We start from the raw sequence: 1,153,433 nt of genomic DNA on the forward strand, positions 1-1,153,433 counted from the left end.
TATATTCCCCGACCACCCTTATGTAATAGGGCCAGTGTCCTATTAGAATGTTGCTCATAATATATATTCATAAGCAAAACTTGTAAAATTCATTTCAAAATTCAATTCTACATTTTTTAAAGATTTTTTTTAAAGTTGGAGTCTGAGTCGGTACATTTTTTTCCGACTCCAACTTTGACTCCGACTCCAGCCAAAGCTAGCTCCGACTCCTCGACTCCGACTCCACAGCCCTGACTGTAATATGTGTAACTATAAGGGGAGTTTTGCTGCATAGAGAGAAGATGTGAAGAGCATTGTGTGCGGGTGAGAAGATACCACATATAATACCCAATAGCTGCCGGATGTCACCACATCAGTCACATCAGGCGGCGACTATAGGACATTGTGTGCAGGTGTTGTCTCACCCACAGACTATGCTCACAACATGAGACCTTCCCCCCCCCCTCCCCCCCAGGACGGTATACTTCTAAGGCTGCATTCACACATTCCGTGAAGTTGTCAGTGTACACGGATCCATGCGCGCGGACAATTTTACAGCCTATTGCTTTGTATTGGGCTATTCCGACATTCTGTGACTGGACGGATCCGCGATCCGTGTCCTTAAAAAATACAACATGTCATTATTCAGAACGGAAGCACGGAACAAATTCCCCATAGAAATCAATGAGATCCGTGTTTTTCACGGATGAACATGGATGTGATGTAATCAATGTAATTGAAAATGCTTTAAACAGATCCATGAAAGACACAGATGCAAAAACGTATGACAACACAGACGGTTTTTCACGGATCACAGAGGTAGATAGCAGACCACAATCACAGACCAGGAAAAATACTGAATGTGTGAATGCAGCCTAAGAGCCGGAGAGGAGAACATGCAACACCTGCTCCCCCCGCAACATGGATCAACTGTGTAACAAATTATACATTATATACCCTGCACAATGACTAATGTTCTGTCTATTCATGTCCCAACACTCCAGGATCCTGTGCTGATATCTTCTATATAAGAGACCGACCCATCAACCATGGAGAGAGACAGAGACAAGATGGCCGAGAGGATAATAACCCTCACCCTACACATACTCTTCCTGCTTACTGGGGAGGTGAGGGATTCTGGGAGTGATGTCATCATGACATCATTCTTATCTATGGAATAACAGATGGATAGGACTGGAGAGGTGAGGGATTCTGGGAGTGATGTCATCATGACATCATTCTTATCTATGGAATAACAGATGGATAGGACTGGAGAGGTGAGGGATTCTGGGAGTGATGTCATCATGACATCATTCTTATCTATGGAATAACAGATGGATAGGACTGGGGAGGTGAGGGATTCTGGGAGTGATGTCATCATGACATCATTCTTATCTATGGAATAACAGATGGATAGGACTGGGGAGGTGAGGGATTCTGGGAGTGATGTCATCATGACATCATTCTTATCTATGGAATAACAGATGGATAGGACTGGAGAGGTGGGGGATTCTGGGAGTGATGTCATCATGACATCATTCTTATCTATCGAATAACAGATGGATAGGACTGGAGAGGTGAGGGATTCTGGGAATGGATGGAGTGATAGTAATGTGTCTCTCCATACACAGGATTACACAGTAGTGAAGAAGTCCTCTAGTGGGCGCTGTGGGGCCCCTGGGTGTGAAGGATGGGGAAGAACCCTGAGCCCAATCCCGGGGCCCCTGATACATGAGGAAATGGAGGAAGAGAAGATCCTAGAAGTCACCAACAAGATGGTGGAGCTGCTGAGTGGAGAGGTGAGACTGTGGCTGCTGGGAATGCTGGGACATTATACAGTAACACCACTGGAGGGGTGGGGGGGATGACTGTGTGATCATTGTGTGTGTCAGGTTCCTATAAGGTGTCAGGACGTGGCGCTCTATTTCTCCATGGAGGAGTGGGAGTATGTAGAAGGACACAAGGATCAGTACAAGGATGTGATGCTGGAGGATCAGCAGCCCCTCCCATCAGCAGGTAATAGACAGGACTATATACACACCTCCTCTCTGTATTATCTGGATGGAAAGAATGAATTCAGTCTCTGTATGTGTTCTCTCCAGTCAGATCCAGTAAGAGAACAGCACCAGAGAGATGTCCCCGTCCTCTTCTCCCACAGGATCAGGATCAGGTAGATGGAGATGGAGATCAGGTACAGAAGCATTAAAAGTTGATGATGTATTCAGTCAATTCTATCATATGTCAGGGCCATTGTGGGCTAAGGGACTACTGTATAGTGTATGAGGTTATTACTGAGCCATCATCTAATACCTATGTCCGGCTTCCAGGAGACCTGCAGCAATAGGGCTCGGATAACTCCTCCTGTCATCTCATGTCTGGTCCTCATGATATTAATCTTTTCTCATCATATAGAACTTTATACCTGAATTTTCTCACTGTCTGATGACTTTTACAATATTTCATTTATAGCTAATAAATCAGGGTGAAGACCTGAAAAATATTAACACTACAGATATGATTGTAAAAGAAGAAGAGGAGACAGATGACAGCAGTGATGAGCAGTATAAGGGAGACATTCCTATGGGGAAACATCTGAACTCTATGAATGCCACAGACATATGGGTAAAAGAAGAAGAAGAAGAGACAGATGACAGCAGTGATGAGCAGTATAAGGAGGACATCACTACAGGTAACCGCCCAGGTGAGTAGTGACCACTAAATGCAGAGAACACTCACACGTTTCGGGTTGCAACAAGGGTTGGACATGTTGATTTTCATCATACCTGATCCTGCTGTATAGAGCTCTAGTGAAATATATTGATAACATAGAACGGGATCTTGTAATTGAGTATTTTATGCCCCCCTTTAACAAACAGACTCAAGCATCTTTTTTAGTGCCCCTTCTGCACCTAAAAACCTGAAAAGTATTAAAGGGAACCTGTCACCCCCCGTGCAGGGTTGACAGGCTCCCGACCCCCCGCTACAGCCCCCTATACTCACCTGATCCCGCCGGGTCCCGCTTCTGGATCCGGTCGGGTCACTGAGATATCAGCCGCTGCAGCCCGGCGCGCACGCTGAGAGATGAGTCCAACGCTCATAGAGAATGACGGAGCACTGGACTCTCCTGTCATTCTCTATGAGCCAGGGGCGTAGCTAGGGGTTCAGCCTAGGGGGGGCGAGTGAGTCTGAGTGGGCCCCCAACCTATTATGTTACCCATAGGGAACCTCAGTAGACCCCAAACAAATAGAGGTGTAAGTAAAGTGCAGACACATCCAGTGACTCACAGGTGACGTCTTCTCTGATGAGAGTGGGTCAGGTTTTTTCTTTTTCATTGTGAAGACTCTTCTAACCACAAATCATCACAGCAGTATCTGCCAGACAAACATCTTCAGCACCTTACTTTTACAGCACCTTTAACCACCTCTATACAAACTCCTCATCATAGTGCCCTTAAACAGTAACAGAGACTTCTTTGAAGACCAATCTGTAGTCATTTTTCCTTTTCTGTGCTTCTTTCTATACTTAGATCCCTTCTTTATGCCTGTATCTGTAGTTAGGATCCATCATTGTGTCCTCATCTGTAGTAAGACATCCTCTTCATGCCCCATCTGTAGTTGTGTTCCCTCTCTTTGCCCTCTGTAGTTAGCCCCCCCCCCTTATGCCCTCAACACTAGTTGGGCCCCCACTTTGTGCCTCCATCTGCAGTTAGCCCCCCCCTTTGTGCTAAATAAATGGTACCCCTTTGTCCTAATGAACTGTACCACCGCCCCCCTGTATAAACTGTGCCTCTTATGAACTGTTTTTATATTAAATAGTGCCACTGTCCCCGTATTATACTGTGCCCACAATGTAGTTTGCCACTGCCTACCTAATAAACTATATTACTACTGCCCTCCAATGTACTGTACCACTGCCCCCTGTAATGTACCATACCACTGTCCTCTAATGTACTGTACCACTGTCCTCTAATGTACTGTACCACTGTCCTCTCTAATGTACTGTACCACTGTCCTCTCTAATGTACTGTACCACTGTCCTCTCTAATGTACTGTACCACTGTCCTCTAATGTACTGTACCACTGTCCTCTCTAATGTACTGTACCACTGTCCTCTCTAATGTACTGTACCACTGTCCCCTCTAATGTACTGTACCACTGTCCTCTCTAATGTACTGTACCACTGTCCTCTCTCATGTACTATACCACCGTCCTCTAATGTACTGTACCACTGCCCTCTCTAATGTACTGTACCACTGTCCCCTCTAATGTACTGTACCACTGCCCTCTCTAATGTACTGTACCACTGTCCTTCCCTAATGTACTGTACCACTGTCCTCTAATGTACTTTACTACTGACCTCCTAAATCATTGTTTTCCAACCAGTGTCTCTTCAGCTGTTCCTTAACTACAACCTCCATTATGTCAGGACATGATGGGAGTTCTAGTCTTGTAGCGACTGAAGGGTCACATGTTGGAGAACACTATACTAAATAAACCTCCCTCCTAAATTATGGTTTCCCTACCCGTGGCAAAACTACAACTCCCATTGTACCCTGGTGGCAGGACATGATGAGAGTTTTAGTTTGGTAACAGCTCAGGAGCCACTGTTAGGAAGCAATCATTTAGGGGTACAGTTTATTTAGTAAAGTATTCTCCAACATGTGACCCTCCTGCTGTTCCTAAACTACAATCCCCACTATCTCCTGCCAGAAGGGCATGATGGGAGCTGTAGTTTTGTCACAGGTTTGAGAACACTACTAAATAAACTCTACCTATGTGTATACACTCCAGCCGGGATTCCTCAGAAGGCAGTACTACATAAGTTCCGTAGAAATCACGGCCATTGTTACAACGGCCATGATTACTACGGAACTTACTGTATGTAGTGTGAACATAGCCTTAAACACTAAGTTTTTACTTATCTCTTCTTACATCACATTACATACACCCAGGGACACACACACACACATCCCATGCACCCAGGACACACACATCCCATGCACCCAGGACACACACACATCCCATGCACCCAGGACACACACACATCCCATGCACCCAGGGACACACACACATCCCATGCACCCAGGGACACACACACATCCCATGCACCCAGGGACACACACACATCCCATGCACCCAGGGACACACACACATCTCATGCACCCAGGGACACACACACATCCCATGCACCCAGGGACACACACATCCCATGCACCCAGGACACACACACATCCCATGCACCCAGGACACACACACATCCCATGCACCCAGGACACACACACATCCCATGCACCCAGGAGACACACACATCCCATGCACCCAGGACACACACATCCCATGCACCCAGGACACACACATCCCATGCACCCAGGACACACACACGTCCCATGCACCCAGGACACACACACGTCCCATGCACCCAGGACACACACACGTCCCATGCACCCAGGGACACACACACGTCCCATGCACCCAGGGACACACACACGTCCCATGCACCCAGGACACACACATCCCATGCACCCAGGACACACACACATCCCATGCACCCAGGACACACACATCCCATGCACCCAGGACACACACATCCCATGCACCCAGGACACACACATCCCATGCACCCAGGACACACACACATCCCATGCACCCAGGACACACACACATCCCATGCACCCAGGACACACACACATCCCATGCACCCAGGACACACACACATCCCATGCACCCAGGACACACACACATCCCATGCACCCAGGACACACACACATCCCATGCACCCAGGACACACACACATCCCATGCACCCAGGACACACACACATCCCATGCACCCAGGACACACACACATCCCATGCACCCCGGACACACACACATCCCATGCACCCAGGACACACACACATCCCATGCACCCAGGACACACACACATCCCATGCACCCAGGACACACACACATCCCATGCACCCAGGACACACACACATCCCATGCACCCAGGACACACAGCACTTACTGTAATTGCAGGGAAGCTCTGAGGGGGCCATGTGGTGCAGTTCTCTGATCTTCTCCTCACAGTCGGACTCTGGGCCCCTCCTCTTCTTCTGTCCCGACATCCAGGAGAGCAGGAAGCAGCCGGAGGAGGTAGTGAGGGAGTGGGGGAGGGGCCCGGGCTGTGAGGAGGGGGTCCTGTCTGTGTCTCTTCTGCCCTGGTATAGAGTGAGCAGACACACAGACAGGAAGCTGCAGTGTCTGCCCTGAGTGCAGCGGCCGCTACTTCCGGGCAGCCTTAAAGTGGCAGAGCAGCCTAATTAACATCCGGCCTCTGCGGCTCTTAAGTGTACTGGGGGGGGACCGGCCCGGGGGGCCCCCAGCCTTGGTGGGCCCGGGGGCGACCGCCCCCTTTGCCCCCCTCTAATTTCGCTACTGCTATGAGCGTTGGACTCATCTCTCAGCGCCCGCGCCGGGTTGCAGCGGCTGAGATCTCTGTGACCTGACCGGATCCAGAAGCGGGACCCGGCGGGATCAGGTGAGTATAGGGGGCTGTAGCGGGGGGTCCGGGAGCCTGTCACCCCGGCACGGGGGGTGACAGGTTCCCTTTAAAGAAGAAGTCTGGCAAAAAAAATGTATTAAAGTATTGTATTGTTTCACAAAAGTTATAGAAATCCTCAATATACACTTATTACGGGAAATGCTTTTTTTCCCCCCTGCACTTACTACTGTATCAAGGCTTCATTTCCTGGATAACATGGTGATGTCACTTCCTGGATAACATGGTGATGTCACTTCCTGGATAACATGGTGATGTCACTTCCTGGATAACATGGTGATGTCACTTCCTGGATAACATTGGGATGTCACTTCCTGGATAAAATGGTGATGTTACGCCCCAACTCCCAGAGATGTGTAGGCTGTGGCTGCTGGAGAGGAAGATGGCAGAGGGATGGTCATTGTCCCTCCAGTACCCTTGTACCCTTCCTGTTATCCAGGAAGGGACCTCACCATGCTATCCAGGAAGTGACATGACCATGTTATCCAGGAAGTGACATCACCATGTTATCCAGGAAGGGACATCACCATGTTATCCAGGAAGTGACATCACCATGTTATCCAGGAAGTGACATCACCATGTTATCCAGGAAGTGACATCACCATGTTATCCAGGAAGTGACATCACCATGTTATCCAGGAAGGGACATCACCATGTTATCCAGGAAGTGACATCACCATGTTATCCAGGAAGTGAAGCCTTGATGCAGGGAAAAAAGCACTTTATAAGCATTTCCTGTAATAAGTGTATATTGGGGATTTGTATAACTTTTGGGGGGCAATACCATACTTTAATAAAAAATTTTGTCGAACTTCTCTTTTAAGACACTATGGAAATGGAGTGGGAACAGCAGGGAGGGCATGCATTGATGCATCTAAGACTCCCATCTCGCTGTATTATGCCACCATTACAGATGTCAGTTGTGCAACCAAACCACAGTAAAGTCTAATGAAAAGTAGGAAAAAATGCTAGGAAACAAACACACTCTTTCCTGTACATTTACTTGTGGAAAAACAAACAAAAAAAACGCTCCTACAACCCTAACAGCTAGACCCATCTCCAACTTTAGTTCCCATTATCTATGACAACCATAGATGCCGTAGGCAAGGGGGAAATCATAGAAATCAAGGGCGGCCAAGGATTAGAAGGACACCCTTTATTACACATAAAGGAGGGCCTGGTGATGACCCTTCTTATAACTGTGGGTGAGAACCTGGTGTGACCCTCTGAAAATATTGTGGGCGAGAGTCTGATGTGCTTCGGGAACCAGTTGCGGGACCACTTTATATGGCCTGCCTTCACCCTGTGGCCACCCCACTGCCCTTTCCTGCCTGTGGCGGTGCTGTGGATCTCTCCCCCTCTGTGTCTGGTTAGCATTTCAGCCACCCATGTTGCATCAGTCACCTCATCATCCACCACCTTGTCCTCAGAATCCTCAATCTAGTTGTCTTGCTGCCCTAACATCCTCACTCACTTACAGCTGTGTCTCCTCGTGATTATGCACCTCTTCAGGCACTAGTTGCCTGTCCCTACCGTCATCACCCTGAGACTGTGGGTGGCCTCTGCCTACACCATCACCAGTACCTTCATGTAGAAGTTAAAGATGAGGCACTCACCCAGCCGTGAATATATGTGTTGCTTAATTCAAGTTTCATCACAGGAACATAGGACGGTGTCGAGTGAGTTAACGGGTGACAGCCTGTTTCGCGTGCTGACGTACACGCTTCCTCTCGGCCCTGGTACGTCAGCACGCGAAACAGGCTGTCGCCGGTTCACTTACTCGATCGCGTCCTATGTTCCTGTGATAACACTTGAATAAAGCAACACATATATTCACGGCCACTGTCAATAAATAAATTAATTTTGCTACATGCCTTACAATTCGTACAATAGTATACATAAATATTCTCTAATGTCAAGATCATTGTCAAGGTTTATTTATTATTTAAAAGTAATACAATCAATGTTCTCCTCAGCAGATGTCTGTACCATCAGGTCAGAAGGACAAAGAGCACACACAAGCGACGAATCATATCAAAATCAATGTACAGGGAAGAAGCAATATACATGTTTAGAATGCGGTAAATGTTTTATTCGGAAAGGAGCTTGTGACCGACAAAAGAGAAAACACGCAGGAGAACTGTTTTCGTGTTCAGAATGTGGTAAAGGCTTTACTGAAAAATCAATACTTGTTAAACATCAAAGAATTCACACTGGGGAGAAGCCATATTTATGTTCAGAATGCGGCAGGTGTTTTCATGCAAGATCAAGTTTAGTCTTCCATCTGAGAACTCACTCAGGAACAAAGCCGTTGTCATGTTCTGAATGTGACAAATGCTTTACTCATAAAGCATGTCTTACCAAGCATAAAAAAATTCACACGGGGGTGAAGCTATATGAATGTTCAGAATGTGGAAAAAGCTTTTTGAGGAAATACTATCTTGCTGTACATCAAAGGCAGCACACAGGGGAGAAGCCATTTGAATGTTCGGAGTGTGGTAAATGTTTTGCTCAGCCATCACATCTTGCTAGCCATAAAGTACATTTTCACAAGGCAAAGAGTCCATATTCATGTTTAGAATGCGGGAAATACTTTGTTACGCAAAAAAGGTTGGAGGAACATAATAACTCTCACACTGGGGAGAAACCATTTGTATGTTCAGAATGTGAAAAATGTTTTAGTAGAAGATTTCAGCTTGTAAAGCATCAAAGAATTCACACTGGTGAGATACCGTTTTCGTGTTCAGAATGTGGAAAATGTTTTACAAAGAAAAAAAGTCTTGAGAAACATCAAAAAATCCACACAGAGGCTTCCGGTTCCGGCGGGCGTGCGAGCAGCCGCATGTAGAAGGAGCTCCGATCCCGCATCTCCTCCCGCCGCTCCCCATACCTCGCATAACAGCTTTTTACACCCGACGGGACCTCCCTACCTGCTGTCAGGATGGAGAGGTTCGTGACCCGACCAGGGGAGCAAGGAAGCGGATCTACCGCACCCCAGCCACCACGCGGTTCAGGGACGGGGACACCTGGCCCTCATATGTGCGGAGGAAATTCCTAAAGCGCTAGGCATGAACCACCCCTGTGTGGTGGAAAGGGTGCATCGAGTGGGACCGCCTAAACATGATGGTCGGGGGGACACCCAAAATGTCCGCCCCCGGCAAGTTATAGTGAAGTACTTGAACTAAATGGATAAAGCAGCCATCATGCAGGCAGCAAAAAAATCACCGCATGACCTTGTCGTTAGGGGTTGCAAGCTGTTGTTATTCAGTGACTATTCAGCAGAGGTGGCCAGACGCCGTAAGGCATTCTCACCGGTTTGCACGACCCTGATACAACTACAAATTAAATTCTTCTTGCAGTACCCGGCATCCTTGAAAGTGTTCAGAGAGGATGGATCTACAATGACTTTTACTTCGCCTACGATGGCTCAAGATTATGTGGAATCCCTCAAAACGGCGGATGCCCGCTCACAGGAATCATCGAAACGGCGCAGAATGAACAGCCCGAGAGGGGAGACATGGCCTACTAGGCGTGACCCATTCCACATTGAGGTCCCGAGACCTCTGCACCGCTAAGCTGTTTCCCTTGGCAGTACAGACAGCGGACTTCTTCCATGTCCTTTATACCTCCAACGGCAGACTTTCCAGCAGTTTGTCTCTACAGTGGTTCAGCTGTGAATAATTTTAGCTACTGCTCACCACATCTCACTTTCTTCTCTTTCCATTTTCTATTTTCCCGGTTCACCATTGTTACTACTCCCCTTTCCCCCCCCCTCTCCCTCTTTGACCACCCTATCCCCCCCCTCTGTTTCTCCCTCCAATACTCCTCCCCCCCCCTCCCCTGTCCTTCTTCCCTCCACCCCTCCCTCTACCTCCCCCTCCTCTCTCCCTTCCTGCCCTTTTTCTCCCCTACCCTTCCTATCTCTGAATCTCTTGCTCGCACTCTAGCTGGGGTGCGTACTATTTTGCTCAGCATGTTGAACGGCGGGGGGGGGGGGTGCTGTCTGATGAGGGTTTCTCTACGTTCCTATTGTTGGGGTTTAGAGTTAGCTGGGGACGCTGGGACAAGTCCCTCTGGCAACACGAAAGACGTGAAGCCTAGAAATTGGTTTACTCCCGTGGATACTTATAGACTGTTTAATACGTTGGATCCACCATGGGTGGCAGTTTTGGTTTTTGTTTTTTTTTTTGGGGGGGGGGGGGGGGGTAGTTTGAGATGGGGAGGAGGGAGGGAATCCTCGGCAGTCATCATACCTATGATCATTCTTTGCAGGCGATTAACCCAAGAGCCTAGTCAGATGTCGTATCACTCGGTTCACCTAATATGAAACTGGTGACCTGGAATGTCAAAGGTCTCCGCTCCCCGAATAAGCGAATGATGGTCTTGAGACATCTTAAACGGCTCAAAGCTGATTGTGCTATATTGCAAGAAACCCACTTAGATTCTGGTGACTTCCAACGCATGAACAAACTCTGGGTAGGCTCAGTTCTGGGATCCCCTGCAAAAAATGGTAAAGCGGGAGTGCTACTGCTTCTTCACAAAAGTTTGCAATGTACTGTACTCTCTTATGATTGTGATACTGAAGGTAGACTGATTCATGCGGTCATAGAAGGTCAAATGGGTAGACTTAGCCTGTATGGTGTGTATGGACCGACTGATACGAACACACTCTTTTTCCACTCATTAGAGGAACGGCTGCTGGCTCACGTCTTGGTGGGCGGTGACCTGAATACTGTGTTATCCTGTGCAGAAGACAGAAAACGGACGCATAAGGTGGGGGCACCAGAGAGGTCTAGAGACAAGGTACTGTCTCCACTCTTAGCCTCGACAGGAATGATAGATTCCTGGCGAGAAAATCATCCCATGGAGCCTGAGTTCACTCACGCACATGCGACGTGGTCACGTTTGGATTACTGGCTGGCATCATTCTCCCTGTTAGGACGACTTCACACCGTGGCAATCGAGGTTATGGTCATCTCTGACCATGCCCCGGTGATTTTGCAATTGCTTGACAGACACAAGAAAGTTAATGAGGAGAGTGGGTGAGTCATTGAGGGGAGGACTACAAGTCCCAGCACAACACAGCTGTAGTTCTTCCATAGTACATATAACATTCACTATCAGAGGTCTGTAGCAGGTGCCCCCACCTCCATGGCTGACATTATCCTACAGTGTTATGAGAGCAGATGACTGTATCTAATCCCACTGCGTGTGATACCATCTGCTGGAGCTCTGTATCTAATCTTACATTGTGATACTGTATGTTGGGGCTGTATCTAATCCTGCTATGTGTGATACATCTGCTAAGATTCTGGTCAGTGGATGGAGGGACATAGCCAGGGAGATGAGGGATAGACCACGCCCACTTTCTCTCAGCCAGAAGAAAAATTCATTTATTCCTCTGAGCCAAACAACTGGGGATATCTCCGTGAGCGTACATGCTATCAACGCGTTTTAGGGCTCTTTTTAAAGGGTAACACGAGGGCTTTTTATTTGAGGAATTTCATTTTTTGGGTACTGAAATTATAGTTACGCTTTAAGGGAATGCCCGAAATGTAAATTACCGAGAGCAGATCTGCTCTACGCCATTTGGCACTGCCCGTAGATACGTGACTTCTGGTCTAAGGTTTCGGAATATATTAAAGTGGTATGGGATGGGGGCGTGGCCTGGCTATGGAGGAGTAAGCACGCACCTTCTGTGAGCTCCTGCACCAGAACACCAGACAGCTTCAAAAAAGCGCCCTAACATCAGCTTATTGCACCCCAAATGGTTGGTAGCTGCAAGAGGACTAAGGCAGGCGCAAAATCATCTCAGCCCCGGCCCTCCCGGGGCAGCCTGGACCGTTTCCTCCTTACCGCCGATCGTGGCCTACCTGCTCACCCTGCAGCCTCCGTGCTGCTCGGCACTCGAGTAACGAGAGCGGCCGCCGCCACAGCAGCGGTGGCCGCGGATTCGCCCGGACTAGCGCCACACACGAGCTCCACCGGTGAGGAGTGCTTCCCAGCACCGGCAGAAGCGGCGGTAAGAGCCCCGGCCCCCCCCGTACCGGCTCCTCTGGCCCCCGGCGGTCACGTGATACGGGGCACAGCTCAGCTCCCCCACCAGCCCTCAGGCGCTTCTCCCACAACCCACCAAAGCCCACTACTCACCGCCGGTGACACGGAGCTTCCTGGCCCGCACTCCAGGGACGCGGTATCCGTCTGCCCCCTCCTCATAGGAGCAGTGTCCTCAAGCCCTCACCTCAGGACTCTAGCCGGAGCAGTGTCCCTAGGTCCTTACACTAGGACAGCAGCATCCCTGGATCCTCTCATCAGCCCAGCAGCGTCTCCTGGTCTCTGCCTCAGGGCAACAGTGTCCCCCCCATCCTGGTCAGAGGGAGACAGAGGTGCCCATGAACCCTGCTCCTTGTGGGAATAAAGACTGCTCTCCTACATCAGGCCCTATTCTGGCAGCCAGCATGTCTTCCCTGTCCCCTGCTGCACTTCCTTTCTCTACCACCAGAGGCAGCGATTTGCATCCACCCATCCATCCATCTAACTCTGCTACAACTGTTAACCCTATGCAGGATGGTGCAGATTGGGACTGGAGGGAATATATGAAATTGCTGCCTACGCGCTCTGACATGGAAAAGTTTGTGGAGCGTTTGGAAACCTCTTATAAACAAGAGCTCAGTTCCCTCAAATCTGATGTGCATGCCTTGGAGGCGAAAGTTTCTGATATTGCTGCTGATCAGGACTCTTTAACCTCTACGGTGGATGATGTTCAGGCTACCCTGGCTACCCAGGAGAGGCGCATCCGCCATCTTTACAGGCTTCATGATGATGCAGAGAACCGAGGCAGACGGAACAATATCCGTATCAGAGGGCTTCCTGAAGCGACCAGAGCTGCCGATCTCATCCCGTCTCTCCAGGACTTATTTGCTTCTATACTTAAGCGTCCGCCGGGGGAAGAGTTTGAAATCGATAGGGCTCACCGCACTCTAGGTCCAGTTTCTAACAATGTCAATCGGCCTCGGGATGTCATCTGCAGGCTCCACCATTACAGAGTAAAAGAGGAAATTATGAGAGCAGTGCGCAACATGGACTACGTTGATTTTGACGGTGCCCAGTTAATTTTTCTTCAGGATCTCTCCAGAGCTACTTTGACCCAACGACGTGCTCTTAAGCCCTTATTGGAACTGCTACGAGAACGCGAAATCCAATACTCCTGGGGTTTTCCATTCCAACTGGTTGTCCGTAGAGGCGGGAGGAGGCTGGAGCTGCATACGCCTGAAGATTTGCCTGCCTTTTTGGCTGCGCTGGATCTACCGCAGATGACTCTGCCAGATTGGGACCCGGTTCCGCCGATAGTGCTGGGCAGGCCTTCTCGCCCTGATGGCACGGCAATTCCCGGGGACTGAGGACGCTCTGGAAGGCATGGACCGTGCTGTCTTGTTTCCTTGAGGTGCCTTACTGCAGCGGAGCGTATCTTTTACTCTTTTGTTTTGTCTCTAGACAACATGCTCGGCTTCCTCATGTTTGTTGGGCTACTGCCTAAGCTTATCTTGCTATAGTTCCATGGTTATACGGTTATGCTGGTTTATATGAGTGGGGGTTGGGGGTGGGGGTTGGGGGTCGGTGAAATGACTGGGTTATCTCTACATGGGGTGTTTTGATAATTGGAGTATTATATATATCTGTTGGGTGCATTCATCTTAATTGTTTAGCTTTATATTTCTGGTGTTCTGTCACGGACTTACAGACCTTCATTTGTTAGTCCGTCCCTCTCTAGATTAGATGCTTGAAGCGTTGTAGTACCCATTTGGGTGTTTCCGGGTTGTGTAGAACTACCCGGTTACGGGGGTTATCTCCCTTGATAATCCTCTTTTTCTGGCTGCAGGTTCAGTCTCTGGCTTTTCTACTGGACATCTTTCTACTCTCTCTTTGTTTTTTCTTTACTCTCTAATTTTCTTTACCCCTCCTTATTTCTTTTTTGTCTCTCTTTTCTTCTTTTCCATCCATGGCGGGCGGGGGTGGGGACATGGCGGGGGCCGACGTCAAATTTGCTTCCATTAATGTTAGGGGATTGAATGTCCCACAAAAACGGTCTCAGATCCTCTACTCCATGCATAGGCAGAAGGTGCATATCCTTCTGTTACAGGAGACACACTTTCAGACCGCCCATGCCCCTCGCATGCGGCTTAATTATTACAATGTATGGACACATAGCACTAATCCGGACGCCAAATCTAAGGGAGTTTCCATAGCCCTACATAAGTCCTTGTCGCATAAATTGCTGGACTCCATGACTTGTCCTAAGGGGAGATATGTTTTCATTAAGATTGAAATTCAAGCGCGGATTTACACTATTGGCAATATTAACCTCCCAAACTCCCGTCAGGGGAGTACCCTGAGAGCTATGCTCCGAGCGGCCTCTGCATTTATAGAGGGCGTGCTGATACTGGGGGGGGATTTCAATTTGGTCATGGACCCTTCCCTGGACACCTCCTCTGGCAGAACTGCGGTGCCACGCTCTGACTATACCACTGCACGGGCGGTCCTTGGTCTCCATGGTTTGGTGGATGTCTGGCGCATCCTTCATCCTAAGGATAAGGACTTTACACATTACTCTGACGCACATCGCACTTATGGCAGACTGGATATGTTTTTCATTGCTCAGTTTGCCTTAACGTTTAACCCCACGGCCACGATAGGTAATGCCTTGTGGTCTGACCACTCCCCTATTTTCCTGTCCCTAACTCTGCCGGGGTTGGTGCCTAGGGAATGGTCGTGGAGATTAAATGAATTGCTCCTCAAGGATGTGGTGTGCAAAGCGGCTGTTACTCAGACAATCACTGATTTCCTCAACGACCACGCTGATGATGTTACTGCCCTACCGCTGCAATGGGAGGCCTTGAAGTGTGTTGTCCGGGGTACTCTGATTCAGCAGGGGGCTAGGATCAAGAAGGCTAAGAGTGCTAAAATCATTCACCTAGCGGATAAGGTTGAGGCTCTCTCCAAAGCGCATAAACAAAATGCTACCGATGAAGCTCTGACTGCATTGAGGTTGGCTAGGGAACAATTGAAGGATCTTCTTAACAAGTCTTCTTCCTCCCAGCGGGAGCGCTACCGCAGCTACCTATATGAACATGCCAACAAGTGTGGCAGAACTCTGGCTAGATTGATCCATCCGAGGACACAGGTTACGCACATTCCAAGCCTCCTCGACCACACTGGCACTGCCATACACCATCCTAGAGAGATATCTGATCTCTTTCGTTCTTATTTCTCATCTCTGTATAACATTAAGGGGCGCTACTCAGAGATGCCGGCAACAGTCTTGGAGTCTAGGATATCTGCGTACCTGTCGGACACGGAGCTGCCTAGGGTTCCTGCGGAGGCGGTTGAGGACTTGGAGTCTCCTTTCACTGAGGGTGAGCTTAGGAGCGCCATTGCTGATGCTAAGGGTGGAAAAAGTCCGGGACCGGACGGCTTCACCGCTTGCTTTTTCAAAACATACAGAGATTTGTTACTGCCAATTATGACTAGGTGCTTTAATAGTATCTCGGAGACATGCCCCTTTCCTCGCCAGTCATTGGAAGCACATGTGGTGGTCCTGCCCAAACCAGGCCGGGATCTCAAATATTGTAAGAACTACCGTCCCATCTCCCTCATTAACTGTGACCTCAAACTCTACTCTAAAATGTTAGCCAGTCGCTTGAGTCTTTATATTCCACAACTCGTCCATAATGACCAGGTGGGGTTTGTCCCCGTCAGGGAGGCAAGGGACAATACGTTGAGGACTTTCACCTTGATGTCTTGGGCTAGCCGTACGGGATCCCCTTTGTGCCTACTTTCCATCGACGCAGAGAAGGCTTTTGATAGGGTGCATTGGGGGTTCCTGCGGATGGTCCTGCGGGGAGTAGGACTCGGCCCGCTTCTTGTGGATAGAATCATGGCATTGTACTCCTGTCCCTCAGCTCGAGTGCGAGCCAATGGTCTGTTATCCACCTCTTTTGAGATCCACAACGGCACGCGTCAGGGTTGTCCCTTGTCTCCCATGCTTTACATTTTGACGATGGAACACCTGGCGGTAGCCCTCAGACGTAATCCTACGATCCAGGGAGTTGTGATCGGTCAGGACCACCACAAGCTTGCACTGTACGCGGATGACCTTCTGCTCTATATCTCCTCCCCTTCCACATCACTCCCTTCTATCCTACAGGAGTTCCAGAGATTTGGCGACCTTAGTAACTTTAAGGTCAACTTGACTAAAACTGAGGGGCTTAATGTTTCCATTCCGCAGGCTGTGTTCGATACGGTCAGAGCTTCCTTCCCTTTCCAGTGGCATACGGATTTTATTGTTTACCTGGGAATTAAGCTCCCTCCTGCCCTTGGCTCTCTCTTTGATCTTAACTATACGCCCGTGCTGAACAGGGTTCTCTCGGACATGACATCTTACTTCCTGAAACCGACTTCATGGTTTGGAAGGATGGCCATTGTGAAGATGGATATTCTCCCCCTAAACTATTGTACATTTTCCAAACTGTTCCCATTGTGGCTCCTGTTGCCTTCTTCAGGACTCTGCGCAGGGCAGTCTCAAAGTTTATCTGGGGGAACAACAAACCCAGACTTGCATACTCCACTCTCACTCAATCTAGAACCGTGGGTGGCATGGGACTGCCTGATTTACGGCTCTATCACGAGGCGACTGTCTTGCGCGGAGTCCTGGATTGGACACATTGCCGGGGTTCTAAGAGGTGGGTGGATCTGGACTTCTCCTTTTGTCCGATTGCACCCTCTCTTCTGCCATGGATCCCTTCTGGGGATCGCCAGTCACTATCCTGTCTTCCTTTCTTTGCCCCGCATACGTTGTGTGTCTGGGATAAGTGGGTTGCCAAATATAGATTGTCAGCGGTACCGTGACCGCTTTCCCCGATACTCCAGAACCCATCATTCCAGCCTGGCCTGCAGACACATAGCTTTCTTCTGTGGGACAGGTCCACTTGTCCTAGGGTCCGGGACTGTATGACTGGAGCTGCCATCTCTTCTTTGCTGACCCTCCAGGCTCAGTCCCCGGACCGTCGGTTGTCCTGGCTGGAATACGGACAGTTAGCCTCGTTTGTACGGGCTCTTTTCCCAAGGGGCTCGTATGCCCCTACGCTTACGGATTTTGATAACTTGGTCGTTTCCACATCTGCTATCTCACACTGCATATCAGTGTTGTACCGGGTTCTGGTTGGTGCCGCTAACCCTGACAGAGCTCTCTTCTTTGACAAGTGGGAACGTGACTTGGGTGTCCCTTGGGACGGTCAGTCTCTTCACAAAACTTGTGAACTTTCCCATGGCATCTCCATGGCTGTAAAAGCAAAGGAGAAAAACTACAAAATTCTTTCACGGTGGTACTACTGCCCAGTCAACTTACATAAAATGTTCCCTGAGGCCTCTGACAGGTGTTGGCGGTGCTTTACTGAGGCTGGTGACATGATGCATATCTGGTGGGCCTGCCCGGGCATTCGAGAATTTTGGGACAAGGTCATAACCATTTACAATGCGTATTCTGGGAAGAATGTCGTAGATTCCCCACAACTGGCCCTGCTCTCGCAGATCCCAGGCTCCCTTGCTATGGCTAAAAAGGGGATTTTGCGACATTTTTTGACCGCAGCTAGAATGGTTATCCCCCGGCATTGGAAAACACCGGTTATAGCCTCAATAGCAGAATGGCTTAGTGAGCTAGGGGAACTGGGTAGAATGGAAGAGCTGGTGGCAGAGGCTCATGAGCGGTCTACTATATTTGACAAAGTGTGGTTTCCATGGCGTTTGTTTATGGACTCAGAGGACTTCCTTGCTCTCTCCCGGTAGTCATGGAACTTCATGGTCCTACAGGATTGAATTAGCAGCTGAGTGCGGCCCTGGCGGCTGCCCCCCCCCCCCCCGGCCCCGTCTCCTTGACTCTCTTCTGGACCTCTGCTTTTTCCTTTTCTTCTCTTTCTTCTTTTTCTTTTCTTTGCGGAATTTTGCATTACTTATATTATAATTGACACTTGTTTTGCGTGGCACTCCTGCATTGGCGGCGCATGTGTTTATAATTGTTAGCATTATACTGCTTATTATCTTGTTTCTTTCTATATATATATATATATAAAAAGTGACACCGTGCGACTTGCAGGTCGCCTTGTATTTTTATTTGTTGACCTCGTATTTTCTGTATGTTGTATGGTTGTCAATAAAATCAGATTATACATAAAGTGGTATGGGATGCTAATATTCCTTTGTCCCCCTGTACCTTCATTTTCCATGACTATTTACTGGACCAACCTGGGCTCTCCGTGGGACGAACTAAGGCTAAAATGCTTCATATTGTGAGTTTGGTGGCCAAGAAATGTATCCTCCGCCACTGGCTGACTCCAGACCCTCCTGTCTTGGAGGAATTGATCACATTGTTACACAAACTTTTATTATATGATAAGGTGGAGACCCTGAGAAATAAAGAGAAGGAGGCGAAAAAATTCTTCTCCAACTGGAGAATCATGGTGCATCATTTTTCCAGATCCGAGATAGATGATCTCATGTCTCCTTTCACAAGTGCCGGATAGTACAATATGGAAGCCTTCAAAGGCACCTTGGGTGCGCTGCAAATCCAACAGAGGGTGTGACTGCCGGGGAGGGGGGGGGGGGAGGGAGGGCAGTTTTGGTTTATGTGTTTGTTCATATGATGGAATGCACTACGTTTCATGGAAGATACATTCTATGCTTTCTTCTTTCTTTTGATTGGACATGTTCATGTTTATTCTCACAACGTTGTATAGATACATTTATGCAAATATGCCTTACTGCCAATATTGAGCTCACTGTATGTCTTCTTGGAACTGTGGAAAATCAATAAAAATATGTTTCAAAAAAAAAATCCACACAGGTTAGATAGGGTTTTCATGTTCAGAATATGGGAAATGGTTTACTGTGGAAAAAAAAGTCTTGAGTAACATTAAAAAACTCACAGGTGAGAAAACATTTTTTTGTTCAGAAATCTTTTAATCACACATCAGCGCTTGGTAGACATCAATTAACTCACAGAGGTGAGAAGTTATTTGAATGCTTAGAATGTGGGAAATGTTTTAATCGCAAATCAATTCTTGTTACACACCAAAGAACTCACACAGGGGAGAAGCCATTTGAATGTTTAGAATGTGGGAAATGTTTTATTCAAAAATTACAGCTTATTCATCATCGGAGGACTTGCACGGGGGAGACCCCATTTTCCTGCTTAGAATGTGAAAAAAGTTTTACGCGGTTAGCAAGTCTTGTGAGACATAAAGTAACTCACTCAGACATGAAGCCATTTTCATGTTCAGAATACGGAATCAGAATCGCATCTTGTTAGACATCAAGCAATTCACTCGGGAGAGAAGTCTTTTTCGTGTTCAGAATGTGGTAAATGCTTTTTAAGAAACGACCTTCTTGAGCATGTTCAATGTCACACAGGAGAATCAACAAAATTTCTTTCTTCCCTGATTATGCACATGACACTCAAAAGAGGAGGGGTAAAGTTTTTCCAGATCAAAAAGAGGCTGAGAGATCATAATATTAAATACTCTCTTTTGTTTCCGGCAAAACTGAGGATAATATATGAGGAGCAGTCACGTTTTTTTAATTCCCCTGGTGAAGCCAATGAGTGGCTAGAGCAAAAGGGTTACTGAGGTAATAATGCTGATGTAATAATAATGAAAAGAAGGAACAAGGGTTTTGCTAAGGTTAAGAGACTCCAATCGGTCTTTCCTTTTGGGGTCAAAGGGGGAATGGGGGGGAGGTAAGGAGGGGCCGCTGGGGGAGGGTGGGGATCATTTATTTTTGTTTGTTTTCATATGGTAAAAATTCTGTGTTGGAATGTTAGGGGGTTGGGGGACAGAAACAAAAGGTTGGCAATATTTCAATGTATAAAAAATTATTTGCCTGCGATTGTGGCTCTAACTGAAACACATTTCACATGCGACACTGCCCATAGGTTCACAAATGGATGTTGGTCTGCTCAGTATCACTCGCTTTACTCTAATTACTCACGGGGGTAGCTATTTTTGTACATAACAAAATTAATTGGGTGTTAAAAAATAAAAAAGTGGATATGGACGGGAGATTTGTCTTTTTACACGGAAGATTAGAGGGGGTTGAGTGTATAATTACTGTGGTTTATATTCCTCCTCCTTTCAAAAGGCAAGTCCTTGAGCTGTTATTCAAATTCACCAAGGAGTACGTGGGTTGTCCGGTTTTGGTGGTTGGAGATTTTAATATCGTCATGGACGAACTGATTGATAGGAGGAGAATTAATGATTTGGGGAAACAAACACAGAATAAGTCACCTCTAGTTGATATTGTTAGGGAACACGGGTTAATAGATGTGTGGAGGATGAGAAACCCTGATGGTAGGACATAGACTTGTTGGAATAGAACAAATAAAATATTTTCAAGAATAGATATGATTCTAGTTAATAATTATATGCTTAGAAGGATAGGAAAGATAGATCACTTAGTAAGGAGTTTGTCTGATCACTCACCTATTTTAGCTGAGATAATCACGCGCACTGATAAAGTTATTAGGCCCATTAGATTAAATAGTCATTGGCTGGATTTAATTGAGCAAAAGGGTGACATTGGGAAGGAATTTAAAGCAATATGGGAAATAAATAAAAACACAGCCTCACCACACATGGTTTGGGATATGCTTAAAGAGAACCAATCACCAAAAAATCACTGTCCCTATTATCAAAGGTAATATCTCCCTATGTCTATCTATGAAGATACAGACTGCCTTTGCAGTCTGTATCTTATCCCTTTACCCAATTCTCTTGTTTGATGCACGAAGGCCGGGCGCCGCCATCTTGATTACGTCACTTTGCGTTTCACCGCTGGAACGCAAGTGACGTATTAAAGATGGCGGCGCCCGGCCTTCGTGCACCGAACAAGAGAATCAGGTAAAGTATAAGATACAGACTGCAAAGGCAGTCTGTATCTTCATTTTGTGTATTTATGAAGATACAGACTGCCTTTGCAGTCTGTATCTTATACTTTACCTGATCCTCTTGATCCCTGCAGCAAGGCCGGCGCCGCCATCTTGAATACGTCGCTTGCGTTTCACCGCTGGAACGCAAGTGACGTATTCAAGATGGCGGCGCCCGGCCTTCCAGCACTGAACAAGAGGATCAGGTAAAGTATAAGATACAGACTGCAAAGGCAGTCTGTATCTTCATAAATAGAGTGCTTTTGCAGTATGTTTCTTATACTTTACCTAATCCTCTTGTTTGGTGCAGCAAGTCCGGCGCCGCCATCTTGATTACAGTACTTGCGTTCCAGCGGTGGAACGCAAGTGACGTAATCAAGATGGCGGCGCCCAGCCCTGCTGCCTCTATGCATGACGGGAGCTTCCTGTCTCGAGCCGGCTCTTTTGAAAAGAGCCGGCGCGAGGCAGGAAAGTAAAACGTCTGTAATTAGAAAACGCGGCAATAAAAATGATTGATTATATTTACAAATATTCTTAAAGTTACAATATACATCCAATAAGGAAAAAAAAAATTTTTGATTTTCGGCCGTGATTGGTTCTCTTTAAGGCTTATATCAGGGGTAAATATTTTGGGGTAAATTAAGGAAAGATTTTAGGAATAGGGAAGAGGGGCTTAAAAAGAAGGTTCAAGAGAGTGAGGAGGAGTACATGAGCAGACCATCCCCAGAATTGAGAAATAACTTAATTGAGAAACAGGAAGAGCTTCATAATTATCTATTCCAAAAGGCTAAGAATCAGGCAGGCTTTCTCTGGATTGAGCTGCCTAGGGTAACGGAAGAACAAAGGGAGAACTTAGATAAACCCCTGAACTTAGAAGAGCTGAAGAATGCATTAGAAGGGGTTAAGGTTGGTTCATCCCCGGGTATGGATGGTATCCCTTATAGCCTGTATAAAGAACATAAAGAGGAGTTGCTCCCTCCCCTTTTGGAAGCCTTAAATTATTCAATTGATGTGGGTTATTTATCGCCCTCAATGAGAGAGGCCTTAATTACATTAAATTTAAAGGGGGGGGGGAAGGATGGTTTGTTGCTAGAGTCGTATAGACCAATATCATTAATAAACACTGACGCTAAGATCTTCGCAAGAGTGTTGGCCAATCGGTTAAATAATATAATGGGAGAAGTGGTTCACGAGGATCAGTCAGGGTTTATTCCCGGGAGAATGGCCAAGTTCAATGTCAGAAGAGTTTTTGAAAATATGCAATTACTGGAGGCCCGACCTCCCACTCTATCCTGTCTTTGGACGCAGCTAAGGCGTTTGACAGGGTGGAGTGGGAGTATCTGTGGGAAGTTCTTAATAAGTTTGGATTTGGGCCCAAATTTATAGGAATGATAAAAATACTCTATAGGGATCCTAAAGCCGCAGTTATGGTTAATGGTCAGAACTCTTCTTGTTTTCAGTTAGAGAGAGGTACTAGGCAGGGGTGTCCCCTCTCCCCTCTTCTCTTCGCCCTCTGTATGGAGCCCTTGGCCTCCCAGATAAGGACTGATTTAGTGATAGAAGGGTTCGGGGCGAGGGGTGGAGGGGACAGAGTGACACTCTATGCAGATGACATTCTTTTCTTCCTTAAGGACCCGGTGAGAGCGGTTCCTAGGATTATAGAGCTGATTCAAACTAATGGGAGATTCTCGGGAATGTTAATCAAGTGGGATAAATCTGAGTTAAATCTTAAGAGGACGATAAGTGAACTGGAGAGAAAGGTGTTAGTGTGGCATAGGCTGCCCCTTACTAGAATGGATAGGATTGTATTGTTAAGAACTATCCTCCTCCCCAAGTTATTGTTTGTCATTGGGGTAGCTCCCACCTGGATAGGTGAGAAATACTTCAGGAGAATTAAAAAACTAATAAACGACTTAATTTGGGGAAGAAGGAGAGTAAGAATAAAGCTGGGGGAGATTTATGAAACATGGTGTAAAGTGAAACTGGCTCAGTTGCCCCTAGCAACCAATCATGCAAATGCATCCCCCAATCCCCCCTGAAAGAAGACTAACAAGCATTTGAAATATAAAGGCCGTGGCACTTTAATAAGGGTAGACAAATACACTGTTAAGCACCAATATCATAAATTAAATCAATAATTCAATAAATAATAACCGAACCATAGCTTAACAGTAAGGCCATGCCCGCCCTGATAGCAGGGCCACAATACCCCACCTGCCTGGTCAGTGAAGCTGACCAGGCCCCACCTCAAACAGTACCACAGCACCTAATTCTATAATTGATTGGAAGTCGGCATTTAAAATGTCTGACCCAATGTCCGATAAGTGCACGAGGTCAGACCAATAAAGGCCGGGCTCGTAGCCCTCAAGCTCCATATGCCTAAATGATAGGCCACCTAGAGAAGGGATAAATTTAGATACTGCAAAGTTGATTCGCTTCCTAATTTTTTCATAGAAATACAGTCCTTTGTGCATCCAGGAGAGTCGGGGAATTACTTCAGAAAAAAACTAAAATACAATCAGTAACAATACATGGGTATGGGGGTAGACTAAAATGAAAACATTTCAATGTGCCATGATTTTATATAATCCTTAATCAATATATATATAATCCTCAATGAATATATATTAGATATGCTTTTTACTTGAAACAGCTCAGTGCAAGATTATGCCTCCATAAAGCTACATTGGTTTCCTGTGTGGTTTACTAAGGAAGTATCGAAGGCCTGCTGAAGAAGCTAACATTCAGGAAGTCGTTTATATCAGAGATTGCTATGCAATATATTGCACACGGGGGCTTTGTTCACACTACTTATCTTTCCGCTCTTAGTGCAAACCGCGAATATACGCACGTAGTTTTGAGGTTTATGCGTTCGCTTGAAAGTATATGATATACGGCCGCACAATGCACACTACGTATGAGCTTACGGCCAGATCGTATACGGCGCCGTGAAAAATGAACAAGACCATTGTTTGAGGACGGAAATGTTGTAACTCACGGCCGTGGATTTCCATGCGATCCCGTACGAAGTACTTATTTCAGCCAAATTGAACTTGATTTTTCGATCCAAAAGGTTCTGTGAGTTTTATTGGGCTGGGCGAAGATTTCCAAGTAAATGACCTGTTTCAGATCGCTTCGAAACAAGCTAGGGAAGCAGAACTCTACTACGGGCGTATGTTCGCAGTGCGTACGCATCCGGCGGCATGTTGATTTTTCCCACGCCCGTAGTTTCAGCCGCACATGTACGGCGGCGTACAAACTGCGGACGGAATCGTACGCAGTGTGAACATAGCCTTATAATATACCATATATGGCTAGAGATCAAATGTATCCAATCCAATGTTTTGTCAAATATACTCGTGTGACTTAATAACCACACCTTTGTCATCTCATATAAAAAGAAAGTGAAACTCTTATTAAAAAGCAGAAGTTGTGTGCACACATCTGTGTCCTGTCTCCATGTGTTCTGTATTGGGGATTCTAATAAGGGCTATGCGGGCACAGGCTAGTTAATTAGAACAGAGACAGTTAATTGATGCAAGTTGACTAAAAATAGACTCATCACCTTGACACCTATATCGTTGCCCCCGGCATGTATAATTTAAATATATACGGGGGGGGGGGGGGGGGGGGGGTACAGAGCTGAGGCTAAACTGCGAAGGATGGCATATAATTCCCTCCACCGGAGACCACTATAACCAAACCAATAAACCTCAAACTGCTCAGTGTCAAAGCTCAGGTTAACCCCATAATTGCGCTGCTCAGCTCTTTTGGAAGCCCATACCACAAATGAGTGACCAAGGATCCATACACGCCTTTTATTACCTGAAAAAAAGAAGATAATTAACTAATGCACTAAATCAGGTCTAATATACAATTTAAAACGATCCGAGTCCCATCTGCCCAAACGCTTAATCAACTGCTCATCCAACCCAGCTGCAGCGGCCTCAGTTGCCGCGCCAATCCTAAAAGAGTGACTGGTAAAACCCAAATCAGACAGACCTAGCTCCACAAAGCACAACTTAAGAACCCTGTTAAATTGATACCTGGTAACTAATGACAAATCCTCATGTAAAAATAGAATACCGTCAATAGCAGGCCTAACAGCTAGAAAAGCCGCCATGCACTGAACTGGACAAACTACAGAGCCACTAAAGGCATTTAACTTTACAAGAGAACCCTTCCCCAACTGATCCCTTTTAGAATATCTTAACAACACACATAAAATGCCAGAACTAATAGTAACATCTTATAACAACAACCCGGAGGGGGAGGTTCAGTGGCGTAGCTACCATAGAGGCGGGATAGGCAGTTGCTATGGGGCCCATGCAAGAGGGGGGCCTGGGGGAGAAGGTAAGAGGGAGTGTCCTTCTGCTTAACTCCTTATGTACTGCAGTGTATATACACGCAGTGCTTTGTGTTGTGCGTAGGGGAGGGGGGCCCCTTAAAAATTTTTGCTATGGGGCCCAGTGAACTCTAGCTACGCGCCTGGGGAGGTTTTACTAAAAGATACTAACTCACCCAGGCGAAAAGCACCAAAGAAGGCTAATGAAAATAACGCTTTGAACAAAACAGCCTCAAAACTAGAAAAACAAACAATATGTAAAACTTCGTGTGACTTCATTAACAGATCAACAGTAATGGGGCAACGCACATCAGGAGAAACACGCCCCTTTTTGTAACCTTTAAGAACCTGCTTAATAAGGAAAAAACTACAAATACTATGAAAAACCTGAATAAGAACGACACACCATACAATATTTTCACTATAGCAGAGTAAGGGTAAGGTCAACCAAACATCATTTTGTAGATGGTGTTCGTGTAAGGATAAGCAAAAAGACTTCCACTGAGATCATGCGACTGCATAAGCAGTCCATGTACGAGGCGCCACTGACTTCCTAATTAGCTGCGCTGTTAATCCCAGATCAGCGACCACAAGTGAGTCGGGCAAGCTGTGCCCACTTCCACCGCCTCCGGAGCCAGACGTCGGAAATCTGCAAACTGACCACGAGATAATGAGTCAGCTATAGTGTTCTTACTACCCTGTAAATGTACAGCCTTTAACCAAATGTTATTTGACATACAGTACAATACTATGTGACGTAACAATTTTACAACCATTGCAGATTTAGCAGACAGGCAATTCACCGCAAAAATGACTCCTTTATTATCTGACCTTAATAGAATACTCCTGTTCTTAAACTGCTTGCCCCAAATAACTAGCGCTACCAACACCGGAAATAGTTCTAACAGGACAATGTTTTTGCATACACCAGCCTGGACCCATGTATCAGGCCAAGCCTCAGCTGACCACTGCCCAGCAAAATAAGCCCCATACCCGTGAGCTCCCGCAGCATCAGTATATAAGGCAATAGCGTCCGATTCTACAAACTCTGGTAAAAAGACAGTTTGACCATTAAAAGTTGACACAAACTCCAACCACATGCTCAAATCCTCCTTAAGCGGTTTGGTAAGGCGTATGTGAGCGCGAGGAGATTTTAAACCTGCGGTAGCTGCATAAGGTCTCTTAGAAAAAACACGACCCATAGGAATAACACGCACTGTAAAAGCTAACAAACCTAAAACCGACTGTAATTCCTTTAACTTTCAGCAGCATACCGCATTATCATTTAATGAAGAGTGCAGAGGGTAAGGGTCCTATTCCACGGGCCGAGGAGGGCCCGATCAACGATGTAAACGAGCGGCGATCTGCTAGATCGCCACTTGTTTACTGGGCCTATTCCACGGCCCGATGATAGTTGAGCGAGGGCTGCAAGGACATCGTTACCGATGTCCTTGCAGCCCTTGCAGCATCATACATTACCTGCAGGTCTTCTCCTCCGCGCTGTCTTCATCCCCGGGTCCCGCGTGCTCTATCTTCTGAATGGCCGGGCAGGGTCCCGGCCTGTGATTGGCTGAGCGCTCAGTCAGCTGACCGTCCATTCAGAAGATAGAGCGCGCGGGAGACGGGGAGGAAGACATCGTGGAGGAGAAGACCTTCAGGTAATGTATGATGATACTGCTGCTGTCAAATTGTCGGTCGCCTGCCGCGCACCGCTATTCAACTGTAGCGATGCGCGGTGGAGGAACGATGATTTTAGGTCTGGCCCTAAATGAACGATCAGCCAATGACACGATCATCGGCTGATCGTTCTCTCTATTTCACCGAACGATAATCGTCCGAATCGGACCAAATGGGGCATTTACTGTGGAATAGGGCCCTAAGATAAATGATGAATTAATCTGTACTCCCCTGGCTCCTTTTTAGGCACCAAGCCCAGTGGGGAGATACGAAAGTTTGGAAAGGGGGGTGCAGGAAAAGGACCCGCTACCCTCCCCTCCAAAACCTCCGTCCTTATCTTATCCCTTACCACAGCCTCATGCAAGGATACAGATTTTAAATTGTCCACCACCACACATCCTAAGCCATCATAAGGCGGAACATCAAAACCAACTGAGAACCCATGTATAATCAATTCAGCCTTCTGCCTGTCTGGGAACCTGGCGAGATGGGGAACATTTTTTCCAGGTTCACCAGACTCGATGCTTTTGGCCAACAGTTCCTTTGTGGTGGGCTGCCCGGAGCCGGCTTGGGCCACTCTCTTAAAGCAACTGGACATGGAATGCTGCCCCCCACAAAATGAACATTCGTGTTTATAACGGCAGTTAGCGGCCTACTTGTAGGATCCCTCGTTAAAAGCAAAGCAGGTGCCTTTACGAAAATTACCTTGTGCTGAGTATGTTGGCCTGGGGGTAGAACTGCGCTGGGGCAGCATCAAAGTCAGCCACAAGCCTACACCCTTGTTACCCCATTTAAGATTGGGGTGCACCGCCAATTTTTGCCTAAACATCTCGTCGTAATTAAACCAGGCCATACTGCCAAAGTATTATCCGTGTGCTGGAACAAGGAGGAACACAGCTCAGGGCGCTTCTCTCCCATTACAGCACAATAGATAGAATATGCATGTAACCAGTTAAAAATAGACAGTGGTGTCTTTTTAGTATCATCAGTACGCTTCACAGCCACATCTTTACTAGCAGGTAGCAATGACATCACATCCACAAAGCCACCTTTCCAGATTTTTTTCTTTCACACTGAGCTGTAAGTGGAAGCCAAGCGGTGACATTTCACAGGCTAGAGCCTCTTTAACACAAATCTCAGGCACACCAGCACCCTTCTCAATCACTGGCGTATTATAGGGACCAGAGTGCTCTGAACCTGCATTTAACACATTATTTACCGTACTGTGAGACCACACATTAGCCAGCGATGGACTGCTATTTAACCCTTTAGCTACCAAAGCACAAAACTTCCTCACAGCATCATTAGCAAACAGATCAGGCATGCTCACATCAGGGACAGGACCCACATTGCTGTCTCCTCTCCACGGGTCTGCTGCGGTGCCTACTCCTCTGCGTCAGTCTGCTGGGACGCGGTCACCTGTGAGGCTGCGGTCACCTGTGGGGCTGCGGCCACACCGTGGCTCCAATGGGAATCTCAACTATGATGACGATGAGCCCGGGCGCCGGAGGTACTGCCTGAGGGGGGCAGCGGAAGGGGAGCTGAATCAGCTCTCTTACTGATCCTCCTCCGCTTTGCTGGACGCTCCCCCCGGCTGCTCCGTCCTCTGTGCCTCCTATCTTCAGCAGCGCTCGCCTCCTGTAATACCTCCGGGTCTCTAGGGGGCAGTATGTGGCACACAATTCTCCGGGATGGCCTCCCTCTTCTTCTTCCTGTTCAGCGACGGCTTCCTCCCGCACCGGTTCCTCTAAGCACCGCCGCAGCCATGCCTCGCCGCCAGCTCCCTCTGCCCGTCGGATCAACTCAGCTACCAGGTTTTCCATTACTCCTTGAGGGCACTGACCGTCCGAAACAGGTACAGATAGCTGCCGATGTGCTGCAGAATCCCTGAGGCTTGTAATACCTGTAGACATAGAAAAGAGGGGGGGGGGAGAGAACAACTACCACATACATAAACCTACCTGTGTAAAGAATGGGGGTGGGGGCGCAATTTCATTCCTCACAGACTCTTTGGAAAATGAAAGGTGGAATCTGATTGGTTGCTAGGGGCAACTGAGCCAGTTTCACTTCACACCATGTTTGATAAATCTGCCCCATTGTGGGTCCCGTTGCTCTGACTAAACAAAACTGCTGATACATCCACTACAGATCTCCCTTCGTGACTACTAGACATCATACTCTATGGCTTTCTATCCATCTAGAGAGGGCAGGTTCCTCTCTACTTATATAATCCCTCACGGGCATAGTCCTCTCTCCCTATGTAAGCCCTCGCGGGTAGGTCCCTCTCTCTATGGAAGCCCTCGCGGGCAGGGTCCTCTCTCTATGGAAGCCCTCATGGCTAGGTCCTCTCTCCCTATATAAGCCCTCGCGGGCAGGGTCCTCTCTCCCTATGTAAGCCCTCGCGGGCAGGGTCATCTCTCCCTATGTAAGCCCTCGCGGGCAGGGTTCTCTCTCCCTATGTAAGCTCTCGCGGGCAGGGTTCTCTCTAGCTATGTAAGCCCTCGCGGGCAGGGAAACCTCTCCCTATATATGCCCTCGCGGGCAGGGTCCTCTCTCCCTATGTAAGCCCTCGCGGGCAGGGTCCTCTCTCTCTATGTAAGCCCTCGTGGCCAGGTCCTCTCTCCCTATATAAGCCCTCGCGGGCAGGTTCCTCTCTACTTATGTAATCCTTCACGGGCATAGTCCTCTCTCCCTATGTAAGCCTTCGCGGGCAGGATCCTCTCTCCCTATGTAAGCCCTCGCGGGCAGGGTTCTCTCTCCCTATGTAAGCCCTCGCGGGCAGGGTCCTCTCTCCCTATATAATTCCTCGCGGGGAGGGTCCTCTCTCCCTATATATGCCCTCGCGGGCAGGGTCCTCTATCCCTATGTAAGCCCTCGCAGGCAGGGTCCTCTCTCTCTATGTAAGCCCTCGTGGCCAGGTCCTCTCTCCCTATATAAGCCATCGCGGGCAGGTTCCTCTCTACTTATATAATCCCTGACGGGCATAGTCCTCTCTCCCTATGTAAGCCTTCGCGGGCAGGGTTCTCTCTCCCTATGTAAGCCCTCGCGGGCAGGGTCCTCTCTCTATGGAAGCCCTCGCGGGCAGGGTCCTCTCTCTATGGAAGCCCTCGTGGCCAGGTCCTCTCTCCCTATATAAGCCCTCGCGGGCAGGGTCCTCTCTCCCTATGTAAGCCCTCGCAGGCAGGGTTCTCTCTCCCTATGTAAGCCCTCGCGGGCAGGGTCCTCTCTCCCTATGGAAGCCCTTGCGGGTAGGATCCTCTCTCCCTATTTAAGCCCTCGCGGGCAGGATCCTCTCTCCCTATGTAAGCCCTCGCGGGCAGGATCCTCTCTCTATATAAGCCCTCGCAGGCAGGGTCCTCTCTCTCTCTATGTAAGCCCCTGCCGGCAGGATCCTCTCCCTATGTAAGCCCTCGCAGGCAGGGTTCTCTCTCCCTATGTAAGCCCTCGCGGGCAGGGTCCTCTCTCCCTATGGAAGCCCTTGCGGGTAGGATCCTCTCTCCCTATGTAAGCCCTCGCGGGCAGGATCCTCTCTCCCTATGTAAGCCCTCGCGGGCAGGATCCTCTCTCTATGTAAGCCCTCGCGGGCAGGGTCCTCTCTTTCTCTATGTAAGCCCTCGCAGGCAGGGTTCTCTCTGCCTATAGAAGCCCTCGCGGGCAGGGTCCTCTCTCTCTATGTACCAGTCTGTTATTTACTATATCATGTTATTTTCTTGATTTTGTGTATATAATAATAGTAATACAGCAGGTTTGGCAGGAATAACCATCTACCGGACGGTTTGGAACTGAACCCACAAGTATTTGCTCAGTTGATCAGGAAATGGGGCCAGTGCTGGATGTGATGTCCGCTCATTGTATCATGAAGCTACTGAGAGCAGGCAGCCCGATAGCGGTGGGCAGTTTGTCAGTGACGTAGGAGAGAACGTGAAGCCGGATTCATTTGGTTTTGTTTGCAGCTAAACGATCGGCGTTTCAATTCCACAGTCCCATAGAAATTGACATGTCTACACCCCACTACAAAGTTCACAACAATATTCCAAATCCATAACAAAAGGGAGGACGGGTGGATGCTTCTTCTCCAGGCGATCTGCAACGACTGAGAGCGGGCGCAGGCTCCTTACATTTGTATCCAATCTTCTGCTCTTGCACCAGCAGCCAATAAGAAAGTGTCTGGAAGCAGTAACCAGAACTTGTAAGGAGGGAGAAGGGGGGGGGGGGGGGACAGGCAAGAACTGGTAATGGAAAAGACTAATGGTGCGTTTACACAGACAGATTTATTTGACAGGTCTTTGAAGCCAAAACCAGGAATAGACTATAAACAAAGAACAGATCATAAAGGAAACACTAAAGGGGAGATTTATCAAACATGGTGTAAAGTGAAACTGGCTCAGTTGCCCCTAGCAACCAATCAGATTCCACTTTTCATTCCTCACAGACTCTTTGGAAAATGAAAGGTGTAATCTGATTGGTTACTAGGGGCAACTGAGCCAGTTTCACTTTACACCATGTTTGATAAATTTCCCCCTAAGATTTCTCCTCTTTTCTAATCCATTCCTGTCTTTGGCTTCAAAAATCTGTCAGATAAATCTCTCTGTGTAAACGCACCATAAGTCTGTCCCCAATACATTCCTATGAAGAAAAGGCTCTACAGCTCACACACACACAGCTCTGCTCCACACACATCACACATACACAGCTCTGCTGCACACACATCACTTCAGCTCATCCAGCACAGCAGAGTCCTGCATACACTGAGCAGCAGCCCCTGATCATGTGACTCCTCCTCCTCCATGTGACTGATCACATGACTGTGACATCATGGCAGGTCCTGGAAGCACACGGCGAGGTATGTTTATTTTGAAAGTTTCCTTACATGACGGTAACTCTTTAACCCCTTGATGACATATAATGTACAGTTCTGGCGCGGCCTCTGGGCTTTAGCGTATGGAGCTGTAACCGCCCTCAGTTATCTGACGCTCCATACTCCCATCATTTCCTCAGCTTCCCCGCACAATGTTGAATCTGGCTGCAGCTTCCTGATGGGTGTGATACTGATGTCACACTGTAATACATGTAACTATAAGGGGAGTTTTGCTGCGTCCTCTTCTTCCGCAGGATCAGGTCCCTCAGCATACGATATTTATTGGTTCTGGGACGACCATTGTATGTTGAGTCTATAATTTTATGGAAAACTGCTAACTGGTTCCGAAGACCCCAAAATGTCAAACTAATATAAGGAAACACGGAGAATGAACATAAATAATCACAAAAATGGGGGTCTACATTAACAGAATAGGTGGTATCTGTGTCACTGGTTGTCAGACCCCCGGGACCCCCATTTATGAAGAGAACAGAGGTCTGTGAAGGAAGCGATAGTGACCCAGTGCGACCACCTCTCCATTCACCACCAATGGTACTAAAGGAGATCGCCAAAGTGCTTGTCATACAGAGTGACAACCCTATTACACGGGGCGATTATAGTGCGAAAAAAATTGTTACATCGTTCGAATTTAAATGATAATTGTTCGTGTGTTGTTGATGGCATCTTTCAAGCCGACCATAAAATCATCAGACATACAGAAGCATCATCATATCAATCTATCATATGTCAGGGCCATTTTGGAGTGAAGTACATCTGTATAGTGTATCAGGTTATTACTGAGCCATCATCTAATATCTGCAGCTCTGGGGCTCAGATAACCCCTCCTGTCATCTTACTTCCGGTCTCTCTTTTTTTTTTTTCCCTTATATAAAACTTTCCATCTGACTTGTCCTAATCCCTCCTCTTATGACTTTTACACTTTTTCTTTCACAGGGTGAAGATCTGAACAATATAAACACTACAGACATGATGGTCAAAGAAGAAGAGACAGATTTGAGTGGTGATGAGCAGTATAAGGAGGCCATTACTACAGGAATAGATCTGAATTATATTAGTGCTACAGACACAGGGATAAAAGAAGAAGAAGAGGAGGAGACAGATTTGAGCGGTGATGAGCAGTATATAGAGGATATTACTACAGGAAAAGGTCTGAATTATATTAATGCTACAGACATAAGGATAAAAGAAGAAGAAGAGGAGACAGATGTGAGTGGTGATGAGCAGTATAAGGATGACATCATTACAGGAAAAGTTCTGAATTATATTAATGCTACAGACACAAGGATAAAAGAAGAAGAAGAGGAGACAGATGTGAGCGGTGATGAGCAGTATAAGGAGGACATTACTACAGGAAAAGGTCTGAATTATATTAATGCTACAGACATAAGGATAAAAGAAGAAGAGGAGGAGACAGATGTGAGCAGTGATGAGCAGTATAATGATGCCATTCCTACAGGTAACCACCCAGGGAGCTTGTGATCCCTCTGTATAGAGCTCTAGTGACATCATAGCTGGAAGGTCTCTAAGGGGTATTTTCCTCTGGGAAACTGAGGGCATATCAACAATGTCCCCTAGATGAAGTTCCCACCTCTTTTAACCACCGCAGAGTCTGCCTGCCTCAGTGTGTCAATGGGATGCCTTGCATGCCTCCACTCCCCGGGGTTCTCCGCTTAAAGAATCGACATGTCAATTATTTTAGTGGAGAGCCGAAGAGCGCCTGATTTACTCAGTGTGAACATACCCTATAAGAAAATGATGGAAAATAATAAGAAAGAATAATGAGGGAACGGAGTCAGGTGTATCTCTTTACCCTGGGAGTAGGGATGGTCCGAACCTGCCGAGGTTCGGTTTCGTACGAACCCGAACTCTCGGCAATGATTCCCGCTGTCTGCCCGCTCCGTAGAGAGGGTGGATACAGTGGGAGGACCGCCTGGACAACTGGGATACAGCTATAAGCTAGGTTCACACTACGTAAGTTTCCGGCCGTAGCGCGCTCCGTGAATAAGCGGCCGGAGATTTACGTAGTTTGCGTACAATGGAAAGTATACGATCTACGGCTGCACATTTCACACTACGTACAAACTAACGCCCAGATCGTATGGGGCGCCATAAAAAATGAACCAGACCATTGTTTCGGGACGGAAATGCTGTAACTTACGCCCGTAGCGTAACATGCGGTCCCGTACGGAGTGGTGATATCTTAATTTTTACACTTTGATTTGCCGGTCCAAAAGGTTCTGTGGGGTGTCCGGGGCTAGCCGAAGATATCCAAGTAAAAGACCGCTGTCAGATCGCTACGTACGCCGCTCGGGAAGCGTACGTAGCTTACGGGCGTAAGTACGCGGACCGTACGTAGCCGGCCGCAACTTGTGTAAATTGTGTTTTACACGTATATGTCCGGCCGCGAAAAATATGCGGCCTGACATATACGTAGTGTGAACATAGCCATAGGCTGTATGTAGGTCCTCCCGCTTTATCCACCCGCTGCACGGAGCGGCCAGACAGCGGGAATCTGATGCCGAGCATTCGGGTTCATACGAACCCGAACCTCGGCAGGTTCGGACCATCTTTACTTGGGAGTATGGGGCCGCCATGGCTTACCACTAATCAAGCATAAACTAGAAATAAACTAACTGGCTGTATCTGGGGGGACTTTATTGATTTCCAACAAGGTACCTAACAAGGTCTTAATAAACACTGATATGCCAACCCATAATCCACACAGGTGTTGACATGTCGTGTAATAATGTACCTTTACATCCACCTCCTCTCCAGCAGTGCATGGAACAGGTTGGGTACATCTTAAGAAGTCTTAGGGTCCTATTAGACAAACAGATTTTTAACGATTAACGATAAACAATCGCAAACGAGATTGTTTATCGTTCACCATATTACACAGAACAATAGTCGTTCTTCGCGTTAGTTACGATTGTTTACTCCATCTGATCCCAGTAAAAAAAAGAACGATTTGGAATTACAGCGAACGAATGTAAAATCACAGCGATCGATTAACAATGATTTTGGGGGTCAGATCTAAATGAATGATCAACGACACACGAATGTTTTTTCGATTGTTGCCTGCAATTATTGGCAATATCTCACAGATTTCTTGTTCTCCCCTCTGTCTATAGATAGAGGGATTCTGCTCTTGGCTTGTTGCCATTTAAAGTGTAACTGTTTTTTTTTTGTTTGTTTTTTTGCAGAAATCAATAGTTCAAGCGATTTTAAAGGGGTTATCCAGTGCTACAAAAACATAGCCACATACTTTCAGAGACAACACGACTTTTGTCTCTAGGTCAGGTGCGGTTTGCAATTAAGCTCCATTCACTTCAATGGAACTGAGCAGCAAAACCCAAGCCCAAGCTGAAGACAAGAGTGGTGCTGTCTCTGAAAGAAAGTGGCCATGTTTTTATAGCACTGGATAACCCCCTTAAGAAACTCTGCTATAGGTTTTAATTGGCAAAAAAAGCCTCTTTCTGTACTCAAAAAGCAGTTTCCCAGCCTCCCCCCCTCACTTCTTATCTGTGCAGTATTAGGAAAAGTCATCTTCATTACAGAGAAGCAAAGTGAAGATGGGTTTCCTGAGTCCATTATAATCTATGGGGGGGGGGGGGGGCAAGGGAGATGAGTGAGCAGGAAGAAGAGACAAAGGGCTTAGCAGACTCACTGGGCACCTAAAACACTGGATTTACAGGTCTGGAAGGTCAGTGCTTAGATGGGAGCTTGGTGAGAAAAAATTGAAGCATGAAGTGTTTTGCAGGGCTGCCTTTTCTCCTCTCTGCTCCCTCATCCCCCTCGGCCCCTCCCTTCTCCATAGAGCATAATGAACACAGAAATCCTGCTTCTTCTATAGTGGGGGGGGGGTGTAGGAAAACAGCTTTTTAAATACAGAAGGAAACTATTTTGCTTAATAAAACTATTACAGAGTTTCTTAAAATCGCTTGTACTATTGATATTTATTGGTCTCTGCAAAATGACATTTACATGATAATTACGCTTTAACCTCTTAAGGACATATGACGTCATATGTCCCCAGGAGGTGTTCAGAGCGGGGCCGCGCGGCCGGGTACCGCGTGTAGCCCATGACCGCGGCTATTAGCGGGCACGGTCCGATTGCCGTGCCCGCTAGTAAGGTAATCGGAGGCAGCTGTCAAAGTTGACAGCTGCCTCTGATTACCGGATGCAGCCGTTCCCTGGTGTCTAGTGGCGGACAACGTCCCGTAGGAGCGATCTCCGTGTGTGGCGCCAACCCCGTGTGATGGCGCCAACCCCGGCTCGGCACTCGTTTGATTTCGGCTACAGCAGCCGAAAGCAAACGAGTGCCGATCTTATTGATCTTTGCTGTATAAGTATACAGCAAAGATCTCAATGAGAGATCAAAGTGTATACACTAGAAGTCCCCCAGGGGGAATAACCCTAACCCCATGGGGGAATAACCCTAACCCCTGGGGGAATAACCCTAACCCCAGGGGGGAATAACTAACCCCAGGGGAGAGTAGCCCTAACCCCAGGGGGGAATAGCCCTAACCCCGGGGGGGAATAACCCTAAGCCCAGGGGGAATAACCCTAACCCCAGGGGGAATAACCCTAACCCCGGGGGGAACAACCCTAACCCCAGGGGGGCTTCTGATATAAGTGTAAAAAAAAAAAAGTATTGTTATAAGTAAAAAGCCCCCTCCCCTAATAAAAGTTTGAATCACCCCCCTTTTCTCAGGTTTTAAATAAAACTAAATAAAAGTAAGTAAATAAATAAATAAACATATTTGCTATCACCGCGTGCGTAATCGCCCGAACTATTAATTTATCACATTCCTGATCTCGCACGGTAAACGGCGTCAGCGCAAAAAAATCCCAAAGTGCAAAATTGCGCATTTTTGGTCGCATCAAATCCAGAAAAAAATTTATAAAAAGCGATCAAAAAGTCTTATATGCGCAATCAAGGTACCGATAGAAAGTAAACATCATGGCGAAAAAATGACACCTGACACAGCCCCATAGACCAAAGGATAAAAGCGCTATAAGCCTGGGAATGGAGCGATTTTAAGGAACGTATGTTTGTTAACAATGGTTTTGAATTTTTTTGTTATATATCGTTTTAATTGTAAGGACTTGAGGAACATGCACAATAAGTCAGTTTTACCCCAGGGCGAACGGCGTAAAAACACAATCTCCCCAAATAAAAGAAATGCGTTTTTTTTTTTTTTTTCAATTTCACCACACTTTGAATTTTTTTCTGGTTTCGCAGTGTACCAAATGCAAAAATTCAGCCTGTCATTGCAAAGTACAATTAGTGACGCAAAAAATAAGGGCAGATGTGGGTTTCTAGGTGGAAAAATGCAAGTGCTACGGCCTTTTAAACACAAGGAGGAAAAAACGAAAACGCAAAAACGAAAATTGGCCCCGTCCTTAAAGGGTTAAACTTAGCCGCCAACAGCTTCCCTGATTTATTACTGTTTTTTCTTACTTTAAAAACAACCAGACTCAAGTCGCAGCAGTATAGTTGCGTGACTAGCTGTCCATCATTGCTTATTCATAGACTCAGAATGACTAATATCTGCCGAGATCTTGTTAACCACCTCCTGCCTCTGCCGTCTAACCTTATGTCCCAGCCTTATGACGGTGCCATGGATGTGTGCTTTATGTGCCTTCCATGCCGGGCAAATCCCAACCTGCTCCCCAATATTTTTGTCAAAATATTCCCAAAAATTTTAGCTGATTCCCCGTGGTGAGGTAAGAAGGGGTCTACCCTCCAGAAATACATCCAAAGTGTGTTATACTGCTCCAATATAGTTAGAGAGATCGGGGCATGATCCGACTGTGTGATCTGATGAATCTCTGCACCCACCGCTTTTAGCAGTAAATTCCTGTCAACAAGAATCATGTCGGCGCTTGTTTACTGGGCCTGATATTTTTTTAGCAAGGGCTGCACGGACATCCTTAGCGATGTCCGTGCGGCCTTTGCCTAAACAGTTTTTACATTACCTATCCACGGTCCCCTGTGCTCTTCATGCTTCCTCTCCTCTCTTCAGAGCAGCCTCTCAGAGCTGGCAGGCCGCTTAGCCAATGACTGTCTGGGACCGCCGCGGCCAGTGATTGGCTGAGCGGTCTGTCAGCTCCGACAGGCTGCTCTGAAGCTGCAGCATGCAGGATCAGGGAGGAAGCAAAGCATAGGAGAACACTGGGAACGTGGATAGGTAATGTAAAAGTACCATTACGCGTAGTGATGTGCGGTCGGCGCCCGATGATTTTAGGTCAAGGCCTAAAGAAACGATCAGCTGATAATCGTTGCATCGGCAGTTTGGTGTCTTTATTACACAGAGTGATAATCAGCCAAATGGGGCATATTATAACTTTGGGTCGGGAGCTTCCTGGCTTGGGTCCCATGTCTGAGCAGCTGCATGCAAGCATGGTGGCCTGACATCATGATCCACTGATTCTTGCGCTTTTCTTTAGGTCATCGCCAATGTCTTAGTCAATAAATTGATGCCTTACAAGTCGTGTGACAGTATGCATAACTATTCTATAATGTCACTATCATTGTCAAGTTATATTATTTAAAAGTAATACAATCAATGTTCTCCTCAGCAGATGACTGTACGAAGTGGTCAGAGGGACAAGGAGCACACCAAAGCGACGAATCATCTCAAAATCAAAGGTCTCACTCAGGGAAGAAGCAATATACATGTTTAGAATGTGGTAAATGTTTTATTCGGAAAGGAGCTTGTGACCGACATCAGAGAAGACATGCGGGAGAACTTTTTTCATGTTCAGAATGTAGTAAAAGCTTTACTGATAAATCAAATCTCGTTGACCATCAAAGAATTCACACAGGGGAGAAGCCATATTCATGTTTAGAATGCGGTAGGTGTTTTCATGCAAAATCAAATTTAGTCTTCCATCTGAGAACTCACTCAGGAACCAAGCCGTTTTCATGTTCTGAATGTGGCAAATGCTTTACTCATAAATCATGTCTTACCAAGCATAAAAAAATTCACACGGGGGTGAAACCATATGAATGTTCAGAATGTGGAAAATGCTTTTTGAGGAAACACCATCTTGCTACACATCAAAGACAGCATACAGGGGAGAGGCCATTTGAATGTTTAGAGTGTGGTAAATGTTTTACTCAGCCATCACATCTTGCTAGCCATAAAATAACTTATCACAAGGCAAAGAGTCCATATTCGTGTTCAGAATGTGACAAAAGCTTTGATACGAAAAAACGCTTGGAGGAACATAAAAATTCTCACACTGGGGAGAAGCCATTTGTATGTTCACAATGTGGGGAATGTTTTAGTAAAAGATTGCAGCTTGTTAAGCATCAAAGAATTCACACTGGTGAGATGCCGTTTTCATGTTTAGAATGTGGAAAATGTTTTACAGTGAAAAAAAGTCTTGAGGAACATCAGAAGATTCACACAGGTGGGAAAGGGTTTTCATGTTCAGAATGTGGGAAATGGTTTAATGTGAAAAAAAATCTTGAGGAACATCAAAAAGCTCACACAGGTGAGAAACCGTTTTTGTGTTCAGAATGTGGGAAATGTTTTCCTCACAAATCAGAGCTTGGTAGACATCAATTAACTCACACACGGGATAAGTCATTTGAATGCTTAGAATGTGGGAAATGTTTTAATCGCAAATCAGCGCTTGTTACACATCAAAGAACTCACACAGGGGAGAAGCCATTTGAATGTTCAGATTGTGGGAAATGTTTTACTCAAAAATTACATCTTGTTCATCATCAGATGACTCACACAGGGGAAGCCCCGTTTTCCTGCTCAGAATGTGGAAAAGGTTTTACACGGTTAGGAAGTCTTGTGAGACATAAAGTAACTCACTCAGCTATAAAGCCATTTGCATGTTCAGAATGCAGTAGATGTTTCAGTCGGAAATCACATCTTGTTAGACATCAAGAAACTCATTTAGGAGAGAAACCTGGTAAAGGTATTACGCAGTTAGGAGGTCTTGTGAGACATAAAGTAGCTTTTGCATGTTCAGAATGTACTAAATGTTTTGGTCAGAAATCACATCTTGTTAGACATCAAAAAACTCACTCAGCAATAAAGCCATTTGCATGTTCAGAATGCAGTAGATGTTTCAGTCGGAAATCACATCTTGTTAGACATCAAGAAACTCACTCAGGAGAGAAATGTGTTCGTGTTTGTTCGTGTTCAGAATGTGGCAAATGCTTTTTAAGTCAAAAATACCTTCTTGAGCATGTTAAATGTCACACAGGAGAAAAGCCATTTCCATGCCCAGAATGAGGGAAATGTTTTTGTCAGAAAACAAATCTTACTGCCCATCAAAAACTGCACAAAGGAGAGAAGCCATTTACATAGCGAGAATGCGGGAAATGTTTCATTCACCCATCACATCTCCTTAAACATGAACAAACTCAGGGACATCGCTGTTTGCTTTTTAGTTTTATTTTCTTTTATGGATAAGTTATACGAGAAATATGTGGACGTAATAGTGTAAAGTTACCCGTCATAGAAGAGAAAGGGAAATCGATTTATAATGATTTAAATGATGATTAAGATGATGATTTTCTGCATTTACAAATAAGTGTTTGAGATATATATATATATTTGTATAGAATATATTACATTTGTTATATACGGGAAATATATCTGACAGCCTGACTGTGTCGGACATATTCTGCTTAGAAGACAAAATTTAGGCATCTGCTTTATATTAATGTTGCTGCTATAAAATATTTTTTAAAAAATGCGGGTAAGCGTGATTTTTTTTTCCTTCATCAGTCTTATCACTTGTACTTTTAATGTAAAAAAAAACAAAAACAAAGGTGTGTGGCCGATTAAAAATGATTTAGGGTGCGTTCACACCTACAGGATCTGCAGCAGATTTGATGGTGCAGATTTGATGCTGTGTTCAGTTAATTAAATGAAATCTGCTGCGGATCCGGTAAGTGTGGACGTACCCTTATACGGGTGCACAAAGGATGAGATCAGCCGACGAACGAGAAATTTCTTGCTCGCTGGCTGATCCCTGGCCCTTTTACACTGGCTGATCCTTGGCCCTTTTACACTGGCTGATTTTTGTTAGTGAACGATAATCGGACCGTTAGACTAGACTAGTCTTCAGAGACGCTAGATTACTCGACCAGCCTGATATCCTTCCATCAATCAGAAACATTTTAAGCTGAAGGGTTCTTATACATAGGCTGATTATTGGCAGACAGGAACCTTCTGATAATCAGCCCGTGTAAAGGGTAGAGATGATCAAATAGCGCTGATGTTCAGGTTTGTACGAACTCGAACCCTCGGTATTTGACTCCCGGTCTCCTGCTTGCTCAGCTGTCAGCCAGTGTCTCTGATTGCAGATCAGTCCTCTGTAGGCAGATTATGGGTCCATTTACACAGAAAAATTATCTGCCAAAGATTTGAAGCCAAAACCAGGAGCAGACTATAAACAGAGATCAGGTCATAAAGGAAAGCCTGAGATTTCCCCTTTTAAAATCCATTCCTGGCGTTGGCTTCAAATCTTTGGCAGATAATCTTTCTGTGTAAATGGACCCTTATGCTAAGTTTACACGAGGCGATTATTGGCCCGATCGTACGATTAACGATTTCGAAGTAACGTTTTTTTTTTATATAACGATCAGCGTGTAGACGATACGATATATCGTACGGAAAAATCGTTTTGCTATCGTACGCCCGCAGCCCGGCCCGCCCCCCGCTCAACCGCAGCCCCCTGCGCCGCCCTGATCGTCACCCCCGCCGCTCTGATCGCCCACCGCCGCCGCTCCGATCGCCCCCACTGCCGCCGCTCCGATCGGCCCCCCGCCGCGGCCAAGAACATACGTTACCTGCTCCGCGCAGCAGGTCTTCGGACATTCCCTGCTCCGCTCTTCAGCGCACTGATTGGTGATCGGAGCGGCGGCGGTGGCGATCGGAGCGGCGGCGGTGGCGATCGGAGCGGCAGGGGTGGCGATCGAGCCGGCGCAGGAGGCTGCGGATAAGCGGGGGGCCGGGCTGCGAGCGGCCGGACTATCGCGCGACGATTGTTTACACGGAACGATGGGCAAATTTTTTGCGATCGGCGAACAACGATTTATGAACCTGTTCAAAGATCAAAATGAATGATTTTTCGATCGTTCGCCGCGTTTACAAGTACGATTATCGTTCGAATTCGATCGTTATCGCGGAAATTCGCCCGGAAATCGCTCCGTGTAAACCCAGCATTAGTCTGAAAGAAACTTTCAGATATAGTTGTATCTCTGACCCCATATGTGTTGGAGCTGTGGTCTAGGGGTAACTCACCTATCTAGAGACCACCAGCAGGTCTTTGTTTGAATCCCCTGATGGAAATGAAATATAGGTTTTTGTTTTCTTTTTTTTCACATTTTTGTATTATTTTTAAAACTGCAAGGAATTCCCAATCAAGGCTGAATCACTTTTTTTTTTTTTTTAATATGATGCGAAAAATAAAACACATCATTGCATTACAAAAAAAAAACTAAACTAATTTGGACCTGATTGTAAATTCTTTGCACTGTTAAAAATGATACTATTTAGAAAAAAAAGAAAAAATAAAGACCTATATTTCATTTCCATCAGGGGTTTTGAACCAAATAAAGACCTATAAAGACAGGTGTCTTACCCCTAGACCACAGCTCCAAAACAGGCTAGGAGCTTCAACTATATCTGATTGTAGATCAGTCCTGTTGGTAGATACTGACTGACAGCTGAGCTAGCAGGAGGTCGGACAGCATTGATTATTCATGAACGAGAGGGAGGAGTGGTGAGGCGGCCAGAGAGCGGCACAAACACTGAGCCTCAACTCCTCTTCATTACAGTAGGAGAAGTGTGATTGTGAATAATATACTTCACAACACTTACCAAAATGTACCATGATCACTAGGGGACTACCAGCTACAGCACAGTGTCAGCACCTCAGGTAGGGCCCTGGTGCTGACAGATTCCCTTTAAGACCAGCCTATTAAAATAATCCACTGTCAGACGCACATCTTTCTGTTTAATAAGAGATGTACAGCCAACAATTGATCAAAGGAAGGGACTGCACTAACATTACTAGCGATGTTCATGCAGCGCTGGTCAGCCGGTGTAAGTACCACAGCGTTGGTCAGCCGGTGTAATACGGCATCTATGAGCGGTCAAGATCTCAGACTTTCCCTATGAGAAGATTTGCTTCTACAACCTCAAGCTATTCAAGCTGATATGGAAGAACCTCAAGAGTGCTGTCATATTGACTGTCTGTTCCAAATAACAAAATATAAAATTTATAGTGCGCACTGAAAATCAAACACCCTGACACGCTGGTGGTTAAGGTGGATCTCCTTTATTCAAAGATGGCAGCCAGTTTATATACCCTGGGGCGGGTGTTCTTCTACTAAGGCTCCTGTCAATACTTCATTGGCTGAGGTACGAAAAGAGTTACTTGCATAGCACTTGTGATTACTTACATAAGCTTTAAGGAATGTAACATCTCTACGTGTTTAGATGGTCAGCGCCATATTGTAATGGCTTCACTCTATATACATAATATAATCATGACTTCCTTAACAGTCCTCCCTTATGGTTCATTTACACGAAGCGATAATTCGACTAATCGATCATTTAACGATTTTCAAGCAACAATTGAATTTTTATAACAATCAGTGTTTAGACAAAAAAAGTTAGAAAAATCGTTATTGCGATCGTTTAAGCCCATCTCACACATAGGGTGAATCTTTGAAAGACAGTTTACAAAAAGCGCTCCTCGCTTAATCGTTCACTGTGTTTACACGAGCCGATTATTGCTCAAATGCGATCGTTATTGTGAAAATTTAAACGATAATCGTTCCGTGTAAACGCACCATTAGAAGCCATTATCAAAAGCAGATGACCTTTATTGCTAGGTCAAAAAGCTAACAATCTGTCCCACTGTGTGTGTGCTCTGAGGGTGTCACCATTTTGAGGACAATCTTCTAATAGAATTACACAAAGGAAAGTCAACGTTAGATTCTAGTCTATTCCTTTCTAATATCGAAGGTATGGAGGGGACTTTGCTTCTTTTTTGTTAATTTGCTTCAGGCTTTGGATTCATCTTAATCATCTGAGACCGGTAAATCGGCATAGAAAGATGGAGTTGCTTCTTCGACATCTGGAATGGCTGTAACATCGGGCTCTTCCTCAACGATGTGTTGTCTTTCCTCCTGGAAAAATATCTATAAGCATCAAGTTAGTTTTAACCACTGATTCACCAGCCTTACAGTTTCCCATAAAGAGCCGATAGCGAAGTTAGTGAGACATCCTGGAACAACTACACCCATCTGTAACTGATCGGATGAAGTAATAGAGACTCTAAACCTCCAGGAAGTAAAAAAAAAGTGTTGTCCTGCAGGATGCAAATGGTCAGAGACACAGACAGCTCAGCTACATGTAAATTACACACATACAGCTCTACTGTGTACACAAACAGCTCACCTACATGTACATTACACATATACAGCTGTTACGCCTGGAGTAGTGGATCCACTGGACCGTCACCAGCGATGGCACTAACCTCACCAGGGAGCGAAGTCTAAGGGGCCGCTGGTTTTCACCAGAGCCCGCCGCAAGGTGGGATGGATTTGCTGCGGCAGGCGACCCCCAGGTCGCTACCCCTGGCTTGGTTGCTAGTGACGGCAGGTGAGGCGTGGCAGGAGCAGTAGGCAGGAGATGGTGATAGCAGAGGTCTGTAGGCGTAACCGCAGGTGACAGGCTGAACACAGGAGCAATAGTGTAACAGAGGAGCAGGAACAAGGACTAGGGAACAGGTAGCGGACAGGAACCAGGAACAAGGACTAGGGACCAGGTAGCGGACAGGAATCAGGAACAACAGGGAGCTGGGCCAAACGCTATGGGAAGCATGTAGAGGCTCCAACACCTGGAAGGGGGCAGAGCTGGAACTTATAGGGGAGTGATAGACATGTGGACCAATTAGGAGCGCACTGCCCCTTTAAACCCGAGACAGCCGGCGCGCGCGCGCCCTAGGAGGCGGGGACACGTGCGCCGGCCGGCACAGCGACGGACAGGAGCGCAGTGAGGTGAGGCGCCCCCCGGGGCTGAAGCAACGGCAGCGCCGGGTCCCTGCCTATGGACACTGGCTGCTGCAGGCGTAGGAGAGAGGGTGCGGCGGCGGTCCGGAGCACGGGACGCCGCCGTGGCCCTAACAACAGCTCTCTACTGTGTACACATACAGCTCAGCTACATGTACATTACACACATACAGCTCAGCTACATGTACATTACACATATACAGCTCTACTGTGTACACATACAGCTCAGCTACATGTACATTACACACATACAGCTTAGCTACATGTACATTACACACATACAGCTCAGCTACATGTACATTACACATATACATCTCAGCTACATGTACATTACACATATACAGCTCAGCTACATGTACATTACACACATACAGCTCTACTGTGTACACATACAGATAAGCTACATGTACATTACACACATACAGCTTAGCTACATGTACATTACACACATACAGCTCAGCTACATGTACATTACACACATACAGCTCAGCTACATGTACACTACACACATACAGCTCAGCTACATGTACATTACACATACAGCTCAGCTACATGTACATTACACACATACAGCTCAGCTACATGTACATTACACACATACAGCTTAGCTACATGTACATTACACATATACAGCTCTACTGTGTACACATACAGCTCAGCTACATGTACATTACACACATACAGCTTAGCTACATGTACATTACACACATACAGCTCAACTACATGTACATTACACATATACAGCTCAGCTACATGTACATTACACATATACAGCTCAGCTACATGTACATTACACATATACAGCTCAGCTACATGTACATTACACACATACAGCTCAGCTACATGTACATTACACATATACATCTCAGCTACATGTACATTACACATATACAGCTCAGCTACATGTACATTACACATATACATCTCAGCTACATGTACATTACACATATACAGCTCAGCTACATGTACATTACACACATATACAGCTCAGCTACATGTACACTACACACATACAGCTCAGCTACATGTACATTACACACATACAGCTCTACTGTGTACATTACACACATACAGCTCAGCTACATGTACATTACACATATACAGCTCAGCTACATGTACATTACACACATACAGCTCAGCTACATGTACATTACACACATACAGCTCAGCTACATGTACATTACACACATACAGCTCAGCTACATGTACATTACACACATACAGCTCAGCTACATGTACATTACACACATACAGCTCAGCTACATGTACATTACACATATACAGCTCAGCTACATGTACATTACACACATATACAGCTCAGCTACATGTACATTACACACATATACAGCTCAGCTACATGTACATTACACATATACAGCTCAGCTACATGTACATTACACATATACAGCTCAGCTACATGTACATTACACATATACAGCTCAGCTACATGTACATTACACATATACAGCTCAGCTACATGTACATTACACACATATACAGCTCAGCTACATGTACATTACACATATATACAGCTCAGCTACATGTACATTACACACATATACAGCTCAGCTACATGTACATTACACACATACAGCTCAGCTACATGTACATTACACACATACAGCTCAGCTACATGTACATTACACACATACAGCTCAGCTACATGTACATTACACACAGCTCAGCTACATGTACATTACACATACAGCTCAGCTACATGTACATTACACATATACAGCTTAGCTACGTGTACATTACACACATATACAGCTCAGCTACATGTACATTACACACATACAGCTCAGCTACATGTACATTACACATATACAGCTCAGCTACATGTACATTACACACATACAGCTCAGCTACATGTACATTACACACATATACAGCTCAGCTACATGTACATTACACATATACAGCTCAGCTACATGTACATTACACACATACAGCTCAGCTACATGTACATTACACACATACAGCTCAGCTACATGTACATTACACACATACAGCTCAGCTACATGTACATTACACATATACAGCTCAGCTACATGTACATTACACATATACAGCTCAGCTACATGTACATTACACACATACAGCTCAGCTACATGTACATTACACACATACAGCTCAGCTACATGTACATTACACATATATACAGCTCAGCTACATGTACATTACACATATACAGCTCAGCTACATGTACATTACACACATACAGCTCAGCTACATGTACATTACACATATACAGCTCAGCTACATGTACATTACACACAGCGCTCTGCTGCAGGCATATATAACACACACACACATACAGCTCTGCTCCACACACACATACACAGCTCTGCTGCATATACATCACTTCAGCTCATCCAGCACAGCAGAGTCCTGCATACACTGAGCAGCAGCCCCTGATCATGTGACTCCTCCTCCATGTGACTGATCACATGACTGTGACATCATGGCAGGTCCTGGAAGCACATGGTGAGGTATGTTTGGAGTTACTGCAGGGATGGAGTGTTGGGCACTTATTAACCCCTTCATGCAGTGACTGATGTTCCCTCCTCCATAGTGTATAATGAAGATGATGTGACGCTCGGTGTATAGTATATAATAATACGCAGTGTAGTCACCATCCTGGTTCCCTATAATATACTCTCTGTTCTGTTCTCCATGTGGATTTGTTAAAACGTCGCAGTAATTATAAGAAGATTTTAATATGGCGGTTCTGCTATTATTAGGCAAAGCCGGGTGAGACATACGGTTCTGCCCTTCACTATGGAGACGGGTAAATATAGTCTGTATTTTGAACGTTTCTTTACATGACGGTAACTCTTTAACCCCTTGATGACATATATTATACAGTTACGGCGCAGCCTCTGGGCTTTACCATATGGAGCTGTAACCGCCCTCAGTTATCTGACGCTCCATACTCCCATCATTTCCTCAGCTTCCCAGCACAATGTTCATGAAGTCAATGTTACATGGTAAGGGAGCAGAGGAATCTGGGTGCAGCTTCCTGATGGGTGTGATACTGATGTCACACTGTAATACATGTAACTATAAGGGGAGTTTTGCTGCATAGAGAGAAGATGTGAGGAGCATTGTGTGCGGGTGAGAAGATACCACATATAATATCCAATAGCTGCCGGATGTCACCACAACATCAGTCACATCAGTCGGCGACTATAGGACATTGTGTGCAGGTGTTGTCTCACCTACAGACTAGGTATACTTCTAAGAGCCGGAGAGAAGAACATGTAAGACCGGCTCCTCCAGCAACATGGATGGACTGTGTAATAAGCTATTCATCTTTATATATATATATATAGAGAGAGAGAGATGCAAGAGAAAATGAGCAGCACAGCTTTTAGCGAAGATGTAGGTGCCAGCGGTCGGGGTCCTGACTTCAGACCGTCTTTATATATAAGCAGAAACTCCGCAGCACACAAGATTGACGTGAAGGTGAACTGTGGTTTATTCAAATCATAAGGGCAACACTCCAAAACGCGTCTTGGAGTGTTGCCCTTATGATTTGAATAAACCACAGTTCACCTTCACGTCAATCTTGTGTGCTGCGGAGTTTCTGCTTATATATCTATCGAGAGAGAGAGAGGATACATTATATATACTGCACAATGACTAATGTTCTGTATATTCCCCCAACACTCCAGGATCCTCTGCTGATATTTTCTATATAAGAGACCGACCCATCAACCATGGAGAGAGACAGAGACAAGATGGCCGAGAGGATAATAACCCTCACCCTACACATACTCTTCCTGCTTACTGGGGAGGTGAGGGATTCTGGGAGTGATGTCATCATGACATCATTCTTATCTATGGAATAACAGATGGATAGGACTGGAGAGGTGAGGGATTCTGAGAGTGATGTCATCATGACATCATTCTTATCTATGGAATAACAGATGGATAGGACTGGGGAGGTGAGGGATTCTGGGAGTGATGTCATCATGACATCATTCTTATCTATGGAATAACAGATGGATAGGACTGGAGAGGTGAGGGATTCTGGGAGTGATGTCATCATGACATCATTCTTATCTATGGAATAACAGATGGATAGGACTGGAGAGGTGAGGGATTCTGGGAGGGATGTCATCATGACATCATTCTTATCTATGGAATAACAGATGGATAGGACTGGAGAGGTGAGGGATTCTGGGAGTGATGTCATCATGACATCATTCTTATCTATGGAATAACAGATGGATAGGACTGGAGAGGTGAGGGATTCTGGGAATGGATGGAATGATAGTAATGTGTCTCTCCATACACAGGATTACACAGTAGTGAAGAAGTCCTCTAGTGGGCGCTGTGGGGCCCCTGGGTGTGAAGGATGGGGGAGAACCCTGAGCCCAATCCCGGGGCCCCTGATACATGAGGAAATGGAGGAAGAGAAGATCCTAGAAGTCACCAACAAGATGGTGGAGCTGCTGAGTGGAGAGGTGAGACTGTGGCTGCTGGGAATGCTGGGACATTATACAGTAACACCACTGGAGGGGTGGGGGGGATGACTGTGTGATCATTGTGTGTGTCAGGTTCCTATAAGGTGTCAGGACGTGGCGGTCTATTTCTCCATGGAGGAGTGGGAGTATGTAGAAGGACACAAGGATCAGTACAAGGATGTGATGCTGGAGGATCAGCAGCCCCTCCCATCAGCAGGTAATAGACAGGACTATATACACACCTCCTCTCTGTATTATCTGGATGGAAAGAATGAATTCAGTCTCTGTATGTGTTCCCTCCAGTCAGATCCAGTAAGAGAACAGCACCAGAGAGATGTCCCCGTCCTCTTCTTCCTCAGGATCAGGTAGATGGAGATGTTCCCTATGATGTGTAGATGTGAGGCTCTTGCTCTCAGTCTGGGTTTATCTTACAGTATTATATGGATTATACTTGTGTAATGAGGAAGGTGGAGATGGCGGATATAGACGACCATAGACATTACATGGTGTCTGGATCTTATCCCAGTTTCTGGCTATGGAGATGGCTGGTTGGGATAAGGAGACAACAGGTTGGATTTATTCCTATCTGATCCTTTATTTTCCCTGAGACAAATCCCGGATGTGTCTGGCAGAGGCCGATCTCCTCCACTGAGAAAACCTGAAGCCTGTGTAGCCATGCTGGATATACACTGGGGATGGAGAACACATGAAGAACAGCAGTGCTAGTAAGGAGCTCGGCAGCAGCTGTAGCAAGAAGCTCTTCAGGACGGCAGCTTTATTAGCTGTCAGGGCAGCAGCAGCACACAAAGGGTGACAGGTCCGCTAAACCGCCCAGCAGGGGCTACTGTTTAGTGTATGAGGTTATCATGAGTCATCATCTAATATATATATATATATATATATATATATATATATATATATATATATAATATGTCCGGCTTCTAGGAGACCTGCAGCTGTGGGGCTCAGATAACTCCTCCTGTCATCTCATGTCTGGTCTCTTTTTTGCCTATATAAAACTTTCCATCCAACTTCCAGTGTTTCTTCTGGTGACTTTTATACTATTTCATTCACAGCGAATGAATCAATGTGAAGATCTGTACAATGATAACACTACAGATATGACGGTAAAAGAAGAAGAGGAGACAGATGTGAGCGGTGATGAGCAGTATAAGGAGGACATCACTACAGGCAAAGGTCTAAATTATGTTAATGCTACAGACACAAGAATAAAAGAGGAAGAAGACAAAGAGGAGACAGATGTGAGCAGTAATGAGCAGTATAAGGAAGACATTCCTTCAGGTAAGTGTCCAGTGAGGCGACGGGAGACTGGGATCCCACTGTATAGAGCTCTAGTGACATCACAGCTGGAATACTGTGTCCAGAAAAATAGTGTCCAAAGATGGGCTAGAACAATGGCGGACGGTCTCTAAGGGATATATCTCCAAGAGATATTACTTGTGACTATCTGTACAGAACAGGAAGCTCCTGTACAGCTCTGCTTGACAGTATACACAAATATCCTAATATGTCAATATCATTGTCACATTTATATTATTTAAAATAATACAGTCATTGTTGTCCTCAGCAGATGACTGTACCAAGAGGTCAGAGGGACGTCTGATAACTCCAGATATTAAAGAGGAGGATCAGGATAACACACAAGATACACATGAGGAGCCGTCCATTATCCCGGATATTTCCTCAGCCCTTCACAGCAAATATCTTTCATCTGATCCTGTAAAACAGCTCCCGTCTTCTGATTCATCACAGGCTGTGAGAGGAAAAAAACGTCACAGAAAGAGTGATGAAAATCAAGGAGCACACACAAGCGGCGATCCATCTCAAAATCAAAGGTCTCTCACAGGGAAGAAGGAATATTCATGTTCCGAATGTGGTAAATGTTTTAAATGGAGAGGAGATCGCAATAGACATCAGAGAAAACACGCAGGAGAACTTTTTTCATGTTCAGAATGTGGGAAATGCTTTACTGCAAAATCAAGCCTTGTTGAACATCAAAGAGTTCACACAGGGGAGATGCCATATTCGTGTTCAGAATGTGGCAGGTGTTTTCATGTGAAATCAAGTTTTCTGTTCCATCTGAGAACTCACTCAGGAACCAGGCCGTTTTCATGTTCTGAATGTGGCAAATGCTTTACTCATAAATCAGGTCTTACCAAACATCAAAAAACTCACACGGGGGTAAGACCATATGAATGTTCAGAATGTGGAAAATGCTTTATTAGGAATTCACACCTTACTCAACATCAAAGATTGCACACAAGAGAGAAGCCATATGAATGTTCAGAATGTGGTCAATGTTTTGCTCAGCAATCACAACTTGCTAGCCATAATATAGCACATCACATAGCGAAGAGTCCATTTTCATGTTCAGAATGTGGCAAAACCTTTACTAAGAAAACACGTTTGGAGGAACATAAAAACTCTCACACTGGGGAGAAGCCATTTGTATGTTCAGAATGTGGGGAATGTTTTGGTCAAAAATTTCAGCTTGATCGACATCAAAAAACTCACATGGGGGGGAAGTCATTTTCATGTTCAGAATGTGGCAAATGCTTTCTTGTAAAGAAATGTCTTGAGGAACATCAAAAAATTCACACAGGTGAGAAACCGTTTTCATGTTCAGAATGTGAGAAATGTTTTGCTCGCAAATCAGAGCTTGGAAGACATCAAAGAACTCACACAGGGGACAAGCCATTTAAATGTTTAGAATGTGGGAAATGTTTTATTCAAAAATTACAGCTTGTTAATCATCAGAGGACTCACACGGGGGAGAAGCCATTCTCCTGTTCAGAATGTGGAAAAAGTTTCTTTCAGAAATCATATCTTCTTCAACATCTTACTTGTCACACGGGGGAGAAGCCATTTTCCTGCCCAGAATGTGAGAAGTGTTTTACTCGGTTATCAAATCTTATAAGACACAAAGCAAGTCACTCAGGCGAGAAGCCATTTGCATGTTCAGAATGCGGTAAATGTTTTACTCTGAAATCACTTCTTGTCAGACATCAAGCAATTCACTCAGGGGAGAAACCTTTTTCGTGTTCAGAATGCGGCAAATGTTTTTTAAGGAAAAAAGATCTTCTCAAGCACTTTTTGTGTCACACTGGGGAGAAGCCATTTTCATGCCCAGAATGTGGAAAATGTTTTACTCAGAAAACAAGTCTTATTGAACATCAAAAACTTCACACAGGGGAGAAACCATTTACGTGCCACGTATGCGGGAAAGGTTTTATCCGCCGATCACGTCTCCTTGAACATCAACGATCTCACGTAGGGAAATAGCCTTTTCCGTTTTCATTTCAAATTATTTTATTTGACGAATGATACAAGAAAAATCTAGAAGTAATTAATATTATTATTTTATTTGTTGTCTGCTTCAGATACAACTGACAGCCGGCATCTGCTTTATGTCAGTGTTGTCTTTGCAATAAAGTTTTTCAGGAAATCTGGTAAAGTGTTGTTTTTTTTTTTTTACTTCATCAGTTCTGTCAGAAAATTCCTTTAAAGGTGTAGTCCGGTGTTATAAATCCTCTTCCTTATCCTGCCCAACTAAGATGACAGATGTTCTAAAACTTGTATGTCCTGGCACGCGTGCTATCACGTCTGGCATCGGTAAATTAGCGTGACATGCCTCTGTTCTGTGCGCAGGGACGTATCACAGTGATGCTACTGATTATATGGGCGTTATAATATGGAAACTGGGCGGGCGAGGTGGGGCGGCTCTTCCAGTATAGGGCGGCACTACTCACACATCGGACGCGCAAGGAATGATGGGTGATGACGCGGCAGTTTTCGAGCAAGGAATGACTAGTCCAGGCCACTTCCTGCCCAGATGACTACTGTGTTTCCCCGAAAATAAGACACCCCACCTACTCTACCCTCTAACCTAAAGTAAGGCACCACTTACTCTACACTAGGGCACCCCCCGAAAGTAAGGCACCCCCCGCCACCTAGGACTCACCTAATCCCCTCGTGGACCTCAAAAACCGGCACCACAGGTAGCCTGGTCCATGGACCCCACATCCTCCGCACGACCAACGCACGCCTGACCCTAAGCTCACGCCAACGCACTCCTGATCCGACACCGCCTGTCTGACCTGCCGCTGAGGTTGAATATTCAGGGGGAGAGAAATAAGACATCCCCAGAAAATAAGACATAGTGCCTGTTTGCGGGGGTAAATATAAGGCACAGTCTTATTTTCGGGGAAACGCGGTAGTTGCTGTCTCCCTACAGGCCTTGTGCGGGGGAATAAAACTCCTTTTTCCCTGATGTAAAGCTACTGCTGCAGCCGCGGCTGGTAGCTTCGGGGAGCTGCATAGCAGAGCTATACTGGGAACAGGGAACCATATCAGCACAATCGTGCTGATTAGAAGCGAGTGAACCATTGGCATTTGACTCCCGCTGTCTTCTGGCTCCGTGGGGAAGGTGGAGACAGCCTGGAAATCATGGAGACAGTCTATGACCTAGGCCAGTGCTTCTCAAACTGTGAGGCGCCACCTAGTTATTGGTGAGGTCCAGCTGGGGAGCCAGTTTTCACAAAAGTAACTATGATCTGCACAGTCCTTTTGCTGTTTGCAAAAATCTCCATTTTAGAAACATTATTAATTTATTTTGTACTTGCTTTTTTAGCATATAGAGCTTTGGAGACAGATGAAAGCTACCCCTAGCATTATTTTCAGCTTTTAAATGGACTTCCACCCCAGATGTGGAGGCCCAGGCACCCACTTGGTCAGTCTGTTGGGTGAGGTTCCAGTAGAAAAAGTTTGAGAAGCACTGACCTAGGCTGTATCCCTGTTTTTCAAGCGGGGCTCGGACTGTCCCCACCTTCCCCACGGAACGGGAAGACAGCGGGAATCAAAAGTCGATGGTTTGGGTTCGTACCCGGTTCACTCATCTCTAGTGCTGATTGGTTCCCTTTCGGTACCATCAATTCCAGGGTGCTATACTGTAGAGTTTACATACCTCAGAGAGTCATACATCATATCCCGCTTTCTTACATACAGTGGTTTGCAATAAATTACAATATCAACAAAAAGTTATTTTTACTCCAGTAATTCAATTCAAAAAGTGACCCCATATATTCTATAGAGTCTTACATACAGAGTGACCTTTTTCCAAGCGTTTATTTCTTTTAAAGTTAATGATTATGGATTATAGCCAAGAAAAACCCAAAAGTCAGTATTTCAGAAAATTAGAATATTATATAAAACCAACTGAGAAAAAAAAATGTTTTTAACACAGAAATGTCGACCAATTGAAAAGTCTGTACAATAAATGCCATCAGTATTTGGTCGGGGCATCTTTTGCATGAATGATGGCATCAATGCGGCATGGAGCTGATCAGCTAATGGCACTGCAGAGGGGTTATTGAAGCCCAGGTTGCTGTGATAGTGGCCTTCAGCTCGTCTGCATTGTTGGCTCTGGTGTCTTTCATCTTCCTCTTGACAATACCCCATAAATTCTCTATGGGGTTAAGGTCTGGCGAGTTTGCTGGCCAATCAAGCACAGTGATGCTGTGGTTAGTAAACCAGGGATTGGGACTTTTGGCCGTGTGGACAGGTGCCAAATCCTGCTGGAAGATGAAAATTCCATCTCCAAAAATCTTTTTCCTGGTAGACGGCAGCGGTGACTTTGGTGTTGATGAAACCCAGTGACTCTACACCAGCAGATGACATGGCTCCCCAAACCAGGGCCGGCGTCAGCACCCGGCTAACTAGGGGCCCACAGCTCCTTTAGGGGCCCAGTCCCATCTGTTACTACATTTTTTTTTCTGTTAGTAAAAAAAAAGTGAAGTAACAGAGGGGACTGGGCCCCTAGAGGCCGCATGTGACAGTTAGGGGGCCGCCGATACATACTGGGGTCCCCGGGCACACGTCTCCCTGCACAAATCATTCCTACAGCCGAGTAGGAGGGAAAAGGACCTTTTAGTGGAAAGGAGAAGGACCTTTGATGATGTCAGGGGTCATGTGACCAGACACCTGACCTGATAAAGGGCTGAACGGTAGGCTCTCTAAACTTCTGTATGTGCTGGTGCTTCTAGTTGTTTTGTGTATAGAGGTCCTGCTGAAATAGATATATCTATTCCAGCAGGACCTATATATATACATATATATATATATATATATATATATATATATATATACCATACTGGTGCTGCTAGTTCTGTATACAGCTCCTGCTCTGTATATATACAGTGGTACCTCGGTTCTTGAACTTAATTGGTTCCGGAAGGCAGTTTGAAAACCAAGCAGTGTCTTCCCATAGGAAATAATGTAAATGTGATTAATTGGTTCCAGCAGCTACCAATAATTACCTACAATACTCATTTATTACACTGATAAGTGCTCAGCATACCTCCCAACTTTTGCAAAGAGGGACATGTGCGCCGCGGTCCCCATAGCCACGCCCCCATATGACCCTCCATAGCCACGCCCCCATAGTAACCCTCCATAGCCACGCCCCCATAGCAACCCTCCATAGCCACTCCCCTACAGTCACCACATGCTGCTGACTGAATAGTGCCCGATATAGTATCCAATCCCCCCAAAAATGCTCTATATAGTATCCAATCCCCCATTATAGCACCCCACTTAGTATCCAATCCCCCCAATAGTGCCCCACATAGTATCCAATCCTCCCAATAGTGCCCCACATAGTATCCAATCCCCATATAGTGCCCCACATAGTATCCAATGCCCCATATAGTGCCCCACATAGTAGCCAATCCCCATATAGTGCCCCACATAGTATCCAATGCCCCATATAGTGCACCACATAGTAGCCAATGCCCCCATATAGTGCCCCACATAGTATCCAATCCCCCATATAGTGCCCCACATAGTATCCAATCCCCCCAATAGTGCCCCACATAGTAGCCAATCCCCATATAGTGCCCCACATAGTATCCAATGCCCCCATATAGTGCCCCACATAGTAGCCAATGCCCCCATATAGTGCCCCACATAGTAGCCAATGCCCCATATAGTGCTGCCCCACATAGTAGCCAATGCCCCCATATAGTGCCCCACATAGTAGCCAATCCCCATATAGTGCCCCACATAGTAGCCAATCCCCCGATATAGTGCCCCACATAGTAGGCAATCCCCCCATATAGTGCCCCACATAGTAGCCAATCCCCATATAGTGCCCCACATAGTAGCCAATCCCCATATAGTGCCCCACATAGTAGCCAATCCCCCGATATAGTGCCCCACATAGTAGCCAATGCCCCCATATAGTGCCCCACATAGTAGCCAATGCCCCATATAGTGCCCCACATAGTAGCCAATGCCCCCATATAGTGCCCCACATAGTATCCAATGCCCCCATATAGTGCCCCACATAGTAGCCAATCCCACCATATAGTGTCCCATAGTAGCCAATCCCCCATATAGTGCCCACATAGTAGCCAATCCCCCATATAGCGCCCCACATAGTAGCCAATCCCCATATATGCCCCACATAGTATCCAATCCCCCATATAGTGCCCCACATAGTAGCCAATGCCCCATATATGCCCCACATAGTATCCAATCCCCCATATAGTGCCCCACATATTAGCCAATCCCTCCACATAGTAGCCAGTTCTCCCCTTTGTGTGGCGCGACCAAAAAAACAATAAACCAGTAACTCACCTGTCCGCCGGTCCCAGCAGCTCCTCTCCCGGCAGAGCGCGCACTCCCGTCATCCTCCGGGGCGGCCGGTGGGGTATACAGACACTGACTGTGCCGGAAGTAATTCATGACAGAGGCTGCAGGTCACTTCCGGCACAGTCAGTGTCTGTATACCCCGCTGCCCGCCCCGGAGGATGACGGGAGTGCGCGCTCTGCCGGGAGAGGAGCTGCCGGGGCTGGCGGACAGGTGAGTTACTGGTTTATTGTTTTTTTGGTGGGGCCACACATAATGCGGGACACTGGGTGCCGTTCCGGGACCGCGGGACAGCACCCCGAAAACGGGACTGTCCCGCGGAATCCGGGACAATTGGGAGCTATGACTACAGTACAGTACAGAACAGCACTATACTGTACAGGACATTAAACATAAGAAATGTTCATCAGAACCAGCGATTATAGTACAGTAGTCACCAACTCCTCATCCATCCTTTACTGTATAGTGTCCCCCCCATCCAAGCACTGTAATGTATGGGATATGGTGGTGCACTGCCTGTACTACTACTGTGCTGTATATGCACTCCAGCAGTCTTATACAGTACAGGATGGGAGATGGTGGTGCACTGACTGTACTACTACTGTACTGTATATGCACTCCAGCAGTCTTATACAGCACTACAGGATGGGAGATGGTGGTGCACTGACTGTACTACTACTGTGCTGTATATGCACTCCAGCAGTCTTATACAGTACTGTACAGGATGGGAGATGGTGGTGCAATGACTGTACTACTACTGTACTGTATATGCACTCTAGCAGTCTTATACAGTACAGGATGGGAGATGGTGGTGCACTCACTGTACTACTAATGTACTGTATATGCACTCCAGCAATCTTATACAGTACAGGATGGGAGATGGTGGTGCACTGACTGTACTACTACTGTACTGTATATGCACTCCAGCAGTCTTATACAGTACAGGATGGGAGATGGTGGTGCACTGACTGTACTACTACTGTACTGTATATGCACTCCAGCAATCTTATACAGTACAGGATGGGAGATGGTGGTGCACTGACTGTACTACTACTGTACTGTATATGCACTCCAGCAGTCTTATACAGTACAGGATGGGAGATGGAGGTGCACTGCCTGTACTACTACTGTACTGTATATGCACTCCAGCAGTCTTATACAGTACAGGATGGGAGATGGTGGTGCACTGACTGTACTACTACTGTGCTGTATATGCACTCCAGCAATCTTATACAGTACAGGATGGGAGATGGTGGTGCACTGACTGTACTACTACTGTACTGTATATGCACTCCAGCAGTCTTATACAGCACTACAGGATGGGAGATGGTGGTGCACTGACTGTACTACTACTGTGCTGTATATGCACTCCAGCAATCTTATACAGTACTGTACAGGATGGGAGATGGTGGTGCACTGACTGTACTACTACTGCACTGTATATGTAATCCAGCAGTCTTATACACTACAGGATGGGAGATGGTGGTGCACTGATAGTACTACTACTGTGCTGTATATGCACTCCAGCAATCTTATACAGTACAGGATGGGAGATGGTGGTGCACTGACTGTACTACTACTGTATATGCACTCCAGCAGTCTTATACAGTACAGGATGGGAGGTGGTGGTGCACTGACTGTACTACTACTGTACTGTATATGCACTCCAGCAATCTTATACAGTACAGGATGGGAGATGGTTGTGCACTGACAGTACTACTACTGTGCTGTATATGCACTCCAGCAATCTTATACAGTACAGGATGGGAGATGGCGGTGCACTGACTGTACTACTACTGTACTGTATATACACTCCAGCAGTCTTATACAGTACAGGATGGGAGATGGTGGTGCACTGACTGTACTACTACTGTACTGTATATGCACTCCAGCAGTCTTATACAGTACAGGATGGGAGATGGCGGTGCACTGACTGTACTACTACTGTACTGTATATGCACTCCAGCAGTCTTATACAGTACAGGATGGGAGATGGCGGTGCACTGACTGTACTACTACTGTACTGTATATGCACTCCAGCCGTCTTATACAGTGCTGTACAGGATGGGAGATGGTGGTGCACTGACTGTACTACTACTGTACTGTATATGCACTCCAGCAGTCTTATACAGTACAGGATGGGAGATGGCGGTGCACTGACTGTACTACTACTGTACTGTATATGCACTCCAGCAGTCTTATACAGCACTGTACTGTATGTGAAGCCTCACGACTGCTTAACTCGCCAGGTACAACCCACCATCCACGCTCGCAAAAACGTTCGAAAACCAGCAAAGTTCGAATTCCAAACACTACTTCTGGGTAAATTTTCGTTCGAATACCAAGCAGTTAGAGTTCCAAAGCGTTCGAAAACCGAGGTATTACTGTATATATATATATATATATATATATATATATATACCATGCTGGTGCTGCTAGTTCTGTATACAGCTCCTGCTCTGTATATATGTATATATATATATTTATATATATATGTGCTGTATTCTTAAAATGTATATATATATGTTTTTTATAACGCTCTATAGACAGATGCTGGGAAAGGCCCCTCCCGCTCTGTTACTGTATTGGAATGTGTTGTTTTAGACTGTTTGCTATAATCCAAGGTCTTTGGCTTGGGAGTATTTTCCAATAGATAAAGATTAGGGAGGATGAGGGAGCTAGAACAATGACTTCTTATGTAGAATGTGGGAACACACCTGCTCTTCTTCCCCCTCCTCCTCCTTCTTATTCTTCCTCCTACATTTTGAAACTTTCTTGTTAAGATATTAACTAAGGGTTGTTCCCATAATAAACAGAATCAGCTTGAACACTGGCTTGGTATCATGTGTTTGACTGATGCTCGTGGCAGACTGCAGCTGCCATACTACTTTACCAATTTGGTAAGGCCCAGGTATAGCTGAGAGACTTGGATTCTAAGTCTCACCCTAACACTGCTCCTGCTCTGTGTGTGTGTGTATATATATATATATATATATATCTCATGCTGGTGCTGCTAGTTCTGTATACAGCTCCTGCTGTGTGTGTGTGTGTGTGTGTATGTATATATATATATCATGCAGGGGCTCCTTCTGCTCTGTATGTGTGTGTGTATATATATATATATATATATATATATATATATATATATAATCCTGTCACTGTGTCTGACAAAGTGTCAGAAACACATACAGCTCAGCTACATGTACATTACACACATACAGCTCAGCTACATGTACATTACACACATACAGCTCAGCTACATGTACATTACACATATACAGCTCAGCTACATGTACATTACACACATATAGCTCTATGTGTACACATACAGCTCAGCTACATGTACATTACACACATACAGCTCATCTACATGTACATTATACACATACAGCTCAGCTACATGTACATTACACACATACAGCTCATCTACATGTACATTATACACATACAGCTCAGCTACATGTACATTACACACATACAGCTCATCTACATGTACATTATACACATACAGCTCAGCTACATGTACATTACACATATACAGCTGAGCTACATGTACATTACACACATACAGCTCTACTGTGTACACATACAACTCAGCTACATGTACATTACACACATACAGCTCTACTGTGTACACATACAACTCAGCTACATGTACATTACACACATACAGCTCTACTGTGTACACATACAACTCAGCTACATGTACATTACACACATACAGCTAAGCTACATGTACATTATACACATACAGCTCAGCTACATGTACATTACACATATACAGCTCAGCTACATGTACATTACACATATACAGCTCAGCTACATGTACATTACACATATACAGCTCAGCTACATGTACATTACACACATACAGCTCAGCTACATGTACATTACACATATACAGCTCAGCTACATGTACATTACACACATACAGCTCAGCTACATGTACATTACACACATACAGCTCAGCTACATGTACATTACACACATACAGCTCAGCTACATGTACAATACACACATACAGCTCAGCTACATGTACATTACACATATACAGCTCAGCTACATGTACATTACACATATACAGCTCAGCTACATGTACATTACACATATACAGCTCAGCTACATGTACATTACACACATACAGCTCAGCTACATGTACATTACACACATACAGCTCAGCTACATGTACATTACACATATACAGCTCAGCTACATGTACATTACACACATACAGCTCAGCTACATGTACATTACACATATACAGCTCAGCTACATGTACATTACACACATACAGCTCGAGGCTGGGTTCACACTACGTATATTTCAGTCAGTATTGTGGCTCATATTGCAACCAAAACCAGGAGTGGAATAAACACAGAAAGGATCTGTTCACACAATGTTGTAATTGAGTGGATGGCCGTCATTTAATGGCAAATATTTGCTGTTATTTTAGATCAACGGCCGTTATATTGAAATAATGGCCGTTATTTACTGTTATATGGCGGCCATCCACTCAATATCAACATTGTGTGAACAGATCCTTTTTGTGTTTTTAATCCACTCCTGGTTTTGGTTGCAATATGAGGACCACAATACTGACTGAAATATACGTAGTGTGAACGCAGCCTTTACTGTGTACACATACAGCTCAGCTACATGTACATTACACATATACAGCTCAGCTCCATGTACATGACACACATACAGCTCAGCTACATGTACATTACACATATACAGCTCAGCTACATGTACATTACACACATACAGCTCAGCTACATGTACATTACACATATACAGCTCAGCTCCATGTACATTACACATATACAGCTCAGCTACATGTACATTACACATATACAGCTCAGCTACATGTACATTACACATATACAGCTCAGCTACATGTACATTACACACATACAGCTCAGCTACATGTACATTACACACATACAGCTCAGCTACATGTACATTACACACATACAGCTCAGCTACATGTACATTACACACATACAGCTCAGCTACATGTACATTACACACATACAGCTCAGCTACATGTACATTACACACATACAGCTCAGCTACATGTACATTACACACATACACAGCTCAGCTACATGTACATTACACACATACAGCTCAGCTACATGTACATTACACACAGGGCTCTGCTGCAGGCATATATAACACACACACAGCTCTGCTCTACACACATCACACACAGACAGCTCTGCTCCACACACATCACTTCAGCTCATCCAGCACAGCAGTCATGCATTGCATACACTGAGCAGCAGCCCCTGATCATGTGACTCCTCCTCCTCCATGTGACTGTCCTCCTCCTCCATGTGACTGATCACATGACTGTGACAACATGGCAGGTCCTGGAAGCACAGGGGTGAGGTATGTTTGGAGTAAGTTTAACTCTTTAACCCCTTGATGACATATGATGTATAGCTATGGTGCTGTAACCACTTTATAGAGAGTGAGTGACGTCTGGTGTCCGCCATTCAACGACATTCAGGTCACATTTACAGACGTATAATTCGGCACACGGTACTTGTTCTTGGCTGCCATATTTTGTGTATTTTTTGGCCCTTTTGCCCTAAAAAATGGCTGGTGGCATCGACCAAGGGGGGTGTTAAAGAGGAGTCTCATCTAAAGAAGTCATCCCTCTATGTAGTAGAAGATAATGTGAGGAGCATTGTGTGCGGGTGAGAAGATACCACATATAATATCCAATAGCTGCCGGATGTCACCACAACATCAGTCACATCAGTCGGCGACTATAGGACATTGTGTGCAGGCGTTGTCTCACCCACAGACTATGCTCACAACATGAGACCTTCTCCTTCTTGGAAAGTATACTCCAGAGAGCCAGAGAGAAGGACAGCTAAAATTGTTTTGCTCTCCCAGCAACATGTTCTACTGTGTAGCAAACTATTCATCCCATACAGAGAGAGACAGAGAGGATACATTATATATACTGCACAATGACCATTGTTCTGTATATTTATCTCCCAACACTCCAGGATCCTCTGCTGATATCTTCTATATAAGAGACCGACCCATCAACCATGGAGAGAGACAGAGACAAGATGGCCGAGAGGATAATAACCAACAAGATGGTGGAGCTGCTGAGTGGAGAGGTGAGACTGTGGCTGCTGGGAATGCTGGGACATTATACAGTAACACCACTGGAGGGGTGGGGGGGATGACTGTGTGATCATTGTGTGTGTCAGGTTCCTATAAGGTGTCAGGACGTGGCGGTCTATTTCTCCATGGAGGAGTGGGAGTATGTAGAAGGACACAAGGATCAGTACAAGGATGTGATGCTGGAGGATCAGCAGCCCCTCCCATCAGCAGGTAATAGACAGGACTATATACACACCTCCTCTCTGTATTATCTGGATGGAAAGAATGAATTCAGTCTGTGTGACCTCTTTTCTTTCTGAGATGAGAACCTTGTGCAGAATCTTCCTGCTCAGGCACTCAGAGGCTGCTGTGATGTCCCGTCTGGAAGGAGATGGAGGAAGATGAATAAGAGCAATGGCAGACAGCAAATATAGTTTTTTTTCCCCTCAATTTTTCAAAGGCCTCAGCAATATATAAAACTCTTGGTAACCACCAGAATACCCCTTTTATACCACACAGTTGTTGTTATTACATCTTGGGTCACAGGGTTCACCAGAGGGCTGAGGTTACAAAAGGCAGGAGGAGTTCCTTTTCCCATGAACCCAATGGTATAGCATACATTGTATCTCTCGGAGCTCGGTTTATATTTGAGCAAACGTGTGGCCATCCGGTAATACAGTAAGCAGTGCTCCTCATGCTGATGGTACCTTAGCGGTGGGGCATACAGTGTCTTTTACACCACTCAGTGAGTGGTAAGAAGCAGGGACTTCTGCCTTTGAAAGGAGTCCCTGTAGGTATAGTCCATGGCAGTCTATGCTATCGGTGTGCTGTCAAAGAAAGGAGTCCCTGCTTGTGTACAATGAGCAACCAAGAGGTCAGCGTCGATGCTGTATCAGTATACCCATTTCATCTTGCCTGAGCATTGCTGATTCCCTGCATTCCCAGTAGAGGTGTCTTGAGGTATCTGCTGTCCGTGACAGGACCACGCTTGTGGAGCAACTTGGTGGGGTTTTCGCCCAGTTTTGGTCCAAGTTCTATTTCTGAACCAGTATTCGACAGGCTAATATTTTTTTTTAATCTTCCTGTTTTGAGTCTTCACCCAAAAGTTCACTTAATCCGGGATTAGCGCCCAATTTATTATTTGCAACTTTTTAAAAGTCGCACAAACAGGTGCAGGCTTACGTCTGGTCAGTACCAGGTGAATATGCTTGCGCAATTTTTGCATTTCTGCGGCTTTTTGTGCGACTTTTTACTTAGATACATTTACTATGGGAGTGCTGCATGTTAATAAATCAGTCACAAGATATTAGAACAAAATACATACCAATCCCCATTAGAATAGTTGCACACTTCCGGTTCCGGCGCAGGCATGTGAGGAAGGAGGCGCAGGAGCTCCCGCCGACCCTGCTAATTACCGGCTAATAACCGCCTGCCCGGGCGACCGATCCGCTCCTGGGGACACCCCTTCTCTCCCTGGCAAGCACCGGACGCTGTAAGCCCGCCAGGACACCGACCCGCCGCCTGGAACCGCTGCGGCGAGCCGCCGCCGGAACGGAGCAGTGGCGCGGTCGCCATTACACAGACCCAGCGCAGAGGGTGAGGAGAGCGGTGGCTGCAGGGTCGGCGCTCACTGACTCCCCCGTACAGCCCCGCGAGTCCGCGGACAGTCGGCACGGCACTGCAGATACCAGTGCCATCGCATACCCTTCTCCTGGTGCTGGGGGAGGGGGCGCCATCTTTCCCACGTGGGCGGCCGGCACGGCAGAGGCTCCAGGCCATAAACCTAGCAACACACTCCACTGCTGCCCCAACCAAACCTGCACCTGCAGTATTAAAGTTACAGTGCCTCAGTCAGTGACTATCTGCATCCAGCTCCCATCCTTTAGAGCATAGTGCCCAGCACCCTGACCTCTCCTACCACCCCTCTGCAACCATCCCTCTCCATAAGGGCCATCCCTTGTCAGACAGTACTTTTCCTCCATTATTTTATTAACCTGGATTACTGTGGGGTCACTATCCTCTTGTTCCAAGATCCAGAATATATCATGCATGGTATGTGCCTTCCAACACCTGTGCACACATCCTATACTCCTGTGTATGGACAATATTGACCTGTTCGTCACTCAATCTGCACATTTCCTCTATTTTCTGAAAATTCATTATAGTCCTGGACTCATTCTCCCTGCTATTACTACCTGCTTTGTATGTCCTCTGGAGCCACCTAGTGGATGCTTGCAACAGTTTGCTCTGCTAACACACGTGTCTGGGAGCCTACTCTCATCCTTGCTTCTCTGGCGCCATCTGTTGACCTATCACAATACTGCTGGACCTGTTGTTTGCTCGTTCTCTATTCACAACACATATCGGCTGCAGATTCTACTTCAGATACTGTTTTCTTTTTCTAAGTTTATACAGTGCCATTATGGATCGTTTTGTGCAGCGGAACGCGGGCAACCCGCCAGCTACGCAAACAACGGCGGTTTCTCATGCCGCAGACCTGGATGTGCCTCCTAGCCAGACAGATATGTTCCCAGCCTCGTTGGGGGACACGGCCCCCATTTTGCCGCAAGGTGCCATACCGCGGGATGCGGACATAGCTGCTGTCTCCTCTGGCATCAATCATCTGCAACTAGCTGCTGCGGTAGCAAAACTATTGGCTCCTGAGATACAAAAGACTGTCGAGGAAACCATCCGCTCTACTTTGCATCAACTTAAAGCTGAGGTCACCGCGCAGGCGACTCGCCTTGACACGCTAGAGCAAAGGCTCACTTATTTGGAGGAGGAGAACGAGGACTTATACACGAGACTCAGCAAAACGGAGGAGAGGAACGTTAAAATGGCGGACAAGTTGGAGGACTTGGAAAATCGTTCCCGCCGGAATAACCTCCGAGTAGTAGGAGTGAGTGAATCTATACTGCAGTCCGAGCTACGGCGTTTCTGCAAGCATGATCTACCAAAAGCCTTAGGTCTACAACATGCATGCCGTGTGGAAAGGGCTCACCGCATTGGCCCTTCCCCTCCATCTTCTCCACGCGGTAAGGACCCTGATAATATCCGACCAAGGCAAGTTATCTTTAAGTTATTTGACTACAACGATAAAATGGACATCCTACGTGTGTTCCGCAAGCGCACGAAACCCCTGGAGCTACACCGCACCAAACTCTTGATTTTTGAAGACTTCTCGGCCGAGGTTGCGAAGAAACGGAGAGCTTTTAGCCACATTTGTTCCGGTCTTTACAAAGCAGATCGTAGATTCCAATTGCAATACCCTGCCACCCTGAGAGTGTACAAATCGGATGGTACATCTCGATCTTTCACCTCTCCTGAGGAAGCTGAAAAGGCTCTGGTTGATATTATTACACCTTCCAGGGGTCCTCGGGGTCCTGGCAAAAATCGCTCGCCGTCGCCGATGGAAGCCAGACCGTCCAGAGCACCTGCGATGCACCGAGATGCTCTGCAAACACCAGCTGAGCGCAAAAGGAGGCGCAGATACTCTGGCAGACGCCCTGACGATGAACGATCTAGATCACCAAATTGAGATAGTTTGTATTTGCTAACACCTATTCCTTCCTTTGTTCCTTTATAGGGGTCACATCTATGGTAAATTTGATGGTGATTATTCTCTATGTGCCTTTGTGCAGGTTTACCCTTTGGACTCTATCACAGTGATTCTTGTGGGCGAGTCATGGCGGGCAGACGTCCACAAATGTCTTGCTGCTCTCACGGGAGCCAGTTTAAATCGCGGGGGGCGGGAGTCTCCAGCGTTTATGCCTGAAAAAAGGAAGTCCACTACTACCATAGTAGAGAACTATGAAACATCGAGCTCTCTATTGGGTTGTTTTTTTAAGTTTTGTGTTTTACGTTAAGTGTTTTTGGGTTAATGTTGCACTCACAGTTTGTACCAGGTGGGACAGACTTCGTGTTTTACTTGCTCATCCAGTTCCTGTATGGCCTCTATATTCCGTATGTGCCCTGCCTGATGCTTTTTCATATTTAACGGTATTTTTCCTATGCTTTGTATGTGTCCTGCCTGCTGCTTTCCCATCCTCAACGACACTCCTCATTTGCATTTACCAGTCACTTGCCCCTCTGAAATGGCCTCCCTATGGCTGAGACGATTAATGTAGTAACGTGGAACGTCAAAGGCCTCAATTCACCCCACAAACGTATTAAACTGTTGAGACATTTAAAACGCTTTCATCCCGACATAGTTCTCCTTCAGGAAACGCATTTAGATGCTGAGGATTTTGTGAGGATTTGAAAGTTGTGGGTGGGGCATGTCTTTGGGTCTCCAGCAGTAGGGGGGAAAGCGGGAGTGCTAACCTTGATCCATAAAAATTTCCCGTTCCAACTTTTGTCCCATGAATCTGATACTGAGGATCGTTTTTCTCATATAATGCTAGATCATAGGGGTCAGACCCTAAGTATTTACAACCTGTATGGGCCTAATGCTGACAACAAACAATTCTTTACTACTGTTCAGGGTAAGCTGCAAGGGGATACTGAACCTTGGAAATTGGTGGGGGGAGACCTCAATTCAGTGGTTGATCCAGCGTTGGATAGGAAGCACCCCTCTAGACAACGTATGCCCATACGACCCAGTGACAAACTACTCCCTGTGCTCCTCACTGCCGCAGACCTGTGCGATATTTGGCGACAGCGCCATCCTGATACTTGTGACTTCACCCATTTTTCACATGTCCACCAATCGTGGTCACGTTTGGACTATTTTTTGGTGAGTCCTTTGTTATCGTCTAGGACTGCGGCTGTGGCGATTGGGGACATGGTGATCTCTGATCATGCTCCAGTGACATTGGAACTTTATACTTCTTGCCCCAAAGCTACCGACTATATCTGGCGCTTTCCCTCTTATCTAGCCAAAGATGAAGCTTTCCACGAGTTGCTGAGAGGTTGGTGGTTGGAGTTCGAATCCTATAATGCTGAACATAGACAGGCCGAAGCTATTTACTGGGAGACCGCGAAGGCGGTCATACGGGGTAGAATAATGGCTTACCACTCTACTATGAAACGTAAAACTACGGTACATTATCAGAAAGCCAGTGCACAATTACAACTAGCTTACTCTCGCTTCTTGCTCTCCCCTACTGACCTGACTAAAAAAGGATGGCAAGAGGCGAGACAGTCATATGAACTCTGGTTAGATAGACGAGAGCGGATGTACAGATCTAACATGGAGACGGACTTCTTCCGGCAAGGCAACAAGGCAGGACGCCTTTTGGCTAGACTAGCCAAGGGTAGTCACTGTCAATCCCATATCCTGGCCCTTAAAGACACCAGCGGTCATGTTCATAGGCAACCTCGTAAGATTAACGATGTTTTAGTTAATTTTTATACGACACTTTATAAATCTCCCACGACGAGTCCGCCTGAGAGTGTGGATTTTTTTAAAAAGTTTGCACTTGCCGTCACTGTCCGATGACGACTGTGCTTCCCTTACCGCTGCGATCTCTAAGGAGGAGGTTGTTGCCACCATAAAATCTCTAAGTAATGGAAAGGCTCCCGGACCCGATGGGTATCCGGGAGAGTTCTATAAGATTCTGTCAACGCAAATCACCCCAGTGCTTACTGATTATTTTAATTTTGTTCTGAGTACGGGCACCCTTTCCCCTTTGGCAAAGCAAGCACACATTAAAGTGCTCCCCAAGCCAGGTAAAGACTTAACAGACCCAGGATCATACCGTCCCATCTCCCTGATAAATCAGGATATAAAGTTAATTACTAAGATCCTTGCGGATAGGCTGGCTGCTTTACTCCCTGGTTTGGTGGGGGCCCATCAGGTGGGTTTTGTGAGAAACAGGTCATCTGTAGTGAATATTCGCAAGGTCCTGACAGTGATGGACTTCGTGGGGCGCAGGTCTCAGACAGATTCCCAACCGGTGTTACTGACACTGGACGCAGAAAAAGCGTTTGATAACGTGAGATGGGACTGGCTGGGATCTGTGCTCGATGAATTTGGGATCCGAGGCAACTTTAGGACTTTCTTATCGGGGTTATATCAGGATCTCACAGCACGTATTCACACACCGGGCATTCTCTCCCCACCCTTTCCAATGGAAAGAGGTACCCGACAGGGGTGTCCCCTATCTCCCCTCTTATTTGACCTAGCCATAGAACCCTTAGCGAGGCACTTATTATTACCTGATGCCTTTGAAGGCATACATCTCCGCCACCACACCGTAAAGCTAGCAATGTTTGCCGACGACGTGCTCCTTTTTTTAAGTAGTCCCGTGTCTGATTTGCCTCGCTTATTTCAGTTTTTCTCCTGGTATGGCTCATTCACGGGCTACAAGATTAATATAACAAAGAGCGAGCTCTAGCCACTGGGGAAAGCCGGTGCTCAGTTACATTCAGTAGCGACTTCGCTAGGTCTGGTGATAGCCTCCTCCTTTATAACGTATTTGGGCATCAAAATAGGGAAGACGGTCGGTCAGTTATACTCCTTGAATTATACCCCGGTTATACGGAAGGTAGTCACCGAATTGCAGTCTTGGCACACCCTTCCGCTTTCTTTCATGGGGCGATGCCATTTAATTAAAATGATAAGTTTTGCTCGCTTGTTATATCCCTTGCAAACCTTGCCACTCCTGATAAAACATGCGGATATTAACGCGCTCCAGACGGCCTTTACCAAGTTCATATGGAATGGCAAGCGGCCGCGGATATCTCTAGCCAAACTTATGTTATGCAAGGCGGAATGAGGTGTTAACTTTCCAAATGTGCGTGGATACAATCTGGTGAGTCTTTTCCGCCACATTGTGGATTGGCTGCATAACTCCTCCCGCTTCTCTAATCTTCTCTTGGAAAAGGATCTTGCTTTTCCGTGGAAACTTATAAGCCTCTTGCATACTACCTATACCAAATTACCCGCGGAAATAAAGCAATCCTGTATACTCCGTGACTCGATAGTGTCATGGAAAGTACTCAGAAAGATGCTTGGACTTCCTTTTCTACTCTCCAAACACATGCCGTTAGATAGACATCCAGAATTTTTGAGGGGCCAAAATGTGGACTGGCTGCGAGTTTGGCATGAACAAGGCTTTAGCTGCGCTGGTGATCTTATGGATCCTAGTCAGCGACGTTGGCTTACACCTCAGGAAATTCGGACGAAATTCCAGTTGCCGCTCGCACATAATTTGTATATTAACCAGGTCCATGCATTTTGTACCGCTAGGCTTAAAAACGTCAGGAAGGAATCTCAACAGCATGGGCTAGACGGGATTATTGGTGACAATGCTAATAAGACATCCATATCTATCTTATATAATGCCCTGAGGAATGATTTCCTTAAGGTTGATCCCGCAAAGCTTTTTCACAAGTGGGCACTACTGACAGGGGACGAGAATATTACTGAAGTGATTTTGTCAGGATGGGCGGTTGTCAGGAAATGTGTTATAAATGAGAGATGGAGGGAGACATATTTTAAACTCTCACATTCAGCATTATATGGATTCAATATTCTTCCGTCGCCTTCCTTCCCTGATAGGATCACTGAATGTCCTAAATGTCACTCTCCCCTAACCAATCTATGGCATGGAGTGTGGACTTGCCCCTCCACAGTCTCTTATTGGACCAGGATAATCACTTACATTCACACCTCCTACAAGATTAAACTTGATTTGGCTCCAAAGGTGCTCTTATTTCACCAATTGAGACCCCCCGAATCGACATCGGATAGCAGAGCAATACCGCAATTGGTGCACATCACTTTACTGATTGCTCTACGGTGCCTGTTCACCAATTGGTTATTGCCTCATGTACCTGACCTTGATATGGTAGTGGCACAGAAAAAACTCTTTTTTGGAATCGATAAGATTGATACGGAGAGGCATAAAGATTCTGGTTCTAAGAAGTTTTTCCAGAAATGGAGACCCTTTATTTTGCAACATTATGATACGCAGGCCATTCATGACATAGTGAAGCCCTTCCAGTTCACAAAATGGTATTGCACGGAAGCGCTGAAAGGTACATTGGGGGCTTTGCAGCTACCACATTGATTCTCTTTCTTTGTTACGCTGCTTGTATCTTCCTAAGCACCTTAGCCATATAGTATTGTGAACACCTTTCTTTGTAGGTATGTTGGCCACTTTATACTTCTAGGGGTCTCCTCCTATGTCCGGATCTTTTGTGTTCTGATCCCATTATCGGGCTATGTTTTCACTGGGTTTGCTTTGTATGTGTTATAATCTTGGTGTCCTGCGTGACACCTTATTGTTGTTTTTGCTCATTATTTCTGAAAATCTAATAAAAATATTTGGAAAAAAAAAAGAATAGTTGCACACATCAGACTCCTTAGTAAATGTCCCTCTAAGTCTACACTCCTTGGAAAAGCCCAAACCAGTTTGGCTATCAAAGGGGTAGTCCAGCAGGGGCATTTTTTTCCTGGGACCGGGGAGAAGGTGACTGAGGGAAACGACGTCCACTCACCTCCCCGGTACCAGCGGCGGGTCCCGCATCGCTCCGGTCCCCAGTTCCTTCCTAGAGTCTGACGCAGGACCGAGAAGATACGTCTCAGGTCCGCTCAGCCAGTCAGTGACAGAGGCGGGATCTGAGCGGACTTGAAACGGATCCCGAATCACTGACTGGCTGAGTGGACCCGAGACATCACATCTCGTCAGACACCAGGAAGGAACCGGGGACCGGAGCGCCGCGTTGCGGGACCCGCCACTGGAGTGGACATCGTTTCCCTCAGCCACCTCCTCCCCGGTCCCAGGAAAAAAAATGCCCCCCCCCCCCCGACCACTGAAGTCCCCCACAAGGACGAGACCGTTTTCATGTTCAGAATGTGGGAAGTGTTTTACTGCAAAATGAAGCCTTGTTGGACATCGAAGAATTCACACGGGAGAGAAATCGTTTACATGTTCAGAATAAGCCAGATGTTTTAATGCTAAATCAGCTCTTGTGGTCCATCTCAGAAGTCTTACAGGAACAAAGCCATTGTCATGTTCTGAGTGTGGCAAATGCTTTATTCATAAATCAGACCTTAATATACATCAGAGAACTCACACAGGAGATTAGCCATTTCCATGTTCAGAATGCAGCAAGTGCTTTAGTACAAAACCACATTTTGCTCAACATCAAAGAACTCATATGGTAGACAAGCCATTTGCATGTTTAGAATGTGGTAAATGTTTTCTCAGCAATCAACTCTTGTTAAATATAAAAAAATCACACAGGAGAGAGACCATTTTCATGTTCAGAATGTGATAAATCCTTTATAGTGAAAAGTCATCTTGAGGAACATCAAAACACTCACAGAGGAGAAACCATTTGCATGTTCAGAATGTGGGAAAAGTTTTACTCAAAAATCATATCTTTTAAGACATCAAAAAACTCACTCAGGAAAGAAACCTTTTTCATGTCCAGAATGTGACAAATGTTTCTTTTAAAAATCACATCTTCTTCAACATCTTAGGAGTCACATAGGAGAGAAGCCATTTTCATGCCCAGAATGTGAAAAATGTTTTACTCAGAAATGGAGTCATGTTAAACATCAAACAACTCACTCTGAAAACAAAAGTTTTTATGTTTCAGAATGTGGCAGATGTTTTTATCAGAAATCTTCTCTTCTTCAACATCTTAGCTGCCACACAGAAGGGAGGCAATTTCCATGCCCTGAATGTGGAAAATGTTTTTTTGGAAGTCACGTCTTATTGAACATCAAATAATTCACTCAGGAGAGAAGCCATTTTCCTGCCCAGAATGTGGGAAAGGCTCACACTGGGAAATAGGCTTTTTCTTTTTAGCCTTTTAAAAGCCATTTAGCTTTTTAGTATGGTCAGATATACGCAGTTAATTTGATTAAATTTAATTTAGATTTTTTTTTTATTACTAGTTCTGATATGAATGCACCTCAAGAGTGCTGTCATATTGACTGTTCTGTAATAACAGTTAAAGGTATTATCTCGTGCATGGAAGTACCACACTGATGGCCGATGGCAAGAGAGGCTCTCATTTATTCACAGATGGCAGGCAGTATATATATCCTGGGGGTGGGTGTTCTTCTAAGAGTCGTGTCAGTACTTCTTTGGCTGAGGTACGAAGAGAGTTACTTGCATAGCACTAGTGATTACTTACATAAGCTTTAAAGGGAATCTGTCAGCTCCTGGGCCCTATCTAAGGTGCTGACAGTGTGCTGTAGCTGGCAGTCCCCTAGTCAGCATGGTGAGTTTTGGTTATTTTCAGTGCAGTGGATTATGGACAATCTCGTGTCTCCTACTGTAGTGAAGTGACAAAGAGGAATTGTTTGTGCCACACTCTGGCCACCTCACTACTCCTTCCTCCTCTTTCCTCTTCATGAATAATCAATGCTGCCCTGCAACCTGCTCACTCAGCCAGTGTCTCTGATTGCAGTTCAGTCCTCTGTAGGCCGTTTATGTCTGAAAGAAACACTCAGATATAGTTGAATCTCTGACCCCATATGTGTTGGAGCTGTGGTCTAGGGGTAACTCACCTTTCTAGAGACCGACAGCAGTCCATTCTTTGGTTTCCCAAGCTTTTCCAAGCCCTTGAAGGGCTGTAAAGCCTCCTTTATTCCCCTCCCATCCCTGTCACTGCTTGATTGACTGTCAGCTAGGAAGCTGAGCTCTGTTTCCAAATCTCACACCTGAACACAATTTGTATGTACGGCACATTCACAAGATATGAAAACAGGGATCAGGGTTTTAAGCAGGGATAGAAATGGGAGGGGGAGCGAGGAGGCATTACAGCTCTTAGCAGTTCTTTGAGACTTTGCAGAAGAATCAAAGTTTACTTCATTGAACATGTGTCCTTGCCCAACCATCACATAGTATGCAATAAGTTTTCATGCCAAAATTAATTCAGAACAGAACTAGAGATGAACTTTGTTAGCTCGGCAGTCGGTTTATCAGCCTGCTGCTTTTGAACTCGATTCGCTTCGCTCCGGGTGCGTAACTGGTGCGAAACTGGTAGAAGTTTCCCATGACTGGATCCAGCTTTTCCAGGCACCCGGGGACGAGTGGCAGTCAGTTTAATGAAAGCAGGCTGATAAACCGACTGCCGAGCTAACAAAGCGCTTCGCTACTACTGTAAATTCCCTCATCTCTAAACATTACCTATAATTCAATGTAAACCATACATATGTCTTCAGGTCTAGGTCACTCACAGCATAACTGATGTCAACCAAGGTGTCATATAAATATTTCATATCAAAGACTTAAAGGAAAAGTCCGGTGGGGAACTAAAAAATCATAAAGAACGGGGGTGAGATTGGAAAATAAGGAACACCAAAATACACACAGGGGAGAAACCATTTTCATGTTCAGAATGTGAGAGACGCTTTCCTACTAAGTCACATCTTAGTAGACACCTAAAAACTCAGGGGAGAGACCATTCTCTTGTTTAAAATGTGGGAACATTTTTACTCAGAAATCAGATCTTAATAGACATCTGAGAAATCACAAAGGGGAGAAGCCATTTTCGTGTTCAGAATGTGGCAAACGTTTTTCCTCAAAAAAGATATCTTATTCAGCATCTTAGATGTCACACAGGGGAGAAGCTATTTGCATGTTCAGAATGTGACAAATGTTTCTCTTGGACATCAAGTCTTCGTCAACATCTTAGGTGTCACACATGAGGGAAGCCATTTTCATGCCCAGACTGTAGGAAATGTTTTTCTTGGATATTAAACATTATTTAACATCAAAGAACCTACACTGAGAAATAGCCCTTTGGTTGACTAATAAGAGAGATTTACAGCTATGGTAAAGTCGGCTATTTACAATTACAAATGAATTTGGATTCAGCTTTAACTACCTCCCTCCACTTACTTTCTTGTAAAACTCTCTTTATTAAAAAGTTCAAATATAAAGCAGCTTGTCCATGTTACATCACATAGTACATAGATGGACAGTAATGTACAACAAACGGAAATAAGGCAGGTTTACTGGCACAGGATAGGCTAGACTGGACAGCTCATATTTCGAGGAGGGCCCTGATACAGGCTAAGGGCCCTATTACAGGGAGCGATAATTGTCCGATACGACTGATTATCGCTCCGTGTAATGCTGCGTTTACACGTAACGATTATCATGTGAATTTGCACGATAACGATCGAATTTGAATGATAATCGTACGTGTAAACGCAGCGAATGATGAAACGACGAGCGAGAAATCGTTCATTTTGATCTTTGAACAAGTTCTCAAATCGTCGTTGATCGTTCGCAAAAAATTCGCAGATCGTTCCGTGTGAACAGTCGTTGGCCGATTTAACCAATGTGTGAGATAGGCTTAAGCGATCGCAAAACAAATTTTCTGTACGATATATCGTACCGTCTAAACGCTGATCGTTTCCGTACAGCTCTAGCCAATTACTTTAAAGAAAACGACACTGATGACATTAATATTAACACTCTTTGGAACGCCCATAAGGCTGTTATTAGAGGGGTATGTATGAAACTTGGTTATCAAGTTAAAAAAGCCAGGAAAGAGGATATAAGGAAGGTTATGGCGGAAATTAAATCCTTAGAAACGAGACACAAGACCCTTCACTCCCCCTCTTTACTGTCAGCTATAGTGGCAGCTAGGAATCGCCTCCGCTTGTTATTACTTCATGATTATGAACGGAAACTTAGCAAAACTAAATCCCTGTTTTATGCACAAGGGGACAAAGCGGGGAAACTACTAGCAGCCAAACTGAAGGCCCAACAAATGAAGTCACGGATAGCACACATTATTGATGAGGCCTCTAATGGCAAACTAACCGATCCCCTGGATATAGTAGCTGCTTTTAAAACTTATTATGCTTAACTATATAATCTTAGGGACGACCCCTCCACTTCTCAACCCTCCCAACCCGTAATTGACTCCTTCTTGCCCTAACTCAACCTCCCTAGGTTAACGCCTGACCAATTAACTTCACTTAACACCCCATTCTCCATCCAGGAAATCACAACACAGATTAGAACTCTTCCACTAGGGAAATCCCCCGGCCCGGACGGCCTGTCCAATCAATATTATAAACTGTTCTCAGATATTCTCAGCCCCTATCTCCTGAGGTTTTTCCATGAAGCACAGACCACTGGCTCCTTCCCAGAGGAGAATCAGTCTGCATTGATCACTACTCTACCAAAGCCGGGGAAATCCCCCAATAGACCTGCTAATTTCAGGCCTATATCACTGCTCAATTCAGACTTAAAGCTATACGCAAAACTTTTAGCTAGCAGAATAGCTGAAGTCTTACCATCTATAATTAATACTGATCAAACCGGCTTCATGAAAGGACGGCAGGCATTTGAGAATACAAGGCGGATAATTAACATTTTCCATCACATCAACTCGACTAAAACTTCTGCTGTAGCAGTATCCTTGGATGCCGAGAAGGCATTCGATAGGATTTCCTGGTCTTATGCCTTCTCGGCCCTCCACAAATTTGGTTTCTCTGGCTCCATTTTGACTAGCATTAAAGCTCTATACTCAGCTCCCTCTGCCTGGGTGTACACTAATGGGGTCCTCTCTGACCCACTTGTCATTACAAATGGAACCAGGCAAGGATGCCCCCTATCCCCATTAGTCTTCGTGGTGTCTATAGAACCCCTTGCCCATGCCTTCAGATCGGAATCCAATGTCCAGGGCATCAGAATTGGAAACAACATACATAAAGTCTCGCTGTATGCGGACGATGTCATACTTACTCTGAGCAACCCCTGCGTGTCTTTACCTGGAGCCCTAGGACTCCTAGATACGTTCGGTAAGGTTTCATACTATAAGCTGAACCAATCCAAATCTGAAGCCCTCCCATTTCATGTCCCAGAGGCGATAGTGTCTAGATTAAAAAAAGAAATTCATTTGGACTGGCAGCAACACTCCCTGAAATACCTAGGAGCTCATATGACAGCAGACTTGTCAGCGTTATATCGCACTAACTACCTACCTCTTCTATCCGCACTGCAAGCAGAAGCAGACAGAATGTCAAAATTAGAGATTTCTTGGGTTGGGCGGGTGGCATCTTTTAAGATGCTGATTCTCCCACGCCTCATGTATTTATTTCGCACCCTGCCTATAATTGTCCCAGCTAAGTTCTTCCAGAAGGCTAGATCTATGCTCTCTAGGTTCGTATGGAGCGGTAGGAAGCCACGGATAGCTTACCATATATTAATAAAACCACCTCTGTTAGGTGGGTTGGGAGTCCCAGATCTATTCTATTATTACCAAGCTACGGTTCTTTCACAGATAAAGGACTGGTGGACCACCTCCGCTCCTTATAAGCCTTGGATCCAAATAGAAAGAGTCTTCTGCGACGACGACCTACCTGGTCTTCTCTATTCACACATTTGGTCGCCCAAGAGCAAAAACTTCCCCCTCTCCCCACCTATGTTAGCCTGTATCAAATGTTGGTGTCAAGCCCACGCCTCACGTGGTGTGCCCTGCTCAGTGATGTCACTGGCAACTCCCCTATCAGCTTTGTCTGGGGCCTTGCCACCTTCCTATAAACCACTGCTGAAACAATGGTTGTCCAGGGGCATATGTAAGGTCAGAGACTTGTGCAGAGATGGAGTATTGCACGATTTTCAACATTTACAGAGGAATTTCAATATTCCTCCTTGTGATTTTTTTCTTATATCTGCAAATCAGGCACTGCCTATCTAACGTTCCCAATTCCAATCCTTGGTGGAGTAATGAGATTCACAACTCTCTTTTGGGTCGCCTGAAAGGACTCCGTCCTCTCTATAACATACTGGGAGACTTTTTTAATTTTACAAAATCTTCTGCGATTGTTAAATGGGAAACATCCTTGCACAAGTCTTACTCTGCGGAGGAGTGGTTACGGGCCTACAAATGGTCTCTCAGAGAATCTACTAAAAACTAGACTGCACTGGTATTTTACCCCACAAAAACTACATCATGTTTATCCCTCCTCATCCCCTCTTTGTTGGCACAACTGTGGGAATATTGGCTCCCTAATTCATGTACTATGGGAATGCCCCTGCCTTACACCTTATTGGTCCTCTGTGAACACCCTGCTAACTGAAGTGCTGGGTATACAGGTTACTCTATCCCCTGCACAGGCGATGGTACTTCTGGATCTTCATGACATTCCAGCTGCAATCAGGACCCTATTCTGCAAAATTGTCAATATCGTCAGACTAATTATTACACGCCATTGGAAGTCGCCCACTGCCCCAACGATCCAGGAGGTAATAGATAGTATACAACACTGTTACACTATGGAACGACCTATTTCTTATTCCAGGATAAGCTCAGATTCTTTCAGAATTATTTGGAACAAATGGACCCTGAGTTCTTACTGTAAGTCTTAGACCTCTGACTGTCCATAACCCACCAATGCTGGCCTTGGTTTGCCTCCTACCGTGACCATACCTTTACTATGCGCTTCTTCTACCTTTACTGTGTTCTTGTTGTTTTTTTTATAATATTATCAGTGGAATCCGTTTTATTCCTGCCCAGTTCTTCTTTGGTTCCTTTTAGGTTGTTATTTTTCATGGACTGTCTGCATTTAATATTTGCTTATCTCGATTGCACCAATACGAAGGGACTTGGATGATGTGCATTGGTCCTGTTGACGAGATCTCCAATAGATTTCAAGCCATTTCAAGTCATTACACCCATGGACATTAGTTATCACCGTACATGTTCTCTGAATGCAGGCTGTCCGGCTAACCTTTCTTGTTACTTTTCCTGTTACTCTTGTGTGTGTCTTATATACCTGATTGTTATAAAACTGAAAATTTTCAATAAAAAAAGTATTGAAACGTAAACGCTGATCGTTATGAAAAAAAAAGTTACTCCGACATTGTTAATCGTACGATCAGGCCAATTATCGTTTCGTGTAAACGCAGCATAATAGAGAAAATGATTGGCCGCTGAAACAATCATCAGCTGGTCTAAAATCACGGCCGCCAACTGCACATCGCTACGTGTTATCTAGACATCCCATAGGCTGCATTCTACTAAGGCAGATTTCGCCGTCCGCCCAAAAATGAATTGACATGTCAATTCTTTGGGCGGATGGCAGAATCTGCCTGAGCATGCAATGAAGCCTATGGGATGGCCAGATGTTCAAGCTGGAGCGCACACGCAATCCTCTGGAGCTTATCCGCGCAGATTCAGTAATGTGAACAGGCCCTTATAGTGATGTGGGCCATAAGAGTCCTGCATGGCATCTTGGAAAAGGGCAACATAAGTCAAACACTTAGCTACTTGTGAATGTAAGAAGAGATATACATCAAGGAAAGAGTTAGGGTGGTATTACAAGGGCCGATGGGGGCCCGATAATACCTGTAAACGAGCATCGATCTGCTAGATCGTCGCTTGTTTACTGGACCTATGACACGGCCCGATAATTACCGAGGTCCTTGCAGCCCTTGCTTAACTATATACATTACCTATCCACGTTCCAGGGCTGCTGCAGTGGTCTTCTCCCCGGGTCCTGCGCGCTCTAGCTTCAGAGTGGCCTGTCAGCTGACAGGCCGCTCAGCCAATCACAGGCCAGGACCGCTGCGGCCTGTGATTGGCCGGGCGACCTGTCAGCTGACAGGCCACTCTGAAGCTAGAGCGCGCAGGACCCGGGGAGAAGAAGACCACCGCAGCAGCCCTGGAACGTGGATAGGTAATGTATATCGTCAGTTGCCGGCCGCGCACCGCTATTACACGTAGCAGTGCGCGGTCTGCGCCCGACAAAAAAATAGGTCCAAACCTATATCAACGATCAGCCGCTGATCGTTGTATTTATTACATGGAGCGATAATCGGCCGTGTAATAGTACCCTTAGTCATAGACTTTTTAAGGGAGAAAACCTCACAGTGGACACAACAGATTTTGAGAGATTCCACTAACTTTAATGGGGTCTGTCATGGTGTTGGCCTACTTCTATACATACTAGCCAACTGTAGGTCAAATTTTGTAATTTCGGCTTATTTGGCAAAAACTGATATCTGTGTTATATGTGTGACAGGGTGCAATCATCTGCAGTGTGGTTAGACGTACCCCGCTTATCTGACAATGTGGGCATGAGCTTTATGTCAACATAGTTTTAATCTTGCAAGAAATTCTTTTAGTATATTTAAAAGTGTGACACATGGGTCAAGAAGAAGCTGGTGTCAGTGCGAAATGACTGACTGGAGATTGGATTAAAAAAAAAAAAAAAAAAAATTACAAGCCAGAGAAGCGGTCTGGATATCAAAAATGGACCATAGGGCTACAATTCAGCTTCATTCACTTCAATGGAACTGAGCTGTAAAAACCTGCACCTAAACTAAGAATATGAGTGGGGTTTTCACAGATTTTTTAAAACTGGAGAACCCTCTAAGGCTATGTTCACACAGAGGAATAGACGAGAAATTTCAGGCAGAATCTGCACTTAATTTTACGCGTCTTCTGGTTGAAATTCCGCCTGTAAAATATGTACCATTAGCAATGTCCTATTGCGTTCAATGGGATTACCCCTCTATTGTTCACATGGCGGAATGTTCCACCACGGATCCACTTTGACATGTCAATTCTTTGGGCGGATTCTGCCAGGGAAATCCTATTGAAGCCATTGGGGCTTTGAATTTCCACTTTCTGCTCAATTTCTGCGCCTATTCCGCCAGAGCTGAAGGAGAGGAAATTTCAAGCAGAAAACTTTCCTTTTCAATTTCTCACCTATTACTAAGTGTGAAGGCACCCTTAGGCCACATTCACACGTTCCATGAATCATGAAAGCTGCGCACTGGAATCGCAGACCTCCCAGCTTCATGTATCATTATGATGCCAGGAGCTTAGAAATTGATCAAATTTTCGCGATAGTGTACTGACACAGCCACGTGAAGATTTAAAGCTTCAGAGCTTCCAGCATCATAATGATACATGATGCCGGGAGGTCTGTGATTTAAAGTGCACAGCTCCCTAGGAGTCCTTTTACACATACAGATAAATTGTTCAAGCGAAGCGACGATTTAGCCTTTTAAACAATGGTTAGACGAAGAGCTAAATCGTGTAAAAATCTTGTTACTTTGAACAACTATTAAGACGAACCGGGAAAGATATAGAAAAGAAGCCTGTCCTAAAAGGCTCTGTTTGTGCCTTAGAAATAGGTTGAATTGATTGGGACAAGCCATTGGATATCTCAAAATGTTAAAATTTGATATATGCAAAAGAATTATAAATAGATATAAATTCACAAAACAATAACATCAATAAATAAAAGCTGGTTGCATGTACAGTACCACAGGGCCCATGTGCAGAAGTCTGCATGGATACCATACAAAAAAGGAATATAAAAACTAAATACAACAAGTCTCGATGACTGATCACCAGCGATTATTGTGTTTGGTGAATATACGGTTTTAATTTCATTATTTTTTTAATTGACTAATTATACAACCCTAATATAGAGGCGATACATTACAGTTATCTGAGAGAAATGCAAATCAGTTTATAATAAATGATTTAAAGGGGAACTCCAGCAAAAAAATATTTCAAATCAACTGGTGGTGGAAAGCTATACTGATTTGTGGTTTACTTCTATTTATAAATCTCAAGTCTTCAAGTATTTATCAGCTGCTGTAAGTCCTGCGGGAAGTGGTGTATTCTTTCCGACGCATTCAGTATCTCTGTGCAACACTGCCTGCGCTGGAAGGAATGAGAGGAGAATGTGCCGTGTGACGCCAAAAATGTTCGGGGCAAGCCGACTTCCCTGCAGCCCCTCTATCATTTATCCACATGTGCAGATGAATGGTAGAGACTTCGGGGCATATGCGGCTCAGGCAGTGTCTCTTTATGTGCACAGTGAACGCTACTAGGAAACGGGTGACAGGAGAGTTGCTGCATATGGGCCGTTGTGGGAAGAGGGGGAGTTCTTGGTGCAGCTGATTAAAAAGCACGTCAACAGAATACTAGAGAAACACAACCCTATTTAGTACAAACAGGGCAAAATTAATTCTTATTTTTTTGTCGTCTTTTCCACGATTTCCACAGGACAGATGACACCACGATTTGCACACTGACCATACTATCATGTCCTCATTATTTGACAAGGTGGCAGATGCAGTAAGTTAATTATTATAATCTGGTTGGGAGTTTATTTTCTTGTTCCTTTTCGGTTTATATGGGGACATAGTAAGGTTCCTTCTCAAAACAACAAACTAAATGTGGCCGCATGTCTTTCTGCACAAATTCCATTTTTTTTTAAATTCATTTTCTCAACTAAGGCCAAGGTATTCACAACTGCGAGTATCACGCAATCTTTTGTCACTTTTTGCTTCTGACAGCACATCGATATAATTTCAAAAAAAAAAAATTTTCCTCCAACAAATAACTGCAGATAAAGCATAAAAGTAGTCCGGCACAGGACCAAAATATAATAATTTGGGGGTGGGGGAACATAAAAAGAAGCCTGGGAAGTGCCGCACCTCCCTGCTCCTGGACCCCAGCCGGCTGTCTTCTTAGCTCCCTTCTGGCTACATCACGACCCAGTTGACGGATGCCCGCTAAGCCAGTCAGTGACTGGGACGGGACACTGCTGCAGTCACTGATTGGCTAAATCACCTGTTAGTGACGTTCAACCGGGTTGTGACGTACCCTTAAGCTGGGAGATGATGATACCCAGCTGGGTATGTGCGGGCATGGGGACCGCTAGGCATATTGTCTTTTTTATTTTCCCCCCACCCCCTGGCTGCAATTCTTCCCCCGCCGGACTTCTCCTTTAATTATCAGTTTTTCCATAGTTTCAGAAACTGATGTTAGTGGCATGGAATCATATAATATAACATCTTGACCCAATCTATATGAGACTAGCCAGTAGTTTCCAATATAGTGTATCTGAATCATCTCATGGCAATCTACTGACGGTACATCGCGATGTAGCAAAATTAAGGTGTCCAGAAAACATGGAATATCCTGCGATTTCTTTGACAGAAGAATCTGACCTGCATTTATTATGTTGTCATCCAGCCATTGTTCTTTAGCAATGACATCTTTGTCCTTAAAAGTCAAATTAACTCGACTGTTACCCAAACCAAATCTGTTGGGTTGCCCTCTAATTTAGACAGACTCACTCGCCCCTACAGTTTGCCGTACATCTTCTATTCTGAGGTTATGTTTTTCTTTTCCAGATTTCCTTTAAAAAAGATGTTTATTTTCCTGGGTCTCAATTTTGATGCTGGATCTACAAAAGTTAGTTCCTTGTCTTTTAGGGTCGTCTCCCCTAAAACATGTTCCTTTAATTGAACAGAAAATTCCCTTAGACTCCCCCTCTCTTTGCACAGACTGCACGGCCTTCTCCTGGGGCTCTGACATTATCTCTGAGATTAAACCTATGGGGAGGAATAATAGCGAGGTTACCGCACTATAAGTTACAGGAATAACAGACACTTTATCTCACTATAAGCTGCATAACCAACCAAGACTTCACTGACACCTGATGTTCTGTGACACAGATGTAGTATGAACCTGGCCTTACTGTGTACACATACAGCTCAGCTACATGTACATTACACACATACAGCTCAGCTACATGTACATTACACATATACAGCTCAGCTACATGTACATTACACACATACAGCTCAGCTACATGTACATTACACACATACAGCTCAGCTACATGTACATTACACATATACAGCTCAGCTACATGTACATTACACATATACAGCTCAGCTACATGTACATTACACACATACAGCTCAGCTGCATGTACATTGCACACATACAGCTCAGCTACATGTACATTACACACATACAGCTCTACTACATGTACATTACACACATACAGCTCAGCTACATGTACATTACACATATACAGCTCAGCTACATGTACATTGCACACATACAGCTCAGCTACATGTACATTACACATATACAGCTCAGCTACATGTACATTACACACATATACAGCTCAGCTACATGTACATTACACATACAGCTCAGCTACATGTACATTACACATATACAGCTCAGCTACATGTACATTACACACATACAGCTCAGCTACATGTACATTACACATATACAGCTCAGCTACATGTACATTACACACATATACAGCTCAGCTACATGTACATTACACATATACAGCTCAGCTACATGTACATTGCACACATACAGCTCAGCTACATGTACATTACACATATACAGCTCAGCTACATGTACATTACACACATATACAGCTCAGCTACATGTACATTACACATATACAGCTCAGCTACATGTACATTACACATATACAGCTCAGCTACATGTACATTACACATATACAGCTCAGCTACATGTACATAACACACATACAGCTCAGCTACATGTACATTACACACATATACAGCTCAGCTACATGTACATTACACATATACAGCTCAGCTACATGTACATTACACATATACAGCTCAGCTACATGTACATTACACATATACAGCTCAGCTACATGTACATTACACATATACAGCTCAGCTACATGTACATAACACACATACAGCTCTACTACATGTACATTACACACATACAGCTCAGCTACATGTACATTTCACACATATACAGCTCAGCTACATGTACATTACACATATACAGCTCAGCTACATGTACATTACACATATACAGCTCAGCTACATGTACATTACACACATACACAGCTCTGCTCCACACACATCACACACACACAGCTCTGCTCCACACACACACACAGCTCTGCTCCACACACAGCTCTGCTGCATACACATCACTTCAGCTCATCCAGCACAGCAGAGTCCTGCATACACTGAGCAGCAGCCCCTGATCATGTGACTCCTCCTCCTCCCTGTGACTGATCACATGACTGTGACATCATGGCAGGTCCTGGAAGCACAGGGGAAGCACACGGCTCCTGTACAGCTCTGCAGGTGGAGGTAATTAGGAGATGTTTCCTCTCTATGTGCAATGAACCATTTTCCATCCTCTGTACTGTATAATGAGAATACATTTTTTGAGGCTTTAAATGTTTATTTAACCCTTGGCGGCACATTCTGTACATTATGAGTGTTTGTGTTGTATTAGCAGAATCCAGGACCTGAGTTTGCTTCATAGATGGCGGATTATAGCAGCCGATCAGCTGATCCTCACTGATAAAGGGGTACTCCGACATCAGGTCAAAATAGCAGCTAGCATCGTTACCTGTCTGCCCCAGTTCTGAAATGACCAAAAATCCACTTGTTTCTGGTTCTTGGTTCTGTACTTCCTGATTGACCAGTTCAGCCCTCCCACCCTGCCTACTCCCCTCCCGCAGCACCTGTGTATAAGTGTCCTTCTTTGGACAGGGCTGCATCTCCTTGCTAAACAAGTCTCCAAAATTCTGATGAAGACCATGGGAGGATGGCTCTATTAGCTGAGGACACTGATTTCACCTCTAAAACGGATAAACTTGTGCTATTTAACTTATACAATCCATACAAAAAGAGAGAGAATACATTGTCTATACTTCAATATCTCTCCAAATGTTTCCTCTTATTATGTCTTGTAAGTTGGATTTAAGGTAGATTTTATATCTTCTTTTCATTTAAATCACAATGATCCAGGATCCTCTGCTGATATCTTCTATATAAGAGACCGACCCATCAACCATGGAGAGAGACAGAGACAAGATGGCCGAGAGGATAATAACCCTCACCCTACACATACTCTTCCTGCTTACTGGGGAGGTGAGGGATTCTGGGAGTGATGTCATCATGACATCATTCTTATCTATGGAATAACAGATGGATAGGACTGGAGAGGTGAGGGATTCTGGGAGTGATGTCATCATGACATCATTCTTATCTATGGAATAACGGATGGATAGGACTGGAGAGGTGAGGGATTCTGGGAGTGATGTCATCATGACATCATTCTTATCTATGGAATAACATGGATAGGACTGGAGAGGTGAGGGATTCTGGGAGTGATGTCATCATGACATCACTCCCTATCTATGGAATACCAGATGGATAGGACTGGAGAGGTGAGGGATTCTGGGAGTGATGTCATCATGACATCATTCTTATCTATGGAATAACAGATGGATAGGACTGGAGAGGTGAGGGATTCTGGGAATGGATGGAGTGATAGTAATGTGTCTCTCCATACACAGGATTACACAGTAGTGAAGAAGTCCTCTAGTGGGCGCTGTGGGGCCCCTGGGTGTGAAGGATGGGGAAGAACCCTGAGCCCAATCCCGGGGCCCCTGATACATGAGGAAATGGAGGAAGAGAAGATCCTAGAAGTCACCAACAAGATGGTGGAGCTGCTGAGTGGAGAGGTGAGACTGGCTGCTGGGAATGCTGGGACATTATACAGTAACACCACTGGAGGGGTGGGGGGATGACTGTGTGATCATTGTGTGTGTCAGGTTCCTATAAGGTGTCAGGACGTGGCGGTCTATTTCTCCATGGAGGAGTGGGAGTATGTAGAAGGACACAAGGATCAGTACAAGGATGTGATGCTGGAGGATCAGCAGCCCCTCCCATCAGCAGGTAATAGACAGGACTATATACACACCTCCTCTCTGTATTATCTGGATGGAAAGAATGAATTCAGTCTCTGTATGTGTTCCCTCCAGTCAGATCCAGTAAGAGAACAGCACCAGAGAGATGTCCCCGTCCTCTTCTCCCACAGGATCAGGATCAGGTAGATGGAGATGTTCCCTATGATCTGTACATCCCACCTGACTTCTCCTACTGTCTGATGACTTTTACAATATTTCTCTCACATATTATGAATCAGGAGGAAGATGGGAACAATATTAATGCTATAGACATAAGGGTAAAAGAGGAGACAGATGACAGCAGTGATAAGCAGTATAAGGAGGACATCAGTATAGGTAACCGCCCAGGTGAGTAGTGACCACTAAATGCAGAGAACACTCACACATTCTCCTCAGTCATCAGCTGCAACAAGGGTTAAGTCATCTTTTTTGTTATGTTAGTATATGCCACAGGTCACTTGGTGTTAGCCGTTCTTTTTGAGGTTTCTGTTCTAGAATTTTCAAAACCTCATTGATGCAGAATTCTCTGGCTTCGGGCTCATGCACACTGAGAAATAGGTGAGGAAATGAAGAGGAAAGTTTTCTGCTTTAAACTCCTCAGCTATTCAGCTCTGGCAGAATAGGAGCTGAATTCAAGCAGAATTTAAGCCCCCATTGACTTCTATAGGATTCCTCTAGAAGAATCCATCCAAAGAATTGACATGTCAATTCTTTGGGCGGAAAGCGGATCTGCGGCAGAAAATTCTGCTTGGAAATTCTGCAGTGTGACGAACAGAGCGGAAATTCTATTGAACACAATGGGACATTGCCCTGTACATATTTTACGGGAGGAATTTCAAGCGGAAATGAAGGGAATGTGCACACTACGGAATAGGGGCGGATCATCGCAGCTCGCCCCCGCCTGTGGCCACACACATCTCCGCCTGTGCCATAGACTCCATTCTATGCACAGGCAGATTTCGACGTCCAACCAAAGAATTAACCTGTTCATTCTTCGGGCGGACGGCAAAATCTTTCTGACCATAGACTGGAGTCTATGGCATAGGCAGAGATGGGAGTGGGAGAGCGCGGGGACGAGAAGCGGAGTCCTCCGCAAGTCCTTCACGTGTTTTTCTCAGTGTGCACATACCCTAAGAGCGAATTCTGCTTCAATTCCTCGCCTATTGCTCAGTGTGCAAGGGCCCTAATATGGTGAACGATTTCAGGTTAACGATAAATGATCTTGTTTGTGATTGTTTATCGTTAATCGTTAAAAATCGCTTCATCTTATAGGACCCTTAGTCAATGACTAAATGGATTTTGCTGTGTGCCTTGCAGTTTGTATGAAAGTATATGTAACTGTAAATGTAAAAATAATCCGTTTTATCCTCAGCAGATGACTGTACCAAGTGGTCAGATGGACGTCTCGTAACTCCCGTTACATATGAACATGGTTGCACGATGCCAGATAATTTCTCAGCTCTGTCATGTGATCATTTTATACAAGTCCCGTCTTCTGATTCATCACAGATTGTTAAGCAAAATGAAAGTTATAACAGTGCTCAAAGTCAAAGAACACACACAGAGGAGAAACCCTCTCCATGTTCAGAGTATGAAAAACATTTTATTCTAAAATCAAGTTTGGTTCAAAATGAGAAGCCTCACACAGGGACAAAGACATACTCATGTTCAGAATGTGATAAATGTTTTACTTGGAGAGGAGATCTTTATAGACATAAGAGAATTCACACAGGAGAACTGTTTTCATGCTCAGAATGTGGGAAATGCTTTACTGCCAAATCAAGCCTTGCCGAACATCAAAGAACTCACACAGGAGAGAAGCCCTTTTCATGTTCAGAATGTGGCAGATGTTTTAATGCAAAATCAACTCTTGTGGTCCATCTGAGAACTCACACAGGTACTAAGCCATTCTCATGTTCAGAATGTGGCAAATGCTTTATTCATAATTCAGATCTTATTAAACATCAAAGGACTCACACAGGGGAGAAGCCATATCCATGTTCAGAATGTGGCAGGTGCTTTATTAGGAAATCACATCTTACTCAGCATCAAAGAAGTCACACTGGGGTCAAGCCATTTGCATGTTCTGAATGTGGTAAATGTTTTGCCGAGCAAGCAACTCTTGTTAGACATAAAAAAACTCACACAGACGAGAGACCATTTTCATGTTTAGAATGTGGCAAAAGCTTTATCGTGAAAAAACGTCTTGAGGAACATCAAAACATTCACACAGGTGAGAAACCGTTTTCATGTTCAGAATGTGGGAAATGTTTTACTCAAAAATTACAGCTTGTTAGACATCAAAGAACTCACACAGGGAAGAAGTCATTTCAATGTTTAGAATGTGGGAAATATTTTATTCAAAAACTACAACTTATTAATCATCAGAGGACTCACACAGGAGATAAGCCATTTTCCTGTTCAGAATGTGGAAAAAGTTTCTTTCAGAAATCAAATCTTGTTCAACATCTTAGATGTCACACAGGGGAAAAGCCATTTTCATGCACTGAATGTGGGAAATGTTTTCCTCGGATATCAGCTCTTGCTAGACATAAAGGAACTCACCATGGCGAGAAGCCTTTTGCATGTTCAGAATGTGGTAAATTCTTTAGTACAAAAACACATCTTGCTCAACATCAAAGAACTCACACAGGGGAGAAGCCATTTGCGTGCTCAGAATGTGGCAAATGTTTCAGTAGAAAACCATACCTTGTTCAGCATCAGATAACTCACACAGGGGAGAAGCCGTTTGCATGCACCGAGTGTGGTAAATGTTATACTCATCAATCAGCTCTTGATAAGCATAAAAAAATTCACACGGGAGAGAAGCCATTTTCCTGTTCAGAATGTGGCAAATGTTTCTTTCAAAAATCAAATCTTCTTCAGCATCTTAGATGTCACACAGGAGAGAAGCCATTTTCATGCCATGAATGTGGGAAAGGTTTCACCCGTGCATCCCGTCTTCTTAATCATCAAAGAACTCACACAGGAAAATAGCCGTTTTGTTTTGAATTTCAAACTTTTCTTTATTGACTCATTATACAATAAAACATGTAAAACTGTTACAATAACATCATATGTCGAAACACTAAAAAATGAATAAAGAAAGATTTACAATTATATATAAGTGTCTGTTACCTAAGAAGCAAGTGAAATACAGAAATAGTGTGAGGAACTCTCACCTTTAGTGGTTGTGCAAATGTAATGGTGCGTTTACACAGGCAGATTTATCTGACAGATTTTTGAAGCCAAAGCCAGGAACAGACTATAAACAGGGAACAGGTCATAAAGAAAAGCCTGAGATTTCTCCTCTTTTCAAATCTATTCCTGGCTTTGGCTTCCAGAATCTGTCAGATAAATCTGCCTGTGTAAACGCTCCGTAAGGCACAGCTCTCCCTATAGTGTGTAACCAGCACTGCAGCCACTCCCGTCTAATCCTCAAGGGATTATACAATCAGCAAAAACCTTTCCACTTCACACGGGTAAAAGGCGCAGGTCTGCATAAGAAGGGCAGCATAAAAACAGTTAAAAATATATATAAGAAAAACACAACGTGTTTCGAGAACATGACTGTTTCTTCATCAAGTGTCTACTACAAATAATATGTTACAACCACATATATAATAAAATATATATGTAATTACATCACATGATCCATAGGGTTAAATTCCATCACATAATATCATCTATACGCCTGGTGGATCATTTTTCTATTAGACACTTGATAAAGAGACCGTCACTGTCTCGAAATGCGTTATCATTTTATAATAAATGTTTTACAGTTTTTATGCTGCCCTTCTTATGCGGACCTGCGCTCAATACCCATGCGGAGTGGAGGAATTTTTGCTGAATATTACGAGACGGACGCCTTTCCCCGCTATGGTCGCATAGTGGGAATATAGCCTAAAACAATTTGCCAATCCCCTTAAAAAAAAAAAAAAAAAAAAAAAACAACAACAAATGTTGTTGTTTTGTTTATTTCAGGCTGAGGTCACACTACGTTTTTGTAGTCTGTTTTTTTATCTGATTTATGCAAAAAGCGGCTGAAAAAAATGGATGTATTTGTGTGTGTCCGTTTTGATCAGTTTGTTTTTTTCAACAGCCGTGATTTATCAAACAGGGTGTAAAATGAAACTGGCTCAGTTGCCCCTAGCAACCAATCAGATTCCACCTTTCATTCCTCACAGACTCTTTGGAAAATGAAAGGAGGAATCTGATTGGTTGCTAGGGGCAACTGAGCCAGTTTTACTTTACACCATGTTTGATAAATCTCCCCCATAGTATACACTCCGGTCGGGATCCCTAGCAGCGCCGTAGAAAACTGACATGTCAGTGAATAGTGGCTGCAGCAAACCCTGTCAGTGTACCCTATGGAGCAGGCAGCCCGGCCGCTCGCTCCATAGTCTGCAGTGGGGAGTTGTGAAGCGGGTGCGCACTGATGTGCCCGCATCAGAACTAAGCTGCGCTAAAGATCATCCGGCCGGTATGATCTTTTCTGAGACCGTTCTGTTCCATGTGAAATACTGTATGGCAGATTTCTTTCTAGTCCTAAAAGGACCTGGATAGTTGTGGACGTAACTGACAATTAACCTTCCCACATCAGAACATAACTGTACATCCTGATGCGGTGGGGGGGTTCAGAGAAGGTTTGAGCAGCAACCCCGCTATGCACGGCCGCGATCCCGGCTGCTATCTGTAGCGCGGCACCGCAGCTATTAGCAGGCGCGGTCTGATCGCTGCACCTGCTAATTATATATTTAAATGCAGCTGTCAAAACTGATGTCCGACCTGGCGTGGTTCTCCAGTCCAGGAGCGCGTGGAGCAATACCAGTAGCGGATTATAACAGGTCCTTTTTGGGCGGTAGCCCGCGGCTCACGGCCCCCCAAACAGACTTACTTTCAGTGGTGTATTATCTCCAGGCTACAGTTCTGCCATGATTTGCATAAAAATCGCTGCTTTTTACCACCATTTTACACAAATCAGGGCAAAACTCCAGCCAGGAGACAATACAGTAACATTAGAGAACATACTGAAGGACCTTATCATGTGACAATGATGTCACCACAGGTCCTTTACAGGCTGCACTATGGAGGAAAAAGACTTAAGTTAGTGCTGCCATAGTTACAGTGGGTTGAGGGGCCCAAGCTTGGTAAACAGCCCGGGGGCCCATAGTAAAGTTAATCCCCCCTGAGCAATACTGCAGGCCATTTCCCGTATATAATCTGTGACAGAAAAAGATTGCAGCTCCCAGCTCCTTAAAATCTTGTATACTTTATTCTTGGTACGTCATAAAAATTCCAACAAAGTTAAAAAAAAAAACTGCGACGACGCGTTGCGAGGTGAAATTAACCCCTTAACGACATAGGGCGTATATTTACGCCCTATTGCCGGTAAGGGTGTTTTGAGCGGGGCCGCGCGGCGACCCCGCTGTGAACCGCGGCGGTCCCGGGTGCTGCTTGTAGCCCGGGACCGCCGGTATTAGCGGGCACGGTCCGATCGCTGTGCCCGCTAATACAGTAATCAGATGCAGCTGTCAAACATGACAGCTGCATCCGATTACCGGATTCAGCCGTTCCCTGGTGTCTAGTGGCGGAGATCGCATCCCCGAGACGTTATCCCGGAGGAGCGGTCTCCTTGTCTGAGGCCGGCCGGGGACCGCTCCAAGATGGTGCCGTCCCCGTCTCGGCACTTGTTTGTTATCGGCTGCAGCAGCCGAAAGCAAACGAGTGCCGATCTCTCTGATCTTTGCTGTATATCTATACAGCAAAGATCTCAATGAGAGATCAAAGTGTATATACTAGAAGTCCTCCAGGGGGAATAACCATAACCCTAACCCCAGGGGGGAATAACCCTAACCCCAGGGGGGAATAACTCTAACCCCAGGGGGGAATAACCCTAACCCCAGGGGGGGAATAACCCTAACCCCAGGGGGGAATAACCCTAACACCAGGGGGGCTTCTAGTATATGTGTAAAAAAAATAAAATAAAGTGTTGTTGTCAATAAAAAGCCCCCTCCCCTAATAAAAGTCTGAATCACCCCCCTTTTCCCAGGTTATAAATAAAAATAAATAAACAAACATGTTTGGTATCGCCGCGCGCGTAATCGCCCGAACTATTAATTAATCACATTCCTGATCTCGCACGGTAAACGGCGTCAGCGCAAAAAAATCCCAAAGTGCAAAATTGCGCATCAAATCCAGAAAAATTGTAATAAAAAGCGATCAAAAAGTTGTATATGCGCAATCAAGGTACCGATAGAAAGTAAACATCATGGCGCAAAAAATGACACCTGGCACAGCCCCATAGACCAAAGGATAAAAGCGCTATAAGCCTGGGAATAGAGCAATTTTAAGGAATGTATATTTGTTGACAATGGTTTGAATTTTTTACAGGCCATCAGATACAATATAAGTTATACATGTTATATATCGTTTTAATCGTAACGACTTGAGGAACATGCATAACAAGTCAGTTTTACCCCAGGGCGAATGGCGTAAAAAAACATTTCCCCCAAATAAACAAAATGTGTATTTTTTTTCGATTTCACCACACATTTTTTTTTTTTCTGGTTTCGCAGTGTACTTTATGCAAAAATTCAGCCTGTCATTGCAAAGTACAATTAGTGACGCAAAAAATAAGGGGTCATGTGGGTTTCTAGGTGGAAAAATGCAAGTGCTATGGCCTTTTAAACACAAGGAGGAAAAAACGAAATTGGCTCTGTCTTTAAGGGGTTAATCATGGCCAAATTAAGAGGGTTCACCTCGCAACACGTCGGCGCAGTTTTTTTTTACTTTGTTGGAATTTACCAAGAATAACGTATACAAGATTTTAGGGAGCTGCAATCTTTTTCTGTATGAAAGATTAAAACATAGGTGTCAGAATAAGCAAATTTATTTTTATTTAAAAGTTTTAATTTATAAAAAGCAGTAAAATAAAAAAAAAAAATTATATAAATTGGGTATCGTAATTGTACTGACTGAAGGAATAAAGGACTGAAGAGCTTGGATGCAGCTATAGGGAGTCCTGGAAAACATGGATATGGCATCTGTCTCTATCCATGGTTTCTGAGCAGCCCTAGGGTCAACTTCTTCAACCGCCGGTAATAGATTGGACAGGCTTGAGCATGCTCGAGTTTCGTTCATCTTTAATTCACACACATCACACACAGACACAGCTCTGCTCCACACACATCACACACAGACAGCTCTGCTCCACACACATCACACACACACACAGCTCTGCTCCACACACATCACACACAGACAGCTCTGCTCCACACACATCACACACACACACAGCTCTGCTCCACACACATCACACACAGACAGCTCTGCTCCACACACATCACACACAGACAGCTCTGCTCCACACACATCACTTCAGCTCATCCAGCACAGCAGAGTCCTGCATACACTGAGCAGCAGCCCCTGATCATGTGACTCCTCCTCCTCCATGGGACTGATCACATGACTGTGACATCATGGCAGGTCCTGGAAGCACACGGTTAAGCTGGGCAATTTTAACCTCTTGAGTTGTTTTTTTTTCATTGACTCATCACAGGAGTTGGCCCTTCTTTACGGTATTCGTAACTTGTTTGTTTATACGACGGGGTTGGTTGTTTGCCGGACAAGTTGTACTTTTTACTTGCATTATACATTGTCTCATCTACTTTCTATTCCTTTCCCAACACTCCAGGATCCTCTGCTGATATCTTCTATATAAGAGACCGACCCATCAACCATGGAGAGAGACAGAGACAAGATGGCCGAGAGGATAATAACCCTCACCCTACACATACTCTTCCTGCTTACTGGGGAGGTGAGGGATTCTGGGAGTGATGTCATCATGACATCATTCTTATCTATGGAATAACAGATGGATAGGACTGGAGAGGTGAGGGATTCTGGGAGTGATGTCATCATGACATCATTTTTATCTATGGAATAACAGATGGATAGGACTGGAGAGGTGAGGGATTCTGGGAGTGATGTCATCATGACATCATTCTTATCTATGGAATAACAGATGGATAGGACTGGAGAGGTGAGGGATTCTGGGAGTGATGTCATCATGACATCATACTTATCTATGGAATAACAGGTGGATAGGACTGGAGAGGTGAGGGATTCTGGGAGTGATGTCATCATGACATCATTCTTATCTATGGAATAACAGATGGATAGGACTGGAGAGGTGAGAGATTCTGGGAGTGATGTCATCATGACATCATTCTTATCTATGGAATAACAGATGGATAGGACTGGAGAGGTGAGGGATTCTGGGAATGGATGGAGTGATAGTAATGTGTCTCTCCATACACAGGATTACACAGTAGTGAAGAAGTCCTCTAGTGGGCGCTGTGGGGCCCCTGGGTGTGAAGGATGGGGAAGAACCCTGAGCCCAATCCCGGGGCCCCTGATACATGAGGAAATGGAGGAAGAGAAGATCCTAGGTGTCACCAACAAGATGGTGGAGCTGCTGAGTGGAGAGGTGAGACTGTGGCTGCTGGGAATGCTGGGACATTATACAGTAACACCACTGGAGGGGTGGGGGGGATGACTGTGTGATCATTGTGTGTGTCAGGTTCCTATAAGGTGTCAGGACGTGGCGGTCTATTTCTCCATGGAGGAGTGGGAGTATGTAGAAGGACACAAGGATCAGTACAAGGATGTGATGCTGGAGGATCAGCAGCCCCTCCCATCAGCAGGTAATAGACAGGACTATATACACACCTCCTCTCTGTATTATCTGGATGGAAAGAATGAATTCAGTCTCTGTATGTGTTCCCTCCAGTCAGATCCAGTAAGAGAACAGCACCAGAGAGATGTCCCCGTCTTCTTCTTCCACAGGATCAGGTAGATGGAGATGTTCCCTATGATCTGTTCATCCCACTTGACTTAACTAGGAAATCAAGTCTTACTCAACATCAAAGAAGTCACACTTGGGTCAAGCCATATGCATGTTCTGAATGTGGTAAATGTTTTGCCGAGCAAGCAACTCTTGTTAGACATGAAAAAACTCACACACGCGAGAGATCATTTTCATGTTCTCAATGTGGCAAAAGCTTTAACGTGAAAAAACGTCTTGAGGAACATCAAAGAATTCACACAGGTGAGAAACCGTTTTCATGTCCAGAATGTGGAAAATGTTTTACTCGAAAATTACAGCTTGTTAGACATCAAAGAACTCACACAGGGGAGAGGCCATTTGAATGTTTAGAATGTGGGAAATGTTTTATTCAACATTTACAACTTATAAATCATCAGAGGACTCACACCGGAGAGAAGCCATTTTCCTGTTCAGAATGTGGAAAAAGTTACTTACAGAAATCAAATCTTGTTCAACATCTTAAATGTCACACAGGGGAAAAGCCATTTTCATGTCCGGAATGTGGGAAATGTTTTATTAGAAAATTTCAGCTGGTTAGCCATCAAAGAACTCACACAGGGGAGAAGCCATTTGAATGTTTAGAATGTGGGAAATGTTTTATTCAACAATTACAACTTATAAATCATCAGAGGACTCACACCGGAGAGAAGCCATTTTCCTGTTCAGAATGTGGAAAAAGTTTCTGTCATAAAGCAAATCTTGTTCAACATCTTAGATGTCACACAGGGGAAAAGCCATTTTCATGCCCTGAATGTGGGAAATGTTTTCCTCGTATATCAGCTCTTACTAGACATAAAGGAACTCAACATGGCGAGAAGCCTTTTGCATGTTCAGAATGTGATAAATTCTTTAGTACAAAAACAGATCTTGCTCAACATCAAAGAACTCACACAGGGGAGAAGCCATTTGTGTGTTCAGAATGTGGCAAATGTTTTAGTAGCAAACCATATCTTGCTGTTCATCAAAAAACTCACACAGGGGAGAAGCCATTTTCATGTACTGAGTGTGGTAAAAGTTTTACTTTTCAATCAACTCTTGATAAGCACAAAAAAATTCATACAGGAGAAAAGCCATTTTCCTGTTCAGAATGTGGCAAATGTTTCCTTCTGAAATCAAATCTTGTTCAACATCTTAGATGTCACACAGGAGAGAAGCCATTTTCATGCCATAAATGTGGGAAAGGTTTCACCCGTGCATCGCAACTCAATAGTCATCAGAGTACTCACACAGGGAAATAGCCATTTCCTTTTTAATTTCAAACTTTTCTTTATTGAGAGATGGCACACCGCCTAGGGCCAGATGTATGTATAGGACCAGTCACAGGGTTTTCATGTCCAGAATAAGGGAAATGTTTTACTCGAAAATTACAGCTTGTTAGACATCAAAGAACTCACACAGGGGAAGGCCATTTGAATGTTTAGAATGTGGGAAATGTTTTATTCAACATTTACAACTTATAAATCATCACAGTACTCACACCGGAGAGAAGCCATTTTCCTGTTCAGAATGTGGAAAAAGTTTCTTTCAGAAATCCAATCAGAAATCAGAATCTGTGACAGCAAACGAGCTACTGACGGTGTGCGAAATCTCTGTTCCCCAACTGCTTAATATACCACACGACTGCACGGTAGAGAGGGCACACCGCCTAGGGCTGGATGTACGTATAGGACCAGTCACAGGTGTCTCTCCTACTCTGGCACCGAGATAGAGACCACGCCAAGTCATCGTACGCTACCTGAAATTTCCTGACAAAGTGGAAATCCTCCAGTCATTTAGGCGCCATAAGGCTGACCTGGTATTTCATGTCCAGAAGTTACTCATATTCGTGATTTTTAAGCTAAAACCACTTTTCTCACCCATCTGTTCGGAACTGTTCAATCGCAAAATCAAGTTTGCCCTTATTTACCCTGCTGTGCTTCGGGTTTTCCATGCTGACAGCTCGGTTTCTATGTACAAAACCCCAGACGAAGCGATGGCAGGACTTTCCAAATACTACCCTAGACAGATCATCCCCGCGCTCTAATAGATCACCTCCTCTTGACCGGCGGCATGATGATTGTCGTGAGACGTCCCCGAATCCATCTCGGCATATGAGGAATTAGGAAGAGGCATCGAACGAGGTAGATTTCCCCAAGGAGCAACGCAAGAGACACTGTTCTTTGCTCTCCATCTGAGATAGGTGATGAGAACTGGGCCCTATTGCAGGCTTGAGTTGTAAGTATTGACCTGAAAGGATGCTAGGTAGAATTTTTCTGTCTGTTTTCAATATATGGAGGAAAAAACTGTTTATTTGAGAAGTGAGTTATAACAGCTTTAGAGATAATGGGGGAGATTTCTCAAACATGGTGTAAAGTGAAACTGGCTCAGTTGCCCCTAGCAACCAATCAGATTCCACCTTTCATTCCTCACAGACTCTTTGGAAAATGAAAGGTGGAATCTGATTGGTTGCTAGGGGCAACTGAGCCAGTTTCCCTTCACACCATGTTTGATAAATCTCCCCCTATGTATATGGAAAGTGAAAGACATATTACACTCCTCTGAACCCCATCTGCTTAAGGAGGACAGAGGACTTAGAGTCCTGGTTACATTCTCCCCTTCATACAGGTGACTTCATTTCTCCAGTCACGTCTCTGTAAATGGACAAATGAGGTGGGACCTGGGTTAATGGATGGATATGTCCACAGTGAGGAGCCTTGTTACTCTTTATCCTTTTTATATCAAGACTAGAGATGAGCGAACCGGGTTTAGGTACGAGTCGATCCGAACCCAAACGATCGGCATTTGATTAGTGGCGGCTGCTGAACTTGGATAAAGCCCTAAGGTTGTCTGGAAAACATGGATACAGCCAATGACTACATCCTTGATTTCCACATAGCCTTAGGGCTTTATCCAACTAAGGCTATTTCAGCTGCAGCCGCCGAAAGCAATCGAGTGCCTATCTCATGGATCTGTGCAGTATATATACTGCATAGATCTCTATGAGAGATCAGAGCAGTCATCAGAGCAGGGGGAATAACCCTAACCCCAGGGGGGCTTCTAGTATAAGTGTAAAAAAGTAAATAAATGTTTTTTTATTAATAAATAATCCCCTCCCCTAATAAAAGTTTGAATCACCCCCCCCTTTCCCCATTTTATAAATAAAAATAATTAAATAAATAAACATATTTGGTATCGCCACGCACATAATCGCCTGAACTATTAAATTATCACATTCCCGATCTCGCGCGGTAAATGGCGTAAGCATAAAAAATTCCAAAGTGCAAAATTGCGCATTTTTTGGAATCCAGAAAAATTGTAATAAAAACCGATCAAAAAGTTGCATATGCGCAATCAAGGTACCGATAGAAAGTACAGATCATGGCGCAAAAAATGACACCGCTATGGCGTTTTAAACACGAGGAAAAAACAAAAGCGCAAAAAAAGAAGTCCGGTCCTGAAGGGGTTAAAATGGATCAAATTGAGGCAGAATATCAAAAAGACAAAAAAGTGAAGTCATTTATGGGTAAATGGAAGACTTTTATTACTTTCTTTTTGACACCTTCAGAGATAGAGAAGGTAGTGAAACCCTTTAAGAGTACAGAGAGGTACTTAAAAGGAGACTTGGCAGGGTCCTTAGGCAATTTAAAATTACCTGAACAATGAAGAACTTAGATCCATTGATCTGGCCAGAGCATCCTCTGTGAGACTGGGGGGGGGGGGGGGGGGGGGGGGGGGGTTGTTCTTCGTTTCTTTTTCTTATTATTTCTGTATTTGCTATAGCCATTGGCAATTTAGGACGTAAGATGGACGTTATAAGGTATGAAATATACTCCACAGATGTCCCAACCTCGTGAAGTTAGCTATTCTGTAACCATGACTGATGAATCACTTGTGTATATGTTCGTGTTTTACAAAAAAAATGTTAAAACCAATGAAAATATATAAAAAAAAAACCTGTTGAATGAATAAAAAAAGGTTTACAATTATCTATAAGTGTCTGTTACCTAAGAAGCAAGTAAAGTCCAGATAATCTGCTTATATATCATTATATGTGCATAGAGTATCTTAAATATGTAATTGCATCTTAAGGCTATGTGCCCTATACAGGAACATGGCAGGGAAAGGTGGTTCATAATATTGATCATCGTCAATATTACGCCACATGGATGAAAGACAAGACAGCGCTCCACGGCATAGATCAGACCGGAAGGAAATTGTGAGTAATAGCGTGAGGAACTCTCTCCTGTAGTGGTTGTGCAAATGTAAGGCACAACTCTCACCACAGTATGTGTATCGGGCGCAGGTCCGCATAAGAAGGGCAGCATAAAAAATGTTAAAAAAACAACGCGTTTCGAGAACACGACTGTTTCTTCATGAAGTGTCTACTACAAATAATATGCTACAACCACATATATAATAAAAGACATATATGTAATTACATCACATGATCCATAGGGTGTAATTCCATCACATAATTACATCCATACGCCCAATGGATCATGTGATGTAATTACGTATATGTCTTTTATTATTAGATACGTGATAAAGAGAACATCATGGTCTCGAAACACGTGTCTTTTTTTTTTTACAGTTTTTATGCTGCCCTTCTTATGTGGACCTGCACTCAATACCCATAGAGTGGAGGAATTTTAGCTGGATATTACGACACTGTTGCCTTTCCCCGCTAGGGTCCCATAGTGGGAATATAGCCTAAAACTTTTTGCCAATGCCTTAAAGGGAACCTGTCACCCCCCGTGCTGGGGTGACAGGCTCCCAACCCCCCGCTACAGCCCCCTATACTCACCTGATCCCGCCGGGTCCCGCTTCTGTATCCGGTCAGGTCACGGAGATCTCAGCCGCTGCAGCCCAGCACGCGCGCTGAGAGATGAGTCCAACGCTCATAGAGAATGACGGAGAGTCCAGCGCTCCGTCATTCTCTATGAGCGTTGGACTCATCTCTCAGCGGCTGAGATCTCCGTGACCCGACCAGATCCAGAAGCGGGACCCGGCGGGATCAGGTGAGTATAGGGGGCTGTAGCGGGGGGTCGGGAGCCTGTCACCCCGGCACGGGGGTGACAGGTTCCCTTTAAAAAAACGTAAAAAAATAAATAAATATTGTTGTTTGGGTTTATCTGAGGCTGGGTTCCCACTATGATTTTGCAGTCTTTTATTTTAATCTGATTTATGCAAAAAGCGGATGAAAAAAAACTGATGCATTTGGGTGCATACGTTTTGATCAGTTTTTCCATTGAGTTTCATTATAAAAAAAAAGGATCAAAAAACGAATCATAATGTACACAAAAGCATACCCAACGTACTTGGCATACACAAAAGCGTGGTCGACCATTTTTTTATGTTTTTTTTTTTTTTTGCATAAAAAACGTACTGCAAAAATGATGGCTGGATTAAAAATAATGGACTGCAAAAACGCAGATAACTAGATAGATAACGCTAGATAACCACTTTAAGGGGGCCTCATGCACACACTGTAAAAACTTTTGTGCAAGAGACGAGTGGGTGAAACCCTGGCGGCCACCCCCATAAAAATAGTGGGTGAGAGCTTGTTGTGACCCAGTGGATTTAAGCCTGTTGTGACCTTCATTATAATTGGGAGTAATGGTGCGTTTATACAGAACGATTATTGTTCGAATTTTCGTGATAACGATGGCATTTGAGCAATCGGCTCGTGTAAACACATCGAACGATCAAGCAACGAGCGAGAAATCGTTCATTTTGATCTTTCAACATTGATCTCAAATCGTCGTTGGTCGTTCGCTAAAAATTCGCAGAACGCTTTGTGTAAACAGTCTTTCACCGATTCACCCTATGTGTGAGATGAGTTTAAGCGATCTTAAAACGATCGCAATAATGATTTTTTCCAAATGATATACCGTTCCGTCTAAACGTTGATCGTTATAAAAAAACACATTGTTACTTTGAAATCGTTAATCGTTCAATTGGGCGAATTATCACTCCGTGTAAATGCACCATAAGAGCCTGTTGTGACCTTGTTAAAAATTGTGGGTAAGAGCCTGTAGTTACCCACCTTAGAACCAGTTCACACTGAGGAATCAGCGCTGTATTTCAGCCAAATTCCATAAAGTTCGGTGGAATTTGCACTCTACAGTTCACACAGCGGAATTTCTGTGTGGAATTCCACCAGAATTTGCGTGGAATTCCACCAGAGGTGATTCTGGGTGGAATTCTGTGAGAACACTTTCTACCTGGAACAATTTCCTCGCTGATTAAGGTCTGATTTCTCAGTGTGAACTGGCCCTTATAATTGTGCCTGGTGTGACCCTGTCAAAAATTTTGTGGGGAGAACCTCTTGTGACCCTCTCTATGGGCAAGGGGGGCGGATGCAAGGCAGGAGTCAGTGGTGTGACCTGCAGGTGCACATTGAGGATCACGGCCTTCATCACAGCTATTTTGGTGCTTTGCTGACATGCTGAGTTTGCAAAAGACAAACGCTTTCATTTAAGTGATGCCACGCAGCAGAAGACCTCCCCCTACATGAGCGGATGCTCCAGGGAACACTTGCAGGACCACTTGGTATGGCTCACCTTTTCCCTGGCCCCATCACTGCCTCTGCAGACACCCACCCCCCGAAACCGCTGGGTCCAGACGGTCCGGTTGCTTCCTCATCCACCCCCTCCTCATTACCCTGAGAGAGCGGAAGTTGGATGCTTAGGGGATCGGAGGACACCATCTCCTCCGGTGCCTCCTGAACCATCCTTTCAGACTGCGTGGTGGCAAAGTGACTGGCCTCGTAATCCGCCATCCAAGTCAACACCTGCTTGCTCTGCTCTGCATTCAGTAGTGACATACTGCTAACCGGGAGCGGTGGGCAGGGATCCTGTTCTCTCTCAGCAGCAGGCTCTGACTCGGGTCGGACAGGGGCATGTGCGGCATGACGTAGAGCCGCTGCAATCGCCCATCGCAACACCACCCCCCCACCCCCCGCCCCTGTGTGATGGCGTGGTTCAGTTACCACCCGGTCCGATGCCTTCTCGGGCGAGGGGCGGCGAAGGGGTCCCGGATTGTGGATTCCTGGAAGACGAGACGGGATGCCACGCCTGAGGCCTGGCCAGGCTCTCCGCGCTGCTCTGAGAGATGCTGATATGGGACGGACCTCCGTGGATGATGCGGAGTCCTGTAACAGGCCAGAAGAGAGGGGAGGAGAGAAGCAAGGAGGTATTGGGGAGACAGGCTGGGGCAGTGGAGTGCAGAACGCTGGAGGACTCTGGGAAGGACGAGCGTTGCAGATTGGGCAGAAAGTAACAGGGATGCTCCTGTTATGGATGGGGCACTTAACCTCTTCTGCCGCCCACGTCTTCTTTCTACCACGCTGCATGGAGCACCAAGGCAAACAACATGCGGGGATCAGCTGCTCTGGTCTGAACTCCATATGCTGTACTGATATAAAAGCTAAATCTCCAGGCGGTGGACTTCCTCACATTCCACTTACTTTGTTCGGCGTATTCGGCAGGGGTATCTATCTTGGTTTACAGGAAGATAGCCTTAGAGGTGTTCCATGTTAAAACCAATGCGTTTTTTATTTTGTAAGCTAGAAGGGATCATCACCCTTAGTGGGAGGAAACCCTAGCTCCTCTATGATAGGGTTCCATTGATTCTAATGGAGTCACGTCATGGAGGGGCTGGAGTTTCTTCACACTGGGGGTGGATCGGCCGCCTGGTGGTACAGTCACTTTAAGGGTCCTATTATACGGAACAATTATCGTGCGAAAAATCGTTAAATCGTTCAAATTTAAACGATAATTGTTCTGTGTAATTGCAGGCAACGATCGAAAAATCGTTCATATGTCGTTGATCGTTGATATAGATCTGAACCTAAAATTATCGATAATCATCTGGGATCCATGGGACGCTCTGTACACTAGACCCCTCCCCCCCACCCTAATGTGTTACCCCAAGTTTTGGTTTTGTATGTTTGGTTACAGTTTAATGTTCATAGTTGTGGCCTACTCGAGACATGCCTTTTTGATACCATACTGTACTTACTGTATGCTAGAACTTGATGTGCAGTCTTCCTACACAATGCCCTGAGTCTCTTCCAGTTTAGACCTTCTTGGAAACACTGAGGAACCTTATCACTGTGGAAGTTTTGCAGGTGGCTGTTATAAATTGTATAGGATGTATACTGCTGAATTGTATTGGTATGTGCTCGAGATACCCTGGTTGTCTTGTCATTGTTATAAAAATGGAAAAACCTTATAAATAAACAGTTTACAAAAAAAAAAAATTATTGATAATCGTTCGCTGTAATTCCACGTTCGTTCGCTCAAGTTCCGCATTTTTTCACTAATCGTTCAGTGTAATTGCACATTGTTCATTGTTTTTCCAGGATCAGAAGGAATAAACGATCGTAGTAACGATCGCAATAACGATCATAGTAACGATCGTAACTAACGATTATTCTGTGTAATATGGTGAACGATTTCAGGTTAACGATAAACAATCTCGTTTACAATCCTTTATCGTTAGTCGTTAATAGGACCCTTATGCTGCGTTTACACGGAAAGATTATCGCGCGAATTTGCAAAATAACAATCAAATTCGAACGATAATCGTACATGTAAACGCAGCGAGTGATCAAACGACGAGCGAGAAATCGTTCATTTTGATCTTACAACATGTTCTTAAATCGTTGTAGGTCGTTTGCAAAAAATTCACAGATCGTTCCGTGTAAACAGTCGTTCACCGATTTAACCTATGTGCGAGATAGGCTTAAGCGATCGCAAAACGTTTTTTCTGGATCCGGTCGGGTCACAGAGATCTCAGCCGCTGCAGCGCGGCGCGCGCTGAGAGATGAGTCCAATGCTCACAGAGAATGACGGAGAGTCCAGCGCCAGTGACCTGACCGGATCCAGAAGCGGGACCCGGCGGGATCAGGTGAGTATAGGGGTCTGTAGCGTGGGGTCGGGAGCCTGTCACCCCGGCATGGGGGGGGTGACAGGTTCCCTTTAAGGAAAGGATTATATACTCAATCGTTAACTTTAGAACAAACTCTACTTGGTGATCTAAGTGAGATTAGGGAAGATAAAACCCTTATAGGTAAACTTCTGTTCCTGGCACCATTAGTGATACTTAGGAAGTGGAGGGGATCATCTGGTCCAACTTGTAAAGAATTGGAGAATCTAGTGGATTTAACTAGAAGATATGAAGTTGTTGAGTCTCAAGGGTCTCAGGAGATAGGAAATAAAGTATAAAAAAACAAAGGCAAAAATTGATCTCAATTGACTGAGGGTGTTTTTTTTGTTTTGTTTGTTTTTTTCTCGCTGGGAGGGGGGGAGATATAGTTTTTTTTTTAATGGGTTTATATGCGTCCTTATTAAGTTTAATTCATGTATTAGAATGAGGATAGCTATACTTACTGCATTAATTCAATGGTACTTTCAACCAGATGTAACTTGAATATTGTAGTGGACGTTGTTTAATTGCAATAAGTTATAATTTTTTGTATGGAAAATAATAAAGAATTAAAATAAAAACCCTCTAGTCTTTCCCATATTTGCTTTTATTAGCAGATTACACATAGTATACAACGGCGTATACTCAGTCACCACCACTAGACTGTCGCATTATGACACTGGTAAGGGTCCTATTGCGCGAAGCGATTTTTCGACAATCAACAATCTAAAACGACCGCTGCAGCGAACACCCTGAAATCGCTCGGCCAATTACACAGAACGATGATTGTTACTTATGATCGTTCTTGAAGTAGTGACTGCCGAATGACGTCTTATTACATGCGAGAGATTTGCAAATGATCAACGATAAAAAATAGATCCAAATTTTATCCAACGATTTCTTGTTGGTCGTTTAATCGTCTGCTATTACACTAAACGATTACCGTTCAATTCCGAACGATCTAACGACTTTTCGAATGATAGTCATCCCGTGTAATACCACCCTTAGGGTCAGTTCACACATACAGACTCGCAGCGTAAATCTCGCTGCGAGTCTGTCAGGTCCTGGCAGTTCACTGTCACTACATACTCGCAGCTGTCTGAACGACTGCTGCGAGTATGTAATTCTGCCGCCCTTTAACGCCTTCGGTTGTCTCTGTATATACGTTACTTCTCCTCGCTGCACGGGGTCCCGCTGTCCTGCTCTCCCGCCCGGCCAATCAGTGGCTGCGGCTGGGCAACACACTGATTGGCCGGGCGGGAGAGCAGGACGCCGGGACCCCGTGCAGGAGACAGGTAATGTATATTCAGACACAGCGGGGCGGGAGCCGATGGGGTTAAGGGGCCGGCAGAATTACATACTCGCTGCGGTCGTTCAGAAAGCTGCGAGTATGTAGTGACAGTGAACTGCCAGGACCTGACAGACTCGCAGCAAGATTTACACTGCGAGTCTGTACTTGTGGACAGACCCTTAGACTGTAAAATACTGTATGGCAGACATTTTTGTTTTTTTCTAGTCCTAAAAATTACTTTTGGATAGTTGTGGATATAACTGACTATTACTAGCCATATACCAGTACACTATACCGTACACTACAGGTATATTGTATGGAATTAGCTCTTTTTCAGTCACACTGACAGACTACTAGTCCTTAAGAGGACTGTTGGATGTTTGGTGAGCCTAATCACCTGTCTGCCAAACCATACTAAGTGTGAGATTTATCTGACAGATATTTGAAGCCAAAGTCAGGAACAGACTATAAACAGAGAACAGGTCATAAGGGAAAGACTACGATTTTTTCTCTTTTCAAATCCATTCCTGGCTTTGGCTTCAGAAATCTGTCAGCTAAATCTCTCTGTGTAAACGCATCATTAGACTACACCACAAGCATCTTGAGACCTGGGTCTATATAGACCTAGGTCACCTGATGCAGCCAGCCAATCACTGCTACAACAGCAGCCAACATAGCTGCTACGTGGCAGGACCTCCCAGACCCTTCCGCTTATTTCTATTTCAAAGTTCATTTTTACAAACCAGTAAAATAATCTAAAAAAGTTAAATAAACTAAGTATCGTAATTGTACTGACTTAAAAAAAATTATTTCAAATCAATTGGTTTCTGAAAGTTCTATAGCTTTGTAATGTTGTTTTCTTCCCAGTCTGACACAGCGCTCTCTGCTGCCACCTCTGTCCATGTCAGGAACTGTCCAGAGCAGCAGCAAATCCCCATAGAAAACTTCTCCTGCTCTGGACAGTTCCTGACATGGACAAAGGTGCCAGCAGAGAGCACTGTGTCACACTGGAAAGAATACACCACTTCCTGCAGGACATACAGCAGCCGATAAGTACTGGAAGACTGTGGATTTTTAAATTGAAGTAAATTACAAATCTATATAACTTTCTGAAACCAGCTGATTTGACGGAAAAAGATTTTCGCTGGACAACCCCTTTAAGGAATAAAGGACTGAATAGGTTGGATGCCGCTGTAGGGAGTCCTGAATATGGATATGGCATTATGCTCTGAGCATGCTTGAATTTCATTCCTCCCCACACATCACACACAGCTCTGCTGATCATGTGACTGATCACATGACTGTGACATCATGGCAGGTCCTGGAAGCACAGTGGAAGCACACGGCTCCTGTACAGCTCTGCAGGTGGAGGGAAGGAGCTGGGGGACAGCGGGAGGATTAACCCCTTCAGGACTGAGCGGTTTTGACCTCTTAAATTGTTGTTTTTTTTCCATTCCGTTTCGTTGGCCCTTCTTTATGGTATTTGTAACCTGTTTGTTTATACGACTGTGCCGGGTTTGTTGTTTGCCGGAAAAGTTGTACCTTTGACTCGCAGCCTTTACTATATATTGTCTCATCTTCTTTCTATTCATCTCTCCAGGATCCTCTGCTGATATCTTCTATGTAAGAGACCGACCCATCAACCATGGAGAGAGACAGAGACAAGATGGCCGAGAGGATAATAACCCTCACCCTACACATACTCTTCCTGCTTACTGGGGAGGTGAGGGATTCTGGGAGTGATGTCATCATGACATCATTCTTATCTATGGAATAACAGATGGATAGGACTGGAGAGGTGAGGGATTCTGGGAGTGATGTCATCATGACATCATTCTTATCTATGGAATAACATGGATAGGACTGGAGAGGTGAGGGATTCTGGGAGTGATGTCATCATGACATCATTCTTATCTATGGAATAACAGATGGATAGGACTGGGGAGGTGAGGGATTCTGGGAATGGATGGAGTGATAGTAATGTGTCTCTCCATACACAGGATTACACAGTAGTGAAGAAGTCCTCTAGTGGGCGCTGTGGGGCCCCTGGGTGTGAAGGATGGGGAAGAACCCTGAGCCCAATCCCGGGGCCCCTGATACATGAGGAAATGGAGGAAGAGAAGATCCTAGAAGTCACCAACAAGATGGTGGAGCTGCTGAGTGGAGAGGTGAGACTGTGGCTGCTGGGAATGCTGGGACATTATACAGTAACACCACTGGAGGGGTGGGGGGGATGACTGTGTGATCATTGTGTGTGTCAGGTTCCTATAAGGTGTCAGGACGTGGCGGTCTATTTCTCCATGGAGGAGTGGGAGTATGTAGAAGGACACAAGGATCAGTACAAGGATGTGATGCTGGAGGATCAGCAGCCCCTCCCATCAGCAGGTAATAGACAGGACTATATACACACCTCCTCTCTGTATTATCTGGATGGAAAGAATGAATTCAGTCTCTGTATGTGTTCCCTCCAGTCAGATCCAGTAAGAGAACAGCACCAGAGAGATGTCCCCGTCCTCTTCTTCCACAGGATCAGGATCAGGTAGATGGAGATGTTCCCTATGATGTGTACATCCCACCTGACTTCTGTCTGATAACTTTTACAATATTTCTTTCACAGTTAATTAATCAGGGGGAAGATCTGAATGACATTAATGCTACAAATATGATACTAGAAGAAGAGACAGATGACAGCAGTGATGAGCAGTATAAGGAGGACATCACTACAGGTAACCGCCCAGGTGAGTAGTGACCACTAAATGCAAAGAACACTCATTTTGCTCAGGCTACAAAAATGTCATGTAGCCTTTTTAAAGCTCTGTGTTCTAAATATTAGAAAATACTCCTTCAAACCCAAACTTTATTAAAGAGAACATGCTGCATGTGGACGGATTGTTCTCCTGAACAGTTTTGGGTTTTCTTTGGTTACAGTGTCCATTTAAGTGTCCTACATGTACAGATAATATTAAAGGTGTTATCCAGCACTACAAAAACATGGCCACTTTCCCCCTACTGTTGTCTCTAGTTTGGGTGCAGGTTTTGAAACTCAGTTCCATTGAAGTAAATGGAGCTTAATTGCAAACTGCACCTGAACTGGAGAAAACAGTAGGGGGAAAAGTGGCCATGTGTTTGTAGCGCTGGATAACCCCTTTAAGTGCTCATTTAGCAAAGGACAAGCAATGATTTTTTTATTTTAAACGATAAGCGCTTAGTCCAACGACCAAACAACGAATGTTTACACTGAACGATATGCGAATGATTAACAATAGTTTTGAGGTCAGCTCAAGATGCAGTCAACAACATACAAACAAATTTAGTTTGTCGTTTTATTGTCTTCGCATTTACACCAGAAAATCATCGCTTAAATTTGAATGGATTAACAATTTTTTTGTATGATTATCGGTCATTGTAAAAGGCCCTTGAGTTTTTCCTGATATATTTTCATGCTTCAGATTGTCTCTCCTCACCTTCACGATGGCACCAAAGGAGCCAGTACCATATCTTATAGGGACTGGAAAAAAACACAACATGAGAGGTAAAAAGATCCTCCTTTTTCCACTATCATCGGTGCTTTTTCATGTCCCTTAAGGAAGTCAGAAGAGGAGGACGATCTGCTATAGTGAAGATGACAAGTGATCCCCCATAAAGTCTACTTACCAGCTGGATTGATAGAGGTTTAGGCACTAGGGATGGTCCGAACCTGCTGAGGTTCGGGTTCGGATACAGCAGGAGGAACACCTGGAAAACTGGGATACAGCCTATGGCTATGGTTGTATCCCAGTTTTCCAGGCGGTCCTCCCGCTGGATCCGCCCGCTGCACGGAGCGGGCAGACAGTGGGAATCATTACCGAGGGTTCGGGTTCGTACGAACCCGAACCGAACTCGGTTCGGACCATCCCTATTAGGCACCCTTCCATTGGTTCCTGGTTGAGAGGTGGTTTAGGCATTCTCTTTGAGGAACCTGCACCGTCCTCTGGTGTGCAGCTGGCCCAGATCAGTAGGAAGCTGGAGAGTTCATCAGCAGGCTTCTTCCGGGTTCAGGTCTCCATGTGCCATTTCCGGTGTAGGCCAGGCTACTGGAAGTGACATATCCCATTCCACAACAACGTACTTCACTGTATATTTGTCATTTGTGGAGCTTCTGGTCCCACTGGTTGAAGACCCAAGGAATATTTCAGTCTTGCCCTTTGGGATCTCATCTGCCCCAAGACTGTTCTCAAACATCATGGTGGAATCAGTCTCCCACCCTTATCTTTTGAGGATAAATTAAATAAGATAATCCTTTAATAGTCCCACCCTGGGGAAATCCATAGCCTGCCTAGATGATCTGCCTCTCAGAGTAGACTTACCCCCAAAAACTTCACCATGATCTGCAGACCTCATGCAATATTTTTTATTCCCTAAGCTGGATCCTAAACGAAGAAATGGGCTTTTGTTCAGCCCCCTATAAGATTTTTCTAGGAATTCTTCTTGAAGTGGAAAGACAAATGTCTTTTCTCCTGGTGGACAACTTGTCTCTTCAAGGAAAAGAGATCCTGCTGTATCAGGGAGGCCATGTCAGTACTAGGCTCAATGCGTCCGGCATCCCGGCTGTTCCTTGGTGTCAAGATCACTCAAAAACTCTCTAATTCAGATCTTTCTTCCTGGAACAGAAACAAATCGGGCCTAAACAGTCTAATTCACCTTCTCCCTTAAGTGAAAAGATCTCTGAACTGGTGGCTGGATCCGGGATCTTTGTGAAAAGGGGTTTGCTGGAACCTACAACCCAAGATCATAATCTCCACGGATGTGATCTAGTCTGGCTGGGGAGCTCGGGTAGACTCCCTCTTCTTCTAGGGAACTTAGTTTCTTTAGGTATCGGCTTGGTCTTCAAAGTGCTTAGAACTTAAGCCTGTAAAGATACTTAGGGCCCCATTCCACGGGACGATTATCGTTCTCATAATCATTAACGATAAATGATCCAAACGATCGCTATTGCGAAAGACCTGAAATCGTCCACTCATTTACATGGAACGATAGTCGTTACTTATGATCGTTTTTGCGGTGGTATTGTTATCGCTATTGCGTTTGTCACTACTGCGAACGAGCGAACGCCGTCTTATTCAATGCGAACGATTTGCGAACGAGTAACGATAAAAATAGGTCCAGGTCTTATTAAACCATCAACGATTTTTCGTTCGGTCATTAATCGAACGATTATCGCTTAGATTCGAACAACTTAACGATAATCTGAACGATAATCGTCCCGTGGAATAGGGCCCTTACTGCAGACAGAGAATTTTATTAAGAAATCCCATGTACTCATTCTCTCACACAACATTACTACCATTGAGCACCTAAGACATCAGGGAAGTTTCAGGGTAAATGCTGTCCAAGATATATCTCTCCCCTCTGTCTCTTTCTGTTTGAGGGGGCTGCCTGGGTGATCCTTAGATCGTCCGGGCAGCCCATAGCAGATAGCAGCAATCTGCTGCCGCCGCTCCTATTTCATGGAGCAGCAGATCACTGCTATATTATATGGAATTAAGTGAGGCATTTCAAGCACAGTCCTAGTAAGTTCTGCTTAAAAAGTTCCACCTGTCCAATTGACTCAACGTGATTTCTCAAGTGCAATCCCCGATCTGTCAAAAGAATTCACGTCAGACCTCTTTTTTTTTTTTTTTCACAAGTGCCGGGGAGGATGAAAGAAATTACTCTGCTCTCACCTCCCCGGCTCCAACACTGGTGGCCACATAGCGCCGATATGGTCCCCAGCTGCTTCCTCCCCTCGCTACTATATGTGTATGACTTTTGGCGTGTTTCTGCCCTTTGTCTTCTTATTTGGTTGTTGGCGTTATGCTGGTTTTGACGCTCGGCATAACTTTCCTCCTTGCTATCTGATTTTGCCTCTGTTGTACCCTCCTGGTTTTTACATGGACTGCTGACCATTCTTCCTGATGGCCCTGCACAAAGCCAGCATAGGGACTATTGTAAGTCCAGGTAGGTGGGGACAGTGGGCTGGGTATAGTTAGGGCCCACTGTTCCCCTACAAAGATGACATGAACATATGTAGATTTTGGCTGTAACCCATGAGAACAGCTTGATGGTCTAACACTATGATCTATTGGTTCTTGCTCTGCTATTAGATTGTCAGCGCCACCACCGTCTTATGCTGCGTTTACACAGAACAATTATCGTGCGAATTTGCACGATAACGATCGAATTCGAACGATAATCGTACATGTAAACGCAACGAACGATCGAACGACGAGCGAGAAATCGTTCATTTTGATCTTAAATCGTCGTTCGTCATTCGCAAAAAAATTTGCTGATCGTTCCGTGTAAACAGTCGTTCACCGATTTAACCTATGTGCGAGATAGGCTTAAGCGATTGCAAAACAAATTTTCCGAACGATATCGTCTAAACGCTGATAGTTATAAAAGAAAAAACGTTACTTCGAAGTCGTTAATAGTACGATCGGGAGAATTATCGTTCCGTGTAAACGTAGCATTAGTCAATGAATTTTGCTCCGCTCCCTGTAATCTCAATGGTTGAATCTTTGGTCAATATAATTTTCCATGTTATGTGATTTAAAAGTAATAAAATCTGTATTATTCTTGGCAGATGACTGTACCAGGAGTTTGGAGGGACAGCCCATATCTCCAGATATTACAGCAGAGGATCGTATCAGACAAGAAGATCCATCATGTGACTCATTAAAACAAATCAAATCTTCAGATTCATCACAAACTTTTAGGCAAAAGAAAAATTCTACAAGCAGCGATGAAAGCCAAAGAGATCATGCAGGGGAGAAGCCATCCTCACATTTAGAATATGGGAAAAAACTTACAATGAGGTCAAATCCAGGTCAACATTGGGAATTTAACACAAGGAAGAAGCCCTTCTCGTGTTCAGAATGTGATAAATGTTTTAGTACAAAATCAAATCGAAATAAACATCTGAAACTTCACACCGGGAAGAAGCTCCATTCGTGTTCAGAATGTGACAAAAGCTTTACTGCTAAATCAGAGTTCATGAAACATCGAAGAACTCACACAGGGGAGAAGCAGTTTCCGTGTTTCGAATGTGGGAAATGCTTTAGTAGGAAAGCACATCTTTTTCAACATCAAAGAACTCACACGGGGGAAAAACAATTTTCGTGTTCAGAATGTGGGAAATGTTTTGCTCAAAAGTCAAATCTAAATATTCATCTGAGAGCACACACGGGGGAGAAGCTGCATTCATGTTCAGAATGTGGCAAAAGCTTTACTGCTAAATCAGATTTCGTTAAACATCAAAGAACTCACACAGGAGAGAAGCCATTTCCATGTTCAGAATGTGGGAAGTGCTTTAGTAGGAAATCACATGTCGTTCAACATCAAAGAATTCACACAGCAGAGAAGCCATTTACATGCACAGAATGTGGGAAATGTTTTACTCAGCAATCAATTCTTATTAAACATCACAGAACTCACACGGGAGAGAAACCATTTTCATGTTCAGAGTGTGGCAAATGCTATTTTTCGAAAGTACATCTGATTCAGCATCAAAGAACTCACACGGGTGAGAAGCCATTTGTATGTTCAGAGTGTGGGAGATGTTTTACTCTGAATTCAACTCTTGTTAATCATCAAAGAATTCACACTGGAGAAAAGCCATTTCCATGTTCAGAATGTGGGAAATGTTTTACTCAGTCATCTGCTCTTCTTAAACATCAAGGAACCCACCTAGGAAAGAAGCCATTTACATGTTCAGAATGTGGGAAAGGTTTTACTCAGAAATATCATCTTGTTAGACATGAAGGAACTCACTCAGGAAATAAACCTTTTTTATGTTCAGAATGTGGCAAATGTTTTTCTCAGAAAAGCCATCTTCTGCAACATGTTAGATGTCACACAGGTGAGAAGCCATTTTTATGCCCAGAATGTGGGAAAGGTTTTTCCCACACAACAGGCCTCCTTAAACATCAGAGAACTCATACAGGGAAGTAACTGTGTCCTATAAAGTGAAAGTTTCATCAGAAAACAACTTATTGTTTAAATAAAGTTTTTATGAATTTTTGGTGTTTTTTTTTTTCTAATTTTTTTCTATCTATATTATAAAATAATCCTGATATGTTGTAGTTTTCATTCTCACCACTGGTGCTAAAACTAAGCTGAGACTTCCTGTTGTGCCTGTGGTGATAAGAGGAGAGTGCTGTAAAGTGATCTGTTCAGCATTGCAGCGTCATGTGACACCAGAGACAATAGCAGCTCCCTGTGGAATGACCTCTTCACAGGTCACAGAGTGCGCTCAGTAATGTTTCACATTCATCCCAAGGGAACAGAGTCTGTCTATTGTTGTCTATGTCCATGAGGCTTGCTGTAAAGCGTGTCACTAAATGCCGTTAAGAATAGGCCAGGCAATATGGCCACCCCCATAACAATGTACAAAAATTTTAATAAAAAAGATTGAAGTAAGAAAATAGAAACAGATTAGAATAAAAGAACAAGTTTTAGTATCTGACTCTAATCGGTAAAAGAAAATTTAGGTGGCAGATTCCCTTTAACCCTTTTTTTATTGACTAATTATACAGAAAAGATATAAAACAGTTAGTCACCTGTCTTACAAGACAATCAAGATTGAAACCAATTTAAAGCAATCGTAAAAGCAAATAGAATCTCACACACATGACTTATTGTAAATATATGAAATAAAGCTTGAAACCTATGAACATTTACTTTTAAAACTTTTATGCTTGTTTTGCCCTTTTATTACATGTGAAGGTATTTTCTCTGTTACTGAGATTTCTAGTCGGTCCTCTGAATGGGACGTCATTTGCTTGTCCATTGGTCTCAGTTTCTCCCTCTAGAACAGGAGTTAGGGAACCTTCGGCCCTCCAGCTGTTGCAAAATTACAACTCCCATCATGCCTGGACAGCCAAAGCTTTAGCTTTGGCTGCTGCCCAGGCATGATGGGAGTTGTAGTTTTGCAACAGCTGGAGAGCCAAGGTTCCATACCCTACCCCTTATTCCTTTAGGGTACAAACACACACACACCATATCGCAGCCTATTTTCTGCTGCAATACGCAGCAGATTAGATCTAAATAACTGAACACAGCATCAAATCTTGTAACGCCTGGAGTAGTGGATCCACTGAACCGTCACTAGCGATGGCACTAACCGCACCAGGGAGCGGAGTCTAAGGGGCCGCTGGTTTTCACCAGAGCCTGAGCAAGGCGGGATGGGCTTGCTGCGGCAGGTGACCGCAACTGGCTTGGTTGCTAGTGACAGCAGGCGAGGCGTGGCAGGAGCAGTAGGCAGAAGATAGTGCAGGCAGAGGTCTGTAGGCGTAACCGCAGGTGGCAGACAGTACTCAGGAAGAATGGGTTAAGCAGCGGACAGGGGCTAGGGACCGGGTCAGCGGACAGGAACTAGGACTGAGGTCAGGAACAACAGGGAGCTGGGCCAAATGCTATGGGAAGCAAGAGGCTCCAACACCTGTAGTGGGGCAGGGCTGGAATTTATAGGAGAGTGTGATGTGCAAGAACCAATTAGGGGCGGACTGCCCCTTTAACTCTGAGACAGCCGACACGCGTGCCCTAGGAGGCGGGGACGCGACGGACAGGGCGAGGGGAGGCGCCCCCAGGGGCCGAAGTGGCAGCAGCGCCGGGTCCCTGCATGTGGACACTGGCGGCTGCAGAACAAGGTGAGGGGGTGCGGCGGCGGTCCGGAGCGCGGGACGCCGCCGCAGCCCTGACAAATCTGCACTGCTGCAGATCTGCTGCGTATACGGTGTGTGTGTTTGTACCCTGAGGCTGCATTCCCACGTTCCTTGATCCTGACGGATCACGGACGTGGAATGTATGTACCGGAGTCCCCCTGCGCCCGGACAGCATCTGTAATTAGATGCTGGGAGCGGGGGAGACCGTATTCATAAGCGCCGCGCTGTAGTAACAGCACCGCGCGGCTGATTCATTACAGCGCGGCGCTTATGAATACAGTCTCCCCCGCTCCCAGCATTTAATCACAGATGCTGTCCGGGCGCAGGGGGACTCCGGTACATGCATTCCACGGGATCACGGAACGTGGGAATGCAGCCTTAGGGTACAAACCCACACACCGTATACGCAGCAGATACGCAACAAATATGCAGCAGCTTTGATGGTGCAGATTTGATGCTGTGTTCAGTTATTTAGATCGTATTTGCTGCGTATCGCAGCAGTAAATACGCTGCGTATACGGTGTGTGGGTTTTTACCCTTAAAGTGCCACTGTCATTTGATCGGTACAGGTGTGAACACTCGGACAGATGAAAACTTTTCACATGTCACTGACATGTCAAAAGTTTTTCTAATCAATGGGTACACTTTGGGGGACATCTATGAAGACTGATGTACTTGTACATCAGCCCTAAATTAGGCCCCGCCGGAATCACTAAGAGACGCACTAAGAACCTCCTGAGCAGGTGTAGATTTCTGCCATGGAATAAATCACGGTAATTAGGCACAGGAGGCGGCCACCTCCCCCATACCTTAACGCCACGCCCCTCCCTACCAATCGAACGAGCGGGGGATACGGCTGGCGTACGCCAGGGAGACTGGGGAAAATCTGTGCCTTCTCTCTGGCGTACACCAGGGTCGCAAGTTTAAGTTTAATCTTAGTTTTATCGAGAAGGAAAATATTGTTAAGCCCATTATGGGTCCATTTACACAGAAAGATTATCTGACAAACATTTCCGGGTACACGGGTGGGGGTGGTGGGACACGGGGAAGGGGGCCATTCACAGACATAACATACATTACAAAGTTGTATAACTTTGTAATGTGTGTTATTCTGTGAATAATTTTTTATCGCCGGACAACCCCTTTAACTTATGGTGCGTTTACACAGAGAGATTTATCTGACAGATTTTTGAAGCCAAAGTCAGGAACAGACTATTAAGAGGGATCAGGTCATAAAGGAAAGACTAAAATTTCTCCTGTTTTCAAATCCATTCCTGGCTTTGGCTTCCAAAATCTGTAAGATAAAATCTCTCTGTGTAAATGCACCATTATGCTAAGTTTACACGGAGCGATTATCGGGCGAATTTTCACGATAAAGATTGAATTCGAACGATAATCGTACGTGTAAACGCGGCGAACGATCGAAAAATCGTTCATTTTGATCTTTTAACATGTTCATAAATCATTGTTTGTCGTTCGCAAAAAATTTGCCGATCGTTCTGTGTAAACAGTCGTTCACAGATTTTACCTATGTGTGAGATAGGCTTAAGCGATCGCAAAACGAATTTTCTGTATGATATATCGTACCATCTAAACGCTGATTGTTTAAAAAAAAAATAAAAAATCGTTACTTTGAAATCGTTAATCGTACGATCGGGCAAATTATCACTCCGTGTAAACTTAGCATTAGGGTTGTGCCCATAACAGAATCAGCTGGAACACTGGCACGGTCTCATGTGTTTGGTTGATACTCGCGGCAGACTGCAGCTGCCACAATACTTTACCAATTTGGCAAGGCCCAGGTATAGCTGAGAGACTTTTTTTCTAAGTCTTACCCTAACACACGGAACGATTATTGTTTGAATTTTCGTGATAACGATGGCATTTGAGTGATAACCGTTCCGTGTAAACACAGCGAACGATCAAGCGACGAGCGGGAAATTGTTCATTTTGATCTTTCAACATCATCGTTCATCCTTTGTTAAAAATTCACAGATCGCTTTGTCTAAACAGTCTTTCAAAGATTCACCCTATGTGAAAGATGGGCTTAAGCGATCGCAATAACGATTTTGCTTACGAATTTTCTAACGATTTATTCATCTAAACGCTGATCGTTATAAAAAACAAATCGTTGTTTCAAAATTGTTAAACGATCAATTGGGTGAATTATCACTTCGTGTAAACGCAGCATTAGACTGCCTCATACAATTTAACATGACAAGCGAGGAAGGAGAGAAGGGCTAAGGCTGTGCTCAACCCTGTCAGACCTCCATTTGGCACACCTGCGGTGCAGATGCTGTTCAGTTAACATGGCCGCCAGAGGCAGTTTTAAGACCTAAATACGCTAAACTTTATGCTTATCGATTTTGGTTTGAAGCCAACTAATAGTTGGTCTAAACTTACACTCAGGGGCGTAGCTAGGATTCACGGGGCCCCATAGCAAAAAAGGAGCCCCCCTCCCCTACGCACAAAACAAAGCACTGCGTGTATATATATATATATATATATATATATATACACAAAAAGAGAAAGGAGCTGCTGCACATCACACCTATGGCTGACACTAATGCCTCTTGGCTACATTTAAAAGCCAACGCCAGGGTGTCGGTATATAATTTGATCAAACCATATTGCCTCATGTACCACGTGCAGGTCCCCTGGTTCACAAGTCCCTACACTAACTCCACACTGTGTCGGTCAGCGACTGCTAACCCCGCAAAGCGAGCGCAAACAGGAAAGGGAGGACATAGAATGGCTGTGCAACCCCAATGTCACAGGATCAACCCCCCCCCCAGCAGGCACCATTGGCTTAGTGGGGTATTGTCTAGAAGAGGACGGTATCCAGGGAGCAAAGGGAGGAGGTATATATAACACACGCATACACAGCTCTGCTCCACACACAGACAGCTCTGCTGCACACACATCACTTCAGCTCATCCAGCACAGCAGAGTCCTGCATACACTGAGCAGCAGCCCCTGATCATGTGACTTCTCCTCCTCCATGTGACTCATCACATGACTGTGACATCATGGCAGGTCCTGGAAGCACAGGGGAAGCACACGGGTCCCCCAGAGAGAAGCTTACCAATTATAATGCCCAGAAACTCCTCACACGGTCATTACTGTCATCTTCTACCTCACAGAAATCCCGGGACACAGACAGATCCTGCAGCTACACAGTCCTGACTGACCCTGACCGGCTGCTTCCTCACTACTGCTAGGAAACACTGGGAAATCATAAGCTCCTCCCACACAAGTCACATGGGCGTGATGTCATCAATTGTACATAGAGTCACTTGGAGATAGCATCTACCCTGTAAGCACACGGCTCCTGTACAGCTCTGCAGGTGGAGGGAAGGAGCTGGGGGACAGCGGGAGGATTAACCCCTTCAGGACTGGGCGGTGTTGAGTTGTGAGAAAGAAATTTCTTTAGTTTTTTATTTTTAGTTTTTTTAACGCATCACAAGAGCCTGAACGTCTATACATATTTATGACTTGTTTGTTCATATCTATGTGCGGGGTTTGTTGTTTGCCGGACAAGTTGTGCTTTTTACTTGCAGCCTTTATTATCCATTGTATCCTCTACTTTCTATTCATCTCTCCAGGATCCTCTGCTGATATCTTCTATATAAGAGACCGACCCATCAACCATGGAGAGAGACAGAGACAAGATGGCCGAGAGGATAATAACCCTCACCCTACACATACTCTTCCTGCTTACTGGGGAGGTGAGGGATTCTGGGAGTGATGTCATCATGACATCATTCTTATCTATGGAATAACAGATGGATAGGACTGGAGAGGTGAGGGATTTTGGGAGTGATGTCATCGTGACATCATTCTTATCTATGGAATAACAGATGGATAGGACTGGGGAGGTGAGGGATTCTGGGAGTGATGTCATCATGACATCATTCTTATCTATGGAATAACAGATGGATAGGACTGGAGAGGTGAGGGATTCTGGGAGTGATGTCATCATGACATCATTCTTATCTATGGAATAACAGATGGATAGGACTGGAGAGGTGAGGGATTCTGGGAATGGATGGAGTGATAGTAATGTGTCTCTCCATACACAGGATTACACAGTAGTGAAGAAGTCCTCTAGTGGGCGCTGTGGGGCCCCTGGGTGTGAAGGATGGGGAAGAACCCTGAGCCCAATCCCGGGGCCCCTGATACATGAGGAAATGGAGGAAGAGAAGATCCTAGAAGTCACCAACAAGATGGTGGAGCTGCTGAGTGGAGAGGTGAGACTGTGGCTGCTGGGAATGCTGGGACATTATACAGTAACACCACTGGAGGGGTGGGGGGGATGACTGTGTGATCATTGTGTGTGTCAGGTTCCTATAAGGTGTCAGGACGTGGCGGTCTATTTCTCCATGGAGGAGTGGGAGTATGTAGAAGGACACAAGGATCAGTACAAGGATGTGATGCTGGAGGATCAGCAGCCCCTCCCATCAGCAGGTAATAGACAGGACTATATACACACCTCCTCTCTGTATTATCTGGATGGAAAGAATGAATTCAGTCTCTGTATGTGTTCCCTCCAGTCAGATCCAGTAAGAGAACAGCACCAGAGAGATGTCCCCGTCCTCTTCTTCCTCAGGATCAGGTAGATGGAGATGTTCCCTATGATCTGTACATCCCACCTGACTTCTCCTACTGTCTGATGACTCTTACAATATTTCTTCCTCAGCTAATGTATCAGGGGGAAGAGTCGGATGGTATAGGCATAATAATAAAAGAAGAGGAGACAGATATGAGCAGTGATGAGCAGTATAAGGAGGACATCACTACAGGTAACCGCCCAGGTGAGTAGTGACCACTAAATGCAGAGAACAGTCACACATTCCCCTCAGTCTCCGGCTGTAACTATTCTATGCAGCATTTTTCAAGCTCTTTGTTCTCAGTATGGAGAAATACATCAGTAAAACATAACCTCTATTACAGTATATTAAAATCTACACTATCACTGTAATCATAGTGGGAAAACAGAGCAAGGAAATCCCTATCAGGTACAAGGTCCTGGCATCTTCTGTGTAGGGTGGCCCTGTAGTGGAACCTGGACTGTTAATGCTGCCTCCCTCCCCGCTTTGTATATATGGAGTGAGACCGTTCCACAGACATTATGCATTCATCTCAGTCACGTGACACGGAGTCTGGACTTCCCTTGGATCATTCTCATAGAAACATAGAAGATTGTCGGCAGATAAAGTCCCCTGTCCATCTAGTCAGCCCTATTAGTATTTCCCTTATTATCTTAGTACAGATATATGTATATCCCAGGCAGGTTACATTCTGTTATTGTAGAGTTACCAACCACATCTGATGGGAGTTTTTTCCAAGCATCTACTACTCTTTCAGTACAATAATATTTTCTCACGTTGCTTCTGACCTTTTCCCCAACTAACCTCTCACTGTGTCCTCTTGTTCTTGAGTTTAGATTTTCTTCTAGGAACACTTCCCTACTGAACCTTATTTAGTCCTGTAACATATATAAAGGTTTCCATCATTTCCCCCCTTCTTTCCTCCAGACTATACAGATTCAGATCCTTAAAGTGTACCTTTTTGACATGTCATAGAAACCTGTTCAGACCGGTACCAATCGGAAGAACGAGTGGGAGAGGAGGTGCTGCAGCATGGTCCACTCCCACTCTTTATTAGAAAAATATATAAGTCTATGGAGCTTGCAAGTTACAGAGGGCGGTGTGCTCAGCTTTAGAAATTTTCAAGAGTCTATTAAAATTGTATTGTTAAAACGTAAATTGCGGCACTCACCACTGTAGTACAAAAAATAAGTGCGTTTACTCACGAGGATCCATGTCGATACTGCAATTGAGCTGTGGGTTAGAAGCCAGGATAAGAGCAATCAAGTGTCTAACCCGCAGATCAATTGCCGTATCGACATGGATCCTCGTGAGTAAAAGCACTCATTTTTCGTACTACAGTGGTGAGTGCCGCAATTTACTATTTAACCATACAGTTTCAATAGACTCTTGAAAATTTCTGAAGCTGAGCACACCGCCCTCTGTAACTTGCACGAGTGAGTTCCCCACATGCTAGTGAGATCAGTCTCTGGGGGAAAAAGAGGTAGACCGCTATGTCTGTTACTGTTTCTTGTTTTATTTTTCTATGTTTATCTGTATGTATGTCAGGCTAGGGGGGGGGAGCTTCCTCTTTTTAGCCTTGATCCTGTATGCCCAGTTTTTTAGTCTTAAAGGGTATGTTCACGCTAAGCAAATGGGGCGGACATGTCAATTCTTTGAGCGGTGGCGCACAAGCCCTCCCATAGAGAAGCTGTCTGACACTGAAGAAGTCTGGATTGCCGCAGAATTCCGTCCCATTTGCTCAGTGTAAACACGCCTATAGTTTGAAAGAGGCCATTAGCTAAGTATTCAGTTTCCATAGTTTTTACCTCTTATCTAGTGAAGCTGAATCATTTCCACAGAGACTCCTGCCCTCCTATCTCTATCCGCTCCTAACTTCAGGCCAAGATAATGATTCCTTACTGAGCATGTTACTAGAGAATAGACGGAATCACTGATACATGAATATATGCAGATACAGGCTGGGTTCACACTATGTATATTTGAGGCTGTATTTGTGAGGCTGTATAGCAACCAAAACCAGGAGTGGATTGAAAACACAGAAAGGCTATGTTCACATAATGTTGTAATTGAGTGGATGGCCATCATTTAATGGCAAATTTTTGCTGTTATTTTACAACAACGGCTGTTATATTGAAATAATGGCAGTTATTTACTGTTATATGGCAGCCATCCACTCAATTTCAACATTGTGTGAACAGAGCCTTTCTGTGTTTTCAATCCACTCCTGGTTTTGGTTGCTATGAGGACCTGACTTGAGGACCAAATACTGCCTGAAGTATACAGTGTGTGAACCCAGCCACAAGCTGTAACCCACAAGTGGGAAAACTACATGAGAACAGCTTGCTGGTCTAACACTATGATCTATTGGCTCTTGCTCTACTATTAGGCTATGGTCACACTATGTAAAATAACGTCCGTTGTTTTCACCGGCTGGACTTTTGTGACCGAAACTACGGCCGTGGAATTACGATCGTACCGGCTAGTCGTGAGACTAGGGCCGTTGTTTAATTTTGCTTCCTAGCATGTTTTTAAGCGGGCTGAAACGGGTCATTTACTTTAAATACTGCGCCCAGCCTGAGAAACCACTCAGAAATTTTTTTACATCAAAATCAACTTTAATTCGGCAGATATAAGTTTTACGTTCGCGGACGCATTAAAATCCACAGCCGTTGTTGCAGTATTACCGGCTGGTAATAATTGACATGTTCATTTTTCACGGGGACGTATATACAACGGCCGGTATCTGATACGTAGTGTGCATTCAACGGCCGTAGTTACATTGCATGGCATTCATAATAGGGAACCTCAAAACAACGGCCGTAGTTTTGCGGCGAGGACTATGGCCGTTGTTTTACGTAGTGTGAACATAGCCTTAGATTGAGATCGCCACCACTGTCTTAGTAAATGAATAAAGTAATTTTGCTCCGCCCCTTGTAATCTGAATCTAAATATTATAAAAGGTGAATATAATTTTCATCGTTCTGTTATTTAAAAGTTAAAAAAAAAAATCTGTTTTCTTTTCTGTAGATATCTGTTCACTGAGCTCAGAGGGACCTCCGGTGTCTCCAGTCAAATCTTCAGATTCACTTAAGACTTTAAGACGAAATAAAAATGACAGAACGAGCGATGAAAGCCAAAGAGCTCATGCAGAAGAGAAGCCGTCCCCACATTCACAATATGGGGAAAATCTTAAAGTGAAGTCAAATCTGGTTCAACATCATAAGTCAGGGAAAAAGGCCTTTTCATGTTCAGAATGTGGTAAGTGCTTTCCTGTGAATTCAGCGCTTGTTCAACATCAAAGAACTCACACAGGAGAAAAACCATTTTCGTGTTCAGAATGTGGGAACTGGTTTGATACAAAATCAACTCTTGTTCAACATCAAAGAATTTACTTGGCGGGGAAGCCATTCACATGTAACGAATGTGGGAAATCTTTTGCTCAGAAATCACTTCTTATTAAACATCAAAGAACTCACACGGGAGAGAAGCCATTTGTGTGTTCAGAATGTGGAAAATGCTTTACTCGGAATTCAACTCTTGTTGAACACCAGAGAACTCACACTGGAGAAAGGCCATTTTTATGTTCAGAATGTGGGAAATGTTTTATGCAGCTATCTGTCCTTCGTAAACATCAAGAAACTCACCTAAAAAAGAAAGCTTTACCCGAATTGTGGAAATGTTCAGAATGTGGGAAATGTTTTGCTCATAAATCTCGTCTCATTAGACATGAAGGAACTCACTCACGAAATAAACGTTTTTCATGTTCAGAATGTGACAGATGTTTTTCTCAGAAACACCATCTTGTTCAACATCTTAGCTGTCACACAGGGGAGAAGCCATTTTCATGCTCAGAGTGTGGGAGACGTTTTACCCGCAGACCAAGCCTCCTTCAACATCAGAGAATTCATACAGAAAAATAAGAGTTTCCTTTTTAGTTAAAAACTTTTTCATTACTCTGAGTTTTTCTTTAAAAATACCAATAAAATGTCCATAGTGAGTGTACCCAGAGAGAACCTACGCAGACACAGAGAGAACCTACAAACTCTGTGCAGATGTTACCCTTGTTGGGATTTGAACCCAGGACCCCAGCGCTGCAAGACTACAATGCTATATAGTGCTACATCCTATACATGTTACATACATAATGGAAGGTTTGTTCTCCTCTCAGAACTCCTGACACACTGAGGTGGAGCCTTTATAGGTTATATGGACTCAATCACCATTCAGCCATAAGCGCACCTGCCCAGGATATAGCTATATGTCTAGCAAATACATCGGCTGTTTATTATAAAATGTAGTTTGTTTTGTTCTGACGTAGTTTTATCTAATTTTTGGCCATTCGGCTCTTATGTTGTTTATATATTTAATTAAAAAATTTAAATAAATCTTAAAACTTTTTACCAATCCCTTATGAACCTTGGGGCTATATTAGATGTGAAGGTGTTTTCTCTGTTACTGCTGGTTTGTAGTCGGTCCCCCTCATCTGGTTGCCTATGAGGCACATTTATCATCCGCACAATGTTTTGGCTAACAAAACTTTACTAAAAAAACTACACTTGCACATAACATAACATAAATTGCACATGAGAAATCTAAAAAAAAGTAGCTGTTATGAAGCCACACCCCTTCCGTTTGGTGAAAATTTTTTAAAAAGGTACAGCCAGCATAAACAGCTCAAAAAACTGATAAATGTTGCTCAAAATGTGCAAAAACACCAACATAGCCAAAATAAAGGCCTTTGCACACTGGGTAAAAGAGGTGGAATTTAAGAGTGGAGTCCGCAAGGCGGATTCCGCTTGTCGTTCTGCCTGTCCTATTGCTTCAATGGGATTTCTCTTCGCTCAAAGAATGAACATGGGAGTCGGGTGCCTGGTCAATCACCTTTCATCCCAATTATAATGGATGTGGACCCCTGTGCTACACAACCGATCTGGCTTTGGGCCATGCCAAAAAATTGAGTCTATTACACGTAGCGATTTTTAACAATAAACGATCGCAAACGAGCTTGTTTATCGTTAACCTGAATATGTTCACCATATTACACAGAACGATAGTCGTTAGGTACGATCTTTACTATGATCCTTTATTCCTTCTGATCCCAGTAAAACATTGGGCAATGTGCAATTACACTGAACGATTAGTTAACAAATGTAGAACTTGAGCGAACAAATGTGGAATTACAGCGAACGATTAACGATAATTTTAGGTTCACATCTAAATCAACGATCAACAACATACGAATGATTTTTCAATCGTTGCCTGCAATTACACAGAACGATTTAACGAATTTTCGCACGATAATCGTCCCGTGTAATAGGGCCCTAAGTGCCCTCTTGGTCTTTAACATTTATCCTTTTCCCAGACGTGGAAGCTGGACTTCTGGAACGTGACACGGTCCTAGTGTGAGTAGGAACTGGTCCTGGGGACCAGACAGTGCTGGTGCACAGCATTATGCGCACAGGCAGATAAGACTAAGTTAGCAGGCTGGGTTGTCAACTGGAAAATCAGAATAGTACCAGGGATGAAGCAGTACAGTCAAAACAGGTGGAGGGTCAGGCGGCTTCAGATCCAGGTCAGACAGTCTGGATCAACAACAGGAGAGACAAATGGTATGGAAAGCATACAATTTGCTTTCCCTACCGCCAGGTTAGAGTGGTTACTCATTTTAAGGCTGACAGGAATCACTACCCCTTAATCCCTCTCTTCTGAAGTCTTTGCCAACACAGAACTTCTGCTATTATACTCACATAGAGGATTCCTCCTTCCAAAGTGCATTATTTTACATTTGTAAATGTTGAACAGTTTCCAATGTTTAGACCACTTATCTAGTAATGCTAAATTATTTTCCATTTTATTGACACCTCTAGGAATATCAACCCTGTTGCACACTTGTCAGCAAGGCAGAAGGAGTAGGACAGTGTTCAGAGTCCAGACAAATGCAAATAACACAGAATAAACACAAATTCATGGCCAAAAGTGCAGTCTCTGTCATATCTTACAAATTGAGGACCACTACACTTTCCTTACTTACCAACCCTTCTCCTAAATCACTATCCTTACCTACCAACCCTTCTCCTATGTCACTATCCTTACCTACCAAACCTTCTCCTATGTCACTATCTTTACCTACCAAACCTTCTCCTATATCACTTTCCTTACTTACCAACCCTTCTCCTATATCACTATCCTTACCTACCAACCCTTCTCCTATGTTACTATCCTTACCTACCAACCCTTCTCCTATGTCCCTATCCTTACCTACCAAACCTTCTCCTATGTCACTATCTTTACCTACCAAACCTTCTCCTATTTTACTATCTTTACCTACCAAACCTTCTCCTATTTTACTATCCTTACCTACCAAACCTTCTCCTATGTCACTATCCTTACCTACCAACCCTTCTTCTATGTCACTATCCTTACCTACCAAACCTTCTCCTATGTCACTATCCTTACCTACCAAACCTTCTCCTATGTCACTATCCTTACCTACCAACCCTTCTCCTATGTCACTATCCTTACCTACCAAACCTTCTCTTATGTCACTATCCTTCCCTACCAACCCTTCTCCTATGTCACTATACTTACCTACCAATCCTTCTCCTATGTCACTATCCTTACCTACCAAACCTTCTCCTATGTCACTATCCTTACCTATCAAACCTTCTCCTATGTCACTATCCTTACCTACCAAACCTTCTCCTATGTCACTATCCTTACCTACCAACCCTTCTCCTATGTCACTATCCTTACCTACCAAACCTTCTCCTATGTCACTATCCTTACCTACCAACCCTTCTCCTATGTCACTTACAAACATATTAAAAAGAATGACCCAGAACAGACCCTTATGGCCTCCATTTGTAACCAGCCTCTTCTCGGAATACACTCCATTACTAACACCCCTCTGATATCTGTCCTTCACCAACCACAAACCCACTGAACTATCCAGGGATAAAGTCCAATTTCCTGTAACTTCTCTATTGTCTCTTTATGGGAAAATGTATCCCACGCTTTCCTGAAGTCCAGATAGGTGATATCCCAGCGTCCCCTTATCCAGCACTACTGTGACATAATCAAAGAAATCATCATGATGCAGTGATGTAACGCACTGGGCTGTAAGACAGAATCACTCTCAATCCATTCTTCATCCATCGAATGAAACTGAAAAGTAGTTGGTGTCTATGTAATTGTATTGCTTTTTTCTGGCAGCATCTCTAACTATACGTGTACAGTGATCCTTCAACTTACAATGGCCTCAAGATATAATATTTTCAACATACAATGGTCCTTTTTTTAAGGGGCGTTACACTATGAAGAACCACATGATGACTTGGACCTTTGTAGTACTTTTTATTGTGTTTTTTTTTTACTGGGAACTATGGTGTCAGGTGACCCTGTATGGAGCCAGGGGTCTATTGTCTACACCAGGGAGCAGCCGCTGCAGCATGATACGGTCTACAGAATCTTGGTTACCGAAGTCACTCCGGACACCCTTGTCTTCTTGGATAGCTTCAAACTCCTTTGGGCGGACAGGACAAGGTAAGAGAAAAGGAGGAGGGCTGGCGATATTTGTGAACAGTAGATGGTGTAACCCGGGGCACATTGTGATTAAGGAGCAAACTTTCTGTATGGACATTGAACTGCATGAGACCCTTGTCTTTACCAAAGGAACTATCGCATGTCATTGTGATAGCTGCATATGTTCCCCCTTCTGCAAAAGCTGAGGCTGCCTGTGAGGTCCTACAAGCCACGGTGAGCCAGTTGGAGACGCTGCATCCTCAAGCCCTCCTTCTCGTGTCTGGAGATTTCAACCATGCTTCTCCATTATTCACACTATCCAGTTTTAGGCTATGTTCACACAACGTAAAAGTACGGCCGTTGTTGCCAACGGCTTTATGCGGAGTGGAACGATGCCTTATTTTCAATGAGTCCCATGCAGGGCCGCAAATAACCGACATGACAGTTTTCATTGAATTGCGGCTGTAGGAAACCCTGTCAGTTCACACAGTGAAGAAAAGCGGCTCTGGCCGCTCGCTTCCCTGTGTGTTATGGGAAGCTCTGATGCACCCACATCTGAGCTCTGCGGATGGAAAGTTCATCCAGCCGGTACCTAATTACCGGCCGGGATGATCCGCACAGAAACCGGCCGGTCTCTTACGTTGTGTGAACATAGCCTTACACAGTATGTAACCTGCCACACAATAGACAACAAAACATTGGACTTGTTCTTTGCTAATGCAAGGGAGGCATATAACTCATCAGCCCTACCACCCCTGGGAAGATCGGATCACAACCTGGTGCATCTTCAACCTGTATACAAGCCACTTGTACGTAGAGAACCAGCGGTCACCCGCACAGTGAGGATATGGACCGGAGAGAGTGATGAGGCTCTGAGGGATTGCTTTGAAAAAACTGCATAGGAAGAGCTGCAGGATTCCTATGGGGGACATGGAAGGCCTCACACACTGTATAACAGACTACATTAATTTTTGTGTGGACAACACAGTATCCACAAAAGTGGTGAGGTGTTTCTCTAACAAACCCTGGCTTAATACTGATAGAAAAGCCCTTCTTAAGGAGAAAAAGATGGTCTTTAACCCCTTAAGGTCAAAGCCAATTTTCGTTTTTGCGCTTTTGCTTATTCCATTTTAAGTTTAAAAGTCAACAGCGCTTGCATTTTTTTCACCTAGAGACGTATATGAGCGCTTATTTTTTGCTAAACCAATTGTACTTTGTAATGACAGGCATTATTTTTCCATAACATATGCTGCGAAACCGGAAAAAAATCATTTGCGCTGTCAAATTGAAAAAAAAACTAATTTGTTTTGATTTCAGGGAGTTTTGCATTTACGCCGTCCGTCCTATGGTAAAACTGACTTGTTATGCATGTTCCTCAAGTCGTTACGATTACTATGATATATAACATGTATAACTTATATTGTATCGGATGGTCTGTAAAAAATTCAAACCGTAACAAATATACGTTCCTTAAAATCGCTCCATTCCCAGGCTTATAGCGCTTTTATCCTTTGGTCTATGGGACTGTGTGAGGTGTCAGTTCTTGCGCCATGATGTGTTCTTTCTATCGGTACCTTGATTGCGCATATACGACTTTTTGATCACTTTTTATTACATTTTTTCTGGATTTGATGCGACCAAAAAAAGCGCAATTTTGCACTTTGGGATTTTTTTGCGCTGACGCCATTTACCGTGCGAGATCAGGAATGTGATTAATTAATAGTTCGGGCGATTACGTGTGCGGCGATACTAAATATGTTTATTTATTTATTTATTAATTTATATTTATAAAATGGGAAAAGGGGGGTGATTTGGACTTTTATTAGGGGAGGGGATTTTTTATTAATAAAAACACTTTTTTACATGGACTAGAAGCCCCCCTGGGGGGCTTGTATATAGACAGCACTGATCTCTCATAGAGATCAATGCTGTGTATATACACAGCAAAGATCCATGAGATCGGTCATAGATTGCTATGGCCTGCTGCAGGCCATAGCAATCTATTGCCGAGCCGGGACCAGCGTCATTCCGACGCTGAGGCCCGGCACGGGCAGAAGAACGGATCTCCCCCCCGCGATCGCATCGCGGGGGGGAGATCCGACCCACTAGACACCAGGGATAGTGTGCATAAAGCACTTCAATGCAGCTGTTAGGTTTGACAGCTGCATTGAAGTGCTTAATTAGCCGGCGCGGCAACGGGACCCTCGCCAGCTAACAGAGGCACTGCCCGGCTGCACATGTCAGCCGGGATTAGCGCCGTTCAGAGCGGGGTCCCGGCGGGACCCCGCTCTGAACACCCCCCGCGGCACCATGACGTATCAGATACGTCATGGGTCGCTAAGGGGTTAAAGGGCTTATCTAGTGCTACAAAAACATGGCCACTTTTCCCCCTACTGTTGTCTCCAGTTATGGTGCAGTTTGCAGTTAAGCTCCATTTACTTCAATGGAACTGAGTTTCAAAACCCCACCCAATCTGGAGACAACAGTAGGGGGAAAGTGTCCATGTTTTTGTAGCGCTGGATAACCCCTTTAAGTCAGGAGACAAAGAAAGACTAAAGAATGTGCAAAAGGAGCTGAGGCGTCCAATCCGGGAGGGAAAGGCCAATTATAAGAGAAAGATGGAAGAACAAATGGAACACAGAAACATTAGTGAGGTCTGGAAAAGTCTTAAAGAGGATCTGTCACCCCCCTTAGGGGACCCGGCCAATTTAAATTTTAGCATTTTCGTTTTTTCCTCCTTGTGCTTAAAAGGCCATAGCACTTGCATTTCTCCACCTAGAAACCCACATGAGCCCTTATTTTTTGCGTCACGAATTGTACTTTGCAATGACAGGCTGAATTTTTTTCATAAAGTACACGGCAAACCAGGAAAAATTCAATGTGTGGTGAAATTGAAAAAAAAACAAAAAAACGCATTTCTTTTATTTGTTTTTTTTTCGTTTTTACGCCGTTCGCCCTGGGGTAAAACTGACTAGTTATGCATGTTCCTCAAGTCGTTACGATTACAACGATATGTAACATGTATAACTTATATTGTATCTGATGGCCTATAAAAAATTCGAACCATTGTTAACAAATATATAACCGCTCCATTCCCAGGCTTATAGCGCTTTTATCCTTTGGTCTATGGGGCTGTGTCAGGTGTCATCTTTTGCGCCATGACGTGTTCTTTCTATCGGTACCTTGACTGCGCATATAAGACTTTTTGATCGCTTTTTATTACAATTTTCCTGGATTTGATGCGACCAAAAATGCACAATTTTGCACTTTAGGATGTTGTCAGTGGTCAGCTCCATACTGGAGAATGACTCTCATCTTATGCACGAGACCGTGATAGCACTGGGCAGTACTATCAGTGACCGACTGCCTCACCCAAAGTGTGAGAAGGAGCGCTATCGGGAGTCCTTCCTTCCTGCAGCGGTTAGGCTGTACAACCAACACCGACCTATGCAGAGATCACTCCACAAAGAGAACTAAAATAGTCTCATGTTTTTATTGTATCTTTTTTACCTTTTCTTCTCTCTGTCTACCTTAGTCGTAATGCCTTTACTTTACCTTTTTGTATGTGTAATATCTATGCCGCTGTAACACACTGAATTTCCCCATGGTGGGACTATTAAAGGATTATCTTATCTTATTACACATTCACACCTTTACTGTACATTACACACATACAGCTCAGCTACATGTATATTACACACACATACAGCTCAGCTACATGTACATTACACACATATACAGCTCAGCTACATGTACATTACATATATACAGCTCAGCTACATGTACATTACACACATATACAGCCCAGCTACATGTACATTACACATATACAGCTCAGCTACATGTACATTACATATATACAGCTCAGCTACATGTACATTACACATATACAGCTCAGCTACATGTACATTACACATATACAGCTCAGCTACATGTACATTACACACATATACAGCCCAGCTACATGTACATTACACATACAGCTCAGCTACATGTACATTACACACATATACAGCTCAGCTACATGTACATTACACATATACAGCTCAGCTACATGTACATTACACATATACAGCTCAGCTACATGTACATTACACATATACAGCTCAGCTACATGTACATTACACATATACAGCTCAGCTACAGGTACATTACACACATACAGCTCAGCTACATGTACATTACACACATACAGCTCAGCTACATGTACATTACACACATACAGCTCAGCTACATGTACATTACACACACATACAGCTCAGCTACATGTACATTACACATATACAGCTCAGCTACATGTACATTACACACATACAGCTCAGCTTCATGTACATTACACATATACAGCTCAGCTACATGTACATTACACATATACAGCTCAGCAACATGTACATTACACACATACAGCTCAGCTACATGTACATTACACACATACAGCTCAGCTACATGTACATTACACACATATACAGCTCAGCTACATGTACATTACACATATACAGCTCAGCTACATGTACATTACACATACAGCTCAGCTACATGTACATTACACACATACAGCTCAGCTACATGTACATTACACACATACAGCTCAGCTACATGTACATTACACACATACAGCTCAGCTACATGTACATTACACATATACAGCTCAGCTACATGTACATTACACATATACAGCTCAGCTACATGTACATTACACACATACAGCTCAGCTACATGTACATTACACACATATACAGCTCAGCTACATGTACATTACACACATACAGCTCAGCTACATGTACATTACACATATACAGCTCAGCTACATGTACATTACACACATACAGCTCAGCTACATGTACATTACACATATACAGCTCAGCTACATGTACATTACACACATACAGCTCAGCTACATGTACATTACACACATACATCTCAGCTACATGTACATTACACACATACAGCTCAGCTACATGTACATTACACACATACAGCTCAGCTACATGTACATCACACATATACAGCTCAGCTACATGTACATTACACACAGGGCTCTGCTGCAGACATATATAACACACACATACACAGCTCTGCTCCACACACATCACACACAGACAGCTCGGCTGCACACACATCACACACACACAGCTCTGCTGCACACACATCACTTCAGCTCATCCAGCACAGCAGAGTCCTGCATACACTGAGCAGCAGCCCCTGATCATGTGACTCCTCCTCCTCCTTTGACTGATCACATGACTGTGACATCATGGCAGGTCCTGTAAGCACACAGCTCCTGTACAGGGAAGGAGCTGGGGGACAGCGAGGAAATTAACCCCTTCAGGACTGGACTGTATTCTGCCTGAAAGAAAACAGAAGAGATTTATCCATTTGTGATCTAGTAAGATCCTCTTTGTTGCCCATAGCAACCAATCACTTCCCAGCTATCAGCACTGGTAAGGTGAAAGCTGAGCTGTGATTGGTGATTGCGACTGGAGTCGATCCGGACCTGAATGTTCGGTATTTGATTAGCTGGGGCTGCTGAACTTGGATAAAGCTCTAGGGTTGTCTGGAAAACATGGATACAGCCAATGACTATATCCATGATTTCCACATAGCCTTAGGGCTTTATCCAACTTCAGCAGCCACCGCTAATCACATGCCGAAAGTTCGGAATCGGATCGACTCGCGCATGCTCCAGGTTCGCTCATCTCTATTTATAACCTTTGACTTTTATGTAGTTGCATTTCTACTTTGTATTGGTTGCTGATAACGTGTAACAAAAAAAACCCCGATAAGTTATTTGTGTGCTCAAATTGAAACCTATAAGGGTCCATTTACACAGAGAGATTATCTGACAGATTATCTGCAAAAGATTTGAAGCCAAAGCCAGGAACAGACTATAAACAGAGATCAGGTCACAAAGGAAAGACTGAGATTTCTCCTCTTTTCAAATCCATTCCTGGCTTTGGCTTCAAATCTTTGGCAGATAATCTGTCAGATAATCTTTCTGTGTAAATAGACCCTGATGGTGCGTTCACACAGACAGATTTATCTGACAGATTTTTAAGGCCAAAGCCAGGAACAGACTATAAACAGAGAAGAGATCATACAGAAAGACTGAGATTTCTCCTCTTTTTAAATCCATTCCTGGCTTTGGCCTCCTAAATCTGTCTGTGTAAACGCACCTTTATGCTGCGTTTACATGGAACGATTATCGTGCGAATTTGCACGATAACGATCGAATTCGAATGATAATCGTACGTGTAAAACGCAGCGAACGATCAAGCGACGAGCGAGAAATCGTTCATTTTGATCTTTGAACATGTTCTCAAATCATCGTTGGTCATTCGCAAAAAATTTGCAGATCGTTCCGTGTAAACAGTCGTTCACCGATTTAACCTATGTGAGAGATAGGCTTAAGTGATCGCAAAACGAATTTTTTGTACGATATATCGTTCCATCTAAACGCTGATCGTTATAAAAAAAAAATTGTTACTTCGAAATCGTTAATTGTACGATCGGGCGAACTATCGTTCCGTGTAAACACACCCTTAACCCTATTCCACGGGTCGTCAGAGGAGCAAACGAGCGCTCTTAGCGCTCGTTTGCTCCTCGTTCCCCGCTTGCTGCCGCCGCTATTCATCGCGGCTGCAGCGAGTGGGTGAGTGCGGGAGGGGCGGCGGGGAGCTGCGGGCAGGGCCGGTTTTAGACTAGATGTGGCCCTGGGCAAAGTTGAAGGTGGGGCCCCAAATGCTGAAATATTTTAGCAACAATTTAAGGTCCCCATACATGTTACTCTTTTGTTGGTGGTACCTGTTGCTCCTGGTGGGTTCGGCCATAAGTGTAAGGTGTATGGGGCTCTCTGGACAGTCCTCTGACAGATGATATCAGTGGACATAGGGGGTCAAGCTTGATGGAAAATCAACGCCCAACCTCTTTGTTCTCAGAGAGATAAGCCGCCATCAGATCTGTATGGCTATGGCTTTCCCCTCTCATAGAGAACACAGGAACACTCAGATGTGCCAAATTTCTGTGTATGGGGAGGACGGGACCGGATGGGACAGATAATTGTCAGCTGAAAGATTGTTCAGCCAGCAGTTATTGGAAGTGTACGGCCACTTTTAAGGCCGTATTACACGGCCTGATATTCTGCAGAAGTGAGCACCAATCTGGTAGAATGGAGCTCGCTTAGAGAGCCTACTACAGCAAAAGCTATGGAGGAGATTTATCAAACTGGTGTAAAGAAGAATTGGCTCAGTTGCCCCTAGCAACCAATCAGATTCCACCATCTTAGAATGTGAGTAATGAATGGTGGAATCTGATTGGTTGCTAGGGGCAACGGAGCCAGTTTCACTTTACACCATGTTTGATAAATCTCCCCCTATGTGTATATATACAGTATATCATTAGTGATGTGTGTGCAATCCTTGCTGTATAAAGTAAACAATAAAGATATATATACTACCTGATCATGTTCCCCGGTGTCCTCAGGCCTTGTCTGTGATATATACTACCTGATCATGTTCCCCAGTGTCCTCACAGAGCGATAGCGTCCTGATTCGGACTATTTTCGCTCCATGTATTAGGCCCCTTACTCAGTTCAGAAGGTTACATGCCGGGACTGCCGCTATATGCCAGGACTGCCCCTACATGTCAGGACTGCCACTATATGCCAGGACTGCCCCTACATGTCAGGACTGCCCCTACATTCTGGGACTGCCGCTACATGCCGGGACTGCCGCTACATGCCGGGACTGCCGCTACATGCCGGGACTGCCACTACATGTCAGGACTGCCCCTACATTCTGGGACTGCCGCTACATGTCAGGACTGCCCCTAAATGCCAGGACTGCCACTACATTCTGGGACTGCCGCTACATGCCAGGACTGCCGCTAGTGGTGTAAACACAAGAACTATTTATATGAATTGCTTTAAAAAAAATAAAATAAAAAAATCACTATAATCAGGACCAAATATTACCTCCATACCGTTATTGAAGAAAACTTTACTATATACAGACCAATATTACCACCATAAAGTGACCGCCCCATATTGACTCTATATACACTATATACAGACCAATATTACCGCTATAGACTTTCCACTGTATAATGAATGACTCTTTATACACTGTATACAGACCAATATTATGTGGTTGTCACTCTATGGCTGTACTTTTGGTCTGTATATAGTGTATATATAGAGTCATTATGTGGTGGTCACTGTATGGCGGTAATATTGGTCTGTATATAGTGTCATTATGTGGTAGTCAATCTATGGCAGTAATGACTATATATATATACACTATATACAGAACAATATTAATGCCAAAGAGTGACCACTGCATAATGACACTTTATACAGACCAATATTACCGCCATAGAGTGACCGCCACATAACTCTATATACACACTATATACAGACCAATATTACCGCCATAGATTGACCACTGCATAATGACCCTGTATCCAGACCAATATTATGTGGCGATCACTCTATGGCTGTACTATTGGTCTGTATATAATGTATATAGTCATTATGTGGTGGTCACTGTATGGCGGTAATATTGGTCTGTATATAGTGTCATTATGTGGCAGTCAATCTATGGCAGTAATGACTATATATACACTATATACAGACCAATATTACCAGCATACAGTGACCACCACCTAAGGACTGAATACCACCTTATTATTTTTCTCAATAAAATACACCGTATTGCCTTATATACATAGGAGCTGCAGCCAATCAGCGGCCTCAGTGGTCATCGGCAGCAATTACATAGGACTGATGAGGCCAGAGAATGGCTGCAGCTCCTATACACAGTCTATTCACCTCAACACTTGGGAGTCAGCAGTGCTTATACACACACACACACACGCTATTATATATATATACACACACATCCATGAAAACACATTATACAGATACAAACCATCCAGTCCACACACTATACACAGGACATGTAACACACACTACATTCATCCATTATACACTTACATTCATACACATTACACACTACATATACAGTATACTTACTCTGTCTAGCATGCTGGGTGTAGTGGTGAATCCCCCTCATGTACCATGCAGCAGGCTGTCACCCTCTCCTCCATCGTCCCGACAGCTCCACACCAGTGGAGGAAGTCACGTGCAGTAAGAGGAGCTGGAGGGAGGGGGAGCTACACACACACGGAGCAGACACCGAGCAGCGTCCTGCAGCCTCTGCGTGACCCCTGATAGCAGCAGCCAGGGATCACTGCCAGACGCTGCAGGATGCTCTCCTACTGGAACTGCGGGAGGGGGCCCCTGGGGGATGGGGGCCCTGGGCATTTGCCCTGCTTGCCCCCCCCTAACGCCGGCCCTGGCTGCGGGGGGGGGGCTGCCCGGGGGATCACTGATCGTCCGGGCAGCCCATAGGATATAGCAGCGTCTGCTGCCGATGCTCCTATTCAACGGAGCGCCGGCAGCAGATCGCTGCTATATCAGTCGCTTGTTTTTCAACATGTTGAAAAACAAGCGACTGCAACGATCAGCCGACATGAACGATATCGGCTGATCGTTGCACTCTATTCCACGGGCGATAATCGTTCCGTGGAATAGGGCCTTTAGTTGTGCCAATTTGCGGGACGTTTGCCTTATGGCTTTACCGGCTTGGTCGGTGTGATTGTAGCGATACCAGATTTATATAGTTGTTCTTATGTTCTATACTTAGGCCAGGTTCACACTGCATTTTCATGTCCGTTTCACTTTATACATTTTATTACGTTTAATATTTCTGTGGAAAAAAAAAACCCTTATCGTTATGTAAGTTAAAAACAACTGGTCCTTTTCAATCAATTTTTTTCCTTTTATAATGTAAGTCATAGCCTATTCTGACCCCTATAAATGTTTTATTTACAAAACTGTAACGGCCATGATCTGTATTCTTAGTGCAGTAATTTCAGGGCAAATGAGAAACATTGATCACTTTTTATCCCTGGTTTTCTGAAATACCGATAGCAGATATATAACATTGTCTCATCTTCTCTCCATTCATCACCCAACACTCCAGGATCCTCTGCTGATATCTTCTATATAAGAGACCGACCCATCAACCATGGAGAGAGACAGAGACAAGATGGCCGAGAGGATAATAACCCTCACCCTACACATACTCTTCCTGCTTACTGGGGAGGTGAGGGATTCTGGGAGTGATGTCATCATGACATCATTCTTATCTATGGAATAACAGATGGATAGGACTGGAGAGGTGAGGGATTCTGGGAGTGATGTCATCATGACATCATTCTTATCTATGGAATAACAGATGGATAGGACTGGGGAGGTGAGGGATTCTGGGAGTGATGTCATCATGACATCATTCTTATCTATGAAATAACAGATGGATAGGACTGGAGAGGTGAGGGATTCTGGGAGTGATGTCATCATGACATCATTCTTATCTATGGAATAACAGATGGATAGGACTGGGGAGGTGAGGGATTCTGGGAGTGATGTCATCATGACATCATTCTTATCTATGGAATAACAGATGGATAGGACTGGAGAGGTGAGGGATTCTGGGAGTGATGTCATCATGACATCATTCTTATCTATGGAATAACAGAAGGATAGGACTGGAGAGGTGAGGGATTCTGGGAGTGATGTCATCATGACATCATTCTTATCTATGGAATAACAGATGGATAGGACTGGGGAGGTGAGGGATTCTGGGAATGGATGGAGTGATAGTAATGTGTCTCTCCATACACAGGATTACACAGTAGTGAAGAAGTCCTCTAGTGGGCGCTGTGGGGCCCCTGGGTGTGAAGGATGGGGAAGAACCCTGAGCCCAATCCCGGGGCCCCTGATACATGAGGAAATGGAGGAAGAGAAGATCCTAGAAGTCACCAACAAGATGGTGGAGCTGCTGAGTGGAGAGGTGAGACTGTGGCTGCTGGGAATGCTGGGACATTATACAGTAACACCACTGGAGGGGTGGGGGGGATGACTGTGTGACCATTGTGTGTGTCAGGTTCCTATAAGGTGTCAGGACGTGGCGGTCTATTTCTCCATGGAGGAGTGGGAGTATGTAGAAGGACACAAGGATCAGTACAAGGATGTGATGCTGGAGGATCAGCAGCCCCTCCCATCAGCAGGTAATAGACAGGACTATATACACACCTCCTCTCTGTATTATCTGGATGGAAAGAATGAATTCAGTCTCTGTATGTGTTCCCTCCAGTCAGATCCAGTAAGAGAACAGCACCAGAGAGATGTCCCCGTCCTCTTCTTCCACAGGATCAGGATCAGGTAGATGGAGATGTTCCCTATGATCTGTACATCCCACCTGACTTCTCCTCCTGTCTGATGACTCTTACAATATTTCTTCCTCAGCTAATGTATCAGGGGGAAGAGTCGGATGGTATAGACATAATAATAAAAGAAGAGGAGACAGATATGAGCAGTGATGAGCAGTATAAGGAAGACATCACTACAGGTAACTGCCCAGGTGAGTAGTGACCACTAAATGCAGAGAACACTCACACATTCTCCTCAGTCTCCGGCTGTAACTATTCTATGCAGCATTTTTTAAGCTGTTTGTTCTCAGTATGGAAATAACCTTTATTAAAGTATATTAAAGACTACACGTCACTCTTATTCTGGTGGGAAAACAGAGCAACAAAATCCCTATCAGGTACTAGTTCCTGAGATCTGCTGAATAGCCCCCCACATAAGGGCGATCCTGCAGGCCAGCACGTCCCCAGTGGGAGGAACCCCTGCACCTTTATGACTTGGCTCCATTGATTGTAATGGAGCTGCGTCGCAGAAGGGAGCAGGTTTGTCACACTGGGGGCAGTGTGCGGGAACCGGGACGCGGTTCAATAAAAGAACTGCGGCACCTACTTCCCTGCCATAGTTCTATTCATGTGAACATGCAAAAAAGGGGTCCGTGGAGCCTCAGTTGCGATATTCAAATTTTGTATGGGATAATCAATGGAGACTTGTAAATGAGTACTCCATTGGAATTTTTCACTGTTCTCCCTGAGTTCAGTGATTGTTGTGTTTTGTTGGTCTATTTATCATTGCCCCCAGTAACCAGAATTCTGATCCACACTGACGAGGGGCAAATACCCCGAAACCGCAGTCTGTGGATGGATGCCTAGCCTTGGTAACCCTTGTCTTATGTCGTTATACTTGCCACAGAGTTAGACTTTGACTTGCAGGGGCCACTCTGGTGTTTCCCTATTAAGGTCCCAATGGTCGCAACAGAGTGAGGACCTGAGGGACTACGTATCAGGGTGGTTTGGTGCTCTCCCCACTAGGAGGCACCCCTTGGCAATGGGCTTCCTTCTCTGGAGAGAGGGATATCTGGCTATTCCCGTGTTTTGAGACTCGTAACTGAGGCTCCACGGACCCCATTTTGCATATATATATATATATATATATATATATATATATATATATATAGCCCAGCATACCATTAGCTTTCCCTACCACCTGGCTGCACTGGTGACTCATTGTAAAGTGTCAGAAATCATAACCCCTTAATCCTTTTGTTCTGAAGTCTTTACTAACACAGAACTGCCAATATGATACTCGGATAGAAGATTCCTTTGAATTTCAGTTTCCATAGTTTTTACCACTTATCTAGTGAAGCTGAATCATTTCCACAGAGACTCCTGCCCTCCTATCTCTATCCGCTCCTAGCTTCAGGTCAAGATAATGATTCCTCACTGAGCATGTTACTAGAGAATAGACGGAATCACTGATACATGAACATTTGCAGATACAAGCTGTAACTCACAAGTGGGAAAACTACATGAGAACAGCTTGCTGGTCTAACACTATGATGTATTGGCTCTTGCTCTGCTGTTAGATTGTGATCACCACCACTGTCTTAGTAAATGAAGTAAGTTTGCTCCGCCCCTTGTAATCTGAATCTAAGTATTAACCCCTTAGTGACCGCCATCCTGCCTTTTAACGGCGGCCACTAATGGGCTTTATTCCGATGCGTACGCCTTTTAACTGTGGACGCATCGGAATAAATTACCGCCCGGCGGCAGCAGTTCGGGGGATGAGCGGTCAGTGTGACAGCTGACCCCCTCCTGTAACTGTCCGGAGCGGAGGATTCTATGTTCCGAGCAGTTTAACCCGTTAAATGCCGCTGTCAAAGCATGACAGCGGCAGCTAACTGGTTCCGATCGGCGCTGTGGGTCACTTACGCGATCGCAATGTTCCGCGGCGCCGTCCGGTGTCCTGGTGGTGCCACATGCTGACAGTGGTGGCTGTGGCTATTGCCTGTCAGCATGAGGCATGATACAATACACTGCAGTACATTAGGTACTGCAGTGTATTGTATCAGTCATAAAAGTATTTTACACTAGTGTACAGTAATGTACACTAGTGTAAAAGTAAAAAAAAAGTGAAAAAAAGTGCACCAAACACAACACAGCCCCCCCCAGTAATAAAGATGCATTACATTCATCATACACTATAAAACATTACATAAAAGTGATCAAAAACACAAATCCTATACATATTTGGTATCGTTACGTCCGTTACGTCACAATCTATAAAACGATATCAATAATTATACTGCACGACACATGCTGTAAATTTTTTTATTTTTTTTAAAAACAGTACCAGAATAGCTGCATTTTATCAATTCACTTTAGAAAATACATAATAAAAGAGATCAAAAAGTCATATACATATGAAACTTGGTATCAATAGAAACTACAGATCTTCCCGCAAAAAAATAAGCCCAAAACCAGCTCTGTCTCGCAAAAGATAAGAGCGCTATGGATCTTGCAATGTGGCGATAGTTTTTGTGGGTTTTTGCTAGGAAGATAGTTTCTATTGCGCCAAAGCAGTAATAGTTAAAAAAACCTACACAAATGTGGTATCGGCGTAACCGAAGTGACCCAGAGAATACATGTATTATGTTATTAGTGACTGCCGATAAGGATTTTTACGGCGATCACTAATGGGCTCTATTCTGCTGCCATCAGCTCTTTATGGCGATGATTAGAATAGTGCAGCGGCACCGGTGATGCCCGCAGCCCCCTCCTCTCAGCTACCGGAGGTAGCTGAGGGGTTGGGGCAGAATGTGGGCTCAGTCCCGGCTAGTCCCCTCACCAGTATAACGGTGGCCACCGGTAACAGACATTGCCAGCGCAGCTAAACGCTTTAATCTCTTCTCACTGTGAATCCACGGTGAGAGGAGATGAAAACATGTCCCCCCCCCCCCTGTCCCCAGAATTAACCCTAGTGACCTAGTCACTGACCCTCCCCTCCCTGGGCAGCCACCTGATCATAGATGGCCGCCGCCATCACTGTGAACAGACTCTGTTCAGTGATGGATTCCTAAAAATGATCAAAGCTCCATTCTCTCCACCACTGGAGTTGGCGGAGAGCATGGGGCAATGATCGGGGACCACCCAGTGTGGTCCCAGTACAAGTGATTAGCGGTATATACTATATACCACTGATCGCTTGTTCCAAATGGTGCCGGCACTTTTTTACCCCTGTCACCAAAGTCAAGTGGCTCGGATTACCCGTAACCACCCTGAATTACCTGTAACCACCCCAGATTACCTGTAACCACCCCAGATTGCCCACCCCCACCCCAGATTGCTAGTCTCCTCCCCAGATTGCCTGTAACCCCCCCAGACAGCCCGTAGCCCTCCCAGACAGCCCGTAGCCCTCCCAGACAGCCCGTAGCCCTCCCAGACAGTCCGTAACAATCCCAGACAGCCCATAACAATCCCAGACAGCCAGTAACCATCGCAGACGGCCCATATCCACCGCAGATTGCCACAGACTGCCCGTAGCTACCCCAAATTGCCTGTAACCACACCAGATTGCTCGCAACCACCCCAGATTGCTCGCAACCTCCCCAGATTGCCCGTCCCCTCCCCAGATTGCCCTTCGCCTCCCCAGATTGCCCTTTGCCTCCCCAGATAGCCAGTTAACACCACCAGATTGCCCGTCACCACCCCAGATAGCCAGTAAACACCCCCAGATTGCCCGTAACCACCCCAGATTGGCACAGACTGCTTGTAACCACCCCAGATTGACACTCCTTCTCTTCTGAGCCCTGCTGTGTGCCCATACAGTGGTTTATGCCCACATATGGGGTACTATTGTACTCAGGAGAACCTCCGTTACAAATGTTGGGGTGCATTTTCTCCCCTGTTCCTAGTGAAATTGAAAAATTTCAAACTAAACAAACATGTTATTGGAAAAATTCAATTTTTTTCTTTTTTACTGTCTAGTTTTGAATACTTTCCTCCAATACCTGTGGGGTCAAAATGGTCAGTACACCCCAAGATGAATTCTTTGAGGGGTGCAATTTCCTAAATGGGGTGACTTTTGGGGGGGGTTCTATTCTGCTGACATTACAGGGGCTCTGCAAACGCACCTGGTGCTCAGAAACTTCTTCAGAAAAATCTGCAGAGAAAATGCTAATTGGCGCTCCTTCCCTTCTGAGCCCGGCTGTGTGCCCATACAGTGGTTTATGCCCACATATGGGGTACCGTTGTACTCAGGAGAACCTGCTTTACAAAACTTGGGGTGCATTTTCTCTCATGCTTATTATGAAAATGAGATACTTTAATCTTAACACATATATTATAGGAAAATTTCTATTTTCCATTTTTTTCTGGCTTAATTGTAAATACTTTCCTCCAGCCCCTGTAGGGTTAAAATGCTCATTATACCCCTAGATAAATTTTTTAAGGTGTCTAGTTTCCAAAATGGGGTCACTTATGGGGGTGTCCAGTATACAAGCCTCCTAAATCAACTTAAAAAAACAACTGGTCCCTAAAAAAAAATCAGTTTTGGAAATTTCATGAAAATTTTATAATTTTCTGATACATTTCTAAGCCCCATAACACCCTAAAACATGTGAAACATGTTTACGAAATGAAGCCAGAATAAAGAGGACATATTAATAATGTGACTTACGAACTAATTTTTGTCATGTGACTTTCTTTTTTTTAGAAGCAAAGAATTTCAAAGTTCATAAAGTGCAAATTTTTCATGATATTTTGATGTTTTTCACAAAAAACACACAAGACAGTGACCATATTTTGCGACTAAAATAAAGTACCATATGTTACGAAAAAACAATCTCAGAATCGCTAGCATACGTTAAAGCATCACTGAGCTGTAAGCGCATAAAGTGAGACAGGTCAGATTTTGAAAAATGAGCCAGGTCATTAAGGTCCAAATAGGCTTGGTCCCTAAGGGGTTAAAATATACATTTTAAAAAAGGTAAATATAATTTTCATCGTTCTGTTATTTAAAAGTTAAAAAAAATTAATCTGTTTTATTTTCTGTAGATATCTGTACGAGGATCTCAGAAGGACCTCCGGTGTCTCCAGTCAAATCTTCTCATCCATCTAAGATTATTAGACAAAATAAAAATTACACAGGGAGCGATGGAAGCCGAGAAACTCATACAGAAGAGAAGCCGTCCCCACATTCACAATATGGGAAAAATCTTACAGTGAAGTCAAATCAAGGTCAACATCAGAAGTCAGGAAAAAGGGCCTTTTCATGTTCAGAATGTGGTAAGTGCTTTCCTGTGAATTCAGCCCTTGTTAAACATCAAAGAACTCACACAGGAGAGAAACCATTTTCATGTTCAGAATGTGGGAAATGGTTTAGTACGAAATCAACTCTTGTTCAGCATCAAAGAATTCACTCGGCGCAAAATCCATTTACATGTAAAGAATGTGGGAAATCATTTGCTCAGAAATCAGTTCTTATTAAACATCAAAGAACTCACACGGGAGAGAAACCATTTTCATGTTCGGAGTGTGGAAAAGGCTTTATTGTAAAACTACAACTTATTCAACATCAAAGAAATCACACGGGAGTGAAGCCATTTGTGTGTTCAGAATGTGGAAAATGCTTTACTCGGAATTCAACTCTTGTTGAACACCACAGAACTCACACTGGAGAAAGGCCATTTTTATGTTCAGAGTGTGGGAAGTGTTTTATTCAGCTATCTGCCCTTCGTAAACATCAAGAAACTCACCTGAAAAAGAAAGCTTTGCCCAAAATGTGGAAATGTTCAGAATGCGGGAAATGTTTTGCTCACAAATCTCGTCTCGTTAGACACGAAGGAACTCACTCAGGAAATAAACCTTTTTCATGTTCAGAATGTGACAGATGTTTTTCACAGAAACCCCATCTTGTTCAACATCTTAGATGTCACACAGGGGAGAAGCCATTTTCATGCTCAGAGTGTGGGAGACGTTTTACCCGCAGACCAAGCCTCCTTAAACATCAGAGAATTCATACAAGGAAATAACAGTTTCCTTTTTAATTAAAAACTTTTTCATTAACAACCCCAATAAAGTGTACGAACGGTGCCCCGAAAAAACCTATGCAGACACAGAGAACCTACAAACTCTGTGCAGATGTTGCCTTTGTTGGGATTTGAACCCAGGAGCCCAGCGCTGCAAGGCTACCATGCTATAGTGCTACATCCTATGCATGTTACCTGCATAATGGAAGGTTTGTTCTCCTCTCACAACTACTGACACACTGAGGTGGAGCCTTTAGGGTACAAACACACACACCGTATACGCAGCAGATACGCAGCACATCCGCAGCATATTTGATGCTGTGTTCAGTTATTTAGATCTAATCTGCTGCGTATTTGTGGCGTATTTGCTGCGTATCGCAGCAGTAAATACGCTGCGTATACGGTGTGTGTGTTTATACCCTAAAACAACACATTCCAATACAGTAACAGAGCGGAAGGGGCCTTTCCCAGCATCTGTCTATAGAGCGTTAAGCAAAACAAATGTACATTTTAAGAATATGACATATATAATAGACTCTCAACTCCACAGAGTGGAGTAGTGCAGTAAAAAAATGTTGTGAAAAAACTAAAACATTGCACATGAGAAATCTGTAATAAAGTAGCTGTCATGAAACCACATCCCCTCCGTGTGGAAATTTTTATTATTTTTTTTTTTAAAGGTGCAGCCAGCGTAAACTCAAACTGATAAATGTTGCTCAAAATGCGCAACAACACCAAAAGAGCTAAAATAAAGGCCCACACTGGGTAAAAGAGGTGGAATTTACGATTCCGCTTGTCATCTAGCCTGTCCTAATGCTTCAATGGGATTGATAAATATGCCACTGGGAATCGGGGGCCCGGTCACTCACCTTTCACCTTCCAATTAGAATGGATAGGGATGCTGTGCTACTCCACCGGTCTGGCTTTGGACCCTGCCAAGGAATGGAGTCTAAGTGCCTTCTAGGTCTTCAACATTTATCCTTTTCCCAGACATGGAAGCTGGACTACTGATATGTGACATGGGGACCAGACAGTACTGGTGTAAAGCATTGTGCACACAAGCAGATAAGGTGAAGTTAGCAGGCTGGGTTGTCAATTGGAGAATCTGAATGGTATCAGGGATGAAGCAGCAGCGCAGTCAAAACAGGTGGAGGATCAGGCGGCTTCAGATCCAGGTCAGACAGTGGTGGGGAACCTCCGGCCCCTGAGACATCCCGATGCGGCCCACGTCTATCATGTGATGTGCGGCGCTCTGGTGGGACAGGAGCTGGTAGGCATGGCATCCTCCAGTGAATGTGACAGCCACCAGACAGGAGGATGCTGTCCGGCTCCTTCCCCACCAGAGCTGCAAGCGTCTTCTTTCTCCGTGTGATGCGCATGATGACATCATTTTATCGCTCTCCATCTGCAGGAGAAAATTGTCACAGACCAGAGGAGAGAGAAGAGGACCTGGGCAGTGTGGGAGCAGAGGAAAGGTGAGTGGGGTGTTTATTTTTTTTTATTTTGGACAGACACTGGGGGTCAACAAGACTACCAGGGACATGACTGGGGGGTTAACTAGACTACCAGGGACATGACTGGGGGGGTCAACAAGACTACCAGGGACATGACTGAGGGGGTCAACAAGACTACCAGGGACATGACTGGGGGGTTAACTAGACTACCAGGGACATGACTGGGGCGTTAACTAGACTACCAGGGACATGACTAGGGACGTTAACTAGACTACCAAGGACATGACTGGGGCGTTAACTAGACTACCAGGGACATGACTGGGGCGTTAACTAGACTACCAGGGACATGACTGGGGTGTTAATTAGGACTACCAGGGACATCACTGGGAGTTAACATCAGCTACCAAGGGCATCACTGAGAGTTAATTAGGATTACATGGGACCTCACTGGGGGTTAATTAGGGTCCTATTCCACTGGCCGATGGGGGCCCGATCAACGATGTAAACGAGCGGCAATCTGCTAGTTCGCCGCTCGTTTACTGGGCCTATTCCACAACCCGATGATCATTGAGCGAGGGCTGCAAGGACATCGTTACCGATGTCCTTGCAGCAGCATACATTACCTGTCCAGGCTTCTCCGCGCTGTCTTCATCCCCGGGTCCCGCGCGCTCTATCTTCAGAATGGCCTGTCAGCTGACAGGCCACTCAGCCAATCACAGGCCGCGGCGGTCCCGGCCTGTGATTGGCTGAGCGCTGAAGACAGCGCGGAGAAGCCTGGACAGGTAATGTATGATGCTGCTGCTTGTCAAATCGTCGGTCGCCTGCCGCGCACCGCTATTCAACCATAGCGATGCGTGTGGGGGAACAATGATTTTAGATCTGGCCCTAAATGAACGATCAGCCGATGACACGATCATTGGCTGAACGTTCTCTCTATTTCACCGAACGATAATCGGCCGAATCAGGCCAAATGGGGCCAATCCGGCCGATTATGGTTATTGTGGAATAGGGCCCTAAGACTACCAGGGACATCACTGAGGGTTAGTCAGACTACCAAGGACATCAATAAGGGGTTAACTACAGCTACCAGGGGCATCACTGGGGGTTAACTGTGGTTACCGGCATGACTAAGGATTCACATCAGATACCGGGGGCATCACAGAGGGTTAACTACAATAGCAGGGGCACTAGGGGAACAATACTTTGCCTTGCCCCGGGTGCTGCCAAATCATGCTAACTGCCGCGCTCAGTATAACATTGAGTGCAGAGACCCTCGAATTATTTTATTAATTCCCGAATGGCCCTCGACAGGGAAAAGGTTCCCCACCCCTGGTCTAGGTAGACAACAGGAGAAACAAATGGTATGGAAAGCATACAATTTGCTTTCCCTACCGCCCAGATGCAGTGAGTACTCATTTTAAGGCTGTCAGAAATCACTACCCCTTAATCCTTCTCTTCTGAAGTCTTTGCCAACACAGAACTTCTGCTATTATACTCAAATAGAGGATTTACCCTTCCAAAGTCCATTATTTTAGATTTGTAAATGTTGAACCACAGTTTTCATTGTTTGGGCCACCTATCTAGTGAAGCTAAATCATTTACCATATTACTGACACCTCCAGGAATATCAACCCTATTGCTTTTTGTGTCATCAGCAAATAGACAAACTGTCAAAAAGATCGGTCAGGGAAGGGACAGAGACTGTGAACCCTGAATTTGTGCCTGCCCACTCTCCCTGCCTATTTGCCTTGGACAGCCCTAGCGACTGGTAAAGGGCTAGCTGACTGAGGAAGTGTAGATAAGAGGACAGGGCAGAACGTGATTGGAAGAGAGGTCCAGTGGGGAAACCAGATGATAATCACTTAGGTAAAACAGGTTAACCATGAAGAGGCCAGAAGGAACTCAGCAGAGCAGAGACGGGTGTGGGAGGAGAAACAATCAGCAAGGCAGAAGGAGTAGGACAGTGTTCAGACTGATGCAAATGACACAGAATAAACACAAATTCATGACCAAAAGCGCAGTCTCGGCAAAACCATCTTTTGTCACTATCCTTACCTACCAACCCTTCTCCTATGTCACTATCCTTACCTACCGAACCTTCTCCTATGTCACTATCCTTACCTACCAAACCTTCTCCTATGTCACTATCCTTACTTACCAAACCTTCTCCTATGTCACTATCCTTACCTACCAATCCTTCTGCTATGTCAATATCCTTACCTACCAACCCTTCTGCTATGTCACTATCCTTACCTACCAAACCTTCTCTGATGTCACTATCCTCACCTACCAAACCTTCTCCTATGTCACTATCCTTACCTACCAAACATTCTCCTACCTCACTATTCTTACCTGCCAACCAACCTTCTCCTATGTCACTATCCTTACCTACCAAACCTTCTCCTATGTCACTATCCTTACCTACCAACCCTTCTCCTATGTCACTATCCTTACCTACCAACCCTTCTCCTATGTCACTATCCTTACCTATCAAACATTCTCCTATGTCACTATCCTTACCTACCAAACCTTCTCCTATGTCACTATCCTTACCTACCAACCCTTCTGCTATGTCACTATCCTTACCTACCAAACATTCTCCTACCTCACTATTCTTACCTGCCAACCAACCTTCTCCTATGTCACTATCCTTACCTACCAACCCTTCTCCTATATCACTATCCTTACCTACCAAACCTTCTCCTATGTCACTATCCTTACCTACCAAACCTTCTCTGATGTCACTATCCTCACCTACCAAACCTTCTCCTGTCACTATCCTTACCTACCAAACCTTCTCCTATGTCACTAACCTTACCTACCAACCCTTCTCCTATGTCACTATCCTTACCTACCAAACCTTCTCCTATGTCACTAACCTTACCTACCAAACCTTCTCCTATGTCACTATCCTTACCTACCAACCCTTCTCCTATGTCACTATCCTTACCTACCAAACCTTCTCCTATGTCACTAACCTTACCTACCAAACCTTCTCCTATGTCAATATCCTTACCTACCAAACCTTCTCCTATGTCACTATCCTTACCTACCGAACCTTCTCCTATGTCACTATCCTTACCTACCAAACCTTCTCCTATGTCACTATCCTTACTTACCAAACCTTCTCCTATGTCACTATCCTTACCTACCAATCCTTCTGCTATGTCAATATCCTTACCTACCAACCCTTCTGCTATGTCACTATCCTTACCTACCAAACCTTCTCTGATGTCACTATCCTCACCTACCAAACCTTCTCCTATGTCACTATCCTTACCTACCAAACATTCTCCTACCTCACTATTCTTACCTGCCAACCAACCTTCTCCTATGTCACTATCCTTACCTACCAACCCTTCTACTATGTCACTATCCTTACCTACCAAACCTTTTCCTATGTCACTATCCTTACCTACCAAACATTCTCCTACCTCACTATTCTTACCTGCCAACCAACCTTCTCCTATGTCACTATCCTTACCTACCAACCCTTCTCCTATATCACTATCCTTACCTACCAAACCTTCTCCTATGTCACTATCCTTACCTACCAAACCTTCTCTGATGTCACTATCCTCACCTACCAAACCTTCTCCTGTCACTATCCTTACCTACCAAACCTTCTCCTATGTCACTAACCTTACCTACCAACCCTTCTCCTATGTCACTATGCTTACCTACCAAACCTTCTCCTATGTCACTATCCTCACCTACCAAACCTTCTCCTATGTCACTATCCTCACCTACCAACCCTTCTCCTAACAGTACCTTGTGGCCTCCATTTGTAACCAGCCTCTTCTCGGAATACACTCCATTACTAACACCCCTCTGATATCTGTCCTTCACCAACCACAAATCCACTGAACTATCCAAGGATAAAGTCTAATTTCCAGTAACTTCTCTATCGTCTCTTTATAGGAAAATGTATCCCAGACTTTTCTGAAGTCCAGAGAGGTGATATCCCAGCGTCCCCTTATCCAGCAATACTGTGACATAATCAAATAAGCCAACATGATGTTGTAATGCACCAGGCCGTAAAATAGAATAAATCTCAATCATATGCCAAGTCTTGTGAATGGCTTTCATGCTGGCAGCATTTCTAAGGGTCCATTTACAGGATCCAGGAGTGGATTTGAGAAGAGGAGAAATCTCAGGCTTTCCTTTATGACATGATCTCTGCTTATAGTCTGTTCCTGGCTTTGGCTTCAAATCTTTGGCAGATAACCTGTGTAAATGGACCCTACCTATACATGTATAGCCCAGCATCAATAACCTATGCTGTAGCTTTCTCTTACTGCTCGTTACTCATCATCGTTTCTAATACGGCGCAGGCGCACACACTGCCTGTAGGGGGCAGATTATTCCACACAATCAGATGATAACTTTGGACTTTACGTAAAGAATTAGTAGATGTGGGTTTGAACACACACATTACACACAGCGCTCTGCAGGCATATATAACATACACATACACAGCTCTGCTCCACACACACCACACACAGACACAGCTCTGCTCCACACACATACACAGCTCTGCTCTACACACATCACACACACAGCTCTGCTCTACATACACCACACACACAGCTCTGCTGCATACACATCACTTCAACTCATCCAGCACAGCAGAGTCCTGCATACACTGAGCAGCAGCCCCTGATCACGTGACTCCTCCTCCTCCTCCATGTGACTGATCACATGACTGTGACAACATGGCAGGTCCTGGAAGCACAGGGGAAGCACACCGCTCCTGTACAGCTCTGCAGGTGGAGGGAAGGAGCTGGGGGACAGCGGGAGGATTAACCCCTTCAGGCAGTGACTGATGTTCCGCCCTCCATAGCGTATAATATGGATAATGTGACTCAGCAGGGATGGGAAACCTTCGGCCTTTTAGCTGTTACAAAACTACAATTCCCATCATGCCTGGACAGTCAGCTATAGTTGTGGAACAGCAGAAGGTTCCCCATCCCCGGTGTATAGTATATAATAATACGCAGTGTAGTCACCGGCCTGGTTCCCTGTAATATAGTCTCTAACCTTTGACTTTAAACATGGAGGAACTGCCAAGTTATATAACTTATATAAGAGAGAGATAATACATCATCTATACTGCAGCATCTTCCCAAATAATTCCCCTTAATTTATCCTGTAAATTGGATTTTGTGCGATTTTCACATTTTCTCTCTATTCATCTCCCAACACTCCAGGATCCTCTGCTGATATCTTCTATATAAGAGACCGACCCATCAACCATGGAGAGAGACAGAGACAAGATGGCCGAGAGGATAATAACCCTCACCCTACACATACTCTTCCTGCTTACTGGGGAGGTGAGGGATTCTGGGAGTGATGTCATCATGACATCATTCTTATCTATGGAATAACAGATGGATAGGACTGGAGAGGTGAGGGATTCTGGGAGTGATGTCATCATGACATCATTCTTATCTATGGAATAACAGATGGATAGGACTGGAGAGGTGAGGGATTCTGGGAATGGATGGAGTGATAGTAATGTGTCTCTCCATACACAGGATTACACAGTAGTGAAGAAGTCCTCTAGTGGGCGCCGTGGGGCCCCTGGGTGTGAAGGATGGGGAAGAACCCTGAGCCCAATCCCAGGGCCACTGATACATGAGGAAATAGAGAAAGAGAAGATCCTAGAAGTCACCAACAAGATGGTGGAGCTGCTGAGTGGAGAGGTGAGACTGTGGCTGCTGGGAATGCTGGGACATTATACAGTGACACCACTGGAGGGGTGGGGGGGATGACTGTGTGATCATTGTGTGTGTCAGGTTCCTATAAGGTGTCAGGACGTGGCGGTCTATTTCTCCATGGAGGAGTGGGAGTATGTAGAAGGACACAAGGATCAGTACAAGGATGTGATGCTGGAGGATCAGCAGCCCCTCCCATCAGCAGGTAATAGACAGGACTATATACACACCTCCTCTCTGTATTATCTGGATGGAAAGAATGAATTCAGTCTCTGTATGTGTTCCCTCCAGTCAGATCCAGTAAGAGAACAGCACCAGAGAGATGTCCCCGTCCTCTTCTCCCACAGGATCAGGATCAGGTAGATGGAGATGTTCCCTATGATCTGTACATCCCACCTGACTTCTCCTACTGTCTGATGACTCTTACAATATTTCTTCCTCAGCTAATGAATCAGGGTGAAGAGTTGGATGGTATAGACATAATCATAAAAGAAGAGGAGACAGATGACAGCAGTGATGAGCAGTATAAGGAGGACATCACTACAGGTAACCACCCAGGTGAGAAGTGACCACTAAATGCAGAGAACACTCACACATTCTCCTCAGTCACCGGCTGTAACTATTCTATGCAGCATTTTTAAGCTGTTTGTTCTCAGTATGGAAATAACCTTTATTAAAGTATATTAAAGACTACACGTCACTCTTATTCTGGTGGGAAAACAGAACAACAAAATCCCTATCAGGTACTAGTTCCTGAGATCTGCTGAATAGCCCCCCACATAAGGGCGATCCTGCAGGCCAGCACGTCCCCAGTGGGAGGAACCCCCGCACCTTTATGACTTGGCTTCATTGATTGTAATGGAGTTGCGTCACAGAAGGGAGCAGGTTTGTCACACTGGGGGCAGTGTGCGGGAACCGGGACGCGGTTCAATAAAAGAACTGAGGCACCTACTTCCCTGCCATAGTTCTATTCATGTGAATATGCAACATAGGGGTCCGTGGAGCCTCATTTGCGATACTCAAATTTTGTATGGGATAATCAATGGAGACTCGTAAATGAGTACTCCATTGGAATTTTTCACTGTTCTCCCTGAGTTCAGTGATTGTTGTGTTTTGTTGGTCTATTTATCATTGCCCCCAGTAACCAGAATCCTGCTCCACACTGACGAGGGGCAAGTACCCCGAAACCGCAGTCTGTGGATGGATGTTTAGCCTTGGTAACCCTTGTCTTATGTCGTTATACTCCAACAGAGTTAGATTTTGACTTACAGGGGCCACCCTGGTGTTTTCCTATTTAGGTCCCAATGGTCGCAACAGAGTGGGGACCTGAGGGACTACGTATCAGGGTGGTTTGGTGCTCTCCCCACAAGGAGGCACCCCTTGGCAATGGGCTTCCTTCTCAGGAGAGAGGGATATCTGGCTATTCCTGTGTTTTTAGACTTGCAACTGAGGCTCCACAGACCCCTTTTTTGCATATATATATATATATATATATATATATATATATAGCCCAGCATACCATTAGCTTTCCCTACCACCTGGCTGCACTGGTGACTCATTGTAAAGTGTCAGAAATCATAACCCCTAAATCCTTTGTTCTGAAGTCTTTACTAACACAGAACTGCCAATATGATACTCAGATAGAAGATTCCTTTGAATTTCAGTTTCCATAGTTTTTACCTTATCTAGTGAAGCTGAATCATTTCCACAGAGACTCCTGCCCTCCTATCTCTATCCGCTCCTAGCTTCAGGCCAAGATAATGATTCCTTACTGAGCATGTTACTAGAGAATAGACGGAATCACTGATACATGAACATTTGCAGATACAAGCTGTAACCCAGAAGTGGGAAAACTACATCAGAACAGCTTGCTGGTCTAACACTATGATCTATTGGCTCTTGCTCTGCTGTTAGATTGTGATCGCCACCACTGTCTTAGTAAATGAAGTAATTTTGCTCCGCCCCTTGTAATCTGAATCTAAGTATTAAAATATACATTTTAAAAAAGTTAAATATAATTTTCATCATTATGTTATTTAAAAGTAAAAAAAAAATTTATCTGTTTTATTTTCTGTAGATATCTGTACAAGGAGCTCACAGGGACCTCCGGTGTCTCCAGTCAAATCTTCTCATCCATCTAAGACTATTAGACAAAATAAAAATTACACAGGGAGCTATGGAAGCCGAGGAGCTCATACAGAAGAGAAGCCGTCCCCACATTCACAATATGGGAAAAATCTTACAGTGAAGTCAAATCTGGGTCAACGTCAGGGTCAGGGAAAGTCAGGGAAAAAGGCCTTTTCATGTTCAGAATGTGGTAAGTGCTTTCCTGTGAATTCAGCGCTTGTTCAACATCAAAGAACTCACACAGGAGAGAAACCATTTTCATGTTCAGAATGTGGGAAATGGTTTAGTACGAAATCAACTCTTGTTCAGCATCGAAGAATTCACTCGGCGCAAAAGCCATTTACATGTAAAGAATGTGGGAAATCATTTGCTCAGAAATCAGTTCTTATTAAACATCAAAGAACTCACACGGGAGAGAAGCCATTTTCATGTTCGGAGTGTGGGAAAGGCTTTATTGTAAAACTACAACTTATTCAACATCAAAGAAATCACACGGGAGAGAAACCATTTGTGTGTTCAAAATGTGGAAAATGCTTTACTCGGAATTCAACTCTTGTTGAACACCACAGAACTCACACTGGAGAAAGGCCATTTTTATGTTCAGAGTGTGGGAAGTGTTTTATTCAGCTATCAGCCCTTCGTAACCATCAAGAAACTCATCTGGAAAAGAAAGCTTTGCCCAAAATGTGGAAATGTTCAGAATGCGGGAAATGTTTTGCTCACAAATCTCGTCTCGTTAGACATGAAGGAATTCACTCAGGAAATAAACCTTTTTCATGTTCAGAATGTGACAGATGTTTTTCACAGAAACCCCATCTTGTTCAACATCTTAGATGTCACACAGGGGAGAAGCCATTTTCATGCTCAGAGTGTGGGAGACGTTTTACCCGCAGACCAAGTCTCCTTAAACATCAGAGTATTCATACAAGGAAATAACAGTTTCCTTTTTAGTTAAAAACTTTTTCATTAACAACCCCAATAAAGTGTTCAAAGGGTGCCCAGAAAAAACCTATGCAGACACAGAGAACCTACAAACTCTTTGCAGATGTTGCCCTTGTTGGGATATGAACCCAGGAGCCCAGCACTGCAAGGCTACAATGCTATATAGTGCTACATCCTATACATGTTACATACATAATGGAAGGTTTGTTCTCCTCTCACAACTCCTGACACACTGAGGTGGAGCCTTTATAGATTATATGGACACAATCACCATTCAGCCATAAGCTCACCTGCCCAGGATATAGCTATATGTCTAGCAAATACGTCGGCTGTTTATTATAAAATGCTGTTTGTTTTGTTCTGACGTCGTTTTTTTCTAAATTTGGGCCATTCTGCTCTTATGTTGTTTATATATTTTGTTAAAAAATTTAAAAAAAAATCTTAAAACTTTTTACCAATCCCTATTGAAACTTGGGGCTGTATCAGATGTGAAGGTGTTTTCTCTGTTACTGCAGGTTTGTATTCGGTCCCCCTCATCTGGTTGTCTATGAGGCACATTTATCATCCGCACAATGTCTTGGCTAACAAAACTTCACTAAAAAAACGACACTAGGGTAGGAGTGGAGTAGTGCAGTAAAAAAATTTGGTGGAAAAACTAAAACATTGCACAGGTGAAATCTGTAATAAAGAAGCTGTCATGAAACTACATCCCCTCCGTGTGGGAATTTTTTTTTTTTTTTTTTTTTTTTTAAGGTGCAGCCAGCGTAAACTTCTCAAAAAACTGATAAATGTTGCTCAAAATGCGCAAAAACACCAACATAGCTAAAATAAAGGCCCTTGCACACTGGGTAAAAGAGGCAGAATTTACGATTCTGCTTGTCATTCTGCCTGTCCTATTGCTTCAATGTGATTTCTCATGCGCCTCTGCACATGAGAAATCTGCCTCTGGGAATCGGGGGCCCGGTCACTCACCTTTCATCAACAGTCTTTAATTCCAATTATAATGGATAGGGACCTGCTGTGCTTCTCCACCGGTCTGGCTTTGGACCCTGCCAAGAAATGGAGTCTAAGTGCCTTCTAGGTTTTCAACATTTATCCTTTTCCTAGACGTGGAAGCTGGACTACTAATACGTGACATGGGGACCAGACAGTACTGGTGTAAAGCATTGTGCACACAAGCAGATAAGGTGAAGTTAGCAGGCTGGGTTGTCAATTGGAGAATCTGAACGGTATCAGGGATGAAGCAGCAGCGCAGTCAAAACAGGTGGAGGATCAGGCGGCTTCAGATCCAGGTCAGACCATCCAGGTCAGGGGTGGGGAACCTATCCTGTGATGTGCGGCGCTCTGGTGGGACGGGAGCCAGTAGGCATGGCATCCTCCAGTGAGTGTGACGGCCACCAGACACAGGAGGGTGCTGTCCGGCTCCTTCCCCACCAGAGCTGCACGCGTCTTCTTTCTCCTGTGGGCTGCGCGCGATGACGTCATTTTATCGCTCTCCGCCTGCAGGAGAAGATTGTCACAGACTAGAGAGAGAACAGGACCTGGGCAGTGTGGGAGCGGAGGAAAAGTGAGTCGGGTGTTTATTTTTTTTTTATTTGGGACAGACACTGGGGGTCAACAAGACTACCAGGGACATGACTGGGGTGTTAACTAGACTACCAGGGACATGACTGGGCGTTAACTAGACTACCAGGGACATGACTGGGCGTCAACTAGACTACCAGGGACATGACTGGGGCGTTAACTAGATTACCAGGGACATGACTGGGGGGCTAACTAGGACTACCAGGGGCATCACTGGGAGTTAATTAGGATTACAAGGGACCTCACTATGGGTTGACTAGGACTAGCAGGGGTTAGTCAGACTACCAAGGACATCAATAAGGGGTTAACTACAGCTACCAGGGGCATCACTGGGGCTTAACTGTGGCTACCGGCATGACTAAGGATTCACATCAGATACCGGGGGCATCACAGAGGGTTAACTACAATAGCAGGGGCATTAGGGGAACAATACTTTGCCTTGCCCCTGGTTCTGCTAACTGCAGCGCACAGTATAACATTGAGTGCAGCGGCCCTCGAATGATTTTATTAATTCCCGAATGGCCCTCGACAGGGAAAAGGTTCCCCATCCCTGGTCTAGGTAGAGAACAGGAGAAACAAATGGTATGGAAAGCATACAATTTGCTTTCCCTACCGCCCAGATGCAGTGAGTACTCATTTTAAGGCTGTCAGAAATCACTACCCCTTAATCCTTCTCTTCTGAAGTCTTTGCCAACACAGAACTTCTGCTATTATACTCAAATAGAGGATTTACCCTTCCAAAGTCCATTATTTTAGATTTGTCAATGTTGAACCACAGTTTTCATTGTTTGGGCCACTTATCTAGTGAAGCTAAATCATTTTCCATATTACTGACACCTCCAGGAATATCAACCCTATTGCTTTTTGTGTCATCAGCAAATAGACAAACTGTCAAAAAGATCGGTCAGGGAAGGGACAGAGACTGTAAACCCTGAATTTGTGCCTGCCCACTCTCCCTGCCTATTTGCCTTGGACAGCCCTAGCGACTGGTAAAGGGCTAGCTGACTGAGGAAGTGTAGATAAGAGGACAGGGCAGAACGTGATTGGAAGAGAGGTCCAGAATCCATCAAGAGTCAGTGGGGAAACCAGATGATAATCACTTAGGTAAAACAGGTTAACCATGAAGAGGCCAGAAGGAACTAAGCAGAGCAGAGACGGGTGTGGGAGGAGAAACAATCAGCAAGGCAGAAGGAGTAGGACAGTGTTCAGACAGATGCAAATAACAGTCTGGGCCAAACCTTCTTTTGCCACTATCCTTACCTACCAACCCTTCTCCTATGTCACTATTGTTGTGTAAAAAGACAACGTGAGACAGCTGCTCCAAATTGTTGATTATTATTATTCAAACAAGATAACAATAATGTGACATACAGACGTGCACTTCATGTATGCAAGTCAGCACGCTACAATCAGATAACAATACTGGGTTCTTATAATGTTTAAAATGTCCATGTGAGGTAGTTGCGCCAATCCTGGAGCTTGAATCATGGGCCTAGAGTACATTTTCTTATCTTCCACCATATTGAGATGTACGTGCAACAATTCTTGGGAGGGGCTCACAAGGTGGATGACACAGCATATATTGCAGAGTGGATTTTTTTAGATGTAAGCAGAAAATATCATAGTACATAAGCAAAATGTATTGTTTTATACCACTCTAAGCATCAACTTGATATTAAAAACAGGGCAAGATGGCTGGATTGCCTTTATTTCTTTAACAATTCTCACCCTTTTGATAATATCATTATCACATATATTTTTTATTGATTTATTTTTATTATTTGCGTTTCTCGTTCCTGACTAACATCCTTCCTATCCGGAAATGACCCCTTAGACAGTCGGTAGGGGCATGGTATATACAGATAAGCTGCATATAACATGGGATACTCTATCCATTCCCAACCATCTATTAGTGACCATTTCCTCTAAGTATGAAGATATATTTTATTGAAGCACACACAGAAATATATTTCTAACTAAATGGATAATAACAGCAACTTCCAGAGATGCACCACCATGCTACCGAACTGGGTCACAGGATTTACAAAGCCTATGGACTCTGCATCCGTTTTGCTGTGCTCTGGCCCGCATGCCTGTGCACCTGTGGGACCCTGATTCAGGGATGATGTCTTCCACTCGTCTCACAAACAGCCAAGGGTCTTCAGCAGAGACGGGCAGTCGAACTTGGGCTATCGGACGGTCATCCCTGAAGCTGTATTATCCTTTTTGTATGTATCCACACCTTTACTGCAACGAGAAACACAACACATTAGAGATTTCCAATTTATGAGAAGTATACAAATCAATCCTATCATCACCACTGTGTGTCTCTATGGGGTCATGGGCATCTTCTATCCAGGTACAACACTCTTCCCCTATAATAGCACATGTTCCTTCTCTATGGCCAACAAATAATCAAGAGCCATTCTATTTTGTAAGGCTACTTTTCTAACTTGGGCCAATTCTTCATTAAGGGCATGGCTAGAACTTGTGGTTTCATTAATAATTCCATCCATGATATTGGCATACTTATTTAACTTATTTGCTAGCTCAATTCCCCAGCCGTCCAACAAGGGAACCACATCCAAGCTTTATCAGCTGAGGTGAATAACTCTCTCTTATATCTAAGTCCCCTTGTGAATTTTTCAGAAAATGATATGTTAGATCGTGGTCTAATGGCTGGAACAACTCTTCCTATAGTGCAGTTTCCCCATGCTCCCATTGGCAGCCAGGAGTAGGCCCTGTTGCCACAAATATAGTAGAGCCCTTGTTTCAGCACCTTAGGAATCATCCTACCATGATTTCCCAGCCAGCTTTGAAACCATACCATATTTCTGTGCACTTGCGTTTTACAACTCCAGTCATCATCATCTGTTTGTTTAGGCGCCCCTGGGGGCACAAGAAACTTTTAGAGTTGGACAGAAACATAGGCTATTACAGTTGGCATGCTGCCGGTTACATGTAGCATCATTATACTCCATGATAAATATCAAGGTGGCATTCTCACAATCTGTTTTTCCCACATGTACCTCAGGTAACCCAACTTGTCGGCCTTTAATCTTGGCTATGTGATTTATATACATAGGGCCTAAGCATATAGTGGGTGGAGATATTATGCCAACAATTTCTAAGTATGTTCCTTGGTCTGAGAGAGCATTGTGAGTTGTGTGGTCTACATCTATTTGGACATCATAGCTATAGTCTGTGAGATTTAAATCATTCATTGATATTGGTACACCAATTAAAGGATATCTCTGTGGGTGGCAGGGATATGAGAGCAGATCCAGCAGTCGGTGGCATTCAGCTGTTTGGCTGTCTGTTGGTGTAGAAGCCAGATGGAGTTCTTCTGCTTCTCTCCTCTCACCCGCACATGAAAGTACAAAGCACAAAACAATAGGTAGGACAACAGCAAACTGAACAGTAACTGCATGTTAGTAGTTTGTTAGTCTTCCTCTTCCCCAATGGCCTCACCCTTTTGGTACAGGTTATCGTCACTGACCTGAAAAGTAACTTTCTTACAATGGGAAGCGTGTATCCAGTTTGGCTTCCCTTCCACCTTGACTGAGGTGGGTGTAGTCAGCAGCACCTGGTATGGGCCATCAAATCGGGGTTCCAGATGTTTTCTCACGTATCTTCTTATCACCACCCAGTCTCCGGGCTGCAGGTGATGAATTCCTGTTGTTTGCTCTGGATCTGGTAAAGAAGAGAAAACTTTTCCATGCAAGTTAGTCAGTTGTTTGTGGAGCTGAGTAACATAATCAGTTAAAGAAGCATATTGTCCATGCAGCTCTTGTGGAAAGAAAAGGCCTGTAAGCGGTGGCCTTCCATATAGAATTTCATATGCTGAGAGGCCATGCTTTCCCCTTGGTGTATGCCGCATTGCAAACAGAGCTAAAGGTAAGGCTTGTACCCAGGTCAGCTTAGTTTGCTCACAGATCTTGGCTATTTTATTTTTCAAAACGCCATTTGCTCTTTCTACCTTCCCTGATGATTGTGGCTGGTACGGTGTGTGCAGATGCTGGTTGATTTGCAACCCTTTCAGGACGTCTGCAAACACTTGTCCTGTAAAGTGAGTCCCTTGGTCGGACTCTAATGTCTCAGGTAGGCCATACCTGCAGACTATCTCAGAAATTAGCTTCCTCGCTATGATCTGAGTTGTTGCCTTGGAAACAGGCCAGGCCTCAATCCAGGAGGAAAACATGTCCGCACATACCAGGACATACTCATATGTGCCACATATACCAGGACATACTCATACGTGCCACATATACCAGGACATACTCATACGTGCCACACTTAGGTAGTTGTATATAGTCTATTTGTAACCTCTGAAATGGGGAGTCAGGTTTTACAAGATATTTCATCTCAACCTTGGTCATTTTTCCTGGATTATATTTGGCACAGATCATACATTTCCCACACCACTCCATTGCAAACTGTGGGAAGCCTGGTGCAAACCAAAATCTGTTAACACTACCAATCATTCCCCCTTTGGAAACATGGGAGGGGAGATGAGATAGATTAGCTAAAATTGGATATAACACTGGGGTGCACACAATCGACCATCCCCATGTTTCCACACATTATCTTGTGGTTTGCAGCCAGCTTTCCTCCATTTGCTATGAGTTAGGGGTCCTGTTTACTTTTGGAGCTGTATTAGAGCATCCATTGTTAGGTTCTCTGTATTTGGATTGGACTCTCGCAGAAGCATGACTGCTGCCTGTTTGGCTGCTTCATCTGCTCTGTTGTTGCCCCTGGTTACGGGGCCTTGTGTTGCTGATGTGCCTGGCACTTGATTACAGTGACAGCTTTAGGGAGCTTTACCTTCTCTAGCAGATCCTGTTTGAGGTCTGCAGGTTTCACCACCTTTCCACTAGAGGTTAAACCTCTATGTGCCCACAAAAAAACAAAGTCATGGAGGACTACATATGCATAGCAGGAGTCGGTGTACACACATATATATATATACATATACACACATATATATATATATACATATACATACACATACATACATATACATATACACAGTCCTTCCCTCTGCCAATTCACATGCCCTGATCAGGCCAGGTAACTCTGCACTTTGGGCAGAATATATGCTAGGATCAGGGATTCAGAGTACAGGATGGAGGTGTCATCCGCAACAGCAAAGCCTGCAGCGAACCCTCCCTCTGGTCTCCGCATTCCTGACCCATCTACATACAGAGTTATTTCAGCATCTGTGATGGGGACATCCAGGACAGAATTGGGAGGAGAGTAAAAGAGGTCCATCTCCTGTTCACAACTGTGCCCTGTAATGTCCCTGTAATCCCCATTCATGTCATCATGAAGTGGCAGTAGGGTGACTGTCTTTAACACATTGCACCTTAGTATGGTGACTTAGTATACAGGGGAGGTCTCAATTGCTCAGTCGGGTATAACATGGCTGAGCTAGTGGGACCTTTTGGTCTAGTTGCTGTGTCTACTGGGGAGCCCTGTATACTTGAGTCAGGGATACCTGTATTATCCATGATGGATTCCACCAGAGACAATGCAAGCTGTTCTATTCCTTCTGCCTCTTCTGTATCTAAATCTAGACTGTCCCTCCTTTCCTGACTGTGCTGTCTTTATCTACAGATTTTTTTTTTTTTTTTTTACCTTTCAAATAGGATTCTGCAATCCATCTACTCCAAGCTGCTGTTTCATTTGGCTCTGTGAATTTTGATTTACAATTTCTAAAGAGATTAACCCAGCGGGGTAACTCAAACATTCCCTCTTTAGGGATTCCCAAATCTATTCCCCTAGTCAGCATGCACCATTTAGGTAAATGCTTGCTGACCCATTTGCCATATATTATATTCATCTCCTCCCGGAGGAGATGTTGGACGTCCACTACTACGTTGAGGCACACAGCCTCTTTTGCTGAGGTCGTTGCCCATAGCCCGGCTATGATGGAGGGGACCCATACCCTTCTCTCTCGATTACCCAGCGATTTATATGGCTATTGGCTGTCAAGGAAACCTTCAAACAGCGTACACCCGCTTTTGATCCCTCCAAATTTCCCACAAGAGCCAAATAATAAACAGCAAGGAGAAGATTCTAAAAAGTTTTTTTTTCTTTGCCCTCTTATCTCATCCAAATTTAACCACGCTAGAGAGGGACTTACTGAGTCAGCAGTTTGGTTGTTCATGAGACAGAGTTCTGCTGCAGCTTTGGGACAGGCCCTTCAGTGCTTAGTGAAGTGCAGATTCTCAACCAGTGTGACACGAGGCTGTCAGGAACAAGCCGAGAGGTGATCAAAAGATCAAATCACTCTCGTTTTTCTAGGGGGTACCTAGAGTCTTGTCCTGTCCATCCAAGGCAGACCAGGAAAACCCGCACCTACCAACACCTGTCCTTCTACTATTTTGTCCATCTGCTTTAGCAGACAAGGATTAGTAACGCTTACTTGACAAACAGAAGATAGAAAACACACGTGTCTAAGGACTTATCATACTAGCTACTCCCACTGGCGTTCTCCGTAGAGGGGCGTCTTGAAGTAGCACTTTCATACACCGTAAAGGATCTCTGTCACGCTGATATGGTGGGTTTTAATACACCGATATCCACATTTACTCACACATTTGTAACCAAAGATGTTAGGACACTTAACATTAACACAGCTGTTTCAGGTTCTTAGGATCTGTACTTACGACAGAACAGAGAGATTAGGGATCAGAGGAGGGAGAGCAGACTGAGACACAAAGGTTCTCACCTAGATATGGCGCCGGTGTCTGGTCTCCTCGTCCTCGGTTCCTGATCCTGCATGTCACTATCCTTACCTACCAATCCTTCTCCTATGTCACTATCCTTACCTACAAACCCTTCTCCTATGTCACTATCCTTATCTACCTAACCTTCTCCTATGTCACTATCCTTACCTACCATACCTTCTATGTCACTAACCTTACCTACCAAACCTTCTATGTCACTATCCTTACCTACCAAACCTTCTCCTATGTCACTATCCTCACCTACCAAACCTTTTCCTATGTCACTACACTTACCTACCAACCCTTCTCCTATGTCACTATCCTCACCTACCAAACCTTCTCCTATGTCACTATCCTTACCTACCAAACCTTCTCCTATGTCACTATCCTTACCTACCAAACCTTCTCCTATGTCACTATCCTTACCTACCAAACCTTCTATGTCACTATCCTTACCTACCAAACCTTCTCCTATGTCACTATCCTCACCTACCAAACCTTTTCCTATGTCACTACACTTACCTACCAACCCTTCTCCTATGTCACTATCCTCACCTACCAACCCTTCTCCTATGTCACTATCCTTACCTACCAAACCTTCCCTTATGTCACTAACCTTACCTGCCAACCCTTGTCCTATGTCACTATCCTTACCTACCTAACCTTCTCCTATGTCACTATCCTTACCATCCAAACCTTCTCCTAACAGTACCTTGTACCCACCACTTGTAACCAGTCTCTAATTGGAATACACAACACCCCTCTGATATCTGTCCTTCACCAACCACAAATTCACTGAACTATCCAAGGATAAAATCCAATTTCCAGTAACTTCTCTATCGTCTCTTTATAGGAAAATGTATCCCAGGCTTTTCTGAAGTCCAGATAGGTGATATCCCAGCGTCCCCTTATCCAGCACTACTGTGACATAATCAAATAAGCCAGCGTGATGTTGTGACGTAATGCAACAGGTCTTAAAATAGAATAAATCTCAATCATATGCCAAGTCTTGTGAATGGCTTTCATGCTGGCAGCATTTCTAAGGGTCCATTTACAGGATCCAGGAATGGATTTGAGAAGAGGAGAAATCTCAGGCTTTCCTTTATGACATGATCTCTGCTTATAGTCTGTTCCTGGCTTTGGCTTCAAATCTTTGGCAGATAATCTGTTTAAAATGGACCCTACCTATACATGTATAGCCCAGCATCAATAATCTATGCTGTAGCTTTCTCTTACTGCTTGTTACTCATCATCGTTTCTAATACGGCGCAGGCGCACACACTGCCTGTAGGGGGCAGATTATTCCACACAATCAGATGATAACTTTCGACTTTACGTAAAGAATTAGTAGATGTGGGTTTGAACACACATTACACACAGCGCTCTGCAGGCATATATAACATTACACATACACAGCTCTGCTCCACACACACCACACACACACAGCTCTGCTGCATACACATCACACACAGACACAGCTCTGCTCCACACACATCACACACACAGCTCTGCTGCATACACATCACTTCAACTCATCCAGCACAGCAGAGTCCTGCATACACTGAGCAGCAGCCCCTGATCATGTGACTCCTCCTCCTCCCTGTGACTGATCACATGACTGTGACATCATGGCAGGTCCTGTAAGCACAGGGGAAGCACACGGCTCCTGTACAGCTCTGCAGGTGGAGGGAAGGAGCTGGGGGACAGCGGGAGGATTAACCCCTTCAGGCAGTGACTGATGTTCCGCCCTCCATAGTGTATAATATGGATGATGTGACTCAGCAGGGATGGGAAACCTTCGGCCTTTTAGCTGTTACAAAACTACAATTCCCATCATGCCTGGACAGTCAGCTATAGTTGTGGAAAAGCAGAAGGTTCCCCATCCCCGGTGTATAGTATATAATAATACGCAGTGTAGTCACCGGCCTGGTTCCCTATAATATAGTCTCTAACCTTTGACTTTAAACATGGAGGAACTGCCAAGTTATATAACTTATGTAAGAGAGAGATAATACATCATCTATACTGCAGCATCTTCCCAAATAATTCACCTTAATTTATCCTGTAAATTGGATTTTGTGCGATTTTCACATTTTCTCTCTATTCATCTCCCAACACTCCAGGATCCTCTGCTGATATCTTCTATATAAGAGACCGACCCATCAACCATGGGGAGAGACAGAGACAAGATGGCCGAGAGGATAATAACCCTCACCCTACACATACTCTTCCTGCTTACTGGGGAGGTGAGGGATTCTGGGAGTGATGTCATCATGACATCATTCTTATCTATGGAATAACAGATGGATAGGACTGGAGAGGTGAGGGATTCTGGGAGTGATGTCATCATGACATCATTCTTATCTATGGAATAACAGATGGATAGGACTGGGGAGGTGAGGGATTCTGGGAGTGATGTCATCATGACATCATTCTTATCTATGGAATAACAGATGGATAGGACTGGAGAGGTGAGGGATTCTGGGAGTGATGTCATCATGACATCATTCTTATCTATGGAATAACAGATGGATAGGACTGGAGAGGTGAGGGATTCTGGGAGTGATGTCATCATGACCTCATTCTTATCTATGGAATAACAGATGGATAGGACTGGGGAGGTGAGGGATTCTGGGAGTGATGTCATCATGACATCATTCTTATCTATGGAATAACAGATGGATAGGACTGGAGAGGTGAGGGATTCTGGGAGTGATGTCATCATGACATCATTCTTATCTATGGAATAACAGATGGATAGGACTGGAGAGGTGAGGGATTCTGGGAGTGATGTCATCATTACATCATTCTTATCTATGGAATAACAGATGGATAGGACTGGAGAGGTGAGGGATTCTGGGAGTGATGTCATCATGACATAATACATATCTATGGAATAACAGATGGATAGGACTGGAGAGGTGAGGGATTCTGGGAGTGATGTCATCATGACATCATTCTTATCTATGGAATAACAGATGGATAGGACTGGAGAGGTGAGGGATTCTGGGAGTGATGTCATCATGACATCATTCTTATCTATGGAATAACAGATGGATAGGACTGGAGAGGTGAGGGATTCTGGGAGTGATGTCATCATGACCTCATTCTTATCTATGGAATAACAGATGGATAGGACTGGAGAGGTGAGGGATTCTGGGAATGGATGGAGTGATAGTAATGTGTCTCTCCATACACAGGATTACACAGTAGTGAAGAAGTCCTCTAGTGGGCGCTGTGGGGCCCCTGGGTGTGAAGGATGGGGAAGAACCCTGAGCCCAATCCCGGGGCCCCTGATACATGAGGAAATGGAGGAAGAGAAGATCCTAGAAGTCACCAACAAGATGGTGGAGCTGCTGAGTGGAGAGGTGAGACTGTGGCTGCTGGGAATGCTGGGACATTATACAGTAACACCACTGGAGGGGTGGGGGGGATGACTGTGTGATCATTGTGTGTGTCAGGTTCCTATAAGGTGTCAGGACGTGGCGGTCTATTTCTCCATGGAGGAGTGGGAGTATGTAGAAGGACACAAGGATCAGTACAAGGATGTGATGCTGGAGGATCAGCAGCCCCTCCCATCAGCAGGTAATAGACAGGACTATATACACACCTCCTCTCTGTATTATCTGGATGGAAAGAATGAATTCAGTCTCTGTATGTGTTCCCTCCAGTCAGATCCAGTAAGAGAACAGCACCAGAGAGATGTCCCCGTCCTCTTCTCCCACAGGATCAGGTAGATGGAGATGTCCCCTATGATCTGTACATCCCACCTGACTTCTCCTACTGTCTGATGACTCTTACAATATTTCTTCCTCAGCTAATGTATCAGGGGGAAGAGTTGGATGGTATAGACATAATCATAAAAGAAGAGGAGACAGATGACAGCAGTGATGAGCAGTATAAGAAGGACATCACTACAGGTAACCGCCCAGGTGAGTAGTGACCACTAATTGCAGAGAACACTCACACATTCTCCTCAGTCACCAGATATGACAATTCTGTGCAGCATTTTTCAAGCTGTTTGTTCTTAGTATCAAGGAATACATCTGTGAAACATAAACTTTATTAAAGTTCCTGAAGTGAGTGGGTGGGTGAGGGAGGGGAGGGTGTTATGAAACAGTACATTGCTGTTAAGTGAATGAGAGTTTTAGCAAATGCTATTTTTTGTAATAATGCACTTAGGACTTACCTATTGTATTACTCTTTGTACATGCTATATTGTTAAGTTTTATTTTTGATATAAATAAAGAATAAGAAAAAAAAGTATATTAATAACTACACCATCAGTCTTATCCTAGTGGGGAAACAGGACAAGGAAATCCCTATCAGGTAGTAGGACCCACATAAGGGCGATCCGACGGTGGAACCTGGACTGTTACTGCTGCCTCCCTCCCCACTTTGTATTTATGGAGACCAACCCACATACATACATTATGCATCCATCTTAGTCACATGACAGAGTCTAGACTTTTCTTGGATCGTTCTTACAGAGACATAGAGGATTATCAGCAGAATCCCCCCCCCCCCCGGTCTATCTAGTCTGCAAGGTCTCTGAGGTATTACTGTATGTTTATCCCAGGAAGGTTTACATTAAAGGATTACTCCGGCCAAAGTCCATTTTTTAATATGTTATTTCAGAAGCAAAGTTAGACAAATTCATAATATACACTAATTATGGGAAATGCACATATAGTGCTATTTCCCTCAATTTATTAGATCAAGCAGACATCAGTTTCCGATTCCTGATCAATTGTGATGTCATGACCCGGTCTATACCTGAAAGTTCCAGCAGGGGGTGCAGTATATGTAGAAATTACATGTAAAAAAATGATAACTGGGCCCTTTTCTGCTGCGCGGCCCCGGTAGTGCAACCATCCAGCCCCCCACCCCCCACCGGGCCGCCCAATCGCACCTGGACCACCAGCTTCATTGCAGCGGAGTGAACTCTCCTTAGCTACCATCTATTGCAGTCCCTGCCTCCTCTCTCATGCCCCGTCCAGCCCGGTGCCTCCTTAGCTACCATCTATCGCAGTCCCTGCCTCTTCTCTCCGGCTGTCCAGCCCGTTGCCTCCTTAGCTACCATCTATCACAGTCCCTGCCTCCTCTCTCATGCCCCATCCAGCCTGGTGCCTCCTTAGCTACCATCCATAGCGGTCCTGCCTTCTCTCATGCCCTGTCCAGCCCGATGCCTCCTTAGCTGCCATCTATAGCGGTCCCTGCCTTATCTAGCCCGCCTGTCCAGCCCGGTGCCTTCTTAGCTACCTTCTATAGCGGTCCCTTCCTTCTCTCTCCCGCCTGTCCAGCCCGGTGCCTCCTTAGCTACCATCTATAGCGGCCCCTGCCTTCTTTCTCCCGCTTGTCTAGCCCGGTGCCTCCTTAGCTACCATCTATTGCAGTCCCTGCCTTCTCTCTCCCGCCTGTCCAGCCCGGTGCCTCCGTAGCTACCATCTATTGCAGTCCCTGCCTTCTCTCTCCCGCCTGTCCAGCCCGGTGCCTCCTTAGCTACCATCTATAGCGGCCCCTGCCTTCTTTCTCCCACCTGTCTAGCCCGGTGCCTCCTTAGCTACCATCTATCGCAGTCCCTGCCGCCACCTTCTCTCTCCCGCCTGTCCAGCCCGGTGCCTCCGTAGCTACCATCTATTGCAGTCCCTGCCTCCTCTCTCCCGCCCAGTCCGGTGCCTCCTTAGCTACCATCTATTGCAGTCCCTGCCTTCTCTCTCCCGCCTGTCCAGCCCGGTGCCTCCATAGCTACCATCTATTGCGGTCCCTGCCTTCTCTCTCCCGCCTGTCTAGCCCAGTGCCTTGTTAGCTACCTTCTATAGTGGTCCCTGCCTTCCCTCTCCCGCCTGTCCAGCCCGGTTCCTCCTTAGCTACCTTCTATCTCGGTTCCTGCTTCCTCTCTTACGCTCCGTCCAGCCGGGTGCCTCCTTAGCTACCATCTATCGCAGTCCCTGCCTTCTCCTGTCTGTCTAGCCGGGTGCCTCCTTGGCTACCATCTATCGCTGTCCTTCCTGCCACGTCCAGCCCCGTCCCGTGCAGCGAGGTGAATGCTCCTTAGCTACCATACTCTATCGCGGTTCCTGCCACCTCTCTCCTGCTGCTGTAATTGATCGGGTTCAGGACTACCACAAAGTCCTGAATCATTTGTGTAATTTCAGGCAACGATTAAACGACTATTGGGAAATCGTTGATCGCTTTTTTTAGACCTGGACCTAAAATCATCCTCGATCGTTCACAAATCATTTGGTGTGATAACACGGCATTCAGTCGTTCCCATAGGTGCTTTAGCTGTAATAGCCCTGAAACAAACGATCAGCGAGCACAGGACAACCGCAAGAACGATTGCAAGTAACGATCATCGGTCTGTGTATTTGGGTGAATAATTTTAGGTTGTTCACCAAAGTGGTTGTTTAAGATCGTTAATCTTTGTCTAATAGGACCAAACACTATGATCTGTTGGCTCTTGCTCCACTGTTTGTGATCGCCAGTACTGTCGTATGGTCCTTTTACACAGAACGATTATCGTTCAAATTTTCAAAAAAGCGACGAACGATAAATCGTTCATTTTGATCTTTCAACAAGTTCTCAAATCATCGTTGGGCGTTCACTGAAAATTCGCAGATCGCTTCGTGTAAACAGTCTTCCAACGATTCACCCTATGTGTGAGATGGGCCTAAGCGATCTTAAAACGATTTTTTTAAACGATATATTGTTCCATCTAAACACTGATTGTTATAAAAAACACATAGTTACTTCGAAATCGTTAATCGTTCGATGGGGCGAATTATCGCTCCGTGTAAAAGGACCATTAGGGTCCTATTATACGGAGCGATTTTTAGCGATTAATGATAAACGATTGCAAACGAGATTGTTTATCATTAACCTGAAATCGTTCACCATATTACACAGAACAATAGTCGTTACTATGATCGATGAACAATGAGCAATTACACTGATCGATTAGTGAAAAAATGCGGAACTTGAGCGAACGAATGTGGAATTACTGCGAACGATTAGTGAGGAGTTTAGGTTCAGATCTAAATCAAAGATCAACAACATGCAAACGATTTTTCGATCATTGCCGGCAATTACACAGAGTGATTATAGTTTAATTTCGAACAATATAACGATTTTTCGCACGATAATCATCCCGTGTAATAGGCCCCTTGATGAATAAATTAATTTTGCTCCGCCCCTTATAATTTGAATCTAAGTATTTATATAGAAATGTTATAAAATGTAAATAGAATTTTCTTCATTCTGTTATTTAAAAGTAAAAAGAAAAATCACTTATTTTCTGTAGATATCTGTACAAGTAGCTCAGAGGGACCTCCGGTGTCTCCAGTCAAATCTTCAGATTCAGCTAAGAATTTTAGACAAAATAAAAATGACAGATGGAGCGATGGAAGCCGAGAAGCTCATGCAGAAGAGAAGCCGTCCCCACATTCACAATATGGGAAAAATCTTATAGTGAAGTCAAATCTGGTTCAACATCAGAAGTCTCACACAGGGAAGAAAGCCTTCTCATGTTCAGAATGTGTCAGATGTTTTCCTGTGAAGTCAGCGCTTCTTCGACATCAAAGAACTCACACGGGAGAGAAACCCTTTTCATGTTCAGAATGTGGGAAATGTTATACTCAGAAATCAGTTCTTAATATACATCTGAGAACTCATACTGGAGAGAAGCCCTTTCCATGCTCAGAGTGTGGGAAATGCTTTATTACAAAAATAGAACTTGTTCAACATCAAAAAACTCACACAGGTGAGAAGTCATTTCCATGTTCAGAATGTGGAAAATGCTTTATTACAAAAATGCAACTTGTTCAACATGGAAAAAGTCACACAGGGGAGAAGCCATTTGTGTGTTCAGAATGTGGAAAATGCTTTACTCGGAATTTAACTCTTGTTCAACATCAGAGAACTCACAGTGGAGAAAGGCCATTTTCATGTTTAGAATGTGGCAAATGTTTTACTCGTAAATCAGATTTCATTAAGCATGAAAGATGTCACACAGGAGAGAAGCCATTTCCTTGTGTAGAATGTGGAAAATGCTTTTCTAGGAAATCAAATCTTGTTCAACATCAAATAATTCACACGGCGGAGAAGCCATTTACATGTCAAGAATGTGGCAGATCTTTTACTCAGAAATCAGTTCTTATTAAACATCAAAGAACTCACACGGGGGAGAAGCCATTTGTGTGTTCAGAATGTGGCAAATGCTTTACTCGGAATTCAACTCTCGTTGAACATCAGAGAACTCACACTGGAGAAAGGCCATTTATATGTTCAGAGTGTGGGAAATGTTTTACTCAGCTATCTGCTCTTGTTCGACATCAAAGAACTCACCTACTAAAGAAGACATCGCTCAAAATATGGAAATGTTCAGAGTGTGAGAAATGTTTTACTCAGAAAACCCATCTTTTTCGACATCTTACATGTCACACAGGGGAGAAGCCATTTTCATGCCCAGAATGTGGGAGAGGTTTTTCCCAGAAAATAAGCCTCCTTAAACATCAGAGAACTCATACAGGGAAATAACAGTTTCCTTTTTAGTTGAAAACTTTTTCATTACTCCATTTGACTTTTTCTTTAACAACCCCAATGAAATGTCCATAGTGAGTGTACCCAGGATATAGCTATATGTCTAGCAAATACATTGGCTGTTTATTATAAAATGCTGTTTGTTTTGTTCTGATTTTGGGCCATTCGGCTCTTATGTTGTTTTTATAGTTTGTTAAAAAAAATGTAAATGAATCTTTAAACTATTTGCGCAATTTTTTTTTTTTTGCGATTGGACATTTACTGCATGCTGTGCAAAAACTCACAGACCTCACTCAAAGCACGAACAAGACAAACTAAGGACAAAGACAAATAAGGGGTATTCAGAAAGCCAGGGTCAAACCAAATGAGCAGCAAAGATTGGTCAGGTAACAATAGCCGGGGGTCAGGAAAACCAGATATAGTAGATAGAGAAATGGATACAAGATACGCGAACACGCTTCAAGGAAGACTAATAGCTGGCGAAGGGTTAACAGACTGAGGAAATATATAAGAGGTCAGGGGTCTGGGCAGAACATGATTGGAAAAGAGGTCCAGACAAGCTCCAAGGTCCCAACAGGTACAGTCATATCACAAATCTTATGTTCCAACCCTTCTCCTATGTCACTAACCTTACCTACCAAACATTCTCCTATGTCACTATCCTTACTTACCAAACCTTCTCCTATGTCACTATCCTTACCTACCAAACCTCCTCCTATGTCACTATCCTTACCTACCAACCCTTCTCCTATGTCACTATCCTTACTTACCAAACCTCCTCCTATGTCACTATCCTTACCTACCAACCCTTCTCCTATATCACTATCCTTACCTACCAAACCTTCTCCTATGTCACTATCCTTACCTACCAACCCTTCTCCTATGTCATTATCCTTACCTACCAACCCTTCTCCTATGTCGCTATCCTCACCTACCAAACCTTCTCCTATGTCACTATCCTTACCTACCAACCCTTCTCCTATGTCCCTATCCTTACCTACCAGCCCTTCTCCTATGTCACTATCCTTACCTACCAAACCTCCCATATCACTATCCTTACCTACCAACCCTTCTCCTATGTCACTATTCTTACCCACCAAACCTTCTCCTATGTCACTATCCTTACCTACCAAACCTTCTCCTATGTCACTATACTTACCCACCAAACCTTCCCCTATGTCACTATCCTTACCTACCAAACCTTCTCCTGTGTCACTATCCTTAGCATACCAGCATACCATGATTTATATATACAGCCCAGCATACCATTGGCTTTCCCTATTGCCTGGTTGCACTGGTGACTCATTTTAAGACTGCCAGAAATCACCACCCCGAAACCTTTCTCTTCTGAAGTCTTTGCCAACACAGAAACTAAAATTATTATGTTAATTTATTTTCCCTGAAACCCATTGGCATCACAATATATGGGATATTATCGCCCCTGGGATGAAGGAATAATTTAATGAAAAGTGAAAAACACAAACTTAAACCCCTCCTACAGGAAGTATATAAGGTGACCTCTGCCTTCCTCCATAGTCTCATTATAAAGTGCAAATCATAGGGGAGCGAGTCTTGTGATGCCAATGGGTCAAAGGAAAAATAAATTAACATAATTTTAGCTTCCCTTACGTCCCATTGGCATCACAGTGTAAGGGGAATTAACAAGAACTGTCCCCTATGGGAGGGCTTTCCTGCACAGCAGCATTAAGGACTGACCTAGCAATGGTCGTCCGGGCTTTAGGCATCTGCAGACATTCAAAGAAGATAGATCCAAGGAATCTTGATTAGGACTTTCAGGGGAAAAAAACTGGTAACATTATGGCCTTAGTTATCTTCTCGAATGATGCACATAAACCCTGGTAAAAATCTCAGGATTACTTTATCATCAGAAGATACTGTATAAGGAGGTCCAGACCCGTTCCCATACTCTCTTGGCTGAGGTGATAGCTAGAATAAAAATGGTTTGAAGTGTTAAATACAACATAGAGAGGATGAGGAGTGGCTGCACCTCACAGCCATGGCGAGGTGCAGCAACTCCTTTTTCTCTAGGTCTGTACATTGGTGCCTTGAATTACGACCATAATTCGTTCTGGGACGGCGCTTGTAATCCAAATCCACTCTTACACCAAAGCAAATTTTCCCATAAGAAATCATTGAAATGCACAAAATTGGTTCCACACCCCAAAAATAATGATTTATTATTCCGAATTTGTAAAACAGATGAAACAAACATTCAGAAACAGCAGAATATGTGATATTATAAGTTACTGTACAGTAATGGAGAGGATGAGAAACACAAGGGCTGATAGAGACTGCAGGGAGCATGAAGGAATGAGCAGGGCAGATGTGGGCACATACATGCAGCGCTCTCTGTCCGGGGAGAGAGGGGTTACAGCTATGGAGAGATTACCTCCACAGTCCTGTCCCCTAATGTAAGCCCCAGCCTGAAGTGGATCTGCTATGATTTGGAAGGTGAGGGAGACTTCCTGGGTCAGAGTACAGGGCTGTAGACCCCACTATGCAGGCCATGCCACTCCCCCTCCCACCCAGTACAGGGAGCTCTTACACCAAAGCAATGCTCTTAAACCAAGTCACAATTTTGAAAAACTGAGCTCTTAAATAGAGATGAGCGAACCTGGAGCATGCTCGAGTCCATCCGAACCCGAACGTTCGGCATTTGATTGGCGGGGGCTGCTGAAGTTGGATAAAGCTCTAAGGTTGTCTGGAAAACATGGATACAGCCAATGACTATATCCATGTTTTCCACATAGCCTTAGGGCTTTATCCAACTTCAGCAGCCACCGCTAATCAAATGTCGAAAGTTCGGATTCGGATGGACTCCAGCATGCTCCAGGTTCGCTCATCTCTACTCTTAAACCAAAACGCTCTTAATCCAAGTTACTCTTAAACCAAGGTACCACTGTATTTTAAATGTTCTTCCCTTTCTGAGTGGCTAGCACCTCTCCCTTGTAAGAACCATGTGATCCCAATCAGCAGGAAACACCTTTGTACATATGGTAAGTACCTCCTTTCTCCCATCCTACCTGCTGGTGCATTGGTGAGTAGAAACAACTTGTTCACCCTTGTGTTGCTTGGTGACGGAGTGCATTAGCTCCTGATGAAGTGAACGTATGTCGGGCTGCTGTGCCAGACAGCTTGGTGGTTCACTCATTTTATTCCTTGTATGGTTGTACTTTGCTATCCTAGCCCTGTTTTTTCAGTTTTTCATTAACTCCATTGTTATTTTCGCATTAGTCTTAACAGGGGTTACATACAGTTCCCCTTCTGCATTTATGCTAAATTTACTTCCTCATTAATCCAATTACTGTTTTTTTCTTTTTACTGCTTACTCACATGTAATGGGCTTAGGTTGCCATACAAATAGTGACCACTAGATGGTGGTGTTGCATTATCATCCACTTTAGTATATTATCCTATACCAACTGTAACTTGTTATATACCACACTGATGTCTTCCTCCCCCTCTGGTTTTGACCTCTGTGTTCTATCCCATATTCCATTTTATGTGTTTTAATGAATTTATTAACTGAAATAAAGACTTTTGTTGTATATCTTTAGCTATTTGTGCAATTTTTTTTTTAGTCATTTTTGGATATCTGTTGCACTGTAGGATATTATTGGCAGGATTTTTTTGGGTTGTCAGAGTCAGTTAGACATTGCAGGAGACAAAGTGCATCATGGGACCTGCAAACCGAGCCAGAGTACCCCTTTAATGGAGCAGTGCAAGATAAATAGCTCTTAGTTCTCTCACTTTGGAGGGTAGGGATTAGAGATGAGCGAACCGGGTTCGGGTTCAATCCATCCGAACCCGAACATTCGGCATTTGATTAGCGGGGGCTGCTAAACTTGGATAAAGCTCTAAGGTTGTCTGGAAAACATGGAAACAGCCAATGACTATATCCATGTTTTCCACATAGCCTTAGGGCTTTATCCAACTTCAGCAGCCACCGCTAATCAAATGCCGAACGTTCGGGTTCGGATGGACTCCAGCATGCTCCAGGTTCGCTCATCTCTAGTAGGGATGTCTGCTAAATTCCAAAAATTGGATATGGCCTTGTTCTCTAGATGGGCTCCCCAACCTGTTCCTGACACATCCGTTGTGATGCTGATACAATTCAGATCTTCTAGATCCACTCCATGCATCACCTTCTTCCACCAGGTAAGAGATCATCTCATTTCCGTAGAAAGGATATAAAAAGTGTCCAGATCCTTTACCCCTCAATTCCAGAATGTAAAAATCTTGTTCTGGAGGCACCTCATATGCCACATGGCCCACGGCACAGCTTCTGCTCCCGAAGAAAGAAATCCCCAAAACCTCATTGGTACCTGTAAGGTTACCTGGCGCAGAGGAATAAGATATTAAGCTCCCCTCTGGATAGGCATCAGCCTCTATGGAGATACATATAACTTCCTCTGACCAGAATCTATGATGAAGACCAAGAAGGTCTTCACTATGATGTTAACAAGATCTGACTTGTCCCTGTTGATGACCCATCCAAGCTGGTGAGGGATGTCTAGGATAAAGTTCATCTGAAATACAAGAAGATTCCCGAGTCTGAGCCATAATCAACCAATTGTCCAATTGGTTGGGACAGGACGATTTTTATGCCCAGCAGTCCCAGTATTACCATCATAGCTGACGCCACCTTTGTAAAAACAAAGGGGGATGAACTTATTCCAAAAGGCTCTATAATCCAAGGAATTTATTTAAAAGTCCAAAGATATAACGCGTTTCAAGGCCGTTGCCTCTTCATCAGATAAAATGGACAGGGAACAGATAGCTATTTTCAGACATAGTATATGAAAAGTCGCAAATCCAGAAGTACATATCATACAAGGCGTTCCTATAGAGGTGATACTCATCCATAGTGTAACTCATAGTGTGCATAAGTAAAAATATATATTTAACTAGAATAAATAAACGGTTTGTGTAGAGCCGCACAGAGCTACTATTGCCACTTACACGCAGCTCCGGTAAGCGGACAGGCGTACGTGTATAATGTGAATGAGATCCAAGATCCGAGGGGTAGGGTCTGTTGTGTGCCTATTTAGCATATAAGTGCAACTATTTAAATACAATGGCACCGCAGTAATATCCCCATAAAATGTATCAATGGGTAACTGGAAGTATACACTAGAAGGAATAAATTAATAAATGATTGGGGTTCCTATGTGTTAAAGCTAACTGTAATTTTAGGGTAATTTTTCTGAAAACAATAAATATCAATAGTACAAGCAATTTTAAGAAACTCTGTAATAGGTTTTATTTACCAAAAGAGTTTCTTTCTGTACTGAAAAAGTTGTTTTTCTAGGTTCCCCCTGACTTCAGAAGAAGCAAAATTTTTGTGTCTATTATGCTCTATGGAGAGGGGAGGGGCTGAGAGGAGTGAGTGAGCACGGAGGAGTCCTGCACAGCACAACACCCTGCAATCTTCTTTCAGCAAGTTCTAAGATAAGCACTGACCTTTCTGACCCCTGAATCCAGCGTTTTAGGAGCCCAGACAGTCTACAAACAGCTGACCTTCATGTCACCTCTTCCTGCTCACGCATCTCCCTCGGCCCCTCCCCCCTCCGTAGGATATAATAGACACAGCAAAACCCGTCTTCACTGGCTTCTCTGTAATGAAGACAGATTTGCCTGATAATGCACAGATAAGAAGTGAGGGGGGGGGGGCTGGGAAATTGCTTTTTAAATACAGAAAGAGGCTTTTTTGCCTAATAAAACCTATTATAGAGTTTCTTAAAATCGTTTATACTACTGATTTCTGTGCAAAAAAAATAAAAAGACAGTTACACTGTCGTAGCGGAGTCCCGCCTTGGCTGCTGAATGGCTGAGCTGCCTTAATATGTCACATCTCCAGCCGCAGCTCTAACCAGGAAGCGGACATGTTACGGGGGTACTGGGCGGCGCTGAAATCGGGGAGGTAAGTCACCACCGGCTTCTATTTTAATCCCTCCCTGGTTATACTGCAGGGCCCCTTTAAGGGAGTCTCCTGTAGTTTTGCTCCTAAATTCACTTACATTAAGGGGGAGATTTATCAAAGATGGTGTAAAGTGAAACTGGCTCAGTTACCCCTAGCAACCAGATTCCACCTTTCATTCCTCACAGACTCTTTGGAAAATGAAAGGTGTTTGGCAAATGTTTGGCAAATCTCCCCCAATGTCTCTTCTTATTCTTACAGCACTTGCATTTACTGTGTTTGCATCTAAAGCTCACCACATTCCATGTCATTTTTTTTGTCTTTCCGTATGTGGTGCCCTTCTAAACGTGTTTACTGGGTAGCCTGCTGCCTAAAAAGTGGTCATTTAATAGAATGTGCCAATAATATTTCTGTAAAATAGATCTAATGTTCGGTGCAGAAGGGTTATATGTGGTGATAAAGTTTTGAGTATAACTATTAGTTCCCTCTTCCACCAGTCCTGATGGTTTGGGGTCTAAACATTCAGCTTGCATGAGCGCGTCAGCTTTTTTACGTGCGTTTCTGATAATGTTAATGGGGTAATTTTTTTCTTTGAAACAATCCACAAGTCTGCATTGTTGTTGGAACTCGTCTGTATTAGAACAATTCCTTCTAAGTCATTTGAACTGACCAAATGGCACATTCTGTTTCCACTTCCTATAGTGATATGACAATTCTTTGGGCTGAATGTGGATCCGCAACGGAATTTTCCTGACGGAAATTCCGCCATGTGAACAAGCGAGCGGAAAGTCCATTATCCACAATTGTCATGCCTCCAGCATCTGCTGTCTACTGTACAGACTCCATCTAGTGGCTGACTTTGCCTTTATGTATTTTGACCCTCCACTGTTACCATCCCTCCTCAGTTGAAGTGATGCACTCTGGGATAAGGAACCTCATTCATTACGGTTGTGACTAAATCCCATACCGCAAGAGGACCTGGTCCTTCCCAGTTATGGGAAATAGCCAGCTCTATATCAGCTGTCTATTTCCCATAACTGGTAAGGACCTTTTTGCCCCCTAGTGGTGAGGTCCTGTATAGGTATAGGATTTAGCCATCTTATAATGAATTGGCTATTTCCCATAACTGTAAAGGACCTTTTTGCCCCTAGTGGTGGGGTCCTGTATAGATCTAGGATTTAGCCATTTTATGGTGAATTGGCTATTTCCCATACTGCAGAAGGACCTTTGCCATCTATTTTATATCATGAAGGTGACATGTAGGAAAGGTCCTTGTGAGTGATGGGTTTTAGCCTCCCACATAGTAATGGCTATTTCCCATACTGCAGAAGGACCTTTTCCACCTCTCCTATACTATGAAGGTGACATGTAGGAAAGGTCCTTTTCAGTGATGGGATTTAGCCTCCATACGTAGTAATGGCTATTTCCCATACTGCAGAAGGACCTTTTTCACCTCTCCTATACCATGAAGGTGACATGTAGGAAAGGTCCTTTTCAGTGATGGGATTTAGCCTCCCCACATAGTAATGGCTATTTCCCATACTGCAGAAGGACCTTTTCCACCTCTCCTATACCATGATAGTGACATGTAGGAAAGGTCCTTGTCAGTGATGGGATTTAGCCTCCCACATAGTAATGTCTATTTCCCATACTGCAGAAGGACCTTTTCCACCTCTCCTATACTATGAAGGTGACATGTAGGAAAGGTCCTTGTGAGTGATGGGATTTAGCCTCCATACGTAGTAATGGCTATTTCCCATACTGCAGAAGGACCTTTTCCACCTCTCCTATACCATAAAGGTGACATGTAGGAAAGGTCCTTGTGAGTGATGGGATTTAGCCTCCATACGTAGTAATGGCTATTTCCCATACTGCAGAAGGACCTTTTCCACCTCTCCTATACCATGAAGGTGACATGTAGGAAAGGTCCTTGTGAGTGATGGGATTTAGCCTCCATACGTAGTAATGGCTATTTCCCATACTGCAGAAGGACCTTTTCCACCTCTCCTATACTATGAAGGTGACATGTAGGAAAGGTCCTTGTGAGTGATGGGATTTAGCCTCCATACGTAGTAATGGCTATTTCCCATACTGCAGAAGGACCTTTTCCACCTCTCCTATACTATGAAGGTGACATGTAGGAAAGGTCCTTGTGAGTGATGGGATTTAGCCTCCTCACATAGTAATGTCTATTTCCCATACTGCAGAAGGACCTTTTCCACCTCTCCTATACCATGAAGGTGACATGTAGGAAAGGTCCTTGTGAGTGATGGGATTTAGCCTCCATACGTAGTAATGGCTATTTCCCATACTGCAGAAGGACCTTTTCCACCTCTCCTATACTATGAAGGTGACATGTAGGAAAGGTCCTTTTCAGTGACGGGATTTAGCCTCCATACGTAGTAATGGCTATTTCCCATACTGCAGAAGGACCTTTTCCACCTCTCCTATACCATGAAGGTGACATGTAGGAAAGGTCCTTGTGAGTGATGGGATTTAGCCTCCCACATAGTAATGTCTATTTCCCATACTGCAGAAGGACCTTTTCCACCTCTCCTATACTATGAAGGTGACATGTAGAAAAAGGTCCTTTTCAGTGATGGGATTTAGCCTCCATACATAGTAATGGCTATTTCCCATACTGCAGAAGGACCTTTTTCACCTCTCCTATACCATGAAGGTGACATGTAGGAAAGGTCCTTGTGAGTGATGGGATTTAGCCTCCCGCATAGTAATGTCTATTTCCCATACTGCAGAAGGACCTTTTCCACCTCTCCTATACCATGAAGGTGACATGTAGGAAAGGTCCTTTTCAGTGATGGGATTTAGCCTCCATACATAGTAATGGCTATTTCCCATACTGCAGAAGGACCTTTTCCACCTCTCCTATACTATGAAGGTGACATGTAGGAAAGGTCCTTTTCAGTGATGGGATTTAGCCTCCATACATAGTAATGGCTATTTCCCATACTGCAGAAGGACCTTTTCCACCTCTCCTATACCATGAAGGTGACATGTAGGAAAGGTCCTTGTGAGTGATGGGATTTAGCCTCCATACGTAGTAATGGCTATTTCCCATACTGCAAAAGGACCTTTTCCACCTCTCCTATACCATGAAGGTGACATGTAGGAAAGGTCCTTTTCAGTGATGGGATTTAGCCTCCATACATAGTAATGGCTATTTCCCATACCGCAGAAGGACCTTTTCCACCTCTCCTATACCATGAAGGTGACATGTAGGAAAGGTCCTTGTGAGTGATGGGATTTAGCCTCCATACGTAGTAATGGCTATTTCCCATACTGCAGAAGGACCTTTTCCACCTCTCCTATACCATGAAGGTGACATGTAGGAAAGGTCCTTGTGAGTGATGGGATTTTGCCTCCTCACATAGTAATGTCTATTTCCCATACTGCAGAAGGACCTTTTCCACCTCTCCTATACTATGAAGGTGACATGTAGGAAAGGTCCTTTTCAGTGATGGGATTTAGCCTCCATACATAGTAATGGCTATTTCCCATACTGCAGAAGGACCTTTTCCACCTCTCCTATACCATGAAGGTGACATGTAGGAAAGGTCCTTGTGAGTGATGGGATTTAGCCTCCATACGTAGTAATGGCTATTTCCCATACTGCAGAAGGACCTTTTCCACCTCTCCTATACCATGAAGGTGATATGTAGGAAAGGTCCTTTTCAGTGATGGGATTTAGCCTCCATACATAGTAATGGCTATTTCCCATACTGCAGAAGGACCTTTTCCACCTCTCCTATACCATGAAGGTGACATGTAGGAAAGGTCCTCGTGAGTGATGGGATTTAGCCTCCATACGTAGTAATGGCTATTTCCCATACTGCAGAAGGACCTTTTCCACCTCTCCTATACCATGAAGGTGACATGTAGGAAAGGTCCTTGTGAGTGATGGGATTTAGCCTCCATACGTAGTAATGGCTATTTCCCATACTGCAGAAGGACCTTTTCCACCTCTCCTATACTATGAAGGTGACATGTAGGAAAGGTCCTTTTCAGTGATGGGATTTAGCCTCCATACGTAGTAATGGCTATTTCCCATACTGCAGAAGGACCTTTTCCACCTCTCCTATACCATGAAGGTGACATGTAGGAAAGGTCCTTTTCAGTGATGGGATTTAGCCTCCATACATAGTAATGGCTATTTCCCATACTGCAGAAGGACCTTTTTCACCTCTCCTATACCATGAAGGTGACATGTAGGAAAGGTCCTTTTCAGTGATGGGATTTAGCCTCCCCACATAGTAATGTCTATTTTCCATACTGCAGAAGGACCTTTTCCACCTCTCCTATACTATGAAGGTGACATGTAGGAAAGGTCCTTGTTAGTGATGGGATTTAGCCTCCATACGTAGTAATGGCTATTTCCCATACTGCAGAAGGACCTTTTCCACCTCTCCTATACTATGAAGGTGACATGTAGGTAAGGTCCTTTTCAGTGATGGGATTTAGCCTCCATACGTAGTAATGGCTATTTCCCATACTGCAGAAGGACCTTTTCCACCTCTCCTATACTATGAAGGTGACATGTAGGAAAGGTCCTTTTCAGTGATGGGATTTAGCCTCCATACATAGTAATGGCTATTTCCCATACTGCAGAAGGACCTTTTCCACCTCTCCTATACTATGAAGGTGACATGTAGGAAAGGTCCTTGTGAGTGATGGGATTTAGCCTCCATACGTAGTAATGGCTATTTCCCATACTGCAGAAGGACCTTTTCCACCTCTCCTATACTATGAAGGTGACATGTAGGAAAGGTCCTTTTCAGTGATGGGATTTAGCCTCCATACATAGTAATGGCTATTTCCCATACTGCAGAAGGACCTTTTCCACCTCTCCTATACCATGAAGGTGACATGTAGGAAAGGTCCTTGTGAGTGATGGGATTTAGCCTCCATACGTAGTAATGGCTATTTCCCATACTGCAGAAGGACCTTTTCCACCTCTCCTATACCATGAAGGTGACATGTAGGAAAGGTCCTTGTGAGTGATGGGATTTAGCCTCCATACGTAGTAATGGCTATTTCCCATACTGCAGAAGGACCTTTTCCACCTCTCCTATACTATGAAGGTGACATGTAGGAAAGGTCCTTTTCAGTGATGGGATTTAGCCTCCATACGTAGTAATGGCTATTTCCCATACTGCAGAAGGACCTTTTCCACCTCTCCTATACCATGAAGGTGACATGTAGGAAAGGTCCTTGTGAGTGATGGGATTTAGCCTCCCACATAGTAATGTCTATTTCCCATACTGCAGAAGGACCTTTTCCACCTATCCTATACCATGAAGGTGACATGTAGGAAAGGTCCTTTTCAGTGATGGGATTTAGCCTCCATACATAGTAATGGCTATTTCCCATACTGCAGAAGGGCCCTGTTGTAGAGTTATATCCATCGCACTTTCAGATATTGTCATCAGACTATTAAACAGCGGTTCCTCAAGTCACAATATTAAATAGTTCCGGGAAGATGATTGTATGTCATGGTATTACAACACCGGATGCTGCTGAATGTTTGTCTGAGCTATTAGATGCTCAGACATTGTGTGGATGGCAGAGGAATTGGCTGCCCAAACAATCATTTTGATTATTTCTGCCTCCCTTCACTTTTATCACCTATCGATTCACTATTACACGATACATGTTCCAGCAACCCTTACATGGTATCCAAAGGAGAATCTCATCCTGGTAAAGAACAGCACATAAACATGTATTACCAGACTGTATTGGAGGATGGCGCTACTAGAGAGAAAATTATTTTATGCACTTTTGTAATACAAGCTTTTTACCAGTGAAGTTCAGGGAAACAACATTGTATGTTGCGTCGGGTTTCAGGTTACTACGGTCCAGGAAAGATCACAGTATTGTGAAAATCTTGTATCCTGAGGCCATTGTATCTTAAGCCCAGGTACGTCCTGACCGCGGATGTTTCGGAGGACACAGACTCCTTCCTCATGCACGCGCATGAGGAAGGAGTCTGTGTCCTCTGAAACGTCCGCGGTCAGGACGTACCTGGGCGTCCATGTCTGGTGAATGCATCAGCTGTGAGCTTCAGCATGTAATGTAAACATGAAAAATAAAAGAAATATATGTCAAGAAGGCATTTGTGAGTATTTTGTGCTCTGGATCCTCGGAGCATGAAGGTTCCTATCGGACCAAGGGAATCTACTGATTGGTGAGCTAACCATTTATTTCCTCCATACCTGTTGTGTATTACATTATGGAGTATACGGGACCTGTGGAGTCCGGTTGTGTGGAGGTAGCTACAAGCGCTTGTCAGTGGGTAGTGACTAAATCCCATACCGCAAAGGGACCTCACTGGGTGCGCGCACACAGCTCCCAGGCAAGCCCTGCCCCGGCCGGATTTCATTGGCTGCTCCACTCTGGGCTTCCTAGCAGCCAAAATGAGACCCTGCCGGACTCCCAACCCTAATCCTAGCGTTTAGTATTAGGGTTAGGGTTGGGGGTCGGCTTAGGATTACGTCCCACTGATTTGCCATGTCTAACCCTCCCCACAGCCCTAACCCTAACCCTCCTGATTAGCACCAACCCGAGGGTTAGGGTTGTTGTGTGCGCCGGGGATAGTTAAATGTTTGTAGTAACCCTAATCCGACCCGGGGCGGTGCATGCCTGGAGAGCTGTGTGTGCACGCCCAGCGAGTTCCCCCTACTGTATTGGATTTAGTCACTACTTTTACCAGTGTTGAAGGTTTGCATTTCTTGAATAGACCTAAATGAAAAACCTGTTTAACATACTGTCACTATTTGATTGTACATTTTTTTTTCCTAGATGAAGTAACAAAATGGTCTCCTTAAATTGCCAGTCTTTTGGTCTGTTGAGTTTTTCACCAGCTTTCATTATCTCTTTATTTATTTATTTTTTTATTTTATAGCTGTACTGTAAAGCGTAGCTATCATTATAAGTAACTTTCCCTAGCAGCCTCATTGCTAAAGCAGCTTCACGGATAACGCACAGTCTCATATAGCCAATAGGAAGAGGCTGCGCATCATCACCGAAGGTCCTTCAGCCACAATTCCTGTCGTGTTAATTGTACAATGGAATGATTACCTTGTCTACTTATTTCTTCTCTTGGTCTGTATTATTGAGTGATTGTTGCATGTGGTCATTTCCTGCCTCCAAATTTATGTTTTCACCATATAACCTTAATAAGTTGTAAACTATCTACTTGTATCCAATTGTAATTGTAAAATGAATTATACAATAAACTATTCTTTATTCAGAAGCACTTTTAGTAACTTATTTTGTAAATTATTGATGCTTGCCCAGCATCTTTTGGGGGCCTTTTATTATTGTATTCTTCTTGTATAAGACATACTGTTTATTTTGCACTTAATATTTAAATGCTAAATTACATTAACATACTGTGAGTACTGCACACAATTTTTATAATTAAAAGAATAGGGCTTTATAAATGGGCATATTATGACACATATTCTGATGCATGCGAAGCCACCTTTAGGGTGCGAATACTAGTTGCAGATGCTAATAGACTTTAAAAGGGACAAGCAAAATTTGAAACATAAAATATGAAGTGTTTCTGTAATGTGTTTTTGCACCCATAGACTACCTTCTCTGCTATAATCATACCTAGTACTAATCCCCAACTGTCAACTTCTTAAGCCATGTTATTAAAATTTTTTAAAGGATTATTTTATTTTAATTAAATGTAAAATTCCCTCTGTGCTCATGATATATATTTTTTATTTTATTAACATGTTTTACAAATACAAAAAATGAATGCAAACATTTTTAATTAATAATATAAGGTTTTATAACAACTTTTTTTACATTTAAGATTGTCAAAAAAATGTATAAAACATACAAATTACAAACCCACAAACGCCATCCCAACTGCCAAATAAAATAAATGTATTTTACAACATGAAATAACATACTGTAGCCAGGTGTCGGTAATAAATCAAGGATCCATTCAAGTGCTACATTTTGGGCAAATGTAGTTTTTTTTTTTTGTTTTTTTTTCCACAAAGCTAGATTCTTTGTTTACCCCTACACATTTTAAATGGTACCACATTTGACATGCAGAACATTCCAGCATTTGATCTTTTGGGTCATAAAGCTGGCATGTGCAAAAGGTGCTTAGTCTAATTTTGGCTGAATACATTGGGGTGAGTGATTTTTTTCAGCACTGAATGTGGAAACATTGAAATCTGTTGTGTCTCAATGCAGGAAACAATATGAGCTCGCATTTTTTTTTTTGCTCAAACAAAACATCACTCACATTAATCCCATAGGCCAAACACACAGCATTTGCTATGGCAAATGGCCCACAGTCATTTTGGCCCTTCTGTCTTTGAAATGTGAAGCAATCAATGTTAAGCACGGAGTATTCTCCCTGAAAAAAATTTCGATACAAATGTAAAATTTGCTTTTTAAGATTGTCATTTATATTTGTTTTTAGTGAGTCAAAGATTTGAACTTCAGCCGCAGATCCATGTGACACCAGCCAGTGTGCCCCTACATGATGAATCTGAATCAGATTATCAATTTGTGCAGCTTGCCCTACATTACAGTGTGCCAAGAGCAGTGTATCTTTAAGTCCCACCACATTGGTAATTGAGTGGAAATTAGGTATTGGCAAACATTAATGACATTATCATCAAGCCATGTATTTCCCTCAAGGTCTAACGTATCCCGGTATGTTAATTTGATTCCATTTATTATTTTCCATGTTTCATTCAATGGGTCCATATGACTGTCTGAAGTACAAGACTCCTTTATGATTGGTTCTTCTTCGACAGTATCCCATACATCTTCCCTAAGCATATCAGCCTTGGTGCCCACTCTTTGGGATGATGGATGCTTTGGACGACCATAGGCCCGTTTGGGCAGCGGTTCGAACTTCTTTATTTCTTCTCCTTTTCTTTTTGGAGAGTGTAACAGTGGTAACCCTTCATCCTTTGGAACTAAACTGTTTACACCGTCTACCAATCTTTCCAGGTCATCCTCGGCTTTAGTAAAATCATCAATGTCTTTAATCAAGTATAAGGAGTCTATTAGTCTTTTTACAAGTACATGGCAATGTCGCATTTTTTTCGTTCTAAGAGATCTCCGCCGTAGTTGAAGGTCCTGTAAATTTCCTTCTGGTTGTTTTTCAAAGGCCTTAAAAGGCTGCTGGTCCTCAGATATCTCCTCTTTGATGTTTTTGGAAAAACAATGTCTGTCTAATGTGAACAGTGGGCTGTCGGTGTAAGACTTACTCAGTCTGTGCCATCCCCATTCCTCAATGAATTTGAAAATGCAGCACATGTGCTTACAAGGAATTAAGTAATTTCCCCAGTCCTCACATGTGCATAATGGAATTATGCCTCCTAAGTTCACCGTATATTTTTTGCCTTTCTGACTTTCACTGTTCACTTCAAAAATCCCATTGGTACTGCTTACACAAGCAATGCTGTTTAGGTCCAGGTTGCAGCTCATTCTGTTCATAATGTGTCTAATAATCTCCCTTGGGCGATTGTGCAGAAATGTTGGAACTTCATCACTGTATTTACGGTAGTCTGATGAGGTTTGCACATTTAGTTCAATATACCTAGTTAAAAAAATAATAATAATCATTAGAATTAATTTGATCATGTTTGAATATTTTTTTTGTGATATATATTTTTTCATGCTTTAAACATCTTCAAGATTGTTCTGTATTATCATAACAATCATCTATTCGTTTTTTCCACATTATTAAGGTAACATATGTTCTTTTTTCAAACATTTACATGCTGTGTTTATAAAATCTGTATCTGACCTTCATTTATTGATTGGTTCAAGTGACACTGGCATCCCCTTTGTGCATTCTGACATCTCTTCACAGGTGTAAAGGGTAAATTTAGCGGTTTTCATACCTTATTTTATATCATACATCATGGCGCTTGTTCAAGTAAAAAGTCATATTTTATTAACTGCAGATTGTGTTAAGTGGGCAGTGCCTCACGGCATTAGCGCCACTTAGCCCCACCCACAACACCACAGTTGGCCCTGCCCCCTCGCCGGCCATTGGAACAAGCTGGCCGAAAGGTCCAGACCCCACCCCCTTTACGCCGACCAACCAATGGGTGTCAAGGGTGCGGGGCCAACGGTGCCATTATGGGCGGAGCTAAGTGGCGATAATGCCACGGGGCCACGCCCACTTAACACAATCTGCAGTTAATAAAAGATGACTTTTTATTTGAAAAAGCGCCATGACGTATCATATAAAATAAGGTATGAAAACCGCTAAATTTACCCTTTACACCTGTGTAGAGATGTCAGAATGCACAAAGGGGGTGACAGTGTCACTTTAAGATTATCATGAGAGGTCCTCCTGTCTATCCCAGCACTCCTCTCACTATTTATTTAGCAATCCTTCGGCAAATAACATGACCTACAGGAAAAGCAATATTCTTCTCTTCCTTATCATGAGCTGCTCTCCGATATGTCAGCACACATTACCTGACAATTCAGCTATAAAGATGTTGTTCTATCTGTGACATTTATGGCTTATAAACTGAATATGCCATATAAGTAATTGTATTTCAGTATTTCATGCTGTCGCTCCAGGCCATTATTAGTGTGTATGCCTACTTGTTGCATACCGTCTCGATAAACACGTGCCCATTTCTGTTTGACAATGAAAATAAACACATAGTTAGAGTTAAAATTTTAGTACATTACTGTCTTGCGGCGGTGGCAACCAGGGTACTTGATGGATTTCATAATCGGGACTCTAAATTGTGGGTCCGCTTTGAAAACATTTTGTCCCCCTTTTCCTTACCATCTCTCCTGTGGACTCGCCCTTCCGCGTGGATTGGGACACACCTATCTTCCTTGCCTCTAGTAGCCCGCACAGTCCTCCTGACATTTCGCTATATGAAATCAGACAACCCTCTCTATGTAGCCAATGGCCCTCTCACCCTTATAACACACAATGTAGAGTTTCCGGCGGGACACACTGACTCCTCTTTCTTGAACTATCCTAAGCATCGCCATCTCTGCTTTAGAGAGGTCTGCGCTCCAACGTCCCTTTCTCCTTTCAAGTCTCTCATCCCCGAACAGGACAGGACTCCTAGGCTTAGATGGCAATACATGCAACTGTCACACCTCTATCGATCCCTGTCTCCTGTGGCTAATCTCCATAGACAGCTTACAGCCTTCGAGGAACTCTGTGTTCAACCTGAGCCACCTAGGCACACTGTTTCTCTACTGTACACTTTATTAAACACACCAGGTGACTCCTACAAGACGACTTTCCAAATAGGTTGGGAAACAGAACTGAATCGCACCTTCACCAGGGAGGAATGGGATAAGGCGCTATTCTTCTGCCATAAGTCCTCAGTCTCCAGCAGAGCCCAGGAGACGTGCTACAAAGTTCTATCGCGGTGGTATAGGGTCCCGACCCTGCTCCATCGGTTTTACCCATCAGTCACTGACATCTGCTGGAGATGTGGGACGTCTAGGCAGGGGCTGGCTGGCAAATTTTAGCCCGGGGGGCAAGCACACAGCACTGGCCCATAAGTAGCAGGCTGGCGGCCCATCCTTTAAGGACCACTCTGGCCCTTACCTATAACATCTTCGTCATTTGTGAGCAAATATCCTACTGTGCCCTGTGAAGGGATCAGAAGTCACTTTCCTGTATAAGTCTATGGGGCGGCTCAGCGATGACACGGAACGTACCCATAGACAGATGCTAGGAATGCTGGGTGACCTCTATCATACTGAGTATAAGATGCTGGAAAGCTGGGTGACCTCCATCATACTGAGTATAAGATGGTGGAAAAGCTGGGTGACCTCCATTATACTGACTACAAATACAAGATGCTGGGAAAGCTGGGTGACCTCCATTATACTGACTACAAATACAAGATGCTGGGAAAGCTGGGGTTTCTGTATTTTTTTTTTACAATAGTTTATATCACTTCTGTGGTCCTGTGGGTATAGGCATTCCTCTTTTTAGAACACCCCCCTCGTGTGTGCACCCCCCATTAGTAAAAATAATAATAAACAAAACAACAAACACACATACTTATATGTATCCTCTATGTACTCCTGTATATATGTATCCTCTATGTACTCCTGTATATGTCTCCTCCTGTATATATGTCCCCTCTATGCACTGCTGTGTATGTCTACTCCTGTATATATGTATCCTCTATGTACTGCTGTGTATGTCTACTCCTGTATATATGTATCCTCTATGTACTGCTGTGTATGTCTCCTCCTGTATATATGTATCCTCTATGTACTGCTGTATATATGTATCCTCTATGTACTGCTGTGTAGGTCTCCTCCTATGTGTGCGTGTATATATATATATATATATATATATATATATATATATATATATATATATATATATATATTCACGAGGGAATATGCAATGCAGGAAAATTTGGATCAGTGTAAATATATATATATATATATATATACACAGGAGGAGACCTACACAGCAGTACATAGAGGATGCAGATATACAGGAGTACATAGAGGAGACATATATACAGCAGTACATAGAGGAGACATATATACAGCAGTACAGAGGAGACATATACAGCAGTACATAGAGGATGCATATATACAGGAGTACATAGAGGATGCATATATACAGGAGTACATAGAGGAGACATATATACAGCAGTACATAGAGGATGCATATATATAGGAGTACATAGAGGATATATGATGTATCCTCTATGTACTCCTGTATATATGTATCATCTATATACTTCAGTATATATGTCTCCTCTATGTACTACTGTATATACTGTATGTATCATCTATATACTTCTGTATATATATCTTCTCTATGTACTCCTGTATATATGCATACCCCCCAACTTTTGCTGGGGGGAAAGAGGGACATAGCCACGCCCATAACTGCGCTCTATGACCCCATAGCCACATCATCTATTACCATTATATAAGTAACAAATATTATCACCACTCCTTCACCACATACGGTAGTTACTTATACCACCATACCACTGGTGCCTTCATCTAGGTAGGGTGTAGTAGTGGAGGTATAGTGAATAAGGGGTGTAGTAGTACAGGTAAAGATGAGGGGTGAGGTAGTACAGGTATAGATATGGGGGGTATTAGTAATACAGATGAGGGGATTAGTAGTAGTAGTACAGGTAAAGATGAGGGGTGTAGTAGTAGTACAGGTAAAGATGAGGGGTGTGGTAGTACAGGTATAAATGAGGGGTGTATTAGTAGTACAGATGAGGGGGATTAGTAGTAGTAGTACAGGTATAGATATGGGGTGTATTAGTAATACAGATGAGGGGATTAGTAGTAGTAGTACAGGTATAGATGAGGGGTGTAGTAGTACAGGTATAGATGGGGGTGTAGTAGTAGTACAGGTATAGATGAGGGGTGTAGTAGTAGTAGTACAGGTATAGATGGGGGTGTAGTAGTAGTACAGGTACAGATGAGGAGTGTAGTAGTAGTACAGGTATAGATGGATGTGTAGTAGTAGTACAGGTATAGATGAGGGGTGTAGTAGTACAGGTATAGATGGGGGTGTAGTAGTAGTACAGGTATAGATATGGGGTGTATTAGTAATACAGATGAGGGGATTAGTAGTAGTAGTACAGGTATAGATGGGGGTGTAGTAGTAGTACAGGTATAGATGAGGGGTGTAGTAGTAGTAGTACAGGTATAGATGGGGGTGTAGTAGTAGTACAGGTACAGATGAGGAGTGTAGTAGTAGTACAGGTATAGATGGGGGTGTAGTAGTAGTACAGGTATAGATGAGGGGTGTAGTAGTAGTACAGGTATAGATAAGTGGTTTAGTATTAGTACAGGTATAGATGAGGGGTGTAGTAGTAGTACAGGTATAGATAAGTGGTGTAGTAGTAGTACAGGTATAGATGGGGGTGTAGTAGTAGTAGTACAGGTATAGACGAGGAGTGTAGTAGTAGTACAGGTATAGATAAGTGGTGTAGTAGTAGTACAGGTATAGATGGGGGTGTAGTAGTAGTACAGGTATAGATGGGGGTGTAGTAGTAGTACAGGTATAGATGAGGGGTGTAGTAGTAGTAGTACAGGTATAGATGAGGGGTGTAGTAGTAGTAGTACAGGTATAGATGAGGGGTGTAGTAGTACAGGTATAAATGAGGGGTGTATTAGTAGTACAGATGAGGGGGATTAGTAGTACAGGTACAGATGTGGGCTGTAGTAGTACAGGTAAAGATGAGGGGTGTAGTAGTAATACGGGTATAGCTGAGGGGTCACTGGGGGAAACTGGGGGAGCTGGGGGTGACTGGGAGAGCTGGGGGTGTATGGGGCAAACTGGGGGAGCTGGGGGTGACTGGGAGAGCTGGGGGTGTATGGGGCAAACTGGGGGAACTGGGGGTGACTGGGAGAGCTGGGGGTGTATGGGGCAAACTGGGGGAGCTGGGGGAGACTGGGAGAGCTGGGGGTGTATGGGGCAAACTGGGGGAGCTGGGGGTGACTGGGAGAGCTGGGGTTGTATGGGGCAAACTGGGGGTGACTGAAGGGGGACTGGGGACAGTTGGAGTTGACTGAAGGGGGACTGGGGCAGACTGGGGATGACGGAGGGGAAATGGGAAAGACTGGGGGTGACTGAGGGGGACTGGGGCAGACTGGGGGTGATTGAGGGGCACTGAGGCAGACTGGGGGTGACTCTAGGGGGACTGGGGCAGCTGGGGGTGATTGGGGCAGGAGTGCACATAGCCCTCCTCCTCTTCCTCTCACCCTGGCACACAAGTTCCCCTCCCCGCCACACATGCAGGTCCCCGGTCTTTGAAGGAGGCCGCAGGGACTGTAGTGGTGATATCACCACTACAGTCCCTGCGGCCTGCTCCAGAGACCGGGGACCTGCACGTGTGGCCAGGAGGGGAGCAGGACGTGATATTTATAGCTCAGGCAGGTCAGTCGCGGCTCTGTTAGGCGGACTGCCCGACCGCCCTGCACCTCACCTCCGGCCCGACACTCCACGCACCGCCATAAGCCCGCCATGCACCTCACCTCCACGCCGCCCGCTTGACCTGCACCTCTTGCCCGGCCGCCAACCCGACAATCCATGCTGCTCCGCCTGCAATGATTTTTTGTGAAAATTTAATTTAAGATTTTCACAAAAAATCTAATCGATTCTAACCTTCTGGGCGAATTAATTTGATTACTCACCCAGCCCTAATTCCTCTGTATGTCTCCTCTTGTATATATGTATCCTCCATGTACCCCTGTATATATGTCTCCTCCTGTATATATGTATCCTCTATATACTCCTCTGTATGTATCCTCCTGTATATATGTATCCTCTATATACTCCTCTGTATGTCTCCTCCTGTATATATGTATCCTCTATATACTCCTCTGTATGTCTCCTCCTGTATATATATATCCTCCTGTGTATATGTATCCTCCATGTACCCCTGTATATATGTCTCCTCCTGTATATATGTATCCTCCTGTATATATGTATCCTCTATATACACCTCTGTATGTCTCCTCCTGTATATATGTATCCTCCTGTATATATGTATCCTCCATGTACCCCCGTATATATGTCTCCTCCTGTATATATGTATCCTCCTGTATATATGTATCCTCTATATACTCCTCTGTATGTCTCCTCCTGTATATATGTATCCTCCATGTACCCCCGTATATATGTCTCCTCCTGTATATATGTATCCTCCTGTATATATGTATCCTCTATATACTCCTCTGTATGTCTCCTCCTGTATATATGTATCCTCCTGTGTAGGTCTCCTGTATATATGTATCCTCTATATACTCCTGTATATATGTCTCCTCCTGTATATATGTATCCTCCTGTATATATGTATCCTCTATATACTCCTCTGTATGTCTCCTCCTGTATATATGTATCCTCCTGGGTAGGTCTCCTGTATATATGTATCCTCCTGTGTAGGTCTCCTGTGTATATGTATCCTATATGTCAGGGATAGGGAACCTTGGCTCTTCAGCTGTTGCAAAACTACAACTCCCATCATGCATGGACAGCCTATGGCTGCCCAGGTATGATGGGAGTTGTAGTTTTGCAACATCTGGAGGGCCTTGGTCCCCTCCCCCTGCCCTATGTCCTGCTGTGTAGGTACCTGGCTTCCTGCAGACACCATCTTCTCTGTCTTCAGGCTCTTCTAGCCCAGACACAGGAGAACGAGCTGGGAGGAGAGAGCGCACTCTGGTGGCCGGAGGAAGATACTGCGTACAGCAGTTTGCTTTTTACCATAAGCCTCATAGGCTTATAGAAAGCATAATGGCCATAAAGGGGGCGGGGCTTAACGTAATGGGGGGCGGGGCTTCAGCGGCCGCTTCCATCACAGTCCGGATCCACAGCACAGCCACAGGTAAATATGACAGAAGAGGGCGGGGCTGTAAGCAGGGGAGGCACTGAGGACTCCAGCCAGCTGTCAGCAGCCATGCGGCCCTGACAGCTGGGGGAAGACCAGCCCGGGGGGCATATGCCCCCCTGCCCCCCGGCCCAGCCCGCCCCTGCGTCTAGGGGAACGATCAACCACATATGGTGGGGTTGTGCCAGACTCCAGGGGTTCTGGTTGGAAGTGGTCGACATTGTACGGGATATAACTGGTATAGCCTTGACAAATGACCCAGCCACGCTTTTGCTGCTGATCCTCCCTGGACCTGCAGCAAAACTTAAGAAGGGCCTTATTAAATTCCTACTGTTAGCTGCTAAGACGGTGATTCCACGACGGTGGCGGTCGGAGACTCCCCCTACAATAACTGACTGGTTTGAGGAGATCATGCGTTTACAGAGAATGGAGGAACTCAAGGCAGAGTTCCACAATAAGCCCCAGCCCACGGCTAGGCTGTGGTTTCCGTGGATGGCCTTCATATAGTAAACTTAATTCCCTTTAAAGCTTTAAAGGGGTACTCCGTGCCTGGGGGCATTTTGGGTGAACGCCGAGGAGGGGGTGGAAATTGAAACCAGAGGTCACTTACCTCGCTTGTTCCAAAGCCGGTGCCCGCATTGCGCCGCCCCATACTCCCGCGGCCGCTTCCTGGTTAGAGCTGCGGCTCGAGACATGACGTCTCAAGGCAGCTCTGCCATTCAGCAGTTGTATCGGAGTCCCGCCTGGGCAGCTGAATGGCAAAGCTGCCTTGAGATGTCACGTCTTGAGCCGCAGCTCTAACCAGGAAGCGGCCGCGGGACGGGAGTATGGGGCGGCGCAATCCGGGCACCGGCACTGGAACCAGGGAGGTAAGTGACCTCCGCCTTCAATTTCCACCCCCTCCCCAGCGATCACCCAAAATGCCCCCCAGCCTGGAGTACTACCATAAAGTTAAAAGGGTTGAGGAAGAACCAATGCCTAACTATCAATAATATATAATAATCATAATAATAATCATAAAACAACACCCTCCAAATTTTACACTTAGTTTGACTCGACATCTTCAGGTTAAAATTGTCTCCTAGAATTATTAGGGACAGTTCTGCATTTAGCTTGAAACAAACTCTAATTTATATTTTATTTATGATTTGTTACTAAGAGGATGTAAACTGAGCACATGACCACAGTAGATGTACCTAGCCAGAATTTTCCACCCTACATCTGGGACAGTCAGCGTTATTCCTCCTCCCAATTTTAAGCATAAAAATCGTGTTGCTGTACAGCCTAGGCACTATATTACAAGTCTGTGATTTTCCCAGCCAAATGAGCAACTTATACAGTGATTCCTTCGATTATGAGTATAATTCGATCTGTGACGGTGCTTGTAATCCAAATCCAATCTTAAACCAAAGCAAATTTTCCCATAAAAAAATTATTGATATGCACCCACACCACACCCCAAATATAATCATTTCCTATTCTGAATAACATGTAGAACAGATAAAACAATGAGAAACAGCTGAATCTGTGATAAGTTACTGTACAGTATAGCAGCATGTGGTGTATAATGTATAGTAACTGTATAACCCTGATAACACAGCAGCTGGATATGTGATATATAAGTTACTGTACAGTATAGCAGCATGTGGTGTATAATGTATAGTAACTGTATAACCCTGATAACACAGCAGCTGGATATGTGATATATAAGTTACTGTACAGTATAGCAATCACCATGTGGTATATAATGTATAGTAACTGTATAACCCTGATAACACAGCAGCAGCTGGATATGTGATATATAAGTTACTGTACAGTATAGCAGCATGTGGTGTATAATGTATAGTAACTGTATAACCCTGATAACACAGCAGCTGGATATGTTATATATAAGTTACTGTACAGTATAGCAGCATGTGGTGTATAATGTATAGTAACTGTATAACCCTGATAACACAGCAGCTGGATATGTGATATATAAGTTACTGTACAGTATAGCAGCATGTGGTATATAATGTATAGTAACTGTATAACCCTGATAACACAGCAGCTGGATATGTGATATTATAAGTTACAGTACAGTATAGCAGCATGTGGTGTATAATGTATAGTAACTGTATAACCCTGATAACACAGCAGCTGGATATGTGATATATAAGTTACTGTACAGTATAGCAGCATGTGGTATATAATGTATAGTAACTGTATAACCCTGATAACACAGCAGCTGGATATGTGATATTATAAGTTACAGTACAGTATAGCAGCATGTGGTGTATAATGTATAGTAACTGTATAACCCTGATAACACAGCAGCAGATAGTAGCTACAGGATGGAACTGCAGATCCCCATGCTGGTTACTATACAAGCCCCAGCCTGAAGTGGATCTGCTATGATTTGGAAGGTGAGGGAGACTTCCTGGGTCAGAGTACAGAGCTGTAGACCCCGCTATGCAGACCATGCCCCTCCCCCACTTCCCCTCCCACCCAGTACAGGGAGCTCTTATACCAAGTTACAATTTTGAAAAACTGTGATCTTTTCTTGCAAAACGCTCTCAATCCAAGTTACTCTTAAACAAAGGTACCACTATATTTGGATAGATCCTCCCACAAATAACATCGAATATGCCTCCTATTTCTTTTATCAATTGAACTTCTTCACTTTAAAATTCAATTTTACCATTATTTCAGGCAGCCATTTATTTGAGAACCACTGTCTCAGCTCTGTAGTTTTTTTCCATGCAGCTGAATTTGTCAAGTCTTGAAGAGCAGCATTATGATCCTCCATACTTCTTGCATTTGCAATGTTTCTAAGCATTTTCAAAACCAATTTTCTAAAATCACGAACTTTGTGTTCTTTTTTGTTTACCCATTCCATCCATGCCTTCTCGCGATGAAAATCACAAAGTAATATCTTTGCACCTATAGAAAAAAAGGTTAATGCAACAACTTTTTGGATTGAATATAAATCAATCTAATGCAACCCTAACAATACACATGAAAATAATCCTAAATTTTATTCCCTCAAATGCACAGTAATGGTGATGTTTATTATGCAGTGAAAACAAAAAGACAAATGGGCTATTTCTTTCTAACTTCCACTGAATCTGTTTATACAAAAATACATCAGGCCCTGACTTTCTAACATAAAAAATATGTACTTTATTTTTCAATGTCTTAACTTTTCATTCTCACAAATAAATGTCAATGTAGAATAAGAAAAAAAGATTTGCACGCTAAACATTTTTTTTTTTTTTTAACACAATAAACATCCACGTATGTGTGTATGAAACCTTAGGCCTCCTTTTCATACATTATTTTTAGTGTTATGTTCAGTTTTATAGGCCTCTTCAGCTAAAGAACAGAATATGTTCCTTTAGAAAATAGTAGAGTTCTAAAGTAGGACCATTTTAGAATCCTTGTAATGCAGGCATGTCCAAAGTCCGGCCGGAGGGCCATTTGCGGCCCGCGTTCCGAACTTTTACAGCCCCCCAGGTATCCAGCTTGCTATTATCTGCCTGTGTTATAAAGCATATAGCATGTAGCATGTAAAATGGTCGGCCCTCGCACATGTTCACTTCATCAAATTTGGCACTCTTCAAAAAAAGTTTGGACATGCCTGTTGTAATGGGACTGATTCCCATTACAAAGTGAAGGGACAAAAGCAAATTGCACACAGACAGGTTTGTCACTAAATACCATAAGCAGTGGCAGAGTACGACACTGCCTCGGGGCCCGGCGGTGTGGAGCACTGGGCCACTCACCAGGCACTGTAACAGCCTGGTTGTTCCGGCACTGAGGGAAATCTTTCAGCTGCATTTATTTTGCTTAGACATACAGTACATGATGCTGAAATATTAACCAGGTAAAGGACAATGTCTCATAGGGAGCGTTTTTATTACTATCCTCTACCGACGACACTACAGCAGACCTCTGCTATGCGGGCCACGTGATGACGTTATCATGTAGTGGAGTTCCGTTGTAATCACAGAGGTGCTGCTTGTTTAGATGGAAGAGGATTTTTTTCTTGCTGCTCTGCACAGAAACAAGTGACAAGCCAATTTTTCCCCCATAAAATTTAGTTGTATAGGGGGAAATGGCTATTACTAAGGGCGGTACCAAATAGGGGAAAATACATCATTAATAAAAGAGTCTACTAAATAGGGGTAAATGCCTACCTACCAAGGTTGGGCTAACAAATAATTGGGAATTACTACCTTCATATGGAGGGCTAACAAATAAGGGGACATGCTTACCTACTAAAGGGGGGGGGGGGGCTATGAAATAGGGGTAAAGGCCTAACTGCAAAGGGGATATAATATTTCAGGAGACTCAATACTTATTAGGGGTGTAACAAATAGGGTGAACTGCAAAATAACTTAATGGGGGTGACAATATGGAGGAGTTAGCGTAGGTTGTTTAAAAAATTAGGAGCCTAACATGTTTGTTCTGTAGATTCTGTGTAAATAAGACGGGACTAAAAGAAGTTGCCATGTTGGTGTGAACCAGAAGAAGATAAAAAGGGAAAATTAATAAATCATGATGCCTAATTTAAGTCACCAGTCTTCAATTCACTGTTGTATATGTGTGTTGCTTACATGTTGCAAATATGCCAGGAAGAACAATGATGGTTCAGCTTCCTAAACATTATCAATGCTGCAAATACACATTGGAGGGAATAACTATAAAAAATAGAAGTCATAATTTCTGACTTTCCCCTAGCAACCAATCAGAGCTCAGATCAGAACTAATTTGAATATAAAAGCAGAACTCTGGTTGCTATTGGAAAACCTGTTTTGCTGAAAGACAGTTTTGATATATTCACCACAGGCTTCTTAGTTGATAACCTCATACACATGTCATCAACACTAGTAATGTAGGATGTCTGTCTATTTTAAAATTAATAACAAATTTGTCAATGCCTCTTTTTATAGTATTTTTCTGGATTTGGTATGCAACTTGTCAAATATATATTTACTTACCAGGAAATACCTTGCTAATAGAATTAATCTCTTCTAAACAGAAGTCAACGAGAAAGCAAGATGGATTCCAATTCTCATTCCAGGACTTAAAGATGATCAGGGCTTCCACTAAGCTTTCAGAATTTTCATATTGTGTGACAAACGCTCCTACTACCACATAGCAAACATTTGTCCTTACACACAAAAAAAACAACAGAAGAGCATATCGTGTGGTTCGATAGGTCGCATCAAATAGTGTCATGTTATTGCCATATAGACATAAAAGCCTTTTTTGCCACTCTGTTTGATAGCAAAACAAGAATGTCTGTGTATTGCGCTCTTCATTTGCCGCTGTGTTGGGCCGACAATGAATGCTTAGGTTTGAATTGTCTTTCTGCCATTCCTCTAAGATACTGAGAAGATAAGATTAGTCAAGTGAAGAGTTCAGTGTTTTTGATTTGGATTTAGCCATAATATTACAGATGTCCTTTCTAGTGGGACAGAACCTTCGGCGATCTTCTATTGGAGCATCTGTACCCGGGAAAATTTCTGTTTGTACAAATGCATTAGTATGACGCCTCATCTCACTTATTTTCCGTACACCACTTCTGTGTAACTGTAAAAATTTTTCTTTGACCCTAATGTCCACTTTTTCATGCTGGTTTGCTACCTGAAATAAAAATGCCAAATGCCAATGTAAAAAAATCTTTAAAATGCCCACCCCACCCTCGCTCTGTCTACAGATGTGCTGAATCCATCTACCAAGGACCTTGCCGGTCATTATAACTGCTAGGTATAACTCCAAACTGATAACCCAATAACAGAAAGTCCAATCCTCACAGGGTCTTTATAATCCCTATCAGAGCTAATTTCTTTTTTTTTTTTTTTTAAAGGAGGGGGAATAGTATCAGCTCAAGATCGGTCTTATTAAAGTTTGCTCTCAGAAACTCATGTTGATAATATTAAAATAAATAAATATAATAGTAAGTGTACTCACTGTATATACTGACAGTAGCTCCCTGTGTACTCACTGTATATACTGACAGCAGCTCCCTGTGTACTCACTGTATATACTGACAGCAGCTCCCTGTACTCACTATATATACTGACAGCAGCTCCCTGTGTACTCACTATATATACTGACAGCAGCTCCCTGTACTCACTGTATATACTGACAGCAGCTCCCTGTGTACCTCATAGAGCTAATATCAGACTCCCTCCTCCAGGCTGGGCTGCCCTGCTCTCTAGTGAGTCTGTCCATAAGATGGCTGACATGGAGGAGCATGTAACCATGCCCCGCCCCCTGTGTCCTCCATGGACATATACAGGCTAAGTGGTGGACATTTTGGGGGGGGGGGGCAGGGCTGGTCACATGCTTCTCCATGTTGGCCATTTTATGGACAGCAACACCACAGAGCAGGGCAGAACAGCCTGGAGGAGGGCACTCTGATTTTAGCTCTATGAGGTACACAGGGAGCTGCTGTCAGTATATACAGTGAGTACACTTACTAATACTGTAAACTGAATTATTTTACTATAAAGTGGACGACCCCTTTAAATTTGTCACTACCTGTTAGGACTCATGCACACAACTGGCACTATAACTTTTAGTGCTGCCCTCAATCATGGCCAGAAATAGGACAGGTCCTAAAGGCCCTATTCCACAGAACAATTATCAGCCATATTCGGCTGATTATCGTCCCGTGGAATAGAAGGCATCGATCAGCCGACATCGTTCATCGTTGCAGTCTTTTGTCTTTCAACAATGTTGAAAAACAAACGACTGTGATAGCAGCGATCTGCTGTCATTGCCCTGCGGAATAGGAGCGGCAGCAGCAGACTACCACTATCCTCTATGGGCTGCCCGGACAATCTAGCAATCACCTGGGCAGTCCCCTGCGGCCCCTCCCGTACTAACCTACTCACTGCCACCGCGTGTAATAGTGGTGGCAGCGAGTGGGGAACGAGGAGCTGAAAGCGCTTGTTTGCTCCTCAGTCGGCCCGTGGAATAGGGCCTCATGTTTGCCCATGATAGTGGGAGTCTGATTGAAGCTTGTGGTCATGGAAGAGTCTATTCACCTGGCACCACCTGAGTCTATAGACTCCATATGCTGGTCGTGGGTTTGTTTGACCTGTTTCAAACCCAGCAGGCACTGACCTGGGGTGCACACTTCAAAAGCATATAAGTAACAGTATAATGTGCAAAATAGAGACTAGAAGGAGGGGCACTCACCAGTTGTCAATTGCAAAATCTTTAATTACACACTGTAAGGTCCATTACAGAGCAAGGGACAGAGATCAAGCATAGACTATGCTTAAACTCTCTCCCTTGCTCTGTTAGGGTATGTGCACACTGAGGATTAGAGATGGAACATCCGCTGCGTAATCCTCAGCGCATGCGGATTCTTTGGACGGAGGAAGCAATCCGCCTGTGCATAGAATGCAATCTATGACACAGGCAGAGACGCGCTGTAATCCTCAGCCTCCTCCTCCATACCCTAATGGACTTTACAGCACGTACTTAAAGAATTTGACAACTGGTGAGTGACACTCCTTCTAGTCTCTATTTTGCACATTGTGGTCATGGAAGTACAGACGTGTGCAGGAGGACTACACATTCACTTAAAAACATCATAATTAGATTTAGTTATTATATACCTGAAAAAAAACTTACCTCTCCGGTAGTTGCATGGTTAGTATGGTCAGACTGCACAGGAAATCTGGCTACATATCGATGGCTAGCTTTTACAGAGTCTACCTTGTTTAAAAGCTCTCATTTTAGTTTCTTGGCAGAGTTTTTTCTTCTTTTTTTCTGTATCAATTTGGATCTATTTTAAAATATACATAAAATAGTTGATGATCTGAAAACATTTACAAATTTAACAAGATGGTCCAGATTTACCTAAGCAGATGAAATCGAATTTGTGCCACAAACGTTGGGGTACATGGTTTTCAATTAGTATGTTTTACAAATTTTCAAGCAGGTTACAACTCCTCCAACATAGGGCTTTGCGGGCTATAGTACAGTGGTTATTGTGAAAAACTAAGTCATTTAAAAAGTGATGTATACAGTGAGACAGGAACTCTGTTTCGGTTTTCTATGAATCCCCATAGAAAACCTCTCCTGCTCTGGACAGTTCCTGTCTTGGCCCTTACTCTGTGCCACCTATTAGTTGTCTTGTGTGCTTGTGTGCCCTCAAATAGCTTGTGGATTGGTAGCAGTGGTGGAATGAAAGAAACAGTAATTCATGAAAGTAGCATCGAGGTCATATGTGGAGTACAGTGCATCCTGCCAACCATATCAGGTACTCAAATGGTAGTGTAGGACAGGTAGTTTTTTTTTAATTTTAATTCCTAGGTAAACAGGTGCTAGGCAGCATATAATATAGGGTTAATATAATTGTACACATGGATGGCTATAGCAGTGAGGTCCCATGTACATGGCTTTCAATACCTGCATTGAAGATGGACAGACATCTGTGTGAAGCACGTTACCAGATTCTCAAAAACTATTTTCTTTGTGTATATGCACTAGTTCATCTTCTCTCAATGTTAGTCCTCAATCCTCACACCATGGAAGTGTTTCACTATTTCCTTAATGTTTAAATTTTTCAACTACAAGGACAACCTATCCATTAATAACAATTGGCTACCCAGCAGCACTAATTGTATTTCTGTAGGGCGGTATTACATGGGTGAGTCCCTGCCCATGCCAATAAGTGATGTTCAGGCATCAGAGGAAGGAGCCATGGTAACAATCACTTGTATGATTTGTTTTGCCCTTCACTTTCATCACACGTCACCCGGAACTCTCCTATTACACCGAGATGTGCAGATCACAGACAATGAGTTTCGGACTGTTCAAAACACATCAATCAGCATGCATTTACTTATGCCCCAGCTGATCGCTGTGCTTATTACACGGAGGATTATCAGCGGCTGGCATTATAATCCGCCTATGTAACTGGCCTTTAAGTCGCTCATAGGGGATGTAATTAGAGTTGATGCACCAAGCATTACTACAAGTGTTTTCTGTATGGCATAGCATACAGACATGACCTGTTTGTGGAACTAGAGAAATGTAGTGAGCAGGGCTGTGGAGTCAGTAATCCGCAGCTCCGACTCCAACTCCTGAATTTTACCAGAACCGACTCCGCCTCGTGCTCCTTGATAAATGGCCGCTCATATACCAGGGGAGTTATTCATCACACTGGCTCAGCAGCTTCTACCTAATGTCCTACATGATCCTGGGGCGACTTCTGAGGAAATAAAGGAATACTGTATATAAAGCAGCTTCTCCTGTGTGTGCAGTGGGTGCAGCCAGTCTCCAGTCTCCATGTCCTGAACTACTCACAACTAGACTAGATGGAGCAGGGGGTCTTTTCCTGGTGACATCTTCTATGTTTCTAACACTGCTAACAATGCCAGATACATGTGATACAGAGGGGTCAGCCATACTGAGAGAGGGGGTCACACATAGTGATGTTGAGGGTCACTGTGGGGGCACCCAATAGCATACTAGCATACACACACACACAGCCTGCTGCAGCCATAGCGCGTGCGCGCACACACACACACACACACACTTCTGCAGCCATAGCACACACACACACAAACAGCCTGCTGCAGCCATAGCGCGCACACACACACACACAGCTTGCTGCAGCCATAGCGCGCACACACACACACACACAGCTTGCTGCAGCCATAGCGCACACACACAGCCTGCTGCAGCCATAGCGCACACACACACACACAGCCTGCTGCAGCCATAGCGCACACACACACACAGCCTGCTGCAGCCATAGCGCACACACGCACACACACAGCCTGCTGCAGCCATAGCGCACACACACACAGCCTGCTGCAGCCATAGCGCACTCACACACACAGCCTGCTGCAGCCATAGCACACACACACACACAGCCTGCTGCAGCCATAGCGCACACACACACACACACAGCCTGCTACAGCCATAGCGCACACACACACACAGCCTGCTGCAGCCATAGCGCACACACACACACAGCCTGCTGCAGCCATAGCGCACACACACACACAGCCTGCTGCAGCCATAGCGCACACACACACACAGCCTGCTGCAGCCATAGCGCACACACACACACAGCCTGCTGCAGCCATAGCGCACACACACACAGCCTGCTGCAGCCATAGCTCACACACACACACAGCCTGCTGCAGCCATAGCGCACACACACAGCCTGCTTCAGGTATAGCACACACACACAGCCTGCTGCAGCCATAGTGCACACCACACACACACACACAGCCTGCTGCAGCCATAGCGCACACACACACAGCCTGCTGCAGCCATAGCTCACACACACACACAGCCTGCTGCAGCCATAGCACACACACACACAGCCTGCTGCAGCCATAGCACACACACACACAGCCTGCTGCAGCCATAGCGCACACACACACACAGCCTGCTGCAGCCATAGCGCGCGCACACACACACACAGCCTGCTGCAGCCTTAGCACACATACATACACAGCTTGCTGCAGCCATAGCATGCGCACACACACGCAGCCTGCTGCAGTCATAGAACACTGAAGAAAAACACACCATCTTCTCCCAGAGATGAAACTCGCACTGAGGACAGAGGTTACTGCTACACTACTTACATCTTCTCTATATTACACTTCTATATACATATCCTATCTTCATATTACACTGCTGCTCATATATAGTCATCCAGCATCCAGGAAGAGACCAGCACAGATCTCCCCCCCCCCCGACCACCCTTATGTAATAGGGCCAGTGTCCTATTAGAATGTTGCTCATAAAATATATTAATGAGCACAACTTATAAATTCATATCAAAACTCAATTCTAAATTTTTTACAGATTTTTTTTAAAGCTGGAGTCGGTAAATTTTTTTCCAACTCCAGCCAAAACTAGCTCCGACTCCAACTCCACAACTGACTCCACAGGCCTGGTGGTGAGTAACACTGAGCTAGAGTATGGATAATTTTGCCTATTTGTGTAAGCAATGGGTAAGTTTGATCAAACCTTTCATAAGCTTATGACTCACAATTTAGCATTTATGTGGCGAAAACGACAGTTAAACAAAAAATAAATACACAAAAAAGATTTTATTGTATATAACATTTAACACATATAAAAAGAAAGCACTCAGGTTGTTCCAGAATCTTCATTTAAATACTAATTTACAAAAAGTTTGGACCATTCACACATCATACGCACATTAAAGAGGAGAGATAAGGGTATAGTTCATTATTTTTTATGTGTTAGTAAAAACTGAACCAAACCATTAGTAAGACCCAACAACACACAAACTTTGGTTAACCTTGAAGTCGGGAAATAGGAGAATATGTAAAATGTGGATTTCAGCTGTACAACCCATCTTCTTAGTATTTTGAATAATTCTCCTTTGTCTTCGGAATAAATGGTCTTGCTGCTATATTAGACAAAATAAGAAAATTTTAGTTGCACATTATGGCTGCGTTCACACTACGTATATTTCAGTCAGTATATTTCAGTCAGTATTGCAACCAAAACCAGGAGTGGATTAAAAACACAGAAAGGCTCTGTTCACACAATGGTGAAATTGAGTGGATGGTCGCCATATAACAGTAAATAACGGCCATTATTTCAATACAACAGCCGTTGTTCTAAAATAACAGCAAATATTTGCCATTAAATGGCGGCCATCCACTCAATTTCAACATTGTGTGAACAGAGCCTTTCTGTGTTTTTAATCCACTCCTGGTTTTGGTTGCAATACTGACTGAAATATACGTAGTGTGAACGCAGCCTATAAATGCATTGTGTTGTAAAAAAGTAAAATCCATGACATAAAATTAAACCTTATACCTACAATACCAATTATTGGACATAATGATGTTATTTAAAATGAGTCAAATTAATGGTCCCCTGCATGGCTCCATGTCTTAAGTGTGGCTTACAATCTCATTTCTGTTGACCAATACCACCATCTCACTCCTGTTCCCTAGCATGGCTCTGATCATGTTCCAGGGGCCTCACAAGTCTCCCCATCTAATTTCTGGTCCCATGTTTGGTCCTAACATGATTAATAGTCTTTAGTATGGATTCCTATCTCATTCATGCAGCTTTAATATTTTAGTTTATAATTTTACAAAAAGATTATTCTGTTTGTCTATAAAGTTAGTAGTCTTTTGGAACTAGATTACAAAATTAATATATAATTTTCTGAAAGATACCTGATTTTGATCATCAGTTTTACGAGGCCGCTTGAATTCTGTACCCAAATGACATTGAAGATATTTTCGTCCAATTACAATATAAGGAATTCCGGTAAAAGAAAACAACACTTTCCCCTTTACATTTGGACTACTCCACCTAATTTTCTCTTTGCCAGTAGCCTTGACATCTAAGAACAAAAAAGTAGTAAAATAATTAAAATGTACCTCACCTTTTTTAAAAACATTTTAAATCACATTAGGGCCCCTGCTTAAACTTTGTAATATAATGACCCATATGGCCAGGATTTTTTTTTTTGCCTTCGTGTGCAAGCTGGTCTGAGCCCTCGATCGCTGCAATTCCAATATTACCTGCTGCAGAGGTTGGATACAGAGTTTGCATGGTCAGCATGCAAACCAGCGAAGCCTGACAATGCAGGAGAAGACAGCGCCCTCTTGTGACCGGAGGCATAATTATGCCTATGGTAACAAGAGGGCGCTGTCTCCTTCCACTGCACTGCTCTTGCTGGTTTTTGTTCAGGCAAGGCGGGAGATGGAGTGCATAGGCTGCTGGAAGCGTTAAAGGGGTAGTGCGGCGATAAACATTTATTGACAAAATAACACACATTACAAAGTTATACAACTGGGTGGAACAAGGGGAAGGGGGCCGTTCACTTACATAACACAAATTACAAAGTTGGACCCCAGGGGCCGACGGAAGGCAATTATTCTTTTTTTTTTTTTTTTTAAAGGGGGACACTGTATACAATGGGGATACTACCTAATGGCTTACTATAATGGTAGTACAACCTAGGGGACATCCTATAATGGGGGTACTACCTGGAAGGGGCTTCCTATGGAGGGGACACTACATACATAGTGGGGAGTGGGGCTATTAGAGGGGATACTATATTGTGGAGCCTATCACAACTACAGGATAATTATATATATCTATCTCTAGTATATCATATATAGAGGTTTCAATCATATCTCCCCTTTTCCTTCTTCCAGACTATACATATTTAGATCTTTTCAGTGTTTCTTTATAAGTTCTATGCTTTAGACCTTCCACCATTTCTGTAGCTCGTCTTTGAACCCGTTCAATTTTAGTAATATCCTTTTGCAGGTGAGGTCTTTAGAACTGTACACCGTATTCCAGATATAGTCTCCCTAGAGCTCTATACAGAGAGGTAAAATTGGTTATTAATTCTCTATAAATGTCAATTGTAAAAAGATCAATACCTTCATTGCCAAGATTTTTTGACTTTAGGAGAATGATGTAGTTTGATTTGGTAGCTTCCTCCAAAGACGAAATTGATTCATTCAATAAAGTAAGAGAATTAAATACTTCTGTTTGCGAATTTTTACATGATGAAATAGGCTATGGGGGGGAGAAAATTGAATAAGATATATTAAATGCAAATGTAACAATAGTTTCATTGATATACAACTAATATAAAACAAACAAGACTTTAATGGAGAACTCAAGGATTAATAAATGTGTTCAGGGGGCTCCCTGATGGCATCGACACGCCAGCCATCCAGCGCAGGCTGTTCAGTACAACATGCTGTGCCGTAATGCAATAAGCATCACTACATTGCTCAGCCACTCTCTGTTGGGGTTATGTTTTCAGGAAGCCATAGAACATAAGTGTAAGCTGGTTGCTATTTTTTGAAACCCCTCCCCCCGCACACATTTATTAAAGGGGAACTCCGGATAAGAAAATGTTTTCTATTTAAAGTAGATTAAAAGTTATATGGATTTGTCTATACAATGTATTACCGTATCTGTGGCCTGAGGACAAGCTGATGATGCAGACAGGGGGCAGGATGCGATGTCACAGGAGGCAGGGCTGGATCCCAATCCCCTGACTGATTCACCATCTCTGACCGGCCAGAAGTAGGTGCAGCACTAATTGTACTGATAGTAATGGGTGGGGGCTGTGACGATCACATGAGGGAAACATTGCATTCTGGGTAATGATAAACCAGGAAGGACAGAAACACAATACAGAGCAAACCCCACCCAAACAAATGGATTTTTGGTAGTTTCAAAACTGGGATAGATAGGTAAGTAATGCTATATGCTTCTGCAGAAGTGTCATTTTTTTAACCTCTACCTGGAGTTCCCCTTTAATCTTGAATTTCTCCTTTAAAGGGAAACTAGCATCAGGTGCACAGCATGGTACCTGAAGGTATCATGCTGTGCACCTGGTGATAAGGATTCCCATACTCTGCTTTTTATTAGAAACGGATTAACAGTTTAAAATATATACTTTCTAAAGCTTAATAGGCTTGGTGCACTGGGGTGGGGCAGTGCACTTAGCTGGTTGTCCGTCATGGCAGGGCAGCCTCCAGGAATTGATGAATCCCTGCCACCCAGGCCGAGGCCCTAAAGTGGCTCCACAAGCGCCATCAGATCGGCTGTCCTCGCGAGACACAGAGATCCGATGGTGCCTGCGCAGTCACTCCGGGGCCTCAGCCAAGCAACAGAAGTTCGACAATTCCTGGAGGCTGCCCTGCCATGACGGACAACCAGCTAAGTGCACTGCCCCGCCCCAGTGCACCTAGCCTATTAAAGGAGAAGTCCGGCGCAAATTTTTAATTAAAGTATTGTATTGCCCCCCAAAAGTTATACAAATCACCATTATAGACTTATTATGGGAAATGCTTATAAAGCGCTTTTTTTCCCTGCACTTACTACTGCATCAAGGTATCACTTCCTAGATAAAATGGTGATGTCACTTCCTAGATAAAATGGTGATGTCACGACCCGACTCCCAGAGCTGTGCGGGCTGTGGCTGCTGGAGAGGATGATGGCAGAGGGATGCTCAGTGTCCCTCCAGTGCCCTGCGTCCCTCAGTGTCCACCTGCCATCATCCTCTCCAGCAGCCACAGCCAGCACAGCTCTGGGAGTCGGGTCGTGACATCACCATTTTATCCAGGAAGTGACATCACCATTTTATCCAGGAAGTGATACCTTGATGCAGTAGTAAGTGCAGGGAAAAAAAGCACTTTATGTGCATTTCCCGTAATAAGTGTATATTGGTGATTTGTGTAACTTTTAGAGGGCAATACATTACTTTAATAAAGATTTTCGCAGGACTTCTCCTTTAAGCTTTAGAAAGTATATATTTTAAACTGTTAATCCGTTTCTAATAAAAAGCAGAGTATGGGAATCCTTTTCACCAGGTGCACAGCATGATACCTTCAGGTACCATGCTGTGCACCTGATGCTATTTTCCCTTTAATATTTACAAGTGTCCATTAAATCCTATAACAAAAAAATAATTAACTATGCTTATCATCATTAGCATATCAAAAATTTAGAAATAATAACTCTGGGCAAGGGGAAGCCCTGGACAGGATAATTACATTGAGAAGTTATAAGGTCAAAAGAAAGTTTATTGCAAATCAAATGTAGCCTACAATGAGTGAACGCGACCCTAGGATCTATGAAAGCTACCTCTTTTTAATACCAACAAAGTGAAAAAGCTCTGAAATTGGATTGTAAATTCAAATTATTCTGTTTCTTATCTCCTGATGTTTCCAGCTTTGTAATATGTTTTCCTTAGCTTTTCTGTTCAGGGCAGAGTTTCCTTCAAATTCTTTGTGCTGGGCAAAATTTTGTTTTGACGTCATAAGCTTCACCCTGCAGTCACACAGCCAAGTCTTGCTTTTGGCCCGGTATGTGAGAGTAGGAGTGAGCACTGACATTCAAATAATGTGGCCCAGTATTAAGACTGTATTAAATAACTATTCTTTCACAGCTAACACATTAATAGGCATCATGCGCAGGAATGTGTTTATCCTAGGATGTATGATCCATAAGCAGAGCATACGTCCCAGCATGGCAACCCTCCAGAGAAAATCAAAGAGCCTAATAGTTCACTACAATGCAGTATGATCCATTAACAGCAGCTGCTAACCTCCCCCCCCCCCAATCATACCTCTTGAGCTGGCAGACTGTCTTTCTGAACAGATGAAATTGCTTCTTCATTTTTAGAAGATCTGGCAGCATTCACACTTATTTCTTCAGTGTTTGCAAACTAAAAAGAAATGTAAGTTTAAGTATACACACAAAAAATTTAAATGTCAATTATGTAAGAAATAAAAATGAAAAATATAAGTTACAGGTTAATAGTAAAATCAACTGATATGTAGAGGTCACCATAAGAGAAGCAATCAAAAGACAAAAATGTGTTTAAACAGATGATATCATGCCCTTTCATATGAATAGATTTATAAATATAAAGCATACATTGTTTGCAGATTATTTGTGCTTTAATCAGACATTTTGTATGTCCAACAGTGTATGACAACACCATAGGCGACTGTTAGATAATAGTGCTTTTACTTGAACTAATCACTTCTTATAACAGTACTACCCCTCCCATTCTCCGTACTACTGCTGTGTGTTACAGAGAGGTAGGATGGATAATGCGAGTAGTAGTATTGAGAAAAGATAGGTAAATAGTTAAAGAATTATTCACCTCACCCTCTACTACTCCCATTATCCATATGACCTGTCTGATCGCAGAGAAGTGAAATGGATGATGGGGAGGTAGTAGTGGGGTACGGTGAATGACTAATGGTTTTAAAACTAGCCCATCATATCCCACCACTGTATTTGTTATAGGGGGAACAGGGCCAGCCCCAGCACTACACTGAATTAACCCCTTAATCAGTCTACAGGGAAGAGCACACAAATATTCAGAGCAGACTTAAGCACGTTTAGTTCTGAAGCACGACAAGGTGATGTACCCAGGAGAAAAAAAAAAAAATTATACATACAGTGGTGCCTTGGATTACGAGCATAATTCGTTCCAGGACCGTGCTTGTAATCCAAATCCACTCTTAAACCAAAGCAAATTTTCCCATGAGAAATCATAGAAATGCAGACAATTGGTTCCACGCCCCCAAAATAATGATTTATTATTCTGAATAACAAACAGACGAAACAAACATTCAGAAACAGCAGAATATGTGATATTATAAGTTACTGTACAGTAATGGAGAGGATGGGAAACACAAGGGCGGACAGAGACTGCAGGGAGCATGAAGGAATGAGCAGGACAGATGTGGGCACATACATGCAGCGCTCTCTGTCCGGGGAGAGAGGGGTTACAGCTATGGAGAGATTACCTCCACCGTCCTGTCCCCTGATGCAAGCCCCAGCCTGAAGTGGATCTGCTATGATTTGGAAGGTGAGGGAGACTTCCTAGGTCAGAGTACAGTGCTATAGACCCCGCTATGCAGACCATGCCCCTCCCCCACTCACGTTCCCACCCAGAACAGGGAGCTCTTACACCAAAGCAATGCTCTTATACCAAGTCACAATTTTGAAAAACTGTGAGCTCTTAAACCAAGTTACTCTTAAACCAAGGTACCACTGTATATAGATTTAGTTTAAAGTCTGTGTCAAGAGTTATCATTTAAAGGTTAAAATGTGTCCAGGTTTTAAGCAAAGCTTATTTAGTTTATCATACAATATATTTATCAGTAAATTTTATTAAACTTATCTGCCGTTAATGAGGTCCTCTGGGGAAACCCTGCCCAGCAAAGTATATTAGAATGTAAGCCAACTTTATAATATACTTAATAAAGGTGTATATTACCTTGGCTGGGGTTTCCAAAGACTCCTGGAGCCGCGGCCTGCAGGAGCAGGTGGCGTCATGACTCCCGCTCCAACTCGCAGCACTGCAGTTAGCTCTGGGTAGCACTGCATGGACTGCAGTGCTAACGTAGCACTTCAGGTTGGAGCAGGAGTTTGGATGTCACCAGCTCCGTCCCTGTAATACCAGCTCTTGTCTCAGTAATGATGTGGATTGTTCAAATGTTGTAAATACAATTACAGTTCCCCATTAAGGGGTCCAAGATCTAGTAATTGTACTGAACTACCTTCACCCCAAAACTGAGTAAAGTCTACACTGGGTAAAAATAAACGTCTTTTAGCTCTGCAGAACACTGACACAACCGAGATCTTGCTTTAAAGTATTACAGTAAATAGTTCACATGTACCTTCATCGCAGAGACAGACTCTTCATCGTCTGGCTCCCTGACATGATAACATCTGCTTCACTGCTGCTCTGTTTAGAGAGAAAAAAAAAGGTGATTAAGGGCCCTATTCCACCAAACGATTATCGTTTGCATAATCGTTAACGATTAACGATCTCAAACGACCGCTATTGCGAAAGACCTGAAAACGTTCACTCATTTCCATGGAACGATAATCGTTACTTATGATCGTAATTGCGATCGTTTTTTTCTTCGCTATTTATTCGCTATTGCATTCGTATCTATTGCGAACGACCGAACGATGTGTTATTCAATGCGAACGATTTGCAAACGTTTTGCGAACGAGCACCGATAAAAATAGGTCCAGGTCTTATATAGCGATCAACGATTTCTCGTTCGGTCGTTAATCGTTAACTGCATTTCAACCGAACGATTATCGTTTAGATTCGAACGATTTAACGATAATCTGAACGATAATCATCCGGTGGAATAGGGCCCTTAAGAGTCCACCTTATCAAAAGAAATGCTCTGTTATCTTACAATTGGAAAAAAAAAAAACTGTAAAGAAAATATGCTTTGGAGTCATTAAGGTACAATAACACTACAGAATCTCCCACACAAGGTAGATAGGGGAGGAGCATGATCACCACTGCCAGCCATACAACATAATTACCCTCAACCAGACACACTGGGGGAGATTTATGTACCCCCTCCCCCATGTACTACTGCACCCACCATTATGCTGTACTGCACCCCCTCCCCCATGTACTACTGCACCCACCATTATGCTGTACTGCACCCCCTCCCCCCCATGTACTACTGCACCCACCATTATGCTGTACTGCACCCCCTCCCCGATGTACTACTGCACCCACCATTATGCTGTACTGTACCCCCTCCCTATGTACTACTGCACCCACCATTATGCTGTACTGCACCCCCTCCCCGATGTACTACTGCACCCACCATTATGCTGTACTGCACCCCCTCCCTATGTACTACTGCACCCACCATTATGCTGTACTGTACCCCCTCCCTATGTACTACTGCACCCACCATTATGCTGTACTGTACCCCCTCCCCATGTACTACTGCACCCACCATTATGCTGTACTGCACCCCCTCCCTATGTACTACTGCACCCACCATTATGCTGTACTGTACCCCCTCCCTATGTACTACTGCACCCACCATTATGCTGTACTGCACCCCCTCCCTATGTACTACTGCACCCACCATTATGCTGTACTGTACCCCCTCCCTATGTACTACTGCACCCACCATTATGCTGTACTGCACCCCCTTTCTATGTACTACTGCACCCACCATTATGCTGTACTGCACCCCCTCCCCCATGTACTACTGCACCCACCATTACGCTGTACTGTACCCCCTCCCTATGTACTACAGCACCCACAATTATGTCTCCTTGCACCCCCCTCCTCATGTACTACTGCACCCACCATTATGCTGTACTGTACCCCTCCCCCATGTACTACTGCACCCACCATTATGCTGTACTCGTTCGGTCGTTAATCGTTAACTGCATTTCAACCGAACGATTATCGTTTAGATTCGAACGATTTAACGATAATCTGAACGATAATCATCCGGTGGAATAGGGCCCTTAGAGTCCACCTTATCAAAAGAAATGCTCTGTTATCTTACAATTGGAAAAAAAAAAACTGTAAAGAAAATATGCTTTGGAGTCATTAAGGTACAATAACACTACAGAATCTCCCACACAAGGTAGATAGGGGAGGAGCATGATCACCACTGCCAGCCATACAACATAATTACCCTCAACCAGACACACTGGGGGAGATTTATGAAAGGGTGTACATATACACCTGGTATAAACTGCCCACAGCAACCAATCACAGCTCAGCTTTCAGCTCTGGTAAAATAAAAGAGGAGCTGTGATTGGAGGTGTATATTTACACCCTTTTATAAATCTCCCCCACTGTGTTCACCCTCCCTCATGTTGAACAGGATAAGACCCCCCCCTGCAGACGTCAGTTTTTTTGGATCCGTGATTACAGACACACACACAGCATCTAATCACGAATGCTATCTCCTACAATGCTGTCCGTCATGACTGCCAAGAATAGAACAGGTCCTATCCCCGCTGGTGATGATGGATGGCAATACAGGAGATGGAAGCCTGTATTTAATGGTCCATGATCACGGACGTTTTCGGGGTGGGGGGGGGGGGGCTTATTGATCCCTCCCCCATGTCTTAAAACCACCATTCTGCTTGCACATCACCATTTCTGGTCAAACTCGCAGCGCTGTGGTTAGCGCTAGGAACACAAGGTGTTGCTGTGCTAACCAAAGCAGAAATTGTGATGTTACCCACAGCGCTAAGTTGTATAGTTAGCACAGCACCACCTTGTGCTCCTAGCACTAAACGCATCGCTGCAGGTGGGAGCAGGAGTTGTTACGTCATTTGATCACGCCTGATGTGAGCTGCAGGACTCTGTGGGAAACGCTGCTCAGATAATATACACCTTCATAACGTATATTAGAAAGTTGTCTAACTTTATAATATACTTTGCTGGGCAGGGTTTCCCAAGAGCCTGGAGAACCCAATTAAATATAACTTTCTTCACTTAGCACTAATATAACTGCCTGTGCGGTGTTATATTAGCTCTTGTCTCAGACCTATAAAGTGACCATTTTGTCTTTTGCAAGACTCCTTATCTGAGATCTCCCTTTAAAGGGAACCTGTCACCCCCCGTGCCGGGGTGACAGGCTCCCGACCCCCCGTTAGAGCCCCATATACTTACCTAATCCCGCCGGGTCCCGCTTCTGGAGGTGGTCGGGTGACGGAGATCTCAGCCGCTGCAGCCCGGCGCGCGCGCTGAGAGATGAGTCCAACACCCATAGAGAATGACAGGAGAGTCCAGCGCTCCGTCATTCTCTATGAGCGTTGGACTCATCTCTCAGCGCGCGCGCCGGGCTGCAGCGGCTGAGATCTCCGTCACCCGACCGGATCCAGAAGCGGGACCCGGCGGGATTAGGTAAGTATATGGGGCTCTAACGGGGGGTCGGGAGCCTGTCACCCCGGCACGGGGGGGGTGACAGGTTCCCTTTAAAGTATTACAGTAAATAGTTAACATCTACCTCCAATGCGGAGACAGACTCTTCATCCGTCTGGCTCGCTGACAAGACAGACTCTTCATCCATCTGGCTCCCTGACATGATAACATCTGCTTCACTGCTGCTCTGTTTAGAGAGAGAGAGAAAAAAAGGTGATTTAAAGACTTTATCAAAACAAATGCTCTGTTATCTTACAATTAAATTAACACTACAGAATCCCCCACACAAGGGGGGGTGGGGAAGAGGGGGAAGGTGTGTGGATGTGGTAAACATGGTGTTAATGTGTGAGAGGGGTAAAGATGAGGTGGTTGTGGGGGGATGTTTGTGTGGGTGGTAGTTGGGTGGGTAGTTAAGTGGAATCTGCAGGTGTGTTTAGTTACATAGGGGAAGATTTATCAAACATGGTGTAAAGTGAAACTGGCTCAGTCGCCCCTAGCAACCAATCAGATTCCACACAGACTCTTTGGAAAATTAAAGGTGAAATCTGATTGGTTGCTAGGGACAACAGCCAGTATCACTTTACACCATGTTTGATAAATCTCCCCCATAGTTTGTAAGGGCAAATAACGACCTGCATCATCCTATGAGTAAGTAAGCAAACATGGTGGGTGTATCTGTTGATAGTGGCAATAACCCTGTTCAAACCACCCGCAAACCATGATCGCACTACCCCACTCACACCAAAATCAACACCCCTCTGCTAGAAAAACAATGACCACTCCACCATCCTACAGCATGATCACCACTACCCCCCATACACCATAATTACCCTCTAACAGCCACACAATGTTCATCATGATCACCCTCCCCGATGTACTACTGCACCCACCATTATGCTGTACTGTACCCCCTCCCTATGTACTACAGCACCCACAATTATGTCTCCTTGCACCCCCCTCCCCCATGTACTACTGCACCCACCATTATGCTGTACCCCCTCCCTATGTACTACTGCACCCACCATTATGCTGTACTGCACCCCCTCCCTATGTACTACTGCACCCACCATTATGCTGTACTGCACCCCCTCCCTATGTACTACTGCACCCACCATTATGCTGTACTGTACCCCTCCCCCATGTACTACTGCACCCACCATTATGCTGTACCCCCTCCCCATGTACTACTGCACCCACCATTATGCTGTACTGCACCCCCTCCCTATGTACTACTGCACCCACCATTATACTGTACTGCACCCCTCCCCCATGTACTACTGCACCCACCATTATGCTGTACTGCACCCCCTCCCTATGTACTACTGCACCCACCATTATGCTGTACTGTACCCCTCCCCCATGTACTACTGCACCCACCATTATGCTGTACCCCCTCCCTATGTACTACTGCACCCACCATTATGCTGTACCCCCTCCCCCATGTACTACTGCACCCACCATTATGCTGTACTGCACCCCCTCCCCCATGTACTACTGCACCCACCATTATGCTGTACTGTACCCCTCCCCCATGTACTACTGCACCCACCATTATGCTGTACTGTACCCCCTCCCCCATGTACTACTGCACCCACCATTATGCTGTACTGCACCCCCTCCCCCATGTACTACTGCACCCACCATTATGCTGTACTGTACCCCTCCCCCATGTACTACTGCACCCACCATTATACTGTACTGCACCCCCTCCCCCCCATGTACTACTGCACCCACCATTATGCTGTACTGTACCCCCTCCCTATGTACTACAGCACCCACAATTATGTCTCCTTGCATCCCCCTCCTCATGTACTACTGCACCCACCATTATGCTGTACTGTACCCCTCCCCCATGTACTACTGCACCCACCATTATGCTGTACTGCACCCCCTCCCCCATGTACTACTGCACCCACCATTATGCTGTACTGTACCCCTCCCCCATGTACTACTGCACCCCTCCCCCATGTACTACTGCACCCACCATTATACTGTACTGCACCCCCTCCCCCCCATGTACTACTGCACCCACCATTATGCTGTACTGTACCCCCTCACCATGTACTACTGCACCCACCATTATGCTGTACTGTACCCCCTCACCATGTACTACTGCACCCACCATTATGCCTGCTTGCACCCCCTTCCCCATGTACTACTACTCACAGCATTATACCCCCAGACCACTACTACTCACTACTACTCCCAGCATTATGCACCAGAAAAAAATTACCTGGAAGTGAAGAAACCTCGTGGCATCCGTGTAGCCCAGCAGAGAAGAAACCTCCTGTAGCACAGCAGAGAAGAAACCTCGTGGCATCCGTGTAGCCCAGCAGAGAAGAAACCTCCTGTAGCACAGCAGAGAAGAAACCTCGTGGCATCCGTACAGCACAGCAGACTGAACTGAACTGAATAAGCAGCGCGCGCGCCGCCTGAAGCCGCGCCTGCTGTACAGTCACGTGAACAGAGCAGGTCACGTGACCTCGTGACGTCAGAAGGTCCTCTTGCGGTATGGGATTTAGACATTACCCATTGATTACCTCACACTGCTGAAGTGAAGAGACTCCCATGTGGCAGCATTACTGTAAGCTCAGGGAGTCACCTGTACTATCTCCTCACAGACTTCCATGTGTAGTTGCAGCCAGCTGCACTTTGATGTAGTTTTTACCTCAGACTGGCTCCCTTCATGTTATGTGCATGTTTCTACATATAGGTTATATTTCAGCCATTTTGTAATTTCACTGTATTCTGTTTCTTGTTTAAAAGCAAATATGCATTCATGTTTTCTCCCTGATATTTCAGTTTCACCATTTCCTTCATCATACAGACTCATACAGTCATTGAAGAATAGGCGGTTTACCTGTATGTCTCACTGCACATACACCACAAGGGCAACGTGTAGCCAGGTCAGAACAACAATAAAAAAATGAAATGTTAATTCTTTTACAAGCGGAATTTAGAGAATTCGCTCTAAATGCTGTGCGTATTCTGTAGTGTGAACGCACCCTTAGACCGCGTTCACACAACGTATATTTTGAATTAATCACAGCCGTTGTTGCGATTGGCAACAACAGCCGTGGATAATTCAAAACATGCATTGCGCTGAAATCAATGGAATCCTGGCTGGAGCGTATACACATAGGGGGACATATATCGAGATAAAAAAATCGTATTTTTCGGCGGAAAGGGGCCATTTGCGAATAAATTTATTCTCAAATGGCCGTTTTGCGAATAAAATATTTGCAAATGGCCACTTTCCGCCCGGTACGCCAGGGGGGCGGGAAGGGGGACAGGAAACCCACTCTAGCTCTGAGCTGGCGTAGGTTTCATGTCGCGCACCGGCACGCACGGGATTTATGTAGGGGCAGTCCGCCTCTACATAAATCTCCACAGTGCCGGAGCTGCGGAGACATTTTTAAGTCCAGCGCAGAAAACACCGGACTTAATAAATGTCCCCCTAAGTATAAACTCTGTCCGGAATCCCTAGTGGCCGCAAGAAAAAACTAACAAATCAGTTTTGTGCGGTTGGCCGTCATTGAAAAGCAGCTGCGCAGAAATAGCTCTGGCCGCACTCTCCATTGTGTGCAATGTTGAATTGGGATTTGGGCGTACATGGATGCTCACATCCCAATTCAACAAGATGAAGTTCATCCGGCCAGTGCTGCAGTACTGGCCGGCATGATCTTCACTGACGCCGGGCCGTGCTGTGATATGGCCTGGTCACAGAACAGCCAGTGTCTTACACTGTGTGAACACGGCCTTACTGTTTAAGAAGCACAAGGTAGGAACCTGAAGACACAGAGCCGAAGACTGTCCTGTCAGCAGGAGACACAGCCGGGAGAAGCACCTTTTCACAGCAGCAGCTCACACAAAAAGGCTCACAATCCAAAAAGGATACATTATTAAATTATTCCTTCATTGCAGGGGTGATAATCCCCCATACATAGTGATGCCAATGGGACGTTAGGGAACTGCTGATATGATACTCAGAATATTCCTCCTACCCAAGTGCATTATTTTACATTTGAAAACTGGCTATTTGGGTATAAAAAGTTAGTAGATGTGGGTCTGCGATACCCACTTATTTTTTCAGATCATTGAGGTTCATGGAAATTGGCCTATACACAGCTCTGCTCCACACACATGACACACAGAGCTCTGCTGCAGGCATATATAACACACACATACACAGCTCTGCTCCACACACATCACACACACACAGCTCTGCTGCATACACATCACTTCAGCTCACCCAGCACAGCAGAGTCCTGCATACACTGAGCAGCAGCCCCTGATCATGTGACTCCTCCTCCTCCATGTGACTGATCACATGACTGTGACATCATGGCAGGTCCTGGAAGCACAGGGGAAGCACACGGCTCCTGTACAGCTCTGCAGGTGGAGGGAAGGAGCTGGGGGACAGCGGGAGGATTAACCCCTTCAGGACTGGGTAGTTTTGAGTTGTAAGGATACATTTTTTTTTCCTTCATTTTTTGACGTATCACAACAGCCCGAATATCTTTACGTATTTTAACTTATTTTCTTCAATCGCTGTGTTTTGTTTTTTGCCGGACAAGTTGTACTTTTTACTCGCAGCCATTATTATACATTGTATCCTCTACTTTCTATTCATCTCTCCAGGATCCTCTGCTGATATCTTCTATATAAGAGACCGACCCATCAACCATGGAGAGAGACAGAGACAAGATGGCCGAGAGGATAATAACCCTCACCCTACACATACTCTTCCTGCTTACTGGGGAGGTGAGGGATTCTGGGAGTGATGTCATCATGACCTCATTCTTATCTATGGAATAACAGATGGATAGGACTGGGGAGGTAAGGGATTCTGGGAGTGATGTCATCATGACATCATTCTTATCTATGGAATAACAGATGGATAGGACTGGAGAGGTGAGGGATTCTGGGAGTGATGTCATCATGACATCATTCTTATCTATGGAATAACAGATGGATAGGACTGGAGAGGTGAGGGATTCTGGGAGTGATGTCATCATGACATCATTCTTATCTATGGAATAACAAATGGATAGGACTGGAGAGGTGAGGGATTCTGGGAGTGATGTCATCATGACATCATTCTTATCTATGGAATAACAGATGGATAGGACTGGGGAGGTGAGGGATTCTGGGAGTGATGTCATCATGACATCATTCTTATCTATGGAATAACAGATGGATAGGACTGGAGAGGTGAGGGATTCTGGGAGTGATGTCATCATGACATCATACTTATCTATGGGATAACAGATGGATAGGACTGGAGAGGTGAGGGATTCTGGGAATGGATGGAGTGATAGTAATGTGTCTCTCCATACACAGGATTACACGGTAGTGAAGAAGTCCTCTAGTGGGCGCTGTGGGGCCCCTGGGTGTGAAGGATGGGGAAGAACCCTGAGCCCAATCCCGGGGCCCCTGATACATGAGGAAATGGAGGAAGAGAAGATCCTAGAAGTCACCAACAAGATGGTGGAGCTTCTGAGTGGAGAGGTGAGACTGTGGCTGCTGGGAATGCTGGGACATTATACAGTAACACCACTGGAGGGGTGGGAGGATGACTGTGTGATCATTGTGTGTGTCAGGTTCCTATAAGGTGTCAGGACGTGGCGGTCTATTTCTCCATGGAGGAGTGGGAGTATGTAGAAGGACACAAGGATCAGTACAAGGATGTGATGCTGGAGGATCAGCAGCCCCTCCCATCAGCAGGTAATAGACAGGACTATATACACACCTCCTCTCTGTATTATCTGGATGGAAAGAATGAATTCAGTCTCTGTATGTGTTCCCTCCAGTCAGATCCAGTAAGAGAACAGCACCAGAGAGATGTCCCCGTCCTCTTCTTCCACAGGATCAGGATCAGGTAGATGGAGATGTTCCCTATGATCTGTACATCCCACCTGACTTCTCCTACTGTCCAATTATGAATCAGGGAGAAGATGGGAACAATATTAATGCTCCAGAGACAGATGTGAGCAGTGATGAGCAGTATAAGGAGGAAATTACTACAGGGAAGGATGTGAACTCTATTAATGATAGAGACACAACATCAGAAGAAGAGACAGATGACAGCAGTGATGAGCAGTATAAGGAAGACATCACTACAGGTAACTGCCCAGGTGAGTAGTGACCACTAAGTGCAGAGAACAGTTTTTAAAAATGATATATAAAAAAAGAAAAGAAAAAGAAAAAAACAACTCTACATGAGCTTTACTACTGTATAGTAAATATAGAAATACCATCATTCCATAGTATCAAAGATATAATATTTCACTATACCCAATGAGTAAATATCTAACGTGAACAAACCATCTGTATATGAATATATGTTGTTTAACATCAGACATAACAGATAATGCACAATAATTAAGAGATTATCCAAAGGTGACAAAATACTAAATGTGACTAAATTCTTATTAGATATCTGTACCAGTAGCTCGAAGAGACATCCTACATCTTCAGACTGTTCAGCAGATGATTGTATCAAAGAAGTCCGATCTGATTCATCAAAGAGGCAAAATGCGAACTACAGAAGGAGCGATGAAAGCCAAAGAGCTCAAGCAGGGGAGAAGACGCCTCAAGATTCAGAATATGGGAAACCTAGTACATTGACATCAAATCTGGTTCAACATAGGATGTCTCAGACAGGGATAAAGCCAATCCCATGTTCAGAATGTGATAAATGTTTTTTTTTTAAATCAGATCTTTTTAGACACAAGAGAATTCACGCAGGAAAGAAGCTGCATTCGTGTACAGAATGTGAGAGAAGCTTTCCTTGGAAATCAACACTTGTTCGACATCAGAGAACTCACACAGGGGAGAAACCATTTCCATGTTCAGAATGTGGGAAATGTTTTGCTCAAAAATCAGATCTTAGTAAACATCTGAAAATTCACACAGGGGAAAAGCCGTATTCATGTTCGGAATGTGGCAAATATTTTATTGGTAAATCAGATCTTATTAAACATCAGAGAACACACACTGGAGTGAAGCCATTTCCATGTTTAGAATGTGGGAAATGCTTTACTAGGAAATCACATCTTGTTCAACATGAAAGAATTCACACAGCAGAGAATCCATTTGCATGTACAGAATGTGGGAAATGTTTTGCCCAGCAATCAATTCTTGATAATCATCAAAGAACTCACACAGGAGAGAAGCCTTTTTCATGTTTAGAGTGTGGCAAATGCTTTCTTACAAAAATACACCAAGTTCAACATCAAAGAACTCACACAAGGGAAAATCCTTTTGTATGTTTAGAATGTGGCAAATCCTTTACTCTGAATTCAACTCTTGTTCAGCATCAGAGAACTCACACTGGGGAGAAGCCATTTCCTTGTTCACAATGTGGGAAATGTTTTACTCAAAAATCACATCTTGTTAGACATGAAGGAACTCACTTGGGAAAAAAACCTTTTTCATGTTCAGAATGCGGCAAATGTTTTTCTCAGAAATCACATCTAATTCAACATCTTAGATGTCACTCAGGGGAGAAGCCATTTTCATGTGCAGAATGTGGCAATTGTTTTAATGTCAAATCAAGGCTTGTTGAACATCAAAGAATTCACACAGGGGAGAAGTCATATCCCTGTTTAGAATGTGGGATAGGTTTTGTCAAGAAAGCACTTCTTATTTGGCATCAAAGAACCCATTTAAGCCAGAATCCATTTTAGTGCCTTGAATGTGGGAAATGTTTTATCGCTTCTTCTTGAACATGTGAAATAAACTTGCGCTGGGATGAAACCATTTCCTTTTTTAAACTTAAAAAAAAAATTATTTGAAAAGCAAATAGAATCCAGATAACACGCCTGTAAAGAAAAATATGTGCAAAGAATATCTTAAAATTGAATCTTAAAACCATTTTTTAATAAACTTGTGTTTATGTTTGGGCCTCTCTTGCTTTGTGCTTACATGGTCACTGTCAATAATAATAATAAAAACTATATATACCACAAATAGGTAGCACACAAATACAATAGATAGAAATGGTGCCAAGCTCACACAACCTGGTGTAGAGTGAGAATCAATACAGGAAAAGATGGGAAGACAAAGCAGCATTGCACTCCAGAATGACCCCCCCCCCCCCTCAGCTCTGGAGAGCGATCTGCTTCCCCAGATGTGACGAAACAATGGTCACTTCAGATGATGCAATTGGTGTAAAAAAGTTTTAAAAAAATCGCTGATAGGTGGCGCTGTGGCTATGCAAATCATGCTTCTTCAATTGTTGAACATATCTCCCTTGGTCTTCAACAATATTCTCTATTATCAAAACCACATTGAGCCAGCTTAATCCCTATAATGAATGCTGTCCTTCAGATCTGATGACGATACCAGTCATGGTTGGTCTAGGTAAATTTTTCTTCCACGGCGCAAGAGTGGAAAGTTCAAGAACTTTAAAGGAACTCTTAAGAGAACCTGTCTCCCCCCCATGCCGGGGCAGAGCCCAGCCGACCCCGCCCCCCCCCCCCCCCCCGGTGCAGACCCACATACTTACCGCTTCCATGAAGTCCCGCTCCTGGACCTGGTCCCGCCACCGAGAAATCCTGGTCCGAAGCAGTGTGCGCGCTCACCAGAGATGAGTCTGACACCCATAGAGAATGACGGAAATCCCCATACGAAGCTGTGCGCGCGCTGACCAGAGATGAGTCTGAAACCCATAGAGAATGACGGAAATCCCTGTCTGAAGCCCAGCGTGCGCTCACCAGAGATGAGTCCGACGCCCATAGAGAATGACGGAAATCCCTGTCCGAAGCCCAGCGTGCGCTCACCAGAGATGAGTCCGACGCCCATAGAGAATGACGGAAATCCCCGTCCGAAGCCATGTGTGCGCTTACCAGAGATGAGTCTGACGCCCATAGAGAATGACGGAAATCCCCGCCTGAAGCCGTGCGCGCGCTGACCAGAGATGAGTCTGTCGCCCATAGAGAATGACGGAAATCCCTGTCCGAAGCCCAGCGTGCGCTCACCAGAGATGAGTCTGACGCCCATAGAGAATGACGGAAATCCCCGCCTGAAGCCGTGCACGCGCTGACCAGAGATGAGTCTGTCGCCCATAGAGAATGACGGAAATCCCCGTCTGAAGCCCAGCGTGCGCTCACCAGAGATGAGTCTGACTCCCATAGAGAAAGTCGGAAATCCCTGTCTGAAGCCGTGCGTGAGCTCACCAGAGATGAGTCTGACTCCCATAGAGAAAGTCGGAAATCCCTGTCTGAAGCCGTGCGTGAGCTCACCAGAGATGAGTCTGACTCCCATAGAGAAAGTCGGAAATCCCTGTCTGAAGCCGTGCGTGCGCTCACCAGAGATAAGATTCCGATGCCCATAGAGAATAACGTGCTTAGACTTTTTGAAAAAAAAAGGGGCAGTACCTCGCTGTCACCATTAGGACCCCCGGCAGTGAGATCATGGGATCCTGATGTGTGATGTAGGCAGAATCATGGCTTCTGGGTGCCCCAGCTGGGAAAACTTGTGAGATCATGCTCCATGCTGGGTTTTACAGGCTTAGTGTCAGTGTAAAACTGCCATAGTATAGCACTGCTGATGGTACTGCCATGCGCTATACTAGTGATCTAGAGTGCTAAGTCCCCTAAGGGGACAAAATGTTTTTAAGAAAACAAAATAAAGTGTAAAAAAATGAATAAACAAAACAAAAACCATACATATAATTGTTTTCACCTCATTCATACATGTTATCCTCCATCCCTCTCAGACGCCTGGAGCTTGAATGCAGTGGTAGTGCGCATAAATGACCACCGCTTCACTCAACAGTTGGACGCCCATTGGTCACTTGTCACCTATCATGTGGTGGGGGTAGGAGGGGTAAAGTTGTAGTCTTGGGATAACCCCTTTAAGCGTTATTATTTTGCAAAAATAATAACATAATAAAGAAGTAGTAAAAAAAACAGGAAACAATTTAAGGCTATGTTCACATTCTGTATAAACGGCGGCTTTTGTTTGACAACACTGCACTGCATCGAACTCGGATCTGAAGGACAGCAGTCATTATAGGGATTAAAGGGAATCTGTCTGCTTCTGGGCCCTACCTGAGGTGCTGACAGTGTGCTGTTGCTGTAGCTGTAATTTTCTGTGCAGCGGATTATGTACAATCTTATGTCTCCGACTGTACTGAAGAGCCACATAAGAGTTGTTCGTGCTGCACTCTGACACACATCTCCACTCCTTCCCCTCCCTCCTCTTCGTGAATATTTAATGCTGCCCGGCCTCCTGCTCGCTCAGCATTCAGCCAGTGTCACTGATTGCAGATCAGTCCTCTGTAGGCAGGTTATGTCTGAAAAAAACACAGGTATAATTAAATCTCTTCTCCCAAATGTGTTGGAGCTGTGGTCTCTGGGTAACTCACGTGTCTAGAGACCTGCCAGCAGTTTATTCTCTGGTTCAAATCCCCTGATGGAAATGAGATTGATGCCTTCCCTCCCCCCTCATTATTGTATTATTTTTAAGGCTATGTTCACACACAATATTTTTGCTCAGTATTTTGCAACCAAAACCAGAGGTTGATTGACATAGAAAAGCTATGTTCACGCACTGTTGAGATTGAGCAGATGGCCATTATTTAATGGCAAATATTGGACGTTGTTTTAAAATAACAGTAATTATTTGTCATAAAATGGCAGCCATCCACTCAATTTCAACAGTGTGACAACATAATCTTTCTGTGTTTTCAATCCACTTCTGCTTTTGGTTGCAAAATACTGACCAAAAATACTGTGTGTGAACATAGCCTTAAAAATTATACAATAATGAGGAAAACATAAATAAAGACCTCTGTTTCATTCCCATAAGGGGATTTGAACCAGAAAATGAACTGCAGGCAGGTCGCTAGACAGGTGAGTTACAGCTAGAACACAGCTTCAACCATATCTGAGTGTTTCTTATTGACATAACCTGCCTACAGAGGACTGATCTGCAATCAGAGACACTGGCTGACAGCTGAGCGAGCAGGAGGCCGGGCAGCATTGATTATTCATGAAGAGGAGGGAGGGGAAGGAGTGTAGAGGCATGCCAGAGTGTGGCACAAACAACTTCTCTTTGCCTCTTCATTACAGTAGGAGATATGAAATTGTGCATAATCCACTGCACGGAAAATTACCAAAAAGCACCATGCTCATTCGGGGACAAACCTGTTTGCTATCGCAGCACGCGTAATCGCCTGAACTATTATATTATCACATTCCTGATCTCGCATGGTAAACGGCGTTCGCGCATTTTTGGTCGCAATAAAAAAAAAAAAAAATGTAATAAAAAGCGATCAAAAAGTCACGTGTGCAATCAAGGTACCGATAGAAAGAACACATCATGGCGCAAAAAATGACACCTCACACAGCCCCATAGACCAAAGGATAAAAGCGTTATAAGCATGGAAATAGAGATTTTAAGTGATATATATTTGTTAACAATGGTTTGAATTTTTTAAAAGCCATTAAATAAAAGAAAAGTTATACATGTTATATATCGTTAATCGTAACGACTTGAGGAACATATATAACAAGTCAGTTTTACCCCAGGGCGAACGGCTTAAACACGAAACTCTTTGAAATGAAAACAAATTCCTTTTTTTTTCAATTTGACAGCGCAAATGATTTTTTTCCGGTTTCGCAGCATATTTTATGGGAAAATAAAGCCTGTCATTGCAAAGTACAATTGGTGTCACAAAAAAATAAGGGCTCATGTGGGTCTCTAGGTGAAAAAATGCAAGCGCTATGGACTTTTAAACATAAAATGGAAAAAGCAAACGCGCAAAAATGAAAATTGGCTTTGCACTTAAGGGGTTAAGGCATGATTTGTATAGCCACAGCGCCACCTATCAGCAATTTTGTTTTACTATCTTTACAGTGAGCACATCATCTGAAGTGACCATTGTCATTCATCTCATTTGGAGAAGCAGAGCGCCCTCCAGTGCTGAGGAGGATTCATTCTGGAGTGGAGTGCTGCTTTCTTTTCTATGGGAACAAGGACCGTTGTATTGAACAACGGCTGGTGTTCGGTACGGTTGCGGAAATAATTGATTTGTCTGCTGATAAGATACTTCTACACACAGCTCTGCTCCACACACATCACACACACAGCTCTGCTCCACACACATCACACACACAGCTCTGCTGCAGGCATATATAACACACACATACACAGCTCTGCTCCACACACATCACACACAGACAGCTCTGCTGCATACACATCACTTCAACTCATCCAGCACAGCAGAGTCCTGCATACACTGAGCAGCAGCCCCTAATCATGTGACTCCTCCTCCTCCATGTGACTGATCACATGACTGTGACATCATGGCAGGTCCTGGAAGCACACGGCTCCTGTACAGCTCTGCAGGCAGGGCCGGTTTTAGACTAAATGTGGCCCTGGGCAAAGTTGAAGGTGGGGCCCCATATGCTGAAATATTGTAGCAACAATTTAAGGTCCCCATACATTTTTCACTTTTGTTGGTGGTACCTGCTGCTCGTGGTGGGTTCGGCCATCAGTGTAAGGTGTATAGGGCTCTGTGGACAGTCTGACAGATGACATTAGTGGACATAAGGGGTCGGGCGTGATGGAAAATTAACATCCAACCTCTTTGTTCTCAGAGAGATAAGCCGCCATCAGATCTGTCTGGCTATAGCTTATCCCTCTTAAGGCCCTATTCCACCAGATCCAACAGATCTGACGACAGATTATCTGCCAAAGACTTGAAGCCAAACCCAGGAGTGGATTTGAAAAGAGGAGAAATCCAGTCTTTCCTTTATCCCCTGTTCTCTCATTATTGTCTGTTCCTGGCTTTGGCTTCAAATCTTTGGCAGATAATCTGTCATCAGATCTGTTGGTGGAATAGGGCCTACACAGGAACACTCATCTGTGCAGAACATTCCTGTGTATGGGGAGGATGGGGCCAGATGGGAGAGATAATTGTCTTCTGAAGGACTGTTCAGCCAGCAGTTATTGGAAGTGTACGGCCACTTTAAGGGCCGTGTTACACGGCCTGATATTCCGGAGAAGTGAGCGCCAATCTAGTAGAATGGAGCTCACTTACAGAGCCTACAACATGGCTCAATTATTGTGCAGCAAAGGCTGTATATATATATATATATATATATATATATATATATATATCTCATTAGTGATGTCTGTGCAGCCCTTGCTGTATATTGTGAACAATAAAGATATATACTACCTGATCACGTTCCCCCGTGTCCTCAGGCCGTGTCTCTGGGATCTCCCAGTCACCGCAGCTACAGCATTCACTTCTGGTCCCCTCTCTGAAGTGATCGGCCGTTCAGCCAGTCACTGGCGGTAACAAACAGACAAAGCCTGAGGACACCGGGGGACGTGATAAGGTAAGTAACAGCTTTATTATGTCATATGCACAATCAGCAGCCAATGATTTTTACACCTGCCAAAAGACAATGATCAGTTGATGACTGTAGTCTTTATTACACAGAGCGATATCGTCCAGATTTGGACAATTTTCGCTCCGTGTATTATGGCCCTTACTCACATTGAGTCAGTTCAGAAGGTTACATGCCAGGACTGCCGCTACATGCCGGGACTGCCGCTACATGCCGGGACTGCAGCTACTGTACATGCCGGGACTGCAGCTACTGTACATGCCAGGACTGCCGCTACATGCCGGGACTGCCGCTACATGCCGGGACTGCCGCTACTGTACATGCCAGGACTGCCGATACATGCCGGGACTGCCGCTACTGTACATGGCGGGACTGCTGCTATTGTACATGCCAGGACTGCCGCTACATGCCAGGACTGCAGCTACTATACATGCCAGGACTGCTGCTACTGTACATGCCAGGACTGCCGATACATGCCGGGACTGCCGCTACTGTACATGGCGGGACTGCTGCTATTGTACATGCCAGGACTGCCGCTACTGTACATGCCAGGACTGCCGCTACTGTACATGGCGGGACTGCTGCTATTGTACATGCCAGGACTGCCGCTATTGTACATGCCAGGACTGCCGCTACTGTACATGCCGGGACTGCCGATACATGCCAGGACTGCAGCTAGTGTTGTAAACACAAAAACTATTCATATGCTTTGTTTTAAAAAAACTATATCAGGACCAAATATTACCTCCATACTGTTACTGAAGAAAACACACTATGTATAGGCCAAGATTACCGCCATAGAGAGACCACCGCATAATGACACTATATACACTATATACAGACCAATATTTGCACCACACCATAACCGCCACATAATGACACTATACACTCTATATACAGACCAATATTACCGCCATAGAGTGACCGCCACATAATGACTCTATATATGCACTATATACTGACCAATATTATGTGGTGGTCAGTCTATGGCAGTAATATTGGTCTGTACAGTGTATATAGTATTATGTGGTGGTCACTCTATGGCAGTAATATTGGTCTGTACAGTGTATATAGTATTATGTGGTGGTCACTCTATGGCAGTAATATTAGTCTGTATATAGAGTCATTATGTGGTGGTCAGTCTATGGCAGTAATATTGGTCTGTATATAGTGTATATAGAGTCATTATGTGGTGGTCACTCTATGGCGGTAATATTGGTCTGTATAGTGTGTATATAGAGTCATTATGTGGTGGTCACTCTATGGCATTAATGACTCTATATACAGACTAATATTACCCCCATACAGTGACCGCCACATAATGACTATATACACACTATATACAGACCAATATTAGCACCATAGACTGACCACCGCATAATGACACTATATACAGACCAATAATAGCACCACACCATAACCGCCACATAATGGCACTATACACTCTATATACAGACCAATATTACTGCCATAGAGTGACCGCCACATAATGACTCTATATACAGGCCAATATTACCGCCATAGAGTGACTGCCACATAATGACTCTATATATGTACTATATACTGACCAATATTATGTGGTGGTCAGTCTATGACAGTAATATTGGTCTGTATAGTGTATATAGTATTATGTGGTGGTAACTTTATGGCATTAATGACACTATATACAGACTAATATTACCCCCATACAGTGACCACCACCTAAGGACTGAATACCACCTTATTTTTTGTCAGTAAAATACACAGTATTACCTTAGTGACATCATCATACACTATACATAGGAGCTGCAGCCAATCACCGGCCTCAGTTACACTATACATAGGAGCTGCAGCCAATCACCGGCCTCAGTGGTCACCGGCAGCAATTACATAGGACTGATGAGGCCAGAGAACAGCTGCAGCTCCTATATACAGTACATTCACTGCTACACTTCTGCCGGGCAGGGGAGTCAGCAGTGCTGATACATACACACACACACACATATATATATATATATATATATATATATATATATATATATACACACACACACCATCACACACACATCCATGAAAACACATTATACAGATCCAACCCATCCAGTCCATACACTACACACATGACATGTAACACACACTACATTCATCCCTCATACACCTACATCGATACACATTACACACTACATACACAGTATACTTACTACCACTAGCAGCATGCTGGGAGTAGTGGTGCATCCTCTAATGTCCATGCAGCAGCAGCAGCAGGCTGGGATCCTCACACTGCAGCCTGCAGCCCTCTCCTCCATGTCCCGACTGCTGTAATATCACACCATGTGACACAGGGGAGGTCACATGGTGTAGTGAAGCTGGAAGGAGGGGGAGGGGGGAGCAGCACACCGGAGCAGAGCGTCCTGTAGCCTCCGTGTGACCCCTGATAGCTGTAGCCAGGGATCATTCACAGACGCTGCAGGACGCTCCCAGTGTGCTCCTGCCCCTGACACATTATGTAATTGCCGTAGGGGGCCCCCGGGGGATGGGGGCCCTAGGCAAGTGCCCTGTTTGCCCCCCCCCCTAACGCCGGCCCTGGCCGGGGATGGATATTTCAGCAAGACAATGATCCAAAACACAGCTCAACAAATCTCCTCAGGCATTCATGCAGAGAAACAATTACAATGTTCTGGAATGGCCATCCCAGTCCCCAGACCTGAATATTAGGGATGGTCCGAACCCTCCGAGGTTCGGGTTCAGATTCCCACTGTCTGCCCGCTCCGTGGAGCGGGTGGATACAGCGGGAGGACCGTCTGGAAAACTGGGATACAGCCTATGGCTATATCCCAGTTTTCCAGGCGCTCCTCCCGCTGCACGGAGCGGGCAGACAGCGGGAATCATTACCGAGAGTTCGGGTTCTTACGAACCCGAACCGAACTCTGTTCGGACCATCCCTACTGAATATCATTGAACATCTGTGGGATGATGAAGCGTCCATGCTCGGCGACTATCAAACTTAACTGAACTGGACTTGTTTTGTAAAGAGGAATGGTCAAAGATACCTTCATATACCAGGATCCAGCAACTGATTCAAACCTACAGGAAGCGACTAGAGGCTGTTATTTTTACAAAAGGAGCATCTACTAAATAATAATGTCACTTTTCTGTTGAGGTGCCTAAACTTTTGCACCTGTCAAGTTTTTTTGAATGCATATTGCACATTTTCTGTTAGTACAATAAACCTCATTTCTATCCTAAACTATTACTGTGTCCATCAGTTATTAGATATATCACACTGAAATAGCTGTTGAAAAAAACCAAAATTTTGATAACTAAAAATGATTAAGATTAATAGGGGTGCCCAAACCTTTTCATATGACTTTTAGTAAGTATCGGTGGAAGCCTTACAAGTGCCAGGATATGACTGTTTTAGTAGATATTAAAATTAGCCTTGGGAGCTCACTGGGTCCTCCGCTTTTCTACAAGAGTCCAGCAAAATTCTGCCTAAACACTGACTTGCAATTTGTTTTGACGGTGGAAGAAGTGGCGTTATAATTAAAGGGGAACTCCACATAAGTAAAGCATTTTTCTATTAAAAGTACATTAAAAGTTATATAAATGTGTCTATATAATGTATTACCATATCTGTCACTGCTCTCCCACCTTAGAAGACAAAGATTCCATGCCTCTGTCTCCCATTGTGTGTGTTTGCTGAGCACAGGCTGATGATGCAGAGAGGGGGCAGTGTGTGATGTCACAGGAGGCTTGGCTGGATCCCCCAATCTTTGACCGACCAGAAGCAGGTGTTGCACTGATTTCACAAGTCTGCAGTGAAATTAGGGCTGTGTTCACACATGTTGGAGTTTCACAAGTAAATATTGCTAAACGGCAGAGAGGATCAGAGCCGGCACTGCCAATCCCACCTGAAGAAAAAAACAAGGCATAATCAGTATATCCCATGTAAGATAATATGGGATAAAGTCCTTATTGTGGAGCTCAACTTCAAAGATAAAAGATGCTTGATTATAATATGTGCATGGAGATAAAAAGAAAAAAAAAATTAAATTACATTTAAAAAGTTCTTTATTTCTATATCGGCATTACAGGTAGAGAATACAGGGTGCTGTGTGGTGTTACAGGTAGAGAATACAATGTTGTATGGTGTTACAGGTAGAGAATACAGCGTGCTGTGTGGTGTTACAGGTAGAGAATACAGCGTGCTGTGTGGTGTTACAGGGAGAGAATACAGGGTGCTGTGTGGTGTTACAGGTAGAGAATACAGTGCTGTGTGGTGTTACAGGTAGAGAATACAGTGTGCTGTGTGGTGTTACAGGTAGATAATACAGCGTGCTGTGTGGTGTTACAGATAGAGAATACAGTGTGCTGTGTGGTGTTACAGGTAGAGAATACAGCGTGCTGTGTGGTGTTACAGGTAGATAATACAGTGCTGTGTGGTGTTACAGGTAGAGAATACAGCGTGCTGTGTGGTGTTACAGGTAGAGAATACAGCGTGCTGTGTGGTGTTACAGGTAGATAATACAGTGCTGTGTGGTGTTACAGGTAGAGAATACAGCGTGCTGTGTGGTGTTACAGGTAAATAATACTGTGCTGTGTGGTGTTACAGGTAGAGAATACAGCGTGCTGTGTGGTGTTACAGGTAGAGAATACAGCGTGCTGTGTGGTGTTACAGGTAGAGAATACAGTGTGCTGTGTGGTGTTACAGGTAGAGAATACAGCGTGCTGTGTGGTGTTACAGGTGGAGTATACAGCGTGCTGTGTGGTGTTACAGGTAGAGAATACAGCGTGCTGTGTGGTGTTACAGGTAGAGAATACAGGGTGCTGTGTGGTGTTACAGGTAGAGAATACAGTGCTGTGTGGTGTTACAGGTAGAGAATACAGCATGCTGTGTGGTGTTACAGGTAGAGAATACAGGGTGCTGTGTGGTGTTACAGGTAGAGAATACAGCATGCTGTGTGGTGTTACAGGTAGAGAATACAGCGTGCTGTGTGGTGTTACAGGTAGAGAATACAGCATGCTGCGTGGTGTTACAGGTAGAGAATACAGCGTGCTGTGTGGTGTTACAGGTAGAGAATACAGCATGCTGCGTGGTGTTACAGGTAGAGAATACAGCGTGCTGTGTGGTGTTACAGGTACAGAATACAGCATGCTGTGTGGTGTTACAGGTAGAGAATACAGCATGCTGTGTGGTGTTACAGGTAGAGAATACAGGGTGCTGTGTGGTGTTACAGGTAGAGAATACAGCGTGCTGTGTGGTACAGGTAGAGAATACAGTGTGCTGTGTGGTGTTACAGGTAGAGAATACAGCGTGCTGTGTGGTGTTACAGTTAGAGAATACAGCGTGCTGTGTGGTGTTACAGGTAGAGAATACAGCACTGTGTGGTGTTACAGGTAGAGAATACAGCGTGCTGTGTGGTGTTACAGGTAGAGAATACAGTGTGCTGTGTGGTATTACAGGTAGAGAATACAGCGCTGTGTGGTGTTACAGGTAGAGAATACAGCGTGCTGTGTGGTGTTACAGGTAGAGAATACAGCGTGCTGTGTGATGTTACAGGTAGAGAATACAGTGTGCTGTGTGGTGTTACAGGTAGAGAATACAGTGTGCTGTGTGGTATTACAGGTAGAGAATACAGCGCTGTGTGGTGTTACAGGTAGAGAATACAGCGTGCAGTGTGGTGTTACAGGTAGAGAATACAGCGTGCAGTGTGGTGTTACAGGTAGAGAATACAGTGTGCTGTGTGGTGTTACAGGTAGAGAATACAGGGTGCTGTGTGGTGTTACAGGTAGAGAATACAGTGTGCTGTGTGGTGTTACAGGTAGAGAATACAGAGCGCTGTGTGGTGTTACAGGTAGAGAATACAGCGTGGTGTGTGGTGTTACAGGTAGAGAATACAGCGCGCTGTGTGGTATTACAGGTAGAGAATACAGTGCTGTGTGGTGTTACAGGTAGAGAATACAGCGTGCTGTGTGGTGTTACAGGTAGAGAATACAGTGTGCTGTGTGGTGTTACAGGTAGAGAATACAGTGTGCTGTGTGGTATTACAGGTAGAGAATACAGCGCTGTGTGGTGTTACAGGTAGAGAATACAGTGTTCTGTGTGGTGTTACAGGTAGAGAATACAGTGTTCTGTGTGGTGTTACAGGTAGAGAATACAGTGTGCTGTGTGGTGTTACAGGTAGAGAATACAGTGTGCTGTGTGGTGTTACAGGTAGAGAATACAGTGTGATGTTACAGGTAGAGAATACAGCCTAGATGTTCTGCAACAGATTGGGATGGGGCAGGGTGGAGAACTATGATGAACAGCTGAGGGAAAGCATTGCATTCTGGAACCTGTAGTCCTGTGTACAACTGATAAACCAGGAAGTACAGAAACACAATACAGAACAAAGACCCCCAAAACAAATTGATTTTTGGTAGTTTTAAAACTGGGATAGATCGGTAAGTAATGCTATATGCTTTTGCGGAAGTTTAATTCCCCCCCCCATACCTGGAGTTCCCCTTTAAGTAAAGGGGCAGAACATTGCTGAACTCTTGCAGCAGAGAAGAACATCTAGTGGGCTCCCAGAGTTTTTTGAATGTCTACTAAAACTTGGCACTTGTAAGGCTAAGGTCCACCTTCAAGCTGGGTGCCCTCCCTCCCCACCCCACCCAAAAAAAAAAAAAAAAGACACTAAATACTCACCAAACTCCTGTGAGTCTCCTCTTCTCTGTAAATGGCATTGGAATGTCAGGGTGAAGAGAATATACTGTACACATCACAGGAGAGGTCCGGGACTGGGTGTGTGTGTTTATCGACTATTACTGCCGAGGTACGGGTGAGGAGGAGGGGTAGTGGGGTTACAAACATCACTCTTCCAATGCGGAGGAGTCTCAGTAATCATCACTAAGTTGAGGTCTTGGGGATGTTATGGAGGACTGCTGCCAGGTCTTGCTTCTAGGCTCTGCATACCTGCGATCTGGCATCTGCTGTACTGGCTCTGTCTCTCCCTGGGGGAGGGGCGAGGGGGGGGGGGGTTCCCCAGAGCTCTGTGCAGTCGCTCGCTTGTCAACTGTCTCCCGCCCTGGCCAGAATTCCAGATGCTTTCCTGACGTGCATTAGGAAAGTGTCCGGAATTCTGGCACTCCCATAGACCTCCCATAGATTTATTTTTAAATTGGTTGTAATAAATTTTTTTTTTAACAAAAATGGTTTCATATGTTTGCGGCAGATTCGTTGGACTATGTTAATGAGTAGTGTTTTTTTTTTTAATAAAATGGTCATGGAGAGGGGGTTATTTTTCAAATAAAAGATTTTTTTTCAATTGTGTCTTATGTTATTTATTTACTTTACCCATTTAGTAGTGGAAGCCGCCTGATGTATGGCATCCATTACTTAGTTGGTGCTTAGTGTTAGCTGGTATAAAATGGCTAACACCAACCCCCCCCACTTCCATTATTACCCCAGTACCCACCGGACCAGGTGCTGGGAAGAGCCGGGTACCAGTAATCATCGAGCATCAAAACTGGGGCTCCTGGACTGGACAGTGGCAGGCTGCTATTATTAGGCGGGGTGGGGGTGGGGGGAATAAGGTCCCTTCCCAACCTGCCACCGTGCCTTCTTATGATAATTGATGCGCTCTGGGGGCATTTAGTGCTCCATGCACATGCCCCAGTTAAAAATCTACAATGCACTGACGCCTGTACATTTCCATGACACATACACAGAAAAAAACACAGAAAGGATCTGTTCACACAATGTTGAAATTGAGTGGATGGCCGCCATATAATGGCAAATATTTGCTGTTATTTTAGAACAACGGCTGGTATATTGAAATAATGGCCGTTATTTATTGTTATATGGCTGCCATCCACTCAATTACAACATTGTGTGAACAGATCCTTTCTGTGTTTTTAATCCACTCCTGGTTTTGGTTGCAATATGAGGACCACAATACTGACTGAAATATACGTAGTGTGAACGCAGCCCTACTGTGTACACATACAGCTCAGCTACATGTACATTACACACATACAGCTCAGCTACATGTACATTACACATATACAGCTCAGCTACATGTACATTACACACATACAGCTCAGCTACATGTACATTACACAAATACAGCTCAGCTACATGTACATTACACATATACAGCTCAGCTACATGTACATTACACACATACAGCTCAGCTACATGTACATTACACATACACAGCTCAGCTACATGTACATTACACACATACAGCTCAGCTACATGTACATTACACATATACAGCTCAGCTACATGTACATTACACACATACAGCTCAGCTACATGTACATTACACACATACAGCTCAGCTACATGTACATTACACACATATACAGCTCAGCTACATGTACATTACACATATACAGCTCAGCTACATGTACATTACACACATACAGCTCAGCTAAATGTACATTACACAAATACAGCTCAGCTACATGGACATTACACACATACAGCTCAGCTACATGTACATTACATATATACAGCTCAGCTACATGTACATTACACACATACAGCTCAGCTACATGTACATTACACACATACAGCTCAGCTACATGTACATTACACACATACAGCTCAGCTACATGTATATTACACACATACAGCTCAGCTACATGTACATTACACACATACAGCTCTTCTGTGTACACATACAGCTCAGCTACATGTACATTACACACATACAGCTCAGCTACATGTACATTACCCACATATACAGCTCAGCTACATGTACATTACACACATATACAGCTCAGCTACATGTATATTACACACATACAGCTCAGCTACATGTACATTACACACATACAGCTCTACTGTGTACATTACACACATACAGCTCAGCTACATGTACATTACACACATATACAGCTCAGCTACATGTACATTACACACATACAGCTCAGCTACATGTACATTACACATATACAGCTCAGCTACATGTACATTACACATATACAGCTCAGCTACATGTACATTACACACATACAGCTCAGCTACATGTACATTACACACATATACAGCTCAGCTACATGTATATTACACACATACAGCTCAGCTACATGTACATTACACACATACAGCTCTACTGTGTACATTACACACATACAGCTCAGCTACATGTACATTACACACATATACAGCTCAGCTACATGTACATTACACATATACAGCTCAGCTACATGTACATTACACACATACAGCTCAGCTACATGTACATTACACATATACAGCTCAGCTACATGTACATTACACATATACAGCTCAGCTACATGTACATTACACATAGGGCTCTGCTGCAGACATGTATAACACACACACACACAGCTCTGCTCCACACACACACAGCTCTGCTGCATACACATCACTTCAGCTCATCCAGCACAGCAGAGTCCTGCATACACTGAGCAGCAGCCCCTGATCATGTGACTCCTCCTCCTCCATGTGACTGATCACATGACTGTGACATCATGGCAGGTCCTGGAAGCACAGGGGAAGCACACGGCTCCTGTACAGATCTGCAGGTGAAGGGATGTGTGGAGCAGATTGAGGTCAGTGTCGGCCATTATAATTAATGTTTTAACCCCTTCAGGTCTGGATTGTATTTACTATTACTGTTTCCCTTCATTTTTTATTGAGGCATCACAAGAGCCTGACTGTGAGTGGTTTGTACCTTCTTTGTTGCTATAGGGGGGCAAATTGTTTGCAGGATGAGTTGTTCTCATTATTATTATTATTATTATTATTATTATTATTATTATATAATTCAAAAAATAATTGTTATTTATTATTTACACTGTTCTCTTCATTCTATTGGTCGGCACCAGCACAGCCATAGTCGTGTACAGTTATTTATGTTTTGCACCTTAGCCCCATAAGGATACTGTAAGTGCACAGGACAGATTTTTTCTGTTTAGTCTGGGATTTCTGTCACATATTTTTCACTTTAAGGGTGCGTTCCCACGTACGGGATTTCAACAGGTTTCAGAAAGTAATATAGATTTGTAATTTACTTCTATTAGAAAATCTCAAGTCTTCCAGTACTTATCAGCTGCTGTATGTCTTACAGGAAGTGGTATATTCTTTCCAGTCTGACACAGTGCTCTCTGCTGCCACCTCTGTCCATGTCGGGAACTGTCCAGAGCAGCAGCAAATCCATATAGAAAACCTCTCCTGCTCTGGACAGTTCCTGACATGGACAGAGGTGGCAGCAGAGAGCACTGTGTCAGACTATGTTCACCCAACCTAAGTTCCGTAGTATTCGTGGCCATGGTTAAAAAGTGCTGCAGGCTGAGGGAATCCCAGCCGTAGTGTATACACATGTATACACTCCGTCCGGGATCCCTAGCGGCGCCGCAGTGCACACAATGGAGCGTGCGTCTCTGGCCTCACACCATTCCATGACCTGGCTGGGTCACTGAATGGCCTGTGTCTTACGCCATGTGAACATGGCCTCAGACTGGAAAAAATGCACCACATCCTGCAGGACATACAGCAGCTGATAAGTACTGCAAGACTAGAGATTTTTAATAGAAGTAAATAACAAATCTCTGGCATTTTGGCATCAGTTCATTTGAAATAATTAATTTTTTTTTGGTTGAACTACCCCTTTTAAAGCTCTGTGTTCCTATATACGCTGCTATGTCAGCCATGTTACAGAGCTTCTGGCATCATAATAAATTATGATGCCAGAAGTTCTGAAGAGTTGGAGAGTTCAGTCCGTGACCTAGAGTCAACTTATGAACCGTACACCCTAGATGTGTGAATGCAGCCTATGGCAACGTTTCAACCCCTGAGGGTCTTTCTCAAGGCTTGAGGAAGGCCCTCAGGGATTGAAACGTTGCCACCGTGTATGTTGCTTTAATAAACTCCACCGTATTTTGACTACAGGATGCTGCCAGATCACCACTTTGCTGGATGTCGTAGAGATATGTCAAAAGTTTTGATCGGTTCGGACCAGACTATAAACAGAGAACAGGTTATAAATCCATTAAATCCATTCCTGGCTTTGGCTGTAAAAATCTGACAGATAATCTGGTGGTGTAATAAGGCCCTTAGTGTGGACGTACCCTAGTAGAGAAACTCTTGTTACCAAAGAAGATTTGGGATTGGGTAGTTGTCTCCTTGGTATTAGCACTTGTGCATCTCTTGGTCAGCAGTCTATGCGATTATCAGGTCTTGTTCGGGAACAAACCGGGACAACGAACTGTCGACAATGGATGGAAAAGAAGGAGATATACCAGGAGAAGAAGGCAAAACTAATGTCTCTGCAAAAATATTTCTCTTGACAAGCCCCACAAGGTTAAAGTGTCACTGTCGTTTAAATTTTTTTCCCCAGAAATCAATAGTACAGGAGATTTTAAGAAACTCATTATTGTGTATGGAGAGGGGAGGGGTGGAGGGTGACGAGGCACCAAAACAGGATAACAAAGAGTTAATTTACAGCTAAATCACCATGCTAGTCAGCACTGACCTCTTTGACCTTTGAATAGCACTTTAATGCAGCTCCTGGCTGTGTAATCCTTTGTTCTCTGCTGCCGACTAATCTCCCTTCTCCCCTCTCCATAGAACAGACAGGGAGCGCGCTTCATAGGAGGTGGGGGCCGGCTGCTGTGAGCAGACCAGCCCTTATCATTAATGACAGGCTGCAGTAATCGCTGCAGCGTGTCATTAACCCCTTAATTGCCGCGGTGCAACCGCTGCGTTGTGTAAGTGACGGCGAGTCCACTGTCACTTAACGATCGTGACCCCCACAGTGTTACTGCGGGGGTCCCAATCGTTGTACCGGACCGCAGAAGGTCTCTAATCTGCCTCCGCGCGGTCCGATTGGTGATCTGCTCACTGAGCCTGCACAGGCAGGCTCAATGAGCAGATCGCCTATCACACTGATCACTGCTATGCCTATGGCATAGCAGTGATCAGTGTGTGTAATGTAATAAATGAATGTAACAGTCCCCCAAAGGGACTTTAAATGTGTAAAAAAACATTATTACACTACCCCAAAGCCCCTCCCCCAATAAAAGTTCAAATCCCCCCCTTTCCCATTATATAAATAAAACATATATAAATAAATAAATAAACATATAATATACCGTAGCGTGCGTAATTGTCCGATCTATTAAAATATAACAAGCGTTATCACTAACGATGAATGGCGTAGATGAAAAGAGGGATAAAAGTGCGTGGATTACCAATTTATTATTTTTTTTTTTGTTGCAATATATATATAAAGCTAATAAAAAGTGATCAAAACGTCCGATTTTCATAAATAAGGTATTAATAAAAACTAGAGATCATGGCGGAAAAAATGACACCTCATACAGCCCCGTAGGTGAAAAAATAAAACCGTGTTATGCTGGGTTTACACGGAACGATAATTCGCCCAATTGAACGATTAACAATATTGAAGCAACGATTTTATTTTTATAACGATCAGCATTTAGACGGAGAAAAATCGTTAGAAGATTCGTAAGAAAACTCGTTATTGCGATCGTTTTTAAGATCGTTTAAGCCCATCTTTCACATAGGGTGAATCAGTGAAAGACTGTTTACACGAAGCGATCTGCGAATATTTAGCTAACGACAGACGACGATTTGAGAACGTTGAAAGATCAAAATGAACGATTTTTTTGCTCATTGCCTGATCGTTTGCTGTATTTATTATCGCTCAAATGCGATCGTTATAGCGAAAATTCGAATGATAATCGTTCCGTGTAAACGCAGCATTAAGCGTCACAATAGGCCCATTTTATTAATGATCAATTGCAAAAAAAAAAGGATTTCATTAAAAAATATATATATAACATTAGAGAATCTGTGTAACCTGCATATGGTTGTGTTCGGACTGACCTATAGAATAATTGTATCATGTCGCTGTTACCATATAGTGCATTACGTAGACACAGGAACCCCCCAAACGTTACCATATTGCATTCTTTTTTACGATTTCACCTATTTATATCTTCATAAATAATATATTTGGGATTCCATCATACATGTTATGGTAAAATGAATGACGCCATTACACAGTACAACTATTCCTGTAACAAACAAGCACTTACATGGCCTGTAGATAGAAAACTGAGAGTGCTAGAGCTCTTAGATGGGGAGCAAAAAACAAAAACATGAAAATTTGCACGGTCCATGGGGTCATTTTGGGCCTGATCCAAGGGTTAAGTATGTTAGATCAGATGGGACTACCCCTTTAAGGCTTAGCATTTTTTAGATTGCTGCTTTATTTGAAGTTGCTGAGAAGTTAAGTTTTAGGCTTCATTCACATGCTGGTATATTTTTGCGGTTCTGTTCTGTTCTGTTTTTTTTTTTTTTTTTGGGGGGGGCGGGTTTTACTGAGGTCATCAAATATACTAGATGGAACAGCACTGGCTGGAAATAATAAGAAATAATTGAAGTAGTGCGCTCGCTTCCCCAAACGGGCCCCCCTCATCAAGACACAATAGTTTTAGAGACAGCACTTCAAAATCAAAAAGTGTGATTCTTTATTCCCATCTTACCACCCAACGTTTGCTTGAGAAACGTCGCGTAGTAAGATGTGAAAAAAGAATCACGCTTTTTGATTTTGAAGTGCTGTCTCTGAGGCTGATGTCTGTAACGGCCGCCAAAAAATGCAGATTTTATAGACTTTTTTTTTGGTTCTATGCCGCAATTACAATTACACTACGATATGTCACTTTTTATTTGCAGACCTGTGAATAGGCACATAGAACACAATAGAGATCTAAATATGTCCGCAGCGTCCGCAAAAGATCCAGATTACGGATGCACTACAGACAAAATTTTTGTGGATTGCCAACATAATATAAGGTCCTGAAAAATACTGAACGTGTGAATGGGGTCTTATTCTAGAACAGGCATGGTAAACCTTTGGCCTTCTAGCTGTTACAAAACTACAATTACCATCATGCCTGAATGGCCTTTGGCAACAGCTGGAGGGCTGAAGGTTCCCCGTCCCTATTCTAGCCCCACCATAAAACATGGCGGACTAGAATAGGTATATGTAAAATCGTCAGGGGGCTTGGTAGTAAGTTATAGGTTAATTTTGTTTGTGACTCACAGAACTATATAGGTCCGCTATCCAAGAAGGTGACAAAATGGAGTTCTTCTTCATCCAACGAGTCTTCAGAGTCTTTGGGGGAGATTTATGACACATGGTGTAAAGTGAAACTGGCTTAGTTGCCCCTAGCAACCAATCAGATTCCGCCTTTCATTCCTCACAGACTCTTTGGAAAATGAAAGGTGGAATCTGATTGGTTGCTAGGGGCAACTGAGCCAGTTTCACTTTACACCATGTTTGATAAATCTCCTCCATAGTGTTTGTTTTTTCTGATGCATATCCTCTGAAAATCTGTCTCCGAACGCTCATTGAGACATTCACTATGTGATGTTGTAAGATGGTGGGGCAGAAAAAGTGTATATAAAACCTTAAAATGATTATACTGTAGGAGTATGAGCTCAATGAGTGGACATGTGATTGTACCTCCTTGATTGTACCATCCTTTGGCCTCAACCACAGACACATTATTCTTTTTCCGATTAATCCATACAATAAGAATCATCTATATGAGTATCTCCCCGAATGTTTCTCCTTATCTCTAGTAAATGTATTTTTTTACATGACTTTTTGTGTGGGTTTTTTTTTTTTTTACATTGTCGCATCTCTTCTCTATTTAGGCCCCTACAATACAGGATCTTCTGCTCATATCTTCTATCTAATTCTCCTGATTGACTGAACAAGGATGACCAGGGACCGGAACAAGATGGCGCAGAGGATAATAACTCTCACTCTAGAGATACTCTTCCAGCTTACTGGGGAGGTGAGGGATTCTGGGAGTGATGTCATCATGACATCATTCTTATCTATGGAATAACAGATGGATAGGACTGGGGAGGTGAGGGATTCTGGGAGTGATGTCATCATGACATCATTCTTATCTATGGAATAACAGATGGATAGGACTGGAGAGGTGAGGGATTCTGGGAGTGATGTCATCATGACATCATTCTTATCTATGGAATAACAGATGGATAGGACTGGGGAGGTGAGGGATTCTGGGAGTGATGTCATCATGACATCATTCTTATCTATGGAATAACAGATGGATAGGACTGGAGAGGTGAGGGATTCTGGGAGTGATGTCATCATGACATCATTCTTATCTAAAGAATAACAGATGGATAGGACTGGGGAGGTGAGGGATTCTGGGAATGGATGGAGTGATAGTAATGTGTCTCTCCATACACAGGATTACACAGTAGTGAAGAAGTCCTCTAGTGGGCGCTGTGGGGCCCCTGGGTGTGAAGGATGGGGGAGAACCCTGAGCCCAATCCCGGGGCCCCTGATACATGAGGAAATGGAGGAAGAGAAGATCCTAGAAGTCACCAACAAGATGGTGGAGCTGCTGAGTGGAGAGGTGAGACTGTGGCTGCTGGGAATGCTGGGACATTATACAGTAACACCACTGGAGGGGGGGGGGATGACTGTGTGATCATTGTGTGTGTCAGGTTCCTATAAGGTGTCAGGACGTGGCGGTCTATTTCTCCATGGAGGAGTGGGAGTATGTAGAAGGACACAAGGATCAGTACAAGGATGTGATGCTGGAGGATCAGCAGCCCCTCCCATCAGCAGGTAATAGACAGGACTATATACACACCTCCTCTCTGTATTATCTGGATGGAAAGAATGAATTCAGTCTCTGTATGTGTTCCCTCCAGTCAGATCCAGTAAGAGAACAGCACCAGAGAGATGTCCCCGTCCTCTTCTTCCTCAGGATCAGGTAGATGGAGATGTCCCTGCCTTGTTTTATCTTATGGTGTTTTATGGTTGTTGATAGGATTAAAATGGTCACTGCCATTTCAGCAAGCTTTGTATAAATCAATAGTACAGAATGAGAAAAATGGGTCTTTCTTCCTGTATTAGGCTTTTTCCTAGTCTCCTCTCCAGCTAAATGTTTATTCAATCTGGAAAAAAAACAAAAAAAAAACAACAAAACCGTCTAATTCTATGCTATTTTTACAGAATGGAGCAGCTCACTGAGAGATCAGGTTACATGCTGTCAAAATAAGTCTATGCGGAAGAGAGGGTTGAAAAATGAGATTGGAAGGGGAATGTGTTCAGAGAGCAGAGTGAGACAAATAGAAACACAAGAGACTGTAGGGACACTATATGTATGGGATGAGGCCCTGCGTCTCTTCTCCTACTGTCTGATGACTTTTCTCATTTCTGTTTCACAGCTTATGAATCAGAGTGAAGATGGGAACAATGTTAATAGTTTAAACATAATAGTAAAAGAAGAGATCGATATGTGGGAGGAGGAGCAGTATATGGAGGACATCACTACAGGTAAGTGACCCCTGAGAACAGTCACACATTCTCCTCAGTCACCGGCTGTAACTATTCTATTCTGGAATATTATAGGCTCCGGGTCCTCTTGTCTTCTCTGCTGTATATTCCTCCATAACACTTTTTTGGCTGTAGTCATTTCCACATAGCATCGGGCTTCACTCCAGATCGGCAGTCAGTTCATCTCCGTCTGGGCTCCATAAGTGTTTAATGGAACTTTACTCCTACAACCAGTGGCGGATTATAATATGGGCGGTTTGGGCGGCCGCCCGGGGCCCGAGGCTCCGGGGGGCCCTTGCCGCCCACATTATTACTATGCATGAGGTTACACAGCAGCACATCACTCAGGGGCCCAGTGGGCCCCTGAGTGATGTGCTGCTGTGGCGCTCTGTCCCTGGAGTCCGCTCCCCCCCCTCCGCGGCACTTAGCTCTCCTGTCCTGCATGAGGCTGCTCCAGGTGGGCGGGACGCAGCGCAGCGTTCAGAGGAAGCTGGTGATGCTGCAGGAAGTGAGGATTGAGGCTGAGCTGACCGAGTCTGTGCCTCATTGCAGCCAGCAGTCTGGGGCCCTGTTTCATCCCCCATCTGCTCTCCTCTGCTGTCGGGGGAGGAGGGGAGGAAGAACCCGGTGCCTGGACCTGGAGGAAGATAGAAGCCAAACTACAGCAGTCTGGGGTCCTGCTGGGGTCCTGTTTCCCCCCCTTCCTGCTCTCCACTGCTGTCGGTGCATGGGAGGAGGGGGAGGGACGGAAGAACCTGGTGTCGGGACCAGGAGGAAGATGGAGGAGGGAGGCATGGAGCTGCTGTCTGCTGACAACCAGGAGTTTCTTCATAATAAGTAAGTAAGTGTGTGTGTGTGTGTGTGTGTGTGTGTGTGGTGTTACACTGGGTCAGGCTGTATACTGCGTGTGGTGTTACACTGGGTCAGGCTGTATACTGTGTGTGGTGTTACACTGGGTCAGGCTGTATACTGCGTGTGTGGTGTCTGTTACACTGGGTCAGGCTGTATACTGTGTGTGGTGTTACACTGGGTCAGGCTGTATACTGTGTGTGGTGTTACACTGGGTCAGGCTGTATACTGTGTGTGGTGTTACACTGGGTCAGGCTGTATACTGTGTGTGGTGTTACACTGGGTCAGGCTGTGTACTGTGTGTGGTGTTACACTGGGTCAGGCTGTATACTGCGTGTGGTGTTACACTGGGTCAGGCTGTATACTGTGTGTGTGGTGTTACACTGGGTCAGGCTGTATACTGTGTGTGGTGTTACACTGGGTCAGGCTGTGTACTGTGTGTGGTGTTACACTGGGTCAGGCTGTATACTGTGTGTGGTGTTACCCTGGGTCAGGCTGTGTACTGTGTGTGGTGTTACACTGGGTCAGGCTGTATACTGTTTGTGGTGTTACACTGGGTCAGGCTGTGTACTGTGTGTGGTGTTACACTGGGTCAGGCTGTATACTGTGTGTGGTGTTACACTGGGTCAGGCTGTATACTGTGTGTGGTGTTACACTGGGTCAGGCTGTATACTGTGTGTGGTGTTACACTGGGTCAGGCTGTGTACTGTGTGTGGTGTTACACTGGGTCAGGCTGTATACTGTGTGTGGTGTTACACTGGGTCAGGCTGTATACTGTGTGTGGTGTTACACTGGGTCAGGCTGTGTACTGTGTGTGGTGTTACACTGGGTCAGTCTGTATACTGTGTGTGGTGTTACACTGGGTCAGTCTGTATACTGTGTGTGGTGTTACACTGGGTCAGGCTGTATACTGTGTGTGGTGTCTGTTACACTGGGTCAGGCTGTATACTGTGTGTGGTTTTACACTGGGTCAGGCTGTATACTGTGTGTGGTGTTACACTGGGTCAGGCTGTATACTGTGTGTGGTGTTACACTGGGTCAGTCTGTATACTGTGTGTGGTGTTACACTGGGTCAGGCTGTATACTGTGTGTGGTGTCTGTTACACTGGGTCAGGCTGTATACTGTGTGTGGTTTTACACTGGGTCAGGCTGTATACTGTTTGTGTGTGTGGTGTCTGTTACACTGGGTCAGGCTGTATACTGTTTGTGTGTGTGGTGTCTGTTACACTGGGTCAGGCTGTATACTGTGTGTGTGGTGTTACACTGGGTCAGGCTGTATTCTATGTGTGTGTGTGTTACACTGGGTCAGGCTGTGTACTGTGTGTGGTGTTACACTGGGTCAGGCTGTATACTATGTGTGTGTGCACACGCACCTGTCTCTGTGTATGAGAACTGTGAATGGAAACATGCAGTGTGGAAGTGTATGTGTATAAAGTGTGTTTCTGTATGTAATGTGCTCAGTAAATGTACTATGTGTGTTTAAAGGTTGCATGTATGTATGTACACATGTACAGTATGTGTATATGATGTATGCATGTAGTGTGTGTGTGTATATGATGTATGTATATGGTGTATGCATGTACAGTATGTGTATGTGATATGTATATGTGTATACATGTACAGTAAGTGTATATGTGAATGCATGTACAGTATGGGTGTATATGATGTATGTATATGCATGTACAGTATGGGTATATATGATGTATGTGTATGCATTAAAGTATGTGTGTAAATGATGTACGTGTATGCATATGGTGTATGTATGCATGCACAGTATATGTGTATACAATGTATGTATATGTGTATGTATGTACAGTATATGTGTAGATGTGAGCCCCAGAGAAGAGCAGAAACATGGACAGGTTATCCCTAGAACTACAACCTCCATTATGCCCTGTTAACACTTCATGATGGGAGTTGTAGTTATGCAGTTTCTGTCTCTCCAGATTGCAGCACTACAATCTCCATCATGGCCTGCTGGCAGTTCATGATGGGAGTTGTTCTTCAGCTGGGGCGGTTGTGTACGAAGTGGAAGGAGGGGGGGAGGCCCAGGTAGGGCGGACAGCACGGGGCCCAGGGTACATTTAATCCACCACTGCCTACAACTGAGTACCAAGTCGGGGAGGGAAGCACGTCCTCACGCTCTTCTACTGCCTACCTTTAGACTTGTCAAAAGTTTTTTTCTTATTAGTTCTGTAAAGGAGAAATCCGTCTACAGGATTTTATTTTTCATAATGCAGGGGGGAGGGAATAAGAAACTTTACTAACTCACCTCTCCGGGATATCCAGCTTCCCGTAGCGCGGGGGAAGCGAGTGCCGTTATGCTAGATTGGTGCCCGCTTACTGAGCCTATTACACGGTTGGATAATTATGCGGGCTGGGCTGCATGGACATTGTTAGAGATGTCCATGCAGCCCTTGTTTTTTTTAGCTGGTGGTTTTTATAAATGTTGAGCAAATTTACAGCATTATCGTCAGCTCGGCAGCTGGCGGCCTTTGAACTTTGTACTGCAGCTCTCCGGGTCCCTGGAAAAGCTGGATCCAGTCCTGGGAAACTCCTCCCACTTTCCCAGGGCTGAATCCAGCTTTTCCCAGCACCCGGAGCAGAGCGGTTATATAGTTCAAAGGCCACCCGAATGCCGACCTAGAAAAGAGCCTCGTTTTGTTAAAAAAGGAAATTTGCCTATATCTAGTCGGCTCCTTGGCTAATCATTGGGATGATATGTGCCTTATTGCCGGAGCAGTTTTTAGAACTCGATTCTATAGAAATGAATGGAGATTAATCCTTAGAGGACACAGACAATTTTAATTTTTGAGCTTTTGTTTTTTCCTCCCTGTGTATATAAGGCCATAGCACTTGCATTTTTCCACCTAGAGACCCAGATGAGCCCTTATTTTTTGCGCCACTAATCGTATGGCTGATGTAATTTTTGCGTTCGCCCTGGGGTAAAACTGACTTCTTATATATGTTCTTCAAGTCAGTACGATTACAACAATATGTAACTTTATTTTATCTGATGGCTTTTAAAAAATGAAAACCTGGTTTAAAAAATAAATGTTCCTTAAAATCGCTGTATTACCATGTTTTTAGCGCTTTTATCTTTTGGTCTATGGGGCCGTGTGTGTAATTTTATGCGCTATGATCTTTACTTTTTATCGGTACCTTGATTGCGCTATGCAACTTTTTGATCGCTTTTTATTACAATTTTTCTAGATTTGATGTGACCAAAAATGTGCAATTTTGCACTTTGGAAGGGGGGGGGGGTGATTCAAACTTTTATTAGGGGAGGTTTTTTTTTTTTATTAACAAAAAAACATTTTTTTTTATTTTTTACACACATAGTAGAAGTCCCCCTGGGGTGAGGGTTATTCCCCCTGGGCACTTTTAGTATCACTACACTGATCTATGATCTATAGATATACTGCATAGATCAATGATCTATGTTCTATTGCCGAGAGCAATAGAATGCCGAGCCAGGTTCAGCGTCATTATGGCGCAGACCCCGGTCCGGTAGAGATGCGGGGATTGCTCCTCCGCGATCACGTCGCAGGGGGGCGATTCCCCCCCTAGACCACCAGGTATGGGGGACAGCAAGCATTTAGATGCAGCTGTCAACTTTGACAGCTGCATCTAAATGCCTAATTAGCGGGCACGGCGATCGGAGCCCTCTCGATTGAACTCTCCTAGTGGCACCATGACGTACAGTAATGTCCTGGTGCGTCTAGGAGTTAATTGCAAACCACACCTGACCTGGAGATAAGAGTGGTGCTGTCTCTGGAAGTAAATGGCCATGGAGAACCCCTTTAAAGATATACGGTGCTGGCCATAGATTCTTGTTTGCTGCATTCAGTGGAGACTGAGGTATACACTGCCCAGCTCAGGTGGATACATGCTTGATGCCTACTCCTTTATTTCCGCAAGGAAGTTCGACCATTTACTTATACATAGACACTAAAGTTTTTGGTTTTTTTGTAAGGTAGAAATATACTAGCACACCATTTTATATATACCATCATTGTCCTAATAACTGAATTTTTTTTACATGCCTTTCAATTTGAACAAAAATGTAAAAAATTTAAAAAAGTTTTTCAAGATTTTGCAATATTCCTAAATCGTTAAATTGTTTTTTGTTCTTTGCAGATGACTGTACCAGTAGGTCAATAGGATACAGGACATCTACAGATTTTAAAGCTGCTGATCACAATATCACACAAGATACCTATGAAGAACGTTCCATTATCTCAGATATACCCTCAGCACTTCACAGCCAGGACCTGTCATCTGATCCTTATATACAAGTCTTGTCTGATTCACCACAGATTGTTACACATAATAAAGCTTACAGAATGGTCGATGAACAAGAAAGTGCTCATACAGAGGAGAAACAGACTCCATGTTCAGAATGTGATAAATGTTTTACTATGAAATCATATCTCGTCATACATCAAAGAGGTCAGCCAGAAGAGATGTCATTTGCATGCCCAGAATGCGGGAAATGCTGTTCTCAGCAGTCACATCAGATAATTTATACCGGTGGGAATCCATTATCGTGTTTAGAATGTGGGAAATCTTTTACGTCAAAACAAAATCTCATTAGACATCAAACAACTCACACAGGGGAGAAGCCATTTGCATGTGCAGAATGCGGGAAATGTTATTCTCAGAAATCGCATCTTGTTAAACATCAGAGGATTCACACAGGGGAGAAGCCGTATTCGTGTTCAGAGTGTGGGAAATATTGTTACCAGCAGTCCGATCTTATTAAGCATCAGAGAATTCACACAGGGGAGAAGCCATTTTTATGCCCAGACTGCGGAAAATGTTACTCTCAGAAATCGCACCTCACCAAACATCAGAGAACTCACACGGGGGAGAAGCCATTTGAGTGCCCAGAATGCGGGAAATGTCTTACTCGGAAATCGCAGCTTGTTGAACATCAGAGAATTCACACGGGGGAGAAGCCATTCTCATGTCCACAATGTGGGAAGCGTTTCTCAAGGAAAGCACGTCTTGTTAAACATCAGAGACTCCACATAGTGAGGTAGCCATTATGACTGACAGTCCGAGACTCATAGAAGAGAGAGGCAGCTTAGAGTAGCAAGTGATCATTATGAAATGATAAATGTTCTATCATTAGAACAATAGAATGTGGATGAGGCTTTTACATATAATCCATGTGCCTAGGACATCCCAGTAATCTATGTCACTGTGTCACCTTCTTTCATAAGTGGTTGTTTCTATACGTATGCTGGTGTTGGGCCTTGGTTGACACCCGCATCGGGGCTCCGGCCTCAGCCTCCGTAGATCAGTCCATTAGGTGTTTCAGAAAGGGGCTGGACGTTTTTTTTCTTTAACGGACACTAACTGATTCTGACTGTATGTTCGCTTATCTTTAATAAAACATTTTATATGGTTATGTGTGTACTATGGACTGTAGAACCCCTTTACTGAGGATCTCTGATCTCCATGCTGTAATAGCATACAAAGGTTTGTGATGAAGACCAAGAAAGAGTACCTTGAGGTCCATGAATTGGAAAGTGCTCATGTTGAATGATCCTTAACCCCTTAAAGACCGGGCCTGAAATGGCCTTAATGACAGAGACAAATTTTATGAATATGACCAGTGTCACTTTATTCATTAATAACTTCGGGATGCTTTTACCTATCCGGCTGATTCTGAGATTGTTTTCTCGTGACATATTGTACTTTACATTTCTGGTAAATTGGAGTCGATACTCATAACGAATCTTTATGAAAAAACCCCAAATAATGTGAAAAAATGCATTTTTCCAACTTTGAAACTTCTTTGCGTATACAGAAAGTGGTTATACCACATAAATTATATATTAAATAGCATTAGCAACATGTCTACTTTATGTTGGCGGCATTTATTAAACTATGTTTCATTTTTTTTTAGACAATAGAAAGCGTAAAACATTAGCAGCAAATTTTCAAATTTTCTGTAAAATTTCAAAATCAGATATTTTTAGGGACCTGTTCAGGTTGAAAGTGTATTTGAGGGGCCTGTATGTTAGAAAGCCCCACAAAGCACCCCATTTCAGAAACTGCACCCCCCACACTCTGCAAAAGCATATCCAGAAAGTGTTTTAACCCTTTAGGGGAGTCACAGAAATAAAAGCCAAGTGTGTAAGAAATTTGAAAATTTTAATTTTCTGTGCAGAGATTTTATTGTAATCCAATATTTTTCATAATTATAAACCTATTACCAGAGAAATTCACCCCAATATTGATTGCCCCGTTTCTGCAGTTTATAGAAATACCCCATATGTGGCCCTATTGCGCTATTTGACGCAACCACAAGCCTCAGATATAAGGGAGCGCCTAGTAAATTTCAATGGCTCCCTTATATTTGGTCATTTTTGACTGTACCACTTCAGGTTGGCAGAGGCTCTGGGGTGCCAAAACCTAAAAAACACCCCTAAAGGGACACCATTTAGAAAACTACACCCCTCAAGGAATGTAACAAGGGGTGCGGTGAGCATTTGGACCCCACAGGTGCTTCACAGATTTTCCGAACAATATGGCGTGAAAAAAGAAAAAAATATTTTTTACACTAAAACGTTCTAGCCTTCAATTTTTCATTTTCTTAAAGGGATAAGAGGAAAAAAAAGACACAAAATGTGTAGCGAATTTTCTCCCGAGTACGTAAATACCCCACATGTGGCGATAAAGTGCCAAGGGGGCGCAGGACGAGCCTCCAAAGGGAAGGAGCGCCAATTGGATTTTGGAAGCTGAATTTCACTGGAAAGGATTTCAAGGGCCATGTCGCATTTACAGAGCCCTCGTGCTGCCAAGACACTGGAAACCCCCCACAAGTGACCCCATTCTGGAAACTACACCCCTCAAGGAATCTAACAAGGGGTGCAGTGAGCATATGGACCCCACTGGTGACGGGTACAAATAGGGAACAATGTAACGTGAAAGTGAAAAATTTCCATTTTTCATTTTCACAGCACAAATGTTCCAGTCATCAAGCATTCCATATGCTCACTGCACCCCTTTTTAGATTCCTTGAGGGGTGCAGTTTACAGAATGGGGTCACTTTTGGGGGGCCTCCACTGTCTTGGCAACACAGGGCCTTTGTAAATGCGACATGGCATTCACCATCCATTCTAGCCAAATGGCGCTCCTTCCCTTCGGAGGCTTACCCTGCACCTGCCTGGTGCTTTATGTTCACATGTGGGGTATTTTCATACTTGGGGGACGTTGCGCTACACATTTAGTGTTTTTTTTATCTTTTAACCCCTTGTGAAAAAGAAAAAATAAAGACTAGATCAATGATTTAGTGTAAATTTTTTTTTTTTTTTTACACTAAATGTTGGTCTAGCCTTAATTTTTTTCATTTCCACAAGGGGTTAAAAGAGAAAATAAATGCAAAACGTGTAGGGTAATTTCCCCTGAGTACGAAAATACCCCACATGTGGATATAATGTGCCATATGGGCACAGGGCAAGCTACCAGAGGGACAGAGCGCCATTTAGAGGCTGGAATGGAGGATGGAGGCCATGTCACATTTACAAAGCTCCTGTGCTGCCAGGACAGTAGAAACCCCCCACAAGTGACCCCATTTTGGAAACTACACCCCATAAGGAATCTAACAAGGGGTGCAGTGAGTATATGGACCCCACTGGTGACGGGCACATATGTAGAACATGTGCTGTGAAGATGAAAAATACCATTTTTTTCATTTTCACGTCCCAAATGTGGCCGTCACCAGGGGGCCATATCCCCGATGCCCCCTTGTTAGATTCCTTACGGGGTGTAGTTTCCAGAATGGGGTCACTTGTGGGGGGTTTGTACTGTCCTGGCTGCACAGAGGCTTTCTAATTGCATCATGGCATCCTCTAATGGGAATGGCGGCCATACCTACTTAGCTGTGGAAAAGGGACAATTCTAATTTATTTGGGGGTATTAGGCCAATTATTAGTTTATAAGGTTGAAAATGACAGGTGTCCATCAAATTCAACCTGTGTTGATCCAGAGGAAGGCAAAAAACCCTCGTGAGGCAGACGACAGTAGCCTCATCACAGGGGAAAAATTCCTTCCCGACTCCATATTGGCAATCAGACTAATCCCTGGATCAACGTGACCCCTGAAATAGGAATAAGGGACAGAATTTAGAAAATTTAGAACTCCAATGACGTGTAGTACGCCTTGAAGCGATCCAGTATGCAGAGGCCGGGGTGATCAGGACAGGTGTCACACTGGTAAGTGGTGTCCTTCCTGATCCCCCTTTTTACGGCACACTCTGCATTTCTTTTGGGATCTCTCCTTTTTTCCAGTGTGGGGGACGTCACCTGGAAAATGTTGTCCCTGTACGATACGGGGTCCCTCATATCCAGAAGCGCTGGGGCCCGCTCCGTGGCTGCCGAATATCAGGGCTTTGATCACTGCTTCCTGGAATTCAAGGAATTTCCCCGGGTGGCCGGCATATCGGCACAGCACAAAAGCGTTGTACATCGCTGTCTGTACCAGATATACGGCCACCTCTTTATACCATGTTCTGGTTTTTCGCGTGGCGTTATATGGTTTCAGGACTTGATCTGAGAGATCAACTCCTCCCATATACTGATTGTACTGTAGAACACAATCAGGTTTGTTCACCACGTTTGTGGTACCACGTACAGGGACAGGGGTGGCGCTATTCCTGTGAATTGTGGTCAAAATAAGGACATCGCGTTTGTCCTTATATTTGACCAACAACATATTGTCACAGGCATAGGCCTTGCTCTCCCCCCTTTGCATTACTTGTCTAACAGGGTGACTTGGTAGACCTCTTTGATTTTTTCGGATCGTGCCGCAAGCTACAGTAGCTCGGGCAGCGAGTGACCGAAACAGGGGGATGCTGGTATAAAAGTTATCAACGTACAGGTGATAACCTTTATCCAGCAGTGGGAAGATCAGTTCCCAAACGATCTTCCCACTAACTCCGAGGATGGGGGGGCATCTGGGGGCTGGATTTGGGTGTCCCTACCCTCATATACTCTAAGGCTGGGTTCACACTATGTATATTTGAGGCTGTATTTGTGAGGCTGTATAGCAACCAAAACCAGGAGTGGATTGAAAACACAGAAAGGCTCTGTTCACATAATGTTGTAATTGAGTGGATGGCCGTCATTTAATGGCAAATTTTTGCTGTTATTTTAAAACAACGGCTGTTGTATTGAAATAATGGCAGTTATTTACCGTTATATGACGGCCATCCACTCAATTTCAACATTGTGTGAACAGAGCCTTTCTGTGTTTTCAATCCACTCCTGGTTTTGGTTGCTATGAGGACCTGACTTGAGGACCAAATACTGCCTGAAGTATACAGTGTGTGAACCCAGCCGGGGGCTGGGTTCACACTATGTATATTTGAGGCTGTATTTGTGAGGCTGTATAGCAACCAAAACCAGGAGTGGATTGAAAACACAGAAAGGCTATGTTCACATAATGTTGTAATTGAGTGGATGGCCGTCATTTAATGGCAAATTTTTGCTGTTATTTTAAAACAACGGCTGTTATATTGAAATAATGGCCGTTATTTACTGTTATATGGCGGCCATCCACTCAATTTCAACATTGTGTGAACAGAGCCTTTCTGTGTTTTCAATCCACTCCTGGTTTTGGTTGCTATGAGGACCTGACTTGAGGACCAAATACTGCCTGAAGTATACAGTGTGTGAACCCAGCCTTATAAATCTGTAAGTGTTCCCTGAGGTACTCTCACAGAGTTTGTATAGTTTCACGCCATACCGTGATCTTTTGTTAGGAAGGTACTGGCGGAAATGGAGTCTTCCTTTGAAGCTCAGGAGGGACTCATCTACTGAGATGTATTTCTCTGGGATATACATCTCAGTAAATTTGGCTGAGAAGTGCTCTATGACCGGCCGTACTTTGTACAGTCGGTCATACGAGGGATCATCTCGTGGGGGGCACCTTGCATTGTCATTGTAATGCAAGAATTTTAGGAGGGCTTCGAATCGAAACCGTCCCATGGCCATACTGTAAAGTGGGGTATTATATATAATATCCCCACTCCAGTATTGCCGAATTGTCGGTTTTTTTACTAGGCCCATGTGCAGCAGGAGCCCCCAAAATTTTGTCATTTCGGCTGCATCAGTAGGGGTCCACGCCATGGGCCTAGCAAAAGAAGAGGAGGGGTTCTGGGCTATAAATTGGTGCGCGTACAGGTTTGTTTGCGCCACCATCAAATTGATAAGGTCATCAGAGAAATAGAGCTTGAAAAAGTCTATTTCTCTGAGACCTGTGGGGTTAATTTGGATTCCCGCCGTTGCCATAAAGCCAGGAATCCAGGGCTGATAATTTTGGGGGTCTGGGGTCCACATGGGGTCACCTATCTGGGGGGCGGGGGGCAGGATGGGGTCACCTGTCTGGGGGGCAGGGGGCGGTATGGGATGACGTGTCTGGGGGGCGGGGGGTGGGTTGGGATGACGTGTCTGGGGAGCAGGGGACGGGATGGGGTCACCTGTCTGGGGAGCAGGGGGCGGGATGGGATGACGTGTCTGGCGGGCAGCCCGAGGCGTCCTCCTTGGACGCTTAGGTCGATAGTCATCATCACTGGATGATGATGATGATGATAATGATGATGAGGATGAATGGAGGAAAGAAGGATCCCCCCATTCATCCTCACTGGCTGTTTCGGTGTCGGAGGCAATAAGCGCGTATGCCTCCTCCACCGAAAACACTCTCTGGGACATTATTCGGGGATTGGTGTATGGGGGGTATGTAAATGTGATGTAGTGTAGTGGTGTAGTGTAAAACTTTATTTCAAGTAGTGTAATGTGTAATGTGGGGTAGTGTAGTGTAATGTAGTGTTTTATACGTGTTTTTCACAGTAAGGGGGGGGGAAACCTACGCCAAAAAAGGAGTTGCTGATAAATGCCGCACTTATGTGCGGTACTTATCAGCAGACAGTGCAGGTAGGATATAGAAAAAAAAGGGGGGGGAGGGGGAAAAAAAAAACCTTACGCCAAAAAAGAGGAGTTGCTGATCAGCGGCGCACTTACGTGCGATGCTGATCAGCACTCAGCGGTGGAAGGGCGCAAAAAAAACAAAAAAAAAAACAACCTCTTTACTCCAAAGCCACTGATTAGTGTATTATATACACTAGTCAGCCGCTAGGGGGCAGTACAAGTACCTGGACGAAGATATCCGAAGAAAAACGACGAAAGCCGACGAGAGCCGAGCGAAACCGACAGGAGCCGAGCGGAGACGACGGAGAATCACGTGGACGCCGCGGGACCGCAGATCTTCCGTCCGGACGCCGGGATCCGGTGAGTATGGTGCCTGCACACCACACACACTTTCTCTGCACCTCTTGGCTAACTAGCTGAGGGGTGTAGAGAAAAGTAATAATATTTATTTTTACTTTGATCGCCGCTATTGGCCGGCCGGGCTTGGCCGGCCAATAGCGGCGATCTGGGGGGTGGCACCATGGCCCCCTCCAGTATACACAGTAATGGTGATTGGTGCTGTCTCGTACAGCACCAATCACCATTAAATTCCGGGGCCCCGGGTCACCGATGACCCGGGAACCGGAAAATTGTAGTTGGCTGATTTGAATAAATCAGCCAATTACAGCGATCGTCTGCACGGGGGGTGTAATCCACCCCCCGTGCTGACAAGCTACGATGGTCTGCTGTGTATTACAGCAGCCATCGTTACCGGATCGCCGTGTGTTTACACACAGCGATCCGGTAAACATCGGGCGTATGTGTACGCCCGTTTGCGTTAAGTACCAGGCAGCGGGGGCGTACACATACGCCCGATGTCGTTAAGGGGTTAAAGGGGTTATCCGGATACCAAAAACAAAATTCTAAACAATCCCCCTTCCCAATACCACCCTATGTCTAATATACATGTATAACCTATCTTGCACCCTTTGCCTTTGAATAAAGGTGCGTGCACACTATGGAATCCGTGCGGACAACCCGCTGCTCGCCCATGCCATAGACTCCATTCTATGCACAGGTGGATTCCAATGTTCGTCCAAAGAATTGACAAGTCAACTATGGCTATGGTACAGGCGGAGACGTGTGCAATTGGGGGCAAGCGGCGGAATCGGTAATGTGCACGCAACCTAAGAAGGGAGGAGAGGAGGTGTTACAGCCATTAGAAGGCTTGTATTGTGGCATGTCATATTCCCAGCCTAAAATGGCTACCAACCGGAAGCAACAGACTATCTCAATGTCCTTGTCATGCTTAGATACCTAGTGGCATAAACCTGTATCACTAGTTTTTTACTGGGAAATGTTATATGAGCTGTCGGAGTCCAGGTAGATAATTAGGCTGCATTCACATGTTCCGTGTGGAGAACAGACAACAGAGAGGGGAAATCCATGTACTTGGCTCAGTTGCCCCTAGCAACCAATCAGATTCCACCTCTCATTCCTCACAGACTCTTTGGAAAATGAAAGGTGGAATCTGATTGGTTGCTAGGGGCAACTGAGCCAGTTTCACTTTACACCATGTTTGATAAATCTCCCCCTCTGTGCTTCACAGAGGGAACACGGACTGTGTGAATGCAGCCTTACAGCAGTGATGTCAAACCTTTGGTCGTGTTCACATGTAGTTTTTCGGTATGTATTTTGGTGTGCAATATGTGAAGACCTGAGCACAGTGACAGGTGACACCAGTATATAGATAACAGACAGGAGTACAGTGACAGGTGACACTGGTAGACAGATAACAGGCAGGAGTACAATGACAGGTGAGACTGGTATACAGATAACAGGCAGGAGTACAGTGACAGGTGAGACTGGTATACAGATAACAGACAGGAGTACAGTGACAGGTGACACCAGTATATAGATAACAGACAGGAGTACAGTGACAGGTGACAAATGTATATAGATAACATAGACAGGAGTACAGTGACAGGTGACACCAGTATATAGATAACATAGACAGGAGTACAGTGACAGGTGACACCAGTATATAGATAACACAGGCAGGAGTACAGTGAAAGGTGACACCAGTATATAGATAACAGACAGGAGTACAGTGACAGGTGACAAATGTATATAGATAACATAGACAGGAGTACAGTGACAAAAGAGACTGGTATACAGATAACAGACAGGAGTACAGTGACAGGTGACACTGGTAGACAGATAACAGGGAGGAGTACAGTGACAGGTGACACCAGTATATAGATAACAGACAGGAGTACAGTGACAGATGACACCAGTGTATAGATAACAGACAGGAGTACAGTGACAGGTGACACCAGTATATAGATAAAATAGACAGGAGTACAGTGACAGGTGACACCAGTATATAGATAACATAGACAGGAGTACAGTGACAGGTGACACCAGTATATAGATAACAGTCAGGAGTACAGTGACAGGTGACACAAGTATATAGATAACATAGACAGGAGTACAGTGACACCAGTATATAGAAAACACAGACAGTAATACAGTGACACCAGTATATAAGTAACACAGACAGGAGTACAGTGACAGGTGACACCAGTATATAAAAGACATGGACAGGAATACAGTGACACCAGTATATAGGTAACACAGACAGGAGTACAGTGACAGGTGACACCAGTATATAGAAGACACAGACAGGAATACAGTGACACCAGTATATAGGTAACACAGACAGGAGTACAGTGACAGGTGACACCAGTATATAGAAGACACAGACAGGAATACAGTGACACCAGTATATAGGTAACACAGACAGGAGTACAGTGACAGGTGACACCAGTATATAAAAGACACAGACAGGAATACAGTGACACCAGTATATAGGTAACATAGACAGGAGTACAGTGAAAGGTGAAACCAGTATATAGAAGACACAGACAGGAATACAGTGAGACCAGTATAAAGATAACACAGACAGGAGTACAGTGAAAGGTGACACCAGTATATAGGTAACACAGACAGGAGTGCAGTGACACCAGTATATAGATAGCAGACAGGAGTACAGTGACAGATGACATCAGTATATAGATAACAGATGAGAGTACAGTGACAGGTGACACCACTATATAGACAACACAGACATGAGTTCAGTGATGAGTGACACCAGTATATAGAAGACACAGACAGGAATACAGTGACACTAGTATAAAGATAACTCAGACAGGAGTAAAGTGACAGATGACACCAGTATATAGATAAAAGACATACACACAATAGCTGCTGCTCACAACTTCCTCCCTCCCCCTGTAGAATGACCTTTATAAAGGTCAATGAGCATGCCCAGACGTCTTCTCATTCATGTTAATAAAACAAGTCCCATCTATTGTTGCACATGATCTATGGGGTTTGCTGTATCTCTGAATACTTGCATGTTCTAAGACAGAGAGTAACAGCGTATTCCACATATCCCTCCTCCCCTCCAAAGTGATTGATTCATGATCTCTGGTGTTGACAAACAGATTTATGGATATTATACTGTATCTTAAAGGGAACCTGTCACCCCCCGTGCCGGGGTGACAGGCTCCCGACCCCCCGTTAGAGCCCCATATACTTACCTAATCCCGCCGGGTCCCGCTTCTGGAGGTGGTCGGGTGACGGAGATCTCAGCCGCTGCAGCCCGGCGCGCGCGCTGAGAGATGAGTCCAACACCCATAGAGAATGACAGGAGAGTCCAGCGATCCGTCATTCTCTATGAGCGTTGGACTCATCTCTCAGCGCGCGCGCCGGGCTGCAGCGGCTGAGATCTCCGTCACCCGACCACCTCCAGAAGCGGGACCCGGCGGGATTAGGTAAGTATATGGGGCTCTAACGGGGGGTCGGGAGCCTGTCACCCCGGCACGGGGGGTGACAGGTTCCCTTTAACCCCTCAATGCTCTATGCTGTACATGTACCTTGCAGGGGAGGTATGACGCGAGATCATGTGCTGAGCTCCCGCCATACCCACAGAGTACTAGTGGCTCTCAGTCGCTAGTACTCATCCCTTATGACTGATATCAGCAATGACACTGATATCGGTCATTTAACCAGTAAAGTGACTGTACCACGAGGCCCAGGCTGAAGCACTGGAGGCGGCCGACCCACCCTTAGTGGGAGGAAACCCCCGCCCCTCTATGATAGGGTTTCATTGATTCTAATAGAGTCACGTCATGGAGGGGCTAGGGTTTCTTCCCACTAAGGGTGGGTCAGCCGCCTCCAGTGCTTCAGCCTGGGCCTGGTGGTACAGTCACTTTAAATGTCATACTTAATGTCAACCACAGCATTTGAATGAGGTCATTTAGGATTAGAAAAACCACATCCACTTTTTTTGTTGTTGCAAAAACAGCGCCACCCCTGTCCTCAGGTTTTGTGTTGCATTACAATTCAGCTTCATTCACTTCAATAGAACTAGGCTACAAAACCACACTCCCAACCTGAGGACAAGAGTGGAGCTGTTTCTGGAAGAAAGCAGAAAGCGGTTGTGTTATTCTAAGCGTGGATAACCCCTTATAAGTTGCTTACCTGTCTGTGTCACTTCTAAACCTACCAAAAATCCATTGGGCTCTTAGTTCTGTGCTTCATAGTTGAGCAGTTGTTCAGTACTACAAGTCCCAGAAGGTATTGCTTTTCCTCAGCTGTTCATCACAGTCCTCCCACCCTGCCTACTCACCTCCCCCAGCACTTCTACCAGTTCCCCGCCCAAAACTCTAAGGTCACTGCACAGTCAATGAGGTTGCAGCATCTGCTCGTCATTCAGTACTTGGCTGTGTTCACACACGTTGGCGTGTCATTGCGGTACTGGTGTGGTACTGCAGCCTCCCTAAGGATGTGTTCACATTTGGCTTTTTTGTTTTTTTTTGCAGTTTTGCCAAAATTTATTTGCAATTGTGGTAAAATAATGCAGTGTCGCCCGCAATTTTGTCATTATTGCAGCAAAAATTCTGTTATATTAATGTGATTGTGCAAACTAACAGGAAAATCGGGGGAAATACATAAATAAAAACTGCCATGTGTGAACACAGCCTTCACATACAATATCTTTGAACCTGCATAGTAAATGATGTAAACAAAAAAAAGCCAAAAGCCAAAATTGCTCACATAAAAAAACATGAAAAAACTGCCAGCTGTCTTTCTTGCTTTTTGGTGGTTTTTTTTTTGGCAGATTTTCTGTTGTTTTCTCTTTTCAGTGTAAACTACTATAGGTGTTTGTTTTTTTGTTTTTTTTTTCCGCTGGTGTTTTGTCTCCTCTGTTTTGTTATTCTTTATGACATGACTTCGGGTTTTCTGTTGGAGGCTGCCCCCCCCCCCCCAAAAAAAAACCCACAAAAAATGCCAAAAGTAATCAAAAACCCTGCGACTTTCTTCCAGAGACAACACGACTCATCTCCTGGTCAGGTGTGGTTTGCAATTAAGCTCCATTCACTTCAATGGAATTGAGTTATGGTGCGTTTACACGAAGGGATAATTCGCCCAATCGAACGATTAACTATTTCGAAGTAACAATGTATTTTTTTTATAATGATCAGCGTTTAGACGGAACAACATATTGTTTGAAAAAAATCGATATTGCGATCGTTTTTAAGGTCACTTAAGCCTATCTCACACGTAGGGTGAATCGGTGAAAGACACAAAGCGATCTGTGAATTTTCAGTGAACGACCAACGACGATTTGAGAACCTGTTGAAAGATTACAATGAACGATTTCTCGCTCGTCGCTCGATCGTTCGCTGTGTTTACATGAGCCGATTATCGCTCAAAAGCAGTCGTTATCGCGAAAATGCAACGAGTGTTCCAGCGGGATTCCATAGTGTGAACATACCCTAACACTGAAAAACCCCTTTAAGGCTGGGTTCACACTACATTTTTGCAATCTGTTTTTTTTTTTCATCCATTTTTGCAAAAAAAAAACAAAAAAAAAAAAACGTTGAAAAAAATGGATGCATTTGTGTTTTCATACGGTTAGAATGAAAGTCAATCGAAAAACGACGGATCAAAACGGATGCACACAAATGAATCAGTTTTTTCATCCGATGAAAAAAAAAAACAAATTGGAAAAACGTAGTGTGAACCCAGCCTAACATTGGTCCATTCTGACCCCAATAACTTTTATTTTTAATAAACAGTTAAAAGATTTTTAAAGTATTAAAACTAAAGTTCTATAAGTCAGGAATAGTTATAATCGTCCTGTCCCCCAGAATACAGAGAGCGCCATTTCTACAATATAGTGCACTGCATAAAAAGAGAAGCCCCTGACATGTGTGAGAGTGCAGGGAGGCGTCCAGGCTAGATGACAGACATGCCCTTCAGCCAATCAGAGGACAGGAATACTGGACCAATCAGAGTACAGGAACACTGGACCAATCAGAGGATGGGAATGCTGGACCAATCATAGCTGGTGCTGGCCTCCCCTGCCCCTCCCTGCTCCTGATATATATACAGGTGGAGGGGTTCTTCCCTCCCTGTGATCAATGGATGCAGCTGTCTCTGCAGTTACTGGGATTCTAACACTTCCCTCCTGTGTTGTGGACTCTGCTCTTTAGGATTCTGATCCAGCTGATATGACCTTCTGCTTCTGACCTGGTGTAATATAGTTATTGCTGATGACTTTCTCCTTTGACTTTTTTTTTTTTTTCTGGTGGGGACTTGTGGTTCCCCTATTTTGGCATTAGCTGTGACCTCCTGTGCTTTACCTGGATTGGTGACTATCCTGTTCCCCCCTCCCCCTCCTGTGCACATAATCAGTGTAGGGACCGTCGCCCAGTTGGGGACTGCTACCTAGGGCAGGTCGTCCAAGTAGGCAGGGATAGGGGGCTGGGGTCAGTTCAGGGCTCACTACTCCCCTGCCCCAATGTGAAGGTATCACAGGATAGACAGAGGGTTATCTACCACAGACATGGAAGCTATGGCCGCTCTGGTAAAAGAGATGCAGGACTGGACTCATGTAATAGCTGTATAGACCGGCCTGCACATGTCCTGCTCATCAGTGTTCCCCCCCCCCCCCCCCCCCCCGAGTCTACAGCCAAGGTCCCGGTGACTACAGTCTATGCGGATGGGAAGTATCTTCTCCAGATGGGAGGAAATCCGGTATGTGTGAGGCCTCTGTCTGTATTGTGGTGGAGCTGATTGTCTCCTGAAAGACTGACTCAAAGGAGAAGAGGAAACTACAGGGCCTAGGGGGTCACCGGGGAGACCCCCTAGGCCACCAGGTATGTCCTATCATCTCCAATAAGGTATTGCTACCAGTGACTGTATGTTATGAAGGATAAGAGATGTCGGGTCTCTAACTTGGTTTTGCTGTCTCTTCCTGACCTGTAAGGGTTACTGCTCATACTACTCCTTTAGTAATATGGCTGACTCAGTATGTTTCCCCCTGCAGATAAGATGGTGGCTGGTTCCATCATTCTGGGATTCTTTTGTAGTAGAGAATCTCACAGCAGACTATATTTTCACCTCAACCAGGATGAGCCTGGAATATTATGTGCTATTTTTGAATTTACTTTATGGCAAAGCTGAGATGGAAGTTTATTATACTGGTGTTTTTTTTTTTTTTTTTTTTTTTTCAGGCTAAACTTTACACTTGTGTAGTATAAGGTTTTTTGTTTTTATGAATTCTGGGATGTGCCAAAATGAACCTAATTTTAAAAACCTGAGCAGTGTTTTATCCCCCCCCCCTGTAGATTGCTATATATTTCTGTTTTGATATATTCAAAAAGCATTACCTATAGTACATGTTGTCTATATTGAGCTTTGAGTCTGTTCACACTACGGAATAGGTGAGGGATTTCAAGTGGGAGTCAGTGCTGCAAATGGCACTTGAAGTTCCGCCTGTTCCTTTATTGGTAGTGAGAACATCTCCTAATAGATGGAAATGCTCCAGACTTGTTGTGTCAATAAAATGTAAGGTTTTAAAACTTGAATAAAGCTCCATGTACAGGAAAATGTTGCACAACTGTTCTCATAGTGGCTGTAAATGGGGACCTGTGCCGCCATTGAACCTGACTGCTATGGATGTCTTCCCCTGCACTGTGGTGGTCACCTGCATATACCTGTGTATTATATAACTTGGGTCTCCAAACTGTGGCCCTCCAGCTGTTGCAATACTATATTTCCCATGATGTCTGGACAGGCAAAGCCGCAGATACGTTTCTAATGTTGTAGTGTGTAATGGGGCCATTACACTAATTTATACGCTAGAATACACAAACAGATATCTGACAAGCATTTGAAGCCAAAGCCAGGAACAGACTATAAACAGAACATAAAGACTGAGGTTTCTAGTCTCCAGACTGATCCCTGACTTTGGCTTCAAAAATGTCAGATATGTGTTGTAATTTGGTCCTGCAGGAAGTGGGTGTATTCTTTCCAATCTGACAGTGCTCTCTGCTGCCACCCCTGTCCATGTCAGGAACTGTCCAGAGCAGCAGCAAGTCCCCATAGAAATCTACTCCTGCTCTCCAGATGAGAGAGAATACCACTTCCTGCCAGACATCCTGTACTTATCAGCTGCCGTATGTCCGGTAGTAAGTGGTATTCTCTTCCATTTGAAGAGCAGGAGAGGTTTTCTATGGGGATTTGCTGCTGCTCTGGACAGTTCCTGACATGGACAGAGGTGGCGGCAGAGAGCACTGTCAGACATATCTTTAAATGTATTGAAAAATTGTGCGTGAGCTTCTAATCCTTCCAGTCATAAGACTCATCAGTCCCAAACAGAACCTGGGGCGTGCAGGATGATGGAGCCTGTGGGTTTAGCATTTCTTGCAGTGGTTGGTCCATCAATGTAGGTTCTCCTTCCAATGTGACTGTTATGAGTAGGTGGGATCCATTACATCTTGAGGATTTTTTTTTTTATTTTTTTTTAGATTTCATACACCCCAGTTTCAATGAATAACCTTCTTTTAACAATCTGGAATAATTAAACTTTTAAACGATCTATATATTGACAGTAATGGCGGCTTCACATCTGCTTCCTGTCGGTGGTGCCTATGCAGTTGGGGAAGTTGTCCAGATTGAAAGCCATCTGCTGTCTGTAACCACGTCTCCTGGCTTGGACCGCGCTGCAAACTCTCCCAGATCATGCTGCATGTGCACCTCACTCACCTAGACTTCTCAATCCAGAATTAAAGGGGTTGTCCAGCAAAAATCTTACTTTCAAAAATTTCTTTCAGATCAACTGGTGTCAGAAAGGGACCTAGATTTGTAATTTACTTCTAGTAACAGTAATTTACTGTCCAGCAGGAAATGTTTTTTTTTTTTAGTCTGACACATTGCTCTCTGCTGGCATCTCTGGCCGGGACAGGAACTCCGTCTCGGTTTTCTATGAATCCCCATAGAAAACCCCTCCTGCTCTGGACAGTTCCTGTCTTGGGATGACTGACTAGAGATTTTAATAGAAAGTTACTTATTTTTTTAATTCTGACACCAGTTGATTTGAAGAAAAGATCTTTGCTGGACAACCCCTTTAAAGGTTCAATGATGCACAACTCTTGTCCACAATAAGTTAAATGGCGTATCTTTGCCGTTTCTTCTGGGAGTTTGTCCTGAAATGGTAAAAATAAAGACTAAGGGCCCTATTCCACCGGACGGTTATCGTTTACTTAATGGTTAACTATTAACTATCTCAAATGACCGCTATTGCAAAAGACCTGAAAATGTTCACTCATTTCCATGGAACGATAATCGTTACTTATGATCGTATTTGCAATAGCGAACTATTGCGTTCGTATCTTTTGCGAACGACCAAACTACGTCTTATTCAATGCGAACGAGCAACGATAAAAATAGGTCCAGATCTCGTAAAGCGATCAACGATTTCTTGTTTGGTCATTAATCGTTAACTGCATTTAAACCAAATGATTATCGTTTAGATTCGAACAATTTAACGATAATCGTCCGGTGGAATAGGGCCCTTATGAAGCCAGCGTCCTGGGGGTATGCCAGGGTGAAAGTACAAATTTGCCCCTCTCCCGGTGGGAAGGAGGGTGGGGCATTTCCTCCCACACCTGGTTTATGGCTGCAGGTATAAATGGCCGAAATCTACACCTTTTTGCTTTGCTGATCTTCTGCTTCTTCCTCTATACTTGGAGACATATAACTTACTCCTATAAGAATTTTATTCCTCCTTCCACTTATTTCCACCCAAAGAGACTCCACATTTTCATCACATATCATCTTGCAAGATGTAACGTAGACAGACCCTTCCCCCTTTGTACAGTCATTTCTGAACAGACTATAACCCTGCAGATTAACCGCCCAGTCATAGCTATCATGCAGCCATGTCTCACTTATCCCCACTATCATATTCCTCCACCATTATCAATTCTAATTCCTCAGCTTTTAGTGAGGCTTCTAGCGTGTGTATATACAGTATATTATAATTTTCCATATTTCCTTTCATCCCCTCCTGCTGCTCCACCCCCCATTCCATATCTTAGTTCATTTCACTTGTTACAAGCTTATTTGTATCGGTAATGCTGATGTTCCGTAGTGAGAGGCATGTAATCATCTTATTACTGTGTATTTCTATTGCTTTTGTCACAACACAATATAAACATAGATAACTTTTCTCTATGAATACAAGTGGTAAAGAATAATAGCACTTCCTTCTCAGACATTACTTGGAAACTTGGACATTAATAGACGTTACAGGTTGACGTGATGGATCTAACGTGATTGAGTTGTAATTGAAACCACTGCTGGAAGAAATTTTAAGTTTCCTTTACAGATTTCAATAAATTTTCTTACCTGATTCACGGAGTTGAAGCCGCTTACGGTTTCCATAAAGATCTCTTGATGGGCAACCATTCCTCAATGTCCATCTGTCTTGTCATTGAACATTGATGGATCTTGTATGATGTCCGTCCAATCTGGATGCTCCTCGCCATAACAGGTGCCAGGGATCGTATAGTAAGACTCGGCACAGAGGATTGATGTGATGGTAACACTGGTGTAGGACGTGTTTGATGGACCAGGGAATGCTGATAAATTTCTGCATATGCCATGTGCTCATCAGTTTGAGAACTTCTTCTTTCCAGTGTTGACCCAGGAACATGAATATCTCTACATTTACTCCTTATACAGTCATGGCTAAAAGACCACTGAGTATTGTCCGTACTATAGGGAATGTTAGTGCTTCTTGATTCCAGTCCTTATGGCCACCAACAGGTCATGTGTTGAAGATATCCAATACAAAGACCTTTATACCTGATGCCCTGAGTAAAATCGTATAACCTGTGAAATACTAAGGAAATCCTCAAAGCTATACCTGTTGGTGGCCATGAGGACTCTATGGTGCCGGTGGCTCCATTCTTCCTAAATCCTTCTGTCACCCAACAAAATTACAGTATTCTTGGTCAGTTGTATCTGCTGACTGCCATGGAGCGTCCCCTGTCAGCAAAAACTGTAGAACAATTCCAAAGGACCAGACGTCCAGAGATGAGTCTATAACTAATGGATTCTCATTGGTAATGCGCCATGTATGAATTGGGTGCCTGACCTCTTATTGGTTATTGATCCCCCTGAACTTTGAGTTCAAAGTAAATTTTGACTGACCGATCCTTCTAATAATTTTTGATAGGATTTTCATTTAATACAGAATGATTCCCTCTGAACATGATGGAACTTACAAATTTTATAAGGGAGAACAGCCCTGGAATGAGTGACAAAGGTGTAAATGTCTTAGATAGGTGTGAGCATTTTCTGTGCTGCACTAGGTGAGGAGCCTTTAAAGGGGAAGTTCATCAATAAGTTTGTTTCAAATTTTACTGGTGCCAGAGACAATACTTAACAGCTGCTGTATGTCCTGCAGGAAGTGTATTTAGTCTTGGCAGTGCTCTCTGGACAGTTCCTGACATGGACAGGTGGCAGCAGAGGAGTAGAAAACTTCTCCAGATAGGAAAGAATACCACTTCCTGCATGAAATACAGCAGCTGATAACTATTGGAAGACTGGAGATTTTTTTTCTTAATGGATGTAAATTGCAATGAGTAGACAGTCATACACCAGTGGTAGGAAAATGCCTCACTCCATGGTAGAATGAGAGCACTTTATAGTGAGCTTGACCATTCCTCTGGGCATGTTCCAAAGAGTTGACCAGTAACATTGAAGATATACATATATACATAGTGTAAAAGACAAGGTAATGTAATGGTTAATTTGTCAGACAGACTTGCACATAGTAAATGGGTTCTAGCACATGACATTATCTTATATTCTTGTTAGGAAGCATGCTTTACCCCAGGACGTATGCAGACCCTAGTGCTGTGAGCCAATTGGTGTGTTCATAACCAAGACCCCCGCGCCATGCTGTCATATATCAGATGTATTAGTGAAGTTATTGGTTAATCATATATAGATGTCACATATATAAATTACTCCCATCACTTCCTGTAGGCCGTGCCTATACAGTTGGGGAAATTGGCCAGACTGAAAGCCATCTGCCTGTAACAATGTCTCTTGGCTTGGACCGCGCTGCACTCTCCGAGCTTATACTGCACAATTCCTGATCTGGTAGACTTCTCAATCCAGAATTTAAGGTTCAATGATGCCCAGCTCTTGTCCGCAATAAGTTAAACTGCGTACCTTTTGCCGCCTTTCTTCCGAGAGTTCATCCTGAAATAAAGTCAACACGATGGGGGACACTTCTGAAGCCGGTATGCCAGGGTAAAAGTGCAAATTCACCCTTTCTCCCTGGCATACACCTGCTGTATCCCCTGCCCCTCCGCTGGCTGGGAAGGGGGGCATCTCCTTCCGCACCTGGTTTATGCCTGCCCCTGGCATAAATGGCAAATCCACACATTTTTGCTTTGCAGCCACCTTTGTCTTAGATTTTCAGCTTCTTCCAATATACTTGGAGATTTAACTTGCTCCCCATAAATTTTATTAATTCTTTCTCTCACTTTCCACCCAAAGACTCCACATTATCATCACATATCCTCCTAACATAGGCAGATCCCTCCCCCTTGTTGTACAATCATTTCTGAACAGACTATAACCCTGCAGATTAACCGCCCAGTCATAGCGCTCATCCAGCCATGTCTCGCTTATCCCCACTATCATATTCCTCCTACCATTATCAGTTCTAATTTCTCAGCTTTTAGCAATGCTTCTAGCGCATGTGTATGTGTAAAATATACATACACTTAATGTTTTCCATATTTCCTTTATCATTAGCGACTGTTCTATCCCCTCCCACCGCTCCACCCCCCAAGTTTTATATCTTTGTTAATTTAGCCTGTTACTTTTTTGTATCGGTAATGCTCTGAGATGTTCCGTAGTGAGAGGCATTGTAATCATATTACTGTGTATTTTTTGCTTTTGTTACAACACAATATAAACAAAGTTTCTCTATGAATACAAGTGGTAAAGAATAACACTTCCTCCTCAGACATTACTTGGAAACTTGGACATTAATAGAGGTTACAGGTTAACGTGATGCATCTAACGTGATTGAGTTGTAATTGACAACTATACAAGTTATACAACTTTGTAATGTATGTTTATGTCTGTGAATGGCCCCCTTCCCCGTGTCCCACCACCCCCACCCGTGTACCTGGAAGTGTGGTGCGCTAGACATACCTGTCACGTGCCAACTCGTCTCGTGCGATGTCGTCTTCGGACGGCCGGGCCAAATCCCTCCATCCGTCCTGAGTGCCGGCCTCCCTCTTCAGCGTCATCGGCTGCTCAGCTGCAATTGGCTGAGCACAGTTATGCACAGCTAATCGCGGCTGAGCAGCCGATGACGCGGCAGAGGGCAGCCGGCGCTCAGGACGGACGGAGGTATTCGGCCGAAGACTACATCGCAGACTGAAGATCGGAGACGAGTCGGCATGTGACAGGTATGTATAATGCACCACACTTCTGGGTACACAGGTGGGGGTGGTGGGACACGGAAGGGGGCCATTCACAGACATAACATACATTACAAAGTTGTATAACTTTGTAATGTGTCTTGTTCTGTGAATAATTGTTTACTGCCGCACTACCGCTTTAATACAAAGACCTGTTATACTTGATCCCTGGGTATAATCATATAACCTGTGAAATACTAAGGAAATCCTCAAAGCGATACCTGTTGGTGAGGACTGGTATTGAAGCGCTGCTCTATGGTGCTGGTGGGTCCATTCTTCCTAAATCCTTCTGCCACCCAACAAAATTACAGTATTCTTGGTCAGTTGTATCTGCTGACTGCCATGGAGCATCCCCTGTCAGCAAGTAGTATAGAACAATACCAAAGGACCAGACGTCCAGAGCTGAGTCTATGACTATTGGATTCTCATTGGTAATGTGCCATGTATGAATTGGTGCCCGACCTCTTATTGATCCCCCTGAACTTTGAGTTCAAAGTAAATAATTTTGACTGATCCTTCAAATTTTTGATAGGATTTTTATTTGATATAGAATTATTACCTCTGAATCTGATGGCACTTACAAATTTATAAGGAGGGCAGCCCTAGAATGAGTGGCAGAGGTGTGAATGTGTCCAAGGTTGGTGTGGGCATTTTCTCTGGGCTGCACAAGGAGAGAATATCTTAAAGGGGTAGTACATCAATAAGTTTGTTTCAAATTAACTGGTGCCAGAGATTTGTAGTTTACTTCTATTAAAAAAAACTAAAATTCTCCAGTCTTCCAATCAGCTGCTGTATGTCCTGCAGGAAGTAATGTATTCTTTCCAGTCTTGACGCTGTTCTCTCTTCTGCCACCTCTGTCCATGTCAGGAACTGTCCAGATGGGAAAGAATACCACTTCCTGCATGCATAGAGCAACTGGTAACTATTGGAACTATTTTTATTGGATGTAAACTGCAAATCCAACTTTCTGGTGTGTGTGATCTCTTTTCACAAAGTTGTAAGACTCATTAGTCCCAAATACAACCTGGGACGTGCAGGATGATGGAGCCTGAGGGTTTTAGCACTTTCTTGCAATAGTTGTGCGTCCATGTAGGTTCTCCTTCCAATGTGACTTATCAGTGGTCAGGAGTAGGTGGGATTGTGTGGTAGCACCCTGTGGATTTTAGGTTTTTTTTTTTTTTTTTTTTTTTTTTTTTTTTTTTTCTGTAATGCATGCACTGTATGGAGTTTTGTTCTGGAAAGGTCTTGGAGGTAGTTCTGTGATCTAGCACTAGTCATCTTAATCAGATGTTGGTAGCAGCTGGAGGCCCCCAGTGTTACCTAAGGTGTCAATATGAATAGCTAGATAATGGCACCAGCCCAGGACCACTGACTAGTACAGCAGTGGTGGCTGCACATATCTGCTTCCTGTCGGCGGTGTCTATGCACTTGGGGAAATTGTCCACAGACTGAAAGCCGGCTGCTGCCTGTAACCACGTCTTCTGGCTTGGACCATGCTGCAAACGCTCCCAAGATCATGCTGAATGTGCACCTCACAATTCCGGATCTGGTAGACCTCTTGATCCAGAACTGAAGGTTCAATGATGCACAACTCTTGTCCGCAATACGTTGACAGTAAAATCTCATCTTTGCCGTTTATTTTGGGAGTTTGTCCTGAAATGGAGAAATAAAGTCAACGTGATGAGTGAGACTTCTGAAGCCTGTGCCCTGGGCGTTATACCAGGGTGAAAGGGCAAATCTACACCTGCTCACAGCAGGCCCAGGGCAGGCAGGATTCATTTGCTGGAGCTGCAGGTTTCTGCTTTCCAGTCTATATTGGGATAGTTGGTCTCCCATAATGACTTCATTCTGCTTTGCTGCCGCATCTATTTGTCAGATTTTCTGCTTCTTCCACTATAAATGGAGATTTATAACTCTTAAAAGTATATTCCTCCCTCCCCAGATTTCCACCTCCATTATCACACATCCTCAAACAGAATGGGCCCAAGGCAGGATGTAATACATAGGCAGACCCCTCTCAATTTCTTGTTAGGGTAACTTCTGAACAGTCTAACCCTGCAGGTTAACCTCCCAGTTGTAGCTCTCATCCAGCCATGTCTCGCTTATCTCCACTATCGTATTTCTCTTCCACCATTGAGTTCTAATTCCTCAGCTTTTTAGTTTCCCTCCACCCCTGGTTCCTAGTTTAAACACTCCTCAAACCTCTTGGCTATCTTCTCCCTCAGCACAGCTGCGCCCTCCCCAATAATATGCAGAACGTCCCTACTGCAGAGCCTGTAACCGACATTAGTTGGCCCAGTTCTCCATGAACCCAAACCCCTCTATCCTACACCAGCTCTTAATACTCTTATTTACCTCCCTTATCTCCCGCTGTCTCTCTGGTGTTGTACAGGTAATATGGAGAAAAACCTTGGCGGTCCTAGTCTTAAGCTTTCTGCCTAAGTCCCTGTAACTTAAGGACCCTCCTCATGCCTCTAACTTTATCATTGGTGCCAAAAGTGCATAATGACCGTTGGGTAATTGTCAGGCCCTCCCAGTAATCTCTCAACCTGATCCACAATGTGACAAACTGTAGCGCCAGTTAGGAAACCTGATCCTAGTCTGAGAGGTTGATCTGTCTGTCCCACACTACCAGCACCTGCCTGGCCTGCACTCCTATTCCACCTCTGAACTAATTGTAGTATACCAGAGCGCAATTCCTGCGGCTAGGGTGAGGATGGCACCTGTCCACAAGCAGTTTATCGTTTGTTTTTTATGAGGTAACATGTTTTGTTAAACTTGTTATATGTATTTCTCAAACTGTGTAACTGGCAGGCAGAGAATGGGTTAAATGCTTTACACTGCACACCAGTGACACCTACTGTCCTTAGTGGGAACTGCTTTAGCTAGTGTTGTAAGCTCCTAGAAATTGCTACAAAGTGGGCGGAGTATGCAAATAGGCCCCCCCATAAAAGGTTGGCAGTTGTGTTTTTAGCAGAGACAAGTGAGTAGCTGTTGAGGGGACAAGATCACCACAGAGCAAAGCTGCTGAGGGGAACCAGGAAAGATTACAAACTGCAGCTGGAGGTGAGAAAACACAATGGAGACTTTGAGAGAGTTTGTCAGGTGCCCCCTCAGGAAAGGGCCCGCACATATATACAGTCAGTGGGAATGCTCAGAGCAGGAACCCAAGTGGACGGACTTGGCTGTTAAGGGAGCAGAGTTAACTTGGGTCTCTGCACCCATCTTTGAGTTCGGCGGGGGGGGTAAAATTTATTAGGACCCCTGGATACCTCTAGGACCCGGAAGTTGTAAAATATAATTTGTGACCTCCATAAACAAAAGCAATGCAAACGCATGCCGGCTATTAGAATTCCATATTTTAGTATGTGTAGGATCCGGGTTCTGCTACCTAACAGTATTCTACCTTGCACAATTCCTAACAAGACCCCAGGGCTTTAACGTGAAGGCTTATTGGTGAAGGCTACAGTCTCACTTTAATGTTACTGTTTTACAAAAACTTAATTTTGCAGTAAAATAGCCATACTCTTTGCTGTGTTTGACGCAGCAAACTGATACATTCAAATTACGCATTTCTTGGCTAAAACGTTTCATTAACAAGTCCTATAACTCCTTGTACCTTTTTTTTATATCCTATATACAGTACTCCTTTTTTTTTTTTTTTTAATTTCTTTTATAGAGCACATGTTCAGCCCGATCACGGTTCATTAGCCATTCCTATAACTCCTTCCCCATCACCAAATGTAACGTCTGTAAATTAACCAGGTTGAGTATCCAAGATCAATAAATACGTTTTCGACAGTGAGAATTACAAATGTCCACTCTGGGGTCTGTATTTCTGTAACTTTACCAAGAGGACACCATGTACTCCTATCCAGATTAAGGACAATGTTCTGAGGTTTAGGATGCGTTGGTGCTAAGGCAGAATAAACAGACTCTGGTGCCCTTATCTTTTGCAGTTCTCCATTCAAAATGCAAACTGGTAATAGTCCAACATATCCTCTACTGTCCTATATTTTATCAGAATTGTCTGTATGCGAATGACCATTACCGATATAGCTCTCCATGAACAAACATAGCGTGTCAAGCTATGGATGTATAGTTGTGATATAAACTGTTTTATAACTAATAACCACATAACCCTTCATGTGTTATAGAACAGGGAATAGTGCTGTTAGGCTGTCTATGTATACAACTTGAAAAAGGAACGCCATATTTAACAGGGCCCAAGAGATCCAACAAGTGGTCAAACTCAATAGTTGTTCACATGAAATGAAAAACCTAAATTGAAAATCAGGGTGACTTAAAGAGAAATTTATATATCTGAAACAATGTGCAATGCAAGAAACTATAGAATAGTCATGGGCTGGAGGCAAAGATAATAAACTCTAATATAGAGTGAAAAAAAAAATACTAGGACTAGTCTTCTACCTTAAAGGCCACCTGGATGTGTAAAGACGTGTTAGTTGCATTGCAGTACTGTTGTGGTTCTCCAGCATTTTCACGGGAACTATGCTGTACAGCTACAGGACTGCAAAACAAGAACACAGAATAAGACTGCATAAAGCCAAGAACTAAGTTGCAAATAAAGTTTCTCCACATCAGTGGGGTCCTTATACCTGTGGCCCCAGAGCAGGTGATGGGTTTAGAGTGGGCTTACACAAACTATAGAACAAGTGCAGGTCATGAGTACATTCAATATGGCCCCTGGTGTTCAAATGAATATGTATGGGATGCATACACTATCTTCTACCCTAATGGTGGCACCAGTGCATAAAGGCTTGTCGGAGAACCCATTAAAAGTTAAAATTTTTCAAGGATTTTATTGCAGTCTAGTCACGATAGACATTCCATAGATTCTTAAATTCAATCTAAAAATCCTAGGTCAAAGTAATGCTGCTTCTTGGTACCCAGGGCACACGTAACGAACAAGAACAATGTTGAACGTGTGTGTGTGTGTGTGTGTGTGTGTATGTATGTATGTATGTATGTATGTGTATATATATATATATATATATATATATGTATATATATATATATATATATATATATATATATATATATATATATATATGTATATATGTATGTGTATTTAGAGTCCTAAAATTCTTACCCGATTCTGAGTTGAAACCACCAAGTTTTCATGAAGGACTCTGAAGAATGGTTTCCCTTAGACTGATCTCTCATCACCAATGAACATTGATGGCTATTGGATGATGTCTGTCCAGTGATCTTGATGCCATGACAACTGTAACAGGTCAAATGGTAATAAGTGGCAGAAGGAAGTGATGTGGGGGTTATTTGCTGGACCAGACTCCTTAGATGAGGACTTGCTCCTAGCATCTACATCTTCACTTTCTGAGCGCATCCTTTTAAGCACTGGTCCAAGAACGTCAATACATCAGTACATTTATTTCTCCTATTAGTCTATGGGGAAAAGACAGCTGAGCATTGTCGGTACCAGAGGTGGTAGGCTTCTTCATGGTGACGGTGGGTCCTTCTCTCATTATTTAGCCATTTAACAAAATTACAATATTCTTGGTCACTAGGATTTGCTGACTCCCATGGAGAGGTCCCTGTAAGCAAGTTGTACAGAGCAATACCAAAGGACCAGACATCCAGAGGAGTCTATAACTAATGGACTCTGGTTGAAAACTTGCCTCATCTCTGGCGCAATGTATGATTTTGTGCCAGATATTCTGTTTGTTGATCCCTTGACCTTTGAAAGTCCAAAGTCAGTAATTTTTAATGAGGTGGCAGTCCTTATGGAACACCAGGATGTTCTCTGGTTTGATGTCCAGATGCACCAGCCCTATCCTCTCCATGAAGTCCATAGCACTGAGTTTGTCTGTCCTGATATTAAGTAAACACAATGGAAATATTACAATAGGAAGGACTAAGATTGGGAATGTAGGGCTTAAAGTAACTCATGGTTTTCTTTGAGAAGTGGTCTGTGGTCCCCATCTGCAGAACAAATTGTTTTATCGATATAAATTTCCATCTGTTTCGTTTGCACAACAGCTTGAGATTTGTCAGTGTTTGCTTCCTAAGTGGACAGTTTAATTTCAGAGTCCTAGAATCCTATTCAAGTGTTTGTTTGAGCTGTTTGTATGTGGTTTATATATAATAAAAATTTGCACTGTACAGGGTTTTTTTTTTCTTGGAGGTCTGTGGTCTAGTTGTATTTATATCAAAATGGGATGTTAGTACATTGAACACACACCAGGATATATGGTGGTCCTTAGCTAATTCAGAGTTGAAACTGCCAAGTGTTCATTAAGGACTATGAATGACTTCCTTTCATAGAGTGATATCTCATCACCGATGGATATTAAATTTTGTCTGCCTAATCTTGATGCTCCTCACCGTAACAGCTGCCACAAGTCAAATAAGATTGGCCACAGGGAAGTGATGTGGTGGAAACACTGAAGGTCATTTGCTGGACCAGACTCCTCAGATAAATTTTTGCTCATAGCATCTGCAGAGCTCGTCTTTCCAGCACTGGTCCAAGAATGTCAATACCTCAGTACATTTATTTGTCCTATTAGTCTATAGCTAAAAGGCCGCTGAGCATTGTCTGTACCAGAGGCGGAAGGTTCCTTCATGGTGATCGTGAGTTCATCCTTCATAAATTCTTCTGCCATTCAACAAAATTACAAAATTTTTGGTCGGTGGGATTTGCTGACTGCCATGGCGCGTCCCTTGTAACAAACAGTCCACAGTAACGCCAAAGGACCAGATGTCGATAGATGAGTCAATAACTAATGGACTCTGTTTAAAAAAACTTGCCTCATCTCTGCTGCCATGTACGGTTTAGTGCCACCTCTTATGATGTTGATCCCTTACCTTTTGAAAGTCCAAAGTCAGTAATTTAGAGGTGGCAGTCCTTTATGGAACACCAGAATGTTATCTGGTTTGATGTCCAGGTGTAAAATATGATAATGCGTAATACTGAACAATATTCCCACGTAAATTCTAGGGGATGGTCGGTGAAGGCACAAAACGGCGCATATAAATAAAAGGAATTATATAATTTACAGATGCAAATGAACCGTGTGAAAGACAAGAAAACTGGATAATAAGTCTTGCAAAGAACAAAATAACCCACTACAAAAACAAAAGGGTACATCAATTATCAGAAATCAATAGTAAAAACAGTACCTAGTACACGCAAAGAGCACAGCACAAAATACACTGCACTGATTAAAAGTACAACCAAACCTACAAGGAAAAATACCTGGAATATTAAAAAATTTACAAAGCAAAACACCCGTATATCACCCAATATTCCTACAATGGAAAACGAAGTTGGTTACCAAGTCCGAATCAAGTTCCTGTGGTCCTCTCTCCAGCGTTTGCTGCAGGAGACCCCTGAGTTTTCTGTATCCTCCTTTCTAGAATACCCATAAAGTCTTCCCACAATATCCTCCCCTAATGCCCCCCAGTCACGGCTCCTTATACTAATTTCCAGCCTCCTATGGTGTCCTTTCGTCTCCCTCTGTGCACACAGGAATCAAGTCACTTTTCCCTTATTCGCAAATTTTACATTAGGTGGCGTCAGAGGAGATCTTTGGGATGAAGTCACCGGTCTTGAAGCTGATGCCACATATGCCAATAAAAATTGGGATGAGATGATAGGAAGGACAACGTGATTGAATTGCAGTCATTGCTGGGAAAAATCTGTTCCGGCATCTGGAGCATGACTGGTCTTTCGCTCCGCATATTCTGATGCCTGCAAAATAGTATTGTTTCCCTTAAGACATAGTCCAATAAACTTTCTTAGCAGATTCATGGAATTAAAGCTGCTTACGGTTTCCATAAAGGACTCTGAATAAAAGATAACCTTATTCATTCCTCATTTTCCAATCTGGTTGCTCCTCACCATGACATCTGCCAAGAATCATAGTAGGATTCATCACCGAGGATTGATTTAATGGAAACACTGGTGTGGGACACTTGCGTATGCCATGTGCTCATCAGTTTCTGAAAACTTTATTCCAGCGTTGACCCAGGAACATCTACACCTCAGTACAATTAGATCTCCTTTACAGTCTATGGCTAAGAGACCCCTCAATTACTACAGGAGGATGTCTCTATGGCAGTGCTTAATTCCAGTCCTCATGGCCACCAACAGGTCAGTTTTTCAGATATCCCATACATAGAACACCTGTGGTACAGAATTGAGTATAATCATAACCTGTGAAATACTTAAAATCCTCCAAAGCGTGACCTGTTGGTGGCCATGAGAACTGGGATTGAGAAGTGCTGTTCTATGGTGACTGTGGGTCCATCCTTCCAAAATTCTTCTGCCATTCAACAAAATTACAATATTGTCAGTGGGATCTGCTGACTGCCATGGAGCGTCCCCTGTAACAAGCTGTACAGAACACCAAAGGACCAGACATCTAGAGAGGTCTTTAAAGTACTGGAGGTTTTTATTAATGGATGTAAATTGCAGATCGCAGATCTCTAACTTTTTGGCATCAGTTGACTTGAATTTTTTTTTTTTATTTTATGCATTTGTGTTGAGTTTTGCTCCAGGATGAGGTCTCTGAGGTAGTCCTCTCAGAATCGAATGTTGATTAGGGACTACCGGACATAGTATTGCCACAGGGGTCGATATTTATAGCTAGATAAGTAGCACCAGCCCAGGACCACTGAAAAGTACTTTAATGAAAATACTGCAATACTAACCAGTGGCGGCTGCACCTGTTGGCGGTGCCTATGCAGTTGGAGAAGTTGTCCAGACTGAAAGCCATCTGCATGTAACCACTTCTCTTGGCTCTGACCGCGCTGCAAACTCTTCCAGATCATGCTGCACGTGCGCCTCACAATTCTGTATCTGGTAGACCTCAATCCAGAACCGAAGGTTCAACGATGCACAACTCTCGCCCACAATAAGTTTTCAGTGAAATTGCATATCTTTGCCACTCTATTTTTCTGGGAGTTTGTCCTGAAGTGGCTAAATAGTCAAGACAGTGGTGGAGAGTAATGAAGACTGCCTCCTGGGCATATACCAGGGTGAAGGCGCAAATTTGCACCTTCTCCCTGGCTTACACCTGATGAATCCCCTGCTCGTGCAATGGAAGAGGGGGTGGGGTGGGAGAATTCTACTTCCACACCTGATTTATGCCTTCCTGAAGGTGTAAATCATGGCAGAAATCTACACTTTTTGGCTTTGCTGCCGCATCAGTTTATCTTCTGCTTTTCTGCTTTTTCCACTATACTTGGAGATTTAAAGTGACTGTACCACCAGGCCCAGGCAGAAGCACTGGAGGTGGGCCGATCAACCCTTAATGGGCGGAAACCCAAGCCCCTCTATGATGGGGTTCCATTGATTCTAATAGTCACGTCATGGGTGGGTCGGCTCTCCTCCAGTGCTTCAGCCTGGGCCTGGTGGTACAGTCACTTTTGTATTTTTATTCCTCCTTACCCTTATTTCCACCCAAAGACTCCACAATATCACATATCCTCTCACAGGATGTAACATAGGCAGACCCCCCCCCCCCTCCCCCTTTGTGCGGTCATTTCTTAACAGACTATAACCCTGCAGATTAACAGCCCAGTCATAGCTATCATGCTGCCATGTCTTGCTTATCCTCACTATATCCCTTTTTTTTTTTTTTTTTTCTTCCACCACTATCTGTTCTAAATCTTCAGCTTTTATTAGTGAGGCTTCTAGCATTAGTATACACATAAAATGCCCATATTTTCTTTTCTCTTTTATGACTGGTGACTGTTCTATCCCCTCCGACCTCTTAGCCCCAGCTCTCTTCTACTGTTTCCCCTTCTATGTTGTAGTTGCTCCTCCAAACTCTTGGACATCTAAACAGAACTTGGCCCAATTCTCAGTGAACCCAAACCCCTCTATCCTACACCAGCTCTTGAGCCGGTTATTAATCTCCCACTGTGGCTCATGGTACAAGTAATATGGAGATTACATTGGAGGTCCTTGTCTTAAGCTTTCTGTGGAAGTCCCTGAAATAGTTTTTCAGGACACTCCAGCTACCTCTAACTTTATCATTGGGGCCAATGTGCAACCTGATCGCTGGATAATCAGCAGCCCCTCCCAGTAATCGGTTAACCTGATCCACAATGTGACAAACTCGAGCGCCAGGTAGGCAACACATGGTTTGATGATCCCGGTCTTTGTGACAGACTGCCCTGTGTCTCCTAGTACCTGCCTGGCCTATGCTGTACTCTTATTCCCACCTTACTGGAGCAGACACCCCCCCCCCCCCCCAACCCCCTGTCTTTCAGAGGCAGTGTCCTGCGGCAAGAATACCACTCCTGAACTAAAATCCCCCTCATCCACCAACTTGGCAAACTTTTTAGGGTGTTCAAGATCAGGTCTAACCTACCTGGCACTATTCCCTCTTACCAGTCTTCAAACAGTCAACTATCCGCCTCATCCTCCTGCACCCTTATGCTGTCCCCTTCTCCCAATCTCCCCCTGTGTGTACTTGCGCAGTGAGCAGCAGACTCCTTCCCAGGTCGGCAATGTCTCAATCTTTGCAGCTGCTCCTCTTTAGATCCAGAATTTGGGCTTCCAAACTAGCAACGTGCACACATCTACCACAATGTTATGCACCCTCAAGTGGTTCAAGGGTTGTATACATTGCACAAGATGTACATTAGTCTGCATTGTCAAACATAGAGCATGTTAAATGGGGATATAAGATACAGTAATTTCAGAAAATTTAGCCTTACCAGAACTCTTAAGCAGAAGTCCGGCGAACATTTTTATGTAATGTATTGCCTTCCAAAAGTTATAAAAGTCACCACTATACACTTATTATGGGAAATGCTTATATAAAGTGCTTCCCCCCCCCCCCCCCCCCCGCACTTATGCATCAAGGCTTCACTTTCTGGATAACATGGTGATGTCACGACCCAACTCCCAGAGCAGTGCGGGCTGTGGCTGCTGGAGAGTATGATGGCAGCGGGATGCTCTGTCCTCCAGTGCCCTGTCAGTGTCCCCCTGCCATCTCCAGCAGCCACAGTCCGCACAGCTCTGGGAGTTGGGTCATGACATCACCATGTTATCCAGGAAGTAAAGCCTTGATGCAGCTGTCACTTCCTGGATAACATGGTGATGTCACGACCCAACTCCCAGAGCTGTGGACTGTGGCTGCTGGAAAGGATGGTGGCAGGGGGACAAGGTCTTGATATAAGTGTATTATACGGTTGCAACACCGCAGATGCGGTATTTATATCTTCTGCAGAAGCGGTCTTGATCGAGCTATGTGATGTTTGAGCATACATGCAGACATTTTGCGTATTATAGCGCTAATAGCGATTTCTTCCTCTTCGTGCGGTATCCAAATTATATCAAATAGTATGAGTGCTCAGATTCACAGACAATAGCAATTGGTATCAATGCAAAAAGGTTCTGCTTTATTACACAAACTGTTCTTATACTAGTTATGACTTACAGAAAAAGGGAGGTTACATTGCTTAATACTGGCACAATTGGCTATTTGCCTACTCAGGAGTGTCTTATGCTGATGAGTTCTTAAGTTATCTGATACTTAAGACCACTCCCAAGTCTTAGAGATTAAAGTTTATAGATTACCATATGGCAGTATGAGCTATACCTGAGTTTACATATACATATAGATATTTTTCAGACTATCTCTCACAACTCCCTCCTTTTTGCGGACTGTAGGATCAATGAGAGAAGGCGAAGTGAGGTGCATACCCTCGCCCTAAACGACGCAGAGCAGGACTTTCCTATTTCTTCACCACATCCCACCACAATCCTCTTTGGTATGGCTTTCCCATTGTCCGAACAGCCCCGCAATTATCAAAGATTAGTTTAAGGGCAGAGTTGCGCTCTTGAAATAATTGATCATAATAGTCTGCCTTTGATAGGGTTACTATTCATATACATGGTGGTTGAGGTCATTGATGTGTTGAATGTGTGTAAGGCAAATTTCCTGAAACAAGGAATGACACAACAACATATAAGGCTTAATATTACAAAAACAAGTGTGATAACTAGGTTGGCTACTACATTGGACCAGCTTCCAAACCATTTTATTTTTATTTTTTTCAAGCCATGACTTAAAGTAGGGATGGTCCGAACAGAGTTCAGTCCGGGTTCGTACGAACACAAACCCTCAGTAATGATTCCCGCTGTCTGCCTGCTTCGTGCAGTGGGCGGATCAAGCGGGAGGACCGCCTGGAAAACTGGGATAGCCATAGGCTGTATCCCAGTTTTCAAAAGCAGTCCTCCCGCTGTATCCACCCACTGCACGGGGCGGGCAGACAGCGGGATCTGATGCCTCGGCAGGTTCGGACCATCCCTACTTAAAAGCATTATCATTTTGAGAGTTCTCAGCCAGCTCCTCTGATAAAGCTGTGAGTCCTTGTAATGCCTTTGTGATGCTTCCATCGGGGGCAGTGTTGGGCATGAATGTGCAACACGAAGCTCCGAACATCTTGCAGACTCCTCCTTTTTCAAGCTAAAATCATGTCGAGGGCCAGTCTGTTTTGCCAAGCCATTATTGAGGTGAAGCCTAGTTCTGCAACTCCCTTGACAGCATCACGGGTGTAGTTGACGAATCTCTTATAATAGAGCGCGTTAATCCAATCTACATTTTTAATAATGGTAATCATAGGAATAAGATTCAAAACCTGCTGCTATCTGGTTTCTGGCTTTAAACTCATCTGGGACTCCCCTAGGAATTCCTATCGCATCAATATAGACATGTGGGTCAAACTATGTTGGGAGTGATCTCTTACTACGTTTGTGATTTGACTTCATTCCATTTAGGTGGGGAAAATATCTGGAAAGGCAGAAGTAACTAAGGCACACTGGCCTACCCATTCTGTCTGCATCCTGGGTCGGAGTTTTAGATCTCCACACATCCACCAGATATCTGCATGCTGTTTTATGTGATTAATAAACCATCTATCTAGATAATCGTCACTACTATTGCTTGAGTCGGTGAGTTGTACAATGTACAAACAATACCCTGGGGGAAAAGCACAAAGGGGTAGTCCTGCATTATTGCGTTCAAAACAAGTATAGTTCCCAGGGTATGGAACTACACCGAAGCCCATATGATCTTCATCCTTCCTCCTTTACTGCAGGATATAATAATGCTAGGGTTTTATAACGTTGGGCCAGCTCATGAATAGGAACAGTTTCAGAGTACATCTTAAGGATGCACTTGAGGCCTTTAGGATCATCAGCTTTCATCAGAAAAAAGTACTTGGGACCACTGAGCGACAGTCCAGTGCTGCTTCTCTGTAGCCCAGGTCAGGCACTTCTGCTGCTGTTTCTGGTCCAAAAGTGGCTTGACCTGGGGAATGCGGCACCTGTAGCCCATTTCCTGCACACGCCTGTGCACAGTGGCTCTGGATGTTTCTACTCCAGGCTCAGTCCACTGCTTCCGCAGGTCCATCAAGGTCTGGAATCTGTCCTTCTCCACAATCTTCCTCAGGGTCCGGACACCTCTTCTTGTTGTGCAGTGTTTTCTGCCACATTTTTTCCTTCCCACAGACTTCCCATTGAGGTGCCTTGATACAGTACTCTGGAACAGCCTATTTGTTCAGAAATTTCTTTCTGGGTCTTACCCTCTTGCTTGAGGGTGTCAATGATGGCCTTCTGGACAGCAGTCAGGTCACCAGTCTTAGGGCCCTATTCCACCGGACGATTATCGTTTGAGATTGTTAATAGTTAACGATTATGCAAACGACCGCTATTGCGAAAGACCTGGAACGTTCACTTTCATGGAAGGATAATCGTTACTTATGATCGTAATTGTGATTTTTGCTATTGCGAATGACCGACGATGTCTTATTCAATGCGAATATTTTGCGAAATGAACAATAAAAATAGGTCTAGGTCTTATAAAGCGATCAACGATTTCTCGTTCGGTCGTTAATCGTTAACTGCATTTCAACTGAACGATTATCGTTTAGATTCAAAAAATAACGATAATCTGAACGATCGTCCGGTGGAATAGGGCCCTTACCCATGATGGCTGTTTGAGTAATGAACCAGGCTGGTAGTTTTTAAAAGCCTCAGGTATCTTTTGCAGGTGTTTAGAGTTAACCTAATCTGAATCAACTAATAGCTCGTTTAGGGAACCTTTTCATGATATGCCTAATTTTTTGAGATAGGATTTTTGGGTTTTCATGAGCTGTATGTCAAAATCAGGATTAAAACAATAAAAGACTTGAAATATTTCAGTTGGTGTGCAATGATTCTAAAATATAGTTTAATTTTTATATTTACATTTATGGAAAATAATGAACTTTAGCACTATATGCTAATTTTTTCTGAGAAGGACCTGTAAGGTTGAAAGACAGTCCATCAGGATCAACCTAGGGAAATCCTACTGTGTTGATCCAGGGAAGGCAAAACCCCCCCATGAGGCAGACTACAATTGCCCCACCACAGGGAGAACTCAACCCCCCCCCCCCCCCCCCGACTCCAATGGCAACCAGAATAATCCCTGGATCAACGTATCACCGGAAATCTAATGCCCATAACTTGTGATATTCAAGAAAAGCATCCAGGCCTCCCTTGAACTTATTTAATCGGCCATGACAACATCATGTGGCAGAGTTCCACAGTCTTACCGCTCGTACAGTAAAGAACCCGCGTCGATGCTGATGGTAAACTTCTTCTTTCTCTAGATGTAGAGGATGCCCCCTTGTCATGGTTACAGACCTAGGAGTAAAAAGATCACTACAAAGATCTCTGTACTGTCCATTCATATATTTGTACATTGTGATCAGATCGCCCCCAAGACGTCTTTTCTTTTTCTAGCGTAAATAACCCCAAGCTTGATAACCTGTCCTGGTACTGTAACCCACCAATTCCCTTAATGACCTTTGTTGCCCTCCTCTGCACCCGCTCCAGTTCAGCTGTGTCCTTCTTATATACCAGTGCCCAAAACTGTACACAGTATTCAATGTGTCGTCTGACCAGTGATTTATAGATTTATAGAGGCAAAACTATGTTCTCATCTTTAGCATCTATACCTCTTTTGATGCATCCCAATATTTAATGAGCCTTGGCAGCTGCTGCCTGGCACTGATCACTAAAGTTGAGTTTACTGTCCACCAATACCCTCAGGTCCTTTAAGTAGTTTTACCCAGTGTTTTTATTATTTAGCACATAACTGTACTTATTATTTCTATGGCCCAAGTGCATAACCTTACATTTATCCACATTAAACTTCATTTGCCATTTCACCACCCAAGCCTCTAGCTTCTCCAAATCCCTCTGTAATCTATTATCCTCCTCTGTACTGATTACTTTACCCAGTTTAGTATCATCTGCAAAAATGGTGATTCTACTCTGTAGCCCCTCAACAAGATCATTTAATAAAAATATTAGTGGACCCAACACTGACCCCTGTGGTACCCCACTAGTAACTAAAATCCAATCTGAATATGTTCCCTCAATGACCACCCTCTGTTTTCTTCTATCACACAACCAGTTACTTACCCATTTGCATACGTTTCCCCGAGTCCCAGCATCCTCATTTTGTAGACCAACCTTTCATGCAGCACAGTATCAAATGCCTTTTGAGAAGTCCAGATACACAACATCCACAGCCTCCCCCAGGTCTAGTCTATAACTTACCTCTTCATAGAAGCCGATCAGATTAGTCTGACAGGACCGATCCCTCATAAATCCATGCTGGGGCTGCGTCATAAGATTATTTTCATTAAGATACTCCAGTATAGCATCTCTTACAAACCCCTCAAATACTTTACCTACTATAGATGTTAGACTTACAGGCCTGTAGTTTCCAGGATCACTCTTTGACCCCTTCTTGAATATCCCTGTCGTAATAGAATCTTTAAATAGCAATAACTGTCTGTCTAACACAGTATTTTAATTCTTGCAAAACTCTAGGATGGATACCTTCTGGGCCCGGTGACTTATGGATTTTAATGTTTTTAAGGCGTCTCCCCACTTGTGTTAGGCAGGTGAGATTTATGGGAGGATTTATATTATCCCTAGTCATGTCGTCTTTTATGGGATTCTCCTCTGAATACAGTAGAGAAAAATGCATTTAATTTGGCATTTTCCTCTTCCCCCTCCACCATAACACCCAGATTTTTGAGGGGACCAACATTTTCGGTTTTAAGTCTTTTGTTGTTTATATAGGTGAACATTTTGGGATTCCTATTACTTTCTGTGGCTATCCTTCTTCCTGTTGCTATTTTTGCTTCTTTTATTTGCTTTTTACACATTCTATTCTTCTGTCTATAGTTGCTCAATGCTTCCCCACTACCTTGTTTTAGTAGTCTGAATGCTTGTTTCTTATTTATTGCACCCCTTACAGCTGAAGTTGACCACATTGGATTTCTCTTATTTCTACTACTTTTATTCCCATATGGTATGTGTCGTTTACAAGATTTACCCAGGATGCTCTTAAAATATGTCCCATTTCTCTTGTGTACTTTTATTTCTGAAGGGATTGTCCCAGTCTATGTTCCCAAGGTCCTCTTAGTTTTTGGAAATTAGCCTACCTTAAATTTAATGTTTTTGTAGCCCCTCTACTAATCATTTTATTGAAGGATAATGGAAAACTTACTATGTTATGGTCACTATTACCTAGGTGACCCCCCCACCTCTATTTTTGATATTCTGTCTGGCCTATTGGTTAAGATTAGGTCCAGGAGTGCCCCCCCCCTCTTGTTAATTACCTTTCCCAACTAGTACAGGAACTATCTTTTACTATTTCCAAAAACCCGCTTCCCTTCCTGGAGCTCCAGGTTTCTGCTCTCTAGTTTTATATTTGGGTAGTTATAGTCCCCCATAATGACTTCCCCCTGCTTCGCTGCCGCATCTATTTGTCTTATAAGATTTTCTGACTCTTCCACTATACTTGGAGGTTTATAACTCACTCCTATAAGAATTTTATTATTCGTCCCTCCCCTTATTTCTACCCAAAGAGACTCCACATTATCACTTATATCCTCCCGCACAATGGGCTTAAGGCAGGATTTAACATAGACAGACCCCTCCCCGTTTCTTTTTACAGTCATTTCTGAATAGACTATATAACCCTGGATATTAACAGCTCATAACTCATCCAGCCAGGTCTCGCTTATCCCCACTATATCATATTTCTCCAACCATTGAGTTCTAATTCCTCAGCTTTATTAGTGAGGCTTCAAGCATTAGTAGTATACATACATGTAATATGTTTTTCCATATTCCCTTTCCTCTTGTCACTAGTGACTGTTCTAACCCCTCCCGCCGCTCCACCCCCAGTTCCATAATCTAGGCCCAGCTCTCAATCTACTCGGTCTTCACTTACTATATTGTAGTTGCCCTCCCCTAATCTCCCACTGTCTCTCAGGTGTGGCTCGTGGTACAGGTAATTCGGAGAATATCACCTTGGAGGTCCTAGTTTTAAGCTTCCTGCCTAAGTCCCTGAAATGGTTTTTAAGGACCCGCCACCTACCTCTAACTTTATCATTGGTGCCAATGTGCACCATGACTGCTGGGTCATCGCCAGCCCCTCCCAGTAATGTCAGCCCAATCCACGATGTGACGAACTCGAGCGCCAGGAAGGCAACACACCGTTCAACAATACCGGTCTTTGACAGATTGCCCTGTCTGTCCCCCTAATAGAGTCCCCCACTGCCAGTACCTGCCTGGCCTGCCCTGAACTCCTGTTTCCCACCTTACTGGAGCATCAGAGGCAGTGTCCTGCTGCAGCAATGCCACCCCTGAATCAACATCCCCCTCATCCACCAATTTGGCAAACTTGTTGGGGTGTGCCAGATCAGGACTGGCCTCCATCACACTCTTCCCTCTACCCAGTCTTCTAACTGACCCAACTAGTTGCCTCTTCCTCCTGTACCTCCATGCTATCACTCTCTCCCCCATCTACCCCTTGGAGTGCTTGCTCAGTGAGAAGCAGACCCCTTTCCAGTTTGCCAATGTATCTCAATTGTCGCAGCTGCTCATTTAGATCCAGGATCTGGGCTTCCAAACCAGCAACATGCACACATCTCCCACAATGGTATGCACCCTCGATCGGTTGATCAAGGATTGCATAGATCGCACAAGATGTACATTGGGCCGCATTGTCAAACATGGCACTCATTTTTATGGGGATATTATGTATAACTAAACAAAACAAAAACAACAAGCAACAAAAGCAAACAATGTATTCAAAAGCAAGTAAACAATTTGTTTTCCTCTAAAACTCCCCTAATCTAAAGTCCCAGAATATTAAAGTCCCACACTGAGACAAAAACACTTCAGATCAAAAACTCGTACGCTCCAAAACTCGCTCACAAATACAATATAAAAGCACTGCAGTTATCAGATGGGATTGCTTTTGAGTGTCATTCTCTGCAATAGGTTTTCCCCTTTGTTAACTCTAGAGGTGGCTCCTGTTGGAGTATATCCCCCAACTATTTGGACTAGTGTTCTTCCCACCAATCCCCACTTTTCACATGCCATAAAGTTTGATTCAGTCACACATATATACTGACCAGAGCCATGCGTGCTTATTTTGTTCTTTGGCCCACAGTCAAGTACACTACAGAAGTCAAACCTAGCAGTTTTTGTTTCCTCTTGGTGGAATACAAAAGTAGGGATTTTCAGTCTGAGGTTTTCCTTTTGTGTAAAACTCAACCTAAACACATGCAGGACAGTTGCCACCCATGAAGAGAATTCTGGTGGCGGTTCAGGCACTTTCTTGCAATGGGATGCGTGGTCCAATCGGGTTTTCCTTACAATTTGACAGCTGTGGCGGTGGTCAGCAGAACTTGGTGTGGACCTTCAAACCGTGGTTCTAGAGTTTTTCGGACGTGCTTTTTCACCACTACCCAATCTCCTGGCTGTAGAGAGTGGGTCGCCTCTATGCTGTCTGGATCTATATAAATCCTATTAAGACCAAACAGCACAACGTATATGTCTGGCGTAGCCTGCCAACAACATACAAATCCTACAAGAAAAATGGCTTACACCAAAAATGTACAGCAACTATTAAATATCAATGATTCCTTTATTAGATAAATATTAATTACACAGAAAAATTTTATAAATATACTGATTAAAAACGGATGTGCAGAGATAACATAGACCACAGATAACACCTGGACCCTACTTATATATTAGGGAACATCTGAGCAGCATTGGAGGAAAAACTGGATTAAGTGCAGTCCATAAGCTAATACCAATAACATAAGCTCCAATGTTTTCGATCCCATAGGTATATAGATTCCCAACCATAGGATATGCCCAGCTCCAGTAAAGTGCATCAATGCAAAGTGCTACATATACCTGGTGTCCGGTGGTCTATGGCTCCTCTCCCTCCCCAACGCAGGTTTCGCGTGGCAGCTTGATCACGGGGCTGTCTGGATCTAGAAGAGAAGCAAACACTTGGGAACATATGTTAGACAATCGTTTTGTGAGACGGATAACATAGTCAGTAAGGTTACTATGCTGCATCTAGAGTTGTGGGAAAATAAAGCCCTAGCCTAGGGGCATTCCCAAAAAGAATCTCATAAAGGCTGAGGCCTGTCCTTTGGTTAGGGTTATACCGAATGGAGAAGAGTGCTAGGGGTAGGCTTTTTGTCCATGGCTTTCTCAGCTCAGCCATAGCTTTCTGCAGCTTAGATTTTGATAGTGCCATTCAGCCTTTCTACTCTACCGCTACTTTGTGGATGGTAGGCTGTAAGGAAGGCTTGCTCAACGCCCAGGGCCCCCCATGACTTCCTTCATGACTCCTGTGAAATGTGTACCACGGTCACTTTCAATTGTCTCTGGGACCCCAAAACTACAAATTACCTTAATCAATTTCTTGCCAACAGATTTCGTAGTGGCTTTGGCCACTGGATATGCCTCTGGCCATCCCAAGAATAGGTTTACACACTAGTACATATTCAAGGTTCACGACTTTGGGCAGTTGGATGAAGTCGACTTGTAGTCTTTGAAAGGGGAAATTGGGCATGGGGGTGTGCCTCAAAGGTGTTTTTACAGTCTTTCCCCCATTTGTGATGGGCACAAATCATACAAGCTTGGGTAAACTTGGCTGCTGCAACACTAAATCCTGGGGCGTGCCAATATTTCTCAGACTCTCACATGCGCATGTTTGTTCTCGCTGCTACAAGAGCTTTTTATACGCTTAAACTACGTTATTTATACACAATCTAACGTAAGTATAGAAACGTAATAGTCTGTCCTCAGAAAACAGCTCATTATACTTAGTTAAATATCATATACCAGGAGCGGGATTTGAACCTGCGCAGATATATATGTTATCACTGTTAACTTTTAAAATCTAAAACAGTAAAAAAGTTTGCAATATAACTCTTTTTTTATGCTGTAAAACAAAGCTGAACTTGCCAGAAATCCAGGCCCAGTCTCCTGAAGGCAGCTACAGTGGGGAAAAAAGTAGTCAGTCACAAATAGTGCAAGTTCCACCAATTAAAAGGATGAGGAGTCTGTAATTGACACCATATGTAGACCTCAACTATGGGAGACAAAATGAGAAAACAAATCCAGAAAATCATTCTGATTTTTGTAAGAATTTATTAGCAAATTTATGGTGTAAAATAAGTATTTGGTCAGTAACAAAATTTCATCTCAATACTTTGTTATATATCCTTTGTTGGCAATGACAGAGGTCAAACGTTTTCTGTAAGTTTTCACAAGGTTGGCACACACTGTTGTTGGTATGGTGGCCCATTCCTCCATGCAGATCTCCTCTAGAGCAGTGATGTTTTGGGGCTGTCGCTTGGCAACACAGACTTTCAACTCCCTCCAAAGGTTTTCTATAGGGTTGAGATCTGGAGACTGGCTAGGCCACTCCAGGACCTTGAAATGCTTCTTACCAAGCCACTCCTTCGTTGCCCTGGCGGTGTGCTTTGGATCATTGTCATGGTGAAAGACCCAGCCCCGTTTCATCTTCAATGCCCTTGCTGATGGAAGGAGGTTTGCACTCAAATCGCACGATACATGGGCCCCATTCATTCTTTCATGTACCCAGATCAGTCGTCCTGGCCTCTTTGCAGAGAAACTGCCCCAAAGCATGATGTTTCCACCCCCATGCCTTACAGTAGGTATGGTGTTTGATGGATGCAACTCAGTATTCTTTTTCCTCCAAACACGACAAGTTGTTTCTACCAAACAGTTCCACTTTGGTTTTATCAGACCATAGGACATTCTCCCAATACTCTTCTGGATCATCCAAATGCTCTCTCGCAAACTTTAGACGGGCCCGGACATGTACTGGCTTAAGCAGTAGGACACATCTGGCACTAAAGGATCTTTAGTGGAGTTTGGAGTCTGACTGTTTGAGGGTGTGCACAGGTGTCTTTTTATGCTGATAAGTTTAAACAGGTGCCATTTCTACAGGTAATGAGTGGAGGAGGAAAGAGGAGACTCTTATGCTGCGTTTACACGGAACTATTATCGTGCGAATTCGCACGATAACTATCAACTTCGAAAGATAATTGTATGTGTAAACTATCAAACTACGAACGAGAAATCGTTCACTTTGATCTTACAACATGATCTAAAATCGTTGTTCGTCCGCAAAAAATTTGCAGATCGTTCAGTGTACATGTGTGAGAGGCTTAAGCGATCACAAAACTTATTTCCGTACGATATATCGTACCGTCTAAACGCTGACCGTTATGAAAGATTGTTACTCCATTGTTTCGTTAATTGAACGATCGGGCCAATTATCGTTTTGTGTAAGCGCAGCATTAAAGAAGTTACAGGTCTGTGGGCCAGAAATCTTGATTGTTTGTAGGTGACCAAATAACTTTCCACCATAATTTGCAAATTCTTACAAAATCAGACAATGTGATTTTTGGGATTTTGTGTTCTCATTTTCTCTCTCATAGCTGAGCTCTACCTATGATGTAAATTACAGACGCCTCATCTTTTTAAATGGGAGAACTTGCACTATTGGTGACTACTTTTTTTCCCCACTGTATATAACCGCTATACTTGCTGTATCCATGTCCACAGTCTCCTGAATTCACATTTTCTGACTTGTGCTGGTTGAAAAAAATAAAATAAATAAACACAGGAATTCCGGCCAGTACAGAGTCACGTCTCAATCACATGACTGCCTTCTTTGATTACTCAGATGGCCTGGGAAGCACAGGACTTACTGTTTTCTGATTTCCTCCACCCCCTCCCGTTTTCTCACTATTTGGGAAAAGTGCTGTGTTTTCCATGATTGCAATATATATTTTTTTTTTTTTTTTTTTTTTTTTTAGTAATCTAAAGTTAGTGTCACTGTCGTTATCTTTGACAATCTAAGTCCAACGTCTTAACCACTGTTAGTGCTGTTGCTTGCTTATCCCCACTATCTCATTTCTCTTCCACCATTGAGTTATAATTCCTCAGCTTTTTAGTTGGCCTTCACCCTGGTTCCTAGTTTAAACACTCCTCCAACCTCTTGGCTATCTTCCCCGGCACAGCTGCACCCTCCCTAGTCAGATGCAACCACTCCCTACTGTAGAGGCTGTAATGGTACGTTTACATGGAACAATAATTTGCCCGATCATACGATTAACGCTGTCGGAATAACGTGTTGTGTTGTTTTTCATAACTATCAGCGTTTAGACGGAAATTCGTTTTGCGATCGCTTAAAGCCTATCTCACACATTGGTTAAAACGAATGTTCACATGGAACGATCTGCGAATTTTTTGCGAACGATCAACGACTATTTGAGAACCTGTTGAAAGATCAATTGTTTGTTCGCTGCGTTTACATGTACGATTATTGTGCGAATTTGCACGATAATCGTTCAGTGTAAACGCAGCATAAGGTGTAGTAATAAACAAAGGAAATTTAGCCTAACCAGAACTTTTAACTTGACTCCACTTATTCGCAACCACTTAGTAGGAAGCCACTAGGAACACAATGAAGATATTACTACAGGAAGGAGACTGGGAATGTAGGGCTCAAGGTAATTCTGGGATAGGTGGAATAAGGGAGAGGTGATCTCCATGTGTCGCCTGCTCCTGGGTTTATCCAAAGTGATATCAGCTAGAATTCACAGATCTTTTGCTGTCATTCATAAAATGATCTTTAGCACCAGACTCTTAGGTTTGTAATATATCCCAATCCAGAGCAATGTTTGCCCACTGGGTATCCAGTCTCCTTATTGTGTATATTTATGTAAACTCTGGACTTTAGGTTCTGCTAAGTCTCTTATATAAATCCCTGTAAAGCATCGTATAAACTGTATCATGTATACCTCATTGGAGGAATGGCACGAAAACGTGTCTGTAATCCTGCAGAGTATTGGGAATGTGGATCTTTTTGGTAACACATGGGTATTTTTTATATAGTTTGGTTTACACAAGGACGTCATGTGCAGAGTTCACCCTAGCTGCTCCTAGCACTCACACAATGGTCCGTGATACAAATGGCCCAACCTACCAACTGGTTGGTGACCTTTACTATTTGACATAAACAGAAGGTGGGAGAGCAGTAGTCAACCAAGCACACTCAAAAAAAAGTTACAAATGCATATGTTTACAGACCTATATACATAACGTTAAAGAAATCTCTATCCATATGGCTACACCAGTTTAAAGTGACTACCACCAGGCCCAGGCTGAAGCACTGGAGGTGGGCCGACCCACCCCCAGTGGTAAGAAACCGCAGCCCCTCCATGGCATGACTCCATTAGAATCAATGGAACCGTATCATAGAGAGGCTAGGGTTTCCTCCCACTAAGGGTGGTTCTGCCCGCCTCCAGTGCTTCAGCCGGGGCCTGGTGGCACAGTCACTTTAAGATGCATAAATTTAGCTGCCATTCTGTGCTGAACCACAAGCCACAAGTTTCCTAATTTCATCATTATAGCAGGCATGGCCATTACCTGACCCCCCCCCCAAGTCAGACATATGGTTGAGGAAGGTATATCCGGTCTGATCTCTTGTTGGAGAGCAGCATTCTATTAAACCAAGTGCACACGTCTGCAAATATACATAAGGCCAGAAAGAGTCATGGACATGTCTCTATACACAGGTCTACTGCACAACTGTCGGACTGGAAACTAGTTTTTAAACCCACTGCAGCCTTAATCATTCCCACTGGGAGTCGGTCATAGACCTCTTCCTCCACCCACTGCTTCCCCCTTTGCACATAACTGGGGGGTTTGCTCATCTTCTATGAGGTTCACTATCCACCAAGGTTCCTCCACCCACCCTACCACTATCGGGGCCACTTCTGCCATGACTGCTTAAGAAGCAGTTCATCCCAAGTGTGCGGGGGAAAAGCAGATAGGATTTATGAGCTCCTCTTTAGCAACTTGGACGGCTAAATAGTGCATGGTTTGGGCAGGTTTTGGGTATGAGGACGTGGGTACAAAGCCAGCTGTCTTTGATTTTAGATTTTTGTTGACAACACACATGATATTTCAAGAATTTGTTGAATGGTTGGTCCAGGGCAGTTTCTAGGTCATTTTAGCTACAGGGCGAATGTGAAAAAAGCATACAACAAAAGGTTCATTCTTGCGGAGCTTGGACCTTAACAATGGTTTGCATGGACATATGGTTGAGGAAGGTATATGGTTTGCATGGACATATGGTTGAGGATGGACATATGGTTGAGGAAGGTATATCCGGTCTGAGGATGGACATATGGTTGAGGAAGGTATATCCGGTCTGATCTCTTGTTGGAGAGCAGCATTCTATGAAAGTGCACACTTCTGCAAATATCTCTTTCCCAAAATTAAAGCTGTTCAGAGATGACCATAGTCTGACCCAGGAAGGAGATTGTGTACGGCCTTGTAGCAGTTTCAGCCAAAATCAGAGATACAACAAATTAAACATGTCAGACATACAGAAATCCATACAGTATTTGGATTTCTTATACTTCCCTCCATTAAATTTTCAGCTACTTCAACTTCTAATGGTTCCTCCACAGAGCGAGAGCTACCAATGGGGACTGCAAAACATCCCTTACTGTAGGACCTCTGTGGGCTGCAACCATTCGTATGGCACCTGGTCCTAGGTTTCCATAGCCTAGCTCCCCAGGCTGCCTGTGTGACCATCTGGCCCTTTTGAACTCAAACTGTTACCGTGAAGCTACCTTTCCCAGACCCCTAACCATTGCTGGGGTGCAGGAGATGGGTGCTCTGACTCCACAGTACATCAGGATCATAAACCTAAGGGCCACGGTTGCAAAACCACCTAGGCTTTTGAACAGATTGGTTGGGTTCAGCCAACTGAGGAAATCGGCCATTTGAACTCAGTCTGGCTGTGACTTGGCCGGCCTGAAACATTCCCTTCTTCCTTGGCTTGTTTTAAGCCCTGCTGGACCTTCTAATACCTTTTTGTCTATGTAATGACAACAGGCAGGGCCAATACCTGTCATGTACCCCCATGTGGTGAAGTGGAATTATCAAGGGCTACAGTGTGCTGCTTGGTGACCAGTACAAGCTGTCAAGTTATGGTCTATGTTTAGGGCAGCATGGTCGATGTTTAGGGCAGCAAATATGTACAGTGTCAAATATTTGTCTATTTTTTTATTTATTTTTTTTTCTCCATGTTATGGGCACTTGTAACCTGCAGACTAAAAGAGTGAGGGCTAGGCCAAACTTCTTCTCTTCTGTGGGGGTTTGTACAAAAGGACTGGCCTAAGTAGCAGGCTGGATGAGGGCTAAGGTGCATGAGCCTATTCCACCTGGTGGAATCCACTTGTATGAATTGGTCCCAAAGACTAGATAGATCCCTTCAGGAAGGGTATAACCAGGGGTCCACAGGAGGGCATAAGAGGCCCGCACTAACTTTAGGGTTTGGTTGCGTACACACAAAGGGGTGCTGGCGCGGCTGCCCATCCAATAATTGTAGTTACACAATCCATGTTTCCAGGTTGTAATAAAGGGAGATTGCAACATGTATTTGAGGATGGTTCAGTTTGTTTCTTTTGATGAAACATATGGGCATAAGGCCAGGAAGAGTCATGAACATCTCTATACATGGGCCTACTGCACAACTGTCATAGGACTGGAAATTAGTTTTTAAACCCTCTGCAGCCTTAATCATTCCCACTGGGAGTCGGTCAGAGAACTCTTCTTCCACCCACTGCTTCCCCCTTTGCACATAACTCGGGGGTTTGCTCATCTTCTATGAGGTTCACCATCCACCAAGGTTCCTCCACCCACCCTACCACCATCAGGGCCACTGATTTATTCTGCCATGACTGCTTAAGAAGCAGATCATCCCAAGTGTGCGGGGGGGAAAGCAGATAGGATTTATGAGCTCCTCTTTAGTAACTTGGACGGCTAAATAGTGCATGGTTTGGGAAGCTATGAGGACGTAGGTACAAAGCCAGCTGTCTTTGATTTTGATTCTTGTTGACAACACCCTCATGATTTAAGAATTTGTTGTTGAATGGTTGGTCCAAGTTCTTGTGAAGTCCAGAAGCAGAATACAGTGCAATAAAGTGAAACAGCAAAAGGTTCATTCTTGCGGAGCTTGGACCTTCTTACAATGGTTTGTATGGACATATGGTTGAGGAAGGTATATCCGGTCTGATCTCTTGTTGGAGAGCAGCATTCTATGAAGCGAAGTGCACACTTCTGCAAATCTTTCCCAAAATTAAAGCTGTTCAGAGGTGACCATAGTCTGACCCAGGGGGGAGATTGTGTACGGCCTTGTAGCAGTTTCAGCCAAAATCAGATACAACAAATTAAACATGTCAGACATACAGAAATCAATACAGTATTTGGATGATTGCTTAAATTTAACTTTTCAGCTACTTCAACTCCCAATGGTTCCTCCACAGAGCGGGAGATACCAATGGGGACTGCATAACATCCCTTACCGTAGGACCTCTGTGGGCTGCAACCATTCGTATGGCACCTGGTCCTAGGTTTCCATAGCCAAGCTCCCCAGGCTGCCTGTGTGACCATCTGGCCCTTTTGAACTCAAACTGTTACCGTGAAGCTACCTTTCCCAGACCCCTAACCATTGCTGGGGTGCAGGAGATGGGTGCTCTGACTCCACAGTACATCAGGATCATAAACATAAGGGCCACGGTTGCAAAACCACCTAGGCTTTTGAACAGATTGGTTGGGTTCAGCCAACTGAGGAAATCGGCCATTTGAACTCCCAGTTTGGCTGTGACTTGGCCGGCCTGAAACATTCCCTTCTTCCTTGGCTTGTTTTAAGCCCTGCTGGACCTTCTAATACCTTTTTGTCTATGTAATGACAACAGGTGGGGCCAACTACCTGTCACGTACCCCCATGTGGTGAAGTGGAATTATCAAGGGCTACAGTGTGCTGCTTGGTGACCAGTACAAGCTGTCCAGTTATGGTTGATGTTTAGGGCAGCAAATATGTACATACATGTGTCAAATATTTGTCTTTTTTTTTATTTTTTTTCTCCATGTTATGGGCACTTGTAACCTGCAGACCAAAAAGAGTGAGGGCTAGGCCAAACTTTTCTGTGGGGATTTGTACAAAAGGACTGGCCTAAGTGGCAGGCTGGATGAGGGCTAAGGTGCGTGAGCCTATTCCACCTGGTGGGATCCACTTGTATGAATTAGTCCCAAAGACTAGATAGATCCCTTCAGGAAGGGTATAACCAGGGGTCCACAGGAGGGCATAAGAGGCCCGCACTAACTTTAGGGTTTGGTTGCGTACACACAAAGGGGTGCTGGCGCGGCTGCCCATCCAATAATTGTAGTTACACAATCCATGTTTCCAGGTTGTAATAAAGGGAGATTGCAACATGTATTTGAGGATGGTTCAGTTTGTTTCTTTTGATGAAACATATGGGCATAAGGCCAGGAAGAGTCATGAACATCTCTATACATGGGCCTACTGCACAACTGTCATAGGACTGGAAACTAGTTTTCAAACCACCTGCAGCCTTAATCATTCCCACTGGGAGTCGGTCAGAGGCCTCTTCCTTCACCCATTGCTTCCCCCTTTGCACATAACTGGGCGGTTTGCTTACTTTCTGTAAGTTTCACTATCCACCCACCCTACCAACATCAGGGTCACTGATTTATTCTGCCATGACTACTTAAGAAGCCGATCATCCCAAGGGTGAGGGGGGGGGGGGGGGGAGCATATAGGACTTGTGAGCTCCCCTTTAGTAACTTGGACAGCTAAATAGTGCATGGTTTGGGCAGCTATGGGCGTCAAACCTGTAGTTTGGCTCGCCTCAAGTAGAATGACTTCAAAAGGGTTTCTTTATAAAAATGGAGAATTATTGCTTCTTCAAAAGTAATGAAAGTTACAGAATTGAATAGAAATGAATATCAGAGAAACATCTTACAGTCCTTAGTGTCTAGTGTCCATAGTTCATATGAGAGTTCCTTTTGAGGTGAAGAGTTTGTCTTGCAAATCGTCAAGAGTTTCAAGCAGCTGTTTCTTCACTCAAGCCTCCTGGATGACACTCCTTCCTTCACTCTTCCATCATGGATTCCACCATGCGACACAGCCTTCTCCTAGGAGGCCCTGGATCCTTCTTGTGACATAGGGCTCATACTTTCTGTACAGCCCTGATCCAACTTCCTCCATCTTGGTGACTACCATTTTATATAGGGTTCATGACTCACTGTCACCGTCCCCCTTTGGGTGTGTCTAGTATAAGTGCATGTCTGTTTATACCCTTTTAAGAAGACTACAAATACAGCTCCTCTTTTCTATGTAATGTTTCTCAATATAGATATTGGTGTGTTGCTTATGTATCTATCTCCAACCTGTACACGTCTCCCTAGTATACAGTAAATAGAATATGATATTATAATGTCAGTATTACAATTTCTTTATACAGTGAATAGTGTTGTGCTATTATGGTGAGGTCAGTAGTATATATGACTTGTATTGTATTATATTATACCAAGATATTGTTCATTGTAAAACACATTGTATTTAACAGGGTGTGGGTACAAAGCCAGAGGTCTTTAATTTTAATTCTTGTTGACAACTGTTGTAAAACCAGGTTTAAAGGAAATTGTGCTTGGAGAGAAATCTGAATTGTCCAGAAAGGCAGAGGAAAACTTGTAGGTAAAAAAATAAGTGTATTTAATTCTTCACAAAGGAGGTACAAAAAGGCACATGAGCAGGAGATCAGGATATCAATCATAAGAAAGATAAGGCAAAAGTCTTACAAATGGCTTAAAAAGTGTCACTGTCGTGAAATTTCTTTTTGCAGAAATCAATAGTCCAGGCGATTTTAAGAAACTTTGTAATTAGGTTGTATTAGCCGAAAATCATTAAAAAGCAGTTTGAAGCTCTCCCTTCTGTCTTCATTGTTCTCCTATGGAGAGTATGCAAAACAACTGTGGAGCCTCAGTTATGAGTCACAAAACACGGGATAGCCAGATATCTCTAGCCTGTTGCCAACGGAATGCCTCAATGATGGGGAGAGAACCACACCACCCTGATAAATAACCCCTTAAGTCCCACTCGGTTGCGAGTATTGGAACATAGAAAGGGAAACAACAGGGTGGCCCCTTTTGTCAATGTCTAACTCAAGGTGCGAGTATTGCGATCATGACAAGGGCTTGCAAAGGCAGGTCTCCACCCACAGACAGCCGTTTCGGGGTATTTGCCCCTCGTCAGTGTGGGGTAGGATTCTGGCTAGTTGGGGCAATGACAAATCAACCAACAAAACAATCACTGAACTCAAGGAGAACAGCGAAAAAAATTCCCACTACTCGCACCTTGAGTTAGACATAGACAGGGAAACAGGGTGGCCCCTTTTGTCAATGTTCCAATACTCGCAACCTAGTGGGACTTAAGGGGTTATTTATCAGGGTGGTGTGGTGCTCTCCCCATCATGGAGGCACCCCGTTGGCAACAGGCTAGAGATCTGGCTATCCCGTGTTTTGAGACTCGTAACTGAGGCTCCACGGACTCTAATTTGCATATTTAAATTTTTGGGGGCATCAGTGGAGACTCTTAAGTACTTCATTGGAATTTTTTCACTGTTCTCCTCCTTCAGTTCAGTGATTACTGTGTTTTGTTGGTTGATTTCTCCTATAGAGGGAGCTAAATAAAAGACCAAAACAAGACAACAAAGAGTTAATCTACAAATACCTCCCCTTTATCTCCTCTGACAGTCACCACAGGCCTCTGAGCTCTGATTACAGCTGTCACCCAGCTCTGTGCCTGTAATCCCTTTGTTCTCAGCTTTCTGCTGTCAACTCCCCCCCCTCCCCCCTCTATAGGAACAGACAGTGACTCATGCAACAAGTCACAACTTTAAGATTTTTTGCAGTGGATGGAAAGGAGGAGAGGAAGGGGGGGGGACCTGGGAAAAGGCTTTTTAAATGCAGATAATGGCATATTTGGCTAATAAACCCAATTACAAAGTTTCTTAAAATCGCCTATTGATTTCTACAAAAAAAGACTGACTCTTAAGTGTCTCTGTGTTTGTAAGTCTTGGAGTCCCAAACACGATGGGGATGTAGTCCATTTCCAATGTTGACTGAAGAGTTGGCTTGAGAACAAAACTTCTTTGAATTCCTGAGGTGGGGGTAGATGGATCCCAGATGTGTGGAGGAAGCTTCATTTGCAGTGATGGTATACAAAAGCCCCCCAACCAACCAAACTACTAAGTTTTTATATCCTCATAGACATTATATATATATATATATATATAATATGGTTACACCCAGTACAACTTATATCCCAAAAATGGTATACTGGCAAAGCTACAAGTGGATTGGTCAAGTTGGACATGTAGCTTTCTCACTATGATCCATACATTGCCCATGTGACCATCTAGACACGACCATATAGTTACATAGTCAATACGGTTGAAAAAAGACACATGTCCAACAAGTTCAAGCAAGGAGAGGATGGATACAGGGAAGGGGGAGGGGTGATAGACCAAAATAATATAAATGCATATGTATAGAACCTAAGAACTTGTCTAGCCCTGTTTTGAAGCCCTCTACTGTTGTTGCTGTGACCAGATCCTGTGGTAAACTGTTCCACAGATTCACAGTTCTCATGGTAAAGAAGGCTTGTCGCCTCCGGAGATTGAACCTTTTTTTCTCCAGGCGGAGGCAGTGCCCCCTTGTCCTTTGAGGGGGTTTTACCTGGAACATCTTTTCCCCATATCTCTTGTAGGGGCCATTTATATATTTAAATAAGTTAATCATATCTCCCCTTAAACGTCTCTTCTCCAGACTAAACAAATGTAATTCTTTTAATCTCTCCTCATAACTAAGATGCTCCATTCCCCTTATTAGTTTAGTTGCCCGTCTTTGTACCCTCTCCAGCTCTAGAACATCCTTTTTATGAATCGTTCCAAAACTGGACGGCATACTCCAGATGAGGCCGCACCAAAGCTTTATAAAGCGGTAATATTATATCCCTGTCCCGAGAGTCCAGGCCTGTTTTAATGCATGACAATATCCTGCTGGCCTTAGAAGCAGCTGACTGACATTGTGTGCTGTTCTGTAGTCTATTATCTACAAGTACACCCAGATCCTTCTCCATCAGTGACTCTCCCAGAGTAACTCCCCCCAGGACATATGATGCATGTGGGTTATTAGTACCCAGGTGCATAACTTTACATGTATCCACATTGAACCTCATTTGCCAAGTGGACGCCCACAACACTCAGTGTGTCTAAGTCATCCTGTAAGATCTGCACATCCTCCATAGACTGTACTGTACTACAAAGCTTTGTGTCATCTGCAAAGATAGAAACATTGCTGTTATTTCCATTCTCAATATCATTAATAAACAAGTTAAACAGAAGAGGGCCCAGTACTGACCCTTGGGGTACACCACTTATTACCGGGGACCATTCGGAGTAGGAATCATTGACCAACACTCTCTGGGTATGATTATTAAGCCAGTTTTCAATCCAGTTACACATTAAACTTTCCAAACCAATAGACTTTAACTTACCCATCAGACGTCCATGAGGAACTGTGTCAAACGCTTTTGCAAAATCCAGGTACACTATATCCACAGCCGCGCCGCCATCCAGGCTTCTACTCGCCTCTTCATAGAAACATATTAGGTTGGTTTGACAGCTTCCATCCTTAGTAAAACCATGCTGGTTATCACTTATAATACTATTAGCCACTACATATTCCTGGATGTAGTCCCTTATAAGCCCCTCAAATAGTTTCCCCACAATGGACGTTAAGCTTACAGGTCTATAGTTACCTGGGGAAGTTCGAGAGCCCTTTTTGAAAATCGGCATTACATTTGCCTTACGCCAGTCCCTCGGCACAATACCAGTAAGCAAAGAATCACTGAATATTTCATACAAGGGTAGAGAAATTACAGAACTGAGTTCCCGAAGAACTCTGGGGTGTAATCCATCAGGCCCTGGAGCTTTGGTTACATTGAGTTTATTTAATTTATCTTGGACCAATCTATAGTAAACCAGTTCAGTACATTACATTTGTTAGCAGCACTGGCCCCACCCACAACAGCTCCATCCTCTTTAGTATATTCAGAACTGAAGAAGCCATTAAGTAACTCAGCTTTCTCCTGATCCCCAGTTATTAACTCCCCGTCACCATTATTTAGGGGTCCTACATGCTCTGACCTTGGTTTTTTTGCATTAATATATTTGAAGAATTTTTGGGGGTTTCTTTTGCTTTCTATAGCTACCTGCCTTTCATTGTAAATTTTTGCTGCTTTTATTACATTTTTACAGGTTTTGTTGACTTCTTTGTAATGTTTAAAGGCTACAGCTGACCCCTCTGATTTGTATTTTTTGAATGCCCCTTTTTTCTCATTTATAGCCCTTCTAACCTCGGTTGTCGCCATGTGGGATTGGATTTTAACCGTTTATTGTTACCCGTAGGAATATATTTGGCAGTACAGTTATTTAATGTGGATTTGAAGATTTCCCATTTATTAGCTGTATCCGTATGTGACAGCAGCTGCTCCCAGTCTATGCCCTGAAGTTCTGCCCTTAACCCAGGAAAATTGGCCCTTTTTAAAATTAGAGTTTTTGCCCTACCAACATGTTTTTCTTTTCTACACTTTAAGCTAAAAGTCACTATATTGTGGTCACTATTACCCAGGTGTTCATGGACAGTGACATCCCCAACCAGCTCAGCATTGTTAGAAATAACCAGATCCAACAAGGCATCACTTCTAGTTGGCTCCTCCACAAACTGGCCCAGAAAATTATCCTGCAGGAGGTTAAGAAATTCCCTCCCCTTTGTGGTTTTAGCTGAACCGTGACCCCAATCTATATCTGGGTAGTTGAGGTCCCCCATTACCACTACTGTCCCCTCCCGGGCAGCCCGCTCTATTTTGTCTATTCAACTGACCATCTACCTCCTCAGTAATGGTGGGGGGTCTATAGATTACACCAAGAATGTTTTCACTCTTTACCTCCTTCTGTAGTTCTACCCACAATGCTTCCACATCAGTCATCGCCCACTATTGCATCTTTTACACTTACTTTAATATCCTTTCTGACATACAGACATACTCCTCCTCCCCTTCTGCCCACCCGGTCCCTTCTGAACAATGCAAATCCCTGAATATTGAAAGCCCAGTCATGTGAGGAGTCCAGCCATGTCTCAGTCACACTGACCACATCAATGGACTCCTCCAGAACCAAGGCCTCTAGCTCCCCCATCTTGCTGGCTAGACTTCTGGCATTAGTAACCATACACTTTATATTACCATCGCGTTTAACTGCTTCGTTATAAGAAATGGAATTACAGTGCTGTGGCTACAATCATCCTCACTGTTCATCCGCAACATATGGATCTCCCTATCCACTGCTCTTATCCTCCCCCCACAGGACCCTTCTCCTCCCTCCTCAATGTTCTGTCCCCTCTCTAAACCTATCTGCCACTATATTACATACTACATTGTCCTCCCTCCACATCCCTAGTTTAAAAACCCCTCCACCCCTTCTAGGATTCTCTCCCCCAGCACAGCGGACCCCCTTCCATTAAGGTGCAAATTATCTGTGGAAAACAGTCTGTACCCCAATGAAAATTCAGCCCAGTGCTCTAAAAACCCAAACCCTTCTCTACACCATGACTTGAGCCATGCATTTAACTCCCTAAGCTCCTGCTGTCTTTCCTGCGATGCGCATGGCACAGGCAGTATTCCAGAGAATACAACCTTGCACCTAGTTCTCTAAAATGAAATAGACCTCCACTTACCTTGTATCCTGTCATTGGTTCCCACATGGACCACGACAGCTGGGTCATCCCCAGCCCCCCAAGTAATTTATCCACCCTTTCCACCACATGCCGAACCCTGGGAGACAGCAAACCATTCGGTTGAGGCGGTCTTGGCAACAAATTATTCTATCCGTCTTCCTGATTATAGAATCCCCTACAACCACTAACTGTCTAGGCCTACCTACAATACCATCCCGCCCACTACTAGTTGGACTGTTCCCCCGGCTGTTAGGGAGAACAGGTTCCACTAGAGCTGCCATTTCTGACACTGATGCCCTTGCATCGTCGCCTAACTTGGCAATTTTGCTTGGGTATACAGTAGGAGAAGTGGCCTTCCTTTTCTTGTATCCCTTACTGGTCCCTCTAACTACATTAACCCAGCTACTTACTGGGGCCTCCTGATCTATATCACCACCCTCCATCTCTAACCCACTAACTTCCTGCTCAGTGAGCCAAAGTTCCCTCTCAAGGTGGCCAAGTTCCCTCAGTGTTGCAATATGCTTCTCCAGATCTCTAACTCGAGTTTCTAGATGGGCAACATGCTCACATCTGTCACAGCGGTACTCACCCTGGAACTCCTGCTCCAGTTGTGCGTACATGCGGCAGACTGCGCACTGAATGAACCTTCCATCTCGCTAGCCGTCATCCTCGGTGCAACAAAAACTGTGAAAAAGATCTAGCACTTACCAAAACTTGTAACTCCTTCTTTTTAATTCTTTAAACTCCACTTATTATCAACCACTTGTCAGCAACCACTGCAGTGAGCAAGCACTTCCAGTCGTCCACCATTTTATAGGTCAGAAAAGCACTAGGTGAGAGTTCAGCCCTATACTAAATATGAGAGTAGAGAAGAGAATGAGACTGGAATACAGTGTTTGTATAATCTGGGATGATTTGATTCCACTAATGCCAAAAATAATGATCCATTAAGCCATTAATAAGGTTAGATGTTATAGGTGGGGTTACAGGTTATTTTTTTACAACACCCTCATGATATTTCAAGAATTGTTGTTGAATGGTTGGTCCAAGTTCTTGTAAAGTCCAGAAGCAGAATGCAGTGCAATGAAGAAAATGACACCGCAAAAGGTTCATTCTTGTGGAGCTTGGACCAATGGCTGGCATGGACCCGGGTGCTCTTTCCCTTAAGCTTGACTGAAGTAGGTGTGGGCAGCTGCACCTGGCAGGAACCATCAATCATGCTCTGGGCCCTTACCACACCCCTAGATGTCACTTTCACTCTTCCAGGCTCCATTAGCAACCCTCTGTTTGGACTTAGGTGCTTGTTCCTGTAAAACAGACAAATCTACCCCCTCTATGTGCTTGTACAAGGTTTACCAGGAGGGTTGTGAGGGGGTAATATGGCAGCAGCCTTGGCCGCCTCATCAGCGACTCTTTACATTAATTTGTTGGCTCCTCAGGCAAACTAAGTCGCTACTTTTCCATTTAGGCCCGTAATCGAGGGCAATACCTTAAGCATACAGTGACACGTCAGCAATCTTGCCTTTGGACAGTTTGCACGCTTCAGTGAGTGCCATCAATTCGGCCTCCTGGGCTAAATGTCCAGTAGGAATTGATTTTTGGACTTTTACCTCGTGGTTAACTACGCCGCATCCTGTCCGGGGTGAACCATCTTGGTGGTATCTGGATCAATCTATGGAAAGCTGAAGGTCTGCATTAGCACCTCCGATGGGGTCTAAATGGGTAGAGTAGTAGGTGTTAAATTTTTGGTATTTAAAAATGGACTACTTTTATTCTCATCTGCTGCACACCAAGTATGTTATGGATTTAATGTTTATAGGAAAGGTTACAGGACTATCATATAGTGTATGTGTGTAATATATATATATATATATATAATATTACATACAGCTTTTTGTATAAATTGACCATATAGTCAGTCTTCCACCATTGGGATCCTGCCATTTCATGTTCAATCTGATTTAACCCCTTAAGGACTGCCTGTGTACATTTAGGCCCCACTGCCCGGGCCTTAAAGCAGGAGGATGTAAATGTCCGCCATGGAGCAGGCTCACGAGCTGAGCCCGCCCCATAGCGGGTAAGGACAGGCTGCCATCTGCAGCCAGGCCCTCACCCTCAATGGCGGGCCGCCGCAATCACCTGCCATTAACCCCTTAAACACCGCGACCGCAGCTTTTAAGTGTAAGTATCTGCGGGGGTCCCGATCGCTGTGTTCAGATTGACCTATAGAATAAAGGAAAAATGCCAGTATTACCGTAAAATGCATTACGTGAACATGGAACCCCCCCAAATTTGCAGAATCTCATTCTTTGACCCAAATTCACCTCATAAATGATATTTTGGGGGTTCTGTCATTCATTTTATCGTTGATTAAAAGTTGCCATTACAAAGTACACCTCCTAAAAAAACAAGCCCTAACATGGCCCTGTAGGTGGAAAAATGAAAGCGTTATGGGTCTTAGAAGGCGAGGAGGAAAAAACGAAAACTCAAGTGACAATTGGCCCTGTCCTTAAGGGGTTAAAAACCAATTCAGCTGGTTTTAATTGTTTTAGCATACTTAAAGGGATATCCCGCTCAAACACAATTTTTGATGTTTCTACCCATGAGACGAACGATTCATTTCATACTTATCTATTCCAGCCCTTTCCCCACTGAAAAGACAAAAATGTCTAAACTTTTCTGTCTCCCCCCTCCTCACTTTCCTTTTTAAGATGGCTGATGTAAGAAAGTCACTAGCTTTATCTGCAACATTGTAGCATTCTTTGTAATGCTGGGAGGGTTAATCTGATGTCAAGTTGCCGATGAACTCTGTAATGATCCCTCCGACGTTACAAACATACTTGTGTATTTTTTTTTTTTTTTCAGCTGAAAGCAGCAGCTGAGAACTGGGGGAAGGAGACTAAGTAGATAAAAAGTGTGGAAGGAATTGTTAGTCTCACCATGGACAGCAACATATCAAGTTGTTTGATTAGAATACCCCTTTGTCTTGATCTCATCTTTCCACTCTTCCCATGGGAAATGGTGAATTTTGTGTCAAATGTAACTGTACAAGCAGGGGTCTTAAATGCTCAGTAGTTATACTTGAAATATTAAACTTCCTTATTAATCTCACGATACTTCACATCCCCCTCAATACAATCCAGTCCTCATGACTAGACATGAGCGAACCTTGAGCATGCTCTAGTCCATCCGAACCCGATAATTTGGCATTTAGTGTTGGATAAAGCTCGAAGGTTGTCTGGAAAACATGGATACAGCCAATGACTATATCCATGTTTTCCACATAGCCTTAGGGCTTGATCCAAGTTCAGCAGCCACCGCTAATCAAATGCCGAACGATCAGGTTCGGATGGACTCGAGCATGCTCCAGGTTCGCTCATCTCTACTCGTAACGCATTCATTCCATGAGCCGTTCACAAAGAAAGTTCTTTCCGACACTTGTTCTCCAGTAAGAAATTACTGGTACAAAGACTTGTTCTACTCCCGCGGCAGGTATGGAAGACGTTCTAAAAAACATTCTGGTCTCATCCAGCCCACTTATTTATAAATCCAAATTGTGTACAATATGTACGTGGAATCTTTGCCACCACCAGGTAAAAATCCAGTCCAACATCCGTTCTCTTCCAGAGATGAAGCCTTTTATTAAGATATATTCTTTTAGCTCAGATGTAATAGGGTTATGAATGTTCTACAATACCTAGAAGCTTTACCTCCATACCCTCTATGGATTTTCACCCAGTTCTTATACTATTTTTCACTCATTGGTGAACATTTGATTGATTGGATCTGTCTTTCATAACTAAACATTCAATTCGATTGGTTCAAAAGGCTGATACTATTGTGTCAGTAACTATGCAGATTTCCGTCATTTGAAGATTTTTGAGTGAAGGTTCCATGGTTGGCCTATTTTAGTCATGTGTTATCTAAACAAAACCTACCAGGGAAGTGACTAAGACTAAACCCATCGCTCAAGTAAACTTTAACAGCCCCAAGGGTACTATTCCACTTTGCATGGCTTGTGCTTTAAGATTAGTGGAATATTTTATTTCTTTATTCTATATTTGTAGACAAGCCCATAATACAAGTCTCCTTGACTTCCAATTAAACAAATTTGTACTTTTTTTTACTTTTTTTCTGTCTCTCTGTCTCTCTCTGTCTCTCTCTCTGTCTGTCTCTCTGTCTGTCTCTCTGTCTGTCTCTCTCTGTCTGTGTCTCTCTCTGTCTCTGTGTCTCTCTCTGTCTGTGTCTCTCTCTGTCTCTGTGTCTCTCTCTGTCTCTGTGTCTCTCTCTGTCTCTGTGTCTCTCTCTCTCTGTGTCTCTCTCTGTCTCTGTGTGTCTGTGTCTCTCTGTCTCTCTGTGTCTCTCTGTCTCTGTGTCTCTCTCTGTCTCTGTGTCTCTCTCTGTCTCTGTGTCTCTCTGTGTCTCTGTGTCTCTCTCTGTCTCTCTGTCTCTCTCTCTCTCTCTCTCTCTCTGTCTCTCTCTCCTCCCAAATATCCAATAGTTCTCAAGTCTGCCTGTAAGGAAGTAATGTCAATTGTATTAGTCAGACTTCAAACTTCCCCAAAAGCCCTTCCACTACTCCCCCCCCCCCCCCCCCCCACCCCCCTTTTTTTTTTCTATGGTTTTAAGGAGTGTTTTTTTACCAAACCATTTGACATTCCTCTTTGAGAGCAGGTACTGTATACATTGCGGAAACCTACTAGAGATTCTTCAGTTCTGAGATATTAAAATCCACACTATAGTTGGAAAAGGTTCTTCTTATACGGAGTCTTTAGAAAGGGCACCGGCACTACCTACTAGCAGAGTCCGTAAAGATAGTGGGATCACTAACTGAACGGACTACTATATCTGTATGCCGCAGAGGTGCTCCTCATGTACAGCTGTGATAGATATTCAACAAAGGATAAAAAGTAGAGGACACTCTACACTCTACGTTTTTATCTTCACTTTTGAAATCTCAAGTGTTTTGCCTGGAAATTCACCTGAAAAGGATCTGATGGCTTAAACATTACATTTGTACACTTATCCTCAGGGGCCCAGACCTTAACATAAGTACTATTACAATTGTAAGAGTTACCCATCGTGACTCATATCGACCTGAATATTTACTTTTTGGGCTTTCAATTTGAAATGAGTCAACTTCCAGTCTATGCCATATTTCTTCACCTTTCAATACAACTCCCGGATATTAGACCGTTGAATGGTAACATTTGGACTAATAACCCTTGTTTCAGGAGCTATACTATTTGTCACAATCCACTCCACATCTACCTATACGTTTACATTAGCCCTAGCCACTTCAAAAACCCAACGTTCAGCCCAGTCCTCATCCGTATCTTGTTACTTTTTTGGATCGAAGAATGTCCCAAATTCTTGAAATAGCAGGTGATCTTTTCTCTGGATTCTGTCCAGAATTATTGGACAACTGTTTGACTAATTCAATAATGGGGGTTCACCTTAATGGTCTCTATTACACACAGCAATAAACCACTATCAGCTGATGCAGGGCAAGGGCTGCACAGACATGGATAACAATGTCCGTGCAGCCCTTGCTAAACTATTATAGAGCTTTGTAATGGGTCCAGTAAAAAGGAGATCGGTGCTTGTTTACAATATTGATCAGGCCGTTATCCGCAGTCTAATAACTCTTAAGAACTTCACACCGCCAACTATCATTTTCAGGATACTTGTATTGCCCAGGCAATTGATTACCTGTTTTCCCAATGGGATAAAACTTAACTTTTATTATTTCTTAAACAATACAAAAGGTGATGGTGTATATACAGTGTAGAGTTTAAAAATAGTCACGTGCATGGACGAGTCCCCATACATAGATTTCGGTATAGTACACCAATGGCTAGTATTGAGACGGATCGAGAACTGCACTTCGATACAACAGCCTCAGTAGCAAAGGGTTAATTATAACCTCAACTTGGGCTACTTATAATAAAGCCTTTTTGGTGTTTGTATAATATCAAAAGTAGCGATGTGAGTACCTAATAGTCTCCTTTATTACGCAGGATAGGTGCGTTAACATAGGATGCAATGATTGCCGGCTAATCATGCAATCCAAATATTGTTAGTTATCCACTGTACTCAGCTGCGGGTGTATTCAATGATTTACTGATGTGGCTAATAGGTGTCAATTGGTTATGAAAGTTATCACCAACTGAGGGAATACATCGCTACGTAATATGTGCTTTTGATGCAGGCGGTTCTGCAGCCAATGGCAGCGCGTGGCATACCTAGCGGGACACAGCGCATCAGCACAAAAGGTAAGGGGGGAGTCCCACCTGACAGACCCACGAGCAGTGCCCTGTGGTCGTTAGGTGCGGACTCCGTATAGCTACACTCAAATACAACTATATCTGTTCGTAAGTGATTTGATTGCAAGGAGGCTATTTCCTAGTGCGTGAACTATATTACAACGTCTTATGCCATTAAGACCTGACTAGTTTCACCAGTATCACTGGCTTTCTCAAAGGTGGTATTGAGAGGGGGAGGGGCTTGATACGGTTTATATACTCTCGGTAGTGTGGTTCTCCCCTCGGTCATGTCAGCCTAGACCTATAGTGGTTGTACTTCATAGCGAGGCTTTGAGGGCAACAGGGTATAGCGCCTCTGATTGGGAGACCGTGGGAGTGATTTGAAGAATAGAGAAGGCGCCCAAATCTGTGGGCAGTCTTTACTGCGCATGGCAGTGTACTTAGTCGCGAATGGAGAAAGAACTGAGTTATACTGCGCATGTATTTGCACTTAAGACTCTGAACGATTAGGGATGGTTACTGCGCAGGTGCCGAGACTTAGTTTTTCACGGTGTTATTTCATAGCTGTAGTGCGCATGTATTTGCACTTAGGCTCAGAATGGATGAAGATGACTTATGGGCAGATGCCGGGACTTAGTTTTCTACAGTATTGGTATTGGTATATGTCGGTATAGCACATGTAAAAGGACTGGTCCCTTTCTGCGCATGATGCTCCACTTAATCGGGATCGTGACCGAGGTAATTGGGGACCATATAACGTCTCCGAGTTGAGTACATATGTCCATTAATTGGTGATAGATGTATACTATTTTGCCATAAAGACTGTCTCAAACTGAGGATAAAAATAAAAGGCTGATAGACCTAGATTACACTGTATATGTTGAACTGAGGTTTGTATCATAAAAATGGTGTATATGTAAACCCTTCGTTTTAGGCCACTCGGTGATAACGTTTTTAATCTGTAAATCCACTTGGCCTCTGCTTGTAAGAGTTTTAAACCCAGATTGCCTTTCCTTGGGCCAAGTTGGATTTTTTGAATGCCCCAGAAATGGAGTCCTTTAGGGTTTCCTCCATGTGAGGCGTTAATATGCCGAGCTATGCTAGTGTCAGTCTTCGTCCAGATGTTACGAAGATGTGATCAATTCGATTTTTAGGGTACAAACCCACTTGACGTATTTGCTGCGTGAATCAGTCTTAAAAATAAGCCGGCAAAACGGAGGTTGGCTTTATACAATTGTTCTGCGTTAAAATACGCAATTGCATATTTTTGAACCGTGCAGCTACATGCGTTTTTCGCACAGGTTGTTAACAACTGACTTGTTAACAAGCTTCACGCTTCAAAAATACGCGATTGCGTATTTTAACGCAGAACAATCGTATAAAGCCAACCTGCGTTTTGCCTGCTTATTTTTAAGACTGATTCACGCAGCAAATACGTCAAGTGGGTTTGTACCCTTAAACTGCTGTATCGTCTTGCCCACATAGAGAAGCCTACACGGGCACTTAGCGGCATACACGATCCCATGAGTTTGGCAGTTTATGAATTGCCTAATGTGGTACTCGTGGTTGTCGATCGGGTTATGAAAGGATTTGGTCTTTGGCATGAATTTACAGTATTTCCCACACCGGTAAGATCCTTTTAAGTTTGATTTTAACCATGTTGATGGTGCCAGTTCTTCATTGTCAATAAAATGACTATGTACAAGTTAGTCTCTTAAATTCTTTCCTCATCGGTAGGTTATGGAAGGAACATGTGCAATCACATCTTTCAAATCAGGATCGGCCTGTAAGATAGGCCAGAATTGGGTAAGTATTTGTCTGATTTCGTGGTGTGCAACGTCGAAAGTTCCAATGCAGCGGATTATTTTCTTGGTGTCATTTGTGACAATCCGGTTGAGCAATTCATCCCTGCTAGTGTTTAGCTCTGTAGAAAGCACAATGGAGGATTTTCTTAGGATAACCTCCTTCGAAATTTCTTATATAGTGTGTTGCATTCTCTGAGAACTTAGTTTCTGTGGAGCAGTTCCTTCGGGCCCGAAGGTACTAACCTATTGGTATGCCATGCTTGAGTGGGGCTGGATGGAAGCTCTTCCAGTTCAGAAAGCTGGTAGTGGCTGTGGGCTTCCTAAATATATTGGTGGTGATGTTGCCCTCAGGATCAATGCCGATTGTGAGGTCTAGGAAGTTGATTTTGTCCTCATGAATTTCGCTAGTAAGGAGTAAGTTGATGTTGTTGTGAAGGGCCTGGACGAAGGTCTGAAAGGACGTTACATCTCCATCCCAAATTATTAGGATATCATCAATGTAACGTCCCCAGAAGATATGGTCTGTATAATTTTGCATTTCGTCTGAAAAAACAGGTTGGTGGGAGGCCACTCATAAGTATAAATCTGCATAGGTTGGGGCGCAACTAGTCCCCATAGCCGTGACGTTTTTGGAGATAAAATTGTTTGTTGAATGTGTGAAGAAATTGTGTGTCAACAGGAATTGCAGCATTTGGAGTACAAATTGATTATGGGGATGAATGAATTTCCTCTAGATTAACGCCTTAGCGACCCATGACGTATCTGATACGTCATGGTGCCGCGGGGGGTGTTCAGAGCGGGGTCCCGCCGGGACCCTGCTCTGAACGGCGCTGATCCCGGCTGACACGTGCAGCCGGGCAGTGCCTCTATTAGCCGGCGCGGGTCCCGTTGCCGCGCCGGCTAATTAAGCCTCTAAGTGCAGCTGTCAAACCTGACAGCTGCACTTAGAGGCTTCAGACCTCACGTCCCTGGTGTCTAGTGGGACGGATCTACCCCCCGCGATGCGATCGCGGGGGGGGGAGATCCGTTCTTCTGCCCGTGCCGGGCCTCAGCGTCTGAATGACGCTGATCCCGGTTCGGCAATAGATTGCTATGGCCTGCAGCAGGCCATAGTAATCTATGACCGATCTAATCGATCTTTGCTGTGTGTATATACACAGCATTGATCTCTATGAGAGATCAGTGCTGTCTATATAAAAGTCCCCCAGGGGGGCTTCTAGTTACAGTAAAAAAAAAGTAAGTGTTTTTATTAATAAAAAATCCCCTCCCCTAATAAGTCCAAATCACCCCCCCTTTTCCCATTTTATAAATATAAATTAATAAATAAATAAACATATTTAGTATCGCCGCGTGCGTAATCGCCCGAACTATTAATTAATCACATCTGATCTCGCACGGTAAACGGCGTCAGCGCAAAAAAATTCCAAAGTGCAAAATTGCGCATTTTTGGTCGCATCAAATCCAGAGAAAATGTAATAAAAAACGATCAAAAAGTCGTATATGCGCAGTCAAGGTACCGATAGAAAGAACACATCATGGCGCAAAAACTGACACCTCACACAGCCCCATAGACCAAAGGATAAAAGCGCTATAAGCCTGGGAATGGAGCGTTTTTAAGGAACGTATATTTAACAATGGTTAGAATTTTTTACAGGCCATCCGATACAATTTAAGTTATACATGTTATATATCATAGTAATCGTAACGACTTGAGGAACATGCATAACAAGTCAGTTTTACCATAGGACGGACGGCGTAAATGCAAAACTCCCCGAAATCAAAACAAATTCGTTTTTTTTTTCAATTTGACAGCGCAAATGATTTTTTTTTCCGGTTTCGCAGCATATGTTATGGAAAAATAATGCCTGTCATTGCAAAGTACAATTGGTTTCGCAAAAAAGCGCTCATATACGTCTCTAGGTGAAAAAATGCAAGCGCTATGGACTTTTAAACTTAAAATGGAATAAGCAAAAGCGCAAAAACGAAAATAGGCTTTGACCTTAAGGGGTTAAAGGTAATGTACTGCCTGGAGTCCAATTTCATGCTTAATACTTGTGTTAAGCGCCTCAACATCTAGGCTTGCTAATTTTGACATTTCCGGTGACTGAAACATCTTGGAGTTTTGTGACTGTAGAAGTTGTCTTTGAGGAAAGAAGGTAAAGTTTCGACAAACGGGAAAAGAATTTGATCAATATATCAGCTGATTGCTTCTGTTAGATTCCCCGATACAATGGGACGTCCAGGGATGGGGGTGTTCTGTTTGTGGATATCATTTTCAGCGCTAGTGATGCTCAGTGGTTTCATCCTCAATCTTTTCTGTTCAACCTGTTTTTTTTTTTTCTGCAATTTTTCATTAGCGTACACGACATTAGTTGATCATATTTTTGCTACATTCTGCTCAATCGCATTATTTAATCAAATCATTAAACTGTGTAAAATCATTAAACATCTGTACAAGTCTTGAAACTACTAGTCGCATACATTTATCGTATTTGCAAGTACTACTATAGACCAGTGCTTCTCAATTCCAGTCTTCAGGCCTCACCAACAGGTGATTATCAGCCGTACTTGGTCAATTACTGGCCGTTAATCATTTTGTGTAATGGGTCATGTGTTAAGTCAACGATCTGAAAACGATAACTGTCTGCTGGCCGCCACTCCGTGTACGTATCTAAATTGTCTGGGCGGCCCCCGCTCTTAACTGCTTATGGTTGGTGCATGTAATCGCACAGATGGCGAGCGGGGGAATGAGGAGCAAGCGAGTCCGGTCCTGACTCTCTTGCCCTGAGATCGAGCCATCTACTACAACCCTAAAATGGTCACACTGTAAGACAAACGCGGAGTGTTGGGACTTACCTACACTTGCCTGACCGTATGGCGTTCAGCTGAGACACTGTAAATCAAAGATCCAGGCCAAGTGTGATCTCTGAATCTTAAGTAGCCTTAGGATTCAAGAGTTTATTCTCCACTCCTTTTCTTTGCAGAGATGTCTGGTTTGATTTTGAGAACTTGTGTCAACATGGCACTAAGGCACTAACCCTAACTTGCTGGCAACAATTCAACAAATGCCCAGGCCTGAACTCAATACGCTAGCACAACAAACATATATAAAACTTAAAATCAAAGTAAAAGTTATTTTATTCTTGCCAATTAAGCATGTCTGCTCACTGATGCAGTACTTCGAAGACCCTGACCTCACGCTCTAGGTGACCCAAGCATGCTACGTGTCCACCAACATGACACTGCGCCTCAGTTCTTTTTCCCTTGAAGACTTTTTGCTTGGTCTAAATATTTATAATTCCTTTGATCTTCCAAGATAATAGAACAGACTGGCACTTCTGGGTTCTGGGTGTTGGTGGTGGTTTCGGGTGCCGTAATAGGACTAGATAATTAAGGGGGTTTATTACAAGGGCACTAATCTCAAATTAGAAAAATGGAAAGGCTTTCCTTCACTTTGCTGCCAAGATCTGTATCTAAATGCCCTAGGATAAGACAGTGCTGTTTCTTGGCAACAAGGACACAAGGAACAAGTGAGATAAGAAACACAGCTATCGGGTATAGTCATCCATATTTTAAGACTCGTGACAACTATTTCCTTTCCTGATTCATGAAGCCTCCAACGGTTCTCATGAAGGACTTGGAAGAATGGTTTCCCTTCATCCACTTTCCACCTCTGTCCTGACCTAAACCAATATCTCATCTATGAACACTGATGGATATTGGTTGATGTCCCTCCCATGATCTGGATGCTCCTCACCATGACAGCTGCCAGAGGTCAAATACCAAGACTTTGCACCAAGGATTGATGTGGAGGGAAACATTTGCTGGGCCAGAATCCTCAGATAAATTGTTGCTCATTACATCTGCTCCATCAGCATCTGAGAAATCCCCTTTCCAGCATTCATCCTGAAACATCAACACCCCAGTCCATTTACTCCTCCTATAGTCTGTCTAAGACCACAGAAGATGGGCAGTCCCTTGGGTGACAGTCTCCTCCATGGTGACGGCGGGTCCATCCAAAATTTAGCCACTAAAAAAATAAAAATTTCAATATTCCTGGTCAGTGGGATTTGCTGATTTTCATGGAGAGGTCCCTGTCAGGAGGAAGTAAAGGACCCCGCCAAAGGACCAGATGTCCAGAGAGAAGTCTATAAGTAATGGCTTCTAGTCGCTAACTTGCCTCATCCCTGGTGCCATGTATGATTTAGTACCCGACCTTTTGTTGGTTGTTGATCCCTTGACATGTGAAAGTTCTAAGTTAGTAATTTTTGATGAGGTGGCAGTCCTTATGGAACACCAGGATGTTCTCTGGTCTGATGTCAAGATGCAATTCTTTACCACGTCTTCTGGGAGTCTTTCGACCGATTGTAAATATTACTAGAGGAAAGGAGGACATAGAAAAGGTAGGGCTCAAGGTAATTCAGGGACTTCTATTTACATTAGGGGCATGAGGGAGCGGAGATTTCTGTATGTTGCCAGCTCCTGGGTGTATCCAAAGTAGTCTTGAAGGCAACACCATATATTCAAGTAATATTGCCATGGGATGACAGGAAGAAGGAAATGCTGAGCTCCTTTAGTGCCACTGTAGTTTGAATTTTTTTTGCAGAAATCAATAGAACAGTCGTTTTTTTGTTTTTTTTTAAACTTTGCAATTGGGTTTATTAGCCGAAAAATGCATTATCAGGAAAAAGCAGTATGAGACTCCACCCCCCCCCCCCCTGTCTTCATGGTTCTCTTATGGAGAGGGGAGGGGTTGAGGGAGTTGAGGCACCAAAACAGGACAACAGTTAATTTACAGCTACATCACTGGGCTGTCTCCTATGAAGTCAGCTCTGACCTCTGAATACCGGCTTTCACACAGGTCCTGCTGTGTAATCCTTTGTTCTCTGCTGGCGACTTAATCTCCCTCCTCCTTCCTCCCCTCTCCATAGAACAGACAGGACTCGACTGATGTAAAGGTGAGATTTCCTAATGAGCAGTGAAGGAGGAAGAGGAAGGAGGGGGGGGGGGACTTGGGTTTGTTAATGCAATAATTTCGCTGGACTTCTGCTTTAGTTTTTAGCTACTTCTGATATTCCCGTGAGGCTTGCTGCCATGACTTGTTTAATGAATCCAGTCAGAATACTTACAAAGGCTTGATAAGAACTTGCGTTTCTTAAGGCAACCTTGTAATAGTCAAGGAAGGTGCACTTGTTAGCCATCACATCCAGAAGGCTCCCTGTCGGGAGGTATGTCGGGGCAGCTGTAGGTTGCGCTATGTAGGGTGAATATTCACAACAAAGTAATTGGACCATCCACCTCTTTAGTTTAGTGTGGCATTTTCCAGGGCATTAGTACGTCAAGTGTGTATTCCTTTCATTACCCTTTGTTACTCTTTCATCCTGTCACTTGTATTACCCCAGTTGGAATTGTTCATTAGACAATCTTTTGCGAGTGCCCACAGGAGGCTACAATTGAGTACAGTTAAGATGGAGCCATACCCAAGTAAGACGCATGCATCCCTATTCAGATTATACTGCGTAACCCAAGTTTCAACCTTTTGGTAAGACTAGTGGCGGATGAACGTGTAACAAATTTCCCCGATTTGACATGGGTTTGTCCTGTCTAGAGTGTTCTGGATTGGATATGATTGTTACCATTTTTAATATGCAAATTATCTTTGTCTACTTCCGTCAGACACAAACTAAAAGAGGACCTATCATTTGCTGTTAACTCTGGCTCTTCTGCTGTACAAATGATCTGCTCTCCCCCTGTCTCAGATTTCTGTTCTCCTGTCCAGAAAGATTGGACAACTGTTTGACTACAACAATGGGGGTTCACCTTAACTGTTTATCGCTGTGTGTAATAGAGACAATGATCAGCCGATGCAGGACAAGGGCTTCAGACATGGCTAAAGGGGTTATCCAGCACTACAAAAACATGGCCACTTCCCCCTGTTGTCTCCAGTTTGGGTGGGGTTTTGAAACTCAGTTCCATTGAAGTAAATGGAGCTTAATTGCAAACCGCACCTGAACTGAAGACAATAGTAGGGGGAAAAGTGGCCATGTTTTTGTAGCTAACTATGTCGGTGCAGCCCTTGCTAAACGCTCATTGAGCTGTGTAATAGGCCCAGTAAACTGGAGCAGATCGGTGCTTGTTTACATTATTGATCAGGCAGTTATTGGCTGTCTAATAGGACTCTAAGATCTTCATACTGCCAACTATCATTTTCACCACTAGCAATACTCAGTGATTTCCTGTTCGATCTTTTCTGTCCACCGCCTCCTATGTTCTGCAATCTTTCTTTTTCATGAGCCTACTGAACTCTATACGCTAGTGCATCAAATATATAACATAAAATCAAAGAAAGTAATTTTATGCTCTCCAATTAAGCACGTCCGCTCACTGATGTAGTACTTCTCAGAACGTGAGGTTAGCGTCTTAGGTGACCCAAGCATGCTAGGTGTCCATCATGACTCTTCAGTTTTTTTTTTTTTCCCTTGAGGTTTTGGTTGGTCTTCATATTTATTATTCCTTTTTGACTTTTCAGAGAATAGAACAGATTGGAACTTATGGGTTCTGGGTGGTGGTGGTTTGAGGTGCTGTAATAGGATGACTAGATCTTTTAAGGGGGTTTATTACAAGGGCGCTCATCTTTGCTGCCAGATCTGTATCTAAATACCCTGGGATAGGACAGTGCTGTTTCTTGGCAACCAGGAAACGTACAAAGAACAAGTGGGATATTAAGAAACACAACTATCAGGTATAGAGAATTCCATATTTAAGACTCGTGACAATTTCCTTATCTGATTCATAGAGAAGAAACGCCAACAGACTTGTAAGAATGGTTTCCCTTAATCCACTTTCCACTTCTGTCCTGACAGACCGATATCTCAGTCTATGAACATGATGGATATTGGTTGATGTTCGTCCCATGATCTGGATGCTCCTCACCATGATAACTGCCAGAGGTCAAATACCAAGACTCTGCACCAAGGATTGATGTGCACCAAGGATTGATGTGCACCAAGGATTGATGTGCACCAAGGATTGATGTGCACCAAGGATTGATGTGCACCAAGGATTGATGTGCACCAAGGATTGATGTGCACCAAGGATTGATGTGCACCAAGGATTGATGTGCACCAAGGATTGATGTGGAAGGAAACATTTGCTGGACCAGAATCCTCAGATGAATTGTCTTCCATTCCATCAGCATCTGAGAAATCCTCTTTCCAGCTTGTAGAAACGTCTATGTAGACCACTGATGGTAGTAAGCTTAAGTTTCCCGGGACTTGCACAGATCAGTCACAATGTGGTTTCACAATTACAGCTACATGTAGATGGACAGCTGGACACCTGTATCCTCCAATGGTGACACTATTGGGGAGGTTTATGGCTGGACAGTTGACATAACAATGCTGGTTTCCATACACATGCCAAATGCCAAATACAAACCACTCCGCCTACACAGCAAGCTGATTACACATTCAACATTCACGCCTTCCATATCCGCTGCGGATAACTTCTGTTTTCAATGAGGAAATCTACTGTGGATACGGTACGCGTGAATGCACCCTTCACACCCACCGTCTTGCATCGTAAATTTCGAGTCTGGCAGTTCACTGTCACTACATACACGCAGCGGTTTGAACGACCGCTGTGTATGTAATTCTGCCGGCCCCTTAACCCCTTCTGCTGCCGCCCGGCTCCCGCTGCTCTCCCGCTCTGTATACATTACCTGTCTCTCGCTGCACGGGGTCCCGGCGTACTGCTCTCCCGCCCGGCCAATCAGTGGCTGCATGTATGTAGTGACAGCGAACTGCCAGGACCTGCCAGACTCGCAGCGAGATTTACGCTGCGAGTCGGTAGGTGTGAAGGCACCCTTAAGTGTTTACTATACCCCCTTCCTTGTGTACAGACTCAATTACATACTGTATCCCTCATACTGTACCCTCCACATCTTACTATTTCCTCCATTTTATACTCTCCTCTCCTGCTTTTAAACCTTTTGTGCAGTTTATTTATAGGGATAATTACAAACATAAAAGTGCTGGAGTCCCATATATTAGGCATAACACTTCCCTCCCCTAGGTCCAAAATAAACATGGGACAACATTTCTATATATAATTTTTTTTTTGTTTTTAACCGGTGTGATGGGTTAACAGTTGTAGCAATAAAAATGTCTCTTTACTTGGTAAATGTCTCTAGTTATAGATGTCCTTACAAGTTCAGATGTCTGTCCCAGTCCTACCCTCTTGTTTCTCTTAGGTTGGGGGGGGGGGGGGGGTTGCGGATATAGCTAGAGGTGCAGACTCTAGAACCCCTCTCTGTAGCAGTGCTGGGCCTGGTGAGGGTGGTCGTCCTCCCCTCCCTGTAGCAGTGCTGGGTCTGTCTGGTGAGGGTCCTTGTCCTCTCCTGTAGCAGTGCTGGGTCTGGTGAGGGTGGTCGTCCTCCCTTCTGTAGCAGTGCTGGGCCTGGCGAGGGTGGTTGTCCTCCCTTCTTAGCAGTGCTGGGCCTGGTGAGGGTCCTCGTCCTCCATCTTGGCACCTTGGCAGACAGTCGTCTCAGTTGTTGACTCTTCAGGCTCCTCTGCACTTTGCAGTTTACTGAATATGGAGTTTAGAGAGAACTGAACAGTTGTCAGTATCCAGACAGGAATGACTGTCCCTAGCGAATAACAAACGTATTAAAGCTGTTTGGGGTGGACTTGGTAACTGTCTCAATCATACAAGTGCACAAAATCTTGGTGGCTCTTGTACCTTTTTATGGTGTGTTCTTCACCACCCCTTTGTTACATGAATGAAACTAAAATGTCACACAAATTCTGTCAATCCAACACCACATCTAGTAACCTGAGAATTTTGGTTATAGCACAGACAAGACAAACACATTGTCCTCCTATGTCTCTAATCCATCAACCTTGCTATATGGCCCTAATACATCCACCCTGATGACTAAATACTAAGGGTCCTATTAGGTTGGGTTCACACTACGCTTTTGCCATCAGTTTTTTTCATCAGTTTTTGCAAAAACTGATAAACGTATTCATTTGTACAGTGCGTCCATGCGATCAGCTCAGTCCAGCTTATTATTGAGGAGTACACACATCTCACTGGTTTCAGAGAATATCTGCGCTTGCAGAACTCCACCGCCATCTCCTTGGTCTTCTCAGCATTGATCCTAAGGTGGTTTGACATGCACCAATCCACATAATCGCGGTTCGATTCTTTGTACTTGTCCGTCTTTGTGTGTGGTGAGGCCTACTATTGCCGAGTCATCAGAATACTTCTGTAGGTAGCAGCTAGAGGAGTTGCACTTAAAGTTTGCATTGTGAAAAGGAAAGGAGCAAGAACTGTACCCTGAGGTGCCCCCATATTACAGATCGGTGTCTGATCCAGTCCTGGGCCCTTGCATACTGAGGTAAATTTTTGAAGTAATCTAGGATGCAAGTGAAGGTGGTGGGGAGATGACTACCATGACCAAGCTCGGGAACAAGGAAATTGCTCTCAACCACCTTTTCCCGCAGATAATCGGCAATGTCCTAGTCTGTGCGCTACAGTCCTATTTCTCTTGGCGGTGGTCCTAAGGACTACCGCAGGAGGGCTTGCAGACTACTTTGGTGCTTCCCTTTTTAATATCTCTTGGTCAGATCATTGTAGAGGCTTTCAGGGGTGCTGCACCCAGGTTCTTGATGGTGGTCGGTGCTGTGGTCCTGTTGGTTCTCCCAGGGCCAACCCTTAATACTGTTGTCCAACACATGGTGATAAAAGGGTGGGGATTCCCTTGATCGTAAGGGTACAGATTAAACAGGGCGACGAGGAGGGATGTGGTGAAGCTTACTTGACAGGCACTTGTACAATCCAGTTTCCATGCGGTTCTTTATAGGCTGAGGCAATGATGAGTTACTGTATCTGTGTAGAGGTGTTTACAGTTTCCGGCAGCTGAGTTTGTCACAAACTAGCGTAAAATGGTTTATAACCCATCCTCAGCTGCCAGTGACACTCCTATCAGGATGCCCAGGACATCCATGCCCTGATTGTATTGCACATGGTCCGACTTTTTTTTTTTTTTTTTTTTTTTTGCACCTAACCCTTTTAAGACTAAGTTGTGTAAATTCATAATTGCTCCCTGGGGAATCTGTATATGTATAAAATGGAGGAAATGTATTGGAATAACTCATATGAACAGTCACTTGACCTCTTACCATGGACATTAGTGATGAACGAATAGTGAAATATTCGATATTCGTACGATTATCTCCCGAATATTCGATCGAATATTTGATCCCATTAAAGTCTATAGGAACAAGTATAAGATTATTGAAAAACATCTATTCGACCACTTGGAGGTAAAAACCAGAAGCTGGGGGATCTGAACGCTTATCGAATATTTATCGAATATTCAGCGACCTATTCGATATTTGATCGAATACCTTATTCGATCAAATATCCGATTGAACTGTGTTCGCTAATCACTAATGGACATGGCAGAGGAAAGTTGCTGTCGTTAATACGCTGTACTATTGTACATACCTCGTTTTGTTGCCCTTATTTTATTTTCTCCTGGGCACGGAGTGGAGAGTAGGGACCACCCTTATGGTTGGGGCCACCCTGTTGAGGAGGTGGGCACCCCAAAAGGCAGAGCCAGATTATCCTTGTCAGTGCGCACTACCCCACTGACACCCTATCCACCGTTATTGTTAGGGTGGTGTTTTGGTCACCTATTTATCCATTGGTTAAGTTTTTGGTCTGACTATATTTTTTTTAGTATACCAATAATTTACTTTTTTAATAATTGGTCCAACTGTGGCTGGTCTACTTGTAAATTTAATATAAGACACTTACTTACATACCTAATAAATTCTATTACATTAAATAACCAGTGGACAGGAACCATTCTAGACCCAGCATAGACTGTATTAGGACACTGCGCACTGACCGCATTATGCTGAAGTATTACAGCTGAGACATCAAGAGGAAAAATTTCAGCAACAAAGTTTCATTGGATGGGAGGTTGTAATGTGTGGTGGTGGGAGTTACCCACATTATGTTGCATTGAGGGATGCTGAGGACTAATGGTTAAAGGGAAGCCTGTAGGGGGCAGGAGTGAGATGGGGATCCCTGCTGGAAACTAAGGGAATGAGCCATGCTGGGGACTAGGAGAATTAAGAATTAAATGGGGCTATACACTGGTTTTACCTGCTGGGGACCAGTAATGTGACTAGGTTGTTTCATCTTTACATTTTTGCTGACTCAATTATAAGAGTACAGATTATAGACTTTAACCCCTTAGCGTCCCATGACGTACCTGGTACGTCATGGTGCCGCGGGGGGTATTCAGAGCGGGGTCCCGCCAGGACCCCGCTCTGAACGGCACCGATCCCAGCTGCAATCTGCAGCCGGGCAGTGCCTCTATTAGCCGGCGCGGGTCCCGTTGCCGCGCCGGCTAATTAAGCACTTCAATGCAGCTGTCAAACCTGACAGATGCATTGAAGTGCTTTGTACTGCACGTCCTTGGTGTCTAGTGGCACGGACTCCCCCCCCCCCCCCCCCCATCCCCCCCCCCCCGTGAGGAACATGCATAACAAGTCAGTTTTACCATAGGGCGAACGGCGTAAATGCAAAACTCCCCGAAATCAAAACCAATTCGTGTTTTTTTCAATTTGACAGCGCAAATGATTTCTTTCCGGTTTCGCAGCATATTTTATGGAAAAATAATGACTTTCATTACAAAGTACAATTGGTGTCGCAAAAAATAAGCGCTCATATACGTCTCTAGGTGAAAAAATGCAAGCGCTATGGACTTTTAAACATAAAATGGAAAAAGCAAAAGCGCAAAAAGAAAATTGGCTTTGACCTTAAGGGGTTAACTAGCATGCTGTATACTTTATTCTTTCAGACGCCTCCTACAAAAAACAATTTGTGCAGAAAAGTGAATGGTAGCTAATATTGATTGGATATTGGATGATGTCCGTCCAATAATCTTGATGCTTCTTACACTCGGAACTGTCAAGGGTCAAATAGTAAGATTTCGTACTAGAATTTGATATGGAGGAAACACTGGTGGAAGAGACATATATCTTCGTTGATTCAGAGAAATCCTCTTTCCAGCATTCACCCAAAAACATCAGCACCTCAGTACATTTACTCCTATTGGAGTCTATGGCTAAGAGACCACAGAAGATGGTCAGTGCCTCGGGTGACTGTCTCCTCCATGGTTATAGTGGGTCCATCCAAAATTTTGCCACTCAGTGGGATCTGCTGATTTTCATGGAGAGGTCCCTGTCAGCAAGAAGTAAAGAACAACTCCAAAGGACCAGACGTCCAGAGAAGAGTCTAACTAATGGCTTCTAGTCGGTAACTTGCCTTATTCCTGGTGCCATGTATGATTTAGTACCTGACCTTTTTGTTGGTTGATCCCTTGACCTGGGAAAGTTATTATTTTTGAGGTGGCAGTCCTTATGGAAAACCAGGATGTTCTCTGGTTTGATATCAAGATGCAATTCTTCACCATGTCTTCTGGGAGTCTTTGAACACATTGTAAATATAACTAGAGAAAGGGAGGACATAGAAAAGGTAGCGCTCAAGGTAATTCAGGGATTTCTACTTACATTAGGTGGAATGAGGGAGCCGAGATTTCCGTATGTCGCCAGTTTCTGAGTGTATCCAAAAAAGTTGCCGGTCTTGAAGGCAACACCATATATTCCAATATTGGCATGGGATGACAGGAAGGAAATGCTGAGCTCCTTAGTGTCGCTGTCCTGTAAACCTTTTTTGCTAAAATCAATAGTTCAGGTGATTTTAAGAAACTTTTGTAATTGGGTTTATTTTCTTCCTAAAATCATTGAATATATGAAATGAACTTTCTCAAATATTGAGGTTCACCAAATTCATGTATTTTTCTAGTTTTATTGCCAATAAGTGTGACATAAAAATTGTTTTTGAACTTTTTTTTTTTTTTTTGTCGCTTTTAAGATAGAATTCATTATCTAGATAATTCTTAGAAGATCAAAAGTGTCACATCTCTATCACCTGACAGTCCTGAGTAGGGATGGTCCAAACAGAGTTCGGTTTCGTACGAACCTTAACTCTCGGTAATTATTCCCGCTGTCTGCCCGCTCCGTGCAGCGGGCGGATCCAGCGGGAGGACACCCTGGAAAACTGGATACAGCCATAGGCTGTATCCCAGTTTTCCAGGTGGTTCTCCCACTGTATCCACCCGCTCCACGGACCGGGCAGACAGCGGCAGACAGCGGGAATCTTATGCCGAGCGTTCGGGTTCATACGAACCCGAACCTGAGTTCGGACCATCCCTAGTCCTGAGGAAAATCCCCCTTGAAGTCTCCTTGCCATGTCCATTACATTGATATCTTTGAGAAGAAGAGATTTCTTAGATGCTAGTCCTTGGGTTACAGGATCTAAAAATGGAGACTTATTTTTGACTGAAGTTATTTATAACACCTGGAGACAGTTGAACAAATAGCTTTATATGCTTTTACATTCATGTCTATTTACAAATGTACATTTATTCCAGCCAATCCTCAATTTAATGTCCAGTGTAGGAATCCCATCACCTGTAGCACTACAGAATAACTTCCAGCTTCCCACATCATCCCAATGTAACCACTTATCAGTTTAACCACTTATCAGTTATCAATGTAGGCATCTACATTTTAGCGGTAGCCAAATGTTTAACTTTTTTTTTTTTTTTTTTTTCTTTTGCTCATTTGATAGTTGTCTGCAAAACTCTCAAATTTCAGAATTTCGACAAACACAAATTTTCTCATATGTAGGCATTCCCTTACCTAATTTTATAAAGTGGTTTTGTAACTTCAACTTTAAGCTGGCTTACTTGATGTATATGTTCTGTTTCTGAAAGGACCAGTCTACGTCTTGTTCAGCTAAGATCCCTGCTATGTGAATTCCTCCTTTCTGCTGATCCCCCACATAGTCCTCGTAGCACTGTCTATTTTTGGAATGGGGTCGGTAACACCAGAACCATCTTGTATAGATTTGCCTGCCAGAAAGGTTGTTAGACTGTGGGCCTTTGTCACAATCCCCGTGACTTAGGTTCTGGCTAGTAGGCAACCGGGCTCACATTGGACTGTCTTGGATCAGCTACCAACCAGAACCTAACACCAAGTTACACGTTTTCTACTGCCACCACACGTCACAATAAGGCTGACGTGACACCTTACCCTTATGCACACCTAACTACAAATTATGTCTATCACAATCTTATAGTAATCACTTACCCCTGGTAACGTTTTACTTCAGAGACATAGGGCCTTTTTAGAACACAGGAAAGCTCTTATTAAAGTGAAATTTAATATCAAATAAAGGACAGTGCATACAGTACAGGTCACAATAAAAAGAGATGGTACAAAATATACAGACACATACATACACAGTAAAAACAGTTCTTAAAATAAAAAGGAGACAAACCAGAACCTACTTTGCTATCAGGCTGTTTGGAACTGGAACGCTATGGGGATTAGCAGGAACGGCGGGGCAACACACTCGTAACAAGTTCCCCAAGTGTTGAACACTCTCCCATCATACTCCCTGGCTTATCAAGCATGGTGAGAGCAGTTGTCTCCCTCCTCTGCTCACGGGGGGGGGGGGGGGGGGGGGGGTGACTGGGACTATGCTAATGAGCTAATGGTCCATCTTTTATGACCGGAGACGCTTGCTTGAAGATTTTCAAATCCTCATAACTTGGCAGGCTCGTTTCCGATCAGCATTCCAGGGGCATCAAACTACGGGGCATCACCTGCCGGTCACGGGCATACCAACCAATCTGGTGTGTACCTGATTAGGGGAGTTACAGGTTTCCCTGGGTTCCCCTAAAGCCACTTTCTTGCTTTTACAATGGTGGGTCCCTCTCCCTACCCTGCTGACCTGTAGCAAATCTCACCTCTGGAATATGACCGCTTGTCATCTTTCTGAAGAGGTCAAATTTCTCCATAGACGTCTACAGTGACCTCTGTCTCCTGCGTGAAATCTGGATGCATATTGCAGCCAGACCTCTTTGTCGTAAAGCCATTACGCCATGAGGACGTTTTATTGCGCCCCCCCACCCCCCGGTCTGATAAGAGAACATGTTAATATCCTGGACTCACTATATGGCCCCAATCAATCTAGCCATGACATCTAGTGCCCAAAGGAAAACAGGACACCAGCTTCAAAAAGAAACAAAAAAGGTTTTGTGTGTGTAGCTTTGCCAACTATGAGTGATCAATATATATTCACTATCTTGATTAAAATATCCCTGATCATCCTCACACCTCCCCCTTTGAGATATGGCACGGGACTATTGATCCATCCATCAATATCCCACGCCATCCTCGACCACTTCGCCCTGCCGGGATAATCCATCAGCATTACCGTGATTACTTCCCTTGTGTTGGATGGTGAACTCATACTGCTGCAGCGCCAAACTCCACCTCAGCAACTTCCCGTTGTCACCAGCTACCCGGTGTAACCAACTCAGAGGGTTGTGATCAGTAATGACCGTAAATCGGCGCCCATACAGGTACGACTGCAACTTCTGCAGGGCCCACACGATGGCGAAGCACTTTCTCCACCGTGGCGTATGCTACTTCCCTAGATCGCAGTTTCCACCCGGTTAAAGTATGGGATGCTCTTCCCCTGCTGTGTTGACCTGACTGAGCACAGAGTCTAGGCCATATGCGCTGCCGTCAGTCTGGACGATGAATTGTCGGTTAAAGTCGGGGCTTTGCAAGACTGGTGTGCTTGCCAGGGCCCGCTTTAGCGCCGTTAGAGCTTGCTCACAATCTGGGGTCCAATGAATCACTTGAGGCAATTTTTTTTTTTTGGGTGAGGTCCGTTAAGGGTTTTGCAAGGGTGCTATAGCTGGGAATGAACTTCCTATAATACCCTGCAGTCCCTAGAAAGGACATCACATGCTTTTTGGTCTTGGGGGTGGGCCAGGCTACAATAGCCTCCACCTTACCTTGTTCGGGTCTCAAGGTCCCTCCCCCTACTCTGTGTCCGAGGTACTGGACCTCTGTCATAGCCATCTGACACTTTCCAGGCTTGATTGTCAGCCCAGCTGTTTGGATCCGCTGTAGCACCTGTGACAGGTGGGACAGGTGATCCTCCCAGGTCTGACTAAAACACAGTGATGTCATCCAGGTAAGCTACTGCAAACCCTTCAAACTCCTCAAGCAGCTGGTTAACCAAGCGCTTGATTGTGGCAGGGGCAAAGGGCATGACATACTCGTACAGCCCAAATGGCGTGATGAAGGCTGACCTCTCCTGGGCTTCTTTAGACATGGGAATCTGCCAGTATCCCCTACTTAAGTCCATCGTGATGTATTGGGCACCGGCAAGCTACTCCAGTAACTCTTCAATGCGGGGCATTGGATACGCATCGAACACCGTGATGGCATTCAGTTTCTGATAGTCCCCAAAAAAACGGACTTGTCCGGTCTTAAGGATAAGAACAACCGGTGAGGCCCATGAGCTATGGGATCTCTGGATCACGCCCATGCCCAACATCTCCTCTATCTCCTTCTTCATGTCTCCCTCTAAGGAGACCCGGTAGGCTGACTGTCGGATAGGGAGGTGCGCACCTGTGTCTACATGGTGCACCGTAAGGCTAGTCCTCCCTGGTTTCCCAGTGAACGTGGACAGGAAAGGGTTCAGCACCGCCCACAGCTTGGACTTCTGGGTCTCTGTTAGCTGTGGGTTCAGCTGGGCCTCGGCTAGGGTCCCCTCGGTCTTTGCGTCAGCTACAACGTCCACTAGACTGTCACTCTCCCCTTCTTCTGGCAGACTGCACACTGACATGACGCACGTGTCACGCTCCACATGGGCCTTGATCATGTTAACATGAAACACTTTGTGCATCTTGCGAACATGATCAATAGTGACGACATAGTTCATATCATTCACCCGCTGGTGAATAGAAACGCTGTTTCAACCTGTCCTGGGTATTGCGGATACCCAAGTGGCCTGCGAAGGGTATCATGGGCCACTTGCAGTAGTCGCTCCTGGAATGGATGAGGCACTACCAGCTGCCTACTCTGCACCCATTCCGGTTGATCCTCGTGGGAATCGTCTGCCTATAGAGACGGCCCTGATCCCAGGTTATCCGCGGTATCAGACTAAGCCGGGGGTGCTATCAGCCAGCTCTCTGTTTCTGTAACGTCCCATCAGTCAGCAAAGCTGCCTGAAATTGGGCCCAGTCACTTTGAGAGTTGCCAGACATCACCTCGTCTGCTCTGATGCCTTGAGTCAGCTGTGAGTTGTCAGCTGACCCTCCAGCTGCTGGTATACACACCGCAGGGGGGCTTCCACTCACTGTCAGTGGCCGCCCACTGCGCGTCACCCCAGCTATGTACTTACAATCTGTTCCGCCCACCTGCTAAGGATCAGAGGTGAGGGGAACAGATGGAAGCCTGGTACAGTCCTGGTTATATACATCAGACTCATTACCTATTTCATTGGCATCAGGATTAGTACCCATGTTTATCACATTTAAAGGGTTAGTACAAACAGTGAGGTCATCTTTATAGACCTCCGCACTAGCACCAACCAATGAGGGGGATTCACACGAAATGCTGGGAACCTGTAAATCCTCCCTGACACCAGCAGGTACATAGTGGGAGACTAAGGAACCAAGATCAGTGGCTAATAAGACATCCGTGGGAATATGATCTGTCACTCCCACCTCCCTTATTCCACTCCCAGCCCCCCAGTCAAGAAATACCCTCGCCATGGGCAAAGCGGGACTCACTCCTCCAATCCCAGTGACAGTTCGTGTTTTCCCAGGGATTAAGTCCTCTTCGTTCACCAGTTCAGGGCGAACCAGAGTGATCTCCGCCCCCATGTCCCTCAAGTCCATCGTGATTTTGTTACCCACGGTAACTGCCTGCATGTTATCACTGAGCTTCCCTCCCCGTCCACCCACAAACAAAACAGTAGATGGGGAAACCGATGATTTGGGCACAGGGGTTGGTTTCTTCCCCTCGGGACAGTCTTGACTCATATGTCCCCCTTTGCGACACATAAAACAGATGCGGGTATCAGCAGCAGGTTTGGTGGGGACCACAGGGGTAGAACCCCCAGAGGGTCGAGTAGCAGGGACAGAGTTGGTAGAAGTCTGCTTAGCCCCTTTCCAGCTGGTCACTGCCGGCGTCTGATAATGCAGGGCCCGATTGGCAGTGTAGGTGTTGGCCAGCTTGGCTGCTTGCGCTGCGTCTCTTGGTTTTTGGTCCAAGATGAACTGACGAACTTCTGCGGGACACAGGTGCAGAAACTGATCCTTGACCATCATGTCTTTGAGATCCTCAAAGGTATGGATAGACAGTCCTTTGATCCACTGGTGAAAGTTGGTGTTCCATCCATCAACAACATCTGCGTAACTGTCATGAGGTCCACGCTGCATAGCCCGAAGTAGTTTCCGATACATCTCTGGCGAGAGATTGTATTTCTGGATGAGGGCTTGCTTAATGGCCTCATAGTCACAGTCCTTGTCTCTGGGCAAGGATACAAAAACCTCCAGGGCTTTGCCTCTCAGTCCTGGGGTCAAGTACCGCGCCCACTGCTCACAAGGCAACTGGTACTGTCTGCAAATTTTTTGAAAGCCTCGGAGAAACGTGTCCAGGTCCCCATCCTTCTCAATCACCGGGAAGTGATCTAAACGGGGTTTAAGGTGTCCCGCCTCACTGGACTCACGGTTGGGTGTGAAATTACTGGACCTCTGGGCACGTGCTAGTTCCAGCTGATGCTGCCGCTCTGCCTCTGCCTGTCGTGCGGTGAATTCTTGTTCAGCTTGGCGTTCGCGTGCTGTGAATTCTCGATCAGCCTCCTGCTGTCGTGCTGCCGCTGCTGCAAATTCCCGTATGAGCTCCAACCGCAAAGCTTGGGCGCAGTCGGTCATCTGTTGGAGAATCAAAGGTAAAGGAGAGTCAGTACCATTCAGGGGACTGGCGCCACCGATACGTTGGTGCCCCATTGATTCCAGAGACGGACCCTCTTCTGCCTCCGATGACTGTGTGGAGACCATAGGCCGCTTTGGCCGGGCATCATCTTCCATCAATGCTTGGATCAGCTGGTCTTTACTGCGATTCCCTCCTTCCAGACATCTTTGCTCGCAAAGGCTGCGTAGCCCATCTCTCGTGTAATTTCGATATGCCTCCGCCATTTTGGCAGGGATTTGCGAAATAAAAGATAGGATAGAAGAACAGAGAACAGGGGAGGGGGGAAAACTGTTTCACATATATGTCTGTTATAACAAAGTGTATGCACTGAGAGCCTTCCTGTAGACCAGAGGTCTTAAACTTGCGGCCCTCCAGCTGTTGCCAAACTACAATGCCCATCACGCCTGGCTTTAGCTTTGGCTGTCCAGGCGTGATGGGAATTGTAGTTTGGCAACAGCTGGAGGGCCGCGAGTTTGAGACCCATGCTGTAGACTGAGAGTCTGCTACAGAGAACTCAGCCCTTAAGTGTACGGAGCAATTTATTACTCCAGACTTAATGTTCTAAGATATCCCACCGCTGCCACCAATTTGTCACGATCCCCGTGACTTAGGTTCTGGCTAGTAGGCAACCGGGCTCACCTCGGACCGTCTTGGATCAGCTACCAACCAGAACCTAACACAAAGTTACACGTTTTCTGCTGCCACCACACGTCACAAGGCTGACGTGACACCTTACCCTTATGCACACCTAAGGCAACTACAAATTATGTCTTATCACAATCTTATGGTAATCACTAACCCCTGGTAACGTTTTACTTCAGAGACATAGGGCCTTTTTAGAACACAGGAAAGTGCTTATTACAGTGAAATTTAACATCAAATAAAGGACAGTGCATACAGTACAGGTCACAATAAAAAGAGATGGTACAAAATATACAGACACCTACATACACAGTAAAAACAGTTCTTAAAATAAAAAGGAGAAAACCAGAACCTACTTTGCTATCAGGCTGTTTGGAACTGGAACGCTATGGGGATTAGCAGGAACGGCGGGCCAACACACTCATAACAAGTTCCCCAAGTGTTGAACACTCTCCCATCATACTCCCTGCCTTATCAAGCATGGTGAGAGCAGTTGTCTCCCTCCCTCCTCTGACCTCACAGGGGGGGTGACAGGGACTATGCTAATGAGCTAATGGTCCATCTTTTATGACCAGAGGCGCTTGCCTGAAGATTTTCAAATCCTCATAACTTGGCAGGCGCGTTTCAGATCAGCATTCCAGGGGCATCAAACTATGGGGCATCACCTGCCAGTCACTGGCATGGGTCATGGTGTGTACCCGATTAGGGGAGTTACAGGTTTCCCTGGGTTCCCCTCGAGCCATTTTCTTGCTTTTACAATGGTGGGTCCCTCTCCCTACTCTGCTGACCTGTAGTAAATATTACAGCTTGTCTTTCTGCTTGGAATATTACAGCTTGTCTTTCTGAAGAGGTCAAATTTCTCCATAGACGTCTACAGTGACCTGTCTCCTGCGTGAACTCTGGATGCATATTGCAGCCAGACCCCTTGTTGTAAATTCGTAAAAAGGCTTGGAGATCAGCTCACCCCACATGAATGGAGATGCATGCGTAACACGGGTGTCAGGAAAAAAGCGGAGCACGTGGATAGAGATGCGGGCCGTATCCCGTGTGTACAAATCCAACGTAGAAATGTTCCACAGCTCCTTGTGGTAGTAGGAAAAAACTTTATTGGTACATACAAAAATAAATAAAAACTGGTTAAAAAAAAACTGGTTAAAACCACGCCGACGCGTTGCGGAGGCAGCCCTCCTTAATCATGGCAATAAGTATATTACATAGTGAACCTTTATATAGTTTGTAGGATGTACCTGTTACCACTAACCCCTCCCCCAGGAAGGGTGGGGGGGGGGGGAAGAGGGAGAGGAACGCCCCCCTCGGAAAAGAGTGCCGAGGAACTGCAAATAATGCATAGCAAATAACAAATAACAAATGACAAATAAGTAATAAATGTATGGTAACAAAACATGTAGGTAACAACCAGGCATATTGCAGTGAAGAGCGGAGCAAGTAGAATAGATATGTATGTGGGTCTCAAAAGATGTAGAATAAATCTGTCTTGAGATTCATACCCTGGGGAAACCGTGTGGCCAAGTTCAATATCCAGTATGCTTCCCTTTTCCTAAGGAACTTGACCCAATCTCCTCCTCTTGGGGGTTTATTCACTTTTTCTATAGCTATTATTTTGAGGGTACTGGTATCGCCCCCGTGACATCGGTGAAAGTGTCTGGATAAACCAGACATAGATTTGCTCCCAAGGAGGGGGGTTGTGGAGCGAATGTCCCGCATGTGTTGAGCAAAGCGAACCTTAAGTTTCCTTACAGTGGACCCCACATATTGGACATGGCAGGAAGAGCATTCCGCCAATACACTAAATGTGTACTGGCGCAATTAATAAAGCTCTTGATCTTATAGGAGCTCCCCGTAGTGTGGGACACAAAAGAATGATTTTTAACTGTAAACATGCACATTGGGCATCTAGGGGCGGCACATTTAAAGAAGCCGGTCATATTGAGCCAATTTCCCCTATTCTTAGGGTGGTAGTCAGATTTGAGTATTGATGGAGACAGCATATTTCCCAGGGTTTGGCCCTTCTTGGCTACACACTTGACCCCCCCTATAAGTGCTTGTTCGCACAATTTGTCTTGGAACAAGATAGGTATATTTTTAGTGATGATGGTTTGGATGTCCTTAAACTGTGGGCTAAAGGGGGTAGAGAAAATTAATGGATGTTTATGGTCTGCTGTGTGCTCTGTTTGTTTACGTCTGTCTATAAGATGATATGCTCTATCATGACTCTCAGCGATATTACGTGCTCTGTTGATGTTATGGACACTGTAGCCACGATTACGTAGTCTGTCAGACAATTGCGTTGCAGTGGCCAAGTGCGCTTGTTCAGTAGTGCAATTGCGTATAGCCCTTATGAATTCCCCGATGGGGAGATTTCTGGTTACATGTTTGGGGTGACTGCTGTGAGCATGTAATATCCCATTGCCCGCAGAGGGTTTTCTGTATAGTGTACTGGTAATTTTACCCCCCTCTAAGGATAACAGAACATCCAAAAAGGAAATGGAATGGATTTCGTACTGGAAAGTAAATTTTAAATTAAGTGTTACCATTAATGTACTTAACAAAATCCTTAGCCCTCTCAACAAAATCCTTAGCCCTCTCACCGTCGCCCGCCCATACTAGGAGGAGGTCGTCTATGTACCTGCCATACCAGAGGATGAGTCCGCGGTATGGATTGTGTACATTGTGCAGGACAACCTCCTCCCAGTATGACATGTAGATATTGGCGAGCGACGGGGAAAAAGCAGACCCCATAGGGCAGCCCCTGACCTGAAGGAAAAATTCATCTCTGAACTGGAAAGTTATTGGACAGTAAAAAGTATGTGACTTCCAGGATGTACGTACAGAGGGCATTACTGTAATTGCTGTACTTGTGCAGATGGTATGATAATGCAGTGATGGAGAGGTCATGTGGCAATGATGGGTAGAGTGCCACCACATCACATGACAGCCAGGTGGCATCATGTATGGGTGGCAGTCCATCCAATGCGGCAAGAAGACTTTTGCTGTCACGGATGAACCCTATGCTGCGTGTGGCCAACTGCTGTAAAAGGGTATCTAGCCATGTGCATAGAGGTTCAAGTAAGGAGCCGATGCCCGAGACTATCGGGCGAAGGGGTGGGGAAAAAAACCCCCTTATGAGTTTTTGGTAGGGCATGAAATACAGGGACTCTCGGAAACTGGGGCATCATGTATTTGAGTTGTTTGGGGGTCAAAAAACCTCCCTCTTGCCCTGTGTCCAGAATGTCCTGTAACTTCTTTCTCACTGTACAGGTGGGGTCCGAGGAGAGTGACCTATATGTGGAGGTGTCACCCAGGATGGTAAGAACCTCCCGGACATAAAGGTCCCTGTCTAGGACAACCACCGACCCTCCCTTATCCGATTGGCGTATGGAGAGATAAGGGTTAGAGATCAAGTCCTTCAGGGCAAGCCTCTCCCCATTGGACAAGTTATATTTACCAGTTTCGGCTCGGGACCTATGTGCAAGTGCAGTCAACTCCTCCTCGACTTTTAACCAGTTTTTATTCATTTTTGTATGTACCAATAAAGTTTTTGCCCTTGTTGTAAAGCCATTACGCCATGAGGACGTTTTATTGCGCGCCCCCCCCCCCGGTCTGGTAAGGGATAGGAGAACATGTTAATATCCTGGACTCTCACTACATGGCCCCAATCAATCTAGCCATGACATCTAGTGCCCAAAGGAAAACAGGACGGGGGGGGGGAAGCTTTGCCAACTATGAGTGATCAGGGATATTTTAATCAAGATAGTTAATATATATTGATCATGCTCACAGCCTAGACTTGGCGTGAATAGATCAGAATAAAAATAAGTAGTCCGTTTCCAAATATCAAAAATTATGGATTTAACTATTAGAAAGAATGATTAGAATGATTTCCACATAGCCTTAGGGCTTTATCCAACTTAGCAGCCACCGCTAATCAAATGCTGAAAGTTCGGGTTCGGATGGACTCTAGCATCCTCGAGGTTCGCTCATCTCTAGTCTCTAACCTCTAAGGAATGGCCTAGCAGCATCCTAGAATATTCTGCTTGCCTCAACATCTCAAAACAAGTTCTTGCCTGATAGAAATGCTGCAATGCAGTAGTAGCTAACTTGTTTTTTTGTTTAATACTGGGAGAACATGGCCTTAGTCTTGTACAAGTGTACTATATAGATACATTATAATTTGTAACATCTCCGGATTAGCATGGTCCATACTATCCCCAACTAGTGATTAATAATTGAGTTAGTATGTTTTTCAAGCCCCCCTGCTTATGCTTAAGGATTATATGCTTTAATCATAACCACTCTATTATACTTATTCCTCTTTCGTGTCACATCCGTATCACATTCATCCTCATGCAGATTCCTGATTCTCCGGGACAGTGCTAGATTCCTTTGCATAGATTGTCCCTTCGTGAAGACTTGCAATAGACTTGGAATACTGCATTTGTTTTCGGACTCTCAGATAATGCTCTCCTTTGTCTACCTCCGCCTTAATTTGTTTATATACGTTCCTGACCTTCCACATTACAAAGACTTGATACAAAACACAAAAAACAACAATGATCACAATTGGGTGCGTCAAGATATTAATCAGCTTTTTATGTAGAAGATTCCGACTAGAGATTAGTGGTGGCTGCTGAACTTGGATAAAGCCCTAAGGCTATGTGGAAATCATGGATATAGTCATTGGCTGTATCCATGCTTTCCAGATAACCTTAGAGCTTTATCCAAGTTCAGCAGCCCCAGCTAATCAAATGCCGAACGATCTGGTTCGGATCGACTTTAACCCAAACCCAGTTCGCTCATCTCTAATTCCGACCACATATATTCAGATTTTGTTTCAGATTTTTCCACCATTGGGATCCCGCCATTTCATACTGGATCTGATGTAACTGTCATTGTTCTTGATGAAACTCTTTCAGCTGTTTTCATACTTAATAATCGATCTCTTTATCTATCGATCTCATCTGTCCACTCTTCCAATGGGAAATGATCAATTTGGGAAATGATCAATTTGTCAAATTTAACTGTACAGGCAGGCTTCTCAAATATTCAGTATTCATACTTGAAATATTAAACTTCTCTTTATTTATTTCAAGATATTTGACATCCCCTTCCATACAAGCCAGTCCTTATGACAAATTCCTTACATGAGCAGTTTACAAAGATTCACCAGGTCTCTACCTGAACCTACGGTCTCTATCCCTGCCTGGCGCATGCTGTAGGATTATGGAAACTAGAGTGATAGATTTTATCCTGACCTGATAAACACAGTACCTTTTAGTCTCAAAGTGAAAACGGTCTGAAATATCCAATTGACTTGCTTTGCACTCAAAGGAACCACCAAAGATGTTACTGGTACAAAGATTTGTTCTCCTGCCACAGGTATTAAAGACGTTCCAACACGTTCCGGTCGCATCCAGCCCACTTATTATTCCATAGATCTAAATGACCAAGACTAAAGCCATATAACTCAGGCAAACTTTTTAACAATCCCAGGGGTACTATTCCACTTTGCATAACTTGTGCTATTGTTTTAAGATTAGTGGAATATTCTATTTGTATTTCTAGACTGGCCTGTGACACCAGTTTCCTTGACTTTTTTTTTTTAAATATTTATTTGTATAGCGCCAACAGATTCCGCAGCGCTTATTTAAATATTAAAATACATTACAGGTTATATGTTAAATTTTACAATGAATAAATTAAAATACCAAATTAGTGACCTGCTCTCAAGAGCGTACAGACTACGATGGCTGGGAGTAATGAGAGGCAACAAGTGCTTTATTTGTCAATGTTCCAGTCATTGTACATAGAATTTCTAAGTGCCTATAGGTGACTGGGAGAGCCAGTCACAAGCCATTTTGAGCTCTGATAACAAGGGCAGTGTAACTAGCACCGAAGAAGTTGTAGAGAGGATGGAGAAGGAATAGCAAAGGGAGATGAGATTACGAAATGTTATAAGCACACCTGAAGAGATGGGTCTTCAGGGCACGCTTGAAACTGGGGATGTTGGAAATAAGTCTGAGGTCTTTGGGTAGGGAGTTCCAGAGAACTGGTGCAGCACAAGAGAAGTCTTGGAGGCGGGAATAAGAAGTTCTGATTAAAGAGGTTCGTGTAAGGTCATTAGCAGAGCACGGGAAGGATGGTAGGTGGAGATGAGGGGCAGAGTTGTGGAGAGCTTTATGGGTGAGGGTGAGGAGTTTAAACTGTGTTCTATATTTAATGGGTAACCAGTGCAGTGACTGGCACAGAGGGGAGAAGTCGGTATAGCGGCTGGAGAGGAAGATTAGCCTGGCTGCTGCGTTCAGGATAGACTGGAGATTAGTAGGGAGTTACAGTAGTCAAGACTGGAATGAATCAGGGCGACAGTCAGTGTCTGAGCGGTATCAGTGGTGAGAAATGGGCGGATTCTGGAGATGTGTTTGAGATGAATATGACAGGAGCGTGCAAGAGCTTGGATATAGGGAGTTAAGGATAGATCGGAGTCTAGCATAACCCCCAGACATCGAGCTTGATGCACAGGAGTAATGATTGTACCGCAGACAGAGTGAGATGTCGGGTTTAGGTTTGTTAGATGGAGGAAATACAAGAAGTTCAGTTTTTTTAGAGAGATTAAGTTTGAGGAACAAAAAGGTCATAGTGTTAGAGAGAGCAGATAGGCAGTCACTTGTATTTTGCAGGAAGGCAGGGGAGATGTCGCGGGAGGAGGTATATAACTGGGTGTCATCAGCATAGAGATGGTATTTTAGGCCAAACCTGCTGATGGTCTGACTGAAGGGGGCTGTATAGAGGGAGAAGAGAGGACCCAGGACTGATCCCTGGGGAACCCCAACAGAGGTAAGGGAGAGGTAAGGGAGAAGTAGAGCCCGAGAAGGATACACTGAAAGAGCGGAGAGAGAAATAAGTAGAAAACCAGATGAGAACAGTCCTTAAGACCAAGAGAGCGGAGCATGGAAAGGAGAAGCTGGTGGTCCACAGTGTCAAACGCTGCTGAGAGATCCAAGAGAATCAGCAAGGAGTAGTTTCCTTGTGACTTGGCCTTCAGCAGGTCGTTTGACACCTTGGTGAGAGCAGTTTTAGTAGAGTGAAGGGAATGGAAGCCAGACTGTAGAGGGTCAAGAAGAAAGTTATCAGAGATAGCGAGTAAGGCGAGAGTAGACAAGACATTCCAGGAGTTTAGAAACAAAGGGGAGATTGGAGACAGGTCGATAGTTGGCTGCACAGGATGGGTCTAGAGGTTTTTTTTTTTTTCTCAGTAGCGGGGTAATTACAGAGTGCTTGAATGAGGAGGGAAAGATACCAGAGGAGAGGGGAGGGAGAGGTTGAATATTTTGGTAGGGGAGTAGTGACAGCGGGAGAGAGGGACTGGAGGTGGTGTGAGGGCACAGGGTCACTAGGGCAGGTAGTAGGATGAGAGGAGGAGCTTGGCGACTTCTTCCTGTCACTGTATCAAAAGGCGAGAGTGAAGAGAAGGTGGGAGAGGGGATGGGATCTATGGGGCTTTGGGGCTGGGAGGTGATGTCAGAACGGATGGTGTCAATTTTGGATTTGAAGTAGGAGGCCAAATCTTCATTGCAGAGGTCAGTGATGGGTGACTGAGCCTTGGGCTTGAGAAGAGAATTAAAGGTGTCGAAAAGGCGTTTTGGATTTTTTGACAGTGAAGAGATGAGGGAGGTGAAATGATGATTGGCGAGGTGAAGGGCAGAGTAATAAGATTTGAGGGTGAATTTGTAATGCATGAAATCTGTGGAGGTTCTCTATTTCCTCCACTTTCAGCCGTCCTAGAGCACCGCCGAAGAAAGCGAGTTTCTGGGGTGTGCCAGGGCTGCCGGCATCTGTGGCGGGGTGTGCGGAGAGTAAGGGGGCTACAGAGTCTAGGGTAGTTTTCAGGGTGTTGTGGTAGTGTTGTGCGGCCGTGTTTGGGCAGGTTAGGGATGAGATTGGGGACAGGGAGGATTGTAGGGAGTCAGCAGGGAAAGCAGTGTCAGATGGTTGTAGCCAGGTTTCAGTGAGAGCCAGAAGGATTTAGCGATGAAAAGATTATGAATCTCTGAGTTTGTTGCACACGGAGCGAGAATTTAGGAGAACCCTGCGTTAAAAGACACTGGAGAGAAAGAGGGAGCAGAAGATGGCAGACAGCAGTTCTTGGTGAAGCTAAGAGTTATTTTGAGGGAAGTAAGAGGAGGTCACTAGCGAGGGAGAAAGGTGGGCCAGGATTAGGAGAGATGTCACCAGCAGCCAGAAGCAGAAGGATAGAGAGAGACAGCAGGTGGTTAAGCAGGAGGTTAAGAGACTTGTGACAGCGACTTCTGTGCTGCACAGTGGAAGGAAGTAGAAGACAGCACGTCCAGGAATAAAGTTGAAAAAAGTGTTTTAATGACACACCAGTACGCGACGTTTCGGCTGTATAAGCCTTTCTTAAGCAGTGAAAGGCTTAAACAGCCGAAACGTCGCGTACTGGTGTGTCATTAAAACACTTTTTTCAACTTTATTCCTGGACCTGTTGTCTCCTACTTCATTGCTGGACTTTATACCACCCTGGGCCAGGGTGGAGAGACGGGCACCCACCTCAACCACATTGGGTTTGTGCTGTTGTAAGATTTTTTTCCTTGCACAGTGGAAGGAGTTACAGGGAGGTGAGTAAGAGTGTACAGGGCATGGGAGCCATACATAGGGGAGGAGAGGAGAGAGGGGCTGATGTAGAGTTGTGTTTTCTCTCTATCCTACCCACCCTCCATCCGCACTGAAAATCAAGACATGTAGATGAGGGCAGATAAAAAGTTGAGGAAATATTTCATGGTTAAGTAGTTTGTCACTTAAAAAAGTATGTTTGGAGAGCTGTTCATTCTGTTCAATTCTGATCCAATTCTGGCCTAATTCTAAATATTACACTTAAAGTTGGCATTTTAAGATGTTCTATAATGAGACCAGGGTCTACAATGAGACCTTAGATCTAAATTTATACTTGGAGGGAAGTTGAATCAGACTTGATCAGAACTCAGGTGTGAAAATGGGTGAAGATAGAGCAGATGGGAGAAGCTCATCAGCTGGGAAAAGAAAGACAGTGCTGTGCTATGTTATACACAATCAGACATACTAATAAATGATCTATAATGAGACCAGACTTAATCATTTCCCGTTGTTGCACATTGTAGCTATACTCATAATTTAGTGATAAGCGAGTGCTAAAAGGCTCGGGTGCTCGTTACTCGAGACTAATATCTTCCGATACTCGAGTGCTCATTTCGAGTAACGAACCCCATTGAAGTCAATGGGAAACTCGAGCATTTTTGCAGGGGACCCAAGTTCGGTAGAGGGAAGGTCGTGTGAAAACCTGTCAACCTCAGAAAATGATGGAAACATAACTGAAATGGACTCGAAACAGCAGGGGCAGCATGTATGGATGCCTGAGGCTGCCTAATTGTACTATTATGCCAAATTCTAGTCAACAGCCTGGTTAAAAGAAGTAGGCATATGAACCACCCAAAAACTCAGCCTGACACAGCATGGCAGTGAGAACACAGGGAACCATTAAAATAGTTAGTATATGATGAACCACCCAAAAACTAACCCACCCACCGCAGCTCCATCCTCCTCTTCTTTTGTATATACAGAGCTGAAGAACCCATTAAGTAACTCTGCTTTCTCCTCATCCCCAGTTATTAACTCCCCATCACCATTGTCTATTCAACTGACAATTTATCACCTCAGTAATGTTAGGGGGTCTATAGATTACACCAAGAATAATTCTTTCACTCTTCCTCCCTCTGTAGTTCTACCCACAATGATTCCACATCAGTCATCACCTGCTATTGCATCTTTTACACTAACTTTAATAATATTTCTGACAGACATACTCCTCCTCCCCTTCTGCCCACCTGGCACTTCTGAACAACGCAAATCCCTGAATATTGACAGCCCAGTCATGTGAGGAGTCCAGCCATGTCTCCGTCACACCAACCACACCAATGGACTCCTCCAGAACCAAGACCTCTAGCTCCCCCATTTTGCTGGCTAGACTTCTGGCATTAGTAACCATACACTTTCTTATAATGAAGCGGTTAAATTCGATTGTTATATAAATAGGATTTATTACTGTGCTGTGACTACAATCATCCCCACTGTTCATCCGCAACAGATGGATCTCCCTATCCACTGCTCTTATCCTCCCCCCACAGGACCCTTCTCCCTATCCACTGCTCTTATCCTCCCCCCACAGGACCCTTCTCCTCCCTCCTCAATGTTCTGTTCCCTCTCTAACCTATCCGCCACTATATTACATACTACATTGTCCTCCCTCCACATCCCTAGTTTAAAAACCCCTCCACCCCTTCTAGGATTCTCTCCCCCAGCACAGCGGACCCCCTTCCATTCAGGTGCAAATTATCTGTGGAAAACAGTTTGTACCTCAATAAATTCAGCCCAGTGCTCTAAAAACCCAAACTCTTCTCTACACCATGACTTGAGCCATGCATTTAACTCCCTAAGCTCCCACTGTCTTTCCTGCGATGCGCATGGCACAGGCAGTATTCCAGAGAATACCACCTTGAAGGTCCTTCCCTTAGCACCTAGTTCTCTAAAACTTATTTTTAATAGACCTCCACCTACCTTGTATCCTGTCATTAGTTCCCACATAGATCACGACACCTGGGTCATCCCCAGCCCCCCAAGTAATTTATCCCCCTTTTCACCACATGCCGAACGCTGGCACCAGGGAGACAGCAAACCATTCGGTTGAGGCGGTCTTGGTGACATTATTCTAGCAGTCTTCCTGAGAATCCCCTACAACCACTAGCTGTCTAGGCCTACCTACAATACCATCCCGCCCACTACTAGTTGGACTGTTCCCCCGGCTGTTAGGGAGAACCGTATCCACTAGTGCTGCCATTTTGGACACTGATGCCCTTGCATGATCACCTAACTTGGCAATTTTGCTTGGGTATACAGCAGGAGAAGTGGCCTTCCTTTTCCTGGATCCCTTGCTGGTCCCTCTAACTACATTAACCCAGCTACTTGGGCCTCCTGATCCAGATCACCACCCTCCTTCTCTACCCCACTAACTTCCTTCTCAGTGAGCAGAAGTTCCCTCTGAAGGTTGTTAATTTCCCAGTGTTGCAATATACCTCTCCAGATCTCTAACTCGAGCTTCTAGATGGGCAACATGCTCACATCTGTCACAGTGGTACTCACCCTGAAACCCCTAGTCCAGTTGTGCGTACATGCGGCAGACTGCGCACTGAATAAAACATCCCATCTCACTAGCCATTATCAGTGCAAAAAAAGTGAAAGAAAGATTTAGCACTTACCAGAACTGTTAACTCCTTTTAACTCCCCTTTAACTCCACTTACACAAACCACTTGACAGCAAACCTATAGTGAAACAACTGTTATCAACCTGAATCCTTTCTATTTGGGCTTTCAATTTGAAATTTACTTAAATTTCCAGTCCACCCTATCCCTTTGTTTACCTTTTTTTATGTAGAAGACCTGGAAATCCATTGGTATAACAATATTTTATCTTCCTTTAGACTTTTTAACTGCCTCAATCGGTAAAGGTAACCTGGTGCCCCATTGTACTTCTTGAATGCTAACATTTGGACTAATGACACTTATTTTAGGAGCTATACTATTTGACACAAACTCTATTTACCTTTACATTAGCCCTAGCAAATGGAAAAACAAGCGTCCTGCCCAGTCCTCATCCGTATCTTTGTTACCCTTTCAGGATCTACATGTACCAAATTCTTGAAATTGTGGTATCTTTTATATCGATTCCCCTGTTTGTTTGTTTTTTAGCACCTAACCCTTTGACTATTGTATGTTTTTTAGCACCTAACCCTTTGACTATTGTATGTAAGTTCATAATTGCTCACTCCCTGGTGAACCTGTATGTGTATAAGATGGAGGAAATGTGTTTGGAATAACTCATGTGAACAGTCCTTATACCTCTGGCCATGAACATGAATTCCTGATATTGCACAGAAAAGGAGCTATTGTGATTTACTTTTTTTTTTTAATATTGTACATACTGTACCCTGTTTCGCCTGATTTTTTTTTTCTCCTGGGCACTTAGTAGAGAGTAGGGACCGCCTCCGTGGTTGGGGCCACCCTGTTAAGGAGGTGGGCACCCCAAAAGGCAGGGCCAGATTATCCTTGGCAGCTATAGTGTGCACTACCCACTCCCTATCCCACTACTGACACCTTTATCCACTTTTTTTTTTTTTTTTTTTTTGTTGGTCACCTATTTATCTATAAAGTTTGGTCTGACGATTTTTGTGCACCAATAAGTTAGATTTTAATAGGTCCAACTGTGGCTGGTCTACTTGTAATTTAATACAAAAGACTACTTACATTTATACATTCTATGACATTAAAGAACAACCAGTGGATAGGAACCATTCTAGACCCAGCTTAGAGATCATGTAGAGGAACCTTTTCAGCAACAGTAAGTTTCATAGGATGCGAGGCAGGAAGAGGGGGGCTGTAATGGGTGAAGGGGGAAGTTACCCATATGTTTTGGAGAGCGATTCTGGGGACTAATGATTAAAGGGAAGCCCTGGAGGGGGCCAGAAATGTGGTGAGAAACCCTTCTGAAGACTAAAGGGAGAGAGCTGAGCTGGGCACTTGGAGGTTTAAAAATTAAATGGGGAGACATTGGAATTAGACTGTCAAATATGACACAAGTGATGGGACTTATTTTTTTTTTTTTTTTTTGTCTTCCATCTTTGTGTACTATTAATTTTTGCGGACTTAAAGACTTTAACCAACTTTCTGTATACTTTATTCTTTCCGACACTTAAAAAAAAAAAGCCCCCAACTAAAATTTGTGCAAAAAAGGAATGTGAAAGTCGTTGTAGCTGAGTGAGGTGGCGTCTCTGACCGGATTTGATCCCTTGTGCACACATCCACATTGTCGCTAATGGAATCCCAAAAAAGTCTAACCATATCCGGCTGCGTCACCATTAGCCCTATTACCTCAAGATGTAATGATCTGCACAAGTACGAAGTCTATCATGTAGTGTTCACAATAATCATTTTTTTTTTTTTTTTTTTTTTTTTCACGAACGTTATGTCTTAATATCTAGGTGTGTGTGTACGAGAATTAGGGGCAAGTGGCTTGTAATGTGTATTTGCCTTTAAAAAAAATCACTGGAATGATATTTTTGTGAAATGGGTTATGATGGGAATTAGAAACTGTATTTTCCCCCTTACCCCGCTATATGGAAGAAATTATAGACTAGATAGAGAAGATTGGCAGTGACAGAGATGAAGAAATTGGAGAAAATCTGCCACTACAACTAAATGGAGGGAGGGAGGGAGGCATGCATGTGACTCAACGTTCTATTCCTATCAAAGTGGATGAATGGCTATCTAGAATGACTTGTATATAGAATAAAAAGAGGGCATGTGTCTTTGACTCTTTCCCATTTGGTAAATTGAGGGGGGACACTGCACAATGTCCAATACTTTATTGTGTGACTAGTATATAACGTGTGCAGAAATGTTAGTGTAGCATGTGGTATGATGTATAGTGTAGGGGACCTGTGCTGTGCTCTTTAAGATCTTCTGGGGGCTTATATACATTTTGTAGACATTTTTGTAATCTTTCCACTATAAGAACATCTTGGCACTTTTTACCCATATGGACATGGCGGAGCTCTTTCTAATCTAACGCACAAATCATGGATAGGCTTTTGTTTACTTTGCTGCCCAAAATCTGTATCTAAAAACTATACAGCAAGTAGACAGAGCTGCCGCTTGGCACAAAGGACACCTACAAGGAAGAATAGTAATGATAGAAACCATCAGATATACTTAAGACTCATTCCAATAAGTTATTCTTACCTGATTCATGGAGGTGAAGCTGCCAACTGTTTCTATGAAGGCCTTAATCCAATTACCACCTCTGTCCCGACAGAACTCATTAAAGAACACTTAAAGATAATGGATGATGTCCGTCCAATGATCTAGATGCTACTTAGCCTCAGAATTGTCTGGGGTCAAATGGTAAGATTCTGTACTAAGATTTGACATTGAGGAAACACTGGTGGGAGAGATGTATGTTGGCTAGGATCCCTCAGATGAATTTTGTTTCTGAGAAATCCCCTTTTCAGCATTCACCCAAAACATCAGCACCTCAGTACATTTACAGCTTTTATTAGAGTCTATGGCTAAGACCGCTCAACATTGTCAACACCTTAGGTAAATGTCTCCTCCATTGTGACAGTGGGTCCATCCTTCCAAAATTGTTCTGCCACTCAACAAAATTACAATATTCCTAGTTGGTGGGATCTGCTGATTTCCATGGAGAGGTCTGTCAGTAAGACGTAAAGGACAACACCAAAGGACCAGACGTCCAGAGAGGAGTCTATAACTAATGGCTTCTGGTCAGTAAGTTGTCTCATTTCTGGCGCCATGTATGATTTTAGAGCCTGACCTTCTGGTGGTTGTTGATCCCTTGACCTGTGAAAGTACAAAGTCATTAATTTTGAGGTGGCAGTCCTTATGGAACACCAGGAAGTTTTCTAGTCTGACATAAAGATGTACAAGTCCTTTTACACTCCATGAAGACCAGGGCACTGGAGATCTGTAAAACGCAATTCTTTACCACGTCTTTTGGGAGTCCTTTCTGAAATAGAGGGAAAAAAAATTACCAACACAATGGAAATAATATTACTATGGGAAGAGAGGACATAAAGAATGTAGGACTCTTGGTAATTCAGGGATTTCTACTTCATTAGGTGGTATGAGGGAATGGAGATTTCAATGTGTTGCCAGCTCCTGTGTGTATCCAAAGAAATCGCCAGTCTTGAAGGCAATGCCATATATTCCAATAATATTGGGATGACAGGAAGAAAGATGCTGAGCTCCTTAAGGAAGAAGGATTTGGTTGTCTTTCCTATGCAGGAGCTTTATGGCCATTGGTTGACCTGTTAATGAAAAGAACACAATAAATTGTACATACATCACTATCCCTGAATCACCCCTATTTCTAATCCATGGAGATTATGTCCTGTCTTTATCTACATACTATTCCATAGCTATAATGATGGATCATTGACCACACTTGCTTGTTACCTTCTCTATCACCATGAGTACAGACCCAAAGACTCAATGTCCAAGCTCTTACATAAGATGGAAGGTGTTTTCTAGATCCATCTCCCGCAGACCCTGGGAGGCCACGGAGACTAGTTCTTCCAGGATGTCCTGAACATTTTGCATGCTGGAAGCCATTGTGTAGATGGTAGAAAAAATGTTATGATTGGTTAAATCTTATGGGGATGTACCAGGCCTACACAAACCAAAGCAGCACATACACATGAAATATCAGAATTCCATAGCTTTAGATTCTTGCCCATGTATGCACTGACCTTAATGAACAGCCAGCAGAGTAGTAAGATATAGACCAATGTACAGCCTATACATGTAATACACGTAGAGGCTATTATAACCATCTACATGATCCTGGTAACACACGTAGAGGCTATTATAACCATCTACATGATCCTGGTAACCTAAGTATCTATACAGACCAAGCATAATGTCATTGATTTTTCCCTCATGCTTCATCCAGGCATAGGGTATACTGAATGTGAACTATGTCTTCTGAAGCTACCAATCGACATTGTCCATACACACTATACAAGACTTACATAGTAAATAAACTCACAGAAGTGTAAATCTATGTAGTAAAAAAATTAATATAGATGTAGAAATATTCATGGTAAATAAGAGAAGACAGTATATTACCATGAAGTTAATGCTGAGTTCAGAACTGAACAACAAATCCTTCACCAAAAGCGAAGTGTCAGGGAGGTAGAAGTAGTCTTTGGAAGCCAAGGAGGTGAAGAATAAGGAGCAATGAGCTCCCTGTTTGAAGGGAAATAAACATTCCCTTTCCCACATTCCTGGAGTTGAAGCCACCAACAAATTTTATGAAGGACTCTGAAGAATGGTTTCCCTTCATCCAATTTCCACCTCTGCTCCGACATAGACCGATATTTCATAATCTATAAACATGGATGGATATTGGATAATGTCCGCCTGATCTGGAGGCTTCTCACCATTAGAACTGCCAGTCTTTTAAATAGAAAGAAATAACGCCAAGGTTTGATGTGGTGGAATCACTCGTGTGGGGGCCATTTGTTGGACCAGACTCCCCTGCTCCATTTGTTTCTGAGAACCTGTCTTTCCAGCATTGGTCCAGGAACATCAATACTTGAGTACATTTACTCCTCCTATTATAGTCTATGACTAAAAGACCACACAGCATTGTTAGTACCACAGGTGAGTCTCCATGATACCAGTGGGTCCATTCTTCCTAAATCTTTCTGCCACCCAACAAAATTACAGTATGCTTGGTCATTTGTCATCCATTATAATTAATGGATTCTCATCGGTGACGTGCCTCATCTCTGGTGCCATGTAGCATCTCGTGCCCGAACGTCTATTGATTACTGTTCCAAAGTCTGTAATTTTAATGATGGGGCAGTCCTTATCAAACACCAGGATGTTTTCTGAGTTTTGCATCTCTTCACGATGTCTTCTGGGAGTCTTTCCTGAAATAGAGAAATAAATGAAGTCACCATAATGGAAATAATATTTCATAAGGAAGTAAATTGTGAATGTAGAGCTTAAGGTAATTTAATGGATTTCTACTAACATTTGATGGAATAAGGTTAAAGATCTCCATGTGTCGCCAGCTCCTGGGTGTATCCAAAATAGTTGCAGGTCTTGAAGCCAACACCATAAATGTCAACAATGTTGGGATGGGATGATAGGAAGAAGGCCATGCTGAGCTCCCTAAGGAAGGAGGATTCAGTTGTCGTCTTCCTATTCAAGAGCTTCATGGCCATTGGTTGATCTGTTAATGACAAGACAATGAATTGTAAGTACCTCACATTTACTGCTTCATAGTATTCTCATCGGACACATAGACCCTTCCAGTCTTATCTGTTCTTACTAATGATTCCATTATATCCCGAAAGAAAAAAATTATCATGTCCTGTGAACCACTAGACACATTTTCCCCATTTTGTGCCACTAGTGCTGAATCCTAATCCCATACATCCTGGTAAATCCATTTACTCTTACTTAATGCCCCCTGTTGTATCTAAACCATGGAGATTGTGTCCTGACTATTCCATAGCTATAATGATGGCTGATTGAATACAATGACCTGTTTTCTTATCTTTTACCATGAGCACAGACCCAAAGCCTCCATGTCAAAGCGCCTGAATAAGATGGTAGTGGTTTTCTAGATCCATGTTGTGCAAACACTGGGAGACCACAAAGACTAGTTCTTCCAGGATGCCCTGAACGTTTTGCGTGTTGGAAGCCATTGAGTCCTGTACAAGAGAGAAAAATTGTTATGATGATCATTATTAGTGAAGAGCGAGTACTAAAATGTTTGGGTACTCGAGACGAATATTCCCTGATACTCGGTTGCTCGTTTCGAGTAACTAACCCCACTGCGGTCTATGAGAACTTGAGCATTTTTGCAGGGGACCCAAGCTCTGCCCAGGGAAGGTTGTGTGAGATCCTGTCAACCTCAGAAAATGATGGAAACACCAAATAAATGGACAGGAAACAGCAGGGGCAGCATGTATGGATGCCTCTGGGGCTGCCTAGTCGCCCAGAATTTGGCATAATGGTGCAACAGCCTGGTGGTCAACCTGCACTAAGAAAGAAAGCAACCCTGTAGACTGGCTGCAGATGACAACAGATACTGGTTTAGACTGGTTTTTGGAGGTTGTTGTATAGTCTGGTTTTTGGAGGTTGTCGTATGGAGTCTGTGTGTAAGTGGTGCTTTATGGTGTATGCCACCTCTTAAACAGGACAATGAGCAGTGAGGTTCTATGTATTGCTGTGATTTATATAACCAAAGAAAAACAAAATTGAGTAATGTAGCAATAATTTTATTTAGATATTAAAAATACAAAAATGCAAAAAAATGAATCAACACTATAAAAACAGGGTGGCAATCCTGGAGAGATGTCACATATTACATAATTATACAGGAGCAATTCATAATAAAGAACACTAGGACCTGGTATAAAGTGCTAAGTGCCAAGACTTGTTACATGGGGAACCCACCCCTATATCAATTGTAGAAACCCTTCCCACCCCATATAAGAACCGCTCATGTTACCAAGGGATCACCAAGTCCGCTCACTCTCCATATAGAAGTGAGGAACCAAAGAAAAAAGTAAACTGATATGCAAATGATGGAAAAAAAAACAGCGACCTGTGAATAGAATAATCTGTAATAAGGCGCAGTCTCATCTACACATTCTAGTTCTTACATCTTATTTTTCATTTACAAAACTTATAAGAACTCCTAAGAATTTTTCTCCTTATGGAAACATTTTTAATTTTTTAAGAGAAAAAAAAGATTTTAAATCACGTTTTGTTTTTTTTTAGTTCCTAATTCCCTAAAAAATTGGATTTAAAATCATAGGTTATAAGACTGTATATTATAACTCCAACTTGTAAACGTCAATAAAACAGAACTCAATATGGTTTTCACCAGGTGATCTCTCTTGACTATTAATTAAAATTAGTATTTTTTTTCAGTTGGTAATAGAAGATCCTGAAGACATCCATTTTCACAGGCAGAAAGGTTAATTTGACCGCCATCACACAAATGGCTCATATTCACATCCAGGAACCATCAATTGCCAATTTTGTCTTTGATTCACCAAGGTTCCTGGGAATAAAGAACAAGAGCAGTATCAGATTCTTAGCAGTATAATGGGACATCTTCTATACATCAATATAATGGAGATATAATTGAGTATCTCAATAAAGGGGATAACTAAGATTGATAACTAAGATTGACTCCTCCTCTCTAGAAGTGACTTAGAGAGGGAAAATATTTAAGTAAATATTTAAGTAAATATCTTAGTAAATACACAAGTATTTTAATTTTGTTCCCCAGTTTGACTATTCTATGGCCAATACCCATTTTGATGCCCCTTTTTGGTACCAAAAGAAAAATGGTACCAAACCAAAGAAGTGATAATCCAAAAAGTTATATAAAAAAAAAAGTTTAAAAATGAAAAAAAAAATCATAGTAAAATAAACAATATTCCTGAACAATAGGAACAAAACTGTAGAGAAAAGAAATTACTGTGCCGACACACTATACACAATGTATCGAACAGGACACAGACAAACATAAAACATTTAGGGAAAACTCAACTTGTATCTGCCCCATGATGCATCCTTGGGCAGTTTCTTATTAAAGATGGCTCAGTTGGTTTTATAGAATTTGTAGTGGGATCCCAGATTCTAGTGGTCAATGCTGTTATACAATCCATGTATTGAGCTTAATGTTTCCACAAGATTGACCTGTTGGATAAGATATACAACACAACAAAAAAAAACAAAAACCTAGAACACCAACAAGAAATAAACATTAGGCCAACACAACATCTATTCATCACAATGGGATGTTAATTTAATTGTTTGCAAACAATTACTAAAAATGCTATGCTTGAGCTCAACAATACCACATGGATTTTACTTGGCATATTGGCCAAATATCTAAAATCCTTCATTTTGCATACTGAATGATCAGTTTACTTTTTCTGATACTAGTTGGAGTTTACGACCTGTTAGAACAAAGGGACTAACTTATGTTTTGTTTGACATCACACGACTAATGGCCTTCAACCTAAAAAGAAACACAAATAGAATTAGAATAGAGAAATTTACACCATACACAAACACCGCTTTGTCCATTACCAATCCGCCGCTATGTTCAGGTATATCACAGTATGCATAAAAGGTTCCCCATATCTAGTAACCTGTATTAGCACACTGCGCTGTACTGTTAATCAATAGGGGTAAGACAATCTGAGACCAACTCCAGAATAGCCAGAGTGGTAAGTTTGCCCATGGATTGTATGCTGGGATATTAACACCCTCCTTTTGTTCTTTACAACAAGATGGATTTTGCTGTTTCTTTGTCTCTCCTTTGGTTACATTGGGACTCTGCATTGTTTTTGACTCTGGTGCAGGTATAACAGGGTCAGCTTCCATGTTACCCATATCCTCATATGTCCCTGTGAACTCCTCTATGGGTGGAGATTTCCTCCCCAGACTGGACACAATCAATTTCCTGCTCAGGGTGTATATGAGGTGTATTACAGAACTGTTTAATATGCCCTGGCCTGCCATATCTGTAGCAATATCTAACGTATCGTCTCCTCTTAGGTCTGTACACATTAGATATATTTTCTGATGTCTCATAACTGTCTCTAGAATCTTCACACCAGTCCCTAAGTATGTTGATAAATCTTTCATAAGAGCTGGTATTCCTTAGAGCAATCCTTGTAGTGTAATCTACATTGCACTGATTTGCCATTGAATACAGGAAACTAGTGCGCTGGGGCCTCCCGCTGAGGGTAGTAGTAGGTGGTAGTACTGGGTAGGACCTGGGTAGCCAGTTGCCAGATGTCAGTTCACGTTATTGGCACGAGGGGAGCTGACTAACCCACTGGATCCTGACCATGCGGGGCCCGAGCAATTCTTCGTTGCTCTTAGTCAAGGCACCAATAACTAGACCAATGCCAGGGTTCAGAAACAATGGTAGTTGTGCGTTTGTTGCTATTGGTTACCACCGTTATAATAGTCTCTCTGGATGCAACCAGGATTGAGGCAGACTTGAATATAACTGAGGAATGGGTGATGCTGTGATGGTAGCGTTACTTTGAGCAAGGAGAAACTGAATGATGGGAGTAGTAGTGCCAGAGATATGATACTGGGTGGAATAAGCTGACTGAAATATTTGCTGTTTGATGAGGACGAATGATGAGGAGAGTAATGACTGAGAATGGCACCCAGATCTTGCTGAACAGGAGAAGCCTGAGGATCAGGGAAAGGTTCCCGACTGGACAGGAGTACTTCTGTGGTAATGCTGGTGCAGTAGAGAATAACTCCTTCTCCCCTGAAGGTGGAGAGAAGTCACACAAACTATTCCCTCTTGAAGATAGAGGAAAGGACTGAGGTAGACAGGAAGTGACACAGCATCCCCAGCCAAAGCTCGATGGCTATTGGGGTTACCATGGCAATAGGGGAAAGTCACGTGTCACCAAGCCTATTGCATTATCACTCCATTAAACCAAAGGCAGATCTATATCCATGAGAAATCCTAGACTTGAACACTAGGGGCCGAAATAATACCATCAGTTTGCAGTGGCCATTATAGTTTCCAGAACAGGAACAATAGACTACAGACAAATCCTGACACCAATATACACTTTTAGGAGAAATTAGAGAAAACCTCTGTTCAGGGACACTGCACTAGCATCATCCTGAGACATGTCTGGACAGTGGTATACAGACCTATATAAGGCCAGATAATTGTTACAGAATATTGCTGGATCATCATGCTGCCTGAACCTGGACTTTCTAAGAGCATTCTCACCCCTAGTGTCTCTCCCACCCAGGATATGCTGCAGTTCCTTCCTCCATAATTCAACGCTACAATAGTCACTTATATCTGCCAGTGATAACTGTGCTGCAAGTGGCCCTTGTAGCCAGGCTTGGAGCAGAGACCAGGCATCTGTTACTTAACCGATATTGTGTCACTACAGCTTCAAATCGATTAGACAAAGTTATTGGTGACTCATTGGTATTCTACATTCTCCAAGAACTTTACACAGCTGCAGCCTGTCCTGGATGGTGAGAGCTGGAGGGCTACCAGATAAAGCCACAGTGTCCATTACATCACCCCCATGCATAGATGAGAACGTGCAGATATTTGCTGCTTCACACTTACATTTGTGAGAAGACAAGGACAGGATATGCTGCTATCATCCCCTCCATTTGGCTGATCTTGCTCTCTAAAGATATTACATAGGCCTTGTATGATCCAGCCTTCAGCTCATATCTTTCTACCAACTCCACCAGCCCATTGTACCTCTCTGTGAGATCATTTATTCCAGCTTTTAGATTTTCAAACTCCTTGCTTGACCCTGTAGCAATTTCAACCACAGACTCAGTTACCCTTTCTATACTCTGACATTTGCTTCCGTTCCTTCTGCCACTTGGCCGCCTTCTCCTCAGCTATTTCCTTTTAACTTAACCAGCAATGCAATTTCATTACTTAATTTCAATTTCTTTAATTTCTTTCCAAACTTTTTACCATCAATCTTACCATTGTATACCTGGCACTGTGCTAACAATGTCCTAATCTGATCTCCCAGGCATTCATCTGCACATACCTGATAACTAGCAGAAGCATACTACTTAACATATTTTTCCACAAGTTCCATATTAATAAACAGTGATACTAAACCTGACAAAACTAATATTAACAGTGATACTAAACCTGACAAAACTAAAAAACAAAACACAACAAATAATACCGCAACAACAGCAGAACTGGGCCTCGCCCGACCAGTATCTTCCCAGTATACAAGACTCACAACATACACATCCAACCTACTCAGTATGAAACACTTCTAAGGACTCAATATCCACAACTTCCTCCACTACTCCAGCTATTGACCAGCAACACACAACCTGATTCCCAATTACACTAAGCTTGCTGGGCTCTTAACATGAATAATTTTAAAAGAAACTTTACACTTACCAAAACTTTGTTGTATCCACGATCCAGACTCCTCGATTCCTTGATCTTCGCCTCTTCAAATTCCACAGAGAATCCTAAGAAACGAGTCTGCTCTGATCCAAATATCTGAAGTCTCCACAGTCCCATCCGTGGTGCCAAATGTAGGATCCTGTTCTCTGCTACCTCTCCTAGCCTACGCTCTCTGGACAATAAGGCGTCACAGCTTTAAAATGAATAAGGGTTTAATACAAAAAAAAGATAAAAGTATAAAATAGAGTAAATAGACAATAGAAAAACCTTCCTCCAATGTCCTATACTGAGAAAATACACACATTAATACAAATACATACAAAATCTAGCTATATCCCTAAGTGCTATATCTCTCACACATAAAAGGTCCTATATTTATATGAAAAGAACACACACCCACAGTTCCACCCCTGACTCCAGTAACGTCCGTCCTTCATGACAGTTCCTCCAATCAGTGGGCAGAAATGGAATATCTGTGACCTCCCACATTCCAGTGGGCTGCTTGTCTTCTTCCTGCAGGTGGCGCTCTCTCTCTTTAAATCAGTCCTTGTCCTTTCGTTGACCCTCTGGGACTGAGCTGCATTGTTCTTCAAGGGTGATAACAGCTGCCTTGATCCATTGTACATGGCTCCGCAGGGCTGTTTATCTGCCTTACGCAGGGGCTGTACATGATCCCAGTAACAGAGCTCCAGCATGACTTGTTATAAACATCACACCCTGGTGATAACCTGCAAGAGTCCATTCAATAGCATCTGTTTAACCACAACAGCTCCATACACACCCAGGGGCTATTCCAGGTTTGACAGGAGCCCCCTGTAGAATGCTAGCTTCCCCACAGAATCTCCGCTCTCCCCATCAATCTCAGTCCATGATACACATAGAATATTCTCATATAGGGCATCTTCCATGTTTGTTCCAACAGGCCCCTACAAGAAATATGGGGAAAAAGCTGTTTCGGGTAAAACCCGCTCAAAGGACAAGGGGGCACTGCCTCCGCCTGGAGATAAAGGTTCAGTCTCCGGAGGCGACAAGCCTTTGCAATGAGAACTGTGAATCTGTGGAACAGTCTACCACAGGATCTGGTCACAGCAAAAACATTAGAGGGCTTCAAAAGCAGCTTAGACAAGTTCTTAGCTTCTATGCATATGCATTTGTTATTTTGGTCTACCATCATCTGTCCCCCTTCCCTGTATCCATCCCCTCCTTGGTTGAACTTGACATGCGTTTTTTTTTTTCAACCGTATAAAGTTTGTAACTATGTACCCTTTATGATTTGATTTTTCCATCTTCTATAAATGGGACAAAAAATTATTTTATACTATAGCTAATCATACATTGCCCCTTCTCTATATATAATGATATTAATGGATAAACACTAAATATCTAGGAATATTGGACTGTTATAATTTGGGGTGAATGTCCCCCCCCCCCCCCATGGCCATCCCAGGAGACTGTACAATATATTGTTTAACAGACAAATGGATGTTTTTAGACCACAAAATACAATGTAAAATAAAAGGACTTAAATAAAATTGACATAATTCAGATCCAGTCCATTATTTTCCTCAGTAGATTGGACATTCTGAGACAATTTTATCAGACTCATCATCAGGTTGTAATATAAATAATAAATACTACTGTATGAAAAGATAGTAAATCCCTTAAATGCAGCTAAATCCAAATGCCGACCCTCCACCCTTTATGTCTCCCCTTCATATACTTCTATATCTTCTCCTGATAAAATGTTCCTAAACTTTTATACAAATTCTAACACTATCATCTTCCCCATCTGCAATGTATTATTATGTGACTATTAAATAATGTGCTGTATGTTGTACTATCAGGCTGTCTATATGATATGTAACAATTAGAGATCAGCGAATCTCAAGCATGCTCGAGTTTATCCGAACCCCAACTTTTGGCATTTGATTAGCGGTGGCTGCTGAAGTTGGATAAAGCCCTAAGGCTATGTGGAAAACATGGATAGTCATTGGCTGTATCCATGTTTTCCAGACAACCTTAAGGCTTTATCCAACTTCAGCAGCCGCCACCACCCTTGACACAGAAGTGCCGCCTTAAACTTTTTTTTACTCAGTACACTGTATGGCTGTCTAACATGATTCACTGTTCAAATGTTCTTACAAGAAAAGTTCTGGTGTACAAACAATAATGACATATAAACCATCAGATTTACAACCCGCATTTCTATCTAAATACCCAAGGAGAAACAGTTATGAAATAATTTATTTCCTTACCTGATTCCTGGAGTTGACGCCACCAACAGTTTTCAAGAAGAATGGTTTCCCTTTATCCAATTTCCGCTTCTGCTCCAACATAGACCGATATTTCATCATCTATGAACATAGATGGATATTGGACAATGTCCGTCTGATGATGTGGAGGCTTCTCACCATTAGAACTGCCAGTCTTTAAATAGAAAGAATTAACGCCAAGGTCTGATGTGTTGGAATCGCTTGTGTGGGGGCCATTTGCTGGACCAGACTCTTCAGATAAATTTTTGTTCATGTCATCTGCGCCAGTATTTTCTGAGAACCTGTCTTTCCAGCATTGGTCCAGGAACATCAGAACCTCAGTACATTTACTTCTATTATAATCAATGGATAAAAGACCACTGAGCATTGTTAGTACCACAGGTGGAAATCTCCTCCCATGGTGCCGGTGGGTCCATTCTTCCTAAATCCTTTTTCCACCCAACAAAATTACAGTATTCTTGGTCATTTTTATTCACTGACTGCCATGAATAGGTCCCTGTCAGCAAGTAGTATAAAACACCACCGAAGGACCAGACGTCCAGAGATGAGTCTATGACTAATGGATTCTCATCGGTGACATATCTCATCTCTGGTGCCATGTAGCATCTAGTGCCCGACCATCTGGTAGTTTGTTCCCTTGACCCTTGTAAGTCCAAAGTCTGTAATTTTAATGAGGTGGCAGTCCTTATCAAACACCAGGATGTTTTCTGGTTTTATGTCCAGATGTACAAGTCCTTCACTCTCCATAAAGTCCAGGGCACTGGAGATCTGAGTCGTGCATCTCTTCACGATTTCTTCTCCGAGTCCTTCTTGTAATAGAGAAATAAGTGAAGTCAACACAATGGAAATAATATTACAAAACGAAAAGAGATTAGGAGTGTAGGGCTTTAAGGCAATTAATGGATTTTTTACTTACATTAGGTGGAATAAGGTCGAAGAGATCTCCATGTGTCACCAGCTCCTGGGTGTATCCAAAATAATTGCAGGTCTTGACGCCAACGCCATAAATGTCAACGATGTTGGGATGGGATGATAGGAAGAAGGCCATGCTGAGCTCCCTAAGGAAGGAGGATTCAGTTGTAGTCTTAGTATTCAAGAGCTTCATGGCCATTGGTTGACCTGTTAATGACAAAACAATGAATTGTAAGTACCTCACATATACTGCTTTATAGTATTGTCTCATTAGACACATGGACGCTTCTTGTCTTATCCGTTCTTATCAATGATTCCATTATATTATGAAAGAAAAAGAATGATCACGTCCTGTAAACCACTAGATAAATTTTTAGCATTTTTATCAGAATTCTAATCCCATACATCCTGGTAAATACATTTAATATTCCTTAACGCCCCCTGTTGTATGTTAACCATGGAGATTGTGTCCTGACTATTCCATAGCTATAATGATGGATGATTGAAAATACTGACCTGTTTTCTTCTTTCACCATGAGCACAGACCCATAGCCACCATTTCCAAGCGCCCGAATAAGATGGTAGGGGTTTTCTAGATCCAAGTCATGCAAACACTGGGAGGCCACAGAGGCTAGTTCTTCTAGGATGACCTGAACATTGAAAGCCATTGAGTCCTGTACAAGGTAGAGACAATGTCATGATCATATTTTTCCCTTGCCATATATAAACTAAAGCCACACAAATACATGACATCGAAAAAATTTCCATATCTTAAGTACTGTGAGGAATATGGACAGCCCTGTCTATTCATGAGTGTGTAGTTATATTATATGTGGTTGAGAAAGTGAAACACTACAGACTGTTGTGTATTCCACTCACTGGCACTCACAGGGTTAAAACACAACATCCAAAGGCTATGGATTCTCAGAGCATACAAGGACCAAACTTTATTAAAGGGTACAGTGCTTACAAAAATAAAGGGAAAATAAGATTACATACATACATGCAATAACAGTATAAAATAAAGGAGAAATAAGCAGAAACTATCTAACACTTACAATAGTTGTTGCCTTCCCAGGGGGTAGGAGAAATCATGGATCGCAGCTCAGACTGACCCCCTCCACTGCCACCCAGTTTAGCTGTTGGCACCATGTTTTATACAGTCAAAACTCAGCTCAGATTTCCGAGCCACCCAACAGGTGATTAGGATAATGAGTTGTCCCTAATTGGCTGATTAGGTGATAATGGGGAAGGACCAGGGACACCTCATTGCATATGTCCTGTAATTGAACCATTGTCCTATGGTTGGGGGGTGTTGTGTTTCAGTGGGTCTATCCATTCTTTGAAGTAGATAAGAACTCCAGGTTTCCTGAGACCCTCAATAAACCAGGCCTGGTGTTTCCTGACCAGAGACCCTCAATAACGGGGGAATCGGCTAACCCCACTCCCTCCCTTCGCTAGAACTTACATAATACAGAAATAAATAACACACACATTTTGGCAAAAATTTAGCAGCGTATGCTGCCTTTTATTATAACTTAAATACACATATGGGGAGGCCTGACACAAATCACGCCCTCCTTTTCCCCAGGAACCAAGGTGAGGGTTACCACCAAAAGTAGGCCCCCCCCCCCACATGCCCTACTTTCCGCCACCATCAATACCATCTTCGCGCACTCCACCATCGCATCCTGAAGTGCATTATTGAAAATGTCCAGTCCAATCTCCAACAGATGTACATTGTCTGTGTGATACAGACCCTCACAGGTATAGTCAATCAGTTCATCATATCCAATAGCCACACCACCACGGTCCAACACAAACCGCTTCATTGCCTTATTCACCTTCTTCCAAGATCTCTCAATAGCAGGCATTGACCTTGCCTCTTTCCACCATCTCCTCTGCACCATGCAAGACCACATGATCGTTACTCCTGGCCACCTTGCCAGCCATCTGTCCATCTCCCGTCGGATACCATGTATCAACTCCAGTGACATCATCCGACACATCGTTGCCTCCTGCATGATCACGTCTGGGGGTGCGCACCCTCTGGATATCTCATCGATCATCTTTGGCAACTCATCCCAGTGCAGGCCTCTCTTGCCAAACCACTTTACCACGCACTTCTCCATGGGCAAGCCCAGCAGTCTTTCTGCCCAATGGATGTTAGAATGCCCAACAATCCAGACAGACTTCTTTCCTGAAACAAAAAACAGAAACAGTGACAGTACAGCATAACCAAAACATTTCCACCAGTAAGTTTATCACTCCACTTCCCCATCAGTGAATATCACGCACATAGGCCTTAAATGCAGCAGATTTCCATCTGCCTAGCCTCCTAATCTGCTCCTCCCCCAAACCCTTTGCCGCTGCTTCCGAGGCTGCCCAAATACGAAAAGAATGCGACCCGTACTCATCTGCATTCAAACCAGCTGCCGCCAAAGACTTTTTCAACATTGCACAAAACTGAAAACGACAACGCACTCCCGTCCTCATGCAACAAAAACGCACCCTCACTGTTACCCCTTACCGCCATATACTTCACTACCGCTCCCCAAGGGCATATCCGCCCACCAGTCTTCCTCAGAGACACCCACGTCCCCTTACCCATCTGATCTGTCTTAGACCTAGAAATCAGACACATGACATTCCCCCCTGATAACTGCACATCTCCCCACCGCAGGCCCAAATGCCCCTGTTTCGATTCTGCGACCAACTCCCCTACCCTAAATGCCCCAGAAAATGCCAACACAAAAGCTGCCTCCAACAACACTATCTCATACTTGTCTCTACATACAGACTCGAAAACCGCTAATAGTCTAACAAAACGCCCCGAATCTATCGGCTTCCTCTTATCTCTCCTATTTCCTTCGACTCTCGCCCAACCACTCAACACTCTCCTTACCGCAAAGGACCTAGAGGGGTCCTCTAACCCATATGTGAGGAAACGCCCATATAGATAGGGCTGCAACCGTTGCAGCTGGTGCTGGAGTTGGAGCATTTGGAGCTCATGCTCCCGCCTTTCCCGTTGCTCACGCTGCTTACGCTCACGCTCTTCCTGTATGAGCGCCAAGAGTGTGTTGTAGGTGTCCCGGTCTCCCGCCTGGAGACTGGCTACAGCGGCTTGCATGAGGACAGAGGAACTGTCCTGACTGTGAGGCTGCGTGGAGGATAGTCGCTCCCCTGTAGAAGGGGCCGCAAGCGACTGGCTCTTTGGGGAACCCTGGCTGGGCTCCCCCCCCCCCCCCCCCCCCACCTTCCGCATTATGGATAGCCGCCTCCTCACCGTTCCTCATCTGGCCTGCATCCTCCTCGACACCCTCAACAACATCAGCAGCTTGCCTAGTTTTGCTCTTGGAGCGATTGGTCATGCTTGCACTGTTAGGCAACGACACTACGCTGCAACCAGATGCACTCACACACTGTAATGTATTTGCACTCTGACTGTTTAGTGCTGTGCTGATCTTAAGACCCCAGTGCAAAACGCTGCTACTGGTAGTCTTTAGTGTCTGTGAGTTTGGTTCCCACACTCATATACACTATTAATAGTCTCGATCTCACCGCTGCCACCAATATGTGACGTCCCACACTCCACCAGGAGTACGGGAGGTCAGCTGGGTATCGATTTACACCGCCACCCTGTCCACGTGGGCACAGGAAGACTGGTAAAGCTGCCACCAGCTTCTCGTTAAGATATAATACTATATCGGGCCAGAAGTCAGCCCTGAGTGATAGCGTTAGCTTGCGAACAAGGGCGTGTGGGTACGTTGATCGAGACAAAAGAACAGCCACAGATTAAATAGGATATTTAATTGCCTTAAGGGCGCACTAAACACACAATATACACAGGATAATATATACAGTGGTCAGAGACAAAGTACAGGTGGTAGCACAGACAGTTTTAGCAATTGGTCGTTACCGTAATTTGGGTGGTAAAGCGAAGCATGGGAGGCGTGTGCTTGCTGCGTTGGTTTTCAGGAACTTCTCCGCCCTATCGTCCTGGCCTCCCCGGACAAAGAACAATGGGTCCTAGCTAGCCCCTGGGATATATACACCTGGCCGCCACGCCCCCCTCCCAGGTGTGGGCTGGTCTCAGCTACTCCCCCTTGGGCTTACAGCCCAAAACCCCTATAACCCCAAAGTGGGTCATATCTTCCTAACATCGGGTCATAGGGAGATGGTTCTGGTACCACTGGGTCCGGCTGGGCCCTTAGAACGTTTGGAGACCAAACACGACTCCTTTACCCAGCTCGGTCTACCAGTTCTCCGTATCTCCCTATCCCGGGGTCCCAGAGAGGAGTGAGACACAGAGGGACGTTCGGGTGGGTCAGACGATTCAGAAAATCTACTTTCCATATGGCTAGGCCGCACGGAAATTCCATAACTCATTATGGAATTATGGTGCCACTCAGTCTGGAGATATTTGCTCTGATCTAGGTAGGGGAATCTCTTATCAGGGCTTTGGATGCCTGTTGGCCTCTCAGAGTGATACTTTTCACACTTAGGGACCTGGAGGGCTCTGGACACTAGACCCCCCTGCGGAGTATGGCTTCCTGGCAGATGGTGAGCCATGGGCTATATTGATATATAGTTATATCAATATATTGATGAACCATACTCCCTTTTCCTCACACCATATACTCTAGAAAAGAAAAAAAATGCCGCTACCACAGTGGAGGCCCTCCCCTTACCAGCACCAGCCCGCTTTATCCTACCCAGCCACCTCCACAAAATGTTAACCACAGTTTCACCCGGATACTGAGTTGCAAACGCCCTCCATCTCTTCCATTCATTGGCATATGTCTTCCAAGTCTTCTCCGCCAATGATCTTCTCACAAGTCCACTTAGAATGGGGTCACCACCTGCCAAACACAAGCGGGCAGTGTTCACCGATCTTCTCTGCTTTAGGCACTTCCATAAAGAACTCATCCATCTTGCCCCTCGACAGTGCATCCGCTATCCCGTTGCTTACCCCAGGTACATGTTTAGCCTTAAACTGAATGTTACACTGCAGACACCTAAGCACCAAATACCTTAACAGGCGTATGACCGGCCCGGAACTACTGGAGAGATTGTTTATACCATTAACCACGCTCATGTTATCTGACCAAAACTCAACCCACTTATTACTCAATTCCTTACCCCATAACTCCACCACAATTGGAAATAGCTCCAGCAAAGTCAGATTCTTAACTAACCCCCCTTCTACCCAACTCACAGGCCACTTCCCAGCACACCATCTTCCACCAAAATATGCTCCAAACCCATAAGAACCAGCTGCATTTGTAAACAACCTCAATTTCAGATTTGACGCTGGCTCTTCAATCCATACTGCTGTCCCGTTAAACTCCCTCAAAAAGGTATCCCAAACAACCAAGTCCGCCTTTAACTCCCTCGTCACCCTGATTTTATGGAAGGGTTTTTTCACCCCCACCATGCTCCTCTCCAACCGTCTGCTTAAAATCTTACCAATGGGAATCACCCGACAAGCAAAATTAAGGGAACCAACCAAAGACTGCATCTCCCTCAACTTAACCTTCTTGCTCTCCCCGACTCTCTTCACTAATTCCCTCAGAGCAACAACCTTCTTGCTCGGCAATCTACACACCCCAACTTCAGTATCAATTTCAATCCCCAGACAAGACAATCTAGTCGTAGGTTCCACAGTCTATCATGCGCCACCGGTACCCCAAATTCATCTAACAAACAGCCAAATGCTTCAGCCATTAAACTGCATCTGTCCGACCCACCCGGTCCAATAAACAAAAAATCATCCAAATGTGCAACTCTATCCCACCCAGTTAACTCCACCAAACACCAATGCAAAAAGGAACTAAACGCTTCAAACCATGCACATGAGATAGCACACCCAATCGGTAGACGTTTATCAACATAACCCCCTTCAAAACACCCCGTAAACCTGAAACTACTAGGATGCAGCGGGAGTAACCTAAATGCTGACTCAATATCTACCTTGGCTAACAAAGCCCCCTTTCCCGTACTTTTCACCAGCTGTACAGCATCCTCAAATGACTGATAATGCACTTAGCACAGCTCCTTCTCAATCGCCCCATTCACTGACCCCCCTTCCGGATAAGACAAGTGCTGAATCATTCTAAATTTACCCTCCTCCTTCTTGGGAACTACTCCAAGTGGAGAAAGGACCAAATCTCCTAAAGGGGGGGGGGGGTCTGAAAATGGGCCCGCCATTCTGCCCAGGCTCACCTCCTTCCCCAACTTCTACCTCAAAACCTCTGGATGCTCCCTTACTGACTTCAAATTCTCCTGAGCCACTCCCTTAATTTGTCCACCCTCACTGGAGTTGCCCCCTTTTCCTGCAGTCCGAAAGGACTGCGGCCCTAGACTCTATTGCCAGGGGCCTTCCTGAAGCAACCTACCTGAGGATGATTAAAACCGCAAACTCCGCAGCTATGCCGAAACTTGAAAGCAAACCCCCTATTGCACCTCTTCTCATTATAAGCCCAACAAACTGCCTTAGGCTTACCTAAACCAGCCCCACTGCTGAACCGAGAAACCGCTGACCTCTCCCTAGCAATCAGGCGAGACCACAAATCCAGATCCTTCTGGCCAAACCCCAAGACCTTATTCCCCACCATCTTCTTCCTAAATGCTGTCATACTCGTACCAACCCAAACCCCCATAAAAGGAATAAGCATCAATAATTAAATCCATATAACGCCACAGATCCCCGCACAACTCCGGCTTCTGCTCTGTCATTATACTAGCAAAAACCACAAAGCCCTTAACCCAATCCACAATAAGCTTCCTTTTCTTCTCAGTCACCCCTTTCTTATCATCCCGCTCTGCCACAGCTTCCCTCGTAAGCTCAAATATATCAACAAACAAACTTCCCTTCCCTTATCTTTCTGACCAGTGTGAGTAACTAGGGGACAGGCTACAAGCATAAGTATCTCCCGCCCCCAAAACCCCTCTAAGTGCCTTAATCTTCTTACTGCTACTATCACCCCGTTTTTCCCTTCCTCTTCAATAGTTTTACACACTTCCTAAAGGCTCTCAACATGCCCCCTCCCCCTTCTGCCGCCTCGCCATCTGATGAATCAGAGGACGACTCACCCAGCTCGAATTCTTCCTGGACACCCGGTTGTTCCTCTGTGGTTGCCGTCTTCTGCGATGAACTCCCCACTCCTTGCCCGCCGTCTTCTCCAGATCCTTGGTTTCTAGAATCACGAGCAGAGGGCCAGTTTTCATTCCACACAACTGATGTCGTCCCCCCACCTTCCTGCGGCTTATTGACCGTTCTGTCTTCACCCCTGTCCCCTGAAGGTGCCTGATGGGTCACTACTTGCCATATAGCTGGCTGAACGCCACCCACACCCCCTGCTACTTGGGAGTGGACAACAGAAGGATTAGTACACTGCATATGCGCAAAATTAGCCCCTTGAAACACCTGAGCATAGGGAAACTGCATAGCCCAAGCCGCCCCTTGCCGATACATATAATTATAGGGGGCTGGCAACTGGGCTGAATTGAAACCTCCTGCAGGCATAAATGGTGAAGCAGAAGCACCCCCTGCCCCCCAAACTGCTGGCAAAACACTTCCCTGCCACTGACCACCACCCCCAAAACCAAGACTGCACAGGATTATATGGGGGCACAGCACAGGAGGCACCCAACTGCTGCCTCATACCATTGCCACTTATTCCTGTGGCTCCCTGAGCAAATGGGACCTGGGGGAAACTCTGGGCGCCTAGGAAGGGGTATGGGGCAAGACCCGCGCCGCTGCCTAATGCAGGGTCCACAGGACCCAAGGGCCCTAGTGCAGTCACGGGTCCGCCCGCATACTGCTGTGGCCCGTGACTCCTAGCATTGGCGTTCATGGGGTGGGAGGCATCTACATTGGTGGCCAGGGGAAGCCACGGACCAACGCTGGTGGCTAGGGGTTGCGCAGTGCCCGCAGCTGGTATCGCCTCGTGCGCCTGCGCTCCGGACACGTCACTTCCGGTCGCGACTGGAAACACGTGACCGCCAGCCGGAAGTGGATGCGCCGCATCGCGGCCATTATCCACGTGGCCCGCAAGACTATCCATGGGCCGAGCGGTGACCGGAGCAGCGCAGGCGGTAAGCGGGAAGGCGGGGAAAAAGCAGGGGATGCAGCGGGAGCGGATGGAGGGGCCGGAGCGGGTACAGAGGACGCAGGATCGGGAGCGGAGAGAAGAGAAAGGGGGAGCAGAAGAGAGGAGGAACGGAGCAAGATGAGGGGAAAAAGTGGAAGGGAAAGAGGAAAGAGCGGGGGCAGCAGGAGTCGGAGCGGGGAAAGGCACAGCAGCAGAAACCGGAGGGGGAAAACACGCAGGGGAGGAAAGGGGGAAAGGAGACAGAAGCTGGGGAGCAGCAGTGGGTGCAAAGGAAGGAGCCAAGGGGGGCATGGGACAGGACCCGGGCACAGAGGGGGAAACTGAGCCAGAACCCCCCACCCCACTCCCACGGCCAGCACCACCCGCCCTCACAGAAGCAAATTTCAGGGGTTGCTTACCAGTTTTAGAGGCTGCCTGGCTCTTCTTAGCTGCTCTCCCTTGCCGCCTGGGGATCTCCTCCGACCATCTGTGAAAGGCTGAAGTCCTGGATCTCCTGGCTGCTCATCTTGGTCCTCAGGCTGCAGTCTTCACTCTTCAGGTACCTGCAAAAAAAGTGGTTAACCTAGCTCACACTCCCTCTCCTTTTATTCTCATAACCCTGCCCCTTCTCACACCTATCTCACCTGAAATACCTCCCACAGGTATTCCTGCCGCCTAGCTAATTCTCTTTGTCTCTACACAAAGCCCCCCAGCTAAGCCCACTCTACTAACACCAGCAGCCATTTTAACTCCCTCATGATACCAAACCACCATTATCCCCATTACAAACAAATCCCTCTAGCAACCACCCGGTCGTGGTCGCAGAGACCCCCCTTATGGTTCCTTGCTGGGAGGCCCCTTACCCCAACTCGTCACTCTTTAGCAGAGTTTATGATGTTTGGACAAGCTAAAGTATAGTGAGTGAAATCCACATAAGTCTGTAGTGTTTCACTTTCATAACCACATATAATATAACTACACACATGAATAGGGACAGGGCTGTCCATATTCCTCACAAGTACAGAGTTTACCAGGGACAAAAGACTAAATATACACTAATGTACATTGCTTTTGTAAAACAATTAACCTAAAGGATTGGGGCCATATCACTTTAATATGAGGAGAAATACATAGTCACCACCAACTATAAATCCATTACACATCAAAGACATTAAAATCCAGAAAAATATATAACGAATATCAGGTGAAATAAGTGATCAGTGCAAAGAGCAAGAGACCGAGTGACCTGTTTAGTGATTAAATAAGAATAAAACACAATATACATAATATACACAATGATTAATCTTTATAGGGAAAGATAATCACAAGAAGTATAAATGAAGTGACGCGCTATGTTCACTCATCTCTAATTATTACATTCCCATTCCCATATCTACCATTCTGGTATAATATGGTAAAAGAAATAAAAATGAATATCTATAAATATAATGTATATGGCGACTGATGGAAAAGGTAAAAAAAATAATACTTTCAAAGTAAATAAGAGAAGACAGTAGATTAGAAATTACCTTTAAGAAATCGATGGTAAACTCTGAACAGAATATAAATCCTTAACCAAAACCGAAGTGTCAGAAAAGTAGAAGTAGTCTCTCTAAGCAGAGGAGGTGGGGACAGGTTTATATGGGGAAGGAAGATGAAGAACAAGGAGCAAGGAGCTCCCTGATTGGCTGAGAAACAATGGGCAAGTTTTATGTGTATTGAGGGAATTTGGACTTCATTCTGTACAACGCTTGAAATGTAAAGAGATGTAAAGTGTGGGGGCTGAACCCTAGAAAACCCCCTCTATATAAATAAGGAATAGGGGGATTTATGTTCTTATTTTTTGTTATAAAAATATCACTTTTATAGTAAAATATCCAAAATATTATGCAAATCTCCTGGGATGGCCATGGGGTTGACAATCACCATGTTATTATACAAACCAATATTCCTAGGAGATTATATAATATAATATAATATAATAATATATATATACACACACATACACTCACCGGCCACTTTATTAGGTACACCATGCTAGTAACGGGTTGGACCCCCTTTTGCCTTCAGAACTGCCTCAATTCTTCGTGGCATAGATACAACAAGGTGATGGAAGCTTCCTCAGAGACTTTGGTCCATATTGACATGATGGCATCACACAGTTGCCGCAGATTTGTCTGCTGCACATCCTTGATGCCAATCTCCCGTTCCACCACATCCCAAAGATGCTCTATTGGATTGAGATCTGGTGACTGTGGAGGCCATTTGAGTACAGTGAACTCATTGTCATGTTCAAGCAGAAATCGAGACTCATCAGACCAGGCAACGTTTTTCCAATCTTCTACTGTCCAATTTCGATGAGCTTGTGCAAATTTTAGCCTCAGTTTCCTTTTCTTAGCTGAAAGGAGTGGCACCCGGTGTGGTCTTCTGCTGCTGTAGCCCATCTGCATCAAAGTTGGACGTACTGTGCGTCCAGAGATGCTCTTCTGCCTACCTTGGTTGTAACGGTTGGCTATTTGAGTCACTGTTGCCTTTCTATCAGCTCGACCCAGTCTGCCCATTCTCCTCTGACCTCTGGCATCAACAAGGCATTTCCGCCCACAGAACTGCCGCTCACTGAATGTTTTTTCTTTTTCGGACCATTCTCTGTAAACCGTAGAGATGGTTGTGCGTGAAAATCCCAGTAGATCAGCAGTTTCTGAAATACTCAGACCAGCCCTTCTGGCACCAACAACCATGCCACGTTCAAAGGCAATCAAATCACCTCTTCTTCCCCATACTGATGCTCGGTTTGAACTGCAGGAGATTGTCTTGATCATGTCTACATGCCGAAATGCACGGAGTTGCCGCCATGTGATTGGCTGATTAGAAATTAAGTGGTAACGTGCAGTTGGACATGTGTACCTAATAAAGTGGCCTGTGTGTGTGTGTGTATGTATAAGAAGTTACTGTATTTTTTAGTCTCCCCCTAATATTATTAATAAATTGTGTGGAGCTTATTGAAGAGATTACACATTGTGGTAGATCCACAGATCTAGTATGTTTCACTTACACTGAGAAGTCTGTATAGATGGCCATACACCTGCAATAAGTATTATAAAATGTAGAAATCTATTTCCTCATATACTATATGTAGCAGAGCTGAATAGGTTCTCATAAAGTTCATGATGTGCACTATGAAAATATGAAAATCCCTCCACAGTTTACCTTAAGTCCAATTGTGACCACTGAGCCCATACTGTGACCTGTCATCTACTTATATACTGTATAAGACCCTTTCTATTCCCGGCCATGCTTTCTACAAGGTTACGTTTTTATTTAGAGACATTTGTAGTTTTTCCAGTTAAGGAAAATATATATATATATATATATATATATATATATATATATATATATATATATATATATATATATATATATATATATATATATATATATATGATATAAAATAGATATAGGCATATATTATATATGGCCCAGCATACTATTCGCTTTCCCTACTGTCTGGCTACACCGGTGACTCATTTCAGGCTGTCAGAAATCACTACCCCTAAATACATCTTTTCTGAAGTCTTTGCCAATACAGGACCGCTGGTATGATACACAGATATAGGATTCCTTTTATCACAGGTGCGTTATTTTACAAAAAAAAAAAAACTTTGGATGCCCTGAAGGAGGTGGCGACTAATTTTTACTTCTATAAATTGAGTTTCTATTTTGTTGTCTCTTGTATGTTGTATGTTTACTGCAGATTATCATTTTTCTTTTATTATTTTCCCAAACCTCCCTGTCCTGTTAGCGGGTGTAAGAGACATCCCCACCTGAATGAGTAAAGTAGCCGCCATTGTGAGGATAATGTCAGGGCGGGGTCTCTATTGTGTTGTGGACAATCGCAGCGATCTGTGGATGGGATAATCTGTAATAAGCCACAGTCTCATCTACAATTTTTTTTTTTTCTTTAATTGGAAAACTTGTTTTGAAAACTTATTTTAGTTTAATAAATAAAACTTTTTAAGTTTAATTTACAAAAATGTATTATCAAAACTTCATTTCTCTCCTTATGGAAACATTTTCATTTAAATATTTTTATTCTCAATAAAAATTTATTAAAATGTAAATGTATGTTTGTTTTTTTTTAAATAAACAAACCTGAAGATTTTTTTACTTATTTTCTCTTTAGTCAAAATCTCTGACTAGATTTTCCACTTAAGGCCAAGAAAGTAACGATTGAACTATAGGATGATACATGAATTCTAAGAAAACTGCCCTATTATTTCCTTTCTTATAAGCGTAGAATAATATATAATACCTTTCACTTCTTTCTACAGAATATAGAGATTCAAATATGTTTTATGTCTCACACCCTCCACCATTTTTGTAGCAGTCTTTGGACCCGTTCCATTTTATCAGTATCTTTCTGTAGGTGAGGTCTCCAGAACTGGACACAGTATTCCAGATGTGATGTCACTAGATCTCTATACAGCGGGATTGTAATCTCCCTCTTCCTACTGGTTATACCTCTAGCTATACAGCCCAGCATACCATTATATATATATATATACAGCCCAGCATACTGTTATACATACAGCCTAGTATAGCACTATATACTGTATATACAGCTTAGCATACCATTATGATATATATGCCAGCATACCATTATGATATATATGCCAGCATACCATAAGCTTTCCCTACTGCCTGGCTGCCCTGTTGTCCTATTTTAAGTCAGACATCACACCCTCTAAGTCCTTCTCTTCTGAAGTCTTTGCTAGTACAGGAGTACTGATATCATATTTGGATAAAATATTCCTTCCCCCAAGTGCATTTTTTTACAATAAAAAAAACCTTAGGATACCCTCAAGGAGATGACTGCTCATTTTTATTTCTAAGAATTAAGTTTCTATTTTTTTGTCTCTTGTATATTTACTGCAGTTTATAATTTTCTTTGTTTTATTATTTTTTCAGTCCTCCCTGTCCTGTTAGCAGGTGTAAGAGAAATAAGCACGTGAATGAGGGAAGTAGCCGCCATTGTGAGGATAATGTCAGGGTGGGGACTCTATTGTGTTGTGGACAATCTGTAATAAGGCGCAGTCTCATCTACACATTTTTAAAAATCTTTTTACTATAATTTTAAAACTTTTCAAATGACAAAACTTATAAAAACTAATGGATAAAAGTAAAGTTTCATTTATAAAACATATTAAAATTTTTTTATTTCTGTTAGAATTCGTTTCCTGTGTGTGAATTCGTCTGGAAGAACCAGCCGACGCCCTATCTCTCTGACCTGATTTACACACTTCTTGACCTGATTTACACACTTCTATCTGTGCTGCCAGGGAGTCGACACCCAGCTTCATGCTTCTCCTGATTTCTCTCTGGTGCTTGTGGGGGTTAAGCCTTCCGGTGTTGCATTACTCCATTCAGAGCACAGGGGAGGGCTCCCTGGCTGCTATTGGTCTCCATCACTGCTGTCAGACTCCTTGCTCCTAACAGTGGCTGGGGCGGGAGTTCTGGCAGCATATAGTCTGGCCATTTCTATCAGAAGTTGCCAGTGTATGTTTGGTCTCCAGCTACACCAGCGTATCCATTATACTGCTTGTTACTTGACACTTGGACTTGGACCTTGACCTTTGCCTCTGCCTCACCCCTCTGTACTACGTTACCTCTTGTGCTCGACCTTGGATTGGACTCTGTTAACCCTTTGCTTACTGATTTGGATTTTGACGTTACCTCCTGTTGCCGACTTGGACTGTCTGACCTGTTATTGTATACCTGTCTGTGTATTGTCTACCGCCCTGTATCCCTAGTTAGGCTAGGGACTGTCGCCCAGTTGCTGCCCTGGGGTTTAGCCCAGGGGGGCAAGTAGGCAGGAACAGGGGTTGCGGGTCGAGAGAAGGGACTGCCATCTTCCCGGACCCCAGGACTCCCTGACAATTTCTCTCCATATGGAATTTTTGTTTAATTGAGGAAAAAACGATTTTCCATGCAATCACGTGAGAATGGCAAAAACATTTTGTACTGTTTACAGTACAAAATATCTGCTAAAATGTATTTGCCACAATACAAAGGGTCCGACAATTAGTATTGCGGCCATGACAATTACAGCCATACAATTTTTAATACAATATTATTTTGTGCTATTGTAATATGTAATAAAGTATGGTTAGAAAAAAAAAAGATGTGCATTTACCTTTATTTAATTTTTACTTAAAGAACCACGGTAGTTTTCCAGTTCATTTACTCTTCATGGCCATCACCATTACATATATACACCATTATTACATATATTGCACGTTACATATGGTAGTCCCGATGCTAAAACACGTCCCACTATGTCTCAATATTTTCCATTTTTTTAATATTTCTCAATAATAATCCATGTATTTGAAAAAAAAAATACATTAAAAAACAAAAAAAACTGAATATATGTTTACATCTCTTATTTTCACTTTAGCAGTAGCTCTTAGGATAAGATCTCATGGTCCAACGTGTTGCTATATCAATGAATCATCAGAGGCCTCCCAGCTAAAGCCCAGCTGTTGATTGACTGAGAAATAGCGCCCAAACTTACAGGAAACAGATGAGATTTTCTCGAGTATTGCGAGATGCTCGTCCGAGTAACGAGTACCAATCGAGTACCCTAATACTCGAACGAGTACCAAGCTCGGACGAGCATGTTCGCTTATTACTAGTCAGAAGTATTTACAAATGATAGTTACACTTTAAAGGTCTTGCCAGTGGTTAAGAGCAATATGTGTCTGGGTTGTGAGTTGCGGAGTATAGGGGAAGATTGGGAGAAATCTTGGACTTGGTTTTGTGAGGTGCAGTCACAGGGAAAGCCCGTTGAGTCAGGATTGAGGAAAAATGTTATTAAATGGTTCATGATGTGCACAGTGGAAATATAGAGTTCTCTCCATTGTTTACCTTAGGTCCTATGGTGATCACTGCATCCATACCTCATTGAAGCCTTGCCATGTAACTCCTGCCTTGTGGAACATCTGGATTCCACCCTTGGCATGCCAGGATAACATGAATGAAGACTATGGCTGTATCCATGTTTTCCTGGAATCCCTTGAGCATCATCCATTTGTTTCAGAAGGTGGGAGTTTAATGGCTTTTGGTTTAGTCATAAATCTAGACCAGGACACGTTACTGTAGCACACAACACTACTGATTTATAGAGAAGTGATGAGGTCTTGGTTGATATTTGTGTCTACAATATTACTTTAAAGATAACTTTTTTTTTTTTCAAGAAATGTGGACACAAATATGGTAAGCTCGCCACCCACGTCAAGGGGCCTCATCTACAGCGAGTCCCTAACTAACACAGCAACCAAACCTAAACTAACTAATTGATCAAGAAGCACCAGGCCATAATCAAACCCTCTAGAGGATGGCGGAACGTATGCTGGGGAAGATGATTATCTACAACATAAAATTCCCAAACAACCAGTTCTGATGATTCTGGTCTTCCATGCAGGGTCGCTTATACTTTTCGTAGAGAGTTGTGAAGAATGACTCCACCATTTTCCCAGATGAAAAACAGACTATTCATCACCGTTTTACAGATAATTGGAATTGTATTGGAAGAAATGTTATCAGATTAGATACAGAAGATGTTTCCTATCCATACATATAAAGTACTCTTAGTTCAAAGGCATAAAAACAATTACATTAAAATTAAAACAGCAGCAGAAAAACAGTAACTTAGAGATCATAAACCAAATACATAATATATTACACAATATCAATGGGAAACTAGTTGAGGTAATGGTGACTATATAAACATCTCATCAATGGAAAGAAATAATCTTCCCCTGTCTGCAATGTATTATGTGGCTAGTATATAATGTGCAGGAATGTTAGTGTAGCGTGTGGTATAGTGTAGGGGAACTTGTGCTGTATGTTGTGCTTTCAGGCTATCTATATGATATGTAACAATGTATTGTGTGCTGATCGTTAGCCTGTGCTGTGTCTCGGTACATTGTATGGATGGCTATGATGATTCGCTGGTAATAAACTGATTTGTTTTGTGTAAAAATGTATTAACAGTAATGACCTTTAACCCCTCAGATTCACAACCATCATCTCTTATCTAAATACCATAGAGATAATGTTAAGAAATAGTAAATGATTTCCTTACCTGATTCCTGGAGTTGAAGTCACCAACAGATTTTATGGACTCTGAAGAATGGTTTCCCTTCATCCAATTTCCACCTCTGCTCCGACATAGACCGATATTTCATCATCTATGAACATTAGTGGAGTTTGGATAATGTCTACCTGATCTGGAGGCTTCTCACCATTAGAACTGCCAGTCTTTAAATAGAAAGAATTAACGCCAAGGTTTGATGTGGTGGAATCACTCGTGTGGGGGCCATTTGCTGGACAAGACTCCCCTGCTCCATTTGTTTCCGAGAACCAGTCTTTCCAGCATTGGTCCAGGAACATCAATACTTGAGTGCATTTATTCCTCCTATTATAGTCTATGGCTAAAAGACCACAGAGCATTGTCAGTACCACAGGTGGAAATCTCCTCCATGGTGCCGGTGGGTCTATTTTTCCTAAATCCTTCTGCCACCGAACCAAATTACAATATTCTTGGTCGGTTGTATCTACTGACTGCCATGGAGAGGTCCCTGTCAGCAAGTAGTATAGAACAATACCAAAGGACCAGACATCCAGAGATGAGTCTATAACTAATGGATCCTCATCGGTGACATACCTCATCTCTGGTGCCATGTAGCATGTAGTGCCCGACCATCTGGTGGTTATTGTTCCCTTGACCCTTGAAAGTCCAAAGTCAGTAATTTTAATGAGGTGGCAGTCCTTATCAAACACCAGGATGTTTTCCGGTTTAATGTCTAGATGCACCAGCCCTTTTTTTTCCCATAAAGTCCAGGGCGCTGGAGATCTGAGTCGCGCATCTCTTCATCATGTCTTCTGGGAGTCCTTCTTGAAATAGAGAAGTAAATGAAGTCAACGGCATGGAAATATTACATAAAGGAAGGAAATTGGAAATATAGGGCTTAAGGGAATTAAGGGATTTCTACTTACATTAGATGGAATAAGGTTGAAGAGATCTCCATGTGTCGCCAGCTCCTGGGTGTATCCAAAATAGTTGCAGGTCTTGAAGCCAACGCCATAAATGTCAACAATGTTGGGATGGGATGATAGGAAGAAGGCGATGCTGAGCTCCCTAAGGAAGGAGGATTCAGTTGTCTTCTTCCTATTCAAGAGCTTCATGGCCATTGGTTGACCTGTTAATGACAAGACAATGAATTGTAAGTTTCTCACATATACTGCTTTATAGTATTGTCTCATCAGACATATGGAAGTTGTAAAACCATTGTGGACCCTTTTAGTCTTTTTATCGGTTCTTACCAATGATTCCATTATATTATAAAAAAAAAAAAAAAAAATTACTTCCTGTTAACCACTAGAAACATTTCCCCATTTTTATTACTTGTGCAGAATCCTACATCCTGGTAAATACATTTACTATTCGTTAACGCCCCCTGTTGTATCTAAACCATGGAGATTGTGTCCTGACTATTACATAGCTATGATGATAGATGATTGAAAACACTGACCTGTTTTCCTATCTTTCACCATGAGCACAGACCCAAAGCCTCCATTTCCAAGCACCCGAATAAGATGGCAGGGGTTTTCTAGATCCATGTCGTGCAAACACTGGGAGGCCACGGAGACTAGTTCTTCTAGGATGACCTGAACGTTTTGAGTGTTGGAAGCCATTGAGTCCTGTACAAGGTAGAAAAAAATGTTATGATGATCATTATCTAAACTGAAGCCACACATACATGAGATCTAAAAGAATTCAGTATCTTTATTAGGTACAGTGTACCAGGGACGAAGGCCTAAACATTAAACAGAGTAGCAATATACATACACTAATGTACATTGCTTTTATAAAACTATTAGACCTGAAGAATTGTGGCCATATCATTATAATATGAGGAGTAATACATAGTCACCACCAACTATGAATCCATTAGATATCAAAGACATTAAAAACAAGAAAAGTATTTAATAACTACCATGTAAAAAAAACTACCATGTAAAAAAAGGGATCAGTGCAAAGAGCAAGAGACCAAGTGACGACTGATGGAAAGCAAAGTAAAGAAAATAATTTCATAGTAAATAAGAGAAAACAGTAGATTAGAAATTACCTTGGAGAAATCTATGGTAAGCCAGGAACATGAAAAAAAAACCTTAACCAAAACCGAAGTGTCAGAAAAGCAGAAGTCGTATCTCAAAGCAGAGGAGGTGACTGACCAGAGGAGGTGGGGACAGGTTTATATGGGCAAGGAAGATGAAGAACAAGGGGCCATGAGCTCCCTGATTGGCTGAGAGACAATGGGCAAGTTTTATGTGTATTGAGGGAATTTACATTTAAATAGTTTTCTACAGACTGAAGTCTAAGGAGATGTAAAGTGTGGGGGGCTGAACCCTAGACAACCCCCCCCCCCCCTCCTATATAAATAAAGAATAGGAGGATTTATGCTGAGAACTATGCTAGTTAAAAATATCACTCTTATCAGTATAATAAACTATATATTATACAAATCTTCTGGGATGGCCATGGGGTTGACATTCACCCCAAGTTATTATACAACCCAATATTTCTAGATATTATTGTTATATATAGGGAGAAGTTACTGGGTTTTTTTTGGTCTCTAATTTTCTAATTTGGATCTAATTTTCTGAATAAAATCGTGGTGCTTTTTAAAAGAATCAATGACCTATTATAGTAAATCTACAGAAGTCTGTATAGGTGGCCATACACCTGCAATAACTATAGGCTAGATATTCATTCTACTAAAAGAGACAACCCTATCACCACTGGCTGACATTAGTATAATGTGTATGGGCTCCTCAAAGGACAATTCCTGGCAGGGGGATTCTTTGTAGAACTGCTGGGAAAGGGGAGGATGAAAGAAATTACATGGACTATCCTCCCCTGCTCCAGCCGAGATGCCTGTATACCCCAGCTCTAGTTAACTGGTCATTTGCTGTCAGGTTGCTTTCTGGCATGAATGGGGACCTGGGATATGACGTTCCAGTCCTGCTCAGCCAGTCAGCTGCCATAGCGGGGTTCTCACTCGGTTGTTAACTGGCTGAATGGTCCTGTAATGTCACATCCCAGGTCCCCTCTCTAACCAGGAATCGGCTGGGGACTGGAGCAGCAGTATATGGGCATCAGTGCTGGAGCCACAATGGTAAGTGCACATATTTTTTTTCTTAATCATCCTCCCCGGCAGTTCTAGCCTCAAAGGACAGTTCAGGGCAGGGTAAATTTGTTGCAGAGGACATCTGATTGATTGTCCCAGGAAAGTAACTAATAGAACATCCCCTGGTGTATCCTGTATAGAGTACAATGTCCTTATAGTTATGTAATACACAGAGAGAAAAAAAATAACCTATTTCTAATAAGCAAGTTTACACTTTAAGGGTTTGGTTTTTTCCCCCTCAACTTTTGACACTAATATAAAACTAACTTATAATGTAATAAGAGAGAGAAAAACCCTTAAGCCTTTCCTTCTACAGATATCTCCCTATTAGCAGCACAATGGCGGCTCCTCCTGGGTGGGGTGTGATCAGTATCGGGGGAGCCAGGAAGTTTCCCTCCTTTATTCTATCTCATTACCATGACAACCCCCCAGATCCTCCTTCTATTGTCTCTGGAAGGATCCCTCCCTTTACTGACTCCTCAGCCCAGCACTACAGAGAGGCCTCCATGTATATCAATCACTATGTATATAGGTATAGGAAGGCTCAGATTTATACATTTACATGTAGCAGAGCTGATTATGTTATTAAAGTTCATGATGTGCTACAAGAAAATATAAAAATCTCTCCACAGTTTACCTGAAGTTCTATGGTGACCACTGAGTACATTTCCAGTTAAAGCCAAGAAAGTAAAGATTAAACTATAGGATGATACATAAGAATAATATGGAAGGGTTCACACTAGGTTTTCACAATACTTTTTTTTTTCTTCCATTTTATGCAAAAAATTGATGAAAAACCGATGCATTTGTGTGCATTCGTTTTAATCTGTTTTACTATTGACTCCCTCAATTTAAAAAAACTAAGCAAAAAGCTTCAGTTTTTAGTGTACATAAAAGTGTCCGATCACATTTTTGTATGCGCTAAAAAAAAAGAATGTTTTTTATAATGTACTTCAATGGAAAAAGGGATGCACACAAATGCATCAGTTGTTTCATATCATCTTCATCCTTCTTCATCCCCTGCATTTTTGCAGGGGACCCCAGCTCAGCAGAGGGAAACCTGTCAACCTCAGAAAATGATGGAAACACAACGGAAATGGAAAGGTAACAGCAGGAGCAACATGTATGGATGCCTCTGAGGCTGCCTAATCGCACAATTGCCGTGATCCCCAGTAATAATACTGCATCCTGTAATAGTTAATAGTTTATTATTAAAACAAATTTGTGTTCTAAAAAAGGTATTTTTGTTGTTCAATGGCTTAATTAAAACAAATCCATGCTTTTGCAATTAAATATACTGTTAATAAAAAATATATAAATGTATGTGTGTATATATATATATATATATATATATATATATAAATATATATATTGAAAAAGCATTGATTCGTTTTAATTATGCTATTGAACAACAAAAATAGCTTTATTAGAGCAAAAATGTGCTTTATTAATTAGATATTATAACTATTATAGGGAGCTGTATTAATGCCGGCAATTCCTATTGCCAATTAATACAGTTCAATTTAATACTGCTGTTTTAATTAATTATGCTAATTTTTGATTACAATAGCAAAATTAGAAGAAACATTTAGATTTATATATCCGCCCAGCTGATTGGCTGAGCGGACATATAAAGAGCCGGTCCCCGGCACATTGAGCTCAGTGTGCCGGGGACCGGCGAAGAGAAGACATCAATACATCGGAGGGTAAGTAGAAAGCTCCCCCCCCTCCCCTTATTTATTTATAGTTTTCATCTATACTGTTGGTTTGACATATTTTCCCTGTCATCTCAACATATTTTCCCTGTCATCTCGCGAGTTTTGTGCGTACTTGCTCATGCGCAGACTTACTGACGCACTCCGTTGCGTCCATCTTTGGAGTCTGCGTTCCACCTGAAGGTCTTCCTACGAAGGTGTGCTCTTAATGACATCATTGTATCCTCACCCTTAGTCCATTGGTTGGTGTACGTCGTTCCATCAGGTGCTCCAAATGGTTCTCTAATTTTCAATTATGATTATATGTATTTTTCACTTATTTACATGCACTTTTATATCACTATTAGAGATGAGCGTGCTCGAGTCAATCCGAACCCGAACTTTTGGCATTTGATTAGCGGTGGCTGCTGAAGTTGGATAAAGCCCTAAAGCTATGTGGAAAACATGGATATAGTCATTGGCTGTATCCATGTTTTCCAGACAACCTTAGAGCTTTATCCAAGTTCAGCAGCCCCAGCTAATGAAATGCTAAACGGTCGGGTTCGGATCGACTCGAACCCGGTTCGCTTATCTCCAATCACTATTTTATGGGACTATAAATCCATCAGAATTCACTTGTTTCATTTGTTTCACATGATTGTTAGATATGATGTATTTTGATTATTGAATTTGATCATTTCACTGTGTTAATGATGTTGTGCATATATATATATATATATGTGTATTCACTGTGTGTTCACTTTGGCTTGAAAAAAGTCCATATTGTTTGGACAAACATTGCTACCATCCTGTTTTGTGCAAATAAACTTTTGATCACTATTTACGGACGTGCCACTTCAATCTTTGGACTCTATAAATAAATGTGTGTGTGTGTATATGTGTATATGTGTATATATATATATATATATATATATGTATATATATATATATATATATATATATATGTGTATATATATATATATATATATATATATATATATATATATTATTTACAGTATATTTTTAATTGAAAAAGCATTGATTTGTTTTAATTATGCTATTGAGCAGCGAAAATAACTTTTTTAGAACTAAAATGTGCTTTATTAATTAAATATTATAACTATTAAAGGGAGCTGTATTCAAGCAATTCCTATTGCCGATCAATAGAGTTCAATTTAATACTTAATTCTTTACATTAATTAAAACAGCAAATGTTTGTTTTAATTATGCAATTTTTGGATCACAATAGCAACATTAGAGGAAACATTTAGATTTATATGTCCGCCCAGCTGATTGGCTGAGCGGACATATAAAGAGCCGGTCCACGGCACACTGAGCTATGTGAAATAGGGTCCCCCCATCGCGAGAGCGGCACCAACATATATCTGGGACTTGTGGGAAAATACGATGTAATAGACTCTGTGTGTGGTACCAGAAGAGTAAGAGTTTGTATTGGTTTTCTTTGAACGCCACACAGGGCGGGGATTTTGCTGCTTTTGACCAAACTATTTGCCAGGTCTCAATAGGGAGGGTTCTTCCTAGATAGGCTTGCCATTTAGTCATGTATCCATGTTGGGCAACGGGGGAATCAAGAGGGGGCGCTAAGACTGTAGATATCAGAGATCAGTTACATAGCCATTCAAAAGGCATGGGCTTAGAAGCCGGTTCAGAGCCGTACAGGGCTTCTATCCAGTGGGCAATTACTTCATAGAAAGGATGAGCCTGGGATGGTAGTCCGTACCTCTCCTGTAATTTGTGGAAGGACAAGAGTTTTCTCTGAAACACATCCACTATGTCTGCTAGGTGAAATAGTTTTGCCTTTTGCTATGGTCGTATCATAGCTGGATTGATGGGAATCTGAGAGGTACAAAACGATTGTAAAGGATATAGCTTGGTAGCTGCAGTCCAGATATCCTTAGTTAGTTTCATAGGGCCCAACAATGAGAAACTACCTCGTACACCCTGTGGGAACCAAATCAGAACCCCTGGGGGAATTGGAGCAATCCATAATTTTTTAATACAGCTCCCTTTAATAGTTATAATTAATTAATAAAGCACATTTTCAGTCTAAAAAAGCTAACTATTAAAGGGAGCTGTATTAATGCCGGCAATTCCTATTGTCGATAAATCAGTTAAATTTAATACTTAATACTTTACATTAATTAAAACAGCAAATGTTTCTTCTAATTATGCAATTTTTTGATTAGAAGAAACACTTAGATTTATGTCCGCCCAGCTGATTGGCTGAGCGGACATGTAAAGAGCCGGTCCCTGGCACACTGAGCTCAGTGTTCCGGGGACCGGCGAAGATAGAAGACAGAAGAGAGAAGAAAAGACCTGGGATGGTGAGGGGGAACCCTACGTGTTTTTTTTTGTTTGTTTTTTTAAATAATTTAAAAAATCACATAGGGTCCCTCCTATTTTCATAACCAGCCAGGTTAAAACCAAGCAACAGCAGCCTAGTAACACCAGGGTGGGAAGAGCCATTTGTTTTGGCCCACCCCAGCCTTAATATTAACAGCCTGCTGCTGCCCAGTCCAGGAGCACCATTTTTGACGCTGCGGGCCCACTGGTACCTGGCTCTTCCCAGTACCAATGTGTACTGGGGTAATAATGGGGGGGTAGTGTTAGCCATTTTATACCGTCTAACACTAAGCCCTGACTTGGTAATAGATTCCGTCTATTAGACGGCTTCCACTGCTTAGTCTAGATAGTAAATAAATAAAGACAAGACACAAGTGAAAAATATTATTTATTCAAATAAAAACAACCCCACACCACAATTTATTAAAAAAAAAAAAATCCAAACAACCGCTGGTCATTGCCGTAGTCCACTGAATCCATCGTAATTCACAGGATACCGATATCTGAAAAACAAAAAGGGAGAAACACACGTAAAAAACAGACTGTAGCACAACACCAATCATTGTGAGTGGTGTTGTGCACCTTACAGTATGCAGCATCTTCACAGATCGCTGCTTACAGTGTGGCACCCAAGGGGTTAAAGGAGGATGTATTGCATCCCCCTTAACCCCCTGGGGGCCAGATTAAGTATGACACTCAAAGGGTTAAGTAAGGGTCCCCACTTAACCCCTTCCTTGCTGGTATGGGTGCAGGGGAGGGGGGGGGGGGAGCTTTCTACTCACCCTCCGATATCTTGATTTCTTCTCTTCTTGATGTCGGTCTTATCTCTTTATATGTCCACTCAGCCAATTCGCTGGGTGGACATAGAAGAAACATTCAGATTTATAATTTTGCTATTGTGATAAAAAAAATAGCATAATTAAAAGAAACATTTGCTGTTTTAATATGAAGTATTAAATTAAACTGTATTATCGACAACAGGAATTGCCGGCATTAATACAGCTCCTTTTTAATAGTTATAATATTTAATTAATAAAGCACATTTTCGTTCTAATAAAACATTTTTTGTTGTTCAAAAACATAATTAAAACGAATCAATGCTTTTTCAATTAAATATACTGTAAATATATATATACACTTATTTATATATTTTTATTAACAGTATATTTGCAAAAGCATTGATTCGTTTTAATTAAGCTGTTGAACAACGAAAATAGCTTTATTAGAACGAAAATGTGCTTATTAATTAAATATAATTTCATTGTTCAACAGCTTAATTAAAACGAATCAATGCTTTTGCAATTAAATATACTGTTAATAAAAATATATAAATAAGTGTATATATATATTTACAGTATAACAGTATATTTAATTGCAAAAGCATTGATTCGTTTTAATTAAGCTGTTGAACAACGAAAATATATTTAATTAATAAGCACATTTTCGTTCTAATAAAGCTATTTTCGTTCAACAGCTTAATTAAAACGAATCAATGCTTTTGCAATTAAATATACTGTTAATAAAAATATATAAAAGTGTGTGTGTGTGTGTGTATATATATATATATATATATATATATATATATATATATATATATATATATATACAGTATATTTAATTGAAAAAGCATTGATTCGTTTTAATTATGTTTTTGAACAACAAAAATAGTTTTATTAGAACGAAAATGTGCTTATTAATTAAATATATTAACTATTACAGGGTGCAGTGTTATTGCCGGCAATTACTATTGCCGATAATACCGTTCACTGTACAGTAATGGCCAAAGGTTTTTAGAATGACACAAATATATTTTAACATTATCTGCTGCCCTCTAGTTTTTATGTGTTTGTCAAATGTTTTATCACATATAGAAATATAATTGCAATCATATGAGTAACAAAAGCTTATATTGACAGTTAGCAGCAAGTCAATATTTGCGGTGTTGACCCTTCTTGAGGACCTCTGCAATTCTCACTGGCATGCTCTCAATCAACTTCTGGACCAAATCCTGACTGATAGCAGTCCATTCTTGCACAATCAATGCTTGCATTTTGTCAGAATTTGTTGGTTTTTGTTTGTCCACCCGTCTCTTGATGATTGATTATAAGTTCTCAATGGGATTAAGATCTGGGGAGTTTCCAGGTCATGGGCCCAAAATCTCTGTTTTGTTTCCTGAGCCATTTAGGGTGCCTTCACACCTACCGGATCCACAGCGGATCTCACTTCTGCGGATTCGTAGCAAGAACCACTGCGGATCCAGTACCATTCACCCTTATGATAGCACATACTCGCAGCGGGTTTAACCCCCCACTGTCCGCAGACCCCCCCCCCCCCCGCTGTCAGCCCATCCCCGGCCGCAACCACCCCATCCCCGGCTGATCTGAGCGGGACTGGAGCCGGCAGCCTCACTGCCGAGCAGGTACTGTATGCTCTCGGCGGCGGGCTGCAGGATGTGGCTGGGGATGGGCCGATGCGGCCGGGGATGGGGGATGCGGCGGCGAGGGGTTAAAGCACATATTCACAGCGGGATGTCAATCCCGCTGCGAGTATGTGCTATCATAGGGGTGAATTATTACTGGATCCGCAGCTGATCTCGCTGCGAATCCACAGAAGTGAGATCTGCTGCGGATCCGGTAGGTGTGAAGGCACCCTTGGAGCACCTTGCCATAAAGCAAAGGTGATAACTATCATGCTGGAAAAGGCATTGTTGATCGCCAAACTGCTCTTGGACGGTTGGGAGAAGTTGCTCTTGGAGGACATTCTGGTATAATTCTTTATTCATGGCTGTGTTTTTAGGCAAGACTGTGAGAGTCTCGATTCTCTTGGGTGAGAAGCAACCCCATACATGAATGGTTTCAGGATGTTTTACAGTTGGCATGATAAGACTGGTGGTAGCGCTCACCTCCTCCGAATAAGCTGTTTTCCAGATGTCCCAAACAATCGAGGACTGGGGTAAAGTCCTTTTCTCTGATGAATCCCCAGTCCACTCCCTGTACCTTTTGCAGAATATCAGTCTGTCCCTGATGTTTTTTCTGGAGAGAAGTGGCTTCGTTGCTGCCCTCCTTGAGACCAGGCCTTGCTCCAAGAGTCTCCGCCTCACAGTGCGTGCAGATGCACTCACAACTGCCTGCTGCCATTCCTGAGCAAGCTCTGCACTGCTGGTAGCCCGATCCCGCAGCTGAAACCTTTTTAAGAGACTGTGCTGGCGTTTGCTGGTCTTTCTTGGGCGCCCTGGAGCCTTTTTGGCAACAATGGAACCTCTCTCCTTGAAGTTCTTCATGATGCAATAGATTGTTGACTGAGGTGCAATCTTTCTAGCTGCGATACTCTTCCCTGTTAGGTCATTTTTGTGCAGTGTAATGATGACTGCATGTGTTTCTTTAGAGATAACCATGATTAACAGAAGAGAAACAATTATGCCAAGCACCAGCCTCCTTTTAAAGAGTCCAGTGGTGTCATTCTTACTTGATAAGGACAGGGCTGGAGATCAATCTGTGTTAATGGAGCAATCACTGAAACGATGTTTGCAGCCCTGCCTTAAAAGGACCAGCTATGATGTTGAAATGTGTTTTGGGGGATAAAGTTAATTTTCTAGGCGAATATCGACTTTGCAAGTAATTGCTGTTAAGCTGATCACTCTTTATAACATGGAGTATATGCAAATTGGCAATTTGAAAACTGAAGCAGTAGATTTTGTAAAAATTAATATTTGTATCATTATCAAAACTTTTGGCCATGACTGTATACTCCTTGTGTGCCAAGTAGGGATGAGCGAACCGTAATGAACCAGATTCGTTACAAATTTTGCAAAAAGTTTGGTTAGTCACCGAACCGAACTTTGAGAAAGTTCGTAACAAATCTGGTTAAAATAACAATAACAAAATCACAGAATAGACCAGGATTATTGCTCCTATAATACCTTGTATCCTGGTTTTCTGTGAATATCAAGGTGTCTGTTAGGGTGAGAGTGTTAGTGTCACTGTCGTGAAATATTTTTTGGCAGAAATCAATAGTCCAGGCGAATTTAAGAGACTTTGTAATTGGGTTTATTATCCGAAAAATGAATTTTTATCATGAAAAAGCAGTTTGAAGCTTCCCCCTGTCTTCATTGTTCTCCTATAGAGAGAGGGAAATGAGAAACCAAAACAGGACAATAAAGAGTTAATTAAAAGCTACATTACCCTGCTCTCTCCTCTGATGTCACCACTGACCTCTCTGACCTCTGAATAGCACTCTGAATAGCGACCCCCTTGTGTAATCCTTTGTTCTCTGCTGCCGACATTTTTCCTCCGTCTCTCCTCCCCCCTCTCCTCTCCATAGCACAGACAGGACGTGTCTGAGATTTCCTGATTCCGAGCAGTGGATGACAGAAAGGAGAGGGGGGGACCTGAGAAAAGGCTTTGTAATTGTGTTTTAGGCAAATGTGAATTTTTTTTTTTTTTTTTTGCAGAAATAGTCCAGGAGATTTTAAGAAACTTTTTAAATGCAGATAATGGCATGACAGTGACTCTTTAACCCCTTAAGGTCAAAGCCAATTTTCGTTTTTGCACTTTTTCTTTTTCCACTTTGTTTAAAAGGCCATAGCAGTTGCATTTTTTCACCTAGAGACCCACATGAGCCCTTATTTTTTGCGACACCAATTAAACTTTGCAATGACAGACTTTATTTTCCCATAAAAAATGCTGCGAAACTGGAAAAAAATAATTTGCACCGTCAAATTATAAAAAAGGAATTTGTTTTTACTTAGGGGAGTTTTGCATTTACGCTGTTCGCCCTATGGAAAAAGTGACTAGTTATGCATGTTCCTCACATCAGTACGATTACAACGATATGTAACATGTATAACTCTATCTGATGGCTTTTAAAAAAATTCAAACCATTGTTAACAGATATGTTCCTTAAAATCGCTCTATTCCCAGGCTTAAAGCGCTTTTATCCTTTGGTCTATGGGGCTGTGTCAGGTGTCATTTTTTGCGCCATATGTACTTTCAATCGGTACCTTGATTGCGCATATTTGACTTTTTGTTCGCTTTTTATTACAATTTTTCTGTATTTGAATGCAAAAATGCACAATTTTGCACTTTGGAATTTTTTTGCGCTGACGCAGTTTACCGTGCGAGATCGGGGATGTGATTTAATAGTTCGGGCTATTACGCACGCGGCAACCCCTATTAAAAGTCCAAATCACCCCCTTTTCCCCATTTTATAAATAAATAAACACTTTTTTACTTTTTTTTTTTTTACATTAACTATAAGTCCCCCTGGGGGACTTGTATATATACAGCACTAATCTCTCATAGAGATCAATGCTGTGTATATACACAGCAAAGATCCACTTGATCGGTGATAGATTGCTTTAGCCTGTTGCAGGCCACAGCAATCTATTGCCGAGCCGGGATCAGCGTCATTGCGACGCTGAGGCCCGGCATGGGCAGAAGAATGGATCTTTCCCCCGCGATCGCATTCCGGGGGGAGATCCGACCCACTAGACACCAGGGACGTGTGGTACAAAGCATTTCAATGCAGGTGTGTCAGGTTTGACAGCTGTATTGAAATGCTTAATTAGCCGGCGCAGCAAAGAGACCCGTGCCGGCTAATAGAGGCGCTTCCCGGCTACAGATAGCGTCCCATGACGTACCCCGCTCTGAACGGCGCAGCTCCCGGCTGCTAAGGGGTTAAGTTAGTCTCCTCAGATATAACTGGGTGCTGTCTAATCAAAAATGTAATTTGACAGCTGTCTGTGAGTATCAACCAAGACACATGAAAGCGACTTCAGTGTTCAAGCTGATCTACTTTATTAAGTGAAAATCTCTGTTTATATCTTTACAAAGCTTCAAAAAAAGTAAAAAAAAAAAAAAGTCCCATTCTCACAAAATTAGATGCTACTTGGGGCTAGGGAGGAAGACAGTGAGACTAATGGGTTTCGATATTTAATCGAATAGGCAAGTATCGGGGTCTCCTCGACTCGATATTCGAAAATTAGTATTTCACTACTCTCTCATCTCTAATCCTCACATGTCTGATTTACTGCAATCACTGAATTTCCCCCATTAGCAGCACAATGGCGGCTCCTCCGGGGTGGGGTGTGATTAGTCTCAGGGGAGGCAGGAAGTTTCCCTCCTTTATTGCATCTTATTAACATTCATCTGGAAGGATCCCTCCCTTCTATACTGACTCCTCAGCCCAGAACTACAGAGGGGCCTCCATGCATATCAATAACGTGTAGCAGAGCTGAATGTTAGTTTTTAGTATTTATTTTTAAAGCCACTTTGATTCCAGAGTGATGTACAGATGACAAGGGGGTAACATACGGAACAACACACAAAAATACTGGTACATAGGAATAGAGGACCCTGCCCGCGAGGGCTTACATCTACAAGGTGGGGGGGAGGGAGAAAGATGGCGAGGAGGCAGCTAGATGCAGTGTGGTGCAGTTATTGTGGGTTGTAGTCTAAAGAGATGGGTTTTCCAGTTGCTCTTAAAGGTCATGATGGTGGATTAGAGCCAGATGTGTCTGGGTAGTGAGTTCTGGAATAAAGGGGATGATTGGGAGGAATCTTGGAGGTTGTTTTGTGAGGTGCAGACAAGGGGAAAGCACAAATGGAGGTTGTGTGATGTAATCTCTGCGCGTTTAGAAGGTCAGTGCCATATTGTAACGGTTCCACAAAAAAATATCATGACATTGACATTTACATTCCTTAAAGCTTTAGTAAGTAACCACTAGTGCTATGCAAGTAACTCTCTTCATACCTCATCCAATGAAATGGTAACACGAGCCTTAGTAGAAGAACACCTACCCCCTGGATATATATATACTAGCTGCCATTTTTAACACTGTGTATGATCAACTTTGGTCTCATTTATTTAGAGTGTGGGATTCTTCTGTGCACGATAAATACTTTTAATTTATAATTTGGAGCAGACTGTTTTTTAATGCACTCAAAGAGAGTGCTGTTATACTGACTGAGGATTAGAGGTTTTAGCAGGGACGGTAACAGGGTTTCAAGTTAGAGAGGGGACAGGTTGTTTTTAGACTTTAAGGTTACAGTTGACAATTTAAAATGACTTTGTTGGGCAATGGGAGACGGTGAGGGGATTGGCAGAGCAAGGGTAGAAGCAGAGGTAGAGCGAGGGAGGAGGTGGATTAAGGAGAGTTAAGGATAGACTGGAGGGGAGTGAGGATGTAAGGCCAGAGAGGAGGATGTTACAGTAGTCCAAGCAGGAGATAAGGAGAATATGTACCAGTAGCTTTGAGTTGGGTGAGAAAAAAAAGTATATTCCGGAAATGTTTTTGAGGTGAAGGTGGAAGAAGTGTAAGGGTCTGAATGTCCACTGTGAATTACAGAGAAGAATCAAAGATTACCCCAAGGACTTGTGGGAAAGGGGACAGCCAATGACAGTGATTGATAGATTTCATATGTTATTAAATGTTCATGATGTGAACAGTGAAAATATAAAGTTTACTCCCAGGTTTACCTTAAGTCCTATGGTGACCACTGAGTCCATACTGTGACCTGTCATCTAGTTATATACTGTGTAAGACCCTTCCTATCTTCGACCATTCTATATATGATGGATTCAGTGTTTTTTCTTTTCACCCAAAACCAGAAATGGATTGAAAACACAGAAAGGCTATGTACACACTGTTGAAATTGAGTGTCTGGCCGTCATTTCACCCCTAGGTGACCTAGGATGTACAGGTATGCCACAGCCACATGTCACCAGAAGACCCTGGACGTACCTGTATATAATGAATTGCTACTGCACCCTGACAAACCTCCCCCCCCCCCCCCCTTCTAACACCATCCCTTCACCCCCACCACTCCAACACCACCAACATCCCTCTCAAAAACAGAGTTTCAGGCTATATCACACAGGAGTAGGATCCAGACAGGATTGGCCTGGAAGGGAGTTTACAAGACCATGAGAAAGAAGAAATACCTCACACCCGTCGACTCAAATAAAACTTTTGAATAAAAACTTTTTAAAAATAAAATTCACATATTTGACAGATCCCGTCAAATATTATATTTAAAATTGAAGGAGGCTTTATTTTTGAAAATTTTTGAAAAATTATTGAAGTAAACCCCGTTTGAGATTAATTGTAATTCACTGTGCACAAAAATATAGGAGTCAGCAGATTCACCCTACTCAGAACTATTAAAGAAGTGACAAATGCATGTCCCCTGCAGCAATGACCCCCCAGAACACAGAGCCAAATATGGGGTACAGTTCTGGCTGGACATAGCTTCTCTCGCTGACCAGGGGCATTTTACAAACCACATTTCCAGTATGGAGCACACACCAATAAGGTATCTGAGTTATGACTCGTGGGCAAACATGAAGCCTTGTCAAATAACTCCTGCCTTTTAGAACATTTGGATGCCACCCTCTAGCTGCCAGTAGAGATGAGCGAACCTGGAGCATGCTCGAGTCCATCCGAACCCGAACGTTTGGCATTTGATTAGCGGGAGCTGCTGAAGTTGGACAAAGCCCTAAGGCTATGTGGAAAACATGGATGTAGTCATTGGCTGTATCCATGTTTTCCAGACAACCTTAGAGCTTTATCCAAGTTCAGCAGCCCCAGCTAATCAAATGCCAAACGTACGGGTTTGGATGAACTCGAACCCGAACCTGGTTCGCTCATCTCTAGCTGCCAGGATAACATGGATGAAGCCTATGGTCATCAATTTGTTCCAGATGGTGGGAGTTTAATGGCTTTGTGTTTGGTCACAAGTCTGGACCCCAACACGTCACTGAAGCAACTCACTACACTACTGATATATCCAGAGGTGATGAGGTCTTGGTTGATATTTGGGTTATATGGACACAAATATCGTAAGCTCGCCACCCACGTCAAGGGGCCTCATCTACAGCGAGTCCCTAACTATCTAGCACAGGAACAAAAAATAACTAACTAAAGATCAAGATCAAAGCCTCCAGCAATTGGCAGCCATCTGCCAGGGTAAGCTCCCACCACATGTCTCTATATTGAATCCTCTTTTTCTGCTAGAACTTGTATAAAAGTATAAGAACAATATAACACAATGATCTTCCCCAAGCCTGTCTGCAATGTATTATGTGACTAGTATATAATATATGTGGGTATGTTGGTGTAATATGTGGTGTGATATATAGTGTAGGGGACCTGTGCGTATCTATAAAGTATATAGATGGATATATTCACTGTTAATAAATCTTTAACAATAAAAGAAAAAAACAAAACAAGTGTATAAACAATGACAATTAACCTCTCAGTTTAACAACCAAATAAAAAAAAATATTATTAAGCTATGCAACAAAGTATTTTAGATACTCTAACATATTAGAACTGGATATGTGTACACTGCCCAATTTGAATACTCAATTCTTTGGGCGGAGGGCAGATTGAGCTTCAGAATATCATTGAGTCAATGGGACAGGTGGAACTTCAAGCGGAGTCCGCTTGAAATTTTCGCTCAAATTCCATAGTGTGCACATTAACCCTTACAGGAAACAAATAAGGTGCTAAAAACAAAATATTTGATATATAAAGAATTTCATATTTAAGATTTATTTTAATAAATGATTTTCTTACCTGATCCATGGAGGTGAAGGCGCCAACAGTTTCTATGAAGAACTTGGAAGAATGATTTCCCTTCATTCAATTTCCACTTCCGCCCCGACATAGACCGATATTTCGTCATCTATGAACATTAATGGAGATTGATTGATGTCCGTCCCATGATCTGGATGCTCCTCACCATGACAGCTGCCAGGGGTCAAATAGCAGGACTCCACACCAAGAATTGATGTGGTGGAGACATTGCTGAGGTAGATGTCTGCTGGACCAGATTCCACAACTGAATTGTTTTCCATTTCATCTGATCTATCAGATTCCGCAAAATCCTCTTTCCAGCATTCATCCTGAAATATCAAAACCTCAGTACATTTACTCCTCCTCTTATAGTCTATGGCTAAAAGTCCGCTGAACATTCTCAGCACGCCAGGTGGAAGTCTCCTCCATAGTGACGGTGGGTCAATCTTTCCAAAATTCTTCTGCCACCCAACAAAATTACAAAATTCTTGGTCAGTGGGATCTGCTGACTGCCATGGAACTTCCCCAGTCAGCAAGATGTAAAGAAGAACACCAAAGGACCAGACGTCCAGAGATGAGTCTATAACTAATGGACGCTGTTTGGAAACTTGCCTCATCTCTGGTGCCATGTAGGATGTGGTTCCCGAACTTCTGGTGGTTGTGGATCCCTTGACCTGCGAAAGTCCAAAATCGGTAATTTTGATTAGGTGGCAGTCCTTATTGAACACCAGGATGTTCTCTGGTTTGATGTCCAGATGCACTAGTCCTTTCCCCTCCATAAAGTCCAGGGCACTGGAGATCTGAATCGCGCATCTCTTCACGTCGTCTTCTGGGAGTCCTTCCTGAAATGGAGAAAGAAATGTAGTCAACATAATGGAAGTATTACTACAGGAAGAAAGGAGATGGGTCATGTTAGGGCTCAAGGTAATTCAGGAATTTTTACTTACATCAGGTGAAATCAGATCAAAGAGATCTCCGTGTGTCGCCAGTTCCTGGGTGTATCCAAAATATTCTCCGGTCTTAAATCCAACACCATAAATGCTAATGATATTCGGATGGGATGACAAGAAGAAGGAGACACTGAGCTCCATGAGGAAGGAGAATTCTGCAGTCTTCTTCCTATGCAGGAGCTTTAATGCCATTTCTTGACCTGTTGGTAAAAGGAACACAATGAATTGTACATACATCACATAAAGTACTCTATAGTATTGTCTCATCAGACATATGGAAGTTGGAAAACTATAATGTGGACTCTTCTGGTCTGGTCATGGTGGTCATTGCTAGGCAATGCCAACAGCAGGAAAGTTTGCTGATTGGCTATTTTCTTATCTGCTCCCCCCAAATGATTCCATTATATCATGAAACAAAGAATATATATCATGTCCTCTGAACCATTTGATATATTTGCCCCATTTCTACTACTGCAGAGTCTCAATCCCTTTCATCCTGGCAAATACATTCACTGTTTTTGAACCTCCCGATTGTATCCAAACCATAGAGATTGAGTTCTGCCACAAGGTTGAGACTACCACATAGCTATAATGATGGATCATTGACCAAACTGACCTGTCCTCTTCTCCTTCACCATGAGGACAGACCCAAAGCCGCCTTGTCCAAGTTCCCGGATGATATGGTGAGTCTTTTGGAGATCTCTCTCTTGCAGATGCCGGGAAGCAATGGAGACCAGACCCTCCAGGATGGACTGTACTTCTGGTTTACTGGAAGCCATTGAGTCCTGTATAAAGTAAAGACAATATGTTGTGATTATCATGTTTTTTTCTCACCAGATATAAGAAAACGTCATAAATCAAGGCCGAACATATTTTTTGTTATAGATGTCATGTATAAGTAAGAAAAAACTTAATACAAGTGTTTTATAAATGATTCTTCCCTAAAAGGAAAATATAATCACGCTCCAATATCTGACTGTGACATATGGTAGAAACAAAATGGTTTATAATATCTATAAATATAATGTATATGGCGACTGATAAAAGTAAAATACAAATAATAGTTTCATAGTAAATAAGAGAAGACAGATTAGAAATTACCTTGGAGAAATCGATGAAGCTTAGAAACAAAAGGAAGAAAAAAAGAAATAAAAGCTCTAAAAATCCTTCAGCAAAAGCGAAGCGTCAGGCAGGAAGAAGTCGTCTCTTGAAGCAGAGGAGGTGACTGACCAGGGGAGGTGGGGGCGGCTTTATATAGGGGAGGGAGATAAGGTACAAGGGGCATTGAGCTCTCTGATTGGCTGAGAGACAATGGGCACGTTTTGTGTATTGATGGAATTTCCATCTCCTTTGACTTCAGTCTGTAGAACATTATTGAAATGTAAAGTGCAGGGGCTGGACCCTAAAGAATCCATACCCCTTCTATAAATGAGAAATAGAGAATAAAATAGGGAGATTTATGCTATATTTTTCTATTTAGTTTTTTATTCTAAGAATATCATTTTATTATAAATTCTCCTGGGATGGCCATGGGGGTGACATTCACCCCAAGATATAACACAACCCAATATTTCTTTTTCTTATTATTCTTGTTATTATATATGGACAAGTTATAATATATTATAGAACAAAATATGTTAACTGTATATAGTATTTAAAGTTTTCTATTTGTATTAAAGTTCATTTTTTTCTACATATACATTTTCTACACAATACATATTCTTTTTAAGACAAGAGGACACAGTGAGATATTCTTTTTAAGACAAGAGGACACAGTGAGATGTTATTGGGAGAAAGTTCAGAAGCAAAGTGAGAAAATATTACTTTACTGAAAGAGTACTAGATGCTTGGAACAAATGTCCAGCAGATGTGGTAGGTGAATCTACAATAACAGGATAGATATATGTATATATCTATCCTAAGATATTAAGTAAGGAAATACTAACAGAGCCGACTAGATGGACCCGGTGGTCCTTTTCTGCCGTTATTCTTCTATGTTTTTATGTAATGTGATCTTTGAGAAGAAGTTCAGAAGTTTCTGGATCACATCTCTCCCATACACTGAGTAGTCTGTATAGGTGGCCATACATCTGCAATATCTATAGGCCGGACATTAATTCTACTGACAGTTCTCCATTCCGTCCTTATAAACCTTATACCAGCCGATCCCACCGCCATCAGATGACCTTACTATAATGTGTAGGGGCTCTATTAAACTAGAAAATATCTGATTGATGATCCCAGGGAAACTGACCTATAGAACATCCCCTGCTGTATCCTATATATAGTACAAATGTCTTCACAGTAATAGAGGGATGAAACATAATCTATATATTACATTAATCTGTATATTTCTAACATTGCAACTTTATGGGTTTGTGTGTTATTTGGGGTTTGACACCTCGTGACACTATATAAAATTAATGTAATAAGAAAGGAAAACTCTTCAGCCTTTCCTTCTGCAGACATCTCCCAATTAGCACCACAATGGCGGCACCTCTGGGGTGGGGTGTGATCAGTATCGGAGGAGGCAGGAAGTTTCCCCTTATTCCATCTCATTACCATGATAACACCCGCTACTGCTTCTATTGTCTCTGGAAGGACCCCTCCCTTCTATACTGACGCCTCAGCCCAGCACTATGGAGAGGCCTCCATGTATATCAATCACTATGTATACAGGTATAGGAAGGCTCAGATTTATACATTTAAATGTAGCAGAGCTGATTATGTTATTGAATAGTTCATGATGTGCTACATGAAAATATGAAGATCTATTTTTCCCCTCTTCTTCCTTTTAGGACATGTTCACACAGCAAACAACTGCATTGAGTTGGACAAAGAGTTTGCACCAATTTCTATATTCAAATCAGATTTCCATAAAAAAAACTTGTATATATGTATGTATGATTGTAGTCATGTCTCACTGTCTCACTATCTGATTATATAAAGTGATGAAGTGTTGAATAGTGGGAATTAATATCTACAACAATAAAACTGAAAACTGGGTCAGATACATTTTCAGCTGATCAATAATAAAGATATAGGGGCAGATGCATAATGTGCACAATTATTTTAAGCAGGTGCTAGTTTTCATGGGCTGCCTAAATTTTACAGTAGTTACCCCAAAATTATCATTAGACGCAAGTGACTTGATAAATCTTGAGCAATTTTTTTGGCTAAAACAGCTTGGGGGAAATAACTGCTGGAAAAGGAGCGGAGAACTGCTGTGCAGTATTGTGTGCAAAACTGAAAAATTTCACATAATAAATCTCGCTAATAAAACAGCTATGAATCCCTTTCCCCTCCAGGTGTAAAAAAAATCAAAAAGCAAAAGGGCACAACCGGGGCAAACCTTTTTTTAATGATTTCAGCGCAACATTTTACAAAAACTCAGTATTAGCCAAAATAATAGCACAAACCCAATAATGCATCTGCCCTATAATGTATATTATATGTAACAATCTGATAAGGTAATAAACTATTCTATGTAAGTTGAATATTATGGAGAATGTTATACATTATTTAAGTTCCCTTCTACTTAAAAACAAGACAGACTATGACTATGTACAATTATACTATAATAGACAGAATACTGTAACTATAGCAAGATTAATGGATATACAAAAATGCCAAAGCTTATTATAGGTTGTGTTATAAATTGGGGTGAATGTTGACCCCATGGCCATCCATCCATTGTGCATTTCTTGTAGGTAAAACTACAATGATTACAGATATCAACAAGAATGTAAAATCTGTAGTAAAATAGAAAAAAATCAGCCATGTTAATCTGGAGACGTGTAAAGCCATGAGTCCACCCATCATCAGACCGTCATTTGTGTTATAAAGGAATCATTCAGAGACCATGAAGAGAAAGGCTGCATGTAAACAACTGCTCACACTCCTCCTAATAACCGCATGTTACATCTCTATTGGGTGTTAGGCTGTGGCAACACACTATGTTAATTTGTCAGGCTATAGCTGCAGGATCGGGGTGTTATCATGTTAATGAGATGGAATAAAGGAGGGAAACTTCATGCCTCCCCCGATACTGATCACACCCCACCCCAGAGGAGCCACCATTGTGCTGCAAATGGGGGGGGGGGAGGGGGTAATATTCCTTGATTGCAAAGTGATATAATCTCACATGTCTGATTTGCTGTAGATATGTAATGCCCAAAAACCTGTTCTATATCTGTACATGGATATCTATGACCCTGATTAAGGTCCATGGAACTGTAAACAGATCTGCAGTATGTGAATAGACTCTAAATGGTGAAAATACTTCATATTATTCAACTATTATATGTAAAAGAGTTTAATAAATAATATTAAAACTAATACTATGTACATTTATTCTATCGTATAAGAATCATGACAGCGTCCTGTCTCTATTTATTATATTAATGAATATACATAAAATAAGAATATTACGTTGTTATAACTTGGGGTGACTGTCACCCCCATTGCCATCCCAGGAGATTGTATAATATATTGGTTATTAGACTGATAAAAGTGCTTTTTTTTATTCAAATCTTATTTTGTTGGATGAATATAAACATATTATAAACATATAAATATAAACATCAAAAAATAAAATATAAGATCCTAGCAAAAATCCTCCCTATTCCTTATTTATGTCCAGGTTTCAGCCCCTACATTTTACATCTCCTTGGACTTCAGTCTGTAGAACACTGTTGTAATGTAAATTCCCTCAATACAAATAATACTTGCCCATTGCCTCTCAGTCAATTAGAGAGCTCATTGCCCCTTGTTCTCCATCTCTATGGGGCTGTGTGAGGTGTAATTTTTTGTGCCATGAACTGTACTTTCTATTGGTGCCTTATGTATATGCGACTTTTTGATCACTTTATATTCTAACTTTTCTGGATTTGATGTGACAAAAAAAATCAGCAATTTTGCACTTTGGCTGGTTTTTGCACTTATGCTTTTTACCATGCAAGATCAGGAATGTGAAAATGTAATAGTTTGGGCAATTATGCACACGGTGATACCCAATATGTTTGTTTGTTTGTGTGTTTATTTTTATTTATAAAATGGGAACGGGTGAGTGTTTTAAGCGTTTATTAAGTGAGGGGATTTTTCATTAATGACTTTTTTTTTAAACCCACATTTTACCTTTAGTCTGCCGGGGGACAATGATCTTTCATAAAGATACTTAATAGAGCACCCCCCACTAGACCCCAGGGATCACCGTTTATAGCCATTTAAATGCATCTGTCTTTCACAGCTGCATCTAAATTGCTAAATAGCCAGGAGCGGTTCAGAGCAGGGTTGCAGCTCAGCTCCGCTCTGAACTCCCCTATCCGCAGAAGGACATGCTGGCACGTCCTTTTGTGGGAAGGGTTTAAGACATAACGTTTTTTAGTAAGAACTAAAAAAAAATAAAGAATATTGGGTATAACATATGATAGGGGAAATGAAAATGCACCAGTTTCTAAGTCGTAATCTGCAGTGATGTCACAGTCTAGAGATGAGTGAATCAGTCAAAAATTCATTTAGCGAGATCAGCAAATATTTGGTCGGATTCACAATAATTAAAGAATTTCATATAGTAAAATAGTTAATAAGCTTTAAAAAAAAGACTAGTCCATCAAATTTAACCTACAGAAACCCTACTGTGTTGATCCACAGAAAGGCAAAAACCCTTATACAGCATTTACCCCATCACAAGGAGAAAAATGCCTTCCCAACTACAAAATGGCAATCAGTAGAATTAATGGAAGAACATCCTACCACATGTAATCTAATGCCATTTAACCTAATCTGTTGAACCTGGGTTCGTTTCCAACTTTGCTAAAAATTCGGTTAGTTAACAAACCAAATTTTTGGCCGAGTTCAAATCAAATCTTGTTTTAGGACCGTGTCATGAGCATGGGATTATCCATAATCACTTTTATTAGTGTTTTTTTAAAGCTCACAGTCTCCCCCTATTCACAGCCACTGCCCTTCAATATGGTGTAGCAGGTTTGTCCAAAGCATGAGAAGAAGAAAGACCTGTCTTCCCTCAAGGGAACAAAAGCTTACTAAGCCTGGAAGCAAACTTCTCTACTAATTGCCACTCGGGGTCTGAAGTTTACTGCCGGAATACTCAGAGACCAGACAGCAGCGCCATTTTAGGGGAGCATAATGCCCCAATGAGAACCGTGGCTCTGCCTTATTGGGAGGAGAGAGCTTATAAGCAGTCAGCATGGTAAGCAGAGAGCAGCACCATGAGGGTGCTCCGGCACAAGCCACACCCTACACGCCTGGGAGCATTCCATCTATCTCCAGTGAGCGTGTAAGTTCTCCTCCAGATCTTCTACTCAAAGCGGGGCCATGTCATCCACTTGGGGCGACCTGATGGAGCAATCAGAGGCATCGGTGACAGGTTCCCTTTAACATCTGAGGTACTTGCTATGAGGCCGACCACTGTTATGCTAAGGCTCCCAAGTCAAGAAGCATCTTTCATCCCGCAATGGCAGTTTGGGGATGAGGAACGCCAGAAATTTGTCCAGCTCTGTAAACCCAACCCTGAGAGTACAGGCATCTTTTTTTTAAGTGACTTCTCCTACAACTCCTCTACCCACAGCGGGACGATCTCATCCAGTTTGGGCAAACTGATGGAGCAAGAGGAGACAGGACTGGAGCAATCGGATGTGGTTCAAGTCCAAGAGAAAGCAGTAGTAGCATGTGAGGACACAGATGTTTACTACTGATGAGTGAGCATATTCAGGGATGTTCATACGAACATGCCGCTAATTGTTTGTGTTCACCAATCACGATCATTGTTTGTGTTCACCAATCACGATCAATGTGTTCGATGATATGAATGGTTACATCGATTAGTTTTATAACATGTGAACGTTTTATCTCTCGATATACACAACTGCGTAAGTTTCCTCCCACCAATTTGAGCCAATGAATGTGTGGGGAAGGGGTCTTTCCTGATTATTTTGTCATCCAGTAGGGAGAGTGAAACGAGCAGGGACAGCATCTGAAGGCATGAATATTCACAGTGGTAGTTAGTGTAGGGAGGGAGAGCTGACCGAGCAGGGCTTAGAACGTTGTGAAATTGTGGCGGGAATATTTGTTGTAGCTTGGTACTGTGTATGTTGATGTGCCACAGTACAGCTCAACCAGTGATGTATTGTTGTGATGCCAGTGCAGCACACAGGTGGGATGTTGGTACCTGCTCTTATGTTGTAGCTGGCTGTACTCCCCTGAAATGGTTGGTGACCTGCTGCACGGTGATGGGTCTCTTGGGCTCCTGTCATGGTAGTCCAGAGTGGCAATTGATCCACCCGGTCTATTGGTACTGCCACCCACAGGGGATGTGTATAGGTGCTGTTGCAGAGGAAGAGACGAATGGCTGTTTTTAGTGTGATTGGTTGCCTTTAAAGGGGAACTCCACATAATGAAAACTGTTTTTATATTAAAAGTTATATAAATGTGTCTATGTAATGCAGTGGCGTTGCTAGTAGTGATGAGCGAGTGTGCTCGTCCGAGCTTGGTACTCGATCGAGTATTAGAGTACTCGATAGTAATCGTTACTCGGACGAGCATTTTGCGATACTCGAGAAAATCTCATCATCTGTTTCCTGTAAGTTTGGGTGCTATTTCTCAGCCAATAAACATGCAGGAGACTCTTTGGTACATCCTGCGATCACGTGGGACCAATACATGTCGATAGCAGAGATTGGTTGGCCAGATCAGATGACCCTGCCATATAAAACTCAGTGCAGACAGTACTCACTTCAGACCCATGCTGTGAGAGATCAGGGACAGAGCTGCTGCTGGTCAGGGTGAGCGTCAGTGTAGGATTTAGCGTTCCAGTAGGCAGCGAATACTAGCAATACAAACAAACAGCCCTTTTCAGGGCTTAAAAGCGTTTTTTTATAGTGCTATTACAGACTACTGGCTGGGACTTGCAGTGCTGCTACCACAATTTCACCAGCACACTGTGTTGATCGGCTGCTGGCAGAAAGGGGACATTAGGTGTTGCACACAGACCCCTAAGAAAAGCAGCACTGCTCAGTGTACTTTTTTATTTTTTTATTTTAGGGCTGGTGGTGCTGCTATATTATACTGTATTGCTGGGATTTGTAGTACATCCTGCATACAACTTCACTGTTGTGCTGATTTTAAACTGGGTGTCAGTGTGTATAGTTCACGCCAATACCAGATTGAACTGTCCAGCCCCCCCAATCTAGTGGGCACTACAATGTATTGCTTCTAATGGTTCTCTGTGTCCTCACTGCCACGCTCTACGTGTGCGGAGGAGCGGGACTGGTTACCGGGGGCCCGCCGATTGCGCCCCTGCCAACCGGCCAGCTGTTTTTTGTTTTTTTTTTGTCTAGCCGTGGCCGGGGCCTGACCACCCCCGGTTGAAAGGCATCAAGTGTACTCGTGATGGTGAGTGGTGAGTGAGAGCAGGCCTAGCCAGTTAGCTGTCAGCACCCGGGTTCATGTCGACTACATATCCCAGCCCCTGAACTCACTCCAAATTTTGGGTGGGCTCACTTGATTCCTCACTCACTTGTAATGGTTCTCTGTGTGCTGAATGCCATGCTGTGTCTGGCCTAGTTTTGCCCTTGCCTCCATGTTGACTACTTCTGGGCCTTTACTGGCATCCCTAATTTAGCATCCTTGTGTTGTCCATTTCGTACCAGATAATTTGTGGTCCATATGTCTACCTCTGGCATCCATGTTGACTACTGGTGTGCCTGCCCTTGCTTCCTTTTTGCTGGGCCTTAACTGGCATCCATGTTGACTATTGCTGTGCCTTTACTGGCATCCATGTTGACTACTTGTGTGCCTGCCCTTGTCTCCTTGTTGGCTACTGCTGGGCCTTAACTGGCATCCCGGGTTCGTGTGTAATTAGCAGTGAGCTTGGTTGCGTGTGACAAGGGGCGGAACCTGGTGACTGCTCTGCAACTCTGCAGCCTCACACATGTACCATGCCGGGCCCACGTCTTCAACCTAGTGTTGCTGCGGTTCCTTAAAACTTGCGCACAGATGCGGTGCACCTTGTTGAGCAAGTCAGCCACATTGAGGTATTTCCGCAAGTCAACCAGTTAAACGAACCCCAACTGCTACAGTTAAATTCAAACGCAAAACAAACGGTGGGGGGAGAAGTGGGGAGTCACATGATGCAGGGTATGTTACCCCAACTGCTAGAGTCAAATTCATAGTCAAATTCAATTTACCTTCCTTGTCTTATCCACAGATAATATGGTTCGAAATGGACGTCATCTTATCTTAGGGGTGTCCTCTGCCATCCTTCCACCAGTACCTTCTACCTTTTTTGGATGTTGTAGCCGTTTTGAAGGCAGGATTGACCAGGCCTTTCACCAGTAGCTTCTATCCTTCCTTGGATGTTGTAGTAGCCTTTTTGAAGGCGGGATAGACCGGGCCTTTCAACAGTACCGTCTACCTTCCTTGGATGTTGTAGCCTTTTCAAAGGCAGGATTGACCAGGTCTTTTAAATACACAGGCTAACGCACTTGCCGTCTCTTAAGAGACTCTTTAAAGGATTGAAAGAGTATTCGTTCAAATTCTGGGGCCTCTTAAGAAGACTGTATTGTTCTGTGTCCTCACTGCCATGCTCTGACACTACATATGTGGAGGAGCAGCACTGGTTGCCGGGGGCCTGCCGATCGCGCCCCCGCAAACCAGCCAGCTATTTGTTTTTGTTTTTTTACCCTTACTCTACTGTGTCAGGCCTAATTTTTGTGAGGATCTACGCCTGCCTCATCTAAAGGCCAGTAATGGCCACTTTGTTTTTTATTTTCTAACCTTCAATTAAAATCGACTTCAATTCAAGTGCAATTTTGCAGGGCTGTCTGGTCATCTATTGTATCTCCAAGATACACGCCACTGTTCAAAGAAACAGACAGTGATAATGGTGAATCCTAATTTAGCATCCTTGTGTTGTCCATTTCATACCAGATAATCTGTGGATGTCAACTTGCGGGTGTTCTCTGCCGTCCTTTAATTTTTTAGCTCGGGGCCTCTTAAGAAGACTGGAGGTAGGGATGAAGAATAACAATACAAAGAGATGCCTCTCATGCACAACTGCATGAGGGTGTGAGGCTAAATCTAGCCCCTGGACTCACTCCAATTTTTGGGTGGGCTCACTTGCTTCCTCACTCACTTGTAATAGTGCTCTGTGTGCTCAATGCCCTGCAGTGTCTGGCCTAATTTTGTGGAGGTTCAGTTGCTTCCTCACTCACTTGTAAGGGTTCTCTGTGTCCTCACTGCCATGCTGTGTCTGGCCTAATTTTTGGGAGGCTGACTGGCTACTGCTTCTACCTTGTTCACTCTGTCCTCACCACCATGCTGTGTCAGGCTGAATTTTTGGCTGGTTCATGATATGCTACTGCAGTGTACCAGAACAGGCTGTCTGTTTCTCATATTAAGTCTACCTCTGTTACTATAGCCATAACTGTCCTGGAAACTATATGCACTGCAACTGTTTGCTGTTTAGTCCCTATAACTCTTAGGTTCATGTATATTCCTGTGTATATATTTGTACAGTGGTATGCAAATGGCTGCTGATCACATGACCATGCCCCGTTACCATGGTACCTCCAATGGCCGTCGAGCTTTGGCCAGGGGTTACCATGTGACTTCCTCTTGCAAGTTAGTCTATTCCCTGCCACAGGGGATAGGTTGTCTGTGTGTTTTCTCTTCTGAAGGTGAAGAGGGACACAGACAGCCTCCTTCCCTGATGGTGGAAAGGAGAAGTCTGTGCGTGTTGCTGTTCCAGTCATCGGCTATCCGCCTGTCTCAAATGCCAGGAGTGTTCTCTCATCTGGGTGTCGTTTCTCATCAACTTCCTCATCAACTCAAGCTGTTCTACCGCAAGTACTCATTCTCAGTCTATTCCACCCAGCATCCCTACCCTCTCATCACCACTACTCCTATCATCCGGCACGTTCTATCAATAGCCTATTGCAGCACCACCTCTACTCTGCCCTGTACAAGCCTGCTATATTCCCGGTTGCATCTAGATGAGACTGTTGCTAATAGTTCCCACAGTTACAATAAAATTGTAACCACCGTTGTTACTGAACCCTGGCATTGGTGTCTTATCTGGTGCCCCGACTAAGTGCAACGAGGAATCGCATGCCCAGTGTCTCCGCATGGTCAGTACACCGGTCTGCAGCTGTGCCACCCTTGTGCCTATACCGTGACAACACTCCGCCCCACAGCTATCCCCCTTCCTGCCATTCCACAACACCTACACTGCGGAGTGGCCCCTAGGGGCCAGGGCATCGCACTAACTCTGTTTTAATGGTTTACTGTGTTCTCAAATACCAGGGCCTCTTAAGAAGACTGTATTGTTCTATGCATCCTCACTGCCTGACGTCATACTACGTCTGCGGAGGAGTGGGACTGGTTGCCGGGGGTCTGCCGATCATGCCCCTGCCAACCAGCCAGCAGTTTTATTTTATTTTTTTGATCTAGCCGTGGAGTGATTTAAGATGGGGCCCAGGTGGGGTAGTGTGTGTGTGGAAGGGGGGGGGGGGGTCAGGTGGGGTAGTATGCGTGTGTGGAGAGGGGGTCTGATGAGATTGTGTGTTTGTGGGGTAGTGTGTGTAGGGATAGTGGTAAGGTTAATTGCAGGCAGGAGGGGAACTTAATTAATATGGTGGGTGCAGCAGGGAACATTATTACTATATGGGGGCACAGCAGGGGAACATTACTATATGGGGGCACAGCAGGGGAACATTACTTTATGGAGGCACAGCAGGAGGCATTATTACAATATGTAGGGGACAGCAGGAGACATTACTATATGGTGGGCACAGCAGGGGACAATATTACTATATGGAGGAGACAGCAGGAGGCATTATTAAGATGAACTGCAGCTGGAAGAAATCATCAAGGAGGCATGGAGAGGAAAGGGAAAGAGAACAACTCAGATCAAAGAAGATGTCACCTGTGAGTTACTGAATGAAGTTTTAGCATTTTGTAGAACGTTATCTGGTAGGAGTTTCCTGATGTAAGAAAAGTTGTGAAACAGTAGCCTAGAGGATAGGAGTTAGGGCAGACTTCCCACAGGCTGTGTGTGAAGGAGCTGCCTGGGCAGTGGTGTGCACCACTACTAATGACAGTGACAGGAGCCCAGGGCGGGTGGCTGACTGTGTCTGCTTAGCTGCAGTTATTATGAGTGGAGGCAATAGAGCTGGGCTAATAGAGCAGTCACTGTGGTTACTAGCTTCCGCACTGGGCTCCTTTGCTAACCGCTTACGACGGCACTCGAGGGCCCGTGCCCCGAATGTTTTAGGACCCTAGCAACGCCCCTATTTGTACCATATCTGTACGGTTCTGTCCCACTGGTATCTGATTGACATCAAGAAAGTGAAGGAAACTGGCCTCTGTGCCAAACCACAATGTCTCCTGCTCCCACTGCTCTCCCACCTAAGGAGACAAATATTCCGTGCCTCTCACATTGTGTGTGTTTGCTGAGCACAGGCTGATGATGCAGACAGGGGGCAGGGCATGAGGGAGGCTTGGCTGGATCTCCCAATCCCCTGAGTGATTCACCATCTCTGACCATTTAGAAGCAGCTGCTGCAACTTCTCTGATTGTGCAAAACTCTGCAGTGAAATTAGGGCTGTGCTCAAACATAATGGAGTGTCACTGCAATAACCCATTTAAATGATGGTAAACGGAACAGAGGATCAGAGCCGCCACTGCCAATCCCACCTGGATAAACAACTAGGCGCAAACAGTATATCTCATGTAAGATAATATCGGATAAAGTGCTTATTGTGGGGCTTGGGGTCAAAGACAAAAGATGCTTGATCATAATATGTGCGTGGGGAGGAGAAGAAAAAAAATTTATTGAAAAAGTTCTTTACTCTCTTACTACGTATAATGCTGATATTGGAATTGTGTGGTGTTACAGGTAGAGAATACAGTGCTGTGTGGTATTACAGGTAGAGAATACAGCGTGCTGTGTGGTGTTACAGATAGAGAATACAGCATGCTGTGTGGTGTTACAGGTAGAGAATACAGCGTGCTGTGTGGTGTTACAGGTAGAGAATACAGCATGCTGTGTGGTGTTACAGGTAGAGAATAGTGTGGTGTTACAGATAGAGAATACAGCATGCTGTGTGGTGTTACAGGTAGAGAATACAGCGTGCTGTGTGGTGTTACAGGTAGAGAATACAGCATGCTGTGTGGTGTTACAGGTAGAGAATACAGCGTGCTGTGTGGTGTTACAGGTAAAGAATACAGCGTGCTGTGTGGTGTTACAGGTAGGTTATACAGTGCAGTGTGGTGTTACAGGTAGAGAATACAGCGTGCTGTGTGGTGTTACAGGTAGAGAATACAGGGTGCTGTGTGGTGTTACAGGTAGAGAATACAGCATGCTGTGTGGTGTTACAGGTAGTAACATTGTGCTGTGGGGGTGGGACTACAATAAAAATGAAAAAAATACTGCAAATAATTCAGTAACAATGGAAATGCAATGTGTGAACACAGCTTAGATGTTCTGCAACAGCTTTGGGTAGGGAATTGGCCGGGTGGAAGACTGTAATGAACATCTGAGGGAAAGCATTGCATTCTGGAACCTGTATTACTGTGTACAACTGCTCAACCAGAAACTACAGCCGCACAATACAGAAGATAAGACTTCCAAAACAAATTTTTGGTAGTGTCAAAACTGGGTTACACAAGTAAGCAAGGCTATATGCTTCTGCAGCAGGTGGTATACATGATAACTTTTGTTCCGCTGTTCAGTACAATTACACTGATTTTGTTTTTCTTCTTTTGTACAATAAAAAAAAACTTAAAAAATAATACATTTTGTGTCTCCACATTATAAGGTTAAGTTCCTACTACAGAATTTTCTTGATGTTTACATGCATATTCCATAGTGGGAACATCGCCTAAAGCTTAGAACATTTTCTCCACTATTGAAGCTGGATGATATGTGATGGACAAGTGACATTTGTTTTGCAATTATTCTTAGCTCCATAGAAGTGTTGGTGACTTTTCATTCTTTTTCCGGGAGGCGGGATGCAGAGAACATGGCCATTCTAGCATTGTTGTATCTACAGTCACTGTACAAGATATATGGCGGGATAATGTTATAGTTCAGGATATTACAGATGTGGTGAGAATGACAGGAGAGTCCAGCGCTCCATCATTCTCTATGAGCGTTGGACCCATCTCTCAGCGCGTGCCCGGCTGCAGCGGCTGATATCTCCGTGACCCGACCGGATCCAGAAGTGGGACCCGGCGGGATCAGGTGAGTATGGGGGGGCTGTAGCGGGGGGTCGGGAGCCTGTCACCCCGGCACGGGGGGTGACAGGTTCCCTTTAAGTAATTTGGAAAGCATCGTACTTCTCAACGCCTTATAAATAACCATATATCTAAAATAAACCAAAATGGAAGAATTGTTAAGAAAAATAGCATCATAGGACTAAGGTATTTAGGGTTCTTTGACCGAATAAAACTTTAGTACAGAATGTAAATAATAAAAATAAAAAAACACACCACATTATTTTGCTATATAAAACGCAAAAAAAACTTTTTTTTTTTTAAGAAGCCACAACAGTTTTTGCACCAAAGCCAGAAGTGGATCCAGTGTGAAGCAGAATTCTGAATACTTCATTTATATTTCCCTTTCCTTTTTAATCTATTTCTATTTTTGGCTCAAAAAGTCTTAAAGGAGAAGTCCGGTGAAAATTTTTATTGAAGTATTACATTGCCCCCAAAAGTTATAGAAATCACCTATATACACTTATTATGGGAAATGCTTATAAATATCTTTTTCCCTGCTTTCTACTGCATCAAGACTTCACTTCCTGGACAACATGGTGATGTCACTTCCTGGATAACGTGGTGATGTCACTTCCTGGATACCATGGTGATGTCACTACCAGAGCTGTGTGGGCTGTGGCTGCTGGAGAGTGTTGCCATTTACCATAGTGTTCACGGTCAATATTCCTGACCTGTATCTACTGTAACTTTGTACCTGATGATTACCCTCACCCTTCTCTTTTTCTGTATCCATAAAATTATTTTTCAATAAAAGTTTGAATAAAAATTTTTCACTGGACTTCACCTTTAAGTAAACATTCCACTCACAAATGCAATATCAAGTGCCATTTTAGGCTATGTTCACACAGCGTACGAACAACGGCCATTGTTGCACGGACTATTGTATTGAAATCAATGCAGAATCGAAGGAAATAATTAGCAGTTCAATTATTTCCACGGCTGTGGTTCAATACATTGCGTGAACTACTGCCATTATTTTCATTGACCAAATAATAATGGTCAAAAATGAACCCAGTATATAGTATACAACCTTTGCTACACAGCACTCCACGACATTCAATGGCCTAGCAAACATATAGGAACAGCCGCCTTTCCAGTGACTGATGTATGTAAAGTTCGCTCCATGGTTTACACAGTTATTAAATGGTTCATGATGTGAACAGTGAAAATAAAATCCAAGTCCTATGGTGACCACTGAGCCCATACAACCTCTGGTTTAGAGAAACTCCTGCATTGCCTTCTAGGTTATATTACAGTGTTCTCCATGTGGTATACATGATAACTTTATTCTCCTGTTCTGTTCAATTAGACTATATTCACACACAGTATTTTTGCTCAGTATTTTTTCACCAAAACCAGAAGTGGATTGAAAACACAGAAAGGCTATGTTCACACACTGTTAAAACTTATTATATGGCCGTCATTTAACCCCTAGACGACCTAGGACATACAGATACACCACAGCCACCTGTCACCAGAAGACCCTGGACGTACCTGTACATCCTAAATTGCTATTGCACCCTGCCAACACTCCAACACCCCCAACACCGTCCCACCACCACCATCACTCCTACAACCCTCCCACAGCCAGAGTTTAAGGCTATATCACACAGGAGTAGGATCCAGACAGGATTGGCCTTCAAGGGAGTTTACAAGACCGTGAGAAATACCTCACACCCATCGACTCAAAAAAAACTTTTAGTAATGCTTTTACTTTAATAGCGCAAACAGATTCTGCAGCACATTACATAGTTTTTGCCAATTATTGCTACTTGTCCCCATTAGGGCTCACAATCTAAATTCGCCTATTTGTATGTTTTGGGTGTGGGAGGAAACCGGAGTACCTGGAGGAAACCCACGCAAACACGGAGAGAACATACAAACTCTTTGCAGATGTTGCCCTTAGTGGGTAACATCTACAAGGCTACAGTGCTAACCACTGAGACTCCGTGCTGCCCGCTTTTAAGTAAAAACAATTCCTTAGTAGCAATGACCCCCCCAGAACACAGAGACAAATATGGGGTACAGTTCTGGCTGGACATTTTTCCCAGCTAACTAAGGAAATTTTACAAAACCACATTTCCAGTATGAAGCACACTTCTATTACATATCTGGGTTTTGACAGGTGGGAAAACATGAAGTCATGTAACTCCTGCCTTGTAGAACATGTGGATGCCACCCTCATCCTGCCAGGATAACATGGATGAACCCTATGGCTGTATCCATGTTTTCCTGGAATCCCTCTGGCAACATCCGTTTGTTCCAGATGGTGGGAGCTTAATGGCTTTGTGTTTGGGCACGAGTCTGGACCCCAAAAGGTTACTGAAGCAACTCACTACACTACTGATTAGAGATGAGAGAACCTGGAGCATGCTCGAGTCGATCCGAACCCGAACTTTCGGCATTTGATTAGCGGTGGCTGCTGAACTTGGATAAAGCCCTAAGGCTATGTGGAAATCATGGATATAGTCATTGGCTGTATCCATGTTTTCCAGACAACCTTAGAGCTTTATCCAACTTCCGGTTCGCTCATCTCTACTACTGATATATCCAGAGGTTATGAGGTCTTGGTTGATATTTGGGTTATATGGACCCAAATATCGTAAGCTCGCCACCCACGTCAAGGGGCCTCATCTATAGCGAGTCCCTAACTATCTAACACAGGAACAAAAACTAAACTAACTAAAAGATCAAGATCAAAGCCTCTAGCAAATGGCAGCTGCCTGCCAGGGTAAGCTCCCACCACATGTCTCCCCTTCATATCCTAATATCCAGGATCATCCTGAAATCTCTCTATACTGAATCCTTTTTTTCTGCTAGAACTTGTATAAAAGTATAAGAACAATTTAACAATCATCTTTCCTATCCCTGTCTGCAATGTATTATGTGACTAGTATATAATATATGTGGGTATGTTAGTGTAAAATGTGGTATGATATATTGTATAGTGTAGGGGACCTGTCCTGTATTTCAGTACACAGTATAGGGATGGATATGATATTCGCTGTTTATAAATCTTTTACAATAAAAGAAAAAACAAAACAAGTGTATAAACAATGACAATTAACCTCTCAGTTTAACAACCAACATTAAAAAAATAACATTAAACTATGCAACAAAGTATTTTAGATACTCTAACATATTAGAACTGGATATGTGCACACTACGGAATTTGCGTACTCAATTCTTTGGGCGGAGGGCAGATTGAGCTTCAGATTATCAATGAGTCAATGGGACAGGTGGAACTTCAAGCGGAGTCCGCTTGAAATTTCCACCTAAATTCCATTGTGTGCACATTAACCCTTACAGGAAATATTAAAGATGAAATTCTCCATATATGTTATATCTAAGACTTATTTTAATAAATGATTTCCTTACCTGATCCATGGAGGTGAAGGCGCCAACAGTTTCTATGAAGAATTCGGAAGAATGATTTCCCTTCATTCAATTTCCACTTCCGCCCCGACATAGACCGATATTTCCTCATCTATGAACATTAATGGAGATTGATTGATGTCCGTCCCATGATCTGGATGCTCCTCACCATGACAGCTGCCAGGGGTCATATAGCAAGACTCCACACCAAGGACTGATGTGGTGGAGGTATCGCTGAGGTAGATGTCTGCTGGACCAGATTCCGCAATGGAATTGTTCTCCATTTCATATGCTCCATCAGATTCCGCAAAATCCTCTTTCCAGCATTCATCCTGAAATATCAAAACCTCAGTACATTTACTCCTCCTCTTATAGTCTATGTCTAAAAGACCGCTGAACATTCTCAGCACGCCAGGTGGAAGTCTCCTCCATAGTGACGGTGGGTCCATCTTTCCAAAATTCTTCTGCCACACAACAAAATTACAAAATTCTTGGTCAGTGGGATCTGCCGACTGCCATGGAGCTTCCCCAGTCAGCAAGATGTACAGAAGAACACCAAAGGACCAGACGTCCAGAGATGAGTCTATAACTAATGGACTCTGTTTGGAAACTTGCCTCATCTCTGGGGCCATGAAGGATGTGGTGCCCGAACTTTTGGTGGTTGTAAATCCCTTGACCTGCGAAAGTCCAAAATCGGTAATTTTGATTAGGTGGCAGTCCTTCTCAAACACCAGGATGTTTTCTGGTTTGATGTCCAGATGCACTAGTCCTTTCCCCTCCATAAAGTCCAGGGCACTGGAGATCTGAATGGCGCATCTCTTCACGTCTTCTTCTGGGAGTCCTTCCTGAAATGGAGAAAGAAATGTAGTCAACATAATGGAAGTATTACTACAGGAAGAAAGGCGATAGGTCATGTTAGGGCTCAAGGTAATTCAGGAATTTTTACTTACATCAGGTGAAATCAGATCAAAAAGATCTCCGTGTGTCGCCAGTTCCTGGGTGTATCCAAAATATTCTCCGGTCTTGAATCCAACGCCATAAATCCTAATAATATTCGGATGGGATGACAAAAAGAAGGAGACACTGAGCTCCATAAGGAAGGAGAACTCTGCAGTCTTCTTCCTATGCAGGAGCTTTAATGCCATTTCTTGACCTGTTGGTAAAAGGAACACAATGAATTGTACATATATCACATAAAGTACTCTATAGTATTGTCTTATCACACATATGGAAGTTGGAAAATTATAATGTGGACTCTTCTGGTCTGGTCATGGTGGTCATTGCTAGGCAATGCCAACAGCAGGAAAGTTTGCTGATTGGCTATTTTCTTATCTTCTCTCCCCAAATGATTCTATTATATCATGAAACAAGGAATATACATCATGGCCCATGAACCATTTGATATATTTGCCCCATTTCTACTACTGCAAAGCCTCAATCCCTTTCATCCCCTTCACTGTTTTTGAACCTCCCTATTCTATCAAAACCATAGAGATTGAGTTCTGCCATAAGGTTTAGACCACCACATAGCTATAATGATGGATCATTGACCACACTGACCTGTCTTCTTCTCCTTCACCATGAGCACAGACCCAAAGCCGCCTTGTCCAAGTTCCCGGATGATATGGTGAGTATTTTGTAGATCTCTCTCTCGCAGATGCCGGGAGGCCACAGAGACCAGACTCTCCAGGATGGACTGTACTTCTGGTTTACTGGAAGCCATTGAGTCCTGTATAAAGTAAAGACAATATGTTGTGATTATTATTATGTTCTCTTCTCACCAGATATAAGAAAACTACATAAACCAAGGCCGAACATATACATGACACCTATAACAAAAAAAAAGTAAGAAAAAAAACTAAGTGACTGTACCACCAGGCCCAGGCTGAAGCACTGGAGGCGGGCCAACCCACCCTTAGTGGGAGTAAACCCCATCCCCTCTATGATGTGACTCCATTAGAATCAATGGAACCCTGTCATGGAGGGGCTGGGGTTTCTTCCCACAAGTGTTTTTTAAATGATTGTTCCCTAAAGGAAAATATAATCACGCTCCGATATCTGACTGTCTGACATAATATGGTAGAAACAAAATGGTTTATAATATGTATAAATATAATGTATATGGCGACTGATAAAAGTAAAATAGAAATAATAGTTTCATAGTAAATAAGAGAAGACAGATTAGAAATTACCTTGGAGAAATCGATGAAGCGTAGAAACAAAAGGAAGAAAAAAAGAAAAGAAATAAAAGCTATAAAAATCCTTCAGCAAAAGCGAAGCGTCAGGCAGGTAAAAGTCGTCTCTTGTAGCAGAGGAGGTGACTGACTAGAAGTGGTGGGGGCGGCTTTATATAGGGGAGGGAGATGAAGTACAAGGGGCATTGAGCTCTCTGATTGGCTGAGAGACAATGGGCAAGTTTTATGTGTATTGACAGAATTTACATCTCCTTGGACTACAGTCTGTAGAACATTATTGAAATGTAAAGTGCAGGGGCTGGACCCGAGAGAATCCCTAACCCTTATATAAATGAGAAAAAGAATTAAAAAAACAAAATATTATAATAAATTCTCCTGGGATGGCCATGGGGGTGACATTCACCCCAAGTTATAACACAACCCAATATTTCTTCTTATTATTATTATTCTTGTTATTATACATGGACAAGTTAACATTTTTTTCTATATTATATTATAACTGTATATAGTATTTTTAAAGTTTTCTATTTGTATTAAAAGGAATATGTATATATAGTGGTATGCTGGGAGATTATATATATATATATTTGTAGAAAATGTATATGTAGAAAATAAAAGGACCTTAAAGACAAGAGGACACAGTGAGATGTTATTGCGGGAAAGTTCAGAAGCAACGTGAGAAAATATTACTTTACTTAAAGAGTAATAGATGCTTGGAGCAAATGTCCAGCAGATGTGGTAGGTAAATCTACAATAACAGGATAGATCTATGTATATACTTGGCAGAGTTACATTCGGAAATAATAAGCTAGGAAATACTAACAGGGCAGACTAGATCGACCCGGTGGTCTTTTTCTGCCGATTATCTTCTATGTTTTTATGTAATGTGATCTTTGAGATGAAGTTCAAGAGTTTCTGGGTCACATCTCTCACATACACTGAGTAGTCTGTATAGGTGGCCATACATCTGCAATAACTATAGGTCGGACATGAATTCTGCAGTCAGTTCTCCATCCCGTCCTTATAAACCTCATACCAGCCGATCCCACCACCACCGGATGACCTTACTATAATGTGTAGGGGCTCTATAACAATAGAAAACATCTGATTGATGATCCCAGGGAAAGTGACCTATAGAATATCCCCTGCTGTATCCTGTATATAGTACAATGTCTTCACAGTAAAGTAATATACAGATTAGGTTTCATACCTCTATTACATTAATCTGTATATTTCTAACATTGCAACTTTATACTTTATGGGTGTATGTGTTATTTGGGATTTGACACCTCTTGACACTATATAATACTAACATAATGTAATAAGAAAAGAAAACTCTTCAGCCTTTCCTTCTGCAGACATCTCCCAATTAGCAGCACAATGGCGGCTCCTCCTGGGTGGGGTGTGATCAGTATCGGGGGAGGCAGGAAGTTTCCCTCCTTTATCCCATCTCATTACCATGATAACACCCCGATCCTGCTTCTATTGTCTCCGGAAGGATCCCTCCCTTCTATACTGACGCCTCAGCCCAGCACTACAGAGAGGCCTCCATGTATATCAATCACTATGTATACAGATATAGGAAGGCTCAGATTTATACATTTACATGTAGCAAAGCTGACTATGTTATTGAATAGTTCATGATGTGCTACATGAAAATCTATTTTTCCCTCTTGTTCCTTTTAGGACATGTTCACACAGCAAACAACTGCATTGATTTGGACAAAGAGTCTGCATCAATTTCTTTATTCAAATCAGTGCATTTCCATATATAAACTTGTATATATGTATGTATGATTATATAATCAGATAGTAAGACTTGAATACAAAGTGATGAAGTGTTGGATAGTGGGAATTAATTTCTACAACAATAAAACTGAAAACAGGGTCAGATACATTTTAGCTGATCAATAATAAAGATATAGGGGCAGGTGCATAATGTGCACAATTTGAGCCGGTGTTACTTTTCCTAGGCTGCCAAAAATCTTACAGTTGTTACCCCCAAATCATCATTAGACACAAGTGACTTAATAAATCTTGCGCAATTTTTTAGCCTAAACAGCTTGGGGGAAATAACTATGGTGGAGAAGGGGTGGAAAAAATTACACATAATAAATCTTACTAACAAAATAGCTATAAATCCCTTTCCCCTCCAGGTGTTAAAAAAAAAATAAATAATAAGCAAAGGGCACAACTGGGGCAAACGCTTTTATGATTGCAGCACACAATTTTTCAAAAACTCAGTATGAGGGTACAAACACACACAACGTATATGCTGTAGATACGCAGCAGATCTGCAGCAGATTTGATGGTGCAGATTTGATGCTGTGTTCAGTTATTTAGATCTAATCTGCTGCGTATCTGCTGCATATCGCAGCAGTAAATACGCTGCGTATACGGTGTGTGTGTTTGTACCCTTAGACAAATAATAGCCCAAACCCAATAATGCATCTGCCCCATAATGTATATTATATGTAACAATCTGATAACGTAATAATGTATAACATTCTTCATAATATTCAACTTACATAGAAAAAAATTGTTTATTACCTTAAAAGTTCCCTTCTACTAGAAAACAAGAATGAATAAGAACTATGTACAATTATACTATAATAGACAGAATACAGTAACTATAACAAGGTTGACGGAGATACAAAAAATACCAAGGCATATTAGGTTGGGTTATAAATTGGGGTGAATGTCGCCCCCATGGCCATCCATCCATCGTGCATTTTTTGTAGGTAAAACTACAATGTTCACAGTTATCAACAAGAATGTAAAATCTGCAGTAAAATAGAAATAAATCAGCCATGTTAATCTGGAGACATCGGTAAAGCCATGAGGCCGCCCATCATTAGACCGCCATCTGTGTTATAAAGGAATCATTCAGAGACAATGAAGAGAAACGCTGCATGTAAACAACTGCTCACACTCCTCCTAATAAGCGCATGTTACATCTCTATAGTTTGTAGCCGCAGCCTAACACCCAATGGTAATTTGTCAGACAATAGAAGCAGGGGGTGTTGTGTTAATGAGATTGAATAAAGGAGGGAAACTTCCTGCCTCCTTCGATTCTAATCACACCCCACCCCGGAGGAGCCGCCATTGTGTTGCTAATGGGGGGTTGGTCATTGATTGCAAAGTGTTAGAATCTCACATGTCTGATTTGCTGTAGAAATGTAAAGGAAAAAAACCTGTTCTATATCTTTACATGGATTATATGAATTATTTTCACTATTTTAAGTATATTCACATACTGCAGATTTGTTCATAGTTCCTTAGACCTTAATCAGGGTGAAGATATCCAACTATTATATTTAAAAGAGGCAGATAAATAAATAAGTTTAAGTTTACTACAAAAAGGAAAAAATAAAATAAATAAATACCATGTACATTTATTATATAATATAGGAATTAATACAGCGTCCTGTCTCTTTTTATGTATATTCATTATTATAACACAATGTAACATTCTTACTTTATATATAACTTGGGGTGAATGTCGCCCCCATGGCCATCCCTGGAGATTGTATAATATATTGGTTATTAGACTGATAAAAGTGATATATTTATGCAACAAAATAAGATTTGAATAAAAATAAGTCATATTAATTTCCAGAAATATAAAAAAATAAAATATAAGATCCAATCATAAATCCTCCATCATAAATCCTCCTATTCCTTATTTATATAGAGGAGGGTTATGTCCAGGTTTTAGCCCCTGCCTGTTTCATCTCCTTGGACTTCAGTCTGTAGAACACTATTGTAATGTAAATTACCTCAATACACACAAAACTTGCCCATTGTCTCTCAGCCAATCAGAGAGCTCATTGCCCCTTGTTCTTCATCTCCCATATAAATTTCTAATCTACTCTTTTCTCTTATTTACAAGAAAACTATTTTTATTTCTATAAGTTGTCATATACATTATGGGGGAGATTTATCAAACTGGTGTAAAGTAGAATTGTCTTAGTTACCCCTAGCAAACAATCAGATTCCACTTTTCAAAGAATCTGTAAACAAGGAGAATTGAAATCTGATTGGTTGCTAGGGGCAACTAAGACCATTCTACTTTACACCAGTTTGATAAATCTCCCTCTATATCTATAGATATTATATTCCATTTACTTTTTTATCATTATGAATTATACTTTTGTTTTATTCTATAAACTAGAAATTCTTTTAAAAACACGATATTGCTGAATGTATACATGTATATTATTTATTTACTACATATTAGTATTAGTATATTGAGTTCTGTTGAGTTATTAGAGTTTATTTCTTATGTAAATTGTGTAAAGTGAGTATGGACAATGTCTATTGGTAGCTTGATGGTATAAGGTATGCTTTATCCAGGCATAGAGTCTACTGAATGTGAAGCAGGAGGCCAAACCAATGACATTACGCTCCGTCTGTACAGATATTTGTGTTACCAGGATCATGTAGATGGATATAATAGCCTCCATTTATATGTTTGTTACATATACAGGCTGTACGTATATATGTATGTATGTTCAGCTCTTTGCTCATGTATACAGTGAACTTATTAAAAGATATAGAATTCTTATAGATGTCATGTATAAGTGCGACTTTGTTCAAGTAGGTCGGGTAAATATGGTAATGGGAAAGTATAATGGCCGTAACTTTTTTTCCCTCCTTTTTACAGGACTCAATGGCTTCCATCAGGCAAAATGTTCAGGACACCCTGGATGAACTTGTCTCCGTGGCCTCCCAGGGTCTGCGGGAGATTGATGTAGAAAATACCTTCCATCTTGCCCAGAAGCTTGGACATGGCGGCTTTGGGTCTTTACTCATGGTCATACAGAAAGGAACAGGTAAGTGTGGTCAATGATCCATCATGATAGCTATGGAATAGTCTGATGGTCATTGCAGGACAATCTCCATGGTTTACATACAATAGGAGAGATTCAGGAATAATGACTTTACCAGGATGTATGGGAGTAGGATTCTGCACAAGTGATAGAAATAGGGCAATTTTTCAAAATGGGTCACAGTAAGGTAATATTTGTATTTCAAGATCACTGCGGGGGGGGGGGGGGGGGGGGGGGGGGGGGAATAGAGACCTGAAGTTTCCACAGAATAATTTTACAAACTTTCACAAATCAGATTGGACTATATTATAAAGCAGTATATGCGATGTATGTACAATTCATTGTGTTCTTTTTATTAAACAGGTCAACCAATGGCCATGAAGCTCCTGCATAGGAAGAAGACAACTGAATCCTCTTTTGGAGCTTAGCATATCCTTCTTTCTGTCATCTCATCCCAATATCATTGGAATATGACAACACTTTCAAAGATGGACCCACCGTCACCATGGAGGAGACTTTCACCTGAGGTGTTGACAATGTTCGTCGGTCTTTTAGCCATAGACTCCAATAGGAGGAGTAAATGTACTGAGGTGCTGATGTTTTGGGGAGAGCACTGGAAAGAGGATGTCAGAACCAATGGACGCCTCAGAAGCAAACATCCATCTGAGGAGTCTTAGTCACTATATGTCTCTCCCACCAATGTTTCCTTCTTCTCAAATCCTAGTACAGAATCTATTTGACCCCAGACAATTCCAAAGGTGAGGAGCATCCAGATCATTGGACAGACATCTTCCAAAATCCATCAGTACCGGGTCAGAGCTGGAAATTGCATTAGGGGGCTGCTGTACATGAAGACAACTGCACAGCACTGCTATTAAAGTCTATTAGAGGCAGTGGAATCGCTAGAGGCAGATGACAGTCCATTTAAAGAAGGCAGGCCACATCCAACAGAGCCCCAGCTCTTCCCTGTAGAAGTCACTCTTGCAAAGCTCCCCCATCAAGAACACCTTCTTTGGTGTGGAGATTTTATTTATTTTTTTTTTTTAACGTGTGTGCAGATGACAAACTCAGCGCGGTTTGCACCCTCTGCCAGTCAAAGTTGAGTTGAGGTTCTGAGAAGAGCAACATGACCACCTCAGGCATGTGGCATCACTTGGAAGTGGGAGAGAGCAAATCACATTGGGCCGAGTGGGAGAGAGCAAACCCACAACAATCTGCACCCGGCATTGCCGCCACTGCCTCTTCCCTTTCTGCAGTCCAGACCACCTTCACATCTGCCTCTGCTTCGGCCAGTTTGGGGCCTTCTCCTTCAACCTCCCCTTCGCCTGCACCATCATGCGCCTCGTCCCATCATTATCAATCTCCCAGGCATTTGATTGGAGGTGGAAGAATGCCTCAAGTCACCCACACGCCCAAGCCTTAAACTGTCAAATCTCCAAACTGCTTGCCCTGGAGATATTGCCGTATAGGCTTGTGGAGAGGCAGGCCTTATGTGACCTGATGGCCGCTGCTGCACCTAGCTATTCTATCCCTAGCCACCACTACTTTTCCCAGTGTGCCATCCCCGCCTTGCACCAGCATGTTTCTGGTAACATCAGGCAGGCCTGAGTTACGCAGTTGGTGGTCAAGTGGACCTTTGCACTGACACGTGGACAAGCACCTGGGGCCAGTGACACTTCATCTCCCTGGTGGCACACTGGGTGAATATTGTGGAAGCGGGGACTGGGTCACAACCAGGGGCAGCCGTCCTCCTACCCCTGCCCAAGATTGCCAACATGGGTTCTGACAACCCCCCTCCTCCTCCGCAGTAACCTCACCTTCAGCCGCTAGCTGGAAATGCTGCAGCACGAGCATGAGAAGATGTTAGGAGGCCTAGCTCAAGCTCACCAGCTTGGGTGATAAGCACAGTGCCCCAGTGGTGATTGACACCATATTGCAGCAGATGGAAATGTGGCTGTCACCACTACAGCTAGGACCAGGCATGGTCGTGTGCGATAATGGCCATAACCTGGTATCGGCTCTAGAGCTTGGCAAACACATACGTACAATGCATGACCCGTGTTTTTAAATTTGGTGGTATGCCGCTGTCTAAAAAAAAACTTACCCCAATGTCACACAGCTACCGGTGCTCATTAAAATAAACATCCCCTGCATTTACCTAGGCTTTGCATCTTCACTGGTGGAAAGCAGCAAACCATGAAGTGTCAAGTGTCTTCTCAAGCTCTGCCATACACTTTCCATGCACCTCTATCAGCCCAAAAAAACATAACACATGGTTCAGACCATTTTTTCCTCCTCCTCAACCAACAGATTAACATGCTGTGTTGAATACCATTACAGCTAATTTTTTAAAGACTGGACCCCTCAGGACTCTCACAATTTGGCGGGCTTTCCTCAAGGGCCCTTGAACCCAATTTTTGGCAGGCTCTCATCAGGGGCCTCACCTCACTCAAGGGCCTCAAACTATTGTTGTGGACTCACTTCAAGGGCCTGAAACTCAATTTATGAAGCCCTCAAAATTTAGTTTAAGGCTCTTGAGGTCAGCCCTCACCTCAAGGGCCTCAAACATTTTTTACAGGGTTTCCATGAGACCCACACCCCTTTATGTGCATGACGTATCTGACCACACAATGACAGTGGTGGGTGCTTTTTGATTTCCTCCTTGCCTATGCCATCTGTTATCATAGGCAACGTGATTTAAAGAGGTGCTAGAAAATTTTTTGATTACAATTTGACTTTCTTTCCATGTAGAGGAAAGAAGGTTTCCTTTCAGTTCTTCTACTTTACATAAAGGTTGTATTGTTGTATCATTACATAAATCGTTAAATTTAGGTTTCCAAGAAACGAGCATGCATCTCCCATTGACTATCTATCTTTAATTATACCCTACACACTGAGTCAAACTGAAAACAAAACATTTTCTACATGACATAGCTTATAGGTATGGGAAGATTTGATATTTTTTAATAGAAGTAAATTACAAATCTATAAAACTTTCTGATAATCAGTTGATTTGAAAGAAAGATTTTTGCTGGACAACCCCTTTAACTTTTCCATAAAATATGGTGTAGGGAAAAAAATAGCTTTTTTCAATTTCAAAGCACAATTTGTTTTCATTTGGAGAGTTGTATTGTCGCCATTCGCACTAAAGGTATCGCAATGGAAAACCCGTTGCGGATTTGCCACTTGCACCCGCTCGCAGACTAACAGGAAAAAAATGTGCGTGGCTGCCAGACTCCTGCAGGGGTGGATTCTGCTTTCCATCTAAACAACGGGCAAAAATACACACGGCCACCAGAGTCTGCGAACTGCGAAATCTGCAACGAGTTTTCCAACGCGATTCCATAGTGTGCATGTACCCTAAAAACTGACATATGAAACTTTTATAACTTATTTTAAGGGGACAGCTTTAAAAAAATTAAAACCTAAAACGAAATGTGTTTAAAATGGCTCTATTCCCATCCTTATACCGCCTTTAGCCTCTAGTCTATGGAGCTGTGTGGTGTGTCATTTTTTCCTCCATGATCTGTAGTTTCTATCATTACCTTGCTTGCGTATATGCAACTTTGATCATTACAATGTTTCTGGATTTCATGAAAAAAAAAAAAAGAAGCCATTTTGCAGAGTTTACCGTGCAAGATTAAATGGGATAATTAGTTTGGGTAATTCCACAAACAGCGAAATATACATTTTTTTTAATTTATAAAATGGGAAGGGGGGGGGGATTTTATCAATTGATGAAAAACTTTCCACCACAGTTTAAATTTTAGTCCCCTTTATTTTTATCACTGCACTGATCTCTCAGTGCTGTATTAAGTATACTGCAGTAATCTTTGATTGATTGGATCCAATGTAAAGAAATTTTACTATTTTTAAAAGCTAAAGAAAAACATCCCCACCCCTTCAATGGATTCAGTATAAACATCTGTGATGTGATCAGTCCATTTAAGTTTACCTTATAGTTTTATAAATTGTCAACCAAAATTGTGAAAACATAACATAGCAGTTGTGAAGTGGCAGCTACACGAAGCGATCACAAGGTTATTGCTCAGCCAAGTTTGTAATTCAGGTTTCCATCGACCGATCATTAATAAAATCCCCCTGGATGATGGAGGGGAAGCTCCTGTGACAATAAAGAGAAGATTTGGGATGGTGGAGAATGTTACATACATTGGACCTTGTGTCTCAGATTTGGCAAATGGGGAGAATGTTACATGCATTGGACCTTGTGTCTCAGATTTGGCAAATGTGGAGAATGTTACATGCATTGGACCTTGTGTCTCAGATTTGGCAAATTGGGAAATCTGTCAAAGACAGAAGATAGTAGGGGATAACAAGCAGAGATGAAAATATTATTTTACTACTATGAAGCGATCCCCAAAATCTTATACTGAAAACATGAATGTCTCCCATCCACAAATCCCAAGAGACCGTGCTTTGTGTGTGTCATGCGTCACCTAGGGGTGGAGAAATAGTGGTTGTGTTAGAAATGGATATCTGGTCCTTTCTTAGGATTTAGAAAGATAGATATGAGATACGTAGACTCTCCACGACATGTTTATTACAGATAATTGGGAATTGGATCTTGCCCATACTCCGCTATATGCAAAATAGGTTATCGGACTAGACACAAAACATATGTTATATTTCCATAGATTTATTTTTTTTGTCATTGAATAAAGAGAATATTGTAATAAAACAAAAGCAGCAGCTGAAAAAAAAAAAAAAAAAAGTATAGAGATCTACCAATACACAATTACATAATATCAATGGGAAACTAAGGTAGTGGTGACTATACAAACATCTCAGTGGAAAGAAAAGGATTCTATACCAACTACACAGACTATAACTAACACATTACAGGAAGAACAAGTAACAAGCTCCCAGTGTTCAAAAAGACTACAACCATTATTACTACTACAGATGTGACTAACTACAGGGCAGTTAGTGCCTCCTCCCTACTACCCTTCTTGTGGATGATACAACATCGGCCATTGTCCAATCCTCAGGACCTCTCTATCTAAGGGGGATTAACAAATACGGTGTTTATGGTGTCTTGTACATTATATATTAGAGGTATACCTGGGGAAGAGACACTATAACTTGAACGTAAACTGAAATGTGTAGTGTGCACCTTGTATGACTTCTCTGGTTCTTAGGAGGTAAGCTTCACTGCAAGATCTTATGGGGGCTTATAGTGGAAATATTACAGCAATGACAACAAATATATAAGAACCTGCCAGATGGGCCCAGATGTTCATGATGTCAAATAGAAAGAATCCAAGTGCACCAAGCACTGATGTGGGGGAAACACTGGTTGGTCCAGCAAACCTCTACCATGACTCCTCAGCTGAACTGTGGTTTATTTTATCTTCTCCATCAGATTCAGCGAAATCCTCTTTCCAGCATTAAAACCAAATCAACACCTCGGTACATTTACTCCTCTTTTTACAGTCTATGGCTAAAAGACCGCTGAACATTCTCAGTATGCAAAGTGGAAGTCTTCTCCATGGTGACTGTGGGTCCATCTTTCTGAAAATTCTTCTGCCACCCAACAAAGTTACAAAATACTCAAATCTTGGTCATGGAGCGTCCCGTCAGCAAGCTGTACAGAACAACCAGACATCCAGAGATGAGTCTATAACTAATGGACTCTGTTTAGAAACTTGCCTCATCACTGGCACCATAAACAATGCAGTGCCCAAACTTCTGAAGGTTGTAAACAATGCAGTGCCCAAACTTCTGAAGGTTGTTGATCATTGACCTGTGAAAGTCTGAAGTCTGTAATTTTGATGAGGGGCAGTTCTTATGGACCACCAGGATGTTCTCTGGTTTGATGTCCACATATACTAGTACTTTCTTCTCCATGAAGTCTAGGGCACTGGAGATCTGAATCGCACACCTCTTCACGATGTCTTCTGGGAGTCCTTCCTTAAATAGAGAGAAATTTTATTACAGGAAGGAAAGATTGGTAATTTAGGACTCAAGGTAATCCAGGCATTTCTACTTACATTAGGTGGAACCAGGACAAAGAGCTCCATGTGTTGCCAGTTCCTGCGCATATCCAAAATAGTTGCAGGTCTTGAATCTGATCCCATCCGAATATTGACATAAATGGCAAGACAGGGAGGAGGATGAACTTAGCTTCTTAAAGACAAAACCAAGTAGTCGTCTTCCTATGCAGGAGCTTTAAGGCCATTCCTTGACCTGTTCATGAAAACAATGTAATGAATTGTACATAAAACATATACAGTAGGTCTCTTCATCTGCTCTCCACAAATTATTCCATTATATCATGAAAACTAAAAATGTATCATGTCCTGTGAACCATTTGGTAAATTTGCCCCATTTCTACCATTTGTGCAGAATCCTAATGCCATACACCCTGGTACATAGTCACTATTTCTAAATATACCCTCTTGTATCTAGGCCATGCTGACTGTTTCCCTCCATTATCTTGATGCTTCCCCATAGTTATAATGATGAATCTTTAACCACACTAACCGGTCTTCTCCTTTACCATAAGAACAGACCCATGTCACCATGTCCAAGTTACCGGATAAGATGGGTCTTTTGTAGATTTCTCTTGCAGACCCTATGAGGCCACGGAGACCAGACCCTCCAGGATGGACTGTTTGCTTACTGGAAGCCATTGTGTCCTGTCCAGTTATACCCAACCTACACAAATCACAGCAGCACATTTACATGTCATCTATAGCAATAAATAATAAACCGCCATATAAAGTTTCTTATACATATTTCATCCCTATAGAAAAATGACTCCAATATCTACCTGTCTGATAAATTATGGTAGAAACAAAATTGCTTAAAATATCTATAAATAATGTATATGGTAATTGATGGAATAAAAAAATAAGACAGTATATTAGACATTACCCTGGAGAAATCAATGAGCTAGGAATGAAATAGAACAGAAGTCTCTAGAAGAGGAGGAGGTGGGGTGAGGATTTATATGGGGATGGGTAATAAAGAACAAGGGGAAATGAGCTCCCTGCTTGGCTGAGAGTCTATGCAAATAAAGAAAGTTTACAGTTAAATAGTTTTAGATGTAAAGCACAGGGGTTAAGCCCTAGACAAAACCACCTCTATAAATTATTACTTTTATCAGAACAAAAACAGCTATATTATACAATCTCCTGGGATGGCCATGGGGGCAACATTAACCCCAAGTTATTATACAACCCAATATTCCTAGGTATTATTGTTATATATAGGGAGAAGTTACTGTATTTGGTCTATTACAGTTTAAATGTACATAGTATTATAATAAAGTTTTCTATTTGTATAAAGAATACCTTTTAAAAAAAAATGTCCAGATCAAATAATCATACTACAATTTTTCAAAAACCAACATTTACAACAAGAAACACAGACAAGCCTTCACAGGCATCAAGTCATGCAATGTAAGGCCAGTAAGCAAATAACCTAAAGCTTAGATTATAATGGAGTCCCGAATCTAAAAGTTCATGTAAATATCAAGATGTCTAAGAGCAAGGCCCTGTCTCAGATAACGGCTCTTAAAGTGGGAGGGTAATGTGTGTATTCTTTGAATGGCGGGCCCCAGGCATCGGGTTCATACATTAACCTAACACACAAAACAATCATTCACCATTCATACTCTGCGACACTCCTGCCCTCCATCCCAAATCAGAGAAAGGAACTGCCTATTCTGTTTATGACCATCTGAGAAGCCGTATCAGGTATAGACAGCCATTGCAACCATATTGTATCAAACTTTTTTTGGACAGTTTTTTTGGTAGAGTATCCTATAAAGGGGATTGTATGAGTTTCCATTTCGATAGAAGGGGAGTTTCCGGAGACTTCCATGCCATGATCACCACCTTCCTGGCACAAAACAGTAAAATATGGAAAAATAGGCATAGGTATGTGCCAAATATAACATCTATGAAACCAAGTAAGCATACCTGGGGTGATAGAATCCGTGGAAAGTCAAAATGCTGATGCAGAAACAGCCCTGATGACCAGAAAGGAAGTATTCTAGGGCATGAAACCACTGAGTGTAAAAGGGTTTAGGTATCACAATGGCAACGGAAACTGGTATCCTCTGCTGCCATTCCTAGATGTTTTAAGCGAGCGAACTGAAAAAGGATATCACGTGCACTCACCACTGATGACAAGAAATAATCAGTAACGTCCTCCAATTGTCCGCTGAAAGCTCAGGAATATCGCTTAACCATTTGGTGTAGGCTTTATCATAAAGGTTTGTGGCTCGCCGACTGAATGAGGGCTTATCTAGCCTTGAGACCTTATGTACAGAGGATCTGAATAAACCCCTAATGAATATATGTTTTTAGGGTGACATCTCTCGACCCAAACTCAGCCCACACCAACCGTCCAACTGAAGGAATCGGAATGAATTGGGGGGGGGGGGGGGGGGGAGGAAGGAGTTCAGCAAGGTCTGCAGTTCTCCAGAGGAGACAGGAAATGGTTGACCCAGATATTTAAGTCCCAATATCCCATTGTTGAATGCCCAGTAAATAATCTGGACATTTTTAATCTGAGAATATTTCACACACTGCAGAGTTGTTGTAAAAACTTTTCTGACCGTCCTGTAGACCTGAATGAGGGTCACAGAAATCCATGTAAGTATGGAACAGATTTACGACCAAATAAATTTCTGCAAGAAAGAAAATATCCCTGTGATCATTAGACTAACGGCTGTAACCATTACCTACCTGGTGTCTGCCCTTTGTACGTCCATGCTGTGTTCGTAGATTTTTTTTATATAGAAAATAAAAAAAACGTAAAGCATTGGATGGTGAGTGCAGCTCTTCTGCTCTATATGTGCCTTAAGTTTTTCTGAGCCAGCACTGCTTAATCTCTCTCAAGCAATACCTGATACAATTGGGAATGTAATGCCAACCTTCTGTTATATATTAAATTGTTAAAAGTTCTCGAGAACTACACAAACAGAAAACTTTAAAAAGTGGTAATCTTCAGATAAAACTAGCAAAAAATCAAAACAAAAAAAAAAAAAATAACTTTTATCTACAAAAATAAAATATGTCTGTTCCTTTAGTGTCTTGTAGGATTTCTGGGGGAATTAATCATCCTATCATTCACTTTTTCCCCTTTTTCCGTTAACTACATTGTGCAAATCAATGCAGATTTTAGCTTTGTCATAGTCTGCCAAACTTCTACATTTAAATATCAGTGTATTCCCATATAAAAATCTCTTAATAGGATTATTTTAAATCTTGAATATTTTTTTTCAATTAATGACTTTCAAAATAACTAATTTTTTTTATTTCTGACTTGTCAAAAATAAAAAGGATGTATTAAATATGTAAAGCTATAAAAACTATAAAAACCTTATACTTTGTGTTGTGTACAATCGCACCGATCTGTGAATGGGATAGAGTCCCCGCCCTGACATCCTCACAATGGCGGCTACTTCACTCATTCAGGTGGTGATTGCTCATCACTTTATTATTCTATTTTTCCCCAAACACCTTGGTCCTTTGGCATTGGGGTTGTAGGGCCATTCCGTGCCCCCCCCCCCTTCCCTGCTTGCTCACGCTTTGTGGGGTTGGAGTTTGCTAACCGGCATAGTGTTGTTTGGTTAGGGACTCAGAGACCTGCACGTGGTACATGAGGCAATATGGCTTGATCAAATTATATACTAACGTCTGATGGTTTTTAATGTAGCAGAACAAGCTTTAGTATTAACCCTGGGTGCAATGTGCAGCCATTTCTGTCCTTTAGGCTTGAGAAAAGTAAAGACATTCGCAAGCCACCCCCTGGCATTTATCTGTATCCAAACTTACATATACATAAAATACCTAGGGATATTGGGTTGTGTCTTAACTTGGGGTGAATGTCGTCCCCATGGCCATCCCAGGAAATTGTACAATATACCTCTTATTCTAAAAACTGATATTTTTATGTCAACAAATACAGATTTACTCACCATTAATTCCTTTTCCACAAAATCTTTATGACAGCACCTTTAATGGAGGATGTTCCCCTCATCTCTGTAGGGATAGGACACAGTTAAGTATAAAAAGCCCCTTCCCAGGCACACTCCCAGTGATTTCAAATTACTATGTAAAAAGGTTCAGCCATAGACCAACAATAAAACACAAAACAGGTTAGAAACACAAGTGAGGCTGTCAAAGTTCTTGGAAAAGAAATTAATGGTAAAGAGTAAATAATTCTGTATTTCAACTGAATTCACCTTCATTACAGCATTATGAATGGAGACCTACCAGATTAAAAGTCTCAGGGAGGGATGACCGCTTTAAGGATCTTGCATCCATATGTGTAGTCTCAAGAGGCCAGCATATCCAGTTGGTAGTGTTTTACAAATGCATGCGTGCTTGACCACATTGCCGCCTTGCAAATCTGTTCAGCCGACACTTCCTAACCTTTGGAGCAGATTTAGAATCCTCCTTAGAAACAACTTAGCTCCTCTTACAGGTCTCCTTCTCACTCTAAAAAAAAAAAAAAAAAAAAAAAAAAAAAAGAGGAGAGGAGGCCATCATTAACCCCTGTAAGCAAAACCATGTACAGCAACCCCTTTTGGGCAAGTCCTACCCATGGTTGCACAGTCCAGGTCCAATTTCTGACCATGCTCTATAGCAATAGGGGAGAGACTGGTCTCTGACTGTTCGGTGGTGTCCAAACACCGGCAGGTATTAGAAGAACCTTCTTCCCTGCAGGGAGAAAGAAGCTGCGTCCTCTACATAGGGGCTTTTTATACTTCTCTGTAGTAGGGACAGAACACAGTTATGAAGGAAGCCTCCTCCATTCATGGTACCATTATAAAAGGAGGATGCAGTAGAAATACAATGTAAAATAAAAGATGTCAAATTAATTTTTCAGAAAAGTTTTATCAGAACTCAACAACCAGAGAAGACTTATTATCAGGACCGTAAAGGGTAAGGTCACATATAGAAGCCAACGGAAGAAATAATTGTGTCAGAGATTCACGCCGCCGTGCAGTGTAATTGATACACTTCGAGAGCGCTGTCATATTGACCGTTTCAAATTACATAGTTAAAAAGTATTTTCTTGTGCATGGAAAACCCCCACTGACACGCTGAATAAACCAAATCCACTTAGACAATCAAAAGATAGTAGATAAACACATTATATATATATATATATATATATATATATATATATATATATATATATATATATATGTATATATTTATTTATTTATATATTTTCAGGGGGTGGGCATTCTACAAAGGCTCATGCCATTATTTCATTGGCTGAGGTACAAAAAGTGTTACTCGCTTGCCATGCATATTGCAATGGCTTCACTAAATATACAAAATATAATCTGTCCGGCCACCATCTTCACCCTGTATCTCTTCTCCATCTGCTGGTCTCTCAGCTTGTCGCTGCTTCTCTCTGAAAAAGACTTAAAACCGAGCCACATCTCCCCATCCACTTGTAGACTTTGTACGGTTACCTCAAGAAGAGTCTGCAGTTATCATCAATCTCCCTTTGTGAGCCTAAACGTTACATCAGCCGCCCTCTCTGGCAGCTTGAGATCTATGAACAATTTTACTTATCGGTTTGCCCAGGGACCCATCGAATTTAATTTGCCTTAATCATGTGCAATCTAAAAGTACCTGAAATTCATATAGGCATCTGCAGAGTTACTTAACCATCTTATGCCTCAGTGTCCTCACCTTCTGATCTGACATCTTGGACATCTTGCTGTAGTGTTCCCTTGTTCTGTGTGGTCACCGTATATCCTTGTATCATCCATCTTTGTAAAACCTGGGAATATCTACAATGAAAACCAGAGATGAGCGAATCACTGGGAAATTCATTTCGGCGTTCGAATAATCACACGTATTTGCAAATCACGTACAAACAAATTTCATTAAAAATAGTGGCGAGTGAACATGTTCGTAAATGTTCATATGAACATGCTAATTGTTAGTTTTCACCCATACAAACAATTTGTTCGATGATCGTAATGTTTTTTTTTTTCCCCAACATGCAGACATTTATCTCGTGATGTTCATAACTGCGTAAGCAGGGCCGGCGTTAGGGGGGGGCAAGTAGGGCAAATGCCCAGGGCCCCCATCCCCCAGGGGCCCCCTCCCGCAGTTCCAGTAGGAGAGCGTCCTGCAGCGTCTGGCAGTGATCCCTGGCTGCTGCTATCAGGGGTCACGCAGAGGCTGCAGGACGCTGCTTGGTGTCTGCTCCGTGTGTGTGTAGCTCCCCCTCCCTCCAGCTCCTCTTACTGCACGTGACTTCCTCCTCTGGTGTGGAGCTGTCGGGACGATGGAGGAGAGGGTGACAGCCTGCTGCATGGTACATGAGGGGGATTCACCACTACACCCAACATGCTAGACAGAGTAAGTATACTGTATATGTAGTGTGTAATGTGTATGAATGTAAGTGTATAATGGATGAATGTAGTGTGTGTTACATGTCCTGTGTATAGTGTGTGGACTGGATGGTTTGTATCTGTATAATGTGTTTTCATGGATGTGTGAGTGTGTGTGTATATATATATATATATATATATATATATATATATATATATATATATATATATATATATATATATTAGTGTGTGAGTTAGCACTGCTGACTCCCAAGTGTTGAGGTAAATACACTGTATATAGGAGCTGCAGCTGTTCTCTGGCCTCATCAGTCCTATGTAATTGCTGCCGATGACCACTGAGGCCGCTGATTGGCTGCAGCTCCTATGTATAGTGTAACTGAGGCCGCTGATTGGCTGCAGCTCCTATGTATATAAGGCAATACGGTGTATTTTATTGAGAAAAATAATAAGGTGGTATTCAGTCCTTAGGTGGTGGCCACTGTATGCTGGTAATATTGGTCTGTATATAGTGTATATATAGTTATTACTGCCATAGATTGACTGCCACATAATGACACTATATACAGACCAATATTACCCCCATACAGTGACCACCACATAATGACTATATACACTATATACAGACCAATAGTACAGCCATAGAGTGATCGCCACATAATATTGGTCTGGATACAGAGTCATTATGCAGGGGTCAATCTATGGCGGTAATATTGGTCTGTATATAGTGTGTATATAGAGTTATGTGGCGGTCACTCTATGGCGGTAATATTGGTCTGTATAAAGTGTCATTATGCAGTGGTCACTCTTTGGCATTAATATTGTTCTGTATATAGTGTATATATATATAGTCATTACTGCCATAGATTGACTACCACATAATGACACTATATACAGACCAATATTACCGCCATACAGTGACCACCACATAATGACTCTATATATACACTATATACAGACCAAAAGTACAGCCATAGAGTGACAGCCACATAATATTGGTCTGTATACAGTGTATAAAGAGTCATTCATTATACAGTGGAAAGTCTATAGCGGTAATATTGGTCTGTATATAGTCTATATAGAGTCATGCGGTGGTCACTATATGGCAGTAATATTGGTCCGTATATAGTGTATATAGAGTCATTATGGGGTGGTCACTTTATAGTGGTAATATTGGTCTGTATATAGTGTATATATAGAGTCATTATGGGGCGGTCACTTTATGGTGGTAATATTGGCCTATATATAGTAAAGTTTTCTTCAATAACGGTATGGAGGTAATATTTGGTCCTGATTATAGTGATTTTTTTATTTTATTTTTTTAAAGCAATTCATATAAATAGTTCTTGTGTTTACACCACTAGCGGCAGTCCCGGCATGTAGCGGCAGTCCCGGCATGTAGCGGCAGTCCCGGCATGTAGCGGCAGTCCCGGCATGTAGCGGCAGTCCCGGCATGTAACCTTCTGAACTGAGTAAGGGGCCTAATACATGGAGCGAAAATAGTCCGAATCAGGACGCTATCGCTCTGTGAGGACACTGGGGAACATGATCAGGTAGTATATATCACAGACAAGGCCTGAGGGCACCGGGGAACGTGATCTGGTAGTATATATCACAGACAAGGCCTGAGGGCACCGGGGAACGTGATCAGGTAGTATATATATATCTTTATTGTTTACTTTATACAGCAAGGATTGCACACACATCACTAATGATATACTGTATATATACACATAGGGGGAGATTTATCAAACATGGTGTAAAGTGAAACTGGCTCTGTTGCCCCTAGCAACCAATCAGATTCCACCATTCATTACTCACATTCTAAGATGGTGGAATCTGATTGGTTGCTAGGGGCAACTGAGCCAATTCTTCTTTACACCAGTTTGATAAATCTCCTCCATAGCTTTTGCTGTAGTAGGCTCTCTAAGCGAGCTCCATTCTACCAGATTGGCGCTCACTTCTGCAGAATATCAGGCCGTGTAATACGGCCTTAAAAGTGGCCATACACTTCCAATAACTGCTGGCTGAACATTCCTTCAGCTGACAATTATCTGTCCCATCCGGTCCCGTCCTCCCCATACACAGAAATTTGGCACATCCGAGTGTTCCTGTGTTCTCTATGAGAGGGGAAAGCCATAGCCATACAGATCTGATGGCGGCTTATCTCTCTGAGAACAAAGAGGTTGGGCGTTGATTTTCCATCAAGCTTGACCCCCTATGTCCACTGATATCATCTGTCAGAGGACTGTCCAGAGAGCCCCATACACCTTACGCTGATGGCCAAACCCACCAGGAGCAACAGGTACCACCAACAAGAGTAACATGTATGGGGACCTTAAATTGTTGCTAAAATATTTCAGCATTTGGGGCCCCACCTTCAACTTTGCCCAGGGCCACATCTAGTCTAAAACCGGCCCTGTGCGTAAGTGTAAGCTAATACATGCGCTCGCTATTGCGGCTGCAATGTTTAACGAGTTTGCGAAAAGCGAATCTGGCTAATTAAACGCTCAATTCGCTGTGAATCGTAATTCGTCAGATTTGCTTCGCTCATCTCTAATGAAAACTTGAAAAATGTCATTGAAACACCAATGTTAATGAAAGTTTTTAATGTTTCAGATTAACTTCTGATCAGTTTTACCATCTACAATAAGCAACAAAAACACTTTAAATTTTAAATTCATCCACTTCATTCCTCTTCTCGCTTTAAACTCGGCCTACAGGTGTACAACATAGTAAAATGTGAAAATGTGTAGAGTTTTATATTTGGCTAACAATGTAAAACAGCATAAAATAACTTTATTCACAGACTCCATGAATTCTCAGTCCCTAATATTTATGAAAAAGCAATACACGTTACAGCCTCATTAACTTTTGCTATACATCAATTAAAAGACATGAATATATATAATATCTTTATTTTATTTTTAATTATATATATTATATTTATATATATATATATATATATATATATATATATATATATATATATATATATATTTATTTTGTGTCTTGATTTATAGCAAGAGTTAAAATATATATATATATATATATATATATATATATATATATATATATATATATATATATATATATATATATATATATATATATATATATATATATATATATATATATATATATATATATATATATACACATACACACACACACCCCTATCTAGATTTGATTTTTGGAATATTTGAAGAGTACATACACAGCTAGAAGACAAATTGTTGCTTACCTATCAAGTTGACATGTAGTCTTGGCTCATTCTCTCCCCACTTCGCCTTCCTTCTGACATCGGAAATTCTTCAGAGAGATGCTGCAATCGTTTTCTCTATTTCATGAACCCCAAGAACGTGTCAACCGGTTTTATGGAGGACATGCGAAAGACCAGGTGTTTGCCTGATTCCGGGCATTTTCCACAAAAGAGAGGACAATTATCTGATCAGACAAATTTCACAGAGACCAACATTCAAGGCCTCAAGAATCTAGGTGAAGAAATCCTCCCAAAGCCCGAAAGAGGCAAGAAAGGGGTGAGTAACACTGAATGCTTAGCTGAAAATTACTGATTTCAAATGTATACTCACCTTGCCATCAAACTCACCCCCCCCCCCAATCACACACCTACCCACACAGAAAATTCATCTGTTATTTTTTTCCCTTTGTGTGCACAGGCCTCTCAGACCCACTAAATGGTTGAGAGTTTTGACTCTAAGCCCCGCATTGAGCACATTTTCAAGATGGCCAATCCAAGCAGGGACCGGGGGGGGGGGGGGTTGAGCCCCTTTGGAGGGGGAGGAAAAAACCCTATTCTGCTATTACATGGAGGGCATGCTCATCCTGAAGCATCATCCTAAGCTGTCCGTAAGGCCATGACAGTAAGGGTTTTTTTTATTCCTCTTCCAACCACTATTGTGTTTTGCGTTAAATAATCCTTCTTTTCCTCCCTCTTACAGTTAAAGGATTAGCTGGAATGCAAGTACCACGAGTGCTCTGGTTCCGAAGAGATGGTGTCGATGAGGACACATGAAATCTTAGTTTTAAGCAAAAATTTAAAAAATTTATAAAATTAATAAAAAAGGGGATGAGGTAAGAGATGCATACCTCGACTATCCATTATTGGATAACATTAAGCTTATCTTTTATAGGTGTTCAACCCATACTTTGTAGAGCAAAGTGGGCCTTGTCCTTTTTGAGGTCAGAAAAAAGAAATGCGCCATCTTGGCCTCTGAAAAGATATGGTCCAAAAAAATGCCAGCATGGACATGAGACGTTGCCATCAGAAGTGGGTGAACATTTGGAATGATGGAATGAAAGTCATTATGTTTAAAGAGGACCTGTCACCCCCCGTGCCGGGGTGACAGGCTCTCGACCCCCCTATACTCACGTGATCCCGCTTCCTGAGCCGGTCGGGTCACGGAGATATCCGCGCCCGAAGCCCGGCGCGCTGACAGGAGAGTCCGATGCCCATAGAGAATGACAGAGCATCGGACTCTCCATTCATTCCATTCATTCTCTATGGGCATCTGACTCTGCTGTCAGCGCGCGCCGGGCTTCGGGCGCTGAAATCTCTGACCCAAGCTCAGGAAGCGGGACCCGGCGGGATCACGTGAGTATAGGGGGCTCTAACGGGGGGGGGTTGGGAGCCTATCGGCCCCGGCACGGGGGTGACAGGTCTCCTTTAAGGTTTATCCACCAGTGCGGACAATACTTTAAAAAAAAAAATTAAATTTTACCTTCCTTAGGTTCAAGTAGCCCTTTGTGACCGGTAGAGATGCACATAAAGAATTTCAAAACGGGGCTCTCAAACATCTTTCAGAGGAGGAAAGAAACAGTGTCTCGTTACATATACTCGAGGTAACAGACAATGGATAATGATGCGCTGGCCAAGGCAGTGTTAATTTTAGCCACTTTAAAAAGGGGGAATTTTATTTATTTTTTTACATAGTAATAACAAATAACTTACAGCGTATCTCCTTTTTCTGGGACAGAGCACCAGCATAGTCACCCAATTCTAGTCCTATTCAGTTGGCTGCTATTCATACTCCCATATACCATGACTTGCTACAGCGTGGTATGCAGAACTGTGCCAGAATTTTTTTCCTTGATCGTATGTTGTTCAAACTAACATCCCTTTTAACTTTCTTAGATTGGATTTATGGAGGAGGGAGGAGGAGAAGAACATTGAAGAGAAGGAGACCCAGGAATCCATTAAAATATTATTTAAGAGCTTTGTTAAGAATTATCTTTGTCAAACCCGCCTCACCCGTTCCAAGTATGGAGATGTGTAATGTTCAGCAAGGAGCACGCGAGATATCTTCAGGAAAAATGGCGGAGGGTTCAACGTAAAAGGCATCTATGACATTGGTAAGCATTCATTGAATTTGTTATAATTTTTTGTTTTACTACATAAAATAGTTGCTGTCCAATACAATATTGATGTCTACCTACACCCCTTCCATTTTTCCCCCCCCAAACATGTCAGGAAAAAGGCAAAACAGGTTTCACCCCACATTTCGAATCAAGGTTGGATTGAGAATATTCCCTGGACCAAGGATGTTTTAAGAGCATGGCGGCTCCACAAAAGCAGGAAGGAGGAAGACCCATTATCTTTGTTGATGCCATAATTGCATCCCAGGATTGGCCAGGACTTGTTGCCGTGGAGAAGATTAAGGTGTAGCCACCCTTTTTAAAGACCACTACGGCCTTTACAAAAGGCAAAGTTGTCTGCGATTACCATGGACAACTGATAGATGCAAGTGAAGGCCGGAAATCCAAAGATGAAAAACAGATGGAAAATGTTTTATTCTTTGAAAGGAAAAAGGGGAGGATGAGGTGCATTAACATCTCACTTGCACTTGTCACCCTGACAAGATTAGTACATACGGACAGCTTATTAACCAAACACAGGGCAAAACACAAAGCCTGTTAGGTACCTACAGCGAGGACGCGTGCCAGTAATGTTTTTGAGGCAATGAAAGATATTCCCCCTGGAACAGAGCTCCTTTTGGACAACGGCATCAAGAGGCACTAGTATGGGGAAGGAGCCGACCTGCACTGGTTGAATCCATGAAGATTTTTGGGGCTATGAACTTTAAATACAGCTAAATGAAACCTTTTTTAAAAGTCTAAAATTAAGCACCATCATGTAAAACAAACATTTAGGGGGATATTTACTAACAAATCTAAAAACACGATTTTGTCAAAGACGTTTTGGCATAATTTCCAATCTGTGTTTAGTCAAATTAATGTAAATTGTCTAATAGCATAGTAAATGTGTCTTAAAAATAACAGTCTTTTAGTCAGTCTAATAAATTCATCTGGTTCGGAGCAGACGTAGCGATGCACCAATATATGCGACTTTTTTGAGCAGTTAGTAAAATTTAGCTAAAAAAAAGAATTCTGGCGCACTTTCGATCTAATAAACAAAAAATCTAATTCAAAAAGTAGTGTCTAATTTGGATAGTCTTGTCTATGAAAGCTTCATAAATTCATATTAGATTTATTTTGAGCGCAAACTAGATATATTAGACTAAAAACAGGCGCAATTAGTTTGATAAATGTCCCCCTTTATGTATTGTAAGATATTGTTTGATAATTGTTTACTTTGTTTTAAAATGTTTATTACTATGAAAGGGTTTGACTTATTCAAACACTACAGACTTATGTGGATTCCACTCACTATACCTTAGCTTGTCCAAACACCAAACTCTGGGCAGTTTATTTAGGAAACACTCGGCGTGGTTTATTGAGGGTCTCAGGAAACCAAAAGTTTTTATCTACTTCAAAGAATGGATAGATCCACTCAAACAACACCCCCCAACCATAGGACAATGGTTCAATTACAGGACATATGCAATGAGGTGTCCCTGGTCCGTCCCCATTATCACCTAATCAGCCAATCAGGGACAACTCATTATCCTAATCACCTAATGGGCGGCCAATAAGGGACAACTCATTATCCTAATCACCTGATTGGCGGCTCGGAAATCAAAGCGGAGTTTTGATGGTATAAAATATGGCGGCAACAGCCAAACCGGGATGGCAATGTAGGGGGGTCAGTCTGACTGAGCTGCGATCCACGATTTCTCCTACCCCCTGGGAAGGCAACGACTATTGTAAGTCTCAGATAGTTTCTGCTTGTTTCTCCCTGTTATTTTACACTGTTATTGCATGTATGCATGTCATCTTATTTTCCCTTTATTTTTGTAAGCACTGTACCTTTTGTCTTTTAAAGCTTAAAACTTTAATAAGTTTGGTCCTTGTATGCTCTTAAGAATCCATAGCCTTTGGATGTAGTGTTTTAACCCTGTGAGTGCCAGTGAGCGGTGTGGTGGGTTGACAGTGTCCTTTCACACTGCAGAATTGCAGGGAATAGAGTAGTGGTTAAGGCAGCTACCTTGACTTAGGGCCCTATTACACAGGACAATCATTTGAATTTGAACGATAACTATTTTCCGCACAATAATCATCCTGTGTGATAGGGCAATATCGTTCAAGTTTAAATGATGAGTCGTTAAGTGTTCGCTGTAATTCCACATTTGCTGTAATCCCGCATTTGTTTGCTAAATTCCCTATTCCACGGAATGATTATCGTTCATAAACTCGCTCCAACGACCGCTCGTTAACGATCACTAAACGATCTTTTTTAGTGAACGATAACACAATGTGAACGATATATGTAGTGTAACGATTTTGCGGTCGTTACTAGGTCGTTTAAAAAGTTCGCCGGGGTGATCATGACCATATGACACTTTTTAAACACCTTTTTAAACACCTTTTACGAACGACTGAAAGATTTCTAATTTTACTAACAGATTAGTGAATTCTCTTTCAAAGACCAACAATTTTTTTTCGACATGCTGAAAAACTATTTTGAGCAACAATATAACGATTTAGCCTTTGTAGTTCGCTCATTTACACCTATTCCACAAAGAGCTAGTTAACAAGCGGTCGTTGGAACGAGTTTATGGACGATGGACGTAATGAGCTGAACGACTAATCTGTCTGTTTATGGTTAATCTGAAATCATTCACCATATTACACAATCTAGTTTAACGATTAGCGATTATCGTTAAGACAAAAGGTGCATTTTACAAGTCGTGTGTAGTAAATATAAGGCTAGGTCAGAGCTAGAAATCTTCACAGAACCACTGTGGCTGCTGTAGTGTACAGTACACAGACTGACCGCTCAACAAATTTGTAGTCCTTACAATGCGTTGCAGAAATTTTTATAAATCTGGAAGTGATATCTTCTCTTAAGGCAAACGTGTCAACTGTCAAGCCTACAAAAAAAAAAAAATTCAACGAAGAACAGCACTGCTAAAAAGAAGAATCCTGGCTGCAGAAAGAACCTGCCGAATCCATCCAAAAGAAAAGTGAATGCAAAGACTACAGTCCTTAGTGGGGTGTTTATACATCTGTATAATGGACATTGATATGGCTGCTACAGGCGTTGAAGAACCAATTTGCCATTGTCAAATGATCTCTTCTGTGGGGGTGAAAGTAATTCTGTAAATAGTAATTACATGTATTCATATATTTCGCAAGTAGAAGCAATGCTCTGTAGGAGATAATCTACAACAGGCAGGAGCTGCATAGACAGCCCTCAAGTCTGCTTCTCCGATAGTTAACCTTGAAGTTGTGTGAATGTGGCAGCTACGTCTAGGCATGGTGCCAATCACCAGTTCTCACCAGCATGTGCAAGACTAAAAGGGGATGTACTAAACAATTGCTAAAGAGGGCGTATATTTTCAAATTGTTTCTTTTTCCTTATCTATGCTTATAACAAGACTCTTTCCGCACAATTCAACAGAAGCTTTTCAGCTTGAACACACAGTTGTCTCTTGTTGTGTCCTTTCTGATATTAGGCAGACTGCAGCTGCCTCAGCTTAATAGTTTACTGCACTCAAGTATACCTGTGTCAGGTGTTGATACCTGTTATTCACCAGGGTTGAAGATTCCAATGACAGGTGTTTTCTTATTAAAACACAATTATTCAGGTGTTGATACATGAACTTATCACTTGTGATGGACGAGTGCAAGGAGTCACCACGGGCACAAGCGATCTCCTAATGTCCACAGTTGACGTTCTATCACATAATGAAACCATGGTAGAGACTCTATTTTAATAGACAACATGTTCTACTCCAAACACAAGCAAAGCTGGACACGTTTAGCAGCAGTGCCTTTGCACAAATAAACGTTAATTCCAAATGCACTTGTGGTGCAGAAGATAGATTACAGAATTTGGGAGAGAAGCTAAAGCTCATGATTGAAAACCTATCAAGTAGCTTTGTCAGCACAGTCCATTTATCAATGCAAAAGGCAATGCAGGATGTCAACCAACTGGTAAAAAATAGTGTTAAAAAAAAAAAAGCTTGCAGCTTTAAAGGAAGTGGTTGAAAAGGCTGTCCAAGAGGCACTGAGCTCCAGAACCCAAAGTTTTCCGGATGATTTAATCAATTTATCTTCCTCAGTGGGACTTAGGCCTCACTCACACGATCCACGCAGTGAATCGCGCCAATGACCAGAGGATAGCAGCACAGATCCCCCAAAGTGCAGCCCCGCCCCTGCCACCTGGCAGCAAAGATGACAGGAGTAGAGATGAGCGAACCTCGAGCATGCTGGAGTCCATCCAAACCCAAACTTTCGGCATTTGATTAGCAGTGGCTGATGAAGTTGGATAAAGCCCTAAAGCTATGTGGAAATCATGGATATAGTCATTGGCTGTATCCATGTTTTCCAGACAACTTTAGAGCTTTATCCAAGTTCAGCAGCTCCAGCTAATCAAATGCTAAACGATTGGGTTCGGATTGACTCGAGCATGCTCGAGGTTCGCTCATCTCTAGACAGGAGCACAGAAGACAACTACTCGCCTACTCCAGCCGTCTCACATGTTCACTGTCATGGGGGGAGTAGGCGAGTAGTTTTCTTCTGCACTCCTGTCATCTCTGCTGCCGGGCAATGGGTGGGGGAATCCATGGTGCAATCCACGCTAGGACAGATCCTATTTTTTTTTTCACGACGCGGTTCTTGTTAATGGCTGCATTCACTTGAAATTACAATTTTACAGGAAGTGTGAACGCAGCCTTACAGGAGGACATGGCGGAAAGAATGTCCGATCCCCCCCACAACAATCACGACTGAAGAAACCACTAACACTATTAGCTTGGACAGCAACTATAACAGTGGGGTCAACCAAAGTTTAAACCCAAGTGTTATCTGTAACTGCTGCACTGGACATTTGAAACTCAATTACAAACTTTTCTCTACATGTCCTCGAAGCAATCAAAGTTGACTACATACGAGAGTTTAAAAGAAAAAAGCCTCACCGTTTTGCACAGTTGCTTTTTCAAGAACTGGTTCCATATGAAACGTATAAAGCCTGGACAGATAATGTAAATTACGATGGATCACGTGGAAAACATGCATTGCCTGAAAATCTAAGGAACACCATAACAAGCGTTTCCTTCCTACCAGTGACATTTCATAAAAAATTAAGGACATGTTAATTTCATTGTTATGAAGACCTATACTTCTTTTTTTAACCCCTTGCCTCTAAAGCCTGTTTTGGCCTTAATGACCAGGCTCATTTTTCAAAATCTGACCTGTCTCACTTTATGCTCTTAATCTCAGAATCGCTAGCATACGTTACAGCATCACTGAGCTATGTTTTTTCGTCACATATGGCACTTTATATTAGTAGCAAAATTTGGTCACTACTTTGTGTATTTTTTGTGAAAAACATCAAAATATCATGAAAAATTTGAAAATTTAGCATTTTATGAACTTCTGAAATTCTCTGCTTCTAAAAAAGCAAGTCATAGCACATAAATTAGTTGCTAAATCACATTACCAATATGTCCTCTTTATTCTGGCATAATTTTGGAAACATATTTTACTTTTTTAGGGTGTTACTGGGCTTAGAAATTTATCAGCAAATTATCACATTTTGTGAAAATTTCCAAAACTGATTTTTTTTAGGGACCAGTTCTTTTTTTAAATGGATTTAGAAGGCTTGTATACTGGAAACCCCCATAAGTGACCCCATTTTGGAAACTAGACACCTTAAAGAATTAATCTAGGGTTATAATGAGCATTTTAACCCTACAGGGGCTGGAGGAAAGTATTCACAATTAGGCCGTAAAAAAATCGAAAATTTAAATTTTCAAATAATATAAACGTTTAGATTAAAGTTTCTCATTTTCAAAAGGAACATGAGTAAAAAAGCATGCCAAAATTTGTAACGCAGGTTTTCCTGAATACAACGGTACCCCATATGTGGGCGTAAACCACTGTATGGGCACATAGCAGGGCTCAGAAGGAAGGGAGCGACAATTGGCTTTTTTAATGCAGATTTTGCTGAAGAAGTTTCTGAGCGCCAGGTGCGTTTGCAGAGCCCCTGTAGTGTCCGCAGAATAGAATCCCCCCAAAAGTCACCCCATTTTCGAAAGTACACCCCTCAAAGAATTCATCTTTGGGTAGGATGAGCACTTTGACCCCACAGGTATTAGAGGAAAGTATTCAGAATTAGACAGTAAAAATGAAAAACACGAATTTTTCCAATAATATGTTTGTTTAGTTTGAAATTTCTCAATTTCACGAGGAACAAGAGAAAAAAAGTACCCCAAAATTTGTAACGCAGGTTCTCCTGAATACAACGGTACCCCATATGTGGGCGTAAACCACTGTATGGCCACACAGCCGGGCTCAGAAGGGAAGGAGCGCCAATTAGCATTTTCAGTGCAGATTTTTCCGAAGAAGTTTCTGAGCGCCAGGTGCGTTTGCAGCGCCCCTGTAGTGTCAGCAGAATAGAACCCCCCCAAAAGTCACCCCATTTAGGAAAGTACACCCCTCAAAGAATTCATCTTGGGGTATGGTGACCATTTTAACCCAACAGGTATTAGAGGAAAGTATTTAAAAGTAGAGAGTAAAAAAGAAAAACTCAAATTTTTCCAATAATATGTTTGTTTAGTTTGAAATTTCTCAATTTCACGAGGAACAGGAGAGAAAATGTACCCAAAAATTTATAACGCAGGTTCTCGTGAGTAGAACGGTACCGCATATGTGGGTATAAACCACTCTATGGGCACACAGCAGGGATCAGAAGGAAGGGAGCGCCAATTAGCATTTTCAGTGCAGATTTTGCTGAAGAAGTTTCTGAGCGCCAGGTGCATTTTTTAGTGCACCTGTAGTGCCAGCGTAGTAAAATCTCGCCATAAGTCATCCCATTTTGGAAAGTACACCCCTCAAAGAATTCATCTTGGGGTGTGGTGACCATTTTGACCCCACAGGTATTAGAGGAAAGTATTCAAAAGTAGACAGTAAAAATGAAAAACTCGAATTTTTCCAGTAATATGTTCCTTTAGTTGGAAATTTCTAAATTTCACGAGGAACAGGAAAGAAAACGTACCCCAAAATCTGTAACGCAGGTTCTCCTGAGTAGAACGGTACCCCATATGTGGGCATAAACCACTGTATGGGCACACAGCAGGGCTCAGAAGGAAGGGAGCGCCAATTTGCTGGAGCAAAACCGCAGCTAGAAACAGTTATTAGAATAGCGCAGTTACTAAAATACAATAAAAAAATTAGATTACAGGTAATGTGGGGTGGTTACGGGTAATCTGGAGGTGGTTATGGGTAATCTGCGGTGGTTACAGACAATCTGGGGTGGTTACAGGTAACCTGCTGTGGTTACGGCCAACGTGGGGTGGTTACGGACAATCTGGGTTGGTTACGGATAAACTGAAGTGCTTATATGTAATTTGGGTTGGTTACGGCAATCTGGAGGGGGTCTTTGGCAATTTGGGGTGGTTAGAGGCAACGTGCGGCCGTCAGTGGCAACGTGCGGCCGTCAGTGGCAACGTGCGGCCGTCAGTGGCAACGTGCGGCCGTCAGTGGCAACGTGCGGTGGTTACGTGTAATCTGGCGTGATTACGGGCAATCTGGGGTGATTAGGGGCAACGTGCAGTGGTTACGGGTAATCTGGTGTGATTACAGGCAACCTGGGGCGGTTAGGGGCAACGTGCGGTGGTTACGTGCAATCTGGCGTGGTTACGGGCAACGTGCGGTGGTTACGTGCAATCTGGCATGATTACGGGCAACGTGCGGTGGTTACGGGCAACGTGCGGTGGTTACGGGCAACGTGCGGTGGTTACGGGCAATCTGGCATGATTACGGGCAACGTGCGGTGGTTACGTGCAATCTGGCATGATTACGGGCAACGTGCGGTGGTTACGGGCAACGTGCGGTGGTTACGTGCAATCTGGCATGATTACGGGCAACGTGCGGTGGTTACGGGCAACGTGCGGTGGTTACGGGCAACGTGCGGTGGTTACGGGCAACGTGCGGTGGTTACGGGCAACGTGCGGTGGTTACGGGCAACGTGCGGTGGTTACGGGCAACGTGCGGTGGTTAAGTGTAATCTGGCGTGATTACGGGCAACCTGGGGTGGTTACGGGTAATCTGTTGTGATTACATGCAACCTGGAGTGGTTAGGGGCAACGTGCGGTGGTTAGGGGCAACGTGCGGTGGTTAGGGGCAACGTGTGGTTGTTACGGGCAATCTGGCATGATTACGGGCAACGTGCGGTGGTTACGGGCAACGTGCGGTGGTTACGGGCAACGTGCGGTGGTTACGGGCAACGTGCGGTGGTTACGGGCAACGTGCGGTGGTTACGGGCAACGTGCGGTGGTTACGGGCAACGTGCGGTGGTTACGGGCAATCTGGCGTGATTTCGGCCAACCTGGGGCGGTTATGGGCAACATGCGGTGGTTACGGTTAATCTGGGGGGGTTAGGGGTAATTTGGGAGTAAACTGCAATTATTACTATAATAAAAAGTGTGTGTTTTTTTTGTGTGTTTTTCACTTTTTGTACTTTATCCATTCATTTTCACTGTATTACTATGATTACTGTGATATTTTCTATCACAGTAATCATAGTTTAGTGACAGAGACCAAATTGGTCTCTGTCACTTTAAATTTTCAGAGCTGGATGCTTCTGGCGCACATGCGCACATCAGAAGCAGCCAGGACACCGAAGAGGAAGGAGCTCCAGAATCAGGTAACGTATAATGGGAAGGGCGGGTGACTGGGGGACGGGGGTGACTGGGGGGGTGGGGGGCGACACTAACACTTTTTATCCCCTGTCACCAATGATTTATGGTGACAGGGGATAAAAAGTGCCGGCAGCACTGGGAACAGGCGATCGGCGGTATATAGTATATACCGCCGATCGCCTGCTCCGGGACCACACGGGGGGGGTCCCTGATCACTGCCCCATGCTCTCCGCTACCTCCGGTGGCGGAGAGCATGGGGCTTTGATCATTCTTTCATTTCCATCCCTGCGAACAAACATCGTTTGTTCGCTGGGATGGGGGCGGCCATCTTGGATCTGATGGCCGCCCGGGGAGGGAGCGGGTTAGTGATCGGGGCACTAGGGGGGCTGATCTGGGGTCTGATTACTACATTTTCATCTCCCCCCACCGTGGATTCACGGTGGGGGGGAGATGAAAGCTGTCGGCGGCGCCGGTACCGGAGATTGCCGGTATAATGTTGATATCGGCGATCTCCGGTACCGGCGGCAGTGGAAGGGGGGCCAGGGGACACTGACAGTGGCGGCGGGAGGAGGCAACGTGCTGCAGCCTCCTCCCGCCGCCCGATCGGCGGAAAACACCACATCTCCCCCATAGACGCTGCGGTCGCATCGACCGCGGCGTTTATGGGGTTAACTGCCCGGGGGGAGCGCGGCTCCCCTCCGGGCAGAGGCAGCGGGAGGATGTGGTGTGATACTGCCTCCTCCCGCTGCCCGATCTCACTTACAGACAGCGGGGGGAGGCAGGAACAACATGACGTTTGGGGAACGTCATGTTGCATTAACTACCTACTTTACATGACGTTCCCCAAACGTCATTTTGCGGCAAGGGGTTAAAGGGGGGTGGAGTTACAGTTTTTGACACACAAGGGAAGGGGGGGGGTGGAGTTACAGTTTTTCTGCTTTTCCAAGTTTGAAATTGAGCTTGTTTTATAAAATACTTACTGGATAGATATTGTAGGTTTTAGATACGGTACATTGGGAATTTTGATTACAGTTTGCAATAAGCACTTGTTAGTTTCAAAATTTGGCTACCATTTACTGCATCCCAGATATATGTGTGTCTGTGTGCCCTCCATCCCCCACTTTGTTTCCAGACCAAAGCCACCGCCACCAAGAGATGCAGTAAGGGCCCTACTACTGTACACAAGCTGTGGAATCGGAACAAATACAGAGCGCAGAGAGGCTATGTATTACTGGTATCGGCAAGGGTTGCACGGACATCACCAACGTCGGTGCAGCCCTTGCTAAATGACTATTGGGCTGTGTAGCCTAAGGCCCCTAATTGGGCCCTATTACAACACCAAGTGCACTGTGTAAGCAAGCACCCAGACATTATATTATATATATATTATATATTACACATACACATACATACACACATACACACATATATATATATATATATATATATATATATATATATATATATATATATATATATATATACACACAAAAAAAAAAAAAAGGTGTGCAGTGTGAGTTTTTTCTTACATAGACTTTTCTATTTCTACAGGACTCAATGGCTTTCAGCAGGCAAAATGTCCATGACATCCTTGAAGAACTTGTCTCTAAGGCCTCCCAGCGTCTGTGGGAGATGGATCAAGAAAAAAAAAAAAAAAAAAAAAAAAAAAAAAAAAAAAAAAGAAAAACACACCTTCCATCTTGTCCAGGAGCTTGGACATAGCGGCTTTGGGTCTGTACTCATGGTAAGAAAGAAGGAAACAGGAAGTGTGGTCAATAATCCATCACTATAGCTAAGGAATAGTCTGAAGGTCAGGGCAGAATACAATAGGGGACATTCCGTGATAGTGAATGTATTTACCAGAATATGAGATTAGGATTCTGCACAAAAAAATTTTTTAATGGTTCACAGGACAGGATATATTCTCCACTAATGATTCCATAATAGTTTGAGAGAGAATATATCAAAAAGGGTCCACTGAATATTATAACTTTCAAATGTCCAACAACAATACTATAAAGCCCTCAATGTGATGTATGTACAACTCATTGTATTCTTTTGAACATGTCAACCAATGGCCATGAAGCTCCTGTACAAGACAACCAAGTTTTCCCTTCCTTAAAGGAGCTCAGCATGTGCTTCTTCCTGTCATACCATCCCAACATTGTTGGAATATATGGCATAACATTTCTTTGGCTTCACGCAGGAGCTGGCGACATATGGAAATCTCCGCTCCCTTGTTCCACCTAATGTAAGTAGAAATCCCTGAATTAATAAAGAGTCCTACATTCCCTAGGTCCTCTCTTCCTGTAGTAAAATTTCCAATGTGTTGATATAATTTCTCTATTTCAGGAAGGACTCCCAGAAGCCGTGGTGAAGAATTGTGCTTTTCAGATCTCCAGTGCCCTGAAGAATTGCATCTGGACATCAAATCAGAGAACATCCTGGTGTTCGATAAGGACTGCCACCTCATCAAAATTACTGACTTTGGACATTCACAGGTCAAGGGATCAATAACCAACCGAAGTTCGGGCACTAAAATCATACATGCCGCCAGAGATAAGACAAGTTACCGATCAGAGATGAGTCGATTACCTAACTAATGACATCTGGTCCTTTGGTGTGGTCCTTTACGTCTTGCTGACAGGGACCTCTCCATGGAAAACAGATCCCACTGACCAGGAATATTGTAGTTTGGTTGAGTGGCAGAACAATTTTGGAAGGATGGACCCACCGTCACAATAGAGGAGACTGTCACCTGAGGTACTGACAATGTTCAGCGGTCTAATAGGAGGAGTAAATGTACTGAGGTGCTGATTTTTTTTTTTTTGGGGGGGGGGGGGGACGCTGGAAAGAAGATTCCTCTGAACCAGACAGCTCAGAAGCTAACATCTGAGGAGTCTTAGTCACTATATGCCTCTCCCACTAGTGTTTCCTTCATATCAAATCCCACTACAGAATCTTACTATTTGACCACAGACAATTCCGAGAGTGAGGAACATCCAGATCGGATGGACATCATCCAATAACCATCAATTTTCTTTTATGACAATATTGTTTTATGTCGGGGCGGAGGTGGAAATTGGGTGGAGGGAAAACATTCTTCCAAGTCCTACATGAAAACCGTAGGCGGCTTCAGCTCCATGTTTCACGCAAGAAAATAAGAAGAATCTTAAAATGTATCTGATATTAGTGTTTTACTTTTCTCTTTCCTGTGTGTTCTGGGTGTCTTTCTTGTTTTTTTTACATACAAATCTTGGGCAGCAAAGTGAAGGAAAGTCTTTCAATGGTTCTTGTGTTTTAATGACTTTGCTGCATAAAGCTACTTTTTAACTAGTTTTTCATTCCCACTGTAGTATGTGAGATAAGGAAGAGCTCCGCCCTGTATGCATGGGCGTAAAAGTGCTCAGATGTTCATCATTATCTTCTATACATTTGTTAGCATTCTTTATTGTGAGTGTTACAATATGAATAATTGCTTTTCCCTGGTCAATAAAATGTGTAAATTTTATATTATAATACATATACACTCCTTTATTTCAAGGTATGTACACTTTAATACTAGACACAGCATAAGTCGCGTCGGGGTTAATAGAAGCATCCATCTCACGTAAACCCAACATGAGTTTTAGAGGAGCACCAATGCTAAACATACTGGCCCTGTTTGAGAAAACATACTGGATCCCAAAGAACAAAACTTTTCTAATAGGAAACCAAGGACTTTTAATGCCTGGAGATCCCCGCTGTGTGCTGTAGTCTGGCATAAACACTTTCCACAGCAACAGAACACGGCAAGATTCTGAAATCAGATACCACCTTAATGGCAAATCCATGTTTGCCTGGAATGCCCATGTGGTTACCATTCCATAGGAGACACACAGCCAAGGGGGCGGGGGCGCTCTCATCAGTTGAGCCATAGCCCTCAATGGTTTTCAGTGAAAACATTAGAATCAACAACTTCCCAAAGCACTATGAAATATACAATGTGATCCATCCCATTCCAATTAAATTCTCTCCATTATTGTATTTTCTTAAAAATATATTATAAAGTCCTGTTAAAAAGAAAATCTCCAGTCCTTAGCTGCTGTATGTCCTGCAGGAAGTGATATATTCTCTCCAGTCTGACAGTGCTCTCTGCTGCCACCTCTGCTCTGGACAGTTCCTGACACTGAGAGGAGAGGTTTTCTATGGGGAATTTGCTGCTGCTCTTGACAGTTCCTGACATGGACAGAGGTGGCAGCAGAGAGCACTGTGTGAGACTGAAAAGAATACACCATTTCCTGTAGGACATACAGCAGCTGATGAGTACTGGAAGACTGGAGATTTTGATATAGAAGTGAAGTATAAAATCTATTTAACTGACACGTTGATTTGGGGGGGGGGGGTCACAAAAAAACACTCTGGAGACTTGTTAAAAAAAGTTTTGACTGGTCGATAATCTGGGGTCATAGAAATCTATGTAGGTACATAAACATGTCAGGGACGTCTTGTGAGGGCTTGTTCACACGGTAAATTACACAGTAATCAAAAGGTGTTTAAGTGGCAAATTTCTCTTAGTACTCTTTCACACAACCATATTGTCAGGTCTGTATACTATAGAACTGTAGACAATATAAGGCCCATTGAGCGCTGTAGCCCCATACACACAACTTTCTTCTACGGATCCAGATTTGGATCCGAAAAAAAAACCTCGGTCCCTCACTCCTCCCTGTCCAGAGGGACCACCTTAACATCAATATTGGGAAGACCAAGGAGATGGTTGATTTCTGCAAGCGTAGATTTTCCGCAACACCAGAGGACATCCAGGGGACGAACATTAAGACAGTTAACACCTATGAAGTACCTGGGTGTGCTCCTCAACAATAAGCTGGACTGGGCTGATCACATGGACACACTGCACTGGAAGGAAGACTACTACCGATTTCTTCTTCCTCATGAAGCTCAGCATGTCCTTCTTCCTATCATCCCATCTGATTATTCGCATTTATGGCGTTGGCTTCAAGACCGGAGACTATTTTGGATACACCCAGGAACTGGCGACACATGGAGATCTTTTGACCCAATTCCACCTAATGTAAGTAGAAATCCCTACACTACCAATCTTTCCTTCCCGTAATAAAATTTTCATTGCGTTTACTTCATTTCTTTCTCCATTTCAGGATGGATTCCCAGAAGACATCGCGAAGAGATGTGCAATTAAGACTTCCAGTGCCCTGGACTTCATGGAGAGGAAAGGGCTGGTGCATCTGGACATCAAACCAGAGGACATCCTGGTGTTCCATAAGGACTGCCACCTCATCAAAACCACCAATTTGGGGTTTTCACAGGTCAAGACATCAATAACCATCCAAAGTTCCGGAACCATATTGTATATGGCGGCAGAAATTAAGCAGGTTTCCATTAGTTATAGACTCCATGGCAGTCAACAGATCCCACTGATCAGGAATATTTTGGAAAGATGGACCCACCGTCAACATGGAGAAGACCACCACCTGGCGTACTGAGAATGTTCAGCGCTCTTTTAGCCATAGACTATAAGAGGAGAAATAAATTACTGAGGTTTCAGGATGAAGGCTGGAAAGGATTTCTTGAAATCTGATGCAGACAAAATGGAAAACAATTCAGCTGAGGAACCTGGTCCATAACAGCAATGTCTCCACCACATCAATTCTTGGTGCAGAGTCTTCCTATTCAACCTCCGGCAGTTGTCATGTGAGGAGCATCCAGATCATGGGACGGACATCAATCAATATCCCTCAATGTTCATAGATGAGGAGATATCAGTCTGTGGGGGGGGGAGGTGGAAATTGGATGAAGGGAAATCATTCTTCCAAGTTCTTGATGGAAACGTGGAAGCTTCATTTCCATAGATCATGGAAGGAAATTTTTTATTGGAGTAAGTCTTAAAGATAAAATTCTCCATATATCTGATATTTGTGTTTAACATCTCTTGTTCCTTGTATGTGACCTGGTGCTTGGCCTAGGGTATTTACCTACAACCCTGGGCAGCAAAGGAAAGCCCCACCATGGTCCTAATGACATTGCTGCATAGTTTAATGCAAGCACCTTATATTCTTAAAAATGAATCATAGACTTCTATACAGTATGTGACAATGTATTCTATGCTGATTATAAGCCCGTGATGCAAGTCTAATTATCCCAATACTGTATTGATTTTTGTAGGTCTAAAAAATTTTCTAGCTCTGATTTAAGCTGAAACTGCTTCAAGGCCGTACACAACCTCCCACCCTGGTCAGACCGACAATGTCACCCGGGGGGGACGACGCAGCGCTCAAGAGCAGACCACTAGGACTCATGTGGGGACAGAGGAATCAAAACCGTGGTATAGGCAAGACCCTCGATTCTTACATTATATTCCACGGTTCCCTCAGGGTCAGGATCGCTCTGTGGTGTTGCAAGTTCCCTTCTACACAAGATCACTCTAGTCTGATTTACGCTTGAAAATGGAGGCAGACGGCCGCTGAAACATCGCGTCTCACGATTGCTATTTATCATGAAACACTTCTGAAACACCAGTTTGACTGGGTTTTTTTTACGAATCTGGGAGTGCCGTGAATTTTCCTTTGCCTAGTCTGATTTATGTGCAATATGTAAAATCTATTTTCCATGACCGTTTCTGCGTGAAACTTTGCATAAGTGCCTTCTTCTGTGACAAGACCTGTCTGGGAGTGTTGTCACATAGGCAACACTCAGGAAGGACGTGTAGCTAAGGGGGTCTGTCTAGGGAGTGGAGATGTTAAAAGGGCCAGTCCTCCGGATAACGTAGCTGAGGGAATCTACACACAGTGGTTCCATTTGGAGCTTCTAGGGGGATCGACCCAAGGCCTAAAGACAGTCTCCAAGGGGGCACAACACTGAACAGACAGATATGGGATGGGACGTGTTACATGTATACTGGTAGCCCTCTAGAAGAACCCTCAATAGATGAGGACTCAGATGACCGTGCTGCATGCTGCAACCTTGCTAAATAACCCACAATAACCCCCATCATATCCTGCACAACACATAGGGTAAGTCCTGCACATCTCACTCACACCAAACAATACACCAAACTCCACTCTTAACAGGACAAAGGGGCCAGGAAGGTCAGCTTGTCACATACCGATGGTACATAATCTCAGAAATCAATGTTATCACAAACATTGACATTCCCCGTAGTCCAACCTTCACACCCTCCTACTGCCTAACACTTTACTGCGATTTGGCCAATGCCTATTTTTCCCATTCAGATTCATCTCACCAGTCAGTACTTCTTCGCATTTTCCTTGGTCAGGAAACAAAACTGCTGGACTGTGCTACCTCAAGGGGCGGCAAACTCACCAAGTCAATACAATGAGGCTTTGCATAATGTCTTGCAAGAATGGGTCCCCTTACACTGACACTGTCCTTTTACAATATGTAGAATTACTTCTGTGTTGCTCTTCTCTTAAAAGTGTGAAGTAGTCTCTCTCATGACCTTCCATGCAAATAATGGGTGAAAGGCTTCCAAGGACAAGCTGCAGCTGTGCCAGGAAACTCATCTTCCTAGGTCACTGCATATCACACGGGGCACGGTGTTTATCACCTAAGAGGAAGGAAGCCATCGTCCAATTCCCACTCCCCCACACTGTGCCAACTTTGCACCTTTCTGGGACTTATACTGCAGGGAGTAGATACCTGCCCCATACACCAGTTACCCTCCAACCTGTCAAATTAGATATTGGTTTTCTAAACACCTCATCACCTCCGCACCTGCCCTTTGTCTTCCCAACTGTGACCTCCTCTTTACACTGTTTTGCCATGAGGTACAGGGTCATGCTTAGGGGGTACTGACAAGCCCATGGTGGGATGCATTGACCTCTTTCCTACTACTCTACTCACTTTGATACATGACAGGATCTGAGCAGTTTCTGCCACCATCTTCAAGGACAACGCTACTGACGTCTGCAAAGTCTTGGATCCAAGATTTTATGGTCCCTACCAGGTGCAGTAGACGACACCTACTTCGATCAAGCTTGAGGGAATGAGCACCTAGGTCCACACCAGCCATTGTAAGAAGGTCCAAGCTCCGCAAAAATTAGACATTTGCTGTGTTTCATCATTTTCTTCATTGCACTGCCTTTTGCGTCTGGACTTTCAAAAATTTGTTGAACGATTTGTCCAAGTTTTTGTCAATATCATGGAGGGTGTTGTCAACAAGACAAAATCAAAAACGGCTGGCTTTGTACCCACTCCCCCGGAGCTGCCCAAACCAAGCCCTATGTAGTTGTCCCAGTTACTAAGGAGCTCATAAATTATATATGCTTTCCCCGCTCACCCTTGGGATGATCTGCCTCTTTAGCAGTCATTGCAGAGTAAATCAGTGGCCCTGATGGTGGTAGGGTGGGTGGAGGAACCTTGGTGGATAGGAACCTCACAGAAGGTAAGCACCCCCCCAGATGGATTTCAAAGGGGGAAGCAGTGGGTGGAGGAAAATGTCTGCAGCCTTAATAATTCCAACTGGAAATTGGTCAGTGTTTAAAGATTATTTTCCAGTACTACGAGTTGTACAGTAGGCCCATGTGTAGAGATATTGTTTCATCAAAAGAATCAAACATGTAGTGAGGATGGGTCAATTCCCCCAACAACCCCGAAACATGGCTCTAGGACTTCTGTTAAATACGATATGTTTTACAATGAACAATAACTTGGTATAATATAATACAAGTCATATATACTACTGACCTCAGCATAATAGCACAACACTATCCACTGTATAAAAAAAATTTGTAATAGTGACATTATAAAATATTCTATTCACTGTATACTAGGGAGACGTGTATAAGTTTGAAATAGATACATAAGCAACACAGCAATATCTATATTGAGAAACATTACATAGAAAAGAGGAGCTATATTTGTAGTCTTCTTAAAAGGGTACAAACAGACACACACTTATACAAGACACACCCAAAGGGGGACGGTGACAGTGAGTCATGAACCCTATAGAAAATGGTAGTCACCAAGATGGAGGAAGTTGGATCAGGGCTGTACAGAAGGTATGAGCCCCATGTCACAAGAAGGACCCAGGGCCTCCAAGGAGAAGGCTGTGTCGCATGGTGGAATCCATGATGGAAGAGTGAAGGAAGGAGTGTTATCCAGGAGGCTTGAGTGAAGAAACAGCTGCTTGAAGCTTGTGACGATTTGTAAGACAAACGCTTCACCTCAAAGGAACTCTCATGAACTATGGACACTAGACACTAAGGGCTGTAAGACATTTCTAGGATATTCATTCCTATTCAATTCTGTAACTTCCATTACTTTTGAAGAAGCAATAAATCTCCATTTTTATAAAGAACCCCTTTTGAAGTCATTCTACTTGAGGCGAGCCAAACTACAGGTTTGACTCCAATTTTCTACATTTTGGAAAGTGCCAGCCATACAGAGCTCCTTCAGTTTGAAAGGGGGGGGGGTGAGTCGGAACCCAAGAGACAGAAGATTCAAGCTTTCGGAACACTGAGAACCTAAGGACAGTAGAAAGGACAAGGGGAATCCAGACACGTGAATGTGCTGATGTTCAGAAACAAGGCTGTAAGTATGGAGACTTTATCTTCTATTACTGAGAAAAGTGCTGTAGAATGTACAGTAAGTAAGGTCTAGTGATAAGCCAGATTTAAGTACAGCATGGATGCATTTGTATATACAATGTAGTGCTATGAATAGACATTTAGATGCAAACAAAGGTAGAATTAAAATTAAGGAATATTGCCCAGATGGTATTTTTCATAATTTCATTGTACAATATATGGATCCTAGTGTAACAGCTGTAACTGCTTCAAAAATAAACAGCTACGCAGTGTAGTATTTCTGAAGAGAATGTGTCAACGGGCCATGCTGAAGACAGTTCTTTTCAGAAAGAAAAATTAAATATTAAGGAAGCCAGCGTAAAACTGCAGGTGCAAAAATACTTAGTAAAATTAAGGAAATTCCTGCATACAATGAGAAAATTTATGTATGTAGAAATTCTGAAGTTTGAGATGATATCAAATGAGCAAAAAAAATATTTTATTCAAAATATGGCTACCAGTAAATTTAAGTAGATGCCTAGAATTAAAAAAAGTATTTTGACAGTGATGAATGGTTACATTCTGATGAAGTAGGAAGGTTAAAGTTACTCTGCAATGCTACAGAGGAGGGAGATCCTACATTGGACATTTTGAATAAATTAAGAATTGTCTGGAACGAGTGTACTTTTACAATCATGTCTATTTACTAAAGAGCATATAAAGCAATTTGTTCAAAAATGTCCAATATAAAAAGTAATTTTATACAGAAGTTCAAATTCTTAGATCCTGTAACCAGAGTATTGGCATCTGACAAGGAATCTATTTTGGAAGCTGCCCAGGTAATAGATATTGCCAGACGACAGGAGAAGCAGAGTAAGTCAAAATTCCACAGAGAAATTCCACAGAATAGTCAGAAAGGGATTAAAAAGGCCAAAACAGCAATACACCTCTAAATATATTTCATCATTAAATATATTTCATCATTAAAATGTTTTAGAGAGACGAAAAATGATGCATATCAAAGAGATAAGTGAACCGGGTTCTGGTTAGAGTCCATCTGAACCCGAACGTTCGGTATTTGATTAGCGGTGGCTGCTGAACTTGGATAAAGCTCTAAGGTTGTCTGGAAAATATGGATACAGCCAATGACTATATCCATGTTTTCCACATAGCCTTAGGGCTTTATCCAAGTTCAGCAGCCACCGCTAATCAAATGCTGAAAGTTCGGGTTCGGATCGACTCCAGCATGCTCCAGGTTCGCTCATCTTTAATATTAAACCAAAATCCTACTTTGAGATGATGTCAAAAGTAGAAGATTCCGGGGGAGTGGGACAGCTGTTCAGACACCTAAAAATAGGGAGATACCAAGGATACGTCATCCTCGGCCTGTCACAGAGCTGTCCATCACAGATCGATTGGTACCAAATGTTTCTAAATCTGACACTCTCACACTCATATTAACAAGATCAGGAAAATGCATAAATTAGGAGAACCTCAATATTTGAGGAAAAATGCATTTCATATAGTCAATGATTTTCTAAATCATGAAGTGTTCAGACCTGGAATAGGGATTGGCTAGATGTTTCATATAATATGTGAAGGATTAATTACTGGTAACTGAACTGGCTTTGTACAAAGGACTTGAGTTATTTAATTACGGGGAAAGAAGAAAGAAGGAAGAAAGAAGGAAGGAAGGAAGGAAGGAAGGAAGGAAGGAAGGAAGGAAGGAAGGAAGGAAGGAAGGAAGGAAGGAAGGAAGGAAGGAGGAAGAAGGAAGGAATGAAGGAATGAAGGAATGAAGGAATGAAGGAATGAAGAAGGAAGAAGGAAGAAGGAAAGAAGAATTTATATAGCGCTAGCAGATTCCGTAGCACTTGTAATTATAGTTTACATCCTGAGAACATAGAAAGGGAATTAATGACAGTAACTGATATATATGGTTTAAGCTAATACCTTTCTCCCCCAGGAATTCTTTTTAAATGTCTAAGGCTATTAATAAGTATATGGGTTATTCCTCAGAAGTCAGGAAAAATATGTATTTACAGGGATTCTGTATTATATCTATTACTTTTCCATTATTAGCTTTAGTAGTAAATTTCAGGAATCACTCCCAATGGCTAAATTTTATGATGTGTGATTCTAATGTTATTCTCTCTCATTAGAGAGTCTCCATGTAAAAGAATATGTACATCCTTGTTTAAAATGGTGGATTGTAAAAAAGTCTGCAATGTTTTATACTGTGTTGCTAATATGTTTGACTAATGTAACAGAATGTATTTGACAAGATTAAATGTATTGTATCTATCAAGTTTTGTTGCATGTTATTCCCATTTAGTGATTGATGGGAACAGGAGGGCCTGGAATGTCCTTAGAGATATATGAGATACATACATTTGTGTCCATGTTTTCTCTTTTCTGTTTATTCTCTGTCTATACTATGTATTTTGTTTTTAAAATAATATTTTGGAAAAGGCCTATATATTTTTGTTCAACATAGAAGAATCGGTATATTGAGGAACAACCAATACATCGAGACTTGTTGGATCCATTAAACATCTATTTAGAAGTTTCCTAGGAAAATACTTAAAGGTTTTAATGCGCATTTTTTTTAATGGCGGGAGCAAATTTTAATCGTTATCTATGATGAATGAATGTACACATGTTAAGAATAAGTGACGTGTGAGATGTGTTATAGCAGCTGCTCAGTGAGGGGAATGTATGATATGGTACAGTGTGTGATGTGACAAAACTATTAAACTAGGAGACTAAGGAAAAGGGTCTTAGTTATAATGTTTACATGAGGTAACATAGGGAAAATATCAAGTGCACAATGTTTTGTCCTGTGTATTATCAGACATTATAGTAAAAAATATTGATACATATTTAAAATTTATCTGAATATATACAAATACACAATGGTTTAGATATAAGGGGGTTATTTTTATTAATGTGATTATAAATGTGTCATAATCAGAAGTTTAAGTTCATTTTTTAACAAATGTTGTTAGTTTCCTACAGGACCGTTTGATGGTGTCATTTCATTTCTTTCAGTTGAGAAGTCCAATACACAAACACAAATGTGTGAAGACACAGTGTGCATATATCTAAAAAGCATACAATTTTATAGTATTAATATATGCACACACAACTATATGTTTCATTTGGGTATATTTGTTTATTTTTAATGTGTTCTTGTTGGAACTACAATACTACTGATGTCTGCCAAGACTAGCAAGACAAATCACAATTTACATTAAAGGGAACCTGTCACCCCCCCCCCCGTGCCGAGGTGACAGGCTCCCGACCCCCCGTTAGAGCCCCATATACTTACCTAATCCCGCTTCTGGATCCGGTCGGGTCACGGAGATCTCAGCCGCTGCAGCCCGGTGCGCGCGCTGAGAGAGGAGTCCAACGCTCAGAGAATGACGGAGCGCTGGACTCTCCTGTCATTCTCTATGGGTGTTGGACTCATCTCTCAGCGCGCGCGCCGGGCTGCAGCGGCTGAGATCTTCATCACCCGACCACCTCCAGAAGCGGGACCCGGCGGGATTAGGTAAGTATATGGGGCTCTAACGGGGGGTCGGGAGCCTGTCACCCCGGCACGGGGGGTGACAGGTTCCCTTTAAGGTTAAAACATTTCATTCACTCATACAAATGTTGGTTATAGAAGGTGAATATATTAATAAATATAGCAAATATGTGGTGATAGTGTTCCAGTAAATAAAGGAAGTAGTATATAATATAACAACACGTGAAAGCACACTGACTTAACAAAACAAGGTCTATAACAATAATATTGTTTCGTTAAATAGAGAATAACTATTTTTGGAAAATTGTGGTAATGCTTCACTGAATATGGTTACAATAGTCTGGATTTTTGTGGCATATTCATTGAATGAAACATTGTTATTTATTCTGAATAATGTTGAAAACATCTTTAGGTATAAAGGACACCAAGTCATATTGGAATTTATGCTTAAAAATAATTTAAAGTGATCTAACTATTGCAAGACCATATTCTATTGATTATCTTACTGAATACATAAAGAATATTTTAGTAAATGAGGTTTTTGAGTAAAATAGATATGGGAATATTTAAGGTAAAATAGAGTAATATGCTATGGTACACTGTGATTATTAAAGGATAGCAATAATCACCAAGTTTTTGGTGTAGGATAGGGAAGAAAAAGCAGATCTTCAATCAAGACGTCAAAGCCTAGAATTTTTGTATAGATTTTTGATTTTTTTTCCAGCACTGATAACCAGTAGCAAGAGAAAGAGACTGATCTGTAATTGTTATCCAAGTAAAGCACTTGACTTCAACAGATAAATCGTAGATTGTTTTACTATTCTTTTCTTTGATCAACTGGCATGCTGAGACTTCTAGTACCACAAGCTTCTAGATGGCTATTGAACTTTCTTCAGGTAATCTATCCTGGGACTATGCTAAAGTATCTTCATGATCGACATTCTTTTGTTTGTTACATTTTTAACTACAATCGAGCCAACTACAGATGCCAAAGTGTGAGGAAAGTTGAAAGTCTGCACAATCCTCTACTGCTAACAGCAAGTCTACAAGAGGGTTTTAAAAGACTTGAAGGTTCATTTCATTAAATCTCCTCCAGTGGTCATGATGGTAAAGGACAAAAGACGGCAATATAAGGGATGGTTGCTGGACTATGCTTTTATCAAGTGTAAGTTATACAAGATTGTATCCACCTCAGCGAGTTGTTGGAAAAGATTGCTCCTAAAGAAGAGTCTGAGTACAATAGACTCTGCTATAAGCTAAATCTTCATCTCTACAATCTGGATGAGAAATGACTATATTATGTTACAAGATGTCCGCTCCGGGAAATGACGTTACAGAGTTAAAGATGACCCTTGTAAAAGACTATAGAGGTCGTCACAGATGAAATGTGAAAGTCGTTGCACAACAAGGGGGGGGGGGGGGGTGTCAAGAAATGTTAACTCTTGGTGTGTTTTTTCAGTAGCCTAGCAGGTGTCACCTGACAGCTTCAATTCCAGAGAGACAGACTCAAGGACTGTTAACCATGCAAAGGAAGAGAGATGTATTATTGCATGAGGGATAATATCAAGACATTGATTTTGTTGTTTACTTTTTCAGCGAAGGAATTATTTTTCAAAGAACTTGGGCAATCAAATTTTGATTAAGAAAAGGAATCTATAACCCAAAGACTTTGCTACATCAAGAATAAATTCATCTGAACCTTTCCAAGTTTACCATGGATCAAGATTAGAGATGAGTGAACCTGGAGCATGCTCTAGTCGATCCGAACAAGAACTTTCAGCATGTGATTAGCGGTGGCTGCTGAAGTTGGATAAAGCCCTAAGGCTATGTGGAAATCATGGATATAGTCATTGGCTGTATCCATGTTTTCCAGACAACCTTAGAACTTTATCCAAGTTTAGCAGCCGCCACTAAAATGCCGATCGTTTGGTTTCGGATCAACTGAAATCCGGTTCGCTCATCTCAAATCAAGATGAAAACCTGAAGATGCATTTTTTAGACTAGGCTAAGCTAAAATTCTTTATAAAATAAAATCAGTTTATCATAACATAATTTAAATGCTACAAATCCATTATGGTATGGTTAAATCAATAGTTTTTATAGATTTGTTATTAAAGTAATAGACGTTGTCCTGTGTATTTATAAAAATGAAAGAAGATTCAGTAATCTCTAAAAGGTAATGTAAATGTTCATTGGAAAGTCTTGATATGACATTATATCATATTCTATTCACTGTACTGTACTACTAGGTAGAAGTGTATAATTGGAACTAGATACATAAGCAACACAGCAATATCTATATTGAGAAACATTACATAGAAAAGAGGAGCTATATTTGTAGTCTTCTTAAAAGGGTACAAACAGACACACACTTATACAAGACACACCCAAAGGGGGACGGTGACAGTGAGTCATAAACCCTATATAAAATGGTAGTCACCAAGATGGAGGAATTTGGATCAGGGCTGTACAGAAAGTATGAGCCCTATGTCACAAGAAGGATCCAGGGCCTCCAAGGAGAAGGCTGTGTCGCATGGTGGAATCCATGATGGAAGAGTGAAGGAAGGAGTGTCATCCAGGAGGCTTTAGTGAATTAACAGCTGCTTGAAACTCTTGACGATTTGCAAGACAAACCCTTCACCTCAAAAGGAACTCTCATATGAACTATGAACACTAGACACTAAGGACTAGATATTTCTCTGATATTCATTCCTATTTAATTCTGTAACTTTCACTACTTTTGAAGCAGCATTAAATCTCCATTTTTATAAAGAAACCCTTTTGAAGTCATTCTACTTGAGGCGAACCAGAAACTACAGCTTCGACTCCCATTTTCTACAACTTCCCCAGGTAACTAACAAGCGGCCGCCATCACTTACTCCTATGCAGTTCCCACACACTGTCTCTATAACTCTTGAGCACAGTATGATGACAAAGGTCGTAAATGATGGAAACATCCAATGATATGGTACACCAAAACTTGTTAAATCCTCGCTACCAGTGTTGGAAACACTAAAATAAAAATAAGTCTTTTAAGTGCATAAAATAAAAATATACAAATTGACGGCAATTGGTGTGCAGTTGATATTCCTGTATTTATCTACACACACAGTTCCACAATCATTGCTATCTTCTGCATCTGGCCAGGCACCACTGACACTCCTTCAATTTCAACACCCCACCCCCTCCAGGACTCCTGTTTATAATACACTAATCTATGTATCCAAGAAGTTGGAGTCAAAGACGACGCAGGAAACATCAGCACTAACCTGTTCGTTAAACCTACAGAGGGGAATAGCCTGTTACACTACTCCAGTTGCCACCCTCGCTCAGTCAAGAACTCTCTTCCTAAATAGCAATTCTGAAGAGTACAGAGAACACAGTGTCAGACTTACCCACAAGTCAAAAAAGATTGGACGACATGGCAGAAATTTTCCAACAGAGGCTACCCAACTTAAATCACCAAGTTCAACACACATCCCACCAATACCAGCTCCAACACAGCCAACCCCAAACCACAGGTGGCATTTGTACACCTACTACCCATTCTCACCTCTTATACAGAAGACCATTAGCAAACATACTGACCTGAGGGACCTTAGTCACCCTACCTCTTCCCCTATCAGTTTCTATAATAATTATGTACCATGTTATATGTAATCAATTTGTCACCATGTCTCACTATTGTTTCTCATGTTCATAGACTCCTAGATAAAGGTGTCGCCGCTGTCTCCTCCCCTTACCTTGTAGAATGTAAGCCCTTGTGGGCGGGTCCTCTGCCCCCATGTTCAAGCCCCTCATGCTTTATTCATGTAGGTTTTTTTTCCTTGTTTTGAGTTACGTTCTGTATGTTAACCCCTTATGTATACAGCACTCTGGAATCAAGGGTGCTTTGAAAATAAATAAAACATTCAGTTTTGCATATTCTTGATATACATGGAGCTCATTCTGTAGTGCTGTGCTGGACTGAAGTCAGTATAGAAGGAAGGTATTAGGTCTAGGGAACTCAACACAAGACAAGTGAGGCCCTGGCACTGACACCCACCCTGCTTTCCCTGCCTAATTGCCTCGACTACCCTAGACAGCAGTGGACAACTGGTCGACGGTCCCTAGCCTGTACAGGTGTGACACTCAACATGGACAAGACAGACAAAAACACAAATGCTCGTGGTCAGAGGTCTGGTTCGGCAACTAGGGGTCTGCGAAGCACAAAAACTTAATCCAAAAGAGTAGTCAAAGAGTCCAAGCCAAAAAGTCAAAGATACCAGAACAAAATCAGGAAAAATGCTTGGTCAAGATACACCCTGGGTATGAGGCTCTATCAAATGCAAGGAGGATGATGAGGGGAGTAGTCATATGGAGGCTGAAGTCCCAGCCCCATGCTGTGATTGGGGCAGAGACCCTAATCCGAGTTGACAGGTGCTGCTAGCCGCCAGTCATAAATCACTAATTGCAAGACACCTTAGCTATTTGGCAGGGGGGGGGGGGTGAAGCCCCAGCAACAATCAGGGACACTGTCGGTAGGCCCCTGACATGGGCTCCTTCCAGGGACAATAGAAGCAGGATCGGGATGTTATGCTAACAAGATGGAATAAAGTGAAGCTTCCTGTTCCCTGATAAGTGACACCCCACCCCAGAGGAGATACCATTAAGCTGCTAAAGCGTGTGCATATTCTCGAATAAAAAAAAAAAGTTAATTATATTTTAGTAGAACCACAGCACTCAAAAATAATTATATAAATCTTATTAGCAGGAAGGGGAAAAAAAGGCGGGGGGGGGGGGAAATCCACAATTTCTCTTTATCTAGAGGCTGATGGCCCCTTGTTCTTCATCTCCTTTCCCCATATAAACCTTTACCAACCTCCTCTGGTCAGTCACCTCCTCTGCTTAGAGAGACGACTTCTACCTCCCTGATACTTCACTTTTGGTGAAGGATTTTTATTTTGTTCCTACATTCCCCTCGATTTCTCTAAGGTAATTTCTCATCTGTCTTGTTATTTACTATGAAACTACTATTGCTATTTTACTCATATTTATAGATATTATATTTTATTATGTTTCTTCCATATCAGACAGGCAGATAATGGAGTGTGATTATAGATGTCATATACTATAAACGCATGCCATTGTGTAGAGACATGGTAAAGACCATGTTGTGGTGGTTTGTCTTTCTCCCACCAGAAATACCTGATCTAAAACAGACCAAAGCCCCACGTATACACTATAAACTTCATAACTTTTAATTCAGAGCTGGCGGTCAATACAAAAGTGCTTTTAAAAAGGTGCATCCATGTCAACACCATCCCATTAGCATTTATGGTGTCAGCTTCAAGACCAGCAACCATTTTGGATATGTCCAGGAGCTGGAGATCTTTGCCATGATTCCACGTAATGCAAGTAGAAATTCAAGAATGATTGAGCTCTAAATTGTCTCTTTCTGTACCATTATTTCCATTGTGAAGTGACACATGATTCAGATCACCAGTGCCCTGGACTTCATGGAGAGGAAAGGGCTGGTCCATTTGAACATCAAACCAGAGAACATTACAGATTTTTAACTTTTGTAGGTCAAGAGGAACTAACAAGTTCGGGCACCACATCCTATATAGCACTGGAGATAAGGCAAGTATCCAGAGTCCATTCGTTATCAACTCATCTCTGGACGTCTTGTCCTTTGGCGTTTTTCTGTATAGCAGATCCCACTGACCAGGAATTTTGTAATTTTGTTGAGTGGCAGAAGGATTTTGGAAAGATGGACCCGAGAAAGATGGACTTTCACCTGGCGTACTGAGAATGTTCAGCGGCCTTTTAGCCATAGACTATAATAGGAGAAGTAAATGTACTGAGGTATTGATGTTGTTTCAGGACGAATGCTGGAAGTTATTTCTCGGAATCTAATGGAGCAGATATAATGAAAGACAATTCAGCTGAGGAATCTGGTCCAGCAAATGTTCATAAAAGCAATTTTTCCACCACATCAATCTTTGGTGCAGAGTCTTGCTATTTGACCCCTGGCAGCAGTCATGGTGAGGAGCATCAATTTCATGGGACGGACATCAATCTATCCATTAATGTTCATAGATGACGAGATATCGGTCTGTCGGTGCGGAGGTGGAAATTAAATAAAAGGAAACCATTATTCCAAGTCCTTCATGAAAACTGTTGGCGGCTTCTTCTCAGTGAATCAGATAAGGAAATGATTTATTGAAATAATTCTTAATTATAAAATTCTTTACATATCTAATGTGTTGAATGTCTTTCTTGTTCTTTCTTGCCAAGATGGAGCACTGGCTCAGTCTAGGGTATTTAAATACAATCCTGGGCAGCAAAATTAAGGAAAGCCTCCACCATGGTTCTAATGACATTGCTGCATTAGTTTAACAGTAAGCTATTCTGTAGATTTTTTTATTTTATAACTGTTTGCATTGTTTATGTTTTTGTAATTTGTTTACCTGACAATTCATTTTGTATCACACTACACATACAATATTAAACTTTACAAATTAATAAAGTCCTTCCTTGTAGCCTTCTAGAAAGGAGGAAAAAACGATACCATTGTGTTAAATTGGGATTAGTTTGGTGTTGGGATATAGTGAGATATCTATTATAGGCCTCTATTACCTGATCAGTATAGGTGGTGGCAGAGAATAGATTTATGATGTAAGGATGCGAGAGAGCTTTGTGAATAATCTAGCATAATTCTATCATCCAGAGGGGATTGTATAGGAATTTATGTGGTAGATTGATAGACTCAATAGTGGAAGTCACCCCAGTGACGTGACCCGAGAGTAGCGATAGTCAAAGATGACCGCTACTAAGACATACCAGGGGAGTGCAGGGGGGGGACCCCTTATAATTTTGTTGAGGCAGAAGAATTTTGGAAAGATGGACCCACAGATTAAGATTCTGCACAAGTGGTAGAAATGGGGCAAATATATGAAATGGTTCACAGGACATGATATATTTTGTTTTATGTAATAATGGAATCATTTGGGGAGAGCAAATAAAGACCAGAAGAGTCCACATTATAGTTTTCCAACTTCCATGTGTCTGAGGAGACAATACTATGAAGCCCCATGTGTGATACATGTACAATTCAGGTAAAGAAATGGCCTTAAAGCTCCTGCATAGGGAAACTACTACAGAGTTCTCCTTTCTCATGGAGCTCAGCATCTCCTTCCTGTCATCCTATACGATTAGCATTTATGGCGTTGGATTCAAGACCGGAGAATATTTTGGATACACCCAGGAGCTGGCGACACACGGAGATCTTTGATCTGATTTCACCTGAAGTAAAAATCCCTGAATTACCTCAAGCCCTAAAGTGACCGATCTCCTTTCTTCCTGTAGCATTATTTCCATTGTGTTGACTTCATTTCTCTATTTCAGGAAGGACTCCCAGAAGACATCGTGAAGAGATGAGCGATACAGATCTCCAGTGCCCTGGACTTCATGGAGAAGGACTAGTGCATCTTGACATTAAAACAAAGAACATCCTGGTGTTTGATAAGGACTGTTACCTCACCAAAATTACCGATTTTGGACTTTCGCAGGTCAAGGGATCAACAACCACCAAAAGTTCGAGCACCACATCCTTCATGGCACCAGAGATGAGGCAAGTTTCCAAACAGCGTCCATTAGTTATAGACTCATCTCTGGACGTCTTGTCCTTTGGTGTTCTTCTGTACATCTTGCTGACTGGGGAAGCTCCATGGCAGTCAGCAGATCCCACTGACCAAGAATTTTGTAATTTTGTTGGGTGGCTGAAGAATTTTGGATTGGATTGGATGAACCCACCATCACTATGGAGGAGACTTCCACCCGGCGTAATGAGAATGTTCAGCGGTCTTTTAGCCATAGACTATAGTAGGAGTAGTAAATGTACTGAGGTATTGAGGTTTCAGGATGAATGCTGGAAAGAGGATTTCTCAGAAACTGATGGAGCAGATGCAGTGAACAAAAATTCAGCTGAGAAATCTGGTCCAGCAAACATCCAAAACAGCAATGTCTCCACCACGTCAGTCCTTGGTGTGGAGTCTTGCCATTTGACCTCTGGCAGCTGTCATGGTGAGAAGCATTCAGATCATGGGACGGACATCAACCAAATCGCCATTAATGTTTATAGATGACGAAATATCGGTCTGTCGGGGTGGAGGTGGAAATTGGATGAAGGGAAATCATTTTCAGAGTCCTTCATGGAAACTGTTGAAGGCTTCATCTTCATGAATCAGGTAAGGAAATCATTTACTGAAGGCTTAAAGAAATTCTTAATATATCTGATATTTGTGTTTAACATCTCTTGTTCCTTGTATGTTTCTGGCAAGTTCAACTTTGTTTGATGGCATAAAAATAATGTATATGTATATGTAACTTACTCAATATCCCATCTGCTGTTGATTTAGATTTTGAAAGTTATAAGGACAGGGACACCATTTTTTTGTAAAACTCACCTAATCTTTTAGTCATACAGAAATGTGTAGCATGCGCCTTGTATATTAACTTCTTGTTTAATACTTGCCAGGATCTACAATATATCTGTAGATTGTTTGGTGGAAAGTGTGAATCATAGATATAATTTGTTTTAGTTTCTGCAAATTGTATTAGAAAAATAAAAGTTTGACATGAGGTTACATAGTTGAGGGGGGAGATGTTGGTTATTGTTAAATACGATGTGTCTTACAATGAACAATATCTTAGTATAATATAATGTAAGTCATATATATTACTGACCTCACCATAATAGCACAACACTATTCACTGTATAAAGTAATTGTAATACTGACATAATATCATATTCTATACTAAGGGGACGTGTATACGTTGGAAATAGATACATAAGCACTATTCACGATTCCATGACGTATGTAGGGTGGTGATGCCAGTACACAGCACGATAACTATACATCCATAACTGGAAGCAGGTTATGCTGATGCATAGAGAAAGAGTTCTATATTTGTTATGGTCATATATGTGCAGACACACACACACAATTATAATAAACACACCCACACATGACATTGACAGTGAGTCATGAACCTATATAAATGGTAGTCACCAAGATGGAGGAGGGTTGAATCAAGGCTGATCCCTATGAAGGATCCAGGGCCTTCAAGGAGAAGGCTGTGTCGCATGAGGAATCCATGATGGAAGAGTGAAGGAAGGAGTGTCATCCAGGAGGCTTGAGTGAAGCAACAGCTGCTTGAAGCTCCTGACGATTTGTAAGACAAACCATTCACTTCAAAGGACTCTCATATGAACTATGGACACTAGACACTAAGGACTGTAAGACATTTCTCGGATATTCATTTCTACTCAATTCTGTAACTTTCACTACTTTTAAAGAAGCAATAAATCTCCATTTTATAAAGAAACCTCTCTGATGTCATCCTACTGCGGCGAGCCATAAACTACAGGTGCTAATGCCATTTTCTACATTTTGGCGAGCGCCAGCCATACCAAGCTCCTTGAGTCGAAACCCCAGAGACAGAAGTTTCAAGCTTTCGGAACACGAAGAACCTAAGGATAGTAGGAAGGACAACGGGAATCCAGAAACGTGATTGTGATGATGTTCGGGAACAAGGTTGTAAGTATGGAGACTTTATCTTCTATTACTGAGAAAAGTGCTGTAGAATGTACAGTAAAGTCTAGTGATAAGCCAGATTTAAGTGTAGCATGGATGCATTTGTATTCACAATGTTGTGCTATGAATAGAAACTTAGATGCAAATAAGGAAGACTTAAAATTGAAAAATATTGCCCAGATGGTCAGTCTTTTTCATGATTATGTTGTACAATGTATGGATCCTAGTGTAACGACTAACTGCTCCAAAAATAGACAGCTACGCAGTGTAGTATTTCTGAGGAGAATGTGTCAATGGGCCATGCTGAAGACAGTTCTTTTCAGAAGGAACATTTACATATTAAGAAAGCCAGCTTAAAACTGAAGGTGGAAACATTCTTATTAAATCTAAGGAATTTCCTGCATATGATGAAAAACTCCATGTATGCAGAAATTCAGAGATTTTTGAGAGTTTTGCTGAGAAATTTGATCTATAAAATGAGCAAAACAACAAATTGTTCAAAATATGGATACCAGTAAATTTAAGTAGATGCCTAGAATTAAAAAAAGTGTTTTGACAATGATGAATGGTTACATTCTGATGACGTAGGAAGGTTAAAGTTACTCTGCATTGCTACACATAATGAGATTCCTACTTTGGACATTTTGAATAAATTAAGAATTGGCTGGAACGAATGTACTTTTACATTTATGTCCATTTACCAAAGAGCATATAAAGCAATTTGTTCAAACATGTTCAATGTAAAAAAACTTTATACAGAAGTTTAAATTCTTAGATCCTGTAACCAGAGTATTGGCATCTGACAAGGAATCTATTTTGGAAGCTGCCAAGGTAATCGATATCGCCAGACAGGATAAACAGAGTAAGTCAAAATTCCAGAGAAATTCTGAATAGTCAGAAAGGGATTAAAAGGCCAAAACATATATACCTCTAAAACATATTTCAATGATGAAATATATTTAGAGAGACGGAAAAAGACACATGTGAAACCCAAATCTTATTTTGAGATGACGTCACAAGTAAAAGATTCGGGAGTGAGTGTGACAGCTGTTCAGACACCTAAAAGTAGGGAGAGACCAAGGATACGTGATCCTCGGCCTGTCACAGAGCTGTCAAGCACAGACAGATTGGTACCAAATCTGACATTCTTACACTCAAACAACAAGATCAGGAAAATGCATAAATTAGGAGAACTCAATATTTGAGGAAAAATGCATTTCATATAGTCAATGATTTTCTAAATCATGAAGTGTTCAGACCTGGAATAGGGATTGGCTAGATGTTTCATATAATATGTGAAGGATATTAATTACTGGTAACGGACCCGGCTTTGTACAAAGGACTTGAGTTAATTACGGAATAGAAAGTAGTTATTATATTAGTAATATATGAGATATTATTAATATGGATAATGCAATGCAAATTAATACATAATAATAAGGATAATATTTTTTATTTACATAGCACCAGCAGATTCCGGAGCATTTATAATCATAGTTTAGATCCTGAGAACATAGAAAGGAAATTAATTACAGTTTTAAAAGTGTAACTGGTATAGATATATACAGTGTATATGGTTTAAGCTAATAACCCTTTCCCCCCCTAGGAATTCTTTTTAAAGGTCAAAGGCCATTAATAAGTATATGGGTTACTCCTCAGGAGTCAGGAAAGATATGTATGTACAAGGATTCTGTATTGTATCTATTACTTTTCCATTTATTATTAGCTTTAGTAGTAAATTTCAGGAATCACTCCCAATGGCTAAATTATTAAATGTATGATATGTGATTCTAATGATATTTTCTCTCATTATAGAGTCTTCACAAAAAAAGAATATGAGCATTTTTGTGGTTAATGGTGGAATGTAAAGTAATAGTTTTGTGTTGGCTGAAATGCTTTTTAATGATGTAACTAATTTGTCATAAAATCTGTCACTAATATAAGAGGAATTGCATTTGCTGAGATTAAACAATGTATTGTACTGTTGCATGTTATTCTCATTCAGTGCAAGTATAAAGGCATGTGTTTGGATAAGTGATTGATGGGAACAGGAGGGCCTGGAATGTCCTTGGAGTTATAAGAGATAAATACAGATATATTTGTATACATGTTTCCTCTCTCGTGTCTCATGTCTATGTTTTTGTCTGTGAAAAGACTTTTAAAGAAAGGCCTATATTTTTCTTCAACATGGAAGAATCGGTATATTGAGGTACAACCAATACACCAAGACTTGTTGGATCCATTAAACATCTATTTTTTAAAAGTCTCCTAGGAAAATACTTAAAGGTGATCTTATGCGCATTATTTTTTAAGAAGAGACTAAATGTGAAAATCCTCTGAGATGAATGAATGTACACATGTCAAGAATAAGTGACGTGTGAGATGTGTTATAGCAGCTGCTCAGTAAGAGAATGTATGAGTATGGTATGTGAGTAGTTTGAAACACAAACCATGAGACTAAGGAAAAGGTGTCTTAGTTGTTAAAAGGGTTAACATAAGGTATTAGGAGGGAATATTAAGTGCACAATATTTTATCCTGAGTATTATCAGAAGAACATTGAGATTATAATTATATATATATATATATATATATATATATATATGTAGTTTGAAACACAAACCATGAGACTAAGGAAAAGGTGTCTTAGTTGTTAAAAGGGTTAACATAAGGTATTAGGAGGGAATATTAAGTGCACAATATTTTATCCTGAGTATTATCAGAAGAACATTGAGATTATAATTATTATATATATATATATATTTGATGTTTATCCAAATATACAAAGACATTTTCAGAGATACATAATGGTTTAAATATAAGGGGGTTATGTTTAATCATGTGATTATAAATATGTCATAATCAGAAGTTTAAGTTCATTTTTTTAACAAATGTTTTAGTTTCCTACAGGACCGTTTGATGGTGTCATTTCATTTCTTTCAGTTGAGAAGTCCAATACACAAACACAAATGTGTGAAGACACTGTGTGCCTATTTCTACAAGCATATAAGTGTTTGATAGTAGTATGTATATATACATACACACATACAGTATATACACAACTATGTGTTACATTTGGGTATGTACAATATTATTGATGTCTGCCTCAAAAGACTGTCTGCCAAGAATTAGCAAGACATATCACATAAAATATTTCATTCACTCATACAAATATGGTGGTTATAGAAGGTGAATAATATTATATTGCGGGATTATTAAGTATAAATATAGCAAATATATGTGGTGATAGTGTTCCAGTAAATAAAGGAAGTAGTATATAATATAATCTGTGAAAGCACACTGACTTTAACAAAACAAGGTCTATAATAATATAATTGAATCGAGAATTGTGTTTTTTAAAAAGGTAAAAACATTCAAACTATATTTTTTGGTAAATTGTGGTAATGCTTCTTCACCGAATATGGTTACAATAGTCTGGACTTTTGATAGTATTATCTTGGTGACATTCATTGAATGAAACATTCTATTTATTCTATCTGAATGTTGAAAACATCTTTAGATATAAGGACACCAAGTCATATTAGAATTCATGCTTAAAAATAATTTAAAGTGAACATATTCTATTGACAATCTTACTGAATACATAGATGAATATTCTAGTCAATGAGGTTTTTGAGTAAAATAGATATGGGAATATTTAAGGTAAAATAGAGTAATATGTTATGGTACACTGTGATTATTAAAGGATAGCAATAATCACCAAGTTTTTGGTGTAGGATAGGGAAGAAAAAGTAGATCTTCAATCAAGACATCAAAGCCTAGAATTTTTGTATAGATTTTTGATTTTTTTCCAGCGTTGATGACCAGTAGCAAGAGGAAGAAACTGATCTGTAATGGTTATCCAAGTAAAGCACTTGAAGGGAACAGATAAATCATGGACTGTTTTACTATTCTTTTCTTTGATCAACTGGCATACTGAGACTTCTAGTACCACAAGCTTCTAGATGGCTATTGAACTTTCTTCAGGTGATCTATCCTGGGACTATGCTAAAGTATCTTCATGATCGACAATCTTTTGTTTGTTACATTATTAACTATGTCAAGCCAACTACAGATGCAATGACCGGAAGTCGAGTGGGCAGAGTGTGAGGAAAGCCGAACGTTTGCACAATCCTCTACTGCTAACAGCAAGTCTACAAGTGAGTTTTAAAAGACTTGGTTCATTTCATTAAATCTCCTCCAGTGGTCATGATGGTAAAGGACAAAAGACGGCAATATAAGTGATGGTTGCTGGACTATGCTTTTATCAAGTGTAAGTTATACAAGATTGTATCCACCTCAGCGAGTTGTTGGAAAAGATTGCTCCTAAAGTCTGAGTACAATGGACTTTGTGCTATAAGCTAAATCTTTATCTCCACAATCTGGATGAGAAATGACTATGTTATGTTACAAGATGTCCGCTCCGGGTACTGACATTACAGAGTTAAAGATGACCCTTGTAAAGATTACAGAAGTCACCGATGAAATGTGAAAGTCGTTTGCACAAACAAGGGGGGGGTCAAGAAGTGTTAACTCTTGGTGTGTTTTTTCAGTAGCCTAGCAGGTGTCAGCTGACAGCTTCAATTCCAGAGAGATAAAGACTCAAGGACTGTTAACCATGCAAAGGAAAAGAAATGTATTATTGCGTGAGGAATGATAAAGACATTAATTTTGTTGTTTACTTTTTCAGCGAAGGAATTATTTTTCAAAGGACTTTGGCAATCAAATTTTGATTCATTAACAACAAAGGGATCTATAACCTAAAGACTTTGCTACACCAAGAAGAATAAAGTCATCTGAACTACCAAGTTTATCATGGATCCAGATGAAGACAAGAAGATACATTTTTTAGACTAGGCCTAGCTAGAATTTTATCTTTTTATAAAGTCAAATCACAGTTTCTCATAACATAATAATGTAAATGCTACAAATCTATTATGGTTTGGGTAAATCAATAATTTTCATAGACTTGTTATTAAAGTAATAGACGTTGTCCTGAGTGTTTATAAGAAGAATGAAGAAAGAAGATTCCGTGATCTCTAATGTATAAAAGGTATTGTTCATTGGAAAGTCTTGATACTTTGAGGAGTCAATACAATGTATTTCATCCTCAGGAGGGGGAAATGTTAAATACGATGTGTTTTACAATGAACAATATCTTGGTATAATATAATATAAGTCAAATATACTGCTGACCTCACCATAATAGCACAACACTATTCACTGTATAAAGAAATTGTAATATTCTGTTCACTGTATACTAGGGAGACTTTTATAAGTTGATACATAAGCACTATTCACGATTCCATAACGTATGTAGGGTGGTGATGCCAGTACACAGCACGATAACTATACATCCATAACTGGAAGCAGGTTATGCTGATGCATAGAGAAAGTTCTATATTTGTTATGGTCATATATGTGCAGACACACACACTCAATTATAATAAACACACCCACACATGACATTGACAGTGAGTCATGAACCTATATAAATGGTAGTCACCAAGATGGAGGTGGGTTGGATCAGGGCTGTGAGCCCTATGTCACAAGAAGGATCCAGGGCCTTCAAGGAGAAGGTTGTGTCGCATGGGGAATCCATGATGGAAGAGTGAAGGAAGGAGTGTCATCCAGGATGCTTCAGTGAATTAACAGCTGTTTGAAGCTTGTGACGATTTGTGAGACAAACCTTTCACTTCAAAGGACTCTTGATATGAACTATGGACACTAGACACTAAGGACTGTAAGACATCTGATATTTTTTTCTATTCAATTCTGTAACTTTCACTACTTTTAAAGAAGCAATAAATCTCCATTTTATAAAGAAACCTCTCTGATGTCATCCTACTGCGGCGAGCCATAAACTACAGGTGCTAATGCCATTTTCTACATGCAGACATATATAGAGGTATATTTGTCATGGTCACATGTGTAGACGCATACATACTTATAATTAACACACCCATACATGACATTCACAGACAGTGTGCTGTAAGAAAGTATATCACTGGAGACTAGGAGGATCGGGGCCTTCAGAAGGATGGAGTGTCACTAAGACACTGAAGCTAATCTATAATCTGTACCTCCAGCCAAACCTGGAACCCCCTGACCCATCACCAGAGACAAAGGACCGAGATAGACAGGGACTGAGGAGAGTACAATAATCTCCTGGCCTTCCTGCACCAGAGATTTAGCTCTGAGGAGATTAGAGGAAGTGTCACACCGGAATAGACAGTGTATTTTGTGTTATTGAACTTTGATTTTTCTAAGCCCAGCTATGACCGCACCGGTTTCTGTCAATAGCAACAGACAGATTTAGGAGAGGTAGATGAGGGGTTTTGTGTAATGGTATAATATTTTGGGTGAAAGATAATTTTAATGTGATGACTCTAGATATTGGGGAATTGTAACATTAAAGTAAATGGGAAATTATTATGATTCAGATATTCCCTCTCTTAAGACGACCATTTAATAGTATTAACTAGGATTTAGGGATAATTTAGTGGGAGTCCCCTGGTCCTGGGAAGTCCAAGTACAAAGGGGGGGGTGACCCATTAGGGGTCGCTTGTCTCAAATTGGTGAAATCTCCATTACCTTACCCGCCTGGGACCAAACGGGCTCAAAGGCCCCAAGGGATATTAGGGAAAGCTTATGAATTGCAGTGTTTTTAGGGGGGACTGTGAAGGTAAATAATATAAATATATATCAAAAACCATTGCTATTCCTTAACTTCAGTCTTAGCCCAATATATATTTGGCATATGGAATCTGCGTATGTGGAAGTCTCCTGTTTCTGCCATGCTGCTGGACAACAGACTCTTGTCAATCAAGCTATACCATCTTGGATGTATTAAGAGGGGCCTTGGCCCTAAATGGAAGTACCAGACAATTACTGTGAAGTTATGAATATGCAAAGAACTGTGTCCTATCTCTGAACTGTAGCCAATGAGAAGTTAACATGTGTATTCTTGTTCATTTTGAGCCCACCCTGAACTGTATAAGACCCCACTGTATTTGCAATAAAGTGTGTGCACCCTGCTGAGAGAGCAGCGATCCCAACGCACGTGTCTGGTAATTTTCTCACTGCCGGCCTCAGTCTTATAATTTGGACAGGGATAGTCATTCGAGGAAAAAGAGTGAATGAAAAGGATATTCACTCTCTCACTTGGGAGTGTGGATTAGTCCAGGTCAGAGACGCCCCCTGCAGGAAAAGAGTGGAGACTATTGCATCATTGCCTGTCCCTACAACATACAAAAGTTTGAGACAGTTTTTGGGTCTTGTGAATTTTTCCAGAGAATTCCAGAGAAGGCCAAGCCTCTGTATGATGTATTGAAAAATACTGATGATGACAAATCCTTTGTTTGGGGTGAACAGCAGATGGCTTTTGAGCAATTGAAACTTGATCTGCAGAGAGCACCAGCTCTCGCTACGGTGGATTCCTCTAAGATCTTCGCGATACAGGTTCACACGTCCGAGACGGCTGTCTCAGCCGTCCTGTTACAACAGCAGGGTAATGAATGGAGGATCATTTGTTATTTTTCTAAACTTTACTCCGGTAGAGAAGGGATTCGAAACTTGTGCTAGACCCTTGGTGGGGGTGCATTTTGCAGTTAAGGCTACAAAACGCATTGTGGGATTTGACAATTAATTTTGCAAACTCCTCACTCTACTTTTGAAACTTCTTGAAAAGAGTGTGCCAGGTGTTTCATCAGAGATTTGCACATTGGTTGTTATCTTTGTCCCCAAAACAGATTGTAAAAGACGATAATGCAAAGTATGTTCTTCCTCCACTAATGCAGTATGAGGGGGAGTCTCATGAGTGCATTGATACATTTCAGGGGGAGTATCAAATTCTCTTCAGAAGAGAAGCAGGTAAAAATGATAAACCGGTTTTTGTTGACGAATCACGTTTCTGTCTAAGAGGCACATATCATACTGGATGTGGCATCTGGTTTCCAAACCAAAGTTGAGAATTAATGTACAGATTGCCAGGAAGTTTCTCAGCTCAGAGAGCAGAACTTGAAGCTGTTAAAACACAGTTTTGGAGCTCAATGAGAGATAGAACGGTGGTCCCTTGGTAATTTACAGTGACAGCGCTTATGTTGTTCGATCATTGACTGATTACCTGTGTGGAAAAGAGGATTTGTGGATTCCTCTAACAAGGTGTTAGTCCACAAAGACACATTAAACATCTTTTAGCTTGCTTCCAAACTAATGGTTTGGCTGTGGGCAATGAGAAGGTGGATTCCCTTGCAAAGGAAGCAGCTCTGACAGGAGAGATAGTGATTGAGACTGAATCTCTGAAAGACTTAATCCAGATTGTCGAGAATAAGGTGTTATTTAGTGAACAGATGAAAGATCAGTTCATCATTGAATGCAAGAAAACAACATCCATTTGTTAGTGAAAATGGAGTGGTGTGTTGTAATAAGTAATAAGGTTCCATCCTTTTTATAAGTTGTACCAAAACACTTACAAATGGAGTTCACTAGTTTTAAACCATGAAAGTCTGGGTCATTTGGGTCAACAGAAGTTGATGGAAGTCCATAAAAGGAACATTTTTCTGGACTTCCATGGAATCGTACTGTACAACTAGTTGTTCAGTCATGTCTTGTTTGTGCTCAAGTGAATCCAAGGCCGAAAGGACAGAAGCCTCCATTTCTGAGGATTGCACCTGCAGAGGGTCCATGGGCATCTTTACAGATTGATTACATTGGACCTCTACCTTCGGGTAAGAATGGTTTCAGGTACACTTTAGTTGTGGATGTTTTCTCTAAATGGGTGGAACTGGTTCCGGTCAGGAAAGACTATGCTTTATCTTCGGCTAAGGCATTGGTGAATCATGTCTTTTGTACATGGGGGATCCCGAAGTTAATATCTTCTGACAGAGGTAGCCATTTTACTGGCAAAGTTATGCAAGCTGTATGTTCAATCTAAGGTATACAACAACGATTCCATGTGCCTTACCATTCACAGTCAGCAGGGATTGTTGAAAGGATGAACAGAACGATTAAGTCCAGAATTGCCAAAATGTTATTGGACAGAGGTAATGCGTGGGTTGATGCAATACCTTTTGTACTCATGAGTATCAGAGGGTCAAGCTCTTCAACTACACAGTTTACTCCATTTGAATTGATGACAGGTTGGAAAATGCCTCTGGTGTTTCCTAATGAACCATTTTTGTCGACTCCAAAGAAAGATGCCATAGCGAGAACTAAATGGCTACAGTTACTCCAAGAGAACCTGAAAACTATTCTACCTCATGCAGCATCTAGAATGCAGCGCATGGTACCTCCTCATTCTTCCAAATTTGTAAAGGGAGCTTTTGTGATGAATCAAAACCTTTAGTAAGAGTGGACCTTGGGAAAGTAACTGGGACGGTCCTTTTGAAATCATTGACACAATGGGTCAGGTTATGATCCTAGTTCAAAGAACAGCTAAGACGACTAAGAATACACGTAGACCGCATAAGTTATGAATACATGTGGATCGGTGCAAACTGTATGTGCCCGATTAATGATACTGCTTGTCTTTACAGGTCAAACCTCTCAGAAGTAAAATGACGGATAAAAGTCATCTCCGGACAGAGCGATATCTTCAAGAGGGAAGTCGATATCTACAGGATGTGAAGAAGAGGCGTTTCCTAATATTGCCAATACTCTTCATATTATTATACATATGTACGATGAATGGAAGTACATCATACTTCTAAACGATCTGCAAGCGAATCCAAGGATCCAACTCAAAAGGAACTGATCTCGTGCAAATCTAAAGAAGTTACCATCGTTGATGATTTGTTGCATACAAGAGACATTGATACTGCCAATGACCTTGTGGGGAATCTGTGTGGGATATGAAGCTACATGTTGTGTAGAACTCCATTTTGAACATAATGCCACCATAGAAATGAACATAAAGGCAGGACCCAAGACTGGGTTTACACAGTTTCAGGGTAACTACATACACAATAATCAATCAGGAACATGGGAGTGTACTCCAACAGGAACCTTATTTTGGGGGTTTAGAGTTAAAGGGGAAGAATAGCCACGAATTTCAGGGGATATTAATAATGGTATGTTAGCAAAAGGTAAAAGAGTTGGATCCGGGGAGGAAATCTTATACAAATCTTCAAATTACATACTTTACCTGGTTACAAAAGATCTTTATATATCGTAAGAGGAAAAAGATTGGGCAAAGGTATGGAATTTGCATATAGTTAAAGGAAATGCCCTCATAAAGGTTAATCTTAAATTTATAGCAACCAACAAGATAGCACCTGAAGTCAGAGTAAGTCCAGTTAACAGAGTTCAAGAAAACGCAGAACCAATAGAATTACAATGTGGGACCAGATTACCACTACCTAGTGACACAACATTAACATTGTCAAAAAGCGAGAATTCCCTTAGGTAGATTTGTCAGACTTACTGGTGTAATTCATAATGGTCAAACTGGAAGTGTTAGCTGGGACGGACAATACCTTATGTTCCATCAGGAACATCTTTCTCAGAAAGATTCAGGTCTATATGAGTGTTGTGCTATAAAGGGAGATACATATAAGCATTGTGATACAGTGAATGTAAATGTATGGTCTCCCAAGGATAATAAGTGTACTGACTCATAGGTCAAACCATCCAATGCATTTCAAATTAACCATTTCCAAACCAAGCCTTTGTTACGGAATGGATCGTTTGCCACCATTGTTTGGACATTTAATATCACTGATGGAAAATATCTTCCACTTATCCCCAGTGTAAACCACATCTTCGTAACATGGAAGAGTGTTTAGCACAATGGTTCGGACAACATGCAACACCACCAAAAAGACGAGGAGCAGTAGGAGTTCTAGGAGGATTGGGAACCATAGGAAGTTTAGTCAATACTATGGATATTAACCCTTTGAGGACCAGGCCCAAAATGACCCAGTGGACCGCGCAAATTTTGATCTTAGCGTTTTCCCCTCCTCCCCATCTAAGAGCTCTAGCACTCTGTTTTCTATCTACAAGCCATGTAAGTGCTTGTTTTTTACAGGAATAGTTGTACTTTGTAATGGCGTCATTCATTTTACCATAACATGTATGATGGAATCCCAAATATATTATTTATGAAGATATAAATAGGTGAAATCGTAAATAAGAATGCAATATGGTAACGTTTGGGGGGTTCCTGTGTCTACGTAATGCACTATATGGTAACAGCGATATGACACTATTATTCTATAGGTCAGCCGGAACACAACCATATGCAGGTTACACAGATTCTCTAATGTTATATATGTATTTTTTAATGAAATCCTTTTTTTTGGCAATTAAATATTAATAAAATGGGCCTATTGTGACGCTTATAACGGTTTTATTTTTTAACCTACGGGGCTGTATGGGGCGTCATTTTTTCCGCCATGATCTCTAGTTTTTATTAATACCATATTTGTGAAGATCGGACGTTTTGATCACTTTTTATAGATTTTTTTAATATATAATGTAACATAAAATCAGTAATCTGCGCACTTTTTCCCCTCTTTTCGTGTACGCCGCTAACCGATCACAATGACGCTTGTTATATTTTAATAGATCGGACAATTACGCACGCTACGGTATATTATATGTTTATCTATTTATTTATTTTTATATGTTTTATTTATATAATGGGAAAGGGGGGTGATTTAGACTTTTATTGGGGGAGGGGCTTTGGGGTAGTGTAATAGTGACTTGGAACTTTTTTTTTTTTTACACTTTTGAAGTCCCTTTGGGGGACTTCTACATTCACTACTTTGATTTTTACACTGATCATTGCTATGCCATAGGCATAGCATTGATCAGTGTTATCGGCGATCTGCTCATTGAGCCTGCCTGTGCAGGCTCAGTGTAGCAGATCGCCGATCGGACTGCACGGAGGCAGGTGAGAGACCTCCGGCAGTCCGTTTCAACGATCGGGACCCACGCAGTCACACTGCGGGGGTCCCGATCGGTAAGTGACAGGGGACTCCCCCTGTCACTTACACTTAAACGCCGCGGTCGCCGCTATCGCGGCGTTTAAGGGGTTAATGACACGCGGCAGCGCGATCGCTGCAGCGTGTCATTACCGGTGAGGTCCCGGCTGCTGATTGCCCCCACCTGCTATGAAGCGCGCTCCGCTCCGGAGCACGCTTCATAGCGGGAGAAACACCCAGGACGTAAGGTTACGTCATGGGTCGTCTGGGGACAGACTTCCATGACGTAACCCTACGTCCAGGGTCGTCTAAGGGTTAATACCCTGAAAACAGATTTGAGTTCCATAGGATACATTGGTAATAAGGGAGTAGCAGTACAAAAAGGGTTGACCCAACTCATTGAAAGTATGATTCTAGATACAGCCAAAGTATTGGGATCCTCAGTGTCTCATCTTCAGGGAGGTTTCCCTTGGATTAATAGAAAGTCAAGAAGAGACGCAAGTCTCCAGGGCTTGTCTAGAGATCCAAGTGGAGTACTCCACTAACCTGAAGATGATCACTCAGGCCTTACAAGGTGGCATCGTAGCAATTTACCTGAACGTTATGGCTTCAGCTTAAGACACATGGAGTTATGGGTAAATAAGTGGAACGGCTGTGATGAAGAGGTTTGTATTGGCACCTCATTAATACCAATAACTGGGAACGAACAGTCAGTCGTACCTTTCACAAGGTTGTATATTGTATAGAAGTTGATGTAAAAGCCATAGAGATACAGGGGAAAAAGATCAGTGTAACATCTCTCCCTACAGAACATCTCAGGAAGTTACCGATACAACTAAATCTTACTCAGGTAAATCAGTTCCCTTGGCAGCAATGGACTGAGGAGATAAAAAAGTTGTAAAGGGCTATTGGAAATTTTAAAGAAACAATTAAAGAATGCTGATTATTACTTTCCAACACCAACAGGGCCAATTGGAACAAATTCAACAACATGAATGGGATCAGATGTCAGGGTATAGTTGGTGGAAAAACAAAAGAAATCACTAAATATGTGGTCGAAAACTTCTGTAAATTCTGCTGCAGGAAACATTATCTAATCCTATTGTAATTATTTCTATTCTTCTATTATGTATTGTTTATCAAATATTCCTGATTTATAGAATGAAAAAAATGTATAGCAAGGTAAAATTAGAGGTAAACAAAGGAGACAATATAATGAGAAATGGTGAAGAGAATACAAAATACTAAGTCTGTAAACAATTTGGAACAAGTAATACCACAAGCCAAGCAAAATAATACGATCCATGACAAAGTGTGACAAAGTGTGACATGCGATGACGGATGAATGTGATCCGAATGGAGGAATGAATGAGTTTGCATGACAATTTTATGCTTGGAAATCTTCTCCAAAGCATAAAGAGGGGGAAATAATAACCTGTAACCCCATCTATAACATCTAACCTTATTAATGGCTGAATGGATCATATCTTTGGCATTAGTGGAATCAAAATTATCAGCCCAGATTATACAAACACTGTATTCCAGTCTCATTCTTTTCTCCACTCTCATATTGAGTATAGGGCTGAACTCTCACCTAGTAATTTCTTGACCTCCAAAATGGTGGATGGCTCGAAGTCCTAATATGGTCGTGTCTAAACGGTCACGTGGGTAATGTATGGATCATAGTGAGATATAGCTACGTGTCCAGCTTGACCAATCCACTTGGGGCTTTGCCAGTATACCATTTATTTTTGCACCAAGTACCCGAGCACTGTTTGTACTTGTTTACACTAAGATACCTTTAAGTAAAGTTTGTGTTACACTAAGATACCTTTAAGTAAAGTTTGTGTTATTTAAAGTGGACTGTCATCTCTACAGTCACACCTGCATTTACACTCCGCACCTCACACCTGTTCAAACCAAGGTCCGGTTACCGGGTGTCCGGGGTGGGTGTTACCGCTCCTGGCCACAGTGACAGGTAGCCTCCAAGACACCAGAACCCACCAGCAGGTCCCAGGAGTACCAACACCCTGGCATCATCGGTCATCTAACAGTGAAGGATAGTCTATGTATAGGATTTTTTTCTTCTTCCTAGATAAGGAAAGGTCCAGGTATCCATTCCCATCACCCAATATTTCAGTTCCCCTCTCATTTCAAGTCATATCCAGGGTAGGGAAATAGTGAGCCCTAAGCTGACCCCAGCCCTCTATCCCTGCCTACTTGGACAACCTGCCCTAGGTAGCAGTCCCCAACTGGGCGACGGTCCCTACACTTACTACAGTATGTGCACAGGAAGGGGGAGGGGAATAGGATAGTCAGCAATCCAGGTAAAGCACAGGAGGTCACATCCAATACCAAATCACTATCAATAGAATAAGAATTACAAGTCCCATCACAACCCTGATGCAACTGCTGAGAGATGAGCGTTCCCAGCAGTTTTCTCTTCAGTTGCCGCAGTCTGTATTGCTAGAGCAGAATTCTGGCTGTAACAGCCCTGACCTTCATGTCAGTGAGGGATTTCTGTTCCTACGCCTACATACCTCCAGGAACTTAAGTCTGCTGATAAATGCCAAACAAAAAGCTAGTTACAGAGGGTGAATATAGGATACTATTTGACCATAATCCTACACTGGCAACTTTTTATACACTACCCAAAAGGTTCATAAAGTGGATCCCATACCGGGATGCCCCATAGGGTCTGGGAATAATTGTAATCTAATCAAAGAGCAGTCGATAGACCAAACCCTGCATCCATTTGATGAGGCCCACCCCTCCTACCTCAGAGAAACCAAGAATATGGTACTACTAAAAAGGTGCAGTATGACTGCCACAAAGCACACCATCTTAGTCAGCCTAAATGTGGAGGCTTTGTACAGTAATATTCAGCATGATAGTTGTGTTTAAGTGACTTACTGCTTGAATACTAAGGGCACAATATTACGCAACAGATTTTAACCCTATCACTTCTTCAATTTAACACAATTTTGTATTCAATTGAACAGTTGTCTATAAAAGGAACAGTCATGGGCACCATCTGTGCATTGTACATTGCTAATCTATTTCTCGGATGGTGGGATGATCAAACAGAGCATCCATATCATGGGACGATCAACCAATATCCATCAATGTTCATAGATGACAAGATATCGGTCTATGTCGGGTCGAAGGTGGAAATTAAATGATTTGGGTGAGGAAATAATTGAATTTTTTTTTTTTTTTTTGAAGATGGAATTTTTTATATCTGATATTTTTTCTCTTTTGTTCCTTGTATGTGACCTGGATGAGTCTAGGAGGTAAACATTGGAAGGTTAATGTACATATGGAGTGCATGTATTGCTTTATCCTTATAACATGTATTATATTGGTAAGACCATTCGACAGCTTGCCACAAGGTAAAGAGAACATTGCCACTATTACTAGAAGAGGGGCTTCGGGGGAAGGAGATCCAATGGTTGCTATTGCAAAGAGAAGGTTTTTTTTATTTCGTTAATTTGAAGCCACTGGACCTTTAGGCTTGAATGAAAAAAGTTTGGCACTACCCGATGTTTTGTTTTAACATTGTATACATATAAATATGCAGTGGATACAGCATGACGTCCATCACACAGCCAGAGGAAGTACTCTATGCTTGGATTGCAGAGCGGTGAGTATAATTCAACCCACCACACAGTGTTTAAAGGCATTATGCACTTCCACATTATTAAAGAAAAAAGTGTCAATAGCGAGGTGGATGAAAACCGCTATCAGTCTTAAGTTTTCAGGCTAAGTCCTCAAATCTCACTCCTCTAGGGCCACAGCGGTCTCCTGGGCAGAAAAATCTGCAGCTTTTCTGGAGCAAATCTGGAGGGGCAAACTGGTGCACACTCCAAACCTTAAAGGTTGTCCAGCGCTAAAAAATTATTCACAGAATAACACACATTACAAAGTTATACAACTTTGTAATGTATGTTATGTCTGTGAATGGCCCCCTTCCCCGTGTCCCACCACCCCCACCCGTGTACCCGGAAGTGTGGTGCCCTGTCACGTGCCGACCACGGTCTCCCGATCCTCAGCAGTGACGTCTTCTTCGGGAGGCCGGCGGATCTTCCCGAGTGCCGGCCACCCTCTGCAGCGTCATCCGAAGCTCAGCCGAGTCGCCCATCGCGGCTGAGCGGCTGATGACGCGGCCACGTCAGCTGCTCAGCTGCGATTGGCTGAGCACAGTTATGCTCAGCCAATCGCGGCTGAGCTTCGGATGACGCTGCAGAGGGCGGCCGGCACTTGAGAAGCTCCGCCGGCCGCCCGAAGAAGACGTCACTGCTGAGGATCGGAGACCGTGGTCGGCACGTGACAGGTGAGTATAGCGCACCACACTTCCGGGTACACGGGTGGGGGTGGTGGGACACGGGGAAGGGGGCCATTCACAGACATAACATACATTACAAAGTTGTATAACTTTGTAATGTGTTTTATTCTGTGAATAATGTTTTAGCGCCGGACAACCCCTTTAAGCACTGCTCGCTGAATGTAGCATCACCACAAGACCAGGTATTTGGACAGAAAGTGCTACAAACTGTTACCTCCCTACAAGTGATAAGTTGTTCTGCAGGTGTGCCATCATGGGAAGGATGGGAGGGAGAACTGTCAACATAACATATATGTGTCCTATAGTTATTGCAGGTGTATGGCCACCTATACAGACTACTCATTGTGGTATATCTACAGATCTAGGACACCACATCTCACACACTGTCATTGATCCCTTCTATGAGCTCCACTATTTGAGAATTTGAGGGAGGGGGAGATAAGATTTTACCCCAAATCCTCTGAACTTCATCTCACAGATCGAGAAAAAGTGTAGAATATCTATATCCCTGTGATGAATGGGTTCAGTAAAATATGATCTTACATGGAGGATTTATGGCGAAATTGGACATAGATCTGTTCAACACTTAGAAGGTAAAAATGACACAGAAGGTAAAAATGACACACAAGCTATATACAAGAGTATGTATGCACAGTTCTAACTCCCCTGACTTTTGTAACCATATAAGATGTGTCTCAACTCTGTATACTAGGTGAGTGCCAACCAACACTCTGCTGACGACTTATCAGACTCTGCAAAGGATGGTATATAAATGTTATGTAGACCAAAACGTTACTTTACATCTGCCTTACCACCAATGTGACTATAACCATTTTAAATTTGCAACTAACAGTGCGGGGTACCTTTTTATGCTTCTCTAGGCCTGAGTCTTCTCCAGCACAACTTTGCTATTACTACTAGTACGTGGATCCAAGACACGTAGGATTCTATGTCTAAAGCAAGTCTGCAAACATTCTGATTACAAATAGAGATCACATATTCCTACAACAGATATAGAAAAAAAAAAGTACGCAGTAATAGACCAAAATACACTAACTTGTCCTTATAATACCCATAAATATTGGATATTACTATAATTTGGGGTGAGTGTCGCCCCCATGGCCATCCTAGAAAACTGTATATTATATTGATTAGTGATATTTTTATGACAAAAATAAAAATAGCATATATTCCACTATTTATGAGAGGAAAGTTTATCTTGCAAATCAGCACCAACACTTTACATTTCAATTTTGTTTCACAGACTGAAGTCCAAGGGGATGTAAACTCCCTCAATACACAATACTTGCCCATTGTGTCTCAGCCAAATCAGAGAGCTCAATGCTCATTGTTAGTCATCTCTCTCCCCCCAATATAAACCTGTCCCTACCTCCTCTGGTCAGTCACCTCCTCTGTTTCCAGAGTTGACTTCTACCGGCCTGACGCTTGGCTTTTAGTGAAGGATTTTTATTCCGTTCCTAGCTTACCATGCATTTTTTCAAGGTAATATCTAGTCTGTCTTTTTTACTAGAAGCGCAAAATAGAAATAATTTTAAAATCAGTTTTGTAAGAGAAATCTCAATACTGTATTGATTTATGTACGTCTTGTGTTAAATTTGTTGTAGCTCTGATTTTAGCCAAAACTGCTACAAGGCCGTACACAACCTCCTCCTGGGTCAGACTATGGTCACCTCTAAACAACTTTCTTTCGGGGGAGAGGCATTTGCAGACGTGTGCACGTGGTTTCATGAAATGCTGCTCTCCAACAAGAGATCAGACCGGATGTACTTTCCCCAACCATACGTCTGACTGGGGATCAGGTAATGGCCATGCCTGCCATAATGATGAAATTAGGGAACATGTGGATCAGCACAGAACGGCAGCTAAAATTTATATATCCTAAACTTGTGTAGCCATATGAGAACTACAGTTCCTTTAGTGTTATGTATGTGTCACCGTACAGTCGTAACCTTTTTCTGAATTCTGATGAGTTTACTGCTCTCCAACCTTCTTGCTATTTGAGATAAACAGGTCACCAACCACCTGGTAGGTTGGGCCATTCGTATCACTGACCATAGTGTCACCCCCTGCTGCTGAAGAGTAATCTGGAGCAGCTAGAGGGAACTTTGCACATAACGTCCTTGTGCCAATACAACAAATTTGTAAAAACAGTCATGTACTTCATATTTAAATGCTAAAATACATTTTCTAAATATTTTCGTATGGGGAAGATTTAAAAGAAGCTTAAGTTGTGTTTTATTCTTATTTATGGTTATAGATGTCTGGAGAGTTGACTACTGGTAGATGCATCCTGCCATATGTGCAACAGGGAGAGAGTGAGTAGTTAGAAAACTGCAGTAGTTAAGGTAAGTTTATAGCTGTATAGTTGAATTGAATTTATCTTGTAATCTAGACTACCAAAAAGAAAAAAAAAATTTAATACTTAACTGAATATATTACTGTTTTTATTGAATTTATTACTGTTTATTGAATTCATCACTGTTTATTTCTAGGTATTTGGATTTGTGTTTTGACTGAGGTTAATTTGGTCATTACTGCTAGGTTTTAGTTTGGTGTTTTTGTTTGGTTGCTGCATTTTGTGAATAGGTGTTAATCTGGCAGGGTGTGGGTAGACATTCCAGACCAGGTGATGATTGAATTAGATTAGCATTAGAAGGAGCCAGCCTCCTACATTAACCTAATTAACATTTACCTGTATATAAGGAAGCTACAAACTCTGGAGATTACTCTGTAGAGTTGATTACTGATAGAAGCATTGTGGCATAAGTGCAACGGGGCAAAAGTGAGTAGTTAAACTGCAGTAGTTTGAAAACTGCAGGAGTTTGGTAACTGCAGGAGATTCTTTTGTATTGTGCAGTACTTGTTTTCACTTGTTCTTAAATGTCGTCTGGTTTGGTGCAGTTTAAGTCTTGTTTGGCTAGTAGTTACAACATCTGATCACCATGAAATACTTCATCAACTTCCTAACTATCCTTGTCTGCACCTCCTGTGTTCTGTCTGTCCTACCCACCCTCCATCCACACTATAAATTACATCCACATCAGCCCCTCTCTCCTCTCCTCCCCTATGTATGGCTCCCATACCTTGTACACCCTCACTCACCTCACTACAACTCCTTCCACTGTGCAGCACAGAAGTCTCTCTCACAAGTCTTTTAACCACCTGCTGTCTCTCTCTATCCTTCTGCTTCTGGCTGCTGGTGACATCTCTCCTAATCCTGGTCCTCCTTTCTCTACTGCTAATCCTTCTCTTTCACTTCCATCCAAAAACTGTTTTAAGCTCACTAAGAACCACTGTCTGCCATCGTCCCTTTCCTCTGTCTCTCCAGCATCCTTCACCTGCGCCTTCCTGAAACCTGGCTGCAACCATCGGATACTGCTTCCCCTGCGGCTCTGTCCTATGGTGGTTTTCATCTCACACCCCCAGACCTGAGGGTAGGCATGGTGAAGGAGTTGGGGTTCTTCTCTCCCCACAGTGCACCTTCCAGGTAATCTCACCTGAGCCCTCACTCTCATTCCCCTCCTTTGAGGTTCACACCCTCAGACTCTTCCGCCCACTTCCCCTCAGAGTTGCTGTTATCTACCGTCCCCCCGGATCTCATCGACAATTCGACCACTTTACCACCTGGCTTCCTCATTTCCCATCTACAGAAGTTCCCACACTTATTCTGGTTGACTTCAACATCCCTATTGATACTCCCATCTCCTCTGCTGCCTCTCAGCTTCTCTCCTTAACCTCCTTCTTCGGCCTTTCACAACTAACCAACTCTCCTACACACAATGGTGGGAATTCCCTGGTTCTAATCTTCCGCCACTGTTCTGTTTCTAACTTTTCTAACCATCCATCCAAGCTATCAGACCATAACCTTCTCTCTTTCTCAATTACGAACATCTTCCCCCCTCCTGACACTCCTACCCCATACATATACAGGAATCAACGTGGTATTAACGCTCCTCAACTCCCAACTCCCTTCAATCCTCACTGTCCCCAATCTCATCCCTCACCTGCCCAACACGCCCACACAACACTACCACAACACCCTGAAAACGACCCTAGACTATGCAGCCCCCTTCTACTCAGATGCCGACAGCCCTGGCACACCCCGGAAACTCGCCTTCGGCGTTGCTCTAGGACGGCTTAACGTCTGTGGAGGAAATCTAGAACCTCAGCAGATTTCATTCACTACAAATTCTCTCAAATCTTACTACTCTGCCCTTCACCTCGCCAAATAATATTATTTCACCTCCCTCATCTCTTCACTGTCAAACAATCCAAAACACCTCTTCAACACCTTTAATTCTCTTCTTAAGCCCAAAGTCCAGACACCCACCACTGACCTCTGCGCTTAAGATTTGGCCTCCTACTTCTGCCATCTCTGATAACTCTCTTCTTGACCCTCTACAGTCTGGCTTCCGATCCCTTCACTCCAACTGCTCTTACCAAGGTGTCAAACGACCTCCTGAAGGCCAAGTCATAAGGAAACTACTCCTTGCTGATTCTCCTGGATCTCTCAGCAGCGTTTGACACCGTGGACCACCAGCTTCTCCTCTCCACACTCAGCTTTTGGCCTCAAGGACTTTGTTCTCTTGGTTCTCTTCCTACCTCTCTGACCGCTCCTTCAGCGTATCCTTCTCTGGCTCTACTTCTCGCTTACCTCTGTCGGGGTTCCCCAGGGGTCAGTCCTGGGTCCCCTCCTCATCTCCCTCTATACAGCCCCCATCGGACAGACCATCAGCAGGTTTGGTTTCCAATACCACCTTTATGCTAATGACACCCAGCTATACACCTCCTCCCGTGACATCTCCCCTGCCTTCCTGCAAAATACTAGTGACTATCTGTCTATGTGCTGTCTCTAACACTATGACCAGTAGCGTAAATACCAGGGTCGCAGCAGTCGCCGCTGCGACCCGGCCCGCCACAAAGGGGGGGCCCGCTGGGCCCCTGAGGCCCCCCCTCATCACTCTTGTGACCGCAAGCGTTGTGTTGTTTGCAGTCACAAGAGGCCGCCTCTGTCTGCCCCGGATCATGCGCTGCTGCCGGGGGTGTTGCGTCCTATCCCTGGCAGCGCGCGCATCATAGAGTTCACTGCTCCGGCACAGGGAGCGCACATTAGAGACACTCCCTGTGCTGGAGGTCCCAGCACAGGGAACTCTATGATGCGCGCGCTGCCGGGGATAGGACACAACACCCCCGGCAGCAGCGCATGATCCGGGGCAGACGGAGGCTGAAGAAGAGGATCACCGGGGGAGCGAGTTGTTAGGTGAGTTGTGTGTTTTTTTATTTATTTTTATTTGTTTTAATAAAGGAAAGAGGGGGCTATCTATAGGAGGGAAGGAGCCATTTATAAAGGAGGGGGGAGAGGTGGCCATCTATAAAGGGGGGCAAGAGGGGGACCATCTATAAGGGGGGAGGGGGACCATCTATAAGGGGGGGGGAAGAGGGGGATCATCTATAAGGGGGGGAAGAGGGGGGCGAGGAGATGACCATCTATAAGGGGGGGAGAAGGGGCCATCTATAGGAGAGGGGGCCATCTATAGGAGGGTGGGAGAGGGGGCTTTCTATAAGAGGGGATATACAGAGGGGGCATCTATAAAGGAGGCTACATAGTAGGAGGCATATACTATAAGGGGGGATACACAAAGGAGGCATCTATAAGGAGGCTATATAGTAGGAGGCATATACTATAAGGGGGGATACAGAGTGGGGACCATCTATAAGGAGGCTACATATAGGGCATACACTATAAGGAGGTCACAGTGTCAGGGTTACCCACTAAATGAGGCCAATACAAATGTGCAGTTTGTAGAGAGATGACGATTGTGTCAGAGTGAGGAGTCTAATATGTCTGGCAGATTCTGTGGATTTGTGGCTCGGAGAAGTTCTCATAATGGCCGAGAGCAGATGGAGAAGAAGATGAAGAGGGAAGAACTCCGATCAGAGAAGACGTCCCCTGTGAGTCACCTGATGTAACTGCACTGTAATGTATATGGTGTCTAGAGCCTGTGTGGAGCTGCGTCCACCTCTATATGACTGGATGCGGTGATACGTGTACAGTGGATGTTATTCAGTAGCAGCGTTGGTGTTAGTAGGTGGTGGTGTTAGTAGCAGCGTTGGTGTTAGTCAGTATGTGGTGGTGTTAGTCAGTAGCAGCGGAGGTGTTAGTCAGTATGTGGTGGAATTATTTGTTACTTGCTATCTGGTACTATGTTTTATTGGTCTTAGTATACAGGATTTGGTCAGTAACAATATGGCGGTAATATGTGTGGTGATAATATCTTAAGATCGTTATTCGTAATATCTGTCTTGGTGTATATATATATATATATATATATATATATATATATATATATATATATACACACATATACCAATAGCATCACTTGGTCGAGGAAGGGGCTGGTCGAGGAAGGGGGGAGGGCCCAAGTTGACCTCTCGCACCAGGGCCCAGGAGTCATTAGCTACGCCCCTGACTATGACCTCTGTTTCTCAAACTCAATCTCTCTAAAACTGAACTTATGGTATTTCCTCCCTCTAACAAACCTAAACTCAACATCTCCCTCTCAGTCTGTGGTACTAGCATAACTCCTGTGCATCAGGCTCGATGACTGGGGGTCATGCTAGACTCTGATCTATCCTTCACTCCCCATATCCAAGCTCTTACACGCTCCTGTCATTTTCATCTCAAAAACATCTCCAGAATCCGCCCATTTCTCACCACTGACACTGCTCAGACTGACTCGCCCTGATCCATTCCAGTCTTGACTACTGTAACTCCCTTCTAATCGGTCTTCCCTTCTCCAGTCTATCCTGAACGCAGCAGCCAGACTCATCTGCCTCTCCAGCCGCTATACTGATGTCTCCCCTCTGTGCCAGTCACTGCACTGGTTACCCATTAAATCCAGAATCCACTTCAAGCTCCTCACCCTCACCCATAAAGCTCTCTACAACTCTGCCCCTCCATACATCTCCCTCATCTCCACCTATCTTCCTTCCCGTGCTCTGCAAATTATCTAACCTTAATATCTTCCATTATCAGAACCTCTCATTCCCGCCTCCAAGACTTCTCTCGTGCTGCACCAGTTCTCTAGAACTCCCTACCCAAACACAGACTCCTACCCAATACCCACAGTTTCAAGTGTGCCCTGAAGACTCATCTCTTCAGGCTCGCCTATAACGTTCACTAAACTTGTTTCCCCCTTCTGTTTCCCTTGCTCTATATCTGACGGTTCCTGCACTTTGTGTTTACTTGCAATCAGATTTTGGCATTGTTACTGGCTCATCCTGTATTTCTAACTATGTAAAATGGCCGGACCATGGACAAATTAAGCACTTATGCCTGGTGCCAACCCAAATTATAGTCTGTAAGCTCCAACGAGCAGATCTCGTTTAAACTTTGTATTTTATTTTATTTTTATTTATTATGTTTTTATTTATTATTATTATTTTATTTATTAACTGTATTATGTACCTCTGTACTGTATGCATAGAAAAAAAAAAATTTAAAAAAAAAAAAGCGCTGCGGAATCTGTTGGCACAAAAACAAAACAACACCACCACCACTACACGCTGTCATCTGATTAAAAGGAGATCCACCGTGACATTAGGTTAGTATGGATACTTTGTGCACACTAAACATATGGAGATCTCTTGGATATGATTGCACATAATGGAAGAAGTAGAAATTCATAATTTTGAACTCTGCATTCCCCATATCCTTATTTCCTGTAGCATTATTTCCATTGTGAGGTGATACACAATTCAAATCACCAGTGCCCTGGACTTCATGGACTTCATGGAGAGGAAAGGGCTGGTCCATTTGAACATCAAACCAGAGAACATCCTGGTGTTCCATAAGGACTGCCACCTCATCAAAATTACCGATTAACTTTTGTAGGTCAACAGAACTAACAAGTTCTAGCACCACATTCTATATAGCACTGGAGATGAGGCAAGTATCCAAGTCCATTCGTTATCAACTCATTTCTGTACGTCTGGTCCTTTGGCGTTCTATGAGCAGATCCCACTGACCAAGAATTTTGTAATTTGAGTGACAGGAGAATTTTGGAGAGATGGACTTTCACCTGGCGTACTGAGAATGTTCAGCGGTCTTTTAGCCATAGACTACATTATCTCAGTCCATTCACTACTTTGATTTTAATGTTTCAGGACGAATGCCGGAAAGGATTTCTCAGAATCTAATGGAGCATATATAACGAAAGACCATTCAGCTGAGGAATCTGGTCCAGCAAATGTCCATAAAATAATTTTTTCCACCACATCAGTCTTTGGTGCAGAGTCTTGCTATTTGACCCCTGGCAGCAGTCATGGGGAGGAGCATTAATTTCATGTCCATCCATTAATGTTCATAAATGACGAGATATGTACTGGGCGGGTGCAGGGGTGGGGACCTTGTAACTTTGTAGTGTCATTAGACTTTTGGAAAGATGGACCCACAAATTAAGATTCTGCACAAGTGGTAGAAATGGGGAAAATATGAAGTTATTCACAGGACATTATATATTCTTTGTTATATGAAATAATGGAATAATTTGGGGAGAGCAGATAAGAGACCAGGAGAGTTCACATTATAGTCTTCCAACTTCCATGTGTCTCATGAGACAATACTACAAAGCCCCATGTGTGATACATGTACAATTTAAATAAAGAAATGGCCTTAAAGCATAGGAAGACTACAGAGTTCTCCTTTCTCATGGAGCTCAGCATCTCCTTGTCATCCCATCCGAATATCATTAGCATTTATGGCATTGGATTCAAGACTAGAGACCATTTTGGATACACCCAGGAACTGGCGACACACTGAGATCTCTTTAATCTTATTTCACCTGATGCAAGTAAAAATCCCTGAATTACCTTGAGCCCTAACGTGACCCATCGCCTTTCCTCCTGTAGCATTATTTCCATTGTGTGGACTTCATTTCTTTATTTCAAGAAGGACTCCCAGAAGACATCGTGAAGAGATGTGTGATTCAGATCTCCAGTGCCCTGGACTTTATGGAGGGGAAAGGACTAGTGCATCTGGACATTAAACCAGAGAACATCCTGGTGTTTGAGAAGGACTGTTTCCTCATCCAAATTACCGATTTTGGACTTTTGCAGGTCAAGGGATTAACCACCAAAAGTTCGGGCCCCACATCCTTCATGGCACCAGAGATGAGGCAAGTTTCCAAACAGCGTCTATTAGTTATAGACTCATCTCTGGACGTCTGGTCCTTTGGTGTTCTTCTGTACATCTTGCTGACTGGGGAAGCTCCATGGCAGTCAGCAGATCCCACTGACCAAGAATTTTGTAATTTTGTTGGGTGGCAGAAGAATTTTGGAAAGATAGACCCACCGTCATTATGGAGGAGACTTCCACCCAGCATAAATGAGAATATTCAGCGGTCTTTTAGCCATAGACTATAGTAGGAGTAATAAATGTACTGAGGTATTGAGGTTTCAGGATGAATGCTGGAAAGAGGATTTCTCAGAATATATTGGTATTGTCCGTAGGGCACAGCAATACCTAAGGCTCCGTAGAATCAACAGCTCTGACACAACCTATAGCCAACAGGCAGAAGAATTAACTCAGCGGTTGCTGAAAAGAGGCTATCCAAGAGATCTCTTGATATCCGCTAATCAAAGCTTTCCAACAAAAACGTACCAATTTGTTACATAAGCACAGAAGGAAAGAAAAAAGTATGCATAACACAGGTCCGTTCGTCTTTTCCTTTAAATATAGCCCCATGGCGGAGAAGGTTAAAAAAGCGATCCATAAAAATTGGGACATGGTTCGAGCGGATCCTGAACTTGCAGCATGCCTCCCGGAGAGACCTATAATCTCCTTTAGACATTGTCAGAATCTCAAGGACGTATTAGTACACAGTAAACTCAATGACGACCACAAGTCTAACTGGCTGAACAAATGCGCCCCTAAAGGCAACTTTAAATGTGGAAGCTGTAGATGGTGTAACCATATGTTTCCTTGCAAAACAGTTAACCTGGGAGGAGTACATTATGACATTCGAGATACTATTTGCTGCCGCACTAGATATATAGTCTATGCCATCGTATGTGAATGTGGTTTATACTACCTCGGGAAGACAATACGTCCAATGAATGTGAGATTCAGCGAGCACATCCGCTCGATCAGGACAGGAAAAGGAGCACCTAGACTAATTAAACATGTCCAAGAGGAACATAAGGGAGACGTGAAAGCCCTGCGGTTTATGGGACTTAAGCGGATCCATCTGAATAGTGACAGACAATAATAAAGTTCTCCTGCAGGAAGAGGCTAAGATTATTATAGCCACTAATGCACAAGGGGCCTTAGGCATGAATGACAAAATTGATCTTAAAATGTTCCTCTAAATAACTGCATTGAATAATGATGATTTGTTTTTAATCATGTTTTTAATTCACTACCATTTCTTTATAGTACAGCGCATGCGTGCCCCAGCCACACTATATAGTGGGGTCACGTGTACGCTGACGTAGAGTCAGTAGAAGCACTTTGTTGCGAAACAGCTGTCACTCATCTAATCATCCTGCACAGGGCGCCCCCGCCAACTACACGGCGTCCGTGTTTGTTTTACACCCATAAGAATAAGAGAATTTCACGGTGAGTGCCCTCCAGTTTTCCTTTCTATTTATGCATTTATGGACAGTGTCTATTGCTACATAGAGTGAGCACCCCGTTACATCTGGTAAACCCTGTTTGGCTTTCTATATGAGTTTTTGACATCTCATACACTGTCTGCAGAGTCTGATAAAGGTCATGTAGACCAAAATGTTACTTTACATCTGCCTTACCACCAATGTGAATATAACAATTTTAAAATTTGCAACTAAGTGCAGGGTACCTACTTTTTATGCTTCTCTAGGCGTGAATCTTCTCCAGCACCACTTTACTATTACTACAAGTACGCGGATCCAAGACACGTAGGATTCTGTGTCTAAAGCAAGTCTGCAAACATTCTGATTACAAATAGAGATCAGATATTCCTACAACAGATATAGAAAAAAGTGTACAGTAATAGACCAAAATACACTAACTTGTCCTTATAATACCTAGAAATATTTGATATTACCGTAATTTGAGGTGAATGTCACCCCCATGGCCATCCTAGAAAATTGTATATTATATTGATTAGTGATATTTTTATTAAAAAAAAAAAAAAAAAAAGGAAAGAAAGCATAGCATATATCCCACTATTAGAGGAAAGTTTCTTGCAAATCAGCAACACCACTTTACATTTCAATATTGTCCCACAAACTGAAGTCCAAGGGAATGTAAATTCCCTCAATACACAGTACTTGCCCATTGTGTCTCAGCCAGAGAGCTCAATGCTCCTTGTTCTCCTCTCTCCCCAATATAAACCTGTCCCTACCTCCTCTGGTCAGTCACCTCCTCTATTTCCAGAGTTGACTTCTACCGGCCTGACGCTTGGCTTTTAGTGAAGGATTTTTATTCTGTTCCTAGCTTACCATCAACTTCTCCAAGGTAATATCTAGTAAAGACTAGCTAAGTAAAATAGAAATAATTTCAATCGGTTGTGTAAGAGAAATAATCTCATTATATTGATGTGTAGTTCTTGTATTAAATTTGTTGTAGCTCTGTTTTTAGCTGGAACTGCTACAAGGCCGTACACAACCTCCTCCTGGGTCAGACTATGGTCCCCTCTAAACTTTCTTTCGGGGGAGGCATTTGGAGAAGTGTGCACGTGGTTTCTCCAACAAGAGATCAGACCGGATGTACTTTCCCCAACCATACGTCTGACTGGGGGATCAGGTAATGGCCATGCCTGCCATAATGATGAAATTAGCGAACATGTGGATCAGCACAGAACGGCAGCTAAAATGTATATATCCTAAACTGGTGTAGCCATATGAGGACCACAGTTCCTTTAGTGTTATGTATGTGTCACTGTATATTTGTAACCTTTTTCTGAATTCTGATGTTTACTACTGCTCTCCAACCTTTTGGCTATTTGAGATAAACAAACAGGTCACCAACCACCTGGTAGGTTGGGCCATTCGTATCACTGACCATAGTGTCACCTCCTGCTGCTGAAGAGTAATCAGGAGCAGCTAGAGGGAACTTTGCACATAACGTCCTTGTGCGGGTGTGGGTAGACATTCCAGACCAGGTGTTGATTCAATTAGATTAGCATAAGAAAAGAGCCAGCCTCCTACATTAACCTAATTAAGATTTACCTGTATATAAGGAAGCTACAAACTGTGGAGTTTACTCTGTAGAGTTGACTACTGATAGAAGCATTGTGGCATAAGTGCAGCAGGGCAAAAGTGAGTAGTTAAAGAACTGCAGGAGTTTGGTAACTGCAGGAGATTCTTGTGTATTGTTCAGTACTTGTTTTCACTTGTTCCTAAATGATGTCTTGTTTGGCTGCAGTTTTCCGTAGAACCCTTTGGGACTTGGGGTGCTGTCCAGTTTGCATGTAGATGTCTGGTTTATGTTGTGAAATTTCTAGGCTGCAGTCCTTAGTCTGTACACTGCCATCTGATGAGATTAGACTATCCCAGCCAGGAGATGCTGTGCAGCCCTGTTACCAGCCACCACTTCCTCCAAGACCTCAGAGGAGAAGGGCGGTTTGGAAAACAGTTGGTTCAGGTAGATTGCGAGCTGCGGGGCAGAAGCAGAGGACGTTTGGCCTCTGTGCAGAATAGTTTTAGTGTTCTTGCTGATATAGATAGAGATGCTGTTGCTGTTGGAGACATGGCTGCTCAGGTGATTCCCAATGGGGATGTTGTTTTGGATGGGCCACTGAGGGCAGAAGGAAAGATTAGTAAGGAGAGAAGGCATCTTCTAGTTGGTGACTTGATTGTTAGAGGTGTTATAGGACAGGAGGAGGCTACTGTCAGGAGGGATAGGAGACTGACTGAACATTGTGAAAGCTGCTAGTATAGATAGCAAGGTTGATCTGGTGGTTAATCTTGGAACCAATGACTTGTCCAAAGGAGATGTGGATTTGGTTAAAAAGGAATTCCAAACTTTTAGCCTGGAGATGAGCAAGATAACGGATTCTGTGACATTTTCAGAGGTTTTGCCGGTCTGTAATCAGAACGAGGCATGTCGTATCTCAGAGTTTAATGCATGGTTAAGGCAGTGGTGTAAGGCTGAAGGTTTTGGGTTTGTTAGTCATAGCTTTTGCAAGTGGTCCAAAAAGAAGATGTTCAAGAGGGATGGTTTGTACCCATCACACATAGGTAATACAGGTACTTGGTGAGGAATTCAGATTGTTTTTGGACAGACATTTAAACTAAATTAAGAGGACAAAAGTATAATAGAGGAGGAGGATTTCTGTCCCCGACCAGTAAAGACAAATAAGTGTATTCGGATTTGCGAAAGCGCAGTGGTGGTGCTGTAGACAGTGGTTGGTGCAGTTGGTGGTGCTGTAGATGCAGTGTCGGACTGGAGTGCCTTGGCCCACCAGGGGAAATCATTCTTGGGGCCCACCCTTCTGCCACCACACTTATCTATGTAACATTAATAAAGGTACATTAACACGGCGTGATATGGGGCAGTGTAGGGCTGCAAATGATTGCTAATCAGCAGGGCAGGAATATATAGAGATGTGCAGCCGACAGCAGTGATCTTAGCCGCACAAAAGATCAAATCAGCCGACTATGGGGCATTTGCTTGCATGTCAGCCAATCTCTGGCACTTTTACATGGGCCGATCATCGGCTGAATAGACTTCCTAGGAGCCCTTGTTACCGATTATTGGCCGGTGTAATCGCGCTATAAGACAATTTTCTTTGCATGATAACACTGTATGCTACCAATAACACCAGTATATAAAGAGCAAATATCCCCACACATATTACCGCTATACAGTAACTGACCAAATCCTGTATATCAAGACCGATATTACCAATAAACCAGTATACAGGAGGGAAATAGTATCACCATACATATTACCGCTATACTGTTACTGACCAAATCCTGTATACTGAGACCAAAATTACCAGTACACAAGGGGGAAATATTACCGCCACACCACAACCATCACCACCATATTGTTACTGACCAAATCTGGTATACTAAGACCAATGAACACCGCACCAGATTACAAGTAACAAATAATACCCCCACATACTGACTAACACCGCCATTTACTGACTAACACCCCAGCTGCTACTGAATAAAATCCTCTGAACAAAGATCAATATCCCCTCATACAGTCATACAGAGGTAGCCCCAGCTCTACACTATATACGTTACAGTGCACATAGATTTAGTGACTCACAGGGGACGTCTTCTCTGATCGGAGTTCTTCCCTTTTCATCTACTTCTCCATCTGCCCTGGGCCGTTATGAGAACTTCTCCGAGCCACGAATCCACAGAATCTGCCAGAGAAATATATTAGGCTCCTTACTCTGTCACCATCCTCATCTCTCTACAAACTGCACATCTGTATTGGCCTCTTTACACCTTCTCTCAGTGGTTAGCCCTGACTATTGTGTGTGTGTGTGTTCATATATACACACACACACACACACACACACACACATACACACACACATACACACACACACACATACACACACACATACATACACACACATACATATATATATACATACATATACATATATATATATACATATATATTGTGCACACACCTTGTAGATGGCCCCTTGTTCAGTCCTCCATATAGATGGCCCTGTGTCCCTGTGTGCCTCTACTATAGTAGAGATCCCCCTCTGTGTAATCCCTTTATAGTAGATGACAACCTCTGTGCATTCCCTATTATCAGGGGTAGGGAACCTTGGCTCTCCAGCTGTTGCAAAACTACAACTCCCTTCATGCCTGCAACAACTGCAACAGCTGGAGATCCAAGGTTCCCTATTCCTGCCCTATAGTATATGGCCCCCTCTGTGTAGTCCCCTTATAGATGACCCCTCTGTGTAGTCCACTAAAGTAGATGCCCCCTATAGCCTATTGTATACACACCGCACCCAGTATAGTTAACCTTATAGATGCCCCCCATTGTTGTCCCCCTCTGTGTAGTGCCCTTTATAGATGCCTCCTCAGTGTTGTCCTCCTTATAAATTGCCCCCATCCAGTGTCCCTTATAGATGTCTCCCTGTGTTATCCCCCTTATAACTGGCCCGCTTGTGTTATCCATCCCCCCATATAGATAGCCCCCTTATGTTGGCCATCCCTACCCCCCATATAGCCCCTTATGTTGTCTATTCCCCCGTATAGCCCCCTTATGTTGTCCTTGCCCCATATAGCCCCCTTAAGTTTTCCTTCCCCTGTATACAGCCCCTTATGTTGTCCTCCCCTGTATACAGCCCCTTATGTTGTCCTCCCCCTGTATACAGCCCCTTATGTTGTCCTCCCCTGTATACAGCCCCTTATGTTGTCCTTCCCTGTATACAGCCCCCCTTGTGTTGTCCTCCCCCTGTATACAGCCCCCCTTGTGTTGTCCTCCCCCTGTATACAGCCCCCCTTATGTTGTCCTGCCCCTGTATATACCCCCTTATGTTGTCCTCCCCCTGTATACATACCCCCTTATGTTGTCCTCCCCTGTATACAGCCCCCTTATGTTGTTCTCCCCCTGTATACAGCCCCCCTTATGTTGTTCTCCCCCTGTATATAGCCCCCCTTATGTTGTTCTCCCCCTGTATACAGCCCCCCTATGTTGTCCTCCCCTGTATACAGCCCCCCTTATGTTGTCCTCCCCCCTGTATACAGCCCCCCTATGTTGTCCTCCCCCTGTATACAGCCCCCTTATGTTGTTCTCCCCCTGTATACAGCCCCCCTATGTTGTCCTCCCCTGTATACAGCCCCCTATGTTGTCCTCCCCTGTATACAGCCCCCCTTATGTTGTCCTCCCCCCTGTATACAGCCCCCTATGTTGTCCTCCCCCCTGTATACAGCCCCCCTTCTGTTGTCCTCCCCCCTGTATACAGCCCCCCTTCTGTTGTCCTCCCCCCTGTATACAGCCCCCTTCTGTTGTCCTCCCCCCTGTATACAGCCCCCCTATGTTGTCCTCCCCTGTATACAGCCCCCCTATGTTGTCCTCCCCTGTATACAACCCCCCTTATGTTGTCCTCCCCCTGTATACAACCCCCCTTATGTTGTCCTCCCCCTGTATACAGCCCCCCCCCCCCTTATCTTGCCCCCTCTGATAAAAAATAAAAAAAAAACCACAAGACAACTCACCTAACCACACGCTCCCCCGTCGGTCGCCGGTGTCCTCTTCTCTGACAGCAGCTCCGATGTGAAGTCCCGCCGGCGCCATCACTGACCTCAGTGTGCGCCGCGGTGGCTGGGACTTCCGGTATGCGCTGCATGAACCGGAAGTCCTAGCCGCCGCGGCGCACACTGAGGTCAGTGATGACGCTGCCGGGACTTCGCAACGGAGCTTGCGTAACTCTTGTGATCGCAAGCAAATCTCTGCTTGCGGTCACAAGAGTGATTGACAGGGCGGGAAGCCGTAGGCTTCCCGCCCTGTCAATCACAACACTGCTTACATTTAACTGGAAGCGATTGTTGCGATCGCTTCTGGTTAAAAAGGGAGGTGCGGCCCCCGGCCCCCCTAGGAGCAGGGGGCCCACTCCAGCTCGGGGCCCACCGGGGATTTCCCCGGCCCCCCGGTGGCCCAGTCCGAGCCTGTGTAGATGCAATGGTTGGTGCGGTTATTGTTGGTAAGGAAGATGCTGTTGGTGCGGTAGATGAAGTTGGGAATAAAGGTATTATGAAGCTTAGTAATCTTCGGGCAATGTGTACGAATGCTCGCAGCTTAGGAAACAAGATCTGAGAGCTGACGGCCCATCATGTCTAGCGATGATTTGGACCTTGTTGCTGTAACAGAGACCTGGTTCAAAGAGTCTTATGATTAGGAAATAGCTGTACCGGGATATATTTTGTACAGAAAAGAGAGCAGAGAGAAAGGGAGGCGGGGTAGCCATTTATGTTAGGGATAGTCTTAAAATCGACAGTCATCCAAAATACATATAAAGAGCTTGAGATTCTCTGGGTTTGCATGCAGTCCAAAGAGGGATCGGTTATTAGAATCGGTGTTATCTATAGGCCTCCGGGGCAAAGTGAGATGTGATTATATTTAGTGAAATGGATGCAAAATTTAGTGAAGCCATTACAATATGGTGCAGACCTTCTAAGCATGTATAGCAGTTACATTTCTTAAAGCTTTAGTAAATCACTAGTGCTATGCCAGTAACTCTTTTTGTACCTCAGCCAATGAAGTACTGACACAAGACTTTGTAAATGAAAGTAAAAGGAACATGCCCCATAATATTATATTATATATTATATTATATATACACACACACACACACACACACACACACACGCTGCAATCTCTAATTAAAAGGAGATCCGTGACATTAGGTTAGTATGGATACTCCGTGCACACTATAAAACATAGAGATCTCTTTGATATGATTCCACATAATGGAAGTAGAAATTTATCATTTTGAACTCTGCGTTCCCCATATCCTTATTTCCTGTAGCATTATTTCCATTGTGAGATGATACACGATTCAAATCACCAGTGCCCTGGACTTCAAATGGACCAGTCCTTTCCTCTCCATGAACATCAAACCAGAGAACATCCTGGTGTTCCATACGGACTGCCACTTCAAAAATTACAGATTTTTAACTTTTGTAGGTCAAGAGAACTAACAAGTTCGGGCACCACATCCTATATAGCACTGGAGATGAGGCAAGTATCCAAAGTCTATTAGTTATCAACTCATCTCTGTACATCTGGTCCTTTGGCGTTCTGTACAGCAGATCCCACTGACCAAGAATTTTGTAATTTGAGTGGCAGAAGGATTTTGGAGAGATGGACTTTCACCTGGCGTACTGAGAATGTTCAGCGGTCTTTTAGTCATAGACTATAAATCAAAGTGGTGAATGGACAGATATTGATGTTTCAGGACGAATGCCGGAAAGGATTTCTCAGAATCTAATGGAGCAGATATAACGAAAGACAATTCAGCTGAGGAATCTGGTCCAGCAAATGTCCATAAATTCATTTTTTCCACCACATCAGTCTTTGGTGCCGAGTCTTGCTATTTGACCCCTGGCAGCAGTCATGTGAGGAGCATCAATTTCATGGGACGGACATCAATCTATCCAGTAATGTTCATAAATGACAAGATATGTACTGGGGGGGGGGGGGACCTTGTAACTATGTAGGGTCACTAGAATTTTGGAAAGATGGACCCACAAATTAAGATTCTGCACAAGTGGTAGAAATGGGGCAAATATATGAAATGGCTCACAGGACATTATGTATTTTGTTTTATGAAATAATGGAATCATTTGGGGAGAGCAGATAAGAGACCAGGAGAGTTCACATTATAGTTTCCCAACTTCCATGTGTCTCATGAGACAATACTATAAAGCGCCATGTGATACATGTACAATTCAGGTAAAGAAATGGCCTTAAAGCTCCTGCATAGGGAAACTACTACAGAGTTCTCCTCTCTCATGGAGCTCAGCATCTCCTTGTCATCCCATCCGAATATCATTAGCATTTATGGAGTTGGATTCAAAACTAGAGACCATTTTGGATACACCCAGGAACTGGCGACACACGGAGATCTTTGATCTGATCTCACCTGATGCAAGTAAAAATCCCTGAATTACCTTGAGCCCTAACGTGACCCATCTCCTTTCCTCCTGTAGCATTATTTCCATTGTGTGGACTTCATTTCTTTATTTCAAGAAGGACTCCCAGAAGACATCGTGAAGAGATGTGTGATTCAGATCTACAGTGCCCTGGACTTTATGGAGAAGGGCTAGTGCATCTGGACATTAAACCAGAGAACATCCTGGTGTTTGAGAAGGACTGTTACCTCATCCAAATTAACGATTTTGGACTTTCGCAGGTGTTGGATCAATTTTGTATTTGTAATCCACGTTGAATGCATCTATACTCCATGTCTGTTCACTGCTGGATAAGAACACCGAGGTTTGGGATTGCCATTTGTTCACTCAACTGATTCTACATGAGGAACACAGGTGGCACAACTGGATGGGAATGCCATTTGCGACCAAATTGGGCTGTATAAGCCATTATGCCACGTTTCAGGCCATGTTAATAGAGGACATCTGTTGGCTATTTCTGGGCCTGACACGTCTTGCTGGGAATCTGCAGATAAAAGTGGTCTCAGGCCTAATGGGATCTTCAGGAGACTTTGCAGTGCAAGCACGCCATCAATAGGAGAGTGGTGGCTACTACAATAAGTGGCATAAGAGACATATTATATACAAGAGCACCATCCTGAGGAAAGTGGTGGCTAGTCTAACAACTGACTGATATCATGTTACCGGAAGATGTTTGGAAGGACTGTCATGAAGAAGGCCGGAAGATATCGGAGTAGGGGTGGAACTGTGGGTGTATGTGGGTGTGAACGTGGTTTTCAGTTCGCATATATACTAGGATATATGGTAGGTTAGATATAGAGATATAGAGGAATAGATAAAGAGGTATATAGAATAGAATAAGTTAACATTACTTTAATGCATGTATTTTCCATTGCAGGACATTGAAGGGTTATGCCATTTATCTTTTTAACCTATTTTAATCTTTCGAGTAAAGCAATCGTTCTTTTAAGCCTTTTGTCCTCATCTTTGAGAGATATTACAGGGTAGGATAGATAGCAGAAAATTAACTTATTACAGCAGGTCAAGGGATTAACCAACCACCAGAAGTTCGGGCACCACATCCTACATGGCACCAGAGATGAGGCAAGTTTCCAAACAGCGTCTATTAGTTATAGACTCATCTCTGGACGTCTGGTACTTTGGTGTTCTTCTGTACATCTTGCTGACTGGGGAAGCTCCATGGCAGTCAGCAGATCCCACTGATCAAGAATTTTGTAATTTTGTTGGGTGGCAGAAGAATTTTGGAAAGATGGACCCACCGTCACTATGGAGGAGAATTCCACCCAGCATAAATGAGAATATTCAGCGGTCTTTTAGCCATAGACTATAGTAGGAGTAGTAAATGTACTGAGGTTTTGAGGTTTCAGGATGAATGCTGGAAAGAGGATTTCTCAGAAACGGATGGAGCAGATGCAGTGAACAAAAATTGCCATTTTGACCTCTGGCAGCTGTCATGGTGAGAATCATCCAGCTCATGGGACAGACCTCAACCAAATCGCCATTAATGTTTATAGATGACGAAATATCGGTCTGTCGGGGTAGAGGTGGAAATTGGATGAAGGGAAAGCATTTTCAGAGTCCTTCATGGAAACTGTTGAAGGCTTCATCTTCATGAATCAGGTAAGGAAATCATTTACTGAAGTCTTAAAGAAATTCTCAATATATCTGATATTGGTGTTTAACATCTCTTGTTCCTTGTATGTTTCTGATAAGTTAATCTTTGTTTGATGGCATTAAAATGTATATTATATTATATATGTAAAAATATAGTATATGTAACTTAATATCACATCTGCTGTTGATTTAGATTTTGAAAGTTATAAGGACAGGGACACCATTTTTTTTGTAAAACTCACCTAATCTTTTAGTCATACAGAAATGTGTAGCATGCGCCTTGTATATTAACTTCTTGTTTAATACTTGCCAGGATCTACAATATATCTATAGATTGTTTGGTGGAAAGTGGGTGAATCATAGATATAATTTGCTTTAGTTTCTGCAAATTGTGTAAGAAAATAAATAAAGTTTGACATGAGGTTACATAATTATTGAGGGGGGGAAATGTTGGTTATGAAGCTAAGGGGTTAAAGGGGTTATCCAGCACTACGAAAACACTGCCACTTTTCCCCCTACTGTTGTCTCCAGTTCAGGTGCAGTTTGCAATTAAGCTCCATTTACTTCAATGGAACTGAGTTTCAAAACCCCACCCAAACTGGAGAAAACAGTAGGGGGAAAGTGGCCATGTTTTTGTAGCGCTGGATAACCCCTTTAAAATTTTATTGTTTGTACACTTATATTGTTGTGTAAGTGTTAGTATATTGTATGGATGTTTATGATGTTTGCAGGTAAAGTGTGACAAGTGGGGGATGAAAGGGGCCTCCTGACGATGAGCCATAAGGGGGGTCTCTGGCCACGATGGTTAGTGGGGGGTTCTTAGTGGGGTAGTAGTTTGAGCCCAATTGTAATAGTGGTGGTAGGTGGTTGCAGGCTAGTTAAGATGGCCACCAGCAAGGGGTGGGGGAGGGGGGGGGGGAACAGGTATGGCCTTTGTGGAGAGACAAAAAGGCTCAGTATTTAGCGGTAATACCAGGGGGAGGTAGCGGGCTGAGCTAGGTGTTAAAGGGGGCGGGGTTTAGTGTATAAAAGGACAGGTAGTTTGACCAGGGACACCGCACTTTTCAAGATTCGCTGGATGAGAGAAGAACGCCGGGGAAGTGAAGTCTCCAGCCTGAAGGTTCAGCCTCCAGCCTCCTGCCTCCAGAGCTATTGAACCTTTAGCCGCTGCCCGAGCTGCCTGAGCTATAGAACCTCCAGCCTCTTCTAGAGCTAAAAACCTACAGGCAGCTGGCAGCAGAGCTATAAATCCGAGCAGCAGAGCTATATTACCTGAGGCAGAGGCTTGCAGCAGGACTGAAGATGAGCAGCCAGCGTATTGACGAATACGGAGCAACCCAGCGGCAAGGAGAGAAGCCTCAGGCGAAGCGGGTCCAGTGGAGCAGTGAAGAGGAAGCTGTCGGCAAGAACTGGTAAGCATCCCCTGGAGTTTGTTTTGTCCAAGGGGGGTCTCCCAGCTAGTGGCCCAGGGTGCGGGGTGGGGGTCTCTGGCTCAGTCCCGTCCTCTTTCATTTCCATCCTGCCTCCCTCTTCACCTGTTGTTGCACTGCTCCCCTCCACTCCTTTCCCTTTTACGTTTTTGTCCCCTGCTGGTTCTGCTGCGCCCACACCTGCTCCTTTCCCAGCTCAGATTACCTCTCCCCCGGGATTGGCTCAGTCCGTTCCGGCACCCGGCGGCCACGTGGCTAATGGCCGCCATGTGCTCTGTCCACTTCCGGCCAGCGGTGGCGTACTTCTGGTCCTCGCCGGAAGTCACGTCACCGCCGCACAAGGCCTTCCGGCGCACACTGCATTCACCGCAGCAAGCGCCGGCCCTTCAGTCCACGGCACTAGCGAGATGGTTGCTGGGGAAATTGGCCGGAACTAAGTCGCCTTGAACAGTTCTGGAGCGCCGGCAGCCCCTGGTCCCCAGCTAGCCACAGGTATAGATGGCAGCGCAGTGGTGTCTCAGGGGGTTAATGGCGGGGTATTTGGGGGGGTCTCATGTTTTTCAGGCGGCCATCCCCTTTGGACAGCATGCAGTGGGTGGTGGAATGTCTATCTGGGGAATGGGGGGGCCATGGGGGTCTGTTAGCCAAATGAACCCTATGGGATATAATCTTTCCCAGCTTCCTGGGTCCCATCCTCAGTTTGTGCAGCCGCAGGGGCCTGTCTTACCATGGCAATACCCTGCCTTCCCTGGTTACCAGGCGGGGCAGTACCCTTCCAGTAGTTGGGGTATTTGTTTGGTTATCGGTCAGCAGGTTATGGGCTTCTGGGGGGGTGGGGCCTATCAGCAGGCTGGGTCCTCGGGGCCAGTGAATCAGCAGTCTGCAGCAACAAGTCATAATGAAGTTAGACCTGCCCCTCAACAAGATGGCCCAAGCTGCAGCAATAGCATGGCTATGCCGAATGGATGCTGGCCCCCTTCTGTTGGTAATTCCAGAATCCCAGGATCCGAAGAAGGCACGCAAGGAGCTACAGCCCAGACAACGACAGCCACAGAGAAGCCAGCGGTGGGTCAGAAGGATTTCTAATTGGGCGAGTTGTCCTCAGATTCTTCAGATGAGGAGGACTCAGATGGGAAAGGAGGCATGTTGAGGGCTTTTAGGAAATGCGTGAAGCTGTTGAAGGACAAGAAGCGGGGGGGGGGGGGGTGGAGAATGTCAAGGAGAGAGCAAAAGAGGTGTCTGGACTTAGCAGTGGGGTGTTAGGGGCGGGGGATACATATGCTTGTGGTTTGTCTCCCACATTCTCATTTGCCGCACAAGACTTTAAGAAGGATAAGGGATGGTATATTCGTGGATATATTTGACTTATCTAGAGAGGCAGTGTCGGAGAAGGAAGAGAAAAAAGGGGTGGGGGAGCGGAAAAGGAGGTTCATTCTAGACTGGGTAAAAGTTTGTGATTTATGCTAGTGTACTGTCAGAACAGAAGCCTGAACTGTGTGGTGACTTATGGCGGTACATGGACTTGATAATTGATGCCTTTTCCTTTTATGGAGGGGTGGGGTGGTCAGAGTACGATAAAGCCTTTAGAAAGAAGATGGAGGAGAATAGTATATTAAGTTTTGGGCAGAAAGACTTGGATTTGTGGTCACGGTTAATTGTGAGGGAAAAGCCAGCGGTTTCAGGGGGTGGCCGGCGTGGTAGTTTTATAAACCGGGTAAAGGCAGTCTGCTGGGCATATAATGAGGGGGCCTGTAACAGGGGCTTTGCCTGTAAGTTTTGGCATAGCTGCAGCAATTGTGGGTCTAATCATCCAAAAATAGATTGCTTTAAGAAGGGTGAAGTTATAGTGGGAATAGTGTGCAGTCCTTTCGGTTTGGGGGAGAAGGGGACAACACCAGTGAGGGTGGACAAGTTAAGGGACTGGCTACGGGTGTACTCAGAGAAGGCGAGATTGTTGGATGATTGTTTTGCTGAGGGGTTTAAGTTGCCAGTATCTGGGGTTGTGTTGGGATCCTGCGCAATTAGAAACCTGAAATCAGCCAGGGAGCACCCAGAGATATTGTTAGAGAAATTAAAAAAGGAGGTGGTTTGGGCAGAATGGCTGGTCCTTTTAAGCATCCTCCATTAGGAGATTTGGTTTTGTCTCCACTAGGGGTAGTCCCCAAGAAGGAGGAGGGTAAGTTTAGAATGATACAGCATTTGTCATACCCGGAGGGGGTGGGGGGGTCAGTTAATGGGGTCATTGACAAGTACCTATGTGAGGTGCACTATCAGTCATTTGAAGATGCTGTACAGTTAGTGAGGAGCGCAGGGAGGGGTGCATTGATGGCAAAGGTGGACATCGAATCAGCATTTAGATTGCTTCCCTTGCATTCTAGTAGTTTTAATTATACAGGTTGTGGTTTCAAGGGGCAGCATTGTTTTGATAAATGTTTACCTATGGGTTGTGCCATATCTTGTGCTTTGTTTGAGGCCCTCAGTTCGTTCTTGCATTGGTGGTGGAATAGACGGGGTGGAGTTTGGTGGCTCACTATTTAGATTACTTTCTCTTAATTGGGCCACGAGGGTCAGAGATTTGTGGTAGGGTCATGGGGGATTTTTCTAGACTCTTAGAAGGATTTGGGGTGCCAGTGGCTCACGAGAAAACTGTTGAACCTACAACGAGACTGTCCTACTTGGGGATCGAGAGATTCAGAGGCAGGGGTTTGCAGACTCCCGGAGGAGAAAGTGGTGGCTCTTAGGGAATTAGTGCTGAAGGTACACGGGAGTGAGAAGGTGACACTGAAGGAGATGCAGTCTTTAGCCGGTTCCCTTAATTTTGCCTACGAGTGATCCCTATGGGCAGGATATTTAGTCGTCGCCTGGAAAGGAGCATGGTGGGGGGGTCAGAAAATCTTTGTACAAAATCAGAATTACTAGGGAGTTGAGAGACGATCTAGCTGTACGGGACACATTTTTTGCGGGGGTTTAATGGAGTAGCGGTCTGGGTTGAGGAGCCTGCATCCAACCAGAGGTTGAGATTGTTCACAGATGCAGCTGGGTCTTATGGTTTTGGGGCATACTTCAGGGGAAAATGGTGTGCGGGTAGGTGGCCGGCTAGTTGGGAAGCCAGTGGCTTGTTGAAAAACTTGACTTTGTTGGAGTTGTTCCCTATAGTTGTGGCAGTGGAGCTATGGGGGCATGAGTTGTGGGACAAATGGGTAGTTTTCTGGTCAGATAATGAGTGTTGTTAATGGGATCAATAGTCTTTCAAGTAGTTCTGATCCAGTTATACAGTTGAGACATGTGGTTTTGAGGTGTTTGCAGCTGAATGTTCATTTCCAGGCCAAGCACGTGCCAGGTGTTAATAATGGGATAGCGGATGCACTCTCCAGGAGCAGGATGGATGCATTTTTTGCATTAGTACCTAATGCAAGGAAGGTTGGTGAAAATTGCCCTAATTATGTATGGCAGGTGGTGATCCCATCATAGGGGAGTTGGTGAAGAGTTCACTGGCTGATAAAACATGGAGGGCTTACGTGAAGGAGTGGAAGGTGTGGTCAGGTTTGGCGGCCCAATTCCCAAACGAGAAGCCGGTGAACGTTATGTGGAGAATGTTGGGTAACATGAAAAGGGCTGGAGCAAGTAAAGGTAGGGCCGCCACAGCTGTGGCGGCGGTATAGTTTTTCTGTAAATTGTGTGGAACGGAGGACCCTGGCAGATAGTTTGCAGTAAGAAGGGTGCTTAAAGGGTGGGCCAAGGGGGAAGGGGTGAAGGACAAGAGGGAGCCCATAGATTGTTAATGATTTTGTCAGTATTAAGGGAACTGTGTAGTGACGGTTATGAGGAGGTTCTCTGGGAGGCTGCGTTTTTGTTTTAGCTTTTGCGGGGGCATTCAGGGTGGGGGAAATTAGTAGCCGAGTCAAAACGAGGACAGTCTGGTCTTAGATGGGGGGAGGTTAGGGTGTCGGGGGATAATGTAATGTGTTTTATTGCCCGCTCCAAAACTGATCAGAAGGGTAGGGGAGTCATTAGAGGACTGGGGAGCAGCTATGTTCCTTAAGGGCAGTAGTTAAATATATGGAGGTGAGTGGTAGAAGGGTTGGCCCCTTTTTAATGCATAAGGATGGGAGTGCACTGTCCCGGTTTCAGTTTTGTGCAGTTCTGAAGAAATGTTTAAGTGCGGCGGGCCTCAATGCTGTAAATTATGGATCACATTCTGTTCAGATTGGGGCAGCTTCGGATGCGGCTGCAAAAGGTTTGGGGGGGAGGAACAGATAGAAAAGATTGATAGAAAAGATTGGTAGATGGAAGTCGAAAGCTTTTAAAACTTACGTATGAAACATTCCACAGTAATGTTGTCATGTGTATTTTTATGGTGTACTGTCAGTTTGTTTGGTCTTTTTCAGGACAAAAAGGTCCTATGGATCCTTGGGCACTCCTATGTGCATTGGGTGGCAAGACTGGCTGCGAGACGTCCATACGGTCTACAACTTTGTTTGCCGCGGGAAAAGGTCATGGTTAAGTGGTTTGGCAGAAGAGGCTTGCGTGTGAGCGAAGTTGCCTGGAGGCATCCTCGTGGTTCGTGTTGGAGGCAACGATATGGGCATGTTAAAGTCGTTACAGCTGGTTGCCGACATGGAGGCGGAGATAAAGGTTTGGCTGGCAAAGTGGCCAGCGGTGAAGGTGGTGTGGTCTTCAATTATCCAGAGGAGAAAATGGAGGCACGCCGAGTCATGGAGGGCGGTTGAGAGAGCCTGGAAAAAGGTCAACAAGAAGTTGAAATGGTTTGTGGATGGACTTGGTGGTGCCACTATTGGATACGATGGTTGGCTGGAGCACAAAAGTGTGTGGGTCTGTATCACACAGACAATGAACACTTGTCGGACATTGGTGTGGACATCTTTAACAATCTGTTGCAGGAAATGCTGGAGGAGCAGCTGAAGTAAAAGAAAATCGGTGTGGTGGCGGAAAAGTAGGGCTGTGCCCTACTTTTTGGTGGCGGAAATAACAATCCTTTCAGCCCAGGTTTGCACTTTAGGTTAGGGGCCTCATTGACAGGGATAGTTCTACTATACGTAGCGCTGCTGCCAATGGGGGAGGGCCGGTCTGGTACGGGCTACCCTCAGTTTATAGGCACTTTAGTTTGTTGGCTGAAGGGTCGTGATTTGCGTCGCGCCTCCCCGTTGGTGTTTGTTACAATGTTTAATAAAGCGCAGCGTAGGCTGCAATTTCTGCCAGAAAGGTGTTTATTGTTTGTTGGGGTATGCGGGAATGGGTTCCCCCCTTATGAGACATCACAAACTAATGATTAGCACACAATACATTGTTACATATCATAGATAGCCTGATAGTACAACATACAGAACAGGTCCCCTACATTATACATCATACCACATGCTATACTAATATTCCTGCACATTATATACTAGTCACATAATACATTGCAGACAGGAATGGGGAGGAGGAGTAGTGGAGGTGACACAATTTAAGAGTTTAAGAACACTTGAGAGGATGCAGTGTAGAGAGGATTCAGTAGAGAGGTTTCAGGATGTTCCTAGATAGGAGCCACACAGTTAAGAGAAGGTTTTTAAGTATATGAAGGGGAGACGTGTGTGTAGGGGGAGGGGGGGGTATAGGGCCGGCATTTGGATTTAGCTGCTTTTTAAAGGTGATTTACTATGTGATTAACTATCTTTTCATACAGTAGTATTTATTAAATGTATTACAGCCTGATGGAGAGTCGGATAAAATGGTCTCAGAATGTCCAATCTACTGGGGAAAATAGTGGACTGATGTGAAGTTTTTAATAGGTAAATAGATAAGTTCCTGTAAAAGGATAAAAAGTTACTGTAAAAAAGGATAAAACCTGATAAGTCGAATAAAAAGGTCTCTCAATGTCCGATTTGAGGAAAATTACGTACTGGATCTAAATGTAAATAGTATGCCAAGCCCAAAGGCTACAAAAAAAATTAAATTAAAGTTACAGTATCATGCAAAGTGTTGTAAGTAGGTGTTCTGGTATTACTACAGCACTGGTCATTTAACTGAATGAAGTAATGATTTGATTATTTTTGCACCAGATGCCCAAGCACTGTTTGTACCAGTTTACAATCAGAGACCTTTCTTCAAGTAAAAGTTTCTATGTTATTTAAAGTGCACTGTCATCTCTACAGTCACCCTGCATTTACACTCCGCACCTCACACCTATTCAAACCAAGGTCCGGTTACCGGGTGTCCGGGGGTGGGTGTTACCCCTCCTGGCCACAGTGAGAAGTAGCCTTCAAAACACCAGAACCCACCCACAGGTCCCATGAGTACCAACACCCTGTCATCATCTGTCATCTAACAGTGAAGGATAGTCTATTTATATTTTCTTTTTCTTCCTAGATAAGGCAAGGTCTAGGTATCCATTCCCATCACCCAATATTTCAGTTCCCCTCTCATTTAAAGTCATGTCCAGGGTAGGGAAATAGTGAGCCCTAAGCTGACCCGGCCCCCTATCCCTGCCTACTTGGATGACCTGCCCTAGGTAGCAGTCCCCAACTGGACGACAGTCCCTACACTAACTAGGTGCAGAGGAGGGGGGAGGGGGAATAGGATAGTCAGCAGTCCAGGTAAAGCACAGGAGGACACATCCAATACCAAATCACTATCAATAAAAGAACTACAAGTCCCATCAGGCCCCTGATACAACTGCTGAGACAAGAGTTTCCAGCAGTTTGCTCTTCAGTTGCCGCAGTCTGTATTGCTAGAGCAGGATTCTGGCTGTAACAGCCCTGACCTTCATGTCACTGTCAGGGATTCCTGTTCCTAGGAACCAACTTAAAAAAAAAAAAAAAAAAAAAAAGGAACTTAAGTCTTCTCATAGATGCCAAACAAAAAAAAGCTAGTTACAGAGGGTGAATATAGGATACTATTTGACCGTAATTCTACACTGGCAACTTTTTATACACTACCCAAAAGGTTCATAAAGTGGATCCCCTACCAGGATGCCCCATAGGGTCTGGGAATAATTGTAATCTAATCAAAGAGCAGTCGATAGACCAAACCCTGCGTCCATTTGATGAGGCCCACCCCTTCTACCTCAGAGAAACCAAGAATACGGTACTACTAAAAAGGTGCAGTATGACTATCACAAAGCACACCAACTTAGTCAGCCTAAATGAGGAGGCTTTGTACAGAAATTTTCAGCATGATCGTTGTGCTTAAGTGACTTACTGCTTGAATACTAAGGGCACAATATTACGCAACACATTTTAACCCTATCACTTCAATTTGACACAATTTTGTATTCCATTGAACACAGTGTTGTCTATAAAGGAACAGTCATGGGCACCATCTGTGCGTTTTCCATTGCTAATCTTTTTCTCGGATGGTGGGATGATCAAACAGAGCATCCATATCATGGGACAGATATCAACATCCATCAATGTTCATAGATGACAAGATATCAGTCTGTCAGGGAGAAGGTGGATATTGAACTAAAGGAAACCATTCTATTAAACGCCATGATAGAGAGGAAATCTTTTTTTTTCTTTTTTTTTTTATTTAAGATGGAATTCTTTATATATGATATTTTTCTCTTTTGTTCCTTGTATGTGACCTGGATGAGTCTAGGAGGTAAAGATTGGAAGGTAAATGTACATATGTGGTGCACGTATTGCTTTGTCCTTGTAACAGGTATTATATTGGTAAGACCATTAGACAGCTTGCCACAAGGTAAAGAGAACATTGCCACTATTACTAGAAAAGGGGCTTCAAAATATTTCATTATTTTGAAGCCACTGGACCTTTGGGCTTGAATGAAAACAAATTTGGCACTTTCCTGATGTTTTTAGGTTTTAACATTGTATACATAAATATGCAGTGGATACGGCATGACGTCAGTCACACAGCCAGAGGAAGTGCTCTAAAGGCATTATGCACTTCCACATTTAAAAAAAAAAAAAAAAAGTCAATAGCTAGGTGGATGAAAACAGCTCTGTCTGAAGTTTTCTGGGAAAGTCCTCAAATCTCACTCTAGGGCCACAGCGGTCTCCTGGGCAGAAAAATCTGCAGCTTTTCTGCAGCAAATCTGGAGGGGCAAACTGGTGCACACTCCCAACCTTAAGCACTGCTCGCTGAATGTAGCATCACCACAAGACCAGGTATTTGGACGTAAAGTGCTACAAACAGTTACCTCCCTACAAGTGATAAGTTGTTCTGCAGGTGTGCAGGGAAAGGACAGGAGGGAGAACTGTCAACATAACAAATGTGTCCTAGAGTTATTGCAGGTGTATGGCCACCTATACAGACTACTCATTGTGGTAAATCTACAGATCTAGGACACCACATCTCATACACTGTCATTGATCCCTTCCATGAGCTCCACAATTTGAGAATTTGTGTGTGTGTGGGGGGGGGAGATAGGATTTGGGGTAAAATCTTCTGAACTTCATCTCACAGATCAAAAAAAAAAAGTGTAGAATGTCTATATCCCTGTGATGAATGGGTTCAGTAAAATATAATCTTACATGGAAGATTCACGGCGGAAATTGGACATAGAAGGTAAAAATGACACAAGCAATATACAAGAGTATGTATGCACAGAGTTCTAAGTGTTGAACAGTTCTAACTCCCCTGACTTTTGTAACCATATAAGATGTCTCACCTCTGTATACTATGTGAGTGCCAACCAACACTCTGCTGACATTTATATACCATACTCTGCAGAGTCTGATAAAGGTCATGTAGACCAAAACGTTACTTTACATCTGCCTTACCACCAATGTGAATATAACCATTTTAAAATTTGCAACTAAGTGCAGGGTACCTACTTTTATGCTTCTCTAGGCGTGAATCTTCTCTAGCACCACTTTACTATTACTACAAGTACGCAGATCCAAGACACGTAGGATTCTGTGTCTAAAGCAAGTCTGCAAACATTCTGATTACAAATAGAGATCAGATATTCCTACAACAGATATAGAAAAAAAAAGTATACAGTAATAGACCAAAATACACTAACTTGTCCTTATAATACCTAGAAATATTTGCTATTACCGTAATTTGGGGTGAATGTTGCCCCCATGGCCATCCTAGAAAATTGTATATTATATTGACTTTTTTTTTTTTTTTTTTTATAAAAATAAGCATAGCATATATCCCACTATTTATTAGAGGAAAGTTTCTTGCAAATCAGCAACACCATTTTACATTTCAATATTGTTCCACAGACTGAAGTCCAAGGGGATGTAAATTCCCTCAATACACAGTACTTGCCCATTGTGTCTCAGCCAGAGAGCTCAATGCTCCTTGTTCTCTCTCTCCCTCCTTCCCCCAATATAAACCTGTCCCTACCTCCTCTGGTCAGTCACCTCCTCTGTTTCCAGAGTTGACTTCTATTTCTACTGGCCAGACGCTTGGCTTTTAGTGAACGATTTTTATTCCGTTCCTAGCTTACCATCAACTTCCCCAAGGTAATATCTAGTCTTTTTTTTACCATAAAAGTAAAATAGAAATAGTTTCAAGTCAGTTGTGTAAGAGAAATAATCTCATATTAATTTATGTATGTCTTATATTAAATTTGTTGTAGCTCTGTTTTTAGCTGGAACTACTACAAGGCCGTACACAACCTCCTCCTGGGTCAGACTATGGTCACCTCTAAACAACTTTCTTTTGGGAGAGGCATTTGCAGAAGTGTGCACGTGGTTTCTCCAACAAGAGATCAGACCGGATGTACCTTCCCCAACCATATGTCTGACTGGGGGGGGGGGGGGGGGGGGTGGAGATCAGGTAATGGCCATGCCTGCCATAATGATGAAATTAGGGAACATGTGGATCAGCACAGAACGGCAGCTAAAATTTATATAACCTAAACTGGTGTAACCATATAAGGACTGCAGTTCCTTTAGTGTATGTATGTGTCACAGTACATTTGTAACCTTTTTCTGAATTGACTACTGCTGGGCCATTCGTATCACTGACCATAGTGTCACCTCCTGCTGCTAAAGAGTAAAGGCTTTTTGTATACCATCTTTCAAGAGAAGCCTCCACGCACATCTGGGGTTTGTTAGCCCCAACCTCAGGAATTCAGGAGTTCTTTGTTCTCTAGCCAAATCTTCAGTCACCATTGGAAATGGACTACATCCCCATCGTTTTTGGAACTCTGAGACTTATAACCGTAGAGACACTCTTAAGCCATTTGTAAGACTATTGCCTTATTTTTCTTATGATTGATATCCTGCTTATATGATATTTGTACCTCCCTTGGTGAAGATTTAAACCCACCATAAATGTACCCACAAGGTTTCCTTTGCCTTCCTGGATAATTCGGATTTCCCTCCAAGCACAATTTCCTAAAAACCTCATTTTACAACAGCAAGTATTCAGAGTCTAATAATTATCAACTCATCTCTGTACATCTGGTCCTTTGGCGTTCTGTACAGCAGATCCCACTGACCAGGAATTTTGTAATTTTGTTGAGTGGCAGAAGGATTTGGAGAGATTGACTTTCACCTGGCGTACTGAGAATGTTCAGCGGTCTTTTAGCCATAGACTATGAATAGAAGTAGTGAATGGACTGAGATATTGATGTTTCAGGACGAATGCCGGAAAGGATTTCTCGGAATCTAATGGAGCAGATATAATTAAAGACCATTCAGCTGAGGAATCTGGTCCAGCAAATGTCCATAAAAGCAATTTTTCCACCACATCAATCTTTGGTGCCGAGTCTTGCTATTTGACCCCTGGCAGCAGTCATGGTGAGTAGCATCAATTTCATGGGACGGACATCAATCTATCCATTAATGTTCATAAATGACGAGATATGTACTGGGGGTGTGCAGAGGTGTGCAGAGGGGGGGGACCTTGTAATTATGTAGGAATTTTGGAAAGATGGACCAACAAATTAAGATTCTGCACAAGTGGTAGAAATGGGGCAAATATATGAAATGGTTCACAGGACATTATATATTCTTTGTTTTATGAAATAGAATCATTTGTGGAGAGCAGATGAGACCAGGAGAGTTCACATTATAGTTTTCCAACTTCCATGTGTCTGATGAGACAATACTATAAAGCCCCATGTGTGATACATGTACAATTCAGGTAAAGAAATGGCCTTAAAGCTCCTGCATAGGGAAACTACTAGAGTTCTCCTCTCTCATGGAGCTCAGCATCTCCTTCTTGTCATCCTATCTGAATATTAGCATTCAAGACTATATTGAATATGTGATTCAAGACTAGAGACCATTTTGGATACACCCAGGAGCTGGCGACACACGGAGGTCTTGGATCTGATTTCACCTGATGCAAGTAAAAATCCCTGAATTACCTCGAGTCCTAACATGACCCATCTCCTTTCTTCCTGTAGCATTTCTCTATTTCAGGAAGGACTCCCAGAAGACATTGTGAAGAGATGTGCGATTCAGATCTCCAGTGCCCTGGACTTCATGGAGAAGGGCTAGTGCATCTGGACATTAAACCAGAGAACATCCTGGTGTTTGATAAGGACTGTTACCTCATCAAAATTACCGATTTTGGACTTTCACAGGTCAAGGGATCCACAACCACCAGAAGTTCGGGCACCACATCCTACATGGCACCAGAGATGAGGCAAGTTTCCAGCGGCCATTAGTTATAGACTCCTCTCCTGACCGGGGACGCTCCATGGCAGTCAGCAGATCCCACTGACCAAGAATTTTGTAATTTTGTTGGGTTCCAGAAGAATTTTGGAAAGATGAGCCCACAGTCACTATGGAGGAGACTTCCACCCGGCGTAATGAGAATATTCAACGGTCTTTTAGCCATAGACTATAGTAGGAGTAGTAAATGTACTGAGGTATTGAGGTTTCAGGAAGAGTGCTGGAAAGAGGATTTCACAGAAACTGATGGAGCAGATACAATGAACAAAAATTCAGCTGAGGAATCTGGTCCAGCAAACATCCATATCAGCAATGTCTCCACCACATCAATCCTTGGTGTGGAGTCTTGCCATTTGACCTCTGGCAGCTGTCATGGTGAGAAGCATCCAGGTCATGGGATGGGCATCAACCAATCGCCATTAATGTTTATAGATGACGAAATATCGGTCTGTGTCGGGGATGGAGGTGGAAATTGGATGAAGGGAAACCATTTTCAGAGTCCTTCATGGAAACTGTTGAAGGCTTCATCTTCATGAATCAGGTAAGGAAATCATTTACTGAAGTCTTAGGGTACAAACCCACACGCCGTATACGCAGCAGATACGCAACAAATATGCAGCAGATTTGATGGTTTAGATTTGATGCTGTGTTCAGTTATTTAGATCTAATCTGCTGCTTATCGCAGCAGTAAATACGCTACATATACGGTGTGTGGTTTTATACCCTTAAAGAAATTCTCAATATATCTGTGTTTAACATCTCTTGTTCCTTGTATGTTTCTGGTAAGTTCAACTTTGTTTGACAGCATAACAAAAAAATTATTGTATATTGTATATGTAAAAATATAGTATATGTAACTTGCTGATTATCACATCTGCTGTTGATTTAGATTTTGAAAGTTATATGGACAGGGACACTAATTTTTAGTAAAACTCACCTAATCTTTTAGTCATACAGAAATGTGTAGCATGCAACTTGTATATTAACTTTTTGTTTAATACTTGCCAGGATCTACAATATATCTGTAGATTGTTTGGTGGAAAGTGAGATAATTTGCTTTAGTTTCTGCAAATTGTGTTAGAAAAATAAAAGTTTGACATGAGGTTACACAATTATTGAGGGGGGGAGATGTTGGTTATAAAGCTTAAGGGGTTAAATGTTTGTACACTTATATTGTGAAAGATTTAGTATATTGTATGGATGTTTATGATGTCTGCAGGTAATGAGACCTCACAGACTAATGATCAGCACAATACATTTGTTACATATCATAGATAGCCTGATAGTACAACATACAGAACAGGTCCCCTACACTATACATCATACCACATGCTATACTAATATTCCTGCACATTATATACTAGTCACATAATACACTGCAGACAGGAATGGGGAGGAGGAGTAATGGAGGTGACACAATTTAAGAGTTTAAGGACACTTAAGAAAAGAGGATTCAGTAGAGAGAGGTTTCAGGATGTTCCTAGATAGGAGGCACACTGAGATAAGGGAAGGTTTGGAAGTATATGAAGAGGAGAAGAGGAGACGTATGTATGTGGGTGGGTAGGTATAGGGCCAGCATTTAGATTAAGCTGCTTTTTAAAGGGCATTTACTATCTTTTCATACAGTAGTATTTATTAAATGTATTACAGCCTGATGAGTCAGAAAATTGTCAGAATGTCCAATCTACTGGGGAAAATCGTGGACTGATGTGAAGGTGTGAAGGTTTTAATAAGTAAATAGATAAGTTCCTGAATAGGATAAAAAATTTCCTTTAAGTTCCTGTAAATAGGTTAAAACCTGATAAGTCGAATAAAAAGGTCTCGCAATGTGCGATTTGAGGAAAAAAACGTACTAGATCGGAATTGTCTCAATAGTATGCCAAGCCCGAAGGCTAGGGGGAAAAAAAAATAAAGTTACAGCATCATTGATAGGTCACGGATTTGCTACGTCTGTCATGTTATGGTTGTAGTCCTCCCCGGACACTGGAAGCATGTAACTTATTCTTCCTGTAATGTGATATTTATAGTGTGTGTGGTGACCAAGAGGTCTGCAAGGTGTTGTAAGTAGGCGTTCTGGTATTGCTACAGCACTTGTCATTGAACTGAATGAAGTATTGATTTGATTATGAACTGAATGAAGTATTGATTTGATTATTTTTGCAACAAGTACCCGAGCACTGTTTGTACCCATTTACACAGAGACCTTTCTTCAAGTAAAGTTTCTATGTTATTTAAAGTGGACTGTGTCTACAGTCACACCTGCATTTACACTCCGCACCTCACACCTGTTCAAACCAAGGTTCGGTTACCGGGTGTCCGGGGGTGGGTGTTACCCCTCCTGGCCACTGACAGGTAGCCTCCAAAACGCCAGAACCCACCCACAGGTCCTATGAGTACCAACACCCTGGCATCATCTGTCATCTAACAGTGAAGGATAGTCTATGTATATGATTTTTTCTTCTTCCTAGATAAGGCAAGGTCCAGGTATCCATTCCCATCACCCAATATTTCAGTTCCCTTCTCATTTTAAGTCATGTCCAGGGTAGGGAAATAGTGAGCCCTAAGCTGACCCGGCCCCCTATCCCTGCCTACTTGGATGACCTGCCCTAGGTAGCAGTCCCCAACTGGGCGACTGTCCCTACACTGACTTATGTGCACAGGAAGGGGGAGGGGAATAGGATAAGTCAGCAGTCCAGGTAAAGCACAGGAGGTCAGATCCAATACCAAATCACTATCAATAGAACAAGATCTACAAGTCCCATCACGACCCTGATGCAACTGGTGAGATGAGCGTTCCCAGCAGTTTGCTCTTCAGTTGCCGCAGTCTGTATTGCTAGGGCAGGATTCTGGCTGTAACAGCCCTGACCTTCATGTCACTGTCAGGGATTACTGTTTCTAGGAACTAAAAAAAAGCAACCCTACGCCTACGTACCTTCAGGAACTTAAGTCTGTCGATTCCAAACGAAAAACGCTAGTTACAGAGTGTGAATATAGGGTACTATTTGACCGTAATCCTACACTGACCTTTTTATACACTACCCAGAAGGTTCATACCGGGATTCCTTCATAGGGTCTGGGAATAATTGTAATCTAACCAAAGAGAGCAGTCGATAGACCAAACCCTGCGTCCATTTGTTGAGGCCCTCCTACCTCAAAGATATCAAGAATACGGTACTACTAAAGGTTCTTTATGTATCTGATATTTTTCTCTTTTGTTCCTTGTATGTGACCTGGATGAGTCTAGGAGGTAAACATTGGAGAGTAAAAGTACATGTGTGCGCGTATTGCTTTGTCCTTGTAACAGGTATTATATTGGTAAGCCCATTAGAAAGCTTGCCACAAGGTAAAGAGAACATTGCCACTATTACTAGAAAAAGGACATAAAGTGCTACAAACAAAAAGTTACCACTAACTTGTCCTTATAATACCCATAAATATTGGATATTACTATAATTTGGGGTGAGTGTCGCCCCCATGGCCATCCTAGAAAATTGTATATTATATTGATAAGTGATATTTTTATAACAAAAAAAAATAAAATTGCATATATCCCACTATTTATGAGGGGAAATTTTATCTTGCAAATCAGCACCAACACTTTACATTTCAATATTGTTCCACAGACTGAAGTCCAAGGGGATGTAAACTCCCTCAATACACATTAATACTTGCCCATTGTGTCTCAGCCAAATCAGAGAGCTCAATGCTCGTTGTTAGTCATCTCTCTCCCCCATATAAACATGTCCCTACCTCCTCTGGTTAGTGACCTCCTTTGTTTCCAGAGTTGACCTCTACCAGCCTGACCCTTGGCTTTTAGTAAAGTATTTTTATTCCGTTCCTAGCTTACCATTGATTTCTCCAAGGTAATATCTAGTCTGTCTTTACTAGAAAAGCAAAATAGAAATCACTTAAAATCAGTCGTGTAAGAGAAATCTTCTCAATACTGTATTGATTTATGTATGTCTTGTGTTAAATTTGTTGTGGCTCCGATTTTAGCTGGAACTACTACAAGGCCGTACACAACCTCCTCCTGGGTCAGACTATGGTCACCTCTAAACAACTTTCTTTGGGGTAGAGGCATTTACAGACGTGTGCACATGGTTTCATGAAATGCTGCTCTCCAACAAGAGATCAGACCGGATGTACTTTCCCCAACCATACGTCTGACTGGGGATCAGGTAATGGCCATGCCTGCCATAATGATGAAATTAGGGAACATGTGGATCAGCACAGTACTGCAGCTAAAATATATATCCTAAACTGGTGTAGCCATATGAGGACTACAGTTCCTTTAGTGTTATGTATGTGTCACCGTACATTCGTAACCTTTTTCTGAATTCTGATGTTTACTACTGCTCTCCAACCTTTTGGCTATTTGATAAACAAACAGGTCACCAACCACCTGGTAGGTTGGGCCATTCGTATCACTGACCATAGTGTCACCTCCTGCTGCTGAAGAGTAATCAGGAGCAGCTAGAGGGAACTTTGCACATAACGTCCTTGTGTGGGTAGACATTCCAGACCAGGAGATTAGCATAAGAAGAGAGCCAGCCTCCTACATTAACTTCATTAAGATTTACCTGTATATAAGGAAGCTACAAACTGTGGAGTTTACTCTGTAGAGTTGACTACTGATAGAAGCATTGTGGCATAAGTGCAGCAGGGCAAAAGTGAGTAGTTAAAGAACTGCAGGAGTTTGGTAACTGCAGGAGATTCTTGTGTATTGTTCAGTACTTGTTTTCACTTGTTCTTAAATGATGTCTGGTTTGGTTCTTAAATGATGTCTGGTTTGGTGCAGTGTAAGTCTTGTTTGGCTGCAGTTTTCCATAGAACCCTTGGGACTTGGGGTGCTGTCCAGTTTGCAAGTAGAGGTCTGGTTTACGTTGTGAAATTTCTAGGCTGCAGTCCTTAGTCTGTACACTGCCATCTGATGTGAGGAGACTATCCCAGCTAGGAGTTGCTGTGCAGCCCTGTTACCAGCCATCACTTCCTCCAAGACCTCAGAGGAAAAGGGCTGTTTGGAAAACAGTTGGTTCAGGTAGATTGCGAGCTGTGGGGCAGAAGCAGAGGACGTTTGGCCTCTGTGCAGAATAGTTAGTGTTCTTGCAGATAGAGATGTGCAGAATAGTTAGTGTTCTTGCAGATAGAGATGCTGTTGGAGACATGGCTGCTCAGTGTAAAAAACTAATAACCTGTAACCCCATCTATAACATCTAACCTTATTAATGGCTGAATGGATCATATTATCTTTGGTATTAGTGGAATCAAATTATTATCATCCAAGATATAGCTACACTGTATTCCAGTCTCATTCTCTTCTCTACTCTCATATTGAGTATAGGGCTGAACTCTCACCTAGTAATTTCTTGACCTCCAAAATGGTGGATGACTGGAAGTCCTAATATGGTCGTGTCTAAATGGTCACGTGGGCAATGTATGGATCATAGTGAGATATAGCTACGTGTCCAGCTTGACCAATCCACTTGGAGCTTTGCCAGTATACCATTTTTGGGATATAAGTTGTACTGGGTGTAACCATATTTGGGCATAAGTGTATATATTTGCCCGGTCAAGAGAGTATATAGACTTAGGAGGTTAGTTGGTTGGGGGGGGGGGGGGGGGTCTTTTATATACCATCTTTCAGGAGAAGCCTCCACGCACATCTGGGGTTTATTAGCCCCCACCTCAGGAAATCACCCAAGGAAGTTTTGTTCTCTAGCCAAATCTTCAGTCACCATTGGAAATAGACTACATCCCCATCGTTTTTGGGACTCAGACTTAAAACAACAGAGACACTCTTAAGCCATTTGTAAGACTATTGCCTTATTTTTCTTATGATTGATATCCTGCTTATATGATATTTGTACCTCCTTTGGTGAAGAATTAAACCCACCATATTTTTACCAACAAGTTGCCTTCCTGAATAATTCAGATTTCCCTCCAAGCACAATTTTCCTTTTTTTTGAACCTCATCCTTATTACACTCAGGTAATTCCCAATGGGGGGGGGGGGGGGAGATGTTTTGGATGGGCCACTGAGGGCAGAAGGAAAGGTTATTAAGGAGAGAAGGCATCTTGTTGGTGACTCGATTGTTAGAGGTGTTTTTGTAGGACAGGAGGAGGATGTGCTTAGAGGGGCGAGATGTCTCCCAGGTGCTACTGTCAACAGGGAGGCAAGTATCCAGAGTATATTAGTTATCAACTCATCTCTGTACGTCTGGTGCTTTGGTGTTCTGTACAGCAGATCCCACTGACCAAGAATTTTGTTATTTTGTTGAGTGGCAGGAGGATTTTGGAGAAATTGACTTTTACCTGGCGTACTGAGAATGTTCAGCGGTCTTTTAGCCATAGACTAATCAAAGTAGGGAATAGACTTGAGATATTGATATTTCAGGACAAATGCCGGAAAGGATTTCTCGGAATCTAATGGAGCAGATATAATGAAAGACCATTCAGCTGAGGAATCTGGTCCAGCAAATTTCATTTCAATAAAAGCAATTTTTCCACCACATCAGTCTTTGGTGCCAAGTCTTACTATTTGACCCCTGGCAGCAGTCATGGTGAGGAGCATCAATTTCATGGGACGGACATCAATCTATCCATTAATGTTCATAAATGACTAGATGTACTGGGGGTGTGCAGGGGGGGTGGGGACCTTGTAACTATGTATTTTCAAAAGAATTTTGGAAAGCTGGACCCACAAATTAAGATTCTGCACAAGTGGTCGAAATGGGGCAAATATATGAAATGGTTCACAGGACATGATTATTTCGTTTTATGAAATAATGGAATCATTTGGGGAGAGCAGATAAAGACCAAAAGAGTCCATATTAGTTTTCCAACCTCCATGTGTCTGATGAGACAAATGAGAATACTATAAAAGCCCCAGATGTGATACATGTACAATTCAGGTAAAGAAATGGCCTTAAAGCTCCTGCATAGGGAACCTACTACAGAGTTCTCCTCTCTCATGGAGCTCAGCATCTCCTTGTCATCCCATCCGAATATCATTAGCATTTATGGTCTTGGATTCAAGACTAGAGACCATTTTTGATATACACAATAACTGGCGACACACAGATCTTTGATCTGATTTCACCTGATGCAAGTAAAAATCCCTGAATTACCTCAAGCTCTAACATGACCCATCGTCTTTCTTCCTGTAGCATTATTTCCATTGTGTGGACTTCATTTCTCTATTTCAGGAAGGACTCCCAGAAGACATCGTGAAGAGATGTGTGATTCAGATCTCCAGTGCCCTGGACTTCATGGAGGGGAAAGGACTAGTGCATCTGGACATTAAAACAAAGAACATCCTGGTGTTAGATAAGGACTGTTACCTCACCAAAATTACAGATTTTGGACTTTCGCCTGTCAAGGGATCAACAACCACCAGAAGTTCGAGCACCACATCCTACATGGCACCAGAGATGAGGCAAGTTTCCAAACAGCGTCTATTAGTTCTGGACGTCTGGTCCTTTGGTGTTCTTCTGTACATCTTGCTGACTGGGAAAGCTCCATGTTAGTCAGCAGATCCCACTGACCAAGAATTTTGTAATTTTGTTGGGTGGCAGAAGAATTTAGTTAAGATGAACCCACCCTCACTATGGAGGAGACTTCTACCAGGCGAATATTGAGCAGTCTTTTAGCCATGGACTATAGTAGAAGTAGTAAATGTACTGAGTTATTGAGGTTTCAGCATAAGTGCTGGAAAGGGGGTTTCTCAGAAATTGATGGAGCAGATGCAATGAACTAAAATTCAGCTGAGGAATCTGGTCCAGCAAACATCTATATCAGCAATGTCTCCACCACATCAATCCTTGGTGTGGAGTCTTGCCATTTGATCTTTGGCAGCTGTCATGGTGAGAAGCATCCAGGTCATGGGACGGACATCAACCAAATCGCCATTAATGTTTATAGATGATGAAATATCGGTCTGTGTCGGGGTGGAGGTGGAAATTGGAAATTTGATGAAGGGAAATCATTCTTCCGAGTCCTTCATGGAAACTGTTGAAGGCTTCATCTTCATGAATCAGGTAAGGAAATCATTTACTGAAATAAGTCTTAAAGAAATTCTCAATATAACCGATATATTTGTTCCTTGTATGTTTCTGGAAAGTTCAACAGCATAACAAAAAAAAAAAAATAATGTATGTTGCAAACTTGCTTAATATCCCATCTGCTGTTGATTTAGATTTTTAAAGTTATATGGACAGGGACACAAATTTTTAGTAAAACTCACCTAATCTTTTAGTCATACAGAGATGTGTAGCATGCGCCTTGTATATTAACTTCTTGTTTAATACTTGACAGGATCTACAATATAACTGTAGTATGTTTGGTGGAAAGTGTGTGAATCATATTAATAACTTGCTTTAGTTTCTGCAAATTGTGTTAGAAAAATAAAAGTTTGACATGAGGTTACATAATTGGGGGGGGGGGGAGATTTTGGTTATGAAGCTGAGGGGTTAAAAGTTATTGTTTGTACACCTATATTGTGAAAGATTTAGTATATTGTATGGATGTTTATGATGTTTGCAGGTAATGAGACATCACAGACTAATGATCAGCACACAATACATTGTTACATATCATAGATAGCCTAATAGTACAACATACAGAACAGGTCCCCTACACTATACATCATACCACATGCTATACTAATATTCCTGCACATTATATACTAGTCACATAATACATTGCAGACAGGAATGGGGAGGAGGAGTAATGGAGGTGACAATTTAAGAGTTTAAGAACACTTAAGAATAGTGGATTCAGTGTAGAGAGGATTCAGTAGAGAGAGGTTTCAGGATGTTCCTGGGTAGGAGCCACACTGAGATAAGAGAAGGTTTTGAAGTATATGAAGGGGAGAAGTGTGTGTGTAGGGCGAGAGGGGGAGGGGGGGGTATAGGGCTGGCATTTGGATTTAGCTGCTTTTTAAAGGGGATTTACTATGTGATTATCTATCTTTTCATACAGTAGTATTTATTAAATTTATTACAACCTGATGGAGAATCGGATAAAATTGTCTCAGAATGTCCAATCTACTGGGGAAAATCGTGGACTGATGTGAAGGTAAATAGATAAGTTCCTGTATAGGATAAAAAGTTCCTGTAAAAATGGAATAAAAAAAAAAAAACAAGTCAAATAAAAAGGTCTCAATGTTTGATTTGAGGAAAATTACATACTGAATCTGAATTGTGTCATTAGTATGCCAAGCCCGAAGGCTAGGGAAAAATTTATATCATTGATAGGTCACGGATTTGCTATGTCTGTCATTTTATGGTTGCAGTCCTCCCCAGACACTGGAAGCATGTAACTTATTCTTCCTGTAATGTGATTTTTATATAGTGTGGTGACCAAGAGGTCTGCAAGGTGTTGTAAGCAGGTGTTCTGGTATTGCTACAGCACTTGTACTGAATGAAGTATTTGATTTCATTATTTTTGCACCAAGTACCCGAGCACTGTTTGTACCAGTTTACACTAAGATACCTTTCTTCAAGTAAAGTTTGTTAATTAAAGTGGACTGTAATCTCTACAGTCACACCTGCATTTACACTCCGCACATCACACCTGTTCAAACCAAGGTCTGGTTACCATCTATGACTAAGGGCTGAGTGCCAGAAACGCGTCAGTCGTGCCTTGTATAAAATCCATGTCACAATTCCAACATATAAACGATGAAATAAAGAAACTTTTTTACTCTTGGAAGTGCCAACCACTATTCTTTTCCATTGTCTGCTGCTATTGAGGAGTTGGATTCCTCTAGGTCGTAGCACCAGCCAGGCGAGCTGAATGAATTTTTTGTATCTGGTTACCGGGTGTCCGGGGGAGGGTGTTACTGCTCCTGGCCACAGTGACAAGTAGCCTCCAAAACACCAGAACCCACCGGCAGGTCCCATGAGTACCAACACCCGGACCACGGCATCGTCATCTAACAGTGAAGGAGTGTATGTATATGATTTTTTTTTTTCTTCCTAAATAAGGAAAGGTCCAGGTATCCCAATAACCTAATATTTCACTTCCCCTCTTATTTCAGGTCATGTCCAGGGTAGGGAAATAGTGAGCCTAAGTTGACCCCAGCCCCCTATCCCTGCCTACTTCAAAAACCTGCCCTAGGTAACAGTCCCTAACTGGGCGACGGTCCCTACACCGACTATGTGCACAGGAAGGGGGAGGGGGAAAAAGGATAGTCAGCAGTCCAGGTAAAGCACAGGAGGTCACATCCAATACCAAATCACTATCAATATAACAAGAACTACAAGTCCCATCACGACCCTGACGCAACTGCTGAGAGATGAGCGTTCCCATCAGTTTGCCCTTCAGTTGCCGCAGTCTGTATTGCTAGAGCAGGATTCTGGCTGTCACACACAACACACCTGACCTTCAAGTCACTGTCAATGATTCCTGTTCCTACGCCTACATACCTCCAGGAACTGCTGATTACACGGCAAACAAAAAATGCTAGTTACAGAGGGTGAATATAGGGTACTATTTGACTGTAATCCTACAATGCCATCTTTTTACGCACTACCCAAAAGGTTCACAAAGTAGATACCATGTAATAGGGACAGGGATAGATTGGGGTGCCGACCACAGAGCCCCACGCGTTCTGTCCATACCCTCAGACTTCCTCAGGGGACCCCTGAGGAAGTCCGAGGGTACAGACGGAACGCGTGGGGCTCTGTGGTTGGCACCCAATCTATCCCTGTCCCTATTACATGGTGATATACAGCCTTGGTCATCTTCTTTCATAGTTATATTTTGATTTGATTTCCTACCACTATTTATTCCATTGCTATTTATCTCATGTGTAATTGTGTTATGGTGGTTTGCTGTATAGATTTACTTACATCTTTTTTTGTGCCATATATTTCTTTGTATATAACAGGGATATTGTATGTATTGTACATGGGGTTGCCACCTTGGATAGCATTATACCGCGTGCTTTTCCTGGAGTATTTTGGGGATTTTTAAATTTTTTTAATGGGGGCCCTCTTATTTATATCTTTGTACCTGATTTAATAAAGTACTTTTATATATTCAACATTTTGGTTTGCCGGTGTTATTATAGTACATGCCTTTTTCAATTTGACACAATTTTGTATTCAATTAAACAGTTGTCTATAAAGGAACAGTCATGGGCACCATCTGTGCGTTGTCCATTGCTAATCTTTTTCTCGGATGGTGGGATGATCAAACAGAGCATCCATATCATGGGACAGATATCAACATCCATCAATGTTCATAGATGACAAGATATCGGTTTATATCGGGGCGAAGGTGGAAATAGAATGAAAGGAAACCATTCTTCTAATTCCTTCATATAAACAGTTTTAACACCATGATTTGGGTGAGGAAGTAATTCATTGAATTGTTGTTTTTTTAACCCTTTGAGGACCAGGCCCAAAATGACCCAGTGGACCGCGCAAATTTTGATCTTAGTGTTTCCGTTTTCCCCTCCTCCCCTTCTAAGAGCTCCAGCACTTTCAGTTTTTTATCTACAGGCCATGTAAGTGCTTGTTTGTTACAGGAATAGTTGTACTGTGTAATGGCGTCATTCATTTTACCATAACATGTATGATGGAATCCCAAATATATTATTTATGAAGATATAAATTGGTGAAATCGCAAAAAAGAATGCAATATGGTAACGTTTGGGGGGTTCCTGTGTCTACGTAATATACTATATGGTAAAAGCGACATGATACCATTACTCTATAGGTCAGTCCTAACACAACCATATGCAGGTTACGCAGATTCTCTAATGTTATATATTTTTTTTAAATGAAATCCTTTTTTTTGGCAATTATAAATAAAATGGGACTATTGTGACGCTTATAACGGTTTTATTTTTTCACCTACGGGGCTGTATGGGGTGTCATTTTTTCCGCCATGATCTCTAGTTTTTATTAATACCATATTTGTGAAGATTGGACGTTTTGATCACTTTTTATTTTTTTATATATATAATGTAACATAAAATCGGTAATCCGCGCACTTTTTTCCCTCTTTTCGTGTACGCCGTTTACCGTTCGCAATGACGCTTGTTATATTTTAATAGATCGGACAATTACGCACGCTACGGTATATTATATGTATCTATTTATTTATTTTTATATGTTTTATTTATATAATGGGAAAGGGGGGTGATTTCAACTTTTATTGGGGGAGGGGTTTTGGGGTTGTGTGTTAGTGTTTTTAACTTTTTTTTTTTTACACATTTGAAGTCCCTTTGGGGGACTTGTACATACATTACTTTGATTTATACACTGATCAATGCTATGCCATAGGCATAGCATTGATCAGTGTTATCGGCGCTCTGCTCATTGAGCCTGCAGCACTCAGGCTCAGTGTAGCAGATCGCCGATCGGACCGCACGGAGGCAGGTGAGAGACCTCCGGCGGCCCGTTTTACCGATCGGGACCCCCGCAGTCACACTGCGGGGGTCCCGATCGGTAAGTGACAGGGGACTCCCCCTGTCACTTACACTTAAACGCCGCGGTCGCGGCGTTTAAGGAGTTAATGACACACGGCAGCGCGATCGCTGCAGCGTGTCATTACCGGTGAGGTCCCGGCTGCTGATTGCAGCCGGCCCCCACCTGCTATGAAGCGCGCTCCGCTCCGGAGCACGCTTCATAGCGTGAGAAACACCCAGGGCGTACAGTTACGCCCTAGGTCGTCTGGGGACAGACTTCCATGGCGTAACTATACGCCCTGGGTCGTCTAAGGGTTAAAGATAGAAATTTATATATATATATATATATATATATATATATATATATATATATATATTTATTTTTTTATTTTTCTCTTTTGTTCCTTGAATGTGACCTGGATGAGTCTAGGAGGTAAAGACTGGAGGGTAAATGTACATATGTGGTGCACGTATTGCTTTGTCCTTGTAACAGGTATTATATTGGTAAGACCATTAGACAGCTTGCCACAAGGTAAAGAGAACATTGCCACTATTACTAGAAAAGGGGCTTCAAAAATACTTCGTTATTTTGAAGTCACTGGACCTTTGGGCTTGAATGAAAAAATTTTGGCACTTTCCTTTGATGTTTTTAGGTTTTAACATTGTATACATATAAATATGCAGTGGAGACGGCATGACGTCCATCACACAGCCAGAGGAAGTACTCTATGCTTGGATTGCAGAGCAGTGAGTATAATTCAACCCACCACACAGTGTTTAAAAGGCATTATGCACTTCCACATTATTAAAAAAAAAAAAAAAAGTGTCAATAGCTAGGTGGATGAAAACCGCTATCAGTCTTAAGTTTTCAGGAAAAGTCCTAAAAGCTCACTCCTCTAGGGCCACAGCGGTCTCCTGGGCAGAAAAATCTGAAGCAAATCTGGAGGGACAAACTGGTCCACACTTCAAACCTTAAGCACTGCTAGCTGAATGTATCAGTACAAGAATAGGTATTTGGACTGAGTGCTACAGTTAACTCCCTACAATTGATAAGTTGTTCTGCAGGTGTGCCATCATGGGAAGGATGGGAGGGAGAACTGTCAACAAATGTGTGTACTATAGTTATTGCAGGTGTATGGCCACCTATACAGGCTACTCATTGTGGTAAATCTACAGATCTAGGACGACACATCTCATACACTGTCATTGATCCCTTCCATGAGCTCCACAATTTGAGAATTTGGGGGGGGGGGGGGGGGGGGAGGAAGAGATAAGATTTTACCGCAAATCCTCTGAACTTCAACTCACAGATCAAGAGAAAAAAAAAAAAAAGTGTAGAATGTCTATATCCCTGTGATGAATGGGTTCAGTAAAATATGATCTTACATGGAGGATTTACGGCGGAAATTGGACATAGATCTGTTAAACACTTAGAAGGTAAAAATGACACACAAGAGTATGTATGCACGGAGTTCTAACTCCCCTGACTTTTCTAACCATACAAGATGTGTCTCACCTCTGTATACTATGCGAGTGCCAGCCAACACTCTGCTGACAACATATATACCATACTCTGCAGAGTCTGATTAAGGTCATGTAGACCAAAACGTTCCAATGTGAATATAACCATTTTAAATTTGCAACTAACAGTGCAGGGTACCTTCTTTTTATGCTTCTCTAGGTGTAAATCTTCTCCAGCACTACTTTACTATTACTAGTATGTGGATCCAAGACACGTAGGATTCTGTGTCTAGAGCAAGTCTGCCAACATTCTGATTACAAATAGAGATTAAATATTTCTACAACAGAGATAGTACACAGTAATATAGACCAAAATACACTTTTTTCTAACTTGTCCTTATAATACCCATAAATATTGAATATTACCATATTTGGGGTGAGCGTCGCCCCCATGGCCATCCTAAAAAATTGTATATTATATTGGTGATATTTTTATAACAAAAAATAAATGAAAGCATAGCATATATTCCACTAATGAGAAAAGTTTATCTTGCAAATCAGCACCAACACTTTACATTTCAATATTGCTCCACAGACTGAACTCCAAGGGGATGTAAATTCCCTCAATACACAGTACTTGCCCATTGTGTCTCAGCCAGAGAGCTCAATGCCCCTTGTTCTTCATCTCTCTCCCCAATATAAACCTGTCCCTACCTCCTCTGGTCAGTCACCTCCTGTTTCCAGAGTTGACTTCGACCAGCCTGACGCTTGGCTTTTAGTGAAGGATTTTTATTCCGTTCCTAGCTTACCATCAACTTCTCCAAGGTAATATCTAGTCTGTCTTTTTTACTAGAAAAGCAAAACAGAAATAATTTTAAAATCAGTCGTGTAAGAGAATTCTCAATACTGTATTGATTTATGTACGTCTTGTGTTAAATTTGTTGTAGCTCAGATTTTAGCTGGAACTGCTACAAGGCCGTACACAACCTCCTCCTGGGTCAGACTATGGTCACCTCTAAACAACTTTCTTTCGGGGGAGAGGCATTTGCAGACGTGTGCACGTGGTTTCATGAAATGCTGCTCTCCAACAAGAGATCAGACCGGATGTATTTTCCCCAACCATACGTCTGACTGGGGGATCAGGTAATGGCCATGCCTGCCATAATGATGAAATTAGGGAACATGTGGATCAGCACAGAACGGCAGCTAAAATTTATATATCTTAACGAGGACTACAGTTCCTTTAGTGTTTTGTATGTGTCACCGTACATTTGTAACCTTTCTGAATTCTGATGAGTTTACTACTGCTCTCCAACCTTCTTGCTATTTGAGATAAACAGGTCACCGACCACCTGGTAGGTTGGGCCATTCGTATCACTGACCATAGGGTCACCTCCTGCTGCTGAAGAGTAATCAGGAGCAGCTAGAGGGAACTTTGCACATAACGTCCTTGTGCGAATACAAGAAATAAAAAAAATAAAAAAGCCATGTACTTTATATTTTAATGCTAAAATACATATTTTCTACCACAATATATCTGACAGGTAGATATTTGAGCACGACTAAATTTTTGTATGGGTAAGATTTACAAGATGCTCAAAATGTGTTTTATTCTTATTTATGGTTATAGATGTCTGGAGAGTTGACTACTGGTAGAAGCATCGTGGCATAAGTGCAATGGGGGAAAAGTGAGTAGTTAAAAAAAAAAACTGCAGTAGTTTGAAAACAGCAGGAGGAGTTTGTGTATTGTCAGTACTTGTTTTCACTTGTTCTTAAATGATGTCTGGTTTGGTGCAGTGTAAGTCTTGTTTGGCTGCAGTTTTCCGTAGAACCCTTTGGGACTTGGGGTGCTGTCCAGTTTGCATGTAGAGGTCTGGTTTATGTTGTGAAATTTCTAGGCTGCAGTCCTTAGTCTGTACACTGCCATCTGATGTGATGAGACTATCCCAGCCAGGAGTTGCTGTGCAGCCCTGTTACCAGCCACCACTTCCTCAAAGACCTCAGAGGAGAAGGGCGGTTTGGAAAACAGTTGGTTCAGGTAGATTGCGAGCTGCGGGGCTGAAGCAGAGGACGTTTGGCCTCTGTGCAAAATATTTTAGTGTGCAAAATAGTTTGTGTTCTTGCTGATAGAGATGCTGTTGCTGTTGGAGACATGGCTGCTCAGGTGATTCCCAATGGGGATGTTGTTTTGGATGGGCCACTGAGTGCAGAAGGAAAGGTTAGTAAGGAGAGAAGGCATCTTGTTGGTGACTCGATTGTTAGAGGTTATAGGACAGGAGGAGGATGTGCTTAGAGAGGTGAGATGTCTCCCAGGTGCTACTGTCAGGAGGGATAGGAGACAGATTGTTAACATTGTGAAGGCTGCTAGTATAGATAAGGTTGATCTGGTGGTTCATCTTGAAACCAATGACTTGTCCCAAGGAGATGTGGATTCGGTTAAAAAGGAATTCCAAACTTTTAGCCTGGAGCTGAGCAAGATAACGGATTCTGTGACATTTTCAGAGGTTTTGCCGGTCTGTAATCACAACAAGGCATGTCGTATCTCAGAGTTTAATGCATGGTTAAGGCAGTGGTGTAAGGCTGAAGGTTTTGGGTTTGTTAGTCATAGCTTTTGCAAGTGGTCCAAAAAGGAGATGTTCAGGAGGGATGGTTTGCACCCATCACACATAGGTACACAGGTACTTGGTGAGGAATTCAGATTGTTTTTGGACAGACATTTAAACTAAATGAAGGGGACAGAAGTATAATAGAGGAGGAGGATTTCTGTCCCCGATCAGTAAAGACAGTGTATTCGGATTTGCGAAAGCGCAGTGGTTAGTGCTGTAGACAGTGGTTGGTGCAGTTGTTGGTGCTGTAGAGGCAATGGTTGGTGCGGTTATTGTTGGTAAGGAAGATGCTGTTGGTGCGGTAGATGAAGTTGGGAATAAAGGTATTATGAAGCTTAGTAATCTTCAGGCAATGTGTACAAATGCGCGCAGCTTAGGAAACAAGATCTGTGAGCCGACGGCCATCATGTTTAGAGATTATTTGGACCTTGTTGCTGTAACAGAGACCTGGTTCAAAGGTTGCTAAATGATTGGGAAATAGCTATACCGGGATATATTTTGTACAGGAAAGAGCAGAGAGAAGGGGAGGCGGGGTAGCCATTTATGTTAGGGATAGTCTTAAATAGAGTCATCCAAAATGCATATAAAGAGCTTGAGACTCTCTGGGTTTGCATGCAGTCCGAAGAGGGATCGGTTATTAGAATCAGTGTTATCTATAGGCCTCCGGGGCAAAGTGAGATGTGATTATATTCAGTGAAATGGATGTGATATTTAGTGAAGCCATTACAATATGGTGCAGAACTAAGCATGTATAGATGTTACATTTCTTAAAGCTTAAGTAAATCACTAGTGCTATGCAAGTAACTCTTTTTGTACCTCTGCCAATGAAGTACTGACACAAGACTTTGTAAATGAAAGTAAAAGAAACACGCCCCATAATCATATTATATACATACACACGCTGCCATCTACGATTAAAAGGAGATCCACCGTGACACTATCATTAGGTTAGTATGGATACTCCGTGCACACTATAAAACATATGGAGATCTCTGATATACGATTCCACATAATGGAACTAGAATTTCATAATTTTGCACTCTGCATTCCCCATATCCTTATTTCCTGTAGCATTATTTCCATTGTGAGGCGATACACCAAACATTATTTCACCTCCCTCATCTCTTCACTGTCAAAAAACCCAAAACGCCTTTTCGACACCTTTAATTCTCTTCTCAAGCCCAAAGCTCAGTCACCCATCACTGACCTCTGTGCTGAAGACCTGGCCTCCTCCTTCAAAACCAAAATTGACACCATCCGTTCTGACATCACCTCCCAGCCCCAAAGCCCTATAGATCCCATCCCCTCTCCCACCTTCTCTTCACTCTCGGCTTTTGATCCAGTGACAGAGGAAGAAGTCGCCAAGCTCCTCTTCTCATCCTACTACCTGCCCTAGTGACCCTGTTTCCTCACACCTCCTCCAGTCCCTCTCTCCTGCTGTCACTACTCACCTCACCAAAATATTCAACCTCTCCCTCTCCTCTGGTATCTTTCCCTCCTCATTCAAGCACTCTGTAATTACCCCGCTACTGAAAAAAAAAAAAAAACCTCTAGACCCCTCCTGTGCAGCCAACTATCGACCTGTCTCCAATCTCCCCTTCATCTCTAAGCTCCTGGAACGTCTTGTCTACTCTCGCCTTACTCGCCATCTCTCTGATAACTCTTCTTGACCCTCTACAGTCCAGCTTCCGACCCCTTCACTCCACCGAAACTGCTCTCACCAAGGTGTCAAACGACCTGCTGAAGGCCAAGTCACAAGGAAACTTCTCCTTGCTGATTCTCCTGGATCTCTCAGCAGTGTTTGACACTGTGGACCACCAGCTTCTCCTCTCCATGCTCCGCTCTCTTGGTCTTAAGGACTCTGTTCTCTCTTGGTTCTCTTCCTACCTCTCTGACCGCTCCTTCTTTGGTGCTAGTTACACTGTCCTTGTCATCTGAGCTTAGAAAATGGCTTGTGACTGGCTTGCCCAGTCACCTATAGGCACTTAAAGATTCCATGTACAATGACTGGAACATTGACAAATAAAGCACTTGTTGCCTCTCGTGTTACTCCCAGTCATCCTAGCCTGTAAGCTCTTGAGAGCAGGTCTCTAATTTGTTGTAATTTATTCATTGTATTATAATATATAACCTGTAATGTATTTATATATTTGAATAAGCGCTGCAGAATCTGTTGGCGCTATACAAATAAATATTATTTAATTTATTTAATACCAGATTCAAATCACCAGTGCCCTGGACTTCATGGAGAGGAAAGGGCTGGTTCATTTGAACATCAAACCAGAGAACATCCTGTGTTCCATAAGGACTGTCACCTCATTAAAATTACAGATTTTTAACTTTTGTAGGTCAAGAGAACCAAGTTCGGGCACCACATCCTATATAGCACTGGTCCTTTGGCTTTCTGTACAGCAGATCCTACTGACCAAGAATTTTGTAATTTGAGTGGCAGGACGATTTTGGAGAGATGGACTTTCACCTGGCGTACTGAGAATGTTCAGCGGTCTTTTAGCCATAGACTATAATAGAAGTAGTGAATGGACTGAGATATTGATGTTTCAGGACGAATGCCGGAAAGGATTTCTCAGAATCTAATGGAGCAGATATAATGAGAGACCATTCAGCTGAGGAATCTGGTCCAGCAAATGTCCATAAAATCATTTTTTCCACCACATCAATCTTTGGTGCCGAGTCTTGCTATTTGACCCCTGGCAGCAGTCATGGTGAGGAGCATCAATTTCATGGGACGGACATCAATCTATCCAATAATGTTCATAAATGACGAGATATGTACTGGGGGTGTGCAGAGGGGGGGGGGGAACCTTGTAACTATGTAGTGTCACTAGAATTTTGGACCCACAAATTAATATTCTGCACAAGTGGTAGAAATGGGGCAAATATATGAAATGGCTCACAAGACATTATATATTTTGTTTTATGAAATTGAATCATTTGGGGAGAGCAGATGAGACAAGGAGAGTTCACATTATAGTTTTCCAACTTCCATGTGTCTCATGAGACAATACTATAAAGCCCCATGTGTGATACATGTACAATTCAGGTAAAGAAATGGCCTTAAAGCTCCTGCATAGGGAAACTACTACAGAGTTCTCCTTTCTCATGGAGCTCAGCATCTCCTTGTCATCCCATCCGAATATCATTAGCATTTATGGAGCTGGATTCAAAACTAGAGACCATTTTGGATACACCCAGGAACTGGCGACACACGGAGATCTTTGATCTGTTCTCACCTGATGCAAGTAAAAATCCCTGAATTACCTTGAGCCCTAACGTGACCCATCGCCTTTCCTCCTGTAGCATTATTTCCATTGTGTGGACTTCATTTCTTTATTTCAAGAAGGACTCCCAGAAGACGACGTGAAGAGATGTGTGATTCAGATTTCCAGTGCCCTGGACTTTATGGAGGGGAAAGGACTAGTGCATCTGGACATTAAACCAGAGAACATCCTGGTGTTTGAGAAGGACTGTTACCTCATCCAAATTAACGATTTTGGACTCTCGCAGGTGTTGCATTCAACATGGATTACAAATACGAAATTGATCCATCTATACTCCATGTCTGTTCACTGCTGGAGAAAGAACACCCAGGTTTGGGATTGCCATTTGTTCACTCAACTGATTCTACATGAGAACACAGGTGGCACAACTGGATGGGAATGCCATTTGCGACCAAATTGGGCTGTATAAGCCATTATGCCATGTTGTTGCAGGCCATGTTGAAAGAAGACGACATCTGTTGGCTATTTCTAGGCATGACACGTCTTGCTGGGAATCTGCAGAAGGAAGTGGTCTCAGGCCTAATGGGATCTTCTGGAGACTTTGCATTGCAAGCACGCCATCAATAGGAGAGTGGTGGCTACTACAATAAGTGGCATAAGAGACATATTATATACAAGAGTGCCATCCTGAGGAAAGTGGTGGCTAGTCTAACAACTGACTGATATCATGTTACCGGAAGATGATTGGAAGGACTGTCGTGAAGAAGGCCGGAAGATATCAGAGTAGGGGTGGAACTGTGGGTGTGAACGTGGTTTTCAGTTCGCATATATACTAGGATATATGGTAGGTTAGATATAGAGGAATAGATATAGAGGTATATAGAATAGAATAAGTTTTGATTACTTTAATGCATGTATTATTTTCCATTGCAGGACATTGAAGGAAGGTTATGCCATTTATCTTGTTAACCTATTATTTTAATCTTTTGAGTAAAGCAATCGTTCTATTAAGCCTTTTGTCCTCATCTTTGAGAGATATTACAGGGTAGGATAGATAGCAGAAAATTAATTTTTTATAGCAGGTCAAGGGATTAACAACCACCAGAAGTTCGGGCACCACATCCTACATGGCACCAGAGATGAGGCAAGTTTCCAAACAGCGTCTATTAGTTATAGACTCATCTCTGGACGTCTGGTCCTTTGGTGTTCTTCTGTACGTCTGGTCCTTTGGTGTTCTTCTGTACATCTTGCTGACTGGGGAAGTTCCATGGCAGTCAGCAGATCCCACTGACCAAGAATTTTGTTTTTTGTTGGGTGGCAGAAGAATTTTGGAAAGATAGACCCACAGTCACTATGGAGGAGACTTCCACCCAGCATAAATGAGAATATTCAGCGGTCTTTTAGCCATAGACGATAGTAGGAGTAGTAAATGTACTGAGGTATTGAGGTTTCAGGATGAATGCTGGAAAGAGGATTTCTCAGAAACTGATTGAGCAGATGCAATGAACAAAAATTCAGCTGAGGAATCTGGTCCAGCAAACATCCAAAACAGCAATGTCTCCACTACGTCAATCCTTGGTGTGGAGTCTTGCCATTTGACCTCTGGCAGCTGTCATGGCGAGAATCATCCAGATCATGGGACGAACATCAACCAAATCGCCATTAATGTTTATAGATGACAAAATATCGGTCTGTCGGGGTAGAGGTGGAAATTGGATGAAGGGAAAGCATTTTCAGAGTCCTTCATGGAAACTGTTGAAGGCTTCATCTTCATGAATCAGGTAAGGAAATCATTTACTGAAGTCTTAAAGAAATTCTTAATATATCTGATATTTGTGTTTAACATCTCTTGTTCCTTGTATGTTTCTGGTAAGTTCAACTTTGTTTGATGGCATAAAAATAATGTATATGTATATGTAACTTACTCAATATCCCATCTGCTGTTGATTTAGATTTATAAAGTTATAAGGACAGGGACACAAATTTTTAGTAAAACTCACCTAATCTTTTAGTCATACAGAAAGGTGTAGCATGCGCCTTGTATATTAACTTCTTGTTTAATACTAGTCAGGATCTACAATATATCTGTAGATTGTTTGATGGAAAGTGTGTGAATCAGATATTTGTTTTAGTTTCTGCAAATTGTGTTAGAAAAAGAAGTTTAACATGAGGTTACATAATTGAGGGGGGGGGGGGATGTTGGTTATGAAGATGAGGGGTTAAATGTTATTGTTCGTACACTTATATTGTTGTGAAAGTGTTAGTATATTGTATGGATGTTTATGATGTTTGCAGGTAATCAGACATCACAGACTAAATGATCAGCACACAATACATTGTTACATATCATAGATAGCCTAATAGTACAACATACAGAACAAGTCCTCAGCACTATACATCATACCACATGCTATACTAATATTCCTGCACATTATATACTAGGCACATAATACATTGCAGACAGGAATGGGGAGGAGGAGTAATGGAGGTGACACAATTTAAGAGTTTAAGAACAGTTAAGAAAATAAGATTCAGTAGAGAGAGGTTTCAGGATGTTCCTGGATAGGAGGCACACTGAGATAAAAGAAGGTTTGAAAGTATACAAAGGGGAGACGTGTTTGTATGTGGGGGGGCATAGGGCCGGCATTTGGATTTAGCGGTTTTTTAAAAGGGCATTTACTATGGGATTAACTATCTTTTCATACAGTAGTATTTATTACATTTATTACAACCTGATGAGTCGGATAAAATTGTCTCAGAATGTCCAATCTACTGGGGAAAATCGTGGACTGATGTGAAGGTTTTAATAAGTAAATAGATAAGTTCCTGTATAGGATAAAAAGTTCCTGTAAAAAAAAAAAAAAAAAAAAAAAAAAAAAAAAAAAAAAAAAAAGATAAAAACCTGTTAAGTCGAATAAAAAAAAAGGTCTCAATGTCCGATTTGAGGAAAATTACGTACTGGATCGGAATTATGTCAATAGTATGTAAAGCCCGGAGGCTAGGGGGGAAAAAAAAAATTAAAGTTACAGCATTATTGATGTGACCTTTGCTACGTCTGTCATGTTATGGTTGTAGTCCTCCCCGGACACTGGAAGCATGTAACTTATTCTTCCTGTAATGTGATATTTATAGTGTGTGGTGACAAAGAGGTCTGCAAGGTGTTGTAAGTAGGCGTTCTGGTATTGCTACAGCACTTGTCATTGAACTGAATGAAGTATTGATTCGATTATTTTTGCACCAAGTACCCGAGCACTGTTTGTACCCGTTTACACTAAGATAACATACTTTACTTGAAGAAAGGTATTTTTTGGACGAGGAGATATAGGGCCACCATCTTCGTATTCGTTTCTTAGAGAGACATTCATGGCCAGGAAAGCCATCGCTTTACGTTGGATCGATAGGGATATCCATTGCAATTTATCAGGTGGGCGCCTAATAAATGTAGTAGTCTCATACGAATGCTGTGTATTCATCCACAGGAATGTCCTGCCAAAGTCCATAAAATATGGGATCAGTGGTGTAGTTCCCCTCTAAGATTACTCCAGAAGATTTACCGGTCTCTTGATCTGATACGGATGAATGGCGACTCCATAGGTTCTAGCTTACCCCTAAACATGCCGTTTCCGACCTGTTCTCTGTTTGAGCAGCTTTGGTTACGCTGCTCTTAGTTAAATTGTATATATTAGCCAATATTTCTGAGTTTTAAAACTTTTGTAAGATCACAGTATATATCTTTTTCTATGTATTGATAATTTTCTTGATCTTACTCTGTAATATGCTCTACACTTAATAAAACTGAGTTTAAAGTTTGTTATTTTAAGTGGACTGTCATCTCTACAGTCACACCTGCATTTACACTCCGCACCTCACACCTGTTCAAAAGAAGGTCTGGTTACCAGGTGTCCGGGGGTGGGTGTTACTGCTCCTGGCCATAGTGACAAGTAGCCTCCAAAACACCAGAACCCACCCGCAGGTCCCATGAGTACCAACACCCCGGCATCATCTGTCATCTAACAGTGAAGGATAGTCTATGTATATGATTTTTCTTTCTTCCTAGATAAGGAAAGGTCCAAGTATCCATTCCCATCACCCAATATTTCAGTTCCCCTCACATATCAAGTCATGTCCAGGGTAGGGAAATAGTGAGCCTTAAGCTGACCCCAGCCCTCTATCCCTGCCTACTTGGACGACCTGCCCTAGGTAGCAGTCCCCAACTGGGCGACGGTCCCTACACTGACTATGTGCACAGGAATGGGGAGGGGAATAGGATAGTCAGCAGTCCAGGTAAAGCACAGGAGGTCACATCCAATACCAAAATCACTATCAATAGAACAAGAACTACAAGTCCCATCACGACCCTGATGCAACAATACCATCTTTTTATACACTACCCAAAAGGTTCATAAAAGTAGATCACATACAGGGATGCCCAATAGGGTCTGGGACTAATTGTAATCTAACCAAAGAGCAGTCGATAGACCAAACCCTGCGTCCATTTGTTGCGGCCCTCCCCTCCTGTTGCCAACGGGGTGCCTCCATGATGGGGAGAGCACCACACCACCCTGATAAATAACCCCTTAAGTCCCACTCGGTTGCGAGTATTGGAACATAGACAGGGAAACAGGGTGGCCCCTTTTGTCAATGTCTAACTCAAGGTGCGAGTATTGCGATCATGACAAGGGCTTGCAAAGGCAGGCTTCCACCCACAGACAGCCGTTTTGGGTTTTTTGCCCCTCGTCAGTGTGGGGTAGGATTCTGGCTAGTTGGGGCAATGAAAAATCAACCAACAAAACACAGTAATCACTGAACTCAAGGAGAACAGCGAAAAAAAATTCCAATGAAGTACTCAAGAGTCTCCACTGATGCCCCCAAAAATTTAAATATGCAACACAAGAGTCCGTGGAGCCTCAATTATGAGTCTCAAAACACGGGATAGACAGATATCTCTAGCCTGTTGCCACGGACTCCTGTTTTGCATATTTAAATTTTGGGGGGCATCAGTGGAGACTCTTGATTGAGTACTTCATTGGAATTTTTTTTTCGCTGTTCTCCTTGAGTTCAGTGATTACTGTGTTTTTTTGGCTCTCCCCTCCTACCTCAGAGATACTAAGAATACGGTACTACTAAAAAGGTGCAGTATGACTCACAAAGGACACCATCTTAGTCAGCCTAAATGTGGAGGCTTTGTACAGTAATATTCAGCATGATCGTTGTGCTTAAGTGACTTACTACTTGAATACTAAGGGCACAATATTACGCAACACATTTTTACCCTATCACTTCTTCAATTTGACACAATTTTGTATTCAATTGAACAGTTGCCTATAAAGGAACCGCCATGGGCACCATCTGTGCGTTGTCCATTGCTAATTTTTCTCATTGCTCCTCATTTTTCTCCATTGCTAATGTTTAAGGCATTATGCACTTTCACATTATTAATAAGTCTCAATAGCGAGGTGGATGAAAACCCACTATCAGTGTTAAGTTTTCAGGCAAAGTCCTTAAAGCTCACTCCTCTAGGGCCACAGCGGTCTCCTGGGCAGAAAAATCTGCAGCTTTTCTGGAGCAAATGTTGAGGGGCAAACTGGTGCACACTCCAAACCTTAAGCACTGCTCGCTGAATGTAGCATCACCACAAGACCAGGTATTTGGACAGAAAGTGCTACAAACAGTTACCTCCCTACAAGTGATAAGTTGTTCTGCAGGTGTGCCATCATGGGAAGGACGGGAGGGAGAACTGTCAACATAACATATATGTGTCCTATAGTTATTGCAGGTGTATGGCCACCTATACAGACTACTCATTGTGGTAAATCTACAGATCTAGGATGCCACATCTCACAGTCATTGATCCCTTCCACGAGCTCCTCTGAACTTCCATCTCACAGATCGAGAAAAATTGTAGACTGTCCATATTTTACTGAACTTATTCATCACAGGGATATAATCTTACATTGAGGATTTACAGCAGAAATTGGACATAGATCTGTTCCACATTTAGAAGTTAAAAATGACACAAACTATATACAAGAGTTAAAATGACACACAAGCTATATACAAGAGTATGTATGCACGGAGTTCTAACTCCGACTTTTTTAACCATATAAGATGTCTCACCTCTGTATACTATGTGAGTGCCAACCAACACTCTGCAAAGGATGGTATATAAATAACAATGTTGTCAGCAGAGTCTGATAAAGGCATGTAGACCAAAACGTTACTTTACATCTGCCTTACCACCAATGTGAATATAACCATTTTAAATTTGTAACCAACAGTGAGGGGTACCTACTTTTTATACTTTTGGCCTGAATCTTCTCCAGCTCTACTTTACTATTACTACTAGTATGTGGATCCACGACACGTAAAATTGTGTCTAAAGCAAGTCTGCAAACATTCTGATTACAAATAGAGATTAGATATTCCTACAACAGATGTAGAAAAAAAAAAGTATACAGAAGAGACCAAAATACACTAACTTGTCCTTATAATACCTAGAAATATTCGATATTACCGTAATTTGGGGTGAATGTCGCCCCCATGGCCATCCTAGAAAATTGTATATTATATTAAGTGATTTTTATAAACAAAAAAAAAAAAAGAAAGCATAGCATATATCCCACCATTTATGAGAGGAAAGTTTATCAGCACCAACACTTTACATTTCAATATTGTTCCACAGACTGAAGTCCAAGGGGATGTAAATTCCCTCAATACACAATACTTGCCTATTGTGTCTCAGCCAAATCAGAGTGTTCAATGCCCCTTGTTCATCTCTCCCCCATATAAACCTGTCCCTACCTCCTCTGGTCAGTCACCTCCTCTGTTTCCAGAGTTGACTTATACTGGCCTGACGCTTGGCTTTTAGTGAAGGATTTTTATTCCGTTTCTAGCTTACCATCAACTTCTCCAAGGTAATATCTAGTCTATTTTACTTTTATAGTAAAAAAAAAAAAAAAAAATCAAAATCAGTTGTGTAAGAAATCTCATTATATTGATTTATGTATGTCTTGTGTTAAATTTGTTGTAGCTCTGTTTTTAGCTGGAACTGCTACAAGGCCGTACACCACCTCCTCCTGGGTCAGACTATGGTCACCTCTAAACAACTTTCTTTTGGGAGAGGCATTTGGAGAAGTGTGCACGTGATTTCTCCAACAAGAGATCAGACCGGATGTACCTTCCCCAACCATACGTCTGACTGGGGGATCAGGTAATGGCCATGCCTGCCATAATGATGAAATTAGGGATCATGTGGATCAGCACAGAACGGCAGCTAAAATGTATATATCCTAAACTGGTGTAACCATATGAGGACTACAGTTCCTTTAGTGTTGTGTCACCGTACATTTGTAACCTTTCTGAATTCCAATAAGTTTACTACTGCTCTTCAACCTTCTTGCTATTTGAGATAAACAGGTCACCGACCACCTGGTAGGTTGGGCCATTCGTATCACTGACCATAGTGTCATCTCCTGCTGCTGAAGAGTTATCAGGAGCAGCTAGAGGGAACTTTGCACATAACGTCCTTGTGCGAATATAACAAATTTGTACTTATGTATTTTAGTATTTAAAATATTTTCTACCACAATATATCTGTAAGGTAGATATTGGAGCACGACTAAATTTTCGTATGGGGAAGATTTACAAGATGCTTAAATTGTGTTTTATTTATGGTTATAGATGTCATGTCTACGTGAGGTTTTGGTTTGTGTAGGTCAAGTATAGCTATAAGAAAATATAGTAATGATCACATTGTGTAAATATTGTACAGGACACAATGGCTTTCATTAAACAGGTCCAGTCCATCCTAGAAGGTTTAGTCTCCATGGCCTCCTAGGGTCTGCGAGAGATAGCTCTACAAAATAACTATTATATCATCCAAGAACTTGGACATGGCGGCTTAGGGTCTGTGCTTATGGTGAAGGAGAAGACAGGTCACAGGACATGGTCTTTGTTTCATGATCTTATGTGGTCAGAGCAGATGTACGTACAATTCATTGTCTTCCTTTCACTAAGGTCAAGAAACGGCTTAAAGCTCCTGCACAGGAGGACTACAGAGTTTTCCTTCCTCATCTTATCCCGTCACATTATTGGCATTTATGGCGTCCCTTTCAAGAGATGATTTTGGATATGCCCAGGACCAGGCAACACATGGAGATCTTTGATCTGATTCCACATAAAGTAGCGACCCTGGAATTACCTTGAGCGCCACATTCTCCATCTCCTTCCTGTAGTAATATTTGCATTGTGTTGACTTAATCTCTCTCAGGAAACAATCCAAGACAACATCACAAAGATGCACAATTCAGATCGCCAGTGCCTTGGACTTCATGGAGAGGAAAGGGCTGGTGCATCTGGACATCAAACCAGAGAACATCCTGGTGTTCTGTTACAGGAGCTGTGACCACATATACTATATACCTGTATATACCAGTATATACTGATAGGCATTCACTGAGCTCTCACTGTGTCTAAAGACCATTTGGACATTAGCATTTCAAAAGCCCTGAGTCCAGGAAGAAGCTAATTTAAACAGTTGGTCAACATTCTCCATTCCCCCACTGTAAGGTATATGGGTGGAGTCCATAGATGGGTTGGGACAATTCATAGGGGATATAACCTCTGTAACCCTCTAGGTCGCCCACTCTTTCCTGCGGCCCTGGACCAACAAGCACTTAGGAACACACATAATATATGTGGGCCTTGTGTGTGTGTATAGCAATATAAGTATAATAGCATCACAGTAGACTGTATATGTGTACATATAGATATTCTAAGTGTGTGATATGCTGTTTATGCATGAGTTTCTATATGTATATGTACTAGTGGTCGGCTGCTGATGTGGCTTTGTTAGCAAGTATAGATCCAGGATACGGTGTGGGATCGGGATATATGTTATACTGTATATACACAGTATTGGTCACATGGTGCTTGGTATCCAGGGGGTAGGAAAGGAGGCAGCTGTGTGTGGTTGTCATCTCTATGTAATGTATTGTACTTGTATAATATATATATATATAGTATTGTACTTGTATAATATATATTATAAAGTCCTTGTCATCTTTATGTTATTAGTAAAGTAGTTTTATACATATCTGCGAGGGTTGTATGTTACTCCAGTGGTGAGAGCAGGACGGGTGGGTGTGTATACTATATATAATAGAGTAAGCGGCCTGTACAGGAAACAAAGGTACCAGACTAGGAGCGGAGCAAAAAAGGGACTAAGATCCACAAACCAGAATTATGCTTTATCATGTTCCATAAAGATTGCCACCTCACGAAATTAGATTTTGGACTTTTGAAGGTCGAGGGATCAACAGAAGATCTGGCACTACATCCTAGATGGCAGCAGAGATCAGGCAAGTTACCATTATTTATTTTTAATTATCTTAAAATGCCAACTTTAGATGTAACATTCAGAATTCGGCCAGAACAAACATAGTATAACATCTGCCATCTGATCTGCTCTTTTGTTACAGGTATGCAGTAGCGTAGCTACCATAGAGGCAGGGAAGGCAGTTGCTATGGGGCCCATGGAGGGAGGGGGCCCAGGGAAGATAAGAGCCTCCTGTGTCTTTTTGCTTAACCCCTTATGTACTGCAGTGTGTAAGTGACCCAGTGATCTCTTACATGCTGCAACACAAAAAAGGGTTAATATAAGCTCAAGACAATTAGCTCTGATAACCTCTGAGCTCCTGCAGAAGTCAGGGGTTATCAGCGCAGGAGTAGCAAAAGAGAGCTAATTGTCTCCTGCATTAACCCTTTGTTTGTGTTGCAGCATGTAAGACAACACTGGGTCACTTACACACTACAGTAAATAAGGGATTAAGCAAAAGGTAGTCTGCTCCTGCACCTATGTACAGTGAGTCCAAGAAGTATTTGATCCCTTGCCGATTTTCTTTGTTTGCCCACTAAGAAAGACATGATCATTCTATACCTTTTAATAGTAGATGTATTCTTACATGGAGAGACAGATTTATTTTCTGGATTTTCTTTAATATTCTAAGGAATATATATTAATTGATTTGTATTTCATGGAGTGAAATAAGTATTTGATCCCTTAGTATTCATTAACAGTTCTGGCTTTTACAGACCAGTTAGACACTCCCAATCAACTTACCTGACCTGAAGCCACCTGTTCTCACTAATCACTTGTGTGAAAAACAACTGTCCACAGAATCAGAGATCACACAGATTTCAAGTCTCCCAACATGGGTAAAACCAAAGAGCTGTCACAGGACCTCAGAGTCAGAATTGTTGACCTTCACAAAGCTGGAATGGGCTACAAAAAGATTAGTAAGGTGTTGGATGTGGAAGTAACAACTATTGGTGCAATTATCAGAAAGTTTAAAGAGTATAACATGACAAACAGACCTCGGCCCAGTGCTCCAAAGAAAATTTCGCCTCGTGGGGTGGCAATGATGCTGAGAACAGTCAGAAATCGTCCTGCAACCACTCGGCAGGAGTTAGCAAATGACCTGAAGGCAGCTGGGACCACAGTTTGCAAGGAAATTGGCAACACTTTGCATAACAATGGATTCACATCCTGCAGTGCCCGAAAGGTACCCCTGCTGAAGAGAGCACATGTGGAGGCGCGCCTCAAGTATGCCAATGATCATTTGAAAGATGAACCAAGTTATTGGGAGAAGGTTTTGTGGTCAGATGAGACCAAAATTGAACTTTTTGGCCTCAACTCCACCAGTCATGTGTGGAGGAAGAAAAATGCTGCCTATGACCCCAAGAACACTGTGCCCACCGTCAAGCATGGAGGTGGAAGCATAATGTTTTGGGGGTGTTTCTCTGCCAAGGGTACAGGGCTACTTCACCGCATCACTGGGAAGATGGATGGAGCCATGTACCGCACAATCCTGAGGGACAACCTCCTCCCCTCTGCCAGGGTTCTGAAAATGGGCCGTGGTTGGGTCTTCCAACATGATAACGACCCTAAACATACAGCAAAGGCAACAAAAGGATTGGCTCAAGAAAAATCACATTAAGGTCATGGAGTGGCCCAGCCAGTCGCCAGACCTCAATCCGATCGAAAATCTATGGAGGGAGATGAAGGTCAGAGTTGCCAAGTGACAGCCCACCAACCTTCATGATTTAGAGAGAATCTGCAAAGAGTGGGCCAAAATTCCCCCTGGTGTGTGCGCTAAACTTGTGGTTAACTACAACAAACGTCTCACCGCTGTGCTTGCAAACAAAGGCTTTGCCACTAAGTATTGAGTGTGTTTGGCAAGAGGGATCAAATACTTATTTTCCTCATTGAAAAATACAAATTAAAATATATTCTTTAAAATTATATTCTGGATTTTTTTCTTGATATTCTGTCTCTCCATGTTAGAATATATCTACCATTAAAAGTGCTGAAGGATAGTGTCTATTAGTGGGCAAACAAAGAAAATCAGCAAGGGATCAAATACTTCACTGTATATAACCATGAGACTCCCAATACCCTGTTATAGTTAAATACAGTAGATGGACAGAACAAGCAGACATTGGCCTTCTCCTCTGCCAGTCACTGTTGTGGCTGCACACAGGAATCTGCCTCTGGCCACAGATTTTTTTTTTTGCCACATCACCGAGTGTGTATAATATTAATTATATATATATATATATATATATATATATATATATATATATATATATATATATATATATATATATATATATATAGGGCCCCATACAGTTTTTTGCTATGGGGCCCCATGAATCCTAGCTACGCACCTGCAGGTATGTGTACACTGCAAATCCCATCATCCTCAGTCAATGTCCTTGTGTCTTTACTGGTATGTGTCTACTGCAATACCCATTATCCCTTCAGTGAATGTCTTTTTTGGTATGTCTGTATAACTTGGCATGGCACAGTCTTTACATTCCCTGCTGATAAGCTTCCTCCATTTGCTCTATTCCCACCCATTTTCACACCCGAGCTCTGATTAAGTCTGATTCAACTTCCTTTCAAGAAGTATAAGTTTAGATCCAAGGTTTCATTTTTAGACCCTGGTCTCATTCAGAAATTAGGCCAGAATTGAACAGTAAGGAACTGCTCTAACAAAAACACTTTTGTAAGTTACAACTTTCGTTCAACATTAAATACCTTAACCGCCTTACTGTCCTTGTCTACATTGTGTGCATTCTATCCTACCCATTATCCATCCATACTGTAAATTATCTACACATCAGCTTCTCTCCTTTCCTTCATTATGTATTGCTTTGATTCACTATTCCTCACTATTCCTCACCACCCTATAACTATGCAGCACAGAAATCCTCGCACTCACATGTTTAAACCTCCTGTTCTCTATCATTCTTCTTCTCATAGCTGGCTCTCTCCTAATCCAGGTCCACCTCTCTATAGCCAAGTCTTTTACTATCCGCCAAGAACCCAATCTCACGTACCACTGCTGTCTGCCATCTTCTGTTCCCTCTCTCTCTCCAGTACCCTTCACCTGTGCTTTGCTGAACGCTCGCTCAGTGTGTAGCAAACTCAGAGATTCATGACCTCTTCATTACCAAGTCTTCTGCCTCTCACTGAAACTTTGTTACAACCATCTGACACTACTTTCCCTGCTTCTCTATCCTATGGTGGCCTTCATCTCTCCCCCACACGCCCAGACCTCAGGGTAGGCATGGTGGAGGAGTTGGTGTTCTTCTCTCCCCTCAGTGCACTTCCCAGGTCATTCCCACTGAACCCTTTTATTCCCCTCCTTTGAAGTTAACAGCAGAAGAGATCTAAGGATGTGAACTATTGCCCCCCAACTCACAGACAATTCCTCAACCACTTTGCCATTCCCTCATTTCTTTTCCACATAAGTTCCTACACAGCAATTTCAACATCCCATCAACATTGCATAATCAGAACCTCACGTCCGCCTCCAAGACTTTTCTTGTGCTGCACCAGTTCTCTGGAATTCATTAACCCAAGACCTCAAACTCCTCTCCAACACTTCAACACTCCTGCCTTGGCCTCTCCGCATTCTAAGCTCTCCAACCCACAAGGGTAAGAATACCCTGGATCTGGTGTTATCCAGACTTTTCCTATTTTCTCACCTCACTAACACTCCCATCGAACTCTGACCGCAGCTTTACGTTCTTGGTCACAATCTAATCCTCCCGACATCCCAACCTCACACACATACAGGCACTTGTGTCATCAATACTCAATTCTTAAACACAGCCCAGTAATCACTGCCCCCTATAGCCACCCTCTCCTGTCGCAATCTGGCTGCCAAATACCCCAACACCCTCAAAACCACGCTGACAAACTTGCACCCCCCCCCCCATACCCCAAACAGCCCGACAGACAGCCACAACCCTAGCACACATCTAGAACCAGTTTTCTTCAACAGTAATCTAGATGTGCTTAACATCTGTGGAGGAAATCCAAGACAACAGCTGACCTTTTACATTATAAGATTGTGTTTAGAAGCTACTACTCCGCTCTTCATTCCGCTAAGCAATCCTACTTCACCTCTCATCTCTTCTCTCCCATAACCCAAAACTCCTGATACTCTCAACTCTTCTCAAACCCTCAACTCTTCTCAAACCTAAAGTTCAGACACCAATTACTAACCTCTGCACTGAAGTACAGTAGGCTAGGTCAAGGACAAAATAGATCAGGATATCTCCCAGTCCCCAGGTAGTGCTGATCCTATTCCCTCACATTTCCTCCTCGTGACTGAGGAAGAAGTCTCCAGACTCCTCGCCCCACCACCTGCCCTAGTGACCCTATTCCTTCACACCTTGTCCATTATTTCTCCTGCTCACTACTTACCCAACAAAAATTTTCAATTTCTCCCTTTCCTCTGACATCTTTACGTTGACTTTTAAACACTTACAGAACACTAGTAACTGCCTCCAACATTATGTCCTCTCCATCTAGAACTCCATCTTGCTAAAACTGAGCTGCTTGTATTTATCCCTCTACTAACCAACCCTCACCTGACATTTCCATCTTTGTCCACATCTTTCCAATCGGACAACCCTTTCCTTTTCAGAGCAGGGTTATTTTTCCCCCTTTCTGTGGGTGGTGGTACCAATAGTCCAGGTGGGTCAATTGACACTCAGGACTACTGTGACAAGAGACCAAGGGACCCATCACAACCCGGCAGGTCACAGACCATTTCTTGGGAACACAGACCCGCCACTAAAAGCAGGTACCAACATCACACCTGTGTGCTGGACAAGCACTGGCGTCACAACATTGTAACATCATTGGCCGAGCCTAACACCAAAGGGCGACACCACGGCTAAACTAACATCCCTGCACATATCATATACTAATTGCTTGAAAAGGATTCTAGAGTGAATTGAAACATTGTATCCTGCTAGGAGCATCCAGATCAGGGGTGTCAAACTCAGGCGCTCCAGTTGCCAACTACAAATCCCATCATGTCTGGGTAGCCAAAGCTTTAGCCGTCCATCCAAGTATGATGGGAATCGTAGTTTTGTAACAGCTGGAGAGCCCGAGTTTGACACGTGGGATCCAGATTATGGGAAGGACAACCAATATTCATAGATGAGATGAGTCAAGTCAGAGGTGGAAATAAAAGCAAAACCATTATGAGTCCTTAATGAAAACTGTTGGAGGTTTCAACTCCATGAATCATTTAAAGAAATGATTTCCTTACCTAAGTCTTAAAAATGAAGTTCATATATCAGATATTTTTCATATAACATCTCTCGTTCCTATCACTGCGGCATGTAATAACCCCTTCAGGACCAGGCTAATTTTCGTTTGTGTTTTCGTTTTTTTCCTCCTTGTGCTTTAAAGGCCACAGCACTTGCATTTTTCCACCTAGAGACCCACATGAGCCCTTATTTTTTGCATCACTAATTGTACTTTGCAATGACGGGCTGAATTTTTGCATAAAGTACACTGCGAAACCAGAAAATTCAAAGTGTGGTGAAATTGAAAAAAAAAAAAGCATTTTTTTTTTTATTTGGGGGGGGGGGGGGGAGAGGGTATGTGTTTTTACACCATTCGCCCTGGGGTAAAACTGACTTGTATTGCATGTTCCTCAAGTCGTTATGATTAAAACTATATATAACATGTATAACATATTGTATCTGATGGCTTGTAAAAAATTTAAACCATTGTTAACAAATATATGTTCCTTAAAACCGCTCCATTCCCGGGCTTATAGCGCTTTTATCCTTTGGTCTATGGGGCTGTGTCAGGTGTCATTTTTTGCGCCATGATGTGTTCCTTCCATCGGTACCTTGATTGCGCATATACGACTTTTTGATCGCTTATTAAATTTTTTCTGGATTTGATGCAACCAAAAATGCGCAATTTTGCACTTTGGAATTTTTTTGCGCTGACGCCGTTTACCGTGCGAGATCAGGAATGTGATAAAATAGTTCGGGCAATTACGCACGCGGCGATAGCAAACATGTTTGTTTATTTAATTTACTTTTATTTTTAACCTGGGAAAAGGGGGGTGATTAAGACTTTTATTAGGGGAGGGGGATTTTTATTAACACTTTTTTTTTTTACTTTTACACTTCTACTAGAAGCCCCCCTGGGGGACTTCTAGTATATACACTTTGATCTCTCAGAGATCTCTGCAGCATAGATATGCTGCAAAGATCCATGAGATAGGAACTCGTTTACTTCCGGTTGCTGCAGGAAGGGCTCCCAGAAGAAATCGTGAAGGGATGCACGATTCAGATAGTCAGTGCCCTGGACTTCATGGAGAGGAAAGGGCTGGTGCATCTGGACATCAAACCAGATAACATCCTGGTTATCGATAAGGACTGCAACCTCATCAAAATGACTGATTTTGGACTTTCGTAGGTCAAGGGATCAATTAACCACATTGTATATGGGACCAGGGTTCAATCAAGTTAACATTACTTATGGACTTTTCTCTGGACGTCTGGTCTTTTGGCGTTCTGTACAGTATGCTGAAAGTGAACGCCCCATAACAGTCAGGAGATCCCACTGACCAAGAAATTTGTAATTTGTTTCTGAGAGATGGCCCCACAGTCACCATCAGACCTTCACCCGGAGTACTGAGAATGTTCAGCAGTCTTTTAGCCATGGACTATAATAGGAGAAGTGTACTGAGGTTTTGATGTTTCAGGATGAATACTGGAAAGGGGATTTCTCAGAAACTGGTGGAGCACATGCAGAGAGCGACAATTCAGCGGTGGAATCTGGTCCAGCAAACGTCTACCAAAGAAACGTTTCCAACAAATCAGTCCTTGGACCAGAGTCTTACTATTTGACCTCTGGCAGTTATGGTGAGGAGCATTAAGATCAGGGGTGTCAAACTCAGGCCCTCCAGCTGTTGCAAAACTACAAATCCTATCATGTCTGGGCAGCCAAAGCTTTAGCCGTCCAAGCATGATAGGAAGTAGTTTTCTAACAGCTGGAGAGCCTGAGTTTGACACATGTAATCCAGATTATGGGAAGGACATCAAGGCAGAAGTGGAAATTGGATAAAAGGAAACCATTACGAGTCCTTCATGGAAGCTGTTTGAGGTTTCAAAGCCAAGAATCAAGGAAATCATTTATAGACAAGTCTTAAAAATGAAATTCATATATCAGATATTTTTTATATAACATCTCTCGTTCCTATCACTGTGGCATGTAATAACCTAAAATAAATAGACTTTAGATATGCGTTAAAATCCAGAATTTTTCTTCCACAAGATAGAGATAGCAGGTGGTTGAGTGATCACACAACTCCCTAAGGTATAGTCAGTCCAACATCATAATAACTAGGCAATGTATAATCCCCAGACTGAGATTACTCAGGCTGCTAGTTATAATAAACTTATGATTTCACAATCTAAGAAGGAATCCTGGAATAACCTTGATCTCCTATCCTTCCTGTAGCATTATTATTGTGTTGACTATTTTTCTAAGTATTCAAAATGGTCAGTGCCCTGGACTTCATGGAGAGGAAAGGGCTGGTGCATGTGGACATCAAACCAGAGAACATCCCGGTTATCCATAAGGACTGCCACCTCATCTAAATGACCAATTTTGGACTTTTGTAGGTCAAGGGATCAATTATTAACCCCATTGTACATGGCACCAGGGATCAGGCAAGTTACCATTAGTTATGGGCGTCTGGTCTTTTGGCATTCTGTACAGTTTGTTGAAAGTGAACGCCCCATAACAGTCAGGAGATCCCACTGACCAAGAAATTTGTAATTTGTTTCTGAGAGATGGCCCCACAGTCACCATCAGACCTTCACCTGGCGTACTCAGAATTTTCAGCTGTCTTAGCCATGGACTATATTAGGAGTACTGAGGTTTTGATGTTTCAGGATGAATGCTGGAAAGAGGATTTCTCAGGAACTGATGGAGCACATGCAGCGAGCGACAATTCAGTGGTGGAATCTGGTCCAGTAAACGTCTACTATAGCAGTGATTCAACTACATCAATGCTTGGTGTGGAGTCTTGCTATTTGACCTCTGGCAGTTGCCATGTGAGGAGCATCCAGATCATGGGACGGACATCAACCAATATACATTAATGTTCATGGATGATGAGATATCTGTCTATGTCGGGCGGAGGTGGAAAGAGTCCTTTGTGGTTGTTTTCACCTCCATGAATCAGGTAAGGAAAACATTTATTGAAATAAGTCCTAAAAATGAAATTTTCCATATATCCAATTGGTTTTTAGCATCTCTTGTTCCTTGTATGTGACCTGGGTGCCAAGATGCAGCACTGGCTTGGTCTAGGGTATTTAAATTACAATCCTGGGCAGCAAAGTTAAATCAAAGCCTCCACCATGGTTCTAATGACATTGCAGCATTAGTTCATACCTAATCTCACTATACTGGAAAAAAAATAAAATAAAAGCGCCCGGATGTTCATCTACATCTACTTTGTATAATTTCTTGTTTAGTGATGTGCCCCCATCATTGGTATCCCAGACGGATCGGTATAACTAATCCCTTCTAACAGTAGATGGACCTAAGAATTGTAGAATGGCAAATGTTGTAACATTGACAAGTAATGATTGTAGTCCTCCCCAGACACTGGGAGCCTGTTACTTGTTCTTCCTGTAATGTATTTATAGTCTTTGTGGTGACCAAGGGGTCTGCAAGGTGTTGCTCAACAGAAGAGGAGGAGGACAGAGGTATGTTATAAAAAGGGAGCACTCCAACAAAAAACAAAAATAAAAAAAACTAAAAATATAGTTCCAAAAAGCAAAAAATATACAATGGCATAGAAAAAAAATAAACACAGAATCCCTATACACCATTTAAAAACACTTAAAATATCCACAACCATGAGGGACCCATACAATAAAAGGATCCCCTGGGTCTGCAACATGGTAAACGGTACAACCTACAAACCCTCCTCCTAAAGCATATAAAGTGCAATATATATATTATAAATAAATAAAACACTTTATATGCTTTAGGAGGGTGGTTTGTGGGTTGTACCGTTTACCATGTTGCAGACCCAGGGGATCCTTTTATTGTATGGGTCCCTCATGGTTGTGGATACGCGCATGCACAGAGCACCAAGACTAGGGGAAATCAGAATAAGTTGGGAGACCTGCACATCACATACCCCTGATCATGAATCATTCAAGTCGGAAAGCATGCGCTGTTGTAAAATATACTAACATCACTAGTCCCCAACTAACAATATAACCATGTCAATCTAAAGCATAAGATAGTTTAAAGTTATAGTTGGTAATAGTTGGTAGTAAGAGGGTAGATCATATAGAATAAGGTATGAACCACTCAGCCATCTTGTCTCAGGGAGTAAGTTCTGAGAATAACTTGTTTACTGCATTGCTGTAACATATGATAGCAGTCATATAGATTATTTATATATATATATATATATATATATATATATATATATATATATATATATATATATATATATATATATACACACACACACACATTTGTAGGATGAAGCAGAAGTATATTCTGGGATGTCACGTAGCTCCTTAGAAGTCACCATATAAGTTGAGGCTCAGAGACGGGAGGTGGGAGTTTCAGCTATATAAGGAGGGAGTATAGGAGAAGATGGAGGGAGGCCATGAGACTGCTACACATCTGCACACCAGGGTTATGACATCTCTCCCAGGAACATCAAACACCGGACACATGAACTCAAGGACATTCTCCAACTCCAGATAATGGACACTGCTTGAATCAACAACCTTTGTAAGAAAACCTTTATCTTTGTCTATACCCATAACTTTTGTATGCTCATTATTTTTGTATACTCCTTTTGTGCATTAAATCATTGCTCCTATATTTTGAGCAAGAGCATATGGACTACGCTTGTCACATTCTTTACAACTGCTGCTTCACTCTGCTGTGTAAGATACGTGAGGGGCCCAAATTGGCGAACAGCCAGACTGTTTCTCACTGGAGCTCTTCTCTCCCTCGCTGAGGGGGATGGGATTGACACTTTGTTTTTCTTCTCTTCTCGAAGCTCGCAATCAAAGCCTGGAAGCAAGTACTTCTCACTTCTGGACAACAGTGCAGGACTGCACCACACATCCCAGAAAGCCTCTGGAGCATCGGTGAGGGACAGCCAGTCCATAACAGAGGGAACAACATGGCAAACAAGCAGTTGTAAGTAAGTATGGATTTTATTGAACATTTTGCCAGCAAATCAGATATAGAATATGTCTGTAGTGATAGTACTATGACTAATGCACAGTTGTGGGATAGTTTGTACAGACAATGTGAAAGGGAAGATTTTAAACTAGATAAGAAATTGCGTATTAATAAGTTGCAGAAGCTCAGAAATGTCTTACAAATGGTAAAAATTTACAATGCTTTACTAATTGAAGATTCACAACCTAGGCAGAGTGTTTGTGTTAATAAAAATGCATGAATAATTCTAATGTGTCCGACGATAAAGATTTTATTCAATGCTCAAATTGTTTTATATTGGCTGAACAATTGGAAGCTATGGAAGATGAGATTGAAAATAAATCAAAATGATCTCAGCTGCGTTGTGAAAATAAGAGAATCTCCGCTATTAGGAGAACTAGAAGAGCCACCATCGCTACCCCAAATGTAACAAGCACTAGTGAAGATGCGTTCTTTGAGGGTAGTGATGACGTAGATATACAGCGTAGAAATTTGTTGCACTCCGTTGCATTTACAGATAATTGAACAATTGAGGAAAATTGTCAAAGACATGCCCTGTTATAATAAGCTGGATGCCTTTCACAATATGGATGTGTTTGAATCAAATACAGATAGGTTCCAATTGTCAAATGAGCAAAAGAATAAAATCTTCAGAATATGGTTACCATCACATATGGCGAGAAGGTTAGAAGAAACACCCAGAGGAAACATTCGGGGTACAGGTACACAGCACTGAGGTAGATCGCTTAAGACAGCTAGTATGGTTGACTACTGGGGATCCCACACCCTCAGTAGAATGGATGGATATCTTGAAAGTAACTATTCAAGATTATCCATTTGCCTTTCTCTTGAAATTCAAAAAAGCTTATCGAATGGTCATGAGAATAGAAGAGGGGGAGGAGCCAGATTCTATGATTTGCCTTTGTGAGGAAATTTAAGTATCTGGATCCTGTATCAAGCCAAATCGCTATGGAAAAAACATACTTTGCATGAGGCAGCCCTCGAGGCAAAGAATGAAGCCGTCTAATGCAAAAGTCAAAATAACAGTTGTGCATGAAAAAGACCAGGTAAAGCGAACAGTCTGAAGGGAGAGTCACTAGTGCAGCACAAAAAGACCTTCCGTCGGAAAGTTTGATACATCTAAAAAGGGTAATCAGTCTAACGCATCTTGTTATTTCTGTGGGGGGAAGAGGTCACCTTAAGTGGCAGTGCCGCAAATTTCTGAAAAGTCAGAATTTAGGGAAAGAAAATGGTCTGGTGCCTACACCTCCAGTCATTGTAGAAAAACCACAAAACACATCTCCCTATGCATCCCTAATCAGGTACATGAGTTAGCGATGGGAAAAGCAATCACATTCCTCGTTGACACAGGGGCTCAAATAAGTGTGACTAATCATGACCTAACAATACCACCTAACTCTACTGTATGTTTATAGTAGGTTTTTCTGGAAAAGGGGGAACTAATGCTATGTTGGTGTCTGGTGTACAATTTGACATACCTGGATTTTTGAGTACTGAAATTGATATTTGGCATTGTCCTGGTGCAGAGAACATTATAGGGGCTGACACTATGAAGGAGAGAGGTTGGGTCATAGACCTAGGAAATCAGGTGATTTGGCAAGATGCCAGCAACAGAAAACCCAGTTGTAGTTGATCCAAGTGACTATAGTTCTATAGCAGGTACCAATGTGGTAGAGACAGTGTCTGCTGATCATGTGTGGCCAGATGTTAATTGGTGCAGAGGTTTCCTTCATTGTGGGCTCAGTTCAGAAACGAGGTGGGGACACTGAAGGATGTTGAAGTAAAGATAGAGGGTGTTGATCCCAAGCCTCAGAAACAGTATAGATTACCTCCAGGTGCAGTGGAACCTTTGTCTAAAATAGTCAAGGAATTGCTTCAGCAGGGTGTGGTCCGAGAAGCAAATTCTGTTACTAATCATCCGATTTGGGCAGTTCAAAAACCGGATGTTTGTACAGAATGTTGCTGGACTTGAGACGATTCAATGCAGTCACTCCTAATGTAGCGCCCATTGTAGCGAAACGCCTGACATGTCCCGCCTAAATGCTAATGCACAATTTTTCTCTGTGATAGATGTTGCAAACGGATTTTTCTCCATTCCTATAGAAAAATCGAGCCAGTACAAACTAAGTTTCAGTTTTTTGGATTAACAATACGTTTTTTGCAAGTTACCGCAAGGAGCACATTTGTCACCTAGTGTGTTTCATCAGGCCTTGGCTAAGGTGTTGTCAAAGTTTTTCAGACCAGATTGTATTTTGCAATACGTGGATGACATACTGTTGGCAACTGAGACTAGAGAGTTACACCTTACTCTACTGGAGGAATTGTTTGAGCTGTTTGAATCGGGTTTAAAATTGAATCCAAACAAGGTCAAATTGTTGTAGCAGGAAGTTCAGTATTTGGGTGTGCCCATTAGTCCTGGCCAAAGGAGTCCTTTACAGGAAAGAATAGCCACTGTTGCTTCATTACCTGTTCCAACCACTTACAAATCTCTGAGACAGTTCCTGGGATTGGTCAAATTTTCCAGAGAGTTCATTGAGGGCTTTGCTGAGAAGGCCAGACCCTTATATGAAGTCCTGAAAAATACTCATGACAGTTCATTTGGGCCGTGGGGAGACGAACAGCAGAAGGCGTTTGAACAATTGAAGCTTGATTTGCAAAGGGCACCCGCTCTGGCGACAGTGTATCCATCCAAGCCATTTGCCTTGCAGGTTCATACCTCAGAGACAGCAGTCTCAGCAGTTCTACTGCAACTACAGGGGAAGGAATGGAGAATTATTGGATATTTTTCCAAAATCCTTTCACCTATAGAAAGAGGTTTTGAAATATGTGCAAGACATTTGGTTGGGGTTCACTTTGCAATCAAGGCCACAGAACATATTGTGGGTTTTGGTCAAATAATCTTGCTAACTCCCCATTCCACATTGAAAATGCTTCTTGAGAAAAATGTCCCAGGTGACCCACCAGAGATTTGCATATTGGTTGTGGACTATCGTCAAAACAGATTGTGGTGGATCATAATGCAAAATATGTACTTCCACAATTAATGCAGTATGAAGGAACATCTCACGGGTGCATTGACTCTTTTCAGGGGGGAGTATCCATCTCTTTTCAGAAAGGAAGCAAGTGATAAGGATGAGCCAGTGTTTGTGGATGGCCCCAGATTCTGTATAAAAAGGTCAATACTTTACCGGATATGCCATTTGGTTTCCTAAGAGAAATCAAGAAATTCAATATAGATTGCCAGGACATTACTCAGCACAGAGGGACGAAATTGAGGCTGTGAAGAATGTGCTTGAGATTGAAGGAGAAGAAAATCAGGGTCCGTTGGTTATCTATAGTGACAGTTCTTATGTTGTAAGATCATTGACAGACTACTTACCTGTGTGGAAAAAACGAGGTTTTGTTGATTCATCTAATAAAGTGTTAGTACACAGTGACACTTTACAAACCATTTTTGAGTTTGCTTCTAACCATCCTAATCGTTATGCCATAGTCAAGGTGCCAGGGCATAGCAAAGGAAAAAAAGTGAGTTAGCGGTGGGAAATGAGAAGGCAAAAGAAGCAGCTTTAACGGGAAAAAAAAAATGGAAGAAACAGAACCCAAGGAATTGTTGCCAGAAAAAAAAAAGTAATGTGCCATCATTTATTGATGAACAAATGAAGGATCCGTTCATTGTTAAGTGGAAAAATGATTTGGTGGATCCATTTGTTTGTGAAAATGATGTGCTATGCTACAAAATGCAGGATGAGTTCTTACCTGTAGTTCCCAAACATTTACAATCGGAATTCACCCTTTTTAATCATGTTAGCTTAGGTCATGTAGGCAAAAGCAAAGATTGCTAGAAATCCTCAAAGGAAAGTTTTATTGGGACAAAATGGGGGATACTGTACAAGATGTTCAGTCATGTCTCATTTGTGCTCAAGTAAACCCTAGGCCTAAAGGACAAAAGCCTCCATACTGTGTGCCACCTGCAGATGGTCCATGGAATATTTTACAGATAGATTACATTGGACCTTTGCCTTCAGGTAAACACGGTATAAGGTATGCCTTAGTCGTGGTAGATGTGTTTTCTAAATGGGTAGAGATCTTACCTGTCAGACGAGATGATGCGCTTTCTACAGCACGTGCATTAGTAAATAATGTCTTTTGCACATGGGGGATCCCTAAGCTGTTATCTGACATAGGTAGCCACTTTACAGGTAAAGTGATGCAAGCAGTGTGTTCAATTTTGGGAATACAGCAACAATTTCATGTTCCATATCATCCACAGTCAGCAGGAATAGTAGAACTTATGAATAGGACAATCAAATCTAGTATAGCAAAGATGTTGCTAGACAAAGGAAATACATGGGTAGATGTGATACCTATGGTACCTATGAGCGTCCGAGGAACCAGTTCCTCTAGTACTCAATTTACACCTTTTGAGTTAATGACAGAAGGAAAATGCCTTCAACTTTTCCTCATGAACCATTTTTGGTGACTCCACAGAAGGATGCAATCGCCAGAACAAAATGGCTGCAGATGCTCCAAGACAACTTGAAAACAGTCCTCTCACATGCAGCTTCTAAAATGCAGCGTATGGTACCCCCACACTCTTCAAAGTTTGTAAAAGATGCAAAGGTTATGGTAAAAACCTTTAGGAAGAGTGTACCCTGGGAAAGTAATTGGGAAGGACCTTTTCAAATCATTGATACATTGGGTCAGGTTATGATTTTGGTACAAACACCACCAAACATGACCGACTAAGAATGCACGCAAGCAACAGAAAGTGTGGGTGCACGTTGACCAGAGTAAACTGTATAATTCAAAACAACATCTTTTGTTTTTCTTTCAGGATAGGAGGTTATCCTAACCATGGAGAAGGATTCCTGGAAGAAAAAGTCTATAACCTCCAAGATGGATGCAGAACATCTTGCATGCAGCTTTATTAATCATTATGTATACTCTGAGTGGAGTGTGCGCGGAAGAATCATAAGGTGCGACCGAGGTTCAAGCGCCTCAGGAAAATTGAGGTGTTCAAGAAAACCTACCTGGTAAAACTCAGGATGTGTCACAGGTTTTAAAAACTGTACCAGAGTCTGAAGAAAGCATTGATGACGTATGGATTCGATGACCTTCAAGAAGAAATGTTGGGGACACTTCCAGAGACATTGGTGGGAAAATTTGCGTTGGGTATGGAGTTCGATGCTGTGTAGAGATATATTTTGCACATAACACTACCATTGACATCGATATGAAAGCAGGACCTAAGAAACACATTTACACAATTGCAAGGAACTTATGTACACAATAGACAACTTGGGAAATGGGAATGCATGCCTAATGAGATGTCATTCTGGTACATAGAGATCCAAGGACATGAGCCAGCCTCATGGACTAGGGATGTTACTAATTTTAAACTAAGCACCAAACGAAGTGGGAAAAACAAGGGTGACATCACTTATCGATCTCAACTGTTTGCTACTTTTCTAAATCCAAAAGAGAACAACAAGGACACTTATGAGGATTGGTCAGAAGGTTGGGTTTTTCAAATAGCAAGGGCAAATGTAAATGTACAAGTAAACGTGCAATTAACAGTAACAAATAATATTGCCCCAGAGATAAGAGTTATCAGTCAAAATATTACTATACAAGAAGGTATAGATCCCTTGCAACTTCAGTTGGTACCAGATTACCTTTACCAATTGATGCTGTTATCAAATGGTCTAGGGAAGGTAAAATCCTAGGCAGTTACACCAATGGATTTCCAGGTCTTCTTCATAAAAGGAGAGTACGGAGATGTAAGATGGGCTGGAAATCTGTTCGAATTTTATATTGCTAGTCCTCTTAGAAGGGACTTAGGACAATATGAATGTTGTGTCACCACGGGAAAATCCTATAAAACTTCTAAAAAGTACCTTTGTTAGGGTTTGGGCTCCTGAGGATAATGCATCCACTAATGTAATGTTTAAGCCGTCTGATCCCTTCCAGGTTAATCATTTCCAGACAAAACCTTTATCGAGAAATTGGAGTCTTTGTAACATTAGTATGGACCTTCAACATTACTAAATTGGATGATCTCTAGCAGATTCCCTCTCTCTAACTCAGAGGAAGGACTTTCAAAATGGTTTGGACAAAACTCTCCTAAAACATTTAAGAGTTAAAAAAAAAAAAAAAAAAAAAAAAAAAGTGTTGGAGGTTTTTGGGAAATTTAAATAATTTAAATTTAAATAATACGATGGACATTAACACCTTGCAGGCAGCTTTAAAGACAATTGGTTATCTGGGAAAGAGCGGAGAGCAGGTGCAGAAAGATGTAAACCAGTTGTTGGAACACATGGTCATGAGTATTGCTACCGTGTTGGGTTCATCAGTATCACATTTACAAGATGCAACATTAGGGTTAATAGAAAGTCAAGAGGAAACTAAAGTGTCAAGAGCTTGTTTAGAGATTCACATAGAATATTCCACCAATCTTAAAATGATAGCTCAAGCTATGCAAAGTGGAATAATCCCCCTGGGAGTGTTTAAGAGTTTGCCGGAACAATATGGGTTTGGTCTGGGTCATTTAGATTTATGGATTAATAAATGGGGCGGGTGTGATCAGAACGTTTGTGTGGGAACATCTGATTCCTGTGGCAGATTTAGATCAGGTTTTAGTTCCTGTGGTTTCGTTAGGTATACCTGTGAGTGCAAAACAAGTTATTATGAATTACAGTATATTGACTTTGCTTTTGATGGAAATAAGTTGGAACAGTTTGGTCTCTCTGCTTGTTTCCATTTTGAGTCAAAAGGTAATGCGTCTACCAGGTCAGGACAAGGTTATTTATCATGGTTTTCATAATCATACGGCATGCAAGTCAAGAGTAGAGACTGTAGATTCAGGGAAAGATCTCATGACACAGGTAAAGGTGGATAAAATTTGTTTTTAGGTAATGGAAGAGCAAATGTTGGTAAGAGCAGTATATTCTAACTGTGCTCATGTGAAGAATTTGTCTCGAGGTCTTTATTGTATAGAAGGAGATAGCAAACACCTAGAGATAAATAAGGATAGATATAATGTATCAAGTATAACTGAATATCTGAGACCTCTTCCAGTACAGTTTAATTTAACCCAGATTGATCACTTTCCTTGGGAAGAGTGGACCAATGAGATAAAGGACAAAGGGTTATTAAACTTGTTAAACTGAAAAACTGCGGAAATAGTTTTCCAATGTCAGCAGGGACAGTTGAAACCAAATTCAACATGATTGGGATGAAATGGCCAGGTCTCGATGGTGGAAAAATCTTAAAAAATCTGTGACATCTGGTCAGAATCGTCAACACAAAAAGCTGTATTTAATATCATAACGCATCCTATTGTAATTATTGCTATTGTTTTCCTTTGTGTGCTATATCAGGTATTTGTGATGTGGAAAGTTAAGTGTACAAACAGATCAAGGTAGAGGTAGACAAAGGGGATAATTTCCTACGAGATTATAAAGAGACTGCAGTATTCTAATTCTAATCTAAATCCAAACAAAAAACCTATCGATGCAGAGGATTCTGACATGGTTATGGAGAATAAGGGATATGCTTGAGGATGACTGATACGAATGTGATACGAAAGAATAAATGAGTTTGATAGAATGGTTATGATCTGAGTATATTTCTCAATCATAATCAGGGGGACTTGTAAAATATACTAACATCATTAGTCCCTAACTAACATAATATAACCATGTCAATCTAAAGCATAAGATATAGTTTATAGTTGGTAGTAAGAGGGTAGATCATATAGAAGGTATGAACCACTCAGCCATCTTGTCTCAGGGAGTACGTTCTGAGAATAACTTGTTTACTGCATTGCTGTAACATATGATAGCATCAGTCATATAGATATATATACACATTTGTAGGATGAAGCAGAAGTATATTCTGGGATGTCCCGTAGCTCCTTAGAAGTCACCATATAAGTTGAGGCTCAGAGACAGGAGGTGGGAGTTTCAGCTATATAAGAAGGGAGTATAGGAGAAGATGGAGGGAGGCCATTAGACTGCTACACATCTGCACACCATGGTTATGACATCTCTCCCAGGAACATCAAACACCGGACACATGAACTCAAGGACATTCTCCAACTCCAGATAATGGACTCTGCTTGAATCAACAACCTTTGTAAGAAAACCTGTTATCTTTGTCTATACCCATAACTTTTGTATGCTCATTATTTTTGTATACTCCTTTTGTGCATTAAATCATTGCTCCTATATTTTGAGCAAGAGCATATGGACTACGCTTGTCACATTCTTTACAACTGCTGCTTCACTCTGCTGTGTAAGATACGTGAGGGGCCCAAATTCTAACAGCTGTCAGTCACATAAATCCACCATGTGCCATGCGCTGAAAAAAACCGCCTACTTTCAAACTGAACACCAATAGCCACAAAACCTGCAGACTCAGAAAGAGGCTGTCCCCACGAACTGACGATTATATGACTTTATCCTATCATAGCGAGCACACACAATAGCGCCAAAATTGAATTGTAATGATTGGGCATCAGACCAAGTTGACCTCCGGATCGGGGCCATAAAACCCAGGCTAATGTCGTCCCTGCTTAGCCTCTACTTTGATAAAGTCGGCAGCATGCCGACGAAACATGTCAGTTTGGCTAGGCTTTTTAAGTTTTGTATCTTGCCGTATGTAGTGTTACTTTGACTTGCTGTGTTGACTCTAGACACATGGGGATAAAAGAGCGTATACCAAAAATCGCTCAGTAGCTTGCAGGAATAGATAGGGCTTTAATAGCCACCTCCGGTCAACATTAGCATATTGTGTCAAGTAATCCTAACTTTAGCCACTAAGGAGAATTTTCATGGGGGGGGGGGGGGGGGGGGGGGGAAGAGTTTTTTCTACTGATCTCTTACCACATTGTAAATTTGAGAAAAATTAGTGATTCTCCATGGGCTAGCACCGGCTGGTGCTAGCAGCGACCCGGCAGTTACACTTCCATTGGTTACCTTTGATGTGCAGCTAGCACGGTAACAATTGCAAGTAGTCGGCTGCAACAGAAACTAACGGCATAGCCATTTGTTGCAGATTTGTTGCAGATTATAGTTTGTTTTAAAAAAATTTTAACCAGTTCTAATAAAAGTTACTTTTTAGACCAATGGGAAATAAGGTAAAACATTCTAGGTAAAACATTCTAGGTTCTAGAGATTGATTAAATTGATAACTATACCTCCCAGTTTGGTGAGGGTCAGACTCTGCACGTTAATATTGCCTCCTTTTCACAATGTAGTGTTGCAAGACTCAACCTCAAAAAGAGTTGAGGGGGTAACAGCAGCTCAGTGGTTAGCACTGGATAACTTAAATAAAAGGTTTTCTTAAAACTGCTCTAAATGTTTGAGAAGCTAGTGTATACCTATGAGGACACCATTTGGAAAGCCGGACCACAGTCAAACACTTGCAGCCAACAAAAAAGGTAGAGGAAGCATTTCTAACCTTCACTGCCATTGTGTGGAAGAGGTGAAGTGCATATACAAGTGCATAGAATCTCAGAAGAAAGTGACCTGAAAGAAGCAAGGAAATTTGCATGTTAGTATTACTTGATCAGAGATTCTTGATTCTGTTATGACTGACAAATTCTTAGGTTGTATAGTGAAATCAAGCAATTTTAAAAGTCGGGCTGCATCTACAGATGCAACGTTAGTGATTTGGCTATAAAGTCACGAGTTATTGCAAACGTGCAACAAATCACAGATGTGTCTGGACCTAGTGTGCAAGACCTGGTACCAGAGGCCAAGGAACAAGCTTGGGGGGGGGGGGGGGGGGAGAAAAATTGCATGTGTAAGAAACGGACCTTAGGATTTATTATTATATATATTATAGTCGGCCATCTTGGGTATATTTTATAAAAGGTATCTATTTATTGGAATCAAGATTGAGGACTACAGACGTAGCCAGGGTTAACCTGATCTCTGACACAACAATTGTATAGATTGCCAGCTGCTGCGGGCTTTGGGACCATATCAAGTCCCGGCTTGTGTAGGGCGCAGGTGTCCAAGATACCACAGAATGAAGTGGCTATTTCATGGAAAGGATATTTATTTAAAAACTACGCGTTTCGGCCGCCAAATATAAGGTGGCCTTTCTCAAGTGAGAAAGGCCACCTTATATTTGGCGGCCGAAACACGTAGTTTTTAAATATCCTTTCCATGAAATAGCCACTTCATTCTGTGGTATCTTGGACACCTGCGCCCTACACAAGCCGGGACTTGATATGGTCCCAAAGCCCGCAGCAGCTGGCAATCTATATGTTTTACTGTACGACTTCCTTGGACGTACCCCGGCAGGAGCTGCGGTGTCCTACCTTCCATGCCTGCTATAGAGTTGTGCCTATAATCCAGCACAACTCTTAGGTGAGTGCAACACCCCCTTTGTGTTTGACACTTTCTACCATCATTTATTGCACCAGGAGGCGCCCCCGTTTCTCCTTTTCTTTTCTTCCTACAACAATTGTATAAGAGCTTTGTTTAGTTTAAATGCATCATTGTGATCAGGTTAACACAGGCTACATCTGTAAATATGTATGTGTATCGTTTCATATCTGGAGTACATGCAGGCTAAATATCCATTGTCTGCCCAGATTCTCACAATCAGATGGTCACTTGGTGTCCCAGATAGAGCGTTTACAGATGCAAGATAACACTGATACCCACTGATACCAATTAGCCAATTGTCTCTGCCATGATCAAAGGCTTTTAGGACAAAAAGGTGGAGACAGGAAGTCTGCGAGAATAGGGACAAACAATGGAGTCGGCAACATAAAACAAAGCTCAGTAGGGAGGGAGAGGAAGGAGGACAGCAAGGAAGGACAGGAGGTGGAGACCAGACCTGAAGGAGATTGAGACCTCTGTGGTTGAGAGCCCATGATGTGGTAACTATGGTTATGTTTCATATTGTTGGACATTTAATGTTAGTTTTGGTCTAGTGTAATGTTTGTTTACATTATATTGTATTTTTTGTAATTATCTTTCTGCTCTTTTACATGTGTGTACAACTCTTATAACAAATATAAAATCAGTATTACACTCTGACAATGTGATTTACTTACACTCGCTCTTGTATTTCATTTACTGGCCCAACCTTTAATCTAGACCCAGTAAGAGGGTGGTGTGTATATACGTATTATCTATACTCTAGATATATATTTATTTATGCATAATATTTCTTACACATTGGGTTGTTCAAACTATGGTTGCCTACACACCTCAAACATCTTCTGAAATTAGCAACTGGCCATTGGGACGTTACTCAGGATGTACTGACAAAGTTCAAACCCACCATATATGATGAGCCTTTGTCTCTGTGGCAGGCTTGAAGCTATGTACAGGAAAGTTACAAAAGATAAAGGTCTAGCAGCTCCACAGGGCATGGTTCACATGTTTGTGGAACGATTACCGTATCTTGAAACTGCAATCTTAAGTGCAGCTAAAGAACCATCGCTCACTGCATCGCTCGCTACAGTTTCATAGTACCAACTCATGGACTCAATGAGCTACTGAAAGGGTTGGGACCGTAAAGAGGGAAATGTACTAAAATATATATATTTATTGTATTTACACACTGAAAGTGCACTCTCCTTCTCACCTTCCAACGAGTTCCTCACCTATACCTATTGCCCAAAATCCACAAGGGCTTACAAGATACTCCTGGCTGCCCCATTGTGTTGGGCAGAGGTTCATTACGCAGCCAGGTTGCCATATTCCTTGACAAAATATTACAGCCCAAGGTATTCTCTATAAAGACCTATGAGAGACACTTTTACACACACAAGATTGGTATCTGGAGGGACATTGACCATTCTCACATTTATGGACATCAGTCTCCAATAGCTCCTATGTCCAATGTCCCTGAAAAAGGAGTCTCATCTATCCCTGGAGGGGGAAGATGGTTAGCACTGAGGAGATAGAATGTAGAAGGTTGCATGACCGAGCTGCTAAATTAAATTTGAAATAAAAAAAAAAATTAAATGTAAAAAAGTTGGTTACCCTCTCCCATGTCCAAATGCTTAGAGGCGTCCCCCAGAGATAAGGAGATGGCTATGGAATGGTAATTATATCACATTCCTTCCATACGGGAGCTCAGTGTAACTAATTAGCACATGTTTAACTCCTAATGCTCCAGTCTGTACAGTATTAGGTTTCAGTGGGAAGGGAAGTAACAATACTACTTTAGTTACAGGAGTTTTGTTTGAGATTCCAGGTTATTTGAGCCTAGAGATTGATGTTTGGTATTGTCAGGGATACCACCTCCTTCTCTGAGTGGCTGAGCGGACCTGAGAAGTCACGTCTGGGGCCCGCGTCAGTAACCCGGAAGCGGCCGGGAACCGGAGCGCTACAATGTGGGACCCGCCACTGGAACTGGGGAGGTGAGTGGATGTCTTTTCCCTCGGCCACCTAGTCCCAGCGCAAAAGTGCCCCCACGCTGGAGTACCCCTTTAAAATGGTTTTAGGCCTTAATGAGAACTGTGGTCTTTTGGTAGTTTATAGTTGGAGCTATAAAATTTAGTATTTATGGTTGGGGAAGGCACCACTATACATATGTCAAAATGGCAATCTGCACACAGCAACCAGGTGATAATAGATAAATGATAACATAGACAGTATGCATTCATGTTTGGTATCAAATGGCTGCTCGGGATATGCCTGGATGATTGATGGTTATGTCATTTATAGAAGGTCCCTATCCTTTAGATTAGCGTGGGATTGATACACCACAGAGTACATTCATAAAGAGGAGTGCCCCTCATTACCATGTGACTGGCCTCCTCAGTGACATCACCCAAAAGAATTCTGGAGGGAACATTTGTGCTTAAAATCCATGCACAAACTAGGATTAATGTCAGTCTTTGGGGGATCCACATAACGCTTGGAGGGGCTGCCCATATTTCTCTGCTGTACCCCACAGCCAGGATACTACTTGTTCGGCAGTAAGATATTATTCTGTTTGCATGTATTTTCGGTTATCTTTTTTGTTTCATCTGACAATTACCTTTTTTGTATTGCATTGCACATAGTGTATTACCCTTAAAAATTTAAGGTTCTGAAAATGGGCTGTGGTTGGGTCTTCCAACATGATAACGACCCTAAACATACAGAAAAGGCAACAAAGGATTGGCTCAAGAAAAAAAAAAAAAAAAAAAATCACGTTAAGGTCATGGAGTGGCCCAGCCAGTCACCAGACCTCAATCCGATCGAAAATCTATAGAGGGAGCTGAAGGTCAGAGTTGCCAAGCGACAGCCCACCAACCTTCATGATTTAGAGAGAATCTGCAAAGAGTGGGCCAAAATTCCCCCTGGTGTGTGCTAAACTTGTGGTTAACTACAACAAACGTCTCACCGCTGTGCTTGCAAACAAAGGCTTTGCCACTAAGTATTGAGTGTTTGGATCAAATACTTATTTTCCTCATTGAAATACAAATTAAAATATATTCTTTAAAATTATATTCTGGATTTTCTTGATATTCTGTCTCTCCATGTTAGAATATATCTACCATTAAAAGTGCTGAAGGATAGTGTCTATTAGTGGGCAAACAAAGAAAATAAGCAAGGGATCAAATACTTCTTGGACTCACTGTACATAATCAGGAACTTGGGAAAGCACTCCCAACAGGAAACTTATATTGGGGTTTAAGAATTTAAGGTTTAGAACCTCTGCAATTTTCAGGGGATAATAATCGCATGTTGTCATCAGGTAAGGAGGCAAGGGAGGAAATTCGGTACAAAACCACAAATTTTATATCCCCTGGCTCCAAAAGATCTTATATCAAAAGGTGAAGATTGGACGAAGATGTGGAGTTACCAATGGCCAAAAGAAATTCGCTTGTGACAGTTAACCTTAAAAGTTATAGCAACTAACCAGATATCACCTGAAGACAGAGCAAGTCCAGTTAACGTAAGAGTTAAAGAACACACAGGACTGATTAAATTATAATGTGGGACCAGGATACCGTTACCTAGTAAAACATTAATATGGTCAAGAGGGAGAATTCCCTTAGGTAGGTTTATCAGACTTACTGGTGTAATTCATAATGGTCAGAATGGAAGTGTTAGTTGGGATGGACAGTATCTTATGTTTAATCAGGAACATCTTTCTTAAAAAGATTCCGGTCTATGTTAATGTTGTGCTATATAGGGATAGAGATAGAATATGAATGAATATATATACATATATATGCATTGTGATACAGTTAATGTATGGTCTCCTAGGGATAAAAAGTGTGCTGAAACAGTCAAACCACTCAAACCAGACCTTTAAGGAAAGGATAGTTAGCCACCATTGTTTAGTATCACTGATTGGAAATGATCTTCCACTTATCCCCAGTGTAAACCATATCTTAACATAAAAGAATGGTTAGGGACACCATGCATCCAAATCCACCAAAAAGAGGCAAGGAGCAGTAGGAGGAATGGGTTCCATAGGAAGTTTAGTCAATAAAACGATTAATACCCTGAAACAGGTGCAAGTTCCATCGGATATATTAGTAGTAAGGGAGTAGCGGTGCAAAAAGGATTGCATCAGCTCGTTGTAAATATGATACATTATAGATCCACCAACGTATTGGGATCTTCAGTGTCTCACCTTTAGGAGTTACACCTTGGATTAATAGGAAACAACTCACGTCTCCCAGGCATGTCTAGAAATCTCAAGCTTTGCAAGGTGGCATTGCCTTAAGGTTTATAAAAAAAATAAAAATAAAATAAATAAAACACACACTACCTGAAAGTTTTTGCTTCAGCTTAAAACACATGGATTTATGAGTAAGTGGGGCGGTTGTGATGGGAGAGGTTTGCGTTGACACTCCCTTAACTGGGAACAAAACAGTCGCTACTACCTGTAACAGTATTAGGCGTTCCAGTTAGTTATTTTATCACTTACAATATACACATTTTGTAGTTGAGGGGGAAATCTGGAACAATTAGACTTCTCATATAAGTCAAAGTCAAAGATAATTTGGGTCAAGACAAGGTTATACATCATTCTTACTATCACAATCAGACATGTCAGGCAAGAATTGAGATGTGACATCAATCTTGTTACTCAGGGTGGAATTAAGGAAAGAGCGTTTTCAAGTGATGTTAGATGAGGAAGTGGTAACAGCATTTATCAGCACTTTTATACATAGGAGAAACTTTATCTAGAGGTTTATATCGGATTGAAGAAAATGTGAAGGCCATAAAAATACACGGGAGTAAGGTCAGTAACATTTCTCACTACAGAACATCTCAGGACATTACCAATACAACTACATTTTACTTAAGTAAAATGAGTTCCCATGGCAACAATGGACCAAGAGTTATTGGAAATTTTAAACAATTATAGAAGGCAGATATTACTTTCCAACACCAACAAGGTCAATTGGAACAAAAGGTCTGATTTTGTTGAAATTCCTAATCGGCACTACAGGTATGATTATGGACCAAGACGTAACATCCCATTGTGAATGATGTCTACTGGGGTGCTCACCATATGCAAAAGTACTGGCAACACTGTATTCAGAAGATATAGTGGCACTCACCAGTGTAGATAATTCTGCGGGTATCTTTATTTCAGTGACGCATGGATATGGTCAAAAAGCACATTCTGCTGCAGGAAACATTATCTAACCCTATTATTTCTACACTTTTATTAAGTATTGTATATCAAATATTCTTTACTAATAGAATGAAAAAAACTGTTAAAAGGGTATATTCACACAGGCGGGCTCGCAGCGAGATTGTCGCTGCGAGCCCGGCAGGTCCTGGCAGTTCCCATGAACTACATACTTGCTGCGGTCTAAACGACCGCAGCGAGTATGTAATTATACCGCGCTTAACCCCTTCTACTCCTGCCGGCTCCCCCGCTGTAAGCAGCATACATTACCTGTCCTTGCTGCACGGGTCCGGCGTCCTGCTCTCCCGCCCGGCCAATCAGTGGCTGCGGCTGGGCAACACACTAATTGGCCGGACAGGAGAGCAGGACGCCGGACCTGTGCAGCAAGGACAGGTAATGTATGCTGCTTACAGCGGGGGAGCCGGCAGGAGTAGAAGGGGTTAAGCGCGGTATAATTACATACTCGCTGCGGTCGTTTAGACCGCAGCAAGTATGTAGTGTATGGGAACTGACAGGACCTGCCGGGCTCGCAGCAAGAATCTCGCTGCGAGCCCGCCCATGTGAATATACCCAAACAAGGTAAAATTAGAAGTCAAAGGAGACAAATGGTTAAGAGAACTCAAGATCCAAGTTTTTAACAGAATGTTAACAAAGTAATGAATGTGATATGAATGGAGGAATGAGAGTTTGGAGATAATTTCTAAGCATAAAATTTTCATGCAAACTATAGAAAAAACACATTTAATTCCATTTATATCTAGCCTCAGTAATGACTGAAGGGGTCATATTGTCATTGCCAATAGTGGAAATATTATCTCACAGTAAATAGTGGTTTTCTGCATCATGTCTTCCATCATCTTACATTGAATATAGGCCATGTGGGCAATGTAGGGAGCATTACCAGATGTTACTGCATGTCCAATCTGCATGAAACTTTGCAAAAAAAAAAAACCTAATTTCTATATAGATACCACAGGAGTCCCAATACGGGGTGCCAGGGACCAAAGTGAAGGCAGAATGAGGGGTTTTTTTTACCCCTTGTTACCATAAACGTAGATTGGATTCATTATATCTACTATAATCAGCAACAGTTTGTCCATTATACTCTGGATGCATTGCAGGGCCTAACTAAACTGGGGCCAACTTCACCTTGTTCACCCAGGACTATATCCAGTTCTAGAAGGTCATAGTTGGAGTTTGTAAAATGGTGAGAGATGTTTGTTGCACTTACATTCCAGATAACACGAGGAAACGGGAAGATAACCCAAGCCATTAAGATAGATTAACTTATCTTGGGATAACTGACCCTTGGGACCAATATTTTTCCTGTATCAGTGGGTGGCAAAGGTGGCTGGCGCAAGTTGGAACTGTCCTGAGACAGTACTGGTAGCACTGCTGGTGATTGTTTATTGTATTATTCCTGGGGATAGATCCGGTTGCTTCCACTTTCCCTGTTGTGGAAGTTACAGAAGGCTTTTCTGAATATATTCCCCTTTAAAAACTACTGTATCTCAAAAGGTTATAATTGTACCAACCAAGATTCAGGGATAGCTTAGTGGGAGTGCCCTGGTCCTGGGAAGTCCAAGGACAAAGGGGGGGGGCACCAGTCTCAATTAAGTGAAGTCTCCAATAACCTACCTGGGATCAGATTGACTCAAAAAGGTCCCAAGCGAAGGACAGTTTGTGAATTACTATGTTTTTTTTTTTTTGGGGGGGGGGGGGGGCTGTAAGGTGTATGGTTTATACTGAAAACATTGTAATTCTTAACATAGCCTCAGAACCGCACACAATGGAATCTGCATCCAGGAAGAAAGCCTGTTACAAGATACAGACAGTGCTGACAATTTTAACTCCTTGCTCCCCTTGAGACTTCAATATCTTTGTATACTCATAATACCTATCTTAATGTAAACATGCATCATATATAATGATTGGGAACCATATCTTGAAGGCTGAACCCTATTGGATAAAAATTATAATTTTTAATGTAAGACAACATGCCAGGGCTTATGCCTATAAATAAGCCTGATTTTGAGAGGTCAACCTAAAAGACTTTACATACCAAGAAGTTGTATGTTTTGTCTTTGTGCCCGGCCAGCTCTCCATCCCTTCCCCAGAAGGGTATAGAAAATAGTTTGGCTTGAAGCTCACAGACCAAGCCATTCCAATAGAAACCAGGACAGTTTCTCACCAGATTCAGGCAGCGAAACTTCGAGGTTGACTTAAAATCATACTAGGACCCTTTTTTTAAAGGACCTCGGGTCAAAAAAGGACCAAAGGCCAACAAGGCAGGGAACCGCATATCCAGACTGTCAAAAGTGCAGATGAGGAAAATAACCTGGTTATTAACATTTAATTCAATTCAAGGACTTCCAACCAGATATGCCCAGATGTAGACCCTACAGGGTCTTTGTACTACAGTGTTCTGATTCCGATAGATAAGATCTCTTGCAAGCACAAGTGCAGCCTTCTCCGTGGCCCATCTCCCATCTGCATTAACAATTGACCTTAAACCTTCAGGGCCCAAGTGTGTATATGTTTTATCTCTGGAGTGAGCTGGCATATGCAGACTTGAGCTAGAAACTGATCAAGCCAAAAGCATTCCCACACCAAGGGCAAATTAAACTCACAACCCAGACGAGCACGTGACCTAAGGGAATGACTACCTTAAACGATCAAGTCCTCAATCCCCCCTCCCCCCTTATTAGTATCAAGAACTATGACCTAATTCCAGCGGTTATTTTAATCTGGAAACCATTGGCTACCACCTAGAATGCATCCCAAAACCTGACAAGTGTCTTCAATGCTCCATTTCTTAGGTCAAGATGGGGATCTGTCAACATTAGGGGGAAAAAAAATAAAAATTTAACTGATCACCCACCATCGCTGTTTGGAGTCATAACTGCTCTCCTTAAACCCAAACTTCAGACACCCATAACTGACCTCTGTGCTGAAGACCTAGCCAACTACTTCAAGGACAAAATAGACACAATCCGTCAGAAGATCATCTCCCAGTCCCCAGGTATTAATCCTATTCCTTCTCACTGTTCCTCCTCATCCCTCTCACCGTTTGAGCCAGTGACAGAGGAGGAAGTCTCCACTCCTCGCCTCACCACCTGCCCTAGTGACCCTATTCCCTCACCCCTTGTCCAGTCTCTTTCTACTGTTGTCACTACTTACCTAACAAATCTTCAACCTATCCCTCCCCTCTGGCATCTTCCCCTTGACTTTCAAACACTCCGTCATCACTCCATTACTAAAAAAAACCCTCTCTAGACCCCTCCTGTCCAGCCAACTATCGACCTGTCTGTAATCTTCCTTTATCTCTAAACTGCTGGAACGTCTGGTCTATTCCCACCTAACCCGCTACCTCTCTTGACACCCCTCTCCTTAACCCCCTCCAGTCCGGTTTCTGTCCTCACCACTCTACAGAAACTGCCCTTACTAAAGTCCCTAATGATCTCCTCACTGCCAAATCTAAAGGTGACCATTCTCTGCTCATTCTCCTGGATCTTTCTCCTGGATCTATCTGCAGCCTTTGACACTGTAGACCACCAGCTCCTCTTCACGCTCCGCTCTATTGGCCTCAAGGACTCTGCCCTTTCCTGGTTTTCCTCCTATCTCTCTGACCGCTCCTTTAGCGTATCACTTTCTGGCTCCACCTCATCTTCTCTCCCCCTTACAGTCGGGGTTCCTCAGGGATCAGTCCTGGGTCCTCACCTTTTCTCACTTTACACTTTACCCATCGGACAAATAATCAGCAAGTTTGGTTTTCAGTGCCATCTCTATGCGGATACCCAGCTCTACCTCCTCCTGTGATATCACCCCCGCTCTTCTACAGAACACCAGAAACTGTCTGCTGTCTCACAATATGTCCTCCCTATTCCTAAAACTAAACCTTGCTAAGACTGAGCTTCTTGTATTCCCTCCCTCTGCTAAACACCCTCCACCTGACATTTCCATCTGTCTGTGGTGCAACCATAACCCCTACACAACAAGTCTGCTGCCTTGGTGTTAGTCGATTCAGATCTGTCCTTCACGTTCCTGTGATCTGCATCTAATAAACCTCTAAGATCCGTCCCTTCCTTACTGTCGAATCTGCTAAAACTCTCATTGTCGCTCTTATTCATTCCCGTGTAGTCTACAAGCAATTCCTTACTAATCGGCCTTCCTCTAAACTCTCCTCTCTCCAGTCCATTCTCAATACAGCGGCCAGGCTCATCTCCCTGTCCAGCCGCTATACTGATGCCTCCCCCCTGTGCCAGTCACTATACGGATGCCTCCCCCCTGTGCCAGTCACTACACTGGCTCCCAATTAAACACAGGATACAATACAAAGTCCTCCTGCTCACCCACAAGGCTCTCCACAGTGCTGCACCTCCCTATATCTCCTCCCTCATCTGTGTCTACCGCCCTACCCGTGCCTTACGCTCCTCTAATGACCTAAGACTAACATCCACCTTAATCCGCACCTCGCACTTCAGTCTCCAGGACTTCACCCGAGCTGCACCAGTTCTATGGAATACATTACCCAAGACTGTCAGGCTCATCTCCAATACACAAAGCTTCAAATGTGCCCTCAAAACAACATCTGTTCAAGCAGGCTAACCAGGTTCCCTAATTTTCACTGCTACCCTCAAACCCACCACACACAGCATTTAAGCACTTAAGCACCTAGACCTGTAGTAGGCAGGCATTGGCTGGTGACCGGCTCACCCACCCTTACCTGCACTGCCTTATTTATAATTATATATATATATATATATATATATATATATATATATATATATATATATATATATATATATATATATATATATATATATATATATATATATATATAGCCGGACCATAAGAACAATGAAGCACTTTGCCCCTCTACCATTTTGTCTCAAACCCCTCCTGATAAGTCTGTAAGCTCATGCATGCGAGCAGGGACCTCACTCCTCATGTATGGATAATTATATGTATATCTCTGTAACGTCTATTTTTTGTCTATGTATGTACCCCAGAATTGTGAAGTGCTGCGGAATCTGTTGGCGCTATATAAATAAAAATTATTATGTCATTATGTTAGTAGGAAGACAAGCCCTCAAATCATTGCAACGAGAAAAAAAAAAAAAAAAAATCAATAAAGGTGGTGCTACTATTGTGATGGAGGTCAATGTACTCAGAGGAGGCGTCCTCAGTTGTCCAACACATACTTAGGGATTTAACCAAGATTGTGTGGAGGCAAGACACATTGAATGACTGTCTAGGAGGTTGCACCTACATATGAGAATATCTACATGGCGGTCTTTGAGGAGACATACGTATATCCCTCCATCTACATGACACATGTACAAACTTGGCTAACGGTACATAGACCATCTTGATATGGAAGGGTACGGCTGACCGATTACTTGAATTTTAAACTGTTCTCAATCAACTCCCTGAACTGCAGTTCTCCTTGACAATCTACACAGGAAATAGTTATTGGCCGCACAGACCTATAAGACAGGACATAGACCGGGTTCAGACATCTACATCAGACAGAAAGAACCTACTGTACTTTGACAGTAACCCACTGTTAAATCTGTTAACTCACTTAGTTTTACAATGAACATCATTGTAAGTTATATGGCTAGTGTTAAATCAGATGTAAGATGTATACAGAACGTAAAGTCAAAAACAGATATGTTCACAGAAATTAAAGTTTAATGAGTTTGCACATATAGTAAAGTTCTCATATTTTTGTAGTAGGCAAATCTATACAAGATAGTTCTAGTGTTACTGGCACTGTTCCAAGACAAACAGTGCAGGGATTGTGATGAGACTGATGGGGTGTCAGCAGGAAATTGTAATTATTTCCATCCATTCAAGACTATAGACCGGTCCTTTCAGAAACACAACATACCCATCAGGGAAGTCAGCTTAAAGTTGGTTTTAAAGGCACCTAATAAAATTAGGTAAGGAAATGCCAGCATTAAGAAATTCATGGGTGTAGAAATTCTCAAATTTCAGTTTTGCTGACAAGTTTGACTTCTATAACCAGTAAAACAAACTTAAGATTTGACTACCGCTAAATTTATGTAGATGCCTGGAAGTAAAAAAAAAAAAAAAAAAAAAGTCTTTCCAAACTTAAGTAGTTACATTTTAATGTGTAGGAAGGTTGAAGTACCTTGTAGTGCTACAAATTATGGGAGACCTACACTGGACACTTTGAATACATAGAGGATTGGCTGGAATTGATGTACTTTTGTAAACAGACATGACTGTAAGAGCATAAAAAGTCATTTGTTCAAATGTCTCCAATGTTGTGAATAACTTTATTCAAGAGTTTCCATTTCTAGATCCAGTAACCCATGTATTGGCTTCTGACAAGGGATCGTACTTTTGAAGCTGCCCATGTAATTGATATGGCTAGAAAACATCAGAAAAAAGCAACAACCACACAGATTCCTCATAATAGACAGGTGATAAGACCAAAATGGCATCACACCTAAAAAATAGATAATGAAACCTATCTAAAAGAGATGCATGTAGAGCCCAAATCTTATTTTGATAGGATATCAAAAGGAATAAAGGTTTTGGAAGGATTCTGAACAGCTGTCAAATTTTACTCAAATTGTGGAAGACCAAGGAGAGTGGATACCGAGTCTATAGGCCTGTCAATAATAAGATCAGGAAAATGCATGAATTAAGTGAACCTCAATATTTGAGGAAAAAAACATTTCATATATTCAATGATTCTATGAAACAGGAAATTATCAGGCCTGGAATAGGTATTGGCTAAGAGTCCTATTACATGAAGGGTAACGGTTTATTGGCAAATTACCCGGCTTTGTACAAAATCATTTAGTCTTTAATATATGAAGTTATTCTGTTGTAAGCAGTAATATAGGAGACAATGCAAAGTAATACAATTTGATTATAAATTTGACCCCGAGAGAAAGGTAAGAACCATGAGAAGTTGAAAGCATTACTTATGTATGGTTTGAGGTTGCATCTTTCTTCCTCTCAATTTTTAAAGTTAAAATATAGGAGTTATTCCTAAGGAAGAAATGTACGTACAGGTTTCTGTATTGCATCTACTTTTCACCTATGAATAACCTTGAGCCCTACATTCCCAATCCCCTTTCTAAAGTAATAATTTTCTTTGTGTTTATGTATTTTATCTATTTCAGGAAGGACTCCATAAGACATTGTGAAGAGCTGACCTCTAGTGTCCTGGACCTTATGGCAAGGAAAGGGCTAATGCATTTGGACATCAAACCAGAGAACAACCTTGTGTTCCATTAGGGCTGCCATACCCAAACAGCTGACTTTGGATTGTCATGGTTCAAGGGATCAATAACAGAAGGTTGGGCACCAAATCATACATGGCACCAGAGAAAGCAAGATACTGATCAAAGTCAAATTAGTTAAACATTTCGGGAACGTCTGGTCCTTTGGTGGTGTTCTTTTATAGAGCCAACAGGAAACTCTCCATGGCAGTCAGCAGATTCCACCAACCAAGAATATTGTAAATATGAGTGGCAGAATAATTTCTGAAGGATGGACCCACTGGCACAATGTAGGATACTTAGATGATCATCAGCACCACATATTTTTTGCCATTGACTATAATAGGAGGTGTAAGTGTACTGAGGTATTGATGTTGATGGATCAATGCTGGAGATACAAGTTCTTGCAAACTAACGGAGCAGATGCTAGGAGCAAAAATTCATCTCAAGGAATCTGGTCCAGCAATTGTCTACCACAGCAGTGTATCCACCACATCAATCCTTGGTGCAGAGTCTTATTTGACCTCTTCCTTCAATGTTTATAGATTGAGATATCAATCTCATCTCAATCTCTGTTGGGGCAGAGGTAAAAATTGGATTAAGGGAAATTATTCTTCCGAGTCCTTCACGGAAGTTGTTGGCAGTTTCAACACCATGAATCAGCCTATAAAACCCCAGTGACAGAGGGACAACAGACTAAGATTTTCCCAGAGTTACCTCCTTCATTCAAACAGCCCCTGAATTTGATAAACCTCCTTGTAAAAAGCGCTCTGACATCAGAGACTGGCACCTTCCCCTGCAACAGAAAATGCAGCACATGTCCCCACATACTACAAAATCTGCATCCCCAATACACAGCAGGACTATACAATCACCAATGCTTTCTCATGTACATCCTCCAATGTGGTCTATATGATAAAGTGTACACGATGCCCCACAGGGATTTACGTTGGGGAAACAAACAAATTACAGACTAGAATGAACTTACATAGACACAATAAGAAGGAATCTCAACACCCTTGTAGGCCAACATTTCTCAGGACTGGACCATAGAATGACAGATCTAAAGGTTGTGATTCTCAAAGGTCACTTCCAGAGTGACAGAGGAAAGTGTGGGAATTCTAATTGATAAAAACCTTCCAGTCATTAACACATGGACTAAACCGGGATTTATGACCCACTACATGGACACACTCCACAGATAAGACTGAACTGACCAAGAATCCTGGACTTCTAAATAAGCTTTAATTTACAACAAGTCCTTTTTATTGCCCTGGTCATCTATGTGATGTATATACACCCATATATACTCACACCCCTCCCCCAATTCAGAGATTTCTCCCTTCTTGTTTGTAACATCCCTAAAATGTTGTGCCGTTTCTGTAAGTCATTCATTTGTGAACTTGTCTGATGGAGGGATCTTGAATCACGAAAGCTCACAGCTCTATCAATATTTTGTTGGCCAATAAAAGGGATCACTCCTAAAATACTTTGACCACAAGTATCTACCCTGATATGGATAATGTAATGAAACATGTAAACTTCGGGGCATTAATTAAAAGGTTTCACATCTTCCATCATCCAGAATCTGCTGGACAGGTTTAAAGAATGTATTGAAACATAAGAGGCCCTAAAAAAAAAAGGTGGGTAATACTCATGGTACCGATTGGGATGAGAAATTACTAGAGATGAACAAACCTGGAGCATGCTCGAGTCCATCTGAACCCGATCGATCGGCATTTGATTAGCTGCTGAAGTTGCATGAAACTCTAAGGTTGTCTGGAAAACATGGATACAGCCAATGACTATCCATGGTTTTCACGTAGCCTTAGGTCTTTATCCAGCTTCAGCAGCCACCGCTAATCAAATGTCGAATGTTCGGGCTCGGATGACTCACGCGTGCTCGAGGTTCGCTCATCTCTAAAAATTACCTTTTGTTCTAGCAACTATCCACTCTAGGATATGCAGGTCCATTGGATTTGTCCCACATGAAGCTCTTAGGATTATCAATGATAACATGGGAGCATCTCAATCCTGTCCCAACAGCATCAGACACTGGCTTTGTAGAGTCATGGGTAGAGCCTTAAAAATTACACATACCAATAGTCCACAAGGCAGTATGTGCCAATGATGAAAGTTTCACCCATTTCCAAAAGCAAAAATGCAAGGGTCCGTACTATGTTTTAGACAAAATTGGATCTTCTATATACCTACTAAATCTAGGAAACTACTAGAGAGAAACACATGCCAGATAAAAGACATTCAGAGGTAAAAATTACTTGATGAAAACCTTGCCCTATTTTTAAGTTTTTCAGATTCTACAGAAAAGAGTAAAGACTATTCTACCACAACGTGAACAAAAGCACCAACATTAGTCAAGAATTCAAAGGAGTCAACTACTACAACAGTGCTGGAAAGGAACTTCACATTATTGAAAAGTGGAATGGTATCCTGTAGTTCCCATAATGTCACGGAGGAGGAATCAAAAAGTATCAACCATGGCAAATTCAGAGAACTGTCCAACTAGGTTTCTTTGGCCAGAACATGGACTTTTTATAACAGACTCAGTCTTTTGTATACAAAGTTGTTAAATTTCTCATTGTTATATTCCAGTTAGCCAGAGAAGGAGAAAGTGGTTAAAATTCGTTTTTTAAATACATAAGGGGAGATTTATCAAACTGGTGTAAAGTAGAAGTTGCCCCTAGCAACCAATCAGATTCCACCTATTTTTCAAAGAATCTGTGGAATGAAAAAGTAAAATCTGATTGGTTGCTTGGGGCAACTAAGACTTCTACTTTACACCAGTTTGATAAATCTCCCCCATAGTTTTGGAATTCTAGTCAAGGGTTCAAGTTTAACAAAAGGTCAGAGAGGGATCAATTCAAAACAGATCATATTTAGAAGGTCTTTATTACAGATTTTTTTTTATTTCTAATGCCCTAATGAGTGTAAGAAGAAGAAAAGGAGGGCCCTGGAATGCACTCCAAGTTGACTACCTATAACACCCAAAAACCAATACATTCTAGTAATCACAGATCTGTTCTCCAAATGGGTAGAAGCATTCCCCCCCCCCCCCCCCCCAAAAAAAAAAACATACACAAAATACTGGTAGAAGAGGTTTTCGCTAGATGGGGTCTGCCTTGCTCTTTGGAGTCAGATCAAGGCTCACACTTTACAGGAAAAATGCTGGACATAACTTATTTTTATCACCCCAAATCCTCAGGACAGGTGGAGAGGGCAATCCGACAAAGCCCACGTTGAGAAAAATTTGTAGCCGTCAACGGAAAAAAAAAAAAAAAAAAAAAAAAAAAAATTGTTGCCACTAGTAACCATGGCAGTCAGAGCTACACTGTCCACAGCCACCCACTTGACCCCTTTTGAACTAATGACAGGCAGACCGATTAGGATGCAAAACACTTATGGCTGGACATTGACACCCCAACTATTGATACTCTCCATGGATAAATACCTGCCTAAATTATGAGAGGATAGAGATTTGCTTCCCAGAACCTGGGAAAATCACAGAAGGCAAAGGCCCAGTTTGACAAAGGTGTCAGAAAGGTATATGGGCACTAATGGTGGTTATGCCCATCCTGTCCACCTGCAAACCAGTAACTTCCATCATTGTACATAAGGATCCCATACAGTGCACCGAAGGTGAAGCGGTCATGATCTCAGTTGCAGTTGAGGGCACCAAAATTTAATCAGTGTCAGGGTGGGGCCCAGCTGATCTTAACAAAAGGCCTGGAATGACGGAAAGTGCCAAACACCTCATCTGAATACTTTGATAGGGTACAAGCTCTACAAAACAAATCCCTCCTGATGGCCCCTGCGTATCTAGCCGACTCAGGAAAAAATGGTCCTCTTTTTCATTCAGATACCCCAATACCACGTCAAATGGTACCTGGGAGCATCACTTTAAATATCAACCCAAAGACAAAATAAACCACCACCACCACGACTACCCTTTATTCCCTCAACCAGCTCCATCACCCAACGTGCTTGATGCCTAGTGCTTGCTCACTGCTGTGGTTTGAATAAGTGGAGTTGAAAAAAAAAGGAGTTGGTGATTCTGTGGGTTTGGAGTGACTGATATATTGCTGTTTTTGTGCAATTGTATGGTGTGCATTGCTGCATCGCATAGATTGGACCTGTTTAAGCAGCTATGGTACTAAGTTTTTTTTCCTCTGGTCTGCACCTGGGGGTGGGGTTAATTGATCTCAGGTGCTTAAATCAAGGCCCAGCACTCACTGTGTGCTTGCTGACAAGTGGTCTGAATAAGTGGAGTTAAAAAAAAAAAAAAAAAGAAGGAGTTGAAAGGAGTTACAAGTTCTGGTAAGTGCTAAATCTTTCAGTTTTTTTTTTTTGCACCGAGGATGACAGCTAGCGAGATGGAAGGTTTCATTCAGTGCGCAGTCTGCCGCATGTACGCACAACTGGAGCAGGAGTTCCAGGGTGAGTACCGCTGTGACAGATGTGAGCATGTTGCCCATCTAGAAACTCGAGTTAGAGATCTGGAGAAGCATATTGCAACACTGAGGGAACTTGGCCACCTTGAGAGGGAACTTCGGCTCACTGAGCAGGAAGTTAGTGGGGTAGAGATGGAGGGTGGTGATATAGATCAGGAGGCCCAAGTAAGTAGCTGGGTTAATGTAGTTAGAGGGACCAGTAAGGGATCCAAGAAAAGGAAGGCCACTTCTCCTACTGTATACCTGAGCAAAATTGCCAAGTTAGGTAATGATGCGAATGCATCAGTGTCAGAAATGGCAGCTCTAGTGGAACCTGTTCTCCCTGACAGCCGGGGGAACAGTCCAACTAGTAGTGGGCGGGATGGTATTGTAGGTAGGCCTAGACAGCTAGTGGTTGTAGGGGATTCTATAATCAGGAAGACGGATAGAATATGTCGCCAAGACCGCCTCAACCGAATGGTTTGCCGTCTCCCTGGAAAGGGTGGATAAATTACTTGGGATGGCTGGGGATGACCCAGCTGTCGTGGTCCATGTGGGAACCAATGACAGGATACAAGGTAGGTGGAGGGCTATTAAAAATAATTTTAGAGAACTAGGTGCTAAGTTGAAAGGAAGGACCTCCAAGGTGGTATTCTCTGGAATACTGCCTGTGCCATGCGCATCGCAGGAAAGACAGCGGGAGCTTAGGGAGTTAAATGCATGGCTCAAGTTGTGGTGTAAAGAAGGGTTTGGGTTTTTAAAGCACTGGGCTGAATTTTTATTGGGGTACAAACTGTTTTCTGCAGATAATTTGCACCTTAATGGAAGGGGGTCTGCTGTGCTGGGGGAGAGAATCCTAGAAGGGGTGGAGGGGTTTTTAAACTAGGGATGTGGAGGGATGACAGTGTAGTATGTAATATAGTGGCAGATAGGTTAGAGGGGACAGAGGGGACAGAACATTGAGGAGGGAGGAGAAGGGTCCTGTGGGGGGAGGATAAGAGCAGTGGATAGGGAGATCCATCTGTTGCGGATGATTGTAGCCACAACACAGTAATAAATCCCATTTCTTATAATGAAGCGGTTAAACTCAATTGTAATATAAAAAGTGTATGGTTACTAATGCCAGAAGTCTAGCCAGCAAGATGGGAGAGCTAGAGGCCTTGGTTCTGGAGGAGTCCATTGATGTGGTCGGTGTGACTGAGACATGGCTGGACTCCTCACATGACTGGGCTGTCAATATTCAGGGATTTACGTTGTTCAGAAGGGACCGGGTGGGCAGAAGGGGAGGAGGAGTATGTCTGTCAGAAATTATATTAAAGTGAGTGTAAAAGATGCAATAGTGGGCAATGACTGATGTGGAAGCATTGTGGATAGAACTACAGAAGGAGGTAAAGAGTGAAAATTATTCTTGGTGTAATCTATAGACACCCCCCCCCCCCCCAACATTACTGAGGGGGTAGATGGTCAGTTGAATAGACAAATAGAGCGGGCTGCCCGGGAGGGGACAGTAGTGTTAATGGGGGACCTAACTACCCAGATATAGATTGGGGTCACGGTTCAGCTAAATCCACAAAGGGAGAGGGAATTTAACCTACTGTAGGATAATTTTCTGGGCCAGTTTGTGGAGGAGCCAACTAGAAGTGATGCCTTGTTGGATCTGGTTATTTCTAACAACGCTGAGCTGGTTGGGGATGTCACTGTCCATGAACACCTGGGTAATAGTGACCACAATATAGTGATTAAAGTGTAGAAAAGAAAAACATGTTGGGAGGGCAATTTTAAAATTGTAAAAAAGGGCCAATTTTCCTGGGTTAAGGGCAGAACTTCAGGGCATAGACTGGGAGCGGCTGCTGTCACATACTGATACAGCTAATAAATGGGAAATCTTCAAATCCACATTAAATAACTGTACTGCCAAATATATTCCTGTGGGTAACAAATAAACAGTTAAAATCAAATCCCACATAGCTTACAGAGGTTAGAAGGGCTATAAATGACAAAAGGGCATTCAAAAAATACAAATCAGAGGGGTCAGCTTTAGCCTTTAACCCCTTAAGGACAGAGCCAATTTCGATTTTTGCGTTTGTTTTTTCCTCCTTGTGCATCAAAGGCCATAGCACTTGCATTTTTCCACCTAGAAACCCACATGACCCCTTATTTTTTGCGTCACTAACTGTACTTTGCAATGACAGGCTGAATTTTTGCATAAAGTACACTGCGAAACCAGAAAAAAAATTCAAAGTGTGGTGAAATTGAAAAAAAATGCATTTTGTTTATTTGGGGGAAATATGTTTTTACGCCATTTGCCCTAGGTAAAATGACTTGTTATTCACGTTCCTCAAGTCGTTACGATTAAAACGATATGTAACATGTATAACTTCTATTGTATCGGATGGCCTGTAAAAAATTCAAACCATTGTCAAATATATGTCACTTAAAATCGCTCCATTCCCAGGCTTATAGCGCTTTGGTCTATGGGGCTGTGTCAGGTGTCATTCTTTGCACCATGATGTGTTCTTTCAATCGGTACCTTGATTGCGCATATACGACTTGATCGCTTATTACAATTTTTCTGGATTTGATGCTACCAAAAATGCACTTGGGATTTTTTTGGCGCTTACGCCGTTCACCGTACGAGATCAGGAATGTGATTAATTAATAGTTCGGGCGATTACGCACGCAGCGATAGCAAACATATTTATTTATTTACTTTTATTTATAACCTGGGAAAAGGGGGGTGATTCAGACTTTTATTAGGGGAGGGGGCTTTTTATTGACAACACTATATATATTTTTTTTACACATATACTAGAAGCCCCCCTAGGGGACTTCTAGTTTATACACTTTGATCTCTCATTGAGATCTCTTCAGCATAGATATGCTGCAGAGATCCATGAGATAGGCACTCGTTTGCTTTCGGCTGCTGCAGCCGGAAGTAAACGAGTGCAGAGTCGGGGACGGCGCCATCTTGGAGCGGTCCCCGGCCGGCTTCAGAAACGGAGATCGCTCCTCCGGGATAACATCCCGGAGGAGCGATCTCCTCCACTAGACACCAGGGAGACGCTGGATCCGGTAATCGGATGCAGCTGTCATGTTTGACAGCTGCATCTGATTACTGTATTAGCGGGCACAGCGATCGGACCGTGCCCACTAATACCTACGGTCCCGGGCTACAAGCGGCACCCGGGACCGCGGCGGTTCAGAGCGGGGTCGCCGTGCGGCCCCGCTCTGAACGCCCTTACCAGCAATAGGGCGTACCTATACGCCCTTTTGTCGTTTAAGGTTAAAACATAACAAAGAAGTCAACAAAACCTGTAAAAATGTAATAAAAGCAGCAAAAAGTCACAATGAAAGGCAGGTAGCCATAGATAGCAAAATAAACCCAGCAAAATAAACCCCCCAAAATTCTTCAAATATATTAATGCAAAAAAACCAAGGTCAGAGCATGTAGGACCCCTAAATAATGGTGATGGGGAATTAATAACTGGGGATCAGGAGAAAGCTGAGTTACTTAATGGGTTCTTCAGTTCTGTATATACAAAAGAAGAGGATGGAGCTGTGGTGGGTGGTGCCACATGTAATGTACTGAACTGGTTTACTATAGATATGGTCCAAGATAAATTAAATAAACTCAATGTAACCAAAGCTCCAGGGCCTGATGGATTACACCCCAGAGTTCTTCGGGAACTCAGTTCTGTAATTTCTCTACCCTTGTATGAAATATTCAGTGATTCTTTGCTTACTGGTATTGTGCCGAGGGACTGGCGTAAGGCAAATGTAGTGCTGATCTTCAAAAAGGACTCTCAAACTTCCCCCAAGTAACTATAGACCTGTAAGCTTAACGTCCATTGTAGGGAAACTATTTGAGGGGCTTATAAGGGACTACATCCAGGAATATGTAGTGGCTAATAGTATTATAAGTGATAACCAGCATGGTTTTACTAAGGACAGAAGCTGTCAAACCAACCTAATGTTTCTATGAAGAGGTAAGTAAAAGCCTGGATGGCAGCGCGGCTGTGGATATCGTGTACCTGGATTTTGCAAAAGCGTTGACAGTTCCTCATGGACGTCTGATGGGTAAGTTATCGGTTTGGAAAATTTAATGTGTAACTGGATTAATAATCGTACCCAGAGAGTGGTGGTCAATGATTCCTACTCCAAATGGTCCCCGGTAATAAGTGGTGTACCCCAAGGGTCAGTACTGGGCCCTCTTCTGTTTAACTTGTTTATTAATGATATTGAGAATGGAATTAACAGCAATGTTTCTATCTTTGCAGATGACACCAAGCTTTGTAGTACAGTACAGTCTATGGAGGATGTGCAGATGTTACAGGATGACTTAGACACACTGAGTGTTTGGGCGTCCACTTGGCAAATGAGGTTCAATGTGGATAAATGTAAAGTTATGCACCTGGGTACTAATAACCCGCATGTATCATATGTCCTGGGGGGAGTTACTCTGGGAGAGTCGCTGATGGAGAAGGATCTGGGTGTACTTGTAGATAATAGACTACAGAAGAGCACACAATGTCAGTCAGCTGCTTCTAAGACCAGCAGGATATTGTCATGCATTAAAACAGGTATGGACTCACAGGACAGGGATATAATATTACCGCTTTATAAAGCTTTGGTGCGGCCTCATCTGGAGCATTTTGTCCAGTTTTGGAACCAGATTCATCAAAAGGATGTTCTAGAGCTGGAGAGGGTACAAAGATGGGCAACTAAACTAAGGGGAATGGAGCATCTTAGTTATGAGGAGAGATTAAAAGAATTACGTTTGTTTAGTCTGGAGAAGAGACGTTTAAGGGGAGATATGATTAACTTATTTAAATATATAAAATGGCCCCTACAAGAAATATGGGGGAAAGATGTTCCAGGTAAAACCCCCTCAAAAGGACACGGGGGCACTGCCTCCGCCTGGAGAAGAAAAAAAAAAAAAAAAAAAAAGGTTCAGTCTCCGGAGGCGACAAGCCTTCTTTACCATGAGAACTGTGAATCTGTGGAACAGTCTACCACAGGATCTGGTCACAGCAAAAACAGAGGGCTTCAAAACCGGCCTAGACAAGTTCTTAGGTTCTATACATATGCATTTATATTTTGCTCTATCACCCCTCCCCCTTCCCTGTATCCATCCCCTCCTTGGTTGAACTTGATAGACATGTGTCTTTTTTCAACCGTATTAACTATGTAACCATACCTGATCCCCCAAAATGGTGAAATTTATCTAAGTGCCAGTAGTATTGAACTTGACCAAATTGACCATGGCAGAATTTGGCTTCTGTATCAAACGTCTCTTTATTCTATGTCTCCTTGCTAGTAGATACCATTGCAAGCTTCGAAAGCAGACTTCAAAACCCATTTGCAGGTCAGGAAAAGCCCACTAGGGGTGGTATTTTTGGATCTAGAACACTCCAAAAGTCTAAATGGAATCCTTGGATCAATTTCTGGGCTCTTTGGGTCAGGGATGTCAACTTGGAATGGGGCCAATTTGGAAACCATACGTCGACACATTGAAAACTGCGAGCATCAAGGGCACCATGTCTTTAATCCTTTCCTGCAGGGTCTTGAAGGTTTTGCTAAGAAAAAAAGAAATAAAAACTAAATACTGTGTACAATATGCATGATATTGCTGAATTGTCCTCAAACACAGGAAGAGATTAATGAGATAGTTGAGCTAAATGTACAGAGTAGGAGGGGAAAGGATATCTTCACTGCTTATGGCAGCTATGTTCTCAGTACTATTACCAATGGGATAAGAGACAGAAGATGGTAAGATAAGATACCAGACATTGTGAGGGATGGGGATTGTCAAATGGTACTGTCTGCAAATTGGAGGGAATGCGCAAGGTGGTTGTAGGCAGTGGCGGTCTTTGGCACCAAGCACCCCAAGCGATCGCTTGGGGCCCCCAACATCCAGGGGGGCCCCACGCCCCGCTCTTGTGCTCAAGACCGCTGGACAGGGCCGCTGCCCCGCTCGCTGCTGCCATCTGAACTAACTATGAGCACTCGTAATGAGTGCTCATAGTTACATGCAGCAGCACTGACAGGGCAGGAGACATTGGCTCCCTCCCTGTCAGTCACTCTTTTTGCCGCAGGAAGGGTTTTCTCTGTGGTCACAAGTGGCAGCTTTGTCCTTGTGGTGCCGGGGCTCCAGTGACATCACTGGAGCATCAGCGCCAGAACAAGGGGAGTGCGGCCTTTTGTGATAACCCTTCCTGCGGCCACAAGAGTGAAGAGAAGAGGAGACGCCTGGACCCAGGTGAGTATAAGTGTTTGTTTTATTGTGTTATATTCTATATGGGATGGGGAGCACACAGGGGTCTATATAACAGGGGGAGCACACAGGGGGGCTATAGACTACTAGGGCTTCACAGAGGGGTCTATATACAACTTGGAGAGCACACAGGAGGTCTATATCCATATGGGGGAGCACACAGGGGGGCTATATACTACTGGGGGAGCACACAGGGGTCTATATACTACTGGGGTAACATACAGGGGGCCTATATACTACTTGTGAGGCACACAGGTGGTCTATATATAACTGGGGGAGCACACAGGGGTCTGTATATTACTGGGGCAGCACACAAGGGGTCTATATAATACTGGTGGGGCACACAGGGGTCTATATCCAAGTGGGGGAGCACACAGGATGGCTAAATACCCCTGAGGAGCACACAGGGGGCATATATACAACTGGGGCAGCACATAGGACGTCTATACTTCTTGGGGAGCACACGGGGGGCTATATATAACTGGGGGAACACACAGGGGTCTATATACTACTGGGGGAAGCAAACAAGGGGTATATACTACTGGGGGCAGGACAGAAGGGGTATATACTATTGGGGGCAGCACACAAGGAGTATATATTACTGGGGGCAACACACAGGTCTATTGTTTTGGAACGCGTGTCGAGGTGGGGGGCCCCAGACATAACTTCGCTTGGGGCCCCAGAAATGCCAAGACCGCCCCTGGTTGTAGGCCTCTGACGGTTTCCACCATTAAGAACTTTGGACATCACATCCTAATGTGGTTGTTGCCTACTGTCGTGATTACCCAGCAGCCTGCTTATTAAACATTCTGTAGGTTTCCTTCACTATGTCACTACTGGTCTTTGATCAAGAGGAAGCACTTGACAAGATGGTGAAGGTACATTCAGTTGGTTCTTTAGAAAAATAAAAATTTTACAGAGCGCGAAAGGAGCTACCAGTGAAGGTCAAGGGTGAATGTAGAGAGCCTCACACCGCCTGCTGCACAATAAAAGAAAACAGCTACCTATGCCGCTATGATGTTTTGAAGTATACACCCCGATGTGTGGATTAAGCTCTCCAGAGGCCAAGAGACTGAACACAACAACGGCCTTGGGCAGGGCAGCTAATCTCCAAACACCAGAAAAAGAAAGATGCCTGCAGGGTATGAAAACTTGCTACCTACAGGAGCTGCTATTGTGAGGATCCAGAGTGATCCTGTGCCAGTGGAAGAGGAAACCACTTCAGAAAAGAACCTTGAGATGGACTGTTATAAAAGGGACTTTCATGTCAGATAAGAAGAAGAAGACCGCTGCATGGAAAACAGAAGCCACTTGTCCGATACAACTAACCAAATGGAGAACTTTGACTGGTTACCTACAATATGGATGGGCAGCACCGAGTTGTCAAACTATAGGGAGTACCAGCATGGAAATGAGTAACACCAATACCCAACCCTAATTTTTGCTTCACTCCACACAAGGTTACAGCCATTGAACCACTGTTATTTCCCCCCCCCCCCCCCCCCATGCCTGTATACAAGGATGAAGCTAATAGTATTAGAGCGCGAGCCAACCGCACATCCTGAGAATATCCCCACATTCAATATCCACATAGAGGAATTTAGAAAACCTAAAAGGACACCCATCTAATTCATATTGGTAATGAGATTGAGAAAGCAGATGCATCCTTAAATTAAATCATGAGGATGTAGAACTTACTATGGCCAATTCAATGTTAGAAACCGGGTTAAAGGAGTTACTAGACCAATTTATATCAATGGTCACCTTATCACCAGTCGGCCGGATAGCACTAGTTGACTCAATTCCTTGACTGCCCAGAGCTTGCCCCAATACTATACTACTATACTGGAAAGACTGGTATGGAGTGTGGACATATAGTTGGTCTTATAAACAGTGACAATAGTATTCCTGTTAATAGGATGTGTAGTCCTACGTATAATGTGTGTCAGGTGAAATAGGGAAGGGAAACAAGACATACATGGGATTCAGCAATCATTGCAGCTACATACATAACTAAGAATGAGTTTGTGTATCCCAGATACAGGGCTGAATGTGTCAGGCAGAGGGGATGGAATACACAAGGAGTTGGTAGTTATCAATGGCAAAACCAGTTCCTTCTGTGTACAGTATCCATATTCCAGCTGTTTGTAGTAGCTTGAGGGACGGCCATAGATATCAGCATGGAGATTGAATATTCCAGCTTTCTGTCTTTGGGCATACCCAACCACATTCCACAACTATCCCACAACTATCCTAAGGTATGACCAATCAGAAGAGTCCACCTTTTAGTCAATGGCTAGGAGGTAGATGGAGAGAGTCCACAGACATGAGGTTGTGCATCAGGGAACCATCAAGAGGAGAAGGAAGCACAGCTGGGTAGAGGAAAGGACTGCTGGACGGTAGATAAGTCATTGCCTTAGGATAATTGTGCACATATCTGTATATGTATGTTTAGTTAGTTGTGTTTTTATGTCAGGGTTATGTTGATGTATATACATTGTATTGAACACATGCTAGTTTGAATACCTTAGGAGGCATAGCATTAGTTACTGTATGATCTAAATTTTTGGATGAAGTGACTAATAAATTTGTTAATTAGGAGCCAATTAATCCGGTTCTAAATCCTGAATTGCTAGATGAAAACCTTGTCTTCTATAGATTCTACAGAGAAGAGTAAAGACAATTCTACCACAATGCGGACATAGAATTTTTCAGTCTGTAGTGCCTATGACAGCACAGCCTATTTACACCAGTATATCAGCTCATTTCAGGAGGTCTAGAAGTGAGGGGAGTATAGTGGGAACAAAATATAAATTCACTGTTAACCTAAAAAAGGTCATGGGTGAAATCACTGCATTCTTTACAATGTCATCCCCATCTGTAGAGCATAGCGAGTGGTTGGATAGTGGTTCGATGCAAGCACCAACATATTAGTCAAGAACTCAAAAAGGAGCCAAATCATTACAGTGCTGGAAAGGAACTTTAATTTTTCCAAAAATGGAATGGTATTCTCCAGTTCCCGAAACGTCAGAGGAGGAACCTAGAAGTATAAATCAAGGTAACCGTGGCAAATTCAGAGAACTGTCCAACTAGGTTTCCATGGCCAGAATATGGACTTTCTTGAATGGACTCAATCTTTTGTATAGAATTGTTAAATTTTTAATTGTTTCATATTCCAGAGAGTTGCCCAGAGACCATGGAAGTGGTTTACATCAGTTTTTTCAGACAGTTTTGGAATACTACACAAGGGCTTAAGTTTAGGAAGATTTCCGAGAGGGATCAACTTGGAACAAGGCAGATTTAGAAGGTCTTAAAGTAGTAGTCCATTTTTTTTATCCCCCCCACCTGCACACGTGAGCTTACAGCACTGTCACTGGGTGGAAGAAAGGGATTAACCATAATCCCTTGCACCTGTCCAATCACCTCTGATGTCAGCCCCTCTATATAAAATGTGATAAGTTAGATATTTCTGGAAGTTAGATATTTCTGGAACATCTGGTCGTGTTCTATATAGCTTGCTCACAGGGAACTCTCCATAGGAGAAGTCCGCAGATTCCACTGACAGACTGTAAATATGTAAATTCTGAACGATGGACCCACCATTACCATGGAAGATACCTCTACGTGTGGTGCCGATAACGCTCAGCCATCTTTTCGACACTGACTATAATAGGAAGAGTAAATGTACTGAGGTGGTGATGTTCCTCAACCAATGCTGGGAAGACAAGTCCTCAGAAACTGATGGAGCAGATGCTAGAGGCAACAATTCATTAAGGAATCTGGTCCAGCAAACATCTACCACAGCAATTTTTCCACCACATCAATCCTTGGTGGAAAATTTTACTATTTAAAGTCTTAGCAGTGGGGATAAGAATGAGATGCACAAACTAAGATCCATCAATGTTCACAGATGAGGAGATATCAGTCTTTCGGGGCTGAGGTGGAAATTGGATGAATGGAAACCATTCTGCTGATTCCTTCATGGAAACTTGTCAGCATCACGAATCAAGAAGAAAAAAAAAATTGTAATGAATCCTGAAGAAAGCACTTCCGTGCTTCTCAAATCCAGTCCTCACAACAGGTCATGTTTTGAGGATATTCCATACAAAGATCACCTGTGATAATACCTGATGCACAGAGTATAATTATATCACCTGTGAAATACTAAGGAACTCCTCAAAACATGACCTGTTGGTGAGGCCTGAGGACTGGAATTGAGAAGCACTGCTATACATGATGCCACAGCACTTCAGATATGAAGGAGAGGATTCAGTAGAGAGGTTTCAGGATGTTCCTGGATAGGAGGCACACTGTGGGATAAGAGGAGGTTTGGAATTCTATGAAGAGGAGGCACATGGTGGGGTGTAGGGTCTGCATAGGGTTTTGGCTGCTTTGAGGGATTTAATATCTTTGTAGTATATTTTAGGATAAAACCTGCTGATGAGTCAGATAACATTATCTAAGGGCACCTTTACACAGATTTGACGCCAAAGCCAGAAATGGATTTGAAAAGGGGAGAAACCTCAGTCTTTCCTTTATGACCTGTTTATAGTCTGTTCCTGGCTTTGGCCTCAAAGAGCTGTCAGATAAATCTGTCTAAACACCAGTTTAAAGAGCATGTCCAATCTGAGGAAAAACCATGGAGTTGGTCTGAATTATATCAATTTTATTCCACACCTGAAGGTTTGGACCATTCTCACATATTACACAGCGTTGTGTCAGTATCCATCGATGCCCGAGCACTGGGATTAGTGCAGCGATCCCCAGACTGATCTGTCCCCCATTCTACTAGACGCTACACAACCAGCCCCTTCCAGCCACCAGCAGCTACACCTACCTGGGCCTCAATAGAAAAGACAGGGAGCTTCAAAATAAGCGATTGAGATGCTGAAAGACAAAGCCTGAAAAACCTTCTACGCCGTCAGAAGACAATTCTACCACCTCAAGCCACCAGTCAAGGTTTGGCTTAAAATCTGAGACTCCATCATTGCACCAATTCTTCTGTACGGCAGTGAAGTCTGGGGTCCTCACACATACCCCGACTGGTCCAGCCAAACAGAAATATTCCACCTGGAATTCTGTAAGCATCTCCAGGTCCATCGGAGCACCTCTACCTGTGCCTGCAGAGCAGGGCAGATTGCCCCCCTACACCTCACAATCCAGGAGAGGGTGCTGTCATTCTGGGGCCATCTACATGGTAGTAGTGAAGGTTCCTATCACCATAAAGCCTAGCTACACCAAGGGGCCCCAGAAAAAGCAGAGCCACAAAACATACCTAGTGGAACCCAGCTCAACCAGAATTCTCCCCCCCCCCCCCCCCCCACCTTACAAAAGCCAGGATCAGGAACACAAGAGGAGACAAGAGAACTACGTCCAAGAATAGAGGGAGGAGGTCAAAGCATCCCAGAAGCTGGCAGTGTACCAAAGGACATACAGACTGGCCCCATATCTGGAGGAGGAGCTTTCTAACCCCAAAGACCGGATGATCCTGAGTAGCTACAGGCTGAGCAGCCACAGCCTGGCCAGTGAAAACAGGAGGCACCAACAGAGCTACATCCTCAGAAGGTGAGCAGGAGGCCGTGGAGGATGAGGCCCACTTTCTGCTACACTAATCCAAATACTCAGCAGTGAGACTCACTTTAGGAGACTCTCTGATCTCCTCCCAGGCTTCACCACCATGGAGGAGGAAGAGAGAGACTGCCCATCCTGCTGGGAGAGGAAAAGACCACAGTGACTATCGTGGCACAATACGTCACTGCCTGCCATAGACTGAGGAGCATGATATGTCAAGGACTCCTATACACTGACCCCCCCCCCCCCCCCCCATCTGTCTTTGCTGTACATATTCTGGTAGGAACAAAGGAAAAGATTCACCTTGTAATAAACTCATCTCATTGGTCATGAGTGCTGTGGTTGCTCCTTATGTGTTGATCCATTTCCCCACATACTTGTAACTCCAGACTGATCTGGCTTTGTAACACATTTTATGGTAAAATTAAACGGTACCAGTAAGAAAACAAGTAAACCATGATGCCAGCTGCAGCTTATTCCCATTACACTGGTCAACAGCCATAGAGGTTCCGACATGGAAAACAGTTGAACTTAACTAATTTTGGGGTGCCGAGATCAAAAATGTTAAAATTGGCTCTAATTTTCAAGATATAGACTACTTTCTATACTTCTCACAGCCTGTGATACAACACTGATGGAAAAAAAAAAAAAAAAATTTCATTTGTGTGCATCCGTTTTGGTCTGCTTTTCCATTGACTTCCATTAAAAAAAAAGTTTTTAATGACTACTTGTGTCATTAAAAAAACTGATCCGTTTCGATTTTTAATGGAAGTCAATAGAAAAATGGATGCACACAAATGCATCCGTTTTTTGCAAAAAAAAAAAAAAAATGATGAAGATTGCAAAGACAGTGTGAACCTAGCCTAAGGTATTGGGGTAACTGGAACCCATCAGTGCTTGCAGATTACTGTTGAACAGTTATCAGAGACAATCCCATGTATGAATACAAAAGACGTGTAAATGCACCGAGTAGCCATTGAATGAGGACCTACACTCCAGAGTTCTATAAACATAATTTGTAAAAAATTTAGATATGCCTGTAATTTTTAGTTGATTTCAGATAGAACTAAGTTTCCTATGAATATATTTCAAAAGTAAACTTGCTTGCTTATACTGTATTCTATACAATTCACAAGACAGTAACATGAGAACTCTGATATCAGAAACTACAGCCAAAACATTTTTCCTTGTGATTTTTGAATTCAGCACAAAAAAAAAAAAAAAAAAATTTATTTCTCAACCAAACAACTTTTGAAAATTTGTTGACCAGTGCCATCAGTGACCGGCATTAGAGAGTTAACAACGGCCATATACCATACAGCTGCCGAGATCACCGGCATCCACCAATAATGCAGCACATCACTGTATGGATCAGGGAGCCAGCGAACACTGCCCCAAAACAATGGCTTCTCATGGCAGCCTGGGGCCCTCACTAGGCCTCTATGGACGCCATGACAAATTTATTGTTATAGCCAGATATACACAACCTGTTTATCTGCTAATAAATAAAGCAGTCCTAATGAAATTGCAGCACTCCCAAGATCAAATCCAGCATGGTTTATTCAGCTCATAGGATACACAAGTGTGTATTGTGCTCTGTATAAACAACCCAGCTGAGCTGAATAAACCATGTTTGATTTGATCTTGGAGATATAAGTGAAATTGGCTCAGTTGCCCCTAGCAACCAGATTCCACCTTTCATTCCTCAAAGACTCTTAGGAAAATGAAAAGTGGAATCTGATTGGTTGCCGGGGGCCAGTTTCACTCTACACCATGTTTGATAAGTCTCCCCCATGAGCAAGTGAAAAAAAAAAAAAAAAAAAAAAAAAAAAAAAATATTATATATATATATATATATATATATATATATATATATATATATATATATATATATATATATATATATATATATATATATATATATATATATATATACACACACACTGTTTTGCCATACAGTGCACACTCATTTTTCATCTCAAACAGAATGAGCCTGGAATAATTTCTGCTGGGAGATTCTCTATAACAAATAGGGAGGGAATCCCAGAATGATGGAACCAGCCACCATCTTACCTGCAGGGGTTACATACTGAGTCAGCCATATTACTAAAGGAGTAGTATGAGCAGCAGTAAGCCTTACATGTCAGGAAAAAAAAAACAAAGTTAACAGAAAAGCAGCAAAACCAATGAAGTTACTCACAGACCCCACAGAGTCCAGGATAGAGACCTCTGACATCTCTTATCCTTCATAACATACAGTCACTGGTAGCAATGCCTTATTGAAGATGATAGGACATACCTGGTGGCCTAGGGGGTCTCCCCGGTGACCCCCTAGGCCCTGTAGTTTCCCTTTTAATTCAGTCTTTGAGGAAACAATCAGCTCCACCACAATACAGACGGAGGCCTCACACTTTCCAGATTTCCTTCCATCTGGAGCAGAGATACTTCCCATCCGCATAGACTGTAGTCACCGGGACCTCGGCTCGGGGGGGGGGGGTAGAGGACAGAACCCCAATCAGCAGGACACTGGAAGTGCGGGCCGGTCTGTACAGCAATTACATGAGTCCAGTCCTGCATCTCTTTTACCAGAGCAGCCATAGCTTCCATGTCTGTGATAGAAAACCCTCTGTCCGTCTTGTGATCCCGCAGACCTGGGGAAGGGCGTAGTGAGCCCTAAACTGACCCCAGCCCCCTATCCCTGCCTACTTGGACGACCTGCCCTAGGTAGCAGTCCCCAACTGGGCGACAGTCCCTACACTGACTATGTGCACAGGAGGGGGAAGGGAACAGGATAGTCACCAGTCCAGGTAAAGCACAGGGGGGTCACAGCCAATGACAATAGGAGAACCACAAGTCCCAGCCAGAAGCCATAACAAGAAAAACAGTCAAAGGGTAAAGTCATCAGCAATAACTATATAACACCAGATCAGAATCCTAAAGAGAAGAGTCCACAACACAGGAGGAAAGAGTCAGAACCCAGACACCCAGTAACTGCAGAGACAGCTGCATCCACTGACCACAGGGAGGGAAGAACCCCTCCACCTGTATATATATCAGGAGCAGGGAGGGGGAGGGGAGGCCAGCACCAGTTCTGATTGGTCCAGCGTTCCCGTCCTCTGATTGGTCCAGTGTTCCAGTCCTCTGATTGGCTTAAGGGCATGTCTGTCATCCAGCCTGGACGCCTCCCTGCACTCTCACACATGTTGGGGGCTTCTAGCTTTATGCAGTGCACTATATTGTAGTAAATGGCACTCTGTGTATTCTAGGAGTCAGGATGATTATAACTATTCCCTATTTGTAGAACTGTTGTATTACTTGTTGTATTACTTTATAAAAAAAAATTAACTGTTTCTAAAAAATAAAAAATTCTAGGGGCCAGATTTTTTTCTGTTTATGGGTTATATGAGCCATTTAAAAGAAAATCACAAAAAAAGCTAAAATTCGTGCATGGTGTTTTTTGGGTTTAGAAATTTGGCAGCCAGTCAATGGGGAGAATGAATAACAGTACACACATGACTATTTTATATGTTTTTCAGGGAGTTTTGTGAGATCCCAGAAGGTCCTGCGTTGTGTTTTTCCACAGAAAATTTGCCATTTTCCCCTCATAGATGTCTATAGGGGGTAAAAACTCCCAAAAATACCCATATGCTTTTTTTTGGTGTTTTTACCGAGTTCCCTGGCATTCCTCAAATATAAGGTTTGTATGGACTTTTTGGGGTGAAAATAATGCCTCAAAGAGGGGAAAAAACTGCCAGTGATTTTTCATGCTAGTTGGCAGGGTTTTTTTTTTTTTGTTTTGTTTTTTAGTGTTTTCTCATTTTAGTGTAAATTACTCCAGTATAGGCAATTTTATCGCTGGTGCTTTATCTGTTGTTTCATATTTACCCATTGACTTTTAGCTAACATCTGGCTGCAGCTCTTTTGAAAAAAAAAAAAAATTAGCATGCACTTTTTTTCAATTTTTTGTGGCTTTTCAGTTTGTTTTTAGTCCAGCCTCCAAACCAAAATCCAGAATCAAACGATAGAGAATCACACTGGTGATAAAACCACCTATACAAACTAAGGCTATGTTCACACACATTATTTTTGCTCAGTATTTTTCAACCAAAACCAGGAGTGGATTGAAAACACAGAACTGCTTATGTTCACACACTGCTGAAATTGAGTGGATGGCTGTTATTTGCCATTAAATGTCGGCCATTCAACAGTGTGAGAACATAGCCTTTCTGTGTTTCCAATCCACTCCTGGTTTTGGTCGAAAAATACTAACCAAAAATACTGTGTGTGAACATAGCCTTAGGGCCCTACGGATTTAAATTCTGCCTGCCATGTCTTTGAATGGGTGGGCTTGCACGCCTCCGCTCTCCGCTGAAATAATTGAGATGTCAATTCTTTGAGTGGAGGCGCAAGACCCTCCCATTCAAAGACATAGAAGGCGCGGAGTCCATGGGCAGGGGTTCAGAGAGGAATTTCTGCGCCAAATCAGTAGTGTGAACGGGCCCTGCTGTTCAGTAGCTGCCCATAACAGAGTGTGTGGTCAGCAGGAGAGAGGAGTTGGTGCTGGGTACAGGCCTGATAGGGACAGACTAGACTAGGGGAGATTTATCAAACATGGTGTAAAGTGAAACTGTCTCAGTTGCCCCTAGCAACCAATCAGATTCCACCTTTCATTCCTCACAGACTCTTTGGAAAATGAAAGGTTGAATCTGATTGGTTGCTAGGGGCAACTGAGCCAGTGTCACTTTACACCATGTTTGTTAAATCTCCCCCTGGGCGCAGAAGCTGATCTGACTACAGAGGCTCCACCCCCTCCTCACATGTGACCTCTGACTGCTGGAGGCCGTGCCGACTCCTGGGGCTGCTGACTGGTGCGGTCACTGACTGACTTTCCCCACCCTGTAGTTGTAGGAAGGCTGGGAGTGCTGGGAGAGGGAGGTCACCTAGGTCAGAGGTCAGAGGTCTGCCCCATATTCCTGTGCTGCTCCTCTGCACACAGCACTTCCCATAACCTGTGGGTCACCAGCTGCTCCAAAACTACAGCAGTCAGGGCATGATGGGAGTTGTAGTTCTGACACAGCTTTGGACCAGGTTGGTGAACACTTCTAAGCTATTTATTATGTACAGACTAATCCTCCTGACACCGGTTCTTTGCCTCCTTATTGTATTGGATCCTTGTACTGGGCCGTGTCAGTATATGATTTGTATATGGCGCTGTGACTGTTGCTGCCATGGTTTGGGGGAGGCATACGTGACAGGATCAGTATATGGCGCTGTGACAGGGGAGGCGTATGTGGCAGGATCAGTATATGGCGCTGTGACAGGGGAGCCGTATGTGGCAGGATCAGTATATGGCGCTGTGACAGGGGAGCCGTATGTGGCAGGATCAGTATATGGCGCTGTGACAGGGGAGGTGTATGTGACAGGATCAGTATATGGCGCTGTGACAGGGGAGGTGTATGTGTCAGGATCAGTATATGGCGCTGTGACAGGGGAGGTGTATGTGACAGGATCAGTATATGGCACTGTGACAGGGGAGGTGTATGTGACAGGATCAGTATATGGCGCTGTGACAGGGGAGGTGTATGTGACAGTATAAGTATATGGCGGCTCCTGTGCTGCATCGCTTTCTGTGTTCCTGAAGTCTGTAGCGCTGTATATTCCTGTTATACCGATAGCACAAAGTGCGCTATCATTATACCCAAGGGGCCTGGTGTGTAACACTTATATTCTCGTGTTTTCACGTGTGACACTACTACATTCAGGTTGCATGGTGTGTTACATTCAGGGGGTACAGTATACATGGTCCTGTTACAGTCAGGGGGTACAGTATACACGGTCCTGTTACAGTCAGGGGGTACAGTATACATGGTCCTGTTACAGTCAGGGGGTACAGTATACACGGTCCTGTTACAGTCAGGGGGTACAGTATACATGGCCCTGTTACATTCAGGGGGTACAGTATACACGGTCCTGTTACATTCAGGGGGTACAGTATATATGGCCCTGTTACATTCAGGGGGTACAGCCAGGGGTGGATTAACTTTACCATAGGCCCCGGGCTGTTCACCAAGCCTGGGCCCTCCCACCCCACTGTAACTATGGAAGCACTAGCCTGGCGTTCATAGTACAGGATAGATAATGTCATGATGTCCTGATTTGTGCAAAATTGCCATAAAAAAACAGTGATTTTTTGCAAATCATAGCGGAAGTGTAGCCAGGAGACAGTACACCATTGAAAGTATAAGTCTTTTTGGGTGGTCATGGGCCCCCCAGGAGCTCAGGGCCCCGGGCTGCCGCCCAAAACGCCCCTATTATAATCCACTACTGGGTACAGCATACATGGTCCTGTTACATTCAGGGGGTACAGTATACATGGTCCTGTTACATTCAGGGGGTACAGTATACATGGTCCTGTTACATTCAGGGGGTACCGTATACATGGTCCTGTTACATTCAGGGGGTACCGTATACATGGTCCTGTTACATTCATGGGGTACACTATACATGGTCCTGTTACAGTCAGGGGGTACAGTATACACGGTCCTGTTACATTCAGGGGGTACAATATACACGGTCCTGTTACATTCATGGGGTAGACTATACATGGTCCTGTTACAGTCAGGGGGTACAGTATACATGGTACTGTTACATTCAGGGGGTAGAGTATACATGGTCCTGTTACAGTCAGGGGGTGCAGTATACATGGTCCTGTTACATTCATGGGGTACACTATACATGGTCCTGTTACAGTCAGGGGGTACAGTATACATGGTACTGTTACATTCAGGGGGTAGAGTATACATGGTCCTGTTACAGTCAGGGGGTACAGTATACATGGTCCTGTTACAGTCAGGGGGTACAGTATACATGGTCCTGTTACATTCAGGGGGTACAATATACACGGTCCTGTTACATTCATGGGGTAGACTACACATGGTCTTGTTACATTCAGGGGGTACAGTATACATGGTACTGTTACATTCAGGGCGTACAGTATACATGGTCCTGTTACATTCATGGAGTAGACTACACATGGCCCTGTTACAGTCAGGGGGTACACTATACATGGTCTTGTTACATTCAGGGGGTACAGTATACATGGTCCTGTTACATTCAGGGGGTACAGTATACATGGTCCTGTTACATTCAGGGGGTACAGTATACACGGTCCTGTTACATTCAGGGGGTACAGTATACATGGCCCTGTTACATTCATGGAGTAGACTACACATGGCCCTGTTACAGTCAGGGGGTACAGTATACATGGTCTTGTTACATTCAGGGGGTACAGTATACATGGTCCTGTTACATTCAGGGGGTACAGTATACACGGTCCTGTTACATTCAGGGGGTACAGTATACATGGTCCTGTTACATTCAGGGGGTACAGTATACACGGTCCTGTTACATTCAGGGGGTACAGTATACATGGCCCTGTTACATTCATGGGGTAGATTACACATGGTCTTGTTACATTCAGGGGGTACAGTATACACGGTCCTGTTACATTCATGGGGTAGACTACACATGGTCTTGTTACATTCAGGGGGTACAGTATACATGGTCCTGTTACATTCAGGGGGTACAGTATACACGGTCCTGTTACATTCAGGGGGTACATTATACATACTGGACTCTGGTCACTGTTTGGCAGTATTGATTATATTGGTGCTTGCATAGTGGTAGCATACAATTGTCCCTGAGGGTACAAACACACACGGCATATACGCTGCGTATTTACTGCTGCGATACGCAGCAGATTAGATCTAAATAACTGAACACAGCATCAAATCTGCTGCGTATCTGCTGCGTATACGCTGTGAGTGTTTGTACCCTTATGGTGGTTTTACACTGAACAATTATCGTTCGAATTTGCACCATAACAATTGCATTTGAGCGATAATCGTGAACGATCAAGCGACGAGCGAGAAACATGTTTTCAAATCCTCGTTGCTCGTTCGCCAAAAAATTCACAAATTGTTCCGTGTAAACAGCCTTTCACCAATTTAACCTATGTGTGAGATAGGCTTAAGCGGTCGCAAAACGATTTTTCCGTACGATGTATCGTTCCGCCTAAATGCTGATCGTTATGAAAAAGACATCGTTCATTCGAAATCGTTAATCGTGCAATCAGGCGAATTATCGCTCTGTGTAAAAGGACCATTACACATTGGGGCAGAGGCTCGGAGGTTTCAAAGTAAAGCTAAATCCATTGCAGCACACAATAAAGAGGGAACAGCGTGGTTTGTGGGCTGGTGGCCTTTGTGTGCCAGTGCTGCTTTTTAGTTCCAGTCTGGCCCTGTATTTGGAACCTCAAACATACAATGTCCCTGTCACTTTAAAAGCTGCTGACAGAGGTGCTGTATGTGTGAGGAGTCAGGGGTATAAGGAGCCTCAAGCTCCCTGCTCTGTGCTCACTTTAAAGTGACTGTACCACCAGGACCAGGCTGAAGCACTGGGGGAGGGCCGACCCACCCTTAGTGGGGGGAAACCCTAGCCCCTGGAGGGGTCGGCCCGCCTCCAGTGCTTCAGCCTGGGCCTGGTGGTACAGTCACTTTGCAGCGGATTTCACGCTGCAAGTTTACAGCGAAATCCACTGCGGATCCTGGTAGTGTGAAGGTCTACGGAGTTACATATCCGCAGAGGAATTTTCATTCGACTGCAGATATGTAAGCTCCGGGTCGGGGGGAATGTGGTTAAAGGGGTCGGTTTACATATCGGCAGAATGAAAATTCCGCTGCTGATATGTAACCCCATAGACCTTCATGCAGTGTCCCAGCACGAAAGGTTCTTTCTCTCCATATCCATTATATATATATTTGCTATAGTGCTGGAAAGGTTAGTGGCCACTGTAAAGGGTTGGTTTATGTTGCCCCAGTGTTCTTCTTTTATATTCTCAGTATTCTAATATGTACATTGATTCTTATATGTTGGTCACATGGTGTGGTGATGCAAACGGCCTAGTGTCACGTGACTTCCCCGGCTGCCATAGCAACCCCAATAGCCGTCGAGCTTTTGGCTGGGGTCGGTCAGTCCTTCCTCTACCTTTAAGAGGGAAGGGTGTGTTTCCATTCTGCTCCTCAGGGAGAAGGCCGCTGCTCGGTATTCCTCAGTTCGTTATCTCCAAAACGCATTCCGGTCCAGTCCAGATGCGGCTTATTCTCAGGATTCTTGCATATCCCCAAGATCTGGGTACACCTCCTAAGTCTCCATATTTGACTCATCGCTAACAGCAAGTATTCTCCTCATTATCACTATACCCAGGATCATTCTCAAGGGAACTACTACTCCCATTCTCAGTAAAGATCTTTCCTAACCACCGAGTCACTACCATATTACGACCTAGTGCAACACCACCCATCTCCTCAGTTGTATTTGATTGTGCCTATTCCTGGTTGCATCCAGAGACTGTTGCTATTAGCATTTACCGTGTCAGTAAACATACAACTCCCGTTGTTTCAGAACCCTGGCATTGGTCTAGTCATTGGTGTCTTGACTAAGGGCAACAAAGAATTGCTGGGGCCCCCGTGAGGTTAGGATCCCGTGGTCTAGCCGCTTCATCCCTCGAGCCATAACCGTGACCTCCATAACATCTGGCATAGTGGCAACCTGGGGTCTACGCACTACCAAGTACCTCGCCCAGCGGGCCGCCACATTGCATTCACACTACCAGGATCCGCTGCGGATCCGGTACGTGTGAAGCTACCCTAAAGGGGTTATCCAGCGTTAGAACAACATGGCCACTTTCTTCCAGAGACGGTACCACTGACATGATACATAGCAGGTCATATAGGGGCCTTCAGTGTGCAGTTACGTCTGTCAACGCTGAGGAGTGTGTGTGTGTTTGTATGTGTGTTTGAGGTGGGGGGGGTGCCAAACTGAACCTTTGCCCCGGGAGCAGGAAAGGCTAGCCACACCTCGCATCTGGGGGTCGTTTTATATGCCGAGATCAGTATTCACGGCAAAGGGAAGCCCCACCCACTGCTCCTCTAAAAGTAAAAGTGTACTATGTACGCATCACCACTCACTATTGTACAGGCGCAGGAAATGATGACATCACACACTGCCTGTAGGAGAAGTCCTGCAAGCTGCTGAGACTACAGGAGGATGAGGCAACATTTCCTGCATAACAAATAGTAGCTAATAAGTATCGGAAGACTTGAGAATTTTTAATAGAAGTAAATTACAAATCTTTACAACTTTCTGACACTGGTTGATTTGAAAGAAAAGAAATTCGCTGGACAACCCCTTTAACACTTAGGGGACACAGCCAGTTTTCATTTTTGCGCTTTGCTTTTTTCCTCCTTGTGTATATAAGGCCATAGCGCATGAATTTTTCCACCTAGAGACCCAGATGAGCCCTTATTTTTTGGACGACTAATTCTACTTTGCAATGGCAGACTAAAATATGCCGTGAAGCTAGAAAATAATGTGTGGTGAAATAGAAAAAAAAAAAAAACACAATTTTTTTATTTGGGGGGGTTTGTTTTTATACCGTTCGCCCTAGGGTAAAACTGAATTGTTATACAAGTTACATATCGTTGTAATCGTAACAACTTTAGGAACATATATAACGTTTATTTTATTTGATGGCTTTTAAAAACTAAAAACTTAAAAAAATATATATATGTTCCTTAAAATTGCTCTATTTCCATGCTTATAACGCTTTTATCCTTGGGTCTATGGGGCTGTGTGAGGTGTCATTTTTTTGCGCCATGATGTGTTCTTTCTATCGGTACCTTGATTGCACATATGCGATTTTTGATCGCTTTTTATTACAATATTTCGAGATTTGATGTGATCAAAAATGCACAATTTAGCAATTTGGATTTTTTTATACGCTTACACCGTTTACCGTGCTAGATCGGGAATGTGATAATTTATTATTTCAGGTGATTACGCACGCGGCAATACCAAACATGTTTATTTATTTATAAAATGGGGAAAGGGGGGTGATTCTAACTTTTATTAGGGGAGGGGATTTTGTATTAATAAAAAGGCAAAAAATTTTTTTTACACGCATACTAAAAGCCCCCCTGGGGTTAGGGTTATTCCTCCTGGGGTTAGGGTTATTCCCCCTGGGGTTAGGGTTATTCCCCCTGGGGGACTTCTAGTATTACTACACTGATCTCTCATAGAGATCTATGCAATATAGAAATACTGCATAGATGTTAGACTCGAGAAGGCAGAGATGACATGAGACAGTGGGCCCTAGAGCTAGACCCACCCTCTGACCCTACCTGCTTGCCGCAAACGACCTTAAATGGTCGCAGACAACCACGGTGCCGGTCCCTATACTGATGTAAGTGTAAACATAAAACGAAGACAGACGAACGACCACAATAGAGCGAAGTAAACAAGCCAAGTCAGCAACACATGGGCAGCGAAGTACAAAATAGGAAGGCAAGCGGGAAGTCGGTAGCAGAAGTCGGCGGATGGATTAATGGACTCGGCAGCATGTACAGAAGAACATCGAGGATTAGAGAGAGACTGACTTTCACGATTATTTAGGGCAAACTCAGCCAAAGTTAAGTATTCTCTCCATTTCTCCTGTGACCCTGCAACAAAACATCTTAAAAACTGCTCCAGTGACTGATTAACTCTCTCCGTCTGTCCATTGGATTGCGGATGAAAAGCTGAAGAAAAGGACAAGGATATACCTAGGCGACCACAAAACTCTCTCCAGAATTTAGACACGAACTGTACTCCCCTGTCAGAAACAATATTCTCTGGTATACCATGTAAACGTAAGATATGATTAATAAAAAGAGAGGCCAAGGTTCGAGCATTGGGAAGCTTGCTGGGAGGAATTAAATGGCACATCTTAGAGAACCTGTCGACAACCACCCAAATCACAGTTTTACCCTTAGAGGGTGGTAAATCAGTTATAAAATCCACTGATATATGGGTCCAAGGTCTAGCAGGTACCGGTAGGGGTTGGAGAAGTCCCTCTGGTAACCTGCGAGGAACCTTGGACCTGGCACAAATCTCACAAGCTTCTACAAACAGCTTCGTATCTCTGACCCAAGATGGCCACCAATAATGGCGAGATAGTAAATACTTGGTACCAGCAATGCCTGGATGACCTGCCAATACTGAACAATGTGTTTCTTCCAGAACTTTCAAACGAAGATTTGGGGGAACAAACAGTTTATTCTCCGGGGTATTCCTAGGCGCCATAGATTGAGATTGGACAACTTGAGCAGCCAGATCGGGCTGCAGTATAGCCACCACCACCCCAGGAGATAAAATAGTTTCAGATTCCTTTATGGGGACTTCGTTGACGTTAAAACTATGAGATAAAGCGTCTGCCCTTACATTTTTGGAACCCGGCTTGAAGGTGATTTCAAAATTAAACCGTGTGAAAAAAAGTGCCCATCTGGCTTGCCGTGGAGTAAGACGCTTGGCTTTATCTAAATAAACAAGAGTTTTGTGGTCGGTTAAAACCTTAATTTTGTGTTTAGGCCCCTCTAGAAAATGTCTCCATTCATCAAATGCCCACTTAATGGCAAGAAGTTCTCTATTGCCTATATCATAGTTGCATTCGGCTTTGGAGAATTTTCTAGAGAAGTGGGCTATGGGTCTGAGATTGGTGAGTGTTTCAGGACCCTGTGAAAGAACAGCCCCTACCCCCACCTCTGAGGCATCCACCTCGACAATAAAAGGTTGTTCAAAGTCAGGTTGAATCAACACCGGGGCTACAGAAAAACATCTTTTAAGTTTGTCAAATGCCAGAATGGCTTCAGGAGTCCAGTTGTCCACATCAGCTCCCTTTCTGGTAAGATCAGTTAAGGGCTTCGCAATCACTGAGAACCCCTTAATAAATTTTCTGTAGTAGTTAGCAAATCCCCCAAATCTCTGTAAAGCTTTAAGACTTTTTGGGCGCTCCCACTTTTCAATGGCTGCCACCTTAACCTCTTAAGGACATAGGACGTATGCGTACGTCATATGTCCTCACTTGAACTTCAAAGCGGGGCCGCGCGGCGGCCCCGCTTTGAAGTGCCGCGATCCCGGGTGCCGCGAGTAGCCCGGGACCGCTGCTATTAGCGGGCACGGTCTGATCGCCGTGCCCGCTAATTAGCTAATCGGAGGCAGCTGTCAAAGTTGACAGCTGCCTCCGATTACCGGAGGCAACGTTTCCCTGGGGTCTAGTGGGGGAGATCGCTCCTCCGGGACAAGGCGATCTCCGTTACTGATGCCGGCCGGGGACGCGTCCAAGATGGCGCCGTCCTCGGCTCGGCACTCGTTCGTTTTCGGCTGCAGCAGCCGAAAGCAAACGAGTGCCGATCTCATGGATCTCTGCAGCATATCTATGCTGCAGAGATCTCAATGAGAGATCCAAGTGTATATACTAGAAGTCCCCTAGGGGGGCTTCTAGTATATGTGTAAAAAAAAAAAATAAAGTGTTGTTAATAGTAAAAAGCCCCCTCCCCTAATAAAAGTCTGAATCACCCCCCTTTTCCCAGGTTTTAAATAAAAGTAAACAAATAAATAAATAAATAAACATGTTTGCTATCGCCGCGTGCGTAATCGCCCGAACTATTAATTAATCACATTCCTGATCTCGTACGGTAAACGGCGTCAGCGCAAAAAAATCCCAAAGTGCAAAATTGCGCATTTTTGGTCGCATCAAATCCAGAAAAAATGTAATATAAAGCGATCAAAAAGTCGTATATGCGCAATCAAGGTACCAATAGAAAGATCACATCATGGCGCAAAAAATGACACCTCGCACAGCCCCATAGACCAAAGGATAAAAGTGCTATAAGCCTGGGAATGGAGCGATTTTAAGGAACGTATATTGGTTAACAACGGTTTGAATTTTTTACAGGCCATCCGATACAATATAAGTTATACATGTTATATATCGTTTTAATCGTAACGACTTGAGGAACATGCATAACAAGTCAGTTTTACCCCAGGGCGAATGGCGTAAAAACACATTTCCCCCAAATAAAAGAAATGCGTCTTTTTTCACCACACTTTGAATTTTTTTCTGGTTTCGCAGTGTACTTTATGCAAAAATTCAGCCTGTAATTGCAAAGTACAATTAGTGATGCAAAAAATAAGGGGTCATGTGGGTTTCTAGGTGGAAAAATGCAAGTGCTATGACCTTTTAAACACAAGGAGGAAAAACCGAAAACATAAAAACGAAAATGGGCCATGTCCTTAAAGGGTTAAGGGGATCCATACCAAAAGAACTAGGGGTGATTTTATATCCCAGAAAAGAGACCTCCTGACCGCCAAACTGGCACTTCGACAACTTGGCAAATAAATGGTTTTGTCTTAGGAGTTCCATAACCTTGCGGACATTACCAACATGTGAAGACTAATCTGGAGAGAAAATCAGGATATCGTCCAAGTATACCACTAAAAAACGTCCCAGGTAGTCGCGAAACACATTGTTAACAAAGTGTTGGAAAACTGCAGGTGCATTACACAACCCGAAGGGCTTGACAAGGTATTCAAAGTGTCCATCAGGAGTATTAAAGGCAGTTTTCCACTCATCACCCTCCTTTATTCGAATCAAATTATAGGCTCCTCGGAGGTCAATCTTGGAGAACCACCGGGCCCCCACAATTTGATCACACAAATCAGGAATCAGAGGGAGAGGGTGTTGATTTTTAATCGTGATTTTATTTAGCTCCCGATAATCAATGCAAGGGCGTAGGCCACCATCCTTTTTACCCACAAAGAAAAACCCAGCCCCAAGGGGAGAACAGGAAGGACGGGTGTGACCCTTATGTAAACTTTCTTTAACATAATCACGCATTGCCTCCCTCTCTGGTCTAGACAAATTAAAAATTCGTCCCTTCGGGTATTTAGACTCTGGAACTAAATCAATAGCACAATCGTATGGACGATGAGGGGGTAACTTGTCCACTGATTTTTCGTCAAAAACATCAAGAAAATCAGATAGAAACTCGGGGAGCTCCCCTTCTAACGAAGAACATTCCGTTAAATTCAAAGAAATACAATGGGCGGCACATCCTGGCCCCCATTGAACAAGTTCTCTGTTTGCCCAATCAAACCCAGGATTATGCTGGGTCAACCAGGGTAAACCTAAAATAACACCAGAAGACAAATTGTCCATAACCAAAAAATCAAGACACTCAGAATGGATCGACCCCACTTTTACTTCAAGAGGGGGAGTGATATATTTCACTCTACCTTGAGCCAATGGGGTAAAGTCCGCCCCCTGATACTCAGTGGGCATTTAAGCTGAAGCGGACATACCCCCAGATTGGACCAAAACCCGGAATTAATAAAATTAGCGGATGCCCCTGAATCAACATGGACAAACCCCGAGATACATTCCTCGCCCAAACATAGCGAGATGGGGACCATCAACTTATTCTTATCGAGTGGTACCTGTGCACCTGAGTGACTCCCTCGATAGTCACTCAGGCGCTGGAGTTTTCTGGCGATGTTCCAGGCCTGGAGGTACATTCCCCAACACAGTGTCAAGCTTTGCCGCAGTACAGACAAAGATTATGCTGCATACGATGGGCTCGTCTAGTTCTAGCATCGGTGGCACCAATTTGCATAGGTTCTTCTGGTGGTGGTAACAGGGAAGAAGGTGGTTTAGGAGGAGACAGGAGAGAGGAAGAGGTTTTACAGGGTTCAGAGGTTCCTTTCTCCCTTTGTCTGTCTCGCATACGACGATCTACCCTAATGGCTTACGTCATGGTCTCTTCTAACGTTTCAGGGGGAGGATAAGCTATTAACAAGTCCTTCAACTGGTCAGAGAGACCCACCTGGAACTGATAGCGCATGGCAGAGTTGTTCCAATCAGACGGGATACACCACCAACTCTGCGCAATAGTCCTCAACTGGCCTTTTCCCCTGTTTTAGGGACGTCAATTGTCGCTCGGCTACTGCAGTCCTGTCAGGGTCGTCAAACAATAGTCCCAAGGCCGAAAAAAAAAGTCAACAGAAGTTAATTCTATGGCATTGGGAGGGAGAGAGAATGCCCACTCCTGTGGTGGACCCTGCAAAAGGGACATGATAATTCCTACTCTTTAGGCCTCATCCCCTAAGGAACGGGGACGTAGTCGAAAGAACAACCGGCACCCTTCTCTGAAGGTTCGGAAATTCTATCCCCCTTGAATTTTTCTGGGAGTTGTACAGGTGGTTTAGGAGGAGAGGGGGTGGTCTCATAGTTACTTGTCGGGGGGCAGCCTCCTGCTCCTGAACCCGTTCAGCGACATTCTGAACCAATGTGTTCAGGTTCTGCATCTGTTCCACTAGCGCCTTCATAGGATCCATGATGAAAATCCCTGGCACACGTCACTATATATTTTGGGCTGGCTATTCTGTTAGACTCAAGAAGGCAGAGATGACACAAGACAGTGGGCCCTAGAGCTAGACCCACCCTCTGACCCTACCTGCTTGCCGCAAACGACCCTTAACGGTCGCGGACAACCACGGTGCCGGTCCCTATACTGATGTAAGTGTAAACATAAAATGAAGACAGACGAACGGCCCCAATAGAGCGAAGTAAACAAGCCAAGTCAGCAACACACGGGCAGCGAAGTACAAAATAGGAAGGCAAGTGGGAAGTCGGTAGCAGGCAGAAGGTCAGGAAACAACGTAACAATAGCGGATAGGATGGAGCAGGGTAGGCAGGACAGGGATCAGGGGAGGTGGGACTAGAAAGCTCTAATAGCCAGCAAAGGAACCTGATACTGGCTGTACTTTATACCGGATCAGGAGCCCAGACCAGCCTCTCATTGGTCCGGCCCCCTGAATCCGAACCTTGTGCAGCTGCGACACTGCAGACTGAATGGCAGAGCGATCTGCCCTTCAGCCTGAGTGTGACTGCATTCAGCTGAGAGAGCTGGGCGGTAGCCAGCCGTGACATGGAGCCGCGGCGTCCCTGGTTGTCAAGGACATCGTCGGGTCTCCGTGACGTCACACGGCTCCGACGGCTGATGCGGCGCTGCATCCTAGCGCCGTCAGACGGGGCCGAGTCCGAGGAGGACGCCGCTGGATCCGCGGCAGGTAAGTTGCTTACAATAGATCCATGAGATCTGGGCTCTATTGCTTTCAGTAACATCCTGGTGCAGCTAACTGTTAATAATATGACATAAATGGGGGATCATGTCTATAAATATAATGTATGTGGCGACTGATGAAAAGTAAAATAAAAATAATAGTTTCACAGTAAATAAGAGAAGACAGGAGATTAGAAATTACCTTGGAGAAATCGATGGTGAGCTAGGAACAGAATAAAAATCTGTAACGAAAACTGTGGCAGAAAAGTAGAAGTCGTCTCTCTAAGCAGAGGAGGTGGGGACAGGTTTATATGGGGGAGGGAAATTAAAAACAAGGGGCCATGATTGGCTGAGACACAATGGTCAAGTTTTATGTGTATTAAGGGAATTTACATTTCAATAGTGTTTTACAGACTACAAGCTATAGAGATGTAACATTCGGTTATTATGAGGAGTGTGAACAGTTGTTTACAAGCAGCGTTTCTCTTCATTGTCTCTAAATGATTCCTTTAAAACACAGATGGCGGTCTGATGATGGGCGGTCTCATGGCTTTACCGATGTCTCCAGATTAACATGGCCGATTTCTTTTATTTTACTGCAGATTTCCCATTCTTGTTAATATCTGAGCAGATTATGTAACAAATCATGAACTATACAGATATAAATAATCATATGGAAACTGCACCAATTTGAGGTAAAACTGCATGACGGCATGGACCAATTCTACCATCCATTGGCCTCTATATGTGGCCTCACGATCCTCTGGTCTCCTCTGGTTTGTGGAGTTATGGAGAACTTTCCACAATGTTTTCCAGGAAGTAAGATTTATCTATAATGAGATTCTATAAACCTCTGATGGTTACAACAAGATGGAAATTCAGGAAAGTTGAGACATCCCTAGAAATAAACTTGACATCTTTTATTTTACATTGAATTTTGCGTCATAAAATATCACTTTTATTCGTCTAATAGCCAATATATTGTACAAATTCCTGGGATGGCCATGGGGGCGACATTCACCCCAAGTTATAACACAACCCAATATTCCTAAGTAGTTTTTGTTTATCCATTAATATTATATATAGAGAAGGGGCGCTGTATGGTTACCTATATTATAGTATAAAATAATTTTATGTGCTATTTATAGAAGAAGTAAAATCAATGATAGTAAGCTTTCTCAATATGTTATTGGACAATGTGGAGCATTTATATACATTTTTTTAATGACGGCCACATCATCATCATCAGTGCTGTGGACTAGGATTGAATTGAAGTCCCAAGAAAATGGAAACGTAGCTGTGAGGCCCCTGATGATTCATTGCTAAAGCAACGCGTTGGACCATGAGATCTTATCTGGAGAGCTTCTGTCTAAAGTGAAAAGAAGAGAAGTACATATATATTCAGTTTGTTTTTAAAAAAAAAAAAAATTCAAATACATGGATTGTTATTATTGAGAAATAGAAAAAAATTAACATATTGAGACATAATGGGATGTGTTTTAACATCGGGACTATGATAAGTGATGTGTAATATATCTAATATCTAATAATGTTGCAATACTTTGAACTATTTCCATATATCCTTGTGGTGTAATGGTGATGGCTGTAAAGCCTTAATGAACTGGAAAACTACTGTGGTTTTCTTTTGTCTTATTTTTTAAAGTAAATACACATTTTATCAATGTTTTTGCCATTCTCATGTGATTCTATTTAAAATCTTTTTTATTCTCAATAAAAAAATTTTTTAAATGTTTCCATAAGGAGAGAAATTACGTTTTTATAATACGTTTTGCAAATGAAACTTAGTTTAGATTTATAAAGTTTTCAAAACAAGTTTTCAAATTATAGTAAAAAGATATAAAAACTAGAATATGTAGATGAGACTCCTCCTTATTGCACATTATGCTATTCACAGATCGCTGCGATTGTCCACAACACAAGAGTCCCCGCCCTGACATTATCCTCACAATGGCGGATACTTCACTCATTCAGGTGGTGATTTCTCTCACACCCGCTAACAGGACAGGGAGGTTTGGGAAAATAATAGAACAAAGAAAATGATAATCTGTAGTAAACATACAAAAGACAAAAAATACAAACTCAATTTATAGAATTAACCCCTAGACGGCAAAGGATTTACCGGTACGCCCTGGAAGTCTGTCCCCAAACGACCCTGGGCGTAACGGTACGTCCTAAGCGGAGCGCGCATCAAAGCAGGTGGGGGCCGGCTGCAGTGAGCAGCCCAGCCCTTACCTAACCCCTTAAACGCCGCGGCACGACTGCAGCATTTAAGTGTAAGTGACAGGGGCAGTCCCCTGTCACCGATTGGGACCCCCGCAGTCAAACTGGTCCTGATCGTTTTAACGGACTGCTGGAGGTCTCTCACCTTCCTCCGTGCGGTCCGATCGGCGCTCTGTTGATTAAATCTGCCAAAGGCAGGTTTAATCAACAGAGCAGCTATCGCACTGATCAATGCTATGCCTATGGCAAAGGGGACTTAAAATGTGTAAAAAAAAAAGGAAAAATGTCTTTATGAATACCCCAAAGCCCCTCCCCCAATAAAAGTTTAAATCACCCCCCCTTTCCTATTATATAAATAAAACATATAAAAATAAATAAATAAACATATAATATACCGTAGCGTGTGTAATTGTCCGATCTATTAAAATATAACAATCGTCATCACTTACGGCGAACGGCGTAAATGAAAGAGGGAAAAAAGTGCACGGATTACCAATTTTTTTGTTACATTATATATAAATAAAAAATAATAAAAAGTGTTCAAAACACAAAACGTCCCATCTTCACAAATATGGTATTAATAAAAACTAGAGATCATGGTGGAAAAAATTACACCCCATACAGCCCCGTAGGTGAAAAAATAAAACTGTTATAAGCGTCACAATAGGCCCATTTTATTAATAATTAAATGCAAAAAAAAAAGGATTTCATAAAAAAAAAAAAAAATGAGAAAATGTGTAAACGTTACCATATTGCATTCTATTTTACGATTTCACCTATTTATATCTTCATAAATAATATATTTGGGATTCCGTCATACATGTTATGGTAGAATGAAAGACGCCATTACACAGTACAACTATTCCTGTAACAAATAAGCACTTACATGGCCCTGTAGATAGAAAACTGAGAGTGCTGGAGCTCTTAGAAGGGGAGGAGGGAAAAAGGAAAACACAAAAATGAAAATTTGCGTGGTCCACTGGGTCATTTTGGGCCTGGTCCTCAAAGGGTTAAAACTTAGCAGTCATCTCCATCAGTGTATCCCAAGTTTTTTTTTACTGTAAAATAATGCACCTGGGGAGAAGGAATCCTATATCTGTGTATCATATCAGTGGTCCTGTATTGGCAAAGACTTCAGAAAAGAATGGCATGCTGGGCTGTATATATAATGGCATGCTGGGCTATATATATATATATATATATATATATATATATATATATATATATATATATATATGTATGCTGGGATATATATATATATATATATATATATATACATATATATATATATATATAATGGCATGCTGGGCTGTATTTATATAATGGTATGCTGGGCTGTATATATATATATATATATATATATATATATATATATATATATATATATATATAGGTATGCTGGGATATATATATATATATATAATGGCATGCTGGGCTGTATTTATATAATGGTATGCTGGGCTGTATATATATATATATATATATATATATATATATATATATATCCCAGCATACCTATATATATATATATATATATATATATATATACAGCCCAGCATACCATTATATAAATACAGCCCAGCATGCCATTATATATATATATATATCCCAGCATACCTATATATATATATATATATATATATATACAGCCCAGCATACCATTATATAAATACAGCCCAGCATGCCATTATATATATATATATATATATGTATATGTATATATATATATATATATATATATCCCAGCATACATATATATATATATATATATATATATATATATATATATATAGCCCAGCATGCCATTATATATATATATATATATATATGTATATGTATATATATATATATATATATATATCCCAGCATACATATATATATATATATATATATATATATATATATATATATATATATAATTGTATGCTGGGCTGTATAGCTGAAGGTATAACTAGTAGGAAGAGGAGATTGTGATCCCGCTGTATAAAGCTCTAGTGGCTTCACATCTGAAATAGACTGCTACAAAAATGGTGGCGGAGTGAAGCATAAAATATTTTAGGAAATACTTAATGGTTTGAATCTCTATAGTCTATAAGAAAGAAGGGAAAGAGGGACATAATATCCGAAGATAATGGGAAAGGAAATACTAATAGGGCAGACTAGATGGGGCAGGCGTTCTCTTCTGCTGACAATCTTCTATGTTTCTACATTTTCTTATAACTCTTATGTATCATCCTATAGTTCAATCTTTACTTGGCCTTAACTGGAAAAACTACAAATGTCTTTAAATAAAAACGTATCTTTGTAGAAAGCATGGCCGGGAATAGAAAGGGTCTTATACAGTATATGGCTGGGTTCACACTACGTATATTTCAGTCAGCATTGTGGTCCTCATATTGCAACCAAAACCAGGAGTGGATTGAAAACACAGAAAGGATCTGTTCACACAATGTTGAGATTGAGTGTATGGCCGCCATTTATTGGCAAATATTTGCTGTTATTTTAAAACAACGGCTGTTATATTGAAATAATGGCCGTTATTTACTGTTATATGGCGGCCATCCACTCAATTTCAACATTGTGTGAACAGATCCTTTCTGTGTTTTTAATCCACTCCTGGTTTTGGTTGCAATATGAGCACCACAATACTGACTGAAATATACGTAGTGTGAACCCAGCCTATAAGAAGATGACAGGTCACAGTATGGGCTCAGTGGTCACAATTGGACTTAAGGTCAACTGTGGAGGGATTTTCATATATTCATGGTGCATATCATTAACTTTTTGAGAACATATTCAGCTCTGCTACATGTAAAGTATAAATCTAACCTTCATATACCTGTATACATAGTGATTGATATACATGGAGGCCTCTCTGTAGTGCTGGGCTAAGGAGTCAGTATAGAAGGGAGGAATCCTACCAGAGACAATAGAAGCAGGATCGGGGTGTTATCATGGTAATGAGATGGGATAAAGGAGGGAAACTTCCTGCCTCTCCCGATACTGATCACACCCCACCCCAGAGGAGCCTCCATTGTGCTGCTAATAGGGTGATGTCTGCAGAAACAGTGGCTGAAGTTCTTACCTTTCTTATTATAATATAAGTTAGTTTTATATAGTGTCACAAGGTGAGAAAAAAAACATAAACACTTAAAGTATAAACATGCTTGTTAGCAATAGATGGAAGAAACATAATCTGTATATTACAGTACATAACTGTGAGGATATTGTACTGTATACAGGATACAGCAGGGGATGTTCTATAGGTCACTTTCTCTGGAACCATCAATCAGATATCTTCTAGTCTTAAAGGACAATTCCGGGCAGAGGGATTTTTTTTGGCAGAACTGCCGGGGAGGATGAAAGAAATAATGTGCACTTACCTTTCTGGCTGCAGCACTGATGCCTGTATACTACTGCTCTAATCCCTCTGTCCCTGGCCTATTCCTCGTTAGAGATTGAACCTGGGACTTGACAATCCAGGCCCACTCGGCCAGTGACTGGGTAAGGCAGGACCCCACTACATCCTCTGACTCTGACTGGAATATCACATCTCAGGTCCCCACTGAAGCCAGAAAGCGGCCGGGGACCAGTGGATTGGAGCAGCGGTATATGGGAATCAGTGCTAGAGCTGGGGAGGTAAGTGCACATTATTTCTTTCATCCTCCCCGGGAGTTCTGCAAAAGGTCACATTGCCCAGAATTGTCCTTTAAGGAGCCCATACACATTATACTTAAGTCAGCCAGTGGTGGTGGGACTGGCTTTTAGAGAGAACAGTCAATAAAATAAATGCCCGGCTAATTGCTAATTGCAGGTGTATGACCATCTATAAAGACTTCTCAGTGTATGTCAAACTTGTGACATCCTAGATCTGTAGATTTACCACAATGTGTAATTGATCTCTTCAATAAGCTCCACAATTTAATAATAATATTAGGGGAGACAAAAAATACAGTAACTTCTCCCTATATATATCAATACAACCTAGGAATATTGGGTTGTATAATAACTTGGGGTGAATGTCAACCCCATGGCCATCCCAGGAGATTTGTATAATATATTGGATATTTTACTAATAAAAGTGATATTTTTATAACATAAAAAAAGACCTCAGCATAAATCCCTCTATTCCTTATTTATTTAGAGGGGGTTTTCAAGGGTTCAGCCCCCACACTTTACATCTCTTTGGACTTCAGTCTGTACAACTTTATTGACATGTAAATTCCCTCAATACACATAATACTTGTCCATTGTTTCTCAGCCAATCAGGGAGCTCCTTGCCCCCTTGTTCTTCATCTCCCTTCCCCATATAAACCTGTCCCCACCTCCTCTGGTCAGTCACCTCCTCTGCTTAGAGAGACGACTTCTACTTTTCTGACACTTCGGTTTTGGTTAAGGATTTTTATTCTGTTCCGAGCTTACCATCGATTTCTCCAAGGTAATTTCTAATCTACTGTCTTCTCTTATTTACTTTGAAACTATTTTCTTTTTACTTTGTTTTCCATCAGTCGCCATATACATTTTATTTATAGATATTAATTTTTATTTTATTTTTTTACCATATTATACCAGACATGTGATAATGACCAGGAATGTGATAATTAGAGATGAGTGAACATAGTGCGTCACTTCATTTATACCTCTTGTGATTATCTTTCCCCATAAAGATTACTCATTTGTAAGATGTATATTGTGTTTTATTCTTATTTATCACTAAACATGTCATTTGGTCTCGTGCTCTTTGCACTAATCACTTATTTCACATGATATTTATTATATATTTTTCAGGATTTTAATGTCTTTGATGTGTAATGGATTCATAGCTGGTGGTGACTATGTATTTCTCCTCATATTATAGTGCTATGGCCACAATTCTTCAGGTCTTTACAAAAGCAATGGACATTAGTGTATATTTAGGCTTTTGTCCCTGTACACTCTGTATTTAACAAAGATACGGAAATTTTTTAGAGGTCATGTACATGTGTGGCTTCAGTTTATATATGGCAAGGGAAAAAGATGATGATAATCATAACATATTGTCTCTATCTTGTACAGGACTCAATGGCTTTCAACGTTCAGGTTATCCTAGATGAACTAGCCTCTGTGGCCTCCCAGTGTTTGCACGACATGGATCTAGAAAACCCCTACCATCTTATTCAGGCACTTGGAAATGGTGGCTATGGGTCTGTGCTCATGGTGAAGGAGAAGACAACAGGTCAGTATTTTCAATCATCCATCATTATAGCTATGGAATAGTCAGGACACAATCTCCGTGGTTTAGATACAACAGGGGGCGTTAAGAAATAGTAAATGTATTTACCAGGATGTATGGGATAAGAATTCTGGTAAAAATGCTAAAAATATATCTAGTGGTTCACAGGAAGTGATGTAAGAACAGATAAGAAAGACTAGAAGGGTCCACAGAATGGTTTTACAACTTCCATGTGTCTAATGAGACAATCCTACAAAGCAGTATATGTGAGGTACTTACAATTCATTGTCTTGTCATTAACAGGTCAACCAATGGCCATGAAGCTCTTGAATCGGAACAAGACAACTGAATCCTCCTTCCTTCGGGAGCTCAGCATGGCCTTCTTCCTATCATCCCATCCCAACATTGTTGACATTTATGGCGTTGGCGTCAAGACCTGCAATTATTTTGGATACACCCAAGAACTGGCGACACACGGAGATCTCTTCGACCTTATTCCACCTAATGTAAGTAGAAATCCATTAGTTACCCTAAGCCCTGCACTCCTAATCTCTTTTCGTTTTGTAATATTATTTCCATTGTGTTGACTTCACTTATTTCTCTATTTCAGGAAGGACTCCCAGAAGAAATCGTGAAGAGATGCGCGACTCAGATCTCCAGTGCCCTGGACTTTATGGAGAGTGAAGGACTTGTACATCTGGACATAAAACCGGAAAACATCCTGGTGTTTGATAAGGACTGCCACCTCATTAAAATTACAGACTTTGGACTTACAAGGGTCAAGGGAACAATAACCACCAGATGGTCGGGCACTAAATCCTACATGGCACCAGAGATGAGGAACGTCACAGATGAGAATCCATTAGTCATAGACTCATCTCTGGACGCCTGGTCATTCGGTGTTGTTTTATACTACTTGCTGACAGGGACCTATCCATGGCAGTCAGTGGATAAAAATGACCAAGAATACTATAATTTTGTTGGGTGGCAGAAGGATTTAGGAAGAATGGACCCACCGGCACCATGGAGGAGATTTCCACCTGTGGTACTAACAATGCTCTGTGGTCTTTTAGCCATAGACTATAATAGAAGAAGTAAATGTACCGAGGTACTGATGTTCCTGGAACAATGCTGGAAAGACAGGTTCTCGGAAAATAACGGAGCAGATGACATGAACAAAAATTTATCTGAGCAGTCTTGTCCAGCAAGTATCCCCCACATGAGTGATTCCACCACATCAAACCTTGGCGTTAATTCTTTCTATTTAAAGACTGGCAGTTCTAATGGTGAGAAGCCTCCACATCATCAGACGGACATTGTCCAATATCCATCTATGTTCATAGATGATGAAATATCGGTCTATGTCGGAGCAGAGGTGGAAATTGGATGAAGGGAAACCATTCTTCTTGAAAACTGTTGGTGGCATCAACTCCAGGAATCAGGTAAGGAAATAATTTACTATTTCATAACAGTTTCTCCTTGTGAATTTAGATAGAGATGTGGGTTGTAAATCTAGTCCTTCCCGGACACTGGGAGCTTGTTACTTGTTCTTCCTATAATGTGATAGTTATGGTCTATGTATAGTTACTATGTAATCCTTTCTTTCCACTTATCAAGATGTTTGTATAGTCACCATTACTTTAAGTGTTTTCCCATTAATATTATATAATGTATTATATACTTTGAGCTGCTGCTTTGTTTTAATGTAAATGTTTTTATGTCACTGAATAAAGACTGTATTATATCTATGGATAGGTAACATCTATATAACGGAGTACGGGTAAGATCCAATTCTCAATTATTCTGCAATGTAACAGTTAGGAATAGTCTATATCTGATCCTTTCCTGCCTGGATAAGGAAAGATCCAGGTATTCATTCCCATTATGGCTACGTCCACACTACATTTAACAGCGCCCATTGCATAGCAACGGACGTTGTTAAACTGCCGGTCGCTGGGCTGCATTCAGCACATTCCTCTGTATCAGCTGCAGGAATGTTCTTTTTTTACAAATGATTTGTGGGCATTGTCGGGTGTGCCTGAAAATCAATTTACCGTAAACTACAATGTAAAGTGCGGCTTCCGGATGACTTTACATTTTGTGAACAGCTATTATTTCCGGACGCTGGTCATTGAACAGCATGCTGAAATAATAGGCATGTAGATTATTTTAACTCCCATTCTAAAGAACAGGCATTAAAATAATTATGTGTAAACACAGCCATCGGCATTGTATTGACTTCAATGCAATGCAGCCCCTGCAGTAAAGAACGGACGCTGATTATACAGCATTTTCTGTGTTTTTGTGTTTACAATTTCATCCATAGCAACGTGCTCCTACCTAGTGTGAATGGTGTTCTAGGAGAGCTGACCAAATTTGTCTTTTTTTCTGTGTTCTAGATGGGGGGAGTGGCTGCCTCTACTTGGTCGTGCACTCCACCCATCCCACCCAGGTGGTGCAATTATTTTTGCAGGTATTAGACGGATCTTGCATGCCCAGAGCATAGGCGTATTACATGCCATGGAGAGGCCATAGTACAGTGTAGGGTCCGCCCGATATGAGGCCACCTTATCATGGTGGGGTGGTTTACACTGTTTGCCAATGGTAACCAAGAGCCTAATTTTTTGGCAGTTTGGGGGGCTGCTTTTAACTATTTTCATGTCTGTAGTGGGTCAGTATCTTGCCATTGCGGTGAGCTGTTGCATTTTTCAGTGTTTTTGTATATAGCAATCAGCGTCCGTTCCTTACTTTAAAATAACATTGTGTGAACATAGCCTATAACTGATCTTTCACAAAAAATGCCATTCCAGTGATCTTCAGGGCAAAACACATTACAAGCCTCTGGCCCCCAATTACCCCCCACTAGATATAAAGACATAACATTTGTAGTTCAAAAAAGAATAATGTACCCAGAGAAATTCCCTAAAAGACACATGACCAATCATAACGCTGCGTAACTGACTGCGACATATGGTGTAATAAGGACAGAACATAGGATAGTGACAACTTCATAATGAATAAAGAATAATGGTCCTCATCTACTAAAAATTTGTCAATGTTATGTCACCATTCTGTCGGTTGTCTGATTTTTTTCCCGCATTAAATTCATTAACCCCTTGCCTCCACAGCCTGTTACCCTGCCCCCCCCCCCCTTTGCCTCCGCAGCCTGTTTTGGCCTTAATGCCCGGAGCCTATTTTTCTAATCTGACCCGTCTCTCTTTATGTACTGATACCATTATGATGCTTTTAACTATCACGGTTATTCTGAGACAGTTTTTTTTGTGACATATTCCTCTTTATGTTTGTGGTATACCTTGGTTGATACATTCGCAAAAATTAGAAAAATTTACATTTCTTTATATTCAAAATTCTCTTGTTCTAAGGAAAATAGTCATGCCACATGAACTAATTATTACTGCAACGTCTACAAGATGTCTGCTTTATGGTGACGTCATTTGGTGAACGTCCTTTTACTTGTTAGGGCTTCAAATTTTGCAGCAATTTTTCAAATTTTCAGGAAAATTTCAAATTCAGATTTTATTAGGGACCAGTTCAGTTCTGAAGTGGATTTGTGGGGCCTGTATGTTAGTTACCCCCATAAATCCCTCCACTTTAAAAGCTGCACCCCTCAAGGTAGTCAAAGTAACATTTCATAAGTTTATTAACCCTTTAGGTGTTTCACAGAAATATAAGCAAGTTGGAGGAAAAAATTTTAACTTTCATTTTTTGGGCAGATATTGCATTTTAATCCATTTTTTTCCTCTAACACAGCAAATACTAACTGAGAAATATCACTCGCTATTTATTCCCCTTATTCCAATGTTATTAGAAACCCCCATATGTGGCCGCAGTGCATCACCTGACTCCTGACATGACCTGGGGAATTTTGGGGCCTTTTTTTATTTTAGGATTTTTTTTAGCCATTTTACTAGGTCGCAGTGGCCTTGTGGTGCTAAAATATTTGTGTTAGACAAGTTGACGTTTCCATCTGTACCATTCTGGGGGACATGTGACACCCTGATCATTTTTTATTACATTTTTTAAGAGGTAGTACAAATAAAAAAGACTATTTAGCAGATGTTTTTTATCATTTTTTTTTGTACGCCGTTTACTATTTGTTACACATGACACGTTCTCGTTATTCGTCAGGCCGGTACCATTACAGTGATATCCATGTTATATGGCTTCTGTTATAGTTTATGGCATTTATACTATAAAAAACTGTTTGTGTCTTGGATATTGTAAGAGCAGTAATGTGTTTATTTTTTCGTCAATGGAGTTATGTGAGGGCCGGCATAAGCTGGCATTTTTAGTGGTACACCTTTTGGGTACATGTGACGTTTTGATAGCTTTTTTCTATATTTTTTAGGAGGTGGGAGTGACCAAAAAAATTTCATTTTGGTTCTTTCTTTTTTTTACAGCATTAATCGGGCAGGATAATTAATGTAACGCGTTAATAGACAGGGTTATTAGCAGGGCCGATTCTAGCTTTTCTGCCGCCTGAGGCGAGAACTGACAAAGCGCCCTCCCCCCCCCCCCCCCATGTTAAATAAGCATAAAAAATACACCAAGACACAGATGAAGCAGTATAGCAGCTGTACTTGAATGAACTGAAAAATTGCATTTCAGCATTATATCCCTGTTCCCCCACATTCCCCCTGCAAGATTATCTTGCCCCCTGCCCTCCTCACATTCCCTGTAATATTACCATGTGCATAGTGCCCCTCACATTACCTGTAATATCACCATGCCCATAGTGCCCCTCACATTCCCTGTAATATTACCATGCCCATAGTGCCCCTCACATTCCCTGTAATATTACCATGTGCATAGTGCCCCTCACATTCCCCTACAAGATTATCATGCCCCCTGCCCTCCTCACATTCCCTGTAATATTACCATGCCCCCTGCCCTCCTCACATTCCCTGTAATATTACCATGCCCATAGTGCCCCTCACATTCCCTGTAATATCACCATGCCCATAGTGCCCCTCACATTCCCTGTAATATCACCATGCCCATAGTGCCCCTCACATTCCCTGTAATATCACCATGTGCCCATAGTGCCCCTCACATTCCCCATACAAGAACTCCAGCACTCCCAGGTCCCCCCATTCAACATGATTAACGCCTCAGCTGAGTATCCTATCTTGTGACCTGACAGCAGTCTAAACTGCAGGGACCTCAGAGCAATAGTCAGAGAGAGAAGATCCAGGACAGGCAGAGTGCAGCATCGCAGTGTGTATGGGACAGCACTAGAGATAACAGTGTGCGCAGTGTGTATGGGACAGCACTATAGATAACAGTGTACGCAGTGTGTATGGGACAGCACTATAGATAACAGTGTGCGCAGTGCGGTGACCAGATTTTTTAACTGTTTGAGCCACCATGGGCCCCCTGGGAGCTTCAAAACAAACAACAATCTACAACTGCTGACCTCTGACCTCAGGAGCCAGAGAAGAGCCATAAAACGTGCTGCTCTGTTAACTCTTTCAGTACTGCAGAATGTAGAGTATTACTGTGCATCACTTACATTCTGCAATACAGAAAGAGTTAACAGCAGAGCAGAACATGACTTTTATGCCTCTTCTCCTGCTCTTGCACTGTGCTGAGGTCAGCTCGGAGGTCGGCAGTGCAGAGAAGACATAATATAGCGTCCCCGCTGCTGTTAACTTTTTCTTTTCTACAGTGTGTAAGTGATGCAGAGTATAATAACTCTGCATTATTGAAAGGATTGACAGCAGGAGACACTATATCTATGTCTTATGTGATGTGAATACCTGTGAATACGAGGCTTCCAGTGCCTCCTCAGCGCTTCTCATGAGGCAACTGACAGGAAACACGGCTGGGCATTGAGCCGTAACTAGTTGTAATGATAAGGACACAGGACGCTGATGCCGCCCCCCTCAAGGGTTGTGTTATCTGCCGCCTGAGGCAAACGCTTCACCTCGCCTCATGGCAGATACGGGCCTGGTTATTAGGGATGTGGCAATACCAAATCAACATGTGTATGTTTATTTATGTATGTATGTATGTATGTATGTATGTATATGTGTGTGTGTTTTTTCACTTTAACTTTTGCAGGTGTATATATAATACATTACAGCACATGATCTGTGCTGTAATGTATTATAGAGTGAATGAGCTGTCAGTACACAGCAAGGGCCTGATCACTCTAACCATAGCAGCCCAGATGTTGTAGGTTTCACTTTGTCCGCATGACAGGTTCCATGCACACAGGATTTATGTAGAGGCAGTGCGCCTTCATGTAAATTCTCCCCCTGTGGGCACTGGGTTTGCGGCGATGGTGATCGCCGGCAAACGCTGCACCATGACTAGAGTAAGGACTCTGCATGTGGTACGTGGCAATATGGTTTGATCAAATTATATACTAACTTCTGATGTTGATTTTTAATGTAGCTAAACAAGCTTTATTATCAACCATGGGTGTAAAGTGCAGCCATTTCTGTGTTCTCCAAGCAAGTGCATTTTATGTATTCTGTCCCCTTTCTTTGTAGTTTTGCACTCCTCCCAGTAAGACCCATATGTGACCAATTAGCGGGAAGTGATGTGCATGGAAAGTGACTCCCCAATGGCAATGGCTTTGCGGCGGTAGTGGTCGCCGGCGAACGCTGCATCACGGCTAGAGTAGGGACTCATGTGTATCAGAGACCTGCACGTGGTACATGAGGCAATATAGTTTGATCAAATTATATTCTAACTTCTGATGTTGGTTTTTAATGTAGCTGAACAAGCTTTAGTATCAACCTAGGGTGTGATGTGCAGCCATTTCTGTGTTCTCCAGGCTTCTATATAAAAATATTTACAAATCGTCTATTTGCAAATATTTTGTGCGCATCAGGCCAATCTGCGCCTCTTGCACCAGTGGGGAGGGGGTTTTACAGGGGGTGCGGCAGCACCGAGAGGGTGCGTCCTCTGTATGTTTCACATTTTTCCGGATGAAAAGTTACAGTAAAACCTATGCCAGCTCTGAGCTGGCAAAGTTTTAATTTTGTTCACAGGCGTGCACAGGCGAACTCTTCTATACAGCTCCACCTGTTGGCTACTGAGCTTGACTGGAACAATGCGGCCCTACCTGCCACCTTTAGAAAGGGCCTTTCCAGCCGCATGAAGAACAAGCTTTCCAGCCGAGACCTCCCAATTATGACCTGATCCATCTGGGCACTCGGATCGATGTTGGGTTCTCCGAGATAGAGGAGGAGGTCCGTCAAGAACGTCACCTTAGTCTGTCAACCCCGCACATTCCAGTTGGCATCAGCTTTTCAGAGGCTGTCTACCCCTTCATCCCAGCCAGCGCCCGAGGACCCTAATCAGGTGGAGAGAGTTTACCTGTCACCAGAAGAGAGCACTTGTCATTGGGATCAGAACCTGTGCCTCTATTGTGCCAGCTCCAACGACTTCCGTCTGAACTGTCCTCAGCGTCCACAGTGGCCGCGAAACTCCTGCACCTAGGGCCAGTTGGGGAGGCCTCCTTAGGTGTGAATGCTTCATCTCCATGCCTATTTCTGTCGGTCACCGTTTTCGCTTCATCTGGAAAGTGTTTTCAATCCACTGCCTTTCTGAATTCTGGCTCTGCAGGTAGTTTCATTGCAGCATCCCTGGTCCAGAAGTGGCAACTCCCAGTGGACCAGCTTATCAGACTGCTGATCATCTCCGCTGTCACCGGCAATTCCCTGAGCGATGCCGTTCAGTTCATGACTAAACCACAACAAGTGGGCGATTTGCACACGGAGAAGATCACCCTCTATGTATTGCATCGCTCCTCTTCAGCCATTCTGCCGGTCCTTCCTTGGCTGCAGCTTCATGCCCCTAGCCTAGACTGGAGGACTGGGGAGATCTTGTGATGGGGTCCAGATTGCGAAGTATTCTCTGAAATGGAGGCTGACCCTCTACCCCCTCATCAACCATACAATTGCCCCCTTGACCTTCTTCTGGGTGTTACACCTCCTTGTGGTAGAGTATATCCGATTTCAGTTCCGGAGACTGAAGCCATGGTCGCTTAAATCAAGGAAAATCATCCATAAGTCCTCCTCTCCAGTTGGCTTCTTGTACCACCTGTACCCAAAACAAGGCTTTCTGTTTATGATCTGCCGGCTTGCTCCAGCCCTTGCCTATCACCAGTCATCCTTGTGAGCACATTGCCATGGACTTTATCACTGACATTTCTCCATCTGCAGGCAACACCATCATCTGGGTGGTTACAGACCAATTCTCCAAGATGTCCCATTTTTTGCCCCTACCAAGTCTGCCTTCTGCTTCTCTTCTGGCTGCCCTATTCTTTCAGCACATCTTCCAGTTGCATGGGCTTCCACGACATAATGTTTCTGATAGAGGATCTCAATTTGTTTTCATGTTTTAGCGAGCTCTCTGTTTCCAGCTCCAGATGAAGTTGGACATCTCCTCGGCCTATCATCCAGAGACCAACGGACAGGTACAGGTCAACAAAGTCCTGGGGAATAATCTCCATCATTTTGTTTCAGCCCACCAGGACAACTGGTCTAGTCTGCTTCCCTCGGCGGAGTTCTCCTATAACCATCTGGACTCAAGTCCACTGACAAATCTCCATTCTTCATAGTTTACATGCATAGTTCCAGTCTTCATAGTTTACAGCCTGGAGCCTCACATGCAGCTGCGGCGCCGATCAGGTAATGTATGCTCTGAGCCGGGGACTGCGGGCGGTGGGTGCTTAAAGGGACACATTGTTCCACCTATGTGCCTGTCACCAGTGGTGTCGATATGCTCAATACACTTCGGGGGATATTTATCAAAGGGTGTCAAATTTAGACTGGTGCAAACTGGTCACAGTAACCAATCACAGCTCAGCTTCCAGCTCTGGTGAAAGGAAAGCTGAGCTGTGATTGGTTGCTGTGGCCAGTTTGCACCAGTCTAAATTTTACACCCTTTGATAAATATCCCCCTTCATGTTACACTTCTTGAGGGGTGTAGTTTCCAGAGTGGTGTCACTTAAAGGGGGGTTCCACTGTCCTGGTAGCATGGGGGCTTAAAAGTGCATTCCGTCCTCAAATGGGATTAGAACAATTTCCCTCCGAGTGTGAAAATAAATTGCTCTTTTAACCCATTGTGAAAATGAAAGATTCCAGGATAGATAAACATTTTAGTCTAAAAAAATGAATTTTAACCCCTTAAGGTCCAAGCCAATTTTCGTTTTTGCGCTTTTGCTTTTTCCATTTTATGTTTAAAAGTCCATAGCGCTTGCATTTTTTCACCTATAGACTTATTTGAGTGCTTATTTTTTGCGAAACCAATTGTACTTTGCAATTACAGGCATAATTTTTCCATAAAATATGTTGTGAAACCGGAAAAAAATCATTTGCGCTGTCAAATTGAAAAAAAAAAACGAATTTGTTTTGATTTCGGGGAGTTTTGCATTTACGCCGTCCGTCCTATGGTAAAACTGACTTGTTATGCATGTTCCTCAAGTCGTTACGATTACTATGATATATAACATGTATAACTTATATTGTATCGGATGGCCTGTAAAAAATTCAAACCATTGTTAACAAATATATGTCACTTAAAATCGCTCCATTCCCAGGCTTATAGCGCTTTTATCCTTCGGTCTATGGGGCTGTGTCAGGTGTCAGTTTTTGCGCCATGATGTGTTCTTTCTATCGGTACCTTGATTGCGCATATACGACTTTTTGATCGCTTTTTATTACATTTTTTCTGGATTTGATGCGACCAAAAATGCGCAATTTTGCACTTTGGGATTTTTTTGCGCTTACGCCGTTTACCGTGCGAGATCAGTAATGTGATTAATTAATAGTTCGGGAGATTACGCGCGCGGCGATACTAAATATGTTTATTTATTTATTTATTTATTTATTAATTTATATTTATAAAATGGGAAAAGGGGGGTGATTTGGACTTTTATTAGGGGAGGGGATTTTTTATTAATAAAAACACTTTTTTACTTTTTTTTTTACATGGACTAGAAGCCCTTTTGGGGGGCTTGTATATACATAGCACTGATCTCTCATAGAGATTAATGCTGTGTATATACACAGCAAAGATCCATGAGATCGGTCATAGATTGCTATGGCCTGCTGCAGGCCATAGCAATCTATTGCCGAGCCGGGATCAGCGTCATTCCGACTCTGAGGCCCGGGCCGGCCAGAAGAACGGATCTCCCCCCCGCGATCGCATCGCGGGGGGGAGATCCGACCCACTGGACACCAGGGATGTTGTGCATAAAGCACTTCAATGCAGCTGTCAGGTTTGACAGCTGCATTGAAGTGCTTAATTAGCCGACGCGGCAACGGGACCCATGCCGGCTAATAGAGGCACTGCCCGGCTGCACGTGTCAGCCGGGATCAGCGCCGTTCAGAGCGGGGTCCCGGCGGGACCCCGCTCTGAACACCCCCCGCGGAGATACGTCATGGGTCGCTAAGGGGTTAATTAGAAATGAACAAACTTTTCAAAAGTTCGTTCCGACCGGACTTCTGGATTTTTTTGAAGAGTTCGGTTCGACCAAATTTTGGATTTCTTCGGATTTCATAGTTTAAAGCATCTATATGATACAGGGGTAGTGTATTTGGTTGAATTTAGGACTCTACATGTCAGTAACATCATTATCTTTTCAATATCTCAAAGTCAATTTTTTTTTTAAACTTCAATATTAACCATTACAGGGTCTATGCAGGAAATTCCCCATTACAGGGTCTATGCAGGAAAATGGTCACAAATGCAGTGAAGGAGCAGCAATAGTCATTGGGGGCCAAAGGAGGTCCAGCAATAGTCATTTGAGGCCAGTACAGGAGCAGCAGTAGTCAACATAGAGGACAGGCATCAGCAATAGAAGTCAACATGGAGGCCAGGCAGGAGCAGCAGGAGCCAACATGGAGGCCAGGCAGGAGCAACAGTAGTCAACATGGAGGACAGGCAGGAGCAACAGTAGTCAACATGGAGGCCAGGCAGGATCAGCAGTAGCCAACATGGAGGCCAGGCAGGATCAGCAGTAGCCAACATGGAGGCCAGGCAGGAGCAACAGTAGCCAACATGGAGGCCAGGCAGGAGCAGCAGGAGCCAATATGGAGGCAAGGCAGGAGCAACAGTAGCCAACATGGAGACCAGGCAGGAGCAACAGTAGTCAACATGGAGGCCAGGTTGGATCAGTAGTAGCCAACATGGAGGCCAGGCAGGAGCAACAGCAGCCAACATGGAGGCCAGGCAGGAGCAACAGTAGCCAACATGGAGGCCAGGCAGGAGCAACAGTAGCCAACATGGAGGCCAGGCAGGATCAGCAGCAGCCAACATGGAGGCCAGGCAGGAGCAACAGTAGTCAACATGGAGGGCAGGCAGGATCAGCAGTAGCCAACATGGAGGCCAGGCAGGAGCAGCAGTAGCCAACATGGAGGCCAGGCAGGAGCAACAGTAGTCAACATGGAGGCCAGGCAGGATCAGCAGTAGCCAACATGGAGGGCAGGCAGGATCAGCAGTAGCCAACATGGAGGCAAGGGCAGGCACAGCAGTAGTCAACATAGATGCCAGTTAAGGCCCAGCAGTAGTCAACATGGATGCCAGTTAAGGCCCAGCAGTAGCCAACATGGAGACAAGGGCAGACACAGCAGTAGTCAACATGGATGCCAGTTAAGGCCCAGCATTAGTTAACATGGAGGCAAGGGCAGGCACAGCAGTAGTCAACATGGAGGCCAGGGCAGGAGCGGCAGTAGCCAACATGGAGGCCAGTGAAGGCCCAGCAATAGCCAATATGGAGGACAGGGTAGGAGCGGCAGTAGTCAACATGGAGACCAGGACAGGAGTAGCAGTTGTAATGGGGTGACATGAGCAGCGGAAGCAGAATAATGAAGTCCATGGACAGGCGAGGTAGCAGGGTGGCAGCGGCAGCAGCAGGAATGGTGGAATGACCAGTAAGGTCTAGTTCACATATATGCCATAATAGAAGCAGAAAAGGTCCTACATCTTGGTGACAACACAACCAAATCCTACTCTGTGGTATCAGGAGCAGGTGTCACAAAGTTCTTATCTATCCATGTGGCGTTCATTTTGATGAAAGTCAGACGCTCCACACTATCACAAGACAATCTGGTTCTATTGGGACTGGCAATATGACCTGCTGCGCTGAAAACACGCTTGGATGACACACTGCTGGCCGGACAGGAGAGTATGTCCAAAGCAAATTCAGCGAGTTGTGGCAAGACATCTAATTTTCCGACCCAGTAGTCCAGGGGTTCGGGGACGTTAGGTAGCAACGTAGAGTCCAAAAACACCTGGACTTGCTGTTTGAGGTGTCCCGCCATGTCCTGCTGCTGTGTGGGTGCTTCTGTTACCCCGGCCCGTGGCTGCATGAAAGCGTGCATCATGGACATCAGGCTCAGACTGGTGCCGCTGCTCGTGCCACCCAAGCTGCTAGAGAAGGATGTGGAGGAGGCAGCGCTGCTGGTGTGGCCCTGGTGGGAATGGTGTGAATGAGAGCGCCGTGTTCCAAAGGCTGCCACTAACTGTGCACCCAGCTCCTCTCTATAATAATTCATTTTTTCCTCCCATTAGAAAGGGTGAATGAATTCACACAGCTTGTTGCAATACCGTGTGGCAAGTAGTGTGGCCAGCCAGAACTCGTCCCGTTGACGAATCCTTTGCAAGCCTGGGTCAGCCCAAAAGCATATCAAAATGCGCTTAGCCATTTCCACCAGGGAGTGGGAAGGAGTCTCCACAGCATACTGCCAATGGGTACTGCCTCCATCCTCCTCATAGCCCTGCATATCCTCCTCTGGCCCCCCTCTGGTCTGGCAGGAAGGCTCATCTCCTTCTCCTCCACCCGTCTCCCCTAAGAGTTCCTGTGCGTTTAGGTCCTCCTCTTCAACTTCCTCTCCCTCCTCTTCCGCCAAACCTTCATCCAGCGACCCAGGCTGTGACAGTGGCAAGACCTTTTCCCCCTCGCCACTGAGTCGCATCAGCTCCAGTACATGAAGCATGGGTATGATGACGCTCAGTCCTGTGTCTTGCCCACTGACCAGAAAGGTGGCCTTCTCAAAGGGTCGTAGCAAGCGGCAGGTGTCACTGCCCGAGCTTCAGGTTACACAGGGGAGTCGCCGTGGCCGCCTGCATCAAGAGGAAATCAGTCAAGGCCTTCCTCTGCTCATAGAGCCGGTCCAGCATGTGGAAGGTGGAGTTCCACCGCGTGGCTACATCGCAAATGAGACCATGGTTGGGAAGACCATTCCTCCGCTGCAGGTCGAGGAGGATGTGGTGAGAGCGACTTGAATGGCTGAAATGGTTACACAGCTTTCGAGCCATTGGCAGCACAGTCTGTAAATGGGATGAAGACTTTAGAAAGTGTGTAACTATTAGGTTTAAAACATGTGCCATACACGGGGCGTGTCTATTACCTCCTCGACGCACCGCGGAGAGAATGTTGCTCCTATTGTCACTCACCACTGTCCCAACTTTAAGATGGCGTGGAGTCAGCCACGAGAGGATTTCCGTCTCGAGCAGGCGGTGCAGCTCTTCCCCTGTGTGTCTCCTTTCACCCAGGCAGGCTAGGTGCTGCACAGCGTGACACCCCGTGCTACACCCAAGTTGTACAAGGGAGGAACACTGGCGGTTGAGGAGGTTTTGGACCTACTGGAGGAGGTGGAGGAGGACCGCGACACAGGAACCCTGCTGTGACAACGGGGTGGTGTCATCGCCCTTCCCTGGCCAAGTTGCTGGGGGTCCGCCGGCCATATTACATTTACCCACTTGCCCGTAATTACAGCTCCAGATGTCTGTGGTTAAATGTACATGTTTGCTCACTGAATGGCTCAGCGAGTCAGCAACCTTTTTGCTAACATAGCTAAACATGGCCGGGATAGCTGTGTTGGAAAAGTAGTGTCGACTCTGCACCTTCCACCGTGGCTCCGCACACGACATCAGTTCACGGAAAGGTCCCGAGTCGACAACTTTAAACGGCAGAGCCTGGAGCACCGCAACTTGACCAGGTGGGCGTTCAGCTTGACTGCTGCGGGATTGCTGGGTGCATATTTCTGCCTCCGGTATAGGGACTCCATGATGACAGGCTCCCTACTGCTAGCAACACAGGGGCCACCAGCCGAAGAAGGGAGTGAAGCCACACTCCCTTCCACAGAGGAGGTCTGACTCTGTAAAAAGGCCCCCTTGACTACTGCTGCTTCCTGTTGCTGTTGACCGCGTGTCTGCCTGGGCCTGCTGTGACCCACTATCACCCCGTTTCTCCCAGGCGGAAATGTGGTGGCAACTCTTGCCTCTTTTAATGCGCCTGTCGCACAGGCGACAAATGACCACATAGGTATCCTCCGGGCACTTTTTAAAAAACTGCCACACAGGTGAGGTGAAGAGTCTAGTACCGACAGGCTGCGAGGATGGGCGGGCGCTGCCTATACTAGGACCTGCAGTGGAGGAGGTTTCCCCAGTGGTCATCTGCTTGTCCCGGCTACAATTCCGACTTGTTAGTTGACTACTGCTGCCTGTCTGCTTTTTAGTTGTGGCGGGCCTGCTGGCGGATGGATTCCCGGTTGACGAATCCCATGTAACATCCGATGTAGCATCATCCTGTTCCAGAATGATGCTATCATCCTCATCAGGCTCCTGCCCAGCCCTCTCTCGTCTACTGCCTACTGCTATCCTGCAAGGCCTATCATGGGCCTGCTCTGATATCGCCTCCGACACTGCACTTGATTGTCCCCTGTCTCATCCCCCATGTGCTCATCGTCATCAAAGAGCAGTTCGCTGCTCATAGACGCCAACAGTTCCCTTGCAGGCGGTTCAAAAGTTAGCGGGATGTTGCTGAGGATGTCAGATGGAGGACGTGGGGGAATTGCTGCGTGCCCGTGCCAAGTCAGGGTCATGTCCGAGGTACCCACAAATACCTGGCTTGCTGTCTCACTACTCATCCTTGTGGACGTCGAAGTGTGAACCAGCCACTCCAGGACTGTGGAATTAGACGTGTGGACACGACCCTGGTGTGACAAAGGAAGCTCAGGCCTGCCACTGGACCCTCTTCCTGCGCTATTTTCTCTTCTGCCCCTTGAGCCAGACTCTCTGCCCTGCCCTCTGCCTAAAATGCTTTGTGAGGTTTCCTGCTGCCGCTGTGCCATGACTTTATATTCAAATTATTTCTCTCCTCTCACAATGTGCTCTGCCGGAACAGTTTTAGTGGTCAGAAGTGGTGAAAGAGACTACTCGTACTCATGGATGACTTGCTAGTCCTTGGCATCCCTATGCCCCCCATTTGCAGGCTACCTGTCCTTGGTGGGTAGTACAAACCCCAGGGCTTTATCTGGGCGAAACAGACTCCCGAGGTTTCCCAGTTGTACTGCACTGCGCAGTGGAATACATAGACTTTTCCTTAGTACCTTTGTTGCACTGGGGTCAGTTCCTATAGCTTTCAGGTAACTGCCCTGCACGTTTTATAGAGGTTCCTGGCATAGGCAATGTGATCCCTGTTTGGCTTCTCTCCCTGCTGCATAGCTAAGTAGTTGCTTGCATCAGAAAGAAAGTCTTTTAGTTGCTGTCCTGTATCCAAGACAGGGGACCTGGCCAAAGACAGACCCTGGCTTAACCTCCTGTGTTAGTTTGCTCTCACACTGAGAACTATATCTAGACTGACTACTTCATCCCACCAGGAACTAACTCCTCCTACAGGAGGAAAACTAAACCCTCCTGTGAGTGGTAGGGGCCGTGTGTGTGTTGAGAAACAGAGGACAGGACAGAACTAGAGGGAAAGCACCTGCACCTATGAATGGACAATACATAACATGTGATACAAAACATAGTTAACCCTTTACCTACTTCAGACAAAAGCAGTTGTGCCACCTAGTGGGAAATACACAATAATACACCATCTCCCACCTGTGTGAACCTGAGAGAGTCACTTATTTAGGTGCAATAGACCGCACCCTGTGCTGACACTACATGAAGGTGACGGGAGCTTAAAGTTTATGAGGAAACTGCTGATGTGAATGTGGAAACTGATGCAGATAATGAGCAATACAGAACGATAGAAAACACTGAAGGAGATGGCTGTTATTTCTTATTTCTCTAGGGGTTATATTCACACAACATCGAAATGGTGGCTGCTTTTCTGGACAGCTGTCTTTTTATAATGACGTCCACATATAATGTTGTTTAACCCCTTAAAGGGGTAGTCCACCCAAAAAAAATTTCTTTCAAATCAACTGGTGCCATAAAGTGCCAGAGATTTGTAATTCACTTCTATTAAAAAATCTTAAGTCTTCCAGTACTTATTAGCTGCTGTATGTCCAGCAGGAAGTGGTGTTTTCTTTCCTGTCTGACCCAGTGCTCTCTGTTGCCTTCTCTGTCCATGTCAGGAACTATCCAAAGCAGGAGCAAATCCCCATAGAAAACCCCTCCTGCTCTCCAGACTGGAAATAATACAACTTCCTGTTGGGCATACAGCAGCTGATAAGTACTGGAAGGCTTGAGATTTTTTAATAGAAGTAAATTACAAATCTCTGTCACTTCATGGCAGCAGTTGATTTGAAAGAAAAAAATTTTGGGTGGACTACCCCTTTAAGGACGGGCCCATTTTCGTTTTTGCGTTTTCGGTTTTTCCTCCTTGTGTTTAAAAGGCCATAGCACTTGCATTTTTCCACCTAGAAACCCATATGAGCCCTTATTTTTTGCGTCACTAATTGTACTTTGCAATGACAGGCTGAATTTTTGCATTTGGTACACTACGAAATCAGAAAAAAATTTAAAGTGTGGTCAAATTAAAAAAAAAAAACGCATTTCTTTTATTTGGGGGAACTGTGTTTTTACGCCATTCGCCCTGGGGTAGAACTGACTTGTTATGCATGTTCCTCAAGTCGTTACGATTAAAACGATATATAACATTTATAACTTACACTCACCGGCCACTTTATTAGGTACACCTGTCCAACTGCACGTTACCACTTAATTTCTAATCAGCCAATCACATGGCGGCAACTCAGTGCATTTAGGCATGTAGACATGGTCAAGACAATCTCCTGCAGTTCAAACCGAGCATCAGTATGGGGAAGAAAGGTGATTTGAGTGCCTTTGAACGTGGCATGGTTGTTGGTGCCAGAAGGGCTGGTCTGAGTATTTCAGAAGCTGCTGATCTACTGGGATTTTCACGCACAACCATCTCTAGGGTTTACAGAGAATGGTCCGAAAAAGAAAAAACATCCAGTGAGCGGCAGTTCTGTGGGCGGAAATGCCTTGTTGATGCCAGAGGTCAGAGGAGAATGGGCAGACTGGTTCGAGCTGATAGAAAGGCAACAGTTACTCAAATAGCCCACCGTTACAACCAAGGTAGGCAGAAGAGCATCTCTGAATGCACAGTACGGCCAACTTTGAGGCAGATGGGCTACAGTAGCAGAAGACCACCCGTTACTAGCATGGTGTACCTAATAAAGTGGCCGGTGAGTGTATATTGTATCTGATGGCCTATAAAAAATTCAAACCATTGTTAACAAATATACGTTCCTTAAAATCGCTCCATTCCCAGGCTTATAACGCTTTTATTCTTGGGTCTATGGGGCTGTGTCAGGTGTTTTTTCTGGATTTGATGCGACCAAAAATGCGCAATTTTGCACTTTGGGATTTTTTTGCGCTGACGCCGTTTACCGTGTGAGATCAGGAATGTGATTAATTAATAGTTCGGGTGATTACGCACGCGGCGATAGCAAATATGGTTGTTTATTTATTTATTTTTATTTATAACCTGGGAAAAGGGGGGTGATTCAGACTTTTATTAGGGGAGGGGGCTTTTTACTATAAACAACACTTTTTTTTTTTTTTTACACATATACTAGAAACCCCCCTGGGGGACTTCTAGTATATACACTTTGATCTCTCATTGAGATCTTTGCTGTATAGATATACAGCAAAGATCAATGAGATAGGCACTCGTTTACTTCCGGCTGCTGCAGCCGGAAGTAAACGAGTGCCGAGCCGGGGACGGCGCCATCTTGGACGAGTCCCCGGCCGGCATCAGTAACGGAGATCGCTCCTCCGGGACAACGTCCCGGAGGAGTGATCTCCCCTACTAGACACCAGGGAACAGTTGCCTCCGGTAATCGGAGGCAGCTGTCAACTTTGACAGCTGCCTCCGATTAGTTAATTAGCGGGCACGGCGATCAGACCGTGCCCGCTAATAGCGGCGGTCCCGGGCTACACGCGGCACCCGGGACCACGGCGCTTCAAAGCGGGGTCGCCGCGCGGCCCCGCTTTGAAGTGCTAATAAGGACATATGACGTACGGGTACGTCATATGTCCTTAAGAGGTTAGTTACATTAGTTCATCAATAAATTGCCTTAAAGCTGTTGTCACCAACCCTTACCAGTCTTCACCTATATAGCAATGCCGAGGAACAGACGGATTTAATGGTATTTAAATTGTTTTTTTTCTCATTCCTGTAAAGGGGAGGGGGTCAGGGTAATTGAGACAACTGGATAGTATTAGATTATTGTCTAATTCTATTTATTTAAAAAAAAAAGTGTGAGAAAAAAATTAGAGGAAAAAAATACAAAAGATACTGAGGGGAGAGGTTGTGTTCCACAGAACATGTGGCAATTGGACAAGAATCTATATAGATATCAGTCAGTGAGTTTTTTTCTTAAAGAGGATGTACCACCAGGTACATCCTCTTTAATCTGAACCCACGGATCGAACGGCGCCGTCATGGGAAAGCCGATGCCGCGGTCCATTTTTTGGACCGCGGGCCGGTTCCCGTGCATGACACCGTTCTACGCACCGAAACCGGACGGTGCTCAAGCACTGGAGGCGGCCCGGGCCGCCCCCAGTGAGAGGGAATTCCCTCCACTGTATGACGCAGCTCCATTCATTCTAAGGGAGCCACGTTTTTCGGACCGCGGCACCGGCTTTTCCTTGACGGCGCCATTCAATCCGTGGTTGTACATCCTCTTTAAACTGAAAAAGAGAAAACTATATGTCGGACAGAGTGTTCAGAGAGTAAAGGGGCTCACTGCGTTTGAGAATGGGGGCAGACACTGCCAGACACACACAGCTACTACAGACACATACCACCAGGATTAAATGTACCCCGGGCCCCCCAGCTGACCTCTCCCCTGTGCTGCTGCCCTCTTTAGTACTTGGCCCCCTGTGCTGCTGCCCCCTATTGTAGATGGCCCCCTAAGATGCAAACCCCTTTAATAGATGCCCTCCTGTGCTGCTGTCCTCTGTGTGTCTCCCCCTACAATAGATGATGACTAGATAAAAGTACAATAAAAAAAACAAACTCCCCTTCCACACGCTCCCCTGTTGCTCCCTTCCCAATGCACGCTCTCATCTTCTGTCTTCCAGCACTTGCGGTGTGCGTTACAGATGCTGCCTGCCTCGGAAGTTCTGGCCGCATGTTAGCGCTCCTTAGCGGGGTAAACACATGTCCCGGACCAGTGCTGCAGTGCAGCACATCACTCAGGAGCCTGTTGGAGTATGTAGTTCACAGTGTATGATAATGCGGGCAGTTTGGGTGGCAACCACAATAATCTGCCCCTGCATTCTGCCTCTTGTTATGTGACACAATGCAGCAAAGCCATTATATTTCTGAAATACTATTATACTAGTAGATCGCTAGTGGAGATAGGGGTGGAAAAGTTTTCTTAGGGTGCGTTCACATCTACCGCATCCGCAGCTTATTTTTCCGCGGAAATACGCAGGTCTGGTAGTGCAGATTTCAACCTGCGAGAAATCCGCATATGTGTGCGTTTTGCGGTTTTTCTGCAGCAAGTTTATTGCAACTGAAATGTCCGTTTAGAATGAGAGACATTTTAAACTGACATTTCAGTTGCGATAAACTTGCTGCAGAAAAAACGCAAAATGCACACATATGAGGATTTCTCGCAGGTTGAAATCTGCACTACCAGACCTGCGTATTTCCGCGGAAAAATAAGCTGCGGATGCGGTAGGTGTGAACGCACCCTTAGGCTCGATTCACACGTTGTAAGAGTGCGGCTGTATTTGCGGCTGTAATTGTGCGGCGGTATTTTTGGTGGTTCGTGTGTATGCTTGGAAGTATAGGATATGCGGCTGCACAGTGCACACTATGTATGAATCTACGGCCCTATCGTAAACGGACCCGTAAAAAATGAACAAGACCATTGTTTGCGGCTGAATATGCGGCCGTGGATTGACAGGCGGTCCGTACGGAGTACTTCAAAAATAGCCGGCAATGATGCCGAATGCCGATGCCTCTAATAGTTAATATATTAAATTAATAAAACACATTTTCTTTGTAATCAAGACACTTTCGTTGATCAATAATTTATTTCTAACGAATCCATCATTTTGCAATTAAATATACTGTTAAAAAAAATAGATATATAAATAAATGTATATTTATCTATATATTTATTTTTTGACAGTATATTGAATTGCACAATGATGGATTCGTTAGAAATAAATTATTGACCAACGAAACTGTATTTATTTCAACGAAAATGTGTTTTATTCATTAAATATTAATTAGTACAGGAAACTCTATAAGCCGGTAATTCATATGCCGGCAATAGAGCATTCTGTACTAATCATCACTTTACTTTAATGAAAACATCAAATGTTTCTTCTAATTATGTTATCACAATAGCATTATTAGAAGAAACATTTAGAATTATATGTGCGCTCAGCTGATTGGCTGTTCGGCTGAGCGCACATATAATGAGCCGGTCCGCAGCACAGTGACTTCATTGTGCTGCGGACCAGCGAAGAGGACACATCGGGGTGAGTATAGAGCTCTCCCCACCCCCTCCCCGGCACTGCACCCCTCCCAGCAAGGAAGGGGGGGTCAGTTAACCCCTTCCTTGCTGGGATGGGTGCAGTCTGACATCAGTCTGGCCCCCCGGGGGTTAAGGGGGATGCAATACATCCTCCCTTAACCCCTTGGGGGTCAGACTGTAAGCAGCGATCTGTAAAGATGCTGCATACTGTAAGGAGCACAACACCGCTCACAATGATGGGTGTTGTGCTCCTGTTTGTGTGTTTTTGTGTGTTTCTCCCTTTTTGTTTTTCAGATATCGGTATCCTGGGGATTACGTCGGATTCCATGGACTACGTCGATGACCAGCGTTTTTTTAATGTTTTTTTTAATAAAATGGTCAATGAGGGGTGTGGGGGTGTTTTTATTTGAATAAAAAAATTTGTAAACTTGTGTCTTGTCTTTATTTCTTTACTTTATAGACTTAGTAGTGGAAGCCGTCTAATAGACGGAATCCATTACTAAGTCGGGGCCTAGTGTTAGCCGGTATAAAATGGCTAACACTAACCCCCTATTATTACCCCAGTACCCAATGCCACCAGGGGTACTGGGAAGAGCCGGGTGCCAGTGGTCCTGGAGCGTCAAAATTGGCGCTCCTGGACCGGGCGGCAGCAGGCTGGTAAGATTTAGGCTGGGGAGGGCCTAAACCAATGGCTCTTCCCACCCTGGTGTTACCAGGCTGCTGTCGTTTGGTTTTTAACCCGGCTGGTTATAAAAATAGGGGGGACCCTATGCGTTTTTTTTTAATTATTTATTTATTTAAAAAAAAAAAAACGCATAGGGTCCCCCCTATTTTTATAACCAGCCGGGTTAAAAACCAAACGACAGCAGCCTGGTAACACCAGGGTGGGAAGAGCCATTGGTTTAGGCCCTCCCCAGCCTAAATCTTACCAGCCTGCTGCCGCCCGGTCCAGGAGCGCCAATTTTGACGCTCCAGGACCACTGGCACCCGGCTCTTCCCAGTACCCCTGGTGGCATTGGGTACTGGGGTAATAATAGGGGGTTAGTGTTAGCCATTTTATACCGGCTAACACTAGGCCCCGACTTAGTAATGGATTCCGTCTATTAGACGGCTTCCACTACTAAGTCTATAAAGTAAAGAAATAAAGACAAGACACAAGTTTACAAATTTTTTTATTCAAATAAAAACACCCCCACACCCCTCATTGACCATTTTATTAAAAAAAACATTAAAAAAACGCTGGTCATCGACGTAGTCCATGGAATCCGACGTAATCCCCAGGATACCGATATCTGAAAAACAAAAAGGGAGAAACACACAAAAACACACAAACAGGAGCACAACACCCATCATTGTGAGCGGTGTTGTGCTCCTTACAGTATGCAGCATCTTTACAGATCGCTGCTTACAGTCTGACCCCCAAGGGGTTAAGGGAGGATGTATTGCATCCCCCTTAACCCCCGGGGGGCCAGACTGATGTCAGACTGCACCCATCCCAGCAAGGAAGGGGTTAAGTGACCCCCCTTCCTTGTTGGGAGGGGTGCAGTGCTGGGGAGGGGGTGGGGAGAGCTGTATACTCACCCCGATGTGTCCTCTTCGCTGGTCCGCAGCACAATGAAGTCACTGTGCTGCGGACCGGCTTATTATATGTGCGCTCAGCCGAACAGCCAATCAGCTGAGCGCACATATAATTCTAAATGTTTCTTCTAATAATGCTATTGTCATAACATAATTAGAAGAAACATTTGATGTTTTCATTAAAGTAAAGTGATGATTAGTACAGAATGCTCTATTGCCGGCATATGAATTACCGGCTTATGGAGTTTCCTGTACTAATTAATATTTAATTAAGAAAACACATTTTCGTTTAAATAAATTCAGTTTCGTTGTTCAATAATTTAATTCTAACGAATCCATCATTGTGCAATTAAATATACTGTCAAAAAATAAATATATATATAAATATACATTTATTTATATATATATTTATTTTAACAGTATATTTAATTGCAAAATGATGGAATCGTTTACATTTAATTATTGAACAATAAAAGGGACTTTATTACAAAGAAAATGTGTTTTATTAATTCAATATATTAACCATGAGAGACATCGGCTATAGTGCAGAGGATCGCAAACCCCGGTAATAGCGATTCATGTAAACTGTGTTCCCTGCTTTCCCAGATGCATCCAGAGGTGTTTCCATCACTTTCTTAACATTTTATTTGATATTTTTAGTTGAACCAGATTTCCAAGTAAATGACCGTATGTTTTGAGCCGCATGTCTATTTTTTCCCACGGCCGGAGTTTCACCCGCACATTTACAGCCGCATAAAAAATACAGCCGCACAGTTACAGCGTGTGAATCCAGCCTTAGGCTGGATTCACACTGCAGTCCGTTTTTTTCATTAGTTTTCTACAAAAAATGGACGGAATTTATTTTTTTTTAAACTGTAAGGGTGCGTGCACACTACGTAATTCCCGCGTATGACCCGCGACGGATTCCATGTCACTTCTTTCGGCGGAATGCGGATAGTGTCTATGTGGCACGGGTGGAGATGCGCGCTGCCACGTGCGGGTACAAGCGACAGAATCCGCCGCGAGTCATATGTGGGAATTCCGTAGCGTGCATGCACCCTAAGGCTATGTTCACACAACGTAGAGAACGGCCAGTCTCTGCCCGGATCATCCCGGCCGATACTTAGGTACCGGCCGGTGATCTTTCGGCCGCAGGGTTCTGATGCGGGCGCATCAGCGCGCTCCTGCATCAGAACCTCCCACAGCACACAATGAAGCAAGCGGCCGGAGCCGCTCCCTTCACTGTGTGAACTGACAGGGTTTCCTACGGCCGCAATTCATTGAATTGCGGACGCAGAAAACTGACAAGTCGGTTATTTGCGGGTCCGTGCAGGATCCCGGCCGGAGTGTATGCGATGTGTATACGCTCTGGCCGGGATCCCATAGAACAATAGGTACTGTTCACCCGTACAAAGTAGGCCGTTGGTGCCGATGGCAACAGCGGCTGTACTTTTACGCAGTGTGTACATAGCCTAAGAAGGCTCAAGACACCGTCATAGATGGGAGGTATGTCTCACCAAGGATCCTGGCCTTGGTAAGGTGAAAGACAATCATTGCTGGTGTCAGGAGCCTCCGGCACATGTTTAAAATTTAGTATGGCTGCAATACAACCTAGTCCGGGACGGTCTTTCACAGGAGCGTGCCAAAGAGAGGGTGGTGGCTGCTCCCACATTCCAGGTCCAGGTATTGGTGTGGCCTATGTAAGCCTGGGAGAATCAGCTGAGAGTGGGTGTGTGCCTCCAGTCTCAGAGTTTGCTGCGAGTGTGGCCGTGCTGAGACCACAGGAAACTTCCCGGAGTTTTGTGTCTGAATGCGCCTATCCGGGTAAGAGCCCTATGTGAACCAATGGACTGTTTTGCATTAGGCTGCAAACACACCCAGCTTATTTTGGGGAAAAACTGGCAGTAGAGTTTCTGTGCCAAAACCAGAAGTGCATTAAAATGGGATGGACAATCTATATGGAGGACTTGTACTTCTTTTTTAGGTTGGATCCTCCTATGGTTTTGGCACAAAAACTGCAGTGGAAGTTTTCCCAAAAATAGCTGGGTGTGTTTGTAGCCTAAATGCCAATGACTGTTTTCACGGACTCTGTTCAATACCTGGGTGTTTGCTGAAGAAACTTGTATGTTTTGTTTGGTGTTGTGAAAAGTGTGGACAATAAACCACTTATTTGTATTTAACCCTGCTGCTGGTCTCATATTAAAAGACTGCTTCTGAGAGCACAAAATGTGTCCAAAAAACGTTTTTGTCTATGCTTTAAAAAAAAAAAAAAAAAAAAAAGCTTTTTGACTAGTTTAAACTTTTTTTTTTTTATTAATGTGACTGTACCACCAGGCTCAGGCTGAAGCACTGGAGGCGGGCCAACCCACCCCCAGTGGGAAGAAACCCCAGCCCCTGCATAATGTGACTCCATTAGAATCAATGGAACCTCTGCAGTGTCCCAGAACAGGCTCTCTATTTATCATTTTTGTATCTACCTTTTGGTTCTAGCCATTCCTGTTCTGGAAAGTATATTGTGAGTTTACTGTATCACCCCTACAACTCTCAGGTTCTATGGCTATATTCAGGTTTCATGTACATTTCCCTGTGCACATAACTGTATAGTGATTATGCAATGGCTGGTGATCACGTGACCAGGGCCGCTTTAACCAGAGGGCACATGGTGCACGTGCACCGGGCCCACTGGTTAAAGGGGCCCACCCTGAGCAGGCCGGCCGTTGCTATGTGCGACCAATGCGGTCGCACAGGGCTCCGGCCACCAGCCTGTCAGGGTGGAGCGCCATGGATGGGTAATCTACTTACCCATCCATGGCGCCCCCTGCAGGGCCCCCCCGTCCGCCGCTGCGCCCCTCCGCCCGCTGCTGCGCTTCAGCAGGAGCAGCGGTGCTGACAGAGAGAGAGCGCCATTGGCTCCCTCCCTGTCAGTCACTCTTGTGGCCGCACTTGCTGCGGTCACAAGATGTCGCACTCTCCCTCTGGCGCCCGACGTCACGTCACGGTAGCGTCGGCGCGAGGGTAAGGGGAGTGCAGCCTCTTGTGACCGCTGCAGTGCGGCCACAAAAGGGAAGAGAAGAGGAACGCGAGGACCCGGGTGAGTACAACTGATTTTTTTTTTTAATGTTATATGGGAGGGGGAGGGGGAGCGGGAGCGAACGGGGGGGGGTTGCACACAGCAAGGTGGCTATATACTATTGGGGAGGGCACAGGTGGGCTATATACTGTTGGGGAGAGCCCACGGGGGGTATATACTGTTGGGGAGAGCACAGGGGGGGTATATACTGTTGGGGAGAGCACAGGGGGGGTATATACTGTTGGGGAGAGCACAGGGGGGACTATATACTATTGGGGCGGGCACAGGGGGGGACTATATACTATTGGGGCGGGCACAGGGGGGCTATATACTATTGGGGAGAGCACAGGGGGGCTATATACTATTGGGGAGAGCACAGGGGGGTTATATACTGTTGGGGAGAGCACAGGGGGGCTATATACTGTTGGGGAGAGCACATGGGGGCTATATACTGTTGGGGAGAGCACATGGGGGCTATATACTGTTGGGGAGAGCACAGGGGGCTATATACTGTTGGGGAGAGCACATGGGGGCTATATACTGTTGGGGAGAGCACATGGGGGCTATATACTGTTGGGGAGAGCACATGGGGGCTATATACTGTTGGGGAGAGCACATGGGGGCTATATACTGTTGGGGAGAGCACATGGGGGCTATATACTGTTGGGGAGAGCACATGGGGGCTATATACTGTTGGGGAGAGCACATGGGGGCTATATACTGTTGGGGAGAGCACAGGGGGGGCTATATACTATTAAGGAGAGCACGGGGGGCTATATACTGTTGGGGAGAGCACATGGGGGCTATGTTCTATTGGGCAGAGCACGGGGGGGTTATATAATGTTGGGGAGAGCACATGTGGGCTATATACTATTGGGGAGAGCACAGGGGGGCTATATACTGTTGGGGAGAGCACATGGGGGCTATATACTGTTGGGGAGAGCACATGGGGGCTATATACTGTTGGGGAGAGCACAGGGGGGGCTATATACTATTAAGGAGAGCACGGGGGGGTTATATACTATTGGGGAGAGCACAGGGTGGCTATAAACTGTTGGGGAGAGCACATGGGGGCTATATTCTATTGGGGAGAGCACAGGGGGGGGTATATACTGTTGGGGAGAGTACATGGGGGCTATATACTGTTGGGGAGAGCACAGGGGTTATATACTGTTGGGGAGAGCACATGGGGGCTATTTACTACTGGGGAGTGCACGGGGGGGCTATATACTACTGGGGATAGCACACAGGGGGGCTATATACTACTAGGGCAAACGCGCAGGGTGGCTTCATACTACTGGGGAGAGCGGATGGGGGGCTATATACTACTGGGGAGTGCACAGAGGGGCTATAGACTACTGGGGAGCGCACAGGGGGCTATATACTACTGGGGAGTGCACGGGGGGCTATATACTACTGGGGATAGCGCACAGGGGGGCTATAATCTACTAGGGGGAGCACACGGGGGGTCTATATACTAATGGGGGGGCAGACAGGAGGGCTGTATATAACTGGAGCAGCACACAAGGGTCTATATACTACAGGGACACCTTAAAACTATGGAGGCCAGAGGGGTGTAACTATGTAGGGGGTACGGAGGGGTGTAACTATTATATAGGGGTACAGGGGACCTAACTACTGTATGTGTTGGAGCCTAAAATATTTCTCTGGCAGATTCTGGAGAGAAGATTCACAGCCAGGAGAAGACTTCAAGGTGGCCCAGGCTGGATGGAGAGAAAAAGAAAAGGTGACAGACTCTGATCGGAGAAGAAGCCCCCGGTGAGTCACTGGATGTAACTGCACTCTGTTTATCTTTGTTTTGTTCAGTGCAGTTTTCATGTAATATGTAATCACTGTATGGTGGAAATAGTGTTATAAGGTAACTACCGTATGTATTGGGGCTCTTAATACAGTGTGGGGGCAAATTCAGTACATTATACCATGTGCCGAAAGGGAAGAGGGGGGCCTACTCTTGAGGGCTGTGCACCGGGCCCACCAATGTATTAAAACGGCCCTGCATGTGACCGTGCCCTATTACCATGGTACCCCCAATAGCCGTCAAGCTTTGGCCAGGGGGTTACCATGTGACTTCCTCTTGCACGTCGGTTCCTGTTCCCTACCTTAGAGGGGATAGGTGTGTGTGTGGGATCTCTCTCCCTGCTAGGAGAGAGGCCTGTGTGCATTGCTGCTCCAGTTACTGGCTGTCCGCCTGCTTCAAGTGCCAAGATCATTCCTCATCTGGGTGTCGCTTTCAGTCATCATCTGCTTCATCAATTCAAGTCATCTCCTGCAAGTATTCGTTCTGAGTATATCTTGCCCAGCATCTTCACTCTATTATCACTACTACGCTTATCATCCGGCACGCTTCACCAACAGCCTATTGCAGCATCACTCTCTAACCTGCCTTATACAAGTTTATTACATTCCTGGTTGCATCTGGAAGAGACTGTTGCTATTGGTTACCACCGTCACAATAACATTGTAACCACCGTTGTTACTGAACCCTGGCATTGGTGTGTTAATCGGTGCCCTGACTAAGTGCAACGAAGAATCGCATGCCCCAGCCTCTGCCTGGTCGAGAGCCCAGTTCCCAGCTGTGTTACCCTCGTGCCGACATTGTGACAACCCTGTGTTCAGCAGCTGCCCCGGCCCGTAATTACACCCTAGCAGCGGAGTGGCCCCTTATGGGCCTGGCTGGGACATCGCACCTCTATCATAGAGGGGCAGGGGTTTCCTCCCACTAAGGATGGGTCAGCCCGCCTCCTGTGCTTCTGCCTGGGCCTGGTGGTACAGTCAATACAAAAACAGTCAATTCAAAAACAGATCAAAACAGATGCACACGTTTTGCTTAGGCTGGGTTCACACTACATTTTTGCAATGTTTTTTTTTTTTAAAGGGCTGCATGTGTGTGAATCCGTTTTCGCATTGAATTCCATTATGACAAAAACGGATCCGTTTTTTTAAATTTAGATAAAAACGTAGTCAACCTCATTTTTGTGTACGTTAAAAAAACTGATCCATTTTGATTTGTTTTCTTTCTAATGGAATTCAATGGAAAAACGGATCAAAACGGATGCATACACATGCATCCGTTTTTTTCCATCCACTTTTCATCCGTTTTTTGGAAAAAAAAAGAGATGAAGAAAATGGATTGCAAAAACGTAGTGTGAACCTAGCCTTAAAATGGATGAGAAAAAAAGGATTGCAAAAACATAGTGTGAACCCTGCCTTACACAAAAAATTATATCATCCTATAGTTCATTCTTCACTTTGTTGGTCTTAAAGGGAACCTGTCACCCCCCCGTGCCAGGGTTAAGGCCTCCCGACCACCACACCCGGAAACTTACCCCATCTCACCAAGTCGGTCCCAGGACGGAGATATCCTTGTCAGAAGCCCGGCGTGTGCACTGCATAGATGAGTCCGACGCCCATAGAGAATGAATGGAGCTGTCATTCTCTATGGGCGTCGGACTCCTCCCAGCAGCGTGGGCTCCAGGGGTAAGTATCCGAGGCTCTAGCGGGGAGTCGGGCGGCCTTCACCCCGGCACGGGGGTGACAGGTTCCCTTTAACTGGAAAATCTACAAATGTCTTTTAAAAAAAAAACAATACTTTATAAGGAAGCATGGCAAGGAATACAAAGGGTAAGGAACTTCCTGCCTCCCCCGATACTGATCACACCCCACCCCGGAGGAGCCGCCATTGTGCTGCTAATGGGGAGGTGTCTGCAGAAGGAAAGGCTGAAGGTTTTTTTTTTTCTTATTACATTATAAGTTAGTTTTATAAAGTGTTACAAGGTAAGGGGAAAGAAACATAAACCCCTAAAGTATGAACTTGCTAGAAATAGAGGAAGGAAACCTCTATTACATAATTGTGAGGACATTGTAGTCTATACAGGATATAGCTGGGGATGTTCTATATGTCAGTTTCCTGGGAATATCAATCAGATAGTAGATTTTTTTTGCAGAACTGCCAGGGAGGGTCATGGTGATAGAAATAGGTGTATGGCCACCTATACAGACTTTACAGTTCTGACGTCCTAGATCTGTAGATTCACTATAATATATCAGATTCACTATAATATATCATTGATCCCTTCATTAAGCGCCACAATTTATTCAGAACTTTAGGGCAGATCAAAAATACAGTAACTTTTCCTTATATATAACAATAATGCCTAGAAATATCCAGTTGTATAATAACTTGGGGTGAATGTCGACCCCATGGCCATCCCAGGAGATTGTATGATATATTGGGTTTTATAATATATTTTTATAATATAAAATATAAGACCTCAGCATAAATCCCCCTATTCATTATTTATATTGGAGGGGTTGTGTCTAGGATTCAGCCCCTGCACTTTACATCTCCTTATACCTCAGTCTGTAGAACACAATTGAAATGTAAATTCCCGTCAATACACAAAACTTTTCCATTGTCTCTCGGCCAATCAGGGAGCTCATTGCCACTTGTCCTTCATCTCCCTTCCCCATATAAACCCGCCCCCACCTCCTCTGGTCAGTCACCTCCTCTGCTTAGAGAGACGACTTCTACTTTTCTGACACTTCGGTTTTGGTTAAGGATTTTTATTCTGTTCCTGGCTTACCATCGATTTCTCCAAGGTAATTTCTAATCTACTGTTTTCTCTTATTTACTTTGGAACTTTTATTTTTACTTTGCTTGCCATCATTTGCCATATACATTATATTTATAGATCTTAATATATATATATTTTTTTTACCATGGGAGTATGATTATTAGAGATGAGTGAAGATAGCGTGTCACTTCGTGTAGGCTGGGTTCACACTACGTATATTTCAGTCAGTATTGTGGTCCTCATATTGCAACCAAAACCAGGAGTGGATTAAAAACACAGAAAGGATCTGTTCACACAATGTTGAAATTGAGTTATTGAGTTATCTTTCCCTATAAATCATTTATAAAATGTGTATATTGTGTTTTATTCTTATCACTAAACATATCACTCGGTTACTTGCACTGATCACTTATTTCACATGATATTTATTATATAATTTTTTTGGGATTTTTATGTCTTTCATGTGTATTAGATTTATTGTTGGTGGTGACTCTATGTATTTCTCCACATTTTATAGTGCTATGGCCACAATTCTTTACAAAAGCAATGTACATTAGTGTATATTTAGGCTTTTGTCCCTGGTACACTCTGTACTTAACCCTTTGAGGACCAGGCCCAAAATGACCCAGTGGACCGTGCAAATTTTGATCTTAGTGCTTTCGTTTTTCCCTCCTCCCCTTCTAAGAGCTCTAGCACTCTTAGTTTTCTATCTACAAGCCATGTAAGTGCTTGTTTTTTACAGGAATAGTTGTACTTTGTAATGGCGTCATTCATTTTACCATAACATGTATGATGGAATTCCAAATATATTATTTATGAAGATATAAATAGGTGAAATCGTAAGAAAGAATGCAATATGGTAACGTTTGGGGGGTTCCTGTGTCTACGTAATGCACTATATGGTAACAGCGACATGACACTATTATTCTATAGGTCAGTCCGAACACAACCATATGCAGGTTACACAGATTCTCTAATGTTATATATATTTTTTTTTATGAAATCCTTTTTTTTTGGCAATTAAATATTAATAAAATGGGCCTATTGTGACGCTTATAACGGTTTTATTTTTTCACCTACGGGGCTGTATGGGGTGGCATTTTTTCCGCCATGATCTCTAGTTTTTATTAATACCATATTTGTGAAGATCGGACGTTTTGATCACTTTTTATTGATTTTTTTTAATATATAATGTAACATAAAATCGGTAATCTGCGCACTTTTTCCCCTCTTTTCGTGTACGCCGTTCACCGATCACAATGACGCTTGTTATATTTTAATAGATCGGACAATTACGCACGCTACGGTATATTATATGTTTATCTATTTATTCATTTTTATATGTTTTATTTATATAATGGGAAAGGGGGGTGATTTAGACTTTTATTGGGGGAGGGGTTTTGGGGCAGTGTGTTAGTGTTTTGAACTTTTTTTTTTTACACTTTTGAAGTCCCTTTGGGGGACTTGTACATACACTACTTTGATTTATACACTGATGAATGCTATGCCATAGGCATAGCATTGATCAGTGTTATCGGCGCTCTGCTCATTGAGCCTGCCTGTGCAGGCTCAGTGTAGCAGATCGCCGATCGGACCGCACGGAGGCAGGTGAGAGACCTCCGGCAGTCCGTTTCAACGATCGGGACCCCCGCAGTCACACTGCGGGGGTCCCGATCGGTAAGTGACAGGGGACTCCCCCTGTCACTTACACTTAAACGTTGTGGTCGCGCCGCGATCGCGGCGTTTAAGGGGTTAATGACACGCGGCAGCGCGATCGCTGCAGCGTGTCATTACCGGTGAGGTCCTGGCTGCTCACTGCAGCCGGCCCCCACCTCCTATGAAGCGCGCTCCGCTCCGGAGCGCGCTTCATAGCGGGAATAACACCCATGACGTAAGGTTACGTCATGGGTCGTCTGGGGACAGACTTCCATGACGTAACCCTACGTCCAGGGTCGTCTAGGGGTTAAAGAGAACCAATCACGGGCGAAAATGAATTTTTTTTATTCCCTAATTAGATGTAAATCCTAATTTTAACAATATTTGTAAATATAATTAATTAATTTTAAAGCTGCGTTTTTTAAATATTTCTGTTTTACTTTCCTGCCTCGCGCCGACTCTTTTCAAAAGAGCCGGCGCGAGACAGGAAACTCCCGTCATGCAGAGCGGCAGCAAGGCCGGTGGGGGCCCGCCATCTTGATGACGTCACTTGCGTTCCACCGCTGGAACGCAAGTTACGTCTTCAAGATGGCGCCCCCCCCCCCCCGGCCTAGCTACACCAAACAAGCGGATTAGGTAAAGTATAAGACTGTAAAGGCAGTCTGTATCTTCATAAAGTCTATTTATGAAGATACAGACTGCCTTTGCAGTCTGTATCTTATGCCTTACCTACTACTCTGTGCCGATGCAGCAGGGCTGGCGCCGCCATCTTGATTACGTCTTTGCGTTCCACCGCTGGAACGCAAGTTACGTCATCAAGATGGCGGCGCCGGCCTTGCTGCACAGAACAGAGGATTAGGTAAAGTAGAAGATACAGATTGTAAAGACAGTCTGTATCTTCATAAATAGACTTCATGAAGATACAGACTGCCTTTACAGTCTGTATCTTCTACTTTACCTAATCCTCTGTTTCTGTGCAAGCAAGGCCAGGCGCCGCCATCTTGATGACGCAACTTGCGTTCCAACAGTGGAACGCAAATGACGTCATCAAGATGGCGGCGCCCGGCCTTGCTTACACAGATACGAAAGAGTAGGTAAGGCATAAGATACAGACTGCAAAGGCAGTCTGTATCTTCATAGATAGACTTAAAGAAAGATATACTTTAATATTAGGGACAGTGAAATTTAGATGATAGGTTCTCTTTAACAAAGATATGGAAATTTTTTAGAGGTCATGTACATGTGTGGCTTCAGTTTACATATGGCAAGGGAAAAAGATGATGATGATGATGATGATAAAATATTGTCTCTACCTTGTACAGGACTCAATGGCTTCCAAAACTCAAAATGTTCAGGTCATCCTAGAAGAACTAGCCTCTGTGGCCTCCCAGTGTTTGCATGACTTGGATCTAGAAAACCCCTACCATCTTATTCGGGTGCTTGGAAATGGTGGCTATGGGTCTGTGCTCATGGTGAAGGAGAAGAAAACAGGTCAGTGTTTTCAATTATCAATCATTATAGCTATGGAATAGTCAGGACACAATCTCCATGGTTTACATACAACAGGGGGCGTTAAGGAAAAGAAAATGTATTTACCAGGATGTATGGGATTAGGATTCTGTGGTAAAAGTGGTAAAAATGAGGAAACTGTATCTAGTGGTTCACAGGACGTGATCATTCTTTTTCTTTCGTGATATAATGCAAAAAAAGAGACTAGAAGGGTCCACATAATGGTTTTACAACTTACTACAATACTATAAAGCAGTATATGTGAGGTACTTACAATTCATTGTCTTGTCATTAACAGATCAACCAATGGCCATGAAGCTCTTGAATAGGAAGAAGACAACTGAATCCTCCTTCCATAGGGAGCTCAGCATGGCCTTCTTCCTATCATCCCATCCCAACATTGTTGACATTTATGGCGTTGGCTTCAAGACCTGCAACTATTTTGGATACACCCAGGAGCTGGCGACACATGGAGATCTCTTCAACCTTATTCCACCTAATGTTAGTAGAAATCCGTCTGTTAATTGCCGTGAGCCCTACACTCCTAATCTCTTTTCGTTTTGTAACATTATGTCCATGGTGTTGACGTCACTTATTTCTCAATTTCAGGAAGGACTCCCAGAAGACATTGTGAAGAGATGCGCGACTCAGCGCCCTGGACTTTATGGAGAAAAAAGGACGTCAAACCAGAAAACATCCTGGTGTTTGATAAGGACTGCTACCTCATACCTCAGACTTTGGACTTACAAGGGTGAAGGGATCAATAACCATCAGATGGTCGGGCACTATATCCTACATGGCACCAGAGATGAGGTATGTCACTGATGAGAATCCATTAGTCATAGACTCATCTCTGGACGTCTGGTCCTTTGGTATTGTTCTATACTACTTGCTGACAAGGACCTCTCCATGGCAGTCAGTTGATAAAACCGACCAAGAATACTGTAATTTTGTTAAGTGGCAGAAGGATTTAGGAAGAATGGACCCACCGGCACCATGGAGGAGCCTTTCACTTGTGGTACTAACAATGCTCTGTGGTCTTTTAGCCATTGACTATAATAGGAGGAGTAAATGTACCAAGGTATTGATGATCCTGGATCAATGCTGGAAAGACAGGTTCTCAGAAACTATAAGAGCGGATAATGTTAGCAAAAATTTGTCTGAGAAGTCTACTCCAGCAAATGGCCCCCACACGAGTGTTTCCACCACATCAATCTTTGGCGTTGAATCTTATTGTTTAACTACTGGCAGTTCTACTGGTGAGAAGCCTCCACATCATCAGATGGACATTATCCAATATCCATCTATGTTCATATATATGATGAAATATCTGTCGGAGCAGAGGTGGACGTTGGATGAAGGGAAACCATTCTTCCAAGTCCTTCCACTGTTGGTGGCATCAACTCCAGGAATCAGGTAAGAAAATAATTTCTATTTTTTAACACTTTCTCCTAGGGTATATAGATACAGATGCTGGTTTTGAAGCTGAGGGGTTATATAATTATTGTTCATACACAAAAAAATTTCTAGTTAAAATTTATTAACAGTAAATCATCATAGACATTCATATAGTGTACTGAGACACAGCGCAGGCTAATGACTAGCACACAATACATTGTTACATATCATATAGGCTGATAGTACAACATACAGCACAGGTTTCCCTACACTATACACCATACCACATGCTACACTAACATTTCTGCATACATTATATACTAGCCACACAATAATACATTGCAGACAGGGATGGGGAACAGTTTGTCAGAATTTTTTATAAAAGTTTAGAAACACTTAAGAAGAAAAGAGGAAGTGCCAGACAAGCGTCTCTCCCAAATAATCCTGTTATGGTGTGTGTTGTGTACTATCTATTAGAGGGGTAACCGGGGCTATCACCTACAGAAAGGGAGGTCTACACTGTATTCTCTAGATGCATGTGGTGTGCTGCTGCGACCGGCAGGACCGGTTTGGTAATCTGGCGGACAGGGCAAATGCCCACTGGGCCGCCAAGATTGCCAATCCGTGGGCTGCTGGTTCCGCTGCACACTTGCACCAGCAGCCCTCTGGAGCCGTTGTGAAAAGCGCGGCCGGCGACCGCGCTATTCACACGGCTGCTCTGCCAACACTAAGGGGCCGTTCCGCCCCTTTAAAATACCCCTTTGTGTAGCAGACGTGCTGCAAGAGCAGCACGTCTGTTACAGCCAGCCCCTGCCAGCTGACGTCACTTCCTGGACGTGCCGCGCAGAAGACGCCGCCGGGAGCCGGAGAAGGAAGGAGACGCTGCTGCGGGGGATCCATGTGACAGGTGAATATGTTTTCTTTTTTTTTTTTTTTCCACACTGGTGCTGCAGAGCTGTGGCTGCACATTGTATATAAGGGTATTACAAGGGCAGTATGGAATCTTTATGGGGATGTTACAATGGATGGGGGGCTATTCTATATGGGCATATAACAAAGAGGGGGCTATTCTATATGGCATATTACAAAGGGGGGGCTATTCTATATGGGCATATGACAAAGGGGGGCTATTCTATATGGATATATAACAAAGGGGGGCTATTCTATATGGGCATATAAGAATGGGGGCTACTCTGTATGGGCATATAACAAAGGGGGGCTATTCTATATGGGCATATAACAAAGGGGGGCTATTCTAGATGGGCATATGACAAAGGGGGGCTATTCTATATGGACATATGACAAAGGGGGGCTATTCTATATGGGCATATAAGAATGGGGGGGCTATTCTATATGGGCATATAACAAAGGGGGGCTATTCTATATGGGCATATAAGAATGGGGGGGCTATTCTATATGGGCATATAACAAAGGGGGGCTATTCTATATGGGCATATAACAAAGGGGGGGCTATTCTATATGGGCATATAAGAATGGAGGGGCTATTCTATATGGGCATATAAGAATGGAGGGGCTATTCTATATGGGCATATAAGAATGGGGGGGCTATTCTATATGGGCATATAAGAATGGGGGGGCTATTTTATATGGGCATATTACAAAGGGGGGACTATTCTATATGGACATATTACAAAGGGGGGTATTCTATATGGGAATATAACAAAGGGGGGGCTATTCTATATAGGCATATTACAAAGGGGGGGACTATTCTATATGGACATATTACAAAGTGTGGGGGGAATATTATATATGAGGATATTACAAAGAAAAAACGATTATATATGGGCATATTGCAAAGTGTGGGGTACTATTCTATATGAGCATATTACAAAGGGGGAGACTATTCTATTTCGGAATGTTACAAAAGGAGGGCTATTATATATGAAGCTAAGTGGATGGGGGACTTTTTTTTATAAAGGGATGTTACAAAGAAGGACCCTTTGTACGGGGATGTTACATAGAGGCCTATACTTTATGGGGATTTTACAAAGGGGGGGGGACTACTATTTGGAGGCACAAACTGCGCCTAACTACATATATGGGGGCACAGAGGGCGTAAGGTTACTGAGTGAAGCAATACTCTTGGGGAGTTTGTATATAGATGTGGATGATGTTGGAGTGAGGAACCTAAAATGTTTGTCTGGTAGATCCTGCAGAGAGGAGTCATTGCCAGAGAAGTCTTCATGATGCCGAGCAAGAAAAGGCAACAAACTTCAGCAAAAATGTCAGCTGCAATTCATGAAGAGAAGAAGAGAAGACGCCTCCTGTGAGTAAGTAGCTGTAATTGCACCATAATCACTCCATTTACATTTATTCTTTTCATTACTAGCTGAAGTTTCACAATGACAGTCGCAGCACCGCCATGTGTGACACTTCCGCTGGTAACGAAAAGAGGATTATAAAAGTTTACACTGGACTAAAGGTCCTGCCACTCACAGATTCCCTTTAAGGGCACGTACATACCTAATCAGTAGTGGATTATAATAGGGGCATTTCGGGCAGCAGCCCGGGGCCCTGAGCTCCTGGGGGGCCCATGACCACCCAAAAAGACTTATACTTTCAGTGGTGTACAGTCTCCTGGCTACACTTCCGCCATGATTTGCAAAAATCACAGTTTTTTTTGTAACAATTTTGCACAAATCAGGACATCATGACATTATCTGTCCTGTTCTATGAACGCCAAGCTAGTGCCGCCATAGTTACAGTGGGGTGGGGGGGCCCAGGCTTGGTGAACAGCCCGGGGCCTATGGTAAAGTTAATCCGCCCCTGTACCTAATCCATTGTGGATTTGGTGCTGCTGAAATACATAAATATGCAACATCAAATCCACAGCAGATTATGTTGTGTCTTTATTTTTATGCCTTGATGGCGGGCGTTCACATATGTAAATAGTGAGGAACATGGTCAATTGAAGAAGAGTTCGCTACAGAATGTCTAGTACACTATCTATAATATAACGGCGAGAATGTTATATGTGGGCTGCGGAGGTTTGAGTGCCAGGGCTGATTTCATGTCCCAGTCCGGTCCTGGCGACCGGTCACTTGCTTCTATGGCGGATGGTCGGTGGAATATAGCTTAGCCAGTTAGGATGTTGTGGTGACGCCAGTGCTAACTCAGCACACAGGTGCTTTTAGTGTGTGGCTGGCTATATTGCTCCCCAATGGTCAGTGAGCTGCCGGGTTGTGATGGGTCCCTTGGGCACTTACAACTGTGGTCCAGAATGGAGAGATGACCCACCCGGACTCTCGGTAGCACCACCCACAGAAAGGGGAGATGACCCAATCACTGTGTAGCCTGTGTGCATGTGCTGGTGCAATGACCACTGAGTTCCAGTAGAATAATTAAACTTTTCCTGTACTTGCAAGTCTCTTGTAATACATGTGAATAATACATGACTGATACAGACTTGCTATCACTGGATCTGTACTGAGAGTTGCTGAGGTAGTGAGTAGAATAGCATTGCTGTCTTGGTTCAGAGTAGTGGAGAGGAGTTTGTTGTGAGAGTCCCAACCCAATTTAGTACTGTACTCTCCTGGAACTGTAGTAGAAGAAATACTTGAAAGAAGAATACTTGTGCCCATGTTTCAACCTTTGTTGCTATAACCACCTTCTGCCCCATAGTGACGAGTTACCCATCCTACAAGGGTGACACAAGTCTTGGTTCCCTGAGTTGAGTTGTGTCAAATTGTGTCCCATTGTCACCTGTGCTGCAAGAGTACGTAGACCTTTGCTGTAGCTTTGCTCTATCCAGATTACTTCCTCAGTCTAAGATACTGACCTGCACTTTAAGAGATGTTCACAGCATGGGCTGGGGTGTTCTCTGACTTGTCCTCTCTTTAAAGGGACTCTGTACCCACTGCCACCCCCCAACTACTTATACCTGGCTGTAGCTTAATATGAAGTCCATTCTTCTGTCAGGACCTAAAGAAATGATCAGCCGATAATCGTTTCCCTGGCTGATTGTTCTCTCTAGAACTATTAGGGTGCATGCACACTAGGGAATACGCGCGTAAAGGGCGTTGCGGATTCCGTCGCTGGACCCTGCTCGCGGCAGCACACACCTCCGCCCGTGCCACAAACACCGTTTTATGGCCAGGCTGATTCCGCCATCCGCCGAAAGAATTGACATGTCAATTCTTTCGACATACGGCGGAATCCCTCTGTGCCTAGAATGGAGTCTATGGCACAGGTGGAGATGCGCACCCCCATGAGCAGGGTCCAGCGACAGAATCAGCAGCGGCCTTTATGCGCGAATTCCGTAGTGTGCATGCACCCTTACATGCCGCGATAATCAGCCGAATCGGCCTGGTTCTGCCGATTAATGGCTCCGTGAAATAGGGCCCTAAGGGTAAAAGGGATACACTCCTCCAGAAGGGAAGAGCAGAGACACTGAGGCACAGCTTGAAGGATCACCGGTTATGGAAGTGTTCGATGATTGTAATGTATCAGGAGACGTGTTCTTTCCCTTCCTCCATGTGCATCTATTTAGGTAAGTTATGTGACGCTCAGCTGAATGTCTACACTGTACTGAGCTGTGCTTATGGCGAAGGAGAAGAAAACGGGTCAGTGTGGTCAATGATCCAATTGTGGCAGGACATCATCTCCATGGTTTAGATCACACGTGTTAAACTCAGGCCCTCCAGCTGTTACAAAACTACAATTTCCATCATGCCTGGACAGCAAAAGCTAAAGTGTTGGTTGTCCACCCATCATGGGAATAGTAGTTTTGCAACAGCTGGAGGGCCTGAGTTTGATACCCTTGGTTTAGATACAACACAGGAGGTTTGAAAATACAATGAAATCATTGGAGGAGTAAATATTTAAAGGGGTACTCCGGGCTGGGGTCTATTTTTATTGAATGGCTGGGGAGGGGGTGGATATAGAAGGCGCTGGTCACTTATCCATCCGCTGGTCGCTGGTAAGTGACCGGCACCTTCTATATCCACCCCCTCCCCGGCCATACAATTAGAATGACCCCAGCCCGGAGTACGCTTTAACCCCTTAAGGACATGGGCCAATTTCTATTTTTTATTTTTTTTTTGCTCTTCCGTTTTTTTCCTCCTTGTGCTTAAAAGACCATAGCACTTGCATTTTGTTCACCTAGAACCCCACATGAGCCCATATTTTTTGCACCACTAATTGAAATTTGCAATGACAGGCTGAAAGTACACTGCAAAACCAGAAAAAAATGTGTGGTGAAATTGAAAAAAAAACGCATTTCTTTTATTTGGGGTTTTTACGCCATTCGCCCTGGGGTAAAACTGACATATTATGTATGTTTCTCAAGTCGTTACGATTACAACGATATGTGACATTTATAACTTTTATTGTATCTGATGGCCTGTAAAAAATTCAAACCATTGTTAACAAATATATGTTCCTTAAAATCGCTCCACCCCACTAGACACCATGGAATCTGATGCATAAAGGTTTCAGATGCAGCTGTCAACTTTGACAGCTGCATCTGAATCCTTAATTAGCAGGCACGGTGATCGGACCGTGCCAGCTAATAGCCGCGGTCCCGGGCTACATGCTGCACCCGGGACTGCAGCGGTTCAGAGCGGGGTCACTGCGCAGCCCTGCTGTGAACACCCCGAGGCGGCCGCAGGGCATAAATATACACCCCTAGTCGTTAAGGGGTTATGGCCCTATTACACTAGCTGATAGTAGGTAAGTGCAGGGGAGGTCACGGGGAGCTGCCTGGGCGATCGTCAGATCGTATGGGCAGCCCATAAGAGAGAGCGGCGGTCTGCTGCTGTTCCTATTACACAGGTCGATGGCAGCAGGTCATTGCTATTGTTGATCAGCCGACATTGTGCAAGCCTTTTATTACACAAAGCAATTAACAGCCAAATATGACCTATAATCGCTTTGTGTAATAGGACCTTTATAGACCAGAAGAGCCCACATTATAGTTTAACAACTTCTATAGGTCCAATGAATCAATACTATAAAGTCCTATATATGATGTATTTATTCATTGTGTTCTCATTAACAGATCAGACAAGGGTCTTAAAGAGGTTACACAGATTTGTGAAGCCAAACCCAGAAATGGATTTGAAAAGAGGAGAAATCTTAAAGGAGAAGTCTAGTGAAAAATTTTATTAAAGTATTTTATTGCCCCACAAAATTTATACAAATTACCAATATACACTTATTATGGGAAATGCTTATAAAGTGCTTTTTTCCTACTACTGCATCAAGGCTTCACTTCCGGGATAACATGGTGATGCCACTTCCTGGATAACATGGTGATGCCACTTCCTGGATAACATGGTGATGTCACGCCCCGACTCCCAGAGCTGTGCACGCTGTGGCTGCTGGAGAGGATGATGGCAGAGGGATGCTCAGTGTCCCTCCAGTGCCCTGTATCCCTCGCCATCATCCTATCCAGCAGCCACAGCCCGCACAGCTCTGGGAGTCGGGTCGTGACATCACCATGTTATCCAGGAAGTGACATCACCATGTTATCCAGAAAGTGAAGCCTTGATGCAGTAGTAAGTGCAGGGAAAAAAGCACTTTATAAGCATTTCCAGTAATAAGTGTATATTGGGGATTTGTATGAACTTTTGGGGGGCGATACAATACTTTAATAGAAATTTTCGCTAGACTTCTCTTTCAATCTTTATTGCATGTTCTCTGTTTATAGTCTGTTCCTGGCTTTAGCTTCATAAATCTGTCAGATAAATTTCTGTGTAAAGGCAGCCTTAGACAAGCATGTCCGCTTTCCTCCAGAAACAGCACCACTCTTGTCCTGATTTTAGGTGTGTGTTTTATAGATTAGTTCCATTAAAGTGAATGAAGCGAAACTGCAATACCACACACAACCTGGGGACAGGAGTGGCGCTGTTTTTGCAAGAAACTAGTTGTGCTTTTCATAATCCCAGCTAACACCTTTTTAGGGTGCGTTCACACCTACAAGATCTGCAGCTGATTTGATGCTGTGTTCAGTTATTTAAATGAAATCTGCTGCAGAAAATCAGCTGCAGATCCTGTAGGTGTGAACGCACCATTAAAGCTCCTGCATAGGAAGAAGACTGAGTTTTCCTTTGTCATTGATCTTAGCATGTTCTTCTTACTCATCCCACCATGACGACATCACCTTCAAGACCCATGACTATTTTGGATACATCTAGGAGCTGGCGACACATATCTTTTCCCTGATTCTACTTAACGTAAGTAAAAGTCCCTGAAGTACCTTGAGCCCTACATTCCCATCTCCTTCCTTCCTGTAGTAATATTTCCACCATGTTGACTTATTTCTTGAAGGAGACCTGGTCATCTTGGGTGGTAAAAGGCTGGAGCCTTTGGACACCAAACCAGAGAAGATCCTGGTCTTCCATAAAGATTTCCACTACATCAAAATGACTGACTTTGGACTTTCACTGGTCAAGAGATCAATAAAACAAAAAAGGTCAAGCCCTACATCCTATATAGCACTGAAGATGATGGAGATGATGCCTTTGGTTGAACAAAATGGATATATATATAATTTCCAACCATACTAACCATGTAACTGAGGAGGACCCTTTGCATATAGCCCAGTCTCTGTATGTCTGTTTTGGTTTTTTTTTGGTGGTGTTCCATACTGCTTGCTGACAGGAAACGCTCCAGGGCAGTCTGCAGATACCACTGACTGAAGGTACTAACAGTGCTTAGCAGCTTTTCAGCTATACACTGAAATCGGAGGAGTGAGGGTGTGTGCAGACTGGAAATTAGGCGGAAATTCAGAGCGGAATCTGCAGTCTCTGTTTGGAATTCCGCTTGCCTCGCTGTCTCAATGTTAGGCCGCATTCACACGTTCGGTGTTCCGCACGGAACACGGATATGGAATGCCTGTAACTGACAGCCCCCCCCCCCCCCCCCCCCCGCCAGCATCTCTGATATGTTGCTAGGAGCGGGGAAATTGTATATGTGCCATTACACCATGGCGCATATATATAGTTCCCCCACTCCCAGCAGCATATCAAAGATGTGCTCGGGGGTGGGGGGGCTGTCAGTTACAGGCACTCCATGTCCATGTTCCGTGCGGCCTTAAAGAGGTACCCCGGGCTGGGGTTATTTTTAGGGTATGGCCGGGGAAGGGGTGGAAAAAGAGGCTGTCGGTCACTTACCTCCCCGGTCCAACTCTGGGTCTCGGGTCGTGCCGCCCCCCTTTCTCCTGTCCCGCAGCCACTTCCCGGTCCGCGCTGCGGCTTGAGACGTGACGTCTCAAGGCAGCTCAGCCGTTCAGAGGTTGTAGTGGAGTCCCGCCTCGGTCGCTGAATAGCTGAGTTGCCTTGAGAAGTCACATCTCAAGCCGCAGCTCAGACTGGGAAGCGGCTGTGGGACGGGAGAACAGGGCGGCGCGATCTGGGACCTGGCACTGGAACTGGGGAGGTAGGTGACCAGTGGCCTCTATCTCCACCCCCTGCTCGGCCATACAATAACCCCAGCCCGGAGTATTCCTTTAAGTATAGCAGAATTGACAGTGCAAAGCCCCGGAGAGACCTATACTTAACACTGGGACAACGAGGCAGGCAGAATTCTCAGCAGAGTTTGCAGCAGGGATTTCGCTCTGATTTTCCACAGTGTGAACGCACCCTGAATGTACTTGATATGGATGTTCCTGGATCAGAGGATTTCCCAGAAACTGATGGATCAGCTTCTATAAGGAATAGTTGATCTGAGTCTGTGTTTCCACCAAATCCAGTTTTTCTAGCTGAGCCTTTGACTCCTGGTGGTTCCCCCCATAGGTAGCATTGAGATTGTATAAAGATATCATCCAATATGTGCATGGATAATGAAATATCAGTCAATGTTTGAGGTCGAAACTGGATCAAGGAAAACTATTCTTCTAATTTCTTCACGGAAACAATTGGTGGCTCCAATTATATGAACTGGGTGGAAAGATTATCGCATTGGTATAAGGGTCTTTAATTGGCCGAGACTTTACCCAATTCCCTGACTACTTCTGATATTTAATATTATTTATTCATATTTTTTGACGACTACTGGAAAGATCTAGCCGTACCGTGGACGATGTCAAAAGGACGTTAGGAATTGTGGCTTTACAATTGTTACAAGGATTCTGATATCTTTAAAGATGTGTCTCCCACGCCAATGAATCTTTATCATCCCTCGGTGTCTTGTCCTAGCAATTGACATTTCTGACTGTGAGGACAAATCCAATAAATGGGAGGGACAACCATAATACATAACCATTGTCAATATTTATGGATGAAAAAGTCTCGATCCATGTTGGGAGAGAAGCTCAGGTACTGGTGCCAAAGATTTGTAATTTATTTCTATTTAAAAAAAAAAATTAAGTCTTCCAGTACTTATCAGCTGCGGTATGTCCTGCAGGAAGTGTTTTTTTTTTCAGTCTGGAGAGCAGGAAAAGTTTTCTATGGGAATTTGCTGCTGCTCTGGACATTTCCTGACATGGACAGAGGTGGTAGCAGAGAGCACTATGTCAGTCTAGAAAAACACACCCCTTCCTGCAGGACATACAGCAGCTAAGTACTGGAAGACTTTTTAATATATCTCTGATGCCAGTTGATTTGAAAGATCATTTTTTTTTTTTACCCATTTTAAAATATGTAGGGGTAGTAGTACAGTATAGGACAAGACAGGAGATGTGCGGCTGTGTAGGGGTAGTAGTAGAAATACAGTGGGAGAGATTTATCAAACTTGGTGTAAAGTGACACTGGCTCAGTCGCCCCTAGCAACCAATCAGATTCCACCTTTCATTCCTCACAGACTCTTTGGAAAATGAAAGGTGGAATCTGATTGGTTGCTAGGGGCAAGTGGGCCAGTTTCACTTTACACCATGTTTGATAAATCTCTGTGTGTGTGTATATGTGTGTATATATATATATATATTATATAGAGGAGGACGGTCTTCCTTATATTGCTGGCCACTTTCATTTTTCCACATGAGCAATTGTTGCCCATAGCAACCAATCACAGCTCTGCTTTCACTTCTCACATTGCTCTCGTAAAATGAAAGCAGAGCCGTGATTGGTTGCTATGGGCAACAAAGAAAATCTAACAAGACATAACGCCATATTTCTCCTCCCTGTACTTTCAGATTTACTGAGATTATGAAATCTGTAAAATGCTGCCATATGTGGACAACTTGGATATTTTTGCTAGAGCATATTCACATAGCAGCCCCATAGCAACCAGTCACAGCTCAACTTTCAGTTTACCCGAGTCGTGATGGGTTGCTATGGGCAACAATCTTCCCGTCTTCGTGTGTCATAGCCTGTCTATGGGAGAGCGCGCACTCCCCCGCTACCGCCACTCAAAGAAGTGACATTTCTCCCAAAAACCTGAATGTGCGGCACAGTTTAAAGTGACTGTACCACCAGGCCCAGGCTGAAGCACTGGAGGCGGCCGACCCACTCTTAGTGGGAAGAAACTCCAGCCCCTTCATGACATGACTCCATTAGAATCAATGAAACCCTATCATAGAGGGGCTAGGGTTTCCTCCCACTAAGAGTAGGTCGGCCGCCTCCAGTGCTTCAGCCTGGGCGTGGTGCTACAGTCTCTTTAAAGGGAACCTGTCACCCCCCGTGCCGGGTCGACAGGCTCCCGACCCCCCGTTAGAGCCCCCTATACTCACCTAATCCCGCCGGGTCCCACTTCTGGATCCGGTCGGGTGACGGAGATATCAGCCGCTGCAGCCCGGCGCGCGCGCTGAGAGATGAGTCCAACGCTCATAGAGAATGACGGAGCGCTGGACTCTCCTATCATTCTCTATGGGTGTTGGACTCATCTCTCAGCGCGCGCGCCGGGCTGCAGCGGCTGAGATCTTCATCACCCGACCACCTCCAGAAGCGGAACTCGGCGGGATTAGGTGAGTATAGGGGGCTCTAACGGGGGGTTGGGAGCCTGTCACCCCAGCACGGGGGGTGACAGGTTCCCTTTAAAGAGATAACAGTCACAAAGTTGATGTCCCTAGAGTGGCGTGCAGATGCCGCTGGGAGATTGGGTTCACACGGTTTCAGCTGGTGTGGGTTGTACCCAAAGTAACCCAATCTACCAGAGGCAGCTGCGTCTGCACGCCGCTCCAGAGATATCGGTCAAAAATATGTCCCATATTTTTTGTTAATGGAGGGGGCCCAGACACTTCAGCTATATGGGGCCCTGAAATTTCTGGTGGCGGCCCTGCGCAAAGACATTTTGGGGGGAGCTGCCCGGACAATCTTTAGACATTTCTGGATTTGCTATACCCAGGAAAACGGCCTCTATGCTTTATACCTGGGAAACCAGCGTCTACGTAGGATGACGTTTATGTGGTGGGCTACATAGTAAAGTCTATGGTTCACACTAACACCAACCATAAATAGTAAGTAATGCACAGAGTATATGGATGATATATACCAAACACAGTATAAGGCTATGTTCACCCAACGTATAAACAACGGCGGTTCTTGTCATAAAACGTACATTATGTGAACATAGCCTAAGGCTCAAACCCTCTTTATTAACCGGTCAGGCTCATTGTGGATTGTGTCAATCTTTACAGCAAAACTTAAATAATTTTTTTTAAAAGGATATCACCATCTCATCCACCATAGTTATACTTGTAGGACTCATCAAATATTTTTGCAAATCTACGCACAGTACTCATTCAAGTAGAAATAAAATCCATGATAAAAATGGCTCCTTCTCTTCTCCTGGAGCAAAATGGATGAAACATTTCATGATCCAACTCGGCATATGGAAGAGATCAGTGCACTTTACACCCATATGGACAAGGAGAAGCTCCTGCCTAATATAGTGGAGTGGAACATTGGTTAAAAAGTTATAATATTTGATGGAAAATATATGTATTAGACCTGATAAACACATGAGATTTATGGCTAGGTTTACCTCAGGGGGCACTCAAAAGTTTTAATAGGTCTGGTTTAGACCCCCTCCTAATGCGTCGTTCTGAATTGTATTAATAAACAACCCTACTAATCCATCCCTCACCTGTACGAGTTCCATCTCTGGAACAACTGTGTAAATTCCACAATTTTTCCTGACCAACATCCTCAATCACTGTCTATACATTCATGTCAATATTTCCTCATAAACCTACATTGACTAATATTGGCCAAATGAACGGCCGGCCAGGGAGAGGATTGCACTGCCGCCATCTCCTCTGACTATATCTTCTGATCAGAACAGTTCTTAGCAGTGAAACCCACTGTGATCAATAACCTTTGACATGGTAAAAGTTATTTGAGTGACAGGTAGGCATTAAGGGATTTTCATATGGAGAAGCCAGAGTGGACCCGATAACTGCACCGCAATGTCTCCTGGGAATCCATCCTGAAAGAGAAATAAATGAAGTCAACACAACGGAAATAATACTACAAGAAGGAAGATTGGGAATTTAGGGCTTAAAGCGGCTCTGGACAGGCAGTAGCCACCATCAAACCACTGATACCACATTGTAGAGGTCCTCCCGCCACGTCCGATTTGGGGTTCGGCCTTTCTCCCGTTACTCCCGTCTTTTAAAAAAAAAAGAAATTTCATTGCTGTGGTGGGGAGTAACTGGTGCAGCCTAGAGCATTCATGCCGTAGGCCTGCGGCACCTCTCCCCACCTCCATCCAGCCCAGGGGCGTGCTTAAAGTGAGAGAGGTGCTGCAGGCCTAGGGGACAAATGCTGAATTCAAAATACCGGCACCGGGAGAAATAACGACCCTTGAACCAGACACTGTGTGAGGATCTCTCTGTGGCAGTGGTTTGCGGGTAGCTACTGCCAGTACAGAGTCGCTTTAAATGGGTTATCCAGCGCTACAAAAACATGGCCATGGAACGTTCGGGTTCAGATCGACTTGAACCCGAACCCGGTTCGCTCATCTCTAATCAAAACACATCCGTTTTGTTTTTTTACATACAAAAAATGTGGTCAACCACGTTTGTATACTTTAAAAACAAACTGGTGCATTTTGGTCTGTTAATGATAAATGGAAGTCAATGGAAAAACTGATGAAAACGGATGCACACAAATACACCCATTTTTTGCATAAACCGAATGAAGAAAACAGACTGCAAAAACACAGTGTGAGCCCAGAATTCCATGTTCTCTCCAAGTTTTCTTGCATATGATCAAGGCAGCACCCTGTCGTACCACACTGCTAGCAGTAATACTAAGCTGCATGTACATTACACATATACAGCTCAGCTACATGTACATTACACACATACAGCTCAGCTACATGTACATTACACATATATACAGCTCAGCTACATGTACATTACACACATACAGCTCAGCTACATGTACATTACACATATACAGCTCAGCTACATGTACATTACACACAGGGCTCTGCTACATGTACATTACATATATACAGCTCTGCTACATGTACATTACACACATATACAGCTCAGCTACATGTACATTACACATATACAGCTCAGCTACATGTACATTACACACATATACAGCTCAGCTACATGTACATTACACATATACAGCTCAGCTACATGTACATTACACATATACAGCTCAGCTACATGTACATTACACATATATACAGCTCAGCTACATGTACATTACACATATATACAGCTCAGCTACATGTACATTACACACATACAGCTCAGCTACATGTACATTACACACATACACAGCTCTGCTCCACACACATCACACACACACAGCTCTGCTCCACACACATCACACACACACAGCTCTGCTGCACACACATCACTTCAGCTCATCCAGCACAGCAGAGTCCTGCATACACTGAGCAGCAGCCCCTGATCATGTGACTCCCCCTCCTCCATGTGACTGATCACATGACTGTGACATCATGGCAGGTCCTGTAAGCACAGGGGAAGCACACGGCTCCTGTACAGCTCTGCAGGCGGAGGGATCTGGGGAGTCACGGCAGGGAAGGAGCCGGGGTAAGTGACGGATTATATAATCAGACTCTTTTGGGTGGCTACCCGGGACCAATATCCACCCAATACTCTTTGTTCTGTTAGTGTGAAACTCTAAATGACCTTATCATGTGACTATGATGCCATCACAGGTCCTATAGAGTCTGCGGTATGGAGAAGGAAGAGAAAAGTTCTAAGTATGTGGAAAAGGAACAGGGAGGGCAATTAGTGGGATAGAAAGTGACCAGTTGTTGATAGGGAGCAATACTGGGTGATCAGTCCGGGGTGGGGGGGGGGGGCAGGGTGACCAGTCTAGGAAGGGGGGGGGGCAGGGTGACCAGTCTAGGAAGGGGGGGGGGGGGGGGGGGGGGGGCAGGGTGACCAGTCTAGGAAGGGGGGGGGGGGGGGGGGGCAGGGTGACCAGTCTAGGAAGGGGGGGGGGGGGGGGGGGCAGGGTGACCAGTCTAGGAAGGGGGGGGCAGGGTGACCAGTCTAGGAAGGTGGGGGGCAGGGTGACCAGTCTAGGAAGGGGGGAGGTGGGGGGCAGGGTGACCAGTCTAGGAAGGGGGGAGGTGGGGGGGGGGGCAGGGTGACCAGTCTAGGAAGGGGGGAGGGGGGGGGGGGGGCAGGGTGACCAGTCTAGGAAGGGGGGAGGTGGGGGGGGGGGGCAGGGTGACCAGTCTAGGAAGGGGGGAGGTGGGGGGGGGGGCAGGGTGACCAGTCTAGGAAGGGGGGAGGTGGGGGGGGGGGCAGGGTGACCAGTCTAGGAAGGGGGGAGGTGGGGGGGGGGGCAGGGTGACCAGTCTAGGAAGGGGGGAGGTGGGGGGGGGGGGGGCAGGGTGACCAGTCTAGGAAGGGGGGAGGTGGGGGGGGGGGGGGCAGGGTGACCAGTCTAGGAAGGGGGGAGGTGGGGGGGGGGGCAGGGTGACCAGTCTAGGAAGGGGGGGGGGCAGGGTGACCAGTCTAGGAAGGGGGGGGGGGGGCAGGGTGACCAGTCTAGGAAGGGGGGGGGGGGGGGGGGGCAGGGTGACCAGTCTAGGAAGGGGGGGGGGGGGGGGGGGGGGGGCAGGGTGACCAGTCTAGGAAGGGGGGGGGGGGGGCAGGGTGACCAGTCTAGGAAGGGGGGGGGGGGGGCAGGGTGACCAGTCTAGGAAGGGGGGGGCAGGGTGACCAGTCTAGGAAGGTGGGGGGCAGGGTGACCAGTCTAGGAAGGGGGGAGGTGGGGGGCAGGGTGACCAGTCTAGGAAGGGGGGAGGTGGGGGGGGGGGCAGGGTGACCAGTCTAGGAAGGGGGGAGGTGGGGGGGGGGGCAGGGTGACCAGTCTAGGAAGGGGGGAGGTGGGGGGGGGGGCAGGGTGACCAGTCTAGGAAGGGGGGAGGTGGGGGGGGGGGCAGGGTGACCAGTCTAGGAAGGGGGGAGGTGGGGGGGGGGGGGCAGGGTGACCAGTCTAGGAAGGGGGGAGGTGGGGGGGGGGGGCAGGGTGACCAGTCTAGGAAGGGGGGAGGTGGGGGGGGGGGGCAGGGTGACCAGTCTAGGAAGGGGGGAGGTGGGGGGGGGGCAGGGTGACCAGTCTAGGAAGGGGGGGGGGCAGGGTGACCAGTCTAGGAAGGGGGGAGGTGGGGGGGGGGCAGGGTGACCAGTCTAGGAAGGGGGGAGGTGGGGGGGGGGGGCAGGGTGACCAGTCTAGGAAGGGGGCAGGTGGGGGGGGGCAGGGTGACCAGTCTAGGAAGGGGGGAGGTGGGGGGGGGGCAGGGTGACCAGTCTAGGAAGGGGGGGGGGCAGGGTGACCAGTCTAGGAAGGGGGGAGGTGGGGGGGGGGCAGGGTGACCAGTCTAGGAAGGGGGGAGGTGGGGGGGGGGGGCAGGGTGACCAGTCTAGGAAGGGGGGAGGTGGGGGGGGGCAGGGTGACCAGTCTAGGAAGGGGGGGGCAGGGTGACCAGTCTAGGAAGGGGGGAGGTGGGGGGGGGGCAGGGTGACCAGTCTAGGAAGGGGGGGGGCAGGGTGACCAGTCTAGGAAGGGGGGAGGTGGGGGGGGGGCAGGGTGACCAGTCTGGGTGGGGGGGGGGGCAGGGTGACCAGTCTAGGGGGGGGAGGTGGGGGGGGGCAGGGTGACCAGTCTAGGGGGGGGGAGGGGGTCAGGGTGACCAGTCTAGGGGGGGGCAGGGTGACCAGTCTAGGGGGGGGGAGGTGGGGGGGGCAGGGTGACCAGTCTAGGGGGGGGGGGAGGTGGGGGGGGCAGGGTGACCAGTCTAGGGGGGGGGGAGGTGGGGGGGGGGCAGGGTGACCAGTCTAGGGGGGGGGGAGGTGGAGGGGGCAGGGTGACCAGTCTAGGGGGGGGGGAGGTGGGGGGGGGGCAGGGTGACCAGTCTAGGGGGGGGGGGAGGTGGGGGGGGGCAGGGTGACCAGTCTAGGGTGAGGAGGAGTGTTCATCAGTCAGGAGTGAAGAAAAGGAACATGAGAGCAATCACCAGCATTGAGCGAACCTGTCAAACTGTTGGCCTTTTCTCACTTACCTTAATGATGGCGCCATAGTCTCCACTCTCCGCTGTTGGTATCAATGCATTGGGAGGTGGCACTTACTGCTTCGTCTCCATAGTACTGATCTTCAGCACTTGCACTATAAAACAAACATTACACTGGGTGTCGTGCTGGAGAAGGTTGCTATGGCAATGTCTCAGAAAGCTCCGCCTCCTAACACACCTTACGGGGAGAGGAAAAAATGGTGCCTCCATTCAGATACTGCTCTCTTTTTTTTCGCCATGATCTTTAGCTTTGAGTGGTGACACATTACTATAGATGAGATTTTTTTTTTTAAATTTTTTATTAAGTTAAGTTTTTATTTTTTCACAGATGATGTTAGACTGAACCATTAGATTGTTTATATTGATCAATGCTTTGCTGTTGTAAAGCATTGATCAGTGAGATCAGGCTTTATTATGAGATCACAAGCAGCAAGGAGGTTAGAAGATACTCTGGTCGCCATAGAATCTGGTCAGTTATTTACCAGACAACTTGTAATTTTTATTGTCAGCCTTTATTATACATTGTTTCATCTTCTTTCCAATTCATCTCCCAACACTCCAGGATCCTCTGCTGATATTTTCTATATAAGAGACCGACCCATCAACCATGGAGAGAGACAGAGACAAGATGGCCGAGAGGATAATAACCCTCACCCTAGAGTCACTCTTTCGGCTTACTGGAGAGGTGAGGGATTCTGGGAGTGATGTCATCATGACATCATTCTTATCTATGGAATAACAGATGGATAGGACTGGGGAGGTGAGGGATTCTGGGAGTGATGTCATCATGACATCATTCTTATCTATGGAATAACAGATGGATAGGACTGGAGAGGTGAGGGATTCTGGGAGTGATGTCATCATGACATCATTCTTATCTATGGAATAACAGATGGATAGGACTGGGGAGGTGAGGGATTCTGGGAGTGATGTCATCATGACATCATTCTTATCTATGGAATAACAGATGGATAGGACTGGAGAGGTGAGGGATTCTGGGAGTGATGTCATCATGACATCATTCTTATCTATGGAATAACAGATGGATAGGACTGGGGAGGTGAGGGATTCTGGGAGTGATGTCATCATGACATCATTCTTATCTATGGAATATCAGATGGATAGGACTGGAGAGGTGAGGGATTCTGGGAATGGATGGAGTGATAGTAATGTGTCTCTCCATACACAGGATTACACAGTAGTGAAGAAGTCCTCTAGTGGGCGCTGTGGGGCCCCTGGGTGTGAAGGACGGGGAAGAACCCTGAGCCCAATCCCGGGGCCCCTGATACATGAGGAAATGGAGGAAGAGAAGATCCTAGAAGTCACCAACAAGATGGTGGAGCTGCTGAGTGGAGAGGTGAGACTGTGGCTGCTGGGAATGCTGGGACATTATACAGTAACACCACTGGAGGGGTGGGGGGGATGACTGTGTGATCATTGTGTGTGTCAGGTTCCTATAAGGTGTCAGGACGTGGCGGTCTATTTCTCCATGGAGGAGTGGGAGTATGTAGAAGGACACAAGGATCAGTACAAGGATGTGATGCTGGAGGATCAGCAGCCCCTCCCATCAGCAGGTAATAGACAGGACTATATACACACCTCCTCTCTGTATTATCTGGATGGAAAGAATGAATTCAGTCTGTGTATGTGTTCCCTCCAGTCAGATCCAGTAAGAGAACAGCACCAGAGAGATGTCCCCGTCCTCTTCTTCCTCAGGATCAGGTAGATGGAGATGTTCCCTATGATCTGTACATCCCACCTGACTTCTCCTACTGTCTGATGACTTTCACAATATTTCTCTCACATCTTATGAATCAGGAGGAAGATGGGAACAATATTAATGCTCCAGAGACAGATGTGAGCAGTGATGAGCAGTATAAGGAGGACATCGCTACAGGGAAGGATCTGAAATCTATTAATGCTCTGGAGACAGATGTGATCAGTGATGAGCAGTATAAGGAGAGCATTTCTGTAGGAAAAGATTTGAACTATTTAAATGCTTTAGATAAGACAATAAAAGAAGAAGAGACAGATGTGAGCAGTGATGAGCAGTGTAAGGTGGACATCACTACAGAGAAGGATCTGAACTGTATTAATGCTGCAGATGTAAAAGAAGAAGAGACAGATGACAGCAGTGATGAGCAGTATAAGGAGGACATAACTACAGGTAACTGCCCTGCTAAGTAAACTAAATGCAGAGAACACTCACACATTCTTTATGAAGTTTTATCAGTTTTTAGCTATATACCACTTAGAAAAGTTAAAAGAAACTCGGAAAAAGCCATGACGGGATATATATTGTTCATACAAGATAGAGGAGGGGAAACCATTTGTGTCAGTGATAGTTTAAAATAAATAGTTATCCATAATACATATAATGAACTAAAAACCCTCTGTGCCTGCAATCTGAAGAGGGGGCTTTCACAATATATTTGGACATGGCATTGCCTTCAATTGTATGGGTTCAGGCCAGGGCCGGCTCCAGGCTTTTGTGGGACCTTGGGTGACAGAGCCTCAGCATGCCCCTTGTATAGCAAATCATGTGGCATCATTATTAGAGGGTCTCAGCAGACCCCTACTACTAAACAAGATGCTAGGAAAGCTGGGTGACCTCCATTATACAAGATGCTGGGAAAGCTGAGTGAACTCCATTATACTGACTACTATACAAGATGCTAGGAAAGCTGGGTGACCACCGTTATACTGACTACTATACAAGATGCTAGGAAAGTATGGTGACCGCTATTATACTGACTACTATACTATACAAGATACTAGGAAAGCTGGGTGACCACCATATACTGACTACTATACAAGATGCTAGGAAAGCTGGGTGACTGCCATTATACTGCCTACTGAACAAGATGCTGGGAAAGCTGGGTTACCGCCATTATACTGACTACTATACAAGATGCTGGGAAAGCTGGGTGACCTACATTATACTGACTACTGTACAAGATACTAGGAAAGCTGGGTGATCGCCATATACTGACTACTATACAGGATGCTGAGAAAGCTGGGTGACCACCATTATACTAACTGCTATACAAGATGCTAGGAAAGCTGAGTAACCTCCATTATACTGACTTCTATACAAGATGCTGGGAAAGCTGGGTGACTGCCATTATACTGACTACTATACAAGATGCTGGGAAAGCTGGGTGACCTCCATTATACTGCCTACTGCACAAGATGCTAGGAAAGCTGGGTTACCGCCATTATACTGCCTACTATACAAGATGCTAGGAAGGCTGAGAGACCTTTAAAATATTGCGTACTATACAAGATGCTAGCAAAGCTGGATGATCTCCATTATACTGACTACTATACAAGATGCTAGGAAAGCTGGGTGACCGCCATTATACTAACTGCTATACAAGATGCTAGGAAAGCTGAGTGACCTCCATTATACTGACTACTATACAAGATGCTGGGAAAGCTGGGCGACCTCCATTATACAAGATGCTGGGAAAGCTGGGTTACCGCCATTATACTGCCTACTATACAAGATGCTAGGAAGGCTGAGAGACCTTTAAAATATTGCGTACTATACAAGATGCTAGCAAAGCTGGATGATCTCCATTATACTGACTACTATACAAGATGCTGGGAAAGCTGGGTGACCTCCATTATACTAACTACTATACAAGATGCTGGGAAAGCTGGTTGACCGCCATTATACTGACTACTATACAAGATGCTGGAAAAGCTGAGCGACCTCCATTATACAAGATGCTGGTAAAGCTGGGTTATCTCCAAGACCAGTCATGTCAAACTCTGGCCTGCAGTGCCATTAATTTTGGCCTGCCAGGCAATTCAGGGTTTGAATTACATCTGGCCCTCCATAGCTACTATAAATGAGACTATGGGGGAGGGCTGGCTACTATATGAGACTATGGGGGAGGGCTGGCTACTATATGAGACTATGGGGGATGGCTGGATACTATATAAGAGACTATGGGGAGGGCTGGCTACTATATGAGACTATTGGGGAGGGCTGGCTACTATATGAGACTACAGGGGAGGGCTGGTTACTATATGAGACTATGGGGAGGGCTGGCTACTATATGAGACTACTGGGGAGGGCTGGCTACTATATGAGACTACAGGGGAGGGCTGGCTACTATAAAAGAGACTACAGGGTTGAGCTGGCTGCTATATGAGACTACAGGGGAGAGCTGGATGCTGTATGAGACTACAAGGGAGAGCTGGATGCTATATGAGACTATTAGGGAGGGCTGGCTACTATAGGAGACTATTTTGAAGGGCTGGATACTATATAAGAGACTATGAGGGAGGGCTGGCTACTATAGGACTCTTAACTCTCTCTTTTCTGTCTCTGACAGTGACAGTTTCTATCCCCCCGCCACCTGTTTACTACAGATGTTAAGCTAACTGTCCTGTAGTCTCTAGCTTCCTAATTTCTACCCTCCTTGCGGATGGGTGTCAGATTAGACAGTCCTGGTCATGTATTTATATTGTTATGCAAAAGTAAATTTATACAAAATGTTCTGAAAAATTTTAAAAATAAGTAAATAAAAATCTGTTTTATTCTTGGCAGATGACTGTACCAGGAGCTCAGGGGGACATCAGGTATCCTCAGATTTTAAAGCAGAGGATCATATCACACAAGATACAAATGAAGAACAGTTTATGACTCCAGATATATCCTCAGCCCCTAACAGCAAAGATCTCTCATCTAATCCCTTTCAAGAAGTCCGATCCAGTCCGAACAGAAAGAATGTTGAACATGAAAAACGATTTTCATGTTCACAATGTGGAAAATCTTTTGCACGTAAAAGAAATCTTGTGAGACATCAGCCAATTCACACAAGGGAGAAGCTATTTTGTCCAGAATGTGGTAAATGTTATACTTATCAATCAGATCTTGATAAACATAAGAGAACTCACACCGGGGAAAACACATTCCTATGTTCACACTGTGGAAAATGTTTTACTACAAAACCGAAACTTGTCTCACATCAAAAAATCCACACAGAGAAGAAGTCAGTCTCATGTTTAGAATGTGGGAAATATTTTTCTCGGAAATGGAAGCTTCTTAGACACCTGAGAACTCACACAGGGGAGAAGCCATTTTCATGCACAGAATGTGGGAAAGGTTTTATTCAAAAATCAGATCTTATTGACCATCAAAGAACTCACACAGGAGAGAAGCCATTTTTATGTTCAGAATGTGGAAAATGTTTTAAATGGAAATCGGCTCTTGTTAAACATCAAAGATTTCACACAGGAACAACGCTGTATTCTTGCCTAGAATGTGGAAAATGTTTTAATGTAAAGTCAAATTTTATTCAACATCAGAGAATGCACACAGGGGAGAAGCCATTTTCCTGTCCAGAATGTGGGAAGGCTTTTTATTCAGTATCATCTCTTAATCAACATCAAACAATTCACACAGGAAAGAAGCCATTTTTATGTTCTGAATGTGGAAAATGTTTTCTTCGGCAATCAAAGCTTACTAGACATCTGAAAACTCACACAGGGGAGAAGCCATTTTCATGCCCAGAATGTGGGAAACGTTTTTCTGAGAAATCATCTCTTGATGAACACCAGATCATTCACACAGGGGAGAAGCCATTTTTATGCCATGAATGTGGTAAAAGCTTTATTAAGAATGCAGTTCTCATTACACATCAAAGAACTCACACAGGAGAGAAGCCATTTTCTTGTTCAGAATGTGGAAACTGTTATATTAGAAAAGCAGCTCTTCTCAGACATCAAAGAACTCACACAGGGGCAAAGCCATACTCTTGCCCAGAGTGTGGGAAATGTTTTAACGCAAAAGCAGATGTTGTTAGACATCAGGTGATTCACACAGGAGAGAAGCTCTTTTCATGCCCAGAATGTGGAAAGGGTTTTAATGCTAAGAAATATCTTATTGATCATCAAAGAATTCACACAGGGGAGGAGCCATTTTCATGTTCAGAATGTGGGAAATGTTATGTTGGGAAAGCGAGTCTTCTTAAACATCAGAGAATCCACACAGGGGAGAAGCCCTTTTCATGCCCAGAATGTGGAAAGTGTTTTATTGCAAAGACATCTTTTATTAACCATCAAAGAATTCACACAGGAGAGGAACCATTTACATGTTTAGAATGTGGGAAATGTTATAGTGGGAAATCAAGTCTTACTAAACATCAAAGAACTCACACAGGGGAGAAGCCATTTTCATGCCATGAATGTGGGAAATCATATACTGTAAAATCATCACTTGATGAACATCAGAAAACTCACACTGGAGAGAGGCCATTTTCATGTTCAGAATGTGGGAAATCTTTTACTTTGAAATCAAAGCTTGTTAGACATGTGAGGATTCACACAGGGGAGAAGCCATATTCGTGCTCAGAGTGTGGAAAGTGTTTTACCCAAAATTCAACTCTAATTGGACATCAAAAAACCCACACAGGAAATGCATTTTCATGACCAGAACTTAGTTAAGGCCTAAATCCAGCATCATCTGTATAGCTTTTTCCTCCTATCAGAGCACCTCTCCCCCTACAGACATCAGCACCATCGCCTCTCCCTGTACTGACATCAGCACCAGCTCCTCTCCCTTTACTGACATCAGCACCAGCGCCTCTCCACCTACAGAAATCAGCACAAGCACCTCTCCCCCTACAGACATCAGCACCAGCATCTCTCCCCCTAAAGACATCAGCACCAGCGACTCTCCCCGTACTGACAGCAGCACCAGCGCCTCTCCCTGTACTGACAGCAGCACCAGCGCCTCTCCCTGTACTGACAGCAGCACCAGCGCCTCTCCCTGTACTGACATCATCATCAGCGCCTCCCTCTGTACTAAGATCAGCACCAGTGCCTCTCCCTGTACTGACAGCAGCACCAGCGCCTCTCCCCGTACTGACAGCAGCACCAGCGCCTCTCCCCGTACTGACAGCAGCACCAGCGCCTCTCCCTGTACTGACATCAGCACCAGCGACTCTCCCTGTACTGACAGCAGCACCAGCGCCTCTCCCCGTACTGACAGCAGCACCAGCGCCTCTCCCCGTACTGACAGCAGCACCAGCGCCTCTCCCTGTACTGACAGCAGCACCAGCGCCTCTCCCTGTACTGACATCATCATCAGCGCCTCCCTCTGTACTGAGATCAGCACCAGTGCCTCTCCCTGTACTGACATCAGCACCAGCGCCTCTCTGGTGACAACATAGAAGTACAATATTCATCCTAGTCTCTCTACCCAAAAGATATCAGGGCTCATCATCCAATAAAAATCACACTTGTTTATCTGTATTCAGATACTTTATTATGACCTTTGTTTCTCCAGAATTTTTAGTTGACAGATAAGGAATTATTTTCTTGTATTTTCTGTTAAGATTTATATGTTTTATTGTGTTCAGTAAAATAAAAGACAAAAAAAAAATTCCTGTGTTGTCCCATTATTACCAATCAAGGTATTGTTCATAGAAGAACCCTAGGCAGACTCAAAACGGGAAAGAAAAATAAAAGCGTTTTTTTTTTTTTTTTTTAAATCCTGTTAAACATTGGATTACAAGTAGGGGTGGGATCTCACTACGGAGTTCCAGCGGATTCCGTCACTTGTACCCGCTCACGGTTGCACGCATCTTCGCCCGTGCCATAGACACCATTCTATGCACGGGCAGATTCCGCGTTCCGCCAAAAGAATTGACATGTCAGTTCTTTTGGCAGAATCTGCCTACAGTCTATGGCACGGGTGGAGACGCACGTGGCTGTGAGCAGGTACGAGCGGCAGAATTCGCCGGAATTTATCCGTGCAGATTCTGTAGTGTGAGTCCACCCTAACTTGGTAACGTGCTGGGGATCGGACGCCCTCTGACCCCTGAATAATTTCATCCCCAATAGCTGTTCCAGGCAGCCGACACTTGTACCATCAGGTACCAGGGAGTTGTGTGTGGAGGGAGAGTTAACTGATTAACCCCTTCTTCCCTTATACAGTGTTCTTTATTAATATTGTTACCTACCTTATTCCTGGGTTGTGGAACCAATCGTCTATGTATTTTCGTATTTCGTATTATAATTATTTCTTATGGAAACATTTTCTTTGATATACAAGTGATTTGGATTACAATTCCATTCCCGGAATGAATCACGCAAGGTTTCACTGTATAAATTAGTATTATTTTTGTGTGGTTTCCAATAGCATACAGATCGGTGAATTGTAGGAACTTTCTACACTTGTTCCTTTTTAGGCAAGTACCGCATCACAGCAGATTTCACACTGCGAGTTCCGCTGCGGTGCAATGTGATGTCCCGCAGCAGCCACTGATTGGCTGAGCAGGGAGCCAGAGAAGAAACTGGGAGTGTGGCCAGGTACCGTAATCACCCGGCAGTGGTGGGTTAATTGGGTAGGGCCTAACAGTACAGAATATTGCTACAGATTTCGCAGCGTAAAATCCACTGCAATTGATGCTTATTAGTGGGAAAACTACCATTTTTTCTCTCACCCCCTTTGAAATTAGGTACAAAGTGGGTGATTGCCCCCAGTAGTATATAGCCCCCTGTTGCTCCCCCAGTAGTATATAGACCCCAGTGTGCTCCCCCAGTAGTATATAGCCCCCCTGTTGCTCCCCCAGTAGTATACTGGTGTGGAGGTACGGACGGTCACTTGCCAGATGGTAAAGCGTAACGCCAGTGGCTCACCTGCTTTTAGTTTAAAGGGCTGGTTGTACCTTGTTCCCCTGTGGACAGTGACCTGCTGGGCTGCTATGGAGTCCCTTGGGATGATATTATGGTAAGCCGGAGTGGTGTAGTGACTCTCCTGGACTACTAGAACTGCCACCCACAGATAGGGGAAATGTCCCAAGGATTTGGTATAGATGGTGTTGGTGTGGGGTGAAGAATCACAGAGTCTCTTTACCATAAATAATCTTGTTTCACTTGGAAAGTATTTGCGTGCAACAGATAATACAACTTTCCCTTGCCAGGGTACCGAAATACACGTGATAATCTCTTGATAAAACACTTGAGAAGACACTTGACAAGGATACAGTGAAGAGTACAGTCGTGCTGACTGATTTGCATGGTGAGAGATACAAAGAATCAGAGGAGGATGTCGTGAGAGTCCCAACCCAAGTAGTACTGTCCTCTGCCGTGATGTTGGAGGATGAGGTAGAAGAATTCTTAGAAGAAGAGAATACTTGTGCTTGTGTATTGACCTTTGGGTCTTCGCACCACCTAATGCCCTACCAGTGTCGGGGGACCCGTCCTAGTGGGTGACTCAAGGCCCCAGAACTTTTTACCTGGGATGAGCGGAATGCTGAGGATTTTCTGCTGACAACCATGCTGCGAGATAGATGTCCTAGGCTCTTAGCAACTTTGCTCTATCCGGAAAAGTTTTTAGCTTCTTTTGACTTTTGTTGAGACTGTCCTGCACTGTGACTCTCCTAGTCCACGGCGTGGGTTGAGGTGATCTCTGACGTCCTCTCCTGTAAGAGATTAACACTGCATAGTGTTGTATAGAGTAAGCTTAGTAGAAACTGTTAGCTGCGTCTTGTCTTGCTTCCTACTCATACAGGAACCTGACTAAGACTGCACTTTTTAGAGTAGGGGGACCTGGCAGAGGGCCAGGGCCCAAGAGGACCCCTGAAGGTAGCTTGCGTCCTTCCACAACATCCGACACAAAAGTCTCATGCACTTCCTATCCCCAGCGTATCTAAGGTGCGCTGTGAGTGGGTGAAGAGTGCATTAGAAGTAAAGTGAGAGATGATAGGATAGACGAAGAATACATTCCCATAGGTTCACAGAAACATGTAACACACATATAAACAATAACCCTTTGCATACTTCAGCCATGCAGTATCTGAGTACACATACCTATAACAGCGACATCTAGTGGCAAAACTTGATCACTACTCCATCACCACTGACTCACTTTTACGAAAGGTGTAACCAATAGCAACACCCGTGGTGGGACACCGCATGTAGACTCCTGTGCGCTCCCCCAGTAGTATATAGCCCCCCTGTGCTCTCCCCCAGTAGTATATAGACTCCCTGTGCGACCCTCCAGTAGTATAAAGCCCCCTGTGTGCTCCCCCAGTAGTATAAAGCCCCTCTGTGCTCTCCCCCAGTAGTATATAGGCCCTGTGTGCTCTCCCCCAGTAGTATATAGCCCCTCTGTGCGCTTCTCCAGTAGTATAAAGACTCCCGCTGTGTGCTCCCTTGGTTATATAGCCTCCCTGTGCGCTCTCCCCCTTCCATATAACATTAAAAAAACACTAACACTTATATTCACCTGGGTCCAGGTATCTCCTCTTCTGTGGCCGCACTGCAGCGGTCACAAGAGGCCACTCTCCCCTTGTCCTGGCTTAAGCCCTCCAGTGACGTCACTTGAGCGCCGGCACTAAAGGCAGAGTGCGGCCTCCTGTGGCCGCTGCGGCAAGTGGGGGGTGACTGACAGGGAGGGAGCAGATAGCTCCCTCTCTGTCAGTGCTGCTGCACGGTAACTATGAGCGCTTGTTACGAGCGCTCATAGTTACTGTGCAGAGCACAGCTAAGTAGACAGGTATACTGAGCTGCAGCAGAGGTCCAGACAGCTGGCCTCCGCAGTCCGCCAGTTGAGGACCCGCTATATAGATTTGTAATTTACTTCTCTGGACAGTTCCTGACATGGACAGAGTTGGCAGCAGAGAGCAGGCTGTATTTTGGTTTTCCCAGGTGGGACTCGGACTCAGACCTTCCCCACAGACTGGGAACACAGGGGGATTCGGCCTGGCTTGCAGATCTCTAGTTGTTATGGCTGCCGGAGGGCTATACTTACCTTCTGTGACAGCCATGGTCTCTCTACTGAGTCTTCCTCAGGCAGATTTACTGTAGTAGCAGAGCAACGATCTAACTGATCAATGCTGTGCAGCGGCATAGCATTGACCAGTATAAGCAATATAATGATTGTATATTACGGTCCACTATGGGAACTCAAAATGTGAAAAAATGTTGAAATTTTTTTATTAAAGTACAGAAAAAACTTCCCTAATAAATCATCCTCTTTCCCATTTTTTAAATAAGAAAAACATAAAAAAGAGACCTTGTTATACAGTATATCGCCAAGTGCACACTTGTCTGAATCATTGCAATAAACCATTATTGATCCTGAACGGTGATCGGCGTGAGCAAAAAATGATACCAAACGCCAGAAATGCAGATTTTTGGTCACATAAAATGGAATAAAAAGCAAAAAACAATGTCTAATACACAAGAGTCTGCTAGCAATAAAAACTACAGATCTTAGTGCAAAACATAAGCCCTCATATGTCTGTGTAGACTAAGAAATGACGATTTTGTAGAAATGAGAATATGGCGATTCAAAACCATGTTTTTTTTCTAAAAAGTTTTAAAGTTGATAAAAAAAAGTGCAAAAGGTATATAAACTGCATATGGCTAAAATCGTACTGACTGATCGTACAGGATAAAGATTACATATCAGTTTTAGTGAACAATAAACAATATAGGAGCAAAATCCCGTAATAGGTGCAGAACTGCAGGTTTTTTTTTTTTTACAATTTTGTCTTAGAAATGTTGTTTTTTTTTCTGTTTTGCAGTATTATGATAAAATAAAGGATGCCGTTTATTTGTCCCGCAAAAAATAAGCCCTCATATGGCTCATTATATGGAAAAATATTTATGAGTTATGACTCTTTGAATGGAAGGAGTTACAAATTTGCCAAATATCTTGTATTGGGGAAGGGCTTAAAAGGGGTTGTATACAGTCCCAGGCGACCTCGCGTGTAAGTATGAATTTTTATGCCCCCTGCAATGGTTATTACCCAATTGCACCCTGTATAAAAATTATCACAGCTTGTAAATGCTTTTTGTAGCAGCCAAAAGTCTTTCACTTTCTGGTATTTTCTTTCTATTTGTCCAATCCTGTGAGATTCCTAGACCATGTACATTACACATATACAGCTCTACTGTGCACACATACAGCTCAGCTACATGTACATTACACATATACAGCTCAGCTACATGTACATTACACACATATACAGCTCAGCTACATGTACATTACACACATACAGCTCAGCTACATGTACATTACACATATACAGCTTAGCTTCATGTACATTACACACATACAGCTCAGCTACATGTACATTACACACATACAGCTCAGCTACATGTACATTACACATATACAGCTCTACTGTGTACACATACAGCTCAGCTACATGTACTTTACACATACAGCTCAGCTACATGTACATTACACACATACAGCTCAGCTACATGTACATTACACATATACAGCTCAGCTACATGTACATTACACATATACAGCTCAGCTACATGTACATTACACATATACAGCTCAGCTACATGTACATTACACACATACAGCTCAGCTACATGTACATTACACACATACAGCTCAGCTACATGTACATTACACATATACAGCTCAGCTACATGTACATTACACACATACAGCTCAGCTACATGTACATTACACACATACAGCTCAGCTACATGTACATTACACACATATACAGCTCAGCTACATGTACATTACACACATATACAGCTCAGCTACATGTACATTACACATATACAGCTCAGCTACATGTACATTACACATATACAGCTCAGCTACATGTACATTACACACATACAGCTCAGCTACATGTACATTACACATATACAGCTCAGCTACATGTACATTACACATATACAGCTCAGCTACATGTACATTACACACATACAGCTCAGCTACATGTACATTACACACATACAGCTCAGCTACATGTACATTACACACACATACAGCTCAGCTACATGTACATTACACACATACAGCTCAGCTACATGTACATTACACATATACAGCTCAGCTACATGTACATTACACATATACAGCTCAGCTACATGTACATTACACACAGGGCTCTGCTGCAGGCATATATAACACATACACAGCTCTTCTCCACACACATCACACACACACAGCTCTGCTGCATACACATCACTTCAGCTCATCCAGCACAGCAGAGTCCTGCATACACTGAGCAGCAGCCCCTGATCATGTGACTTCTCCTCCTCCATGTGGCTGATCACATGACTGTGACATCATAGCAGGTCCTGGAAGCACAGGGGAAGCACACGGCTCCTGTACAGCTCTGCAGGTGGAGGGTAGGTAGATAGATTTATGTGGCCTCCTGGGGCCGAAATCAGACATATACTTTCTGTGCTATGTAATTTCCCTCCTGCAGCCGCCTGGAGACCAGTCAGTAATATTAGTGTAAATTTTGAATGAGCTGATCATGTGACTATGATGTCATCACAGGTCCTATAGAGTCTGCACTGTGGAGGAGGAAGAGAAAAGTATAGGTATGTGAAAGGGGACGGGGAGGATAACTAGTGAGGAGGGGGGTACAGGGTGACCAGTCTGGGGGGGGAGGGGGTACAGGGTGACCAGTCTGGGGGGGAGGGGTCTGGGGGGGGAGGGGGTACAGGGTGACCAGTCTGGGGGGGGGGGGGGGGGGTACAGGGTGACCAGTCTGGGGGGGGGGGGTACAGGGTGACCAGTCTGGGGGGGGGGGGGGGGGTACAGGGTGACCAGTCTGGGGGGGGGGGGGGTACAGGGTGACCAGTCTGGGGGGGGGGGGGTACAGGGTGACCAGTCTGGGGGGGGGGGGGGGGTACAGGGTGACCAGTCTGGGGGGGGGGGGGTACAGGGTGACCAGTCTGGGGTGGTGGTGGTACAGGGTGACCAGTCTGGGGGGGGGGGTACAGGGTGACCAGTCTGGGGGTGGGGGGGGGGGGAGTACAGGGTGACCAGTCTGGGGGTGGGGGGGGGGGTACAGGGTGACCAGTCTGGGGGGGGGGGGGGGGGGTACAGGGTGACCAGTCTGGGGGGGGCACAAGAGCAATCACTAAGGTTGAGCAGATCTGTCAAACTGTTCAGGTTCAGCGACGTTTTCCAGTGTTCGATTCCCCATGGCTACATAGTTTGGCTGCCAGGAATACATGTATACGGCCTATGGCCTCCAGGACTTCCTGAATTTCTGCAGCCACAGGGAATTGAACGTAGGAAAATGGTCCAGAACCTGAACAGTCTGACACATCTGCTCAACGCTAACAATCACTTAGAAGGTCGGGTGACGGGAGCAAAAGGGGAGTATTTTGGTCTACATTAGGGTTTAAATTATTTTGGTCGTCTTTGTATTTAGGGATCCAGTTGAGGTCTGGAATAATGTTATGTATTAAAGGGTCAGTGCGGTGTAAACGTTTTTTTCCACAAAAAAAACCCCACATTACACAGTTATACAACATTGTAATGTGTGTTATTTATGTGAATGGCCCCCTTCCCCGTGTTTTCCCCACTCCGCCGCTAGACCCAGAAGTGTAATTCTGCATACTCACAGAATCACTGTCGACCCCTTCAGTGACGGCCGCCATCTTGGGACGAATACGTCACTCTTCAGGAGGCCGGCCTCACTGCTCCAGCCCTCCCGCATGCCGGCCTCCCTCCAGCGTCATCAGCTTCTTAGCCGAGATTGGCTAATCATAAGAGAAGCCCCAAATGTCTGCTGTTATGTTCAGCCAATCACGGCTGAGCAGCCGATAACGCGCAGGAGGGGGCCGGCATGTGGGAGGGCTGGAGCAGTCAGGCCAGTCTCCTGAAGAGTGACGTATTCGTCCCAAGATGGCGGCCGTCACTGAAGGGGTCGACAGTGATTCTGTGAGTATGCAGAATTACACTTCCGGGTCTAGCGGCGGAGTGGGGAAACATGGGGAAGGGGGCCATTCACATAAATAACATACATTACAATGTTGTATAACTTTGTAATGTGTGTTATTTAGTGCAAAAAGAAACGTTTACACCGCACTGCACCCTTGGGGGGGGGGGCCGCAATAAATTTTGTAAATCGCTTTCACTTTCTATTTGGCTCCGAAATACCTTCATGATGGCGCCATTGTCTCCACTCCCTGCTGTTGGTATCTGTGCACTAGGAGGTGGCACTTACTGCTCCGTCTCTATTGCACCCGTCTTCAGCCCTTGCGCCATAGGATCACATTACCCCGGGTGTGACCCTGGAGATGGGTCAGGAAGCTGGAAACTGTTCAGCTTTGCAGTGTGTCGCTTCGATTATGCCTGAGACAGAAGCTCTCTCTTACTCTGCAGAGTCCCCTGCAAACCCTGGCCAAGTAAGTGCTCTGGTCCGGGAGAATTCTCATCCTTAAGGATAAATTCTCCGTTTTTTTAGGGAGAGAAACAGACACTATTTTCTAAAACTAAAGAAATGTCTAAAAGCTGCCCTCTCTGTGATGCCCGGATCCCAACTTCACACAAGAAGCTCATCTGTCAACCATGTTTGGACCAACTTTTGAAAAAGGAACAACCATCCCTGAGGGAAGAGATCAGGACAATGGTTTGCTAGAAGATTCAGGCGTCATCCTTCCCCGACTTCCAGATCCTCGGCATCTCCGTCTTACTGAAGAATTTATCTATTTAAAAGCAAGAGGCTTCAGTGGTCATTAAGACCCTTCAAAGAAGTAGAAAACAAGTAACCAAAGTCATTTGTGCGAAAGTCTGGAAGATCTTTACATCCCGGTCATCTGCCATAGCTCCGGATCCATCCCAATATAAGCAAAATACTGGATTATATACAAGCCGGTCTAAATAAAGGACTGAAGCCCACCACCTTAAATGTACAGGTATCTGCTCTGTCATCATATTTTCATTGTGATCTCGGAAGCCACAGGTGGATCAGAAGATTCTTTGCGGCTACTAACAGACTTTTTGCAAAGGTCTCTAATTCCTCCTCTCCTGGGGATTTGGATATTGTGCTTTACAGTCTGTCTTTATTCCCCCCCCCCACACACACACACACACACACACACACACCTTCTTTTGAACCGATTACAGCTGTGGGCATCAGAAGACTGTCATGAAAACGGCTTTCCTGAAGCGCTGCGGGATCTGTTGGCGCTATACAAATAAATATTAGCACCTCACCTCCCCAGTCCTGTTGGGGAGATACAGGCCTTATCCACCAAAGGGCCTAACTTTAAAATAGTAGGCCAGACAAAATTTTTATGAAAGTATTGTATTGCCCCAGTTATAAAAATCACCAATATACCCTTATTATGGGAAATACTTATAAAATGCTTTTTTCTCTGCACTTACTACTGCATCAAGGCTTCACTTCCTGGATAACATGGTGATGTCACTTCCTGGATAACATGGTGATGTCACTTCCTGGATAACATGGTGATGTCACAACCCGACTGGAGAGGATGATGGCAGAGGGATGCTCAGTGTCCTCCAGTGCCCTGTGTCCCTCAGTGTCCCCCTGCCATCATCCTCTCCAGCAGCCACAGCCCGCACAGCTCTGGGAGTCGGGTCGTGACATCACCATGTTATCCAGGAAGTGACATCACCTTGTTATCCAGGAAGTGATATCACCATTTTATCCAGGAAGTGACATCACCATGTTATCCAGGAAGTGACATCACCTGTTTATCCAGGAAGTGACATCACCATGTTATCCAGAAAGTGACATCACCATGTTATCCAGGAAGTGAAGCCTTGATGCAGTAGTGAGTGTAGGGAAAAAAGCACTTTATAAGCATTTCCCGTAATAAGTGTATATTGGGGATTTGTATAACTTTTCGAGTCAATACAATACTTCAATAGAAATTTTGGCAGGACTTCTTTAAAATATTTGAAGATAGGATTGTTCTCAGATGGATCCTAATTTTCTTGCAAACGTTGTATCTACTTTCCATATATCCCAGGACGTTATTCTGACGTCTTCCTGCCAGATCCCAGCGAACTCTAAAGAAGAATTTTATTCTATGGATGTCAGAAGATGCGTTCTCCAGTTACTTGTAGTATCTGAGAGTTGGAGGAAAGATCAGAACCTGCTGTTCCAGTTTCAAGGGAAGAACAAGGGGAGAAAAATCTCCAAGAAAATTGTTGCAAACTGAATTGAGAAAGCTATAACTGATTTTTACTCCATCCAGGGTCTCTCTTCTTCTCTCAAACTTAGAGGCTGGATTCACTTGTTCCATACTTGTTTTCGTGAAGCACGGTCGGTGAATCCCTATACTGGACTGTTACTATTATTATAATGATTGTTTATACCGATCAATGCTTTGCTGTTATATTGCATTGATTAGTGAAATTGGCGCTCTGCTAGTCAGGCCTTATTACTAGATTACTGATCAAGCAGCATGTTTACCAAAATCTTAGTGAGAAACTTGTGGATCCAACATTGGTGCCAAGACCTTGTTTGAAAAGCTCAAATCAGAACTCCCGTTATAGAAGAAAACAATGTCGGGCTTGCTTGAGCTTAGTATCAGATGTCTGATGAAGAGAGCGGTGGACCCCTGAAATGCGTTGCATTGTAATAAAGACAGATACTAAGCTCAAGCCTGACAGCATTTTCTTCCATAACAGGAATTCTGATTTGGGCTTTGAAAACAAGGTCTTGGCACCAATGGAACTGATCTGCACATAAAGCACCATTTGTTCATTTTTTCCGTTTCTTTGTACTTTTACATGCATTTTACTGGACAACTTGCAATTTTTATAATACTCTATATTGTGTCATCTTTCCAATTCATCTCCTAACACTACAGGATCCTCTGCTGATATCTTCTATATAAGATGGAGAGAGACAGGAACAAGATGGCCGAGAGGATAATAACCCTCACCCTACACATACTCTTCCTGCTTACTGGGGAGGTGAGGGATTCTGGGAGTGATGTCATCATGACATCATTCTTATCTATGGAATAACAGATGGATAGGACTGGAGAGGTGAGGGATTCTGGGAGTGATGTCATCATGACATCATTCTTATCTATGGAATAACAGATGGATAGGACTGGGGAGGTGAGGGATTCTGGGAGTGATGTCATCATGACATCATTCTTATCTATGGAATAACAGATGGATAGGACTGGAGAGGTGAGGGATTCTGGGAGTGATGTCATCATGACATCATTCTTATCTATGGAATAACAGATGGATAGGACTGGAGAGGTGAGGGATTCTGGGAGTGATGTCATCATGACATCATTCTTATCTATGGAATAACAGAGGGATGGGACTGGAGAGGTGAGGGATTCTGGGAGTGATGTCATCATGACATCACTCCTATCTATGGAATACCAGATGGATAGGACTGGAGAGGTCAGGGATTCTGGGAGTGATGTCATCATGACATCATTCTTATCTATGGAATAACAGATGGATAGGACTGGAGAGGTGAGGGATTCTGGGAGTGATGTCATCATGACATCATTCTTATCTATGGAATAACAGAGGGATGGGACTGGAGAGGTGAGGGATTCTGGGAGTGATGTCATCATGACATCATTCTTATCTATGGAATATCAGATGGATAGGACTGGAGAGATGAGGGATTCTGGGAGTGATGTCATCATGACATCACTCCTATCTATGGAATACCAGATGGATAGGACTGGAGAGGTCAGGGATTCTGGGAATGGATGGAGTGATAGTAATGTGTCTCTCCATACACAGGATTACACAGTAGTGAAGAAGTCCTCTAGTGGGCGCTGTGGGGCCCCTGGGTGTGAAGGATGGGGAAGAACCCTGAGCCCAATCCCGGGGCCCCTGATACATGAGGAAATGGAGGAAGAGAAGATCCTAGAAGTCACCAACAAGATGGTGGAGCTGCTGAGTGGAGAGGTGAGACTGTGGCTGCTGGGAATGCTGGGACATTATACAGTAACACCACTGGGGGGGTTGGGGGGGATGACTGTGTGATCATTGTGTGTGTCAGGTTCCTATAAGGTGTCAGGACGTGGCGGTCTATTTCTCCATGGAGGAGTGGGAGTATGTAGAAGGACACAAGGATCAGTACACGGATGTGATGCTGGAGGATCAGCAGCCCCTCCCATCAGCAGGTAATAGACAGGACTATATACACACCTCCTCTCTGTATTATCTGGATGGAAAGAATGAATTCAGTCTCTGTATGTGTTCCCTCCAGTCAGATCCAGTAAGATAACAGCACCAGAGAGATGTCCCCGTCCTCTTCTCCCACAGGATCAGGATCAGGTAGATGGAGATGTTCCCTATGATCTGTACATCCCACCTGACTTCTCCTCCTGTCTGATGACTTTTACAATATTTCTTTCACATATTATGCATCAGGGGGAAGATCTGAATTATATTGATACTACAGACATAAGAGTAAAAGAGGAGGAGACAGATGACAGCAGTGATGAGCAGTATAATGAGGACATCACTACAGGTAACCTAGGTGAATAGTGACCACTAAATGCAGAGAACACATTCTTTGTGGAATTTTCAGTTTTTAGCTATATAGCAGTTCAAAAACTTTAAAAAGTGGAAAAACACCAGGATATATAGGTTGGCTAGCCATCTATGTTAGGGATAGCCCAGCATACCATAAGCTTTCCCTACAGCCTGGCTGCACTGGGGATTTATTTTAAAGGGGAACTCCGGATAAGAAAACTTGTTTTCTATTAAAAGTACATTAAAAGTTATATAGATGTGTCTATACAATGTATTACTGTATTGGTACGGTTCTGCCATACTGGTAGCTGATAGAAATCCAGGAAGTGAAAAAAAAATGGAATGCCCCTGTGCAAATCCACATTGTCTCCTGCTCCCTCTTCTAACCCCCCTTAGGATACAAATCATCCATGCCTCTGTCTTACATTGTGTTTGTTTTCTGAGGACAGGCTGATGATGCAGACAGGAGGCAGGGCGTGATCTCCCAGGAGGCTTGGCTGGATCCACCAATCCCCTGAGTGATTCACCATCTCTGACCGGCCAGAAGCAGCTGCTGCACTGATTTCTCGAATTGTGCAGTGAAATTAGGGCTGTGTTCACACATGTTGGAGTGTCATTGCAGTACTGCAGCGTATTCACAAAAATGATTCAGTAACACAAGTAAATGATACTAAACGGCAGAGAGGATCAGAGCCTTATTGTGGGGCTCAACTTCAAAGATAACAGATGCTTGATCATAATATGTGTGTGGAAAGGAAAAGAAAACATTTCAAATAGTTCTTTATTTTATTCCAATATCAGCGTTACAGGTAGAGAATACAATGTTGTATGGTGTTACAGGTAGAGAATACAGTGTGCTGTGTGGTGTTACAGGTAGAGAATACAGCGTGCTGTGTGGTGTTACAGGTAGAGAATACAGTGCTGTGTGGTGTTACAGGTAGTAACTGCGTGCTGTGTGGTGTTACAGGTAGAGAATACAGTGTGGTGTTACAGGTAGAGAATACAGTGTGCTGTGTGGTGTTACAGGTAGAGAATACAGCGTGCTGTGTGGTGTTACAGGTAGAGAATACAGTGCTGTGTGGTGTTACAGGTAGAGAATACAGCGTGCTGTGTGGTGTTACAGGTAGAGGATACAGTGTGCTGTGTGGTGTTACAGGTAGAGAATACAACGTGCTGTGTGGGTGTTACAGGTAGAGAATACAGTGTGCTGTGTGGTGTTACAGGTAGAGACTACAGTGTGCTGTGTGGTGTTACAGGTAGAGAATACAGTGTGCTGTGTGGTGTTACAGGTAGAGAATACAGTGCTGTGTGGTGTTACAGGTAGAGGATACAGTGTGCTGTGTGGTGTTACAGGTAGAGAATACAGTGTGCTGTGTGGTGTTACAGGTAGAGAATACAGCGTGCTGTGTGATGTGACAGATAGAGAATACAGTGCTGTGTGGTGTTACAGGTAGAGAATACAGTGTGCTGTGTGGTGTTACAGGTAGAGAATACAGCGTGCTGTGTGGTGTTACAGGTAGAGAATACAGCGTGCTGTGTGGTGTTACAGGTAGAGAATACAGCGTGCTGTGTGGTGTTACAGGTAGAGAATACAGCGTGCTGTGTGGTGTTACAGGTAGAGAATACAGTGTGCTGTGTGGTGTTACAGGTAGAGAATACAGCGTGCTGTGTGGTGTTACAGGTAGAGAATACAGTGCTGTGTGGTGTTACAGGTAGAGAATACAGCGTGCTGTGTGGTGTTACAGGTAGAGAATACAGGGTGCTGTGTGGTGTTACAGGTAGAGAATACAGCGTGCTGTGTGGTGTTACAGGTAGAGAATACAGTGTGGTGTTACAGGTAGAGAATACAGCATGCTGTGTGGTGTTACAGGTAGAGAATACAGCGTGCTGTGTGGTGTTACAGGTAGAGAATACAGCGCTGTGGTGTTACAGGTAGAGAATACAGCGCTGTGTGGTGTTACAGGTAGAGAATACAGCGTGCTGTGTGGTGTTACAGGTAGAGAATACAGCGTGCTGTGTGGTGTTACAGGTAGAGTATACAGCGTGCTGTGTGGTGTTACAGGTAGAGAACATAGTGTGCTGTAGGGATGGGACCACAATGAAATCATAAATTACTGCAAATAATTCAGTAACACAATGAAACTGCAATGTGTGATCACAGCCTAGATGTTCTGCAACAGCTTTGGGCGGGGAATAGGCAGGGTGGAGGACTGTGATGAACAGCTGAGGGAAAGCATTGCATTCTGGAACCTGTAGTACTTTGTACAACTGATAAACCAGGAAGTGCAGAAACACAAAACAGAACAACCCCCCCCCCCCCCCCCCCCCCCCCCCCCCAAAAAAAAAAAAAAAAATGGATTTTCAGTAGTTTCAAAAACTGGATAGGTAAGTAATGCTTTATGCTTCTGCAGAAGTTTCATTTTTAACATCTACCTGGAGTTCCCCTTTAAGGCTGTTATAAATCCCTGCCCCTAAATCCTTCTCTACTGAAGTCTTTGCCAACACAGAACTGTTGATATGATACCAGATAGAGGATGCCTCCTCCCTAAGTGCATTATATTAAATTAAGAAACATTGAACTGCAGTTTCTATTGTTTGGATCACATATCTAGTAATGCTAAATCATTTTCCATATTACCGACAACTCCAGGAAACCTAATGACCCTTCTCCTATGTCACTATCCTTACTAACCAAACCTTCTCCTATGTCACTATCCTTACCTACCAACCCTTCTCCTATGTCACTATCCTTACTAACCAAACCTTCTCCTATGTCACTATCCTTACCTACCAATCCTTCTCCTATGTCACTATCCTTACCTACCAAACCTTCTCCTATGTCACTATCCTTACCTACCAACCCTTCTCCTATGTCACTATCCTTACCTACCAAACCTTCTCCTATGTCACTATCCTTACCTACCAACCCTTCTCCTATGTCACTATCCTTACCTACCAAACCTTCTCCTATGTCACTATTCTTACCTACCAAACCTTCTCCTATGTCACTATCCTTACCTACCAAACCTCCTATGTCACTAACCTTACCTACCAACCCTTCTCCTATGTCACTAACAAATATGGAAAAAGAATAAACCAAAATAAGAGAACTTTGTGGCCACCATTGTTAAAGTGTGCTTCCAAAGCTTCTGGCCTACATAGTCTTCAGCTTGTATGTGGAAATACATCTTTCACACTGGGTAGTACTATGTACAGACCTACGAGGCATGCTTCATTTTATCCCCCTTTCACCTATCTGTTTACTACATATGTTAAGCTAACTGGCCTGTAGTCTCTAGCTTCCTCCTTACTACACTTCCCGTGGGTGGGTATCAGATTAGATAGTCCTGGTTATGCACTTATAATGTTGTGTAAAAGTAAATATATGCAAACTGTTTGGAGGTTATATTATTGAAAAATAAAAAAACAAACAAACCTGTATTATTCTTGGCAGATGACTGTATCAGAAGCTCAGGGGGACATCATGTAGCTCAAGATATTAAAGCAGAGGATCATATCACACAAGATACATATGAGGAGCCGTCTACTATCCCAGATACATCCTCAGCCCCTCACAGCAAAGATCTCTCATCTGATCCCTTTCAAGAAGTCCGATCCGGTCTCAACAGAAGGAATGTTGAAGATCAAAAGCCATTTTCATGTTCACAATGTGGAAAATGTTTTACTACAAAACCGAAACTTGTCTCACATAAAAAAATTCACACAGTGAAGAAGTCTTTTTCATGTTCAGAATGTGGGAAATGTTTTTCTCGGAAATCACACCTTATTAGACATCTGAGAACTCATACAGGGGAGAAGCCATTTTCATGCACAGAATGCGGGAAATGTTTTACTCAAAAAGAATATCTTACTAAACACCAGATTCTTCACACAGGAAAGAAGCCATTTTCATGCCATGAATGTGGACAAGGGTTTATTCGGAAATCATATTTTATTTTACATCAGAGAATTCACATAGGGGAGGAGCCATTTTCATGTTCAGAATGTGGAAAGAGTTTTAAGGCAAAGACATCTCTTATTCACCATCAAAGAATTCACACAGGGGTGGAGCCGTTTTCATGTTTAGAATGTGGAAAATCTTATACTTGGAAATCAAGTCTTACTAAACATCAAAGAATTCACACAGGGGAGAAGCCATTTTCATGCTATGAATGTGGGAAATCATATGCAGGCAAGGCATCTCTCGATGAACATCTAAAAACTCACACAGGAGAGAGGCCATTTTCATGTTCAGAATGTGGGAAATCATTTACTTTGAAATCGAAGCTTGTCAGACATGTGAGAATTCACACTGGGGAGAAGCCATTTTCGTGCTCAGAGTGTGGAAAGTTTTTTGCCTACAAGACAACTCTATGTGAACATCAAATGAGCCACATAAGAAAGGCATTTTCATAACCAGAACTAAGTCAAGGGCTTTATTCAAAAATAACATGTCCTAAAACGGACACTCGCGCCAGGTGGGACTTTTTTAGCTCGGTATTTTTGGAAACTATTTTTTTTTTTCCCTGAATTTTAGCAGTGATATGCAATTGCTGAGGCCAACCTAGTAATTTCCGTGCACAATCAGAGCGCCTCTCCCTGTACTTCATTATGACCTTCGTTTCTCTAGAATTTTTAGTTGACTGATAAGGAATTATTTTTTGTATTTTCTATTAAGCTTTAAAGGGGTAGTGTGGCGCTAAACATTTATTCACAAAATAACACACATTACAAAGTTATGCAACTTTGTAATGTGTGTTATGTAAGTGTTGTGCATTATATTCACTGCATTACTGTCGACCCCTGACTGCCATCTTGGGACAATGACGACATCTTCGGGAGGCCGGCCAAACCGCTTCAGCCACCCCTCATGCCGGCCCACCTCTGCCACGTCATCAGCTGCTTGGCTGCGATTGGCTGAGCACAGGAACATTTAATTTATTTTAAAAGGTTTTAATTTTTCAAAAGCCGTCAGATAACATAAAATTTATTTAAGTTACCTATCATTGTAATCGTATTTGCGTGAGGAACATAGATAACATGTCAGTTTTACCATAGGGTGTAAACACGAAAATTCTTAAAATGGAAAAAAAAAAAAAATTATATTTTTTTTTCCCCCAATTTTTTCCCATTTTCGCAGGATATGTTATGGGAAAAGTCTGTCATTGCAAAATATAATTGGTGTTGAAAAAAAATAAGGGGTCATGTAAGTCTGTAGGTGAAAAAAATGCAAGGGCTATGGCCTTTGGGCTATGTTCACACTACGTAAGAGACCGGCCGGGTCACGGAACGGTCAGTCTCTGCCCGGATTGGAGAGCAGAAGGGTTCTGATGCGGGCGCATCAGCGTGCGCCCGCATTAGAGCTTCCCCTTGCACACAATGAAGCATTAAATTCCGAAGCAGAAAACTGACATATCAGTTATTTGCTGGGCCGCACGGGATGTGTATATGCTCCGTCAGGGATCCCATTGAAACTAAGGCATTCCACCCCCGCAAAAACTACGACCGTTGTTGCCATCGTGTGAACATAGCCTTTAAACATAAAGAGGACAAAGGAAAAGTTTAAAAATGAAGATTGGCTTTGTCCTTAAAGGAGAAGTCCCACAAAAATTTTTATTAAAGTATTGTATTGCCCCCCCAAAAGTTATACAAATCACCAATATACACTTATTACGGGAAATGTACATAAAATGCTTTTTTCCCTGCACTTACTACTGCATCAAGGCTTCACTTCCTGGATAACATGGTGATGTCACTTCCTGGATAACATGGTGATGTCACTTCCTGGATAACATGGTGATGTCATTTCCTGGATAACATGGTGATGTCACTTCCTGGATAACATGGTGTAGTCACTTCCTGGATAACATGGTGTAGTCACTTCCTGGATTACATGGTGATGTCACTTCCTGGATAACATGGTGATGTCACTTCCTGGATAACATGGCGATGTCACTTCCTGGATAACATGGCGATGTCACTTCCTGGATAACATGGCGATGTCACTTCCTGGATAACATGGCGATGTCACTTCCTGGATAACATGGCGATGTCACTTCCTGGATAACATGGTGTAGTCACTTCCTGGATAACATGGCGATGTCACTTCCTGGATAACATGGCGATGTCACTTCCTGGATAACATGGCGATGTCACTTCCTGGATAACATGGCGATGTCACTTCCTGGATAACATGGCGATGTCACTTCCTGGATAACATGGCGATGTCACTTCCTGGATAACATGGCGATGTCACTTCCTGGATAACATGGTGTAGTCACTTCCTGGATAACATGGCGATGTCACTTCCTGGATAACATGGTGTAGTCACTTCCTGGATAACATGGCGATGTCACTTTCTGGATAACATGGCGATGTCACTTTCTGGATAACATGGCGATGTCACTTTCTGGATAACATGGCGATGTCACTTCCTGGATAACATGGCGATGTCACTTCCTGGATAACATGGTGTAGTCACTTCCTGGATAACATGGCGATGTCACTTTCTGGCGCTTTATAATCATTTCCCGTAATAAGTGTATATTGGTGATTAGTATAACTTTTGGGGGTCAATACAATACGTTATTAAAAACTTTCGTCAGACTTCTCCTTTAAGAGGTTAATACAAGCATCTGTGTGTCCCCATCCTGATGTGTTTTGGGTAGAAAGCCTCTCATGTTAACCCACTGCTACCTGATCAACTCTCCCGGGGATGGCACAGCTTCTGTTTTTACTCCGGTGCCCGTCTGTAACTGCTGATTCCCTCTGACCCCTTAATTAAAAGGTTACTCCGGGCTGGGGGGCTTTTTTCCTATGGCCAGGGAGGAGGTGGATAAGGGCAATGACGTCCCCTTACCTCCCCGGTTCCAGCGCCGTGTCCCGGTTCGCGGCGCTCTTGGTCCGCTTCCTGGTCTCTGCAGGGTCTTAAGACTTGACGGATCCCGCTCCTTCCACTGACTGGCTGAGCGGACTTAAAAGGTCACGTCTCAAGCCTGCGTCAGAGAACAGGAGCGGTGCGATCCGGGACACGGCACGGGAATCGGGGAGGTAAGGGAACGTCATTGCCCTTATCCACCTCCTCCCCGGCCATAGGAAAAAAGCCCCCCAGCCCGGAGTAACCCTTTAACCCCTTAACCAATAGCTGCTCCAGGCACTAGTACCAGCAGGTTTGTAGGCACCTGGGGAGTTGTGTGTGTGTGTGTGTGTGTGGTGAAAGAGATAACTGGTTAACCCCTTCTTTACTGAAACAGTCTTTATTTATACAGAACACCTTACCTTTCATGTTTTTGGATTGAGGAATGAATCATCTGCATTTAACCCTTAGGGGACACAGCCAGTTTTCATTTTTGCGCTTTGATTTTTTTCCTCCTTGTGTATATAAGACCATAGCACTTTTTTTTCTACCTAGAGACCCAGATGAGCTTTTATTTATTGCGCCACTAATTGTACTTTGCAATGGCAGACATTATGCTTGCCTTAAATATGCTGTGAAACACGAAAAGAATTATGGTGAAGTGTGGTGAAATTGAAAAAAAAAAAGCAGGTTTTTTTATTTGGGGGATTTTGTTTTTATGCCATTTGCCCTAGGATAAAACTGATTTGTTATATATGTTCCTCAAGTTAGTACATTTACAATGATATGTAATTTGTATAACTTTTATTTTATTTGATGGCTTTAAAAAAATTAAAACCTTTTAAAAAAAAATATATGTTCCTTAAAATCGCTTTATTCCCATCCTTATAACACTTTTATCCTTTGGTCTATAGGGCTGTGTAAGGTGTCATTTTTTGTGCCATGATCTGTACCTTATTTGCGTATATGTAACTTTTTGATCGCTTTTTAGTACAATTTTTCTATATTTGATGCGACCAAAAATGCGCAATTTAGCATTTTTAAATTTTTTGGCGCTTACGCCAGATCAGGGATGTGATAATTTATTAGTTCAGGTGATTACGCACACGGCGATACCAAACATGTTTATTAATTTAAATTTATTTATAAAATGGGGAAAGGGGGATGATTGAAACTTTTATTAGGGGAGGGTTTTTTTATTAATAAAAAAACATTTTTTATTTTACACACATACTAGAAGTCCCCCTGAGGCTAGGGTTATTCCCCCTGGGGTTAGGGTTATTCCCCCTGGCGTTAGGGTTATTCCCCCTGGGGGACTTCTAGTATAAGGGTGGGTTTACACTGAAGAATTCTCGTGGATAAATTTTGCGGAATTCCGTCGCCTGTACGTGTGTACAGCCGCGCGCCTTTCCGCCGACTCTATAGACACCATTCTATAGGCCGGCTGATTCCACCAAAAGAATAGACGTGGCAAGGAGTAAAAGTGGGGGAATTCTGAGTGGAACCCCCACCACGGACTCCGCTCGGAATCCCACCAGCCTCAGTGTGTCAATGCGATGCCTCGCGCACATGAAATGTCGATCCTTAGAGCAGAGGCACACGATGCATCACTTTGACACGCTGAGGCAGGTGGGATTCCGAGCAGAGTCCACGGTGAGGGTTCCGCTCAGAATTCCGCCACTTTTGCTCAGTGTGAACAGACCCTAAACAAGTTTTTCCCATTTTTCAAAAAAGAAAAACATATTTGGTACTGCTGCATGCAGAATTGTTTTGTACATTTGGTGTTATATTTGCTTCAAGAATTTACTGATATTTCATAAAATTTCATTAATCACCTCTACCCATGAAATGTGAATAATCGTTAACGATCTCAAACGACCGCTATTACGAAAGACTTGAAAACGTTCACTCATTTCCATGGAACGATAATCGTTACTTATGATCGTAATTGCGATCGTTTTTCTTCGCTATTGCATTCGTATCTACTGCGAACGACCGAACGACGTCTTATTCAATGCGAACGATTTGCGAACGAGCAACGATAAAAATAGGTCCAGGTCTTATAAAGCGATTAACGATTTCTCGTTCGCCGTTAATCGTTAACTGCATTTCAACCGAACGATTATCGGTTAGATTCGAACGATTTAACGATAATCTGAACGATAATCGTCTGGTGGAATAGGGCCCTAATGTTAGGATAACTTTACTGTAGATAATTCAGCAGTACAACCACAACTCTTTAACTTGTATAACAGGTAGATTCCTATATAGCAGGGACACTGTCTTTTTATGAAGCTAGGTAAGTAGCAGGGAAGATATAACTTCAGTCTGTGTGGTATAGCACAGCTATATACAGTCTCTCAGGGGGCCCCACTTCCGGATCCTGCTGGTAACAATGGACTCCCCTGCAGCACCAGCTCTGTCTCCCCTGAGCAGTACCTTTCTCCGTGCTGCAGTTATGAGGCTGGCTGGACACTCCTGTGTCCCAGGTGCTCTGCACTCCACTTGCTAGCACTGGGCTGTGTTGCTCTGTTCCTTATACTGCTGCACACTGCCTTGTCTGCTGTAGCTCTTATGGACCTGGCTGAGCTGTCCTGCTTGCTGGTGATCACCTTGTCACACCTCTCTTTAGCTCTGGCACAGGTCACTGCCCTTGACCTCCAGCACTGGTATGCTGTTACACAGTTAATATTCTTATAATTGTATATGGATCTTTCTATGACTAGTTATTTGCTGCCACCTAGTGGTCGTTCTTGGTATGTTTTGTTTCCATGTTCCTTTATGGATACACCACCCATTTCCTGTGTATGTATTACCACTTCCTGCTTCTTCTTGGTGTATTTTCCTGCATCATGGCTGCCTGCATCTACCACATGTAACAGGGCTCCTGTATCCTGCATGCTAAGCTAAGGAAAGCATCATCTTTTGACCGCATAATACTAAATCCATTCATTCTGCTGTATTCCTTTTGTTTGATGTACAGAATAAACCAGCTTTTGGATGAAAACAGTGTTGGTGAGTTCAGCTATCTGATAAGGATTGTCCTCAGTGGTTACATCTGCTTATACAGGCCAGGCATAGAGGTCTTACAAGGGATAGATCACTACAACAATAATCTGAGTCAGAATAACTGGAATCTTCTCTCCCTACTGGAACTGGGTGGGTCACACTACCTGAGTCTCTGGCTTTTCCTTCCCCAGTTACCTCTGTTACTCCTAGCTGGGAACTGGCTATCTCTACTGGACGGAGGTAAGAACATCTAACCTCTATATTCTAATCCTGCAGCAGAACCTTCTGGCATTATAGTACCATGATAGTACAATCCACGTTGTCTCCTGCTCCCACTGCTCTCCCACCTTAGGAGACAAATATTCCATGCTTCTGTCTCACATTGTGTGTGTTTGTTGAGCACAGGCTGATGATGCAGACAGGGGGCAGTGCGTGATGTCACAGGAGGCGCGGCTGGATTCCCCAATCCCCTGAGTGATTCACCATCTCTGACCAGCGAGAAGCAGCTGTTGCACTGATTTCTCTGATTATGCAGAAGTGTGCAGTGAAATTAGGGCTGTGTTCACACATGTTGGAGTGTCATTGCAGTACTGCAGCGTATTCACAAAAATGATGCAGTAACACAAGTAAATGATGACAAACGGCAGAGAGGATCAGAGCCGCCACTGCAAATCCCACCTAGACAAAAAAACAAGACATAAACAGTATATCCCATGTAAGATAACAGGATAAAGTCCTTATTGTGGGAATCTACTTCAAAGATAAAAGATGCTTAATCATAATATGTGCTTGGAAATGAAAAGAAAAAAAAAATCAAAAGGTTCCTTACTTTATTCCAATATCAGCATTACAAGTAGAGAATACAGCATGCTGCGTGGTGTTACAGGTAGAGAATACAGCGTGCTGTGTGGTGTTACAGGTAGAGAATACAGCGCTGTGGTGTTACAGGTGGAGAATACAGCGTGCTGTGTGGTGTTACAGGTAGAGAATACAGCGTGCTGTGTGGTGTTACAGGTAGAGAATACAGCGCTGTGGTGTTACAGGTGGAGAATACAGCGTGCTGTGTGGTGTTACAGGTAGAGAATACAGTGCTGCGTGGTGTTACAGGTAGAGAATACAGCGTGCTGTGTGGTGTTACAGGTAGAGAATACAGCGTGCTGTGTGGTGTTACAGGTAGAGAATACAGCGTGCTGTGTGGTGTTACAGGTAGAGAAAACAGCGTGCTGTGTGGTGTTACAGGTAGAGAATACAGTGTGCTGTGTGGTGTTACAGGTAGAGAATACAGTGTGCTGTGTGGTGTTACAGGTAGAAAATACAGTGTGCTGTGTGGTGTTACAGGTAGAGAATACAATGTGCTGTGTGGTGTTACAGGTAGAGAATACAGCGTGCTGTGTGGTGTTACAGGTAGAGAATACAGCGTGCTGTGTGGTGTTACAGGTAGAGAATACAGTGTGCTGTTACAGGTAGAGAATACAGTGCTGTGTAGTGTTACAGGTAGAGAATACAGGGTGCTGTGTGGTGTTACAGGTAGAGAATACAGGGTGCTGTGTGGCGTTACAGGTAGAGAATACAGTGTGATGTTACAGGTAGAGAATACAGTGCTGTGTAGTGTTACAGGTAGAGAATACAGGGTGCTGTGTGGTGTTACAGGTAGAGAATACAGGGTGCTGTGTGGTGTTACAGGTAGAGAATACAGGGTGCTGTGTGGTGTTACAGGTAGAGAATACAGTGCTGTGTGGTGTTACAGGTAGAGAATACAGTGTGCTGTGTGCTGTTACAGGTAGAGAATACAGTGCTGTGTGGTGTTACAGGTAGAGAATACAGTGTGCTGTGTGGTGTTACAGGTAGAGAATACAGCGTGCTGTGTGGGTGTTACAGGTAGAGAATACAGCGTGGTGTGTGGTGTTACAGGTAGAGAATACAGCGTGCTGTGTGGTGTTACAGGTAGAGAATACAGCGTGCTGTGTGGTGTTACAGGTAGAGAATACAGTGTGCTGTGTGGTGTTACAGGTAGAGAATACAGTGTGCTGTGTGGTGTTACAGGTAGAGAATACAGTGTGGTGTTACAGGAAGAGAATACAGCGTGCTGTGTGGTGTTACAGGTAGAGAATACAGTGTGGTGTTACAGGAAGAGAATACAGCATGCTGTGTGGTGTTACAGGTAGAGAACACAGTGCTGTGCGGTGTTAAAGGGGAGTATACAGTGTGCTGTGTGGGTGGGACCACAATGAAATGATAAAGTACTGCAAATAATTCAGTAACAATGAAACTGCAATGTGTGAACACAGCCTAGATGTTCTGCAACAGATATGGGCGGGGACTAGGCCGGGTGGAACAGCTGAGAGAAAGCATTACATTCTGGGAACTGCTCAACCAGGAAGTACAGAAACACAATACAGAATAACCCCCCTCCCCCTCCCCAAAAAAATGGATGTTAGTTTCACTGGGAAAGATAGATAAGAAATTCTATTATTTGTATAGCACACACAGATTCTGCAGCACTTCACATAGTTTTTGCCAATTATTGCTTCCTGTCCCCAATAGGGCTCATAATCTAAATTCACCTATGTGTATGGTTTGGATTTTTTGGGGGTGTGGGAGGAAACCCCACGCAAACATAGAGAACATACAAACTCTTTGGAGATGTTACCCTTGGTGGGATTTGAACCCTGGATCCCAGCACTGCAAGGCTATAGTGGTAACAACTGAGCCACCATGCTGCCCTATATGCTTTTGCAGAATTGAGCTGAGCATGGCGATGAGGAGCTGGTGACCTATTGTGTCAAAAGCTGCTAAAAGATCCAGGAGAATCAGCAAGGAGTAGATTCCTTGTGACTTGCCCTTCAGAAGATCGTTTGACACCTCGGTGAGAGCAGTTTCAGCTACATGTACATTACACACATACAGCTCAGCTACATGTACATTACACATATACAGCTCAGCTACATGTACATTACACATATACAGCTCAGCTACATGTACATTACACATATACAGCTCAGCTACATGTACATTACACACATACAGCTCAGCTACATGTACATTACACACATACAGCTCAGCTACATGTACATTACACATATACAGCTCAGCTACATGTACATTACACACATACAGCTCAGCTACATGTACATTACGCATATACAGCTCAGCTACATGTACATTACACACATACAGCTCAGCTACATGTACATTACACATATACAGCTCAGCTACATGTACATTACACACATACAGCTCAGCTACATGTACATTACACATATACAGCTCAGCTACATGTACATTACACACATACAGCTCAGCTACATGTACATTACACACATACAGCTCAGCTACATGTACATTACACATATACAGCTCAGCTATATGTACATTACACATATACAGCTCAGCTACATGTACATTACACATATACAGCTCAGCTACATGTACAATACACACATACAGCTCAGCTACATGTACATTACACATATATACAGCTCAGCTACATGTACATTATACATATACAGCTCAGCTACATGTACATTACACACAGGGCTCTGCTGCAGGCATATATAACACACACATACACAGCTCTGCTCCACACACATCACACACAGACAGCTCTGCTGCATACACATCACTTCAGCTCATCCAGCACAGCAGAGTCCTGCATACACTGAGCAGCAGCCCCTGATCATGTGACTCCTCCTCCTCCCTGTGACTGATCACATGACTGTGACATCATGGCAGGTCCTGTAAGCACAGGGGAAGCACACGGCTCCTGTACAGCTCTGCAGGTGGAGGGAAGGAGCTGGGGGACAGCGGGAGGATTAACCCCTTCAGGACTGGGCAGTGTTGAGTTGTGAGGATGAAGTTTCTTTAGTTGTTTTTTATTTAAATGTTTTTATTGGTTGTTTATAACACTGTCGGGTTTGTTGTTTGCAGGACAAGTTATAACTTCCAACACTCCAGGATCCTCTGCTGATATCTTCTATATAAGAGACCGACCCATCAACTATGGAGAGAGACAGAGACAAGATGGCCGAGAGGATAATAACCCTCACCCTACACATACTCTTCCTGCTTACTGGGGAGGTGAGGGATTCTGGGAGTGATGTCATCATGACATCATTCTTATCTATGGAATAACAGATGGATAGGACTGGAGAGGTGAGGGATTCTGGGAGTGATGTCATCATGACATCATTCTTATCTATGGAATAACAGATGGATAGGACTGGAGAGGTGAGGGATTCTGGGAATGGATGGAGTGATAGTAATGTGTCTCTCCATACACAGGATTACACAGTAGTGAAGAAGTCCTCTAGTGGGCGCTGTGGGGCCCCTGGGTGTGAAGGATGGGGAAGAACCCTGAGCCCAATCTCAGGGCCCCTGATACATGAGGAAATGGAGGAAGAGAAGATCCTAGAAGTCACCAACAAGATGGTGGAGCTGCTGAGTGGAGAGGTGAGACTGTGGCTGCTGGGAATGCTGGGACATTATACAGTAACACCACTGGAGGGGTGGGGGGGATGACTGTGTGATCATTGTGTGTGTCAGGTTCCTATAAGGTGTCAGGACGTGGCGGTCTATTTCTCCATGGAGGAGTGGGAGTATGTAGAAGGACACAAGGATCAGTACAAGGATGTGATGCTGGAGGATCAGCAGCCCCTCCCATCAGCAGGTAATAGACAGGACTATATACACACCTCCTCTCTGTATTATCTGGATGGAAAGAATGAATTCAGTCTCTGTATGTGTTCCCTCCAGTCAGATCCAGTAAGAGAACAGCACCAGAGAGATGTCCCCGTCCTCTTCTTCCACAGGATCAGGTAGATGGAGATGTTCCCTATGATCTGTACATCCCACCTGACTTCTCCTACTGTCTGATGACTTTTACAATATTTCTCTCACATCTTATGAATCAGGGGGAAGATCTGAACTATATTGATGATACAGACATAAGAGTAAAAGAAGAAGAGGAGACAGATGTGGGCAGTGATGAGCAGTATAAGGAGGACATCACTACAGGTAACTGCCCAGGTGAGTAGTGACCACTAAATGCAGAGAACACTCACAAATTCTTTGTGGAATTTCGTTTTTTAGCTATATAGCCCTTAAAAAATGTTAGAGTGAGAAAAATCTAACATCAGAATATATATTTCATAAAATATAGAGGAGGTCAGGTATCCATTTACCTATGCATACTATGATACATATACAGTCTTTGCCATTAGTTTTCCCTACAGCCTGGCTGCACTGAGGATTTATTTTAAGGCTGTCAGAAATACCAACTTTAAATCCTTCTCTACTAAAGTCTTTGCCAACACAGAACTGTCATTATGATACTCAGAGGATTCCTCCTTTCCAAGTGCATTATTTAGAAACATTGAACTGCAATTTCCTTTGTTCAGACCGCTAGTAAAGCTAAATCATTCTCCATATTACTGACACCTCCAGGAAACCTACCAAACCTTCTCCTATGTCACTATCCTTACCTACCAAACCTTCTCCTATGTCCCTATCCTTACCTACCAACCCTTCTCCTATGTCACTATCCTTACATACCAAACCTTCTCCTATGTCCCTATCCTTACCTACCAACCCTTCTCCTATGTCACTATCCTTACCTACCAACCCTTCTCCTATATCACTATCCTTACCTACCAATCCTTCTCCTAAGTCACTATCCTTACCTACCAACCCTTCTCCTATGTCACTATCCTTACCTACCAACCCTTCTCCTATATCACTATCCTTACCTACCAACCCTTCTCCTATGTCACTATCCTTACCTACCAATCCTTCTCCTAAGTCACTATCCTTACCTACCAACCCTTCTCCTATGTCACTATCTTTACCTACCAAACCTTCTCCTAGGTCACTATCCTTACCTACCAAACCTTCTCCTATGTCACTATCTTTCCCTACCAAACCTTCTTCTATGTCACTATCCTTACCTACCAACCCTTCTCCTATGTCACTATCCTTACCTACCAACCCTTCTCCTTTGTCACTTTCCTTACCTACCAAACCTTCTCCTATGTCACTATCCTTACCTACCAAACCTTCTCCTATGTCACTACCCTTACCTACCAAACCTTCCCCTATGTCACTATCCTTACCTACCAAACCTTCTCTTTTGTCACTTACAAATATGGAAAAAATAACAGAACTTTGTGGCCACCATTGCTAAAGTGTGCTTCCAAAGTGTGCTTCTGGCCTACATAGTCTTGAGCTTGTATGTGGGAATACATCTTCCACACTAGGTAGTACTATGTACAGACCTACGAGGCATGCTTCATTTTATCCCCCTTTCACCTATCTGTTTACTACAAATGTTAACCTAATTGGCCTGTAGTCTCTAGCTTCCTCCTTAATACCTTTCTTATGGGTGTGTATCAGATTAGATAGTCCTGGTAGTGATCTTGTAATGTTTTGTAAAAGTAAATACAGTAGTGCCTTGGATTACAAGCATAATTTGTTCCAGGACCGTGCTTGTAATCCAAATCACTCTTAAAGCAAAGCAACTTTTCCCATAAGAAATCATTGAAATGCAGACAATTGGTTCCACACCCCAAAAATAATGATTTTTTTTATTCTGAATAACATGTAAAACAAACAATGAAAAACATCAGAATATGTGATATTATAAGTTACTGTACAGTAATGGAGAGGATGGGAAACACAAGGGCTGACAGAGACTGCAGGGAGTATGAAGGAATGAGCAGGACAGATGCGGGCACATACATGCAGCACTCTCTGTCCGGGGAGAGAGGGGTTACAGCTATGAAGAGATTACCCCACAGTCCTGTCCCCTGATGCAAGCCCCAGCCTGAAGTGGATCTGCTATGATTTGGAAGGTGAGGGAGACTTCCTGGGACAGAATACAGGGATGTAGACCCCGCTATGCAGCCCATGCCCCTCCCCTAAACGCCCTCCTACTCAGTACAGGGAGCTCTTAGACCAAAGCAATGCTCTTAAACCAAGTAACAACTTTGAAAAACTGTGAGCTCTTCTTCCAAAACGCTCTTAAACCAAGGTACCACTGTATATGCAAACTGTTTGGAGGTTATATTACTGAAAAATAAAAACACCTGTATTATTCTTGGCAGATGACTGTACCAGGAGCTCAGGGGGACATCAGATCTCCTCAGAGGATCATATCACACAAGATACATATGAGGAGCCGTCCACTATCCCAGATACACCCTCAGCCCCTCACAACAAAGATCTGTCATCTAATCCCTTTCAAGAAGTCCGATCCGGTCTGAAAAGAAGGAATGTTGAACATCAAAAGCCATTTTCATGTTCACAATGTGGAAAATGTTTTACTACAAAACCAAAACTAGTCTCACATAAAAAAATCCACACAGTGAAGAAGTCTGTTTTATGTTCAGAATGTGGGAAATGTTTTTCTCGCAAATCACAGCTTATTAGACATCTGAGAACTCATACAGGGGAGAGGCCATTTTCATGCACAGAATGCGGGAAATGTTATACTCAAAAAGCATATCTTACTAAACACCAGATTTTTCACACAGGAAAGAAGCCATTTTCATGCCATGAATGTGGACAAGGGTTTATTCAGAAATCAGATCTTATTGAACATAAAAGAATTCACATAGGGGAGGAGCCACTTCCATGTTCAGAATGTGGCAAATGTTTTATTGGAAAATCAAATCTTATTAAACATCAGAGAATTCACACAGCGGAGAAGCTTTTTTCATGCCCAGAATGTGGAAAGAGTTTTAAGGCAAAGTCATCTCTTATTGACCATCAAAGAATTCACACAGGAGAGGAGCCATTTTCATGTTTAGAATGTGGGAAATGTTATACTTGGAAATCAAGTCTTACTAAACATCAAAGAACTCACACAGGGGAGAAGCCATTTTCATGCCATGAATGTGGGAAATCATATGCTGGCAAGGCATCTCTTGATGAACATCTGAGAACTCACACAGGAGAGAGGCCATTTTCATGTTCAGAATGTGGGAAATCTTTTACTTTGAAATCGAAGCTTGTTAGACATGTGAGAATTCACACTGGGGAGAAGCCATATTCGTGCTCAGAATGTGGAAAGTGTTTTGCCCACAAGTCAACTCTATATGCACATCAAATGACCCACATAAGAAAGGCATTTACATGACCAGAACCTAGTCAAGGGCTTTATCCAAAAATAACATGTCCTAAAAGGGACAATCGCGCCAGGTAGAACTTTTTTAGCTCGGTATCTTTAGAAACTATTTTTTCTTTTTTCCCCCAGAATTTTAGCAGTGCTATGCAATTGCTGAGGCCGACCTAGGAAGTTCCGTGCACAATCAGAGCGCCTCTCCCTGTACTGAGATCAGCACCAGCGCCTCTCCCTGTACTGAGATCAGCACCAGCGCCTCTCCCATAGAAGTTCATTCTAGTCTCTTCTCCTAGTGTATGAACGCTCATTATCCAATAAAAAACACACTTATTAACCTGTATTCCCATACTTTATTATGACCCTTGTTTCTCCAGAATTTTTAGGTAACCGATAAGGAATTATTTTTTGTATTTTCTATTAAGATTTAAATATTTTCTGTGTATTCTGTAAAATAATAGAGCAAAAAAATTTCTTGGGTTGTCCCATCATTAACCGATTGATGACAAGGGACAGGCTGCCTGACTGAAGCGATGGAGCCCTGAGGTGATGGATCAATACAGCACATATGTACTGCACTGATCTCTATGAACAATCAAGGTATTGATCAGAGAAGATCCCTAGGCAGCCTAAACAGCAGGAAAAATAAAATCCATTGAAACCGTTAATTACAAGTAACTTTTGCAAGACAAGCTTATAATTTTGAAGGAAAGTACAAGCAGTGAAGGTATCTGGCGCTCCAATAAATTCTAAAATGTATAAACTTTATTGCAAAAAAAAAAAAAAGATAAAATACACTGCACCTTTGCGCTCTAGCATACCATGATTAGGCGCTAGAGAGTGAAACACGTGCACAGGACTCCTGAGATTTTTTTTTTTTTTATATATATATATATATATATATATATATGTTTTCTACAATGAAATAAAGTTTATACATGTTAGGATTTATCAGACTGCTTGTCTTTTCCTTGGACTCAGTGGTTGGCCACTGCCCTGGATCATCGTCCTACAGACACTTTGGAGAATGAGAAGTTTATGAGGAGAGCTGACTTCCATAACCCTTTGTTGGCTTGTAACAATTTTTTAAAAATTCTAACACGGTATTTAGTAACCCGGTATGGGCTCCTAAGTTCTGTTGCACCAGAGTAAGGTAACTCTCTTGTGCTTACACAAGTGAGATGAGGTGTCCGCTTTAATTAGCGTTTTTCACACTAGGTGTCACTACTGTGTTTTTGTATAACCTGTCCTTTGCACAGCTGAAATCTTCCAGGAGTTAACTGTCATGTGTCATGTGTCACCTTTCTGACCACTCACAGGTGCAGGTGCTCTCCCTCATTTCTCTAGCTTATCTCCTTTGCTCTCTCTAATACACACACAGTCCACCAATCACAGCCAGGGTTAGATCCCTGAGGTTAGGAATTAGTTCCTGGTGGCTGGAGTTAGTCAGTCTAGTTGTAGTTTAAGTGAAAGAGAGAGCACAACAGGGATCACTTTGCCCACGACCTCTTTCTAAAAAGTACAGGGCAGTTACCTTCAGAGTATTAGGAACTGACCCCAGTGGAACAAAGGTACTAGGAAAAGTCTACGTATTCCAATGTGCAGTGCAGGACAACTGGGAAGGCTTGAGAGTCTACTCAACCCAGATAACAAGGCCTGGGGCTCGTGTTACCCACCTAGGACAGGTAGCTCACAACTAGGGGGCATAACATGGTCAAGACTAGAAAGTCATCATTGAGTACGAGTATTCTCTTATTCTACACACCTCTACTGTTTCGGAAGCACCAAACTATGGCTTGTCTCTTCTGCACCTGCACACATATCACTACACTTGGGTTTGAAACCCCACCCAATCTGGAGACAAGAAAGGGGGGAAAAGTGGCCATGTTTTTGTAGAGCTTGATAACCCCTTTAACCCACTGCTACTTGATCCACTCTGCCGGGGATGGCACAACTGCTGTTTCCCTCTGACCCCTAAATTAACCCCTTCACCTATAGCTGCTCCAGGCAGCCGGCACTAGTACCAGTAGGTACCAGGGAGTTGTGTGTGGAGGGAAAGTCAACTGGTTAATTCCTTCTTTACTAATACAGTCTTGTTTATTGATACAGAACACCTTACCAACCTTATTTTTGGGTTGTGGAATGAACCGCGTTCTAATTATTTCTTATGGGAAAATTTCCTTTGATAAACAAGTGACTTGGATTAAAGGAGCGTTCCTGGAACAAATTATGCTCATAATCCAAGGTTTTTTGTATAAGAGTCTGTTCACACTGAGTAAAAGTTGCAGAATTCCAAGTGGAACCCTTACCGCGGACTCCGCTCAGAATCCCGCCTGCATATTTGGTATTGTTGCGTGCAGAATTGCTTTGTACATTTAATCTTATATTTGCTTCTAGAATTTACTTGAATTTCATTAAATCCATTATCATCACTGCCCATGGGATGTACCCAGTGCCATAGGCTACAAAATAACCCTCAGGACACATACAGCTCAGCTACATATACATTACACATTGTAGACATGTCACTGGTAAAGTGTTCGAGGGGGTGTACATCTCACCTAGGCTGATACATAACGTGAGATGGTAAGTCCGGAAGAGGTCGGTTGCTCAGCAGTGATATGCTGCTGAGTTGTTATTTAATTTTCCGGGCCGGATTTACTGGAATGGGGGATAGGTTGGTAGTGGGATCTGCCATTCCCTCCCCCTCAATCCAGTGTGGGTTTTGGGATCAGGTGAGCTCTGATCCTATCAGCCTGAGAAGGCAAAAGGTGTGCTCAGTGTGCAGGGGAGTCTCTCAGACAGGAGTGAACAGTTTGGGTGCTGTGTTTGGTGGGAGCTGGGAATACAGCCGCTGCTGAAGCCTATTCACACCCAGCGATGTTGCTTAACCAAGTGTCAGACAGGTGACCTGCATGTTTAGTAAGTGCTCAGACGGGCAAGACCTTTTTGTTTGTTTTAATTTTTAAAAGCACAGTGTTGCTGTATTTCTGTTTGCTGGACTGTTTATGATACAAATAAACGCCAAGCTCCTGTTTTATAAAGCCAAGTCTGTTGTGAACTGTGTCCAAACACACCATCCCCCGGGAAGATCACTACAATTGGTGCTGCGGAGCGGGCAAAACGGTTGCTAGGGGCAACGGTGTGCATCAACTTGGCTACAGCTGCTTATGTCCTGGGTGAAGGCTGCTGCTTCACTCCATAAACAGACAAGCAACATGGAGGAGATGATGAAGCAGTTAATGCAAGTGAGTCTGCAACAGCAACAGGCTCTGACAGGCGCTAACCTGCGCCACGAGCAGGCTAATCGGCAGCAACAACAGGCACTGACAGACGCTAACCTGCGCCATGAACAGACAATGGCTGCACATCAGCAAGCGATGGCTCAACAACAGAGACTTATTGAGCACCTGATAGCGAAGCAAGAGGTGCCTGCAGGTGCTAATCCCCAGCCGGTGGCAGCAGCCGCTCCAGAGACTTTGTCTGTGAGAAGAGCTGTGAAGCGAGCGCTGCAAAAGATGACTGCTGATGACGATGTTGAGGCCTACTTAACTGTATTTGAGCGTGTGGGTGAGCGAGAAAAGTTACCATCCACTGAGTGGGCAGAGGTCATTACGCCCTATTTAACAGGCGAACCTCAAAAGGCCTATTATGACCTCAGTGAGCAAGAGGTCAAGGACTATCCTCGGCTAAGAGCGGAGATACTTGCCCGACTAGGAGTTACTGCTGCTGTCCGTGCCCGGAGGGTCCGCAACTGGAGCTACAGTCTGGACAAGTCAGCGAGGTCCCAGATGTATGACCTAATTCATCTGGCAAGAAAGTGGTTGGAGCCAGACACCTCTACTCCTGCCCAGATCCTAGAGGGTCGTGATGGATCGCTACCTCCGTGCACTTCCTGCTGATCTGCAACGCTGGGTGGGACAAGGTGACCCTAGGAGTGCCAACGAACTTGTCAACCTTGTCGAGAGGTTCCAGGCGACCGAGGACTACCTCCGTGATGTTCCTGCAGCATCTTCACCTCCCCGGAGTGCCAGATCTGTGCCGTCAGCTGGTAAGAGACTTCCATCTATTGGGGGAGTGTGGAGGGGTGCTGATAGGGGGAAGAGCGCTCAGGAGGTGTCTCAAGGGCAAAAGACTGGTGGTGGTCCCAGGTGGCTAAGTGGCCCTAAAAAGGACTCCCTGCCAAGGAGACCAGGCCCTATCCAGTGCTGGCGATGCCATGAGACGGGACATGTGTCTGCCCATTGCGCTGTTACCAATGAGCCCATGGAGTGTGACGCTAGCCGGTGTCAGTCGCTATTTGCGGAACCGTCTTTTGTTGCAGTCACTGGACTAGAGACTGAACCGCAAGTCTGCAACATTACTGTCAATGACTTCCCTGTTAAGGCGTTGCTGGACTCAGGAAGCCTTGTCACCCTGGTGCATGCCAGTCTGGTGGCTGGGGACTTTGTGCCAGAAAGACATATGAGCCTGGTGTGCATACATGGTGATACCAAGGTTTACCCTATAGTACTGGCCAATGTCGGGACTGAACTAGGTGCTGTACAATATCAAGTGGGTGTGGTTAAAAACCTTATGCATAATGTGATATTGGGGCGTGATTTTCCATTGTTCTGGGCTCTATGGGGAAAACAACAATCCCCTGAAAGGAGTGAGGAGACCTCTAAGTCTATTGCATTACCCACGGTAAATGATAAAAATGTACAGGATGAAAATGCTTTTCCTTTGCAGGTCCTGGCTGGTGAGGAAGAGGCTCCTCCCACTGAGCAGAATGTTCCAGACTTAGAGGTGTCTAGGGATAATTTTGGTACTGCCCAATTACAGGACCCCACTCTCAAAAATGCGAGAGAACAGGTTGCGGTTATGAATGGGGTACCTCAGGAACCAGAAGCTGAGAAAAAGTTTCCACATTTTTCTATGACTAACGATCTCTTCTATAGAGTCACTAAGATTAATAATGAGGTTGGGGAACAGCTTCTGGTGCCTAAGTCGTACCGGCGTCAGGTACTCGACATGGCCCATAATCATTTCCTTGGGGGCCACTTGGGGACGGATAAAACGCAGGAGAGAGTCCTCCAGAGGTTTTATTGGCCTGCGATTTATGCTGACATAAAAAAATACTGTGAGTCATGCCCCACATGTCAGCTTAGCGCCCCAGTGTCGCATTTCCGCAGTCCTTTGGTTTCGCTCCCCATCATAGAGGTACCTTTCGACCGGATCGCAATGGACTTGGTGGGTCCCATTGTAAAGTCGGCTAGGGGACACCAGTACATTCTAGTGGTGTTGGACTACGCGACCCGCTATCCTGAGGCTGTACCCCTAAGAAACACTGCCTCTAAAACAATTGCACGGGAATTGTTTTATATGTTTTCCAGGGTGGGGATCCCCAAGGAGATCTTGACTGACCAAGGTACACCGTTCATGTCGAAAGTGATGAAAGAGCTATGCAAACTGTTTAAAATCTCACACATACATACCTCTGTGTATCACCCACAGAAAGACGGGTTAGTGGAGAGGTTTAACAAAACACTGAAACATATGTTGAAGAAAGTGGTGGAAAAAGATGGTCGTGATTGGGATCACTTACTACCTTACCTGATGTTTTCTATTAGGGAAGTGCCCCAATCATCCACAGGGTTCTCTCCCTTCGAATTGGTCTATGGTCGTCACCCGAGGGGTTTGCTGGATATTGCTAAAGAGACATGGGAAAGTGAGTCCACCCCATACAAGAGTGTTATAGAGCATGTAGCACAAATGCAGGACCGTATAGCCACTGTAATGCCCCTGGTAAGGGAACACCTCCAGAGGGCGCAAGAGGGCCAAAGCAGAATTTACAATCGTTCTGCAAGAATCAGGACATTTAGCCCAGGTGACCGGGTACTCCTACTTGTTCCCACGGTAGAAAGCAAATTCTTAGCAAAGTGGCAAGGTCCCTATGAAATTGTAGAGAAGGTCAGTGAGGTGAACTACAAGGTGCACCAACCAGGTAGAAGGAAGCCTTTTAAAGTTTATCACATAAACTTGATCAAGTCCTGGAAAGACAGGGAATCCTTGGTGGCGACAAATCCTGTTAATCATTTGTCACCACCAATCCCTCCGGTCAAGACTGGTGACACCCTATCAGTGTCACAGAAGCAGGAAGCTAAGGAGTTCCTGCAGAAAAATAAAGACAAGTTTTCTGACCTCCCAGGGCGTACGCATCTCATTAGTCATCATATTGAAACTGAGTCTAGAAGCAGAGTAAACCTTAAGCCCTATAGGATACCAGAAGCACGGAGGGAGGCGGTATCATCCGAGGTAAAACGTATGCTTGACCTAGGAGTCATTGAGGTGTCCCAGAGCGAGTGGTCCAGCCCGATTGTCTTAATCCCAAAGCCCAATGGAACTTGGAGGTTCTGTAATGACTTTAGAAAGTTAAATGAGATCTCCAAGTTCGATGCCTACCCCATGCCCAGGGTAGATGAGTTGATAGAAAGGATGGGTAATGCCAGGTACATAACCACCCTCGATCTCACAAAAGGCTACTGGCAGATCCCACTCACTCCTGAGGCTAGAGAGAAGACTGCATTCTCCACCCCGATGGGCTCTTCCAATATGTAGTGATGCCATTCGGGTTACATGGAGCCCCTGCCACTTTTCAGAGGTTGATGGACTTGATTCTGCGACCACATCGTGATTACTCCGCTGCCTACCTCGATGATGTGGTCATTTTTAGCCCGGATTGGGAAAGTCACCTCTGTAAGGTCCAGGCGGTGTTAGATGCCATAAGCGATGCGGGGTTAACCATCAATGCAGAGAAGTGTGCACTAGCCTTAGAGGAGGCCAAATACCTGGGATACATTATTGGGAGGGGGTTAGTGAAACCACAACTAAATAAAATTGAGGCAATACAGAATTGGCCTCAACCCCTCACAAAGAAACAGGTCAGAGCTTTCCTGGGTATTACGGGCTATTACCGAAGGTTTGTGCCGAATTTTGCTTCAGTTGCAGCCCCGCTAACTGACCTGACAAAGGGAGGTAAGTCAGCAATGGTGACATGGACTCCAGAGGCCGAGAAGGCTTTTCAAAGCCTTAAGTCTGCCCTGTGCCAACAGCCTGTGCTAGTTACCCCTGACTTTAGACGTGAGTTTCTAGTACAGACAGATGCCTCTAACACAGGGTTAGGGGCCGTTATCTCACAGGTCGTGAATTGCGAGGAGCACCCGGTGATGTACTTGAGTAGGAAGCTATCCCCGGCCGAGAAAAACTACGCCATTGTTGAGCGAGAATGTCTGGCAGTGAAGTGGGCCCTAGAGGCCCTGAGGTACTACTTACTAGGCAGGAGATTCAAGTTAGTGACAGACCATGCCCCCCTAACATGGATGAAGCTTAATAAGGAGAGAAATGCGAGGGTGACTAGATGGTTTCTGTCCCTACAAAACTTTAATTTCAGTGTGGAACACCGGCCAGGAAAGTTACAGGCAAATGCTGACGCCCTATCAAGGGTATAAAATGTGGGGACAAAATGCTCAGCCCTCCGGTCTGAAAAAGAGGTAGGGGGGAATATGTAGACATGTCACTGGTAAAGTGTTCGAGGGGAGGTACATCTCACCTAGGCTGATACATAACGTGAGATGGTAAGTCCGGAAGAGGTCGGTTGCTTAGCAGTGATATACTGCTGAGTTGTTGTTTAATTTTCCGGGCCGGATTTACTGGAATGGCGGATAGGTTGGTAGTAGATCTAGTATGGGTTTTGGGATCAGGTGAGCTCTGATCCTATCAGCCTGAGAAGACAAAAGGTGTGCTCAGTGTGCAGGGGAGAGCTCTCAGCCAGGAGTGAACAGCCTGGGTGCTGTGTTTAGTGGGAGGTTGGAATACAGCCGCTGCTGAAGCCTATTCACACCCAGCGATGTTGCTTAACCAAGTGTCAGACAGGGGACCTGCATGTTTAGTAAGTGCTCAGACGGGCAAGACCTTTTTGTTTGTTTTAATTTTTAAAAGCACAGTGTTGCTGTATTTCTGTTTGCTGGACTGTTTATGATACAAATAAACGCCAAGCTCCTGTTTTATAAGGCCAAGTCTGTTGTGAACTGTGTCCAAACACACCATCCCCCGGGAAGATCCCTACAACATATACAGCTCAGCTACATGTACATTACCCACATACAGCTCTACTGTGTACACATACAGCTCAGCTAGATGTACATTACACATATACAGCTCAGCTACATGTACATTACACACATACAGCTCAGCTACATGTACATTACACACATATACAGCTCAGCTACATGTACATTACACACATACAGCTCAGCTACATGTACATTACACATATACAGCTCTACTGTGTACACATACAGCTCAGCTACATGTACATCTATATCTATATCATAAAAATGAAAGTCTGTCTGTCTGTCCCATATAGGCTTCCAAACGCCTGAACCGTTTGACCCCAAATTTGGCACACAGATACATTGGGTGGCTGGGAAGGTTATAGCGAAGGTCCCATCCTTGCCAGATGTACAGGAAAGGAGGGTGATACAGAAGAGCATCCCATAAAGATGAATGAGAAAGTCTCCACACTGCACACACAGGTGACATAATTAGCTGCAGCTTTGCCCAGCAGTAAACGGCAGTTAGGAGCCTTAGCAACCAATAGGATTACTACTTTCATTTTCACAGGGAGCATCGGTTGCTAGGGAAGCTGCCTCACAACATCCACAGTAATAACTGGTAGACCCCCTACTCCATCTATACAGTACATGTATATACAGGGCACTACAGGTATACAGGACCCCCTACTCCATCTATACAGTACATGTATATACAGGACACTACAGGTATAAAGAACCCCCACTCTATCTATACAGTACATGTATACAGGGCCCTCTACTGCATCTATACAGTACATGTATACAGGACCCCCTACTCCAACTATACAGTACATGTATACAGGGCCCCCTACTCCATCTATACAGTACATGTATACAGGACCCCCTACTCCAACTATACAGTACATGTATACAGGACCCCCTACTCCATCTATACAGTACATGTATATACAGGTATACAGGACCCCCTACTCCATCTATACCTTACACGTATACAGGACCCCCTACTCCATCTATACAGTACATGTACACAGGATCCCCTACTCCATCTATACAGTACATGTATATACAGGGCCCCCAACTCCATCTATACAGTACATGTATATACAGGGCCCCTACTCCATCTATACAGTACATGTATACAAGGCAGTATTACCAGCTGCTGCTGCCCTAAGCGCTAAACCTGAGGAAGCCAATCCTCACTCACCAATTAGCATCATGATAGATTGGTAGATAATAGCTCCAGAGGTCACATTTACCACCACCATATCAGACCTGACCTATACCGCCATACTGTGACTGGATAACACTGCCATACCAGACATGACCAATACCACTATACTGTGCTGGATAACACTGCCATACCAGACATGACCAATACCGCCATACTGTGACTGAATAACACCACCATACCAGACCTGACCAATACCGCCACACTGTGAATGGATAACACCGCCATACAAGACCTGATCAATACCGCCACACTGTGAATGGAAAACACTACCAGACCTGACCAATACCACCACACTGTGACTGGATAACACTGCCATACCAGACCTGACCAATACCGCCACACTGTGACTGGATAACACTGCCATACCAGACCTGACCAATACCGCCACACTGTGACTGGATAACACCGCCATACCAGACCTGACCAATACTGCCATACTGTTACTGGATAACACTGCCATACCAGACCTAACCAATACCACCATACTGTGACTGGATAACACCGCCATACCAGACCTGACCAATATGGCCACACTGTGACTGGATAACACCGCCATACCAGACCTGACCAATACTGCCATACTGTGACTGGATAACACTGCCATACCAGACCTAACCAATACCACCATACTGTGACTGGATAACACCGCCATACCAGACCTGACCAATATGGCCACACTGTGACTGGATAACACTGCCAGACCTGACCAATACCACTACACTGTGACTGGATAACACCGCCATACCAGACCTGACCAATACTGCCATACTGTGACTGGATAACACTGCCATACAAGACCTAACCAATACCACCATACTGTGACTGGATAACACCGCCATACCAGACCTGACCAATATGGCCACACTGTGACTGGATAACACTGCCAGACCTGACCAATACCGCTACACTGTGACTGGATAACACTGCCATACCAGACCTGACCAATACCACCACTCTGTGACTGGATAAGGCTGCATTCCCACGTTCCGTGATCCTGACGGATCACGGACGTGGAATGCATGTACTGGAGTCCGCCGCGCCCGGACAGCATCTGTAATTAGATGCTGGGAGCGGGGGAGACTGTATTCATAAGCGCCGCGCTGTAGTAACAGCACCGCGCGGCTGCTTCAGTACAGCGCAGCGCTTATGAATACAGTCTCCTCTGCTCCCAGCATCTAATTAAAGATGCTGTCCGGGAATGTGGGAATGCAGCCTTACACTGCCATACCAGACCTGAACAATACCGCCATACTGTGACTGGATAACACTGCCATAGCAGACCTGACCTATACCGCCATACTGTGACTGGATAACACTGCCATAGCAGACCTGACCTATACCGCCATACTGTGACTGGATAACACTGCCATAGCAGACCTGACCTATACCGCCATACTGTGACTGGATAACACTGTCATAGCAGACCTGACCAATACCGCCATACTGTGACTGGATAACACTGCCATAGCAGACCTGAACAATACCGCCATACTGTGACTGGATAACACCGCCATACCACACCTGACCAATACCACCATACCGTGGTCGAAAAGACTATATTTTCTGGCAAGTCTGAACAGGAGGTGAAAGACTAGAAAAATAAAAAAAAATTAAAGTTGTTTCCCTCCCCCGGCTCCCTGGTGCTGTGCCCATGCAAGGTGCTGTCCTAGGCAGACCACGAGTGCCTAATAGTACATACGACCCTGCAGGTATACAGGACACTACAGGTATTCAGGACCCCAAAACTATACACTACAGGTGCACGGGACCTCCACCAACTATATACGACAGGTATACAGGACCCCAAACTATAAACTACAGGTATACAGGACCTCCACCGACTATATACTACAGGTATACAGGACCCCAAACTATACAATACAGGTATACAGAACCTCCACCAACTATATACTTCAGGTATAAAGCACCCCCACCAACTCTATACTACAGGTATACAGGACCCCAAACTATACACTACAGGTATACAGGACCCCAAAACTATACACTACAGGTATACAGGAACTCCACCAGCTATATACTATAGGTATTCAGGACCCTCAAACTATACACAACAGGTATACAGGACCCTTGAACTATATACTTCAGGTATATAAGATCTCCACCAACTCTATACTACAGGTATACAGGACCCCACCAACTCTATACTACAGGTTTAAAGGATCCCAAACTATACACTACAGGTATACAGGACCTCCATCAACTATACACTACAGGTATACAGGACTCCCAAACCTTACACTACAGGTATACAAGACCTCTACCAACCATAAACGACAGGTACACAGGACCCCCAAACTATACACTACAGGTATACAGGACCCCCGAACTATATACTACAGGTATACAAGACCTCCAGCAACGATACACTACAGGTATCCAGGACCCTCAAACTATAAACTACAGGTATAAAAGACCTCCACCAACTATACATTACAGGTATACAGCACCTTCACCAACTATATATTACAGGTATACAGGACCCCCAACTATACAGTACAGGTATAAATGACCTCTACCAGCTATACACTGCAGGAATACAGTACTTCCCAAACTATACAGTACAGGTACACAGCCCCCCCCCCCCCCCCAATTATACACTACTGGTAGACAGGACCTCCCTCAACTATACACTACAGGTATACAACCCCCCCAATTACACAGTACAGGTATACAGGACCACCTCAACTATACACTACAGATATCCAGCCCCCCACCCCTCCAACTATACACTACAGGTATACATGATGGATGGTTGAAGTATTTAGTTTATTTCTAATGTGCATAAGCTACAATTTACATAAACAGTGCAGACTTGTCGGGTATATAGAGGCATATAGGGCTTCTGGTGATTTCCCCTTTAACCAAAAAAAAAAAAAAAAAAAAAGGGCATAGATAGGCCTCCTGGGCACCTTAGAATAAATCTAATTAACACACTGAAACTTTATACCCGGACAGCGCCGGGTACATTTTCTAGTTACACATATACAGCTCAGCTACATGTACATTACACACATACAGCTCTACTTTGTACACATACAGCTCAGCTACATGTACATTACACACAGGGCTCTGCTGCAGGCATATATAACACACACACACAGCTCTGCTCCACACACATCACACACAGACAGCTCTGCTGCATACACATCACTTCAGCTCATCCAGCACAGCAGAGTCCTGCATACACTGAGCAGCAGCCCCTGATCATGTGACTGATCACATGACTGTGACATCATGGCAGGTCCTGTAAGCACAGGGGAAGCACACAGCTCCTGTACAGCTCTGCAGGTGGAGGGAAGGAGCTGGGGGACAGCAGGAGGATTAACCCCTTCAGGACTGGGCGGTGTTAACTCTTAGGTATGAAGTGTTGGTCCTTCTGTCACTGCTGATCACAGACGGCAGATCTGGAGTGTCAAGTGCGGATCATCATGTGGGCGGTTTGGACAGACACCCAAACCGGTAACGTTAAATTATGGGAAAAACAAAAAAAGAAAACACCTTCCTCACGCTCCCCCTGTTGCTGCAGCTTTCCAGAACACTCTCCTGTTACAGACACCACCCGCGTTAAAAGCCCCCACCCGCGTGTCAGTGCTCTGTGAATTGCACAGTGCTGAAAGACGGACGGACTTCTGGCGCAGGCAGTGTCTGTAACATAAGCTGCAGCTACATGAAAAGGAGAGCCGCAGCGACGGGGGGAGCGTCTGGGTTGTGAGGGTTTGTTTTGTGTTTTTTTTTTTCATTGTTTATTGTCTGCATGGAGGGATGTCTGCTAAACAGGGATTACAACAGGGGGCACGTACTATAGGGGGACTACACAAGGGGCATTTACTATTGGAGTAGGACCACACAGGAGGCATCAGCTGTAAAGGAACTACTACATCTACTATAGGGGCCTACACAGGGGGCCATCTACTATAGGGGGACCACACAGGGGCAAGATACTTAAGAGGAAGGAAATAGGGCCATATACTAAAGGGGGACCACACAGGTCCCATGTGTATCACCCACTATATACAGGATGAACAGAGGGCACAATCTACTTTGTTGGACGACGGTATTTGAAGAAATAAATACTTTTATTCCAGAGGCAGATGGGTCAAAGAGGCGGGGCCCAGGCCTGCAGTGCCTCTCTGTGCTTCCTCCCGGCCTCTCTGCATTTCAGTAACACTTATGGGTTGAATTATGTAAATTGCTACTGAGGCAGCACAGGCCTGAGCGAGGGAGTGGGAATCAGGGTTGGTGAACAGTCCGGGGCCCAGAGTACATTTAAAGGGGTGCTCCAGCGTGGGGGCACTTTTTGGGGGTGACCGGGGAGGAGGTGGCTGAAATAAAAGACGTCCACTTACCTCTCTGGTTCCAGCGGCGGGTCCCGCATCACGGCACTCCGTAGCGTCTCGGGCGGCGTCAGACACCCGGAAGCGGCCGGAAACCAGGCACCGGAGTGCCGTGATGCGGGATCTGCCGCTGGAACCGGGGAGGTAAGTGGACGTCTTTTATTTCAGCCACCTCCTCCCCGGTCCCCCCAAAAAAGTGCCCCCACGCTGGAGCACCCCTTAAATCCACAACTGTGTGCTGTTTCCTCTTCTCTCCTGTCATCTGTATTTATGTCATGTTGGGAGAGATGAGAATTGTGGGACATAATATGACTGTTCACTGTGCAGGATCAATAAAGTTATATTATAATGGAGACACCTGATGTATTATATTGTCTCATCTCTCCATTCATCTCCCAACACTCCAGGATCCTCTGCTGATATCTTCTGTATAAGAGACCGACCCATCAACCATGGAGAGAGACAGAGACAAGATGGCCGAGAGGATAATAACCCTCACCCTACACATACTCTTCCTGCTTACTGGGGAGGTGAGGGATTCTGGGAGTGATGTCATCATGACATCATTCTTATCTATGGAATAACAGATGGATAGGACTGGAGAGGTGAGGGATTCTGGGAGTGATGTCATCATGACATCATTCTTATCTATGGAATAACAGATGGATAGGACTGGAGAGGTGAGGGATTCTGGGAGTGATGTCATCATGACATCATTCTTATCTATGGAATAACAGATGGATAGGACTGGAGAGGTGAGGGATTCTGGGAGTGATGTCATCATGACATCATTCTTATCTATGGAATAACAGATGGATAGGACTGGAGAAGTGAGGGGGATTCTGGGAGTGATGTCATCATGACATCATTCTTATCTATGGAATAACAGATGGATAGGACTGGAGAGGTGAAGGATTCTGGGAGTGATGTCATCATGACATCATTCTTATCTATGGAATAACAGATGGATAGGACTGGAGAGGTGAGGGATTCTGGGAGTGATGTCATCATGACATCATTCTTATCTATGGAATAACAGATGGATAGGACTGGAGAGGTGAGGGATTCTGGGAATGATGTCATCATGACATCATTCTTATCTATGGAATAACAGATGGATAGGACTGGAGAGGTGAGGGATTCTGGGAATGGATGGAGTGATAGTAATGTGTCTCTCCATACACAGGATTACACAGTAGTGAAGAAGTCCTCTAGTGGGCGCTGTGGGGCCCCTGGGTGTGAAGGATGGAGAAGAACCCTGAGCCCAATCTCGGGGCCCCTGATACATGAGGAAATGGAGGAAGAGAAGATCCTAGAAGTCACCAACAAGATGGTGGAGCTGCTGAGTGGAGAGGTGAGACTGTGGCTGCTGGGAATGCTGGGACATTATACAGTAACACCACTGGAGGGGTGGGGGGGATGACTGTGTGATTGTAATAAGGATGAGGTTTAAAAAAAAGGAAAAGTGTGCTTTGGAGGGAAATTTGAATTATCCAGGACGGCAGAAGAAAACTTGTAGGTAAAAAATATGGTGGGTTTAATTCTTCACCAAAGGAGGTACAAATATCATATAAGCAGGATATCAATCATAAGAGAAATAAGGCAATAGTCTTACAAATGGCTTAAGAGTGTCTCTGTGGTTCAAGTCTCAGAGTCCCAAAAATGATGGGGATGTAGTCCATTTCCAATGGTGACTGAAGATTTGGCTAGAGAACAAAACTTCCTTGGGTGAATTTCTGAGGTGGGGGCTAATAAACCCCAGATGTGCGTGGAGGCTTCTCTTGAAAGATGGTATACCAAAGACCCCCCAACCAACTAACCTCCTAAGTCTATATGCTCTCTTGACCGGGAAAATATATACACTTATGCCCAAATATGGTTACACCCAGTTCAACTTATATCCCAAAAATGGTATACTGGCAAAGCTCCAAGTGGATTGGTCAAGCTGGACAAGTAGCTATATCTCACTATGATCCATACATTACCCACGTGACCATTTAGACACGACCATATTAGGACTTCTAGTCATCCACCATTTTGGAGGTCAAGGAATTACTAGGTGAGAGTTCAGCCCTATACTCAATATGAGAGTGGAGAAGAGAATGAGACTGTAATACAGTGTAGATATATCTTGGATGATAATAATTTGATTCCACTAATGCCAAAGATAATATGATCCATTCAGCCATTAATAAGGTTAGATGTTATAGATGGGGTTACAGGTTATTAGTTTTTTACAGTGATCATTGTGTGTGTCAGGTTCCTATAAGGTGTCAGGACGTGGCGGTCTATTTCTCCATGGAGGAGTGGGAGTATGTAGAAGGACACAAGGATCAGTACAAGGATGTGATGCTGGAGGATCAGCAGCCCCTCCCATCAGCAGGTAATAGACAGGACTATATACACACCTCCTCTCTGTATTATCTGGATGGAAAGAATGAATTCAGTCTCTGTATGTGTTCCCTCCAGTCAGATCCAGTAAGAGAACAGCACCAGAGAGATGTCCCCGTCCTCTTCTTCCTCAGGATCAGGTAGATGGAGATGTTCCCTATGATCTGTACATCCCACCTGACTTCTCCTACTGTCTGATGACTTTTACAATATTTCTCTCACATATTATGAATCAGGGTGAAGACTGGAACAATATTAATGCTGCAGAGACAGACGACAGCAGTGATGAGCAGTGTAAGGAAAAAATTACTACAGGAAAGGAACTGATCCATAATATTACTATAGACAAGATAGTAAAAGTAGAAGAGGAGACACATGTGAGCAGTGATGAGCAGTATAAGGAGGACATCACTGCAGGCAAGGATCTGAACCATAATATTGCTATGGACAAGATAGTAAAAGAAGAAGAAGAAGAGACAGATGTGAGCAGTGATGAGCAGTATAAGGAGGACATCACTACAGGTAACTGCCAAGGTGAGTACTGACCACTAAATGCAGAGAATATTCACACATTTCTTTCATGGAGTTTTATCAGTTTTTAGCTATATAGCACTTTCAAAACCTTACTCTAATACTTGCGAAATAGCCATACTATGCGCTTTCATCCTTTGGTGTCACCGGCTTTGCCCTCTCCTGGATCTCCTCTTACCTCTCCAACCACACTTCTTCTCACACTTCCACACCACCTCCTCTCCTCATCCCCTCACTGTTGGTGTCACCCAAGGTTTTCTCTTCTCCATCTATACTTTTCACCTTGGATACATCATAGAATCCCTTGGCTATATCTTCCTTCTTCTCCTCCCGCTTCCAACTCAACATGGACAAAACAGAACTAATCATCTCTCCCCATCTCGCTCCACCCCTCCATCTAATTTCTTAAACACAATCAATTGCTGTCCCCCAAGTCCGCTGTCCTGGGGTCACTCTGCCCTGTCTTTTAAACCGTAAATTCAGGCCCTGACCACCTCCTGCCGCCTTCACCTCAAAAACATTTCCCGAATCCGCTCTTTTTTCACCCCTGACTCAACAAAACTGCTGGTACATGCTCTCATTATCTCCCGCTTGGACTACTGTAACAACCTCCTCTCTGGCCTTCGTTTTTTCAATCCGTTTTTTTCATTTGTGTGCATCCGTTTTTCCATTGACTTCCATTGTAAAAAAACAAAAAAAAAACGGATCACAACGGATCCGTTTTTTTAACGGACACAAAAGTAGTGTCAGCTACGTTTTTGTGTCTGACAAAAAAAACAGATCCGTTTTGATTCATTTTTTTTACAATGGAAGTCAATGGAAAAACGGATCAAAACGGATGCACACAAATGCATCCGTTTTTTGCAAAAAACGGATTGCAAAAACGTAGTGTGAACTCAGCCTAACACCCTCGCTCCCCTCCAGTCTATCCTTAACTCTGCTGCCCGACTAATCCACCTCTTCCCTCGCCCTGCCTCTCCCCTCCGCCAATCCCTTCACTGGCTCCCCATTGGCCAACAAATTCATACAAGGCCATCTACAACCTGTCCGTATATCTGACCTGATTTCCAGCTACTGTCCCTCATACAACCTCTGATCCTCCAACGACCTCTGTTTCTGCTCCCCCCTTGTTCGTACCTCACACACCTGCCTACAAGACTTTGGCCGAGCCTCTCCGTACTCTGGATTATTAATGACTAATAATAATTAATAATGATTGTTCTGTCCTCCTTATGTATGAGGGGGCCATAAGTTGTCAGGCAGCTAAACCCTCCCAGCAACTCATTCACAGAGGCGAGATGTCCAGGTTCAACTTTTATGGCAAGGATAGGGTGAAAGTGAGGAATAGAAAGATAATGCACTTACTAAGATGTAAAGACATGTGGCAGTACATTATAACACATTGCTGTACAGGCAATACTGATATAAACGTGATGACATGTAGTACTAAGCATGTGACAAGCATGGTCTGTATGTAGTAACTATAGATGGAAAAATAACATTAGGAAATGTATAAAACACATCAATATACAACAAGATGCAGATATACATCACTGGATGGCTGTATAAACGTACCAGCGATGCTACTGTAAGCCTGAGTGAGGAGGATGGCTCAGGATACAGCTGCCTCTGCAGTTGTTCTGAAGATAATGGCTGAAATGATGGAGATGATGATGATGTCATTAAGGTCATAGGCCACAGATAAGGTAGCTGAGATGGACCAAACAATCTTTTACATACAAAGTACAGTGTGTGCAAATGGCCACTAGAGGGAGCATTTGAGACTTGCATACGGATTCATTACAGCCTGAATACAAGGAATAGCAATGGTTAAACTTTATACAATAGTATACATCCATTTTACATAACAAGAACTGCTGAAGGCGTGACAATGATGATAATCATAATCTATCGATATCCAGGGCATGAGAACATGTTGATGGATGAAATTATGAAAATGTCAGTAAAGGGGGACATTGTAGTTAAAGGGGTAGTGCGGCGGTAAAAAATTATTCACAGAATAACACACATTACAAAGTTATACAACTTTGTAATGTATGTTATGTCTGTGAATGGCCCCCTTCCCCGTGTCCCACCACCCCCGCCCGTGTACCCGGAAGTGTGGTGCATTATACATACCTGATCCGTGTCGACACGCATCCGCCATCTTGTGCCAAACGTGGCTGAGCAGCTGATGACGCGGCATAGCGAAGATGACGTTTGGCACAAGATGGCGGACGGGCGCGACACGGATCAGGTAATGTATAATGCACTACACTTCCGGGTACACGGGTGGGGGTGGTGGGACACGGGGAAGGGGGCCGTTCACAGACATAACATACATTACAAAGTTGTATAACTTTGTAATGTGTGTTATTCTGTGAATAATTTTTTACTGCCGCACTACCCCTTTAAGAGTCTGATGCTGATTGGAATCTCCCCTGTGCTCTTACATGAAAAAGCCAGAATATAATAGAGACCCTTACAGGGACATCTCTAATACAGTTAGTGAGGTCACTGGCCAGAGAACATTCTAGATCACTATCCTTACCTAACAACCCTTCTCCTATGTCACTATCCTTACCTAACAACCCTTCTCCTATGTCACTATCCTTACCTACCAAACCTTCTCCTATGTCACTATCCTTACCTACCAACCCTTCTCCTATGTCACTATCCTTACCTACCAAACCTTCTCCTATGTCACTATCCTTACCTACTAACCCTTCTCCTGTGTCACTATCCTTACCTACCAAACCTTCTCCTATGTCACTATCCTTACCTACCAAACCTTCTCCTATGTCACTATCCTTACCTACCAACCCTTCTCCTAAGTCACTATCCTTACCTACCAAACCGTCTCCTATGTCACTATCCTTACCTACCAACCCTTCTCCTATGTCACTATCCTTACCTACCAAACCTTCTCCTATGTCACTATCCTTACCTACCAAACCTTCTCCTATGTCACTATCCTTACCTACCAAACCTTCTCCTATATCACTATCCTTACCTACCAAACCGTCTCCTATGTCACTATCCTTACCTACCAACCCTTCTCCTATGTCACTATCCTTACCTACCAAACCTTCTCCTATGTCACTATCCTTACCTACCAAACCTTCTCCTATGTCACTATCCTTACCTACCAAACCGTCTCTTATGTCACTATCCTTACCTACCAAATCTTCTGCTATGTCACTACAGTATGATGGAGGTCACCCAGCTTTCCCAGTATCTTATACTCAGTATAATGGAGGTCACCAGCTTTTCCAGCATCCTGTAGTCAGTATGATAGAGGTGACCCAGCTTTCCCAGCATCTTATACTCAGTATGATGGAGGTCACCAGCTTTCCCATTATCTTGTAGTATGATGGAAGTCACCCTGCTTTCCCAGTATCTTGTAGTCAGTAGGATGAAGGTCACCCAGCTTTCCTAGCATCTTGTAGTAAGTATGATGGAGGTCACCCAGCTTTCCTAGTATCTTATACTCAGTATGATGGAGGTCACCCAGCTTTCCAGCATCTTATACTCACTATGATGGAAGTCACCAGCTTTCCCATTATCTTGTAGTATGATGGAAGTCACCCTGCTTTCCCAGTATCTTGTAGTCAGTAGGATGGAGGTCACCCAGCTTTCCCACCATCTTATACTCAGTATGATGGAGGTCACCCAGCTTTCCCAGTATCTTGTAGTAAGTATGATGGAGGTCACCCAGCTTTCCTAGTATCTTATACTCAGTATGATGGAGGTCACCAGCTTTCCAGTATCTTGTAGTCAGTATGATAGAGGTCACCCAGCTTTCCTAGCATCTTGTAGTAAGTATGATGGAGGTCACCCAGCTTTTCCAGCATCCCATAGTCAGTATGATGAAGCTCACCCAGCTTTCCTAGCATCTTGTAGTAAGTATGATGGAGGTCACCCAGCTTTCCTTGTATCTTATACTCAGTATGATGGAGGTCACCCATCTTTCCTAGTATCTTACACTGAGTATGATGGAGGTCACCCAGCTTTCCAGCATCTTGTAGTCAGTATGATAGAGGTCACACAGCTTTCCTAGCATCTTGTATAGTAGGCAGTATAATGGAGGTCACCCAGCTTTCCCAGCATCTTGTATAGTACTCAGTATGATAGAGGTCACCCAGCTAGATAGATACTGTAGATTAAAAGGTAGATACCTAGATAGATAGATAGATATAGAGATACAAAGAGGGATAGATAGTCTATGTTACTATTAGGGATATCAACAGGGGGGGCGCCAAAAGAAAGTTTCGCACAGGGCGCCATCTACCCTAAGGCCGGCCCTGCCTACCAAACCTTCTCCTGTGTCACTATCCTTACCTACCAAACCTTCTATGTCACTATCCTTACCTACCAAACCTTCTCCTATGTCACTATCCTTACCTACCAAACCTTCTCCTATGTCACTATCCTTACCTACCAACCCTTCTCCTATGTCACTATCCTTACCTACCAACCCTTCTCCTATGTCACTATCCTTACCTAACAACCCTTCTCCTATGTCACTATCCTTACCTAACAACCCTTCTCCTATGTCACTATCCTTACCTACCAACCCTTCTCCTATATCACTATCCTTACCCACCAAACCTTCTCCTATGTCACTATCCTTACCTACCAAACCTTCTCCTATGTCACTATCCTTACCTACCAACCCTTCTCCTATGTCACTATCCTTACCTACCAACCCTTCTCCTATGTCACTATCCTTACCTAACAACCCTTCTCCTATGTCACTATCCTTACCTAACAACCCTTCTCCTATGTCACTATCCTTACCTACCAACCCTTCTCCTATATCACTATCCTTACCCACCAAACCTTCTCCTATGTCACTATCCTTACCCACCAAACCTTCTCCTATGTCACTATCTTTACCTACCAAACCTTCTATGTCACTATCCTTACCTACCAACCCTTCTCCTATGTCACTATCCTTACCTACCAAACCTTCTCCTATGTCACTATCCTTACCTACCAAACCTTCTCCTATGTCACTATACTTACCTACCAAACCTTCTCCTATGTCACTATCCTTACCTACCAAACCTTCTCCTATGTCACTATCCTTACCTACCAAACCTTCTCCTATGTCACTATCCTTACCTACCAAACCCTAATGCAGAGTTTCTTATATTGGCTTGTACTATTGATTTCTGCAAAGATGTTTTATATGACTGGGACACTTTAAGCTAATTGGCCTGTAGTCTCCAGCTTCCTCCTTACTAGCCTTCCTGTGGGTGGGTGTAAGATTATACAGCCCTGGTCATGCACTTATAATGTTGTGCAAAATTGACTTTGATGAAGTTATGCTAAATGTTTTGAGGTTATGTTACTGAAAAAAAAATCTTTATTTTGGCAGATGACTGTACCAGGAGCTCAGAGAAAAATCCAAAATCTCCAGATATTACAGCAGAGGATCATATCGAACAAGATACATATGAAGAACAGTCCATGACCCTAGATATACCCCCAGCCCCTCACAGCAAAAATCGGTCATCTGATCCCTTTCAAGTAGTCCGATCCGGTCTGAACAGAAGGAATGTTGAACATCAAAAGCTATTTTCATGTTCACAATGTGGAAAATGTTTTACTACAAGACGAATACTTGTCACACATCAAAAAATCCACATAGAGAAGAAGCCAGTCTCATGTTCAGAATGTGGGAAATGTTTTCCTGGGAAATCAAAGCTTCTTAACCATCTGAGAACTCATACGGGGGAGAAGCCATTTTTATGCACAGAATGTGGGAAATGTTTTACTCAGAAATCATGTCTTACTAAACATCGGATTCTGCACACGGGGGAGAAGCCATTTTCATGCCATGAATGTAGGAAAGGGTTTGTTCAAAAATCAGATCTTATTGACCATCAAAGAACTCACACAGGAGAGAAGCCATTCTCATGTTCAGAATGTGGAAAATGTTATAATTGGAAAAGAGCTCTTGTTAGACATCAGATAATTCACACAGGGGCAAAACCATACTCTTGCCCAGAATGTGGGAAACATTTTCATGCCAAGTCAGATTTAGTCAGACATCAGAGAATTCACACAGGGGAGAAGCCCTTTTCATGCCCAGAATGTGGAAAGGGTTTTAAAGCAAAGACATCTCTTATTTACCATCAAAGAATTCACACAGAGGGGGGCCATTATAATGTTCAGAATGTGGGAAATGTTATAGATGGGAGTCTAATCTTATTAAACATCAATGAACTAATTGTAAGGAGGCAGAACCCAACTCTCCACTAACTATTGGTGAATGGTAGAAGAGGCAACTGAGCGCATCCAGCATCATCTGTGTAGCTCTTCCCTATCAAAGTGCCTCTGCCTGTACTGACATCAGCACCAGCACCTCTCCCCCTACTGATATCAGCACCAGCGCCTCTCCCTGTATTGACATGAGCACCAGCGCCTCTCTCTGGTGATAAAAGTACAATATTCATCTTAATATCTGTACTCAAAAGACATCAATGCTGATTATCCAATAAATAACACGTTTTACCTGTATGAATGTACAGTAGTACCTCGGTTTAAGAGTAACCTGGATTAAGAGTGTTTTGCGAGAAGAGCTCACAGTTTTTAAAAATTTGCCGGGGAGGGGGTGGAAATTGAAGCCGGAGGTCACTTACCTCCCCTGTTCCAGCGTCGGTGCCCGGATCGCGATGCTCGGTGCTCCCGTCCTGCGGCCGCTTCCTGGTCAGAGCTGCCGCATGAGACGTGACGCCTCGAGGCTCTGACCAGAAAGCGTGCACGGGACGGGAGTACCGGGTGGCGCGATTCGGGCGCAGGAACAGGGAAGGTAAGTGACCTCCAGCTTCAATTTTCACCCCCTCCCCGGCGATCCTCAAAAATACCCCCCCAGCCCGGAGTACCCCTTTAAGAGCATTGCTTTGGTGTAAGAGCTCCCTGTACTGGGTGGGAGGGGGAGTGGGGGAGGGACATGGTCTGCATGGCGGGGTCTACAGCACTGTACTCTGACCAAGGAAGTCTCCCTCACCTTCCAAATCATAGCAGATCCACTTCAAGCTGGGGCTTGCATCAGGGGACAGGGGGTAATCTCTTCATAGCTGTAACCCCTCTCTCCCCGGACAGAGAGTGCTGCATTTACGTCCCCACAAATGTCCTGCTCATTCCTTCATGCTCCCTGCAGTCTCTGTCAGCCCTTGTGTTTCCCTTCCTCTGGTATGGTGGTATTATCCAGTCACAGTATGGTGGCAACAGGTCTGGTGGTTTTGTCCAGTCACAGTATGGTGGTATCATGTCTGGTATGGTAATGTTATCCGGTCACAGTATGGTGGTATCAGGTCTGGTATGGTGGTGTTATCTGGTCACAGTATGGTGGTATTATTCAATCAGTATGGTGGTATTATCTAGTCACAGTATGGTGGTATCAGGTCTGGAATGGTGGTGTTATCCAGTCACAGTATGGCCATACCTTCCAACCGTCCCGATTTGGGGTTAATGTCCTGCTGTCCCGAAACGGCCCCCATGTGTCCTGCTCCCCACCGCACTGCCCCGGCCTATAGGTGTACTGTCCTAAGATTTGATAGCACAGTAGACCTGTGGGGCTGGGGGCAGTGTCGGCCTGGCCCCCAGCTGATGCGCCCTCTCTGGGGATGTCTCGGGGATTCCGTCAGAGCACACACCAATGACCTCAGTGTGCACCGCCGGCCTGTACTTCCGGTAGAGGGAGCTCCAGTTAGATATGCTCCCTGTACCGGAAATACCAGCCCTGGCGCACACTGAGGTCACTGGTTCGTGCTCTGCAGGGGAATCCCCGAGACATCTCCAGAGAACGGGTATCAGCCGGGCGCCAGGCCGACAGGGGAAGAGAAGAAGACAGCCGCAGCGAGGGGTTAGGTGAGTTGTGGTTCTTTTCTTTTTGTCTGGGTAATAACATAAGGGAGACATGTATTAGGGGGGCATCTATAAGGCGGACATGTACAGGTGGCAATCTATAAGGGGGATATGTATTAGGGGGACATGTACAAGGGGGCAATATATAAGGGGGACATGTAAAAGGGGGCATGTATAAGGGGGATATGTATTAGGGGGCAATCTATATGGGGGACATGTACAAGGAGGTAATCTATAAGGGTAATGGACAACGCAGAGGGGCCATCTATAAGTGTGATAACATAGGGTTGGCATTTACTATAAGGGGGATCACATAGAGTCAGACTACCCACTAAATGAGGGTGTAAAGGGGCCCTTACAGATGTGCACTTAGTATAGAGATGAGGATGGTGACAGAGTGAGGAACCTAATATGTCTGTCTGGCAGATTCTGTGTATTCGTGGCTTAAAGTTGTTCTCATAACGGCCCAGGGCAAATGGAAAAGAAAGAAGAAAATAAAACTGGAACATCTCTGATCAGAGAAGACGTCCCCTGTGAGTCACTGGATATAACTGCACTGTAATGTATATGGTGTACAGAGCCTCTACCTCTTAATGACTGTATGAGGTGATATTGATCCTTGTACAGTGGATTTTATTCAGTAGCAGTGACGGCATACGAATATCAGTGTTGCACTACCTGTGATTGTGGGAAAAGTATTCGGGTGTGGTTTGGGGGGCGTGTCTTGTGGCATGGGTGTACATCGTCGTACATCGTTAGCTAAAAATTCACAGATTGTTCCGTGTAAACAGTCTTTCAAAGATTCACCCTATGTGAAAGATGGGCTTAAGCGATCGTAAAAACTATCACAATAACGATCTTTCTTACAAATTTTCTAACGATTTATTCGTATAAATGCTGATCATTATAAAAACCAAATTGTTGCTTCAAAGTCGTTGAACGATCGATTAGGCGAATTATTGCTTTGTGTAAACGCAGCATAAGACCGATCAATTATCAATATGATTGTTCATAAACTAAGTCAGTGAAAATGGTTCAGGTTTAGTGCTTAGGGCAGTAGGAGCTGTAAACACAGCCACGGCTCTGCTCCACACACATTACACACAGCGCTCTGCTGCAGGCATATATAACACACACATACACAGCTCTGCTCCACACACATCACACACACACAGCTCTGCTGCATACACATCACTTCAGCTCATCCAGCACAGCAGAGTCCTGCATACACTGAGCAGCAGCTCCTGATCATGTGACTACTCCTCCTCCATGTGACTGATCACATGACTGTGACTTCATGGCAGGTCCTGGAAGCACACCATTGATGTTATTTCCTATGTACCTTTGATGACATCACGCCCATGTGACTTATGTGGGAGGAGCTCAAGTTTCCCCAGTGTTGCCGTAGTCATCTGCTGTAAGTCAGTCTGGGATCTCTTGCTGAATGGTTTGTCAATTTCCGGACTTTCTCTGAGGTAATGACTGTAGTAATAGCCGGGACAAGAGTCACTGGGCATTGGTAAGACACTCTCTGGTCAGGGCTCTGTAATAATGATGTTGTGTGATGGTCTGTAGTAATGATATGTGATTGTCTCCAGGGTCAGGGCTCTGTAGTACTGATATGTGATGATCTGCAGGGCCAGGGGTCTGTCGTAATGATATGTGATGATCTGCAGGGTCAGGGCTCTGTAGTAATGATGTTATGCAATGATCTGCAGGGTTAGGGCTCTGTAGTACTGATATGTGATGATCTGCAGGGTCAGGGCTCTGTCGTACTGATGTGTGATGATCTGCAGGGCCAGGGGTCTGTAGTAATGATATGTGATGGTCTGTAGTAATGATGTTATGCGATGATCTGCAGGGGCAGGGACATGTAGTAGTGATAGTCTGCAGGGTTAGGGGTCTGTAGTAATGATATGTGATGATCTGCAGGGTCAGGGCTCTGTTGTAATGATGTTATGCGATGATCTGCAGGGTCAGGGCTCTGTCGTAATGATGTTATGCGATGATCTGCAGGGTCAGGGCTCTGTCGTAATGATGTTATGCGATGATCTGCAGGGTCAGGGCTCTGTCGTAATGATGTTATGCGATGATCTGCAGGGTCAGGGCTCTGTCGTAATGATGATCTGCAGGGTCAGGGCTCTGTCGTAATGATGTTATGCGATGATCTGCAGGGTCAGGGCTCTGTTGTAATGATGCTATGCGATGATCTGCAGGGTCAGGGCTCTGTCACAAGCACCACCTCATTACAGAATGCCGTCTTGCCTATATACCACATTATTATAAAGAGAAGCTTACCTTACTTCCTCCTTTGATGCTATGGGCCCCCGGGAACGAATAAAAAAATTAATTCAGTGCTTTTCTTTAGTTTACGTCTATCTGTCTTTTGCTGCTTTGATGTATTCACACAGTCCCCTCCCTATTTATACGTAGCATTGACGGGATGACGCTAGTGCGCAGCCGCATGAGGGGTCAGTGAGGCAGAAAACGGGCCGTCGCTGCTCCGGACTCCCAGCTCGTCTCCCTCTCGGCCATAAAATTGTTTACCGCAAATAAAAGAAAAGCGCACAAATAACGGTGAGTGCCGCTTGTCTCATTGCCGCTCATATCAGGATTCCTACAAGTACAAAGGCAAAAACCCAACAGAAAAAAGGCGCAAACACAACGGTAAATTCTACCCTTAGGTCCATGTGGATTCTCACACTGAATAAGATAGAACCAAGTGAGTGATGGAGAAGGTACTTAGATTTAGACAAAGAAGCACACGGCTCCTGTACAGCTCTGCAGGTGGAGGGAAGGAGCTGGGGGACAGCGGGAGGATTAACCCCTTCAGGACTGGGCGGTGGAGCTGTGAGGATGACGTTTCTTTTACGTTTTTTTTTTTTTTTTTAATATATTTATAATTTATTTGCTTATATCACTGTCTGTGGTTTGTTGTATACAGGACAAGTTATAACTTCCAACACTCCAGGATCCTCTGCTGATATCTTCTATATAAGAGACCGACCCATCAACCATGGAGAGAGACAGAGACAAGATGGCCGAGAGGATAATAACCCTCACCCTACACATACTCTTCCTGCTTACTGGGGAGGTGAGGGATTCTGGGAGTGATGTCATCATGACATCATTCTTATCTATGGAATAACAGATGGATAGGACTGGAGAGGTGAGGGATTCTGGGAGTGATGTCATCATGACATCATTCTTATCTATGGAATAACAGATGGATAGGACTGGAGAGGTGAGGGATTCTGGGAGTGATGTCATCATGACATCATTCTTATCTATGGAATAACAGATGGATAGGACTGGGGAGGTGAGGGATTCTGGGAGTGATGTCATCATGACATCATTCTTATCTATGGAATAACAGATGGATAGGACTGGAGAGGTGAGGGATTCTGGGAATGGATGGAGTGATAGTAATGTGTCTCTCCATACACAGGATTACACAGTAGTGAAGAAGTCCTCTAGTGGGCGCTGTGGGGCCCCTGGGTGTGAAGGATGGGGAAGAACCCTGAGCCCAATCCCGGGGCCCCTGATACATGAGGAAATGGAGGAAGAGAAGATCCTAGAAGTCACCAACAAGATGGTGGAGCTGCTGAGTGGAGAGGTGAGACTGTGGCTGCTGGGAATGCTGGGACATTATACAGTAACACCACTGGAGGGGTGGGGGGGATGACTGTGTGACCATTGTGTGTGTCAGGTTCCTATAAGGTGTCAGGACGTGGCGGTCTATTTCTCCATGGAGGAGTGGGAGTATGTAGAAGGACACAAGGATCAGTACAAGGATGTGATGCTGGAGGATCAGCAGCCCCTCCCATCAGCAGGTAATAGACAGGACTATATACACACCTCCTCTCTGTATTATCTGGATGGAAAGAATGAATTCAGTCTCTGTATGTGTTCCCTCCAGTCAGATCCAGTAAGAGAACAGCACCAGAGAGATGTCCCCGTCCTCTTCTTCCACAGGATCAGGTAGATGGAGATGTTCCCTATGATCTGTACATCCCACCTGACTTCTCCTACTGTCTGATGGCTCTTACAATATTTCTTTCACATCTTATGAATCAGGGGGAAGATGGGAACAATATTAATGCTCGAGAGACAGATGTGAGCAGTAATGAGCAGTATAACAAGGACATCACTACAGGGAAGGAGCTGAACTCTATTAAAGATACAGTCACAACAACAGAAGAGGAGACAGATGTGAGCAGTGATGAGCAGTGTAAAGAGGACATTACTCCAGGAGAGAATCTGAAATATATTTATGCTACAAACATAAAGGAAGAAGAAGAGCCAGATGACAGCAGTGATGAGCAGTATAAAGAGGACATTACTCCAGGAGAGAATCTGAAATATATTAATGCTACAAACATAAAGGAAGAAGAAGAGCCAGATGTCAGCAGTGATGAGCAGTATAAAGAGGACATCAGTACAGGAGAGAATCTGAAATGTATTCATGCTACAGACATAAAGGAAGAAGAAGAGACAGATGACAGCAGTGATGAGCAGTATAAGGAGGACATCGCTACAGGTGAGCCACTAAATGCAGAGAACACTCAGACGTTCTTTGTGGAGTGTTATCAGTTCTTAGCCATGGCCATACATGTATATATTCTGTACAGGAAAGCAGAGAGCAGACAAAAGGAGCCATCTATGTTAGGGATATATACTACATCCTATAATCCTATACTACACCATTTAGTATATAGTCCTAGCCAACTCTCCCAATAGTGTCTTATATAGTAGGCAGCCTTCCCCAATAGTCTCTTATAAAGTAACCAGGCCTCCCCAAGTCTATTATATAGAAGACAGCCATCCCCAATAGTCTCTTATATAGTAGCCAGCCCTCCCCCATAGTCTCTTATATAGTAGCCAGCCCTCCGCAAATGTGTCTTATATAAAAGCCAGTCCCTAAAATAGTGTCTTATATAGTAGCCAGCCCACCCCAATAGTTTTTTTTTTTTTTTTTATAGTAGTCAGCCCTCTCCAGTAGTCATATATAGTAGCCAGCCCTCCCCAATAGTCTCCTATATAGAAGTCAGTCTACAAGAATAGTCTCTAAAATAGAAGCCAGCCCCTACTGTAGTTGTTCATGACTGCCCCATTAGCTTGGACTCACCCTTCCTGCGGCTCCAGAGGCTGCAGGAGGCGCATGTCAGAGGATGCTCGCGATGACTTCACCATATTGCCAGCGTTGGGACACTATTGAGATACTTCTAGGCCACGGGCTAAAAACTGCCTGCGGCCTACGAGATTATAATATGGATGGTCTAAGCAGCTCTACAGAACACCCATATTATAATCTGCTGCAACGTCAGGTGCGCTAAATTTAACACAGGCAACGGGACAGAGTTTGACATGACTGATTTAGGAGGTATAAAGAGGCGAGAAGTGTAGCTGACAGAGAGGATTCTAAATGCTGCTAAAGCCTCAAAAGAGGAAGAAATGGCCAAATCTGTTCGGATCCCAAACATGAACATAAAAAAAAAATTTATCATGTTTGGTTCGTGTTCGCGGAACATTCATGAACAAATAAGGAACGTACAGTAGAAGTATAAGTTTCGGTGTGTACAGATTATCAGGTGCAAAGCGCAAAATATCTACTAGCGGAGCAGTTACAAGGCGCGCAACGTTAGCGTATCTTTTATTCGCCCGTGCGAATATTCTCAATTCTGTCACCCTCCTTACACTGACTATTTCACAACATTATAAGCCCTACTCGATCAGCTCTCCCTTCCTACCCTGACTAACAAACTCTGTGAATATTGCTGCCTAACTAAATTCAGATGCTGTCCCTGCTCGTGTCACTCTCCCTACTGAATGGCACAAGAATCAGGAAAGACTATGAGAAAAATTCTCCTCAGCGTCTGCGTTTTTATAGCATGTACATAAGAACACTAATCGTACAGCCAATCACAGTAATGCCAGTAGTGAACATGGCTACTACATTACCTGGTATGCCCATCCTTCCCCACGCCTTCATTGGCTCTATCAAATTGGTGGGAGGAAACTTACGCAGTTGGGTACATTGTGAGATAAACGTTTGCATGTTCGAATATGTCTGAAAATTATATAGCCATATCATGCCGATCATCAAACAAATTGTTCCTGATCGGCGAATACGAACATTTACGAACATGTTTGCTCATCACTATATATAAGTGACAGGAAGAAGAAGAGGAAAAACTGTGGCATTATAGAAAAAGTATAATCATGACAATAAGGCGGTCGCTGACTATGTGAATAGAGATGTCTGCTCAGTGTTTTCAGGAGGAGGCCTTCAAAATCACAATATGGCTGCACGCAGTATTGGCTCTGGTTGTAAGGATTTAACCCCAGTGTTTTCAGAGGCCCGTAACCTGACATCTGTAGTTCTAAAATTAACAACAACATTTCTAAAAAAGAAGATAATTGATCACCTAAAAAGCAACATGGGTCCAAACCAGTATGACTTTACTGAGGGCCGATCATGTTAGACTAATCTCATTGATCTCTTAGACTATGTGGTTGCTGGATAAAGGTGGCACCAAGATAAGAGATCACCTATCCAGATTTCAGCAAAGCCTTTGATAGTTTCTCCTTAAGAGCTGGAAGAGGGGTTAGTGAGGATCGGATTAGTCCGATAGTTCAATGAATTTGTGGTTGGCTGAAGGATAAATTTCAGTCACTGATCTTACCTACCAAACCCTTCTCCTATGTCACTATCCTTACCTACCAACCCTTCTCCTATATACTATCCTTACCTACCAAACCTTCTCCTATGTCACTATCCTTACCTACCAAACCTTCTCCTATGTCACTATCCTTACCTACCAAACCTTCTCCTATGTCACTATCCTTACCTACCAACCCTTCTCCTATATACTATCCTTACCTACCAAACCTTCTCCTATGTCACTATCCTTACCTACCAACCCTTCTCCTATGTCACTATCCTTACCTACCAAACCTTCTCCTATGTCACTATCCTTACCTACCAACCCTTCTCCTATATACTATCCTTACCTACCAACCCTTCTCCTATATACTATCCTTACCTACCAAACCTTCTCCTATGTCACTATCCTTACCTACCAAATCTTCTCCTATATCACTATCCTTACCTACCAAACCTTCTCCTATATCACTATCCTTACCTACCAAACCTTCTCCTATGTCACTATCCTTACCTACCAATCCTTCTCCTATGTCACTATCCTTACCTACCAATCCTTCTCCTATGTCACTATCCTTACCTACTAACCCTTCTCCTATGTCACTATCCTTACCTACCAAACCTTCTCCTATGTCACTTACAGACATGCAAAAAGAAAATAACCTTGTGGCCACCACTTGTTAAAGTAGACCTCCAAAGTTTACGGTCCAGTCAAAGTAGTCTTCAGCTCTAGCATATGGATACATCTTCCATGCTTGCCGGTACTGGGTACAGATCTGTAATGTATGCCTAATGTATGCCTGTTTACTACAGATGTTAAGCTAACTGGCCTGTAGTCTCTAGCTTCCTCCGTACTACCCTTCTTGTGGGTGGGTATCAGATTATACAGCCCCGGTCATTCACTTATCATGTTGTGCAAAATAGGCTCTGTACATTGATGCTAAATGTTTTGACATTATATTACTGAAAAATAATTAATTTTATTTTATTCTTGGCAGATGATTCTACCAGGAGCTCTGGGGGACATCAGATCTCCTCAGAGGATCATATCACACAAGATACATATGAGGAGCCGTCAGCCCCTCACAGCAAAGATCTCTCATCTCATCATTTTAAATCTTCCAATTCATCACAGACTCTTGGGCAAAATAGACGTGACAGAAAGAATGTTAAAAAGCCATTTTCATGCTCACAATGTGGAACACGTTTTACTCTTAAATACAATCTTATAAGACATCAGACAAGTCACACAGGGGAGAAGCAGTTTTTATGCTTAGAATGTGGGAAATGTTTTTCTCGTAAATCAGGTCTCGATAGACATAAAAGAATTCACACAGCGGAGAAGAAATCATTTCCATGTTCACACTGTGGTAAATGTTGTACTACACAACAGAAACTTGTCTTGCATCAAAAAACTCACACAGAGAAGAAGCCAGTCTCATGTTCAGAGTGTGGAAAATGTTTTAGTCGGAAAGCAAATCTTATTTTTCATTTGAGAAGTCATACAGGGGAGAAGCCATTTTCATGCCCAGTATGTGGGAAATGTTATAGTCTGAAACGATCTCTTACTAAACATCAGATGCTTCACGCGGAAAAGAGGCCATATTCATGCTCAGAATGTGGGAAAGACTTTATTCGGAAATCAACTCTAATTGAACATCAAAGAATTCACACAGGAGAGAGACCCTTTTCATGCCCAAAATGTGGAAAAGGCTTTATTCAGAAATCAACTCTAATTGAACATCAAAGAACTCACACAGATGAGAGGCCATTTTCATGTTCAGAGTGTGGGAAATGTTATAAAGGGAAATCATCTCTTATTGACCATCAGAGGATACACACAGGGGAGAAGCCATTCATATGTCCAGAATGTGGGAAGAGTTTTAATCTAAGGTCAGCTCTTGCTGCACATCGAAGAGTTCATACAGGAAAAAAGGAAAAAAGACCTTTTCATGTTCAGAATGTGGTAACTGTTTTTTTGACAAATCAAATCTTACAGGTTATCTGAAAACTCACTCAGGGGAGAAGCAATTTTCATGCCCAGAATGTGTGAAGTGTTTTGCTGTGAAATCACATTTTAATTAACACCAGATGCTTCACACTTGAGAGAAGCCATTTTCATGCAATGAATGTGGGGAGAAAAAAAGTAAAATTGGCAGCACTTCTATGCCTCTGTTCACACTGCAGGTTGCACGCTGCTTGTGGCTTAAGTACAGAAAAAAATACAAAAAGTGCAACAGCAACCCACAGGTGCAAGATCTTACCGTATATACTCCTCAGCCCAGGAGAGGCCATTGCTAGTGTGAAAATGCTAGAGTAGAACCATGTCTCTGAGGACACCTTAACGTGGTGACATGGTACACTCTGTTTGATCCAAAAGTTTGATAAGATCCTTATTTTATCAATATCTACAGAGCAGTTTTTTATTGTGTGTACTCTGGGAGGAGTATATACGGTAAGCACCTGCACCTGTGGGTGGCTGTTGCACTTTTTGTATGAATGTGGGAAAAGATTTATTAATGAATAACTCTGATTAAACATCAAAGATCTCACACAGCAGAGGAAAATGTTATAATGCAAAATCAGCCCTTGATATACATGAAAGAACTCACACAGGAGAGAAGCCCTTTTTTATGCTCAGAATGTGAAAAATGTTATAAAGAGAAATCAGCTCTTAATCAACATCAAAGGTATCACACAGAAACAATGCCATACGGCTGCTCAAAAAGTGGGAAAAGATTTAATGTAAGGTCAAGTCTTATTGAACATCAGAGAATGCACACAGGAGTGATGCCATTTCCATGCTCAGAATGTAGGAAATGTTTTACTAAGAAAACCCATCTCACTTTACATCTCAATGTTTTACTTTGAGCTCAAGGATTAGTATAAATGTGAGAATTCACACAGGGGAGAAGCCATATTAATGCTCTGAATGTGGGAAGTGTTTTATCCAAAAGTCAATTCTAATTAGACATCAAAGAACCCACACGGGAAAACTTTTTCACAACCAGAATGCAGGAAAAGATTTTATCCAAGATAACATCTTCCAAAAAGGACACTTGCATCATAGTTACATAGTTAATATGGTTAAAAAAAAAGACAGAATCCATCAAGTTCAACTTACAGCACCCAACTGTGCTGTAGGCAAAAACCCCTATGAGGCAGATGACAATTGCCCCATCACAGGGAGAAAATTCCTTCCCGATGCCAATGGTGATCAGAATAATCCCTGGATCAGCGTCCTATCACATGTAATCTAATGCCCATAATCTGTAATATTATTTGTATAAAGAAGCATCCAGGCCTCCCTTCTACTTATATAATGAATCAGCCATGACAACATCATATGGCAGAGATTTCCACAGTCTTATCGCTCAAACAGTAAAGAATCCACGTCTGTGCTGATGGTGAAACCTTCTTTCCTCTAGACGTAGAGGATGCCCCCTTGTCATGGTTAGAGGCCTAGGCGTAAAAAGATCACTACAAAGATCTCTGTACTGTCCATTCATATATTTGTACACCCAATTTGATAACTTGTCTTGGTCCTGTAACCCACCCACATGGAACTTTTTTAGCTTATCTTTGGAACAAAAATTTTTTTTTTTTTTTTTTTTTTAGAAGTTTAGCAAGTTTTTATATTTTCTCCTTTATCAGTGCTATGCCAAAACTACAGTGTTTTTTTGTTTGTTTTATTTAGAATTTTTTTCAACAAAACGATAGTGTAAAAGTGTAAAAGATTATGTCCATCAACTAAAGATGAAGTATCAAAAAGGTAACAGACATTGCGGAGAAGGAGACACTAGTCAGTCTCCGGATAATAGTGTTACAGAGGCAAATTGCTAATGTGGCGAGCTTCCGAAGAGGCTACTTTGATTGTCCCCCTGCCTTACCTAGGAAAGGGGAACATAAATAAATGTACAGTGGTACCTCGGTTTAAGAAAAACTTGGATAAAGAGAGTTTTGCAATAAGAGCCCACAGTTTTTCAAAATTGTAACTTGGTTTAGGAGCATTGCTTTGGTTTAAGAGCTCCCTGTACTGCGTGGAAGGGGGAGTGGGGGGGGGGGGGGTGAAAGGTCTGCATAGCAAGGTCTACAGCTCTGTACTCCGACCCAGGAAGTCTCCCTCACCTTCCAAATCATAGCAGATCCACTTAAGGCTGGGGCTTGCATCAGGAGACAGCACTTTGAAGGTAGTCTCTTCATAGCTGTAACCTCTCTCTCCCCAGAGAGAGAGTGCTGCTATACTGTACCCACATATACCTTGCTCATTTCTTTATGCTCCGTGCAGTCTCTGCCCTTGTGTTTCCCATCCTCTCCATTCCTGCTGTAACGTGGCTGCACCCACACTCGGCTATACACACTGCTGCTATACTGTGCCTGCACTCATACTCAGCTATACACACTGCTGCTATAATGTACCTGCACTCACACTCAGTTATAAACACTGCTGCTATACTGTGCCTGCACTCACACTCAGCTATACACACTGCTGCTATAATGTACCTGCACTCACACTCAGTTATAAACACTGCTGCTATACTGTGCCTGCACTCACACTCAGCTATACACACTGCTGAAAAGAAAAGTTTCTGTCACTGTCCTCCTGCACAGCTCTGTGATTCTCACTTCCTGATTGGTCCATACTGAACACACGCCCCTTACCCATTGCTGTCATATGACCACACAGACATCTGACAGCAGCCCTGCTTCTCTATTCTAGCCTGTTGCATTATGGGGATCTGCTATTTCATCCTGTATCTACAAACTGCTGTTGTTTTTTCATTCTTGTGCACTTACTATACATTATACACCACATGCTGATTGCTATATTGTACAGTAACTTATGATATGACATATTCAGCTTTTTAAATGTTTGTTTTACCTGTTATTCAGAATAAAAAAAAAAATGTTATTTTTGGGGTATGGAACCAATTGTCTGCATTTCTATGATTTTTTATGGAAAAATTTGCTTTGGTTTAAGAGTGGATTTGGATTACAAGCACGCTCCCGGACCGAATTAATCCAAGACACCACTATGTATATGATGTAAATATATAAATAATTATAAATAAATATTTTTTCTCTCCTTACCCTATGATGGCACCCCTGGAGTGGTCCACCTCGTACTCCCATTGGACAGGAAACAGGATAGAGGAACCCTGGATCTTTAAAAGAACAAGCGCCCTTTCCAATACCAGTTTCTCTTTCTTGTCCCTGCAGGAGCTGAATGTGGTTTTCCCACCTCTCCTTGGATCTAATGAATTAGACTGGGGGCTTACCGGTCCAAGCAGCGGTTTGTCCAGCATCCCGGTGGTGTCAGTCTCTCATTATGGAGCAGCTGCCCACACTTCCTGAGGATGGACCCCGGTGCTCCCCTGACTCCTGGATGCATAGTGCTTCTCTCCCTGTACTCCATCTGGGGTGGTCGCATGGGCCGGGGAAAGGGGGTGGGGCCTGCGTGATACGCAGTGCATCCAGAGGTGGGATCATCTGCAGGCCGTGTTCGGCAGCTTCCGTGACTGCTGGCCCGCTCAGGTGGACGGAATTCCTAATGCGCAACATGCGAGGCATAATTAGAAAAGAGGTGAGGACCTCCATGCTCTCCCAGACTCAGTCACCAGCTTCGGTAATTCCTCCTGCAGTCGCTCCCTCAGATGAGGCTGGTCCTAGTACATCCATTTTACATCCGCCTCCTACTCCCTCTTTAGAGGATGATAATGAGGATGAGATTTTGTCTGGTCTTGAAGAGCCGGGAGAAGTAGCTGCCGCCGAGTCAGAGATATCTGAGAGCGACTCTACCAGACCACTCCTTGCCACAGATTATGTGGAGTCTCTGGTTAAAGCCGTCAGGCAGACCGTGGATATAGACGATGTTCCTGAGTCCAGATCTATCCAGGACATCATGTTTGAAGGGTTGGCTCCCAAAAAGCGCTTGGTTTTCCCTGTACACCAGAGCATCAAATCTTTTATTAGTCACGAATGGGCTAATACTGATAGGACATTTTTTTGTGCCCAGGACTTAAGTTCCTCACTTTTGGTGTGGCAGTGTACCTTTTTTTACAATATATATTTTGATTTCTGTATTTCTTTTTCAGTTCAAAAGAAAATATCCCTTTAGACAGGATGATTCCGGCTCATGGGATGGTGCCTCCAAGGTGGAACCCCCCCTAAAAATTGAAAATTGAAAAATGCACAACCATTTGAGGACACTGCATGTCTCAAAGACTCCATGGATAGATGTGCAGAGGTTTACTTAAAGGGATACTCCAGCGAAAAGCTTTTTCCCAGTAATTGAAACACATTACAAAGTTATATAACTTTGTAATATGCTTCAATCACCTATCTGCCCCCCTTCCCTATCTTTCCCCCCCTCAATCCCCCACCAGTAAGTGAAGTAAACTCATTCTTACCTAATGACTGCTCTGTGGCAGCCATTTTGTGACAATGACATCATCTGCATAGGCACAGCTTCCTGGTTTGGGGTTTCCCATGATGCACTTTGTCTCCTGTGATGTCTAGCTGACTCTGTAAAACTGTTGGATGGCTTACATCTTGCTCAGCCAATTAGAGCTGAGCAACCTGTGTTATCTGACAAAGGGGGGCTGGTCTAACGGGGCTTAGATCAGCCTCCCTCTTGATGATGTCATTGTCACAAAATGGCTGCCACAGAAAAGACTGGGGTCAACAGTGATTAAGTAAGAATGAGTTTACCTCACTTCCCGGTGAAAGCTTAAGGGGGGGAAAGATAGGGAAGGAGGGCAGATAGGTGATTGACGCATATTACAAAGTTATATCACTTTTGTAATGTGTTTCAATTACTGAGAAAAAAGCCTTTCACTGGAGTACCCCTTTAACCCTTAGACGACCCAGGGTGTATAGTTACGCCATGGAAGTCTGTCCCCAGACGACCTAGGGCGTAACTGTACGCTCTGGGTGTTTCTCCGGCTATGAAGCGCGCTCCGGAGCGGAGCGTGCTTCATAGCAGGTGGGGGCCGGCTTCAATCAGCAGCTGGGACCTCACCGGTAATGACACGCTGCAGCGATCGCGCTGCCATGTGTCATTAACCCCTTAAACGCCGCGGTCGCTTAAGTGTAAGTGACAGGGGGAGTCCCCTGTCACTTACCAATCGGGACCCCCGCAGTGTGACTGCGGGGGTCCCGATCGGTAAAACGGACTGCTGGAGGTCTCTTACCTGCCTCCGTGCGGTCCGATCGGCGATCTGCTGCACTGAGCCTGCACAGGCAGGCTCAATGAGCAGATCGCATATAACACTGATCAATGCTATGCCTATGGCATAGCAATGATCAGTGTAAAAATCAAAGTACTGGATGTAAAAGTCCCCCAAAGGGACTTCAAATGTGTAAAAAAAAAAAAAAAAGTTAAAAACACTAACACACTACCCCAAAACCCCTCCCCCAATAAAAGTTGAAATCACCCTCCTTTTCCATTATATAAATAAAACATATAAAAATAAATAAACATATAATATACCGTAGCGTGCGTAATTGTCCAATATATTAAAATATAACAAGCGTCATTGCGATCGGTGAACGGCGTGCACGAAAAGAGGAAAAAAAGTGCGCGGATTACCGATTTGATGTTACATTATATATAAAAAAAAAAATATAAAAAGTGATCAAAACGTCCGATCTTCACAAATATGGTATTAATAAAAACTAGAGAGCATGGCGGAAAAAATGACACCCCATACAGCCCCATAGGTGAAAAAATAAAACCGTTATAAGCGTCACAATAGGCCCATTTTATTTATAATTAATTGCCAAAAAAAAAGGATTTCATTTAAAAAAAATATATATAACATTAGAGAATCTGTGTAACCTGCATATGGTTGTGTTCGGACTGACCTATAGAGTAATAGTATCATGTCGCTGTTACCATATAGTGCATTACGTAGACACAGGAACCCCCCAAACGTTACCATATTGCATTCTTATTTACGATTTCACCTATTTATATCTTCATAAATAATATATTTGGAATTCCATCATACAAGTTATGGTAAAATGAAAGACGCCATTACAAAGTACAACTATTCCTGTAACAAACAAGACCTTACATGGCCTGTAGATAGAAAACGGAGAGTGCTGGAGCTCTTAGATGGGGAGGAGGGAAAAACGAAAACACTAAGATCAAAATTTGCGCGGTCCACTGGGTCATTTTGGGCCTGGTCCTCAAAGGGTTAAAGAAAAACTGATAAGTTTAGCTTTTGTTTTTGCCTGATTTTATGAAGCCAGACACTCCCCAGGATAGGATGGTTCCGAATTAGAGTTAGCAGCAGCAGTTCTACTTACAACTTAAAATCGCAGACACAGACAACTAACGTATCAGTTAGGGTCCATTTACACAGAAAGATTATCTGACAGATTATCTGCCAAAGATTTGAAGCCAAAGCCAGGAAAGGATTTAAAAAGAGGAGAAATCTCAGGCTTTCCTTTATGACCTGATCCCTGTTGATAGTCTGTTTCTGGCTTAGGCTTCAAATCTTTGTCAGATAATCTGTCAGATAATCTTTCTGTGTAAATGGACCCTTACATAGGTTTGGGAAGCGTGCCCTTTATTGTTTTATGTAAACTTTTATAGAAAAAATATGGGGCGGTATTACTCATGCGCAGTGTATTCACATAAATATATAAAGTTTCAATACAGGCAGGGTTTCATGTCACAAGACACATACATATCACACTCTGATAGGTCAGTCCATAGATGGTCAGCAGTTTCCTGTCCTGCGCAGTCAGGCTGGTACAACGTGTTGTTTACTATAAATTGTTTATATAACAGTGTCTCTTTCTTGCGTCTGTATTGTGGCTGCAATGTAGGTTCAAGGTGCTTTGCTCATTGGTGTGCTGCCAGCATTCCTTTCCTTCTTCCAGACCATCTTTCTGTCACGCTCTGATCACGTTCTGATCATCTTCTAATTCAGAGACCTGTATATATAGATGTAGTCCCACAGGTGCAGTGTAAGCAGGTAAAATCACATCACCTCCCAATTACGGACCACCCAGACTTCCCGCCCGGGGCCTCTACCTCCCCCTTCTTGGGATATACTAAATCCTAGGAGAGATGAATGAAGGAGTGCGAGTTCGACTGCTTGGGTGCAAGACTAACGAGGTTAACCTAGAGCAGGGGTACTCAACAACTTTTAGTGAAGGTCCACTTACCGGGGTCTATTGTCAGGTGAAGGTCCGAGCTGAACATCAGTAGGAAACGTGTTTTGTTACTTTGTCACAAACGTTTAACTATTTATATACAGAATTGCTGCTTATTAGCGGGAAAACTGGCATTTTTTCTCTCTCACCAGGCCTTTGATATTAGGTACAAAGGGGGTGACTGCCCTGGTAGTATATAGCCCCCCTGTTGCTCCCCCAGTAGTGTATAGCCCCCCTGTGCGCTCTCCCTCAGTAGTATATAGCCCCCTGTTGCTCCCCCAGTAGTATATAGCCCCCCTGTGCGCTCTCCCCCTGTAGTATATAGCCCCCTGTGAGCTCCCCCCAGTAGTATATAGCCTCCCTGTGCGCTCTCCCCCTGTAGAATATAGCCCCCTGTGAGCTCCCCCCAGTAGTATATAGCCCCCCTGTGCGCTCTCCCCCTGTAGTATATAGCCCCCTGTGCGCTGTCCCCCAGTAGTATATAGCCCCCTGTGAGCTCCCCCCAGTAGTATATAGCCCCCCTGTGCTCTCCCCCTGTAGTATATAGCCCCCTGTGAGCTCCCCCCAGTAGTATATAGCCCCCGTGAGCTCCCCCCAAGTAGTATATAGCCCCCCTGTGAGCTCCCCCCTGTAGTATATAGCCCCCTGTGAGCTCCCCCTGTAGTATATAGCCCCCCCGTGTGCTGTCCCCCTGTAGTATATAGCCCCCTGTGAGCTCCTCCCAGTAGTATATAGCGCCCCTGTGCTCTCCCCCCAGTAGTATATAGCCCCCTGTGAGGTCCCCCCCAGTAGTATATAGCCCCCCTTGTGCTTTCCCCCTGTAGTATATAGCCCCTGTGAGGTCCCCCCTGTAGTGTATAACCCCCTGTGCGCTCCCCCCAGTAGTATATAGCCCCCTCAGTAGTATATAGCCCCCTGTGAGGTCCCCCCTGTAGTATATAGCCCCCTGTGCGCTCCCCCCAGTAGTATATAGCCCCCTCAGTAGTATATAGCCCCCTGTGAGGTCCCCCCTGTAGTATATAGTCCACCTGTGCCCTCTCCCCCTTGTAGATTCCCCCCAGACAGAAAAAAAAAATAACAAAAACGCGCTCTGTAGGGATGTCCCGGGGATTCCCCAGCAGAGCGCGCATCAGTGACCTCAGCGTACGCCGCCGGCCTGCACTTCCGGGAAGGACAGGCCGGCAGCGTACACTGAGGTCTGTGGTGCGCGCTCTGCTGGGGAATCCCCGGGACATCCCCAGAGAGCGCGTATCAGCCGGGGGCCGGACCGACACTGCCCCCAGCCCCACAGGCGTACTGACATCTAAGGACAGTACGCCTATGGGGCGGGAGGCAGTGCGGTGGGGAGCGGGACCTTCTTACCGCCCCGGGACGGACCGGATCCGGGGCGGTTAGGAGGTCTGACCAGGGGTCCGGACAGCTGGCCTCCACGGTCCGGGTTCGGACCGCGGTCCGCCAGTTGAGGACCCCTGACCTAGAGTGTTCCTATACCCTAAGGAAAAACAGGAAAATGTGGAAAGAGAGGTGTAGGTCCTCTAGCTAGAAATGCAAGTAGATAAGGTATAACAGTATCGATTTAATTTGATAAAATAAGGTCACTAATGTTTATAATAGACATAAAATATTAGTCATACATAACACAAAAAGATGCATCTGAAAATTGAAAAAATGAATGAAAAAATAAAATAAATAAAAAATAAAATAAAATAAAATGGAGCACCAAAGGTGTTGCAAAATAATAGAAAAATAAATCTAAAAAATGAAAAAAATATAAAAAGATTATATGCGCAGTAGTGTAGTTAAAAATGGTTAAAAAATCACGAGTCAGGAGAGCATAGTAAAGTTCATAGACTTGATGTGTCCGTTTTGCTTGTTGTTATGTAATAAACACAATAGAAATACTGTGAGCTAGTTCATCAGAATATGCGATATATTAGATTGTTGCTCAAATCGTCGGCACGGTGTGATACGTACTGTGCTGTAGCGATTAGTATAGACTTGCAACTGTTATATCGCTTATTAGTGAATCAATAATGCACCATCAATTGAATAGTAAATGTAGTATGGTGTATGTACACCGCTCACCGGTCCTTTGTGTGGCTGGCAGTCTGGAGTCCCGATCGGGCATAGGTTTGCAATGCAGGCGGCCGGGTTGTCTCCTGGAGATATGAGACAGGGTTGTTGGTCACTTCTGTGTCAGATAGTGATGGGCGCTCAGTGCTGCAGTCGGCTCAGTATTTAGTGGGATTCTGGTCACGCACATGCGTGATGGCTGCTGTTGCCCGCAGGACCTCGTGCGAAGATGGCGCAAAATTTGAAACTCTTGCAAGTTTGTATTGTAGTTGTACGTGGACCCGGTGAGTTACTGATGGTGGATTATAAGTTTAGTGTTCCAGCTGGACGCGTTTCGAAGCCTTCTTGGCTCCTTTCTCAACAGCAGAATAAGTTGTGACATACTGTTACTGTTATACCTTATCTACTTGCATTTCTAGCTAGAGGACCTACACCTCTCTTTCCACATATACTAAATCCTCTCCCTTGCGTTTTCACCGGGCTCTATCAGCCACCGCCCTCCGTCCACTCTCTGAAATCGTCCCTGGGGACACGCCTGTATCTCGTGCCCCCTTTGCCTATCTCCAACTCCGCCACTTCTACTCCACCACTCACAGGGGTAAACAATTACACCGCTCTCTTACAGATTTTGAAAAGCTTTGCCTTGCCCCCTCGTGCCCCTCACATACCATCTCTACCATCTATGGATTATTACTGGCCTCTAGGTCCCAATCCCTTCCTCCCTACTGTGCAAAGTGGGAAAAGGAACTGAACATAAATGCTTTTCCTGACTCACAAGGCTGTCATAGCTACGAGATCTCAGGAAACGTGTTATAAGATCCTCACCAGATGGTACAGGGTCCCTGAGGCCCTCCATAGATGGTATCCAGGGGTCCCTGAGGACTGCTGGATATGTGGCTCCGCGTGGGGACTATGGTACACATTTGGTGGGCTTGTCCTAGGCAGGGCCGATTCTAGCTTTTCTGCCGCCTGAGGCGAAAACTGACAAAGCGCCCGCCCCCTCAGAGCAATAGTCAGGGAGAGAAGATCCAGGACAGGCACAGTGCAGCATCGCAGTGTGTATGGGACAGCACTAGAGATAACAGTGTGCCGTGCGGTGACCAGATTTTTTAACTGTTTGAGCCACTATGGGCCCCCTGGGAGCTTCAAAACAAAAAACAATCTACAACTGCTGACCTCTGACCTCAGGAGCCAGAGAAGAGCCATTAAACGGGCTGCTCTGTTAACTCTTTCAGTACTGCAGAATGTAGAGTATTACTGTGCATCACTTACATTCTGCAATACAGAAAGAGTTAACAGCAGAGCAGAACATGACTTTTATGCCTCTTCTCCTGCTCTTGCACTATGCTGAGGTCAGCTCGGAGGTCGGCAGTGCAGAGAAGACATAATATAGCGTCCCCGCTGCTGGTAACTTTTTCTTTTCTACAGTGTGTAAGTGATGCAGAGTATAATAACTCTGCATTATTGAAAGGGTTAACAGCAGGAGACACTATATCTATGTCTTATGTGATGTGAATACCTGTGAATACGAGGCTTCCAGCCTCCTCAGCACTTCTCATGAGGCATCTGACAGAAAACACGGCTGGGCACTGAGCCGTAACTAGTTGTAATGATAAGGACACAGGACGCTGATGCCGCCCCCCTCAAGAGCTGTGTTATCTGCCGCCTGAGGCAAACGCTTCACCTCGCCTCATAGCAGATACGGGCCTGGTCCTAGGTTGCAGCCGTTTTGGCAGCTGGTGCTCCAGCTTATTTCGGAAATCACAGGCACCCACATCCCCCGCTCTCCAGAGGCCACCCTGCTATTTATGTTCCCTATACCTCAGCAACAATTCAAAAAATCCCTGCTTCGCCACCTCCTACAGGCTGCGAAAACGGTGATCCCACGACACTGGCGCGCCCCAGACCCGCCATCTTTAGAGGAATGGTTTGCGGAAATTTCCCACACATACCACATGGAAGAATTACTAGCAATCACTCCACAGGCGTCCACCAAGTGCTCCAGAACGTGGTCTCTCTGGCTTCAATTCCTGAACTCCCCCAGATATCGCACGGTCACCCCACTGCTCCCGGGGCCAGATCCCCCGCCCCCCCCCCCCCCCCCCCCCCCCCCCCGTGCACCTCTCACACGAACTAAAGCTGACTGTTATCCTTCCTCCAGTTGGTCGGATATTCCAGAGCACTCGGACTCATACCGCCTCATCGGCTGAAGGTGGGTATGTACCCCCCCCCCCCCCCCCCTTATCCTTCTTCTCTCCCCCTCTACCCTTCCCCCCCTCTTTCTCTCTCTGATTATGTCTAACTTTTCATATTCCTTACTGGCAACCCCGCTTTTGCTATTTGTATGCCTTACCCTATGTAGGGTCCCTGACAATCAGTCACAGTTCTACTATTGTCCTACTTCAGACTTGTACCCCCGTTTATAGTCCTGTGACACGACAAGGAGCTCATTACCTTTCGCGGCAGGGCTCTAGCTGGTATATTACCCCTGACTATGTTTGAGGCTGCGCGCCTTGTTTGCCATGCCTGCCGACTAGTTTATTTATCCATTGGTTATTGTCTTGTGTTCTTTTGTAAGTTCCGATAGTTTAAGTGATGACCTAATGCCAACAGCCATATTTGCCATAATCCTTGGCCTTGTTACTGTTTTTGTATTGGATATACTTTCTTCTTTGATCTCTTGTTTTTGTACTTTTCTATGAAAATCTTAATAAAATCTTCTGAATAAGAAAAAAATCACATCACCTAGTCTTATCAACAACTATCCTCCACTGAAGACTTTAGATTTGGCAGTAGAATTCTACAGGCGGTAGTCCCTCCCTAGACGGGTCACTATTTCTAGTCTAGAAGAAAATGCAAAAGAAGAGCTTTTGGAGCCTCATTGAAGAGTCTCAAAACACAGGACTAGCCAGATATCCCTCCGGGAAGGACCCAGTCAAGGGGCAGCTCCTGTTAGGAAACCACCAAAACCACCATATTAAGTAGCCCTATAAGTCAATGTAATGACAAGGGATAAACCGAGCCTAGGTAACCATGCACATACAGCTGTTTCGGGGTGTTGCCCCTCATCAGTGTGGAGCAGGATTCTGGCTAGGTGGGAGCAATGCCTAGTAGAGCCATGAAAGAAACAGATCGCTGAACTCAGGGAGACCAGCCAAACCACAACACTGCCGGCTGCTAGTGAAAGCGCTCAATACAGTGAAGTCCTAGGTGCATTGCCCCCTGGGAAACATGAATATGCAAAAGAAGAACCCGTGGAGCCTCATTGAAGAGTCTCAAAACACAGGACTAGCCAGATATCCCTCCGGGAAGGACCCAGCTAGGGGATGGCTTCTGTAATGAAACCACCAAAAGCACCATATTAAGTGGCCCTATAAGTCAATGTAATGACAAGGGATAAACCAAGGCTAGGTAACCATCCACATACAGCTGTTTCGGTGTGTTGCCCCTCATCAGTGTGGAGTAGGATTGTGGCCAGGTGGGAGCAATGCACCTAAGACTTCACTGCATTGAGCGCTTTCACTAGCGGCCGGCAGTGTTGTCGTTTGGCTGGTCTCCCTAAGTTCAGCAATCTGTTTCTTTCATAGTCTAGAAGAAAGGAATTCCCACAGCATCCACGGTGAAATAAGTGTTTATTCACACATCAGGGTACAAAGAAATGCAATGTTTCGGCCTTTCTCAATCATACAAATACATCGTAACCACAGGGTATATATACATGTGTATCAATTAGATAAAACCAACCCAGGGGGAGGCTCCACAAGAGGGGAGGGGGGGAAAAGTGAGAGGCGAAAAAGGGGGGGGATGGAGTGGAGTAACAGGGTCAGGGCTGTCAATACATATCAAATGTATATGAGAAATATTAGTAGACATGGTCATGTAGGCTCTCTCCGCCCTCCTTTCCTTTCATTGGTCCACGTCACCCTGCAGGTCACGTGACCACGCACGGCAGCTCGATATAGCCTGGATTGGCGTCTGGAAGCTGACAGCATACAGGCGTGTAGTCCCTCCTCATCTGCCGACATCACTCAAAACCAGGTATGAACTATTGTTATCATGATCTTATGTATGGTGTTCAGCTTTTTGCATTGTTATGGGTAATCGTGAGTCTGTCATATACCACTACTGAGGCATGTGCTATGACAACTAAATAGCATGATATGACTATCTCCACTAAGACCATGTCTACTGTTATTTCTCATATACATTTCATGTCTTAACAGCCCTGACCCTGTTACTCCACTCCATTTTCCCCCTTTTTTTCTCCTCTCACTTCTCCCCCCTCCCCTCTTGTGGTGCCTCCCCCTGGGTTGGTTTGATCTAATTCAGCGGTGGGGAACCTCCGGCCCTGACACCTCTAGATGTTGCCCGCGGCTCTCCTGTGACGTGCGCCGCTCTGAGGGGGAAGGAGCCGGTATACACAGCATCCTCTCTGACAGCTGCCAGACACAGGAGGATGCTGTGAGTGCCGGCCCCTTCCCCACTAGAGCAGCGCAGCGAGAAGACGGGCGCAGGTTAGAGGGGAGAGAAGAGGACCTGGACAGCGTGGGAGCAGAGGAAAGGTGAGTGGGATTTTTATTTAGGGCAGGCACTAGGGGTTAACTAGGCCACCAGGGACATGACTGGGGGGGGGGGGGGGGTAACTAGGCCACCAGGGACATGACTGGGGGGGGGGTAACTAGGCCACCAGGGACATGACTGGGGGGGGTTAACTAGGCCACCAGGGAAATGACTGGGGGGGTTTACTAGGCCACCAGGGACATGACTGGGGGGGGGTGTAACTAGGCCACCAGGGACATGACTGGGGGGGGTTAACTAGGCCACCAGGGAAATGACTGGGGGGGTTTACTAGGCCACCAGGGGCATCACTGGGGGTTAACTAGACTACAAGGGACATCAGTAAGGGGTTAACTACAGCTACCAGGGGCATCACTGGGGGTTAACTCTGGTTACAGGGCATCACTAAGGATTCACATTAGGTACAAGGGGCATCAAAGAGGGTTAACTACAATAGCAGGGGCATTAGGGGAACAATACTTTGCCTTGCCCTGGGTGTTGCAAACCCACACTACTAATTGCCACGCACATTATGCGGCCCTCAAATGATTTTATTAATGCCGACCGGCCCTCGACATCGAAAAGGTTCCCCACCCCTGATCTAATTGATACACAAGTATATATACCCTGTGGTTACACTGAATTTGTATGATTGAGAAAGGCCAGCAGGCCGAAACGTTGCATTTCTTTGTACCCTGATGTGTGAATAAACACACTTATTTCACCGTGGATGCTGTGGGAATTCCTTTCTTCTGAAGTTCGTGGTGCTCGTACCTAGGATTGTGAGCATTCCTGCGTGCATCCTGCATCTCTAATTGTGGCCATAATCGGAGAATCTCCAAGGGGCTGTTGGACTTTTGTTCTTTTTCTATTCCTAGTCTAGTCACCAGGGGGGCCGTCATAGGGCGAGGAGAACCCATAACGGCCCCCCGCCTAATACCCGCCCTGTAAAAAAAGAAGCTATATAGTTTATAGATATTTGTAATAATATTTAGATAAATATATGTATATATTAGCAAAACCCACAAAAAAAATAAAAATAAAAAAAATTGTTGTGTGTTTGTGTGATGTCTTGAGCTTCGCTCCTAGGTCCATGGTAAATGTTGGTATTGGAAGGGGCGTTTGTACTTTTAAAGATCCAGGGTTCCTGTATCCTGTTTCCTGCCCGATGGGAGTACGAGGTGGACCTCTCCAGGGGGGCCGTCATGGGCTCGAAGAAAAGAAATTACCGGTTAGTAATTTTATTTTATTTTTTTTAACCCACAAATATATATTATTTTTTTTTTTCAGATTCACAATCTATTGAAAAATAAAAGGAAAAAGTACAATTGGTCCCACAGGAAAGGGGCCAATGGGCCGTCACCCACCTCTGCAGATGGAACATTGAAAAAATTATGGCTTTTCCAATGTTCATAGAACAAAACAAACAAACAAAAAAAATTGAAGGGGTTTTCCAGGCTTTCTTGCCGCATTCTTTCAGACACAGCACCTCTCCTGTCCTCCCGTTTAGGGCTCCGTTCCATTGATGTGAATGGAGCTGAATTGTAATACCACATACAACCCAAGGACAGGGGTGGCGCTGTTTTTACAAGAAAGTAGTTGTATTTTTTTTTTTCCTGACGCTAGAAAACCCCTTCAGGAGGTAGGTACAAAAATTATCTTTTTTTAAGGAGTAGCTACGGGTATTTTAGATACAAGATATATCAATGACGGAAGAGACTTTCTACAATTATTCCTTGTTAAGAGCAGTTTTTCTCCTCCATGGATGTGTGGTAGCTCCATAGAGGGCTAATAAAAGCGTCATCAGCTCCAAATATCAAATCTGAAAGGCAATTTGTAGATGGATGGAAAAACATTATATTTCTCTAATTTTATGTTTGTTGTTTGTTTCTAATAACATAAAGATCAGTGAATTTTACATTGTGAGCGCAAAGGGCGCTGATCTGAGTGATGGCGACAATGTACAGCGCTGAGGAATACACCGGTGTCATATAGATTATTATTAGTGGGATCAACTTTACAAAACAGGAGGTTCCTGTCTCCACATCTGAGGGAGCAGAGTTCTGGAAACAGTGAGCATGTGACTGATCACATGACTGTGACATCATGGCAGGTCCTGGAAGCACAGGGGAAGCACACGGCTCCTGTACAGCTCTGCAGGCGGCTTCCTGACTTGTTTATCAGCTGCTGCTGGACTGTCCCGCCCGCTCCCTGCCCACAGTATGTACTAATGCTGGGTCACTGCTCAACTCCTGTACTTTTTATTCCCATTCTTTATTATCCATTGTATCTTCTACTTTCTATTCATCTCTCCAGGATCCTCTGCTGATATCTTCTATATAAGAGACCGACCCATCAACCATGGAGAGAGACAGAGACAAGATGGCCGAGAGGATAATAACCCTCACCCTACACATACTCTTCCTGCTTACTGGGGAGGTGAGGGATTCTGGGAGTGATGTCATCATGACATCATTCTTATCTATGGAATAACAGATGGATAGGACTGGGGAGGTGAGGGATTCTGGGAGTGATGTCATCATTACATCATTCTTATCTATGGAATAACATGGATAGGACTGGGGAGGTGAGGGATTCTGGGAGTGATGTCATCATGACATCATTCTTATCTATGGAATAACAGATGGATAGGACTGGAGAGGTGAGGGATTCTGGGAGTGATGTCATCATGACATCATTATCTATGGAATAACAGATGGATAGGACTGGAGAGGTGAGGGATTCTGGGAGTGATGTCATCATGACATCATTCTTATCTATGGAATAACAGATGGATAGGACTGGGGAGGTGAGGGATTCTGGGAGTGATGTCATCATGACATCATTCTTATCTATGGAATAACAGATGGATAGGACTGGGGAGGTGAGGGATTCTGGGAGTGATGTCATCATGACATCATTCTTATCTATGGAATAACAGATGGATAGGACTATAGAGGTGAGGGATTCTGGGAGTGATGTCATCATGACATCATTCTTATCTATGGAATAACAGATGGATGGGACTGGAGAGGTGAGGGTCTCTGGGAGTGATGTCATCATGACATCATTCTTATCTATGGAATAACAGATGGATAGGACTGGGGAGGTGAGGGATTCTGGGAGTGATGTCATCATGACATCATTCTTATCTATGGAATAACAGATGGATAGGACTGGGGAGGTGAGGGATTCTGGGAGTGATGTCATCATGACATCATTCTTATCTATGGAATAACAGATGGATAGGACTGGGGAGGTGAGGGATTCTGGGAATGGATGGAGTGATAGTAATGTGTCTCTCCATACACAGGATTACACAGTAGTGAAGAAGTCCTCTAGTGGGCGCTGTGGGGCCCCTGGGTGTGAAGGATGGGGAAGAACCCTGAGCCCAATCCCGGGGCCCCTGATACATGAGGAAATGGAGGAAGAGAAGATCCTAGAAGTCACCAACAAGATGGTGGAGCTGCTGAGTGGAGAGGTGAGACTGTGGCTGCTGGGAATGCTGGGACATTATAGAGTAACACCACTGGAGGGGTGGGGGGGATGACTGTGTGATCATTGTGTGTGTCAGGTTCCTATAAGGTGTCAGGACGTGGCGGTCTATTTCTCCATGGAGGAGTGGGAGTATGTAGAAGGACACAAGGATCAGTACAAGGATGTGATGCTGGAAGATCAGCAGCCCCTCCCATCAGCAGGTAATAGACAGGACTATATACACACCTCCTCTCTGTATTATCTGGATGGAAAGAATGAATTCAGTCTCTGTATGTGTTCCCTCCAGTCAGATCCAGTAAGAGAACAGCACCAGAGAGATGTCCCCGTCCTCTTCTTCCACAGGATCAGGTAGATGGAGATGTTCCCTATGATCTGTACATCCCACCTGACTTCTCCTACTGTCTGATGACTTTTACAATATTTCTCTCATATCTTATAAATCAGGGTGAAGATGGGAACAATATTAATGCTGCAGAGACAGATGTGAGCAGTGATGAGCAGTATAAGGAGGAAATTACTACAGGGAAGGAACCTAAGTCTATTAATGATAGAGACACAACATCAGAAGAAGAGACAGATGACAGCAGTGATGAGCAGTATAAAGTGGGCATCACTACAGGAAAGAATCTGAAATTTATTAATGCTAAAGACATAAAGAAAGAGGAGACAGATGACAGCAGTGATGAGCAGTATAAGGAGGACATCACTACAGGTAACCACCCAGGTGAGTAGTGACCACTAAATGCAGGGAACACTCACACATTCTTTGTGGAGTGTTATCAGTTTTTAGCTATATAACACTTCCAAAACCTTAAAGACTTTAGTGATTGGGAAATGGCCATACCTGGATATATTCTGTACAGGACAGATGGAGCAGAGAGAAGGAGACATTTATGTTAGGGATATATACTACATCCTATAATCCTATACTATTATACCCTATCCTATTCTAATCCCATACTACTACATGCTATAATCCTATACTACACCATATAGTATATAGTCCTATACTGCAACCGAAGTATTGGATTTAATAAAGACAAATTTAAAGGGGTTGTCCGGCGAAAAAAAATTATTCACAGAATAACACACATTACAAAGTTATACAACTTTGTAATGTATGTTATGTCTGTGAATGGCCCCCTTCCCCGTGTTTCCCCCCACCCACGCTAGACCCGGAAGTGTGGTGCATTATACTCACGTCATCAGCGGCCACGTCATCAGCTGCTCAGCCGCGATTGGCTGAGCACAGTTATGCTCAGCCAATCGCGGCTGAGCTTCGGATGACGCTGCAGAGGGCGGCCGGCACTCGGGAAGATCCGCCAAGCTCCCGAAGAAGACGTCACTGCTGACGATCGGAGACCGTGGTCGGCACGCGACAGGTAATGTATAGCGCACCACACTTCCGGGTACACGGGTGGGGGTGGTGGGACACGGGGAAGGGGGCCATTCACAGACATAACATACATTACAAAGTTGTATAACTTTGTAATGTGTGTTATTCTGTGAATAATTTTTTTTCGCCGGACAACCCCTTTAAGGAAGTGGGGGAGTAGCTAAATATTGGATAATCAGGGTAGGATATAACAGCGAGTGCTCAGTTGGCAGTATATAAAAATGCAGTATTAAACACGGTATATGTACAAGAAATTAGCAAAAGTAAAAGGAAGAAGAAACCACTATAGTTTACAAGAGATATTAACACTATAGTAAAGAAAAGGTCATCCTATAGGAGGATAAAGAAGTGAGAAGTGTAGCTGACAGAGAGGAGGATATATAACATTATACAGCAGGAGGCAAAACTCCAAAACTAAATGCTGCTAAAGCCTCAAAAGAGGAAGAAATAGCCAAATCTGTTACTGAGGGAAATAAAACCTTCAGATATATAACTGGTGATGAGTGAACATCCTGATGTTCGGCTCAGATCTCAAACATGAACGTAAAAGAAAAGGATCGTGTTTGGTTCGTGTTTGTCAAACACTCATTAACAAATAACGAACGTACAGTAAAAGCGTACAGATTATCAGGTGCAAAGTGCAAAATACGTAATAGTGGAGCAATTACCAGGTGCGTATCTTTTATTCGCCCGTGGATATATACACAATGACGTGCATACATGTATCATGCAATTGTCACAAGAAATGCTAGGCCGCAGCGTACAGTCAGCTCAGCAAGTCAAGATGTCCTAGTGAGCCTCCCCGTTTGGCCTTGTGAAGATAATGGACAGGATGGCCGATGATGGAAGTCTGGTCACTACAGGGTTAAGAAATGAATCCTTATAGTGCTAAAACGCTAGATTCTATTACCATTCCTACACTAACAATTTCACAACGTTCTAAGCCCTACTTGGTCAGCTCTCCCTCCCTACCCTGACTAACCACCACTGTGAAAATTGCTGCCTAACTAAATTCAGAAGCTGTCCCTGCTCGTGTCACTCTCCCTACTGAACGGCACAAGAATGAGGAAAGACTGAGAAAATTCTCCTCAGCGTTGTGTTTTTATAGCATGTACGTAAGAACACTAATCGTACAGCCAATCACAGTAATGCCAGTAGTGAATAATTATGTTCATATATATATATATATATATATATATATATATATATATATATATATATATATTATAATATAACGTGTGTGTGTGTGTGTGGAAGTGACAGGAAGAAGAAGAGGAAAAACTGTGGCAATTAAAGAAAAAAGTGTAAGATGAAGATAAGGCGGTCGCTGACCATGTGAATAGAGACGTCTGCTCAGTGTTTTCAGGAGGAGGCCTTTAAAATCACAATATGGCCGCACGCCATAAGGATGCAGCCCCATTGTTTTCAGAGGCCATTGTTTCAAAAGAACTGTTTAAAGTTTAAAATGGCAATAGGTCATCATGGTATCTACCCCAGAAACTCTAATCTGTAATTGCTGCCCCCCTGACGAATCCCTCCTAAAAAGAAATGTTCCTGATGATCGGAGAAATCCAGTGTTATACCCATCCACAAGAAGGGTAGTAGAGAAGAGGCCGGTGACTACAGACCAGTTACCTGACATCTGTAGTTATAAAACTAACGAGATCACTTCGGAAAAAAATGAAGATAATCGATCACCTAAAAAGCAACATGGGTCCAAACCAGCACGGCTTTACTGTGGGCCAATCATGTTAGACTAATCTCATTGATCTCTTAGACTATGTGGTTGCTGGATAAAGGTGGCACCAAGATAAGAGATCACCTATCCAGATGTCAGCAAAGCCTTTGATAGTTTCTCTTTAAGAGCTGGAAGAGGGGTTAGTGAGGATCGGATTAGTCCCTGGATAGTTCAATGAATTTGTGGTTGGCTGAAGGATAAATATTAGAGATGAGCGAACCTGGAGCATGCTCGAGTCGTTCCGAACCCGAACTTTCGGCATTTGATTAGCGGTGGCTGCTGAACTTGGATAAAGCCCTAAGGCTATGTGGAAAACATGGATATAGTCATTGGCTGTATCCATGTTTTCCAGACAACCTTAGGGCTTTATCCAAGTTCAGCAGCCCCCACTAATCAAATACCGAACGTTCGGGTTCGGATCGACTCGAACCCGGTTCGCTCATCTTTAATAAATATCATTCACTGATCTTACCTACCGAACTTTCTTCTATGTCACTATCCTTACCTACCAACCCTTTTCCTATGTCACTGATCTTACCTACCAACCCTTCTCCTATATCACTACCCTTCCCTACCAACCCTTCTCCTATGTCACTATCCTTACCTACCAAACCTTCTCCTATATCACTATCCTTACCTACCAAACCTTCTCCTATATCACTATCCTTACCTACCAAACCTTCTCTTATGTCACTATCCTTACCTACCAAAATTTCTCCTATGTCACTATCCTTACCTACCAAACCTTCTCCTATATCACTATATTTACCTACCAGACCTTCTCCTATATCACTATCCTTACCTACCAAACCTTCTCCTATGTCACTATCCTTACCTACCAAACCTTCTCCTATGTCACTATCCTTACCTACCAACCCTTCTCCTATGTCACTATCCTTACCTACCAAACCTTCTCCTGTCACTATCCTTACCTACCAAACCTTTTCCTATGTCAATTTCCTTACCTACCAAACCTTCTCCTATGTCACTGATCTTACCTACCAACCCTTCTCCTATGTCACTATCCTTACCTACCAACCCTTCTCCTATGTCACTGATCTTACCTACCAAACCTTCTCCTATATCACTATACTTACCTACCAAACCTTCTCCTATATCACTATCCTTACCTACCAAACCTTCTCTTATGTCACTATCCTTACCTACCAAACTTTCTCCTATGTCACTATCCTTACCTACCAAACCTTCTCCTATATCACTATACTTACCTACCAGACCTTCTCCTATATCACTATCCTTACCTACCAACCCTTCTCCTATGTCACTATCCTTACCTACCAAACCTTCTCCTGTCACTATCCTTACCTACCAAACCTTCTCCTATATCACTATACTTACCTACCAGACCTTCTCCTATATCACTATACTTACCTACCAGACCTTCTCCTATATCACTATACTTACCTACCAGACCTTCTCCTATATCACTATACTTACCTACCAGACCTTCTCCTATATCACTATCCTTACCTACCAACCCTTCTCCTATGTCACTATCCTTACCTACCAAACCTTCTCCTGTCACTATCCTTACCTACCAAACCTTTTCTTATGTCAATTTCCTTACCTACCAAACCTTCTCCTATGTCACTGATCTTACCTACCAACCCTTCTCCTATGTCACTATCCTTACCTACCAACCCTTCTCCTATGTCACTGATCTTACCTACCAAACCTTCTCCTATATCACTATACTTACCTACCAAACCTTCTCCTATATCACTATCCTTACCTACCAAACCTTCTCCTATATCACTATACTTACCTACCAGACCTTCTCCTATATCACTATACTTACCTACCAAACCTTCTCCTATGTCACTATCCTTACCTACCAACCCAGGGGCAGACACAGACTGCAAAAGGCCCCTGTGCAAAAAATGTGTTTGGGCCCCCATAACCTATTAGTTTCTGCACCTTTCTGCCTTAAAGGCGCACACATATGTACACCCGGGTATTCGGTACGTGTCCTGGTTTCTCGGCAGCAAAGATGCCAGGGCCCACTAAAGGACTGTACTGCAGTCTGTGCAGGCCCCAGTGTGGGACTGGGGTACCTGTGGCCCACCAATAGAACTGATTATCGGGGGCATTCAAAAAAAGAACCCTACAACTCTCAGAATGCTTAACACTTATGAAACTCTCAGAGAATGCTGGGAGTTGTAGTTTTTGAGAGGTGGGATACATGTTTTGTATGTGGCTGCTTAGGGGGGAAATGAAAGAGTAAAACAACCATGCTGCAGGGGGAGGGGGCACAGTTATTGGCAAAAAAGCGTAAACTCCTAATCAAACATCAGCATCAGAGGGTGGGGGGGCTCTGTGCTTTCTCTTACACAGTTCACCCTATATCTTACACTTCCAGCGGCCTGACAGACACACTGACAATAATCGCTCACTGTCAGAGCTGCTGTTCCTCTTCACAGCCCTTTCCCTGGAAGCCATAACCCTGCAGGATCCCTCCAGCCCCTGTCACCACATGCTCTCTGCCCTCTCCTCCTCATACAAGTTATGCCGGACAGTGGAGTACAGGAGAGGGAGGGGCTGTCAGTAGCATGCAGGAGGAGAGAGGAGAACCAGCGCAGGCCGGGCACAGCATCCAGTCACTAAGTGGGCCCCACAGGAACAGGGGGCCCGCACATCCCGGGTGCTGCTACCACCACCTGAGGGGCCCACTACAGACATGTGCCATGCTGGGCTGACACTTTAGAGTCTGACCTTTGTGGGCCTCTCTATTGGCCTAGGCCCCTGTGCAGCTGAACAGGCTGCACAAGTGATAAGTCATCCTCTGTACCAACCCTTCTCCTATGTCACTATCCTTACTTACCAACCCTTCTCCTATGTCACTATCCTTACCTACCAAACCTTCTCCTATGTCACTATCCTTACTTAACAACCCTTCTCCTATGTCACTATCCTTACTTACCAACCCTTCTCCTATGTCACTTACCCTACCTACTAAACCTTCTCTGTCACTATCCATACCTACTAACCCTTCTCCTTTGTCACTAACCCTACCTACCAACCCTTCTCCTATGTCACTATCCTTACCTACCAAACATTCTCCTATGTCACTATCCTTACCTACCAATCCTTCTCCTATGTCACTATCCTCACCTACCAACCCTTCTCCTTTGTCACTATCCTTACCTACCAACCCCCCTTCTATATACTATCCTTACCTACCAACCCTTCTCCTTTGTCACTATACTTACCTACCAAACCTTTCCTTTGTCACTATCATTACCTACCAAACCTTTTCCTATGTCACTAACCTTACCCACCAAACCTTGTCTTAAGTCACTTACAGACATGGAAAAAGAATAGACAAAAAGAACAGAACCTTGTAGCCACCACTTGTTAAAGTAGACCTCCAAAGTAGGGATGGTCCGAACTCGGCGAGGTTATGGTTCGGATGAACCCGAATGCTCGGCATCGGATTCCCGCTGTCTGCCCACTCCGTGCAGCGGGCGGATCCAGCGGGAAGATCGCCTGGAAAAATGGGATACAGCCTATGGCTGTATCCTCCAGCGGAAATCATTACCGAGGGTTCGGGTTCTTACGAACCCGATCCGAACTCGGTTCGGACCATCCCTACTCCAAAGTTTACGGTCCTGTCCTAGTAGTCTTTAGCTCTAGCATATGAATACATCTTCCATGCTGGCCGGTACTGGGTAGAGATCTGTAATGTATGCTTAATTCTATCCCCCTACCACCTGTTATATACTATATACTACATATGTTAAGCTAACTGGCCTGTAGTCTCCAGCTTCCTCCTTACTATCCTTCCTGTGGGTGGGTATCAGATTATGCAGCCCTGGTCATTCACTTATAATGTTGTGCAAAATAGGCTCTGTACATTTATGCTAAATGTTTTGAGGTTATATTACTGAAAATTCTTAAAAGAAAATCTTTTGTATTCTTGGCAGATTACTGTACCAGGAGCTCAGGGGGACATCAGGTATCCATAGATTATAAAGCAGAGGATCATATCACAGAAGATACATATGAGCAGCGGTCAGCCCCTCACAGCAAAGATCTCTCATCTCATCCTTTTAAATCTTCCAATTCATCACCGACTCTTGGGCAAAATAGAAAGAATGTTAAAAAGCCATTTTCATGCTCACAATGTGGAATACGTTTTACTCTGAAAAGAAGTCTTATGACACATCAGAGGAGTCACGCAGAAAAGAAGCCATTCTCATGTTCAGAATGTGAAAAAGGTTTTAATCGGAAAGAAAGTCTTATTTTACATTTAAGAAGACATACAGGGGAGAAGCCATTTTCATGCCCAGTATGTGGAAAATGTTATTGTTCTAAACGATCTCTTACTAATCACCAGATGCTTCACTCAGAAAAGAGGCCATATTCATGCCCAGAATGTGGGAAAGGCTTTGTTCAGAAATCAACTCTAATTGAACATCAGAGAATTCACACAGGAGAGAGACCATTTTTATGCCCAGAATGTGGGAAAGACTTTATTCGGAAAGCAACTCTAATGGAACATCAACGAACTCACATGGAAGAGAGGCCATTTTCATGCCCAGAATGTGGGAAAGACTTTATTCGGAAACAATCTCTTATTGAACATCAGAGAACACACACAGGGGAGAAGCCATTCAAATGTCCAGAATGTGGGAAGAGTTTTAATACAAGGTCAGCTGTTGCTGTACATAAAAGAATTCATTCAGGAATAAGACCTTTTCATGGTCAGAATGTGGAAAATGTTTTGACAAATCAAATCTTACAGGACATCTGAAAACTCACACAGGGGAGAAGCAATTTTCATGCCCAGAATGTGGGAAATGTTTTACTAAGAAATCACGTCTTAATAAACATCAGATGCTTTACACAGGAGAGAAACCATTTTCATGCCATGAATGTGGGAAAGGCTTTATTAATAAATAACTAAAATCAAGGCTTAGTAGAAATGTGAGAATTCAAACGGGAGAAGCCATATTTACACTCTGAATATGGGAAGTGTTTCATTTAAAAGTCAACTCTAATTAGACATCAAAGAACCCACATGGGCAAACTTTTTCACAACCAGAATGCAGGAAAAGATTTTATCCAAGATAACATCTTCCAAAAGTTACATAGTTAATATGGTTAAAAAAAGACAAGAGTCCATGAAATTCAACTCACAGAACCCAACTGTGCTGAAGGCAAAAACGACTATGAGGCAGATGACAATTGCCCCATCAGAGGGAGAAAATTTCTTCCCGACGCCAATAGCATTCAGAATAATCCGTGGATCAGCGTCCTATTATGCGTAATCTAATGCCCATAACCTGTAATATTATATGTATAAAGAAGCATCCAGGCCTCCCTTGTACTTATATAATGAATCGGCCATGACAACATCATGTGGCAGAGAGTTCCACAGTCTTACCGCTCGAACAGTAAAGAACCTGCGTGATGGTGAAACCTTCTTTCTTCTAGACGTAGAGGATGCCCCCTTGTCATGGTTAGAGGCCTAGGAGTAAAAAGATCCCTACACAGATCTCTGTACTGTCTATTCATATATTTGTACACCCAATTTGATAACCTGTCTTGGTCCTGTAACCCACAAACATGGAACTTTTTAAGCTTGATATCTTTGGAAACCAATTTTTTATTATTTTTTTTTTTTAGAATTTTAGCAAGTTTTTATATTTTCTCCTTTAGCAGTTCTATGCCAAAACTACAATATCTTTTTTTAAATGTTTTTATTAGATTTTTTTTTAACAAAACGATACGATAGGGTAAAAGATTATGTCCATCAACTAAAGATGAAGTATCGAGAAGGTCACATTGCAGGGAAGGAGACACTGGTCAGTCCTCGGATAAGAAAGTGTTACAGAGGCAAATTGCTAATGTGGCGAGCTTCCGAAAAGGCTTCTTTGATTGTCCCCCTGCCTCACCTAGGAAAGGGGAACATAAATAAATATACAGTGATATCTTGGTTCAAGAGTAACTTGGATTGAGAGCGTTTTGCAAGAAGAGCGCACAGTTTTTCAAAATTGTAGCTCCGTTTAAGAGCTCCCTGTACTGGGTGGGAGGGCGAGCAGGGGAGGGGCATGGTCTGCATAGCGGGGTCTACAGCCCTGTACTCCGACCCAGGAAGTCTCCCTCACCTTCCAAATCATAACAGATCCACCTCAGGCTGGGGCTTACATCAGGGGACAGGAGTGTGGGGGTAATCGCTTCATAGCTGTAACCCCTCTCTCCCCGGAGATACAGTGCTGCTATACTGTGCCCACCAGGGCCGTATTTACCACTAGGCACCCGTTGGTCCGATGCCGGGGGCAGCACCAGGGAGCAGGGGGAAAAAACTATTTGTTTTTGTTTTTATTTTTTTAGTCTCCCACCTCCCGGTCAGACTTGCCAGTAAATCTGGTGTCTTTTTGAGGGGGGGGGGGGGATGTATGATCTGGTCTGGTATGGCGATGTTGTTCAGGTCTGGTATGGCTGTGACGCTTGGAGCTATTACCTACCAATCTACTAATCCTGTGGTGAGAATTCCCTCAGACAATATGCAGACGGCTCTTATCATTGATTCTATGTGGAAATTTATGTTTTAAGCCATTAAAAACTATAAATAACGCGATTCAGACAATGTTTCTTAATGTGGAAAAAAGCATGTGGCCGAAACCACTCTCCCCCCAAGCTCCCCAAGATGGGGCGTCTTCAGGTTTAGTGCCTAGGGCAGCAGTAGCTGTTAATACGGCCCTGGTGCCCACATATGTCCTGCTCATTCCTTCATGCTCCCTGTAGTCTCTGTCAGTCCTTGTCTTTCCTATCCCTGCTATAATGTTCCTGCACTTACACTTAGCTATACACACTGCTGCTATAATGTGCCTGCACTCACATTCACACTGCTGAAAAGAAAAGTTTCTGTCACTGTCCTCCTGCACAGCTCTGCTTTTCACTTCCTGACTGGTCCATGCTGAACACACATGCCTTCCCCATTGCTGTCATGTGACCACACAGACCTCTGACAGCAGCCCTGATTCTCTATTCTAGCCTGTTGTACTACGCTACTGCATTATGGGGATCTGCAGTTCCATCCTGTATCTACAAACTGCTGCTGTTTTATCATGGTTATGCACTTACTATACATTATACTCCACATGCTGATTGCTATACTGTACAGTAACTTATAATATCACATATTCAGCTGTTTCTAAATGTTTGTTTTACCTGTTATTCAGAATAAAAAATCATTATTTTTGGGGTGTAGAACCAATTGTCTGCATTTCTATGATTTCTTATGGGAAAATTTGCTTTGGTTTAACAATGGATTTGGATTAAAAGCATGAACCCGGAATGAATTATGCTCGTAATCCAAGGCACCACTATGTATATGATGTAAATATCTAAATAATAAATTCTTTTTTTTGTACCTCACAAATATTTTTTTTGTGATTTACAATCTGTTGATAAATAAAAGTACAATTGGTCCCACAGGAAACGGGCCATCACCTGGCTCTGCAAAAGAACAAAACTAACAAAAATAAATAAATAAAGGGGTTATCCAGGCTTTCTTGCTGCTTTCTTTCAGACACAGCACCTCTCCTGTCCTCCTTTCAGACGAGGGCGACCGTAAGCTCGCTGAAACGCGTTAGATGTTTCTTTCCCTACATCGGCCTCCGTATCCACCAAAGTGACGTCACTCAACTGTGGATTCCTCCCGATCTACTCCACTACGTCGGGTGTAAGGTAGTAGCAGAGCCACCGGCCGGGGCTCGCTCCCGACCCCGATAAAAAGGACATCTATATTCTCCTCCAATCTTTCAGGACTACATTTCGGGTATTATTAAACTGCAAAGTATACACATGTGAAAAAGACATCATAACGGCGCAAAACAGGTAGGAACAACGGGATCCCCCAACTAGCTGTATATCACTCCAGAGTATGTTGTGTAACAGCTGATCAAATATACCTGGGGTAATCAGCTGCCTTTTAGTATAACCACCTCAATATACCTGAATTTATTCTCTTTATGTCATACCTTTTTTAGACACTATATCTCCTTGGTACTATAGCGCTATAGATCATAATGGTAATTTGGTTTGTATATTTTCACTGAGGATACGGAATCCTCAAGATCTATATAGCAGCATATTAGTTACCTTTCTGCAGTGCAGCGCCGACGAGTGTCTAACTCCACGGAGTGCACACTTTTTTGTTTAATTTTAGATACAAGATATATGAATGACTGTAGGGACTTTCTACAAGAATTCCTTGGTAGGAGCAGTTTTTCTCCTCCATGGATGTGTGCTAGCTCCATAGAGGGCTAATCAGTAGTAATCAGTGAGAGGAGATTATGAGGTGATGGGGACTCAGGAGGAGATTATGAGGTGACGGGGGACACAGGAGGAGATTATGAGGTGATGGGGCACTCAGGAGGAGATTATGAGGTGATGGGGGACACAGGAGGAGATTATGAGGTGATGGGGACACAGGAGGAGATTATGAGGAGATGGGGGACACAGTAGGAGATTATGAGGTCATGCAGGATACAGGAGGAGATTATGAGGTGATGCGGGATACAGGGGGGAATATAAAATGGGGGACACAGGAGGAGATTATGAGGTGATGGGGGACACAGGAGGGGATTATGAGGTGATGGGGGACAGAGGAGGAGATTATGAGGTGATGGGGGACACAGGAGGAGATTATGAGGTGATGGGGACAGAGGAGGAGACTATGAGGTGATGGGGGACTGAGCGGGAGATTATGAGGTGATGGGGGACAGAGGAAGAGATTATGAGGTGATGGGGGACACATGAGATTATGAGGTGATGGGGGACACATGAGGAGATTATGAGGTGATGGGGACAGAGGAGGAGACTATGAGGTGATGGGGGACACATGAGGAGACTATGAGGTGATGCAGGATACAGAAGGAGATTATGAGGTGATGGGGGACACAGGAGGAGACTATGAGGTGATGGGGGACACAGGAGGAGACTATGAGGTGATGGGGGACACAGGAGGAGACTATGAGGTGATGGGGGACACAGGAGGAGACTATGAGGTGATGGGGGACACAGGAGGAGACTGAGGTGATGGGGGACACAGGAGGAGACTATGAGGTGATGGGGGACACAGGAGGAGACTGAGGTGATGGGGGACACAGGAGGAGACTATGAGGTGATGGGGACAGAGGAGGAGACTATGAGGTGATGGGGGACACATGAGGAGACTATGAGGTGATGCAGGATACAGAAGGAGATTATGAGGTGATGGGGGACACAGGAGGAGACTATGAGGTGATGGGGGACACAGGAGGAGACTGAGGTGATGGGGGACACAGGAGGAGACTATGAGGTGATGGGGACACAGGAGGAGACTATGAGGTGATGGGGGACAGAGGAGGAGATTATGAGGTGATGCAGGATACAGAAGGAGATTATGAGGTGATGGGGGACACAGGAGGAGACTATGAGGTGATGGGGGACACAGGAGGAGACTATGAGGTGATGGGGGACACAGGAGGAGACTATGAGGTGATGCAGGATACAGGAGGAGATTATGAGGTGATGGGGGACACAGGAGGAGATTATGAGGTGATGGGGGACACAGGAGGAGACTATGAGGTGATGGAGGACACAGGAGGAGACTATGAGGTGATGGAGGACATAGGAGGAGATTATGAGGTGATGGAGGACACAGGAGGAGATTATGAGGTGATGGGGGACACATGAGGAGACTATGAGGTGATGGAGGACACAGGAGGAGACTATGAGGTGATGGAGGACACAGGAGGAGACTATGAGGTGATGGAGGACATAGGAGGAGATTATGAGGTGATGGGGGACACAGGAGGAGACTATGAGGTGATGGAGGACACAGGAGGAGACTATGAGGTGATGGGGGACACAGGAGGAGACTATGAGGTGATGGGGGACACAGGAGGAGACTATGAGGTGATGGAGGACACAGGAGATTATGAGGTGATGGGGGACACAGGAGGGGGATTAGGACTACATCAGAGCACAGGGTGGGGGACTATGACAACATGAGGAGAAGGGGGATTATAACTTTACATCCTGGCAGGTAGTTCTTAAGGCGACAATGTACAGCGCTGAGGAATACACCGGTGTTATATAGATTATTATTAGTGTGATCAATTTTACAAAACGTGAGGTTCCTGTCTCCACATCGGATGGATGTTTGGAGCAGAGTCCTGCATACACTGAGCAGCAGCCCCGATCATGTGACTGATCACATGACTGTGACATCATGGCAGGTCCTGTAAGCACAGGGGAAGCACACGGCTCCTGTACAGCTCTGCAGGTGGAACAGTCCGGAGCCCGGAGTACATGTAATCCGCCACTGTTTTCTGTTTCCTCTTGTCTCCTGTCTCAATATTCATATCATGTTGGGAGAGATGAGAATCCTGGGATATAATGTGACTGTTCACTGTGCAGGATCAATAACGTTATATTATACTGGAGACACCTGATGTATTATATTGTCTCATCTTCTCTCCATTCATCTCCCAACACTCCAGGATCCTCTGCTGATATCTTCTATATAAGAGACCGACCCATCAACCATGGAGAGAGACAGAGACAAGATGGCCGAGAGGATAATAACCCTCACCCTACACATACTCTTCCTGCTTACTGGGGAGGTGAGGGATTCTGGGAGTGATGTCATCATGACATCATTCTTATCTATGGAATAACAGATGGATAGGACTGGGGAGGTGAGGGATTCTGGGAGTGATGTCATCATGACATCATTCTTATCTATGGAATAACAGATGGATAGGACTGGAGAGGTGAGGGATTCTGGGAGTGATGTCATCATGACATCATTCTTATCTATGGAATAACAGATGGATAGGACTGGAGAGGTGAGGGATTCTAGGAGTGATGTCATCATGACATCATTCTTATCTATGGAATAACAGATGGATAGGACTGGAGAGGTGAGGGATTCTGGGAGTGATGTCATCATGACATCATTCTTATCTATGGAATAACAGATAGATAGGACTGGAGAGGTGAGGGATTCTGGGAGTGATGTCATCATGACATCATTCTTATCTATGGAATAACAGATGGGATAGGACTGGAGAGGTGAGGGATTCTGGGAATGGATGGAGTGATAGTAATGTGTCTCTCCATACACAGGATTACACAGTAGTGAAGAAGTCCTCTAGTGGGCGCTGTGGGGCCCCTGGGTGTGAAGGATGGGGAAGAACCCTGAGCCCAATCCCGGGGCCCCTGATACATGAGGAAATGGAGGAAGAGAAGATCCTAGAAATCACCAACAAGATGGTGGAGCTGCTGAGTGGAGAGGTGAGACTGTGGCTGCTGGGAATGCTGGGACATTATACAGTAACACCACTGGAGGGGTGGGGGGATGACTGTGTGATCATTGTGTGTGTCAGGTTCCTATAAGGTGTCAGGACGTGGCGGTCTATTTCTCCATGGAGGAGTGGGAGTATGTAGAAGGACACAAGGATCAGTACAAGGATGTGATGCTGGAGGATCAGCAGCCCCTCCCATCAGCAGGTAATAGACAGGACTATATACACACCTCCTCTCTGTATTATCTGGATGGAAAGAATGAATTCAGTCTCTGTATGTGTTCCCTCCAGTCAGATCCAGTAAGAGAACAGCACCAGAGAGATGTCCCCGTCCTCTTCTTCCTCAGGATCAGGATCAGGTAGATGGAGATGTTCCCTATGATCTGTACATCCCACCTGACTTCTCCTACTGTCTGATGACTTTTACAATGTATTTTTTTACAGACTACAAATCAGGGTGAAGATATGAACTATATTGATGCTATAAACATAATAGTAAAAGAAGAGACAGATATGAGGAGTGATGAGCAGTACAAAGAGGAAATCACTACAGGGAAAGATCTGCATTTTATTATTGCTGTGGACAAGATAGTAAAGAAAGAGGAAGAGACACATAACAGCAGTGATGAGCAGTATAAGGAGAACATCACTACAGGGAAATATCAGAACTTTACTGATGCTTTAGACATAATAGTAAAAGAAGAGGAGACAGATGACAGCAGTGATGAGCAGTATAAGGAGGACATTACTACAGGTAACCGCCCAGGTGAGTAGTGACCACTAAATGCAGAGAACTCTAATGATTGGGAAATGTAATAGAGGCCCTTACAGGGACATCTCTAATACATCTTGTGAGGTCACTAACCAGAGGAGAGAACATTCTAGATTTAGTATTAATTAATGACGTTCGGGTGTTATTGTTTTCTTTGATTATGTCACAGTAGTGCTGGATGAAGGGGCCGTGGATATTGCCTATCTGGACTTAAGCAAAGCCTGTGATACAGTTCCCCATAAAAAGCTGGTAGAGAAGTTAGTGAAAATTAATCTGTGGGGACTGGTTACAGGTGGAGGCCACAAGGGTCTGTTCCGAGTCCTGTTCATTTTAATATGTCTGTAAAGAACATAGGAGAAGGTTTGGTAGGTAAGGATAGTGATATAGGAGAAGGGTTGGTAGGTAAGGATAGTGACATAGGAGAAGGTTTGGTAGGTAAGGATAGTGATATAGGAGAAGGGTTGGTAGGTAAGGATAGTGACATAGGAGAAGGGTTGATAGGTAAGGATAGTGACATAGGAGAAGGGTTGGTAGGTAAGGATAGTGACATAGGAGAAGGATTGGGGAGAATGATATACTGGGCTGTATATAAATAATGGTATGTCGAGCTGTGCATATATATATATATATATATATATGTCTAATGATATGCTGGGCTGTATATATATATATATATATATATATATATTAAATATATGTATATATAGTGGTATGCTGGGCTGTATAGATAGAGGTACAATCAGTAGGAAGAGGGTGGTTGTGATCCCGCTGTATAGAGATCTAGTGACATCACATCTTGAATACTGTGTCCAGTTCTGGAGACCTCACCTACAGGAAGATATTGATAAAACAGAACAGGTCCTAGGACGGCTACAAAAATGGTGGAGGGTGTGAGGCATAAAATTAGGAAAGACTAAGAGATCTAAATCTGTACCGAATATTCTCCTATGTCACTATCCTTCCCTACCAAACCTTCTCCTATGTCACTATCCTTACCTACCAAACCTTCTCCTATGTCACTATCCTTACCTACCAACCCTTCTCCTACGTCACTATCCTAACCTACCAAACCTTCTCCTATGTCACTATCCTTACCTACCAAACATTCTCCTATATCACTATCCTTACCTACCAAACCTTCTCCTGTGTCAGTATCCTTACCTACCAAACCTTCTCTGATGTCACTATCCTCACCTACCAAACCTTCTCCTATGTCACTATCCTTACCTACCAAACCTTCTCCTATGTCACTATCCTTACCTACCAAACCTTCTCCTATGTCACTATCCTTACCTACCAACCCTTCTCCTATGTCACTATCCTAACCTACCAACCCTTCTCCTATGTCACTATCCCTACCTACCAATCCTTCTCCTATGTCACTATCCTCACCTACCAACCCTTCTCCTATGTCACTATCCCTACCTACCAATCCTTCTCCTATGTCACTATCCTTCCCTACCAAACCTTCTCCTATGTCACTATCCTTACCTACCAAACCTTCTCCTATGTCACTATCCTTACCTACCAACCCTTCTCCTATGTCACTATCCTAACCTACCAAACCTTCTCCTATGTCACTATCCTTACCTACTAACCCTTCTCCTATGTCACTATCCTTACCTACCAAACCTTCTCCTATGTCACTATCCTTACCTACCAAACCTTCTCCTATGTCACTATACTTACCTACCATACCTTCTCCTATGTCACTATCCTTACCTACCAACCCTTCTCCTATGTCACTATCCTTACCTACCAAACCTTCTCCTATGTCACTATCCTTACCTACCAAACCTTCTCCTATGTCACTATCCTTACCTACCAACCCTTCTCCTATGTCACTATCCTTACCTACCAAACCTTCTCCTATGTCACTATCCTTACCTACCAAACCTTCTCCTATGTCACTATCCTTCCCTACCAAACCTTCTCCTATGTCACTATCCTTACCTACCAAACCTTCTCCTATGTCGCCATCCTTACCTACCAAACCTTCTCCTATGTCGCTATCCTTACCTACCAAACCTTCTTCTATGTCGCTATCCTTACCTACCAACCCTTCTCCTATGTCGCTATCCTTACCCACCAAACCATCTCCTATGTCACTTACCTACCAAACCTTCTCCTATGTCACTTACAGACATGCAAAAAGAACAGAACCTTGTGGCCACCACTTGTTAATGTGTGCCTCCAAAGCTTTATCCCATAGTCTTAGTCGTAAATCTTCCATGTTTACTACAGATGTTAAGCTAACTGGCGTGTAGTTTCTAGATTCTTCTTTTCTACCCTTCTTATAAATTAGATACTTTTGGTAGTGCTCTTAAAAGCTATTTTCATACCCAAAATGTGGGAAATGTTTTACTTAGAAATTATGTCTTAATGAACACTGGATTTTTCACACAGGAAAGAAGCCATTTTCTTGCCAGGAATGTGGGAAAAGCTTTGTTCAGAAATCAACTCTTACTGAACACAAAAGAACTCACACAGGAGAGAGACCATTTTCATGTTCAGAATGTGGGAAATGTTTTCCTCGGAAATCAAAGCTTACTAGACATCTGAAAACTCACACAGGGGAGAAACCATTTTCATGCCCAGAATGTGAGAAATGTTTTGCTGAGAAAGCATGTCTTGATAAACACCGGATTCTTCACGCAGGAGAGAAACCATATTCATGCCATGAATGTGGGAAAGGCTTTACTGGGAAATCAAATCTTATTGAACATCAAAGAACTCACACAGGAGAAAAGCCATTTTCATGTTCAGAATGTGGAAAATGTTATAATGGGAGATCAGCTCTTGTTAGACATCAGAGAATTCATACTGGGGCAATGCCATACTCTTGCTCAGAATGTGGGAAATGTTTTAATGGAAAGTCAGCTCTTACTGAACATCAGAAAATGCACACAGGAGAGAAGCCATTTTCGTGTATAGAATGTGGGAAAAGTTTTAAGGCAAAGGCAAATCTTATTCACCACCAAAGAATTCACACAGGGGAGAAGCCATTTACATGTCACATATGTGGTAAATCATATGCTGTAAAATCCACTCTTGATGAACATCAGAGAAGTCACACAGGGGAAAAGCCATTTCCATGTTCAGAATGTGGGAAATGTTTTACTTTAAAATCAAATCTTGTTAGACATATGAGAACTCACACAGGGGTGAAGCCATATTCATGCTCAGAATGTGGGAAGTGTTTTACCCAAAAGTCAACTCTAATTCGACATCTAAGTAATCACACGGGAAAAGAGGTTTCATAACCAGGAGGTAACTTTTATTTGCTCAATTTGCTTTTTTTTTTTTTTCTTCAGAATTGCAGCAGTTTTGTATAATTGTATTTCAGCGGTGTTATATAATTATAAGTTACAAAATTACTGATATTGTGAGTTAAGGCTAAAAAGTTTATTCACATATTCATAATTTAAAAAAATCTTGGTGGTTTAAAAATAGCATAAAAAGCTGTGACATCTATTCATAATATGTTTATTTCTGTAAGGCCAAAGCTCAGATGCCTTTTAATTTTAAAATCCAGTGTGGAGTGACACATTTCACACTGGATGGTAGAGATGCTGAGGCCGACACAGTAAGTTGCGTGCACAGTCCTTTTTCTAATAAGATTTTGCTGGGTGACACCCCGGTGTGGACTGCATCCCTCCTCACCCCTCAAGGGACATTTGGTGTGCTGCCATCCAGAGTTATTTGTTATATTTAGCACAACAACCAAGATAAGTAAAAGATACAAAGGCTCTTGATGTCCTCCCGACATGTTTTGCTATACTCGCAGCATCAGCAGAGGTCTCGTACATGGAAGTCCTATTTGGTCATGTACCCTCCTGTACTGCCCTTTCCCATGTGAGGAGGAGAAGCATCATAGCCAATCAGGTATGTGTACATCACGACAATATTCTGTGGTTGGACCGGCCTAATTGTAACTAGAAAAAACTCAACTTAACTCCTTCACGTCAGTAATCTGTATATATACGTTCCTATAGCACATACCCCATGCAGTAGAAATGTACATAATAGTTCCTGACTGTGAAGGGGTTAGGTGTGTGTGGGAGCGCTGCAGTGAGAGTGGCCCTGTACACATCAGTGTTTCTGGAGCTGAGGATGATGAGAGGCAGCTGCAATCCCGCAGCTGCCTCTCATTAACCCCATAAATGTAGCGATCGTGGCGTTTAAGGTAGTGACAGGACAAGCTCCTGTCACTGAGTGATCGGGACCTCCGCAGCCATGCTGCAGGGAGTCCCGATCGCCTGTGCCGACAGGTGGGGGAAAGCCACTTATCTCCGTCCTGTCGGATTGGCCATCCATGCATAGTCTGCTCTCAGGCAGGCTCTATGCACAGATTTCTAATAACACTGATCTATGCTATGACATGGCATAGATCAATACGTGCAATCTATGCATGTTTTAAAGTGAAAAAAAGTGTAATTAAAAAAGTTTTTTAAAGTTAAAAAAAAACTTATAACCCCCACCCCAAAAAAAGTCTAATATACCCCCTTGCCCATTATAAAAATATAAATAAATAAATAAACATATTATATATCATAGCGCACGGAATTGTCCGATCTATTAAACTGTAACATTTTTTTACCGCATGGTGATTGGCATAAGTGAAAAGAAAAAAAAACAAACACCAAGATTGCTGATCTTCTTTAAAATCAGGAAAAAAAATTATAAAAAGCAATCAAGATTTTTCTGTTACAACAATATGATTATAAGAAAAACTAGAGATCATGGCGCAAAAAATGACACCCCGACCAGCCCTGTAGGTGGAAAAATAAAAGCGCTATGGCATTTAGAAGGCGGGGAGGAACATTACATTAATTTGACCCGGACATCCGAGCATCAATGGGCTCAGTCTTGAAGGGGTTAAAATAATTGTAAATAAAAAAAAAACAAAAAAAAAAAAAACAACATATTTGGTATTACTACATCTGGAATTGCCCAGACTATTACAGAATTTTTTTTTCACATGACATCCCAGAAAAAATGAATAAAAATTACGGTAACAGTCAATTCTTTGCTCAGAGAGTGGCTGGTGCGGAGGCAGTGAGCCCTCTCATAAACAGGCTATGGCACACTGAGGAAGGCGGGATTCCGCGGCAGAGAGATCCTCTGCAGAATTCCACCACATTTACTTAGTGTGAACATACCCTAAATGTGGTAACAATAATAACCAGAGATCACAGTGCAAAAATGATCATTCTGTCTGTTCAGGGCCCTGCCGGAGATGGAATACTTCCGGAAGTACCATTCACTGCATACACTTTACAGTGCAGTCCATGGCTCTTCCGGAAAATTCTGGAAAGATTTTTACAGCGTATCAAGCATCGCCGCTTGCTTTCACAAATAACATCACTCTTGTCCTCAGTTTGGGTCCAACGTTGCAGCTCAATTTTATTAACATGAATAAAGCCAAAATATAATACCACACACAACCTGAGGACAGAGGTGGCGCTGTTTTTGCAAGAAAGTAATTGCTTTTTTTTATACACATTATCTTTTTTTTAGGAAGTTGCAATAGTTATTTTACATAGAAGATATATTTGTCTGACATCTGTCTCCCTGATTTAACATATACAGTAACAGTGTCAGCAATTTGGAATGTGAATTACAGCTGACAGATTCACTTTTACCCCCGAAAGTGGCTGCGGCGTAAAGGGTTAAAGTGGTTATCTGGGATATAACTATATTTTACCAGGCTGCAAGGGAGATGTCAGGGACATACATACTTACCTGTCCCGCTCCACCGTGAGGTCCTGGCTGCCAGTTCTCCACCACTGCCAGCAATTTCAAAAGATCCAGCGATGTCTCAATCCTGTCGGAAATGGAAGCTCGGTATAAAATCTAAACTGTGCTCCATTTCTAGCGGGAAGGTCGTGTCATCAGGTGTTTTGAAATCACTGGGGAAGAGTGGGCGGCCCAGGACCTGGCAATGAAAGTGGAGCTAGACAGGTAAGTATATGTGTCTGACATCTCCTCCAGAGCGATGGCAGCATAGCAAAATAGAATTTATCCCAGACAACCCCTTTAAGTAGCTTAAAAGTGTTGTCCAATACCAGAAAAGGGGACAGATATCAGTAGTGGATATTGCATGCGGGTTATACTGTTATTATTTATTTATAGAGCGCCCTTAATTCCAGAGCGCTATAAGAGAGAAAGGGGTAACAAATAGGGACAATGGAAGGTCAAAAACACATTACACAAAGGCAAATGGCAGACTGATACATGGGGGAAGAGGACCCTGCCCGCGAGGGCCTACAATCTATAAATATATATCAAGCCCAGCTACATGTACATCACACACACACAGCTCAGCTACATGTACATTACACATATACAGCTCAGCTACATGTACATCACACACAGCTCAGCTACATGTACATTACACACACACAGCTCAGCTACATGTACATTACACACATACAGCTCAGCTACATGTACATCACACACACAGCTCAGCTACATGTACATCACACACACATACAGCTCAGCTACATGTACATTACACACATACAGCTCAGCTACATGTACATTACACACATACAGCTCAGCTACATGTACATTACACATATATATAGCTCAGCTACATGTACATTACACACATACAGCTCAGCTACATGTACATTACACACATACAGCTCAGCTACATGTACATTACACACATACAGCTCAGCTACATGTACATTACACACATACAGCTCAGCTACATGTACATTACACACATACAGCTCAGCTACATGTACATTACACACATACAGCTCAGCTACATGTACATTACACACATACAGCTCAGCTACATGTACATTACACACATACAGCTCAGCTACATGTACATTACACATATACAGCTCAGCTACATGTACATTACACACATATACAGCTCAGCTACATGTACATTACACACATACAGCTCAGCTACATGTACATTACACATATACAGCTCAGCTACATGTATTGTACACACACAAATACAGCTCAGCTACATGTACATTACACACATACAGCTCAGCTACATGTACATTACACACATACAGCTCAGCTACATGTACATTACACATACAGCTCAGCTACATGTACATTACACACACATACAGCTCAGCTACATGTACATTACACACAGGGCTCTTCTGCAGGCATATATAACACACACATACACAGCTCTGCTCCACACACATAGCTCTGCTGCACACACATCACTTCAGCTCATCCAGCACAGCAGAGTCCTGCATACACTGAGCAGCAGCCCCTGACCATGTGACTCCTCCTCCATGTGACTGATCACATGACTGTGACATCATGGCAGGTCCTGGAAGCAAAGGGGAAGCACACGGCTCCTGTACAGCTCTGCAGGTGGAGGTACAGTATATATATCTATGTGTCCATTGTTGTTAACCCCTTCTGGATAATACCGGATTAGTTTAGCTGTTGGTCTGTGGAGCAGGACACAGATATCACAGGGAGTGAGACGCTGTGCTCTCCTATGTAGAGATTGGTTTTGGTCAGATTAGGCCCTGGTTGTCATGGCGACCCCTCACACCTCATGAATGGTGCCTAACCCTTGTTTTTGCAGCAGATGGTAGATGTGCATTACAGCCGGCACTGGTTAGGCTGGGTTCACACTGCGTTTCTGCAATCCGGTTTTTTTTCCATCCGTTTTTTGCAAAAAAAAACCGGATGCATTTGTGTGCATCCGTTTTGATCAATTTTTCCATTGACTTCCATTGTAAAAAAAAACGGATCAAAACTGATCCTTTTTTTTTTTTACGGGCACTAAAACGTAGCTGACACTACTTTTGTGTCCGTCAAAAAAAAAGCTGATCCGTTTTGCATCCGTTTTTTGAAAAAAACGGATTGTGTGAACCCAGCCTTACAGAGGGTGCGGCTATTCCTCTGGTATACACAGCAGTCACAGTACATGAGGAAGTTTAGCTCCTAAAGAGGTTCTCCAGCTTTAGAAAAACATGGCCACTTTCTTCCATAGACAGCAACGCTCTTGTCTCCAGGTCAGGTGTGGTTGTCAATTGAGCTCCATTCACTTCAATGGAACTGAGTTGCAAAACCTGGACCCAAACTGAAGACAAGAGCGGTGCTGTCTCTGGAAGAAAGTGGCCATGTTTTCTAAGACTGGATAACCCCTTTAACCCCTTAAGGACAGAGCCTGAAATGGCCTTAATGACAGAGACAAATTTTATGAATATGACCTGTGTCACTTTAGTCATTAATAACTTCGGGATGCTTTTACCTATCCGGCTGATTCTGAGACTGTTTTCTCGTGACATATTGTACTTCACGTTTCTGGTAAATTGGAGTCGATATTTATAACGAATATTTATGAAAAAAAACCAAATAACGTGAAAAATTGTGAAAAAATGCATTTTTCCAACTTTGAAACTTTTTTGCTTATACAGAAAATGGTTATACCACATAAATTATATATTAAATAGCATTAGCAACATGTCTACTTTATGTTGGCGGCATTTATTAAACTATCTTTCATTTTTTTTAGACAATAGGAAGCTTAAAACATTAGCAGCAAATTTCCAAATTTTCTGTAAAATTTCAAAATCAGATATTTTTAGGGACCTGTTCAGGTTTAAAGTGTGTTTGAGGGGCCTGTATGTTAGAAAGCCCCACAAAGCACCCCATTTCAGAAACTGCACCCCCCAAACTCTGCAAAAGCATATCCAGAAAGTGTTTTAACCCTTTAGGGGAGTCACAGAAATAAAAACTAAATGTGTAAGAAATTAAAAAATTTTAATTTTCTGTGCAGAGATTTTATTGTAATCCAATATTTTTCATATTTATAAACTTATTACCAGAGAAATGCACCCCAATACTGATTGCCCCGTTTCTTTAGTTTATAGAAATACCCCATATGTGGCCCTATTGCGCTATTTGACGCAACCACAAGCCTCAGATACAAAGGAGCGCCTAGTGAATTTCAACGCCTCCGTTATATTTGGTCATTTCTGACCGTACCACTTCAGGTTGGCAGAGGCTCTGGGGTGCCAAAACCTAAAAAACACCCCTAAAGGGACACCATTTAGAAAACTACACCCCTCGAGGAATGTAACAAGGGGTGCGGTGAGGATCTGGACCCCACAGGTGCTTCACAGATTTTCAGAATAATGTGGTGTGAAAAAAGAAAAATGTATTTTTTACACTATAACGTTGTTCTAGACTTCAATTTTTCATTTTCACAATAGAATAAAAAGAAAAAAAAAACACAAAGCATGTAGCGCAGTTTCTCCCGAGTACAGAAATACCCAACATGTGGACATAAAGTGCCAAGGGGGCGCAGGACGAGCCTCCAAAGGGAAGGAGCGCCAATTGGCCTTTGCAAGCTGGATTTTACTGGAATGGATTTCAAGGGCCATGTCGCATTTACAGAGCCCTCGTGCTGCCAAGACACTTGAAACCCCCCACAAGTGACTACATTCTGGAAACTACACCCCTCAAGGAATCTAACAAGGGGTGCAGTGAGCATATGGACCCCACTGGTGACGGGCACAAATGTGGAACAATGTTACGTGAAAGGGAAATTTTTCATTTTTTCACTTTCACGGCACAAATGTGCCCGTCATCAAGGGGTCCATATCCTCATTACACCCCTTGTTAGATTCCTTGAGGGGTGTAGTTTCCAGAATGGGGTCACTTGTGGGGGGTTTCAAGTGTCTTGGCAGCACGAGGGCTCTGTAAATGCGACATGGCGTTCATCATCCATTCTGGCCGAATCCAGCCTCCAAAATCCAAATGGCGCTCCTTCCCTTCAGAGGCTTGCCCTGCACCCACATGGCGCTTTATGTCCACATGTGGGGTAATTACGGACTCAGGGGGAATTGCTCTACACATTTTGTGTTTTTTTTTCATCTTTTAACCCCTTGTGAAAATGAAAAAATCAAGACAAGATCAATGATTTAGTGTAAAAATTAAGCATTTTTTACTCTAAATGTTGGTCTAGCCTTGATTTTTTCCATTTCCACAAGAAGTTAAAAAAGAAAATGAACACAAAACGTGTAGAGTAATTTCCCCTGAGTACGAAAATAATAATTCAACCTGTGTTGATCCAGAGGAAGGCAAAAAACCCTCGTGAGGTAGACAACAGTAGCCTCATTACTGGGAAAAAATTCCTTCCCGACTCCATAATGGCGATCAGAATAATCCCCGGATCAACGTGACCCCTGAAATAGGAATAAGGGACAGAATTTAGATAATGTAGAACCCCAATGACGTGTGGTACGCCTTGAAGCGATCCAGTATGCAGAGGCCGGGGGGATCAGGACAGGTGTCACACGGGAAAATGGTGTCCTTCCTGATCCCCCTGTTACCCCACACTCTGCACTTCTTCTGGGGTCTCCCGTTCTCCAGTGTGGGGGACGTCACCTGGAAAATTTTTTCCTGGTGCGATACGGGGTCCCTCATATCCAGAAGCGCTGGGTCCGCTCCATGGCTGCTAAATATTAGGGCTCTATTACTGCCTCTGATATTTTCGGATTGTGCGGCAAGCTACAGTAGCTCGGGCAGCGAGGGACCGGAAGAGGGGGTGCTGGTATAAAAGTTATCCCCGTACAGGTGGTAACCTTTATCCAGCAGTGGGAAGATCAGTTCCCAAACGATCTTCCCACTAACTCCGAGGATGGGGGGGGTATGCAGGATTCGGGTGTCCCTTCCTACATACACTCTAAGGGTACGTGCACACTGCGGAATCGCGACAGATATCCCTTCACGCATTCCGCAGCTGGCACCCACCGGCAGACTGATGCAGGCGTGCGTCTCCGTCCGTGTCATGGACTTCATTCTATGCACGGGCGGATTCCTCTCTCCGACCAATGTGTTCATTCTTTGGATGGACGATGGAATCCGCCCGTGCATAGAATGGAGTCTATGACATGGGTGGAGACACACGCCTGCATCGGTCTGCCGATGGGTGCCAGCTGCGGAATGCACAAAGGGTTATCCTTCGCCATTCCGCAGTGTGCACATACCCTAAATCTGTAATTGTACCCTGAGTTACTCTCACAGAGTTTGTAGAATTTCACGCCATACCGTCATCTCTTATTGGGACGGTACTGGCGGAAAAGACGTGTCTGGGGGGCAGCGTACGCTACGCTACCCCCAGACACGTCACTGAATGATGAGGAGGATGAGGATGAATGGAGGAACGAAGTATCCCCCCATTCATCCTCACTGGCTGTTTCGGTGTCGGAGGCATCAATAGCGTATGCCTCTGACGCCGAAAACACCCTGGGGGCCATCTTTATACGGGGATTGGTATATGGGGTATGTAAATGTGTTCTGGTGTAGTGTAAAACTTTATTTTGTGTAGTGTGGTGTAATGTAGTGTTTTTTTACGGTTTTTTTTACAGTAAGAAAAAATATACCTACGCCAAAAAAGAAGCTGCTGATAAATGCCGCACTTATGTGGCGGTAGGATATAGGGGGGGTGGCGGTAGGATATAGGGGGGAAAACCTACGCCAAAAAGGAGGAGTTGCTGATCAGCGGCGCACTTGCGTGCGATGCTGATTAGCACTCAGCGGCGTTAGGGCGAATAAAAAGAAAAAAAAAAATTTGGGAAAAAAACCAAAACTTTTTACCCCAAAGCAAATGATCAGTGTATAATATACACTGATCAGCCGCTAGGCGGCAGTAAAATGGAGCTGGCGGAGATGGCCGAAGATGGGGGTGACGGAAAAGCCTGAAGAGCCGAAGATTCCCGAACGACCGAACGAACCCGGAAGTGGCGGCGACAAGGAGAAGAGGAAGCGGGACCGCGAATCTTCGTTCCGGAGGCCAGGATCAGGTGAGTATGGTACACCTGCACCACACACACACCTGTTCTGCATCCCTCAGCTACCTAGCTGAGGGGTGCAGAACTCGGCCGGACACTTTTTAACTGTTAGATCGCCGTGATGGGCCGGCCGGTACTGGCCGGCCTATCACGGCGATCGTGGGGGTGGCACCGGCGCCATCTTTGTTGGGGACACTAATGGCGACACTTTCACCGATGACCCGGAAAGCTGTATTCAGCTGTATTCAGCTGCTATCGGCTGATCTGTATTAATCAGCCGATAGCAGCGATCGTCGGCACTGGGGGGGGGGGGGGGGGTTAATCACCCCCCGTGCCGACGAGCAGAGATGGCCTGCTATACATTATAGCAGGCCATCTTCCCCGAGCGGGGAAACATTGGGCGTAAATTTACGCCCTGGTGCGTTAAGTACCAGGCTGCGAGGGCGTAAATTTACGCCTGATGTCGTTAAGGGGTTAAAGGCGTTATCCAGTACGTTTAATCTTGCTTTCCTTATATAAGACATAATGGACATCTTGCTACAAAAACATGGCCACTTTCTTTCAGAGACAACACGACTCTTGTCACCAGTTCAGGTGCGGTTTGCAATTAAGTTCCATTCACTTCAATGGAACTGAGCAGCATAACCCCACCCAAGCTGGAGACAAGAGTGGGGCTGTCTCTGGTAGAAAGTGACCATGTTTTTGTAGCGCTGGATAACCCCTTTAAGTTTACCTCTCTGTGTTCCCCCAGTGTCCTTCTATGTTGTCTCCAGATCTACCACTGACTGCAGTTGCTACCACTTTGGAAATGAACTCATCTCAGCAATGACAGCCTGCTCAGCCAATCACTGATTGAGACAGGACATCGCCAAGGCCAGTGATTGGCTGAGAGGCTGTCACTGCTGAGATTAGTTTTTTATCGTAAAAGGCTACAGTCATCAGGTAACCTGGAGACACTGCAGGAGGACACCGGGGGAGCCTGGAGAGGTAAGGATTAGAGGTTTGGTATGTTTTCTACAAGGGAAGTAACATATAAAAAGTTTTAAAGTGGCCATAATCCCGTTTTATTATGATCTCTCTATCTCCCACACCTAAAAATCCCCTATATACTCACCCTGACTTTTTACCTCCTACCAAATTAAGACACTCCACTAACCACCTGTCCAAATTGTAGCAATCATTATTTTGGCAGCTGACATCTTTACTTTTCTCTGACTTTAGCTTACTGTAAGACACAGTTTCATCTTCTTTTCAATTCAGGTTCCTACTATCCAGGATAATCTGCTGATAACTCTCCTGACTGACCAACCATGGAGAGAGACAGGAAGAAGATGGCGGAAAGGATAATATCCCTCACCCTACACATACTCTTCCTGCTTACTGGAGAGGTGAGGGATTCTGGGAGTGATGTCATCATGACATCATTCTTATCTATGGAATTACAGATGGATAGGACTGGAGAGGTGAGGGATTCTGGGAGTGATGTCATCATGACATCATTCTTATCTATGGAATAACAGATGGATAGGACTGGAGAGGTGAGGGATTCTGGGAGTGATGTCATCATGACATCATTCTTATCTATGGAATAACAGATGGATAGGACTGGAGAGGTGAGGGATTCTGGGAATGGATGGAGTGATAGTAATGTGTCTCTCCATACACAGGATTACACAGTAGTGAAAAAGTCCTCTAGTGGGCGCTGTGGGGCCCCTGGGTGTGAAGGATGGGGAAGAACCCTGAGCCCAATCCCGGGGCCCCTGATACATGAGGAAATGGAGGAAGAGAAGATCCTAGAAGTCACCAACAAGATGGTGGAGCTGCTGAGTGGAGAGGTGAGACTGTGGCTGCTGGGAATGCTGGGACATTATACAGTAACACCACTGGAGGGGTGGGGGGGATGACTGTGTGATCATTGTGTGTGTCAGGTTCCTATAAGGTGTCAGGACGTGGCGGTCTATTTCTCCATGGAGGAGTGGGAGTATGTAGAAGGACACAAGGATCAGTACAAGGATGTGATGCTGGAGGATCAGCAGCCCCTCCCATCAGCAGGTAATAGACAGGACTATATACACACCTCCTCTCTGTATTATCTGGATGGAAAGAATGAATTCAGTCTCTGTATGTGTTCCCTCCAGTCAGATCCAGTAAGAGAACAGCACCAGAGAGATGTTCCCGTCCTCTTCTTCCTCAGGATCAGGATCAGGTAGATGGAGATGTTCCCTATGATCTGTACATCCCACCTGACTTCTCCTACTGTCTGATGACTTTTACAATATTTCTCTCACATCTTATGAATTAGGATGAAGATGGGAACAATATTAATGCTCCAGAGACAGATGTGAGCAGTGGTGAGCGGTATAAGGAGGAAAATACAGGGAAAGATCTGAACTGTATTATTGCTATGGACAAAACAATAAAAGAAGAAGAGACAGATATGAGCAGTGATGAGCAGTATAAGGAGGATATTACTACAAGGAAGGATCTGAACTACAATAACGATACATATATGAAAGTGAAAGAAGAAGAGACAGATGAAAGCAGTAATGAGCAGTATAAGGAGGATATCACTACAGGTAACTGCCCGAGTAGTGACCACTAAATACAGAAAACACTCACACTTTCTTTGTGGAGTTATATCAGTTTTTAGCTACATAGCACTTTCAAACCTATCTATAGGGATCTGTTATTAGAATAGGTGTGATCTATAGGGATCTGGTATTAGGATAGGTGTCATCTATAGGCCTCCAGGTTCAACTCAGAACTATGAGAACATTTGTTGACTTGAGAAAATTATCAAAAAGTCAGTAAAAAGCGGCATTGTAGTTATTGGTGATTTAAACATGTAGGAGCATGAATGTAGTAGAGGCCCTTACAGGGGCATCTCGTGTCAGTACTGTGTGGGAACATAGCCTAAATGATATATTGTTTTAGCTATAATTGTTGTGATGAGAATACCCCATTAAGCTAACTGGCCTGTAGTCTCCAGCTTAATCCTTACTACCCTTTATGTGGGTGGGTATCAGATTATACAGCCCTGGTCATTCACTTATAATATTGTACAAAATAGACTCTGTACATTGATGCTAAATGTTTTGAGGTTATATTACTGAAAGTTAATAAAAATATTTTTTATACTTGGCAGATGATTCTACCAGGAGCTCAGGGGGACATCAGATCTCCTCAGAGGATCATATCACACAAGATACATATCAAGAGCATTCCATGACCCCAGATACACCATCAGCCCCTCACAGCAAAGATCTGTCATCTGATCCCTTTCAAGAAGTCCAACCTTTTCATTCATCACAGACTCCTGGGCAAAATAGAAGTAACAAAATGAATGTTGAACGTGAAAAGCCATTTTCATGTTCACAATGTGGAAAATGTTTTACTCATAAGAAAAATCTTGTGAGACATCAGAAAATTCACACAAGGGAGAAGCTGTTTTCATGCCTAGAATGCAGGAAATGTTTTACTTTTAAATCAGATCTTGATAGACATAAGATAACTCACATAGAGAAAAAATCATTTCTATGTTCACATTGTGGCAAATGTTTTACTACAAAACTGAAACTTGTCTCACATCAAAAAACTCACACAGAGAAGAGGCCAGTCTCATGTTCAGCATGTGGGAAAAATTTTCTTCGGAAATCAGATCTTATTATACATCTGAGAACTCATACAGGGGATAAGCCATTTTCATGCCCAAAATGTGGGAAATGTTTTACTCAGAAAATAAGTCTTGATAGGCATCAACTTCTTCACACAGGAAAGGTGCCATTTTCATGTCATGAATGTGGTAAAGGCTTTATTCGGAAATCAACTCTTATTGAACATCAAAGAACTCACACAGGAGAGAAGCCATTTTTGTGTTCAGAATGTGGAAAATGTTATAATGGGAAATCGGCTCTTGTTCAACATCAAAGAATTCACCTAGGAGCAATGCCATACTCTTGCACAGAATGTGGGAAAAATTTTAATGTGAAGTCAGCTCTTATTGAACATCAGAGAATACACACAGGGGAGAAGCCATTTTTATGCCCAGAATGTGGGAAATGTTTTGCTCAGAAATCATGTCTTGCGAAACACCAGATTCTTCACACAGGAAAGAAGCCATTTTCATGCCATGAATGTGGTAAAGGCTTTATTCAGAAATCAACTCTTGTTGAACATCAAAGAACTCACACTGGAGAAAGGCCATTTTCATGTTCAGAATGTGGAAAATGTTATAATGGGAAATCGGCTCTTGTTAGACATCAGAGAATTCATACAGGAGAGAAGCCGTTTTTATGTTCAGAATGTGGGAAAGGTTTTAATTTAAAGTCAGCTCTTCTTGAACATCAAATAACTCACACAGGAGAGAAGCCATATTCATGCCATGAATGTGGAAAAGGCTTTATCCAAAATTCATCTCTTATTGAACATCAAAGAACTCACACAGGAGAGAAGCCATTTTCATGTCCAGAATGTGGAAAATGTTATAATTGGAAAAAAGCTCTTGTTAGACATCAGAGAATTCACACAGAGGAGAAGCCTTTTTCATGCCCAGAATGTGGGAAACGTTTCTATGCAAAGTCAGATTTTATTAGACATCATAGAATTCACACAGGGGAGAAGCCTTTTTCATGCCCAGAATGTGGGAAAGGTTTTAATACTAAGCCAACTCTTATTGACCATCAAAAAATTCACACAGGGGAGGAGCCATTTTCATGCCACATATGTGGGAAATCATATGCTGTAAGATCAACTCTTGATGAACATCTGAAAAGTCACACAGGGGAGAGGCCATTTTCATGTTCAGAGTGTGAGAAATGTTTCACTTTGAAATCACGGCTTGTTAGACATATGAGAATTCACACAGGGGAGAAGCCATATTCGTGCTCAGAATGTGGGAAGTGCTTTACCCAAAAGTCAACTCTAATAAGACATCAAAGAACCCATATGGGAAAATAATTTTCATGACCAGAATGGAGTAAAGGGTTTCAGCTAAAATAACAGGAGAGCCACGCCTGTAAATATTGATTTTCTTGCAGCTTCTGAAATAATAAAGAAAGGCGTTTTGAGCAAGGGTAGGGGGCATAATTAATGTGACCAGAGATGTTCCATTCTGAAGTTGATGGTACAAAGCTGAGTAGGTGCTTACAATGCGAAATCTTTGACCCATTTGCAGAAGACTAGGATTTAAACCCTTGAAGGCCGAGCCCATTGATGGCCGGATGGCCGGGTCAAATTAGTGCAATGTTCTTCCCCGCCTTTTAAGATAAGAGCCATAGTGCTTTCATTATTCCACCTACAGGGCTGGTTGCGGTGTAATTTTTTGCGCCATGATCTCTATTTTTTATTATCATCATATTGGTGTAACAGAAAACGCCGTTCACCGTGCGGGAACAATAATGGGCAAAGGGGTATATTAAACTTTTATAGGGAGGGGGGTTTATAAGGGTTTTTTTAATACTTTTTAAAACTAATTAGTGATCTGCTGATCATTGATACAATACACTGCACTACTACGATAGTGTATTGTCTATGGTCAGCACTGTGCAATCCGCTCAGCCATATACAAGATCAGGAGCCCGGACTTCGCGATCACGTGACTATACCCATGTGGCCACCGGAAGCCGTTACATGCCACTGACATGATTTGACAGTGGCATTTACCAGGTTAAACTACCCAGGAGCGTAGCAGAGCCTTCCGACACATACACCATAAAAAGGCATAAGTATCAGAATAAAGCCCCTTGGTGACCACTGTGAAAAGGCATATTGGCGGTCACTAAGTGGTTAAGAAAATCAAAACAGGTTCTTGCCCACAATGTTTTAAAGGATCACAGCAGGCTCTTACCCACAATTAGAAGGAGGGTCCCCACTGGGCTCTCATCCACAGTTTCACCCACAATTTTTACGTGGATCGATACCAGGAGGGTCACACCAGGCTTTCATCTATCATTTTTACGGAGGTCACCACCAAATGTCATGGCTTCTTAAGAATACTGTATTGTTATTTATCGTCACTACTCTATACAGAGTGTGGAGTTGGGAGGGATCATTTGTGCGCCTACTGCCCTTCATGTACACCAAACTCCAATTCACCTGCGCGGTCATCTACCACCTCCTCCACAGCGTTCATTGCAGTCAGGTTTCAGCCCTCCACCAATGTTCAATTTCAAATTCAATTCAAATAAAATTTTCTATTTCAAATTGTATATTAAAAAAAAAATTCATGGGGTCACACAAGACAATTTTTAGCGGGTCACACCAGGGTGTTGCGCAAAAGTACGATGCTGAATTTTGCATTATTCACCCACGCCCTTCCCAACAACATTACTGGAAAGTGGCTGTGGGCAGAGTTACCACACTTGCTCTCTCAATTTACTTTTCAGGACTAGTAATCTCTCATTGTCATTATACAGAAGTGATAACAAGTTTAAAAAGGTTCACACCAGGCTCTCGCCCACAATTATTTATTTATTTATTTTTATTTTATTTTATTTTTTTTTGGGGGGGGGGTTTCACGTCACCACCAAATTCCATGGCCTTTTAAGAATAGAGTCAGGTGTCATCCTCCCACCAATGTTGAATTCTAAATTCAACTTTAATTAAAGCAAATGTACCATTATTATTACTGAAATATATATATATATATCTATATATTCCAGTTCAAAAAATAAATCCCGGCACTCCAAAGATCAAGTTAGTGTCTTTTATTGAAAAACTTCATTAGTGCACAGCACAGCAAATAGGTTATGATGCAACGTTTCGGCAGTCAGTTACCGCCATTTTCAAGCATAACCATAGTGACAACAACCTCCATTAAATACATGTGCATTCATTAAACAAGTGTCATTTCATAGGTGCAGATACATGTCAATTAAATTCAAACATCGTGACGTGTCCATTCCGTCACACCTCAAGGGTGTGTGTAGTGTCCGTGATTTTTGTTCAGGATTTTGCGCTCGAAAAATCCTGAACAAAAATCACGGACACTACACACACCCTTGAGGTGTGTCTGAATGGACACGTCACGATGTTTGAATTTAATTGACATGTATCTGCACCTATGAAATGACACTTGTTTAATGAATGCACATGTATTTAATGGAGGTTGTTGTCACTACGGTTATGCTTGAAAATGGCGGTAACTGACTGCCGAAACGTTGCATCATAACCTATTTGCTGTGCTGTGCACTAATGAAGTTTTTCAATAAAAGACACTAACTGGATCTTTGGAGTGCCGGGATATATTTTTTGAACTGGAATCTATTGAGTCCGTGGTCTGGACATTCCCTGGCACCCGTGTTTCTAGGAGGTGCGGCTGGATATCGATTATATATATATATATATATATATATATATATATATATATATATATACACACACTTACCGGCCACTTTATTAGGTACACCATGCTAGTAACGGGTTGGACCCCCTTTTGCCTTCAGAGCTGCCTCAATTCTTGGTGGCACAGATACAACAAGGTGCTGGAAGCTTCCTCAGAGATTTTGGTCCATATTGACATGATGACATCACACAATTGCCGCAGATTTGTCGGCTGCACATCCATGATGCCAATCTCCCGTTCCACCACATCCCAAAGATGCTCTATTGGATTGAGATCTGGTGACTGTGGAGGCCATTTGAGTACAGTGAACTCATTGTCATGTTCAAGAAACCAGTCTGAGATGATTCTAGCTTTATGACATGGCGCATTATCCTGCTGAAAGTAGCCATCAGATGTTGGGTACATTGTGGTCATAAAGGGATGGACATGGTCAGCAACAATACTCAGGTAGGCTGTGGCGTTGCAACGATGCTCAATTGGTACTAAGGGGCCCAAAGAGTGCCAAGAAAATATTCCCCACACCATGACACCACCACCACCAGCCTGAACCGTTAATACAAGGCAGGATGGATCCATGCTTTCATGTTGTTGACGCCAAATTCTGACCCTACCATCCGAATGTCGCAGCAGAAATCGAGACTCATCAGACCAGGCAACGTTTTTCCAATTTTCTACTGTCCAATTTCGATGAGCTTGTGCAAATTGTAGCCTCAGTTTCCTGTTCTTAGCTAAAAGGAGTGGCACCCGGTGTGGTCTTCTGCTGCTGTAGCCCATCTGCCTCAAAGTTCAAAGTACTGTGCGTTCAGAGATGCTCTTCTGCCTACCTTGGTTGTAACGGTTGGCTATTTGAGTCACTGTTGCCTTTCTATCAGCTGGAACCAGTCTGCCCATTCTCCTCTGACCTCTGGCATCAACAAGGCATTTCCGCCCACAGAACTGCCGCTCACTGGATGTTTTTTCTTTTTCGGACCATTCTCTGTAAACCCTAGAGATGGTTGTGCGTGAAAATCCCAGTAGATCAGCAGTTTCTGAAATACTCAGACCAGCCCTTCTGGCACCAACAACCATGCCACGTTCAAAGGCACTCAAATCACCTTTCTTCCCCATACTGATGCTCGGTTTGAACTGCAGGAGATTGACTTGACCATGTCTACATGCCTAAATGCACTGAGTTGCCGCCATGTGATTGGCTGATTAGAAATTAAGTGGTAACGTGCAGTTGGACAGGTGTACCTAATAAAGTGGCCGGTGAGTGTATATATATATATATATATATATATATATATATATATATATATATATATATATATATATTTTATACTTTATACTGCCTTGGTGGTACATTCACTTTAAAAATAAGTTTTCTTTTTTAAATTATAAATATTTTTTTTCATAGGGTCACACTCTCCAGCAATTTTTTTGAGAGTCATACCAGGCCATCCACAATTTTTTGTGGGGTCACCACCAAATTCCATGGCCTCTTAAGAATAGTGTCCGGTGTCATCCTCCCACCAATGTCAAATTGCAAATTCAATTAAAATTTAATTTCAAATTATCAATCATTTTTTCATAGGGTCACACAAGACACTCTCCAACAATTTTTGTAAGGGTCACACCAGGCTCTCACCCACACCTTTTGAGAGGGTCATACCAGGCTCTCGCCTACAATTTTTATGGAGATCACCACCAAATTTCGTGGCCTCTTAAGCATAGTGTATTGTTATGTATCGTTTATGCTCCACCAGGTCGGGAGTGATCATTTTTGTGCCTGCTGCCTTCCATGAAAGTAGTAGCTATTTCACAGGCAGGATCAACCAGGTCGGTAGAGGCTACCCTAATTGGTGATTTTTTTTTTTAAATCTTCAATTAAAAATTTTAATGTAAATTTTTTATTTATTTAAAGCGTCTCAAACATGGATATATATTGGAATGCTGTCACGCTCTTTTGCTGAACCAACCCCTCCACCTCCCATGCGTGCTGTACCTGGGCCACGTTTTTAACTGCGCATTTTGACTGCTCTCCACAGGTGTAAAGGGTAAATGTTGCAGCTTTTATTACTTATTTTATATTACACCTCATGGTGCTTGTTCTGGTAAAAAGTCGTTTTTACCACCTGTGGATTGGTATATGTGGGCGGGGCCTCACGGCCTATGTGCCGCATCGCTCCGCCCCAGCACCACTTAGCCCCGACCCCATCCGTGACGTCATCACCGCATAGTCCCTGCCCCCTCAGCGGCCATTGGTGTGGGACAATATAGAGGGGTGGGGCCTAGAGCTTTAGGCTGGCCCTTCCAATGGCTGCTAAGGGGGCGGGGCCTATGTGGCGATAATGTCACGGATGGGGCGGGGCTAAGTGGCACTAGGGGCGGAGCGATGTGGCACGTAAGGCGCAAGAGCCCGCCCACATATACTAATCCACAGGTGGTAAAAACGACTTTTTACCAGAACAAGCACCATGCGGTGTGATATAAAATAAGTAATGAAAGCTGTAAGATTTGCCCTCTACACCTGTGGAGAGCAGTCAGAATGCAAATAGGGGGTGACAGTGTGACTTTAAATTCCAGGGCCTCTTAGGAAGACTGTATTCTTATTAATCTTTACTAGCTCCACCCACAATAAAGAGGAGGGTCACCATCAGGGTCTCAGGCTAAATTTTCCTGTATCACCTTTGGATCTTGAACCTGTTTACCAGGGTCACAGTATTGTTACATGTCAAATAGAATTTCGATTATGAAATATATCCTGGTTTGCCAGACTTTTCCTGTCATAGATTCTCATTAAAGGATTGAAAGTGTCCTCATTCAAATTCCATGGCCTCTTAAGAATTCTATATTATTATTTATCATCACTGTTCCATCGAGTCAGGAGTGATAAGGTCAGGAAATAGGAACAAGTCAAATGGAGTATACAGGTACTGACACCTTCGCAGTAGTAAACTACTTTTGTTGCTCAGGCACTGGTGAGTCACATGAAATGGATGAAGCCAGATGGGGGGGATAGGTGGAAGGCACATGCGGGCGACCCCCCTTGGAGACAGACCATGGTGGAAGCAGGGAAGTCACCAGCAGAGGAAGCTTGTGTCAGTCAGATAGTGGGGAGGTGGAGCAGAGAGTATGACCCAGTGGCGGTGAGCGCCTGAACACGCTGCAAGCTGCCTTTACACAACTCTTCCAGAGAGATCACATGGGAGAAGCCATTTTCATGCCCAGAATGTGGGAAATGTTTTGCTCACAATTCAAATCTCGTTAACTATCAAATATCGAATAAACCATCAAATAATGAAGCAATTTTCATGCCCAGAAAAGAAATCACTGATCATTATCCAATAAATAACAATAAAAGAATTTATATGCTTCACTGTGACCTTTGTTTCTCCTTAATTTTTATTTGTTACCTTATTTATTCTTTGTATTTTCTATTAAAATGTAAATGTTTTACTGGGTTCAATGAAATAAAAGAAAAAAAATTACATTGTCTTTTTTTATATATATATAAATTTTCGTAATATAAATATATAATCTTTATAATTGTAATTTTCACCTCCCAAATACATTTTTGTTTGGTTTCACTGCATTTTTTAATAGAGAAATGAACAGTGTCAAAAATACACATCACTTCAGCTCATCCATCACAGCAGAGTCCTGCATACACTGAGCAGCAGCCCCTGATCATGTGACTGATCACATGACTGTGACATCATGGCAGGTCCTGGAAGCACAGGGGAAGCACACGGCTCCTGTACAGCTCTGCAGGCGGAGGGAAGGAGCTGGGGGACAGCGGGAGGATTAACCCCTTCAGGACTGAGCGGTATTAAGTCTTATGTATGAAGTGGTTTTTTTTTATGGTTTCAAGCCATACCAGATATATTACATTGTCTCATCTTCTCTCCATTCATCTCCCAACACTCCAGGATCCTCTGCTGATATCTTCTATATAAGAGACCGACCCATCAACCATGGAGAGAGACAGAGACAAGATGGCCGAGAGGATAATAACCCTCACCCTACACATACTCTTCCTGCTTACTGGGGAGGTGAGGGATTCTGGGAGTGATGTCATCATGACATCATTCTTATCTATGGAATAACAGATGGATAGGACTGGGGAGGTGAGGGATTCTGGGAGTGATGTCATCATGACATCATTCTTATCTATGGAATAACAGATGGATAGGACTGGAGAGGTGAGGGATTCTGGGAGTGATGTCATCATGACATCATTCTTATCTATGGAATAACAGATGGATAGGACTGGGGAGGTGAGGGATTCTGGGAATGGATGGAGTGATAGTAATGTGTCTCTCCATACACAGGATTACACAGTAGTGAAGAAGTCCTCTAGTGGGCGCTGTGGGGCCCCTGGGTGTGAAGGATGGGGAAGAACCCTGAGCCCAATCCCGGGGCCCCTGATACATGAGGAAATGGAGGAAGAGAAGATCCTAGAAGTCACCAACAAGATGGTGGAGCTGCTGAGTGGAGAGGTGAGACTGTGGCTGCTGGGAATGCTGGGACATTATACAGTAACACCACTGGAGGGGTGGGGGGGATGACTGTGTGATCATTGTGTGTGTCAGGTTCCTATAAGGTGTCAGGACGTGGCGGTCTATTTCTCCATGGAGGAGTGGGAGTATGTAGAAGGACACAAGGATCAGTACAAGGATGTGATGCTGGAGGATCAGCAGCCCCTCCCATCAGCAGGTAATAGACAGGACTATATACACACCTCCTCTCTGTATTATCTGGATGGAAAGAATGAATTCAGTCTCTGTATGTGTTCCCTCCAGTCAGATCCAGTAAGAGAACAGCACCAGAGAGATGTCCCCGTCCTCTTCTTCCTCAGGATCAGGTAGATGGAGATGTTCCCTATGATGTGTAGATGTGAGGCTCTTGCTCTTAGTCTGGGTTTATCTTACAGTATTATATGGATTATACTTGTGTAATGAGGAAGGTGGAGATGGCGGATATAGACGACCATAGACATTACATGGTGTCTGGATCTTATCCCAGTTTCTGGCTATGGAGACGGCTGGTTGGGATAAGGAGACAACAGGTTGCATTTTTTCCTATCTGATCCCTTATTTCCCCCAGATGTGTCTGGCAGAGGCCGACCTGTAGCCATGGCGGATATCCAGTGTATGAGGTTCTTGAGGTTTTATTTAAGCCATCAAGAGACCTGCAGCTGTGGGACTCATATTTCCTCCTGTTATTTTTAGTTCTTATGTTGAATAATTATATATTCTGCCCACCTGACTTCTTGACTTTTATAATGTTTTTCTCCCATATTATAAATCAGGGGGAAGATTTTAACTATATAAATGGTATAAAAATAATAATAAAAGAAGAGGAGACAGATGTGGGCAGTGATGAGCAGTACAAGGAGGACATTACTACAGGTAAGCGCCCAGGTGAGTTGTGACCACTAAATGCAGAGAACACTCACCGATTGTGTGAGTTTTCAGCTATTAACTACTGTGTAAGCTTTCAAAACTAGAGGTGATAATATTTTATTCCATCAGTTAGCAAAGTAAATGAGCAGAAGAGAAATCCTATCAGGGTTCACTTTGACCTTTGCCTTCTCCCTTCAGCATCCGTTCTTCTCATATTGCTCGGTAACACTTTGCGCTCCTAGGACTACCTGACACCCATCCCCTCTTTTCCCTATACTACAAGTCCCCACCACCACCACCACCATCATAGAGAACCCTGTCTTTCGTGCATGGACCATCTTGAATAAGGGCAGAGCTAGCACCACCTTATGGAATGGCTTATGGCCATCTCGCCTTCCTGTAAGAAAATGTCGACCTTGCCCCTTAGGCTGGAGGAGAAGCTTCTAGCTTCTCCACTTTCTATCTTCCTGCACTCTCCCTCTGTGCCCGCTCTACTACTCCATTTTAATTTCTATGTTTGGGCTCTGACCCTCTCAGACATTCCCTCTCCTTGCTACAGGATTTACCCCGACCCACCCGCCCGCCCACTCCCACCTGTCCACATGGGAAGACGACTTTGATGTTTCTTTCTCTGACTCCCAAATGAGTCGTCTCCTAACTTTGGCTCATACAGCTTCCATCTCCAGCCATTACAAAGAAGCGAGCTTAAAAGATGCTGATACTTTCTACCTTCCCGTCTACACAGTATCTTTTTAGGCTGCATTCACATGTTCCGTGTTCCTCACGGAACACAGACGTGGAATGCCTGTAACGGACTCTCCCCCGCCCGGGCAGCATCTGTAATAAGGTGCTGGGAGCGGGGGGAACTGTACAGTTATGCGCTGCGCTGTAATGACAGAGCCGCGCGACTGATTCATTACAGCGCGGCGCATATCTGTACAGTTCCCCCGCTCCCAGCATCTTATCACAGATGCTGCCCAGAAGGGGGAGACTCTGTTACAGGCATTCCACGTCCGTGCGGAACACGGAATGTGTGAATGTAGCCTTACAGTTTTCCTCATTATGTTAAAGTTGTTGCAGGAAAGCGGGCTCCCTTCTCCATATGTCTTCCCTTACAGATCGCCTGCTCCCTTTTACGCCAGCCCTTTTCCTTCTCCATTGCCCTGACGATGTATCGGTGCTCTTTTTTACTCCGTATAGTCAATACAGCGAGAGTTTGTAAGCCTCTATACTGTACTATGGAGACGTTCAGAACCACCCACGATAGCTCTTTGGTTGTAGATCTACTGCATATATGGATTATATTGAAGACATCACTGCCCATCCTCTTGAACACAAACTATCATGTGTTAGGGCCCTATTACACTGGACGATTATCGTGCGGAAAATCGTTATAGTGCTTGAATTTGAACAATAATCGTCCTGTGTAATTGCAGGCAACGATCGAAAAATCATTCGTGTGTCGTTGATCGTTGATTTAGATCTGACCCTAAAATTATCGTTAATCGTTCACTAATCATTCGCTGTAATTCTGCATTTATTCACTAATCTTTGAGAGTAATTGCACATCATTCCTCCTTTTGCTGGGATCAGATGGAGTAAACGACCGTAGTAACGATCGTATCTAGCGACTATTGCTGTATAATATGGAAAACGATTTCAGGTTAACGATAAATAATCTCGTCTGCAATCGCTAATCGTTAAAAATAGCTTTGTCTAATGCTGCGTTTACATGGAGTGATGATCTGCCCAATCGAGCGATTGACGATTTCGAAATAACAATGTGTTTTTTACAACGATCGGCATTTAGTTGTAACGATATATTGTTTGGAAAAATCGTTTTAAGGGTGCCTTCACACCTACCGGATCCACAGCAGATCTTACTTCTGCGAATTCGGAGTGAGATCCACTGTGGATCCGGTACCATTCACCCTAATGATAGCACATACCCGCAGTGGGATTGACATCCTGCTGTGAGTATGAGCTTTAACCCCCTGGCGCCTGCAGACCCGCCGCTTCCCCGCCTCCTGCAGCTCCGCCGCTGCCCCCATCAGCCCCGGCGCCCGCATCCCCAATCGCCGCCCGCCTGCATGCCCGACCATCCCCGCAGCCAGCATCCCCGATCGCCAGCATCCCCCATCATCCCTGCAGCCCGCACGCATCCATGATCATCCCCGCAGCCCGCCCGCATCATCCCAGCAGCTGCGCCGAGGAGCAGGTAATGTATGCTCTCGGCGGCGGGCTGCGGGGATGATGCGGGGGGATGCGTGCGGGCTGCAGGGATGATCGAGGATGCGTGCGGGCGGCGATTGGGGATGCGGGCGCCGGGGCTGATGGGGGCAGCGGTGGAGCTGCAAGAGGCGGGGATGCAGCGGGGCTGTGGGCATCAGGGGGTTAAAGCTCATACTCACAATGGGATGTCAATCCCGCTGCGGGTATGTGCTATCATTAGGGTGAATGGTACCGGATCTGCAGTGGATCTCGCTCCAAATTCGCAGAAGTGAGATCCGCTGTGGATCCGGTAGGTGTGAAGGCACCCTTAGATCGCTTAAGCCAATCTCGCAGATTCAATGAATCGGTGAAAGACTGTTTACACAAAGTGATCTGCGAATTTTCAGTGAACGACCAATGACAATTTGAAAGATCACGATGAACGATTTATCGCTTGTCTCTTGATCGTTTGCCGTGTTTACACCAGCCGATGATCGCTCAAATGCGATCGTTATCGCGAAAGTCCGGATGATAATCGTTCTGTGTAAACGCACCATAAGATGGACATGATCAGCCCTAAGTACCGCCAGTAAAGACTACCATGTTGGTTTTAGGTCGTCATTGTCCGATGTCAGGTAAGTGGCCTGTCGCTCTAGCTTCCTCTTGACTACCCTCCTTATGGTCCTTTTACACGGAGCGATTATAATTAGAATTTTCGCGATAACAATTGCATTTGAGACATAATCGGCACGTGTAAACACAGCGAATGATCAAGCAACGAGCGAGAAATCGTTCATTGTGGTCTTACAACATGTTCTCAAATCTTCGTTGGTCGTTGGCTGATAATTCACAGATCGCTTCATCTAAACCAGTCATGTCAAACTCTGGCCCACGGTGGCATTATTTTTGGCCTGCCAGGCAATTTAGAGTTTGAATTACATCTTGCCCGCCATTGCATTAGATTGTAATATGGGTGGTCCGGACAGCCGCTTGGACCACCAATATTATAATCTTGTAGGCCACAGTTTTTAGCCTGTGGCCTAGGAGTATGTGAGTGGTGTTCTGACGCCGGCAGTGCAGTGACGTCATCACACATGTCCTGCCTCTGGGGCCGCAGAAAAGGGCGAGTCCAAGCTAATGGGACAATCTGTTAGCCCTGGACGGCCCCCCGAACCCACCCTACCCCTGGATATGGCCCCCATACTTACATGAGAAGATGAGTGGGCGGCCATAGCTGCACGGTGGGATCGGCAGGATGGGGTAAGTATGGGGGGCCGTCCACGGATGACGGATGGTTTTCTTTAACAACTGTTCTAGTGGCTACTATATAGTAGACTATGGGGGAGGGTTGGCTACTATATAGGAGACTATGGGGAAGAGCTGGCTACTATATAAGAGACTATGGGGGAGGGCTGGCTACTGTATGAGATTGGGGAGGGCTGGCTACTATATGAGACTACAGGGGAGGGCTGGCTACTATATGAGACTATTGGGGAGGGCTGGCTTCTATAAAGGAGACTATGGGGGAGGGCTGGCTAATATATAAGAGACTATTGGGGGGGGGCTGGCTACTATATGAGACTACAGGGGAGGGCTGGCTACTATAAAAGAGACTATGGGGAGGGCTGGCTACTATATGTGAATATAGGGGAGGGCTGGCTACTATATGAGACTATGGGGGAGGGCTGGCTACTATATGAGACTATGGGGGAGGGCTGGCTACTATATAAGAGACTATGGGGAGGGCTGGCTACTATATAAGAGACTATGGGGAGGGCTGGCCACTATATGAGACTACAGGGGAGGGCTGGCTACTATATGAGACTACAGGGGAGGGCTGGCTACTATATGAGACTACAGGGGAGGGCTGGCTTCTATATGTGACTATGGGGGAGGGCTGGCTTCTATATGTGACTATGGGGGAGGGCTGGCTACTATATAAGAGACTATTGGGGAGGGCTGACTACTATGTGAGACTGGGGGAGGGCTGGCTCCTATATGAGACTATGGGGGAGGGCTGGCTACTATATGAGACTATTGGGGAGGGCTGGCTTCTATAAAGGAGACTATGGGGAGGGCTGGCTACTATATGAGACTACAGGGGAGGGCTGGCTTCTATATGAGACTATGGGGGCGGGCTGGCTACTATATGAGACTATTGTGGAGGGCTGGCTACTATTTAAATCTATTGTGGAGGGCTGCCTACTATATAAGACTATTGGGGAGGGCTAGCTACTATATAAGAGACTATGGGGGAGGGCTGGCTACTATATGAGACTATGGGGAGGGCTGGCTACTATATGAGACTATTGTGGAGGGCTGGCTACTATTTAAATCTATTGGGGAGAGCTGGCTACTATATGAGACTATTGGGGAGGGCTGGCTACTATATAAGACTATGGGGAAGGGCTGGCTACTATATAAGACTATTGGGGAGGGCTGGCTACTATATAAGAGACTATGGGGGAGGGCTGGCTACTATATAAGAGACTATGGGGGAGGGCTGGCTACTATATGAGACTATTGGGGAGGGTTGGCTACTATATAAGAGACTATGGGGAGGGCTGGCTACTATATAGAAGACTATTGGGGAGGGCTGGCTACTATATGGGTCACTTGGTGGGCTGGCTACTATTTGGGGACTATCGGGAGGGCTGGCTAATATGTGGGCCAATTTTGGTTGGGTTGGCTACCACAGGGGCAATATTAGGGAGTTGGTGATTAATCATATTATAGTAATTTATCATAGTGCACAGGGCTGGGAGACGCACACCACTGACAGTGCCAGGAACACCGCACGCTACATTCGCACTTCAATAATTATCAAGGTTGGCCCACTGTGTATTTGAGTTTGACACCCCTGATCCAAACCGTCTTTTACCGATTCATCCAAGTGTGTGAGATGGCCTTTAGCAATCTTAAAACGATCGTAATAACGAATTTTCGAACAATTTATCTCTCCCTCTAGACGTTGATCGGCATAAAAAACAAATCGTTACTTTGAAATCATTAAACGATTAATCGTTAGGCGAATTATCGCCTGCGTAAAAGGACCATTATGGGTGGGTAACAGATTACATAGTTCTGGAAATGCACTTATAACATTGCCCAAAATTTCTGCAATTTTTGAGGTTATATTACTGAAAATTTCCTTTTATTCTTGGCAGATGACTGGACCAGGATATCAGAGGGACATCAGATATCATCATATTATAAAAAGAATGAACCTATCACACCATATACATATGAGGAGCGTTCCATTAACCCAGATATACCCCGATCCTTTCACAGCAAAGATCTGTTACGTGATCCTTTTAAAGAAATCCGATCTTCTGATTCATCTCAGACTGTTAAGCGAAATAAAAATAAGGGAAGAAGTGTTGAACGTGAGAAGCCATTTTCATGTTCACAATGTGGAAAATGTTTTACGCATAAAAAATATCTTGTGAGGCATCAGGTTATTCACACAAGAGAGAAGCTGTTCTTATGCCTAGAATGTGAGAAGTGTTTTACTCAAAAATCAGAACTTGATAAGCATCAGAGAACTCACACAGGGGAAAAAACTTTTCTGTGTTCACCTTGTGACAAATGTTTTGCTACAAAATCGGAACTTATCTTGCATCAAAAAACTCACACTGGGGAGAAGCTTTTTTCATGTTCAGAATGTGGGAAATGTTTTCCTCGAAAATCAAAGCTTATTAGACATCTGAGAACTCATACGGGGGAGAAGCCGTTTTCGTGCCCAGAATGTGGGAAATGTTTTGCTCAAAAATCATGTCTTGGTAAACACCGGGTTCTTCACACAGGAGAGAAGCCATATTCATGCCATGAATGTGGGAAAGGCTTTATTCAGAGATCAACTCTTATTGAGCATCAAAGAACTCACACCGGAGAGAAGCCATTTTCATGTTCAGAATGTGGTAAATGTTATAATGGGAAATCTGCTCTTGTTAAACATCAAAGAACTCACACAGGAGCAATGCCATACGCTTGCTCAGAATGTGGGAAATGTTTTAATGCAAAGTCAAATTTTGTTAAACATCAGAGAACACACACAGGGGAAAAGCCTTTTTCATGCCCAGAATGTGGGAAGGGTTTTAATGCAAAGGCAACACTTATTGATCATCAAAGAATTCACACAGGAGAGGAGCCATTTTCATGCTCAGAATGTGGAAAATGTTATAGTGGGAAATCTAGTCTCATTAAACATCAAAGAACTCACACAGGGGAGAAGCCATTTTCATGCCGAATATGTGGGAAATCTTATGCTGTAAAATCAACTCTTGATGAACATGAGAGAATTCACACAGGGGACAAGCCATTTTCATGTTCAGAGTGTGGGAAATGTTTTACTTTGAAATCAAAACTTGCCAGACATGTGAGAATCCACACAGGGGAGAAGCCATTTTCATGCTCAGAATGTGGGAAGTGTTTTACCCAAAAATCAACTTTAATTGGACATCAAAGAACCCACACAGGAAAAGCATTTTCATGACCAAAAGATGGAAAATTACATCTTCTAAAAGTGACACTTGCATCATGGGATTGTTTTACTCAGTGTTGGATATTTTTAAACATTTTTAGCAGTTTTTTTAATTGTATTCCAGCAGTGTTATACACGTAAGGGAAATAACTAGAAAATTATTTTTTTCTAATATATCAAAACCTTTTAGGGCCACAAAGGAGCCAGCTACTCATATCAAGTTAAAACTACAAACTTTATTCATATATTCCTAATAAAATCTAAGTATAAAATAAGCATAGAAAGTGGTGGAATCTGATCATTATATCACTTTATCACTGTGCTAATACAACTGAGAAGTTGCAACACCAAGGTACTGCAGCCTCAGCTCCTTGTCACTTCAATAGTAGCTGAGGCTGCAGTAATGCGGCAGCACCACAACACTGAATACAAAGGCAACTGCTCTGGGTTCCATAGTGCAGGAGTCAGATCTTGGAACCCCACCGATCAATTATTGATAGTCTATTCAGTGGATATGCTATTTATAGTTTCATGCTGAAAGGTAGAGTTGCCGAGGCCAATCCAGTTCCCTGTTGAGTAACTTTTCTTATTAATAGAAATTTGCTGGGTGACACTTCAAGTTGAACTGCATCTCTCCGCAACCCCTTGTGAAGATCAGGTGGCAGCTGAAGTTTCGAGGTAAACTTGGTGTTCTGCCATCCAGACTTAGGGTCCTATTACACGAAGCGATTTTTAACGACTAACGATTGCAAACGAGATTGTTTATCGTTAACCTGAAATCGTTCAACATATTACACAGAACGATAATCGTTACGATCGTTTAATCCTTCTGATCCCAGCAGAACAATGTGCAATTACACTGAACGATTAGTGAAAAACCACTGAACTTGAGCAAACGAATGTGGAATTACAGCGAACGATTAACAATAATTTTAGGTTTAGATCTAAATCAACGACATACGAACGATTTTTGGATCGCTGCCTGCAATTACACAGAACGATTATCGTTTAAATTTGAACGATTTAACAATTTTTCGTCCCGTGTAATAGAGCCTTTACGTAGTCATTTGATATATTTACCACAGCAACCAAGATAAGTAAAAGATACAAACACCCTCATTGTCCTCCTGACATGTTTTACTGCAGTCGGCATCAGCAGAGGTCTCGGACACTGAAGTCCTGTTCGGACATGTTTCCCTTCCCATGTCAGGAAGAGAAACAGAAGCCAATCACCTATGTGTGCATCACAAGAATATGGTTGAACTGGCCTAATTGTAAGGAGGCAAATGTCAACTCTCCACTGATTGTATCTGTGAACGGTAGAGGAGGAAAGTAGGCACGTCCAGCATCATCTGTATAGCTCTTCCCTCTTCTCAGAGCACCTCTCCCTGTACTTAAATCGGCAACCAGCGCCTCTCCCTGTACTGATATCAGCACCAGCGCCTCTCCCTGTACTGACATAAGCATCAGTGCCTCTCTCTGTACTGACATCAGCACCAGTGCCTCCTCCTTTACGGACAGCACCAGCACCTCTCCCCGTACTGGCATCAGCACCTTTCCCTATACTGACATGAGCACCAGCACCTCTCCCTGTACTGACAACAGCACCAGCGCCTCTCCCCGTACTGACATCAGCATCAGTGCCTCTCCCTGTACTGACATCAGCACCAGCGCCTCTCCCCGTACTGACATCAGGACCAGCGCGTCTCCCTGTACTGACATCAGCACCAGCTCTTTTCCCTGTACTGACATCAGGACCAGCGTGTCTCCCTGTATTGACATCAGCATCAGTTCCTCTCTCTGTACTGACATCAGCACCAGCGCCTCTTCCTTTACGGACAGCACCAGCACCTCTCCCCGTACTGACATCAGCATCAGCGCCTCTCTTTGTACTGACATCAGCACCTCTCCCTGTACTGACATTAGCACCAGCACCTCTCCCTGTACTGACATCAGCACCAGCGCCTCTCCCTGTACTGACATCAGCACCAGCACCTCTCCCTTTACAGACAGCAGCAGTGCCTCTCCCTGGTGACAATGCAGAAGTACAATATTCATCCCAATATCTGTAACCAAAAGATATCAGTGCCCTTTTTCCAACTAGATTTATTTCCCCTTTTATTTACCTGTATGAATTAATATGCTTTATTGTAACTTTTGTGTCTCCTAATTATTTATTTGACCTCTAAGGATTTAGTCTTTGTATTTTCTGTATTCAATGAAATAAAATGGCCTTTCAGCTGACGGAGCGCTCAGCCAATCACAGGCCGCGGCGGCCTGTGATTGGCTGAGTGGTCTGTCAGCTGACAGGCCATTCTGAAGCCAGAGCGTGCGGGACCCGGAGATGAAGACAGAGCGGAGGAGAAGCCCTGACAGGTAATGTATGCTGCAAGGACATCGGTAACGATGTCCCTGCAGCCCTCGCTCAACGATCATGGGGCCGTGGAATAGGCCCAGTAAACGAGCAGCGATCTAGCAGATCGGCGCTCGTTTACATAGTTGATGATGGGAACTGTACTGATATGCGCTGCGCTGTAATGAATCAAACGTGTCCGTTACAGGCCTCCCATATCCGTGTTCTGTGCGGAAAACGGAATGTGTGAATGCAGCCTAAGACATCTACAGATGTATAGGGATAAATAGTCAAAGCTGTCCTGCTCAGGATCTTTGGGAGCAAAACCAAGTAATACAATAGACCGATTTATGTTCTCAATTGTGGCACGGTTAGGGATAAAAGCTGGAAGAAATCCGAGAACTACATGTTCATTCTTTGGACAGACGGTAGAATCCGCCCTTGCCTAGAAATGAGTCTATGGCACGGGCTGAAATGCGCGTGGCCGCCAGAGTCTGCACGCTGCGGAATCCGCAACAGGTTTTCCACCGGGATTCCGTAGTGTGCACCAGCCCAAAAGCTGAGCGTGCTGCCAGCTGAACGTTAATGCTTCCTTTTACCTCACACTGACTGGGCTTCCTTCCTAATCTTTCTATGCCCCTCCTCTCCCAGCATGCACATCACAGCTCCCACTGTTAACTTCATCACTGCTGGACAACTACCAATGTTGTGAGCTGGCATCACCAGCATTCTCTGTCAGACAGAGATAGTAGCGGATTATAATAGGTCCGTTTTGGGCAGTAGCCCGGGGCCCTGAACTTCTGAGGGGCCCAAACAGACTTATGTTCAGTCATGATTTTTATAAAAATCACTGCTTTTTACTGCAATTTTGCATAAATCAGGGCAAAACTGTAGCCAGGAGACAATGCAGTAATATTAGAGAATATATTGAAGGACCTTATCATGTGACAATGATGTCACCACAGGCCCTTTACAGGCTGCATTATGGAGAAAAAAGACTTAAAGGACAACTCCGGCGGGACCCCCCCCCCAAAAAAAACAAACACAGACACCATACTCACCATCCCTCCGGTGACGATCCCCACTTGATTCGCCCGCCGTCCTGCGATGTCTCTGACTTCTGGGTCCATGGGAGAGAAAAGGCTGCCAGTGGGCTTGCGCACCGGCAGCCTTTTCATTGGCTGGAGCGCATCACATGGCTTCCAGCAAGCTCGGGGGGGGGGGGGGGGGGTCGGGGTTTCGGAAAGTGGGGGAAGGGAGCCAGACCGGGCATTTAACCACATTACAAAGTTATATAACTTTGTAATGTGTGTTAAATAAGCTAAAAAAAAATTTCGTGGGAGTTGTCCTTTAAGTTAGTGCCGCCATAGTTACAGTGGGGTGGGGGGGCCCAAGCTTGATGAACAGCCCGGGGCCCATGGTAAAGATAATCTGCCCCTGGACAGAGATGATTAATTATCCCTTGGCAGTCAAACTTAGGGCCCTATTCCACAGTAAAAATAATCGGCCAGATCGGGCCCATTTTGCCGATTATCGTTCAGTGAGATAGAGAGAACGATCAGCCGATGATCGTGTCATCGGCTGATCGTTCATTTAGGGCCAGACCTAAAATCATAGTTCCCCCACCGCGCATCGCTACGGTTGAATAGCGGTGCGCGGCGGGCGACCGACGATTTGAGAAGAAGCAGCATCATCATCATACATTACCTGGCTGCAGGGCTTCTTCTCTGCGCTGTCTTCATCCCCGGGTCCCGCGCTCTATCTTCTGAATGGCCGGTCAGCTGACGGAGCACTCAGCCAATCACAGGCCGGGACCGCCGCGTGTTTGGCCTGTCAGCTGACCGGCCATTTAGAAGATAGAGCGCGGGGGACCCGGGGAGGAGACGGAGCGGAGGACAAGCCCTGCAGCCAGGTAATGTATGATGCTGCAAGGACATCGGTAACGATGTCCCTGCAGCACTCGCTCAACGATCATCGGGCTGTGGAATAGGCCCAGTAAACGAGCGGCGATCTAGCAGATCGCCACTCGTTTACACCGTTGATCGGTCCCTCCTCGGCGTGTGGAATAGGACCCTTACCCTTGGTCACATCAGTGTTCTGCTTTAACAACCTAGAGGATGGTCATATCTTACTCTTATTCTCATGTTTAAAGGTTTTTCAATTTTGCTGCACACCAAAATCGGAATTCCTCAAACAAAAACAAAAAAAAGTTCCACTAGTTTGTGTACAGCTCTATTGTTTACAAGCACAGCTCAGCTACATGTACATTACACACATACAGCTCAGCTACATGTACATTACACACATACAGCTCAGCTACATGTACATTACACACATACAGCTCAGCTACATGTACATTACACATATACAGCTCTACTGTGTACACATACAGCTCAGCTACATGTACATTACACATATACAGCTCAGCTACATGTACATTACACACATACAGCTCAGCTACATGTACATTACACACATACAGCTCAGCTACATGTACATTACACATATACAGCTCAGCTACATGTACATTACACACATACAGCTCAGCTACATGCACATTACACATATACAGCTCAGCTACATGTACATTACACACAGGGCTCTGCTACATGTACATTACACATATACAGCTCAGCTACATGTACATTACACACATACAGCTCAGCTACATGTACATTACACATATACAGCTCAGCTACATGTACATTACACACATACAGCTCAGCTACATGTACATTACACATATACAGCTCAGCTACATGTACATTACACACATATACAGCTCAGCTACATGTACATTACACACATACAGCTCAGCTACATGTACATTACACACATATACAGCTCAGCTACATGTACATTACACACATACAGCTCAGCTACATGTACATTACACACATATACAGCTCAGCTACATGTACATTACACACATCACACTCACACAGCTCTGCTCCACACATTTCACTTCAGCTCATCTAGCACAGCAGAGTCCTGCATACACTGAGCAGCAGCCCCTGATCATGTGACTCCTCCTCCTCCCTGTGACTGATCACATGACTGTGACATCATGGCAGGTCCTGGAAGCACACAGCTCCTGTACAGCTCTGCTGGGGGACAGCGGGAGGATTAACCCCTTCAGAACTGAGCGGTGTTAAGTCTTATGTATGAAGTGTTTTTTCTTTGGTTTTGAGCGATACCAGATATATTACATTGTCTCATCTTCTCTCCATTCATCTCCCAACACTCCAGGATCCTCTGCTGATATCTTCTATATAAGAGACCGACCCATCAACCATGGAGAGAGACAGAGACAAGATGGCCGAGAGGATAATAACCCTCACCCTACACATACTCTTCCTGCTTACTGGGGAGGTGAGGGATTCTGGGAGTGATGTCATCATGACATCATTCTTATCTATGGAATAACAGATGGATAGGACTGGAGAGGTGAGGGATTCTGGGAGTGATGTCATCATGACATCATTCTTATCTATGGAATAACAGATGGATAGGACTGGAGAGGTGAGGGATTCTGGGAGTGATGTCATCATGACATCATTCTTATCTATGGAATAACAGATGGATAGGACTGGAGAGGTGAGGGATTCTGGGAGTGATGTCATCATGACATCATTCTTATCTATGGAATAACATATGGATAGGACTGGAGAGGTGAGGGATTCTGGGAATGGATGGAGTGATAGTAATGTGTCTCTCCATACACAGGATTACACAGTAGTGAAGAAGTCCTCTAGTGGGCGCTGTGGGGCCCCTGGGTGTGAAGGATGGGGAAGAACCCTGAGCCCAATCCCGGGGCCCCTGATACATGAGGAAATGGAGGAAGAGAAGATCCTAGAAGTCACCAACAAGATGGTGGAGCTGCTGAGTGGAGAGGTGAGACTGTGGCTGCTGGGAATGCTGGGACATTATACAGTAACACCACTGGAGGGGTGGGGGGGATAACTGTGTGATCATTGTGTGTGTCAGGTTCCTATAAGGTGTCAGGACGTGGCGGTCTATTTCTCCATGGAGGAGTGGGAGTATGTAGAAGGACACAAGGATCAGTACAAGGATGTGATGCTGGAGGATCAGCAGCTCCTCCCATCAGCAGGTAATAGACAGGACTATATACACACCTCCTCTCTGTATTATCTGGATGGAAAGAATGAATTCAGTCTCTGTATGTGTTCCCTCCAGTCAGATCCAGTAAGAGAACAGCACCAGAGAGATGTCCCCGTCCTCTTCTTCCTCAGGATCAGGTAGATGGAGATGTTCCCTATGATCTGTACATCCCACCTGACTTCTCCTACTGTCTGATGACTTTTACAATATTTCTCTCACATCTTATAAATCAGGGGGAAGATGGGAACAACATTAATGCTCAAAAAACAGATGTGAGCAGTGATGAGCAGTGTAAAGAGGAAATTACTACAAGGAAGGATCTGAACCATAAAAGTGCCATAAACCATAAAAAGGTAGTAAAAGAAGAAGAGACAGATGACAGCAGTAATAAGCAGGATGACATTCCTATGGGGAAAGATCTGAACTATATTAATTACACAATAGTAAAAAAAGAAGAGACAGATGACAGCAGTGATGAGCAGTATAAGGAGGACATCACTACAGGTAACCGCCCAGGTGAGTAGTGACCACTAAATGTAGAGAACAGTCACACATTCTCCTCAGTCACCGGCTGTAACTATTCTGTGTGGAATATTATAAGCTCTGTGTCCTGTCAGTTTTCCAGCTATATAATCATTCAGCCTAAATTTTATTATTCCCACCACTATTCAATGTATACGATTTGTCCCTATATTCTTCCAATATAATATAGCTTCTACCAGCGTGGTCCAGTGCCTAGGGAAACACCTTGCAGGGGGGCAGCACCAGGGAGGAGGCGGAAGGAAACAACTTTTTTTTGGTGTCTTTTTGAGGGGGGGTATGGTGGCATTGGTCAGGTCTGGTGTGGCGGTGTTATCTACTCACAGTATGGCGGTATTGTTCAGGTCTGGTGATAAATGTTACAACTGAAACTATTACCTACCAATCCTGTGGTGAGAATTCCCTCAGACAATATGGAGACGGCTCTAACCATTGATTCAATGTGGAAATTTCTTTATGTTTTAAGCAGCTAAAAACCATTAAAAACACAATTCAGACATGGTGTAAAGTGAAACTGGCTCAGTCGCCCCTAGCAACCAATCAGATTCCACTTTTTATTCCTCACAGACTCTTTGGAAAATTAAAGGTGGAATCTGATTGGTTGCTAGGGGCGACTGGGCCAGTTTCACTTTACACCATGTTTGATAAATCTTCCCCAGTGTTTCTACATGTAGAGAATTGCATGTGGCCGTGGCGTTCCCATTTCTCCCCCAGTAGTCATTTGCTGTTACCAGGATTATTGGCCATATGCCTATTGGTTACTGCATTAGGGTCTGGCATCTGCTGCATGTGGTGACGTACAGTAACTGTGGAAGCGCAGCCTAAGACTGATCAGATATCAATATGATGTTCAGAAGCTAGAAAATCCTGATGCTAATTGGTAAGTGAAGATGGGGCGTCTGTTGGTGTAGTGACGGGGGCAGCAGCTGGTAATACGGCCCTGGCTTCTACAGAAACCAACTTAATACTTTGCCCTTTGTGGCTGTGATGTCCCTTGTTCTGGGAGGGTCGTCCAGAGAGCTGTTTGGAAGGTTCTGACCACTTACCAAGGACGTATGTAGCCAGAGGTCGGCCGGGTCGGGGACGTCACTGCAGCACGTGACTTATGCAGAAAATAAGAGAAAAAGCGGTGATGTGCCCCCAATAACGCCATGCTGGTTGGGGTCCTGCAGGTTATCGGTATGTAGGGGGTCAATAGTCCTATTATTTATTTGAGAAGAGTTTCCATTACTTTTCCTACTAAGGACGTCATCTCACCGGCCTCCAGCTTCTAGACTCTTCTCCCTGACACTTCCTGTGGATGGGAACAGATCTGATCATTCTTATTATGTTACATAAAAAAGAGTAACTTTCCATGTCTGCAATATGTTTAAGCTTCTATTACTGGGAAATAAGAGAAATGCTGTTTTCTCCTTTGCAGATGATTCTACCAGGAGCTCAGGGGGACATCAGATCTCCTCAGAGGATCATATCACACAAGATACATATGAGGAGCCGTCCACTATCCCAGATACACCCTCAGCCCCTCACAGCAAAGATCTCTCATCTCATCCTGTTATACAAGTCCCATCTTCTGATCCATCACAGCAAGCTGACATTTACAGAGAAGACGATGAACAGCAAAGAGAAAATACAAGAAAGCCTCATTTTTCAGATTTACAATGTGAAAAAATCTTTAATCACAAAAGATATGTTATAGGAAAGAAGTCATTTTCATGCTCAGAATGTGGGAAATGTTTTACTCAGAAAGCAAAGCTTGTTACCCATCAAAGAATTCACACAGGGGAGAAGCCATTTTCATGTTCAGATTGTGGAAAATGTTTTGCTGACAAATCAAATCTTCTTCACCATCAAATAATTCACTCAGAGGAGAAGCCATTTTCATGTCCAGAATGTGGGAGATGTTTTAAAAGGAAATCAATTCTTGTTGAACATCAAAGAATTCACACAGGGGAGAAGCCATTTTCATGTTCAGAATGTGGGAAATGTTTTACTCGGAAATATTATCTTGTCAACCATCAAAAAATTCACACAGGGGAGAAGCCATTTTCATGTTCAGAATGTGGAAAATGTTTTACTGTGAAATCAAATCTTGTTGACCATCAACAAACTCACACAGTGGAGATGCCAGTTTCATGTTCAAAATCTAGGAAATGTTTCACTCAGAAATTAAATTCTGTTGAGCATCAAAAAGTTCACTTAGAGGAGAAGGCATTTTCATGTTTAGAATGTGGTAAATGTTTTACTCAGAAATCAAGGCTTATTAACCATCAAAGAATTCACACAGGGGAGAAGCCATTTTTATGTTCGGAGTGTGGGAAATGTTTTAATCACAAGTCAAATCTTCTTCATCATCAAAGAATTCACACAGAACAGAAGCCATTTTCATGTTCAGACTGTGGGAGATGTTTTATAAAGAAATCAAAACTTGTTGAACATCAAAAAATTCACACAGGGGAGAAGCCATTTTCATTTACAGATTGTGGAAAATGTTTTGCTCGGAAATCACATCTTGTTATCCATCAAAGAAATCACACAGGGGAAAACACATTTTCATGTTGAGAATGGGAATGGGAATGTTTTACTGTGAAATAAAATCTTGTTGACACTCAAAGAATTCACACAGGAGAGAAGCCATTTTCATGTTCAGAATGTGAGAAATGTTTTACTAAGAAATCAACTCTTGGTACACATCAAAGAACTCACAAAATGGAAAAGTCAGTTTTATATTTAGAATGTGGGAGATGTTTTACTCCTAAATCAAAATTTGTTGAATATCAAAGAATTTCATGTTCCGATTGTGGGAAATCGGCACTTCTCCAGCTTGATGGTCAAGCCTGCCTGGTGGATCCGCCCAAACACCTGCGACAGAAACTTGAGGTGATCCTCCTGTGTGCGACTGAAGATGGCAATATCATTCTGGTACATGGCCGCGTACCCTTCCAGTCCCTTAACCCTTTCTGGACTGGGATAATTTTCGTTTCTGCGTTTTTGTTTTTTCCTCCTTGTGCTTAAAAGGCCATAGCACTTGCATTTTTACACCTACAGAACCACATGAGCCCTTATTTTTTGTGTCACTAATTGTACTTTGCAATTACAGGCTGAATTTTTGCATAAAATATGCTGCGAAACCAGAAAAAAATTATATGTGCAGTAAAATAGAAAAAAAAAACTATTCTTTTTTTGGGGGGGGGATTCGTTTTTACGCTGTGTGTCCTATGGAAAAACTGACATGTTATATATATTCCTCAAGTCATTACGATTACAACAATATGTAACATGTATAACTTTTATTTTATTTAACGGCTTGAAAAAAATTCAAACCATTGTTAACAAATATATGTTCCTTAAAATCGCTCCATTCCCAGGATTATAGCGCTTTTATCCTTTGGTCTATGGGGCTGTATGAGGTGTCATTTTTTGCGCCATGATGTGTTCTTTCTATCGGTACCTTGATTGCGCATATGTGACTTACGCCGTTTACCGTGCGCGATCAGGAATGTGATAAATTAATAGTTCGGTTGATTACGCACGGGGCAATACTAAATATGTTTTTTTATTTATTTTTATTTATAACATGGGAAAAGGGGGTGATTCAGACTTTTATTAGGGGAGGGGGCTTTTTACTAATAACCCTTTTTTTTTTTTTTACATATACTAGAAGCCCCCCTGGGGTTAGGGTTAGTCCCCCTGGTAGACTACTCGTACAAGCACACTGATCTCTCATAGAGATCTATGCTGTAAAGTTATACAGCATAGATAGATGAGATCAGTGTTCTATTGCTTTTGGCTGCTGCCAAAAGCAATAGAATGCCGAGCCAGGATCAGTGCCATTACGGCGCAGACCCCGCCAGAACCAGACGTGGAGATCTCCCCACTCGACCACCAGGGAACAGCTGCAGTAAGTCTTCAGATGCAGCTGTCAACTTTGACAGCTGCATCTGAAGACTTAATTAGCGGCCACGGCGATTGGTCCATGTCCGCTAATAGCTGTGGACTCTGGCTCCATGCCGCACCCGGGATCGCGGTGGTTCAGACGCGGCCCTACTCAGAACGCCCCCACCCGCGAGGACGTACAGTTTTGTCCTGTTTACCATCCGCTAAAAAGTGGCAGGGGCATTCTTCATGCTGAATGGCATGACCGTGAATTCATACAGTCCAAACAAGGTGATAAAAGAAATTGGACCCATTGGTCCTCAGGCAAGTAGTACTGAGAACATGTCTTTTTAAATGCCAGAAAATGTCCAAGTCTTCACCTTTGTGCAGCAGACGGAAGTTCTCCACCAGTAATTTTGGGACACAGATCTCAAGGGACTCGTGACTGGCTGGGATGGTCGGCTGGAGCATTTGGAGCTGGTGCTCACACTCCTCCTGACACTCGTGCTGCTCACACTCCTCATGTATGGCCGCCATGAGTGTATCGTAGGTGTTCTGGTTTCCCCGCCTTGAAGCTGGCCAGAGCAACTTCAGTAGGGCAGAGAAACTGTCCTGGGTGTCAGGATGGGTGGGGGTTAGTCGCCCCCCCTATAGAAGGGGCCGCAAGTGACTGGCTCCCTGGGCTAGCCGTAGCTCAGGAATTCAGTCATGTGCGTTCGTGGATCATCCTCAGATTAAATGAAATATTTAATTGCTTTAAAGGGGAACTCCAGGTAGAGGTTAAAAAAAAATGAACTTCTGCAAAAGCATAAAGCATTACCTATCTATTCCATTTTTTGAAACTACCAAAAATCCATTTGTTCTGGGGGAGTTTGTTCTGTATTGTGTTTTCTGTACTTCCTGGTTGAGCAGTTGTACAAAGTACTACAGGTTCCAGAATGCAATGCTTTCCCTCAGCTGTTCATCACAGTCCCCCCCCCCTGCCTATTCCCCGCCCAAAGCTGTTGCAGAACATATAGGCTGTGTTCACACATTGTAGTTTCATTGTTTTACTGAATTATTTGCAGTAATTTATGATTTCATTGTGGTCCCACCCACCCACATAGCACGCTGTATTCTCTACCTGTAACACCACACAGCACACTGTATTCTCTACCTGTAACACCACACAGCACGCTGTATTCTCTACCTGTAACACCACAGAGCGCTGTATTCTCTACCTGTAACATCACACTGTATTCTCTACCTGTAACACCACACAGCACTGTATTCTCTACCTGTAACACCACACAGCACACTGTATTATCTACCTGTACCACATAGCACGCCGTACTCTCTACCTGTAACACCACACAGCACGCTGTATCCTCTACCTGTAACACCACACGGCACTGTATTCTCTACCTGTAACACCACACAGCGCGCTGTATTCTCTACCTGTAACACCACACAGCACACTGTATTCTCTACCTGTAACACCACACAGCACGCTGTATTCTCTACCTGTAACACCACAGAGCACGCTGTATTCTCTACCTGTAACACCACACAGCACGCTGTATTCTCTACCTGTAACACCACAGAGCACTGTATTCTCTACCTGTAACACCACACAGCACGCTGTATTCTCTACCTGTAACACCACACAGCACACTGTATTCTCTACCTGTAACACCACACTGTATTCTCTACCTGTAACACCACACAGCACACTGTATTCTCTACCTGTAACACCACACAGCACCCTGTATTCTCTACCTGTAACACCACACAGCACGCTGTATTCTCTACCTGTAACACCACACAGCACGCTGTATTCTCTACCTGTAACACCACACAAACGCTGTATTCTCTACCTGTAACACCACACAGCACGCTGTATTCTCTACCTGTAACACCACACAGCGCTGTATTCTCTACCTGTAACACCACACAGCACGCTGTATTCTCTACCTGTAACACCACACAGCACACTGTATTCTCTACCTGTAACACCACACAGCACGCTGTATTCTCTACCTGTAACACCACACAGCACACTGTATTCTCTACCTGTAACACCACACAGCACGCTGTATTCTCTACCTGTAACACCACACAAACGCTGTATTCTCTACCTGTAACACCACACAGCACGCTGTATTCTCTACCTGTAACACCACACAGCACGCTGTATTCTCTACCTGTAACACCACACAGCACGCTGTATTCTTTGCCTGTAACACCACACAGCATGCTGTATTCTCTACCTGTAACATCTGCATCATCAGCCTGTGCTCAGCAAACACACACAATGTGAGACAGAGGCATGGAAGATTTGTCTCCTTAGGTGGGAGAGCAGAAGGAGCAGGACACAATGTGGATTTGCACAGGGGCAATTTTTTTTCACTTCCTGGATTTCTGTCAGCTACCAGTATGACAGAACCGTACAGATACAGTAATACATTGTATAGACACATATATTTTAACTTTTAACCCTTTGAGGACCAGGCCCAAAATGACCCAGTGGACCGTGCAAATTTTGATCTTAGTGTTTCCGTTTTTCCCTCCTCCCCTTCTAAGAGCTCCAGCACTTTCAGTTTTTTATCTACAGGCCATGTAAGTGCTTGTTTTTTACAGGAATAGTTGTACTGTGTAATGGCGTCTTATATTCTACCATAACATGTATGATGGAATTCCAAATATATTATTTATGAAGATATAAATTGGTGAAATCGCAAAAAAGAATGCAATATGGTAACGTTTGGGGGGTTCCTGTGTCTACGTAATGCACTATATGGTAACAGCGACATGATACAATTATTCTATAGGTCAGTCCGAACACAACCATATGCAGGTTACACAGATTCTCTAATGTTATATATTTTTTTTAAATGAAATCCTTTTTTTTGGCAATTAATTATAAATAAAATGGGCCTATTGTGACGCTTATAACGTTTTTATTTTTTCACCTACGGGGCTGTATGGGGTGTCATTTTTTCCGCCATGATCTCTAGTTTTTATTAATACCATATTTGTGAAGATCGGACGTTTTGATCACTTTTTATAAATTTTTTTATATATATAATGTAACATAAAATCGGTAATCCGCGCACTTTTTTCCCTCTTTTCGTGTACGCCGTTTACCATTCGCAATGACGCTTGTTATATTTTAATAGATCGGACAATTACGCACGCTACGGTATATTATATGTTTATCTATTTATTTATTTTTATATGTTTTATTTATATAATGGGAAAGGGGGGTGATTTCAACTTTTATTGGGGGAGGGGTTTTGGGGTTGTGTGTTAGTGTTTTTAACTTTTTTTTTTTTACACATTTGAAGTCCCTTTGGGGGACTTGTACATACATTAGTCTGATTTCTACACTGATGAATGCTATGCCATAGGCATAGCATTGATCAGTGTTATCGGCGATCTGCTCATTGAGTCTGCCTGTGCAGGCTTAGAGTAGCAGATCGCCGATCGGACCGCACGGAGGCAGGTGAGAGACCTCCTGCAGTCCGTTTTACCGATCGGGACCCCCGCAGTCACACTGTGGGGGTCCCGATCGGTAAGTGACAGGGGACTCCCCCTGTCACTTACACTTAAACGCTGCGGTCGCGCCGCTATCGCGGCGTTTAAGGGGTTAATGACATGCGGCAGCGCGATCGCTGCAGCGTGTCATTACCGGTGAGGTCCTGGCTGCTCACTGCAGCCGGCCCCCACCTGCTATGAAGCGCGCTCCGCTCCGGAGCACGCTTCATAGCGGGAGAAACACCCAGGGCGTACAGTTACGCCCTAGGTCGTCTGGGGACAGACTTCCATGGCGTAACTATACACCCTGGGTCGTCTAGGGGTTAATGTACTTTTAATAGAAAACAAGTTTTTCTTATGCGGAGTTCCCCTTTTAAGTACGCCCTAAACAACACTCTATATACACAGGGAATAATATATACAGAGGCCAGATGCAAAATACGGATGGTAGTACGAAGCAGTCTTATGGTGCTTTTACACGGAGCGATAATTCGCACGATTAACGATTTAGAATGAACAATGTTTTTTTCATAACATCAGCGTTTACACGGAACGATACATCGTACGGAAAAATCGTTTTGTGATCGCTTAAACCTATCTCATACATAGGTGAAATCGTTGAAAGAATGTTTACATGGAACGATCTGCGAATTTTTTCCGAACGATCAACGACGATTTGAGAAGTTGTTGAAAGATCAAAATGAACGATTTCTCGCTCGTCGCTTGATCGGTCGCTGCGTTTACACGTACGATTATGGTTCGAATTCGACCGTTATCGTGCAAATTCGAACAATAAATCGTTTCGTGTAAAACCACCATTAGGGTCCTATTAGACAAAGCTATTTTTAACGATAATCGCAAACTAGATTGTTTATCGTTAACCTGAAATCGTTCACCATATTACACAGAACGATGGTCGTTAGTTACGCTCGTTACTATGATCGTTTACTCCATCTGATCCCAGCAAAACAAAGAACAATGTGCAATTACACTGAACGTTTAGTGAACTTGAGCGAACGAACATGGAATTACAGCGAACAATTAGTAAACGATTAACAATGATTTTAGGTTCAGATCTCGATCAAAGACACCAACATTTTTCAATTGTTGCCTGCAATTACACAGAACGATTATCTTTTAAATTCGAACGATATAACGATATTCTGCACAATTATCGTCCTGTGTAATAAGGCCCTTAGCAGTAGGTCGTTACCATAGAAGGCGGATCTTGGTGGTGGAAACACCTGAAGCATTTGCATGCTGCTTGGTCTCAGGATCTTATCCAACATGTAGTCCTGGCCTCCCCGGACAAAGGACACTGCGTGTTACTCAGCCCCTCTGGCAGACCAGCTGTGGGACCCCCCTAGGGCTCCGGGCTCTCTAGTGCTCACAGATCACAACCTGGCTGAGGGACTGGTCGCTCAGCCAGTCAGTGACTAGGGAGGGACTCCGCTCCAGGCAGTGATTGGTTGAGGGGCCAGTCCATCAGCCAGATCAGGCCTTTCCCTATGACAACTCAGGGGAAAATGCCTTCCGTTGGTGATACGGGAATAAGTAAGTTAGTATTGTAATCATTTCCACCCCACCCCCCCCGCCCGCGACAGATTTTATAATCCGACGGACTTCTCCTTTAAATTGCAGATATCCATCTGGTAAATGTATTCCGAGGGATTTGTCGAACCTGCTGATATCTCCCTGCAGCTGCGTACTTCATCTTTCCGGTGCTGGTCTACTTTCCCTTGTCGGTCCTGTGTTTTTCAGGAACTTTAATTAAAAAGAATTATGTAAATGAGCTCATTAGGAGCACTGGGGGCGTTCCTCAGACCCCCGATACACTGCTCAACTTACCTGCCGCAGCCTCCTAAACACCGGCCTCATGTATAATTGAATATACATAGGTAGGGGTGACCTAAGAAGGCGGCAGTGGGCTGGTGGAACGGTGCATTTGGGGGGGGGGGGTCATCTTAGGAACGCCCCCAGTGCTCCTAACAAGCTCCTTTACATATTCCTGTTTAATTAAAGTTCCCAAAAACAGCGGGACCAACAAACAAAAGAAGACCGGCACCAGAAAGATGAGGGAGATATCAGCAGGTTTGTTTGGAATGTTTCTGGAGGTAATGATACGATAAAAATAAAAAGAGTTTTCACAGTTTTTAATCTACAGTGTCCGAAAAGCAACATGAAATCTGCTGCTGATCTGCAGGACCGAAAAAGACTTTGTTAATTGACTTTACCAGAAAATAAAGGGAACAATGTGACATCTGCAGACAGATAAGTCACTGACATGGTGCGTTCACACCTACAGGATCTGCAGACAGATAAGTCACTGACAAGAAGTAAAATATAAGGCAGATGTATGTACCATCCCAGACTCCTATGACATCCCAGCTGCCGATCCCATCTAGTTGTTACCTTACATAAACTTCATCTACTGGATCCTCCGCACTGTCTAGTCTGATGTTACATCCAGGAGCAGCACCAGTTTTCTTGCCGTCTCGTCGTATCTTTAATAATTAGTTTTTTACTATTAGACAATTGTGCCATCTATCCTAACACCCAACACCCTCAGCACTGACAGGGCCGCATATCCCAATCCAAATAGTATCTGTCACGATCGGCAGGTGAAGACAACACACTCGACAGTGGGCCCTAAATCTGACCCCACCCACTGTCACCTGCCTACTTGCCTCAGTCGACCCTAGGCAGTCGCGGACAACCACGAAGACAATCCCTATACTGTATACGTGCAGAACATAAAACGCAGACAGACAGACAAACAAAATGCGGAAAGTCAACTAGCCGAGTCAGGAACCAAACGAGCAACGCAGTACAAAATCAGAACCGAGCGGAGAGTCAGGGGACAGGCAAAAGGTCAGAATCCAGGCAAGACAAAATGGAAAAGGATAGGACAGAATACAAGGGACTGGGGAGCTGGGATCAGAAACAACTAATAGCCAGCGATTAGAGGCTGACACTGCAAACACTTTATACTGGATCAGGAGCCCGGACCAAAGACTGATTGGTCCGGCCTCCTGAATCCAGACACATAGCAGCTGGTGCGCTGCAGGCTGAGTGGCAGAGCGATCCGTCACTCAGCCTGAGCTCAACAGCACTCAGCTGCTTGGCCGGGCGACGTACACTAACGCGAGACCCGCGGCTTCCCTGGTTACTAGGGACGCCGTCGGGTCTCCGTGACGTCACCCGGCTCGGCCGAGGAGGACGGCGCTGCGCTCCAGCCGGACCAGACGACGCTGGAGCGCGGTCAGGTAAGTTACTGACATTACCCCCCCCTTCAGGAGGGGCCTCCGGACCTCTACCTAAGGGACCAGGCTTAGATGGATTTTGCAGATGAAACTGTCTAACTAGACGTGAAGCATGCAAATCTCTACTAGCTACCCAAGTGCGCTCCTCTGGTCCAAATCCTTTCCAATGAACTAAATATTGTAAAGAACTCTGAACCCGACGAGAATCCAGAATTCTCTCCACCTCATATTCCAGTTCACCTTGAATGATTAACGGAGCGGGAGGAGCAGACGGAATCACTGGATTAACAAATTTTTTCAATAGAGATTTATGAAAAACATTGTGAATTCTAAGACTCCTAGGCAACAGCAGCTTAAATGAAACTGGATTTATGATTTCTACTATAGGATAAGGACCAATGTATTTTGGAGACAATTTACCAGATGGTGTCTTTAATTTCAAATTTCTAGTGGAGAGCCACACCTTGTCACCCACCCTGTACTCAGGGCCAGATATGCGTCTTTTATTAGATTGTTTTTTACAATTCTCTTGAGCTTTAACCAGGTTCTGCAGAGCCTGGGCCCAAACTGTGCACAGTTTTCTGTAAATTTTTTCGGCGGATGGATTAGTGGATTCGGACGCATGTACAGAAGAACAACGAGGATTAAACCCAAAATTACAAAAGAACGGCGACATTTTGAGAGACTGACTTTCACGATTGTTCAGGGCAAATTCAGCCAATGGTAAGTATTCTCTCCATTTCTCCTGTGAGCCTGCAACGAAACACCTTAAGAATTGCTCCAGTGACTGATTTACCCTCTCCGTTTGTCCATTGGATTGTGGATGAAAGGCTGAAGAAAATGACAAAGATATACCTAGACGACCACAAAACTCTTTCCAGAATCTAGATACAAACTGTACCCCCCGGTCCGACACGATATTCTCTGGTACCCCATGCAACCGTAAGACATGACTAATAAAAAGAGAGGCCAAAGTACGCGCATTGGGCAGTTTGCTGAGAGGAATTAAATGACACATCTTCGAGAACCTGTCAACAACCACCCAAATCACCGTTTTACCCTTAGAGGGTGGTAAATCAGTTATAAAATCCATGGAGATGTGGGTCCAAGGTCTAGCAGGCAGGGGCAGGGGTTGAAGAAGTCCCTCCGGTAACCTGCGAGGAACCTTGGACCTGGCGCAAATCTCACAAGCTTCTACAAACAGTTTAGTATCCGTAGCCCAGGATGGCCACCAGTAATGACGAGACAGTAGGTACTTGGTACCAGCAATACCTGGATGACCTGCCAGTACTGAACAATGTGTTTCTTCCAACACTTTCAACCGAAGATTAGGGGGAACAAATAGTCTATTTTCCGGGGTGTTTCTAGGTGCCATGGACTGAGACTGAACCACCTGAGCAGCCAGATCGGGCTGCAGAATTGCCACCACCACCCCAGGAGATAAGATGGTTTCGGATTCTCTTACAGGGACCTCTTTAACACTGAAACTACGAGATAACGCATCTGCCTTTACATTCTTGGACCCTGGTCTGAAGGTGATTTCAAAATCAAACCGTGCAAAAAACAATGCCCATCTGGCTTGCCGTGGAGTAAGGCGCTTGGCTTTATCTAAATAAACGAGGTTTTTATGATCGGTAAGAACTTTAATTTTGTGTTTAGCCCCTTCTAAAAAATGTCTCCACTCATCAAATGCCCACTTAATGGCAAGGAGCTCTCTATTGCCAATATCATAGTTGCATTCGGTCTTGGAGAACTTTCTAGAGAAGTAGGCAACGGGTCGGAGGTTAGTGAGTGTTACGGGACCTTGAGAGAGGACAGCCCCTACACCCACCTCTGATGCGTCTACCTCGACAATAAAAGGTAATTCAAAGTTAGGTTGAATCAACACTGGAGCGACAGAAAAACATGTTTTGAGTTTGTCGAAGGCCAGAATGGCTTCAGGAGTCCAGTTATCCATATCGGAACCCCTTCTGGTGAGATCAGTTAAGGGTTTAGCAATTACTGAGAAGCCTTTAATAAATTTTCTGTAGTAGTTGGCGAAACCCAGAAATCTTTGAAGAGCTTTAAGATTCCTGGGGCGTTCCCACTTTTCAATGGCTGCCACCTTAAGGGGATCCATACCAAAAGAACTAGGGGTGATTTTATATCCCAGGAAAGAGACCTCCTGAACACCAAACTGGCACTTCGACAACTTCGCAAATAACTGATTGTGTCTTAACAGTTCCATAACTCTGCGAACATGATTGACATGTGAAGACCAATCTGGAGAAAAAACCAAGATATCGTCCAAGTACACCACCACAAAACGACCCAGGTACTCACGAAACACATCATTGACGAAGCGTTGGAAAACTGCAGGCGCATTACACAACCCGAAGGGCATGACTAGGTATTCAAAGTGTCCCTCGGGGGTATTGAATGCAGTTTTCCACTCGTCACCCTCCCTTATTCGAATCAAATTATAGGCCCCCCGGAGGTCGATCTTAGAAAACCACCGGGCCCCCCCAATCTGATCAAACAAATCTGGAATCAAAGGGAGCGGGTGTTGATTCTTAATGGTGATTTTATTTAGCTCCCGATAATCAATGCAGGGACGTAATCCACCATCTTTTTTACCTACGAAGAAAAATCCGGCCCCAAGGGGAGAACAGGAGGGACGGATGTGACCCTTATGTAAACTTTCCTTAATATAATCCCGCATAGCTTCCCTTTCTGGTCTAGACAAATTAAAGATACGCCCTTTCGGGTATTTAGATTCAGGAACCAAATCGATAGCACAATCGTATGGACGATGAGGGGGTAGTTCATCCACCGATTTTTCATCAAAAACATCACCAAAATCAGACAGAAACTCGGGGATCTCCCCTTCTAATGAAGAACATCCTGTTAGATTTAAAGAAATACAGTGAGCAGCACACCCGGGCCCCCATTGGACGAGCTCTCTGCTTGCCCAATCAAAAACAGGGTTATGCTGGGTCAACCAGGGCAAACCTAAAATAACATTGGAAGACAAATTGTCCATAACCAAAAAATCAAGACACTCCGAATGGATCGACCCCACTTTTACTTCTAGAGGAGGAGTGATATATTTCACTCTACCTTGAGCCAGTGGTGTAAAGTCCGCCCCAGTAATACTCAGCGGGCATTTAAGCTGAAGTGGACATACCTCCAAACTGGACCAAAACCCGGAATTAATAAAATTAGCGGATGCCCCTGAGTCCACATGGGCCATTCCCGAAATACACTTCTCACCCAAACATAGTGAGATGGGGACCATTAATTTATTCTTATCGAGTGGTACCTGTGCGCCTGAGTGACCCCCTCGATAGTCACTCAGGCGCTGGAGTTTTCCGGCGATGATCCAGGCTTGGAAGTACATTCCCGAACTCGATGTCCAGCTTTGCCACAGTACAGACACAGATTATGTTGCATACGATGGGCCCGTCTAGTTTTCGCATCGGTAGCCCCGATCTGCATGGGCTCCTCCGGAGGTGGTAACGGGGAAGGAGGAGGTTTAGAAGGAGACAGAAAAGAGGTAGGGGTTTTACAGAGTTCAACGATTCCTTTCTCCCTACGTCTGTCCCGCGTACGACGGTCCACCCTGATGGCTAACGTCATGGTCTCTTCTAACGTTTCAGGGGGAGGATAAGCTACCAACCAGTCCTTTAGCTGCTCAGATAGGCCCACCCGAAACTGAAAGCGCAGAGCAGAGTCGTTCCAACCGGATGGGATACACCACTGGCGGAACTCTGCGCAATAGTCCTCAACTGGCCTTTTACCTTGTTTTAAGGATGTCAACTGTCGCTCGGCTACAGCAGTCCTGTCAGGGTCGTCATACAATAACCCCAAAGCTGAAAAGAAATAATCAACCGAGGTTAACTCTATGGCGTTGGGAGGAAGAGAAAATGCCCACTCCTGTGGTGGCCCCTGCAACAGTGACATGATAATCCCCACTCTTTGAGACTCGTCCCCTGAGGAGCGGGGACGTAGTCGAAAGAACAGTCTGCACCCCTCTCTGAAGGTCCGGAAATTCCTTCTATCACCCTTAAATTTTTCTGGGAGTTGTACCGGTGGTTCAGGGGGGGAAGGGGTGGTCATAGTAACTTGTCGGGGAGCAGCCTCCTGCTCCTGAACCCGCTCAGCAAGGCTCTGTACCATAGTATTTAGGTTCTGCATTTGCTCCAACAATGCTTTCATAGGATCCATAATAGAAATCCTGGTGCACGTCACGAAACTGTACAGGCTGGCTATTCTGTCACGATCGGCAGGTGAAGACAACACACTCGACAGTGGGCCCTAAATCTGACCCCACCCACTGTCACCTGCCTACTTGCCTCAGTCGACCCTAGGCGGTCGCGGACAACCACGAAGACAATCCCTATACTGTATACGTGCAGAACATAAAACGCAGACAGACAGACAAACAAAATGCGGAAAGTCAACTAGCCGAGTCAGGAACCAAACGAGCAACGCAGTACAAAATCAGAACCGAGCGGAGAGTCAGGGGACAGGCAAAAGGTCAGAATCCAGGCAAGACAAAATGGAAAAGGATAGGACAGAATACAAGGGACTGGGGAGCTGGGATCAGAAACAACTAATAGCCAGCGATTAGAGGCTGACACTGCAAACACTTTATACTGGATCAGGAGCCCGGACCAAAGACTGATTGGTCCGGCCTCCTGAATCCAGACACATAGCAGCTGGTGCGCTGCAGGCTGAGTGGCAGAGCGATCCGTCACTCAGCCTGAGCTCAACAGCACTCAGCTGCTTGGCCGGGCGACGTACACTAACGCGAGACCCGCGGCTTCCCTGGTTACTAGGGACGCCGTCGGGTCTCCGTGACGTCACCCGGCTCGGCCGAGGAGGACGGCGCTGCGCTCCAGCCGGACCAGACGACGCTGGAGCGCGGTCAGGTAAGTTACTGACAGTATCCTCTTGTGATGGTCTCCTGCTCGGCCAAAGATGGAGACATAAATAATAATGTAAATTTGTATTAGATTATAATTCACCATTACTATCCTACAATTAACTAAAAAGTGAACTAAGTGCAGCATTCGTCATATACAGCTCAGCTACATGTACATTACACACATACAGCTCAGCTACATGTACATTACACATATACAGCTCAGCTACATGCACATTACACATATACAGCTCAGCTACATGTACATTACACATATACAGCTCAGCTACATGTACATTACACATATACAGCTCAGCTACATGTACATTACACACATACAGCTCAGCTACATGTACATTACACATATACAGCTCAGCTACATGTACATTACACATATACAGCTCAGCTACATGTACATTACACACATACAGCTCAGCTACATGTACATTATACATATACAGCTCAGCTACATGTACATTACACACATACAGCTCAGCTACATGTACATTATACACATACAGCTCAGCTACATGTACATTACACACATACAGCTCAGCTACATGTACATTACACACATACAGCTCAGCTACATGTACATTACACACATACAGCTCAGCTACATGTACATTACACACATACAGCTCAGCTACATGTACATTACACACATACAGCTCAGCTACATGTACATTACATACATACAGCTCAGCTACATGTACATTACACATATACAGCTCAGCTACATGTACATTACACACATACAGCTCAGCTACATGTACATTATACATATACAGCTCAGCTACATGTACATTACACACATACAGCTCAGCTACATGTACATTACACACATACAGCTCAGCTACATGTACATTACACATATACAGCTCAGCTACATGTACATTACACACATATACAGCTCAGCTACATGTACATTACACACATACAGCTCAGCTACATGTACATTACACACATACAGCTCAGCTACATGTACATTACACACATACAGCTCAGCTACATGTACATTACACACATACAGCTCAGCTACATGTACATTACACATATACAGCTCAGCTACATGTACATTACACATGTACAGCTCAGCTACATGTACATTACACATGTACAGCTCAGCTACATGTACATTACATACATACAGCTCAGCTACATGTACATTACACACATACAGCTCAGCTACATGTACATTACATACATACAGCTCAGCTACATGTACATTACACATATACAGCTCAGCTACATGTACATTACACACATACAGCTCAGCTACATGTACATTATACACATATACAGCTCTACTGTGTACACATACAGCTCAGCTACATGTACATTACACACACACAGCTCAGCTACATGTACATTACACATATACAGCTCAGCTACATGTACATTACACATATATACAGCTCAGCTACATGTACATTACACATATACAGCTCAGCTACATGTACATTACACACATACAGCTCAGCTACATGTACATTAAATGACTAAGCATAGCTCCGCCCACACAAGAGGCTTGTCACATGACCTTGATCATGTGACTGCTGATGTCACACCGTCCAAGAAGCCCATACACTCTAGGCGTTACCGTTACCGTAAGCACACGGCTCCTGTACAGCTCTGCAGGTGGAGGGAAGGAGCTGGGGGACAGCGGGAGGATTAACCCCTTCAGGACCAAGTTGGTTTTTGAGACTGCAGACAGATATTTTATTCTATTTGCTGGAACTTTTGATGAGTTGTGTTTACATTGTTTCCTCTTATATACATTCAGGTTCTTACACTACAGGATCCTCTGCTAATTTTCTTGACTAACCAATTCAGGATGAAGCAAGACAGAGACAAGATGGCCGAGAGGATAATAACCCTCACCCTACACATACTCTTCCTGCTTACTGGGGAGGTGAGGGATTCTGGGAGTGATGTCATCATGACATCATTCTTATCTATGGAATAACAGATAGGACTGGAGAGGTGAGGAATTCTGGGAATGATGTCATCATGACATCATTCTTATCTATGGAATAACAGATGGATAGGACTGGAGAGGTGAGGGATTCTGGGAGTGATGTCATCATGACATCATTCTTATCTATGGAATAACAGATGGATAGGACTGGAGAGGTGAGGGATTCTGGGAATGGATGGAGTGATAGTAATGTGTCTCTCCATACACAGGATTACACAGTAGTGAAGAAGTCCTCTAGTGGGCGCTGTGGGGCCCCTGGGTGTGAAGGATGGGGAAGAACCCTGAGCCCAATCCCGGGGCCCCTGATACATGAGGAAATGGAGGAAGAGAAGATCCTAGAAGTCACCAACAAGATGGTGGAGCTGCTGAGTGGAGAGGTGAGACTGTGGCTGCTGGGAATGCTGGGACATTATACAGTAACACCACTGGAGGGGGGGGGGGGATGACTGTGTGACCATTGTGTGTGTCAGGTTCCTATAAGGTGTCAGGACGTGGCGGTCTATTTCTCCATGGAGGAGTGGGAGTATGTAGAAGGACACAAGGATCAGTACAAGGATGTGATGCTGGAGGATCAGCAGCCCCTCCCATCAGCAGGTAATAGACAGGACTATATACACACCTCCTCTCTGTATTATCTGGATGGAAAGAATGAATTCAGTCTCTGTATGTGTTCCCTCCAGTCAGATCCAGTAAGAGAACAGCACCAGAGAGATGTCCCCGTCCTCTTCTCCCACAGGATCAGGATCAGGTAGATGGAGATGTTCCCTATGATCTGTACATCCCACCTGACTTCTCCTACTGTCTGATGACTTTTACAATATTTCTCTCACATCTCATGAATCAGGGGGAAGATGGGAACAATATTAATGCTCCAGAGACAGATGTGAGTAGTGATGAGCAGTATAAGGAGGACATCACTACAGGTAACCGCCCAGGTGAGTAGTGACCACTAAATGCAGAGAACAGTCACACATTCTCCTCAGTCACCGGCTGTAACTATTCTGTGTGGAATATTATAAGTTCTGTGTCCTGTCAGTTTTCCAGCTATATAATCATTCAGCCTAAATTCTAATATATACAGCACAGTCCCAGCGGACAATATATCACTCTCAGGGCCCTATTCCACGGGATGATTCACATAATCGTTAACGATAAATGATTTCAAATGACCACTGTTGCGAATGGCCTGAAATCGTTCAGCCATAAACATGGAACGATAATCATTACTTATGATCATTCTTGCGGTCGTCTTTTTGTCGCTCTTGCGTTTGTTGCTACTGCAAACGACCGAACGACGTCTTATTCAATGTGAACGATTTGCGAAAGAGCAACGATAAAAATAGGTCCAGGTCTTATTAAACGATCAACGATTTCTCGTTTGTCGTTTAATCGTTAACTGCTATTTAACCAAACGATTATCGTATAGATCCGAACGATGTAAATATAATTAGAACGATAATCGGCCCATGGAATAGGGCCCTTAGTCTCATGCTGCTGCATCTATAGTGACTGTCCTCATCTTACAGCGCACCTGTAATGTTATGAAACATTTTTTTAACAAAAATCGACCTGGTTTGTAATCACAAGCAGTTATGTAATATACTCACTTTAATTTAAAAACAAATATATACACTCACCGGCCACTTTATTAGGTACACCATGCTAGTAACGGGTTGGACCCCTTTTGCCTTCAGAACTGCCTCAATTCTTGGTGGCATAGATACAACAAGGTGCTGGAAGCATTCCTCAGAGATTTTGGTCCATATTGACATGATGGTATCACACAGTTGCCGCAGATTTGTCGGCTGCACATCCATGATGCAAATCTCCCGTTCCACCACATCCCAAAGATGCTCTATTGGATTGAGATCTGGTGACTGTGGAGGCCATTGGAGTACAGTGAACTCATTGTCATGTTCAAGAAACCAGTCTGAGATGATTCTAGCTTTATGACATGGCGCATTATCCTGCTGAAAGTAGCCATCAGATGTTGGGTACATTGTGGTCATAAAGGGATGGACATGGTCAGCAATAATACTCAGGTAGGCTGTGGCGTTGCAACGATGCTCAATTGGTACCAAGGGGCCCAAAGAGTGCCAAGAAAATATTCCCCACACCATGACACCACCACCACCAGCCTGAGCCGTTGATACAAGGCAGGATGGATCCATGCTTTCATGTTGTTGACGCCAAATTCTGACCCTACCATCCGAATGTCGCAGCAGAAATCGAGACTCATCAGACCAGGCAACGTTTTTCCAATCTTCTACTGTCCAATTTCGATGAGTTTGTGCAAATTGTAGCCTCAGTTTCCTGTTCTTAGCTGAAAAGAGTGGCACCCGGTGTGGTCTTCTGCTGCTGTAGCCCATCTGCCTCAAAGTTGGACGTACTGTGCGTTCAGAGATGCTCTTCTGCCTACCTTGGTTGTAACGGTTGGCTATTTGAGTCACCTGTTGCCTTTCTATCAGCTCGAACCAGTCTGCCCATTCTCCTCTGACCTCTGGCATCAACAAGGCATTTCCGCCCACAGAACTGCCGCTCACTGGATGTTTTTTCTTTTTCGGACCATTCTCTGTAAACCCTAGAGATGGTTGTTCGTGAAAATCCCAGTAGATCAGCAGTTTCTGAAATACTCAGACCAGCCCTTTTGGCACCAACAACCATGCCACGTTCAAAGGCACTCAAATCACCTTTCTTCCCCTACTGATGCTCGGTTTGAACTGCAGGAGGTTGTCTTGACCCTGTCTACATGCCTAAATGCACTGAGTTGCCGCCATGTGATTGGCTGATTAGAAATTAAGTGGTAACGTGCAGTTGGACAGGTGTACCTAATAAAGTGGCCGGTCAGTGTATGTATATGGCTAAATCAATGTTACACATAACTGTGCTCGGTAATGACTGACTGTAAAGTTCAGTGAGCACTATAATGCCCAAATGATTGTAACTAGAGTCGAGAATTTTTCTATGATTGAGTTCATGACCCCTCATGAACTTTGCATTTTTTTTCTTAGTTTAAATGAAGACAACAAGACCTCATGGCCCTTTATTCCCACCACTATTCAGCGTAGACGGTTTGGCCCTATATTCTCCCAGTATATTATAGCTTATACAGAAACTGACGGTAACTCCAGATTAACAGATGTAATACTTTGCCCTTTGTCGCTGTGACGTCCCTTGTTCGGGGAGGGTCATCCAGAGAGCTGTTTGGAAGGTTCTGACCACTTACCAAGGACACATGTAGCCAGGGGCCGGCCGGGGTGGGGACCTCACTGCACCACGTGACTTATGCAGAAAATGAGAGAAAAAGCCGTGATCTCCCCCAGTAACGCCATGCTGGTTGGCGTCCAGCAGGTTATCGGTATGTAGGGGGTCTATAGTCCTGTTTTTTATTTGAGAAGAGTTTCCATTACTTTTACTACTAAGGACGTCATCTCCCCGGCCTCCAGCTTCTAGATTCTTCTCCCTGACACTTCCTGTGGAAGGGAACAGATCTGATCATTCTTATTATGTTACATAAAAAAGAGTAACTTTCCATGTCTGCAATATGTTTAAGCTTCTATTACTGGGAAATAAGAGAAATGGTGTTTTCTCCTTTGCAGATGATTCTACCAGGAGCTCAGGGGGACATCAGATCTCCTCAGAGGATCATATCACACAAGATACATATGAGGAGCCGTCCACTATCCCAGATACACCCTCAGCCCCTCACAGCAAAGATCTCTCATCTCATCCTGTTATACAAGTCCCATCTTCTGCTCCATCACAGCAAGCTGACATTTACAGAGAAGATGATGAACATCAAAGAGAAAATACAGGAAAGCCTCAGTTTTCACATTTACAACATGAAATATGGTTTACTCACAAAAAATATCTTTCAGGGGAGAAGGCATTTTCATGTTCAGAATGTGAGAAATGTTTTAAAAGGAAATCAACACTTGTTGAACATCTAAGAATTCACACAGGGGAGAAACCATTTTCATGTTCAGAATGTGGAAAGTGTTTTACTCGGAAATCACATCTTGTTGACCATCAAAGAACTCACACAGGGGAGAAGCCGTTTTCATGTTCAGAATGTGGAAAATGTTTTACTGTAAAATCAAATCTTGTTGACCATCAAAGGACTCACACAAGGGAGAAGCCATTTTCATGTTCAGAATGTAGGAAATGTTTTACTCAGAGATCAAGGCTTGTGGAGCATAAAAACATTCACCCAGTGAAGAAGGCATTTTCATGTTCAGAATGTGGGAAATGTTTTCCTCACAAGTCAAAGCTTGTTACCCATGAAAGAATTCACACAGGAGTGAAGCCATTTTCATGTTCAGAATGTGGAAAATGTTTTACAGACAAATCAAATCTTCTTCACCATCAAAGAATTCACATAGTGGAGAAGCAATTTTCATGCTCAGTATGTGGGAAATGTTTTGCTCAGAAAGCAAAGCATGTTACTCATCAAAGAATTCACACAGGGGAGAAGCCATTTTCATGTTCAGATTGTGGAAAATGTTTTACTGACAAATCAAATCTTCTTCACCATCAAATGATTCACACAGGGGAGAAGCCATTTTCATGTCAAGAATGTGGGAGATGTTTTAAAAGGAAATCAAAACTTGTTGAACATCAAAGAATTCACATAGAGGAGAAGCCATTTTCATGCTCAGATTGTAGAAAATGTTTTACTCAGAAATCACATCTTGTTATCCATCAAAGAAATCACATAGGGGAGAACACATTTTCATGTTAAGAATGTGGGAAATGTTGTACTGTTAAATAAAATCTTGTTGACTATCAAAGAATTCACACAGGAGAGAAGCCATTTTCATGTTTAGAATGTGGGAAATTTTTACTAAGAAATCAAAACTTGTTAAATGTCAAAGAATTCACACGGGAGAAGATATTTTCATGTTCAGATTGTGAGAAATGTTTTGCGCAGAAAATGGCAAAAATCAAAGAACTCTCACAAGAAAGAAGTCACTTTAGTGTTCGTGTGATGTGACACACTGCACCAGGAGTATGGGAGGTCAGCTAGGTAATGATTTACACTGACACTCACTGTCCATATTAGCACAGAAAGGCTGGTCAGGCTGCCACCAGCTTCTCACTAATATATAATAATATTATATCGGGCCAGAAGCCAGCCCTGTAGTGGATAGCGTTAGCTCAGGAATACGGGCATGTGGGTTCATGGCTCGAGACAAAAGAACAGCCTCAGATTAAGTGGAATATTTAATTGCCTTAAAGTGGAACTCCGGATAAGAAAAACTTGTCTTCTATTAAAAATACATTAAAAGTTATATAGATGTGTCTATACAATGTATTACTTTATCTGTGCGGTTCTGCCACACAGGTAGCTGATAGAAATCCACGAAGTAAAAAAAATGGCCCCTTTGCCAATCCACATTGTCTCCTGCTCCTTCTGCTCTCCCACCTTAGGAGACAAATCTTCCATGCCTCTGTCTCACATGTGTGCGTTTGCTGAATATGCAGACAGGGGGCAGGGCGTGATGTCACAGGAGGCGCGGCTGGATCCCCCAATCCCCTGAGTGATTCACCGTCCCTGAATGGCCAGAAGCAGGTGCAACACTAAATTTACTGATTGTGATGGGTGGGGGGCTGTGATGGTCAGCTGAGGGAAAGTATTGCATTCTGGGAACTGATCAGGAAGGACAGAAACAAAATACAGAACAACCCCCCCCCCTTTTTTTACCCTCTACCTGGAGTTCCCCTTCAAGGGCGCACTAAACAACACACTATATACACAGGTAATAATATATACAAAGGTCAGATGCAAAATACAGGTGGTAGTACGAAGCAGTCTTAGCAGTAGGTCATTACCATAGATTGTGGATCTTGGTGGTAAAGCAAACACATGCTTAGTTTTAGGATCTTATGCGACATGTAGTCATGTCCTTCCCGGACAAATACCCCAGCCCCTTGTACATATAACACCCCCCTAGGTATGGGGCGGTCCCAGTTTTTCCCCTTAGGCTTACAGGAGAACCCATACAATCCCCAAAATGTGTCATAACTCCATAACACTGGGCCAAACATGGCTTCTCTTTCCAGCTAAGTCTACCCGGTCTGCGTATCCCCCTAGCCCGGGGTCCCAGAGAGGGGGGGGATCAGGCGGTTTTAATGTAATCTCTCACCTACAACTGTCACTGTTAGGGCAAAAAGACTTACGTCAAAGGGGAAGTCCAGCGGCGGGCAGGGGGGAAATGGATTACTAACTTACCTCTCTCCGTGCTCGCGGTAAGTGGTGGAACTAGCTGAGGGACCTCCGCCGGGCTCTCAAGTGGTGACAGATCACAACCCGGCTGATGGACTGGTCGCTCAGCCAGTGACTGGGGAGGGACTCCGCTCCTGTCAGTGATTGGCTGAGGGGCTAGTCCATCAGCCGGAACAGGCCTTTCCCTATCACAACTCGGAGGAAAATGCCTACCGGTGGGGGTAGGTGGTGAAGTAAGTTAGTACTTGTAATTAATTCCCACCACCGATTTTAAAATTTGAAGGACTTCTCCTTTAAATTGCAGATATCCATCTGTGCTTTCATGGTGGTGTAAACTACCTTGATTGTATGGTAAAAGTATTCTGAGGGAATTATCGAACCTGCTGATATCTCCCTGCAGCCGCGTACCTCATCTTTCTGGTGCCGGTCTATTTCCCTTGTCGGTCCTGCGGTTTTCAGGAACTTTAAGCATCATGTAAATGAGCTTGTTAGGAGCACTGGGGGCGTTCCTTATACCCCCAATACACTGTTCAACTTACCTGCTGCAGCTTCCTGTTACAGCTACCTAACAACCGACCTCATATATAATTGAATATACATAGGTAGGGGTGACCGAAGAAGGCGGCAGCGGGCTGGTTGAACGGTGCATTTAGGGGGTCTGAGGAACGCCCCCAGCTCTCCTAACAAGCTCATTTACTGCCGGACCAAGAAAATAAAACTGGCGCCAGAAAGATGAGGTACTCGCTGCAGGGAGATATCAGCAGGTTTGTTTGGAACATTTCTGGAGGTAATAGACGTCCATATTTTGATAGTTACGGGCAACTAAATTATTAGGATGTAACGGCCTGCACGTGGTGCTGAATATAGCCTGACTCTGCAGGTTGGATACAGCAGATAGGATAAAAATAAAAAATTTACACAGTTTGTAATCTACGGCGTCCATAAAGCAGCATGAAATCTGCTGCTGATCTGCAGGACAGACAATGGGGGAGATTTATCAAACTGGTGTAAAGTAGAATTGTCTCAGTTGCCCCTAGCAACCAATCAGATTCCACCTTTCATTCCTCACAGACTCTTTGAAAAATGAAAGGTGGAATCTGATTGGTTTCTAGGGGCAACTGAACCAATTCTACTTTACAGCAGTTTTTTTTTTTTTGTAATCAAAGTTTATTATAAAGATTTTTCAGATATCATAACAGGAAAAGAAGAAAGATTTAAAAATAGCAATGTCATGGTCGGGGAACAGTCCTTAGGAGGCACATGGTAAAAACTAAGAAAAGACAATAACATAACCATATACATGCACATCCAAAGTATGTCTACACACGAGAAATGTAAAACTGAGACAAGTGGCCGGCTTGTCAATATGTATGACCTGAAATGTCGCATCACCGACCATCATACTCATGGGGTATGACCTCTCCGGTCTGAGTCAGCAAACTATGCATTCTGACATCTGGGAGAGAAATATGCATTTGCACGAGAGTAGAAAAAAGGACAAGAGGGGTTTTCGGTAGGCGGAGACAGAGATAGAAAAAGAAGGGGTAAGCACAGAGAGAAGGGGGGATTAGAAGGGGGGGAGAGAGAGCAGAGAGAATCCCATGGGTAGGGACGGGAGCACCATGCCATCTCTAGGGCAACAGAGGGAAGAAAGCCTCTGTGAAAGCATTCATGCCAATCTTTGTGCAAAAAGTGGGCTTGCCTTATACAGAGTCCAGGGAAGCCACTGTTTCTCGATCTTAGAGCCCCGGGCCTGGTCTTCCGCCATCAGAGACTCCATTCTGAACAGAAAATCCATTTCATGTACCCACTCAGTAATAGTGGGTGGATCTGTGTCTTTCCAATGGCGGGGAATGACTGTACGTGCTGCTGTCAAAAAATTACGCAACAGTCCTTTCCTCACAGCAGAGACCGGGCCAGGTATCAAAGATAGCAAGGCCAAGCTTGGTGAGGGTGTGATGGCTTTGTCCGTGACCTGTGTGTAAATTTCAAAGACAGCCTGCCAGAATGGACGCAAGACTGAGCAGTCCCACCAAATATGCAACATGGTGCCGACCTCCGTGCCGCAACGCCAACATAAGTCAGACACCCCGGGGTAGCAGCGATGGAGTATCTGAGGACACCTGTACCACCTCGTCAGAATTTTAAAGTTTTTCTCCTGCGCCAGACATGCCGTGGGCATCTTGTGGGTCAGAGTGAAGATCTTAAGCTGGTCTGCTGCCGTTAGGGAGACCTCCAGTTCTCTTTCCCAAGCAGCAATATAAGAGAGATCTCTATCAGCCTCTCCTCCCAGTAGGATACGGTAGAGTTGAGAGATAGTTTTGCACGGCGGGGAAAACTGCAGCAGTATGGACTCCAGGTCGGTGGCGGCCGTCACCCTAAGTCCCTCCAGGAAGTGGAGTCGAAGGAAGGCCTGAAGTTGGGCATACTCCAACCAGGATAAGGCCTGCTCGGGTCTAGTCAGCCGAAGCTCTGAAAATGACGGTAAGGAGATAGCTCCACCAAGCACCTGCTGAATCCTGACACCCTCAGTTGCCGACCAAACCAAAAACCTATCTCGGCCACAAGCTGGCGGGAAGGCTGGATTATCGAATAAAGGGCTCATGATACCAGGCCGGTGTGACAATCCCAGGCGCGGCAGTGCATTGTCCCATACCCTGAGGAAGTCACCAGTCAAGAATGTAAATGAGGACAACGGAGGTCTCTGTATGGGCATAGCCCAAGGTAGCGATCGTAAAGCTAAAGGCGTCAATTCCGCCTCAATGCTGACCCACTGCTTTGTCTCGGGACCATGGAACCAGTCCACCACCCGTAACAAAACTGCAGCCCTGTGGTAGAGAGTGAGATCAGGCAAGCCAGCCCCACCCTGCTGTTTGAGGCGTGTGAGTGTTTTGTACTTTAGACGTGGTCTCAGAGAGCCCCAGACAAACTTTTTGATGAGTCCCTGGAGTTGCTTCAGGTATGAGAGGGGGATACGTATGGGGATCGACTGGAAAAAATATAAAAAGCGAGGCAATATGTCCATCTTAATGACATTCATCCGCCCAATCCAGGATAACTCTGGGCGAAGGTAGGACGTCAGCTCAGCCTTCGTCCAGGCTAAAAGAGGGAGAAAATTCAGGGCAAAAATCTGTGAAAGATCAGAGGGAACGTTCACCCCCAAATATTTGATAGCCTTGTCCTGCCACCGAAAAGAGAGAGTCACGTAACTGCGTCACCATGGTGAGGGGAAGAGAGACGTTAAGAGCCTCTGTTTTTGTATAATTTGCCTTAAAATTACTGACTTGGCCAAACCTATCAAACTCCCGGAGGATCGCTGGGAAAGAGACCAAGGGATTCGTCACGTATAGCAAAAGATCGTCGGCGTATAACGCCAGTTTGTGGTGAGAGCGGGGGAGCCGAATACCAGAGATATCCGCCGATGCCCGTAGAGCTACAGCAAGGTGCTCCATAGCAAGAATGTATAACATGGGCGGCAGCGGACACCCTTGTCGGGTGCCATTCGCTATGGCGAACGGCGCGGACAAGAGGCCATTGACTCGTACCTGCGCTGTTGGGCCATTGTAGAGAGCCATGATCTTTCCCAGCAATCCTTCGACAAGGCCGATCTGTTGCAGAGTAGCCCGAATGAAGGACCAATGGACCCGGTCGAATGCCTTTTCGGCGTCGACCGAGACCAGACAGGAGGGTATGGCCTTCTTTTGGACATGGGACATTAGGAGCAAAGTTTTGTTTAAGTTATCTCTCGCCTCCCTCCGTGGCACGAATCCCACCTGGTCTAAATGGATGATGGAACGTAGATGCAGCGCCAATCTGTTGGCTATCAGTTTGGAGTAAAATTTCACGTCCACTTTGATCAAAGAGATGGGACGGTAATTGGCGCATAGGGCCACATCCTTCCCAGGTTTGGGGATTACAACAATCGTGGCCATGAGGGACTGTGCCGGGAGGGGACAAGTTGGAGAGATGGCCTTAAGGACCTTAACCAGAAAAGGTGACAATTGTTGGGAGAATAATTTATAAAAGTGTGCCGTGAAGCCGTCCGGCCCCGGACTTTTCCCACTAGGGGTATCTTTTATGACTGCTGCCAATTCCGTTGTTGAGAATGGGCTGTCTAATTCAGTCGCCACATCCGCCCCAAGGGATGGAAGTTTAGTGGAGGAAATATAGGACTCCACTCTCTCTTGAAAGAGGGCCGGCGGCATATCTGCCAACGGGCCTCGTAAGTTATACAGGGAGTGGTAGTAATCTCTAAAAGACTCTACTATGTCCATTGGAGAGTGACAGGTACCTCGAGTAGGCGTGGTGATCGTGGGGACGTATCTATTTAAGGCTCTAGGGTGCAGGAATCTTGCTAATGCCGAGCCGCATTTGTTAGAGAATTCGTAGAAAAACCGGCGCATCCGCTCCCGAAAGCGCGCATACGTTTTATCTAAAAGGTGTTGAAGTTGGGTCCTGAGCTCAATTAATTCTGCTAAAACTTGGGGGACCCGCGTTTGTTTATGGGTAGTTTCTGCTACGTGGATTTTAGTCAGGAGTAATTTTATTTTGGCTGCGTGGTCTTTTTTTCAGTCGAGCCCCATGTTGCATCAAAACTCCTCTAATCACACATTTGAGTGCTACCCACTGCAAGGGAAGGGGGGTATCATCAGATGTGTGGTCGATGAGAAAATTATCAATGGCTTCCTTAATGTCTGCCTGACAGGCTACATCTTTTAGTAGGTTGGAGTTGAGGCGCCAGGACCATTCACGTGGGGCAGCATTGGGCAGAGGCAGGACCAGCGTGATAGGGGCATGATCCGCCCAGATCATCTGATCAATGGACGCCCGAGGGTGCCAGGCCAGCAAGTGGTGGTCTATGAGAAAGAAGTCAATTCGACTATGTGAGTCATGGACCGCAGAGTAAAAGGTGTAGTCCTTCACTCTAGGGTGCAGGATCCTCCACACGTCGACCAGTCTAGAGTCAAATAGTAGTTTTTTAAAGGAGCGTGATTGAGATGCTGACAATGCTGACCTACCCGAGGAGGAATCCAGTTCCCTGTCGAGAACCAGATTGAAGTCGCCTGCCGTGACCAGAAGTCCCTCCCCAAAGTCTTGTAGCTCTCCCAGGAACTTCCGTCCCGCTTGGATTTGCTGCTGGTTTGGGAAATAAAAATTAGCAATAGTGAAAATACGTTCAGCTACACGAATTTTAAGAAAGAGGTAGCGGCCCGAGGGATCTGCCCGCGAGTCCAACACAGAGGCCGGCAACGATTTATGCAGCGCTATGCTCACCCCCTTTGATTTTGTCTGAGTTAGTATTGTGATGCCATTGGGTATAGTATCTGGTAGGCAGGACAGGTACATGCCCTGTTTTAAAATTTGTTTCCTGTAATAGGAGTATGTGAACTCTTTGCTTATGCATATGATACAGTAACTGGGAACGCTTTTCCGGCATGTTGAAACCCCTGATATTGAGGGAGGTAAGAAGAAGGAAGAGGGAATGAGAAGGTGGGGGGGATTAGGAGAGAAGGTGAGGGAGTCAGCGGCCCACGCAGAATCCCCTTGACCCTACCCCTCCCACCACCCCCCATACAGGCCGACACACACACATCTTGAGAAACAACCCTGTAGACAAGAATGTCCAGGCACATTGTAAGGAGTGACATAAGGCTCAGTCCAGCCACATATATCTAATGACACCTCAGTCACACCATCAAACCAAGGGCACAGAGCATTGAAGCTAGGCAGCATATCCCTATATAAACATATACGCTAACAGGTTGGCACACAGCTGCCTCTCAAAGCTCCGGGCGACTGGGATACTGCTCTCGGTCTGAAGAGCGCCGTCTCCTCCTCCGATTCTGCATTGGGCGCTGCGGCCCGGGGATCCTTCTGCGCTGGGAGGGTTGCATGAGAGGAGGGAGCAGCGGCCAGTCAGTTATGGTGACCTGGGGTAATTGGAGCTCCTCCAGTAGGTGTGGTAGATCCTCTGGGGTGCGTAGGTAGAGAGTGCGGTTACCATGGCAAATCTGTAGTTGAAATGGATATCCCCACGAATATGGAATACTTTTCCCCCTCAGGAGAGCGAGCAGGGGGCGGAGTGCCCGTCGTTTTGCTAACGTGGCGCGGGACAAATCAGTAAGAAGCATCAGATTGGCCCCGTCAAAATCAATGGAGCCCGCTTCTCGCGCTTTGCGCATAATGTCCTCTTTAAGCTGAAAATAATGAATCCGGCACACTATGTCCCTCGGTCTCGTCGGATCAGTACTAGGTGGGCCCAGGGTCCGATGGGCTCGATCAATTTCCATGGGCGCCGTTGGGGGTCTGCCCAAAAGCGAGTTAAACACTCCCTGAAGTGTAGGAATAATATCTGGGGGCTTCACTGCCTCTGGTATGCCCCTCACCCGTATATTATTGCGGCGGTTTCTATTCTCCGCATCATCCGCCATATCAAATAAAATCTGTAGTTGCTGTGCATGTAAGTCTAACTGTTGCTGCTGGGAAAGCTGGGTAGTTTGCAGCTCAGTAGTAGATTGCTCCAGTGTATGCACTGTGGAAGTCAGGGATACCAAGTCCTCCCTCAGAGATCTTATTTCTGCTTTGCATACTGCTTCCATTCTCCCTATGTACCCCTCCATGTCTGCCTTTGTGGGGATGGCCGCCATTTGTGCCTGCAGTACCTGCAGCTCAGTCCTCTGAGGGGTAGCTGAGCCTTGTAGCGATCCGGCAGCCTGCTGTTGTGGGCTCTGATCCTGGAGCAGTGCAGAAAAGTCCTGAGAGAGCTCCATGGAAGCCGATGTGGCTCTCCCTAAATCCGGGGAGCCGCGCTGTGAGGCAGTCACTTCAGACCGGGCGGACATCTTGGTGCGGCCTTGTGGAGCCTGCCCGGTGAAGAAACGCTGAATGCCGCTGCGAGTACGGCCGGGAGTGGGTACCGGAGCAGTCGGGGACCGGGTGCGGGACTTCCCCCTCATGGAGGCACGTCTCTGCAGCTTAAAGACGCTAATGGCGCAGGTGAGGGCCGGTGGCAAGACGGAGCTCTCACTGTGCACCTCCGTTCGGCGCCATGTCCAGGCCACGCCCCCCTACTTTACACCAGTTTGATAAATCTCCCCCAAAGACTCTGTTAATTGGCTTTGCCGGAAAAAAAGAGAGAACAAGATGACGAAGTAAAATATAAGGCAGATACACTTATCATCCAAGCCTCCCATTACATCCCAGCTGCCGATCCCATCTAGTTGTTATCTTCCATAAGTTTCATCTACTGAATCCCCCGCACTATCTAGTCTGATGTTACATCCAGGAGCAGCACTAGTTTTCTTGCCATCTTGTCGTATCTTTGATAATTTGTTTTTTTTTTTACTATCCAACAACAATCATGTCATTTATTTACAGGTCTTTTATAGTACGGTGATCGACACCCTCAGCACTGACAGCGCCGCATATCCCAATCCACATAGCATACTGTTACACCTTGGAGATGATCTGCTGCTCGGCCAAAGATACCTCAAACTTGACGTGAATAATAATGTACATTTTTATTAGACTAAAATTCACTATTACTATCCTAATATTGCCTAAAAATTAGCATTCATGATATACAGCTCTACTGTGTACACATACAGCTCAGCTACATGTACATTACACATATACAGCTCAGCTACATGTACATTACACATATACAGCTCAAGGCTATGTTCACACTACGTACATTACATATATACAGCTCTAGGGCTATGTTCACACTACGTATACTTCAGTCAGTATTGTGGTCCTCATATTGCAACCAAAACCAGGAGTGGATTAAAAACACAGAAAGGCTCTGTTCACCAATGGCCCCATATAACAGTAAATAACGGCCATTATTTCAATATAACAGCCGTTGTTCTAAAATAACAGCAAATATTTGCCATTATATGGCGGCCATCCACTCAATTTCAGCATTGTGTGAACAGATCCTTTCTGTGTTTTTAATCCACTCCTGGTTTTGGTTGCAATATGAGGACCAGAATACTGACTGAAATATACGTAGTGTGAACGCAGCCCTACTGTGTACACATACAGCTCAGCTACATGTACATTGCACATATACAGCTCAGCTACAAAAAAGGGTTAATACAGAAGACAATTAGCTCTCTCCTTCACTACTCCTGCACTGATAACTCCTGACCTCTGCAGGAGCTCAGAGAACAGAGGTTATCAGAGTAGTCAGGCAGAGAGCTAATTGTCTTCAGTATTAACTTTTTTTGTTTTGCAGCATGTAAGAGAAAACTGGGTCACTTACACACTGCAGTAAACAAGAGGTTAAGCAAAAGGACACAGGAGGCTCTTATCTTCCCTGGGCCCCCTCCCTCCACGGTCCCATAGCAATCGCCTTCCCTGCCTCTATGGTAGCTACGCCACTGTACACAGCTCTACTGTGTACACATACAGCTCAGCTACATGTACATTACACATATACAGCTCTACTGTGTACACATACAGCTCAGCTACATGTACATTACACACATACAGCTCAGCTACATGTACATTACACATATACAGCTCTACTGTGTACACATACAGCTCAGCTACATGTACATTACACACATACAGCTCAGCTACATGTACATTACACATATACAGCTCAGCTACATGTACATTACACATATACAGCTCTACTGTGTACACATACAGCCCAGCTACATGTACATTACACACATACAGCTCAGCTACATGTACATTACACACATACAGCTCAGCTACATGTACATTACACACATACAGCTCAGCTACATGTACATTACACACATACAGCTCAGCTACATGTACTTTACACACATATACAGCTCAGCTACATGTACATTACACATATACAGCTCAGCTACATGTATATTACACACATACAGCTCAACTACATGTATATTACACACAGACAGCTCAGCTACATGTACATTACACACATACAGCTCAGCTACATGTACATTACACACATACAGCTCAGCTACATGTACATTACACACATACAGCTCAGCTACATGTATATTACACACATACAGCTCAGCTACATGTACATTACACACATACAGCTCAGCTACATGTATATTACACACATACAGCTCAGCTACATGTACATTACACATATACAGCTCTACTGTGTACACATACAGCTCAGCTACATGTACATTACACACATACAGCTCTACTGTGTACACATACAGCTCAGCTACATGTACATTACACATATACAGCTCAGCTACATGTACATTACACATATACAGCTCTACTGTGTACACATACAGCTCTGTGTACACATACAGCTCAGCTACATGTACATTACACATATACAGCTCTACTGTGTACACATACAGCCCAGCTACATGTACATTACACACATACAGCTCAGCTACATGTACATTACACATATACAGCTCAGCTACATGTACATTACACACATACAGCTCAGCTACATGTACATTACACATATACAGCTCAGCTACATGTACATTACACATATACAGCTCAGCTACATGTACATTACACATATACAGCTCAGCTACATGTACATTACACATATACAGCTCTACTGTGTACACATACAGCTCTGTGTACACATACAGCCCAGCTACATGTACATTACACACATACAGCTCAGCTACATGTACATTACACACATACAGCTCAGCTACATGTACATTACACATATACAGCTCAGCTACATGTACATTACACACATACAGCTCAGCTACATGTACATTACACATATACAGCTCAGCTACATGTACATTACACACATACAGCTCAGCTACATGTACATTACACACATACAGCTCAGCTACATGCACATTACACATATACAGCTCAGCTACATGTACATTACACACATACAGCTCAGCTACATGTACATTACACACATACAGCTCTACTGTGTACATTACACACATACAGCTCAGCTACATGTACATTACACATATACAGCTCAGCTACATGTATATTACACACATACAGCTCAGCTACATGTACATTACACACATACAGCTCAGCTACATGTACATTACACACATACAGCTCAGCTACATGTACATTACATATATACAGCTCAGCTACATGTACATTACACACATACAGCTCAGCTACATGTACATTACACACATATACAGCTCAGCTACATGTACATTACACACATACAGCTCAGCTACATGTACATTACACACATACAGCTCAGCTACATGTACATTACACATATACAGCTCAGCTACATGTACATTACACATATACAGCTCAGCTACATGTATATTACACATATACAGCTCAGCTACATGTACATTACACACATATACAGCTCTACTGTGTACATTACACACATACAGCTCAGCTACATGTATATTACACACATACAGCTCAGCTACATGTACATTACACATATACAGCTCAGCTACATGTACATTACACACATATACAGCTCAGCTACATGTACATTACACACATACAGCTCAGCTACATGTACATTACACACAGGGCTCTGCTGCAGGCATATATAACACACACATACACAGCTCTGCTCCACACACATCACACACAGACAGCTCTGCTGCACACACATCACTTCAGATCATCCAGCACAGCAGAGTCCTGCATACACTGACATGTGACTCCTCCTCCTCCATGTGACTGATCACATGACTGTGACATCATGGCAGGTCCTGGAAGCACACAGTAGATGCTATGTACAGTTGATGACATCACGCCCATGTGACTTGTGTGGGAGGAGCTTATGGTTTCCCAGTGTTTCTTAGCAGTAGTGAGGAAGCAGCCGGTCGGGGTCAGTCAGGACTGTGTAGCTGCAGGGTCTGTCTGTGTCCCGGGCTTTCTGTGAGGTAGAAGACGGCAGTAATGGCCGCGTGAGGAGTTTCTGGACATTGGAATTGGTAAGTTTTTCTTGTAATGTTCTGCAGGGTCAGGGGTCTGTAGTAATGATATGAGATGATCTGCGGAATTGGGTCTGTGGGAGCATTCTGCGATGTGCTGCAGCCGGGGTCTATGGGATTGCTGTTATGTACAGGTGCTATGTGCAGCGCTGTCCGGCCTCAGCTGCTGATTGGCTGAGCGGATATCTGAGGAGCCGGAGCCCAGAACTCCAGCTCAGTGTGTCAGGTCTGGTGAAGAAAGAGGATGTCCAATGGTGAGTATTAAAGGGGTAGTGCGGCGCTAAGAAATTATTCACAGAATAACACACATTACAAAGTTATACAACTCTGTAATGTATGATTATGTCTGTGAACGGCCCCCTTCCCCGTGTCTCCCAACCCCCGCACGTGTACCCGGAAGTGTGGTGCATTATACATACCTGTCTCGTGCCGACCCCTGTCCCCGATCTTCTGTGCCACGACGTCATCTTCGGACAGATGGCCGAAGCTCTCCGATCGTCCCGAGTGCCGGCCGCCCTCTGCCGTGTCATCAGATGCTCAGCCACGATTGGCGATCGGAGAGCGCCGGCCGGCCGAAGATGACGTCGTGGCACAAGATGGCGGACGGGCGCGACACGGATCAGGTAATGTATAATGCACCACACTTCCGGGTACACGGGCGGGGGTGGGGGGGACACAGGGAAGGGGGTGATTCACAGACATAACATACATTACAGAGTTGTATAACTTTGTAATGTGTGTTATTCTGTGAATAATTTCTTAGCGCCGCACTACCCCTTTAAGTATAAACTGCAAACCTACCCCCATGCCCGGTGGCTGTCCCAACCCTCTTGGGACTTCCTTCCTTGCACAAGCAGTGTGAGATCAGTCCGGCTCCCAGGGAGTACAATTGGGATGTAATTAGAGATGAGCGAACCGGGTTCGGGTTAGAGTCCATCCAAACCCGAACGTTCGGTATTTGATTAGCGGCGGCTGCTGAACTTGGATAAAGCTCTAAGGTTGTCTGGAAAACATGGAAACAGCCAATAACTATATCCATGATTTCCACATAGCCTTAGGGCTGTATCCAACTTCAGCAGCCACCGCTAATCAAATGCTGAAAGTTCGGGTTCGGATGGACTCCAGCATGCTCCAGGTTCGCTCATCTCTAGATGTAATGCATTTTCACTTAACCCCTTGGGTGCCAGACGGTAAGCAGCTATCTGTACAGATGCTACATACTGTAAGGAGCAAAACACTTGTCAAAATGATGGGTGTTCTGTTTTGATGTTTTGGTTTAAAAAAATGGTAAGCAAAATTTTTTTTTTTTTTTTTTTTTTGGAGTAAAAATATTTTTCACCTTTCTTTTCTTTTCTTTTTTTTTTTCTCTCTCTCTCTCTCTCAGGCTTAATAGTGGAAGCTGTCCCCAGTACCAGGTACTGTGAAGATCCGGGTGCCAGTAGTCCCACAGCATTAAAAAAAAAAAAAAACGCTCCTGTGGAGGACCAATATAGATTCCCCTTTCCATCCTGGTAGTACTAGTGTTGTTGTTTTTTTTTTTTTACCTGGCTGGTTATTGAAATGGCAGGACCCTACATGCTCCCCCCCCATTTCCGTAAAAAAAAAAAAGTAGGGTCCCCCCATTTCCATAACTAGCCAGGTAAAATAAAACAGCAGCTACCTAACTGCAGCATAGTAAGGTACTGTACAGGCCCAGTCATTACACCCGCTATAAGGGGCTGTACAGGCCCAGTCATTACACCTGCTATAGGGTCCTGTACAGGCCCAGTCATTACACCCGCTATAGGGTCCTGTACAGGCCCAGTCATTACACCCGCTATAGGGTCCTGTACAGGCCCAGTCATTACACCTGCTATAAGATACTGTACGGGCCCAGTCATTACACCTGCTATAAGATACTGTATGGGCCCAGTCATTACACCCACTATAAGGTGCTGTACAGGCCCAGTCATTACACCCACTATAAGGTGCTGTACAGGCCCAGTCATTACACCCACTATAAGGTGCTGTACAGGCCCAGTTATTACACCCGCTATAGGGTCCTGTACAAGCCCAGTCATTACACCCACTATAAGGTGCTGTACAGGCCCAGTCATTACACCCACTATAAGGTGCTGTACAGGCCCAGTCATTACACCCACTATAAGGTGCTGTACAGGCCCAGTCATTACACCCACTATAAGGTGCTGTACAGGCCCAGTTATTACACCCGCTATAGGGTCCTGTACAGGCCCAGTCATTACACCCACTATAAGGTGCTGTACAGGCCCAGTCATTACACCTGCTATAAGGCGCTGTACAGGCCCAGTTATTACACCCGCTATAGGGTCCTGTACAGGCCCAGTCATTACACCTGCTATAAGGTGCTGTACAGGCCCAGTCATTACACCCGCTATAAGGTGCTGTACAGGCCCAGTCATTACACCTGCTATAAGGTGCTGTACAGGCCCAGTCATTACACCCGCTATAGGGTCCTGTACAGGCCCAGTCATTACACCCGCTATAAGGTGCTGTACAGGCCCAGTCATTACACCCGCTATTAGGTGCTGTACAGGCCCAGTCATTACATCCGCTATAAGGTGCTGTACAGGCCCAGTCATTACACCTGCTATAGGGTGCTGTACAGGCCCAGTCATTACATCCGCTATAAGGTGCTGTGCGGGCCCAGTCATTACACCTGCTATAGGGTGCTGTACAGGCCCAGTCATTACATCCGCTATAAGGTGCTGTGCGGGCCCAGTCATTACACCTGCTATAGGGTGCTGTACAGGCCCAGTCATTACATCCGCTATAAGGTGCTGTGCGGGCCCAGTCATTACACCTGCTATAGGGTGCTGTACAGCCCACTTGGATTCAGTATTCTTGCACTGAATAAGTGATTTTCATGTGGGCTAATGTACTAGGTATATCTGCCCACTTTGAGGTCCATTAGCCCTTAATAGCTTACTTAGGCCAGTTTCACACGCACCACATCGTTAGGATTTCATGCTGCAAATTCCGCTGCGATGCTCTGTAGTGTCATTACCTATTAATCCAAATTCTGGCAGCATTTTCCTTCCACTACAAGAATGTAGCCCCCACCCATGTAACCCACCGCTGCCCGGCTACTACATTACCTGCCCACTTAACCCACTGCTGCCCGGCTATTACATTACCTGCCCACTTAACCCACCACTGCCCGGTTAATACATTACCTGCCCACTTAACCCACCGCTGCCCGGCTAATACATTACCTGCCCGTGTAACCCATTGCTGCCCGGCTAATACATTACCTGCCCATGTAACCCACCGCTGCCCCGCTAATACATTACCTGCCCATGTAACCCACCGCTGCCTGGGTAATACATTACCTGCCCACTTAACCCACCGCTGCCCGGCTAATACATTACCTGCCCATGTACCCCACCACTGCTTGGCTAATACATTACCTGCCCACGTAACCCACCGCTGCCCGGCTAATACATTACCTGGCTCCCTGGTGTCTCGCTCAATCAGTGGTTGTCGGGGGACAGTGCACTGATTGGCTGAGCGGAGCAGTCGGGCGCATAGACAGGTAATGTATTAGCCAGGCAGCAGTGGGTTACGCGGGCAGGTAATGTATTAGCCGGGCAGTGGTGGGGTACATGGGCAGGTAATGTATTAGATGGGCAGCAGTGGGTTACGTGGGCAGGTAATGTATTAGCCGGGCAGCGGTGGGTTATGTGGGCAGGTAATGTATTAGCCGGGCAGTGGGGGGTACATGGGCAGGTAATGTATTAGCCGGGCAGAGGTGGGTTACGTGGGCAGGTAATGTATTAGCCGGGCAGAGGTGGGTTACGTGGGCAGGTAATGTATTAGCCGGGCAGAGGTGGGATACGTGGGCAGGTAATGTATTAGCCGGGCAGCGGTGGGTTACGTGGGCAGGTAATGTATTAGCCGGGCAGCGGTGGGTTACGTGGGCAGGTAATGTATTAGCCGGGCAGCGGGGGGTACGTGGGCAGGTAATGTATTAGCCGGGCAGCGGGGGGTACGTGGGCAGGTAATGGATTAGCCGGGCAGCGGGGGGTACGTGGGCAGGTAATGGATTAGCCGGGCAGCGAGGGGTACGTGGGCAGGTAATGGATTAGCCGGGCAGCGGGGGGTACGTGGGCAGGTAATGTAATAGCCGGGCAGCGGTGGGTTACATGGGCAGGTAATGTAATAGCCGGGCAGCGGTGGGTTACATGGGCAGGTAATGTAATAGCCGGGCAGCGGTGGGTTACATGGGCAGGAGCTACATTCTCGCAGTGGAATGAAAATGCTACCAGAATGTAGGTTCATAGGAAATTACACTGCAGAGCATCGCAGCGGATTTCGCTGAGGAACTCACAGTGTGAAATCTGCTGCCATACATTGAGTGAAACTGGCTTTATTGTGCGAATTCTAAATCCTAGTGGATCTATGAACCTTGTCTATCTATTTAGTTGCAAATAGCTTATTCACTATTAGAATGCTAAATCAAATTGGGCTGATGGAGCTGGTAAATCTACTCACTTGGAAATAGTTTAAAGCGTAACTGTAAGCGTAACCCAGCCTCCCCCCCTGACTTCTTATCTGTGCATTATCAGGCAAACACGTCTTCATTACAGAGGAGCCAGTGAAGACTGGTTCTGCTCTCTCCATTGTACGCCTATGAATGGGGGAGGGGGTGGGGGAGATGAGGGAGCAGGAAGAGGTGACATGAAGGTCAGCTGTTTGTAGACTCTCTGGGCACCTAAACCGCAGGATTCAGGTGTCAGAAAGGTCAGTGCTTATCTATGAACTTACTGAGAGAAGATTGCAGGGTGTTGTGCTTTGCAGAAATCCTCTGTGCTCAGTCACTCCTAACAGCCCCTCCCCCTCCATAGCCACATAATGGACACAGAAATCCTGCTTCTTCTGAAGGGAGGGGGGAGGCTGGGAGATTGCTTTTTTAGTCCAGAAGGAAACTCTTTTGGTTTATAAAACCTATTACAGAGTTTCTTAAAATCGCTTGTACTGTTGATATTTAATGTTTTCAGAAAAATGACCCTGAAATGACAGTTTCGCTTTAAGGCCTCATTACACCAAGCGATTATTGGCCGATTATCACCCGTTATGGCTGATAATAGCTTAGTGTAATACGTAGTGTTAAAAGGCTCTGATCAGCCTACACAATGTCGGCTGATCATTGTCTTTCAACGGTAATAGGTGTGGTGGCAGCAGACCGCCGCCATCTTCTGTGGGCTGCCCGGACGATCTGATTATCTAGGCAGCTGCTCCCTACATAGATCCACTTGGATTTAGCATTCTCAGATTGAATAAGCTATTTCCAAGTAAGCAGATGGACAGGGTACACAACTGTAAGCACACGGCTCCTGTACAGCTCTGCAGGTGGAGGGATGTGTGGAGTCACCGCAGGGAAGGAGTCAGGGGACAGCAGGAGGATTAACCCCTTCGGGACTGGGCGGTGTTGAGTTTGAGGATGAAGGATTTTTGTTTTCTTTTTCTATGACTCATCACAAGAGCCTAAAGATATAACACATTCATAACTTGTTTCTTTCTATCGCTGTGCCGGGTTTGTTGTTTGCCGGACAAGTTGTACTTTTTCTTCCCATTCTTTATTATCCATTGTATCCTCTACTTTCTATTCATCTCTACAGGATCCTCTGCTGATATCTTCTATATAAGAGACCGACCCATCAACCATGGAGAGAGACAGAGACAAGATGGCCGAGAGGATAATAACCCTCACCCTACACATACTCTTCCTGCTTACTGGGGAGGTGAGGGATTCTGGGAGTGATGTCATCATGACATCATTCTTATCTATGGAATAACAGATGGATAGGACTGGAGAGGTGAGGGATTCTGGGAGTGATGTCATCATGACATCATTCTTATCTATGGAATAACAGATGGATAGGACTGGAGAGGTGAGGGATTCTGGGAATGGATGGAGTGATAGTAATGTGTCTCTCCATACACAGGATTACACAGTAGTGAAGAAGTCCTCTAGTGGGCGCTGTGGGGCCCCTGGGTGTGAAGGATGGGGAAGAACCCTGAGCCCAATCCCGGGGCCCCTGATACATAAGGAAATGGAGGAAGAGAAGATCCTAGAAGTCACCAACAAGATGGCGGAGCTGCTGAGTGGAGAGGTGAGACTGTGGCTGCTGGGAATGCTGGGACATTATACAGTAACACCACTGGAGGGGTGGGGGGGATGACTGTGTGATCATTGTGTGTGTCAGGTTCCTATAAGGTGTCAGGACGTGGCGGTCTATTTCTCCATGGAGGAGTGGGAGTATGTAGAAGGACACAAGGATCAGTACAAGGATGTGATGCTGGAGGATCAGCAGCCCCTCCCATCAGCAGGTAATAGACAGGACTATATACACACCTCCTCTCTGTATTATCTGGATGGAAAGAATGAATTCAGTCTCTGTATGTGTTCCCTCCAGTCAGATCCAGTAAGAGAACAGCACCAGAGAGATGTCCCCGTCCTCTTCTTCCACAGGATCAGGATCAGGTAGATGGAGATGTTCCCTATTATCTGTACTTCCCACCTGACATCTCCTACTGTCTGATGACTTCTACAATATTTCTTGCTCAGCTAATGAATCAGGGGGAAGAGTTGTATGGTATAGACATAATAATAAAAGAAGAGGAGACAGATGACAGCAGTGATGAGCAGTATAAGGAGGACATCACTACAGGTAACCGCCCAGGTGAGTAGTGACCACTATATGCAGAGAACAGTCACACATTCTCCTCAGTCACCGGCTGTAACTATTCTGTGTGGAATATTATAAGCTCTTTGTCCTGTCAGTTTTCCAGCTATATAATCATTCAGCCTAAATTCTAATAAGTATATCACATCAATCTGCATCTATAGTGACTGTCCTCATCTTACAGTGTGTCTGTTGCAAAACATTTAATTTAAAGAAATCAACGTGGGGTTGTGATTGAAAGAAGTTGTGTAATATACTCTTATCTAATATACTTACAATTTTTTTAAGAATTTAAAGGGGAACTCCGGATAAGAAAAACTTTTTTTCTTTTAAAAGTACGTTAAAAGTTATATAGATGTGTCTATACAATGTATTACCGTATCTGTATGGTTCTGCCACACTGGTAGCTGATAGAAATCCAGGAAGTAAAGAGAAATATGGCCTCTGTGCCAATTCCTGTTGTCTCCTGCTCCCTCTGCTCTCCCACCTTAGGAGACAAATATTCTGTGCTTCTGTCTCACATTGTGTGTGTGTTTGCTGATGATGCAGACAGGGGGCAGGGCGTGATGTCACAGGAGACTCTGCTGGATTCCCCAATCCCCTGAGTGATTCACCATCTCTTCCCGGCCAGAAGCAGGTGCAGCACTAATTTTACTGATTGTGATGGGTGGGGGCTGTGATGATGACATGAGGGAAAGCATTGCATTCTGGGAACTGCTCAGCCAAGAAAGACAGAAACACAATGCAGAGCAAAAAAAAAAACCAAACAAATGGATTTTTGGTAGTTTTAAAACTGGGCTAGACAGATAAGTAATGCTATATGCTTCTGCAGAAGTTTCGTTTTTTTTTTTTTAACCTCTACCTGGAGTTCCCCTTTATGGTTAAATCAGCGTTCTACATACAGCCGAACTGTGCACCATGCTCCCTTTGTGGCGATATTGAGTCTTTTCTTTGTTCAAAAAAAGATCCCAAACACAAAGTAGTGCGGAGCGAGTGCTAAAGTTCTCGAGTTCTTGTTACTATAGTTGAGAATCTTTCAATGATCGAGTTCGTGACCCCTCGTCACCTTTGAACATTATACTTAGTTTAGATGCATTAATCACACTTTTGTCTAAAAGCAATGCCTTGTGCTCAATTGCCTACACTATGATTACCTATTTTATTGCATGCGGCCTCTGTGCTGCTACTACAGCTTTGCTAACAATTTTATCCAAGAAAGAAAAATGCTGAACTTACGTAACAAGAAAATTTAATCTTTATTAAGTATACATAATTAAAACAATTCATAAAAAGAGAGAAAACCGAACGGTGGCTATCCTGGAGGTGGTTCTTATATTTATTAACTCATACTATTTGCTGCAATCCCTGACCCACAACACATGTTGTTCAACAGATGGATAAAGTTTAACACACAATAAATAATGCTAAAAAATGCTATATTTATCTTAACAATACCAAAGTGCTAGTGCATAAAATTCATTAGATTAGCACATATCATAACATTAGTCCAATGATACACCTATTTGTTGTTGTTACTACCCCACAAATTCTGGGGATCCAGCAAGTAAACTACCTTAAAGGTCCGTTATTGTGTAAATCCTCCGGGACGCCATCACCCTGACGCGCGTTTCGTTGCCCCCGGACAAAGGCAACGAAACGTGCGTTCTGGAAAATAGATCCAGAGAAAATAGGATATGTCCGCCACCCGATTGCCGCATTGCATCACCCCGACGTAACCCCCGACGTCTGTGGACCCCGGTACCCTGCCCGAGGTCTGACTCCCCCCCCCCCCCCCCCCCCTCCGTGCGCCCGATACCAACTACAAACTCCTCCCCCTGCCCACCCGTGACTCACCAACAGCTGCTGCCGCTGTTCCGGTGAGATAAAACTCCACCACACACACGAACTAAAACTCTCACCATGTCTCAACAGGCCATGATGGGAGTTGTACGTCTGCAGCCTGTGGCCATCCAGGTTCACTAGGGGCTGTGGGGGTATACTTTTTTTGTTTGTTTATCTCATCAGGAAGTCTTGATGGTTTCCTAAAGGTAAAAACAGATTACTGTCAGGAAATCCTGATACTTTCCTGATGACATTTGAGGTCTCCTGATAAGGATTTCCTTACTGTAAAAACTGACACGGACGTGTGGATGGGGCCTAACTTTCCATGTCTGCAATATGTTTAAGCTTCTATTACTGGGAAATAAGAGAAATGGTGTTTTCTCCTTTGCAGATGATTCTACCAGGAGCTCAGGGGGACATCAGATCTCCTCAGAGGATCATATCACACAAGATACATATGAGGAGCCGTCCACTATCCCAGATACACCCTCAGCCCCTCACAGCAAAGATCTCTCATCTCATCCTGTTATACAAGTCCCATCTTCTGCTCCATCACAGCAAGCTGACATTTACAGAGAAGACCATGAACAGCAAAGAGAAAATACAGGAAAGCCTCAGATTTCATATTTACATATTACAGGGGAGAAGCCATTTTTATGTTTAGAATGTGGGAAATGTTTTCCTAAGAAATCAAAGCTTTTTATCCATCAAAGGATTCACACAGGGGAGAAGCCATTTTTATGTTCAGTTTGTGGGAAATGCTTTACTGACAAATCAAATCTTCATCGCCATCTAAGAAATCACAAGAAACCATCTTCATGTTCAGAATGTGGGAAATGTTCTACTTGTAAAACAAATCTTGTTGACCATCAAAAAAATCACACTGGGGAAAATCCATATTCATGTTCAGAATGTGGGAGATGTTTTAAAGGGAAATCAACACTTGTTGAACATCAAAGAATTCACACAGGGGAGAAGCCATTTTTATGTTCAGAATGTGGAAAATGTTTCACTCAGAAATCAAGTCTTGTTAACCATCAAAGAATTCACACAGGGGAGAAGCCATTTTCATGTTCACTATGTGGAAAATTTTTCACTCAAAAATCAAATCTTGTTATCCATCAAAAAATTCACACAGGGGAGAAGCCATTCTCATGTTCAGAATGTGGAAAATTGTTTACTCAGAAATCAAATCTTGCCAACCATCAAAGAAGTCACACAGGGGAGATGCCATTTTCATGTACAGAATGTGGAAGATGTTTTACTTATCAATCAAGTCTTATTGAACATCAAAGAATTCACACAGGGAAGATGTCATTTTCATGTTCAGAATGTGGAAAGTGTTTCACTCGGAAATCACGTTTGGCTAACCATCAAAGAATTCACACAGGGGAGACACCATTTTTATGTTCATGATGTAGAAAATGTTTACTCAGAAATCAGCTCATCTGCTGTGCTGGCGGGGTTATAGTGTCATGACGTGAGACACATCTATACTACTTTTTCCTCCTACCTCCAATGCCCCGTGTTTCAACTCTTCCATGCGAGCCTCCTTGTCTCCTCTTGCCCGGGGCAATGAAGTTCGGCCGAGAGACTGTGATTTAGGGAAGCTGGAGACCTACGTCCCGGGGGTCAAGGATGTTGGATGTTGGTCCTGGTACATACCTAGGCCCTGGCTGTTCCTTGGCCGTTCAAGTAACGGGTGTATGGAGTGTTGTAGGGGGTTTAGGTCTTCCCGGCACCCACTCGTGGAACTCTGAGAGTACGTACCAAAGATCATGTAAATGCTGGATGGCCGCATTGTAAAGTTGATGCTCCCTTGAATCCTCAGAGACTCGGACAGCTTGGCGTGAGCGGGGCTGAAGAGCTGGGTCACCATAAGAGGCTGGCTTTCCTGTTGTTGGAAGAAATGTAGCCTTATACCTGATATGGCTTGAATGTAGTATCACAAATTCTCCTCCTGTGCTCCCCCCAAAGTTGGGGGGGATGTTGAGGTGGATTTGGGGCTTGCGCACTGTGAAAGGGAGTCATAGCTGATGTGGTTTTGTCCCTCGTTCCTCTCAGGGAATTAATAAAGGATAGATTAGGTATATTTGATCAGAGTGTTTTTGTGAATTTCTAAAAACAATATAAACTGCTCTCTGGTTTGTACTTTTTCATTTTTTCCTTTTTCAACTCCATATCGTCTCTTCGCCTCCTCTCTTTGTCTCTCATCCTTATGTTTTACAATAGACTTGGCGGTGCTATACTGCTACGCTAAAAACAGGTTGGGTACTGCAATATCTATAAAAACAGCAATAGGATATTTCAGTTGTGAGGATATATTGACTCCCCTTCTCCCCCCCCCTGCATAAGATATACTAATGGTCCTTTTACACGAAGCGATAATTCGCCAAATCGAACAATTAATGATTTCGAAGTAACAATGTGGTTTTTTTTATAACGATCAGTGTTTAGAGGGAACAATATATCGTTTGAAAAAATCGTTATTGCGATCGTTTTAAGATCGCTTAAGCTTATCTCACTCAGGGTGAATCGTTGAAAGACTGTTTACACGAAGCGATATGTGAATTTTCAGTCAACGACCAACGACAATGGTCCCAGGGGCTGCAACGTCTGAGCAGCCTGTCAGCTAACAGGCCGCTCAGCCAATCACAGGCCGCATTGGTTCTGGCCTTTGATTGGCTGAGCAGCCGGTCAGCTGACAGGCAGCTCAGACTCTGCTGCTGCTGCCAGGTTCAGGAAGCTACAGAGCACAGGAGTGAAGACTGGGAGTGGGGTGACGAAAGGTATCAGGTGTTTGGACCGCGCATCACTATGACACATAAAATCCTCGGGTGCCAACCACGCATTGTTAGGTCCAAACTTAAACCAACAATCAGCCGATAATTGTTTCATCGGCTGATGGTTTCTATTACACAGGTTGATAATTATGATCTAATAGGGCCCTAAGGGACGGTTGAAGTGCTCCAGGGGATATTCCTCTTTTTTTCCCCTCTTACTCTGTGTCTTAATAATTTCTTTTTTGAGCTGGGTATTTCCGGGCGCTTCATGTGGCATCTCAGGTGAAGCACCCAGGACAGCATTATTGGGCAAGTGGAGCGACCTCTGGGGTTGCCAGCATTTAGGCTATACTAGAGGAAGTGATAATATAAAGCGTCTCACTCCGACTGCTATCTACTTGTTAGAGATGAAGTGCCTATAGAGACGACCAAATAAATATGAAAATAAAAAAATATCTTAAGTCCCCAGCTTCCTCCGTGAATATCTCAAACAGCAAAACTCCATCTTCAGTAAAAGGTGGTACAGAATGTTCTGTCTCACGTTATGCAGTTTAAGGCTGGGTTCACACACAGTATATTTCAGGCAGTATTTGGTCCTCATAGCAACCAAAACCAGGAGTGGATTGAAAACACAGAAAGGATCTGTTCACACAATGTTGAAATTGAGTGGATGGCCGCCATATAACTGTAATAAACTTCCATTATTTCAATATAACAGCCGTTGTTTTAGGATAAAAGCAAATATTTGCCATTAAATGCATCCATCCACTCAATTACAACATTATGTGAACAGAGCCTTTCTGTGTTTCAATCCACTCCCGGTTTTGGTTGCTATGAGGACCTGACATGAGGACCAAATACTGCCTGAAATATACTGTGTGTGAACCCAGCCTTAATGGAAGAGAGGGACAGAGAAGTGGAGGGAGCAGCACAACCTCCTGATATGTTAAACACCATTCTTAACCCCTTCGCATCAGTAATCTGTATGTATGTTGCAGTGAAATGATAGAATCCAGGGATTTGATCGAATGGCCAAGCCCTTCCATCATTTCCCTAAAGAAAGTCAGTGATTTGATCAAATCACTGACCCCTTTCAGGGAAATGATGGAATGAACCAGTCAGGAGTTGCCCGGCTCTATATATTTATTAAGCAACACGACAATAGTCATTGAAACGAAAAAAAATTTATTCGAAACTAATTAACAAAAGAAGCTAAGCTGATAATTTATTTTTTGGTAAATCAATATTTATTAGGTTTTCCAAGTTATTGAACATCAAAAAGAGTAAACAAGCACATTGACGTACAAAAGTATCAGCATCACAACGGGCTTTAGCATAATAACGGTTATCAGTCTAAAGTAACTCCATAAGTGAGGTGTCCCTAAACCAACAAGAGTCACGTGTCTCTCCCAGCAAAAAGAAACTAATACCATGAGAGCTCATTACATAGCTCCATTCCCTCTCTCGACCTCTCATCCCAAGTGATGTACTTACAGGGAGGCGTGTGGCTGTCGTGAAATCTTTACAAACTATGGGACACCCCTCAGATGAATAACATCCATATATCCAGACACTGATGAACAACAATGAACATAAAACACACAGGACAACAGTAGAAAGAAAAAGCCTAAGAGACGAACAAAGAGAAAGAGGGCAAGGAAGGACAGGGGGAAGCTCTAAAAGCTCCCTGGGGGCACAGTCACGACGGTCGCGACATCCCATAGGACCATCTTGTCAACGGGAGGCCTCTCAGACCCTATTGTAACCACTGAGCAAAAAGGGGACCCTCTTTAAAGGACGTCCATGCCAGCCACAGTCGGTCCACCCCAGTGCCCCGTGAGTGTTCCTCTGCTGTCAAAATCTCCATGCGATGTAGCAAGTCCATTTCAGTGACCCATTCTGCCACGGAGGGCGGGGTGGGCGACTTCCAGTGCCGCGGTATTATCATGCGGGCGGCTGTCAAGAAGTGGCGCAAGAGCCCTTTTTTAACAGCAGAGGAAGGTCCCGGGATTAAAGACAACAGGGCCAGACCAGGCGACGGGGCCACCGATTTCCCAGTCACCTGGGTAAAAATCTCAAAGATGGCGTCCCAAAACGGTTTCAGGACTGGGCAGCTCCACCAGATGTGTACCATCGAACCAACGTCTCTCTCACATCTCCAGCATTGGTCGGAAACCCCAGGGTAACATTGGTGCAGGAGTCGGGGGCACCTGTACCACCGGGTAAGGATTTTGAAATTTTTCTCCTGGGCTAGACAAGCCACCGGCATTTTATGGGTCAGCATAAATATTTTTTGCTTGTCCGAGCTCGAGAGGGACACCCCCAAATCCGCCTCCCATGCCGCTATATATGAAGGCTCGGGGTCCGCATCAGCCGAGAGAAGTATCTGATACAATTGGGAGAGTGTCCTCCCCGGTGGGGAGGACTCCAAAAGGAGCGCCTCCAAATTCGTGGGCGTGGATATTAGGAGGCCATGTGGAAAGGCAGCCCTCAAGAAGGCCTGTAACTGTACGTATTCCAACCATGACAATGGTCTCTCCGGGCAGGCCCCTTGAAGCGTAGAGAGTGGCGGGAGAGTCGCGCCCGATCCCAGGACCTGCTGTATCCTGGCATCCTCGGATTCCAACCAACCCAGAAACTGCTCCCTTCCACACGCTGGTGGAAAGGCCGGGTTGTCAAATAGTGGGCTCATAATTCCAACCCGGTGGGAAACCGAGAGAGAGAGTAGTGCTTTATCCCACGTTTGTAAAAAACACCTGGTCAGGTATGGGAAGGCGTCAAGCCGTGGGCGATGTATTGGGAGGACCCAAGGTAGGGAGCGCAGCCGAATAGGCGAGAGTTCCCGCTCTATCGTCACCCATTGCTTGTTAGTAGCGTTATGGAACCAGTCCACTACTCTCAAGAGGATGGCAGCTTTATGGTACATAGAGAAGTCTGGGAGGCCCGCCCCGCCGTTGAGTTTGTGCCTAGTGAGTGTCTTGAGTTTAATGCGCGGCCGAACCGGGCCCCAAACCTCCTCAATGTGCTCTTTAATTGTTTGAAAAATGTGGCTGGGACTGTGAGGGGAAGCGCTTGGAAGATGTATAAGTACCTAGGCAGCACGTCCATTTTGATGGCGTTGATCCTCCCAAACCAAGATAATTGGGTTTTGTCATAGTTGGCAAGGTCAGACTTGGTGCGAGCTAAGAGGGGCAGGTAATTCAGTGAAAATAGAGTACCCAAGTCCATGGGCACCCAGACCCCTAGATATTTAATCGCCTGTGTTTGCCAGCGGAAGGGGAAGCAGCTCTGCAAATGAGCTGTCAACGTGTCAGGTAGGGATATGTTGAGAACCTCTGTTTTAGTGTAATTAACTTTGAAGTTACAGCTGATAATTTATAACATATGCAATTAATAAATCATCCAGTTCATTCATCTTTTTATTCATTGTAATCATTGGCGTCTCGAGTTGCAGAGTACCTTCCTTTTTTATTTTTTTATTTTTTTTTTACTGGCACATTTATTTTTTTTTGTTACATTGGACTGTTGGCAGGAACACTTCTGAAATCCTTGCCCTTCAAATAAGGAGAATTTTTCAGCAATTTCACGCAGACTTAGGTCGGTCTGGGGAGCTGTTTCGGTCAGGCAGACTTGGGTCGGTCTGGAGAGCTGTTTCGGTCAGGCAGACGGGTCGGTCTGGGGAGCTGTTTCGGTCAGGCAGACTTAGGTCGGTCTGGGGAGCTGTTTCGGTCAGGCAGACTTAGGTCGGTCTGGGGAGCTGTTTCGGTCAGGCAGACTTAGGTCGGTCTGGGGAGCTGTTTCGGTCAGGCAGACTTAGGTCGGTCTGGAGAGCTGTTTTGGTCAGGCAGACTTAGGTCGGTCTGGGGAGCTGTTTCGGTCAGGCAGACTTAGGTCGGTCTGGGGAGCTGTTTCGGTCAGGCAGACTTAGGTCGGTCTGGAGAGCTGTTTTGGTCACCCAGATTTTTTTTTACCAATGTGACATGAATGGGCTCCGTTAGACACAGACAATGTGAGACAGAGGCATGGAATATTTGTCTCCTAAGGTGGGAGAGCAGAAAGAGCAGGAGACAATGTGGATTGACACAGAGGCCATTTTTTTTCACTTCCTGGATTTCTATCAGCTACCAGTGTGTTAGAACCGCACAGATACAGTAATACAATGTATAGACACATCTATATAATTTTTAATGTACTTTTAATAGAAAGCAAGTTTTTCTTATCCGGAGTTCCCCTTTAATTAGTTTCGAATAAATAAATTTTCTTAATAAATATGTAGAGCCAGGCGACTCCTGACTGGTTCATTCCATCATTTCCCTGAAAGGGGTCAGTAATTTGATCAAATTTCTTCAGGGAAATGATGGAAGACTTGGCCATTCCATCATTTCCCGGGATTTGATCAAATCCCTGAATTCTAACATTTCATTGCAACATATATAGATTCCAATTGCAATATACATTCCTGTACTGACGGGGGCTTTGTGATGTGATCGGGAGCGCTGCAGACAGAGCGATCCCGCTCACATCTATGTCCGGGCTGGAGGTAATGAGAGTAAGCTGCGATCTCGCAGCCAACTCTCATTAACCCCTTAAACGCAGCGATCTACAGTGATCGTGGTGTTTAAGGTGCTTAGTGACAGGTCAATCATCTGTCACTGAGTGATCGGGACCCTCGCATGTGCCGACAGGCAGGCGTATGCTCCTTACCTCCGTCCTGTCGGTTCGGCGATCCATGTATAGAGTCTGCAGGCTCTATACATAGATTGCCGATAACACTGATCTATGCTATGGCATAGCATAGATCAGTATATGCAATCTAATGATTGCATATTTTACAGTGATAAAAGTGTAATAAAAAAAGTTTTGAAAAGTATTTAAAAAAAAACAAAACAACTTATAAATCTCCTCCCAATAAAAGTTTAAAAGACCCCTTGGCCATTATATAAATAAACATATTACATATGAAAGCGTGCGGAATTGTCTGCTCTATTAAAATATAACATTACTGTTTCTGCACGGCGTAAACGGAAACAAAAAAAAAACACACCAGGATTGCTGATTTTATTAAATTATATATCACAAAAAAAATTTATAAAGAGCAATCAATTTTTCTGCTACACCAATATATTAGTAAAAACTAGAGATCATGGCGCAAAAAATGACACCCCAACCAGCCCTGTAGGTGGAAAATTAAAAACGCTATGGCTCTTAGAAGGTGGGGAGGAACATTACATTAATCTGACCCGGACTTTTGTGCATCAAAGGGCTCTGTCTTGAAGGGGTTAAGGAGGTCCAGAACTGTAACAAATCATAAGCCGACCTAACCACGCAGGTTGGTTTCATCTGAGGTAATGATTATAAGAGATGACCTTAACAAGATTCTGGGCCGGCTAGCTGATGAGAATTCACACAGGGGCACAGCATCTTTTATGTTCAGAATGTAGGAAATGTTATACATCCCTTCAAACTTTACCCAGGAGAGCAGAGGAAATTGGTGGATTACTGACATATGACAGTTATGCTGCCAGACACGATTTTGCTGAAGGACTGAAGATAAAACCTGACAGTTCATTCATAGGTTTAACTTCACCCAGTAGTGCAGAGAATGATAGTGAATCACTGACTTAGGCTGCATTCACACGTTCCGTGTTCTGCGTGGAACACGGACATGGAAGGCCTGTAACGGAGTTCTCCCGCGCCCGGGCAGCATCTGTGATAAAATGCTGGGAGTGGCGGAACTGTACAGATATGCGCCGCGCTGTAATGACGGCGCCGTGCGGCTGATTCATTACATCGCATATCTGTACAGTTCTCCCACTCCCAGCATCTTATCACAGATGCTGCCCGGGCGCGGGAGAACTCCGTTACAGGCCTTCCACATCCGAACGTGTGAATGTGGCCTTAACACAGAGAGATTTATCTGACAGAGTTTTATTTTTTTTTTTTAAAGCCAAAGCCAGGAATGTATATACACTAAAACTGACTTCTTATACATGTTCCTCAAGTCGTTACGATTACAACGACATATAACATGTATAGCTTTTCTTGTATCTGATGGCCTGTAAAAAATTCAAACCATTGTTAACAAATATACGTTCCTTAAAATCGCTCCATTCCTATGCCTAAAACGCTTTTATCCTTTGGTCTATGGGGCTGTGTCAGGTGTCATTTTTTGCGCCATGAGGTGTTCTTTCTATCGGTACCTTGATTGCGCATATACGACTTTTTGATCGCTTTTTATTACATTTTTTCTGGATTTGATGCGACCAAAAATGCGCAATTTTTTTGCGCTGACGCCGTTTACCGTGCGAGATCAGGAATGTGATTAATAGTTTGGGCGATTACACACGCAGCGATAGCAAACATGTTTATTTATTTACTTTTATTTAAAACCTCGGAAAAGGGGGCTGATTCAGACTTTTATTAGGGGAGGGGGCTTTTTACTAATAACATCACTTTTATTTTTTTTACACTTATACTAGAAGCCCCCCTGGGGTTGGAATTATTCCCCCTGGGGTTAGGGTTATTCCCCCTGGGGGCTTCTAGTATAAGTACCCTGATCTCTCATTGAGATCTATGCTGTATACTTATACAGCAAAGATCAATGAGATCGGCACTCGGATGCTTTCAGCTGCTGCAGCTGAAAGCATCAGAGTGCCGAGTCGGGATCAGCGCCATTACCCATAAGAAATCATAGAAATGCAGACAATTGGTTCCACATCCCAAAAATAATGATTTATTATTCTGAATAAAATGTAAAACAAATGAAACAAACATTCAGTAACAGCAAAATATGTGATATTATAAGTTACTGTACAGTAATGGAGAGGATGGGAAACACAAGGACTGACAGAGACTGCAGGGAGCATGAAGGAATGAGCAGGACATATGTGGACACATACATGCAGCGCTCTCTGTCCGGGGAGAGAGGGGTTACAGCTATGGAGAGATTACCTCCACAGTCCTGTCCCCTGATGTAAGCCCCAGCCTGAGGTGGATCTGCTATGATTTGGAAGGTGAGGGAGACTTCCTGGGTCAGAGTACAGGGCTGAAGACCCCGCTATGCAGACCATGCCCCTCCCCCACTCCCCTCCCACCCAGTACAGGGAGCTCTTAAATCAAGTCACAATTTTGAAGAAATGTGAGCTCCTAAACCAAGTTACTCTCAAACCGAGGTACCAATTTACATTGTTTCCTGTATGACGACCGTCTCATTAACCACATAACAGACATGACTGCGCGCTCTTCCATCATTATATGTGTATACCTGTGTGCTCTGCATGTTCCTGCTTCTATTAGACACTTAAACTTGCATTTTCTATACTTTGTTCTTTGACCGGACCACCCCCATAAAAGACCCATGTGTATGTGCAAAACTGAATGTTCAGCTCCTAGAGGTTTCACCGTATACCACATACATACACAGCTCTGCTCCACACACATCACACACACAGCTCTGCTTCACACACAGACAGCTCTGCTGCACACACATCACACACACACAGCTCTGCTGCACACACATCACTTCAGCTCATCCAGCACAGCAGAGTCCTGCATACACTGAGCAGCAGACCCTGATCATGTGACTTCTCCTCCTCCTCCATGTGACTGATCACATGACTGTGACATCATGGCAGGTCCTGGAAGTACAGGGGAAGCACACGGCTCCTGTACAGCTCTGCAGGCGGAGGGAAGGAGCTGAGGGGCAGCGGGAGGATTAACCCCTTCAGGACTGGGCGGTGTTAATTCTTACGTATGAAGGGTTTTTTTCTCTGTTTTCGATCAATACCAGATATATTACATTGTTTCATCTTCTCTCCATTCATCTCCCAACACTCCAGGATCCTCTGCTGATATCTTCTATATGAGAGACCGACCCATCAACCATGGAGAGAGACAGAGACAAGATGGCCGAGAGGATAATAACCCTCACCCTACACATACTCTTCCGGCTTACTGGAGAGGTGAGGGATTCTGGGAGTGATGTCATCATGACATCATTCTTATCTATGGAATAACAGATGGATAGGACTGGAGAGGTGAGGGATTCTGGGAGTGATGTCATCATGACATCATTCTTATCTATGGAATAACAGATGGATAGGACTGGGGAGGTGAGGGATTCTGGGAGTGATGTCATCATGACATCATTCTTATCTATGGAATAACAGATGGATAGGACTGGAGAGGTGAGGGATTCTGGGAGTGATGTCATCATGACATCATTCTTATCTATGGAATAACAGATGGATAGGACTGGGGAGGTGAGGGATTCTGGGAATGGATGGAGTGATAGTAATGTGTCTCTCCATACACAGGATTACACAGTAGTGAAGAAGTCCTCTAGTGGGCGCTGTGGGGCCCCTGGGTGTGAAGGATGGGGAAGAACCCTGAGCCCAATCCCAGGGCCCCTGATACATGAGGAAATGGAGGAAGAGAAGATCCTAGAAGTCACCAACAAGATGGTGGAGCTGCTGAGTGGAGAGGTGAGACTGTGGCTGCTGGGAATGCTGGGACATTATACAGTAACACCACTGGAGGGGTGGGGGGGATGACTGTGTGACCATTGTGTGTGTCAGGTTCCTATAAGGTGTCAGGACGTGGCGGTCTATTTCTCCATGGAGGAGTGGGAGTATGTAGAAGGACACAAGGATCAGTACAAGGATGTGATGCTGGAGGATCAGCAGCCCCTCCCATCAGCAGGTAATAGACAGGACTATATACACACCTCCTCTCTGTATTATCTGGATGGAAAGAATGAATTCAGTCTCTGTATGTGTTCCCTCCAGTCAGATCCAGTAAGAGAACAGCACCAGAGAGATGTCCCCGTCCTCTTCTTCCACAGGATCAGGATCAGGTAGATGGAGATGTTCCCTATGATCTGTACATCCCACCTGACTTCTCCTACTGTCTGATGACTTTTACATTATTTCTCTCACATCTTATGAATCAGGGGGAAGATGGGAACAATATTAATGCTCCAGAGACAGATGTGAGCAGTAATAAGGAGTATAAGGAGGACATCACTACAGGGAAAAATATGAACCCTATTGATGTTACAGATATGATGATGATGAAAGAAGAAGAAGAGACAGATGTGAGCAGCGATGAGCAGTATAAGAAAGACATCACTACAGGGAAAGATCTGAACTCTATTAATGCTACAGACATAATGATAAAAAAAGAAGAGACAGATGACAGCAGTGATGAGCAGTATAAGGAGGACATCACTACAGGTAACCGCCCAGGTGAGTAGTGACCACTAAATGCAGAGAACAGTCACACATTCTACTCAGTCTCCTGCTGCTGCATCTATAGTGACTGTCCTCATCTTACAGCGCACCTGCTGCAAATAGTTTTTTTAAGAAATCAACAGGGAATGTGATCACAAGCAGTTATGTAATATACTCACTTTAACTTTTTTTTAAAAGAATTAATGTGGTTAAATCAGTGATATTCATACCACCGAACCGCGGTCCATGTTCCGTTGTGGCGATATTGGGGTTTCTTTTTGTTAAAAAAAAGAGACCAAACACAAAGTAGTGCGGAGCGAGCGCTAAAATCATCGAGTGCTTGTTACTAGAGTCAACAATTTTTCAATGATCGAGTATATGACCCCTCATGACCTTTGACCATTATACTTAGTTTAGATGCAGGAAAGGCCTCCGACAAGACCTCATGGCCCTTTATTCCCACCACTATTCAGCGTAGACGGTTTGGCCCTATATTCTCCTAATATATTACAGCTTATACAGAAACTGATGGCAACTCCAGATTAACAGACGTAATACTTTGCCCTTTGTGGCTGTGACGTCCCTTGTTTGGGGAGGGTCATCCAGAGAGCGGTTTGGAAGGCTCTGACCACTTACCAAGGACATATGTAGCCAGAGGCCGGCCGGGTCGGTGACGTCACTGCACCATGTGACTTATGCAGAAAATAGGAGAAAAGGCCGTGACCTGCCCCCAGTAACGCCATGCTGGTTGGGGTCCTGCAGGTTATTGATATGTAGGGAGTCAATAGTCCTATTTTTTATTTGAGAAGAGTTTCCATTACTTTTCCTACTAAGGACGTCATCTCCCCGGCCTCCAGCTTCTAGATTCTTCTCCCTGACACTTCCTGTGGATGGGAACAGATCTGACCATTCTTATTATGTTACATAAAAAAGAGTAACTTTCCATGTCTGCAATATGTTTAAGCTTCTATTACTGGGAAATAAGAGAGATGGTGTTTTCTCCTTTGCAGATGATTCTACCAGGAGCTCAGGGGGACATCAGATCTCCTCAGAGGATCATATCACACAAGATACATATGAGGAGCCGTCCACTATCCCAGATACACCCTCATGCTTTACCCACAAAAAAATTCTTACAGAGAAGAAGGCATTTTCATGTTCAGAATGTGGGAAATGTTTTACTCTGAAATCAAAGCTTGTTACACATCAAAGAATTCACACAGGGGAGAAGCCATTTTCATGTTCACAATGTGGGAAATGTTTTACTCAAAGATCAGTTCTTATTGCGCATAAGAAAATTCACACAGGGGAGAAGCCATTTTCATGTTCGGAATGTGGGAAATTTTATAATCATAAGTCAGAACTTGTGAGGCATCAGAGAACCCACACGGGGGAGAAGCTATTTTCATGTTCAGAATGTGGGAAAGGTTTTACTCAGAAATCAAATCTTGTTAACCATCAGAGAACTCACACAGGGGAGAAGCCATTTTTATGTTCAGATTGTGGGAAATGTTTTACAGACAAATCAAATCTTCTTCGCCATCAAAAAATTCACACAGGGGAGAAGCCATTTTCATGTTCAGAATGTGGCAAATTTTATAATCAGAAATCGGAACTTGTTAGGCATCAGAGAACTCACACGGGGGAGAAGCTATTTTCATGTTCAGAATGTGGGAAAGGTTTTACTCATAAATCAAATCTTGTTGACCATCAGAGAACTCACACAGGGGAGAAACCATTTTCATGTTTAGAGTGTGAGAAATGTTTTACTAGGAAATCAGAACTTTTTAACCATCAAAGAAGTCACAGAGGGGAGAAGCTATTTTCATGTTCAGATTGTGGGAAATGTTTTATTGACAAACCAAAACTTCTTCGCCATCAAAGAATTCACACATTGGAGAAACCATTTTCATGTTCGGAGTGTGGGAAATGTTTTACTCAGAGATCAGTTCTTGTTACGCATAAGAGAACTCACACAGGGGAGAAGCCATTTTTATGTTCGGAATGTGGGAAATTTTACAATCATAAATCAGAACTTGTTAGGCATCAGAGAACTCACACGGGGGAGAAGCTATTTTCATGTTTGGAATGTGGAAAAGGTTTTACTCAGAAATCAAATCTTGTTAACCATCAGAGAACTCACACAGGGGAGAAGCCATTTTCATGTTCAGATTGTGGGAAATGTTTTACTGATAAATCAAATCTTCTTCGCCATCAAAAAATTCACACAGGGGACAAACCATTTTCATGTTCGGAATGTGGCAAATTTTATAATCAGAAATCAGAACTTGCTAGGCATCAGAGAACCCACACGGGGGAGAAGCTATTTTCATGTCCAGAATGTGGGAAAGGTTTTACTCATAAATCAAATCTTGTTTACCATCAGAGAACTCACACAGGGGAGAAACCATTTTCATGTCCGGAGTGTGGGAAATGTTTTACTCAGAGATCAATTCTTGTTACACATAGGAGAACCCACACAGGGGAGAAACCATTTTCATGTTTGGAGTGTGGGAAATGTTTTACTAGGAAATCAAAACTTTTAAACCATCAAAGAAGTCACAGGGGGGAGAAGCCATTTTCATGTTCAGATTGTGGGAAATGTTTTACTCAGAGATCATTTCTTGTTGACCACCAGAGAACTCACACAGGGGAGAAGCCATTTTCATGTTCAGATTGTAGGAAATGTTTTAATTCGAAATCAAATCTTTATAAACATCAAAGAACTCACAAAAGGAAGAAGCCAATGTCTTGCTTACAGTCGAGGTAAATAAATATAAAGAATACAAAGAATACAAATAGTTATGAAGGAAAATCCGTATTTTATAGTAAAATAGTCCAGTGTATAGTATTTAGTAACTGTACGCACAGCACTTACTGACAGCAGCTCCATGTGTACCCTATAGAGCTATAATCAGGCTCTCCTCCTCCAGGCTCTGCTGTCCTGCTCTGGTCATTCTGTACTAGATGATTGTGCCCATGCCCCTCCCACAGTGTCCTCCATAGGTATATATCAGCTTTAACCCCTTTAGGATCGGGCCAATTTTCATTTTTGTGTTTTCATTTTTTCCCTCCTCTTGTTTAAAAGGCCATAGCGCTACAGACCCACATTTTTTGCGCCACTAATTGTACTTTACAATGGCAGAATTAACTTTTCCATAAATTTGCTATATGCTGTGAAACCAGAAAAAATTCTTTGTGCAGTGAATTTAAAAAAAAAAGGAATTTATTTTCTTTTTGGAGGGGTTGTGCTTACGCCATTTGCCCTATGGTAGAACTGACATGTTATGTATGTACCTCAAGTCAGTGCGGTTTAAACAATATGTAATTTGTGTGACTTTTATTTTATCTGATGGCTTTTAAAAAATTAAAACCTTGCTTTATTCCCATCCTTATAACCCTTTTACCCTTTGGTCTATGGGGCTGTGTGATGTGTCATGATCTGTTCTTTCTATTGGTACCTTGCTTGCGTATATGCTACTTTTTGATCACTTTTTATTACAATCTTTCTGGATTTGATGTGAACAAAAATGCGTAATTTTGCACTTACGCTGTTTACCGTGTGAGATCAGGAATGTGATCATTTAACAGTTCGGGCGATTACGCACGCGCCAATACCAAATATGTTTTATTTATTTGTTTTTATTTATAAAATGGGAAAGGGGGGTGATTCAGACTTAAATTAGGGGAGGGGATTTTTTATTAATAAAAACACCTTTTTTTAAATACAGTATATTTTAGTTCCCCTAAGGGACTTTAGTTATTACTGCATTGATCTCTCATAGAGATCACTGCAGTATACTTAAAGCGACTCTGTACCCACAATCTGACCCCCCCCAAACAGCTTGTACCTTCAGAAAGCTGCTTTTAATCCAAGATCTGTCCTGGGGTCCGTTCGGCAGGTGATGCAGTTATTGTCATAAAAACAACTTTTAATCCTGCAGCTCTGTGTCTAACAGCCGGGGCTTACATTTGTATATGCATTAGGCTGGCACCACCTCTCCGTCCTTCCTCCCCACCCTCCTCATCATTAGGAATGATCCAGGAACATTTACTGCTGTTTGAGCTTTGCACAGGTGTATTAACGATCCAGCCCATGTGCTGTGGTAACACAGGTGGGGAATAGGAAGCAATCTGCCTGGGGCATTCCTAATGATGAGGAGGGTGGGGAGGAAGGACGGAGAGGGTGTGCCAGCCTAATGCATATACAAATGTAAGCCCCGGCCGTTAGACACAGCGCTGCCGGATTAAAAGTTGTTTTTATGACAATAACTGCATCCCCTGCCGAACGGACCCCAGGACAGATCTTGGATTAAAAGCAGCTATCTGAAGGTTTGGGGGGGTCAGATTGTGGGTACAGAGTCGCTTTAATACAGCAATGATCGATCAGATCAGTGCTGTATTACTCTGGTCTGCAACAGACCAGATGAATGGATTGCGGAGCCAGGATCGGCGTCAGTGCAAAGCTGAGCCCCCGCTGACTCCGCAGAAGGGGTCTCCCCACCCACCCACTAAACACCAGGGATAGGGGGGAAACAATACATTTAAATGCAGCTGTCAGTTTTGGCAGCTGCATTTAACCCTTAGAAACCCACATGAGCCCTTATTTTTGCGCCATTAATTTTACTTTGCAATGACAGGCTGAATTTTTTCATAAAATTCACTGCAAAGCCAGAGAACAAAAAACTAATTTCTTTCATTTGGGGGATATTTGTTTTTACACTGTTTGCCCTGGGATAAAACTGACTTGTTATATATGTTCAAGTCGTTAGGATTACAAAGATATGTTACATGTATAACTTTTATTTTATTTGATGGCTTTTAAAAAATTCAAACCATTGTTAACAAATTAAAGTTCCTTAACCCCTAGGCGACCCTAGACGTACATGTAGGTCCTGGGCCGCCTATGGGTGTTCAGAACGAGGCAGCGCGGCGGCCATGCTCTGAACCGCCGTGGTCCCGGGTGCCGCATGTAGCCCAGGGGCCGCGGCTACTATCCGATCTCCGTGCCCGCTAATTAGGTAATCGTATGCAGCTGTCAAAGATGACAGCTGCATCCGATTACGTTATGCAGCCCATCCCTGGTGTCTAGTGGGGTGGATCGCTCCTCCGGGATATTTTGTATAGTTAGTGCAGCCATTAAAATATGGCGCTGACCTTCTAAACAAGTAGAGATATTTACATTCCTTACAGCTTACGTTAGGAACATTAGTGCTTCATAACTAACTCCTTTTGTACCTCAGCCAATAAAGTACTGACACAGGCCTTAGTAGAAGTATACACGCCCCCAGGGTATATAAACTGGCTGCCATCTTTGAATAAAGGAGATCCACCTTAACCATCAATGTGTTACGGTGTTTGATTCTCAGTGCGCACTATAAACTTATAACTTGTCATTTGGAGCAGACAGTCAATATGACAGCACTCTTGAGGTGCATCCATAACACACATACTTTTCATATTGGAAGATGGAACACAACTTATTTTTGGGAAGGTGTCTCTCAGTCTAAAGAGAATTGTACAAACATAAAAATTCATATATATAAAGAATCCTGTGCTCTGTCCCTCCCCATACCAGCAGCACAGGTTGCAGGATTGTTGTGAGAGGCCTGTACTGCTGGACGGAGGAGGAAGAGGAGCCATCTGCACAGCGTCTGCTGTCCTCTCTGAAACTGGAGAAGATCCTGACAGTAAGGACCGTATTACCTCACCCGACATTAGATCCGTGATTGTTTAGCGAGTCCATTACACAGCTCCATGATCGTACAGCAAGGGCTGTGTGTATAATATATATATATATGTATATATACAGTGGCGGTCTTTGGCACCAAGCACACCAAGCGATCGCTTGGGGCCCCCAACATCCAGGGGGGTCCCCACGCCCCACTCTTGTGCTCAAGACCACTGGACAGGGCTGCTGCCCCGCTCGCTGCTGCCATTTGAACTGTAACTATGAGCACTCGTAATGAGCGCTCATAGTTACATGCAGCAGCACTGGCAGGGCAGGAGACATTGGCTCCCTTCCTGTCAGTCACTCTTGTGGCCACAGGAAGGGTTTTCCCTGCGGTCACAAGTGTCAGCTTTGTCCTTGTGGTGCCGCCGCTCCAGTGACATCACTGGAGCATCGGCGCCAGCACAAGGGGAGTCTCTTGTGATCGCAGGGAAAACCCTTCCTGCGGCCACAAGAGTGTAGAGAAGAGGAGACGCCCGGACCCAGGTGAGTATAAGTGTTTGTTTTGTTGTGTTATTTACTGTATGGGAGGGGGAGCACACAGGGGTCTGTTTAACTGGGGGAGCGCACATCGGGGGTCTATATAAATGGGGGGAGCACACAGGGGGGCTATATAACAGGGGGAGTACACAGGGGGGCTATAGACTACTGGGGCTTCACAAAGGGGTCTACATACTATTGGGGGCAGCACACAGGGGGTCTATATACAACTTGGGCCAGCAGAATGGGGTCTATATACAACTTGGAGAGCACACAGGAGGTCTATATCCAAGTGGGGGAGCACACGGGGGCTATATACTACTGGGGGAGCACACAGGGGTCTATATACTACTGGTGGGGCACACAGGGGGTCTATATACTACTGGGTGAACATACAGGGGGTCTATATACTACTTGTGAGGCACACAGGTGGTCTATATATAACTGGGGGAGCACACAGGGGTCTGTATACTGCTGGGGCAGCACACAAGGGGTCTATTTAATACTGGTGGGGCACACAGGGGTTCTATATACTACTGGGGGAACCACACAGGGGGTTTATATACTACTGGAGGAGCACACAGGGGTCTATATCCAAGTGGGGGAGCACACAGGAGGTCTGTATCCAAGTGGGGGAGCACACAGGGGGGGCTAAATACCCCTGAGGGAGCACACAGGGGGTCTATATACTAGTGGGGGAGCACACAGGGGGTCTATATACAACTGGGGCAGCACACAGGAGGTCTATATACTTCTGGGGGAGCACACGGGGGGGGCTATATATAACTGGGGGAACACACAGGGGTCTATATACTACTGGGGGAAGCAAACAAGGGGTATATACTATTGGGGGAAGGACACAAGGGGTATATACTACTGGGGACAACACACAGCGGTCTATTGTTTTGGAACACGTGTCGAGGGGGGGGGGCCCCAGACATAACTTCGCTTGGGGCCCCAGAAATGCCAAGACCGCCCCTGTATATATATATATATATATATATATATATATATATATATAGTTACTCATGTCTGTGCAGCCCTTGCTACTTATATAGAAAATAATAAATAAAGTAATCCTTACCTGTCGACGCTCCCTGGTTTCTCCCTGCTCAACACTGACACATCTCTACAGTGACAGGCTGCTCTACCAATCAGTTTATGAATAGTGAGGTCCCGGCACTCCAAAAATAGGTTAAAAATCCAAAATTTATTAAATCATTTTAAAATTCAGCTGAGCGTGTCATGCTGTATGGCCAAGTGGACTGACGCGTTTCGCGCATGCGCGCTTAGTCATAGTCTGGTGGTCAGTGTGCAACCAATGGTATAAAAGCAAATAAAACATGATACCACGCGGGTTGAGAATTTATAAAACATCCACGACCATATTTTGTGATGAATTCCAAAAAGAATGGGAAGAAGCGCTCACGGAGTGCTCCTTGAAACTCATCAGAGCCATAACAAAGTATGAAAAGATAAAATTAGAGGAACTCAAACCTCAACTGGTGGAAATAAAAAATTCAGCACATGAATACTCGGACACCACAGAATATAAGGATCTTAATGATAAAATGCAGCAAAAGATATAAGAATTGGAAAATTACATTGTTTCTGTGAAAAAAAACAAATTTAAACGTGACAATGAAGATTATTTGGCAAATCAGGTTTATACATGGAAACAATTTCGCCCCTTCAAACCACGACCAATATTAAAAAATAAAAATAAATCACCAACATCAAAAAACAACTTGCACGTCAGTTTTTCGCAAACAGACTCAGAGAGATCAGAGGAGTCAGATAACGATCAGACACTAGCACAGAGAATACAACTATTACTAAACGGAAAACCCACAATTATAGAGGAAAAGGGGAGGGTGCACGGTTGAACCTCAATGAATTCACACCGACCAGTACACGTACAAGACAAGGACAAGCAAATCAACAACAAAACAATGGACAGACGTCAAAAAACGACATAGTAGAGGAGGAAGAAAGCACAAGAAGAAAAACCAACAACAAAAAAGTGCCACCGAAAAAGAAGCATTAGACACACAGGACCCAACAAATATGGAGGACATAGTGAATTTGGACAGTATAATAAATTATTCCATGAAGACACTAACTAAAGACCATATTAGAATTCTCTCCAAGGGATTATCCTTTGTTCCATCTACTCACTTTGATTTATTCGACACATTAATGGACATAAATCGGCTAGCGAGAAGTCTTACAATAAAAAGACACTTCTTTACAGATAAAGAGGAATATGGGAAGGCAGAAGATTGCATTATGCCCAATGAATTCTCTGACCTAACTTTTAGAGAACAAGTAGGATTGGCTGAATTACAAGATATAGAATACGAGAGTAGACTTGGTACCAATGAAAGCATACACAATATGCCAACCAGCTACTCTAATCCTAACTTCTATCCTTACAAATCTAGAGTTCCAGCGTTAGACGACTTCCAACATGCGATGGAAAGAGATCTTCGCAAATTATTTCATGTAACTAAAATGTCAGCAGCACAACCAAATGTCACTCTAAAAGAACGAGAAGCCATACGTGACCTCAAACATGACGAACAACTAGTCATTAAAATGGCCGATAAGGGGGGAATATAGTTATTTTGGATAGGGACCTGTATATTAAACTAGCATATGATATATATTAAATGACAGCGAAACCTACCGTAGACTCGCATGTGATCCCACCCAACAATTCAAGACTTTCTTGTGCACAGTGGTGGAGGAGGGGGTGGCCCTGGGTATACTCTGCGACAGGGATGTGGCAGGTCTGGTTCCGGAGTGTCCCAGGGTCGCCACCTTCTATGGACTCCCCAAGGTGCACAAGGAGGTCTTCCCCCTGCCCCTCTGCCCCATTATCTCAGGGGTGGGCTCCCTAGGAGAGAAGTTGTGTGAATGGGTGGATAACCTATTGCAACCCCTAGTCCAACGGGTACCGGGTTATCTCCAGGATAGTGGCACAGTCCTTAGAGCCTTTGACGGGTATAAATGGTCAAGTAAGGACCAATGGCTCAGCTGTGACATCACAGCGTTATACTCCTCTATACCCCACAACCAAGCTTTGGAAGCCTTAGCTCACCACCTATACAAGTACAGCAACTATAGCTGTGACCTAAGAGAATATATTCTAGAAGTGACATCCTTTCTTTTGCGACACAATTATTTTTCCTTCAATGGTGAATTTTTCCTGCAAATCAGGGGCGCCCCCATAGGGGCTAAATTTTCACCAACCCTGGCTGGACTCTTCGTCGTGTGGTGGGAAGAGAGATTTATTTTCACTGGTTCTAACCCATTCTCCCCTGCCATGCGGTGGTACGGTCGTTTCATCGACGACGAGCTCATCGTATGGCAGGGGAGGGCATCTGAGGTTGTTGCATTCCTGGAATACTGCAACAGAAATGACAACAATCTCCAATTTACCCATGTTACAAATGCAGCATGTATCTCATTCTTAGACATCTGCCTAAAGGCAGACATAGATACTGGCGTTGTTCACACATCCTTGTTTCGGAAGCCTACCGCGGGCAATACAATACTGCACGCAATCACCCTCTGCATACAGTTAAAGCAATACCAGTTGGCGAACTCACCCGCATCAAGAGGGTATGCTCTCAACCCGACATGTACTCCAAACAATCCAAAGAGGCTTGTGCCAGAATGAAAGAAAGGGGATACAAAAAATATTACCTGGAAAGAGCAGAAAAGATTGTACAAACAAAAAATTGATCTGACTTACTAAGAAAGAAAGAACAGAAAAAAGAATTAACATCACAGACACCCATAACTTTCTCCACTCGTTTCTCCATGGAATATACGGAGATCACCAAAATAGTTCAACGGAATGCAAATATTTTAAGACAGGATGCGATACTCAGTACGATATTAAACGAAGGAATACGCTGCGTAGCACGGAGAGGACGCACCTTACGGGACGATTTATCCCCCAGCACCTTACCTACATTGAAAACCACTATGAATATAAGAGAAAAACCCAAAGGAAACTTCAAATGCGGTTTACCTCGGTGCAATATGTGCAGATATTGTAAAAATACCAAGGAATATACCAACAGCACTAACACGAAAAAATACAGTATTGTGGATTTTATTAATTGCGAAAAGGACCACGTAATTTATATAATAGAGTGTGAAGCGTGTGATTTAAAATATGTCGGCTGTACGATAAGAAAATTAAAAAAGAGAATCAGCGAACATATAACCGACATAAAAAGAAACTCCAACTCAGGCGCAGCAAAACATTTCATAGATGTACATAATGGGGACATTTCACACTTCACCTTCTATGGAATCAAGCATATAGCTGCACCCCAAAGGGGAGGCAACAGACAGGAACTACTTCGCAACAAGGAAGCCGAACATATTTTCAGATTGGATACAAGAATTCCTCTTGGACTCAATTACAAAAATGACCTTTTATACCATTATATAAATTAATTTTTCTTTAATTATTCGTACATTACCATCTCTCCTCATTTTGTAGTATGGGCACATTGGAATTTACATGGGTACATTGGAATGTTATAGTTCACAATTTTCATTCACTTTCTCATTTCTTCCATATATATGGATTTGCATGTACATCGTTTTCAATCATTCCAAACCAGAATTTTCTCCTTCCATTACATATTTCCTATATATATATATATATATATATATATATATATATATATATATATACGTCCACATATTCATTCACTCATTCATTCATTCATTTTGTCTGCACATGATGATTTTGCATTCACTTAGCTATTTTTGTTATGCAGCATCAAATGTATCCTCTGTTTATATATATATATGTTTACATTCATTCACATTGTCATCCATTCAACAGAGTGTTACATTCCCTTTCTGTCTATATTTATGCATATATATTGCCAACATATTTTACAAGTTAGCATCTAGGGCAGTGTTCACATTATGCGGTTTGGTCATCCAATATATGATAGAATTTGACATTTTAATTCATGAACATGGGACCAGACCGCTATTATTATAAGCACGCCCCAGTGTGAACTACATTCCATTATACCCTACACCCTATCCTCTTCATTATACTGCAACTGTGGATATATCCATATTGCAACATAACACTCAGCAAACCCACATTTGCAGTGTGAACTAGTTGCCATACTGACTGGGCAGTGCACAAACAGAACCTGATTATTGATTGCACACATTCATCCCACCTGCACATACCTGCATTGGGAGAAATCTTATTGGCCATTATTTGCTTTTATACCATTGGTTGCACACTGACCACCAGACTATGACTAAGCGCGCATGCGCGAATCGCGTCAGTCCACTTGGCAATACAGCATGACACGCTCAGCTGAATTTTAAAATGATTTAATAAATTTGGGATTTTTAACCTATTTTTGGAGTGCCGGGACCTCACTATTCATAAACCATTTACCTGTCGACGGACAGCCACCGCCAGGAACCGTGCACCCTCCTGCATATGCCGAGACCTTAATGGACACACGGGGAGGTGAGCTGAATTCCACTACCTATTTTTTGCTCTACCAATTACTGAGCGAGACGAGACAGTGCGACCAGCGTGTCACTTCAGAGACGGCCTCAGAAGGCTCAGTGGTGGCTGCATGGATACATATGGACAGGTAAGTATCACTTTATTATTTTCTATATAATTTAATCGGCTGCTAACCAGGCACCTCCTATTACATCTACTAATACACATAGTGATGCACAGTCAGCAGGTGACGATTTTTAAACCTGCTAATACTCGGCTTCTCGGCTAACCTGCTGCAGAACCTCATACAGTTCGCTTGCTTACACTCACCTCCTGCAGTTCTCACCTCCATCCCCCGCATGCACATAGTATTGTTGTTACACTCGTACAGACAGCTCAGGCCTGTACACTTAGGATGAGCAAATTTACAGTAGTGGCGAAGTGCTTCACTATGCTCGGACGTCAGCTTGACCTCTCCTCATGGCCTTTCTAAATGACTGCAACATATGCCCCACCTCACCTCCTCGGATTTGGTGGATACATTGTACAAGGCAAAAAAATTCCTCCCTGCTGCATCCTATTGGGATATGGTGGTTAAAATTACACATAGGGCATATACACTCACCGGCCACTTTATTAGGTACACCTGTCCAACTGCACGTTACCACTTAATTTCTAATCAGCCAATCACATGGCGGCAACTCAGTGCATTTAGGCATGTAGACATGGTCAAGACAATCTCCTGCAGTTCAAACCGAGCATCAGTATGGGGAAGAAAGGTGATTTGAGTGCCTTTGAATGTGGCATGGTTGTTGGTGCCAGAAGGGCTGGTCTGAGTATTTTAGAAACTGCTGATCTACTGGGATTTTCACGCACAACCATCTCTAGGGTTTACAGAAAATGGTCCGAAAAAGAAAAAACATCCAGTGAGCGGCAGTTCTGTGGGCGGAAATGCCTTGTTGATGCCAGAGGTCAGAGGAGAATGGGCAGACTGGTTCGAGCTGATAGAAAGGCAACAGTGACTCAAATAGCCAACCGTTACAACCAAGGTAGGCAGAAGAGCATCTCTGAACGCACAGTACGTCGAACTTTGAGGCAGATGGGCTACAGTAGCAGAAGACCACACCGGGTGCCACTCCTTTCAGCTAAGAACAGGAAACTGAGGCTACAATTTGCACAAGCTCATCGAAATTGGACAGTAGAAGATTGGAAAAACTTTGCCTGGTCTGATGAGTCTCGATTTCTGCTTGAACATGACAATGAGTTCACTGTACTCAAATGGCCTCCACAGTCACCAGATCTCAATCCAATAGAGCATCTTTGGGATGTGGTGGAACGGGAGATTCGCATCATGGATGTGCAACCGACAAATCTGAGGCAACTGTGTGATGCCATCATGTCAATATGGACCAAAATCTCTGAGGAAGCTTCCAGCACCTTGTTGAATCTATACCACGAAGAATTGAGGCAGTTCTGAAGGCAAAAGGGGGTCCAACCCGTTACTAACATGGTGTACCTAATAAAGTGGCCGGTGAGTGTATATCTCCATACCGAAACTACATAATAGGACGTATTCCATCGTCCGCGTGCCCCAGATGTCAGAGCCTCAATGCCGACCTTTATCATTGCTTTTGGGATTGCTCGGAGATCCAGGTATTCTGGAAACAAATTAAAGACTTTGCATGCGCTAATTTGCTGAACTATGTGCCTTTAACCATCAGCCCTTTGAAATTAGGTACAAAGGGGGTGACTGCCCCCAGTAGTATATAGCCCCTCTGTGCACTCCCCCAGTAGTATATAGTCCGCCTGTGCACTCCCCCAGTAGTATATAGTCCCCCTGTGCGCTCCCCCAGTAGTATATAGCCCCCCTGTGCACTCCCCCAGTAGTATATAGCCCCCCTGTACACTCCCCAGTAGTATATAGACCCCCGCTTTGTGCTCACCAGTAGTATATAGACCCCCCCCCCCTGTGCTTTCCCCTCCCATATAGCAAATAACATTAAAAAAAAAAAACACTTATACTCACCTGGGTCCGGGCATCTTCTCTTCCCCTCTTGTGGCCGCACTGCAGCGGTCACAAGAGGCCACTCTCCCCTTGCCCTGTCGCCAGCGCCCCAGTGACATCACTCAAGCACCAGAGACAGAGAGCGGCCTCTTGTGACCGCTGCGGCCACAAGACTGACTGACAGGGAGGGAGCCAATGGCTCCCTCTCTGTCAGTGCTGCTGCACGGTAACTATGAGCGCTTGTTACAAGTGCTCATAGTTACTGTGCAGAGCGCAGTTCAGTAGACAGGTATACTGAGCTGCAGTAGAGGTCCGAACAGCTGGCCTCCGCGGTCCATGTTCGAACCGCTGTCCGCCAGTTGAGGGCCCCTCTTGTATAGGATCCTGATACCAGTGATGTAATAGAATGGTGTATACAGCTGATACTAATAATGGAATAAAATGGTGTATACAGCTGATACTGTACTTATGTTATACTGTATTCAGTGCCAAGTTTTAGGGCCGGGCAATACTTCCCATATGCAGGGATGTACGACAAAAGTTCATAATACTTTACTGTTTGCTGTATGGCGACTGTCTCATTAACCACAGACATGACTGCGCGCTCTTCCATCATTATATATGTATATCTGTATGCTCTACATGTTCCTGCTTCTAGTAGACACTTAAATTTGCATTTTCTATACTTTGTTCTTTAACCAGACCAGGGCCGTCTTACCCATTGGGCATGGTAGGCGGCTGCCCGGGGGCCCTTGCGTCCTAGGGGGCCCCTGCCCGCTGTGACATATTCCCTGTCCCCGGTCCCCAAGCAAGCTCCCTTGTAGGAATTGTGCCTGTGCTGCCGTCAGCCACTCCCCCCTCCCCCCCTCGGCCGACGTGACATCTTCCTTGTCCCTGGTCTGCACGGCGCAAGCTCCCCCTTGTAGGTGCTGTGCAGTGCTTGTGCTCTGAGTCCTGCCGTCGCCCCTGATCATGTGACTCCTCCTCCTCCATGTGACTGATCACATGACTGTGACATCATGGCAGGTCCTGGAAGCACAGGGGAAGCACACGGCTCCTGTACAGCTCTGCAGGTGGAGGGAAGGAGCTGGGGGACAGCGGGAGGATTAACCCCTTCAGGACTGAACTTTATTAATTCTTACGTATGAAGTGTTTTTTTTTCTATGGTTTCAAGCGATACCAGAAATATTACATTGTCTCATCTTCTCTCTATTCATCTCCCAACACTCCAGGATCCTCTGCTGATATCTTCTATATAAGAGACCGACCCATCAACCATGGAGAGAGACAGAGACAAGATGGCCGAGAGGATAATAACCCTCACCCTACACATACTCTTTCTGCTTACTGGGGAGGTGAGGGATTCTGGGAGTGATGTCATCATGACATCATTCTTATCTATGGAATAACAGATGGATAGGACTGGGGAGGTGAGGGATTCTGGGAGTGATGTCATCATGACATCATTCTTATCTATGGAATAACAGATGGATAGGACTGGAGAGGTGAGGGATTCTGGGAGTGATGTCATCATGACATCATTCTTATCTATGGAATAACGGATGGATAGGACTGGAGAGGTGAGGGATTCTGGGAGTGATGTCATCATGACATCATTCTTATCTATGGAATAACATGGATAGGACTGGAGAGGTGAGGGATTCTGGGAGTGATGTCATCATGACATCATTCTTATCTATGGAATAACAGATGGATAGGACTGGAGAGGTGAGGGATTCTGGGAATGGATGGAGTGATAGTAATGTGTCTCTCCATACACAGGATTACACAGTAGTGAAGAAGTCCTCTAGTGGGCGCTGTGGGGCCCCTGGGTGTGAAGGACGGGGAAGAACCCTGAGCCCAATCCCGGGGCCCCTGATACATGAGGAAATGGAGGAAGAGAAGATCCTAGAAGTCACCAACAAGATGGTGGAGCTGCTGAGTGGAGAGGTGAGACTGTGGCTGCTGGGAATGCTGGGACATTATACAGTAACACCACTGGAGGGGTGGGGAGGATGACTGTGTGATCATTGTGTGTGTCAGGTTCCTATAAGGTGTCAGGACGTGGCGGTCTATTTCTCCATGGAGGAGTGGGAGTATGTAGAAGGACACAAGGATCAGTACAAGGATGTGATGCTGGAGGATCAGCAGCCCCTCCCATCAGCAGGTAATAGACAGGACTATATACACACCTCCTCTCTGTATTATCTGGATGGAAAGAATGAATTCAGTCTCTGTATGTGTTCCCTCCAGTCAGATCCAGTAAGAGAACAGCACCAGAGAGATGTCCCCGTCCTCTTCTCCCACAGGATCAGGATCAGGTAGATGGAGATGTTCCTTATGATCTGTACATCCCACCTGACTTCTCCTCCTGTCTGATGACTCTTACAATATTTCTTCCTCAGCTAATGAGTCAGGGGGAAGAGTTGTATGGTATAGACATAATAATAAAAGAAGAGGAGACAGATGACAGCAGTGATGAGCAGTATAAGGGGGACATCACTACAGGTAACCGCCCAGGTGAGTAGTGACCACTAAATGCAGAGAACAGTCACACATTCTCCTCAGTCACCGGCTGTAACTATTCTGTGTGGAATATTATAAGCTCTGTGTCCTGTCAGTTTTCCAGCTATAAAATCATTCAGCCTAAATCCTTATATACATCACAGCCCCAATGAACACAATGTGTTGTGTACTGGGGAGAAACTTCCTCCACACTAGCGTTATAGGCCCTGGCCTGGGGAGTCGCTGTGACGTCCCTTGTTCGGGGAGGGTCATCCAGGAAGCTGTGTGGAAGGCTCTGACCACTTACCAAGGACGTATGTAGCCAGAGGCCGGCCAGCAGGTTATCGGTATGTAGGGGGTCAATAGTCCTATTATTTATTTGAGAAGAGTTTCCGTTACTTTTCCTACTAAGGACGTCATCTCCCCGGCCTCCAGCTTCTAGATTCTTCTCCCTGACACTTCCTGCGGATGGGAACAGATCTGATCATTCTTATTATGTTACATAAAAAAGAGTAACTTTCCATGTCTGCAATATGTTTAAGCTTCTATTACTGGGAAATAAGAGAAATGGTGTTTTCTCCTTTGCAGATGATTCTACCAGGAGCTCAGGGGGACATCAGATCTCCTCAGAGGATCATATCACACAAGATACATATGAGGAGCCGTCCACTATCCCAGATACACCCTCATGCTTTATTCACAATACATATTTTAAAGGGGAGATGGCATTTTCATGTTCAGAATGTGGGAAATGTTTTACTAAGAAATCAAATCTTCTTCGCCATCAAAGAATTCACACAGGGGAGAAGCCATTTTCATGTTCAGAATGTGGGAAATGTTTTAGACATAAATCAAAGCTTGTTACCCATCAAAGAATTCACACAGGGGAGAAGCCATTTTTATGTTCAGATTGTGGGAAATGTTTTACTGACAAATCAAATCTTCTTCGCCATCAAAGAATTTACACGGGGGAGAAGCCATTTTTAAGTTCAGTACGTAGGAAATGTTTTAAAAGGAAATCAACACTTGTTGAACATCAAAGAATTCACACAGAGGAGATGCCATTTTCATGTTCATAATGTGGAAAATGTTTTACTCAGAAATTACTTTTGGTACACATCAAAGAACTCAAAGAGCACTCAGTTTTATGTTCAGAATATGGGAGATGGTTTGTTCAGAAAATGTGTTTTTAAATATCAGAGAACTCACACGGGGAGAAGTCATTTTAATGTTCAGAAATCAGTAAATGCTGTAAAAGAAAAACAGAATTTGTTAAACATCAAAGAACTCACACGGTGATGCGGTATCCATTCAATGAATATGAAAAGTGTTTTAATTACAACACAAATTTTCCCATACCTCAATTTTCTCATATCTCATACCACAGGGAACAAATCGTTTTTATGTGAGAAGTGTGTCAAGACTGTGTGTGAAGCCTTTTTAAAAATCTGAGAATTCACACAGGGTTGGAGCATTTTTTATGTTCAGAATGTAGGAAATGTTACACCCTGAAAGCAAGTCTTTAAATTCACACATGCTCTCAATGTGGGAAATGTTTTATTGCAAAATTAATGCTTGTCAGATATCAGCAAAGTCACACGGGGAGGAGACATTTCTATTAGAGATGAGAGAAATTTTCAAAAGTTCTGCAGATTCGCTGAGATTTGTCACTAAGTTCTGCTTTGTCCGAAACATAAGCGAACCGCAATAAAACAGCTGAATGATGGCAGCTACAATATTGGGACTGTAAGGGCTTTTATACTGTGAATAATGCCTCAATTCACACTTGTCACATCAAAAAAGCAAGTTTTAATGTCCCAGTAATTTAAATGGGAGAAGAGACAAGACAAAAGTTGCGTTTAATAGAAAGTGACATGTTATTTCTTCAGAGTGTTAAAGAACTTTTGTGGCAAAAAGTTGTGTGCCACTAATTGTACACTGTACACTGCATAACCAGGAAAAAATTCAATGTGTGGTGAAATTAAAAAAAAAAAAAAAGTGCATTTTTCTTATTTGGAGGGTATTTGTTTTTACGCCATTCGCCCTAGGGTAAAACTGACTTGTTATATATGTTCCTCAAGTCATTACGATTACAACGATATGTAACATGTATAACTTTTATATTATCTAATGGCTTGTAAAATATTCAAACCATTGTTAACAAATATATGTTCCTTAAAATTGCTCCATTCCCAGGCTTATAGCGCTTTTATCCTTTGGTCTATGGGGCTGTGTGAGGTGTCTTTTTTTGCGCCACGATGTTTACTTTCTATCGGTACCTTGATTGCGCATATGCAAATCCAAAAATGCATATCCAAAAATGCTCAATTTTGCACTTTGGAATTTTTTTTGCGCTTACGCCGTTTACAGTGTGAGATCAGGAATATGATTAAATTAATAGTTCGGGCGATTACCCACGCGGCGATAGCAAATATGTTTATTTATTTTTATTTATAACATGGGAAAAAGGAGGTGATTTTTATTAGGGGAGGGGTTTCTTTTATTAATAATAACCCTTTTTTTTTTTTACACATATACTAGAAGTCCCCCTGGGGTTACAGCTATTCCCCCTGGGGAACTTCTAGTATAAGTACACTGATCTCTCATTGAGATCTATGCACTATAGTTATATTGCATAGATCAATGAGATCGGCAATGTATTGCTTTCGGCTGCTGCAGCCGAAAGCAATCGCGTGCCGAGCCGGGATCAGCGCCATTACAGCGCAGACCCCGGCCGCTGCCGGAAGCAAGGATCGCCCTTCCGTGACTATGTCGCGATCCTCCAACTTTGACAGCTGCATTCGAATACTTAATTAGCGGGAACGACGATAATAACCTCGGTAACGGTCTACATGCAGCACCCGGGACCGCTATGTGGAGATAGATGCCCGTGTTGGGCCGCACCACGGACATTAAATTTGGTAATGGGACTGCGTTTATTCACGTGTCCTAACTGACTGGGAATATTTTTTTTATCGGATTATTATATTAATTGGAATCTAAAAAAGACCTTTCATTGTGGGGACATATTTCTCTTTGGACTTTGCTTGGATAGACATGATTGGTGACTGGTGATTTACACGTTGACATCAGGCACGGGACGTTAAAATCCGATGTTATCCAGGCCTAGTTAATCTTAATGAAAGTGATCCTGTCCAGACTGTGGTAAGAAGACAGCCCTGGTCTCCTTGGTGTGACAATAGCCCCTGCCGCCCTGAATACCCTCTCCGATGCTAAGCTGCTGTGGGGCTTTACTGTTATGGAGAGATATCCAGATTTTTGCCCAGAACTGCACCAGATCGGTTATATTTAGCGTCAAGGGTGAATCCATACACCACCTGGTATTTCAGCTGCTGCTGGTCAATGTTGTATGTATGTTGCCGTCCTTTTACAACAGCAGATGGATTCAAGTCTTTCAGGATTGACTGCAGGCTGAACCAGCTGCCATGGCTACTGCTAGCCCTATTACCTCCACTAGCAGTCGTTTGCGGAGTGAATAGGGTCGCCACGAGGAGGTGTTATTGGGGATAAAGGTTGTGATGGTAGGCCAAACCACTGCAGAGTAACTCGGTGATAATGTCTTAAAATCACATATTAAATCTTAAACCTTTTTGATATCTCACTATAAACAGTATAACTAAAAAGCTACATGATGCACGGTGTGAACCATGGGCGGATCACTGGACCTTTACAGGCTACGGTACAACAAGCGGGCGCAGGTCTCTATATCTCCAGGAGGATGGTTAGTGGAGAATGGTCGCAATAGAGCAAAACAAAAAGTTTTGGGCTATTGCGACCATTCTCTACTAACCATCCTCCTGGAGATATAGAGACCTGGGCCCACTTGGCGTCACGAACAGGATTCAAACCTTGTTGTTGCCTGTGTATCTTATCACAAGGAACTGTGTACTGTGTGTGTGCTAGATTGTCTACGCATTGTAAAGAACTGTGTACTTTTCCTCACCAAAGCGGAATACAATTCCGGATTCGGGACTATATCCTGTGTTTCCAAACTCTGGAGGGCCCGCTAGCCAAGGCGCAGGAAGGCTGTACATGAGTGCGGGAAGAGTCCAGTAAAAACGCGCCAAAGTCTCAACACCGCCCTTTAGGGGAACACAAGAGTACAGTGTTGTTTCTGGGAGGACCCCTGATGGTGAGACACCTTGTTGTCTGTACTCCCGGCTCTGCCCATGTCCTTGCAGCCCTTGCACCATACATTACCTAGCAGGTCTTCTCCTTCGCTCCATCTTCCTCCAGGTCCCGCGCGCAGCAGCTGCTTGGGTGCGGTCTGACTGAGCTGTCAAACCGCTCAGCCAATCACTGGCTGCGGCAGTCCCGGCCTGTGATTGGCTGAGCGGTCTGACAGCAGCTGCTGCACGCGGGACCAGGAGGAAGACGGAGCGGAGGAGAAGTCCTGCTAGGTAATGTATGCTGCTTGAATCGTCAATTGCCCGCCGCACACCGCTATTCCACACAATGATGTACGGTGGGTGCCCGATGATTTTAGGTTTGAACCTAAATAAATGATCAGCCGATGACATGATCATAGGCTGATTGTTTTCTCTATTCCACCGAGCGATAATTGGGCCGATTCGGAGTCCCAAGGGGGAGAGAACAGTTTTTTGGCATCCAGGACCTCGATCAAGACATCCGACTTCACTTTGCTGGATGAAGAGGAGTATGCGGTGGAGGCCACATTTGACGATGGTGACTGTGTGGTTATCCCGATGCCACCGCCCAGATCTGAGACTCTGGCCCCAGCAGAGCCGCCAGGCCGCAACCCTTCCGAGGAGGGACTACGTCAGCTGCCGCAGAGAGTCCGCAGAGACTGGACATACTGAGAGACATTGTCCCAGCTAAGCAGCCGCCCTTCTGTCATCCGGCAACAGAACGGAGTGAGACGCAACAGAAGACGGTGACAGCTCAACCACAGTTAAGTAACTTGGCTACCCGAAGTGTGACCGCAACAGAGCTGGAGCGTGAGTTCATTCAACGACTAGACCAGCCGCGCCCTGGTGAGAAACCCTTAAAGAGGCGGAGAGCCACGGTCTTCTCCTTCGATAGGGAGAGAGGATTCGGGGTCATTCAAGATTCCTATTCTGGTGAGCATGACCGTGTGAGTCGTAGAGCAGCCAAAAGGGCCTAGACAAAACCTAAAAGAAGGGGAGATTATTGATTACACACCTTACACGTTTGAACGTGAAAGATGGGCAGGAGATGTCACTACACCCCGGCATATGTAACTGCACCCTGGTCACCATACTGTCACTGTGTGTGTGACTGTGTGTGTGTTTTTTTTTTTCTATATAGCAGCAGTACTGGTATTTTTCAGTCATTAAGCAGTGGTAGTGTGTTCAAGATTTGGCGGTATTACTTTTCTGTTGTGTAGTGGTAATATTTAGTCACTATGGGGTGGTGATATGGAAACCAGCTCAGTTGCCCCTAGCAGCCAATCAGATTCCACCTTTAATTCCTCACAGACTCTTTAGAAAATGAAAGGTGGAATCTGATTGGTTGCTAGAGGCAACTGAGCTGGTTTCACTTTACACCATGTTAGATAAATCTCCCTCTGTGTATATATGTCTTTTTTATACAGGGGGGGGGGGGCTCCCACCATTTCCATTCTCTGCCTAGGGCACCAAAACTCCTTGTCCTGTATCACACACAGCGCTCTGCTGCAGGCATATATAACACACACATACACAGCTCTGCTCCACACACATCACAGACAGCTCTGCTGCATACACATCACTTCAGCTCATCCAGCACAGCAGAGTCCTGCATACACTGAGCAGCAGCCCCTGATCATGTGACTCCTCCTCCATGTGACTGATCACATGACTGTGACATCATGGTAGGTCCTGGAAGCACACAGACTAGATGCAATTTCCTTGTGAATCTAGAAAAATGTATAGTATGGCACCGTGTTAGCCAGAAAAATCCATATCGTGGTAAATACTTGAAATCAAAGTATTTTAGGAGTGATACCTTTATTGGCCAACAAAAAACTGTTAGAGCTGTGAGCTTTCGGGATTCACAAGATCCCTTTGTCAGACAAGTTCACAAATGAATGACTTACAGAAACAGCACAACATTTTAGGGATGTTACAAGCCAGAAGGGAGAGACATCTGTGAATGGGGGGGGGGGGGGGGGTGAGGGGGTATATACATCACATAGATAAGCCAGGGCAATAAAAAGGACTTGTTGTAAATTAAAGGTTATTTGGAAGTCCAAGATTGTTGGTCAGTTCAGTCTTATCTGTGGAGTGTGTCCATGTAGTGGGTCATAAATCCAGGTGCCAGGTTTAATCCATGTGTTAATGATTGGAATGTTTTTATCAATTTGAATTCCCACACTTTCCTCTCTCTGTCACTCTGGAAGTGACCTTTGAGGACCATAACCCTTAAATCTGTTATTCTATGGTCCAGTCCTGAGAAATGTTGGCCTACAGGGGTGTTGAGACTTCTTTTTATTGTATGTCTATGTAAGTGTATGCTCTAACAGTTTTTTGTTGGCCAATAAAGGTATCACTCCTAAAATACTTTGATTTCAAGTATTTACCACGATATGGATTTTTCTGGCTAACACGGTGCCATACTATACATTTTTCAAGAATCATAATGGAAGATACCCCAATGTACCGAACACAAATGGATCTTAAAACCCTACTGAAGAAACTGGCACAACTGAACAGCGACATCTTCTTCCTATCCCAATGCAAAAAGGATAATTTGATTCCCAAGGGTCTCATGGTCAAGAACCCAACTCGATGTACGTACAATACTTACTTTACACAGAAACTGTGCTACAGAACATCTGAACGTCTGAGGAACCACCTCATCCACATTTTCTACAGCAAGAAGAAAACTGTCCAAGAAGCAATTAATTCTCTGAACACAACACAAGGACCAACATTTTGCTCAACAAGAGAAATACTTTGGAATTTCCACAATAAACTACAACATCAACTTATAATCAACAAGAAGAAGAAACTCTACAGACTTAGGATGAAAGCAGGTCTCATAACACCGGTGAGAAAATTGGATCAGCACAAGCTGGAAACATCTTCTTCAGTTGTAAACCTCTCACAGTATCAGCCAAACACAGCAGAAATGAATGTTCTGTCTAAAGGACTCACCTTCTGCCCTGCAAAACAACTTGACAGAACCCAATTTTGCAGTGATATAGAAGAATTTTTTCGCAGATTACGATTAAAAGAGTTTTTCTATGACAGAATGGATTTTAACTCACAAACTGACACGAAACAAGAACCTACAAAAAAGAAAAAGAGGACAACCTGGACTCCACAACCCGGAAATAATCAAACCCTGGATTACTACATAGACTGTTTTAGAAAGAAAGTTAAATCTGGTATTTTGGATAAACAACACAACCAAACACATAACCTCAGTGCAGAGGAAAGGAAAGCTATAAAATCTCTAAAACTTAACAAAAATATCATTATTAAACCGGCAGATAAAGGAGGAGCTGTAGTGATTATGAACACGTCTGATTATATCAAGGAAGCAAAGAGACAACTCCAGGACAGAAGATACTACAAGCCATTGCAGGAGGACCCCACAAAACGATATACTAAGGAACTCTTAAACGTCATAGGGAGCTTCAACTCTACATCTACCAATCTACTGGACCTTGTACCAGACAATCCCAAAATGGGGACTTTCTACATCCTACCAAAAATACACAAAGAAGGTAATCCAGGGAGACCAATCATCTCTGGTATTGGGACACTAACAGAAGCCATCTCTGGCTGGGTTGAAAATATTTTAAAGCCTTTGGTGAAGCAAACACCCAGTTATGTCCAGGACACCACTGACATTCTATACAAACTGTCAGCCCTGGGCCCACTACCACAGGATACAATATTGGCCACCATGGATGTGGAATCTCTGTATTCAAACATCCCCCATGAGGATGGCATTGCTGCCTGCCAACACTTCCTTCAGAAACACAACAGAGCCATGGAACCAACAACACAACTCATCAGGTTTGTGCTTAGCCATAACTATTTTTGTTTTGGGGAAGACATGTATCTGCAATGTATGGGAAGTGCTATGGGAAGCAAAATGTCTCCTCAATATGCCAATCTCTTCATGGCCAAATTGGAGGAGGAGTTCCTAAATACTTGTATGATCAAACCTCTAGCTTATTTCCGGTACATTGATGATTTACTCATCATTTGGACAGCATCGGAAGAGGAACTGCTCACCTTCCACAGCAACTTTAATAATTTCCATCCCACCATCAAACTCACACTCAGCTACTCCAAATCCAAAATCCATTTCCTGGACACAACCATATCTATAGAGAACAACACCATACAAACATCAATCTACAAAAAACCTACAGGCCACCCAGCATACTTAAAATGGAACAGCTTTCATCCAAACCACACAAAAAAGTCCATCATCTATAGCCAAGCCCTCAGATACATTAGGATTTGTTCTGATGATAAAGATAGAGAACACCACCTATCATCTTTAAGAGAGACATTCCTAAAACAAGGCTACCATCCAATAACCATTGATGAACAGATCCACAGAGCCAAAAGAATTCCAAGACAAAGCCTCCTGGAATATAAGCAGAAGGAGGAGAACAGCCGGGTGCCATTGGTGGTCACCTATAACCCTAATATGAAGATCCTAAAAAAGATTGCTGCTGAACTACAACCAATATTCCAGAGGGACAACAGACTGAAAGAGATTTTCCCAGAATTACCTCTTCTTTCATTCAAACAACCCCCGAATTTAAGAAACCTCCTTGTAAAAAGCGCTCTGACATCAACAACAGAGACTGGCACCTTCCCCTGCAACAACAGAAAATGCAGCACATATCCCCACATATTGCAAACAAACACAATCCGCATCCCCAACACACAGCGAGACTACACAATCACCAATGCTTTTTCATGTACATCCTCCAATGTGGTCTACATGATAAAGTGTACACGATGCCCCACAGGGATTTACATTGGGGAAACAAAACAGAAACTACAAACTAGAATGAACCTACATAGACATACAATAAAAAGAAGTCTCAACACCCCTGTAGGCCAACATTTCTCAGGACTGGACCATAGAATAACAGATTTAAGGGTTATGGTCCTCAAAGGTCACTTCCAGAGTGACAGAGAGAGGAAAGTGTGGGAATTCAAATTGATAAAAACATTCCAATCATTAACACATGGATTAAACCTGGATTTATGACCCACTACATGGACACACTCCACAGATAAGACTGAACTGACCAACAATCTTGGACTTCCAAATAACCTTTAACTTACAACAAGTCCTTTTTATTGCCCTGGCTTATCTATGTGATGTATATACCCCCTCACCCCCCCCCCCCCCCATTCACAGATGTCTCTCCCTTCTGGCTTGTAACATCCCTAAAATGTTGTGCTGTTTCTGTAAGTCATTCATTTGTGAACTTGTCTGACGAAGGGATCTTGTGAATCCCGAAAGCTCACAGCTCTAACAGTTTTTTGTTGGCCAATAAAGGTATCACTCCTAAAATACTTTGATTTCAAGTATTTACCACCTTGTGAATCTATGTACCCTTGATGACATCACACTCATGTGACTCATGTGGGAGGAGCTTAATTTTTCCCGGCCTTTCTTAGAATTAGTAAGGAAGCAGTAGTGGAGGGATGTGTGGAGTCAGTGCAGGGAAGGAGTTGGGGGGAAATTAACCCCTTCAGGACCAAGTTGGTTTTTGAGACATTTGAGGCAATTTTTTTTTTTTTGCCGGACTTTGTGATGAGTTGTGTTTATATTGTCTCCTGAATTATTCAGATTCTTGGCCTTGTTGCATTTAAAAGGCCTCTGTGTTGCCAAGACAGTTGGAACCCCCACAAGTGACCCCATTATGGAAACTACATCCCTTAGGAAATGTAACAATGGGTGTAGTGAACATATGGATGTTCAACAAATGTGGAACAATGTGCGTGAAAATAAAATATTAAATTTTTTACACTATAATGTTGGTTTAGCCTTAAATTTTTTATTTTCACAAGGGGTTAAAAGATTAAAAAAAAAAAAGATGTGTAGAACAATTTTCCCCTGAGTCCGTAAATACCCCACATGTGGACATAAAGCGCCATGTGGGCGCAGGGCAAGCCTCCGAAAGGAAGGAGCGCCATTTGGATTTTGGGGGCTGGATTCGGCCAGAATGGATGTCGCATTTACAGAGCCGTTGTGCTGCCAAGACAGTGAAAACCCCCCCAAAAGTGACCCCATTCTAGAAACCACACCCCTCAGGGAATCTAACAAGGGGTGCAATGAGGATATGGACCCCTTGATGATGGGCACATTTGTACCGTGAAAGTGAAAAAATGAAAATTTGTGCCCGTCACCAGTGGGGTCCATATCCTCACTGCACCGCTTGTTAGATTCCTTGAGGGGTGTAGTTTCCAGAATAGGGTCACTTGTGGGGGGTTTCCAGTGTTTTGGCAGCGCGAGGGCTCTGTAAATGCGACATGGCCCTTGAAATCCTTTCCAGTGAAATTCGTCTTCCAAAGGCCAATTGGCGCTCCTTCCCTTTGGAGGCTCGTCCTGCGCCCGCTTGGCACTTTATGTCCACATGTGGGGTATTTCCGTACATGGGAGAAACTGCGCTACATGTTTGGTGTTTTTTTTTCTTTTATCCCTTTGTAAAAATGAAAATTGAAGGCTAGAACAACGTTTTAGTGTAAAAAATTTAATTTTTCCTTTTTTACACCACATTGTTCTGAAAATCTGTGAAGCACCTGTGGGGTCCAGATGCTCACCGCACCCCTTGTTACATTCCTTGAGGGGTGTAGTTTTCTAAATGGTGTCCCTTTAGGGGTGTTTTTTAGGTTTTGGCACCCCAGAGCCTCTGCCAACCTGAAGTGGTACAGTCAGAAATGACCAAATATAACGGAGCCATTGAAATTCACTAGGCGCTCCCTTACATCTGAGGCTTGTGGTTGCGTCAAATAGCACAATAGGGTCACATATGGGGTATTTCTATAAACTGCAGAAACGGGGAAATCAATATTGGGGTGAATTTCTCTGCTAATAGGTTTATATTTATGAAAAATATTGGATTACAATAAAATCTCTGCACAGAAAATTAAGATTTTCAAATTTCTTACACACTTAGTTTTTATTTCTGTGACTCCCCTAAAGGGTTAAAAAACTTTCTGGATATGCTTTTGCAGAGTTTGGGGGGGGGGGGGTGCAGTTTCTGAAATGGGGTGCTTTGTGGGGCTTTCTAACATACAGGCCCCTCAAATACACTTTTTGGCTGGGTTCACACTACGTATATTTCAGTCAGTATTGTGGTCCTCATATTGCAACCAAAACCAGGAGTGGATTAAAAACACAGAAAGGATCTGTTCACATAATGTTGAAATTGAGTGGATGGCCGCCATTTAATGGCAAATATTTGCTGTTATTTTAAAACAACGGCTGTTATATTGAAATAATGGCCGTTATTTACTGTTATATGGCAGCCATCCACTCAATTTCAACATTGTGTGAACAGAGCCTTTCTGTGTTTTTAATCTACTCCTGGTTTTGGTTGCAATATGAGGACCACAATACTGACTGAAATATACGTAGTGTGAACGCAGCCTTATAAACCTGAACAGGTCCCTAAAAATATCTGATTTTGAAATTTTAATGAAAATTTAAAAAATTGCTGCTGTTTTAAGCTTCCTATTGTCTAAAAAAAAAAATTAACGATAGTTCAATAAATGCCGCCAACATAAAGTAGACATGTTGCTAATGCTATCTGATGTATAATTTATGTGGCATAACCATTTTCTGTACAAGCAGAAAAGTTACAAAGTTGGAAAAATGCATTTTTTCAAATTTTTTCACATTATTTTGGGTTTTTCCATAAAGATTCATTATAAGTATCGACTCCAATTTACTAGAAATGTGAAGTACCATATGTCACAAGAAAACAGTTTCAGAATCAGCCGGATAGGTAGAAGCATGCCGAAGTTATTAATGACTAAAGTGACACAGGTCATATTCATAAAATTTGTCTCTGTCCTTAAGGCCATTTCAGGCTCTGTCCTTAAGGGGTTAAATGAAACAAAAATAATAATGAAGAAAAGTGACACCTACCCTTTAGGAGAAAAAGCAATCTTACACCACTGGGGCTTTCCAGTTAAGCTCTTAATCCTTCCTACAACTGGATGCTGTGAAGGTCCTTCTTCAGTCTTGGAATCTTCTGCCTCCTTCGGACCCTGCTACACCGAGGCGTGACGACACCAGACCTTCCTTTATAACTCCACTCTGGTCGAGAGGTCGACTGGCGAATAACTTTTCATAGACTTTTCATACAGGTTTATCTCTGTGTTAGTTATTTAAACCAATATGTGGCCTTTAGTATGGTTTTCTCTGATTGGTGAGTAATCTTATCTACTTGCACCAACTTTTTACCCCCCCCCCCCCCCCCCAAAAAAAAAGGTTTCCCTGAAAGGGTGCATGCACACTACAGAATCCAATGGTATCCAAATAAGCACGAGGAAACCATAAACATTCTATGTGCAACAAATTTGTGGGCAGAAAGTGTCGTCACAGTAACATCAATTAAGAAAAGTAAATTCTTTCGGCGGATGGCGAAATCCGCCTGTGCGTAGAATGGAGTCTATGGCACAGGCGGAGATGCACGCGGGCACGAGCGGAGATGAGCTACAAGATTGGGGGGTTATCCGCCCGGATTCCGTAGTGTGCATGCACGCTAAGAGGGAATGTTTCTGTTTCCTTTATTGTTACTGTGGCGACACTTTCTGCCCACAAATTTGTTGCGTATAGAATGTTTATGGTTTCCTCGTGCTTTTTTGGAGATTCAAACTCTTTATGTTCAGGGATTAAATTCCCTATTTAAAGGGCAACTCCAAAGATACAATAAAAAAATGAAGACACTCGCGCATTTTTTACTCACCATCCCTCTGGTGACGATCACTGATTGAATCTCCTGACTTCGGATCTCCCTCACTTCTGGGTTCCAGTAAAGTTAATGAGAGCACATGCACATCGGCAGCCTTTTCATTGGATGGAGCGCATCACATGGCTTCCAGCTAGCTAAGCCAATAAAAAAGCACCTCAAATGATATTATGGGCGTTAAGCTTACAGATAGAGAACATAGAATAAGGCTATACGCTGATGATGTGCTCTTAATATGTCGCAATCCCACTATTTCTATCCCTGCGGTTATAAATATTATACAGGAATGGAAAAAGAGCACGTGTCACGCAGCAGCTTCTACTTAGAAAGCTCAGTACTGGTGGCCTAGGGGTTCCTGAACTCGTATCTTATAATAGAGCGGTAATTTTATACCGGACAATTATTTTCTGGCCCTCATCTCCATCCCATATTAGGACTACTTTAGAGGATCCTATTGTTCCTGATTTTACCCTTACAATCATCCATTCCTCCTATGGAAAAAACTGTTGTAGAAAGGCATTGGGTTCATCTCACTAAAAGACACGTTCCCCTTTCTTTTCTTAAATCTCTTCTCCCCTTTATGGATTTCCCCACATGGATGTCCTCAAACTGCCAACCTCTACAAGACCTATATGATTCAGAGCCCGATAAGCAGTTCTCTGAGTTATCGTCCATTTTGTCTCTCCAACATTCTCGTTTCTTCTAATACCTCCAAGCTGGACGTTTCCTAGATTCCTTGGCCCCTCCTCATCCTAAGCTTACAGATTTTCGCAAGTATTTTTTAAGACGGAAAGATCACACTAAAAGGTTTTACGGCAGCTTCCAACTTGGTAACAAATACATATCCCGATACTAAACTGACCTTTATATGTAAGTAGGAGGAGGAATTGGCAGGAAGCTTTGAGCAACAACAATGGCGCCAAGTTTATAATTGGATTAAAAAAAAAAACTTGACGTGCATTAACCAATCAATTGGTTAATGAGAAAAATTCAGATGAGTTGGTACCTCACCCCAAGTAGGCTATCACATATGACTCAAAATTACTCCAATTTATGTTGGCGAGATTGCGCTCAAAAAGCTACCCGGTTACATACGTGGTGGTGTTGTCCAAGTCTCACTATTTTTTGGGAAGAAATTATTACATGACTTGCTCACTTAAAAAATCTCAGCTCACTGAATGCTCCCACCTCATCGTTAATGACAGACTACAGCGATCACGCTGCAGCCTGCCAATAACCCCTTAAATGCCGCAGCGCGATCGTGGCGTTTAAGTGTGAGTATAACTGCGGGGGTCCCAATTGTTTTAACAGACCGCCAGAGGTCTCTCACTTTCCTCTGTGCGGTCCATTCGGCGCTCTGCTGATTAAGTGTGCCACAGGCAGGTTCAATCAGCAGATCACCTATAACACTGATCAATGCTATGCCTATGGCTTAGCATTCTGCAGTGTATGCAATCTGATGATTGCATGTAAAAGACCCCCAGGGAGACTTAAAGGGGTACCCCGGTGGGGGGCATTTTTTTCCTGGGACCAGGGAGGAGGTGGCTGAGGGAAACGACGTCCACTCACCTCCCTGGTTCCAGCGGTAGGTCCCGCATCGCGGTGCTCCGGTCCCCGGCAGCTTCCTGGTGTCTGACGCGGGCCCGAGACGTGACGTCTCAGGTACGCTCAGCCAGTCAGTGACAGAGGCAGGATCAGTTTCAAGTCTGCTCAGATCCCGCATCTGTCACTGACTGGCTGTGCGGACCTGAGACGTATCATCTCGGGCCCGCGTCAGACACCAGGAAGCGGCCGGGAACAGGAGCGCCGCGATGAGGGACCCGCCGCTGGAACCGGGGAGGTGAGTGGACGTCGTTTCCCTCAGTCACCTCCTCCCCGATCCAAGGAAAAAAAATGCCCCCCCCCCCCCCTCGCTGGAGTACCCCTTTAAAGTGTGTATAAAAAAAATAAAAATGTTTTTAAAAATACCCCAAAGCCCCTCCTCCAATAAAAGTTAAAATCACCCCCCTTTCCAACATATAAAAATAAATAATATACCGTAGCGTGCGTAATTGTCCGATCTATTAAAGTATAACAATTGTAATCACTAACGGCGAACGGCGTAAACGAAAAGAGGGAAAAAAGTGCCAGAATTACCGATTTTTTGTTACATTCTATATAAAAAGATTTTTTTATAAAAAGTGATCAAAAATGTCTGAGCTACACAAATATGGTATTAATAAAAAAAAATGACACCCCATACAGCCCCGTAGGTGGAAAAATAAAACCATTATAAGCGTCACTATAGGCCCATTTTATTAATAATTAATTGCAAAAAAAAAGCATTTCATAAAAACAATTATACAATATTAGAGAATCTGTGTAACCTGCATATGGTTGTGTTCGTACTGACCTATAGAGTAATGGTATCATGTCGCTTTTACCATATAGTACATTACGTAGACACAGGAACCCTCCAAACGTTACCATATTGCATTCTATTTTACGATTTCACAATTTATATCTTCATAAATAATATATTTGGGATTCCGTCATACATGTTATGGTAAAATGAAAGACGCCATTACACAGTACAACTAGTCCTGTAACAAACAGCAAGCCCTCACATGGCCTGTAGATAGAAAACTGAGAGTGCTGGAGCTCTTAGAGGGGGAGGAGGGAAAGGAAAACGCAAAAATGGAAATTTGTGCAGTCCACTTATTATCACTTGGCCTGTCACAGGATATATCTCCATTTATTCATCATAACATCTTTCCTCCCTGATATCCCCTCACTACAGACTGCTATATATATATATATATATATATATATATATATATATATATATACAGCTCAGCTACATGTACATTACAGGGCTCTGCTGCAGGCAACACACACACACACACACACACAGTCCTGCATACACTGTGCAGCAGCCCCTGATCATGTGACTCCTCCTCCTCCATGTGACTGATCACATGACTGTGACATCATGGCAGGTCCTGGAAGCACAGGGGAAGCACGCGGCTCCTGTACAGCTCTGCAGGTGGAGGGAAGGAGCTGGGGGACAGCGGGAGGATTAACCCCTTCAGGACTGAGCGTTGTTAATTCTTACGTATGAAGTGTTATTTTTTATGGTTTTGAGCGATACCAGATATATTACATTGTTTCATCTTCTGTCCATTCATCTCCCAACACTCCAGGATCCTCTGCTGATATCTTCTATATAAGAGACCGACCCATCAACCATGGAGAGAGACAGAGACAAGATGGCCGAGAGGATAATAACCCTCACCCTACACATACTCTTCCTGCTTACTGGGGAGGTGAGGGATTCTGGGAGTGATGTCATCATGACATCATTCTTATCTATGGAATAACAGATGGATAGGACTGGAGAGGTGAGGGATTCTGGGAGTGATGTCATCATGACATCATTCTTATCTATGGAATAACAGATGGATAGGACTGGGGAGGTGAGGGATTCTGGGAGTGATGTCATCATGACATCATTCTTATCTATGGAATAACAGATGGATAGGACTGGAGAGGTGAGGGATTCTGTGAATGGATGGAGTGATAGTAATGTGTCTCTCCATACACAGGATTACACAGTAGTGAAGAAGTCCTCTAGTGGGCGCTGTGGGGCCCCTGGGTGTGAAGGATGGGGAAGAACCCTGAGCCCAATCCCGGGGCCCCTGATACATGAGGAAATGGAGGAAGAGAAGATCCTAGAAGTCACCAACAAGATGGTGGAGCTGCTGAGTGGAGAGGTGAGACTGTGGCTGCTGGGAATGCTGGGACATTATACAGTAACACCACTGGAGGGGTGGGGGGGATGACTGTGTGATCATTGTGTGTGTCAGGTTCCTATAAGGTGTCAGGACGTGGCGGTCTATTTCTCCATGGAGGAGTGGGAGTATGTAGAAGGACACAAGGATCAGTACAAGGATGTGATGCTGGAGGATCAGCAGCCCCTCCCATCAGCAGGTAATAGACAGGACTATATACACACCTCCTCTCTGTATTATCTGGATGGAAAGAATGAATTCAGTCTCTGTATGTGTTCCCTCCAGTCAGATCCAGTAAGAGAACAGCACCAGAGAGATGTCCCCGTCCTCTTCTCCCACAGGATCAGGTAGATGGAGATGTTCCCTATGATCTGTACATCCCACCTGACTTCTCCTCCTGTCTGATGACTTTTACAATATTTCTCTCACATCTTATGAATCAGGGGGAACATCTGATTCAGATCAATGCTCCAGATATGACAATAAAAGAGGAAGAGGTGACAGATGAGAGCAGTGATGAGCAGTATAAGAAGTATATTTCCAGGCGGAAACATCTGACTTATATTAATGCTGCAGACAAGATAGTAAAAAAAGAAGAGACAGATGACAGCAGTGATGAGCAGTATAAGGAAGACATCACTACAGGTAACCGCCCAGGTGAGTAGTGACCACTAAATGCAGAGAACAGTCACACATTCTCCTCAGTCACCGGCTGTAACTATTCTGTGTGGAATATTATAAGCTCTGTGTCCTGTCAGTTTTCCAGCTATATAATCATTAAGGTTAAATTTTAATATACAGCACAGTCCCAGCGGACAATATATCACTTTTGTTTAATCAGATTTAGAGAATTTGTAGTACAGTAACATACGAATTTGCATGTGGACAGTCAGTACTCTCAGGTCGGGAATGCTAGGTTAGGAGATTCACTGAGTCCATATCGGTATATGAACAACACAATGAGTGGACATTTCCCAGGGGGCCCATTCCCCGGCAAATTTAGGATAGGCCAATAAGCCAAAAGCTATGATATGCTCATAAACATTATTCAAGGTGGCAGTGACCTCAGAAATATCGGGGGGGAAGGGGGGAGACTTATTTCCAATGACAAGCCAGGACAATCTTGGCAATAATAAAACACTTACTGACTAGGACTAGCTGAGAAGACCACTGTAATAAGGATCGTAGGAGAGTTTTACATTGCAAACAGTAACCATTGATAGACATGACCACGGACAGTACTTTTCTCAGGACAATTCCTCCAACAGTGCTCCGTAGAGTCTGGGTAGATGATAGCTAATCTGTCCGGAAGGTAATACCAGCGCATTAAGTTCTTTAATAGCAGATTCTACATGGGAACTACATCTGAGAAATTAGTGAATATCACGGAAGGATTGGGACCATTCCTAGCCCGAGAAAGTCTGAGTCCTTTTCCCAGGATTTTAACAGGTGTGTTTTAGAAAATAGTACATGTGCGTCCATCTTGGCATACAGCTTACGCAAACCTTTCCCCTCAGGTTTAAAATGAGACAAAACATCAGAATCAAACCGTACGTGTCATGAATGTGCCTGTGCTGAGTTCCGTGCGCCCCTCGGCTCGTGCTGTGCGACTGAGATGGCGCTGATACTCAGTGTTTTGTATGTGTTGTGCTGTAACCTGAACCCTGTCTGAACACTGGCCTGTTTCTATCAGGATGTTCAGCCCCACCCGTTTGCTGCGTGCTCTGGCCATGTAGGAGTTACACTGCTTCAGTTCTGTGCACAGGTGATTTAGTTGATACCAGGAGCCTTGTCCAATAGGGGCTGGGAGTTTCCCCTTATTCCCTTTAAGTGTTTGGCTGAGGCTTATTCTGGTGCCGGTTATTGAGCTTTTCTCAGCCTGCTTCTGCCTCTGTTTAGCTCTGTGTTTATTCTGACTATTTTGCCTTGTATTCGGACTATCCCTGCTTGCTGCCTGCCCCTGACCATATTGCCTGTTTATTGACCTTGCTTTTTGGATTGTGTTTTTGTACTGCGCTGCCCGATGGTTGTGACCCGGACTGTTAACCATTCTTTATTGTGTTTTGTCTGTCTGTCTTGTCTTTGTGTCCCACCTAGCCAGTTCAGGGACCGCCGCCCAGTTGCTCGCCGCCATCTTAGGGCGGATTGTGGCAAGTAGGTAGAGGACAGTGGGCGGGGCTGAGCTTAGGGCTCACTGTCTCTGGGTGTCTGGTGTCACCGGTCCCTGACAGTACGCCAGTAGGAGACCGTTGTGAGAGCGAATGCCGGGCCTGCAAATACTTATAAAAGCCTGTGGTGGGTATGTCAAACTTAGGGCCCTATTCCACCGGACGATTATTGTTTAGATTATCGTTAAAATCGTTCGAATCTAAACGATAATCGTTCGGTTGAAATGCAGTTAACGATTAACGTCCGAACAAGAAATCGTTGATCGCTTTATAAGACCTGGACCTATTTTTATCGTTGCTCGTTCGCAAAACGTTCGCATTGAATAAGACATCGTTCGGGCATTCGCAGTAGATACGAACGCAATATCGAAGAAAAAGCGTTTTCAGGTCTTTCGCAATAGCGGTCGTTTGAGATCGTTAATCGTTACCAATTATGCGAACGATAATCGTCCGTTGGAATAGGGCCCTTAGTTTGGAGAGATTGGAAGCAGACCAGTGTTTTCCCCTTAGAGTCGGGCCACCATGCTATGTCCCTTTATCATCCATGAGCATAAGTTTATAACTGGAATCAGGTCATGGACATATTGTAGTGGGAGAGTTCCCCTTGCTAAAGTGGAGGAATTTGTGCTAATTTTGTGGCAACCATGCCACCACCAAGGTTTTAAGCACAGGATGTGAAGGAATTTTTAAAGGGTTTTAGTAAAAGAGATTGGAGTGAAAGGGGTTGAACATAATTGGATTCAGTTTGTACCCATGGAACATCGATTGCATTTGACCACCATCTATGCAACATTGAGGCGAGAGTGGCTAGGTTCTAAATCTCTTTTTAAAGCAGCCGAGTATTTAGGTTGGGATAACAGAAAGGGATTGCTACGCCATAAACACGAACCAGACACAATATATTACTTTAAAACTCATGCTGGTGCGTCTATAGTGACTGTCCTCATCTTACAGCCAGGGCTGCGGAGTCGGTAAGCCGCAGCTCCGACTCCAACTCTGACTCCTGAATTTTATCAGGACCGACTCCTTCATAAATGGCCGGTCAGATACCAGGGGAGTTATTTATCACACTGGCTCAGCAGCTTCTCTCTAATGTCCTGCATGATCCTGGGGCGACTTCTGAGGGAATAAGGAAAGATATAAATCAGCTTCTCCTGTGTGTGCAGTGGATGCAGCCAGTCTCCAGCCTCCATGTCCTGAACTACTAACAACTAGACTAGATGGAGCAGGGGGTCTTTTCCTGCTGACAGTCTTCTATGTTTCTAACTAAATATTCACCATACTTAAAGAAACACTGCTAACAATGCCAGATCCTTGTGATATAGAGGTCAGCCGCAGTGATATAGAGAGGGGTCACACATAGTGATATAGAGAGGGGTCACACATAGTGATATAGAGAGGGGTCAGACATAGTGATATAGAGGGGTCACTGTGGGGGCAGGCCATAGCATACACACACACAGCCTGCTGCTGCCATAGCAAATATACACAGTCTGCTGCAGTCATAGCAAATACACATACACACACAGTCTGCTGCAGTCATAGCACACACACATACACACACAGTCTGCTGCAGCCACAGCACGCACACATACACACACACAGTCTGATTCAGCCATAGCACGCATGCGCACACACACACACACACATACACACACACACAGCTGCAGCCATACAACACTGAAGAAAAACACACAATCTTCACCCAGAGAGAAAACACCACACTGAGGACAGAGGTTACTGCTACACAACTTATGTCTTCTTCTCCTCCTCCTCCTCTATATTACACAGGATATCTTCATATTACACTGCTGCTCATATACAGTCACCCAGCATTCAGGAAGAGAACAGCACAGATCTCCCCCCACACAATGGACTCTTCCAGCTCAGACACAAACTGCCATATAGTGACTGACAACTTTTCCCCGACCCCCCTTATGTAATAGGGCCAGTGTCCTAATAGAATGTTGCTCATAAAATATATTGATGAGCAAAACTTCATTTTTTTTAAAACTTACATTTTTTTTAAGCTGGACAGCTCCAGTCCAGCTCTAGTCGCTACATTTTTTCCGACTCCAGCCAAAACTAGCTCAGACTCCGACTTCACAGCCCTGCTTACACCGTACCTATTGCAAAAAAATTTTTAAAACTCAACCGGGGTTTTGATCGCAAGCAGTTTTGTAATATACTCACTTTAAATTAAAGAAAAAAAAATTATATGGTTAAATTACCATTATACATCTGGCCAATCTGTGCTCCATGTTCCCTTCCTGGCGACATTTGATCTTTTCTTTGTTCAAAAAAAGAGACTGAAAACACAAAGTTCCAGCGCTCACAGACATGTCTCGGTACTGACTGACAGGAATGTTCTGTGAGCATTAAAATTTTCCAGTGTTTGTTACTAAAGTCTAGAATTTTTCAATGGGTTCATGACCTTTGACTATTATACTTAGTTTAAATGCAGGAAAGGCCTCCGGCAAGACTTCATGGCCCTTTATTCCCACCACTATTCAGTGTAGACGGTTTGGCCCTATATTCTCCCAGTATATTATAGCTTATACAGAAACTGACGGCAACTCCAGAATAACAGACGTAATACTTTGCCCTTTGTGGCTGTGCCGTCCTTTGTTCGGGGAGGGTCATCCAGAGAGCTGTTTGGAAGGCTCTGAACACTTACCAAGGACGTATGTAGCCAGCGGTCGGCCGGGTCTTTGACGTAACTGCACCATGTGACTTATGCAGAAAATGAGAGAAAAGCGGTGATCTGCCCCCAGTAACACCATGCTAGTTGGGGTCCAGCAGGTTATCGGTATGTAGGGGGTCAGTAGTCCTATTATTTATTTGAGAAGAGTCTCCATTACTTTTCCTACTAAGGACGTCATCTCCCCGGCCTCCAGCTTCTAAATTCTTCTCCCTGACACTTCCTGTGGATGGGAACAGATCTGATCATTCTTATTATGTTACATAAAAAAGAGTAACTTTCCATGTCTGCAATATGTTTAAGCTTCTATTACTGGGAAATAAGAGAAATGGTGTTTTCTCCTTTGCAGATGATTCTACCAGGAGCTCAGGGGGACATCAGATCTCCTCAGAGGATCATATCACACAAGATACATATGAGGAGCCGTCCACTATCCCAGATACACCCTCAGCCCCTCACAGCAAAGATCTCTCATCTCATCCTGTTATACAAGTCCCATCTTCTGATCCATCACAGCAAGCTGACATTTACAGAGAAGACGATGAACATCAAAGAGAAAATACAAGAAAGCCGCAGTTTTCATATTTTCAATGTGAAAAATGCTTTACTCACAGAAAATGTCTTACATTTTTGTGTACTGAATGTGGGAAATGTTTTACTCAGAAATCAAAGCTTGCTACCCATCAAAGAATTCACACAGGGGAGAAGCCATTTTCCTGTTCAGAATGTGGGAAATGTTTCTCTGACAAATCAAATCTTATTGACCATCAAAAAAATCACACAGGGGAGAAGCCATTTTCATGTTCAGAATGTGGAAGATGTTTTAAAAGGAAATCAAAACTTGTTCAACATCAAAGAATTCACACAGGGGAGAAGCCATTTTCATGTTCAGAATGTTGGAGATGTTTTGCTGACAAATCAAATCTTCTTCACCATCAAAGAATTCACACTGGTGTAAAGCCATTTTCATGTTCAGAATGTGGGGCATGTTTTAAAAGGAAATCAAAACTTGTTGAACATCAAAGAATTCACACAGGGGAAACTCCATTTTCATGTTCAGAATGTGGGAAATGTTTTACTCAGAGATCAAACCTTGTTGAGCATCAAAAGATTCACACAGAGGAGAATGCACTTTCATGTTCAGAATGTGGAAAATGTTTTGAAGATAAATCAAAGCTAGTTACTCATCAAAGAATTCACACAGGGGAGAAGTCATTTTCATGTTCAGATTGTGGGAAATGTTTTATTGTAAAATCACATCTTATTGAACATCAAAGAAGTCACACAGGGGAGATGCCATTTTCATGTTCAGATTGTGGTAAAGGTTTTACTCGGAAATCTTCTCTTGTTAACCATCAAAGAATTCACACTGGGGAGAAGCCATTTTCATGTTCATAATATGGAAAATGTTTTACTGTGAAATGAAATCTTGTTGACCATCGAAAGTTCCATTTTCATGTCCAGAATGTGAGAAATGTTTTACTAAAACATTCCATACATATGCATTAATGTTATTTTGGTGTAAGAACTTGTCTCTCCTACAGCGAAGCCTCCACTGTCGTTGCTGTGACCAGATCCTGTGGTAGACTGTTCCACAAATTCACAGTTCTCATGGTAAAGAAGGCTTGTCGCCTCCGGAGATTGAACCTTTTTTTCTCCAGGTGGAGGCAGTGCCCCCTTGTCTCTCCAGGCAAAGGCAGTGCCCCCTTGTCCTTTGAGGGGGTTTTACCTGGAACATCTTTTCCCCATATTTCTTGTAGGGGCCATTTATATATGTAAATAAATTAATCATATCTCCCCTTAAACGTCTCTTCTCCAGACTAAACAAATGTAATTCTTTTAATCTCTCCTCATAACTAAGATGCTCCATTCCCCTATTAGTTTAGTTTCCGTCTTTGTACCTTTTTTTAGCTCTAGAACGTCTTTTCTATGAATCGGTGCCCAGAACTGAACAGCGTTCACCACATGGGGGCGCACCAGAGCTTTATAGAGCGGTAACATTATATCCCTGTACCGAGAGTCCAGGCCTGTTATATACATGACAATATCCTGTTGTCCTTAGAAGCAGCTGACTGACATTGTGTACTGTTCTTTAGTCTATTATCTACACCCAGATCCTTCTCCATCAGCAACTCTCCCAGTGTAACTACCCCCAGGACATATGATGCTGCAGGTTATTACTCCCCCTAGGACATATGATGCTCCAGGTTATTCCTCCCCCAGGACATATGATGCTGCAGGTTATTCCTCCCCTAGGACATATGATGCTCCAGGTTATTACTCTCCCCAGGACATATGATGCTGCAGGTTATTACTCCCCCCAGGACATATGATGCTGCAGGTTATTAGTACCCAGGTGCATAACTTTACATTTATCCACATTGATCCTCATTTGCCCAAATACTCAGTGTGTCTAAGGGCCCTATTACACGGATCGATAATCGGCCGATTATCACTCCATGTAATAGAGGCAACAATCGGCCAATGACCGGGATCATCAGCCAATCGTTGTTTTAGGTTTGGACCTAAAATGACGATTCCCCAAACATCTGGCTTGTGATTGCTGAGCGGCCTGTCATCTTGGGCTAGGGCTGCATGGACATCACTTAATGGGGGCGGGGCCTTGAGACATTATCCATCTGTCTGGGTATTTTTTCACATACTATATCATTTTAAATACACTTTAAAAGGGGGAGATTTATTAAACATGGTGTAAAGTGAAACTGGCTCAGTTGCCCCTAGCAACCAATCAGATTTTACCTTTCATTCCTCACAGACTCTTTGGAAAATGAAAGGTGGAATCTGATTGGTTGCTAGGGGCAACTGAGCCAGTTTCACTTTACACCATGTTTGATAAGTCTCCCACTTTGGATTTATATTTATATACATTCTATATTATAGTATGCTATTATTTAAGATTAAAGCCTAGGATCAATAGCAGCTGCTGTAGAACATCTTTAGAAGTTAAACTGTCAATCACTTAACTGCTGAAATTAACTAACATGTAACATGAAGGGACACAGTTATGGTGCCGTCAATGTGTGGTGGGGACCCTTGTGATTAAAAATGAATACAGCATTACTACCAGCTGCTGCAGAACATCTTTGGAAGTGGACTTTATGTGGAATTATACAGTAGAAGGACAACAGAATAGAGGGAAACAACTTCCAGCACAGAGATCATGTGGTAGATGATCATAGCATTGAAAATCAGAACCCAGCATGAGTAGCAGCTGCTGCAGAAACTCTTTAGAAGCAAAAATGTCAAACACATTTTGCTAAGAAGCAGTGTGTGTATTATGGCATGTTGCCTATTCGTTTTTAACTTGAGGCATCACTGCATAATATGAAAAAAAAAAACATTCAGTGACTCACAGGCACCATCTTCTTTGATCTGAGGCGTCACTTTCTCTTTTTCTCTCCATCCGGCCCAGACCACGATGATGATTTCTTCCAGCTACAACTCACCTCTTCAGAACCTGCAGGACAAACATCTCAGGCTCTGCACTTATGCCGAAACTTCCTTCCCTTTTTCCACCTATAGGCTCCAAAACAGTAGTAATTTTACTTGTTTGTGTCATGCACGGCAAAGTGAGTAGGTGTGTGGGTTGCCCCCTGTATGTCTTGCTGTGCCCCCCCCCATATAGTAATAATGTCTCCTGCTGTGCCCTCTATATAGTAAAAATGCCTCATGCTGTGCTCCATATAGAAATAGTCTGCTGTGCCCCATAAAGTATTATTGTCTCCTGCTGTGCCCCCATATAGTAATAATTTCCCCTGCTGTGGCCTCCATATAGTAATAATATCCCCTGCTGTGCCCTCCATACCTCCATGTAGTAATAATGTCCCCTGCTGTGCCCTCCATATAGAAATTATATCTCCTGCTGTGTCCTCCATATAGTAAAAATGTCCCCTGCTGGGCCCTCCATATAGTAATAATGTTCCCTTCTGCACCCCCATATAGTAATAATGTCCCCTGCTGTGCTTTCATATAGTAGTAATGCCCCTATCCTGTTGAGCCCCCATAGTAACTGCCCCTGTCCTGTTGTGGCCCCAAAGTAACTGCCCCTGTACTGCTGTGCCCCTATAGGAATAATGGCCCCTTCCCTGCTGTGTTTCCACAGTTAATGTTCTCTGCCCTGCTGTGCCCCTATAGTAATAATGCTCCTTTCCCTGCTGTGCCCCACAGTTTAACTTCCCCCTGCCCTTATAGTAATAATGCCCCTTTTCTTCTGTGCCCCCATCCTACTGCTCCCCCATAATAACTTCCCCCTGTCATGCCCCCATACTAATAAGGCTCCCCTGCATTGCCCAACAAAGGAAAAAAGAACATTATACTCACCTAATCCAGGCATGGAGCTGTCCCTTTATCTTCTGGCTCCTCTCTTCCTTCAGCCTGTCACCGCGGGGACGTCACCTCACTCTGCCTACTGTAGGAGAGATCATGTTCAGGCCCTGGGGAGGAGCATGGGTTACACGCTGAGGTCAGGGCCGGGGGGTGTTGGGCTGTGGCGGCGGCCTAGGTGGGTGAAGGTAGCCCAGCAGAGAGTAATCTGTGGCAGCGGCAGGTGATACTATCTGAGTATACTTAAGAGTACGGTGATCAAAAACCTCAGCATTGACTGTGCCGCATATCCCAATCCAAGTATCATCCTTTTGTGATGGGCTCGGCCAAAGAGTACCTCAAACTTGGAGACATAAATAATGATGTAAACTTATATTAGACTAAAATTCACAATTATTGTCCTAAACTTGCCTAAAAAGCAGCATTCACCATATACAGCACCACTGTGTACACATACAGCTCAGCTACATGTACATTACACACATAGAGCTCAGCTACATGTACATTACACATATATACAGCTCAGCTACATGTACATTACACATATACAGCTCAGCTACATGTACATTACACATATACAGCTCAGCTACATGTACATTACACACACACACATACAGCTCAGCTACATGTACATTACACATATATATACAGCTCAGCTACATGTACATTACACATATACAGCTCAGCTACATGTACATTACACATATACAGCTCAGCTACATGTACATTACACACATACAGCTCAGCTACATGTACATTACACACATGTACATTACACATATACAGCTCAGCTACATGTACATTACACACATACAGCTCAGCTACATGTACATTACACACATACAGCTCAGCTACATGTACATTACACACATACACAGCTCAGCTACATGTACATTACACGTATACAGCTCAGCTACATGTACATTACACACAGCGCTCTGCTGCAGGCATATATAACACACACATACACAGCTCTGCTTCACACACATCACACACAGACAGCTCTGCTGCATACACATCACTTCAGCTCATCCAGCACAGCAGAGTCCTGCATACACTGAGCAGCAGCCCCTGACCATGTGACTCCTCCTCCTCCATGTGACTGATCACATGACTGTGACATCATGGCAGGTCCTGTAAGCACACAGTAGATGCTATGTACAGTTGATGACATCACGCCCATGTGACTTGTGTGGGAGGAGCTTATGGTTTCCCAGTGTTTCCTAGCAGTAGTGAGGAAGCAGCCGGTCGGGGTCAGTCAGGACTGTGTAGCTGCAGGGTCTGTCTGTGTCCCGGGCTTTCTGTGAGGTAGAAGAGACAGTAATGACCGTGTGAGGAGTTTCTGGGCATTATAATCGGTAAGCTTCTCTCTGGGGGCATCTTCTTATAATGTTCTGCGGGGTCAGGGGTGTGTAGTAATGATATGAGATGGTCTGCGGGGTCAGGGGTGTGTAGTAATGATATGTGATGGTCTGCGGGGTCAGGGGTGTGTAGTAATGATATGAGATGGTCTGCGGGGTCAGGGGTGTGTAGTAATGATATGTGATGGTCTGCGGGGTCAGGGGTCTGTAGTAATGATATGTGATGGTCTGCGGGGTCAGGGGTGTGTAGTAATGATATGAGATGGTCTGCGGGGTCAGGGGTGTGTAGTAATGATATGTGATGGTCTGCGGGGTCAGGGGTCTGTGGGAGCATTCTGCGATGTGCTGCAGCCGGGGTCTATGGGATTGCTGTTATGTACAGGTGCTATGTGCAGCGCTGTCCGGCCTCAGCTGCTGATTGGCTGAGCGGATATCTGAGGAGCCGGAGCCCAGAACTCCAGCTCAGTGTGTCAGGAAAGAGGATGTCTGTGCCGGTCCCAGCCCCCTATGGACTCTCTTCCTTCCTTGCACAAGCAGTGTGAGATCAGTCCGGCCTCCAGGGGGTTCACTTGGGATGTCATGCATTGTCACTTAACCCCTTGGGTGCCAGACTGTAAGCAGCTATCTGTACAGGTGCTACATCCTTGAAGGAGCAAAACACCTGTCAAATTAATGGGTGTTCTGCTTCAATGTTTTGGTTTCATAAAATGGTCAACATGAAGTGTAAGGGTGTTTTTGTTTGAACAAAAAATATTTTTCACTCGTGTTTTTTTTCTTTACTTTACAGGCTTAGTAGTGGAAGCTGTCCCCAGTACCTGGTACTGTAAGGAGCCGGGTGCCAGTAGTTTCACAGCATAAAAAAAAAGTGGCAAGCTGGTGTTATAAGGCTGGGGAGGGACAAAATAGATGCCCCTTCCCACCCTGGTACTACTAGGCTGCAGTTTGGATTTTTACCTGGCTGGTTATGGAAATGGGAGGGTGCTATACAGGCCCAGTTATTACACCCTCTGCTAGGTCCATTAGCCCACTTGGATTTAGTATTCTTACACTGAAAAAACTGGGTTAATGTACTAGGTATATCTGCCCACTTTGGGGTCCATTAGCCTACAATAGCTCACTTTGGCCAGTTTCATACGCACCACATCATGGAAGATCTACATTCTGACAGCATTTTCATTCCACTGCTAGAATGTAGCCCCTGACCACGTAACCCACCTCTGCCCGGCTAATACATTACCTGCCCACATAACCCACCGCTGCTCGGCTAATACATTACCTGTCTGCACTCCCGTCTGCTTCTCTGACTCCCTGGTGTCCCGCTCAGCCAATCAGTGGTTGTCAGGGGACAGTGCACTGATTGGCTGAGCGGAGCAGATGGGAGCACGGACAGGAAATGACACTGCAGAGCATCGCAGTGGATTTCGCTGAGGAACTCACAGTGTGAAATCTGCTGCAATACATTGGGTGAAACTGGCTTTTGTTGTGCGAATTCTAAATCTAAGTAAATCCATGTACCTTTTCCATCTACTCCCTGGAAATAGCTTATTCACTATTAGAATGCTAAATCAAAGTGATCTGATGGGGCTGGTAAATCTGCCCACTTGGAAATAGCTTAAGGCCTCATTACACCAAGCGATTATTGGCCCATTATCACCCGTTATGGCTGATAATCGATTGGTGTAATAGGTAGTGTTAAAAGGCACAGATCGGCTTACACAATGGCTGATTATTGTCTAACAGTCTGCTGGCCATCGCTCCACGTAATAGGTGTGGTGGCAGCAGACCGCCGCCATCTTCTATGGACTGCGACGACGATCTGATTATCTAGGCAGCTGCTCCCTACATAGATCCACTTGGATTTAGCATTCTCATTCTGATAAAGCTATTTCCAAGTGAGTGGATTGACAGGGTACACAAGTGTAAGCACATGGCTCCTGTACAGCTCTGCAGCTGGAGGGATGTGTGGAGTCACCGCAGGGAAGGAGCTGGGGGACAGCAGGAGGATTAACCCCTTCGGGATTTTGAGCCATTACTAGAGACAGAATTTTCTTTTTCTGGACCTTGTGATGAGTTGTGTTTACATTGTCTCCTGTTTTATACATTTAGACCCCCTGCTAATTTTCTTGACTGACCAATTCTGGATGGAGCAAGACAGAAACAAGATGGCGGAGAGGATAATAACCCTCACCCTAAACATACTCTTCCTGCTTACTGGAGAGGTGAGGGATTCTGGGAGTGATGTCATCATGACATCATTCTTATCTATGGAATAACAGATGAATAGGACTGGAGAGGTGAGGGATTCTGGGAATGGATGGAGTGATAGTAATGTGTCTCTCCATACACAGGATTACACAGTAGTGAAGAAGTCCTCTAGTGGGCGCTGTGGGGCCCCTGGGTGCGAAGGATGGGGAAGAACCCTGAGCCCAATCCCGGGGCCCCTGATACATGAGGAAATGGAGGAAGAGAAGATCCTAGAAGTCACCAACAAGATGGTGGAGCTGCTGAGTGGAGAGGTGAGACTGTGGCTGCTGGGAATGCTGGGACATTATACAGTAACACCACTGGAGGGGTGGGGGGGATGACTGTGTGACCATTGTGTGTGTCAGGTTCCTATAAGGTGTCAGGACGTGGCGGTCTATTTCTCCATGGAGGAGTGGGAGTATGTAGAAGGACACAAGGATCAGTACAAGGATGTGATGCTGGAGGATCAGCAGCCCCTCCCATCAGCAGGTAATAGACAGGACTATATACACACCTCCTCTCTGTATTATCTGGATGGAAAGAATGAATTCAGTCTCTGTATGTGTTCCCTCCAGTCAGATCCAGTAAGAGAACAGCACCAGAGAGATGTCCCCGTCCTCTTCTCCCACAGGATCAGGATCAGGTAGATGGAGATGTTCCCTATGATCTGTACGTCCCACCTGACTTCTCCTCCTGTCTGATGACTTTTACAATATTTCTCTCACATCCTATGAATCAGGGGGAAGATGGGAACAATATTAATGCTCCAGAGACAGATGTGAGCAGTGATGAGCAGTATAAGGAGGACATGATGACAGGGAAGGATCTGAACAATATTGATGATTCAGACATAATGGTAAAAGAAGAAGAGGAGACAGATGACAGCAGTGATGAGCAGTATAAGGAGGACATCCCTACAGGGAAGGATCTGAACTCTACTGATGACACAAACACAAAATCAGAAAAAGTAGAGACATGTATTATGAGCAGCAATGAGCAGTATTTGATGAACATCACTACAAGGAAAAACGTGAACCGTATTAATGCTACAGGTATAAGAGGAGTAGAAGAGACAGATGACAGCAGTGATGAGCAGTATAAGGAGGACATGACTACAGGTAACCGCCCAGGTGAGTAGTGACCAGTAAATGCAGAGAACAGTCACACATTCTCCTCAGTCACCGGCTGTAACTATTCTGTGTGGAATATTATAAGCTCTGTGTCCTGTCAGTTTTCCAGCTATATAATCATTCAGCCTAAATTCTAATAAATATATCTCATCAATCTGCATCTATAGTGACTGACTGGCCTCTGGCTACATTTGTGGTTGGCTGAAGGATAGATATCAGAGGGTTGTTGTTAATGGTGTATATTCCGAGCAGAGACTGGTTACAAGTGGTGGCCACAAGGGTCTGTTCTGGGTCCTATTCTTTTTATTATGTTTGTAAGTGACATAGGAGAAGGGTTTGTAGGTAAAGTTTGTCTGTTGCTGAAGACACAAAAGTGTGCAATAGGGTGGATATTCCTGGAGGTGTCAGTAATATGGAAAATGATTTAGCTTTGCTAGATAAGTGGTCCAAACAGTGGAAATTGAAGTTCAACGTTCCCAAATGTAAAATAATGCACTTGGGGAGGAGGAATCCTCTATCCGAGTATCACATCGGCAGTACTGTGTTGGAAAAGACTTCAGAAGAGAAGGATTTAGGGGTAGTGATTTCTGTATAGCTAGAGGTATAACCAGTAGGAAGAAGGAGATTGTGATCCCGCTGTATAGAGCTCTGGTGAGGCCACATCTGGAATACTGTGTCCAGTTCTGGAGACCTCACCTAAAAAAGGGCATTTTTGTAGCCAAGGACGGCTACAAAAATGGTGGAGGGTGTGAGGCATAAACTATATCAGGAAAGACTTAAGGATTTGAATCTGTATAGTCTGGAGGAAGGAAGAGAAAGGGGGGACATGACGGAAACCTTTAAGCATGTTAAAGGACTAAATAAGATTCAGGAGGGGAGTGTTTTTAGTAAAAAACTGAGCTCAAAAACAAGAGGACACTGAGAGGTTATCTGGGGGAAAGATCAGAAGCAACGTGAGAAAATATTATTTTACTGAAAGAGTAGTAGATACTTGGAACAAACTTCCAGCAGAGGTGGTTGGTAAATCTAAATCACAGATAGGGGTGCAACGACGTAAAACATTGAGCCATTGCCCAGCACTCCAGCGCTCTACGCACATCAGCGAGAGTGAATAGAGCGGACTAGCTACCACTGTAGCAGTCACGCTAACAGTACCCTGCCTGACGTTGATACAGATTTCCTACCCTGATGCCCACGCTCCCTGAAGATCCCAGCAAACTGGCTGAAACGATCGTTGGAGGGGGACACAGAACACGGACTTGGTATCATAGGGGCAGTTACAAAGGGGTAGCACGGGGTGGAGGGAGCCCGATCTAAGGGTTAACTCCTAAGCACTGAGCGAGAAGGGAGAGCCGGCAAACCTGACACCACAGGGATTACTAGGGTCAAGCATATTTGCCACAGATGATACGTTGATGCGGCTTCTTCCTACACATCATTGGATATTAACAGCTGACAGAAGACCATGGATGGGTGAGATTGCCGGTTTTTCATTTCACATAGCTGGTTTGTCTTGTCTGGCGCAGTCCAGTGGTGGAGAAGGATTATTACCGGCTGGTGATCGCTCCTAAGTGGTTCTGGTGACCACGATTGTGTTTTGTAATGTGGGGTTGTTATATTACATTATTTGATTAAAAGTTATGTTTTAAGTCGTTGCACCCCTATCTGTGATTTTGTTTAGCACGGAGGTGTCAACTATCCCAGTGTGGGAGGTATTCTGTGAGTTGGTTGGTAAATCTACAATAACAGAATTTAAACACGCCTGGGATAAACATATATCTGTCATAAGATAATAAGAATAGGAATACTAATAGGGCAGACTAGAAGGACCCAGTGGTCTTTTTTGCCGACAATCTTCTATGTCTCTGTTTCTAAAACAACAGGGGTTGTCATTGCAAGAAGTTGTGTAATATACTCATATTTTTTAATGATTGAGTTTGTGACCCCTCATGACCTTTGACCATTATACTTAGTTTAGATGCAGGAAAGGCCTCCGACAAGACCTCATGGCCCTTTCTTCCCACCACTATTCAGCGTAGACGGTTTGGCCCTATATTCTCCCAATATATTATAGCTTATACAGAAACTGACGGCAACTCCAGATTAACAGACGTAATACTTTGCCCTTTGTGGCTGTGACGTCCCTTGTTCGGGGAGGGTCATCCAGAGAGCGGTTTGGAAGGCTCTGACCGCTTACCAAGGACGTATGTAGCCAGAGGCTGGCCGGGGTGGGGACCTCACTGCACCATGTGACTTATGCAGAAAATGAGAGAAAAAGCGGTGATCTGCCCCCAGTAACGCCATGCTTGTAGGGGTCCATCAGGTTATCGGTATGTAGGGGGTCAGTAGTCCTATTATTTTTATTTTAGAAGAGTTTCCGTTACTTTTACTACTAAGGACGTCATCTCCCCGGCCTCCAGCTTCTAGATTCTTCTCCCTGACCCTTCCTGTGGATGAGAACAGATCTGATCATTCTTATTATGTTACATAAAAAAGAGTAACTTTCCATGTCTACAATATGTATAAGCTTCTATTACTGAGAAATAAGAGAAATGGTGTTTTCTCCTTTGCAGATGATTCTACCAGGAGCTCAGGGGGACATCAGATCTCCTCAGAGGATCATATCACACAAGATACATATGAGGAGCCGTCCACTATCCCAGATACACCCTCAGCCCCTCACAGCAAAGATCTCTCATCTCATCCTGTTATACAAGTCCCATCTTCTGCTCCATCACAGCAAGCTGACATTTACAGAGAAGACGATGAACATCAAAGAGAAAATACAGGAAAGACTCAGTTTACATACTTACAACATGAAAAATGCTTTACTCACAAAACATATCGTAGAGGGGAGAAGGCCATTTCATGTTCTGAATGTGGGAAATGTTTTTCTAAGAAATCAAAGCTCCTTGCCCATCAAAGAATTCACACAGGGGAGAAGCCATTTTTATGTTCAGATTGTGGGAAATGTTTTACCCACAAATCAAATCTTCTTCGCCATCAAAAAATTCACAGAGAGAAAAAGGCAACTTCATGTTCAGAATGTGGGAAATGTTTTGCTTATAAATCAAGTATTGTTGACCATCAAAGAATTTATTCAGGGGAGAGGGCATGTTCAGAATGTGGGAAAGGTTTTACTTATAGAGCAAATCTTTCTGACCAAAAAATTCAAACAGAGAAGCCATTTTCATGTTCAGAATGTGGGAGATGTTTTAAAAGGAAATCAAGACTTGTTGAACATCAAAGAGTTCACACAGGGGCGAAGCCATTTTCATGTTTAGTTTGTGGGAAATGCTTTACTGACAGATCAAATCTTCATCGCCATAAAAATACTCACAAGAAGCCATCTTCATGTTCAGAATGTGGGAAATGTTTTACTTGTAAAACAAATCTTGTTGACCATCAAAAAAATCACACTGAGGAGAAGCTATTTTCATGTTCAGAATGTGGAAGATGTTTCAAAAGGAAATCAAGACTTGTTGAACATCAAAGAATTCACACAGGGGAGAAGCCATTTTTATGTGCAGAATGTGGAAAATCTTTCACTCGGAAATCTTATCTTGGTAGCCATCAAAAAATTCATACAGGGGAGAATCCGTTTTCATGTTTAGAATGTGGGAGAGGTTTTAAAAGGAAAGGAAGACTTTTTGAACATCAAAGAATTCACACAGGGGAGAAGCCATTTTCATGTTCAGAATGTGGAAAATGTTTTACTCAGAAATCTTATCTTGTTAACCATCAAAGAATTCACACAGGGGAGATGCCATTTTCATGTTCAGAATGTGGAAGATGTTTTACCCATCAACCAAGTCTTATTGAACATCAAAGAATTCACACAGGGGAAATGCCATTTACATGTTCAGAATGTGGAAAATGTTTTACTCGGAAATCACGTCTGGTTAACCATCAACGAATTCACACAAGGGAGACGCCATTTTTATGTTCATAATGTAAAAAAATGTTTTACTCAGAAATCAGCTCTTGGTCATCACGTGACACATATCTCTCTGCTCATTTTTACTCCTACCTCCGAAGCCTCTCCCACGCGAGCCTCCATGTCTCCTCCTGCCTGGGGCAGTGAAGATCTGCTGAGAGATGGTGATTTAGGGAAGCTGGAGACCTAGGTCCCGGGGGTCCAGGACGTCGGCTGTTGGTCCTGGTACATACCTTGGGCCTGGCTGTTCCTTGGCCATTAGGGCTTGCGCACTGTGAAAGGGAGACATAGCTGATGTGGTTTTGTCCCTCGTTCCTCTCAGGGAATAAATAAAGGATAGATTAGGTATATTTGATCAGAGTGTTTTTGTGAATTTCTAAGAATAATATGAACTGCTCTCTGGTTTGTACTTTTTCTTTTTTTAACTACATATAGGGGGAGATTTATCAAACATGGTGTAAAGTGAAACTGGCTCAGTTGCCTCTAGCAACCAATCAGATTCCACCTTTCATTTTCCAAAGAGTCTGTGAGGAATGAAAGGTGGAATCTGATTGGTTGCTAGGGGCAACAGAGCCAGTTTTACTTTACACCATGTTTGATAAATCTCCCCCAAAGTCTCTCCGCCTCCTCTCTTTGTCTCTCATCCTTATGTATTACAATAGACTTGGTGGTGCTATACTTTCTTGTTTATGCTTCGCTATTTAGGTAAGTGTGGTCACAATGCTACATTAAAAATTGGGTCGGGTACTGCTATATCTATAGAAACAGCAATAGGATATTTCAGTCGTGAGGATATATTGATTACCCTTGCCCCTTCCCCTCCCTCAGAGAATTCACACAAAATAGAGTAGATATACTAAGACAGTAATTGTTCGACTACGACCCGATCATTTACTGGACGGTGTTCCTTTACTGGACCTATTAGATTGCCTAATAATCGGGCAGTAAGGGCTGCATGGACATTGTTAGCGATGTCCATGCAGCCCTTCCCAAACACCTGTGCTCCGCAGCTTCCTGGTCCTGGCGGCTGCAGCGCCTGAGCATCCTGTCAGCATCCATCCAGGACCTGTTAGACGAAGACAGTACAGGAGAGAAAATTGGGAGCGGGGAGTGGTAAGTTATCAGGTGTTTGGGCAATCACCAGCCGTCGGCTGCGCATCACTATTACACGTAGTGATGCACAGTCTGCGCCCAACGATTTTAGGTCCAAACCTAAACCAACGATCAGCCGATAATTGTTTCATCGACTGATGGTTTCTGTTACATGGAGGGATAATGATTATCACTCCGTCTAATAGGGCCCTAAAGGACAGTTGAAGTGCTCCAGGGTATATTGCTCTTTTTCCTCCTCTTCCTCTGTGTCTTAATTTTGTTTTTGTGTACTCCATCCATGCAGGCTTGGTAAAATCTGAGTTTGGTATTTCCGGGCGCTTCATGTTGCATCTCGGGTGATGCACCCAGGAAAGTATTATTGGGCGAGTGGAGCGACCTCTGGTGTTGCCAGCATTTAGGCTATACCAGAGGAAGTGATAATATAAAGGGTCTCTCTCCTGTTAGGGTGAGACTATGGGTCCATTTACACAGATTATCTGCCAAAGATTTGAAGCCAAAGCCAGGAATGGATTTGAAAAGAGGAGAAATCTCAGTCTTTCCTTTATGACATGATCCCTGTTTATAGTCTGTTTCTGGTTTTTGCTTCAAATCTTTGGCAGATAATCTTTCTGTGTAAATGGACCATTATGCTGGGTTTACACGAAGCGATAATTTGCCCAATCGATCGTTTAATGATTTTAAAGCAACGATTTGGCTGTTATAACGATCAGCATTTAGACGAATAAATCGTTAGAAAAATCGTTACAATATTCGTAAGAAGAATCGTTATTGCGATCGTTTTTAAGATCGCTTAAGCCCATCTTTTACATAGGGTAAATCGTTGAAAGACTGTTTACACGAAGCGATTTGCGAATTTTTAGCGAACGACAAACGATGATTCACGAACATGTTGAAAGATTAAAATGAACAATTTTTCGCTCATCGCTTGATCGTTTGCTGTGTTTACACAGAACGATTATCGCTCAATGCGATCGTTATCGCGAAAATTCGCCCGATAATCGTTCCGTGTAAACCCAGCATTAAAATTAAGTCTCCCAGCTGTACCTGGGTGCTGCCTAATCAGGGAAGTGATGTGACAGCTGTCCATGAGAATCAACCAAGACACATGAAAAGCATCTTCAGTGTTCAAGCTGATCTGATTTATTCAGTTAAAATCTCTTAGTTATACCTTAACAGAACTTAGAAAAAAGGTAGGAGGACCCAGGTTGTTTACATATCCTGCAAGAGCTGCCATGATATTTTTCCTCAGCTGTCCTTGCCCTTATCTATTGTCAACGATCTTCAGACCCTTAAGTAAAGAAAAGAGCAGGAAAGATCAAATTCTCCTAGCCATAAACATAGTAAATAAAACAGGGGACTCTTTCCCAATAGCCGCTTACTCAGCATTATACACATTTTAAGACTATAGAATGGAGGAACAGATATAAAATAAATTCTCAACTCCACAATAACACATATAAAATAGACTCTCAACTCACACTCACACTCCGACTGCTATCTACTTGTTAGAGGTGAAATGCCCCTAGAGACCGAATCAAATAAAAATGTCGGAGTTACCTCTCCAAAGGATTGAAAATAAAAAAATATCCTAAGTCTCCAGCTTCCTCCGTGAATATCTCAAAGTGCGAAACTCCATCTCCGTAAAAGGTGGTACCGAATGTTCTGGCTCACGTTACGCAGTTTTAATGGAGGAAAGAGATCATTACCCGACAACCCTAATCACGCAGGTTGGGTTGGTTTCATCTGAGGTAATGATCATAAGAGATGACCTTAACCAAATTCCATGGCGGCGAGCTGATTTGGAAAAGTCTGTGCCTTCTCTGGAAAAAATAGTTATGGAGCTCAAGTTTAAATCTGATTCTATGCAAGAGGAGTTGATCCACGCTCAGAGTAAGCTTGCTGATCTGGGGGACCGCTCTAGGAGATCCATCATCAGAATAATCGGTCTACCAGAGGGGGTTAAAGAGGGCCACACAGTAAAATTCTGTCAGACAGGACTCTCAGACACATTTTATACACAGGAACTTTCCCCACACTTTCTGATAGAGAAAGCCCATTGGGTCCCTATGAAGAAGTTGCCACCAGGTTCACCACCCAGAACCGTGCTCGTATATAGGCTCCATAGACTCCATTGTATGGTCAATTCTTTGGGTGGACAGCGGAATCCGCCCAAGCATATAATGGAGTCTATGAAGCTGGTAGAGAGGGAAGTTGGGATGAGTGGCAGGTTTTCCTCCAGAATTACTCTATGCATATACCCTTAATCCAGGAAGCTGAATGGGAACTAAGTATGGGGGTTTCGACGCAGAGATTAGAGATTCTCCAGCAACCTCAGGACAAATATGCTGCGTTTTTGATCGATAAAGCTCAGCAAAAAAAATTTTTTTTTTCAAAGGTCAGAAAAGCTTTATTTAAGCAGGAAAACCGGGTAGATTTTTAGCAAATGTCCTGAAGGCTCAAAGAGAAAATAGTTATATTTCCGCGTTAAAGGACTCTTAAAGGAGACTTGTCACCTCGACCGCCCAGCGGAGCCTCTTATGCATAACCCTTCCTCAAAGTCCCCGTCCCGGACTGCTCCAGTCATTCTCTATGGGCATTGGACTTATCTCTGATGAGCACACGCACAGCTTCAGACGGGGATTTTTCGGCAACGGGACGGGGTCCAAGACCGGGGGGTAAGTATAATGGGCTCCATCGGGGGGTCGGGCGGGCTACAGCCCGGCAGCCGGGATGACAGGTTCCCTTTAAGGGAGGTTGGTGAACGATAAGAGATAAAACGGATTGTGATAGATTTTTATTCCTCCTTATAAACTGAAATGCTGGGACCAGATGATAACAATAAGAATTTTCTGGAAAAACGTAACCTGCCTACTATAACAGCAGAAGAGAGACTGCCTTTTAATAGTCGGATTAGGTTCAAGGATCTCAGGGAGGCATTAGCAAGTTCTACCCCAGGATTAGACACCCTGTTACCTATGCTTCTTCAATTATTTAAGGGTCTCCTTCCGGACTCCATGCGAGAGGCAAATATAGTGTTAATCCTTAAGAAAGATAAGGACCCATACAGAGTTCAGCCCTATCGGCCAATCTCTTTGCTTAATATGGCCTTTAAAATTCTTCCGAAGGTGTTGGCAAGAAGATTGGCCAAGGTGGTACCAGACATGGTTGGAAAGAAACAAGCAGGGTTTGTGGCTGGTCGGTCCATTTTTAATGATATCAGTAGTGCAAACATCCAAAAAGATGAGGCCCCTCACTCCATCCTGTTGGATGCCATAAAGGCGTTCGACAGGGGGGAATGTACGGAAGGATTTACCCTCACGAGGGGGACTCGACAGGGCTGCCCCCTCTCTCCTTTTATTTAATTTATATGTTGAACCCCTAGCTGGAAGAATCCACCGAGAAGAAGAAATACAGGGGTTCGGGACGGATGAAGTTGATGTGCTGTTATTTGTTAAAAAACCCAGTCAATGTATTCCTAAACTGATAACATTAACAGCTGAATTTGGTCAGTTTGCAGGACTTAAAGTGAATTGGGAGAAGTCTTCCTTGTTCCCCCTAGCATCAGGTGGACTTAGGGCCCTATTACACAGAGCAATAATCCGCCAAATCGGACCGATTATCGCTCTGTGTAATGGTGCGTTTACACAGAACAATTATCGTGCAAATTTTCGGGATAACAATCGCATTTGAGCGATAATCGGCTCGCGTAAACACAGCAAACGATCAGGCGATGAACGATAAATCGTTCATTGTGATCTTTCAATAAGTTCTCAAATCGTCGTTGGTCGTTTACTGAAAATTTGCAGATCGCTTTGTGTAAACAGTCTTTAACAATTCACCCTATGTGTGAGATAGGCTTAAGCGATCTTAAAAGGATCACAATAAACGCTGATTGTTATAAAAACCAAATTGTTGCTTCAAAATCGTTAAACGATCGCCTGGGGCGAATTATCGCTCCGTGTAAACGTAGCATAATAGAGACAACAATTAGCCGATGAAACAATCATTGGCTGATCGTTGCTTTAGGTTTGCACTCCAAATCATCGGGTGCCAACCGCACATTGCTACATGTAATAGCGATGCACGGCCAACAGCTGAATATTGCCCAAACAACTAATACCTTACCTCTCACAGCTCCCGGTCTTCTGTGCTCTGCAGCTTGCCGGTCCTAACGGAAGCCGCAGCATCTGAGCGGCCTGTCAGCTGGTGGGCTGCTCGAACGCTGCAGTCGCCGGGACTGGGAAGCTGTGGAGCACAGGAGAGAAGATCGGGGGTTGGGAGAGGTAAAGTGCTGCAGCGCGTCCTCTCCTGAGTTAAAAAAGGAGTTAAAACCCCTTATAAGTCTGAGTATTCAGACCAGGACCAATCAAAACTTTTGACATGTCTCTATGACATGTCAAAAGTTTTCTCAAAACAAAAGATCCACAGGGATCATACGAAGTGCAGGACAATCATAGAAAATTATACTTAGATTCTTTATTCAAACAATTACATTTACAATACACAACAATAAACAATAAATGAAAGCAATAAAAAACAGGGAAAATAAAACTGATCCAAATACATAAATTAGTGAGGGGACATGAAAATATATTTTTTTATGAAATCATATATTGCACTTGCATACCAATTGATCAGGATTGCAATGACCGTGGCAATGCAGGCTGCCTCCGATAAGCAATAAATATTGTGCATATAGGTAAATAGCAATAAAAAAATGGTTTTTTTTTAAAACCAACAAAGTCCTATTTAAGGCAGCAGTTACTCAATAGGGTAAATACACTGGTGAAAATCACCAACAAATAAAGTAGTATAAGATCTAGGAGGAAGCATGCATTGCAACAGGTCCCACTCACCCACTCACCCTACGCACGTTTCGCGTGGCTCGCTTTGTCAAGGGATATGAGTAGTGGGAGAAAACCTCATCCTTTTATCCTGGATGTAACTAATCAGAACGCCTCAACACAGGTGAAATAACTCACCCTGATCATAACAACAGAGCCGGAGCATGGAACAGGACGGAAAAGACCGGAAATACGCGCCGATCATGTGACCCAATGACGCCGATCATGTGACCCAATGACGTCACTGAGCTTCGGTCACCTGACCGGAGAATGAAACAGGACGAGGAAGGCCGGAAATACGCGCCGATCATGTGACACTATGGATTATACGTGACCGGAAATGACGTCACTGAACTTCGGTCACCTGACCGCACCATGGACACATGACCGGAAAGCGACCACATGACCGCAAACATGGTCATGTGACAAAAATAGTACCCATGGCTAAAATACAAATAAACCACATTGGCTAGTAACTATATCTCAAAAAAATAATAATAATAATAATAATAAAGAGGGGAGTAAGCCTGTATAACAGTAAAATTAAACTGTTTGCTGAAATTGATATCCAATATCACGCATGCGCTAATATCCCAAATGAACAATGGATAAAATATAAATTAATAACTAGTGATGCCCACACATAACCCCCATATAGAGCACCCATAAGGCACAGTGATTGGTGAAAAATAAAAGTGCTCAGTGCAAAGTGAAAACATAAAGTGCAAAGGTAAAACCGAGTGTAAAGGAAAAGACATCCTTATGATGTCTGTTGGAGCCTCAACTAACCAAGAATCCGAAATATATCCAAGCCAGTAGTTATGAGACGGGAATGATATCTGTGTAGATCTCTTCTTTTTCTTTTCTTCCTTTTTTCTTCTTTTTCCTTTCCCTCTGAATCTAATCTAAGCCCACCATACTCTCTGCCCCTTCTCTGTTTTTTATTTTTGTCACTTTATGTATTCATATATTGCACTGCAAATTTGCACATCAATATTTATATGTTGTATATATATATATTTATTTATTTGTATATGGTATTGCAAGTGTATGATGTATTTGCAAAAGATATTCACGCACACATTTTTATATATAAAAAATCCTCAGATTTTGTACCATTTTTTGTGAATATGTTGCACTTGGCACTTTTTGATCAGCACATTGCACTTTTTGTGCGTAGCAAGGGTCCGCTATGTATACAAACATACACGTTTTTTATTATTATTTTTTATCTTTTTATTTTATTTTATTATCAATTCATTAATTAGGTTGCACTGGACACTTTTTAGCACATCGCACTTTTTGTGCGCAGTAATGGTCCACTATGTATACAAACATACACGTTTCTTATTTTATTTTATTTTAATTTGATTACTAATTTATTAATCAGGTTCGCACTGACACTTTTTGATTTGCACATTGCACTTTTGTGCCAGCACCGCTTAATTATGTATAGAGATGTACATTCTTCACTTGATTATTAACTTATTTGGTCATTTTTATAGTCTAAATATAGTGTTATTAGTGGTAAGTATTTTTTATATTCATATATTTTTTCTTTTCCTTTACACTCGGTTTTACCTTTGCACTTTATGTTTTCACTTTGCACTGAGCACTTTTATTTTTCACCAATCACTGTGCCTTATGGGTGCTCTATATGGGGGTTATGTGTGGGCATCACTAGTTATTAATTTATATTTTATCCATTGTTCATTTGGGATATTAGCGCATGCGTGATATTGGATATCAATTTCAGCAAACAGTTTAATTTTACTGTTATACAGGCTTACTCCCCTCTTTATTATTATTATTATTATTATTTTTTTGAGATATAGTTACTAGCCAATGTGGTTTATTTGTATTTTAGCCATGGGTACTATTTTTGTCACATGACCATGTTTGCGGTCATGTGGTCGCTTTCCGGTCATGTGTCCATGGTGCGGTCAGGTGACCGAAGTTCAGTGACGTCATTTCCGGTCACGTATAATCCATAGTGTCACATGATCGGCGCGTATTTCCGGCCTTCCTCGTCCTGTTTCATTCTCCGGTCAGGTGACCGAAGCTCAGTGACGTCATTGGGTCACATGATCGGCGTCATTGGGTCACATGATCGGCGCGTATTTCCGGTCTTTTCCGTCCTGTTCCATGCTCCGGCTCTGTTGTTATGATTAGGGTGAGTTATTTCACCTGTGTTGAGGCGTTCTGATTAGTTACATCCAGGATAAAAGGATGAGGTTTTCTCCCACTACTCATATGCCTTGACAAAGCGAGCCACGCGAAACGTGCGTAGGGTGAGTGGGTGAGTGGGACCTGTTGCAATGCATGCTTCCTCCTAGATCTTATACTACTTTATTTGTTGGTGATTTTCACCAGTGTATTTACCCTATTGAGTAACTGCTGCCTTAAATAGGACTTTGTTGGTTTTAAAAAAAAAACCATTTTTTTATTGCTATTTACCTATATGCACAATATTTATTGCTTATCGGAGGCTGCCTGCATTGCCACGGTCATTGCAATCCTGATCAATTGGTATGCAAGTGCAATATATGATTTCATAAAAAAATATATTTTCATGTCCCCTCACTAATTTATGTATTTGGTTCAGTTTCATTTTCCCTGTTTTTTATTGCTTTCATTTATTGTTTATTGTTGTGTATTGTAAATGTAATTGTTTGAATAAAGAATCTAATTATAATTTTCTATGATTGTCCTGCACTTCGTATGATCCCTGTGGATCTTTTGTTTTGAGTTATATTCTTCTGTGCGTTTTTGGACTATATTATTTGGGCATTTATGTTTAGGTATTGATTTCTTCTGTGTTTTTCACAGTTTTTTTGCCACAAAGAGATGGATTTCAGGATCCGTGATCGATCCTGGGCAACACGTTTGGATAATGCATTCGGGGGTGATATGGCCCAAACACCGGATATGATGCAGAGAGAGACATTAAAAGGTACATTGAAAAATCTACTTCACCGGAGGACGAAAACCTGGTGGAATAAGGCATCTCTAGAGAATTACTTGTTAAAAGGGATTATTCCAAGGGGATTGAGGGTACAAGTCTTTCCATCTTTTCCAGTAGAGAATGATGACATCCGAGATAGATGGGAAGAAGCATGTACAATCTGCTCTAAACAATTCTTGCAGCTTATCATTGAGTTGAACTCTAAAACATTGGAAGATGTGGAATTGGAGATCGAGAGGACTCAGAACCAATTAATGGCGGACCAATCACAGGATGAGATTGAAAAAATGCGTAAAGAAATGGATGAATGGTTTAATGATTGGGAGAAAACCATTCAAGGGATAAAGGTTAAAAAATATCAAAGAACACTTCCGGTTCCGGCGCGGTCATGTAAAGACGCACGCCGGAGGAGCTCCCGGGGTGAGGCGGCACTGACCCTTACAAAACGGCCGCAGGCGGCGACAGACCAGCCCGAGGAGACGGGACAGCGGGCGAGCAGCAGGGGGACCAGCAGATGGAGCGTTACCTGCTCCGCAGCACACAGAAACAGCCCCAGACGCCGGGCCGCATGGCGGCAGAGGAGTCCAAGATGGCGCCGCAGGAGGAGGAGAGCACTGCCACAGGAGGTCCCCAGCAGGCAAGTGAAGGCTGGCGAGACCCAGAACCGGGGCAGCGGCACCACACTAGCAGCTCGGCGGGACCGGCACAGCCCTACAATAGTACAGGTGGAGTGTGGGGAAGGGAAGCCGGCCGGGACTCGCAGCAAACCGGCACAAAGGAAGGGGACACAGTACCCGGGGCCGGCGGCCATGCGCTCCCTAGGGGAGAGTCCCAGCCTGCAAAGACAATATCAGGGGGTCTCTGCCAGAATCAAGCTCCCCCAGACAGTCCTGCATCTTTATCCCAGACCCCAATACAGGGAACTATGCCGCAGAGCTATGCCCAGGCCCAGCTGCTGGGATATACTGGGGAAACAGGCAGTGCTGCCAGCAATACTAATGCCTGCTCACAGGGAGGACTATCACCCGCCATTGACTATAAGCTATTGGCAGCAGCAGTTACACAGCACATACTCCCGAATATGCAGAAGCTAATAGAGGATGCTTTTAAAACCTCTCTGTCCCAGATACGCAAGGAAGTTACTGACCACGCTACCAGAATTGAGGTGGTGGAACAGCGTGTTTCTGCTCTGGAAGATGAAAATGACTTCCTCCGCTCTCGTGTACGCCAGCTATACGACGTCACCGAGGTTATGGAGGACAAAATAGATGACCTGGAAAATCGTTCCAGAAGAAACAATCTACGCATCATAGGGATACCAGAGAAAATTGGTACAGCTGCCCTGCAATCATTCTGTGAGCGGGACATACCAAAATCCCTCGGCCTGCCCCATGCGTGTAGGATTGAAAGGGTACACAGAATTGGCATGCCCCCCAGCATCCGCGAAAATACGCGGGACGTGATGACAGCGAGGCCTCGTCCAGTTATATTCCGGCTGTTAGACTTCAACGATAAAACGGCCATCCTGCGAGCCTACAGGAAGAGGTCCCAACCCCTGGAAGTACAGGGCATGCGCCTCATGATCTTTGAGGACTACTCTGCAGAAGTCACAAAACGGCGCAGAGCTTTCAGCAACGTTTGTACAGCTTTATTCAAGGCGAAAAAGAAGTTTCAGCTGCAATATCCGGCCACTTTGCGCATTTTTCATAATGATGGCTCAATGTCCACCTACAAGTCACCTAAGTTGGCGGAAGAAGCTTTCAGGAGAAATGAACCCTTCAGTGGATCACAGCCGTCCAGCCAGCGGTCACAGGACCGCCCCGCCCAGAGTACAGTATGCCGGCCGGAACAGTCTTCACCCAAGGAGCAGCGCAGGCGCATGCGACGTACCAGACGCGCCAGAAGTTACTCCAGATCTCCCTCTCCCGACTGAGATGGTCGACAGCGAGGCTGTAATCCTGCTGCATGAGGGACAGTAGCAAGTATTTCGCACACACCTGCTTAAATGTTATGGTTATCTTTTCTTTTTTACCACTTTCCTTCCTGACATAGATATGGGCCTGCTGATGTCTTGATCCTCGGGGCGTGACTTTTTGTATACTTATGCAGTGGCGCCCCCACGGGAGCCCGTTGCATGACTGAAAAAAGAGAAGTCTCACACTCGAGGATGGAGAGGCAGTCTCATGCTATCAGACCCTCTCACGAGATGAAAAATCACTTTTGTTTGGTTATGTTTTGTTGTTGTTTTTATGTACACAGAGATTCACGCAGGAGGCAGATGGTATATGGTAGAGGGGTCACATGGTTCTATGTTCTTGTCTCTCTTTCAGTGCAATCGGGGGGAGGGGGGAGGGGGAAACGTAAGCATGAGCCTACACAGGGTGGCGGTCATGGGGTGCTCAGTACTGACGGCACTCTATCTGAGGCGGTCCTCTTACTACACTTTATCCTTGCATTCTATCTTTGTCTAGACTTATCATGGTTAGGCTCGTAACATGGAATGTAAAGGGGCTAAGGTCACCCAATAAACGGGTGCAACTGCTCCGCTTTCTGAAGAAATACCGTCCCGACATAGTAATGATGCAGGAAACCCACCTAGAGGCGGAGGACATGAATAGAATGCAACGATTCTGGGTGGGCGGCGTCTATGGGTCCCCATCAGTGAATGGTAAGGCGGGAGTGATCACGCTGATCCATAGGTCCTTCCAATTCAAACTAGTATCGCATACACATGATACCGAGGGAAGGGTCTCGCACCTGATCATAGACCACCAGGGGGACCAATATAGCATCTTTAACATATACGCCCCCAATGGGGACAATATAACTTTTTTTGCAGGACTGGCAGATAGACTAAATTCAGATGCCACACAATGGAAAGTAGTGGGAGGGGATTTTAACACTGTCCTCGATCCAAGGGAGGATAGGAAGGGGCCCTCAGCGAACCCTAACCCTACGCCATTCCGGTCTAGAGATAAAGTGCTGCCGGGTTTCCTGGAACAGACAGGGCTAGAGGACGCATGGCGCCTCACACATCCAGCTGATAGGGATTTCACCCACTTCTCACACCCCCACCAGTCATGGTCTAGAATAGACTACATGTTGACTAACCCAATTCTCAGCCGTAGGATAGAATCGGTGAAACATGGAGACCTGGTCATCACGGACCATTCACCGGTTGTATTGACCCTCTTCCCATCCTGCCCGACGGGTAATGAGTTTATCTGGCGGTTTCCCTCCTATATGACGGAGGATGAAACGTTTGTTGAGCTTCTGAGGGGGTGGTGGACTGAGTTCGACTACTATAACGCGGAACACAAATCCACTCCTCAACTATTCTGGGAAACCAGTAAGGTCGTCCTTAGAGGTAAATTGATAGCTCATGTCACATCAATGAAAAAAAAAACCGCCACCCAATATAAAAAGGCGAGTGATCACCTTAGAGGCGCTTACACGGCCTACCTGGGGGACTCGTCTGACTCCAACAGGGAGGCCTGGCAGGCAGCAAAGGCTGATTACGAGTTATGGCTGGACAGGAGGGATAGGATATATCGTACCCAGGGCGAGGTGGAATTTTTCCGCCACGGTAATAAGGCGGGCAAACTATTGGCTAGACTTGCGAAAGGAAGACACCCCCCGGCTCATGTACTAGCGCTGAGAGACCAACAGGGGACCCTGCACGCTGCCCCGACCCAAATCAATAAAATTCTGGGGGATTATTACACGTCACTCTACTCTACTCCCCCTTCAGAGACGGGTAGCTTGTCCACTTTCCTAGCGGATTTATCACTTCCCTCCCTCTCTGTGGAGCAACAGGAAGTGCTAAACGCAGAAATCACTGAGGAGGAAGTACGTGGGGCTATAAAAGCCTCCTCAAATGGCAAGGCTCCCGGACCTGACGGGTTTACAGGGGAATTTTTTAAAACATTAACAGATCAGATAGTGCCTAGCCTCACTACACACTTTAATTCCATGTTCACCACAGGAAATATCCCGGCAGGAGCAAAAATGGCGTACATAAAAGTTCTCCCTAAACCGGGTAAAGACCCCACAGACCCGGGATCATACCGCCCAATCTCGCTAATAAACTATGACATTAAATTATTGACCAAAGTATTGGCGGATAGATTAGCCAATTACATGCCTGACTTGGTGGGGGAGGCGCAGGTGGGTTTTATTAGAAATAGATCGGCAGTCACTAATATTAGAAAAGTGCTGGTAGTCTTGGACAGGATCCGACACCGCCCTCAGCCAACCGACAACCCTGCTTTATTATCTCTAGACGCGGAGAAAGCGTTTGACAATGTTCGCTGGGATTGGCTGTGGGCGGTGTTAGACAAATTCTCCATTGGAGGGCGCTTTCAGACATTTTTGGGGGGCCTGTACACTGCTCCGGTGGCGAGGGTCCATACTCCAGGGCTCTTATCAGCCCCAATTCCATTAGGAAGAGGCACCCGACAGGGATGCCCGCTATCCCCTTTATTGTTCGACTTGACCATAGAGCCTCTAGCCAAATATCTAGAAACATCGAACTTGTTTGAGGGCATACAGGTGGGGGACAGAGCAGTTAAAACGACCCTCTTTGCGGATGACCTCCTAATTTTTCTTAATAACCCCCATGTTAGTCTGCCCGCACTATTTTCTTTCCTGACTGATTACGGTAAACTTTCAGGATATAAAATAAATTTTACTAAGAGCGAGCTCCTCCCTCTAGGTCCTTCTCCCCCCCCTTGGGTACGTGTAAATAGGCCACCCCCTATGCAAGTAGCAAAGACACATATCACTTATCTAGGGATCAAGGTGGGGAAAACACCGGATTCTTTGTACTCCTTAAATTACCCCCCATTATTGAATAAAATTTATGCAGAACTGCGTAAGTGGGCACAGCTACCGATCACCTTTATGGGGCGCTGCCACCTGGTGAAGATGGTCAGTTTTGCACGGTTGTTGTACCCACTTCAAACTCTACCCCTGCTTATAAAACACACTGACATAAATAAACTTCGCCAGTCTTTCACTAAATTCATATGGGCGGGTAAGCGCCCAAGAATAGCCTTCCAGAAACTAGCCCTGGGCAAATTGGATGGGGGACTCAACTTCCCAAATGTTAGGGGATATAATATAGTTTGTCTTCTCCGTCACGTTATTGACTGGTTACATGGGTCCTCATACCATTCTAATTTTCCTCTAGAGTCAGCGCTCCTTCAGCCGTGGAACCCGGTAGCACTTCTCCACACCTCCCACTCCCGAATGCCGGCGCAACTTAAGAGCTTTACCATTCTGAGAGATACAGTGATGGCATGGAGGGAGATACGAAAGATATTTAAACTTCCTTTTCTCTTGTCCAAAAGGATGCCTCTCTTTGGACATCCAGAACCTCCTTGGGGAAGCTCTCCAGGATGGGCGGTGCAATGGATGGCCAGGGGAGTCACCCAGGCGGGCCATTTGATTAACCCTGTGGATAGGCAATGGTTTACCCCATCAGAAATCTTGTCCAAATTTGATATTCCTCGGTCTCACTTCCTCTATGTTCAGCAGGTATATGCCTTCTGCTCTACCAGATTGCGGAACTTGGGGGAAGAGGCCCAAAACCATACTCTGGATGGCATCATGGGAGCCGCTCCTGGAAAGACTTCCATCTCAGTATTGTATAATGCCCTTAGAGATTCTTTCCTAAAAATTGACAAGGCAGCCCTGTTCCCATCCTGGGTTAGATGGACGTCTGATCAACAAATCCAGGAACAAATCTTGCAAGGGTGGCAAAAGGTCAGAAAATGTATAATAAACGAAAGATGGAGAGAAACTTATTTCAAATTGGCACATAATGCACTCTACGGTTTTAACATACTCCCCTCTCCGCAATTTCCGGATAGAATCACAGCCTGCCCAAAATGTGACCAACCCCTCACTAACCTGTGGCACGGGGTGTGGAGCTGTACGCACACCCAAACATACTGGAGGGCTATAGCTGCCTATGTTCACTCACACTGGGAGATAGAGATATCACACTCCCCCCAGGCCTTTCTCTTCCATCAGTTACGTCCCCCGGAGGACGACACTGTGGTAAAGATACCTGACATAGTACATATAGTCATACACGTAGCATTGAGGTGTTTGTTCCAGGAGTGGCTTTCAGGTAAGACTCCAGATGTCCCTATGGTAATATCCCAGCTAAAACGACTCTTCGGCATAGATAGAGTCTATGCAGAAAGGCACAAGCATTCAGGGATTAAGGGGTTTTTTGATCGCTGGCGCTCCTTTCTGGAATCCCATCACACAGCTCAGGAGATACATGACATAATGTACCCCTTCAGACTTACTGAGTGGTATTGTCGGCATGATCTGGCAGGAACTCTGGGGTGCCTGCGTATTTAGCAGCCACTTCAGGGAAGACCTGGTCACAATGGGTCTCCTCAGATGTCCTTGTGCCTCAGAAACAGGGTGGGTGATGGGACAGGGGAAGCAAGGGGGGGGGAGGAGTCTGTCGAACTAAGGGTGATGTGGTCAAGATTTGGAGGATTATCACATCCAGACACGGATGTGAATTAAATTAAGTTGCTTTGCGTTATCCTGTGACATGTCGGATACCTCTGTCTCCTCACCATGTATTACTGCCTGTATCTTGAATATGTTACATTTCACTGTTGGTTCTTTCCCTCTCTCCAATTGTTTCGAGAGATGGGGTGTTTGTAAGTCTGTATGTAAATCAAAATTTTTGAAAAGTGAATAAAAATTTATTTAAAAAAAAAAAAAAAAAAAAATATCAAAGAGACCTAGCTGATTTTACTTCGAAACGAGCTTACCGCTGGCGACAACAGAAACCCAAATTCTCCAGATCTATGTCTATTACATCGTTGTCATCTGTTGGGGGAGAATCTAATGTGTCATCAGTAAGCTCACATGAGAACAGGGGCAAACGGAAATGGGAGCATAAATACCATGGCAACCAGAAGAGGACTCCGAGGCGTGATGGGAATGATCAACGTCCATCATCCTCAAAGGTAATTAATTTGTCTTCTATAGTTCTTTCCAAACCACAGCTGGAAGTCCTTGAATATGGGTTAACGTTTTCGCCGGTGGCGAAATTCGATTGTTTTACAGCCATAAAGGATTTGCAGCTATTTGGGAGAAAGCTGTTCTATAAGAAAGTTTTCTCAGAGAAAGGGATGGTGACTGGATTTTCTACCCGGGAGGAACAACAAGCTATACACACACTTGTGGAGTTATTAACTGAACAGGAGACTGATACCTCATCTGATTTGTCGGGTAAGTTCCCTAAAACCTTGCTCCCTAAATCTACTAGGTTTCCGGTGTTATCCTTGTGTCCAGCAATTGATTCTTTTGTGAAATTGGTCACAGCCGAATTTGAAAAGATCTCCACGACCCCCAATCATGACAATCTTAATTATATTCAACGCTGTGCGCTGCGGGAACTGTCAGAGATGAAGGAGGTTGTCATCAAACCTTCAGATAAGGGGGGGAATGTAGTCATTTGGCCTACCTCCTTATATGAAAAGGAAATGTTAAGGCAACTGAGAGACACGACATGCTACAAAAAACTTACCTTCAATCCTCTTTTTTCATTCAAGGGTCAACTGGAAGGACTTCTGACATCCGCAGTGGGGCAAGGCATTTTGTCATCTGCAGAGAAAAAAGCATTAACTGTAGAATCACCAACGATCTCGACAATATACCTATTGCCTAAGGTACACAAGGACCCTAATAACCCACCGGGGAGACCTATTGTGTCAGGGAATAACAATCTGTGTGAACCCCTTTGTAAATATATAGACCATATATTACGTCCCCTCGTTGAAGTTCTGCCATCTTATATTAAGGATACAAGTGATTTTTTGGCCAAAATGGATGGGGTACAACTTGATGATAATATGTTTATCGTCACCTGTGACGTAGAGTCACTGTATACGTCAATCAGACATGAGGACGGTATACGAGCAGCCCATTTTTTCTTATCGACCAGCTGCTATGGCCCTGAAACATGTGACTTTATTGCAGAAGCTCTACGCTTTGCTCTTACTCACAATTTTTTCACTTTCAAGGATGCCTTCTACCTGCAGCTCCAGGGCACAGCTATGGGGGCTGCCTGTGCGCCCTCGTATGCTAATTTGTTCCTGGGGCTGTGGGAGAGGGAAATCTTTCAGGTGGACCCCCTGCCAGGCATTGAGCAGGTAGTTACGTGGGGACGCTATATTGATGACATTGTCATGATATGGCAGGGGTCATCACAAGAATTACAAACATTTATGCAGCTGCTCAATCAAAATAATCGCAAACATTCGGCTCACGTACAAATTTAGCCGTACTAGGATTGATTTCCTTGATGTCTCCCTACAGGTTGACCAGCAGGGCTTCATCCAGACAGACCTATACCGAAAGGCAACTTCTGCCAATACTCTTTTACATGCATCCTCCTCCCACCCTCCACATTTGATCAAAAACATTCCAGTTGGCCAATTCTTGAGGGCCCGACGGATTTGCTCTACTGATGAATTATTTGAGGAACAGGCTGAGGATTTGAAAAAACGATTCCGTGAGCGAGGCTAAAGCAACAGATGCATTAAACGAGCTTACCTGCGAGCGAAACACTCCTGTAGACCTGACTTGATCCATTCTAAGAAGAAGACAGAAGCTGATGAGACACTGGTGAGATTCATCACAGACTTTAACGGACAGAGTCGCGCAATTGTACAGGCACTGAATAAATATTGGCCTGTGTTGCACATGGACGAATCCCTTAACGCAGTCCTACCTTCACAGGTATCTGTTGCCTATCGTCGCTCGAGGAATCTGAGGGACCGGATGGTTCGCAGTCACTACCAACCAGTTAACCCGGTAGAAATTTGTAGGGGAATGAAGAGGAAATGTGGATCCACCACTTGTGGTAAGTGTGTATCATGCGCTAATATGTGTAAAACCGACCACTTCTACAACTCTGACAACACCAAGCGATATGAGATTAGACATCACATTTCCTGTGATACGAAGGGAGTCATTTATTTTGCTACATGTCCATGTGACAAAATTTATATTGGCATGACGACACGACAATTCAGGAGACGGGTCCGGGAACATGTATTGGATATTCGAGCAGCTAAAAACATGACAGATGTTGTGGGTCTGAAATCGTTACCGAAACACTTTAAATTGGTATATAACTGTGACGAGAGTGGTCTGAAGGTACGGGGGATTGATATGATTCCTGTCAGTATACGGGGTGGCGATGTCAAAAAACGTCTGGCACAAAAAGAAACAAGATGGATTTATTCCCTCAAGACTATGGCCCCATTTGGTTTGAATGAATATAACAGCTTTGCCCCTTTTTTATAGAGACGCCCTTTTCTTATAGAGACGCCATTCAAGTATTTATCAAGTCTGCATCTATGTCCTTATGAGTAAGTTAATTTGTCGAGGAAACCTTTGTCTTTTCCTTCACTTTTTTGATTTTAACTATATATGTGGTTTTTTGTACACACATTTTTTATTCTTGATTTTTATCTGGTATGTATGTCTTATATGTCTTTTTATGTTTCAGTGTCTGTTGGAGCCTCAACTAACCAAGAATCCGAAATATATCCAAGCCAGTAGTTATGAGACGGGAATGATATCTGTGTAGATCTCTTCTTTTTCTTTTCTTCCTTTTTTCTTCTTTTTCCTTTCCCTCTGAATCTAATCTAAGCCCACCATACTCTCTGCCCCTTCTCTGTTTTTTATTTTTGTCACTTTATGTATTCATATATTGCACTGCAAATTTGCACATCAATATTTATATGTTGTGTATATATATATATTTATTTATTTGTATATGGTATTGCAAGTGTATGATGTATTTGCAAAAGATATTCACGCACACATTTTTATATATAAAAAATCCTCAGATTTTGTACCATTTTTTGTGAATATGTTGCACTTGGCACTTTTTGATCAGCACATTGCACTTTTTGTGCGTAGCAAGGGTCCGCTATGTATACAAACATACACGTTTTTTATTATTATTTTTTATCTTTTTATTTTATTTTATTATCAATTCATTAATTAGGTTGCACTGGACACTTTTTAGCACATTGCACTTTTTGTGCGCAGTAATGGTCCACTATGTATACAAACATACACGTTTCTTATTTTATTTTATTTTAATTTGATTACTAATTTATTAATCAGGTTCGCACTGACACTTTTTGATTTGCACATTGCACTTTTGTGCCAGCACCGCTTAATTATGTATAGAGATGTACATTCTTCACTTGATTATTAACTTATTTGGTCATTTTTATAGTCTAAATATAGTGTTATTAGTGGTAAGTATTTTTTTATATTCATATATTTTTTCTTTTCCTTTACACTCGGTTTTACCTTTGCACTTTATGTTTTCACTTTGCACTGAGCACTTTTATTTTTCACCAATCACTGTGCCTTATGGGTGCTCTATATGGGGGTTATGTGTGGGCATCACTAATTATTAATTTATATTTTATCCATTGTTCATTTGGGATATTAGCGCATGCGTGATATTGGATATCAATTTCAGCAAACAGTTTAATTTTACTGTTATACAGGCTTACTCCCCTCTTTATTATTATTATTATTATTTTTTTGAGATATAGTTACTAGCCAATGTGGTTTATTTGTATTTTAGCCATGGGTACTATTTTTGTCACATGACCATGTTTGCGGTCATGTGGTCGCTTTCCGGTCATGTGTCCATGGTGCGGTCAGGTGACCGAAGTTCAGTGACGTCATTTCCGGTCACGTATAATCCATAGTGTCACATGATCGGCGCGTATTTCCGGCCTTCCTCGTCCTGTTTCATTCTCCGGTCAGGTGACCGAAGCTCAGTGACGTCATTGGGTCACATGATCGGCGTCATTGGGTCACATGATCGGCGCGTATTTCCGGTCTTTTCCGTCCTGTTCCATGCTCCGGCTCTGTTGTTATGATCAGGGTGAGTTATTTCACCTGTGTTGAGGCGTTCTGATTAGTTACATCCAGGATAAAAGGATGAGGTTTTCTCCCACTACTCATATCCCTTGACAAAGCGAGCCACGCGAAACGTGCGTAGGGTGAGTGGGTGAGTGGGACCTGTTGCAATGCATGCTTCCTCCTAGATCTTATACTACTTTATTTGTTGGTGATTTTCACCAGTGTATTTACCCTATTGAGTAACTGCTGCCTTAAATAGGACTTTGTTGGTTTTAAAAAAAAACCATTTTTTTATTGCTATTTACCTATATGCACAATATTTATTGCTTATCGGAGGCTGCCTGCATTGCCACAGTCATTGCAATCCTGATCAATTGGTATGCAAGTGCAATATATGATTTCATAAAAAAATATATTTTCATGTCCCCTCACTAATTTATGTATTTGGTTCAGTTTCATTTTCCCTGTTTTTTATTGCTTTCATTTATTGTTTATTGTTGTGTATTGTAAATGTAATTGTTTGAATAAAGAATCTAATTATAATTTTCTATGATTGTCCTGCACTTCGTATGATCCCTGTGGATCTTTTGTTTTGAGTTATATTCTTCTGTGCGTTTTTGGACTATATTATTTGGGGATTTATGTTTAGATGTCAAAAGTTTTGTATAATGACAGATACACTGTAAGAACAGGCCACCTGACAGGTGACTCATAGAGTAAACTTCACCTAGGAGAGCTGTGGACAGTGTTGGATCACTCGCGTACAATGACACCAGTAGTGTTGGTGAGGTGCAGTAAAATTCATCCATTAGGGATACTAGACATTATTGACTCGTTTTTGCGGTCCCTGCCAAAAAAGCTGTATCCTTTCACTTTACCAAATTCCTGGACCACGTACAGGACACTGTTCTCTCAGTTTTGACTGCCCACTCCTGCTCGCTCTTTTTTCGGTCTGTCTGTAACAAACTTACAGAAGTTCATGATATGTTCATCACTAAATCGCTCCACCTGTTGGCTCTCACGGAAACATGGCTACAAGAATCAGACACGGCCTCACCCGCCGCTCTGACCCATGGTGGCTTACACCCAGGGGCGTAACTAGAACTGGCTGGGCCCCATAGCAAATTTTTGATTGGGCCCCCCCCCAACAACTGACCACTAAGCCGTGAAGAGAGAGCAATATGTATATATAGTATTAGGAAAAGCATTATAGCACCACGACCACTGCCATTACCACTATACCGTTACCAACCAAATCCAGTATGTTAAAGTGACTGTACCACCAGGCCCAGGCTGAAGCACTGGAGGCGGGCCGACCCACCCTTGGTGGGAAGAAACCCCAGCCCCTCCATGACGTGACTCCATTAGAATCAATGGAACCCTATCATAGAGGGGTGGGGGTTTCTTCCCTCTAAGGGTGGGTCGGCCCGCCTCCAGTGCTTCAGCCTGGGTCTGGTGGTACAGTCACTTTAAGATGAATAATACAAACAGTACCAGTTTACATGGGACACATATTACCACCTCTCACTATTATTACTACATACTGAATAATGCTACCACTGCTATGGATTAAAATCCACCAGTGGCCATATAGTGGCATGTATTAGTTCCATACAGGCTCTACACACCATAAGTGATTATAGTGCAGTTACAGCCAATAACTCACAGGGGACGTGTTCTTTGAGTGCATCACATGAGTCGTCTTCTTCAATTGGAGTTGCTCACTTTTTCCCTTCTTCTCCATCCAGCCTGGGCCACCATCAGGACTTCTCTCTTTAGGATCTGCCAGACAAACAGTTTAGATTCCTCACTCATGCCCCATCATCCTACACATCTATTTGCTCCATCTGTTCCCTCATATAGTAGTCCCCTCTGTATCCATATAGTAGTTAGACCACTGTGTCCCTCATTAAGTAGTTAGACCCTTCTCTACCCCCCATATAGTAGTTAGGCCCGTCTGTGCCCCTATATAGTAGTCATACCCCGCTGTGCATCTGTATAGTAGTTAGGCCTCCCGATGCAGGTAGCCCCCTTAGTAGGTAGTATCCCCATGTAGCTATTTCTCCCATAGTTAGTGTCCCTGGTAGGTAGGCATCCCCCTGTAATTTACCCCCCTGGAAGTTAATCTCCCCCTATGTAGTAATCTCCTTGGATCTTGGATAGTTAGCCCCCTCCGGTAGGCATCTCCCCTGGTAGTTATGCTCCATCCTTCCCATGTAGTCATCTCACTTGGTTAACCCGTTCCCTCATACAGGCTTCCACCTGCAAGTTACCCACCCCCCCATGTGGGCAATTTCATGTAAGTAACCCCCCCCCCCCAAATGTAAGCAATCCTGTGTAAGTAACCCCCCTCCCTCCCATGTGGGCACACCCATGCATGCTAATCCCCCCCCCCCCCTTCCAATGTAGGCAATCCCATGTAAATTAACCTCTGCTCTCCCATGTAGGCAATCCTGGTAGTTCCGCCTTTGCTTACACCTTTCCCATACCCCTAGACCTGATAACAGGCATGGTGGAGGAGTGGGTATACTTCTCTCCCCAGACTGCACCTACCAGGTCATTCCCCCTGTCCCCTCCCTCTCATTCTCCTCTTTTGAAGTTCACACCGTACGACTTTTCCGTCCATTTTCCCTGAGAGTCGCAGTCATCTACCGCCCTCCTGGCTCACCTACTAAGTTTCTTGATCACTTCTCTACCTGGCTTCCTTACTTTCTATCTTCTGATATTCCTGCTCTAATCATGGGCGATTTTAACATCCCAATTAACACCCCAATCTCCCCATCAGCAGTTCAGTTTCTTTCTCTAACCTCCTCCCTTGGCCTTTCCCAGCATTCTGACTTCCCAACCCACAAGGGTGGGAATACCCTGGACCTGGTCTTCTCCAGACTTTGCCCAGTTTCCCACTTTACTAACTTTACCACTGACCTCCCAGACCACAACTTCCTCTCCTTTATGATAACAAATTCTGGTCCTCCTCTTGACACCCCGACCTCATTCACATACAGGAAATTACATGCAATAGACACCCAACAATTGCTAGATACTGTACAGTCATCATTGCCCCCCACCTCTTCCCTCTCCTGTCCTAACTTGGCTGCCAAACAATACCACAACACCCCCAAAACCACCCTGGACAAACTTGCAACCACTATACCCCAAACAGCCCGACACAGACGGCCACAACCCTGGCACACATCCAGAACTCGTTTTCTTAGACGGTGTTCTAGGTGTGCTGAACGTCTGTGGAGGAAATCCAAGACAACAGCTGACATCCTACATTATAAGTACGTGCTTAGAAGCTACTACTCGTGCACAAAACTGGGCTGGCACCGCAAAAACTCTCCTCTCTCCAGTCCATTCTTAATACAGCGGCCAGGCTCATCTACATGTCCAGCCGCTATACCGATGCCTCCCCCCTGTGCCAGTCACTATACCGATGCCTCCCCCCTGTGCCAGTCACTACATTGGCTCCCTATTAAACACAGGATACAATACAGTCTTCCTGCTCACCCATAAAGCTCTCCACAGTGCTGCACCTCCCTATATCTTCTCCCTCATCTCTGTCTACCGTCCTACCCGTGCCTTACGCTCCTCTAATAGCTTACGACTAACATCCACTTGATCCGCACCTCTCACTCCCGTCTCCAGGACTTCACCCGAGCTGCACCAGTTCTTTGGAATGCATTACCTAACACTGTCAGGCTCACCTCCAATACCCAAAGCTTCAAACGTGCCCTCAAAACACATCTGCTCAAACAAGCTTACCAGGTTCCCTAATTTTGACTGCTACCCTCAAACCCCCCCCCCCCCCCCCCACACACACACACAGACACACACACACACCTCCACCACGCACACACAGACACACACACCTCCACCACGCAAACACAGACACACACACGCGCCAAGAATTTAAGCACTTACACCCGAGCATGCAGGCATTGGATAGTGACAGGTTCACCCCCCCTTACCTGCACTGCCTTATTTATAATGATGGCCGGACCATAAGAACAATGATGTACTTTGCCCCTCTGCCGATAATCTGCCATGGATAATTATATGTACATCTCTGTAATGTCTATTTTTTGTCTATGTATGTACCCCCAGAATTGTAAAGTGCTGCGGGATCTGTTGGCGCTATATAAATAAAAATTATTATTATTAATATTATTTCTGAACCAGCTCCTATACTTCTGGTTAGGGATGGTCCGAACCCGCCGAGGTTCGGGTTCGGCTGAACCCGAACGCTCAGCATCGGATTCCCGCTGTCTGCCCGCTCCGTGCAGCGGGTGGATACATCGGAAGGACCGCCTGGAAAACTGGGATACAGCCTATGGCTATGGCTGTATCCCAGTTTTCCAGGCGGTCCTCCTGCTGGATCCGCCCGCTGCACGGAGCAGACAGACAGCGGGAATCATTACCGAGGGTTCGGGTTCGTACGAACCTGAACAGAACTCGGTTCATACCATCCCTACTTCTGGTATCTCTCACAGCGTTCTGGGCCTAAGCAACTTGAAGGTAACACTGAGTATGGTTTGGCGGACTCTCTGGGACTACTGCATGATGAGTATGACTTGACAGCCTCTTATACAGCTCAGTTACATGTACATTGCACACAGCACTCTGCTGCAGGCATATACAGGTCTTTGAGAAGACCATCCCCTTCCAGGGACGTAGCTAATGTCTCCTGGGCCCGCGGCTCCCCTGTGACATACGCCGCTCTGGAGGGGAAGGAGCCGGCATTCACAGCATCCTCCTGTGTCTGGGACAGCTGCCGGACACAGGAGGATGCTGTGAGTTCCGGCTCCTTCCCCAGCAGAGCGGCGCACATCTTCTGTCTTCCTGCTCTACTGTGATGTGCGCCGCGCTGGTGAGGCAGGAGCCGGCATACACAATATCTTCCTGTGTCTGTGCCGGCTCCTTCCCCAGCAGAACGGCGCGCGATGACGTCATTTCATCGCGCGCCGCCTGCAGGAGAAGACCGGCACAGAAGAGAGGAGGGAGAAGAGGACCTGGGCAGCGTGGGAGCAGAGGAAAGGTGAGTGGGATGTTTATTTTTTTTTATTTGGGGCAGGCACTGGGGGTTAACTAGGCCACCAGGGACATGACTGAGGGGGTTAAGAAGGCCACCAGGGACATGACTGAGGGGCTTAACTAGGCCACCAGGGACATGACTGGGGGGCTAACTAGGCTACCAGGGACATGACTGGGGGGCTAACTAGGCCACCAGGGACTGACTGGGGGGCTAACTAGGCCACCAGGGACATGACTGGGGGGCTAACTAGGCCACCAGGGACTGACTGGGGGGCTAACTAGGCCACCAGGGACATGACTGGGGGGCTAACTAGGCCACCAGGGACATGACTGGGGGGCTAACTAGGCCACCAGGGACATGACTGGGGGGCTAACTAGGCCACCAGGGACATGACTGGGGGGCTAACTAGGCCACCAGAGACTGACTGGGGGGCTAACTAGGCCACCAGGGACATGACTGGGGGGCTAACTAGGCCACCAGGGACATGACTGGGGGGCTAACTAGGCCACCAGGGACATGACTGGGGGGCTAACTAGGCCACCAGGGACATGACTGGGGGGCTAACTAGGCCACCAGGGACATGACTGGGGGGCTAACTAGGCCACCAGGGACATGACTGGGGGGCTAACTAGGCCACCAGGGACATGACTGGGGGGCTAACTAGGCCTACCAGAGGCATCACTGGGGGGGGGGGGGGGTTAGGCTACCAGGGACATGACTGTGGTGTTAACTCAGGCTACAGGGTATCACTAAGTATTCACATCAGGTACAAGGGGCATGACTGGGGGTTAACTACAATAGCAGGGGCATTAGGGGAACAATACTTTGCCTTGTCCCGGGTGCTACAAACCAACGCTACCCTGCTGCGCACGGTATACGGCCCTCGAATGATTTTATAAATGCCTGACCGGCCCTCGACATGGGAAAGGTTCCCCACCCCTGGTGTATATATATACTTCTCTGGGCCACAAATCCACAGAATCTGCCAGATAAACCTATTAGGCTCCTCACTCTGGCACCATCCTCATCTCTCTACAAACTGCACATCTGTATTGGCCCCTTTACACATATAGTGAGTAGCCTGACACTATGTGATCCCCCTTATAGTATATGCCCCCCTCTGTGTAGCCTCCTTATAGATCGCCCCGAGTGCATTTCTTAGAGAGACCCCCATTTGTTGTCCCCCTATAGTAGATTACATCCTCTGTGCATCCCCTATAGTATCTGGCCTCTCTGTAGCCCCCCTTATAGATGGCTATTCTTTGTAGTCCACTCTAGTAGATGCCCCCCACTGTGCATCCCCTATTATATACGCCCCCCTTGTGTTGTCCCCCTTATAGATGGCCTCCCCTATGTTGTCTCCCTTATAGATGTCCCCCTTATAAATGTCCCCACTATGTTGTTCCCCTTATAGATTGCGCTCTTGTGTTGTCCCCCTTATAGATGGCCCCCTATGTTGTTCCCCTTATAGATGGCCCCCGTGTTGTCCCCCTTATAGATGGCCCCCGTGTTGTCCCCCTTATAGATGCCCCCCCATGTTGTCCTCTTATAAATGGCCCCCTATGTGTTCCCCCCCCCCCCCCCATTTTGTCCCCTTATAGATGTCTTTCTCTCCCTTCTGTGCAAAGCAGATTTAAAAAAAAACCTCACCTAACAATGCACTCCCCCATCGAGCCCATAACACCCCCAGGCAGCCGCACATTAGCCGGGGGACAGTACATGTATGGTCTATATGTTCCTGCTTCAATTAGACACTAGCGTAACTGTCATTTTAGGGTCATTTTTCTAAAAACAATAAATATCGATAGTACAAGCGATTTTAAGAAACTCTGTAATAGGTTTTATTAAGCAAAAGAGTTTCCTTCTGTGCTCAAAAAGCTGTTTTCTAGCTCCCCTCTCACTTTAGAAGAAGCAGGATTTTGGTGTCAATTATGCTCTATGGAGAGGGGAGGGGCTGAGAGCAGTGAGTGAGCATGCAGCAGTCCTGCACAGCACAACGTCCTGCAATCTTCTCTCAGTAAGTCCCTAGATAAGCACTGACCTTTCTGACCTGAACCCAGCGTTTTAGGTGCCCAGACAGTCTAGAAACAGCTGACCTTCATGTCTCTTCTTCCTGCTCACTCGTATCCCTCGGCCCCTCCCCCCTCCATAGGATATAATGGATAAAGCAGAACCCGTCTTCACTGGCTTCTCTGTAATGAAGATTGATTGGCCTGATAATGCACAGATAAGAAGTCAGGGGGGTGGGAGGCTTGGAAATTGCTTTTTGAGTACAGAAAGAGGCTTTTTTTGCCTAATAAAACCAATTATAAAGTTTAATAAAATCGCTTATACTACTGATCTCTGCAAAAAAAAAAAAAAGACACACTTTTTACACTTTTAGGGTGGGTTCAGATTTTGGAATCTGCACTCATACAGGTTTCACACACATACACAGCTCTGCTCCACACACATCACACACATACACAGCTCTGCTCCACTAACATAACACAGACAGCTCTGCTGCACACACATCACTTCAGCTCATCCAGCACAGCAGAGTCCTGCATACACTGAGCAGCAGCCCCTGATCATGTGACTCCTCCTCCATGTGACTGATCACATGACTGTGACATCATGGCAGGTCCTGGAAGCACACGGTTGAGACTAGAATGGAGTGTCCAGAACATCACATAACAGCACCCCCACAGAACAGTGCCCTCAATGTGGCTTACCTTCTGCTGATGGTATACCCTGCACTACACTGCTGCCTCATAAAAAGCCCGGAAACCAGCTTCCTCATAGAAAACCTAGGAGAGGAAGATAGCTCCTCCCACACATGAGACTGGTCACATGGGCATGATGTCATCAAAGGTCCTTTAACTTCCTTCTGGACACTCCATTCTAGTTTCTACCACCAAAGCTCCTGTACAGCTCTGCAGGTGGAGGGAAGGAGCTGGGGGACAGCGGGAGGATTAACCCCTTCAGGACTGGGTGATTTTGAGTTCCAAGGATGGCTTTTTTCTTTTCTTATTTGACGCATCACAAGAGCCTGAACATGTTTCCATATTTATAACTTGTTTCTTTCTATCGCTGTGCGGAGTTTGTTGTTTGCTGAACAGGTTGTACTTTTTACTTGCAGCCTTTATTATCCATTGTCTCATCTTCTCTCCATTCATCTCCCAACACTCCAGGATCCTCTGCTGATATCTTCTATATAAGAGACCGACCCATCAACCATGGAGAGAGACAGAGACAAGATGGCCGAGAGGATAATATCCCTCACCCTACACATACTCTTCCTGCTTACTGGGGAGGTGAGGGATTCTGGGAGTGATGTCATCATGACATCATTCTTATCTATGGAATAACAGATGGATAGGACTGGAGAGGTGAGGGATTCTGGGAGTGATGTCATCATGACATCATTCTTATCTATGGAATAACAGATGGATAGGACTGGGGAGGTGAGGGATTCTGGGAGTGATGTCATCATGACATCATTCTTATCTATGGAATAACAGATGGATAGGACTGGAGAGGTGAGGGATTCTGGGAGTGATGTCATCATGACATCATTCTTATCTATGGAATAACAGATGGATAGGACTGGGGAGGTGAGGGATTCTGGGAGTGATGTCATCATGACATCATTCTTATCTATGGAATAACAGATGGATAGGACTGGAGAGGTGAGGGATTCTGGGAGTGATGTCATCATGACATCATTCTTATCTATGGAATAACAGATGGATAGGACTGGGGAGGTGAGGGATTCTGGGAGTGATGTCATCATGACATCATTCTTATCTATGGAATAACAGATGGATAGGACTGGAGAGGTGAGGGATTCTGGGAGTGATGTCATCATGACATCATTCTTATCTATGGAATAACAGATGGATAGGACTGGAGAGGTGAGGGATTCTGGGAATGGATGGAGTGATAGTAATGTGTCTCTCCATACACAGGATTACACAGTAGTGAAGAAGTCCTCTAGTGGGCGCTGTGGGGCCCCTGGGTGTGAAGGATGGGGAAGAACCCTGAGCCCAATCCCGGGGCCCCTGATACATGAGGAAATGGAGGAAGAGAAGATCCTAGAAGTCACCAACAAGATGGTGGAGCTGCTGAGTGGAGAGGTGAGACTGTGGCTGCTGGGAATGCTGGGACATTATACAGTAACACCACTGGAGGGGTGGGGGGGATGACTGTGTGATCATTGTGTGTGTCAGGTTCCTATAAGGTGTCAGGACGTGGCGGTCTATTTCTCCATGGAGGAGTGGGAGTATGTAGAAGGACACAAGGATCAGTACAAGGATGTGATGCTGGAGGATCAGCAGCCCCTCCCATCAGCAGGTAATAGACAGGACTATATACACACCTCCTCTCTGTATTATCTGGATGGAAAGAATGAATTCAGTCTCTGTATGTGTTCCCTCCAGTCAGATCCAGTAAGAGAACAGCACCAGAGAGATGTCCCCGTCCTCTTCTCCCACAGGATCAGGTAGATGGAGATGTCCCCTATGATCTGTACATCCCACCTGACTTCTCCTACTGTCTGATGACTCTTACAATATTTCTCTCACATCTTATGAATCAGGTTGAAGATGGGAACAATATTAATGCTCCAGAGACAGATGACCGCAGTGATGATCAGTCTAAGGAGGACATCACTACAGGGAAGGATCTGAACTCTATTAATGATCGAGACACAACTTCAGAAGAAGTAGAGACAAGTATGAACAGTAATGAGCAGTATATGATGGACATCACTACAAGAAAAAATATGAACCCTATTGATGTTACAGATATGATGATGAAAAGAGAAAAGACAGAAGAGGAGACAGATGACAGCAGTGATGAGCAGTATAAGGAGGACATCACTACAGGTAACCGCCCAGGTGAGTAATGACCACTAAATGCAGAGAACAGTCACACATTCTCCTCAGTCACCGGCTGTAACTATTCTGTGTGGAATATTATAAGCTCTGTGTCCTGTCAGTTTTCCAGCTATATAATCATTCAGCCTAAATTCTAATATACAGCAGAGTCCCAGCGGACAATATATCACTATCAGTCTCCTGCTGCTGCATCTATAGTGACTGTCCTCGTCTTACAGAGTACCTGTTGCAAATATTTTTTTAAGAAATCAACATTGAATGTGATCACAAGCAGTTATATAATGAAGAATCAATATGGTTAAATCAGCGCTATACATACCACCAAACGGTGTCCATGTTCCTTTTGTTCACCAGTCATTCTCTATGAGCAATGTACTCATCTCAGAAGCGAGCGCGCCGGGCTTCGGGCACTGAAATCTCCATCACCCGACCGTCTCAAGAAGCGGGACCCAGCGCTATCAGGTACGTATAAGGTGCTCTAGCGGGGGGTCGCGAGCCTGTCACTCCGGCACGGGGGGTAACAGGTCCTCTTTAAGCTTCTATTACTGGGAAATAAGAGAAATGCTGTTTTCTCCTTTGCAGATGATTTTACCAGGAGCTCAGGGGGACATCAGATCTCCTCCGAGGATCATATCACACAAGATACATATGAGGAGCCGTCCACTATCCCAGATACACTCTCATGCTGTACCCACAAAAAAATTCTTACAGGGGAGAAGGCATTTTCATGTTCAGAATGTGGGAAATGTTTTACTCAGAAATCAAAGCTTGTTATCCATCTAAGAATTCACACAGGGGAGAAGCCATTTCCATGTTCAGATTGTGGGAAATGTTTTAATGTCAAGTCAAATCATCTTCGCCATCAAAAAATTCACACAGGGGAGAAGCCATTTTCATGTTTGGAATGTGGGAAAGTTTACAATCAGAAATCAGAACTTTTTAGGCATCAGAGAACCCACACGGGGGAGAAGTTATTTTCATGTTCGGAATGTGGTAAAGGTTTTACTCATAAATCAAATCTTGTTGAACATCAGAGAACTCACACGGGGGAGAAACCATTTTCATGTTCGGAGTGTGGGAAATGTTTTGCTCAGAGATCAGTTCTTGTTAGGCATAGGATAACCCACACGGGGGAGAAGCTATTTTCATGTTCGGAGTGTGGGAAATGTTTTACTCAGAGATCAGTTCTTGTTATGCATAGGAGAAGCCACACGGGGGAGAATCTATTTTCATGTTCGGAGTGTGGGAAATGTTTTACTCAGAGATCAGTTCTTATTGCGCATAGGAGAACCCACACGGGGGAGAAGCTATTTTCATGTTCGGAGTGTGGGAAAGGTTTTTCTGATAAATCAAATTTTGTTAACCATCAGAGAACTCACACAGGGGAGAAACCATTTTCATGTTCAGAATGTGGGAAATGTTTTGTTCGGAGATCAGCTCTTGTTATGCATCAAGGAACTCACATAGGGGAGAAGCCATTTTCATGTTCGGAATGTGGGAAATGTTTTAATACGAAACCAAATCTTTATAGACATCAAAGAACTCACAAAAGGGAGAAGCCAATGTCTTGCTCCCAATGAGGTAAATAAATATGAAGAATTCAAAATAATTATGAAGGAAAATCCATATTTTATAGTAAAATAGTTCAGTGTATAATATAAGTATCTGTAGTCACTGCACTCACTGACAGTAGCCACCTGTGTACCCCATAGAGCTATAATCAGGCTCCCCTCCTCCAGGCTCTGCTGTCCTGCTCTGTGGTGATTCTGTCTAAGATGGCCGTGCGCATGCCCCTTTCCCAGTGTCCTCCATAGGCATATACAGGCTTTAGGACCTTCAGGACCGGGATAATTTTTGTTTCTGCATTTTAGTAGAAATTGTACTTTACAATGGATGACTTAATTTTTCCATAAGGGTACAAACACACACACTGTATACGCAGCAGATCTGCAGCAGATTTGATGGTGCAGATTTGATGCTGTGTTCAGTAATTTAGATCTAATCTGCTGCGTATTTGTTGCATATTTGCTGCGTATCGCAGCAGTAAATACGCTGCGTATACGGTGTGTGTGTGTTTATACCCTTAACCATAAAAAAATTCTTTGTGCAGTAAAAGGAATTTGTTTTCATTTTGGTGCTTTGGTTAAGCCATTCGTAAAACTGACATGTTATGTATTTTCCTCAAGTCAGTACGATTAAAACGATATGTAATTTATATGACTTAAAACTTACTTAAAAAAAATAAAAATAAATGTGTTTAAAATTGCACTATTCCCATCCTTAAAACACTTTTATCCTTTGGTCTATGGGGCTCTGTGAGGTGTCATGATCTGTTCTTTCTATTGGTACCTTGCTTGCGTGTATGCGACTTTTTGATCACTTTTTATTACAATTTTTCTGGAATTGATATGACAAAAAATGCGCAATTTTGCACTTTGGCGGGTTTTTGCGCTTACTCCGTTTACCGTACGAGATGTGGTAATTTAACAGTTCGGGCAATTACGCACGCGGTGATACCAAATATGTTTGTTTATTCATTTGTTTTTATTTATAAAATGGGAAAAGGGGGGTGATTCAGACTTAAATTAGGTGAGGGGATTTTTCATTAATAAAAATACTTTTTTTTTTTTATACAGTATACTTAACTTTTAGTCCCCCTAGGGGACTTTTATTATTACTGCAGTGATTTCTCATAGAGATCACTGCAATATACTTAATACAGCAATGATCGATTAGATCAGTGCTGTATTACTGAGCTCTGCAACAGACCAGGTGAATGGATAGCAGAGCCGGGATCAGCGTCAGTGCGACACTGAGCCCCGGTCGGCTCAGCAGAAGAGAAGTGTTGTGTGCAGGAGATGGTGTTCATACCAGTAGCGGATTATAATAGGTGCCTTTCGGCCAGTAGCCCGGGGCCCATGGCCACCCAAAAAGACCAATACTTTTAGTGGTGAAATGCCTCCTGGCTACAGTTCTCTCATGATTTTCAAAAATTCGCTGCTTTTCTACAGCAATTTTTCACAATTCAGGGCATCATGACATTATCTATCCTGTACTATGAACACCACGCTAGTGCTGCCATAGTTACAGTGGGGGGGCCCAGGCTTGGTGAACAGCCCGGGGCCTATGGAAAAGTTAATCTGCCCCTGGTTCATACTACCTGCTGAACCTTTATTCCATTCTACATATCAAAACAGTGACTACAAACATAAGGGAACAATCATAACCCCTTAATAGTGCAGGATGTGTATGCTTGTCCTGCCACTGTTAGGGGGGAGCAGAGGGCTCACGGTTTGGGACCTCTCTACAGCGCACAACTCCCGGCTGCTGTCAGCTGCACTAATTACCCATTTAGATGCAGCTGTCAAAGCCATCCCTGGTGTCTAGTGGGAGGCAGAATTGCCCCCCACAATGTGTTCGTGGAGGGGGTGATCCCTTTATCCTACCTGACAAGATCTCAGCATTGTAATGACACTGATCCCGGCTTGGTAATGGATTGCAGTGGGCTGTAATCGAGCACTGATCTTATCGATACGGCACTGATCTCTATGAGAGATCAGTGCTGTAGTAATAAAAGCCTCCTAGAGGGCCTGAAGGTTAAAAAAATATATAAAAAGAAATTAATAAATAAACATATTGGAATCACCAGAACTACTATATTCTCACATTTCTGATCTCGCACAATAAACGGTGTAAGCGCAAAAGGCGGCCAAAGTGCAAAATTGTTTTGTTTTTTTTAAAGCAAATCCTGAATAATTGTAATAGAAAGTGATCAAAAAGTTGTATATAGGCAAGCAAGATACTGATAGAAAGTACAGATCATGGCGCATGGGGGACAAGGGCAGACTGTAGGGGACTGGGGTAACTGAGCACGTATCCGTGTCGTCCTCCTCTCACCTTGTCACACACGGAAGTCCCCGGTCTCTGGATGAGGCCACAGGGACTGCAAGAAAAGGTAAGTGTGTCGCTGCCATTATAGGAGCTGTACAGCGGTAATGGGGGTCTGCACTGCACCAACCCCCGCTCCCGCTGTACAGCTCCAGTACCTTCAGCAATGCGATCATCTTATCCTGCAGTCTCATCCACAGACCGCGGAGCAGGTCAAAAGCGGCTCTGCTAGCAAGCATCTGGAGGCCACCTGCCCACCCCACACCTCTCTGGACCGCCCGCCAGCACACTTTACCTCCCGTCGTAATACCGCCTGTCCACCCGCCCCACACCTCTCTGGAGTGCCCGCCAGCACACTTTACCTCCTGTTGCCGTGCCGCCTGTCAACCCGCCCCACACCTCTCTGGACAGCCCGCCGATACACCATACCGCCCGCAATGGGGGTGACTGAAGGTGACTTGAATTTACGATTTCACAAAAATCTATTCCATTCTAAAGTTCTGGGCAAATTATTAGAATTAATTCAAATAATCGACCAGCCCTATGCTATACTATATACTGTTTCTGGCTTTTGGATTTCTTTGCCGTCCTTTCGGAAACACATACTATTCATAGTGGAAGATGGAACACAACTTATATTTGGAAAGGTGTCTCTGAGCCGGAGCCTAAAGAGAACCAGTCACCAGGAATTGATAATGAATCTTATTCTTTAATGTAATTGTACAAACATAAAAATTCATCCATCTGCACAGAGTCTGCTGTCCTCGCTGCAACTGGAGAAGATCCTGACAGTAAGGACCGTATTACCCCACCTGATATTAGATCGTCGCTTGTTTAGCAAGTCCATTACACAGCTCCATGATTGTGCAGAAAGGGGTGTGTGTGTGTGTGTGTGTGTGTATATATATATATATATATATATATTTACTCATGTCTGTGCAGCCCTGGCTACGTATATACAAAATAATAAATAAAATAATACTCACCTGTCAACGCTCCCTTGTTTCTCCCTGCTCACCACTGACACAACTCTAACTTGACAGGCTGCTCAACCAATCACTGAGCGAGACGAGACAGTGCTGTGGCCAGTGATTGACTGAGCAGCATGTCACTTCAGATGCTGCCTCAGAAGGCTCAGTGGTGGCTGCATGGATACATATCAACAGGTAAGTATTACTTTATTATTTTCTATATAGTTTCATCGGCTGCTAACTAGGCACCTCCTATTGCATCTACTAATATAAATAGCGATGCACAGTCAGCAGGTGATTTTTAAACCTGCTGATAATCGGTTTCTCAGCTAATCGTTATGTTTACTACACAAATTTACAGTAGTGGGGAAGTGCCTCACTACGCTCGGACATTGGCTTGTCAGCCGGCTGCATTTGAGCTGTGCTCCGGATGTCTGGAATATCTGGATAGAGTCCTTCAAAACTTCACTAACGACTGTATCCAACTTTTCTAGGCACCCGGAGCAGAGCTCAAATGCAGCCGGCTGACAAGCCGACGGCTGAGTGTAGTAAAGCACTTCGCTACTACCATAAATTTGCTCATCCCTGATATACACTCAGGCAGCTCATACAGGCAGGCGGGACTTCTGACAGCTAATCCCGGCGCTCCACCGCTACCCTCAGATCTCCGTCCTCATGCAGCTCTTCACTCTGGCTTCAGTAGCCGCTGACCATACCACACACCTAAGCTGCTGCAGAACACCATACACACTTTAGCTGCTGCACAACCTCATACTACACCTCAGCTGCTGCAGAACCACATTATACACCTCAGCTGTTGTAGAACCCCATACTACGCCTCAGCTGCTGCAAAACACATCTATATCATGTTCTCCTTACATTATATGGTAGATGCAGTGTAGTAGCCATATGCAGTGTCTTGACATTTGGAAAGGGGTTAACACACTGACAGTTTTTATCTTTATTATTCCTATCAGTGTACTATCTCCCCATGCTGAGCTCCCCCTGCCCCAAGATGAACACTCTCTGAGCCTCTCCTCCACCCTCCTCCTGCAGGGATCTGAGCCCTGGCTGCCCGGACGCCATATCAGATCAGTCACAGCCCCAGCAGGAGGAGAGGGAGAGAGTGGGGACCTGATGAGGTCAGTGCTGGGCACAGGGCACCTTCTCTGGGGGCTCCAGAAACATAACATCTGGCTCCCTCTTCAACTCCAGTTAAGCTCTTAATCACTAAGAATGGTTCCCAACTAGAGATGAGCAAACCGGGTTCGGGTTCGAGTCGATCCGAACCCGAGCGTTCGGCATTTGATTAGCGGTGGCTGCTGAACTTGGATAAAGCTCTAAGGTTGTCTGGAAAACATGGATACAGCCAATGACTATATCCATGTTTTCCACATAGCCTTAAGGCTTTATCCAACTTCAGCAGCCACCGCTAATCAAATGCCGAAAGTTCGGGTTCGGATGGACTTGAGCATGCTCGAAGTTCGCTCATTTCTATTCCCAACATGTTTCCTACAACCGATGCTGTCAAGGTCCTTCTTCGGTCTTGGAATCTGCTGCCTCCTTCGGACTTTGCTACACCAAGGCGTGACAACACCAGACCTTCCTTTATTACTCCAAGTTTATCTCTGTGTTTGTTATTTAAACCAATATGTGGCCTTTAGTATGGTTTTCTCTGATTGGTACGTAATCTTTTTCCCTGATAGGGTGCATGCACACTACAGAATCCAACAGTATCCAAATAAGCACGAGGAAACCATAAACATTCTAAGTGAAACAATTTTGTGGGCAGAAAGTGTCGTCACAGTAACAACAATAACGGAAACTCAATTCTTTCGGCGGATGGCGGAATCCGCCTGTGCATAGAATAGAGTCTATGGCACAGGCGGAGATGCACGCGGAGACGAGCGACGGAATCCTCAGCAGGTTATCCGCCCGGATTGGTAGTTTGTTTGCTTGACCTTAGGGGACAAACATCATGACCTATAAATAGGGGCAAATTCCGGCGCCGCATTGTCATAAGCCCTCCTCCTGATGACGCCCATGACTGGGTGAAACTAGTTGAGGGGCTATGCGGCCTTTGTTTTAATATACGTCAATCTGTCCCAGTGTCTATACATATACATATATTAGTAGTGATCAGTGAATAGTGTGCAGCTACCTGATTCACTTTATCCCTATTGGGGACGTATTTACTATATACTAGGGACAGTTGTGTGTGTGTTTTAAACTAGCAGTATTATATACAGTTGGTACTATTTTAATAGCAGCCAATTAAAAGTTACATTTTAGATATGGGGACCATGTAGGTGTGTTTTTGGGCTTTTGGCCCTTTTTTTGGGTGTGTTGATATATGTCCACCTAGTGGTTTCCCTATAGGCACTCAGTTTTGTTTTTTGACAAATATACATCATTCACCTCCTGCTTCTTCTGAAATGGTCACAAATGACCCCAACACTAAATCTTTTATCCCTGGACTGTCTATTTCCTGTATATCACTGGCCATAGAAGTGGCCAAAATAATAATACCAGACATTACAGCTTCCTTGGAAGCCACTATAATGACCTCACTATCTGCTATACAGGGAGACATTTCTCATCATACCTCCCAAATACATGAATTAGAAATAGAATGAAATAGTGCGCCTAGGGTTAGTGGAGGATGAACTAGCCATGACTAAATCTAAGCTACAAACAACTATGAAACTTACTGCAACATTAAAGGGGTACTCCAGTGGGGGGGGGCACTCTTTTGCTGGGTCCAGCATCGCGACGCTCCGGTCCCCGGTTCCTGGCCGCTTCCTGGTGTCTGACGCGGGCCCGAGATGTGACGTCTCAGGTCCGCTCAGCCAGACAGTGACAGAGGTGGGATCCATTTTAAGTCCGCTCAGATCCCACCTCTGTCACTGACTGGCTGAGCGGACCTGAGATGTCACATCTCAGGCCCGCGTCAGACACCAGGAAGCGTCTGGGGACCGGAGCGCCGCGATGCGGGACACGCCGCTGGAACCCAGCGAAAAAGTGCCCCCCCCCCGCTGGAGTACCACTTTAAGGGACAAGACAGATGATCTAGAAAATAGATCAAGACGGAGTAACCATCGCATAATAGGTCTGCCTGAAAGCATACCATTGTCACAATTATGCATCATCGGTTCCTCAGAATTACCACAGGGTTACAAGGCTCTTGTCAAGTAGAAAGGGCACATCGTATAGGCCCTCCGGCAAACACCTTAACCCCTTCCAAACAGGGTACTACTAACAAACAGAGACAAGTAATTGTCAAATATCTTAATAATGCAGATAAAGCTGCTATTTTAGAGGCGTTTAGGAAAATGAAAACTGAAGTTCTTATAAGAGGTCACAAAATTCTGATATTCAATGACTATTCTGCTACAGTAGTCCAAAAACGAAAAGCATTTGTACCAATATGTACGGCTCTAGTACATCAGCAAATTAGATTTGCACTCCTCTTCCCTGCTATTCTAAAAGTCTTCAAATCAGATGGATCTACAAGTGTATACCAGCCAGAATCCTGCTCCACACTGATGAAGGGCAACACCGCGAAACAGCTGTATGTGGATGGTTACCTAGCCTCGGTTTATCCCTTGTCATTACATTGACTTATAGGGCCACTTAATATGGTGGTTTTGGTGGTTTCCTAACAGGAGCCATCCCCTTGGCTGGGTCCTTCCCGGAGGGATATCTGGCTAGTCCTGTGTTTTGAGACTCTTCAATGAGGCTCCACGGGCTCTTCTTTTGCATATTCATGTTTCCCAGGGGAGAATGCACCTAGGACTTCACTGCATTGAGCGTTTTCACTAGCAGCCAGCAGTGTTGTCGTTTGGCTGGTCTCCCTGAGTCAGCAATCTGTTTCACGTAAAAAAGAAGCAACCACCTCTTATAATATTCTTACTACTAAACTTCGTAATGCATACACTACCTTCTTATCTTTACCTTCGAAACAAAATAAATCCCTTTGGTGTATAGCAAAAAAAGGAATTTGAATTAGCTCAAGAAAAACTTAATTTATATAAGGATCACTATTTTTCTCGTCTTTATAAATATGGTAATAAAACAAAAAAATGATTAGCAAAGAGTAAACACCGTATTTCCAATATCAAAAATATGAAAGATCATAATGGTTTATTACATTCTGATCCAAAAACTATTTCTAATATTCTTCAAAAATTTTACCTATCCTTTTACTCTTCTGATCTTATAGATCCTTTAGCGGGTCAACAGTCTCTGAATCTTCCCAAATTGGATGAATCTTCTCTGGCATCATTAAATGCCCCCATCTCTCCTGAGGATATCTCTAAAACAATATCTTCCCTTCATAATAATAAAACACCAGGGCCAGATGGTTTTAGTGGAGAATTTTATAAAGTTCTAAATACTAATCTGGTTCCAACTCTCCAAAAAGTATATCAACATATAATAGATAATAAATGCATGTTACCTTCAGGGGAAATGGCTTATACTAAATTACTCCATAAACAAGGGAAAGACCCACAACTTCCATCCTCATATCGGCCCATTTCTCATATAAAGATTTAAAAATTCTTACAAAAATTATGGCTGACCGGCTTGCTTTATTTCTCCCTAAGTTGATTAGTAGCCACCAAGTTGGCTTTATAAAGGGCCGCTCAGCGATAACTCATATTAGGACAGTTCTAACCGTACAGGAAGTAGTACGACGAAGGGAAAATACAAACCATTCACCAGGACTGCTTGCCTTATGGTGCGTTTACACAGACAGATTTATCTGAAAGATTTCTGAAGCCAAAACCAGGAACAGACTATAAAAAGGGAACAGGTCATAAAGAAAAGACTGATTTCTCCTCTTTTCAGATCCATTCCTGGCTTTGGCTTCAAAAATCTGTTAGATAAATCTGTCTGTGTAAACGCACCATTAGACGCCGAAAAAGCATTTGACAATCTTAACTGGGAATGGATGGATATGACCCTCTCTCGTTATGGCATTACAGTATACAGTATAATGTCCGCGGAATTCCGCAGTATGTCCGCGCGCACGGCCGAGCGCCTTTCCGCCGGCTCCATAGACACCATTCTATGGGCTGGCGTATTCTGCTATCCGTCGAAAGAAGTGCCGGCGGAAAGGACATACTGCGGAATTCCCTAACACCAATCCTGACTATATGGTATGGAAACAAAAACAAATCACTCACTTAAGTAACTTACTGGACTCAGATAAGGGAGAGTTGTTGGGAAAAATTTAGAGACATGTATGATATCCCTCCCCATCACCAGGTTTTATTTGAACAACTGTGTTCTTTTGCTATTAATAGAGTTAAATCTTGTGCGACGGCAGAAACAACGAATGATTTTGATTTTCTAGGCTCCAATTCTTCTCCCACCTTATCTCCTTCACAAATATACCATAGGATATGTGTCACAAATCTCCTCCCCCCTTTTCTCCGGAAATGGTCTGAAGAAATACAAACAGATAATTTGGAACAAAAATTGCTAAATAGCATCCGATATGTTACTGCAGCCGCTCCCAGTGTGAAATTGAGGGAAATCCACTTCCGGCTACTCCATAAGGCAATTTACGCTTTTAACTTTTCTTACTCCACCATGCCAGATGATTTCTTGACATATTGTCCAAAATGTAAAGAACCTAGCGCAGATTTATTACACTGTGTTTGGTCTTGTTCTCAAATTCAGACATACTGGCAATTATGTACAAACCTTTATTGAGAATACATGGAATGAATCCATACCTCTAACTCTACTCAGTTATGTTTTTCATGTTGTGGTGGCCGGGGATGGAGATCCCTCTGAAAAACCTATAGCCTCAAAATGGATTCATCTTACTCTGTTATTGGCCTTAAAAGGCTTACTAAACCACTGGATCTCTGACACACTTCCCACTATTTCTGAGCAAACAACCTCGCTTAAAGAAACTCTTCATTGGGAAATACTGGATGCAATCCGCATCAAAGATGTTTCCACAAAGAAATTCATTAAAAATTTGAATTTTTTTTCTCATAAAGGTTATGTCGCAGGAGGAGAGGGAAGCTGTTATGAAACACTTGTGAAATACTGTATCAGACGGCAGAGGCAAGGGGCATCCTAGGAGTACTGAGTACAGTATTAGTAACTGTACTCACTGTATATACTGACAGCAGCTCCCTGTGTACTCACTGTATATACTGACAGCAGCTCCCTGTGTACTCACTGTATATACTGACAGCAGCTCCCTGTGTACTCACTGTATATACTGACAGCAGCTCCCTATTCACCTTATAGAGCTAAAATCAGAGTCCCCTCCTCCAGGCTGTGCTGTCCTGCTCTGTGGTGTTTTTGTCCATAAGATTGCTGACATGGAGGAGCATGTGACCAGGCCCCGCCCCCCAGTGTCCAACACACAGCCTGTATATGCCTATGGAGGACAGGGGACAGGGCCTGGTTACATGCTCCTCCATGTCAGCCATTTTATGGACAGAAACAAAACAGAGCAGGGCAGCCCAGCCTGGTGAAGGGGAGTCTGATTTTTAGCTCTATGAGGTAAACAGGGAGCTGCTGTCAGTATATACAGTGAATACACAGGGAGCTGCTGTCAGTATATACAGTGAGTACACAGGGAGCTGCTGTCAGTATATACAGTGAGTACACAGGGAGCTGCTGCCAGTATATACAGTAAGTACACAGGAAGCTGCTGCCAGTATATACAGTGAGTACACAGGGAGCTGCTGCCAGTATATACAGTGAGTACACATGGAGCTGCTGCCAGTATATACAGTGAGTACACATGGAGCTGCTGTCAGTATATACAGTGAGTACACTTATTGATACTGTATACTGAGCTATTTTACTATAAAGTGGCCAACCCCTTCAATTATATTAAAGATAGAGATGCTTTATCTACATTTCTTTCTATCCTGTAGGGCAGTGATTTTCAACCTTTTTTGAGCCGCTGCACACTTTTTATACTTAAAAACTCCCGGGGCACACCACCAACCAAAATGGCACAAAATGACACTAAAACAGTACATATTATACATATAGTTAATAATAAAGATTCTAAATGTATTTATACTCACTCACTCAGTGTGAAACCTGGGCCTGTTTTCTTCTCCCCCCTGTGCTTCTCCCCCATGCTTCTCTCCTGTGCTTGTCTCCACCAAACTTCTCTCCCCCCTGCTTCTCTCCACTGTTTCTCTCCCCCATCTTCAGGTTTCTCTCCCCCCTTCCTCCTCACTTGCTCCTCGATGGTCAACAGTCAGGGCCGTAGCGCACATGTTGATTGGATGCGTGCATCACGGCCCGCTGCAGTGCACCACGCAACCGCCCACATTATAATCCGCCACTGATCGCTGTGCATTGCCGGGGAACAAAACACAGGGGCACCATGGTTTGGGGTACTTTCCCCGCGGCACACCCGACCATGTGTCGCGGCACACTGGTTGAAAATCACTGCTGTAGGGCATTCATTTTTGTTCTTTAGATTCTATTGTTCTTTATAGCAAAATTGTTTTCAAGTTTACTATATTGTATCCTATTTATATCTTCCTTTAAAGGGGTAGTGCGGTGCTAAGAAATTATTCAAAAAATAACACACATTACAAAGTTATACAACTACCGACCCGCTCCTGCCGTCCCCCCTCTGCCACGTCATCAGCTACTCAGCCGCGATTGGCTGAGCATAACTGTGCTCAGCCAATCTCAGCTGAGCACAGTTATGACGCAGCAGAGGAGGGCTGGCATTAGGGACGGCAGGAGCGGGTCGGCCGGCCTCCCGAAGATTACATCACTGTCAGCAGAAATGCAGACGGGGGTCGACACGAATCGGGTATGTATAGTGCATCACACTTCCAGGTCCAAGGGCGGGGGTCGGAGAACGCGGGGAAGGGGGCCATTCACATACATAAAATACATTACAAAGTTGTATAACTTTGTAATGTGTTATTTTATGAATAATTTCTTAGCGCCGCACTACCCATTTAATATGTAACTGTATTATTGATAAAAATTAAAAAATCCAATAAAAATATGTTTATATATATATATATATCATACAAACCAGAAATCCATCTGGTTTGCTCATCTCTAATTAGTATTGAACTCAAAATTCTGGTATTGATCACTAATGTACATTACACACAGGGCTCTGCTGCAGGCATATATAACACACACATACACAGCTCTGCTCCACACACATCACACACACACAGCTCTGCTGCATACACATCACTTCAGCTCATCCAGCACAGCAGAGTCCTGCATACACTGAGCAGCAGCCCCTGATCATGTGACTCCTCCTCCTCCATGTGACTGATCACATGACTGTGACATCATGGCAGGTCCTGGAAGCACAGGGGAAGCACACGGCTCCTGTACAGCTCTGCAGGCGGCTTCCTGACTTATCAGCTGCTGCTGGACTGTCCCGCCCGCTCCCTGCCCACAGTATGTACTAATGCTGGGTCACTGCTCACCTCTCTGCCCCGCCCCTTGCCTCCTGAGCACCAATCACTGGAGAGGGGGAGGGGCCAGACACAAGGTACATGTGGAAATCCTTCCTGCCCCTCCCCCTCCTCCTGCTAGTGTGCTCTGCTGCTGCTGCCGCCTCCTGGGATCTGCCCACTGGCTGCCAGACAGGTAGGAGATTATGGGGAAACCAAAATGTTTACATCACAGAAGGAGAATAATCACAGATCCGGTCACAGGAGCTCAAACATCTCTACACATTTATAACTTGTCTCTTCCTATCGCTGTGCCGGGATTGTTGTACTTTTTCTTCCCATTCTTTATTATACATTGTATCCTCTACTTTCTATTCATCTCTCCAGGATCCTCTGCTGATATCTTCTATATAAGAGACCGACCCATCAACCATGGAGAGAGACAGAGACAAGATGGCCGAGAGGATAATAACCCTCACCCTACACATACTCTTCCTGCTTACTGGGGAGGTGAGGGATTCTGGGAGTGATGTCATCATGACATCATTCTTATCTATGGAATAACAGATGGATAGGACTGGAGAGGTGAGGGATTCTGGGAGTGATGTCATCATGACATCATTCTTATCTATGGAATAACAGATGGATAGGACTGGGGAGGTGAGGGATTCTGGGAGTGATGTCATCATGACATCATTCTTATCTATGGAATAACAGATGGATAGGACTGGAGAGGTGAGGGATTCTGGGAATGGATGGAGTGATAGTAGTGTGTCTCTCCATACACAGGATTACACAGTAGTGAAGAAGTCCCCTAGTGGGCGCTGTGGGGCCCCTGGGTGTGAAGGACGGGGAAGAACCCTGAGCCCAATCCCGGGGCCCCTGATACATGAGGAAATGGAGGAAGAGAAGATCCTAGAAGTCACCAACAAGATGGTGGAGCTGCTGAGTGGAGAGGTGAGACTGTGGCTGCTGGGAATGCTGGGACATTATACAGTAACACCACTGGAGGGGTGGGGGGGATGACTGTGTGATCATTGTGTGTGTCAGGTTCCTATAAGGTGTCAGGACGTGGCGGTCTATTTCTCCATGGAGGAGTGGGAGTATGTAGAAGGACACAAGGATCAGTACAAGGATGTGATGCTGGAGGATCAGCAGCCCCTCCCATCAGCAGGTAATAGACAGGACTATATACACACCTCCTCTCTGTATTATCTGGATGGAAAGAATGAATTCAGTCTCTGTATGTGTTCCCTCCAGTCAGATCCAGTAAGAGAACAGCACCAGAGAGATGTCCCCGTCCTCTTCTTCCACAGGATCAGGATCAGGTAGATGGAGATGTTCCCTATGATCTGTACATCCCACCTGACTTCTCCTACTGTCTGATGACTTCTACAATATTTTTCTCACATCTTATTAATTAAGGGGGAAGATGGAAACAATATTAATGCTCCAGAGACAGATGACAGCGGTGGTGAGCAGTATAAGAAGGACATCACTACAGGGAAGGATCTGAACTCTATTAATGATACAGACATAACATCAGAAGAAGTAAAGACATGTGTGAGCAGTAATGAGCAGTATATGATGGACATCACTACAAGGAAAAACATGAGCCCTATTGATGTTACAGATATGATAATGATGATGAAAGAAGAAGAAGAAGAGACAGATGACAGCAGTGATGAGCAGTATAAGGAAGACATCACTACAGGCAACCGCCCAGGTGAGTAGTGACCACTAAATGCAGAGAACAGTCACACATTCTCCTCAGTCACCGGCTGTAACTATTCTGTGTGGAATATTATAAGTTCTGTGTCCTGTCAGTTTTCCAGCTATATAATCATTCAGCCTAAATTCTAATATACAGCACAGTCCCAGCGGACAATATATCACTATCAGTCTCCTGCTGCTGCATCTATAGTGACTGTCCTCATCTTACAGCGTACCTGTTGCAAATATTTTTTTAAGAAACCAAAAGGGAATGTGATCACAAGCAGTTATGTAATATACTCACATTAATTAGAATTAATATGGTGAAATCAGCGTTATACAAACAGCTAAACCGCGGTCCATGTTTCCTTTGTGATGATATTGGGTCTTTTCTTTGTTCAAAAAAAGATCCCAAACACAAAGTAGTGCGGAGCGAGCGCTAAAATTATAGAGTTCTTGTTATTAGAGTTGAGAGCTGTGACGTCCCTTGTTCGGGGAGGGTCATCCAGAGAGCGGTTTGGAAGGCTCTGAACATTTACCAAGGACATATGTAGCCAGAGGCCGGCCGGGTCGGTGACGTCACTGCACCACGTGACTTATGTTGAAAATAACAAGAAAAGCCATAATCTGCCCCCAGTAACACCATGCTGGTTGGGGTCCTGCAGGTTATCAGTATGTAGGGGGTCAATAGTCCTATTTTTTATTTCAGAAGAGTTTCTGTTACTTTTACTACTTAGGACGTCATCTCCCCGGCCTCCAGCTTCTAGATTCTTCTCCCTGACACTTCTGTGGATGGGAACAGATCTGATCATTCTTATTATGTTACCTTAAAAAAGAGTAACTTTCCATGTCTGTAATATGTATAAGCTTCTATTACTGGGAAATAAGAGAAATGGTGTTTTCTCCTTTGCAGATGATTCTACCAGGAGCTCAGGGGGACATCAGATCTCCTCAGAGGATCATATCACACAAGATACATATGAGGAGCCGTCCACTATCCCAGATACACCCTCATTCTTTACACACAAAAAAATTCTTACAGGGGAGAAGGTAGTTTCATGTTCAGAATGTGGGAAATGTTTTACTAAGAAATCAAATCTTGTTACACACCAAAGAATTCACACAGAGGAGAAGCCATTTTCATGCACAGATTGTGGGAAATGTTTTACTGACAAATCAAATCTTCTTCGCCATCAAAAAATTCACACAGGGGAGAAACTATTTTCATGTTCAGAGTGTAAGAAATGTTTTACTCAGAGATCAGTTCTTGTTGCGCATAAGACAATTCACACAGGGGAGAAGTCATTTTCATGTTCGGAATGTGGCAAATTTTATAATCAGAAATCAGAACTTGTTAGACATCAGAGAACCCACATGGGGGAGAAGCTATTTTCATGTTCGGAATGTGGGAAAGGTTTTAATCAGAAATCAAATCTTGTTGACCATCAGAGAACTCACACAGGGGAGAAACCATTTTCATGTTTGGAGTGTGGGAAATGTTTTATTCAGAGATCAGTTCTTGTTACACATAAGAGAACCCACACGGGGGAGAAGCTATTTTCATGTTCGGAATGTGGGAAAGGTTTTTCTCAGAAATCAAATCTTGTTGACCATCAGAGAACTCACACAGGGGAGAAACCATTTTCATGTTTGGAGTGTGGGAAATGTTTTACTCAGAAATCAAATCTTGTTAACCATCAGAGAACTCACACAGGGGAAAAGCCATTTTCATGTTCAGATTGTGGGAAATGTTTTACTGACAAATCAAATTATCTTCGCCATCAAAAAATTCACACCGGGGAGAAACCATTTTCATGTTCGGAGTGTGGGAAAAGTTTTAATCAGAGATCAGTTCTTGTTACACATAAGAGAACCCACACGAGGGAGAAGCTATTTTCATGTCCAGAATGTGGGAAAGGTTTTACTCATCAATCAAATCTTGTTGAGCATCAGAGAACTCACACAGGGGAGAAACCATTTTCATGTTTGGAGTGTGGGAAATGTTTTAGTAGGAAATCAGAACTTTTTAACCATCAAAGAAGTCACAGAGGGGAGAAGCCATTTTCATGTTCAGATTGTGGGAAAGGTTTTACTGACAAATCAAAACTTCTTCGCCATCAAAGAATTTACACAGTATAGAAACCATTTTATGTTCGGAGTGTGGGAAATGTTTTATGCAGACATCAGTTCTTGTTACGCATCAGAGAACTCACATAGGGGAGAAGCCATTTTCATGTTCATAATCAAGGTAAATAAATATAAAGAATTCAAAATAATTATGAAGGAAAATCCATGTTTTACAGTAAAATAGTTCAGTGTATAATACTAATAACTGTACTTACTGCACTTACTGACAGCAGCTCCCTGTGTACCCCATAGAGTTATAATCAGGCTCCCCTCCTCCAGGCTCTGCTGTCCTGCTCTGTGGTGATTCTGTCTTAGACGACCGTGCCCATGCCCCTCCCCCAGTGTCCTCCATAGGTATATATTGGCTTTAACCCCTTCAGGACCATGCTAATTTTCGTTTCGTTTTAATTTTTTCCTACTCTTGTTTAAAAGGCCATAACGCTTGTATTTTTTCACCTACAGACCCACATAAGCCCTTATTTTTGTGCGCCACTAATTGTACTTTACAATGGATGGCTTAATTTTTTTCCATAAAATATGCTGTGAAACAAGAAAAAAAATTCTTTGTGCAGTGAAATAAAAAAAAAAAGGAATTTGTTTTCATTTTTTTTTTTTTGGGGGGGGGAAGTGTGTTTATTTACGCCATTCGTTCTATAATAAAACTGACGTGTTATATATGTTCCTCAAGTCAGTACGATTAAAACAATATGCAATTTATATAACTTTTATTTTTATCTGACAGCTTTTAAAAAATTAAAACCTTTAAAAAAAACTAAATGTGTTTAAAATTGCTCTATTCCCATCCTTACAACGCTTTTATCCTTTGGTGTATGGGGCTGTGTGAGGTGTCATGATCTGTTCTTTCTATTGGTACCTTGCTTGCGTATATGCGACTTTATGATCACTATGATCACAATTTTTCTGGATTTTCATGTGACAAAAAATGCGAAATTTTGCACTTTGGCGTTTTTTTTTGCGCTTACGCCGTTTACCGTGTGAGATCAGGAATGTCATCATTTAACAGTTAGGGCGATTACGCACTCAGCCCCTATAATGTCCGCAGAAGAGAATCCCCCTAAAAGTCACCCCATTTTGGAAAGGGCACCCCTCAAAGAAGTCATCTTGGGGTGCAGTGAGCATTTTGACCCCACAGGTATTAGAGGAAAGGATTCAAAATTAGAAAGTAAAAATGAAAAAAAAATGAATTTTTTCAATATGTTTGTTTAGTTTGAAATTTCTAAATTTCACGAGAAACAGGAGAGAAAATGCACCGCAAAATTTGTAAAGCAAGTTCTCCTGAGTACAACGGTACCCCATATGTGGGCATAAACCACTGTATGGGCACGCAGCAGGGCTCAGAAGGGAAGGAGCGTCATTTTGCTGGTGCAAAACCGCAGCTAGTGTCAATTATTAGAATAGCGCAGTTGCTAAAAAAAAAAATTTTAATATGAGATTAAAGGTAATCTGGGGTGGTGACGGGCAACCTGGGAGTGTTTATTTGCTATCTGGGGTGGTGATGGGCAATTTGGGGTGGTACGAGCAGTCTGTGGCAATCTGGGGTGTTTATGGGCAATCTGGGGGTGTTTACTGGCTATCTGGATTGGTTACGGGCAATCTGGAGGTGTTTACTGGCTATCTTGGGTTTTTATTGGCTATCTGGGGGTGTTTACTGGCTATCTGGGGGTGTTTACCGACTATCTAGGGGTGTTTACTGGCTATATGGGGTGGTAACGGACAATCTGGGGGTGTTTACTGCCTATATGGGGTGGTAACGGACAATCTGGGGGTGTTTACTGCCTATATGGGGTGGTGACGGCAATGTGGGGGGGGGTCACAGGCAAACTGAGGTGGTGATGGTCAATCTGGGGGAGGAGTGACAGGCAATCTGGGGTGGGTATGGGCAATCTGGGGTGGTTACGGGCAATCTGTAGTGGTAATGGGTAGCCTGTGGCAATCTGGGGTGGTTACAGGCAATCTGGGGGTGTTTACTGGCTATCTGGGGTGGTTACAGGTAATCTGAGCGGTTACAGGTAAACTGGAGTGGTTATGAATAATCTGGGGTGGTGCTACTCAATAGCAGACGAACTCGCAGCAGGGATGTACATCCCTGCTCCGAGTTTGTCCGCAGCTCGCCCCGTTAACTCCCCGGCCGCCGGAGACTATACTCCTGCTAATCCCGGGTACGGGGCTCCCGACGTCTTCACGGCCCGTTCAGCCAATCAGTGCTGCGGTGGGGCAGCGCACTGATTGGCTGAGCGGGACGTGCCTGGAATCACCGAAGGACCAGGTGATGTATAGTCGGGACCAGGTGATGTGTAGTCTCCGGCGGCCGGGGAGTTAACGGGTCGGCCTTTGGACAAACTCGCAGCAGGGATGTACATCCAGGCCCGGACTGGCAATCTGGCATTCCGGGCAAATGCCATCTGGGCTGCCCAGATTGCCAGTCCGGGGGGCCGCCCGGCCTGCAAAAAATGTTGTGGCCGCGCTACTAAGGGCCGCCGCCAAACTCAGAGTGTCACCAGCTGCAGCGCAGCTCCTCTCCCGGCAGCCTTCTCCTCTGCCATCTTCCTCTCCGCGCATCCTCCTCGGTCACTCTCCGCTGTCATCTTCCGGCGTGGCAGTGAGGTACAGACAGGCTGTCCTTCCCTGGAGGTCCCGACTCCTGGCAGCCTCTATTGGATACTATATGGGAAATTATTGGGGGATTGGATAGTATATGGGGTACTATTGGGTGCATTGGATACTATATGGGAAATTATTGGGGGATTGGATACTATATGGGGTACTATTGGGGGATTGGATACTATATGGGGTACTATTGGGGGGATTGGATACTATATTGGAAATTATTGGGGGATTGGATAGTATATGGGGTACTATTGGGTGCATTGGATACTATATGGGAAATTATTGGGGGATTGGCTACAACGTAGGCCACTATTGGGGGGTTTGGCTACTATATGGGACACTATCGATTGTGATTGGATATTATACGGGGCACTATGTGAGGGATTGAATACTAAACGGGGCACTATGTGAGGGATTGGATACTATACGGGGCACTATGAGTTATTAGATACTATATGAGAAACTAGTGGGGGAATGGCTACTATGGGGGGCACTATTGGGGGGAAAAACTTGTATATGAGGCATTACTGGGAGGAGTTAGCTACTATATTGGGTGCTAAGGAGGGGATTAAAAATCTTTATGGTGCACCATTGGGGAGTTACTACTATTTTGGACACTTATAGGATTACCTACAGCATGGGGGAAATAATGGGGTAACTACTGTACGGGGGCATTATTGGATTACTACTGTGCAGGGGCACTATTATGGGGTAACTTCTGTATGGGGCAGTAATAAGGGGTACTGTTAAGGGAACTAATACTGCATGGGCTACCGAGGAGGGCATTATTAGCATTTGGGGCACTTCGGATGGGCAGCTTGTATAGAGGTGGGTAGGTGGTGTTATGAAAGTGCAGAGCCTAAAATGTGTGTCTGACAGATTCTGTGGAGATGAGCGGTGACCAGAAGACGTCATCATGATGTCTTGGTCCAAGTGGGGAAGACAACAAAAGAGGAAGACTCCAGTCAGAGAAGACGTCCCTTGTGAGTCACTCAATGTACTGTAACAGTGCTGTACTGTGCTCACTGTATGGAGGTATAAATGGTCTACAGAAAGGGTTTTATACACAGTATGATGGTATTAGTCATTATGTGGTGGTGATATGTGGTCATGGCATGGCAGCATTATTTGCTCCCTGTATAGTGTTATTGGTAATATTACCTTTGGTTTTATTTAGTAAGATTATAATGGTAACATATTACTGTATGTGGTGGTAATATCTGGTAATGGTGTGGTGTTATCATTTAACCCTCATATACCGTTGGTCTGTGTGTACTGGATGTGGTCAGTATGATGGTACCATGTGTGGGATTATACTTGTTCATTGAATACTCCCCCCATCCTTTATGGTGCATCACCTTCTCAGTCCCTACAGTTTGGTGAGGAGGTGCACACTATAAATAATGGGAGTAGGGTGTTGGTGCACTAGAAAGAATAGGGGTTCAGGGGTGTTAAGCCGTGTGGTTATTGTGTGGGGACAGGAAGTCCGGGATCTGAATTTCTTTTGGTGTTTGGGATATGTTAACATGGTGGACTGCGCTTACATGGGTATGAATTTATTAAGGGGTCTGGGATATGATTTTTTTTTTAGGGTGCTTGAGTCATAGTTTAGAGATGGGATGAGAGAAGATGAAAGTCCCTGGCTGATGGAGTCCCTCTCCGCTCTCCTGACATCTCTTATAGGAAATATCTGTGCTGCCCATGAGTCCTGGAGCATCATAAGTTAGATTAATAATTAATAAAAGCATTGGGTAAGTGCCGGGATATCTCTTCTAGTTGCTGCATCTTAAACACAACTCTGTGTTGTGCTTTTCCTCTATAATTCCTCCCAGAAAGGTAAGATAACAGGCCTGGTCTATATGGAGACTTTTAGAGACACAATAATATAATATATGACTACACACCATGTATGCCGGGCCTGAGTGACATCTGGGTGTTACCAGGATGTTGCTCACCAGGATGGGTCTCCAAGTCTGATAATGTGAGTGGTGATAGGACGGGGGTCAGTGTTGAGGAACGAGGGGAACAGGAACAACAAGTCAGAAATTTATACATAGATTTCCAGAAGGAATAACAGGGGAACAGCACAATACAGAGGCAGGAAGGAAAGATGCCCCGGAATTATTTCAGTACTATAACTTTCTTGAGGTGCTGTGTTTCTTGAAGAATGGGCTGAATAGTTTTCAGAGCAAAAATACCTTTACCTTTATTATTATGAATGACAACTGACAGGAGAGCGTACAGATCCTCAGTTATTGTTCTATATGCTGCATCTGATCGCTGCTGTACTCTCTATAGTCTGCTGGGTGATATTACTCTTCAGCACCTGCGTACACCTGGTATCTGAAAAATTTGGTGTAATGGGTGCGGGGAGATTTATATGTGGGCTGGTGGGGTTCGTGTGCCAGGGCTGCTTTTCAGTGCCAGTCCGGCCCTGTGAACATCCCTGCTGCGAGTTTGTCTGCCATTGAGTACACAGGGCCTGGATCCTCAGCGAGTCTCACTGCGAATACGCAGCGAGAAACTCGCTGCCAATGCGTCAAGTGTGTTTGTACCCTAAGGAATTAATGACTGTGAACACTAAGGTTATTCCGGGGGGGACAGGGCGGGGGACATTCATCTCCTCTCACTGTGGGTTAACGGTGAGAGGAGATGAAAGCATGCAGTGCCCGTTACCGGTGGCCGCCGTTATACTGGTAATAACAGCGATCGTCAGTGCGGGGACTGAGCCCACACTCTGCCCCAACTTCTTAGCGACCTCCGGTAGCAGAGAGGAGGGGGCTGTGGGCATTACCGGCGCTGCTGCACTATTCTGCGCCATCGCCATAAAGAGCTGATGGCAGCAGAATAGAGCCCATTAGTGATCGCCGTAAAAATCCGTATCTGCAGTCACTAATAACATAATACAAGTATTCTCTGGGTCACTACGGTTACGGCGATACCACATTTTTGTAGATTTTTATTAACTATTATCACTTTGGCGCAATAGAAACTATCTTCCTAGCGAAAACCCACAAAAACTGTTGCCACATTGCAAGATCCATAGCATTCTTATCTTTTGCGCGACAGAGCTGGTTTTGGGCTTATTTTATGCGGGAAGATCTGTAGTTTCTATTGATACCAAGTTTTATATGTATATGACTTTTTCATTTTTTTTATGGCGTATTGTCTAAAGCAGATTGATTAAAATACAGCTATTCTGGTACTGTTTTTTTTTTTGTTTTTTTTTACAGCGTGTCGTGCAGTATAATTATTGATTTAGTTTTATAGATTGGGTCGTTACGGACGTAGCGATACCAAATATGTATAGGATTTGTGTTTTTGATCACTTTTATGTAATGTTTTATAGTGTATGGGGAATGTAATGCATTTTTATTATGGGGGAGGGGGGGCTGGGGGGATTGTGTTTGGGGGGATTCTTTTACTTTTTTACACTAGTGTACATTACTGTACACTAGTGTAACACTTTTCTCACATTATACAATACACTCTACAGCTTCTGCAGTACAGTGTATTGTATCATGTGACCATCCTGCTGACAGGCAGTAGCACAGCCACCCCTGTCAGCAGGATGGCTTATCCATGGTAAGCCAGGGGGCCTTCATTAGGCTCCCGGAGTTACCATGGAGACGTCGGGGGACCGGACGGCGCCGCGGGACCTCTGATCACGTAAGTGGACCTGCGGCGCCGTCCGGTACACACCGGAACTCGTTAGATGCCGCTGTCATGCTTTGACAGCGGCATTTAACGGGTTAAACTGTCCGGAGCGGAGAATCCGCTCTGGGCAGTTACAGGAGGGGGTCAGCGGTCACACCGACCCCTGATCTACTGCACTGCCGCCGCGCAGCAGTTCGTTCCGATGCGTACGCCGTTAAAAGGCGTACGCATCGGAATAAAGCCTATTAGTGGCCGCCGTGAAAAGGCAGCATGGGCGGTATGAACGATGTGTTTATTATAACGATTAGACAATACGATATATCGTAGGGAAAAATTGTTTTGCGATTGCTTAAGCTTATCTCACACATAGGGTAAATCGGTGAACGACTGTTTACACGGAACGATGTGCGTTTTTTTTTTTGCGAACGATCAACGACGATTTGGGAACATGTTCAAAGATCAAAATGAACAATTTTTTGCTCGTTGTTTCATCGTTCGCTGCGTTTACACGGACGATTATCGCTCGAATTCGATCGTTATCGTGCAAATTCCAACGATAATCGTTCCGTGTAAACGCAGCATAACTGAACGCTATAAACCGTAAAGGACCATTTAGGACTTTTTGAGCAACTACTGTAAGGCTCAAAAGGTGTGTGTGTGTGTGTGTGTGTGTGAACATAGCCTGACAGACAAATGTCCAGCACCTCATTCTGGTGTATTAGAATTAACAGATTTAAAAGAGATCCATAATGCAAGACACCATTGTTACCAACAAATGTAGTATGTGATAGTAATGGCGTCTTGTATCAGGGATTTGCTATAAAGTTGTGAATATTATTTTACTGGAAGAAAGTGCTGGACTTTTGTCTATGGAATCATACGTACATTTAGTCTCATTTGAGTATAGATTATTTCAGTGGTGTAAGTGCTGTAGGATGTGCTTCTCACTGGCATCCACACATCACGCATGCTATACATACATCATAAACATGCAACACACACACTGTGCTCACATACATATACATACACACACACACTGTGCATGCATGCATACATACATACACACACACAATGTGCATACATACAGACATACATATACACACACTGTGCATACATACACACACACACAGTGCATACATACACACACACAATGTGCATACATACAGACATACATATATACACACACACACACACACACACAATGTGCATGCATACAGACATACATATACACACACACTGTCAGGAACCGGTGACACCAGACACACAGAGACAGTGCACCCTAAGCTCAACCCTAGGGCAGCAACTGGGCGGCGGTCCCTGTACTGGCTTGGTGGGACACAAAGACAAGACAGACAAAACACAATAAAGAATGGTCGACAGTCCGGGTCACAACAATCGGGCAGCGCAGTACAAAAACACAATCCAACAAGCAAGGTCAATAAACAGGCAATATAGTCAGGGGCAGGCAGCAAGCAGGGATAGTCAGAATACAAGGCAAAAATAGTCAGAATAAACAGAGAACTAAACAGAGGCAGAAGCAGGCTGAGACAAGCTCAATATCCGGCAGTGAGAGGCAGGCTGGCAGACACTATATAGGAGACCAGAGGTCCAGTGCAGGAGCTGATTGGACCAGACCCCTAATCTCCTCAGAACACCTGGGGCAAGAGCAACCTGACCAGACAAGCTAACCAGCATCAGAGCTAACTCCGAAATGGCCAGGAGTATCTCAGGCGGGTGTGGCTGAACAAACACAGAAGGAAATAGGCCAGTGTTCAGACAAGGCCCAGGACACCGCACAAACATACAAAAACACTGAATATCAGCGCCATTTCAAGCGCGCAGCACGAGCCAAGGGGCACATGGAGTTCCGCACAGGCACATTCATGACACACACACTGTGCATGCATGCATACATACAGACATACATACTAGGGATGTCACGATACCAGAATTTTTAGTTCAATACCAATACCAGCTTTCTTATTTCGATATTCGATACTAAATAAAGTTTGAAAAAAAATGTTAAAATACAAATCTTAATACAATTTTTTTGAAAAAAGGGAACAGGGATTATTAGAACCTTTATTATGATTTTTTTTTTTTTTTTTTTTTTTTAGTGCACTACGGGTGTAGGTTGTAGGTGCTTCTCACGGACGGGTTTATAACCCTAATATGTAATAATAGAAGACTCCTTAGCACTCTTTTCATGCAAAAGTGTTCAACAGTTTATTTGACAGCGTGATAGGAACAAGGCCAGGTATATATACAATAATGGTGCAAACAGAAAATAATGCTTGATTTAGGCGACTGATGATGTTTCGAGCCTACCAGGGTCTTTTTCAACGTCGCTGTGAAAAGAAGAACATGCATATAAATTCCTGGTGGAAGTAAATAGAACAAAATAAAGAAATCATGAAACAATCATAAAACCTAGAATTAAAGTGGAAATAATGCATACCCGATGCATGATAAAATTATCTGATCATAAGGAGAAGATGATATACCAGAGTCTGCACTAATAAGGATCCCAAAGCGCATATATATATATATATAAAGGGTATATAGTATATACTAGACACGTGATAAAGGGATGACATATCGAGGGGAATCATATAAGCTCACGTACAGATGGATACAACAAAAGCAACTAGTCAGTGGCATATACAGTATATAACATGTGGAGAGGGGGACTGAGGACAGGCAGGGTATCGGACAAACAGGCAAGGCATGGTAGGTAAAATGAGGAGAAGACATGGTACATGGGACCGGGATAGATAAGGTAAGTAGAAAAAGGCAGATGGTGAGAAAACTAGGTGACAGCGGGAGAAACAGGGATAAAGTAGGCTAGGTCAACTAGTCACACCATCCTCAGATCCCAGGAGGTAGTATGCCCCCTTCCCTTTGTCCTGTTCCCCCCCCTCCTTTCCCCCTCCCTTCTCCCCTTCCCCCCCCCCTCCCCCATCCTTGTGTCCTTCCCCCTACCCTACTACCCAATCCTATGTACCTCTTTTCTTCCCTCTACCCATCTATAATCTCACTATCCCTTCATCTCCATTTCATTCCATGCTACTCTTACCCTCCCCTTCCCTACTTACTACAGCTACTTCATACATACAATAATCATATTACACATATAACCCATCTAACATCAATTCATTTCCATTTGTTACAGCCACTATCCACTTATTATATGGTTGGACTACACCCACTTCCCTGTCGTCCTATTGGCCTCACAATAGCTGGGGTGTTCTCACCCCTGTGGGTCATTAGGACGAGTGGAATTTTAATGAATAAACAAACTTGTAGCTCCTCCCACCTCCGTATATAAGGCCCATCTACCTTAGCCTCCTTAGTTCTTTATTTTCGTCCCTTGGGTTAGGGACGGGTGGATCGCCGGTCCTGGACTCTGTCGGGGCCGGCACAAGCTCCGATGGAGCGTTCTGTCCTCTGGACAGATTACAGTGGTCTGGCATCTTTTGGTGTCCAGGCCGCTGTTGTTTTTTGAGTTGTGTCCCTGTTTATGGGCGCCGCCATTTTTGTGTGGCCTAGGGCCCCGAAGACCGGATGTGACGTGCGTACGTCGTGTCGCACTTCCGGTTTCGTAGCGCTATTCTTTGTCTTTCCCTTCTCCTCCAGTATAGGTGGCGTTTGGGCTCCTCCCCCTGAGGGTCGCTGATGTGAGGTCTGAACACAAGGCACCTGTTGTCAGGTAGTTATCCTGCCCTAAATGGGCGGGTAGGGAATGGGCGGTTTTGGAGCCAAACACTAGTATTTAAATCCCCCAGGTGCTCACAGCCTCACCAGTCTGCTTGATCCCTCTCTCTGGAGTGTGACAAGCTCTTCCCTGTGCTACAGTGCTCAGTGTATTTCTCTGCTGACTAATGTAAGTGTGAGCCGCTGGCTTAAAAATCTTTTTTTCTTTCTCCTTGTTACTCATTTTAATGTGTTGTTATCAGATGTCTTCTAAGGAAGGTTCAGACATCAGGACTTCTGAAGCCCACAAGGTGGTTGGGAAAAGAAAACATTTCTCCTGCGCTGACTGTGAAAGGAGCCTCCCAGAGGGATGGGAATATCTAAAGTGTCAGGAATGCCACATGACAGTCTCTATAGATGAACCTACCATCCACGATGTGGTAAGGTTTAACCCCTCCTGACTCCTTTGGTTACTAAGTTTTCCAACCTTACCCTGTTCTGTTCCCATAGGTCATATGGGTGAAACAGTCTATCTATTTTAGCTTTTGAGACTGCAAAAGCTTTAAGAAAATGGCTGATGAAGGTACAGGAAGACATTGAGTCAGGGGTGGGAAGAGACGAGATTCTATCTTCATTTAAAAAGGTTAATCTAGGTATAGATTTTCTATGCAATGCCGCCTCTCAGCAGGTTAGGCTGGCCGCTAGGTCCATGTCTCTTGCCACAGCAACTCGTAGAGCTCTGTGGATAAGACCTTGGTCTGGCGACTGTCATTCCAAGTATTACCTTTGTAACTTGGAATATACCCCAGGAAGACTCTTTGGGACAGAATTAGATCAACTGATGTTGGACCTCTCGGATAAAAAGGGGAAGAGTCTCCCCCATAATCAGAGAGGAGGTCGTCGTCAGTTCCGCAGGGAGAGAATCCCTCAGCGGGTGCGCCAATTTCGTTACTCCTCAAGAGGTAGAGGTGGTTATGCCAACAAGAAGGGTTCCTCCAGACAGCAGTCTAAAGGAGGAAATAAGAAACCAGACCTCTGACTATCTCCAGATTCCGGTAGGGGTCGTTTAAGTTTTTTTTGTGGAGACCTGGGAATCCAAGATAAAGGATCCTTGGGTTCTCGAAATTATTCGGGAGGGTTACTTCCTTCCTCTGGAGCCTCTTCCTCCAGAGAGATTTTTAGTTTCAAGCCCCACTCCATCTCCAAAAAGGGAGAGATTCTAGAAAAGGAGATAAGAACCCTAGTAGCCAAAGCAGCTTTAGAGGAGGTCCCCCAGTCTCAGAGAGAACAAGGTATATATTCTCCAATTTTTTTGGGTTCCAAAGCCTTCTGGAAAGTGGAGAGTTATTATCGACTTAAGGTATCTAAATCGCTTTATAATAAAAAAGTTCAGAATAGAGACAATAAGATCTGTTCCTTTCATTCTCTCACAGGGGGATTTCCTTGCGTCTCTAGACCTACAGGATGCATACTTTCACGTGCCCATTCACCTACAGTTCCGAAAATACCTGAGGATAGCGGTGTACCTAGATGGCCAACTGACACACCTACAATTCAAGGTACTCCCGTTCGGCATAACCACAGCTCCTTTTGTTTTCACCAAGGTAGTATCCTCGGTGGTGGCGGAACTCAGACTTCAGGGGATGCGAGTCATCCCTTACCTAGACGACTGGTTAATCATAGCCGCGACCACAGACCTCCTGAATGCCCAAGTCCGTCTGATGCTGCACTTTCTTAAGGATCTGGGTTGGATTGTGAATCAGGACAAATCAGATCTTCTTCCAACTACATCAAAGATTTTTCTGGGATTTCGTATAGATATCCTTCTAATGAAATTATTCCTATCTCCCCAGAGAAGACTGAGAATCCTTCAGGGATGCGCCTTCCTATCAGTTCCAAGACCGGTATCTCTCAGGACTCTCATGAGATTTTTAGGTCTCCTAACTTCTTCTGCAGATGCGGTTCCCTGGGCCTTGTGGCATATTCGAGTTCTTCAGATGGAAGTCCTCAGAGCGTGGGACAGAGATCTTGCAACTCTGGATACGAAGGTAATATTGTCTTCACAGAGCAGACAGTCCCTGACGTGGTGGAAGGACCTGAAGGATGGGAGAAGTCTACAGGAGCCTTGTTGGACCATAATTACCACAGATGCCTCAGGTACCAGTTGGGGAGCCCATCTGCAGGACCAACAGGTATCGGGAGTCTGGAACAGCAGGGAGATGGAATTCTCCTCCAATACCAAAGAACTGAAGGCGATATTCTATGCTCTCAGACACTTCGAAACACAGATTCTTCAGAAGGCGGTACGTATTCGGACGGACAATATGGCTTCAGTTTGTTACATCAACAAACAAGGAGGTACGAGATCCCAGTCTCTTCTGCAGGAAGTAGGAAGGATCTTCAACTGGGCGGAAGGGAGGATAACCAGGTTATCCGCATCCCATATAAAGGGAGAGCAGAATGTGCTTGCAGATCGCCTCAGCCGAGGTCTAACGGTGCCAGGAGAATGGAGTCTCAATCAGGACATATTCTTTCAGATTATGAAGAAGTTCGGACGGCCCCAGATAGACTTGATGGCGACAAGACTCAATTCAAAACTTCAGAACTTCTGCTCCCTCTATCCCTCGGACAACCCAGTTATCATAGATGCCATGACCATTCCTTGGGATTACGACCTAGCTTACATCTTTCCACCAGTCTCAATGATACCGCGCATATTGTTAAAGATCAGACAGGATCAGGCTGCTGTGATAGCAATCATTCCATTCTGGCCCAAGAGATCTTGGTTTCCTCTTCTTCAGGAGATGAGCAGAGGGAACTACTGGAGACTTCCATTGAGACCAGACCTCCTGACCCAGGGATCTGTACATTGCAACAGCCTGAAATCCTTCAATCTGACGGCATGGCTTCTAGTAGGTCCCTATTGAGAATCGAGGGTCTTTCAGACAGGGTTTTGGTGACGCGTTCTCACTCTAGGAGTGAGGCGACCAATAAATCATATTCCAGGATACAGAGGATCTTCCAGACTTGGGCAGTATCCAGACGTGTCGATGCCAAGAATCCAACAGTGTCACACATCCTTGACTTCCTGCAAGACGGGTTTGATAGGGGTTTAAGACCTAACTCTTTGAGGGTACAGGTAGCAGCCATGTCAGTTTTTCTGAAAAAACTTTTACAGATTCAAGAAATAAGGGATTTCTGCAAAGCAGCCAACAGACTACGGCCGCCTACAGTAAGACTGGCTTCAGCCTGGGACCTGGTGTTGGTGCTAAAGCGCCTTTGTTCAGCGCCCTTTGAACCTCTCCAGGAGGTTGACCTGAAGTTTCTAACCTTAAAGACTTGCTTTCTTTTAGCCATCTCTTCAGCGAAGCGTGTAGGGGAACTCCAGGCTTTGGGTTCCATAGAGCCTTCTGTTCTTTTTTTGAATGACCAGGTTATTCTCAAACTATTACCCTCTTTCAGGCCTAAGGTTCCATCCTTTGCCAATCTTAACCAATCTATATCTCTTCCAGCTTATACTCCTACACCGAATGAGGATGGCATGGACTATTCTTCCCTGGATTTGGTAAGATGTCTCAAGATCTACCTGGATAGGACCAAACAGTTCCGAAAGGTTGAAAATCTTCTAGTTCTCTTTCAGGAAAGTTACAGAGGTAAGAAGGCTTCTAAACCCTCCATCTCGAGATGGATATGTGACTGTATCAGGGTCTGCTATACCATGGCAGAAACTCCAATTCCTGAATTTTTGAAGGCACATTCCACCAGATCGGTCTCCATTTCCTGGGCTGAAAGGAATTCTTTTTCTATGGAAAATATCTGCATGGCTGCTACATGGTCTACCCCCATTACATTTTTGAAACACTACAGGATTGACACTTTGTTATCGGCTTCTACTGTATTTGCTTATATACGGAGGTGGGAGGAGCTACAAGTTTGTTTATTCATTAAAATTCCACTCGTCCTAATGACCCACAGGGGTGAGAACACCCCAGCTATTGTGATGCCAATAGGACTAAGGGAAAACAATTTAACATAATAAATGTTAACTACTTTAGACATTCACACTGTGTCCCACTAGGCAGACACAACATGGCCCGCCCCCACACAGCATGGGATTCCCCAATGCGTTCCACTGTGGAACGCATAAGCCGGCAAACCGGAAGTGACGCGCCGGTACTTCCGGTTATCGGGCTTAAACAGCATGGCCGGGCCGGCACTCAGCACACAGCGCTTGACACGCACAGGAGAACGCCAGATGCGCTCCTGCTCAAACTGCCCTACCGGTAAGAGCCTACTTTATCCCTGTTTCTCCCGCTGTCACCTAGTTTTCTCACCATCTGCCTTTTTCTACTTACCTTATCTATCCCGGTCCCATGTACCATGCCTTCTCCTCATTTTACCTACCATGCCTTGCCTGTTTGTCCGATACCCTGCCTGTCCTCAGTCCCCCTCACCCCTCCCATACCGGTTACCCTGTCTCCTTCCTCTCCACATGTTATATACTGTATATGCCACTGACTAGTTGTTTTTGTTGTATCCATCTGTACGTGAGCTTATATGATTCCCCTCGATATGTCATCCCTTTATCACATGTGTCTAGTATATACTATATACCCTTTATTTTAGAGATGTGATCCCCGTATGTACCAGTATTATCTGTACCAGTATTATATGCACCAACATTACTCATATATATATATATATGCTTTGGGATCCTTATTAGTGCAGACTCTGGTATATCATCTTTTCCTCATGATCATGCATCGGGTATGCATTATTTCCACTTTAATTCTAGGTTTTATGATTGTTTCATGATTTCTTTATTTTGTTCTATTTACTTCCACCAGGTATTTATATGCATGTTCTTCTTTTCACAGCGACGTTGAAAAAGACCCTGGTAGGGTCGAAACGTCATCAGTCGCCTAAATCAAGCATTATTTTCTGTTTGCACCATTATTGTATATATACCTGGCCTTGTTCCTATCATGGAGTTGTAGTACACAAGGAGGTTTGCTGGGATGTTGTGTCGGGAGGCTGCTGCTGCACAACTGCAACTCCCAGCATACCTACTTGTGCACTACAACTCCCAGCATACCTCCTTGTGCACTACAACCCTCAGCATACCTCCTTGTGTACAACTCCCCACAAGGTGTGCTGGGAGTTGTAGTGCACAAGAAATTATGCTGGGAGTTGTAGTGCACAAGGAGGTATACTGGGAGTTGCATTTGTGCAGCAGCAACTTCCTGACACAACTTCCAGCAGCACAACTTCTTGTGCACTACAACCCCCAGCATACCTCATTGTGCACAAAGAGGTACGCTGGGGGTTGTAGAGCACAATGAGGTATGCTGGGGGTTGTAGTGCACAAGGAGGTATGCTGCTGGGAGTTGTAGTGCATTAGCAGCCTCCTGACACAACAACTCCCAGCAGCATACCTCCTTGTGCACAACAACTCCCAGCATACCTGCTTGTGCACTGCAACTCCCCACAAGAAGGTATGCTGGAAGTTGTAGTGGACACAGAGGTATGCTGGGAGTTGTTGTGTCAGGAGGCTGCTAGTGCACTACAATTCCTAGCAGCGTACCTCCTTGTGCACTACAACCCCCAGCATACCTTTGTGCGCAAGGATTTATGCTGGGAGTTGTAGTGCATTAGCAGCCTCCTGACACAACAACTCCCAGCATGCCTCCTTGTGCACAATAACTCCCCACAAGAAGGTATGCTGGGAGTTGCTGTGCCACTGTACCGGAAGGCCCCAAGGGAAGGGAAGGGCGCAGGATTGTGGACACTGGAGGGTGCGAGGGACCGCATTGCACCGGCAGGTCCTGGTGGTGGTGCGGCGTGGGGGAACCGGCTGCAGCAGCGGGAACTGGCGGGTGCGGGGGACCCGGCTGCAGCAGTGGGTCCTGAGTGGTGGTGGTGGTGGTGGTGGGGGGAATAGTTAAATGACTCCTGCTGCATATGGAGCGGCTCAGGAGGGGTTAAATGCGCTGTCAGGCGTGACAGCGGCATCTACCCTGTAAAATAGCCAGCACTAGAGATCGCTATGTGCCGGCTATTTAAATTTGGCTCCGCCAGGAGCGGAGTGCGAGCGGGCCGAGGAAGTGACAGGTGGGGGCAGGGGGCGACACACAGAGAACATGGACGGCGCTCAGATAGCCGCCGGCCATGTTCTTTGCGCTATACCTTATGTTAAGCTGCGTTATTAGTCAGTTTAACTTAAAGTATCAATACCAGGAAAGCCTGGTACCGAACCGTTTTTCTGCCCGAAATATCGATAGTAGTATCGATATTTCGGTGCATCGTGCATCACTAATACATACTGTGCATGCATACATAGATAAACACACACTGTGCATACATACATCATATATACACACACACACTGTGCATACATACATATATACATACGTACATATGTAGCCGGCATTAAACAGATCGTGCGGACGACTTGTCTAACACCGGCAGTATACACTTTGGTAGCGCTGTGTCCTGCAGATTCCCTGGGCTGGGTGCACTAAAACCAACCCATGGCATCCCTGTCACACAGTGGAGACTATTAACTAGGACAGCATCTTCTTCATGCAAAAAATGCATATTCTACCAAACTGCATATACAGAATGTACATAATATTATAGTAGATAATAGATGCGGTCCTCTGGATTTTGTTTAATACAAGCATATTATATATGAACCCAAACATACATTATATACAAATATGCCTACTGCACATACATACACATATGTATATATCATAAGGGTGCCTTCACACGTAACGACTCGCAGCGGAAATCTCTCTGAGAGTTTTGCAGCGAGAACTGTTACGAGCCGAGGTCCTGGCAGGTCCAAGTAACTACATACTCGCAGCGGTCTTTCAGACCGCTGTGGGTATGTAATGCAGCTGCCCTCTTAACCCCTTCATCCACTCCCGCCTGGCTACCGCTCCGCTTATACATTACCTATCTCTTGCTGCATGGGGTCCCAATGTCCTGCTCTCCCGCCCAGCCAATCAGTGGCTGTGGCTGGGCAACGCACTGATTGGCTAGGCGGCAGAGCAGGACACCAGGACCCCGTGCAGCAAGAGACAGGTAATGTATAAACAGGGAGCGGGAAGGGGTTAAGGGGGCGGCTGCATTACATACTCGCAGCGGTCTTTCAGACTGCTGCGAGTATGTAGTTACTTGGACCTGCCAGGACCTTGGCTCATAGCGGGTCTCGCTACATGTGAAGGCACCCTAAACATACTACAGAAGCATGCATACACATTATACTGTACACACACATAGTGGGGGAGATTTATCAAACATGGTGTAAAGTGAAACTGGTTCAGTTGCCCCTAGCAACCAATAAGATTCCACCTTTCATTCCTCACAGACACGGAATCTGATTGGTTGCTAGGGACAACTGAGCCAGTTTCACTTTACACCATGTTTGATAAATCTCCCCCATTGTTCATACATATATCATATATACACACATATATACTGTACATACATATATCATACACACATATATACTTTACATACACACATATATACTGTACGTACATACATATATCATATACTAGAAAATGTATCCAGCGCTGCCCGGGTATAAAGTGTCAGTGTGGTAATTAGATTTGTTCCAAGGTCGCCCATGAGGCAAATCTATGCCCTTGTTTTGTTTTTTTTTTGTTTAACCCTTAGGGGACACAGCCAGTTTTCATTTTTGCGTTTTCGTTTTTCCCTCCTCGTGTATATAAGGCCATAGCGCCTGCATTTTTCCACCTAGAGACCCAAGTGAGCCCTTATTTTTTGCGCAACTAATTGTACTTTGCTATGGCAGATGTAATTTTTGCCTAAAATGTGCCGGGAAACCAGAAAAAAATTCAAAGTGTGGTGAAATTGAAAAAAAAAAACGCATTTCTTTTATTTGGGGGAAATGTGTTTTTACGCCATTCACCCTGGGGTAAAACTGACTTGTTATGCATGTTCCTCAAGTCGTTACGATTACTATGATATATAACATGTATAACTTATATTGTATCTGATGGCCTGTAAAAAATTCAAACCGTTGTTAACAAATATACGTCACTTAAAATGGCTCCATTCCCAGGCTTATAGCGCTTTTATCCTTTGGTCTATGGGGCTGTGCGAGGTGTCATTTTTTGCGCCATGATGTGATCTTTCTATCGATACCTTGATTGCCCATATACGTCTTTTTGATCGCTTTTTATTACAATTATTCTGGATTTGATGCGACAGAAATTGCGCAATTTTGCACTTTGGGATTTTTTTGCGCTGATGCCGTTTACCGTACGAGATCAGGAATGTGATTAATTAATAGTTTGGGCGATTACGTACGCGGCGATAGCAAACATGTTTGTTTATTAATTAATTAATTTATTTTTATTTATAAAATGGGGAAAGGGGGGTGATTCAGACTTTTATTAGGGGAGGGGGTTTTGTGTTATTAAAAATACATTTTTCTTTTACTTTACACATATACTAGAAGCCCCCCTGGGGGACTTCTAGTATATGCACTCTGATCTCTCATAGAGATCCATGCAGTATAGTTATACTGCATGAATCCATGAGATCGGTGTTCTATTACTTTTGGCTGCTGCAGCCAAAAGCAATAGAATGCCGAGCCGGGATCAGCGCCATTACGGAGCAGACCCCGGCCCGGGATGGATGCAGGGATCGCTCCCCCGCAATCGCGCCGCAGGGGGGCGATCCCCCCACTAGACCACCAGGTATGAATAAAAGCAAGTATTTAGAAGCAGCTGTCAACTTTGACAGCTGCTTCTAAGTACTTAATTAGCGGGCACGGCGATCGGACCGTGCCCGCTAATAGCCGCGAGCCCGGGCTACACGCGGCACCCGGGATCGCGGCAGTTCAGAGGGTGGTCGCCGCGCGACCCCCCTCTGAACTCCCATAGCGGCACGAGGACGTTCAATAACGTCCTGGTGCAGCTATGGGTTAAGGGGAAATCGCCAGGAGCCCTATATATCCCTTTATACGCTATATACCCAATAGCCAAACTGAGATGTCATCATGTGATCAGACTGTATACAGAGCCTGGTTATATACAACATTGGCAGTTTTATATACAGAGCCTGGTTATATACAATATTGTCAGTGTTATATACAGCCTGGTTATATGCAACATTGTCAGTGTAATATACAGCCTGGTTGTATGCAACATTGGCAGTGTAATACAGTATACAGCCTGGTATACAACATTAACAGTGTTATACTGAGCCTGGTTATAACATTGGCAGTGTTATATACAGCCTGGTAATATACAACATTGGCAGTGTTATATACAGCCTGGTTATATACAACATTGGCAGTGTTATGCTGAGCCTGATTATACGCAACATTGACAGTGTTATATACAGCTTGGTTATGTGCTTGGTTATGTGCAACATTGGTAGTGTTATACAGAGCCTGGTTATATACAATATTGTCAGTGTTATATACAGCCTGGTTATATACAACATTGTCAGTGTAATATACAGCCTGGTTGTATGCAACATTGGCAGTGTTATACAGTATACAGCCTGGTATACAACATTAACAGTGTTATACTGAGCCTGGTTATATACAACATTGGTAGTGTTATGCTGAGCCTGATTATACGCAACATTGGCAGGGTTATATACAGCCTGGTTATATACAGCCTGGTTATATACATTAGCAGTGTTATATACAGCCTGGTTATGTACAACATTGGTAGTGTTATGCTGAGCCTGGTTATATACAACATTGACAGTGTTTGTGGAGGTCCTGTATACTTGTAGTATATAGTTGGTGGAGGTCCTGTGTACCTGTAGTGTATAGTTCTGGAGTCCTGTATACCTGTAGTGTATAGTTTGGGGGGGGGTCCCCCCGCCACCGACTACAGACCATAAGTAAGGTGTGTGTGCAGAAAACCTGCAGCTTATAATAAGTGCATACACAATCCTACATCATCATAATCTGGCCCTTTTAGGCACTACCTTTCATCCTTGGTGAGGACAACACAAAAGAGGTTTTAAAGTTTCTAATACTGTATACACCCCCCCCCCTTTGCAGGTACTCCTATACTGTATACACTCCCTTCCTGCAGGTAGCCCCCATACTGTGTACACCCCCCACCCCTGCGGGTATCCCCCATACTCTATGCACTCCCCCTACTTGCAGGTAGCTTCCATACTCTATACCCCCCTTGAAGGTAGTCCCCTATACTATATACACTCCACCCCCTGCAGGTAGCCCCCATACTGTATACACTCCCCCCCCCCCCTTGCAGGTAGTCTCCATACTGTATACACTCCCCCCTTCTTGCAGGTAGCCCCCATACTGTATACACTCACTCCTGCAGGTATCCCCCATACTGTATACACGGCCCCCCTTGCAGATAGCCCCCATACTGTATACACTCCCCCCTGCAGGTAGCCCCCATGTTGTATACAATCCCCCCTTCAAGTAGCCCCCATGCTGTATACATTCCCCAACACCACCACCCGGCAGGTAAGCCCCTTACTGTATACACTGTATATACACTGTTAGGATGCCTTCACACCTACCGGATCCGCAGCAGATTTCACATTTCGAATTTGCAGCGAAATCCGCTGCGGTTCCAGTGTCATTCAACCCTATGACACTACATACTCACAGCGAGATTGACATCACGGCTCTCTCCTCCGGCTCTGGACGTCCCCATTCACTTCAATGGAACTGAGCAGCAAAACCCTGCCCAAGCTGGAGACAAGAGTGGGGCTGTCTCTGGAAGAAAGTGGCCATGTTTTTGTAGCGCTTGATAACCCCTTAAAAGTCCTTTCTTCTAACCAAGCAGTGCAGCAATGGGCCCCCTCTCAGTCACCTCAGTCAGCAGCAGCCACTCTGAGCTGCAGGGGGCAGCAGCTGCTTCTCTCTCCTCCAGGAAGCTGATCCTCTGCGGCAAGAAATGACATCAGCCGTCAGAGGCAGTTGTAGCAGACACCTCCGTTACACATAGGCAGAGGCCAAGTGAACAGCGCAGAGGCCGGCAGCGCTGTTCTCTCAGCCACTGCAGGGGGCTGATATAAGTTTGCAAGGGGACTGGCAGCCTCTCTGATTGGTAATCCTGGCAGCCCAGCCGGCATTTGCCCGATCTGCCAGATTACAAATCCGGGCCTGGCTGGCAGCAGTAGGCATACTTGGTTGTATGTGTCATAGTTGGCTAAAAGGGTTACAGCTGCAAGGGGCATATGGTGCTGCAAGAGTTATAGCTAGCTACTTGGGGCATACCTGGCTACTGGGGCCTTTGGGTGGGTTCATACTGAGGAATTCTCGTGGATAATGTTATTACATTATGACATTATCCCCGAAAATTCCTCAGTATGAACCCACCCTTTCTGTCTAAAGGGGCATATCAGGTTACAGGAGGCATTTCATCTAGATACAAGGTGCCCATTAGCTCTTATTATTGGGAAAGTGCATTAATCATGGCTACAGGGGCAGGATTTATTATTGGGGAAGGGGGCATTATTATTGACTATTAAGGGGGGGGGGGGGGGGTTATTATTTTTCATTACTTGAGCATTATTGCCGGGTCCTACAGGTCAATCTCATTGTTATGGAGAGATCTGATCTGGGAATCCATTGCTGACAGAGACTTTATACAGAGCTTATGGTGACAGTGTGATCTCGGCTTTATTAATTTCTAATCGATCACATCCTTGGGGGTACTCGGCTGGAACATCTCATCAAATGGGGGTACTTGGCTTGAAAAGGTTGAGAAACACTGTCCTAGGGGGCCTGAAAGTTAAAGGGCAGTAAATAAAATATAAAAAGAAATTAATAAATAAACAATTACCAGAACTATTAAATTATCACATTTCTGATCTCGGACAGTAAGCGGTGTAAGCGCAAAAAGCCGCCAAAGTGCAAAATTGCAATTTTTTTTTTTGTCACAGAAAGTCTAGAAACATTGTAATAAAAATGATCAAAAAGTTGTATATAGGCAAGCAAGATACTGATAGAAAGTACAGACCATGGCAAAACATGAGGGACTGGGGCAGTTGCAGTGACTGAGGGGGACTGGGGAAGCTGCGGTGACTGAGGGGGACTGGGGCAGCTGCGGTGACTGAGGGGGACTGGGGCAGACTGTGGGGGACTATGGCAGACTGGGGCAGCTGCGGTGACTGAGGGGGACTGGGGCAGACTGTGGGGGACTATGGCAGACTGGGGGGGACTGGGGCATAAGGTGATTGTGTCGCTGCCATTACAGGAGATGTACAGCAGTAATGGGGGTCTGCACTGCACCTTATGCGATCACCTTATCCTGCAGTTTCAAGCAGAGACCGGGGAGCGGGTCAACAGTGGCTCTGCTAGCAAGCAGCTGGAGGCCGCCTGCCCGCCCCACACCTCTCTGGACCACCAGCCAGCACACTTTACCTCCTGTCGCCACGCCACCTGTTCGCCTGTCCGCCTGCCCCACACTTCTCTGGGGGGCGGGGGCTGTTTTCACACCGTTCGCCCGAGGGTAAAATTGACTTGTTAGGATTACAACGATATGTAGCTTGTATAACTTATTTTATTTGATTAAAATTAAAACATTTTAAAAATATATATATATTCCTTAAAATTGCTCTATTACCATGTTAAACGCACTTCAGATTCGGTAATGGGAGTATTAAGAGAATCAAGCTGTTCTGGAGATAAATGGGGTAATGATAGGTGAGAGAAATAGGTGTCTATGTCCTGAGAAGAAGGGGTGTAGGTGTTAGGTTCCTGTGCTAAATTATAGGGGTTGCTATAGTAAGATGCTAATTTCTCTGCTATGTCATACGGGTTGTAAATTAGATGACCTGGCTGAGATTTGATAGATGATATTCTATGTTTTGCTGCATGAGATTTTAAGTGTCACTGTCATTTCAGAAAACTTTCGACAAGTCATAAAGACATGTCAAAAATTTTGATCAATCTGGGTGTGAGCGTTTAGACCCGTACCAATCATGAGATAGAGTCGGAAGAAGCCCGCGCTAAACACAGTCCTCTCCCGACTCTGTCTTTCGGGTTTATTATGCAGCCATACGGAACCAATGAAAAGGCTGCCGATGCGTGCACCAGCAACCTTTTTGCGCTCATTCACTTTACTGGAACCCAGAAGTGAGGGAGATCCGAAGGTGCCACCGGCAGGAGATTCAATCGGCGATCGTCACCAGAGGGATGGTGAGTAGAGACGAGCGAACCTTGAGCATGCTCGAGTCCATCCGAACCCGATCGTTCGGCATTTGATTAGCGGTGGCTGCTGAAGTTAGATAAAGCCCTAAGGCTATGTGGAAATCATGGATACAGTCATTGGCTCCACGGGTTCGGATGGACTCGAGCATGCTCCAGGTTCGCTCATCTCTAATGGTGAGTAAAAAGTGCATGAGTGTCTTTGTTTTTTTGGTTTTTTTTATTGTATCGCCGTCGTTGTCCTTTAAATAGGGAATTTAATCCCCGAACCTTAAGGGGGAGATTTATGAAAGGGTGTAAATATACGCCTGGTGTAAACTGCCCACAGCAACCAATCACAGCTCAGCTTTCAGTTCTGATAGAGTAAAAGAGGAGCTGTGATTGGTTGCTCTGGGTAATTTACACCCTTTCATAAATCTTGCCCTAAGAGAGCTAATTTTAAAAGCTATGGCAAAATTAAAGGTGATACATATACATTAACATTTTCTTGAATCTCCAAAAAGCACAAGGAAACCATAAACATTCTATATGCAACAAATTTGTGGGCAGAAAATGTCGCCACAGTAACAACAATAAACCAATAACCAAAAAATTCCCTCTTAGGGTGCATGCACACTATGGAATCCGGGCGGATAACCTGCCGAGGATTCCGTCGCTCACCCTTGCTCGCCCCCGTGTGCATCTCCACCTGTGCCATAGACTCCATTCTATGCACAGGAGGATTCCGCCATCCGCCAAAAGAATTGACTTTTCTTTATTGATGTTACTGTGATGACACTATCTGCAAGTTTGTGCAAGTAGATATGATTACGAGAAAACCATACTAAAGGCGACATATTGGTTTAAATTACAAACACAGAGATAGACTTGTATGAAAAGTCTATAAGGCTATGTTCACACACAGTAAGAGACCTGCCGTTCCGCGACCCCGGCTGGCAGGGTGATCTTTCCGGCCGCAGAGCTCTGATGCAGGCGCATCACTTTTCTTTATTATTTTTTTTGTTTTTTATTTAATTAATATCTTTAAAAATAGTTAGACTTATTTATGTTTTGTGTTTTGTAAAATTACCAATAATGTGCTGCACTGGGGGCTGCCATTTGCAATAGTGTATGTGCAATGTCTACCTGCACAACACCTTCACAGTTGCTTTATGGCAGCCCTCTGTACATAGGAGTCAATAGACGGCTCCCGTCCCGTCTGCTATAATGTAGCTGAGCTGACATGCGCATCTCACAGCACACATGGAGTTGAAGAGGGAGCCAGATGTTATGCTTCTTGAGCCCCCAGAGAAGGTGCCCTAAGCCCAGCACTGACCTCAGCAGGTAGCCGCTCTCTCCCTCTCCTCCTGCTGGGGCTGTAACTGATCTGGTATGGATTCCGGGCAGCCGGGGCTCAGCTCCCTGCAGGAGGAGGGTGGAGGAGAGGCTCAGAGAGTGTTCATCTTGGGGCAGGGGGAGCTCAGCATGGGGAGATAGGACACTGATAAGAATAAGAAAGATAAAAGCTGTCAGTGTGTTAACCCATTCTTTCTAAATATCAGGACACAGACTATGTATGGTAGATGCAGTGTAGTAGCCAATGTAAGGAGAACATGATATAGATGTGTTTTGCAGCAGCTGAGGTTTAGTATGGGGTTCTGCAATAGCTTAGGTGTAGTATAGAGTTCTGCGACTGGTGAGGTCCAGTATGGGGTTCTTCAGCAGGTGAGGTGTGCGCTATGGTCAGTGGCTACTGAAGCCGGAGTAAAGAGCTGCAGGAGGACGGAGAACTGAGGGTATTGGTGGAGCAGCTGTCAGAAGTCCCGCCTTCCAGTATGAGCGTGCATGTATGAGCTGCCTGTCTGAGTGTGTATAAGGGATGAACAAATTTATGGTAGTAGCGAAGTGCTTCACTACACTCGGCCGTCGGCTTGTCAGCCGGCTGCATTTGAGTTCTGCTCCGGGTGCCTAGAAAAGTGGGATACAGTCCTGGGTGAAGTTTCGCAGGACTCTATCCAGATTTTCCAGACATCCGGAGCACAACTCAAAAGCAGCCAGCTGACAAGCTGACGTCCGAGCGTAGTGAAACACTTCACCATTGCTGTAAATTTGCTCGTCCCAAGTGTACAGGTCTGAGCTGTCTGTGCGAGTGTAACAACAATACTATGTGCATGCGGGGGATGGAGGTGAGAACTGCAGGAGGTGAGTGTGGGGAGGCAAGCTGTATGAGGTTCTGCAGCAGGTTGAGGTGTTTTATGATGTTCTTCAGCTGCTGAGGTGTAGTGTGATGTTCATTACATGTTATAGGTCTTTGGGTCCTAATACATGTGCGATTATCTTCCCAATCGGGCAAATATTGCTTGTGTAAAAAAAAAAAAGTAACGATTAGCTGAGAAGCTGATTATCAGCAGGTTTAAAAATCATCACCTGCTGACTGTGCATCACTATTTATGTTAGTAGATGCAATAGGAGGTGCCTGGTTAGCAGCCGATGAAACTATATAGAAAATAATAAGGTGATACTTACCTGTTGATACGCCAGACAGACAGACAAATACGGTTACCCCGCTACCGCCAGAAACGCACCTATTATAATCCGCTACTGATATGAACACCATCTCCTGCACACAACACTTCTGTCCCCTTTCCCCTCCAGCTACTCCTCTCTTTTACTTCCATTTTCTATGTGTCCAAAATGTGTTATTTTTGGCCCAGAGAGGGGTCTGTAGCCCGGGACCGTGGCTGGTAGCGGGCACGGTCCGATCGCAGCGCCCGCTAATTATACATTTAAATGTATTATTTCCCTCTATTCCTGGTGTCTAGTGGGGGGATCTCCCCCCCCCCCGCGATGCGATCGCGGAGGTGAGATCCCTTCTGCTGAGCCGGACGGGGCTCATCGTCGCACTAACGCCGATCCTGGCTTGGCAATCCATTCATCTGGTCTGTTGCAGACCAGAGTAATACAGCACTGATCTGATCGAACATTGCTGTATTAAGTATACTGCAGTGATCTCTATGAGAGATCGCTGCAGTAATAATAAAAGTCCCCAAGGACTTAAGAATTTAGTCCTTACAAAAAAAAAATGGCAAGAGGACCTAGGTGCGGCGGTAAAAAATTATTCACAGAATAACACACATTACAAAGTTATACAACTTTGTAATGTATGTTATGTCTGTGAATGGCCCCCTTCCTCGTGTCCCACCACCCCCACCAGTGTACCCGGAAGTGTAGTGCATTATACATTACCTGATCCGTGTCGCCGCACTATCCCTTTAAGACCATCAAGATAGGCCCTAAAAGGGGAATAATGACCCCCAGCAGAAGGTTTTTAGGGTAGGATGGGAGGAGTTAAAGTAAGACATCTAAAAATATGTAGATATAGTGAAAAGGTTAGCCTTTGGTTCTCAATAGAAAGTTGTATACTCAGGCCACTTTGGGCCTAATTCTCATTCGGTTTTGACCTCAGTATGTTTCTATTTGAAGCATGGCATAATCGTAAGGAAATCTTGATTAGATGTGATCGCGGAGGTGAGATCCTTTCAGCTGAGCCGGCCGGGGCTCAGCATCGCACTAACGCCGATCCTGGCTCGGCAATCCATTCATCTGGTCTATTGCAGACCAGAGTAATACAGCACTGATCTGATCGATCATTGCTGTATTAAGTATACTGCAGTGATCTCTATGAGAGATCGCTGCAGTAATAATAAAAGTCCCCAAGGACTTAAGAATTTAGTCCTTACAAAAAAAAATGGCAAGAGGACCTAGGTCGTATATTAACACAGGATCAATGGGACATAGTATATAGTATTCTATCAAGAGTCTCACACTGTATTGGACACTTGGAAGCATCCCGCAAATTATACCGTTGGTATAGGACACCATACAAGCTAGCAAAAATCTTCCCAAATATGCCCCCGGTATGTTGGAGGTGCCATGAGAGTATGGCACTCTGCTTGATATATAGTGGGAATGACATTTAATTAAGATATTCTGGTCCCAAATGGAAGGATCTTATAGGAAGCATACTTGGTTACCCATTATACTGGGGCCCAGGTTTAGCATTGATTCCAATGGACACAGATAATATTCCACTTTGAGATATGGTAATAGTGATGCATGTAGTAATGGCAGCAAGAAGTAGCATAGCCGGAAGATGGAAATCTAGCGAAGTTCCATCCATACTAGAGGTTATAACTAGGGTACAACACAATTATAAAATGGAATCTACAATAGCTGTAGGAACAAATGGGATTTTAAGACCCCATAGATGTTGGCAAAAATGGTGTAAGTACTATGCTCGACTTTACCCAAATAGAAGTTAGGAAAAGAGACATAAAACCAAGATAAAACAAGCGATGTTATGAAGAATAAGTGATGTTAAACTAAAAAGAAACATATTGAAAGTTAGTGATATATAAATAATAGGTTAACATAGGGAACTAGATGTCAAGGGGGGGGGGGGAGAATATAGATGATTGTTTATAATTGTTATGTGTTTGCTTTGTATTATGAATATAAGGTATGTACCTTATTAATGTTCATTTCTGTAAAATTGCGAAAATCAATAAAAAAATGTAAATCACAAAAAGGTTTTAATTTTTTTAAAGTCATCAGACAAAATAAAAGTCATATAAATTAGATATAGTTTTAATCATAATGACTTGAGGAACATACATAACATGTCAGTTTTACCATAGGGCAAATGGCGTAAACACAAACCCCGCAAAATGGGAAAAAATAAAAAAATCCTTTTTTCAATTTTACTGCGCAAAGATTTTTTTTCTGCTTTCTGAGCAAGAAAATGGCTTCTCCCTTTTGTGAGTTCTTTGATGTTTATAAAGATTTTGTTTTGAATGAAAACATTTCCTACAATCTGAACATGAAAATGGCTTCTCCCCTGTGTGGCTTCTCTGATGCCTAACAAGTTTTGATTTCTGAACAAAACATTTGCCACATTCTGAACATGAAAATGGCTTCTCCCCTAGGTGAGTTCTCTGATGCATAACAAGAGCTGATCTCTGAGTAAAACATTTGCCACACTCCGAACAAGAAAATGGTTTCTCCCCCGTGTGAGTTCTCTCATGTTTAACAAGATTTGATTTATGGGTAAAACCTTTTCCACATTCCAAACATGAAAATGGCTTCTCCCCCGTGTGAATCCTCTGATGGTTAACAAAATTTGATTTATTAGTAAAACCTTTCCCACATTCCGAACATGAAAATGGCTTCTCCCCTGTGTGAGTTCTCTTATGCGCAACAAGAACCGATCTCTGAGTAAAACATTTCCCACACTCGGAACATGAAAATGGTTTTTCCCCTGTGTGAGTTCTCTTATGCGCAACAAGAACTGATCTATGAGTAAAACATTTCCCACATTCTGAACATGAAAATGGCTTCTCCCCTCTGTGACTTCTTTGATGGATAACAAGTTCTGATCTCTGAGTAAAACATTTCCCACACTCCGAACATGAAAATGGTTTCTCCCCTGTGTGAGTTCTCTGATGGTCAACAAGATTTGATTTATGAATAAAACCTTTCCCACATTCCGAACATGAAAATGGTCTCTCCCCTGTGTGAGTTCTCTGATGGTAAACAAAATTTGATTTATGAGTAAAACCTTTCCCACACTCCGAACATGAAAATAGCATCTCCCCCGTGTGGGTTCTCTGATGCCTAACAAGTTCTGATTTCTGATAATAAAACTTGCCACATTCCGAACATGAAAATGGCTTCTCCCCTGTGTGAGTTCTCTTATGCGTAACAAGCACTGATCTCTGAGTAAAACATTTCCCACACTCCGAGCATGAAAATGGTTTCTCACCTGTGTGAATTTTTTGATGGCGAAGAAGATTTGATTTCTCAGTAAAACATTTTCCACAATCTGAACATGAAAATGGCTTCTCCCCTGTGTGAATTTTTTGATGTGTAACAAGCTTTGATTTCTGAGTAAAACATTTCCTACATTCTGAACATGAAAATGCCTTCTCCCCTGTAAGAGATTTTTTGTGGGTACAGCATGAGGGTGTATCTGGGATAGTGGACGGCTCCTCATATGTATCTTGTGTGATATGATCCTCGGAGGAGATCTGATGTTCCCCTGAGCTCCTGGTAGAATCATCTGCAAAGGAGAAAACACCATTTCTCTTATTTCCCAGTAATAGAAGCTTAAAACATATTGCAGACATGGAAAGTTACTCTTTTTTATGTAACATAATAAGAATGATCAGATCTGTTCCCATCCACAGGAAGTGCCAGGGAGAAGAATCTAAAAGGCCGGGTAGATGACGTCCTTAGTAGTAAAAGTAACAGAAACTCTTCTCAAGTGAAAAAAAGGACTATTGACCCCCTACATACCGATCACCAGGCCCGGATTGGTAATCTGGCAAGGCGGGCAAATGCCCGCTGGGCTGGCCAGATTACCAGTCCGTGGGCCGCATAATGAAAAAAATAAATAAATAAAAAAATCACCGCTGCGGCCCGCTCCTGACGTGCTCCTCCAATCCAATCAACGTGGGGCCGCAGCGGCCCCTCGTTGATTGGCGGAGCACATCAGGAGCGTGCCAGCCGGGTCCAGATGAGAGGGCTGCGGTGGCGGAAGGGGGCTGCGGTGGTGTGTCTTCCCCCAAGTGGCGAGAGCCGCAGACGTGCCGCGCGCAGGTGTGTCTTCCCCCAAGTGGCGAGAGCCGCAGACGTGCCGCGCGCAGGCACGTCTGCAGCCACCTCCACCAGGCCCCCAGCGGTGACGTCACTTCCCTGACGCGCCGCTGAGGACCTGGAGAAGAGAGAGGAGAGCCGCCGCCGCCGTGGACGGAAGATCCAGCCGAGGAAGAAGCTGCTGGGAACGAGGTGAGGTGAGAATGTTTGTTTGTTTTTTTTTGTTTTTTAACCCCTTCATATGTGGCTGGCCATGGGGGGGGGGCTGTTCTATATGGGAGGGGGATGCAGGGGGCTATTCTATACTGGGGGATGGACAGAGGGGGCTATTCTATATGGGAGGGGGATGCAGGGGGCTATTCTATACTGGGGGATGGACAGAGGGGGCTATTCTATATGGGAGGGGGATGCAGGGGGCTATTCTATACTGGGGGATGGACAGAGGGGGCTATTCTATATGGGAGGGGAATGCAGGGGGCTATTCTATATGGGTGATGGACGGGGGGGGGATGCAGGGGGCTATTCCATACGGGAGGGGGATGCAGGGGGGCTATTCTATATGGGTGATGGACGGGGGGGGGCTATTCTATATGGGAGGGGGATGGACAGGGGGGGCTATTCTATATTGGAGGGGGATGCAGGGGGGCTATTCTATATGGGTGATGGACGGGGGGGGCTATTCTATATGGGGGAATGCACAGGGGGCTATTCTATATGGGAGGGGGATGGACAGGGGGGGCTATTCTATAATGGAGGGGGATGCAGGGGGCTATTCTATATGGGAGGGGGATGCAGGGGGGCTATTCTATATGGGAGGAGGATGGACAGGGGGGGCTATTCTATATTGGAGGGGGATGCAGGGGGGCTATTCTATATGGGGGGATGCAGGGGGGCTATTCTATATGGGGGGATGCAGGGGGGCTATTCTATATGGGAGGGGGATGCAGGGGGGTTATTCTATATGGGAGGGGGATGCAGGGGGGTTATTCTATATGGGAGGGGGATGCAGGGGGCTATTCTATATGGGAGGGGGATGCAGGGGGGGCTATTCTATATGGGGGGATGCAGGGGGGGCTATTCTATATGGGGGGATGCAGGGGGGGCTATTTTATATGGGGGTAATGTACAGGAGGGGGGTATGTAGGAGGGGGGCTATTCTATATGGGGGGATGCACGGGGGAGCTATTCTATATGGGGGAATGTACAGGGGGGCTATTTTATATGGGGGGGATGTACAGGAGGGGGACTATTCTATATGAGGGGATGCAGGGGGGCTATTCTATATGGGGGATGGACAGGGGGGGCTATTCTATATGGTGGGATGCAGGGGGGGTTATTCTATATGGAGGGATGCAGGGGGGGTTATTCTATATGGAGGGATGCAGGGGGGCTATTCTATATGGGGAAATGCACAGGGGGGCTATTCTATATGGGGGGAAGTACCGTGGGGGGGCTATTCTATTTGGGGGGATGTATAGATGAGGATGTTGCTGGAGCAAGAAGCCTAAAATGTCTGTCTGGCAGATCCCATGGAGATAAGTCATGGCCAGAGAAGCCTTCATGATGGCCGGAGCCAGATGGAGAAGAAAAGGAAAAGTGGACGTCTCTTCATGCAGAGAAGACGCCTACTGTGAGTGACAGGATGTAATTGCACTATAATCACTAAGGGTCTGTTTACACAGAAAGATTATCTGACAGATTATCTGCCAAAGATTTGAAGCCGAAGCCAAAGCCAAGAATGGATTTAAAAAGAGGAAAAATCTCAGGCTTTCCTTTATGACCTGATGTCTGTTTATAGTCTGTTTTTGGCTTTGGCTTCAAATCTTTGGCAGATAATCTTTCTGTGTAAATGGTCCCTTATAAGGTCTTCAGAACATTTATACAGCTGGGATCTACCTCAGTATCAGGGGTGTCACACTTCGGCCCTCCAGGTGTTGCAAAACTACAATTCTCATCATGCTTTAGCTGTCCAGCCATGATGGGATTTGTAGTTCTGTAACAGCTGGAGGGACAGAGTGTGACACCTGTGTTCTGGGAGAATATTGGTCTTTATATAGTGGCTGTTATTTGGTGCCAGTATAGTGGTATTGTCCAGTCACTGTATGGTGAGAGTAGTGGGCATGGTGTGATGGTATTACTCGTATTATTGGTAATATTAGTGTTTTATATAGTGGATTATATTCAGTCACATTGTAGCGGTATTAGTCATTATGTGGTGGTAATGGCTCATGGTGAGGTGGTATTATTTGTTACTTATATACTGGTAGTATTGGAATATTGGTGGGTTTGCTTAGTAACAGTATGGCAGTAACGTGTACAGTATGGGGATAATATTTGCTTACTGGTGTTATTAACTATGACAGTGTTATCATGCAAAGGAAATTCTTACCTATGTTACCATTATATATGCTAAAATTTGTCCTGGGGCCCTACTTAGATAGGTAGATAGGAGATAGATAGATAGATAGATAGATAGATAGACAGATGGGAGATAGATAGATAGATAGATAGATAGATAGATAGATAGATGATAGATAGATAGATAGATAGATATCCAGTAGGAAATGGCTATCTAGCAGCTTATTATGTAGCTTTGATTACACATGAGATCACAACCAGCAGACACATTATGATAATTAAACCTTACTACTTATACCGCCATTATATGGAGTGCAGATTTAGTGAGGATAAAAGGGATTTAAAAAATATAGTAACTTTTGTCCAAAAACAGCACCTCCCCTGTCCTCAGACTGTGTGTGGTATTACAGCTTGGCTCCATTCACTTAAATGGAACTGAGCTGCAATACCTCACACAAACTGAAGAAGAGTCTGGCGCTGTTTCTGGAAGAAGGTGGCCATGTTTTTCTCCTATAAAGGGAATCTGTGAGGTCCGTACCAGGTCTAGGGCTATAAATCTCAGCAGACAGGTGTGAGGAGATATCACTGACCTTTAGTCCAGTGTAAACTTATATAATTGTCCTTTTCATTTCCAACTAAAGTTTCACAACAGCAGCCGCAGCAGCAGCAGCACCCTATACGTCCATCAGTCAGAGCAGGAAGGGGCGGGGCAGAAGGTGCTGCTGTGGCTCCACCTCTGTGACACTTCAGCTGGTAATGAAAAGAATAATTATAGAGGTTTACAATGGACTAAAGATCCAGTCCCTGATCTGTACGCTGGGATCTACAGCTCTGTACCTGGAATAGACCCCACAGGTTCCCTTTAAGGGCACGTTCATACCTAATCCAATGCGGATTTGATGCTTCTGATTTAATCAGTTGAAATGAATGCATAAATATGCCACATCAAATCCGCAGCAGATTATGTTATATCATTATTTTTAGGTGCTGATGGTGGGTTCACATGTTTAAGGGAGTAGTGGGGACATGGCTAAATAAAGCAGAATTGAAGCAGTATGTGGGCTGCTGGGGTTTGATTGCCAGGGCTGATTTTAAGTCCCAGTCCGGCCCTGCCGATAACCCGCAGGACCCCAACCAGCATGGCGTCACTGGGGCAGATCACGACTTTTTCTCTCATTTTCTGCATAAGTCACGTGGTGCAGTGACGTCACCGACCCGGCCGGCCTCTGGCTACATACGTCCTTGGTAAGTGTTCAGAGCCTTCCACACAGCTCTCTGGATGACCCTCCCCGAACCAAGGGACGTCACAGCCACAAAGGGCAAAGTATTACTTCTGTTATTCTGGAGTTGCCGTCAGTTTCTGTATAAGATATAATATATTGGGAGAATATAGGGCCAAACCGTCTACGCTGAATAGTGGTGGAAATAAAGGGCCGTGAGGTCTTGTCGGAGGCCTTTCCTGCATCTACACTAAGTATAATGGTCAAAGGTCATGAGGGGTCACAAACTCGATCATTAAAAAAGTCTTTACTCTACTAACAAGCCCTCTATAATTTCAGCGCTCGCTCCGCACTACTTTGTGTTTGGGCTCTCTTTTTGAACAAAGAAAAGACCCAATATCTCCACAAAGGGAACATGGACAGCGGTTCGGTGGTATGTATAACGCTAACCGGTGACTGAGGAGAATGTGTGACTGTTCTCTGCATTTAGTGGTCACTACTCACCTGGGCGGTTACCTGTAGTGATGTCCCCCTTATACTGCTCATCACTGCTGTCATCTGTCTTCTCTTCTTCTTTCATCATCCTCATATCTGTAATATCAATAGGGTTCACATTTTTCCTTGTAGTGATGTCCATCATATACTGCTCATTACTTCTTATACTTGTCTCTACTTCTTCTGAAGTTATGTCTCTATCATTAATAGAGTTCAGATCCTTCCCTGTAGTATTTTCCTCCTTATACTGCTCATCACTGCTGTCATCTGACTCTGGAGCATTAATATTGTTTACATCTTCAACCTGATTCATAAGATGAGAGAGAAATATTGTAAAAGTCATCAGACAGTAGGAGAAGTCAGGTGGGATGTACAGATCATAGGGAACATCTCCATCTACCTGATCCTGTGGAAGAAGAGGACGGGGACATCTCTCTGGTGCTGTTCTCTTACTGGATCTGACTGGAGGGAACACATACAGAGACTGAATTCATTCTTTCCATCCAGATAATACAGAGAGGAGGTGTGTATATAGTCCTGTCTATTACCTGCTGATGGGAGGGGCTGCTGATCCTCCAGCATCACATCCTTGTACTGATCCTTGTGTCCTTCTACATACTCCCACTCCTCCATGGAGAAATAGACCGCCACGTCCTGACACCTTATAGGAACCTGACACACACAATGATCACACAGTCATCCCCCCACCCCTCCAGTGGTGTTACTGTATAATGTCCCAGCATTCCCAGCAGCCACAGTCTCACCTCTCCACTCAGCAGCTCCACCATCTTGTTGGTGACTTCTAGGATCTTCTCTTCCTCCATTTCCTCATGTATCAGGGGCCCCAGGATTGGGCTCAGGGTTCTTCCCCATCCTTCACACCCAGGGGCCCCACAGCGCCCACTAGAGGACTTCTTCACTACTGTGTAATCCTGTGTATGGAGAGACACATTACTATAAGAGATGAGCGAATAATGAAATATTCGATAATTAGAAATTAGATTTGAATAGCTCCCGATATTCGAACGAATATCGAATACCATTATAGTCTATGGGAGAAAAATCCTTGGGACCTGGAAATCAATATTCGATCACTAGGAGGTCACCAAGTGCACAATGACACCTCAGGAAATGATGCCAACACTTCTGGATGCATATGGGACAGCAGGGGAAGCAAGCCTGGGGTCATCTAACACTAGTGATGAGCCAACATCCCAATTTTCCCAAGTGTGCGCCTAAGATTCACGAACAAATTATGAACGTAAAATAGAAGCGTACGTTTCGGTCTAGCAGTACACACTTGCGTACGTATCAGGTCAGGTGCAGTGTAAAATACGTAATAACGAAAATTAACGATATCTTGCTACTATTGATTTGTAGTTAACAGGCATTATCCCACACTCACAGTATACAGCAGTATACATAATTGTTTTTTTAAATAATAAAATTAAAGGGCTGGTCAACGCCTTTACAGGACAGACGGCGCAAATCAGTAGTAGCAAGATAACAGCTATTATCCCACACTCACAGTATACAGCTGTATACACTTTGGGGGACATTTATTAAGTCCGGCGTTTTTTACGCCGGACTTATAAATGTCCCCGCATCTCCGGGGATTCATGTAGAGGCGGACTGCCTCTACATAAATCCCGTGCGCTCTGGTGAGCACCGCCGAAAACCTACGCCAGCTGAGGACTGGAGTAGGTTTTCGGCGTATCTTTTTGCGGAACGGATGGTGAACCGCGCAGACTCTGAGTCCGCCCCCTTCACACCCCCTCCCCCCCGGGCGGAAAGTGCCGATTTGCGAATATTTTATTCGCAAATCGGCCATTTGCGAATAAAATATTGCGCAAATCTGCAATTTCTGCCGAAGACTCCCAGAACGCCCGATGATACATGTCCCCCTATCAGTAGATGTCTGAACACACTGCCTGTCTCACAACAACTTTTAAATATATGGTTTTTATACTTTTAGCGCTAACAAGAGCTTTTGGGGGTTCCTCCCTACTAGACATGAGCGGATAGTGACATAGTCGATTCGATTCAAATAGCTCCTGATATTCAAACAAATATTGAATCCCATTATAGTCTATGGGAGAAAAATCCTTGGGACCTGGAAAACAAGATTCGACGAATTGGAGGTCACCAAATCCATAAAGACATCTTTAGAAAGTGATGCAAACACCTCTGGAATGCATCTGGGGAAGCAGTATTACAGGGCACGGTATTACCGGCAATAGCGATCCCCGGCAATAATACCGCTCCCTGTAATAGTTAATATTTAGTTAATAAAGCACATTTTCGTTCTAAGAAAGCTATTTTCGTTGTACACGCACATTTACATTATTTCCTATGGGAAAATACTGCTCGGTTCTCAAACTGCCTCCCTGAACCAATTAAGTTTGAGAACCGAGGTACCACTGTATATATATTTATTTACTTACAGTATATTTAATTGCAAAAGCATTTGTTTTAATTATGCTATTGTACAACGAAAATAGCTTTCTTAGAACAAAAATTTGCTTTATTAAATTAAATATTAAAGGGGTCTTCCAGGGAAAATCAATAATTTAGCAAAGGAAAGGGTTAACCAAAGTTAGCATCCATCATCACTCCGCAGAACCTCCCCCCCCCGGGTCAGCAATGCCGACCGAGTCCCCGGAGGGGATGCGGCGGGCGGCATTACTTCATTCATAGCTACCAGACACCCGGCTGCCCGCCGCATCCCCTCCCCCCAGGGACTCAGGGTCGCCATCGGTGGGGAAGTAATGTGTATCGGCTGCTGATCCCCCCCGGCCCCCCCTCACTGTGTCCCTGTCAGAGATCTCACCCCCACCCCCGGAGCGTGCTGCTGGTCCCGATCTCTCCACTGGTCTCAAGCACCTGTACTCAGCTGACAGGTTCTGTGTGAGTGAGGCAGGAGAGATTTCTTGCTCTGTACACAGCGCCTGTCAGCTGAGTACAGGTGCTTCAGACCAGTGCTGAGATCGGGGCCAGCAGCACGCTCCGGGGGGTGGGGGTGAGATCTCTGACAGGGAGGAAGGGGCCGGGGGGGATCAGCAGCCGACAAACATTACTTCCCCACCGATGCCGACCCTGAGTCCCTGGGGGGAGGGGATGCGGCGGGCATCCGGGTGTCTGGTAGCTATGAATGAAGTAATGCCGCCCGCCGCATCCCCTCCGGGGACTCGGTCGGCATTGCTGACGCGGGGGGGGGGGGGGGGGGATTCTGCGGAGTGATGATGGATGCTAGACCCCGCATTTTCCTGCTGTAGTGCAGTGCCGGCCCATGTAACTGGTGACCGGAACTGAGCCCGACGACCCCTGATAATTTACTGCAGCCTCGGGGGACCCCCACTCTGAAGCGTGTGGGGATGCAGAGCACTGAACCCTGATTGGCTACACGCTACCAAGCCCGTCAGGGTTCAGTGCTCTGCTGCTAATGAGACGGAGAGCGTCGCCGGCCGGGTGGTGACGTCACCGGACCGGAAGGAGAAGAGGATCCGAGCCACAAGCTGCAAGATCACGTGACCGGACCGGAGATCTCCTTGGGGGGCCAATAAACAACAGGTAAGTATATTAGGAAAGGGTTAACCTTGGTTAACCCTTTCCTTTGCTAAATTATTGATTTTCCCTGGAATACCCCTTTAAGTATTAAATGGAGCTGTATTAATGCCGGGAATCGCTATTTCCGCTAATACCGTTCCCTGTAATACTGCTTCCCTGCTTTCCCACGGAGAATAAACTTTATTAAAAAAGCTTAACAATTGTTTAGCTGTTTTAGTAAAGTTAATTTAGATTTGATTATTCAAACACATATTTGATCGAACTCGAATCTTTCGAACAGTGCAGTATTCGATTGAATAGCTATTCGATTGAATAGCTATTCGCTCATCTCTACTCCCTACCTAACTTCACCTAAAAGCTCTCTCCCCCTGGTGTACAGTCTGTCCCTCTCTAGCTCCAACCAGCAAGTGACACAAATCTGAAATCACTATTCTTATATTCAGGAGGTGACATAGTTTAGCCAGCCAATCACAGCTAGAGGTTTTTTTTTTTTTTTTACGTCCTGCCTATTCCTAGTGCCTGTCCCTCTCCCCTGCATGTTTATCTGCTGAAAAAAAGTGCCAGGGGGGTTGGAGGGTGAATCGAATTTTAACTGCATTGGCGTTCGAATATTCAAACACATTCAAATAGCGTACTATTCGATCGAATAGTATTCACTCATCACTAATTACTATCACTCCATCCATTCCCAGAATCCCTCACCTCTCCAGTCCTATCCATCTGTTATTCCATAGATAAGACTGATATCATGATGACATCACTCCCAGAATCCCTCACCTCCCCAGTCCTATCCATCTGTTATTCCATAGATAAGAATGATGTCATGATGACATCACTCCCAGAATCCCTCACCTCTCCAGTCCTATCCATCTGTTATTCCATAGATAAGAATGATGTCATGATGACATCACTCCCAGAATCCCTCACCTCCCAGTCCTATCCATCTGTTATTCCATAGATAAGAATGATGTCATGATGACATCACTCCCAGAATCCCTCACCTCCCCAGTCCTATCCATCTGTTATTCCATAGATAAGAATGATGTCATGATGACATCACTCCCAGAATCCCTCACCTCTCCAGTCCTATCCATCTGTTATTCCATAGATAAGAATGATGTCATGATGACATCACTCCCAGAATCCCTCACCTCCCCAGTAAGCAGGAAGAGTATGTGTAGGGTGAGGGTTATTATCCTCTCGGCCATCTTGTCTCTGTCTCTCTCCATGGTTGATGGGTCGGTCTCTTATATAGAAGATATCAGCAGAGGATCCTGGAGAGATGAATAGAAAGTAGAGGATACAATGGATAATAAAGAATGGGAAGAAAAAGTACAACTTGTCCGGCAAACAACAAACCCGGCACAGCGATAAGTGACAATGCATGACATCCCAAGTGAACCCCCTGGAGGCCGGACTGATCTCACACTGCTTGTGCAAGGAAGGAAGAGAGTCCATAGGGGGCTGGGACCGGCACAGACATCCTCTTTCCTGACACACTGAGCTGGAGTTCTGGGCTGCGGCTCCTCAGATATCCGCTCAGCCAATCAGCAGCTGAGGCCGGACAGCGCTGCACATAGCACCTGTACATAACAGCAATCCCATAGACCCCGGCTGCAGCACATCGCAGAATGCTCCCACACACCCCTGACCCCGCAGACCATCACATATCATTACTACAGACCCCTGACCCCGCAGACCATCACATATCATTACTACACACCCCCTGACCCCACAGACCATCACATATCATTACTACACACCCCTGACCCCGCAGAACATTACAAGAAAATGCCCCCAGAGAGAAGCTTACAAATTATAATATCCAGAAACTCCTCACACGGCCATTACTGTCACTTCTACCTCACAGAAAGCCCGGGACACAGACAGACCCTGCAGCTACACAGTCCTGACTGACCCTGACCGGCTGCTTCCTCACTACTGCTAGGAAACACTGGGAAACCATAAGCTCCTTCCACACAAGTCACATGGGCGTGATGTCATCAACTACATAGCATCTACTGTGTGCTTACAGGACCTGCCATGTCACAGTCATGTGATCAGTCACATGGAGGAGTCACATGATCAGGGGCTGCTGCTCAGTGTATGCAGGACTCAGCTGTGCTGGATGAGCTGAAGTGATGTGTATGCAGCAGAGCTGTGTGTGTGTGATGTGTGTGGAGCAGAGCTGTGTATGTGTGTGTTATATATGCCTGCAGCAGAGCCCTGTGTGTAATGTACATGTAGCTGAGCTGTATATGTGTAATGTACATGTAGCTGAGCTGTATATGTGTAATGTACATGTAGCTGAGCTGTATGTGTGTAATGTACATGTAGCTGAGCTGTATATGTGTGTAATGTACATGTAGCTGAGCTGTATGTGTGTGTAATGTACATGTAGCTGAGCTGTATGTGTGTAATGTACATGTAGCTGAGCTGTATATGTGTAATGTACATGTAGCTGAGCTGTATGTGTGTAATGTACATGTAGCTGAGCTGTATATGTGTAATGTACATGTAGCTGAGCTGTATATGTGTGTAATGTACATGTAGCTGAGCTGTATGTGTGTAATGTACATGTAGCTGAGCTGTATATGTGTAATGTACATGTAGCTGAGCTGTATGTGTGTAATGTACATGTAGCTGAGCTGTATGTGTGTAATGTACATGTAGCTGAGCTGTATGTGTGTAATGTACATGTAGCTGAGCTGTATGTGTGTAATGTACATGTAGCTGAGCTGTATATGTGTAATGTACATGTAGCTGAGCTGTATATATGTGTAATGTACATGTAGCTGAGCTGTATATGTGTAATGTACATGTAGCTGAGCTGTATGTGTGTAATGTACATGTAGCTGAGCTGTATGTGTGTAATGTACATGTAGCTGAGCTGTATGTGTGTAATGTACATGTAGCTGAGCTGTATGTGTGTAATGTACATGTAGCTGAGCTGTATGTGTGTAATGTACATGTAGCTGAGCTGTATATGTGTAATGTACATGTAGCTGAGCTGTATATATGTGTAATGTACATGTAGCTGAGCTGTATATGTGTGTAATGTACATGTAGCTGAGCTGTATATGTGTAATGTACATGTAGCTGAGCTGTATATGTGTAATGTACATGTAGCTGAGCTGTATGTGTGTAATGTACATGTAGCTGAGCTGTATGTGTGTAATGTACATGTAGCTGAGCTGTATGTGTGTAATGTACATGTAGCTGAGCTGTATATGTGTAATGTACATGTAGCTGAGCTGTATATGTGTAATGTACATGTAGCTGAGCTGTATGTGTGTAATGTACATGTAGCTGAGCTGTATATGTGTGTAATGTACATGTAGCTGAGCTGTATGTGTGTAATGTACATGTAGCTGAGCTGTATGTGTGTAATGTACATGTAGCTGAGCTGTATGTGTGTAATGTACATGTAGCTGAGCTGTATATGTGTAATGTACATGTAGCTGAGCTGTATGTGTACACAGTAGAGCTGTATATGTGTAATGTACATGTAGCTGAGCTGTATATGTGTAATGTACATGTAGCTGAGCTGTATATATGTGTAATGTACATGTAGCTGAACTGTATATATGTGTAATGTACATGTAGCTGAGCTGTATGTGTGTAATGTACATGTAGCTGAGCTGTATGTGTGTAATGTACATGTAGCTGAGCTGTATATGTGTAATGTACATGTAGCTGAGCTGTATGTGTACACAGTAGAGCTGTATATGTGTAATGTACATGTAGCTGAGCTGTATATGTGTAATGTACATGTAGCTGAGCTGTATGTGTGTAATGTACATGTAGCTGAGCTGTATGTGTGTAATGTACATGTAGCTGAGCTGTATGTGTGTAATGTACATGTAGCTGAGCTGTATGTGTGTAATGTACATGTAGCTGAGCTGTATATATGTGTAATGTACATGTAGCTGAACTGTATATATGTGTAATGTACATGTAGCTGAGCTGTATGTGTGTAATGTACATGTAGCTGAGCTGTATGTGTGTAATGTACATGTAGCTGAGCTGTATATGTGTAATGTACATGTAGCTGAGCTGTATGTGTACACAGTAGAGCTGTATATGTGTAATGTACATGTAGCTGAGCTGTATATGTGTAATGTACATGTAGCTGAGCTGTATGTGTGTAATGTACATGTAGCTGAGCTGTATGTGTGTAATGTACATGTAGCTGAGCTGTATGTGTGTAATGTACATGTAGCTGAGCTGTATGTGTACATAGTAGAGCGGACTACTAGGATGGGAAGAAAATTAGAGGAACCAGGTGGAGAAAGGGTTTCTGGAGTATCCTTGATCCCTAGAAGACAATCCCAACCTAGATTGTCTGTAACCACAGCAGGTTGTCCATAACCACCTCCAGATTACCCGTAACCACCCTAGACTGTCCGTAACCACCCCGCATTACCTGTAATCTTATTTTTTTTATTTTAGTAACTGCGCTATTCTAATAACTGTTACTAGCTGCGGTTTTGCTCCAGCAAATTGGCACTCCTTCCATTCTGAGACCGGCTGTGTGCCCATACAATGGTTTATACCCACATATGGGGTATCGTTCTACTCAGGATTTTGTGGTACATTTTTTCTCCTGTTCCTTGTGAAATTTTGAAATTTCAAACTAAACGAACATATTATTGAAAAAAATCGAGTTTTTCATTATTATTGGCCAATTTTAAATACTTTCCTCTAATACCTGTGGGGTCAAAATGCTCATCCTACCCCAAGATGAATTCTTTTTTTTTTTATAATTGTATCTTTATTAAAGTTTTGAAATTTTTTTTTTAACAACACAAATTACATCAACATTGTAGTAATGTACAAACACAAATAAGGCATTCAAAGACCTCCAATGCGGGGGTCTAAGCTACTGGTCACAAGGTAGTTCCAGCAGGAAAACAAATATCTGGAGGATTTCAGTTCTCGTAATACAGATGCCAGTGACAAACAGACAAGACTAAAAGACAGTCAACAGGGGGAAGGGAGGGGGGGGGGGAATGGGGGATCAGAATAGGAAACAGGTGAATCGCCATCACACGAAGCCTTGTGTAGAGGAGTAGGTATCCCACGGGGACCAGATCTGTTCGAACAGGTCTGTCTTTTCATTTATCGAGGCCGTAAGATACTCTAATGAGCGTATCTCCTTAATTCGGGATACTAGGTCCACAAAGGGGGGAAGGGTCCTTTGCTTCCATTGTCGGGCGATCAGGGTCTTAGCCGCGGTTAATAAGTTCAGCAGAAGTTTGGTAGGTTTTTTTCCAAAGTTTTTGGGAGTTAGGTTCAACAGACATACTACTGGGTCATAGGGAATGGGCCGTGGAAATATCGCCGAAAAGTTATTACAGAAAGCCCTCCAATATTCTTTAACAACTGGGCATGTCCAAAATAGGTGATAGAGAGAGCCCACGGCCTGGAGACACCTCCAACAAACCGGGGATATGCTCGCATTCAGTTTGTGTAAAAGCTCTGGGGTGTGGTACCATGTCATAAGCAACTTATATTGGGTCTCTTTATATGTTACACATATGGAGGAGGTGGCTGCTCTATCCCAGATAATTTTCCAGCATTCCGGAGATATCTCCTTCCCTAGAGCTGTTTCCCACCTATCCATATACTTATGTCGGACAGGGCTATCGTCTCCCGGGGATCCTAGTATTTTATAGATATCTGAGATTAAGCCTTTGGCAGATGGGCCCGTTCTAACCCGCTGCTCGAACGCTGTTGGCCTTGAGACCGTAGTGGTGCCTATGCACGTTCTCATGTAGTGCTGTAGCTGCAAGTAAGTATACCGCTCAGAGGAGGGCAGGTTATACTTATCAGCCAATTCTGCAAAGGGTAACAGCGTGCGGGTAAGCGGGTTAACCACGTCAGCAAATTGGAAAAGTTTTCTCCCCCCCCAAATCCGAACAACCCCTGACTCAAGGCCTGGGGCAAATGCCGGATGAAGCAAAAAAGAGGCTAATGGAGGGGCGGAGGATACAAGACTAAATTTAGATATGCAAGTAGCCCATACCGATTTAGTAAAGGCGATGGGGCCTAGTAGGTGAGTTGTAGGGGAAAGAGGAGGGGTCCGATGCCAAAGCAGGGTGTTAGGGTGCATAGGTGCCAGCCACCGCTTCTCAATCTCCGTCCATTTATTGTAGGCGTGGTATCTGGCCCAAGAGACCACATGTCTCAGGTGAGCAGCCCAGTAGTAGTGAATGAGATTAGGGACGGCCAAACCTCCCTGTAATTTGCTAGACATCATAACCGACTTAGGTATTCTGTGACGTTCGCCACCCCAGATAAACTGAAATATGGCGGTTTGGAGAGACCTAAGTTCACGCAACGGTACTTTTACAGGTAATGTCTCAAAGTAATATAGTATCTTAGGTAAAATAGTCATTTTAATTGCCGCAACTCGACCCAGGAAGGAGATATAATGATCTTTCCACTTAGTGAGCAAAGTTCTAATATCTTTGAACAAACCAGGATAGTTGGCTGAGTATAGCGAGCCATATGATGGCGCCAGCCTAATGCCTAAGTATCGTATAGAAGTGGAAGACCACCTGTATTTAAAGTTAGCGCTCAAAGTTTTAAGAATCGGGTCAGGTATATTTAGGGGCATTGCTTCAGTTTTAGACGTGTTCACTTTATAGCCTGACACCAGACCAAATGTATCCAGCAGATTCCTCAGAACGGGGAGGGTGACATGCAAATTCGTCAGTGTGAGGAGTACGTCATCTGCAAATAACATTATCTTGAATTCCTTACCCCGAATGTTCACCCCCGCAATATCTCTATTATTCCTAATGGCCGCCGCCAGGGGCTCTATACAAAGAACAAATAACAACGGAGATAGGGGACAGCCCTGGCGGGTGCCATTGGAGAGAGAGAACGTCCCAGAGTGGTGGTGGGCAGACTTAATAGATGCAGTCGGCCTAGAGTAGAGGCCCATGATGGCTTTTAGAAAAGGGCCAGAAAAGCCAAAGTGTTGAAGGGTTTCAAAAAGAAAAGGCCAGCCCAAACGATCAAATGCCTTTTCAGCATCAAGGCTGAGCAGCAAGGCTTGATCCGATTGCAGATTAATCGCATCCACTATGTCTGCTGCCCTTCGAGTATTATCTGCCCCCTGCCGTCCAGAGACAAAGCCCACCTGATCTGCATCTACTAGGGAGGGTAGCCAATAGCTGAGGCGATTAGCCAGGATTTTGGTAAATAGTTTCAAGTCGGCGTTTAGCAATGCTATAGGCCTATAACTAGCGCAATCATGTGGGTCTTTGTCTGGCTTAGGGAGCAAGGTAATAAGGGAATGAAGCATATTAGATGGTATTTCAGCGCCCCCAAAGAAGGAATTAAAGAGATGGACCAGGCGCGGGACTAATTCCACAGCATAAACCTTGTAATAAAGATAGGTAAAACCGTCTGGACCTGGCGATTTGCCCGTTGGGAGAGATTTCAGGACCTCTTCCAACTCCTCCGAAGTAATTGGGGTATTGAGGTCAGTCAGGGCTTCCGTGGGGAGTCTGGGTAAGTTACACTGAGCTAGGAAGTCTCCAATCTTTTGGGCCCGTTCCTCAGGGTTTATGGGCAGAGAAGATGGGAGAGAGTACAGCTGTGAGAAGTAATCAGTACAAATGGAGGCGATGTCCGCAGGGTGGAATTTAAGTGTGCCAGTACGGTCTTTTAGGGCTTGCGGAAATTGGGCAGCAGAACGCTCAGAGAGTTTACGAGCTAACAATGTGTGCGCTCTATTTCCCTTTTCATAGAACCGTTGCTTTGAGTAGAGTAGCATACGCTCCACTTTATGCATAGCTAGGTCTCGGAGGAGGGCTCGTGCTGCTACCAATTTGCGCAGGGTAGTTACTGAGGGACAGGCCACCAAAGCTGACTCTAAGCTCTTAATTTTATTTCTGGTATCTACCATTTGAGCCTGCCGGTCCTTTTTATACTTGGCGCTGAGTGCTATACAATGACCGCGGATCACAGCCTTATGGGCCTCCCACAGAACAGTTTGGGATGAGACAGAGCCTTCATTTTCTAGGAAGTATGTCGTTAGGCAGTTTTTAATGGAATCTCTAGAGATTTGATGTTTCAGGAGGGACTCATTGAGGCGCCAATGGCATTGGCGTGTAGGTGTGAGAAGGGATGCCAGAGTAATGGTCACTGGGCCATGGTCCGACCATGATATAGGGCCCATATCCGCCTCTTTAAGGAGCCGCACTACAGGGGTATTACCAAAGAAATAATCAATCCTGGTATGGGTATTATGAGGGTGTGAGAAAAAAGAGAAGGTAGCCTCAGTAGGGTGCTCAATGCGCCAAAGATCATAGAGGCCATGAAGGCGGATCAGTTTTCGAAACTCAGTGGAGAGGCGGCACTGATCAGGGGACGGAGGGTGACCAGACACTGAATGCCTGTCAGCTTTTTCAGAAAAAGGCAAGTTAAAGTCGCCCCCAACTACCAATGGCGTGGGGGGGAATTTAGCCAGGCGCTTGAGCACCCTCCTGAGGAAGGGAATTTGTAACTTATTAGGGGCATAGAGATTACATAGTATTACCGGTTTTCCTTGTATTGTACCTTCTAGGATAATATATCGCCCTCCCGGGTCAGAGATTGCGGTAGAAACTTGAAGAGGACAGGTGCGTGAAACAAGGATCGCCACCCCAGCCCTCTTACAGCCTGTGGAAGCGGAGTATACCACTGGATATTGATGTCTAGCAAAATTGAAGTTGGCAGAGGAATCAAAGTGAGTTTCTTGGACGAACGCTATGTCAGCGTGAAGGGAGCGCAATTCCTGTAGGAGCAAGCGCCTCTTTGGATTGGAATTAAGTCCCTTAACGTTCAAGGATATTAACCTAATCATTGGGAGGCAGGTAAATGATCAGTGTCTGTCGAACCAACTCACCCAGCATGTCTGATAAGGGAAACAACCCGATATGGGACGGCAGATGCCCAACGCCCAACAATAGAAGCAAACAAGCAGGCCAGACAGCGAAGAGCACCTGTAAGGGAAGGGTAGGAAACAAAAGGGAAAGGGGGTAACAAAGACACCATAAGACAGTTGACAAATGCATACATAATACAGCAGATGGGTTGGTGGCACTAGGCCAAAAACCTATGTCTAAAACACATAGGTAGGGGCTACACCCCCGGTGGGATGTTAGACAAATAGCTCTACTCATATCCATAGTGGCTAAGAGAGGACAAAAAAGAAGCCCCATGGGGGAAAGGAGGAAACCGGCAAAAAGCAAAACCAGAACGTATATCATAACAGTGAGGTTGTGGATCTCGTCCACACAGCAATATAGCTATAAACAAGAATAAGGATAAGGCCTGTAGCAACTATGATAGGAAAACATATGAAAACCTGTAACAGAGCACACAGCTCTTCGTAGCTTAATTCAGTTATGGGGGGTGGTCATTGGCACCCTGAGCGGGAGGAGGGGTCGTGCGAGAGTTCGATCTGCGTCGTTTCTGTGCAACTGGCTGCCAAACAGCTGCAGGGGGTGGTGGAGGAGGGGAGAGTGTCCAATCTACCAATTTCGGTATCGGGATCTCCAGAGATGTACAAAAGGCTGTAAGGTCCCCTAGATCTCGAAGGGTCGCTGATCTTCCATCTCTGCGTGCCACCAGGGCGAAGGGGAAATTCCATCTGTAGGTAGCCTGATGATCTCGTAGGACCGCCAGCAGAGGGCGCAGGCATCTTCTTTTTTGGAGAGTGAGCCAGGAGAGGTCTGGATAAAGTTGGACGGGCGCTCCATCAAAGTCAAAGTCTTTTAGTTGGCGAGATTTTTGCATGATACGTTCTTTCAAAGCGTAGTCGTGGACACAGCAGATGACGTCTCTTGGGAAGCCCGTAGTGGATTTGGGTCTCAGTGCCCGATGGGCCCTGTCCAGTTTGACTTTGTGGGAGGACGGCTCCCCCAGTATACTGTTAAAAATAGCCTCCAACGTCTCCTGCAAGTCCTCTTCCCGGGTGGCTTCAGGAAGGCCTCTCACACGTATGTTGTTGCGCCTACCCCTGTTGTCAAGGTCCTCAAGGTGGCGGTGCATATCATTTAGAGCGTTAGTTTGGAGGTCAACTGTATCTCGGAGCTGGGCTACATAGGAGCGAGAGTGATCATGTTGATCCTCTAAAGTCTCAACTCTGGAAGTAATATGCTGGATATCTTTCCGCAGCTCAGAGATTTCAGCTCTGCAGGCATCTTGTACTTTGGTAATAAGAGCATTAAAGTCATTTTTTGTGGGCAATTGGGACAACAAACGCTGCATATCTCTGTTGGACTGAGTATCAGGGTGAGAGGAGTCAGAATCAGAGCCTCTTTGTTGTATCCAGGAATCAGATGATAAGGCCTCAGTCCCTCCTTGTACATGCCTGTCCTTTTGTTTATGGGGGGTCTGCAACAGTTTCTGGGCCCTGGTTTTATCCCCTCTGGGTGGCTTGGGAGCAGCGGACATAGTGGGATTACAGGAGGTGATGCACAGTGCAGGGCCTGCAGGTGGTGATGAGGCCAGGTAAGAGTCACTAAAAAGATCTTGAGACCCCAGCTGTGGGTCAGTCAGAGGATGGGAGCAAGGGATGAGATTGTCCCCCTCAGGGAAGGCAGGGAGGGGAGGAGTGGGGGTGCTCAGGGGGGGTATAGAGGCGTCTAGGACCTCAGTAGGCTTGTGCTGCAGCCAGCCGCTGTTCCCCAGGGAGACTAGGGGGGTGATGGAGCCGGAACAAGATGGCGCCTGTCCCCCTCCACATGTGGTCCCTACAGTACTCACTGCTGCCGTCTCCGGTCCCAGGGGGGTTTGGGCCGGTGATGAAAGGCCGGCGGAGCTCGGGATACCGGAGCGTGGGGTAGGTAGCTGGAGACTGGAGGTCGGGCTGGAAGCTTGCAGCGGCCGATCCTCTCCTTCCCGGTCTTCAGGTGGTGCCGCGCTGCAGGGGCAAGATGGCGCCTGTTGTTTGCGGCCTACAGTCTCCTCACCCCGTTCCGCTGCAGATGCTGGAGTAACGGCAGTCCGGGCCCGCGGGGAGAGTCCGGCAGCGTCCGGAGCGCTCGAGCAAACCGCAGCCAGGAGGGAACTGGGAGTTCGGTGCTGTTCCGAGGCCGGATAACGGCGCGGCCTCCTGAGATGCGGCGGAGAGCGCCGGGGCAGAGCGGGGCTTGGCAGCAGGTACCAGTCCAGCGTCCGTTTCCCTGATTTCAGGTGGGCAGCAGGTTCGGGCTGTTGTGAGCACCTCTTGGACGTCTTCCCCATATAATTGTTGGGCAGGTGTGCTGATTATAGGACTGTTTGCTGGCTGTGTGGACGGAGCTCACCTCATGTGCGTCTGCTCACATTGGTAGCTCGCTCCGCCCCCCCCAAGATGAATTCTTTGAGGGGTGTACTTTCCAAAATGGGGTGACTTTTGGGGGGATTCTATTCTGCTGACACTACAGGGGCGCTGCTAAGGCACCTGGTGCTCAGAAACTTCTTCAGAAAAATCATGCACTGAAAATGCTAATTGGCGCTCCTTCCCTTCTGAGCCCTCCTGTGTGCCCATGCAGTGGTTTATGCCCACATATGAGGTACCATTTTACTCAGGAGAACCTGCGTTACAAATTTTTCGGGTACTTTTTTTCTCTTGTTCTTCGTGAAATTGAGAAATTTCAAACTAAACGAACATATTATTGGAAAAATTAGAGTTTTTCATTTTTACTGTCTAATTTTGAATACTTTTCTCTAACACCTGTGGGGTCAAAATGCTCATCCTACGCCAAGATGAATTCTTTGAGGGGTGTACTTTCCAAAATGGGGTGACTTATGGGGGTTTTTCTCTCTGCTGACACTACAGCGGCTCTGCTAACGCAACTGGCGCTCAGAAACTTCTTCAGCAAAATCTGCAATGGAAAAGCTAATTGGCGCTCCCTTCCTTCTGAGCCCTGCTGTGTGGCCATACAGTGGTTTACGCCCACATATGAGGTACCGTAGTACTCAAGAGAACCTGCGTTACAGATTTTAAGGTGCTTTTTCTCTCATGTTCTTCTTGAAAATTAGAAACTTTAATCTAAACGTATATATTATTGGAAAATTTAAATTTTTCCATTTTTTTTACGGCCTAATGGTGAATAGTTTCCTCCAGCCACTGTAGGGTTAAAATGCTCATTATACCCCTAGATTGATTCTTTAAGGTGTGTAGTTTCCAAAATGGGGTCACTTATGGGGGTTTCTAGTATACAAACCTAAATCAACTTAAAAAAAGAACTGGTCCCTAAAAAAATCAGTTTTGGAAACTTTCACGAAAATGTGGTAATTTGCTGATAAATTTCTAAGTCCTGTAACACCCAAAATCACTAGCATACGTTAAAGCATCACTGAGCTATAAGCACATAAAGTGAGACAGGTCAGATTTTGAAAAATGAGCCTGGTCATTAAGGCCCAAATAGGCTTGGTCTTGAAGGGGTTAAGGCCAGGACCAGGTAAAATACTGATTTAAATCACTGATCCTTATTATAACGTTTAATAAGAATGTAGTTGGATTGAAGGGTTGACAGAGAGCTTTGGGATAGCCATTGTGTGTGTTTTATTTTTCCATGTTTTTATAGCATGTTTCATCATACCGTGTGCCAGGAGACGGTTTACTACATCGACCAAAGATCTCAGCCTGCAGAGGTTGGATGTCATCTAGGAGAAGATCTACACACCTCTACAAAACTGTGCAGAATCCATAATAAATTGATATTGGAAAGATGGAATACTATGGGTGGGCAACGTATTAATGCAAAAATAATTTTGGGGGAATACCCCTTTAATATGTGGTAATCCCACTATTTCTATCCCTGCGGTTATAAATATTATACAGGAATATTCTAAAGTTCACTATAAATTGAATATTACAAAATCCTCCCTGATGCCAATTCATAAAGCTTCATCACTTACTCAATTACTTTTCTCAATTAATTTTTTTGTGGGCCGCAACTGGTATTACTTATCTAGGTATCCATCTATATCCCACTCACTAGCAAATATTGCCAAAAAACTACTTAAAGGGCGACTTCGGGGGTAGAAAAATAAAAATAAACACCAACAGACACAGATCCTATACTCAACATTTGCGTTCCCCATCAGCCCTGTTCACGTCTTTGGATCTTCTGGGTTCCTTTGGCATGAATGGGAGCGAAAAGGCAAGTTGTGTTTGTGCGCAACCGGCAGCCTTTTTATTGGCTGGATCGCATCACATGGTTTCCAGCTTGCTCAGCCAATCAGTAGCCTCAATTTTATGTCAGCTCCAAGCATTATTTATAAAACTTCTATGGAATGGAAGAAGAGCACGTGTCACGCAGCAGCTTCTACTTAGAAAGCTCAGTACTGGTGGCCCAGGAGTTCCTGGACTAGTATCTCATAATAGACCGGACAATTATTTTCTGGACCTCATCTCCATCCCATATTTGTTCTACTTTAGATGATCATATTGTTCCTGATTTTACCCTTACAATTATTGAAAGACTCATTCCTCCTATGGGAAAAACTGTTGTAGAAAGGCATTGGGTTGATCTTACTAACAGACACGTTCCCCTTTCTTTTCTTAAAGGGGTTATCCAGTGCTACAAAAACATGGCCACTTTTCCCCCTCTCTTGTCTACAGATTGGGTGGGGTTTCAAACTCAGTTCCACTGAAGTAAATGGAGCTTAATTGCAAACCGCACCTGACCTGGAAACAAGAGAGGGGGAAAGGTGGCCATGTTTTTGTAGCACTGGATAACCCCTCTTCTGGATTTCCCCACATGGATATCCTCAAATTGCATACACTGAGCAGCAGACCCTCCTCCTCCTCCATGTGACTGATCACATGACTGTGACATCATGGCAGGTCCTGGAAGCACAGGGGAAGCACACGGCTCCTGTACAGCTCTGCAGGTGGAGGGAAGGAGCTGGGGGACAGCGGGAGGATTAACCCCTTCAGGACTGAGCGGTGTTAAGTCTTATGTATGAAGTGTTTTTTCTACGGTTTCAAGCGATAATAGATGTATTACATTGTTTCATCTTCTTTCTATTCATCTCCCAACACTCCAGGATCCTCTGCTGATATCTTCTATATAAGAGACCGACCCATCAACCATGGAGAGAGACAGAGACAAGATGGCCGAGAGGATAATAACCCTCACCCTACACATACTCTTCCTGCTTACTGGGGAGGTGAGGGATTCTGGGAGTGATGTCATCATGACATCATTCTTATCTATGGAATAACAGATGGATAGGACTGGAGAGGTGAGGGATTCTGGGAGTGATGTCATCATGACATCATTCTTATCTATGGAATAACAGATGGATAGGACTGGAGAGGTGAGGGATTCTGGGAGTGATGTCATCATGACATCATTATTATCTATGGAATAACAGATGGATAGGACTGGAGAGGTGAGGGATTCTGGGAGTGATGTCATCATGACATCATTCTTATCTATGGAATAACAGATGGATAGGACTGGAGAGGTGAGGGATTCTGGGAGTGATGTCATCATGACATCATTCTTATCTATGGAATAATAGATGAATAGGACTGGAGAGGTGAGGGATTCTGGGAGTGATGTCATCATGACATCATTCTTATCTATGGAATAACAGATGGATAGGACTGGAGAGGTGAGGGATTCTGGGAGTGATGTCATCATGTCATCATTCTTATCTATGGAATAACAGATGGATAGGACTGGAAAGGTGAGGGATTCTGGGAATGGATGGAGTGATAGTAATGTGTCTCTCCATACACAGGATTACACAGTAGTGAAGAAGTCCTCTAGTGGGCGCTGTGGGGCCCCTGGGTGTGAAGGATGGGGAAGAACCCTGAGCCCAATCCCGGGGCCCCTGATACATGAGGAAATGGAGGAAGAGAAGATCCTAGAAGTCACCAACAAGATGGTGGAGCTGCTGAGTGGAGAGGTGAGACTGTGGCTGCTGGGAATGCTGGGACATTATACAGTAACACCACTGGAGGGGTGGGGGGGATGACTGTGTGACCATTGTGTGTGTCAGGTTCCTATAAGGTGTCAGGACGTGGCGGTCTATTTCTCCATGGAGGAGTGGGAGTATGTAGAAGGACACAAGGATCAGTACAAGGATGTGATGCTGGAGGATCAGCAGCCCCTCCCATCAGCAGGTAATAGACAGGACTATATACACACCTCCTCTCTGTATTATCTGGATGGAAAGAATGAATTCAGTCTCTGTATGTGTTCCCTCCAGTCAGATCCAGTAAGAGAACAGCACCAGAGAGATGTCCCCGTCCTCTTCTTCCACAGGATCAGGTAGATGGAGATGTTCCCTATGATCTGTACATCCCACCTGACTTCTCCTACTGTCTGATGACTTCTACAATATTTCTCTCACATCTTATAAATCAGGTTGAACATGGGAAAAATATTAATTCTCCAGAGACAGATGTGAGCGGTGATGAGCAGTATAAGGAGGACATCACTACAGGGATGGACCTGAACTCTATTAATGATAGAGACACAACTTCAGAAGAAGTAGAGACATATATGAGCAGTAATGAGCAGTATATGATGGACATCACTACAAGGAAACATGAGAACCCTATTGATGTTACAGTTATGATGATGATTAAAGAAGAAAAGGAGACAGATGACAGCAGTGATGAGCAGTATAAGGAGGACATCACTACAGGTAACCGCCCAGGTGAGTAGTGACCACTAAATGCAGAGAACAGTCACACATTCTCCTCAGTCACCAGCTGTAACTATTCTGTGTGGAATATTATAAGTTCTGTATCCTGTCGGCTTTCCAGCTATATAATCATTCAGCCTAAATTCTAATATATTCTAATCAGTCTCATCCTGCTGCTGCATCTATAGTGACTGTCCTCGTCTTACAGCGTACCTGTTAAAAATATTTTTTTAAGACATAAACAGGGAATGCGATCACAAGCAGTTATACAATTAAGAATTAATATGGTTAAATCACGGGGGGCGTGGCCTGGCTATGGAGGAGTAAGCACGTACCTTCTGTGAGCTCCGGCGACAGGACACCAGACAGCCTCATAAAGCACCCCAAAACGTGTGGATTACACCCCAAATGGTCGGTGGCCGCAAGAGGACCAAGGCAGGCATGAAATTATCCCAGCCCTGGCCCTCCCGGGGTAGCCTGGACCGTTTTCTCCTTTCCGCCGGTTGCAGCCTACCTGCTCGGCCTGCAGCATCCGTGACCCCCGGCTCTCGAGTGACAAGAGCGGCCGCAGCAGCAGCCGTGGATACGTCTGTAGCGGCACCACAGACAGCCTCTGCCGGCGTGGACTGCTCCCCAGCACCGGCAGAAGCGTCGGTAAGAGCCCCGGTCCCGGCCCCCTACCGTACCGGCTCCTCTGGGCCCCGGCGGCCGAATAGGACGGGACGCAGCCTGGTTTACCCATCATTCCTCCGACACTGCTCCCACAGCCCACTGGAATCGGCTACTCACCGCCGGTGATACGGGGCTTCCTGGCCCCCACCTCAGGGAAGTGGTGCCCGTCGGCCCCCTCCTCAAAGGAGCAGCGCCCTCCAGCCCCCACCTCAGTGAGACAGTGTCCCCCGGTCCCTGCATCAGGGCAGCAGCAGCATCTCTGGATCCTCACCTTAACCCAGCAGCGTCCCCTGGTCTCAGCCTCAGGGCAGCAGTGTCCCCCTGTCCCAGTCAGAGGGAAGCAGGGGTGGCCATAAACCCTGCTCCCTGTGGTAACAAAGACTGTTCTCTAGCATCAGGTCCTATCCTGGCAGCCAGCATGTTTGTCCCCTGCTGCACTTCTCTTCTCCACAACTAGAGGCAGCGATTTGCTTCAAACTAACTCTGCTACATCTGTCAACCCCATGCAGGATGATACAGATTGGGATTGGAAAGAATATATGAAATTGCTGCCCACGCGCTCAGATATGGAAAAGTTTGTGGAGCGCTTGGAAACTTCTTATAAGCAAGAACTTAATTCTCTTAAATCTGATGTGCATGCCTTGGAGGCGAAAGTTTCTGATATTGCTGCTGATCAGGACTCTTTAACCACCACAGTGGATGAGGTCCAGGCTACCCTTGCTAACCAGCAGAGGCAAATTTGTGATCTTTACAGTCTTCATGATGATGTCGAGAACCGTAGCAGACGGAATAACATCCACATCTGGGGGCTCCCTGAGGCGACCAGAGCTGCTGATCTCATCCTGTCCCTCCAGGACTTGTTTGCCTCCACACTTAAGAGCCCGCCGGGAGCAGAGTTTGAAATCGATAGGGCTCACCGCACTCTGGGTCCTATCCCCAGCGACATAAACCGACCTCGGGATGTCATCTGTAGGCTTCACCATTACAGAGTAAATAATGAAATCATGAAGGCAGTGCGCAACATGGATTATGCTGATTTTGACGGTGCCCAGTTGATTTTCCTTCAGGATCTCTCCAGAGCTACTTTGACCCAAAGGCGGGCTCTTAAACCCTTATTGCAACTTCTAAGAGAGCGTGAAATCAAGTACTCCTGGGGCTTTTCATTTCAATTGGTTGTCCGTAGAAGCGGTAAAAGATTTGAGCTACATACACCGGAAGATTTGCCTGCCTTCTTAGCCGCGTTGGATCTGCCTCAGATGACTTTGTCGGATTGGGATCCAGTTCCGCCGATATCGCAGGGCAGGCCTTCTCGCCCTAATGGAATGGCGGCCTCCGGGGACTGAGGACACTTCGGAGGGTGGGAGCCATGATACCTTGATGTGTGTATCCTTTTTTTTTTTCTTTCATTCATGGTCACTGCACCATGCTTTTTCATGTTGATTGGGTATATACTTAAGCTCATCTTGCTATAATATCCTGGTCATACGGTTATCCTGGTTTATATGTTTGCGGGGTGGGGCGGGGGTGAGAGCTAGGGCTCTTTGTGAGCTGGTTTAGTTATTTCTCTAAGGGGTGTTTCTTAATTTAGAGCATTGCATATACTTGTAGGGTGCATTCATGTTATATATTTAGATTCCATTTCGTGGACTTACAGACCTTCATTTTTTAGTCTGTCCCTCTCTAGATTAGACACTTGAAGCATTGTTGTACTCGTTTGGGTCTTTCCCGGTAGTGTAGAACTGCCCGGATACAAGGGCTGTCTCTCTTGATAACCCTCTTTTTCTGGCTGCAGGTTCAGTCTCTGCCTTTCTTACTGGACATCTTCTTATTCTCCCACTTTCTTCTCTTCACTTCTTATCTTTTCCTATCCCCTCTTATTACTCTCCTGCCTCTCTCTTCTTTTTCTTCCTCTATGGTGGGGGCGGACATCAAGCTGGCTTCCATCAATGTTAGGGGATTGAATGTCCCGCAAAAACGGTCTCAGATCCTCTACTCCATGCACAGACAGAGGGTGCATATCTTGCTTTTGCAGGAAACACACTTCCAGACTGCTCATGCCCCTCGTATGCGGCTTAACTACTACAATGATTGGACACATAGTACTAACCCTGACGCCAAATCTGAGGGGGTCTCCATAGCATTACACAAGTCCTTGTCGCACAAACTGCTGGACTCTGATCTGTCCCAAGGGGAGATATGCTTTCATTAAGATTGATATCCAAGCCCGGATCTACGCCATTGGGAACATCTACCTCTCTAATTCCCGGCAGGGCAGTACCCTGAGGGCTATACTCAGAACGGCCTCTACATTTATAGAGGGCGTTCTGATACTGGGGGGGGGATTTTAACTTGGTTATGGACCCTTCCTTAGATACCTTCTCCGTCAAAACTGCCGTGCCACATTCTGAATATGCACTGGCACGGTCGGTCCTTGGTCTCCATAGTATGGTGGTTGTTTGGCGCATCCTTTATCCAAAGGATAAGGATTTTACACATTACTCAGATGCACACCGCACCTATGGCAGACTGGATATGTTTTTCATCCCTCAGTTTGCCTTAACACTTAATCCCACGGCCACGATAGGTTATGCCTTGTGGTCTGATCTCTCTCCTATCTTTCTGTCATTGACTCTGCCGGGGCTGGTACTGAGGCAATGGTCATGGAGATTGAATGAATCGCTCCTTAAAGATACAGTGTGTAAAGCGGCTGTTACTCAGACAATTACTAATTTCCCCTTTCAGTGGCACACAGACTTTATTGTTTATCTTGGAATCAAGCTCCTGCCTGCCCTTGGCTCTCTTTTTGATCTGAACTATACCCCCATGCTGAACAGAGTTCTCTCAGATATGACATCTTATTTCCTGAAACCGACTTCATGGTTTAGAAGGATGGCCATTGTAAAGATGGATATCCTCCCTAAGCTATTGTATATCTTTCAAACTGTCCCCATTGTGGCCCCCGTTGCTTTCTTCAGGACTCTGTGCAGGGCTATCTCATCTGGGGGAACAACAAACCCAGGATTGCATACTCCACTCTAACTCAATCTAGGCTCATGGGTGGCATGGGATAACCTGGCCTGCGTCTCTTTCATGAGGCAGCTGTCTTGCGCGGGGTCCTGGATTGGGTACATTGCCGGGGCTCCAAGAGGTGGGTGGACCTGGACTTTTCGCTTTATCCGATTGCACCCTCTCTTCTGCCATGGATTCCTTCCGGGGATCGCTAGTCATTGTCTTATCTTCCCTTCTTTGTCCCGCACATGTTATGCGTTTGGGATAAGTGGGTTGCTAAATACAGATTGTCATCGGTGCTGGGACCGCTCTCCCCGATACTTCTTTCCAGCCTGGCCTGCAGACACGTAGATTTCTTTTGTGGGAAAGGTCCACTTGCCCTAGAGTCAGAGATTGTATGACTGGTAATGCCATCTCTTCTCTGGTAGCTCTTCAGGCCCAGTCCCCGGACTATCGGCTGTCTTGGCTGGAATATGGGCAGTTGGCCTTGTTTATACGGGATCTCTTTCCAAGGGACACGTACACCCCTATGCTTACAGATTTCGACAACCTGGTTGCTTCCACATCTGCTATCTCGCATTGCATATCGGTGCTATACCAGATTCTGGTTAGTACCGCTCATCCTGACAGAGCTCCTTTCTTTAACAAGTAGAAATGCGACTTGGACGTTTCTTTTGACGGTCAGTCTCTCCAGAAGATCTGTGAACTGTCCCATGGAATCTCCATGGCCGTGAAAGCGAAGGAGAAAAATTACCAAATCCTTTCACGTTGGTATTACTGCCCAATCACCTTACATAAAATGTTTTGTGAGGTCTCTGACCATTGTTGGCGAATCTTACAGAGGCTGGTGATATGATGCATATCTGGTGGGCTTGCCCGGGCATCCGAGCATTTTGGGACAAGATCATAACCATCTATAATGCATATTCTGGAAAGACTGTTGTTAACTCTCCACAACTGACCCTGCTCTCACAGATCCCAGGTTCCCTTGCTACGACCAAGAAGGGGATTTTACATTTCTTGACCGCAGCCCGAATGGTTATCCCCCGGCACTGGAAAACACCGGTCATACCCAATAGCAGAATGGCTTAGTGAACTTAGGGAACTGGGTACAATGGAAGAGCTGGTAGCAGAGGCTCATGAGCAGTCGGCCAAATTTGATAAAGTGTGGTTTCCATGGCGCTTGTTCATGGATTCAGAGGACTTTCTTGCTCTCGCACGTTAGTAGTGGGAATTCCCTGATTTTATAGAGACGTACTCGCGGCTGTGTTGGTTTTGGTGTCTGCCCCCTGCCTGCCTCCTCTCCTCCTTCCTCGTAGTCTTTTGCTTACTCCTTATCTTTTCTGAATCTTACATCACTCTTATCGTGATTAGCGTTTGATCTGTGTGGCACTACCATGTTGGTGGTGTATACAGTATGTTTAGTATTGTTAGAACTGCGCTACTCCTGTTCTATACATATAAAAATTGTGACACCATGCGACTTGCAGGTCGTCTTGTATCAATATTTTGTTGGTTTTATATTTACTGTATTTTGTGTGGTCAATAAAATCAGATTACACATAATATGGTGAAAGCAGCGTTATACATACAGCCGAACCGCGGTCCATGTTCCCTTGTAATGATATTGGGTGTGGAGCGAGCGCTAAAATTATAGAGTGCTTGTTACTAGAGTCGAGACTTTTTCAATTATCGAGTTCGTGATCCCTCATGACCTTTGACCATTATACTTAGTTTAGATGCAGGAAAGGCCTCCGACAAGACCTCATGGCCCTTTATTCCCACCACTATTTAGCGTAGACGGTTTGGCCCTATATTCTCCCAATATATTATAGCTTCTACAGAAACTGACGGCAACTCCAGATGAACAGACGTAATACTTTGCCCTTTGTGTCTGACACGTCCCTTGTTCGGGGAGGGTCGTCCAGAGAGCTGTTTGTAAGGCTCTGACCACTTACCAAGGACGTATGTAGCCAGAGGCCGGTCAGGTCGGTGACATCACTGCACCATGTGACTTATGCAGAAAATGAGAGAAAAAGCTGTGATCTGCCCCCAGTAACGCCATGCTTGTTGGGGTCCAGCAGGTTATCGGTATGCAGGGGGTCAATAGTCCTATTTTTTATTTGAGAAGAGTTTCCATTACTTTTCCTACTAAGGACGTCATCTCCCCGGCCTCCAGCTTCTAGATTCTTCTCCCTGACACTTCCTGTGGATGGGAACAGATCTGATTATTCTTATTATGTTACATAAAAAAGAGTAACTTTCCATGTCTGCAATATGTTTAAGCTTTTATTACTGGGAAATAAGAGAAATGCTGTTTTCTCCTTTGCAGATGATTCTACCAGGAGCTCAGGGGGACATCAGATCTCCTCAGAGGATCATATCACACAAGATACATATGAGGAGCCATCCACTATCCCAGATACACTCTCATGCTTTACCCACAAAAATATTCTTCCAGGGGAGAAGGCATTTTCATGTTCAGAATGTGGGAAATGTTTTACTAAAAAATCAAAGCTTGTTATCCATCGAAGAAGTCACAGAGGGGAGAAGCCATTTTCATGTTCAGATTGTGGGAAATGTTTTATTAACAAATCAAATCTTCTTCGCCATCAAAGAATTCACACAGGGGAGAAACCATTTTCATGTTTGGAGTGTGGGAAATGTTTTACTCAGCGATCTGTTCTTGTTACGCATTGGAGAACTCACACAGGGGAGAAGCCATTTTTATGTTCGGAATGTGGGAAATCTTATAATCAGAAATCAGAACTTTTTAGGCATCAGAGAACCCACAAAGGGGAAAAGCTATTTTCATGTTCGGAATGTGGGAAAGGTTTTAATCATAAATCAAATCTTGTTGACCATCAGAGAATTCACACAGGGGAGAAGCCATTTTTATGTTTGGAATGTGGGAAATGTTTTATTCAGAGGTCAGTTCTAGCTTTGCATCAGAGAACTCACACAGGGGAGAAGCCATTTTCATGTTCGGAATGTGGGAAATGTTTTACTCGGAGATCAGTTCTTGTTAACCATCAGAGAACTCATACAGGGGAGAAGCCATTTTTATGTTCGGAATGTGGGAAATGTTTTATTCAGAGATCAGTTCTAGCTTTGCATCAGAGAACTCACACAGGGGACAAGCCATTTTCATGTTCAGATTGTGGGAAATGTTTTAATTGGAAAATAAGTCTTTATAAACATCAAAGAACTCACAAAAGGTAGAAGCCAATGTCTTGCTCACAATGAGGTAAATAGATATAAAGAATTCAAAATAATTATGAAGGAAAATCCATATTTTATAGTAAAATAGTTCAGTGTATAATACTAATAACTGTACTTACTGCACTTACTGACAGCAGCTCCCTGTGTACCCCATAGAGCTATAATCAGGCTCCCCTCCTCCAGGCTCTGCTGTCCTGCTCTGTGGTGATTCTGTCTTAGATGGCCGTGCCCAGGCCCCTCCCCCAGTGTCCTCCATAGGCATATACAGGATTTAATGGGCCAAAAATAACAAATTTTGGACACATAGAGGATAGAAGAAAAAGGGAGGAGTAGCTGTAGGCGAAAGGGAACAGAAGTGAGAAGTGTTGTGTGCAGGAGATGGTGTCATACTACCTGCTGGACCTTTATTCTATTCTACATATCGAAACAGTGACTACAAACATAAGGGAACAATCTTAACCCCTTAATTGTATAGGACGAGTATGCTTGCTCTGCCGCTGTTAGGGGTAAGCAGAGAAGGCTGATGGTTTGGGACCTCTCTGCAGCACACGCCTCCCGGCTGCTGTCAGCCGCGTCCAGCTAATTAACCATTTAGATGCAGCTTTCAAAGCCATCCCTGGTGTATAGTGAGAGGGGGAATCGCCCCCCGCAATGTGTTCGTGGAGGGGGCGATCCCTTCATCCTACCTGACAAGATCTCAGCATCGCAATGACGCTGATCCCAGCTCGGTGATGGATTGTAGTGGGCTCCAGCAGTCCGTTGTAATCCAGGACTGATCTTATCTGTACTTTTTGTTATTTAATTTTTTTTTTTATGTTTTAATTTTTTAAAAGCCATCAAATAAAATAAAAGTTATATAAGTTGAGGAACATAGATAACATGTTAGTTTAACCATAGGGCAAACAGGTAAACACGAAACCCCCCAAAATAAAAAAAATTTAACTTTTTTTTTTTCACTTTTACCGCGCAAATAATTTTTTTCCAGTCTCGCAGTATATTTTATGGAATAATTAAGTATAATTAGTGTTGTAAAAAAAAAGGGCTCATGTGGGTCTGTAGGTGAAAAAGTGCAAGTGCTATTGCCTTTTACAAACAAGGAGGTGCAAAAATGAAATTTGGCCCGGGAGGGAAGGGGATAAAGCCTGTATAAAAAGAAAAAAATCTTATCAACATAATAAACTGACGTACGCTACTGCATTATGGGGATCTGCAGCTCCATCCCGTATCTACAAACTGCTGCTGTGTTATCAGGTTTATACAGTTACTATACATTATACTCCACATGCTGATTGTTATACTGTACAGTAACTTATATATCACATATCCAGCTGTTTCTCATTGTTTGTTTCCTCTGTTTTACATGTTGTTCAGAATAAAAAATAATTATTTTTGGGGTGTGAAACTAATTTTCTGCATATCAGTGATTTCTTATGGGAACATTTGCTTTGGTTTAAGAGTGGATATGGATAACAAGCACAGTCCCAGAACGAATGATGCTCATAATCCAAGGCACCACTGTATATACACCAAGAATCCTGTGCTCTGTCCCCCCATCCCAGCAGCACAGGTTGTAGGATTGTTGTGAGAGGCCTGTACTGCTGGACGGAGGAGGAAGAGGTACCATCTGCACAGAGTGTGCTGTCCTCCCTGCAACTGGAGAAGATCCTGACAGTAAGGACCGTATTACCCCACACGACATTAGATCGGTGCTTGTTTAGCGAGTCCATTACACAGCTCGATTATCATGGAGCAAGGGCTGTGTGTGTGTATATATATATATATATATATCATTACTCATGTTTGTGTAGCCCTTGCTACATATATAGAAAATAATAAAGTAATACTTACCTGTCCACGCTCCCTGGTTTCTCCCTGCTCACCACTGACACATCTCTACAGTGAAAGGCTGCTCAACCAATCACTGAGCAAGACGAGACAGTGCCACAGCCAGTGATTGACTGAGCAGCGTGTCACTTCAGAGATGATCTCAGAAGGCTCAGTGGTGGCTGCATGGAAACGTGGACAGGTAAGTATTACTTTATTATTTTCTATATGGCACCTCCTATTACATCTACTAATACACCTAGTGATGCACGATTGGGAAGATAATCGTCACATGTACTAGGACTCAAAGACCTATTACATGAAATGAACATCACACTACACCTCAGCAGCTGTAGAACATCATAAAACCTCAATCTGCTGCAGAACCTCATACAGCTTGCCTCCCCACACTCACCTCCTGCAGTTCTCACCTCCATCCCCCGCATGCACATAGTATTGTTGTTACACTCGCACAGACAGCTCAGGCCTGTACACTTGGCATGAGCAAATTTACAGTAGTGGCAAAGTGCTTCACTATGCTCGGACGTCAGCTTGTCAGCCGGCTGCATTTGAGCTGTGGAAAATGTCTGGAAAATCTGGATAGAGTCCTGCTAAACTTCACCCAGGACTGTATCCCACTTTTCTAGGCACCCGGAGCAGAGCTCAAATGCAGCCGGCTGACAAGCCGACACCCGAGTGTAGTGAAGCACTTCGCTACTACCATAAATTTTCTCATCCCTTATACACACTCAGACAGGCAGCTCATACATGCACGCTCATACAGGAAGGCGGGACTTCTGACAGCTGCTCCCGGCGCTCCACCGATACCCTCAGATCTCCGTCCTCATGCAGTTCTTCCCTCAGGCTTCAGTAGCCGCTGACCATACCACACACCTCAGCTGCTGAAGAACCCCATACTGGACCTCACCAGCCACAGAACTCTATACTACACATAAGCTGCTGCAGAACCTTATGCTACACTTCAGCTGCTGCAGAACCCTATACTACACCTCAGCTGCTGCAGAACCTTATGCTACACTTCAGCTGCTGCAGAACCCCATACTACACCTCAGCTGCTGCAGAACACCATACACACTTCAGCTTCTGCAGAACCCCATACTAAACTCAGCTGCTGCAAAACACATCTATATCATGTTCTCCTTACATTATATCATAGATGCAGTGTAGTAGCCATATGCAGTGTCCTGACATTTGGAAAGAAGGGGTTAACACACTGACAGCATTTATCTTTATTATTCCTATCAGTGTCCTATCTCCCCATGCTGAGCTCCCCCTGCCCCAAGATGAACTCTCTCTGAGCCTCTCCTCCACCCTCCTCCTGCAGGGAGTTGAGCCTGTGCAGCACATTATTGTTAATTTTACAAAACTTAAATAAGTCTAACTATTTTTAAAGATATTAATTAAATGAAACAAAATTAATAAAGAAAAGTGACTCCTTTCCTTTAAGAGAAAAAGCAATCTTGCACCACTGGAGCTTTCCAGTTAAGCTTTTAGAAACATAGAAGATTGTCGGCAGAAAAAGACCACTGGGTCCATCTAGTCTGCCCTTTTAGTATTTTCTTTCTTATTATCTTAGGATAGATATATGTTTATCCCAGGCGTGTTTAAATTCTGTTATTGTAGATTTACCAACCACCTCTGCTGGAAGTTTGTTCCAGGTATCTACTACTCTTTCAGTAAAATATTATTTTCTCACGTTGCTTCTTATCTTTCCCCCAACTAACCTCTCACTGTGTCCTCTTTCCACAAGGAAACCATAAACATTCTATGTACAACAAATTTGTGGGCAGAAAGTATTGCCCAAGTAACAATAAAGAAAACTCAATTATTTCGGAGAATGGCGAAATCCACCGCATCCTATCATCTATCAAATCTCAGCCAGGTCTTCTCATTTACAACCCATTTGACATAACAGAGAAATTTGCATCTTACTATAGCAACCCCTATAATTTAACGCAGGATCCTAACACCTACACCTCTTCTTCTCAGGACATAGACACCTATTTCTCTCACCTATCGTTACCCCATTTATCGCCAGAACAGCTTGATTTTTTTAATACTTCCATTACAGAATCTGAAGTGAGTAATAAATCTCTGACGGTCTCCCTGATGAGTACTACAAATAATTTTAAGATGCTCTTTCTACTACACTGACAAAACCCCTAAACCCTATCATACAACACAAGTTTCCCTCCAGAAATGTAACAATAACAACTATCCAGACCATCCAAGTCATTTCCGCACAATTTTCTTTATTAAACTGTGATATCAAAATATATTCCAAGATACTCGCTATAAGAATGAAGAATATTTTACCTCATCTGATTCAACCAGATCAGGTTGGATTTGTACAGGGTCGCCAGGCTTCAGACGGCACTAGAAGAATCTTAGATTTCATTGAGTTATCTGATCTCTCCAAAACCCCAACTGTATTTTTATCCCTCAGCGATGAAAAAACGAGAGGGTGAATTGGAAATTCTTACAGGCAACTTTAGATAAATTTAGCTTTACTGATGGTATAAAAAATGCAATATTAGCTCTTTATTCTAACCCTTCTGCCCTTGTCCACACTTCAGGATACCTCTCTAAAGCCTTTCAAATAACAAACTGTCAGGGACAAGACACGACAGTGAGCCCTGATACTGAACCCACCAACTGTCCCTACCTACTTGCCTCAAACGGCCCTAGGCAACCGTGGATAACCACGAAGACGTTCCCTGTACTAGATACGTGCACACAGAACAAGACAGACAAACAAACACAATATTGGATAGTCAAACAAGCAAGGTCAGAACCAGATGGGCAGCATAGTACAAAATCAGGTAAGAATTGGATAGTCAAAAAGTCAAGCAAGAGGTCAGGTAACAAAGTCGAGCAAGCAGAGGGCTAAAGTACGGGGATCGCAGGAATAGACAGGGGGAGCTGGGATCAGGGTATGAAATAGCCAGCGCTGGGAGAGCGCTCAGCTTTCTTTTGGACCCCCATTGGACCGGAGCGCTGATCTTCCAGGTTTCAGACAGGTAGAGAAACCAGTCAATCAAACAGACTTAGCTGTACAATCAAGTCTAGCAGTGATCAGTGTAACTCCTGCATTGCCAGAAAACTGAGAAGCAAGCGGGTGTGTCGCACAAAAGTAAAAACAGGCCCAGTTCACACCAGGCTACTGCACATTCCTGAGACAAACGGTACAAGACAAGGGTGTCCCCTCTCCCCTTTAATTTTTACATTGTGTATAGAGCCTTTTGCTGAAATGATTTGCACCTCAAATGATATTATAGATAGAGAACATAGAATAAGTCTAAACGCTTTATATATTGTAATCCGGCACTATCAGCATGTTTGGGCCAGTGAACCTGCTGATATGCGGCAGCTGCTAATTACCGTAGGACTGCAGTGCCACTGTTTTTTCTCCCGCCGGGTCCGGTACTGTGCCGATATTTGATCATTCCTGATATGCTAATTAGGGTGTTCCAAGCATTTGGGGCGTTCCCCGTCTGCCCGGAGCACCTGCTCACCCCGCCTAGCCTGCCTCCTCCCGGCCCGCCTTTTATGCATATTTATATATTACGGTGCCACTTGTAACGGAGCATGTGCAGGGAGCAGCCTGTAACAAGCGGCCTAACTATGTATTTATGAATGCTCGGAACACCCTCATTAGCATATTAGGAATTATCAAATATCGGCACAGCAGAGGTGTTGCTAGGCTCTCCTGCACCCAGGGCAAAGATTCAATTTGGCGCCATCCCCCCCCCCCCCTTGTGTGTGCAGTAAGCACAGAGGGGGGTCCATGTTGTCCCTTCACTGCTGGTATATAAAATTAGATTTTTTTTTATGAAGTTTAGATGAGCGATTGTTTAGATGCGCGATTCGCTCATCTCTCCTGGCAGCACTAGTGTGGTGTTCACAATATGGGATACATAATGTCATATTTACTGTGTACCTGGAATGTTTTTATGAAGAATGATTACCAGGCAGCTCTGGGCTCAATCACCATTTTCTAAAGTACTTCCATTTTTCCCATTTAAAATTTGGTCCCTAAGTGCCTTAACAGAGGCGCCGCTGTCTCCGCTCCCTGCTGTCTGTACCTGTGGAGGCGCCGTTGTCTACGCTCCCTGCTGTCTGTACCTGTGAATTAGGAGGCAAAGCTTCCTGATCTATCTCCAGTGTGACACCCAGTGTAATGTGATTCTATGGTGCCGTCTCCTAATGCACAGGTACGCTCAGCAGTAGAGTTGATCGAACCTCGGGAAATCCTAGGTTCGGTCGAACTTGAACATTCAGGAACCTGCGCATTAGAGTGCTGATGCCTTCCCGATACGTGGGGAAGGAGGAGACTGCCCGGGTATCTCCTGGAATTCCGGGATTCAGCCTATTAGGCTTTCCCGAGGTTCGATCACCTCCACTCAGCGGCGGAGACAACAGCAGTAATACCTCCAGTAAGGTATTCCATCACCAAATTCAAAATAGAAATAATTTAGAAAAATGACTCTTGTATCACGGTCACTGTATATACAGAATACAGGTGCTTTATAGATTGGTGTAGGGAACCTTGGCTCTCCAGCTGTTGCAAAACTACAACTCCCATCATACATGGACAGTCAAAGCTAAAACTTTGGCTGTCCAGACATGATGGGAGTTGTAGTTCTGCAACAGCTGGAGAGCCAAGGTTCCCTACCCCTGCAGATAGTAGGTAAGGTTGATATAAATGTGATATATATTTGGAGAGGGCAGTTATTAAGGGGTTAAGTATAGAATAATGTTCAACCAGACCCCTAAAAAGACACTGGACACTCTCTTGTGTGTCTCCCCCAATCCCAGACTGGTGTCACCCTGTATACCCCTGTCCTCCTCCCCACCCCAGACTGGGCACCCTCCACCCTCCTCCCCACACTAGGCACCCTTCCCCCTCCTCCTCAGACTGGGCACCATTTCCCCTCCTCCCCAGACTGGGCACTCTTCACCCCCCTCCCCAGACTGGGCACCCTTCACCCTCTTCCCCACACTGGAAAGCCCTTCAACCCCCCTCCCCACACTGGGCACCCTTCACCCCCCCCTCCCCACACTGGGCACCCTTCACCCCCCCCCCCTCCCCACACTGGGCACCCTTTCCCCCCTCCCCAGACTGGGCACCCTCCTCCCCACACTGGGCACCCTTCACCCCCCCTCCCCACACTGGGCACCCTTTCCCCCCTCCCCAGACTGGGCACCCTCCACCCTCCTCCCCACACTGGGAAGCCCTTCATCCCCCCCTCCCCACACTGGGCACCCTTCACCCCCCCTCCCCACACTGGGCACCCTTCATCCCCCCCTCCCCACACTGGGCACCCTTCACCCTCCAACAAGTACACATAAATGAAAAAATACACGAAGGTTCTTTATTATATCACAAATAAGCACAACAACACAAAAAATAATTAAAAACACTTAAAAACCCACAACTGGGGACAAGCCTGAAAAATAGTCGGGACAATAGCCTACAGGCTGGAATATGGTAAACTCAAAATACACAATAATAATAATAAAAAAAATCTAATAAAGCAATACAAGTGTAAAATAACACAATAAAGTGCTGTGCTACATGGCCAACTAGGAGCATAACAGTCAAAAAGTGCCTGTGCAAAATTTAACCCAATAATACTTCTGGATAAAGTAATATTCAAATAATAAAAGCACATAAAGCAAAAAAACACAATAAAAAAGTGGTCAAAACTATAATACAGTCCGCCCTGGATGTAACCCCATCTATAACACCTAACCTTATTAATGGCTGAATGGATCATATTATCTTTGGCATTAGTAGAATCAAATTATTATTATCCCAGATGAAACATACTCTATATTGAGTATAGGGCTGACATACAAAATGGTGGACGACTGGAAGTCCTGGTCGTGTCTTGAGGGTCACGTGGGTAATGTATGGATCATAACCAGATGTTACAACGTGTCCAACCTGACCAATCCACTTGGAGCATTGCCAGAATACCATTTTTGGGATATAAGTTGTACTGGGTGTAACCATATATGGGCATTAGGATATATATAGTCACGTCCAAGAGGGTATATAAGGACAGGGATGTAGGTGGTTGGGGGCTGCTTCATTTAACATCAAGACTGCAAGCATCCACACGTCCCTTCTGAGATTCATCTACCCCCGCCTCAGGAATTCACCCAAGAAAGTCCTTTGTTCTCCAGCCTGACTCTTGCCGCCATTTTGAAACTACTACGACCGTCATTCTTGGTCACTGGAAGGATCATCACAGGACTCAGAGACACTCTTGAGCCATTTGTAAGACTCTTGCCTTTCGATTGATATTATTACTATCCTGCTCATACGATTTTTGTACCTCCTTTTGTGAAGAATTAAACCCACCATATTTTTGCCTACAAGAGTAAATCCTTAATTTCTGGGTAATTTCAGATTTCCCTCCAAGCACAATCTCCTGTTGTCCTCGGTTATTACACTTATATGGAATGAAAAAAGAGCACGTGTCACGCAGCAGCTTCTACTTATATAGTTAAGACCTGGTGGCCTAGAGGGTTCCTGAACTAGTATCTTATAATAGAGCCGCAATTGTAGACCAGACAATTATTTTCTGCACCTCATCAGTCTGTAATGGTGCGTTTACACAGACAGATTTATCTGACAGATTTTTGAAGCCAAAACCAGGAACAGACTATAAACAGAGAACAGCTCATAGGGGAAAGACTGAGATGTCTTCTCTTTTCAAATCCATTCCTGGCTTTGGCTTCCAAAATCTGTCAGATAAATCTGTCTGTGTAAACGCACCATAAGCTGATGCATGCGAGCAGGGACCTCACTCCTCATGTATGGATAATTATATGTATATCTCTGTAATGTCTGATTTTTGTCTATGTACGTACCCCCAGAATTGTAAAGTGCTGCGGAATCTGTTGGCGCAATATAAATAAAAATTATTATTATTATTATTATTATTATTATTAATATTATTATTATCATCATCTCCATCCCATGTTGTTCCTGATTTTACCCTTACAATCATTGAAAAAAAAAAAAACAACTGTTGTAGAAAGGCATTGGGTTCATCTCACTAAATTACGTTCCCCTTTATTTTCTTAAATCTCTTCTCCCCTTTATGGATTTCACCACATGGATATCCTCAAATTGCATAGACTGAGCAGCAGCCCCTCCTCCTCCATGTGACTGATCACATGACTGTGACATCATGGCAGGTCCTGGAAGCACAGGGGAAGCACACGGCTCCTGTACAGCTCTGCTGGGGGACAGCGGGAGGATTAACCCCTTCAGGACTGGGCGGTGTTAATTCTTACGTATGAAGTGTTTTTTTTCTCTGTTTTCGATCAATACCAGATATATTACATTGTTTCATCTTCTTTCTGTTCATCTCCCAACACTCCAGGATCCTCTGCTGATATCTTCTATATAAGAGACCGACCCATCAACCATGGAGAGAGACAGAGACAAGATGGCCGAGAGGATAATAACCCTCACCCTACACATACTCTTCCTGCTTACTGGGGAGGTGAGGGATTCTGGGAGTGATGTCATCATGACATCATTCTTATCTATGGAATAACAGATGGATAGGACTGGGGAGGTGAGGGATTCTGGGAGTGATGTCATCATGACATCATTCTTATCTATGGAATAACAGATGGATAGGACTGGGGAGGTGAGGGATTCTGGGAGTGATGTCATCATGACATCATACTTATCTATGGAATAACAGATGGATAGGACTGGAGAGGTGAGGGATTCTGGGAGTGATGTCATCATGACATCATTCTTATCTATGGAATAACAGATGGATAGGACTGGAGAGGTGAGGGATTCTGGGAGTGATGTCATCATGACATCATTCTTATCTATGGAATAACAGATGGATAGGACTGGGGAGGTGAGGGATTCTGGGAGTGATGTCATCATGACCTCATTCTTATCTATGGAATAACAGATGGATAGGACTGGAGAGGTGAGGGATTCTGGGAATGGATGGAGTGATAGTAATGTGTCTCTCCATACACAGGATTACACAGTAGTGAAGAAGTCCTCTAGTGGGCGCTGTGGGGCCCCTGGGTGTGAAGGATGGGGAAGAACCCTGAGCCCAATCCCGGGGCCCCTGATACATGAGGAAATGGAGGAAGAGAAGATCCTAGAAGTCACCAACAAGATGGTGGAGCTGCTGAGTGGAGAGGTGAGACTGTGGCTGCTGGGAATGCTGGGACATTATACAGTAACACCACTGGAGGGGTGGGGGGATGACTGTGTGATCATTGTGTGTGTCAGGTTCCTATAAGGTGTCAGGACGTGGCGGTCTATTTCTCCATGGAGGAGTGGGAGTATGTAGAAGGACACAAGGATCAGTACAAGGATGTGATGCTGGAGGATCAGCAGCCCCTCCCATCAGCAGGTAATAGACAGGACTATATACACACCTCCTCTCTGTATTATCTGGATGGAAAGAATGAATTCAGTCTCTGTATGTGTTCCCTCCAGTCAGATCCAGTAAGAGAACAGCACCAGAGAGATGTCCCCGTCCTCTTCTTCCTCAGGATCAGGTAGATGGAGATGTTCCCTATGATCTGTACATCCCACCTGACTTCTCCTACTGTCTGATGACTTTTACAATATTTCTCTCACATCTTATGAATCAGGGGGAAGATGGGAACAATATTAATGCTCCAGAGACAGATGACAGCAGTGATGAGCAGTATAAGGAGGACATCACTACAGGTAACCGCCCAGGTGAGTAGTGACCACTAAATGCAGAGAACAGTCACACATTCTCCTCAGTCACCGGCTGTAACTATTCTGTGTGGAATATTATAAGTTCTGTGTCCTGTCAGTTTTCCAGCTATATAATCATTCAGCCTAAATTCTAATATACAGCACAGTCCCAGCGGACAATATATCACTATCAGTCTCCTGCTGCTGCATCTATAGTGACTGTCCTCATCTTACAGCGCACCTGATGTAAATATTTTTTTTAAATATCAACAGGGAATGTGATCACAAGCAGTTATGTAATTAAAAATTAATATAGTGAAATCAGCGTTATACATACAGCCGAACCGCGGTCCATGTTCCCTTTGCGATGATATTGAGTCTTTTCTTTGCTCAAAAAAAGAGACCAAACACAAAGTAGTGCGGAGCGAGCGCTAAAGTTATAGAGTGCTTGTTACTAGAGTCGAGAATTTTTCAATGATCGAGATTGTGACCCCTCATGACCTTTGACCATTATACTTAGTTTAGATGCAGGGAAGGCCTCCGACAAGACCTCACGGCCCTTTATTCCCACCACTGTTCAGCGTAGACGGTTTGGCCCTATATTCTCCCAATATATTATAGCTTATACAGAAACTGATGGCAACTCCAGATTAACAGACGTAATACTTTGCCCTTTGTGGCTGTTACGTCCCTTGTTCGGGGAGGGTCATCCAGAAAAGTGTTCAGAGCCTTCCAAACAGCTACCAAGGATATATGTAGCCAGAGGTCGGCCAGGTTGGTGACGTCACTGTACCACGTGACTTAAGCAGAAAATTACAAAAAAAGCCGCAATCTGCCCCCGGCAACACCATGCTGGTTGGGGTCCAGCAGGTAATCGGTATGTAGGGGGTCAATAGTCCAATTGTTTATTTGAGAAGAGTTTCCATTACTTTTCCTACTAAGGACGTCATCTACCCGGCCTCCAGCTTCTAGATTCTTCTCCCTGACACTTGTGTGTGACACCTGTGGATGGGAACAGATCTGATCATTCTTATTATGTTACATAATAAGAGAAATGCTGTTTTCTCCTTTGCAGATGATTCTACCAGGAGCTCAGGGGGACATCAGATCTCCTCAGAGGATCATATCACACAAGATACATATGAGGAGCCGTCCACTATCCCAGATACACCCTCAGGCTTTACCCACAAAAAAATTCTTACAGGGGAGAAGGGCTCATGTTCAGAATGTGGGAAATGTTTTTCTAAGAAATCAAAGCTTGTGATACATCAAAGAATTCACACAGGAGAGAAACCATTTTCATGTTCAGATTGTGGGAAATGTTTTACTGACAAATCAAATCTTCTTCGCCATCAAAGATTTCACACAGGAGAGAAACCATTTTCATGTTCGGAGTGTGGGAAATGTTTTATTCAGAGATCAGATCTTGTTAGGCATAGCAGAACTCACACAGGGGAGAAGCCCTTTTCATGTTCAGAATGTGCGAAATGTTTTACTATGATATCAGAACTTGTTATCCATCGAAGAAATCACAGAGGGGAGAAGCCATTTTCATGTTTAGATTGTGGGAAATGTTTTATTGACAAAGCAAATCTTCTTCGCCATCAAAGAATTCACACAGGGGAGAAACCATTTTCATGTTCGGAGTGTGGAAAATGTTTTACTCAGCGAGCCGTTCTTGTTGAGCATAGGAGAACTCACACAGGGAAGAAGACATTTTTATGTTCGGAATGTGGGAAATTTTATAATCATAAATCAGACCTTTTAAGGCATCAGAGAAACCACACGGGGGAGAAGCTATTTTTATGTTCAGAATGTGGGAAAGGTTTTACTCATAAATCAAATCTTGTTGACCATCAGAGAACTCACACAGGGGAGAAACCATTTTCATGTTCGGAGTGTGGGAAATGTTTTACTAAGCGATCAGTTCTTGTTGACCATCAGAGAACTCACACAGGGGAGAAGCCATTTTTATGTTCGGAATGTGGAAAATGTTTTATTCAGCGATCAGATTTAGTTTTGCATCAGAGAACTCACACAGGGGAGAAGCCATTTTCATGTTCGGAATGTGGGAAATGTTTTACTCATAAATCAAATCTTGTTGTCCACCAGAGAACTCACACAGGGGAAAAGCCATTTTCATGTTCAGATTGTGGGAAATGTTTTAATAGGAAATCAAGTCTTTATCAACATCAAAGAACTCACAAAAGGGAGAAGCCAATGTCTTGCTCACAATGAGGTAAATAGATATAAAGAATTCAAAATAATTATGAAGTAAAATCCATATTTTATAGTAAAATAGTTCAGTGTATAATACTAATAACTGTACTTACTGCACTTACTGACAGCAGCTCCCTGTGTACCCCATAAAGCTATAATCAGGCTCCCCTCCTCCAGTTTGTGCCGTCCTGCTCTGTGGTGATTCTGTCTTAGATGGCCGTGCCCAGGCTCCTCCCCCAGTGTCCTCCATAGATATATACAGGCTTAAATGAGCCAAAAATAACACATTTTGGACACATAGAGAATGGAAGTAAAAGAGAGAAGTAGGTATAGGTGAAAGGGCACATAAGTGAGAAGTGTGCAGGAGATGGTTTTCATACCACCTACTGGACCTTTATTCCATTCTACATAAGGGAACAATCGGCCCTCTCTGCAGCACATGGCTCCCGGCTGCTGACAGCCGCGACTGTCTGATTAGCTATTTAGATGCAGCTGTCAAAGCCATCCCTGGTGTCTAGTGGGAGGGGGAATCGCTCCCCGCAATGTGTTCGTGGAGGGAGCGAAGCCTTCATCCTACCTGACAAGATCTCAGCATCGCAATGACGCTGATCCCGGCTCGGTGATGGATTGCAGTGGGCTATGAGAGATCAGTGCTGTAGTAATAAAAGTCTCCTAGGGGGAGAAATTAATAAATAAACATATTGGAATCACCAGAACTATTAAAGTATCACATTTCCGATCTCGCACTGCAAATCCAGAAAAATTGTAATAAAAAGTGATCAAAAAGTCGCATATACGCAAGCAAGATACCGATAGAAAATACAGATTATGGTGCAAAAAATGACACCTCGCACAGCCCCATAGACCAAAGGATATAAGTGTTCTAAGGATCAGAATTGAATAATTTAAAGAACTTTTTGTTATTTAAATTTTTTTTAATGTTTTAAAAGCCATCAAATAAAATAAAAGTTATATAAGTTGAGGAACATAGATAACATGTCAGTTTTACCATAGGGCAAACGGGGAAAACACAAAACCACCCAAAATAAAAAGAATTGCACTTTTTTTTTTCAATTTCACCGCACAAATAATTTTTTTCCAGTCTTGCAAAATATTTTATGGAATAATTAAGTCCGTCCCTGGTATATTATGTACAATGAGTCACAAGTGTAAAAACCTTTCATGGGAACACGGACACCTCCTTCCATCATTCAGGTCTATAGAGTTTTCCCTAAAGCAAATGGCTGCCATTGTTTAGAGGTTCGACTGGACCCGGATTAAGTTTCCCTCCAGCTGTACCGACTTCTCAATAGCTCCAGTGACCCTAATTGTACATACAATCATAAAAATTAATATACAATGGTACCTCCGTTTACAAGTAACTTGGATTGAGTGTTTTGGAAGACGATTTTAACTTGGTTTAAGAGCATTGCTTTGGTTTAAGATCTCCCTGTACTGGGTGGGAGAGAAAGTGGGGGAAGGGCATGGTTTGCATAACGGGGTCTACAGCCCTGTACTCTGACCCAGGAAGTCTCCCTCACCTTCCAAATCATAACAGATCCACTTCTAGCTGGGGCTTCCATCAGCGGACAGGACTGTGGAGGTAATCTCTTCATAGCTGTAACCCCTCTCCCAGGAGTACATGTATATGCCCACTTATACCCTGCTCATTCCTTCATACTTCCCGCAGTCTCTTTCATCCCTTGCGTTTCCCATCCTCTACTTTCCTGCTATAATGTGCCTGCACTCACACTCAGCTATATATACTGCTGCTATAATGTGCCTGCACCTACACTGTGCCTGCACTAGCGCATCCCTTGATAAAGCCACGCGAAACGCGCAGTAGGGTGAGTGGATGAGAGGGACTTGGCTGAATACACGCATCCTTCTGGGTTAGTATACATGTAATATGATTGGGTGACTTCACCTGTTGTGTGGTACCTATCCAGTACCCTTGGTACTTTACAGGTCTTTGTCTGTTTGAAGAAAAAACTCTTTTTCTCTTGCCATTTAATGTCTTTCTTCCTTTATTTGTATTTGTTCGCCATCTAGTGGAGGCTGCCTGTATTACAACATCTATACATTTTCCTATGAGCATTCTCTATGCATGTGCAGTATATTATTCCATAACGTATATATATATGTATCTCCCCTCACCGATTTCTTTATTGTATGGTTCTGTTTCACTTTTTTCATTGTTTTAATTAATTTTATTAAGTATGAATTATTTAAATAAAGATTCCTATGATGAAATCCGCGGCAGAATATCTTTGTGATTTTCTACTAGATACTTTACGTTTTGCCTCTAAAGGTCTTGCCCCAAATAATGCCATAAGAAGATCTCTTTGGATGAGACAGTGGTCAGGAGATCTGTCATCCAAATATAATTTTTGTTCTTTGCCATTTCAACCAGAAGGACTGTTTGGCCTACAACTGAAACCTATTCTGAAAGATCTGAGGAGAAAGGCTCTTCTTTCCCATCCAAAAAAGAATATAAGCCTAAGTCCTTTCGTCAGAAGAAAGGTTCGTCTCCAAAGTTCAAATCTAATTTCAGAGGAAATAAGCAAGGTAGATACAGAAAACAAGAGGCTACTCTCTCGAGTTTAAAAACACACCCAAGGAAAGTTTTCTTCTCAACACATGTCCTCATCTTCTCCCTCTAGTAAAGGACTTTATTCAGAAGGGCGCTTTAGAGCCAGTACCTTTGGCCCAAAGATTTCAAGGAATCTACTCAAGGATTTTCAGAGTTCCAAAACCAGACAACAAGTGGAGACCAGTCATAGATTTAACAAATTTGAACACCTTTCTAAAGGACAAAAAGTTCAAAATGGACAACATGAAGTCAGTAATCTCCATTATCCAACAGAACGACTACATGATATCAATAGACCTCTTGGATGCCTACCTACACATACCAATTGCTCTGTATCACAGGAAATTCTTGAGAGTGGCACTCCAGGTGGGGAAATCAATGTGGCATCTTCAATTCACTTGCCTCCCGTTCGGGCTCTCTGCAGCACCAAGAGTATTTACGAAAGTCGCTGTCGTCCTGGCTGCCTCCCTACGTCTCAAGGGGATAGCAGTAGTTCCGTATTTGGACGACTGGTTGGTCAAGGCAGGCTCAGAAGCTCTTCTCCTACAACACATGGAGACAACACTGAGTACTCTCACGGAGCACAGGTTTTAAATCAACGAGAAAAAATGAACTTAGTCCCATCCCAATGTGCACAATACCTGGGTCTGTTGATAAATACACAGAATATGACCTTATCTCTATCTCTGGAGAGGAAGATGAAGATACTTCATCAAGTTCAGTCTTTGATCATCAATCCAACAGTCTCAGTTAGGACTGTGATGAAAGTGTTGGGCAGTCTGGTGTCTACAGTGGATTGGGAAAGACTTCATATGAAATTCATATGAAATGCAGAAATTCTGTCTGCATGGGACAGGAAAACTTCTTCACTGGACTCTCTAGTCACCATATCCAAACAAACGTGTCAAGAACTTCGCTGGTGGATTATTCAAGCTCATCTGGAGAAGGGGAAGTCTATGTTGGTCCCGAAGAAAATAGTTCTTACCACAGATGCATCATCTCAAGGCTGGGGGGCTCATCTTTAACATCTGTGGTCACAGGGGAGATGGTCCAGAGAGGAGAAAAAAACTCTCTTCCAATCTATTATAGATGAGAGCAGTCAAGCTGGCCCTGCTACAGTTTCACCATCATGTTCTTCATCATCATGTGTACAATCAGACAACATGACAACGGTACACTATTTAAACAAGCAGGGAGGAACAAAAAGCTCCTCATTAATGAAGAAATGTGCACAGATCTTGACCTGGGCCAAAGCCAATCTTCAAGGGATATCAGCAGTCCACATAAAAGGCTCGCTCAATTACAAAGCGGAAGTGTTGAGCAGATCTCAATTACTGCCAGGGGAATAGAGCTTAAACCCCAGGATATTCAATCAGATAGTCCAGAGGTTCGGAGTTCCAGATATCGATGTATTTGCGACCAAAGAAAACAAGAAGGTCTCAATGTTCTGTTCCCTTCTGCGTCCAAACCAACCCAATGCCTTAGACGGTCTCTCAATACAGTGGAGCAATTTATTTGTGTATGCCTTTCCTCCAGTCCCTCTAATTTAAAGAACGTTGGAGAAGATCCGAGAAGAGAAAGTCAAAGCCATTCTGATAATTCCATTTTGGCCTCGCAGGGCATGGTTCAGTCTTCTTCTCTCCCTATCCAACAGCACCTTCTGGAGATTACCAGTACAGGAACATCTACTGTCTCAGAAAGACTTCCTCCATCCGGACCCTTCCAGACTCCATCTTACAGCCTGGATGACAAGCTAACAACCTTTAAAGACCAAGGTTTTCCAGATGCAGTTATAGAAACCCTCTCTCACTCCAGGAAATATTCCACTAAAAAAACCTATGCAAGAATTTGGAAGATATTCAAATCTTTGATCCCGGATTCTGTTGAAATAAATCTCGAAGTTCTCCAGTTTTTGCAATCCGGTATTCACAAAGGTCTTAGTCTAAATACTCTAAAAGTGCAATTCTCAGCGATCAATTTTTATCTCAACGGTAAATTTTCAAAAAATCCAAGGCGTCAAAAATATACACCCTACAGTTCATCACCCCATACCATCTTGGGACTTACAACTAGTACTTAAACATCTAGTATTACCTCCGTTTGAGCCCTTAGACAATGTAGACCTAAAATACTTATCCTGGAAAACTTTGTTTGTGGTCTCAATCGCTTCAGCAAGAAGGATAAGAGAAGTACAGTCTCTTTCCAACAGAGAACCGTACCTCCGAGATTTGGGTCACTCTCTGGTTCTGAGAACTTTGCCAGGTTTTCTGCCTAAAATCTCGATGTCACATAATCTCAACCAAGAGATAGTGCTTCCGGCCTTCTCTGATGTGCACTTCGACTCTGACCTAGCTCTCTTGGATGTCAGAAGAGCTGTTCTCACCTACTTGGATAGTACAGTCATTCAGAAAGGCAGAAAATCTCTTTGTTCTATTCTCTGGTCCTTCCAAAGGTTCAAAAGCCAGCAAAACATCTCTGGCTAACTGGATCAAAGCCACCATAGCATTTTGCTATCAACAAGAAGGTTTGTCTGCTCCTGAAGGTGTGAGAGCTCATTCCACCAGAGCAACTGCAACCTCATGGGCGGAATATGGTTATACTCCATTGGAAGAAATATGCCGTGCCGCTTCATGGTCATCCGCCTCGTCCTTCATAAAGCATTACAGGTTGGACGTGTCAGGGGTTCAGCCTTCGGCTCAAAAGTGTTGCAAAAAGCAGTAGCAAGCTCCCCCCCTTAAAATTGCTTATTATGTCCCAATAAGTGCTGCCGTAGGACGTCCAGGAAGGATAAAATTTATATCTCACCTGAAATTTTATTTTCCTGGCGTCCATAGGCAGCACGCTACCCATCCAATAAAAACTTTGCTGCATACGAACTCATTGTTTGGTGTTTCCTGATTACATTTATACATGGGAAGTGGTTGATGTAGCTATGCTAATTATGCTAATTAATGTGTCTTCTGCCTCGTTCCTAGGGGGAATTTTAACCCCCAATAAGGGCTGCCTATGAACGCCAGGAAAATAAAATTTCAGGTGAGATATAAATTTTATCCATATCCCACTCAATCACAAATATTGCCAAAAAAAACCTACTTAAAGGACAACTCCAGGGGTAGAAAAAAACAAAAACAAAACACCAACAGACACAGATCCTATACTCCTATACCTAATTCTATACCATCTCTCCTCAGTCGATCGCCATTAACGGTCCCTGTCAGCCCCGTTCACGTCTTCAGATCTTCTGCACTTCCAGATTACTCTGCATGAATGGGAGCGAAAAGGCTATTCATATACGTGCGCATTGGCAGCCTTTTTGTTGGCTGGATCGCATCACATGGCTTCCAGCTCGATCAGCCAATCAGAGCTGAGCAGGCTGGAAGCCATGTGATGTGTTCCAACCAATGAAAAGGCAGCCAGTGCGCACTCACGCGAATAGCCTTTTCGCTCCCATTCATTCCAGAGGAAAAATGAAGAAGAGGAAGAACTGGCCCCTCCTCATCCTAAGCTTACAGATTTTCAGAAGTATTTTTTAAGTCTGAAAGATCACACTAAAAGGTTTAACGGCAGCTTCCAACTTGTTAACAAGTAAATATCCTGATACTAAACTGTCCTTTATATGTAAGTGGGAGGAGGAATTGGCAGAAAGCTTTGAGCAAGAACAATGGCGCCAAGTTTATAATTGGATTAAAAAAAAAAACCTCTATGTGCATTAACCAATCAGAGTTAATGAGAAAAATTCAGATGAGGTGGTACCTCACCCCAAGTAGACGCAAATGATTCAAAATTACTCCAATTTCTTGTGGTGATGTTGCACTTAAAAAGCTACCCACCATATTCTATTAGCGGCTAGACTTGTTATAGCCCCAAAATAGAAATCCCCTCCTCCTCCATTATTGGGTGAAGTGATTTGCAGAGTAATCCAACATTGCTATAAGGAAACTTCTCTTTCTCCTAACACTTTAGTTGTTTTACTTTTGCAAATGTCATCATCACCAAACACCTGGGTGCCGTCCCTCTCTGTATCCTCTGTGGCCGTATTTACCTCAGGAGGCGGGAGAGAGTTATTACCACTCGGCCTGTGACAGGATATATCTTCATTTATTCATCATAACATCCATCCTCCCTGATATCCCCTCACTACAGACTGCTACATATATATATATATATATATATATATATATATACAGCTCAGCTACATGTACATTACACACATACAGCTCAGCTACAAGTACATTACACACATACAGCTCAGCTACATATACATTACACACATACAGCTCAGCTACATATACATTACACACATACAGCTCAGCTGCATGTACATTACACACATACAGCTCAGCTACATGTACATTACACACATACAGCTCAGCTACATGTACATTACACACACAGCTCAGCTACATGTACATTACACACATACAGCTCAGCTACATGTACATTACACACATACAGCTCAGCTACATGTACATTACACACATACAGCTCAGCTACATGTACATTACACACATACAGCTCAGCTACATGTACATTACACATATACAGCTCAGCTACATGTACATTACACACATAGAGCTCAGCTACATGTACATTACACATATACAGCTCAGCTACATGTACATTACATATATACAGCTCAGCTACATGTACATTACACACATATACAGCTCAGCTACATGTACATTACACACATACATCTCAGCTACATGTACATTACACATATACAGCTCAGCTACATGTACATTACACACATACAGCTCAGCTACATGTACATTACACATATACAGCTCAGCTACATGTACATTACACATATACAGCTCAGCTACATGTACATTACACACATATACAGCTCAGCTACATGTACATTACACACAGCGCTCTGCTGCAGGCATATATAACACACACATACACAGCTCTGCTCCACACACATCACACACAGACAGCTCTGCTCCACACACATCACACACACACAGCTCTGCTGCACACACATCACTTCAGCTCATCCAGCACAGCAGAGTCCTGCATACACTGAGCAGCAGCCCCTGATATGTGACTCCTCCTCCTCCATGTGACTGATCACATGACTGTGACATCATGGCAGGTCCTGGAAGCACAGGGGAAGCACACGGCTCCTGTACAGCTCTGCAGGCGGAGGGAAGGAGCTGGGGGACAGCGGGAGGATTAACCCCTTCAGGACTGAGCTGTGTTAATTCTTATGTATGAAGTGTTTTTTTCTATGGTTTTGAGCGATACCAGATATATTACATTGTCTCATCTTCTCTCCATTCATCTCCCAACACTCCAGGATCCTCTGCTGATATCTTCTATATAAGAGACCGACCCATCAACCATGGAGAGAGACAGAGACAAGATGGCCGAGAGGATAATAACCCTCACCCTACACATACTCTTCCTGCTTACTGGGGAGGTGAGGGATTCTGGGAGTGATGTCATCATGACATCATTCTTATCTATGGAATAACAGATGGATAGGACTGGGGAGGTGAGGGATTCTGGGAGTGATGTCATCATGACATCATTCTTATCTATGGAATAACAGATGGATAGGACTGGGGAGGTGAGGGATTCTGGGAGTGATGTCATCATGACATCATTCTTATCTATGGAATAACAGATGGATAGGACTGGAGAGGTGAGGGATTCTGGGAGTGATGTCATCATGACATCATTCTTATCTATGGAATAACAGATGGATAGGACTGGAGAGGTGAGGGATTCTAGGAGTGATGTCATCATGACCTCATTCTTATCTATGGAATAACAGATGGATAGGACTGGAGAGGTGAGGGATTCTGGGAGTGATGTCATCATGACATCATTCTTATCTATGGAATAACAGATGGATAGGACTGGAGAGGTGAGGGATTCTGGGAGTGGATGGAGTGATAGTAATGTGTCTCTCCATACACAGGATTACACAGTAGTGAAGAAGTCCTCTAGTGGGCGCTGTGGGGCCCCTGGGTGTGAAGGATGGGGAAGAACCCTGAGCCCAATCCCGGGGCCCCTGATACATGAGGAAATGGAGGAAGAGAAGATCCTAGAAGTCACCAACAAGATGGTGGAGCTGCTGAGTGGAGAGGTGAGACTGTGGCTGCTGGGAATGCTGGGACATTATACAGTAACACCACTGGAGGGGTGGGGGGGATGACTGTGTGATCATTGTGTGTGTCAGGTTCCTATAAGGTGTCAGGACGTGGCGGTCTATTTCTCCATGGAGGAGTGGGAGTATGTAGAAGGACACAAGGATCAGTACAAGGATGTGATTCTGGAGGATCAGCAGCCCCTCCCATCAGCAGGTAATAGACAGGACTATATACACACCTCCTCTGTATTATCTGGATGGAAAGAATGAATTCAGTCTCTGTATGTGTTCCCTCCAGTCAGATCCAGTAAGAGAACAGCACCAGAGAGATGTCCCCGTCCTCTTCTTCATCAGGATCAGGATCAGGTAGATGGAGATGTTCCCTATGATGTGTACATCCCACCTGACTTCTCCTCCTGTCTGATGACTTTTACAATATTTCTCTCACATCTTATGAATCAGGGGGAAGATAGGAACAATATTAATGCTCCAGAGACAGATGACAGCAGTGATGAGCAGTATAAGGAGGACATCACTACAGGTAACCGCCCAGGTGAGTAGTGACCACTAAATGCAGAGAACAGTCACGCATTCTCCTCAGTCACCGGCTGTAACTATTCTGTGTGGAATATTATAAGCTCTGTGTCCTGTCAGTTTTCCAGCTATATAATCATTCAGCCTAAATTCTAATATACAGCACAGTCCCAGCGGACAATATATCACTATCAGTCTCCTGCTGCTGCATCTATAGTGACTGTCCTCATCTTACAGCGCACCTGCTGCAAATATTTTTTTTAAGAAGTCAACAGGGAATGTGACCACAAGCAGTTATGTAATTAAAAATTAATATAGTTAAACCAGCGTTATACATACAGCCGAACCGCTGTCCATGTTCCCTTTGTGGAGATATTGAGTCTTTTCTTTGCTCAAAAAAAGAGACCAAACACAAAGTAGTGCGGAGCGAGCGCTAAAGTTATAGAGTGCTTGTTACTAGAGTCGAGAATTTTTCAATGATCGAGTTCGTGACCCCTCATGACCTTTGACCATTATACTTAGTCTAGATGCAGGAAAGGCCTCCGACAAGACCTCATGGCCCTTTATTCCCGCCACTATTCAGCGTAGACGGTTTGGTCCTATATTCTCCCAATATATTATAGCTTATACAGAAACTGGCAGCAACTCCAGATTAACAGACGTAATACTTTGCCCTTTGTGGCTGTGACGTCCCTTGTTCGGGGAGGGTCATCCAGAGAGCTGTTTGGAAGGCTCTGAACACTTACCAAGGACGTATGTAGCCAGAGGTCGGCCAGGTTGGTGACGTCACTGTACCACGTGACTTATGCAGAAAATTACAAAAAAAAGCCGCAATCTGCCCCCTGGTAACACCATGCTGGTTGCGGTCCAGCAGGTAATCGGTATGTAGGGGGTCAATAGTCCAATTTTTTATTTGAGAAGAGTTTCCATTACTTTTCCTACTAAGGACGTCATCTACCCGGCCTCCAGCTTCTAGATTCTTCTCCCTGACACTTGTGTGTGACACCTGTGGATAGGAACAGATCTGATCATTCTTATTATGTTACATAATAAGAGAAATGCTGTTTTCTCCTTTGCAGATGATTTTACCAGGAGCTCAGGGGGACATCAGATCTCCTCAGAGGATCACATCACACAAGATACATATGAGGAGCCGTCCACTATCCCAGATACACCCTCAGGCTTTACCCACAAAAAAAATCTTACAGGGGAGAAGGGTTCATGTTCAGAATGTGGAAAATGTTTTACTAAGAAATCAAAGCTTGTTATACATCAAAGAATTCACACAGGAGAGAAACCATTTTCATGTTCAGATTGTGGGAAATGTTTTACTGACAAATCAAATCTTCTTCGCCATCAAAGAATTCACACAGGAGAGAAACCATTTTCATGTTCGGAGTGTGGGAAATGTTTTATTCAGAGATCAGATCTTGTTAGGCATAGCAGAACTCACACAGGGGAGAAGCCATTTTCATGTTCAGAATGTGGGAAATGTTTTACTATGATATCAGAACTTGTTATCCATCGAAGAAATCACAGAGGGGAGAAGCCATTTTCATGTTCAGATTGTGGGAAATGTTTTATTGACAAAGCAAATCTTCTTCGCCATCAAAGAATTCACACAGGGGAGAAACCATTTTCATGTTCGGAGTGTGGAAAATGTTTTACTCAGCGAGCCGTTCTTGTTGAGCATAGGAGAACTCACACAGGGGAGAAGACATTTTTATGTTCGGAATGTGGGAAATTTTATAATCAGAAATCAGAACTTTTAAGGCATCAGAGAACCCACACGGGGGAGAAGCTATTTTTATGTTCAGAATGTGGGAAAGGTTTTACTCATAAATCAAATCTTGTTGACCATCAGAGAACTCACACAGGGGAGAAACCATTTTCATGTTCGGAGTGTGGGAAATGTTTTACTAAGCGATCAGTTCTTGTTGATCATCAGAGAACTCACACAGGGGAGAAGCCATTTTTATGTTCGGAATGTGGGAAATGTTTTATTCAGCGATCAGAATTAGTTTTGCATCAGAGAACTCACACAGGGGAGAAGCCATTTTCATGTTCGGAATGTGGGAAATGTTTTATTCGGAAATCAGCTCTTGTTATCCATGAGAGAACCCACACAGGGAAGAAGCCATTTTCATGTTCGGAATGTGGGAAATGTTTTACTCATAAATCAAATCTTGTTGTCCACCAGAGAACTCACACAGGGGACAAGCCATTTTCATGTTCGGAATGTGGGAAATGTTTTATTCGGAAATCAGCTCTTGTTATCCATGAGAGAACCCACACAGGGAAGAAGCCATTTTCATGTTCAGAATGTGGGAAATGTTTTACTCATAAATCAAATCTTTTTGTCCACCAGAGAACTCACACAGGGGACAAGCCATTTTCATGTTCAGATTGTGGAAAATGTTTTAATAGGAAATCAAGTCTTCATCAACATCAAAAAACTCACAAAAGGGAGAAGCCAATGTCTTGCTCACAATGAGGTAAATGGATATAAAGAATTCAAAATAATTATGAAGTAAAATCCATATTTTATAGCTATAATCAGGCTCCCCTCCTCCACTTTGTGCCGTCCTGCTCTGTGGTGATTCTGTCTTAGATGGCCGTGCCCAGGCCCCTCCCCCAGTGTCCTCCATAGATATATACAGGCTTAAATGAGCCAAAAATAACACATTTTGGACACATAGAGAATGGAAGTAAAAGAGAGGAGTAGGTATAGGTGAAAGGGCACATAAGTGAGAAGTGTGCAGGAGATGGTTTTCATACCACCTACTGGACCTTTATTCCATTCTACATAAGGGAACAATCGGCCCTCTCTGCAGCACATGGCTCCCGGCTGCTGACAGCCGCGCCTGTCTGATTAGCTATTTAGATGCAGCTGTCAAAGCCATCCCTGGTGTCTAGCGGGAGGGGGAATCGCCGCCCGCAATGTGTTCGTGGAGGGAGCGATGCCTTCATCCTACCTGACATGATCTCAGCATCGCAATGACGCTGATCCCGGCTCGGTGATGGATTGCAGTGGGCTATGAGAGATCAGTGCTGTAGTAATAAAAGTCTCCTAGGGGGAGAAATTAATAAATAAACATATTGGAATCACCAGAACTATTAAAGTATCACATTTCCGATCTCGCACTGCAAATCCAGAAAAATTGTAATAAAAAGTGATCAAAAAGTCGCATATACGCAAGCAAGATACCGATAGAAAATACAGATTATGGTGCAAAAAATGACACCTCGCACAGCCCCATAGACCAAAGGATATAAGTGTTCTAAGGATCAGAATTGAATAATTTAACCCTTAGAGGACCCGGCCAATTTCAATTTTTGCATTTTCGTTTTTTCCTCCTTGTGCTTAAAAGGCCATAGCACTTGCATTTTTCCACCTAGAAACCCACATGAGCCCTTATTTTTTCCGTCACTAATTGTACTTTGCAATAACAGGCTGAATTTTTGCATAAAGTACACTGCGAAACCAGAAAAAAAATCAAGGTGTGGTGAAATAGAAATTAAAAAACGCATTTCTTTTATTTGGGGGGTATGTGTTTTTACGCCATTCGCCTTGGGGTAAAACTGACTTGTTATATATGTTCCTCAAGTTGTTACGATTAAAACGATATATAACATGTATAACTTTTCTTGTATCGGATGGCCTGTAAAAAATTCAAAACGTTGTTAACAAATATACGTCACTTAAAATCGCTCCATTCCCAGGCTTATAGCGCTTTTATCCTTTGGTCTATGGGGCTGTGTCAGGAGTCATTTTTTGCGCCATGATGTGATCTTTCTATCGGTACCTTGATTGCGCATATACGACTTTTTGATCGCTTTATATTACATTTTTTCTGGATTTGATGCGACCAAAAATGCACAATTTTTTTGCGCTGACGCCGTTTACCGTGCGAGATCAGTGATTAATGTGATTAATAGTTCGGGCGATTACGCACGCGGCGATAGCAAACATGTTTTTTCATTTATTTGTTTACTTTTATTTAAAACCTGGGAAAAGGGGGGTGATTCAGACTTTTATTAGGGGAGGGGGCTTTTTACTATTAACAACTATTTACTTTTTTTTTTTTTTTTTTACACATATACTAGAAGCCCCCCTAGGGGACTTCTAGTATATACACTGTGATCTCTCATTGAGATATCTGCAGCATAGATATGCTGCAGAGATCCATGAGATAGGCACTCGTTTGCTTTCTGCTGCTGCAGCCGGAAACAAACGAGTGCCGAGCCGGGGACGGCGCCATCTTGGAGCGGTCCCCGGCCGGCTTCAGTATCGGAGAGACGTTGTCCCGGAGGAGCGATCTCCCCACTATACCACCACCGATCAAATGCAGCCGGTAATCGGAGGCAGCTGTCATCTTTGACAGCTGCCTCCGATTACCTGATTAGCGGGCACGGCGATCATGAGGCACCCGGGATCGCGGCGGTTCAGAGCGCGGCCCCGCTCTGAACGCGGGGAGGTGGCCCTGGACGTAAGGGTACGTCCAGGGTCGCCTAAGGGTTAAAGAGCTTTTTGTTATTTAATTTTTTTTTTATGTTTTAAAAGCAATCAAATAAAATAAAAGTTATATAAGTTGAGGAACATAGATAACATGTCAGTTTTACCATAGGGCAAACGGGTAAACACAAAACCAGCCAAAATAAAAAGAATTGCACTTTTTTTTTTTTCAATTTCACCGCACAAATAATTTTTTTTTCAGTCTTGCAGAATATTTTATGGAATAATTAAGTCCGTCCCTGGTATATTATGTACAATGAGTCACAAGTGTAAAAACCTTTCATGGGAACACAGACACCTCCTTCCTTCATTCAGGTCTATAGAGTTTTCCCTAAAGCAAATGGCTGCCATTGTTTAGAGGTTCGACTGGACCCGGATTAAGTTTCCCTCCAGCTGTACCGGTTGTTTTAATTAATTTTATTAAGTATGAATTATTTAAATAAAGATTACAATAATATTTATTTTTGATTGTCCTGCATTCTTTGTATCCCTTTGTGGATCCTTTTTTGTTTGATTTGTATCTTGTTATGCGTTAAGGACTATATATTTTGGGCATATTTTTTGTTTTGGTGCACTTACACTCAGCTATATACTCTTCTGCTATAATGTGCCTGCACTTACACTCAGCTATATACACTTCTGCTATAATACGCTTGCACTTACACTCAGCTATACACACTGCTGTATAGAGAAGTTTCAGTCACTTTCCTCCTGCACAGCTCTGTGATTCTCACGTCCTGATTGGTCCATATTGAACACACACACCTTACACATTGCTGTCATGTGACCACACAGACCTCTGACAGCAGCCCAGTTCTCTATTCTAGCCTGTTCTAAGCTACTGCATTATGGGGATGTGCAGCTCCATCCTGTATCTACAAACTGATGCTGTGTTATCAGGGTTATGCAGTTACTGTACATTATACTCCACATGCTGATTGCTATACTGTACAGTAACTTATAATATCACATTCAGCTGTTTCTCATTGTTTCATCTGTTCTACATGTTATTCAGAATAAAAAATCATTATTTTTGGGGTGTGAAACAAATTGTCTGCATATCAGTGATTTCATATGGGAAAATTTGCTTTGGTTTAAGAGTGGATTTGGATTAAAACACAGTCCCGGAACAAATTATGCTCGTAATACAAGGCACCACTGTGTATACACCAAGAATCCTGTGCTGGAGAAAACTGGAGAAGATCCTGACAGTAAGGACCGTATTACCCCACCCGACATTAGATCGGTGCTTGTTTAGCGAGTCCATTACACAGCTCCATTATCATGCAGCAAGGGCTGTGTGTTTACATATATATTGTTACTCATGTCTGTGCAGCCCTTGCTACGTATATAGAAAATAATAAAGTAATACTTACCTGTCCACGCTCCCTGGTTTCTCCCTGCTCACCACTGACACATCTCTACAGTGACAGGTTGCTCAACCAATAACTGAGCAAGACGAGAGTGCTGCGGCCAGTGGCTTAGCAGCGTCTCACTTCAGAGATGATCTCAGAAGGCTCAGTGGTGGCTGCATGGAAACATGTGGACAGGTAAGTATTATTTTATTATTTTCTATATGGCACCTCCTATTACATCTATTAATACACCTAGTGGTGCACAGTCAGCAGATGATAATTTTTAAGCCTGCTGATAATCGGCTTCTCGGCTAATCGTCATGTTTATTACACAGGCGATATCTGCCCATTTGGGAAGATAATCGTCACATGTACTAGAACCCGAATACCTATTACATGTAATGAACATTACACCTCAGCAGCTGTAGAACATCAGAAAACACCTCAACCTGCTGCAGAACCTCATACAGCTTGCCTGCCCACACTTACCTCCTGCGGGTCTCACCTCCATCCCCCGCATGCACATAGTATTGTTGTTACACTCGCACAGACAGCTCAGGCCTGTACACTTGGGATGAGCAAATTTACAGTAGTGGTGGAGTGCTTCGCTACGCTCGGACGTCCGCTTGTCAGCCGGCTGCATTTGAGCTGTGCTCCGGATGTCTGAAAAATCTGGATAGTCCTTCAAAACTTCGCCCAGGACTGTATCCCACTTTTCTAGGCACCCGGAGCAGAGCTCAAATGCAGCCGACTGACAAGCCAACGGCCGAGTGTAGTGAAGCACTTCGCTACTACCATAAATTTGCTCATCCCTGATATACATTCAGACAGGCAGCTCATACATGCACGCTCATACAGGCAGGTGGGACTTCTGACAGCTGCTCCTGGCGCTCCTGGCTACCCTCAGATCTCCGTCCTCATGCAGCTCTTCACTCTGGCTTCAGTAGCCGCTGACCATACCACAAACCTCAGCTGCTGAAGAACCCCTATCGTGGACCTAACCAGCTGTAGAACCCCATACTACACCTCAGCTGCCATAGAATCTCATACTACACCTCAGCTGCTACACACTTTAGCTGCTGCAGAACCTCATACTACACCTCAGCTGCTGTGGAATCTCATAATACACACCTCAGCTGCTGCAAAACCTTGTCATAAAACACCTTAGCTGCTGCAGACCCACATACTACACCTCAGCTGCTGCAGAACCTCATCATACCTCAGCTGCTGCAGAACCTTTTCCTAAATCTCAGCTGCTGCAAAACCCCATACTATACCTCAACTGCTCTGGTTCTTAGAACTTTGCCAGGTTTTCTGCCTAAAATCTCGATGTCACATAATCTCAACCAAGAGATAGTGCTTCCGGCCTTCTCTGATGTGCATTTGGACTCTGACCTAGCTCTCTTGGATGTCAGAAGAGCTGTTCTCACCTACTTGGATAGTACAGTCATTCAGAAAGGCAGAAAATCTCTTTGTTCTATTCTCTGGTCCTTCCAAAGGTTCAAAAGCCAGCAAAACATCTCTGGCTAACTGGATCAAAGCCACCATAGCATTCTGCTATCAACAAGAAGGTTTGTCTGCTCCTGAAGGTGTGAGAGCTCATTCCACCAGAGCAACTGCAACCTCATGGGCGGAATATGGTTATACTCCATTGGAAGAAATATGCCGTGCCGCTACATGGTCATCCGCCTCGTCCTTCATAAAGCATTACAGGTTGGACGTGTCAGGGGTTCAGCCTTCGGCTCAAAGGTGTTGCAAAAAGTAGAAGCAAACTCCCCCCCTTAAAATTGCTTTTTATGTCCCAATAAGTGCTGCCGTAGGACGTCCAGGAAGGATAAAATTTATATCTCACCTGAAATTTTATTTTCCTGGCGTCCATAGGCAGCACGCTACCCATCCAATAAAAACTTTGCTGCATACGAACTCATTGTTTGGTGTTTCCTGATTACATTTATACATGGGAAGTGGTTGATGTAGCTATGCTAATTATGCTAATTAATGTGTCTTCTGCCTCGTTCCTAGGGGGAATTTTAACCCCCAATAAGGGCTGCCTATGGACGCCAGGAAAATAAAATTTCAGGTGAGATATGAATTTTATCCATATCCCACTCAATCACAAATATTGCCAAAAAAAATACTTAAAGGACAACTCCGGGGGTAGAAAAAGAAAAAAAAAAAACACCAACAGACACAGATTTTATACTCACCATCTCTCCTGAGTCGATCGGCATTTGCGGTCCCCGTCAGCCCCGTTCACGTCTTCAGATCTTCTGCACTTCCAGATTACTCTGCATGAATGGGAGCGAAAAGGCTATTCATATACGTGCGCATCAGCAGCCTTTTTATTGGCTGGATCGCATCACATGGCTTCCAGCTCGCTCAGCCAATCAGAGCTGAGCAGACTGGAAGCCATGTGATGCGTTCCAGCCAACGAAAAGGCAGCCAGTGGGCACTCACGCGAGTAGCCTTTTCGCTCCCATTCATTCCAGAGGAAAAATGAAGAAGAGGAAGAACTGGCCCCTCCTCATCCTAAGCTTACAGATTTTCACAAGTATTTTTTAAGTCGGAAAGGTCACACTAAAGGTTTAACGGCAGCTTCCAACTTGTTAACAAGTAAATATCCTGATACTAAACTGACCTTTATATGTAAGTGGGAGGAGGAATTGGCAGAAAGCTTTGAGCAAGAACAATGGCGCCAAGTTTATAATTGGATTAAAAAAAAAACAAAACCAAAAAAAACCTCTACGTGCATTAACCAGATTTAATGAGAAAAATTCAGATGAGGTGGTACCTCACCCCAAGTAGACACAAATGACTCAAAATTACTCCAATTTCTTGTGGCAATGTTGCACTCAAAAAGCTACCCAGTCACATATGTGGTGGTTTTGTCCAAATCTCTCTATTTTTTGGGAAGAAATCTTTACATTAGTTGCTCACTTTATAACTCCCAGCTCACAGAACACTCCGGCCTTTGCAATTCTCCATCTACATTTGTCTGATATCTTTCCCTCTCATAGATCAGTGGGTCACCATATTCTATTAGCGGCTAGACTTGTTATAGCCCAAAAATAGAAATCCCCTCCTCCTCCATTATTGGGTGAAGTGATTTGCAGAGTAATCCAACATTGCTATAAGGAAACTTCTCTTTCTCCTAACACTTTAGTTGTTCCACATTTGCATATATCATCATCACCAAACACCTGGGTACCGTCCCTCTCTGTAACCTCTGTGGCCGTATTTACCTCAGGAGGCGGGAGAGAGTTATTACCACTCGGCCGGTGACAGGATATATCTTCATTTATTCATCATAACATCTATCCTCCCTGATATCCCCTCACTACAGACTGCTACATATATATATATACAGCTCAGCTACATGTACATTTCACACATACAGCTCAGCTACATGTACATCACACATATACAGCTCAGCTACATGTACATTACACACATACAGCTCAGCTACATGTACATCACACATACAGCTCAGCTACATGTACATTACATATATACAGCTCAGCTACATGTACATTACACATATACAGCTCAGCTACATGTACATCACACATACAGCTCAGCTACATGTACATTACATATATACAGCTCAGCTACATGTACATTACACACACATATACAGCTCAGCTACATGTACATTACACACATACAGCTCAGCTACATGTACATTACACATATACAGCTCAGCTACATGTACATCACACATACAGCTCAGCTACATGTACATTACACATACACATATACAGCTCAGCTACATGTACATCACACATATACAGCTCAGCTACATGTACATTACACATATACAGCTCAGCTACATGTACATTACACATATACAGCTCAGCTACATGGCTACATGTACATTACACATATACAGCTCTAGGCTGGGTTCACACTACGTATATTTCAGGCAGTATTTGGTCCTCATAGCAACCAAAACCAGGAGTGGATTGAAAACACAGAAAGGATCTGTTCACATAATGTTGTAATTGAGTGGATGGCCGACATATAATGGCAAACAACAGCTGTTGTATTGAAATAATGGCAGTTAATTACCGTTATATGGTGGCCATCCACCCAATTCTAACAGTGTGTGATCATAGCCTTTCTGTGTTTTCAATCCACTCCTTGTTTTGGTTGCTATGAGGACCGGACATGAGGACCAAATACTGCCTGAAATATACTGTGTGTGAACCCGGCCTTACTGTGTACACATACAGCTCAGCTACATGTACATTACACATATACAGCTCAGCTATATGTACATTACACACATACAGCTCAGCTACATGTACATTACACATATACAGCTCAGCTACATGTACATTACACATATATACAGCTCAGCTACATGTACATTACACATATACAGCTCAGCTACATGTACATTACACATATACAGCTCTGCTACATGTACATTACACATATACACAGCTCTGCTACATGTACATTACACATATACAGCTCAGCTACGTGTACATTACACATATACAGCTCAGCTACATGTACATTACACACATACAGCTCAGCTACATGTACATTACACACATACAGCTCAGCTACATGTACATTACACACATACAGCTCAGCTACATGTACATTACACACATACAGCTCAGCTACATGTACATTACACATATACAGCTCAGCTACATGTACATTACACATATACAGCTCAGCTACATGAACATTACACATATACAGCTCAGCTACATGTACATTACACACATACAGCTCAGCTACATGTACATTACACACAGCGCTCTGCTGCAGGCATATATAACACACACATACACAGCTCTGCTCCACACACATCACACAGCGCTCTGCTCCACACACATCACACACAGCTCTGCTGCATACACATCACTTCAGCTCATCCAGCACAGCAGAGTCCTGCATACACTGAGCAGCAGCCCCTGATCATGTGACTCCTCCTCCTCCTCCATGTGACTGATCACATGACTGTAACATCATGGCAGGTCCTGTAAGCACACAGTAGATGCTATGTACAGTTGATGACATCACGCCCATGTGACTTGTGTGGGAGGAGCTTATAGTTTCCTAGCAGTAGTGAGGAAGCAGCCGGTCAGGGTCAGTCAGGACTGTGTAGCTGCAGGGTCTGTCTGTGTCCCGGGATTTCTGTGAGGTAGAACTGGACTTTATAATTGGTAAGCTTCTCTCTGGGGGCATTTTTTATGTATAGCTCAGTGATGCTTTAACGTATGCTAGCGATTCTGAGATAGTTTTTTCGTAACATATGGTACTTTATGTTAGTCACTGTCTTGTGTGTTTTTTGTGAAAAACATCAAAATATCATGAAAAATTTGCACTTTATGAACTTTGAAATTCTTTGCTTTTAAAAAAAGAAAGTCACATGACAAAAATGAATAAGTCACATTACCAATATGTCCTCTTTATTCTGATTTCATTTCGTAAACATATTTCACTTTTTAGGGTGTTACGGGGCTTAGCAATGTATCAGCAAATTATCAAATTTTCATGAAATTTCCAAGACCAATTCTTTTTTTAAGTTGATTTAGGAGGCTTGTATACTGGAAACCCCCATAAGTGACCCCATTTTGGAAATTAGACACCTTAAAGCAGGCATGTCCAAACTTTTTTCGAAGAGTGCCAAATTTGATGAAGTGAACATGTGCGAGGGCCGACCATTTTACATGCTAAATGCTATATGCTTTATAACACAGGCAGATAATAGCAAGCTGGATACCTGGGGGGGCCGTAAAAGTTCGGAACGCGGGCCGCAAATGGCCCTCCGGCCGGACTTTGGACATGCCTGCCTTAAAGAATTAATCTAGGGGTATAATGAGCATTTTAACCCTACAGGGGCTGGAGTAAAGTATTCACCATTAGACCTTAAAAAAAAAGGAAAATAGAAATTTTCCAATAATATATTTGTTAAGATTAAAGTATCTCATTTTCATAATAAACATGAGAGAAAAAGCACCCCAAATTTTGTATCGCAGGTTCTTATGAGTACAACGGTACCCCATATGTGGGAGTAAACCACTGTATGGGCACACAGCAGGCTGCAGGAGGAAGGAGCGCCAATTAGCATTTTCAGTGCATGATTTTTCTGAAGAAGTTTCTGAGAGCCAGGTGCGTTTGCAGAGCCCCTGTAATGTCTACAGAATAGAACCCCCCCAAAAGTTACCCCATTTAGGAAAGTGCACCCCTCAAAGAATTCATTTTGGGGTGTGTTGACCATTTTGACCCCACAGGTATTGGAAGGAAAGTATTCAAAACTAGACCGTAAAAATGAAAAAAATTAAATTTTTCCAATAACATGTTTGTTTAGTTTGAAATTTCACTAGGAACAGGGGAAAAAATGCACCCCAACATTTGTAACGGAGCTTCTCCTGAGTACAATGGTACCCCATATGTGGGCATAAACCACTTTATGGGCACACAGCAGGGCTCAGAAGAGAAGGAGTGTCATTTTAGTTACAGGCAATATGTGGGTGTTTACTGGCTATCTGGGGTGGTAATGGACAATCTCGGGGTGTTTACTGGCTATCTGAGGTTGCGACAGGCAATCTGGTGTGGTAATGGGCAATCTGGGGTGGTTACGAGCAGTCTGTGCCAATCTGGGTTGGTTATGGGCAATCTGGGGTGGTTACGAGCAGTGTGGGCCAATCTGGGTGTTTACTGGCTATATGGGGTGGTTATGGACAATTTGGGGGTGTTTACTGGCTATCTGGGGTGGTGATGGGCAATCTGGGGGTGTTCACTGGCAATCTGGGGTGGTGACGGGCAATCTGGGGTGGTGACGAGTAATCTGGGGAGGTGACGGGCAATCTGGGGTGGTTACGGCTAATCCGGGACACTTGACTTTGGTGACATGGGTAAAAAAATGCCGGCACCATTTGGAACAAGCTATCTTTGATCATTTTTAGGAATCAATCACTGTGAACAGAGTCTTTTTACAGTGATGACGGCGGCCTTCTTGGATCAGATGACCGCCCTGGGAGGGGAGGGTCAGTGACCAGGTCACTAGGGTTAATTCTGGGGACAGGGGGGGGGGGGGGACATGTTTTCATCTCCTCTCACCGTGGATTCACAGTGAGAAGAGATGAAAGCGTTCAGCTGCGCTGGCAATGCCCGTTACCGTTGGCCGCCGTTATACTGGTAATAACGGCGATCGCCGGTGAGGGGACCGGCCGGGATTGACCCCACATTCTGCCCCAACCCCTCAGCTACCTCTGATAGCTGAGAGGAGGGGGCTGTGGGCATTACCAGCGCCGTTGCAATATTCTGCACCATCGCCAGAAAGAGCTGATGGCAGCAGAATAGAGCCCATTAGTGATCGCCGTAAAAATCTGTATCGGCGGTCACTAATAACATAATACATGTATTCTCTGAGTCACTACGGTTACGGCGATACCACATTTGTGTAGGTTTTTTTTAACTATTATCACTTTGGCGCAATAGAAACTGTCACCGCATTGCAAGATCCATAGCGTTCTTATCTTTTGCGCGACAGAGCTGGTTTGGGGCTTATTTTTTGCGGGAAGATCTGTAGTTTCTATTGATACCAAGTTTTATATGTATATGACTTTTTAAACTCTTTTATAATGTATTTTCTAAAGCAGATTGATAAAATATAGCTATTCTGGTACTGTTTTTTTTTATACTTTTTTTACAGGGTGTGTCGTGCGATATAATTATTGATATAGTTTTATAGATTGGGTCGTTACGGACGTGGCGATACCAAATATGTATAGGATTTGTGTTTTTGATTACTTTTATGTAATGTTTTATTGGGTACTGCAATGTATTGTATCATGCCTCATGCTGACAGGCAATAGCCACAGCCACCCCTGTCAGCATGAGGCATCTCCATGGTTACCCCGGGGGCCTTCATTAGGACCCCGGATCACCATGGAGACAACGGGACACTGGACGGCGCCGCGGGACATCGCGATCGGGTAAGTGACCCACGGTGCCGACTGGGACCCACCGGGAACCGTTAAATGCCACTGTCATGGGTTGACAGCGGCATTTAACGGGTCAAATTACCCGCAGCGGAGAATCCTCCGCTGCGGGTAGTTTCAGGGGGGGAGGGTCAGTTGTCACACTGACAGCTGATCCCCCGGACTGCCGCAGCCTTTTAATGGAATAAAGCCCATTAGTGACCGGCGTGAAAAGGCAGCATGGCGGTCACTAAGGAGTTAATCACTTGGAAATAGCTGATTCAGTGTGAGGATGCTAAATCCAAGTGAATAAATGTACCAAGTACATAGATCCACGTTATAAAAGAGCAGAAGTATCGGGTACGTACATTCACTTGGATTTAGATGCAACCAAGCACACGGCTCCTGTACAGCTCTGCAGGGGGAGGGAAGGAGCTGGGGGACAGCGGGAGGATTAACCCCTTCAGGACTGAGCTTTATTAATTCTTACGTATGAAGTGTTTTTTTTCTATGGTTTCGAGCGATACCAGATATATTACATTGTATCATCTTCTCTCTATTCATCTCCCAACACTCCAGGATCCTCTGCTGATATCTTCTATATAAGAGACCGACCCATCAACCATGGAGAGAGACAGAGACAAGATGGCCGAGAGGATAATAACCCTCACCCTACACATACTCTTCCTGCTTACTGGGGAGGTGAGGGATTCTGGGAGTGATGTCATCATGACATCATTATCTATGGAATAACAGATGGATAGGACTGGAGAGGTGAGGGATTCTGGGAGTGATGTCATCATGACATCATTATCTATGGAATAACAGATGGATAGGACTGGAGAGGTGAGGGATTCTGGGAGTGATGTCATCATTCTTATCTATTGAATAACAGATGGATAGGACTGGAGAGGTGAGGGATTCTGGGAGTGATGTCATCATGACATCATTCTTATCTATGGAATAACAGATGAATAGGACTGGGGAGGTGAGGGATTCTGGGAGTGATGTCATCATGACATCATTCTTATCTATGGAATAACAGATGGATAGGACTGGAGAGGTGAGGGATTCTGGGAATGGATGGAGTGATAGTAATGTGTCTCTCCATACACAGGATTACACAGTAGTGAAGAAGTCCTCTAGTGGGCGCTGTGGGGCCCCTGGGTGTGAAGGATGGGGAAGAACCCTGAGCCCAATCCCGGGGCCCCTGATACATGAGGAAATGGAGGAAGAGAAGATCCTAGAAGTCACCAACAAGATGGTGGAGCTGCTGAGTGGAGAGGTGAGACTGTGGCTGCTGGGAATGCTGGGACATTATACAGTAACACCACTGGAGGGGTGGGGGGGATGACTGTGTGATCATTGTGTGTGTCAGGTTCCTATAAGGTGTCAGGACGTGGCGGTCTATTTCTCCATGGAGGAGTGGGAGTATGTAGAAGGACACAAGGATCAGTACAAGGATGTGATGCTGGAGGATCAGCAGCCCCTCCCATCAGCAGGTAATAGACAGGACTATATACACACCTCCTCTCTGTATTATCTGGATGGAAAGAATGAATTCAGTCTCTGTATGTGTTCCCTCCAGTCAGATCCAGTAAGAGAACAGCACCAGAGAGATGTCCCCGTCCTCTTCTTCCACAGGATCAGGATCAGGTAGATGGAGATGTTCCCTATGATCTGTACATCCCACCTGACTTCTTTTACTGTCTGATGACTTCTACAATATTTTTCTCACATCTTATGAATCAGAATGAAGAGGGGAAAAATATTATTGCTCCAGAGTCAGATGTTAGCAGTAATGAGCAGTATAAGGAGGACATCACTACAGGAAATTATCTGAACTTTAGTAATGATACAGACATAACGTCAGAAGAGACAGATGTGAGCAGTGATGAGCAGGATAAGGAGGATATCACTTCAGGGAAGGATATGAACTCTATTAATGCTACAGATATGATGATGAAAGAAGAAGAGGAGACAGATGACAGCAGTGATGAGCAGTATAAGGAGGACATCACTACAGGTAACCGCCCAGGTGAGTAGTGACCACTAAATGCAGGGAACAGTCACACATTCTCTTTAGTCACCGGCTGTAACTATTCTGGGTGGAATATTATAAGCTCTGTGTCCTGTCAGTTTTCCAGCTATATAATCATTCAGCCTAAATTCTAATATACAGCACAGTCCCAGCGGACAATATATCACTATCATGCTGCTGCTTCTATAGTGACTGTCCTCATCTTACAGCGTACCTGTTACGACTATTTTTTTAAGAAATCAACAGGGAATGTGATCACACGCAGTTATATAATATACTCACATAAATTGTTTTTTTTTTAAAGAATTAATATGGTTGAATCAGCGTTCTACATACAGCTGAACCGCGGTCCATGTTCCCTTTGTGGAGATATTGAGTCTTTTCTTTGCTCAAAAAAGATCCCAAACACAAAGTAGTGCAGAGCGAGCGCTAAAATTATAGAGTGCTTGTTACTAGAGTCGAGAATTTTTCAATGATCGAGTTTGTGACCCCTCAACAAGGAATGTGATCACAAGCAGTTATGTAATTAATAGAGATGAGCGAATACTATTTGATCGAACAGGTATTCGATCAAATAGTACGCTATTCAAGGTATTCGACTGTGGTCGAATATTCATGCTAAAATGCAGTAAAAATTCAATTTCCCCTCCCACATCCCCTGGCACTTTTTTCCAGCCAATAAACATGCAGGGGGTAGGGACAGGCACTAGGATTAGGCAGGACTTTAAAAAAAAACCTCTAACTGTGATTGGCTGGGTAAACCATGTGACCTCCTGAATAAAAGAATTGTGATTTGAGATTCGTGTCACTTGCTGGTTGGAGCTAGAGAGGGACAAGTCTGCAGGGAGAGGAAGGTTTTAGGTTAAGTTAGGTAGGAAGGGACCCCCAAAAGCCCTTGTTAGTGCTAAAACTATAGAAAAACAGACATTTACAAGCTGTTGTGACATACACAGTGTGTATACCCACTGATACGGTGGATACAGCTGTATACAGTGTGTGGGGCGGATAATATAGCTGTTATCTCGCTTCTACTGATTTGCGCAGTGTTTGGCTTTCTGTCCATGTAGAGGAAATAGGTTGTTCGAGTATTTCTTCTGATCTACAAAGCGGTTATATTGTGTTTAAAGTCTATAGTTGATAGTCTGATAGTGGCGTAATACTGAAAGTGGAGATTACACAGTGGGGAAAAAAAGTTTTTAGTCAGTCAACAATAGTGCAAGTTCTCCCACTTAAAAAGATGAGGGGCGTCTGTAATTTACATCATAGGGAGACCTCAACTATGAGAGACAAAATGAGAAAACAAATCCCCAAAATCACATTGTCTGATTTTGTAAGAATTTATTTGCAAATTATAGTGGAAAATAAGTATTTGGTCACCTACAAACAATCAAGATTTCTGGCTCTCACAGACCTGTAACTTCTTCTCCCCTCATTACCTGTAGTAATGGCACCTGTTTAAACTTGTTATCAGTATAAAAAGACACCTGTGCACACCCTCAAACAGTTAGACTCCAAACTCCACTATGGTGAAGACCAAAGAGCTGTCAAAGGACACCAGAAACAAAATTGTAGCCCTGCACCAGGCTGGGAAGACTGAATCTGCAATAGGCAACCAGCTTGGAGTGAAGAAATCAACTGTGGGAGCAATAATTAGAAAATGGAAGACATTCAAGACCACTGATAATCTCCCTCGATCTGGGGCTCTAAGTAAAATCTCACCCATGGGGTCAAAATGATCACAAAAACGGTGAGCAAAAAATCCCAGAACCACGCGGGGGGGCCTAGTGAATGAACTGCAGAGAGCTGGGACCAATGTAACAAAGCCTACCATCAATAACACACTACGCCGCCAGGGACTCAGATCCTGCAGTGCCAGACGTGTCCCACTGCTTAGGCAAGAAATGTCCGGGCCTGTCTGAAGTTTGCTAGAGAGCATTTGGATTATCCAGAAGAGTATTGGGAGAATGTCCTATGGTCTGATGAAACCAATGTGGAACTGTTTGGTAGAAACACAACTTGTCGTGTTTGGAGGAAAAAGAATACTGAGTTGCATCCATCAAACACCATAGCTACTGTAAAGCATGGGGGTGGAAACATCATGCTTTGGGGCTGTTTCTCTGCAAAGAGGCCAAGACGACTGATCCGGGTACATGAAAGAATGAATGGGGCCATGTATCGTGAGATTTTGAGTGCAAACCTCCTTCCATCGGCAAGGGCATTGAAGATGAAACGGGGCTGGGTCTTTCAACATAACAATGATACAAAGCACACCGCCAGGGGAACGAAGGAGTGGCTTCGTAAGAAGCATTTCAAGGTCCTGGAGTGGCCTAGCCAGTCTCCAGATCTCAACCCTATAGAAAACCTTTGGAGGGAGTTGAAAGTCTGTGTTGCCAAGCGACAGCCCCAAAACATCACTGCTCTAGAGGAGATCTGCATGGAGGAATTGGCCAACATACCAACAACAGTGTGTGCCAACCTTGTGAAAACTTACAGAAAATGTTTGACCTCTGTCATTGCCAACAAAGGATATATAACAAAGTATTGAGATAAAATTTTGTTACTGACCAAATACTTATTTTCCACCATATTTTGCAAATAAATTCTTACAAAATCAGACAATGTGATTTTCAGGATTTGTTTTCTCTATTTGTCTTCCATAGTTGAGGTCTACATATGGTGTCAATTACAGACGCCTCTCATCTTTTTAAGTGAGAGAACTTGCACTATTGGTGACTGACTAAATACTTTTTTTCCCCACTGTATATGCAATATATTCATGTGTTCAATTCACATCATTGGCTGGGCAATATATAACTCTGCAAATAATTGTATTTCACAAGTGTACTAAATAAACAAGAAACAAACATACACTAATATTACACACCACCTAATACGTAGGCAAGTACCGCTAGACCGAAAGGTACACTTCTACTTTACGTTCATGTACCCAGGCATGCTTCCCCTGCTGTCCCATATGCATCCAGAGGTGTTGGCATCATTTCCTGGGGTGTCATTGGGCACTTGGTGACCTCCTAGTGGTCGAATCTTGATTTCCAGGTCTCAAGAATTTTTCTCCCATAGACTATAATGGGATTTGATATTCGTTCGAATAGTCAAATATTGGGAGGTATTCGAATCCAATCCAATCAAATCGAATATTTCACTATAATTAAGAATTAATATGGTTAAATCAGCATTATTTATACCACTGAACCGCGGTCCATGTTCCCTTCGGGATGATATTGAGTCTTTTCTTTGCACAAAAAAAGATCACAAACACAAAGTAGTGCGGAGCGAGCGCTAAAATTATAGAGTGCTTGTTATTAGAGTCGAGAATTTTTCAATGATCGAGTTTGTGACCCCTCATGACCTCTGAGCATTATACTTAGTTAAGATGCAGGAAAGGCCTCCGACAAGACCTCATGGCCCTTTATTCCCACCACTATTCAGCGTAGACGGTTTGGTCCTATATTCTCCCAATATATTTTAGCTTATACAGAAACTGACGGCAACTCCAGATTAACAGACGTAATACTTTGCCCTTTGTGGCTGTGACGTCCCGTGTTGGGGGAGGGTCATCCAGAGAGCTGTTTGGAAGGCTCTGTCGAAATACAAAAGAGAAGAGGGAGCTCACCTAACAGTTTAGTATTAATGGGGGTGCAGCTTGGTGTCCAAATGAATCAAACCACACCAAAAAGAAGCACGCTAAACACCATGATAGCGCACACCTCCAAAATAGAATGTGTAATCAAATTTTTATATATACATGATTCAAAAGAAAAACAACAAAGCAAAAAGAAGCACCATAACAAACATGATTAAAAACAATTAAAAAACCATATAGGTGTATAGACAATCCAGAGAGTGAGAGGATATGATAGTCCTCTCACTACATCAGGGCAACACCAAAAAACATATCTTTCCTCATGGTCAAAAGAATGACTCTATCTTATTGTGCAGTATAGTAAAATACACAGACTGGCGTTCAAAGTAATACAATGAAATAAATACAAAAATATAAATATACCCAAATATTAGGGATGGTCCGAACCTGGTTCGGATGAACCCGAACCCTCCATAACGATTCCCGCTGTCTGCCTGCTCCGTGCAGCGGCCGGATCCAGCGGGAGGAACGCCTGGAAAACTGGGATACAGCCATAGCCATAGGCTGTATCCCAGTTTTCCAGGCGGTCCTCCCGCTGTATCCGCCCGCTGCACGGAGCGGGCAGACAGCGGGGATCCGATGCCGAGTGTTCGGGTTCAGCCGAACCCGAACCTCGGTGGGTTCGGACCATCCCTACCAAATATCAGAACTTTACCTCTAAATATCCTCTACTAGTGAATCAATGATTATCACAAAGTCCTGAAACAACCAAGTGTAAAAAAGTGCTGTAATATAAAGTGCTATAAGTGCTTCAAACTAAAACATAATATAAATACACAAATGTAATGGAGCGTCAGAAAGGTAAGCACAAATCACAGAAAAGTACGTCTGATCACCCTATGACCATGAGACCCGGTGTCCTGACTGAGACCCAACGCGTTTCGTCAATGCAGTGACTTCATCAGGGGTCAGTTTGGAAGGCTCTGAGCACTTACCAAAGACTTATGTAGCCAGAGGCCGGCCGGGTAGGTGACATCACTGCACCAAGTGACTTATGCAGAAAATGAGAGACAAGGCGGTGATTTACCCCCAGTAACGCCATGCTGGTTATGGTCCAGCAGGTTATCAGTATATACGGGTCAATAGTCCTATTTTTTATTTGAGAAGAGTTTCCGTTACTTTTACTACTAAGGACGTCATCTCCCCGGCCTCCAGCTTCTATATTCTTCTCCCTGACATTTCCTGTGGATGGGAACAGATCTGATCATTCTTATTATTTTACATAAAAAAGAGTAACTTTCCATGTCTGCAATATGTTTAAGCTTCTATTACTGGGAAATAAGAGAAATTGTGTTTTCTCCTTTGCAGATGATTCTACCAGGAGCTCAGGGGGACATCAGATCTCCTCAGAGGATCATATCACAAAAGATACATATGAGGAGCCGTCCACTATCCCAGATACACCCTCATGCTTTACGCATAAAAAATTTCTTACAGCGGAGAAGGTATTTTCATGTTCAGAATGTGGGAAATGTTTTACTAAGAAATCAAAGCTTGTTATCCATCAAAGATGTCACAGAGGGGAGAAGCCATTTTCATGTTCAGATTGTGGGAAATGTTTTACTGACAAATCAAGTCTTCTTCGCCATCAAAGAATTCACACAGGTGAGAAACTATTTTCATGTTCAGAGTGTAAGAAATGTTTTACTCAGAGATCAGATCTTGTTACGCATAAGAGAACTCACACAGGGGAGAAGCCATTGTCATGTTCGGAATGTGGAAAATGTTTTACTATGAAATCAGAACTTGTTATCCATCGAAGAAATCACAGAGGGGAGAAGCCATTTTCATGTTCAGATTGTGGAAAATGTTTTATTGACAAAGCAAATCTTCTTCGCCATCAAAGAATTCACACAGGGGAGAAACCATTTTCATGTTCGGAGTGTGGGAAATGTTTTACTCAGCGATCCGTTCTTGTTGCACATATGAGAACTCACACAGGGGAGAAGCCATTTTTATGTTCGGAATGTGGGAAGTTTTATAATCAGAAATCAGAACTTTTAAGGCATCAGAGAACCCACACGGGGGAGAAGCTATTTTCATGTTCGGAATGTGGGAAAGATTTTACTCATAAATCAAATCTTGTTGACCATCAGAGAACTCACACAGGAGAGAAACCATTTTCATGTTCGGAGTGTGGGAAATGTTTTACTCGGAGATCAGTTCTTGTTATGCATGAGAGAACTCACACGGGGAAGAAGCCATTTTCATGTTCGGAATGTGGGAAATGTTTTACTCAGCGATCAGTTCTTGTTGACCATCAGAGAACTCACACAGGGGAGAAGCCATTTTTATGTTTGGAATGTGGGAAATGTTTTATTCAGAGATCAGTTCTAGTTTTGCATCAGAGAACTCACACAGGTGAGAAGCCATTTTCATGTTCGGAATGTGGGAAATGTTTTACTCGGAGATCAGCTCTTGTTATGCATGAGAGAACTCACACGGGGAAGAAGCCATTTTCATGTTCGGAATGTGGGAACAGTTTTACTCATAAATCAAATCTTGTTGCCCACCAGAGAACTCACACAGGGGACAAGCCATTTTCATGTTCAGATTGTGAGAAATGTTTTAATCGGAAAGCAAGTCTTTATCAACATCAAAGAACTCACAAAAGGGAGAAGCCAATGTCTTGCTCACAATGAGCTAAATGGATATAAAGAATTCAAAATAATTATGAAGTAAAATCCGTATTTTATAGTAAAACTAGAATATTTACCTGGCGCTGCCCAGGTATAAAGTGTCAGTGTGTTAATTAGATTTGTTCTAAGGTGCCCAGGAGGCCAATCTGAAGGTATTGTTTCATCTGAGTTAATCAGTGGAATTAGTGTATACCTGTAGTGCATAGTTGGATGGGTTCTGTATAACTACAGTGTATAGTTTTTAGGGGTCCCGCATATCTGTAGTGTGTAGTTGGGGGGGGGGGCTGTATACTGTAGTGTATAGTTGAGGGAGGTCCTGTATACCAGTAGTGTATAGTTGGAAGGGGCTTTATACCTGTACTGGATATTTTGGAAAGTCCTGTTTAGTTGGTGAAGGTCCTGTATACCTGCACTGGATAGTTCAGGGGTCCTGTATACCTGTAGTATATAGCTGGTGCTGTATACCTGTAATGTATAGTTGGTGGAGGTCTTGTATACCTGTAGTATATAGTTCGGGGTCCTGTATACCTGTAGTGTATAGTTTTGGGGTCCTGTATACCTGTAGTGTATAGTTTGGTGTCCTATATACCTGAAGTATATAGTTGGGGGAGTTCCTGTGTACCTGTAGTGTATAGTTTTGGGGTCCTATATACCTGTAGTATATAGTTGGTGGAGTTCCTGTGTACCTGTATATAGTTTGGGAACCTGTATACCTGTAGTATAGAGTTGGTGAAGGTGCTGTATACCTGTAGTATAGAGTTGGTGGAGGTGCTGTATACCTGTAGTATAGAGTTGGTGGAGGTCCTGTATAGCTGTTGTGTATAGTTTTGGGGTCCTGTATACCTGTAGTGTATAGTTTTGGGGTCCTGTATACCTGTAGTGTATAGTTTGGGGTCCTGTATACCTGTAGTATATAGTTGGTGGAGGTCCTGTATACCTGAAGTATATCGTTGGTGGAGGTCCTGTATACCTGTAGTGTAAAGTTTGGGGTCCTGTATACATGTAGTGTCCTGTATACCTGCAGTGTCGTATTTACCATTAGGCACACATGGTCTGGTGCCTAGGGTAGCACCTTGCAGAGGGGCAGCACCCTTCCGTTCAGACTTGCCAGAAAATCTGGTGTCTTTTTGAGGGGGGTATAGCGGTATTGGTCAGGTCTGGTATAGCGGTGTTGGTAAGGTCTGTTATAGCGGTGTTATCCATTCACAGTGTGTCGGTATTGGTCAGGTCTGGTATAGCGGTGTTATCCAGTCACAGTGTGTCGGTATTGGTCAGGTCTGGTATAGTGGTGTTATCCAGTCACAGTATGGCGGTATTGGTCAGGTCTGGCGGTGTTATGCAGTCACAGTGTGGCGGTATTGGTCAGGTCTGGTGTGGCAGTGGTGAATGTGACGTCTGAAGCTATTACCTTCCAATCTACCTATACTGATGCTAATTGGTGAGTGAAGATGGGGCGTCCTCAGGTTTAGTGCTTAGGGCAGCAGCAGCTGGTAATTCTGCCCTGTATACATGTACTGTATAGATGGAGTAGGGGGCCCTGTATACATGTACTGTATAGATGGAGTAGGGGGCCCTGTATACATCTACTGTATAGATGGAGTAGGGGGTCCTGTACACATGTACTGTATAGATGGAGTAGGGGGTCCTGTATACATATACTGTATAGATGGAGTAGGGGGTCCTGTATATACATGTACTGTATAGATGGAGTAGGGAGTCTACCAGTTATTACTGTGGATGTTGTGAGGCAGCTTCCCTAGCAACCACAACTCCCTGTGAAAATGAAAGTAGTAATCCTATTGGTTGCTAAGGCTCCAAATGCCGTTTTCTCTGGGCAGCTGCAGCTAATTATATCACCTGTGTGTGCAGTGTGGAGATTTTCCCATTCATTTCTATGGGGCGCTGCTCTTCCCCCTCCCCCTCCCCTCCTGTACATCTGGCGGGGACGGGACCTTCGCTCTAACGTTCCCGGGCACCCAATGTATCTTTGTGCCAAATTTGGGGTCAAACGGTTCAGGCGTTTGGAAGTCTATACGAGACAGACAGACAGACAGACTTTCATTTTTATTATATAGATATTTCAATGTATAATATAAGTAACTGTACTCACTGCACTTACTGACAGTAGCTCCCTGTGTACCCCATAGAACTATAATCAGGCTCCCCTCCTCCAGTTTGTGCTGTCCTGCTCTGTGGTGATTCTGTCCATAAGATGACCGTGCCCATGCCCCTCCCCCAGTGTCCTCCATAGGTATATACAGGCTTCAAAAGGAACCAATCACGCTAAAATTGGCCATAAAGCTAAGGAAACGTACATCACCCAGCACGCTTCCCAAACATACCCCTGTAGCCTGCATCCCCTGTACATACAGACCGCAAAGTTAGTTTAATAATCTCCCGCGCTGTATGTAAATTACCAGCCAAGTAGTTACAGTGAGCGGGTGGCTTGTTCAAGTAGTCACAGTCCTGGGCCGGCTCCTGCGCTGTAATCACGCCACATGCTGATGTCACTTGAGGGGGGGCAAGGCATTGCACGTCGGCCGCACCGGCGTCTTTACTATGCTGCGCAGTACAGCGGGAGAAGCCGCTGCTGTACTACACTGCGCAGGCGCAGTTCAGCAGCGTCTTCTCCGGCTGCACTGTGGCATGCGCAGCATAGTAAAGACGTTGACGTGCAATGAGGCCCCCCCAGTGACGTCAGCATGCGGCTATAAGGGTATGTTTGGGAAGCGTGCTGGGTGATGTACCAGCACGTTTCGTTAGCCTTATGGCCAATTTTAGCGTGATTGGTTCCCTTTAACCCCTAGGCGACCCTGGACGTACCTGTGGCCGCCTACGTGTGATCAGGGCAGGGCCGCATGGTCCCAGGTGCCACATGTAGCCCCGTGCCGCGGCTATTAGCTGGCACAGTCCGTTCGCCGTGTCGGCTAATAAAGTAATCAGATGCAGCTGTCAAAATTGACAGCTGCATCCCATTACTTGTATGCAGCCATCCCTGGGGGGGAATAACCCTAACCCCAGGGGGGCTTCTAGTATAAGTGTAAAAGTAAAAAAAAAAGTGTTGTTATTAATAAAAGGCCCCCTCCCCTAATAAAAGTGTGAATCACCCCCCTTTTCCCATGTTATAAATAATAATAAATAAACAAACATGTTTGGTATTGCCGCGTGCGTAATCGGCCAAACTATTAATTTATCTCATTCCTGATCTCGCACGGTAAACGGCACAAGCGCAAAAAAATCCCAAAGTGCAAAATTGCGCATTTTTGGTCGCATCAAATCTAGAAAAAATGTAATAAAAAGCGATCAAAAAGTCACAAAAGTCAGTCCAAGCGGTTGTTGACATGGTAAATGTAATCGTGCTCTATGAAAAAATTGAAGCCACCCGTACTGACACACTCGGACAATACACCGCAGTCTGGCAACCATGGCTAGACTACGCAACCACCCCATCCCTACTGTCAATGCTCCGTCTAGCTTCCTAGCAATGGAATCTTCCGTACCTATACCTGAGCTGAACCCTCCACCCCACCCCCCAGGGACCCTATTACCCTTCTTGTTTAAATCCTGCAGGCACTTGAACGACCTTGTATGCTAATACTGTATATCCGTTTGTTTGTTAGTTTTTTTGTTTCCTCTTTCTTGGTCTTATGTTTTTTTTTCCGAACCTGGAGGATGTATCCAATGTACTTGATCCCCTGCGTGGGGAGATTTTGCCTTGATGCTGTTTATTGTATGCATTGAATCTTTAAAGCAACCCTGTACCCACAATCTGTCCCCCCCAAACCACTTGTACCTTTGGATAGCTGCTTTCAATCCAAGATCTGTCCTGGGGTCCGTTAGGCAGGTGATGCAGTTATTGTCCTAAAAAAAAAACTTTTAAATTTGCAGCTCTGTGCCAAATGGCCGTGGCCTAGAGTATCTGTGCCCTAACTTTGCACCACCCCTCCGTCCCTCCTGCCCACCCTCTCCATCATTAGGAATGCCCCTAGAACATTTTCTCCTGTCTGAACATTGCACAGCTGCCTTAACGATCCAGCCCATGTGCCGTGCTGACACAGGTGGGGAATAGGAGGCAATCTGCCTGGAGCATTCCTAATGATGAGGAGGGACTCTCCGTCAGGTTGTGCCAGCCTAATGCCCACACACTCTAGGCCACGTCAGTTTGACACAGGGCTGCCAGTTTAAAGGGTTACTCCAGCGGGGCGGCACTTTATTTTGCTGGGACTGGGGAGGAGGTGGCCGAGGGAAAAGACGTCCACTCACCTCCCCGCTTCCCGCATCGCGGTGCTCCAGTGCCCGGTTACCGGCCGCTTCCGGTTGTCTGACGCAGGCCCGAGACGTGACGTCTCAGGTCCACTCAGCCACTCAGTGAAGGAGGCGGGATCCGTTTCAAGTCAGCTCAGATCCCGCCTCTGTCACTGACTGGCTGAGATGTCACGTCAGACACCAGGAAGCGGCCGGGCACCGGAGCTCCGCGATGCGGACAATAACTGCATCCCCCGCCGACCGGCCACAGGACAGATCTTGGATTAAAAGCAGCTATCCGAAGGTACAAGTGGTTTGGGGGGGGTCAGATTGTGGGTACAGAGTCGCTTTAATATGTCGTAATCCCACTATTTCTATCCCTGCGGGTATAAATATTATACCGGAATATTCTAAAGTTTACTATAAATTGATTACAAACTCCTTCCTGATGCCACTTCATATCACTTCATCACTTACCAACACCTGTTCTCAATTGAATTTTTTTGTGGGCCCAAACAGGAATTACTTATTTAGGTATCCGTCTATTACCACTCGGCCTGTGACAGGATATATCTTCATTTATTTATCCTAACATCCATCCTCTCTGAGATCCCCTCACTACAGACTGCTACATATATACATACAGCTCAGCTACATGTACATTACACATATACAGCTCTACTGTGTACACATACAGCTCAGCTACATGTACATTACACATATACAGCTTAGCTACATGTACATTACACATATACAGCTCAGCTACATGTACATTATACACATACAGCTCAGCTACATGTACATTACACATATACAGCTCAGCTACATGTACATTATACACATACAGCTCAGCTACATGTACATTACACATATATACAGCTCAGCTACATGTACATTACACATATACAGCTCAGCTACATGTACATTACACATATACAGCTCAGCTACATGTACATTACACATATACAGCTCAGCTACATGTACATTACACATATACAGCTCAGCTACATGTACATTACACACATAAAGCTCAGCTACATGTACATTACACATATATACAGCTCAGCTACATGTACATTACACACATATACAGCTCAGCTACATGTACATTACACACATATACAGCTCAGCTACATGTACATTACACACATACAGCTCAGCTACATGTACATTACACATATATACAGCTCAGCTACATGTACATTACACATATACAGCTCTACTGTGTACACATACAGCTCAGCTACATGTACATTACACATATACAGCTCTACTGTGTACACATATAGCTCAGCTACATGTACATTACACACATACTGCTCAGCTACATGTACATTACACACATATACAGCTCAGCTACATGTACATTACACATATACAGCTCAACTACATGTACATTACACATATACAGCTCAGCTACATGTACATTACACATATATACAGCTCAGCTACATGTACATTACACATATACAGCTCAACTACATGTACATTACACATATACAGCTCAACTACATGTACATTACACATATACAGCTCACCTACATGTACATCACACATACAGCTCAGCTACATGTACATTACACACATACAGCTCAGCTACATGGCTACATGCACATTACACATATACAGCTCAGCTACATGTACATTACACACATACAGCTCAGCTACATGTACATTACACACATACAGCTCAGCTACATGTACATTACACACATACAGCTCAGCTACATATACATTACACACATACAGCTCAGCTACATATACATTACACACATACAGCTCAGCTACATGTACATTACACACAGCGCTCTGCTGCAGGCATATATAACACACACACAGCTCTGCTCCACACACATCACACACAGGGCTCTGCTGCACACACATCACTTCAGCTCATCCAGCACAGCAGAGTCCTGCATACACTGAGGGTTGTGTCTAATGTCCATGAGCCGTAAGGACCTGGTCCTTATGAAGCATGGATAATAGACCCCTTCAGTGTGATCTGGCTATTTCCCATGAGTGGTAAGGACCTTTTTGCCCCCTAGTGGTCATGTCACTTAGAACTTAGCCTGCTCAGCAGTCATGGAGAATAGCCGGCTCAGTAGGAGTTGCCTATTTTCTATCATCTGTAAGGATCAGTTTGTTCCCTATCATTTAGGTCCTGATCTAACATAGTATTTAGCGGATTCACAGTGAGGGATAACGTCCATTCTCAGGAAGGAGCTCGGCATTCTATTAAAACTGCAGTATACTTTTTCTCTTTTTAAAAAATGTGCATATTTAAAAAAATAAACAACACTAATTTGTAATTTTATGAAATTGTTAAAAATCAATGTTAATAAGTCAATAGTGCAGAAACAGTGCAAATGGCATCAGCATCAGGGTCCAAACACCCTGAACCAGCCGTTTATGGTTATATAATCACTGATAATTACCGCACCACATCGCACATGACTAGCGTAATATCGTGCAATAAATATACTCCTATCTATACTGATTGTGCATCAAGGGTTTCGTACTGCTCAGGTCCTTATCACTCATAGGATTTAGCTGGAAAGTGGATCAATATACCTGGCACTTCTGCCCTCTTGGAAATAGCTAATTCACGGTGAGTAGATATACCAGGTACATAGATCCACTTGGAAATAACTTAGTGTGAGGATGCTAAATCCAAGTGAATCTATGTACTCAGTACATCTGCTCTTTTATAACGTGGATCTATGTACCTGGTACACCCGCTCACATTGAATGAGCCATTTCCAAATGAGCAGAAGTACCAGGTACATAGATCCACTTGGAAATAGCTTATTCACTCTAAGGCCATGTTCACATGGCGTAAGAGACTGGCCATTCCGGGACCCGGCCGGGTCACAGAGCGGACGGTCACTCAACAGATCATCCCGGCCGGTACTTCAGTACCGGCCAGACGATCTTTGGCGCCGCAGAGTTCTGATGCGGGCCCACAGCATAAAATCCACTGTGATACGGTACGTGCAAAACTGGCCTATCAAGCTATTGTGGGCTAATGGACCTCAAAATGGGTAGATATACCTAGTACATTATCCCAAATAATACTAAATCCAAGTAGGCTAATGGACCTTGCAGTGTGTGTAATGACTGGGCCTGTACAGCACCCTATAGCGGTGTAATGACTGGGCCTGTACAGCACCCTATAGCGGTGTAATGACTGGGCCTGTACAGCACCCTATAGCGGTGTAATGACTGGGCCTGTACAGGACCTTATAGCGGGTGTAATGACTGGGCCTGTACAGCACCCTATAGCGGGTGTAATGACTGGGCCTGTACAGGACCTTATAGCGAGTGTAATGACTGGGCCTGTACAGCACCTTATAGCGGGTGTAATGACTGGGCCTGTACAGCACCCTATAGCGGGTGTAATGACTGGGCCTGTACAGCACCCTATAGCGGGTGTAATGACTGGGCCTGTACAGCACCCTATAGTGGGTGTAATGACTGGGCCTGTACAGCACCTTATAGCGGGTGTAATGACTGGGCCTGTACAGGACCCTATAGCGGGTGTAATGACTGGGCCTGTACAGGACCCTATAGCGGGTGTAATGACTGGGCCTGTACAGGACCCTATAGCGGGTGTAATGACTGGGCCTGTACAGCCCCTTATAGCGGGTGTAATGACTGGGCCTGTACAGCACCTTATAGCGGGTGTAATGACTGGGCCTGTACAGGACTCTATAGCGGGTGTTATGACTGGGCCTGTACAGCACCTTATAGCGGGTGTAATGACTGGGCCTGTACAGGACTCTATAGCGGGTGTTATGACTGGGCCTGTACAGCCCCTTATAGCGGGTGTAATGACTGGGCCTGTACAGCACCTTATAGCGGGTGTAATGACTGGGCCTGTACAGCACCCTATAGCGGGTGTAATGACTGGGCCTGTACAGCACCTTATAGTGGGTGTAATGACTGGGCCTGTACAGCACCTTATAGTGGGTGTAATGACTGGGCCTGTACAGGACTCTATAGCAGGTGTAATGACTGGGCCTGTACAGGACTCTATAGCGGGTGTTATGACTGGGCCTGTACAGGACTCTATAGCGGGTGTTATGACTGGGCCTGTACAGGACTCTATAGCGGGTGTTATGACTGGGCCTGTACAGGACTCTATAGCGGGTGTAATGACTGGGCCTGTACAGGACTCTATAGCGGGTGTTATGACTGGGCCTGTATGTAAGGTAGTGTATAGATTTTATTTTGGGCATGTTATCAGATGCATGTTTTCCTTGGTTTTCAGCTAATATGCTGCAGTTAGGTGGCTGACATTTTTATTTACATGGCTGGTTAGGAAAATGGGGAGACCCTACACACCAGGGTGGTAAGGGGCATCTGTTTTGGCTCTTCACAGTACCAGGTACTAGGGACAGCTTCCACTACTAAGCCTGTAAAAAATAAAATCACAATTTTTAAAATATTTTAGACAATTCTCTATTTTTCTCCTTGCAGCATCAGATACTATTTTGCTTCCCAGTGTAACAGTGTAAGTAGTTCTGCTAAATATGTGCAACTCTGTACCCCATATAGGATAGATCTTTTTTTGTGTGCCTGCATCTAGGTAGGGTGTAGTAGTAGAGGTATAGTAGATAAGGAGTGTAGTAGTAGTAGTACAGGTACAGATTAGGGGTGTGGTAGTAGTAGTACAGGAACAGATGAGGTGTGTAGTAGTAGTAGTAGTACAGGTATAGATGAGGGGTGTAGAAGTAGTACAGGTATAGATGAGGGGTGTAGTAGTAGTACAGGTACAGATGAGGGGTGTAGTAGTAGTACAGGTACAGATGAGGGGTGTAGTAGTACAGGTACAGATGAGGAGTGTAGTAGTACAGGTACATATGGGTTGTGTAGTAATAGTACAGGTATAGATGAGGGGTGTAGTAATAGTAGTACAGGTATAGATGAGGGGTGTAGAAGTAGTACAGGTACAGATGAGGGGTGTAGTAATAGTAGTACAGGTACAGATGAGGGTGTAGTAGTACAGGTATAGATGAGGGGTGTAGTAATAGTACAGGTATACATGAGGGGTGTAGTAATAGTAGTACAGGTATAGAAGAGGGGTGTAGTAATAGTACAGGTACAGATGAGGAGTGTAGTAGTACAGGTATAGATGAGGGGTGTAGTAATAGTACAGGTATACATGAGGGGTGTAGTAATAGTAGTACAGGTATAGAAGAGGGGTGTAGTAATAGTAGTACAGGAACAGATGAGGTGTGTAGTAGTAGTAGTACAGGTATAGATGAGGGGTGTAGAAGTAGTACAGGTATACATGAGGGGTGTAGTAATAGTAGTACAGGTACAGATGAGGGGTGTAGTAGTACAGGTACAGATGAGGGGTGTAGTAGTACAGGTATAGATGAGGGGTGTAGTAATAGTACAGGTATAGATGAGGGGTGTAGTAATACAGGTACAGATGAGGGGTGTAGTGGTAATACAGGTATAGATGAGGGGTGTAATAGTAGTACAGGTACAGATGAGGGGCAGGGGTGTAGTTAGGTGGCATGGGGTCCCATAGCAAAAACAACTGCATGGGGCCTCATAAAACCTTGGTGACTAGAAATGGGGCAGGAGGGCACATACCTCCTAGCCACACACGCCCCTGGTCACTGGAGGAGGCCGCCGCAGGGACTGCAGGATAGAGTGACTGGGACAGAGAGATGGTAGCATCGCCGCGGTTACTACAGGTTACAGCGGGATGGGTGGGGCACAGTGCAGACCCCCCCCCCCCCCGATCCCGCTGTATAGCTTCAGTAACCACAGTGATGCTACCATCTCTGCTTTAGTCACCCTATCCTGCAGTCCCTGCAGCCTCCTCCTCCAGAAACTGGGGGCGTGTGCGGCTAGGAGGGGAATGCGTGTACTCGTCCAGCTATGGGGCGGGTCAGCAGCAGGACAGAGAACACTGCTGGGCGCTCTCCCTTCCCAAACTCTGCTTCAGCAGCTGAGCCGCCAACAACACACCTGCCTGCTGCCCACATCCAATGAGCGATTAAGGGCCCTATTCCACAGTAACGATAATCGGCCGGATCGGCCCCATTTGGCCTGAGTCGACCAATTATCGTTCGGTGAAATAGAGAGAACGATCAGCCGATGATCGTGTCATCGGCTGATCGTTCATTTAGGGCCAGACCTAAAATCATCTTTCCCCCACCGCGCATCGCTACGGTTGAATAGCGGTGCGCGGTGGGCGACCGACGATTTGACAAGCAGCAGCAGCATACATTACCTGTCCAGGCTTCTTCTCCGCGCTGTCTTCATCCCCGGGTCCCGCGCGCTCTATCTTCAGAATGGCCGGTCAGCTGGCGGAGCACTCAGCCAATCACAGGCCGGGACCGCCGCCACCGAGTGTGGCCTGTCAGCTGACCGGCCATTCTGAAGATAGAGCATGCGGGACCCGGGGATGAAGACAGCGTGGAGAAGAAGCCTGGACAGGTAATGTATGCTGCTGCAAGGACATCGGTAACGATGTACCTGCAGCCCTCGCTCAACGATCATCGGTCCGTGGAAAAGGCCCAGTAAACGAGCGGCAATCTAGCAGATCGCTGCTTGTTTACATCATTGATCGGGCCCTCCTCGGCCCGTGGAATAGGACCCTAAGAAAATCGATTAAAAGGAAAAAAAAATAAAAATCTAAAATCGATTAGCAAATTCTGGGCAGATTAATCAAATTAATTCTTTTAATTGCCCTGTCATACTGTAAAGAAAAAAAGACAAAACAACTGCAAAATGTTTTTTTATTCAAATAAAAACACCCCCACACTTCTCATTGACCGTTGTATTAAACCAAAACATCGATCTAGTCCACGGAATATGGAAGCTCTGGATATAGAGATCTGAAAAACAAAGAGGAGAGAGACAAAAAAAATTATAAAAACTGGAGGCGCCAAAGAGGAGCCAATAAAATATATCTGGCACAGAGGGGGTGGGCCTAAAACTGATTGGTGGCACAGAGGGGGTGGGCCTAAAACTGATTGGTGGCACAGAGGGGGTGGGCCTAAAACTGAAGTCAGATATGCCCACTCCCCCATAGCCAAATACATGTGCCTACATGTCCCCCTGGAGCCATATAGCCCCCCCCATATAGCTTTATGCCCCCCCCCCCCTCCCTGGCAGTGTTCTCCCGGAACCTCATCCTCTGCGCGCTCTCCTCTCCCGGCCCCTCATCCTCTGCGCGCTCTCCTCTCCCGGAACCTCATCCTCTTCGCGCTCTCCTCTCCCGGCACCTCATCCTCTGCGCGCTCTCCTCTCCCGGCACCTCATCCTCTGCGCGCTCTCCTCATTCTCCTTCCATCTTTCGGTGCGGGCAGTGTTGGATAAAGACTCTGCCTGCACCGAAAGGAGAATGAGGAGAACGCAGGGAGGATGGGGGAGCTGCTGAACAGGTGACAAGTGACACCCTCGCTGGCGGACCACTGTGGAGGGAGGACGTTCTCAGCCCGTCAGCGGCCCTCAGCTGCTGATTAAGCATCGCACAACGCCATTACTACAGACCCCGCAGACCATCGCACAACGCCATTACTACAGACCCCGCAGACCATCGCACAACGCCATTACTACAGACCCCGCAGACCATCGCACAACGCCATTACTACAGACCCCGCAGACCATCGCACAACGCCATTACTACAGACCCCGCAGACCATCGCACAACGCCATTACTACAGACCCCGCAGACCATCGCACAACGCCATTACTACAGACCCCGCAAACCATCGCACAACGCCATTACTACAGGCCCCGCAGACCATCACATATCATTAATATAGACCCCTGACCCCGCAGACCATCACATATCATTAATATAGACCCCTGACCCCGCAGACCATCGCATAACACATTACTACAGACCCCTGACCCTGCAAAACTTCATAAAAAATGCCCCCAGAGAGCAGCTTACCAATTCCAATGTCCAGAAACTCCTCACACGGCCATTACTGTCTCTTCTACCTCACAGAAAGCCCGGGACACAGACAGACCCTGCAGCTACACAGTCCTGACTGACCCCGACCGGCTGCTTCCTCACTACTGCTAGGAAACACTGGGAAACCATAAGCTCCTCCCACACAAGTCACATGACCTTGTGACATCACAAGGTCCTTATGGCTCATTGACTTTAGCCGCTACCTTTCCCATACTGCAGAAGGACCTTTTCCACCTATCCTATGCCATGAAGGTAACATGTAGGAAAGGTCCTTTTCAGTGATGGGATTTAGCCTCCTCACTCAGGAATGGTCTCTGTTATAGAGTTATATCAGCCGCACTTTCAGATATTGTCATCAGACTATTAAACAGTGGTTCTTCAAGTTACAATATTAAATGGTTCCGGGAAGATGATTGTAAGTCATGGTATTACAACACCAAATGCTGACGAATGTTTGTCTAAGCTATTAGATGCTAAGACATTGTGCGGATGGCAGAGGAAGTGGCTGCCCGAACAATCATTTGGATTATTTGTGTGTCCCTTCACTTTCATCACTCATTGCTCCCCTATTACACAATACATGTATGAGCAATGGGCGAGGATTTTATGCTTGGTGAAAACCAAGCAACCAAACGATGATATTACACGGGCCGATTATCGGTGTTTCGCTTAACAAACCGCTCATAGTCGCCCTGTGTAATGGACCCTTAGCTCTATTGATCACTGGTAATTGTCTCTGAAGCCACCAAAAGAGAAAACAATGGATCCTAAAAGCCCTATTCCACGGGTCGTTTGCTCCTCGTTCCCCGCTCGCTGCCGCCGCTATTCAACGCGGCTGCAGCGAGTGGGTGAGTGCGGGAGGGGCAGCGGGGAGCTGCCCGGGTGATCGCTAGATCGTCCGGGCAGCCCATAGGATACAGCACCATCTGCTGCGGATGCTCCTATTCAACAGAGCAACGGCAGCAAATCGTTGCTATATCAGTCGCTTGTTTTTCAACATGTTGAAAAACAAGAGACTGCAACGATCAGCCGACATGAACGATGTCGGCTGATCGTTGCACTCTATTCCACAGGACAATTATCGTTCGTAGCGGTCGATGTCAGCCGAATACAGACAATAATCGTTCCGTGGAATAGGGCCTTTAAGAAGAATTAGCAGATAAGTAACACAGATAAAGCAAATCCATATAAGAAAGAGCTGCTGGAAGTTGGAAATCAATGTGATGAAGCTGCAGGAGGGTCCTACGCAATGTGATTAAGATGCAGGAGGGTCCTGCACAATCTGTTGTAGCTACAGGAGGGTTCAGTACAGAGTGAGACAGAAAAATAAGACACAGTCACCCGTCCATCCAAAGAATTGACATGTCAATTCTTTGGGTGGATGGCGTTATCTGCCTCACCATAGAATGGAGATGCGCGCAAGTGGGGGCGAGCAACAGAATCCAGAGCGGGTTATCCCATAGTGTGAATGCATCTTAAAGTCACACCCTCTAATGTGTCACCGTGTTCCAATGAACTGTCACTGTCCTCATGTAATGTGCTACTACCTCCACCTCTTGCATTGTGTCACTGTGTCCCCCTCATGTACTGTGCCATTGTCCCCTATTATTAATGGACTGACTCTCTAATCAATTTTTCCTAATCTTTGACTCTCCAGCTGAAAAACGACAACTCCTCTCATGAACTGCCAGCAGGACATGATGGGTGTTGTAGTTTCGCAACCGGGAGAGCTACAGGCTGCAAAACTACAACTCAAACCATGAACTGTTAAGCAGGGCATGATGGGGGTTGTATTTCTTGGGATAAGCTCACCTGTCCAGGTTCCTGCTCTTCTTCTTGGGCTCTGGTCTCCTCTTGTCAGGTCTGGCAGAAGTCCCAGAGGCAGAAGAGGAAACTCCTGCCAGCAGTATATTCAGTTGTATCAGCAATTGCGGATAGAACTGAATGGGGAGGGAGAGCAGCCAGTAAGGTAAGTGAGTGTTATTCTGTTCACCGCCTCATCCCCCAGGGCATTCAGAAAAAAGCCAATGGCCGAAGTACCCTTTTAACCCCCTGAGGGGTTTTTAGACACCGGTATTTCCAGGACTATGTTGGATTCCATGGACGACGTTAATGACTAGTTTTTTTTTTTTTATAAAATGGTCAACGAGGGTTTTTACAAATAAAAAATAATTATCAATTGTGTCTTGTTTTTTTTTTCTTTACATTACAGGCTTAGTAGTGGACGGCATATATTACAAAGTCGGGGCTTAATGTTAGTATAAAATGGCTAACGCTACCCCCACAATATTACCCCAGTACCCAATGCTACCAGATTACTAGGAAGAGCCGGGTGCCATTAGTCCTGGAGCATCAAATTTGGCTCTCCTGGACTGGACGGTAGCCGGGGGGGGGGGGGGGTGTTTAGTGTTAGCCATTTTATCACTAACACTAACCCACAACTTAGGGTACTATTACACGGAACGATAATCGGCCCTATCCGGCCAATTATCGTTCTGTGTAATAAAGACAATGATCATCGGCTGATACTTGATATAGGTTCTGACCTATAATTGTCGGGCGCCGACCACGCACCGCTACGTGTAATAGCGGTGCGTGGCTGACGATATGCAAAGAAGAATACATACCAATACAGGCTGCAGGGCTAATCTTCCTCTGTGCTTCTCCCTGGGTCCCGTGCATCAGGACGGCCTGTGTCAGCTGACAGGCCGCTCAGCCAATCACAGGCCGGGACCGCAGTGGCCAGTGATTGGCTGAGCGGCCTGTCAGCTGAGACAGGCCGCTCTGAAGCTGGAGTGCGCGGGACCCAGTGAGAAGCACAGAGGAAGAGGAGCCCTGTAGCCTGGATAGGTAATGTATACAGTTAAAACAAGGGCTGCAAGGACATCAGTAACAATGTCCCCGCTGCCCTTGTTAAACAATTATCGGGATGTGTAATGGTTATTATCGGGCTCCCATCGGCCCATGTAATAACACCCTTAGTAATGGATGATGTCTATCAGACAGCTTCCACTACTAAGCCTGTGATGCAAATAAAAAAAAACACAAGACACAATTGATAAATTTTTTTTAATTTAAAACCACCCCTAAACCCCTCATTGACCATTTTATAAAAAAAAAAAAAAAAAAAAAAAGCTGACCATCGACGTAGTCCACAGAAACCAATGTAATCCTCTGGATACCGTTATCTGAAAACAAAAAAAAAAAGAGACGCACAAAAAAGGCAGGAGTAGAACACCCATCATTATGACAGGTGTTCTACTGCTTACAGTAGCGGCATCTTTACAGATAGCTGCTTACAGTCTGGCACCTAAGGGGTTAAGTATGGATGCATGGTATCCACACTCAACCCTCTGGGGGCCAGACACTTCAAACTGCACCCATACCAGCAAGGAAGGGGGTTAAGTGCCCCCCTGGGCTGGGTGCAGTGTAAGATACAGGCACAGGGGAGAGAAAGCAGCATCTTCAGGACACAGCCTGGTTACTAGCCTTAACCCCTGCCTCACTGGTCCAGGCTGCAAGTAAATCTATAAGTGCTGCATACTCACGGAATCGGGCCGTCGCGCTGATTCCATTTTCAGATCTGCTGCTCCATTCCAGAGTTCCGACCTTCTCTGTATACTGGTGTCAGGTCTGATCCATCAACATACAGAGAAGGTTGTAACTTGGGAACAGAGTGGCGGATCTGAGAATGGTAATGTCTAAATCCAATAGCGTAAATACACCTGCTGACGTCACGTGGTCACATGACTTCCTCAATTCACGTGACTGTACAGCAGGCGTGGCTTATTCAGTTTAGCCTGGCTGGTCTACACGGCTGCCACGAGTTTGCGTCTCCAATTGTGCCACTGCACGTCCGTTCTACTGGAAATTTTTATAGGGGGCACAACAGTAAATATAATGGGTTCACTAGCAGGTGGAAGGAGGCACAATGGTGGGTGCAGTAGTATATGGGGGAGGGGGTGCACCCACCATTATGCCTCCATGCACGACATCCACGATTTACTACTTCACCCACTATTGTGCCTCCTTGCGCCTCCTCCCCCATGTACTACTGCACCCACCATTATGCTGTACTGCACCCCTCCCCCATGTACTACTGCACCCACCATTATATTGTACTGTACCCACCATTATACTGTACTGCAACCCCTCCCCCATGTACTACTGCACCCACCATTGTGCTGTACTGCACCCCTCCCCCATGTACTACTGCACCCACCATTGTGCTGTACTGCACCCCTCCCCATGTACTACTGCACCCACCATTATACTGTACTGCAACCCCTCCCCCATGTACTACTGCACCCACCATTGTGCTGTACTGCACCCACCATTATGCTGTACTGCACCCCCTCCCCATGTACTACTGCACCCACCATTATGCTGTACTGTACCCCTCCCCCATGTACTACTGCACCCACCATTATATTGTACTGCACCCACCATTATACTGTACTGCAACCCCTCCCCCATGTACTACTGCACCCACCATTATATTGTACTGCACCCACCATTATACTGTACTGCAACCCCTCCCCCATGTACTACTGCACCCCTCCCCATGTACTACTGCTCCCACCATTATACTGTACTGCACCCCCTCCCCCATGTACTACTGCACCCACCATTATACTGTACTCCACCCCTCCCCCATGTACTACTGCACCCACCATTATATTGTACTGCACCCACCATTATACTGTACTGCAACCCCTCCCCCATGTACTACTGCACCCACCATTATATTGTACTGCACCCACCATTATACTGTACTGCAACCCCTCCCCCATGTACTACTGTACTGCACCCCCTCCCCCATGTACTACTGCACCCACCATTATACTGTACTCCACCCCTCCCCATGTACTACTGCACCCACCATTGTCATATTTACTGTTGTGTCCCCCTAAACATTACCTGTGGAAAGGACCTGCAGAGAGAAGCAAACCTGTGGCAACCGTGTAGACCAGCTAGGCTAAACTGAATAAGCCACACCTGCTGTACAGTCACATGACTTGAGGAAGTCACGTGACCTTGTGATGTCATCAGGTCCTTTTACAGTATGGGATTTAGACATTACCGCTACCATACACTGAGCAGCAGCCCCAGATCATGTGACTCCTCCTCCATGTGACTGATCACATGACTGTGACATCATGGCAGGTCCTGGAAGCACAGGGGAAGCACACGGCTCCTGTACAGCTCTGCAGGTGGAGGGAAGGAGCTGGGGGACAGCGGGAGGATTAACCCCTTCAGGACTGAACTTTATTAATTCTTAGGTATGAAGTGTTTTTTCTTTGGTTTTGAGCGATACCAGATATATTACATTGTTTCATCTTCTCTCCACTCATCTCCCAACTCTCCAGGATCCTCTGCTGATATCTTCTATATAAGAGACCGACCCATCAACCATGGAGAGAGACAGAGACAAGATGGCCGAGAGGATAATAACCCTCACCCTACACATACTCTTCCTGCTTACTGGGGAGGTGAGGGATTCTGGGAGTGATGTCATCATGACATCATTCTTATCTATGGAATAACAGATGGATAGGACTGGAGAGGTGAGGGATTCTGGGAGTGATGTCATCATGACATCATTCTTATCTATGGAATAACAGATGGATAGGACTGGAGAGGTGAGGGATTCTGGGAGTGATGTCATCATGACCTCATTCTTATCTATGGAATAACAGATGGATAGGACTGGAGAGGTGAGGGATTCTGGGAGTGATGTCATCATGACATCATTCTTATCTATGGAATAACAGATGGATAGGACTGGGGAGGTGAGGGATTCTGGGAATGGATGGAGTGATAGTAATGTGTCTCTCCATACACAGGATTACACAGTAGTGAAGAAGTCCTCTAGTGGGCGCTGTGGGGCCCCTGGGTGTGAAGGATGGGGAAGAACCCTGAGCCCAATCCCGGGGCCCCTGATACATGAGGAAATGGAGGAAGAGAAGATCCTAGAAGTCACCAACAAGATGGTGGAGCTGCTGAGTGGAGAGGTGAGACTGTGGCTGCTGGGAATGCTGGGACATTATACAGTAACACCACTGGAGGGTGGGGGGGATGACTGTGTGATCATTGTGTGTGTCAGGTTCCTATAAGGTGTCAGGACGTGGCGGTCTATTTCTCCATGGAGGAGTGGGAGTATGTAGAAGGACACAAGGATCAGTACAAGGATGTGATGCTGGAGGATCAGCAGCCCCTCCCATCAGCAGGTAATAGACAGGACTATATACACACCTCCTCTCTGTATTATCTGGATGGAAAGAATGAATTCAGTCTCTGTATGTGTTCCCTCCAGTCAGATTCAGTAAGAGAACAGCACCAGAGAGATGTCCCCGTCCTCTTCTTCCTCAGGATCAGGATCAGGTAGATGGAGATGTTCCCTATGATCTGTACATCCCACCTGACTTCTCCTACTGTCTGATGACTCTTACAATATTTCTCTCACATCTTATGAATCAGGGGGAAGATCTAATTGAGACCAATGCTCCAGATATGACAATAAAAGAGGAAGAGGTGACAGATGACAGCAGTGATGAGCAGTATAAGGAGGACATTACTACAGGTAACCGCCCAGGTGAGTAGTGACCACTAAATGCAGAGAACAGTCACACATTCTCCTCAGTCACCGGCTGTAACTATTCTGTGTGGAATATTATAATATATCACTATCAGTCTCCTGCTGCTGCATCTATAGTGACTGTCCTCATCTTACAGCGCACCTGCTGAAAATAGTTTTTTTAAGCAATTAACAGGGAATGTGATCACAAGCAGTTATGTCATATACTCACCTTAATTATTTTTTTTTAAGAATTAATATGGTGAAATCAGCGTTATACATACAGCCGAACCGCGGTCCATGTTCCCTTCGTGATGATATTGAGTCTTTTGTTTGTTCAAAAAAAGATCCCAAACACAAAGTAGTGCAGAGCGAGCGATAAATTATAGAGGGCTTGTTACTAGAGTCGAGAATTTTTCAATGATCGAGTTTGTGACCCCTCATGACCTTTGACCATTATACTTAGTTTAGATGCAGGAAAGGCCTCCGACAAGACTTCATGGCCCTTTATTCCCACCACTATTCAGCTTAGACGGTTTGACCCTATATTCTCCCAGTATATTATAGCTTATACAGAAACTGACGGCAACTCCAGATTAACAGACGTAATACTTTGCCCTTTGTGGCTGTGACCTCTCTTGTTCGGGGAGGGTCATCCAGAGAGCTGTTTGGAAGGCTCTGACCACTTACCAAGGACATATGTAGCCAGAGGTCGGCCGGGTCGGGGACATCACTGCACCACGTGACTTATGCAGAAAATAGGAGAAAAAGCGGTGATCTGCCCCCAGTAACGCCATGCTGGTTGGGGTCCAGCAGGTTATCGGTATGTAGGGGGTCAGTAGTCCGAATTTTTGAGAAGAGTTTCCATTACTTTTCCTACTAAGGACGTCATCTCCCCGGCCTCCAGCTTCTAGATTCTTCTCCCTGACACTTCCTGTGGATGGGAACAGATCTGATCATTCTTATTATGTTACATAAAAAAGAGTAACTTTCCATGTCTGCAATATGTTTAAGCTTCTATTACTGGGAAATAAGAGAAATGGTGTTTTCTCCTTTGCAGATGATTCTACCAGGAGCTCAGGGGGACATCAGATCTCCTCAGAGGATCATATCACACAAGATACATATGAGGAGCCGTCCACTATTCCAGATACACCCTCATGCTTCACCCGCAAAAAACTTCTTACAGGGGAGAAGGCAGTTTCATGTTCATTATGTGGGAAATGTTTTACTCAGAAATCAAAGCTTGTTACACATAAAAGTATTCACACAGGGGAGAAGCTTTCAGATTGTGGGAAAGGTTTTACCGACAAATCAAATCTTCTTCGCCATCAAAGAATTCACACAGGTGAGAAACCATTTTCATGTTCTGAGTGTCGGAAATGTTTTACTACGAAATCAGAACTTGTTATCCATCAAAGAAGTCACAGAGGGGAGAAGCCATTTTCATGTTCAGATTGTGGGAAATGTTTTACTGACAAATCAAATCTTCTTCGCCATCAAAGAATTCACACAGGGGAGAAACCATTTTCTTGTTCGGAGTGTGGGAAATGTTTTACTACAAAATCAGAACTTGTTATCCATCAAAGAAGTCACAGAGGGGAGAAGCCATTTTCATGTTCAGATTGTAGGAAATGTTTTACTGACAAATCAAATCTTCTTCGCCATCAAAGAATTCACACAGGGGAGAAACCATTTTCATGTTCGGAGTGTGGGAAATGTTTTTCTCAGAGATCAGTTCTTGTTACGCATAAGAGAACTCACACAGGGGAGAAGCCATTTTCATGCTCGGAATGTGGGAAATATTATAATCAGAAATCAGAACTTGTTAGGCATCAGAGAACCCACACGGGGGAGAAGATATTTTCATGTTTGGAATGTGGGAAAGGTTTTACTCATAAATCAAATCTTCTTCGCCATCAGAGAACTCACACAGGGGAGAAGCCATTTTCATGTTCGGAGTGTGGGAAATGTTTTTCTCTGAGATCAGTTCTTGTTACGCATAAGAGAACCCACACGGGAGAGAATCCATTTTTATGTTCGGAATGTGGGAGATGTTTCACTCAGAAATCAAAGCTTGTTACACATCAAAGAATTCACACAGGGGAGAAGCCATTTTCATGTTCAGATTGTGGGAAATGTTTTACTGACAAATCAAATTTTCTTCGCCATCAGAGAACTCACTTAGGGGAGAAGCCATTTTCATGTTCAGAATGTGGGAAATGTTTTAATCAGAAATCAGAACTTGTAAGGCATCAGAGAACCCACACAGGGGAGAAACCATTTTCATGTGCGGAATAAGGAAAATGTTTTAGTCACAGATCAGTTCTTGTTACGCATCAGAGATCTCACACAGGTGAGAAGCCATTTTCATGTTTAGGTTGTAGGAAATGTTTTAATTAGAAACCAAATCTTTATAAACATCAAAGAACTCACAAAAGGTAGAAGCCAATGTCTTGCTCACAATGATGTAAATAAATATAATGATTTCAAAATAATTATGAAGGAAAATCTGTATTTTATAGTAAAATAGTCCAGTGTATAGTATAAGCAACAGTTCTCACTACACTTACTGACAGCAGCTCCCTGTGTACCTCATAGAGCTATAATCAGACTTCACTCCTCCAGGCTCTGCAGGTTAAAAATTTATATATATATATATATATATATATATATATATATATGGAAATTAATAAATAAACATATTGGAATCACCAGAACTATTAAACTATCACATTTCTGATCTCGCACAGTAAACGGCGTATGTGCAAAAAGCTGCCAAAGTGCAAAATTACAGATTTTTTTTTTTGTCACAGCAAATCCAGAAAAATTGTAACAAAAAGTGATCACAAAGTCGTATATACGGAAGCAAGGTACCAATAGAAAGTACAGATCATGGCGCAAAAAATGACACCTCGCACAGCCCCACAGACCGACGGATAGAAGTGCTCTAAGGATCAGAATTTAACAATTTAAAGAACTTTTTGTTAATTGAATTTTTTTTTAAAAAGCCATCAAATAAAATATAAGTTGAGGAACGTAGATAACATGTCAGTTTTACCATAGGGCAAACTGGTAAACACGAAACCCCCCAAAATAAAAAGAATTGCAACTTTTTTTTTTTTTTTTTATTTCACCACACACATTATTTTTTTCCAGTCTCGCAGAATATTTTATGGAATAATTAAGTCTGTCATTGCAAAGTACAATTGGTGTTGCAAAAAATAAGGGCTCATGTGGGTCTGTAGGTGAAAAATCGCAAGTGCTATGGCACAAGGAGGTGCGAAAATGAAAATTGGCCCGGGAGGAAAGGGGATGAAGTCTGTATAAAAAAGAATAAAAAAAAACATAATAAACTGCCGAGTGATGGTCTCATGTCCTTAAAGGGGTTGTCCGGCGATAAAAAATTATTCACAGAATAACACACATTACAAAGTTATACAACTTTGTAATGTATGTTATGTCTGTGAATGGCCCCCTTCCCCGTGTTTCCCCCCACCCACGCTAGACCCGGAAGTGTGGTGCATTATACTCACCGCATGTCGTGTCGTCCACGGTCTCCGATCGTCAGCAGTGACGTCTTCTTCGTGAGTCCGGCGGATCTTCCCGAGTGCTGGCCGCCCTCTGCAGCGTCATCCGAAGCTCAGCCGCGATTGGCTGAGCATAACTGTGCTCAGCCAATCGCGGCTGAGCGGCTGATGACGCGGCCACTTCCGGGTACACGGGTGGGGGTGGTGGGACACGGGGAAGGGGGACATTCACAGACATAACATACATTACAAAGTTGTATAACTTTGTAATGTGTGTTATTCTGTGAATAATTTTTTTCGCCGGATAACCCCTTTAATGGTAGAATATCTTGTATTCTCTGTTTTGTCTATGGGGTTCTAAGTGTGTATCCAGAAGAACTCTACTGCTAATAATCTTTCTATCCTGTTACCACCACTGTGTGGCATGGGGATATAGTCCAGGACCTGTATGTGCGGCTGTGCTGGTGTCTGGCAGAGGATAGTAGACTTGTGCTGTAGTACGCCATCTTGGATCCTCTGGGTGGTCTCCTCCAAGTATCTGAGGTCACAGGGGCACGTGATCAGGTATATGATGTACAATAAGTCACAAGTGTAAAAACCTTTCATAGGAACACGGACGCCTCCTTCCATCATTCAGGTCTGTAGAGTTTTCCTAAAGCAAATGGCTGCCATTGTTTAGAGGTTCAACTGGACCTGGACCAAGAAGTTTCCCTCCAGCTCTACAGACTTCTTAGTAGTTCCAGTGACCCTTTAATACCATATACTATATTATATGCTGTACTACACTATATACTGTTTCTGGCTTTAGGATTTCTCTGCCGTCCTTTTGGAAACGTGGCTCTGAACCTAAAGAGAACCAGTCACCAGGAATTGATAATGATGCTTATTCTTTAGTGGAATTGTACAAACATAAAAATTCATATATACAGTGCAGACCAAAAGTTTGGACACACCTTCTGATTCAAAGAGTTTTCTGTATTTTCATGGCTATGAAAATTGTAGATTCACACTGAAGGCATCAAAACTATGAATTAACACATGTGGAATTATATACTAAACAAAAAAGTGTGAAACAACTGAAAATATCTTTTAGGTTCTTCAAAGTGGCCGCCTTTTGCTTTGATTCCTGCTTTGCACACTTTTTGGCATTCTCTTGATAAGCTTCAAGCGGAAGTCACCAGAAATGGTTGTCACTTCCCAGGTATGCCCTGTCCGGTGTAATAAGTGGGATTTCCTGCCTTATAAATGGGGTCCATCAGTTGTGTTGTGCAGAAGTCAGGTGGATACACAGCTGATCATTCTACTGAACTGACTATTAGAATTTGTATAATGGCAAGAAAAAAAAAACAGCTAAGTAAAGAAAAACAAGTGGCCATCATAACTTTAAGAAATGAAGGTCAGTCCGAAAAATTGGGAAAACCTTTAGGCTATGTTCACACTGCGTATGATTCCGGCCGTAGTGCGAACCGCGAATATACGCACGTAGTTTTGAGGTTGATGCGTTCGCTTGAAAGTATACGATATACGCCCGCACAGTGCACACTACGTATGAGCTTACGGCCGGATCGTATACGGCGCCGTGAAGAATAAACACGGCCGTGGATTTCCATGCGGTCCCGTACTAAGTACTTATTTCAGCCAAATTGAACTTGATTTTTCGATCCAAAAGGTTCTGTGAGTTTTATTGGGCTGGGCGAAGATTTCCAAGTAAATGACCTGCCTCAGATCGCTTCGAAACAAGCTAGGGAAGCATAACTGTACTACGAACCGCGAACATACGCCCGTACGCATGTCTATTTTTCCCACGCCCGTAGTTTCAGCCGCACATGTACGGCGGCGTACGAAATGCGGCCAGACTCATACGCAGTGTGAACATAGCCTTAAAGTGTCCCCAAGTGCAGTTGCAAAAACCATCAAGCGCTACAAAGAAACTGGCTCACATGAGGAGCGCCCCAGCAAAGGAAGAGCAAGAGTCACCTCTGCTGCGGAGGAGAAGTTCATCGGAGTCACCAGCCTCAGAAATCGCAGGTTACCAGCAGCTCAGATTAGAGACCAGGTCAATGCCGGCACACAGAGATCTAGCAGCAGACACATCTCTACAACAACTGGTAAGAAGAGACTCTGTGCAGCAGCCTTCATGGTAAAATAGCTGCTAGAAAACCGCTGCTAAGGACAGGAAACAAGCAGAATAGACTTGATTGGGCTAAAGAACACAAGGAATGGATGAGACCAGTGGAAACCTGTGCTTTGGTCTGATGAGTCCAACCTTGAGATCTTTGGTTCCAACCACCGTGTCCTTGTGTAAAGCAGAAAAAGTGAATGGATGGACTCTACGTGCCTGGTTGCCACTGTGAAGCATGGAGGTGTGATGGTCTCCGGATGCTTTGCTGGTGACACTGTTGGGGATTTATTCAAAATTGAAGGCATACTGAACCAGCATGGCTACCACAGCATATCGCAGCAGCATGCTATTTCATCCGGTTTGCGTTTAGTTGGATCATCCTTTATTTTTCAACAGGACAATGACCCCAAACACACCTCCAGGCTGTGTAAGGGCTATTTGACCAAGAAGGAGAGTGATGGGGTGCTACGAGATGGTTTGGGGTGAGCTGGACCGCAGAATAAAGGTAAAAGGGCCAACAAGTACTAAGCATCTCTGGGAACTCCTTCAAGACTGTTGGAAGACCATTTCAGGTGACTACCACTAGAAGCTCATCAAGAGAATGCGGAGAGTGCAAAGCAGGAATCAAAGCAAGAGGTGGCTACTTTGAAGAACCTAGAATATAAGACATATTTTCAGTTTTTTCCAATTTTTTTGTTAAGTATATAATTCCACATGTGTTAATTTATAGTTTTGATGCCTGTGAATCTACAATTTTCATAGCCATGAAAATACAGAAAACTCTTTGAATGGGAAGTTGTGTCCAAACTTTTGGTCTGTATTGTGTAATATATATGTATATATATATATATATATCTCAAGAATCCTGTGCTCTGTCCCCCCATCCCAGCAGCACAGGTTGTAGGATTGTTGTGAGAGGCCTGTACTGCTGGACGGAGGAGAAACAGGAGCCATCTGCACAGCGTCTGCTGTCCTCTGTGCAACTAGAGAAGATCCTGACAGTAAGAACCGTATTACCCCACCCAATATTAGATCGGTGCTTGTTTAGCTAGTCCATTGCACAGCTCCATGGAGCTTCGTGGAGCAAGTGCTGTGTGTGTGTGTATATTTATATATATATATATATATATATATATATATATATATATATGCAAAAGTCTGTTTGTTGGTCAGCTCACCTGCTGTGGTATAGCCGTCGGTGCACGGTAAGACCCGGAGCCAGGGTCACAGCATACCAGAGAAAAAAGTCCAGCACCAGGTCAGCATATACCATTAGAATTCCATACTTTATTAGAAAATCTTCACATAGGACAGTAATAAAAGTTTACGCGTTTCAGCGCTTCTCGCGCCTTGTTCACAACTGAAGCATGATACATACAAGCTCATATTGCTATATAAAGGGTAGTGCTGTACATCACATGACTAACCCCCAATTAAGAACCATATAACACATGTTAAAAACTTCACAGGCTTGGAAAGCAAGTTAACCCTTAAGGAGTAAGTTCAAAGTAGAAAGTGAATATAACCAATTTTTCTCATACATCATATAGGTTATTGAAAGCATGGCTAGAAAGTTGCTTACATTAAATGTAGTATATAAAGCACCAGACAATATATTTATAGACCTTAATATGTCAGGATCAAATCATGTCTTGAATTCAGACCTTCTGGGACTCTCGTTCCTAGTCTAAATATCCAGAAGGATTCTCTATTTAATAGTTTACGTCTCAGAGAGCCTCCTCTTTTTGGTGGACAGATTTTCTCAATGCCCATAACTTTTAGGGACTGTACCTTTCCAGCATGGGTTTCCCTGAAATGTCTGGTTAGGGATGACACATTCACCACCTCATTGCGCACATCTGATATGTGTTTCCTAATTCTCATTTTGAGGCTGGTGGATGTACACCCCACATACTGTACATTGCAGAGTGTACAGGTAGCAACATAAACTACATGGGTTGTATTGCAGTTTATGTAACTTTGGATTTTATATGTATTATTATTAGAACATGATGTTACTTCTTTGGAAATCGCAACATGTGAACATGTTATACATCGCTGATGTCCGCACTTATATGACCCCTTCACATCTAGCCAGGTTTGTTCCCTGGGCTTCTCTCTAACATAAAGTGAGGGGGATAGAGTCATTCCTATGGTGGGGGCTCTGCGAGACACTACTTTGACTCCTCCTTTCGTCATCACCTGCAGTTTGTCATCTTGCCACAACAGTGGTAAATATTTTTTTATTATTTTGCTTATTTTAGAAAATTGTTTACTGTAGGTGGTGAGGAAGACTACCTGTTTATTGTCCGATCTGTCCTTAGATTTTTTTTTCCTATTAGACAATTCCTCACTCAGCAGATCTTCTCTACTCACTAATGCTGCCCTCTCTATTGCTGAATCCAAAATTTCTTGCGGAAATTTCCTTTCCTTAAATCTGTCTTTTAGTTTTTCCAACTCCAATTCATATGTATCTTGCTTGCTACAGTTTCTTTTGAGCCTTAGACACTCCCCATAGGGCATATTCTGGATGACGTGTGGTGGGTGACACGATGTAGCCATTAATATAGAGTTACCTGCACAATCCTTTCTGTATGGCATAATCTGTGATGACGAAAGGAGGAGTACAGTCCCTAAAAGTTATGGGCATTGAGAAAATCTGTCCACCAAAAAGAGGAGGCTCTCTGAGACGTAAACTATTAAATAGAGAATCCTTCTGGATATTTAGACTAGGAACGAGAGTCCCAGAAGGTCTGAATTCTAGACATGATTTGATCCTGACATATTAAGGTCTATAAATATATTGTCTGGTGCTTTATATACTACATTTAATGTAAGCAACTTTCTAGCCATGCTTTCAATAACCTATATGATGTATGAGAAAAATTGGTTATATTCACTTTCTACTTTGAACTTACTCCTTAAGGGTTAACTTGCTTTCCAAGCCTGTGAAGTTTTTAACATGTGTTATATGGTTCTTAATTGGGGGTTAGTCATGTGATGTACAGCACTACCCTTTATATAGCAATATGAGCTTGTATGTATCATGCTTCAGTTGTGAACAAGGCGCGAGAAGCGCTGAAACGCGTAAACTTTTATTACTGTCCTATGTGAAGATTTTCTAATAAAGTATGGAATTCTAATGGTATATGCTGACCTGGTGCTGGACTTTTTTCTCTGGTATGCTGTGACCCTGGCTCCGGGTCTTACCGTGCACCGACGGCTATACCACAGCAGGTGAGCTGACCAACAAACAGACTTTTGCAATTATCCTGGAACCAACAGGTCGTGCACACCTAGCTGAGCTGAGCACACTAAGACTGAAAGATACAGCATGTCTCAGCAATCTTCACAAACGGATAATGGAGAGGCATCAACACCCGTACAAGCAGGCATCGACCAGATACCACTGGGAGACAACGCTAGCAGGAAGGCTAAAGCCGCAGGCGTGTTTGAGATGAACCTCAGTTCAACGGGTGAGAATGCCTCTTCTGACCTACTTATACTTATGCGAAAGCTTGAACAGTTGACAATTAAGGAGTTAAAAGTGTGGTGGGATAAAGAAACCTTAATGAAATACGTGGAAAAAGAGATGATACCACGAGGACTGAGGTTGAAAAAATTGCCCACACGTGTATATGACCCTGAGTTTAAAGAAGAATGGGAGGCAGCTTTATCCGAGTGCTCACAAAAAATTATGAAACTTATTATCAACAGAGAGCAAAAATATCTGGCTGCATTGGCGGATGAAATTAAAGAAGCCAGAACCCAGATAAACCAGTTTCAACAAGTAACCGGCTTTGATGAATTAAATGTTGCCATTAAAACTAATGTGCCCTGTCCGGTGTAATAAGTGGGATTTCCTGCCTTATAAATGGGGTCGGGACCATCAGTTGTGTTGTGCAGAAGTCAGGTGGATACACAGCTGATCATTCTACTGAACTGACTATTAGAATTTGTATAATGGCAAGAAAAAAAAAACAGCTAAGTAAAGAAAAACAAGTGGCCATCATAACCCAGATAAGCCAGAACCCAGATAAACCAGTTTCAACAAGTAACCGGCTTTGATGAATTAAATGTTGCCATTAAAACTAATGTGGAAAAACTAGAAAGCGAAATCATGACCTTCAAGCGCACCAAATTCCAAAGAGATGTATTGGACTATGAAAGAAAAGAGGTATACGCCTGGAAAAATTTCCAAGAACAAAATGATTTGGAAAATGGTGCCTCTACCCCACGGTCTATCCTAAAAAAACGCTTCTCCAAAAAACGCAAGTCGAATAAAAGTCCTGCGGATAAACCGCATGTGAGCTTTTCAGATTCTGAGGACCAACGAGGACTTTCTTCCGAATCAGACACATCGGTGGCAGGACCATCGACCGCAGCAACGAAAAAAAGCACTACAAAAAAGACGAAAACTCCAAAAAACGGAGGAGAAGAGGCGGCCGGAAACACGGGAATAAGAAGGTACCCAAAGAGACAATAATACCTGAACTGTCAGTTATAAATCTGTCTGGCCAAATTATCTCTGATATACAGTTGTCTGTCTTACAAAAGGGATTGAACTTTTCACCTACCTGTAATTTTGATTTATTTAAAACTATACTAGATGTTAATAAATTTTCTCGCAATTTAACAGTCAAAAGACACTTTTTTGACAGCCAGAAGGAGGATAAGGTAACATCTAGTATGGAAAATATGTATTCTGTTAACATGTGTACTAATTTAACTGAACAGCTGTCCACTTTGAATCTACATTGTCTAGCTGCAGAATCTATGATAGAGGACAATTCACATGCTGCATCTTTTGTGACTAGCAATCCTGGGTTTTACCCAGTGGCTTCACGCTGTGAGGCACTGGATAGATTCCAGGAGCTAGTAGAGAGGGATCTAACGAACCTTGAGTCGGCAGTAACACTGAACCACGCACAGGATAATTTAACTAAAGAAGAGCGGCTTGCTCTCATGGAATTAAAAAATAATAAAAATCTTACGATCCGTAGTGCAGATAAAGGTGGAGCGGTAGTACTGCTTGACTCGGGTTTATATGAAAAACTTAATTATGAAATGCTTGCGGATACCAATACGTATCGTAGGCTTTCATCAGATCCTACAAAGTTGTTTCAGACCAAACTTCAACGATTGGTAGAGGATGGTGTAGTTATGGGGGCTATTACTCAAAAAATGGCAGATTTTCTGCTGGTAGAAGATCCTATTACCCCGACATACCACTCTCTGCCAAAAGTACACAAGGGGATCTTCCCCCCCCCCATGAGACCCATAGTAGCCGGGATCGGCTCTATGGGAGAACGACTAGGCTCATGGGTAGATCATTACTTGCAACCTTTGGTTACAGTAACCCCCTCTCATGTGAGAGATACGAAACATGTACTGAATATCATGAGGAATTTTGGTTGGTGTGAGGGGTGGAAATTAGCTACAATGGATGTGGTAGCATTATATCCTTCCATTCCGAGAGAGATAGCTATTACATCACTAGAATACTATTTAAAAAAATTTGGCTCATACTCAGATCCAGAAATTGAATTTATCATTATGGCTACAGATTTTCTTTTAAGCCACAATTATTTTGTGTTCAATGAAGAATATTATTTACAGATCCAAGGAGTGAGTATGGGAGCCAAATTCTCACCACCCCTAGCCAATATTGTGATGTCATGCTTAGAGGAAAAATACATATTCTCAGCAAACAACAAATTTCTGAAGCATATTCAGTGGATCGGTCGTTATATAGATGACTTGGTCCTGGTGTGGAAGGATTCGGAGGATTCCTTCAAGCTATTTGCTGAGTATATAAATAACAATGAATATGGTCTGAAATTTACAACATGTTTTGGAGGTAATGAAGTATCCTTCCTGGATGTGCGTTTGGTGGCTGACACGAACAATAATTGTGTACAGATTATGCCATACAGAAAGGATTGTGCAGGTAATTCCATATTAATGGCTACATCTTGTCACCCACCACACGTCATCCAGAATATGCCCTATGGGGAGTGTCTAAGGCTCAAAAGAAACTGTAGCAAGCAAGATACATATGAATTGGAGTTGGAAAAACTAAAAGACAGATTTAAGGAAAGGAAATTTCCGCAAGAAATTTTGGATTCAGCAATAGAGAGGGCAGCATTAGTGAGTAGAGAAGATCTGCTGAGTGAGGAATTGTCTAATAGGAAAAAGAAATCTAAGGACAGATCGGACAATAAACAGGTAGTCTTCCTCACCACCTACAGTAAACAATTTTCTAAAATAAGCAAAATAATAAAAAAATATTTACCACTGTTGTGGCAAGATGACAAACTGCAGGTGATGACGAAAGGAGGAGTCAAAGTAGTGTCTCGCAGAGCCCCCACCATAGGAATGACTCTATCCCCCTCACTTTATGTTAGAGAGAAGCCCAGGGAACAAACCTGGCTAGATGTGAAGGGGTCATATAAGTGCGGACATCAGCGATGTATAACGTGTTCACATGTTGCGATTTCCAAAGAAGTAACATCATGTTCTAATAATAATACATATAAAATCCAAAGTTACATAAACTGCAATACAACCCATGTAGTTTATGTTGCTACCTGTACACTCTGCAATGTACAGTATGTGGGGTGCACATCCACCAGCCTCAAAATGAGAATTAGGAAACACATATCAGATGTGCGCAATGAGGTGGTGAATGTGTCATCCCTAACCAGACATTTCAGGGAAACCCATGCTGGAAAGGTACAGTCCCTAAAAGTTATGGGCATTGAGAAAATCTGTCCACCAAAAAGAGGAGGTTCTCTGAGACGTAAACTATTAAATAGAGAATCCTTCTGGATATTTAGACTAGGAACGAGAGTCCCAGAAGGTCTGAATTCAAGACATGATTTGATCCTGACATATTAAGGTCTATAAATATATTGTCTGGTGCTTTATATACTACATTTATTGTAAGCAACTTTCTAGCCATGCTTTCAATAACCTATATGATGTATGAGAAAAATTGGTTATATTCACTTTCTACTTTGAACTTACTCCTTAAGGGTTAACTTGCTTTCCAAGCCTGTGAAGTTTTTAACATGTGTTATATGGTTCTTAATTGGGGGTTAGTCATGTGATGTACAGCACTACCCTTTATATAGCAATATGAGCTTGTATGTATCATGCTTCAGTTGTGAACAAGGCGCGAGAAGCGCTGAAACGCGTAAACTTTTATTACTGTCCTATGTGAAGATTTTCTAATAAAGTATGGAATTCTAATAGTATATGCTGACCTGGTGCTGGACTTTTTTCTCTGATATATATATATATATATATCGTTACTCATGTCTGTGCAGCTCTTGCTGCATATATAGAAAATAAAGTAATACTTACCTGTCCATGCTCCCTGGTTTCTGAGAAGCCAACGTCCGAGTGTAGTGAAGCAGCACAGCTGCTGCAGAACACATCTATATCATGTTCTCCTTACATATAGTAGATGCAGTGTAGTAGCCATATGCAGTGTCCTGACATTTGGAAAGAAGGGGTTAACACACTGACAGTTTTTATCTTTATTATTCCTATCAGTGTCCTATCTCCCCGTGCTGAGCTCCCCCTGCCCCAAGATGAACACTCTCTGAGCCTCTCCTCCACCCTCCTCCTGCAGAGAGCTGGGCCCCGGCTGCCCGAACTCCATATCAGATCAGTCACAGTCCCAGCAGGAGGAGAGGGAGAGAGTGGGGACCTGCTGAGGTCAGTGCTGGGCACAGGGCACCTTCTCTGGGGGCTCCAGAAGTATAACATCTGGCTCCCTCTTCAACTGCATGTGTGCTGTGTGCTGTGCATGTCAGCTCAGCTACATTATAGCAGACGGGACGGGAGCCGTCTATTGACTATGTACTGTGGGCTGCCATAAAGCAATTGTCTATGTTTCGTACAGGGAGACATTGCACATACACTATTGCAGATGGCAGCCCCCAGTGCAGCACATTATTGGTAATTTTATAAAACACAAAACATAAATAAGTCTAACTATTTTTTAAGATATTAATTAAATAAAACAAAAATAATAAAGAAAAGTGACACCTTTCCTTTAAGAGAAAAAGCAATCTTATACTTATACCAATTAAACTCATAATCACTAAGAATGCTACAGCAAGGCGTGAAGACACCAGACCTTCCTTTATTACTCCACTGTGGTCGAGAGGTCGACTGCTACTGGGCAACTAACTTTTCATACACGTCTATCTCTGTGTTTGTTATTTAAACCAATATGTGGCCTTTAGTATGGTTTTCTCTGATTGGTACGTAATCGTATCTACTTGCACACATTTTTTAACACTACATAATCCAACGGAATCCAAAAAAGCACAAGGAAACCATAAACATTCTATGTACAAGAAATTTGTGGCCAGAAAGTGTCGCCACAGTAACAACAATACCGAAAACTCAGTTCTTTCGGAGGATGGCGGAATCCACCGCATCCTATCATCTATCAAATCTCAGCCAGGTCATCTCATTTACAGCTCGTTTGACATAACAGAAAAATTAGCATCTTACTATAGCAACCCCTATAATTTAACGCAGGATCCTAACACCTACACCCCTTCTTCTCAGGACATAGACACCTTTTTCTCTCACCTATCATTACCCCATTTATCTCCAGAACAGCTTGATTCTTTTAAAACTTCCATTACGAAATCTTAAGTGCGTTTAACAAATAAATCTCCCGGCCCTGACGGTCTCCCTGATGAGTATTAGAGATGAGCGAGTAGTAAAATATTCGACTTTCGAGAATTCAAATCAAATAGTCACCAAGATTCGATTATTCGAATGAATATTTGATCCCATTATAGTCTATGGTTAAAAAATTCTCGGCACTTAGAAATCCAAATTCGACCACTTGGACGTCACCAAGTCCCCCCTGAAACCTCCCTAGACGATGCCAACACCTTCGGAATGACATTGGGACATTAGGGGGAGCATGCCTGGGTGCACCCAACACACCAAAATCGCAGTATAATGCCACTCTGCAGTTGTGTGGGAAAAATATTTGCGAACGTTTTACGAACGTTTACGGCAATGTTCACACATTTCGTTTGTATTTCTTTTTTTATAAATATGTTTATTCAAATTTTATGTTAAACATTTCCAAAGTAAAAAAACAACTTAACATCATTCCATTGATGACAGACAAAAAGACATACTAATAGCATCCCAATATCTCCAGACACTCGCCTCTGCCTGATATACTCATATATGGGGTAAAAGAAGCCTCAAGGTTCCCGGTCACAGTCCCATCCGCCCTCCAGATCGAAGACGCCCCACCCTGTCCCCCTAGCAAATAATATCTAAAATTCGACAACCTGAGTCAGTCCCCTCCAATGTCCGCTCTGTTTCGCGTGTTGGCTGGCGGGAGACGGAGAGATCCCAACGTCCCTGCTAGATCACTCCGGCAGTACCAATCGGTACACCGAAAGGGAAATACAATTTCATGAATTTCCTGGATTTCCTGGGGTTGATAATGTGTTTCCAGGAAAGACTGCCATCTTTTAAAGAATTTTTTGGTGCCTAGACTCTTATGCTGCTCTGCATGAAACCTGTCTATTCCAAAAAGCAGTTTAAGTTGGGTTATCACCATAGATATCTCTGGAACATTCTTCGCCAGCCACACCTGAAACAGACATCGTAAAGCAACATGTAATACAATGTGGACTATCTCAGGGGTTGTGCTCACAGTGCCCTCGTCTTTAGGAGGCCTCAGTTGGTGGAAAAGATATGCCTGCGGGGTATCCGGTATCAGAAGCCTCCAATGGTTGTTAATATAGGCAGAAACTGAACGCCAATATGTTCTAGAATGGTTGCAGTCCCACACCCCATGCCATAAATTCGTGAGAGGCATATCACACTTTGGACAGGCAACAACTCTATCTGGAAAATTCGGGGAGGGGCGTATATTAAAACCGTATAGAGCACAATGGGCCAACTTAAAATAAGTTTCTCTCCACCTCTCATTAATAATACATGCTCTCACCAGCTTCCAGCCCTCAAGAATACACTCCTGAATCTGAGAATCACCAGTCCACCTAATCCAGGTGGGGAAGATAGCTTTAAGATCAATTTTTAGGAATGTATTCTTGAAGGCGTTATAAAGACTAGAAATAGATAATTTATGTGCAGAGTCACCGATAATACCGTCCAAGGTATGAGATGTCAACTCCCAAGTCTTTCACCCGAGCATAACAAAAAGAGAGTACCTGTTGCACATAAAGAAAATGTGTGGGGGGAAGCGAAAACTTGCTCATTATATCAGAAGGGGTTAACCAACTTTTTGTCTTTGTATTCACTAAAGACCCCACCGTCTTCAGACCCTGCTCTGCCCAACAAGTTTCCCATTGGGGGTGACATCCCCATGGCATGCCGGGACAACCAAACAAGGGCAAACGTTTAGACAACAAGAAAGGTGAACCAGAGAGTTTGCAAAACTGCCGCCACGCCATGATGGTGTCCCTCATTATGATCGAGCTCTTAACAAACGACGGCATGCATGTGAGAGAGGAGTGCAGCAGGGCAGTGAGATCCCAAGGGTGAGCAAATGCTTTTTCCAAAGCTACATTGGAGTAAAAGGAGGAGCTATGGATCCAATCTATAACATGCCTGAATAAACAAACTACATTATAGCCCCTAATATTGGGGAAATTCAGTCCTCCATCAGGTTTACACAATGCCAGCTTGGAGAATGCAATTTTCGGACGTTTACCCGCCCATATAAATTTGGAAAATGCCTGCCGTAGTTTGTTAACTTCTACATGTGTCAGCAAGAGGGGGAGCGTTTGTAACGGATACAACAGCCTAGAGAAGCTAACCATCTTGACTAGGTGACATCTCCCCAAAAAAGCCAAGGGCAGAGACGCCCACCTTTTCAATTCTGCCAGTATTTTGATTATAAGAGGGGGGTAATTCAATGAATACAAAGTATCTGGGGTTTTCCCTACCTTGATCCCTAGGTAAGTAATGTAGGTAGTCATTACTTTGACAGGTAAAGTAACAGCAGAATGTAACCAAGTAGGGGGTAGATAAACCAATGGGGAGTATTTCGCTTTTGTCCATATTAATCTTATATCCCGAGGGTTGGCCATAGTCCGTCAGGAAAGTCAGGATCTTAGGTATGGCGATAAGGGGATCATTAATAAAGAGCAGAATGTCGTCAGCGAAGAGCGTTAAACGCACTTCTTGGTCGCCCACCCGTACTCCCTCATACAAGTCCGATTCGTCAAAAAACCGTGCTAGTGGTTCGATCACAAGATCAAAAAGAAGGGGCGAAAGGGGGCATCCTTGGCAAGTGCCCCTAGATAAATGTATCGGGTCAGACAACAGCCCAGGGGTATGAACTCTCGCTATAGGATCAGTGTATAACCCCCGCAGAAAGACCTGCCATCTGCCCAGGATTCCAAATTTGTTTAGCACCGCCCACAGCCAGTCCCATCTAACATTATCAAAAGCCTTCTCGGCGTCGAGGGTAAGCAACGCTGGAGCCTCCCCTGGCTGTGGGCGGTGCTGAACCCTATCCAGAACTGTTAGTACCTTCCGAATGTTATTTACAGCCGCCCTGTTACGTACAAACCCTACCTGGTTATCCTTTATGATATCTGTCAAGAAAACAGAAAATCGGTCAGCCAGGATTTTTGTCAACATCTTAATGTCCTGGTTGATCAAGGAAATAGGGCGATAGGAGCCTGGGTTTAGGGGATCCTTCCCTGGTTTGGGTATAACTTTTATGTATGCCAACTTGGCACCTACTGGGATAATTCCAGTGGTAAACATATTAAAATGGGCAACTAAGCTAGGGGCAATTTGGTCAATAAGGGATTTATAGAATTCCCCTGTGAATCCGTCCAGTTCGGGGGCCTTACCGTTATGTGCTGACTTAATAACCGAACGCACCTCAGCTTCGGTGATATCCGCATTTAAAATTTCCTGCTGTTCGTCCGTCAACATTGGCAGACGAAGATCACGGAGGAAATTTGACAAGGGTCCCGGATTTGAGGGAGGGGGGGAGTAAAGAGATTCATAATAATTACCCAAAATTCTATTAATGTCAGCTGGGTTAGTATGTAAAACATCACAGGAGTCTTTTAGCGCCAGGATATGAGAGGGGGGCATTTGGTCCTCGCTAACCTAGCCAACAGCCTGCCAGCCTTGTTGCCAAACCGGAAAAAGTCAGCGTCTTGATGAGAGCGGTACAGTCTATCCCTCCTGTCCAACCATAGCTCAAAGTCCTCTCTGGCCTGTCTCCATTTATTCCCATTTGTCACAGAGGGGTCTTGTAAAAAGGTCGTGTAAGCTAACCTAAGGGCTTCACTAGAAGTTCTGAAGTGGTCAGCTGTCCGTTTTTTTAAACTAGACACATGAGCTAGTACCCTGCCCCTTAGGACTGTTTTGGCCGTCTCCCAGAAAAGCTGCGGGTTTTCTTTGTGCCCACTATTGTAGTAATCGTACTCCACCCACCAAGCTTGGAGAAGCTCCCGGAAGGATTCGTCCTGAGTCAGGAAAGAGGGAAATCTCCATATATACTCATTCCCTTTAGGGCTAGTGGGAAATAAAGAGACTAGAACTGGGGCGTGATCGGAAATGACCAGATCCTTATGTTCCACCAAGGACACCCTCCTACTCACTAGTGGGCTGGTAAGGATACAGTCAATTCTGGACCAGGACTGGTGAGAATGGGAAAAATGCGTAAAGTCCCGTTCCGCCGGGTGGGATAAGCGCCATACATCTTCCAGGCCCACCTGTTCCAGAAAGCCTGGAAGGACTCTATCTCTAGACCGGGGAGTAGGAATGGCTGAAAGCAAACTCTTTCTATCCTCAATCGGGTTAACCACTGTATTGAGATCCCTGCCTAACAGTTTCCATGGATTTGGGTCCCCCCCAAGCCTAGCCGCCAGGTCTGTAAAGAAAGGTCGGTTTTCCCCATTCGGAGCATAAACATTATAGATGCTGAAGACGTCCCCCTGGTGAGATAAGATAGCATGTGAGAGTCGACCCTCTGTATCATGGGTGTGAGCAACTAGTGAGAATGGGAAAGATTTGTTAATCAGTGATCACCCCTGCATTGCCCTCAATTGCGGGAGACCCGAACACCGTGCCCACCCACATCCGCTGCATTCTTACCAAGTCATCAGCTGCCAGATGGGTTTCCTGCAGCATAACGATATCTGGGTGAAAACGCTTGAGAAAGCAAAGGATTTGTACACGTTTATGAGGGGACCGCAGTCCCTTTACATTTCATGTAACAAACGTGACCATACTAGATTTACGAAAATGGTTGGACTATAGGGGCTAAAAGGGACAATGAAATAACTGAAGTGTCAATGGAACCACCAGGTGCACTGTGAGCGGACAGGGGGGCAGGGCATCCAGGCTCCCAATCCTGCAAGCTTACTTTAGAGGCATACCAGAGGCGAATGTCTGAAGCAACATAATAAAACCAGTTCAAACCATGCAGAATAAGAACAAACGAAAATTTAAACAGAAAAACCAACATCTAACCAAAATACTCTTATGGAATAGACAGATCTCAGTATCTAACCCCACTTATAGAGTGAAAGACTTCGCTTTTTTCAGCCATATGGTGAGCTTCTCGGGGGCACCTCTAACCATACAAAGAACACGTCTATAACGCCCCACAGGTATTGAGGGGGAGGGTCATGATGCATGCCAGATAAGGTAACAAGGGGCCAGCAGAGAAAAGAGAAACAAACAAAGGAAGTTCGCTGCATTCTAGTCCCCCATAAGAGCAAACACTGGTCACCGGTGCTCAGAGCAGGATCCCAATGGGAGTAATCAAACCGCTCCGACCATCGTGGGCTTAGTAAGGCAAAGAAAAAATGTAACTCAGTCAGGTGACATGGATCTGGAGCCTCTTTGGCCCGTCATGGACCGCCGTCTGCGGCGCTGTCCTTGCGGTGAGGGGTCTCTGCGCCATTGCGATGAGGGAAGATCCTCATCCCCCCTTTGTAAAGATCTCTGGCAATTCCTCTCAGGAGATTGCAGGGGACGCCGAACTCCTCTCTCCGTCTGCGGTGACATTGAATGTAAATTCTGCATAGCGTCCTCGGCTTTATGGGGAGAAGTGTAAGTGGACAAGGATCCATCCGAGTGAAACACCCTAAGAATAGCCGGGTATTGCAATTGGAACTTTTTCTTCGCTTTATATAATGCCGTGCACACCGAGCTGAAGGCGCGCCGTCGCTTGGTTACTTCTGCGGAGAAATCCTCGAAGATCAGCAGGTGCATGCCTTTCACTTCCAGTGGTTTCCCCCTTTTTCTGTAGGCCCGCAAAATTGCTGTTTTGTTGTTGAAGTCTAACAGACGTAAAATCACCTGTCGGGAACGGGGGCTGACATTATCATGGTGGTCTCCACGGAAAGCGGGGTTGGGGCCCAAACGATGAACGCGCTCTACTCTGCAGGCATGAGGCAGGCCAAGGGCTTTGGGTACATCCCTCTCACAGAAGGATTGCAGGTCTGCAGCCGACACGCTCTCTTTCACCCCCACAATTCTCAGGTTATTACGCCTGGATCGATTTTCGAAATCATCCAGTTTATCAGCAAATGTGTCAAAATCTCCAGCCATCTGGCGCACTTTAGAGCGCAAGAAATCATTTTCATCCTCCAGTGCAGCTATACGTTGTTTTGCAGTATCTAGTCTAGCTGAGTGAGTAGAAATGTCCTTATGGACTTGTGTGAGAGAACTTCTGAGAGCTTCCTCCAGGAGCCTCTGGTAACCTGGTACAATAAGCTTGGTCACCTCTGCAGCCACGTGCTTGAAATCTAGGGAAAGGAGGGTGTCTGTCACAGTGTCCTGTGCCTGCTATGTTGCAGGGACCCCCGGTACCTCTGTTACATGTGGCTCCTGTTCCTGTTGGGAGCTCTGCTGCTGCAGCGCGCCGTCCTCCAGCGCCATCTTGTCCACTCTGGCTGCCTCCGAGCCGGCGGCGCTCTCAGCTGGTAGCTGCTTCACTGCACTCCGGAGGATGTAGCGATCCATGGAGCGGCTCCCCGGTACCTCCGTGAGTAGCACTTTTCTCCCCACTGGTCAGTCGCCGGATCGGCAGTTATGTAAGTGCTAGGTGCCGTCCGTCTCCTGGGAGCTCAGCCTCAGGGCTCCTCACATGGCCGCGCTGGAACCGGAAGTCTTGTTTGTATTTTTTGCGCAGCGTTACATACATGATTCCAATGTGCGTCCGTAGAGCGTCATGTTATTCAGGCGTATGTATCACGTGCCTTTACTGGGCTTCCGAAACAGTATGTATCATGTGCCCTTAGTGGGCTTCTGGAACAGTATGTATAACGTGCCCTTAGTGGGCTACAGGAACAGTATGTATCATGTGCCTTTACTGGGCTTCTGGAACAGAATGTATAATGTGCCCTTAGTGGGCTACACCAGGGACACTATGAGTCACTTGTACACACAGGGTACTGGAATGAATACACCTGCTGCTGCTGCTGATACTGCTGCTATCTATGTCTTAGCACTGAGAAGTGTTTTGGATTCAGAGATGACTTTTTCGCTGGATCTTAGCCAGGGGCGTAGCTAAAGGCTGATGGGCCCTGGTGCAAAATTTTAGCTTGCCCCCCCCCCTAATCTAATGTGCCACCATGTTCTAATGCACTGTCACTGCCTCTACCTCATGTACTGTGTCATTGTCTAATCATTGTATTCCAATCTTTGACTCTCCAGCTGAAAAACTACAACTCTCATCATGAACTGCCAGTTAGAAACGATAGGGGTTGTAGTGCTGCAACCTGAAGAGCCACATGCTGCAAAACTACAACTCCCATAATAAACTGTCAGCAGGGCACGATGAAGTTTGAACTTCTGCAACCTGGAGAAGTCACCTGATGTCACCTGCAGTCCTAAGTAACACCACAGATAACACAGTGATATCCCTCTGAGTACAGATAATGTAGTCGTCACCTGCAGTCCTATGTAACGCCACCGATAACACAGCAATATCCCTCTGAGTACAGATAATGTAGTAGCTGTCACCTGCAGTCCTATGTAACAGCACAGATAACACAGTGATATCTCTGAGTACAGATAATGTAGATGTCACCTGCAGTCCTATGTAACAGCACAGATAACACAGTGATATCTCTGAGTACAGATAATGTAGTAGATGTTACCTGCAGTCCTATGTAACAGCACAGATAACACAGTGATATCTCTGAGTACAGATAATGTAGATGTCACCTGCAGTCCTATGTAACAGCACAGATAACACAGTGATATCTCTGAGTACAGATAATGTAGATGTCACCTGCAGTCCTATGTAACAGCACAGATAACACAGTGATATCTCTGAGTACAGATAATGTAGTAGATGTCACCTGCAGTCCTATGTAACAGCACAGATAACACAGTGATATCTCTGAGTACAGATAATGTAGATGTCACCTGCAGTCCTATGTAACAGCACAGATAACAGTGATATCTCTGAGTACAGATAATGTAGATGTCACCTGCAGTCCTATGTAACAGCACAGATAACAGTGATATCTCTGAGTACAGATAATGTAGATCTCACCTGCAGTCCTATGTAACAGCACAGATAACACAGTGATATCCCTCTGAGTACAGATAATGTAGTAGTCACCTGCAGTCCTATGTAACAGCACAGATAACGCAGTGATATCTATAAGTACAGATAATGTAGATCTCACCTGCAGTCCTATGTAACAGCACAGATAACACAGTGATATCTCTGAGTACAGATAATGTAGATGTCCCCTGCAGTCCTATGTAACAGCACAGATAACACAGTGATATCTCTGAGTACAGATAATGTAGTAGATGTCACCTGCAGTCCTATGTAACAGCACAGGTAACACAGTGATATTTCTGAGTACAGATAATGTAGTAGTCACCTGCAGTCCTATGTAACAGCACAGATAACACAGTGATATCTCTGAGTACAGATAATGTAGTAGTCACCTGCAGTCCACTTCTCTCCTCAGTGGTGTAAGTGGTTCCCGCAGGGTTGAGGCTCCTCCCCCACCGGATCACAACATTACTGTACTCTCTGATGTTACTTGCTGGCTGTACAGTGATGTCATCTGACCTGGGGGAGGGGCCTTAACGCTGAGGAGAGGTGGATTGCAGCACAAGCTGGAGCTCAACGCGGTAAAGGTACAGCCATAGGACACAGCTTGGGCCGCCAACGCAGATGTCTGAAGGAGGGGGCGCTGGTACTTGCTGTCATCTGATTAGGTAAGAGGCCCAATCAGATGACAGCATGTGCCAGCGGGCGCAGCGGGACAGATTAGTGCAGTGCTTCCCAACCTTTTCCACCTCGGGGCACCCCTTGGAAAAAAAATTACCTCGGGGCACCCCTACTAAATGATGTTCTACAAAATAAGAAAACCGTCATACAGTCACTCACAGGTGACGTCTTCTTTGATCTGAGGCGTCACTTTCCCTTTTCCTCTCCATCCGGCCCAGACCTCCATGATGATTCCTTCCAGATACGTTTCATCTTTTCAGAACCTGCGAGACAAACAATTTAGACTCCGCACATTTCTAGCAGCTTCCTTTCCTTTCTCCCTCCTGTAGGCTCCCAAAGTAACTGCGATGTTTGGTGTTATGTGCAGTAAAGCGAGTAGGAATGTGGGATGCCCCCAGTATGTAGGATCCCCTGCTGTGCCCCCATGAGCTAGTAATGCCCCCAGAGGTGCCCCCATGAGCTAATAATGCCCCCAGAGGTAGCCCCCATGAGCTAATAATACCCCAGAGGTGCCCCCATGAGCTAATAATGCCCCCAGAGGTGCCCACATTAACTAATAATGCCCTCAGAGGTGCCCACATTAACTAATAATGCCCTCAGAGGTTCCCCCATGAACAAAAAATGCCCCCAGAGGTGCCCCCTATGAACTAAATGCCCCCAGAGGTGGCCCCCATATACTAATAAAGCCCCCAGAGGTGCGCCCCATGAACTAATAATGCCCCCAGAGGTGCCCCCATGAACTAATAATGCCCCCAGAGGTGCCCCCCATGAACTTATAATGCCCCAGAGGTGCCCCTAAAAAAACAAACATCCTACTCACCTAATCGGCGCTGTGTAGCTGCAGGCAGCAGCTCTCCTCCTCTTCGGGCTCCATCTTGCGAGCCGCAGGGACGGGTCCTCCGGCAGGCGTGATGACGTCACATGATCACGCCTGCCGGAGAGGTCACGGCCCGGCCTCCCATAGGCTGCTGGTATGAAGTGCCGGCAGCCTATGGGAGGGAATGCAGGAGCAGGACGCTGACAGGTCCTGCTCCTGCATTCTGCTCGCTTTAATGTTCCGCCCGCTCACTGTGCAGGCGGAACATCAAAGCGATCTGTGCATCCCGAGAAGCTGCACGACCGCAGCTTCTCAGGATGCTTAAAGAGACAGTGTCACAAGTGGCAAGGGGGGGGGGGCGTGCGGGCCCCCCTAGCGTAGGGGCTCGGTCGCCATGGCGACCGCTGCGCCCCCTATAGCTACGCCACTGATCTTAGCCCTGAGTACAGATAATGTAGTAGTCACCTGCAGTCCTATGTAACAGCACAGATAACACAGTGGTATCTCTGAGTACAGATAATGTAGTAGCTGTCACCTGCAGTCCTATGTAACAGCACAGATAACACAGTGATATCTCTGAGTACAGATAATGTAGATGTCACCTGCAGTCCTATGTAACAGCACAGATAACACAGTGATATCTCTGAGTACAGATAATGTAGATCTCACCTGCAGTCCTATGTAACAGCACAGATAACACAGTGATATCCCTCTGAGTACAGATAATGTAGTAGTCACCTGCAGTCCTATGTAACAGCACAGATAACGCAGTGATATCTATAAGTACAGATAATGTAGATCTCACCTGCAGTCCTATGTAACAGCACAGATAACACAGTGATATCTCTGAGTACAGATAATGTAGATGTACCCTGCAGTCCTATGTAACAGCACAGATAACACAGTGATATCTCTGAGTACAGATAATGTAGTAGCTGTCACCTGCAGTCCTATGTAACAGCACAGATAACACAGTGATATCTCTGAGTACAGATAATGTAGTAGATGTCACCTGCAGTCCTATGTAACAGCACAGATAACACAGTGATATCTCTGAGTACAGATAATGTAGATGTCACCTGCAGTCCTATGTAACAGCACAGATAACACAGTGATATCTCTGAGTACAGATAATGTAGTAGATGTCACCTGCAGTCCTATGTAACAGCACAGGTAACACAGTGATATTTCTGAGTACAGATAATGTAGTAGTCACCTGCAGTCCTATGTAACACCACTGATAACACAGTGATATCTCTGAGTACAGATAATGTAGATCTCACCTGCAGTCCTATGTAACACCACTGATAACACAGTGATATCTCTGAGTACAGATAATGTAGATCTCACCTGCAGTCCTATGTAACACCACTGATAACACAGTGATATCTCTGAGTACAGATAATGTAGTAGATGTCACCTGCAGTCCTATGTAACAGCACAGGTAACACAGTGATATTTCTGAGTACAGATAATGTAGTAGTCACCTGCAGTCCTATGTAACAGCACAGATAACACAGTGATATCTCTGAGTACAGATAATGTAGTAGTCACCTGCAGTCCACTTCTCTCCTCAGTGGTGTAAGTGGTTCCCGCAGGGTTGAGGCTCCTCCCCCACCGGATCACAACATTACTGTACTCTCTGATGTTACTTGCTGGCTGTACAGTGATGTCATCTGACCTGGGGGAGGGGCCTTAACGCTGAGGAGAGGTGGATTGCAGCACAAGCTGGAGCTCAACGCGGTAAAGGTACGGCCATAGGACACAGCTTGGGCCGCCAACGCAGATGTCTGAAGGAGGGGGCGCTGGTACTTGCTGTCATCTGATTAGGTAAGAGGCCCAATCAGATGACAGCAAGTGCCAGCGGGCGCAGCGGGACAGATTAGTGCAGTGCTTCCCAACCTTTTCCACCTCGGGGCACCCCTTGGAAAAAAAATTACCTCGGGGCACCCCTACTAAATGATGTTCTACAAAATAAGAAAACCGTCATACAGTCACTCACAGGTGACGTCTTCTTTGATCTGAGGCGTCACTTTCCCTTTTCCTCTCCATCCGGCCCAGTCCTCCATGATGATTCCTTCCAGATACGTTTCATCTTTTCAGAACCTGCGAGACAAACAATTTAGACTCCGCACATTTCTAGCAGCTTCCTTTCCTTCCTCCCTCCTGTAGGCTCCCAAAGTAACTGCGATGTTTGGTGTTATGTGCAGTAAAGCGAGTAGGAATGTGGGATGCCCCCAGTATGTAGGATCCCCTGCTGTGCCCCCATGAGCTAGTAATGCCCCCAGAGGTGCCCCCATGAGCTAATAATGCCCCCAGAGGTAGCCCCCATGAGCTAATAATACCCCAGAGGTGCCCCCATGAGCTAATAATGCCCCCAGAGGTGCCCACATTAAATAATAATGCCCTCAGAGGTGCCCCATTAACTAATAATGTCCTCAGAGGTTCCCCCATGAACAAAAAATGCCCCCAGAGGTGCCCCCTATGAACTAAATGCCCCCAGAGGTGGCCCCCATGAACTAATAAAGCCCCCAGAGGTGCCCCCCATGAACTAATAATGCCCCCAGAGGTGCCCCCATGAACTAATAATGCCCCCAGAGGTGCCCCCCATGAACTAATAATGCCCCCAGAGGTGCCCCTAAAAAAACAAACATCCTACTCACCTAATCGGCGCTGTGTGGCTGCAGGCAGCAGCTCTCCTCCTCTTCGGGCTCCATCTTGCGAGCCGCAGGGACGGGACCTCCGGCAGGCGTTATGACGCCTGCGGGAGAGGTCACGTCCCGGCATCCCATAGGCTGCTGGTATGAAGTGCCGGCAGCCTATGGGAGGGAATGCAGGAGCAGGACGCTGACAGGTCCTGCTCCTGCATTCTGCTCGCTTTAATGTTCCGCCCGCTCACTGTGCAGGCGGAACATCAAAGCGATGTGTGCATCCCAAGAAGCTGCACGACTGCAGCTTCTCAGGATGCTTAAAGAGACAGTGTCACAAGTGGCAAGGGGGGGGGCGTGCGGGCCCCTACGCTAGGCGACCGCTGCGACCCCTATAGCTACGCCACTGATCTTAGCCCTTAGAGGCCGTAAATGTTTAGTAGCAATTTTCAAAATGTTCGTGAAAATGTTAAACTCAGAAATTCTTTAGGCACCAGTTCAGTTTTGGAGTATATTTTAGAGGCCTGTATACTAAAACCCCCACAATTCAACCCATTTTGAAATCTTCACTCTTTCAAGTATTTAAATTTACATTCATTCAGTTATTTAACCCTTAGGGCATTTCACAGGAATAACTGCAAAGTAAGAGTGAAAAATTAAAATTTGCATTTTCTTTCCAAAGACTCCAATGTAATCCTATGTGTTTTTTACAACACCAATTACTGCTATTGATCCACCAATGCCGGCAATTGCTGATGCTGGGCCCCCTTTGAGGGTGCAGTGGCAGTTACACTAAACTGTCAGCTATCAGCTACCCGGTCACTGTTTGTGTAAACAGTGAGCATCTGAAGCAGGTCAGTAAATTTACAGATTTTTGCTTGAAAGGGTTAAAAGGACTTTTCAGTAGTAAGCCTGCCTGACCAAAACGCTACTAAAAACCTCTCTCTCCATGCTGGAAGATCTTTCCCTGGCTAGGTTGAAAGCGCATCTGCGGTCAAGAAGCGGGAGCCAAGTATTTAAGATTCAAGGTCATGTGGTTCAGCCATGCAATGAGGGTAGACACCGCTCTCGTGCTTCGTGCGTACTCCCAGGGTCCCTCACAGCCTCCCTGCATGGTGATTGGATTAAAAAAAGCGCCAACTGCGATGGGAGGGCTTTCAAATGTTTCCCGTGTATTCGCCACACTATTCAATTGAATTTGAATCTTTCGAAAACTGCAATATTCGATCGAATACCATCTCGATCGAATCCAAGTTGGAGTTCTGAGACTGTTCCCTGATGAACCCGTCACACACTTGGACGGTAGAAACGCGTCGGAACGAGTGCTGTTTATTCTTCATGCACTCCTAGTACATTTTTGTATGTATTGTGTTGCTGCAATTACGTGTCTTTTAGGTGATTGTGAGTTGTCACATTTTTTGCACTTTTTTTTGCTTTCGGTCTTTGTTTTTTTTTTTCTCCTGAGCACTTATGACAGGAGAGGGACTGTCACCGTGGTTGGGGCCACCCTGTTAAGGAGGTGGGCACCCCAAAAGGCAGGGAAAGAGGATATCAAGGGATAGTTGAGGGCGCACTATACCCCCCCTACCCCACTTCCTATGCTTCTGCCACTTTTTCGTGACAGCCCTTATCATCATTATTCCCTGTCGTACGTACTGGTCATCTCATCTGATTCAACCAGATCAGGTTGGATTTGTTCAGGGTTGCCAGGTCTCTCCAAAACCCTGACTGTATTTTTTTTATCGCTCTACACTGAGAAAGCGTTCAACAGAGTGAATTGGAAATTCTTAGAAGAAATTTTAGATAAATTTGGCTTTTCTGATGGTATAAAAAATGCAATATTAGCTCTTTATTCTAACCCTTCTGCCCTTGTCTACACTTTAGGATACCTCTCTAAAACCTTTCAAATAACAAATGGTACAAGGACAGGGTGTCCCCCCTCCCCTTTAATTTTTACATTATGTATGGAGCCTTTTGTTGAAATGAATCGCACCTCCAATGATATTACGGGTGTTAAGCTTACAGATAGAGAACACAGAATAAGTCTATACGCTGATGATGTGCTCTTAATATGTCGTAATCCTACTATTTCTATCCCTGCGGTTATAAATATTATACAGGAATATTCTAAAGTTTACTATAAATTGAATATTACAAAATCCTCCCTGATGCCACTTCATAAAGCTTCATCACTTACCAACACCTGTTCTCAATTAAATTTTTTGTGGACCCCAACTGGTATCACTTATCTAGGTATCCATCTATATCCCACTCACTCGCAAATATTGCCAAAAAGCTACTTAAAGGACAACAAAAACAGATCCTATACTTACCATCTCTTCGTTCACGTCTTCAGATCTTCTGAGCTGAGCAGACTGGAAGCCATGTCGTGCGATCCAGCCAATGAAAAGGCTGCCGGTGCGCACGCACACAAATAGCCTTTTAGCTCCCGTTCATGCCAGAGGAAGAAGCTGAAGAAGAGGAATAACAGGTCCTTGTGACGACATTGCCACATAATTCCGGCGGCAAAAGAAGGCGTGGTCATTACATTATAAAGTTATATAACCCTTTAACTCTCCTAACAGATCTTTGATCAGAATGTAATAGATTGCCCCAATTACCTTTATCTTGGATGGCGAGAATAAATGTGGTAAAGATTGTATTGTTACCTAAATTTTTTTTATTTTTGTAGAACAATACCATATACCATCCCAACCTTTATGTAGGCTCCAAGCGTTATTTTTAAAACTTACATGGAATGGAAGAAGAGCACGTGTCACGCAGCAGCTTCTACTCAGAAAGCTCAGTACTGGTGGCCTAGGAGTTCCTGGACTAGTATCTTATAATAGACCGGACAATTATTTTCTGGCCCTCATCTCCATTCCATATTGGGACTACTTTAGAGGATCCTATTGTTCCTGATTTTACCCTTACAATCATTGAAAGACTCATTCCTCCTATGGGAAAAACTGTTGTAGAAAGGCATTGGGTTCATCTCACTAAAAGACATGTTCCCCTTTCTTTTCCTAAATCTCTACTCCCCTTTATGGATTTCCCCACTTGGATATCCTCGAACTACCAACCTCTGCAAGACCTATATGATTTGGAGCCCAATAATTGTCCATTTCATCTCTACAACATTCTCATTTCTTCTAATACCTCCAGGCTAGACGTTTCCTAGATTCCTTGAGCTGGCCCTTCCTCATCCTAAACTTACAGATTTTCACAAGTACTTTTTAAGTCGGAAAGATCACACTAAAGGTTTAACGGCAGCTTCCAACTTGTTAAAGTGACCCTGTACCCACAATCTGCCCCCCCCCCCCAACCGCTTGTACCTTCGGATAGCTGCTTTTAATCCAAGATCTGTCCAGGGGTCCGTTCGGCAGAGGATGCAGTTAATGTCATAAAAAACAACTTTCAAACTGGCAGCCCCGGTGCATTCGGCTGGCACCACCTCTCTGTCCCTCCTCCCCGCCCTCATCATTAGGAATGCTCCAGGCAGATTGCCTCCTATTCGTCAGCTGTGTGAGCCTTTACATGGGCTGGATTGTTAAGGCTTAGGAAAAATAGGAAAAATGGTGAAGAGGGTGGGGAGGAGGGACGGAGAGATAGTGCTAGCCTAATGCACACACAAACGAATTATTAAAGGAGAAAAAAAATCCAAACCATCATGGCCCTGCGTGAAAAAGTGATTGCCCCTAAACCTAATAACTGGTTGGGCCACCCTTAGCAGCAACAACTGCAACCAAGCGTTTGCGATAACTTGCAATGAGTCTTTTACAGCATTCTGGAAGAATTTTGGCCCAATCATCTTTGCAGAATTGTTCTAATTCAGTTACATTAGAGGGTTTTCGAGCATGAACGGCCTTTTTAAGGTCATACCACAACATCTCAATAGGATTCAGGTCAGGACTTTGGCTAGGCCACTCCAAAGTCTTCATTTTGTTTTCCTTCAGCCATTCAGTGGTCCTGACGCAGCAAAACAGCCCCAGACCATCACACTACCCCCACCATATTTTACTGTTGGTATAATGTTCTTTTTCTGAAATGCAGTGTTCCTTTTACACCAGATGTAATGGGACACACACCTTCTAAAGAGTTCCACTTTTGTCTCATCGCTCCACAGAATGTTTTCCCAAAAGTCTTGGGGATCATCAAGATGTGTTTTGGAAAAATTGAGACGAGCTTTAATGTTCTTTTTGCTCAGCAGTGGTTTTCTTCTTGGAACTCTGCCATGCAGGCCATTTTTGCCCAGTCTCCTTCTGATGGTGGAGGCATGAACTCTGACCTTAACTGAGGCAAGTGAGGCCTGCAGTTCTTTGGACGTTGTTGTGGGGTCTTTTGTGACCTCTTGGATGAGTCGTCACTGCGCTCTTGGGGTAATTTTGGGCGGCCAGACACTCCTGGGAAGGTTCACCACTAGAGATGAGCGAATCGGGTTCGAGTCGATCCTAACCCGAATGTTCGGTATTTGATTAGCTGGGGCTGCTGAACTTGGATAAAGCTCTAAGGTTGTCTGGAAAACATGGATACTGCCAATGACTATATCCATGATTTCCACATAGCCTTAGGGCTTTATCCAAGTTCAGCAGCCACCGCTAATCAAATGCCGAAAGTTCGGGTTCGGATCGACTTGAGCATGCTCCAGGTTCGCTCATCTCTATTCACCACTGTTCCATGTCTTTGCCATTTGTGGATAATGGCTCTCACTGTGGTTCACTGGATTCCCAAAGCTTTGGAAATGGCTTTATAACTCTTCCCAGACTGATAGATCTTAATTACTTTCTTTCTCAATTGTTCCTGAATTTCTTTGGATCTCGGCATGATCTGTAGCTTTTAAGGATCTTTTGGTGGACTTTACTGTGTCAGGCAGCTCCTATTTAAGTGAAGTCTGGATTGAGAACAGGTGTGGCAATAATCAGGCCTGGGTGTGGCTAGAGAAATTGAACTCAGGTGTGATAAACCACAGTTATAGTATGTTTTAAGGGGGACAATCACTTTTTCACACAGGGCCATGATGGATGATTTTGTTTCTCCTTTAATAATAAACACCTTCATTTACAAATTGCATTTTGTGTTTACTTGTGTTGTCCTTGAGTATTGTTTAAATTGGTTTAATGTTCCGAAACACTTAAGTGTGACAAACATGCAAAAAAAAAAAAACAGGAAATGAGGAAGGGGGCAAAAAAATTTCACACCACTGTATATACTACAGGTATACAGGACCTCCACCAACTATACACTACAGGTATACAGGACCCCCAAAACGATACACTACAGGTATACAGGACCCCTCCCAACTCTACACTACAGGTATACAGCACCTTCACCAACTATACACTACAGGTATACAGGACCCCCCAACTCTGCACTACAGGTATACAGCACCTTCAACAACTATACATAACAGGTATACAGGACCCCCACAATAAAGAGTGCAGGTATACAGGACCCGTCCCACAAACACACTCTACACTAAAGGTATACAGCACCTTCACCAACTTCACCAATAACAGGTATACAGGATCCCCCAAACGATACAGTACAGGTATACAGGACCCCCAAACGATACAGTACAGGTATACAGGACCCCCCCACAACTGTACACTCATATAACACACACATACACAGCTCTGCTCCACACACATCACACACAGACAGCTCTGCTGCATACACATCACTTCAGCTCATCCAGCACAGCAGAGTCCTGCATACACTGAGCAGCAGCCCCTGATCATGTGACACATATACAGCTCTACTGTGTACACATACAGCTTAGCTACATGTACATTACAAATATACAGCTCTACTGTGTACACATACAGCTCAGCTACATGTACATTACACATATACAGCTCAGCTACATGTACATTACACATATACAGCTCAGCTACATGTACATTACACATATACAGCTCAACTACATGTACATTACACACATACAGCTCAGCTACATGTACATTACACACATATACAGCTCAGCTACATGTACATTACACATATACAGCTCAGCTACATGTACATTACACATATATACAGCTCAGCTACATGTACATTACACATATATACAGCTCAGCTACATGTACATTACACACATACAGCTCAGCTACATGTACATTACACATATATACAGCTCAGCTACATGTACATTACACACATACAGCTCAGCTACATGTACATTACACACATACAGCTCAGCTACATGTACATTACACACATATACAGCTCAGCTCAGCTACATGTACATTACACACAGCGCTCTGCTGCAGGCTTATATAACACACACACACACAGCTCTGCTCCACACACATCACACACAGACAGCTCTGCTGCACACACATCACTTCAGCTCATCCAGCACAGCAGAGTCCTGCATACACTGAGCAGCAGCCCCTGATCATGTGACTCCTCCTCCTCCTCCACGTGACTGATCACATGACTGTGACATCATGGCAGGTCCTGGAAGCACAGGGGAAGCACACGGCTCCTGTACAGCTCTGCAGGTGGAGGGAAGGAGCTGGGGGACAGCGGGAGGATTAACCCCTTCAGGACTGAACTTTATTAATTCTTATGTATGAAGTGTTTTTTCTTTGGTTTTGAGCGATACCAGATATATTACATTGTCTCATCTTCTCTCCATTCATCTCCCAACACTCCAGGATCCTCTGCTGATATCTTCTATATAAGAGACCGACCCATCAACCATGGAGAGAGACAGAGACAAGATGGCCGAGAGGATAATAACCCTCACCCTACACATACTCTTCCTGCTTACTGGGGAGGTGAGGGATTCTGGGAGTGATGTCATCATGACATCATTCTTATCTATGGAATAACAGATGGATAGGACTGGGGAGGTGAGGGATTCTGGGAGTGATGTCATCATGACATCATTATCTATGGAATAACAGATGGATAGGACTGGAGAGGTGAGGGATTCTGGGAGTGATGTCATCATGACATCATTCTTATCTATGGAATAACAGATGGATAGGACTGGGGAGGTGAGGGATTCTGGGAGTGATGTCATCATGACATCATTCTTATCTATGGAATAACAGATGGATAGGACTGGAGAGGTGAGGGATTCTGGGAGTGATGTCATCATGACATCATTCTTATCTATGGAATAACAGATGGATAGGACTGGGGAGGTGAGGGATTCTGGGAGTGATGTCATCATGACATCATTCTTATCTATGGAATAACAGAACAACTGGAGAGGTGAGAGATTCTGGGAGTGATGTCATCATGACATCATTCTTATCTATGGAATAACAGATGGATAGGACTGGAGAGGTGAGGGATTCTGGGAATGGATGGAGTGATAGTAATGTGTCTCTCCATACACAGGATTACACAGTAGTGAAGAAGTCCTCTAGTGGGCGCTGTGGGGCCCCTGGGTGTGAAGGATGGGGAAGAACCCTGAGCCCAATCCCGGGGCCCCTGATACATGAGGAAATGGAGGAAGATAAGATCCTAGAAGTCACCAACAAGATGGTGGAGCTGCTGAGTGGAGAGGTGAGACTGTGGCTGCTGGGAATGCTGGGACATTATACAGTAACACCACTGGAGGGGTGGGGGGGATGACTGTGTGATCATTGTGTGTGTCAGGTTCCTATAAGGTGTCAGGACGTGGCGGTCTATTTCTCCATGGAGGAGTGGGAGTATGTAGAAGGACACAAGGATCAGTACAAGGATGTGATGCTGGAGGATCAGCAGCCCCTCCCATCAGCAGGTAATAGACAGGACTATATACACACCTCCTCTCTGTATTATCTGGATGGAAAGAATGAATTCAGTCTCTGTATGTGTTCCCTCCAGTCAGATCCAGTAAGAGAACAGCACCAGAGAGATGTCCCCGTCCTCTTCTCCCACAGGATCAGGATCAGGTAGATGGAGATGTTCCCTATGATCTGTACATCCCACCTGACTTCTCCTACTGTCTGATGACTTTTACAATATTTCTCTCACATCTTATGAATCAGGGGGAAGATGGGAACAATATTAATGGTCCAGAGACAGATGTGAGCAGTGATGAGCAGTATAAAGAGGAAATTACTACACGGAAGGACCTGAACTCTATTAATGACAGAGACAAAACTTCAGAAGTAGAGACATGTGTGAGCAGTAATGAGCAGTATATGATGAACATAACTACAAGGAAAAATATTAGCCCTATTGATGTTACAGATATGATAATGAAAGAAGAAGAGACAGATGACAGCAGTGATGAGCAGTATAAGGAGGACATCACTACAGGTAACCGCCCAGGTGAGTAGTGACCAGTAAATGCAGAGAACAGTCACACATTCTCCTCAGTCACCGGCTGTAACTATTCTGTGTGGAATATTATATGTTCTGTGTCCTGTCAGTTTTCCAGCTATATAATCATTCAGCCTAAATTCTAATATACAGCACAGTCCCAGCGGACAATATATCACTATCAGTCTCCTGCTGCTGCATCTATAGTGACTGTCCTCATCTTACAGCGCACCTGCTGCAAATAAACAGGGAATGTGATCACAAGCAGTTATGTAATTAAGAATTAATATGGTTAAATCAGCGTTATACATACAGCCGAACCGCGGTCCATGTTCCCTTTGTGGAGATATTGGGTCTTTTCTTTGTTCAAAAAAAGAGACCAAACACAAAGTAGTGCGGAGCAAGCGCTAAAATTATAGAGTGCTTGTTATTAGAGTCGAGAATTTTTCAATGATCGAGTTCGTGACCCCTCATGACCTTTGACCATTATACTTAGTTTAGATGCAGGAAAGGCCTCCGACAAGACCTCATGGCCCTTTATTCCCCCCACTATTCAGCGTAGACGGTTTGGCCCTATATTCTCCCAGTATATTATAGCTTCTACAGAAACTGATGGCAACTCCAGATTAACAGACGTAATACTTTGCCCTTTGTGGCTGTGACGTCCCTTGTTCGGGGAGGGTCATCCAGAGAGCAGTTTGGAAGGCTCTGACCACTTACCAAGGACGTATGTAGCCAGAGACCGGCCTGGTCGGGGACATCACTGCACCACGTGACTTATGCAGAAAATGAGAGAAAAGGCTGTGATCTCCCCCAGTAACGCCATGCTGGTTGGGGTCCAGCAGGTTATCGGTATGTAGGGGGTCAATAGTCCTATTATTTATTTGAGAAGAGTCTCCATTACTTTTACTACTAAGGACGTCATCTCCCCGGCCTCCAGCTTCTAGATTCTTCTCCCTGACACTTCCTGTGGATGGGAACAGATCTGATCATTCTTATTATGTTACATAAAAAAGAGTAACTTTCCATGTCTGCAATATGTTTAAGCTTCTATTACTGGGAAATAAGAGAAATGGTGTTTTCTCCTTTGCAGATGATTCTACCAGGAGCTCAGGGGGACATCAGATCTCCTCAGAGGATCATATCACACAAGATACATATGAGGAGCCGTCCACTATCCCAGATACACCCTCAGCCCCTCACAGCAAAGATCTCTCATCTCATCCTGTTATACAAGTCACATCTTCTGCTCCATCACAGCAAGCTGACATTTACAGAGAAGACGGTGAACATCAAAGAGAAAATACAAAAAAACCTCAGTTTTCATATTTACAACATGAACAATGCTTTACTCACAAAAAATATCTTACAGGGGAGAAGGCATTTTCATGTTCAGAATGTGGGAAACGTTTTATTAAGAAATCAAATCTTGTTAGGCATCAGGGAATTCACACAGGGGAGAAGCCATTTTCATGTTCGGAATGTGGGAAATGTTTTACTCAAAAATCAAGTCTTCTTTACCATACATACATTCACACGGAGGAAAAGCCATTTTCATGTTCAGACTGTGGAAGATGTTTTAATGACAAAACAAATCTTCTTCGCCATCAAATAATTCACACAGAGAAGAAGCCATTTTCATGTTCAGAATGTGGGAAATGTTTTGCTTATAAATCAAATCTTGTTGACCATCAAAAAATTCACACAGGGGAGAAGGCATTTTCATGTTCAGAATGTGGGAAATGTTTTACTAAGAAATCAAATCTTCTTCGCCACCAAATAATTCACACTGGGGAGAAGCCATTTTCATGTTCAGAATGTGGGAAATGTTTTAGTAAGAAATCAAATCTTGTTGACCATCAGAGAACTCACACAGGGGAGAAGCCATTTTCATGTTCGGAGTGTGGGAAATGTTTTACTCAGAGATCAGTTCTTGTTACGCATCAGAGCACTCACACAGGGGAGAAGCCATTTTCATGTTCGGAATGTGGGAAATGTTATTATCGGAAATCAGAACTTGTTAGGCATCAGAGAACCCACACAGGGGAGTATAAATTTTCATGTTCCGAATGTGGGAAATGTTTTACTCATAAATCAAATTATGTTTACCATCAGAGAACTCACACAGGGGAGAAACCATTTTCATGTTTGGAGTGTGGAAAATGTTTTACTCAGAAATCAGTTCTTGTTACGCATCAGAGAACTCACACAGGGGAGAAGCCATTTTTATGTTCGGAATGTGGGAAATGTTTTAAACAAAAATCAGAACTTGTTATGCATAGGAGAACTCACACAGGGGAGAAGCCATTTTCATGTTTGGAATGTGGGAAATGTTTTAAACAAAAATCAGAACTTGTTATGCACAGGAGAACTCACACAGGGGAGAAGCCATTTTCATGTTTGGAATGTGGGAAATGTTTTAAACAAAAATCAGAACTTGTTAGGCATCAGAGAACCCACACAAGAGAGAAGCCATTTTCATGTTGGGAATGTGGGAAATGTTTTACTCAGAGATCAGCTCTTGTTATGCATCAGAGAACTCACACAGGGAAGAAGCCATTTTCGTGTTCGATATGTGGGAAAGGTTGTAATCAGAAATCAGAACTTGTTAAGCATCAAAGAACTCACACAGGGGAGAAGCCATTTTCATGTTCAGATTGTGGGAAATGTTTTAATTCGAAATCAAATCTTTATAGACATCAAAAAACTCATGAAAGGGAGAAGTCAATGTCTGGCTCACAATGAGGTAAATGAATATAAAGAATTCAAAATAATTATGAAGGAAAATCTGTATTTTATAGTAAAATAGTTCAGTGTATAATATAAGTAACTGTACGCACTGCACTTACTGACAGCAGCTCCATGTGTACCCCATAGAGCTATAATAAGGCTCTCCTCCTCCAGGCTCTGCTGTCCTGCTCTGTGGTGATTCTGTCCATAAGATGGCCGTGCCCATGCCCCTCCCCCAGTGTCCTCCATAGGTATATACAGGCTTTAATGGACACATAGAGGATGGAAGTAATAGAGAGGAGTAGCTGTAGGGTAAAGGGGACAGAAGTGAGAAGTGTTGTGTGCAGAAGATGGTGTCATACTACCTGCTGGACCTTTATTCCATTTTACATAAGGGAACAATCTTAACCCCTTAATTGTATAGGACGAGTATGCTTGTTCTGCCGCTGTTAGGGGGAAGCAGAGAGAGGGTTTGGGCCCTCTCTGCAGCACACGGCTCCCGGCTGCTGTTAGCTAGATGCAGCTGTCAAAGCCATCCCTTGTGTCTAGTGGGAGGGAGAATGCCCCCCCCCCCAATGTGTTCGTTTATTGGGGGATCTGTTCATCTTACCTGACAAGATCTCAGTATTGCAATGACGCTGATCCCGGCTCGGTGATGGATTGCAGTGGGCTCCAGCAGTCCGTTGTCATCCAGCACTGATCTTATCGGTACAGCATTGATCCATATGAGAGATAAGTGCCATAATAATAAGTCTCCTAGGGGGCCTAAAAGTTAAAGTACAGTAAAAAAAATAAAGTAAAAAGAAATGGATAATAAAACATATTGAAATCACCAGAACTATTAAACTATCACATTTCAGATCTCGCACTGTAAACTGCGTAAGCGCAAAAAGCCGCCAAAGTGCAAAATTGCTGATTTTTTTTTTGTCACAGCAATTCCAGAAATTTTTTTATAAAAAGTGATGAAAAAGTTTTATATATACTGATAGAAAGAACAGATCATGGCGAAAAAATGACACCTCGCACAGCCCCACAGACCAAAGGATAAAAGTGTTCCAAGGATCTGAATTGAATAACCTGAAGAACTTTTTATTATTCAAAAAAAAATTTTATGTTTTCATTTTTTAAAACTCAAATTATATATGTTGAGGAAAAAAGATAACACGTCAGTTTTACCTTAGGACACCATAGAAAACCCCCCAAAATAAAAAGAATTGCAAATTTATTTTTTTTCTATTTCACCGAACAAATAATTTTTTTTCAAGTCTGTCATTGCAAAACAGAATTAGTGTTACAAAACATAAGGGCTCATGTGGGTTTGTAGGTGAAAAAGTGCAACTGCTATGGACTTATAAACACAAGAAGGTGCAAAAATGAAAATTGGCCCCGGAGGGAAGGGGATAAAGCCTGTATAAAAAAGAAATTTTTTTTTTTAATCAACATAATAAACCAATGTAAGCAGAGTGATGGCCTTGTGTCCTTATCTTGTATTCTCTGTTTAGTCTAAGGGGCTCTAAGTGTGTATCCAGAAGAACTCTAATGCTAATAATCTTTGTATCCTGTTACCACCACTGCGTGGCATGGGGATATAGTCCAGGACTTGTGTGTGCGGCTGTGCTGGTGTCTGGTAGAGGATAGTAGACTTGTGCTGTAGTACACCATCTTGGATCCCCTGAGTGGTCTCCTCCAAGTATCTGAGGTCACAGGGGCACTTGATCAGGTATATGATGTACAATGAGTCACAAGTTTAAAGCCTTTAATAGGAACACGGACGCCTCCTTCCATCATTCAGGTCTATAGAGTTTTCCCTAAAGCAAATTGATGTCATTGTTTAGAGGTTCAACTGGACGTAGACCGGGATTAAGACGTTTGTCTCCATCTCTACCGACTTCTCAGTAGTTCCAGTGACCCTTCAATACCATATACTGTATTATATGCTGTACTATACTATATACTGTTCCTGGCTTTTGGATTTCTCTGCTGTCCTTTCGGAAACACATACTTTTCATAGTGGGAGATGGAACACAACTTATTTTTGGAAAGGTGTCTCTGAACCAGAGCGTAAAGAGAACCAGTCACCAGGAATTGATAATGAATCTTGTTATTTAGTGTAATTGTACAAACATAAAAATTCATATATATACCAAGAATCCTGTGCTCTGTTTCCCCATCCCAGCAGCATAGGTTGTAGGAGGAGGAAGAGGAGCCGTCTGCACAGAGTCTGCTGTCCTCCCTACAACTGGAGAAGATCCTGACTGTAAGGACCGTATTACCCCACCCGCCATTAGATCGGTGCTTGTTTAGCTAGTCCATTACACAGCTCCATGATCGTGCAGCAAGGACTGTGTATATATATATATATATATATATATATATATATATATATATATAAAATCGTTACTCCTGTCTGTTCAGCCCTTGCTACGTATATAGAAAATAATAAATAAATTAATACTTACCTGTCGACGCTCCCTGGTTTCTCCCTGCTCACCATTGACACTCTCTACAGTGACAGGCTGTTTATCTAATTACCGAGACGAGCGAGTGCAGCTGCCAGTGATTGGCCGAGCAGTGTGTCACTTCAGAGACGGCCTCAGAAGGCTCAGTGGTGGCTGCATGAATACATGTGGACAGGTAAGTATTACTTTATTATTTTCTATATATTTTCATCCGTTGTTAACCAGTCACCTTCTATTGCATCTACTAATACACATAGTGATGCACAGTCAGCAGGTTATGATTTTTAAACCTGCTGATAATCGGCTTCTCAGCTAATCGTTATGTTTATTACACGGGCGATATCTGCACGATTGGGAAGATAATCGTCACGTGTATAAGGACCCAAAGACTTATAACATGTAATGAACATAACACTACACCTCAGCAGCTGTAGAACATCATAATACACCTCAACCTGCTGCAGAACCTCATACAGCTTGCCTGCCCACACTCACCTCCTGCAGTTCTCACCTCCATCCCCCGCATGCACATAGTATTGTTGTTACACTCGGACAGGCAGCTCAGGCCTGTACACTTGGGACGAGCAAATTTACAGTAGTGGTGAAGTGCTTCGCTACGCTCGGACGTCCGCTTGTCAGCTGGCTGTATTTGAGCTGTGCTCCGGATGTCTGGAAAATCTGGATAGAGTCCTGCGAAACTTCACTCAGGACCCTATCACACTTTTCTAGGCTGACAAGCCGACGGCCGAGTGTAGTGAAGCACTTTGCTACTGCCATAAATTTGCTCATCCCTGATATACACTCATACATGCACGCTCATACAGGAAGGCGGGACTTCTGACAGCTGCTCCCGGTGCTCCTCCGATACCCTCAGATCTCCGTCCTCATGCAGCTCTTCCCTCAGGCTTCAGTAGTCGCTGACCATACCACACACCTCAGCTGCTGAAGAACCCCATACTGAACCTTACCAGCCGCAGAACCCCATACTACGCCTCAGCTACTGCAGAACCACATTATACACCTCAGCTGCAGCAGAACCCCATACTAAACTTCAGCTGCTGCATAACACATCTATATCATGTTCTCCTTACATTATATGGTAGATGCAGTGTAGTAGCCATATGCAGTGTCCTGACATTTGGAAAGAAGGGGTTAACACACTGACAGCTTTTACCTTTATTATTCCTATCAGTGTACTATCTCCCCATGCTGAGCTCCCCCTGCCCCAAGATGAACACTCTCTGAGCCTCTCCTCCACCCTCCTCCTGCAGGGAGCTGAGCCCCGGCTGCCCAGACTCCATATCAGATCAGTCACAGCCCCAGCAGGAGGAGAGGGAGAGAGTGGGGACCTGCTGAGGTCAGTGCTGGGCACAGGGCACCTTCTCTGGGGGCTCCAGAAGCAGAACATCCGGCTCCCTCTTCAACTCCATGTGTGCTGTGAGCTGCGCAGGTCAGCTCAGCTACATTATAACAGACGGGAGCCGTCTATTGACTCCTATGCAGTGGCCTAGCTACTGTGGTTGCCACTACGACCGGGCCCGCTAGCGAGAGGCGCCTGTGCCCCACCTCCTTGCGGCTTCCCATCCCATTGATCGATCACTCTTGTCCGCAAGCAGTGTTTTGCTTGTGGTCCCAAAAGTCAGTGTTGGATAAGTCCCCAGCTTAAGCTGGCCGCCTGATGCGTGTGCTCCCGGGGACACCCCCAGGGAGACAGCATCAGCCGGGGGCCTATCCAACACCGCAAAAGAAGAGATGAGAAGGGAGTTGCGACTGGGGACTGAGGTGTTAGGTGAGCTATGTTTTTTCTATTCTCTAAGGGGACAACATAGTGGGGGCATCTACAAGGTGTGGCAACATAAGGGAGGCATCTATATGGGAGAAAACATAAGGGGGGCATTATAAGAGGACAACAAGGGGGGCAACATTAGGGGGCATCTATAAGGGGGACAACATGGGGGCAATATAGGGGGGCATCTGAAAGGGGGACCACACAGAGGGGGAGGCGTATTCTATAGGGGATACACAGAGGGGACCATCTATAAGGGGGACTACACAGGGGGCATCTACTATAGGAGGACTACACAGGGAGAGGCTCTCTAGGAGATGCACATGGGGCCATCTATATGGAAGACTGAGCAAGGGGCCATCTCTACACAGAGGGGGGCATATACTATAAGGGGGATCATATAAAGTAAGCCTACCAACTAACTGAGGACGTAAAGGGGCAAATACAGATGTGCAGTTGAGGATCGTGCCAGTGAGGAGCCTAATATGTCTGTCTGGCAGATTCTGTGGATTTGTGGCTTGGAGAAGTTCTCATAATGGCCCAGGGCAGATCAAGAAGAAAATGAAAAGGAAACGACTCTGATCAGAGGAGACGTCCTTTGTGAGTCACCTGATGTAACTGCACTGTAATGTATATGGTGTATAGAGCCTGTGTAGAGCTGGGTCTACCTTTATATGACTGGATGAGATCATAGTGATCCTTGTACAGTGGATTTTATTCAGTAGCAGTGGTTGTGTTAGTCAGTATGTGGTGGTATTATTGTTACTTATCTGGTATTGTGTTTTATTGGATTTAGTATACTGGATTTGGTCAGTAACAATATAGTGGTGATGGTAGTAGTTGTGGTGTGGCTGTAATATTTCCCCCTTGTATACTGGTATTATTGGTCTCAGTATACAGTGGTACCTTGGTTTAAGAGCGTTTTGGTTTAAGAGCTCACTGTTTTTCAAAATTGTGACTTGGTTTAAGAGCTCCCTGAACTGGGTCGGAGTGCAAGTGGAGGAGGGGCAGGGTCTACATAGCGGGGTCTTCAGCCCTGTACTCTGACCCAGGAAGTCTCCCTCACCTTCCAAATAATAGCAGATCCACTTCAGGCTGGGGCTTACATCAGGGGACAGGACTGTGGGGGTAATCTCCCCATAGCTGTAACCCCTCTCTCCCCAGACAGAGAGCGCTGCATATATGTGCCCACATCTGTACTGCTCATTCCTTCATGCTCCCTGCAGTCTCTGGCAGCCCTTGTGCTTCTCATCCTCCCCATTACTGTACAGTAACTTATAATATCACATATTCTGCTGTTTCTAAATGTTTGTTTCATCTGTTTTACATGATATTCAGAATAAATCATTATTTTTGGGGTGTGGAGCCAATTGTCAGCATTTCTATGATTTCTTATGGGAAAATTTGCTTTGGTCTAAGAGTGGATTTGGATTGGTACCAGAACAAATTATGCTCGTAATCCAAGGCACCACTGTACTTGATTGGTCAGTTACAATAATAGGGGTGATGGTAGTGGTTGTGGTGCGGCGGTAATATTTCCCCCTTGTATGCTGGTATTATTGATAATATTATTCAGTATACAGGATTTGGTCAGAAACAGGTATGGAGGTAATATTTCCTTCCTATATACTGGTATTATTGGTAATATCAGTCTTGATCTATCTATCTATCTATCTAAATCCAATAATGCAGCAGCACTCCAGAAGTCCAAAGAAACTCGTGAAATTATATTAACAACCCATGCAGATACAGCGACGTTTCTGACTGCAACAGTCTTTTCTCAAGCTTAGTGAAGACACTCTCATTGTTGATTTAAAGACGTGATACAATCATGTGATTAAACGTAAAAAGTGGTGAACAGGTGTAGTACGATTGACACATCCACATTAGCATATGCCAAATTTACATAGAATAGATATTCCCTTAAATAGAGAAATATTGAAAATGTAATATATAATAAAGTGATAAAGTGTCATCTGGTGTAAAATATGAACCAATGAAATAAAATAAACATAATAATGTACAAAAAGAAATGAGGATTGCTCGCTCACCATACGCGAAACACAGCCATATGTGCAGATAGGGGATGTGGAACGCACGCCTAATTGGAACGCAATCACCATGCGTGTATGTGTAGGCTGCACATGCGTAGTAAGCATTGTACTCCCCTATTGGACAGAGGACCAGCTCCTGGGAACGCCCAGAAATAGAGAATGAATGAATTAATGAATTGTGTAACAGATAAATAGATTGGTCATGGAGTAAAGCTCACGCAGGTAAAGTACACACACCAGACCTACATAGTGGCAACAACCCATTAACTCGGGGGGTGAAAAAAAGTGACAATGCAACCATCGTCCCAATCTCTCCACTGTCAGTCACTTTAGACCCTGCCAAGTTTCAAAGAAGCCAAACTCCCATGTTGCCAGCTAGGTCCATTTCCCATGGAGGCCACTAGTCTGGATACACCATTGACAACCACTCCAGACCATAACTGAATGCAAATGGCAACATTAATAAGGTACGTAAAGTATTTGTCACTGTCCAGGTCCATCTGTAAATGCAATGTAGTGATAAGTGGCTGCCTTAAAGAAGCAGTTCACTTTTTTTTTTCTGGCCCCCCCGGTAGCCTCTGGCATGTATACTCACGCAAGATGATGGATGTCCCGAGGCGTAGCTCCGGTCCCGTCCCGCGGTGCGGTTCAAATCCGGCTTCTTTAATTCATCACAGGTGAGCGTGCATCCATGATTTCCACTTGCATCTTGATTTAAATCTAAAAAAAAAACTAAAACTTGGGTAAGTATAATAATGATTGAAAAATATGTAAAAAGTAAAAAAAAAAAAAAGAGAATTATGTGTTTAGAACCCAAGTTTACCAAGGCCGAGTATAAACACCACATACAAGGCTAGAGATGATGTAGACATATTCACCAAAATGCATCCTATTCTTCATTAGTAGCAGTATTTTGGAAGAATCTTGTAGTCCACATTCAGACCGTTCGGTCCAGACAAAAGATCCATTCCAATTCCTTTCATTTTAATTTAGAGTGTCGATCACCACCACGGGGAAGGGGCGCTATTTGATCCAAGACAATACATTTTTAATCCCTCTCTAGATGTCCTTTTTCTACAAAATGTTTCGATACTGGCAGATCCATTCTGCCCTTACGAATCGTGTATCGGTGTCGGGTGATTCTCGTACAGACATCGTAAGTTGTTTCGCCTACGTACAATAATTGACACGGACACATGAGCAAGTAAATGACCCAGTCGGAATCGCATGTTAAATATTTCCTTATTTCATAAGTTTTACCACTTCTGGGATGTGTGAACTTATCACATTTTTGCATGTGTTTACAGTTCACACACCTCCAACATCTCCACACATCCAATGTGAGCAACTGTACTGCTGTCTGTCCTCACTAACTGCTCTCTCAGGTTTCTGGACCTCCTGTATGACAGCAAAGGTTTCAGCTGGAATCTGAGGAAAACTATTTTTAATGATCATCCAATGTCTATACAATACCTGTGCAATCTCCTAGGTACAGGCATTGTACCTCGTCACAAATATGCAAAAGAAGAACCCGTGGAGCCTCATCAAAGAGTCTCGAAACACAGGACTAGCCAGATATCCCTCCGGGAAGGACCCAGCCAAGGGGTGGCTCCTGTAAGGAAACCACCAAAACCACGTATTTAAATGGCCCTATAAGCCAATGTAATGACAAGGGATAAACCAAGGCCAGGTAACCATCCACATACAGCTGTTCCGGGGTGTTGCCCCTCATCAGTGTGGAGCAGGATTCTGGCTAGGTGGGAGCAATGCCTAGTAGAGCCATAAGAGAAACAGATCCCTGATCTCAGGGAGACCAGCCAAACAACAACACCACCGGCTGCTAGTGAAAGCGCTCAAAGCAGTGAAGTCCTAGGTGCATTGCCCCCTGGGAAACATGAATATGCAAAAGAAGAAACCGTGGAGCCTAATCAAAGAGTCTCGAAACACAGGACTAGCCAGATATCCCTCCGGGAAGGGGGGCAATGCACCTAAGACTTCATTGCTTTGAGCGCTTTCACTAGCAGCCGGTGGTGTTGTTGTTTGGCTGGTCTCCCTGAGATCAGCGATCTGTTTCTCTTATACCTCGTCACAAATGGTACTCGTGCAGGTTTACTTTTTTTTTAGTAGGAGTTAGCAGAGTCTGTCCAGAGTATTCACTACTGTACAATGTGTATTAACTAATCGTCGTGGGTAACCCCAGTCAATAAAATTGTTTATCAGTTTGTGTTCATCAGAGATGATGCGTTTTGCACGTAGAAATTGGCTTTTAGGCAAATTACGTTTCATACTTGGGGGGTGACTTGTTTCATACCTATGTAATGTATTACGGTCAGTAGGCTTTGTAAATATGTCCGTCAGCAATTTCCCATCGTGCATGTACACTAGTGTGTCCAAAAATGATACCGATGTGCAAGAATGTGTCATAGAAAATGTAATATCAGAATTTATTTGATTAAGAAAAGTAAAAAAAATCAAATAATTCGTTCTCACTGCCTGTCCATATGAGGAAGACGTCGTCTATGAATCTCCACCACCCCAAAAGGTGTCGGGAATGGTGGGATCCATAGACGTACGTCTCCTCCAAATGTTGTACAAAAAGATTTGTATACGATAAGGCCACATTCGACCCCATTGCCGATCCCTTCAACTGCAAATAAAAAATTTTATTCACAGTAAAAAAAATTGCATGTCAGTACCAACCACAATAAATCCAAAATAAACTTTTGACATTGTGAAGACCATTCTGACCTGGCTAGAACCTCCTTCACTGCAGCAGTTCCTTTTTCATGTTTAATTAACGTGTACAAGCTCGTGATATTAAGGGATGCCAGAATGGCACCCTCAGATTTCACCAATGTGCTGATCCGATTCAAAAAATCGGTTGTATCTTTAATGTATGAACGCATTTTCAGTACACTAGGCTGTAACACCCGATCCAGAAAAATAGAGGAACGACTCAATAAAGAGTCCCGACCTGAAACGATCCTTCTGTCTGGTGGGCACTGTAAATTCTTATGAATTTTTGGTAGGGTTTACAGCCTAGGGATCTTAGGGTGTTCCATCCATAAGAAAGTTTTTAGTTCTTTTGTCAATGATATTGTTGTTACAAGCCTCATCTAATAATAATTTTAATTGTTGTTTTATAGATGGGGTCGGGTCACGAGCTAGTGGTCGGTATACAGTGGCATTGCTTAATTGCCTGTTGATCTCATTGACATACATTGTGGTGTCCATGATGACAATAGCACCGCCCTCATCTGCCGGCCTGATCGTGATACTGTCATCATGGGCTAACTCAGTCAATGCCTGTACTTCTTCTCTTTTTAGGTTCTGATGTCTAAGAAAACCTTCCGGAGTATTTTTACGCAATCGTTCAATATCAGATTTCACCAAGTGAGTATATGTCTCGATAGCGTGTACTGTTTGTGTAGGAACAAAATCACTCTTATTGTATAAATCAGACATTTCAGAACCATCATTAGACTGTGCTGAATTATCCGCTATAGTTTCGCTCCAAACACGTAACTTTAAAGGGGTTATCCAGAGTGGGGGCACTTTTTTGGGGGGGGACCGGGGAGGAGGTGGCTGAAATAAAAGACGTCCACTCACCTCCCCGGTTCCAGCGGCGGGTCACTCATTGCGGCGCTCTGGTGCCCGGCAGCTTCCTGGTGTCTGACGCCGCCCCAGAAACGCTACATCTCAGGGCTGCTCAGCCATTCAGTGAAGGAGGCGGGATCCGTTTGAAGTCCGCTCGGATCCCGCCTCCTTCACTGACTGGCTGAGCGGCCCTGAGACATAGCGTCTCGGGCGGCGTCAGACACCAGGAAGCGGCCGGGAACCGGGTACCGAAGCGCCGCGATGAGTGACCCGCCTCTGGAACCAGGGAGATGAGTGGACGTCTTTTATTTCAGCAACCTCCTCCCCGGTCCCCCCCAGAAAGTGCCCCCATGCTGGAGCACCCCTTTAAGTGTCTGAAAAATTTTAAAAGATCTAACTCTAGATTAAATCAATTAACCTGTGATTCAGGGCAAAATGACAGTCCCTTACTAAGCACAGTTTCTTGAAAGTCTGATAAAGTAATCGAGGAAATATTTACCACTGTCATAGTAGAGTCCATTAATTCACTTTCGGATCCTCCTTCCGTTTCTGAGTGCCCTTGTTCTGTGTGCCTGTTCTGGACGTTTTCGCTGTAGTCGCTTTTGGTGTATCTTTGCCTCCTACTGCCCCCTCTTCTGGTGTGTTTTTTCTTTCTCCCTCCGTCAGGGGGCATGGATCTAAAAAAAAAGCCTTCCTCGGTGTAGCAGCTGCCAGAGTATTAGTGCTTTGAAGACGATCCTTGCGTTTTTTTTTTTTTTTTGTAAATCAGGCTTTTATTGAAAGGTATGTCACAACAACAAAGCAGACCAGAACAAAGTAATAAAGTAGTAAAGTAATGGTAGACCAATCTGAATCCAACAAATAATGAGTCCTCAGACAGCCAGTAGTCTAGTAGAGGAACAGTTCGAGGTATTCGTTAAAGCAAGCAGTATATTGGAACAATTCCGCCCACCCAGGACGGAACTGTGAGCTTTTGTGTCCACCATACAATTCAATAGCGTAACAGAAACGCCCGTCTAGGCGGTTAACTTGTTCAAAGCACCCCTCTGTAAAAGAGGAGAAAAAAAGAAGTGCAGAGTAGAAGAGAAGAGGCATATGGTGCGTAATTCTACTTCTCGTCAGAAGAATAAGAAAAGAAGTAAGAAAAAGAAAAAAAGAGGAAGGAGGGGGGGGGGGTCAGGGAGGGGGGGGGGGTACATGTGAGGGATCAAGGAGGGAGGGGGGAACATGTGGGGGAAGGAGGGGATCAGGGAGGGGGGGGTATACGTGAGGGTGGGGGGGGGGGCCATGACGTTCCCAGAGTAGAAAAGACAACCCCCAACAACGGGGTCCGGGAGAGGGCTAGCCTCATCCTGACAGCTCATGTGAGCCACCTTGCAAGGGAGGGGCTGGCTTTGAAGGTCACCCACGGGAGCCAGGTATGATCCACTTTTTTACTGCGGCCATGTTCCTCCGCCGTCAAGGATTCCATTCTATAGAGGGAGTCCATCTCGGCTAGCCAATCAGCAATAGAAGGGGCTGCTGAGGACTTCCAGTACCTAGGAATAACAGCTCTGGCAGCTGTCAGAAAGTGACGAAGTAGGCCTTTCTTGGCGGCCGAGGGAGGGCCCGGGACTAAGGAGAGCAGGGCAAGAGCAGGGGAAGGGACCAACCTCTTGTCCGTAACCGTGGTATAGATTTCGAAAACTGCATTCCAGAAGGGGCGCAGGACCGGGCAGTCCCACCAAATGTGGAGCATAGATCCCACCCCTATGGCGCAGCGCCAACATGAGTCGGGCACTTCTGGGTAGAACCTGTGAAGCAGCGAGGGACAACGGTACCATCGGGTGAGTATCTTAAAGTTCTTCTCCTGCGCGTGACAAGCCAGTGGCCATTTATGCGTCAGGGTGAAGATTTTCTGCAAGTCTGGCTCTGAGAATGTGATGCCTAGGTCTGTTTCCCAGGCTGAAATGAAAGCAAGAGCCGTGTCTGCATCTTTAGCCATGAGAAGGCGATACAGCCGGGAGACAACCCTCTCGGGCGGCGACGGTGACAGGAGCAAGGACTCCAAGTCAGTTTGTTCTACAGTGCGGACTCCTCCTGGGAAATGCAGGGTCAGGTACGCTCTCAACTGTGCATGCTCGAACCAGGATAGATTTTTCTCGGGGCAAAGTTGTTGCATGGACGCTAACGGTGGAAGAGTGGCATTAGCTCCCAAGACCTGGGCTATCCGGGTGCCCTCTGGGGCTGACCAAAGCAGAAAAGACTCCCTACCGCACGCTGGAGGGAAAGCTGGGTCCCCAAACAAAGGGCTCATGAGACCCGGGCGACGTGAGAGACTATATAACGGGAGGAGCCTGTCCCACACCGACAGGAACTGTCCAGTCAGCGGGGGAAAGGCGGAGATAGCAGGGCGGTCTACAGGAAGCACCCAAGGCAGGGACTTTAATGGGACAGGGGACAGGGCCTCCTCCAACCCCACCCACTGTTTGTCTGAGGCTCTGTGGAACCAATCCACAAGGCGCAACAGCGTACATGCCTTACTGTAGATGGAGAAATCTGGTAATCCAGCGCCTCCCGAGTGCTTCGCACGCGTGAGCGTCTTGTATTTGATGCGGGGTCTGGCAGAGCCCCAGACAAAGTTCCGGACAACGGTTCGCAGTTGTTTAAAGAACGAGCTGGGTATGTGTAAAGGGAGGGCCTGGAAGAGATACAGAAATCTAGGCAGGACATCCATTTTGATCACGTTGATTCTCCCGAACCAGGAGAGGAGGGAGCGATTATAGTTAGAAAGGTCAGTCTTTGTTCGAGCCAGCAACGGGGAGAAATTTAGAGAGAACAGCAATGATAGGTCCGTGGGAACCCAGATTCCCAGATATTTGAGGGCTTGTGATTGCCATTTAAATGAAAAGGCATCCCTGAGCTGCCGCGCCATAGGGGCCGGGAGGGAAATGTTTAAGGCCTCTGTTTTTGAGTAGTTGACCTTGAAATTGCTGACCTGGCCATAAAGCTCTAGTTCCCGCAGGACTGCTGGAAGGGTTGTAGCAGGGTTAGATATATACAGCAACAGGTCGTCTGCGTAAAGTGCCGCCTTATAATGGGAGCCCTTCAAACGTATGCCCGCTATATCAGGAGGTGCCCGCAGTGCCACCGCCAAGTGCTCCATAACCAGGACATATAGCAGAGGAGAAAGCGGGCACCCCTGACGTGTCCCATTTGCAATTGTAAGGGGGGCTGAAAGGAGTCCATTTACTTTGACCCTGGCTGTTGGTCCGTGGTATAAGGCGCCTATCCTGCCCATCATCCCATCTCCCATGCCCAGCTGGCGTAGGGTGGCCCAGAGAAATGCCCAGTGGACGCGGTCAAATGCTTTCTCAGCGTCGATTGACAGCATACACGCTGGGGACCGCGTCCCCTGGGCATGAGACATCAACAGTAACGTTTTATTGAGGTTGTCCCTCGCTTCACGTCTCGGGACAAAACCCACCTGATCAGTATGTATGATCGAGGGGAGCGAGGGGGCCAGTCTGCCGGCTATCATTTTAGAGAAGAATTTGATGTCTGAGTTAATCAGGGAGATTGGCCGGTAGTTGGCGCACGAAGACGTGTCTTTACCCGGTTTAGGAATCACAACAATTGTGGCCATTAGGGACTGGGGTGGGAAGGGACAGGTCGGGGAAATGGAGTTGAAAACCCGGGCAAGAAAGGGCGCGAGCTGGTCAGAGAACTGCTTATAGAACTGTGCGGTATACCCGTCAGGACCCGGGCTCTTCCCATTTGGTGTATTTTTAATGACTGTGGATAGCTCAATCTCAGAAAATGGGGCCTCTAACAAATCAACCGCCTCCCCCGAAAGGGCTGGTAACGCGCTAGACGTGATGTATGATTCCACCCTGTCCGAGAAGGCAGCCGGGACCATGTCGTGCAAGGGTCCTTTCAGGTTATATAGGTTGTGGTAGTACTCTCTGAAAACCGTAACTATGTCCGTCGGGTTATGTTTAGTTCCATGTCCAGAGTCTATGGAAGGGATAAATGTACTGCCCGATTTGGGGTGCAGGAATCTGGCTAGTGGTGCGCCACATTTGTTGGAGTGTTCGTAATAAGAACGCCGTAGGCGTTCCCGGAAACGTGTATACTTTTGATCAATAAGGGCTTTTAGTTGAGTTCTGGCTTCCAGGAGGGTCGCCAGGACCTCCGCATCCCGTGTCTGTTTGTGTGTGAGTTCAGCAGCCTGTATTTGGGAAAGGAGTTTTTGAATTTTAAGGCCATTGTCTTTCTTAAGTCTAGCTCCGTTTTGGATGAAAACCCCCCTAATTACGCACTTGAGTGCTTCCCATTGTAGGGGTAACTGGGTGTCATCAGCCCCGTGGGTGGCAAGAAAATCCGAGATGGCGGACCTGACCTGGGCCTGGCACACTATGTCTTTCAGTAAATTAGGATTCAGGCGCCACGTCCACTCGCGCGGTACCTGATCAGGAAGAGGGAGTGACAGGGTTACTGCGGCATGGTCTGCCCATATGATCGGATCTATGACTACTTGAGGGCGCCAGGAGAGGAGGTGGTGATCTACAAGGATGAGATCAATCCGGCTATAGGAGTCATGCACAGATGAGTAATACGTGTAGTCTCTTACCCCTGGGTGGAGAATCCTCCAGACATCTACTAGCCTATTGTCGAATAGCGTTCTTTTCAGAGCGCGAAGCTGTGAGGAGGAAATTGAGGATCTACCCGCGGAGGAGTCCGACTGTCGGTCCATCACCAAATTGAAATCACCTGCCGTGATGAGAAGGCCTTCCGCGAAGCGGCTGAACTCCCGGAGGTATCGTCTGCCCACCTGTACCTGATTATGATTGGGAAGATAAAGATTAGCAATAGTAAACATTCTCCCAGAAAGTTTAAGTTTTAAAAAAAGGTACCGTCCCTCAGTGTCTACACAGGTATCCACCACCGATGCCGCCAGTGATTTATGCAGGGCAATACTGACGCCCTTTGTCTTAGCAGCTGCGTTGGTACTATGGTACCATAAGTTGTAATGGCGGGTGGGTAGCGCCGGGACATGGCCCGTTCTGAAATGGGTTTCCTGAAGGAGTAAAACATGAATCCGTTTTTTGTGCATATGGTAAAGAATTTGTGAGCGTTTTTCAGGCTTGTTAAAACCCCGCACATTTAATGTCGTGACCCGTAGGGACGTCATGGTGGGTAATCCTTGCGTTTTTGATATGTATTGTCCTTATTCCAAGCATAAAGATTTCCGGATAAGTAATCCTTCTCATCTCAGAACCACTTCCTCTTTTTGGTCTCCTCGATGTCCTTGCGATGTTTTTCCAAATATTCATTATGTTTATGCAGGTAAGCAGTATAGTCATTTGGTGATAGTGCCGTTTCCAATGCGTTTTCTAATTGAGTGCGTCGGTTTATTAGTGTCTTAGGATCCTTCTGCAAATACTGTATGTTTAATAACAAAATGTCCAATCCGGAACAGTTAGATCCATCGAGATAAATAAATGACAGCGCGTGCAATATAAATCCAATAATGCAGCAGCACAGAGCTATTTATCTATCCATCTATTCAGTGGTGTAACTACCAGGGCCGCAGAGGTTGCAGCAGTCGCCGCTGCGACCCGGCCTGCCACAAGGGGGGCCTGTGAGCCCCCCCCATCAATCACTCTTGTGACTGCAAGCATTGTTTTATATGACTGTTTGAGGTGATAGTGATCTGTGTCCAGTGGATCTTATTCAGTAGCAACGGTGGTGTTAGTATGTGGTGGTATTAGTCAGTAGCAGCAGTGGTGTTAGTCAGTATGTGGTGGTATTAGTCAGTATGCGGTGGTGTTATTCAGTATGTGATGGTGTTAATTAGTATGCGGTGGTATTAGTCTGTATGTGGTGGTGTTAGCCAGTATGTGGTGGAATTATTTCTTTGTTATTCAAATGCTTTATTAGAAAACATCATCGGGTACAAACCTAAGTATACATTGGCATGGCACGTAAACAGTACATAAAGAACGACGTTATGCGGCTATGAATCGGATAGTTACATAAATAACTCTGTGTTGAATAGTAGTAAGGAGTCCCCAATATAGGGGTCATGATCCATAGGACCCAGCGGGTGAAACAGCCATAGTATCTTTTAGTACACAACGTCGTAAATCGACTAGCTATATACCCAATACAAAAGAACTAAAACACAGCAAAACTGAAGTTAGGTGTAAAGTACAGTAGAAAGAAGAAAAGGTAGAAGATACCAGCACAGTCCCCGGGAGGGGTAGGGAAGGAGAGAGGGCCCGGTCCAAGTAGAATCCACTAAGAGAGCGACCATACATGTTTGGAGTACAGCAGTGCTATGTGCCAGCCGGAGGCGACCCGTATGAGCGGTATCGGGGGGTGTCCATGAATGCCATCCATAGCGCCCACATGGCCGTAGTGGTTGGGGGCGCGCCCATATGTTCCGCCCTAAGCTCCTCCATACGATGGAGGTGCTGAATTTCTGCAAACCAGTCAGAGACTGAGGGTGGGGTCTCCGACTTCCATTTCCTAGGTATCACGGTCCTGGCTGCCAAGAGTAAGAAGCGAGTGATGCCCTTTCTACACTGCGAGAGAGTGCCCGGAATCATTGTAAGTAGATAAGTGGAGGGATGATTTGGGAGGGACACTCCAGCTATCTCACGAATCAAGTCTGCAACTGCCCCCCAAAAGCTTGTTAACTTCGAGCATCCCCACCAGATATGGCTCATTGTACCCGGGCTGTGTCCGCATCGCCAGCACAGCTCCGACACTGATGGATAGTAGGAGTGCAGTAAAGTCGGCACCCTGTACCATCGCGCCATCACCTTAAAATTAGTCTCCTGGGCCTTACAAGCCACCGATGCCTTATGGCAGAGAAAAAAGGCTTTCTCCCATTCGGTTTTCGAAAAGGTCTGATTCAATTCCAATTCCCAGCCCACCTGGTACGGTAACTTGACATCCGGAGATGGCTGCGTCAAGAGGGTATAAACCAGCGAGACTACATGGGTAGGCGCTTCTGTCAATGCACAAAGCTCCTCAAAAGGCAGCAGGTCTCTATGTAGTCGCAGCGAGCGAATTGAAGTGTTATAAAAATGTTGTAGCTGCAAATATTGCCAGTCATAACGCTGGGAGCGAACAGGTTCAGGAATCAGCGCCTCCAGGGGCAGCAGAGCTGAAGCTGTAGTAACCTGGCGAAATAGGAACCTGCTGTCCAGTGAGCGCAATAGAAAGTCCGCGCCAAGTGAGCCGGGAGGGAAATCAGGGTTGTTGAGAATCGGGGTGAAGGGACCATCGGGAGTAAAAAGCAGTGTCTGAGCCTGCTTCCCACGAAAGATAGACAAGGATGTGTGAGTAATCAGGGGTATGCGTCTCAGCGTCGCAGTACACCAAGCAGCCGGACGTACCCAAAGAGCAGAGGGGGGTGGAATTATTTCTTACTTTTTTTTGGTACTGTGTTTTATTGGTCTTAGTATACTGGATTTGGTCAGTAACAATATGGTGGAGATGGTAATGGCTGTGGTGTGGCGGTAATATTTGCTTCTTATATACTGGTATTATTGGTAATATTGGTCTCAGTATACAGGATTTGGTCAGTAACAGTATGGCGGTAACATGTATGGTGATAATATTTTCTCTTCCTATATGCTGGTGTTATTAACCCCTTAAGGACAGAGCCTGAAATGGCCTTAATGACAGAGACAAATTTTATGAATATGACCAGTGTCACTTTATTCATTAATAACTTCGGGATGCTTTTACCTATCCGGCTGTTTCTGAGATTGTTTTCTCGTGACATATTGTACTTTACATTTCTGGTAAATTGGAGTCGATACTCATAACGAATCTTTATGAAAAAACCCCAAATAATGTGAAAAAATGTGAAAAAATGCATTTTTCCAACTTTGAAACTTTTTTGCTTATACAGAAAGTGGTTATACCACATAAATTATATATTAAATAGCATTAGCAACATGTCTACTTTATGTTGGCGGCATTTATTAAACGATCTTTCATTTTTTTTAGACAATAGCTTAAAACATTAGCAGCAAATTTCCAAATTTTCAGTAAAATTTCAAAATCAGATATTTTTAGGGACCTGTTCAGGTTTAGGCTATGTTCACACTACGTTTATTTGAGGCTGTATGTTTGAGGCTGTATAGCAACCAAAAACAGGAGTGGATTGAAAACACAGAAAGGCTCTGTTCACATAATGTTGTAATTGAGTGGATGGCCGCCATTTAATGGCAAATATTTGCTGTTATTTTAAAACAACGGCCGTTATATTGAAATAATGGCCGTTATTTACCGTTATATGGCGGCCATCCACTCAGTTTCAACATTGTGTGAACAGAGCCTTTCTGTGTTTTCAATCCACTCCTGGTTTTGGTTGCTATGAGGACCTGACAAGAGGACCAAATACAGTCTCAAATATACGTAGTGTGAACCCAGCTTTAAAGTGTATTTGAGGGGCCTGTATGTTAGAAAGCCCCACAAAGCACCCCATTTCAGAAACTGCACCCCCCACACTCTGCAAAAGCACATCCAGAAAGTGTTTTAACCCTTTAGGGGAGTCACAGAAATAAAAGCCAAGTGTGTAAGAAATTTGAAAATTTTAATTTTCTGTGCAGAGATTTTATTGTAATCCAATATTTTTCATAATTATAAACCTATTAGCAGAGAAATTCACCCCAATATTTATTGCCCGGTTTCTGCAGTTTATAGAAATACCCCATATGTGGCCCTATTGCGCTATTTGACGCAACCACAAGCCTCAGATATAATGGAGCGCCTAGTGAATTTCAATGCCTCCGTTATATTTGGTCATTTTTGACTGTACCACTTCAGGTTGGCAGAGGCTCTGGGGTGCCAAAACCTAAAAAACACCCCTAAAAGGGACACCATTTAGAAAACTACACCCCTCAAGGAATGTAACAAGGGGTGCGGTGAGCATTTGGACCCCACAGGTGCTTCACAGATTTTCCGAACAATATGGCGTGAAAAAAGAAAAATTTTTTTTTTACACTAAAACGTTGTTCTAGCCTTCAATTTTTCCTTTTCTTAAAGGGATAAGAGGAAAAGAAAGACACAAAAATGTGTAGCACAGTTTCTCCCGAGTACAGAAATACCCCACATGTGGTGATAAAGCGCCAAGGGGGCGCAGGACGAGCCTCCAAAGGGAAGGAGCACCAATTGGCTTTTGGAAGCTGAATTTCACTGGAAAGGATTTCAAAGGCCATGTCGCATTTACAGAGCCCTCATGCTGCCAAGACACTGGAAACCCCCCACAAGTGACCCCATTCTGGAAAGTACACCCCTCAAGGAATCTAACAAGGGGTGCAGTGAGCATATGGACCCCACTGCTGACGGGCACAAATGTGGAACAATGTGACGTGAAAGGGAAAATTTTCATTTTTTCACATTCATGGCACAAATGTGCCCGTCATCAAGGGGTCCATATCCTCATTGCACCCCTTGTTAGATTCCTTGAGGGGTGTAGTTTCCAGAATGGGGTCACTTGTGGGGGGTTTACAGTGTTTTGGCAGCACAAGGGCTCTGTAAATGCGACATGGCGTTCATCATCCATTCTAGCCAAATCCAACCTCCAAAATCCGAATGGCGCTCCTTCCCTTCGGAGGCTTGCCCTGCGCCCACATGGCGCTTTATGTCCACATGTGGGGTATTTACGGACTCGGGGGAAATTGCTCTACACATTTTGTTTTTTTTTCCCTCTTTTAACCCCTTGTGAAAATGATAAATTCAAGGCTAAACCAACATTATAGTGTAAAAAATGTAATATTTCATTTTCACGCCACATTGTTCCACATTTGTGCCCGTCACCAGTGGGGTCCATATGCTCACTACACCCCTTGTTACATTCCCTGAGGGGTGTAGTTTCCATAATGGGGTCACTTGTGGTGGGTTTCAACTGTCTTGGCAACACAGGGGCCTTTTGAATGCAACATGGCCCCTCGAAATCCATTCCATACAAATCCAGCCTTCAAAAACCAAATGGCGCTCCTTCCCGTCGGAGGCTTACCCTGCACCCGCATGGCGCTTTATGTCCACATGTGGGGTATTTCCGTACTCAGGGGAAATTGCGCTACACATTTAGTGTTTTTTTTTATCTTTTAGCCCCTTGTGAAAATGAAAAAATCATGACAAGATTAATGATTTAGAGTAAAAATTTTACAAAAATTACACTAAATGTTGGTCTAGCCTTGATTTTTTCCATTTCCACAAGGGGTTAAAAAAGAAAATGAACACAAAACGTGTAGGGTAGTTTCCCCTGAGTACGAAAATACCCCACATGTGGGCATAATGTGCCATATGGGCACAGGGCAAGCCACCAAAGGGACAGAGCGCCATTTAGAGGCTGGAATGGAGGATGGAGGCCATGTCGCATTTACAAAGCTCCTGTGCTGCCAGGACAGTAGAAACCCCCCACAAGTGACCCAATTCTGGAAACTACACCCCATAAGGAATCTAACGAGGGGTGCAGTGAGCATATGGACTCCACTGGTGACGGGCACTTACGTAGAACATGTGCCGAGAAAATAAAAAATACCATTTTTTTCATTTTCACGTCTCAAATGTGGCCGTCACCAGGGGGCCATATCCCTGATGCCCCCCTTGTTAGATTCCTTATCGGGTATAGTTTCCAGAATGGGGTCACTTGTGGGGGGTTTCTACTGTCCTGGCCGCACAGAGGTTTTGTAATTGCATCATGGCATCCTCTAATGGGAATGGCGGACATACCTATTTAGCTGGGGAAAAGGGACAATTCTAATTTATTTGGGGGTATTAGGCCAATTATTAGTTTATAAGGTTGGAAATGACAGGTGTCCATCAAACTCAACCTGTGTTGATCCAGAGGAAGGCAAAAAACCCTTTTGAGGCAGACGACAGTAGCCTCATCACAGGGGAAAAATTCCTTCCCGACTCCATAATGGCGATCAGAATAATCCCTGGATCAACGTGACCCCTGAAATAGGAATAAGGGACAGAATTTAGATAATGTAGAACCCCAATAACGTGTGGTACGCCTTGGAGCGATCCTGTATGCAGAGGCCACAGTGATCAGGACAGGTGTCACACTGGAAAATGGCGTCCTTCCTGATCCCCCTGTTACGCCACACTCTACACTTCTTCTGGGGTCTCCCGTTCTCCAGTGTGGGGGACGTCACCTGGAAAATGTTGCCCTGGTGCAATACGGGGTCCTTCATATCCAGAAGCGCTGGGTCCGCTCCATGGCTGCTAAATATTAGGGCTCTGTTACTACTTCTGATATGTTCGGATCGTGCCGCAAGCTACAGGGCAGCGAGGGACCGGAAGAGGGGGTGCTGGTATAAAAGTTATCCCCGTACAGGTGGTGGTGACCTTTATCCAGCAGTGGGAAGATCAGTTCCCGAACGATCTTCCCACTTGTTCCGAGGATGGGGGGGGGGGGGGAGGGGGCATCTGGGGGCTGGATTCGGGTGTCCCTTCCTACATACACTCTAAGGGTACGTGCACACTGCGGAATCGCGACAGATAACCCTTCGTGCATTCCGCAGTTGGCACCCGCCGGCGGAGTGATGCAGGCACACGTCTCCACACGTGTCATAGACTCCATTCCGCTCTCCGTCCAACATATTCATTCTTTGGATGGACGATGGAATCCGCCTGTGCATAGAATGGAGTCTATGACATGGGTGGAGACGCGCGCCCGCATCAGTCCGCCGGCGGGTGCCAGCTGCGGAATGCACAAAGGGTTATCCTTCGCCATTCTGCAGTGTGCACGTACCCTAAATCTGTGAGAGTACCCAGAGGTACGCTCACACAGTTTGTAGAATTTCACACCATACCGTCATCTCTTATTGGGACGGTACTGGCGGAAAAGACGTGTCTGGGAGGCAGCGTACGCTACGCTACTCCCAGACACGTCACTGGATGATGAGGATGATGAGGATGAATAAAGGAAAGAAGGATCCCCCATTCATCCTCACTGGCTGTTTCGATGTCGGAGGCAATAATAGCGTATGCGTCCGACACCGAAAACACCCTGGGGGCCATCTTTATACGGGGACTAGTATATGGGGTATGTAGTGGTGTAGTGTCAAACTTTATTCAATGTAGTGTGGTGTAATGTAGTGTTTTTTACGTGTTTTTTTTTTACAGTAAGTATAAAAAAAAACTACGGCAACAAAGGCGTTGCTGATAAATGCCGCACTTATGTGTGGCACCTATCAGCAGACCGTGGCAGTAGGATATAGAAAAAAAACACCCTACGCCAAAAAGGAGGAGTTGCTGATTAGCAGCGCACTTTCGTGCGATGCTGATCAACACTCAGCGGCGATAGGGTGCGGAAAATAGAAAAAAAAAAAATTGGAAAAAAAAAACTAAAACTTTTTCTACATTCTGAATATCCCTGTAGCTGCTAAGTGTATTACACATATCAGCCGCTAGAGGGCAGCAGAGCGCAAAATCCGGAAAAAGACGAGGCTGGAGCCGAAAATAGCCGAAAAAAGACGACGAGGACCGCCAGAAAGAGCCGAAGACCGAAGGAGAAGATGGAGGACGCCGCGATCCCGGAAAACGCCGATCAGGACCCCGGGACAGGTGAGTAATGTACAAATACCTGCTCTGGACCCCTCAGCTACCTAGCTGAGGGGTCCAGAGCAGGTATTTACTATTTTGGAGGACTCTGATCGCAGTTCGCGGCCGGCCGTTCACGGCGATCAGGCCGGTGGCAACGTGACCACCATTACTTTTTACAGTAATGGCGGTCGGTGCCGTCCTCGGACAGCACCGACCGCCATTTTTTTCCGGGTCATCGGGTCACCGATGACCCGGAAAGGTTCCGATCGCCGCTATTGGCTGATCTGAATTGATCAGCCAATAGCGGCGATCGTAAGCACGGGGGGTGTTAACCACCCGCCGTGCCGAGAAGCTAAGATGGCCTGCTATGATTTATAGCAGGCCATCCCCCCATCGCTGTGTGCGAACACGCAGCCATCGGGGAAACATCGGGCGTAAATTTACGCCCTGATGCGCTAAGTACCAGGGCGCGAGGGCGTAAATTTACGCCCAATGTCGTTAAGGGGTTAATATCTGTCTTGGTGTGTGTATGTGTGTGTGTGTATATATATATATATATATATATATATATATATATATATATATATATATACACACACACACATACAAATAGCATCACTTGGTCGTGAAAGGAGGGGGGGGGGGCAAGTCGATCTCTTGCACCAGGGCCCAGGAGACATTAGCTACGCTCCTGTATCTATGTATCTAATCTATCTATCACATCGATTGGTCGTGGAAGGAGGGCCCAAGGTGAACTCTTGCACCAGCGCAGGACCCTAACACCTACACCCCTTCTTCTCAGGACATAGACACCTTTTTCTCTCACCTATCGTTACCCCATTCATTTCCACAACAGCTTAATTCTCTTAATACTCCCATTACAGAATCTGAAGTGCGTTTAACAATTAAATCTACCAAATCCAATAAATCCCCCGGCCCTGACGGTATCCCTGATGAGTACTACAAATAATTTTTAGATGCTCTTTCCACCACACTGACAAAAACCCTCAACACTATCATACAACACAATATTCCCCCTCCAGAAATGTAACAATAACAATTATCCATTAACCAGGTAACTCTCCGGACCATCCAAGTCATTTCCACCCAATTTTCTTTATTAAACTGTGATATTAAAATATATAGATTTCATTGAATTATCTGATCTCTCAAAAACCCTGACTGTATTTTTCTGTCTGTATCTCTCGGCTGTCAGGAACCGGACAGCAGGACAAGACAAGACAGTGAGCCCTAAGCTCAGCCCCGCCCACTGTCTCTACCTACTTGCCCCAATCCGCCCTAAGATGGCGGCGAGCAACTTGGCGACGGTCCCTGCACTGACTAGGTGGAACACAAATACAAGACAGACAGACAAACACAATGAAGAATAGTCAACAGTCCGGGTCACAACAATCGGGCAGCAAAAGTACAAAATCACAATCCAATAAACGTAGTCAAAGTCCAGGCAATATGGTCAAGGGCAGGCGGCAAGCAAGGGAGGTCAAGGAATAAGGCAAAAATCAGGGATAGCAAATACACAGAAAATACAAGCAGGCAGAGACTAAGTCAATAACCAGCAATAAGTGCACAGACTGAGGTTTGTTATATAGGAGACCAGGGCTCTGGTCCAGAACATAATTGGACCATCCCCCTGATCTCCAAGCACAGACACCTGAGAACAAAACAGATCCACTGGCAGGATGACCTGTCAGTCACAGCAGAACCAGAACACAGATTAACTCTGACATGGCCAGACAGAACTCAGCAGGTGAAGTCGGGTGTGTCTCCCAAAGAGAGCAAATAAACCAGTGTTCAGACACAGCAAAACAAAACACAGAACAGAATAAGAGAATATCAGCACCTTCTCGGCCGCACAGCACGAGCAGAGGGACACATAACGCTCCGCAAAGATACCATCCTGACATCGGCCCTGAGAAAGCGTTCGAGAGGGTGAATTGGAAATTCTTACAGGCAACTTTAGATAAATTTGGCTTTAATGATGGTATAAAAAATGCAATATTAGCTCTTTATTCTAACCCTTCTGCCCTTGTCTACACTTTAGGATACCTCTCTAAACCCTTATAACAAACAGTACAAACAGTAAAAGACAGGGGTGTCCCCTCTCTCCTTTATTTTTACATTGTGTATAGAGCCTTTTGCTGAAATGATTCGCCCTTCAAATGATATTATGGGTGTTTAAGCGACTCTGTACCCACAATCCAACTCCCCCAACCCGCTTGTACCTTCGGATAGCTGCTTTTAATCCAAGATCTGTCCTGGGGTCGATGCAGTTATTGTCCTAAAAAACAACTTTTAAACTTGCAGCCCCGTGCCCTATGGGTGTGGCTTAGAATATCTGTGCCCTAACTTTGCACCACCCCTCCGTCCCTCCTCCCCACCCTCTTCATCATTAGGAATGCCATTGGAACATTTTCTCCTGTCTGAACATTGCACAGGTGTCTTAACGATCCAGCCCATGTGCCGGGCTGACAGAGGTGATGAATAGGAGACAATCTGCCTGGATCATTCCTAATGACGAGGAGGGCAGGGAGGAGGGACAGAGAGGTTGTGCCAGCCTAATGCATACACAATCTAGGCCACGCCCATAGGGCACGGGGCTGCAAGTTTAAAAGTTGTTTTTGAGGACAATAACTGCATCACCTGCCGAACGGACCCCAGGACAGATCTTGGATTAAAAGCAGCTATCCGAAGGTACAAGTGGTTTGGGGGGGTCAGATTGTGGGTACAGAGTCGCTTTACGCTTACAGATAGAGAACACAGAATAAGTCTATACATTGATGATGTGCTCTTAATATGTGCTCCTAATATGTTGTAATCAAATATTGCCAAAAAAGTACTTAAAGGACAACTCCAGGGGTAGAAAAAGGAAAAAAAAAACACCAACAGACACAGATCCTATACTTACCATCCCTCCTGAGTCGATCACTATTCACGGTCCCCATCTGCCCTGTTCACGTCTTCGGATCTTCTGCCTTTGGCTATTTGTGTGCGTGCGCATCGGCAGCCTTTTTATTGGCTGGATCACATTACATGGCTTCTAGCTTGCTCAGCCAATCAGAGCTGAGCAGGCTGGAAGCCATGTGATCCGTTCCAGCCAATGAAAAGGCTGCTGGGAGCTTTTGTTCCCAATTATTTCAGAGGAAGAAGAGGAAGAACATTGCCACATAATGGCGGTGGGAAAAGAAGACATGGTAAACAGTGAATGTGTATAGTTTTTAGCACTTCCGGTGGGGGAAGGCGGAATGGCACCAGGTGGATGATTAACACACATTACAAAGTTATATAACCCTTTAACACTCCTAACAGATCTTTGTTCATAATGTAATAGATTGCCCCAATTACCTTTATCTTGGATGGCCAGAGTAAATGTGGTAAGATTGTATTGTTACCTAAATTTCTTTATTTTTGTAGAACAATTCCATATACCATCCCAACCTCAACTTTATGTCAGCTCCAAGCAGTATTATGTCAGCTCCAAGCAGTATTATGTCAGCTCCAAACATTATTATGTCAGCTCCAAGCGTTATTTTTACAACTTATATGGAATGGAAAAAGAGCACGTGTCACGCAGCAGCTTCTACTTAGAAAGCTCAGTACTGGTGGTCTAGGAGTTCCTGGACTAATATCTTATAATAGAGCGGACAATTATTTTCTGGCCCTCATCTCCATCCCATATTTGTTCTATTTTAGAGGATCATATTGTTCCTGATTTTACCCTTAGGGTACAAACACACACACCGTATACGCAGCAGATCTGCAGCAGATTTTTTTTTTTTTTTAATTAAATCTTTGTTTATTTTATTCCTTAGAAAAAAGAAAAACATACAAACACAGAGACCTTGCAACATACAAGGGCAATGCATAAAAGGTAACATACTATTACATAAAGATATATTTCTACAACAAAACATATGTCACTTAATCCATAAATAGGTTACCGTATTATATAAATCAAGAATCATCATTTAAATCATTTACCAACCCTTTGTATACAAATACATATCCCCAACCCACCCAACCCCCCCCCCCCCCACACACACACACACCCCTTAGGAGGAAGAAGAAGAGAGAAAGAGAAGGGGAAAAAAACAAACAAACAAACAAAAAAACCTAACTCTTATAATACCTTGCACAAGTTCTCAAGCAACTTTCCCATTCATGATATGAAGGAGTACTTATTGACAGCCACTTTCTCACTATAACCAATCGCCCATAAAACAAACGCCTGCTGACTTTGTCCCGTAATACTTTCGAGGTCTTAATAGATGACACATCTCCGAGTATTATGGTTAGCGGATTGCTGGGTATTTCTATGCCCATCGTAGTTTTTATATTCAATCTGATAGCTTCCCAAAACCCCCCCAGCTTCTGACAGGACCATACCATATGCAAAAACCCCGCCGCTCTCTAACCACATCTGGGACAACTCACAATGCCTACATGATTGATTTTTACTAGGAAGGATGGAGTACAATATGTTCTTTGTATAATATTATACTGGATAATTCTGTGATTAAATGACTTAGAAACATATCGGATATTATGCATTACTCGCAACCACTGTACTTCAGAGATAGTTCCAATCTCTTCCTCCCAACTGTTCTTACCTTTTTGAGATCCCTCCAGTTTACCCACCAGATATCTATACATATAGGATATTCTCCTAGGTCCACCGGAGGGATCCCTTAACGCATCTACCAGTTGATCACTCTTTATCTTTTCCCCCTTAACCCTAATACTTTCTTTAACTGCCGTACTAACCTGAACATAAGAGAACCAGCACTTATTAGATAATAGATATTCCCGCCTAACTTCCTCCCAATTCTTAACCTTGTTGTCCACCACAATGTCAGCCAAGACCCTTATACCTCTACTAAAAGGCATCTCCCCCAGCCCAATATCCTGAGTCCCCAGGTGATAATTATACCATATAGAAGAAAATGGAAATTGTCCCTCTAGCCCAAGCAGTTTTTTCACGGCCTTCCAGACACAAACAAGGGCTCTCACCATTATCTTCTCCTTATCTCTTGTTTGGGCTACCATTCCTGCCTCTATCTTCTGAATCACATCCAGTCCTAGAACGTTTCCGGTTTGTCCAATCCAATCATGAAAGCCCCTATCTAACGACTTCTGAAACCACACCAACTGTGAAACCAAATAATAAATTTTAAAGTTAGGGACCCCCAAACCCCCCCTACCCAGAGGGAAAGTAAGAGTGTCCAACTTAATATGCACCCTTCTCCTCCCCCATATTAGATCGTTCGCCAATTTCCTTATTCTCCTGAAAAATTTATCCCCTATCCAAATAGGAGCTACTGCAAAAATATGGAGAAACTTCGGCAGACAAATTGATCTTAATAACACTATCCTATCCGCTTTACTTAACTGCAACTTAACCCAAATATTTATCTTCCCCTCCAACTCTCTCAAAACTTTCTCCAGGTTCAGCTTATTAAAATCTCCGATCTCTCTTGATACCTGTACTCCCAGATACCGGAAACTCCCCCCTTCCTCAAGAGTCCTTACTGGCAATCCTCCCACCACTACACTTTCCTTCAGAGGCATCAAGATGGATTTATTCCAGTTCACCAATAACCCCGAGAACTTCCCGTTTTTCTTAATCAATTCCATTACCCTGGGAATAGAGACCCGGGGATCACTTAAGAACAGCAGTATATCATCCGCATAAAGTGTCACCCTGTCTCCTCCACCCCTCGCCCCAAACCCTTCAATCAGGGGGTCTTGTCTAATCAAAGCCACTAACGGTTCTAGACTCAGGGCGAAGAGCAGAGGAGAGAGGGGACACCCCTGCTTCGTACCCCTCCCCAGTATGAACCCCTCGGAGACACTATCATTAACCCGTACGAACCCTTTGGGCGAGTTATACAGCAATCTAATCATTCTTATAATCTAAGGACCAAACCCAAATCTCTCCAAAACCTCCCACAAATAATCCCACTCCACCCTGTCAAACGCCTTGGCTGCATCCAATGACAGGATGGAGTGGGAATCCGGAGCCTCTACCATCTGAATGTTTTCAAATACACGTCTTATATTAAGCTTGGCCATGCGCCCCGAGATAAAGCCCGTCTGGTCCTCATGTACCAAGTCCGGCATAATGTCTTTCAGGCGATTGGCCAATACTCTGGAATAGATCTTTACATCCGCATTAATAAGGGAAATGGGTCTATATGACTCTAGTTCGGTCTTCTCTTTCCCTTCCTTCAGTATAAGGGTGATAATAGTTTCATTCATGGAGTCCGAAAGACTCCCTGTTTCTATAGATCTTTTAAACACCTCCCATAAGGGCCTAATAAGGGCCTCCCCATGAACTTTATAAACTTCATATACTATACCATCCTTCCCGG

The 1,153,433-nt window shown here is 43.9% G+C and overlaps 22 protein-coding genes, 3 long non-coding RNA genes and 4 pseudogenes across 36 annotated transcripts in view; 23 read left to right on the plus strand and 6 right to left on the minus strand.

Moving 5' to 3' along the window:
* Window positions 1-1,211: 1,211 nt before the first annotated feature.
* LOC138786587 (zinc finger protein 585A-like) lies at window positions 1,212-98,472 on the plus strand. Its single transcript, XM_069963573.1, has 8 exons — window positions 1,212-1,778; window positions 1,872-1,995; window positions 2,082-2,170; window positions 2,449-2,680; window positions 88,557-90,180; window positions 90,967-91,066; window positions 95,751-95,892; window positions 95,979-98,472. Exons 1-8 carry the CDS (start codon window positions 1,539-1,541, stop codon window positions 97,310-97,312), a joined length of 3,885 nt encoding a protein of 1,294 aa, XP_069819674.1. The 5' UTR covers window positions 1,212-1,538; the 3' UTR covers window positions 97,313-98,472.
* Window positions 32,293-40,979, plus strand: LOC138786712 (zinc finger protein 665-like). 2 transcript variants are annotated; one of them, XM_069963709.1, is made up of 3 exons: window positions 32,293-32,354; window positions 33,324-33,846; window positions 38,976-40,979. In XM_069963709.1, the coding sequence occupies exons 1-3, from the start codon at window positions 32,313-32,315 to the stop codon at window positions 40,652-40,654; spliced, it is 2,244 nt and encodes a 747-aa protein (XP_069819810.1). In that variant the 5' UTR covers window positions 32,293-32,312; the 3' UTR covers window positions 40,655-40,979. The 2 variants fall into 2 exon arrangements, with proteins under 2 accessions (XP_069819810.1, XP_069819811.1); XM_069963710.1 differs by having other exon boundaries at window positions 38,979-40,979.
* Window positions 47,914-53,400, plus strand: LOC138786718 (oocyte zinc finger protein XlCOF7.1-like). 3 transcript variants are annotated; one of them, XM_069963724.1, is made up of 5 exons: window positions 47,914-48,443; window positions 49,131-50,142; window positions 50,229-50,290; window positions 51,002-51,227; window positions 51,514-53,400. In XM_069963724.1, exons 2-5 carry the CDS (start codon window positions 50,058-50,060, stop codon window positions 53,226-53,228), a joined length of 2,088 nt encoding a protein of 695 aa, XP_069819825.1. In that variant the 5' UTR covers window positions 47,914-48,443; window positions 49,131-50,057; the 3' UTR covers window positions 53,229-53,400. The 3 variants fall into 3 exon arrangements, with proteins under 3 accessions (XP_069819825.1, XP_069819826.1, XP_069819827.1); XM_069963725.1 differs by lacking the exon at window positions 47,914-48,443 and having other exon boundaries at window positions 49,052-50,142; window positions 51,517-53,400; XM_069963726.1 differs by lacking the exons at window positions 47,914-48,443; window positions 49,131-50,142 and having other exon boundaries at window positions 50,154-50,742.
* Window positions 69,576-73,492, plus strand: LOC138787559 (gastrula zinc finger protein XlCGF57.1-like; annotated as a pseudogene).
* Window positions 98,473-108,871: 10,399 nt separating the features above from the next.
* LOC138786759 (zinc finger protein 605-like) lies at window positions 108,872-172,702 on the plus strand. Of its 3 annotated transcripts, none has more exons than XM_069963793.1 (4): window positions 119,960-120,422; window positions 120,509-120,570; window positions 152,995-153,109; window positions 171,239-172,702. In XM_069963793.1, the coding sequence occupies exons 1-4, from the start codon at window positions 120,338-120,340 to the stop codon at window positions 172,471-172,473; spliced, it is 1,497 nt and encodes a 498-aa protein (XP_069819894.1). In that variant the 5' UTR covers window positions 119,960-120,337; the 3' UTR covers window positions 172,474-172,702. The 3 variants fall into 3 exon arrangements, with proteins under 3 accessions (XP_069819896.1, XP_069819894.1, XP_069819895.1); XM_069963794.1 differs by lacking the exon at window positions 152,995-153,109 and adding an exon at window positions 120,667-120,769 and having other exon boundaries at window positions 119,961-120,422; XM_069963795.1 differs by lacking the exons at window positions 119,960-120,422; window positions 120,509-120,570; window positions 152,995-153,109 and adding an exon at window positions 108,872-109,013.
* On the plus strand, window positions 110,697-114,958 carry LOC138787560 (oocyte zinc finger protein XlCOF6-like). The gene is made up of 3 exons (XM_069964908.1): window positions 110,697-110,828; window positions 110,925-111,060; window positions 112,877-114,958. Exons 1-3 carry the CDS (start codon window positions 110,697-110,699, stop codon window positions 114,241-114,243), a joined length of 1,635 nt encoding a protein of 544 aa, XP_069821009.1. The 3' UTR covers window positions 114,244-114,958.
* On the plus strand, window positions 138,603-145,661 carry LOC138786778 (histone-lysine N-methyltransferase PRDM9-like). Of its 2 annotated transcripts, none has more exons than XM_069963824.1 (4): window positions 138,603-139,216; window positions 139,303-139,370; window positions 139,455-139,557; window positions 144,407-145,661. In XM_069963824.1, exons 1-4 carry the CDS (start codon window positions 139,132-139,134, stop codon window positions 145,381-145,383), a joined length of 1,233 nt encoding a protein of 410 aa, XP_069819925.1. In that variant the 5' UTR covers window positions 138,603-139,131; the 3' UTR covers window positions 145,384-145,661. The 2 variants fall into 2 exon arrangements, with proteins under 2 accessions (XP_069819925.1, XP_069819924.1); XM_069963823.1 differs by having other exon boundaries at window positions 138,604-139,216; window positions 139,455-139,569.
* On the plus strand, window positions 152,277-676,775 carry LOC138786710 (zinc finger protein 665-like). 2 transcript variants are annotated; one of them, XM_069963705.1, is made up of 4 exons: window positions 152,277-152,756; window positions 152,843-152,910; window positions 671,995-672,343; window positions 674,738-676,775. In XM_069963705.1, the coding sequence occupies exons 1-4, from the start codon at window positions 152,672-152,674 to the stop codon at window positions 676,618-676,620; spliced, it is 2,385 nt and encodes a 794-aa protein (XP_069819806.1). In that variant the 5' UTR covers window positions 152,277-152,671; the 3' UTR covers window positions 676,621-676,775. The 2 variants fall into 2 exon arrangements, with proteins under 2 accessions (XP_069819806.1, XP_069819807.1); XM_069963706.1 differs by lacking the exons at window positions 152,277-152,756; window positions 152,843-152,910 and adding exons at window positions 167,011-167,520; window positions 167,607-167,668.
* LOC138787529 (uncharacterized) lies at window positions 208,216-213,053 on the minus strand. Its single transcript, XR_011362393.1, has 3 exons — window positions 212,988-213,053; window positions 210,917-211,015; window positions 208,216-208,347 (listed from the first exon to the last, which is right to left on the minus strand). It is a non-coding gene; the product is annotated as an uncharacterized lncRNA (long non-coding RNA).
* Window positions 221,373-223,895, plus strand: LOC138786741 (zinc finger protein ZFP2-like). 2 transcript variants are annotated; one of them, XM_069963755.1, is made up of 4 exons: window positions 221,373-221,752; window positions 221,839-221,906; window positions 221,976-222,162; window positions 222,464-223,895. In XM_069963755.1, the coding sequence occupies exons 1-4, from the start codon at window positions 221,668-221,670 to the stop codon at window positions 223,714-223,716; spliced, it is 1,593 nt and encodes a 530-aa protein (XP_069819856.1). In that variant the 5' UTR covers window positions 221,373-221,667; the 3' UTR covers window positions 223,717-223,895. The 2 variants fall into 2 exon arrangements, with proteins under 2 accessions (XP_069819856.1, XP_069819854.1); XM_069963753.1 differs by having other exon boundaries at window positions 221,839-222,162.
* On the plus strand, window positions 238,757-252,286 carry LOC138786790 (oocyte zinc finger protein XlCOF6.1-like). Of its 2 annotated transcripts, XM_069963844.1 has the most exons (4): window positions 238,757-238,941; window positions 244,079-244,221; window positions 245,639-245,747; window positions 250,737-252,286. In XM_069963844.1, exons 2-4 carry the CDS (start codon window positions 244,144-244,146, stop codon window positions 251,639-251,641), a joined length of 1,092 nt encoding a protein of 363 aa, XP_069819945.1. In that variant the 5' UTR covers window positions 238,757-238,941; window positions 244,079-244,143; the 3' UTR covers window positions 251,642-252,286. The 2 variants fall into 2 exon arrangements, with proteins under 2 accessions (XP_069819945.1, XP_069819946.1); XM_069963845.1 differs by lacking the exons at window positions 238,757-238,941; window positions 244,079-244,221 and adding an exon at window positions 244,585-245,181.
* On the minus strand, window positions 353,199-356,377 carry LOC138787561 (posterior protein-like; annotated as a pseudogene).
* LOC138787562 (serine/threonine-protein kinase SBK1-like) lies at window positions 391,982-410,611 on the minus strand. Its single transcript, XM_069964909.1, has 4 exons — window positions 410,546-410,611; window positions 393,486-393,654; window positions 392,867-393,069; window positions 391,982-392,761 (listed from the first exon to the last, which is right to left on the minus strand). Exons 1-4 carry the CDS (start codon window positions 410,609-410,611, stop codon window positions 391,982-391,984), a joined length of 1,218 nt encoding a protein of 405 aa, XP_069821010.1.
* LOC138787563 (serine/threonine-protein kinase SBK1-like) lies at window positions 410,608-412,265 on the minus strand. The gene is made up of 3 exons (XM_069964910.1): window positions 412,103-412,265; window positions 411,493-411,695; window positions 410,608-411,387 (listed from the first exon to the last, which is right to left on the minus strand). The coding sequence occupies exons 1-3, from the start codon at window positions 412,263-412,265 to the stop codon at window positions 410,608-410,610; spliced, it is 1,146 nt and encodes a 381-aa protein (XP_069821011.1).
* LOC138787564 (serine/threonine-protein kinase SBK1-like) lies at window positions 619,063-620,603 on the plus strand. The gene is made up of 3 exons (XM_069964911.1): window positions 619,063-619,216; window positions 619,517-619,719; window positions 619,824-620,603. The coding sequence occupies exons 1-3, from the start codon at window positions 619,063-619,065 to the stop codon at window positions 620,601-620,603; spliced, it is 1,137 nt and encodes a 378-aa protein (XP_069821012.1).
* Window positions 676,776-688,906: 12,131 nt separating the features above from the next.
* Window positions 688,907-813,873, plus strand: LOC138787565 (zinc finger protein 850-like). The gene is made up of 8 exons (XM_069964912.1): window positions 688,907-689,067; window positions 689,154-689,221; window positions 772,745-773,066; window positions 788,019-789,816; window positions 797,304-797,620; window positions 802,981-804,296; window positions 810,948-811,287; window positions 812,732-813,873. The coding sequence occupies exons 1-8, from the start codon at window positions 688,983-688,985 to the stop codon at window positions 813,871-813,873; spliced, it is 5,388 nt and encodes a 1,795-aa protein (XP_069821013.1). The 5' UTR covers window positions 688,907-688,982.
* LOC138786819 (zinc finger protein 501-like) lies at window positions 723,525-730,530 on the plus strand. The gene is made up of 3 exons (XM_069963885.1): window positions 723,525-723,613; window positions 723,710-724,007; window positions 729,388-730,530. Exons 2-3 carry the CDS (start codon window positions 723,917-723,919, stop codon window positions 730,272-730,274), a joined length of 978 nt encoding a protein of 325 aa, XP_069819986.1. The 5' UTR covers window positions 723,525-723,613; window positions 723,710-723,916; the 3' UTR covers window positions 730,275-730,530.
* Window positions 733,318-734,602, plus strand: LOC138786894 (uncharacterized). The gene is made up of 3 exons (XR_011362248.1): window positions 733,318-733,401; window positions 734,316-734,459; window positions 734,567-734,602. It is a non-coding gene; the product is annotated as an uncharacterized lncRNA (long non-coding RNA).
* On the plus strand, window positions 734,739-743,558 carry LOC138787566 (zinc finger protein 501-like). The gene is made up of 4 exons (XM_069964913.1): window positions 734,739-734,754; window positions 735,805-735,863; window positions 735,960-736,422; window positions 739,545-743,558. Exons 1-4 carry the CDS (start codon window positions 734,739-734,741, stop codon window positions 740,552-740,554), a joined length of 1,548 nt encoding a protein of 515 aa, XP_069821014.1. The 3' UTR covers window positions 740,555-743,558.
* On the plus strand, window positions 758,132-768,334 carry LOC138786826 (zinc finger protein OZF-like). The gene is made up of 3 exons (XM_069963893.1): window positions 758,132-758,190; window positions 758,287-758,566; window positions 764,921-768,334. The coding sequence occupies exon 3, from the start codon at window positions 765,154-765,156 to the stop codon at window positions 765,748-765,750; it is 597 nt and encodes a 198-aa protein (XP_069819994.1). The 5' UTR covers window positions 758,132-758,190; window positions 758,287-758,566; window positions 764,921-765,153; the 3' UTR covers window positions 765,751-768,334.
* Window positions 810,787-964,999, plus strand: LOC138786861 (zinc finger protein 585A-like; annotated as a pseudogene).
* Window positions 832,398-834,111, plus strand: LOC138786825 (gastrula zinc finger protein XlCGF26.1-like). The gene has a single exon (XM_069963892.1). It carries the CDS (start codon window positions 832,398-832,400, stop codon window positions 833,592-833,594), a length of 1,197 nt encoding a protein of 398 aa, XP_069819993.1. The 3' UTR covers window positions 833,595-834,111.
* On the plus strand, window positions 851,865-905,862 carry LOC138787567 (uncharacterized). The gene is made up of 17 exons (XM_069964915.1): window positions 851,865-852,473; window positions 852,558-852,672; window positions 854,909-855,925; window positions 857,548-857,609; window positions 866,254-866,545; window positions 867,541-869,296; window positions 875,063-875,246; window positions 882,664-882,778; window positions 883,352-883,834; window positions 884,151-884,175; window positions 887,340-887,563; window positions 887,653-887,879; window positions 889,319-890,772; window positions 892,580-892,727; window positions 899,923-900,136; window positions 902,602-902,618; window positions 904,628-905,862. Exons 2-17 carry the CDS (start codon window positions 852,561-852,563, stop codon window positions 905,744-905,746), a joined length of 7,449 nt encoding a protein of 2,482 aa, XP_069821016.1. The 5' UTR covers window positions 851,865-852,473; window positions 852,558-852,560; the 3' UTR covers window positions 905,747-905,862.
* On the plus strand, window positions 899,144-917,719 carry LOC138786739 (oocyte zinc finger protein XlCOF22-like). 2 transcript variants are annotated; one of them, XM_069963750.1, is made up of 4 exons: window positions 912,065-912,272; window positions 912,402-912,940; window positions 913,037-913,427; window positions 916,001-917,719. In XM_069963750.1, the coding sequence occupies exons 3-4, from the start codon at window positions 913,106-913,108 to the stop codon at window positions 917,377-917,379; spliced, it is 1,701 nt and encodes a 566-aa protein (XP_069819851.1). In that variant the 5' UTR covers window positions 912,065-912,272; window positions 912,402-912,940; window positions 913,037-913,105; the 3' UTR covers window positions 917,380-917,719. The 2 variants fall into 2 exon arrangements, with proteins under 2 accessions (XP_069819852.1, XP_069819851.1); XM_069963751.1 differs by lacking the exons at window positions 912,065-912,272; window positions 912,402-912,940 and adding an exon at window positions 899,144-899,826.
* A 27,044-nt stretch (window positions 965,000-992,043) lies between the features above and the next one.
* The window catches only part of LOC138786728 (oocyte zinc finger protein XlCOF6-like), a 622,195-nt gene continuing 460,805 nt past the window's right edge, over window positions 992,044-1,153,433 (minus strand). For both annotated transcript variants that reach the window (XM_069963739.1, XM_069963738.1), the window contains exon 6: window positions 992,044-993,531. In XM_069963739.1, coding sequence (XP_069819840.1) covers window positions 992,174-993,531 — 1,358 coding nt within the window. In that variant the 3' untranslated portion in view covers window positions 992,044-992,173. The remainder of the gene's footprint in view (window positions 993,532-1,153,433) is intronic.
* LOC138787568 (zinc finger protein Xfin-like) lies at window positions 1,015,981-1,068,964 on the plus strand. The gene is made up of 17 exons (XM_069964916.1): window positions 1,015,981-1,016,985; window positions 1,017,113-1,017,376; window positions 1,023,378-1,024,263; window positions 1,030,394-1,030,553; window positions 1,032,273-1,032,398; window positions 1,034,702-1,034,858; window positions 1,035,916-1,037,067; window positions 1,039,724-1,039,901; window positions 1,041,190-1,041,644; window positions 1,041,826-1,042,047; window positions 1,042,106-1,042,197; window positions 1,046,234-1,046,309; window positions 1,047,370-1,048,773; window positions 1,053,661-1,053,752; window positions 1,061,698-1,061,763; window positions 1,061,860-1,062,145; window positions 1,067,121-1,068,964. The coding sequence occupies exons 1-17, from the start codon at window positions 1,016,955-1,016,957 to the stop codon at window positions 1,068,452-1,068,454; spliced, it is 6,981 nt and encodes a 2,326-aa protein (XP_069821017.1). The 5' UTR covers window positions 1,015,981-1,016,954; the 3' UTR covers window positions 1,068,455-1,068,964.
* LOC138786761 (zinc finger protein 84-like) lies at window positions 1,061,699-1,089,836 on the plus strand (annotated as a pseudogene).
* LOC138786888 (uncharacterized) lies at window positions 1,079,441-1,080,780 on the minus strand. Its single transcript, XR_011362242.1, has 2 exons — window positions 1,080,618-1,080,780; window positions 1,079,441-1,079,553 (listed from the first exon to the last, which is right to left on the minus strand). It is a non-coding gene; the product is annotated as an uncharacterized lncRNA (long non-coding RNA).
* On the plus strand, window positions 1,120,904-1,125,332 carry LOC138786855 (oocyte zinc finger protein XlCOF6-like). The gene is made up of 2 exons (XM_069963926.1): window positions 1,120,904-1,121,330; window positions 1,122,951-1,125,332. Exons 1-2 carry the CDS (start codon window positions 1,121,246-1,121,248, stop codon window positions 1,124,600-1,124,602), a joined length of 1,737 nt encoding a protein of 578 aa, XP_069820027.1. The 5' UTR covers window positions 1,120,904-1,121,245; the 3' UTR covers window positions 1,124,603-1,125,332.

This window comes from Dendropsophus ebraccatus, chromosome 3 (genome assembly GCF_027789765.1).
Source record: "Dendropsophus ebraccatus isolate aDenEbr1 chromosome 3, aDenEbr1.pat, whole genome shotgun sequence".
Taxonomy (NCBI): domain Eukaryota; kingdom Metazoa; phylum Chordata; class Amphibia; order Anura; family Hylidae; genus Dendropsophus; species Dendropsophus ebraccatus.

Coding starts and splice junctions, on each gene's coding strand:
- LOC138786587 (XM_069963573.1), top strand. CDS start 1,539: ATGGATAGGACTGGAGAGGTGAGGGATTCTGGGAATGGATGGAGTGAT. Junction 91,067..95,750: donor GGACGCCTTTCCCCGCTATG/GTCGCATAGTGG, acceptor GGATGACTGTGT/GATCATTGTGTGTGTCAGGT. Junction 95,893..95,978: donor GCAGCCCCTCCCATCAGCAG/GTAATAGACAGG, acceptor TGTTCCCTCCAG/TCAGATCCAGTAAGAGAACA.
- LOC138786712 (XM_069963709.1), top strand. CDS start 32,313: ATGACTGTGACATCATGGCAGGTCCTGGAAGCACACGGCGAG. Junction 32,355..33,323: donor TCCTGGAAGCACACGGCGAG/GTATGTTTATTT, acceptor TTTCTTTCACAG/GGTGAAGATCTGAACAATAT. Junction 33,847..38,975: donor TAATGATGCCATTCCTACAG/GTAACCACCCAG, acceptor TGTTCTCCTCAG/CAGATGACTGTACGAAGTGG.
- LOC138786718 (XM_069963724.1), top strand. CDS start 50,058: ATGGAGGAGTGGGAGTATGTAGAAGGACACAAGGATCAGTACAAGGAT. Junction 50,291..51,001: donor CTCTTCTTCCTCAGGATCAG/GTAGATGGAGAT, acceptor TTTCATTCACAG/CGAATGAATCAATGTGAAGA. Junction 51,228..51,513: donor TAAGGAAGACATTCCTTCAG/GTAAGTGTCCAG, acceptor TGTTGTCCTCAG/CAGATGACTGTACCAAGAGG.
- LOC138787560 (XM_069964908.1), top strand. CDS start 110,697: ATGGGCTTTTGTTCAGCCCCCTATAAGATTTTTCTAGGAATTCTTCTT. Junction 110,829..110,924: donor TGCTGTATCAGGGAGGCCAT/GTCAGTACTAGG, acceptor TTCCTGGAACAG/AAACAAATCGGGCCTAAACA. Junction 111,061..112,876: donor AGATCATAATCTCCACGGAT/GTGATCTAGTCT, acceptor TATTCTTGGCAG/ATGACTGTACCAGGAGTTTG.
- LOC138786759 (XM_069963793.1), top strand. CDS start 120,338: ATGGAGGAGTGGGAGTATGTAGAAGGACACAAGGATCAGTACAAGGAT. Junction 120,571..152,994: donor CTCTTCTTCCTCAGGATCAG/GTAGATGGAGAT, acceptor TTTCTTCCTCAG/CTAATGAATCAGGGTGAAGA. Junction 153,110..171,238: donor CACTACAGGTAACCACCCAG/GTGAGAAGTGAC, acceptor TATTTTCTGTAG/ATATCTGTACAAGTAGCTCA.
- LOC138786778 (XM_069963823.1), top strand. CDS start 139,132: ATGGAGGAGTGGGAGTATGTAGAAGGACACAAGGATCAGTACAAGGAT. Junction 139,217..139,302: donor GCAGCCCCTCCCATCAGCAG/GTAATAGACAGG, acceptor TGTTCCCTCCAG/TCAGATCCAGTAAGAGAACA. Junction 139,371..139,454: donor TTCCACAGGATCAGGATCAG/GTAGATGGAGAT, acceptor TTTCTTCCTCAG/CTAATGTATCAGGGGGAAGA.
- LOC138786710 (XM_069963705.1), top strand. CDS start 152,672: ATGGAGGAGTGGGAGTATGTAGAAGGACACAAGGATCAGTACAAGGAT. Junction 152,757..152,842: donor GCAGCCCCTCCCATCAGCAG/GTAATAGACAGG, acceptor TGTTCCCTCCAG/TCAGATCCAGTAAGAGAACA. Junction 672,344..674,737: donor TAAGGAGGACATAACTACAG/GTAACTGCCCTG, acceptor TATTCTTGGCAG/ATGACTGTACCAGGAGCTCA.
- LOC138786741 (XM_069963753.1), top strand. CDS start 221,668: ATGGAGGAGTGGGAGTATGTAGAAGGACACAAGGATCAGTACAAGGAT. Junction 221,753..221,838: donor GCAGCCCCTCCCATCAGCAG/GTAATAGACAGG, acceptor TGTTCCCTCCAG/TCAGATCCAGTAAGAGAACA. Junction 222,163..222,463: donor CACTACAGGTAACTGCCCAG/GTGAGTAGTGAC, acceptor AATTCTTATTAG/ATATCTGTACCAGTAGCTCG.
- LOC138786790 (XM_069963844.1), top strand. CDS start 244,144: ATGACCAGGGACCGGAACAAGATGGCGCAGAGGATAATAACTCTCACT. Junction 244,222..245,638: donor TCTTCCAGCTTACTGGGGAG/GTGAGGGATTCT, acceptor TCTGTTTCACAG/CTTATGAATCAGAGTGAAGA. Junction 245,748..250,736: donor TATGGAGGACATCACTACAG/GTAAGTGACCCC, acceptor TGTTCTTTGCAG/ATGACTGTACCAGTAGGTCA.
- LOC138787562 (XM_069964909.1), bottom strand. CDS start 410,611: ATGAAGGGAAATCATTCTTCCGAATTCTTCATAGAAACTGTTGGCGCC. Junction 393,655..410,545: donor CCTTCACCTCCATGGATCAG/GTAAGGAAATCA, acceptor TACTTTATACAG/GACTCAATGGCTTCCAGTAA. Junction 392,762..392,866: donor TTGATCTGATTTCACCTGAT/GTAAGTAAAAAT, acceptor TCTCCATTTCAG/GAAGGACTCCCAGAAGACGA.
- LOC138787563 (XM_069964910.1), bottom strand. CDS start 412,265: ATGGCTTCCAGTAAACCAGAAGTACAGTCCATCCTGGAGAGTCTGGTC. Junction 411,696..412,102: donor GGTGAAGGAGAAGAAGACAG/GTCAGTGTGGTC, acceptor TTTTACCAACAG/GTCAAGAAATGGCATTAAAG. Junction 411,388..411,492: donor TTGATCTGATTTCACCTGAT/GTAAGTAAAAAT, acceptor TCTCCATTTCAG/GAAGGACTCCCAGAAGAAGA.
- LOC138787564 (XM_069964911.1), top strand. CDS start 619,063: ATGGCTTTCAACGTTCAGGTTATCCTAGATGAACTAGCCTCTGTGGCC. Junction 619,217..619,516: donor GGTGAAGGAGAAGACAACAG/GTCAGTATTTTC, acceptor TGTCATTAACAG/GTCAACCAATGGCCATGAAG. Junction 619,720..619,823: donor TCGACCTTATTCCACCTAAT/GTAAGTAGAAAT, acceptor TCTCTATTTCAG/GAAGGACTCCCAGAAGAAAT.
- LOC138787565 (XM_069964912.1), top strand. CDS start 688,983: ATGGAGGAGTGGGAGTATGTAGAAGGACACAAGGATCAGTACACGGAT. Junction 689,222..772,744: donor TCCCACAGGATCAGGATCAG/GTAGATGGAGAT, acceptor ATTTTTTTACAG/ACTACAAATCAGGGTGAAGA. Junction 773,067..788,018: donor TACTACAGGTAACCGCCCAG/GTGAGTAGTGAC, acceptor TATACTTGGCAG/ATGATTCTACCAGGAGCTCA.
- LOC138786819 (XM_069963885.1), top strand. CDS start 723,917: ATGGACAAGATAGTAAAAGAAGAAGAAGAAGAGACAGATGTGAGCAGT. Junction 724,008..729,387: donor CACTACAGGTAACTGCCAAG/GTGAGTACTGAC, acceptor TTATTTTGGCAG/ATGACTGTACCAGGAGCTCA.
- LOC138787566 (XM_069964913.1), top strand. Junction 735,864..735,959: donor CTCTTCTTCCACAGGATCAG/GTAGATGGAGAT, acceptor CTTATGAATCAG/GGGGAAGATGGGAACAATAT. Junction 736,423..739,544: donor TAAGGAGGACATCGCTACAG/GTGAGCCACTAA, acceptor TATTCTTGGCAG/ATGATTCTACCAGGAGCTCT.
- LOC138786826 (XM_069963893.1), top strand. CDS start 765,154: ATGACACATCAGAGGAGTCACGCAGAAAAGAAGCCATTCTCATGTTCA.
- LOC138786825 (XM_069963892.1), top strand. CDS start 832,398: ATGTTTAAGCTTCTATTACTGGGAAATAAGAGAAATGGTGTTTTCTCC.
- LOC138787567 (XM_069964915.1), top strand. CDS start 852,561: ATGAATCAGGGGGAAGAGTTGTATGGTATAGACATAATAATAAAAGAA. Junction 855,926..857,547: donor AGGGGAGACACCATTTTTAT/GTTCATGATGTA, acceptor TTCTTTTTTGAG/CTGGGTATTTCCGGGCGCTT. Junction 883,835..884,150: donor AGAGGAGATGCCATTTTCAT/GTTCATAATGTG, acceptor CTCATACCACAG/GGAACAAATCGTTTTTATGT.
- LOC138786739 (XM_069963751.1), top strand. CDS start 913,106: ATGATGACAGGGAAGGATCTGAACAATATTGATGATTCAGACATAATG. Junction 913,428..916,000: donor GACTACAGGTAACCGCCCAG/GTGAGTAGTGAC, acceptor TCTCCTTTGCAG/ATGATTCTACCAGGAGCTCA.
- LOC138787568 (XM_069964916.1), top strand. CDS start 1,016,955: ATGTCCCCGTCCTCTTCTTCCACAGGATCAG. Junction 1,041,645..1,041,825: donor GATCAATTTTTATCTCAACG/GTAAATTTTCAA, acceptor CAATCGCTTCAG/CAAGAAGGATAAGAGAAGTA. Junction 1,048,774..1,053,660: donor AAGGGAGAAGCCAATGTCTT/GCTCACAATGAG, acceptor GTCCTTCCAAAG/GTTCAAAAGCCAGCAAAACA.
- LOC138786855 (XM_069963926.1), top strand. CDS start 1,121,246: ATGGAGGAGTGGGAGTATGTAGAAGGACACAAGGATCAGTACAAGGAT. Junction 1,121,331..1,122,950: donor GCAGCCCCTCCCATCAGCAG/GTAATAGACAGG, acceptor TCTCCTTTGCAG/ATGATTCTACCAGGAGCTCA.